Source organism: Panonychus citri, unplaced genomic scaffold, assembly GCF_014898815.1.
Source record: "Panonychus citri isolate SS breed McGregor unplaced genomic scaffold, ASM1489881v1 Contig00136, whole genome shotgun sequence".
NCBI lineage: Eukaryota > Metazoa > Arthropoda > Arachnida > Trombidiformes > Tetranychidae > Panonychus > Panonychus citri.
Window position 1 is genome coordinate 7,048 of NW_026515541.1, and position 1,054,674 is coordinate 1,061,721.

The 1,054,674-nt window shown below is 31.4% G+C and overlaps 175 protein-coding genes, 16 long non-coding RNA genes, 1 other non-coding gene and 4 pseudogenes across 238 annotated transcripts; 106 read left to right on the forward strand and 90 right to left on the reverse strand.

Moving 5' to 3' along the window:
- The first annotated feature begins 3,419 nt into the window (after positions 1-3,419).
- Positions 3,420-8,113, forward strand: LOC128392441 (uncharacterized). The gene is made up of 16 exons (XM_053352471.1): positions 3,420-3,561; positions 3,630-3,709; positions 3,782-3,938; positions 4,016-4,146; positions 4,225-4,300; positions 4,382-4,536; positions 4,597-4,728; positions 4,794-5,033; positions 5,106-5,216; positions 5,782-5,853; positions 5,918-6,071; positions 6,148-6,324; positions 6,402-6,525; positions 6,595-6,812; positions 6,872-7,396; positions 7,473-8,113. The coding sequence occupies exons 1-16, from the start codon at positions 3,510-3,512 to the stop codon at positions 7,952-7,954; spliced, it is 2,886 nt and encodes a 961-aa protein (XP_053208446.1). The 5' UTR covers positions 3,420-3,509; the 3' UTR covers positions 7,955-8,113.
- A 657-nt stretch (positions 8,114-8,770) lies between these two features.
- LOC128392426 (uncharacterized) lies at positions 8,771-10,084 on the reverse strand. Its single transcript, XM_053352456.1, has 3 exons — positions 9,948-10,084; positions 9,369-9,893; positions 8,771-9,301 (listed from the first exon to the last, which is right to left on the reverse strand). The coding sequence occupies exons 1-3, from the start codon at positions 10,036-10,038 to the stop codon at positions 8,820-8,822; spliced, it is 1,098 nt and encodes a 365-aa protein (XP_053208431.1). The 5' UTR covers positions 10,039-10,084; the 3' UTR covers positions 8,771-8,819.
- A 1,189-nt stretch (positions 10,085-11,273) lies between these two features.
- On the reverse strand, positions 11,274-12,927 carry LOC128392429 (uncharacterized). The gene is made up of 2 exons (XM_053352458.1): positions 11,877-12,927; positions 11,274-11,819 (listed from the first exon to the last, which is right to left on the reverse strand). The coding sequence occupies exons 1-2, from the start codon at positions 11,924-11,926 to the stop codon at positions 11,411-11,413; spliced, it is 459 nt and encodes a 152-aa protein (XP_053208433.1). The 5' UTR covers positions 11,927-12,927; the 3' UTR covers positions 11,274-11,410.
- A 5,821-nt stretch (positions 12,928-18,748) lies between these two features.
- Positions 18,749-19,891, reverse strand: LOC128392443 (uncharacterized protein F54H12.2-like). Its single transcript, XM_053352472.1, has one exon. It carries the CDS (start codon positions 19,889-19,891, stop codon positions 18,749-18,751), a length of 1,143 nt encoding a protein of 380 aa, XP_053208447.1.
- A 1,369-nt stretch (positions 19,892-21,260) lies between these two features.
- On the reverse strand, positions 21,261-21,689 carry LOC128392444 (uncharacterized). The gene has a single exon (XM_053352473.1). It carries the CDS (start codon positions 21,687-21,689, stop codon positions 21,261-21,263), a length of 429 nt encoding a protein of 142 aa, XP_053208448.1.
- Positions 21,690-26,253: 4,564 nt separating this feature from the next.
- On the reverse strand, positions 26,254-28,083 carry LOC128392427 (uncharacterized). Its single transcript, XM_053352457.1, has 8 exons — positions 28,010-28,083; positions 27,741-27,880; positions 27,573-27,666; positions 27,344-27,501; positions 27,151-27,282; positions 26,842-27,075; positions 26,659-26,769; positions 26,254-26,340 (listed from the first exon to the last, which is right to left on the reverse strand). The coding sequence occupies exons 1-8, from the start codon at positions 28,011-28,013 to the stop codon at positions 26,302-26,304; spliced, it is 912 nt and encodes a 303-aa protein (XP_053208432.1). The 5' UTR covers positions 28,014-28,083; the 3' UTR covers positions 26,254-26,301.
- A 10-nt stretch (positions 28,084-28,093) lies between these two features.
- LOC128392430 (uncharacterized) lies at positions 28,094-28,407 on the reverse strand. Its single transcript, XR_008325994.1, has 3 exons — positions 28,379-28,407; positions 28,223-28,302; positions 28,094-28,161 (listed from the first exon to the last, which is right to left on the reverse strand). It is a non-coding gene; the product is annotated as an uncharacterized LOC128392430 (long non-coding RNA).
- A 1,108-nt stretch (positions 28,408-29,515) lies between these two features.
- On the forward strand, positions 29,516-30,328 carry LOC128392258 (uncharacterized). The gene is made up of 4 exons (XR_008325975.1): positions 29,516-29,655; positions 29,734-29,838; positions 29,911-30,075; positions 30,142-30,328. It is a non-coding gene; the product is annotated as an uncharacterized LOC128392258 (long non-coding RNA).
- Positions 30,329-31,201: 873 nt separating this feature from the next.
- Positions 31,202-36,432, forward strand: LOC128392523 (uncharacterized). Its single transcript, XM_053352551.1, has 3 exons — positions 31,202-31,310; positions 35,891-36,019; positions 36,099-36,432. Exons 1-3 carry the CDS (start codon positions 31,212-31,214, stop codon positions 36,192-36,194), a joined length of 324 nt encoding a protein of 107 aa, XP_053208526.1. The 5' UTR covers positions 31,202-31,211; the 3' UTR covers positions 36,195-36,432.
- Positions 36,433-37,944: 1,512 nt separating this feature from the next.
- Positions 37,945-38,629, forward strand: LOC128392150 (uncharacterized). The gene is made up of 2 exons (XM_053352131.1): positions 37,945-38,358; positions 38,439-38,629. Exons 1-2 carry the CDS (start codon positions 38,017-38,019, stop codon positions 38,529-38,531), a joined length of 435 nt encoding a protein of 144 aa, XP_053208106.1. The 5' UTR covers positions 37,945-38,016; the 3' UTR covers positions 38,532-38,629.
- Positions 38,630-39,395: 766 nt separating this feature from the next.
- On the reverse strand, positions 39,396-40,053 carry LOC128392204 (uncharacterized). The gene is made up of 4 exons (XR_008325967.1): positions 40,028-40,053; positions 39,849-39,964; positions 39,696-39,791; positions 39,396-39,611 (listed from the first exon to the last, which is right to left on the reverse strand). It is a non-coding gene; the product is annotated as an uncharacterized LOC128392204 (long non-coding RNA).
- A 3,064-nt stretch (positions 40,054-43,117) lies between these two features.
- On the reverse strand, positions 43,118-44,124 carry LOC128392212 (uncharacterized). 2 transcript variants are annotated; one of them, XM_053352195.1, is made up of 5 exons: positions 43,929-44,124; positions 43,728-43,864; positions 43,549-43,664; positions 43,409-43,491; positions 43,118-43,315 (listed from the first exon to the last, which is right to left on the reverse strand). In XM_053352195.1, the coding sequence occupies exons 1-5, from the start codon at positions 44,055-44,057 to the stop codon at positions 43,241-43,243; spliced, it is 540 nt and encodes a 179-aa protein (XP_053208170.1). In that variant the 5' UTR covers positions 44,058-44,124; the 3' UTR covers positions 43,118-43,240. The 2 variants fall into 2 exon arrangements, with proteins under 2 accessions (XP_053208170.1, XP_053208169.1); XM_053352194.1 differs by having other exon boundaries at positions 43,397-43,491; positions 43,929-44,123.
- Positions 44,125-57,601: 13,477 nt separating this feature from the next.
- LOC128392445 (tigger transposable element-derived protein 6-like) lies at positions 57,602-58,504 on the reverse strand. The gene has a single exon (XM_053352474.1). The coding sequence runs from the start codon at positions 58,502-58,504 to the stop codon at positions 57,602-57,604; it is 903 nt and encodes a 300-aa protein (XP_053208449.1).
- Positions 58,505-68,208: 9,704 nt separating this feature from the next.
- Positions 68,209-69,862, forward strand: LOC128392203 (uncharacterized). Its single transcript, XM_053352185.1, has 4 exons — positions 68,209-68,284; positions 68,352-68,569; positions 68,630-69,154; positions 69,230-69,862. Exons 2-4 carry the CDS (start codon positions 68,392-68,394, stop codon positions 69,745-69,747), a joined length of 1,221 nt encoding a protein of 406 aa, XP_053208160.1. The 5' UTR covers positions 68,209-68,284; positions 68,352-68,391; the 3' UTR covers positions 69,748-69,862.
- Positions 69,863-74,158: 4,296 nt separating this feature from the next.
- LOC128392623 (cytochrome P450 3A28-like) lies at positions 74,159-76,247 on the forward strand. The gene is made up of 3 exons (XM_053352673.1): positions 74,159-74,364; positions 74,426-74,575; positions 74,700-76,247. Exons 1-3 carry the CDS (start codon positions 74,321-74,323, stop codon positions 75,961-75,963), a joined length of 1,458 nt encoding a protein of 485 aa, XP_053208648.1. The 5' UTR covers positions 74,159-74,320; the 3' UTR covers positions 75,964-76,247.
- Positions 76,248-76,600: 353 nt separating this feature from the next.
- LOC128392625 (endothelin-converting enzyme 2-like) lies at positions 76,601-80,865 on the forward strand. Its single transcript, XM_053352676.1, has 6 exons — positions 76,601-77,597; positions 77,747-77,784; positions 77,908-78,236; positions 78,342-79,161; positions 79,250-79,411; positions 79,522-80,865. Exons 1-6 carry the CDS (start codon positions 76,811-76,813, stop codon positions 79,684-79,686), a joined length of 2,301 nt encoding a protein of 766 aa, XP_053208651.1. The 5' UTR covers positions 76,601-76,810; the 3' UTR covers positions 79,687-80,865.
- Positions 80,866-80,952: 87 nt separating this feature from the next.
- Positions 80,953-84,063, reverse strand: LOC128392626 (uncharacterized). The gene is made up of 5 exons (XR_008326022.1): positions 83,896-84,063; positions 82,833-83,782; positions 82,583-82,720; positions 81,506-82,495; positions 80,953-81,415 (listed from the first exon to the last, which is right to left on the reverse strand). It is a non-coding gene; the product is annotated as an uncharacterized LOC128392626 (long non-coding RNA).
- Positions 84,064-84,176: 113 nt separating this feature from the next.
- LOC128392624 (uncharacterized) lies at positions 84,177-86,107 on the forward strand. Its single transcript, XM_053352674.1, has one exon. The coding sequence runs from the start codon at positions 84,652-84,654 to the stop codon at positions 85,723-85,725; it is 1,074 nt and encodes a 357-aa protein (XP_053208649.1). The 5' UTR covers positions 84,177-84,651; the 3' UTR covers positions 85,726-86,107.
- On the reverse strand, positions 86,083-89,356 carry LOC128392621 (uncharacterized). Of its 3 annotated transcripts, none has more exons than XM_053352670.1 (9): positions 88,642-89,356; positions 88,491-88,581; positions 88,253-88,424; positions 88,002-88,198; positions 87,682-87,936; positions 87,485-87,608; positions 86,806-87,032; positions 86,547-86,712; positions 86,083-86,480 (listed from the first exon to the last, which is right to left on the reverse strand). In XM_053352670.1, exons 1-9 carry the CDS (start codon positions 88,890-88,892, stop codon positions 86,194-86,196), a joined length of 1,770 nt encoding a protein of 589 aa, XP_053208645.1. In that variant the 5' UTR covers positions 88,893-89,356; the 3' UTR covers positions 86,083-86,193. The 3 variants fall into 3 exon arrangements, with proteins under 3 accessions (XP_053208645.1, XP_053208646.1, XP_053208647.1); XM_053352671.1 differs by having other exon boundaries at positions 88,491-88,550; positions 88,642-88,734; XM_053352672.1 differs by lacking the exon at positions 86,083-86,480 and having other exon boundaries at positions 86,562-86,712; positions 86,894-87,032.
- A 340-nt stretch (positions 89,357-89,696) lies between these two features.
- On the forward strand, positions 89,697-94,224 carry LOC128392619 (protein white-like). Its single transcript, XM_053352668.1, has 10 exons — positions 89,697-90,161; positions 90,809-90,967; positions 91,313-91,551; positions 91,654-91,722; positions 91,812-91,910; positions 92,287-92,628; positions 92,730-92,945; positions 93,030-93,161; positions 93,226-93,560; positions 93,626-94,224. The coding sequence occupies exons 1-10, from the start codon at positions 90,047-90,049 to the stop codon at positions 93,978-93,980; spliced, it is 2,061 nt and encodes a 686-aa protein (XP_053208643.1). The 5' UTR covers positions 89,697-90,046; the 3' UTR covers positions 93,981-94,224.
- Positions 94,225-94,274: 50 nt separating this feature from the next.
- Positions 94,275-96,649, forward strand: LOC128392620 (LIM domain-containing protein A-like). The gene is made up of 4 exons (XM_053352669.1): positions 94,275-94,498; positions 94,604-96,037; positions 96,140-96,423; positions 96,489-96,649. Exons 1-4 carry the CDS (start codon positions 94,424-94,426, stop codon positions 96,601-96,603), a joined length of 1,908 nt encoding a protein of 635 aa, XP_053208644.1. The 5' UTR covers positions 94,275-94,423; the 3' UTR covers positions 96,604-96,649.
- A 2,443-nt stretch (positions 96,650-99,092) lies between these two features.
- Positions 99,093-101,413, forward strand: LOC128392399 (uncharacterized). The gene is made up of 3 exons (XM_053352421.1): positions 99,093-99,645; positions 99,785-100,623; positions 100,685-101,413. Exons 1-3 carry the CDS (start codon positions 99,179-99,181, stop codon positions 101,365-101,367), a joined length of 1,989 nt encoding a protein of 662 aa, XP_053208396.1. The 5' UTR covers positions 99,093-99,178; the 3' UTR covers positions 101,368-101,413.
- A 946-nt stretch (positions 101,414-102,359) lies between these two features.
- LOC128392146 (WD repeat-containing protein 91 homolog) lies at positions 102,360-104,752 on the reverse strand. Its single transcript, XM_053352126.1, has 4 exons — positions 104,482-104,752; positions 102,958-104,376; positions 102,586-102,869; positions 102,360-102,520 (listed from the first exon to the last, which is right to left on the reverse strand). The coding sequence occupies exons 1-4, from the start codon at positions 104,554-104,556 to the stop codon at positions 102,406-102,408; spliced, it is 1,893 nt and encodes a 630-aa protein (XP_053208101.1). The 5' UTR covers positions 104,557-104,752; the 3' UTR covers positions 102,360-102,405.
- A 1,412-nt stretch (positions 104,753-106,164) lies between these two features.
- On the reverse strand, positions 106,165-135,319 carry LOC128392145 (serine-rich adhesin for platelets-like). Its single transcript, XM_053352125.1, has 8 exons — positions 131,938-135,319; positions 114,907-116,721; positions 108,242-108,366; positions 107,907-108,136; positions 107,415-107,637; positions 107,026-107,328; positions 106,729-106,830; positions 106,165-106,648 (listed from the first exon to the last, which is right to left on the reverse strand). The coding sequence occupies exons 1-8, from the start codon at positions 134,792-134,794 to the stop codon at positions 106,529-106,531; spliced, it is 5,775 nt and encodes a 1,924-aa protein (XP_053208100.1). The 5' UTR covers positions 134,795-135,319; the 3' UTR covers positions 106,165-106,528.
- Positions 125,750-130,426, forward strand: LOC128392147 (uncharacterized). The gene is made up of 5 exons (XR_008325945.1): positions 125,750-126,125; positions 126,235-126,430; positions 126,624-126,956; positions 127,621-128,520; positions 128,595-130,426. It is a non-coding gene; the product is annotated as an uncharacterized LOC128392147 (long non-coding RNA).
- Positions 135,320-142,506: 7,187 nt separating the features above from the next.
- On the forward strand, positions 142,507-146,985 carry LOC128392389 (uncharacterized). Of its 2 annotated transcripts, none has more exons than XR_008325991.1 (6): positions 142,507-142,744; positions 142,846-142,869; positions 143,012-143,604; positions 143,773-144,190; positions 145,734-146,678; positions 146,771-146,985. It is a non-coding gene; the product is annotated as an uncharacterized LOC128392389 (long non-coding RNA). The 2 variants fall into 2 exon arrangements; XR_008325990.1 differs by having other exon boundaries at positions 142,508-142,744; positions 145,734-146,635.
- Positions 146,986-151,931: 4,946 nt separating this feature from the next.
- Positions 151,932-153,469, forward strand: LOC128392143 (uncharacterized). Its single transcript, XM_053352123.1, has 9 exons — positions 151,932-152,081; positions 152,139-152,204; positions 152,262-152,339; positions 152,410-152,487; positions 152,596-152,679; positions 152,775-152,846; positions 152,915-153,058; positions 153,124-153,198; positions 153,286-153,469. The coding sequence occupies exons 1-9, from the start codon at positions 151,976-151,978 to the stop codon at positions 153,339-153,341; spliced, it is 759 nt and encodes a 252-aa protein (XP_053208098.1). The 5' UTR covers positions 151,932-151,975; the 3' UTR covers positions 153,342-153,469.
- A 1,658-nt stretch (positions 153,470-155,127) lies between these two features.
- LOC128392697 (junctophilin-1-like) lies at positions 155,128-159,968 on the reverse strand. Its single transcript, XM_053352764.1, is given in 6 exon segments — positions 155,128-156,443; positions 156,446-157,213; positions 157,216-158,136; positions 158,275-158,814; positions 159,413-159,472; positions 159,664-159,968. Coding segments are annotated over 4 exon segments (2,649 nt in total). The 5' UTR covers positions 158,585-158,814; positions 159,413-159,472; positions 159,664-159,968; the 3' UTR covers positions 155,128-155,793.
- A 135-nt stretch (positions 159,969-160,103) lies between these two features.
- Positions 160,104-165,294, reverse strand: LOC128392698 (importin subunit beta-1-like). The gene is made up of 4 exons (XM_053352765.1): positions 165,019-165,294; positions 164,396-164,454; positions 163,250-163,846; positions 160,104-162,929 (listed from the first exon to the last, which is right to left on the reverse strand). The coding sequence occupies exons 1-4, from the start codon at positions 165,056-165,058 to the stop codon at positions 161,001-161,003; spliced, it is 2,625 nt and encodes an 874-aa protein (XP_053208740.1). The 5' UTR covers positions 165,059-165,294; the 3' UTR covers positions 160,104-161,000.
- Positions 165,295-165,666: 372 nt separating this feature from the next.
- Positions 165,667-168,407, forward strand: LOC128392700 (E3 SUMO-protein ligase PIAS4-A-like). The gene is made up of 6 exons (XM_053352767.1): positions 165,667-165,814; positions 165,925-165,974; positions 166,260-166,564; positions 166,645-166,829; positions 166,919-167,129; positions 167,322-168,407. Exons 1-6 carry the CDS (start codon positions 165,785-165,787, stop codon positions 168,089-168,091), a joined length of 1,551 nt encoding a protein of 516 aa, XP_053208742.1. The 5' UTR covers positions 165,667-165,784; the 3' UTR covers positions 168,092-168,407.
- Positions 168,408-168,616: 209 nt separating this feature from the next.
- LOC128392701 (uncharacterized) lies at positions 168,617-187,086 on the forward strand. Of its 2 annotated transcripts, XM_053352768.1 has the most exons (3): positions 168,619-171,238; positions 186,362-186,687; positions 186,767-187,086. In XM_053352768.1, exons 1-2 carry the CDS (start codon positions 169,984-169,986, stop codon positions 186,613-186,615), a joined length of 1,509 nt encoding a protein of 502 aa, XP_053208743.1. In that variant the 5' UTR covers positions 168,619-169,983; the 3' UTR covers positions 186,616-186,687; positions 186,767-187,086. The 2 variants fall into 2 exon arrangements, with proteins under 2 accessions (XP_053208744.1, XP_053208743.1); XM_053352769.1 differs by lacking the exons at positions 186,362-186,687; positions 186,767-187,086 and adding an exon at positions 184,149-184,728 and having other exon boundaries at positions 168,617-171,238.
- Positions 187,087-187,827: 741 nt separating this feature from the next.
- On the reverse strand, positions 187,828-190,554 carry LOC128392714 (neurensin-1-like). Its single transcript, XM_053352785.1, has 3 exons — positions 189,942-190,554; positions 189,112-189,176; positions 187,828-188,404 (listed from the first exon to the last, which is right to left on the reverse strand). Exons 1-3 carry the CDS (start codon positions 190,088-190,090, stop codon positions 187,974-187,976), a joined length of 645 nt encoding a protein of 214 aa, XP_053208760.1. The 5' UTR covers positions 190,091-190,554; the 3' UTR covers positions 187,828-187,973.
- A 158-nt stretch (positions 190,555-190,712) lies between these two features.
- LOC128392711 (hypodermin-B-like) lies at positions 190,713-191,861 on the reverse strand. Its single transcript, XM_053352781.1, has 2 exons — positions 191,352-191,861; positions 190,713-191,272 (listed from the first exon to the last, which is right to left on the reverse strand). The coding sequence occupies exons 1-2, from the start codon at positions 191,627-191,629 to the stop codon at positions 190,717-190,719; spliced, it is 834 nt and encodes a 277-aa protein (XP_053208756.1). The 5' UTR covers positions 191,630-191,861; the 3' UTR covers positions 190,713-190,716.
- A 136-nt stretch (positions 191,862-191,997) lies between these two features.
- On the reverse strand, positions 191,998-194,864 carry LOC128392705 (uncharacterized). The gene is given in 8 exon segments (XM_053352774.1): positions 191,998-192,279; positions 192,346-192,770; positions 192,773-192,855; positions 192,909-193,084; positions 193,165-193,258; positions 193,460-193,599; positions 193,665-193,821; positions 193,888-194,864. Coding segments are annotated over 8 exon segments (1,347 nt in total). The 5' UTR covers positions 193,931-194,864; the 3' UTR covers positions 191,998-192,050.
- A 148-nt stretch (positions 194,865-195,012) lies between these two features.
- LOC128392707 (GPI mannosyltransferase 1-like) lies at positions 195,013-196,641 on the reverse strand. The gene has a single exon (XM_053352776.1). The coding sequence runs from the start codon at positions 196,500-196,502 to the stop codon at positions 195,207-195,209; it is 1,296 nt and encodes a 431-aa protein (XP_053208751.1). The 5' UTR covers positions 196,503-196,641; the 3' UTR covers positions 195,013-195,206.
- Positions 196,642-196,653: 12 nt separating this feature from the next.
- Positions 196,654-204,672, forward strand: LOC128392446 (WD repeat-containing protein 36-like). Its single transcript, XM_053352475.1, is given in 18 exon segments — positions 196,654-196,972; positions 197,058-197,161; positions 197,246-197,363; positions 197,430-198,194; positions 198,281-198,432; positions 198,493-198,613; positions 198,689-198,854; positions 198,924-199,509; positions 199,580-199,791; positions 199,793-200,138; positions 200,450-200,610; positions 200,717-200,783; positions 201,039-201,247; positions 201,337-202,000; positions 202,071-202,657; positions 202,805-202,876; positions 202,966-203,127; positions 203,214-204,672. Coding segments are annotated over 18 exon segments (5,175 nt in total). The 5' UTR covers positions 196,654-196,782; the 3' UTR covers positions 203,707-204,672.
- A 181-nt stretch (positions 204,673-204,853) lies between these two features.
- LOC128392702 (bromodomain testis-specific protein-like) lies at positions 204,854-207,787 on the reverse strand. The gene is made up of 3 exons (XM_053352771.1): positions 207,578-207,787; positions 205,384-207,274; positions 204,854-205,255 (listed from the first exon to the last, which is right to left on the reverse strand). The coding sequence occupies exons 1-2, from the start codon at positions 207,642-207,644 to the stop codon at positions 205,860-205,862; spliced, it is 1,482 nt and encodes a 493-aa protein (XP_053208746.1). The 5' UTR covers positions 207,645-207,787; the 3' UTR covers positions 204,854-205,255; positions 205,384-205,859.
- Positions 207,788-208,701: 914 nt separating this feature from the next.
- Positions 208,702-210,346, forward strand: LOC128392706 (potassium channel subfamily K member 13-like). The gene is made up of 2 exons (XM_053352775.1): positions 208,702-209,172; positions 209,232-210,346. The coding sequence occupies exons 1-2, from the start codon at positions 208,830-208,832 to the stop codon at positions 210,200-210,202; spliced, it is 1,314 nt and encodes a 437-aa protein (XP_053208750.1). The 5' UTR covers positions 208,702-208,829; the 3' UTR covers positions 210,203-210,346.
- Positions 210,347-210,987: 641 nt separating this feature from the next.
- On the reverse strand, positions 210,988-213,261 carry LOC128392712 (protein lifeguard 1-like). The gene is made up of 3 exons (XM_053352783.1): positions 213,091-213,261; positions 212,812-212,929; positions 210,988-212,144 (listed from the first exon to the last, which is right to left on the reverse strand). Exon 3 carries the CDS (start codon positions 212,129-212,131, stop codon positions 211,406-211,408), a length of 726 nt encoding a protein of 241 aa, XP_053208758.1. The 5' UTR covers positions 212,132-212,144; positions 212,812-212,929; positions 213,091-213,261; the 3' UTR covers positions 210,988-211,405.
- A 63-nt stretch (positions 213,262-213,324) lies between these two features.
- Positions 213,325-214,502, forward strand: LOC128392716 (transcription factor BTF3 homolog 4-like). The gene is made up of 3 exons (XM_053352787.1): positions 213,325-213,625; positions 213,778-213,891; positions 214,133-214,502. Exons 1-3 carry the CDS (start codon positions 213,572-213,574, stop codon positions 214,406-214,408), a joined length of 444 nt encoding a protein of 147 aa, XP_053208762.1. The 5' UTR covers positions 213,325-213,571; the 3' UTR covers positions 214,409-214,502.
- A 629-nt stretch (positions 214,503-215,131) lies between these two features.
- On the forward strand, positions 215,132-217,092 carry LOC128392703 (protein TFG-like). Its single transcript, XM_053352772.1, has 2 exons — positions 215,132-215,250; positions 215,402-217,092. The coding sequence occupies exon 2, from the start codon at positions 215,432-215,434 to the stop codon at positions 216,884-216,886; it is 1,455 nt and encodes a 484-aa protein (XP_053208747.1). The 5' UTR covers positions 215,132-215,250; positions 215,402-215,431; the 3' UTR covers positions 216,887-217,092.
- Positions 217,093-217,252: 160 nt separating this feature from the next.
- On the forward strand, positions 217,253-219,510 carry LOC128392699 (double-strand break repair protein MRE11-like). Its single transcript, XM_053352766.1, is given in 3 exon segments — positions 217,253-217,474; positions 217,552-218,037; positions 218,040-219,510. Coding segments are annotated over 3 exon segments (1,869 nt in total). The 5' UTR covers positions 217,253-217,362; the 3' UTR covers positions 219,311-219,510.
- Positions 219,511-219,592: 82 nt separating this feature from the next.
- Positions 219,593-220,586, reverse strand: LOC128392713 (CD2 antigen cytoplasmic tail-binding protein 2 homolog). Its single transcript, XM_053352784.1, has one exon. It carries the CDS (start codon positions 220,475-220,477, stop codon positions 219,773-219,775), a length of 705 nt encoding a protein of 234 aa, XP_053208759.1. The 5' UTR covers positions 220,478-220,586; the 3' UTR covers positions 219,593-219,772.
- Positions 220,587-220,734: 148 nt separating this feature from the next.
- Positions 220,735-223,731, reverse strand: LOC128392710 (trophoblast glycoprotein-like). Of its 3 annotated transcripts, XM_053352780.1 has the most exons (4): positions 223,533-223,724; positions 222,344-223,004; positions 221,788-222,266; positions 220,735-221,709 (listed from the first exon to the last, which is right to left on the reverse strand). In XM_053352780.1, exons 3-4 carry the CDS (start codon positions 222,176-222,178, stop codon positions 220,916-220,918), a joined length of 1,185 nt encoding a protein of 394 aa, XP_053208755.1. In that variant the 5' UTR covers positions 222,179-222,266; positions 222,344-223,004; positions 223,533-223,724; the 3' UTR covers positions 220,735-220,915. The 3 variants fall into 3 exon arrangements, with proteins under 3 accessions (XP_053208755.1, XP_053208754.1, XP_053208753.1); XM_053352779.1 differs by having other exon boundaries at positions 221,788-223,004; positions 223,599-223,731; XM_053352778.1 differs by having other exon boundaries at positions 221,788-223,004.
- An 84-nt stretch (positions 223,732-223,815) lies between these two features.
- On the forward strand, positions 223,816-226,159 carry LOC128392708 (STAM-binding protein-like A). The gene is made up of 3 exons (XM_053352777.1): positions 223,816-224,057; positions 224,308-224,696; positions 224,781-226,159. The coding sequence occupies exons 2-3, from the start codon at positions 224,325-224,327 to the stop codon at positions 225,627-225,629; spliced, it is 1,221 nt and encodes a 406-aa protein (XP_053208752.1). The 5' UTR covers positions 223,816-224,057; positions 224,308-224,324; the 3' UTR covers positions 225,630-226,159.
- A 471-nt stretch (positions 226,160-226,630) lies between these two features.
- On the forward strand, positions 226,631-237,280 carry LOC128392447 (glutamate receptor ionotropic, kainate 2-like). Its single transcript, XM_053352476.1, has 12 exons — positions 226,631-227,018; positions 227,109-227,264; positions 227,529-227,780; positions 227,953-228,167; positions 228,243-228,296; positions 228,362-228,526; positions 228,913-229,071; positions 229,888-229,986; positions 232,066-232,754; positions 234,198-234,906; positions 235,020-235,115; positions 236,581-237,280. The coding sequence occupies exons 1-12, from the start codon at positions 226,895-226,897 to the stop codon at positions 236,719-236,721; spliced, it is 2,859 nt and encodes a 952-aa protein (XP_053208451.1). The 5' UTR covers positions 226,631-226,894; the 3' UTR covers positions 236,722-237,280.
- Positions 237,272-238,015, forward strand: LOC128392448 (uncharacterized; the record flags this gene model as incomplete). The annotated part of the gene is made up of 1 exon (XM_053352477.1): positions 237,272-238,015. A coding segment is annotated over one exon (663 nt), but the record flags the coding sequence as incomplete, so codon positions are not given.
- Positions 238,016-241,436: 3,421 nt separating this feature from the next.
- Positions 241,437-243,274, forward strand: LOC128392715 (troponin I-like). Its single transcript, XM_053352786.1, has 8 exons — positions 241,437-241,596; positions 241,674-241,784; positions 241,855-241,978; positions 242,063-242,163; positions 242,251-242,294; positions 242,384-242,425; positions 242,506-242,638; positions 243,030-243,274. The coding sequence occupies exons 1-8, from the start codon at positions 241,594-241,596 to the stop codon at positions 243,048-243,050; spliced, it is 579 nt and encodes a 192-aa protein (XP_053208761.1). The 5' UTR covers positions 241,437-241,593; the 3' UTR covers positions 243,051-243,274.
- Positions 243,275-243,619: 345 nt separating this feature from the next.
- Positions 243,620-246,783, forward strand: LOC128392704 (phosphatidylinositol 3-kinase 2-like). Its single transcript, XM_053352773.1, has one exon. It carries the CDS (start codon positions 244,129-244,131, stop codon positions 245,491-245,493), a length of 1,365 nt encoding a protein of 454 aa, XP_053208748.1. The 5' UTR covers positions 243,620-244,128; the 3' UTR covers positions 245,494-246,783.
- A 3,143-nt stretch (positions 246,784-249,926) lies between these two features.
- Positions 249,927-253,571, forward strand: LOC128392450 (protein white-like). Its single transcript, XM_053352478.1, has 10 exons — positions 249,927-250,194; positions 250,343-250,525; positions 250,718-250,956; positions 251,184-251,252; positions 251,308-251,410; positions 251,488-251,825; positions 251,907-252,116; positions 252,178-252,309; positions 252,359-252,693; positions 252,779-253,571. Exons 1-10 carry the CDS (start codon positions 249,927-249,929, stop codon positions 253,134-253,136), a joined length of 2,235 nt encoding a protein of 744 aa, XP_053208453.1. The 3' UTR covers positions 253,137-253,571.
- Positions 253,572-253,996: 425 nt separating this feature from the next.
- Positions 253,997-256,748, forward strand: LOC128392254 (zinc finger and BTB domain-containing protein 17-like). Its single transcript, XM_053352250.1, has 2 exons — positions 253,997-256,030; positions 256,097-256,748. Exons 1-2 carry the CDS (start codon positions 255,154-255,156, stop codon positions 256,321-256,323), a joined length of 1,104 nt encoding a protein of 367 aa, XP_053208225.1. The 5' UTR covers positions 253,997-255,153; the 3' UTR covers positions 256,324-256,748.
- An 11-nt stretch (positions 256,749-256,759) lies between these two features.
- LOC128392253 (uncharacterized) lies at positions 256,760-259,430 on the reverse strand (annotated as a pseudogene).
- Positions 259,431-260,026: 596 nt separating this feature from the next.
- LOC128392221 (uncharacterized) lies at positions 260,027-261,394 on the forward strand. The gene is made up of 5 exons (XM_053352209.1): positions 260,027-260,491; positions 260,557-260,598; positions 260,663-260,683; positions 260,762-260,824; positions 260,886-261,394. The coding sequence occupies exons 1-5, from the start codon at positions 260,336-260,338 to the stop codon at positions 261,150-261,152; spliced, it is 549 nt and encodes a 182-aa protein (XP_053208184.1). The 5' UTR covers positions 260,027-260,335; the 3' UTR covers positions 261,153-261,394.
- Positions 261,395-261,534: 140 nt separating this feature from the next.
- LOC128392220 (coiled-coil domain-containing protein 97-like) lies at positions 261,535-262,654 on the forward strand. The gene has a single exon (XM_053352208.1). It carries the CDS (start codon positions 261,596-261,598, stop codon positions 262,478-262,480), a length of 885 nt encoding a protein of 294 aa, XP_053208183.1. The 5' UTR covers positions 261,535-261,595; the 3' UTR covers positions 262,481-262,654.
- On the reverse strand, positions 262,549-263,938 carry LOC128392451 (mitochondrial import inner membrane translocase subunit Tim21-like). The gene is made up of 2 exons (XM_053352479.1): positions 263,863-263,938; positions 262,549-263,410 (listed from the first exon to the last, which is right to left on the reverse strand). The coding sequence occupies exons 1-2, from the start codon at positions 263,936-263,938 to the stop codon at positions 262,641-262,643; spliced, it is 846 nt and encodes a 281-aa protein (XP_053208454.1). The 3' UTR covers positions 262,549-262,640.
- Positions 263,939-264,158: 220 nt separating this feature from the next.
- LOC128392219 (hepatocyte growth factor-regulated tyrosine kinase substrate-like) lies at positions 264,159-267,362 on the reverse strand. Of its 2 annotated transcripts, none has more exons than XM_053352206.1 (4): positions 267,026-267,362; positions 266,535-266,619; positions 266,380-266,455; positions 264,159-266,281 (listed from the first exon to the last, which is right to left on the reverse strand). In XM_053352206.1, the coding sequence occupies exons 3-4, from the start codon at positions 266,419-266,421 to the stop codon at positions 264,320-264,322; spliced, it is 2,004 nt and encodes a 667-aa protein (XP_053208181.1). In that variant the 5' UTR covers positions 266,422-266,455; positions 266,535-266,619; positions 267,026-267,362; the 3' UTR covers positions 264,159-264,319. The 2 variants fall into 2 exon arrangements, with proteins under 2 accessions (XP_053208181.1, XP_053208180.1); XM_053352205.1 differs by having other exon boundaries at positions 266,779-267,362.
- A 1,228-nt stretch (positions 267,363-268,590) lies between these two features.
- Positions 268,591-280,477, forward strand: LOC128392659 (plasma membrane calcium-transporting ATPase 3-like). Its single transcript, XM_053352717.1, has 16 exons — positions 268,591-269,487; positions 269,787-270,153; positions 271,423-271,623; positions 272,554-272,673; positions 273,197-273,436; positions 273,870-273,992; positions 274,122-274,283; positions 276,113-276,318; positions 276,527-276,769; positions 276,994-277,500; positions 277,625-277,885; positions 277,985-278,290; positions 278,361-278,574; positions 278,982-279,193; positions 279,276-279,566; positions 279,641-280,477. Exons 2-16 carry the CDS (start codon positions 269,994-269,996, stop codon positions 279,827-279,829), a joined length of 3,435 nt encoding a protein of 1,144 aa, XP_053208692.1. The 5' UTR covers positions 268,591-269,487; positions 269,787-269,993; the 3' UTR covers positions 279,830-280,477.
- Positions 280,478-281,429: 952 nt separating this feature from the next.
- On the forward strand, positions 281,430-285,264 carry LOC128392663 (ubiquitin carboxyl-terminal hydrolase 36-like). Of its 2 annotated transcripts, none has more exons than XM_053352721.1 (8): positions 281,430-281,603; positions 281,941-282,237; positions 282,346-282,478; positions 282,597-282,967; positions 283,053-283,307; positions 283,387-283,611; positions 283,710-284,636; positions 284,816-285,264. In XM_053352721.1, the coding sequence occupies exons 1-7, from the start codon at positions 281,562-281,564 to the stop codon at positions 284,286-284,288; spliced, it is 1,902 nt and encodes a 633-aa protein (XP_053208696.1). In that variant the 5' UTR covers positions 281,430-281,561; the 3' UTR covers positions 284,289-284,636; positions 284,816-285,264. The 2 variants fall into 2 exon arrangements, with proteins under 2 accessions (XP_053208696.1, XP_053208697.1); XM_053352722.1 differs by having other exon boundaries at positions 283,710-284,209.
- A 213-nt stretch (positions 285,265-285,477) lies between these two features.
- On the forward strand, positions 285,478-288,807 carry LOC128392660 (DNA-binding protein SMUBP-2-like). The gene is made up of 2 exons (XM_053352718.1): positions 285,478-285,718; positions 285,885-288,807. Exons 1-2 carry the CDS (start codon positions 285,621-285,623, stop codon positions 288,703-288,705), a joined length of 2,919 nt encoding a protein of 972 aa, XP_053208693.1. The 5' UTR covers positions 285,478-285,620; the 3' UTR covers positions 288,706-288,807.
- Positions 288,808-289,007: 200 nt separating this feature from the next.
- On the forward strand, positions 289,008-291,617 carry LOC128392662 (DNA-binding protein SMUBP-2-like). The gene is made up of 2 exons (XM_053352720.1): positions 289,008-289,496; positions 289,616-291,617. The coding sequence occupies exons 1-2, from the start codon at positions 289,405-289,407 to the stop codon at positions 291,453-291,455; spliced, it is 1,932 nt and encodes a 643-aa protein (XP_053208695.1). The 5' UTR covers positions 289,008-289,404; the 3' UTR covers positions 291,456-291,617.
- Positions 291,618-291,869: 252 nt separating this feature from the next.
- On the forward strand, positions 291,870-294,366 carry LOC128392661 (DNA-binding protein SMUBP-2-like). Its single transcript, XM_053352719.1, has 2 exons — positions 291,870-292,147; positions 292,263-294,366. Exons 1-2 carry the CDS (start codon positions 292,056-292,058, stop codon positions 294,109-294,111), a joined length of 1,941 nt encoding a protein of 646 aa, XP_053208694.1. The 5' UTR covers positions 291,870-292,055; the 3' UTR covers positions 294,112-294,366.
- Positions 294,367-294,645: 279 nt separating this feature from the next.
- On the forward strand, positions 294,646-296,743 carry LOC128392209 (DNA-binding protein SMUBP-2-like). Its single transcript, XM_053352190.1, has 2 exons — positions 294,646-294,750; positions 294,871-296,743. The coding sequence occupies exons 1-2, from the start codon at positions 294,659-294,661 to the stop codon at positions 296,717-296,719; spliced, it is 1,941 nt and encodes a 646-aa protein (XP_053208165.1). The 5' UTR covers positions 294,646-294,658; the 3' UTR covers positions 296,720-296,743.
- Positions 296,744-296,888: 145 nt separating this feature from the next.
- Positions 296,889-299,502, forward strand: LOC128392207 (DNA-binding protein SMUBP-2-like). The gene is made up of 2 exons (XM_053352189.1): positions 296,889-297,451; positions 297,583-299,502. The coding sequence occupies exon 2, from the start codon at positions 297,924-297,926 to the stop codon at positions 299,430-299,432; it is 1,509 nt and encodes a 502-aa protein (XP_053208164.1). The 5' UTR covers positions 296,889-297,451; positions 297,583-297,923; the 3' UTR covers positions 299,433-299,502.
- A 555-nt stretch (positions 299,503-300,057) lies between these two features.
- Positions 300,058-302,265, forward strand: LOC128392452 (DNA-binding protein SMUBP-2-like). The gene is made up of 2 exons (XM_053352480.1): positions 300,058-300,461; positions 300,627-302,265. The coding sequence occupies exons 1-2, from the start codon at positions 300,364-300,366 to the stop codon at positions 302,263-302,265; spliced, it is 1,737 nt and encodes a 578-aa protein (XP_053208455.1). The 5' UTR covers positions 300,058-300,363.
- Positions 302,266-303,349: 1,084 nt separating this feature from the next.
- Positions 303,350-306,306, forward strand: LOC128392635 (DNA-binding protein SMUBP-2-like). Its single transcript, XM_053352689.1, has 2 exons — positions 303,350-303,926; positions 304,091-306,306. Exons 1-2 carry the CDS (start codon positions 303,829-303,831, stop codon positions 305,775-305,777), a joined length of 1,785 nt encoding a protein of 594 aa, XP_053208664.1. The 5' UTR covers positions 303,350-303,828; the 3' UTR covers positions 305,778-306,306.
- Positions 306,307-306,457: 151 nt separating this feature from the next.
- LOC128392632 (sodium/glucose cotransporter 5-like) lies at positions 306,458-313,040 on the reverse strand. 2 transcript variants are annotated; one of them, XM_053352683.1, is made up of 11 exons: positions 312,519-313,040; positions 311,471-311,545; positions 311,293-311,397; positions 311,163-311,222; positions 309,721-309,825; positions 309,252-309,357; positions 309,046-309,126; positions 308,765-308,973; positions 307,714-308,108; positions 307,251-307,635; positions 306,458-307,156 (listed from the first exon to the last, which is right to left on the reverse strand). In XM_053352683.1, exons 1-11 carry the CDS (start codon positions 312,633-312,635, stop codon positions 306,710-306,712), a joined length of 2,085 nt encoding a protein of 694 aa, XP_053208658.1. In that variant the 5' UTR covers positions 312,636-313,040; the 3' UTR covers positions 306,458-306,709. The 2 variants fall into 2 exon arrangements, with proteins under 2 accessions (XP_053208658.1, XP_053208659.1); XM_053352684.1 differs by lacking the exons at positions 311,471-311,545; positions 312,519-313,040 and adding an exon at positions 310,348-310,424 and having other exon boundaries at positions 311,293-311,369.
- A 101-nt stretch (positions 313,041-313,141) lies between these two features.
- On the reverse strand, positions 313,142-315,025 carry LOC128392638 (uncharacterized). The gene is given in 4 exon segments (XM_053352693.1): positions 313,142-314,173; positions 314,242-314,394; positions 314,460-314,789; positions 314,792-315,025. Coding segments are annotated over 4 exon segments (1,557 nt in total). The 5' UTR covers positions 314,886-315,025; the 3' UTR covers positions 313,142-313,193.
- Positions 315,026-315,475: 450 nt separating this feature from the next.
- LOC128392649 (uncharacterized) lies at positions 315,476-316,963 on the reverse strand (the record flags this gene model as incomplete). Its single annotated transcript, XM_053352703.1, is given in 2 exon segments — positions 315,476-316,699; positions 316,701-316,963. Coding segments are annotated over 2 exon segments (1,248 nt in total), but the record flags the coding sequence as incomplete, so codon positions are not given.
- A 7,455-nt stretch (positions 316,964-324,418) lies between these two features.
- On the reverse strand, positions 324,419-332,263 carry LOC128392637 (uncharacterized). Of its 2 annotated transcripts, none has more exons than XM_053352692.1 (4): positions 332,125-332,263; positions 327,836-328,838; positions 325,697-325,849; positions 324,419-325,619 (listed from the first exon to the last, which is right to left on the reverse strand). In XM_053352692.1, the coding sequence occupies exons 2-4, from the start codon at positions 328,251-328,253 to the stop codon at positions 324,631-324,633; spliced, it is 1,560 nt and encodes a 519-aa protein (XP_053208667.1). In that variant the 5' UTR covers positions 328,254-328,838; positions 332,125-332,263; the 3' UTR covers positions 324,419-324,630. The 2 variants fall into 2 exon arrangements, with proteins under 2 accessions (XP_053208667.1, XP_053208666.1); XM_053352691.1 differs by lacking the exon at positions 332,125-332,263 and adding an exon at positions 329,267-329,782.
- Positions 332,264-332,614: 351 nt separating this feature from the next.
- On the forward strand, positions 332,615-335,812 carry LOC128392650 (uncharacterized). The gene is made up of 2 exons (XR_008326023.1): positions 332,615-335,281; positions 335,394-335,812. It is a non-coding gene; the product is annotated as an uncharacterized LOC128392650 (long non-coding RNA).
- A 1,664-nt stretch (positions 335,813-337,476) lies between these two features.
- Positions 337,477-345,878, reverse strand: LOC128392630 (hybrid signal transduction histidine kinase M-like). The gene is made up of 3 exons (XM_053352682.1): positions 345,518-345,878; positions 344,444-345,303; positions 337,477-340,234 (listed from the first exon to the last, which is right to left on the reverse strand). The coding sequence occupies exons 2-3, from the start codon at positions 345,293-345,295 to the stop codon at positions 338,525-338,527; spliced, it is 2,562 nt and encodes an 853-aa protein (XP_053208657.1). The 5' UTR covers positions 345,296-345,303; positions 345,518-345,878; the 3' UTR covers positions 337,477-338,524.
- Positions 345,879-347,110: 1,232 nt separating this feature from the next.
- Positions 347,111-348,386, reverse strand: LOC128392639 (UDP-glucose 6-dehydrogenase-like; annotated as a pseudogene).
- Positions 348,387-350,093: 1,707 nt separating this feature from the next.
- LOC128392629 (liprin-alpha-2-like) lies at positions 350,094-356,783 on the reverse strand. 3 transcript variants are annotated; one of them, XM_053352680.1, is made up of 14 exons: positions 355,832-356,783; positions 355,600-355,732; positions 354,716-355,166; positions 354,540-354,641; positions 353,632-354,440; positions 352,952-353,538; positions 352,578-352,855; positions 352,370-352,497; positions 351,759-352,263; positions 351,445-351,692; positions 351,142-351,368; positions 350,878-351,053; positions 350,717-350,785; positions 350,094-350,660 (listed from the first exon to the last, which is right to left on the reverse strand). In XM_053352680.1, exons 3-14 carry the CDS (start codon positions 354,953-354,955, stop codon positions 350,604-350,606), a joined length of 3,426 nt encoding a protein of 1,141 aa, XP_053208655.1. In that variant the 5' UTR covers positions 354,956-355,166; positions 355,600-355,732; positions 355,832-356,783; the 3' UTR covers positions 350,094-350,603. The 3 variants fall into 3 exon arrangements, with proteins under 3 accessions (XP_053208655.1, XP_053208656.1, XP_053208654.1); XM_053352681.1 differs by lacking the exon at positions 355,600-355,732 and having other exon boundaries at positions 354,716-355,013; positions 355,128-355,166; positions 355,832-356,781; XM_053352679.1 differs by lacking the exon at positions 355,600-355,732 and having other exon boundaries at positions 355,832-356,782.
- A 317-nt stretch (positions 356,784-357,100) lies between these two features.
- Positions 357,101-357,640, forward strand: LOC128392647 (transcription initiation factor TFIID subunit 13-like). The gene has a single exon (XM_053352701.1). It carries the CDS (start codon positions 357,227-357,229, stop codon positions 357,605-357,607), a length of 381 nt encoding a protein of 126 aa, XP_053208676.1. The 5' UTR covers positions 357,101-357,226; the 3' UTR covers positions 357,608-357,640.
- Positions 357,641-357,652: 12 nt separating this feature from the next.
- Positions 357,653-361,910, forward strand: LOC128392453 (3 beta-hydroxysteroid dehydrogenase/Delta 5-->4-isomerase type 2-like). The gene is made up of 4 exons (XM_053352481.1): positions 357,653-359,191; positions 359,330-359,494; positions 360,761-360,940; positions 361,244-361,910. Exons 1-4 carry the CDS (start codon positions 359,023-359,025, stop codon positions 361,801-361,803), a joined length of 1,074 nt encoding a protein of 357 aa, XP_053208456.1. The 5' UTR covers positions 357,653-359,022; the 3' UTR covers positions 361,804-361,910.
- Positions 359,620-360,347, reverse strand: LOC128392648 (reactive oxygen species modulator 1-like). Its single transcript, XM_053352702.1, has 2 exons — positions 360,159-360,347; positions 359,620-360,067 (listed from the first exon to the last, which is right to left on the reverse strand). Exons 1-2 carry the CDS (start codon positions 360,238-360,240, stop codon positions 359,913-359,915), a joined length of 237 nt encoding a protein of 78 aa, XP_053208677.1. The 5' UTR covers positions 360,241-360,347; the 3' UTR covers positions 359,620-359,912.
- A 773-nt stretch (positions 361,911-362,683) lies between the features above and the next one.
- LOC128392641 (uncharacterized) lies at positions 362,684-365,389 on the forward strand. Its single transcript, XM_053352694.1, has 4 exons — positions 362,684-363,614; positions 364,351-364,546; positions 364,628-364,756; positions 365,228-365,389. The coding sequence occupies exons 1-4, from the start codon at positions 362,989-362,991 to the stop codon at positions 365,285-365,287; spliced, it is 1,011 nt and encodes a 336-aa protein (XP_053208669.1). The 5' UTR covers positions 362,684-362,988; the 3' UTR covers positions 365,288-365,389.
- Positions 365,390-365,561: 172 nt separating this feature from the next.
- LOC128392634 (THO complex subunit 1-like) lies at positions 365,562-367,766 on the forward strand. The gene is given in 3 exon segments (XM_053352688.1): positions 365,562-365,759; positions 365,888-367,265; positions 367,268-367,766. Coding segments are annotated over 3 exon segments (1,782 nt in total). The 5' UTR covers positions 365,562-365,717; the 3' UTR covers positions 367,630-367,766.
- A 93-nt stretch (positions 367,767-367,859) lies between these two features.
- LOC128392627 (transformation/transcription domain-associated protein-like) lies at positions 367,860-381,329 on the reverse strand. The gene is made up of 9 exons (XM_053352677.1): positions 381,111-381,329; positions 380,672-380,887; positions 380,510-380,593; positions 379,829-380,293; positions 369,129-379,754; positions 368,916-369,057; positions 368,642-368,838; positions 368,471-368,573; positions 367,860-368,382 (listed from the first exon to the last, which is right to left on the reverse strand). Exons 1-9 carry the CDS (start codon positions 381,231-381,233, stop codon positions 368,273-368,275), a joined length of 12,066 nt encoding a protein of 4,021 aa, XP_053208652.1. The 5' UTR covers positions 381,234-381,329; the 3' UTR covers positions 367,860-368,272.
- An 82-nt stretch (positions 381,330-381,411) lies between these two features.
- Positions 381,412-382,016, forward strand: LOC128392651 (uncharacterized). Its single transcript, XR_008326024.1, has 2 exons — positions 381,412-381,625; positions 381,733-382,016. It is a non-coding gene; the product is annotated as an uncharacterized LOC128392651 (long non-coding RNA).
- Positions 382,017-382,306: 290 nt separating this feature from the next.
- Positions 382,307-395,136, reverse strand: LOC128392628 (patched domain-containing protein 3-like). The gene is made up of 4 exons (XM_053352678.1): positions 393,478-395,136; positions 385,355-385,530; positions 385,137-385,293; positions 382,307-385,063 (listed from the first exon to the last, which is right to left on the reverse strand). Exons 1-4 carry the CDS (start codon positions 394,466-394,468, stop codon positions 382,797-382,799), a joined length of 3,591 nt encoding a protein of 1,196 aa, XP_053208653.1. The 5' UTR covers positions 394,469-395,136; the 3' UTR covers positions 382,307-382,796.
- A 259-nt stretch (positions 395,137-395,395) lies between these two features.
- On the forward strand, positions 395,396-395,488 carry Trnai-uau (transfer RNA isoleucine (anticodon UAU)). Its single transcript is given in 2 exon segments — positions 395,396-395,433; positions 395,453-395,488. It is a non-coding gene; the product is annotated as a tRNA-Ile (tRNA).
- A 58-nt stretch (positions 395,489-395,546) lies between these two features.
- On the reverse strand, positions 395,547-397,482 carry LOC128392642 (mortality factor 4-like protein 1). The gene is made up of 7 exons (XM_053352695.1): positions 397,194-397,482; positions 397,053-397,099; positions 396,910-396,977; positions 396,736-396,822; positions 396,093-396,664; positions 395,842-395,926; positions 395,547-395,737 (listed from the first exon to the last, which is right to left on the reverse strand). The coding sequence occupies exons 1-7, from the start codon at positions 397,219-397,221 to the stop codon at positions 395,656-395,658; spliced, it is 969 nt and encodes a 322-aa protein (XP_053208670.1). The 5' UTR covers positions 397,222-397,482; the 3' UTR covers positions 395,547-395,655.
- A 129-nt stretch (positions 397,483-397,611) lies between these two features.
- On the forward strand, positions 397,612-399,999 carry LOC128392636 (glycosyltransferase 25 family member-like). The gene has a single exon (XM_053352690.1). It carries the CDS (start codon positions 397,875-397,877, stop codon positions 399,645-399,647), a length of 1,773 nt encoding a protein of 590 aa, XP_053208665.1. The 5' UTR covers positions 397,612-397,874; the 3' UTR covers positions 399,648-399,999.
- On the reverse strand, positions 399,885-401,285 carry LOC128392644 (dual specificity protein phosphatase 12-like). The gene is made up of 2 exons (XM_053352698.1): positions 401,167-401,285; positions 399,885-401,006 (listed from the first exon to the last, which is right to left on the reverse strand). Exon 2 carries the CDS (start codon positions 400,934-400,936, stop codon positions 400,016-400,018), a length of 921 nt encoding a protein of 306 aa, XP_053208673.1. The 5' UTR covers positions 400,937-401,006; positions 401,167-401,285; the 3' UTR covers positions 399,885-400,015.
- A 237-nt stretch (positions 401,286-401,522) lies between these two features.
- LOC128392646 (uncharacterized) lies at positions 401,523-402,185 on the forward strand. Its single transcript, XM_053352700.1, has 2 exons — positions 401,523-401,662; positions 401,735-402,185. Exons 1-2 carry the CDS (start codon positions 401,651-401,653, stop codon positions 402,182-402,184), a joined length of 462 nt encoding a protein of 153 aa, XP_053208675.1. The 5' UTR covers positions 401,523-401,650; the 3' UTR covers position 402,185.
- Positions 402,186-402,507: 322 nt separating this feature from the next.
- LOC128392643 (ATP-dependent (S)-NAD(P)H-hydrate dehydratase-like) lies at positions 402,508-403,730 on the forward strand. Its single transcript, XM_053352696.1, has 2 exons — positions 402,508-402,832; positions 402,925-403,730. The coding sequence occupies exons 1-2, from the start codon at positions 402,508-402,510 to the stop codon at positions 403,539-403,541; spliced, it is 942 nt and encodes a 313-aa protein (XP_053208671.1). The 3' UTR covers positions 403,542-403,730.
- A 70-nt stretch (positions 403,731-403,800) lies between these two features.
- Positions 403,801-405,149, forward strand: LOC128392645 (eukaryotic translation initiation factor 4E-1A-like). The gene is made up of 4 exons (XM_053352699.1): positions 403,801-404,073; positions 404,206-404,380; positions 404,471-404,610; positions 404,699-405,149. Exons 1-4 carry the CDS (start codon positions 403,904-403,906, stop codon positions 404,802-404,804), a joined length of 591 nt encoding a protein of 196 aa, XP_053208674.1. The 5' UTR covers positions 403,801-403,903; the 3' UTR covers positions 404,805-405,149.
- LOC128392633 (carnitine O-palmitoyltransferase 2, mitochondrial-like) lies at positions 405,041-407,403 on the reverse strand. Its single transcript, XM_053352685.1, has 2 exons — positions 406,997-407,403; positions 405,041-406,910 (listed from the first exon to the last, which is right to left on the reverse strand). Exons 1-2 carry the CDS (start codon positions 407,328-407,330, stop codon positions 405,241-405,243), a joined length of 2,004 nt encoding a protein of 667 aa, XP_053208660.1. The 5' UTR covers positions 407,331-407,403; the 3' UTR covers positions 405,041-405,240.
- Positions 407,404-409,819: 2,416 nt separating this feature from the next.
- On the forward strand, positions 409,820-414,412 carry LOC128392242 (neuroligin-4, Y-linked-like). 2 transcript variants are annotated; one of them, XM_053352235.1, is made up of 6 exons: positions 409,820-410,234; positions 410,930-411,568; positions 411,666-412,414; positions 412,621-412,750; positions 413,152-413,632; positions 413,803-414,412. In XM_053352235.1, exons 2-6 carry the CDS (start codon positions 410,956-410,958, stop codon positions 414,035-414,037), a joined length of 2,208 nt encoding a protein of 735 aa, XP_053208210.1. In that variant the 5' UTR covers positions 409,820-410,234; positions 410,930-410,955; the 3' UTR covers positions 414,038-414,412. The 2 variants fall into 2 exon arrangements, with proteins under 2 accessions (XP_053208210.1, XP_053208209.1); XM_053352234.1 differs by lacking the exon at positions 409,820-410,234 and having other exon boundaries at positions 410,507-411,568.
- A 1,030-nt stretch (positions 414,413-415,442) lies between these two features.
- On the reverse strand, positions 415,443-420,602 carry LOC128392243 (protein enabled homolog). Its single transcript, XM_053352237.1, has 2 exons — positions 420,288-420,602; positions 415,443-417,913 (listed from the first exon to the last, which is right to left on the reverse strand). Exons 1-2 carry the CDS (start codon positions 420,306-420,308, stop codon positions 415,667-415,669), a joined length of 2,268 nt encoding a protein of 755 aa, XP_053208212.1. The 5' UTR covers positions 420,309-420,602; the 3' UTR covers positions 415,443-415,666.
- A 4,305-nt stretch (positions 420,603-424,907) lies between these two features.
- On the reverse strand, positions 424,908-426,363 carry LOC128392345 (ubiquitin carboxyl-terminal hydrolase 46-like). Its single transcript, XM_053352360.1, has one exon. The coding sequence runs from the start codon at positions 426,112-426,114 to the stop codon at positions 425,023-425,025; it is 1,092 nt and encodes a 363-aa protein (XP_053208335.1). The 5' UTR covers positions 426,115-426,363; the 3' UTR covers positions 424,908-425,022.
- A 124-nt stretch (positions 426,364-426,487) lies between these two features.
- On the reverse strand, positions 426,488-431,030 carry LOC128392352 (ras suppressor protein 1-like). The gene is made up of 6 exons (XM_053352368.1): positions 430,637-431,030; positions 429,768-429,939; positions 427,823-427,941; positions 427,482-427,564; positions 427,307-427,401; positions 426,488-427,241 (listed from the first exon to the last, which is right to left on the reverse strand). The coding sequence occupies exons 1-6, from the start codon at positions 430,782-430,784 to the stop codon at positions 426,992-426,994; spliced, it is 867 nt and encodes a 288-aa protein (XP_053208343.1). The 5' UTR covers positions 430,785-431,030; the 3' UTR covers positions 426,488-426,991.
- Positions 431,031-431,304: 274 nt separating this feature from the next.
- LOC128392332 (acetylcholinesterase-1-like) lies at positions 431,305-433,286 on the reverse strand. The gene has a single exon (XM_053352342.1). The coding sequence runs from the start codon at positions 433,038-433,040 to the stop codon at positions 431,406-431,408; it is 1,635 nt and encodes a 544-aa protein (XP_053208317.1). The 5' UTR covers positions 433,041-433,286; the 3' UTR covers positions 431,305-431,405.
- A 1,885-nt stretch (positions 433,287-435,171) lies between these two features.
- On the reverse strand, positions 435,172-437,313 carry LOC128392335 (ERO1-like protein alpha). 2 transcript variants are annotated; one of them, XM_053352346.1, is made up of 5 exons: positions 436,523-437,313; positions 436,376-436,446; positions 435,880-436,278; positions 435,600-435,759; positions 435,172-435,515 (listed from the first exon to the last, which is right to left on the reverse strand). In XM_053352346.1, the coding sequence occupies exons 1-5, from the start codon at positions 437,143-437,145 to the stop codon at positions 435,209-435,211; spliced, it is 1,560 nt and encodes a 519-aa protein (XP_053208321.1). In that variant the 5' UTR covers positions 437,146-437,313; the 3' UTR covers positions 435,172-435,208. The 2 variants fall into 2 exon arrangements, with proteins under 2 accessions (XP_053208321.1, XP_053208320.1); XM_053352345.1 differs by having other exon boundaries at positions 435,880-436,281; positions 436,523-437,312.
- Positions 437,314-437,825: 512 nt separating this feature from the next.
- LOC128392337 (cytochrome P450 4C1-like) lies at positions 437,826-440,067 on the forward strand. The gene is made up of 3 exons (XM_053352351.1): positions 437,826-438,555; positions 438,633-439,454; positions 439,519-440,067. The coding sequence occupies exons 1-3, from the start codon at positions 438,351-438,353 to the stop codon at positions 440,046-440,048; spliced, it is 1,557 nt and encodes a 518-aa protein (XP_053208326.1). The 5' UTR covers positions 437,826-438,350; the 3' UTR covers positions 440,049-440,067.
- Positions 440,059-441,980, reverse strand: LOC128392371 (uncharacterized). 2 transcript variants are annotated; one of them, XR_008325987.1, is made up of 5 exons: positions 441,824-441,980; positions 441,175-441,636; positions 440,945-441,043; positions 440,677-440,765; positions 440,059-440,507 (listed from the first exon to the last, which is right to left on the reverse strand). It is a non-coding gene; the product is annotated as an uncharacterized LOC128392371 (long non-coding RNA). The 2 variants fall into 2 exon arrangements; XR_008325986.1 differs by having other exon boundaries at positions 440,221-440,507; positions 440,945-441,636.
- Positions 441,981-442,027: 47 nt separating this feature from the next.
- Positions 442,028-444,678, forward strand: LOC128392330 (probable ATP-dependent RNA helicase DDX31). Its single transcript, XM_053352340.1, is given in 4 exon segments — positions 442,028-442,675; positions 442,737-443,082; positions 443,151-443,230; positions 443,232-444,678. Coding segments are annotated over 4 exon segments (2,226 nt in total). The 5' UTR covers positions 442,028-442,130; the 3' UTR covers positions 444,487-444,678.
- A 65-nt stretch (positions 444,679-444,743) lies between these two features.
- LOC128392364 (uncharacterized) lies at positions 444,744-446,139 on the reverse strand. Its single transcript, XM_053352381.1, has 3 exons — positions 445,576-446,139; positions 445,186-445,359; positions 444,744-445,084 (listed from the first exon to the last, which is right to left on the reverse strand). Exons 1-3 carry the CDS (start codon positions 445,700-445,702, stop codon positions 444,939-444,941), a joined length of 447 nt encoding a protein of 148 aa, XP_053208356.1. The 5' UTR covers positions 445,703-446,139; the 3' UTR covers positions 444,744-444,938.
- Positions 446,140-447,072: 933 nt separating this feature from the next.
- Positions 447,073-448,604, reverse strand: LOC128392454 (uncharacterized). Its single transcript, XM_053352482.1, has 4 exons — positions 448,462-448,604; positions 448,302-448,387; positions 447,230-447,328; positions 447,073-447,156 (listed from the first exon to the last, which is right to left on the reverse strand). Exons 1-4 carry the CDS (start codon positions 448,502-448,504, stop codon positions 447,073-447,075), a joined length of 312 nt encoding a protein of 103 aa, XP_053208457.1. The 5' UTR covers positions 448,505-448,604.
- Positions 448,605-452,808: 4,204 nt separating this feature from the next.
- LOC128392367 (uncharacterized) lies at positions 452,809-460,316 on the reverse strand. The gene is made up of 3 exons (XM_053352385.1): positions 459,960-460,316; positions 453,032-453,095; positions 452,809-452,956 (listed from the first exon to the last, which is right to left on the reverse strand). The coding sequence occupies exons 1-3, from the start codon at positions 460,029-460,031 to the stop codon at positions 452,844-452,846; spliced, it is 249 nt and encodes an 82-aa protein (XP_053208360.1). The 5' UTR covers positions 460,032-460,316; the 3' UTR covers positions 452,809-452,843.
- A 590-nt stretch (positions 460,317-460,906) lies between these two features.
- LOC128392333 (uncharacterized transporter slc-17.2-like) lies at positions 460,907-466,666 on the reverse strand. The gene is made up of 5 exons (XM_053352343.1): positions 465,711-466,666; positions 462,547-463,092; positions 462,173-462,452; positions 461,848-462,089; positions 460,907-461,755 (listed from the first exon to the last, which is right to left on the reverse strand). Exons 1-5 carry the CDS (start codon positions 466,005-466,007, stop codon positions 461,525-461,527), a joined length of 1,596 nt encoding a protein of 531 aa, XP_053208318.1. The 5' UTR covers positions 466,008-466,666; the 3' UTR covers positions 460,907-461,524.
- LOC128392372 (uncharacterized) lies at positions 465,087-465,843 on the forward strand. The gene is made up of 2 exons (XR_008325988.1): positions 465,087-465,541; positions 465,621-465,843. It is a non-coding gene; the product is annotated as an uncharacterized LOC128392372 (long non-coding RNA).
- Positions 466,667-469,130: 2,464 nt separating the features above from the next.
- LOC128392456 (tRNA-specific adenosine deaminase 1-like) lies at positions 469,131-471,402 on the reverse strand. Its single transcript, XM_053352484.1, has 4 exons — positions 470,808-471,402; positions 470,381-470,700; positions 469,395-469,820; positions 469,131-469,282 (listed from the first exon to the last, which is right to left on the reverse strand). Exons 1-4 carry the CDS (start codon positions 470,861-470,863, stop codon positions 469,131-469,133), a joined length of 954 nt encoding a protein of 317 aa, XP_053208459.1. The 5' UTR covers positions 470,864-471,402.
- Positions 471,403-473,554: 2,152 nt separating this feature from the next.
- LOC128392368 (multidrug resistance-associated protein 1-like) lies at positions 473,555-480,735 on the forward strand. The gene is given in 11 exon segments (XM_053352386.1): positions 473,555-473,936; positions 474,105-474,281; positions 474,441-474,536; positions 474,606-474,788; positions 475,286-475,423; positions 475,755-476,294; positions 476,382-476,840; positions 476,916-477,062; positions 477,132-478,724; positions 478,798-479,226; positions 479,324-480,735. Coding segments are annotated over 11 exon segments (4,572 nt in total). The 5' UTR covers positions 473,555-473,906; the 3' UTR covers positions 480,104-480,735.
- Positions 480,736-482,037: 1,302 nt separating this feature from the next.
- Positions 482,038-484,272, forward strand: LOC128392350 (short-chain dehydrogenase/reductase family 16C member 6-like). 2 transcript variants are annotated; one of them, XM_053352366.1, is made up of 2 exons: positions 482,038-482,230; positions 483,075-484,272. In XM_053352366.1, the coding sequence occupies exon 2, from the start codon at positions 483,076-483,078 to the stop codon at positions 483,997-483,999; it is 924 nt and encodes a 307-aa protein (XP_053208341.1). In that variant the 5' UTR covers positions 482,038-482,230; position 483,075; the 3' UTR covers positions 484,000-484,272. The 2 variants fall into 2 exon arrangements, with proteins under 2 accessions (XP_053208341.1, XP_053208340.1); XM_053352365.1 differs by lacking the exon at positions 482,038-482,230 and adding an exon at positions 482,268-482,686.
- A 225-nt stretch (positions 484,273-484,497) lies between these two features.
- Positions 484,498-485,751, forward strand: LOC128392360 (60S ribosomal protein L7-like). The gene is made up of 4 exons (XM_053352375.1): positions 484,498-484,624; positions 484,779-484,938; positions 485,010-485,176; positions 485,248-485,751. The coding sequence occupies exons 1-4, from the start codon at positions 484,611-484,613 to the stop codon at positions 485,702-485,704; spliced, it is 798 nt and encodes a 265-aa protein (XP_053208350.1). The 5' UTR covers positions 484,498-484,610; the 3' UTR covers positions 485,705-485,751.
- On the reverse strand, positions 485,722-487,461 carry LOC128392370 (transcription termination factor 3, mitochondrial-like). Its single transcript, XM_053352388.1, is given in 5 exon segments — positions 485,722-485,977; positions 485,980-486,069; positions 486,131-486,221; positions 486,291-486,546; positions 486,903-487,461. Coding segments are annotated over 5 exon segments (1,110 nt in total). The 5' UTR covers positions 487,391-487,461; the 3' UTR covers positions 485,722-485,792.
- Positions 487,462-488,952: 1,491 nt separating this feature from the next.
- LOC128392457 (nose resistant to fluoxetine protein 6-like) lies at positions 488,953-492,760 on the forward strand (the record flags this gene model as incomplete). Its single annotated transcript, XM_053352485.1, has 7 exons — positions 488,953-489,226; positions 489,661-490,014; positions 490,546-491,032; positions 491,118-491,379; positions 491,448-491,653; positions 491,726-492,200; positions 492,271-492,760. Coding segments are annotated over 7 exons (2,289 nt in total), but the record flags the coding sequence as incomplete, so codon positions are not given.
- A 1,066-nt stretch (positions 492,761-493,826) lies between these two features.
- Positions 493,827-501,988, forward strand: LOC128392361 (uncharacterized). Of its 2 annotated transcripts, none has more exons than XM_053352377.1 (4): positions 493,827-494,691; positions 495,533-495,746; positions 499,532-499,701; positions 501,696-501,988. In XM_053352377.1, the coding sequence occupies exons 1-4, from the start codon at positions 494,632-494,634 to the stop codon at positions 501,816-501,818; spliced, it is 567 nt and encodes a 188-aa protein (XP_053208352.1). In that variant the 5' UTR covers positions 493,827-494,631; the 3' UTR covers positions 501,819-501,988. The 2 variants fall into 2 exon arrangements, with proteins under 2 accessions (XP_053208352.1, XP_053208353.1); XM_053352378.1 differs by lacking the exon at positions 493,827-494,691 and adding an exon at positions 494,864-495,179.
- A 4,721-nt stretch (positions 501,989-506,709) lies between these two features.
- On the forward strand, positions 506,710-521,801 carry LOC128392328 (uncharacterized). 3 transcript variants are annotated; one of them, XM_053352335.1, is made up of 8 exons: positions 506,710-507,196; positions 514,543-514,770; positions 518,022-518,087; positions 518,170-518,470; positions 518,551-518,720; positions 518,806-518,945; positions 519,031-521,198; positions 521,284-521,801. In XM_053352335.1, the coding sequence occupies exons 2-7, from the start codon at positions 514,768-514,770 to the stop codon at positions 521,069-521,071; spliced, it is 2,721 nt and encodes a 906-aa protein (XP_053208310.1). In that variant the 5' UTR covers positions 506,710-507,196; positions 514,543-514,767; the 3' UTR covers positions 521,072-521,198; positions 521,284-521,801. The 3 variants fall into 3 exon arrangements, with proteins under 3 accessions (XP_053208310.1, XP_053208312.1, XP_053208311.1); XM_053352337.1 differs by lacking the exon at positions 506,710-507,196 and adding an exon at positions 513,806-514,296; XM_053352336.1 differs by lacking the exon at positions 506,710-507,196 and having other exon boundaries at positions 513,806-514,770.
- A 395-nt stretch (positions 521,802-522,196) lies between these two features.
- Positions 522,197-523,613, forward strand: LOC128392349 (tRNA-splicing endonuclease subunit Sen34-like). 2 transcript variants are annotated; one of them, XM_053352363.1, is made up of 3 exons: positions 522,197-522,354; positions 522,518-522,907; positions 522,977-523,613. In XM_053352363.1, exons 1-3 carry the CDS (start codon positions 522,276-522,278, stop codon positions 523,417-523,419), a joined length of 912 nt encoding a protein of 303 aa, XP_053208338.1. In that variant the 5' UTR covers positions 522,197-522,275; the 3' UTR covers positions 523,420-523,613. The 2 variants fall into 2 exon arrangements, with proteins under 2 accessions (XP_053208338.1, XP_053208337.1); XM_053352362.1 differs by having other exon boundaries at positions 522,518-523,613.
- LOC128392354 (uncharacterized) lies at positions 523,486-524,744 on the reverse strand. The gene is made up of 2 exons (XM_053352370.1): positions 524,409-524,744; positions 523,486-524,285 (listed from the first exon to the last, which is right to left on the reverse strand). Exons 1-2 carry the CDS (start codon positions 524,613-524,615, stop codon positions 523,671-523,673), a joined length of 822 nt encoding a protein of 273 aa, XP_053208345.1. The 5' UTR covers positions 524,616-524,744; the 3' UTR covers positions 523,486-523,670.
- An 820-nt stretch (positions 524,745-525,564) lies between these two features.
- On the reverse strand, positions 525,565-526,695 carry LOC128392365 (protein transport protein Sec61 subunit beta-like). Its single transcript, XM_053352382.1, has 3 exons — positions 526,536-526,695; positions 526,137-526,336; positions 525,565-525,887 (listed from the first exon to the last, which is right to left on the reverse strand). The coding sequence occupies exons 1-3, from the start codon at positions 526,536-526,538 to the stop codon at positions 525,800-525,802; spliced, it is 291 nt and encodes a 96-aa protein (XP_053208357.1). The 5' UTR covers positions 526,539-526,695; the 3' UTR covers positions 525,565-525,799.
- A 2,257-nt stretch (positions 526,696-528,952) lies between these two features.
- LOC128392338 (innexin shaking-B-like) lies at positions 528,953-534,668 on the forward strand. Its single transcript, XM_053352352.1, has 5 exons — positions 528,953-531,386; positions 531,835-532,532; positions 532,613-532,739; positions 532,806-532,881; positions 532,958-534,668. Exons 1-5 carry the CDS (start codon positions 531,368-531,370, stop codon positions 533,508-533,510), a joined length of 1,473 nt encoding a protein of 490 aa, XP_053208327.1. The 5' UTR covers positions 528,953-531,367; the 3' UTR covers positions 533,511-534,668.
- A 1,078-nt stretch (positions 534,669-535,746) lies between these two features.
- LOC128392363 (N-alpha-acetyltransferase 50-like) lies at positions 535,747-536,799 on the reverse strand. Its single transcript, XM_053352380.1, has 2 exons — positions 536,440-536,799; positions 535,747-536,297 (listed from the first exon to the last, which is right to left on the reverse strand). Exons 1-2 carry the CDS (start codon positions 536,735-536,737, stop codon positions 536,092-536,094), a joined length of 504 nt encoding a protein of 167 aa, XP_053208355.1. The 5' UTR covers positions 536,738-536,799; the 3' UTR covers positions 535,747-536,091.
- Positions 536,800-541,897: 5,098 nt separating this feature from the next.
- LOC128392329 (cGMP-dependent protein kinase 1-like) lies at positions 541,898-551,720 on the reverse strand. Of its 2 annotated transcripts, XM_053352338.1 has the most exons (9): positions 550,661-551,720; positions 549,420-549,870; positions 547,546-547,790; positions 544,656-544,802; positions 544,450-544,530; positions 543,692-543,939; positions 542,524-542,955; positions 542,173-542,372; positions 541,898-542,078 (listed from the first exon to the last, which is right to left on the reverse strand). In XM_053352338.1, exons 1-9 carry the CDS (start codon positions 551,074-551,076, stop codon positions 541,980-541,982), a joined length of 2,319 nt encoding a protein of 772 aa, XP_053208313.1. In that variant the 5' UTR covers positions 551,077-551,720; the 3' UTR covers positions 541,898-541,979. The 2 variants fall into 2 exon arrangements, with proteins under 2 accessions (XP_053208313.1, XP_053208314.1); XM_053352339.1 differs by lacking the exon at positions 544,656-544,802 and having other exon boundaries at positions 550,661-551,717.
- A 1,967-nt stretch (positions 551,721-553,687) lies between these two features.
- On the reverse strand, positions 553,688-557,979 carry LOC128392369 (nuclear hormone receptor FTZ-F1 beta-like). Its single transcript, XM_053352387.1, is given in 6 exon segments — positions 553,688-554,127; positions 554,260-554,835; positions 555,010-555,795; positions 555,921-556,618; positions 556,620-556,932; positions 557,407-557,979. Coding segments are annotated over 5 exon segments (2,463 nt in total). The 5' UTR covers positions 556,775-556,932; positions 557,407-557,979; the 3' UTR covers positions 553,688-553,879.
- A 162-nt stretch (positions 557,980-558,141) lies between these two features.
- LOC128392336 (coiled-coil domain-containing protein 50-like) lies at positions 558,142-560,616 on the reverse strand. Of its 4 annotated transcripts, XM_053352348.1 has the most exons (4): positions 560,385-560,616; positions 560,025-560,214; positions 559,876-559,956; positions 558,142-559,801 (listed from the first exon to the last, which is right to left on the reverse strand). In XM_053352348.1, the coding sequence occupies exons 2-4, from the start codon at positions 560,077-560,079 to the stop codon at positions 558,375-558,377; spliced, it is 1,563 nt and encodes a 520-aa protein (XP_053208323.1). In that variant the 5' UTR covers positions 560,080-560,214; positions 560,385-560,616; the 3' UTR covers positions 558,142-558,374. The 4 variants fall into 4 exon arrangements, with proteins under 4 accessions (XP_053208323.1, XP_053208322.1, XP_053208324.1 ...); XM_053352347.1 differs by having other exon boundaries at positions 560,025-560,616; XM_053352349.1 differs by having other exon boundaries at positions 559,894-559,956; positions 560,025-560,612.
- A 692-nt stretch (positions 560,617-561,308) lies between these two features.
- Positions 561,309-563,320, reverse strand: LOC128392344 (probable G-protein coupled receptor No18). Of its 2 annotated transcripts, XM_053352359.1 has the most exons (2): positions 563,139-563,271; positions 561,310-563,034 (listed from the first exon to the last, which is right to left on the reverse strand). In XM_053352359.1, exon 2 carries the CDS (start codon positions 562,988-562,990, stop codon positions 562,205-562,207), a length of 786 nt encoding a protein of 261 aa, XP_053208334.1. In that variant the 5' UTR covers positions 562,991-563,034; positions 563,139-563,271; the 3' UTR covers positions 561,310-562,204. The 2 variants fall into 2 exon arrangements, with proteins under 2 accessions (XP_053208333.1, XP_053208334.1); XM_053352358.1 differs by having other exon boundaries at positions 561,309-563,320.
- Positions 563,321-563,904: 584 nt separating this feature from the next.
- Positions 563,905-565,576, reverse strand: LOC128392348 (probable splicing factor YJU2B). The gene is made up of 5 exons (XM_053352361.1): positions 565,331-565,576; positions 565,075-565,211; positions 564,578-565,010; positions 564,368-564,506; positions 563,905-564,301 (listed from the first exon to the last, which is right to left on the reverse strand). Exons 1-5 carry the CDS (start codon positions 565,331-565,333, stop codon positions 564,033-564,035), a joined length of 981 nt encoding a protein of 326 aa, XP_053208336.1. The 5' UTR covers positions 565,334-565,576; the 3' UTR covers positions 563,905-564,032.
- A 457-nt stretch (positions 565,577-566,033) lies between these two features.
- On the forward strand, positions 566,034-567,422 carry LOC128392343 (plancitoxin-1-like). Its single transcript, XM_053352357.1, has 2 exons — positions 566,034-566,427; positions 566,497-567,422. Exons 1-2 carry the CDS (start codon positions 566,094-566,096, stop codon positions 567,303-567,305), a joined length of 1,143 nt encoding a protein of 380 aa, XP_053208332.1. The 5' UTR covers positions 566,034-566,093; the 3' UTR covers positions 567,306-567,422.
- An 875-nt stretch (positions 567,423-568,297) lies between these two features.
- Positions 568,298-571,286, reverse strand: LOC128392342 (cytoplasmic tRNA 2-thiolation protein 2-like). The gene is made up of 6 exons (XM_053352356.1): positions 571,133-571,286; positions 570,765-571,045; positions 570,424-570,697; positions 570,210-570,345; positions 569,873-570,151; positions 568,298-569,803 (listed from the first exon to the last, which is right to left on the reverse strand). The coding sequence occupies exons 1-6, from the start codon at positions 571,180-571,182 to the stop codon at positions 569,591-569,593; spliced, it is 1,233 nt and encodes a 410-aa protein (XP_053208331.1). The 5' UTR covers positions 571,183-571,286; the 3' UTR covers positions 568,298-569,590.
- A 348-nt stretch (positions 571,287-571,634) lies between these two features.
- LOC128392458 (uncharacterized) lies at positions 571,635-572,198 on the forward strand. The gene has a single exon (XM_053352486.1). It carries the CDS (start codon positions 571,635-571,637, stop codon positions 572,196-572,198), a length of 564 nt encoding a protein of 187 aa, XP_053208461.1.
- A 40-nt stretch (positions 572,199-572,238) lies between these two features.
- LOC128392331 (cell cycle checkpoint protein RAD17-like) lies at positions 572,239-574,273 on the reverse strand. Its single transcript, XM_053352341.1, has one exon. The coding sequence runs from the start codon at positions 574,134-574,136 to the stop codon at positions 572,325-572,327; it is 1,812 nt and encodes a 603-aa protein (XP_053208316.1). The 5' UTR covers positions 574,137-574,273; the 3' UTR covers positions 572,239-572,324.
- A 720-nt stretch (positions 574,274-574,993) lies between these two features.
- LOC128392373 (uncharacterized) lies at positions 574,994-576,946 on the reverse strand. Its single transcript, XR_008325989.1, has 3 exons — positions 575,995-576,946; positions 575,695-575,908; positions 574,994-575,544 (listed from the first exon to the last, which is right to left on the reverse strand). It is a non-coding gene; the product is annotated as an uncharacterized LOC128392373 (long non-coding RNA).
- A 6,710-nt stretch (positions 576,947-583,656) lies between these two features.
- Positions 583,657-589,849, reverse strand: LOC128392339 (protein sister of odd and bowel-like). The gene is made up of 2 exons (XM_053352353.1): positions 588,835-589,849; positions 583,657-584,690 (listed from the first exon to the last, which is right to left on the reverse strand). The coding sequence occupies exons 1-2, from the start codon at positions 589,626-589,628 to the stop codon at positions 584,024-584,026; spliced, it is 1,461 nt and encodes a 486-aa protein (XP_053208328.1). The 5' UTR covers positions 589,629-589,849; the 3' UTR covers positions 583,657-584,023.
- Positions 589,850-601,354: 11,505 nt separating this feature from the next.
- LOC128392340 (uncharacterized) lies at positions 601,355-605,558 on the reverse strand. The gene is made up of 6 exons (XM_053352354.1): positions 604,987-605,558; positions 604,316-604,586; positions 604,063-604,252; positions 603,269-603,866; positions 602,952-603,181; positions 601,355-602,877 (listed from the first exon to the last, which is right to left on the reverse strand). The coding sequence occupies exons 3-6, from the start codon at positions 604,197-604,199 to the stop codon at positions 602,394-602,396; spliced, it is 1,449 nt and encodes a 482-aa protein (XP_053208329.1). The 5' UTR covers positions 604,200-604,252; positions 604,316-604,586; positions 604,987-605,558; the 3' UTR covers positions 601,355-602,393.
- Positions 605,559-605,569: 11 nt separating this feature from the next.
- Positions 605,570-606,365, forward strand: LOC128392366 (cytochrome c oxidase assembly factor 5-like). Its single transcript, XM_053352383.1, has 3 exons — positions 605,570-605,797; positions 605,858-605,959; positions 606,083-606,365. The coding sequence occupies exons 1-3, from the start codon at positions 605,690-605,692 to the stop codon at positions 606,119-606,121; spliced, it is 249 nt and encodes an 82-aa protein (XP_053208358.1). The 5' UTR covers positions 605,570-605,689; the 3' UTR covers positions 606,122-606,365.
- A 630-nt stretch (positions 606,366-606,995) lies between these two features.
- Positions 606,996-608,456, reverse strand: LOC128392351 (beta-1,4-galactosyltransferase 7-like). Its single transcript, XM_053352367.1, has 3 exons — positions 607,537-608,456; positions 607,357-607,464; positions 606,996-607,285 (listed from the first exon to the last, which is right to left on the reverse strand). The coding sequence occupies exons 1-3, from the start codon at positions 608,140-608,142 to the stop codon at positions 607,091-607,093; spliced, it is 909 nt and encodes a 302-aa protein (XP_053208342.1). The 5' UTR covers positions 608,143-608,456; the 3' UTR covers positions 606,996-607,090.
- A 219-nt stretch (positions 608,457-608,675) lies between these two features.
- LOC128392355 (phospholysine phosphohistidine inorganic pyrophosphate phosphatase-like) lies at positions 608,676-610,106 on the forward strand. The gene is made up of 2 exons (XM_053352371.1): positions 608,676-609,256; positions 609,326-610,106. Exons 1-2 carry the CDS (start codon positions 608,944-608,946, stop codon positions 609,820-609,822), a joined length of 810 nt encoding a protein of 269 aa, XP_053208346.1. The 5' UTR covers positions 608,676-608,943; the 3' UTR covers positions 609,823-610,106.
- Positions 610,097-611,949, reverse strand: LOC128392341 (protein phosphatase methylesterase 1-like). Its single transcript, XM_053352355.1, has 5 exons — positions 611,500-611,949; positions 611,178-611,421; positions 611,034-611,099; positions 610,460-610,964; positions 610,097-610,396 (listed from the first exon to the last, which is right to left on the reverse strand). Exons 1-5 carry the CDS (start codon positions 611,939-611,941, stop codon positions 610,310-610,312), a joined length of 1,344 nt encoding a protein of 447 aa, XP_053208330.1. The 5' UTR covers positions 611,942-611,949; the 3' UTR covers positions 610,097-610,309.
- An 84-nt stretch (positions 611,950-612,033) lies between these two features.
- LOC128392334 (peptide-N(4)-(N-acetyl-beta-glucosaminyl)asparagine amidase-like) lies at positions 612,034-614,111 on the reverse strand. The gene has a single exon (XM_053352344.1). It carries the CDS (start codon positions 613,847-613,849, stop codon positions 612,281-612,283), a length of 1,569 nt encoding a protein of 522 aa, XP_053208319.1. The 5' UTR covers positions 613,850-614,111; the 3' UTR covers positions 612,034-612,280.
- A 1,556-nt stretch (positions 614,112-615,667) lies between these two features.
- LOC128392362 (tropomyosin-like) lies at positions 615,668-620,563 on the forward strand. Its single transcript, XM_053352379.1, has 5 exons — positions 615,668-615,904; positions 615,989-616,143; positions 616,326-616,451; positions 616,712-616,845; positions 620,087-620,563. Exons 2-5 carry the CDS (start codon positions 616,030-616,032, stop codon positions 620,268-620,270), a joined length of 558 nt encoding a protein of 185 aa, XP_053208354.1. The 5' UTR covers positions 615,668-615,904; positions 615,989-616,029; the 3' UTR covers positions 620,271-620,563.
- On the forward strand, positions 618,241-619,473 carry LOC128392359 (chymotrypsin-2-like). Its single transcript, XM_053352374.1, has 2 exons — positions 618,241-618,617; positions 618,679-619,473. The coding sequence occupies exons 1-2, from the start codon at positions 618,349-618,351 to the stop codon at positions 619,214-619,216; spliced, it is 807 nt and encodes a 268-aa protein (XP_053208349.1). The 5' UTR covers positions 618,241-618,348; the 3' UTR covers positions 619,217-619,473.
- A 1,143-nt stretch (positions 620,564-621,706) lies between the features above and the next one.
- On the forward strand, positions 621,707-622,855 carry LOC128392356 (chymotrypsin-2-like). The gene is made up of 2 exons (XM_053352372.1): positions 621,707-622,095; positions 622,158-622,855. Exons 1-2 carry the CDS (start codon positions 621,827-621,829, stop codon positions 622,693-622,695), a joined length of 807 nt encoding a protein of 268 aa, XP_053208347.1. The 5' UTR covers positions 621,707-621,826; the 3' UTR covers positions 622,696-622,855.
- A 516-nt stretch (positions 622,856-623,371) lies between these two features.
- On the forward strand, positions 623,372-624,361 carry LOC128392358 (chymotrypsin-2-like). Its single transcript, XM_053352373.1, has 2 exons — positions 623,372-623,650; positions 623,712-624,361. The coding sequence occupies exons 1-2, from the start codon at positions 623,382-623,384 to the stop codon at positions 624,247-624,249; spliced, it is 807 nt and encodes a 268-aa protein (XP_053208348.1). The 5' UTR covers positions 623,372-623,381; the 3' UTR covers positions 624,250-624,361.
- A 1,165-nt stretch (positions 624,362-625,526) lies between these two features.
- LOC128392459 (trypsin alpha-3-like) lies at positions 625,527-626,340 on the forward strand. Its single transcript, XM_053352487.1, has 2 exons — positions 625,527-625,738; positions 625,800-626,340. The coding sequence occupies exons 1-2, from the start codon at positions 625,527-625,529 to the stop codon at positions 626,338-626,340; spliced, it is 753 nt and encodes a 250-aa protein (XP_053208462.1).
- A 1,618-nt stretch (positions 626,341-627,958) lies between these two features.
- On the forward strand, positions 627,959-629,078 carry LOC128392353 (venom peptide isomerase heavy chain-like). Its single transcript, XM_053352369.1, has 2 exons — positions 627,959-628,251; positions 628,313-629,078. Exons 1-2 carry the CDS (start codon positions 627,983-627,985, stop codon positions 628,866-628,868), a joined length of 825 nt encoding a protein of 274 aa, XP_053208344.1. The 5' UTR covers positions 627,959-627,982; the 3' UTR covers positions 628,869-629,078.
- A 402-nt stretch (positions 629,079-629,480) lies between these two features.
- On the forward strand, positions 629,481-630,616 carry LOC128392376 (clotting factor B-like). The gene is made up of 2 exons (XM_053352390.1): positions 629,481-629,772; positions 629,841-630,616. The coding sequence occupies exons 1-2, from the start codon at positions 629,495-629,497 to the stop codon at positions 630,418-630,420; spliced, it is 858 nt and encodes a 285-aa protein (XP_053208365.1). The 5' UTR covers positions 629,481-629,494; the 3' UTR covers positions 630,421-630,616.
- A 143-nt stretch (positions 630,617-630,759) lies between these two features.
- On the forward strand, positions 630,760-632,638 carry LOC128392375 (uncharacterized). The gene is made up of 2 exons (XM_053352389.1): positions 630,760-631,049; positions 631,167-632,638. Exon 2 carries the CDS (start codon positions 631,180-631,182, stop codon positions 632,617-632,619), a length of 1,440 nt encoding a protein of 479 aa, XP_053208364.1. The 5' UTR covers positions 630,760-631,049; positions 631,167-631,179; the 3' UTR covers positions 632,620-632,638.
- A 1,479-nt stretch (positions 632,639-634,117) lies between these two features.
- Positions 634,118-634,872, reverse strand: LOC128392752 (uncharacterized). The gene is made up of 2 exons (XR_008326032.1): positions 634,630-634,872; positions 634,118-634,512 (listed from the first exon to the last, which is right to left on the reverse strand). It is a non-coding gene; the product is annotated as an uncharacterized LOC128392752 (long non-coding RNA).
- A 139-nt stretch (positions 634,873-635,011) lies between these two features.
- On the forward strand, positions 635,012-635,973 carry LOC128392751 (uncharacterized). The gene is made up of 3 exons (XM_053352835.1): positions 635,012-635,287; positions 635,348-635,470; positions 635,555-635,973. Exons 1-3 carry the CDS (start codon positions 635,105-635,107, stop codon positions 635,669-635,671), a joined length of 423 nt encoding a protein of 140 aa, XP_053208810.1. The 5' UTR covers positions 635,012-635,104; the 3' UTR covers positions 635,672-635,973.
- Positions 635,974-639,195: 3,222 nt separating this feature from the next.
- On the forward strand, positions 639,196-640,543 carry LOC128392230 (neurophysin 1-like). 2 transcript variants are annotated; one of them, XM_053352221.1, is made up of 3 exons: positions 639,196-639,464; positions 640,066-640,270; positions 640,366-640,543. In XM_053352221.1, the coding sequence occupies exons 1-3, from the start codon at positions 639,291-639,293 to the stop codon at positions 640,467-640,469; spliced, it is 483 nt and encodes a 160-aa protein (XP_053208196.1). In that variant the 5' UTR covers positions 639,196-639,290; the 3' UTR covers positions 640,470-640,543. The 2 variants fall into 2 exon arrangements, with proteins under 2 accessions (XP_053208196.1, XP_053208197.1); XM_053352222.1 differs by lacking the exon at positions 639,196-639,464 and adding an exon at positions 639,894-639,995 and having other exon boundaries at positions 640,366-640,537.
- A 978-nt stretch (positions 640,544-641,521) lies between these two features.
- Positions 641,522-642,387, forward strand: LOC128392231 (uncharacterized). The gene is made up of 4 exons (XM_053352223.1): positions 641,522-641,799; positions 641,859-641,969; positions 642,052-642,117; positions 642,218-642,387. Exons 1-4 carry the CDS (start codon positions 641,647-641,649, stop codon positions 642,248-642,250), a joined length of 363 nt encoding a protein of 120 aa, XP_053208198.1. The 5' UTR covers positions 641,522-641,646; the 3' UTR covers positions 642,251-642,387.
- A 5,153-nt stretch (positions 642,388-647,540) lies between these two features.
- LOC128392232 (oxytocin-neurophysin 1-like) lies at positions 647,541-648,194 on the forward strand. The gene is made up of 3 exons (XM_053352224.1): positions 647,541-647,696; positions 647,760-647,964; positions 648,060-648,194. Exons 1-3 carry the CDS (start codon positions 647,574-647,576, stop codon positions 648,161-648,163), a joined length of 432 nt encoding a protein of 143 aa, XP_053208199.1. The 5' UTR covers positions 647,541-647,573; the 3' UTR covers positions 648,164-648,194.
- A 950-nt stretch (positions 648,195-649,144) lies between these two features.
- LOC128392235 (oxytocin-neurophysin 1-like) lies at positions 649,145-649,909 on the forward strand (annotated as a pseudogene).
- Positions 649,910-650,771: 862 nt separating this feature from the next.
- On the reverse strand, positions 650,772-653,149 carry LOC128392233 (amyloid protein-binding protein 2-like). The gene is given in 2 exon segments (XM_053352225.1): positions 650,772-652,015; positions 652,017-653,149. Coding segments are annotated over 2 exon segments (1,944 nt in total). The 3' UTR covers positions 650,772-651,204.
- A 12,445-nt stretch (positions 653,150-665,594) lies between these two features.
- Positions 665,595-666,410, forward strand: LOC128392237 (oxytocin-neurophysin 1-like). Its single transcript, XM_053352229.1, has 3 exons — positions 665,595-665,926; positions 665,994-666,198; positions 666,299-666,410. The coding sequence occupies exons 1-3, from the start codon at positions 665,804-665,806 to the stop codon at positions 666,400-666,402; spliced, it is 432 nt and encodes a 143-aa protein (XP_053208204.1). The 5' UTR covers positions 665,595-665,803; the 3' UTR covers positions 666,403-666,410.
- Positions 666,411-667,435: 1,025 nt separating this feature from the next.
- Positions 667,436-668,171, forward strand: LOC128392238 (conopressin/neurophysin-like). 2 transcript variants are annotated; one of them, XM_053352231.1, is made up of 3 exons: positions 667,436-667,708; positions 667,771-667,975; positions 668,041-668,171. In XM_053352231.1, exons 1-3 carry the CDS (start codon positions 667,586-667,588, stop codon positions 668,046-668,048), a joined length of 336 nt encoding a protein of 111 aa, XP_053208206.1. In that variant the 5' UTR covers positions 667,436-667,585; the 3' UTR covers positions 668,049-668,171. The 2 variants fall into 2 exon arrangements, with proteins under 2 accessions (XP_053208206.1, XP_053208205.1); XM_053352230.1 differs by having other exon boundaries at positions 668,052-668,149.
- On the reverse strand, positions 668,126-669,667 carry LOC128392234 (transcriptional regulator ERG homolog). The gene is made up of 2 exons (XM_053352227.1): positions 669,081-669,667; positions 668,126-668,874 (listed from the first exon to the last, which is right to left on the reverse strand). Exon 2 carries the CDS (start codon positions 668,717-668,719, stop codon positions 668,276-668,278), a length of 444 nt encoding a protein of 147 aa, XP_053208202.1. The 5' UTR covers positions 668,720-668,874; positions 669,081-669,667; the 3' UTR covers positions 668,126-668,275.
- Positions 669,668-671,520: 1,853 nt separating this feature from the next.
- On the forward strand, positions 671,521-672,564 carry LOC128392236 (neurophysin 1-like). Its single transcript, XM_053352228.1, has 3 exons — positions 671,521-671,853; positions 671,924-672,128; positions 672,220-672,564. Exons 1-3 carry the CDS (start codon positions 671,731-671,733, stop codon positions 672,321-672,323), a joined length of 432 nt encoding a protein of 143 aa, XP_053208203.1. The 5' UTR covers positions 671,521-671,730; the 3' UTR covers positions 672,324-672,564.
- Positions 672,565-673,309: 745 nt separating this feature from the next.
- On the reverse strand, positions 673,310-675,234 carry LOC128392385 (amyloid protein-binding protein 2-like). Its single transcript, XM_053352402.1, has one exon. The coding sequence runs from the start codon at positions 675,230-675,232 to the stop codon at positions 673,754-673,756; it is 1,479 nt and encodes a 492-aa protein (XP_053208377.1). The 5' UTR covers positions 675,233-675,234; the 3' UTR covers positions 673,310-673,753.
- On the forward strand, positions 675,235-676,164 carry LOC128392460 (uncharacterized; the record flags this gene model as incomplete). Its single annotated transcript, XM_053352488.1, has 1 exon — positions 675,235-676,164. A coding segment is annotated over one exon (915 nt), but the record flags the coding sequence as incomplete, so codon positions are not given.
- A 470-nt stretch (positions 676,165-676,634) lies between these two features.
- Positions 676,635-677,171, forward strand: LOC128392418 (uncharacterized). Its single transcript, XR_008325993.1, has 3 exons — positions 676,635-676,667; positions 676,728-676,850; positions 676,940-677,171. It is a non-coding gene; the product is annotated as an uncharacterized LOC128392418 (long non-coding RNA).
- Positions 677,172-679,778: 2,607 nt separating this feature from the next.
- On the forward strand, positions 679,779-680,414 carry LOC128392401 (vasotocin-neurophysin VT 1-like). The gene is made up of 2 exons (XM_053352424.1): positions 679,779-680,052; positions 680,123-680,414. The coding sequence occupies exons 1-2, from the start codon at positions 679,930-679,932 to the stop codon at positions 680,345-680,347; spliced, it is 348 nt and encodes a 115-aa protein (XP_053208399.1). The 5' UTR covers positions 679,779-679,929; the 3' UTR covers positions 680,348-680,414.
- On the forward strand, positions 680,396-681,808 carry LOC128392461 (uncharacterized; the record flags this gene model as incomplete). The annotated part of the gene is made up of 1 exon (XM_053352489.1): positions 680,396-681,808. A coding segment is annotated over one exon (1,398 nt), but the record flags the coding sequence as incomplete, so codon positions are not given.
- A 928-nt stretch (positions 681,809-682,736) lies between these two features.
- On the forward strand, positions 682,737-684,189 carry LOC128392400 (uncharacterized). Of its 2 annotated transcripts, XM_053352423.1 has the most exons (3): positions 682,737-683,541; positions 683,602-683,724; positions 683,809-684,182. In XM_053352423.1, the coding sequence occupies exons 1-3, from the start codon at positions 683,359-683,361 to the stop codon at positions 683,926-683,928; spliced, it is 426 nt and encodes a 141-aa protein (XP_053208398.1). In that variant the 5' UTR covers positions 682,737-683,358; the 3' UTR covers positions 683,929-684,182. The 2 variants fall into 2 exon arrangements, with proteins under 2 accessions (XP_053208398.1, XP_053208397.1); XM_053352422.1 differs by having other exon boundaries at positions 683,602-684,189.
- A 1,666-nt stretch (positions 684,190-685,855) lies between these two features.
- On the reverse strand, positions 685,856-688,716 carry LOC128392223 (amyloid protein-binding protein 2-like). The gene has a single exon (XM_053352210.1). It carries the CDS (start codon positions 688,235-688,237, stop codon positions 686,291-686,293), a length of 1,947 nt encoding a protein of 648 aa, XP_053208185.1. The 5' UTR covers positions 688,238-688,716; the 3' UTR covers positions 685,856-686,290.
- Positions 688,717-689,235: 519 nt separating this feature from the next.
- Positions 689,236-690,325, reverse strand: LOC128392225 (uncharacterized). The gene is made up of 2 exons (XM_053352212.1): positions 689,793-690,325; positions 689,236-689,722 (listed from the first exon to the last, which is right to left on the reverse strand). Exons 1-2 carry the CDS (start codon positions 690,118-690,120, stop codon positions 689,547-689,549), a joined length of 504 nt encoding a protein of 167 aa, XP_053208187.1. The 5' UTR covers positions 690,121-690,325; the 3' UTR covers positions 689,236-689,546.
- A 508-nt stretch (positions 690,326-690,833) lies between these two features.
- On the reverse strand, positions 690,834-692,126 carry LOC128392224 (methyl-CpG-binding domain protein 2-like). Its single transcript, XM_053352211.1, has 2 exons — positions 691,922-692,126; positions 690,834-691,801 (listed from the first exon to the last, which is right to left on the reverse strand). The coding sequence occupies exons 1-2, from the start codon at positions 692,014-692,016 to the stop codon at positions 691,144-691,146; spliced, it is 753 nt and encodes a 250-aa protein (XP_053208186.1). The 5' UTR covers positions 692,017-692,126; the 3' UTR covers positions 690,834-691,143.
- A 751-nt stretch (positions 692,127-692,877) lies between these two features.
- LOC128392226 (acylglycerol kinase, mitochondrial-like) lies at positions 692,878-695,035 on the reverse strand. Its single transcript, XM_053352213.1, has 5 exons — positions 694,571-695,035; positions 694,284-694,492; positions 693,756-694,210; positions 693,354-693,697; positions 692,878-693,272 (listed from the first exon to the last, which is right to left on the reverse strand). Exons 1-5 carry the CDS (start codon positions 694,669-694,671, stop codon positions 693,056-693,058), a joined length of 1,326 nt encoding a protein of 441 aa, XP_053208188.1. The 5' UTR covers positions 694,672-695,035; the 3' UTR covers positions 692,878-693,055.
- A 241-nt stretch (positions 695,036-695,276) lies between these two features.
- Positions 695,277-698,506, forward strand: LOC128392229 (casein kinase II subunit alpha-like). Its single transcript, XM_053352220.1, has 4 exons — positions 695,277-695,841; positions 696,803-696,904; positions 697,077-697,594; positions 697,687-698,506. Exons 1-4 carry the CDS (start codon positions 695,635-695,637, stop codon positions 697,961-697,963), a joined length of 1,104 nt encoding a protein of 367 aa, XP_053208195.1. The 5' UTR covers positions 695,277-695,634; the 3' UTR covers positions 697,964-698,506.
- Positions 698,507-701,005: 2,499 nt separating this feature from the next.
- Positions 701,006-710,318, forward strand: LOC128392228 (transcriptional regulator ERG homolog). 5 transcript variants are annotated; one of them, XM_053352216.1, is made up of 7 exons: positions 701,007-701,684; positions 703,556-703,762; positions 704,345-704,413; positions 707,370-707,480; positions 707,574-707,678; positions 709,118-709,165; positions 709,385-710,318. In XM_053352216.1, the coding sequence occupies exons 1-7, from the start codon at positions 701,615-701,617 to the stop codon at positions 709,987-709,989; spliced, it is 1,215 nt and encodes a 404-aa protein (XP_053208191.1). In that variant the 5' UTR covers positions 701,007-701,614; the 3' UTR covers positions 709,990-710,318. The 5 variants fall into 5 exon arrangements, with proteins under 5 accessions (XP_053208192.1, XP_053208191.1, XP_053208190.1 ...); XM_053352217.1 differs by lacking the exon at positions 709,118-709,165 and having other exon boundaries at positions 701,006-701,684; XM_053352214.1 differs by having other exon boundaries at positions 701,009-701,684; positions 707,370-707,678.
- A 151-nt stretch (positions 710,319-710,469) lies between these two features.
- LOC128392596 (vasotocin-neurophysin VT-like) lies at positions 710,470-711,286 on the reverse strand. Of its 2 annotated transcripts, none has more exons than XM_053352645.1 (3): positions 711,088-711,286; positions 710,999-711,017; positions 710,470-710,879 (listed from the first exon to the last, which is right to left on the reverse strand). In XM_053352645.1, exons 1-3 carry the CDS (start codon positions 711,208-711,210, stop codon positions 710,776-710,778), a joined length of 246 nt encoding a protein of 81 aa, XP_053208620.1. In that variant the 5' UTR covers positions 711,211-711,286; the 3' UTR covers positions 710,470-710,775. The 2 variants fall into 2 exon arrangements, with proteins under 2 accessions (XP_053208620.1, XP_053208619.1); XM_053352644.1 differs by having other exon boundaries at positions 710,990-711,017.
- A 4,576-nt stretch (positions 711,287-715,862) lies between these two features.
- Positions 715,863-716,653, reverse strand: LOC128392593 (oxytocin-neurophysin 1-like). The gene is made up of 3 exons (XM_053352639.1): positions 716,485-716,653; positions 716,210-716,414; positions 715,863-716,115 (listed from the first exon to the last, which is right to left on the reverse strand). Exons 1-3 carry the CDS (start codon positions 716,605-716,607, stop codon positions 716,012-716,014), a joined length of 432 nt encoding a protein of 143 aa, XP_053208614.1. The 5' UTR covers positions 716,608-716,653; the 3' UTR covers positions 715,863-716,011.
- A 3,613-nt stretch (positions 716,654-720,266) lies between these two features.
- Positions 720,267-721,050, reverse strand: LOC128392594 (uncharacterized). The gene is made up of 4 exons (XM_053352641.1): positions 720,882-721,050; positions 720,696-720,824; positions 720,530-720,610; positions 720,267-720,458 (listed from the first exon to the last, which is right to left on the reverse strand). The coding sequence occupies exons 1-4, from the start codon at positions 721,026-721,028 to the stop codon at positions 720,390-720,392; spliced, it is 426 nt and encodes a 141-aa protein (XP_053208616.1). The 5' UTR covers positions 721,029-721,050; the 3' UTR covers positions 720,267-720,389.
- A 1,785-nt stretch (positions 721,051-722,835) lies between these two features.
- LOC128392595 (uncharacterized) lies at positions 722,836-723,663 on the reverse strand. Of its 2 annotated transcripts, none has more exons than XM_053352643.1 (4): positions 723,452-723,663; positions 723,266-723,391; positions 723,136-723,186; positions 722,836-723,063 (listed from the first exon to the last, which is right to left on the reverse strand). In XM_053352643.1, exons 1-4 carry the CDS (start codon positions 723,611-723,613, stop codon positions 723,025-723,027), a joined length of 378 nt encoding a protein of 125 aa, XP_053208618.1. In that variant the 5' UTR covers positions 723,614-723,663; the 3' UTR covers positions 722,836-723,024. The 2 variants fall into 2 exon arrangements, with proteins under 2 accessions (XP_053208618.1, XP_053208617.1); XM_053352642.1 differs by having other exon boundaries at positions 723,266-723,394; positions 723,452-723,647.
- Positions 723,664-723,798: 135 nt separating this feature from the next.
- On the reverse strand, positions 723,799-727,970 carry LOC128392589 (cytochrome P450 4c3-like). Of its 2 annotated transcripts, none has more exons than XM_053352635.1 (5): positions 727,717-727,970; positions 725,624-725,736; positions 724,834-725,553; positions 724,505-724,763; positions 723,799-724,437 (listed from the first exon to the last, which is right to left on the reverse strand). In XM_053352635.1, exons 1-5 carry the CDS (start codon positions 727,943-727,945, stop codon positions 723,992-723,994), a joined length of 1,767 nt encoding a protein of 588 aa, XP_053208610.1. In that variant the 5' UTR covers positions 727,946-727,970; the 3' UTR covers positions 723,799-723,991. The 2 variants fall into 2 exon arrangements, with proteins under 2 accessions (XP_053208610.1, XP_053208611.1); XM_053352636.1 differs by lacking the exon at positions 727,717-727,970 and adding an exon at positions 725,981-726,107.
- Positions 727,971-729,383: 1,413 nt separating this feature from the next.
- Positions 729,384-732,573, reverse strand: LOC128392590 (acyl-CoA desaturase 1-like; annotated as a pseudogene).
- Positions 732,574-735,484: 2,911 nt separating this feature from the next.
- On the reverse strand, positions 735,485-738,516 carry LOC128392588 (frizzled-4-like). Its single transcript, XM_053352634.1, has one exon. It carries the CDS (start codon positions 737,967-737,969, stop codon positions 736,080-736,082), a length of 1,890 nt encoding a protein of 629 aa, XP_053208609.1. The 5' UTR covers positions 737,970-738,516; the 3' UTR covers positions 735,485-736,079.
- Positions 738,517-740,432: 1,916 nt separating this feature from the next.
- On the reverse strand, positions 740,433-741,817 carry LOC128392591 (uncharacterized). Its single transcript, XM_053352637.1, has one exon. It carries the CDS (start codon positions 741,633-741,635, stop codon positions 740,727-740,729), a length of 909 nt encoding a protein of 302 aa, XP_053208612.1. The 5' UTR covers positions 741,636-741,817; the 3' UTR covers positions 740,433-740,726.
- A 4,762-nt stretch (positions 741,818-746,579) lies between these two features.
- LOC128392597 (uncharacterized) lies at positions 746,580-747,453 on the forward strand. The gene is made up of 2 exons (XR_008326021.1): positions 746,580-746,722; positions 746,827-747,453. It is a non-coding gene; the product is annotated as an uncharacterized LOC128392597 (long non-coding RNA).
- Positions 747,454-747,642: 189 nt separating this feature from the next.
- On the reverse strand, positions 747,643-761,769 carry LOC128392587 (tyrosine-protein phosphatase non-receptor type 4-like). The gene is made up of 18 exons (XM_053352632.1): positions 761,250-761,769; positions 760,535-760,740; positions 759,819-760,055; positions 759,556-759,677; positions 759,382-759,479; positions 759,072-759,192; positions 758,500-758,587; positions 758,103-758,425; positions 757,508-757,999; positions 755,764-756,118; positions 754,578-754,721; positions 754,000-754,072; positions 752,754-752,935; positions 752,559-752,649; positions 750,070-750,137; positions 749,573-750,000; positions 749,356-749,491; positions 747,643-749,281 (listed from the first exon to the last, which is right to left on the reverse strand). Exons 1-18 carry the CDS (start codon positions 761,275-761,277, stop codon positions 749,189-749,191), a joined length of 3,285 nt encoding a protein of 1,094 aa, XP_053208607.1. The 5' UTR covers positions 761,278-761,769; the 3' UTR covers positions 747,643-749,188.
- A 1,006-nt stretch (positions 761,770-762,775) lies between these two features.
- On the reverse strand, positions 762,776-764,595 carry LOC128392592 (differentiation-associated protein 1-like). Its single transcript, XM_053352638.1, has 2 exons — positions 764,264-764,595; positions 762,776-763,618 (listed from the first exon to the last, which is right to left on the reverse strand). The coding sequence occupies exons 1-2, from the start codon at positions 764,264-764,266 to the stop codon at positions 762,989-762,991; spliced, it is 633 nt and encodes a 210-aa protein (XP_053208613.1). The 5' UTR covers positions 764,267-764,595; the 3' UTR covers positions 762,776-762,988.
- Positions 764,596-769,032: 4,437 nt separating this feature from the next.
- On the forward strand, positions 769,033-771,072 carry LOC128392151 (uncharacterized). Its single transcript, XM_053352132.1, has 2 exons — positions 769,033-769,498; positions 770,611-771,072. The coding sequence occupies exons 1-2, from the start codon at positions 769,269-769,271 to the stop codon at positions 770,777-770,779; spliced, it is 399 nt and encodes a 132-aa protein (XP_053208107.1). The 5' UTR covers positions 769,033-769,268; the 3' UTR covers positions 770,780-771,072.
- Positions 771,073-774,162: 3,090 nt separating this feature from the next.
- On the forward strand, positions 774,163-782,478 carry LOC128392683 (MAM and LDL-receptor class A domain-containing protein 2-like). The gene is made up of 6 exons (XM_053352748.1): positions 774,163-774,381; positions 774,442-774,585; positions 774,659-777,903; positions 777,966-781,394; positions 781,467-782,007; positions 782,074-782,478. The coding sequence occupies exons 1-6, from the start codon at positions 774,318-774,320 to the stop codon at positions 782,307-782,309; spliced, it is 7,659 nt and encodes a 2,552-aa protein (XP_053208723.1). The 5' UTR covers positions 774,163-774,317; the 3' UTR covers positions 782,310-782,478.
- A 462-nt stretch (positions 782,479-782,940) lies between these two features.
- Positions 782,941-784,589, forward strand: LOC128392685 (uncharacterized). The gene is made up of 2 exons (XM_053352750.1): positions 782,941-783,078; positions 783,143-784,589. The coding sequence occupies exons 1-2, from the start codon at positions 783,055-783,057 to the stop codon at positions 784,526-784,528; spliced, it is 1,410 nt and encodes a 469-aa protein (XP_053208725.1). The 5' UTR covers positions 782,941-783,054; the 3' UTR covers positions 784,529-784,589.
- Positions 784,590-784,782: 193 nt separating this feature from the next.
- LOC128392462 (ATP-binding cassette sub-family E member 1-like) lies at positions 784,783-786,546 on the reverse strand. Its single transcript, XM_053352490.1, has 2 exons — positions 785,964-786,546; positions 784,783-785,873 (listed from the first exon to the last, which is right to left on the reverse strand). The coding sequence occupies exons 1-2, from the start codon at positions 786,385-786,387 to the stop codon at positions 784,783-784,785; spliced, it is 1,515 nt and encodes a 504-aa protein (XP_053208465.1). The 5' UTR covers positions 786,388-786,546.
- Positions 786,547-787,041: 495 nt separating this feature from the next.
- Positions 787,042-789,940, forward strand: LOC128392686 (cyclin-dependent kinase-like 1). Of its 2 annotated transcripts, none has more exons than XM_053352752.1 (5): positions 787,042-787,231; positions 788,017-788,251; positions 788,764-788,958; positions 789,022-789,585; positions 789,651-789,940. In XM_053352752.1, the coding sequence occupies exons 1-5, from the start codon at positions 787,203-787,205 to the stop codon at positions 789,819-789,821; spliced, it is 1,194 nt and encodes a 397-aa protein (XP_053208727.1). In that variant the 5' UTR covers positions 787,042-787,202; the 3' UTR covers positions 789,822-789,940. The 2 variants fall into 2 exon arrangements, with proteins under 2 accessions (XP_053208727.1, XP_053208726.1); XM_053352751.1 differs by having other exon boundaries at positions 787,061-787,630.
- A 483-nt stretch (positions 789,941-790,423) lies between these two features.
- On the forward strand, positions 790,424-793,831 carry LOC128392684 (SWI/SNF-related matrix-associated actin-dependent regulator of chromatin subfamily A containing DEAD/H box 1A-like). The gene is made up of 3 exons (XM_053352749.1): positions 790,424-790,594; positions 790,783-793,202; positions 793,298-793,831. The coding sequence occupies exons 1-3, from the start codon at positions 790,554-790,556 to the stop codon at positions 793,351-793,353; spliced, it is 2,517 nt and encodes an 838-aa protein (XP_053208724.1). The 5' UTR covers positions 790,424-790,553; the 3' UTR covers positions 793,354-793,831.
- A 4,260-nt stretch (positions 793,832-798,091) lies between these two features.
- Positions 798,092-799,271, reverse strand: LOC128392377 (apolipoprotein D-like). The gene is made up of 4 exons (XM_053352391.1): positions 798,886-799,271; positions 798,610-798,820; positions 798,436-798,531; positions 798,092-798,330 (listed from the first exon to the last, which is right to left on the reverse strand). The coding sequence occupies exons 1-4, from the start codon at positions 799,114-799,116 to the stop codon at positions 798,200-798,202; spliced, it is 669 nt and encodes a 222-aa protein (XP_053208366.1). The 5' UTR covers positions 799,117-799,271; the 3' UTR covers positions 798,092-798,199.
- A 557-nt stretch (positions 799,272-799,828) lies between these two features.
- Positions 799,829-804,706, forward strand: LOC128392463 (uncharacterized). The gene is made up of 7 exons (XM_053352491.1): positions 799,829-800,128; positions 800,216-800,300; positions 800,364-800,785; positions 800,871-801,200; positions 803,060-803,371; positions 804,134-804,241; positions 804,327-804,706. The coding sequence occupies exons 1-7, from the start codon at positions 800,041-800,043 to the stop codon at positions 804,656-804,658; spliced, it is 1,677 nt and encodes a 558-aa protein (XP_053208466.1). The 5' UTR covers positions 799,829-800,040; the 3' UTR covers positions 804,659-804,706.
- A 7,987-nt stretch (positions 804,707-812,693) lies between these two features.
- Positions 812,694-815,507, forward strand: LOC128392200 (nose resistant to fluoxetine protein 6-like). Its single transcript, XM_053352182.1, has 3 exons — positions 812,694-813,333; positions 813,533-814,860; positions 814,923-815,507. Exons 1-3 carry the CDS (start codon positions 813,045-813,047, stop codon positions 815,457-815,459), a joined length of 2,154 nt encoding a protein of 717 aa, XP_053208157.1. The 5' UTR covers positions 812,694-813,044; the 3' UTR covers positions 815,460-815,507.
- Positions 815,508-815,637: 130 nt separating this feature from the next.
- LOC128392616 (dynactin subunit 1-like) lies at positions 815,638-819,127 on the forward strand. The gene is made up of 2 exons (XM_053352664.1): positions 815,638-815,859; positions 815,918-819,127. Exon 2 carries the CDS (start codon positions 815,938-815,940, stop codon positions 819,004-819,006), a length of 3,069 nt encoding a protein of 1,022 aa, XP_053208639.1. The 5' UTR covers positions 815,638-815,859; positions 815,918-815,937; the 3' UTR covers positions 819,007-819,127.
- Positions 819,128-819,243: 116 nt separating this feature from the next.
- LOC128392617 (WASH complex subunit 1-like) lies at positions 819,244-821,235 on the forward strand. The gene has a single exon (XM_053352665.1). It carries the CDS (start codon positions 819,390-819,392, stop codon positions 820,932-820,934), a length of 1,545 nt encoding a protein of 514 aa, XP_053208640.1. The 5' UTR covers positions 819,244-819,389; the 3' UTR covers positions 820,935-821,235.
- A 136-nt stretch (positions 821,236-821,371) lies between these two features.
- Positions 821,372-825,917, forward strand: LOC128392618 (pantothenate kinase 2, mitochondrial-like). 2 transcript variants are annotated; one of them, XM_053352667.1, is made up of 3 exons: positions 821,372-821,685; positions 823,428-824,267; positions 824,986-825,917. In XM_053352667.1, the coding sequence occupies exons 2-3, from the start codon at positions 823,489-823,491 to the stop codon at positions 825,275-825,277; spliced, it is 1,071 nt and encodes a 356-aa protein (XP_053208642.1). In that variant the 5' UTR covers positions 821,372-821,685; positions 823,428-823,488; the 3' UTR covers positions 825,278-825,917. The 2 variants fall into 2 exon arrangements, with proteins under 2 accessions (XP_053208642.1, XP_053208641.1); XM_053352666.1 differs by lacking the exon at positions 821,372-821,685 and having other exon boundaries at positions 823,250-824,267.
- Positions 825,918-828,572: 2,655 nt separating this feature from the next.
- LOC128392464 (disabled homolog 2-like) lies at positions 828,573-838,902 on the reverse strand. The gene is made up of 5 exons (XM_053352492.1): positions 838,516-838,902; positions 836,698-838,004; positions 832,365-832,854; positions 831,164-831,546; positions 828,573-831,069 (listed from the first exon to the last, which is right to left on the reverse strand). Exons 2-5 carry the CDS (start codon positions 837,058-837,060, stop codon positions 828,766-828,768), a joined length of 3,540 nt encoding a protein of 1,179 aa, XP_053208467.1. The 5' UTR covers positions 837,061-838,004; positions 838,516-838,902; the 3' UTR covers positions 828,573-828,765.
- Positions 838,903-840,637: 1,735 nt separating this feature from the next.
- Positions 840,638-843,925, forward strand: LOC128392249 (diphosphoinositol polyphosphate phosphohydrolase 1-like). Of its 4 annotated transcripts, XM_053352247.1 has the most exons (7): positions 840,638-840,795; positions 840,873-840,910; positions 842,259-842,361; positions 842,508-842,672; positions 843,005-843,160; positions 843,251-843,335; positions 843,416-843,925. In XM_053352247.1, the coding sequence occupies exons 4-7, from the start codon at positions 842,532-842,534 to the stop codon at positions 843,523-843,525; spliced, it is 492 nt and encodes a 163-aa protein (XP_053208222.1). In that variant the 5' UTR covers positions 840,638-840,795; positions 840,873-840,910; positions 842,259-842,361; positions 842,508-842,531; the 3' UTR covers positions 843,526-843,925. The 4 variants fall into 4 exon arrangements, with proteins under 4 accessions (XP_053208222.1, XP_053208220.1, XP_053208221.1 ...); XM_053352245.1 differs by lacking the exon at positions 842,259-842,361; XM_053352246.1 differs by having other exon boundaries at positions 840,639-840,795; positions 842,259-842,672.
- A 119-nt stretch (positions 843,926-844,044) lies between these two features.
- LOC128392248 (beta-1,3-galactosyltransferase 1-like) lies at positions 844,045-845,652 on the forward strand. The gene has a single exon (XM_053352243.1). The coding sequence runs from the start codon at positions 844,213-844,215 to the stop codon at positions 845,353-845,355; it is 1,143 nt and encodes a 380-aa protein (XP_053208218.1). The 5' UTR covers positions 844,045-844,212; the 3' UTR covers positions 845,356-845,652.
- A 787-nt stretch (positions 845,653-846,439) lies between these two features.
- On the forward strand, positions 846,440-850,181 carry LOC128392247 (ionotropic receptor 25a-like). The gene is made up of 8 exons (XM_053352242.1): positions 846,440-846,737; positions 846,796-847,233; positions 847,290-847,459; positions 847,523-848,131; positions 848,191-848,388; positions 848,442-848,641; positions 848,717-849,306; positions 849,362-850,181. The coding sequence occupies exons 1-8, from the start codon at positions 846,593-846,595 to the stop codon at positions 849,820-849,822; spliced, it is 2,811 nt and encodes a 936-aa protein (XP_053208217.1). The 5' UTR covers positions 846,440-846,592; the 3' UTR covers positions 849,823-850,181.
- A 9,844-nt stretch (positions 850,182-860,025) lies between these two features.
- Positions 860,026-862,565, reverse strand: LOC128392241 (phosphoinositol dihydroceramide synthase-like). Its single transcript, XM_053352233.1, has 2 exons — positions 861,854-862,565; positions 860,026-861,754 (listed from the first exon to the last, which is right to left on the reverse strand). Exon 2 carries the CDS (start codon positions 861,644-861,646, stop codon positions 860,540-860,542), a length of 1,107 nt encoding a protein of 368 aa, XP_053208208.1. The 5' UTR covers positions 861,647-861,754; positions 861,854-862,565; the 3' UTR covers positions 860,026-860,539.
- A 2,067-nt stretch (positions 862,566-864,632) lies between these two features.
- On the forward strand, positions 864,633-867,329 carry LOC128392239 (tropomodulin-like). 3 transcript variants are annotated; one of them, XR_008325974.1, is made up of 5 exons: positions 864,633-864,803; positions 865,113-865,419; positions 865,598-866,055; positions 866,304-867,005; positions 867,134-867,329. XR_008325974.1 is itself a non-coding variant. In XM_053352232.1 (4 exons), exons 1-4 carry the CDS (start codon positions 864,759-864,761, stop codon positions 866,637-866,639), a joined length of 1,146 nt encoding a protein of 381 aa, XP_053208207.1. In that variant the 5' UTR covers positions 864,633-864,758; the 3' UTR covers positions 866,640-867,329. The 3 variants fall into 3 exon arrangements, 1 of the variants encoding a protein (XP_053208207.1); XR_008325973.1 differs by having other exon boundaries at positions 866,304-866,720; positions 866,870-867,329; XM_053352232.1 differs by having other exon boundaries at positions 866,304-867,329.
- Positions 867,330-868,280: 951 nt separating this feature from the next.
- On the forward strand, positions 868,281-871,589 carry LOC128392208 (uncharacterized). Of its 3 annotated transcripts, XR_008325969.1 has the most exons (5): positions 868,281-869,095; positions 869,203-869,268; positions 869,363-870,015; positions 870,302-871,337; positions 871,442-871,589. It is a non-coding gene; the product is annotated as an uncharacterized LOC128392208 (long non-coding RNA). The 3 variants fall into 3 exon arrangements; XR_008325968.1 differs by having other exon boundaries at positions 868,281-869,268; XR_008325970.1 differs by having other exon boundaries at positions 868,281-869,268; positions 869,363-869,712; positions 871,286-871,337.
- Positions 871,590-871,624: 35 nt separating this feature from the next.
- LOC128392222 (uncharacterized) lies at positions 871,625-874,626 on the forward strand. Of its 2 annotated transcripts, none has more exons than XR_008325972.1 (4): positions 871,625-872,224; positions 872,472-872,622; positions 872,902-873,640; positions 873,846-874,626. It is a non-coding gene; the product is annotated as an uncharacterized LOC128392222 (long non-coding RNA). The 2 variants fall into 2 exon arrangements; XR_008325971.1 differs by having other exon boundaries at positions 872,487-872,622.
- Positions 874,627-961,503: 86,877 nt separating this feature from the next.
- On the reverse strand, positions 961,504-1,036,050 carry LOC128392465 (zinc finger homeobox protein 3-like). The gene is made up of 6 exons (XM_053352493.1): positions 1,034,798-1,036,050; positions 1,033,931-1,034,666; positions 1,008,696-1,008,891; positions 977,230-980,206; positions 964,438-969,451; positions 961,504-964,251 (listed from the first exon to the last, which is right to left on the reverse strand). The coding sequence occupies exons 4-6, from the start codon at positions 980,105-980,107 to the stop codon at positions 961,509-961,511; spliced, it is 10,635 nt and encodes a 3,544-aa protein (XP_053208468.1). The 5' UTR covers positions 980,108-980,206; positions 1,008,696-1,008,891; positions 1,033,931-1,034,666; positions 1,034,798-1,036,050; the 3' UTR covers positions 961,504-961,508.
- Positions 1,036,051-1,054,674: the final 18,624 nt, after the last annotated feature.

The following is a 1,054,674-nucleotide window of genomic DNA, read 5'->3' on the forward strand; positions in this document are numbered from 1 at the left end:
GTACCATAAGGCTGATTAGTGAGAGTATAATTTAAAAAGAATAAAAAAATATGATTAGGTTGGACCACACTATCGTAGGGAACTTTATTTTTAATTCTTGATTTAATTAGTTGTTCGATTTTTTTAATCACTATCTCAAACTATTAACCTAGTCGACAAAAGGTTGGACTCAAATTTTGATTCATTATTTCTCGAAAGTTAAATTACTTAGGATTATAAAAAATATATCAATCGATAGATTAAACATTGAAATTTTTGATAAGAGTCATGATTCCATTTTCGGAAGAGTAGGTCACTTTTTGGACAATGTTTTTCATTGAGCTGCGAAAACATTGCCTATTTTTTATTATTTTGAAAAGTTTCAGCCCAAATTAAAAATACGAAAATTTTTTAATCTATGCATGAGCTCAACCAGAAAATGAACAGAAAAATATAAAAATTTTAGAAAGAAACGCCTGTTGTCCTTTGATTTAAAATCAAACATCTAAATTTTCTAGAGCTCTCGATCTGTTCCTGTTGTTATCAATTTGTTGATCATTCATTTTATCGTTTATATTATGTAAATGACGAACTTTAAAATAATCCTTTAAATTGGTGTAAGTCAATGAAAGCTTGATGAGAATCAATATATTTTGATATCAACTAATCATTCATTGATTATGTCGAAACTATTCACTGACTACCTGCTCGAACAAAATAATCAACAGGAGACTTCTCTTTGGCGATTAAATTAAATCCAGGAAATCTTTTCATTAGAAACAGAAACAAGAGATCAATCATTTGCGGACTTGCACAGTAGTCGAGAATCGATATTACTTATACTGTAGTACATATCATAGAGAAAGGATTAGTTCCGATTTAGTAATATTAAATCAGTTTAATCGTGGAGTAATCAAAGACATGGAAGGTTCTAATGGTCCGAGTGAAATTAATAATTCAATTATTCTTGCTGGTTTTATATTTCCATCGAGATGGATATTCTCATCTTTACCTAAATGGTTCCTAATCGTGGCTATCGGTATCATTGGCTTGATCCAATCACTTTTTCTATCAGCTGATTGGTACGAGTTTTACATCGAATCGAATGGACTATTTTCGTTCATGTTGGCACGTAGATCAATTATGCTTCTAATAATGATTTCACGTCTATTTGTTGTGTTCTCTTTAGACTGGTCAAGCTTTCGTGATTACTTTCGCTATCTTAGTAATCTTAGTCTCGATACAAATTCTGTTCTGATCATAAAGCGAAAACGTCGAATTAAATACATTTATCTAATAACATTGATACTTTCTTTCCATATTCTCTCTATATTTTCTCCAAAACATTTTGATAGTAAACTTTTAAGTTTGCCATCGATTGTAAAATTTTCTCTTCATGTTTGCTTCGATATTGGAAATTCATTCTTTTTAAACATAGTCATTGATTCTTGTATTTGTTTAGAAGCTATTTTTGACTCGATAAATAAGAATATTAAAAACTTCTCCTGTCATGAAACCCCGGCAATCATGTTAGAAAAATTGAGAAAGATTCGATTAGGTTATAGTTACGCCGTATTAGCTTCACAATCAATCGAAAAGTTCGCTCGATATTTCATAACCATATTATATATTCACGCTGGAGTATTTGGAATTGTAAATGTCGTTGATACTTTTGGTCATCTAAAGAACTTCAATTTCATTTGGATTCTTTTTATGGTTGCTGATTTCATATTAATCGCCTACCTCACAGCTCGACTGGTTTCGATCAATCAAATTGCGATTTATGGATTAGAAGACTTATACAATATCTCTTTCTCACCAAAGTCACAACAATTACAACACGAGGTAAATTTCACTTATGATCAGATTGATTCTATTACTGATAATCTCTTTTCTATTTACACAATTAGCATGACATCTTCATAAATCGATCCTTTGGAAAATGTTGGATTTACCTTTTGAAATTTATTTGTGATTAATACCAATTTCATCACTTCAATGTTCACATTGACACTTACAATAAGCATTACTCTGGCCAATTTCCTTCACAAATGATTTCCCGTCGCAATAAAATCTCAAAATCTCATCAATTGTCATTTACTTGCGAGTTAAAATACATGTATTAATATAAGCCAAATTGATAACTTACTGTCTTGTTCAATTTGATTTAATACTGAAATAAAATTCAATAAGAAATTCCATTGAATCTCATTCATCAGCTTGAAAATGATCATGAAGTGGCTATTTATTGATTTATTTCGTCACTAGGCTAAAGTTTAATATACTTATATAAGTTCCAATATTGATTTGTTCATTACTTTTATCTTTTGATGAGTTATCAACATGCTTATGTAATATGAAATAGATGTTTCTTTTAATATGTTCATACAACGAACGCTCTGGAAAAATGTTGGATTTACCTTCGGTAATCTGTTCGTGATAAATACTAATTTTATCACGTCGGTGGGCAAATCGGCAGTTACGCCAACTCTTCGCCTTACTCTCATTAACTTTTTCTATTTCTGCTTCCACTGGTCACATGCTGAGTTCGTGAAAAAATCACCAAATCATCAGAACCTAAACAGATCATAACAATGGTATTGCTCGAACCATTCAATTGATTTACTTGCAATTAATTGTTGAAAATGCCTCCAAAAGAATAGATTAGAATTAAATTCATCAGATGTCTCTACAGTTGTTACGCTGATTAGATAATCAAAAATAGTAGTAATGATTAGTTATAGTTGATAAGGGCATATTAAATCCTTCACCCAAAAAATTTTCGCTTATTTTCTGACTCAGCTTTTTATGCTGATTCCAAAAATGAAAACAAAAACTGATCTCATCTGATTAATTAGTCTCATTAATTAACAAAATTAGTCTCTGTACACTTACAGCATCTCTATGCAGAAATTCAACAACTCAAAAAGTAAAAATTGAAGAAACTTTTGTATTCAGTAAATCATGTTTACTCAGTAAATTTGATTGTCTTAATTGTGCAATTGGCCAATTTCCTACTCTTTTTGATATCCTTTTTTGCTAATTATTATCAAGCAAATGATTTGATTATCGGTTTAATTATCAGCAAATCCATTATTGTCGTTTGAAAGTTTCAACAATTAAAGTAATTATTCGCACAACGTTTTCCTAATTATTGTACATTCGAAATTAATTTGTACTCTGAAATCTTCTAATTATTAATGATGAAATTTTGAAAAAGAATGTCTAAAATGGTTTCAAAATGATCTCAGGGCAATTTTCTTTATATAAAAGTAGGCATTAAGGTCTAACTAATTCCATGGCCTTTGCCGCACTCCTTTGGTCTTCGACGTTGCTTAAACGAAAGGCGTTGTTTTTGCCTGGTAATGATAATGATATCAAATTGTTACAAATCTTATCACAATTTAACCGGTAATTTATTGATAAACAATTAAAACAATTATCTACTTACTACCTATTCATTACAATTCAACTACGTTAACAAGTTGCTGCATAAAAAAGTGTCACCATCACCAAGTATCAGCTTGAAAATGTTACCTTTATTGTTAAGTGTTTTTTTGATGATTATTTCTGGTAATTCAGGTAAGCTTATATTAAACTTAGCTAATTGTTAGCAATTGATTAATATTTCAATCAAATTATTTTACCAGCGTCAATTACTTCATTGATGGACTTACCGTTGAATCTACCAAGGGGTAATTACATTATTCATGCAACGTTAAAAGACTTGGTAAATATTAATCAATGTTTTAATCTGCAAATTGAAACTATTACTAAATTAGCTGATTGTTACTATTAACAGGGCAATGGAGATAGATACTTTATGCAAGAGTTTATTTCATCGACATCAACAATTAACGGAATGATTGTAGTTGATTCACCTAAAAATACATTCAATGTTTATTACAATATGAAGGACGGAAACGGGAAGGACAGTTATGAGCGTCAAGTGATTATGGGTAAAGTTTCCAAACTAATTAGATTAATTATCACTTTTTATTAAATTAAAAGTAAGTGCTGACTTTTTTCTAATAAGGTATCGATTGTTTTTTATACAAATTGTCGAGCTCTCAACTCTTACCTGGGATCAATAAGCGATTGACGAGTTTGTTAGTAGCCATGGGACCATCGATACTTTATCGTCTCGGACATGAATCACTATTTTGGGTAACGTTGAATATTAAGTCAATCACAAAAATTACTATCTAACTAATGGTTCGATTTTCAATCTAATCAACAAATCAGGAAAGAGTGCGGATAAAAATGAGAGGCACAATGATGAAAAGTTTCAAAACCAATATCAACTTATTATACAAATTAAGTTAATTATCACTTCTTTGATTTTGGTTATTATCTTTGATTAATTTTCAATTTTTTCCTGACATTTTCCTTATCAAATCAGCTAATTTGGATCAACAATCAGGTCTACAAGCACCGAGTCGAATTGCTTTCAGTGGGAGTAACCCATCTGAAGCATATTCAACGAAAGAAAATCTAATTTTGGATATTTACTTACAAGAGATGGACTCGACTAAAGATTTATCGAAAATTGTCAACGTAAGATAATTCATCAAAAGCTCTTCAGTAGTGAACTTATCAATCGCCTTTGTTTCACAGCCACTTCCAGGACTCGGTTGTTCAGCTTATTATGAAGATACTTTACCTCTTCCGATGTTGGATTTCTATTTTGTCCATTTCATACTTTCGGAAACAATTACTGGTCCAACAACTACTAAAAGTATCAGCGAGGTAAGAGATCGGATTAAGTCATCGCCGATCCGATAATAATGTTAAACTCTCTTTTATATTAATAGATACATGCTGATGGTAAGCTCAAATTGATGCGTTTGAAAACATCACTTCTTGGCATTGAAACGGAAGCTCTTTATGACTATTCACTTGGAATAGTTAATATATTTCAAGATGGCGGATCTTGTAACATCATGTTAGCTGAAAAAACATCACCTGGTATTGATCAATCCACTGGTCAATTTAGTTTGATAACATTGTTTATGTTGGAAGGACATTACAAGTATTTAGGTGAAATGTACCTTGTAAGTTAAACATGCAAGTTAATCTTTGACGATTAGTTTATAATCAAAACTCCTTTTTGTTTCTTTTCTCAGGAATATCGACCTGGATTCGTGGTGAAAGCATGGGAATCAATCCAGTATGATACTATTACTAATAACGACAAATACGATAAGGTTGTGGTTACTCAATATTTCACTGAAACTGTAAGTTTAAATCTTCTGCATTAATGATTAAGATAAGCGAAATTTCGTAACAACTTGAGCTAAAACTACGAGGATTCTATGCAATAACTTGATATCAAAAAATTAAGTCTAAATTCCCATGAGGTGTGAATATAATGATCTGAGGATCCATTCATGAGAAATTCTGCCAATATGAAATAGTTAAATTTCCCTATCGTGAAGCGGTCAATTTTAAAAAGAGATCGAGAGAAAAATAAAGAAAAGAAAGAAGTGAATTTATGACAGAATTGGTTTAACCGAATCCCCGATTATTAAGAAAAAAAGTTTTATAACAAATGATTCTGATCAAAGTATCTTAGCATTTAAATATTCGGGTCTCTCAAATAAACAAACTTTTGTCAGAAAACTGTTAAATAGGATCTAAATTTTTCAATATTTGATAGATTTTGGGGTAAAGGTCATGCTACAGAAAATTTATATTATTACAAAGTGTTTCCTCTTTTTTGTTTTGAATTGATTAGTCAATTCAAAGTTTCGCTGTATTTTGAAAAAGCTTTTATTAATTATTATTTTCTAAATCATTTAGACCGATAATAGCGTTTTTCGTGGATACATGCTTGTTGCAACGATAATTAACTGTTACAAGTTAGATGCCAAGGTAATGTAATGCTAAGTTCTTGATTGACTCGTTGAAGATTAATTCTATTAATATCTAATATTAGAAAGAGAAGTATCAACTTGTTGAAGTTATTCAGAGAGATTACTTGGATTTCCGCGTTTCAGATATTGAATCCGAATTTCATGATAAGTTTTCATTAGCTGGATGTAAATATTTCTCTGGTGAAAAGACGCTTACCTTTCAACTAGGATGTCAAAGTAAGAAAATGTTTGTTCATTGAAATTGAAGGCCGAATATTAAAGCATTAACCTTTTCATGTGGTCAAACTTTTAGCACCGAATTGTATGAAGCTCGCTGAAGATAATGTGTACACGTTGACAGACCGCTTGAGAGATTCACTACTCTACGGATATCCCCTCAGTCCATTAAGACTAAGTGAAATGGATGTTACTTTCAGTACTTCGACGATTGATATCAGGATCGATTTTCTTGAAGCACCAAATCTACTAGGTGAATACATTATAACCCAACTGCTATTTTCAACCGTCGTTTCCCACTTAACAAAAATTCGATCTCTTTCGTATCAGATGTATTTTCCCCCAGAACATATTTTGTTAGCGATGGTACTTTGAAGTCACTGTCACGAACTATTAAAACTGCAGGAGAAATTGACTGTCTAAGCCGACTATCAACTGATTATTCTGATTTCGAGTGAGTTTAATAATAATAACTTTTATTAGATTGAATTAATTTTCTTATTGTTTTATGTTCTTGCAAAAGTGTTGTTCTCTTCTGTCCAACGCGTAATACTTGTGGTACCATGAAAGGAATCGAAAATGTCAAAGAAGATGCTGAAAAAGGTCAAGTCTGTCAAGTCTTCCAAATACCATTACACAATTTAAATCGAATGATTCGAGAAATTTCAAACAAAGATCTTCAGTCCCGTTTACTTCGAGATACAGCTTACAAAACTGTCTCACTGACTGATAAATCCTGGAGTAGGTTTTATATCGAACTTTTTGTCTTAATTTCTAACCATTTTATCCTTTTTCTTCAGCTTCAATCAATTACAAAGTAATTGATATTTTGGATGAAACTCGAGACAAAACCGACCATTCAAACGATCTGTTTTACCTTTCTCATTCTGGAGAGAAATTAAAAGCTGGAGATCCAAATGTTGTTGTTGTGGCGAATGTGAAGACATTTGCCGACTGTTATCGAAATTGTAAAAACTCAGACGAATTAGAATGTCGAACTTTCTCTTATTGTTCTAGAGAGAAGACAAGTGAATGTGCAGTGACGAATATGACCTCCGAAAAAGCTCCAATTGATCTGACCAAGAGTGACTCGAACTGCGCAGTTTATACCAAAAACAATTTACTCGATTATTCAGTGATCAGAAATCGCCAATTCAAATCACCATCTTCGATCCCACTAGAATTGTTTGTCGATCAATGTGCAGCAGAATGTAGTTCAGATGAAAACTGTGTCTCATTCCAAAGTTGTGGCTCAACTTGTACCATGGGTGGATTTTATACAGATTCGAGTACCGAATATGATTCTGAATGCGAAATTTACATTCGTAAGTCTAATTAGTGAAAGATTTAACCAAACATGACCAATTATTAATATGACTATTGTTTTCTTATTTTCTTTAGCTAAAGTTTCGAATATGTATCAGGCCACAGGAAGAAAACTTGTATCGGAAACTTTTCACGTCGAATTCAATTTAAATTATGATCAATGTGCTGCTTTGTGTTACAGTTGGACTGATGATTCGGACTCTTGTCAATCGTTCAACTTCTGTCCATCAGGTCGATCGACAAGTACTTGTTCATTGTCGAAATACTCGGTCAAAGATTCGAAGACTGCAACCACAGATGCAACGAGTTGTTACAATTACGAACTAGTTAATAGCTCGAATACGAAAAAACAATCAACTCCCATGGTAAAAAAAGGTACCAGCGGATCAGCAGCATTTGGAATAATTTTGATCTTCATAGCCACTGGTTTCTTATTCGGCATTGGACTTCCAATTGCGTATTTGAAGATAAAAAATCGAAGTACTCAAAGTTCAAGGAATGGTCAAAGTTTCACTTGGACTCGACAAGTAGACGATGAACAGCCAGAAGCTAATTGAATCTCCATCCAAAAAGGCAATTGGTAGTTTCAACTTGATCTAAATCAATAATTAATGTAACTCTTAAAATTACAATTGAAAAAATTAAGTAAATTAAATAATATTTTTACTATAAATATTCATTGATAATCGCTGAATAAACTCCATTGCTATTGATAACTTTTCTGGCTTTCATCTAACCAATTAATAATCAATGCATTTGAATTATTTCCCTTGGAAGATATTAATAATAAGCCAAATGCTTGCGTTTATATTCAATGAACAATGAAGTTGCAAAAGTCTTACCTGACCCCTGGCCGATTAGTTTGAACGCCAAGGTCAACATTGTTTATTATCGTATGAGAAATGAACTTTTATAAGCAATGATACGAAAAACTTCAACTTAAATCATTTTCTTACTTTTTTCTCGGTCAATCAATCTTTCAAATTACCTGCCATACACTTTCGCAGGTTAATGAATCTTTTCGTGAGGATTTGCATAAACGAGTGCTGATATCATGTTCGAACTATTTTAGTAACTATTCGAGACATTATTTTAAATATGATTTGTACCAGAATATTTCATAGAATCTTCGTAGTTTTAACTGCAACTTTTTGTTTCGCTTGAAAATTTTGCTTGATCTTTAATGTAATAGATTCTTATTCCCCCGAGAAAATTTTTTTAATTGGTAATATTAGTTCTGTACCACCAATCCTGCTAAAACATAACGCAGCACATTGATCGTGATTTATATTATACTCAGTGTGAAAAACTTCCGTGACAAGTTTATGTCCTGTGGCAAAATATTCATTTGCAACTTAACTTTAATACAAATGTTAAAATATTTAGTTATCAATTCCTTAGTATTCACCGATTGACACTTTTTTAGTTTAATGGTTGTTCATCCATCTGCCGTGTCCAAGCATAATTATCGTTTGAACTTTGACCACTTCGAATGGTCAATGTTTTTATCTTTGAATATGCAATTGGAATTCCAATGCCGAATAAGAAACCGGTGGCTAAGAAGAACAAGATGATTACGAATGCTGCTGATCCACTGGTTCCTTTCTTCACATTAATAACTGGACTTGAATATTCGTGTCTAAATGGATCGATTAGGCCGTAATTTAAACAACTTTTTTCTTCATGAGTTTTAGTCTTCGAGTCTTTCACTGAAAACTTAGATAATGAACAAGTACTTGTTGATCGACCCTTGGGACAGAAATTGAACGATTGACAAGGTTCTGTACCACCAATCCTGCTAAAACATAACGCAGCACATTGATCGTGATTTATATTATACTCAGTGTGAAAAACTTCCGTGACAAGTTTATGTCCTGTGGCAAAATATTCATTTGCAACTTTAGCTAAAGAAAAAAGGCAAAATTTTCAAGTTATACTCAGTTTTCTTTTGCACTTAATCGTTATACTTACGAATGTAAATGTCACAAGTATCACTATATTCGGTGGCAGTATCGGTATATGCTTCATTTAAAGTACAAGTTGAACCACAAATTTGGAAAGAGTGACAGTGATTATCTGAACCACATTTGGAGGCACATTGATAAAGCCACAATTCCTCTGAGAGCGAGCTTTGTGATTTAAATCGTCGATTTCTATTCACTGTATAATGGAGTACAGGATTTTCAGTGAAGATTCCACATTTGGGATTATTTTCGAATTCATCAATTGGAGCTGCGCTTGGTACCATGTTCGTAACAAGGCACTCATTTGTTTTATCACCTGAGCAATAAGACAAAGTTCGACAGTTTAATTCATCTGAATTTTTACAAGCTCGATAACAGTCTGCAAATGTCTTCACATTCGGCACCACGACAACATTTGGATCATCGGCTTTCAGTATCTCGTTGGCATGAATAAGATAGAACATATCGTTTGAATGGTCAGTTTTATCTCGAGTAACATCTAGTACATCGACCATCTTATACTTGAAATACGCTGAAAAAAGGTAGATTGTAAGTTATACGAAAACTAAAGCCAATAGTAACTTACTATGGTATCCATTCGTCAGCGAGATTGTTTTGTAAGCTGTATCTCTGAGTAAATGGGACTGAAGATCTTTGTTTGAAATTTCCCGCATCATTCGATTTAAATTGTGCAATGGTATTTCGAACACTTGACAGGCATGACCTTTTCAGCATCTTCAACATTTTCGATCCCTTTATGGTACCACAAATATTAACCCCAGGACAAAAGAGTACAACACTTTGTGCAACAAAAAAAGTCATGAAATAAGACTATCTAAAAGTTCTCATAATTAAACTTACTCGAAATCAGAAAAATCATTTGATAATTGGTTTAGACATTCTAGTTCACTTGCTGCTCTAGTTCGAGATAGTGTTTTCAATGTATCATAATTGACTCGATACGTTTTTGGTGACAATGCATCTGCAATGACAATGATTTTAGAGAAGTTAAAAATGAAGATTGTCAAAAACTCTCAATGGTTAATGTCACACAGAAAATGAGAATTTGATAAAATTATAACTCTTTAAAAAGAGACAATATTGATAATTTTATCATTTTCGATAACCTCATTACATGTAACATGGATTCAATTTTACACTTTCTCGCCACCCTGTAATTTGTATTTCAATCGTATTGGTGATCAATATTCAACAGAATCAAATCATCATATTTTATATTTACCTAATATATTTGGTGCCTCAAGAAAATCAATCATTAAATCAATCCGCGAAGTACTGAAAGAAACGTCCATCTCCTTTAGTCTCAATGCACTGATTTCATAATTCCAAAATATTGCTTCTTTGACGCGCTCTTTAAGTAAGAGCACGTGCTCTTCAGCTAGTTTTATACAATCAGGTTCTATGAATTTCGTATGATTAGATTGGATTGTTTCAAGTTAGCATAATTAATTCACGAAAAGAACCTGAAAAATGCGATATTACCTTTACATTCGAGATGAATGCTAAGAGTCATTTCACTGGTGAAATCTTTACATTCAGCCACAGAAAATTTATCTTGGAATTCAGATTCAGTTTCAGCAACTTGAAAATCGGAGTAATCCCTTTTGATAGCTTGAATTAGTTTATATTTTCCATTCTAATAATCATCATATAACCAATTAGTCGAATAGAATTATTGCTGAACTTATTAAACTTATAAAATTAATGTTGTTATGATTAATTACCGAGGTATCTTTGTTGTAACAGTTAATTATTGTTGCAACAATCAGGTGAGTAGTTAATAAAAGCCCTGTTCTGGGACAACCGTCCGCTCTGGGACAAACTGTCCGCTCTAGGACAACCACTCTGGGACAAAGTGTCCGTTCTGAGACAAAGTTTCAGGGGCGAAATTTTTTGCAGAATTTTTTTCTAGACATTTTTTACGCGCGGTTTTTGAAAAACATGAAGATATACATTGCGATGGAATGAACTGTTTTAATTGATTAAACGATGAAATTTTCACATGAATTTTTTTATAATGATTAAATTTTAAAGGGACCTTGAGGAGGCTGGGAACTCTTCCCTTTTAATTCCATAGATATAGTTGAGTCTTCTAAGAGCCCAATCTATAAATTTAACTTCTTTTTCACCCTCTGGGCCTTGTTGAATTTTGAGAGCTTCTTTCAACATTGCGTTTTCCTCTTCCAGATTTTGATTTTTCTCCTTGAGCTCGTCAAATTGAGCCGTTATTTGGTCAATTTGATCAAACAACTCATTCAATTTAGAGCGAAATCCAATCATCTTGGTGGTGATACCAGCGTCAATGAGTCTTTTTATTTGTAGCATAATATTTTGCTTAAGCAAAATTCTGTCCGAACCATCCAATGTTGGATAAGATTCCATAACACGGAAAATAATGCCAATCTTTGCAGAAAGAGGTACTGCCAAATTCAATTCACTGAAAAGTAAAGATATAATTAGAATCTCATAATTAACCTTAATGTCTAGGACTTACCTGAGAAGTTCATTGATCGGCACTTGGGTTTGCGTAGCAATTGAATTCATAATGAATTAATGAAATAATAGGGAACAATTAACTAAATGAAAGTAATTAACTAATGTAATCTTGCTTATTAGTAACAATAACAACTAAAATGGCGGAAGAGAACAAAAATTATTCTAAAGAGAATATGAAACTGTCGCCATCTATATATGGACAAAGGTAATAATATAGTAATTGCGCTGAAATTGAATAGGGAAATAATGATTAAGTGTATTTAACATATAATTAGTATTATACGATTACAATTAACCACAATTAAGCCCAATTAACTACAATTAAGTGCTGATAGGTCACAATTAACCACAATTAAGCCCAATTAACTACAATTAAGTGCTGATAGGTCACAATTAACCACAATTAAGCCCAATTAACTACAATTAAGTGCTGATAGGTCACAATTAAGCCCAATTAACTACAATTAAATGCTGATAGGTCACAATTAACCACAATTAAGCCCAATTAACTACAATTAAGTGCTGATAAGTCACAATTAACCACAATTAAGCCCAATTAACCACAATTAAGCCCAATTAACTACAATTAAGTGCTGATAAGTCACAATTAACCACAATTAAGCCCAATTAACTACAATTAAGTGCTGATAAGTCACAATTAACCACAATTAAGCCCAATTAACTACAATTAAGTGCTGATAAGTCACAATTAACCACAATTAAGCCCAATTAACTACAATTAAGTGCTGATAAGTCACAATTAACCACAATTAAGCCCAATTAACTACAATTAAGTGCTGATAGGTCACAATTAAGCCCAATTAAGCCCAATTAACTACAATTAAGTGCTGATAGGTCACAATTAACCACAATTAAGCCCAATTAACTACAATTAAGTGCTGATAAGTCACAATTAACCACAATTAAGCCCAATTAACTACAATTAAGTGCTGATAAGTCACAATTAACCACAATTAAGCCCAATTAACTACAATTAAGTGCTGATAAGTCACAATTAACCACAATTAAGCCCAATTAACTACAATTAAGTGCTGATAAGTTACAATTAACCACAATTAACTACAATTAAGTGCTGATAGGTCACAATTGAAATCACCATTCAGATTTAATAATTTATTTTTATCTATTTGAACTTCGCGCCTAAACTTTGATTCACTCAAGAGATGGCGACACTTTCTAATCAACTTTCTTTTTTCACCAGAAGATGGCAACACTTTTGCGATTTTCATTTATCATCATTTATCTTCCAAACGGATGATGATTTTTCTATTCTGTTCGAAAATAAATGTTCAGAAAACTGATGTCTTCATGATGATCTTGCAAAATGCATTCAGAATATCATGAATTCATTAACAACTGAATTCTCATATTTCTAGACGTAACTATTGTTGTGCAACTACAAGTATATATAAAGGAAGGGTTTCAATGTAAATTCAAGTATTCCTTGCCTTGATGTTAGATCGTGAAGATCCTGAATAGACATAGAGAATACCTTTAGGGATTGTTAGGGACAAATACTTGCTGATTCCTGATACGAGATATCTTCTTGCTGATACCAGATACTTAGTTCCTGATACCTGCTTCCTGATATTCTTACTGATTATCTTCAATACTTATCATGGTAAGTATGCTAATTCATATTATTTTTTTAGGGATCACTAGAGTTTTCTCTTTCTTTCCTTAGGTTATCATCATACCACTCGAGCCAACAGCCAAATTACCTGATCCAAGGAGAAAGAAAACTGGACAATGTGAACCTCTCAATTTACCTGTTCCTCCTTTTGCAGTGCCTGTTAAACTAACTCAAAACCAAGCTGCTAATCAACGAAGGAAACGACGGAGACAAGAGCTGATGGATCTTCCTGATGACGATGATAGAAAAAAGCTACATTATATTCGATCAGGACGTAAGTGGAGGTCAAAATCGGTTAAACTTATCGAGAAATCGGGATGGTGGCTGGAAAAATCAATTCAACAACATGAGAATAACAATGGACCTTATTATCACGAATATCTTTCTCTCCAAGCCCAAGCAGAAAATGCTAAAAGAATATATAAAGATTTATATAAGCTAGGCGGCTATCCAGAATAAGCCTATTGTTGTAAATCCTTAACCATTGTACTTTGATTTTTTCGTTTTGAATAATACTTGTTTAAGCAACCATAAAACTCTAGTGATCCCAATTTTCTCTTTGATAATATTAATTTATCTGATTTTCTTTCAATAGGTATTCATTTGTCCTTGTTGTGACTCAATTTTTCAACTATTGGGTGCTTACCTTTCGCATAATTGTCACTGTAATTATTCGACTTGTAGAATGATGGATACCTTCACTGGACCACCAACCAAACGACAGCGAACTGCAGATCCACAACCATCCACACAGTCTTCACAATCAAGCTGCTCCAGTGATTGCTCAGTGTGTGAGCCAATTATAAACAATGTTAATCATGAGTCAGAAGAGGTTCTAGCTCACGAATTATTCCACGCTCCTTCACCTGAGCTATTCCCATTACCACCGATAAGAGTTTTACCTGAAGAGATTACATTATCTTCTCAATCTACAATCGATATCTCTTCTGATGAAGAAAATGATCAACCATTGAATTTGACAATAAATAGACCATCTGTTATTCAATTAGCACCTCCTGCTTCTCATATTGATCAAGGTACCTCACCTATTCACTTTTCACCTGTACCATCACCTGTACCATCACCTGTACCATCACCTGTACCATCACCTGTACCATCACCTGTACCATCACCTGTACCATCACCTGTACCATCACCTGTACCATCACCTGTACCAGAACCTGAACCAGTTAACAGTAATATCTCCAGAGTCGAAGTTTCGAACCAAATAGGATCCGGACAAACAAATATTGCTTGCAATAAATGTGGTAAAAGTTATACTCGTAAAAAGTATTTGGACAATCACATAAAAACTTGCGGACTTTCAATAACTTTCTCATCCTGAAAATGCTCCAGATCAGATAGACTCTTTCAAGCTCATCAAATCTGCTTTCAGAAAGTACTTGCTGTTGTATCGATCAACTGAAAATGATGGTTTAGATTTCAATTCTTGCGTACAATTAAAACTTAGCGAGATAAAAAAACTTTTGCATTCATTGATTGATGAATATGGAGCTATCAAATTCAATTTAATAACAGTTGTAAGTTTCGTTAATGTTCTTGATGGTAACAAAAGAGAAAAAGGAGCATTTGAATCTGATCTTACACCATGCTTATCCGGCTCGAATAAAGATGAACTGTTGAATGATGCTATTGACTTCATTCAAGACCGAATCGATCAATTCACTCAAAAAGGTTCTGGTTGGACAATAGAAAATATTTTATCAATAGATATATCTGTTGGAAAATACAAGCCTTATCGTGGTGGATGTGAATCAAATCAATTACCATCATTCATCAAAAACAAAAAATGTTTGATTTCACCACAGACTGACGATGACTGTTTCATGTATTCAGTCCTCATAGGTCTTCATAAAGCTGATTACCAAGCTGGTCGCATTAGTCACTATTTATCTTATATCAATCAGTATGACTTTTCTGATGTTCGTGGTATCGTTCATGTTGATAGAATCAATATTTTTGAACGAAAAAATAACATTTCAATCAATGTATACAGTTGTTACCCTGAAAACAAAGCCGTTGTACCTCTCTTGATTAGTGACAATCAAAAGGAAAAACATGTTGATCTATTTCTAATAAATCATCATTATTATACAATCACAAATTTCAACAGATTGGTGTCGAATAGCAACAAAAGAAGCAGATTACACTGTAAAAGATGTTTATCGTCATTTAGAGTTCAAGATGCAATAGAAAAGCATATGGAGACATGTCAATTGAAAAGAGCTCAGCGATTATTACTTCCTGAAATCGGAAAAGATATTCTCATGCGAAAAGATTTCAATAAGAAGTACAGTTTCGTTGTATTTATGCAGACTTTGAAACCTTGAATACAGTGAATCACGACGATTTAAATATTACAGCTGATCTCAATGCATGTAGTTTTGGATACATAGCCGTTGATTGGACCGGTAAAATAATTTATAAAGATTTTATCTTGGTACTGATGTAGGTAAAAATTCCTTGAAAGTCTGTACAATGCTGAACCTACAATTCGTAATCACATCCAAACGAATATTAAGCCTTTATCATTAACGGTTGAGGAGAGAGAGCATTCAAAAGAGCAACACATTGTCACATTTGTTATAAAGTTTTAGGTTCAAGTCTACGTGTTCGTGATCATGATCATCTCACAGGTAAATTTCGTGGAGCTGCACATCAGGATTGCAACGTTAATTACAAATTACCAACTAACATTCCAGTCGTTTTCCATAATTTGAAAAATTTTGACGGTCATATTGTGATTAAAGCTCTTGAATCATCAATGGTTAAAAATCCAATCAACATTATTCCACATACAACTGAGAAATTTATCGGATTCACAATCGATAATTTTAAGTTCTTGGATAGTTTTGCTTTCCTACCTACAAGCCTCGACAACTTATCCACTAATCTCACTTTCAATGAAAAGGAGAAATACCTAAAACAAGTATTTGACTCTTTTGATCTATCACTTCTTATGAAAAAAGGATGTCTACCATACGAATATTTGGATTCATTGAAGAGATTTGAAGAAACTGAATTACCACTTAAAGAAAAATTCTATTCAACATTGACTGATTCAATTATTTCTGATGAAGTTTATAATCATGTAAAGAGTGTTTGGACAGAGTTTGGATGTCACACTCTAGCTGATCTTCACAACGTGTATTTGAAAACTGACGTTCTTCTATTAGCATCCGTTTTTGATAGTTTCAGACAAATGAGCTTACAAAATTTCGGTATCGATCCTCTCCATCATTATTCTTCACCCGGACTTACATGGTCAGCAGCTTTAAAAACCACCAAAATTGAGCTTCAATTGTTCTCAGATGTCGATATGCTTCTGATGATGGAGCAAGGAATACGAGGTGGACTTACAATGGTTAGTAAAAGACAGGCTAAAGCAAATATACCTGTGATGACTGAATATGACTGTGAAAAGCCAAATGTAATATTCTATACTTGGATGTCAATAACCTTTATGGTGAAGCGATGTCTAAGCACTTACCTGTTGATGGATTTTCCTGGGTTGATGTGAATGATGATACAATAGATCGTATCTTATCAACACCTAATGATGCTGATCAAGGATATATACTTGAAGTTGATCTCGAGTATCCACCTGAACTTCACGATTTCCATTCCGATTTCCCAATGATCCCTGAAAAATTATGTGTTAATCCTACCATGTATAGCCAATACCAACATAATCTTTTAAGCTCACTTAAAGAAAACGGTGTCAAAGCAATTCCATCAACGAAGTTGGTGACTTCATTTCTTCCTAAGATAAAGTATGTTGTTCACTATGAACTTCTAAAGTTCTATTTGAAACATGGGATAAAAGTTACAAAGGTTCACCGTGCCATCAAGTTCAACCAATCGCCATGGCTAGCTGAGTATGTTGATTTTTGTACTTTAAAGAGACAATCGGCAAACAATGATTTCGAAAAAGATTTTTGGAAACTTCTCGTGAATTCAATATATGGAAAAACCATTGAGGATAAACGAAAGCATATTAAAGTGGAAATCGCACTGAAAGACATCGAAGCTGAAAGGAAAATGAGGAAGAACTTAGTCAAGAAATTCGTGATTTTAGATGAAAATAAAGCACTGTTCCAAATGAAAAACGACTTAGTAAAAATGGACAAACCGATAGCGGTCGGCTTTACCGTATTAGAGCTTGCTAAGCTGAAAATGTATCACTTACATTACGAGACTTTCAAACCATATTATGAAAATAACGTCCAACTTCTTTATACTGATACTGATAGTTTAATCTATCAAATTAAAACAGAGGATATTATGATGGACTTGAAAAACTTTTCATATTTGATGGACTTCTCTAATTATCCTCCTGATCATGAACTCTTTTCAAATGAAAACAAGAAAAAAATTGGCTTCCTGAAAAATGAAGTCGCAGGCGATGAAATAGTGGAGTTTCTTGGAATCAAACCCAAATTATACTGTTTAAAACCTTGTCTGAAATTAAGAAAAAGCTAAAGGAGTTCCAAATCTGTTCTCAAGAAATTTCATTATGAAGATTATGAAAATTGTCTATTTGGTGAAACAACAAAAAGAGGATCATCTCACAGAATTCAATCACGAAATCACAATATACAAATAATTCAACAGAATAAACTTATGATATCACCCTTAGAAGATAAAAGATATTACCTTGATGCAGTTAATTCTATTCCATATGGACATCATTCAATTAAATAATCATTTTCAAATATTTGTTCAAAAAAATTTATTGTTATCATTTTTATAGTTAATTCAAAAAATTAAATAATTTTTCAGTACATTAAACAATTTCGTCTCATTATTAATATGTTCACAACCGCGAAATAACTTGTAAAAGTCATTTAGATTATAAACTGAAATTACAAATAGAAGACAGAAAAATCCACAAGCAACTGATAAGTTACCTTGATATTTATTAGGATTGAATAGATAATAATCAGATATTTTCTCAATAAATGTAAGTATTAACCCTTGAGGTTTCCTTCCGAATGAATCAAAATAATGGACTATTTTATTAGTATCGAGATACATTGCAACCCAATGACTCCCCTCTTTATAACTTTCATCTAAATTGATAATGATTGCTTTATCTTTACTGAGATTTGTTGGTAATCGATCGATCGGGAAAACACCAGCAAACCAGGGAACATCAGTAAGTAATTCAATTATATCTTTTGTAGTCAACATTCTCAATAATCCAAATTTACGTTACGGTCTTTATCAATTGTAATTAAATTATCGAATTGAGCAAAAACGATAACTTTGAGTGATTGTTTCAATCGATCACTGAATTTGATGTCAAGTCTTATATTACCTCTTTTAATCAGAGATAATGTCCCATTTTCAGCACCAATTGATCCATCAGGTGAGAGATCAAATGCAAATAAAGTAGATGATTTACCATATTCATCATATGTGATATTAAGTTGTGGGATACCTTCATCTTGTCCGAAGAATCGGTATAAATTAATAAATTCTCTCATATAATAATTAGAACTAAAATTAGGTGAATATGGAATTGATGGAATCATATTTCCATCAACATTCAAAGAAATGAAATTCGTATTGAAATGTTTAAATTCAAAGGGATCGAGATATATGCTTTCTTCTTGAGCAGCATCTTTAACTAAACCAATTAATATTCTACGAGGTAAAACACCATGATATACATTCTCAATTGAAGCAGATGATTGACCTGAAGGAATTGAGAAAACTCTAGTATCGTTCCTTGTTATGAAATACTTTGCAGGACCTTTTTCAAGACCTGCAATTATACTTTTTTGAGCTTCAGGGAATAATTTGACACGTTTGATGTGTAAAGAAAATTTCTCAAATTTGATCTCATATTTAGCTGTATCAGCTGCATCATATTTGATTAATGAAAATCCATCAGGACTCTTAGTGAATCTAAATGTTAACGGAACTCCGTTGATTAAAAGTTTATCCTGTTCACATAATGGAGAATGTAAACGAAAATACAAGTCAAAAGATGATCGTAAATTAGTTTCAGACACTTGGAATCCGGAATCCATTGGGTTGGGAAATCGGAAAAAACAATCTTCAAAATAAGATTGGTAATGGTATGTATTATTGGCTTGCACAGTATTAACTGCGCCAAGAGATAAGTCCACTTGTTCAAATAACGAATTACCAAAATTAGTAACAGCTTTAACTTTATTTGCTTCTGTAAGTACTGCACCAGCAACTGTTTTAACACTAAGATGAATATGAAGCATTGTACATGCCAAATCTGTAAAATCTTCACTTGCTGGAACATTAATTTCATAAAAATTACTAGATTCGAGACTTGCATTAGGACGGTACCCACTCATAACTACTTTCAATTGCTGTTTGTGTTGGTGGGATTGAAAAGACTTGTAATTCAGATTTGCTTGCAGGCATAGATGATTCATGTAAGTACTCCATTATGTGAATATATCACGTTTCTTTTTCTTGATTATTTTGACTTTCCGTTTTCTCTTTCTTATACCACTACCCGTTTGATCAACTAAGTCACTCAATTTACTCAAACCTTGTTTTGCTGCATTTCTTAAACCCTGTTTACCGTGAGCCTTAAATGAAGATTTAAAGTCACTTCCAGCAAGATAATCAGCACCAACATTCATACCGGTTCTTACTAGATGTTTAGTTAGAAATTTTAATATTGGGATTCCATAACGTGCAAAAACTGATCCAATTCCGTATCCTCTCTGATATGGTTGACCTCTAAAGACAGAAATATCAGATATACCATACCCAGCTTGATGCTGGAAATGATGACTGAAATCACTATCACACGGGCAATATATTTTTCGATTCATTTTTAATTTAATTATTTAATATTCTTTTCTTAAACAATTTCTTTTCGTTTGAAATGTAAACTTAGAAAGACACGTCCAGATTTGAATTTAATATTATCACCACTCTCATCGACAATTCTTATACTTATTTCCTCAATTTGATTCATTCTAACTGGATAATAATATGGTGTTGTAAATGTAATGTGAGCTAATGTATCACCTGTATTTTTATTTAAAGGTATCACTCTCAAGACTCTTGCATGAGTATCACCAACTAAATGTTCATGTATAATATCAGTACAAATGAACACTAAATGACCTTTAGGTCCAGTATCAGGTTGATAAGGAGCAGTTATTTCAAATGAACCATTTTTTAGCTTCAGGAATTCTCTTTTTGAACACGTACCAATCAAAACCCAGAAGTCTAAAGAACGATTGATCATTAAACATTGGGTAAAGTGGTTGTAGAAGTTTTTCATGACGTCCGAGTTTCATTAATATTTTATCTTTTTCTTTCCCATCATCATTTACTTTAATTAATTCCAGTTTCGGAGGTCTATTAATACCTCCTACTTTTATACTTTGATTTTCAGAAAGATAAGCTTTTTCCATTTCTTTATTAAAATTATCAATAATTCGATCGATTTTATCACTTTCACTATACTCAAAACTGTATGTATGATGAATAGGAAATCTTTGAGAATAAGACTCATTATAGTTGAGTGACCATTTAACATTCATTCTATTTCCTCTATGTGCAAGAGGGTAAATAATTTCTTGAACAGCTACCGACCATTCACCATCAAGAATAAGTTTTTTAGGTAATCGATTAGTAAACTGAGATAATGTATTATTTTTATAAATATCCATACTGGCATTAGAAATAACATCAACAACAAATTCATTCGACATTTTCAATTGCATCAACCCAGGAATTTAATTTATCAGGATATCCAACCCATGAAACGAAATATTCTTTCTTTTTAGTACGTGGATTTATTCTAGTTCTTAAAACTTCATTAATCTTATATAAATCAGGTTCAGTCACAGGATAGATCTCTTCATGATAAAAAATCGATGTAACTGGTTCATTATCATAATCACGTAGACGATAAACATACCCTTGAGGTGTATGTTTAACTTTAGTTATATAATAGATTTCACGACTCCATGTTGATGTTGCACCTTTCTCGAAAATAGTTTTAGCTCTTGTTATTCGAACACTATCTCCTACTTGGTAAGGTTTTTGTTTCTTTTTATTTTTCTTTTGACCTCGAAAAACATTACTAACAGCTAATGATTGGTTAGTTAATGCTTGAATCGGGGTCATTTTAATAGTTCGATGATATGAGTTATTATATGAATTGATTATTTTATTTAATACATCAATATATTTGTGTTTGTTTTTATAATGTAAATAACGATAAATTCGGGATCTTAATGTACGATTGAATCTCTCAACAATCGCACATTTAATTAAATCATCAGTTGATGTGAAATGATTAATATTAAGTTTTTGTAAATATTGTTTTAAATATTGATTAACAAATTCTCTTCCTTGATCAGTTTGTAATTTTTCTGGTTTTCTCGATTTGAATATTTCTTTAAATCCGTTAATAACTGAATTTGAAGATTTATCTTTTAAAGGTATTGCCCAGGCAAATCTACTTAGACAATCAACAACAACTAATAGATATTTATATTGATCGTTGGCTCTTGAAAGCCAACTCATATCCATAATATCGGCTTGCCATTGCTCATCGACTTTATCAACCAGAATAGGTAATCTTGGGAATGGTTTCTTTCTTTCACGGAATAAACTATATGTTTCCTGGTTTTTTAACCATGATTCGACATCATTGAATTTTAAATTGGAAATTTTAATTCTTGCAGTATCATATAATTTTTTAATACCTCCAAATGATCCAGATGATTCTGGATCATAATATATTTTTTCTAATTCTTGTTCGATACTAGGTCCTCCCATTTTAAGTCATTTATAAATTCAATTGCTTTCTCGTTCTTAATTAGTTTAATTGCACTTGGATACTTTAATCTTATCATGGTTAATACTCTTTTTGAACCATTTGGGAATTTAGTTTTCGCACCAACCGTTCGTAAGTAAGTAATAATTTCATCTATATTACTTGCATTTGAAGGTATTCCAGCTTCATTTGTGATTTTCCCTTTCTCGGTAACTAAACCAGGTATACCTCTGATTAATGTTGTTAGTGTATCTTTAGCATCCATTCTTGAGTTTGAAGGATACGGAGAAACTCTTACAGGTTCTGGTGGTAATCGATATGGACTTGATCTTTCGATTGGTAATGTATCGTCTTCCGATTTAGTATCAATTAAAGTCCGATCATTTGTATGTGAAACTGCACTTTCAAATTCTGATGGTTCTGATTGCTGCTCTTCATTATAAAATTCAGTTCCACGGTAATTCTGATGTTCGAGATTATGTTCTTTTGTTCTTGCCAACATATTATTGATGAATTTAACTTTGACTTCAGTTGGTAAATTTTTATTCAACATACGTCTAGTTACACTAGGTCTCAAAACATTACGTTTATATTGATCTTCAGAAACTAAGTACATTCGGGTTACTGTATTCATTATTTCGACAATTTATTTGCAGCAATTGTTGCTAATAGTGTCAATGCTGGTTTAATTAATAATGGTAAGAATCCACCTTTCTGATTAATCAGATTTTGTCTCTGTTTCAATGTAGATTTACTGGTGAGAAGACGTAAATCTTTCTTATACCGTTTGAGTTTGGTTTTATGTTTAGGTTTTAAAGGTATTACACCTTTCAAGATTTGTTTAGCAATATCGGTAATTACTGGATAAATAGATTTAGGTGAATTGGAAATGATTTTCTTCTTGGATATGTGATTTTGTCTTTGCTAGCTTTCGCAAGCAAGAATAACACTTGAGTGCACGTTTAACCGTCATTTTTAATTACCTAAAAGAATCAAACTTCTTATACTAAATATGCTGTAATGTATGGTTCTTCATCAAGTACATTTGTTAGAAATCTAGTTTCTATTGGTGTATCAGGTTTTAAATCAAAAAATAAATATGAATATGGTTTTCTTGTTGCATCTTCATAAATATCTTGTAACTTTTTAACTTTACCAGGTAAAATCTGTCTTCCGATATTAGCTATCATTGATTGATCACGAGGATTTTTAAAATAAACTACATATTGTGAATTTAATGATATATTTCTTGATTCTTTTCCACGAGTAAAAAAGTTTTGTACTAATAAAATAACAGATAAATTACGATGGTGAGATCCTTTAGTAAATAATTCACTTATTACTTTTGAATTTGTTGATTCAAACATTAAATCATCAATAATTATCCATTCTGGTTTTATACCATCAAATTTTGTATTAAATTTTCAGGTAAACCTTGAATGAAATCAACATTCGGCATTGAACTGAATATTTCCTGATATTCTCCGTAAAAGTAAGTTATCTTTTCTGGTGGTGGGTAACAGTATTTATTAACGTTTGATACTAATTGCTTAATCCAATACGTTTTACCTGAACCTGTTGGACCAGCAATCATCATTGTGAATGGATGGCGTAAATAAACTGAGAAAGTTTGCATTTTGATGATTTTAAATTGTTTATTGTTTTCTATTCTTAAGTAGATTATTGAAAAATCTGAAAAAACGTTTTTTACGAATATTTCTGATGAAAATGATTAACGTAAATTTTTTGAAAAAAGAAATTTTACAAAAAATGATTAACATGAATTTTTGAAAAAAAATGAACATGAATTTTTGAAAAAAAATGAACATGAATTTTTGGAAAAAAAATGATTAATATAAATTTTGAAAAATGATTAACATAAATTTAATTATCGATAACATCGATTCCATGTTCTTTAACATAATCCATATGTTTCTTCATATACTGAACAATATTTAGTGAACATCTTGTGTTTGTGTTAGAATGAGAATGGAGATAACAAGGTTGTCTTAGTTGGTCAATGAGTTTGTATGAAGCACCATACGTTCCGTTGATATTAATTAGAGGGATATTGAATTTATTCAATACAATTTCTGCTTCAACTGATCGAACGGCTACAATTAATTTTGATTTGTTTCTGCAAGCTCTGTAAAAAGTAACACATAAAGCTTCCAATTCATCATAACTTAAACCATTGGTGAATCCATTATATTTTAATCCGTGATGGTACTTCTCGAGGTATTGTATCTGTTTTTCCTCTTTAGGTGTTGGTTTACATTCACAAAATTTACCGACTTTCACATGAATTAAATGATCATCACCATACATTGCAACCTCTTGTGGATGATAAGTACCATTAACATAGATACCTTGAGTATCGAAATAAGCACAAATATATTCCATGTTGACTGTTCAAAGTTTGAATGACAAATGAACTTGTGTTCACTTGATCATCCCTATTTATACTGTAGTTTGACGAGTGAGCAGAAAAGTTTCGGATCGGACTGAGCGAATCGAGTGAGTGCAGCGACATCTAGTGAAGTGTTGAGTAAATCATCAGCAGTAACTAATCCTAGGTTGAATAAATAACACTTTTCAGGCTCGACTTTATTACCTCTTATTGCTGTGAATTTATGTTCTAATAAATTCTCTTCAGTTGTTAATAAAGATAATATGTATAAGTCAATTAGCTGTTTGATAGGTAGATCCTTGGATAACAAAAATAGAGCAGCAGGAACAAATGGTGTAACTTCTCTCCAGAAATCCATTGGAGTTAGAACATAAGAATCTTTTTTCATTATTTTTAATGTCTCACTCCCGATTCTCTTGATTTGCACGTCATAGAAGAAGGCTTGTTCATTACGTAAGTCCTTGTTGTTGTAGAAATTAAATACAAATTTAAATTCTGATGGTGTTAAAGATATTCCAAATTTAGTTGGTGAACTATTATAACTATATCTAATATCCAGTCGATTACACTTTTCACTTCGAGAAATTTTAAAGATGATTGGACCATTAAAGATTCTATGTGTTCTCCAGATTACACAACCCATTTTGATGTTTACTCTTCAAAGTTCAAATGACAAATGAACTTTCATTCACTTGATCATCTCTATTTATAGTGATTTGATTCTGTCCATGAACTGCGCAATCGCAGTTTCAATTTGTTCGACACTTTTCGCTCCAACAATTACAATTGATCCAGTATGGAAGTACATGATCGTTAGTCCATTGAGTTTTGTATATATTGGAGGGAATAATTCAGGTTCGTAACTTGTATCTTTCTTACAATATAAGTGTTTCAGTTTTTCAGTATTGAATCTAACTGAATTATAACTTGATGCTGTTATATTAGATATTCTAATGAATGTTATTTCACGATCAGGGAACGTTTCCATTAATGTCAAAATTGTCATAGGTAGACTTTTGAATCCTGTGGCTGTAATTTTTCCTGATGCAAAAACAAGCAACACACCATTATCAGTTCGTATAACTTGAGCATTGAATTTTTTCTTTCGGTTCGTGTTGTCGACTTTGATGTCTATTGGTCCTATTGACCATATTGAAACTACATTATCAATACGATAATCAGGCCAGATTGATTTGGTCATATTTAATATTATCAAAAAATATTGCACGGAATATTAGTAGTAAAATGACTGTTATAATTATGAAAATGATGATTCGTAAAATCATGTTATGTTTCATCGTATCGAATGAGCTGACTACCGTCAGCTCATCCTCTTTTATACTTATTTTATAACATTTAAATTTGCCGCCAAAAATTTGACTCTAAAATATTCTAAATATGGTCACCGAATGTTGGTGTTGGCTAGAAAATACCATTTATTCATTTACCGAAACTTTGTCTCAGAACGGACACTTTGTCCCAGAGTGGTTGTCCTAGAGCGGACAGTTTGTCCCAGAGCGGACGGTTGTCCCAGAACAGGGCTTTTATTAACTACTCAGGTGCCCATCGAAACCATAATTGTCAACCTAAAACAATTATCCAACAAAATTTAGATTAATTCTAAAAACTAATTGACAAGATGAGTGTTAATGGTTGGAAGTTAATCTAAATTATCGCGACTAACCACGATATCGATATCGATATTTCATAGATTAGGTTTCATTTGACCCGATTAAGTCATTTGCAAATGGAGTCCGGTCATTCCTGGTTAACTCAAGCTAGGCCAAGTTCAGCTACAAATCAGACCTTACTCATACACTTTCATGGACCCTAACCTCTCATTGGCCAACACATTTATCTCCACTTCCATTAACACTCATTTTACCATAAATTGGTTTTCTTACGGTTTCAGTGAAGTATTGGGTAGTGACAACTTTATCGTATTTATCAGAATTAACAGTTGAATTATAAGAAATTGATTCCCAAACTTTCGCCGCAAACTCAGGCCGATTTTCCTGGAAAACAAAAGCGCTTAATCATGTCTAATTCTGCAGGTAATCAACTAGCAAAGGCGTCTTTCTACTTACAAGATACATTTTACCCAAATACTTGTAATTTCCATCTAGAAGAAATAATCTTGTCAAGTGAAACTGACCAGTCTCTTGACTAAGACCTATTGATCCTCTTTTAACCGGTGAAACTTTACAGGACTCGCCCTCTTGAAATTGGTAAACTAGACCAAGTGAGTAGTCATAAAGAGCTTCCGATTTGCTATTAGGTTTCTGTATACGCACCAATTTGAGTCTATCATTGGCATATATCTGGTGAAGAGATTAGAACATTATAATTTGATCAACAAATAATTGCCTATCATTATAATTTGAACAATCTCTTACCTCGCTAACAGTTTTTGTGGTAGTTGAGCTTGTAATTGTTTCCGAAAGTATCAGGTGGACAAGGTGGGAGTTCATTGTTGGAGTTGGTACGCTATTTCCATAGAAAGCTGAACAGCCGACTCCTGGAAGTGGCTGTGAAATTAAGTGGATTAATCAGTTGGTTATCAAGTAGCCATTTGTTGAGTTATCTTACCTTAACAGTTCTGGATAAATCTTTAGTCGAGTCCATGCCTTGAGAGAAAATGTCCAAAATTAAATTTTCTTTCGTTAAAAACAATACAGATGATGGGTCACTTCCACTGAACGTAATTCGACTCGGTGCTTGTAGGCCTGATTCTTGGTCCAAGTTAGCTGATTTGATAAGGAAAATGCCAGGAGAAGTTGAAAATTAATAAAAGACCAGCAAGTGATAACTAACTTACATTTGTAATAACAAGTGATATTCAATTTATTGTTGATATTTGCTCGTAAACTTTTCATCATTGTACCTCTCACATTTTCATCCGCAGCCTCTTTCTGACAAGTTAATGAAATTTTTGATCAAATCAGTAATTTTATTGTAAATTTTGCTGATTGAATCTTAATATTACCCAATATATTGAATTATGCCTAAGACGATAAAGTATCGAAGGTCCCATAGCTATCAACATGCTCGTCAATCGTTTTGTTACACCAGTAAGAAGTTTAAACTCATCAGAAGGCTTGAACTTGTACAATAAACAATCGGTACCTAAAAATGAGAAAGAATATTAATCAAACGATTATCTTTCTTTTCGATTTCAGGTTGAACAGTCTTTCGACTTTTTCGACGTGTGCGTAAACACAATTTCGGTGGATGAATTTCAATCAATTATTTTACCCATAATCACTTGACGCTCATAACTGTCCCAAGCTTTTCATTCTTAGTGTAGTGGTAAACACTGAATTTATTTTAGGAGTATCAACAATCTCGCCATTAATTGTTGATCTCGATGATATAAATTCAAGCATCGAATAAATATCTCCGGTATCCTGTAATATCAATTAGTTGATTAATTTTCAATTTAAACTTTAATCAATTGTTCATTGGTACCTTGTCTGTTAATGTTGCGTGAATCTTATAACTCCCCTTTGGTAAACTTAAAGGCAAGTCCATTAATGTTGATATGGAAGCTAGGAAATTATTTGAATGGAGTAATAACTATTGATAATAATTACTGATAATTAATTGATTTCAACTTGAACTTACCTGAATTACCAGAGTGAATGACTGAAAAATGAACAACGAGTAAAATAAAGTAACATTTTCAACTTTGTTACGATGAAAGTTTTGTGAATAAAACTCGACAGCGTTTTGTTAAATTGTGAATGAGTTGAATAGATAGTAAATACTTTCACTATTTTTAATTGAATGAGCGTTTAAACTGATCGTCTTTGACAAGTTAATATCATTTACGGCGAGAACGCCTTTTTCTCAACAAATCATTAATATTATCACTAAGTTTACCTTGGACATATTCAATTAGTGATCATATCACTACAAAAATCTATTCGATACTTTTGATTATTTTATCTCTAAAATTAAAATTGTTATCAACTTTCCTATGAAATTCGTTTTGCATATGAATTCTGACATTTAAAGTAGATATTAATAATAAAATTGAAAGAGAAACAAATGCGAACAGTTTTAATTGTTTTCTGATTACTTGGAAATCTATTGATAATTATTGGCTCCTCTCAATTTTTAATTGTTTACAATAATAGTGTTTGACGATTAGATAAGTTTTTATCTTGATTCTCATTTGTTTATCATATCTTTTGACAAATTATTTGTTTTTCCCGCTTAAAGTTTCATATCGGATGTAAGACTTTAAAAACACAGAGAAGACGTCAAAAAATCTAGTTACTTAATTAAATTGATAAATAAAATTCTGGTAAAGAAAGTTTCCAAGGAAATATGAATTTAACTTGCAAAAATTTATCATTGTTGATCTACAGTCTCAATTAAAGATCCATTTTTGCACACTGTCCTTATAATGTCACAAATCAATGATTCTGACACAATATTATCAATTTAGTCTTTTCTGTTTTATTTATTCTGGGAACTCATTGACGTTGATTGTTCAACTAACTCAATTGTTTTTTGATAAAGTTGGGGACAATTAGATGATATCTATTTCATTAAGTTTGGAAATTCAATAATAGTAAATCGTTTATCTTACTGTCAATTTTGAAAACAATAGTCTGATTAAAAAATAATTAAATTAGTTGATGAACAATCAAAACAATAAATTTTCCTAATCCAAAGACAACAATCTAAGAAAGATATTGATATCAAGGTTCATAAGTTGGTTCCATTATAAAAAGGGACAAAAAACTTTATTTACTTTCATTCAATTCTAACCAGAACATATAACATAACTAAACAAATCGAATCTTTAATAACTATGATCAAATCAATTATTGTCCTTTGCCTTTTCTTAGCTGTTTCTTCAGCTCGAGATATCGTGCATACAAAATGTGACTGTAAGTATTAAACTGATTCATATTAATTGGCCAATCAATTAATCACCTACAATCAATTAAATTTAATTGCCATCTTAGCTACCTCCGGTACAATTGAATCGTTCGATATGGACCCTTGCGACTCTGATATTTGTATTCTGAGGCCCAATACGGATGTTGTTTTTACCGGTCAAATCATCCCAAGTAAGTGTATTATCGTTATCCTTTTGCGATCAGTGATTTACAAATTATTCATTTCAATTCATGAAAATCTAGCTATTTCCGCTGAGAAACCGACTCTTTCCATTCAGGTTAAATGGGATATTCTTATATTGAATATCCTGGTCTCTCGCAAGACGCTTGAATACTGAATGTCCATTGAAGGCCAATGTCGCAAACCACTTCAAAGTCGAGATGGAAACTTTCGGCTGGTTTCCACCCGTAGTAACTGAAAATCAACTAAATTACTTTTAATCAATCACATTACAATTTTGATCCAATTCTCAGATGGTCACTGACATGCGATTCCACGTCTACGAATCAGCCGATGGTGAAGAATTGGCCTGTGCTCAATCCAAAATTGAGATCGCACCTTATTAACTCAATTAATTAAACAGTGAACGTGACATCACTGATTAACCGAACGCATTAATGCGATCACAAAAAATGAAAAGTAAAATTATTAATAAAAGAGAATATAATTTGTTTTGACTTGATGAAAACTAAGAAATAGACCAATTATTAATATATTGCGCGATTAGAATGCTTTTCAGGTAGAAAAGGCGATTCATTTAGAGTTTCAAACGATCTATCAATAAAAAACCACAAGAAGTTCGATAAAACTTGATCAAATCGATGGACCCACCGAAAGTCTGAGATCGGAACACCTCTTTTCTAAAGACATGCGATTTAAATCGGCGATAATTTTATCAATTAACCACTGAGATAGAAAGGGGCTCCATCAAAGTGTAATATGTGCACTGGTAATGTAATAGTCTTATGAAATTTTCGTTTTATCGATTTTATGAATTGGACTAAATTCAACTTTGTAGAAATGATTCCAGGGTCTGACCCATTGGTCCAATTGTATTATGAAGCAACATATTAACTTCGTCCTCGTTAAAATTGAACTTTACAAGGAGAGTTTCCAATACACCATGAGATCTGATTAATATGTGAAACTTAGGCCTGAAAGAGAAGCAAATAATATTCACAATTTTCGTCTTCATTTAATATCATGTCAATTATGGGAAACTAAAAATATTCAATGTTAATTATGTGATCAATCAAATTAATTCAATATAAATTGTCAATTTTGTTTATAAAAAATTACTTCTGACTCAAATAAGAGCTCACAATAATCAATTCAAAAGAATTGTTCAAATTAATCAAATTTCAAATAAAATTCTATTTAATCAGTTGTTAAAATCAATTATTACAAAGTCTAGAATCAATAGTTTGATATAAAATTCATATTTCAATTAATCTTCTTAACCAGTTTATCAACCAAACTGATCATGATTAAATCAATTTTATTCGTTATTTTAATCATCGATTCATCTTTTTCATTAATTGTGATGAAGTTTCCCACTTTGAATAATACTTGTAAAACTTTTATGGAATTGGTAACTAACGGGACTCATGAGAAATACATGGAAGATATAGATGATTGTATGGTAAGTAGTGATCACTGTGAGAGTCTACCCGAGCAGTGACGTAACCAACTACCCAACTAACCAACAGTGCAGGGAATCAACTCCTTGCTTCCCCCTTTGTTTGATTGCTTAATGATTGGTAGTCAAGGTGAAGTAACCTTTCCACCTTGACACCTTAGTATATATTGAGTTGGTCAACACACCAACAAGTGAGATATGAGATGTACATACATGTAACCTTTCAACACCTTTACCTTTTCAATTAATAAACCTTTAAACTATTCTAATTGTGAACCTTCCAGTGTTTAACCACACTAAGTACAAACCGATCCAGTCTCACATGGTAGCAGAGCGTGGTTCGTACCATCAATTAGTTTATATTTAAAGTGTTTTCTGTTTAAATTGTGAATATGTCTAATGCTCTTAACATTGAGAAACTAACCGATGACAACTACGAGACCTGGTCAACCCTTATGAAGAGTGTTCTCATTCATCAACAGTTATGGTCAGTAGTTGAGAAGCCAGATGAAAAGGCAACTGACTTTGTATCCAATGACCAACGTGCTTTAGCCCTGATCACGTTAAGTATCCAACCGAAGAACCTTCGACTGGTCAAAATGAGCAAGTCAGCTAAGGAAGCTTGGTTAGCCCTTGAGAAAGCTCATATAAAGACTGGACCAGCGAGTATTGTTTCGTGCTTTAAGAAGCTGGTAACGTTGAGGATACGACAAAGTCAACCGATGCAAGAACATATTGATTCGTTTGTTGAGCTGTCCGACCAATTGGCCACGCTGGATATCAAACTACCTGAACTATGTTTGTCTGTGCTATTGTTACTGAGCCTTGGTGAGGCATATGAAAACTTCGTTGTCGCAATGTCGTCAAGGGACAGTTTGCCACCTGTTGCGGTTTTGAAAATCAAACTGTTAGAAGAGGAAGAAAGGAAATCAGGTGACGCGGTTACATCTCATGTGTTGAAGCTTTCGAGAGGTGAGAAGGTCGACAAGCGAAAACGTCGATTCAAGTGTTTCAAGTGCTCGGAGATTGGTCACAAAGCCAATGAGTGTCCTCTTAAGAAGGGAGATAAACAGAAGTATGATAATGTGTTACAGCTTCGTTCCTTCAGTGGTGATAAGATGGACAAGTCGACATGGATTCTAGATAGTGGAGCTACTAGTCATGTATGTTGTGATCGGAGCTACTTCAGTCGGCTTGAGAGATCGACAGGTCGATCAGTTGCCTTGGCCGATGAGCGAAAGCTGGATGCTTCCGGTGTTGGTGAAGTTAAATTAAACATCAATGGCAAAATAATCACGTTGACCGATGTATTGTTCATAACAGAATTAGAGGTTAATTACTTTTCTGTTGCTCGTGCTGTTGAACATGGATGTCAAGTGATATTCGGGGATCGAATAGAGAATCGAGCAAAGTCGATTGGCCCGTTTGGATGGTTGCCACAGTGGACAAGTCGATGTTGGACTCCTCCATAGACGACTCGGCCACCTGAACATCGGAGACATTGAAAAATTGATAAGGTGTGGTGCAGTTGAAGGAGTCACCACAGACACAAGTGAATTTATACAGTGTGACACGTGCTTGAAATGTAAGGCCTCTCAATTACCTTACCATTCATCTTCAACACGTACAACCAAGCGACTTGAGCTTGTGCACTCGGACTTGTGTGGACCAATCAAAACACCGTCACTTGGAGGGGCCAGATATTTCTTAACATTCGTGGACGACTACTCTAGATTTGTTTGGGTTTACATGTTGAAATTCAAAGACGAGGCAGTCGACATGTTCAAGAGTTGGCATAGTGAAGTGGAACGTCAGTCTGGTGAAAAGGTGAAGACCTTGAGAACTGACAATGGTTGTGAATACCTAAAATTGAAACAATATTTCAAGACCCGAGGTATGCGTCACGAAACAAGCGTAGCTTACACACCACAGCAAAATGGGGTTGCTGAACGGGTGAACAGGACATTAGTTGAGATGTCGAGAAGCTGCTTGTCGGATGGGTCGATGGATCTAAGATTATGGGCAGAGGCTGTTTCATTTTCTGCTTACATTAGAAATCGTGTTATCAACAAGAACAATGAGAAGGTTACACCCTTCGAGCTTTGGTCTGGTCGAAAGCCGAATTTGAGTCATCTTCGTGTGTTCGGCTCCAAAGGTTTCGTTTTGGACAAACGAACAGGTAAACATAAGTTCGCTGAGAAAGGCAAGGAAATGATACTTGTTGGGTATGGAGATACAAAGAAGGCCTATCGAATGCTTGACTTGGAGACTAAACATGTCGAATATAGCCGAGATGTTAGTTTTATCGAACCGATCAACCGATCAGTCAGCTATTCCAGTACCTCCAAAGATCAAGAATCACCAATATCATTTGATCTTAATGATATCAAAGAGGAAGCCAACAGTGATCAAGAGGATCTTACCACTATACCAGACGACCAACCAGTCATTGATGAAGACACGAGGAATGTTGATAACGAAGCAAGTCTGACTTCAACATGTGACGACTCGAACATGCCAACAAGTCAAACCAAACGAGGACGTGGACGTCCGAGGAAGGGAACAGAAGCTCCAAAGAAGATCCAAGAACAATCAAGTCACATCTATAATACTCGTACACAAGTCCGCAGGTCGACCAGTGATGTACTGTCAAGTATTAAAGAAAATTCTATCCCCATACCAAAGGATGTGAGAGAAGCTTTGTCATCCGAGAACTCTGGAGAGTGGATGAGAGCAATGGAAGTTGAGATGGCTTCAATTAGAAAGAATAAAACATGGGACCTGCGTAAACTTCCACCAAACCGTCGATCGATTGGTTCTCGATGGGTTTTTGCCGTTAAACATAATAAAGATGGTACAGTTGATAAGTTCAAAGCTCGACTAGTTGCGAGGGGATTTAGTCAGAGGTTCGGCATTGACTATAATCAAACTTTTTCACCAACTGTGAGACCGGAATCTTTACGTTTATTGTTTGCTTTGGCCGTTCAAGAAGGTTGGATTGTTCATCAAGTCGACGTCTCGACAGCTTACCTGAATGGAGACTTAGAGGAAGAGATATACATGGAACAACCTGATGGTTTTGTAAACGAAGATAAACCTGATTATGTTTGTTATTTGAACAAGTCGATATATGGACTTAAACAAAGTGGAAGACAATGGAATCTGAAATTACATTCAATCCTGACTTCGATTGGTCTGAGAAGATGTGAGGCTGAACATTGTCTCTATACTGGCCAGATGAACAATCGAGAAGTCTTATTAGCAGTATATGTCGATGACTTATTGATCGCTGCAAGTGAAGAAGTTACAATCAACAAAATCAAAGAGTTGCTGGCTCGAGAGGTCGAAATCTCGGACAAAGGACCAGCGAGATACATATTGGGTATTGAGATATCGAGGATGTCAATTGATCAGATCTGTCTATCTCAATCATATGCTATTACTAAGCTTTTGGAGGCTCAACAGATGAGTGATTGTAAGCCAATTTCAACTCCAATGGAAGCTAATGTTGATTTGGAGACTTGTAATGGTGATTGTGAGAAAGTCGAAGGGTCGAGATATCGCAGCTTGATAGGTTCGCTGCTTCACATCTCACTGAACACTCGACCTGACATAACATTTGCTGTCAATAGGTTGGCACAATTCAATCAACAGCCACATATTGAACATTGGCAAGCGGCGAGGAGGATATTGAGATACCTCAAGGGAACCTCAGAGACGAATTTGGAATTTAACCGGACAAGTGATAAGTCCCTTGTTGGATACGTCGATGCTGACTGGGCCACAGATAAAGGAGATCGACGTAGCTACACAGGTTACATTTTCAAATTGTCAAATGCTAGTCTGTCTTGGTCGTCACGCAAGCAGAATTTAGTAGCTCAAAGTTCCGCTGAAGCTGAATACGCCGCGATTTCAGAAGCTGTGAATGAAGCTGTGTATCTGAAACAGTTGATTGGTGAGGTCGGGTTCATTGGAATAGTCGAGAAGCCGATCGTTCTATTCAATGACAATACATCAGCTATCAAACTATGCGACAATCCAGTATTCCACAAGAGAACCAAGCATATTGAGATTAGGGTTCACAACGTCCGCCAACACGTTGAGGATGGAACAGTCGAAGTGAGACACTTGGCGACTGAGGATATGCCAGCTGACATCCTGACCAAGGCTCTTCCACGAGCGAAACATGACAAATTTACTGTCGAGTTGGGTCTGGTTAAGGGAGGGTGTGAGAGTCTACCCGAGCAGTGACGTAACCAACTACCCAACTAACCAACAGTGCAGGGAATCAACTCCTTGCTTCCCCCTTTGTTTGATTGCTTAATGATTGGTAGTCAAGGTGAAGTAACCTTTCCACCTTGACACCTTAGTATATATTGAGTTGGTCAACACACCAACAAGAGAGATATGAGATGTACATACATGTAACCTTTCAACACCTTTACCTTTTCAATTAATAAACCTTTAAACTATTCTAATTGTGAACCTTCCAGTGTTTAACCACACTAAGTACAAACCGATCCAGTCTCACAATCACAATTCATTTTCAAAATTAACCTATCGATGTCTAAACTTTTTACCAGAAAAATAATCTACCCGAAAATGTTTACGATGCTTTGGTCAAATGTGAAAATATTTTACCGTTCAGGACAAACGAAGAAGTGACCAAGGCTTGTTCTGGCATTGAAATCAACTCGAAAGCATTTGAAGAGGTAAAAAAACACAATGAACTGAATTTTCGAGTAAACTGTTCAAGTTTAGAGACTAATTGTGCGTTCAATTTTAATCAAGTCCATTAGATGCAAGCAAAAAACAGTTACTGGTGGTTTCAAAAAGTATCGGGTGAGAATTGATAAATTATTAAACAACATTGATTATTTTAACTAAATGTTATTTTTATCTATCAATAATTCAGTCCTGTATATTCAGCATATTGAAGGAACAATTCACCGATAAATGATGGATAGTTGGTTATGCATATCAACAATAAAATCTGATAAACTTAATTTTTTGTTCGATTGTTCAAGGATAAACACTTAAATGATCGTTGATTGTAAAAATTATGCCGATTACATTTATCATTGTAATTTTTAATAGAATGAGGCCTCAATAAATATCATTTGCATCAAAACATCTGATTAATCATTTCCATTATTTCAATCTAGTCATTTTATCAAAGTTGTTTATTGATTTTTCACTATTAATTCAAATCTAATTTGAAATAAAAAGTACTGGTTAAAAGTTTTGATCCAGCGGCCTGTCGTTGATTTAACCTGTTTACACATCTCTGGATGTTGTAGTTTCGTAGCCCTCGAAGATCAAAAGCCACTCTCTCATTTAGCAAAACTGTACATCAAATCCAATCAAAAAAGTCCTGCATCCACAATTTTGACCAATGCTATGATTGTCTTAAAAACAAGTTTATCGTCTCTTAGAACTAATCAGGCCAATTAAATACAACGGAACTATGGATTTGCCACTTTGAATATTTTTTTCACCAAAACAAATCTAATTTTCTGTAAGGTCAAGAAAAGTTGTCGCTCAAATAAAAATTTCATGATCTAAGCACATCGTTTTTAGGAAAAAGTTGCCAGAAGTTTCAACTTCGAATTTGATTTTCTCGAAAACTACATATCAGATCATAAAAAAATATTTAGACTTCATATTTTTGGCTTTAAAAATACCCAAAGTCCTAACTCTTAACTCAAAAGTATAATTTTTTGCCCAATGTCCTTTATTCACTAATCTCACTCACAAATAGGAATTTAACAATCAGCAACAAACAAGAACTATTAATACATTCTTTGACACGAATGATCGAATTCGTAGATATCTCAGATCAATTGGAGCTTTTTTAAGGCCATTTTCACCTCAAATGGATCACGAGCTTCAACGTCTCCGTAAATCAAATGCCTCAAAATTTCTTAAAATTCCTACCATCAAAGTATCAATTCAAAACTCTGGTAGATAAACTGACCTGAATTAGCAGTAGATCATGAATGAACAATCCACGCATAATGAAAAAAAGTCATCGTTACAATTAACTGGATTTTTAAGATCATCTACTAGTACTAATATCAATAGATGCAAAAAATATAATTAACGTCCAGATTTGATCCTGGTTGTAATACTTGAATACATCTTTGCATCAGTATTCTCACCTTTAATTACATTTAATTGTGTAATTTTTCTCAATTAATATCTTAATAAATGCGAGCCACCCTAAAATTTCAAATTGGATTAACTTCATATTAAGTCAGATTAAGGTTAACAATCATTGTAATCATCAGTAATCAATCAAACAATAAGTATCAAAATTAGCAGAGATAAAAGAAATCATATCGTTTGAACAGAGCAATCATTGCTTTCGTCAATTATTAACAATCATATTGTTGTGATTACGGTTTTTTATATGATGGTGATAAAATGTAACAATCCAATAACAGAAAAGATTATCAATATTTTTAGTTAACAAAATATAAATAATCTAATTGTTTGATTGATATATTGAAAAAATAATTCGAGAAATCAATGATGTAAATAGCCCAATACATCGTATGATTATTAAATCAGAAATCAAATAAATTTTGAGGTGTTATTCAGATTTTTTGTATAAAAGGATAGAATTATATTCAACTAATTTCATTATTACTCAAAGTATTATTAACTTCATTAATTGTTTAATCAACGAAAATAGAAAAGTATCGAAATGTACAACCAACGACTAACTACATTGATTTTAATTACAATCTTCATAATTTCAGTTAATTGTTTCGTTATTGATCATCCAGCGCAAAGCAAGAAAGCGAAAGTCGGTGATGAATTCAAGCCGATTTCAGTGACTGATCCAATGGTTCTAGATGATATTCAATTCGTAATCGATCAAATTAACTCAGCTTCGTCGTCTAAATATTTGGTTAAACCAGTTAAAGTTCGAGAGGCTTATATATTGATGAAAGAATATGTGAGATTAACTTTCGATTTGGCCACAACAACTTGTCTCAAGGACTCGAAAGCCGCGTTGGACAAATGTGCAATTGATCAAAAACAGGTAATTTTAATAACTTAAATGATCTAAATGATAATTTTATTTCTTTATAATCTAATAATTGTTTTTTATTTCAATTATAGCCAATAAAAACTTGCAATGAGTTAATTGTTGACAATACACCTTGGAGAGAAGTCAAGAAAAAGATCACCAATTTTGGTAACTGTGCACTTTAACTGTCAACAACAATTGATAATTATGAAAATTAACTGTGCAAAAATCAACATATTTGCAAATTGAAATATTAATAAAAAATAAATTTTCTGCAATAATATCAATATGGTTAAAAACCAGTCGTCAAACAAATTAACTTACATTGCAACCATTTCAGTACAAGTTATCCAGCTGAGATATTTTATCAATGATGCTACTTCAAAGCTATTATCAAGAACTATTAATAGATCAATAATAAAAGTGAAACATTAAGTGAATGAATTCGGTACGATGGTGATTATAATTGAATGGAAAGAAGTTTTTTAGTGAATTAGACAATCGGTTTCTTGTTGGCCATAAACTATTCAACTGATTCTGTGTGTTAATTTGACAGCCAAATCAGAAAAATTAATATCCATGTAACTGGATATCTAATTATTACAACTACAGTCTAACACCAAAAATTGATCTAGTTTTTAAAAGTCCTTTGAAATAATTCCAAGTTGCTGAAACTGTATCTGGATCTCATGATAAATTATTTATGGTTAAATGTAAAGAGTTAATGTTTATTTTACATTTACGGATTGATATTCTAATGTTAATATTAACAAAAGTTTGATCAACTACTAAGTTGGATCAAACACTCTATTTAGAGATCTCTGATCAAATGGAGGTTCAACTACTTGGAACATCAATAATATTTAGAGCTGATATTTATCAGTATTTTTTATCATGAAATTAGTAACTGAACCGTTTTTACGAGGCTAGTATTTAATACTTACGTTAATTCTCACTTTATTTTTCTCTCATACTGGAAGTTCTAGAAAACACAATGAATCTGCTTGGGATAATATTAAACAAATTTTCCAATATTACAAACACTCCAATGAATGAGAAAACATTTATTTATCAATGCTGAATACGATTCAAGTTTATTACTCGCGTTAATTAAACAAAATATTTTGATTTAAAATAATTGAATGATTAACATAAAGCTTGTTGACAAGTTTCTACGAAACTTGTACCAGTCAATGATTTGGCGATTTCTTGGACTTCACTTGAGATCTTCTTCGATTGTGCTCGAGACACATACCAAGCCTTGACTGTCGATTGATGAAGAAACAAAAACAAAAACAAATAATTAGTTAATTTCTCCACAGTAAAAACAATTAAATCGTTCAACTAACCATCAAGAGTACCATCACCATTTGATGAGCAAGAAGCCAAGACAGCGGTCCAGTCCTCGGAGTAGTAGGGCATCCAGAAAGTGGCTTGTTTACCGTCTATTTAATTAATGGCTTGATTACTTTCATTAGTTCAAATAATTAATGTCTAATTACCTTGATTGATGTTGAATGAAACGGGCTCTTCATCTTCAATTATATCATAATAAGATCCACCAGAGAAATTACCTTCAGTCAAATCGACTTGATTATCCCAAAGTACGACGCTTTCACTAGCATTGGTTACACGTTTGATTATTAATTTTCATTTTTATTAGGATTAATTAGATACTTACGGTTCTTTAACTGTACCCTTGTTCAAGATGTAAACTTTTCCGGGTAGAGATGATTGATTTCAATGGTGTTTCGAATGGTGTTTGGAACAGTCTTATCGGTTCGACCAATTTCATACCAACCAGTGATTTTGGTGAACTAAAGATTGTTAATTTAGTTTAGAAATCAAAATTAAATTATAATCATTCAAATATTTACTTACATAGCTGAAGGACCAGTAATTGATTCCCTTAGGAACTGTAGGAGTTGGACAAGAGTCTCCTTTAATTGTTACACCGATTGCAGAAGCAATTACAAGTGAAGCACAAGCAATGAAGAAGATGGATTTCATTTTGATTGTTTAATGAGAGTAAATTGTAGTTAGTTGAACAATTTAATTTGTTTTCTGATTTAGTTTTAGAATTTTTTTCCGCCTTAAATACTTACAGCGATCGATTATTATCGACATTTATTACTTCACATCGTAATCTACAACTTTCCAAGAAATGATAACCATTGTTATCGTTTGATTGTTTAGCACTAATTGTATGATTTTTCAACATGATTTGTTAATTGTGACGATAATAATATGTTCCAAATTGTACCTAAATTTTCCTTGGTTTCTAATTATGAACAAATGTAACCTTCATCGTTTTTCACTATCATAACTCATGATAAGAATGATTGTTTTTCCATATCTAACCATTAATAGGAAATTGATTTGTTTGATTAAGTTTGCACAAAGAAAATTATTGAATACTGATGGAAAATATTACATTTTGGTACATATTATGATTACTAATATTTTTTCATTCTTTTTAAATCATACCCTCACTAATCAGCCTTATGGTACCTCTAAAAAACTATCTATCAATTCATAGATGAATATTGACACGTTGGGTAAGCACAACAGGTAGTAAACGCGATCTTCGGGATAATAATAGCGAAGCGAATCTATTAATAGTAAAATTTATAATCTCGAGGGTTCAGAACACAAGAAAACTCTTTACATCAATTTTCTTACGTGTCATTTGTTAATTACTTACTTAATTAGTTAGTATTCTGATGAATTTAGATCAGTTTAGACCTATTGAATGTTTTCTCTGAAGTTGAGCGGAAAATTCGAAGTAAATTATTGAAGATACTATTAATACTTGTGGGGGGATAAGTTTTAAGACTTTTGTTTTACTTTTACATGTAATATTTGTAATTTTGAGAAAAGTAGTTACATGTTATCTATTTGATGAACTGGCCGAAGGACTTTTTTACAAACCTCTTATAGAGATGTATTAAGATAGTGAATATACTTGATTAGATGGATCAAAACTACTGTAGACTACTGAAAACTACTGATGTGGATTCGAGTTCAATTCCTTGTAAATTATATCGTCTCTTATAAATCCACCAGGAACATCAACCGTTGATCTGGTTAAATAATAAGCGCTATTTGACATTTTTGCTAACGATTTGCGAACCTTATTAAAACTCGTTGTGATATTTTTCATTCCTAAAATTATCCAATCTGATCCTAGTTGTGATTTCACAGATGACAACTTCTTTAGTTGTTTGATGTAAATATTGTATCTTCTAAGAGTCGCAAGTCTACAGTCTTTCATCCGTTCTATTTACTACTTTGCTTTCAATCCAATTCTTTTTACTAGCTTCCATGTCATCAATAACATCATCGAAAGAATCAGCCCCTTTCTCATTGATTGTTGCAAATATCTCGTGACTTTCGTTGAACTGATCGCGAGTTTTTAGAGCGACAAGCAACCCAAACGTTTCCTTAACAATTAATCGAGTTACATTAACAATATCTCGTAGTTTCTTAGCTGTTTGCTTTGATTTATTTTCCGTTTCCATGTCAATTGATGATAATTCATCATTTAGGAGATTAAGTTTATCACAATAGATTTTTATTAACATTAATTGTCCTTCATTCATCTCTTTGCTTGGTTGATGAATTTTAATTCACTTTGGACAAGTTTAAGCAATGATTTCACTTGGATATGAGATTCAGAATTTGACTTGATTTCCAAAGATTTCATTAGGTCATAAATAACTGATGAGAAATCGTAAGGTGATTTGTAACCAGAATCTAATTTATCCAATTGGGTTGCACAAGATTTTAGAAATTGCTCAATAAAAGATAGGATTATATTGATAAATCTGAAGTAAGGTATCGATCAGAAAGACAATTTAAGACTTTTATAATCTTTCGCCATCCGATAGTTTGGACATTGCATCAGCAGCCAAACTTCATGCGAAGCTTCATCGATATATTTTTGTGGTCCATTCAGAGCCTCATTAACAATTTCAACCTTTTCTTTTGGAAACATCAATCTTCCTCTGGGAAACGATTCGATCCTTTGAACTAAGCTCATCCAAAGAGACTTTACTTAATTATCTTTCCGTAAGCAATTTATCACGATAAGATTCAACATCTTTGATAACTTGAAACAATACTGGAAGATTTGAATAACTAGTCCAAGCAAAAAAAGTCGTAGGCACTTTAAATGGATTATCCATTGGGCTTTAATCAACTTGACTAATTAAAAAATGATGAAAATATTTCATCAGATTTTATGGCAATTAAAAAACAAGCTGCAATCATCAAGTCAGATATTCCATATTCACCAGAATTACTCCATCTATTGGGTTTCAGTTTAGGTTCCAATCTTTCTACAAGAAGCTAAATTACACACTTTTCTTGTTTATTTTAACAAATCACATCTCTTTCCTGGATAGTGAAATCTATCCGATTCCAATTCATTCTGTTTCGATTTGATTGAGTGGAATTGAAGCAATTCATTTGAATTTACTTTACCTAATTTTGTGATTGAAAGTTTAAAGAGATAATCCATATATAAAACCTCTATAACTCTATAACCTTTGGTTCTCGAGTTATCGTGACGAACACTCTTATAAGTTAATTACTTGGAACATATTTGAACGTTTATCATGAAATTATTAACTGAATCGTTTTCTCATGGCTGGCATATAGATCTAAATATCTTAATTACTACAGTATTTTCATACATGTAGTTCTAGAAAACATTACAAATCTACTTATGATAAAACTATCAACTCTTTGATAAATGAGAAAGCACTAATTTATCAATGCTGAATACGATTAAAGTTTATTACTCGCGTTAATTAAACAATACATTTTGATTTAAAATAGTTGAATGATTAACATAAAGCTTGTTGACAAGTTTCTACGAAACTTTTACCAGTCAATGATTTGGCGATTTCTTGGACTTCACTTGAGATCTTCTTCGATTGTGCTCGAGACACATACCAAGCTTTGACTGTCGATTGATGAAGAAACAAAACAAAACAAATGATTAGTTAATTTCTCTACAGTAAAACAATTAAATCGTTCAACTAACCATCAAGAGTACCATCACCATTTGATGAGCAAGAAGCCAAGACAGCGGTCCAGTCCTCGAGTAGTAGGGCATCCAGAAAGTGGCTTGTTTACCGTCTATTTAATTAATGGCTTGATTACTTTCATTAGTTTAAATAATTAATGTCTAATTACCTTGATTGATGTTGAATGAAACGGGCTCTTCATCTTCAATTATATCATAATAAGATCCACCAGAGAAATTACCTTCAGTCAAATCGACTTGATTATCCCAAAGTACGACGCTTTCACTAGCATTGGTTACACGTTTGATTATTAATTTTCATTTTTATTAGGATTAATTAGATACTTACGGTTCTTTAACTGTACCCTTGTTCAAGATGTAAACTTTTCCGGGGTAGAGATGATTGATTTCAATGGTGTTTCGAATGGTGTTTGGAACAGTCTTATCGGTTCGACCAATTTCATACCAACCAGTGATTTTGGTGAACTAAAGATTGTTAATTTAGTTTAGAAATCAAAATTAAATTATAATCATTCAAATATTTACTTACATAGCTGAAGGACCAGTAATTGATTCCCTTAGGAACTGTAGGAGTTGGACAAGAGTCTCCTTTAATTGTTACACCGATTGCAGAAGCAATTACAAGTGAAGCACAAGCAATGAAGAAGAAGGATTTCATTTTGATTGTTTAATGAGAGTAAATTGTAGTTAGTTGAACAATTTAATTTGTTTTCTGATTTAGTTTGAGAATTTTTTTCCGCCTTAAATACTTACAGCGATCGATTGTTATTAACACGCATTACTTGGAATCGTGATCGACACCTTTCCAACGGAAAAATGATCATCATTGTTATCGTTTGATTGTTTGGCATTAATCGGATGACCTGTCAATTAACCAACACGAATGTCAACGCGATCTGTAAATTGTGACAGTAATTCAGTCAATTTGAGCGATTTCGCTATTGAAAACAACAGATGGAAATTTTCATAATGTTTCAAAGTTGCACTTAAATTTCACTCAGTTTTTTAATTATCATGAACAAATGTAACTGTCAATCGTTTCTCATTATGAAAGTCAGGGACAAGAATGGTTGTTTTCCCATAACTAATTATTAAACTAACAGTATACAATTAATTTGTCTTTTAACCTTTTCAAAGACAATCAATAATTAATTATTAATAACGAAAGTAAAACAATATGCTGCGGGTATCTCTTAAATAACTATCTATCGAATCATAGATGAATATTAGCATACATGATTCTGACTGCGAAATTTACATTCGTAAGTCTAATTAGTGGAAGGGTTAGAAAAAATGAACAATTATTAATATGACTATTGTTTTCTTATTTTCTTTAGCTAAAGTTTCGAATATGTATCAGTCCACAGGAAGAAAACTTGTATCGAAAACTTTTCACGTCGAGTTCAATTTAATATGAGTAGTAAGAGTAGGCTTCTGGCACACTTGACATCTCTACAGAGTTGACGCCTCTAGCACAGGTACATTTCTAGCACAGGTACATCACCTACTTGTGCCAGAGATGTACTTGTGCTAGAGGCGTCAACCTGTGCCAGAGATGTCAAGTGCCAGAAGCTACTTTATCTTACTACTATATGCTTTATGTTACAGTTGGACTGATGATTCGGACTCTTGTCAATCGTTCCATAGATGCAACGAGTTGTTTTAATTACGACTAATTAATAACTCGAATAAGAAAAAACAATCAACTCCAATAGTAAAAAAAGGTACCCGCGGATCGGCAGCATTTGGAAAAATTTTGATCTTCATCGCCGCTGTCATGTCGAAGTAGCTGAAGGGATGATCAAAGTTTTATTTTGAAAAGATAAGTAGACGATGTATTACAACCAAAAAATGAGGCTCATTCGACAAGCCCCATCGGTATTTTATTCTGATCTCACGCAATTAATGACATTTAATTGTTAAAATCACGCTCGAAACATAACTATTAATAATTGGATAATTTTTTCTATTTACTGATAATCACTCAATAAACCTCATTGTGACCATAACCTTTCTGTTGTTCATTAAATCAATTAATCAACAATACATTTGATATAATTTTCTCTGAAAGATAATTTTTCAAATGTTTTCATAACTCTGAATCTGAGGTTATAATTACAATCAAATTATTAAGTGATTATCAATAAATAGCAAAAAATATTCAATTGATAAATTCTTTATTCGACAGAAAATTAATTGTGTTAACAATTTATCAGGTTTCTATCAATAATAATTCTATCAATTTTATTTTTCTTGAGCAAATTGAATTGAATTTAGGATACAATCAATCATCTAATGTACAGGGAGAGAATTGGTATAATTGATGTATCCTTAATAAAGGTGGTTAGTTTAAATTATTGTTCAGAAATACGAAATGGGTTCAATTCTGGATCTCAATCACAATATGGAAGGTCCAAGTTGTATTAATAATAATTCGATTATTCTTACAAGTTTTATGTTTCCATCTAAATGGATATTCTCATCTCTACCTAAATGGTTCCTAATAGTGACGATCGGTATCATCAGTTCAACCGAATTGATTTTTCTGGCATTTGACTGGTATGATTTTTTTGAATCGAACGGATTACTTTCGCTTCGATCGGCACGCCGAGTCATTTTGCTTCTCACAATAGGCTTGCAATCAGGAAATATGTTCTTTTTGAACTGGTCAAATTTTCGTGATTACTTTCTTTATCTAAGTGATCTCAGTCTCGATAAAAATTCTGATTCTATTTTGATGATAAAACGAAAACGTCGAATAAAATATATCACTCTGAGCACATTGATGATTTCTTACAATATCCTCACTTTATTTGTTCCAAAAGATTCTGATAGTACAGTTATAAGCTTGCCACGGACTCTTGGGTATTTTCTTCGGTTTTCTTCCTGTGTTGGCAATCTATTCTTACTGAACATAGTCATTGATTCTTGTATCTGTTTGGAAGCCACTTTCGGCTCGATAAATACTAATATTAAAAACTTTTCTCGTCATGAAACACCGACAATTATGTTACAACAATTGAAAAAGATTCGATCTGATTACAGTTACGCCGTTTTAGCTTCTCAGTCAATCGAAAAATTTGCTCGATATTTCATAACCGTATCATATATTAATTGCGGAGTCTTTGGGGTTATAAATGCTGTATTCGCCTTTGATCATGTAAAAAATGTCATTTGGATTCTTTTTATGGCGACTGATTCAATCTCAATCATCTATTTAACAATTCGACTGGTTTCGATTAATCAAATTGCGACTTATGGATTAGAGGACTTATACAACATTTCTTTCTCACTAAAAACTCAACAATTACAATACGAGGTAAATGTAACGTAAAAAGCATATTTGATTCAAAAGTTAAAAATTTGTTTTCTTTCTCCACAATTAGCATGACACTCTAATCAGTCGAATTCTTTGGAAAAATGTTGGATTTACCTTTGGAAATTTGTTTGTAATAAACACCAATTTTATCACTTCAATGTTCACATTGGCACTAACACTGAGCATAACTCTAGCTAATTTTCTTTACCAATGATTTCGCATCAAAATAAGGAGAAACTGCGAAGAAAAAAATCTGAACTGATAATTAGTAAATCTACAAGGAACCAATATTAGGTATACACGATTGTTACCCCCCGTACAACCTCTTAATCTTTGACTAATCCTCGACACTCAAAAAATTAGCAAATACAGTAAAACCTTGCTAAGGGAATACTCGGTAAGGGAATATTTTGTTACGCCATCTATTGGTTCAAACTATTTTCTATGGACAAATTTAATTGACCAACATTAATTAACGGAAAAAAGAGTCAAATCAATAGGTGGCAGCATCAAAATAAAATATTCCCTTAGCAAGGTTTTACTGTAGTGAAAAGCTCTGATCAGCTGTTGATATTGTAAGGCCTGGGAATAGCCATAAAAGTTAGTGATTAAACTTACGTTAACTAAACTTAACTTCTAAGAAAAGTTTATCATCGGGATTGGGATAAAGGACATCAGGCATTATGACTGTTTTTAGCCTAAACTTTTTTATGAGCTTTATTTTCGAGCTTATGAGTTAAAACAAATCAACACGTATTTTTAATTTTTTGATCTGACTCGCGGATTTCGTGAAATTCGCCAAAAACGGGAAAATGGTCCGATTTTTTTTGTGATCGAATTAATATACTTATATAGCTGATCTTGGTATCAAACGGCAGGTCCTGAGTTGTTCTTTGAGAAAAATATATATTTGCAATTTTTTTTGAGCGTGAGGCTCGTTAGATACAGAAAACAATGTTTTTAGTAGTAATGAAACCTCCGCTTCTGGCTCACTCAGAAGCGGAAGTGGACTTTTTTAATATTTTATTAAAATTAAAAAACCGGCAAAATGTTTCATGAATCCTGGATTTAAATCCTCAGGATTCATGAAATATTTTTGGTTTACGTTTTTGTCTCTATATTTTCTTTTGTCAATCAAGCTTATTTGAACGTCGTAACTGTTTCTTATATCGATAAACCAATTAAATCATAAATCATAATATGTTTATGTTTAAATTTCAATTTGTTTTTTTATACGCTATTGGTGAGTATTTTTGTTTTTCTCTCTCTCTCTCTTTGGGTTTCTCTCTTTCTTTGTGTTTATCTCTCTCGCCTTTTTTGTAAGGTGTACTTGTGAAGGGAATCTTCTCATCCTATGAGCAATTTTCAAACTAGAGTAGTGTATTTATTTTTAAGCTTTAACAGCGACCTCAGTGGAGGCTTCGATGAATTAAAATTCATCGTTTCCGGGAATGACAACCGTACAAAGGGATGGGGTGGAAAAAAAGAAGAACAATAATAATAATAATAATTCCATAGCTCCCCTGAGGTCAATGTTACAATATCTAATAATATTTTGTACAATTCTTTAATCTTTATCTTTAATCTCTTATTCTTTAAAGTTTCAGTTAAACCAATGTTTCTTCATTCCGGTAAATGGGCTCCTTTTTGAACAGCATTAGTGGTTATTCCTTGAGTGATTTTTGCTTGGAGTGCTTCATTAGATTGTGAGATGATGTTCAAACACCAAACCTGAAATAAATTAGTGATTTAATAATCACCTATTTTTAATCAGTTTCCCAAAGGGACAATTTTAAATTTACGAACTTAACGTTCTATTTGTAACAGCATTAGATATGATCCCATGTGGGATTCATCTTTTTTCAAATTTCATTAAATATTAAAATATTGTTATATTTTCACCACTTACCTTATATCAATATGATCAGTAGACTTTTATTAACAATATTAGTGTAACGTTACCGAGCGGACTTAGTTGAAAACAAACACAATGATATAATTTTAAGGTTATATTTATTAATGATGAATTCAATAAGTTGATTGTTACAATTAAATGTTGATTAACACTGATAATTATGTTGATACTGTTGATCCTGATGAACTGAATTAATTCTATTACATTGGTTCGGTATTTATACTAGATGATAGGGAGCTATGAGTGAATCGGGAGATAAACGTTGATTCACCTTTTGTTGGTTATTAATGAGAAAAGGAATAGTCTAAATATGGTGTCGACCATATTTAGTTAATTAACAAAGGAAAAGAAATTAATGGTAATTAATGAAAGGAAGTGTTCCAAATAAGGATTTGATAGGATGTTGATATATCGGAACTTGATTAAATGATGAAGAGGTAAAATTTATCGTTACATTTCCCTCGACTAGAAGCTGAAACAGTCCCTTGTTTCGTTGATTATCAACAAAATCCTTTTTTGACCTGTCAGCACCAGTGGGCACCAATTGATACATCTTTATGGAACACTTAATTTGATAGAGCATCCTTTTGCGATGCTTGGGTGATTTCCTAAGATTTCCAATAAATGAAAGGGGTGACGTTGATAAAGAGAAGATGAAACAGGCTCTTGTTTCAGTTCAATTGTCAATCTATTTTTTTTTACTTGGGATCAGGTGGATAGGGACAGAAAGGGACATGCAAGAAATGTAAACTGATTGCAGATTCAGATTTACAGGAGTCATATTAATTGATATAAATTGCATAAAAATGCTAACTTAACGGAATTAGAATTGAGACTGAAATCCTAGTTAATGGTGGTTAATTGAAAAGCTGATTTGTAATTTCGAGTTTTGGCCACCCCGTCATGCCCCGCGTCGATTTTATCAAAGATTATATATTTTCTGATATAGTAAGGTCCAAACTGTGTAAATCTATTTTTGTTGATTTTTAAAGTTAGCGGGGGCGGAGTTATAAATTTTTGAAAGTGACCTTAATTTTCGGGATTATTTTTCAATCTGAAGAGAAGTTTTAGTTTTGTCTTGTGCGGAGAAGATGAATCATCTGTTACTTCTGGTGTTTCATAGATTTGTTGCATTTCCATGTCCTCCAGATTATTGACGTTTTGATTTGTTCTTCTATTTGGGGACACTATTTTGTTGAGAAGTAAATGATAATTCTTGTAAATGATGTATATGAATATTAGTAAGATCGTGATGATGATGGTTAAAGCAATGGTACTTGTAAAAGGATTGTTTTGAACGATTGCGATGAATGATTTATCAAAATTAGAAATTTTGATCATTTCTAAGAGCTGAGTGTGAGTTTGTCCAGCAAAAAGGAAATGATTAATTGTGTCGGCATCAGCTGGAATTTGTTCTAATTTGGTAGAATGATATATTCGATAGTAGTCGAAAGTTTCATTGTCTATTGTTAACGGTAGAGTAGAAGGAAATGAGAATACCGAATTTGGACAGCTCATGTTCTTATTTGCGATTATGATGGAATGTCCGTAACAGTAGACTAATCTTTTTTCTGATTTGATTTTGATTTGTAGATCACTATCAATTCCTTCAGGGCATTCTTTCGGTTTCCAAAAGTTATCTATGCTTAAAATTTCCTTGTCACAATTAAAGTTCTTGGTGATTATGATGGGACCAATCTGTAATGCCTGATTTTGGATTCGACAAATAGTTTTTGAAATTTTGTTGTTGAGGACGAATTTAGGGCCAACATATCTAATACATTTTTCTTTATCTACTCGTAACCAGAAAGGATCAGCTTCTGCTAAAAAGTATCGATAGCTTCTTTCGAATCCATGTAAGGGAAGATGTAATTCGTGTTTCTTTGTATCGAATAAACACTTGTCTATTGACATGAGTTCGTGAGGATATCTAAATTCTTCCTCCGCTGAAAGATTGAGGAACGAGAACATTTGACTGCTGACCTTGCGGATTTGCATTTGTTTAAAGATGTCGTTTAACTGGATTCGTTGTGATTCAAATCTGTTGGCTATTCCAGATGTAGTCAAGATAGTGTGTAGGAGATTTGTCTCTAAGTTATCGAGCCTTTTGGTGTTATTGTTAATCACAGATGAGTGTTGATTCAATGAATGTTGTAAATCGTTAATAACTTTTGACATTTCTTCCATTATTACTTTATGTTTTGGTAACTGTTCTTGAAGTTCTTTAATTTGGTAACCATGGTGAGTAAGAGCTGCAGTTACTCCTATTCCAGCCATTGCAATGCCTATTATTGTTGCTGTGATAATAACGGCTCTTTTTTCTACTTTGTTCTGTTGTATCACACAATGGTTCTTAATTGGCTCCATGATCGATTTTTCATACATGGCATCACACCAAGATTTGAACTTATCACGTTGTAAATCAGCAACATGAATTTCTGATGCCATAGTTTCACAAACGTTTTGAACTGTAATGAATGCATGAATTTCACCTTCTGACTGAACAACAGGTCTAGTTGATTGTCTCCATGTAATTGGATTTACTGGGTGAAAGTTTGCTGATGTGGGCATAATACAAAGAAGTGATGTTAAGATCATAGACACTAGTGGTAAACCTGTTTTACTCTTTGATCTTGTTATTACAGGTTCTTCTCTTGTCACTTTGGAAGTTGTTTTGGGTTGATCATAATTAGCATCTCTGGTGTCACTTCGATCTGTCGATTCTTCTGATTGGTTTGACAACTCAAATCTTACTCGTTTTTTAATAGCGCCTAAACATGGTGGAAGTGGTTTTCCACAGTCTGAGCAATCAGTTGTCGAAGTCGAAACTTCTGGTTCGTATTGACATTTTTCTCGCCAAACTCTAGGACTATTGATATCATATGTCGAGTTTTGACACAAATGCATTGTCGGTGGATTAGATCTGGCAGGAGTACTTGTCATTGGTCTTTCATTATCTCTAAAAAGATCAAAACTTTCTCGAGTATCGAACCATTGGCTAAGACTAGAGTTTGATTTATCTGTTGATGTGGTGTTTAATAACTCAGTTTCTTCTTCTTGTCCAATTTCTTTATCTGATTCGGGAAAACTGGGGTGACTGGAAGTGTTTCGTTGTTTTCGTCGTTTTCGTTCTCTTCTAATTCTCTTGAGAAGTATCTTTTTAGTCTCTGGATGTTCACTTTAATTGGTTTAGAATTCGAGTTTATTTCCTTCACCGTGTATACCAATGGACCAGCCTTTTCGATGATATTGTAAGGTCCATGATACTTATGACAGAACTTACTTGCAAGTCCGGGTGTTGGATTGGGAAATAAAACTAGGACAAGATCCCCAACTTGAAATTCGTTATCATCATGTGTCTCATTATAATTTTGTGTATAACGACTTCTAGCAGAATCTAAGTGATTTTGTACCATTTGTCTTATCTCAGGCCATCTACTTTTAACAAACTGAGTTCGTTGTTCAGCATCGTGATTATCATCAACTGGGATGTTGTAATCTTCTGGTGTTGTTGGTTTCATTCCAAACAGTAATTCAAATGGTGACATTTGAATAGCTGAATGATAAGACGAGTTATAAGCAAATGTTGCAAACGGTAAATACTTATGCCAGTCAGAGTGGAATGCGTTTACATACATTGAAAGTGTGTTTTTCAGTGTAGCATTCACTCTTTCAACTTGTCCATTGGTTTGCGGGTGGTAAGCTGTTGTTCGTTTATGTCTGATGGACAATGATCGATTTATATCGGCCAAGAGTTTGCTCGTAAAATTTGTCCCTTGGTCAGACAGAAGAGTTCCAGGTGTACCATATCGACAAAAGATGTTGTTTATTATAAAAGTAGCAGTACATTGAGCAGAAGGTGAAGATACTGCAGTTGTTTCTACGTACTTGGTGAACAAATCTATTGCGACGATAATGTACTTTTTACCTCCAGATGGTGGTAATGGACCAATTAAATCGATGGCTATTTGTTCAAATGGTTTGGTTACTGTAGATGGCACCAATTTTCCACTCATGCCACAATGTGGACTTTTTTTTGTTTGACACGGAAGACACGATAAGACAAAATTATTTATGTATGATACCATTCCGGGCCAATAAAATTTGTTTCTTATCTTTTCATAGGTTTTAGTAATCCCTTGATGGCCAGCAAAGACAGAGTCATGATTAATTTCACAAATTAATTTTCTTAGTGATTTGGGAACCACTATCACTTTACTTTCTTCTCCTTGAAACCAAATTTTTCTGTACAAGATTCCGTTGTTGTTGACATATTTTTCAAATCGTTTTCTTTTTTTATTTGATAGTTCTTCTATCCGGTTTAGATTGAACATGACCTCTTGGCACAGAGAGTCTTTTTCTTGTTCACCTTTTATTTTTTCAGTTGTTAGTTCACATGAAACTGAGAAACAGTGTACACGATCTTCGAATTCATCCAAGTTTGTAGGTGAATCTACAGGATAACGACTTAGGCAATCAGCGTCAGCATGATGTTTACCACTCTTATACACTATCGTCATATCGAATTCTTGAAGAAGTAATGACCACCGTATTAGGCGTCTTGGTAGTTTAGCTTTTGTTTGTAAAAAGCAAAGAGCACAGTGATCAGTTATAACAGTGAACTGTTTATGTTCGAGATAGTTTCTGAATTTTTCCACAGCGAAGACAATTGCCAGACATTCTTGTTCACTGATGCTGTAATTTTCCTCACACTTATCCAATTGTCTACTTGCATAAGCAACTGGTCTCCAACCATTGTCATGTTTTTGAAGAAGAGCTGCACCGATTCCAGCCCCTGAAGCATCAGTTCTTAGCTCAATAGGTAGATCAGATTGATAATGAGCTAAAACTGGAGATTGAATAAGAGAGTCTCTTAATTTCTCGAAAGCTTGTTGCTGTTCTGTTTTCCATTCAAAAGGTACGTCTTGTTTTGTTAAAGATGTTAGCGGTTTCGCGATGGTTGCGAATCCATCAATGAATTTTCGATAATAACTACAAAACGCAACAAATGATTTGACATCCTTAACAGTTGTTGGAACCTTCATTTTTGCTACTGCATCAATTTTTGACCGTTCTGGATATTGTCCATCCTTACTTATCTTGTAACCAAGATAAGTTACTTCTGGTAAAGCAAACATACTCTTTGAAAGATTCAACTTTAAACCTGCTTGAATAAAGCGATCTAGAACTTTTCTTAGACTTTCAAGGTGTTCGTCAAATGTTTTGTTGAAGATAAGAACATCATCGAGATAAACCAGGCAAGCATTGTACTTAAGACCCGATAAGATAACGTTCATACAGCGTTGAAATGTAGCAGGAGCATTGGTTAATCCAAAGGGCATAACATTGAACTCGTAAGTTCCATCTGGTGTAACAAAAGCAGTTTTTTCTTTGTCACTCTCTTTTATACCAATCTGATAGTATCCAGACTTGAGATCAAGACTAGTGAAAATACAGGCTCCACTTAAGTAATCCAAAGCATCACTGATGTTAGGTAGAGGGTAGATGTCTTTCTTTGTTATTGCGTTCAATTTTCGATAGTCAACACAGAAACGCATATCACCAGTTTTCTTTTTGACTAAGACAATTGGTGAACCCCATGGTGAGCATGATGGTTGTATAATGGATGTATCAATTAGCTCTTGAACTAATTTATTTGTTATTTCTCGCTTTTCTGGTGAAGTACGGTAAGGAGCTTGTGTAATAGGTTTAGAATCACCTGTGTCAATATGGTGTTCAAACTGGGTTGTTCGACCTATTTCTTCGGGTTTCAATGCGAAAACGTCACGATAATCGTTCAACAAATTGATGATTTTGTTCTTCTGTTGCTCGTCGAGTTGTGCTCCAATTTTGACTTTACCATCGAAATATTTTATTTCACATGTTAAATCTTCATCTTTCTTTACCTTTTGAGCACTTAAAATTCCTCGATTGGTGTTAGGGTCATCTTCTGATTTAGAGTTGTCAATATCTTCATTACTCTTCTGCTCGTAAGTACCGATAACGGTTCCTGGTGATAAGCTCAGCGGTTCTTGACTGAAATTACAAACTTCAACATCAGCTTTACCTTGTTTGATAGTAACAATGCTATTAGCTATCAACAATTTGTTCTTTTCGAAAACGTTATCAGGTGTGTAAACCATATAAGTTCCTTTAGATCGAAAGTCTTTATTTTCAGTTGACACAGTTGTGAATGTTTGTGATCTAGGTGGAAGGACTAGATTTTCACTGAGATGTAGTTTTCCTTCACTTGGTTCGAATGCGATCGTTTTTCTTGAGCCACTGATGTTAATGCTAAGCCGATAAAGAGCATTAGAGCCAATCAATATATCAGCATCTTTTGGGATAGATTCAACTGCAAAGACAATGAGAGTACTTGTTCTCTTTTCTACGTTGATGACAATACTTAAATCGATTCTAGCCTTTCCCAAGATTTGGACTTGATCACCATTAACACTAGTTGCTTGGAAAGATGGTGAAGGTGTAAGATGAATGTTCAATTTTTCAGCCACGTTTTTATTTATCAAACAAACTTGGGATCCACAGTCGACTAAGCCATTCAGAGGAATGCCTTTGATTACTACAGAGCATGGAGTAAGATGTCCAATAGCTTCGGATTCGTCTTCATGATTAGCATCGTTAGTTTTTAGCGCAAATGCAGCTGGGCCATTGTTATTTTGACGAGGTGTATTTTCACGATTATCCCAACTTGATCTTCTGCCTTCTGGGTGGGGTGTTGGAGAACGATTTCTGACATCTTGAGACTGACGATAATCTCTTGCTGGAGATTGAGATCGATCTCTTCGTCTTTTCTCGTCATCGTTTCTTTTTTGTCTACAATCACGTTTCATGTGTCCCAACTTGTGACAATAATGGCACTCAATTCGTGTACGATCACGTTTATTCTGATCATTAGTACTAATCCAAGCTTCAATGGCCTTTATTTTATTCAATAATTCTGAAAGATCAGATTTTTCAGGATTGGTTGTTGATGTTACTGCCATTGATGAAGGAGTTGATCTTGGTAGTTGTTGGTTGCCATAGGATGAATTAACGTGATTAGAAGATTGGAAGTAATACTTTAGTTCTTCGTTTCGAATTCGTCTGATTCTTTGCGCTTCAACTAATCTTTTGTTGAGTTCTTCAATCGTTGTAATCGGTTGAGCTACTAACGATCCTAATTCAGCAAGTAATAATGGTTGTAGTCCAACAAGAATCTTGTTTATTATATCCTTGAGTCCAATTTTTCCTCGATGACAGAGATGAATTGACCGTTCAATATAAGCCATAACATCTTCATCTTCTCGTTGCTTTAGCATTTGAATAGCAAGTTCCAATTCTTGTTCCGATGGGTTGAAGGTTTCCAAAAGAAGTTTTTTCATTAAGGGCCAAGTTGATGGTAGTTTATTACCTTCTTTCATAATTTGATACCACGAAAGAGTTGATCCCGTTAAGTAAGTAGAAAGCTTACTTAACTTAGTAGCATCATCCCAGCCTGAGGCTGAAGTCTTGTTATCGTATTCAGATAACCAATCATAAATGTCACATGCCTGTGAGCCAAGAAACGGTCTAACTTGAGGTGGATTGTTGGATCGGGTTGATTCAGCAAACATTCTCAGAGTTCTCGTAAACTCGTTTAAATCCATTGAAGCGTAATCAGCACTGGTGTTCTGCATTTTAACCAGTTTACGTTCGAAACCAAACTTTATAAATGAAATGAAAAGATTTTACAATCTGCACCAGAATTGTAACCGGGTGAGTTGAATTCACAACACGAATGTCACACTTCACCGCCGTCCAAGGAATGATAATCTAAAGTAATAGATTATATTCACAACACGAATGTAGTCTAACCGAAGTTAACCAATTCGAAAAAACACTGATCAACGAACTGCTCACGGGTAAACTGATAGCAAATTTCGCGAAAGTTTGCTTTTACCGCTGCCACCAAATGTAACGTTACCGAGCGGACTTAGTTGAAAACAAACACAATGATATAATTTTAAGGTTATATTTATTAATGATGAATTCAATAAGTTGATTGTTACAATTAAATGTTGATTAACACTGATAATTATGTTGATACTGTTGATCCTGATGAACTGAATTAATTCTATTACATTGGTTCGGTATTTATACTAGATGATAGAGCTATGAGTGAATCGAGATAAACGTTGATTCACCTTTGTTGGTTATTAACGAGAAAAGGAATAGGTCTAAATATGGTATCGACCATATTTAGTTAATTAACAAAGGAAAAGAAATTAATGGTAATTAATGAAAGGAAGTGTTCCAAATAAGGATGTTGATAGGATGTTGATGTATGGGAACTTAATTAAATGATGAAGAAATTAAAATTTATCGTTACAATGTTACAATATCTAATAATATTTTGTACAATTCTTTAATCTTTATCTTTAATCTCTTATTCTTTAAAGTTTCAGTTAAACCAATGTTTCTTCATTCCGGTAAATGGGCTCCTTTTTGAACAGCATTAGTGGTTATTCCTTGAGTGATTTTTGCTTGAAGTGCTTCATTAGATTGTGAGATGATGTTCAAACACCAAACCTGAAATAAATTAGTGATTTAATAATCACCTATTTTTAATCAGTTTCCCAAAGGGACAATTTTAAATTTACGAACTTAACGTTCTATTTGTAACAGCATTAGATATGATCCCATGTGGGATTCATCTTTTTTCAAATTTCATTAAATATTAAAATATTGTTATATTTTCACCACTTACCTTATATCAATATGATCAGTAGACTTTTATTAACAATATTAGTTATTTTACATTATTATAAAACCTTAATTAAACATTGATTTATACATTTTTCTGTATCCACTTGTGATGTATTTTTTACATGAAGCGACATCTATTAGAGTTCATCTATTTTAATTGAAATCCTGCTTTAGTGAAACAATTTACAATAGTTTTTGGTTTAACTTCGAACCAACAATCTCTTCATATTTGAATTCCATCAATTAATTGTAAATTTTTGAGACAATCTATCAATTTAATTTCATTTTCAATTGACGGAGCAATTTTCTGTATTATTTTTGACCGATATAAAGTCTTTACATTAGCGATAATACCACAATCTAATGGTTGGCAGTGTGATGTTGTGTTGGGTGGTAATTTGATCACAATAATATTTTTCAATGTTTCAGTTAATTTATGTGATGGGCAATTGTCAACAAATAATAGAATTTTTTTATCTTCAATCAACTGATTATCCCACTCAACTAGCCATTCATTGAATAAACTTGATTTCATGTAACTCAAGCTATTGAACTTATAATTTACATCGATTGATGATAGATCATAATTAACCTTTTGGAAACAATGAGGCCGAGCACGAAAACAAATAACCAATATCCTCTCTTTGTTACCGAAACGATTACAACCCAACATTACCGATACTCTGAGCTTCGATTGCTTGATCCCGTGTTGATCAGCTTCTTTTGTTAGATATGATGATGTTGGTAAAGCTTTCCAATAGAAACTCGATTCATCAGCGTTATAAATACAATCATCTTCAAAATCTTTGATAATATCAGGTAATTTAAGGAACCAATTCTCGACAATCTCAAGATCAACACACCGAGATTCACCGTGTTGTTTTAATCTTCTTACGTTATTTCTTCTCTTGAAATTACTAAACCAACTAGTACTAGCGACAAACGTTTTCAACCCTAAGCTCTGAGCCAATGAAATCGCTTTAGCTTTTATCAATTTATCATCAACAGGTAGATTTTTTTGTTTAAGTAATTCAATAAACTCGAAAACCAATGAATCAAGAAGAGTGTAAAGGTGCCTAGATGGACAACGATAACGAAGACATAAATCAACCTCCTCATTTCTCATCACCGATCCCAACTACTCCATCATTAACGATCCCTCTTGTTCTATGACCCTTGACTCCATCTCCTCGGCATCCCTTGGCCTGATGTCAAGCTTTTCCTACATCTCTAACCATGACAGCAACGGATCTACAGTTTCTGATCACTCAGAGATTGGTTTGAATCATCTCCAGCATATTCACCAGCTTCACCTGTTCCTCGCCACTCCACTTCTATCAAGGAGACTCCCGACCTTACCCTTCTTAACATTACTCATGTTCTTTTTTTCTTCATGTAAGAAGCACCCACATAATGACTCTTTTGAAGCCATGAGTGATTTAAGTGACTTAGAATGATAACTTTATTTCCTTCAAATAAAAATTAAATTTTAAAAAAAACTTTAATTGTCTTTTCTTTTTTCCGGGTTCTTAACTTACCTCTATTACATTATAATTATTTGGAACTTGATAACTTTTCTTTATTTCAGCTTATTGCCATTGGCTCAAGTTACCACTTTTCATTTGAATCTTGCCTCTAGCTTTACTAAAGATTTCACAAGATATTAACTTATACTTGAATTCCTCACCCTTAAAAACTTTAGGCTACTCCCATAACAGGCAATAGACACATCTTACTACTAATTCCATTTAAATTATGATCAATGTGCCGCTTTATGTTACAGTTGGATGGATGATTTGGACTCTTGTCAATCCTTCAACTTCTGTCCAGCAAGTCGATTGAACAGTGCTTGTTCATTGTCGAAATACTCGGTCAAAGATTCGAAAACTGCAACCACAGATGCAACGAGTTGTTTCAATTACAAACTATTAGATTGATTCAATCAAAGATGCGGAGCTTCATTTTTGATTTTCGATTTAGGGTCGATCCGGTAGCTCGGTTCAATGTGATTTAATCTAGTTAACTGAATTAATGTGAATTAGTTTAGATTAATCTTGATTAAAAGAAGTTTAAATTTAGATTAATTTTGCGCTCGACTAAAAGTAGTGACATCTAACGGTTAATCAATAGATAACAATGAGAATCTAAAAATAGCTTTTTAATTGTTTGTTTTCAATCAAATAATTGGGATTATTGTCATTTTTTTGATTGTTTTTTGTTCATTTTTCTGTGATTTTTGTTATTTTTTGTTTAATTTGTCATCATCATCATGGTAAATTTTTCGCCGATTGTTGAGCTTCCCTTCACAATAAGTTTTGATCAATTGATTGAATCTCTTGAAATAAGCCAAGAGACAGAATTGATTTGTGAACCAATCAAAGAAATGGTTAATCATACTTACCATCGCCGTCGTGATATTTTTCTGGCAATCAGGAAATGGATTGATAGTAAAAACATCAAAATAAAATTATTTCATTGTTCGGTGGGGCCTCAAATCAAAAGATGAATCTTTTTTGATACCGGTGTTGCCTTGCGGAAAAAGCTGCCGCGGATATAGCAGCCACCTTATTAGTTCATAAGGTAAACTTAAAGCTAAATTTCAAGGTAAGCTTTTTTTATCTAATCCTATGATGGTGATGTCAGTGGTTATATTGACATCATCAGTAAGATTCGGAGAAGGTGTAAGAAAAAAATGATCATCACCTTCAAGTAAGAGTGTTGGGTCGACATCAGGCAAATCTTCAGAACTTTTTTCAGAGGATTGAATTTCGTCACCGGTATCAATCACTTTAGGGGGATTATACTTATGATTGGAGTCCGTGAAATACCTGACAAGAGACATGAGTTTTTCGACAGCCGTGTCTTCATTTTGATCACCCGACTAGCCTGTCTTTTTTTTGAAGTGACTTCGATCGATATGAAATTATATTTTTGAATTTCGTGGCCACTTCTTTATGAGTGCGGTCCCAATCTAATTCCTTGACTAATTTCTTCCATGCATTTGTTTTGTGTTAAATGTTGGAGAAATCAGATTCCATTCTTTTCTCTTTTCTAAAGTTCAATACACTTGTCAGTTGGCCCTGAAGTTAAAAATCTGATTAGCTAGATGAATCATTTTTCTCATCTTAATATCTTCAGTTATGAAGACATTGGAGATGAGAAGAGATAGAATTACAATACTTACATTTCGAAGTTGTTACTTTTGACCTGCTTTCCTATCTGCGAGGCTTAGAGACAGGGTCGGTACCTCAACTAACGTGTCTTCATCAAAAGCGAAGGACAAAATCGTCCATTGTTTGAAAAAACACAAAATCAAGTTCACAAATTATCTTAATGAGCACAATTAAAGGTAAATCAACATGTTACCTTTGTTATCCCTTACGCATGACTTCTTAAAAATCATTGTTTATATCCACCGGACAGGTAAATGAATTAAACAATAAAAACCCAGTTTTTAATCAACTTTGAATCAGTTTGATTAGATTAAATCACATTAAACCGAGCTACCGGATTGACCCTTAATTAGTAGTACGACTTTTTTTATATCTATCTTAAACTAGGGAGAAAATAGTAAGAATTTCATCTTAACTAAAATAAATTTAATAAATCGAACAATTAATTAATTATTTGGAAAAGTGGAAAAAGTCAATTTTCAAAAATAAAAAATTCCAAAAAAATTAATAATCCCCTTTGATTTGCTCGCTAAATTTTTTTGACTTTTTTGCTTCGATTGCCCTGATCAAATCTCTCGGTCGGGAAAACTATTAATTTGTAGTTCAAACTAAAAAATAAATTTAACCATCTAACTTGATCTAAATAATTTATAATTCACCTCTTAAAATCCCAATTTTATTATTACAATCAAACAGGGAAATCGTCTATGGATAGTTCTACTGTTGTTACCGTTGTTATTGATTTGTTATCAATTTTCCGCGATCATAATATCAGCTGGAAATAAATTCAAAATGAAGATTAAATTCTTCCTAGATTATCTTTTATAACAATGGAAAAAACTGAATATCAAAATTTTGCTTCAATTGATTACCATAAGCTGCGTAAATGATTAACAAATTAGTTTAAGATTGTTGGCTGTATAAAGGAAATCAAGGCAAGCTGATCATTCATTTTTTGCATCAAAACTGATCACTATCTAATTGTACCAAATAATCAACAGGAGATTGAATTAAATTCAGGTAGTCTTTTCATTAAAAACTGAGATAACATTACGATCAATCATGTAATGGATTGCACACCGAGAATCGATATTAATAATAATCATAAGCGAGGAAGTACTAGAAATTAGTTAGTTCCAATTTAGAAAAATCAAATCAGTTTAATTCTGGATCTCAATCAAAACATGGAAGATCATAATGGTGCGAGTGGAATTAATAATTCAATTTTACTTACTGGTTTTATATTCCCATCAAGATGGATATTCTCATCCTTACCAAAATGGTTTCTTATAGTGACTATTGGTATCGTTAGTCTAATCGAAGCGATTTTTTCGGCATTTGATTGGTACGATTTTTACAATAAATCAAACAGTTTATTTATGTTCAAGTCAGTTCGAAGAGCAATATTACTTCTAGTAATGAATTTACGGATAATTGCTGTATTCTTTTTAGACTGGTCAAGCTTTCGTGGTTATTTTCATTATCTAAATAATCTAAGACTCGATACAAATTCTGTTCTGATGGTGAAGCAAAAACGTAGAATTAAATATATTTGTCTAATCACATGGTTACTTTCTTTAAATATCCTCACTTTATTTTCTACAAAACATTCTGACAGTAAAATGATGGACATTATGCCTTCGATTGTACAATTTTCTCTTCATGTTTGCTTCGATATTGGAAATTCATTCTTTTTAAACATTATAATTGATTCTTGTATCTGTTTGGAAGCCGCTTTCGGCTCGATAAATACTAATATTAAAAACTTTTCTCGTCATGAAACACCGACAATTATGTTACAACAATTGAAAAAGATTCGATTAGATTATAGCTATGCCGTTTTAGCCTCTCAATCAATCGAAAAGTTCGCACGATATTTCATAACCGTAACATATATTAATTGCGGAGTCTTTGGGGTTATAAATGCTGTATTCGCCTTTGGTCATGTAAACAATTTCAATCCCATTTGGATTCTTTTTATGGTGACTGATTCAATCTTAATCATCTATTTAACAATTCGTCTGGTTTCGATTAATCAAATTGCGACTTATGGATTAGAGGACTTATACAATATCTCTTTCTCATTAAGAACTCAACAATTACAATACGAGGTAAATGTCACTTAGAAATTAGATTGATAATATTATTGATAATCTCTTTTCTATTTACACAATTAGCATGACATCTTCATAAATCGAATCCTTTGGAAAAATGTTGGTTTCACCTTTGGAAATCTATTCGTAATTAACACCAATTTCATCACTTCAATGTTCACATTGGCACTAACACTAAGCATTACTCTTGCTAATTTTCTTTACCAATGATTTCGCATAAAAGTATAGAAAAACCAATATCGATGAATAAAGTGCTTTTATTAGTAACGAAGCACAATTAGCGAATTGAATTTGTTACCTTGAGAAACTCTAGTAATAGTCAAAGATTCAAAACATGACAATGATAAGTAGATGAACAATCTATCAATCATCAAATATGAAAATGGAATTGGTGTTTCAATGGTTTCTTTTGAACTTTTCCCTCTCAAATGGTCAACTTTCGTTGGTCATCAACAATGTTATTATTTATTTGTGCTCTTACAATCAATTAAATCCATTATCCATTAATCTAAACCTTGAATCGTTATAATAAAATTGACCTTCAATGATTAGAACGTAGCTTAATTTTGTTCATCTATCGCTAATTATCAACACACCTTCAACTAGTATGATGATCTGATTTACTATTTCACTTTAGTTACATTTATTACAGGTTATTCACATTAACTAAACTATGGTTAATCACTAACTATGACCAAAAGTAGAGTCAGTCAAGTTTCAATAGTTATGGCGATTTTTGTGAAGAGTCTCATCTTTTTTGGCCATAGGCTATCATATTTATTAACTATACATAGATATCTGATTAGCTTATTTTGCTCTTGTTGTTTATTGGTCAGACTTTATGAACACACCATCAACCAGTGTTAAATGTCAGTGATCAGGAGAGGATCAGGGAGTAGCACTTAATCCCGAATGTCAAAATCGATTGGCTCAAGAAATTGATTCAATTGGTACCTTTAACTATGATAACATATCATCGGCACCTTATTTGGATGCAGTGATTAATGAAAGTCTCCGTATCGATCCTCCAGAGACTCGTAATGAACGCGTTTGCCACTCAAGTTATCATCATCTCGAGACCAATATTGTTATTCCCAAGGGTGCTAAGGTGCTAATGCCGATCTATTCAATGCATCATGATCCCGTTAACTTTCCTGATCCTGAAACATCCTATCACTGGATTCCAGACTAAAATTTTATCAATTCTTCTTCATTCTTATCTAAACTACTATTAAAAACAAAAAAGAATATAAAGAATCCCTCTTTTCATTTATATTCAAAAAACTGCTGTACAAGAAATTTTTTCAAGCACCAAAGTAATTAATGAAATTATGATCATTGTCATTTTATTAATAATTAAACTAAACATACAGGCTTAAATTGTTAAATTCATATTGTAAACTGGTTCTTGTTAAATTAAATCGAAAATGAGAAAGATTAACATCTCTTCTTATGTTTTATTAAATTCTAATAAGTTTTCTGATTATTATTAATATTTCAATTTAAATAAGCAATTAGTTAATGAGAAATCATTTTCTCACTTTATGATTGTTTTCTGTGTAGCGCTTCTCATTGTTTACTCTATGGAGAGAGCACTGTAAGTTCATTCATTGGCACCAAATACTCTAAAAATAGCTATTAATTTTCAGTGATTAGTCGTATTCATTATCAGATAATTCTCATTATTAGTTCTATCATTAATTAAATTCAAAAGATAAAAACGCACCGATTGATGAGTTATCAACAATCAAAATTATGTCAAATTTTAGTGGCACCTCGTATGGTCCTCGACCAACGATCAACGGAAGGCGTTGTTTTTGCCCGGTGCAAATAATAATAGCATATTAAATTGTTACAACCCTTATCTTGATTCTATCGACAATTTATTGATAACAATTAAAACAAATTACATCTACTCATTAACTTTTTTTTCATTAAAATTCAACTACGTTAACAAGTTACTACATTAAAAAGTATAACCATCGCCAAGTATCAGCTTGAAAATGTTACCTTTATTGTTAAGTGTTTTTTTGATGATTATTTCTGGTAATTCAGGTAAGCTTATATTAAACTTAGCTAATTGTTAGCAATTGATTAATATTTCAATCAAATTATTCTCTCAGCTTCAATTACTTCATTGATGGACTTACCGTTGAATTTACCAAAGGGTAATTACACTAGGCTTACTGCAAGCGGCAGTGACGTCTGAGCGCGTGTATGACTCAGAAAAGAGAGACTGAGAAGTGCGCGCAAGAAAGAAAGTTAAAGAAGGAAAAAGAGGAAAGAGGAAAGAGAAAAAAGAAGAGAAAGAGAAAAAAGAAGAGAAAGAGAAAGACTGAGAGAAAGAGACTGAGAGAAAGAGACTAAGAGAAAGAGACTGAGAGAAAGAGACTGAAAGAAAGAGACTGAGAGAAAGAGAAAGAAGAGAAAGAGAAAGAAGAGAAAGAGAAAGAAGAGAAAGAGAAAGAAGAGAAAGAGACTGAGAGAAAGAGACTGAGAGAAAGAGACTGAGAGAAAGAGACTGAGAGAAAGAGACTGAGAGAAAGAGACTGAGAGAAAGAGACTGAGAGAAAGAGACTGAGAGAAGAAAAAGAGAAAGAGAAAGAAAGAAAGAGAAAGAAAGAAAGAGAAAGAAAGAAAGAGAAAGAGACTGAGAGAAAGAGACAGAGAAAGAGACTGAGAGAGAGAGACTGAGAGAAAGAGACTGAAAGAAAGAGACTGAGAGAAAGAAAAAGAAAGAAAAAAGAAGAAAGAAAGAGACTGAAAGAAAGAGACTGAGAGAAAGAGAAAGAAAGAAAGAGAAAGAAGAGAAAGAGACTGAGAGAAAGAGAAAGAAAGAAAGAGAAAGAAGAGAAAGAGACTGAAAGAAAGAGACTGAGAGAAAGAGAAAGAAAGAAAGAGACTGAGAGAAAGAGACTGAAAGAAAGAGACTGAGAGAAAGAGACTGAGAAAAAAAGAAAGAAAGAAAAGAAGAAACGCAAAATTTAAGCGGCATTTTCCTGCCATGGTGATAGACACATCTTTCATCTAGTGAAGAGAAATTACTACTTTATAAAATAATCATCACCAAACTATACAGGTGACCAGACCCATCATTTGGACCTATCCTGAAAATTTGGGAAAATCGACTTAAATTGCGATCAATCGTTTAACGCAGAGTTTTTTTTTCGATGTATAGTCTTCGCTTCGCTCAGACAATTATTGATGCAACGTTAAAAGACTTGGTAAATATTAATCAATGTTTTAATCTGGAAATTGAAACTATTACTAAATTAATTGATTGTTATAATTAACAGAGCAATGGAGATAAATACTTTATGAAAGAGTTTATTTCATCCAAATCAACAATTAACGGAATGATTGTAGTTGATTCACCTAAAAATACATTCAATGTTTATTACAATATGACGGACGGAAACGGAAAGGACAGTGATGAGCGTAAAGTGGTTATGGGTAAATTTTTTAAATTAATAATCACTTTTTGTTAAAGTGAAAGTAATTGTTGACTTTTTCACTGTAAGGTATCGATTGTTCATTATACAAATTGTCGAGCTCTCAACTCTTGCCTGGGATCAATAAGCGATTGACGAGTTTGTTAGTAGCCATGGGACCATCGATACTTTATCGCCTCGGACATAGTTCACTAATTAAGGTAACGTTAAATATCAAGTCAATAGCAAAATTTTACAATCTAATGATTTGATTTTCAATCTAATCAACAAATCAGGAAAAGAGTGACAATGAAAATGTGAGAGGTAAGATAATGAAAAGTTTCACAGCCGATATCAACGATAAATTGAATATCACTTATTATTACAAATGTAAGTTAATTATCACCTCTTGGTGTTTGATTATTATTTTTGATTAAATTTCAAATTTTCCTCACATTTTCCTTATCAAATCAGCTAATTTGGATAAAAAATCAGGTCTACAAGCACCGAGTCGAATTGCTTTCAGTGGGAGTGACCCATCATCTATACTTGATTCAATGAACGAGGATTTAATTTTGGACATTTACTATCAAAAGTCAGACTCGACTAAAGATTTATCAAAAACTGTCAACGTAAGATAATTAAGAAGCTTTTCTCCAGTCAACTTATCAATCGCCTTTTTTCACAGCCACTTCCAGGAATCGGCTGTTCAACTTACTATGAAGATACGTTACCTTTACCAACATTGAATTCCATCTTGTCCATTTCATACTTTCGGAAACAATTACTGGTGCAACAACTACTAAAAGTATCAGCGAGGTAAGAGATCAGCTTGAGATTTGATAACAATAACCCTCACAACTATTAATAGATACATGCCAATGATAAGCTAAAATTGATGCGTCTGAAAACATCACCTCTTGGCATTGAAATGGAAGCTCTTTATGACTATTCCCTCGGAATAGTTAATATATTTCAAGATGGCGGATCTTGTAACATCTCGATAGCTGAAAAAACATCACCCGGAGTTGACCAATTGACAAATCAGTTTAGTTTAAAAACATTACTTCTGCTGGATGGACATTACAGGTATTTAGGTGAAATGGTCCTTGTAAGTAAAAGATACTAGTCAATCTTCAACGATTAATTTATTTTATTAATATAATCATGAATGTTTTCTGTTTCCTTTCTCAGGAAAATCGACCTGGATTCGTGGTGAAAGCATGGGAATCGATTCGGTATAATACTATCACTAATAACGATAAATACGATAAGGTTGTGGTTACTCAATATTTCACTGAAACTGTAAGTTAAGCCAAGGTTAATTTATTAAACTATTAATAGTTTTAATAAGAACTAAATTTAATTTGATTTTCTGAATTTTGAAAAGTTTATTTAATAATTTGCTTTTCTCTCAACCATTTAGACTAGCGAAGTTGCTTTTAATGGATACCTGATTGTTGCAACGATAATTAATTGCTACAGATTAGACACCAAGGTAATTATTTTTACCAAAAGTTTGATTTAAAAATCTAATTGATTATTATTATAAATACATACGATAAACTACTTTCTCTTAATTAATATTGATTAGCAAAAATTACAACTCGTTGAAGTTATTCAGAGAGATTACTTGGATTTCCGAGTTGTAGAATCTGAATCCAAATTTCATGATAAGTTTTCAGTGGCTGGATGCAAATACTTCACTGGTGACAAGACACTTACCTTTCAACTAGGATGCCAAGGTAATATTATTAATACATTCGTTGATGAAATGTCAAATCAATAAAAACTTTCATAATTTAATCTAATTTTTAGCACCGAACTGTATGAAGCTCGCTGAAGATAACGTGTACGCATTAAAAGAGCACTTCAGACAGTCCCTACTTATCAACTATGACCTTAGTCCATTGAGAATAATTGAAATGGCCGTTACTTTCAGTACTTTGACGATTGATATCAGAATCGATTTTCTTGAAGCACCAAATCTACTAGGTGAATAAATTATAACCCAACTAATATTTTCGCTTCCCACTGACCGAAAATTCATTCTCTTTCGTATCAGATGTATTCTCACCCAAAACTTACTCTGTTAGCGATAATACTTTAAGTCACTGTCACGAACAGTCAAAACTGCAGGAGAAATTGACTGTCTAAGCATTTTATCAACTGATTATTCTGATTTCGAGTGAGTTTAATAATGGTAACTTTTATTAGATTGAATTGATTTTCTTATTGTTTTATATTGCAAAAAGTATTGTGCTCTTCTGTCCAACGATTAATATTTGTGGTATCATGAAAGGAATCGAAAATGTCAAAGAAGATGATAAAAAAGGTCAAGCCTGTCAAGTGTTCCAAATACCATTACACAATTTAAATCGAATGGTTCATGAAATAACAAACAAAGATCTTCAATCCCGTTTACTTCGAGATACAGCTTACAAAACAGTCTCATTGACTGATAGATTCTGGAGTAGGTTTTATATCGAACTTTTTTGTCTTAATTTCTAACCATTTTATCCTTTTTCTTCAGAACCAGTCGATTACAAAGTAATTGATATTATTGATGAAACTCGAGATCAAACTGATCATTCAGGAAATCTTTTTCGCCTTTCTCATTCTGACGAAAAGTTGAGAGCCAACGATCCAAATGTTGCTGTGGCTGCGAACGTGAAAACATTTTCTGACTGTTATCGAAATTGCAAAAACTCAGATGAATTAGAATGTCGAACTTTTTCTTATTGTTCTGGAGAGAAAACAAGTGAATGTTTAGTTACGAATATGACCCCGCAAAAAGCTCCAATTGATCTGGCCAAGAGTGACTCAAACTGCGCAGTTTATACCAAAAACAATTTACTCGATTACTCAGTGATCAGAAATCGCCAATTCAAATCATTATCTTCGATTCCACTAGAATTGAATGTCTATCAATGTGCCTCAGAATGTAGTTCAGATGAAAACTGTGTCTCATTCCAAAGTTGTGGCACGACTTGTACCATGGGTGGATTTTATACCGATTCGGGCACCGAATATGATTCTGACTGCGAAATTTACATTCGTAAGTCTAATTAGTGGAAGGGTTAGAAAAAATGAACAATTATTAATATGACTATTGTTTTCTTATTTTCTTTAGCTAAAGTTTCGAATATGTATCAGCCCACAGGAAGAAAACTTGTATCGGAAACTTTTCACGTCGAATTCAATTTAAATTATGATCAATGTGCCGCTTTATGTTACAGTTGGACTGATGATTTGGACTCTTGTCAATCGTTCAACTTCTGTCCAACAGGTCGATCGACAAGTACTTGTTCATTATCGAAATACTCGGTCAAAGATTCGAAGACTGCAACCACAGATGCGACGAATTGTTCCAATTACGAACTAGTTAAGAACTCGAATAAGAAAAGACAACCAGCTCCCACCGAAAAAAAAGGTACCAGCGGATCAGCAGCATTTGGAATAATTTTGATCTTCATAGCCACTGGTTTCTTATTCGGTATTGGACTTCCGATTGCATATTTGAAGATGAAAACATTATCAAGTCGAATTGCTCAAGGTACGTGGAACGAGCAAAGTTTCACTTGGGAGCGACAAGTGAACGATGAAGAGCCTGAAGCTGATGGCTACTCTGACTACAAAAGCAATTTGTAGTATTGGTTTGACCTTAGTCACTAAATGATTCGAAATTCAAGTGTTAAAATCACAATCAAAATGGAATAAATTAAATATTTTTTACAAATTATTGATAATCACGAAATAAACTCCATTATTATAATAAACTTTTCGGGCGTTTGTTCAATCATTTAATCACCAATGAATTTGAAATCTATTTATTGAAGATAATCAGTCATGTACTTATATTTTGCATTAATTATTGTAGTGATTACGAAAAACAATTTAATTATTTAAATAATTACCATTATCAGAATGTATCGTAAATTTTGCGAATTTAATTCGTCAACATATTCACCTAATCCAGCAAAAACAATTGAATCAAGATTAAAGAAGATTAGTTAGACGATTAGTAGTGATTAATGAAAACATAATAAAAATTTTCATCACCTTCAAGTTACATTAATTATCGAAATGCCTGTAAAGATAAATCTCTCTAGTAGTCTCTTCATTTATCCAATCAAATTCCGTTATACCAGCATCCCATTCATGAAATAAACTAATTGCCTCTCTAATGTCACCTTCATTGGACTCAGAAAATTGGTGAGGTTTGGGAAAATTGTGACTTTATGGAAATCTATTAATCTATTAATCTTTAATTGTAGAGGGAAAAATGATTTTTGTTTGCTCTTTGGAGTCTTGTTTTCAACACCAAATGGCCCCTCCACCCACCTTACTATCCCATGTTTAGTAACTTTGGCTCTCTCTAATAATAATAGTTTTTAGGATAAACTCAACTACAATGAAAATTACTGGTTGATTGTATAATCTAAGCACAATTAATTAATTTTCTCTGAAACAAATCACTATCACTATTATCACTAAATTGATCTAAAACACTTTGATTGTGAAAAGGTGGGATAATGTAATGGTAAATGTAAAAATGTATCAATAATAATGATAATTGAAAGATTGTAATTGTTTTCTCTATAATCAAATGGGAAAATCAAAGAGTTTGTCAGATAATAGAGGGAACAACAATAGAGATGCACTTGCCTTTTCTATTTATAATTATTAATTATCACTTTTCACTCTGTTAGTCTATTGATTGGACCAAATATCATCAACATATTTGAACTATTCCTTTTCTAATTATCGGTCAACAAAATCAGCATTTGTTTCACGATTAACTCCCTCTGATTCATATTATAAATCCCGGATTAATATAAACGAAGACCACAGTATCAACCAAGAGTCAATTGTTTCAAGTCTACTTGTTGAATTCATCACCAGTAAATAGAACTTTAATTGAATCATTTTCTTTATTTCAACTATCAAATTAGGTTATTTAGATAATTTGGTTTTTATTAATTTTTTTTTGTTATTCCTGATAAAAGTCCGACATTAAGTTGATTGATTAACTTTGACGAATCAGAATCTACTAAATTAACTAAATTTACATTTATTGATTTGAATCATCATATTAATAATTGTGTTGATTGTTATGACTGTTACCAAGTTTTCTAAGTTCCATTGATCACATTGATCGTGATTGTAACTTATAATTGTGAAAAATTTTTGTCCAATTGATATTAAATTGCAATTTGATTGTCATGTTGATCAATCAAGAATTTTCTGAGAAACGAGGTTGATGTTGGAATAGCTATCAAGGTAAATAATCAAATCATCTCATCTTTTATTTGCCTCTCTCTTCAAAATTTGAATACCTGATTGTTATTTTCCAAGTGATTATCAAAGTTTTGTGATTTAGAAGCTTGATAATGGAAAATGGTATAACAATTAAATTGATCCGATTAAGAGGATCTAGATTTTCGAATGAAATTGCAAGTATTGATGTCGAAGTGATTGGATCGGACCATGAGCAAGTTCGAGTCCGTTTTATTGATGCCAATTGGTTTGAAGTTCCAATGCCTTTTCCAAATACATCACAAATCGATACAATTGATTCACCACTTTACACAATTAAGATTAATCAAAATTCAATTTTACAAGTTAATCGAGCATCAACTGGTTCAGCAATTTGATAACTGATATTTTTGATGAGACTCGAGACCAAACTGATCATTCAGGAAATCTATTTCACCTTTCTCATTCTGGAGAAGTTAATTGACAATTGCTCAATAAACCTCATAACCTTTTTGTTATTCATTGAATTAATTAATCACCAATTCATGTAAGTTTGAAATCATTTTCTATTGAAGATAAACAGTCAAATCTTTTCATTACATTGAATCCTAGGTTATGCTATAATCGAGTTTATTAAAATCAATTTTTTTTTATTAATAGTGGTTCTATCAATCTTATTTTTCCAAGTTCCAAGCAAATTGAATTTATAATACAATCAATCATCTAGTTTACTGGGAGAGAATCGGTATTATTATTACTACTATGTATCCATAATAGAAAGGTGATTAGTTTAAATTGTTAAATTGTAAGAAATTGGTCCAATTCTTCAGAAATTAAAACATGGAAGGTTCTAATGGTTCGAAATGTAATGTTAATAATTCGATTATTCTCATTAGTTTTATGTTCCCATCTAAATGGGTATTCTCATCCTTACCTAAATGGTTCCTAATATTCACGATCGGTATCACCAGTTCAACCGAATTGATTTCTTGGGCATTTGATTGGTATGGCTTTTACGTATCGAACGGACTACTTTCGCTTCGGTCAATACGTAGAGTGATTCTGTTTCTCACAATATGCTTGCAATCAGGAAATATGTTCTTTTTGAACTGGTCAAATTTTCGTGATTACTTTCGTTATCTAAGTGATCTCAGTCTCGATAAAATTTGATTCTGTTTGATGATAAAACGAAAACGTCGAATAAAATATATCACTCTGAGCATATTGATGATTTCTTACAATATCCTCACTTTATTTGTTCCAAAAATTCTGATAGTACAGTTATAAGTCATGGACTCTTCGCTATTTTCTTCAGCTTTTTCCTGTCTTGGCAATCTATTCTTACTGAACATAGTCATTGATTCTTGTATCTGTTTGAAGCCGCTTTCGACTCGATAAATACTATGATTAAAAACTTTTCTCGTCATGAAACACCGACAATTATGTTACAACAGTTGAAAAAGATTCGATCTGATTACAGTTACGCCGTTTTAGCTTCTCAGTCAATCGAAAAATTTGCTCGATATTTCATAACCGTATCATATATAAATTGCGGAGTCTTTGGGGTTGTAAATGCTGTATTCGCCTTTGGTCATGTAAAAAATGTCATTTGGATTCTTTTTATGGTGACTGATTCCATCTTAGTCGCCTACCTTACAGTTCGACTTGTTTCGATCAATCAAATTGCGACTTATGGATTAGAAGATTTATACAATATCTCTTTCTCATTAAGAACTCAACAATTACAATACGAGGTAAATGTCACTAAGAGAATAAATTGATTCAGTAGTAAACTATTTTTTCCATTTACTAAACTAGAATGATACTCTAATTAATCGAATGCTTTGGAAAATGTTGGCTTCACCTTTGAAATTTATTCGTAATTAACACCAATTTTATCACTTCAATGTTCACATTGACACTAACACTAAGCATTACTCTTGCTAATTTCCTTTACCAATGATTGCCCATTAAAATAAGGAAAGTTCCAAACTAAAGCATTTTCTCTGTCAATTTGAAAAAAATTCTGACCTGATGAAAGGTCAATACTAAGAATATTTGATTGTTACGTCCCACATAACCTCTCAATCTTTGATCCATAGAAGTTATCCAATAGTAGTCCAATCAACCCATTTTCATTAAGTAATTATCATTGTTGAAACCATTTCATCCAATATCTGTAAACTCAGTTTTTTATCATCTAAGTTTGGAACATGAGAAAATTGCTTTTAGTTGCAAAAGACAAATAACGAGTCAAAGGTTTGAAGATTTTCACCTTGATAAACTCAAGTAATGGTCAAAGTTTCAAATGGACAACGAAAGTATTAGATGAGCAATCAGAAATTAATAAATGCTAAGTTGATCGACTCTCAATCGGCAAATATGAAAATGGAATTGGTGTTTCAATGGTTTCTTTTGAACTTTCCTCTCAAATGGTCAACTTTCGTTGGTCATCAACAATGTTATTATTTATTTGTGCTCTTATAATCAATTAAATCCATTATCCATTAATCTAAACCTTGAATCGTTATAATAAAATTGACCTTCAATGATTAGAACGTAGCTTAATTTTGTTCATCTATCGCTAATTATCAACACACCTTCAATTAGTATTATGATCTGATTAACTATTTCACTTTAGTTACATTTATTACATGTTATTCACATTAACTAAACTATGGTTAATTAGCTAATCATTATATCATCTCGATTGTTAACTGATTGCGAGTGAGTGATTTGCTTCTCTCAATCGAAATGAGGAAACAACTAAGAAGAAATAAATTGTTTACTTGGTTGATATTATTAGACGAGAAAAAGATGTAACAATTAAAACTAATTGTGAAGGAGAACATATTGACTGTTAATTATTTCAAATATTTATACAATTAACTTGATTCCCCAACTTAATCACTTTGGTTCTCACGTCATTATTTCCATAGTTAATTGTCTTTGTCCAACTGTTACGATGTTTTACTGGTTCATATTTTTATTTTCCAGCTTCGTGGTCATGTAAGAATTAATTTTCAATCAGTTAATTGTTGACTCGATCTTCTTTCATTTCTTTTTTCAGCTTCCAGCGTTGGAGATACAACTATTGGAGCAAATTTGATGTTAATGGACCGTTTCCTGTTCCGTTTCTAGGAACATCTTACCTTTACCTATGGAAACCAATTCATGTCGTTGAAAGTGAATTAGTCAAACAATTTGGCTCAATTGTCGGGTAAGAAACTCTTGACCCACTCAATATGTCGATAAACTGTCAACAATTCATATCATATGTATTAATCGTACATATTAGATATCTGATTAGTTTATTTTGTTCTTAATTGTTGTTAATTGATTAGACTTTATGAAGGATCTCAACCAGTGTTGATGGTCAGTGATCCAGAAATGATTAAGGTAATTGCTCAGAAGGAGTTTCAATCATTTCCTCAAAGTTTTACCTTCTCGAACTACAAACATTCAACTGAGAACTTATTTCCTGAACTTATCTGGGGTTCGAGGTGGAAATGTTCAAGAGGTCAGATTACTCAGTGTTTTACCGTTTCCAAGTTGAGAAAATTTTTTCCGACCTTTGAAAAATGTACAGAAATTTTGATCGATTCGTTAAACGAAGAGGTTAAAGTTCGTGATACGATTGAAATGAAAACCTTTTGGTCAAAGTATTATTGTGATACAATATTTCAATTCTGTCTCACTTTGGATGCTCATAGTTATTCATCAAAAGATAATATTATCTTTGAGAAAATGATTGACCTTTCAAGACCTTTTGTTAGCTCATACATGATGAATATGTTTCTACCTGAATGGTTTATCAAACTGTTTCACTTAAGTGTCCTGGATAAAAGTTCATTGGATTACATGGAGAAATTAATTTCACACTTAATTGTAATGCGTTCGTCAAGGTCAACAATTAATTCAACTGATGTTCTTAATCGATTATTAATTCAAAACGATTCATCATCAACCGAAACAACAACTGATCAACAACTCACAGAAATTGAATTAATCGCCTCAGTTATTGATCTACTTTTCAATGGATTTGAAACAAGTTCCTCTTTACTTTCTTGGTGCTGCTGGAGATTAGCACTTAATCCCGAATGTCAAAATCGATTGGCTCAAGAAATTGATTCAATTGGTACCTTTAACTATGATAACATATCATCGGCACCTTATTTGGATGCGGTGATTAATGAAAGTCTCCGTATCGATCCTCCAGAGACTCGTAATGAACGCGTTTGCCACTCAAGTTATCATCATCTCGAGACCAATATTGTTATTCCCAAGGGTGCTAAGGTGCTAATGCCGATCTATTCAATGCATCATGATCCCGTTAACTTTCCTGATCCTGAAACATTTAATCCCGATCGTTTTTTACCCGAAAATCGTGAATCAATTCAACCTTTTACCTTTATACCCTTTGGTACAGGTTATCGTGCATGTATTGGTATTAAATATGCTTTAATTGTTTCAAAATTGGCTCTTGCAAAGTTGATTAAATCTTATCGATTAATTGTTACTCCATCAACCACAATTAATGTTGATTACGATTGGGGATCAATTTTACTTTGTGCTAAGGAGATTAATGTTGGCATTGAAAAACGATAACAATCAATGATTAGAAAAATAATCAACAGCCTAATTAATTATTCTTACATTTAACTGATTGTTTAACAATTTGATATCCAACCCATTTATTAATACATAATACAAAATAATCTAACAAAAGAAAACAATTTAATTGATTGTTTAATATTTGATCAACTTTACGTTCTAAATTGAATAACAAACTTTGTTGATTCTAATCAATATTTATACATAAATGTATATTTACTTATTAAAAAATTAACAATAGAATGTAAAAATTAAACAATCAAACCCTGGAGAAACAATTTCGCCACAATTATTAATAATATTTCATCAACTCAGTAATCAACTTGATTCCAATTTAACTTTTGATTATATTATTTACAAACGATTAATATTTGTTGTTACTAGTCAGTTAATTGAAATAGAAACCAAGTAATCCAACAATTAAACAGATTCTTAGTTGTTCAATTTTCAAACTAATTAAAAATTGGACCAATCAATCGAGTCAAAAGTTTGTTATGGAAATGAAAAGTTTTTGATGGAACAAAAATTCGAAAATCGCGCGTAAACTGCGCGAATACCACACAGAGGGAGACACAAGTTCGCAGTAAGAATTTGCTCCGGAAAAGATGAGCAAGAAGCCATTTTTATCGTTCCTTTCCAACATTGGTTTTAATCTGTTATTTTTTTATTTTAGTTAATTAAGTGTTTTAATCTAATTGTTTTTTTAAATTGAATCGACGTTTGTGTTTCCACTTTAGTTGGAAGTGTTTTTAGTCCATCTGTTGATAGTTGTTAATTTGTGACAAAAGCTGGAGTCCTGGAGTACATAAAGAGTGTCCGTAATTCTGGGCGAGAAGCTCCAATGGAAATGGCTAAGGCGGCCATAAGTGGTGATGAAAGTGAACCAAGAGAAAATGAGAAACTTCACAATCCAGGTAATGGTGATAATGGTACTTCAGTTAGAGGGCCTACTGAGCCGGTTGATAAAGAGCTTACCCGTGCAGAATTAATCCAGGAAAGATGGGAAAATGCGAAAACATTTATTAGAGGAAACTTTTATTCTATTATCATTGTCCTTACGGCATTGGTTCTTTTACTTCTTATTGCTGTTCTTATTTTAAGCATTATTTTGGGTACTCAAGGAACAATAACATGGCCAGTTAAATGTGAATCTTCATCGTGTCTTAAAGTGGCTGCATCAACTTTAGATAATTTAGATTTTAATTATGACCAATGTGATAATTTTTGGTCTTATTCCTGTGGTAATTGGATTAAACATAATAAAGTTCCAACTGATAAGGGAATTTTCAGTGTTAAAGATTCAATCAGACGAGAGACCAATTTACAAGCTTTCAATTTACTTCACACTCTTCCCATCACCAATAATGGACATGGACTTGATATGATGCGTAAATTTTATGAAACTTGTATGGATTTAGATAGAGTGGAACATCATTCTAAGAGATTTGTTGATGATTATCTGAACGGCGTTTTCCTCGGATGGAAACCAATTGGTGTAACCAAACTTGACTGGACTAAGATCCATGAATACCTTCAAAAAGATTATGGTGTAGCTCCTTTTTTCAAAATAACTGTTGAATTAAATGATTATGATCCAACAGCTCCTACAATCAAAGTAAGTAATTTCCTTAACAATATTTTCTTCCTATAAATCTGTAGCTTTTTTCCTCGTTCAAACAATTGAATGGTTTTCTTTTCTCTTTTCTACAATTATTATTTTCTTAAATTTTCTTTTCGACTTCCAGACCTTCTCATCATTGATCCACCAGATTTTATTCAAGCCGTGAATATTATTGGGATTCTTCATTTGATAACGTATGTATAAAATTTTGCTTTTTCACTCTTGTCTTTCTTTTCATTTTCTGGTTATCATTCTGTTCACATTTTCCATCAATTCACTCAATTTATTGTATCTCTGTTACATTTATTCAATTCTAGATACAAAAACGGTATAGAAAGTACATTGAAGATTTGACAGCTCAAATGGGTGCCAACTCGATTGAAGCTCGACGCACTGCTGATGATATTTTCAATTATGAGAAAAGACTTACAGAAACTTTAACACAAAATTGGAATGTTTCTCAGCTAATGGAAAGAGCGAAAATCAGAGATTTAAGAAACTTGCTCCCTTCCATTAAATGGCCTGACTTTATCCAAAGTTACTCAGGCTTAAACGATTTACCCTTCAGAGACAACACACAAATAGTCATTTATGATATTGCTTATTTCAGATCTCTTTCCACTATACTTGGATCATCAAATAATGAGTAAGTTGTTTACCCTTTTCTCAATTTATTTTATGAAAGAATTTTTTTCATTATGATTCATCTAATGTTTCAATAATTTTTTATTTCCTAATAATTCATTTTCAGTTTATTTAATACTTACTTAATCTGGAGATTTATTGCTGAATATGCTCCCTACTTGGGCCACGACACCAGAATGGTTTATGTTGACTTTCAAAAGGCACTTAACGGAGTTGAACCCAGTTCCGAAGATGGAGATCGTTGGGAATTTTGTATTGAAACTCTTCAAAAGTTTTACGGACCAGGTTTAACTACCCTTCTTTTGGAAAAGTTTGACGTTCAGTACATTAGTCCCGCTGTAGATTCGCTTGTGGAGAGAGTGAAGAATAAGCTAAAAGAAAAAGTCAACATGTTACCTTGGGTAACTGATCGTGACACAAGTGAACGTTTAAAGGATAAAATTGACAATTTACGAGTTAAATTTGGTTTCTCTGAAGGATTTAATAGCAGATCAGAAATGGATAATTATTATCTCAATGTAATTTTAGACAGTTCATTAATTAGATCAGTGGCCAACGCTCATATCTTTTTACGTAAAAAGATGTTTGAAAATCAGTTGAAATCATCGCAAGAAGTTTGGCCCATTCCACCATTTGAACCTAAAGCCTTTTATCAACATGCTGGTAATCTTCTTTACATCGGCTTAGGTTTACTATCGAAACCTATTTACCAACATGATTACCCATCAGTGATGCACTTTGGATCTTTGGGTTTTCATATTGCCTCTGAAATGCTTAAATCGATCAGTTTTGAAGGAATTTTCTATGATCGGTTTGGTCAAATCAGTGAAGGATTCAAAATAGTTACAGATGATTCCATTGCTGCATTAAATTCCAGTTCAGCTTGTCTTGCCAATAAGATGAAATATGTTAATGGATCTTCTATGGTAAATATAATGATAAACAAATATTTATTTTCCCTCAAAAAATACCCTCTAATTCAATCTAATTACGTTTATTACATTTGCCCTTTAGGTTGATATTGACTTAATTCTGCCACAAACAATCATCGATATCTATGGGCTACAAATCGCTTTCGAAACTTATCTGCAACAAGTTTCTCTAGAAGGACAAGATCACCCATTACCTGGATTATATTTATACAATGATCAACTCTTCTTCGTAGCTTTTGCTCAGGTAAGACAATTATGGAACCGGTTAATAACTATCTCATTTATCTGATTTATCTTTTATTTTCCACTAAATCACTCATGTTTTCTCTTCAATTCTTTCCTCCTATAAAACAGTCTCTTTGTGAATCAGTAAGATCAGGATACGCTGCAAATTATTTCGCAACTATGTCAACTTTACCTGGAAATCTTAGAGTGGAAACACTTGTCCGCTCATCGCCACAATTTATCAAATCATTCAATTGTAGATCTCAAGACTCCTTAACCTGTCCAAAATTGTAAAATCTTTTACTGTGCTCTCCCCAGCTTATTTTTTCATCTTGTGTCATCACTTTTCACTATTTCGCCTCTTTTACTTTCTTCACCATCATGGTCACACAATTTACCACCAACTTTTCATCAAAATTCATTTTATTTCCTGTCATCATTGAAATCTATGCTTTGTCTGAGAGTTTTGTGTCAGTTCCGTGATCATAAAAAAGTCAGACCATGGAAACGTTAACTTGCATAGAACAAAATTAATTTTTACTATTGCACATTTTCATCTAACATGGACCAACAACTTTTAACTTTTTTTTGTGAATGATAACATAATTTAATGTTACACATCATCTCCCAAAGTCTTTGTCATATTTTCAATCAACTACAACCGTCCAACTGTGTTTGTTTTTGTACAAAGAAAACAATTTAAAGTGAGATTCGCAAAGCATAAATCGCCTAACAATTTACCAACCTCATCACCCCATTCACATGGATATTTATTTCTCTGATATGGCTGCTAAATCAACACACAGAATCAGCTGAATGATTTATCTAATTCCTACTTGGAACCTTTTTCATCTTTATGGTCAACAAGAAACCGAGTCTATTTTGCTGCTCCATTTTTGTATGTATCTTCAATTTGTATGAATTTATTTTCACAAACGAATCGCATTTCACAAGGAAAGGCCACAATCACATGGAAAATCATACGGATATATTTTCCAGTTATCCTTACACACTTCTTTCCATTCAATTTTAATCACCATCGTACCGAATTCATTCACGTAATCAATGTATCATTCCAATGATCAACTAACAGCCACAATATGACTCACCTTTATTATATTTTTGTAACCAAACAAACCACAGCAAACATGACATACCCACACACACACGATCACATTCACAATCAATAACTGCCTTAAACGAAAAACGCAAGCCTTAATTTAATCAACGAATTAACGTTTTCTGCAAATTCTAATTATATTATTATATTCTGATAGTTTGTAGCAATTTTGATCAAAAAGCAATTTAAATTTCTAGCAAACAATTATCGTTCCTAAATAATACGATTTAAAAGGAAACCCTTACCAACATGAACAATATTTTTTACGATGAGAAAAAAAATGTTTACAATTAATTGCAAAAATAAGAAACGATAATAAAGCAATTTGGTTTTTTTTTCTTGTCCAAACCTGAGATTTACTGTAAATATCTAATTATTAATCTTTCCAGTTAATCACTATGACTACAAGACTTAACCACTTGACTTAATTACAACATTAAACTTCAATGATACAAGTGTATTGATTCAAGTGATTAAACTTGAACAGTTTCATTTACTCATGTTAATAATGAAATAAATCATAATATTAATTATAACGGAAACAATGACTTCCAAAGAGATTACATTGATTAGATTAATTGTTGTTTGTCCAATGTGATTAAACTGATGAACACAGGAAACAATGATAAGAAACATAATATGATGAGAAAGATTAACCAATAACAATGATCTCGATTGTTACAATTAACCCAAAATAATCAATATCAACAATTTCTTTCCATTATAGTGAATGGATACAATGGAAGCATTAATAATCATCTTAATCGTTAACAATTTGAGATAATCAACTAAATCCAGTTTAGAAAATTTTCTTTTTTCTTTTCTACATGAATGAATCGTTCCTTTTACCCACCGCCACCCACTGAACTCCACCCAAGTTCAAGTTTCTTTAGACAGTATTGACTATGAAAAGAAAAGTTTATTAATACAATAGAATAGGAAAAGATCATTAAATTAAACTGGTTATCATGAGAATCTAAATGATTAACTTACTTGATGGTTAACTGAATCATCTTTTGACAATTAATTTGTAATCCAATTCGTGAGAGGTTCAGTTGATTGTCGGATTGATAACAGTTCTGTGATTTCCAGTGAAAGTTGATCAGAAAATAATTTATGATTCATTTGATTCTCGTTTAATTGTAGTTGTATGATGACATTTGCTTTCTCTCACTTAATATAATATTTAATTACTTTATTTGATATTGATTGCGATGCAATTAAATGTTCATCTTGGTTGTTTTCAGCTTCAATTGCAGTTATGGGTGTTAATACAATTGGATGACTTGGAAAATATCATCAGAATGTAATATTTAAATTGCAATCAATTTATTTCACTTGATTATCATGTTTAAAATAATCAAATGAATTAAAATCAGTGACTTTTGTGAGTGGGTTTAATTATTGAGAGTGAATTTTTTGACAGTTCAAATGAAACTGGTTAGGATACTTTGATTGTTGCATCATCCATATTGTTGGTAAATGAAAGGAGTTAATTGCTGATAGTAACTAAAATTCAATCGGAATGAACCATTTCTGATTTAGTTGTTGATGGTTAATCATGACCAGGCCAATGGGCTTCATGGTTAATCTATTTTCCAGATCAATGTTCATGGTTTAATCAACCAATTGGTCATCGTCAATTCAACTGGAACCCTTGTTTCTGGTTAAATATACGGTTAATCAGCTTCTCATTAATCAGTTTCTCTTATTGTTCAATTTCATCAGTTAATTTGTTTTATGCTCTTTCAAATGATTACAAGAGGGATGAACCTCGTATTTGTTTCTGTGTGAGTGAGTGTTGATGTTTTGTTTAGCCAGTACAGTAGCAGATTAATTAGTTGATTGCGTGATTTATACAAGATGTAAGTTAATAAGGTATCAAGGTAAATGTTACTACATTATCGTGATTCAAGCACCTCACGAAATTAAATCCATCGCTTTACCGTTAGAAGGAATCATCATGCTGCTTGTATCAGGTATCTATGTGTTTGAATAAATTATGAAGGAAAATAATAGTTAAATAAATAGAAACAAGTAACGTGGATAATTGTTGAAATGATTAACTACTTAGGTAAACATGATGAGAGATTTTGAATTACACTCCTTGGAATAATTCATTCATGACTTTTGCTCCTCCTTAACTCATCATTTGTTTGTCATCTCGCAATGATTATTTTCCAATTGCAATTTTTCAAAACGATGAATCTATTAATAAATTAATCGGATAATAATTGTTAAATAGTGATACGAATAGTCAAATTTACATGATGATTAAGAATCAAGACACAAAAATATCCCCATCAATTTGAAAACTAACCTTTCAACCGGTTCACCTTAAATAGTGTGAGAGTGAATGAAAAGTTATCATGATTGTCCAATTAAATTGATTGTTCCTTTAAGCGATAAATTAGATTGCCATTTAAAATTGGACAATTATAACCGCGTTGATTGTCCAGATTAAGTACAGCTAACGTTTTCTTCAATGAACCATTTTTTATACTCTGGCAGGTCAAATGTATTTCCAGTTGAATTTCTGTTAATTAATGTTTTAATCAACTGGAAGCTCTGGTTTCAAGTCTCATGGAAATCCGAGGATAATCGTGAATAATAATAAAGTGACTCTCTAAATCATTTTGAATACATTTTTTTAGATTATCATGGTTTTTATAGCCATCGAAATTAACGAACACCAAATTACATCGGACACACTGGAAACAATAAACATCCATTTTAATGAGGTGCATAGTAAAGTCGAATCGATTTTCATAACTGGGCACTCTTCCTCCATGAAGCGGACAATAACATGGGTTATCCATTCGAGTGATGGTAGAAGCCTTCAACTCTTCGAACTCTCGACATGTTAAATACTGATTAGTGTTAGTGTCCAATACCATGCAGAAATGGATTTTCTTTCTAATTGCGAACCTGATATATTGATAATTTACAGATTTTCTAACTTGCCTTCGATAAATGTAACAGCACTTTATCTTTGAAAATATCCTTGTTGAGGCTTTTCAAGTCCAGTAAATTCTCATGCTATCTATGCAATTAACAGAATTGTCAATTGTTGTCAGGAAGTGAGCGAAATTGTTGCTCATTCGCGCTTTGGATTTCAAACAAAAGGTTCGGACATTGGGGTCAAGGGATTGAGAAATTCAAATCTGCAAACCTTTGATTCTGCTTATCTCATAAACGCATCAATTAGCCACAAAACGATTAAATCAGGAATTCCATGAGCGATTAAACACTTAAACACAAACTTAATCACTGTAAACAAAAGAAAAGAAAGAAAATAATTAACAAGAATCATCAATTAAGTAATAAAGAAAATCATCAATTTTAGTCAATTGTTTTTCTTGCAAATTTATCTTATACTTTACCTTAGAAAATTGATCGGCACCGATGAAAATTCTCAAACGATACTCTTTAAAACTAATCAAGAAACCAATTCTATTAATTATTCAAAAAAAAAGAAAAACAAATTAAATTTGATTCTGTTAAACAATTTTAATTGTTGGAGAAAAACAAAAAAAAAGCTAAATGTTTTTCCCTCGGACTCACTAGATGGCAACACCGGAGAAGTTCAAAGGGTTAACGTTTTTTTTTAAATTAAAAAATTAATTATCATTGGTTAGCAATTAAGTTGTTTTCCAATATAAATTAACTGTTTAGTTGAATTTCTATTAATCTGAGATCATTTTAATCACTGTAATTAAATCCACTAGAAGTAAATTGAGCTGTTGGTTATCGTGAACCACAAAGTTGTAGAGAAAGAGAGAGAGAGAGAGATAGAAAGAGAATTTTTAATATTCTTTTTATTTTTTTCTTTAATTCTTTTCTCTTTTGTGTTTCCCCTTTTTTTGTCTACGGAAAAGAAGCCAATTGATTATGTCTATTCGGTAAAAAAGCTACATCATTGATTCTTTGTTTTAATTTTACTTTTTTATTCTTAATTATTTCTTTTCATCTCTATTTGTCTTTTAATTGGTGTAAATTTATTCTTCCATCTTGATTAGTGTTTTTTCATCACTTTTCGCGTGTTTTGTCCAACGATTCTCATCTTCATCTCTTGTGTTTCTCTGACCATTTTTTTATTCTATTTTTCTCATTTTTTGTTTGTTCTCCTCTGATTAACAATGAATAACTTCCCTAACCAAGGTTTTTCTAATCAATCCGGATCACAATTTGGTGCTGTCGTTGCTAAAGTTTACAGTAATTATGGTGATAATGGTGATTCTGGTGAGAGTCTGACTCATTTTAATCATCTTGCCTCTTCAATCAGGGAGGAAGGTGTTGCTAGTTATCATCAACTGGACAATTCTAACACTAGTAACCATCTTTGTGATAATTGTGCTGTCTACTCTGAGCAGATTGAATGTCTTTGTCAAGAAAATGAGCTGCTCCATCAGTTGGTTGACAATCTCCGTAAGAGAGCAAAGGATTCGCAAGCTCATAGTAGCCTCCAAATGGTTCGGAAATATGAGTCTAGTAAAGAATCCAACCATTTATTTGTAAATAACGAAATTGCTGTTAAATCATCGGTTGTTCAAACATTTAAACCTTTTGGAGCGGTAAAGGATGAAGACAAGGTTACCATTAACAGATTGAAAGCAGAGATGGATTTTTATAAGGCTTTGAATACGAATACTGATTCTTGTTGGCGCAAGAAATTGGACGATTTACAATCAGAGAAAGACAGTGTTATTAAAGAATTACAAAAATTCATAGCTGATAATTCTGAAAATATTAATCGATTAACGAAAGAACTGGAAACAGTCAAACATTCTAAACAAGAATCTATCAATCAATTGACCAGTAAAGTTTTCTCTGTTCAATCAGCCAATCAAAAGACGATTGCTTCCTTAACTACAGAATTGGAAAAGACCAAGGCTGAAAAGGCCGAAGCCAAGGAAAGGATTTTCAAAATGGTACATGAATTGGCCACGAGCGAGACTAAGGCTCAAGAAGCTCTAGCTAGAGTTAGAGAACTAACCAAAATCTTGAAAGAAAATCAGGAGACAATCAACGAGCTGAATCATAAACTGGATAACTTGGCCGGAAAGGAAAGTCAGAACGATTTAGACAAATTGACCAAAGACTTGGCCGAAACGAAGGAACAATATCATCTCCAAATGAACAAGCTATCAAGAGATATTGAAGCAATTCAGTTTTCTAAAAGGGAGAGTCAAAATAGAAATTGGAGAAAGTGATTAATCTTGACCAATTCACACAATCGTACTAATTGAAGCTCATGGTACTTATTTTGGACGTAGAAATATCTTCTCAATCATTTATCCAACCCAAAATTACACAACTTTTAATGTCATTTATAAAAAGATGATCAGAATAACGAAAACTGTTTCAATTGTCACCAAACTTTCTTACCCTATCAATGTGATCTTCACCTCTTAGATATTATCCCAATGTTTTTTAAAGTACAAAGTTAAGATTCAACTTCAGACTTGAAACTTAATTATCGTTCCCAAACCCTTGATTTTTTCGTTTTGTCGCAAAACAGAGACGCCTTTCTTTAGAACTTTGAAAATTATCTTGAGAAACTATTAAAATAAACTTTTAAGAATTCATCTTTTATCTGAATGAATCTAATTCTCAAAAGGTACAAATTTTACATTGACTTTAAATCAGATTAGAAATTGCGATTTTCTTGCTTATCGAATTTATTTGTTTCGGTCTCGTGGTCTCGATGGTGATTTAATCCTCTTTCCAGCCTTATATTTCGAGGATTTAATTTCTTTTATCACTTCGACCTTTTTGGGAGAATTTCTTGTCTCAGTTTCGCTCGAAGATTGATCTTCCATGGTCTGAATTGCGACCCCCTGAGCTTTAGTTTGAACCTTTTCGCGACATTTAGAGGAAATAACGATTATTGAGAGAGATACAACAATCGAAGCACAAGTTAAGCTCGAAACCGTTAATCCAAGAATTAAGAAGATCGAGTGTAAAACTATGATGATTAAAAAGATAAAAGATTAATTGTGATCGAGAAAACAACTTATGGACAATCAATTACCTTCATCAGGGGGAATTTGATATCGTTTCGGTAGATACGCTTCTAGAAATTCAATGGACGCGTTGAATGTCTCATAAGGCGTATTGGAATAACTCGCACCTTGACAATTGAAGAAAGAACTGGAAATTATTTGGACTGGATAATCTAATGGAATAGGATGTCCATCCTTAATTGTCGGTGATTAAGAGAAGAAAATTGAATTGAGTTAAAAATTGGAACGGTAAACAATCAATCTAACGAAAAATGAATTAATACAAACTTCAGTCCAATTTGTGATTATCATGTAATAAGATCCATAGAAAAAAATAATACGATCTCTAGTCAATTCGAGAGCTGAATCAACGTACATGAAACTATTAAAATCAGTAATTAACGGAATCCAATCAGAATTCAAATCAACATCTTTTAATCGCCAATCATATTCTGTATCAGTAATCAGATTAACTGCCGCATCAGGAACATATAAAACTGTTCGGTAAACCGAATCTAAAATGGATTAGATTAGAATGAGAATAAAATATTAATTGAGACAAAATTGTCAACGATTACCGTATAGACACCGGACACCATAATGGCACCGGAGCCATTAAATATTATGTCAAATTAGAAGCACAAACTCATTAATGCGCATTCGAATAAAAAAAATTTCCGAACAAAAACTGTTCGATTACCCGGTTAAAGGCCAATAGTAAGCTTAATGTTTGAATTACTATGGGAAATTGTTCCTTATTTCATTGATAACTCAATTGATTTGAATAACAATAGGAACAAATCAAATGATCGGTCATATTTGTTACCAAAATTAAACAAAAAAAAACTTAAACTGTAACAATTAAAACGTCCCCAATTAATTAATCCAAGAAAGTGCTTTTAACCGGTACTAAAAATCTTTGTACAAATTGACACCATTGATGTGCCACAATACGGTAATAAATTACCTTTTAGGAAAAAAAGTCTCGTCGAATGATTTGTCCTCAAAGTGAACGAGGCATCGGCTTCACCTTGACCAAGTTCCACTTTTAAAAGTCCTCTCGGTGGATTAACCTGATGAATTGCTCGATCCTAGGAATCAAATTAAATGATTGTAACAGTTAAGAAAATTATCAAATAACAATCAGCAGAAATAAAAGCAAACCTGATAATAGAAGACAAATGAATCAACAGCAGTCAATGAATAGTGCTTGAGAAAACCTTCATTTTGAGTTGGCTGTCTAACGTTACCAGTGTGATAATTTAGATCATTGGTCACGACAACAAGTTGATTGGAACCCAAGTAAAACGTGTTATTGTACCTTAAGGCCATTTCTACAATGAGGCCATAACAGAAAGATGGAAAGCATCCATCGAACGGATCAGATTCGTGAAACCAAGAGCTAACACGGTTCAATTTCTGTTTGAAAAATTTTCAGTTGATATTCATTGGAATTGATTATCGATTCTATTTTACAAACTTACTAATAAATTGTTCGGTTGAAATTCAATTTCAAAATATTGGTACCAAGAATATGCATTAAATATTTGGAATAAAACTCCCATTGGTTTATCCCCATGATGAAACAAATCGATCGCTTCAAAGAGATGTCCAGTTTCGTTGACCAGTATGTCATTTTTATCATCATGACAGACAAAACCAGCTTGATTGCCTCTTCCATCTGAAATGTTCAAGCCAATTATCAAAATAATATTCTCATTATATATCAACTCACTATTATAAGAAGCACAATAAGCAAATCCAGATTTAATTGTAACGGTAAAAATTGACTTGATCTCTCTAGGCATCCTAGAGATTATCCTCATAGGGAGTTCTGCATTAGCTTGTAAGGTACGAGGACGTGCTGAGTCTCTAAATGTAGTCCAATAGTAAACTATTCCCAAATCCTGTTTAATTATCATGTTAATTAGCTTTTAATACTTGGACTGTGTAACTTAATTGTTTATAATTACCGACGGTAAGCCCCAATAAGGGAAATCGGAATCATCGTGTTTCATTGATGATTCGAGGTTCTGTGGGAATCGAAGTATTGATGAAACCTCTCTGTGTATCGAATTGGCCTTAGATGATTAATTGTTTGAAAATCGCTCGTAATTTACTTACAAGTCATCGAGTTTTCCTTCATTTCGATAAGGATGGAAATAATCAAGCGGTTGTCTAATCAATTGTAGCCTGGATCTCCTCGTGTTTTCACTATCCGAAACGAGCCACATTAGCCCACTCGAACCATGATAAACAGCGTATTTGGGAATGGCATATGCACATTGATTCTGACAATCAACAATTAACTTGATTCCTTGTTCATTTGGGCTGAAAATCACCAATAGAGTAAACAACAGTTCGAGATTATTCATTGATAGTAATTAGAAAACGGAAACTGTTTCTTTTTTCTTGTTGTCATTTGATTTTTCTCATAATTAACTAATTGATTGGGATTTAATTAAGTTTTAATCTTCACATCGAATCCTTGATTTAGATTTTGTAAAATTAAAATCAATTGCTTCCTTTTGGCTTATTGTTTAAATGATATTCCTTAGAGAGCCAGTTTTGCTTAAATTATATAAATTAACGCCTCTAATTGGGTGTTACTTTTGCTTCTGATGAAGATGACAATTAACTGAATCAATATACACACTAGTACATATGAATTGTGGTTAATTAATCTGATGAATTTGAAAGACAAACTAATTTAAGTAGATTGAATTTTACATTCCAAGGTTTACATCTTAAATTGGATAGTATTTCTCAACAATTAACTATTGTAAGAGTCAAATTAAATTGCTTACAACTTGTTTATCAGTTCATATCCAGAACGATTCAAGTTGCTTTCATTGTTATCAATTTACATTTTTTTTTTTGCTTAACACTGATTGTGATCAGCGAGTAAAATTAGATTTACAATTGTGATTCTGGCGTTGATGATAATTTAAGGGTAAATCCTGTTGGTAGTTATGAGTTTCAGTAGGAAAATAGATCACAATCAGAGTAGTTTAAATACTAATTGAAATTTTTTCAATTGGTGAGATGACGTTTGATCACAATTATCTCAAATTGTCATTGATTTGTATCCATGGTTAAATTATCTTCCAATATCTCTGATCATTAATACCATTGAAAGTGCTCTGTTAGTGCAAAAAAAATATTCCATCAACGAGATGAGTTGTTCACTTTTTTTTGTTATAAAAGTGCAATCCAGTTGTGATCCAGTTAATTAGTACAATTAGTGTTAATCTCTAAATTCCAAATTAATTGTAATCCCATGAACTTCAAGTTATTCTCAAAAATTGATCCATCAACATCTAAATCATACAAAGAAACATCAATAGAGTGAATTTTGTTTTGGAAATTTCTGAATCAAGTGACTTGTTTGTTATCAATTTACTTTACGGTGAAGTTTATAACTTCTAATTAACATTGGTAGTTTAATAGGATTTAATTACCAAATCCAATTAATTGCAAGATAATTGTCAATTAAACGTTTCGTTTTTGTTTCCAAAAAGTGTCAACAATGTCTTCAAATGAAGTTGCGGTTATAACTATCGAGGAATCAGAGGCCAAGGAACCAAATCGATATTTCGTCAATTCAGCTTACATCGAAGACGAGATCGTTACATCACAGAATGGTATGAGTATCAGGATCCATTAAATTACAATTAAATGAAGAAGAAATGAAAAAGATTAACAATTAAATCAGCAAATACAAAGAAAAGTAAAGTGTTTGTTTTTCAGAGCGAAAGCAAATCAAATTTTCACAGGACAAAAGAACGAGAAAAGAAAAGAAGATGAAACAATTTGAACCAATTACCTTGAACACGATTCAATTACGATTACAATTAACCAAACAATTAAGAATAAAATGTTAATTGTGATTAATTGGGAATCTAATTCATTAAAGTTGATAGAATGTTACCCAATGAGGGGATCGATTTTTCCCTCTTTCGGTAACCATGGAAACGTTAATCTCGAAAATCATTAAATCGAATATCCAAAAACCGCAACTAATGTTTTCGTATTTTCTTTTCATCCTACAATGGAAAATCAATTCTCCTCATTAACTTAATTTTATTGAGAATAAATTTCCATTAAAATTGTCAGAGAATCTCTAGATTATCTTATGAAGCTTATCGATTAGACGAGTTAATCTTTTATAAAGTCTCTTTGTTTGTGCAACACTTTCTCTCTTGTTTTTGTTTTCACTTCTCGGTTTATTGTTATTATGGATACTTAATTTTGTCATTCTAATCAATGGTTACCCTGTTTCCAATTTCAGTGGGCCAGGATGGGTCAGCTGAGAAAAATTCACGAGGTGGAACTTTCCAAAGGGTCAGTATTGAATGGCGAGATTTAAGTGTCTCCTCTCGACCGGCTAAAGGCTTAATCGGAGGTAAATCCGAAAATGAATCTAAACCAATCGAAATAATAAAAGAGGGTAAGTCAATACAATAGTAATTATCTAATTTTCTTACATTTTATTGATCTTAATCTTGGATTTATCTCCCTTCCATTATAATCATATTGACATTAATTGTTGATTTTCCATGTAAATCAATCAACCTCCCTCTCTTAATCCTGTCTCACCTTGATCGCTTTACTTAACTATTAATACAAATTGTTATCAAGATATTCAAAAGCGAATGTGGTTGTTGCAATTATCAAAATCCTATTGATTCTAATTAGTATTTTAATCCATTAAATGATAATGGATAATCTTTTTAATGAGAATTGTTTGTCTATCAATGAATCATTTTTCTTTCAATGTTTTTGTTTTGTTTAGTTTCGGGTAAAATTGACAGCGGTCATTTACTTGCCATCATGGGAGCTTCAGGAGCTGGTAAAACGACATTTCTAAATGTTCTAACTGGACGGAACCTTAGGAATCTTGATGTTCGCGGTAAAGTTTATCTTAACGGTCAAATTTCCACCGCTGACATGACAGCCGCATGTTCAGCTTATGTACAACAAGATGATATGTTCATCGGTGTATTGACTGTTCGAGAACATCTTTTATTCCAGGTTAGATTCAACTTCTCATCTCCAAATCAATTAACTGTCAAAACTATTCTAATAATAACAAATCGCTCTTCAATTAAAATCTATCCAATATTATATCTTTAGGCTCACCTTCGAACCACCAACTCATCAGAACGGGAAATTTTAGAAAAGGTCAACAACGTCATTAACGAGGTAATTATAGTCCATTGACGAGAAATATCTTACATTTTCCAATGTCAATCATTTAAAATCAATTTCGTTCTCTTATTTTGTTTCATCAGTTGGGATTGAAAAAGATTGAAAATAGTCGCATTGGTACACCTGGAATGGACAAGTCGATTTCTGGAGGAGAGATGAAGCGGCTCGCTTTCGCTTCTGAGGTAATTGTTTTTATCCTGTGGTCATTTGAGGGGCCCCACTTTTAGAAAACTGACCAATCCCTTGAGTAAAGAAAAGGTTTTCTTTAAGACTGAAGGTCTCCCTCCCTCCCTTTCTTCCTCTCTCTCTCTCTCAATTTCTGTCTTATCTTGATGAAAATTAGAGTAAAAGTAAATCAATAACAAAAGATAATTATGTCGTTGTTTTTGTCATCTTTTTGAAAATTTTCTCTCTCCCTCTTAAAATATGAAGATGAGCCACTAAGATATTGAGGTTCCCTCTCATGTACATTAATACCTGAGAAGGTAATTGTTTACCTTTTGTTACCATTGATAAATGTCCAATTCAATTATCTTTGTCTCTTTTTGTTGACAATAGATTTTAACGGATCCATCGATACTTTTCTGCGATGAACCAACTTCAGGACTCGACTCTTTTATGGCTCAAAGTGTCGTTAGTGTCCTCAAGTCTATGGCGGCCACCAAAAGGACAATTCTGGCTACTATTCATCAACCTTCATCAGAAGTGTTTGAGATGTTTGATGAAATTTTACTTCTCTCTCAAGGTCGAGTCGCTTTTATGGGCAAATCATCCGACGCTCTTAAATTTTTCGCCGGAATCGGATTTAACTGTCCACAGAATTACAATCCTGCCGATTTTTATATTCAACAATTGGCCATCGCTCCAGGAAAGGAAGATGAATGCAAGAGAAAAGTTGGAGTAAGTTTATTAGACCACTAAAAGAGAAACAAAGAGATGACCAACAAGAGATAACAATTAATTTAACTTTTCTTTCGCAATTTACTGATTACCTTTTTTAGGAAATTTGTGACAAATTTACCGAATCAGAATTCGCAACAAGTTTAAATAACAAATCTAAACAACCTTCTCTTGAATTAGACGATGGATATAAATCAAAAATAGACTCTTCTTATAAGAGAGGATTTTGGACACAATTAAAATGGGTTTTATGGCGATCGTGGGTCACCAATTTACGAGAACCATTATTAACCTCCGTTAGAATCGCTCAGACAGTAGTAAGTTTCCTGACCCTTTGTAGCTGCGAAATTAAAGGTAAAAAGGTAACTAATTGAATTTCTTATTCTCTTTTAAATTGTTAGTTTATTGCTCTTTTATTGGGAGTAATTTATTGGAGACAAGAATACAATCAAGAATCAATTATGAACATCGACGGTGCTCTTTTCATTCTACTTGCGAATATAACATTCACCAATGTTTTCGCTGTGGTAAATGTAAGTTACTATCGAATATATTCTGCGATAATTGTAAATTAATCTTTAAATTGTAACAATTTAGACCTTTTGTTTGGAACTTCCCATTTTCGTACGAGAATATGGTAACGGACTCTATTCGGTGACCGTTTATTTCTTCTCGAAAACGCTCGCCGAATTACCTTATTTCATCGCGTTACCTTTCGCATTTGTTGCTATAACTTATTGGATGATTGGACTTTACAATGACTTCGAGGTGTTTTTACTCACGGCATTTGTGTTAGTGCTAATTGCCAATGTTGCCTGTGGATTTGGTTATTTCATCTCTTGTATTAGTAAAAATGTTACTATGGGTCTTTCAATAGCTCCGCCATTTATGATTCCTCTTATGCTTTTCGGAGGCCTCTTTTTGAATAACAAGTAAATAGTTCATTTAGTAATTTAGAATATCCAATTAACTTATAATCTACTTAACTTATTTCCAGATCAATTCCCGTTTATCTTAACTGGATCAAGTATATTAGTTGGTTCTACTATGGAAATGAGATTCTAGTAGTTAACCAATGGCGAAAAGTGACCAATATTACTTGTGAATTGCCGCCTTCTTTGGGTGGTTTTAGCTCCATGATGACCAATATGACCGAAATGATTCCCGATGATATTCAAGATGCTATACCGAGTGGACTAGGATGCATATTGGACGGAAAAGGAGTCATTCGAAAATTAAACTTCGAAGAAGACAATGTGACTCGAAATTTTATCGCCTTAGCAGGTTTACTCGTCGCTTTCAGGGTATTAGCCTTTGTTTGTCTTAATATAAGAGCGAGATTATTAAGATAAATAATCAAATTAATTACTTTTACAATCAGCCAATCATTACCATCGATATGTCGACATGTCGATACCTCGAATCAAAAGATTTTTATATCAATCATTTCATTTTGATTTTTAATTTTCTCTCTTAGTTCAATCTAATTATCGTTTTCTGATAATATTCCTAAATTTCAATTACAAACATCATGTAATTTATAATTCGCCTAATTAAAAGAAACTTAATTGTAATTAAAAGAATACGAGGATTTAAGGTTGGCGCCTTGTCCGTTTCTCTGTTTACTTTTTTCCAATCATATGTTTGGTTGATAATTTTTCTCATTTTCTAATTTGACAAGACTCAAGTTTTTATTTTCCAAATGATTAACAGTTGATTTGTTTTCTAATTAAATTAGTTTATTGTTGTTAATTGTTATTTAATTTGTTTTTCTTTACTTTATGTTTTTGATTAAATGATGAAACGATTCAAAGATGATCAACTTAACGTTTTTGTAAATTATTTTCTAGAAAAGAGAAACTATTTCAATGTAAGTGATTCATTGTTGATCTTGATTCTTGATTCTTGAAGGTTTCTTATTGATTGTTTCTTGTTGATTGTAATTATTTTAATGGTAATTGTTTCCTTTATTTAGACTCAACAAAGTCCAGGTAAACCAAAGCGAAGGTGTTTATCCATTAAAGAAATGGTCACAAGCAATATTGTCGATAATTGTGACAAAATTTTTCCTATTAGTGGACAATTGCCTTATGAAAACTGTGATGGAAACTTTTCTACTCCTACTGTTAATACAAATGCTAATACAAATACTGCTGCAACTACAGATACAGATACAGATATAGATGCTAGGATATCACCATCGACAGCGTTAACATTAACATCAATATCGACATCGACATCGACACCTCTAAAACTAATTTGTGATAATGTGAATATGATACATACCAATAGTGAAAAGATAATCATGATGTGTGATGGTGAGAATAGAGGAAATGATCGAGATGATGGAGATGATGGAGAGAGTAATAGTAATGACAAAAGTAATTCAACAACATCGAGAAGAAGAAACAATTTGGAAAATGGATCATCAAGTGTAGAGAATGGATTTAATTCCTCTTCCTCTTTATCAAATAGCAATGAAGGCGATGATTTAGATGATTTGGACAATTGCTTCGAACAATTGAAACGATTACCTCCCAATATTCCGAGTTCATGTCTTGGCTACTTAGAGAAAGAAAGTCCTTGTAGTGTGGACATAAGAAAAGATATAAAATATTTCGCCGCAGGATTTGGTAATTGTGAGATTAATCTGTGGTCTTTGAAAGAGATTGGATTTGAGAGTAGGAAAAGTTCAGCGAATTCATCATGTTCCATATTAAATCCACTTCGATTAGCTGCTAGTTCAGAATTGATATTCGATCAAAATTATCTCATCAACAATAATCAATCTCAATTTAATTCATATTCTCAATCTCAATTCCATTCTATTTCTCATTCTCCATCTTTACGTCATCATAATCATCGTCCTCCACCTCATCATCATCCTCACCATACTCATCATCTTCATTCTTCTCAGCATCCATCTCATCATCACAATGTCCATAATCCTCAACACCAACATCACCATTCTGATCATCATCATCATCATCATCATCGTCATTATCATTCTCAACAATTTCGACAACATTCAAACAAGTCAAGTGGAGACAAAACACTTTCTGGTGCTTCCATTTTACGAGGACATTGTGGTCCAGTTTATGGTCTTAATTTTATCGAAAACTCTAATCATTTGATTTCTTGCTCGGAAGATACAACAATTAGAATTTGGGATCTTAACAATTGTAGAAACGAATTCGTTTATTGTGGTCATCTTTATCCGATCTGGACAATCGACAGTAGCCCATTAGAATTATACTTTGTCTCTGGTTCTAGAGACACAACTGCCCGATTATGGACCTTTGAACGACTTTATCCAATAAGGATCTTCACTGGACATTTGTTGGATGTCGATGTTGTTAAATTTCACCCAAATGCCTCTTATATAGCGACGGGATCATCAGATAAAACTGTAAATATTATTACTATTATTTGCTTGTTATTATTTCCTCTATTTTATTACTTCAATACGAATAACAATATTTATATAATTATATTTATATTATTGTAATAGATTCGTCTTTGGGAAATTAAGTCTGGTCAAATGGTCCGTATATTGGAAGGTCATAAGTCGAGAGTCAATTGTTTAACTTTTTCACCCGATGGTAAATATTTAGTCTCTGGAAGCGATGATTTTACAGTCAAAATTTGGGATCTCAGGTCATCGAAAGTACCGATCTCGAGTCTATCATCACACCAATCATCAGTTAACGACGTTTCATTTAATGGCGATGGATCTGTACTCATATCAGCGAGTTCAGATCGATCAGTTAAATATTGGGACTTTAATCAACTCAAGTAAGCAGTAATGAACTTCTTCTTATTATTCATAATTAACTAATTTATATTCTTCTATTTAATAGAAACAACAATCAGCCATCATCTAAATGCTTATTAAACTCAACGACCACTGGATTATCAATAATTAAACTGAAAATGTTGAAACATAATGTGATTTATTTACATGGACGCAAATAAAAATAAATTAATAATTAGTAATAAAATTAAAACTTTGACTACAAAACTAATTTGATGATTGAGAGAATTAATAACTCGATAAATTAAAATCCCGGTGATAATTTGATTATAAATCAACCTGGGATAATTTATCGAACTAATTTTTCTTAGAATTGGTGAAACAATATTCGAGAATCAATCACAATCACAATTATCACAAATCACTAACTATTAGAAACGGAAATGAAAACGATGAAATTGTGAATAGACAATAAGCTTAATTATGATCCCGGTGATGTGATTAATTTATAATCATCAACCGAGGATAATCCAGCTAATCATCTAATCGAAATTATTATAACTTCAATCAAAACTTCAAAAGACACTTTAGTACAGTGATGATCAATCAAATCAATTGACTCCATGAATTAAAATCCCGGTGATGCAAATACTTAAATTCATCAACCGAGATAAATTCAAAGAATCATTTGGTTTGCCGTTTAAAGGTTTCAACAATCAATTCAACACTAGAACTTTTTCACTAATAAAAACCACGATTGATTTTGATGAACAATTAAACATCGCATCGGATGAGTTAGGGTCTAGTCTTGATAGACTAAATTGTAAACAATTCTAGACTCAACTTATCCGACTCGAAGCTTAGACAAAACTTGACTGACCAAACCATCGTTCAGGTCCAACCTTTTATACCAATTTCCTCAACTGATAATGAGTGAGAACAATTAAACCTGTGAAATTTTACTCTCGATTAATCCGTTTATCTCGAGGCCAATCTAAATTTTCTTGACCTTAAATCTCTTAATTCGTTCTAATCTTGGAATCAGTTGAAAAGAACGAATCTAGAACCAAATGTGTTTAAATTATATTGAAATTTTTATTGAAAAAATCTCGAAAATAAGATCAACATGGTATTTTCGCTTCAAGAAAATTTTCACTCTCATCATTCATTAACCTGAGGTTCATCATTTTTTTCTAATTCGAGTGATTGATTTTATGTTAAATCACAATTTCCATTCAATATAAAAATTCCCATGAGTCTTTCCAAATGCTTGGAACTGCAAATAAACAACGACCACAAAGTTTACATTGTCGATATTGAATCGAAATCAAATCACAAGCAATCAATGAATTACAACATCGAGTCAATTTATGATCAGATGAACAAATCGCTTCTTTCGGATCTTCCATTGAAATTTCCCCATCACAAATTGGACAACATTCAGTTACAACTTTCTTTGGACACTCGACAATTAGATCACATTTTTCAGCCCAAATTGTAATATTATTAAAAGAAATACATTGATTAGAATTAAATTTCTCTTGCTCATTTACTAATTTCTCGTACATATTTTTAACATGTCGTCGTAATATCAATGATTCCAATTTGTTTAATACTCTTTCAAACTCGTCAACACTTAAGATGGCAGAAGTTAGTTAATTGCTTATGATTAGCAGCGACAATCGTTCATCTAAATGCTTATTGAATTCAATTAAAGTAGCAACGCAATTTGATTTAATTACTCTTTAAGTTGAAAGCTAATTTGATGATTGAGAGAATTAATAACTCGATAAATTAAAATCCCGGTGATAATTTGATTATAAATCAACCTGGGATAATTTATCGAACTAATTTTTCTGATAATTAATTAGCAATATACGAAAATCAATCAAAATCACAAATCACTAACCATTAGAAACGGAAATGAAACGATGAACTTGTGAATAGACAATAAGCTTAATTATGATCCCGGTGATGATATTAATTTATAATCATCAACCGAGGATAATCCAGCTAACCATCTAATCAAAATTATGATGACCATTGATTACACTTTAAAAAAGATGACCAACCAAACCAATTGACTCCATGAATTAAAATCCCGGTGATGTAAATACTTAAATTCATCAACCGAGATAAATTCAAAGAATCATTTGGTTTGTCGTTTAAATGTTTCAACAATCAATTCAACACTAGAAATTTTTCACTAATAAAAACCACGATCGATTTTGATGAACAATTAAACATCGCATCGGATGAGTTAGGGTCTAGTCTTGATAGACTAAATTGTAAACAATTCTAGACTCAACTTATCCGACTCGAAGCTTAGACAAAACCTGACTGACCAAACCATCATTCAGGTCCAACCTTTTATACCAATTTCCTCAACTGAAAACAATAAAATCTTAAAACTCTAAATCATCATAAAGCTCAAAAATCCGTTTGACCCGAGGGCAAATCCTCAAACTTTTTCGTCTTCATCTTTTACCTTTTTCATTGTGTTAATCTTAAAACCAGTTAGAGTAAAAAGAGTCTCTCCGCGTTAAATCAACTTAAACTATTCTGAAATCTTTGGATAAAAAAATAATACAATAATTATTTCAAATCAATTAAAACTTCCATTGAAAATTAATTACTGATACAATTAAATTCTTGGCCCTTTTTGATTTTCGCGGGACAATATTACCCAATCAAAATGATTCGTAACCAAAACATCTGATCATCACTTGTGAACATGTGAAAGTTTTGAACATTTTAATTGAAACAATTTCATCTTTTTTTAATTAAATTGCGATTATGAGTGAATCAAATGTTTTCCTCATGTTCACCACGACATCTTCTCTTAACGATTCCCCATCTCTTGAATGGTCTCAAGATGATTTCATTTGTTTATTAACCGAAAAAGGTGCATTTGTATTTACTCCAGAATTTTCATTCGCCGATTCAACTAACAGTCTTTATCCACATAAACATTTTATCCCTAATCCTGTTGATCCTCCACCTTTGGGGATTAGTTCAACTGTCAAGAAATTTATTTACTCACAACAAGCGAAATGTGATTGGTTTCATCATATTCACCTGACTGATGGTTTCTCAAGTCACTATTGTCGATATCAATTGGCTGCCTGGTCACCGAGAATCAAACAATTCGGTTCAATATTGGCTTTGATTACTTATGATCATCGATTGGTATTATATGTTTTTCAGAACAATGAATGGAAACAATTAGCTGATTGTTCAAGCATTTTGGATACAAAATTAGGGTAAATAAGCAACTTTTGTCTTATTGTAATGAGTTAAACAAAATGGAGGGAATTTGATATACTCAAAGTTTGGAAAGATGATTTTGTTGTTGATCAATTTCTCTTCTTCTAATTAAACTGATTTATTTTGATTTTTCAGGGATCATTATCGAGGAATTTCATCAGTTAAAGCGTATGAACTTTTAGCTAAATTGGCAATACAATCGATGAGTTTCAGTTGTGTCTTTGAACTTGATGGAGTCGAAACAGTTTTACTCGCCTGTCCATCTCAATCTGGACATTGTCACTTTTTCCGAATCAATTTAACCAATTGGCTGGAAAATGTTGATGATAATGATTCTGTCAATCTGGTCAACACATGGAAAACTGGACTTGCCTCGATAACTTATTGTTCATGGTTTAAAAATTTTCTAATACTTTGTAGCCTTGATGGTCAACTAATTATCTACAAGATTCCGGTTGATATAATTGATTGTACTTTCAATGATTGGCCATTAATACCCCAATTAACCCTTTGGTCAGAAAAAGATTTTATTCCAGTTCAACATATCATCATGACAGAAATTGAAGTTAACAAATATAAGATAATCTTCACCAAGAATGATCATATTATTATTTTGATATTGAAAGAAATTAATATTGATGACAAGGAGATTTTACAATTAGATGATGATGGTAATAGTCTCTCCATTATTCCAAGTCAATCATCTCCCTACATAACTGGAATGTCACTATTACCAAATGATGATTTAATCCTTTCATCTCCTGGTTCGTTAATTACAACGATGAAAATCAATGGAATCAAATTAGAGCCACAAACTAGTCACCCAATCAATTTGGACGAAGTCGCTTCTAATATGTCACCATTGAGCCTGAAAACATCTCGAAACAATGTTCTGACCTGTGTCGCTCAAATGATCACCAAACTACACGATCACTTACTATTGAAAGAGCCAACGAGAATAATTATTTTTCCAAGTGAGTCGAAAATCAAGTCAAATTATGAACAATCAACTAATTAGTTATTTCTCTCCAATAGATATAAGTTTTAACGAATTGACAATGAAGCTCGAAAGTTTAATAAACGATTCCGATCTGAAGACGAAATACTCCAGTTTACACGACATAATGGACCTTCTTAATAGTCTTCGAGGTTATTATGCGACTAATTGTAGTTGGATTCCAAGTAAATTGAAACAAGCATTTGATGAACCGATTGATTTCGAGGACAATTCACTTAACCTCGAGAGTCTAAACTTACAAGTATTGCGATTTGTATGTTTAGCTTTATCGCAGAACAATTTAATCAACTTAAGTGTTGACGAGTTTGAAAGAGTATTAAACAAATTGGAATCATTGATATTACGACGACACGTTAAAAATATGTACGAGAAATTAGTAAATGAGCAAGAGAAATTTAATTCTAATCAATGTATTTCTTTTAATAATATTACAATTTGGGCTGAAAAATGTGATCTAATTGTTGAGTGTCCAAAGAAAGTTGTAACTGAATGTTGTCCAATTTGTGATGGGGAAATTTCAATGGAAGATCCGAAAGAAGCGATTTGTTCATCTGATCATAAATTGACTCGATGTTGTAATTCATTGATTGCTTGTGATTTGATTTCGATTCAATATCGACAATGTAAACTTTGTGGTCGTTGTTTATTTGCAGTTCCAAGCATTTGGAAAGACTCATGGGAATGTTTATATTGCTATTGAATGTTAATTCTTATTAAATCAAATAAAAAGATGATGAAAATATTAATTATCTCGATGATTATTCCGGATAGTTTTTCGTATGAAATTAAAATTTACAGAGGAAAAAAAGTTATTCTTCCATTGGCTCAGTTAGAAAATTGTTAATCCATTAAAAGATAAACCTTCATATTTTAAACTCGGGACTAGCCTCAAGCCAAATGGACGAAAAATGTTGATTAGCTTTTTAGAAGAAAAGAAAATCTAAATATCTTAGTTTTTAATCTTCTTTTTAGTCTTTTTCTCTCCTTTACTCACTCACGAGCTCACTTTCCTTGCCCTTCTCTCTTCTTTATCATCTTGACACCAGAAAATGAGTATAAAAGTCCAATGAATCTTCGAGTTTTGGTCAATCAAGTTTCTAATGAACTTCGGAACCGATGATTTGAGTCTAATCCTGTCAACTTTATCGAATCAAGACTAGACCCTAAATCATCCGTTGCGATTTTCATTGTTCATCGATATCAACAGTGGTTCTCATTCAAATGGTGGAACAAAAGTTCTAGTGTTTAATTGATTGTTGAAACATTTAAACGACAAACCAAATGATTCTTTGAATTTATCTCGGTTGATGAAATTAAGTATTTGCATCACCGGGATTTTAATTCATGGAGTCAATTGGTTTGGTTGGTCATCTTTTTTTAACGTGTTTTAGTTTCTCAAAATAATAATTTTGATTAGATGATTAGCTGGATTATCCTCGGTTGATGATTATAAATTAATCACATCACCGGGATCATAATTAAGCTTATTGTCTATTCACAATTTCATCGTTTTCATTTCCGTTTCTAATAGTTAGTGATTTGTGATAATTGTGATTGTGATTGATTCTCGAATATTGTTTCACCAATTCTAAGAAAAATTAGTTCGATAAATTATCCCAGGTTGATTTATAATCAAATTATCACCGGGATTTTAATTTATCGAGTTATTAATTCTCTCAATCATCAAATTAGTTTTGTAGTCAAAGTTTTAATTTTATTACTAATTATTAATTTATTTTTATTTGCGTCCATGTAAATAAATCACATTATGTTTCAACATTTTCAGTTTAATTATTGATAATCCAGTGGTCGTTGAGTTTAATAAGCATTTAGATGATGGCTGATTGTTGTTTCTATTAAATAGAAGAATATAAATTAGTTAATTATGAATAATAAGAAGAAGTTCATTACTGCTTACTTGAGTTGATTAAAGTCCCAATATTTAACTGATCGATCTGAACTCGCTGATATGAGTACAGATCCATCGCCATTAAATGAAACGTCGTTAACTGATGATTGGTGTGATGATAGACTCGAGATCGGTACTTTCGATGACCTGAGATCCCAAATTTTGACTGTAAAATCATCGCTTCCAGAGACTAAATATTTACCATCGGGTGAAAAAGTTAAACAATTGACTCTCGACTTATGACCTTCCAATATACGGACCATTTGACCAGACTTAATTTCCCAAAGACGAATCTATTACAATAATGTAAATATTGTTATTCGTATTGAAGTAATAAAATAGAGGAAATAATAACAAGCAAATAATAGTAATAATATTTACAGTTTTATCTGATGATCCCGTCGCTATATAAGAGGCATTTGGGTGAAATTTAACAACATCGACATCTAACAAATGTCCAGTGAAGATCCTTATTGGATAAAGTCGTTCAAAGGTCCATAATCGGGCAGTTGTGTCTCTAGAACCAGAGACAAAGTATAATTCTAATGGGCTACTGTCGATTGTCCAGATCGGATAAAGATGACCACAATAAACGAATTCGTTTCTACAATTGTTAAGATCCCAAATTCTAATTGTTGTATCTTCCGAGCAAGAAATCAAATGATTAGAGTTTTCGATAAAATTAAGACCATAAACTGGACCACAATGTCCTCGTAAAATGGAAGCACCAGAAAGTGTTTTGTCTCCACTTGACTTGTTTGAATGTTGTCGAAATTGTTGAGAATGATAATGACGATGATGATGATGATGATGATCAGAATGGTGATGTTGGTGTTGAGGATTATGGACATTGTGATGATGAGATGGATGCTGAGAAGAATGAAGATGATGAGTATGGTGAGGATGATGATGAGGTGGAGGACGATGATTATGATGACGTAAAGATGGAGAATGAGAAATAGAATGGAATTGAGATTGAGAATATGAATTAAATTGAGATTGATTATTGTTGATGAGATAATTTTGATCGAATATCAATTCTGAACTAGCAGCTAATCGAAGTGGATTTAATATGGAACATGATGAATTCGCTGAACTTTTCCTACTCTCAAATCCAATCTCTTTCAAAGACCACAAATTAATCTCACAATTACCAAATCCTGCGGCGAAATATTTTATATCTTTTCTTATGTCCACACTACAAGGACTTTCTTTCTCTAAGTAGCCAAGACATGAACTCGGAATATTGGGAGGTAATCGTTTCAATTGTTCGAAGCAATTGTCCAAATCATCTAAATCATCGCCTTCATTGCTATTTGATAAAGAGGAAGAGGAATTAAATCCATTCTCTACACTTGATGATCCATTTTCCAAATTGTTTCTTCTTCTCGATGTTGTTGAATTACTTTTGTCATTACTATTACTCTCTCCATCATCTCCATCATCTCGATCATTTCCTCTATTCTCACCATCACACATCATGATTATCTTTTCACTATTGGTATGTATCATATTCACATTATCACAAATTAGTTTTAGAGGTGTCGATGTCGATGTCGATATTGATGTTAATGTTAACGCTGTCGATGGTGATATCCTAGCATCTATATCTGTAGTCGCAGTGGTATTTGTATTAGCATTTGTATTAACAGTAGGAGTAGAAAAGTTTCCATCACAGTTTTCATAAGGCAATTGTCCACTAATAGGAAAAATTTTGTCACAATTATCGACAATATTGCTTGTGACCATTTCTTTAATGGATAAACACCTTCGCTTTGGTTTACCTGGACTTTGTTGAGTCTAAATAAAGGAAACAATTACCATTAAAATAATTACAATCAACAAGAAACAATCAATAAGAAACCTTCAAGAATCAAGAATCAAGATCAACAATGAATCACTTACATTGAAATAGTTTCTCTTTTCTAGAAAATAATTTACAAAAACGTTAAGTTGATCATCTTTGAATCGTTTCATCATTTAATCAAAAACATAAAGTAAAGAAAAACAAATTAAATAACAATTAACAACAATAAACTAATTTAATTAGAAAACAAATCAACTGTTAATCATTTGGAAAATAAAAACTTGAGTCTTGTCAAATTAGAAAATGAGAAAAATTATCAACCAAACATATGATTGGAAAAAAGTAAACAGAGAAACGGACAAGGCGCCAACCTTAAATCCTCGTATTCTTTTAATTACAATTAAGTTTCTTTTAATTAGGCGAATTATAAATTACATGTTAAATATTATTATTTATTATTATGTTATTATTAAATGTCAAGTACCCGATTACCCAAAGATACCACGAAGGCCTTGCAGGGCCGAAGAATAAATCAAAGTTAGTCAATAGTCAAACTTCCGGATAATAGTAAAGAGGAAGGAAGATTTACCCAGGATTGAGAAATCGATTCGATCTTGTTTACTTGGGTTGATTCCTTTCGAATAATAAAACTAATCGAATGAACTTGTAATCTCCACTAAACTCTCATTGAAGGCGATCCTCAACTTCTCAAACTCTGTGGGATCATAATTGATCCAAAGGCCAATAAGGAGATGCTCCGGCTGACCAGTAAGCGAGAAGAGAATTAGTTGATTACAATATGATACAAGGGATACCCGAATTGACTATGGTTGGAACGGAGACTCAAAAGTGGGGCAATCAAATCTCAATCAAATCGGGTTTCATCCTTTCCAAAATCAACGAATACTGACCATCCGTTTTAATCAGATAATCATAGAAACTTTCGTTACTTGGTACATTAAGATGACCTCAAATGTCTTCATGTCAAACACTCGCGGTGGTTTTCCATGAATTTACCTTCTTATGGATCTCGATTGGCCTCGAATCCATTGGCTTCGATACCAAAATTATTCCCAGCGACAGTTTAGTGCAATTTTCGAGAACAATGAAAATACATTCATTCTCATAACGTTTCAATCACAATCACAATCAAAAGTTGAAAATTAAATTATCCATATTAACGATAACACTTACAATTCAAATCAAATCAAGTGAAAAACAACGTTAACCTCAAACTAATCCTATTAAACATAAACAAATCAGTCAATCAATCTGATTGATCAACTTGATCATGGACCAAATAATCAAAGTATTAATGTTTATATTGAGAAAAAGAAACTGGATTATCTGATAATATGAAAAATTGATTATTATTAATAAAAACCGCGAGTCTAATCATGTATGGATTAATCTTAACCATTGATTAGATTGGCCTCAAAATAATTAATTGTCATTGGAAATTAACAATATGCAAATTAATTGACCGAAAATCAAAGTCCAGGTCTATCCTGATGATCGCAAGGCAAAGACAATAAACATTAAATTGATTCTATGGTTAATCTAATTGTCTCCTCTTCTTTTGTTTTTTGTTTCTAATCTTATTCAAGGAAATTTACGCTTCTTATTACAATTAACTGATTAACTTATTAATAGTAATTAAGATGATCAGGAAACTTCATTTAAACCATACTCAGTACATGTATCATGCTTAGTGTTGATGTTCAATTATCGCCAGTTAATCAACTTGATGGGATAATCTTAATCGTTAATCTTAACAATGAATCAATCAATAGATTTAGTGTTCAATGTTTTATAATCAATGGATACCGTTTGTTTTGTTTACTAATCAATTGCTAATCTTTACAATTATACGATTTAATTTAAATTATAGTTTTTGAGAGCGACTAGATTATAATATCAATCTATTACAAACAAAAAATTTTGGATTTCAGTTCATTTTCATGGGAGATTAAAGGATTAAATAGAGACACTAAAAAAACAATTGGTGTCGTTGTGAGAAAGTTAATCAAATTGGACAATTGTGATTTTTTTTCGTCAAGCAATTTACATAAATTCAACAAAAATGGAAAAAAGATTCGCTTCCATTGGCAGGATTCTCAGGTACTAATGCGATTGTCGCTGATTTTAAGGTCGAACCATCATAATATTGGCTAATGCGTTGCGACGTTTTCTCCAATTACCAAGATTCTTTGAATGATAACAAATCTGTCGATACCAATCTCGTTTCTCAGTTGGTGAATCAGCCTAATATTGAGATAAATATCAAGAAATTTATTAAATTGTGTTATTTTCAGCTAAAGATTATCACAGAAAATGAAATTTACCTTAAAAATGAATGACTCTTTAGTATTTTGTTCATGAATTTCAAATATATCTTCAAATTCAGTGTCTGATGATACAACACAAGATGCAAGGTTGAATGGTTCCTAAAAGAAAAGGTAACAAAAAAGTTTATACGAACAATTTTAGATTGTAATTGATAAGAAAAACAACAATTAAAGCTAATATTTGCAATCCTTTCATTTAAATTCAAGTTCAGTAATGTCTATGATGTGAATTCATTGAGACATCAAGATTACTTTACAATCAATTGATTAGTAAACACTGATAATGATACTTACTCTGCATAAAGTGTATCGATTATGTTTCTCTTTAATTAATATGATGACTGCTTGTTCACATCCATGATTTGATCTGGGAAACATGAGCTCTCGTTCAAATTCATCTTCATCATCTTCGGTTAAATTGGCCTTAATTGTAGGTAACATTTCCCCAAGGCTCATTAGAAGGCAACTGGCAGAGGAAAATTTAATGTTACCTCGTTTCTTGTATAATTGATATTCGGATGAAGGTAAAAACGATAGACGACCCGATAAGATGAAATTTGCTTGATCACGAGTCCAACTCATAGCTTCCAATGCGACCTTGGTAATAAAGAAGATCAACAATAAACAATTAACAATCAAATCAATTTTCTATGTATTCAAAAGTATTTAATGTTCATTCTCACCTTTCTCAATTTAATATCACCAATATCATCGATACTTGGCAATCGACGATTCGAGAGATGAGAAAATTTTCTCCAAATTTTGGTCGGTGCAGTTGAGCCTTTAGTCTGTTGATTTATATGTTCCAAGTGAATTTCAACCTTTTGCTGGGCCAATTTCAAGGCATCTCTATCCTGATGGTGATGAGGGGTAACTTTATACAATCGATTCAATAATAATGGATACCTGAGGGCGAAGAAAACAATGGATTAGCGAGAAAGAAAAGAAAAACATTAACGGATTAACGATCGTAATCTCAGGTCACCATTTTTTTTTCTTCTCTTCAAGTAAATGATAGAGAACCAGATGGTCAGAACTGTAAGAACGGTGACAATTCTCATGAGAGAAGAAAAAAAAGTAAAAGAAAAAATGGCGAATTGAGATCTTAAGCCTTCTCGCGAAAAATATTGAGAAAAGAACAAGGAAATTGAAAGAAAAAGGTAAACCACACTCACTTCGTAACTCTTTGCACTGGAACCATTAAGAATGCTGAGAGATTCATCCTTCTCAGAAGAGTATTTTCCATTTGAGAAACTCTTAAGAATATTCTAAGAAGTTCTTTCTCTTTCTCTAGTTGATTCAACAGAACCGACGCTGACCCTTGGTGAAGACAATAAGTTTCAAAGGAATGGAGCATAGAGGCCGATTCCATGAAGAGCCTTCCAATGTTGACGGTGGTAAAATCCTAAGATGACCAGTGTAAGAAAAGAAAGAGAAAAACAATCAGTAAATCAACACTAATCAAGAGTAGTAATTAATTGTTTGGCCCTCGAAAAGTTGAGCCACTAACCTCATCTCCTTGTTCAGAAGCGATATCGATGGCATCTTGTAGTTTCTCCGAGAACTTTGAATTAACGCTAATTAATTCTTCTAAATTGATGAAAACTCCTTTAATTTGTTCCTTTGTCAGTAAACCTAATTGTGGAAAGAGGAATCAAATCAAATGATTAGCAATTAAATTGAAACAATCAAAACATTTTCGGAGCTTCAAAGGTAAACAGAAACGATTTGTTTTCCTCATCAATGATTCATTTGATTCTAACAGGGAAATGACTTCGATTTTTTTTAATCAACAATTGAACGATTTTAATTTTAATCACAAATTCACAATTAGATTTAATTTCCCAATAGGGTTAAGAGATGATGATGTTCATCGTCATGTTTAATTGCGAGGGTGTCAAGAGGCATAAATCTTATTGACAAATGAACATGATGATTATTAGTAAAGTTACAAATAACAAACAATTTACTTAATTGTAATGAACCACAACAATTGTGAAAATTAAACAAACGAGAGTGGGATGAAACAATTAACGGTAATCAAATATAACCATAACCAGAAAATTGACCTTATTAAGAGTAAATTAAGTCAATTGATAATCAGAATGATTTTAATTACAATTACAGTTAAAAAGTCAACTAATGTTTGATTAATTTGTTGGTTAACAATTAAAACTAATCATCTGTATTGTAACTTTATACCGACATGATAGTATATTGATGATGACCATGTATTGATTAAACAGTTAATTGTTGTTGATGATGAGGTTTAAGACACAATTGACTTAATACAATTAAGTCGTCTCATTGATTACTCTTTAAATCATTTCAATGTTTAATCAATTGTGAAAATTTACCAATCAGCATGGAAAGAAACAATTAATGAAAATATTACCAGACAATTAAAGTGTAAACATACTAATTGTTTGGTACATATTGAGGAAATGTAATCTATTGATTGTTATTGCAATCATCGAGTAATTAATATTATCATCAATGATTAAGGAAATGATTAAGTGGATCAGTGAAAGAAAAGGTTAATTTGAATGAATATCAATTCGATTATGATTAAGATGTGATGGTCAGGGAGGAACTGGACTTATCTCAATGAATGGAAAAGTTCACAAATGAATAGAATTGAATTGTAATCACGCAAAGAAAAAGAAGAAGAAGAAAAAAGTTCGAAGTGAAAAAAAGATTCGATCTTTTTTTCGTGAAACTGACCTGTAACTCGATATCTTATCGTACGCACACTAATCTACAATACAAGATGATGGAAAAGTGACCCAAGTACTTTCCGTGAATCGAATGGTCATCGTGACCATTAACCGTGATCATCATGTAAATGGCCTTAAAAGGAACAATAATAATCTGATAATCTAGTCTAGAACCTTAATCAGTACTAATTGTTGACGATACTTTCTCTTAATCATCAACTTATTAATCTCATCTAAATTTTTGATTACAATCAGTAAACAACCAAATCATTCATTAGGTTTCCATCAGTTAATCGTATTAATATTTTGTTACATAAAACAATTAAATTAATCTGAATCTTTTTCTTTATGGCTTCCTTGTTGATTGTTGATCAAATATTAATACAATTAACTGATGATTAAACTCAAATAACAAATTCAATAATAATCACAACTAAATCATCATCAATCGGGTACAACAAAAAAACTCAGTTGATAAAACTCATTGAAAGTCTCAAAGTTTTCACAAAGAGAGCTCATTTAAAGGTCATTTTTGACCAGAATCGGCCATCGGCATTGTGACCTGACCGATATACCATTTGATTATTAACATGAAATAAATAATAAGCTTTTTTTGTTGTATTTTTGTTGTATTTTTATGGTTTTTTTTACTTCAAAAAGGAATAGGAAAAGCTAATCATTGAGCTGAACGATTAACATGCAGATTAACCGGCTTAGAATAAATTTCTCCAACAATTTAAATTGTTATATCTTCTTGTAGACTGATCATCATTATCTTAATCACAATGATAATCATTTACATCATGACAATAACCACCAAGGTTAAAGTTGTAATACTTTAATTGATTAAAAAAAGAAATACTCATTTCCGTAAACAAGTAAATCTTTTCTCATGATGTTCATTTGTAAATCAACATTTAATTGATTGTAATAAAAAATAACTGACCAGTTAAATTGTGCAATAAACCAGGTAACAATTAAGTCACCAAATAGGTAAAGTAAAATTAGAAATACATGTAAACTAATCACAATTTAATTGTAAAACAATCAAATGAAACACTAAAGAAAAGCATTTAAATATTTAGGAAAAATTTTCTTAGCTACTGGATGAAAGTTTCAATTACAATTAACTAATCATCATTATGCAAATTAACAAGAAAAATAATTAATCAGGTAAACGAAACAGGTAATTAAACTTGAAATTAGATGAGATTTACAAAGTTGATTAACAATCAAATGTAATGGTGATCAAGATGATTAAAATTCCAGTTAAATTGTCGTTCACAATTAAAGGGCTAACATGTAATAGCGATTACATTGCCTACTTCCCACAAGAAAACGGATTAAAACAATAACCACTCCTGAGACAATTTTTGTTTGTTGTTGATTGTTAATCATCGTAAATTGTTACCTTGAGGGGTTAATACACCTTCATTGTTAATCAGTTTTGATTAGTGAAACATAATTTAAATTGTAATCATAAATTATCTTTTAATTTAATCGCCAACACTGACACCAACACTTAGCCAACAATTGAAAATATTGAACAAGACTTGAAAAAAAGTAACGGTAAAAAGTTAATTTCATATAATATTAATAGTGCTAAACTAAATCCAGTTTACAATCAACTAATAATCAAATAACAACACTTATTTATTAATATAATCAGTAAATTGTTATTAAAACAACAAATGAGAATCTAAAATCTAATCCGATTTTTAGATTGTTCAAAATTTTGTTAATTGTTACCTGAAAATTGAATTATTTTTCTTGATAATCATGATCATTATCATGATTAAGATTAAAATGAAATATTATTATCATGATTATCATTGGAATCAAATTAATTCTGTCAAAAGATTTTCAATTGACACGAAATGTTGACCTTTCTCTTTGTTTTATTTTCTCTCTCTCAAGGTAAGAGATTAATTTAATTCCTATTAATTATCATGATTACTAAATTGTTATAACGATGAATAGACTCAGATACGCACGAATTGTGAGATAATAAATTAATTGTAATTAGAACTTTTTTCTTCATCTTCTTCCGGCAACACTGAACTTAGACAATTAACTTTTCATCTATTCAATGGTAACACTGACCAACCAATTGTAATTAACTCTGATTAACTATTGAGTTAATTATCTGAGACGTGAAACAATCAATTAATTATTATCTAAGATCTAATTTCTTGCTCTTATTGAAAATTTCCTAATATCAACTTTATCGGGTATCAACAATTAAGAAACGTTTTCAATCAATTTAAACTAAATTTAAATTGATTGATTATTTTTGTTTTCTGTTTATGATTAATTTTTTTAATCATTGATGATGCTGATTTGGTTCTGATGATTAACATTGCCGTTAGGTTAATTAAATGAAAGGGTATTGATTAAGTTTGACATTAATGTCAATTAATTGTTTGTTTTTTATTTAATTTGATTGGTCAGCTGATTGAACTTGAAATGTTAATCATTAATCAAGTTTCAGTTAATTATATAAATCGGGTAAGGTTCAACATGAAAGTTTAATAAACTTAATTGTAACGATTACGATTAATAAATTGTGACCCAAATTAACTAATTAATTTAGTAAAATCTGATAAAAGTTGTTAATGAAAACCTTAAATTAACCTTAAATTGTTGACGATGAAAAGGAAAAAAAATTTGTATTCTTAGTTAATTGTGTGTCTTTCACTAATTGTTATCATTAAGCAATTTAATCGTAAGTGTGAATGAACATGATGATTAATAAGAAATCAGGCCTCACGATTAACTAACTAAACTAATTCATAGTTAAATTGTTGATTTGATTAATTTGATTACTGATTTTTCATCGAGTCGCAAGACTAACCTACACCTTGAAGGTAAAAAAAGTCATCATTTATCACTGATTAGTTAATTGTTGTGATTAGTAAGATCAATATTGATTAGCAGGAATACTAGTTGATTGTTATCAACGACAATCAACTTAATTGTGATTGTGTTTGATTCCTTTAATAACTAACGGAAAACTAATTAAGGTATCAGACCAAATTAGGTTGGTAACCATTTCGTTAACCCTAAATGGTTACAATTAAATTGTTGGTTAATCAGTTGATTAAAAGTTTACCAACTGTCCAAGATAATCCTCTCTCATACTGATCACAATTAATTGTAATTAAGATATTTATAATTAATCTGATAGATGAACAAACTAACACTGATTAACCTTGGGAATGTAAATTGTTGACCTAATCAAGATTAACTTTTAATTGTTGGTAAAAAGATGCAACTTAATTAAATGATTTATAAATGTTCATTTGGACAATTAATTAGATTCAGTATTTAGTTTTCATTGAAACAATTTATTAATCATAATTATTAGTGGTTTTTTCAAATGATTCAATTGATTATGAATCTTATTAGTGATCATATTTAATTCAATTAATTATGACGCTGATTAACTCAACAATTAACATTATTATTATCATTAATTATTAGACATTGAAATTAATTAGTAACTGTGACACAATTGACATTGATTAAGTTAATCAATTTGTTCAAACAATTAACTAACCTTCAGGTTGTTGATAATTATCAATGTCTATTAGATTTCAATACTGATCATTATATTGATTATTGGAAAAACTATTCAATTGTAAATTGTAACAATTTAAATTTATGATCAACCAAATTGTCTGAATAATTTAGCCTTAAGGAAACTGATTATAATATTAATAGTTACAATTAAAGTTGTGGGTTGATTTTCAATGTTGATCTAGATTTTTAATTCTCGTAATTGTGATTTAAGCAACAAAAGTGTAACTATGATATACTTAATTGTTGTTATATGATTGACAATATAATCCAACAGTTAATTCATCATTTTAAATTGAAAAAAAACACATTAATAACCAAACTGAATCATCAACAATTTAATCGGTTCGATATTAGTTAACTTTAATTGTTAATCGTGTGTTAATCACCTTGGACTGTTTTCTTGAGTTGATTATTGATCTTCAATGTTAAGGATTAAGATTTTCGTTAATTTCTTAATCATTCATCATCGTTGATCATTCACAATCTGATTGTGATCTGAAGGTTGATATCAACAAATTAAGTCATGAACGAGATAATCAAGATAATCATCATCATCTATTACAATCGTGGGTCTGATTATGATTAAAACAAAAGTAAATCGTTGATCAAAAGTATATAACAAAAAGAGAAACATTTTAATTGCTAACAATTAACTATTAAACCTTTAATAGATGATTAAATTTGATTCAGTTTTCATATTTGTCTCTCACTCTCTTGATGTCTGCTAATGATTAAGATACAATATCATTATGATCATAATCAAAACTAATGAAACAATTTAGCAGTAAAAAAATTGGACTCTATTGGTTAATACAAATGATTACGATGAAAATAAAGTTTCATGTTTATCATTTCAATTAACTGTACAATCAAATATTGACCTGAGGTTATTTAAGTGAAGGTCAATTTGATGATTATGATCATGGCGATGATTCTGATTCTCTTGATTTACCTTCAAATGATCAACTGAACAAAAAAAATGCTTTAAGCTGAAATAGTTAATTACGATGATCAGATTTAGATTGTGAAGTTTTCGACACAATTTGTTGATTAACAATTTAACCAACTTTTTTTTTCTTCTTATGATTTAAATTCTGATGGTTATGATGATGATGGATAATCTCAATTCTCAGGTAAAGTTCATCAAATCTCAATAAATGATTAGTTGTTGGTTTATATCAACAAGTTGAAATGTTTTCTCAAATGATTAAGATTAGGAAAAATTTTACTGATGAGTAGAGATGATTGAGTTGATGGTTAATGTTTATTGTTGATGATTAAGATGATCATTTGGATTATCATGATGATTATCAAAGGTATGAATAGGATATCATGTAATATATAATTGTTGATATAATATAAAAATGATTCTGTCACAAGTATTAATAGTAGACTGGGAAAAAAAAATTCAATGGAATCAAAATTAAAACTAGAAATTAATTTAATCTAAAGTGGGACCTTAAACCGGGGCAGATTAACGCCAGGTACTTAAGGTGGATTAGCCTTTGGGGCTTATCCCATTAATTGTTTTCAACTTTAATTCACACCATTAACTGGTAAAGATTAATAACTCTCACCTTACATTTTACCTACATCAAGTTTAATTCATAATCTGTAGCCAATTTAATCATCTATTTAATAGTTCAACTTTAAATGTTAATCATAACCTTAATTGTTTATCTTAATTGTTAATTATAATCATGAGGAACCAGTGATGAGATAAATCATCATTTTCAAAGGGCAAGTTTAAGACAAAGTTTCCAATTTAAATTGTTCATTTGGATATCAATTTAAAAGGATATGATTGTAACCTGTTCCTTTGAGTTTCTGTTTCATGGTTAAATTTAATTGTCAATGATTAGATTTAATTGCTTACCGGCAACTTCCATTGGTCTATGAAACTCCTCTCGGATTATCCTTAAATCTCGGCCATATTTAAATTCTGTATCAACAAATTCTGAGATAATCTCTTTCCTTTCTGATCTTTTCTTTTCACATTTACTACAAACGATATTGTAATAAATTAACTGATCATTATTATCTTCTAGATGATTAATATTATTACGATGGTTATTATTGGTTCCATTGATTTCTTTGGGTTCAATTAATTGTTCACAATCAGCGCACGTTTGTTCACTTTCTCCGGTTAAATTGTTGGTTCGACGGATTTTCAATGGTTTACTCGTTTCTACACCAACACCGGAATCATTTCGTTCAACGGGTGTACCTGTGGTACTATTGGTTAATGAACAATCTTCCGTTTCGATTGATGAACTTGTCGCTGTGTTACTTGAATCAGTCGATGAACTGCTAACATTGGAAACATTGGAGGTTCGATTACGTCGAGTTGAGGCCAAATTGGGTCGAGTGGGTAAACCATGGTGTAGATGATGGAGATGATTGTGATGGTGATGATTTGCTAAAGAACCGGAAGTATTTTCATCAATCAATACAACCCTTTCCTTAGCATCGGCTAAATATTCAAGTATCTCATCTCGAGAAGCTCCTTCGAAAATTGATCTTTTCGTCAATTGGTTAATATCGTTGCCATTTTCACTTCGATTACTTTCATAGATCGAAACTTTGTCCAACTCTTCGTAAATATGTTCATTCGTCTCATTATCATAGAAAGTTGTTCCAACACCCACTCCACCCACACCTCCACCCAATGGCACGTTAATCACAATTTTACTTGATTCCTCTAACGGTAAATTAGTATCATAATAAGATGATGATGAAGTATTTGATGAATAGGTTGAAGTTAAACTGTAATCACAGTTACGATTGCGATTTGAATTGTTGTTTACATTGTTCACAATTGAAACTGTGAAACCATAATCAGTTTTACCCGATTTGATTGTCTCATTATCTTCATTATCAATTGCATCAAAATCATTTTGTTCATTTGTTTCACTACAATCAGCTGATTGTGAATGATTATTATGATTATGATGGTGACGATGTTGATTAGACAAGTCAACATTTTCACTTATCCTATTTAAATGTTCACTTTTATTATTGTTATTGATTTTATTGGTAATTGAGTTGATTAAATTTCTTTGGTTGTTATTGGCTGACCAATTCGTTGTATTACCAATACCATTGAAACGATTACAATCAGTTGATTTTTCTGCCAATGATTTAAGTTCATTAGAAATGATAATGTCCTTAATTAACTTATTTTCTAATTTCTCCCTTATATCAGCTCTTAATTCAGATAAAAGTGTTGAGTGACGTTCATCATAGTTAGTTAATTGTTGTTGTTGTTGTTGTTTTTGATGATGATTAGTAAGTGATGATGTAAATTCAGGTGAAAGTGGACCATCATTATTTATCAATCTATTGTGATTAACTTGATTGTTATCATCAAAATGATTAGTTGAATCATTCAATTGTTTACCATTGGATAACAGGTCAAGACCTTCATCAGATGATGATGATGATGATGATTGGGATGAGGATGAATCAACGTCTCGCCTTAATCCATTGATAATTCCTGATCGAGATATTTTATACAGTTGATTGGATGATGAGGATGATGTTGATGATGATAAAGCCGGTTGCTCCTTGATTACCTTTGATCCGACAGTTTTTTTACCGTTAGTTAAACTATCACTGACCAGTTGATCTGGTGATTTAGGAGCCAATTGAAGGTAACTATTAGTTGACCTTGGACTATTCAATGTATCGCCTGGTAGTACCCAGAGTATCATGAAAAGGATGAGAAAGATGATGACGATGACGATGGGAAGGAAGATGAAGAGAGAACCCCGGAAGAGAGATGATGATAAAACAGGTAATACGATGATAAATTTGTGAGATGAGGGGTTTAGGAACCAGTTATCATCATGATGATGTTTCAATTTCGGGTTTTCAAGGGTAAAGATGAGAGATAAAGATAAACAAAAAGTTAAGAATAAAAAAAAAAGCAGGTTAATCAATTGGTCTCAACAGGTTACAATAAGAAATTCAATTGAATTGATTAGAGTTGATTAAGTGGTCAATTGGATAAATAGTCACTTGGATCAATATTTGATTAACTTAAATTATTCATCTTTAATCATCAAATTAATAACAATTCATAATAATAGCATCAAGTTCAACTTCTGGTTTAGATTTGGTGTTGGTCAACACACTGGTCAGTATGGAGTTTCATTCATGTTTCATCTAACAATTAACGATCAACAATTAATAGTAGACCTTTTTTTAGGTCTTGATAAGGTTATCCAACAATTAACATTTGAATGGACTTTTAATTATAAACAAATCACGAGTGTCTATCTAATGGATTACTAAAATAACGCAACAATTAAGAGAAACTAATCCTTAATTGTTGTTGTCTTGATTAAAGTAATCATAAGGATTAATCAGAATTGAAAAGGATTATTGTTTTAAAGGTTTATCGTTAATCACTAACCTTTGATCATAATTGTGAGACCTTAATTTAAACACCTTGATCAACAATCAAATTAAATTATATTCTAATCACGTTTTTGTTACATAATTTACCCTTTCTCTCAATTAACTTTAAATTACTCTAGATTGTGAACTTTGATTAAACAAATGATGAGAAAGATGATGATTCTAAATTGATTGTGATTCCAACAATTAACTGTCCTCTTTTTGTCTGATTCTCAATTTCCCAAGTGATTAACGGATCCTCTAAAAGATTAACCAAATTTTTATGATTAAAATTTCTCGTAAATTGTTAAATGCAAAAGGATTAAGATTAAAGATCAACATTTTGATTTAAATTGATGAGAATCAAGATAATCCTTCATCTGATTTACCATTGATTGTTGGTAATAAGTTACAATAAGTAATCAATATGCCAACAATTTACAATCAGGGATAAGATTTTCAATCAATTGGGATAAATTAAACATTAGAATCAAAAGCAATCAAACTAAATTGTGAAACAATTAAACCCTTTCAGGCAATTTAATCTAATTGTAACCAATAATTTCTAATGTTAATCATCAACCTAATGATAAACTTGAATCCATCTTTAATTAACCTTTCCTTTTTTTACCCTTGATTGTTTTAACCTTCTAACAATCAAGTAACAGTAATTAACTTAAATCTCACCTTTTCCTAGTCTTAATACATAAAGTAAAAAGTTTCTGTTTCAACTAATTAACTAAATTACCATTTGGATTAAGAGTAAACTTTCATTGTAGATGTTAATTGTTGTTATTATGATTTGAAAGAAACGAAAACGATGCTGAACATATTCAATGATTAACCTAATTCCATATTCTTAGGTTTAAATTGTTCATCAATTGTTAGCCCCGAACACTAATCATGAAAAACAGGTAACCCACAAAACCAGAAAAAAAGAAAGAGAAAAAGAAAGAAAAATGATCCTTATCATCCATTCATCATTTCCTCATCTTCTTAATAATATCAAGTAAATCAGCTGATCCATTATCATGATGATGGTCTAATTGTAATCAAATAAATAATAGTAATCAGGTAAATTAACATGATGATGATCAATTTAACTAAATTGTTGACATTGGAACCTCTTCTCTCATCGGATCTTTACAGTTAATAATTAAATCACGATTTGTAACCTTAAATTGTTGATTAATTGTTGTCCAACTTTCTAAATTGTTTATCTCATTTTCACCATCAAATTGTGTCTTCTTTAAGTGAGACTTTTTTTTTCTTAATTCAGTTTCGGTGATCAGGTTTTACTATCAAATTTTCATGATAATTTACTCATCACTTGGCCTAGAAAATTGTTTTCTTTTATTCTCAATTCAAATGATGATAATCATCTTCATCTTCATCTTCATCATCTTCATCATCTTCAATATTCAGCCTGAAATATGAAATATCATGAATCTTTTCATCAGTTTATCTGATCGATGAACTGAATCACAATCTGATGAAACTGAATTGAAACTAATATACTGTTAATTTATTTTCCTTTTCCAATTTATCTAATTTTGCTTTTTCTTCATGGTGACAATTATGATTATAATCATTTACGATGATTATCATGATGATAATGATGATTATCATCAATTTTTTATTGATATTGTAATCAAAGTGATGTGTAAATGAGGACAAAGTTAAATCGTGTACCCAAACCATTTCACTATTAACTAATTTCTTTCATTATTATTATTAAATTAACCATAACAATTTAGGACAATCAATGAACACATATAAAGCCATAAATATCAAAATTGAAAATTGACCTGTAAACTTAATCATCACAATTAACCATCAATAATATTGATTAGTTAAAATCAAAATTAATAAATCGTGCAAACAATTGTGCTAATCAATTGTGAAAAACAATTTAAACCAATTGATACACTATTGGTGAGAAAAGTAAAATACAATTTAGTTAATCAATAACAATCAATAATTTAATCACTTCCTTAACTTTTTTATTATTATCATTTTCCGACCAACTGATCATTGATATTGATAAATTGTCTTAATTGTTGTTGTAATCATTTGAATAGCCTTTAACAATCAATTAACATTTGCTAATCAAATTTAGTTTACAATTTCTTTTTATCCAATTCGAGGTAAATAATTTGATTTAATTTGATTTGATTTAAATCCGCGAAAAACAATCAACCTTGATTTGGTTTTTAAATTTTAATCGCAATCGTTGGTTTGAAAATAACAAATTTCAATTCTAATTCATTGATTATGGTGATGATGATTATCATTGTCTGAATTTTACTATTCAAGGTAAGATTATTGTATTAACATCTTAATCATTGAGAGAGAGAGAGAGAGAGAGACTAATAATTAATTACAATTTATCGGAATTGATTTACTACTATTTAAGATCAATTGTAACTATTCAATCGTTAATTGTTCTGGTTAAAAGGTAGTTCAGGGTTAATTATGATTAAAACAATCAAATTGATAAATGATTATTTTCCCGGTTTATGTAATTATTTGTTTTTCTTATTAATATTTTCTCAATTAAAAAGTTTCCACAATTTAATTATCTTTAATGTCTATGCTCGTTTACAGAGTGTCATGTCAACTACATGACTGAGTGAGTTCTGGTCTCACCCTCTTGAGGTCATGCTGTTCCACCTCATGTAATCATTTATATCCACTTTCAATACATTTTGAGCTTCCATCATTAGGTTTACAGTTACAACTATTTCTATTAGTGTTGTTTTATTTGTTTGTTTTCTTGTTGAATAATCATCTCTTTTTCTCATTTCTAGTAATCCATGTATGTTGTCCATCCATGAGCATTCTGTTATCATATGATTCCAGGTAGCGTTTCTTTTGCAACATTCAAAATTGATTAGTGGATTGCTGATGTTATTCATGATGAAAATTTCTTCTTTCCCTTTTATTTTCATTTCGCTGAAGATCCTTTCCATAATTTCACCTCCGTATTTATATGCTGCCATAATTGTTCTTTTTGCCCAATTCTTTATTTCTCTTTCCTGTTTCATGATCGTCCACCCTTCTTGATATTTAATCATGTCCATTGTCAATAATTCATTCGAGTCAAATTCACTTTTCCATTTATGTCCAAACCACCACCAGATTTTATTTTTGATTGTTGTTAATATTTCTCTTGTGTTTTTCGCCATTCTCGAGTTTCCTCTCCAGAATTCTGCAACCTTTTCCGGAACCAGGATCCAGTGTGTTTCTATTTCAACGTATTCACATATGTATTTAAGTGCCAGTAGATGTGCTTCGTATGTTTCCTTGGCTTCGATGACTATGTATTCTTTTTCGATTGTTTGATTATTTGGGTAGTCTTTGCATAGGATCATTACGAATCTTTTTTGAAAGTTTATTATTGAGAAGTATATGACTTTCCTTCCTATCGGTGGTTTTCTCCATCTTGTTATTAGCCATGACCACTCAACTGTTGCAATCTCTTGATAATTCGGCATCTTTGTTATCAGTGTTTCAGTCGATAATGTTGCATATCTTGATTTTACTTTCTTTAGAGATATTAGTAGAGGTAATATCGGATTTGGACATTTATTTTTGATTAAGTATGACCACCTCGATTTTCTCTTTTTTTCAAAGAATAGATTGTAAATCGATCCATACGCTTTCATTAGTGTTCTTGTTACCAGTAACAATTGGTCATAATCTCCTTTTTCCAGAAATAGACTCAGATCCATTTGATTTAGTTTCGGAAAGATAATTGTTGATGCTATTAGATTTTTAATTTTAATTGGTAAATATTGCCATGATCCTGATCTCGTTTGAATTTCTGTTCTTAGATTTTCAGCATTTCGTCTAAGGTGCACTTGAAATGAATTTATTAGGTTACTTTGCCTAATGATTTCATATCCAACCATCTTAATTTGATTTGTATACCGTGGGTAGATAACTGTTTTTTGTTTGTTGATTTGTAGATCAATTTTATTCAGTTCATTATCTATCAGGTTTATTACTATTTGTGGATCCGCCTTTGTCAATACTATTATATCATCAGCATACGATTTTATGGTCCATGGTCCATGTTTCAGATTTTTCAGACTCTCGTTGAGGCAGATTATAAACATGATTGGTCCAATTGCAGTTCCTTGTGGTACTCCAATTGTTTCACATTTGTATATTTTCTTTTTTCCTTCTTTGATGATTAACCATCGATTTTCTAGCATTGATTTTATTATTTCCCATGTTGATGGATCCATTATTTTTCTTATTTCCTGTTCCATTTTCATAACATTGACTCTATCAAACGCCGCTGAGACATCGAGCTTAATTATATAGTTCTCCAGCCAATTTTCCATGAAAATCACATTCGCTACGAGATCCAGGCGACCTTTGTTTTGTTGATACGCAAACTGTGTTTCTGGTTCTAAATGATTAAGGAATTTTTCTTGAAGTCGATTCTCAAGTATTTTGTCGATCATCTTTAACAGGAAGCATGGAGATTTTACCATTCGATAGTTTAGACCATCAGCTTTAGGGATTAATGAGCAACCAAAACGATTTAATATGTTTGGAACTTTTGATATTTCAAAGATTTTTGAAATTAATATTATAATTGTGTCTATGTTTCTCTTTTTAAATTTATTCCATGAGAACGATGTGTAGTTATCAGCCCCAAGAGATGATGATTTGATTTTCATTGATTTTATCATTTCTTTTTCTCTATCTGTTAGATAGCCTTTTGTTTTTGATTCAGCATCTTTAAACGTTGGTTTTCTGGTGGAAAATTGATGTAAAAGTTTCTTTTTTGATTCAATTGTTGTTGGATTTGTTTCATCTAATTTTATTTGATCTGAACCAACGAGCCGCTGATTAATGATTTTCCACAATCTCTTTGTGTTTTTTTCTTGATGAAGGATTCTCTTTAGTGAGAATTTGGCCATTTTCTTCTTGATTTTTCCATTTATTATTGTTAATTTTTCTTCATCAATTGTTTGACTTTTCAAAATCTTTCTTCTTTCTTTTCTTAGCCTTTTGAATTGATTTAGTTTCTTTCTTGGTATTTTCCATAAACCATTATCATCAGGAAAATGTATTACTCTTTTACAGGTCACAACCAATGGATGATGTTGTGTCAGTTGTTTTGATTCAATGTTTAGGTTTGGTATATGTTTTAGTTTCCACGATCCAAGAACCAGTGTTTTCTTGGCTTTTGTTTTTGTTTGTATCGGACATTCGATCTTATATCTCGCTGTTAGTCCAATATGATCCATTGTTCCAATATTAAAGACATTTTGTTTGTCTGGTGAGCAGAAACGATTTGAGATCAGGATGTCAATGATGTGTTTCGCGTTAGACATTGTTGTATTTAGATTTTCATGAGACAATTTGAAGCCATGTTTTATTACAAGATTTTCTATTTTTTCCATTATTTGGTTTGTAATAATAGATACTTTCGGTGATGTTTTATTCCAACTTTTACCTGGCCAATTTACGTCACCTCCAATTATCATCGGCTGTTTATTGTAGAGTTTCACTTGATTATCTATAATTGTTGTCGTCAGTATTATTTCCGCTGTATCCTTTGGCCTATTGAATGCACGAATGTAAACGCTACCCACAATGAGTTGAAAGCGCTTTATTTTGACAAAAATTGCGTTGTTTGTTTGCTTAACAATCGTGGCTTCTAGATCAGGTGATACTAGAATGGCTACAGATTCGCCAGTAAATATTGATTGTCCATTGTTCATCATTTGCATTGCTGGGGGAATTTCACACAATAATATACACAATTTGGTTGATGATGACATCTTTTCTATCATTGTATTGAATATTGATTTGTTTTTACGAATATTACACGAAATTATATTAATTCCATACATTTTGGGCTGATTGTTAATCTTGCTTTGTTTAGATCAAAGAGAATAGATTTTTTTTTTTTTTGAAGACAACATTGCTTTTCATTCGTGAAGATCAGTAAAATTATATTATGAAAAGCAATGTAAAATAACATTGCTTTTCATTCGTGAAGATCAGTAAAATTATATTATGAAAAGCAATGTAAAATAACATTGCTTTTCATTCGTGAAGATCAGTAAAATTATATTATGAAAAGCAATGTAAAATAACATTGCTTTTCATTCGTGAAGATCAGTAAATTATATTATGAAAAGCAATGTAAAATAACATTGCTTTTCATTCGTGAAGATCAGTAAAATTATATTATGAAAAGCAATGCAAAATAACATTGCTTTTCATTCGTGAAGATCAGTAAAATTATATTATGAAAAGCAATGTAAAATAACATTGCTTTTCATTCGTGAAGATCAGTAAAATTATATTATGAAAAGCAATGTAAAATAACATCGCTTTTCATTCGTGAAGATCAGTAAAATTATATTATGAAAAGCAATGTAAAACAACATTGCTTTTCTTTCGTGAAAATTAGTAAAATAGGACAAGGAAAAGCAATGTAGAAACAGCATTGCCCTTCATTAGTGAGAAAAGCAAATAATCAAAGTCTAGAAAAAACAATGTGAAGTAACATTGTTTTTCTTGGATGAATAATATATAAGAAAAACTTTAATGGAAACATAAGTTATTGAAATAATCTTCATGAATGAGCAAAGAAAACAATAGAGATATTTGGCAACAGTAAATTTGGTTTATCTATTCAAATACAGGATTAATTATGATGCAATTCTACATACGATTTGGTGCATGAATAATGTATGAATAAGAGTAGTCAATCTCTTCAATTCCTTTTTTAAGTGCCTGTAGATATTCTCGACATTCAAAAGAACCTGATCTATGCGTTCGTGATCCACACGCAGCACAAGCCATCTCCTTTGAATCGCAAAAATTTAGTGTGTGGTTTCCTGCACACTTAGGACAGCGATCCTGTAGTTTGCAATGGTTTTTAAAGTGATTGTAACTTTGGCATCTCTTACAATGGATAATTTCTATTTTATCAACTATGTCATGACTAAATTCACCACCAAAGATCTTTCCATTTAGCTTGTTCTGTATATCTGATCTGATTGATGGATCCACTTCGATTACAAGAACGTTGGTTCGTTTTTGACCCAGTTCAAAGTGTTCCACATATTTGAAGTGAAGATGTTTCGAGAATCCATTGATGCATTTGATTCTTTCCACTTGTTTCTGCCAATTATTAAGTTGACGATCAAATTTTATACCAGCAATTTTAATCAATGGTTTTTTCCATTTTGGTATTTCAATTGACATTTCTTGCATGTTTTCTTGTAAGAACGGGATCAAATCGCGTCTAGTGTTTTCGTTCCTTATTGAGATTTTTGTCATATCATGGCGTTCATTTATTTTCATAATCGATCCACTTAGTTTCTTGGCATTTAGTAGTATCTCATTAATTATTGCACTTGATCTCATTTCTTTTGGCCCAAAGATATTTATTGAGTATTCTCTTTCCATTAAGTCCCATTTTAACCAATTTCTGGGAGCTATTTGATTTTGGTTCTTGAAAATGTTATGCGATAATTTCGGCTTTTTAATTATCATGGTTTCGGTCCTTTCTATTTCTTGTTGTATTGGTGTTGAAGTGCATGGCTCTTCCTGTGGTTCTGTCATGGGAGTGTTCTTCTTACGTGATGAAGTTCTCACAATTGGTTTCGCATTTAGAAGAGGCTTATTTTTATTTAGCGGTGGTCGACCAGGAGCTCTCTTGGTAATGATTTGTTCTGGTGGTGGTGATTCCGTTCTCTTTTCATTTATGATGTTTCCAATTACCTCAATATATTCTTTGAGTTGGTCAACACACACTTCAGTTATTTCCAGTTTTTCTATTAGTTGTGGTGATTCAACGATTTTACCAGCCCAAAGTTGCTTCTCAATCAGACGATCTATTTCCACATATTGAAGGATCGAGTGGCAATGATCTGCATTGGGTGGATAGCCCATGCAATCTCTCATCATTTGTAGGTTTTCCTTGTGGTTTTCAATTGTATATTCTTTATCCATTTCTGGAGTAAAATTCGGTTAAAATTCGGTTAAATATCGTTTAGTTAGCGTTTGTGTATCGTTTGTGTATGTAAAACACAAAGAGTATTATTATTACTCTTTGGTAAAACAAGCATGGCTTTTTCGGGGGAGGGGTACTTACTTTTCTTTTCACTTCACTAATAATGTAAATATTATTTCGACTTTATTTTATTGTTTTTACGTTGAGGATACACTTAGAAATTATATTTTTCACTTTTAATAAATCACTTCCACTTATTAATAACTAAAATTAATTCATTAATTATGATGAAAAAAAGAAAATCTTTTTGTATCGAATCCAAGAAAAAGATACCAAAAGGATTGGATATTTTCACCAAATCTCCAAATGTGATTATTGAACTGACGTTAATTTATTGTTTCGTTATCATTTAATTAGTGATCTATTGTTAATCTTTATTATTGATGGGCTAATTAAGGTATTTCTTAATTACAGGTGAACAATTATTACTTAGCTTTTAAAAGTACTAACCCATTTTTAACATCAAAATGAACGTTGCAGTTTCCTTGTCATTGTTTTGTCTATTGGGATCTATTAAGGTGTTGGTCAATCAATCTTAATTTTGATTGTTTCCTACACTAATACTGTAGATTTAATTGTGACCTTTTCGTATTTTAACTAATTGTTAACCAGATGAATTATATTAGTTGGAATAATCTGATGTAAGTATGATTAATTTACTTAATTTTCTTTTTCTTCCAAAAATGATGTCATTTAATTTGTTTCACTTTTGATTGGATTTTTTTTTCTCTTCTCTTTTTCCTATATTAGGTTGTTTATTAGACTTCACTAGAAAAGTGGAAATGATTAACCATAATTAATATGCTCTATCACAATTTGGACTCACCATGACAAGGCTACTTCCGGGATCCCTGTTGTACTTTATAAGCTCTAGTTGATTATTGGAGGGAAAGGCCCAAAGAAATTGATACTCAGTCAAGTATCAACCGAGTGTTAAGCTTATTGGGTGTGGACACTTTTTTACTAATAGATAATCTTGAAAATACTCTTGTTATGGTTTCACTTAATCCTTTTCTGATGATTAGTTTAATTCTCTTTACTCTTTCTCCTGTCAATCTAATTCACTGATAATTTTACCTTCTACAAATTAATCTCTTTCTTAAACCTCCTCATCTTGTTTTCTTCAAATATCATTTTAGATCATCGAAAGCTTTAAATTTCTAATGGCTCAGTTTCCCCCTGACCCTGAGTGACCATTACAAATTTCTTGTCACCATATCAACAACAACAACAACAACCAGACAAGAGTATCGGTTATCAAATTCAGTCCAGTGATCAAGTTAACCATTTTCAATGAGATTCAATTTTGAAGGAGTCACTTGGATGGGTGAAAATTTCTGAGTCAAACCTGATTCTGATTAACTTACTTATCAAGCCTCTCCTAAAGTTAATCATGGAAATCAATGGTTGAATCAAAATAGGAACACACTAATAAACAAACAGAATCACTTGGAATGACCAGAAAACTTGAGGTAATGAAACTAAATTGAATTTTACTCAATCAAACAACAGTAAAGCCAGAAAACAACATTCAAGAGAGAAACTAAATCAACATTCAATTTATAAATACTCATATTCTTATTATATTGATAATCTTAATCAGTATGAAAAACAGTTGAACCGTTTTCTGGTTAATCATCGACACAATAGTTTACTCAATTCTTTCAATCAAATAACAGTTACAATTGCCATTTTAACTTATCAAGCATAGACAATTAAACCCTGAGGCTTAATCACTCTCACTTGATTCCTTACAATTACCATTTAGCTCATTCTCTTCACTCTTGATTGTTTCTCCTCTAATCATCATCATTCTATCATCATGATTATTATTATCATCATCCCAAACCCTTATAATACATATATTTCAATTCGTAACACTGATCTCATAGTAATACTTTTGTTGGAAGTTTAAATTTTAGCGTAACCAGTAAACTGACCGCAATTTGTTTTCTCTTATTATTACTAATATGATTTAATAGAAAATAATTTAACAACTCAATAACAATTTCTTTTCTCTTCTAATTGTTGTGTTTTCGATTCTTCTTTTCCCTTTCATTTACCTTTAATAACCTTGCTCTAAACTCTATCATTCGTATTAATCTTTTTCTTTTATTCTATTCTCTTTTTCTTCAGCCAATCTCTCTACTTGATATACACCCTGTATGACGATTTCCATGTGAAGGACAACGATTAAAGCGAAAATCTCTCAAAAGGAATGGATTTAGAATACAAATTAATAATCTAATCCTTTCAATCCACAACCTTGGCTTGTAAATCCAACCGATTAAATCTGTATACTGTTAACTCGTTTTAACAGTTAATTCTCTTAATCCAGTAATTAAGTGTAAATCTCAAGACAATTTAATTTGTGATCTGTTGATGTTCAGAAGGAGGAAACGGAAAATAATTAACACCAATTGAAAAGCATTGATTCGGGAAAAAAAGCAAACAATTGAAGACGTAAAGGGAAAATTGATGATAATAGAAAACATTGATTCGTATTAATCAACAATCTAATTTAATCTCTCATCATCATCATCATCAATTTCATTTTGATCTAATAACATTTTCTTCATCTTTCATGTCCTAATTTTCTAGGATAATCTCTTAATTCTTGTAATCTAATGTTGTTGTAATAGATGAACATTCAATTTTAGATTATCTTTTTTAGATTAATGTTTAATTGTTTCCCAAAACAGTTATAATCAAATTGAGTTGATGATGATTATGATAACTGTATTTTTACGGTGTCAATGAGAAATGAAATTTTTCTCATCATCTTGATGATGATGATGATGATGATGATCACCATCATAACTTTATATTAAGGTAACTGTTAAATTAAATCACATTCAAATGAAGATGATGGTTTAATAACAGTTGATTGAATTTTCTGTTGATTAAAGTTAAAAATAAATCAACAAGTTATCATGTTGATAATAAGTTGGTAGTAAATCAAAAATGATAATAATTATTATTATATTATGATTATGATGATGATCTTGATTTATTTGAATATATATCGATAATCATGTAAGTATTTTGATAATTTCAATTTCATCTTAACAATTTATTAATAATTTTCTTTTTCCTCTCTCACTATTAAGATTAATTACCACTAATCGAGGATATTTTGTCATTAAATTGTTTTAGTTAAATTGTATTTGCATTTAGCGTATTCATTGGATAACCCAAACAACTGAAAAACTGATTAAAGGGATTTTGGAATCAATAACTTGTTCATTAAGTGGATTACATCATTAAAGATATTGCAGTTGATCATGATGATTATAATTACGATGATGGTGATAATAAATTAACTAAAGAATCTGATTTTAATTCAGTTTACACCTCGAAGCTATTAACGTGACTCAAAGTCAAATATTAGACATTCATAATCAATACATGATCGTGTTTGAATAACAATTAAAACGAAAAGTATATTTCATAGTTTCTTTAACGAGTCACAATTAACTGATTACTGGAATTGGTAAATTAAGTCTTTCTTTTTTTAATTTACTTATCACCATCGATATTGATTAACTCAAGATTATTTCTGTAATCCACTGGAAGTACAATGTAATTACTTAGTTAATTGTTCTTGGTATTCAAATGATAATCCAACTTTGATTGTTGAAGTAAAACAACTTTTCGTATTTACAACAATTTACTAATCATTAACATACCGATCATCATCATTAACTTTATACTTTATACTTTCAATCTTAATTTAATGTGTAACATAAATTGTTGTTTTTTTCATTGTTCACAGCAATCAAAGTAATGGTTAAACAATTATCAAAGGAAATGATGATCAAGTGATTTGCCGTAAATTGTTTGAAATCATCAAACTAAATCAACTCTTCAAGGTCCTCAAACCATCATAAACATTGAAAACAAAATCACATTAATTGTAATTAACATGGGATCAAAAATGTTGAAGGAAAAGGAAAGTAATCACAATTAAAAGAGCAATCAAAAAGATTTAGTTTAACAATCAACAATCAACATCTTAATCATGATGATGGTTAAAATTTTCATCATGTCTCTAAATTGTAGTTGCTTTTTTTTGTGGTTAAATCGTTGGTAACAATTAGTTTTATTCATGATCTTTAAATAACTTTAGCTTCTAATTTTAATTGTGATTATAATCAGTATCATATTGTTTCAGTTGTAAACAAAATCACTATTTAATTAACAATCATTTAATTTGATTCAACTCTAACAAGCTAATTTTCATGAAGAAAAATTAACAAACAATCAACAACAACAAAAGTTAAGAAAGAAATTAATTTTTCTGATTAATCAAACCCACTGATTCTTTAATTTAGGTTGATTTGATTACGAAAATTTTTCTTCTTCATTTACAATGATTAACTTAATTGTTGGTTTTAACAATTAACCACAACAACACCAAGTACATTGATCCTACAATTGAAAATTGTTCACAGTTTTCATTTAAATTAGTGAATCAATTTCAATTATTTAAGATTAATCATTAATGATTAATATTAAGAGGATTAAACTTGAACAATTAATCAATCAACATTGATTAAGATGAGATTATTGTAATCTAATCTCAAATATAAGGTCAAATTTAAGTTAATTGTTATCACTAAATATTTATTATGATTAACTGTTGGTCAGTTTGCTGTCGGACAATCAATCAAATTGTGTGCAGTTAAACATAATCATGATTAAGGAGGGACACAAAGAAGACATTTAATTGTTGATTAACATTGACAATCAACTAAACATGATCCAGATCAACAAACAACAACAATTTAAATTGTAAAGGAAAAAATTGAAATGATGAAAATAATTTAGGTCATCTTAATGGTCAGTTTACAATTTAAGTTAATTGTTGTTGATTATTTGTTTATTTGCTTTGTTTCAATTAAATTGTTATTATTAATTTTTTCATTTAATGACAAATGTAATCAGTTAATTGTGTTTACCTGTTATCCAATGTTACCCTAAAGGTTTCTTAATTGTTAATCAGGTTTTAACTTGTTGTTTTTTTTTCACTGTCTCAAACTATTAATTAATGATTAAAGTTAATCACAATTAGCATCTTCCAATTGAAAATTAGTTTCTCATTGATTTTTGATTTGATTTACAAGAAAATTAGTTCAATGAGATACAAATTGTTACAAAAACAAACCAGTTGATTAACTTAACAATTTAACCAGAAACTAAATTCAATTTTCAACAATCAATTTCAATTGAATCCATTGATTGTCATCCACCGTTGACACAATTTACTATTGTTTAATTAGCTTGCTATTGATTAGTAAATTGTTTACAATATTAAAAGTGTAATCAAATAAAATTGAGACCAACAATTAACTTCCCTTTGTGAATTGATATGTCAAACAAAATGAAAGAGGTGAAACAATTAAGAGGCTAAATTGATTGTTACAAATGATTAGGCAAAAAAAAATGAAATGACATTAATGATTAAGTGAAAAATGATTTAATCATCAACAATTAACTAGATGATTTAAGTTTACGGTAACAAAAAAAAAACTACAGACAAAATTAACAAATTAAACACGATTCGTGTATTCAGTTGATCTTGTTTGTATTTTAATTGTTACTCTTGATTGTTGTTGATCAGATTAGTGTCTTCCTCATAATTGTGACCTAAATTGTTTAGCTGTTGTTAACATCAAGTCAAGTGGACAATTATAATTAAGCTTCAATTTAATTAATATCTATCAACATGTTTCCCTTACCTTGGACATCACAATGAAAAACAATGGAAACACATTCACACACACACACTGGACATTAACAATTTATAAATTGTCACAATTAATTCATCAACTTGATTATCTTCTTCCTTCTCACACAATCAACATAATCATAAATATAAATATAACGCGTCAACAATTAAGGTTTTCAGATGATTAAAGTTACCTGGTCAGTTAATAGTTGACCAAGTACAAGGTAAAAATTAAAGGACAGGTCAGTTTATTATAAATAGTGAGAAACTAAATTAACTTGATTTAATAATATTAATCATTTGGTATCAAGAAATTTAATCTAGAATCAAATTATGATATAATAATTTAATTGGTCAACTAAATCATAAATTTCATCACCTTATTTAGCTTGACACTTAAAATGTTTTCTGGGTCACCTTGAAATCAACAATTTAAGATGATAATGATAATCAACAAGTTAACAATTAATTAATCAATTATGATTATTGTTTCCTTTGTGTTCAATTTAATTACCAGTTAATTAGATTAATTAATCAAGTTAGACTTTTGTTTTTACCTTAGTTCATTTCCTTGTTTCTGTTTTGATAAAACGTTTTTCATTTGTGTTTATCTTTCATCAGGTAAACAATTAGTTTAATTGTTGTTTTCTTTTCCTGATCACAATGATGATTAATTTAAGTTAAACAATTTGATCTAATTAATTGATTGTTTGAAAACTTACCGATTTCAAGGATTCCATAGACTCGACGTGTTGACATTTCTTTGGTTTCATCATTGGTCCCATAAGTTTTTAATGATGATGTTGATTCGTTGATATTAAGACAATTAACTTGATTATCAGCTGATTGTAAGTTACCTGATTTACTAATTAAACCTTTATAATCTGAATTAGGAGTTAATTGAGTTGGCGGTGATGAAGGTACAAGTGAATGTGTTGGTAGTGGTGGTGGAGGAGGTGGAGGTGGTAATGATGTTGATTGAGGTAAACGTGAGGTCAAAGGTTGTTTTTCAGGTGATTGACATGGAGTTTGATGATGACCATTAGATGATTGGTCACTCGTAGTGATTATATTTGCAATATCATCGTAAATTGGTTCTTCATCTTCCTCGAAAATTGTATTATCACCAATATGTTCAATGATTAAACTATCGTCATCTTTTGAACATCCAAAGTGAACATGTTTCTTTACCTTTGACCCTTTTAATTTGTTGGCACTATTTATACTATTAGTTGACCTTTCACTTGACCATCGACCTCGGATTCTTGGCAAGGTTGTTAAACCATTGGTGATGATTGATGATGACGATGAACACTTATTATAATTGATAAAATCACTGTCACAATTATTGGTAAATCCGTTTGTATTATCACAATTAGCAGCATTTCCGGATGATAAAGATGAGGGTGGGGATGATCTTGAGGAAGTCTTTGTAACTGATTCATTCCAGGTAACTGATTTTTTCAATATCGATTTAACCTTTGACATGTAATTACTGTTATCACTTGGTATCGATGGTGTGGATCCTTTAATATTGTCACAATTAACTGATTTCTCATCGATTGAATTACCAATCAGTGAGCTTGAGGAAATCGCTTGTCGCAATTGACCTCTACGTTTGGCTCGACGATCAAGTGATCGAGTCTCACCAAGATTCTGGACATTTCGTGCTATTGGTGTAGAGGTTAAATTACCTCCTTTGATTGGTGTCTCATTTAATTGTGGTTGATGAAGTGAAGTAAATGATTGAGCGTCTCGTAGCAATTTAGGTCCACTTTTTGGCCCAAATTGATTTCGACTCGTTCTGTTACCAGTTCCTCGTTTACTCTCTTCCTCTCCACTAGCTGCCTCACTGTCGTAATCTGGCTCAGGTAAAGGTAATAAGAGACATGAAGCAGGTCGATCGGTAAGGTTAGAACTAATTATCGAACTTGATTTATCAGATAAAATGGATTCTGAACTACGAGATTTAATTACTCCTCCGTTTGTTGAATTAGATGTTGTTGAAGACTTTGATGATTCCACCGCTGATGGAAAAAGTGACATCCCTTGACCTCCGATTCTTAATCCTTTACGTAAACTGGCCTTTCCATCGGTAATTACTGGTCGTTGAGAGGTGGACAGGTCAACTGTTGAGATCGATTTACCTCGAGATTTACCTCGAAGTGAAGATTCACCTAAACGAGGTAACAAATTGTGTCCATGTTTCGAGATTGAATGTAGCCCATTTGCCGACGCCGACATTGAGGGTGGACGATGATGATGACGAGAATGATGATCATCCATATCATCATCTTCATCTTCACTTAGATATTCACTTGAATGGTTGGCATAGTGTCGATGATTAGATTGATTTTCCTTCTCTTCTTCAATAATTACATCTTCATCTTCAATACAAGTCTCATGTTGTTCAACTAAATCGTAAGCGGTCAGATCACATTCTAAAATTGATCTTCTCGAAACAACCGAACCCGATGGATTTTTAACTGATCTTTTAAGTACTTTTAGAAATCGTTCATTGACCGTCGCAAAGGAAACAGTTCGATGGGATCGAGTTGACGACGATTTCATTGATTTACCATTAACTGTACCATGATGAAGCCTTGAACTAACATGGGATAATCCGGTTGACATGGTTTCATCAACAACATCAAAATTAGAAGCACAATAAGATGATTTAATTGATGATCGCGATCGCACTGAGCCAGTAGCTGATTTTTTAATATTTTTTAATGTTGTTTTACCTAATAAACTAATTTCCCCACCACAACGACCACCAACACCAGGACCAGCTCCTTCTGCTCCTATTTGATGATCTGTTCCCATTGATTCACAGCAAGTACATTCAGCTGATTGATTGTGATTAGCGGATGAATTTGCTGAAATCATTGGTTCCCATGGAGTTGAAAGTATGTTGGCTCGTTGATGTCGACTTGATGAGGTTGGACGGATTGATGAATGTAGTGTTGTTGATGGTGCCGATGATGGATAACGTATATTCAATGAACATGGTGAGGATGAATTCACTTGATTTGGTGCCAATAAAGAGGAACCGGTTGGATAAGCAAGGTAAAAATTGGCACCAGTACCCGCAGAGACGGAGGCAAATTTATTTACACGTCCCTGTAAACCAGACGGTCGTTGGTATCTAGCATCAGTCAACACACCAACACCACCACCTCCCCCACCGCCAATATTTGATGTATTGTACTGGTCAATCAGTCCCGGTAAACCGGATCCATTGTGCCTAACAGCAAGTGACCCAAACTGGTAAGGTTGATGGATCGGGTAAACTTGATGAGTTGAATTATGACCATGATGGTGATGAGGGTAATGTTGTTGTTGTTGTTGTTGTTGGAGATGATGTTGATGTTGAGGTGGATTGTGCAATTGATGAGGATGATGAGATTGGCTCATTGACAAATTAACATTGGCTGAGCTGATGACACCATTTTTATCAACTTTACCCTTACGTTTCCAGTGATTGAAAATGTTGGTCCAATTGGTCATCTTTTTAGCTTTGGACTCATTAATTGTCCCAAATCCATTTTCTGATTCCTCATTAAGATACATCATCATTAATCAGATCAATTGATTGTTGTTGTTGTTTGATTGTTATTATCCAAGAGTAGTTGTTGAAATAAATACACTGAAGAAGAAGAAACTTTAATTGTTGTTGTTAAATTTAATCCGTTTGTTAAGTTTTGCTGTTAACAAATTGATGATGAAAACACAATTGGATTAATAAGATGCTGAAATTTTCACATTGTCATTAATGATTAACTAGCAAAGGAAAAGTTTCCAATTCACAATTAACGAAAGATAAGATGATGAATTAAACATCGAACTGTTAAATTGTTCATCTTAATTATTTCCATTGAGATAAAAATCCGTAAATTGAATCACTTAAATTAGAAATAGAAAAGTAAATAAAAATAATTAAATTAAATTGCGATGAATAAAAAATGATGAAATTTAGTGAATATTAAATTGGTAAAAAAGGTAAACACTGAAGATGATGTTCAGTCATTGATGGCAATGATTCAGGTAAAGCCATCGTCTAATCAACAGACCGCTACGAGTAACAACATATCACTGAACAACTTATTCCTACATCATCATCATCATCTCTCTCTCCCTTTCTCTCTCTCTCTTCCTTCCTCTCTCCCCATCATCTCACTCGATGCTCACCTAACCTGACTCGTCATCCAACTTGGGAGGCAACTTGATGCATACCCACGCGCTGTGCGAGGACAAACAGGCTTGAGTTTAATATATGTATTTGTATTAGAATGAGAGAGAGAGAGAGAGAGAGAGAGAGAGAGAGAGAGAGAGAAGGTGGAGAAAGATGATGAGAATTGGTGGCGTTTTTTATTCCTTAAGGTAGGTCAGTGGTGGATTTTTTTTCTTCTCTTTTTTTAAATCTCTTCTTAAAAAGAGAAGAGAAAAAAATCTCAAGGTAACGATTTTTTCTCAACTTTTTTTTCGTTCTAACGAAATTTAAATGAATTTGATAACAAGTACATGTAATTATCATCGCATAAAATTGTTATAAAACTAAATCCATGTAATTAACTGATCATAATTAACTTGGATTAATGGGTGGTCAATATTTTACACTTTTCCAGGATATTCCTGGTAACCAGAAAACCAGAAATTCACTGAAAAGTTTTACTTTCTGGTTTTTTTGTTTCCTTTTCTCCGCCCTTGTTAATATTATTACTATGATGATATTTATGATACTTGGTCATTGATTCAATGGCTTTTTTAACTTGACCTTTACAGCTTAATACCATGTAATATTTGCTAGCCGGTTGGTCAGATAGCCTTGAGGTCACTTTGAATATTATCATGATAATATTTGCTACTTATTATCATCTTAATGTTGATAATATGATGATGATGAATTTTAAATATCATGTTTATCTGATTTCAGAATAAAGAAAATATCAGAAATTTATTTTTTCGCAAATTGTTGTTTCTTGGTTAGTTGATTATCGAGAGCCGATTAGTTAGCTCACTGATGATACTGACTACCGACTGATTTAGTTATCAGGCCAACGGACTGATCTAGATGAAGACGATTATGACCATTCATTTAGATTGAATTTAGAAATATAATTTATATGAAAAAATTCAGTTAAATATAAGTTAATTTATGAGTTGATTACAATAATAATAATAATATTCAGTAAGTGGCCAATACATTTAATATTAAAATCAATAGTTTACATCAGATTTTGGGTTTTACTTGATATCAGGAGTTGATTATTTATAATCACAATCAAATATTAAAACAGTTGATAGATTAACACTTTAATCAGTTGATTGAATATCAATAAATATACAATTCAAAGTGGGAGAGATTAAAATTATTACAAAAATATTGATATTTTAAGAAACAAATAGACAACATTACACTTGACCTGTCAACAGTTTGATTCAATTTTCACCATCATCATCTTCATCTTCATCATCACCAACTCTCTCTCACTCTCTTCCTCCCATGATACAACAACCTGTCCTAATGAATGAGACCTACTCATTTACCTGAATGAAAAAATGGTTTAAATACATTTTGACTCATTGACTTACAGGGTTGATGATTGACCTGAATTTCATTCATGTTTATATTATTTCATCATCTTCATCATCATCTGTTTTTTGTTTATCATTAACTATAGAATCTAATTCTGTATATTTAACTTGATTGTTAACATTAAATTGTTACCTGTTATTTACTGAATCAAATGAATAGTGAACAAAAAAACGTCACCAAGGTTGATTTATCCTTCACTCTGAGGCTAATTTTTTTTTTGTTCATCGTCACAATTTAAATAAACCATCATCTTGATTATGATTATGATGATAATGATTATAATTATTATCTTTTTTAATCCTGTCTATTACTATTTAGCTTAACCAACAATTAACTGTTTACTTATGTTACAAACGTTAATTGTCTGAAAGGTGATTACATATTTTGAGAGTAAATTTGATTCCTTGATTGTTATCACAATCAATTGTCAACTGTTTCTTGATTTGTTGTTTAAAATTAATTGTTCATTATCATTTTCTAATCATAGTTATTAAGTGTTAGATTGTTATTAGTTAATTGTAGCTTTTTTTAATTCAGTTATGTTGATAACCTTGATTATCATGAATGATAAACTTTTTTTTTTATATCATAATGTTAGTTAATTGTTATCAATATATATCAATCAAATTGAAATTGAAATGATTAAATAACAAATTGGTTATTAATTTTAATTTTTTTATCTCTCTCTTGATTCATTCAAATTGAATTAACCTCCAATTTTATCCAACAATTAATTAAACCAATTGCCACCAATTAATTGAAGAAACATTTTCAATGTCAACAATTAAGTTTCACTTGATTTAACAATCGAATCTATTGATTTGATATTTGAAAAATAAGATTCATTCAAATTGATTTAATTTTTAATCAAGGTGAACAATTTATAAATCATAATCATCCAACAATTTAAAACAATATTGATAATGGTTAAGTTAATTGTTGAAAATAATAACAAATCAACGGAAGCGTTGATTTTAATGGTTAACCTAAAGGGGTTTTTGTTTGTTGAGTTGTTAATCATGATTTATAATTAATGATTCGGGATAACAATTAACATTGACAATTTAGTTGAGAAAGCAAAAAATCAGATTCACCCAACAAACTAATCATCAACAGTTGACAACAATTTACACCCAATTAAATTACTAAATTATTAGTTAACTATTCAAATAGTGACAAACCTTTTTTTTCATGTTTAACTGTTAAAAAGTTAATCATCCTACTGATTGTGATTACAATTGTCAACGAATCAAAATGAATAACAATTAAGATCATTTGAGCAGAAAAAATTTAAATTGTTACCAAACATATTTACACAAAATTAATAATCAACCTTGATTGTTACGAAAAAGTAACAATTTAATTTTCTAATTGTGAAAAGTTTCACTAAATTGTTATCGTTGTTATCATTTAATTTTAATTAGCGTTTCGTTGATATCGTTGTTAATTGTTATTATTAATAGTCTAAAGTGTTAATTGTGATTAAATCTGTAGGTGGTTAAATCATTTCATTTCAGTTGATTAAAAGTTAATCAATAGGACGCAAATAAGTTGATTAACTTTTTATTTAATCTCACAATTAAATCTAATTGTATAAATGATAAAAGTGATGATATTAATAAACTAAATTAGTTGATTTAGTTTTGTTTTTCTTGTTCAATTATTATTACCGTTGTTGATCAGTTATTGATTAACAGTTAAATCAGTTTATTATCAATAAATTGTGATTGTAAATTGTTAAGGGTTAATTAATACCAATTAGATGATACATTTATATTTATATACGATTTAATTTGATGATTGTTTATTTATTTGTGATTAGTTAATCATCCCAACCTTTAAACTGTAATTATTTTTAATCACTAATCAGTTAACTGTATCAGTTTAATCAAATGATTGATGAGAGTTACAATTAAAGATTTTGACTCTAATCAAGACGATGAAGATGATTATTTGATTATAATTAACCATTAACCTTGTAAACTTTTTGTAAAATAAACTAATTTAACTTTAATTTTATCATTTATACTATTAAATTGTAATATAATCAATTTCAAATTGTAATAATTAAAACAAATCATAGTGAGTTTTCAAATTGAACCAATTGTTACTCTACTAATTAAGATTTTTCAGTTAATTATCCTGATTAACTAATTTCTCAGGGATAATTTGAATCACAATTGACAATCAAAAAGGTTAAATTATGAATATGATTAAACTGGCAACAATTAACAATCACTTTACTTGATTAACTTCCTATTCCCAACTAAGTTAACAATTAGACATTGACTGTTGAACTATCATCAGTTAATTATTACCGATTTTCGTAACAATTAAGAAATAAAATCTAATGAATAGTGAATAATTTCATAGTTGATAGTTAATTGTTAATATTTACTAATAGTGATTAAAAAAACGTTCGTTACTTGGTAGCAATTAATTTAATCAAAGGTTAATCCTTGATTAACTTGTATAGCTCTTGCTGGAAGCATAGGGTGGATTAAATGATTTAAGGAACAATTTAAAAAAAGGTTAATCAACATCCAAACAATTAAATGATTAACTTGATTTTCTACAATAACAATGAAGATTAGATTTGAACAAATTAAGAGGAAACAATTATAATTATAATTCAACACACAACAGGTAAAAACAGATCAACAGGAATCAACAGGTAAAGTTAATCAGCTAATCGATTTGCTCTTAAAGGTTTGGTTCTTCCTGAATTCTGGCTCATTTTATCATCTTTTCATCCTCATCACTTCATCCTCATCCTCATCTTTACATTAATCTGCATCTTAATCCTAATCTTAATTATCATCAACTGATTGTTATTGTTTTTGTTGTTGTTGTTGCCGAAACACAATCAACCTTTAAAATGTCAATTTTTATTTTCGCATCAGGAGAAAGTTAATTGTTGGTTGTTTTTTAGATCATATTTTTAATTTAGATTTACTAGTTTCTTATATGCTAATTGTAGTTATCTAAATAACAATTAAATCTGATTGTGATATTAATCAGTTAATCAAGAGGAAATTAAGATCCAAGATTAAGATATTGAACTTTTTTTTCGTTGCGATTCAGAAATTAAATATAAATCCTGATGAAACATTGGCAATAGTTAATTGTTACTTTAATTTGATAACAATTGAAACAATTAATTGAAAGACAATCAAAAAGTCAAGGCTGAAAATGATGAAATTAACTTTTGCTGGTCAATTGAAACAAAAGCATGAGAACAGTAATTTAATTGATTAGCTACAATTAGTGTATTGATTAAGGTGTGTGAGTGACTGAAAGAGGAAGAGTTAGTTGATTAACTAGTTGACCATTAATCAAATTGATTAGTTGATCAATTAACAATTAACCGATTGGAAGAAAACTATTAAAAATGTTGATTGAAACAAATACTTAAATCATGTTGATATAAATATCACAATTTAAACGGAAACAGTAGTTGACTTGATTAGGTTTCTTATTAAACTGATTACAGTTATAATTAAATTGTTGTTAACAACAATTTAACAACAATCATGTTTTCCTGTTGTTTTAATGCAAATAATCAACAATCAAAACTTTTAATATTATTAATATCATCGATCTGTTTGATTAAATTTGAAGGTGTGTTAAGTTAATCAAGATGATCAGTTGATTATTTTGTTTTAATTTCTTGATCAAATGTTAATTTTGATTATTTCTCATTTGATTTCCTTAGTTACAATTAACTTTTAAAGTTTTTTTTTATCGAATTTAAATCTTGAACATAATCGTTAATCTTTAAATCGACGAGCGATTAAGAGATGATTAGTTAATTAAATTGCTCATATTTGGCCATTTATATTTTTAGACATTTAGATTAATCAAGAAATCAAATTAACTCTATTAAGATGATCAGTTGAATTTTAATCACAATTAACGCTCAAAATTGTGGTAAAAAAGTTAAATTATTGGTTAATTGTTGGTTTCATCAAAGTTAATCACGATCAAATTAAATGAATAAGTAAATTGTTCTTGATAAAGTCAACAATTAGCTTTTCAATTTTGATTGTTATCAAACAATCAACTGAATTAATTGTTAACTGGAAGTATTTGAAAAATGTTGTCAATTCATTTGGCAAATTATGTTTCATATTTAAAGGTCTATGTTGATTGTTGGTAAATTGTTGGAACGTGATTAAGCATATTAACTGTACTAATTTAACCTTTAACCTCTCAACTGTTACTTGAGTTGAAAGTTAATTGTAAATTGTTTGGTACTATTATCATAATAATCAGTGGCAATGATTAATTTTCATCTCCAGGTTAATCATCTGTAAGTCAATCATTTGAAGATTTCACATTACAATCAACTAATTGTGATAGTCAGCAAATTATTGTTTTCTTGGTACGATAATTAAATGATTATTTTAAGTTAATCAACAATCAGCAAATTAGTGATTAGTTGTATTACTTTTTTGTTGTTGTTCAAACAATTTGTACCTTGCGGCAACAATTTAATCAATTGTTCAACAACAATCAATTTAAAGGGTGTTATGTTTTATTATTTAATAATAACATCATTAGATAATCAAGTTAAATTGTTCAACTTTCATTGATTGTAAAGATACTAATATGTTATCAATGATTAACAATTAAATTTCTCATATTCAGGTCACAATGTTATTTTGTTGATTAAGTTTCACCATGAATGATGTTAATTTTAAAGTCAATCTATTGATTATCATAATGATAATTAAATCTAATTATTGTGGTGGTGGTTAAATTGCAGGTCGATTATGTTAAACTGTTCATTGATTTGGTAAATTAATCAACAATTAGAGATGGAAAGGTTTGGGTGATTTAAATCACAATCCATTGGTTAAGATATCAAATTTTGTTCAATTTCTGTTTCACCTTTTTAACAATTAATATATTTATCATAATGATTAATAATCGTTGTTAACCATCAATTAACTAAGTGTATGTTTGTTGATTATCTTGTAATACAATTAAATCACATCCACACACAATTAAATTGTATCAACTCCACCCAAATAATTCAAATTAGACCAACAAGCCCAATGGAAATCAAATGTAACCTCGTCTTGGTAAACATGGTAAACTAAATCAATCAGCAATCATTTGTATAAGATAGAGATTAACTGGTTTAACAATTAAACCAAATTTAATCAACGAAAACATTTATTTTATTATGGTGATTAAGTTGATCAGTTTGTTGACCAAATTGGATTGAGTAAAAACTGTCCCTCTTAACAACATCACCATAACATACACAATCATCTTATGAGACACAATATGTTGATTATAATGTAGCTTGTTGATTGTTAATTGTCTGAAATAAATTACTAACATTTAACTTGTAACAACAATTTAAACAACCAAATCAGGTTAACACAATTGCAAAAATTGATTATGTATCAATATCACCAAACGAATTGATAACTGACCGTAGATTTTACAATAAACACCAATTGACGTAAACATGCAGCAAATCAAACATCCTGACAATAGACAATAAACAAACGTAAACAAAAAATTAAAATTCCATAGCGACAATTAACTAAAAGTGATTAATAATCAATGACAATTAAGGAAACAAAAATGTAAACAAAAAATAAGAAAACGAAGCGGGTGAAAAGAGAGCCACCTATGGGTAGAAATTTCAATTTCTATGGAATTTTTTTTCTTCCGTTAATTTGATTAACCGTTTTCTCTTAATTAGATTAACATTCTCGTTTCTTTTTAATTGTGGTTTTAATCTTATTAATAATTAACCAATTAATCAACTGTAACATCTGTCTTGTTAATAGTGTTAAATATAATAAACATGTTTCTAAATTAAAGGTGTTAATTGTTGGTTTATCTTTAGTTGGTCAGTTAATTTATTTGAATGAAAAGGTTAGCCCTTCATTTGAATAGGTTAGTTAAAGGTAAATATTAATGTTATTTTTTCGCTCTCTTTTTTAATTTTACTCATCTTCTTTTTATCATCATCATGTTGCTGATTTGAATTGAATGTTGGAACATGAAGAACGAAGAAGAACATGTTACTAAGGTAAATTATTTTCTATCTTCTCTAATCAGCCAACAACCTGATTTGGGTAAATTTGTTTTCAACCTTTTGACTCATTTCTCTTTTTTTTATTCTTCTCTATTTCCTATCGCCATTTTTGTTTCTTCTCGCTTACTTTTTACAGTCTTCCGATTCAGTTAAACGTATCATCTTCATCGATTGGCATGATCATAATCAAGCAAAGTTAATTTGGATGAGCCACGGAAAGTAAGAGGCCAAATTGGAAGTAAATTTAGCAGACTATTGGAGTCATTTGTTGATGGAATGGTTTAATTAAATGGATTGGAATAGAAATTTCAACATGATGATATCTCCTTTCTCTCTTTTTTTGATATGGTTTTTGCATTCAAGGAGCAATCCGTAACCAAACAATATTAGGTTTGGGCGATAATAATATCTAATTAATCCTTGACGATTAGACATCACCTTTAGATTATCATCATCATCATCATCATGTTGGATTATCACTTGGCTTCTTTGGTTCAAATTCAAATTCGTGATCAAAGCTTTTTGCAGCACAAGTGAAGCCAAAAGATAGCTGAGATTAATACATCACTAGAAAGAACAGTAGTATTGTAATAGTATTTAAAAACATTGCAACTTAATTATGCTTGGACATCTACACTATTATCATCATCATCATCTTAAATCAGTTTCTTTTACGTTGAAGAGAAAACATTTTGCAACATTAAGATCATAAACACTAATTTGATTTGAGTAAGTACGATGTGCGATGATCAAGATGAATATTATCACGATTACGACTCATTATTTCTTGATCATGTTTTTCCAATTTAATCACATTTACCTGTTGATGTTTCTCTCTCTCTCTCCCTTTCTCTCACTCACTCTCATACCTTCACTTATTGACTTACTGTGAAAAAGGTTACTCAAAGCTAAGAATAGAATCAACCTGTGGCCTCGATGTTATCATTTTGATGTTATCATCTATTTAATCGTAAATTACTTTGGTTTTTTCTTCTAAATGTATCAATTTTGCTGGTTAACATCTTAATACGCGGATGATTTTCTAACCCATGGCTATAAGAAAGATAAAGATCATTGACAATTCAACTACTGCTAATCCATCATGATCTTTGGATTTTCCAATTTCTTTAATCTCTTCTTATATTTTTGCATCATCGTCAACATCAAGTAACGTTTACTGTTATAAATGTTTAATTATCATTAATTGATAACAATCATGTTACTTTCTCGGTCTTGGTCAATAACTCAACTCAAATCATTCAAACAACATCATCATCATCTCAACAAGACTTAATCGGCTCAGATTATGATCAAGGTATGAGATTAACTTTTAATTTTTATGATACTTACAGAATATGAAGGAAAAAGAGTGAATCAAGAGAAACAAAGTAAATCAAAAAAAAAATTAGCGGTCAAAGCTAATTGTTGAATTGATTAGGTCAGATAATTAGCACAACCATTAACAATGGATCAGAATAAATAATAATAATAATAAACTTGTTGATTGATTCAATTCTCTTTCTTTCATCTATTGTTAATCAACATGATTTCATTATGATGATTTTCTGATTTTCATGTTTGGTTGTTGATGAAATCCAAATGAATTAAAGAGGCAATATAAAAAAAAAGGTCATCATGAGAGGTCAAACTATGATATAGTTAATTGTATCAATAATCGCGTATTCACTTGCCTGTCATCTAATCATGCTAATTATTATCAACAACGATTACCATTATCATATGAAAAACAACAACATCCTAATCAACTCGATAATAATTACAATCAAAAAGTCATTTCGCTTTTGTTGAAAGTGATTGTTTATCATCCCCTTGATTATATTATCCATCATTAAGGTGTATTATATTATCCACACTTTCAATTTAAAACTTAATCTAATACAATTTACTTTTTTTTCTATTCATTAATCAAATTAATTGATGTTAATCAGAACAATTTGATGATTGTGATTCGTGAAGGAAAAAAAACTTATTCCATTCATATGAAATTATATTTCGTTTTTCTCATGGACTTTTCTTCCTTCATTAAGAATAGACTTTTAATTGTCAGATTAATTAGATTGTTGATCAGTTAATTATAATAAGGCTAATCAATCTATTGATTTGAAAAAAAAAACTTGAATTGATTCAATTGTTAATGAAAATCAAGTTGATTGAACTTATTTTGAATGAGAGCGAAAGTATTATCAGAAAATGATGTTCTGTTGATAATGATTAATTAAATGGCGATGAGATTAAGAAGAAAGATGTGTTAACTTTAATAACAATTAAGATTTCAAATTAAAACATAATACTAATTGTTAAGTAGTCCGATTTATCGGTGATCAATTTTAATTCTTAATTGAGCTTCAATGAAAAGTTTAAATTGTTTGACTTAACATAAACCTATTATTAGGTAGCCAAAGCTACTGAAGTTGATTGTTGCTAATGATGATGTTGATTGTTACTGATGATGATTAAGATAACTTACTAAATAGCAACAAAGATGAGTTTTTTTGTTATTTAAGAAATTAGTTAATCGATTATGTTTTAACTTTTCAAGTAATTTGATCAATTAATTGTTAATTTTCATCTTAACTTTTAAATATGAGAAAAGGCCTACACATAAATAACAATTTACTCGGAGCGTTAATAGTTAAATTAAACTAATTTCCTCATTTTTTGCTTTCTTAAATACTATTTAAAAAAGTTGATTTAATCATTAACAAAATCACAATAGATATTAACTATACAAGTTAATTTACTTCAATACTCAAATAACGGGTTAAACAATCAAACTGATTATCTTGTTGATGATTTCTCTTTTTCCGTAATCAAAAATGAATCTATCTTATTTTTAGAATTGAAATTAAATGATTTACATTAAAACTGATTAACAATAATGGAGAGTATCAATTTAGACTGGAAATAAAAATTAATAATCAACATTTAATTTATCAATAAATTGTTGTTGTGTTGCAAATGTAGGTAGTGAAAATTAATTGCCGAAAACAATTAAAATCTAATCGTAATCATTAATCTAATTGTATATTTCTTTTCTCTTCTTTTTCTTAATCACAAAAATAGTAAATTTTCAATGGATGAATTTCACAAATGGACGATGGGAATAAATCAAGAAACGGAAGAGAATATTTTTTGCCCACAATTTCAAGATTATGTTCAATTAAACAGTTATGATGATCAGCGAATTGGAACAATATGATTTTCTAAGTTATATTCATTGTTAATCCATGTTGGTGATGATCCCATGACAGAAGAGATTGAACCTAACATGAATTAACGATTTCTATTCATTGGTCGTTGACAGCATATTCTCAATTCTGACTTTTAAACAACAACAACAACAACAACAACAACAACAAGTCCAATTGAAGGGATTACAATGGATTAACTTAAAGAAAAGTAAAAGAAGATAAATGAAGATCAAGAAGATGACGATGAAAAAGAAAGCAAGACAAGGCGAGTCTCATTTCCACGGAACAGTTGACTCAAATTATATTGTTATTAGATGACAATAATAATAACAATCAAGATAATCATTGTTATTAGTTTGATCATATTATTGTTAGAAAACACAAGAGAAATTAATAACTTGAGGTGTGGTCCATTACATGGTATTGAGGAGGAGGATAAGGTGGATAAAGATGCCATGTTATATGCAAACGATTAAGACGGAGGATTAAGATGGTGTTGGAAAAGATGACAATCAAGATGAAGATTAAACAAAAGACGGTCAAATTGGGTAACGAGCGAAAATTGTGACAACGGAAGATAAAATATCACGAGTGTCGATTTAATTTTCTTTATTTGCTTCCTTTTTCTCTCTCTCTCTCTCTTATTAATATTCTATTCTTTTCTCTTCCTTCTCATCTTACAGGGTAAATTGTTACTTCTAAGGTGGAGTATTACAATTAATTTCGCTCATCCGTTGGTTAGAAACCTTTAATTATTACCAATTCATCACCAACACCAACACCATAATCGTTAATCGTTAACATCTTTCCGGTTGTACTTAGATCACTTTTAAGATTATCATTATTGTTGACCAATTTACTGGTCAGCCCAAAGTGAAATAAATGGTTAAATGGTCAACTATGAATATCCAATATTTAATTGTATGAAAATTGTCCCGGAAATTTGATATTTAAACAATTTACTTTGGATAATCACATTTAACAAAATTCGTGGCTTATTTTTAACTTGATTATCTCAATTTCAATTCTTGTCTTGATTGTTGATTACATTTGATCCTTGTTATTATAAACATTTAACAATGATCACGTATCAACATGAAAAAGCAACAATTACAATTGTTATGTGTGGTTGATTGCTGGTCTTAAATCAAATTACCTGTAAATTTAATCTTGTATTTAAAACAATCATCGTCAAGTTAATCATTTTCATCTTAATCATTAACAGGTTAATTGATAATCCAGTCCAGTGGTTGGTTAACAAAATTTGACAAAACAATTTTGAAATTATATTAATTGTTTAATAATATCATATAAATATTATTTTAATAACATTCAAATGATTGTTTGGTTAATTATAATCATTAACTGCGATTCAATTTAATCATTTTCACTGCAATTAACACAATTAATTGTAATGATAACTCGTTTCCTTTATATATATATTTCAAATTTAATCAACTGATTAAGTGATAATAATAACATTGGCTACTTTTAATCAATCATGACTTAATTATTTAAATTAACACAGTTAATTGTTGCCATTTTATGATTAAGTGTTTTTCAACAATTAAACAATAGATATTAATAGTAACTAGTTAACAGTTGATTAAGTTTAAAAATCTTAATGATTGTTTATCGATGAATTAATTTCATCACTAATTAGGATTTAATTTTTTTCATCGCAATTAAAATTGATTGAAAACCTTGACAGGACAAAGGATTACCGTTGATAGTTAATTGTTTGATTCTCAAGGTTAATTGGTGTAAAAAGGCTTCTTTAATTAAAATTGAAACTAATCATTAAATCACTTTGGTTGACTGGAAATCAATGACATTCAGTTGATTATTGAATTAAAGTTAATTGTTAACAAAAAATCAACAACAACTTGATATTTTTTTTTGTTGATAAAAAAAACAATGACAATTAAATGATTAGCTACAATTTAAATTGTTTAGTGTATCTATTAATTGTTTTAATTGTAGTGATACCAAAAGGATGTCTAAATTGCTGCTGATGATTTACTAATTGCTACTGACAATGAGAACCGGAATTTTGTCTATAATGAACAATTTAAATTAAGAAACAAGGAAACTGATGTTAATTGTAATTAAATATCAGGTAATAGTTACTTTCATTTTTGTTAATTGTTAAGGTTTGCTTGATTTGGTTTTCAGTGAAACAATTAAATTAACAGATATACTAATTTATGCAAATCAAATTAAAAGTTATATTTAAATAGATGAGATTAAATTAGTTTTACAATCAGTATCGACGAGTGAACAATTTAAATTAATTGTTGATCTGCAAGACAAGAAAATTAAATTAATTGTTTCCCCGTTACCTGTTAATTGTTGATCATTTTTTCAGCTGTTTTTTAATATTTTAAGCTAATCAATAACAATGATCATCCGATAATCAGTAAATTGTTTGATTCTATTAAAAGTAAAGGAAAGTAATTAACTTAATCATGAATTGTAATCGCGATTCAACCGTGATTAAAATTAATTGGATTAACCAGCAACAAAAATTAAAGGTACCAACTACATATCACAATTAGCTAATTGTTAATTGTAATGATACTTATTAGATTAACTAAATTAAGTGATTGTCGTGAATAACAATTAATCAAGGAAACAATTTTTAAATTGTTAAATTGTTAACAAACTTTCTGGACACTGATTAATTGTTTAATTTTCGTAATTTTGTAAAAAAATCAACAATTTAAACGTGATTGTGATTCGTTGATTATTAAATTAATATTAATTAGTTTGTGACCACAATTAACCAACGTATCAGACAGGGTTGGTAGTTGATTGTATTAATAATTAAGGACAATTAATTGTTAATGATTGAGCAAAATAATATTTGATCATCAATGGGCAGTTGATTTCACTTTTTTACAATTAACTTTGATCAGCAATTAAAAATTGTAACAATTGTTTTAATTGTAAAGCCTAATTGTTGGCAATCAAATTTAATCTCATCAAATGAATTGATTCAAGATTTAATTAACTTTGACAATTAAACAAAGGCAAGTTTGAAACAAAAAAAAACAATAACAATTAATCAGGTTAACCTTCAATGCAAGTTAATTAATGTGAATTAGTTAATTGTGTTTACAAAAAAAACTGTTGATTATGATTAACCTAATCAATTGAAAAATTTCACTTTCCATTTGAATGTAATAATGATTAAAGATTAATTATTTGTTATGTTAATCATTTTGAACTGCAATCAACATCACCAGCAATTAAGTTAATCAACTCAATTCGTTGATTGTTTAATAATTGATTCCAATGAAATTAATTAATTTACTAGAAATTGATGAATGAGGAAGACAATTAATGAAATAATAGTAAATTGTTTACTTTGATTGTTACTCATTCGCATTGAATACACAAGAATCTCAACAATTAAAAGTTTATTGGGTAAACAATTAAAATCGTGATTAAATCAAGATTCCCAAGTAATTTGAATTGTTACACAAGGAAACATAAAAATTAACAGTTAGCAAAATTAAATTTAATTCAATTGTTAAATTTTGTGAAAATAAACTCGGTGTCTGGGTAATGGTAACTCTGATTTAGATTTAATCTGATTAATTAACGTTGGTGTTTGTTAATTATCGTAGAAAATAATTAACAAAAGAGGAAGAAGATTAAGATGATAATTAAGGGGGAAAATGTAGTTTTTTAATTGCTTTCGTTGATTTAGTTTAAATTACTAACTTGTAATTCAACTCTTCCAACAACCAGACCCGCTAATTGTAAACTAAATTAAGTTAACTAGTTGACCTCAAGATTGACTTTGTATTTAATTCATCAGCTTGATTATTATTGCTTCCTTATTCATCATTAAATATTATATATTATTAGACTTAAATTGTGATAACAATTAAATTTGATCAATCGGTTATCAATCAACTAATTATCAACTTATAAACAATAGACTGTTAAAAGTTTCTGTATGTTAATCAACTTATTGATTGTATAAATTGTGATGATTAACTTGATTGTAACTTTATTTTTCTTACCATATCAACGAGAAAAACAAGTTAATTAAATCAATTTTGATGAGAATTTTTTTTCTCAAAAGAAAGTCTAATCATTTCCGTTTCCTATTTACCTTTCTCAATGAAACACTAAACGGAAGATGAAGATTTGGATGAGAAAATCATCTTAAGGACTTATGAGTGCATTCAGTGTGACAGAGATGATGATGATGATGATGATGATTATTTCTGGTTGACCTTGAGGATGACAATTGAAAGTGAGAATTACATTTGAATGGCTCAGGTAAATAGTGAAAGTAAAGGTAAAAAGATGATAATGAAGATTAAGATGAGAACAGGTAAATCTATTATATCGCTCGACTGGTCAACCGATTATCAAGGTAACAATTAAGCTGACAATTAGACAAATCACTCTCATGTAATTTAGAGGATTCAAATGTTAAAACTTGTTAGGATCTGATTCTGATTATACCAAATTGTTCAAATCTTTCATTGAAGTTAATTGTCCAATTTAAAAGACTTTTACAACAAAATATCACAATTAAACTTTACAATTTACACTTAATTGTGACTTGTAATTTTCCAATGGTAATTAATACATAATAAACTTTTCTAATGTTTGTTGTTGTTGTTTTTTTATTAATTTAGTTACAGGTAAGGAAGTGAATGAAAATTAATCAACGTTGAAATGTTAATTGCTTTTTGATTAACTAATCATAATGTTCATAATGATAAATAGAAAACTAAATTAACTAAATACAGATTCCTGGTGAGTTCAAGTTCAATTCATGATTAACAATAAAAGGAAATCACAATAATCAACTGAACCAGGAACAGATAATGATCAACAATGAACAATTTAAACAATTTACCTTAATCACGACCATTGGTTAATCAATTGTTAATCATGATTGTTAATTTTACCTAAAATCATGAATTAAGTAAATTTTTTGATCAAATAATTAAATGTCCAGCAATAGTAACAATTAAATGGTGGATTATGATGAAATCAGAGGAAATTGTTGATTGTTTAATTGTTGGAAAAGGAAATCAGTATAATCAATAGAGTTTAAATTGTGTTATTTTCATTAATTAATTAATGTTTACGAAAGTTGGAGGAAATTGTTAATCATCAGAGGCTTTTAAATCAAAATAATGGTTAATTGTTTGATGGTTGATTGGGTTTTAAAGTGAAACTTTTAAATTGTTGATCAACTTTAACATCTATTTTCCTGATTGATTGAAAGTGATTAAGTTAAACATATTGATTGTTAAGGGGTTAATCAACTGATTCTCAATGATAAAGATCATTGGCCGAACCTTGAACTGAATTAAAATTAATCATAAATCAATTTTTAAGCCCATTGGAAAACTAAGTTACTTGAGACTGGGATTTTCTCACCTTCAATTTCATATTTGATTTAATTGTCACAATCAGGAAGCTAATTGTTTACAAGTGAACAGTTAGTTGATTGTACTTGATTAGTTTCTCACGATTAACAAATATATTTAATTGTATCAACAGAATCACCGAAAGTGCCGCTCATTTGATTTAACCAAGAAAAGAAATTGATTTTAATTTAATTGTCGTTTCTATTGAGACATTTAACTTTCATCGGAACTATTTTAATTTCAATCAGTTAATTGTTAATTATTATCCTCTCTTGATCAAATTTTATGATTAAATTGTTGAGCAATGGTTAATTGTTATAATAAACTCTTGAAACTAATTTGATTATCGTAACAATGAAACAATTGCATCTAATCATGATTATAATTTGATTAGATTACTTGATTAACTTAACTATAAGTTTGCAAAGGTAAACATGATTAGTTTATTATTAACTCTAATTGTTGATCAAATCATTTCATTGTATGAAAAAACCACCAATAAATAAGATGATTATAGCAATTAGTAAATTGTTGATTTGTTTAATCACTTTGTCAAGTGTAACCTCAATCCCATTGGATTTAAATAATGGTAACTAATCAAACTAAATTAGTGAAATTAATCCTTAATTGTTAATGTCTTTCTTAGATGATCAAGTGAACGGTTATCTCAAACAATTAATCACAAAGGAATTAACTAAACTGGAATCATCAGGTAAGACAATTAACCTAATTGTTGATATTAATTAACTTTAATCCATTAATTGTTTAGGCTGGAAAAGTCAAGACCCATTGTTGAATAATGTGATAATTAAAGCAACTGATTTAGTTGAAAATGGACCAGAAATTGGTGAGACAATTGTAACAATTAAAGTTAATTGTTGGATCGAGATCTAATTTTAAGTTAATTTGTTAATTAGTTTGGTTTGAAGATGAAAATGTTTTAGATAATGTGATCAGCAATTTAAGAAATTATCTTACATTTCTCAAAGAATCAGGTAATTTTCATTAATCCTTAACAATCAGTTAATTGTTTAAACAATCAACTTTTTCAATGTAAGTCTATTGTTCAGAGTAACTTAATTGTCTTTACCAATAAATCACAGGTTTTAATCCCGATGGTTCAATTGTTGATAATGTTAACATCTTATCAAAACTGATTGTCAACAATCAAGATGAATTATCACCAGGTAATTATTACTAAAACTAAAACTAAAACAATCAAACATAAACACAATTAGTTAATTGTTATTGATTTGAAATAAACACAACAATCAAATGTTAGATATAACCTCACAATTGGAATCGAAACTTGAACAATTAATACTGAAAGGATTCAAAGATTTCCAATCACCAGGTAAGTTAATCACTGATCATTAGATTCAATGATTAGCTAAATTGTTATTCTAATTGTTAATCAAATAGATTTCGATGTGAATAAATCACTAATTGAAAATCTAAGTAAATTGTTGGTCAAAAGTGTCTCATCAAATGCTTACAAAACTGATTTACCAATTTTTGAATCATTTAATATCGCCCATGCCTATCAATGGATATCACTACACAATCGTGAGTAGTTAATTGTAATTAACTTAATTGTGAGATTAACTCTCCCTCTATTATAATATTCATAGAGCTTGCAATGGACCCAACAGCTGAAACAATTAGTCAAATTGTTTTGTCAACTTTGATTTCAATTTACTTTCCAGGTAAACATTTAGCAGATGAAATTGATTGTTAATTGTTGTGGTGATTGAATTGATTAATTGATTACTTTCTGTCATTATTATCAATAGGTTACAGTCCTGGTTTATCATTGGATAAAATTGTTTACAAGTTTATAAAAGTTTGAATTGATTGTAACCAAATTGTCAATATGTAAACAAGAATCATGATCAATTGAATCAACAGCAATTAATAATAATCATTGATGATAAAATATTATTGACATTAAAAAAACTTTGTTCATATCAAATCAAATCAATGGAATCACCAACTGATTAAACCGGAAACATGAGAAGGAAGAGAAAAATAAAATTAGTAATTTCATCATCTTTTCATCATCTTCATCTCTGTCAAGTCAATTATTTTGATGATTATGATGATCATCAGAACTTGGAGATCACAATTAAGTTAATTGTTGTTTCTGATTCCTTATTGTTCATTGGAAAATGTTTCATAAGTATACGAAAGATTGAAAAGATGATGAAGATGATGATGGATGATGATGATGAGGGAGGAGGAAGAGGGTGAGAAGGGTGTGGATGAAGAGGAAGATGATTGGTTTCGTAAGGAACAAAAAATGTAACACTAATCATGATGAATCAGTTATTTCCAATCGATTGATCAATGAACCTTGACCAGTACTTACACTGACCTTTGGCATTGAATCAATGAAGATTCTGATGATGATTGTTCTGAATGGGGATTCTGATGAAAGTCTATCATGATGATGATTAGGAGGATTCGCATGAAAATATTTCTCAAAGTAATTTAACAAAAAGGATTGAACATTATTCCAACTGATTAACCAAAAAGATTCACAATCAACAATCAAATTAATCGTTAATCTTTAATCGTGTCTCTTTCTCAACGTTTATTACACTTGAAATGATAATCATGATTATATATCAACTCCCACCCGGCATCAATGATAATCAAGTTAATCATATATCAGTAACCATGAAAACTACTAAACACAATTACTCACAATTTAATAGTTAATTGTAATTGGGATACGGAAGCATAAATGTTAGTTTTAATTTCTTGGGAACTAAATAATCAAACTTTAAACCTCTTTTCTCCCATTGATGATTAGCCCCTTAAATCTGTATCATCATCAACAATGAAGAGATGATAACAATCTGATTTAAATCTGATTACATATTTAAATCTTATTTTATGATTAAGCGATTTAAATTGTTTCAGGAAGTTTCAGTTTCCAAATTGTTTCGGTTTACATTATTTTGGATTAAGAAACATTTTCCTCTCGGTGAATCTTAAATTGCTTGACGGAAATTGCGAAGTGTTTATTGTTGTTTGGGAAACAAACTTTAAATTGTTGTTTTGTCACTTAAATTGCTGCAGTTAATCATTAGAATGATATAATATCAAGGATAAGGACGACAATTAGAACAGCAAAAAATTCTCACCCGAGGATAATTTGATTTTCTTTCGAAACGGCCAAGTTAGAACATAGAACTTTTCGAACTGATATAACAATAATACTAATCGAAAATAGAATAACTAATTAAGTTTAATCAATCATTCTAATCGAAATGTCCTTTGGCATTTAGCGACGAATCGAAGTTATCAAAATGATAATTTTAAAATTCGTGATAACTTAAAATTGGAATGATATAAATGCTGAAAATCATTAATCAAATTGTGAATATTAACTGATCGCTAACTTGATTTAGATGATCTTGTTAATTAACTTAACTGAATGGTTGAGAGTGATTAAGTTAAATATATTTATTATTATTGTTAAGGATTAATCAACTGATTCTCAATGATAAAGATCATTGGCCGAACCTTTAACTGAATTAAAAATTAGTCATAAATCAGTTTGATCTGTTTTTTTTCATGTTTTTAAAAATCATTGATAATTAACTAAGGCCCATGTTAACCAACCGAGATTAAATTAATTGTTTACATTTATATATCTAACAAAAAAAAAGCTGCGAAATTTGATTTGATTTACATTTTGTGAAATAAAAAAATTAGGAATTGAATCAATTCAATTTGATATTAATTAATTATACTTAATCTCGGTTCGTGAATATGGCTCGTAGTTATTATTATACTTGATCTTGGATTTTCTTGGCTCCAATTTCATGCTTCATTTAAATGTATTAACAATCAGGAAACTAATTGTTTACAAAGTGAAAAGTTATTTCGTATCATTTGGTTTGATTGTTGATTAGTTAACTTTCTCACAATTAACAAACATATTTATTTATATCAACAGAATCACCAAAAGTACCGCTCATTTGATTTAATCAAAAACAAATTGATTTATCTTCATCACCAACATTATTTAGCATTCTTTTCATTATAATGTTGTTACAATTGTTTCTTGTTGTTGTTGTTTATAGCGGTTGTGGTGGTGTTGGTGGTGGTTGGTTGTTGGTGTTGTGGTTGTGGTTGTGGTTGTGGTTGTGGTGGTAATTGTTTTGGTGACTGTGGTTGTGGCATGTATGGTGGTGGAGTGGTTGGTTTTGTGGATTTGGTGATGGTATGTGTATGTGTTTATGTATGTGTGTGATTGAGTGAAGGTTGAGTTTATTTTAATTTCGATCGCATCAGAAATAAAGTAGTTTAAAAAATATAATTGCTAAAATTGTATTGATGAATAAAACTGAGATGATTATCTGTTGACGACTTAGCCAATTCTTGAAACGAGGATTAACCAGATAAAGTAATGGATTATGAGCAAGTCTTTCAGCCATTTCTGCTTCTTGTCGTCGTTGTAATCGAGTCGCATGCGAAAGGACTGAGACCTCTTCTCGACTCATAACAGTTTCTTTGGGCGTTTTATTGTTTACAGGTTGAAGAGAGGGTTTTCTTTTTAAACCACCGGCGCTAATTCCTCCTCCGCTACCTCCTCCTCTTTTTACTCCTCCGCCACCTGAAGATGTTGGAGGTCGATATAAAGACGACGTTCGTTTCGGGGTTCGATTTACATCTGAATCGGCTGACATGTCAATCACTTGTGGAAGTTTCTGATTGTCACTTGTTGAGTTTTCCCCGCCGCCGCCATAAGCTTTATCTAACGAAGCAGCTACTTGTGATTCGAGTCGATTTGATTGTGAAGTTAATTGTGATGAACGAACCCGATCAACTGGTATTTCCGGTAGATCGGGTTTACTTTTCCTATTTGAATATCGTTTAACTAATTTCTGGTAATGATCAAGGTGATCATTTAATGGATCGGGTTCATGGGAACGGTGTTTTGATGATGAGGATGATGAGGATGAAAATGAGGATGGTGTTGTTGTTGGTGTTGGACAGAATGTTGTTGATAATTTTGTTGTTGTTGTTGTTGTTGTGATAAAGATGGACGATGATGTGATGAAGATGACATTAAATGGGACCCACCAGGTATCATACGATTACTTAATTCATTGGCACCTTGATTGTTTGAACCAGTGGTGAATTGAATTGAGCTTGAATGTTGGTGTTGATGTTGATTAAATGGATGATTGTTATAATTAGTTTGAGGACCAGGTCCAGTTGATGTCGAACCAGGACCAGTGCGGAATGAACCTCGACGACCACCAAATGGCTCATTTGGATCAAGATATTGACGAGATCCACCGACACCACCACCTCCTCCAATACCTTGAGCAATATGAGCATTTGTCCCACGACGAGAATGTGAAAATTCAGAAAATCGCCGACGAAGTGGAACATCGGGCTGTTGTAAATTCGCTCCATCAGATCCGCCATATTGTTTAGATATTTTATCAGCAATCGATGAATCGATTCTCGATTGTGACGCAACAGCATCTGATTGTTCAGCTTTACCACGAGCCGTTGCAGTTCGACTTATGGCAATGTCGGCTTTTTGAAGGGCGATTTGTTGAGCTTGACGAGCAGCGGCAACGGCAGATTCGATTCTTTCTTTCAATTTACCCGATCGAAGCACAAAGAGGTGTTTCTTTTTTGCGTTTGTGACTAGACAATTGTTCTTGTATTTACCCTCCTCTCGAGTTCCATCACGAAAAAGGTCACCCCATAACCGTACTTTTTGTTATTGTACCATTCGCCTTCATATCGAAGTCCATCTGATCTTTCACAAATTCCGAATCCCGATCTTTTATCGTTTTTCCATTCACCGATATACTTTTCGGTGGTCGTAGGGTCTGAAATGTCACCGTCTTGAGACAGAAATGAAGCATTCGAAGCAGCATCGGCATCGTTATCATTTTTACGATTCATTCCCGGTGTCGAAGGTGATGATTCAACCGATGTACTACCGACCGATGATGTTGAACGATTCGATTTAACATCAATATCACCGGTAGATTTTTGCTTTTTCAAAATTCCCTTGAAAAATCCCGTCTTTTTCTCCAAAGAGTTTCCTCGTTTCCGTGTTCCTGGAGGTGCTGACCCTGACCTTGGTGCTCCTACACTCGATTTAATCACCAAAACAAATCCACCTCGCATAGCTGAATCCCTTTTACCTTGAGCATCAATTAAACTTGATTCACCTTCGGTATCAAGTGATTGCATGGAGACATTTGCTGAATTTTTCATCATCACCGCTTTGGTAACATTTGAATGGCCATAAGGCGCTGATTCACGGACACCATAACCATGTCGCATACCACGAAGCCATTGACCTTGATAAGTTCCAGTATCAGCATAGGTTTCCGATCCATAGCCATCTTGTAATCCATTGGCCCAAGTGCCCTCATATTTAGCAGCCGATAAGAGAGACGCTCGAACACCATAACGACCTTTATAACCCGCTGACCATTCACCTTTGTAAACCCATTTACCACGAAATTCAACACCTAATCCATGTCGTTTACCATTTAACCATTGTCCTTCGTAAATGGCCCCACTGGGCCATTTATAAATGCCACAAACTTCAAAGCCAAAATTAAACGATCCACTATATTCACCTTGTCCTTTAGGTCCTGGAAAAAGAAAAGGTCACAAAATGTAAATAGAGATGAAAATGATCAGCTAGCAAATGATTTCCAATGATTGTTAATGAAGAAAAGAAAAAGGTTAAAATTCAACACTAGAGATAATTAAGATTACCATTTAATTACCTGTACAAATTCCGTGACCATGAGCTTTACCGTCTTGCCATCCGCCGACATAAACACCTCCATCATCAAAATCAAATCTTCCACCTCCAGTTACCGATGGAATCGTCGATCCACCACCACCACCAGCGACATTGTTATTGTCCAATTCAAATTCACTATTGGGTTGAATTTGTCGCTGAACTTGAGGGTCAAGTTTATAACTGTTCTGTTGTTGGTACTGTTGTTGTCGTTGTTGTTGTTGTAGTTGCTGCTGTTGTTGCTGTTGCTGTTGTGTTACCTGTTGGGAATAATTGATCGATTCTTTCTTCATTCTTCATTGTTTCACCTCATCCTTTTCACTAATTCATCTATAACATGGAAAGGGAAACAACTATGGAAAAAAAGATTCTTCTAACTATAAAGAGTTTTAGAAGATTTTGGTTTTTCTTTTCTCTTTTCTTCCAATCCAACGAAAAAATATCTCTCTCTTTCTCTTTCTAAAATCCAAATAGAAAACCTAAATTTAGAGACAGAGAAGAAAAGAAAGAAAATGACAGAGAACTGAAATCCTGGTGGGTTAGGTTAAATTTGGTTATGTTAATCAAAGTGAATTATATCTTTGTTGGCCCGAATTTCCTCTTAAAAATAATTCTCTTCGAGAACTTTACGAACTCTTCATTTTTTCTTCATCATCTTCATCATCTTCTTCATATTCTTTCTCAATCTTTGCTTCTCTCTCTCTCTCTCTCTCTCTCTCTTTCTACGAACGACTCGAAATACATTGAGCACATTACCGCCTTTGCTACCGATGATAAAGACACAGAAGATAATGAAGAAAATGATGAGATGATGATGAAAAGGAGAGAGAGAAAGAGATAAGCTTGTATTCATTTCGTACACAATCCAATTGGAAACTAAATTTAGTTTCAAGTTTGTCAGGGAAAAATTCAACACAATTATCACTTATACTGTTCTTTGAAGACAGTAAATAACGTAAGGGATGATGATGAGAATAAGATGAAGAGGGGGTTTAGAAGTTGAAACTTAATCATCAAAGATGAAACTAAATTTAGTTTATCACATTCACAGAGGAACAATTAGAAAATCTAATCCCAATCGAACCAACAAAACAAAACCCAATTGTAGTTAATCAGATTACCTGTCTTCATGGTTCCATTTGTTTTCATGGTTCTATCCGTTCCTAGTATCAGGCCAACACCTAATCGATTACAAATCAATTTAAAATGATAGAAATTAAATTCGCTTGAAATTAATGTTAAATTGAAAAGGTAAATTTATCAATTAACCTTTGGAAAATGATCAAAGGTAAACAATTAACGAAAACTTTCCAATTTCTAGTTGAATTATTCTCATTGAGATTTTATAAATAGAGAATATTAAATTACTTACTTTTAATTGTTCCCATTTAATTTCACTTTCGCGAGAAGTTACAACAATTAACAAACAAAGACAAATGATTAACAAGACAAAAGTTTTCGTCTAACATGAAGACAGAAATTAAATGTCACTCAAATGCGCATAATCGAAACTTTTCAAAAGTTTTCGAGTCTCGAAGTTGAACAGTTCGATTAACTAAGACGATAGTCGATCTTTAATTTGATTGTTACTTTGCGACAGTCTATTTTTAGATCGTTACGATTATCGAACAATTTAACTGACAGAGAAACTAATTCAGTTTCTTTTTTGCGAAAAGCAAAAGTGGAAAGGATAAAAAAAGCAACATCATTAATCAAATTGTGATGACCAATAGCAGGAAGAAAATTAATTTTACAAAATTAACTTGATTTAGATGATCTTGTTAATTAACTTAACTGAATGGTTGAGAGTGATTAAGTTAAATATATTTATTATTATTGTTAAGGATTAATCAACTGATTCTCAATGATAAAGATCATTGGCCGAACCTTTAACTGAATTAAAAATTAGTCATAAATCAGTTTGATCTGTTTTTTTTTCATGTTTTTAAAAATCATTGATAATTAACTAAGGCCCATGTTAACCAACCGAGATTAAATTAATTGTTTACATTTATATATCTAACAAAAAAAAAGCTGCGAAATTTGATTTGATTTACATTTTGTGAAATAAAAAAATTAGGAATTGAATCAATTCAATTTGATATTAATTAATTATACTTAATCTCGGTTCGTGAATATGGCTCGTAGTTATTATTATACTTGATCTTGGATTTTCTTGGCTCCAATTTCATGCTTCATTTAAATGTATTAACAATCAGGAAACTAATTGTTTACAAAGTGAAAAGTTATTTCGTATCATTTGGTTTGATTGTTGATTAGTTAACTTTCTCACAATTAACAAACATATTTATTTATATCAACAGAATCACCAAAAGTACCGCTCATTTGATTTAATCAAAAACAAATTGATTTATCATCATCACCAACATTATTTAGCATTCTTTTCATTATAATGTTGTTACAATTGTTTCTTGTTGTTGTTGTTGTTGTTGTTTATAGCGGTTGTGGTGGTGTTGGTGGTGGTTGGTTGTTGGTGTTGTGGTTGTGGTTGTGGTTGTGGTGGTAATTGTTTTGGTGACTGTGGTTGTGGCATGTATGGTGGTGGAGTGGTTGGTTTTGTGGATTTGGTGATGGTGTGTGTATGTGTTTATGTATGTGTGTGATTGAGTGAAGGTTGAGTTTATTTTAATTTCGATCGCATCAGAAATAAAGTTTTTCATTTTTTGTTTATCAGGAAGAGAGATATTATTACATGGGCATTTTGGGTTTACGAATTTCTTTTATAGCCCAAGTAGAAAGTAATCTTGTCTTTGATGTTTTTGAATGTTTTCCTTTAGCAAGTAACTGATGAATTACTTCATTGTCCAGGACTTGGACAACCGCATTACCGAAAGCAGAACATAAATCACCTATCAAACCAGCACACGCAGCCACTAGATTATCAGTTATCTCAGTATCTGATGCGACAACCATTATGAATTGAACCATATGAGAAACATGTTCACTGAGCAAATTAACATCGGGATTCGGTTGTTCTTTATCTCCTTTTAATCCTTGGACGATTCCAGTATAAGCTTCGAGACAATTTTCTCTTAACTCATTCATGTAATCTACTAAATCATAATCATTTCGATCCACTTGAACTTGAGATGCTCTTGCTAGAGTTGATAAAACTACTGGTAAATATTTTTTAAATTCAGGTCCAACAGCCAGTGCGATATCTCCAAATACGCTTAAAATTTGAGGTTTTACACTTCGGTGTAAACCTTCATTTGAGAGATTTTCTAATAATTGAAGCATAATTTGATCACAATAAGGCAAGATTTTACCTCCGACTGCTCGACAGATATCACCAACAAGTCCAACTGCAGCGTTGCACACTTGATATTCTTGAAAGTTTTTAAGACCCAAGGCCAGGAAAGGTGTAAACGCATCCATATATTTGAGAAAACCTTCACCTAGCACTTCGACCAAGGTACCAACAGCCATGAGGGCATCTTCTTGAACACCGCCTGTTTTAACAGATGAGCTAAACATTTGGAGAAGGGCTGTCATGATGGCATCCGAGATCTGAGGAGCATCTTCTGGTTTTAATTTTCTCAGGGCTGCTTGAAGAGTTGCACATAGTAATGACTGAAGCTCACTGTAAATAGCTCTATCGTTGCTATTACTGATAGCACCAGATTGGTACTCATAGCGGAGGATTTGTTGAAGTCGACCCAGAACGATGGTTGATACTCTCTGAACATAAGGATAACAGTCGGTTGTACTATTCTTAATCAATTCCATTAAAGCTTCATAAGCCGCTGATCTTAGGTTAGCTTGACCGGCATCAGGTCTTTCTGTTGTTTTTAGTAGTTCGGTGACAATATAATCGAAATATTTGGATAAAACATAGGTTTGTGGTTCTTGACCCTCACTACCTTCATCGTATGCCGCTTCAGCGAGAGAATTGAATGCCCAGCATACATTTGCTGTCACCCTTGGCTCAGCATGCAAACCTTTAAGAAGAGTACTAATAAGTGCATCAAGCGAGTTACCCAGAACAGCTTCAGGAATTAATTCACAAATTCTTCCGATAGTCCAGGCGACTGTGTCTCTAACAACAACACAACCATCTTCCATGAGCTCTATTAAAGTTGGTAATGCTTGTTCAACAATTGGTTTTAAATTGGTTGGATCAGGACCTTCTAAAATGGATCCGAACGCCATAACCGCAGCATCTCGGAGTCTCCAATCATGATTTTTGATATTATCTTTAACAAAAGGCAGTACATGAGGAATTATATCATCTTCACAGCAACTTGCCATGAGCATTAAACAAACTCCTGCTGCTTTACATGGTACCCATTCATCGTCATCATCTCCGTCTTCTTGTTTTGTTAAAGTTTGCATCAAAATTGGAACTAGGTATTGGAGTGCACCTTTTGCGTAAAATCGCGAAGTTCGAGTTGGTGGACGGCCTCTTTCGCTTGCTTCGGAGGCTTCTATTGATAAGTCAACCTCTTCGTCACAAACATTTGACCAAAATTCAATACCTTGAAGTGCTACCTCATCTATATCACTTTTCATCGCGTCCATTGTAATGGCAAATAGTGCTGGACCCATATAGTGCTCCATATATTGATAATACAATGACATTATTTTCACTAAGCACTGAAGTGCAGCTACTTTGACCTGAAGGAGAAATAAAACAAAAAGAGAATTAGAAAGTTATTGAGAGAAGGTAAATTGTTTAAAAAAACAAGCTCTTTGAAGCAACATGTAGATTGTAACAAGTATTGTTTGTTGCCAATTGAGGCTGATTAATATGAGAAAATGGCTAAATTTCAAGAGTTAAATAGCAATGATTCAGAGAAAACTATTGGCAAAAGAGAGAAAGAGAGAGAGAGGGAGAGAGCATCAAGCAAAAAGTATTTAAAATCATCACAGTTTGGATAACATTGACAAGAAACCATCTGAAAGAGCCATTATAAGCTGAGCAAACGGTAACTTACCTGCATATTTTCTGACTGTGTTGCTTCACAAACAACTTGCATTATAAAATGTCTTTCTGAATCTTTATCAAAATTGGCTTTGGTAAACTCTAATGAGTTGAGAAGTGCGTTTGTTGCAGCTAATTTAACATGTGTATTGGTTTCTTCTTTCCTCATTCCGTGGACTATGGCTGTTAAAATTTCATTGGACTGAGACACAAGCACTTCGGGATCAATATCTTGACAGATATAGCCGATTGCTTCCAGAGTTGATCCTTTCATCATTTCCGTACTAGATGGATTGGTGACATTTTGAGTTAATATACCGATCAAATCAGGCCACATTTTATGTGGTAATTCAGCTATAGCTATGTAGGCAACACATTGTGCCGCGGATGAGGGTCGACTTGACTCAGTACCAAGTGTATTAACAACATTTCTTTTGACATAGATTCGGACATCTTCGGGAAGATTCAACCATCTAATTTGGTATTGCGTTCTTAAGTCTGGATCTTTTGAAGTGAGGGCATTTTTGAGTTGCAAACCAGCGGCTGTCCGAGCGTTTCGGTCATTATTAACATTGACGATTACATCTGATAAGGCTTTTAGAAACTCAGCCTTTTTTATATCCAATCAGGATAGAAAGAGTTGAAAGGGATAAGGAAAAGGAAAAGGAAAACAATTTGTATATGAGTAAGGGAGAGCGAGAGAAAGGAAAGACAGAGAGAGAGAGGAAGAGAGAGAGAGAGAGAGAGAGAGAGAGAGAGAGAGAGAGAGAGAGAGAGAGAGAGAGAGAAAGAGAAAGAGTTGAGAAGCCGCATGGAACCAAAGTAATAAATGGAATGGAAGAGACAATCAAAGAGAAAAAAAAATGGAAAGAGAAAATTAGTAAAAACAATCATCTTAATATGATCATAATAGATTAGGAAGATATCTCGTCTGATAGGATAGTAAAATCCAACACATTCGGGGTGAATGTCATCAGAAGTAGCCCAAATGAAAAGTCATAGATGAGAGAAAGGGGGTGTATAAGATAAGTGAGTAATTTTGAAATTAGAGAAGAGTAGAAAATAAATGAGAAGAGGATATAGAGGAATCAATTATATTTCTGGACTTTTCTCTTCAGAATGGATGATATCTTCCCATGGAATATAAATTGATACATACAAAATTAGTAAGAGCCGCTTGTTCGAGGAATCTTTCAGCTGCTTGGAGCTCATTTGGATCTGAAAATTAAAATAGAAAATAGATAATTTCATTAATCAAAGTAAATCATAATAAGTCATTGAAAGGTTAGGATAGAGAAAGAGAGAGAGAGAAAAATTGTGAGCATTGAAAGAGAAAAAGATAAAAAAGAAATATCAATGATATAATTTTCCATCCACATTGAGATGAACATTATGTTGAATAAGCATGTAATAGAAGAGAGAGAGAGAGACAGAAAAACGTGAAAAAGAGTCTCTCATAAAGAAAGAGAGGAAAGAGAAAAGAAAGAAAAATAGAAAGAGAAAAAAGAAAAGAGTAACTATGACCTATCTGCTGAAAATGTAACCAAATCAATGAATATAAATGGACAAAAACAAAGTGCGAATATTATCATTTACCATAGCGAAAAAAAGGATATTAGATAAATGAACATAATTAATTGTAATGGTTAATCATTGGATGGACTTAAACACACACACATACACACATTGACTACAATAGAAAACACCAGACACATAAATGGAAACAGAAAAAGGAGAAAAGTGAATTGAGAAAAAAAGATTCAATTAAAAAGTGAAACTCACCAGGTGATATAGTTTTACCCAAAATGGTTATTAAATCCATTGTGTATCTCCAGTATGTTGGCACAATTTAAGGTTGTATTGGTGAGTAGAACGGGTGACAGTGTTAATTGTTATTGGAATAAATCAAAGTGAGAAAATTAATTAAATTGAAACAATAATAATAAAACCTTTCCACAGAAAATGTTGTGGCGGAAACCGGTAAGTCGATGGAGAGAAAAACGTAAGTACAGCCATCTGGTTATGAGAATATCAACTATTTGCTTTTGGCTTTTTCTTTTTCCTCAATTACCATTAATGTTTGGAGAAAAATTAAATTTTTTGATCTTAACCAAGTGAATTTTCGTTCTCTCTAATGAAATAAATTCAATTCCAAGAAAAACAACATTGTCCATTTGCTATAGTTTTCCGATTTTCCCAAAGAAAAACATTGGAAATTAAGAAAATTTTCTTAAATTCTATTAATAATCTCAATGTATTTTTTATTCTTCTTGTTCGCACTTGAACGCTGGTGGTTTGACTGTTAATCTACTGTGGCTGTGATTGTGATTGTGATTAGATAACAAGTAAATTTGATTAGCATTTGATAATCAATTAGATTTTTTTTTCTGTTTAATTTTGAATCAATTTGAATTGAAAGAAAAACGTTTTTCCTGTTGCCCTCTACCGGTGAAAATATGAACCATTTTCTCTGTAGCGATAAAAATTTTTTCATTGTCTCCATTTTGATCATGAGTTATTTTGAATTGTTTGTCATTATGGTTATAAGATGTCGAATGATGATGAATTTTTGAGTCAGGTAATTGTTAATTAAATTCTATTGTCATTATTAACTGTTAATTTAAGTGTCACCTTTGTTTTCTATTTGTTAATAACAATCTAATTTAATTATTTTCTCTCAAATTTCAGGAATGTTATGTGTATTTATCTCGAGTACAAAGTAGTGAACAAGCACCAAGGTTTGTATCTTCGCTCTTCTTTTTATCTAATTTTATTTATTCTTGTTTAATTTACATTTAATATTCAACTTTTGACACCATTGGAAGATTCGATTCATTTAAATTGGTTAAATGGGGTAACCTTTGTTTCCAAATTAAGTTGAATACTTCTTCCTTTAATAGCCCGGCATTTTGGTTCGGCTGCATGTGCTTCTCCCTCTTTTATGTTATATAGAAAATCTCTTTGGTTTATTTGATTCACTTGATTTATTTCTTTTTCTCTTTTTCTCTTTTATGCGTTTATAGAACAACCCGGTCTAAACGAACTATCATTGAGCCCATTGATTCTGAAAGTGGAAGTGAATCTAGTTTTATAACCAAATCGCCAGCATCTAACAATAATAGAATGTCAAGAATGTCTAGGAAGCGAGGAAGTGGAGAAGTTGAAGAGCCTGTTTCTCATACTAACAAGGCTAAAGGTGGACCCTTGAGTATGAAAAAAGTAAAATTCGGTATCAACTATGACCCTGACAAGGACAATTTATCTTTTATACCCGTTAATCCTAACCGGTACACCACAATTTCTGTCATAATCCCGCCAACTTATTCAGGTTTGTTTTTGTTACACTTGAATTATTGTCATTGGTCACATATCTAAATTATTGTTTCTTCCTTTTTCGTATCTCAATAGACGCCGTCTCTGATTGCTGTCTTTTCCCGTTGACCAAAGTCCAATCAAAGAAAATTAATGTGGATAATTACTGTGTACTCCTACGCTTAGCTTACTTTAATAAGCAAGACGGTGATTATGAAGATATCTTCGATTACGGGATGAATATCCGAATTAATGATGTTGCATTACCCTTAACGGCTCCGGTTAGTATATTTTAAACCAATTCTCATATTATCCGATTCTCTAAATATTATCTTTCCATAACTTTTTCTCCTTATCCTTAACTGTTTAGACTGCAGATGATCCTAATGCTCCTTTAGATGGACCTGCTGACATTACACGATATCTCATTGCAGAAGGAGTTAGTATTGAAAAGGTCAGAATTTCCTTCGAAGGACAAGCAAAGCCTCACATTTTCTCAGTAGTTTATTGTAAAAAGAAGCAAGAAGAGTTACCATTTGTCCTTTTACGATACATGGAGCCAAACCAAACATTCAAACTTGGTAAGTTTTATAAAGGAAAAAAAGTTCTAATTTAATTATCCTTTTGTTCAGTTTTGAATATTGTTTTTTAGTAACAGATAATTCTAACTTTCCATCATCCCTTTAAATATTAGTTTCCATACTTTTATCTTCTTTGGTTCAGTAAGTTTAGTAAATTGTATTTATTTTTGTTTCTTCCTTGACAATTAACAGCTCACCGAGTCAATGAAAGATTCATGTCCGATATGAATAAGATTTTCCGTAAAGTTTTCACTCTCATGGATCCCATTTCTAAGCAGCGTATCAATATACCAGTTCGTGGTCAAAATTGTAACCATGTCGAATGTTTCGATAAGGATTCTTTCCTCCGCTCAAATCGACGTAAATTAGAATGGGCATGTCCGATTTGCTCTCAAAAAATTAAAGAAGATCAACTAATTGTTGATGGTCTTTTCTCTTCCATCATTGCCAAAACATTCACTACTTGTACTGCTACTGAACTTGATTCTCAAGGTGGATGGTCACCCGTTTACCATAACAAAGTATTCCGAGTTCGAACAGTTGATCTTGAAAATGACGTAAGCGAAGGAGATGAAGAGGAAGAAGAAGAAGAAGAGATGAAATCTCCCGAAGGACCATTATCTCCGGTTGATGTTCCACCCGAACCAGAAGAACCAGAAATAGTTAACAATACAAATGAATTTTCTGTTATGAACGGAGGAGGCGATGAAATGAGTGTCACTAAGGAAGCTGAAAGTCAAACTCCCGGTCCAAATTGGAGTCACAATTTCGAAGTGGAAAAAGGTGACTCATCTATGGATGCTAATGAGCAAAGTCGACATGAAACCGATTTCGGAGACTCTGATGATCGTAATATCACCAATGAACCAGAAAATTCTTCTATACAATCAACGGTTATCCAACGAATTGAAGATGATCATGATACAGCTTCTCGAGAACAAGAGATGGAAGAAGCTGATTAAGAGCCAATGTCATTTTTTCTCGAAAAATTCATTCCCGTTTTTTTCCTCCAATACTTTTTAACTTTACTCTTGAATTACCCATTTATCCAGACCCATATCATCATTTATTCAAACCCTTTCTTACTAATGAAAACGATTTCTGGTCAGTCCGATGAACTCACTAAATCCCTTTTCATACGAATATCAAACTAAATATTTCAATCTAAATGTTTTCTTATCCAACAAAACTGATCCTTAAAAGAAAAACATTTCTAGACAATTTTTCTCCATAAACAAAAAAATAAACATTCGACTACCGAACTGTAATTGGTCTCAATCTACTGACCGAAACCACTTATTCCAAATGGTTTAAACTGTCCTAAAGATGATTAATGTTCTAATTTCTAGATAAATATGATGAAAGAAAAGAAAAAGACTTTAAAATGTCAATCAAGTGAAAGAAAAGGAAAAAACGACAGAACTAAAATTCTAGCAAAGAGTTTGCCCAATGAAGAAAATGTAAGGATTCGAAATGTTCACTGTCTCTTTGATTCTCTTCTCTTTCTTCATTTGTCTTCCTTCTCTCACCGAATTAGAACAGAATCTGAGTTGTTGGTGATAGAAGAAGAAAAAAAAAGTTCGACTTAGTTGCAAGTACGAATTGGAAGAGAAGAGAAAAAGAATGAGAAAAGATGAGAAAGTAAAGATAAACAAGCGAATCTATTAACAAGTTGAATTGTTTTCTTTTCTCTTTCGCTTTTATTTTTTATTCAAATTCTATTCTTTTTCTATTGACAATGAAGATTAGCTGATTAGTGATTGTTTTCTATCGACAATTAATTGTTACCACCACCCAGTTAATCGGATTTCGTTTTAATTGTAGTGATTAAGATCGACAAGGACAAATTATGATCTCGTTTAAAGTGTCATTGTTTTCATCTCAACCTTCAACCTCTTCTATACCAAGGACTTGAATCTCGACAATTAAATGATCAGTGTTTTTCTTTTAGTGATTAATTGCAATTACAATTGACTGATTTCTCTAATTCTAAATTGATTTGAGTTAATTAAAAGTCGCTTTCATTCAATATGAAGACTAAAAGATTGAATTTTATTCTTCACCATTATGATTTATCAAAGTGTCGCCATTGTTGTTTATTGTTGTTATTGTGTCATTTTTATCTAATTGGATCAAATTAACTATTCAATCTAACATTTTTTTCCCTTTAATTGTGATATCAGTTAATCCTCTAAATTGATTATCTCGTGCAAATCAATTATTCATCATCTTCTCTGTGAAAATATCACATCTCTCTTTGAATATCTTCATTTGTTTCAATATCTCTCATCCGATTGGTGTTTTTTTCTGATCTGCAATTTGAACCAACTAAATTAGTGAAGATTAGTTAGTTTATCTTCTGATACTAATTGTGTTCTCCTGTAATTAAATGATCGTCTGTGTTTTTGGCAACCAACAATCGTGAAAGAAACAAAGTGAATCAGAAAAGCCAATCAGGTATCTTAGTCGTTTCTACACCAGCGATGCCTTTTCAAAGTGAATTCAATTAATAACAAAGATATGACTTGTAAGGTGATTAAGATTAATCCAATTTGATTAATCCGTTAAAGAGAGATCATCTTTTGTCTCCAGATCGTTTGTTTTTCCGTTAATGTGCTAATGTAATCGGAACCAATGACGTGACCTGATGAAGATTTTGTTTTCCATCGCCAAAAGTGAGGGAAAATTAATGTTTCTCTTTTTTAATTTGTGTTCTATCAGCGCTCAGAAGCGTTTACCTCATTTTCTAATCTTGTGACTAATTGTTGATCAATTTATCTCTATTTCGATTTGGAAATTGGTGTTGAAGTTCTAGTTGGTCTTTTTTTTTATCTAATTGTTGAATTGTGACGATATGAATCTACTTCAACGTTCACTCAATTCTCAGCAACAATCGACCTCAAGCAATCCCGCACCAAAGAAAAGCACAGCTTCTTCTTATGCACCAGCCACTCATGCAACAAACACTCATTTACTTTTCCATCTTAACGAACCGTATGGGAACTTTTTCAATGGCCCACCAGCATCTTCCTCATCATTTTCATCACCAAATGCTCCCGGTCGAGGGATGGGTAAGAAACCATCAACCTCTGGTAAACCAGGAGCCACCGGTGGATTTCTTGATCTTCACCACTCCAATCCTGCCTCATCATCTTTTGATTATTATGAGTACTTCTCAAACTATGGTCGTATCTTGGCAACACCACCTCATTCACCCAATGCCTTGGATCATTTTAACGATCGAGCTGGTGTTTCAGGTTCCAATGCCGCTGGTGCAACCGGTGCATTCGGTGATCACAGTTTCAAAAGATTTTGGAGACGAAGTGGTCCACCCAAGTACCAACCCATCTCGGCAACCGATTCACCTGAACGATCAAGAGATATTTACAGAGGTGAAAGTGGTAATAGTGGCCTTCGAGGTGGTACACCTTCTCCTCAATTGGGTCGTCATCCAAGTCGCTCAACTCGTTTACCCTCCAGCCCAAGTTCACCAGGCTTGTGTTTCATGGACGCTGCTCCACTTTTATCACCTCCATCTGATCCACCGATGGTCTCAATGCTTCCATCATCAATGGGACCATCAGCATCATCTTCATCCACTGCGACAGCCCAATCAATCCATCCATCAAGTGGACCTACACCCCATCGGATAAGTTTCATCGAGACCAACCTGTACATACCCATTGATCTTCCCTCTTCACCCGACTCTTTGCCCGTTCTACCTCGTCGAGGTCCTCACGGTTTTATGCACGCAGAATGGGTTCACCATACCGTCAATCAACTTAAATCACAATTTAAATCAGTTCATAATCAGATACTCATAAACGTTGAGCGTAAAAGTCGTTATCCATTCATAATCTATGGTTACCCGGGACCCGGTTTTGATCCTTCTGCAGGTCCAATTCTGCCAACCGCAGCATTTGCTACTCTCTCACCCGAACTCAGAATCTTCGATGGTCTCTATGATATCGCATCTTCCCTAATTCGACCTGGTTCCAATTACGATGCCGAAGACAGAGTTCAACCCTTAGGCTACATCGTCTCAGCATTTCAAACTTTCCCCGGTGAAGATAGTGAAAAACTTGAAAGAAATTGGTTAACCTGGACAGGTAAGAATAAGAAAAAAAAATCAATTTCCAATTAACCTTTTTAATTACAACAAAATTAGTTAATCAATCAAACTTTATCCAACACAAAAACTTTCCAATAATAATAATCAAAATTGATCATCTGTACAATAATTTTCACTTATATTCCCATTGACCAAACAAGTGAAAACAAAAACTGAATCAAGTAATAATATTAATGATGATCACCATGATTACCATGATGTTGATGACCATCATTGTGATATTAATATCGATAATAATATGATGCTAATCGTGATGATTAAAATGATGATGAGACTTGTTTGCGTTTTCATTGTTAACCTGGTTTTTCAAAGTCTATTCTAAGCCCATCAACATTATTAATATTTTTATTATTCTAATATAATTTTATTAATATTTCGTTTATATTAATTCACAAAGATATATCTCACTCTCTCTCTCCCTTTCTCTCCCTGTGAGTAAATGTCATCCTCTGTCATATTTTTTTCTTCCGTTGAATTATTATTATTTCCTAGTAAAAAGCTAACCTCTTTTTCATATATCAACCTTTTACAACTCATTTCTTTTATCATCATTATCATCATCATCATCTCAGGTTATAAACCATACCTATGGAAGGCGAAAATGATTTATCATATTATCATGATCAGCATAAAATGTTAACTGTGTTTAAAACTTACTGATGATTAAGACACAATTTAGATTGAAATAGTTAACTAAAATTTAGAGCTTATCCATTAGTGTTTCTTTATCCTTTTCTTCAAGTTTCATTCACATTTATCGTCATGATTATTACTCAGAATCTTCATTTTCACCTTGATATTGAACTGAATTGAATTATTTTTTTCTCTTCTTATCCTCTTACATTGAGACATTCCAATCACGAAAAAAGTTTTCTTCACCAAGAAGATGATGTTGATGAAAGTAAAAGGCACTTGATTTAAGTGTTTCTCTCTCGTTTTCCATGACAATTGAAACTCTGATCCTTTGAATACTTTTTCTCCTTGCGAATCAGAATAAATGAAATTTATGAACAAAGAGAAATATAAATGATACAATTTTTCAAGACGATAATGATACTCATCATGATTCACTTTTTAACACAACCGATTTTAAAGGATTTATTATCATGATGATTATTGATTTGTAGAAAACAATCATCATGAATTACTATTTACCGTTATGATTTAAGTTTATCATCATATTGTTGCTGACTAGCAGCAGCATTAGACTGGATATGTATTATTATTTGGCATTCATGACAATATTGTTGAGAAAAAAAGTTCTTGATTCAGTTCCAAGAGAAATCATCAGGCAGAAAAGAAAAAGGAATGAGAAAAAGTGACACTCATGAAACTCAAATTGTGTTGGTAAGATTATCGTTCATTTTCAAATTCGTATTGTAATTGAAGTAACAATGTATTTCTACACTTAGAATTAAGTTTTAATCATCACTCTGATTACCTGAAGTTGTAGTAAACAATCAATTAATCATAAGCTAACTGATGAACAATCTTATCAATTAGATTATCTTGAAATGTCTCATTTATCCTCCACTGAATCATGAACAATAAAAAGCTTTCATTTTGAATAAATCTCGAGATAAATCAGTTTTTTTTTCTTGATTCTCATCAATAAATCATCAATCTGATCCCATTTCATGTTTACTATTGTCATTTGTCATTCAACTGTTATCCCTTTCTCAATTTCCTATGGTTTTTATATTCAACTCTTCCCATGGTTGATCAGTCTTCATGATACCAAAGATCTTTGTCTCATTAATTTGAACTCATTGTTAAGATAAATATAACTACAACAATTAAAAACAATGTTCATCTTTCAATGATGACAATCACCATGATCACAGTCAAATGATTTGATTGATTTGTTTACTAACAACAATCAACCATCTTATGAACACCACCACCAACAACCCACCATTGACTCCCACCTCTCATTTCACCAAATACAATCACCTTGAAATATTTGCTATTAGAACTTTTTTTTTCAAGTATCACAAAATTAATGATGATGATGATCATCATGATTGATTGTTGTTACAATGAAGCCACCCAATTAATATCAATGCAATTGAATTGAACCGAAAACTTTAGATTCTCACTAACTAGTATTACTTATATTTAATCATATAAATATAAATTACAGAGAGAAAATATTTCCTCTGTTAATTAATATTTATTATTTTTAAGTTTCCACATTTGAAAAGATGAAGGGAAACAAATCTCATGAAAACAAACCCAATAAATTGTTAGTTCTTACAGAAACTCAATAGGAATCGTATTCGAAATTTGATATAACGGTAAATATTATTTCTTCCTCTTGATCATCTTTCCTTCAATGTTTTCTCATCATCCTACTCCACCCACACTACACCATCATCATCATCATCATCATCATCATCATCTTGATTCAACATCAATATAAAAACAAGATGAAGTAAATTGCAATATAACAAATCCCAATCTTGTAGATCTGGTTAACCTTTTGTTAAACCAATGGTTACAATATCTTGTCTTGTTTAATTATTGATTAGTTTGATTAAAGATAATCAATATAATTAACTCTTTCTCGCTAATCGAAACTAATCTCACAAATGAAGACATAATCATTTTAGTACATTAGTAATTGTGCTTAAATCACACTAATCATTTAACAAAAATTAACCTTCCAAATTTTTATTGATTGTAATTGTTGAGAAAATGTTGATGATGATAATCAACATGATTTCCAAACAAATGAATGAAATATTTCAATGCTGCCAAGTTGTTTTTTCATTAATGATTAAAGGTCAAGGTTATTCATTAAGTTATTGGGTCAACCTAGTTTCTTATCATGATGCTCATCATGATGATCCTTTTCCTCAAACAATTTACTGTCTTTTGATTGCAATTAAATGTCTACCAAATTGCTCTTTCCCTTATAAACATATCTTTTAGCATCCTCATCTTTTTTCACATCTTCATCTCTGTCAAAAAAAAGTCTTGTTTTTATTTTGAAAACATAACATTAGCATCTTGATGATGATGATAAGATGAGGATGACGATTCCTCAGACTCTTTTGGCTTATCATCTTGCTATTTCATCATGGCTCATTTATCTTGTTCTCATTCAAGACAATACACCAGAATCATCATGAAAATGATTCTCTTTAAATTCAGAGAAACTTTTCTTCTCATTCCCATCTAGCCTTTAAGTTCAAATAAGTATTACAATTAGTTTAATTTCACTTTTATTACAATCATCATGTTACATTTATCATCTATTCAAATATACAATATGTTAATTGTTAACTAATTGTAATTTATCACCGTTACTTAAAGTATTTCAAATCGTTACTTGTTTCATACAATTACTTTTTCACTTGATTGTGATTAGTTTTTTTTCACTGTTAATTTTTATGCCCCATAGATTATCAAGCTTCATTGTAGATTAATTTAGATTTCCCTGATGACAATTTACTTAATTATCATTTTTACAATTAACTAATTTAATAAGGCTTATTAAAACTAATTCACTGTTAAAACTGTAAGATTGTAATTATTGTAGTAATTAAGTATCATGACTACGTTTCTGTCAATTTATTATTCAATTATTGATTCATTGTCAATGAGTTTTAAAACTTAATTAAATTGTTACAATTTTTATTTCATCTCATTGATTATTATTACAATTCTTGATCTAATAAAATATTCACAACTAACTATTGATTTGATTAGTTTATAAATTAACTTATTCTTAGTTTGATTGATCAATATTAATGTTAATCTAATGAAAAACATGAGAAGTTTTTTTTTCTAGATCAATGATGATAATTAAGATAATTTACTTTTGATTTGATTTCTCTGTTAATTGTTTCATTGATGAGAGTGTTATCATGATTAGTTTGTTCAGAATGATGATCACTCGAGAGATTCATCGATTCATTGATTATCATTATTGTTCCTCATCTCTCACTACAATAGATTAACATTTTTCTCATAAGAAACCATCAAATCTGATCTATAATATTTTCCTCTGTCATATTAATCAAAGTTAATTTAATTAACTGTACTTGTTTTCCCCAATTCTCATTTCTAAGATGATAAACTTCATCTCCATCATAATATTTTTTGCTCATCAACAACAAAATATCATAACCAACAAGACGAAAATATCTTGTATCATCTCAAGATAATACAATAGTTTGAATGAATATCAATGAACATCACTAATTTACTTGTTAATTTCTAATAGTAATTAAGTGAAACAATAATCGTAATTGAGATATTCATGTTTTTCCATCTCTATAGTTACTCATTGTCTCTTGTTATAAACACCCAACTCTTGAGCAATTTACTGTTATCCTTGTTTACCTTGTTTAACCTTTGATTGTTTAACCAGAATTAATTGTAAACATTGTTATCATCAACAATCAGTTACAATCAATCATATATCACACCGATTATTGTTACTTTTTATTGACTTTTTCCGGAAGGGATTTTTTTCACTTCTCTTTCAACTGACCACTAGAAACTTTTTGTTTTCATCGTTATTGTTGACCATTGATTTTCTGAGAACCAATGATAAACAATGTTTATATCTCTCTCAAGGATGATGATAAGAAAGATGAAGATAAACATATCATATTAATAGTTAATCTTGTGTAAGATGTTATCATGAAGTAACATGAAATAACCGTTATCTTTTGAAATGAGTTTTCCTATTACTCTTTGAGTTTCAATTCTTGAATTAACTTGATTATTTGTGTTGATTGAGTTTTTTTTTTACTTTTTTTTACTCAATTTAATTGCTTGTGGTTTTTTTTTCATGCTGATCATTAACGATCATCAAAGTATCTAAATTGTTGATGAAGCAACGAACTAAGCTGATGCTAATGATCAGGTTTATGAATTGATAAGTTTACCTCCGATTCAGTTTAATTAATTGAAATTGAAACTCACCTGAATTACTTTCTATGGATGGAAATGTTATAAACGTGATTAAATTACTGATCATTTTAATCACTGTAAATGACAATCAAGTTGATGATGATGATGAGCAATGTGACCTGAAAAATTTGCTAAATTATCAAGTTAAATTGTTTGGTAGCTCGATAAAATTTTGGCAACTTAATCCATGTCTTTCTGGAGGAACCATTCAATCAACTGGCAAAGTAAAAATGTTTCTTATAATTAAGTCTCGATTTAGTTAATCAACTTGATTGTAATCATCATCTTCATTGTTAAATTGTTTCTTTCCGCTTCTTATCCTTAATTTAAGATAATCATTATACTCCATCTAATTGTTTAGAATACAAATTGATTGCAATTTTAATCCATTTCACAATCTAAATGTAAATCAGTTTACTGGTTAGTCTTAATTTTTGTTGATATCTCAACTCAAAGATTATTCAATTAACTTATTAATATAATCAAGTTACTGTCATCAGTAATTATAATCAAAAATGGATCAATTAAATTGTCAATACAATTGATGACATTTCTGTTACATATTGTATTTAACACTTACATTGAATAAGCTGAAAAGGAGATCAGCTGATTGTTATGATGACAATTGTGTTACAAGAAGATGTGATCAATGTAATTGTGTGATAATCTAATCCAGTTATAAGATTTTGTTTATCATTTTGATTGTTACGATCAATAGTTAATCATGACAGATCAATGTGATTTAGCCAAGCAGAAAGATACAATCTCATGTATTTCAATTTAGACGATTTTGATTCGGTTGAAAAGATAAGTTTATAATTGAAATGTTATCAAGTTAATCATTAAATGATCAAAATATCGTTGATTTAATTGTATCGGTATAGTTATCACCAGAATCTTTTTCTTTGTCACTATCATGAGGCAGATAAAATTTCAAATCCATGAGACTTCATAGGATTCCAACAAGAACTCGAGTACCGATCGTAGTAGTGACAACCAGTGTATCTAATTGAATACAATCAGTTGATTATCATTTTTCAAGGAATATGATTTATCAGAGTTGCGATCATGAAAACCAACGGTTTGAAAAACTCATTATCTGCCTAATGATAAACTTTATCACTGAAAATCTGAATAAAACCATCAGAATTTGTTTTCTACATTGTTTATGATGAAGATGATTGAAAGTTATTACTGTTACAAATTGTTTCAATGATAACATGACGATGATACGATTTCATGAATTGATTCCTATTTTCATGGTAATGATTATCATGGGATAAATTGTCTTTCAAGTGATAATCAGATTGGATGAATACACTTGACTGTTTTTTTTTTGCTTTCTAAAAAGTTAATGGTTCAAGTTGATATTAGATACATTGGTGGTTGTAATCATTCAAGTATCATGATGTTAATCATAATCATTATCATGATTATCATGGTGATGATGATGATGATTTAAGTGATGAGCATACTCGCTTTATTTACTGTAAATAAAAATGCATCATTACTTGTATTTTCATGATAGGAAATCAAGTCTTTTATGAATCCAAGTCACAATCAGTTAATTATCATCTGGAAATCTATTGATTTTTTCACCTCTTATTGTTATCACAATTTACAATACAAATGATTAATTGTTGAGTATATGTTAATTACCATTCACTCATAGTTATCATCTAATTGCCTGAAGGTTTTTTTTATCAAACCGATAGTTAAACATTTAATTTGGTTATTAAGATAACGATAAACTTGATTATCTCTGGATTATAGTTGTTTAATTATTGGGGCTCAAGTTGATTAAATTAACTATTAATAATATGAAAACTTTTGATTTAATTTGGACAGGGAGTTAATTGTTGCTTGCTACTAATTACAATTATTACTGAATAATAATATTAACTGGTAACTTTAGATTAATTTTGATGATCGATTGACTCTAATTGTCAGAATTATGCTCAATAATTATGAATAAAATGATTACTATTCAATTTGATGAACGGATGTTACTGAATAATAGTAACAATCAGCACTTTGCATTTGAGTGATTGAAAGAAAACGATTGAATTAAAGTTAATTACTATTCTCATATAATTGTAATAATATAATAGATAATTATTGCTACAATTTAATAGTCACTTTTATATTATTACTATTCCTATGTTAATGATAGGAATTCATGGTTAGAGTCTCAAGTAGTAATTTGTTGGGATGAGAGGTTAGAATTGATTCTTGCAATCCAATTTCAATGAATCTAATTTTGTTTGATTTTTTCCTATCTAATCAAGGCTTTAAAAAATTTCTAGTTTCAAAAAGTTTTTCAGATGACCTTCAAGTGCGTTATTTCTGAATAACCTTTTTGACCTTGAAATATGACAAATGACAAATAAGTACCGGTCAAACTTCCATAGATTAAGTATGAACTCTATCGCTCACGTAATTTTGAAGTAATCGTGAAAAGAAAATCACAAAGTAGCTGAACTGCCCTGTGCTTCTCAATTTAGAAATTTAAATTTCTTTTGTAAAAATCTCAAAGCTTAAGTGTTTTCTATGGTTGCGAGAATTGATTTCGATCAACGTAAACTTCTAATAGATTTATTCTGGCGTGATGGTAATCATAGAATTGATTGGACTGAAGCCCTTTTCTCCTTACACCGATTAATTGATTCAGAAGCTCTAATATTCATCTATGGACAATTGATGAGTTGAAGTCCCATTATTATACTGCAACAAAAGGAATTTACAACGGTCTAAAAAGTCCTGGGTTTTGGATGATTATAAAAGTTATTTTGATCGACGTGATCGTAACCTAACCTCGAAAAATTATTTTTCAAGTCCCTGTGAATTTCTTATTCTGGTTTCAAGAGTTCTCTATGGGAGCAAAAAAATCAAATTTCTCCATAGACTTCAATGTGCAATCTCTCAAAAAAAATTTTTTCGATTTTTTTATAAATTGCATTGTGACCTTATCTAAGGTCACACAAAAGTGTCCATAGTCTCTTTAGTAAGCTGGTTGATTAGATCATCACCTCATTGAAATAAAATGGAAATTGCTAACTAGGAATTGCTAATGAAAAAAAATCATTCACGTGATTTACGCCATTTTACAATCTTAACATTTTAACCTTGGAAGTCCTGTAATAGATAATTATTGCTACAATTTAATAGTTACTTTTATATCATTAGCATGAAAGGAATTCATGATTAGAGTCTCAAGTAGTAATTTGTTGGGATGAGAGGTTAGAATTGATTCTTGCAATTCAATTTCAATGAGTCTGATTTTGTTTTTTACTTAACCATGGAAGCTATTTGTCACTCTTATTCTACCCATGATATTCCCTGAATTCAACTAAGGTAGTAAAAGAAAGAGAAAGAGAGAGGAAAAGGAGGATAAATTCTGAAACTCAATGAGCCATTCAATGGACATAACATCATCTTATTCATTTGATTTTTGCCTTTTTCTCTATAATATTCATGTCAATTCACTGGAATCCTTATCAATTTTCATGGTGATAACAAATTCATGATGATACAATCACTTTGATGATCAACAAAACCATCTTGTAACAATAAAATCTTATCAATGAGATAACCATTACAAAAGGGACTCAGTTGTAACTCAGAAAAAAGTTCATCACAAACTGAACTTTTTTTTCAGGCTTTTATCATTGATTGAGATAAAATCTGTCCCATGAAGCTTATATGTTATCACAGCTTCAATGTAACCCTGTTGACCGATGGACACAATTGTTGTTCATGGAGAGAGATATGTAGTAGGGAAAAAAGCTCAGTCCAAAATCAGAACTACATATGGAACTTGGGACAAGTTAATATATAATAATGTTCATTCTCATGAAGTAAAGAAAAAAATAAGAATCACAAAAAGAAAATCGAAAAGTTCGAGTTGATGGAGTTGCCCTAGTTTCTATCTTTCTTTAAGAATGTTATTGTCTCTTTGTCTTCGTCAGAATTTTCATCATGCTCTTTCTTCATCTTCATCTTGATCATCATTCTTATCTATTCCATATCCTCAGTGATTCTCATTTCTTTGGCCTTACCCATGAATCAATCACGTTCAAAATTACATGAACATGATGATATTCAAACCAATAAAAATCATGATGATAATATTATGAGTATATGAAAATGAATTCAATCATTTTATTGTATTCAGCTGATGAGAATCACTGAATACTCTGAGTGATTCAATGTACTTTTAGCCTCCTTTCTGATTAAATTATTATTTATTGTATCTTATGACAATTTTTTGCTTCTTTTCACCAAAATCCCCAGGAAAATATTCACAATTCATGGGGAAAAGTCTGAGCTCTTAGATTTTACTTACATTGTATTCAACTTTTTATCTATTCATTTTTTTGTTCAACTTTCTAATAATTTTTTATTATATTAAAATCTAATCTGATTAAGTTGAATTTCAATCATATCTCTTTATCCACTGAATTATAATTATTATTATCCACTGATTGTTCATGAATAAAACTCAGTGTTTTCATCATGTTACGATTAATTCAGTTGAATGAAACCATAAACATGTAACATATCAAATTACTAAAAGTTTCACCTTTTGTCCAATTAACTTGATGATGTTAAATTGTTAGAAATTGGTTGAAAAGTTGTTAATTGTTGATCAATAAGTAATCAGGTCAAACCTGACAATTATAATCACCATTGATTGTAATATAATTTGGGTTAATCCATGAAACAGTTAAGTGTAACCAGAATATATTATTGTTTGTCCAACAATCAATCTCGGTTATCATGCAATATTATTATTATATCCTGATGATTATTATCCTGATTACCTTGATTGTCTATCTGCTGTTAATGTAATGATGATAACACGCAATTGTTTATAATTTAAATTATGTTATTAACTGCAATCAACTTGATTCTAGTGTTAAAGGTTAACATTATAAACAATTACAATCTTAACCTTAGCAAGAAATTAACTCAAACCAAGAAAAATTTTTGGGTAATAATGGTTGAGTTAATGGTTGGTTTACCTTGATTGTTGTTATTAAAAAGTTATTACCATTATGATAATTATGATGATGATGATGATGATGATGATGATGATAATCTTGATCATTTGAACACCTTCAGGTTTAATCTAAGTGAATCCCAACAATCAACTTAAATTGGTCAACTTTATATTCATTTTCAATGAGGATATTGGTTGAATTGGACATAACTTGATATTTGACCATCAATGGTCAAGGGAATCTAATTTACTTTGATTATTTTTATTGTGCTATGGTAGTTATTATGATTATCTTTATGATTATTATTACCGTTATGTTTTGATTGCTTTTATGATGGAAGGTAAAATTTTGCTTAAAGAAAATGTGATTTCATGTTACTCTTTCAATAAGTATCTCTTTGTATACTAATATTATATGGTATGAGTAACATTATTGAAGGAAATTTCATATTACTATACAGAATTAGAATGATAATATTAATGATTACAATTCTAATTCCATATCCCATTGGGGTTTCCATGGTAAAAGTATCATGAAAAAAGCGATAAAAACTCACTGGGAATTATTATCTGATAATTTTTCACTCCCAATGGGTTCCAATGTTTTCTAACCAGTGTTAAGATATTTCTGTTTCTTTCCAATGGATTTTTGTTTCTACTTTTCTGGTTTCGCACAATTAACTGATTTTCCGAATATTATTATGATTAATTATCTGTATTTACGATCGTGAATTAAGTGATTATCTTCATGATGATTATTTCAGATGATCAGTAAACTCTATTCTCAGCCATTTTGATTATTATTAATCGTCAATTATTAGAATACTTTTTGATTGAATTTCGTTTGTCTTTGGGTTGAAAAGGGAAATTTTCCTCAATCAACTTTACAATCAGTTGATTGTTGATCGTTAAGGTGAATTAAGGTCAAAGAAAGTGAAAATGATCTTAACTATAATGTAAATTGTTTTCTATTAACATAAATTGTTAAATATTCATTTACCGGGTTAACCTACTTATTGATGAATATCTTTGATCATTATGATCAATTTATGTTAATCTTTATGATTAACTTTTGATTACATTATCCGAATGGTAACAATCTGATTATTTACTCAAAATTTGATTATTAATAACCTTTTGTACAACAATCAAGGGTAGTTGGCTTGATTAATAAACCAATTAGCTAATTATTATGGGACTGAAACTTTAATATTCAGTAACCAAGTTGATTTATTATCTAATTAGTCAATTGATCAATTATTTTGATAATCAATCAACTATTAATATAAAAAAAAGATACTAATGGTTAGTATACAGTGTAAGTAATTAAATTGTGAATGAAACTTTTTAATTCAGTTTTAGATGGATGAGATAATCTTTATACTATTGTTAATCATTTTGAGCAAATGTCAAAGTGATTAAGGTAATATTTGATTTCTCTTGTTGATTAATATTTACTAACAATCAAGATTAACCCTTAAGGTGATTTCCAATTGATTTCTATGTTGATACTTGTTGGATTAATTTATATTTCAATCTAATAAATCTTATTGTTAACTAATATTTACAATCAAATGGTCTTACAATTAATTCTGTCAATAGAATAGAAATAGAATCAATAAATTGTTCCACTTTTAGTATTCTCTTCAATATTTAATCAAGGAAATATGTTCACTCGTGTTGATTAATTAGTTAGTCAATTAAGGTTTCGCTCTGTTTAACCCGAGCAATTGAAATAACAATTTGCAATTGGAAATTAACTCAACACAATCGATAATCAATACATGATTAAATTGCTGCGATAACCTTGTAATCTTCCAACTGTAAATTAACCTTGATTGTCGGGTCCTAAATTGTTGAGCAATTAACCTAACCAATGACTCAAATTTAACTTGATTGGAATCAGTTTGAATATTGAACAATTTAATTTACTTTACCATCAAAATGTTGATGGTATTAATTTAGTTTGACATTTTTCAGTATTAAAGTTAATCACTAATAATTTATAGTTAAGCAAATATAATCCATCTAAGAATTAGTTTATTACTTGATTGTTGAAACCTTTAATTGCTAGCAATAAATTAGATGTTGATACAATTTATCAACATTTTTCTGTCAACAAAGATAATCAACAAGTAATCAAGAGAAATTAAATTCACTTATATTAATTGTATGAATTAGAGATGATAGAAAATCAAAGTAATTAACCTTTATGTCAACAAATTAATGGTTAATTGTGATGAGGATCAATATATTAAATTGTTTATACCAGCAATTAGTATCCATTGAATTTTGGTTTGATGGTTTTTCATTGCAACAATTTAGGATTTCCTTTCCAGTTGATTGTTACCTTTGAAATTAATGAGTTTTCATGGTTATATGGATCTTGATGAATATCAATTCTGGTAATTTACTGAATCTGAGTGTAGATATCATCATGAAGATGAAAAGTTGTAATAATATATGTTGACCTTATTTTATGTTTATCTTTTTCAACTGTTTCCAATTTTTGAATAAATAATAGGAAATGAATCAACTGTTCATTGAAATTCCCTGAAGCTTTTGCTTCATCTTTTTTTTTACTCTTCCACATCATCCTCATCTTCATCCTCCAACTGATGAAATGAAAAAAAACTCCCACTTCCCTTCCCATGAAGATGAAAACTTTTTTATTTTCTCATCTCAAGTTGAATCTTCATGATACTCAGAATGAGTGGTCATTTTAATGAGATAAATTATTCAGATTTAAAGCAAAAAAAACACATAACATGAACTCATATGGAACAGGAATGTTATTATTATTATCAAAATGGAAAACAATCAATAATTAATACTGTTAATCGGTGGATTTGGATTTGAATCTATTGATGATTGATTGTTATCACAGGAGAAATTACTTATTGAAAGTTCTGATTTAATAATATTATTTACTTTTCCAATTGTTTCTCCTGGGATATAGATTAGATTGGAAAATAGGAGGAGATTCAGGAGGAACCATGAATATCCATCATCGGTGGGAATAAATTCCTTAAAGATTGACCCTTTTTCTTATTCATCACCATGTAATTTTTTTCTCTCAATCGATTCGTTGAAATTGTAAACAATTTACACATGGAAACTATTGTAATACAATTACCATGTTTCATGGTGATTATTTGGATCTACACTGTTATTCAATTAACTGATTGTCTTCAACTTTGTTTTCCATTGTCACTGACAATCAATTTGATAATCAATTGATGATTGTTATTTGGGAATCAATTTATTAATCGTTACTTTCGCAATAATAATAATAATCACTTTGGTTTTGTAATTAACTAACTAATTGAATTGGATTAATATTTCCTCAATGATTAACGATTATCATGATTATATGTATCTACATGTAATTGATTGTACTTGGTTTGTAAGGTGAAAACGGTTTCATGTTGATTCATAATCATTTCAGATTAGGTTGATTTTTGCTTTGATCATTCAAATCATTAATTAAGCTTGATTGTTAATGGCTAATATATTGATACTTAATCATTAGCACTGATTGTTATACGATTTTGATTAACGTTCAATACAAAATCATTATTAATCTTATACAACTTTTTTTACTCCTTCATTATGATATCTTAGGTTTCATTGAAATTATTATATAAAGTTGATTATTTTTTGATTAATAGTTTATGATTAATCTAATGATGGATATTATTAATATATCAATGGTTTGTAATGATTTAAATTGTCTTGTTGACATTTGTAATGTTTGCCAATCAAATTGTACTATTAACATTAATTTGCGATCATTATATTAAACTAATAACAATTTAACAAATCGTATTCAATGTCAGTATTGTATTAGTTTAAATTAATATGACATTTACTGTTTTTTTAGGATTTTTATCAATTGCATGACAATTTTCAATGATAAATTATTAATTATGATCAGGTAGATGTTTATAATTAAGATTATGTTATCCATGGTTTAATTATTAGTTTCATTTGTCATTAATATTTCAATCATAATCAGGTCACAATTTAATCCAAATGCTGAGTCGGCTCATGTTTTTACCTCAAAGGTGTAGGAGTGATGATATTTATCCATAGGATGATGACTGATGAAGATGAAGATGAAGATATGGATGATGATGAAATGAACGATTCTTAATTGTAGGTAAGCTGATTCAGTTGATTGCAAATGGCAAATTCATCAGGTAACAAGTCATGTTTCGAGGTTTAATCAATAACATAACATTGAAATGTTACTCTATTTGCTTTATGAATTATTTCATCACATTCTGCATTCAGTTATCGTCTCATGATCATCATGAAATTATCATCTTCATCTTTATCTCTTAAAAAAATACCATGATAAATGTTCAATTGGAAAAATAATAATGATGATGATCAACAGCCGCAGGCAAAAGTTGTAATAATTATGATAACCCAAGAATCTTTGACAATTACATCAATCAATATGGCGATTGATTGTTGCAAACTGGATCAGTTTCGATAATCAAAATTATCAATTGACGATTAAAACTAATCAATAATCACTTTTACCCAACGACCTTTCATTTACAATCATGACTATTCAAATGGCTAATCCATTGAAGATTAATGATCAAATTTAATCAATTAATTATTTTTCCATCTTAAGTTGATCAACTAATCAGTAAACGAAAAATTAATTTACTTTTTCTTAAAGTTTTTGTTAATGTTTTTAATCCTCTCTCTTGATTGTTGTTGATTTGATTAATTTTCCAAACATATCAACATAATAGATTTTTTTTAATCATGATTAACTTATTATACTCACTTCGTGGTCTTGATATTTGTTGATTGTTTAATATTAATCATTTATAATCTCGTAACCATCTTATTAAATTACATTGAACTCATATTCAATATCGTTATGATATCATCAACTTTATTTTGATATCGTTAGTTTAATTGTCATGATATTAAATTGTGTAAAATATAAATATAATCAAATTGTTATTGTAAAAAACAACATCATCACTTTGTGTAACCATTAACATGATTATTATTGATGATTAAGCCTAAAATTAGTGTGATTGGAATTGATTGTCAACATGATATTGTTAACTGATTAACCGATTCAATTTAATTTCTTCTGATTTTTTATCTTTTTGTTTTCTAAATTCTCTCCAATCAATTTAGGAGCCACAATTTTGTACAAACAACTTCCGATGTCGATTGGCCTTCGCCGTCTCATCTTTTTCAAACGACACGATCTCCACTTACTCAAATCCTATTCGACTCAAAGTGAAAACGAGATTCCGATATTTACTTACGTACTGGTCTGCGAATGTTTTAATTTACGTGATTGTCATCTAGCGACCGCGTGTTCGGTAATTGATCAATTACGATTTAGATGTTGTGGTTACTCTGGACTTTATGTTAATCATCTTTAATCATTAATCGTACTCACACTCTCATTGATCTTCATCTCACTTTTTGTTTTCTAAAATTACAATTATCTCAATGTGAGTGACCAGTTAGCTAATTGTTATGATCAGAATTCAATTTGATTGTTAATTTCTCGATTTTCTTGTTTCTTTTCAGTGTTACGACGACGTCTTCCAATTTAATTGGGCTTTAAGGTGATCTTTTTGTTTTTCGTTTGCGTTTGGTTGGTAATTAACTTGGAAGTTAATTACAATTGATACGACAAACAACTTTACGATATTTACGATTGGTTTGGTTGTTAATTTGGTTTCGTTTCTCTTTGGTTAATCAACTCTGATTTCTAATTGCCTTCTCGGAAATCATCTTATAAAATTGAAAATACAACACAAATTGTAATTAAATTGTTTTAACAGCAACAAAAAAAAAAGTTTTTAATTGCAACTCAATCAACATTAAATACTTTGTTGACATGGAAATGATTTGTTATTGTGTTTATTTAGTTGATCATTTAAGAGATGAGTTTAATTATATTAATCAATGAGGAATATATTCAGAGGAATCACTGTTAATTAATTGTGAGTTGATTTTCCATTAAAAATTAAGACCCGACGGATTGGTGAAGGTTAATTACAATTAGTTTAATAGATTTACTGTCATTTCAAGAAGCATCGAATGATTAATTTCTGTTTTTTCTTTTCTATCAGGAAACAATTAGAATGACATAGAAAATGATTAGCAGCCATTTGAATATAATTAAATCGTAATTAAGAGACCAGCAATGTCGACCTTTGATTTTAATTGTTTGAACTGTTCAAAAATCTAATCACAATGGTCCTAATTGAGAGTTGAGTGGTTGCACCATTGGGATAATCACTTTGAACTTTTCAAATTATTCACAGATTGTTGATTGTTGCTGATCATGTTTGCTTGATTCCAATTTCATCTTGGTTAAATCATTAGAAGAAATAAAAGTGTCATAATCAATTAGTCGTTCGGTGTTTATGATCCTACAATTGACCGCAGGTCAAGGTTTGAATATGTCGTTAGATTTGATTGATCAGAGTATTTGAATTTACCTTCTTAGTTTTAATTTGACAATAAATTGTCAGGAAAATAGTTGAAGAAATATAATTGTTGGCGATATGGTGAATGATGTGTTGGTGATGAACTGATTTAATTGTTGAACAGGAAAAAGAAATGAAAAAACAATTAGTAGGTCAGGAAGGAAGATGAGTAGAAACTTTAATCGAATTGTCATTTTCTTGGTTCTTTATCCTCTTTGTTATTGTCACATTTTCATTTAGATTAATTTTGTAATAGAAAAGAAAAGGGAAAATTATTGATCAATCTGTAAATTCTGTAATCATTTCATCTGTGTTAACCCAGATTCGGTGACAACTGACTCGGCTTTTTCTCGCGACGGTTGGACACTGGTCACTTTTTCCGTCACTGGAATCCTAAAGTTAGAGTCTTTAGCTTTTTCCTTAAGATCCCCATCCACATGAACCACTTCGGGAACGGTCACTTTGAATGGGGTTGTATCATCGTCGTCTTCATCATCTAAACAAGAAACACCAACAAGACTCGGAAGCAAAAGGGTGAAGGCCAAAAGTGACCCACCGCAACAAAAAACGGCCAAACCAATTATCTTGGCCCAGTCCAGTTTCTTGTTAAACTCAATGGCCAACCGGTCAACTATTTCCGTGTCTTCCGCTTGACCGATAACAACTTGCTTACGAGGATAACCATAAGCAAAGATTAAGATGAACGATCCAACCACAAGCAAAGTGAAACCTTCAAATCAAATTAAATTAAAGTTAATCAATTAACCAGAACCAAAAAATTCAAAGGTAACGAATCGTCACAAGCAGTGCCATCTATTAAATCCCAATGTAAACTCCTCACAATGATCAACAATTTGATCAACCGAATCAGATCAATTAACTATTAATAGTAACTTAAGGTAATCAATTCATAATCAGAATTAAATTCAAAATAACTTTTTAATTATGATTTGCTATTAAAACTTATGAGATTCTTGATTATTGATTGTAAAATGTTATTCACAGTTAAATAATGACTTGAATCAATCTTAATGATCAATTGTTGATCCAATGATTGTTACAATGAAAGTTAATTTAATCTTATCATGCTGATCATGATTAAACTGAATGTGAATTCTGTGTTAATAGTTGTCATAATAATATAATTCCCTGTGGTTAGTGTTAATCTTGACATTGAATTTGAATGAGAAAAACTCTTTGTCCTTGATTATAATCACGTTTTAATAATTTTCAGAGTAACAATTTAGTTATTAGATTGATTAATAGATTGAAATCAAATCAATCAATTGATAGTGATAATAATAATCACTTGGAGAATCAATTTTGATCATAGTCAGTCATAAATCAATCAATACCAGAGGGAAATGATAAATAATAATATCAAAAGAATCGGAAAATTTGAAATGGAAAATGATCAACAATCAACTGATTACTTACCGAACCAGAAAGCAAATTTCCATATTCTTGGTGCTCTCCTGTTTTGCTTTGGAGCAATTAAATACCTGTTAATTGTAACAATTAAGTAATAAGATTAGTTGATTGTTGAGAATTAATTTTCTTCTCCAGGTTCAATTGGCTCATTCATTGAGAACTTTTCATCAAAACAAATTCGAGATTTTTTTTTCGTTCTTTATCTTTGTTGATGTTATTCCAACTGATGAAGATGAAGATGAAGATAAAGATGATGATGATGATGATGACGATGAAAAAGAATAAAAGACAAAAAGAAAGGGAAAAGAAAGAGAATAAAAAAGCGTAGGTGTTTCTACCTTTTCCATTTTCTCTTCTCATGAAAATTCTTCTTCTTCCAAATTCTCTTCTCTCTTTTATCGATTTTCACTTCCGCTGATCATTTTCTATTCATTTCCATCCTCATCCTCATCCTCATCTTCGTCATCAACATCGTCATCATCATAATCAACAGAATCAAAATAAATCATCTTTCCCCTTCATCCTTCAATTTTTCATTTTCTTTCACCTTAATCTTTCATAAAGATAGTTAATTAACCTCATTTAGATTGACTTTTTTCTTAATCAGTCTCTAATTAAATTCCTCGCAGTTTAAGATTAATTATAATTCGGTTAAAAGATAATTGTTATGATAGTTAATTTGATTAGAAAACTCATCTGATGATTCAATTGATTAGGTTAACAGGTTGACCTGCTCGAGTCTGGGAGTTATAATGGATTATTGTTTTGGTTTAATTTCTCTTGATTTTTTTAATTCTCCTTTTTAATTGTTGATCTAAAATGATTAATTAACTTACCTTGATTCATCTGATTCATCTGAATAATCACTTTTGAAACCATCTGAAACTGGCTCATAAAAATGATGAATATAAGATTTGACACCAAAGAATGAGGGTTTTGATGTATCTTGATTGTTGTTTGTTGTATTTTCTGAATTATCACCCATCTGATTAGTTAATTGTTGTAATTTAACTCGAGATAATTCACAAAATACTTGATAGATAATCAAACAGTGTTAATATACAAATACAATTAATATTCAAAGGTACGAGAGGCTCATTAATGTGTAGTTATAATCAACGATTGGGTCATATGGTTATGTTGATTATTTGATAATAATAACAATTAATGATAAATTGTGAACGTCTTTCTAATCAAATCAATTGATTATCTAATACTGTATTTCTATTGTATAAACTACCGTTGATATATTGTAGTGATAATCAAAATTGATCACCAGTTTGTTGACAATTTATTGTATAGCGATTACCGTTAAATTTTTAAAGGTAAAAGGTAAATCATAATCACACTTTTAGATTATTAAAGTTACAATTAACTGATTTGATTTGAACAACAAAAAAAAACATCGATTATCACAGATGACCTTTTAATGGACTGAATTTACTTGGAGTTGAATATATTACAATTAACTTGTAGACTCTATAAGGGAAAATATTTCAATTCTGTTCAGTAGATTATGTTTATCATGACAGAATCTGAATTCCCTGATTCTGAGCAACCTCAGGAATCAATTGGCGGTCAGAATGAAAAAAACGAACTCAAATCAATAGTCTAACGAGTTAATAAAGAGTCCATGGTTTTATTTATCCAATCTAAATAATGATAGACATTAGTGTAGACCCCAGGCCATCCCTGGCCACAAATTGCGCCCCAGGCGACGATTCCCACCAAAACATGATGTTGGTCAGTTGCGTCCACCATGGGTCCACCTGAGTCTCCCCTGCAAGAGTCTTCCAGGTTACTACCTACCGCACAGATCATTAGCTCGTGAACGAAGCTATCGAGGTATTTCTCGTGACAAGTTTCATCCGATAGTCGCTTGACCTCCGCTGTCCGTAGTTCAAATGAAAAAGAGTCATATTCAGTTCCACCAAAACCGATGATAGTCAAATCACTTCCGGGTTCATATTGTTTATTGGCCAATTCAATTGGACCTATTCCGTGACCAAAGGGAATCGGATTAGTTAATTGTAGTAAACAAATGTCATGAATAACATTGGCATCGTAACATTCAACTGATTTAATTTTGAAATATTTTTCATCGTCAAAACGAGTCAATGAATTGTCATAATTTGGTCGGATTAATGAGATTTCTTTCATCATGGATCTTTGAATTAAAGGAGAAATTATTTTTTGTGATTAATTGTGATCACCAATTGTCAATTAAGAATTACAATTAAACTTACTTCGTGAAACAATGAGCTGCCGTGATAATTATCTCGGGATTAATTATCGATCCGCCACAAGTTACTCTTAATTCACCTTCAAAAAGGATATTGATTGAAACGACATAAGGATAATCTTGTTTATGTGAGAGCACTTTTTGGCCGAAAATTATTCTAGGACTCATCGGTCCGTCGACCGATGGTTCGAGTTCAGTTTCGTCATCATCGTAATCGGTTAAGTTTATTGATTCACAGATCAAGATGAAACTAATGGTGATTACAATTAGTTGATAAAACATTTTAGTTATTTCAGATTCACTGAATAAATTGTTGAGTTAATTGTAATTACGAACATTCAATTCTGTTGATTAACTTCATATGGTAAAATTAAGGTTCTGGCAACTATTTCAATCAGATTTAATTGTAACTTGATAGTGTATATTAAAAAAATGGCCACGAACACAATTAAAATACTGATCAATGTAATTTAGGTTTTAAATTGTTACAAAAAGATAGTTCTAATCTATTAATTGTCCGAGACTATTATCTATGATTAATACCGATAAATTGACCATAAATGTGGACTTGAACCTCAATTTGGTTTGATCATAAGGATTTTCGCTTGACAATTTGTTTTAATTGTAATTTGATATAAAATGACAGCAGGTTGTAAATGTGTAATAATGATTAAGAATAGGATTAAAAAATGTTTACAATCAATTAAATGTAATTGAAATTGAAAAGGAAAATAATGATTACGATTAAGTTAATCATCCAAGACATTGATGGTCGTAGGCCATTGCTACACTGACCTCGAGTATAAGTCCGACAAGTTGCTAATTGTTGATTAACTGTATAAGGTAAAACCATCGGTAAAATGTAAGGGTCACTTCCTGGACAAACGTGATTAATTACTTGGAACATGCAATCACGATAGTAAAATAATCCACTGAAAAGATAATTAGGAAAGGCAAAATTAACACAGAATTTAAGGAAACACAATTAAGTTAATTACCAGCAAATTACGCGTTGAACCTCAGCCGGGGTTCGATAGTGGTGAGCGAATCGTTGGCTTTGCAGTAGCGCGTTCTCACAGTGTTGGGCCAAGTACCTTGATCTTTCCAGACAAATTTCAACGGAAGCCGATCCCGTCGGGTAACTGTAACTTGGCCTTACACTATCGTAAGGCTGGCTACCATAACTAGGGTAAATCCCACCCGCTCCGGGTGATGCACCCAGGTAAGGATAACGACCTCCGATTGGTATGCGATCACCATGAAGGCCATCGTTCAACGGAGGTGCCGGATAACCAACACCTCCTCCTGCTCCCAGGTACGGATCACCCTGACCAATTAGTGGCGGCGGCGGTGGTGGTGGACCAACTACCGCTGGGTAACCAATATACTGACCACTTACAGTCATATCCCGATCATTAGGTCCATTCCTGATAATGGCGCTGATGAAGTTGACTCGTAATTTTTATCAATTGGCTCATTTGAAGTCTTCCTATGGGATCCGATGATTACTGTTGATTACGAAACGCAATTAATTTCAGGTTAATTATATTCATTAACTTACCTGAATCAAGATCACCAGTTGATTGTGATGATGAGGGTGGTGAGGTTATATTAATACACAACCAAGACATATTCTTGGATCGATCAATCAAATATTGATTAACTAAATTTTGTTCCTGTGGCGAGCAACCAGTTCGTATCGATGAGTGTACACAATCACGGAATCGATTGTACCTCCTTTAATTGTCACCAAAAATTAATCAAATGTCAGAGAAATTAATAAATTGTCAATGTTACAAATAAAAGTTAATTCTTACCAACAATTGTACTGATTAATTAAACCTGGAGATGGATTAATGTTTTCACATTTCTTTACATCAGGATTACGATAACATGGCGAATCCGTGACTCCTATTAAATTAGAACAATTAAATTAACGATCACAACAATTACTCAAATCAATTACAATGAGTGAAAATTTGATTCATCACAATTAACTTATGTTGGTTATTCAACTTCCGCGTGAGTTTCATTTCAAACGTTAGATTTTGTCTTTGCCTTTGATTTGGAAAATTTTTCAACTTAATTGTAACAATTAGTTGATTGTCTTACCTGATTCACGATCACATTTTTGATCGAGATAAATTTTCGTCTTATAAATTAGACTCCATGTTGTTTGAGATGTTAATGAGTCCCGATGATCACAATAAGGACTCAAATTAAGTAGACAATCAAGATTGTCTCTTAAATTGCTGTGAGAAAACAAAATTAAATTACTGTACTTGATTAACACTCTAGACAATTAAGATTTAATTACCGGCAGGTATATGTTAATGGCCATTTGGGTTCACCAAAATTTGGTTGATGATTAATCATTGGTATTGTTTCTGATTGGCATTGTTGCAATTTACTGCAAATTGTTGATGATGATTGAGATGATTGTGATGATGAACAATTAATTGTAATGAAAAAACCTGTAAATTAACAAAAACAATCAATTAATCAGTTAATTGTCCGAAATTCATTGTAATCCAACTCACAGATTAGTATTGTAAACAAATGATTCCAATTGATTATTAACATATTCTTATATATTTTTGGCACAATTAAAGCACAATTAACTACTGATTAGTCCTTTTTCCAATTTTGATTAAGGTCAATCATTTATTTAATCACTTGAACAACTTGTGAACAATTGAAATGATTATTAAAATCAATAATCAAGAATAAGATGAAACATTTAGCCATAGTTAACGACACAATTAAACTTGATTATGATTATTGTTATGATGGTTATAAGTTAATCATCAACAGTTAAGCGTAGTCATTGAGGGTTCATAATAAATTCAACAGCAATTAAAGGCTGATCTCATTTCTCAGTTTATTTCCAATTGATTATTGTTCACTATTGGGAGCAAGACTGAATTAATTGTGGATACAATTGTTAATAGTTAGTTAATTGTTGCTTCTGACAAGAAAAACAGACTGAGATCAACAGATGATTAGACAATTTTAGCCCCAATAAAATATAACAAATTCATGGTACTTAATCATTTAGAGATCGAATTAATCACCGATGTGAGTTCCTAGTTATTTAACGGTATTCTTAATGTGCCTTCCGGCGATAATTTCACCATAATTCAAACGTTCGATCTCAGAACAATTCGGAAAAATTTTACATTCGCGAAAAGAACATTTAAATCCACTGATTTCATTCATTTCCTTGGTAATGATGAAAGAAAAGTCTTGTGTGTGTCCTATTTTCGAATCGAAGCTCCCCGACATTCTGACCTGGAGATGACCACTACATGGACTTAAAATAATTCGATGTAGAATTAATGATCTTTGGAGTTGGTTTAATTTTAATTTAGTTCTTTATTAGCTGTTGTTGAGAAAAATACAATCGAAATGATTGATCTTGGTACGAAAACTTAGTTCGTAAATTTAATGTCGGTCGCAGGTCATATTCATTGGCAATGCGTCACTAAATTGACCTCGAGTAAGTCCGAAAAGCTGCTAATTGTTGATTAATTGTGTGGGGTGCAACCTCGGAGTAAATGTAAAGGTCACTTTTTGGACAAATGTGATTAATGGCCTGAAACATAATGAAAACAGTTCAACAGATGATTAGACAATTTTAGCTCCAATACATGAAACTTATCATCTAGAAATCGTATTAATCATAAATGTAATTTCCTCATTATTTAATTTTCGAAATCAAAATTAGAAATATACAATTATAAATGAACAATTTAACATTGATTTAACTTTCACGAGTGTTGTGATTATATTGATTTTGTTGTTTCTTTTTTTTGGTGAATTGAAATGAGATTTAATTTTAACTGTGAGGTTAATTGAATTAATTTGATTTTTGGTCAATGAATTTAAGATGAGGCACAAAATGTTTTTCAATTGTAAATTGAATGACAAGATTAATTATCATGAAGATAAGTGAACAACAAGCCAATAATCCAAGTACATTCCAACGCAGATATTGATACAGGTAAGCAATTAGTAGCCATTGGCCTTGACCGGCAAACCAGAGCGATAATAAAGTTAATTGTTTCCATCCAGTTAATTGTAGGAATGGATAAAGAATCGGAAGGAAACACAAATACCAGATAAAGTATTGAGAAGTGACCACTTTGTTGAGAGTGACAAACATAAAGGTTGATGAGAAAAGCGAAAAGATTAAATTAACCGAATGTGTAGAGTCCGTTGTCGATTTAAATTTTAGACAATATTGGCCAGAATAGTAGATAATCGAAATCACTTGTGGAATAAAGGCCAAATACGATAGGATTTTGAGGGTCAATGGGTCACTAATCGTTTTGTAGACATAAAAATAAGGTGAGAAATTGTGAGCATCGTCCTTTCGGTAGATATGATAAAACCAGGCTTCTTTCAGGTAAAGTTGACCGTATCTTAAGTAATAGCCGTAGGTGAGAAGGGTGAACGATACCAGCGACGAAAGGAAAAAGGTCAATTTGGATCGGTTGAAAGGTGAAATTATTTTGACAATTGTACTGGTCCAGTTACGATTTGATGGCAATGATCCGGTTAGGAAAAGATAAATTGGAAGACTGTAGATTATTGGATAGATTTTACAATGAATTGATAATCCATAAAGTAGACCAGAATATAAATAAAGACCAGAGACTAGAAAATAAATTGTCCCAAGAACCAGGAATGTGATTAAAGTATCAGATGAGCCACGAGTTGAAATGATCATCGGTAATGGATTATAAAGCCAGATTAGTGATGAGATCAAGGCTTGATTGGGGGGTAATTGGATTCGAGGATGAGTTAAAATTTTGTAGATCAGATAACCGGTGATAATGTCCAGGGTGGCAAATAAAAATTTACCAAAAAGTGGAGCAAAATAAACATTGGGTAGAAGGAGAAAAGCAAATAATGGTGAATATCGGTAACCATGTCGCAGAAATGGTGACCTTCCAGCCTTCATGTACCTCGAACCATCAGTGAAAACAACATAATCAATATCAGTATATTGTAAACGAAAAATTTGATCATGAATCCATCCATAGATAATTAAAAATACACGAATCACTGAAGAGATAATCAAATGACTCTCAATGGATAAACACCAAGTAAACATTGAATCGTCATTTTCCTCAATCTCATCGCCATTCATTTTCTATCCAGGGACAACCCAAACAAATTATCGAACACAATTAACCACCAAATAAGAAAAGGAACAATCTAATTAGAATCACTAACAATTACAAGAGATAAATTCAATTGTAAAAACAAATGAATCCAGAGGCGACACAATCAGCTGGAAGGTCACATGATCTCCAACACGTTTTTTACTTTCATGTGTTGACTTTTTTTTTAAATTTCTTTTTGTTTCTCTTCAATTTTGATTATAATTTAGTGTTTAATTGTTATTTTGAATTGTGAATTTCTCTATTATGGAATCAGTTTCGTCTTCTTCATCCAATGCGAGTCGAATCTTTGAAGGTTACAAAGCATTAGGAGTGATTTCTGATGACAAACCTTTTCTCATTCGGTACATTGAGAAATTGGAAGAACTGAGAATCGTTTCAATTGTTGGAAGATATTTTCACACTTATAACTCTAAATTACAATTACTAGAGACAAGTAAATTTCTTTTCTATTACCTATTGATTCATTTATTCTTTTCCTCTGTCTAATCTAATGCCATTTGTTTTTATTCGTTCCGTAGGTCATCCCCATCCTGGTCCAGTAAATGCTCTTACATCGGATTCGAAAACAGTTTTCTCATGTTCTGAGAATAAAATTTATGCATGGAAAGGTGGACATAAACATGTAAGTATCGAATTGTTGGATGAATAAGCCTGGTAAATGTTATATTTTCTTATTTACAATTCTATTCTATTCTCTGGTGATTAGCTAAGAAAAATTTTCGAAGGCCATGAATCTCGAGTCCATTCAATCCAAGCATTTGGACCTCATCTAATATCTATCGACGATGATAATATTTTAAAGGTTTGGGATATCAAAAGTAAAGGTAATTATGATGAAACAATTTCTCTTTTCTTTTTTTTCTGATTAATTTGTTCTGTTTTCCATTTAGAAACCATTCTTGATATGCCTTTCGGCAATGGTTTCACCATAACTCGGATGCTCCATCCCAGTACATATATAAACAAAATTTTACTCGGATCGAAACAAGGTCCTCTTCAGCTGTTAAACATACGAACCCAAAAGACAATCCATAAATTCAAGGGCTGGTCAGCTGGTGTAATTAGCTTGGAACAAGCTCCCGCCGTTAATGTCGTTGGAATTGGATTAGATGATGGAGTTATTGTTGTTCACAATTTAAAATATGATGAAACACTTATGACTTTCATGCAAGATTGGGGACCAGTATTGGGCATTTCTTTTAGAACCGATGGTCCACCTTACATGATAACCACAAGTGATAAAGGTCATGTGGCGATTTGGGATCTTGAGAAGCGAAAATTATTGGTACAGAAACGAGATATTCATCAGGCTGCCATCACCGGGTGTCAATATATCATTGGTGAAGCTCTTATGGTAACAAGTTCCCCGGATAATACGATCAAAATTTGGTGTTTCGATGATCAAGAACAAATGGGAAGACTTTTATATTCACGGGAAGGGCATTCAAGTCCATCAAGTTTCATTCGTTTCCACGGAACTGATGGAAGAAATATCTTGAGTGTTTCTCAGGATTCAACTTTCAGATTGTTCTCTGTCCTCAGTGAAAGGCTTCATCGAAGTCTCGGTAAAGCTTCGTACAATCGTAAATACGCAAAAAAAGTCGGCGTTTCCAATGACCCCAATGTTATGCCGCCGATTACTGAATTCGCCGCTGGTAATTAATCACATTCCATTTCAAACTTCCATCTTAGATTAACCTCTTTCAATTGTGTTTACAAAATTTTTCTCCTTTCCTTCCAGAATGTATGCACGAAGATGATTGGGACAATGTAGTCGCCCGACATTCTGACCTGGCGATAGCCACTACTTGGACTACGAAAAAAATGAAAATGGGTAAACATAAATTGTTACACGATCGATTCAAGCAAAATAAGAAAGCTATTATCCTAACGGTAAGTTCATCATCTCTTAATTGCCTTGATAATCAACTAATTGAATTGATTTCTCTTTAGGCATTAACTGTTAGCAGTTGCGGTAACTTTGCGATCCTTGGTTATAACACAGGTCACATTGATCGGTTTAACATTCAGTCGGGAATCCATAGAGCAACTTACGAAAAAGAAAAAGGAAAAGGTAAATTGTCGATAATTTTTTCGATCGATTCAATTAACTCCATTTAAATTAAACTAAAAATCTTTCAATTAACAGCTCATAAAGGTGCAATTTCTGGTTTAATTAGTGATGAAACTTGTCGATTCTTAGTCAGTGGAGGTGCCGATGGACTAATCAACTTTTGGTCTTTCAAAGCGGCTGATTTATTGACCGAATTAAACTTCAATTCTCCAATTACTAAATTTGAATTGCATAAAGAAAGGTAACAATTAACATTAATAACTTTTTTTTCCATGTGGAATTAATTATTTCTTATTTTCTTTTAATTTAGCTCTTTATTAGCTGTTGCCTTTGAGAATAATACAATTGAAATGATTGATCTTGATACGAAAAAAGTAATTCGTAAATTTAATGATCAAAATTCATCTATAACCGACATGGCCTTTAGCTTTGATGCTCGTTGGTTAATCGTCGCAACAAGTGATTGTTCAATTAGAGTTTGGGATGTATCATTAATCAAATTAATCGACTGGTTCCTTATGCCTTCGCCTTGTAAAAGTCTATCCATGTCTCCGATCGGCGATTATCTTGCAATGGCCTTAGAAAACGATGTTGGAATATTCTTATACTTTAATCTAACCCTTTACCTACCGATTTCTCTCAAGCCCATTTCCGATTCTTATGTACCTCGATTAAATGAATTACCAAGTGTCCGAGAAGATGATCAGGATGAAGACAAAGACGAGGACAATGAAAACGATGTCGAACTGGTCAATGTCGAAGAAAATACTGATGAAGACGTCGAAATGATCGATTTAGATTATCAATCGCCAGATCAAATCTCCGATAAATTAATCACTCTATCAACATTACCCACTTCGAGATGGAAAAACTTACTGAATTTAGATTTAATTAGGGTAAGTGTTTTAATCGTTTTGTATAATTAGATACTAATTTTTGTCTAATTTGTTATTTTCTCTTCCATAGCAACGAAATAAACCAATTGAACCAGTTGAGAAACCTAAATCAGCTCCATTTTTCCTTCCAACGATCGATGGACTCGAACCTGAATTTGATTTAAATCGAGATGGAAATGATGAAAATACAAATACAAATAAATCAAAATTATTAAATAACCTCGCGGGAGTTTCACAGTTTGGAAAACTATTGATCAATTGTGCCTCTAAAAATAATTTCTCCAATAATCAAACAATTAAGAGAAATGAGTCCAATCGCAATCGACACTGAATTAAAATCTCTCGACATAATGATCTCAAAGGACGAAGACATCGAAGCCGATGATCATGTTTTACTCGTTTACTTTTTAATGGCCATGGAAAGTGCCATTGATACAAAACAGAATTACGAGTTAATCCAATCGATTCTCGGATTATTTTTGAAAATTTACACTTCGATAATCCTTAAAGACGCAGATCTAGTTGAGAAATGTGAAAATCTATTTAAACAATTACAACAATTACCCAACAATTTACAAGATAAATTCAACGAATCACTTTACATAATCAACTTCATTCGAGGTACAATTTAAATGATCCATTACGAATAACAATCAATAAATATTTTCATTTTATTTTCCACAAAAAAAATTGTTTTTCACTTTTCGAATCGTCGAAACAATTAACCAAATCAAAAAAACGAAATTCAAATCAATCGAAATGTTTTAATCTTCCCACCAAAATTTTCTTCGTATCGACGATTCTCTTTCTTTTTCTCTGTCTATTAATTTCTAAGAGAAAAGAGAACAATTTTTCCTATTTTCTTTTTCTGTCTTCTTCTCTTCTTTTCTGACAATTGTTTTTGGTTTGTTTTCGTTTTTTCTAGTCATCGAATTAACAATTAACTATGTTTATAAATTATAATTATCTTTTAATTCTCGTCATTTTTATGCAATCAGTGAACAAATTATCTTCCTCTGACCCTTACAAGATCCTCGGTGTTCAAAGAAACGCTCCTTCTAATGACATAAAACGTGCATATAAAAAGCTCGCTCGCATTTGGTAATTATTGTTATGATGTTTTCGTTAATTGTTTAGCAATTTTCGTTATTTAATTGTTCTATTCTATTTTATTACCTTCTTGCCTTTCATTTTCGTTGAATTTCAGGCATCCCGATAAGAATAAGAATCCAGCAGCTGAAGATGAATTCGTTAAAATCACCAAAGCATATGAGGTTTGTTTCTATTTTTTTTTCCTTCTATCTCTCAATTCATCTTCTCACTTGATTCTGGGTCAAATCAGGACGAATTCATAAATCTCCATGTGATTCCAATTGTTGATTTCTATTCTCTTTTCAACCTCTGGTTTTATATCAAATGATCTGCATTAAGAACTCATTTTTAATTCTTTTCTTGGTCGTGTATTTTTGGATTAACCAATTTGCTCTCATATTTATTTATTTTTATTCTTCTCTCTTTTTTATTTGTAGCTACTTATGGATCCTGATAGGAAAGAAGAATTTAATCGTTTTGGGACCACCGAAGATACGCCAAATTTTCGTCATAAACGTGATTACAGTGATTTTAAAAGGTTCGATTTTGATCCTTTCGAGACAATTTTCTCTTCTGGTGGATCTGGTTCATTTAATTTCAATCAAAATCAACCATTCATTTTTCATCGACAAACTATCACAGCAAAGTGAGTGCTAATCTTGTTTTCCTTTTGTGTTAATTTCTCTTTCTATTATTAATCCATTTCAATTTTAAATCTTCTCTTCTCAATTAAAGGGCTTATCAAAATAAAATACTTCCTGCCAGTATAACATCGCCACAATTAATTCTGTTCTACGGTGATCTTTGTTTTCCATGTTTTAATGTCGAACCAGTTTGGCATAAAATTGTTCTCGAATTGGAACCTCTTGGTGTTGGTTTCGCTACAATTCACAGTAAACACGAAAGTAATTTAGCTCGTAAAATTGGAATAGATGATCTACCATACATAATTGGAATTGTTGACGGAGTTGTTCGCCATTACAAAGACAATCAACTTAGTTTACTTCGGATAATTGAATTTGTCCGTAAAATTTTACCCCGACATCTGATAACTCAAGTGAATGACGAAAATTATGAATCATTTCTTTCTGGTTGGACTGATAATCGAGTTCGAGTGCTTTTCGTCAACAATGATAAGCTAATTAAACTTCGTTATCTACTAACAGCGTTTTCTTTCCGTGAACGTGTTGTTTGTGGACACGTTTCCATCAAAGAGAAAGACAGTCTCAAGCTAATACAAAGATACGGTGTTGATACTAAAATGGATTCAATGTTGATCTTTAACGAAGACATTAATCGTCCCATTGCCACACTCGCAGCGTCAGAATTGTTACCTCAGATAATCAAAGATGTCTTACACTCCAATAAATACCTTCTTCTACCAAGATTAACATCTCAGGTAAATTCGATAGCAATTACTTAAGTTTCTATTGAAAAATGGCCACTAATTTATCTTATTATTATTTCAGGTTATGTTTGATCAAATCTGTCCTCCAGATGCACCTCGAAGTCGTCGACGATTATGTATCATGCTAGTTACAAATAACATTCCGACACAAGAGTCTGAGAAAGAAGCAATGAGACAATTTATCCTCGAAAATGAGTTCAATGAAGATAAATATAGATTCATGTACATTTACCAAGAGAAACAAATGGATTTCATCAATTCATTATCAATCGGAAGTGGATCACCTTCTGACCTTACCTCTCATGTTGTTGTACTATGGAGACGTGAACAGGATCGTTTACTTTATGAATGGTTACCTGATACATGGGATGTAATGGAACCAGAAAAACTGAACAAAAGTAAATCTGAACTACACGAATTACTCAATAAATTGAGTAAAACAACCCAGACAATGACCAACAACGCCAAGATGGTCAATCTAATCGATGAACATGCAAGTGGTTTACTTGGTCGAATCCTTAAACGAATTCTGGTTCTTACCGATGGTCTTGGTGATTCGATCTCTCAGAAAGAAGTTCTTCCAATTTTATCAGCAGTCGCTACATTTGTTTTCATTGGTATTTTTGGTTATATTTTACAATATCTAGTGTAAGTCGAATCATTCAAGTATTTCTATTCTCATGTTGTAATTATTTTTCTTTTTTGTCACTTATTATTGACAAGAGAAAGACAACAACTTGTTTCATTCCATTGATTAGACTAATTGAAAGTATTTTTGGTTTTCCTTTGAAACAGCAAATTGGAAGAGAAAAATATTCGTGAACAATACCGTAGACTGGGTCGAACTCCGCCTGGAAGTAATCCAAGGTGGGTTGAATTAACTTTTTGCTCAATGAGCAATTTTCATTATTTTCTATTCTCTTTCATTAATTGTCTTTCTTTTTTTTTCACCATAGAAATGAATTCAAATTGAGTATTCATGAACTGAGAGGAGAAACTTACAATGGACTGATTCGCCTTCTCAAACCTGGATGTCGGACTCTTGTTTTGCTTTGTGATACTAGAACTAAATCAAAATTATTACCCAAATTTTATAGATTTGTTCACCCTTATAGAAAGTAATTATCATCTTTTAAATACTTTCCAATCAGTTTCTCCCATGTAATTATGATTACTAACATGATTTATTCTTCATCTTTTACAGAAACAAAACTTTGATGTTTGCATATCTTTTGATTGAGAAAAATATTGATTGGTACAAAAAGATTTTACAACAAAGCTTAGGAGATCATAGAGAGCTTAATATTAACCCGAAAAATTGTATTGGCACCGTGTTAGCAATCAACGGATTTAAGAGATATTTTTGTGTCTATCATGTCAAACATTCAGAAGTAAGTTTATCCCCCAATCAACCAGCTATTAATCTTAATTAAACTAAACTAAACGCTTCTCTTCATTCACTTTAGCTCAATCGGCGAGCTGAACATCAAGATTTCCTTGGGTTTGAAGACGAAGAGGAAGATGTTGAAGCTGGAAATTTGATTGATCAAGGAACAGATCAAACCAATTCGGTAGAGACTCAAGAGTTTGTTTTTGAAAATAACCTTTTAGATGCTTTACCTCAATGGTTGGAAAGACTATTTGAAGGGACAACTCACCGTTATTTTATTCAATATTGGCCTGATAACATGAAATAAGTTGATTCTTTTTCTCTTCCCATTAATTAATTGGAAGGAAAAATTTAACTACCACCTAAAGTTCAATGTAAATGGAACTAATTTTACAAACTTATTCCAAGGTTATACCTTTGACCTCTTGTTGTCTCCAATATTTGAACAACTAACTAATTTACCTCTACGCCAAAGGAAAACATCCAAGAAGCCATTTTGGAAATTCAACCAATTTAAAACTCAACCATCAAACTTGGTGAATCTCAATTTATCAGCCTAAATGTTTTTACCAAAGAGGATTCGTATTTAAATTGTCAAATATGTAATCTTAACAATTAATGCCTACTTATGAAGTGTAAATCTTTGCCTTCACGGTTACTGGGGACCGTTTTCATCCTTGATGTTAATTGTTGAAGAATGGAATTGATCATCACAAATACATTCTTCGTGTTAATTTTTACCAAATACAAGCCATTAATCATCCAATTTAATTTGGATCATCATCTTCCTGCTAGAAGAAAAATCAACTCAGATGATAAACAACCAGAGATTTTGTCGAATGATGCAAAAAAAGCCAATACAATCAGCCCAGACCAACAAAGTTTCGCATTTTTTGTTCAATCACATCTCATTTTTTTCTAAATCAACAATTAATGACGAAATTCATTAACGAATTTTAAACTGTCAATCTTTTCATAAATGTCATCTTACTTCATCATCTTTAACTCCTTCTTTTCTTTCTCTATCTTCTAATTCATCTCTCATGATGATCTCAAGTTATATTATTGTAAAAAAAGCCATCATGTAAAAACAATGTTATGTAAAAAAGTTTTAATTGCCTAATAAGTTAATCAAACTGTTTGACGGGCAACAATCAAACGAAATCATCACTTGAACTGATTATAGCTCAATTCCAATTGATTTTTCTGTTTTCTGTTCATCATCAATTCATGATAATTAATTTCCAAATTAATTTAACCATTCGAACTTTAATTTGTTGATTTAATCTTTTCCTCTTTGTAAGCAGAAAATTTCCTATTCTGAAACGAAAAGCAATTAAATTAGATTAGAAATTGGGTTATTTAATTCGCGAAAAACATTTTCGACGAAAATTCCGCCGAAGGTCCTAATTTGATTCGATGACTTTGACGCAATTTAAACGATATAATTGAGCTTATATTAAATGATTTGCTATTTAATTGTTTAAAAGTTTAAAAAAAATCTGATTACATTGTTGGCAGGAGATGAGCTGGTTTTTTTTCAACAAGTTCTGTAAAATATATTATAAAAGTGTCGAAAAGTTATTAATAAATTGATGAGGATGAAGATAGAGATTTAGTTGGTTTTTATGGTTTAGAAAAAATATAATTAAAACCGACTAATCACTTGTTTGTACATTGAACTTGGTTATGGTCACTTGATAGCTGCAATCGTCTAATTATCGTAGTAGTGTTGAAGAAATAAAATATAATTGATTGAAGATGATTTAATTTATCGGTTAGCTCCTTTCAATTGTTTCCTGATATTTTATCGAGTTATTTTAGATAAAACAATTAGTTTTTGTTGGTGTTGAAGCCTAAAGATGAAAGAAAGAAACAATTAGATTGATTTGATTGTTAATTTTTACGAGTTTGTAATATAATTGGTGGTACGTAATAAAATACGCTATGATTTCCACAATAAATGATTAATACAATTACTTACCTTTTTGTCGTTGGTTGAGTTTATCATAAACCATTGTCGCTGTTATTGATCAAGGCAAGGAGACACCTCGAGATTGATGCTGAATTTCATGATATAGTTAATAGACTTTGGCTAAATTTGTGAGATTATTTAAGTACAATTAATTAATAAGACAATAGTCATTAGTCAGAATAAAAAAAAATAATTATAAGATTATCACTGGACAAAAAATAATTGTATATGATTGATGAAAGACATCAGATTATTTGGACTTTGATGAATTTCTGATCAAATTAAATTGTGGCAATGAAAAAACTGGTTCCAAGTCAGGCTAATGATGGTGATTAATAAAATGATGATGGTATCAAAAAGTAAAAATGTTGATTTCTATCACAATTAAAATGAGTAACTTTAAGTTAATTTGTTTTTCGTTGTTCGAGACTGAATAGATCATATAATTAACCAAACAACGAGTAGAATTAAAAAAAAGATAGAGATTAATCTGAAGTTGAATCCATGGATGAATCTTCGGATAGGCAAAGATGTTGATTATTAGTGTCGTTTGAATGAGTATAATTGAGCAATTTCTTTGTTTTTGATGAGTTTGACTCGTCGGATGAGGATGAAGATGAAGACGATGAAGATGATGGTGAGGCTTGAGTATTATAATCATTAAGTACATAACTATGGCAGAAAACGTCATCATCCAAGGCTAAGCGTTTCTTGGGTACACAATTTAGTCCTTCCTCTCCTATTGAGCTTCTTGGATGAACATTTTTCGTATGAATTGGTAATGGACTTGAGGTTTGTTCACTTATTATTTGATTGTCATTTGGAGTATTAAATTGTTCAATGTTATCTTCTATTTGGACGGGTTTCCATATTTTACCATTATCACTGTTACATCGACTTAATTTAATTACTATCGGCTTGTGCTCTGTGTTTTCTGGCGGTGAATAATTTGATGAGGTCGATGAAGACGATGAACTATCGGAACTATCAGACCAGCCTGATCGATCATCAGAACTGATTGATGATGTTGATTGTTCCCTTTCTCTTAATTTCAATTTTTCCAAACAAATTGCTCTGAAAAGTCTAATCTCATTTGGATGAAGATGACCACTGGTTCTTTCTAATGGTGTTTGAGGTAATATCACTGATTGTTGTGGTAGTTTAACTGGTTCTCCATGTAAACGAATGTAATCACTCCATTCTGAAAGTGATTTAAATGTTAAGTTTTCTTCATCCAAACCAATATTTAAATTAAGAGTAAGATGACTTGGAAAATTGGAATTAGATTCACAATCTGAAAGAGATTCAACTGAGAAGCAAATTTGTGTTCCACTGATGTTACTAACAAATTTTACTTTGTCACTACTATTTGAACTTTTAAATTGTAAAGGTGATTGAGATGATGATGATGGATCAATATCAGATCCATCTGATCTTGTACCTCTAATTGTTGTACATTTGACAGCTTCTTCAGCTGCTTTGGCAAGTATATCAAGAGCTCTAAGTTTCCGATGTTTCCGCCGTTTCCGTCGAGCCTCAATCGCTGCTTTCATGTTTAAATTTGATCGTTTTGGTGGATAGATGAAAGTAGCTTGTTCATCGTAATTTAGGTCAGCGTCAAGGAAACGTTTAACAGATCTTTTAAATATCCTCCAAATACCATAAGACATGAGTGTGTACCCATTTTTTGGACCATTGTAGGTTTCACAATTGTTAACCAAAAGTTTAAAATCTTCTTCAATCTCACTTAAATCATTGTACAACCGATCATCAATCTTCCTCTTTATCACGGACAAATCTATAGGATTAGGAATAATTTGGTAGTACATTGGAGCAATTTTTTCGTCTATTGGTTCCCTGAAAGGCCATGAATCTCGATTGGATATGACTGATGAAATCACTGTAAGTAGAACAATGAAGCAGGAAAAGAAAAGGAAAATGAGTAAAAACCAGAATTTGTAGATATAAACAATTTACGACCATTTAACAATCGAAAATTGAGAAAAAGAATCAAAAGAAGCAAAAAAGAACATAAAGAGAAAGAGAGAAGAGAGAAGAGAGAAGAATTTAAAAGCAACACATTCCCAAAGCAAAGAGAATTACAACAAAAAAAGAAAAAGAAAGAGAAAAAGTTAAAGGCCAAAAGAAAGAAAGGAAAAGAGAAGACCAAAAACAGGTCACAAGAGAATAGAAAAATATTTACCTTTCCTTAGGCCATTGTACATTTCCACCAAACTTATCTGATTCCTGTACACATCGGGGATGAACATAGTAGATTCAAGAGAACGAAAACCAAATTAATTAAAATAAATTCAGTTAATTAACCCGAACAAAGATAAAGTTACTCATCAAATGGATGAAACCATAAGAGTCCGACTTTTACTCAATCCGAATGAAAATCTTTCTCTTTGTTTGTCCCTTTTATTCGGCGCATGCGCAGTTCGCACTTCGGACTTGCGAGTTTCATTCATGAAATGTAATCATACACGTGGCGAGTTTTAACCTTGTAAACAATTGGTAATTAAGACGAAAGAGGTGACATTTAATTAGAATAGAGTTTCTTGGGTTACTCTGCATTTTCTTAGGAATCGATTGGTACCAAGATGATGGAAAAGTATTTGGTATTTTCTCCGATTCATTTGGGTTCATGAGATCATCATGACAACAAGTTTTTCTCAATCTGAATGTTTGGAAAATTCAATCAACAGGTTAATTGACATTTTTGTTTCTATGGTGAAACCTTTGGACGAAATGTGAATCTCAACAGGCAATTATCTTGATTATAATGAATTGTCTTCTCAGATTCTCAACGATATCATGGACTTCTGCCTGGAACTAATCCAAGGAGGGTTGCAACTTTTGCTCAATGAGTAATTCTCATTATTTTCTGTTCCACTCCATTATTTGTCTTTTCTTTTCACCATAGAAATGAATTCGAATTGAGAATTAATCAACTCAAATGAGAAACTAACAATGGACTCATTCTCCTTCTCGAACTTGGTCGTCCAACTCTGTTTCATCTCTTTCGTTCTCTGTCACTATTCATGATGATCTCGAATTGAAAAATGAAAGAAAAACTAATTCTATGTAAAAAAAATCTCGATTTTCTAATTGTTAGCAATTAATTTCCATCATTGGCTAAGCATAAACTTTACTTGGTCCAAGAATCGATTGATCCAATCAATCAAGCTCTAATCTAATTGCTGGGACTTTTTTTCCTCTTCGAAGTCAAAGTTAATTATAATTTTCTAAATTCTAAAACGAAAAGCAATTAACTTAAATTAGAAATTCGGTTATTAAATCCGCGGAAATAGTTACGTTAAAGTGAAGAAATTTTTTCGACGAAAATATTTGTTTATGTTTTTTTCGCTTCGTTATGTTTACTTACTTTTCGTTTCATTAATTAACCATTAGTACTTAATTTTTGTTAAATGTTCGAAATTCGTTAATCACTTATGGCCTCTGGTAATCGTTCTTCTAATAGAACACGATTACAGGTATGTTGTTATTATTGTCGATTGGTGATTACTTTTCTCTTCTCCCATGTTGGTCTTTGTACTCTCGTCATGGGCTACGCGTTTCTGGGCGCTGCGGTTTTCCAGTGGTTAGAATCGGACAATGCCAGGCAATCGAGAAAATTCCTTAGGCCAGTTAAAGATCGACTGATTGAGCGACTTTGGAACATCACCGAAGGTCCGAACATGCTTCGAGATGACCTTTGGAAACAACAGGCCACCATTCATCTCAACGACTTTTCCAAAGAAATGATCACTTTGGTTCAACAAAAAGGATATGATGGTAATTAGAAATTAGAATTTAATTGTTCGATTTGATCTATTTTCATGTTCTTTCCTCAGGTATGAGTGAAGATACTGAATCAACTCAATGGGACTTCATGGGAGCTCTTTTATACTCTATTATTGTTATGACGACCATTGGCTATGGAGATACTGCTCCTAAAACGCTGGAGGGCAAAATGGTGACCATACTTTATGCGATTATTGGAATACCTTTGATGTTGGTATTCATGTCGAATATCGGTGATCTTCTTGCGAGCTCATTTAAATTCTTCTATTGGAAAATTTGTTGCCGTTATTGTTTCCAACAATCAAGAACTAAGGACAATCGTCGTAATAGAAAAGAGAAACAAAAAGATCGAAGGTACCCTCGAATGCCACCGATTAACGAGAGACTTTATTACGAAAGTCATGGTACTGGAGGTGGTGAAATCGCTTTAGGTCAAATAACTTATCAGTCGACCCCTGAGGTTCTCGGTGTACCTGTTATACCAAATCGATATGTTCTAGTGTCGGAACAGACTGAGATCGGCGAATCTACTGTAACCACCCCCAAGACTCCTGAAAATGTCGCAAATCCGGTGCTCGATACTTATGGAGGATATCGGGGTGTTTATGGTACTCCAGGGTATCCGTTGGCCGAACCCAGGGACTCATCTGAAAGCGACACTTCCTCTGAAGATGAAATCGAGAGCAACATCCCAGTTCTTGTCTGCCTGATCATCGTCGCCTCGTACATTTGTGGGGGCGCTTTACTGTTCAGAGAATTCGAATTGTGGGAATTCAGTGAATCGGCTTATTTTTGTTTCATAACATTAACGACAATTGGATTTGGTGATATGGTTCCAGCGAAAAGACAATCAAATGTTGATCAACAGCAAATCATCAATTTAATTTACTCAGCTTTATATCTGCTCTTTGGAATGGCCTTAATGGGAATGTCGTTCAATGTGATTAAAGAATCAGTCACCGAGACAGTTCGTGGTATCGGTAAAAAGATTGGCCTAGTTAAAGGATCTCGTAGTTGTTAATAATTAACATGATACTCAACAATCAATAGTCAAATGGAATCACTTTCAGCCAAATTAAATCAAATTACATCCAAATTGTAATTCCTATGCAATGTAACGGTAATCATATTCGTAATCGTATTAAACAAAAGTTCATAATAAGCATTTATTGAAAGTTCAGCTTAATTATTATCCATCAGTAGTAAACAATTTAGGTTGATGTTGGTTATTAACATTTATAATTCATTTCATATTCGGTGAATCATTTTGTTGATTAGTGAGAATCAATAGTAATCAGTGAATCTCAATTAGATTCTCAAGTCAAGCAGTTTGATGAGAAAATTCATTTTTCCATTTTCAATCCTGTTGATAATCGTGATTATCATTTAATTGTTACTTATGATTAGTTGACAATCACAATCTAACCGAGATTGAAACAATTAATCAAATTGTATCATCAATTCATTTAAATGTTACATGTCAATGGATTGATTTTATTGCTATTAACTGACGATCTAACAACAATCGGAATTGTGATTAAGAACAATAATTAATCTATGTGACTCATTGTTAATCTAATCAATTAATTTGCTAATCATATAATGCGTTTAGTCGTAAATTGTGAATTTAATGGGAAGTTAATTGGAAACCATTTGATTCGCTAATTGTTTAGATTTTTACTCGAAAGTAAAATTAACTTGATTTAGTAGAAATTCAATGATTTTTTCATTTTTGATTCTTTTGTCTTTTTTTATGATTTATATTTTCGTATTGAAAGTTAATTATGGAAATGATTGGGGAGAAAATTGTTAATTCTTGATTTTAATTGTTTATTTGATGGATCATATTTATCAATCTTGGTGCAAAACGATATTTACAGTTGGTTTGAGAAGAATAATGGACAAGATCAGAATAGAATGTGAGATAATTTCCATTGATTGTCGATGGAAAATGATGAATAGATTGATGGAATGGATGAGAGAAACAATCAAATAGGAACCATGAAAAAAAAAGACTTTTAGATAAACATTTTTGACACTCGATAGTTTGATGAGATCAACCATTTTTTCACAATGAACATTTAAACTGAATGATAACCGATCCAAATTATCCAACATTTATCTCTGCATTTGATATATTTTTTGGTCCACAGTGAATTATATTGGGGGTTGATTTCTCTATGACAACGCGATCAAAGTAAATTTAAGTTAATTGACAGTCTGATTAATCTCTTGATAACATATCAAGAAGCTGTAGGACATAGATGAAGATGTTGATTATATCAGTGTAAATGGTAATAGCTGCAAGGATATAATCTTCGGGGGAGAATTGCTGCTTATGACTTCCGCCGACAATCATTTGGGTATCAATGACCAGATAGATGGAGAATATGAGAGTTCCCACTCCGGAATAGATTAAGGTGATTATCCTGCCAGGGAAAAACATTGCGATGAAACCAAAAAGCATGAAAACCATGAGAACGACAAACATAATACCAGAATACATGGTGAAATCAATTTTGGTTTGGAATGCAAATAATGTCAGACCAATTACAATTACGGTGGTCACTATAACAGCGTACATCACAATTGGACCTGATTTACTGGCAGAAATGATGCCGAGCATAAATGATTCACAGAGTGTGAAGATGCCCAGACAGACAATGTTAGCCGGATAGGTACGGTGGACTCCACAACAGGCCAAGGTTATGAGGGAAATGAGAGCGCCTCCAAGTGCGACGAAAGAGAGCCAAATATTCTGGGCCACAAAAGCTTTGGCACCTTCACTGGCCGAGAAAGAGACAACAAAGGCCATTGTAACAATCAGTTGACAACACACAATTCCATAGACTTTCCGGATAAAGGCAAGTCGAACCGATTTCTCAGAGAAAGCATCAAATGGACCTTCTCCACTCAGACCGGCCTCACCACCACCATAAGAATTATACATTATTGGTTAGCAACTGAAATCCAGATGAAAAAAGACGAAAGAAAAACACAAAAATATTCCAAGGTTAATCAGTTGAAACAAGATTGATTGAATTAGATTGAAAATGTAATTCGAATTGGAGAAAATTGAAAAGAAGATTCCACTTGTTGACTTGAGAAGGAGAAATGACTTGAAAGTTTAAAAGCCAATTTGTTGACACCAATTGGTAAATTCGGTAGAGAAAAAAACTCAATGATTTGACACAAATTAAAGTTAATAGATTATAACAGTTAACCAGAACAAAAATTGAGAGAGCGAGAGAACCTGATGAAATGATTATCTTTCTATTTCAGAATTGGTATGAATCCTGCTCACTGAACAGTTAACCTAAAGAAGACTCTAGAAAATGAAGAAAGAGAAAGTGAGAAGAGAAGAGAAGAGAAAATGAAGAAAAAGAAAGGAAAAGAAAGGAAAAGAAGGACATGAGGGGATGTAGAAGGGAACTCAACTGTCGGCAATTAATCAATTCCTTGATTACTGAGTTATTATGAAATTAACACGTAGTAGTTAATTCTAGTTCTTTCTAATTACTCACCCTAATTCGAAATTAAATAGAAGAATAGAAAAAAAAATTAACATTAACTGGATATTTTATAGAAACAAAATTACTGTTATGAGAGAAAAGAAAACAATTGACTTACCTTTTAATGATTTATTGATAATTGTTTAACCAGTTGCGAGAAAACCACAAGATGATGAATTTTAATTGCTCCAAATCACGTAATTGATTAAAGTGGAAACAAGTTAACAGTTGAGAAGCTTTTAAATCAGAGAGAAAAAAATGATGACTCTAGTTGTTGATTTCTATTAATACTAACATATGTCTGGAAATTTAGTTGATAACAATTATGATGATGATTAGAAAATAATATCTTTTGTATTCTACTTATCAGATAATCAGAAAGTGTCAATTTACTCACCTTTAATTAGAATTGACAATCAACACCCACACACAAATGATAGAATAACAATTTAATCAACAAAACTGAAATTCAAATGAAAACATTTTCTTTCATCACAAAAGTAAAAGATAAACAAGTTCACCATTTTGTTTTAAATTTTTCTTTTTCTTTTAAATGTTAACTTTTAATTTCTTTTTCACTTGATTAACTTTAACTACGCAATTATGTCCGTGATTAGCTTGTTTTCGCTTCCCAATTAAATTTCCATTCCAATTAAATCCTTTTTTCGGTTAATTTTTCTCTTTTTCAAAGAAACCGCCAATTCCAATGCACATGGGATCAAAGTTCCGTTTCCGGATAAACCGAATTACAAACTCATTGTTTATGTTTGGTTTCTTGTCTCGAGCTTTAAATTGTTACAATTATTAAGCTTAATTTAATCGAATGATACTTTAATCTTGTTTCTTTTTTGTATTATAATAACACTTAAGTTTATAAAATGAATGCCGAAAAATTAAGTAAATTGTCCAGTCAGGTTCGGATCGGTGGTAAGGTAAATGATCAATTTATCTTTGATTTCTATTTTATTTTATTCTCTTTGTTGTTTTATTCTATTCTTTTTGTCTCTTCTGTTAACACACCTTTTTTTTGTTCTTTTTAATTATGTTCTTTTATATTTTAATGGTGATTTATTTGTCTTAACAGGGTACAGCCAGAAGAAAGAAAAAGGTCATTCATCGGACCGCTACCACTGACGATAAAAAACTTCAGAATTCATTAAAAAAATTAGCCGTCAACCCAATACCTGGTATTGAAGAGGTTAGTTTATTTTTTTTGTTCATCTGTGACATTTTCTTTTGACAATCAACTGATTGTGATTTAAATGTTGTTTTCATGATAATTTAATTTGTTCTTTGTTCTTGACATTATTGTGTAATCTCATTGTGTGAATTTGAGTCATTAAGATGCAGCATGGGCTCTTTGTTTTGATTTCAAGGTTTTCTACTTTTTTCTCTTTTTCTTCTCTTACATTTTTTATTTTTATTTTTATCTGTTTTAGGTTAACATGATTAAAGAGGATGGAACTGTTATCCATTTTAACAACCCAAAGGTTCAAGCCTCTCTTACTGCAAGCACTTTCGCTATCACTGGACATGGAGAGACCAAAAAATTAACTGATATGGTGCCCGGTATTTTGACTCAATTGAGAGCTGATAATCTAAGCAGTTTGAAAAATCTCGCCCCATCTTCTAATACGGGTGATGCCGTAGCTCCAGAAGATGAAGAAGTTCCTGAATTAGTGGGAAATTTTGATGAAAATGCCAAAGAAGAATGAAGGTCACAAATACACGTTTAAAATGAGTTGATGATCGAGCTGTTTATATAATGGATTGTGTTTTCAATAAACATTTGCTGAAAATCACCACAAATATCTTCAAGTTATCCAAACTTAATTGCGGGATTTTTATTTAAAGTTGATGTTTTGTATAGATGTTTAGTCAATAATTTAATCCCAATTGTTACAAAACAAAAGAGGCTCGAGTTTTATGAAAGATTTTTATAATTTTACCTTCATTTCCTCAAACAAAATCAAGCGAAACATTTTCACTTCCAATTCATTGGATTGATAAGTCTAGATGATTTTTCAAGAACTGTCACTCATCAGGATTGATTAATCACTTTAAACTCATCTAAATTGTTGATCTTATCAAATTTCAATCAATTCTGGCCTTGAATTATAATCAATTCAATTTAAAGTATACATTTAATCTCATATCTTCAGGTATGAGTAAATTAATCAGTTAATTGTAAATGTAAATCAAATCTGAAGGAGTAAAAAAATAAATTATCAATTTAAGATAAATTTTAGGAAACTATTAACTAAACATTAACAAGAATGAGAAAGAATCATGATTATTTGATAAATTCTCTCTGCTTATAATCTCGCAATTAAAATCCAATTGTTGATAAAAAAAAATCGCAAATGTCTCAACAATTTAAAAGGAATTTTAATCTGTGCTGTTTGAATTTCGCGCTGCATTTTGTTCTATTTGTTTACTGATTTTCTCCCAGGGATCACCGAATGGGATCTGTTACGTCAGCTATTAGAGTCCAACTCATTTCTGCCAACTTGATCATCCATTTCCTCGGTCTTTTAATTGTTCCTTAATTGTTTAGGTAAATTGTCGTTTTTTAATGCCGATTATTTGATTTTCTGCGTCCCTTGATACCTTTGTTTCTCTTATTTTCACTTACTGACCATTTGGTTTTTGTTTTCTTCTCTTGTTCACTTGATTAATCTTATCATTTGTTTCCTCCCTTTTAACAGGTTGACTTGGAATCTTTTCTCTCTAACTTTATGGAAAATAACAGTGTATCAACTGATGGTGAAGCTGTTTTGACTAAAGAAACTCAACAGTTAATGAACAAGTGGTTAATCTCTCAAGTACGTGATTTCAAAAATATGAACGATCAAGCTGCTCATTTAGACCTTTCAGGGAAACTAATCATCAAGGCTAATTTAGGTGATGACTTTCGCCGGACTCCAATTCATAATGAAGATATTACATATGATGAATTGATTTTGATGATGCAACGGTTATTCAAGGGTAAATTAGATCCTAAAGATGACGTTATATTGAAATATAAGGATGAAGATGGTGATTTGATTACCATAAATGATAATTCCGATTTAAATTTTGCTATTGAATGTTCTCGTATCTTGCGGATAACAATATTCATTAAGAAGGAAGGTGAAGAAGAGTCATCCAATCCTGATTCGGAGAAACTGTTGAATGATATTGTCAAGTTGACAGAGAGCTTGGAAGGTTTGATTAAAAACTATGAAAAAACACTGAAGATTAAAAAATCAGTGGACGACACTACAACACCTCGATCGGCCAGTCAACCGGTAGATGAACAACCAGCTACTATTCAACCTTCAGTGCAACACATTTCTACCGGTTACGCTAAGAAAGCGGCTAATTTACCTTCTTCTGGAATTGGAAATCTCCAGATATGCCCACCGATGCCGCAACCACTAGGACCTCCTTTTCAATCTGTACCCACTTCAGGCCCAACTCCCATGCCAATACCTTCAAGTCAACCTTATAACCCGAATCAATCCCACTCGCACTCCCAGCCTCCGCCTCAACCTCAGTCACAACCACCTCAGTCTCATCCACAGCAACAACAACAGCAACAGCAACAGCAACAACAACAGTCCCAACAACCTCCCCAACCTCACCAACAACAACAATTTCAACCGCCTCTACAACAGCCTCATCAACAGCAACCACAATTCCCACCCCCACCTCAGCCTCATCAACACCAGTCTCAACCACCACAGCCTCACCAACAGCAACAGTCTCAACCCCCGCAACCACAACAGCCACCTATGCCTCAACCCATTGGTCAATCAGGCCCACCAAAATTTGGCTCAGGTCCAGGACCTTACAATTCGCCTTTATCTCAACCTAGTTTCCTTCAAGGGCCACCACAAGGGCCACAAGGTGATCAACCTGGTCCTGGCAATTTCCAAGGATTACCTGGCGTTCAAGGACCACCGGGATACCAAGGACCATCCGCTTATCCAGGGCCACCATCTAATCTTGGCTCTGGTCCTCCAAATATGTTCAATCAACCACCACCAAGATATGGCCCTGGTCCTGGTCCATCGTTTAATCAACAACAACCACAAGGTCCACCATCAGGACCACAGTCTGGGCCACAACAAGGGCCACCACAAGGACCACCTCAAGGACCACCACAAGGTCCACTTCCATGGCAACGCGGTCCAAGACCATTCTTTTAATCACAATTCAGAAAAGCGAATTTCAATCTAATGAACAATTAACCCGCAACAGATTATCCAATCAACTGAACAGCAAAAACACGAAAAAGAAGAAAAAAATATCAGATTTAGAAAATACCAAATCCAGAGGTGTAATTTTAGATTGAAAACTAATAATTAAACAAATTTCCGATTGATTATATTAAATAAAACATTTTTAACAATCAGTTGACAATTAAACTTTTTCCAAAATTACAACAAACAAAACCCTAATTATGTTTACAGGATTAAAAAAGCCTCGAATTTTTCCCCCTGCGCAAATTTCGATTCTCCTTGAAATCTCTTCTTTTGCGCAGGGGAAGCAAAAGAAAACCGCTTATTTCAAGTTGACTCACATTCACTCATTTCGTCATTTTGAGTTACATTCACTTAGTAGTTGACATTATTTTCCTTTCATTTTGAGATTTAATTTAATTTTTCTAATTAAATTGTTACCAATGCCTTCATCTTCATGCTCAGAGTCAAGTGATGGTTCACCTGAATCTGAATTTACTATTTTAATTGCAAGTGATATTCATTTAGGATACGCAGAGAAAGATGTTCTTAGAGGTGAGTTTATTTTTTATTCTATTTGATTATTTCATGTGTTGATTTGAGTTTTGTTTTATTATTATTCGTTTATTTAGGTGAAGATTCGTTCATTGCTTTTGAAGAGGTTCTTCAAATTGCTGTGGAAAAAGAGGTTGATTTTCTTTTACTAGGCGGTGATTTGTTCCATGAGAATAAGCCTTCGTCTAAATCAATGACTCGTTGTGTTCAATTGTTACGAAAATACTGCCTTGGAACAAGAGATAATCCGATTAAAATTAACATTGTCAGTGATCAAAAAGTCAATTTTAATCATAGTGCTTTTCCAGTTGTCAATTATGAAGATGAAAATCTCAAGATTTCTTTACCTGTTTTCTCAATTCATGGTAATCATGACGATCCAGTTGGAAAGGAACCTCTTTGTGCTTTAGACACTCTAAGTGCTATGGGATTAGTTAACTTTTTTGGAAAATATGTAAATGTTGAACATATTGATGTTCAACCTTTGCTTTTAGAAAAAGGAGAGGAAAAGGTTGCTCTTTATGGTCTTGGATCAATTCCTGAGGAAAGACTTCATCGAATGTTTAAAACGAACAAGTTGAATTCATTGCCCCTGAAGGTAATTCTGATCGGTGGTTCAAGATATTCATTGTTCACCAGAACAGAGTCGCTCATGGAACCAAATACTTACCTGAGTCTTTCCTTGGCGATCTACCTGATCTTGTGGTTTGGGGACACGAACATGAGGCTATAACCGACTTGCATTTCAACCCAGAATTAAATTTCCATGTCTATCAACCTGGAAGTACAGTTGCAACATCTTTGTGTGCCGCTGAAGCGGCTCCAAAGCATGTTGGACTATTATCTGTCTCATACAATTCTGAGAATGATTCTAATAATTTCCGATTGGAAACAATCCCTCTGAAAACACCTCGACGGATGATCTGTGAAGATATTAACATTGATAGTCTTCTTAGTAGCCGAGGTGATCGTGACGACGGTGAATTGAACGATCTTATCTTTGAGTTTCTTTGTGAGAAAATCCAAGAACAGATAAACAAAGCGGCCGTCGATCATTCTGGCCATCCAATGGAACCTCTTGAACCTTTGATCAGAATTCGAGCCGAATACTCAACTGAATATCATCATATTAACCCAGGACTTTTTAATCACAAGTTCTTAAATAAAGTCGCTAATCCCAAAGAAATAGTAATGTTCAAATACAAACGAACCCGTTCAGCCTTTAGTGGTAACCCAAGTGGTCTCAATGTCGGCGAACTGGACGATTTATTGGATTACACGGCTGCTCCTCGATGTAATATCGATGATGTTATTTACGAATACTTTCAAAATACCGATGAGAAAAACAAATTAACTCTTTTATCAGAGAAAGTTATGGTTACCGCTATCAAGGAGATCGTCGAGAAAGAACAGACAACCGAACGATTAACACAAGCGGTTGATTTTTTGCGAACTAAAATTCACAATTCAATTGTTGCAGATAATCCAATTTTCACCGAAAATAAACCCGAAATTGAAACAGCAATTAAACAGGCAAAAGAAAAATACATGAAAGACGATGAAAAGGCCATGAAGGAACTTAAATCTTTCTTTCAGACAACAAATGGAAATTCAGAGGTTACAATCAACGATTCTTCTGATGATGATTTAGATGATAATCATTCTTCAAACGTTATTCATTCACCAACTTCATCAACTTCGACAAGTTCAAGAGCAACTCGAGGACGAGGTCGAGCAACTCGTGGGTCCGCTGCGGGTCGAGGTCGCGGTCGAGGTAAAAATCTATCTAATCAAGGAAGTTTGGAAAGTATGGTGAAAATAACTCGACGAAGTTAAACAATTTATTGATTCTCAATTCCGCACAATTGATTCTCCTTGTCCTTCAAGACCATCTAATCTGATTTGATTAAATAATCAGTATTTTCTTACTCTCATCTAAAACATTTGATACTCAAATGATCATCTGATCATTTTTATTTCGTTGAAAATTTTCAAGAAAATCTAACTGAATAAACCAAAATATTAGCAATTAGAAATCGATTTCAATTGATTTTCCAAATTCTGATCAATTGAGTCAATCGAAAAATGATTAACGGGTAACATAAATTATCTTCAATATTATTGATTGTAATTGTGGTGATTTATTAAGGCAATGAAAGGAAAGCAAATTATACAAAATGAACTTTTTATGAATCTCATATCAATTGATTGGAATTAATTAACAAAAGATTTGGATGAGTGAGAACAATTTAGGCGTAAATTTGATTAGTTTGAATAAATTAGTTTTCTAATTGTTTATCAATCATCTGCAAACATATCAGACTCTCTTTCATTGATTAACTCTTCAATCTGCTCATACTTTTTCTCGTAAATATCCATATCTTTTCCAATCACTAATTGATCAGCTAATTCAGTTAATTGGTCTAATTTTTTAGTTGTCGACGAAATGTTTTCACTTAATTGTGAACTTTTATCTTTCCTTTTCTTTGTCCTCATCTCCTTAATCGATAATCCAATCCTACGAATCGCTTTCCCAACGGTTTCATTTTTCTCCATCATTGTCAACATTTTCCTATAAATGGAGGTCGTATTAACGGGTGACGCATCTTTCGAGTCTTCGTCAGATTCGGGCTGTTGGATTTTGGACACATCGGCGATCTTACAGTTGTCAATATCTTGAACCCAAGCGTCTTTAATTTCATCTTTGTCTTTACGGAAAATGTAAGTTCCATCCTTGTCGAAATGTCCTTCCTCCATTTCCTCGTTCATGTTGAAAGCGGTGAATTTAATGTCATCTTCGACTCTTGCGTGACTCTCTTTGTCTCCATCTTGGAATTCCGATGGATCCAGAGCATTATATTTCTCGTAATCCACTTCATCATCTTCTTCATCGCTGTCAAGTGAATGTTTGAATTTCTTACCAAAAGGAGCTGAACCAGGTTTCGATTCGACCTCATCTTCCTCTCCAGTCTCTTGGAAACGAACTCTTTTCTCCGTTGACATGATCAACAATCGATCAGTTTAACACAATCAAATAATCAATAGAATTTAAAGTCAATCAAATGACGAATTCAACTAAACAGAAACAACATCATTTCAACAACAACATATGATTTCCTTTCAAAAGGATAAACAAAATTTTTTCCTTCTTTGAAGCGCTTCTTTCAAAATCTCATCGATTTACGAGAAAAAGTTTCAATCGAAGTTTATTTCCGTTCTAATGTAGAAAATTGAATAAAATTAACCACCAGTCAACTAAATTATTGTGTTCAAAAATTTACATTTATTGTTGATCTAAAAATGAATTGGATTTAAAAACAATGTACAATATGAAAAGTTTATGATTTAGTTTTGATGATATAAATATTTGAGAAATAAAGTTTTGAACCTTTGATTATCGATACAAGTTCAAGTTAATTGTTACGATTAAAGTTTCGTCCATCAGATTTCATCTGATATCTGAATTGCTCGTTTATCAGAATTGATTTCAGTTCGTTCATCCCGACGTAAAGCTGAGTAACTTTTATTTTTACTGTTCGACAAAGTGATCGATAAAAAGTCGACGATATTTTTGCGAACTTGGTAAATGACCAAAGAAAGAAGACAAATAACCGTTACCGTTAGAATGGCCAATATAATGTGAGGATAAAACGAGAAGGTCGACAACTGTAACCAATTCGGATCACAATCAAGATCATCGGCCTTTAATTGAATAAGACGACGATAAACATTGACCATTGGGTAACCCGATAAGCAGATATAATTGTCTTTGCCCATAACAAAAAGGGGTGTCCGCTTGATCCAATTGATGAAATGGCCTATTCGACAGTCGCAGGCGAATGGGTTTCCCGTTAGATTGATATGAAATGACCTGGGAAGATCCTCGATGAATGAGGTGGACACATTGTCCAAATTTTTGATCAAATTGTGAGACAAATCGAGTGTCCTTAATCTCGGTGTACAAGTGAAATTAACTCGCAATTGATCAAATGAATTACCAGCGAGAAACAATTTCTGCAATGATGGAAATGAACATAATGATAATTCATATGGAAAATCAATTATCCCATTTGATTCCAAGTTGAGAACACTTAAATTAGTTAAATTGGCTTCTCGTAAGAGAGCAATCAAATTGGGCATAAATTGTGGACTCGAAGTGTCCACGAAAGCGGAGGCCAAATGTAATTCGGTTAAATCATGAAATCCATTGAAAAGACCATGAGGATAATGATCACCTTAAAGAGGAAATCAACAATTAACTTATAATCAATAAAGAATCCCAATCACTCTAGTTGATTAGAGTTTATATTTACCTGTAATTTTGATTCGATTGTTGTTAAGAATTAATTTCTTGACCAATTTAAAACCTCGAAGTGCTTTACCATCAATTAAATTGATCTTATTGTTGGAAAGATCCAAATAATCAACTGGTTTCACCTTTTTATTATCAAATCCAAACACATCTCTAGGTAATTTAGGTAAATCATTTCCGGTAAGAATTAATTGTTTGGTTGTAATCGGAATATCATGTAACCAACTGATTTGATTGATATTTGAATTCGTACAATTAGTGATTAGATTTTTGTAATCACATTGGCAAATATTACGTAACAATAATGGACACGAAGTGAAATTTTCACTGGACACAATTGTTGACCACAAGAGACACATGAAAAAGTTGACAATCAATTGATTAAAATTCATTGTCGTTGATATGATTTAGATATGTTGATTGTTGAGATGAACTTGATACTGATTAAGTTTAACTATTTGACTGATGAAAAAAAAGAGTCTTTCTTATTAACAATTAGTGTTTAATGTCCATAGTTAATTGTTGGTCAAGAAAAAAGGAGAGAAACTTTTAATCACCTTTTCCAGTGGAGTTAAATTGTTGAACTAATCAGAATTGAGGATGATAATTAATTGTCAACACATGAAGATGTAATAAAGACACAAATGTTATTAGAAGAGGTAAAATCAATTGACTGAAAACTTTTTCCAACTTTCAAGTTACCGGAAAACTTTACAATCAATGTAAACAATTGATTGAACTTTTCCAATGAAAATTAACACCAACAATTAACCAGAAATCAAGTGAAAAACTGAACAATTGGTGATCAATTGGCTAACTAAATGTCCCCATGAAGATGATGATCATGTCCAACAAGAGGATAAGTGAGTAGGTTATGTTTTTATCTTCTAATTTTACATTTTCTATTCTAAATTAATGGATGATGAAGATGAAGATAAAGTGGTTCAGTGAAAGAGAGAGAAAAAAGAAAGAGAGATAAATCTGAAAGAAAGAAAAGAAAGAGAAACCAGAATATGAGAGACATTAAGTTTCCATGATGGAGGAAAAAAGTTTGATGAAACAGATGAAGAAACGATTAACCATCTGTCTTAATTATCTTTCTCTGGGAAGACAATTAGTTGACCAATGGTCATTTCCATTGAGAACAATCATCTTTATTAGTTGAAGAATCGATCCAATCAAATTAAATTGATTAATTTCCATGTGATCACCTTTAACCTGTGGATCAATGAAACGAGTTGTAAGTTTAATTAGGGAATGTGAATATTGTTTCATTGAGAGAAAAAAAGAAAGAGAAAAAGAAAGAAGAAAATTAAAGAGGCCAACAAGTTGCTCATTTCTAACAATTTAATAGACCTGCATGTGGATTAACCATCATCTAAATTAATATCATCACTAAATCAACAACAATTTAAGACCAAGATAACAAAAGGTGAGTGGGAGAAATGAATTAAAATTTAGATTGGACAAATCTCTGCATGAGATCAAGTTAATTGTGATTCTGTGTTCACAATTCACCATTGTTAACAATCAGCCAAATTTAATTCCTTTTCCTGTCAAGAATTAAAGAAAAATTAAAATTATCTTTCAAATGATTCTATGGATACAATTTAATTGCCTCACCCATTGGTGAACACAATTTACTAATCAGCTAAATAATAAGCTGATTAGTTGGTAATTTAAGGTATCCATTGATTCATCGTGATTACTTTCAGCCAGATTTCTCATCAAATTAACAACACATACCAGAGACTTTGATTGTTAAGCTATTGTCTTATTCACATGGTTAATTAACAGCAATTAGCTACACACCAATTTAAATCCATTTCCAATTCCATTAACAATTAACATCACCTGGAGAAATTAAACTCTTGAAAATGAGACACAACAGGTTAATGGACGGATAAAAATTCTAGGCCTCAATAGAATAGAAATAAATTGAAAATTCTAATTACAATTAACAATTAAAGGAAAAATCTTTTGACAATTGATTCTTTTTTTCTGACTCATCGAAAGATGACTCATAATCAGCTGATCCATCATTTTCTATTCTCTTGTTGTTATGTTTGTTTTTCTTTCTCTTCCAATGTTTCAAGTTAATTAGGCTCATTCGTTTGGTCTTCTAATTAGATTCAACGGTTCCATTTAATTAACTATCAATCTCCATGTTTAAAGTGATCAAATAATCAAATAAATCTTGGATTATATTGATTTGGTTGAACACTAATTCATCATTAACAGAAAACCCTACTAATCATTTACATCCTTAAGGTAAGATTTTATTTCTCTCTATTAATTAACTGTTATGATTTTCAAGTCTGATCAAATCAAATTTGATTGTCTTACAAGTCTTGATTGTCATTTTGACTCTTTAATGAACCAATTGAATCAAATGTAAAGGTTTAACAGCTAATTGATAATTTGATTTTTCCACCGGTTCCTTTGTTGATGTAAAACTGTATTCGTTTTTTATTTCTATGTTTCTTATTTGCATATTTTTATTTTTCTTCTTATTTCAAAGGCTCAAATTGTTTAATTATGGTGGATTCTTCAAACTGTTTCGAACCCCCTGAGGTTCGTCTGAAAAGTTTGAGCGATATTGGTAGTAAAGTGTCACTTAATACTAGTCTTCAAATACGCTTATATTTCAATTCTGGTAATGAGATGCAACGAATGGCAAGAGTTTTCCTCAAGGAGCGTAACTATGAACGAGCTTATGTAATATACATGAGATACATAACATTATTTGTCGAAAAGCTTCGTGAACATCCCCAATATAAAGACGCTGATCCCTCGCAAAAATCGAGGGTTCGTGACAGTTGCAAAGAGATATTTCCTATTCTAGAAGATTTGAAAAGTAAACTAAAAGCCAAATACGAAGACGAGTACAAGATTTACCTGCAGAAAAGAGTAAGTTTCAAATCGTAATTTAATCCGATTGTTGGCTATTAATAATCTTTTCCTTTTCTTTTCATTGAACCTCATCTACAACAGGAACAAGAGAGGAAAGAAGCTGAAAGTGTCCACCAAGAAGGAAAGAAACAAGAATTTATTAAATCATTGGAAGATCGTTTGGCTGAGAAGATACAATTCAAATTATCTGAACTAGAGGATAATCAAGTTTCCAAAGATACTGATAAGCTAAATCCAAAGTCCCAAGCGGGTCCATCATCGGCAACTGCCACTCCGGCAACCACACCGGTGGATAGAAACAGTCAATTTATCCTTCCCGAACCAATAGATAATCAACCAAGTGCACCTTCATTTGATCGGTCGACTAAACCAAGTGGATTCTATTCATTGTTTGGTGGAACTGAAGGATTAAGACGAATTCTGGTTCCTGTTGGATTAACATTGAAATTCTTAGAATTAGCTAAACCAAATACTGGTAGAAATATTGAAACCTGTGGTATTCTTGCTGGTAGACTTTCATTAAATGATTTTATCATCACTCATGTTTTAATTCCACCTCAAAGAGGAACCAGTGATTCATGTTTAACCGAAAATGAAGAGAAATTATTTCTCTATCAAGATAAACATGATCTTATCACCTTAGGCTGGATCCATACACACCCATCTCAAAGTTCATTCATGTCCTCCATTGATCTACATACCCACTGTTCATACCAATTAATGTTACCTGAAGCTATTGCCATAGTTTGTGCACCCAAATTTGGCGAGATTGGTGTTTATTCATTGACCAACGATTATGGAGTTGATTTCATAGCCCAATGTAAAACTACTGGTTTCCATCCGCACCCAACGTCACCGCCGATCTACGAGGAAAGCAAACACGTTATATTTGAAGACAAAGCGCCGCTTGAGATTATTGACCTTCGTTAATAACAATCTTTTAATTACCATATCATAAATTGTGATTGAGATAATGATCAATGATAAATTGCTGTCATGAAGGGAATCCAATCAAACCACTAATTAACTTTACACTTGTTTTTTTCACCATTGTCATCTCATATTTTTTTTTTTGCTTTTCTTTTGGAAATAATCTGATTTAATAGTGAAAATCAACTTTTAATTGTTACTCGAATTGTTAACTGATTAGATGATTTATCATTTTAATTGCTAATTCAGAAAAAGCCTCAGCTTTTAATCCTTTTAAATATTCATTCCATAATTTGATGATCCAATTTTTATCCTTTTAATTGTTTTCCTTCATCCATTTCTGTTAATTTGATTTCCAATTGCAAATAATTAACGTTTATCCTTAAATCATCAGACACAAAGATAATAATCATCTCACAATGCGAAAACACAAATATAACTTTTTCCTCAGTGTCGATCCAACTCTTGGCTTCTGTTGTTAATTAACCATCACCTAAAACAACAGTACATAAAGTTGATTATGATTTAAATGAGAAAATCGTTAATCAAATTGCCTACAAGAAACCAACTAACCGAAGATAATTAAAAACGAGAAAAAGACAAGAGAGTAAAAAAAACTTTAATCAAGTAATATGAACTTAATTGGGTTAAAATTATAATCATCAACCTTGATAATCAAAAGGCAACAACGATAATCTTTACAATCACAATTACAGTTAATCAATTGTAAATTTTGTGTAAACAATTTAACCAACTATAAATACAGAAACAAGGATCAAATCTAATTTGTAATTATCTTTGGTTAAGATGAAATTAAAGCCTCGGATTGTTGAAACAACAGAAGAAGAGGAAACAAATTAAGTTGATTGTTTAGTTTATCTTTTAAATTGGAATTTTAATTCTTCGCAATTAAAAAGACTCATTGACAAACTTTCTCCTGGTGAGTTCTCCTTTTTCATGGAGAATGAAAATTTTTGGATTCGTTTCAAAATCGAACGAGATGAAACAATTTTCTCTTCTCGTTTTCGATCTAACTGTTAATTTCTGTGTCTTTTTTCATCTTCTTCCTCCTCATTCTATCTTCCTTCGGTTGGAAGATGACGATGATGATGAAGATGAGGATGAGATGGTTCACATTCGTAAGAGAGAAAAAGAAACTCAGTGGAAAAAGATGATGAGGATGAAAAGAGAAGAAAATTTTTCAATGGAATCCAAAAATACTCAGTTATGATAACGAAGGAAAATGAGTTAATCAACTTAAGATTATGTTCACCTTATTTAATTGTTTCCATTTTAATCCAATCATGAATTTCATCATAATTGGTAAATTTCTATTGCTTTTAATTGTGTTTCCATTTGTATCCGGTTTACCAGAGACTCTTAATATCGGTAAGTTTCAACTGATTCAACGGCCGTTTGGTTAACACAATTGTGAGTCTTGTAACTTTAATTGTTCATCTAATTGTGATTGTGATTTAGGTGCTTTGTTTACCGGCGATTCGATCGATCAAGATTTAGCCTTTCAGATCGCTATTTCCAAAGTTCTCAACGAATTCAATCGTTTTTCATCAACCACCGTCCAAGGAATTAAGTACAATGTTTCATATTTCGATAGCTATCAAGCTCAATCAAACGGTGAGTTAATTAATTGTAACACTTCAATCAAGTTAATCGAGTTTCTCTCAAAAAGATTTCCCATCTTTTACGTTTTGTCGCCATTTTCTTTATCTAATCAGATGAAATTCTCTTTTCTCTTGTGACATTTTCCCTTCTCAATTCACAAATTCACAATCAACGGATTAATCTTTTTCCCTCATCTCTTAATTACTTTTTAATCTTTAATTTTATTTTTATTTTTCTAATCTACAACTGATTGATATTCCAATTTCATTCTGAAAGTGTGTAAATTGCTACAAGAACAGGTCACTGCGATCATAGATACAACAAGTTCACCCTGTTCTCATCATGTTGAAGCGATTTGTGATAATTACGAGATACCTCATATCCGAACCCGATACGATTGGAGACAATCAATGGGAACCTTTTCAATTAACCTCTACCCTCACCCAATGCGAATCGCTCATGCAACAATCGATTTAATCATTGAACTCGCATGGAAAGAGTTTGCAATACTATTTGAAGATGATGAAGGTAATAATCGTGATTTAAGGTATTCTAATTAACCTTTCATTGTGTTTTCCTTTCTAATTTATCAGAAAGAAAATACAATCTCCACCATGAACAATTAATTTTCATGCTTCTCTCATAATCTAATGAATACTCTTGCCCTTTACTAATTCATATCCTTTTTCATGGTAAAAAGATATCGCCTTTGTTAATGAACTATTCAAGGAAACTCAGAAAGAGTATGAACAAATGAGCGGATTCCCCGTTAATCGGCTCGAATGGACAATCGGTGTTTATCAATTCTCATCGATCGATTCCTATCGAGACACTTTCGGCCTTGTAAGACGAAGTCAATATAAGAACATAATTCTTCACGTTAAATCGGACAATCTATACGACGCTCTCAAGCAGGTTAAGTTAATTTTCACCCAAAGACAATTAAACTTACTAATTTCGAGCAAAAAAATGTTCCATTTTGATGATTAGGGCCAACAAATTGGATTAATGACAGACGAATACTCGTTTATCCTCACTTCTTTGGTAAGAACTACTAATCACAATCAACAACGATTGAATTAATTTTCTTTTCTCTGACTTTTTTCCAGGATCTTCATGCAATCGACCTGAAGGATTTTAAATACTCTGGAGCCAAGATACATTCCTATAGATTAGTAGACACAACCAGCGAGGAATCCCGTCAATTTATTCACGACTGGGAAAATGTGGCCTTAGAAACGGGAATAGAATTGACAGAATCAAGTAACTTTAAGGTTAATATGATGAAAGATAAAAATCAAATACATTATCTAAGTTAACAATCAAATGACATTTCAAGAGACAAGAAAATCTTATCCACACAATGAGCAATTTACTAATTTTTAATGATGTTGATTAATCTCCCTGAAGTTTTGAGAGTTGATTGTTCATGTCAAAAAGATGAAGATGAAGATGATCAGATCAATAAGACAACAACATGAGAAACATAACTTGTTTCAAAAATCATCTACAATGATAATAATCTTACAAGAAAATCGTACATATAATTTGACAGAAATCGTTAGTCGTCAAAAAGATGAAGATGATATTTATTTGTTATCTTTATCAATTGGAAAAGTTGTAATCACAATTTACTAATTCAATTGTTTATTCTACTTAGACAGAGACAGCATTGGTCTATGATGCAGTTCTACTTGTGGCTAATTCAATAAAAGAAGCTGAGAAAACGATGCAAGTTGAAACAACGTCACTTTCATGTGAAGAGCCACTCACCTGGTCTCAAGGAACTTCAATATTAAATTTTCTTACCGCTAATCCAGTATGTTAATCGTAGTTAAATTGTTTCCTTTCCAACAACAATAATCTACTAATTTCATTTGCTTACTAATTTCATCTTCTCTCTCTCTCTCTCTCTCTCTCTCTCTGTGATCAACCAAGAGGAAAACTATTTAAACCACTGTGAACGAATTGAATAATAAGAAGAAAAAAAAGAATATTTTTTATTCTTTTTCTCTTCTCTCTTCTCTCTCACGAGTCTTGATTATAAATTTCTTGTGGAATTTGTGTAAATTCAATGTTTGCCGTTGAAATGTTGATGTAGAAATCAAGTTAACAACGAAAAGTGTTTCTCACACAGAAAACTACAACTACTTGTTTAAACTACTTCGGTAGATATAAAGATAAGCTCACATTTTTTCATAGTGAGCATCATCCTGCTGAGAGAAAGAGAAGAGAAAGAGAAGATAAGAATGAGAGAGAGAGAGAGAGAGAGAGAGAGAGAGAGAGAGAGAGAGAGAGAGAGAGTAAACCGAGTGAGCTATTTTGTATTCATTGAGCTGGAAAGTTTTAAATTGAAGAGAGAGCGAAATTTTTACTCATCTATTTGCATTATAAAACAAGGAGGAGACAAATAATGATGATGATGATTTGAGGAAACAAACTCAGCATGATAACAACGAAATTACTCTAATTATAGTCTCTTGACCATCGATGAGCTTTTCATCATTAACCAGGGTCACTTATGGTCATCGTTTCTTTTATCTTTTGCCACTTCCGTTAATTAACATACTGATCATCGTCCATGTTAATCATTATGGTAATTGACGTTTTCTTTTCTTACTTTACTCTCTAATAGATGGACGGTGTTACTGGAAGACTTTTTTTCGACGAAGAGGGTTATCGTTCTAATGTTGTTCTTCACCTTTATGAACTTTCCAACGTTGGATTTACCAGAGTAAGAAAATCTAATCAACATGATCGTTAATCTTTCGTCACAATTATCGTTGATTTTTCTCTAATCATCACTTTTCCGATTTTCGATCAAAATTTATAATCGATTGATTGTTTTTTATCATTATCATTGTCACGTTATGAATGTTTAATTTGCTGTTAAATTGATCAATTCAAGAGATTTACAATTAACTAAATTCTCACATAATTAGGTTAATTCTCATCTAATTCAATACATTAGGTTATTAGTTTCCTCTTAAATTGTTATAACTACAATTGGAAAACCTTTTCTCTCAGTAATTAACATTATTTTCATGGTAATTTAAAGTAGCCTCACTTATTATTGGTTTAATTACTCATTAACTGTTTTATTTTTATTGCTTATTTACCTTCATTGGTATAACAATAACAATATAAACTCAACGGTGAAATGATCTAAGGTCATTTAGAACTCTAAATTTTAAATGCTTTTAAGTGAAGGACCCATGATGATGATGGTCAGTAAAATTTTCCAAGAGCAATAAAATGAAAATTAGATTGTTCCAATTGATTATTAGCGATAAATATTGAATTACAGTTCTAATAAATTAATGTTTAAACAATAACAATACATAGACAATTGATTAGAATCCAATTTCTATGTTGATACTAATTTGATTACGATAAATTCTTATGGTTATCACTGATTGAAAGTTAATTTCTTTTTTCTATCGCAAACAGATATGTAATATTAATCGATTTTATTGTTGACTTAAGGTTTCGAGTTACGTTTGGTTTGCCTTAGAAAATGAAAATAGACTAATAGTATGAATGTGATTTCGATTGTTGGTCAGTGAAAAGGTAGAAAAAGAGATGGAGAAAGAAAAGAAAAACAACTTTGGCCCTACCTTAATTCACTCTTACAACAAGAATTTCATTCAACTTACAGAGAGAGAGAGAGAGAGAGACAAAGAACTTTTTTGCCTTAAGGCCATTTAGCCGTCGGCTACATTGCCAAGTGATCACACCGAAGAAAAAACTTTCTTTCATTCTTCATCTTCTATTTCCCTTCTTTACCTTTTCTCTTCATCTTCTTCTCCTTGTGCCTCTTTCTCTCTCTCCATCTCCTTCTTCCTCCTCTTCGGCTTCTCATTCTTTTTCCATCATCATCTCTCTCTCTCTCTCTCTCTCTCTAATCGAGTAACTAGAAAACCTTTTTAACAATAGTAATCATAGTGATTCCTGTACCTTTACCTTACCTTAAAAAACAGCTCAAGTTTACCTTGTGTACATTTAAGGCCAGGATATGGTTTTCAAGACTCACCCACACAAACTTAACCTCCCATCACTTTTAACATGAAACATCCTTGTAACAATTTACTTTCTTTCTCATCATCTTCATCTTCATCTTCCATAGTTACCCTTATAATCTTAGTGACAATTGATCTTTTTTTCTCTTTTTCTTCTAATGAACAAAAATTTACTCAGAAAAACGAAAAACGAACATGAAAATAATCGAAAATCACTTTTATTCCCTCTTTCTTTATATGGAACATTTCAATCACTCATTAAGTAGATCATATTCACTTGATGATTATCATGTTGATCATTTTCTGTTCTTGATTAGGGTTGAAAACAATTCAGCAATTTAGTCTTGCGATTTATCTCTGAAGTTTCTCATTCCAATAATGGCTTCAATCCAAACTATTGTCATGATGAAGTTTAAGTTTGTTGATAAACAACTTTCACTAGAAGGTTAATTTAGATTCTATCCTTAACTCTTGCCAAATGATGATGATGATGATGATAAGATGAAAGGGAAAATGATGCCCACAATAAAATACCTTGAGATGAAGATGAAGATGATGATAATTATACTTGATAAAAGCATCAACAATAAAGTAACAACAATCAACTTTAAACTTACCAACTTGATGAGGCGATTTTTTTTCCTCCACAAATTGATTGTAAACTGAATCAACACCAACAAGATTAATTGATTAGATTGATGTTTTTGTTGATTGTTTTCAAATGATGAAAACTTTTCGATTGTTAATTTTGTTATCAATCGTTTTTGATTGTTATTATTTTCGTTGAATAATAGTTGGGTTTCTGGTCAGACATCAACAAGAAAGGACTCGAGATTCAAAATAAGCAGCCAAAGTATTACAATCCCGATGAAAATGCAATCAAACACCGGACACTGAAAGTGGTCACTGTTGAGGAAAAGGGTTATACTATGATTAAGAATGACCGACGTCCACTCGAGGGTAATGATAAGTACGAGGGATATGTAGTCGATTTGGTTGAAGAGCTTTCGAAACTTCAAGGATTCAACTATGAGATCGATCTGTTTGAGAGTAAAAGTTATGGCGATTGTAATAAAACCACAATGACCTGTAACGGAATGTTGGGTGAGATCACCTCTGATCGCGCTCATCTTGCCCTTGTCGACCTGACGATCACCGCTGGACGTGCCGAGGTCGTTGATTTCACCCATCCCTTCATCAATACCGGAATTTCCGTTCTGTTCAAAAAGATAACCAAAAGTGAGACTCAATTATTTGGCTTTTTGTCTCCATTCACTAACCTTGTTTGGCTAATGATCACCTTTACAATTATCACGGTTTCCATATCGCTCCATGTAATTGGGCGATTGTCACCCTACGAGTGGGTCAACCCTTACCCGTGCCGGCAAGATGAGCCAATTCTGGAAAATGATCTGTCCACTCAAAACTCATCCTGGTTCATTGTGGCCGCTCTTATGCAACAAGGTTCAGAAATCGCCCCAAGGTAAATTCAATTAAACTAATCAACCAGTAAACAATTTACCAAACCCTTTGTACCTCAGACAATTTGACAGCAACAATTAACCCAAATACACATTTAGCGTAATCAAATACTTATATAATTGACCTTAAAGCTTTTTTTTACAAACACTGACCACTGTGTTTATTTATTACTATGAATGACCCATTGATTTTGACGTAACCTTAAAGGTCAACATAGTAAAAGAAAAAAAAACTTTTTTTTTTCATGTAAATCTTTTTTTCTTCACAATGTTTACAATGTGAAATAATTTATTGTTATAAATACTGGACATTGAATGGACAAACAATTGTTTGTACCTGAAGAACGTATAATTTGCTTGATTTACCTGAAAAAGAAATGAAAAAAAATGTACCAACTGATTTACTTATGATTAATTTGTGTCCAAGCGATAATTTTTCAATCATCATAAACCTTTCGGGTAATATTATCATTACTTTGCTTCTTCTTGACCAATGGTCAAAAAAAAGAAAAGAGGAATTTACTAAACCACCACAATAACGTTAATCCTTCTTTGTGTGGCTCCTCTACCCTTTAATTAGGAAATGAGTGTGTGTGGCTACCAGTGGTCAGTGTTATTGTTAGAAACTGGACCATGGGTATTGTTAAGCTTTTTACCTTTTGTTGTTGTTGTTTTTCTTGTTGTTGTTATAACCTTTTCCGTAGGCTTTCAATAAATAAATTGTTAAGAAAATGATGATGATGATGAAGATGATGACGGCTTTTCAACGGCCTACCTGTTCACAGAAATGGACAGTTTTCCTTACCTGTCCAGTGGAAAGGAAGAGAAAATAAGAAAAGAAAAGGTAACAATAATAATGAGTTAGAACTTTGTTCTATTCTCAACTTTTCTCTCTCTTTTTCTCTTGAAATTGTTCTTATTAGTGATTCCTTTTTAGTCTCGAGTCTTTTTATCAGTTTCTTAGATCTTGAGAGCTTCTCCTTAGAGAGAGAATGAGAGAGAATAAGTGAGTGAGTGAGTGAGTGAGAGATAGAGAAATGAAGGCTGATTAAGACGGAAAAGGAACAAAATCAAAGGACGACAGCGAATTATCTTCATCTTCTTTCTCTTACCTTTCGCATTTTTCATCATTATCTTCATCTTTTATCTCTCTCACCTTCACCTTTTCTTTCATTCGAGAAGAAAAAGTAAGAAGAGAGAGAGAGAGAAAAGAAAAGATTCTTTCTCTGATTGGACCTGTTTTCGTTTCTGTAATAGAAACAAAATATTACGATTAACAAGATTGATTCTGATAATAATATACTCTTGATATAATAACTATCTGTGGATTTTGATTAAACATGATTAATGTTACTTTTCACTCTCTTCATTTAGGTTGATTCATCTTTTTTTTTGATTTTAACATTAATTTGCTTTTCCATCTCTTACCTTTAATCCTTAACCAGAACTTTATCTACTCGTTGGTTGGCTGGTGTTTGGTACTTTTTCACCTTAATCCTTGTCTCTTGTTACACCGCTAATTTAGCTGCTTCTTTGACAATTGAGGATTTTAATTATCCTTTTGCCAATGCTAAGGATTTAATCCTTCTCGATACACCCGAGGTTAAACTTATCAAGTTCGGCTGTAAATCGTCCGGATCAACGTTGAACTTTTTCAAAGATTCAAAGGATGAGGTTTACCGAGAGATCTACAATCGGATGATGGATAATCCCGACTGGTTGGCAAGTACCAATGATGAAGGTGAACAAAGGGTTAGAGATTCTGAGTTCGATTATGCTTTTTTCATGGAATCAGCGACTTTGGACTATAAATTGGAACGAAATTGCTCAATTGTTAAAATCGGCGGTCTGCTTGACCATAAAGGCTATGGAATTGCAGTTAAACGTAATTCACCCTTACTCAGGATTCTTAATCAAGGTTTACTTGCTCTTCAAGAATCTGGTCAATTAAGGGTTTTATATGATCGATGGTGGAAACAGCGTAATGGCGGTGGGGTTTGTGCGGCTCGAACTGATACTTCAGCGGCTGTTACGTCATTCAAATTAATCAATGTCGGCGGTGCTTTTATTGTCCTTCTCGTCGGCTGTGCAGTTGCGATGTTAATTGCCTTCTGTGAGCTGATTATTAAATGTTGGAACACAACCAATGATCCGGTAACAAATTATCAAGCAATTAACTTTAATTTTTTACGTTCTCTCTCTCTCTCATAATTATACAGAATTACAATTAACTTTATCATCCTTTTCTCTATTGTTTTACTAATTAGGTCTCATTTTGGGAAGGAGTTAAAAGTGAATTAAAATTCGCCTTTAATTTTCAACAAGCGACTAAACAAATCGCCAAAAGTGACAATTTAATCATCGTTTACATATGATGAGTATGGTGACGATAAAGAGACAATTTAAAAGCTTAACAATTTATATTATGACAGTGGCAATATTTTTCCTAAATCAGTTAATCATTAGCAATAAATTTCTCACTAATTAAGACCCAATGAACATATACTTAGTAGTGTGTGTGGGTAATTGTAATCAACTTTAGAATCAAATCTTTTTTTGTTGTTGCTTGGAATCAAATTACATCAACAATTAAGAGATGAAACTTTAATCACTCATCACATTGGGAATAAACAATAATAACCTTTATATTGTTTACCACTCAATTGTCACTTTATTAGCTCTTTAACCAAGTTAATTGTCACATTATCAGATTAATATTACATCATAATTGTTGGAGTCAATCAAATTGAACTTTAATTGTCGCAAATTGGAAACTAAATGTTTTCAAGAGACGAAAAATACAATCCAGTGAATATGTAAACTCGTATAAATATCAATGTATTAATTTTAATTCGAATTTTTTTTCCATTGAAAGAAAACAATTAAATATCATCTATTCTTTAATTCGGTTAATTGTCAATTGTCAACATTCAAATTGTATCGGTTTTTATTTCGCTTAGAAAATCATTCAAACGCCATTTTCCAGGATTTTGATTCTAAGGATTAACTTGTTTCTCTGTGGATACACTTTGTTAACTTTATCTTAATTCTAATGGTAAGTCAATCTTTGTTTAATTAACAATTTCTAATATTATGTCCACAGTTTTCTTCAATTTTTCTTTATTTAATTGCTCTTAATTGTATTCAGATTAACAGATCACCTGAGGCAACAATTTCCAAATTCACGTGGATTTCAATTCTGTCAACATCTTTTCTTCCCTTCTCTCAACGACTACAAATGAAGCTCAAAACGATATCACAGAATTTTTCCATTCTTAAATCCCTTTTTCGTTATTATTTCATATCAAAAAGAATAATATATTAACAGGTAACCGGTCGAAGAAAAGTTGAGCGAAAAAGAGAAAACGTTTTCAGAGAGATGGAGCCACAATCGAAAAGAAAAAAAGCTAAGAGAATTTGAAGAGAAGAGAAAACAAGTTGTTCTTTTCTTTTTTTCTTTACTCTTTTAAATACGAACGTTGTAACTTCTTCTTCTTGTTTCTTTTTCGTTTTTCTTTTACATTTTCAATTAGATTATGACAATTAACTTTATTTGTATCTTTAGTTACGATAATTAACTATGAGAATATCCAAATAATGAGAAATTGTTACCTTTCTGTTAACTGGGTGATGGTTACAATAACCACTCTCTGGTTATCATCTAAAAGTTTGGTTAATTGTGCTTGTGTTAACCGGACCTTAAGTGAACCTTTACCTTTATCTTCATCCGAGAGTAATGTTAATGTTGTTAAAAATGTTGTTAATCAAGTGAATCTTAAAAGTGCCAATATTACGGATTCTCAGTTACCTGTTTCCTCAGCGACATAATCCTTTTCTTTAGTGATGATGAAGAAGAGGACGATGATTCTGTCAATGGATTTGAAGAATCATCGGATCAGGAAGGTTCGGGTGATTCAGATGGTGGAAGTGGAAGTCCAGGTGATTCCATTAGTGGTAATGGTGGAATAAATTCCAATTTCGATCATAATCCAATTGATGGAAACAAATTACAAATTCCAATTGATGTTGATTCCAATTCTTTAAGTAAAGACTCGTTTACCAGTAGAGGTTTTAATAGATCTTCTACTTTTTCCAATCCATCATCATCTTCATCTTCGTCTTCATCATCTGTATTTTTATCTTGTTCATCTTTAACATTTTCATCTCTATGGATAATCATTGGAATCAACTTTTTGTTAATTTCATCATCTAATTGTTTCGTTGATTTTAATACCAGATTGAGACTTTAAATTTGGTTAAATTGTTCGTATTTGTATTTTTATTTTGGACTGTTATTAAGGTTGAATAAGTTGGTACTCACTGTTTACCTACGTGTTTAATTGTGACCTAATAACTGTCATTCTTGTTGATTTTAAAAACATTTAATTAACATGAACACCTACACAATTTGGTGCAAGTTAATTAAAAATAATCGTTAATTCTCACCACCAGATGCCTCTATTGTCGTATCCAAACAGCTGCTTGGGTTATGCTTTTTTCCTCCATCCTTTTGGCATAATTGGAAAATACTTGGAATAATTTTCAGCATAATTCCTATTTCTTTTTGTGCTTCTTTTTTTGTTTAGTCGAAAAGCCGAAAAGTCGTTCATCAACTATACAATATGTCGGAACATATCCGATTGTTATTCTGAAAGATGTCCGATTTGTTGATCTTAAAGCAACAATTGATTTCGTCTACAAGGGTGAAGTAAATGTTACTCAAAATCAACTTGGCTCAGTTTTAAAGGCAGCTGAGACCCTTCAAATTAAGGGTCTAACTGATGTGGTCAATCGTCAACGAGAATTGAATGCAAAGGAAATGGCATCAGTTGATCGGCCCAAGAAGAGGAAAAGGAAACAAAAGAATAATAAAACTTCTGAACCATCACCGCCAGTCTCTTGTGATGAATCTTGTGGTGAAAATGAAACTTTAAATGTGATTTCCGTTACAATGGAAGAACGAACTGTTCCGATTAAAATATTTCCAGTCCAAGGGCCGTCAAGAGAAAGTGAAGCAGTTGAACGAAATGGAAGAGAAGGAAGAGAAGAAGAAGAAATGAATGTTATTCAAGTTGCTCAAACTGATTCTCCTCCAGTTTCTTCTCAAACAATTTTACCGACAACCGAAGTGACGGCGATTGAACAAAATGATATTATCGTGGCCTCTGATGCTACAACTTAAATTGACCATCATCCGGCGTATTGAACAAAATTGTACTTTATTTAAATAAATTGTTGTATTAAATCACTAATTTTAAGTTGATTATAATAGTAATGTTGATTCACTGGTTATTGTTCACTTACTAGCCTTTGTCCACGTTGAGTCAACGTCGTTGATCTACATGCTTTCCATTTTTTAGCGTATGTTTGTTGTTCACTCATCACCGGTCAGGTTGAGAGGTTGTGTAGATTTGATTGTTGAGAGAAGTTGATAATTTGTTATTCCGAGTTCTAATTGGACTTGGTAAGTAGAAGAACGAACTGTTCAATTGTTCTGATACGAATGTTTTCAGTCTGAGGACAATCAAGGAAAGAATGCGGTCGAATTAGTGTTGCGATGATACTTTACTTTTGAGTAATAGTATCGATACTTAAAAGGTGAATAATCAACGGAAAAGAATCAGACTAAAGCTGAAAAAGTTTAGAATTTCGTCATTTTGGATTACTGGTTCGATTTGCGGTCAAAACACTTTAAATATCGAGTATTACTTGATTTTACTCAATAGTATCGATACTTTTTTTCGAGTACTAATACTTTCGATCAATACTTTTCTCAAGTATCGCGCAACACTCGGTCGAACTAGATTAAATTAGAATTCAAAAGGATTTGAAATCTCGAACTCTCAACTTTTAACTTGAAAGTTTTGTTCTTTTTCTGTCGCCATCTATTGGTGAGAAAACTAAACAGGTAAACAAAAACATCGGAGGAGGAAAGATTAACTTTCTTCGCTCCTGATAAATTTTAATTTGATTAACTTTACCTGTGAATTTAAAATTAAAATTTGTGTTATTATTGTCCATCTTATCACATGGACCAAGTCGATACCAAAATTATGATAGTTCAACAGTTTCTTTAGTTGTTTTTCTTGTTACCTTAAAACTGAGCTATTATTGTGTCGTAATAACCTCAACCATTTCGTTTTCTTGGTAAGTTCTGTTAGATACAATTTTCTTTCTTATTTCAGAATTATTATTTGAATAGAATGAAATTCTAATCTTATTTTATTTATTTTCTCCTTTTCATGAAAAAGCAATGAGTTAAACTATCTTTGGACCTGATTTTCACCCTTGTCACAAACAATTGGCACCTAATATTTCAACTTTAATCAAATTATATACAATACAAAAAAAACAAAACTGGATCGCTACTCATTTTCACATAGGGAATCAAAGGAATTTTTAAATTGATAATTAAAAAATAAATGTATTATTAATATATTTTTTGTAAACTGAGCGTCGTTAGCGTTTGGTAGTACGGCGGGAAAATGCTTAAAGCATTTGTCCGAGGAGAGGATTGAACAATAAAAGAACTCGAACTAATTGAGATTTTCCATTTTGAAAATGACAATAATTTCACGATTTGAATGGTTCATAATTCATTCAGAAATATTATTCTTCCTCTTTACGTTGACTGATTGATGAATAAATCGTTTTCCTGTTTATGATTAGAGAAACTTGATTTCAGGTCTAACTGTAAATCTACAAATACAATAGAAATTAAATTCTCAAATAATCTGATTTCATATCGTCTACAAATGATTGTTACAATTTGTTGTTAATAATTTTTCAATCACGATTGTTTATCAAAAGGCTTAACAATCATCCATTTGATTTTTGAAAACTTCTACAGCATATTGATTATGATTACTATCTTATTGTCACCTTCAAGTTAATCGGCTCTCAAATAGCCAATTCGTGATAGGAAAAGCTATTAAATCATTTCATGAGTGACAATCAGCATGCAACACTCAGACCAACAACAGAGATACAGTTGAATTGAATTTATCGTTTTTCAAAGTACAATCAACAATCAAAAGACAATTGTAATGAGAAATGAATTTACTGTAGACCATCATCTTCATCTCTGTGTTTAAGCCCATCAACTTGAGCCCAATATCAAGCCGAAACTTAAATCAACTCGAAAGATCAGCTATTGTAACGATCGAGTCTCAATTTCAGTTCAATTCATCAGAACTTTTAACATGTAATTATCTCTAAAAGCAGCAATCAAATCAAAGAAAGTTGTATTTTGACACGAGCGTATTAACTTTGACCCTAAAATTGATTTGGTGTCATTTCCTCAATGGCCAATTTTCCCCATTCTTTATGATATCCTCTTTATTATCATCTATTATTTTTTATCGGTTATTAATTGTTGTTGTTTTTTTATTATTGTTGAAGATGAGCAAGTGATTAAGATTATGATTAGTTTAAGAATTAGTAGTTGGTTAATAGTGCGTATTCAATATTGTTATCCCGATTGTTCATTCCAGTGAAAAGGGGACAACCTTTTAACTGATTAATAATTAATTGCTTGTTATTTTTTAAAGTTAATTATCAACTGAAATTAACGTTAATTGTAGGAAGCATAATTATATGGATAATGAATATATGTATACATGTAGACGTTGAATTGTTAACAATCAAGGTTAATAAGAAATCGTAAGTAATCAAAATTTTCAATTCGATAGACGAAAAAAGAGAGATAACAATTTACCGTTATTTTTATCAGTACTTTTTGCTTCGTAAGTTGTTTGTCTGAGTTTCTCTTTCTTCTCACTTACGAATTGAGAGAGAGAGAGAGAGAGAGAGAGAGAGAGAGAGAGAGAGAGAGAGAGAAAAGTTCGAACTTTTTTTGTTCGAATTTTTTTCAGTCGATTTTCTGTTGACAAAACTTTCTTGTTTCTTTTTTCTGTTTCGAATTCAAGGTTGACTTTTTGTACCAGAACCTTTTTTTTCTCGAGATTCGTATCAATGTTTTTCTATCTCTTTCAAATTCTCAATTTAGATGATACACTTGACCAACTCATTCTCGAGGGAAGTAGCGGTCAAGTGAATCTAATAACGTTACGAGGTTCTATTACTATTGTTTTAGGAAATTGACAAAGTTTGAGCAGATAAATGGTTCGTTAATTATTGTTAATTGCTGGTTAATGATTAGAAATGACGGTGAGAATATAAATAAACAATCAGAGAAATGATCTCAATCAAAAATGAGAAACTGAATCTTACAGATTATCAGAAATTGAGGAAAGATGATGAAGATGGAAGATGATGAGAAACTGGAAGAAAGAGATTAACCAAATTGATGAAAGAATAAAAACAATTTCCTCTTTCTTTTTGTCTCTCTTTCTTTTTTTCATCTTCCTTGTCTTCCTTTTCTTTTTTAAGTAACGTTCTCATCTCTTCACTCTGATTGTTGCCAAAAAAATCATAACGTTTTGATTGCAATCCGATAAGTTTTCATCTCGAATCTTAGATTAACAATCGATGGTAAATTGTTTAGACCAATAATTCTGACAAAATCAATATAATCAACGAATTGACTTGGTTATGTTTAAAAGTAGATCGAAAATATTCACAAAGGGATAAAGGAAAAGATGAAGATGGAGATACAGTGAAAGAAAAGGGGGGTGATAATATTGGAAGATGAAAAGTTAATCCAAAGATAAGCTCAGAATAGATTATCGAATTGGAATCGAAATTTTTTCCACTAATCTGAGCCACTTTTCACATCATTATCAATCATCGAGTCTCTTTGTTGAATATTCAAGTGATTAACTAGTTGATTTAACGATTGTTTCAAATTCACTTGAAAAAAAGTGATAATCAATCATCATTATGGTGAGTAAAATAAATTACAGTTACTTTGATTATCTGGGTGATTTATTGTGTTCCGTTTTGACTTGTGAACAATTTAGGATGATCGTGAGAAAAGAAAGGCCGAAGTTCGAGCTCGGCTCGAACAAGCAGCCGCTGCGACCAAGAAAAAGAAAGGGTTTATGACCCCGGCTCGTAAGAAGAGACTTCGAGTAAGTAAATGAGACGAATTAGTTAATTGTTCAAGTGAGAAATTAAATCGTTAATTGGTTATACGTTTAGGCTTTGTTGAGGAAAAAAGCGGCTGAGGAGCTGAAACGGGAACAGGAAAGAAGAGCCGAGGAGAGACGCCGAGCCATCAGATCGCGATGTGGTGAACCTCACGATCTAGAGGAAGCTAATGAAGGTAAATCTAATTAAATCCCAATAGATGATTAACACACCAACGCACTAATTGTCTTCCAATGTTAATTGTTCTCTCCCAACGAAGCTGAATTAACACAAATCGTTAAAGAATATTATAAACACGTTGCTAAACTCGAAGACGAAAAATATGATCTCGAATACGATGTTAATAAGAAAGAGTTCGAGGTAATTAAGTTCTAATTTGTTAATTGTTCGATCCTCGACTGATTAATCTTTTAATCACTCTTCTTCTAATTGTTATCATTGTTACAGATTCGTGAGCTCGCTGCTAAAGTAAATGATATTCAAGGACGATTGTAAGATTAATTATCGAGTTTATTTTGTTTTCGAAATTTTTTCAATCTTTCTAATTACTTTTCTTTTTTCTCAATTATTAATTAACCAGTATTAAACCACCACTAAAGAAAGTGTCCAAAACGGCTCAACAGTAAGTGCTAATTGTTTTCTTTTAAAAAACATTGGAAAAACAATAAAATTAACTTTTTCATTCTGATTGTTAACAATTAGGATGGAAAAGATTCGGATGTTCACTGCTAAAGTATCGCAAATGGACTATCGTTCGGGACTGAAACAGGTCAAAAAGTACGATTTCGATGATAAGGCCGCAAAGAAAGAGGACTTATCTAAAGAACCCGCTTCTGTAAGTTAATCATCAATCGACAATTAACTTTATCCTTTGAGAACTTCTGATAGTCTCACTAGATGGCGACACTAAATTCTAATTCTATTCAAAGTTTACAATTAAATTTCTTTTCGTTAATTGTTGTAATTAGATTAACCAATTAACAGTAAGATATGATCAGATTGAGGAAGTTTTCAACTTGACAATTAGTTAATTGATTTTAAACGAAACCGAATCGCCATTGGGTGAATAATATCAATTGTTACTTTTAATTTCTCAAGTTGAACTTTAATCAATTCGAGATTAATTGTTAACTTGAGTACTTAATCAACTACAATTTACTAGATTGTTAGAGTTTAATTTAATCAATTTCTTTCTCTTTTTTTTCTCCTTTGTTCCTTATCATCAGAGAGAAAAGTCTGAAGCTTAATTGTCATAATTAATCAACTCGAGAAAAAGATAAAAAGGTAAACATGATTTAAACGAAAAAGGATAAGATGTTAATCATGATCATCTATTTAATTGTAATTATCTTTTCTTCCGGGAGGAAAAACAAAGATGACAAATTAAAAAGTTAATCAACCAATTGTATTAATTGTTCAACTCTCTCTCTGCATTAATATATAAATAAAAATAACTAAACTGTTGTCAGAACCACTGAGCAAAATGTTCAATCGAAACAAAAAGTATATTTATTTAATCTCAATTGATAAGAAAAGTAAATAATATGATTGGATTAATTGAGAATCAATTATCATTAATATTAATTGTTAATTGTGACAAAACAAAAATGAAAAGAACAATTAACAACCGGTTATCAATAAAGTCGCAAGATGGAGTTAGTAGCAAACTGGTATTCGATTGGAAGTGAGTCCGAGTTGCACATGACGCATTTTCCATTGGAGTCAATGAGTGAATTGGAATCCAAGTAGTGGATCCGAACTTTCCCTCAGTTTTGGATCCGAGTTGAAGTTTGAGTTTGAGTTTTTTGGAAAACAAATCAACAAATAAATGGATTGAAACTCAACTGAGGCCTAACTGGAATATACAAAATTAATTATTAATTGTGTGTCTTTTATTTTTTTTTAATTATTTAATTATTTTTATGTGATACAAGTTGTTCGTTATGTACAAACCAAAGTGTATTAATAGTTTTTTCTTTCTCTCCGCTTGTTTATTAACTTTGCCTTTCACCTTCTTCTTGTACTAAAAGAAAAGGCAGAACAACAAATTCTATTCCATAGCATTTGGTCCAGTTTATTTTCTTCTTGTTTCTCCTTCTTCTCCAATCGAATCTGAATGAAAAGCAACATCAATGTTGTAGACTAATGATTCAATCTTCCATTTTTTTCCTTGTTCTATTCTACACCTAATCTATCTATCTCTATTTCTCCCCTCTCTCTTTTTTTTCTTCTTTTTTCTCTCTTTCCTCCTCTTTCTTTTTTTCTCCTTTTTCTTTTCTCTATCTTCTCTATCTCTCTTTTATCTGACTGATATCCTTTTTAGGTATGCTTGAAGGTAGGAGACTAAAAGACCGTAAAAGTCCAGGCCAATTTGAGGCCAGAGGAAATATTGATAATCGTAACAGACAAATCCGTAATGACGGAAGTACTCGTAATCCCAATTCAATTGGATTAGCAAAGGTTACCACTACAAGAATTCCAAAGAAAATTGATACACCAACATCAGCTCCTCCCGTAGTAGTGTCATCATCTTCTTCATCTCATCATCAACAACCTCTATCCGTTCCAATATCATCAACATTATCATCATTAGTATCATCTCCATGTACCACCACCAATGCAACCACAACCACTACAGCAACAACAACAACAACAACAACTGAACTTAAACCAGAGATTTATTTTTTAATTCGTGAACATGCCAAGACTTTAGAGGCCATCAGTAAAATTACCAATCGTGTGGATAAACTTGAGCACAAAATTGAAGATATCTGTCGAAAGGTTAAACAAATTGACAGATATAACAATGAAATTAGAGGTGGAGTAAATTCTGGAATAAAAAAAGGTGAATCCTCCACATCCTCTGGTATAACACCTAACGCTTTAAGCGACGACAGTGGAGTTGAATATAGTCGGACAACAAATGGAACTGGTCACGATGATGATGAGCTTTTATCCCTGTTAAATCAAATAACCAAATTCTCTGACTCAATTAAACAAACTCTTACTCAACCTAATTGTAACCTTCACAGTCCAACGATTCCCAGGCCTGATCATTATCTTCATCACCCTCCTCCACCTCATCCTCCCCATTCAACTCCTCCTCATCATCCTACTCATATTCATCCTCCTACACATCCTCTTCCTCATCATCACCTAATTGCTCCAACCGAAACTGGTTCAATGGTTCTTGGTATAACTGGTAGTACATCATCAACCGCCTCATCAACTTTGAAACAATCTGTTCACAATAATATCGATGGTGGTTTTCATCGCCGTCATCAATTATCCCAACCACTACCTCCTGGACCACCACCACAACCTCCACCATCTTCAGCAACCAGGAAAAATTTATCTTCTTCAATGGATCATTCCCGACTGAACGACTGTACTGACCCAACATCAGCGCCCCAGTCTTTCAGTGCCTTACTATTTGAGTCAAATGTTGAACACTTTCTGGCCAACCTCGATTTCGTTCCTGAGCCAGTTCGAACTAGTGATTACTATTATCCGCCCTCAATGCCTATCTCTCCACCTTCGCCTCCTAATCAACATCATCACCATCACCATCATCATCAACATTCACACCAACATCAACATCATCAACCTGTTAAATCACACCCGATTCCAGCTAGTCGTCTATTGACTGAAACATTACTTCATCCGCACGAACAACCTGATCAGCAATGAAAATCCAATTAATTAACTACTTCTGTATAAAGAAACAATGACGTCTGAGCGAGTGTATATTCAGTGAAACAAAAAGTTCGATATTTTTGTCTATTTACCTTCTTTCTCTTTTACTATCTATTTTCTTTCTTCTCTTCTCTTCTCTTTCCTTTCCACTTTCCATTTCCTGTCTCTTTCTTTTCTCTCTTTCTATCCAAACAGTGAATGTCAATGTGATTAAATATACACAAGAGTATAATTTGAACTTTGTTTAGGTGATTGGCTTAAATGCGTAAATGATTTTGCCAGAAATTGTCACTTAAATGAATCTGCCTAAAAAAATGGATCCATCCTCATCATCCCCACCCAACATTTGCTTTTAATTAGTTTTATCTAATCATTACCAACAACAAAAACTACAACAACAACATCATCAACCTTTGATTATTAAGAAGCTGTAAGAGCTAAATGAAATTGATCTTGATGATACCATAAAGTGATATTATCACAGTAATTGAAGGATATCATGAAGGATGATACATTTTAAATCCAAGGATAAACAAGATGAAGATGACTAAGATATAAAGATGATACATATATCTAACTTGTAACATTATGAATGGGAAAATATATAATTGAACAATCAACAACACCACCAATCACCACCATCAGCAATAAGAAATCAACTGATCAACTAATCAATTCAATTATTATTTTTAGCATCAAATGTTAATTGTTTGTTTTCTGTTTACCAATATTCTAAATCAAATTCAACAACATTCATTTAGTGATTGATAATCCAATCAATTACCACACACCAGCATCCCAATGATTTAATTGTAATGATTTAATCACCCGATGAGCCGCTAACGTTATGTTTACATTTGAAATGTCTTAACCCTCACATCACCTCTTTGACTTTCTCTTTCTCTCTCCCTCTCCCTCTCCCTCTATCCCGAACTTATCTTCTCTTTCTTTTCTAATATCGAACTTGTTTGGATCAGAACATGGACGCAAAAATTATGGACCAAAAAGTGTACAGTTATCGCTACGAACTCGCATTTGAATTTACCTTAAAAAAGTCGTTTTCGTCCTCGACCTGAACACTAACTCGTTTTTGTTATCGTTTGAAGAGACAAAAATTGGTAACAAAAAGTGTTGAACGTTTAAAAAGTTTTCGCTGCGCTCAGACAATTAATTTCATTTACTGTTAAATAATAATAATATTATTATAATAAAAAAAGATATCTAAACAACAATCAATCAAATTAAATAACAAAATTAAAATGATGCATTAATTTTAAAAAACAATCAATCGTTTCAGCTGATTCGCTTAAAAACAAATCTATCACTTCTTGGAAAAGTGATCAACGTAATTGGAGATAATTAATGATTAATTTGAGCGAAACAAAAAAGAAGTGATTTGTTTATGTGAAAACAATTATAATCAATTCTTTATAATTAGTTGTGCGATTATCTGACAATCAATGAATTAATGAAACCATCAATTCTGTTGTTGAATATGTAATACATCTATTACATATATTGTATATCATTATAATCATATTATATGAAGATCAGAAAATAGTTGACTACTGTATAGATTTTTATGATTTTCACCAGCAAATTTCTGGGTGAGAATTTATTGTTTTAATTGGTGAAAGACAATTCTGATTATAATGATTTTGATTAACTTACTTGGAAAGTTAGCTTTTAAATTCAGTGTAACTCTCGATTTATCAACTGTTTTAATGACAATCATTGTGACAATTTTACATTTGAGGTTGGTGACAATATTCAGTGGAAATGCTTGATAACCAGTAAGGAATTGGAAAAGAAAAAGATTCAAGATCAATTGAAAGATAGCCGATTAAGCCGAGGTGAGGGTTGAGGATCGAAATCCAGTTCAAGGTTAGGTTAGGTTAGGTGGATGGAAATTTTTTTGTATAATTCCACCATATTGGCACGTTTTAAGCCACTAAAAATTCCCTCGGTTAGGTTAGGTTAGGTTGAAAGCAGAGAATTTCTAACTCCCAATTAAGTTTTTCATTATCTTTACGGTAAAAGAGCCTGGACAAAAATCTCTCTGATCAATAGTCAAAGAAGGAACAGTAATTAGCTCAGTGGTTTTTGAATAACTTTTGAACCAGTTATCATAGGAACTTATAACATACGTATTTGTGATAGCTTAGGGTTTTGTTTGGTACTAGGGTCAAGATCATTCAAGGTCACTTGCATCTAAGCTTTGTTAGAGCATAAAGAGCTCATTGAGATGAAGATTGAAGGTCAGCTTAATCTCAAGGTCACTTAGAAAGATAAGACTCAAGTGACCATATTGCGATAGTCATTAGGGAAAGTGTATTCCGGTTTGTTTCTTTCACTTTTGAACTGAGTTATCAAGGTTAGTTTCAGTTCGAAATCTTGGTATACGAAACGAAATTTCTCTCTGAGCTTTACCAAAATAAAGTCGTCTAAGTTCAAACCAATTATAAGAAGACACAAAAAAAGAGATTTTCACCTTTAGAGGCAAGAAAAATCAATGATTAACTTTTGTGTTTGATTTAATTCTTTCTCAGGTTTGACCAATAAAAAGTTGTTGAGATAATTTCTTCTAGTATTTGTCATCTTTGCTTAATCAACTACAATGGTCGAAAATCAATCTTTTCTTAATCGATTTTGTGTATTAATCGAGACGTTCACCTGGAGAAAAACAGGAATCAACTATCAGATAATCTGGAATTTCCGTCAAAAGAAAAGAAAAGAAAGAAAATTTAAAAAAATTATAACTTTTGACCCTTGACCCCTACAACATTGGTTCTATTTTATGTTGGTGCAGAATCCAAAAAGCTTTCGAATTAGAGTCTCGATGTCTCTGTAGCACATCAGGTTCTTTCTCAATGTTTGCATCAAAAAACGTGAATCGTAATAATTGTGTGATTAGATGAGGCAATTTAACATGAACATCTATTGAATAGAAAGAGCCTCATGCCTCCATGAGATGAATCACAATTCGCCCTGAAATTCAATCTAATGAAAAGAAAATGAATATTTCAATCAGATTAGATTCTGATTTTGGTACATTGATACTCTTATAATCATGATTGATGGAACATCATTAATCAACTTATTTAGTTAATTATCTTGCAACATGATAACTGATGAATAGTTTTCCAATAAACTATTGAATAAAATTTCATCAATTCAATGCTAAGAAACTTGTGGTCATTTTATCAATCACAATGTAATCAAACTGACCAGCAGAGTAACAAGAAAAATAATAAACCGATCAATTATTTTCTCGTGAAAATTAATAAAATTAATAAAAAGTAAATCAATGAGATAATAATCTGTGAACTTTTAATTAAAAGTTTTTCTTTGAAAAACAAAATCAATATAAGACCAAGGTAAGAATCTGCATTTGCCAGGAAAGCGGTAAAATAAAGCGATGATGATGATGGTCAATTTATTGACCATTAAAAGGGGATTTCAATGGTGGAAAACAAGAATTATATTAATAATAAATTGTTGATATTAATTTAATTGAACAATTACAGTTCTTTCACTGGAAATTGGTCAGTTTTTCACTCAGGTTATATTTATTTTCATTTCCTGAACTTTTGCATTCCATTGATCGGACTTTTGGCTCCGCCTCGAGTGGAAATCGAGCACCAGGAATATCCTAAATGAGATAACAAGATAATACTTATTAAGAAAACGAGTCCATCTTTCAACTAACTGGTTCTAAGACTTGATCTTCTCTCTCTCTCTCTCTCTCTTATCATCTTCATCTTCATCTTTCAGTGACAAGAGATGGAGAAAAGATCGTTCTAAAATATTGGTACCTGAGTACGATAACCTTGTTGCTCTCTCTCTCCCGTTATCATCTTCTCATCATCTTCATCCTTTTCTATTAAACTTCATTCCTTTTTCATTCTGAATCAATGTTGTATTAATATTATTTTTTTTTTCTCCTCATCTTATTCATAAAATCGTAATAGTGACCTCCATATATTTTTGTTGCTTCGTTATGCTTAAAATACAAATTGTTCAATTCCATTTGATTACAATAATCATTTTCATCTTCACCACGATCATGATTTCGTTAAGAAAACATTGAATTTTCATCATCAATTTCGCCATTTTTATCATTTTAATTTTCTGTTTACATCTAAACATAACAACAAGTCAGTCACCTAATTAAAGTGATTTACTGATAATTATACTAATTTACCATCGGATTGTGTGATAATTTAAACAATGTTAACTGTGATTGATTTGATTGAATTTGTGAAATCCAAAACCAGACACAATCAATAATCTTCATTGAATTGGAATCAAGTCTTAACTTTTCAAATCTAACGGTAAAATCCTAATTCTTGAGTTAAGTGTTTTTATTAATGTCAATCAGCTAATTGTTGGAAAATTGTTAGTTAGTTCATCGATAATTGATTAAGATGGGGAACAATAATGTTAAAAAGTCACCTGGACAATTCGTTAATCAACCTCATTCTGTGATGAGTGTTCGAACTGTTGATCGATATCCTCCCAAGGATCCGGAAATACTTTCTCGTTATTATCATTCAACAATACGACATCATGCTCACTATTTATCTTCACCTTATCATCATCTTTATCAGTCATATCATCAGGATAGATTGTCCAACAATAAAGTACCAGGTAAAAATCAATCGCCTCATATCACTTTGTCAAGGTCACATTCAGGTACACTAATAGTCCGTCGAGCAACTGAAAAATTGGGTTTAACCAGATTCATTAATATATCAGCAATTATATTGCATATTGATGATTGTTGGTATATTTAAAATTGATTGGTAACTTTTATTGCATTGATTGTGATTGTTGGTTGTTGTAATTCACTCATTTGTTAATTATATAATTTTTCACCATGGATTCAACGGATTCAATGATAAACATCTAGAAAGTCAACCAGTTACGATTGAATGGCAAGAATTAAGTGTTTCGGTTCGACCAGGAAGAGGATTGTTCAAATCGACGGCATCGACCAATACATCAATTCCTATAATTAAAAATGGTAAGTTAATTGTCCTGGTCAACAATAGATTGATTCAGTTCGTGCTGATTTAGTTTGAAATTTATCAAAGTAAATTTTATTTGTAAGAGCACTGGGAAGAGAGAGAGAGAGAGACACTCAATATATTGGATTATAATAGAAGATTAAATTTGAATTAGTGTTAATTGTTTGTTTTTCAATTCGATTGTAAAGTGACCGGTAGTGTGGAAAGTGGCCATCTCTTGGCGATCATGGGAGCCTCTGGAGCGGGTAAAACGACCTTTCTAAATGTTCTAACAGGTCGAAATCTACGAAATCTCGATGTGGGAGGCAAAGTGCTTCTCAATGGTCAAATCGCGACTGCCGATAAAATGGCCGCTTGTTCGGCTTACGTTCAACAGGATGATATGTTTATCGGTGTGTTAACAGTCCGTGAACATCTCACATTCCAGGTAAACTATTGATTCTTTATTGAGAATCTTGAATCACCTTGATTAACACAATTAACTATTTCTACACATGATAACAAAAGAGAAGAGTAAAAAAAGATCACAATACAAACAACACTTTGAATCTTTCTAAAGATTCTTAATTGTTTGATTATCTCATGAAAAACTCAAGGATCTATCGTAACATGATGTCCTTTTCATGGTTCCATTCATTTATTTTCATTTTTAAGGCTCATTTACGGACAAGCGATGGATCAGATCGAGAGATCAAAGCCAAGGTTGACAATGTTATTTTAGAGGTAAATTGAAGTGTTAATTATGACTCGAGATTAATTGTTGATTGTTGATTTAAAGCTCGGATTGAAAAAGATTGAAAATTTTCGTATCGGTTCACCGGGAATGGATAAGTCAATTTCTGGGGGAGAAATGAAAAGACTCGCATTCGCCTCGGAGGTGAGAATCACTTTCGCTATATCGAAGATGTGAAAACAAAAGTTTCGAGTTGATGTTGAACTTTTTTCTTTTTTAGATTCTGAACTGATCCGTCGATACTTTTCTGTGATGAACCGACGTCTGGATTAGACTCTTTTATGGCTCAAAGTGTTGTCAGCGTTTTAAGGTCAATGGCAGCGACTCGACGAACCATATTAGCGACTATTCATCAACCTTCATCTCAAGTTTTTGAAATGTTCGATGAGATACTTTTACTTTCTCAAGGAAGAGTCGCTTTCATGGGAAGTTCAGCTGATGCTCTTATTTTTTTCTCTCGAATTGGACTTCGATGTCCATCCAATTATAATCCTGCCGATTTCTATGTCCAGCAACTCGCAATCATACCTGGAAAAGAAGATGAGTGCAAACGAAAAGTTTCCGTAAGTTAATATTTTCCAACCAAATGATGGAAATTTCATCTCTCGTTCAATCTTTCTGATATTATCAATTTGTTATCACAGAGAATTTGCTCTAAATTCTCGGAATCCGTTAGCATTTCACGCACGGCACAAGCGCAAAGACAAATAGACCAGAAAGGAGGCTACAAAAGGCCGACTCGATTCTCGTACAAACGAGGCTTTTGTACGCAAATTAAATGGGTCGTTTGGAGATCATGGTTGACTAATCTTCGAGATCCTCTTTTAACCTTTTTCAGAGTGGCTCAAACAATCGTAAGTCCCGATCAGGTCGAATAGAAAAGCGAATCGATAACTTTCTTTTCTCCTCTCATAGTTTGTTGCTCTTCTTCTCGGTGTCGTTTACTGGAAACAAGAATACAGCCAAGAAGGAATCATGAACATCAACGGAGCCTTATTCATCTTATTAGCTAATGTCACATTTACGAATGTCTTTGCAGTCGTTAATGTAAGTTCGATGTTTGTTTTTATAAAAAGTTCGCAATTCATTTTCTCAGACTTTCTGCTTGGAATTACCGATATTTATTCGTGAATATGGCAATGGACTTTATTCAATTGCCGTTTACTTTCTTTCGAAATTATTGGCCGAGTTACCGTATTTCGTTTTCTTACCCTTTGGTTTCGCTGCCATAACTTATTGGATGATCGGCTTGTACGACGAGATCCAAGTCTTTTATTTAACGGCCATGGTTTTGGTGCTAATTGCAAATGTCGCCTGTGGTTTTGGCTATTTCATCTCGTGCATCAGTAAAAGTGTCACCATGGGATTGTCGATAGCACCGCCGTTCATGATTCCACTCATGTTGTTTGGTGGACTTTTCTTGAATAATAAGTATGTTCATCATGATTGGAGTCGATTCTCGATTTCAAGTGTATTAATTGTTTCGGTTTCTTTTTCCGTTTGTCCATTTCTTCAGGTCGATTCCCCATTATCTGGCATGGATTAAATATCTCAGCTGGTTTTACTATGGAAATGAGATTATCGTAGTTAATCAATGGCGTAAAGTTACTAACATTTCCTGTGATATTCCAGATTCTGATCATTTAGGCTCGTTGGTCGGAGCCCTAGTGCCCAACATGACTGAAATTGAAGTTCTTCGAGACGCTTTGCCCCCAGGGCTTGGATGTATATTGGATGGGAAAGGAGTAATCGAAAGGCTACATTTCGACGAAAATAATGTCACATTTAATTTCATCGCTCTAGGAGTTCTTCTAGTCGCTTTTAGAGTTTTAGCTTTCATTGCAATTACAATCAGAGCTCAATTATTCAGATGATTAAACATGCAAACCATCAAACGAAAGGTTAAATTTTCATGTTCACACAATCAACTGCGGTCAATTTTGTTTCTCATTTCAATTTAAGTGTAAAAATGGTCAAGATACTTATTAAAAGTTAATCAAGCTACAAAAATCATCACATTTAAAATTTTTCTTGGTCAAAGAGGAGTAATTAACTTTTAGATAATCAATTGATTGGTTAAACCACAATTTAAAAAGTAAACTCATGTTATAAAATTTTTCCTAAATCAGTTAATTATTAGCGATAACTAGTGTATGTGTGGGTAATTGTAATCAAATTTAAAATCAAATCTTTTTGTTGATGTTGTTGCTTAGAATCAAATTACATCAACAATTAAGAGATGAAACTTTAATCACTCATCACATTGGGAATAAACAATAATAACCTTTATATTGTTTACAACTCAACTGTCACTTTATTAGCTTTTTAACCAAGTTAATTGTCACATTATCAGATTAATATTACATCATAATTGTTGGAAACAATCAAATTGAACTTTAATTGTCACAAATTGAAAATATTATCAAGAGATGAAAACATAATCCAATCAATATAAACAAAGAAAAAAATATTCACTCTCAAAGATTTTCCGTCGCAATGGTTTACTCAGAATTCAGACATTAGGTATCTATATGATCTTGGCACTTAATTAAGATATTTAATTGTTGCCGCAGTTAATTAAAGGTAAATTAAGGAATTTAAAACTTGGAGAAAAAGAGAAAACGTTTCAAGAGAGATGGAGCCACAATCGAAAAGAAAAAAAGCTAAGAGAATTTGAAGAGAAGAGAAAACAAGTTGTTCTTTTCTTTTTTTCTTTACTCTTTCAAATACGAACGTTGTAACTTCTTCTTCTTCTTGTTTCTTGTTTCTTTTTCGTTTTTCTTTTACATTTTCAATTAGATTATGACAATTAACTTTATTTGTATCTTTAGTTACGATAATTAACTATGAGAATATCCAAATAATGAGAAATTGTTACCTTTCTGTTAACTGGGTGATGGTTACAATAACCACTCTCTGGTTATCATCTAAAAGTTTGGTTAATTGTGCTTGTGTTAACCGGACCTTAAGTGAACCTTTACTTTATCTTCATCCGAGAGTAATGTTAATGTTGTTAAAAATGTTGTTAATCAAGTGAATCTTAAAAGTGCCAATATTACGGATTCTCAGTTACCTCCGTTTCCTCAGCGACATAATCCCTTTTTCTTTAGTGATGATGAAGAAGAGGACGATGATTCTGTCAATGGATTTGAAGAATCATCGGATCAGGAAGGTTCGGGTGATTCAGATGGTGGAAGTGGAAGTCCAGGTGATTCCATTAGTGGTAATGGTGGAATAAATTCCAATTTCGATCATAATCCAATTGATGGAAACAAATTACAAATTCCAATTGACGTTGATTCCAATTCTTTAAGTAAAGACTCGTTTACCAGTAGAGGTTTTAATAGATCTTCTACTTTTTCCAATCCATCATCATCTTCATCTTCGTCTTCATCATCTGTATTTTTATCTTGTTCATCTTTAACATTTTCATCTCTATGGATAATCATTGGAATCAACTTTTTGTTAATTTCGTCATCTAATTGTTTCGTTGATTTTAATACCAGATTGAGACTTTAAATTTGGTTAAATTGTTCGTATTTGTATTTTTATTTTGGACTGTTATTAAGGTTGAATTAGTTGGTACTCACTGTTTACCTACGTGTTGAATTGTGACCTAATAACTGTCATTCTTGTTGATTTTAAAAACATTTAATTAACATGAACACCTACACAATTTGGTGCAAGTTAATTAAAAATAATCGTTAATTCTCACCACCAGATGCCTCTATTGTCGTATCCAAACAGCTGCTTGGGTTATGCTTTTTTCCTCCATCCTTTTGGCATAATTGGAAAATACTTGGAATAATTTTCAGCATAATTCCTATTTCTTTTTGTGCTTCTTTTTTTGTTTAGTCGAAAAGCCGAAAAGTCGTTCATCAACTATACAATATGTCGGAACAACAGTTTTGTTTAAAATGGAACAATTTCCATTCGAATATGAGTCAAGTTTTCAACAACATGTTACAAAGTGAAAGTATGGTAGACGTTACCATAGCCTGTGAAGGTGCGAGTCTTAAAGCGCACAAAATGATTCTCGCTGCTTGTAGTCCATTTTTCCAAAGTCTTTTCATGTCTAATCCATGTAAACATCCGATTGTTATTCTGAAAGATGTCCGATTTATTGATCTTAAAGCAACAATTGATTTCGTCTACAAGGGTGAAGTAAATGTTACTCAAAATCAACTTGGCTCAGTTTTAAAGGCAGCTGAGACCCTTCAAATTAAGGGTCTAACTGATGTGGTCAATCGTCAACGAGAATTGAATTCAAAGGAAATGGCATCAGTTGATCGGCCCAAGAAGAGGAAAAGGAAACAAAAGAATAATAAAACTTCTGAACCATCACCATCAGTCTCTTGTGATGAATCTTGTGGTGAAAATGAAACTTTAAATGTGATTTCCGTTACAATGGAAGAACGAACTGTTCCGATTAAAATATTTCCAGTCCAAGGGCCGTCAAGAGAAAGTGAAGCAGTTGAACGAGATGGAAGAGAAGGAAGAGAAGGAAGAGAAGGAAGAGAAGAAGAAGAAATGAATATTATTCAAGTTGCTCAATCTGATTCTCCTCCAGTTTCTTCTCAAACAATTTTACCGACAACCGAAGTGACGGCGATTGAACAAAATGATATTATCGTGGCTTCTGATGCTTCAACTTTAATTGAACATCATCCGGCGTTGAGACAGATCACTTTTGAAGATGTTACTCAGAATCAAGTTTTACCAGTAGTAACAGTTACTGGGACAACTGATCTCTCGCAATTGATTCTTGGTAAGTTTTTAAAATAGATAAAAACTTTTTTTCCAGTTAATCCGATTTTCTTATTTTTTTATTTAGAGTCTGAAGATGAACTTTCAGCTAAGAAACGGCGATCTTCAATGAGGAGAACATCAGCTTTTGCTCGAGCTGTTCGTTATCCTGAAGAAACATTCTATGAATCTGGTAATTGTCTTCATTGCAAAGCCTGTGGAGAAGTGGTGAATCATATGAAAGCTTCGGTCATCAAGTATCACATTAAAAGCCATAAACATCAATTGAATAAAAAGAGACTCATGCCTACATGAGATGAGTGAACAATTTCCCATGAAAAGAAGATGAATTTATATATTTAGATGAGCTGAAACTCTTCCCATTTTAATGATTATCGGTTTGTCCTTCCATTTGAAACATGATCATTCTATATGTAAGAATCTACTCTTTCATAATCAATTATTAATCATTGATAAAAACAACAGCCTAGTGATTGTAAATTCTGTATAAAATCTCAACTTGCCATCAAAATGTGATAACTTTTTATTGCGTTACTTTCAAAAAGTTTTTAATAATCAAAAGTTTTAAGAAAATCTTTAAATATATCGTTGATTAAACGATTATTATGCTGACCCTGTAAAGAAAAATATCAAAACTCATGTTAAAGCTGATTCACTCATGAATTATTTTTGTAAAAATGACACAAAATTAAAAGATTATATTTGAAAAAGCAAAACAATGATAATGAAGAAAAAAAAGAAAATCAATTTAATTAGTTACTCAGAATTAAAAATACAAATATAAAGTATGAAAGAATCGACATTGATTGATATGGTTAATCGTTGAGAGAATTTGGTTTCCAATACTTACAGAAGACTAGAAATTGAATCAACAGTCGAAACAATGAAAACACACTCAGAATTAAAGAGAAACAATAAGCTAAATTATCATAAGAATATGGAAGTTAATTGAGTTTAATTGGCGAATTTAAATTCACAATTAGTCAGCAGTTTCATGGAACCGATGAAGATGAAGAACAGGGAATGGGAGAAGATAATTTCTTGGATGAATAGTAATCCTTATGAGCCATTCTGATGTGATTTTCGAGATGATTTTCTTCAAGAAAGGGAACACCACAAATCTCGCATAAAATTGCTAATGAAACCAGAAGAAAAAGAGAAGCGGAAACGGAAAAGATGAAAAGAGAAGAAGAAAAAAACAAAAGCAATTAGCGATCTTCGCAAAGGTCTCAGCATAATTGTTGTAACATTTCATGGATAAGTTGATTGTTGGTGTAATTAAACTTGAAACAAACAAGATAATTTGGTAAATTGTTTTGTTTAATTGTTTTCTGTCCAGATTATATAATCATCAAGTAATTAATTGCTCTTGGCAATCAAATGATCCTTATGAGATTATGATTGTTTGTTGCAGAGAAAACAATTGAAATCTTAATAGAATTTAATGTTAACAATTGATTAAATTATCTTCTGACATGAATAAAGATGATCAAAATTAACGGTTAAATCTATGATTAAACACAATTAATCTTGATTGTTATCGGTTCTCTTTTCTGTTTTGACAAATTGCCGTTAAAACTTAAAATATGATTAACAATTTGATCAAGGTGAGTGAAAGAGATTCAAGTAAAACTGTGAATAAATTTAGTGGAGAATCGGTTGATTGCTAGGGAGGATTAATTGTCGAAATTGGGAATTGTGATTAGGGGAATTTACCTTGACTTCGATAAACTGGACATGAAACTGCGTGTTTTCGAAGCGCTTTCAACGCGGTACATTCTTGCGAATAGTTTTTGAAGCTTCGACCGCAAAGACAAACGTATTTGTGTTTGTACTTTTCCAGGAGATCGACGCAATCGGGATGTTTGCTTCGAATGTGGACTTTTAGACAAGGAATCGAATAGAAAACGTCCTGACAAACATCGCACATTATTGCTGAAATTAGAATAATTAGATTTAAAGATTAATTGTCGACGATTTAATTGGTTAATCACTTAACTTACCATCTTTTAAATAGACTGGACATTGGGAGAAATGGTTTCGATAAATACTGTAGGCGGTGGTCGCACTGATTCCCGTGTAGTTTTTGTCCATTTTCTCATCCGTTTGTCCACTTTGACAAATTTCTGTCCACATTTACAGACATAAAACTTTTCGGGAACCTTTGAATCTTCATTGGTGCTTGTTGATGGCGACGAGTTACCACTTGATTGATTATCTTTACCAGCGATTGTAACATTTACTTCACTAGGTTTAAATGAATCAATCGATTTGGTCAAAATCAGTTCGATCTCCCCCAACTTGTCGATTAAATCTCGATGCTCTTCCAGAGTGACCATCATCTTATTTGGCTCTGATGGATCTAATTTACGCCTTTGTCGCTCGTCGTTCAATTTTTGTCGCAATCGTTGATTGAGTCGATACTGAGACTCGATAAGGCCATCTTTTGATCTGTTTCGATTCGAAACATCGGACAGAAGAGTTTGGACACTTTTGGTATCGTCTTTCATTTCGATTTCAGCATTTAAACCTCTTCTAATTGCATGGAAGACAATTTTTCGCCATCTTGGTTGATAGAGTTAATCATGTTATTCAATTCTTTCTCAAGATTTTGCTCATAATTTTTGGACATTCGCTTGAAGGCCAATCCCTTGAGTAGAGCGTTTTGTTTCTGGTATCGGTCCAGTTTAAACCTCACCTGAAGTACTTGTCGTTTAAGTATCTCTTTCCTTTGGAAGATTGATCTTCTTTTCACCTTTCGAATCTCATCTTCCAAGTTAAATAATTTCTCTTTGTCTTTTATTGATTCTTGACGGAGAAGTCGAATCATCTCTTCCATATCCTTCTTGGTAACCATCTCTTGCTCAGTACCAATTTCATCTTCCAATTGATTACTAATCTCTTCCTCTCCTTCATCATCATCATCATCTTCATCTTCATCATCTTCATCATCCTCCAAATGTTCAGATTCTACCTGCATCAATCCTGCATCAATTAACTCGGCATCTCCATCATCCTCCTCATCCAAACCAACATCAAAAGTACATTTAAATGCAGATTCCTCCTCACGATATGCACTGAAAAAGTTTCCACTTCTTAAACGTTTACCAAAATTCATGATTAAAGTTGATCACCAAATAAAAATGTCAACAATTAGATGACAATTAAGATGAAGGGAAAATCCAAAAATCAATCCCAAGAAGCACAAGAAAAATTCAACTGAAAATCAAGTCGATCAACAAAAACAAACATTTTCAGATGACACAATTAAATTAATCTTCCCCTTACCTACAATCAAATTAAATAATAATCTAAATTATTGAAAACGAGTCAAAATAATCATTACAATCAGTAAATTGTGCAAACCCAAAGTCGATGTTGAATTTTATCAATAACAACAATGGAAAAGCGTAACCATAGTAACCGGAATCATCTTTCATTTTTGATTCTAAATTTGATTCGAAAGTAATTAAACCTTTCTACTGATTAATTGTTTTGATTAACAAGAATCATTTGATTGTTTATTTAAGAGATAATAAACAATTTATTAATTATCATCACAAAAATAAATCACTAATTGTTATGAAATTTAATCGATATTCAATCAGCACGCTTACCACATTAAGTTAGACAAACTTAACAACAATTAGCAGCAATTAAATGAGTAAATTTTGTTGATTTGAATTGTAATTTTTTACCAACAATTTAGCTTGAATAAACAACAATTAACCATCAGACAATCTGATAAATTTTTTGTTGTTGGTTAAATAATTAAACAGGAAAAAGGAGATAAGTTAAATCAACATTGAGAAAACAAAATTTAATTGTGATTAGTTTGAAATTAATCAAAAAAAAAGAGGTAAAAGTTAATTGTTAACATAGAGTTTACAATTTAACCAGAGACAACACCCAATAATCATGATTAAATTTGATTGTTGGTGAACAGCAAGAGTCCAGTTAGAAAGTAATTAAATTAATTGAATCACTTTTTGTTGTTGTTAATTTAATTCAATTGTCCAACGGAAATTTATTCAACTTTAATTTTGCTAACAATTAATTTGATGAACTATTTAATTTTGCTTCATTAGCAATTATTAGACTAATCAAATTGTAATTACCATTGATCCCAATTGAATCTCATTGTGATTAACTGAAGGCTCTCGCGACTCTCTCACTCAAATTAACAATTAACTGATCAAATTAACTTTTCATTTGATTGTATCAACATTAAAATCATAAAGTTGCTAAATAATAAATTGTTATCAGTTTTTTTTCAATTAATTGTGTCTATTAATCAACTTTAATCATGTTGATCATCTCAAAGTTAATCAATCGACACTCACATCTAACAATTAAGATCTTATCAACGATAATTATGTTAATTGCTCTTTCGGATACTTTTCTATTACCAAAATTAACAACTCGATTTTGTTACAATTCACCAGAACCAAGTAGAGTCAGTGTAAGTTTAATTAATTGCTTTTCCGGCCAACAATTAACTAATTACTTTCTTTCCCATCGAAACAGAGTCAATGTGTTTTATGTAACTATTTCCTCTTTGATGCAACTGTAAGTTAATTTAGTTGATACAATTAAAGAATTAAATCTAATCAATAGTCCTTTTTAATTGTAGGTAATGGGCTGCACTGGATCGGTGAGTTGACAATCAGTTGATTGTTGATCCTAATCAATTTAATTCAACTTTCTCTTTCTCATTCTTAATTGTAATTAGACTGCTCTAAGTGTTAACATAACTGCTACTCAGGCATTTTGTTTAATATCACAATGTTTAGGGGTAAGTTAATTGTTATCAAGTTTGTGCTGCAATTTATTAACTGTTAATTGTTACAATTTAGCAAATCAGACAAACTCCCATGTTTCTTGGTAGGAAACGACGATCAGTTAATGGTGATGATGATGAACAATCAGATGTCGATCAAATTGTTTCATTGGCTTCAAATTATTTACCATTAATCAATGAGAAAACTGAATCAACTAATGATGATCAAGTTCCTGAAATAATTGAATACAATTCTGATGGTTTGAAGCAACAATTTACAATTAAAAACGATGTTGAGGCGACAATTATTGATCTAATTGCTCTGGACGACAGTCAAACTTAATTTATTTCATTCAAATTCAATTTTGAATCCAGTTTAGCCCTGGATAAATTGTTAACTATTTATATAAACTTCACTTATTCACTTTTCGATCAATTAATTTGTTAATTACTAAATTGTTATAACCGACAAGAGTTAATTTGTTTTTACTTTTTTGCTTCAATTCTGTATACTAAATAAGATGGAGTATTAACTAAATCAAGAGAAAATCCAATTGTAATATTATTATATAAAAATTTTCTATCCATTTAATTGTAATTGACTTTTATTCGACCACAATTAATATCAGTTGATTGTTGGAATGAAATTAAAAATAGTTCGTAGATCAACAGATGGCGCTGCTTGCGAATTTCTATTTGTGGGAAACTCAATTTTTGAATTTTTTGTTTGTTTACAAATTGAATTGAACTTTGATTGCGACTTTTGTTAATTGTGTCACAATTTAAATGGATGAAAGTGATTTAGTTAATGATCTGTTTAAAACCATATTAGAAAATCCATCTGCTTTCATTGTGGACCAACAGAAAGATGCTCCTGAATTGTTGTACAACCAAAGACTTGAAATATTATCTCAATTGTATGAGGAAAAAAAATTGTCATTTCTGATTAGATACAATCAATTTCTTTCCAAATCTCAACTTGAATTTATTCGTGATTCATTATCTCACCTGGACAAGGACGATGAAATTCTCTATTATCTAGAGAAATTAATTCCAAGTAAAAATGTTAACCTGATCAAACAGCGGCGATATTCAGCTTTACAATCACTGATTGAGGAAGGAAAATATTTCAACGATAATAATATGAGAGAGAGAAATCCTCATCTCTATGAACAAATGATTGGAAGATATTTGTCCTCGAAGGAATTAAGTAGCATCGAAGACCAGGATCGAGAAGAAAGTGAAATACAACGACCATTGTCAACTTTTCTCCTTCGACAAATGGACAAAAATCGCCAAGAAGAATCAAGGCTTGAACAGAGAACCGAAGATGGAGATGATCAGAGTAATGATGACGACGGTTTTTTCAAGAGAATTCAAAGTTACAATAGAAAAGAAGATGGACAAATTCAAGAAGAAGAGGAAGAAGAGGAAGAGGAAGACAGTGATGACGAAACTAAAGAAACCAAACAATCACAGAGAGAAGAAGACGAAGAGAGGAAAGAATTACTGAGAAAAGAATTTACCAATTTAATGTATGAATCTTTTCTCGCCGGTAAAGATGATAAATTCGATTATGGAACAGTTGATTCAAATTCTAAATATGATCCAATCAATTTGATAAATCGCGATGCTGAAGATTCTTGGTTCGATTCAGAGGAACCAGATTAATGACGATTCCATAAAACCAGAGAGAGAGAGAGAGAAAGAGAGATGAACAGAAAATGGACAAAAGTGAATTTTTGTAAAATATCATTTAAATTGATACAAATGATTTTTCTGATAACAATGAAAAACGAATCTACAACATAACTAATTGAATCGAATTGAATTACAAAACCTTAATGATCTGTCTGACACCTAAATCCGATTGAACAACAATGCCAGTGATGTAATTACCTTTTCCGTAATCATCAATCTCAACATAAGCTGTAGCTCGACCTCGAGGTCCAGACAATTTGAACACCATATTCATTTTAATTGTTCCCTCTGAGGTTTGGCTTGTTTGGTAAGCGGGTTGATGGCGACCTCGTCTTCCCCATGTCGCTGAACCAAAAGCTTTCATTTCCTTGCCGAGAATATCAATCACTCGATTGTCTTCCTTGATCAAGTCAAACGCTTTACTTTGGATATTTGAAGGTGAACTTGATGAGAAAAGCTCGTTAAAAACGGTATAACCAATGACACCAATGAGCGCTAATCCACCGGCAAAGAAACTCAAATAGAAAACTAATTTAGTTCCATGAACAACTTTTTCGCCCACCGAGACTGAAACCTTAGTCTCTCCATCATCATCACCTTTTGGGGTTATTGATTTTCTGTCTTTATTGTCTGTCGACTGGTTTGATTGGTGACATTTCACTAAACACTGATAGTTGAAAGTACAAAGTAATTGATTGTGATTATTCAATGAAATCAAACGACAACGGAAGCCATTTAAATTGTTGGATAAAACCTCAGGCAGCTCATGGTGAATGAGAGACAAGAGTTGATCCGATCCGAAAATTGATCGATCGGATCGATTTTTGAGAAAAAATTGATTGATCTCGACTTTCAAGAAATCGATCACCAAAAAAACACGCAAATTTTGATAGATGAAAACTTAAAAGTCCAAAATTAATTCACAATTTAAAAAAAATCATTTCAATCAATCAACAAATTAGACAAGATAAAAGACAGTACAAAAAAGAAAGAGAAAATTTTTAGTCTTTTTTCGAACGCGAAATTTGAAAAATCGAAATTGATCGATTTGTACAAGAAAATCGGAACATCTCTAGAGAGACAAATTGATCAACAGCTGAGATTCTGATTTATATTAAAAGTGATTCTCAATCAATTATCGGCTTATTTGTCTTGTCCCAAACTCTCTCTAGATTCTGGTACGGATTCGGCCGAACCCGTCAACCAACAAGTCGGTTTTTTGTTTTACTTTTAAATTGGAACTCGAGTCTCATAGAACAAGTATTTCGAATAAATTTCAACGAAGCCATTGAACTCTCGTTCTCTAAAAATCGAAGACATAAACAACTTTTCACGATAACTGATCAACATACCAACTTCACCAAAAATTCTGCGATAATCAGGATTCATCTCGATTACGACCTTTTGTCCCCTGATTCGTTTGTTCATCCGTATTATTCAATTCAAATTTCGACCAGTTATCTGTCGATCTGTCATATTGGCAAATCGTTCGGACTTTAAATTATCGACCTGTTTCGCATAAGAACAAACTTTTATTCCACTCATTTAATTCACTTAAACTTGTTAAATGCACAAAAATTGTCGATGATAAAAATGAGTTTAAATTTTGGACTGACCGCAACTTCGTAGGATTTGCAAGAGGCGATAATTACGATTAGTTAACTTGGTTTGTTTTTAATTTTGCAAAAATTAAATCATTTCATTAATTGAATCAGCAGTTTAAAAATTGTTCATCTTGTTTGAATATTTTGGGGAAATTATAGTTGGATTTGACTATTTGTTGGATTTATGTTTTCAAAGAATTCAAACTCAATCAAATGAGATTAATGGTTCTTCGATAGGAGGTTGAACATTGGAATTGTAAGTATCTTGTTGCTGATGTGGTTGTTGTTGTGGTGGTGGTGGTGGGGGTTGTTGTTGTTGCTGAAGTTGAGGTGGGTGTTGGTTGTGATCAGCCTGAGGCAGCGGAGCAGCCATAGGAATACCAGGATGAACACCAGGACCCACCATGGCAGCATAAGGGGCTCCATAAGGAGGTGGAGGCATTTGGTACATTGGTGGTTGACGAACGGGACCTTGAGGACCAATATAATGTGAAGGCGACGATGTTACAGGTTGTTGTTGCTGTTGTAACGATGGTGGACCCATTTGGGGGTTGCTTAACTGTGGTTGGTTCATAGGTGGTTGTATTATTTGAGGTTGAACCATATGAGGGGGGTGATTTAATGTAGGCGTTTGGTAAACAACCGATCCTTGGGGCGGAAGAGGTTGTGATCCTGGTGTAGGTGCTGCGTATCCAATTGAACCAGGTTGTGGTGGATATTGTGGATTACCTTGTGGTTGACCCGTTGCCACTTGAGGCCATTGGTATTTCTGTTGTTCTTGTCTCATAAGCATTTCCCTTTCTTGCTCCTGGATACGTTGTAAGGCCATTTGTCGTTGATATTGTAAATATTCATTCTTCTTTTTCTCTTCCAATCGAACCTTTTCTTGGTGTTCTTCTCGCAGAGAATCTAATGCAGCTCGAGCGTCTCTAATTTGGCCCAATTTATCCTGTAAACCTTCATAATACAATCGACCATCATCTTGCTCTTGCATATGACGTAAAAGTTGGGAATGCATATTGGTTATATTAAGAAACAACGATTGAACTGCCGTATCATTGGCTATTGGTCGACCTCTAATTTGATTTGAATTCATCCGATTAACAAATATTTCCAGCGCTGATTTAAGATTAACTAAGAAAGTGTCAATATCTCTGTCAACACCATTTTCTTGTTTGTTTAACATCATTGTTGTGGTTGCTGTTGTTTTTATCGGTGTAGTGGTTGAACCTATTTTATGTTCATCATCAATCTCATGACCACCAGATTTATTATTATTGATTAAACTGTAATGAGGAGATGGTGCACTTGGGGCTGGACTTGTGCTTCGATTATGATTAACCAGTTTCGACTCCCAATAATCTCTATCAAGATACTTCTCTACATCAGGATCCATTTTATTTAATTTATCAAATTTCATTGATGAATTTGATGATATCGGTTGACTGTAAGAATATTCACTTGAAGAGAGTCGAGTTTTCTCCTTAGTTTCAGCTTCACTTTTTGATAGAGCGATGGCCATTTGAAGATCTTCCTCTTCTTGAAGTTCTTGCTCCGTTTTTGACACTGTTGTTGATGGCTTATTGTTATTACCTCCTTCTGAGGCTTTCGTTTCATTATACCGATTAGTGGCCGTGAATGGTGAACTTGTACCTCCACCAACACCACCAGTGATCACTTTACTTGTTTTAGGATCAAAGGGTTTGTTTAGTTTGTCAAAACAGTCTTCACAAACTCGAACTTCTTTCTCTAAGCCATATTTGGGAATAATTGATTGTTTTGATGAGCACTTTGCACAGAAAATTTGACCACAATTTCTACAATGGTGTTTCCTTTGTACCAAATTGAATTGCACTCGACATCGATGACAACAATCACCATCGGCCCATTGAGGAGCTGAATCAGCAGCAAACATGGCTTCGGTTTCTTTAAAAGTAGCAAATTGATGTCCTTCGGCTTTCATAACATTATATGTATCTTGAATAATTCGGAAACTTGGTTCTTTACGAAAAGCGTGAGCCCAGGCTTGAATTAATTCCAATATTTTTTCACGGACTTTTTCATCTGATGTAACTTTCACCAATTCTCTCAATTCTTCCATAAAATTCTTGGTGGCCACCTCGTAGTGAAAAGAAGATCCACAATTTTTCATACATGATTCCAATAACTGTCAAAGAAAATAGAAAATGAATTAATAAACAAGAGCAAAAAAAAGAAGAAAAAAATTATAGACAATTAGAAATCCAATGGTCCTTAGCAACAAACCTGAAGAGCGAACAGATTTACATGGGGATTGGTAGCATACATTTTCTTCTTAATAGCATAGAGAGCATATTTAGGCCTGAGAAAAGAAAATAGAATAAATGATAAATTAGTTAATTTAAACGATAGAATAGAGAGAGAAAAAACAATGGACCTACTGGACATCTCCTTGGCGTATGTAATCACAAATGGTCAAAATTGAATTCCAATCGGGTTCAAGCAATAGATTACTAGTTGCCTTGTCTAGAGGAAACAGAGATAAATATAAATTTTAATTAATTATCTCATGAAATCACAATTAGAGTAATTAAAACTGATACGAGATGAAAGATAGAGATCATAAAAAACAACAACACAATGAGACACAACCATGATGATTAAGCAAAAATAGAAACTATTTACCAATGAGTTTATCAAAGGTTGAATTTGACCGAAACATATTCAGGATTGTTAGTGATTTAACCTTTCACAATTAATTGTAATTAGTAAAATAAAAGGGCAACCAGAAAGAGAGAGAGAGAGAGAGAGAGAGAGATAGAGAAAGATAGAAACAGTGGTGATACTCGGAGAAGAGAATAGAAAACAAAACAAAAAAGAAGCGACAGATTGAAGGCAATGGAAACAAAATGGAAACCAAATAGAATCTCACAATTTGATTAATAGAAATTTAAATTGTTCTATTTAGTTATTTCAATTGTCACTGATTGTCACTATTAAGGCTTTGATGATGATGAAAGAGTCAAGCCTGATGATGAAAATGATGATAAAGATGAAGAGATGAGTTTCAGTTTCAGTAGAAGCAAAAACAAACACCAAATAATAATAAAAACCAATAATATTAGTAATTGGTTGTGACGTTGATTAATTAAACAGGCAAACAAGATAATCAATTATTGTTGTAAGCAAATTAATTTCAAAGATAAAACTTAATTAGTGATTAATTTTTGTAAATATCAAATGATAAACATTTTGACAATGCGACAACTCGGTTATTGATTTTCCGCTGCGGGTCAACGATTGTCCGGTTTTTTAATTTTTCTTCCAAAAATTCAATTAATTTCAATTCTAATCAGTTAATTATCTGTCAGATTTTTCCTTCTTTTCAATATGGATGTTAGTTTATCGATAATTAATCTATTGTTGTCATCGTCCTGTAGTTAACATTAGTGTTTAATCACAATTATGTCAACAGTTGATCAGATTTCCACTAAATCAGTTAATCTCTGGATTTTTTTTAATTGTTGAGAGTAATTAGTAATCAGATCTTATTTTTATCGATTTTATAAAGAAAATTTTCACCAATTAATATGATTAAATTGATTAACTAGATCATATTCGATTAAGACGATTAACATGATTAGAGTGTATTAATTACGATCGATGGTGAAATTGGTTGATTAGTTGATTGTTGCTCTTGGTTGGAGCTAATTATTGTAATCACTGGTAATTAATGCTAATGAGTGATGGAAAAATTAAAAGGATGAAAATAATCAAACCAATACAAATCCAATAGAATCTCAATAATCTAAATCAATGGCCGATTAACTAATTCGAGGACAACGCAAAGAGATTTACAATTAAAGATTATCCATCATCTGGATCTTAATCAGCATGGTGACAATTAACGAGAATTATGACTAATTACAAGTTTCAGAATCAGAATGAAAATGAAAATGAGAATGAAAATTAAAGGTTATAATTAAATTTAAGTTACGATATGAATCATAATCAAGATGGAAATCAAATGTTACAGAATAGAAAAATAAAATTGTTATAATTAATTGTTGATTAAATAAATGAACGTCATTAAAAATACGTCAATGAAATTGAGGAACATAAAAAAAAACCAGAAATAGACAAACAATTAAATCTAATTGATAACAATTAATAATCAACAGACAGAAAGAGAGAGAAAAAGATAAACAAAAACTTTTATCAAACAAAAATCGAATCGGAAATAACCAATTAGATCAAATTTACCGCTAGTTAACCAACAACATCAGAAATTCTTTTTTCCTTAATCACAATCAACAATCAATTGGAACAATTAATTGTCCAAAATTCTCGCCCAGTGGTCAAAATTTGTCGAAAACAATTAGCAAAGAAAAGGAAGAATTCGCTCCGATAGATGGCGTTAGGTTAATCGAATTTAGAATTTTTTTTAATTCTCTTTAAGAAAAGATTGAAAAAGAAAACAAATGTTAACCTTTAATCTTAATCTTTAATTGTTGTCTCTTTATTTTTCGTTAACATTTACAATTAAGCTAATTGAGATTATCTCAGTTTAATTGTTTCCCTGTTGTGTTTACCTTTTCTCTCATCTAAATTATCGGTGTAATCAACTTTCTCTCTGTTCCATTGAAAATCCTCTTTCTCTCTCTCTCTCTCTCTCTCTTGTTTCCCTTATGAACATTTCAAATGTAATCATGTTTTTTATCACAATCAATATCCACGGTCTTGCGCCATTTTAATGATAACCCGCCTACAATAATATCAAATAAAACATGAAGTAAAAGTTGATATAATCAAAGGCAAACTCAGAAACATTATCATGTTGGTGGAAATGATGTTTGGAGAAAGGTTTTGAACAAAGTAAAATTGTAAGCTTGGTTTCTTCTTCTTTTCTACCTCCTTTCTTTCCTTTTTTTCTCTTTCTTTTTTCTCTATCTCTTCTTTCTCTATGTGTTGATTCTTATTCTTCTCATCGTGAAAATTAATCGAGAAACTGTTTAGTGTTTCATTTAATCATTTTGGCGAAATCTCATTTCATTGATACATTAATCATCCTGATTCCTAGTCCATTTAAGTAATGGATATTGTGAAAAATTCATTGGTTCAATTTGTGTTATCCTGTTGAAATGTTTTCGCCGATTGTGACTAGTTAAAGAGTAGGAAATTTTCTTCTTCTATCTAGTTAAATGTGTTAAATTGGTGAAAATTCCATTGATTAAGAAGTTATAAAGAGAATATTCAACTCTAAACAATTGATCAGCAACTTTTTTCTTCCGAGAAGAATAGCTTTTCAACTGACAGTCTGAATTTCTCTCTCACAAATCCAAACACACACAACACTCAATTCAGCAATAGTATACAACCAGTTAACAACTCAGTGTAAAGTATCCTGTTTTTGTCTTCTTTATTATCATCCTTCTTGACAATTAGTTTTCTCTGTCAACAGAAAAAAAAGTCACTGTCTTCACAAGTAATTGGTTAGTTAACAGAGAAAAAAAAATTGGAAAATTGGAAGACCAATTTTTCATGTTAGTTGAGAAAAAATAATTAACTCATCACTCTTTTCCAATTTACCATCTTCATCATCAACAATCAACATTTCAAACTTATCTCTCTTCTCTATCATCACCATTATTGCAACTTTTTCTTCTCTTCTTCTTCTTTTCCTTGTTTGACAGTGTGAACGCCTTTCATTAGGAACCATCGCCATTTTTAACCGGATCTCCGGACATCGGATCGTTGAGTCAGAATAAATTATCAACATTCATCTCCACTGGAAGAAAATTTCCCGATTACTTGACTTTTGTTTTTCAAGTTAAACCAGTTCCTCGTTTTGTTGTTTGTTTGGTCAAGTTAACTATTTATTAATCAACAAATCATCAACCATGGGAGTCGATGGAGGAGTAAGTGCCAGTTTCAATATAACTACAGCTCAATTGAAAGAGCTTATGGAATGTAGAGGAAAAGAGGCAATAACGAAATTAGAAAAAGATTTCGGTGGAGCTCAGGGTATTTGTGCTAAACTAAACACTTCACCAACTAATGGTAAGTTTTTCAAGTAATTCTTTTAAAATCAGTCAACTGTTAACTGGAAAATTATCTTAGTTTCATTCTTCACTTATTCTCATCTCATAATTTACTTTAAAAAACAATAACAAACAACAAAAAATCGGATAACAATTGACCGAGTTGTTTATTTGTTTCATAAAATCTCTGTACATGTTGATTGTTTCAAAAGATTGTTTTGTTTATAATCTGTTGGTTTATTTAATTGCTTGGATTTATTGTTGTCCCTGAAATGATTAATTGCCTATGATGAGGTAATTGTAATTATTTCAGTTTACAAGACAAGATTAAGCTCACGCTTTCTCTTAAACAACCAAGTTAACGGATACATTTAAACTGAAGAGCATCAATTGGCTGCTTATTAAAGCTCGTCAGTGGTGATTGTTGTCATCGATGTTGAGTGCAATTCAATTTGGTACAAAGGAAACACCATTGTAGAAATTGTGGTCAAATTTTCTGTGCAAAGTGCTCATCAAAACAATCAATTATTCCCAAATATGGCTTAGAGAAAGAAGTTCGAGTTTGTAAAGACTATTTTTTTCGACGAACTTCAAGAAGATCTTTAAATGGCCATCGCTCTATCAAAAAGTGAAGCTGAAACTAAGGAGAAAACTCGACTCTCTTCAAGTGAATATTCTTACAGTCAACCGATATCATCAAATTCATCAATGAAATTTGATAAATGAAATAAAATGGATCCTGATGTAGAAAAGTATCTTGATAGAGATTACTGGAAGTCGAAACTGGTTAATCATAATCGAAGCACAAGTCCAGCTCCAAGTGCACCATCTCCTCATTACAATTTAATCAATGTGGTCATAAAATTTATATTTATGAACATGAAAAAAGAAATGGACCAATAAAAACAACAGAAACCGCAACAATGATGATGAATAAACAAAGATATTGATACTTTGTTAATGTAACTTAAATAAGCCCTTGAAATACATGTTTCAACGTATATTATCATCACGATTATTATAACTATTACTTATATAATCATATGAACTTAAATAATGTTAGAGGTCAATCAATAGCCAATAATACTGTTATTGAATAATTGATTTTTATTATATTAATACAACATCCAACTCATTACCCCAACAACAACCACAATCATAACATAAACAAGATACTTTCAATTCCAATCAACTTCCTCTCAAAGAACAATTAATCCCATGTGATTTGTTTATCTTTTTTTTCTATTCAATTTAATAATTAATATCCGTTCTTTTCATTCACGTACAGGATTAAGTGGTTCACAAAGTGATCTAGAAGATCGTCGACAAACATTTGGTTCAAATGAGATCCCTCCAAAACCACCGAAAACGTTCATACAACTTGTCTTGGAAGCTCTTCAAGACGTTACACTTATAATCTTACAAGTAGCTGCCATTATATCTTTGTTATTATCACTCTATTCGGCTCCTGATCATGGTGAAGGTGGAGGTGAGTAATCAAAACTATTCATATTCTTTCAGAACTAATCACAATCAAAAAAAGAAATTATTTCTCTTTTCTGTTTCTTAATGTTTTATGAGAGTAAGAAAGAGAGACTTATTTATCGTTACTTATTAACAAGTAAATTATAATTAAAATCAAATTGTTAACTTGAGAATCAATGTCAACACAAGCGAAAAGATTCACATTCAATTACATAAATTAACACAATTTGCCTTCAACAAGAAATAAACAATATGATAAAAGAGAGAGAGATTGAGTGAGTGAGGCAAACAAATAGGGAAAGAGATGAAACATAATGGAAACACTGAAGATAATAGTAAACAAACACAATTGATACAAGAAATCACTGTAATTGTGCAAATTATCAAGTTATTTTTAGCAACACCATTTACTACGTTATTGATTACCTTGTGTTGATTAAAACGATATTAACAATCTGATCAACTGATTAATTTCAAGTGACAATAAGATAGTTTCAAATGAATTGAATTGGTAAACACCAGTTGATGGATTGTATTCAGCAAAGTCAATCATTTTACCATCAATACTTAATAATCATCTTGAATAGCAACTCAACTATGAATTATTATCATTAGTTTTATTTACCATCAACAGTTTATTTCCATTGATTTTCCATGAATTTTATTCATTTTTCTTCCTTCCTTTCTAAGAGAAAAAGAACTAAATTTATCTCTCTCTCTCTCTCTCTCTCTCTCTCTCTCTCTCTCTCTCTCTCTCTCTCTCTCTCATTATCTTTCCGCTGGTTGGCTTATCGATTGACATTCGGGATGCTCATTTTGATCATGATCATGCTTATATACTTTTTTATAATGGTGATGATTATAATTATTACGCAACAATGAAACGAACCCCATTCCACATGATTACGATGATAATGATGATGATGATCTTTAGGTGGAGATGAAAGTGAATCATCAGCCAGTTGGATTGAAGGAGTAGCCATTCTTGTTTCAGTCGCCATCGTTGTCTTAGTTACTGCAATTAATGATTACACCAAGGAAAAACAATTTAGAGGTAAACTTTTCACCCTCACTCTCTCTCACTCACACACACACACACACAACATATACTTTCTCTATTATATTCACTTTTACTTTATCATTTACCTGCTACTAAATGCTAAAGATTATGATATTTGGGTTAATTTTTCACTTTGTTTTATGGTTTCATAGCTGTAAACGCACAAAACATTTATTTGATTAGATTCAAATTACCTTCGATATCATCTATTTGTTATTTATCTTTCAATTTAGTTTCAGACTCAGATTATATCTATTTTCATGATAGATTCAGTTTTATTATACTTTCTTTTGTATCATTTAGTATTTAGAGTAAATATTGAATATTAATTTACTTTTTTTATCGAACTATTAATATTGAAGATATCTACATATATACTAGATATCCGATTCGATATCAGAAGTTTATTTCTTTTTATTGTTTTCTTTTTCGTTTTGATATATTTTTTTGGCTTATATTCTGGGGAAAAAATGATTGAAAACATTTTCTAATTAATCACATTTTATTTTAATTAAAGGTTTACAAGAACGAATTGACCAAGAACACAAGTTTTCTGTTGTTCGAGGAGGCGAAGTCCTTCAAATACTTAATCAAGAAATCGTAGTGGGTGATATATGTCAGGTTAAATACGGTGATCTGTTACCTACTGATGGAGTCTTGATTGCAAGTAACGATTTAAAGATTGATGAAAGCTCCCTTACTGGTGAATCAGATCATGTACGTAAAGGTGAAGGAATTGACCAAATACTTTTATCAGGTAATTAAAGTTTAATTAAACCTAATTGATTATTTGTTTCCATTTTGTCATGACATTTGTAACCCCTCTCACTCTTTCACTCTCTCTCTCTCTCTCTCTCTCTCTCTCTCTCTCTCTCTCTCTCTCTCTCTCTCTCTCTCTCTCTCTCTCTCTCTCTCTCTCTCTCTCTCTCTCTCTCTCTCTCTCTCTCTCTCTCTCTCTCTCTCTCTCTCTCTCTCTCTTCTTTTCTCTATTCTCATGACCCCCGCCTTCTTTGTTCTCATTTCACTTTTTTACCTTTTGTTTCTGTGCAATTTTCAACTTCTCATTGATTTTTTTCCCGAGAGAAATAAAAAAGGTTCCACCCTTGATTATTTATAGACTAAAGTAACCCCACCTTGATCTCAATATTATCCGTCCTTATCATCATAATCTCTCTTTATTTAACTTTAAGGAACCCATGTCATGGAAGGAAGTGGACGAATGGTTGTAACAGCGGTTGGTATTAACTCCCAGGCTGGTATCATCTTAGCACTTTTAGGTGCTGCTGATGTTGATGATTCAAATAAAAATAAAGGTAAACAGTCTTAGTCTTAGATGGTACAGTCTTAATCGTCATAATAATATTCATGTAACAATAATATTTAATTTTCTCTTTGCTCAATCATTTGATTGTTTTTATGATTTACCTTTTGTTTCTTAAAAGATGCTGACAAGATTATCGACTCAACTATAATCGCCAACGAATCGCCTAGTCAACAGAAAAAGTTGAAAGCAGTTAAATCAAAGAAAGATGAAGAAAACCAAGAAGCTAAATCAATCCTTCAAGCCAAATTAACCAAACTTGCCATCCAAATAAGCTATGCAGGTAATAACTTGAGATTGAAACTTGTCTAATACTTTTTTTTTGATAATATTGATTTTCTGTTGTCAATTATATCCAATTCATTTAAACTCAATTTTCTAAGGTAATTTAGAATGCAATGTAATCAATATCATCTCTTTGATGATCTGGTTACTCGTTTAATGGGTTAATAATCAATTAATTCACAGCTATAATCTAAAACAAACTGTTAATCTAATCAAATTGATCCAGAACATTATCATTCAATTCTCATTCAATCCTCTGTCTACATGCAGTTGTTATTAGTTTTTATTAACATAGATTAGTTTTATGCTGAGATAGAAAGTATCTTAATACTTGTGGTTTAACCTGATGAAAAGATTCAGATTGATATGAACAATAAAATGATATTTAATCAATATTGATTAACGTTTTTCAAATCACCTGTTTACTTGTGATTGATGAATTGAGTATAACAGGATTATAGTCATAGTATCTTTGATTTGTTAATCCATCAAATCAAATCCTTGGGAGAAAAAAAAGAAGAGAAAAAGTTATCAAGTTAAGTAAGGAAGTTACGAGACAATTATGATGATTAACTCGATGAAATTGTAGTTTCAATGTCGAAACAACATTGACACATGTTCGAGATTCATTTCTTTTTAGTTCCGGTTTTTTCGTTTTTCAACATTTTAGTTATGAAGATTCAATGTCCTCTCTCTCTCTCTCTCAGTTTCACTTTCTCATATTGATGTTCCCTGTTAGTTATGTTATTTTTTTCATGGTAACTTTGTTTTCACTTTTTCTTATTTTAACATTTTGCTTGGACTTTCAGATGATTGATGAGTTTGCCTTGACATTAAAAAGATTTTTTTTCACTCCCAGTCTTTAACTTATCTTGAGAATTGAGGTTTAGCCTTGATGATAAATTTTGCTTCTTTTCCATTATTCTCATGAATTTCATCCTCTCCACAAATTTCAGATCATTTTCATCCTTATCATCACCTTTATCATCATCATTATCCTCTTACTTTTTTTCCTTCTCGATAAAACTTACATATTTTACATGTACCAATTGCATGCTATTGAATTATTATCCTCACTATCATTTATTATTTGATGATATTAACAGTTGAAGTTGATTAGTTTAATGTGTTTAATTTAAGAAAGAAATGAAATACTTTCTCTCTCTAATTTAATTCATTTTAATGAATTCCAACTAATTATTGACTTGATATATTTTCATCATCATGTAATAGTGATTATCACGATCACTTTTATTTAAATTATGTATCATGTTCATTACTCTATTTATGAGGATTTATACATATTATATTTCATAGAGAATTTCAGATAATTGTTATTCTTTTTTTTCCATTTCATTTTGTGACACATAATATGAGAATTTAATGTGTATTCATATTACGATTCGAAAAGGTTTTCTTATATTCGCTCCAATTGTTTTGATAAATTGAGTTTATGTCAAGTTTAAATAGTATTTTGATAATCAAGATTATAGTCTAGAAAAGAAACTGATAACAATTACAATTCAATTCTATAATTAAATGATTTAAATTGATAGTTTATTTCAACAACGATAATATCATCTGAGTTGTGATGATTAATTGGTAAAAATGATTGATATTCTTGAAGAAAAAGTTACCATCACTATTAAATTAACAAAAAAAGATGAGAGTAAAATTTTAAACAAAACTACAATTTAATTCAATTCACATGAATCTCTACTAAACGTTAATCTTAATTGTTAATCAAAATTAATGAGAGAAAAGTTGAAATCATCCCAACACAAACAACTCACAAATCTTATTCTTAATCCGTAATTGTTTCCATAGGTTCAATCATCGCTATTTTAACAGTTATGATTATGACAACTCGTTATTTAATTGCTGAATTTGCTGTTAAAAAAGCTCGATTTTCTATCGCAAAGGATTTACAGTATTTTGTAAAATTCGTAATCATTGGTGTTACTGTTTTGGTAGTTGCTGTTCCTGAAGGTCTTCCATTGGCAGTTACCTTGGCTTTAGCTTATTCTGTCAAGGTAATCATCATAATCATTGATTATTCCATTTCTTTGTTATTTCTTTTTACTCCCAAAATTGTTCCCTTCCCTTTTCCTCTCTCTCTTAATATGTCCCAAAATATAATAATTGATTAAATCTAATTGTATGGTTTGTATTTTATTCTTTCCTGTTTTACTAATATTTTTCTTTTCTTCTTCTTTTTCCATCATTAATTATGATCCATAGAGAATGATGGAAGATAACAATCTGGTTCGTCATTTAGATGCATGTGAAACCATGGGTAATGCAACAGCAATTTGTTCAGATAAAACTGGAACCTTGACCACTAATCGGATGACCTGTGTTCAAGCTTGGGTTGCTGGTCATCGTTATAAAGAGATACCCAAATATGATGACTTACCTAAAGATGTTGCTGACCTTGTAATTGAGGGTATTTCAATTAACTCAGCTTATACAACTCGGATTATTGTAAGTTAATATCGATCAAAATTTCATCTACATCATGAAGATGATAAATTAATTAATATTTATGTTGTTGATGTTGATATATTATCATCATCATGTTGTTTGTTAATTTTTTTTTTGTTACATGTTAATGTAATAAAACAAAATTGCTTATTAGTTGTTTGACATAAATTATGTTTGATTATAATTATGATTATGATTATGCTTATTTTATTACTTGTTTACAGGCTCCTGAAAATCCTGGTGAACTTCCTAAGCATGTTGGTAATAAAACTGAATGTGGATTATTAGGATTTATTTTGGCTCTTGGTAAACATTATCAAAAAATTCGAGATGAAATACCTGAAGAAAAATTGTACAAGGTTTACACCTTCAATTCAGTTCGTAAATCAATGACCACCGTAATTAAAACATCCAATGGTTTTCGTATATTCACCAAGGGAGCTTCAGAAATTGTTACCAAAAAGTGTACCTTTATTCATGGTGTTGGTGGTAAATTGGATAAATTCAGTCGAACTGATCAAGATAATATTGTTAAAGATGTTATCGAACCCATGGCCTGTGATGGTCTAAGAACAATGACCGTTGCATATAAGGAATTTGTTTATAATCAACCAACGTCCATTAATCAAGTACATATTACAGAGGAACCTAATTGGGAAGATGAGACTGCAATTATATCTAAACTTACCTGTTTGTGTATCTGTGGTATAGAAGATCCTGTTAGGCCAGAGGTAAATTGAGGAAGAGATAAATTCTGCTAACGTCATTTTGATTAGTGTTAATTCATATTCCTAACCTTTAAAATTGATATTTAACTAGTACTTTATTTCTTTATTGTATCTAATTAATTAAAAGGTTCCTGATGCAATTAGAAAATGTCAACGAGCTGGAATAACTGTTCGGATGGTTACTGGTGATAATGTAAATACCGCTCGATCCATTGCAATGAAATGTGGTATAATTAAGCCTGGTGATGATTTCCTAGTTCTCGAAGGGAAAGAATATAATAAACGAATCCGTGATTCTAACGGGGAAGTTCAACAAGCCCTATTTGATCGTGTTTGGCCTCGACTACGAGTTCTTGCTCGTTCATCACCGTCCGATAAATATGTTCTGGTAATTAATTGTTTCCCAATTTCCTTATTCTAATAACTAATTAGCTTTAATTGTTTTCAATTCTTTTTCATTATTATTATTATTACTGATTATTATCAGGTTAAACACATGATCGAATCAAATATTAGTCCTAATAGGGAAGTTGTCGCGGTAACCGGAGATGGTACCAATGATGGTCCTGCCTTGAAAAAAGCCGATGTTGGATTCGCCATGGGAATTACTGGAACTGATGTAGCTAAAGAAGCTTCCGATATCATATTGACCGATGATAATTTCAGTAGTATTGTTAAGGCCGTTATGTGGGGTCGAAATGTTTACGATTCGATTGCTAAGTTTTTGCAATTCCAGTTAACGGTTAACGTTGTTGCTGTAATTGTTGCGTTCGTTGGTGCCTGTGCTATTGAGGTAAACCATTAATAATATCATCCATATCGATGATCAATTTTAATTGTTTTCCTTTTCATTAATCTAACAGGACAGTCCACTTCGAGCGGTTCAAATGCTTTGGGTCAATCTTATTATGGACACTTTAGCTTCCTTAGCTCTGGCTACTGAACCACCGACATTATCGTTACTATTTCGTAAACCTTATGGACGAACCAAGCCTTTAATATCACGAACTATGTTGAAAAACATTGTTGGTCAAACAATTTATCAACTTACTGTTGTTTTCTATTTTCTATTCCATGGTAAGTAATTAATTTATTTGTATTTTAATTGATTGTAAATAATTTACTTTCGTGTTCATATTATATGAAAATCAAACAATTTAATTGAATGAATGACTAACAATGAGTCAACAATATTTGAATTTCAATTAATATAATTGGAAACTTGAGCAAAACCCAAAACAAACAAAAAGTACATTGAATTTAAATTATTTTTAATTAATTACTATTAATATTGATTAATTAGCCTTGATTGTTTAATGCAATTTAATAATTAATCAAAGTGTGTCTACTGTGTTTTCACATTACTTTCAATTCAATTAATCTAATTTACTATCAATAATTATTTTTGAATTTTTTTTTCTTCTCTCGCTAACTGACAAATTCAATTAATTGATTATTAATTAACTCTGATTGTCCATTTATAGGTCACGTATTTTTCGATATTGATACCGGAATGTATGCCCCAATTGGTGCTCCTCCATCACAACATTTCACAATCATTTTTAATACTTTCGTGATGATGACACTTTTCAATGAGATTAATGCTCGTAAAATTCGTGGTGAACGAAATATTTTTGAAAATATAACTCGAAATCCAATTTTCTGTATTGTTATCATAGTAACTCTTGTTGGACAGGTAACTACAATTATCTTTTTACATGAAATAATTGATTGAGATTTTCAATTGGCTAATGTGTTTTTGTTTTTCCTTTTGTTAGGTTCTAATTGTTGAATTTGGAGGTCGAGCTTTTTCCGTTGCTCCATTAACACTAGAACAATGGATGTGGTGTATATTTTTTGGTGTCGGTGTCATGATTTGGGGACAGATACTTACCACAATTCCTAAGAGTATATTAACTAAAAAATTCTCAGTTGGACGTAAACCTCCGGAAGATTTGATCGTTGCCCCAGTTTCCATGTGGGACGATGGTAAACGGGAATCATATGCAAAAGATAAAGGTTCTGGACGAATCTTATGGGTTCGAGGTATTAAACGTCTTCAACATCAAGTAAGTTTTATCAAAATGATAGAAAATCAATTTGCTCATTTCACTAATTTCATTTATTTTATTAATCGTTTCAGATCCGCGTTGTTCATGCATTCCGAACGGGTGTAGATGGCCGATCAATTCCTTCCCAATCTCTATTACGAAGTGCATTCCTTCATTCCGCTCCGTCTATCGATGAGAAATCAATGAACGAAGCTCCATCATCAGAGAATGTAAATGTTGATAATCAAGCACACATTCGACTATCATCAGCACAAGAATGACTAATCTGAAAAGAGGCGATAGGAGAATATAAGAGATGCGAAGAAAAGCTGATTAATGTATTCAAATTGGAAAGATTTTCAGAAAAGAAAAGTCATCATTGTTACACATCAACGAATCGACTCGACAATCGAAAGAAATGAAAAGTTTACTAAAAGGAATTGGAAGAAAGAAAAGTTGTCACCGGAAACATTTCATCTTTTAAAAAGTAACATATTATACAAAGAAAGCGCATACACCCACTCAAATCATATTCATCCTCATAATCAACCAAAACAATTGAAACAAATCAAGTTTACTTAAACGGAATCTACTTTAAATTAAAGCAAATCAAAAAAAGAAACTGAATCAAGACAAAGTCAGATACAAATCAACTAACAAATAGAGAGACAGCTTATCACATCGCTAACAATTTAAAGCCCTTGTAATGAGTAATAAATGTTACCTTGTTTTACTCACCTGTTAATTAACGGTAAATTTAAAGTGACCTGAAAATTTTTGGAAGCAAAAGACAAACGAGACATTTAAATCTAATGGATTAGCAGAAAGGATTAACATCAACAATTGGAAATTGAATTGATATTTTTATCCAACTTTACCTTTTCAATTTAAAAACTTTTTCTCCTCATTTTTGGAAAACTTTTTTTTTCTCCAATAATTTGAATCAAAAATGTTACATTTCAAAAAGAAAGGCAAAAACAATATGAAAATTAATTAACAGTAATAATTAATATCAACCTAATTAATAAGTAATAGTAATAATGTTAAGGAAGATTTAAACAGAGAAATCAAATCAATAATTAAGCAAGAAAAATCTGCCTTCTGCCTATTTTGAATTAACCGTTTACCCAACTAAGTGCCCAGTTGGTTATAATCAAGCCATATAATTTATTCACAACAATTAACACCAGTTAACAATTAACGAAAATCAAATGTTGACAAAAAATACAATCCAGATAAAAGGAAACAATTCCAAGGAAAATCAGGAGGAAAACCATTAACCTTTACAATTTATAAATATACATAAATTGTTATCATGAAACATTTTAAATTATCAAAATTTAATGGTTTCTATTTTATTAATTAGTTAGAAGCTAATAACAATTAAAGCACTGGTGACGTTGAATAAAAACAAAAAAAGTGAAATTAATTGTTGGATAAACAATTTAAATTTCCTCTGTAAATTTGAATACAATTAATTAAAAATTAACTTATTGCAATAACAATAAACTATAAAAAAACAACAATTCCAATCAATTAATAAGAACCAATTTCATTAATCCAATTCTAATTAACTTGAACTTGAAAATTTTTCGCGAATTAATTTTAATCATCGAAATTAATCAAACCACTCAAAGTTTCTTCGATTAAAAGTATCAAAAATGTTTCATTCGAAATTATCGCCCGAGGGCAATAAAAAGAGGATTAAAATGATTAATTAAATTAACCTAAATAAAGGGAAAAAAGTCACAATTAACAATTAGAAAAAAGTAAAATTTGATTAATTTTTTTTTTCGAACTCAACGCAAATGCGCTGCCATCTGGTGGATCTTTTCCCAACTAATCCGAATTTCTTTTAACTCTTTGCTCATGCGGAGTTGAGGCAATGCTTTTGATGGTGAGACCGCAAGTGGAACACAATTAACAAATCTAATTGGAATAAGTTTAATAATTTTATAATGTTTTAATTGTTTTACTGTGAATCTGAATAACTGTTGAAACAATTTAAGTACCATGGAGATTGGATTTGGTAAAAGTTTCTCATTAAAACGAGAGGTAAGTTAAAGATGTTTGATTTTAAAAGTCTCTCTTATCTAACTAGGCCTTGATGTGTTGAATGTGTTTGTATTGTGAGATTTGTGATTGTTGTTGTTGCTCATTTATTAATTTGTGGTTCTTTTAATTGTAACTCTTTTCTTTCCTCATCATTTAGAGTCATTAGTGTTCAACCTGGTGATAGTATTTGTGTGTATTCATATTCTGATTGGAAAATATTATCTCTTTTGTTTTACCTTTTCTTCATTTTATTATTTCTCTTCCAATACCATGTTGGTTTTTCTTATTTTTTTTTCTCAATACATATAATACTCTTTTTTATTATTTTGCTATTTAGATATCAAGTGGATGTAGATCTTCAATACTCACGGATAAAATTGATTTTCGTTCTTTTTCTGGTGATGATTCTCTTGAGAAAAAGATCGACAGTTACGGGAAATACACTGTCCTTACTCCGGATCAACAGCAAACCAAATGGATAATACCCAAGAAAATAGATGCGGAGAAAAGTGTTGAAACAAATAAATCCATCAAATTACAAGCCTCTAATGGCTGTTTGACTCCTTCTTATGACGCTATCGGACCTCGTAAAGTTATTGTCTTTAATAAAAAAATTCATCTCGATTGGAAACAGGTAAGTTCGGTGAAAATGATAATAAGCCGGTTATTGGATTCACCCGACATCTCATATTATTATTTACACAGTAACTTACCTACATTATTATATGACTTTCCCTCTTAGGTTAATAAAGTAGGTGCTGGCCTTGTAAATCTAGGAAATACATGTTATATGAACTCAGTCTTGCAATGTTTAACTTATTGTCCACCTTTAATCAACTACCTTCTTTACACCGGTGATGATCACCATTCACATTGTAAGTATTTAGTAACATTTACCGTAGAGACCTAATCATTTATTCAGCTTGTATTAGATTCTGTTTTTTTATTCTCATTCTAATTCTCTCTTTTTTTGTGTATATTTTTTTTTCTAAGGTAAATTGTCGTCTTTCTGTATGATTTGTGAATTCCATCAGCATGTTCTGCGTTCCTACAACTGTCCAAATGGAGCCATTAAACCATCAAATATACACCTGAGACTTAAATCAATAGCGAGACATTTTCATCTAAATCGACAAGAAGATGCTCATGAATTTTTACGTTATGTTTTGGATCATATGTGGAAAAGTTGTACCACTAACTTTGAATTGACTCATAATACTATCAAATTAGAACCAAGGAGTAAGGAAACGACTGTGATTAATGAAATTTTCGGTGGTTATCATCGAAGTCAAGTAACTTGCTCGGTTTGCAAATCAAAAAGTGACACCCACGACTATTTTATGGACTTTATTCTTGATATCAAGGTAAATTTTACTCCAATTTCACCCAAATTTTTCATTCATTTTGTTTACATTTTATAACTAATCAAATTTATCATATTTCTTACAGGAAATCAGTAACTTAGAAGATGCGTTCAGAAAATTCACTCACCCTGAAATCCTTCAAAATGATAATGCTTATAAGTGCCCTAATTGTAAAAAGAAAGTCATGGCGACCAAAAGATTCACTGTTTACAAGCCGCCCAATGTAGCGACCATCCAATTCAAGCGATTTGATTATAATCGGATTTACGGGGGTAAAATTACTAAGAAAATAGCTTATCCTGATACATTCAATATTAGACCATTTATGTCAGACTCTAAGGTAATTGTTATTATCTTAACGGTGATATTTTTTTTCTTGTACAATAATAATAACAATGAAATAATCTTATTCTTTACAGGGGCCTCCAATTTTATACAAATTGAATGCTGTTCTAGTGCATTTAGGGTCCACTTCTAATTCTGGACATTATTATTGTTACGTAAAAGCTTCAAATGGCCTTTGGTACCTCATGGATGATGATAGAGTCATTAAAGTCAATATTAACCAAGTGCTTGACCAACAAGCTTACATATTATTTTATGTTCGCTGGTTGAACATTAACAATGGCTCATCAGATTTCAAGGTAAAAGTTTACGTTTAAAACCATTGATTTGGTTATTCAAATTTTCCTTTTATTTTTCTAATCTTATTTTACCTTTTTTTTGTTTTATTTGACTGCAGAAAATGAATTTAAATAACAATAACAACTCTAATCAAGTAAAGACAAACGGAATTTTGGATAACTGTCGTTCTATTACTGTTTATCCAAACGGCAATGGAAATATCAATAATATTAACAATTCTAATAATTCTAATAATAATATTAATAATAAATTGACCAACGGAGGATCACCATTTTGCAACTCAAACAACAAAATCAATGTAAATGGAAACCGTTTGCCAATTGTGTCCGATGATAAACCTTCATCAACTGGAAGCTCAGAAAGTGATACTTTACCTGGACAAACACGGCTAATGAAAATATCAAGCAATTCCCTAGTAGATTATGATGACGATTCTTCCGACGATGATTCGGATTCTTCTAATCCAGTTCAAAATGGTTTCACCAAGATAATGAATCCCAACAATCAGCTAAACGGAATTACCTCCAAGAAGGCGGAGAAAAGATTGAGAAAATTGAAGAAAAAGAACAAACGAAAAGATAAACGAAAACGAAAAAGGTATTCAGATGAATTAGAATGGGTAGAAAGGACTAAGGAGACTGTAGAAAAAGAGAGAAGAATAAAACATCAGATATGAGTTTAATTTTCGATCTCCCAACAAAAACTCCAATCACAAAATGGTTCATTTCATTTCTCCCTAATTGTCGAGAAGAAACAAAACAAAATCTTAACTGTCGAACTGCTGATGATCAACAATCGAATGAAATTTCGAATCATTTATCATCATTCTATCAGAGATTCTCTATTCCAAGTGACCCGTGAAAACAAATCGATTTAATTTCTCATCATATTAATCTACTAATTATCTGGATCATAAGTTTTAAATCATCGAAATTGATTTTTAATTATGATCCTCATCTCGGTTATCAAAAAGCTTCTTTCTTACCTTTTGGATCATTTTGTTTTCGGCAAATCAGTTTAATCGGTGAGAATTGGAATCAACTTATGAATTAAACAGATTTGTAGATTCGATTATTATTTAGAGTTTTGATTGTGAATTGAGCTGATTAATTAATTTAAACTAAATTAACTACTAATCTTTTAAAACACAATCAGAAGTTTTCCTAACTAATAATCAATATTTTTCTTCTCTGTTAACTGTAGTCATTAAATTGCTGAAAAACTCTTGGAGAAAAGACCCTGATGGATTAGGTGATTCAAGGTGATGATCAATTGGTTAATTAAATTTGATTTGATTTCGCGATTTAATTACTACCACAGCTAATATGCCAAATATGTTATTTTATTAATCTCGCAAGAAAAAAACACTGATCACTTTGTTCATCATCATGAAATCATCAACAGCTTGGCCTCTGTTTTAAATCATTTCCATGACAATTAGTTACCATATCAAGTTGATCGTTAATCATATTGGTTAAACAATTAAACCCCGATGCGGTAATTAACCATCTCCCAACAAGAAACAATTAAGGTTCATCCTTTGATTCCTTAATTCATTTCTTAATCTATTTTGTTTAATATTAACCAATTGTTTCGGGAAATAAACGAATGACAAACAAGTAAACAAAACAATTAAATTATTTTTCAATTGCTTCGATTGTCCCTACATTTTAATTCAATAATTAATCACAACAATTAACTTTCCATGGAAATTGAAAATCTATTTTCAACTTTTTCCTTTTTCCTTTTTATCACTTTTCTTTTTGGTTATCTTTTATTTTTCAATGTAATTAGTTAATCGTTGGAATGATTTTTTTGATTAGCTAATTAGTTAATTAGTTAATTAGTTGATCAGTTGGTTAATTGTTTTCCTCTGGTGAGAAACTTTTCATTTCGACTCCTCCTCTCATTGGATCAGCTGTTTGTCTATCGGATGCAAAGGAAACAATTTAATGTTTTCAATGTTTTTACTTGATGATTAGCTAATTACTTATTCTAATTGTGAAAAATGAGTGATTCAAATACTCCTCTTGATCGTGATAATTTTGTGGAAACTCAATTAAAATTAATTCAAATTGAATATGAAGCCGAAATTGAGAAAACAATGTAAGTAAACAAATGAAGAAAATTGATTTTCCAATCTAATGTAATGTAACCTTTAGTTTCTTGTTTCAATTAAATTGCTCATGACTAATTTTAATTTCTTTCTTTCTTAAATTGTTCCATTAATTGTGACTCTTTCCTTTCCTTTTCTGTTTGTTTTTTTTTTCAGAAATAATCAAAAGAATCTGAAATTAGTTGATTTGGTTCGTCAAGGAGTTTGTATTCACAAATTGAGATGTCTATCAACTCGGACTGGTTTGTTTCGTCGAGTTTTAATTACGTTGGCTCACAATCAAAGTGACAAACAATTACCTGCTCATAAAATCACCTGTGGTGATATAGTTTCAATCCATGAAGGTGCTGAATCTGAATCTCTCGCTTCGGGTGTTGTATATTCACTTAACTCAAACGCTGTCACAGTTGCATTTGAAAAAGAGTCGAACCTCAATTTGGATCAAGATTTTAATAATTACTGTTTAATTAAGATATCAAACGATGTCACATATAGAAGGCTGAAAAAGGCTTTAATTAATCTTCGCAATTATCCTGTTGGTGGGCGAGCATCGGCTCTCATTGATTTACTATTTGGCTGTCGATTACCAGGTCGTCCTAATGTAATTGGACCGATTGAATTTTTCAACAGTCGATTGGACGATTCTCAAAAGGAAGCCGTGACCTTTGCTCTTCGGTCAAGAGATCTATGTATTATCCATGGTCCACCCGGAACGGGAAAAACTACCAGTATAGTTGAGGTCATTCTTCAACATGTGAAAAGAGGGCTGAGGGTCTTGGTCTGTGCTCCATCCAATGTGGCAGTTGATAATCTTGTCGAAAGATTGGCCTCATTTAAAGCCCGGAATATGATTCGATTAGGTCATCCAGCCCGAGCTTCGAGTGATATTCAAAAGTTCACTTTGGATGCAGCGATAGCTCGTTCTGATGAGAATACAATTGTCGAAGAGATCAGACAAGAGGTTGATAGTTTAAGGAGCTCACGAGATCGTAGTAAACGCTCACAGATCACTGAGCTACTGAAAGATTTGAAACAACGCGAAAGAAGCATCATAAAGCGAGTACTTAGTGGCTGTGAAATCGTCCTAGCAACTTTGGTCAGTTCCTCGCGCGATGGTCCACTTAAACATCTAATAAACGATCCTGATAAAAACTTTGATGTCCTCATAATCGACGAGTGTTCCCAAGCCCTTGAATCGGCTTGTTGGATACCGTTGACCTACGTTGACAAGTGTATTCTCGCCGGTGATCATTATCAATTACCTCCGACAATTATTTCCGAAACAGCGGCCAAAGAAGGCCTTGAGTTAACTTTGATGGAGAGACTTCTTTCCCGATTCGATCACGAAAAAGTGGTTCGTATGTTAACGGTACAATATCGAATGCACCAGAAAATAATGGAATGGTCTTCCAAAAGTTTCTATTCCAACAAATTAACTGCTCATCAATCAGTAGAAAATCAATCAATGTCCGAAATCAGTAATTTAACTGATTGTCCACCCTTATTGTTGATCGACACCGCGGGTTGTGATATGCCAGAACTTGATCTGGAGGAAGAAGAATCCAAAGGAAATGAACACGAAGCCGACATAGCGGCCTCTTATGTGACCTATTTAATTACCAACGGTGTTAAACCTGAACACATTGGTATAATTACTCCGTACAATTTGCAGGTTGAATTGATTAGACTTCGACTGAATGAAAAACACCCTGGCGTTGAGATACGTTCAGTCGACGGGTTTCAGGGCCGAGAAAAGGAAGTAATTATTTTATCACTCGTTCGGTCAAACGAAAATAAATCAACTGGATTTCTATGTGAATATCGACGTATCAATGTGGCCGTAACTCGAGCCAAGAAACACCTTGTTGTCATTTGCGATTCCGACACTGTGACAGCAGAAAAACACATCTCATCATTAGTTGATTATCTCAATGATAACGGAGATGTGAGATCAGCTCATGAATATTTAAATTCGATGGAAACATTCAAAGATATTGAAAGACCTCAACATTTAAGGTTCAAGGAGATGAAAAAAGAGACAATTAAGAAACAATCAAAAGTTACTCAACAAGAAAAAGGAAAAAAATCAAATCAATCAACCAAAAAGGAACAACAATCAACAACCAAAACAAGTACAAGTAGAACTCAAGAAGAAAATGAAAACATTGAGAAAACAATTCGAGATAAATTGTTGGACTTTAAATCGTCATCCAAACTTGAATATTCATTTCCACCGTCTTTGACCTCATTTGAACGGCGAGTTGTTCATTATATTGCCGATGAATTGAACTTGTCTCATGAAAGTCAAGGCGAAGGCGACAATAGGCACATTATCGTGAAGAAAATTGTCCCGAAAAGTAGTCCAATCAAAGTGCCGAAAGAAGCTTCGAGTCCTCAGAAAGAGGAGATTAAACAATCAACTGAAGAACCCGAAACAATTAGTTTGAAAGAAGAAACATCTTCAACAATCAACAAAGAACAATTAAAAAAGAAAGCGAAAAAATCGAAAGTCAAAAAGTCCAATCAACCAGAAGAAATTGTTTCCACCGTTAGTACTAAACCTTTCACCTCTGTCCAGAAAAAACCCCCAGCAACAATATTGACCAAGAACTTTGACCTTAATAGTAAATTGGACAAACTTGATGATTTCGACGAAATGTTAGAACTGGTCAAGCAAATGGATTCCGTTTGTTTCTTTATCAAATGTAAAGTGAAAACAGCGACTTTAGGTCAAAATTGTCAATTCTGTAAAAAAAGATTTTGTTTGGCCCATTCGATGCCCGAAATTCATGGATGTGGTGATGCCGTTCGTGCCTATGCTCGAAGTACAGTCCGTAAAGAAGGTAAAATTTATCCTGGACTTGGAATTCCGAGTAAAAAACCCGATCCCGTTAAAAGATCACAATTAGAAAGGAAGATGAATAAAAAAATGGAGGAAATGAGCTCGAAAAGGAAAACACAACCCAAGAAGGATTAACTAATTGTATAAAATTAAATATTCTGTTTACTAAATAGTTAACTAATCGACAAACGATCCATTGGTTTTACAATTAAAATCATTTTCATCAAACAACAACAATTAACCCATTTGAATTTAATCAATTTCTCTTGATGATTAAATCAATTGACTTAACTGAAAAAGAATCAGGCATTAAAATAACTTGAAGTATAAATTTAATCACATCGATAGAAACAAATTATTTTGTTGTATAACTAGAATCGAATTAGTCAACTGATTAATCCCCCGTTTGATTGTTAATAAATTTAGAATAGATCAATCTACTAATTACTTGGTAATTATTACCTCATGTTTAACGTAATTGGATGAGACAAATTATGATCAAATTGTTAGGTGAAATTGGATTAAACCAACAATCTCTCATATAGAGCAAATGTATCGATATGCAAACCGAAGGTAACAACTTTAAATTACCAAAAACCTTTTTCTTCAAAATCGTTGTCTTATTTACGGAAGAATCCGCTTATCCTTTACATTGAACCACTAGACTGTAGGTCTTAATATCCCAAAGCAATGGAAATCTTTTCTTGTATAATCCCGAGGCGGTAATTAATTGATCAGTAGGTTAATTGTTTTCCTCTGGTGGAATATTTTATTTCTATTCCTCATCTCTGCATAAACTGTTCGTCCATCGGATGAAAAGGTTGTTCGTACAAAATGAGTGATTCAAAAGCTTTAGTTTTAAATATCGTGGAAAAACAAAGAAAACTTATTAAAATTGAATACGAAGCCGAAAAGGATAAAACAAAGTAAGTAAACTATTGTGAGGAACTTGATTTTCCAATCTAATGTAACCTTTAGTTTCCCGTTGTTTGATGTCTCTCTTTAATTGTTACTCTATTCTGTCCTTTTCTGCTGTTTTTTTCAGTGTTAAACGAGAAATCTTGGTCAGCCAAGGGCTTTGTATTCAGAACTTGAAATCTCTTTCAACTGTAAATGGTTTGCAAGGTCTGAGTTTAATTACATTTACTGACAATCGAAGCAACAAGCAATTGGATGATCATAAAATTACCTGTGGTGATCATGTTCTAATCAGATCCTCGAAAGATGATAAAACAACTAAAGGACCTTCGGGTATTGTTTATTTACTAGACTCAGATGAGATCACAGTGGCCTTAGATAAAGAATCGGATCAAGTTTTCAGTGATTGTTGTTTGATTAAACAAACCGTTGATACCACGTATAAAAGATTAGAAAAGGCTGTGAATACCATTCGTGCTAATACTGTTGTTGGGCGAACATCGCCTCTCATTGATTTATTACTTGGTTGTCGATTACCAGGTAACCTTAATGAAATTGGACCGATTGAGTTTATCAACAGTCGATTGGACGATTCTCAAAAGGAAGCCGTGACCTTTGCGCTTCGATCAAAGGATTTATGTATCATCCATGGACCACCAGGAACGGGAAAAACTACCAGTATTGTTGAGGTCATTCTTCAGCTCGTGAAAAGAGGCCTTAAAGTGCTGGTCTGTGCTCCATCCAATATCGCCATTGATAATCTGGTCGGAAGATTAGCCTCATTTAAGATAGAAAATATGATTCGATTAGGTCATCCGGCCAGAGCTTCGGAAAATGTTCTTAAGTTCACCTTAGAAGCTGCTATTGCTCGTAACGTTGAGAATGATACTGTCAAAAAGATCAGACAAGACATTGATTCATCACGAGAACTTGGTGAATGGGCAAAGATCACTAAGCTAATGACGGATTTGAAAAGCCACAAAAAGGGTTCGATAAAACAAATACTAAGTAGCTCTAATATAATCTTGGCAACTTTGGTGAGTTCCTCGAGCGATGGTCCTCTTCAACATTTAGATGATCCTGATAAACACTTTGATGTCCTTATAATCGACGAGTGTTCTCAAGCCACCGAAGTGGCCTGTTGGATACCGTTGACCTACGTTGACAAGTGTATTCTCTCTGGTGATCATTATCAACTTCCTCCTACAGTTATAACAACAACTGCGGCTAAAAAAGATCTCGAATTATCTTTGATGGAGAGACTTCTTTCCCGCTTCGATCACGAAAAAGTGGTTCGTATGTTGACTGTACAATATCGAATGCACCAGAAAATAATGGAATGGTCTTCCAAAAGTTTCTACTCCAACAAGTTAATAGCTCATCAATCGGTTGAGAATCAATCAATGTCAGAGATCAGTAGACTAACGGATTGTCCACCTTTACTTTTGATTGATACCGCGGGTTGTGATATGCCAGAACTTTATCTAAGGTCAAATGGATCCAATGGAAATGAATATGAAGCCAGTATAGCAGCGATTTATGTCGACTATTTAATAGACAAAGGTGTTAAACCTGAACATATCGGTATAGTTACTCCGTACAATTTGCAGGTTGAATTGATTAGACAACGATTAAAGCGTAGTCATCCTGGTGTTGAGATACGTTCAGTCGACGGGTTTCAAGGCCGAGAAAAAGAGGTCATTATTTTATCACTTGTTCGGTCAAACGCAAAAAAAGCAACTGGATTTCTCCGTGAATATCGACGGATCAATGTGGCCGTAACTCGAGCCAAGAAACACCTCGTTGTCATTTGCGATTCCGATACTGTCTCAGCAGAAACGCACATCTCATCATTGATTGATCATCTCAAAATCAACGGTAAAGTGAAATCAGCTAGTGAATATTCAGATTTAATAAGAGCACGAAATCAACAACAACCCGTCAGAAAACGGATGAGATTTATTTGAATAAATTCAATTCATCAACAATAAGTTGCCTCCACTTTGAGCATTTTGCATCATCTTAATGCAACACATTATTACATTTGCTTGTACCTTTAATAATAATTATCGATTGTTTCATCATAAATTTGAGCAAAAATCAAAATAAATTGCTTTACTTATTGCTTGGTAATAATTACTTCATGCTTGATGTAATTGGATGATTAGTTTGTTGGGTGAAAAGTAAGAAGAAATTAAATTACACTAACAATTTTTCATTAATAGTAATTGTATCCAAGGCAAACCAAAGGTGAAAACTTTTTTCTTCACAATTACAACAACGCCGGTGCCTTAGTTATCTAGGTTTATCTCACGACATTTGTCATCAACCACCTCGTCGAGGTCACTTAATCGTAGTCCTATTTACGGAAGAAACTGTTTAACCTTCAAATTGAACCACTAACCTCATAGAATTTATTATCTTGATGAAATGAAATCTTTTCTTGTATAGTCCCAAGACGGTGATTAATTGATCAGTAGGGTAATTTTTCTCAGTGGGTGAGAAATCCTATTCCTCATCTCATCACAAACTGTTTGTCTATCGGATGAAAAGGTTAATCTTACAAAATGAGTGATTCAAAAGCTTTAGTTAAAGATTTCGTGGAAAAACAAAGAAAACTGATTAAAATTGAATACGAAGCCGAAAAGGAGAAAACAGAGTAAGTAAAAAATTGTGAGGAAATTGATTTCCAATCTGATTTAACCTCTAGTTTCTTTTAATTAACTTTTGATTAAATTGTGACTCTTTCCTGTCCTTTTCTATTCAAAAAACAGTCTCAATTTATCTGATTTGGTTCGCCAAGGAGTTTGTATTCTGAATTTGCGATGTCTATCAACTGAAGTTGGTTTACTTGGTCGATCGTTAATTACTTTTACTCACAACCGCTTTGATAGACAATTACCTTCTCATAAAATTACCTGTGGTGAAACCGTTAAAATCAGTAAAGGAAAAGGCTATTGTGCTGCTGGCGTTGTGTGTTACCTAAACTCGAATAAAATTACTGTGGCCTTAGATGACGAGCTACAACTCTGTTTTAATATGAATTTTACAAATTACTGTTTAATTAAAGAATCAACCGATGTCACTTACAGAAGATTAGAAAAGACTTTGGATCTGCTTGATAATTTTTCCGTCAGTAAGCGCTCTGAAACTTTGATTGATTTACTACTTGGATGTCGATTACCAGGTAACCTTAATGAAATTGGACCGATTGAGTTTATCAACAGTCGATTGGACGATTCTCAAAAGGAAGCCGTGACCTTTGCGCTGCAGTCAAAGAATCTATGTATCATCCATGGTCCACCAGGAACGGGGAAAACTACCACTATTGTTGAGGTCATTCTTCAGCTTGTGGAAAAAGGCCGTAAAGTGCTGGTCTGTGCTCCATCTAACATTGCCATTGATAATTTGGTCGAAAGATTAGCCTCATTTGAAGTACGAAATATGATTCGATTAGGTCATCCAGCTAGAGCTTCGATGGATGTTCAATGGTTTACTTTGGACGCAGTGATAAATCGTACTTATGAAATGACATTTGTCCAGAAGATCAGAAATGAAATTGATATTTTACGAAGCTTTCGAGATCATTCTAAATCAAATCAGATTCCTCAGCTACTAAAAGATATGAAAAAACAGGAATTGAAAATATTAAAGGAAGCATTAAGTAATTGTGATATCGTCTTATCAACTTTACTCAGCTCCTCAAGCGATGGTCCTCTTCAATATTTAGAAGATCATGAAAACCACTTTGATGTTCTCATAATCGACGAGTGTTCTCAAGCCATCGAAATGGCCTGTTGGATACCGTTAACTCTCGTTAAAAAGTGTATTCTCGCCGGCGATCATTATCAACTACCTCCGACAGTTATAACAAAAACTGCGGCTAAAAAAGATCTCGAATTATCTTTGATGGAGAGACTTCTTTCCCGATTCGATCACGAAAATGTGGTTCGCATGTTAACGGTACAATATCGAATGCACCAGAAAATAATGGAATGGTCCTCTAAAAGTTTCTATTCCAACAAGTTAATTGCTCATCAATCGGTAGAGAATCAATCAATGTCCGAAATCAGTAATTTAACTGATTGTCCACCCTTATTGTTGATCGATACCGCGGGCTGTGATATGCAAGAACTTGACCAGACTTCGAAGGAATCCAAGGGAAACGAATACGAAGCCAGCATAGCAGCTCTTTATGTCAACTATTTAATAAATAAAGGGGTTAAACCCGAGTGCATTGGTATAATTACTCCGTACAATTTGCAGATTGAACTGATCAAATATCGATTGAGTCGTAAGTATCCTGATGTTGAGATACGTTCAGTCGACGGGTTTCAAGGCCGAGAAAAGGAAGTGATTATTTTATCACTTGTCCGATCAAACGCAAAAAAAGCAACTGGTTTCCTTCGTGAATATCGACGTATCAATGTGGCCGTAACTCGAGCCAAGAAACACCTTGTTGTCATTTGTGATTCCGACACTGTCTCAGCAGAAAAGCACATCTCATCATTGATTGATCATCTCAAAGCTAACGGTAAAGTGAAATCAGGTCATGAATATTCAAAGTATATGAGACCACGAAATTATCAAAATCCCATCAGAAAACGATCAAGGTTCAATTGAATTCTTTCAGATCTTTTACACCACTCTGAGCATTTGAGTCATTTTAATCCCTGCAATCAATAATTTGATTGTAATTTTAGAAAAAATCAAAATAAATTGTTTCTCATTGCTTGATAAAATTACTTCATGATTAACAGAAAAGAATTAAAGAAATTAAATTGCAACAATTTCTCATTAATAGTAATTGTATCTCTAGGCAAACCAAAGGTGAAAACTTATAAATAAAAACAAATTTTTCTTTGCAATCATTGTCAATCGTTTTCACACCAATTTCATTTCATGGTAAATCTCACGAAATTTGTCATCAACCGACTCGTCGAGGTCACTTAGTTTAATCGTTTCTTTATTTACGGAAGAATCCGCTTATTCTTCGCTTTAAACCATCAGACTCTAGGTCTTAATATCCTAAATCTTTTCTTGTATAATCCCGAAGCGGTAATTAATTGATAAGTAAATTAATTTTTCTCCTCTGGTGGAATATTTTATTTCTACTTCTCATCTCTTCACAAACTGTTCGTCCATCAGATGAAAAGGTTGTTCGTGCAAAATGAGTGATACAAAGACTCTAGTTAAAGATTTCGTGAAAAAACAAAGAAAACTTATTGAAATTGAATACGAAGCCGAAAAGGAGAAAACAGAGTAAGTAAACAATTGAAAAAAATTGATTTTCTAATCTAATGTAACCTTTAATTACAATTTAATTGATGTTTCTCTTAAATAGTTTCATTTCTTTCCTTTTCTTACCTTTTCTATTTTCAGTGTTGATCGAAAGGTCCTCGTTAGCCAAGGGCTTTGTATTCAGAACTTGAAATCTCTTCGGACTGTGTGTGGTTTGCAAGGTCGGATTTTAATCACTTTTACTCGCAATCTAAGATACGAGCAGCAATTAGGTGCTCATAAAATTACCTGTGGTGATAATGTTTCAATTGAGGAATCGGGTGGAGGAAATACACGTGCTTCGGGTGTTGTTCGTTCAATAAACTCATATGATATCACAGTGGCCTTAGAAAGAGAGTCAAATGAAAGTTTGGATGAAGGTTTAGACGATATCGATTTGATTAAAAAATCATATGATGTCACGTATAGAAGATTAAAAGATGCTTTAAATGAAATTCGTTTTAATTGGAAAGCATCGCCTCTCGTTGATTTACTAATTGGATGTCGATTACCAGGTAGCCTTAAAGAAATTGAACCGTTTGAATTTATCAACCTTCGATTGGACGATTCTCAAAAGGAAGCCGTGACCTTTGCTCTTCAGTCAAGAGATCTATGTATCATCCATGGTCCACCAGGAACGGGGAAAACTACCACTATTGTTGAGGTCATTCTTCAGCTTGTGAAAAAAGGCCGTAAAGTGCTGGTCTGTGCACCATCCAACATTGCCATTGATAATCTAGTGGAAAAATTAGCTTCATTTGATGTACGGAATATGATTCGATTAGGTGATCCGGCACGAGCTTCGAGTGATATTCAATGGTTTACTTTGGACGCAGTGATAGATCGTACTTATGAAATGATATTTGTCAAAAAGATTCGATATAGAATTGATATTTTACGCCGCTCTCAAGATCGTTCTAACTTAGCTCAGATTCAAAATCTACTCTTTGATATGAAAAGACAAGAATTAAGAATATATAAGCAAGTATTGCGTGGATGTGATATCGTCTTGTCTACTTTGGTCACTTCCTCGAGCGATGGGCCTCTTCAACACTTGGGTAACCCTGGAAAATACTTTGATGTCCTCATAATCGACGAGTGCTCTCAAGCCATCGAAGTGGCCTGTTGGATACCGTTAACTCTCGTTAAAAAGTGTATTCTCGCCGGCGATCATTATCAACTACCTCCGACAGTTATAACAAAAACTGCGGCTAAAAAAGATCTCGAATTATCTTTGATGGAGAGACTTCTTTCCCGATTTGACCACGAAAAAGTGGTTCGTATGTTAACGGTACAATATCGAATGCACAAGAAAATAATGGAATGGCCTTCTCAAAGTTTCTACTCCAACAAATTAACTGCTCATCAATCGGTAGAGAATCAATCAATGTCCGAAATCAGTAACTTATCTGATTGTCCGCCCTTATTATTGATCGACACTGCGGGTTGTGATATGCAAGAACTGTATCAAAAGTCCAGTGTATCTAATGGAAATGAATACGAAGCCAGCATAGCAGCGATTTATGTCGACTATTTAATAGACAAAGGTGTTAAACCTCAACATATCGGCATAATTACTCCGTACAACTTGCAGATTGAATTGATCAAATTACGATTGCATCGTAATCATCCCGATGTTGAGATACGTTCAGTCGACGGGTTTCAAGGCCGAGAAAAAGAAGTCATTATTTTATCACTTGTTCGATCAAACGCTAAAAAAGCAACTGGTTTCCTTCGTGAATATCGACGGATCAATGTGGCCGTAACTCGAGCCAAGAAACATCTTGTTGTCATTTGCGATTCCGACACTGTCTCAGCAGAAACGCACATCTCATCATTAATTGATCATCTCAAAATCAACGGTAAAGTGAAATCAGCTTATGAATATTTGAAATCTAAGCGAACACGAAATTATCATCAACCCATAAGAAAGCGCATCAGATTCAATTGAATAATCAATAAAAAATTGCCTTCAAACAACAACAATTAGCCCATTTTCAAATATGAAATCAATTTTTTGATGAGTTAATCAACATCTTAACCGAATAAGATTTATAAACAATTTGACAATTTACAAATAGAGTTTAAATTTAAGCACATCGATAGAAGCAAATTAATAATTTGTTCATTGGAACTAAATTAGTCGACGGATCAATTATACAATTGATTATTAATGAATTTAGAATAAATTTATTTACTATTTAAAAAATATTATCAAATTTTTGATAGAAATTGAATTGGACCAACAATCTTTCATTAAGAGCAAATGAATCGAAGGTAAAAACTTTAAATTAACAAAAATATTTTCTTCACAATCATTTTCATGGTGAATCGCACGACATTTGTCATCAACCACCTCGTCGAGGTCACTTAGTTTAATCGTTGTCTTATTTTCGGAAGAAACCGCTTATCCTTTACTTTGAACCACTAGACTGTAGGTCTTAATATCCTAAATCTTTTCTTGTATAATCCCGAAGCAGTAATTAATTGATCAGTAGATTAAATTTTCTCCTCTGGTGGAATATCTTATTTCTATTCCTCATCTCTTCACAAACTGTTCGTCCATCGGATGAAAAGGTTGTTCGTGCAAAATGAGTGATTCAAAAGCTCTAGTTTTAGATTTCGTGGAAAAACAAAGAAAACTGATTAAAATTGAATACGAAGCCGAGAAGGAGAAAACAGAGTAAGTAAACAATTGAGAGAAATTGATTTTCTAATCTAATTTAACTTTCAGGTTCTTGTTTCGATTTGATTTCTTGTCATCACCTATGATTGAATTGTGACTCTTTCCTTTCCTTTTCCATGTAACAATAGTCTCCATATATTTGATTTGGCTCGCCAAGGAGTTTGTATTCTAAATTTGCGATGTCTATCAACTGAAGTTGGTTTACTTGGTCGATCGTTAATTACTTTTACTCACAATCGCTTTGATAGATCATTACCTTCTCATAAAATTACCTGTGGTGAAAACGTTAAAATCAGTAAAGGTTACAACAAAGAGTCTATTGCTAAGGGTGTTGTTTCTAAACGCAAATGAAATCACTGTGACCATAGATGGAGAGTCGCAACTCTGTTTGAATAACGATTTTACTAATTACTGTTTACTTAAAGAATCGATCGATGTCACTTACAAAAGATTAGAAAAGGCTTTGGATATGCTTCAAGACTGTTCTGTTGACGGGCGAGCGTGGACTTTGATTGATTTACTAATTGGATGTCGATTACCAGGTAGCCTTAAAGAAATTGAACCGTTTGAATTTATCAACCTTCGATTGAACGATTCTCAAAAGGAAGCCGTGACCTTTGCGCTGCAGTCAAAGAATCTATGTATCATCCATGGTCCACCAGGAACGGGGAAAACTACCACTATTGTTGAGGTCATTCTTCAACTTGTGAAAAAAGGCCGTAAAGTGCTGGTCTGTGCTCCATCTAACATTGCCATTGATAATCTGGTCGGAAGATTAGCTTCATTTGATGCACGGAATATGATTCGATTAGGTGATCCTGCACGAGCTTCGAGTGAAATGCAATGGTTTACTTTGGACGCAGTGATAGATCGTTCTTATGAAATGACATTTGTCAACAAGATCCGAAATGAAATTGTCAAATTACGAAACTCTCGAGGTCGTTCTAAACAAGATCTGATCGATAATTTACTTGTTAATTTGAAAACACAGGAAAGGAAAATATTAAAGCAAGCATTAAGTAATTGTGATATCGTCTTATCAACTTTACTCAGCTCCTCAAGCGATGGTCCTCTTCAATATTTAGAAGATCATGAAAACCACTTTGATGTCCTCATAATCCACGAGTGTTCTCAAGCCACCGAAGTGGCCTGTTGGATACCTTTAACTTTCGTTGATAAGTGTATTCTTTCTGGTGACCATTATCAACTTCCTCCGACAGTTATTTCGCAAACTGCGGCTAAAGAAGGTCTCGAAGTAACTTTGATGGAGAGACTTCTTTCCCGTTTTGACCACGAAAATGTGGTTCGCATGTTAACGGTACAATATCGAATGCACCAGAAAATAATGGAATGGTCTTCCAAAAGTTTCTACTCGAATAAATTAACTGCTCATCATTCGGTGAAAAATCAATCAATGTCCAAGATCAGTAATTTAACTGATTGTCCACCCTTATTGTTGATCGACACCGCAGGTTGTGATATGCCAGAACTTGACCATACTTCGAAGGAATCCAAGGGAAATGAATACGAAGCCAGCATTGCAGCTCTTTATGTCAACTATTTAATAATTAGAGGTGTTGAACCAGAGTCCATTGGTATAATTACTCCGTACAATTTGCAGATTGAATTGATCAAATTACGATTGAATCGTAAACATCCCGGTGTTGAGGTAGGTTTAGTCGACGGGTTTCAAGGTCGAGAAAAAGAGGTCATTATTTTATCACTTGTTCGGTCAAACAGAAATAAATCAACTGGATTTTTATGTGAATATCGATGGATTAATGTGGCCGTAACTCGAGCCAAGAAACACCTTGTTGTCATTTGCGATTCCGACACTGTCTCAGCAGAAACGCACATCTCATCATTAATTGATCATCTCAAAGCTAACGGTAAAGTAAAATCAGGTAGTGAATATTCAAAGTATATGAGACCACGAAATTATCAAAATCCCATTAGAAAACGATCAAGGTTCAATTGAATAAATCAAATTCAGAGTATTTCCACCACACTGAGCATTTTGTATAATCTTACAATTTTTGTTAATTCAATCCTTTATTAAATTTACTTTTCTTAATAATGATTATTGATTGTTTCAACGTTAATTTGAGCAGAAATGAAAATAAATTCCTTTACTAATTGCTTGGTAATAATTACTCTATGCTTGATGTAATTGGATGATTAGTTTGTTGGGTGAAATGTTAGAAGAAATTAAATTACACCAACAATTTCTCATTAATAGTAATTGTATCTCCATGCAAACCAAAGGTGAAAACTTGTAAATAGAGAAACTTTTTTACTTCGCAATCATAACAACATCGCCTTCGATTTCTAGGTCAATTTCGCGACAATTGTCATCGTAAACTCGACAGTCGAGTCCAGTTTCTTCATTCGTTAACTTAATTACTGATTTTCGGGGAAAACTACAAAAAAATAGCTCATCTTTAGACTCTAAAATATTATTATTATCCTAAGACAATTTAAATCTTTTCTTGTACAATCCCGAATCGGCAAATAATCAACAATAAACAATTAAAGTCTATAAGACAAATTAGAGTATTTTTACTCTTTGATCTAAGATATTCGACTCCTTAATTAATTGAGTTTATCAGCCAAAAATTTCGGGATATAAAGTGCGTTTATCTTTGAAGACAAATAAGTAAACAATTAGATTATTATTGCCGTACCACTTTAAAGATAATTCAGTGATTATAAATCAATTAACTGTCCATCGAAATAGACAACCGATGTTCACTTTCTCACTTGTGTTCTAAGCTTCATTTTAATTAGTTGTTCATCCAAAAGTAGATGATCAGTTGATTGTTTTCCTCTAGCGAGTAAGTTTCTATTTCTAGTCCTCATCTTATTTCATCAACTGATTGTCTATCGGATTTAACTGATAATTGGGTAAAATGAGTGATTCAATTACTCCTGTTGATCGAGATGAGTTTGTGGAAACTCAATTAAAACTGATTAAAATTGAACACGAAGCCGAAAAGGCGAAAACAAGGTAAGTAAACAATTGAAGAGAGAAATTGATTTTCCAATCTAATGTAACCTTTAGTTTCTTGATTCGATTTGATTGTTTGTAATTAATCCTTGATAATTAATTCTTCATGAATTGTCCCAATTAATTGTGACTCTTTCCTTTCCTTTTTTGTTGTTCCATTTTCAGAAATAAGCAAAATTATCTCAATTTAGCTGATTTGGTTCGCCAAGGAATTTGTATTCGAGATCTGCAGTGTTTATCCTCTGAGGAGGGTTTGTATGGGCGACACTTGATTACTTTAGGTCTCATTGATGAACAATTACCTTCTCACAAAATTACCTGTGGTGATAACGTTTCAATCTGCAGAATTTGCGAACCTGAGTTGCCCCTCGCTTCGGGTGTTGTTTATTTACTCAACTCAGATGAGATCACAGTTGTCTTCGATATAAAGCCGAACCTTTATGGATATAGAGAATCTATTAGATATTGCTTAATTAAACAATCAGTGGATGTTACGCATAAAAGATTACAAAAGGCTTTAATTAACCTCCGTGATTATCCTGCTGTTGGGCGAGCATCGGCTCTCATTGATTTACTACTTGGTTGTCAATTACCGGCTCGTCCTAATGAAATTGAACCGATTGAGTTTATCAACAGTCGATTGGACGATTCTCAAAAGGAGGCCGTGACCTTTGCGCTTCGATCGAAGGATTTATGTATCATCCATGGACCACCAGGAACGGGAAAAACTACCAGTATTGTTGAGGTCATTCTTCAGCATGTGAAACGAGGCCTTAAAGTGCTAGTCTGTGCTCCATCTAATGTGGCTGTTGATAATCTGGTCGAGAGATTAGCTTCATTTAAGACACAGAATATGGTTCGATTGGGTCATCCGGCCAGAGCTTCGAGTGATATTCATAAGTTCACATTGGACGCAGTCGTCGAAAAGGCAAGACAAAAAGATTTTGATGATTTTGGGAGCTCATTGAAACACGAAGAAACCATATTGCACAAAGTACTAAGTGATTGCGATATCATCTTGTCCACTTTGGCCAATTCCTCGAGCGATGGTCCTCTTCAACATTTAGATGATCCTGATAAATTCTTTGATGTCCTCATAATCGACGAGTGTTCTCAAGCCACCGAAGTGTCCTGTTGGATACCATTACTTCACATTGGAAAGTGTATTCTCTCTGGTGATCATTATCAACTTCCTCCGACAGTTATTTCGCAAATTGCGGCTAGAGATGGTCTCGAAGTAACTTTGATGGAGAGACTTCTTTCCCGATTCGATCACGAAAATTTGGTTCGTATGTTAACGGTACAATATCGAATGCACCAGAAAATAATGGAATGGTCTTCCAAAAATTTCTATTCGAATGAGTTAACTGCTCATCATTCGGTGAAAAATCAATCAATGTCCGAGATCAGTAGACTTAAGGATTGTCCACCATTATTGTTGATCGACACCGCGGGTTGTGATATGCATGAACTTGAGCATACTTCGAAGGAATCTAAGGGAAATAAACACGAGGCCGAAATAGCGGCCACTTATGTCCGCTATTTAATTAATAATGGTGTTAAACCCGAGCACATTGGTATAACTACTCCGTACAATTTGCAGATTGAATTGATTAGATCGCAGTTGAAGGGAAAACGCATGCATGATGTCGAAATACGGTCAGTGGACGCGTTTCAAGGTCGAGAAAAAGAGGTCATCATTTTTTCACTTGTTCGATCAAACGACTGCAGATCAACCGGATTTCTCAGTGAATACCGAAGGATTCCGAAACTGTCTCAGCAGAATTGCACATCTCGTCATTAATTAATTATCTCAATAAAAACGGTGAAGTGAGATCAGCTCGTTCCTATCTTAATTCAGCCAAGATGCAAAAATCTTTCTCAAGTAATGAAGACATTGAGAAAACAATTTACGATCAATGGGGTAATTTCAAATTATCAGCTGATGAATTCCCAGCACTTTAAGTATTTTGTACCTTTCTAATTAATTGCATGATTAAATTTACTCTTTCCCTATTTCTTGTTTAAAATCATTGTGGTGGTTAATCAATTGTCAACACAAGTTTAATGTTATTACTAAAATAAAATGATTAAGAATCTGATTAAAGTGACTAATTACAATCAATTACAGTTAAGGGTTAAATTGGTCTTATGATCATTTTCTGAGTGAGAGTTTATCGAAATATATTCACGATTGACCTTGACTCGAAAGTGTCATCATCGGATAGTTCAAGATTAGTTCTGATTTGGTCATTCGATTGGTTCGATGTCACTTCTTCTGTGTTTTCGTAATCACAAAACCAAAGGTAAAACTTTACATAGAGAAACTTTTTTCTTCACAATCATAATGACATCGACATCTTCAAGGTCACAAGGCTCGTAATGTCGCTAACATTCAGTTCAAGCGTCTTGATTAAAATCGGATTCACGGGCGTAAATTACAACCAATTAGTTGATCCTGAGAGAGAGAGAGCAATTAATATTGATGGAGTTGTAGTTGTGACATTTAGACCCTGGGCTCTTGCAAATAATTAATTAAATAAGATTGATTAGATTCTGACCTAAGATCAGTTTACCGAAACTTAAAATTTTCAGATCTTAAATGTGTGCTAATCATTTTTTACGATCTGAACTGCGGTTTAGGAAAAATCGTTAAAAACGGAAAAATTGTCTTAATTGTTTTCTGATTTAACTACAATTCATACAAAGTTGACCTTGGTATCTTACGATAGGTTAATGTCCATTCTATATGATCGTAATTTTACAGAATTTGAACATTTCATCTTTTTCGAATCAACCCCAAAACTCGTATTCCAAAGTGCAATAAACGCCCTCTCATCCATTTTGCAACTTCTCTTTCTCTCATAAGTCTCTCTACTCTTTTCTTGTATAATCCCAATGCGGTAATTAACCAACAACAAACAATTAAGGTTCTTAAGATCTTTTGATTCGTTAATTAATGTTGTTTATTAGCCAAATGTATCAGGATATAAAACGCCAGACAAACAAAGAAAACAAAACCGTTAACTTAATTTGCAACTGCTTCAATTGCCTCATCAATGATTAACCATATCAATTAACTTTCCTTAGAAATTGAAAATCTACTTTCAATTTGATTTTTCACTTTTCTTTTTAATGAGTTTTTTTTTAATTTTCTTTGTAATCAGTTAAACGTTCAAATGATTTTTAATTAGATAATCAGTTGATCAGTTGATTAATTTAATTGCTTTCCTGTGATGTGAATTGTTCATCTCCATTTCTCATCTCATTTTATCAACTGTTTGTTTCTCGAGTGCAAAGGAAACAATTTAATGTTTCCAATGTTTTTAATTGGTCATCAGTTAATTACTTATTCTTATTGTGTAAAATGAGTCAATCAAATACTCTTATTGATCGTGAAAATTTTGTCAAAACACAATTAAAACTAATTCACATTGAATATTCAAATGAACTTGAGAAAACACAGTAAGTAAAAACAATTGAGAGAAATTGATTTTCCAATCAAATGTAATGTAACCTTTAGGCTCTTGTTTCAATTTGATTGCTTGTGATTAATTGTTGATGTTTTTCTTAAATTGTTCCATTAATTGTGACTCTTTCCTTTCCTTTTCTGTTTGTTTATTGTCCAGAAATAAGCAAAAGGACCTGAAAATAGATGATTTGATTCGCCAAGGAGATTGTATTCAAAACTTGAGGTGTCTTTCCACTGAGATCGGTTTGTTTGATCGGCTGTTAATTACTTTGGGTCACAATCAAATCGACAAGCAATTACCTGCCCATAAAATCACCTGTGGTGATATGGTTTCAATCTATAAAGATGTTGAATTAAGGTCACTTGCTTCGGGTGTTGTATATGCACTTAATTCAAATGATATTACGGTTGTGTTTGAAAAAGACTCGTACCTCAACTTGGACGAGCAATTTACTAATTATTGCTTAATTAAGCTATGGAATAATGTTAATTTTAGAAGATTGAAAAAGGCTTTATATAAGCTTCGTGATTATCCTGTTGGCGGCCGAGCGTGGACTCTGATTGATTTACTAATTGGCTGTCGATTACCACGTCGTATACTGTATGAGATTGAACCGATTGATTTTATCAATCGTCGATTGGACGATTCTCAAAGGGAAGCTGTGACCTTTGCGCTTCGATCGAGAGATTTATGTATCATCCATGGACCACCAGGAACGGGAAAAACTACCAGTATAGTTGAGGTCATTCTTCAACATGTGAAAAGAGGGCATAGGGTGTTGGTCTGTGCTCCATCCAATGTGGCCGTTGATAATTTGATCGAAAGATTAGCCTTATATAAGGCTCAGAATATGGTTCGATTGGGTCATCCGGCCAGAGCTTCGAAAAAAGTTCTCAAGTTCACCCTGGACGCTGCTATTGCTCGTAATGATAAGAATGATGCTGTCAAAAAGATCAGACAAGACGTTGCTATTTTACGAAGATCGCGAGATCGTGACAAACGGGCACAGATCACTGAGATGATGATCGATTTGGTAAAACATGAAAAAAGCTTATTTAACGAAATTCTAAGTAGCTGCGACATTATCTTGGCAACTTTGGTCAGTTCCTCGAACGAAGGTGCTCTTAAACATTTAACTAATCTTGACCAATACTTTGATGTCCTCATAATCGACGAGTGTTCACAATCATTGGAAACGGCCTGTTGGATACCATTAACTTTCGTTGACAAGTGTATTCTCTCTGGTGACCATTTTCAACTTCCTCCGACAGTTTTTTCGCAAACTGCGGCCAAAAATGGTCTTGAAGTAAGTCTGATGGAAAGGCTTCTTTCCCGATTCGATCACGAAAAATTGGTTCGCATGTTAACGGTACAATATCGAATGCACCAGAAAATAATGGAATGGTCTTCCAAAAGTTTCTACTCGAATAAATTAACTGCTCATCATTCGGTGAAAAATCAATCAATGGCTGAGATCAGTAGACTTACGGATTGTCCACCTTTACTTTTGATTGACACCGCGGGTTGTGATATGCCAGAACTTATTCTGTCGGTTGATGAGTCGAAAGGAAACAAATACGAAGCCGACATCGCAGCCTCTTATGTGACCCATTTAATTACCGCTGGTGTTAAACCTGAACAAATCGGTGTAATTACCCCGTACAGTTTGCAGGTTGAACTGATCAAATTACGATTGAGTCGCAAGTATCCTGATGTTGAGATACGTTCAGTCGACGGGTTTCAAGGCCGAGAAAAGGAAGTGATTATTTTATCCTTGTCCGATCAAACGCTAAAAAAGCAACTGGTTTCCTTCGTGAATATCGACGGATCAATGTGGCCGTAACTCGAGCCAAGAAACACCTTGTTGTCATTTGCGATTCCGACACTGTGACAGCAGAAAAGCACATCGCCTCATTAGTTGATTATCTCAATGAAAACGGTGAAGTGAGATCAGCTCGTTCGTATTTAAAGTCAAACAAAAACCCGAAAATCTCAACAATTAAAGAAACAACAATCAACAACAATGAAAACATTGAGAAAATAGTTGCAGATCAATTGAGTAAATTAAAATTATAATCTGATCATTTCGATCTCATCCATGATTGGCTCCATTTAAATTATTGTAAGTTTGTTTTATAATAATCGAGTAACAATTTACTAATTGTCATTTTCATCGTACTTGTTACAACAATTAACTCATTTCATATATATTTTATTTGTTTCTGTGGTGATTAAATCAACCAAATTAGTTTACATCAATTAGTTTCCTCGTTACTCTGACTGTGTAACATTATTAGTTAATTGTGATGGTAATTTAATTGTTAATACAACTTTAAAGTTAATAATAAAATAAAATGATTACAAAAAATGAATCTGATTAAAGTGATTAATTACAATCAATCATTTTAAATACTCAAAGATTTTAACCCGATTCGGGTTATCATTAAATTAGATCCTAAATCAAATTGATCAATAAAAAGTAAAGATAATTAACTTGAATAAGATTAAATAACAATTAGACAATTAAGTAAAGGATCAATTTACTCACACCGATGGAAACAAATTACTAAGATTTCATTGGAATCAAATTAGTCGACTGATCAATTATCCGATTGATTGTTAATTGGAAAAGAAATTAGATTTAATTAGTTCACTAGCTCTGTGTAATCTGTTGATAGCTTGGTAATCACGTTTAACTCATATATTTGAATTACGATTAAATTGTTGGGTGAAAATTTGGAAGAAGTTAAATTGCAATTAACTAACAATCTCTCATTAGTTGTAACTGTATCTATGAAAAGGGAGGGAAAAGTATGTGAACAAAAATGTCGCTAAACCGACAGTTAAGGCCAAAATTGATCTTAGGAATATTTTCTGAGTTTGAGTTTGTCGAAGTATGTTCACGATTGACCTTGACTCGAAAGTGTCATCATCGGATAGTTTAAGGTCAGTTCTGATTTGGTCATTCGATTGGTTCGATGTCACTTCTTCTGTGTCTTCGTAACCACAAAACCAAAGGTAAAAACTTTTACATAGAGAAACTTTTTTCTTCGCAATCATAACGACATCGGCGTCTTCGTCGTCAAGGTCAATTTCACAACATTTGCCATCATCAACTCGCCAGTCGAGGTCAGTTAGTTTAATCGTTTTCAGTGGAACGGACTTCATCTCGTCGTCTCGAATCGTCTCATCAAATCGAGACCAATATGTTGTTCTTATGAGCTGTACAAATGAAAGAGGAAAATCAATCAAATCTGTTAGATTAACAATTTACTTCAATTTAGATTATTCTTCGTGAGTTTTATCGGAAATTTACCCTGAAATCTTCCGCTGGCTTTGTGATCAACGAGATAATTACGGCACAAATCACAGAGGTTATTGCTAAGATGGATGCAAAGTACATATAATGTATATTCTTGACCAGAAATGGCCTGATGTCGGGTTCACCACAAGCGGGTTCACGGTAGACAATATCTAAAACAAAGCGAGTTGAACCGATTACCAGGCCAATAATCAAAGTCCAAAATGCTCCTGGTTCAGTCATTCGAGGCCAAAAGACGGAAAGACCATAAACAACTGCTATCGGCGGTGATAAAATCGACGCTACCGCTTGAATGTAAATATATAGTTCACCGCTTTGCATTTCTTGAATGACCACAATCCAGGCGATACTCGCAGCCGTCATTGCTAAAGTAAATGACCTGGAATATTATGGAAATATAAAAGATAAGATGAAACAAAATCTATGAGAAAAAAATCTTGGATTTGGCTAAACTTACCTTCCAACAATCATTTGCTCTTTAACGGAAGCTTGTGGCCTCATTAGAGGCCAAATATCAATCGTGAACATAGTACCACAGCTATTAAATATTGACGAAAGTCCCGACATGAGAGCGGCTAACATACCGGCCATCATTAGACCTTTCAGACCAGCGGGCATAAGGGATAACACAAGCCGAGGATAAGCGATATTTGAACAGCCCGTGTGACTTTGACAGACCTTGTAACAGACAGCGGGGTCCACACAGCCCACATCGTCGGGAAAAAGTATTCGGGAAATCATTCCAGGTATGATTATAATAAAGATCGGCATCAGCTTCAGAAGGCCAGCGAAAAGTGTACCTCCTTGGCCGTGCGCCAAATTTTTAGCGGCCAGTAAACGCTGTACGATGACCTATTTTAAAGATCAGTAAAGATAAAATCGGTCGCGATAATAATGAGGTCACATTTTGAAGATAATCGATAAACTTATCAACATTTATTCATATTTACATGAATAAGAATCTCGTTAAATTGTGATGACGGAATTTTAATGGAAAAACTGAATAGTCAATGAATATGAGTTCTAAATCATTTCTAGCTAACTATTAGTTAATCAGTGAGAAATATTGATTAAATGATCACCAGATTGATCACTGATTTGGATTTAATAATATTCATTTGAAAAATGGTAGAGAAATTCAATTGGAATATAATTTATCAGGTAAAAGATTTTGACAATGATGAATATCAATTGGCCGTTTTAATGAACAAAAAAGTGATTGATTACTTTGGATGTTTTCTCACTCGAAATTGGAAATGATTAACTCGCGTCTCGGTTGATCTATTAACTAATATAGTCAATGAGTTTTCTTTATAAATATTCTGGTGCTATACTTAGATTACTATCGACTTTAAGTTATCTTCATCTTTGTGATTGAGAATTGGAATATTAATTTATGATTACATTTAAACTTCAAGTTCTTAAAGAACTTGATCTGCTAATATGAGAAGATTTTGATTTGATTGATGTAATTTGAGCTTCCAATTTACTAATCGTGTTAGAATTACCTGATCGGTGCACCAATACCACATCGATGAAAATGTTTGTCCAGCCAAGAATCCAAGCCAAGGCATATCGTGGTCATCGATTGGTCTTAACAATAAGAATGCTGTGTCTCTCGGCATCGCACAAGAGGTAATGTTCAACGGGATAATCGAAGGTCTCGATTGGAAATATTTTGATTTCAAATTTCCAATTCCATCGATTTCATTCAATGCTGAAAAAGAAAACACCAATAATAGAAATCATGAAAAATCGAAACTTAAAAAACTCGAAACAATCGAATCACCTTTGTAGGCCAATAATAAACCTCCGGCCAACATGACGAAACATTGAACGGTATCAGTGTACATAACGGACGCTAATCCACCTATTTCAATCAATAAATAATCTTAATTACTTGAATCTGTTGACTCTTTTCACTAATAATACCATTATGAAAGTCAAGCAAACAATTAAAGGTGAGAATTAACAATTAACTCAATCTAAACTTACCTGTGACCGTTGAAATGGCCGTTAATACCAAAAGGATTATAACACTGGTATAAATTGACCATCCTCGAGCTTGTTGGATAAAAATGGCACCAGAAAATAGATTAACCTAATTGATAGCGACTAATTTAAATTATTTATAATCTTTAAAAGAATTAAATTAAATTCGCAAAATGTCAATTTCAGTCTAATTCTAACCATAACAATCATCATCACAATCAAATTGAACTACCATTCATGAGATCAAGCGAGTTAATTTAACTCAGTTAAACCTAATTAGATCATTGCATTAAGTTGATTGCTGATCAAATGAATGATTAATTTTCTTTCTAAATATACTAATAGATGGCGCTAGTGGCATTCGATTGCCGGTTAATTGTTTTCAATTTAAATCCATTGTCATTGTTTAATTAATCTATTGTTTATTATTCTCTTTTTTTCATAATTATTCTGTAAAAAATCAATGACTTACCGAGATCTTGGTGAAGACATAAAGCAGAAGGGAGAGAATAGCTAAGTAGGTTTGGATTCGTTTTCCACCAAAACGTTTCGACATGAATTCGGGAAGAGTGTAAACCTAATGGTTGATTAGAGAAAATTTGACCGATTAAATTGATTCCAAAGAGGTTGATTGTCAACAATTTAGAGTTAAAATCATCAACGTGAACCATTAGTTTGATCTAAAATTCCTATTTCTGTGTTAAACTGAATGTCAAGCCTATTGTTTTATTAACTGTAATTATCTTCCCTGTTGTTATTAATTTACTTGTATTCACTTTAACTAATCAACTTTCATTTCTTTGGTAAAGTTTCCTGGTCACTAATAGTTAACTGATGTTCATAAAATTAACCAACCAACTAATGGATGGAAATGCAATCAGTCAATCAAATTCTCATATTAAGCTGAAAATTGGTGTTTCAGTAACTCAAAGTGATTTAGCTTTAGTAAACTAATTACTTTCTGATTCATCTCAATCATCACCATCTATTGACTCTCTGATATTGATCATCTATCAATCAAAAAGCAACACTCAGTTTGGTATAAATGGCGTTTCTTTGGTGTTTTTGTGTTTTTTGTGCTATGGATGAAAAGACTAACCGTGATTATGATCAGACAAACCCAATAGTCCACACTATGAGTTGATTGCCAAGATTTTACTCCAATTTGTTACAGAGCTTTTGAAAAAGGGCAAAAACTTGATTGGTTAACTGTTTACAAATCATTAGAATCATAATAATGATAATATCAGTTGCTAATTAGAGTTAATCATGAAAAAATTCTGTGTCAAAATGAACAATATTTCAACTGAGTCTTCAAAATTACATTCATTCCAATACTAAATTCTTGATCATGAATAATGTTTATTTCTGAAATTCAATTATCATGGAATTCATATTCTATTTTACAACAATCTCAACGAGTATTTAAATCACAGGGAGTAATTTAAATTCCCTGAAACAGAGTTGTAATTATTCATCAGAATTCATTCAATTGTATGAAAACATCTCGAGAATAATTTCTATTCATATATTAATAATTTACTAATAATTTTCATCAATCAGGGATTAATTCATTCAACATGGAAAACTCACCCAACAAATGAACTTTGGTAGGTAAAAAATTCTAAAAAAAATTGGAGATAATTTCGTCTGAATAACTCAACTTATCGATTCTGGTTGTTCTATTGGGATGAAACCATTGAGAACCAGAACAGACAATCGAATCCACAATTTAAATCGATTATGTGATCAATTGATTTTCTTTTGATCAAAGAGATACAATTGAAACCATCATCAAGTAATCACTTGACGTGTAGATTTGATTGTTTGTTAATGTCTCTCTCTCTATGAATTTATTGTTTATATGTTTCTCTAGGAAAATAATTGGACAATTAATCGTGAATCAGAACTTACATTACTTGCTAGGAAAACAGGAAGGAAGAGCCACCCAGTAACTTGAAGGATTAATAAAGCCTGAGAATAAACAAAGAACAGTAATTAGTATCGATCGATCAGTTGATCTGGTTAATTGTCTCATTCTTACATTGAGCTCAAAAGCAGCCACAGCGATTCCCGAAGCAGCTCCTGATCCAGCGAGTCCAATGAAATGTTCACTGCCGATGTTACTTGCGAACACCGAAGCGCCGACCTGAAATTCATTCATAAAAGATAATCATGGTCACAATTAATTCTAATTGGTCTCAGCAATTAGATCCACTCACCGTTAACCAGCCCATATATCTACCAGCTAGAAAATAGCCAGAAACGGTTCCTCTGTCCTTCGTTTTCCACATTGACTGAAAATCGTGATGGAAAATGAAAAAATCGATAAACCATTATTATTATTATCGTTTTCTCAGTTGATTCTCTATCAATTAATCTCTGAAACATATACATGGATAATAATAAACGTGATGAAACTGTTCTAATCATAGGAAATGGATAAACAAGTTATATTAATCTCGGCATTAAGATTAACCGATAAATCAACTTTGATATCGTAAAAATTATTCGATAAAATTCAAGAATTGGATAAAAATTATCACTTATCGATTTCCATGTTAATATTGGAACATAATCTTCAACTTATTTACTTTCGATAAAGTTGAAGGCCATTAGATGATATCAATTTCTTATCGTAATGGAAAACCTTAATTTCCGATCATTTGGTAATCATTTCCAATGTTAATTGTTGATATTTTTCTCTCATTTAAATTGTAACAATTTAAAGTTAATCTAAAGGGGGACTGGTTGCTAATAGATTAGATTGATTTTCAATCTCAATGGATTAGTTTATAATTCAAGCTAATAGTAAATCTAAATCTCTCTCTATCCCTTGAGTCCTCTTTAATGATTTAACAATCAACCAGAAAATAATAATATCACTTGACAATCAACTTTAGTAATCAATTGTTGTGATAGTTAATCTTTCAAAGTTATTATCATTTCAAATGTTAATCAACGAGAATTAAATGAGATTTGATTGAATTGTTGAATCTCCGATTAGACTTATGAGAAAGTGTTTAATTACGCAAATTAATCTGAATTAAGCTAATTATCTATCAGTAACATAATCAACTGATACTTAATTGATGAAAGATACAATTAAACGGAATCAAATTGTCAGTGTAAATTCACGAGAGTGTAGCAATTAAATCCGAGATTAGATATTGATCTTTGAATTTCTCGATTGATCCTTGCGGATGAACAAATCTGATGAACTGAGGAATGACAATTAGTTAATTGTTGATACTAAATATAAACACTTACCCAGAAACCAGTTGCCAAGATAATTACGAAATAAATGATAACAACGATAATATCAACATCTTCCAAACCAGGTTTAGAATCGTTTGCTATCGTGTTCAAAGAGTTTGATTGATTCATTTCACAATTAAATCAATGGTTGGACAATCAATTAACTGATAGAATTGAGAATTTTATTGGAAATTGTATTAGGATGGTAAATATAAACAAACATTTGATGCGACACTTTTTCTCAATCTATTCATTGTTGGTAAGATTTATCGATCTACAGAAAAGGCAAATGAAGATGAAGATGAAGATGAAGATGACAAGATGATGAGATGATGAGATGGAAAGATAAAAGGAATGAGAAATTCAGGTAACAGGTAAAATGTTTTCTTTTTGTAGGTTTCCTTGTTTTTCTTTCATTCTTTCATGAGGATTACATGTTGCTGAGGAGAAAATGATAATAATCAGTTGAAACGGTTCACCAAGTGAAATAAATTCAACTCAGAGATGATAAATTCATGAGAAAATGTATCATCAAAATTGAGTAAATTCCGAGTTTTCTGAGCATTTGTAGCATTCTAATTAAATCCATGATCACATTGGCTCCATCTACATTATTGTAAGAAATTGAGTAGCAATTTGTTGATTGTTTTACTAGTTAATCAGTTTATTAAATGTTTACAATTTAAATTACACGGAAGGTGAAACAATTTCAACCTGAGTTTCACCAGAATGGTTAGGCTTTGAATCCAATTCAATTGGATTACCACTTATATCTAATGAGGGACTAATTGTTGGCAGATTGGGAGGTGATGGAGTTGATTTGCTTTTTGATCGGTTCATTGTTATATTGTTGACCAGAAAATTGCCCATTGGAAAGATTAACAAAAATGTCGCTAAATTATAAATTAACCCTGGACGGGTGTTAATTGTTGCACTAAATATACTGGTGTAAGCATAAGCGGCTGCAATTGACATGTAGGAATTAAGTGATCCAAGTATTGCAAATACTTTGGCCGTTTCCTCGGGATCTATTATCTGACTAATTAAGGCTCGATTGGCGATACTGGCCAATGAAGATAGTCCAGCTGAAAGGACGCACATCACGTACCCGATTTCATTGGTTATTACACCTTTAATCGCGTTCGCTGAGAGCAATGAGAGTATACCGATTAGCCCGATTGTCGCATCGTGAAGGTTAAACATTTTAAATATTTGAGGAGCGATTACAGTTAACACGGCGGGCATGGCGTTCAGGAAGGTCGACAACTTTGTGTACTTAGATGCTGACCATCCATATACCTGTTGGGTGAATTGGAAGGCTATTGCGTCATCGCCGGACAATGTTATCCAAACAATTACTCCAGAGATTACGAGGAAAATCAATTTGAGCCTGTTTTTACCTGTTCTTTTAACGACTAATGGCTGAGCCAATTCTTTGAATCGCGAAAATTGAAATACATCTTTAGCTATCTCTTTGTGGCCTCTAGATGCCAAATGAGCGGCCGTTTCGGGAACACCTTCCAGGTGAATGAAAAAGCCCAAAATCAATGATAAGACCAACAAACCTAATGAAACAATTAAAACTCCCAAATAGTTTTCGGGTTGATCATGAAACCAGGGTTTCATTGCAAGTATATTACCACCAGCATAAGTACCAGTTAATACACCTATTGGGATGCAAATATTTCAGTTAATTGTGGATATAAATGGTACTGATTAGTTTCCAATTACGTACCGATTTTGGTGACAAGTTCAAAAATAGCAAATCTGATGATCAGGAATCGTGTTGGTGTTGACCAAGAAACGTAAGTTGAATACGAACTCATCAATAAAGTTATCCCACCAAGGAGACCAGAGGGAACATAAGCAAGTAATATAGCCCAAGAAGCTGTGAACAATTAAGAAAATTAGCCAAACAATGAAAGCGAAACCCCAACAATCAACTGTACTTACGAACTTTAAAAAAGAAGGCATTTGTTAAGAAGATGAAAATCTGAATGATGTAACCAAAACATGGAACCATGATTAGTGTTTTCAGATAATGAGGATAATTCTGAAGCCAATAACTCAGGAACAGAGCAATAATTGTGGATGGAACTGTTTCTATCACTGTTTGCCAATTCTTCAGGGTATTAGCATGAACCAGAATTGATTGAGTTGTTGATTCGTGACTGTGATTAGTTGTTAAGGTTAAACAATATTCCTTTGGAAAATGTAATTGATTAATACACATCTTGTCCTCTGCTAATTGTGTGATGGTCACTCCTTGCATCACAATTGCGATACATTGAGGAACAGGTAAATGTCAAATTTCAACAATTTAAGGAAATTAATTATCACTTGACCCTTGGTCAAATCTTTGGGAAAATCTTGGCTCATAATTGATTACAATTAGTGATCAATTGATTGTCTATTTTAGGAAAAATAAATAAATAATTTGGATGAAACAAAAGTTGAACGAGAAACTTTTTTTTATTTTCAAGTTTTTACATTGATTGTTATTAGTTAATTGTTGATCGATTTATATTTATATTCATTTTATTAATATTACAATATGATTAAGATAATTGATTTCTGATTATTGTTATAGTTTCTTAATTTTGGTTAATCCTTAATTGTCGTATTTACCTTGATTCCTGGTGACAATTAATCCTTTCCAAGGGATTAATTTTTTCTTGTTAATTGTTACTGTTAAACGTTGAATTGTGATTAAAATCGTGTGACAATTAACAGGATTTCATTAGCATCATCTAAATTTTCCTAGGTAGTGAAAGCGTTATGACGGTTAATTACTTAATCTCAATCAATCAATTGGAACAATTAATTCTTAATCAATGTTTAAGTTAATTTCTATTGATAGTTTGTCAGAGTTTCTTAAATTGCTACCAACTCAAAGTGATCAACAATTAATTCCTCGAGAACAACTGAGTTTTCATTGTGATAACAATCAACCGAGTTCATTTGAACAATTTTCTTTGTTTCAATTTAATCACAATTAGATTAATTTAATGGAAAATGTTTTCGACTTTTATTTATATCATAGCAGATTTGTCATGATTAATTTAATTGTGGTAAAAAAAGTTTTTAACTTGAATTTAGATGAAAACAATGATTAGGATTGAAATTGATAATATCAAGACAATATAAAATAATACAAGTAACGAGAGTTGAACAAAAAAAAACATCACAATTAAAATTAATTGTAGAGTTAAAATTTCTCTGATACATTTACAATGGTTAAATCTTTGATTTTCATTAATGTTGGTGATGGATGATTTTGATTGTCGTTAATTGCGTTTTCTGGATGTGACTTTTGTCCATAGATATTGTCCTTTTCGGAAGGTATTTTCGGCTCCCATTTTGATCGGGTTATTTCAAGCCATATGCAGGTCAACACGGGAATTGTTAATATGCTCGCGGCGATGATAAATGTTAGACCAGGATTGTTTTGAATTGTTACATTAAATACTCGGGTGTACATGAAGGCTGAGCCAAGAGCACCATAGGAATCAAATACTGTGATCAGGGTGAATATTTTAGCGGCCTCGCAGGAATCAACCATCGTTGATATTAGTGACCTAAAGGCGACGAAGGAAACTCTGTGAAGAGCACCCGTTATGTAGGTAAGAATGAAACCATAGGGTGTAAGGATAACCCCATGGATGAGATTCATGGTGAAAACAGAAATAGTTCCAAGAATTCCTATCAGTGAATCGGATAAACCGAGACATGTTTTCAATATGTGAGGTCCAAGGGAAGTTGCTAATGCTGGTATTATGGATAAAAGTGAATAGAGGGTTGAATATTTTTCCGCTGACCAGCCGTAAACACGTTGGGCATATTGGTAGCCGATTGTTTCCTCTCCATGGAATGCACCAAGACAAAGGGTACCCGATAATACTAACAACAGTAGACGGACTCGCCCAGCGTTGGGTCGCCGTTTGAAGAAAGTGGAAAATAAATCATTTAAACGGCTCAATTTGAATACGTCCACAAATACAGCGCATAATTTACGATTAGCGTTTTCTGCTGTTGCCTTGGGCATGTTTTTCAATTTAAATAAACTCGCCATCAACAGGGTGGTCATCAAGAGAATCGTTGATAAAGCTAAGACTCCAATATAATTACGAGCTTGATCGGGAACCCATGGTTTCATTATAAGTATCTGTCCACTTATATAAGTACCAATGAATCCGCTGTTTATATTCAACAATGGAAAACAAGCAAATTGTTAGAAAATGGCGCTGATCAACAACCAAAACAATTAACTTACCACTCATGTTAACAAACTCCATTATAGCAAATCTAATGATCAACAATTCAGGTGGAGTTGACCAAGCGACGTAAGTGTAACAGGCTCCATAGATTAGGAACATTCCTCCTCCTAATGCGAACGGAACATAAGCCAAAAGAATGGCATATGAGGCTGTAAAGATAATTAGAAAACATGATAACAATTAGTAATTAAATCGAAAAGTAAATTCAAATAAGAAAATTAAAAATTTCCATTAAATGTAAACAAAAATTCTGACGAAAGTGCTGCCATCTGGTTTTCTATTTAGTTTCAATATTGAGATTCGATTATTTTTTTTTAATGAAAATTAGATAATTAAACTTGATTGTAAATCGAATTAAATTAACTAATTTATTCTAAATTATTTAGATTAAATTCTAATTATTTGGAATTTAATGGTCTAGAAGATAACTTGGTGACCTCTTTTTTCTATGAGAATTGAAATTCTTTCCATGTGATTAATTGATTGTTGACAATTTCACTTAATCAAGTCATTTAATTGCGAAGTTATTATTGAATGAACAAGTTAGATTTGATTGTTAGTTGATTACAATCTTGTTAATTGTTCCAACACCTTATTTATCAACCATAGATGATTAAGATTAGTATAAATCTATTCAGGTTAAACAATTAACTGATTGTAAGTGTTAAGATGACATTTTCAAGTTAAGAGTTTGTTTAATTGTTACCACCCAAGTTAATTGATCAAATTAAAATTAACTTTGTCTAATTAAAATTAAACGGTTGACAATTAAATTACCTTATCCTTAAAAATCTGAACAATCAAACTATTTTTGATGATCAAAACCTTGACAATCAACATGATTAAATGCAAATAAGTTAATTAAACGAATCGCTGATCAATTAGAAATCAGCCAATTTAGTCATTATCTAAATGATGAAGTGGCAAATTAAATTGTTTGATCTTTAACCTGATCAAATAATCATAATCTAATTAAAAATCTTGCTAATTGTAACTGTATAAAAAGCTCAATTTGAAAACAATTTAAACCACAACAGTTTCAAATAGTAACATTGATAACTTAAAGTGATTAACTATTTTCTTAATTGTGATGAATTTAATTACAGTAATTTTCCTTGTAACTCTCAGCCAATTGATCGCCGTTGAATCACAATCAGTTAATTTAAGTGCTAATCAAGGCTCAGGCTCACCATCAGATGGAGGACCCGACAAAGTAAACGACAGAAATTTAGAAATTTGGAACAATCGTGTGATGAAATTAATTGGAAAACTTTATTCGGAAGCGAAGGAATCAATCAAATCGGATCAGATAAAGAGTGCTAATGAGATAAATGCAGCGGTTCGACAAAAAATTATTGATGCTTTTCCGAATGCTATCAAGAGTATTCCAATTGAATTGAACCAAAACAGCCATGGGCCTATTATTAATGATCTCAAGAGTATTCCATTTGAATTGAGGAAATTCTACATCCGTGGGCATGATATTAACTGATTCCTCTGCGAATCAGGTTCATTAATATCTTTCTATGTAAACAATTGAAACCAATTAACAAATAAAATGATATTAAATAAGAAAACGAACTGGATTAAAAAACTAAAACATTGAATCAAATGTAAAAATTTGAAAAATAAACAAACAATTAAAAATTAATTTTTTCCCTAACAATGCAATCAACCTAAAAGTAAACAAATCAATCAATTGATGAATGAAAAAAAAGTGATTAAATCAATAATTAACAAATCAATGATCGGTAACTTTTGGTTGAAAAAAAAGTTAAAAATTAAATTAAAAGGGTAACAATCAAATCTAACTGTGAATGGACAAATTAATTAACAATAATAATCAGCTGATGAAAAGGAAATTGAATTGTCAAGAGTTAATAATAATAATAATAATAATAAACCAATAAACTAAATACAAATACAAATTTGATTCAGTTTAAAGTAATTCAAACAATCAACTGGAGATGATGTTAATCGATAAACATTGAGATGATGACAATAACCTTGATTGTTATCATGATTAAAGGTAAATAAAGGGAATCGAGTAGCAAAAGTAAATTGGGAAAGTAAATTGTTGACAGGAAAAAAAGGTTGATAATGACAGTGATTAAATCTCGCAGGGCAACAATTAACGAAGGGACTTGATTGATACGATGGTTGGAAAATCAATTAACTGATAGAATTGAGGATTTTATTGGAAATTGTATTAGGATGGTGTTGTAATATTATTCAATATCAATTGATTGATAAAACCTGATCATAAAACAAACCTCTTCAATTAGATTCCACTAGGGATAAACTCATTTTTCTTTATAAAATAATAGATTTTGTTAATTAGAAGAGGTAATTAGTTAGATCAGTGAAGATCAACTAATGACTCTGGTTTCGATCAGTGAAGATCAACCAAAGTCAAATCGCCACCACTTTCATCAATATTGTTTTATTGTTAAATTTTCTAGTAATAAGTTAATTAAATAAATTCATTTATACAACATTTAATAAACTGTGTGAAAAGGTCAGTGAAGACCTAATAATTGTGGTGCTAACTTGTTCCAGTCAAACAAAGAGTCAGTGAAGACCTTATTTGACCCGTTACATTGAACTAAATAGTCAATGGTTACGTCTTGTGTTTTTTTTAATCGAATAGTCAGTGAAGACTAAGGGTTAAATTATACCTTTAAAGGGTTAATTAATCAACTAATTGTGCTCTAATCAAATATAAATTCAACCCCTTTTAATTTTTATGTAATTTTTACATTACAGATGGTAAATATAAACAAACATTTGATGCGACACTTTTCCTCAATCTATTCATTGTTGGTAAGATTTATCGATCTACAGAAAAGGCAAATGAAGATGAAGATGAAGATGAAGATGACAAGATGATGAGATGATGAGATGGAAAGATAAAAGGAATGAGAAATTCAGGTAAGCAGGTAAATTGTTTTCTTTTTGTAGGTTTCCTTGTTTTTCTTTCATTCTTTCATGAGGATTACATGTTGCTGAGGAGAAAATGATAATAATCAGTTGAAACGGTTCACCAAGTGAAATAAATTCAACTCAGAGATGATAAATTCATGAGAAAATGTATCATCAAAATTGATTAAATTCCGAGTATTCTGAGCATTTGTTTTATTTAGGCGAGTTTAATCTCGAATGTTAGTCGTTTAACAAGTTTACCATAAGGCCAAATAATCTACTGAATGAAACAAATAGGCACTGATTTCAGACCAACTAGGACATCTAGATGAATTTTTTTGGCCTAAATACTAATTTCGGCATCGGGAATTTACTAGGACTTAATTTCAAGACAATCAAACAATGCCAAAAATTTCATGGCAAAGTCAATGGGATAAGTACGCACCTTTGAATGCCGATTACTCCTGAACGAAAAGTCAGATCAAAAAGATGATTAGCTCGGTTAGTTTGATAATTGTAGTACTTTTAAATGGAGGGAAAAAATTTCTCGAAAAAAGTTTTGCATCTAAATGTACCACTTTTCCGACTTTGAGAGGCCACTGCTCTGCAATGGCTCTATGGAAAAGTTCAGAACCTTAACACAACAAAACTTTCACATTTTCTCTGTTGAATCGCGAAGTAAAAAGTCTGACCTGATAAATAGCCTAAAAACGGTAAAGCGTCAAAAGTCCGGATATTTGGTTGTTACGCCCTGTATACTAATAAAAAAAACTCATCATCAATTAAAAAACAAAACAATTAATAAATCAACAATCAATAATCAACAATCTACAATAAACAATTAATATATCCAATTCTACAATCAACAAATTAACAATTATCAAAATGTGAAAAAAAATCAATGTATTAATAATCGACAAGCTTAATAATTGTTTATTCTGAAATCAAAAATCAAAATCGATATCATTATCATTTTATTATTCAAACAAATTTAACCTAATAATCCTAATTCTAATTATTCATTCAAATTTGTAAAAGTAAGTCTTTTTGGTATCTTTTCCTCTTTCGCTTTCTTGAAATTTTATAAACTCTTGTTCATTCTCGTTCCGAAATTGTTCAGTTAGGAATAATCCTCAACCTTACTGTCAGTGAAGACGGTAGATTTTCTTCATTTCATACAATTATAACTAATTCAAATATCTCTCTCCTTTAACTTAAAATCTTGTTAACAATGAATCACTTTGGATTAAATTCGATTGGATTTAATCCATCAATTAACACTATAAATTCAAACCATGTCCTAAATAATCATATCACCATTGACCCATTCAAAGGTGACAATGAAGATTTAATTGATTGGTTAATTAACTTTGAATTAGCTTCTAGTGCTTTAGGTCTTGGTGCTGTTGAGATGTTTAAGATTATTCCTTTTTATTTGTAAGGTTCAGCTCGCAAATGGTACAACGTTACCTGTAGTCCTCATTCTTTCCGAGAAATACCAAAAACTTATGATGAATTAAGAAATAGAATGATCTTAGACCTTTGCCCAGCTCATTATCAAGCTCATCTCTCTCATCAATTTCATTATAGCAAACAAGAGTCTAATCAGCTAACGACTAACTTTGTCTATCAAATTCAAGAATTATGTTTGAGAATGAGTAAAAAGATGCCAGAAAAGCTCATGATAATCTTCATCATTGAAAGACTTTTACCTCAAGCTAAATTCATAATAACATTACAAAATCCTCAAACATTAACAGAACTTATTAATGCTGCTAAATTAGTAGATAAAACCGTCAACTCAAGAGTAAAGCAAAATGAAAATGAAAATTATTTGGATTCAAATCAATTACCATTAAAAATCAACCAAATCAATGAGAAACCCAACTCTTCAGTTTCTTCACTTTTTCCAATTCCACATTCAAATCTAATTCATAAAGAAATCAAATTAAATAATAACAAAGTCCAAGCAATGTTCGATCTGTTCCGGTTTAACTCTAATCAGTAAAAATCTAGTTGATCGACTGAATTTAAACTTACAACCATACCTTGCGCCTCCTCCCTTAGCTGTTAACAATAGCCCAGTTAAAATACTTGGACAAGTCAAAGTTAGAATTAAAATTTTTGATGACAAATCAGCAGTTGCAATAACAACAATTGTCCAAGTTACTGAATATTTGCCACATCAATTCGATGCTTTAATTGGTCAAGATCTAATGACTAAAGCTAATCTTATAATTGACTGTACAGCTAAAACAATTGATAATAATAATTCAAATTTGATTAATCTCACGAGTTTACCAAGTGCTAAACATTCGTTAGAGATCGAAAAGGAAACTGAAATTATTGAAAATCTTGATCAGATAGAGTCGAATCAATGCGAATCTAATGAACAGAATGTACAAGAAGAAACTTTCCCCTTTTTAGAATTAGTTGATCCTCTTGAAATACCACTAGCTGAAGAGATACCAAAATTGATTGACAAATCTGATCACGTTAATTATCCTAATCTTTACTTGGAATCAAACTCAGTTAAATGTTTGTCTTCACATTTTTACTCTTCACCTTACCTGAATTGTAATCCTACACTTTCATATTATCAACCCTATCACTATACGAAAGATAAAATCATCAACTTAAACTGTCATGAACCTGACGATAATGTTTTCAACTGGTTGGTACAAAGGAGTGCCAACGAAATCGATAACGAATAATTCTATGATGCCCTTCTCGAAATATGGACTTCACCCTTTGCTTTGGCAGAAACTGCTCAAATTTAAGTCGACGGAAATGTAATATTATTCAATATCAATTGATTGATAAAACCTGATCAGAAAAACAAACCTCTTCAATTAGATGTAATGTAAAGTCAACTTTTGGAAAGAGAAACCAAAGGATAAGAAATCCTCTTTCTCATCTCTTTCTTTATTTTCTTTTTCTCTTTCTTTTTCTCTTTCTTTTCTCTTTCTTTTTGATTTAATTTCTCTCTCTTTCAACCTACAATTAATTAACTAATTGTTACCAAATATTTATTGTTATTGTTGCTGTTAATCAATCACAACAACAACAGGTTAACAAATATTAATTTTGTTAATCAACATCAATTGTTGATGATGATGATGATTTGATTGTTGATGACAATCAACAACAACAACAACAACAACAAGTTAGTTGATTACTTGATTATGATGGTGATGGTTAATTAATCATGTTGATGATTAATTAAATTTATCTAAATTAAAAATTAGTAAAGATTAAATCTCTTGTTCGAGTTTAGTTTAATTAATCAATTCCTTTTCAGTATCGATTGGTTATTATTTCCAAGGAAGTGTTTATTTGGAATTCATATTTAGTGATCATTTCTGATTGGAAATATTCAGGGAATTTCTGGCTGAAGCTCATATTTTATATAGATTCCACTAGCGATAAACTCATTTTTCTTTATAAAATAATAGATTTTGTTAATTAGAAGAGGTAATTAGTTAGATCAGTGAAGATCAACTAATGACTCTGGTTTCGATCAGTGAAGATCAACCAAAGTCAAATCGCCACCACTTTCATCAATATTGTTTTATTGTTAAATTTTCTAGTAATAAGTTAATTAAATAAATTCATTTATACAACATTTAATAAACTGTGTGAAAAGGTCAGTGAAGACCTAATAATTGTGGTGCTAACTTGTTCCAGTCAAACAAAGAGTCAGTGAAGACCTTATTTGACCCGTTACATTGAACTAAATAGTCAATGGTTACGTCTTGTGTTTTTTTTAATCGAATAGTCAGTGAAGACTAAGGGTTAAATTATACCTTTAAAGGGTTAATTAATCAACTAATTGTGCTCTAATCAAATATAAATTCAACCCCTTTTAATTTTTATGTAATTTTTACATTACAGATGGTAAATATAAACAAACATTTGATGCGACACTTTTCCTCAATCTATTCATTGTTGGTAAGATTTATCGATCTACAGAAAAGGCAAATGAAGATGAAGATGAAGATGAAGATGACAAGATGATGAGATGATGAGATGGAAAGATAAAAGGAATGAGAAATTCAGGTAAGCAGGTAAATTGTTTTCTTTTTGTAGGTTTCCTTGTTTTTCTTTCATTCTTTCATGAGGATTACATGTTGCTGAGGAGAAAATGATAATAATCAGTTGAAACGGTTCACCAAGTGAAATAAATTCAACTCAGAGATGATAAATTCATGAGAAAATGTATCATCAAAATTGATTAAATTCCGAGTATTCTGAGCATTTGTAGCATTCTAATTAAATCCATGATCACATTGGCTCCATCTACATTATTTTAAGAAATTGAGTAGCAATTTGTTGATTCCTAGTGACAATTAATCCTTTCCAAGGGATTAACTTTTTCTTGTTAATTGTTACTGTTAAAACGTTGAATTGTGATTAAAATCGTGTGACAATTAACAGGATTTCATTAGCATCATCTAAATTTTCCTAGGTAGTGAAAGCGTTATGATGGTTAATTACTTAATCTCAATCAATCAATCGGAACAATTAATTCTTAATCAATGTTTAAGTTAATTTCTGTTGATAGTTTGTCAGAGTTTCTTAAATTGCTACCAACTCAAAGTGATCAACAATTAATTCCTAATTCCAAGAACAACTGAGTTTTCATTGTGATAACAATCAACCGAGTTCATTTGAACAATTTTCTTTGTTTCAATTTAATCACAATTAGATTAATTTAATGGAAAATGTTTTGGACTTTTATTTATATCATAGCAGATTTGTCATGATTAATTTAATTAGGTAAAAAAAGTTTTTAACTTGAATTTAGATGAAAACAATGATTAGGATTGAAATTGATAATATCAAGACAATATAAAATAATACAAGTAACGAGAGTTGAACAAAAAAAAATTAACCACTAATCACAATTAAAATTAATTGTAGAGTTAAAATTTCTCTGATACATTTACAATGGTTAAATCTTTGATTTTCATTAATGTTGGTGATGGATGATTTTGATTGTCGTTAATTGCGCTTTCTGGATGGGACTTTTGTCCATAGATATTGTCCTTTTCGGAAGGTATTTTCGGCTCCCATTTTGATCGGGTTATTTCAAGCCATATGCAGGTCAACACGGGAATTGTTAATATGCTCGCGGCGATGATAAATGTTAGACCAGGATTGTTTTGAATTGTTACATTAAATACTCGGGTGTACATGAAGGCTGAGCCAAGAGCACCATAGGAATCAAATACTGTGATCAGGGTGAATATTTTAGCGGCCTCGCAAGAATCAACCATCGTTGATATTAGTGACCTAAAGGCGACGAAGGAAACTCTGTGAAGAGCACCCGTTATGTAGGTAAGAATGAAACCATAGGGTGTAAGGATAACCCCATGGATGAGATTCATGGTGAAAACAGAAATAGTTCCAAGAATTCCTATCAGTGAATCGGATAAACCGAGACATGTTTTCAATATGTGAGGTCCAAGGGAAGTTGCTAATGCTGGTATTATGGATAAAAGTGAATAGAGGGTTGAATATTTTTCCGCTGACCAGCCGTAAACACGTTGGGCATATTGGTAGCCGATTGTTTCCTCTCCATGGAATGCACCAAGACAAAGGGTACCCGATAATACTAACAACAGTAGACGGACTCGCCCAGCGTTGGGTCGCCGTTTGAAGAAAGTGGAAAATAAATCATTTAAACGGCTCAATTTGAATACGTCCACAAATACAGCGCATAATTTACGATTAGCGTTTTCTGCTGTTGCCTTGGGCATGTTTTTCAATTTAAATAAACTCGCCATCAACAGGGTGGTCATCAAGAGAATCGTTGATAAAGCTAAGACTCCAATATAATTACGAGCTTGATCGGGAACCCATGGTTTCATTATAAGTATCTGTCCACTTATATAAGTACCAATGAATCCCGCTGTTTATATTCAACAATGGAAAACAAGCAAATTGTTAGAAAATGGCGCTGATCAACAACCAAAACAATTAACTTACCACTCATGTTAACAAACTCCATTATAGCAAATCTAATGATCAACAATTCAGGTGGAGTTGACCAAGCGACGTAAGTGTAACAGGCTCCATAGATTAGGAACATTCCTCCTCCTAATGCGAACGGAACATAAGCCAAAAGAATGGCATATGAGGCTGTAAAGATAATTAGAAAACATGATAACAATTAGTAATTAAATCGAAAAGTAAATTCAAATAAGAAAATTAAAAATTTCCATTAAATGTAAACAAAAATTCTGACGAAAGTGCTGCCATCTGGTTTTCTATTTAGTTTCAATATTGAGATTCGATTATTTTTTTTAATGAAAATTAGATAATTAAACTTGATTGTAAATCGAATTGAATTAACTAATTTATTCTAAATTATTTAAATTAAATTCTAATTATTTGGAATTTAATGGTCTAGACGATAACTTGGTGACCTTTTTTTTCTATGAGAATTGAAATTCTTTCCATGTGATTAATTGATTGTTGACAATTACACTTAATCGAGTCTTTTAATTGCGAAGTTATTATTGAATGAACAAGTTAGATTTGATTGTTAGTTGATTACAATCTTGTTAATTGTCCCAACACCTTATTTATCAACCATAGATGATTAAGATTAGTATAAATCTATTCAGGTTAAACAATTAACTGATTGTAAGTGTTTAGATGACATTTTCAAGTTAAGAGTTTGTTACCACCCAAGTTAATTGATCAAATTAAAATTAACTTTGTCTAATTAAAATTAAGCGGTTGACAATTAAATTACCTTATCCTTAAAAATCTGAACAATCAAACTATTTTTGATGATCAAAACCTTGATAATCAACATGATTAAATGCAAATAAGTTAATTAAACGAATCGCTGATCAATTAAAAATCAGCTAATTTAGTCATTATATAAATGATAAAGTGACAAATTAAATTGTTTGATCTTTAACCTGATCAAATAATCATAATCTAATTAAAAATCGTCCTAATTGTGATTGAATAAAAAGCTCAACTTGAAAAAAATTTAAACCATAACAGTTTCAAATAGTAACATTGATAACTTAAAGTGATTAACTATTTTCTTAATTGTGATGAATTTAATTGCAGTAATTTTCCTTGTAAGTCTCAGCCAATTGATCAACGTTGAATCACAATCAGTTAATTCAAATGCTAATCAAGGCCCAGGCTCACAATCAGGTGGAAGACCCGACCATGTAAACGAAAGAAATTTAAAAGTTTGGATCAATCAAGAGATGAGATTAATTAAAAAATTTTATTCGAAAGTGACTAAATCAAGCAAATCGGATCAGAGACGATTACAGCTTGACCAATGGTCAAGAACAAGTAAATCAAATGGTGGACAATCAATTCCAAAAATGATTGATGATGTTCTGAATGCTATCAATATGATTTCATTTGATTTGATGAAAATAAACAATCAACGAAAATCAAATCGCCAATGATTAAAATGATTAACTGATTCCTCTGCGAATCAAGTTCATTAATATCTTTCTATGTAAACAATTGAAACCAATTAACAAATAAAATGATATTAATTAAATAAGAAACCGAACTGAATTAAAAAACTAAAACATTGAATCAAATGTAAAAATTTAAAAAGCAAACAAACAATTAAAAATTAATTTTTCCCTAACAATACAATCAACCTAAAAGTAAACAAATCAATCAATTGATGAATGAAAAAAAGTGATTAAATCAATAATTAACAAATCAATGATCGGTAACTTTTGGTTGAAAAAAGTTAAAAATTAAATTAAAAGGGTAACAATCAAATCTAACTGTGAATGGACAAATTAATTAACAATAATAATCAGCTGATGAAAAGGAAATTGAATCGTCAAGAATAATAATAATAAACCAATAAACTAAATACAAATACAAATTTGATTCAGTTTAAAGTAATTCAAACAATCAACTGGAGATGATGTTAATCAATAAACATTGAGATGATAACAATAACCTTGATTGTTATCATGATTAAAGGTAAATAAAGGGAATCGAGTAGCAAAAGTAAACGATTAATAAACTGGGAAAGTAAATTGTTGACAGGAAAAAAAAGGTTGATAATGACAGTGATTAAATCTCGTTGGGCAACAATTAACGAAGGACTTAATTGATACTCACTGATTGAAAATGCATAAGCATTTGCCAGCAATATGATTGATTGGAGGGTCTCAGCAAACAGGGTAAGTAAAACCATGAACTTGAGGTAATGAGGATACTTATCGAGCCAATAGCCAAGGAATCCTGAGATTATCGTTCCTGGGATGTTCATGATAAAGAACTGCCAATTCTTGATATCGTCGGCGTGCTTGAGGATCAACTGGGCGTTCTCCTCGTTATTGTGCTTCTCGGTGATCGTTAGACAATAATTAACGGGCAACTTTAAATTGTTGATGCACATTTTGTCCTCGGCTAACTGGACAACGGTCACATTTTGTAAATTGTTTGCAATACCGAAAAGTAAAAGGCAAAGGTCAAGTTTCATTAGTGACATGAAGTCAATTAATCGTCTCCATGTTGATTGTTTTTTGGAGGCCATTTTTTTATTGGTGTTGTTGTTGTTGTTGTTGCTTAATTGTTGTAGTTACAATCAGTTAGTTAGTTGTAATTTGTCACTGGAATTGATTGTTAATGTTGTTGTTGCTGTTGTATTTTTTATTAATTTGATTGTGCTAAAGGTGAATCAATATTTGATTGATTGATTAATTTAATTTTCTTTAAGGTTAAAATTGAATTAATTATCAAATTGTTAACTTGATTAAATCACTTCTTCTTTTACGGTTTTTTAAATAGTTACAATTAACTATTGATGAGCAAACTATTGGTGATGATTGAGTTACAGATGAAGTTAATTGTTGACTTGATAAAAACTTTGATGACAATGATGATGTTAATTGTTGACAGTAATCCCAAATAATTAACAGATTCATTCAGCAAATCGTAAAAACTTTATTAATGATTAGTAAAGTTGTAAAAAAAAATTGACAAAAACAAAACAAATTGAAGATGAAAAAAAGTTTTGATGATGTTGATTGTTACTGTTGATTGGTGACAATTAATTGATGGTGATGAGCTGATTAATTATCGGATATGATGGACAATTAAAAACAATCAGGTTACCGACCTAGGTGGCAAAGTCAATTAAAGTTTTAAATTGATTAATGATACAACAATTTAACTATGAAATTTAATAATAACATTTGTTTAACATTGCAAGTTAAATTGTTTACTGATTAACTTGAATCAGTGTGACAATGGTTTTTATAAAAAATGGCAATTTCATTGAGAGAGAGTGAGAGTGAGAGAGTTGATAATGATGAGGATGATGAGGATGATATTGATGATAATCATGATGATGATAAATCGTAGGGAGGAGGACGAGATTGAAGATGAAAAGTCATCTGAATAAATAAAATCTCATAGAAAATTCAATCTCAATGGAATTTTTTATTTCCCTGAACTCCAGCATCTTCATTATCATCTTTCAAATGATGATAATCATCATCATAATTATTTACATCTTCATCACAATCACAATTGTTACTAACTTACCTTAATTGTTGTTGATTGTTTGTTGCACAATGAAAAAAAAAGGTGAAAAAAAAGTTATATGTTTATACACACACAGAGAGAGAGTGAAAGTTAATTGTGATTGCTGATTGTTACAATAAAAAACGAGTTGAAAAGTTGATTAAAATATTTATAAAGGTAGAGACCTGATGATGATAATGTTTAATTGTAATAATTAAGTGTTAAAACTTTCATAGACTTTTAATCAACTCGTTCACTTGAGTTAATTTGATTTGTAACAAAAGGAGAGAGTTAACTTATATTTAACTTTTTTTATTATAATTATAATTGTTATTAGTTTTAATTGTTGCTCTATTATGATTGTTAATTTCTAACCTTGATTATATTGTGCTTGTTGTTATTTGATTGTGCTGGTTTGATTAAAATTGATTCTCATCTCAAGAAACAAACTCCTAACATTGTTTTCTCTTAAATTGTTACGATGTTTATCAATTAATTAATTAAAACAATAAACAATTCACATTGATTATTATTAATTTCATCATGATTACCACAATCGTCATCTAATATGATCAAAGAAACACAATGGTAATCAGTTAATTGTCAAGTTGAGAAAACAATCTGAAAGGATTGATTAAGATTCAATTGATTTTAGTTTTTCTGGAAGCACTGATTGGGTCACAAGGGTAGATTTTAATTAGTTGATTAAACCGTTTTGATTGTTACAATTAAGGGCAAATACCCGAACACCAGCAAAGTTTAATTGTTGGCAAAAAATTGACTAACAATTAATAATAAATATCTACAATTTAATTTCCTTGTTTACATAATTTCATTTCCAATATCAAATTGAATTATCTATCAACCTGATGAACAATTAACTGATGACAATTAAATTGAAATTGCTTCTTGCTCTCTAACTTTAATCAACTGATTAAGTTTGTTAATTGTCACCTAATAGCAACAATTAAAACTTTCCAGTGTAATTGTGGACTTATATTAACAACTCCTGAAAGTGATTAAGATAATTAAGAGTTTAATTTGTATGAAACAATTTATGATTAAGTAATTAGAGGGAAAACTGTTGATTGTTAACTTTTAATTTAATCAATGGTTACAAAGGTTAATTGTGACAGGAAATTATATGAATCAGTAAATCAGAAATAACAAGAAAAACACCAAACAACTGATTATAATTAACTGATTGTGATCATTATGATTTAACAATTATGTTGTTTTCCTAATTTTCTTGCAATCTCATTAATTGTCGTAGTTTAATTTGATTATAAGTTAATTGTTTTCATCAAATATAAGCTTGTGATTAAATTGATGACGAGGACTGATGATGATGATACAAATTGTTGATTAGTCTTTGGATTTTAATTGTTGATTATCTATAGATTAATAAGTATATTAATTGTTTGTGGGACAATTAAGGTGACTTTCCCAGACCTTGAAGATGTGTATATTTCAAATGAATATACTAATTTTCACTAAATAATTAACTAATTGTTGATAATTAATAGATTGAGTCACACACCCAAACAACCTTCAAGTATAATAATATAACCTTTCAATTAATTTTCCTATTCAATGGCAATAACCACTTGAAATTGATTAACTGTTAATTGTGTTTGTCAACAATTAGTTCTGATAAATTAAAACCAAAGTTAACAAGTTAAATTATAAACATACAACAATTAATACTCACAATTGTAAAGATAAAATTAATTGGTAATTAGTTGATTAACTTGAATCTTTTTTTTCTTCACAATTTTTGAGAAAAAATTTCAAACTCCCAACTCGAAACTTAATTGTTGTCAGAAAAAGTTTTCCAACTATTTGATTGTACAGATTAATAACCAATCTTATTTATCGTAATTAAGTAATTGTGATTAATTTAATTGTACTACATAGATCAATGTATTTATGTGGTTAACAGATTGTGATGGTAATTAATTGTTAATCAAGTTGGTAGACAAAAAGTAAAATTGAAACAAAAACATTTCTGACAACAATTAAGTTACTTACTGGGAGTCAGAGGGAAATTAATGATTAATTGATTGTTTCAATTAAAATGCTGGCTTGTCATTTATTGGCAAACAATTAAATGCTCAATTGTCTAATGAGTGAAAATTTATATATATCATAATTAACATGCTGTTTAATTGTGATTAGTTGGAAATCAACAGTTTATCTTAACCATTATCTGTATATTAAAGTGACATTTATATAAATTATTTTAGCCAACACAATCAATTTGGTAACAGTTGCTAATAATTTAACAGTTGACAGTTAATTCAGATGGTTAACAATTGCAATTAAGGGAAGAGAGAGAGAAGAAAAGAAAGAGAAGATGAAAAAAAAGACAGAGAGAAAGAGAGGGAGATGAAAGGAAGACAGAAAATGCGAGAAAAAGTGACCTGGAATTACATGGGAACCATGATGATGATGAGGAGGAAATTTTTCTTTCTCTTCTCTTACATAATTATCATCACCTGAATCTCATCTTCTTTTTATCATCATTCATCATCAATACGGGCCAATCTTCGTCATCTTTGTCTCTTTCATTTCATCATAGTGACTTCGTCATCATGATTCGCATCTTCATCCTCATCAGATGCTAAACTTTTCAATGGAATTTTTTTTCTACCTTTTCGATTGTGTTCATTTCGATAAACTGACCTGACTCCTTGTTGTGACCGCTCACAATGGGCGTGCAATCGCTCGAAAGCATCACTAGCGCCCGTTTGGACGACCACAAAAGGAGTCAAGCAACTGATCAACAATTAACTTCTCAACAACAATTAAGAGTGAAAATTGAACCAATTCAACTTGTTTGGTAAGTAGATAAGTTTTCAAATGAACAATTAACTCACCGTTAGATTTTAATTCCTTTAGATTTTTCTTAAAATCAATTGATTATTAACACTTTCCAATGATAACTAATGATTTTTTCCTTGATTAATTATACTAATTGTTGTAATCAAGTTAACTTTTCATTCGTTTCATCAACCATATCTCAATTTTCTTGAAACTAATCATTGTTGTTGTTCAATTCAATGTAACAATTTAAATCATCAATTCTTACAATCTCATTAGTTTGACACTTTTAAACAATTAAGATTATCACGTAAGGTAAATCGGCTAATTTGATTAACTAGATGATGTTGATTGATTGAGAAAATAAGTTATCAATTATTTACAATTAGATGGTGAAAGTTGTGGATAAATTTATTAATCACTAATTGTTACAAATTTCTGTTGATTCTCTGAGTCTTTGACATGTTAATTGTTGTTAAAATGAAAACGGAATTAAAATTGATCATGTTTGATTGAACACTTAAAATAAACTGTTCTTGAGCTTTGAAGGTTGTGATTAGTTGATTTAGTTTTCTGCTTTGTCCTAATCAAGATGATTACAATTAAATCTTGATTGGTTCCTCTTGATAATCAACTAAATCATCAACAATTAATGATAATCTTAAACCTCTTAAGGTTATTAATGAATTACAAACAATCAAATTAACTGTCAAAGGTTGACGATTTAAAATTAAATTAACTAATTATTATTATATTAATATTTTCAATTTTAATTCATGATTGAAATTCAATTCATTGCCAGACAATTAATCACAATAATTTAAATCAACAATCAAAAGTTTATTTGATTGTTACTCAATACCAGTGGTACTGTTAATTAGTTGGTTACTAGTTGATTAATTAACCAGCATCAGTAAATTAATCACAATTAACAGAGGTAACCATAGGGTCCTTGACCCTAACTGTTTAGTTGATTGTAATTAAATTACAATGGTAACAATTTAATTGTGTTTAATTCAATTGTCTCTCTCTCTCCTTGTGAAGGAAGTAATTATCTTCTTGACATTGTGATTAGCAAATTGTTAATCAACGTTTTCTGATGATTAACAAATTGATCAATTTTATCCCAAATGATTAGTTGATTAATATTGATTTTATTTTCTCTCTTTTCTTGTTTCTATTTACTGTTAATTATCAAAAACTGTACAACGTTTAATCAATCAATTGATTGTTAATCTCAACAAGTTTTGATTGTCTTACCCACTTGATTGGATTCAAACGTTTCCATCACAATTAATTGTCATCAATATCTTTCCTTTATTTTTCTCATTCTCAACACAATTAAATTAACACACAGATACAATAGTTAAGATCAACAATTAGATAGTAATTTAGTTCCTAGTTTCTTTGTTAATAGTGAAACAATTTGTTAATCATCTTAAAAGCTTTCATGATAACGAGTTAGAAGGTAAAATTGAGGGTTAATTGTGATTCTCAAAGTTAATTAATCACATTGACAAAACCAACAATCAACTAAATGTATTTATAGTTAGTAGGTTAAAGTTTTAAAGTCAATTTTAAAATTTAATTGTCCGTTAATTAAGAGTTGGTTAAGGTTGTTGATCAATATAATCAACCAAATTCACCTTAATAATAAACCAAAAAAAATATCACAATTTGATTGGTTAATTATTATTAATAATTGAAATCTGATCCAATTAATTTGATTAATTTCCTACAAGGAAGAGACTAATTTAGCAAAAGTTGAGTTAATCACTTTCCATTGATCAACGTTAATTGTGAAAATGAAAACCCAACCTGTTTATCAGTTTGAAAACTTAATTAACCGAAAAGTCTGCAAACAATTAACAGGTTAACATAGTTAACCTTAACAATTAAACCCCCGAAAACAAACAAACTAAAGCCCAATAGTAAAAGTGTCCACGAACAACTAAAACACAATTAAGTTAATCATCAGATATAATACCCTCTAAATTGATTAATTAACCTGATGTAAAATTAAACAATTTAAAAGGTACAACAACATGGGATCCATATTAAGTTAATACTGAGCAAATAGTAATCAAGGTAATCAAGAAAAAAGTTAAAACGGAAACAGTTTCTTACACATAAAATAAATTGCTGAGACTGTACTGACGAGAGAGAGAGAGAGAGAGAGAGAGAAAGATGATATATACACTCATTTACAGGGTGTCTCTCGGCGTCAACAATTAATGGTATCGGGTAGTAATTAGTGGAAACTGTGGACTGATTAACAAACCATCAGGCTAATTGTTTGTCACTCTGTATGTGTGCTGATAGTTTGAGGCGGAGACTTGATACTTTTATCATGTATCAAGCCTGCGTGTGCAATTAAACATAAACCACCACCACCACTGGTTAACCTGATTGTAATTAAATGAGAGAGGGAGATGATGATGATGATGATGATGATGATGATACAACAAACAACGAGCAAATAATAATAATAAATAAAAGTACAGCTGTTGATACAAAAATTAGTTTTTCTCGTTACTTTTCATTTCTCCATAGACTTGTCCATATGCCTGCAGAGTAAATAACAGTTAACTACAAAAAGAGAGTGACAATTCATTGTAACAATCAGTTAATTTACTTGTTATCTCATCATCATCATCATGCTTTTAATTGTGATCAGTTAATTTCTCTCTCTCTCTCTTTCTGATCTTTGAATCTTTTTGTTTTTGTTTCTTTTTTTTCTCTTCCAGTTCAACCAGAATTTTTCTTCTTCTTCTACTACTTCAGATTACTTGATCTCTCTCTCTCTTTCTCTCTCTCTCTCTCTCTCTTGTTTCATCTCCATGCTGCTAAATTGTTTGCAATTTAAAAATAAATTGTCGATCATCATTTGTGCTGATTTGTTGTGCTTTTCGTTACTGGTTCAATCTACACCTTCGTCTGCTAAGTAGTAGTGCCGCAGGTCGCTAACGGTCAATCATTGTGATCTCATCTTTGATTTTCTCTGATGATTTTTTGTTTCTCTTAATTGCTATTACATTAACTTCATCATCTAGTTGACGATCACATTGAAACTGTACTCATTTAATTAAAGTCGACCTGCACACCGCTGCTTAATAGATTAAGTGTTTAATTACAATCTTCTCAAGTAAAAAAGGTTCACCTTAAATTGATCAACATCGCAAAATGGCAATTAGATTGATCTTCAATCATCAAGTAAGTTAACCTTTCGATTCTATTCAATTTCTGATCAAATCTTTCAATGATTCATTGGAAGAACAAAAAATTGCAATTGTAATCATTTAATTTGTTTCCTCTAATTGTTCAGATGATTGGATTTTGCTAACAAAAATCCAACGTTGCAATTGATGTTTGGTTCACCGAATCACCGACAGATGGAGCCACATTTTTATCGATCGATTTTTTGAAAATTGATTTAATTGTTATGTTAATTGGTGAATTGTTTACTGATTGTGAACCAATTTTCTCAACAATTTGGCCAATTTGATTTGTTTTCAAGTCAAGTCACTTTTCCTGACAATTTGATCTGGTGAAATTTGATCCATTCCCTGGTCAAAGGTTGATCATTTATTTGATTGATTGATTTATTTTTCCACCACAATTAAAAACTCTCAATTAATATTAATATTTTTACCATTAATTTAGAAGCTAAATTGTTAATTGTTGTTGTTCACAATGTTTTCACAACTGTGTTTATCTAATAAACTGTTGTTTCCTCCATAAAAACTGCTTACACCTTCTTGATTAACAATATAAACGGAAATGGAAACAATTAAAATGCTGAAAGAAAAAGTAAAAATTGATTGAGAAAATTATCTAAACTTGAGATTAGAAATTAATTTAAATTGAGTGTTAATTGTTTCCAATAAGTTAAGCAAAAGTTAATGAATAAAATAAAACAACAATAATAACAATAGTAAACAATTATTGATTTAGAATTTGATATTAAATTGTTATCTAATTAATGGAACAACAACAATTAACAGGTAAGTGAATTGTTTATCAATCCGAGGGAATTGATATCAGGGAATCAATCAAGAGGGTTAATTGTTGGTAATTGAAGATTAATCACCAGTCGAATTAGTTAATTGTTCAAATGTGGAATCGATGGAGAGAAAAAATTATCCAAAAGAATCAAATTCTCAAAGAGAAAGAAAAATTCTCGCAAATTGAGATTATCGTCATTTTTTTTCTCGATTCAGTTCCAAATGATGATCATCATCAATTCAACGTTCGCATCACATCCTAGGAACTTATTCCACCATGGATTTTACTCTCTCTCTCTCTCTCTCTCTCTTTCATGGGACTGAGAGAAGATGTGAGGTGAAAGAGAGAGAATGAGGAAGAAAAGAAGAAAATTCTCTTTTGGAAGGAATAACCTTTGAAGAGAGAAAAAAAAAGTTTTCTCTCTTTTTCCATCATCATTATCATCATTTTTCTTCCTTTCCTCATCATCATCATCATCATGATTCTTTTTCTCTTCTCTCTTTTTCCCATGTAAAAATCTTCCACCATCAGGCTCAGGGATTATCGAACAAAATTGGAATTTCGAAAAGCGCAGAATCTTTTTATCACAATTTTCGTTTTCTTCTTCCTCTTTTCCTCGAACTGTTTACTAGAACAGATAGAAAACCCTATAAGATGAAGATGAAGATGATGAAGATAAAGAAGAAGATAAATAATAGTAATGATAATATGAACATAGAACGAAGTTAATCAACAAAATGAATAGAAACCGTTAAGATGAAAATGGAAAAGTTGATTTGAAGAAAAACAAATTTTTCGATAATTTAACAAATTACTTTGTTAATAAAAGTTAATTGTGATTATCGATTATTAATTGTGGTTAATGTTTGTCTCCCACAACAACCCGATTGATTAGAAAGACAGAAAAACACAATCAAAAAGCAAATTATCATCACCAACTTATGGTTATTAATTGTTGAAAGTTGTCTCAGTGAATTTAGTTGATTAGTCCGAGAATAATTTAGATGATTGTTAATTGTTATCAGATTTTTGTTTATTTCTCTTTTAGTTAAATGTGTAAAAATGATTAGCATTGAATAAGGTAATTATATTATTATTCTGTAAATTGTTGTGGTGTGTCAATGAGTGTCGGCCAATTTAATCATGAGTTAATTGTAAGTAATTGAAGGTGATTATTTATGTGGATTAAGGTGATAGGGAAACAATTGAAAGAGTATTAATTGTCAACAATTGAAAATATTCAACAGAGAGAGTTGATTAGAATAAATTGTTTCAATAGTAACTCGAAAGTTAATTGTTTACATTTTACTTTTTTCTTTGTTTGTTGCATTTAACGGATTACCTTTTAATCAGTTAATCACAATTTTGAGCCCAAATTGGTAAAAAAAAGTGATGATCAACTGTTAAATTGTGAAACTTTAATTGTTATTAATTTATTTAAATATATATATATATTTATAATTTACTTATTTATATAGTTCTGATCGACTTTTTTTTCCTGGGGCTAATTAAATTGTTGCTCTCTCGCTCTCTTGAAACCTTGCACCAAATTTTAAGAAAAAAGTAACGAGGTGGATTGAGAGGAGGGTGGGAAGTGGGAAGTGGTTTTTTTTACATTGTTTTGTTTATCGTCCATAATTATCATCATGATAATCGTGGACATCATATGACAATAAACTTAAGTTTGGGTTTACAATTGAAGTTATATAATTAGAAAGAGAGAGAGAGGGGGGAGGGTTGGAAGAAAAGTTCTGATTTTTTCGTATCATGAAAAAGGTGAAACAAGATATTTATACTTTTTATATATGAAACATCAGGATGATGATGATCAAAGATTGAAAAAAAATTGGAGGACATTAATGAAAAGAAAACGAGAGAGAGAAAGAGAAAGTAATTTCAACAGCAATTAAATTAATAGGATTAATATATAAGAGTGTGTGTGTGTATGTATAGATATTTATATGAATATAAATAATCATTTGAATGATAAATGATCATTAGACTTTTGTTTGTTTGTTGCATTTTCCAATAAGCCAAAGTGTTGAATCAAGAATGTAAATCATGATCAAAGTGGAGTTTTATGGTTAACCCAATGAATCCATGGTGAAGGTGGAAAGAAAAAGTGATGGTGGGTTAAGTTGATCTTCTCTTTTGGTTTTGGTGGATTAATCTTCCAACATGTTTCATTCTATTTGATTCCATCTCTTGCATGGTGACATCTTCTGCTCCTTCTTACTGATTGTTTATAAACAGATGATTAGATTCTTGCTAAGAGATTGGGTTGGAAGTGTCAATCTAATCAGTGTTTACAATTAATTGAGGTTGATGATTAAAAATGGCACATGCATTGATTTTTTTGATTTCATTTCTTTTTTTCGTTGAAAATATTATTCTTAAAAAAAGAGAAAAGTGGAAAAAATTTTGATCAAATTTTCATTTTCTGTTTGGTTATCATGCTGTAACCGTTTCTACCATGGTTTTCTTGATTATCTCTCCAAAGTTTTCGATTATATCATCTGAGGATTGAACATCTTGGGAATCAGATTTATCTGAGTTTTCCAATGATGGTGAATCTTGGGAAGATGATAGTGTTGAATGATCACTTGAAGATGATTCGTCTAATTCAAAGGGTGTTAATGATCCAAGTGTTCCTCCGTTAACAGAATCAACTGTATCTTTAGATGAAGTTGATGAGCTCGATGAGGATGGATCACCATTGATTATATCTTGATTAGAATTGGATTTCATGTTACTTGTTGATGTGTCGGACACCATGGAAATTGGTGTTATGATTCTTACATCTTTTCCAATGCTACCAGATCCAAGGAGACCACTAAATGATTCTGCACACTTTGAGGAAGCAATAGATTGACTAAGATCGGTATAGTGTGAAGAGTAATCATCGATTTGGAAGCTAGAATGATGAGTTGATTGGTTAGTTGAACAATTTGTCATTGCGTTAATATTAGTATTGGCGTTATTGTGGCAACTTGATGTTGTTTCACAGGTAGAAGAGTTTGTTGCTAAGTAGTTATTTGAGTAAATTTCTTGATAACTATATGAGTGGTGATGAGGATGAGACTGAGTATGATGGTGTTGTTGCTGGTGCTCAACTTGATGTTGATGATGTTGAAGGTGGTGATGAGGGTGGTGAGGGTGATGTTCATGATGTTCATGTGGATGAGGATTTTGTGAGTGTTGGGGATGATGATGGTGCTGAGATGAGACCGGATAAGTTGATGTGGAAATTGTAGAAATGCGATTAGTTGTTGATTGCCGCAGTATTGGACTTGAAGATGAATGGTTAATTTGATTAGATCCTAGGCCTACAATTATATTATGATTAGTGTTTGTTTCACTACTGTTATTCATCAATAATCCATGAGCGTTATTGTTACTATTGACAGATCCATACAATCCATTGGACTCAAATCCAGTTGAATCAAATGGTGTTAAATCAGTTGAACTTTGATTATGATCTTGATTCCAATGTCCTTTTGAATTTGATACTTGTCCCGGATTAAAATTAGAATTGATTTGTTGCTGCTGTTGTACCGAGTTGTGGATACCATTGTGATTGTTGTTACCATTTAATTCAGAGCAACTAGCAAGTCCAGAGTCAGGCCTTGTAATGTTATTATTACAATTACTATTACTACTGCTTTCATTGCTTCCGTCATTAATCAAGTCTGAATCATAATCTTCACTTGTACAGTCAGAATTTTCAGAATATGAACTATCCTCAGGACTGAAAGAGCTATAAACGTCTAAACAGTCGTTGGTAATGTTAGAGCACATTAAATTACTATTGAGCGTAGTTCCAGACATACCATTACAATTAGAACCTAATGAGCTAAGAGATGAATGATTATCTAGCGATGAGCAACTAGAGTTAATTGTAGCGCCACCAACAACTATTGAGTCAATGAAAGACTGATTACCAACACTAAGACTGGAACAAGGGCCAGTCGAGTTAAGGGAACTATGATTATTAGTCAGAACACAATGAGGTCCATTGTTACAACAGTTATTTTCACCACTGTTGAAACCTTGATTGGATAAGTAGTGGCCAGTTGAGGTGTTGGAACAGCTCGAAAAAGCGATATTAGAACAGGAGTCCGAGGAATCACTTGATGATTGACCACTCACTTCATCAACTCTCTGCAAAAATAACCAGAAAAATAAAATAAATCATTAGATCAAATTATTAATAAAACATAAATATCAAAACAATTTACGATAAAAACAGACCAATAATAATAATGACCATAAATATGAGGATTCAAATTGTTTACAAGAAAATCCTCCAATTATCTAACAATTAACAATCTTCTTCTTTAATAAAGGCAAACAGATGATTTCTTTTGCTTTGATAATTATCACACCCAAAAGATCAATCATGAAAATTGATGAAAAAAAGTTTTACAACAATCGATCGGAAATATACATCGAGTGGAATAGGAAAAGCCATGATAAATGAACAATTATTCATGAAAGAAATGATTCAAGTGTAAGTACAAGTGACGACGTTAAGTGAAACAGGTTATCTCGACAGACTTGGAAAAGTTTGTTATATTATCATTGAATATTGTAATAATAATAATAGTTGGAATGATACAGTAAAATCGTTAACCAAAACATTTCGTCCTATTTAAGCTTTAAGGTTAATATAGCAAATAGAACCTTTGAAATTGAACAGAAAATTGGAGATGCGAGAAACCAGAAAATAAGAGAAGAACAAATTAACCAGAATTTCATGATAAAACAAATGTCCAATATTCGTAAAAGATACAGAGGGTAAACTCTTATAGCTCTTATAGAGATGGAAAAGTTTCATCTTAATCATTATAATTCAACATCAATTATAATAATGAAAATTTCAGTTCATTCAAACTGAATACATGGTAGATGGCGCTGAGAAAATGAGTTTTTCTAATAATAAAAGTTTCCTTAGCTGAGCAGTAAACTAATTTTTCATCATCAACTTGATTATCATCATCATCAGGGGCCATAGGATAATAGCCACGTGAAAGTAAATGCAAGGGAAGGAGGGAAGATGACATAGAGTAGGAGAGAGATGATGAGGATGAAAAGGTACGTAAGAACGAGTATGATGATGATAATAATTAAGTTAACAATCGGGATAACATGGGCAGAGAGAATTGTTAATAATTAATATGATTAAGAAGCAGATTCTCATCAGTAGTTTAAAGTATAACAACTAGATTAAAGTTTGTATATTCTGTTAGTGTGTTAATTGTTCAATTGATTGTGCATTTGAGTTTTTCTTTTCGTAACAATTGGTGTTGATTTGACGAAGAAAACATAAGTCGTTTTTTTCTTCAACAATCAACCAGCAAAAGAAAATACAAAAAACAAGGTAAACTTGAGATTCTTAGTTCAATGTCGTTTGACGACTTTAACATGTTTAGACAACAGCAGAAAGCGGTTCGGCAACTCAGCGTAGAGTGGATGATGATGATGATGATGATGATGAGAAAGAGAGAGAGGAAAGAAAGAGGAAAGAAAAGACAATTAGGAAAGAGAAATTCAACATTCTTTCTTTTTTATCTCTCTTTTTCCAAGTTGAAGTCTCTTTCTTTTCTGGTTAAAAGGTGAAAATCGATTTCAACGATCGATTTTTTTTCTGACTTGACCGTAATAGTTCGAAGGGAAAGTTTACAGTAAAACGAGTTCCCTCAAACAGCGAATCAAGAGAATATATAGAGAGAGAGATATGAGAGAGAGAGAAGATCCACCAACATAATTTAACGAATAGTTAGTTAATCAAGCAAACGAAAGTTCAATTGGCGCTCGAGAATCAGATTCAAACATTCAAAGGAGATATGAAAATTTCAACACAAATCGACTCATTTTTGCTAATGATATTTTCTTAATCAATCTCATGAATTTCATCCAATCTACCGAAATTGCATTTTGTGAGATTCTCATCTAATTCAGTGCTTAGATGGAAGAAGAGAAAATGAGAGAGGCAAAGTAAAGAGAGTGAGAACGGAAATGAGGGATAGAGAAAATATAGTGAGTAAAGGGGAGAGAAACATCGATCGATTGTGAGGCTACATGGTTCACTTGTGTAGAGAGAGAGAGAGAGAGAGAGAGAGAGAGAGAGAGAGAGAGAGAGAGAGAGAAATATGGAGGTTGAATGTTATAGGTTTATCATCATTTTCATCATCCTGATGATCACCATCAGACTATCCGTCATTTCAGAAATTGGCCTTGCCCGAAACATTTCATCTGGACTGTTTTCCAATGACCATCAACAGAAAGTATACTTGTTAGTTTGAATAGATAGGAAACTTTTACAATTCTTATTTTAAATATTGTGCAAAATCTTAAAAAAGTTTTTAGAATTCTGATTCTTGAGAGAAAAAGTTTCAACTCCTCAGCATTTACCATGATCATGATAGAACGATTAAGACGGTAGATGGATTAGTGATGACTCGAAATGGATTAATAACTTTGAAGGGAAGGCAAAGAGAGAATGAGAGATGCGAAGGGAATAGCAAAAGGGATTTTAGTGACTTATTTTCAAATCGATAGACGGAGGAGAGGCTAAGGGAAGTAAACAGAATGAGCGGGAGGAGGGAAGGGGAGAGAGAGCTAAAGAAATGATGAGATGAAATGTTATTTAGTAGAAGAGAAGAGCGCAAAATGAAATCGAAATGCTAAAGAGAAAAAAAGATGAGGTTGGAGAGATGAAGAAGGTATTGGGTAAAGTGTGTAGATACACAACAGCAACAGCAGAAGATGAAGAAGAGAAAAAGATGATGATGGAAAAGAGAAGAGAAGAGGAAACAAGAAGTGATGTTTTCTACTGCTAAAGTTCTTGTTCTTCTTTTTCTTCTTCTATGCTGGGAAGAAGAGAGAGAGAGAGAGAGAGGAAAAAAAAGAAGAAGTAGAAAGAGCAAAATCCATCCCCAAGTTAAGGTCACAAGAAAGAGAAAAAGAGAGTAAAACAAGGAAAGAAAAAGAGAGGAAAGAAAATGTCTCTTTCTTTTCTGGCTGTTAAGTTTTGTTCCTATAATCAACAAAATCAATACTCTCTTTCTATTTCTCTTTCGAGTTTTATAAAAGCTTGTTTGTTGTTGAAGAAGAAAAAAAGAGAGACAGAGAAAGAGAAAGAGAAAGAGAGAGAAAATAGAATAGAATTAACTGAAAATGTAGAAAGAGAGGTAGACAGGGATGAGAGGGAGAATAGAGGGAGAAGGACATACTGATAGAGAAGTAGATTACTATGTGGGAGAAATGGAATGAAACGAGAGAGAGAGAGAGAAAAAGAAAGAATTGGTTGATGATGATGAAGAGAAGGAAAGGAAAAAGGGAGGGAAAATGAGAAAAATAATGATGAAGGTTATAGTTTGTTGTATAGTTGGAAGATGGAAAAGGAGAACTGCAAGAAAATGGGGAACGTAAATGTAAAGGGAAAAGAAGTTGGAAAAGGGAAAAAGGGAAAAGAGAAAATGTTTAGCTTGGTGTTGGTTGAAGAGAGAAAAAGAGAGAAAGAGAGAGATAGAGAGAGAGAGAAAATGTAATATTTAAGGGAAATGAGAAAAAGAAAGAGAGAAAAATAATGAGCTAAAGTAAAAGAAAGAGGAGTAAGGGAAGAAAGAGAGAGAAAGAAGTGACAGATAAACAGAAAAAAAGAAAGATAAGTGGAGAAAGAGAAGGAAAAACGTAGAGAGGGAAAAACGAAAGAGATTTTGTTGTTGATGATGATGATGTTTTATCTTTCTACATCTTTTTGGATGGAAAGATGATGAAAAGAATATGAAAAAGCAACGATTGTAAGCCAGCTGACGTAGAATAAAATTGGGTCTTAGTCGACGGCTTAGCTGGATAACGAAGCTTGAAAAGGGAACACAAACTGGGAATGAATCAACGATTAAATTAATCTAGAATTCAGAGATAACTTGTTTCTTTCTTATCGTGGTGACTTAATGAATCATTCTGCTAATTGATGTTGATAAGTGAGAGCTAAATTTGAAAATCAAATGTAATTGTTGATCAAATGGAGAAAACAAAAATCGTAAAAGTTTTCAAAGTTACTGAGAGAGAAAGAGAAAGAGACAGAGAGTAGGAAAATAGAGGTAAAAATGAATCGGACATTTGTGAGTGAGATGATCGTAATTTTTTCAAATAGATTTTCTTTTTTTTCTCTTGCTTTTGTTTTCGTGTGTTGATCATTTTAATTGTTGGAATTGTTAGATATATCAAGAGAAAGATATAAATTGTTGATTCGTATAGAGTGTAATGTAATGTTGCTACTATATTTATAATGGATAATTATTGTTGAGAGTGAGAGAGAGAGAGAGAGAGAGAGAGAGAGAGAGAGAGAAATATATAACTTACTTGTTGCTCGTTCTTTCTTTCCAATTCCAGTCTCATGATTGTATGGATAAAATGAGTACGCACTCTTAAGGGATTAAATTCAACTCTACCATTTTGATTACCACACCCGTCACGGCTACAACCACAGGGGAAGGATAAACGATCAACTTGACATTTGATTCCTGCTAAACTGCATTGACATGTCTCTGGATCACAGTAGACTTGACATTCGCATCCACAATACTCTCTCGATGCTCTTATATCACGACATTCCTCCTTCTCGTTGGTTTCTATTTTGTGGACACCCGATTCCCGGAGTAAAGCTCGTCGTTGACGTAAAGGAACAGGTTGAAGAAAGTAACAACTGTCCATCTCTAATTCTGAATCAGAAATATCACTTATGTCATCATTTGAATCTTCTTCAGATTCAGATGTTGATCCGGAACTTTGTTTCTGAACCATTTTAGCATATTTACGTTGTCGAAGTAAAATATCTCGATGGGCTCGTTTCTTTTCTTCTGCATGAGAGTCTAAAGTAAATGTTCGAATTGAACAGTGGCGAGAATCCATACCTAAAGTTGACCCTCCTTGACTAGGAACACAAGTAAAACCCTGTGACCTGGGAAAATAGTAAACAGTCACTCCTTTAAAATTGACTGATTTTTTGGCCCGAATTGTTTGAGACTTTTTCAAAAGCCCTTTGACAATCTTGGTGACACTTGCTCTAGTCACATCAAGCGTATTTTCAGAAGTTTTCTGAATTTTAGCAGGAACAGGAGATGTACGTTCATCCTCTTCCTCTTCTCCAGTACCGATGCCATCATTAATAGTGTTTGGTTCTTCTTGATTAAGGGGTAAACCAAGGTCAGTCATTTTTGTTTCTACCCAAGAGAAAGAAAAGATAAATTAGAGAAGATAAATTAAACGCCAAACAGAAGGATTTGAAATAGAAAAAAGAAGCATGTAAGAAATAGATGGAGAGGAGAGACTTGAATATATGACCAGTAAGTGATGAATCCCATGCGAAAACAAAATACATTCAAAGTGGTAAGAACAGAGCAGAGCAGAAGAGAGAAAAAAGAAAACAAATCTTACCTTCTTTTTTTTTTCTAACCAAGTTTTCTTTTGCGATACAAACTGTAGTAAGTAGTTGGTGTAGAATATATATTTTATATAATATAAAGCAGAAAAATTGAATGGATTGTGAAGACAAGAGAGATGAAAAAATCACTGGAAAATGTTGATGACGGTATAAAGATGATCTCTCCAGAAAAGGTGATTGTTACACCGATTTAAGTGAAAGATGAACACTGTTTACAATGAACATTACTAAACACCGATAGTAGAACAGAGATAAACTGGAATCAACATCATGCAGAAACAAAAAGAAAGAGAAGAGAGAGAAAATAATTTATACCGATAACAACCAACAACCAAGTCAGAAATTCAACTAAAAATATTTTCTCTTCTGTTCTCAACTCAATTGGATGACTGTTTTTGCGCATGCGCACAAGAGGTTTACAAGTTAATTCGGTTAAAAGATAATCAATTATTTATCATTCCTCTGATTGTAAAAACTTAATTGTCATTAAATTTACTAAGATTTCAGAAAATTGGGATCTAATGAATTATCATAAATTCAGTTACTATCAAAGTAAAATCGGAATGAGGACAAGAGATTGAAATGAAAACTCTAACTGGTGAAATCAATTGTTAATCAAATTGAACTTGAATCGACTGAATCTAAGACATGGAAAGAAAACTTATTAATTGTACTTCTAATTTGCTTTCTAATTAGAATAATAATTTGATTGTAAAGAAAAAAAGTTAATTGTCCATCGAGAGACTCGATACTTTGAGTTTTCTTGTTTTCGAAATTAAGTTTCCCGCTTTTCGATTTTTATTTCTAGAAAAAGAATGTAGATGTCGCTTTATGTTCTCCATTGGTTTTTATATTTTTATGTTTTTATATATTTAAATTGTTGATTAATTTGATTCTGTGATTCTTAATGTAATGTCATCAGAATCTGGTTGGTTCGATGCATTCCGACCTTCTGGAGGTCCACCTTTATACCTTGACCCCAATAGGACATCTTCGTCAATTGATTCAAAAATATTTTTCATCTTATTAACATTCACCACAGCAGAAATAGCATTCCTATTAGTATTACCTGGAATACGTTAAGAGGTATAATAATAATAACATTTATTAATACAATTAATACAATTGTCTTGATTGTTCCCAACATAACAATAATAATAATAATAATGATTATTATTATTGTATCATGACAATAAGATGAACTCGTGCTTACCTACAAAATCAAGCCTCAACATTTTTTTTAGAGTTGTTGGTCATTCCGTTAATTAGTGTTGATTAAAATTCATTTTCCTTGACCATCATCATCACCATCATCTTTTAACAACAACAATCATCAAACCAACATAATTAACACACTTGATTACAATTTCGCCTCTTCCTTAAAACTGAAACTTTTCCTCACATACTTGAAAAAATGAATATACAATAATTGAGAATCTGAAACTGTCAACTTTACTCCCATTTGTTAATTATATTCTATTTCTATTATATTTTTTCTCCCTCTGTTTTGTTTTTTTGTTAATAGAAATTAATTTGTGTTAATTTGACATCGATGAAACCACAAGAAAAAATGGAAGACGTTATAATTGAAAGGATGGAAACGGGATTTGGACGAGTTAGGTTTGGTTAATCAATAAAACTGATGGATGATTAAGAGGATTTTCGGTATTAGTTGAGTTGATTCGCTCAAAGCACTTGATACATTGGCCTCTCGACGTAATTTTTTGCCAATGGTTTCAACGTGAAATCCCGATTGAGGTTAATTGTTGATGTTCCAAAATTAATGGACCGTCAAAAACACAGGCCGGTTTCTTCATGGCATTGTACATTTTTTGGTAATCGTAGTGTTTGAATTCATCCCAATCGGGCAGATTTGGTAATTGTTTAACACGATAACCTGATCGATAGAATTTTATCATTAGATTCACTTGGAACAATTTATTCGAGAAATTTGTTCTAACCTGATTCCAATATTCGGCGACTTCATATAAGTGCATAGTCTTTGCCAGGTAGACGAGGTTGAGGACATCTTTCTGGAAGCAGCTTCCACCAAACCCGACACCCGCTCGAAGAAATTTATCCCCGATTCTGGTATCAGTTCCAACGGCTTTGGCCACTTCCCTTACATCGGCGCCAGTTGCTTCACAAATGGCTGAAATCGCATTGATTGATATTTCCTGGGCGAGAAAAGTATTGGCAGTCAATTTGGAGAGCTCAGTTGATCAAAAATTAGTACTAATTATCTTCTTTGATCAACCCAATTAGCATAGATTGAAGTTAATTTTACCACCGCTTCTTGACCCGCTTCACTTTCCTCTCCGCCGATTAAGATACGATCCGGATTAAGAAGGTCATTAATCGCTGTGCCTTCGGCGAGAAACTCAGGATTAGATAAAACTTGGAAGCAAAGACCTTTGGCTTTTGGTTTGCTTTTAATATTCTGTTGACCAATTCAGCGGCCTTAACAGGAACTGTACTTTTCTCAACGACAATTTTACTTGCCTTTGCATTGTCGGTGATAATCCGACAAACGAAGTCTAAATTTTTCAAATCAGCGGCTTTCTTCACCAATATCGAATGTTTTAGTCGGCGTATTAACCGAAATAAAAATCAAATCAGCGGCATCAATTTCTCCTTTGACATCGGTTGAAAAGAAAAGATTGGAACCTCGACATTTTTTAACAATGTCTTCCAATCCTGATTCATAGATTGGAAGATAACCAAAATCCAAGATTCAATCCGATTCTCATTCGAATCGACAACCACCACAGTGAGATGAGGACATTTCGAGGCGATCACACAGCTCGTTGGTCCACTAACATAATCAGCACCAATACAAACGATTCTTTTGACATCCTTCATACTTGATTTCTACAGAAGTTAATTAAAAGTAACAAGTTAATTCGGTTAAAAGATAATCAATTATTTATCATTTCTCTGATTGTAAAAACTTAATTGTCATTAAATTTACTAAGATTTCAGAAAATTGGGATCTAATGAATTATCATAAATTAAGTTACTATCAAAGTAAAATCGGAATGAGGACAAGAGATTGAAATGAAAACTCTAACTGGTGAAATCAATTGTTAATCAAATTGAACTTGAATCGACTGAATCTAAGACATGGAAAGAAAACTTATTAATTGTACTTCTAATTTGCTTTCTAATTAGAATAATAATTTGATTGTGAAGAAAAAAAGTTAATTGTCCATCGAGAGACTCGATACTTTGAGTTTTCTTGTTTTCGAAATTAAGTTTCCCGCTTTTGTATTTGTGGAAAGCGAATGTAGATGTCGCTTTATGTTCTCAATTGTTGTACATAAAAATGAAAATGAAAAAATTTTGTTTTTATTTATCAACAATTATTGAGATTCTGAACATAACAATTTAAATTGTTGTTTTCCATGATGATTTAATCTGTCAAACCTTTGGTTTTTTCCTTCATTTTTTTTCCTCTTTCTCATTCTAATAGTCATGTCTTGTTTTGTGTTGACCAACTTAAATTATAATCTACATTGGATATTCAATATTTATTACTATTACTTTTGTATAAAAATTTCTTCGTCTAATTTAAGCTGAAATTTATTTTCTCCTGGTTATTGACAATAATTTATTATTATTTTAAAAGGTAAGCCTATTAATCTGTGAACATTAAGTAAACTTTATTTCCATTTCTTACTTATATTCTATTTCTATTTCTATCTCTGCCTCTTTCTGCCTCTGTTTTGTTTTGTTTTTTTGTTAATAGAAATTAATTTGTGTTAAATTGACATCGATGAAACCACAAGAAAAAATGGAAGACGTTATAATTGAAAGGATGGAAACGGGATTGGGAGGAGAGTCAAGTAAATTGTCACCAATAATCATCAACAATAAGCCAAGAGTAAAGAAAAAAGGTCGAGTTAATTTCATGGAATTAACAATGGTAACAATATTCTACTTTGAGGACAGTATTGAAGATAAAGAGTGTAGGAGTAAATATTGGGAATTCGAAGCGAGTGATCGAGATCGATTTAAGAACAGGATCATGAGGACCGAGGAACAATTAACACCAATTCTATCAATTGACCATCGAAATAAAATTTTCCAACAAAGATTCGACATAAGGTCAACTTCAAACGAAATCCATTAACCCGCTTTTGTGTTATCATCTCATTCAACTATTTCCCCAATTGAGTGAGTAAAGAGATTCAATCAAATAGGAAATCATGTAAAATATCATATTAATTGATTTTCCATCATTTCATTTAAATAAATTTCATCACGTCTTCTTAATTGCACCTTTCTAAATTCATTCGCTTTTCCAATCATCAAATATCTCATTTTATGTTTAGACGAAAAAAGCAGAAAAATCAATAGAAATTTAGCTTTTTTGTTGAGAGATTTTCTAATTGAGTGATTAAGAGATTAAGATTAACAACTAATCTTATTTATCGAGAGAAAATACCCAAAGCTATTGATTCTAGACTATTCTTCAACTAATCTACTAATCTAATCACTAAAAGATTAGCAGCTAATTGAAAGTAAATTCTCACCATTAGTTTAGTTTAAATCGGAATCCATTTGGTATGTTGGTCAATCAATCAAATGAGCTTTTTATGGATAAATTTGTTTTTACAATTTAGAATAAATTAGTTAATTGGAATAGATTATGATGAAAATTTAAAGTGATCAACAATTCGCGTAGATTATTTTTTGCTTGTCTTGACGGTGGTAAATTGTTGTCGTGGTTCAATCTCCATCACTGATATGTTTTGGTTGCTTTTATGAGGCGGATAAAAGTGTGTGTTGATTAGTTTAATTACAAAAATTGACAATAAAAAATTGACTCATAATATCGACTCATAATACTTTCTTATATTACAAAATAATTGACATTAAAACATAAAATTGACGCAAAGGGTTGGGGGGGAGTCGGGCTAAAACGGTCACGATGACGAGGGTCACATCTTATTATTGCCATTGAGGTTTCTTCTGGTTAACTTGTCCCTTGGGTTGAATTTGATTTTTTTTTCTTTTTTGATTTCGTCCTCCGGTGATCATTTTTATCCTCCTTTTAGCCCAAATTTAAAAACCAATTTAAACCAGTCTGTCTCTCGCTCGAGCCGATGGGGTTGGACTCGGATTATCTATAACCTATTAAGATAATCATTAGAGCTGATATCTAAACAACGATTCCACTCTATACCCACGTGTTTCAGTTGACGAGCTGTTCCTTTGGATAAAAGTTCATTGAATTCATGTTCTAACAATTGTCGTGCCTGAGAATTGAGGGAAGAGATTGAATTAGAAAATGTTCTTGTTTCTTTGTTTGGTTGGAATTAGATTAGAGAAAACAACATCAATTAGTTACCTGTACATTATCAACGGGTATTTGTAAGAATAAGGCCATTTGAGTGGCATCGAAAGTTTCATCCAAGGCTATTAGAGCTCCATGGACACCGGATTCAACGAGATTAATTGAATACTCTCTTAGTTTTATATTATTAACCCATTTGACTACCCGCTCATTGGACCACACGAGAACATCTGAAAGATAATTTTAGAGAAAATATTAATTAACTAGGAATTAAGACTAATTATCTCAAGAGGAATAATTTTTTATCTAAATAAGAACCTATGATATCGTTTTCACAATTTCGACGTCGCTCTTCCAAAGCTCGTTTATCATAGTTGAGCCTTTTCAGGCAATTGATTCCATATTGAAGACTCGTTCGGTGATAAGCATCCAACATTTTGAGATGAACTCGAAGATCTTTCTTAGTTAAATGTTCTAACATTCGAGCATCAACTAGACACTCCATGAATGAAGATCGATACTGGGGCAAACCTAGAGATGGTAACCTGTTAGAAAAATAATTGAGTTAAAAAAGTTTCTAAGATTATGTTCAACCCGTTAGGGAAAGTCAAGTTAACTAACCATTCATTTCCTATCCATTCGTGATTCATTTCTCCAAATGCAAGACTAGTATTTATATTTTTAGGTGCTGATGGAGAGGTGAGAGCCACCATTTCCTGGATTGCTAATCGTAATTTTAACCGATGCAATGGATTACTAATTCCGATCTCTCTTTGAATTTCAGTGTCAGATAAAGCAGACATGATAGCTCCCGATTTGACATTTGCACGACAAGCGGCAACATACCAGGCCGGCATCGCAACCCAAAGCTATTAAGGAAGAAAATGAAAAATTAATCAATAAAGATAATTACATATTTTACATTTGATACTAACTTCAAGCCAGGCTACTATTGTTGGTCCATTCCAAAGTGCGAAAGGCGTTCCGGCTTTCATTGCTTCGGCAAGAAGTTCGTGCTTTTTTCGTGCACGTCGATCAAAATCTTTTGAGCCTAAAGAAGGAGAGGCGGGAACACCCCCGACGGTTACAAGGCTTTGAGATGAGTCAGGGTTTACCATGGTAATATAATCACTAGAATCAACGGGATAATTTCCCATATAGAATTGCTGCCGATATTTCAATTTATCCCGTTTAGAGCTACTAAACAATTTACCTACAAAGGTCGATTTTAGACCTTTCTTTTTCTGTTGTGGGGGAGCTGCTGAAGAATAGTAAGGATAAGGGGACATTGAATATTGTGGCTGAAGTTGGGGCGATTGTTGGTTCATTTGATAGGCACCCGGTGGGTACAACCGTCGATTCAATGAATCCATAGAAGAAGTCGTTGAACATGGTTGATTAGCTTGATAGTGTTGGTAATCATCGAGATCAGGATTAGGTCTAAATGAAAAAAAGTCAGAGAATTCAAGTTAAAAATGAGCGAAATGATATCACATTTATAACAGTAAAAAAATTAGCTATTAAATCAGCTGATTCATATTCTAACCTTGGAAGTATATCGGGAGGCACATTAATACCATAAGGGGGAATATTTGGATTTTGTTTATTATCATTTGGAGCTTGTAACCGAATGTATCTTGGAGTTGATGGACCTGCGTTACCACGGTTAAGATCCTGTAGAGAATAATGAAAAAAATTATAAGTTTTGAGAGTAGCGAATGTGATAAAAAAATGAATGACAAATGAATAGTCACCAAATTGTAAAGTGAAGATGAATAATCTACAGATGGACTGGCACGAGATGATCTGGGAGTTGATCTACCACTTTGCGGGGGTGAAATGCCCATGAGATGAGATTGATCGTCTGACTGTGCTCGAGGAAGTAGACCCATTGAATAATCGAGACTTTCGAGTTGTGAACCTAACTCTTCGGCACGTTGTTCGGTACTTTGTTTTTCTTCTTGAATCAAACGGATTTCATTGTTGATCGCATCAAGTTGCTCTTGAAGCATCAATGCTAAAGTTTGTGCATCTATTGATAAACAAGATAAAAAGAAGAGTAAAAAACAATAAAAAAAATCTTAAACCAAATTGCGGTTGATAAAATGCCGACAAACTAGATACTTACTTGACTGACCAGAAGGAGATAAAAGGACGTTATCAATGGGTCCGAATAAACTTTCATTATCATTTTCATCAGTTTGACTACAATCGGCATCAGAAGGGTCAAAGTTCGGACCAAGATTAGTGACATGATCCATTTTATTCCATTGGCGTTCACAGTAAAGATCAGCTGCGCTTTTCTTTTGGTTCCGCGAGATAGCGGCCGATAAAGCGACCTGAATGGATTCAGCGCGATAGTTTTGTACATCTTGTCGCAGGGCATCCAATTCGTTTCGCATTTTAGCTGAATCTTGTAAAATTTTTTCTTTTTCTGTTTGTGTTTCATCTAATAAACGACGAATACGATCCAATTCTTGTTGTAGAACACTTTTCTCTTCAAGAGCGGTGATTCTCTCCTTCAAGTGCAATTGTAACCTTTCATTTGATTCGGCTAATAGTTTGTCCACAGTCGCTTCTAGTTTTTGGTTGTGTTCCTTGTTCATCTTTTCCCGTTGACTGGCTCTAAGTAGTTCTGTTGATTTCTCTTCAAGTTGTTGTTTCAAACGAGCAATTCTTTCCTCTAGTGACATTTGCTTCTCTTGTTCCTCAGTACTTGAAGATAAATAACATTTGAAACAATTAGTTATAAGAATATAAGTTAAATAGAAAAAAAATTTCATATCATAAGTTGATCAGTTTACTTACTCATTAACTTCTTCCTTTGCTTCATTGATTAGGTCTTCTTGTTTCTTGTCGAATTCTAATTTGGATAACTTTTGTTCTGTTAATTCTAATCTTTCAATAAGTTCATTAATCTTTTCTTCGGCCATTTTCAGTTGAGCTTCTTTATTGGCCAATTCACGTTCCAATTTATCGTTGAGATCATTAAGGGAGGATGTTTCTTTTTGAGAGTTACAGAAACGTTTCTCAAGGGTGGATATCCTTTGCTCTTGGTCTTCTTTCTGGGCGTTAGTCTCTCTCAGGGTTTCTCTTAATTTCATGTTTTCATCTTTGATTAGTATCTGCTGTTGATCACCCATTTTTAAATCTTCTTCCAACTCTTTTAACCGATTAGTTAGTTCACTGATTTGTGATCGAGATTTTAATAGATCACTTGATTGTTTTTCTAGTAACGATTTCATCTCATTGATTCCACTTTCGTCTACACTTGATCGGGTTTTCACTGTTTCCTCTAAATTTGGTCCATTTGTCACTAAATTAGTTTTATCGTCACTTCCATTTGTATAACTACTCTTTTCCGATTGTAATTTGTTAATTTCATCATGTGCTTTAGCTAATTCGTCTTCCAGATGATTTATCCTATCCAAAGAGACTCTTAATTTCTCTCTGACTTTTTCATCAAGAGCTTTGTGATGTTCAAACAGCGATTTCAATGCTTTGAGAACTTCAACTTCTGATGAAACTCCTGTCGCTGAATTTTGTCTCTTGACCACAGTTAATCTAAGTGACCTTTCATGTCGTGAAACCAGGCACTCTAAATGCTCAAGTAATAACTAAATAAAAAGAAAAGAAGGAAAATCATTTGTCAGATTCACAATCAATCAAAGTGATTTTTGGACAGGATAATTTACGAATAATCAAATTATAGTTACCCTAGTATTGCTCCTTTCAGCTTTAAGTTCAGCGATTTCTTCATTTTTCTCATCGATTTGTTCCCTTGCCTGACTTAGCTCTCTCGTTAAACTAGTGAATTCCTGTAAATATAAAGATAATTGATCGTTAAAGATAATTGATAGCGGCGATTTTATCTTTTCAATTTCAAACATACTTGTGGTAAATTTGCATTGATTTGTTTGATTAGAGATTCTCTGTCCTTTTCACTTTCATTTAATTTATTACGAGTATCTTCTAGTTGTATTTGTGTTGCTCTTAGTGTTTCGAGGAGTTTGTCTCGTTCATCGAGCATGTTGAACATGAGTTGTTCAAAATTATTTTCTTCTCCAAAGTTTCGTTGCGATGTTGAATCTTCAACAATAGTTGGCATAACATCACACATCTCGTCCCACATAATATGAACCAACTACCTCCAATAAAATATGTTGGTTTGAGTGGCGCAAATCGATTGACTAGTAGTGGGCAAGAAAAAGGAAAACACCAAGAAAATTGAATTAAAAAGACACTAAAACTGCAATGGTTCTCATAAAATGGATAAGAGGTTTTTCTGGTCACTTCCTGTTTACCAGATTATAGATGAAAGATAAAAGTGTTTATAATTCCGGCTAAATAGTAAAGAGAACAGAGAAAGAATAACAATCATTAGATTAGATCAATTCAAGTGGAAAGAAGGAAATAAACAGAATGAGCGGGAGGAAGGAACAAGAAATTAAAAGGATAAGTCAAGAAAGAATAGAAAATGTACCAAAATATTCTAATGATAACAAGAAATAGAGATAAATACACAAGGTATTGGATAGAATGAGAGTTTGACATGAAGATTACAAGAAAAGATATGAAGGTGATGCAGAGAGAGAGAGAGAAAGAGAAAGAGATGAGATTTTCTGATGCTGATTTGTTCGTATTTATATTGTTAGAATAGGAAAAAGAAGATGGAAAAATAGAAAGAGCAAAATCAAGCTAAGGTCACAAGGAAAAGAAAGAGACAGAGTGAAGCAAATTGTCTCTTTCTTTTCTATGCTGGTAAGTTTTACTCACCTATATCTTAGTAAAATCAATATTCTCTTTCTTTTTCTCTTTAAAAGAAAACTAAACCTTTTGGAATGGAAAATGACGGATTTTCCATTGAAAGAATTTCAATTGAACACAACAGATGAGAGAAAACTCTAGACTAGAATGGAAGATGATCACAGGAGATTAGATGGTATTTTCCAAGGAGAGAAACCTTAGATTGGTAGAGAAGAGAAAATAATTGAGATTAAATTCTTACCTTAGAATTTGATGTTCAGATGTAATAGTATTTGCGGTGTATCTTCTTTGAGAATAGAATAGAAAACAGTGACCGGAATTCTCACCCAATTGATAAGCTCAATTTCCAGTCAATTGTTTTCTCTTTTACTATTTTCTACACATAATTTGGGATGTTCGATGATTAAAATTATCCAAATAATTAGAATAAAAACACAAATAAGAAGACATGATGAGAGATTTATTTAAATAAATGATGAACAAATGTTGATGGAAAACCAGCCAACATAATATTTTACAATTTTCTATTCTATTCAATGAAATAAATGATTCGCTTTACGCATCGGATTTTGCGCACTTAATTGGGGGAATAGTTGAATGAGATGATAACACAAAAGCGGGTTAATGGATTTCGTTTGAAGTTGACCTTATGTCGAATCTTTGTTGGAAAATTTTATTTCGATGGTCAATTGATAGAATTGGTGTTAATTGTTCCTCGGTCCTCATGATCCTGTTCTTAAATCGATCTCGATCACTCGCTTCGAATTCCCAATATTTACTCCTACACTCTTTATCTTCAATACTGTCCTCAAAGTAGAATATTGTTACCATTGTTAATTCCATGAAATTAACTCGACCTTTTTTCTTTACTCTTGGCTTATTGTTGATGATTATTGGTGACAATTTACTTGACTCTCCTCCCAATCCCGTTTCCATCCTTTCAATTATAACGTCTTCCATTTTTTCTTGTGGTTTCATCGATGTCAATTTAACACAAATTAATTTCTATTAACAAAAAACAAAACAGAGGGAGAAAAAATATAATAGAAAGAAGCAGAAGAAAGAGGTAGAAATAGAAATAGAATTAGAAATAGAATATAATTAACAAATGGGAATAAAGTTGACATAATGTTCACAGTTTCAGATTCTCAATTATTGTTGATTGTTGATAAATAAAAACAAAATTTTTTCTCATTTTCAACCAAAACCAATGGAGAACATAAAGCGACATCTAAATTCTTTTTCTAGAAATAAAAATCGAAAAGCGGGAAACTTAATTTCGAAAACAAGAAAACTCAAAGTATCGAGTCTCTCGATGGTCAATTAACTTTTTTTCTTCACAATTAAACTATTATTCTAATTAGAATCCAAAATAGAACTACAATTAATAAGTTCTCTTTCCATGTCTTAGATTCAGTCGATTTAAGTTCAATGTGATTTAATTAGAATTAATTGTTGCATCATCACAATTAGAATCCAAATGATATCGATATATTGAGATTCGAGTACTTGAGTTTTGATGTTTTCGGATGAAATCAAATGTTTGTTTTGATTTTGATGAGAAATTTAATTTGACTGTTTAATTTGATTTTGTTGATTGGCTTTTACTTTAATTGAATAAAAGAACTAATTTAAAATGAATAGACGTGACGAAGACTCGGAGGAAGATGAAACTGGTCAAGAATTGGAGGTAATTCCACCACAAGAGCTTGGAGATAAAAGAAAACGTTTCTTTTCAAAGGAATTGAGATGTATGATGTATGGATTTGGTGACGATCAAAATCCTTATACTGAATCAGTTGATCTGCTAGAGGATTTGGTTATCCAATATATCGCTGAGGTAACTCATAAAGCCATGGAATTAGGAAGATCTGGTAAAGTTGCTGTTGAAGATATAATGTTCCTGATGAGAAAAGATAAAAGGAAATATTCTCGTATTAAAGACCTTCTATTTATGAATGAAGAACTTAAAAAAGCAAGAAAAGCCTTCGATGAAGTTAAATACGCTTCCGTTTAAAGTGATGGTTAACCAAAATCTCCTTGCAAATGATCAACTTCATATCTAATTGTTACTTGTAACTTGACCAATTATTTCATCTTTTAATTATTTTCCTCATCTTCATCATTAACATGAAAGAAAACCAATTCTCAATCACAGCAACAAAAACAACACATTGAAAGGATCAAATTTCCCAAATCAATTAACGATTAATTACCAATGGCGATACCAGAAACCGAGAAACTATTTCCTGATTTGAATCTATTACATCATTTGGATAACAACAACAACAATTACAGTTACAATAGTTTGAATGATAATCATTTCGATCAACAATCATTCAACCAAATCCTGAAGAAGAAGAAAATTTTTCTCCAAAATGATTAATAAATTGCTTCTCACCTCTCAGCGGGTGTTTCTTTACCTCTCTTTCAATTAGAGGGATGAACTAAATCAAGTTATTGATGATCAATATTTCAGTGATTAACTGACAATCCAAGAATAGTTCAAACAATAGAGAAAGAAAAATAAAACAAGAATACAAAATCAACTTTTACCAATTCAATTCTCTTTCAACTAATCACAAGTAATTGTGATTTAAGTGAAAACTTTTCCACTTGTATTATTTTTATTGATTGTTTCCACTATTGAAGGTGGAAGATAAATTAAATTGAAGAAAGAAAAAATTTAGGACAAATTAAAAAAAGACAATCAAATATCCAAGAGAAAACAAGGTTACAGGATATCCTAAATTGCGAAGTAAATCAACAACTACAACCGACAATCAATTAAGAAATTAACATTTATTATTAACTAACTTGTTCTTCAACAACAATCAAAATGATTAACCAACAATACCTTTGATCCTTAACAGTTTAAGGTTGGAAACTTTTTTTTTCTTCTTTCATTTTCTCAATTTACTTTCACCGTTTAATTTTTTTTTCTCTCGATTTTGATTGTAACAATTAAAATCACCTCAATGGTCCCCTAGTTCATGGACATTGATCAACTAATCATTTAACTGTTTTCTTATTACGCTTCCATGATAATCAAGTAAATTCATCAACTGTACCGTGAAACTTTCACGTAGTTAATTGCTCAACCGCTTATAGATTGACAATTAACTTTTACTTGAGTTGATTTAGTTAACTCTCCCTCTTATTAATCAACATTTTACTTTGCTCTGATTCAGTTGTTTCTGTATTTAGTGAAAATTGTCAGTTAACTACTAAATTTGGTTCGCGCTAAGTTATTATATCATTTCTTTGGATTGACAATCAATTGATTTTTGTTTAACTTTCGCCCGAATATGATTCATGTTAATTAATCATCCCAATTAGTGTCTTAATTGGTATCAATTAACATTTTCTAGGAATTTTCTCACTTGTGGATTAAATTTGTGTTGTGTTATCATCATTCATTGGAAATCGATAATGGCTGATTATCCATCTTTACAATCGTTAACAATCAACAAAATCTCAGTTCTGGTAACTGGATCAAGTGGATTCCTTGGACAACATTTGATTAAATTACTTCAGGAAGAAGATGATTCAGTTTCATCAATTGTTTGCTTCGATAAGCGACCATATCGAAACAATCTCGGTAAGATGTCAATCAAAGCTCATTAATTACAATCAGAGTGATCAAATCTCTTCGTCCAATTGTTTCTCTCCTCTAATTGTGGGGAAATTCAATGGTCCAGTGTGATAATCGTTTTCATCATTTTCTCATTCACATTAGGCCACAAAACGGAAAAGTCCATGAAATTCATAACTGGAGATATTCGAGATGATAAAGTTGTCACCACAGCGATGGAAGGTGTTGATTGTGTCATTCATTGTGCTGCTGAAACTTCAATCGATTTCAATGCTGATGAGAAATCCCTTTTCTCTGTTAATGTTGATGGTAAATTTGATTATCCTTTTCTCTGATTCCAAATTAATCACAAATAATTGAGAGAGAGTTACATCACAGCTACAAGATTAGTTTAGATATAAATCAAAAGATTCTTTAGATTAAACTAAAATGTAAGACGAATAACAATTTTGATAATCATTACAATCAGATTTCCACCTGATTGATAATGAAACACTCAATATATATTGATGAAAGTTAATTATGGAAAAAAATTACAACTACAATTGTACTTGAAATTTATCAAGTACAATGGGAAAAAATTACAACAATTCAATGGTAATCAAAATTTCACCAAGAAAGAAACAGATACCATTGAAAAGATTTAACTATATTTCCTCCTCAACCGCTGATATAATAGAATAGATAATCAATTAGTCTCAACGTTTGACATTTAATTAGCCACCAATTAACATCTAATTGCTGAACCGATCGCCATGAAGGTACCAAAAGTGCCTCCACCTTGAGCCATCACTTTACCAGTATTGGTTAATAAAGATATCCCTCTGAGTCCCGCTCGAAAAGATGAAAACCCACCAAAAAGAAAACCAGAGCCTAATCCAACTAATCAAAAAAAGATAAATCAGATAAATTAATCAAACACAATCAACAATCAAATGTTATCAATAAAAAAGCGACAGAAAAAAATACTTACCCATAAATCCTATTGTAAAGCCCATTTTAACTCTCTGAAAACATGGAGATTCACCTTTAGGAACACCTTGAGGAACAGGCATCTTGATTGAGATAAATGATCAAGTTAATTAACACAATTAACAATTAGAAAAACAATCAAATTGAGAAAATTAAAATGTCAACAAATGAAAAGCATGAGACAAACTCTCTGAAAACATGGAGATTCACCTTTAGGAACACCTTGAGGAACAGGCATCTTGATTGAGATAAATGATCAAGTTAATTAACACAATTAACAATTAGAAAAACAATCAAATTGAGAAAATTAAAATGTCAACAAATGAAAAGCATGAGACAAAATCTCAACAGAAAAACATGTTCCCTATGGAGAGAAAACCCTAGTGACATCTAACGGCTTCGAAAAATTCTATCAATAGATTTTCGTTTGCAATTAAATTGCAACTGAATTAAGATAAAAATCGACGATCTAAATTTAATTTAGTCGATGAATTCATGGTGTCTTCTTATCTCGAAATGTTTTCCGTGAGATTTAAGAATGAAAACCCTTTCGAACTATCTAACTCTCTCAATATAAACTATCCAATTTCTTTGATTTTCCAGGAACCGAGAATCTACTTAATTGTGCAATCGAATCAAATGTTAGATACTTTGTTCATGTATCGACGATCGATGTGATCTGTGGACCTGATCCGATCTATTATGGTGCCGAAAACACTTGTATGGTTCCTAAAAAGCCCGTTCTTGGACCTTACGCTCGAAGTAAATACGAAGCTGAACTTCAGTGAAGTAACAACAATTAATGGTTATGATGAAATAGAAACAAACAAAAGTGTCGTGTTTAATGTTAAACCAGCCTTGATTTACTTGATTGTTGTTAAATTGTTCCCAAACAATTAGTAAATAAAATTGGGTCAAAAATTGGAAAGTCAAATCAATTTTGTTAATGAGTAAACAATCAATATGCAAACAATTGTGACGAAACTTTTTGTTTTCTCATTATTTATATTTACCAATAATTGATCAATAAATTATTACAATAAATGTATCACTCCAAGTTAATTGTTGATTGTGTTTAATTAACAGGATTTGGACGATTATCAACCGTAATTGTCAGACCAACCCTGTTATATGGTGAAGAGGATCCTTACTTTGTCAGCCAATTAATTAAAGTTGCTAAATCATCACCAGGTAATTGTTTACCTCGAGTGGACAATGTTTTCACACGGACTCAGGTCACTTACGTTGGCAACGCTGCTTGGGCTTGTTGTAAGGCCAAAGATCGCCTTCGTTTGGACCCTGGTATCGGCGGTGAACAGTTTATCATTACCGATGATACTCCAGTCCAAGATCCGTTTGATTTTATCAAACCATATCTCGATCAAGTTAATTGTCGGCTCTCTGATCGTCCACTTCCCTATTGGATATTAATCATTATCCTTGAGCTTATCCTTATTGTGGTCACTTTAATCCGTCCCTTTTACTCAATTGACCTTCCAGAGAAATATAATCCACGACGAGTTCGTTATCTATGTACAACTTTTTTCTTCAATCGGAACAAATCGACCCTTCGATTGACCTATCAACCTCTTTATACTCCCGATGATAGTAAAAAACGATCATTGGTCTACTATGGTAAATTGTGATTCCCGATAGTTAATCACAATCAAGTGTTCGACAGCCAATCAATTTATACTTAAAATCAACTTTTAATTGTCAATTTACTTTTTATAAAACTTTTTTCTTCCTCTTATTTTAACAGTTTCATTTATCTCTTGATTTAATTGTTGTCAACAAACATCAACAATAAGCTGATTGTACAATTTTCACTAATTGTGTAAAAATATCAATCTCTCTCTATCGATACAAGGCCAAGTTCAACATGTTGGTTGATTTGTACAAAGATAATCAATTAGCTGATTCACTTGATTAGTTAAATTTTCATTTACGTCAATAATCAACATGGGAAATTAATTTTAAACTCTTGTCATTAATTAGAGAGAAGCCAAAAAAAGATGTGAATTAAAATAGATGACAATTAATATTGAATTAATTAATTCGTGGATCTATCAAGTTGTTAGATTGTTGAATTTAATCAATTGTTAATATTTGAGGTTCGAAACAATCAGTAACAATTAAGGGCTTAATTCGTGTCGATTTGGCAAACAAACAAACCTTTTACCCTTGAGGGTAAACCAAAGTGCTAAGAGCAAATTCAATGAAGCTGAAAGATGAAGATGAAAAAATAAAGAGATGATGAAGACAAAGAAGATGAAACATTGAGAAATTATCAAGATGATGAAGATGAAGATGAAGATAAGAAGATGATGAGTACGAACATGATTTTGTAAAAGATAACATGATTTCCACATGAAAAGGGTTCCAAGAAAGGCGTTTGAATGATGATAAAGGAAGATGAAACTTTGTAGACAGTGAAAGAAGACAGATGATGATAAATTCTAGTTCGCAAAAGCTCAAGGTGACCAAAATTAGTTCGCTCATTTTGATCCAACGAAATTGAACATTCGTCGAAATCGTTAGTTGATAGTAAAGACAAAAGAGACAGAGAAGAAAGAAAGAGAAGATACTTGTTGGAAGAGAAAGAGTGAGACGATTTTCGTGAGAGAGTGAGAATGAGTGAGAGACAATAACAATCATCTAATAGTTTTAATTGTTGTTCTTTAATTTAGTTACAAATCATTTTCATCTTTAATCAACATCCATTTACATCGTCACTTTATCGTGACTTCTGGTAACTTTTAGTTAACTTTGAATCGTTTCTGTTGTTAATTGTTGTTGTTGTTGTTTAAATCATCGTTCAATTGTCAATCATGGCTCCTCGACAATTTACTGCCCCGAAGGCCTGGAAACGACCTTACACTTCAATCTATAACGATAATTATCGTTTCGGTAATTCACTTTACTCATCAGCAATCGATGATATCGAACGAAAATACAACGAATCAATGGCAAAGACAAGTTACCGATCCGATCGACCTGACCTTGGATTATCATCTATGTCAGGTCAAGGTGGACATTCAGCTCCTGTACCAACATCATCATCATCTCCTATTCCAGAATCGGAGACCCGAAGACGAGCTCGTGCTGCCGGTGTATTTGATTTATTAGATAGCGATTTAACTTCAGGCCGAATCTCACCTTCACCCGCAGTCGGATTAACGGCTTTTGGATCATCCGAATTGAGGAAATCATCTTCATTTCATGCATATCAATCAATTAAACATCTAAATGCAATGGAATCGAGTCTTGAAGAATCGCGATCTCGACGAGCTCGATCCCGACGACGACCTGAATCGGCCTACTATTCAACCGACGATTACACTCTTCCACCCTTCTCCCCACTCACCCCACCACCTCTGCCCACTCATCATCATTCACCTAAACCAACATTTGATTCAGTTGATGCTCAATCTCAAGCTTTATGGATGGAAAGATGGTAAGTCAATCAATCAACAATCAAATTGTTCAATCAACAATTAACTTAAATCACTAATCTAATCAAAACCTTTACTGCGGCTGCAAAAAAATCATTTACTCACCTTGCAAGTTAATCCACTGCTTACAACAATTAAATCTAATTTTATTGTCTCATTTTAATTCTATTCTGTTAATTAATCAAACTGTTATAATCAAATTAACAAACAAATAAAAATTAATGATTAATTTAAAATGCAAACCAACAAAACAATAATTAGCTAATTTATTATTATTATTAATCAATTCTAATCTAATATATTTTGATTACAATACAGAAAATGATCAATTTGAACTTGAGTCAACATCTTTTAACCCAATTTAATTGTAATCAACAATTAGATTAAGGATAATCATGATAACCTTGTATTGGATTGAAAATGTTGATCAAGAATCAAGAAGATAAAAAATTGGGTCTCATCCAGAGTTACAATTAAATTAAGATTAAAACAACATAAACAATTTGTAGACAGACAAAATTAGACAGAGATTAAACCTCGAATATGAATAAGATTAAAAAAGTTCTGAAAAAAAGTTCTAATCATCAATTGGATCTAATTATTTAATGAAAGATGAAAAAAATCAAGTCAAAAGCATGTCAACGATTTTGATACAAATTTTGAAGATGATTAACAATTTAACTGTATTGTCTTGATTTTTTTCTCGGTTAATTGTCGATAACAATTGTAATTAAAAAGCCGTGAACTACAGAGTGAAGTGGATCGACTGAATTCAATGTTAATCGAAACCGAAAGTCGGATCAAAACGGAGGCCGTTTCCGTTAAGAACAAATTAAACATGGAGGTCACTGATTTACTAATGACAATCGATGAACAGGAACGATACTCTAAAGAATTACAATCAGCCCTGAAAAAGCAGCAACGACAAGTTCAGGTAAGAGAGAGAAAGAGAGAGACAATTAAGTTAATTGTTGGAAAAAATTAACCTTCATCTTCTAATTAATTGTTGTCTCAGGAATTACAAAATGGTTACGATTCGGTTACTCGATGTTACTCCGATTCCATGGAGGAATTGGCCTCAATTCAACGAAAGGCCTCACAACTTTGCCACGAAGTGGATAACCTAAGATCCAGTATCGATAAGGTATCCATTTGAATCGACAATTAACTAGTAATTAACCAACAATTAACTTGTCAACAATTAATTATCAATGGTAAAAAGTAACAGCTCCGTTTACCTTTTTTCTTTGTGTTCATTGAGAAAATTATTTTCAATTAATTATCATGATAAATCAGATTTACTTTTATTTTCATGATTAACTTTCATTATTGAAATGATTAACTTGATTGTTTGATGCTGGTGAATGTTGATGATTAATTATTATTTATGTTATATATAATTGTGAAAAGTTAATCATATAAAAAAAAAATGATGATAATGATTAAAATCAAATGTGAGAAAAATAAAAACAACAAAAAAAGTTAAACTCGTTAATTATTATTAATATTTTCAAGTTTCAATTAACAATTTAAATTAAAACGGTTAACTAAATAACTACGGACTTTGATAATTAATTAGTTAATTAATTAACCTTTTATCCTCTCTTATCAACAGGCTATCTTCAAACCATCAACCCCTTCAAGGCAAAATTACCGTTACAATTACTATCATTGATTTAATATCCACAATTAGTTAATTGTTGCCCATTGTGAGAGCTGATTGTTGATTAAAATTCATTCATTTCTTGGGAACAATAAAATTAATTTATCTCATGAATTCTTGTTGATTTTTATTTCTCAATTTCTTTAAATTTTAATAGAAAATAAATTCAATTTGATTACGTTCATTTCTTTACGATTAATTAATTTTCTTAATTGTTTTCGATAAAAAAAAATTCGAGTCTATTTTCAGAGCAAAAACGAGAAAAAAATGTGAGAATAGCTGAATGAGCTTCTCTCAGCTGGTGAAGGAAAAAATTGATTACCGCCTTTGAGAAAATTGTTAATTTGGTTAATTGTTTAATCTTTTCAACTTTAATTGGATTAATTTGGTAAATTAAGATTCTCGGATGGTTATTTTATCTCAGTTAAATTGAAATTTCATCATGGAATCGATAAATCATCAGCAGATTCGACAGCAAGTTTTGGTAAGTCGATTGGAATTCATTTTCTACCTTAAAGATTAAGCTATTTTCTAAAGAGAATTTCTATTTAATTGTTGTTCTTTTGTTTTTCTTGTGAAATTATATTAATTCCCTTTAATTTTTGCAATCAGGAACATGTCGAGAAGGCATTGACAGAGGATAAAGTTAACGAACTCCTGGTTTCATGTCGTAATCTGATTGATAAAGCTCAGGCTGGTCTTGACATGGATATTAAAACTGCCGTTGACACTGGATTTCGAGATGTGTTACATGAGTACATTAAATGTCATATCGAAGATGATGATTACCATTGGTATGAGAAGATCATTGAATTGTCTATAAAAGCTGTTAGAAGTGGCATTTGTATGGGAAGTTTACCGATTATCCTGTTAACTGATCTGTTTGATTGTAAACAGTTAAGTAAATGTGAAGAGTTATTTTCACTATTGGAGAATCGAGTTAACATTTGGAAAGAGGATGTTTTTTTCAACAATGTTAAGAATCAAATGCTTCGATCTTGTAATGATTTATTAAGACGATTATCACGATCTCAACATACTGTTTTCGGTGGCCGAATATTGGAATTTTTGGCCCGATTTTTTCCTCTCTTTGAACGATCAGGACTCAATCTTACCTCAGAATTTAATCAAGAAAATGTTGTCGCCATATCTGCTCAAGAAGATTTACCCGATCCCTCGGTTATTTTAGACTCCGTTATGGAAGAAGGTGAAATGCCGGCCACTGAGGTGATACAAATTGATTACAATTTGTATAGGAAATTCTGGCAATTACAATCATTTTTCAAGAATCCAAATCTCTGTTACTCTAAACCAAATTGGAAACAGTTTCAAAGTTATTCATCGGATGTGCTCACTGCCTTTTCCACATTTAAACTTGACCCACAAAGCACTCGAGACACCGACCAGGTGAAAGGTGAATCCAGGGAAGGAGGAGAAGGGGAACAAATTCATTTCACCAAATATCTAACTAATCAAAAGTTATTAGAATTACAATTAAGTGATTCCAATTTCAGACGATATATTCTTGTACAATTTTTAATCCTTTTCCAATATTTAACAACCTACGTTAAAAGTAAAACCGAAAGTCAAACTTTGACCGAAGAGCAAACAACTTGGTTAAAACAGAATCATGAGAAAGTTTTGGAGTTAATTAGCAAAACTCCACCGAATGGACAAGAAATCAAACAGAACATTGAACATATTCTGAAACGGGAAGAGTTCTGGTGTAACTGGAAGAATGAAGGTTGTCCAGGATTAAAGGAAATTAACGAACCATCAACAGTTAATCAAGAACCAATGATGTCCAATGGTCGTAAAAGAGTCGGAGAGGAGATTCAATTTGCTGAATTACATGGGAAAGTGATCATCGGGAATCCCGAATTAACTAAACTGTGGAACTTGTGCTCAAACAATTTAGAAGCTTGTCTCAGTAAGAAACGTATTTTCATCCCACCGGTGGACGAATTTTTCAAAGAGGCCAAAACAGCTCATGAGAATATTCCGCCGAGGATCGACAGAAAATGCTCTCCGATGATTCTGATTTCAATTGGAGGTCACTTCGTCTTTTAAGTTCCAAATCAGCCTATTTTTATACACCAAGTAATCAATCAGTAGTTAAACCAATTGTTCAATATTTGGATACGGTAATTGAGAAAGTGGTCAAAGAGTTAAATGCCGCTGATGGTAACAAAGGATCTCAGGATTTGGCTATAGACGATGCTGAGGATATCAGTAACGATGAGTTATTGAAGCAAGATGACAATTCAAATCTTGGTTCAAACGATAATCATGTTCAAAATAATAATAATGATAATGATTTAACCAAAAAAAGTGAAGAAAAAGTTTCATCATAATCAAAATAGTCTACAACTCTCATCATAACCCAACATTTTGTACCTTGATCATCACAATTTTGTCACAATTATCTTTAAGATCAAACTTTAAACTCAACACACTCATTGGGCTAATTAAACTATCTCATTTACTTTAATTATATTTACTTTTTATTTTAATTTAATACAAACAGTTATTCATTTTAATCGGTTTGATGATTTATCAATTGTCAAAGTTGACAGAGTTTCCATTAATTTGTTGAGTCATATTAAGGCTTTTAATTTACCGAGTTTTTTTTATATCAATTACAACAAAATATCACGAGTTCACGACCATTTAGTTTTATCTTCGTGTTTGAATGGGAAACGATTGATCAATTTAAACTTTGGTCAATCGTTTCATTTAACGTGTAAAGGAAAAGGTGATGAGGATGAGGATGCAGCATGAAAATGAATTTCAGGTGAACTGGTTACAATGAGAATGATATGAAAGGTGAAAAGGAGAGAGAGAGAGAGGGAAATGATTGGATGGAGGTTAAGGAAAAAAAGAGCAGTTTTACAAAACTATGAATCAGTAATTCACCATATGACAAAAGAGGAATGAAAAAAGAGGAAATATGATGATTTTCGTGGATAAGGAAAAGGTCATTTTACAAATGTTAATTTACAGCCACGGATGCCAAGCAGGATCCATACGGCAAATATTATCGTGACTATTTGCAGCGGCAACCAGATTGATAACTTTGCTTTCAGCTCCGTCAAAAGTTGCCAAAGCTGAGGGAAGATGGAGAAAAAGTTTAACAAGAAAATTAATAAAATTGACCAAACAATTGATTAAACAATCGCGATAGTAGTAACTTACATGATAGTCGCGCCATGATGGATAAGATTGATTTATTTACAGCGTTAATTAATGATTCTCCATCCATAGTGACTTCGCCATCGAGACAAGCATCTTCTTGAGTCTGAATTTGAGGGAGATAAAAAAAATTAGTTGATTGTTCATTTGAGGAAAAATTGATATTTTTCTTACCTTTGTATACCAAGAAATAACTTCATCTCTGATAATCACTTTCAAAATCGATTGAATCTTAAAGTTTGGTTGTACTAAACATCTTGCTATTGAAATCATTGAGGCCGTTAGTGGACCACTGACCCCAATTGAAGTAATTAACTCAGAGATGTTATGAGTTAATCGGAATGGAACTGGTCTACTTGCTTCAATATCACCTATGTAATGAAAAAATAAGAAAGTCAATTAATATTAATTTCAATTTGAAACAACTTTCATTGATTTAGTCTCTTACCTGTGATATCGTCAACATCGAAACGGAAGTAAGCGACATTCATTAGGCCCGTGTCTTGGTGGATATACATCATGTCGGGATTGAGTCGCGTTAGACATAAAACATACTCAGCAACATTGGCAAGAGCCATTTGAAGAGTAAACTGAAATAATCAAAAATAAATCGAATTAGATTATAATTAACTGATAGAGAATTGGGAATATTCAAACTAACCTGTTTCCTGAATGTCCAAAGATCAGTCGCTCCTGGGTAGGTCAAAGTTGCCCATTCTTTGAGAAGATTAGGAGGAACCATATCTGTTTGTATTTCTTTCAAAATTTCTCGAAGAACTTGGTGACTGGCCTGAGATCCTCGGGCTTGAATAGCCACAAGTCGCTCATAGTATCTTGAAATAGGAGCATCGTATTCGAGATCACGTTGAGCGCATCTTTGTTTGTAAATGTCCAGTAATGAGATGGAATTAGGATTATCTTCGACCAATCGAGTTTGAGGAGAAATGGCAACAACTCGAGGAACCGTAAAGTGAAGGAATCGTTTCAAAGTTTCTTTCTGTTTACCCAAATAGTTATTCAAAAGTCGGAAAAGTTGTAAAACTCGTTCTTCTCGTCGAGCATCACTTAGACAAGAATCATTGACAATTAAGTATGGATAAATTTTACCATTATGACCTCTGATATGAAAACGTCGAGCGGCTGTATTGTGTTTATTGATAATCTCCACTCTTGGCATGAAACGAGAAATTCTGATTGAATAAAGATTATGTTTTGGTATAAGAAATTCACCAGGAAGCTCAACATCAGCGGTTTGCTGAGAAAAGTAACTAAGGAAGCGACATTTTTCCTCCATTAGGCAAGTCTTTGGTAATAATTTCGTTTTTGCTTCCAAAATTTTGATCCACTTTTTTAGCTTAACAATTAAATTGTGAAGTTTCATGGCTCCTGGAGTTGAAAAATCAAAATCAGTGGAAAATTGTCCTTTCATTTTCTGGAAAACGGGATCTTGAGCAGTTGCCTGAGCTCTTTTAGCCAACGACTCAGATGCTGCAGTTGCAAAATTAGATGGCGATGTAGATACATTTTCAACTCCAACTCCAAAAGTTGCCACGAGTTTGTTGACAAAATTCAAAGTGTGTGGGGTAACCGTTGCCTCGTCAACATTACCACGATTCTCGAAAGCAATTGCATAACATTTATTCAATCCTTGGCGTAATTGACGTAATATCTCTTCGTACCAATTTTCTCTGAACCAAACCATTTGATCAACCATTCCCTCGAGTGATGATAAAACTGTTGGATGAAGTGCTCGTTGTTCTTGCATAACTAAAGAGCATCGTTTGATAGAAACTGTCGCTCGAATTTGATTTACTTCAGTGGGAGCTCCTAATCGACCAGCAACTTTTTGTTGGAATTGTGGATTAGTGAAAGTTTGTTGTTGTTGGCTTTGTTGGTGTTGAAGCATTGATGGTTGTAAATTCATTTGTGGTGTTGATTGAAATTGTTGATTCACTCCAACTTGTTTAGCCTTCAATAGATTCAAATTTGCGCTTTGAACTTGACCAGAAACCATTTCGCTGCTTCGATACTTTTCTCTCTGTTCCATTTTAAGAGTCAAGAATAAAGTTCTAACAGGGAAATAAACTGCCTGTGGGAACATACAACCAACTTGTCTAAGAATGCTAACAGCTAAATCTCCCTCTTTTTTAATTAAACATGTAAGTAATTGAGGAATCCAAGGTAACCAGCAAACTGGAGGTACACCATGATTGTATTTTTTAACAGCATCGGCAAGACAAAGAGTGTCATCATCATAAGTGAGAAGCCAGATCACTTTGGCTAAATATTTTCGAGCTTTGGTCTCATTTTGTGATCGACATGCATGAAGGTAACAAGTGATTGCAGAAACTCCCAAGGTCATTTGACGATTTTCCCATTTCTCTCTGGTGAACAAAGTTTCCAAATATTCACCCCAAAGAGCCCAAGCTCGATTCAAACCATCATGTAATTGAGCACCAGCACTAAACGCACGATTCGCTTCTTCTGATCTACCCAAATTGGCCAAAAACAATCCTTTGAGAGCATAAAATTCAGCTTTCATTTCTCGTGTAAAAATATTAAGAGCTGTTGATTCAATAATTTCAAGTCCTTCCGCCAATTCATTTTTACCACCAGTTGATGCAAGTTGTAAATAACATTTGACTTGTTGCCTGATTTTTTGGAAACAATCAACGATCGGTATACTGGGTATACTGTGGATTTTGTTGAGTGAATCTAGACAAGCGCCGATCAGGCCATGTTTTCTGGCGATTCTACCAGTGTTTATAATCGATTGAGCTGATGCATGAATACCTAAAACTGATTGAGATGCTTGAGGATCAGTTGGTTGATTGATTGCAGCTGATAAACCTTGAGCAATTTGAGCTGTTTGAGTGCCCAAGTTAGTGAGAGTCGTATTGGTTGGATCATAAAATTTTACTATTGCTTGGAAATGATGTTGACGCCAAGTGAACACATGACTCCAATGAGAGAAATCATCTGATAAAACTGGTAGACGATTTTTCCAAGTTTTAACGATCGCTTTCATATCATGAATACAAGAGGCTCGAGTATTATTTGGATTTAAACTTTGATGGATTTGTCCAGCTTCTTGTAATTCCATAATTAATTGAGCAGCTTGTAAAAGATCAACATGTATGTGAGAGACAACAGAGGGAAGTCGCCTCCACTCTTTGATGCAAAGATTTGATGCAAGATCAACCATCCGCTCAGCCATTTGTAAATTATGATCTTCGGTATTACAAATATGATTATATCCTTTGAACAGAGCAACTTTCCAAGCCAATTCTTTGGGATGATTAGTTTCAACTTGATGAAGAGCTTTTTTCATCAATAACCATTGAGGAACCCGCCAAGCACTTTCTAAGACCAAAAATGGATTAGTGCAGCCTTTTGAATTTCCATAATCAAGAAGGAGATCCCATTGATTTAACTCTTTAGAACAGCGTATCCAGTGTTTCTCCCAGAGACGATATTCTCCCTGTAAACTTAATGGGGACGGATTAGTGTTGTAATCGTTTCTTGCTTTGGTCATTGCCAATTCGAATGCTCCTTGAGCTTGTTCAAAGAATCCTTGTTGTTCGTAGGCGATACCGATCAATGTTTCTGCATATTTTGCTCTTTTCAACCACAATCCCGCCCAAAGATCTTCCTCTTTAAGTATTTCGTAAATTTCAGCCAATGATTCATTTGCTTCTTGTGCTAAAGACACTGCAGGCACGTTAGCTGGTTCAGTGTAATCAATATCACCGCCATCATGTTTACGAGTGTGTTTGGTTGATGTTGAGGTGGTTGATCCTGTAATAGCGAGAGATTTATCGAAAGCAATATTTTCCAACATGAGAGCAACTCGATGCCAAATATTATGAGATTTACCCATATATTTGAGAAGTGAAGGTCTTATTGGAATTGGTGGGTCACATTGAGCAATTGCTTCCATGAAACAGCCAATCGCTGATGGATGACAATCTTTCTGAATAATGTGACTGCCACTACACACGAAAGGTATCAGTTCAGTGGTGAGTAAGTTTTGCTGCCTTTCATTCAAAATTTTCCAGAGTCGAGGGAAAAGTTGAATCCAAGTGATGTTGGCTAAGTTTGTATCCATATGACAAAGTTGAGCAACTGCCATTAAGAAATTGAGAGTTCGTGTTTCTTTCAAACTGTTCAAAAACTTGTTCTGTTTAGAAATGAGAACCCGTAAGTGTTGAGTTGGATCGGAAGGTGTACTTGGCCGTCGTGTTCCCAATAAAGTACTTCCACCATAAATGCTCCCTCGACTATTATTTGATTGATTCTCTTCTGCAGAAGACAACTCGATATCCATAACCTCTTCAGCTTCTCGAACTGAATCTATCCCATTGGCCATTGCACAAAACATATCAATATCCATCTGATCGTTAACTGAACTAGCCAATGATGCACGTTCTTGTTGATCTCCAAAATCTATCACAGCGGTTGGTGAGGGTAACATGGCCATTGAGTTTCCACTAGTTATACAAAGAGTTGGTATCACAGAAACTAAAATCAATTCGATGCACTGTTTTATCCAAAAATGAGGTCCAATTGTTTCCCAATTTTGCGAGCAAACAATGTACAGTAATCGATCGTGTAATCGACGACGGATACTTGCATCAAACACTTCGAAAAATTTAGCTCGTATTTGAGGTTGTACACATCTTAAACCCGACATAAATGCCTGTTCCAGTTTGGTTGCTAAATCTGTATTCTTCAATGATTCATCTCGATAAACATAGTTAATCAATTCCAAAAATTGTGCCATCAATTCATTATCATCGGCGAATCGTTTCTCGACAAACATCATCATTTTAACAAGAAGAAGTGTTTTCTCTCGTAAAGTTGGCGCTTGATTAGCACCAAAAGGTCCTTTGTTCTTAACCCAATCTTCTAGCATTTTGGTGATCGCTCGAAGCACTTTAACGTCCGGTGATTTTTCAATTAAACCAACAAGTATGTTGGTGAAAAAGGTTTTCCTCATTTCTTGACCCATAACACCAATTCTGTTTTTAACAAGATCCAAACTTAAGATTAACAATTCACTGCCCATTGGATTTAATTGGTCATTTGGTGGAGGTGGAGTGAGATGTTCACGGGCCATTTTTTGTAGCACTCGCATGAACAAGGTTATCATTCTGTCAATGTAACAGGCATTGTTACTACAAGTTGCTTTCAGAATCATAATTGTGCCAAACAAAGATTGAGGTAAAATTGGTCCAGTTGCTTTTTCATAATTACTTAATCCTTCGTAAATCACTTTACTAACTGCTGAGTATAAAGCTTCAAGCTCTTCGTGTTTAGATGCGGTTGTTGAGGTCGCTCCTTCAGTCGGGAAAAACGACATCAGTCGAGTTAACAAATTGTGTACACATCTAATAACTTTGGTATTCGTACATGTCATACATGATGCAATTCCTCTTTGTAGCGGTTTGAAACTGACCAGAATGGCCTCTCGTCTTAAAATGTTGAGTAAAAAGCACAAGAGCTCAAGAGCAGTACAGATATTACCATAATTGGGAGTCGTTGATTCAACAGTCAACAAAAGTTTATCAAACCAGCCTAATCGCAACTCAGCTGTAGGCCATATTTCGGGTTTTAAAGCTAATTTTAAAAGGGTGACACATCTTCGAGATAAAATCTCGCCGGGTGAGCCAAGATTAGTCCCAGTTTCGTTTACATGACATGCAAGACGAAGCAGGAAGTTTACCACAGCATCTTGATGAGCCTTTTCAACTGGCTTATTATTATCTGTTGACAATGGTTTACCTCCGTAAGCTGAAGATGGAGTAGCCGGTAAAGTTGGAATACGAACTTTTTGTAAAGACTGAGTTATTGCTTCAGCCGAGGTTCCTGGTGTTGCGGTTGACGCTGTTGCCGCCGCTGCTGCAGCATCGGCTTTCGATTGTTCTTGTTCTTCGCGAGATCTTTGAAGTTCCCACAACAAAATCACTTCAACAAGATCAACTGAAATTTTCCTATGATCAACGGTTGAATTTGGTGTGAACCCAAGTCGCTGTATGGAGGTAACCATGTGTTGGATGAGATGATGTCGAACTGGATAATACACTTTGTAATGTCTAATCAATAATTGAAGCATGTGAGTTAATTGTGGGAGTGAATGTCCTTCCTCAACTATTATCTTTTTGGTCCAATGAGTTAACATTGTATTACCATCTTCCATCCGTTGAGGCATTGCTGGTGTTAAAATTTCCAATGCTTGACGCACAACAGTACGAGCTTCATTTGCATGAGCTTTAAGGAGACTGTGAAAAACTTGTAACACTATCCGTTTGTGAATAGCAAATTTAGCAATGATGTGAGCAAGTAAAAGGTGACCATGGTACTTGGTTGCTGGATCGACACAGTTTTTTGACAGTAAACAAGGCCAAGCAAAGGTCATCAATCGACGCAGTTTATTTCCTTGACGTTTATTGGCGGCATCGTGAATGTGAGGTGAAGCTTGTTCAACCAAAAGACAAGAAAATTGAAGTAGGAGGATTCGAACTGAGTCTGACATTGCAAATGGATTATCTGGATCAATTACTTTGTTGATAAAAACACTAATTAAATTGTCTTCTTGATCTTGTTCTGGTGTTGGTGGACCTCCAATTAACTTTTCTCCTTCTCCTCGATCGAAAGTGACCGCAAATGATGGAATGATAATGTATTGAAGGATTTTAGCCTTCAATTCTTGGGCATAATTGTTATCGTGGAAAATGCTGACAAATTTGAAAAAAGCTTCACGTTTCCAGTCGATTGTATAATTGGTAACAGTGTGTTCGAGAAAATCACGGAAAAAGTCAAAATCACAGATATAACGGTTCATGAAAGCTTTTAAAAGGTTGAAGAGTAAGATTATACTGTTTCCATTTGGATTTTGTTTGAAGTAATTTAGTAAACATTTCATCAGTAATTTGGGTTCCCTCCATTGCACATAATCAGCTGACTCGATTTTAGAATGTTTTTTCGGCAATTCAACAGAATTCCAAACTTTAATTAGAGCGTCTACCAAAGGAAATTGATTGGTTAACCATTGTTCATCATGTTTCACCAAAATTGAAGTAATTAAAATTGCTTGATATTGTAAATCATAAGTTACGGTGACAGTTTGTGTTTGAGGTTGAGGTTGTGGTATTGATGGATCAGTTTGTTGGACTTGTTGTTGGGGAATACTGATCTTTTCTGGAATCGCAATAGGACCAGAGGCAAATTTGATTAAACGAGCAGGATTTTGTTGGAGCACTTGGCGGAAAATGGCTCCTTCAGGACCTTTGAGAAGATACTTGACGAAACGATAAATCTGATCTTCGTTGACATTTCTTTCAGTTAACAAAAGATCCAATGTATGTTCTGGATATTTTTGTAAGAATTTCCTGAGAGGATCTCTGAGCATTGATCCAGGTTCAATCATCATTGCTTTTTCTGTTTTGAACACATAACACAAAAGCACTTCGACATATTTTGTTCCAGCGGCTGGTACTAAATGGAAGAACTCGATGAGTGCAGCACAAACTTTCATCTCTTCTGTGTTTTTCTTGTCACCTCGAACAACATTGTCAAGCCATTTTTTCAAATTTTGTGCCATTTGGTCACAAACTTTCTCGACGAAATGAGCTGGAAACAATTGGGCCAAACAGTTGATACGTTTGATTACATTCAAGTTCAGTTTTCGATAATCAGCCATGCAGGAGCAATACTCTTTTTTCACCTGTTCTAAATCAGCGTTACCAAAGGTAAGATATTTCTTAAGACACTCGAATCCAGTTTCCTGGATCTCACTGTTATTTGAAACCAAGGCATTGAACAAAACTCGAAAGATTCCATCCCGATTGGTATAAAGAGGAGCGTAAGCAGTAAGAGTTTTAAGAGCGGACTTTCGAAGTGGCGTGAGGTTGGTTACGTTCTTATAGATGGAAGATTTTAAAAGTTGTGCATCTTCACGATCGCAAAGGGCAAGAAGTTCATTGAAAAAGTTGGCATGTTCTCGAACAGACATGTCCAAAGTGAATAGAGGAGGTTCGAGGGTCATACAGAAAGTGTTTCCTTCCATAAGTCCAATTTGAGTGTTGACTGGATGATGACCAAGAACAGTTTTCTTAGGAGGAACCATCTCACCAAGAACATCTTTATGTGGCCTCATGATAGCTTCGATTGTGGAACCTTGTACTTTGGCTAAAACTTTGAGAGAGTTCATGGCTTGTTGACGAACACAAGTGTTAGGTGAGGTCACTTGACGAACAAGTTCTTGTGTCACTTCGTGAAGTGATTTTTGCTGAGCATCAACAAGATCAGAATTACTTCCATCAATAGCCAATCTAATCGGTGTAGCACAAAGAGTTATCATTTTCTCGAGATTAGATTTTGCCATATCGACAGCACCACTTGACACTTCACCAGTTAAATCCATCATCACAAAGAGTAAAGCTTTAAGGAACATATATTGATGAGCGAAAACCCATTTTAAGGTCATTCGTTCAAAGAGAAACTTGATGGCAATACATCCTCCTAATTTGGCGTACCAGGCACGATCATAGCATAAAGAGCACATTCTCTCGACAAGATATTCCGTCAAAGGTAATTGGCAAGTTCGTTCACGAGAACCAAGAACAGCCGCTCCAGTGTCCAAGATAATGATTAACGCCAAATGACCAGGTTTGCATAGTTCCTTTTCCTCATGACCCATGATGGTCGCTACAGAATCGATCAGAACCAAAGCATCCATTCCATAAAGTTTATGCTGTTTTCCACCTAAATTAATAGGACCTGATTGTTGGCTTATTGCTAGAAGAGTATAATGGCGAACAAGTGAAACCATGAAAGGAAGAACAGTAGCTCGAAGTTCTTTTATTGCCGCTGCTACAAACATTCCAGTTAAAGCCATTTCATGGACCTTTCGAATTTGAGTATCACTAGATTTGTAAAATGGTCCATTAAGAGGATGAATTTCACCTTGATTGAAACTTGGATGAGAAAAGAATCGTTGAAAATTGTATTTATCCTCATCGGGTGGAGGAGGTGAAATATGAGCAATGAGAAAACCTTTGATAACTTCCCAACATTGTTTACGATAAAATGGATCAGTGGTTGAAGATTTGAGTGCATTAAATGCTGTTTCGATAACTTTGTCAATTGGTAGATTGATTGGTGATCGATGTTCAAGGAAACAAGCGATAATGGATGTAGATCCATTAGCATAAGATTCTTTGTGATCAAAGAATTCAATCTTTTGTGGTTCAGTCATCATCTTACGATTACCACCACCAAATTTACCAAGTAATCGGAAAGAAACTCCAGCAATACTATCAGAAGGATTTCGAAGGGTTCTCCATAAAGCCTGCATTAGGCCAGCACGAACTGGTTGAATGTGATCGTAGAGAAAATCAGGTTGTAAATTGTCAACACAAAGTTCTAATGTTCTCAATCCTTGACTAACCAAAGTTTGGGAGCCATTTAAAGCAGCAACCAATGGATCCATGAGCATAGGAAGATAAGGAAGAAGGCTACTTAATCGGACTGGAACCGTTAGACAAAGTTCAACGAAAAGATCGTGCATGTGTTGTTTGTGTAAACCACTTTGCAGACTATTTAATCCTTGTAAGAGACTAGGTAAAAGTGGTAAAAACTCCTGGTATAAGAGATCATGGCTACCTCCACCAATAGAACGAAACAGAGCTCGTAATAGTAGAAAATAATTGTAGGGTTCTTTGGCACTCAATGCTAATTCCAGTGATCGATTAACAATACTGTGAAGGTGAGGTTTTAACATCAATTCATTTTCCGCTGGAAACAGAGACACAGATCCGAAAACTAATTTATACAATTTTAGGTGAAGATTTGATTTCTCTATATTTGTTCCCATTTCCTCCATTCTTTCAAGTAAATATTCAACAATGATTGTCGCAAATACTGGTGATAAAACCGTATTAGCAAGGAATGAATTTGCTAAGGTGAGAAGAGCAATATTTGAATTGGTTCGTTCAACGTAAAAGTCAATTAGAGTAGAAAAGACTTCACGAAAACTTTGTGGACTAACATTTTGGAAAACACCGGCAAAATGTTCTAATACTTCTTTCTCCTCTTTTGGTCTAACATTGGACATCATGTTGGCTCGAAATATTCCTGAGGCAGATTGAGGTGCATTCGGATGAGTACTAGTGGCAATACTTGAAGAATTGGCCTGACTAGGTTGAATTGTGTAAACATCTAAAGCCATTAAGGCATATTTTACTAATCGAATGTACAAAATAGTTTCTTTCGGGTGAAATTGTTTCTGTTGTGCAGGTACATTAGATGTGTCACCAGCAATACGGTAAGATGGTATTCCATAAGTGATAGTTTTAACGCCGACAATTAATGTTTTAACCAAACTTTTACAGTCACTGGCTGTATAAGTATCTGAGGGTATTGCAGGGAAACCAAATTTTGGTCTATCATCAGCACCGAAACTTTCACCAACTCCGTGTGGGAATAATGGTTTAGATTCATCTGATTTAGGGTCACTAGTTGTTGTTGATGTTGTTGATTGAGATGTTTGTTGAGATTGCTGTTGAGTCTGTGGTTGAGGTGTTGGTGTTTGTGTTTGTGTTTGTGGATGAATTTGATGATTGAGATGATGTTGCATTTGTGAGGGTTGTTGAGGTGGTGCAAGTTGTGGCAAAGGAGCTTGTGGTAGGAACGTAGGCTGTTGAAGTGCTGGTTGAGATGCGATTGTAGAGGAATGGGATGAAGTTTGATTGGATTGACGATTGGTCAACATGGGTATCTGATGTTTAGCGATATGTTTGAATTTTAGAACAAAAACTTCCAACATTTTTAATAAAATTTCCCGTGAAACTTGAGCAGCTTGAGCTCCATGTTCAATTTCCGCTCGATTTCGTATACATTCAACCAGATTGAGGAGTAATTTACAAGACATAGCATGGATTGAACTGGTCAGATATTCATCGTGAACATTTTTGGAAAACACATTCACTGCAGAAACTAAATCTTTGAACTTAAGTTGAGCACGAACATGATGAACCAGATCGGCAATGGTGCTATATGCAAGAGGACGCAAACTGTTGTGAGCAGTCCAACCTTTACCAATAACTATGGTTTCATCAAAAAGTTGATCAATACATGGGATAAATTTAGTTTTGAGATCAGTCATAAGGATATGACGGGCTGCGATGAGTAACTCTTTCCTTAAATGAGCAACTTCATGAGGACAATTAATGAGGATACTAATAAATCCTTTGATAAGTTGATTAACATTGGCATTCACTGAATCCTATGAATTGAAGAAAAGAGAAGAAAAAAAAAGTCAGTCTTGAGAGAAAAATGATTAGATGGATCATCATTTACCTGGTATATTCGAACCATGTAGGCTAGAAAGGAAAGAGTCTTAATCTGTGCGGCCACAAAATCGACAAACACTTCCTTGTTAAAAGCGGTACTGTTCCGATGTTGGGGAGCGGGTTGAAGGGTTAAGGCATTCATAATAAATGGTATTAAAACTTCAATCTCCTGTTGGAGTTGTGCCTTATAAAGTTGATACATTAAAACAACTATGATTGGTAATTCAGCTAACACCTTGAGTGAACAGGTCGCTCTTGGTATCAAATTGTAATTGGCATTAGTTCCGTCGGGATTTTTCTTCTCCGTCATCACTGGAGTTTGTGTGAATATCTCACCAATAACAACCGGCAGTTGAGTTGTGAGTTCGGTGATATCTTTGATTCTCAGTGGCAGTCTAGGTTCGAAAATTTTATTCATATTGTTGGGTAAATCTTGGTAAATCTTTTTCACGAAAGTCAAAAACTTTTGAATCTAAAAGGATAAGTAAGAAAGTGACAAAGTTGTGTTAATTGTTAGGTTTTAAAATCAATGATAAAATACAATTTAACATAAATAATCAGATCTTATCAGCTCTAAATATAATTCATGGTTAACAGACGCCGAACACTTCAAGTCAACTCAATTATTGGTTTTCTTGTTTTCATCAAAAGAGAATGAAAAAAAAGAGATGAAATTAATTGTACTCACCTCGACACTAAATGGAGGACGACTGTTCTTATGAAGTTCAATTATTATCCTAAGAATTACCAGAACATTTTCTTCATTTTCAATCTAAAAGAAAAAGTGAAAGAAAAACAAAACATTTGAAGAAAATATCAACATAGAACAACAACAATTTCTATCACTTACATCTAGTAATTGAAACATTAGCGAAATTAATGATTTGGCATGAAGGCGAAGATGCTCATTAACAGGTAATCTTTGGATAATTTCTAGAATTAATTTTCGCAACTGTTGTCCAGTATGTTCGGCAATAAATAAAGGTTGTCCCTCCGAAAGGACCCGGCGGAAAGTGTTGACTGCATGTTCCAGAAAAGATGGATATTGTGGACTTGAAATAATGGCCTATGGATACAAACAACAAGAACAGATCAGCATTTCATCATTATTGAAGAACATGATACAGAAAGAACAGCATGTCACAAGAAAAGAACAAATCGAACCGATAAATTAGATAGAAAAAGTGAGGCAGGATATTATAAAGAATAGAAAAGACATGAAAAAAAAGGAAGAATAAAATAGAAGAGAAAAAAAATATTCTTTTTTCAATAGAAAACATCACACTTACCTCTAGGTCTTCAGCTAATTCTTGAGCTGCTTTCAATTTATTCTCATCGCGAGCATTTTGATCAACCAACAAGGAAACATAAGACTTCCAAGCGTTCATCTGATTAATCACGTCACTCGCCATTGTTATTGATTAAAATTAATTAACTAAAACATGTGAAAACATTGAGAAAAATAAATGAAAACATCTTTCTGATAATAAGAATCATTTTTTTTCAACAAACCGAAGGCGCGTTCGCCGCTTGTGTCTCCATCTCTTGGATTTTTTTTCAACTAAAATTTTTCGAGGAAAATCTGGAAAAGTTAAACTTTTTCGCTCCTGATAAATTTTAAATTAATTAACTTTACCTGTGAATTTAAAATAAAAATTTTATGTTATTAAATGTTCATCTAACTACATGGACCATTTTGATACCAAAAATTATGATAATTCAACAGTTACTTTAGTTGTTTTTGTTACTCTTTCAAATGAGCTATTACTGCGTCGTAATAATTTCAACCATTTTTGTTTTCTTGGTAAGTTTTTGTAGTAATTTGATACAACTTGTCTCAGAGTTATTCCTTGAATAAATTAAGATTCTAATTTTTGTTTTTCTCCTTTTCTTCATGACAAACCTAATGAGTCAAACTATCTCTGGACCCGATTTTCACCTTCGTTTCAAACAACCATTTTCCTGAACAAATCTAATGAGTTAACCCTTTAATATATTTACCTACATCAGGTATATTTAAACACGAAGATTTAAACATAAAGATTCAAACATTAATATTCAAACATGAAGATTTAAACGAAATCAAACTGAGCGGTTAGTTCAGTGCCCTAAAGGGCCTCCAGGCAACTGGAGTTAATGTATGAAGCATTAGCCATTCAGGCATCAATAAAATTCGATTCGATTTAATTTCTCAACTTTTTCCAATTCGAAACAATTAGTCCTTTTTTCGTTGATTCTTTTTAATTATCATGAAATTTTTTTCTATTTCTATTTATCTCTAGAACTGATAATTGATCTGATTAGCTGAATTGTGAACCATCGCATCTAAATTGATAATAATTCAGTTCAATGTTCGAGTTTGGAAAAAAAAATTTGATAAAGTTGATCAACTTTTGGGATTTTCTGATGTAATTTGATTTCTTAAATTTACAATTAAATGATGAAATAAATTTTTGAAACGAATTGAAAATTACTAGATAATTAGTTTGAGTGTTTTTTTTATGAGTCTCTTCAATTGGCACTTTAATCGGCAAAAAAATAAATTGTCAGACAAAATAATATATAACAATTTGAAATATTTGATTTGGAGTTACAATTTAGTATTTGATTAATAGATTATCATTTAACCATTTACAATTAAATTGATTAATTGTGCCACCGTAAAAAATATTCAAAATTAGTCCAACTGATTATCACTCAACTTATGTTGATTATATTATGAATTGATATGATTGATTGAGACATTAGATTAACAATTGAACTCTAATTTTTTTATAATTGTAATCGTAACAATTTGATTCCAATAATATTTTCCTTTTGATTATTATTCCTATGTAAATGTAAATGATTATTAATTGATTATGAAGATGAAGATGATTGTGATGATGATGATTAAGAAGTAGCCAATTTTTTAATCAACTTTTGTCAAAATGTCCAATTAAGTTGACCAAGTAATTAAAGTATTAATTGTTTCCTTATTTAGTTTCATTGGGAGACAATTTATCATGTTTAATATTTGATCTGCTAAATTTGTCCTTATCGTTAATTGTTTTGTTTCGAGGTTTAATCATTGATCTTGATGATTGATTAGTTTGATTGGTTGTATAGTGATTAGAGTTAATTAATTCCCTTGAACCGGTTCCAGACCGATGTTTAATTTGCTGCCTTTCAGATGATGAAAGGAAACTATTATCATCCATTGATTTATTAAGATTAATTGTTCCTTTGGTCAATTGTTGGTTGGTAATCAATTGTTTTGGCCAACCGTTTGATTTACTACGATGATTATCAGCTGAAGGTGATGATTCATGGTAAGCTGATAATCTATTGATTGTTGATCGATTAAATTGTTGATCAGATGAAAGGTGACCCTGAATGTGTGACATTACCGGTAAGGGTGGGTCGTAATTGTCAATCTCACCGGAATCACTGACATAACCGTGATTAACATGATCTTCACCACGATTCAGTCCACTTGGTGGCCATCGAGTGTACAAATGTCTTTGTACGTTTGTTGCAACTTTCGTCGAGTGATTAACCAAACCCGATGAAAGGTTGGTACAAGTTTCACTCGAGGTTACAACCATTTGACCAGATTGTTTACCTTTGGTTTTATTGTGACCTGAGTCCGATGAAATGGACGAGGATTTACCGCCCTTGCCCCATGAACCCTCTGAACAATCCTCTCCCGAAGTACCTAGGCCATAATCGAGATCACCAGGTCCTCCTACAGATTTTTCTGAACTTGCTGAACTTTTTGAACCAGCGCCTGAATCTTCATCAACAATCGCCGAACCTGCAGGGGACAGACCAGTTGCACCAACTATTCCGCCAGTCAAACTTGGCCGAGGGATAAAAATCGGATTAACGGAAGCCGTTATCTTTTTACCATCAAACGTTTTATCGGGAATTAAAAATGGATGTGGAACACCAGTCAAATCTAAACCAGGATACGATTGATTCAGTGTACCAGAAGCTAATGATTTGTCCCGTTTAGAAGATGGACGGCAAAGGTCAGTTATTGAAAGGAGAACCGGAAGCAAAAGGACACCATGAGTGGCACCGAAAAGCATCACCAAGAAAACGGTCTTAAAGAAAACAAGGAAAACGTATGAAGGTGCGAAGGCCAAAGCGATGATACCCAGAATTGTGGACACACTTCCTTGGAAAATGGGTAAGCCCAATGAGTAGAGTGACGATCGAACCCGTTCAGCGGCAGTTTCCTCTCCGCACGAAATGTACGCGTACGAAATATGAGCTGAGAAATCAACCGAGAATCCGATGCACATGATTAGATTGATCATTGATATCGAATCCAAATTAACGTCCCAAAGTGTCATGTATCCGATGACACCGACCTCGATTGATATGATTGAAAATGCGACCCAAATGGCACATGAAAGCGACGGAATAAATAACATTGAAATGGCCATCATGACGATCGCGGCAACGGTGATTGTTTGAAGTGAAATTTCTCGAACTAAAATGAACTGATCGAAAAAGATAAACAGTTGATGAAAAATTGTGACATTAAGAGGAGCCGATGAGGCCAATTGTCGAAGTTCAATCAACATCTCTTTCTCCATGTTCGCGTCTTTAATGTTGTGAGTTTGGATCATGAAACGAGAAGCGATGATCTCAGTTCCATCTTCATTAAAGACAACATCGTTTCTAAACGCTTCCGTCATCGGGAATTTGAGGAAAACATCTCGAAGTCCACGATAGAAATCGCCCTTTTCGGAGACATTCAGTGCTTGTAAAAAGAGGAAACTGTCCTCTTGGTTCAGAAATTCAAGGTAAGATCGAAGCCAAGATTCAGTCATCGATCGGTTACCAACATAAGTCGAAGATTCAAATTTGGACAGAACCGATTCAACCTTCTCCTGGTCCCTTGGATCGGCGTAGTTAAGAGTGTCATTAATGACAACCTGAATTCGATAAGGATATTCACGGAAAAAGCGATCTTCGTAGTCATAAAAGTCGACAGAATATGAATCATCACGAGATAACTTTCGGCGATCAAGACCTTCCTTCACTTGGGTACAACCATAAATACCGATAGACAAATAGATCAAAAAGACGAAGATGACCAGTACTTTGACCGCTCCTCGATTCAACGCATTGGCAACATTTTCACGGAAAAAGATCATCATCATGTGCTCCTTATTATCTTCTTTATTATCAGGGTCATCTTCATTTCGACCGCCGGTACACAAGAGACGGAACAAATATCCTTTATCCTCTTTAATCGCGAAAAATAAAAAAAAAACAACAAATTAGATTCACAATTAGTTAATCATCGACAAACAACTTACTCGCTAACGATTTGGGCATCACCGGAATCAGTAACAGTCCGTGGAGATTGCGTTTCTCAGCCCGTCCAAAGTAAACCATACAAGCTCCGAAAAAGGTCACATGGAAAATGTATGTGGTCAACACGGCGACCGCAGTGTAGATACAAAATATTCTGACCTGTTGATTAACAACAATTAGCGATAAAATTGACACTCGAATTGTTTAATTGTATAATTACCGATGGGAAAGGTGTGTAAGTGCCGATCAAAAATGAGATGAAATTAGTTAATGATGTAATTGTGATCGAAACTGCTGATTCTGAATAAGTTTCGGCCAATCGTTCAGCGATCGGTAAATCGGGATTAGTCCGTCTCCACGAGGCCAACAATACGAAAGCGTCATCCATACCAACCCCTAATTAAGAGTAAATTACTACAATTAGTCAATGTAATTAAGGGTGTTTGCTAATTTGATTATTTCTTCAATACTGTTTAGACCGTTGATTGTTATTCATCATAATTATGTGCTAATTGTTATCTTAATTTCTTCCTGATTACCTAAATCTGACCTCAATTTGATTAGTCTATTCATTAATTGCTGGTTAATCATGAAAAAAAAGGCAAATACCTTAGAGAAATTAATTAATCATTATACTTCCGTAAATCCGATTTGTTGTTATCAACATTATATTAATTTATTGATAACTCTCATCAATTTAAATTATTATCAGTCTCATCAAAGTTAATTGTAGTTAATCAACAGTTTAGATCATAGGTATTGATTACTATCAAGTTGTTTAGTTGATTGTTATTAACAATCAATAAAAATGCTGTTTAATTGTGATCATGATCTCGAGCTAAGGTAACAATTTAATAATCAATAAATTAATCATTGTTTTTAAGGTTAATCGTGTTTCCAATTAAAAACAATAATAGTAAATTAAAATACAATGGTAACAATTAAGGAACGATACAATGTAATTAACACACAATCAGTTGGATAGTTAATTTTGTCAACAATTAAAATGAATTTTATTTGAAAATTAATCAATAAAAAAACAACAATCAGTTGACATTTAATCAAAATTATTATAATAATTTAATGGTCTCATATTAAATTGTCAACTTTTTTTTGCTATTAATAATTAGCAGCAATTTTTTCATCATCACAATTAACTAATCATTCAACTTGTGACCAATAAATACAATTAACCCTTATCACAATTAATTGTAACATTTCATGATCATTAGCAGTGAAAATGATCAACAACCGATTAACAATTAATAATAAAATCAGTTGATTACGATGATTTTTGCAATAATAATAATAATACAATTCAAACAATCAATCAAGTTAATTGTAAACAATTTAGTTTGAACCAATATGGTAACAATCAAATGAATTTTTGATGAGTTAAACTTTGACAATTAGATTAAAACACTTCCTTAATTGCCTCATTTTTAAGTTTAATTACCAATCAAATATGCTGATTAGAATCGAGGGAAAAAAATAATAACAACAATTAAAATTGATCTTAAATTGCAACTTAATTTTTCATCTTTCTATTGTTTTTAATTGTTGAAAAATTTCAGTCCAATTAATATCGTTGATGATTAATTAATAAATTGATTAAATATTTTCAAAAGACAATCAATTATTGAGAACAAGGCTGAATAATTAAATTGTTGTTCTTACTATCAACAATTAAGAAGGACAATTCGAGACTAATTATATAATTAAATTGAATTGAGATCAAAGTGAAAAAGTGAAAACTTTAATTGGAGGTAAATTGTTGGTGGGTTAATAATACGTTACGGGTGATCGAGTGATCAATTAAATCAACGTACTTTAAATTGTAGACTTTCTAGTGACCTGTATAATCACAATTAACAATCCAATTGATAATCAATTAAAAATCAACAACAACAACAATCAAAATCTGAACAAAAAAAAACAATCGAAATCCAATCAAAAATATTAATAGTTTTGAAATTAATATGACGACAATCAAATCGTCACCTAATCATGGTGACAATTAGAATAAATTAAAGTTAATCAACTTACTTAGATTTCAGGTAAAGGTAACAATTAAAAAATTTTCGTAGAAATTGAGTAACAATCAACAGCGAAATTAGTTAATTACTCTCTAGATGGCGATACTTGGTAGAATTTGGGTTTTTAATTGTTGGAAATTATTTTCTTTGCTTCTGATTAATTAGAGAAGATTTTAATTGAATTAATATTCGTGATGATGACCAGCGTGCTACTGACGATTGACCGGAAGAAAAATTGAAAATTCCGAATTCGAAACTTTAATCTTGGACTGACCTTGTTTCGTATTCACAGATTTAATCAACTTCCTTAATCAAAGTTACATTTTTTTCAATTAAATGACAAAATTTAACTTGATTATCATCACTACCTGCATCTTAATCTTAATCATCATCATGAAACAATCAACAAACAACATTAAATTGATGTTAATCAGATCAATCAGATTTCAAAAGATATGAGTTCCTATCAATAGATTTACTAATTGTTGAGTGAATCAAATTAAAAAAAACCAAGACTTTTTCATAATCATCAAGTTCATGGTGAAAATTGGTCCTAATCAGTTAAGGATAAAAGTTAATTGTACAATTAAAATTTATTATATAATGAAGTTTTGTAAATGATTACCAATTGATAGATTAGTGTGAAGAGGATAAATTGTTGTTAACTAAATTTAAATCAACTGGTTAATCCGGTAAAGTGTTAATATGCCAACGACTAATTGAAAAACTTTTTTCAAGGTTTTTTGACAATTTAATTGTTAACCATTGATTAATCAACACCATGGTGAAAGTGATTAGTTTCATTGATTGATTTAAAAAGATGAAATTGATTAGCACGCAATCAACTGATTACAAATCAACAAACTAATTCATAGATATGTAATTAGTTGATTTGATTTCTAGACTCGAGTCAATTTTTGAGGTTTTTTTTTAAATTGTTGATATTTTCATGCATCACATTTCATGATTACCTTCATGATTAACTTGAACAATTAAGTCAATTAAACAAGCAGATCCAGAAAACTTAAATATGTAATTACCCTGGAATTAAATTAGTTTGTTTTTGGTGAGAAAGTAACTGTAACAATTTACTAATTGTTGGGATGGTTTGATCTTTTTTTTCCCTACACGTTATTAGGATTTAAAGTTTCGTGTTGATTGTTTGTAAATTGTTGCTGATTGTGGCTTATTTTTTGCTAACAACAAATGTAACAATCAACAAAATGAAAAACAATTGTAACTTGTTAATCAACATATTCAAGCTTTGTATTTACATGTTTATTTAATTGTTATTGACAATGAATCATTGAAAGTGATTAAGAAAGTTAATTGTTTCATGTTGAATCCTGATTCCTTTATAAAACAGTTAACAATTAAAGTTTTAAACAAATTGTGAATAATTTGCAATTGTAATCACAAGCACACACAAACAATCAAAAAGGGGTAAACAATTTAGTAATTGTTGTAATCACTATTTACATTACAATCGACTTTAAATTGGCAATTAAATTGTAATTTATATTCAATGTTGATGATAATGATTAAGATGAGCAATTTTATGGTTTTAATTTGTTTCATTGATTATTTCAAAGTCGATTAAACCACTTCCGGAATTAATGACAATCAACAATTTAATTACAACAATGAAAAGGTCAAAATCAAAGGTTTTGAAGGCCTTTTCCTTATTAATCATCACCAACAATTAAGTAATCATAGTTATATCAAGCTAATGAAGATGATTAAGAAAAAAGTTTCGAGAGTGATTAACTTTCACTTCCTGACAATCAAGACTCACAATCTAAATCTCAATTTTAATCAACGACGTAAAACAACAATTTGGTCAATTGCTATTTAATCAACTGGAAGAAATTTTGACAAAAAGTTTTAATTGTAATAACAATTTAGATTCAAAGTGTCAGCAAAAATTACCATTAACATACAATTAACTAATCATCACAGTCAATTTTAATTGTAACCAATTTTCAAGACCATTTTTTGTTGTCAACCATTAACACAATTAACTATATCTTTCAACAATTAAGCCTAATGTTTTTTTATTATCTTGATCATCACAATCAATAAATATTATTTATAAAAAGTGAAAGTGAAAGTTAATCATGATTAAATTTGATCAACACAATTAAGGCTTGTCCTCAATTTAGACAAATATCAATCAGTTAGTTAACTAAATCAATCAAATCAATAAAGGTTAAAGATGATATTTGTTTACCTTAATCATTACAATCTTAATCTAAATCAGTGTGATAATCAATTTGATCCTCACTAATCTGTTTCCTTTTAACTAATCAAGTAAATTGTTTACCTTTCCTGGTTAATCATCAAATTGTTGTTGATTAATTATCTCTTGGTGTGATCAACTGGATACCACGAACTAACAATTTAAATTTCAAAATCACAAAATTTATCCAATCAACTTGTGATGATTAACAATCAACAAATATGAAAGGTAACAATTTAATCTGCTCGTTGATTTGATTGCAACAATTTATTTCATCAAGTACTGTTTGTAGCTTAATCAACAATTACTTGAGACATTTTTTTGATTGATTAGTTAATCATAAATCGTGATTAAATAAATATAAAAGGATTCATATTAACCGGTAGTTGATTAAGTTTATTTTAATCATATTGTTATTTAACAATCAATTGATTATTTTTAGATTGTAAAGTTTATCTTTAATTGTTTACATTTGTAACTCTGATCAATTAATCAAATTGGCTAAACAATTTAGGTTAATCAATATAATCAGTTGCCAAGATTAGCCTGCGATTTGTATTGATTGACAATCAACAATCAACAATCAACATTTACTAGTAAGTAAACTAATCAATGATTAACTTATTAACTTGATTAACTGATTTTGGTGAGAGTTAATTTTAACCACAATTAACTCATTGATCACAATTACAATTTACCTTTGTAAATAACCTGGTTTCTTATAGTAGTTGACCTTCAATTAACCTAAAGGTCAACCAATAAATGATTTTCATTGATTTTCAATGTATTTTTATCCGTAACAATCAAGGCCAACAATTAATCACCAAAAATGATGATCAAAGTTAATTGTTTAAAGTTTAAATAAAAACTTAACCTCGTGTCCTTTTTGATTATAATGATAAAAAGCAACTTGATGAAAAGTTGAATTTCAGTAAATTAACAACAATTAACAAATTGTGTGCTAATAACAATAAAAATAATTTGATTTGTTAATCATTAAATGATTTAAGTTCCAACAATCAACAAACCAGAATAACAATTTGTCAACCATAACCATTATTTGATAAAATAACAATCAAATGTTAATTGTTTATGAAATTTCAACTGAATCAAATTAAGATGATTCAATTTTAAGAAACAACAATCAACAACAATCAACGATGAGATTTAATCAAATCCTCTAATCCTGAAACTGAGCAAAAATTGTTAATTCAACAATTGTGTCAACAATTAAATTATCAATTCGGAAATGAGATTTACTTCAAAATAACGATCAAATTAGTTTAATTGAAGATCTAAATTAAAAGTGAAAAACTTTCCATACAAACTAAAGGTAAATTGTGAGAAAATTTCAACACTTAATAAGGTAACAATCAGCTGATTAGCTGATTAATAATTAATATCGATTACGATTGGAAATGGATAAAGAGTGACATCGAAAAGCGAGTGACCCGTTAGTGACCTAATCTTGAAATGAGACGATTTCGCCGATCTGGTCAGTGACGAACTACAATTTACTCTTGATTTGTGACTCCAAACTGAGGAAGACGATGATGATTAAGATGATTAAGTTCCTGATTGCTGAATGAAATGATTAAGATTAACATGTAAACAATATCGTTAGAACTGGTTGGTCAAGTTTTTTTTTCTCGAATTTTTTTTCCTTCATTTCGTTTAACCGGAAAAGGATTTATGATGACGAGGATGATGACGAGGATGAGGATGATGATGATGATGATGATGATGATGATTCTGGGTTACATGCAATATCATATCTCATTCATGATTAACATTTTGATTGTAAATTGTTTAACATGATAATGATAACTTTCACTTTCTTTATATTACTTTAATGGGCTACTTTTTTTTCATTCAACTGTTTGTGTCTCTCATTGATCATGATTAAACTAATTGTTGTTTATCATTATTATTAGTAATATTAAACAGTTCATTAAGTAAACAAGGCTATCCCGGAACTTAATTGTGAATAATGTATATTAATTCAATGAAGATAATTAAAGTTAATCTCAGTTGAAGAAACTTTTTTTTTTATTAATATTTCTCAAAATTTTCATTTGATTAGAAATGAAAAGTTAATCAACAACAACAATCAAGAGACACATTCACAATTTATTGATTATCGCTTCAATTACAATCAAATTAATTGTAACACTTAAATTAGGGTAACTTTGATTTACTAAATATTGAACAAAATCATTCAAATCAAACGATTAGTTTAATTGTTTTAAACTAATAAAATAAAATAAAAAGTTAATCAAATAAAAACACACAGAACAACCAAACTGAATTAACTTTCTGAACTAATTTTAAAAGGACAATTAAAATAGAAATTGGAAATTTAATGATGATTGACACTTGAGACGACAATAGACTAATTGTTAATCTGTTGATGGACAGTTAATTGTTGTATCAACAATTTGGGGAAAGAGGGTGAAATTAACACACAGAAAAAGATGATTAGTGAAAAATCAAAGGTCACTTTTGATTCTTTCAGGGTTATAATTAAGTCTTAAGCCGGATGATCTCTTGCAAAGATAATTAATTACACCATGAATCCGGTGTCGATTCGGAGGACAAATTCATCGCATCAATGAACTTTCTCCCTGAAATTTTCCACCTCCCACCGAACATTATCCTCACTCTCTGGTTTCTCAAACTCTTTCGCGAAGGTTAATTTCCATGCTTCTCTCTTAATTGTTACAACAATTTTTTCTCACTTTCTCGATTGTTGTTGTTGTTTTTTTCACCAGCAATCAGTTAACTAACTAATTCACTTTCGCATTAATTAGATTTAAGAGCTTTTTAAGTGCTAATCGTGTTTTCAACAGGAGAGAAAATGAGAAAAAAACTTTTCACTTCGAACTTGAAATCGACCAAAAGTTTTGTTGAATCCAAAGACGAGCAATAAGATTATTCAACTGAATTTAATTGTTTCGATCAAGTTTCTCTGATTTCGGTGATTATTTGATAATTATGGTTATTTGGATTCACTAATTTCGATCAGCCTCTTTATTAACAATCAATTTAAAAGATAAATGAAGCACAGCAACAATTAACTTCCATTAATTAGTGAGAAACTGAATCGATTGATAAACAAGAGTAATAATATATTATAGTATTTGCAATTAACTCGATGATTAACTTTAATTGTTAAAACTTGGTAGTTGATTAGTTTGTTGATGAATTGTTTGAACAATTCAAATCCATTGTAACGTAAATTGTGTAACAATTGATAATTTTGTTTGATGAAAACATTTAATTGTATTAACTGAAGATCAATGTTAGATTTGATTAATTGTTGGTATTTAGGAAAAATTTTCATTCTAATTGGAAATGAGTTGTCCAGACAAACCATTAAACAAGTTAAATTGTTTGATTGTTTCAAGTGATGAGAGATTTGGTTAGAAATTGATTGTTGGTTAATTGTTGACATCACAAAACGAGAGACAATTTGATATCAATTGAATTAAATAGATGGAGAAAAAAAACAGAATTGTAATCAACTTTTGTTTCCTCATCTATTATGACCTTACCTTGACAATTGATCAACACACACTCGAGTTAAGGGTTACAACAATTTAGACAATTAACTAATTGATGTAGATGATGAAAAAAAAAACAATCAAAGTTAATCAATCTCTCGATTAAGAGTAAACCTAAATTGTCAACCAAATAACATAATAACAACAACGAATTCACAATCAGTTTAATTGAGATCAATGAAATGAGAAAATCACAATTTAAATTATTCATCGTTAGGAAAACAATTAAAACTTTTGTTAAATTGTTAGCCTAATAAGAGGGAGAGAGGAAAGAGATTAACTTTGGGGTTGGAAGAAATTAAATCTAATCTAAATTCTATGTGATTAACAATTAATCATCGAAAGGATTAATTTGTTTTCTCACAGTTTCGGTTTCCAATGGAAACGACACTCGATATGAGAAAGAAAAGTTTATATTTCTTTTGTTTTTCTATCTAATTTCTTAATCTTTGGTTTACATTATTTTCTTAATTGTTGTTGTTGATTTTTCTTCCAATTAACTTACCCAACATGAGAAAAGGCGCTGCAAGATTAATACCAATCATATCGACGCGTAAGTAGAAACATATTCCGAAAGCGGTTAGAACTCCAAGTCCAGCGGAGACGCAGCCCAAAAGTCCTAACCAGGGTTTCGACCTGACCCAATCGGACATCATACAGGTTCCGACGGAAAACACGAGCATGATTATTACCGTGATTGAAAAGAAAGGCACCAAACTTTTGGTGTTTGATTCTAATTCATCTCGAAGTGTAGTGGACACAAATCGAGCCACATTAATGTGTTTGAACGAAAGGTTAGACACCCGTTTGAGGAAATTGTCCTCCCAAATGGCCGCTTTTTCATCGCCGTGTTTCTGACTGATATCCAACCAGTACATTAGGTTTATTGCTTTGGCATTTTCGATGAGATCGTTTGAATCTCGGGCCACTCCGCCCAAATAAGCGGGGAAAAAGTAGGCCTTGTATATGTCCGTGTTTACCCACAACGGATATTTGAGCCAAAACTTGTGACTCTCAATGTCTTCAATTCGAGGTACAAAGTCAAGAATATCGTTCTCGAAGCATTTGCCTTCCGATCGGGCACAAAGATCTTCATATGTATACGGATCATCGTCAAATTTAATGGTCATGTTTTTAATCAATCGATCCAATTGTACAATCTCATCGAAGACACTTTTAGTAAGGACATTACTCTCATCCTTGGCAATAGCGATCACCCGACCGAAACGACCTTTGTGTGTTATCCGACCAAGGTTAAAGTTTCGACTGTAGTTCATTGGGAATAGATTATCGATCACCGCCCGTTCGTGTTTCGATGCTCCGTCGGTTGGACTGAAAAGGTATTCGGGGTCATCTTCATATCTCATCTGTTGAAATCCAGTGGCAAATATGATGGACACGAAAATAGGAATCACAAGATAATAACCTGGATGACGACCGATGTTACGACCGATCTTGGTGAACATCCTCGAAAGAGCGTGATCAATGCACGACATTTTGGATACTCTTTGGTTAGATGTCCAATCTACTAGATGAAAGCTAATTAATCTTCAAAATATCAGTTTAATTTCGTTAATCGAATTTAACTTTTCTATTGAAATTGATATTCTGATGCTGGTAATTAGGTTGATTGGTCAATCCAATGGTTTCAACCGGTCAATTGAAGATTTACTTTTGTCGATAAAAACAAATCGCTGGTGTCCAAACAATCAACATGACGAAACATTATTTCCGTTTTTGACACAACAATCAACAAATTGGCACTTTGATTAGTTGATAATGAGCAGTGGGCAAAATAACACAAGACAATCCTTGGTCTAATCACAATAAAGAAACAATTTGCGAAAAAGTTTACCCAACAATCAACAAAAATTATGATCAATAAATTGAAATGAAACAATCGAGAACAAGTGTCAATAAATTAAACAACAATTAAAACAACCAAAGAAATGAACACCATGGACGGAGGATTAACCACTCAAACAATTAAGATTAAACTCGACTCAACAATATATTAATCACAATTAGAAACAAAATGTTAACCAAAAAACTTGAACAACCTTTCAATTGATTAGCCAACCCAAGAAATGATCAACAGCGCCACCAACAACAATCTATTAGGTTAACACCTTAAAAGTAACAATTTAGTTTTTGCAACTTAAATTGCAAACAATCAACAATTTCAACTCTAACGGGAACCAACAAACTAATGGCCTCACCAAATCAACAAATTTTCCCAAATTTAAACGACAATTTAGCGATATTACCATAATTCTGGTAATCAAGAGCCACATAGACATCATATTTAATGATAGAAACTGAATATTATTCGAATCCAGGTCAATTTGAACAGTCAAATTCCCGTTCGAATTAAGATGATGCAACGCACGATTAGGTAAAAATTTTGAATTTTCTAGTAAATTGCTCTATTGGCGCAATTGGTTAGCGCGCGGTACTTATAAGCAGTATTTAGCGTAGTGATGCCGAGGTTGTGAGTTCGAGCCTCACATAGAGCATATTTTTGCTTCCATAGGTGTAACCAGGAGAATCTGAATAAGTTATTGAGAGAATTGATTTACTTTGGATTAGAAAGGGTCGATTTTATTTATTATTCAAAGTGAAGAACTAAATTGATATTTTTAGTTCTTCACTTTGATTGAAATCGATAAGAAAATATGAGTTATCATTTTTTGGGAGATTCGGTTACAGATGATGAGGCATATTCATCTTTGGAGTAATAATTGGTGACATTTTTGGCACAATAGCTGCGAAATAATAAGAATAGAATAGTTTTAAATAATTTGATTGATTTTTTTTTTCTCTTTTTGTTGTAGTTGATTTCTTTTGATTTTTGCTTTTTGATATTTACCTGAGGAAATCGTCGAACTGTGGAATCAATACTTGGATTGTTTTCTCATCAGAATGTGAGTGAGCAAATAAATTACCAAATTTCGCTGGAAAATTGGAGAGAGAATTAATTATTGTGATTAGATTTTCGGGTAGAGTTTAAGGATTACTTCGGGGTGGAGCTAATTGATCAATTAATCGAAAACTCTTAATTATCGAAGCTCCACCTTACCGATTTTTGATTGGGAATTAAATCTCTGAATTTCTACTTACTGAAAAGTCTAATCAAATGGACGAAACCGTAAATTGATGAGGGGAGAATTTCATCTTCTCCATCTTTTCTCACTTGATCAAATTGTTCTCGTTCAGGTTTGTACAGAAGTAAAGTTCCAAGAATTATATTGAAATATTCACGAATTCCGTTGGTTATCTCGAAGAATACGCTTATTTTGGGTGGGGTCAGTGTTAATTCTTTCTTTTTGAAATTGACATATTCTTCTAGAATATCGTCAACCGATTTTTGTGCTGGAATTAGAACCAATTTGTTATTCTTGTTTATTGTTTCCCAATCTTCTTTGAGAACTTTTTTCAACTCTTCAGGAATGAAAATTCTCACTTCCGGAAGATTCTGAAGATCTTCGGTAGTCTGGTCAACTTTGGTTCGACGTTTTTTACCACCAGTTTCTTTTTCTCCGACTTCTTTAGTTTCGATTGGAGTTGTAACCAAAGGACCTCCTGGAGTTGTTCCTGATTTGGGTTTACCACTTTTCTCAATTTTCGGTGTACTCGTGGCCTCTTTATCTCCGCTGGTTCTCTTACGACTTTTACCCTTTGGTTTTGCGGCACTAAATCGATCAAGAAAATAAGATCAGTTTCAATTCTAATCTAAATTTCCAATCAAATGATAAACACATACGCTTGGGCTTGTTGGATTTCCTTTTGTTTTTGTACATTGGCTTCGTTGTATTTTAGGACTCGACTTTCGGGAACCCATTCATCCCAACTAGAAATGCGAAAAAGAAGCAAAATCAAATCAGAATAAGTAAATTGGGTTAAATGAAGAGATGAAGAGAAGAGAAAATCAATTTACCTTTTATTCCAACCTTGATAATGGACAAAATACTTGACATTCTTATCCTTTGCTTGTATTTGAACACACTAGACACACAAAGAGATTAGAGAAAAAACTTAGTTATTACATTAACGGACATTAATTAACCAGAATTAACGAACCTTAGCTTCATAAAGAATCGGACCATGGAAACAGAGGACTCTTTCACCTAAGAAATGAATAGTCAATGAGTTGAAAAGAAAAAACAAAAAAAAACATAATCAACACAAAGAAAAAATAAATAAAATGAAGGTTATACAAACCTTCTTGGAATTTATATTTAGGAGCCATCGGTAGATTGAGAAGCAATTAACCAATAAATAGAAAGTGAAAAATGGACTAATTAAACAATTAGAATGACAATTAATCTTGTAAACAAATGAAAAGACAAAAAAAGTCTAAGAATCAAAGTTAATCCACAAGGTAGAAAATAAAAATTGGCTTTTAAAAGCGATTTTCAAATAATCTGAAAGAAATTCAAAGTCCCGATCAAGCGACAGCCTTAATTAGCAACAAGAGAACAATTAAATTATAATTAACATAAAATAATAGAAATAAAATTAAGATGAAACAATTGAATTAAGAATCAAAACAACATCGGCAAAGAGATTTTTGTTTACCGTTTCCATGGAAACATTTCTTTCTCTTTCTCTGTCTCGGTATTTTCACTCATCGAATTGATTGTTTATCTTGTTTCTCTTAAAACCATGACAATTAACTAGAAGGATTAATGATAAGTTTTAATTTTTGATTGTTAATTATCTTCCCAATCAGCGGATGAACCACATTGGGTCGATCAATTTGATGTTCGTCGTCAATTGTGCTAACATTTCTTATGGTTAAAATTTCCTTGTGAATTTTTTGCTTATTTTAATTTCTCTTTGTTGTTTTAATTTTGTTTTATTTCTGAATCTTTTTTCTTTATTCGAGTTTCAATTGTTGAAATGGTTAACCAACAATCTCTCGTTTTAATTGTCCTGGTGACATTAGTTCTGCTGCCATCAAATCATTGTGATCAAATCAAATTAAAACCAACCGTTGAAATTGTCCTGTCAATTCATGCATACGCTAAATCTAATATATTACCATTCACATTGAGCTCTCTTGAGAATCAAGATTATCCCAAGAATCGAACTAGATTATCAATTAATTTCGATATTTATCCTGAAATTTTGAGATCAATCTACGATCGTAAGGATGAGAGATACCTGCGAAATTTGGTTACTTTGAATATCTTGAAATCTTGGATTCGGATAAATCGCCCTTTCTATCATGAAGTGTTGATCAATTACAATTATTTGGACTCAAAAGATGACCCATTGGAAGATGTTGACTATTGGGCTACTGGACGTTTCGATAAGATTATTAAACTTAAGACAACTGCAATCGCTCAGGCTTCATCCAATTGGGCTGATTTTCTCCTTCTAATGGATTCGGATGTTGTTCTGGTCAATACTGGAACTTTAAGTCATTTGGTTTCTGCGGAAAAATCGTTAATTGCTCCCATGTTATATTCACTTGGAACTTATTCCAATTACTGGGCTGGAATGAATAAAAGAGGATATTATTTGAGAACTGACGATTACATGCCAATACTGGATCGAACTAAACTTGGCATTTTCGAGGTTCCAATGATACACTCATGCATCTTAATCGATATGGGAATTCCAGCAACAGCACAATTAACATTCAACGCGACCCATTTAAGCAACAGTACACCTTATGATGATATAATTGCTTTCGCTTTGTCGGCTAAATTGAACAACATGTCGATGTTCATCAGCAACGAGGAGCTTTGGGGATACATTATGCCTGCCGTAGAAATTGTCGAGCTTAGTCGATTCGATCAGGAATTAATTGACCTTCAGTTGGAAGCGACGATTGAAGATGCGTCTTTTCCCTTGTCACCATCACTTGCTCATTTCGTGGAGATACCGAAAAAAGATCGACTTGGTGTCGATGAAGTTTATGTAATAAACTTGGACCGTCGAACTGAAAGGAAAGAGGCAATGTCCAAGCGAATGGATATTCTCGGTATAAATGCAACCTTTTGGCCTGCGGTTGATGGTAAACTGATCAATGAGGAATATTTGAAGAAGCGAGGAATCAAATTTCTACCTGATTATGAGGACCCTTATCATAAACGACCGATGACCTTTGGTGAAATTGGTTGTTTTCTATCACATTATGATATTTGGAAAGATATGATCAAGAAAAATCATAAGTTCGTCGTTATTTTAGAAGATGATGTTCGTTTTGAGAGATCTTTCCGACCTCGATTTAAAGCTTTACTTGGAGCGATTAAAAAATACGAAGAATCATTCGGTGGAACTGATCTAATTTACCTTGGAAGAAAAGCTCAGACTGATGAGAAATTTACTCAAACCGCAATTAATGGCCTCATTTTACCGAATTATTCTTACTGGACAATTGGTTACATTTTAACCCAACGTGGAGCAGAACGTTTAATTAATAGTAAACCTTTGGAAAAACTTTTGCCTATTGATGAATTTCTTCCAATTATGTACGATAAACACCCGAATCCCGAATGGTCGCAACACTTTTCACCCCGTGATCTTCGCGCTCTCAGCGCATCTCCACTTCTAATCTCACCGACACATTATGTCGGCGATGAGCAATATATCAGTGACACTGAGGATTCTCAACAAATCGGTGATAATCCTTCTCACCCTAAAAATCACCACCAAGAACTTTAATCAATAAACCAATCGACCAACAATTATCTCTACTTAAAAAGTAATAACAATTGAGCCAAACAAAAAAAAAACTTTACCAACCACAATAAGCTAATCGCCATAATCTAAACCGCTTAGATTGGCATTCAAATAACCCCAAATGCTAATCACTTATTATTCAATTATTTTAATCGTCAAAATTTTCGCCATCATCACCTTGATGTGTACAATTAATTTTGATTAATCAATTAGCTAGTCTTTTAATGTGCCATAAGAAAATATGAAAGCTTTTTTTTATTATTATTATTTAACTTGAACAATTTATATTATTTATTAAACTACACAATTAAAAATGTCAATATCAAATAATTAACTATCAACTGATCATCTTAATGAGCTTGACTTATGAATACAGTTGATGGAAGAGCTAAATTGTCAACATCAATATCGTTGACATTGATTTTAAATGCTGGTCTGATGCTTGTGTGGGTTGTACATTTGGAATCACAATCGATTCCGGAAACATCAAAACATCCGATTTTTTTTAAACACGAAGGACAATTAATATCACTAACCGTTAATTCAGTTAACATACTTTGCATCCAAGGTTGAGGTTCAATGTAAAGCGATTTACAATTAACCAGATTATCCGAAATGACATGAATTTCGGTGAACAATTTGATTCGACATTTTTTACATTTGTAAACAACTTTCGCTTTGAAAAGTTGATCAGTCGACGATAATTTGGTAAAATAGGAATGAACAATTTCGTGAACAGCATTGGAAGTCTCGGTATCATGGATAAAGTGTCTTCTCGACAATCTACTGGCTAATTGATCTAAAACGATTAGACGATAATCCTTGTTGAGAACGTTGATCTTGTAGCCCATAGTTTCGTAGAGTTTTAATTGTCTTCGAAATCCTTCATTTGGATCGACAATCGATCTTTCTTTACGAACCAATTCAATACATTCTTCAGCGGGTTTTCTTAATTTCTTCATCAAATAAGCAGTTACAATGGTCGCTGATCGAGAAATTCCGGCGATACAGTGGACAAGAACATTCTCCTTCTTTTCGACTGCTTTTTCGATAAAAGAATAGGTAATTTCGAAGAAGGAAATTAAATCTTGTCTCGGCATATCCTCCGAATCGATCCACAGGTAACTCGACACCAAAGGTTCACTAATTGGTTTTATGTTGCAAGTGATTATATGCTTGATGTTGTAACGAGTTATACTTGTCGGTGAACTTGCGGCCATTATGTCCGAAAGGTAAACATGTTTGACGATCTCAGAACAATATCCATCCATAATCCACTGGAGAATATGAAATTTAATCGATCGAATCAATTTAATGAGTGAAATTAAACGAAAACCCGATCTACCCATAGAAAAGAGATTGACATTTGTTGAGAAAAGAATAAGAAATCACACATATGAGAGAGAGAAGAAAAAAAGTACATGATTAGTTGATTAGAGACAATTTCTAATCCATAGAATAGTAAAAACACTAATTGTTGAAGATAATTAGAAGTACTTACTGTAGAATCTGGAGTGACAATTAAATAAATCACAAATCGATTCACTTACAAAAGTAAACAATTTTTTCTCATGTCAACTTAACCCTTTCAACTGTCAGAAAAACTAAAACCGCAACTTTTGGTTTTGTTATTTAAACTTGAGAAAAGTTTAATTAGTCAATCGAATCAATTTACTGATCAATTACACCATTAGAAATTAAGTAAATTAGTGACTATTAGCGAGAATAATTTAATGACAATCGCGCGAAATTAATTCCCCTTTGAGTCTTTCGTTGTAATGAACAGGAAGTGCGATCATTAATCACAAAAGAAATTGTAACAATCAAAGTAATCACATTTTTCCATCATTAGAGATTAATTGTTATATATAATTAACGATGGAAAACCCAAGCTTATTTTTAAATTATCTTCTAACTATTAACAATAATTTCCGTTTTTAATTTGATTCCCAATTCATTTCAACTGAACATCACAAACGAAGAAGATGAAACTTAAGGTAAGTTAATTTCCAATCAATTGGAAGCAATTTAATCAACTGAATTTTATTTCTCATTCCTAATTATTTTAGATTATAATCTTCTTAATAACTGGCCTCAGTTGGATTGGAACAATTAACTGTGATTACTATGGAATGGGATTTCCTAATCAAGCCGCTAATTCCGTTGGCGATCAAATTGTTTACAAAAAGATTCCATTCCAATATTTGGCTTCCACTCACGGAATTAATTTCCCTAATTACTCTGGTTCTGGTGGAGCAATTAGGAAATACTATGGACAATTAGCACCTTTTCATCATGTTGATCATCCACCTCATCCAGTTAACTATCAACCAAATTATTCTTATCTTCATCCCAAGCGATTGAACAACGAAGGTACAATTAATCACGATCACTCTGGACAATTAACTAATCATAATGATTCCAATCGATCACCAGCTATTCTTGGATTACGAGTTAATAGATTATCCTGGTTAAGAAGACCTCCAAGAAAGGGATTATTTGACAGAATTTTGGGTTAAATTAATCATCTTCTTTTAATCACTTCATCAACTGATTAATTGCTACAAGTTTGGAATCAGTTGATTGTACAAAATTTTCTTTCTCTTCCGTTCATATCAGTCACTCAAATAGACACAAATTTTGACGATAAATTAATTTATTCTTACGATTTAAGTGTTTTAATTTGCCTCATCAAATGAGAACAATTTAAATTTAATTCTATTATCATTTTAATTGTTTCCAGTTTGGATTTTACCGCTTCTTTTGCAAAGTGTTTTTGTTTACTTTTTCTGTGTTGATTTCCCTTCACTTTTGGATTTTGTTTTTCTAATTGTTGCTAATCATGGATGATTCCAAGTTAATTGAAAGTGTTTTCCCTTCGGTCATTCCCGATTTATCTGAATTCCACCATAAAGGTCAATCGGGTCGAATCGGGGTGATCGGTGGGTGCAAGGAATTCACTGGTGCTCCTTATTACGCTTCCATCGCAGGCCTTAAATCAGGAGCCGATTTGGTTTATGTTTTTTGTACTTCCGATTCTTCAGGACCAATTAAATCTTATTCACCAGAGTTAATTGTTATTCCAATTTTAGATTCTGCAAATTGTATCGCTACAATATCTCAATACATGAGTAGACTTCACGCTCTTATAATTGGACCTGGTTTAGGTTAGTAAACTGATCATTGATCAACTGTCATGATTATCATTCATTTAGTTTTGATTTCTATGTTCTAACAATTGATTTTGTTTTAATTTTAGGTCGTGATGATTCAATTGCCGAGACAATTTTATCTCTAATTGGAAAAGCTCGTGAATGTGATTTACCTCTTCTTTTGGATGCTGATTCTTTGTATTTTTTAAGTAGATCAATCTACCTAATTAAGGATTATCGTAAAGCCATTTTAACTCCTAATGCCATTGAATTTTCTCGTCTTCATAGTTTAATTTTTGGTCGTGATTTAACTGATCAAGAACGTATCTTACCTGGTGAAAGAGTGAAAGAAATGTCTTCTAGATTGGGAAATGTAACAATTATCCGAAAAGGTAAATGTGATTTCATCTCCGATGGTAATAAGCTGATTATCTGTGATCAATTTGGTTCTAATCGTCGATGTGGTGGACAAGGTGATTTACTTGTTGGCTCATTAGGAACCTTTTCTTTCTGGAGTCATTCAAATAAACTCATTTCCAACTCAGCAATCAACAGAAATCAACTAAATCCATGTTTAGTTGCCGCATTTGCTGCTTGTCTTTTCACTCGTAAATGCAATCGACTAACTTTTGAACAATTAGGTCGAACCATGACCACGACAGATATGATCAAAATGATCCCGAAAACTTTTGAATCCCTGTGGCCATCAAAATACAAATCATAATCAATCAATCAATCAATCAATCAACCAATCAATCAATTAATCAATTAATCCAATTTCCTAACGTTTAGTGAATTTAATTCATTATATTTTTTCGACTTGTTATAAACTCAATTGAATGTACAATCAATTTTTTATTTTAGAAACCTGTGGATTTAAATCAAGTTCATTAAATCGAAAGCAAATCGACAATTCGAATTTGAAAAGAATTTGATTTACGCGCCAAAAAGAAAAAAATTATTTTTCTTCATTTTTGCCGGTGGTTGGCGAATTTAAATTTTGTTGATGTTTAATTGTAAACAGAAATTGTCATTTGGATCGTGTTGTTTTTTTTAATTGATTTAATTCTATTTCGGTAAATTGAAATGTCTACTACAACTTCGGAACAAGTTGCTGAAGAAGAGAATCAAATTGATTTCGTTAAACATCCTCTTCAAAACGAATGGCAATTGTGGTATTGGAGAGGTGAGAAAAAGGAATGGATTCTTAATCTTCTTGAGGTGACAACATTTAAGACTGTTGAAGATTTTTGGGCGTAAGTAATTAAGATTAATTGAATTGCTTCTTGTCTATTCATTGGAGTAACATGTTAGAAGGTCAGAAGAATTTGACACTTGTTGATTTCATGTCTTCTTTTTTCTCTTTTTCTTTTCTTGTTCTCTTTTAGTCTCTATAATCATATTGAACTTGTAAGTAATTTGAAAATTGGTTCAGATTATTCAGTCTTCAAGCTCGGAATTAAGCCCATGTGGGAAGATACTAGGAATACCAAAGGAGGAAGGTGGCTTTTCACTTTTCAGAAAAGTTTAAACAAATTATTAGATGAAATGTGGTTAGAAGCTGTAAGTCATTAATCATCAACACTCCAATTGGATATGAAAAAAATGGGATAACTGATTATGATTGATTGTTTTCTTTCCGTCTTTCCATAGTTGTTGTGTTTAATTGGAGATGCATTTGGTGAGGAAAGTGATCAAATCTGTGGTGCAGTTATCAATATTAGACGAACCGTTGATAAAATTGCTGTTTGGACCTCGGACTACAAGGATGAAGCAGCAGTAATGAAAATAGGGTAATTTCCAATTCCATTTGAACCTCTTATTCCCACTATTGAATTGATTGTTTATTGTTTCATTTTTTTTTCTTTACATTTTTATTAGACGAATTTTAAAACAACGGATGAATTACAATGCAAAAATAACTTATGAAGCTCATGAAGATACACAAAACAAACATGGACAAAAATGGCTTTACATGGTAGATTAAATTGAATCGACTTTCGCTAAAATCACTCAATATAAATATTGTATCAATCGTCATTCATCAACAATCACGGCTTTCGAAAAATTATCTCTTCATCATCATTTCTCTTTCTCTCTCTATTTATTAATTTTTTTGTTCTCTGCATTTACTCAATTCTTACAATTACATAATTTATTTACTATATCAATATCTTGATTACCATTGAAAGTTTGCTACGATATTGGAAATGATTATATTAATTTACGCAATTGGAAACTTTAATCGTGTATCATTTTGAATAATTATATTGTATTAAATAGCGGAAAGTAGCAAAAGGCCCAAAGAATTGTTACTTTTCGTAAAAAATAATTTCTTAATCTCCAATTATTATATTACAAAACAGAAAAATAAAACAAAAATATGATAAAAAATGTGAATGAATTTTGATTCTACTCATTGATTACTTTTTTTCCAAAACATCGCCGATCTGATCAAGTGAGGCAACAAACGCATCCATTAATTGTTTACCCTCTCGAGCGGGAACATAAGATGAGCAAAAAACACCCAACGATTGATCAACGTATCCATAACCTAAGCCGAACCCATCGGCGACCACAGGGCCAAATCCACCGCCTGAAAAATATTCACCATAAAGAGTTGATGTTGATAGAGTGAAATGATTAGCGTGAAGGTAATTAGGATCAGTAAATAGTTCGGGAATTGGTAGTCCTTTTTTACCAGCCAAGTATTTGAGGGCAAAAAAATGCCGATCGAAACCTTTGCCCATCGCAGCGTTTTTGGTCAACTCCGAATGTTTCTTGGAACAATCGACAAACGATTGAATTAACTCTTCTTTCGAGTGATTACCGACATGAATTAAGGCACAAGCTTTTTTGGTTTGATTTGTCGCTGAACGAACAGTTTCAGTTCGTCCATGTTTAAAGCCAGCGGTCGAAGCTGCTTCGTAAGTGGTCGGTGTTTTTCCGTTTGAAATCTTATAATAAGCCATTTGAAAGGCTAATTGGAACATGGAATCAGGACTCAACTTGTTTTTCTTGAAGTAACTACGATTCATTCGTGAGTATATACGATAATTAAGGTCAAGATTAGCGACTGCTGATGAATGTTGACTCCAAGCAGAATTAATCTCATCTTTCAACGAGTCATTTAAATTGAACTTTAACTTGGTCACTTTGCTTTTTACTTCGGGTTCAGTTTTAGTCGAAGGTGTGACAAACTTTCGAGACGATGAATCTTTGAAAATCTCATTGAACAATCGTAAAACCGCAACACCATCACCCCAACTGTGTTCGAAATTAATTGCACATTGTCCATCCGAAGAGAATAACAGTGAGAATGATTTATCGAACCAACGATTAACTGGCCTTCTTTCAACAGGAATACGAGCAAAACCATGAAGAAAATTATGAGACAATTCAATCAATGGATCTCTTTTTGTTTCATTCATAAAATTAATGTCATCGTCTAAGCAAACAGCAAAAAGAGCAGAATCAATTTGATTAAGGCTTTCGCCGTTCATTGGATCTTTAATCAACATTTCTCGACAATCAGCCCATTTGTCACGATCCATTGTCGTCAGCACACCAACACTCTGTCTATCGTAGTCATCAGGTAGATTCCAAATATAATCAACTGCCGAATAAATTTCCTCTGGACTCTTCAAGTTACCAGAATCGTCGATAACTTTGAAAGTGTAGTAATTACCTTTCTTTAGGAAAACAATATGATTTGAATTTGGATAATTTTCCAATTTGTCTTTACCTTTCAAAGGTATTCGAGTTGAATTGAATAGATTCTTGTATTGGCTCATATCTAATGGAAATGCTTTGAAAAGTAACGACGCATACCAGGAATATCGAGATGGCGACAATTTCATTATTTTTCGGTAAAAATCAGTGTCACTTTTTTTCGCGTTCATGTGATAAATTTCTGGTCCTAAAACATTTTCATTCAATGAGCGTCTGAACCTCAAGGCACTTATGATGAAATTGGAAACTCTGATTCTTGGGTCATTTTGTTCAGTCGATGGGTCGGGTTTCCAGGCCATAAATGGATTGTAATTAACTGGTAATGGAGTTCGAGCCGAAAGATACATGTCAAACCAAGGTTCTAAAAGGAAATCACAATACAATCAGAATCAAATAAACAATTGACAAAGAAAAACAATCATTAAATTTGTTATCATTCATATTCACCTGATATGTAACTAGTATGACGATTTGCTCGATCATTAGAAATCAATTCTTTGTGTAATTGTGATCCAATTCCATTTTGGAAATGATTAACCAGCTTAATAGTTTCTTCGTATTTAGTTTGATCCTCAATCAGTGGTTCCAAAGCCTCCAAATAACGTTGACAAGTTTCCTCTAATTTAGGTATTGGTAAACATGGAAGTGATTTCTCAAAAAAGTAGGTCGATAATGAGCTTTTCTCAAGGTAATTATAATCACTGGAAATGTACCGTTGACATAACGAGAATATCTTTAGATATTGTTGATTACCCAACAATTTAATTCCAACGAAAGACATTGTTACTTAATTCCAATTAACTGAGCAAAACAAAGGGACACAAATTGTTTACACTTTTCACAAGAGGAAACTTCAAACTCTTCAACTTTGAAAGTTACGAATCCATGGAAACCGAATCATGAAAAGATCGCCTTTTTTAAATTGCAGCAATCAAGTTAATGATTTCATTTTACATTCTAATCAATTTTGTCTATTAATTTATCTTATGAATAATTAGCTATTTTATTATCCATTAAAATGAAAGATGAAATTATTTCATCATATGGACACTCTTAAGTAAATTAGTTGAGATTTATAAGTTGATTGTGATCAGAATTTCCAAATGATTGGATTAACCAATTAACGAAAGTTAATCACACTGAATGAGATTTAATTCTCAATTTTTGATGATAACTTTTTTTGGTGAATTTACTTTTGCTTGGATTATCCTTGTCACTTGTTGATCCATTACTGTTTCCATTTTAATTGTTAACACGGTTTGTGCTTGACGATGAGCGTGAAGATGAGATAGAATGGGAACAATTTAATATCAGTCATTGTAGAACATTATTATTGCCGATAAACTGTTGATTATTAGCATAACTTCGAAAATCGAGTGTGAACATTTTCGACTCCGTCAATATCTCTTGTATGAACTTTCGCTTGTTGGAAATTTGGTGAAAATTTGACTAAAATTACGCGCGTTATCGTTCGAGGGAATTTTGATTTTTCCTACGTTAGTTCTTAGCTTCGCTCAGACAATAATTACCTTGGGAAAAGCTTATTATCGATCTACTTTTTTGAGAAATCAGCTTGATAACTTTTGATGATAAATCACAATTATTGTAGAGATAATTAATGCTTGAGGTTTTTCAGGTGACTTTAGCAAGGCCAAAATAACACGTTGACATTTGAGAAAACATATAAAAAGAGGATTAATTTCTAAGGAAAATTATTTTCAAATTTATTATCATTCGAATAAGTGAACATTTATAACTATTAAAATTTAGAGTGCGAATCCCAAGAAGAACGACGTGTTTCAATCCACTTATGGCGTTCAATTTTCTTTGGTTAATCACCGTTTTTCTGGGGCTTATGTCATCTTCATCATGTCAGTATTCTGGTTCTAATTATATAATAAGTACTGACTATAGTTCTGATGCTGGTAGTGTTAGTGGTTTGGATTATGGTTCTGGTTTTGGTCAGGGTAATGGTCAAGGGCCTGGTGCTGGTTTTGGTTTTGGTATCGGTTCTGGACAAGTTATCGAGCGGGGCCCTAGTCGAGGGCCTGGTGCTGGCACTGGTGCCAATGCTGGTTTCAATTTTGGGGCCGCTGCTAACCTTGGTGCGGGTCCTACTGCTGATTAACATAGCATAACAATGCAAGTGCAATTGTCACATTTTAGGGTTCCAACTATTGAAAATTGAATAAAATTAACATGATAACATGATGGAATAACAATAATAAAGAAAAGTAAACTTGAAAAAGCTTCTATTCAACAATGATCAAAGTAAAAATTTTAATTCCACTGTGTAATACTTTAATTAAAGTTTCTAAATCATTAAATTGGTTGCGTTGATATTCGTGTCTGAAATCTGATCCAAAGTCTAAAAATTATGAATAGTTTTTAACTAACGATATGCTTTTTTGTCTCGTTTTCGGATTGATTTTGCAAGAGAAAAAGAGAAACAGAGAGAGAGAGAGAGAGATTTCCTTTCCTCCAATCAGCCTAATATATTAGAGAAAAGTAAGAGAAAGTGTAATTTTCTTTTTACCGTTTTTTTTGTTGATTGTGATTCAGAAATTAACTTGTGCCCTTCGTTTTCAAATTTTCTTAGGTATTTTTCGTTCTTTCTCGTCCTCATTTAACATGGATTACACTTTAAACCACTACAACTACCTGTTCATTCTGGCGCTTGGCCTGCAGATCAGTTTCTTTTATCTTGTCCACAGTCAAGTTAATATACAGGAGCTGATGAAATGATTTATTCAGTTAATGAAGATTGTCTAGTTAGTAGAACATTATTATTGCCGATAAACGGTTATCGAAAATCGATTTTGAACATTTTCGACTCCGTCAATATCTCTTGTATGAACTTTCTCTTGGCCGTTATGATTGAACTTCTTTACTATCGCTGCCTCGACTTAATCCTATCATTTTATCCAAATGGCGACAATACAAATTCAGTTGGTGGTTGCATTGATCTTTTAACGGATCATTCCAACATTTTTTGGTTCTAATCATCAATTGCTTTGGCTCCAAAAACATCATCAGAAGGTGATAATCGCATCTGGACCTGTATCAAAAGTGACAAATTATCTATTCGCAATTCGTTAAACGCTCAAGTTCATTTCCAAGATGAAAAGTTGATCTGTCGATTATCAGATTTTCCAATAATCGATTGTGACGCAATATTTTTTGGCAAGATCGATGATCGGCATCGAAATTGCTTCAATCATCGATGATAATCGATGATTTTGATGATCGAAAGTATCACTACGTTGAAGTTTCTTCTTGAAAAGTGTAAACAATTTGTGTCCCTTTGTTTTGCTCAGTTAATTGGAATTAAGTAACAATGTCTTTCGTTGGAATTAAATTGTTGGGTAATCAACAATATCTAAAGATATTCTCGTTATGTCAACGATACATTTCCAGTGATTATAATTACCTTGAGAAAAGCTCATTATCGACCTACTTTTTTGAGAAATCACTTCCATGTTTACCAATACCTAAATTAGAGGAAACTTGTCAACGTTATTTGGAGGCTTTGGAACCACTGATTGAGGATCAAACTAAATACGAAGAAACTGTTAAGCTGGTTAATCATTTCCAAACTACAATTATATCCCAATCAAATTGTCATTCATCGTCTCAAGTTGATCGTTACAATCTCGACAAAAATTGAGCCTCAACGAAAATCAGAGTAAGTATATTAAAGTTCAATCTTTTTTTTCAATTCTCTTTCATCAAGTTCATCTTTCGACTTTGACATTTCTATCAATTGTCCAATTGCACCATTTGAATAAGCATTTCACCGAGAGAATTTCATAACTTCTATCATTCTATCTCTTAAGCTCCTAAAGCGAAAATTATTTTATCGATTTTCCCACCTGTTGAATTACGTTCCAAGCACACGAGATGTCGCTCTTTTCTTATTCTTTTCTCCGTTTTTGTTTACCGTTTTCTCAACTTTAGATAATTAGTTTTGATGTCTTTTTATTGTTATGAGAATTACTATTTATGTATCGATCTTTTCCCTTTATCTGAGTTTCCATAGTAAATATTTTAATGATTATAATCATAACTGTGTCTCTATGAGTATAGAGAATAAATTTAGAGAGAGAAAAAGGAAAAAGTGTAAAAACTCCTCCCAATTTGGTAACTTTCATCTTGATGAGCCCAAAATTTTCCGTCTTCAGAAATTAGTTACCAAAAGAGAAAAAGAGAAAGAGAGAAAGAGAGAGAAAAGTAAGAGAAAGTGTAATTCTCTTTTTCCCGTTTTTTGTTGATTGTGATTTAGAAATTAACTTGTGCCCTTCGTTTTCAAATTTTCTTCAACTGATGTGATGTTAACTTTTCTTTTTGTCCCAATTTTCCTTGGGGTTTATTACCTTGAAGGCGTAACATCAGTGCCACCAACAAACATGGACGGTGATTCTAGTCAATGGCATGAACCAATCTATGGTTTTCTACCGATTGGTGCTTATTCTCACTCTGATCGTCGATGTAAACAAGCCCTGGAAAACAAAAGACCAACTGAAACTGTTTCAGTTGACACTAAAAATGGACGATATGTGGGCAAGATATCATATCTTTGTGACTCACCTGGATTACAGGTATGGTTAAGACCTGGGTCACCTTCTAATAGAGGACTCGATTGGAAACATGAAGTTGCCATTTTCTTAGGTATTCCTTATGCTCGTCCGCCTTTAACGGAACATGGATTACGCTTTAAACCACCACAACCACCTGTTCATTCGGGTGCTTGGCCTGCAGATCAGTTTCGTTCATCTTGTCCACAGCCAAGTCAATATACGGGAGCTGATAAAATGATTTATTCAGTTAATGAAGATTGTCTTTACCTGAATATTTATACACCGAAAGCTTCAGAGAACAAGGAAAAACCTAGTCCAGTGATGATCTACATTCATGATGGTGATTTTATTCATGGGTCAGGAAATCGTTTTCCCGGTCATATGCTTGCAGCTTCTCAAGACGTTGTTGTTGTCACTTTTAATTATCGCTTAGGAATCTTGGGTAAGTGAATATCTATTTAATTAACAAAGTAAATTGTTGGTGAGTTTTATTAATTGTTTGTTTTGGTTTTCCCAACATGTGATTTTTTCCAATTTAGGATTTTTTTCCACTGCTGATGATTCAGCACCAGGTAATTACGGAATCTTGGACCAGATTCAACTTATTCATTGGGTGCGTGAGAATATCCGTAAGTTTGGCGGTGATCCTGAATTAATTACTCTTTTTGGCCCCGGTGCGGGTGCTGCAAGTGCTGGTATATTGGCTATTTCACCTCTAAGTCGTAAATATATCAAGCGAGTTATTGCTCAGAGCGGTTCCGCTGTGGCCCCATGGGCAATTATCAATGAACCGATCATGATAAGAAACATGTCGATCGTTGTAGGAGCCGCTTATGGTTGTAGTACTCCTTTAACACGTAACCTTGTTGAATGTTTAAAAAGTCGAAGTTCATCAGATATTCCGATCGCTGCCGTGGCCAATCAAGTCGGCTGGTTACCTTTTGCCCCTGTTCCCGATTCAACAACTCGACCTATTGGAAGTGAGGTAATACCTGATACGCCTGAAGCGATACTTCAAAAAGGATTTCCTGTTGATGATATTCATTTAGATGGTTACCTGACTGGAGTAACTAGAGACGAAGGATCATCTATGGTCTATGGAGATGAAGAGATAAAACTCAATGATTATCAAGTTACACTTGATAATTTGGAAGAGAAAATTCAAAAATATATAAAAGTTTATAATGCAACGTTGAATCCCGAAGCTTTTAAATCTGCTCTTCGCTTCATGTACAGTCCACCGATTGATCCGACCAATGGAACACAAATCAGACAAGGGTTGATAGATGTAAGTAGATATATTTTTTTGTTCTAATCACTTTATTTGTCTATCATCAAAATCAACAATACAATGTGAAAGTTTATCATTGAATGGACTTGAAACTATCAAGCAAACAATCAACAACAAAAAAAACTCAATCTTTACTCGGTTTCATCTTCATCCTTCAAAAATCTTACATTCATTGATCATTTCTTACCTTTTTCTGTTCACAGATGTACACTGATTCTTGGTACGTTGGTGGAGTTGATAAGATGGTTAAATTAATGCTAAAGAATCAAATCAAAACATATATGTATGTTTTAAATTATACAATTGAAGGTTTAACTATACCAAAGTGGATGGGTGAGTTGAAGTGGTTAATTCAACTAAATTACAGGGATGATTGTTATAAAAACTGTAACGGTTAACTTGAGCTAAACTAAGATGTTACTAGAAAAGAGTATCTCACCTAAAAGCAGATGAAAAACGCGGTTAATTGTTTACTTTTTCATCTGCTCATCATTTTCTTATCATTTGTTGATCATCAACATCAATTTCTTATCTCCATCTTCATCTAATCTCAGGTGAGATGCTCTTTTTGTGTCCTCCCATTCTGTCTAAATTAAGCGTTACGGCCTTTAAATAATCAATGGGTGTTGCAGTTAAATTATCTTGTTACCTTAAATTGTGATTAATTTAGTCATCAAAATGTTAGTTATTAATGTTTACTTTCTTAATTGTTTCTTTTTGTTGACTATTTTTAGGTGTCCCTCACGATTCAGAGTATTTTTTGATCTCTGGAGCTCCTTTCATGGATGATCGATTTTACCCCAAAATGTATAATCTAGAACAAGCAAAGTGGAAAGAAGAAGATCGTAATATGAGCGTTTTTTTCATGAAGGCCTGGGCTGATTTCGCTCGTCACGGTGATCCCACTCCGGTTGCTTTATTCAATAATATCCTTTGGAAACCAATGAATCCCTCTACACTTCAATACTTATCAATAAACACAACCAATTATACCAGTGTAATGCATCGTGATTATAAACAAAGAGAAGCCAAATTTTGGAATTATTATATGCCCGAACTAGTGGGTCAACCGAAACCAATTTGGCCTCCACCCTATCAGCCCTTGGAGGGTGAATTAAGGATGTACAGGGCTTCTCTCTGGGCCATTGTTGCCATTCTAGTGATCCTCACATTCATTTCAGCTTTGTGTTCATGCCTTTACTGTAAAGCCAAAAGGTAGACGCCCTTTCGATTGTCCGTTCTTCTTGACCATAACTTTCTTTCTCTCTTCTTTTAAAACTTTAATTGGTTAAATAGTTTTTCACAACTTTTCAATTACGATTTTCTCTTTTACTTCAGTTTATTAACAATTATTTTCTTTTTCTTTTTCGTTTGTACCTTTGTAGAGATCGAGTTGGCAATGCTGCTCTCGATTATAATTTTCCCGATATTACTGCCATTGGAACACAATATAGTTCTCCATCAACTCGAGCCAATTCTGAAATTTCTTTATCCAATCGCACTAGAGCAGATTATGCACAGACACATAAACTTATGCCCACAAGTCCGAAAGACAAATATAAGCCAATCGATAAACCCTTTCGTCCCAAACCTCATAGGGATACACAGACAAGGGTTTGAATTGTCAATAATCATAAGCATTTAAACTGCCCACCCTGTCCAATGGATTCAATCCTGACTCAACTTTACGCTTGCTGGTCATCAATTTTGTATATTTTTTTATTTTGTTTTAATTATCGTTTACCTGATCTATAAACTTACTTGGTTCAAATTAATCATGCCGAAGGTATTCAAACTCTTCATTTACAAATCATATTTAAATGTGTTTAAATTATCACACGACAGCACCCAAAGCATTTTCATCATCACCCATCGATCAATTTAAATGTGCCTTTTATTTTATCAATTTTTTGTTTACTTTCAAATTGGATAATACAAGAAATAAGAATAATTCAAAAATCTATTAAATTAACAATTGTTCTTCAAGATTAATAATGTAATTGATTTAAAATCTCGGCGGTATCAATTCAAATACACAATAACTTGATCGAGAATCAAATGTAAATAGTATCTAACATATATTGATAATCTTTAATTAGAATCTACATTCTTGAATAAGACTTGATAATCTTTAACTAGAATTGATAATGATTACAATTTCTCTGTTGATTGTTTTGATCTCTTTTTCCCAAAGAAGTTCAATTGATTCTCTTGCTTGTAACATAATTCACTGTTCTGTGTGTCACTGGTGATTTCGGTGAAATCCTCGATCGATGAAACATCCAAATGATTTGACTATTAATCGATACTAATAGATAAAAGTAATATAATGATCTCTTTTAGATTTCGTGGCTTTAGTGTCTGTTTTGAGAGAGAAACAAATAGAAACATCGTAAAAATTTGTAAAGTTGTAAACAAACTTTGATCGATTCAAATTCAGTTAATTAAATTCATATTTCTCTTTCTGTGTCTATTTCTCCCTCATCAATGTCATCTAAAGACAAGTATGATATCTTACATGTAATAGTTGATAAACTAAAAAGTGAAACAATGACTAAAAATCTAATTCGGATGTTATTGTTTGAGTTCGTGCGAAATGAAAATGTCCCGATAGATTGAGATTTGCTTACAACGAATTGTAATCGTCATAAACATATTGAAACGGCTCCTTATGATGTGACTGATGTGAAAAGATTATATCTCCAGGTAACAATGAGCTACGAAGAGGAAGCCCGCAAATATGACATTCCGCAAACTGAGTTTCTAACCACGAGACGAGATAATGACCTACTAATTTAGTCTCTTTCCCGTTTCTCATCTCTTGGCACGGAAGATACACTCCACTGTCTCAACGAGAGAAGCAATTGTGAAGCTATGAATGTGTATTCGGACTTTGATCATTTTCTACAATAAGATGCTCATGGATTTTTCAATCATCTATTAAAAATTATCGCCGATTTGCTTAATTGTGAACCATTTTCATCCAAAGATGAAGATTTTCTATTAGATTTAAGTGTTGTAATAATTGTCCATCTTAATTCACTTTTTATTTCCTAGTAATGTTATGTGATTGTACCAACAGTTAACTGGCTGATTGAATGAAATATCAACCAATACAATACAGAGATTAAATTATGAATCAAGATGATAACAAATTTGGATAAATAAAAGCCAAAGGTTAATTGGTGGTAATTGATTATTGATTATTTGGTTAATCGTTTAGAGAGAGTTGATTAATTGTCATTGATTTTAAAAAATTTTCCTTAAACCAGAAAAAAGTCCAGTATTTTTCTTTGCCACCGGTGATGCAGTTGTACCTTCGGTGGACGAGGATGAGGACGAAGATGATGAAGATGAAGATGAAGATGAAGATGAGCCAGATGATTCCACGGAATTGGGCTTCTCGGTTACCGGATTAATTGGACCGGGATTGAAGAAATTAAAAATTGGATCGACTAAACCATTTGATCCTGGTCGATTAACGAAAGGTAATGAGTTAAATAATCCACCGCCGGGCAACATGGCCATTTGTTGGTGGGAGGGTTGATTTTGAGGCGAACCTGGTGAAGGTGGGGAGGCAAAGGCCATCGCTGATTGGGAAGCCGAACCCTCCATCTTATCGGATGTGTTGGGCTTCCTGAAGGACTCGGCGAATGCTAAATCGTTTGAAGGTAAGAAAGGTCGATACATTGGGTAAGGGGCTCTGAAGGCGAACCCGGAAGTGTAGGGTGAAGCGTAGGCCATTTTAAGAGGATAATTAACTGAAGGCGAACTCATCATGGAGCCATAAGTGAATGGACTACGAACTGAGACTGGAATCATTGAGCTGCTCGAGGGAAGAGCACCAAATGAGTAACTGTAAGGAGATGGAGGTGGACCTGTGGACATTAGAGGTCGTGGAGCGTAGCTTGGTGCGAAACTATATCCACCGAATGAGTAGGAAGGTCGGAAACTCGAGGCTTGAGGTCTTAATCCCGCTCCACCCCAATTGAACCATGATGATGGACGTGGTTGAGGTTGTGGTTGGTGTTGTGGCATCGGTGTGAGCATTGGACCTGAGGGAGGAGGTGGACCATGTGGGTGAGTGTGGTGGGCAGTGTGTGGCTTATAATATGGAATGGCATCATCGAAGAAACTTGATGGCAAAGATGTTAACGGGATCTCTCCGGAAGTTGATAAACCAAATGGACTTCGGTAACGAGAAGGTCGACTTGTTTTGTATCCTGAACTCGAACCACCGCTTCCGAAAAGTGAAGACAACCAGCCTCGATCAGAAGATGAAGGTGATTCCCACTCTGAAAATTCAGGCCAAGAAGCCGATGACATGAATTGTTGTTTAGTTCTGTATCTTGGTCGGTAACCAGAGTATTTTGGTCGCTGAGACACCTCTCGATCATATGAATCATGAGTGTGAGGTGGTGACGGTGAATGTGGTACTTGTGGTCCATCTGAGTGTTTCATATCATGAGAGGGAACATGTCTATCGTTTTCGGGAGCACGGCCACGATAATCTTCCCCTGATCCTGATGAACTACTTGGCGGTGAAGGTGGTGGACCTTGTTCATAGGAATCGACGTAACTGGAATCGCCTCCAGACGCTGATGAGCCACTTGGATAATCGGGAGGAGCGAAATCATCGTAATTGGATGAAGATGAAAACTCAGGCTCTCGATGTCGGGAATTGGAAACACGGAAACCATATCGAGTTCTAGTTCGAGGATTATCCGAGTTGTAAGAGTTATATCGTCCTCCATTTGAACCACCATTGGATCTACTTGAGCCGTCATTGGAAGATGATCCGCTGGAAGATGATGATGATGATTCTCCAGATGAACTGGAACCGGAAGCGGACGAAGGCACTTCGTAATTGTTTGATGTCGCAGCAGCAGTTAAATCAACCATCTCCATATTTGTTGGTCCGGGTCCTGAACCAACGGATGCGGATACAGATGAAGATTTAATCTCATCATTGGTGATCGGCTGAATTTCGTGACTAGGCTGAGCAGAACCAGATTGATCCACTCCCGAGGAACTGCCCATCGGCTGACCACTAATCTGCTTTGACCAGCCCTTTGATTCACCACCGGAGTATCTAGACTGATCCCCTGACCAGCCGACACGCTTTAAAACTTCATAGGGATTGATGGCATCTGATGAGCCACCGGCGGGTTTTTGGACTGATTTCTCAGTCACTGAATTGTCAGCTGATTCTTTGACTGAATCAGTTGATGATGACGATGAATACAAGGCCATAGGAAAATCTTCATCGTTCAAAGGTAAAAGTTCAGCTTTAGACCATAAAGAAGACAAATCAGAGGTCAGGTCACCAGCGGTCAAGGCCTGGGCCAACGGGAGACCGGATATCGATCCATCTGAACCATTTGATTGATTAGCAATTGAGACAAATACTTTGGGTGTGGTGCTAACGACATCGTTTGATGATTTAGTTAATACACTTTGTTGACAAGTAACAATTAAACATATTAAAAAAATTTTCTGCGAAAAAAAATTGATCAACAATTAGACTGGATAATTAACTTGGATTAAAGGGATTCAAGTTGATTAGGTGATCAATTATTGGGTTATTAACTATCATTTACCCTTGAAAGTATTTTCATCATCACAATTAAGGTGCTGAATTATTAATCAGTGTGAACACAATTTGTTTGAACAATTTAACTTAAGTTCAATCAACCGATAAATTGATTGTGATTGTGATTGGAAGAGGAAAATTAATTTCATCAAATTGCTCAATTTCACTCACAATCTCATTCATGATTAACTAAATCAGTTCAAATCTGTTAACCATTTTAATTAACTAATCATCAATATAAATCTATTAATATTTCAATCAAACGATGACATTGACGTTGAAAGTTTTGATTGTTGAATTGTTGAACTGAGATTCAATTTATAATCAAAATCCATCAACTAATCAACTTAATTTTATTTGAATGATTTAAATGAATTGTAAAAATTTCACATCAATCAGGTTACAAATTGATCAAACAATTAGATTAATTGAACAATCAAGGAAAAAAACAAAATTCATCTCCCATAAACACAAAGTTTTCTTGATTGTAATTAAAAAAAATAATATCGATTATAATTTCTTGTCGATTCTCACCAATTGAATGTAATTAAGGTCATTTAAATGATGATTTGACAATCAACAATTAAACAACCGCTGAGATATTTTTAAGGGAACAACAATTAAACTGATTACATTGTACATCGACTATTATTTAAATTGTTACATCGATCATTTTTATTCTTGTTTCTTAATTAGTAGTAACTTCACTTTAGGAAGTTAATGATTGTCAACAATTGAAATGACAACAATCAACAAATTGTTGTGAACTTGAAACTCTGTTATCCGTGAAACATTATTAATGATGATGATGATTAGTTGATTGATCTTCATTAAATTAAATACTTCCAACTGAGAATAGGAAAAAATGGATAAAAAAATCGACCTTTTTTTCAACAGTTAATCATTATCGAGACTTTTTTTCAGGATACACTTCGGGTTCCAAAGGTGAATTCAATGAAACGAATAGATTTCATGGTAATGATGATTATCATGTTGCTCTTTTTTTCTTCATCACCATAATCAGCATCATCGACTGTTGAAATTAACGGACCTTTGAATCAACTGATCACCATATCAATGAACATTGAACAAACAGAATTGAACATTTCATCCATGATACGGTTCACAATTTCATCTTTCTGATTATCTTGATGATCAGGGTGATGATGATGATTTCTCATCATCTCAATGAACCAGCAAATAGGGTGAAAAATTCAGATGAATGATGAGCAACATGATTCGGGTGTTGGAGGAAACCGGATAATTTTTCACGGTTAAACTTAAATTATCACAAATCAATCGAGTTGATCATCATAATCATAGTGATCGCATTAGATTGTCACTTAATTGTTCACTTTGTAAGTAACTAATTTAAACATGTATTGTAATTTACATTAGATTTTATCTGGCAAAATGATTAACTTTTCATTAAATGATTGACAACTTGTTGATTGTTGAAAAGTTTCATTTCGTCTTGATTGTGTTTCCCTTGCAATTGCCTGTTAAATTAATTGTTACAATGTTTTCAATAGTAATGTTTCATTTTGATTGCAAGAAACTCATTAATTGTCAAGTTAATTATCATTAAATTTTAACAATTGACTTAATTTCTCACTTGTTAACTCTGGTTAACTAACCTGTCTAATTAGATATACTTTTTTGTCTTAGACTTTAGTGACAATCAAGTTAATTGTTTGGCTATTTTACTATCATTGATTAGCCTGAATGAGAAATAAGCTAAAAAATTCACTAATTAACATCATCTCGTAATTAAAATAGAAACTTAAATGCTCCAGTTGATAACAATTAACGTCTTAATTGTCATAATAATTTGAAATTATGGTAAATCAGTCTCGGTGTATGATTTTTTTTCAATTGAATTTTTTATTTTCGTTGACGAGATTATCATTTGATGACCGTTGACAATTAGTAAATTGTTTGGCTAATACATGAAACCCATTAACTGTTTTGATTATCATAATTAACTGTTAACCAAGTGAACACGGAAGTTGTTATAAATTGTATTCAAGAATCACAGTCACATCTTGTTAACCTTGACACTTGAATTATTTAAATTATTTCCACAATTAAACATTTTTAAGCAGCAATCAACTAAATTGTTGAAATTGAGAGACCATAATACTTGAAATCAATACCTGAGCGTTGATTTGATGGTAAAATTAACATTTAAATTTGCTACAATCAATTGATCAACTTGAAGTGAGAAAACAGTAGAAAGGGAAAAGTTAATTGTATCAAAAGGAATTAAAAATTTACCTTAACCATTGTGATTGTCATGATGAGGTTTCAACGTTATTGAGTATTTTAATTGAACAACAATTTAATCCTGGATGACAATCAGAGTGAAATCCTTGTAAGTATTACACAGAAAGTTGATAACAATTTAACTTGTTGACTTTGAAAAACACAATTAAAAAAACTTTGATTATTTAAACAAGAAGTCACTTTGATTACTCTTGAATCATTTTCCTTTGAAAATCAATAACAATTTGAACCAATAGTTTAAAACTTCAACTTCGACTTTGGTGTTGGTGTCAAAGTGCCAAATGAAACAAGCCAACAATTGACCGACTTAGATTATATATGGTGGGGGCTAATCCCTCCTCCTAATCCAGTTCTCACCTCGCCCTCTACTCCCTCTCATCATCCACCCCATCATCATCTTCATTATCTTCCTTGGAACTATGAACCCATAGCGAAGTTTTTTCCCTCCTCAGCGCTAACGAGTTCTGGCCAAAGTAAACAGGGAGAGAATCGTCAGCTCACAGGGAGTGGTGCTCTCTCTCTCTCTCTCTCTCTCTCTCTCTCTCTCTCGGTGGGTTTTGTAATACAAAAGGGATAAAGACGATAAGAGGGAATTGGATTATCGGAATAAGTTAATGCGGGAAAAGGGCCGAATATGGGTGAAGATACAAATCAGAATTTCGATTTTCTTTTTTTCCATTTAATTGTTTTAAATTGTACTCATCGAATCTGCTAATTTGCTTTGTACTAACACGTGAAACTTTGAGTTGTAATATTAAATTTTAATCTAATTTTAACATCGCAATCAAATGTTAACCTTTTAATTTCATTAATCCATTGACTGATTGATTGGTTAATAACAATTGAAAACAATCAACCAAATTAATTTGATTGCTGTCGAAGATTATTTATAAAAATAGATCAATTTAAAAGCTAATTAATTAATGTTTCTTAAGGTAATCATTAGTTGATCAAACTTTTTATTCATTAAGATTGAAATTTATGCCATTATTTGTTTGTTATCAGCTTATATCAGCAATTTGATTAATTTATTAATCATGTTTAACAATTTTTTCAGAAATCATCAAGTTCATGGTTGAACTAAATCAACACAATTTTATAAGTTTATTGTAGTAACAATCAATAAAAAGATCTATGATTTTGTTGATCATTAATCGTGTATTAAGGTTTGTGGCTTCAATAATCAGTTGTCAGGATTTTTTTTGCAACAATCAAGAAAACAATCAGTTAATAATCAAATTTTATCACCATGGTGATCACCATGAACATGAATAAACATGAAATCTTCATCAGATTAACTGAGAATCAGATGAAAAATTGATTCATGTTATTAGAGTGAGAAAAATGTTCATTTTCAGTTCATTGAATTTCTCATAAATTAAATAATTTAAATTGCTAATCAAAATCATGAGTATAATTACAATCAAGTTAATTTTCTTCTCAGATTGTGTTAATCAATCAGTTCAGGAAGTAATTTAAATAGTCAAGTTGAAACAAGTAACTAAATTTAATTTAGTATCAACATTGACCAATAACAATCATAAATATATAAATTAACAATTAACTCAATTGTTATTATGAATGAAAACCACACCAATTAAGAAATAATCATTTGTCAATTGTTGGATTATCAACCACAATCAAATCTAATGATCATCTAATTCACACCTATTTAGATTAACAAGCTCGTTAATTTGATTGTTAACTTTTTTTTTCTATTTTCACTCAACTAAATTAATTGATTAACAGTAAATTGAACGTCCAATTAATTTAAACCGTTTCGATTTCAATTGAATTGTTATACAAATAGTAGATTAACTAAATCAACAATCCGGAAAGTTTTTACTATTATTATGATAGCAATTTATTTTGATTGTTACCATCATTATCATGTAAGTATCATGTTCACTCAAACAATTAATTTAATTTTCAACTTTTCAATATATGTAATAATCAAAATTCAATAAGTCATAACAATTTGATTTTGTATACAACAAACAATTGAATCAACAAGTGATTAAGATGATAAAATAAATTAGGCTAAATGATTAACTATTAAAATGATTTCAAGTTTACTCAGGTGAAAAATTAACTTGATTCCAATTAAATTGTAACGATAGAGATTCAATTTTTTTTCTCATTCTGATCATAATTAAATTAAACCGATCCTTTAATTGATCAAAATTAGATGAAAATCATATATCTAATCAGGGACAATCGTGATACAATTAAAGGGTGTTACACTTAATTCAGGTCAAAATCGGAGATTAAATCACAATTAAGATATCCTACTAGAGATTAGGAATGAATCAAGTTAACAATTAACTTGATTTACCAAAGAGACAATCACAATTAACAATTTAATCATCAAGTTTAACTCAATTTTTCATGTAAATTTTCATTGAAATGAATGTTAAATATTTGATTGCAATTTGGTCGATCAGTATGATTGATGATTATTATTAGGCCTTAATTGTTGAATGAAAATTAACCTAACTATTAACCATTGAAGCATTTTCGATGTCAGCAAATCAACCAGCCATCATGTTTATAATTCTTGTTGATTGTTGGTTAACTTTTTCCCTTTTTTTTCAGCAACAATCAGTAACAATCAGCATTCAAAATCAACGTAACTGTTTCATGTTATTATTAAGACAAACCGATGAGGATGACACATTGAAGATTAACAAGATGATCATAATCATTATCATGATAATCAACGAGTCAACCGATTTACTGGTTTATGCTGTGCATCAACAATTTAAAGCCCGGTAGTTAGTTAATCATTTTAACTTCACCGGTAATTGTTGGTGTCGTTTCTTGTTGTCAATTATCATGGAATCGGTCTAATTGAGATGAATAATTTGTATCAACGTAAATTGTGTTGATTGTTCAATTGTCTTAATATTTTCATCCATTTTCAGGTATCACATCCATTCAGCTGTATTCTTGTTAATAATAATAAGTAAATTAGATGTTCCCGAATAGTTTAAATGATTTATGATTAACTTAATTCTACTCTTAAAGTTGTGTATTCTGTATTGTTCTTGTGGCTTCACAATTAATTGCTTTCATTTACTTTTAACTGTCTAACCAAAAAGTACATTTTCTGTTTAATTGTTGATCTCATTTTAACCTTTTCCTTTATAAATTTGAATGCTAATTACGTTTGACTTTGATGATAACTTTTTTTCTGTTACAATTTGTTAATTGCTTCCAAACCATTTTTGGATCATTGATGATCAGTATAGTTTTGTTCTGTAATTTTTATTCAATCAGTGTCGCAAAGTAATCAAGTGAAGTTCATCAATTGATTCAATTTTCCAAAATAACAAATTGTTGGATTGTAACATTGAAAAGAGAATCGATTAATCTTTTAACTTTCGAACTTGTATTTCGCCGTTAGTCCATTGGTAAGGGAACAAATCTTTCGATATAACACCAAACATTTTCCTTGGTAAATCATCAGATCGATTCAATTCCAAGTCGTGAAGATTTTAAATTAATTGGCTGATTTGTAAACGGAGAGAAAGGATAATCGCTTCAAGTGAAACTTTTAGTACTTTAGGTGGTAAACTTTATAAATACGAAACTTTTGATTGTCAAGAAGTCACAATTTCCATCAATAGTGATTAGGAGAGTCTTATTATGTTTTTTTCGAATTCATATAACGAATTTTACATTTGCTTTCGAACTTTTCTTGAAGTACTTTTCGATTCACTCGTTAGTACATATTCGATAATTAAGGGCAAGATTAGCGACTGCTGATGAACGGTGATTCTAAGCAGAATCAATTTGATTAATACTTTCGCCGTTCATTGGATATTTAAACATCAACAATTAGCTTATTTGATGTTTGATTCATTGTCGTCAAGACACCAACACTGTATCTCTCATCAGGTAGATTCCAAATATGATCAACTACTGAATAAATTTCCTCTGGACTCTTCAGGTCACCAGAATCGTCGATAACTTTGAAAATGTAGTAATCATATTTCTTTAAGAAAACAAATTTTGTTTTGTTGTTTGAATCACATTTATGTGATGAATTTCTGGTCCTTAAGTATTTTCAATGATCCTCAGGGCACTTGCTATGAAATCGGAGACTCTAACTCTCAGGCCACTTTGTCCAGTCGATGGATTGGATTTTCAGACCATAATTTGATTGTAGTTCAGTGGTAACGGGGGTCGAGCCAATCGAAACAAATCCTTCCAAACATTTTTTCTCGATTCCAATCAATGGTCATAAGAAATGAACACAAATTGATTACAATTCCCAAGTCGAAACTTGAAACTCTTCAACTTTCAAATTGGTGATTCCATAGAAGTCAAATCATGGAAATTTAACCGAATTACATTCAGCTAACAATTTAAGTTTTCATTCAAATCACTTTTGTTAACTTTTAAATTGGATAATATAAGAAAATGATTCGCAGATAATTTCTCTTAAAAACCAATAATGTGATTGATTGTTAATCTTTGTAGGATCTCATTGAAATTACGAATTTCAATCAACTGTTTCTCTCTCATTTGCTGAACAATTTATCTATCTATCATAGACTAGATAATTACTCTGATTCTGAACCATAATGATTGAGAAAGAAAAGGAAATTTCAATAATATATAACATATAATATATTGATAATCTTTTTGTTTGTATTTACAATCTTTAGTTAGACTTGATAATGATTAGAATTTCTCTGTTGATTGTTTTGATCTCTTTTTCTCAAGAAGGTTGAATTGATTCTCTTGCTTGGTAAAGGAGAATGTAACATGATTCACTGCTCTTCTGAGTGTCACTGGTGATTCCGTAGAAATCCTCGATCGATGAAACATCCATTTTCTCCACTAATTCATCGTCAAAGAGTAACCAGAAACCGAATGATTTGACTATTGTTATATAATGACCTCTATTAGGACCTGGACCACAATGGATTACAACTGCGACCAAATCGTAAAGTTTATCATCACCACTTCGAGTAGATGCCTTGTTAAATAATCGCAATTCAAGGGGAAACACAACACGGTAGGAAATTTTCGTATGTCTATTTTGTGATTCCATGTATTTAAATCGTTTCAGGTGAAGTGCAAGTATCATTGGTAATTTTTTGATTCTCATACGTTTTTGAGCTTCTTGTTTGGAACAACAATTTTCACAATAGTATTTGTGTTCGGATGATAAAGTCTCTGTATTACTGAAAACTCTAAGACAGTGTGTTATTGATGTATTCTGTTGGATTTCAACACTTAAATCTAGAAAATCTTCATCTTTGGATGACAATGATTCACAATTAAGACATCGAGTCTCATTGGTCAAAGTTCCTTGGAAAATATCTTGAATCCAAGTTCTATTGCTATCAGGATTGTTTGTACCATTGACAGAATCATTAATTGTTGATCCATTTGTTGAATTTCCGGATTTTTCAGCAGCAAGCAAATCGGCAATAGTGTTTAATAGATAATTGAAAAATTCATGGGCATCTTGTTGTAGAAAATTATCAAAAACAACATTCTCCTTCTTGAGACGAGCAATAAACTTTTTCGGAGCTACGGTACCAGTTTTCTTCTTTTGAGTGGCAATATGATGATACAAATCAGCTAAACATGTCAACAAGGTTTCCTTATTTTGAGAGACTCTTTTATTTTTGGATTTATATTCCAACACTTTCTCACGAAAGGGACGACAAAAGTATAATGCTTGAAGAACCGAATTACAATAACAGGAATTACCAAAGTTGACCAGTCCAAAATAATGTTCATTAACCGTGATAGATTCACAATTTAATTCCTTTTCTAATTGAGAGATATTACCTCCCATGATTAAAGATGAGAGGTTAGCAAGTGGTTGAAAGCATAGAAAAAGCTGATGAGAAAAAAACAAGGAGAAAATGAAGAGAAAATAAAAATAAGATTTGATAGAATAAAAAGAAATTAATGATTATCGGTGTTCATTAAACGATGAAAACCACAATCAGCGAAAACAATTAACAATTAACAATAAATCAACGTTCCGGAGAAAAACAGTTAAACATTGATCAAGACAATTAGTTAATCAAAAGCAATAATTGTAATCAAAATTTTCACTCAAAACAAAATCTCTCAAAAAAGGGAGGGGCGAATTTTCTGTGAGGCGGCAAATTTGAATTGGTCAAATTCTCTTCCATTGTTAATTAAATGAGAAATTAATTAGCTAATTAGTTTAATTGTTGTTATGATTTATTAAGCATTTTATTACATCAAATGGGCTAAATAAGTGGTTTTGTTATGGCTAAAAATGGATAACATTGTTTCGTCTTATTTACAAAGTGATTTCTCCAAGAAGATGTTTAATTTAAAATTTGATCGATAATTGTTATTAAATTGATTTAGTTTTCATCTTAATCAACTTGAAGATTAAGAAATTTTTTTTTTTGAGTTAGTAAAATTCAATTTGATTTCAAAGCAGTTGTAAATGTCCATTCAATGATAATATGGGTAATAGATTATATTGTCTAGGCAGTTGGTTGGTAATCGTCACAGGATCAGATCAGATTGTCGTTTGTGTGTTTTGTTAAAAGTTTTGGACAATTAAAAGAGTAGATAATTAAAGATGAATGAATAGGTGGATGATTAATAAATGCTGTTCTTGTTGGAGATTGGGTTGATTGCGATTAAGATCTTTTTCTTGTTGTTCTTTTTTAAATTTTCTCTCGTTTCTATTTAACTCGAACTCGGGAGATTTTCTTTGATTTTCTTTCATCGTTTCGAGGTGGAACAGCGGTCGATGAAATTCCTTGGCTTCGACTGTACAAGAATTTGTAGGCCTCTTGACGAATAAAATCGATTACATGAGAAACTCCGATTTGAAGTTGATCGGCAATTTGTGGAATCCAAGGATTTCCTTCCATTCGACAAACGCTTCGATTTGAACAAAGATCGAGGTTTCCAAGTTCAGGAGGTAAGGCACTAGAATAATCAGAATAATTAGTTAATTGTAGCTCTTAATTTCTGTATCGAAATGAATCTATTACCTTAGTCGATTGTTTTGAATATGTAGCTCTCTGATTCGAGTGAGTTGTCCAATCTCTCGAGGTAAAGTAAGCAAATCATTATCCCGAAGACATAACTGAAAATCGTAAAGAGTAATTAACACAATTAGATTAGATTATTTGATCAATTTGAGTGCAAAAGTGAAAGTAAACTTACAATTAGAAGATTTTTAAGTTGACCAATATCAGCGGGCAAATATTCAAAATCATTATCTCCCAAATAGAGTGCTCTCAATGTTTCTATTAGAATTGGAGATGAGAAAAAAATGCGAAACAATCAATAAATTGTTGGATAATCAAAAGTCAATCATTGAATGGAAAGAGATAATAACAATCAAGGAGAAAAGTGAAAAGATATCATAAGAAAATGTGACAGTTTCAGTGAACCAAATGAATTAAGTGAATGAAGTGACAATGATCTGAGTAAAGTTGCCAAATTGATCAACTCAATTAATTGTCTTCATATTCTAATCAATTGTAATTAACTTTTCTCATTACCCATTGTGTAGAAATTGTTTGGAAAACATTTAGCATCGAGATTGTTATAAGTAAGATCCAATACCTCCAATGCTGGAAAGTCACCAAAACCTCTGGGAAGGTTATATAAGCGATTCATTCTGAGGAGATAATCAATAAGATTCCAATTAGAAATAATTAAATTGATTGAATTGTGCTGGGAAACAATTGGTTCCAAGAATAGTGATTAAGTTTATTCTTGAAAACGAAACCAAATTAGAATCAATATTGTGACAATTTAAAGTCATTTTTCTTGAATAACTCAAGAAAAATCAACTAATTGTGAAAGGCAACAATCAACCAAAACAACAGAAACAAAACAATAATCAAAATAAATCATTGAACTCTCGCCAAAAAGTGAGAATCAAGCAAAGTGAATATAAACCAAGAATAAATAATTTAATCGTCTTTCTAATTGTTATCAAAAGTAAAGTAAATTTATCAATATTATTATTATACAGCCACGAAAAATGAGATGAGAACAAAAATTGTGACTTATAAGCATAGAGAGATAATTTTTTTCTAATTGTGATTACATTTTTCTATTACTTTCCATCTAAATCAATACAATTTCTCTTTTAAATTTGATTAAATTATCTCTTTATGCGCAATTGATATAATTTTTGTTCTCATCTCATTTTTCGTGGCTGTATAACTACTAATGTTATTGTATTGATAATAGGCAGAGGTTTAAAGCTTTTAATTGTAAACAATTTAGGTTGACCCTAAATTATTGTGAGTGGGAGTAAAATTGATTAGATGGGTGATTTAAATTGGAGGAAGATGATTAAAAATATGAACCATAAATCAAGAGTATTGGTGAATATGATTGAAGATGAAAATAAAAAAAGATGAGGATGCAACAAGTTTTGATGGAGGAAAAACAAACGAGACTGAATTAGAGGAAACAGATTAAGATGAATTAAGTGTATTAGTGTGTGGGGATTATGTTTGGCCTTGAGTCGAGTTTGGATCAATTCCAATATTGAAAAAGTGAGAGAAAACTACATGAAACTTATCAAGATGATGAGGATGATAAACTGAATGAAAAAAGAGAGAAAAAAATTCAAAGAAAATAAAGAATCAACTAAATGAGATCAACGATAATTTGGAAGGAGGTTAATATTTGACAGAATCTAAAAGAGTCACAATATTTGGTTAATATGAGAATCTATGGTTTAAATTGTTGTAATGCATTAATTATCATCGTTGACAAAGAAGCTAATTGTGATTGAATTTCGTTGGAACCTTCAATTTTCAACATTCCATGATTTGGATGGAAAAACGGAAGTTCTCTTAATGGATTGGAAATTGATTATGAAATTGATAACTATTAACATGATTAAAGATTAAATTGTGAAAATTTAACTCTCAAGTTAACCCAATATTAGTACAATAATAGTTACCACCTTCATGAAATTCAATTGCTTCGAGTAACATGTTGTGACTACACAAATTTTGTTCGAGTTTGTGATTACAATTAACTGTTGGCGGAGTAAAGTTGATTGTGTAAGGTTGATGGAGGAAGAGGATAAGATGATGATGATGATGATGATGATGAGAAATTCTGAAAGATGATTCATGGGAAGAGAGAGAGAGAAAAGGCTCCATTCAAGGCGTAACTTGATACATGATAGTCAAGAATTATTCTTTGCTTGAATCAACGAATCGTTTTCTAAATCTATCGAGAAAAGATTCATGTTATTTAGCTGATTGTTGACCAACAATTAACGAGATATGAAGGTAACCAAGTATTCTTGATGAATTGAGATGCTGAATATAAGTGAAACTATCGTGGTAATCAAATGAACATCATCATGTAAATGTGATGATTAGGTGATAATGTTGAATGAACATTTTGTTTACATGTTGATTGTTGCCTTTTTGATTATTTAATTACGAGAGATAATTGAGTAATTTAACCCACCCAACGTTGAGGATTTTTAATTTTGGCAGTGATACTATGGCGGTGGGTAATTCATCAATTTGATTGTTGAATAGATTCAATGATTCCAGGTTGGTCATGTTTGAAATGGACGGAGGAATGGATCGGATTTTGTTGTGACTCAATGTTAACCTGGTAATGTTGTTGAGATAAACTGTGGAAATGAAATAATGGTTAAGCAATTTAGTTAATCAATGGAACAATTTGTTGTCAAATTTGCTAACAATTAAGAAAATTATTCTAAAAGGAACCAACCAAATAAGGTAATGCGCGTTAAACAAGAAAACAAGTCCGCCTATTTGGTTAGAGAATCAAGTTGAATGTGTAATCAATTAAAATGGAAACATTTTCTTAATTTCTGATTCTCTGATCGCATCAACAATTAAGAAAATGTAACAATCAAGACAATAACCTTTTTCCAAGGTAAATAAATCAACCGAGTTAATCCAAGACTCGAGGTAATAAGATTGATCAACAAACAAGAACTAAATTGACACAGATGCAATTAAATCTTGAAAATATTCATCAAGTAAATCAAGTAAACTAATCACCAAGATGTAATCAAATCATAAATCTCAATCAATTTAGTGAATGTCAAAGGTAATTAATAAGAAAACTCAATTGTCAAAACGATAATCAAATCATTCATTGAATTTGAGATAATTCATTTTCTATGGTCAATTGAGAAACTAATCTGGTTCAAATTGTTAGAGTGAGAGTTTGATTGTTTACATTAGGAGACTATAGGAATTATCTAATTAGTCTAATTGTAGAAAGTTAATTGCTACATAAATGAACGTTTGATCCTCAAAGACGAAGGAAAAGAATAGAAAACAAAAAGTTATCCTTACATATTCTTGGTAATTCCTCCATAGAATTGATTCCTCTGTCACTAAGATTCGCTTCGTTTTCATTTTCGTCCAGAATTTTGTGTTTGGCTGTTGATTTAGGAGTACATCCATTGTTACTTGGTAAACATGATTTAGATAAAGTCATCATTTCACCACAACAATTAACAAAAACACCACAAAGAGAAAATAAAATAAAGAGAAACAGTAACTTTCAATGAGAGATATTGACAAGAGAAACTCCAACAATAACCTCAATATTTTCAAAGAATCAAACTAAATACAAAATACAGTTTTCGATAGAATATAAAAAAAGTGATTACTCTAAACACAATTAAACTAATTAAACTAAATTGTTGGGAAATTAAACTCACTCTTGTGATGATATTTACTGTCTGTCTTTCAAATTGAAACTTTAACTCAAAGAGACACAAATATCCGATTCTTTGACTATTCAAACTTGGATTCGGATCCAAAAGTTTGCCGGTTAATTTGATGATCGATTTAATTGTTTCAGTTTTTAATTTGGTTTATTTTTATCTGCAATCGTTTCTGTACGAGAAATTTGATTATCTGGAGTGACCGAGTTGATCTCAGTGTTTCTCGCACTCAATTGATTGTTTAATTGTTGATATTTCGTTGGGATTTTAATGTTAAAGATTCGGATGAAGTTTTGTTTTTATAATTTTGTTTATTTCGTAGTTTGTTTTAATTTTGGTGATTTTATTGAGAATCAACCAAATACAATCAACTTTTCAGCTAAACTGTACAATTAAACATTTAGTTTAAGGTACTTAGCCCAAAGAAGACAAATATCTTTATCAGTATCGAAATCGACATTGGTTAATGTCGAGTTGTTTTTAATTTCCCAACGAGGAAGTGCAATCTCATCGGTTCGACTGCCGTTCACTTGAATCGAAGGCCAGAAAGGTTCATTGCCTTTAACGAAATTCGCTAGAACTTTCATCATGAATAAACTAACCTCTCTGTCCTTATCGTCATAACGATCTCGGTGTCTAAAAGGTAACCCGATGAACATACTGAAATCGTCGGTATGTTTGGCACCGAAAGGTCGTCCTTCAGCTCGACCATAAGCCGAAACGTAATTGTTTCGATATGAATAAATAGTATTCGCTTTGTTTTGAGCGAACGCAATCGAATACAAAAGCGATGGACATTGGAATTGCATATTCGATAAAAAACTTATAACTCGTTTTCGAATTTTTTCCACATCATGTTCTCCAATACCAACAAAGTACCGTTCAACCAACTTCTTGGCATCGGCGATCGTGGTGATCTTCAACCTCTGTAAGAATGCTGATAATTTGTAAATGGCCTCGGTTACATTTCTTGTCTTCATGTTTCTCCCCAAATAAGCTTCATCGGTCTCAGTTCCAACCATGATCTTGAATCCGCTGGGAAATTTTCTCGAATTAATCAGATCTCTCGGCGGGGTGGGGAAAATGTACTTATCTCCGTAAGCGGCTTGGTATAATTCATTTTCTTTAGTCTGAGCGATGGTTATTCCTGGAACGATTTTAAGACAAGTTAGTTCATCGATGTTGAAAGTGTCGTTTAATGTTGAGTATTCAGAACAGTTGAGCGTTTTCGATAAACGTTTGGTCACTTTGAAAGTATCGGTAACACTCTTGATAGTTATATCTTCAACTGCGACACCACTCATGAAGACAATCCTATTGAACCAATCAGTAGGTATTGTCGGTGTCAAGAATATACTGGATAAAATAATTGACCCTGAACTTAATCCCGTCATTGTGACTCGCTCTGGATCACCTCCGAAACCTCGGATATTTGACCTTATCCAATTAGCTGCTAGAACGATATCATGGACTCCAGCATTACCGACAATTTGATCAGTTCCACCATAAGAATAGCCCAATGCACCCAACCGATAGTTCATATTAACGGTGACAATATTTGTGTATACAGTTAAATAGTCACATCGAGTATCTTCAGCACCCGCTGAACCAAATGTATAGTTGGCACCGTGGATATTAACATAGACCGGGTACAGTTTGTCGACGGACGCGTCTTCCGGAGTCCAAATGTTCAAAAATAAACAATTCTCGCTCAATTTGAATCCTGGTGTCTCTTCTTGAGCATCAATGAAGTTTTGTTCACAGGCATTTCCAAATGATTTGGCCGGAAAGATATCGGTAAATGGCTTACGAATCTCTACTGGCCTTTCATATCTTCGAGGACCGATCGGTGGTAACGCATAAGGAATCCCCAGGTAAGAGTTAATTGTGACTCCATCGATTGACTGTTTGATTCCTTGGATTAAGCCCCGATCTGTTTTAACAATTGGACCATTTGATTGAGAACAAGTCAATTCAAAGACACAATTAAGACTCAGAACCAACGATAATAAAAGTGAATATTTCATAGCCGAACAGTAAACTTAATGTGAATACATTCCCTCTGAGAAAATACCTTTTATCTACTAAATATTTAATTAATTCCTAAGTCGTGAGATTTTCAGGTTGATTAAAAGTAAATTGTGTGACGAGTGTACTTTAAATTGAACCAATAGACACAGAATTAAGTTCATGTTTAGTTTGATTGGTTGTTAGTTACTGCTAATCAAACTCTAAATTCAATTTCTATTTACAGTTGAAAGAGTTGTGTTTCTGGTAACAATTAACATTTAGAATTAGTAGAATTTTAATTTTAAAGTTTTCCATTAAAAGTTGATCGAATTATCTTTGATTCCATCGGACAATTAACAAACTACTGTTGATTGGTGAAGAAATTCAGTTGAAAGTTTTTCTTCAAAATTTTGTTTCTTTAATTATTCATTTTACTTTTTCGAGGATCGATCGATGGTAACGAATCCCAAGTCAAAGTTAATTGTAATTCTATAAATTAATTGTTTGATTCCTTGGATTAACAATTGGACCATTTGATTGGCAACAAGACAATTCAAAGACAAACAATCAACGACAATAAATGGGAATATTTGAAAGTTGAACAATTAACTGATTGTAATCTCAGATATTGAGAAATCGTTTTAATCCATTGAACTACTCCAACCGCTGAACTTTAATCAATTCAGCAATTAAACAAGCAAGTTGATTAAAAGTCAATTACGTGAGTTTTTTACCAAGATTTCGCATTTCAAATGAACAATTTAATTAATTGAGACTTGATTAAGTTCATGGTTCATCCTGAATGTCACCTAGTTACACTAATCAAACATTTAAATTTAGCTTTCACCGAAAATAATTAGCATAAATTGTCTAATTAACTTTCATGAGACAGAATAATTAAGTAAAAATTTAATTGTCCGAATTGTTAATGATTTATTATAAAGGTTGATAGATTATGGCAACAATTAATCTCGATTGATATTAATTGATGATATAAAAAAAGAAATTAAATCTTTTGATTATTTCCAGGTAATTTAAATACAGAAAATTATAATTAGAGGATAACAGTTTGATTGTTACGATTTAATCGTGCATTGATTGAGAAGTAATCAAAACAATAGCGATAATTAATCATTTCTTGTAACAAAATTGTCAAATAAATTATTTCCAAACAATTAATAATACAAATTGTTGGTATTATTAATCATCCAAATGATTATATACAAAAATAAGCTTGTAAATTATATTCATCAGAAACATAATGATGATTAGCAAATCATTAAGTTAATTGTTGTTACAATTGTAGTTATCAAATTGACAATCATTTATGATAATGGTAATACAATCAATTGGTTTCAATATGTTTTTATGTTTCAATGTATTCACTTGAATTAGATGAATACAATTAACAGAAAACAATTAAATTGGAAAGAAATTGTTTTCTTGTCAACAACCAAGAATGGTAATAATCAACGAACCTGTTGATTGTTTGATTTTTCAAAAGTTAATCCAGTTATTACAGTGAGTTAATTGTCAGGATTGGCAGTTGTTGACGAGTCCGTTTGGTTGATAACTTTTCCTCTGTCTATTTCCCTGTCTAATTACAATTAAATTAACTCCTCTCATAAATTTTATTTTCTGTTAATTGTTACAATTGTGAAAAGTATGACATGATTTTGATTCATTGTCATAATTCACAATTAATAAATGGTTTTGTAGAACAGTTGAAAAAAAGTTCTCAATAGATTTTCTAATAATAACTGAATAAATAAATAATTAGTTAATTTCGTTTAAAAGAAATTAACTTAATTGTGAAAACTAATAGACTGTAAATCACATTGAACCTTTTCCTTTGTAAAACATAAAAAAAAGGTGAATTAATAAATTCATTTGGTTGTTAACAATAAAATAAAATCTACTGATTACAATTGTAATAATTAATAATGAAAAGATTTACAGATTATTGGGAATACATGAAAACAACAACAATTTGTTAATTTCATGTTATACTAAACTAAGGAGACTCTTTTTTTTTGTAACAATTATTATGTATAAATGTTTGAGGCAATTGTTTAATTGTTGTAGAAAACAATTAAAGAAATAATAATCTCAAAAGATTTGATTACTGAGTAGGAGAAAATAATAGAATTGAATGAAAAATTAATAAATATATTGCTAATTATCGTCAACTTTTAAGCAATTTGTTAAAAGTTTCCAAATTGTTTATGCTTGTTGAGTGTCTGGTTAATGCGTTGATTAGAGTAATTATTTCATGGCGATGAAGGTGAATCTTATCAACATCTTCGTTGATTAAAATCTTGAAGGCGGTTCCCAGTCCGTGGATTTGCACTTTACCCCATAATTTACATTTGTCGCAGCCGACACAATCCATTATATTCGTGGTTATATTGTGAAAATGTCGAGCAAACTCCTGAGCCACTGCGGGTTCTTGGGAAAACATGATTGATTCATTAAAATGCCATTTAAATGATCTGAAAGAGAGAGAGGGAGAGAGAGAGAAGATTTCATGTTAATAACAATCATGATCATGGTGGTGGTTTGGTTGATTAACTTACTTGACTATTTTGAGAAGACTTTTAATTGCTTCACGAGTGGCACTTTGATCACCACTGGACAACCAATTCACTTTGGTTAGAAGATAATTTTCAATCTTATGTAACGCTCGTAGTTCGAGAAGGTAAAGGAAGTACAAATTTCGGATAAATTCATCACGACCTGAGGGAAAATAATATGTGTAAATTATGTAAGAGAAAATAGAAAACGGGGAATTACAATTCATTCAATGATGGAATTTTTTTTCTTATTGTAATTACTCTATGGTAGAAATCAACTTACCTTCAAAACGTTTGACAAATTCTTGTTTATTGTAGGTAAAAGTACCATCCATGAATAGAAACGCTGAACTTAAATGAATGTTTATCGATGAATGTAGACCCGAAATCGCCCGATAGAAGACTCGTTCTTCATAGCACATATTGTCCACTGAGAATGGAGATTTTTGTTGAGCTTTGAGGAAACAATTTTCCTCGTAGATTGACCTCCAAATCCGATGAGCCGATTCACCTTTATAACCAGTGTATCTTTCGGGATTCAATGATAGATCAATATACTGACCATCTTCTTGATCGTGTTCGTAACATTCAAATAGTGAATTCATTGTTTCAATATGTTCAAATGAAACGGTTCGATCAACTTCGGATAATTTTTGTGTTGCTGTACAATTTTGGTTCTCCTCTTCTAAATAAATGATGGAGATAATTAATACAAGGATAGAAGAACATTTAAATCAGCACAAATTAGATTTGCTTAATCAACCCAAATAGAAACTTACTTGAGTGGTGCTCATCTTCAATTAACTCTGGAGGTAAAGCTGATGCCTCACAGAATTTGATTGTACAATCTCTGGAAAGAAGAGAAATTAAATCAGTTTAGAATTTCAGTTTTATGGTTACAATTAGCGAATTAGCTCAATACTCACCTTAAGGCACATCGTGTATCATCGGACCATAAAGTACAAGGACGATTGAGATTGAGTTTGACATAACGAAAATAACCCATCTGAGAGATTGAATCAAGACGAGGCCAAAGATGAATATTATTAAAGGTATCGATGTCACCGACAGTCACTTTATTTGAGTTTGAATCTAACGGGATGAAATCATCTAAGCTTTGGGTCTTTAAATTATCGAGGAAAGTTTTCTTATTAGAATTAAAAGATGATGATGATGATGATGATGATGATAAAGAAGAGGAAAATCCAGGAAAGGTTGAAGGTGAAGGATCAGATGGAGGTTTATTTGAAGCTGGTTTATGTTTCCCTGATGAAGATGAAGATGAAGATGTTGTTGTTGTTGTTGTTTTGGTTGGCAAACTTGACCTACCGTTTGATGATAAACTGTCACTTTTATCAAACGATATTTGAATATACACTATACCAATAAAGATAATTAACACACTGGAAATTAGAAGTGATCCTGATCTAATCAAATTAGAACGAATTAAAGGTTTACATGTTAAATTAAGGTGAGAAACAATCGGCTGTTCACCTGATTGATTCCTTTCAGAAGGAGGATCATCACCTCCGACTGTTTTTCCTTTCATTTTGATCAACTCACGAACCAAATCAATTAAACTCAAGAACAAAAACCATCTCAACAATGAGGAAACATTATTACAATAATCACTTAATCATCTATATTTATGACAACTTGATGAAATCTCAAAGACAAATTGAACAATATTAATGAAAAATCATTCTTATGATGAGTAAGCTTAGACTCAGATTCTAAGTTTACTGTTGCCATGACAACCGGGGATCGTATTCTAAGTGATGAATGTAACGAACAGTAAATCAATTTAATTGATTGTTAATCACTTGACATTTTGTTGGAATGAGAATATAATTAAAAATCAATAAGCAATCACTGTCCATTCATTACTCTACGTCGGATCCTTGTCCATTTTTCTTCATTTCGTGATTGATGATCACTTTTTTTCATGTTAATTTTGTTTCTTTTCTTACAATTAGTTAAATGATTGACAATTAATTGATTTTGATTTGATTTTTATTGATTAAATATCTGAGAGATGGTTGGAAATTACGATAATCAACAAATTTTCAATGGTTTTCACTTAATTGTTTTCTTCTATCCAAGTAAATTATTGATTTTAGAGAAAAAAAATTTAATCAATTAAATGTAAATAATAATTTTAAATTAATTAGCAACTAATATAAATCAATGTAAATCACTTTAATTACCAAGGTGATTTTCTGAAGGTAAATTTCACAGGAAAATATTAAAACACCTTCAGGTTATCATTAACTAAATCAGCAAAAGAAACAATTTAATCACAACTAAATTAATTTAGTGAAAATGAGAATTTCGATTAACACAATTAGACAAACATAATAATTATCACATAGAATTAAATTGTCCACCAATGGATAAACTACAATTTAGACTAATTTAAATATTGATCTAGAAAATCAATCGATCAACAACCTTAACAATCAAAACTTCATTCAATTTTCAAATAGCCGGAGGGTAAATCATAACCAAGAATATGAAAACCCGTTCATCCTTGTGAATCAATGGTGGTTTTTTTCAATGATTACCTTAGATGAGAAACATAGTTAATTGTTATGTTTCTAATTAAACTTGATCTTTCCGATGGACTCACTAAATTGTTGGGGAAAAACAAGTTTCTCATCATCAAACCAAATCCATTAATGGGATTGATCACATTTGATTTACACATTTAGTTTGGAACTTAATTAGTACCAATTGTAACTAATTGTCGTTAAAATGTTTCTATTTGATTATGTGATTTATCCTGGATTAAAAGTGGCCACAATTTATTTCATTTATAAATTAATTTCCATTGTGATCAAGAGGATTAAATTTGCTCGACATTATATTAACTTTCCATATGAACCAAGTCATTGGATTCTCGGTGATTTAATCAAAGTTGCTCCTAATTTCCCGTTCACCGATCGTGAAGTAATTGCTGGTTAGTAAATTGTGATCAGTTTTCTTTTAATTATCTGCGTCATTACAAGATTTAATTGTGATTTAATCTCTGTGCAGATGCTGTTCGGAAATACGTTAATCGTAATCACTTACAAACAAATCACCGTCACGATTTATCTGTTATATGGATGAGTTGGTTTCCAATTATTGTCGCATCGTCACATCGAAGCCTTGAGGCCATTTATCAGTTAGAGACAAGGAAACATCATATATATCGCTTTTTAGGTCTTCGAGAGGGTTTGATCACTTCGAATGGAGCTAAATGGAAAGGTCGACGGAAAGCAATCGAACCGATGTTAACAACTAAACAATTGACACAATTCGTACCTGTAATTAGGTCAATTGTTGATACTACAGTCGATTCACTTTGTTCAGTTACTGGTCAGCCGATTGTACTGTCCAGTTACATTCATTCGTTGACTATGGATGCGATTTTTGAGACTGGATTCAAAATATCTGCCGATGATTTTAAAGAGGAGAAAAAAATAATGGCCGATGCAATCGGACTTTTCGAAGACGCGTTAATGGTCAGGATAATTAATCCATTCTATTGGAGTGATTGGATGTTTTCCAAATTCCAAATGGGCAAACAATTAGATGAATTGAGTAAACAAGGTGACGATTATTTCAACTATTTCCTCGACAAACGACTCGGCATCAAAACGACAAAAAAATATTCGAGAGTTAAAATGAACAATAATCTGGAAAAAGATAATGACGAGATATTCATTGATCATCCATATCGTGATATGATTGACCTAATGCTCAAAAATAAAGACTCAATTGATCGCGAGGGAATGGTCGAGGAGATACTTACAATGATCGCCGCAGGGCATGAGACAATCGCCAATGCAGTTAGTTGGCTGGTCTTCACTTTAGGTAATCATTTTCGTGACAATTGATTATCAATTGTAACCTAATTGTGTTTATCTCTTCTCTCCAGGAAATCATCCTGAAATTCAGGATCGAATTGTCGAGGAAATTGATCGAGTGATTCAATCACCTGAAGATATTGACGATCTCGGTAAAATCGGTCAACTCGTTTACATGGAACAGTGTATCAAGGAGTCGCTTAGATTGTTCCCCCCACTTCCTGTTGTTCTGAGATACCTTGAGAATGACATTCAAATTGGATCCAGAACTTTACTCAAAGATTCAGTGGTCGTCATGTTCATCTTGGCGGCTCATCATGATCCATCGGTTTTCCCTCAGCCAACCAAATATGATCCTGAACGATTTGCACCTCATGTTGTTGATTCTATTCCTAAATACTCATTCCTGCCCTTCGGTTTGGGGCCGAGAATGTGCATCGGTTATCGATACGCTTATATTGAGATGAAAATATTCTTGACTCAATTTCTGCGTCGATATCGAGTCAAGTCAATGAAATCGCTTGAGGAGGTTAGTTTTTATATCGAATTAATTTCAAGGCCAACATGCCCATTGGAGGTTGTTCTTAGTCCGAGAGATTAACTTGATTAAATTATTCAATAAAATATTTTCCATTTAATTATTTTGATTGTTAAATTTCAACATTTGAATGAATATTATACATTTTGATCGGTTGACTGGGCATTTCCTTTGATATCCATTTGTCCTTGTTAATTGTTGATATTGTAGTTTCGTTGGTCGTTTTCTTTGGGTCTTTGATCTAAATGTATTTTAATGAAATTTTATTGATTAATAATTAAAGAAAAATGAAGGACAAAAAGGTTTTATATCAGGATCTATTGCTCAGAAATGTATTGCATATTCGCGTCATGGTGAATCAGAATCTTCAGGTATTCAAGTCATCATTGCAATTTCATGTTATCAGGAATCAGGAAACAGGAAACAGGAAACATCAGGTATTCACTCACACTAGAATTTAAGTTCATCATGTGAAGACATGATGATTTCAAGACCGGAAATCGGAAATGAGATGCTAACCACCTGTTAAAAATAAAAGAAAATGTGATCAGAAAAAATTCAAAAGTTTACAAGATTCATTTAGAATAATCAAAAGTCAGTGTTAAAAAGCTCTTTGAAATAATCATTAAATCATTTAGCGGATGATCATCATAAGAGTTAAGTAGTCGCTGAAAACTCATCATTAACTTACCATTGAGCCGAAAAAGATTCACTGGTAAAAGAACGAGTAATCCCATGATCACAGCGTAACTCATGAGACATCCAAAGAGACTGAACAATCTAAGAAAGAATAGAAAAGTGAACAAAAAGAATAGATTAAGTAAGGGCTTCAAATAGACTAAAAGAAATCATCAAAATGATAGTCAGTGTTAAAAAGCTCTTTGAAATAATCATTAAATCATTCAGCGGATAATCATCATGTTAGAAACAAATCAAAAAGCAAAAAACACTTTTCTTACCATCTCGACGCCATAAGGGGGTTGAAATAGCGCCACAGTTAACGCATTCAAGTCCTTCGTTTAGGTGAGACACATATGAAGATGGACCTTGACTTTGGACTGATGAGTTTTGTTTGATGAAAGAAGACGAAAAAAAGCGAAAATCAATATTTTAGAAAATATTTTCTTTTTCTTTTCTTCCAATCATGATGATGATGATGAGGATAAAGGTGAAGATGAAGAATTCTCACCGTCTCTTGGTGGAGCAGGATAGGGTTGACATGATATATTGAGTGGATATGGGCTCATATAATCATGTCCAGAATAATGAGAATACAAAATATGTAAAGATGAATTACTAGTTGATGAGAAGGGATAATCACTCATTGACATGGAAGATGCTTGAGCCTAGGAGAAAGCTATATGAGCCAATTGAGTTCCAGCCCATGTATTAGGACAAATGCTGAAGCATTTTGATGCTGGTGAATTAAACTGTATTGTTGTTGAATATCCATAAATTCAGTTTTATTAGACGTAATTACCACCAATAATAACCGAAATAATCTCACCACAAGAGGAAGAAGAAAAAAGTTCCAAAAAAGTTGTAATGTTTGAGTCTCTTTCTCTCTACTCTCTCTAAAAGAACGAGTAATCCCATGGCCTTATAGGCGAGCACATGGTAACTCATGAGACGTCCAAAGAGACTGAACAATCTAAGAAAGAATAGAAAAGTGAACAAAAAGAATAGATTAGGTAAGGGCTTCAAATAGACTAAAATAAATGATCAAAATGATAGTCAGTGTTAAAAAGCTCTTTGAAATAATCATTAAATCATTAAGCGGATAATCATCATGTAAATAGAAAAAAATTAACCAAATCAAAAAGCAAAAAAACACTTACCATTTTCATCAACCATGATGATTAGATCACAAGTTAATTAACAACTAATCACAAAGAATATTAGTACTTCAAGTGGAAACAACAATTTAACAATGAATAACAATCTCCATCGGAATCAACTGAATTTATACCAAATTTCAAAGATTTTGCTGGAAACGGAAGCAGAGAAAACGTTTAATCAGCTGAGAAGAGAACAAGAGATTGGACCCTAGAGGGCGTTAGTTGGAATAGAAACAGAATTTTCTGTTTATGTCTACACGTGTTTACGAATCTATTTAATTTGTTTTGTGTTAATTGTTTATTTTAAATGATGGACGAAGATTTGGCAACTTCTATCGAATTGAACATTGTCAAGAAAGGAGTGAAACGAAATGAACCGGCGACAATCAGGAGGAAAGTGAGAGGTAAACGAGCTTTGAATATCCCTTCGCCTGCTGTGAGAGCGAAAGCCAAAGCGATTGAGAAAAGGAATCAACCTTATCTTGATGAATTTGCCAGTGGAATTGATTTAAATAGTGAAAGTAAGAAGGCCAAGAAGAATTCTGATCAATCACAATCTAAATCATCCACGGTTACAATTAAGAAACCTGCTGATGAATTCGCTGCGCTTGATGAAGAGTTTAATCAATTGGCTGAGAAGAAATTTCCTAAATTCAGATTTTCAAATGATAAATCATCTAAATCTAATTTTAAACTGCCCGATTTTAATACCTTTGGTTATGGAACTGTTGATAATCATCGTGGATTTCAATCAAATGATTTTAGATCGAAACCTCATCAAATTGTAAAAGATGGAAAATCATTTGTGCCTTCATTGTTTTCACATAATCCAGAGACTCCAATTGTCAGATTGTAAGTGAGTTTAGATTAATTCAATTCAATATTTTAATTTTTGTCTTTTCTTTTTCTATAGAAAAAAAGTAAAGCCTGTACAGGAAACTCTTTTCTCAAAGAAAAAATTCTGTGACTTGACAGATTTACATCCACATCTTATCGGTTGCCTTAAAGATCGTCTTAAAATGGAGGAAATGACTCGAGTTCAACAAGCAGCAATTCCAGAATTAATCAAAGGAAAAGATTGTCTAATTAAATCAGTCACAGGATCGGGTAAAACTCTTGCTTATCTGGTCCCTATTGTACAAAAACTTCAAGGTCTAGAACCTAAAATACAAAGAAGTGACGGAATTCATTGTTTAATCATTGTACCTACACGAGAATTGGTTGCTCAGTGTTTTAATACACTTTCAGATCTTTGTAAGGTAAATAGTCATCTTTCTGCATCTCATTAAGTTTAATTTACTAATTACCTTTAATTTATTCATTTCAGTCTTTCACCTGGTTGGTACCTGGTTGTTTAATGGGTGGCGAGAAAAAGAAATCAGAAAAGAGCAGAATTCGTAAGGGATTGAATATTAATATCGACGCCTGGACGTTTATTAGATCACATTGAACACACTGAGAATTTAAAATTCAATAAATTACAATTTTTTGTCATCGATGAAGCTGATCGTCTACATGAACAAGGGTTCGAGGAATCGATTAGCAAAGTTATCGATCATCTCAAGGATACTTGTGAATCGAGGCCACAATGTATTCTACTTTCGGCCACTTTAACATCAAGTGTCCAAGATCTCGCTGGTATGACGCTAACTGACCCCAAGTTGATTGATTTATGTGAAACCGGTGAAAGTGAACCTGAGATGTATGCACTTCCACCGCAATTGAATCTCCATTACATGGTTGTTCCAGCTAAATTACGATTGATTTCCCTTTGTTCCTTTATTGTTGATCAAATATCGAAGAAGCGATTGAAAGCTCTTATCTTTATGTCGACCCAGGATTCTGTTGATTTTCACCATGGAATTTTCACCAAACTATTTGCCCCACTATTGGAAAAAAGTTATTTAGGAGATGTCAAATTTTTCCGTCTTCATGGAAATATGGATCAACATGATCGAATGTCAGTCTTTAACTCTTTCCAAACAGCTACAGCGGGAATTTTACTCTGTACCGATGTTGCTGCTCGTGGACTTGACCTTCCTTTAGTACATTGGATTGTCCAATATGGTTGCCCTTCTCAAATCTCTGAATTTGTTCACCGAGTGGGAAGAACAGCAAGAATAGGAGCTAAAGGTGATGCATTGCTCCTTCTCCTTCCCTCTGAAACGGGATTTCTAAATCTCCTTCAAGATGCTCTTCGAATTAATTTTGACGAATTGTCACTTGAAGAATTAATCAAGAGCCTGTTACTCGTTAAACTTGAAGGTAAATTTCTTGGAACCGGAAATCCTCGTGAATATGCAGCAAAATTACAACAAGATTTCGAGAAAAATGTTTATGAAGATGAATGTTTATTAAGTTTAGCAAAAAAAGCGTTTCTGGCCTATCTAAGAGCTTATGCTTCGTACCCAAGAGAGACCAGAGCTAATCTTCCGTTCAAAGAATTACATATCGGACATGTTGCTACGAGTTTTCTACTCCATGATACACCAAAGGAACTCGGTGCAGCCGCTTTCACCATGAAACAAATGCAATTCAAGACCGAACGTCGATTCAATCCATATAATCGCGAATGTCGTGACCAAAAACGTGGCCTACCCGTTGAAATGAGAACTTCCGAGTTCAGTAGTGGAATTACAACAGAAAAGAGACGGAAAACATGAGCAACCATTTTACTTATCATTTCTCTCTCTTTTTTATCTCACTAATTGTTGAATTTTCTTTTGTTTAATTTAATTCCAGCAACAATTGAATAATTACTGATGTAAATTAAATCAAACCTCTTCTTTAAGGTTTGTAACATTGTAAGTTAATTTAACTAAACCGTAAAGATTATACAAACTTTTCTCTCTCAACCATGGCCACTAAATTGTATCAACAATTAAATCTTGGCACTGGAACATAATCAATACCCATTAGATTATCTTTCCGATGAAACAATTTAATTTTCTGTTAAAATGTAAGTACAAATGATCAACAATTAGAGATACAGGGTGTTATTTACACAGAAAAGCAAATATAATGATAAACAATTGATTCCACAGTAAGAAGACTTTTCAAGATAATTAACCGGGTTCTCGTTACCAAAGTAATTATCAATCAACTAAGCATTCTATTAATTGCCATTGTCAAAACCGTTAATTGTTGAATCTTGATCAATAAGTCGAATTTGCTTTCGACTAATAAAAAACAAACCTAATGATCCTTTGAGAGTCATTAATGATAAAGTGCCACTAGTGTAGTAGGTTAAAAGGTTGAACTCTAAGGAAGAAAAATAAATGTCAATGAATTAGCATTGAGACTACACAATTAAAGGACATTGAACGTAATTAAGAAACAATTTTATTCAGGTTAACACTCACTTTGTTTCCTACTAATGGCTAAGTAGAAATAAATTGCTCCAGCAATTAAAGCAACTATGGTGAGTATCAAGCCGATCAACCTCATGGCTCGAAATCCTTTCTTTCCGTACCAATTGTCAATTGTTTTCCTAATTAAAAGGATATCAAGGTGGAGAACAGCTCCTGATGAAAGGCCTACAATCAAAAAGTAAACAATTAATCATCTGATTAGAGGTGATCAAGGTAATCATGGCTCAAAACTTTCTTTCCGTACCAATTGTCAATTGTTTTCCTAATTAAAAGGATATCAAGGTGGAGAACAGCTCCTGATGAAAGGCCTACAATCAAAAAGTAAACAATTAATCATCTGATTAGAGGTGATCAAGGTAATCAAGTAATCGGAGTACTGACCAAGCATCAAGGCCCAAAAGGCTGAATTGTAATTCTGTTTTGATAGGAACCAAAATGATATACAAAGACCATAGGCAAAGGTAATTGAAGCGGAAATTGCTTGAGCAATGATTAAAGTTTTACCCATGATGATTAAAGTAACAATTTGTTAATCAATCACTCGTAATTTGGGTTGATTTTACTTATTCACAAGATTTTCAATCTCCGACTGGATTAACTGCAATGTGGATGATGAATTTGTATCCGTTTTGATAGCAATTAACTGAATTGAACAATTGCAAAAAGTGTATAATCACAATTAAAGAAACAATTTAATTTTCTATAAGAAATCAATCAATTTAAGTGTATATTTGAGTTGATTTAGAGAAGCAATTAAAATAAAAGATACACATGTAACTTCATACTACAAGTAATCAAACACCTTGATTAACTTATATCTTACAATTAGAGAGATAACAATTAATGCAGAGAAATCTTATCAACCGATTACAATGAAAACAATTAGTAAATTGATATTAATTATTAGTAAACTGTAAGAAAACAAAGGAAACAGTTAAATTTGATTGTCAACAAGAAATACAAATGAGAGATCAGCTGATCAGGTAAACAAGTTTTTGATTCTTTTGCTAATTGTTTCAACCTAAATCAGGGAGTTAATCAGTTGAATGATAAACTCAAACGATATACGAGATTAATTGTAATCATCGCGATTAATTAATCTCAAAAATGTGAAGGAGCTGCAAAAATTAAGTTACAATTAACTTTTTTTCGTTTAATTGATCATTTAAATTAATCAATGAATTTGTTTTCATTGTGATTTGATTGTTGATAAATTATCATTGATGAAGATTAGATCAACTGTTTTATTATTTTATCAGTTATTTTACTGATAATGATAATTAAATCAATAACAATTAAAAAATAATTTTCTCAATTTATTTGATATCAACATTTAAATTTTATCGTCAAGGTTTAAATTGTAAACAATAAAAAACTGATGATCATTTCCTGAAGATTAACAATTAAAATAAACAAAAGTTTGTCAAACAAAACAATTTGATAACAATTAACTGATTGTCGGTAGTTAAGACAGCTTTAAAACTGTCTCTTGATTTTCAAACAAATTAGTTCACAATTAACACAAGTTAAAGTTAAATTAATGAATTAAACGGTTAATATGAACAATTTAGTGTTGAGACAAAAAATTGTAACAATTTAACATGAGAGTTAATTTAATTTAAACTTAAATCATGAATAATTTTGCTGGTCAAAAATCCCAACAAACATGATCATCACAATGAACATTAAAGTGAAAACAATCAACTAATTGTCTATGTGAAAATATGTGAATTCAAGTGATCATAATGAAATTAAATTAAACAACAATCCAAAAGTTGACTAAACAGAATCGTAATCAACAGATTAAGATGATTGAACTTCGACCTGGGATAACACTACCAATCTACAACAATTAAGGTGATTAATTAGCGAATCAACTTAATTAGTTTTATGATTACTTACATTAAGAAGGCACGTAGCAATTGAGAGTATGAAGAAAAATACAAATAACGAATCAAAATCCTGAAAACAATCAACAAATTGTCGAACACAATTAGATAAACATTCTTGATTCTAATTAAAGTAATTAACTCACATTTTCTTTATCAAATAATGATAAAATCGTGTAAATAAAATCCAATAAGGTCACAAAAGTAATCGCAATTAACCAAGGCGTTAACAACGTTTTACTTTCCTGTCGATTAAATCAAACAACAATTAACAAGAAATCAACGAAACAATATCACTTTAAGCTTATTTTCCTTAATAATAATTAATCATTCAATTAATTTTCGTAACAATAAAGTTACTTAATTAGTTGAAAATAATCAGTAGCAACATTGATTATGATTGTTAATAGAAACAAAAAAATTAACTGCTAATGATTAAACTAAATAACACTCATTTAACCTCAGGCTATTTCTTGAATTAATATTAACTTTATGATTAACATAATTATCGTTGATGTTGATTATGATATTTGATTAACTTTTGTTGACACTAAATCAAATTAACTGTTTGTCTATTAATTTGATTTTGTTTTCATGCATCACTTTTTTTTCACTTCATTTCTAATCAAAGTAATCATCAATTTCAATTCTAATTTAGATCAACATTGATCGTTAATTGTCAACAACAATTAATGACAGTTGATGTCCATTCAAATCACCTTACACCCAATTGACTGATTAAACATACAACATTTAACTGCTTTCGAATCACCTTACAACAATTAACTAAATCAACTATAAATCTTTTATGATGACCATTGATTAATGATTAATTTTTTAATGGTCAAGTTAATTGTTATTGTTTATTCAAATTAGAAAGCCAAATGTAATATAAATCAACTATTAATGTTTACTTATTGAATTAAATAGCTCAACATCTAACAATTAATACCTTAATTCTGATATTATTGTAATGATTATCATTAAATGTTGGAAGAAAATTTAATTGCTATTATATTTAATCAAATCAATACTTTTAATAGTTAACGACAATCAAATTTAAATTAAAAGTGTTTCAGTTAATTTGTTAATGATTTTCACACTAATCACTTTATCAGATTTCCTTATAACTATAATCTATTGTTAATATTAGATGTTAATGTGTAATTGATTAGCTTAATTACTGATTAATTAATAGTTAAATTGTTCAATACTTACCACACATAAACCTATGATTAACAATACTGATGAGACAACACAAAATCCGGACATAATAATCATAAGTATTGTGATTATAAGGAGACCTGAAACAATTAGTAAATTATTGGAGTCAATTTTAGTAACCATGATTAGCTTGATTGTTACAATTAAATATTACCTGGAGTTTGAACAACCAGTTCAAAATGTAAGGCACTGATCATAACCACAATAGTATAAAGTATCTGTGAAAGTGAAATCAAATAAACAATTAGCTTGATTGTTACTCGATAATTAAAGTAATATTAGATAAGCGAAAAGCATAATTAACTTTACTAATAACATTATTTAACCTTTTATAACAATCCCAATGAATGATGATTACAATTAATTTGACTATCGTAATTAACCTAGACATTAATCATCACAATCTAACTGTTAATTTTACTGATAATTGGCTATAATAATCAACCTAATTACAACCTTCACTGTTAATCAAGAGTTAGATACAATCATTTGAGTCTTTTTAATCAAATCATTTGAGAATCAAATTTCGCTAAGTAATCAATTAACATTACCAATCATACAGCTCGAAACAGTAAAATTTATTTATATTGTAATACCTTTGATTATTATGTTTGATTACCAACAATTAGCATTGTTACAACAATTGATTCCTTTGCCTGTCAAAATAATCAAAGTAAACTAATTACCGAAAGTCTGTCTTTAATCAATGACAATTGGACCTTAAGATAAGAAACAGAATCAATATAAACAAATAATATTAACATGACGATTCCAATGAAAATACAAATTATATTGTTTTCTCATCCAATTGATTATAAAAACTATCTGATTAAACTAAGAATTGGACAATAAACCAATTCTTAGCTTAATAGTAAATGTAAACAAATGATCAAATCAATAAGAGAATCAGCTGATTTTTTAAGTCCCTGAAAATAAGAAATGAAACTTAAAATAATTTCGAGATTTTTAATTACCAGAGTTTCCATATTTGCATCATGATAATCACTAAGTGAGAGTAAGTTAATTGTCTTGATAACAATTATGATAATTTAGCGATGTCTCGATTGTCTTATTGTTGATGTCCAGGGAGGAGTGAAGATATTACTCCCTGGTAATTTAGCTAACTAAGAATAATCAATAAAAAGGAAAAGAATAATTTTAAGACAAATCTCTCTCTCTCTCTCTCTCTCTGTTCTTTCTCTCTCATTTTCTGTATGAAGAGATTCAGAGAAAAGAAAATTCTTGTTCTAGAGTTTCATCATGTTCCAACTGAATTTCCAAATTCTTGAGAATTCATTGTAAACATTTCATCTCAAAAACCTTTGAATATTTATCATCTTTCAAGGGTTGAATAAGGTTTCAGATTTATCCACCGGTGGGAATAATATGGTCCAAATTCATTCATGAATAATCATTCAAGTATCATCATCACGATTCTCATGAAATTCAACTTTAGATCAATCAAAGTTACTATTAAACATTAATTTAAACTCAACATTTCAATAAATTCAATTCTGAGTCGAAAAAAAAAAGTTCCAAATGCATTAAAAAGATTGAACCTTCAATCCCAATTAGATTCTCCTTAATTGTTCACATATCTCTCTTAGATATCAATTAATTTGGGTCGACTGGAATTGATTTTACAAGTAGTTAATCAATTTGCTCACCGTCATGATGAATCTTCATCATTCTGATAAAAAAATATCACATTTATAAGAAACAACATAAAAAGATAAATATTAATATTAATAAATGATTACTGATAATACCTTTTATCCAGGTAACTCATCAATTCTCATATGATTTTACCTGAAAATGATAATTGGTTCAGTTTATTTTGTTTTCACCATCGTCTAAATATATAAAACAAGTCTCATGATTAACAATTTAGTAAATTGTTAGGTGGAGATGATGACAATCATCATGATAACCATGATGAAGGTGAAAACTTTCAAGACTCAATATCAACTTTAAACACTTGATAATCCTAAAAATCATCAGAATCATGATGAAATATCTCAGGTTAACTGAATCAATTCCCCATGTGAATTGTTAAGATTTTGTTTATTGATCAACTTAATTGAATCACGTCAATTTTTTATGATTTACTAGGATTTAAATTTACTTTTTCCTTTAGAGAATAGTTTTCTCAATAAATTGTTGTTGACCATTTAGATTGATCCTAAATCATTTGAATAAACTGATAAATTATCAAGAGAAATCAATATGAAATTTAATCCAATCAATTTGAAGATCTAAGATCCGATGATTAATGTTAATTGTGTTGATAACAAATTGATTGTTTGCAACAAATTAAATTGGCTGGTTGATGTTGACTAACAGTTATGATTAGTGTTTATTTAAGTTAATCACTTTTGGGATATTTTAATCAACATTTACATTTTCATATTATCTGTTATATCAATTGATTAGTTAATTTACGTTTGAACAATTTATTAATCCAGTTTGTTGCTTGTTTACATCAAATGTTCAATTTGATGTAGCAATTAAACAATTTCCGTTACAATTAGCAAACAATTTAAATGAGAGTTAATTATCAATGTCTATTAAATTGTCTCAATTAAAATATCAATTTTTCTAGTTTAATTTAATTGAAGTTATTGACAATTGATTTCTAGTAACTGTTAATCAGTTAATTGACTGTAAATTATTAAATCTCATTGATTTGAAATTAATGTGATCATTAATCATTCATAATCATCACCGAATTAATTAAATCTGATCAGACACTAAATCAGAAATGATTGAATGAAGATTATGATGAGAATCAAGTTAATCAATCAATAGTTTATAATGAACTGTTAAAGATCAAGGACAATTAAGATTTATGAACATGATTAAGTTATGAAAAGACTATTCAAATTGAGATTAAATTTTCATGGATCAATAAAATTAGTTGATTAATCACTTGTATTAAAATCCTCTGATCATTCAACTCGGTGTAAATTTTAACAATCAATATTTTCAGTGTCTTGATTGTTAATATAATCGTTTCGATAACCAAATTTAATCGAAGTGTAATCAACAATTAAGTTGAATAACAACATTTGACCTCTTCGAGTGGTCAAACCATTATTACAATCAAACTAATTGTGCAATTGGAAACCACATTGTAATTTAATCTTAAGCTGATTTATAACAATGAATACAAATGATGATGATGATTTATGAATGAAAATCGATAACAATCAAATGATTAATAGTAATTTAATTGTTGCGATTAATTTAAATTGATAACATTTGAAAATCTTTGTTAAAACAAATTGTGAATTTGCCTGTTAATTTGATCACCAAAATTTTCATCACTAATTGTGATGATTAAAAGATTAGCCATAATCTAGTTAAAAGTAATTAATCAAATTACTGACACTCTAATTTAATAATACTCTGCCAGCTTAATTGTGATAATCAACGTGACGATTAATTTGATCGTTTTGATGGTTATGTATTAGATTGTTGAATTTAATTCCCACCGATTTGAAAACTTTAATCTGTTAATCAGTGAAATCTAATCAATCATCAAGCAAGAGAATATGTTTAAAATTTAATTCAATTTACAGTCTCTTAATTGTCACAAATTATCTTGATAATTTAAACTTGGAAAAAGGATTAAAGTTAATCAACAATAGCGATTATAAGATATTCATGGTAGTTTAATTTGGAATCAGTCGAATGCAATTAATTAGTTAATTGCTAACACGTAAATGGAACCAAGTTTCATCACTCTCATTAATAGATTGATCAATCTAATTGTCTCCACGATTGATTGTTCAGTTGATTGTTTTTAAACGATATAAAACTATTTACCTTTACAATCAATCGTCACACCAAAATATTGATTGGATTTCAATAGTTGCTATTACAATCAATCATCCAGCTTTAATTGTAATCTTAATTGTCAAGTAAAACTTTCCAATAATAAACCATTTTTATAACTCCAGCAATTAATTTTTTTTTTCTTGTAATAATCAATAATTTCAACGATTTGAACTGACAAATGATCTGAACAATTAAATCCTTCATGATTAATAATAAGTAACCTGGAATCGTTTTGAATTTTGGTTAATAATTTAATTGTTAATCATTATAATGATGATTTCTTACAACAATTAACTAAATCAACTATAAATCTTTTATGATGACCATTGATTAATGATTAATTTTTTAATGGTCAAGTTAATTGTTATTGTTTATTCAAATTAGAAAGCCAAATGTAATATAAATCAACTATTAATGTTTACTTATTGAATTGAATAGCTCAACATCTAACAATTAATACCTTAATTCTGATATTATTGTAATGATTATCATTAAATGTTGGAAGAAAATTTAATTGCTATTATATTTAATCAAATCAATACTTTTAATAACTAACAATCAAATTTAAATTAAAAGTGTTTAAGTTAATTTGTTAATGATTTTCACACTAATCACTTTATGAGATTTCCTTATAACTATAATCTATTGTTAATATTAGATGTTAATGTGTAATTGATTAGCTTAATTACTGATTAATTAATAGTTAAATTGTTCAATACTTACCACACATAAACCTATGATTAACAATACTGATGAGACAACACAAAATCCGGACATAATAATCATAAGTATTGTGATTATAAGGAGACCTGAAACAATTAGTAAATTATTGGAGTCAATTTTAGTAACCATGATTAGCTTTGATTGTTACAATTAAATATTACCTGGAGTTTGAACAACCAGTTCAAAATGTAAGGCACTGATCATAACCACAATAGTATAAAGTATCTGTGAAAATGAAATCAAATAAACAATTAGCTTGATTGTTACTCGATAATTAAAGTAATATTAGATAAGCGAAAAGCATAATTAACTTTACTAATAACATTATTTAACCTTTTATAACAATCCCAATGAATGATGATTACAATTAATTTGACTATCGTAATTAACCTAGACATTAATCATCACAATCTAACTGTTAATTTTACTGATAATTGGCTATAATAATCAACCTAATTACAACCTTCACTGTTAATCAAGAGTTAGATACAATCATTTGAGTCTTTTTAATCAAATCATTTGAGAATCAAATTTCGCTAAGTAATCAATTAACATTACCAATCATACAGCTCGAAACAGTAAAATTTATTTATATTGTAATACCTTTGATTATTATGTTTGATTACCAACAATTGCATATTACAACAATTGATTCCTTTGCCTGTCAAAATAATCAAAGTAAACTAATTACCGAAAGTCTGTCTTTAATCAATGACAATTGGACCTTAAGATAAGAAACAGAATCAATATAAACAAATAATATTAACATGACGATTCCAATGAAAATACAAATTATATTGTTTTCTCATCCAATTGATTATAAAAACTATCTGATTAAACTAAGAATTGGACAATTCTTAGCTTAATAGTAAATGTAAACAAATGATCAAATCAATAAGAGAATCAGCTGATTTTTTAAGTCCCTGAAAATAAGAAATGAAACTTAAAATGATTTCGAGATTTTTAATTACCAGAGTTTCCATATTTGCATCATGATAATCACTAAGTGAGAGTAAGTTAATTGTCTTGATAACAATTATGATAATTTAGCGATGTCTCGATTGTCTTATTGTTGATGTCCAGGGAGGAGTGAAGATATTACTCCCTGGTAATTTAGCTAACTAAGAATAATCAATAAAAAGGAAAAGAATAATTTTTAAGACAAATCTCTCTCTCTCTCTCTCTCTCTCTCTCTCTCTCTCCTTTCTCTCATTTTCTCTGTATGAAGAGATTCAGAGAAAAGAAAATTCTTGTTCTAGAGTTTCATCATGTTCCAACTGAATTTCCAAATTCTTGAGAATTCATTGTAAACATTTCATCTCAAAAACCTTTGAATATTTATCATCTTTCAAGGGTTGAATAAGGTTTCAGATTTATCCACCGGTGGGAATAATATGGTCCAAATTCATTCATGAATAATCATTCAAGTATCATCATCACGATTCTCATGAAATTCAACTTTAGATCAATCAAAGTTACTATTAAACATTAATTTAAACTCAACATTTCAATAAATTCAATTCTGAGTCGAAAAAAAAAGTTCCAAATGCATTAAAAAGATTGAACCTTCAATCCCAATTAGATTCTCCTTAATTGTTCACATATCTCTCTTAGATATCAATTAATTTGGGTCGACTGGAATTGATTTTACAAGTAGTTAATCAATTTGCTCACCGTCATGATGAATCTTCATCATTCTGATAAAAAAATATCACATTTATAAGAATGAACATAAAAAGATAAATATTAATATTAATAAATGATTACTGATAATACCTTTTATCCAGGTAACTCATCAATTCTCATGTGAGTTTACCTGAACATGATAATTGGTTCAGTTTATTTTGTTTTCACCATCGTCTAAATATATAAAACAAGTCTTATGATTAACAATTTAGTAAATTGTTAGGTGGAGATGATGACAATCATCATGATAACCATGATGAAGGTGAAAACTTTCAAGACTCAATATCAACTTTAAACACTTGATAATCCTAAAAATCATCAGAATCATGATGAAATATCTCAGGTTAACTGAATCAATTCCCCATGTGAATTGTTAAGATTTTGTTTATTGATCAACTTAATTGAATCACGTCAATTTTTATGATTTACTAGGTTTAAATTTACTTTTCCTTTAGAATAGTTTTCTCAATAAATTGTTGTTGACCATTTAGATTGATCCTAAATCATTTGAATAAACTGATAAATTATCAAGAGAAATCAATATGAAATTTAATCCAATCAATTTGAAGATCTAAGATCCGATGATTAATGTTAATTGTGTTGATAACAAATTGATTGTTTGCAACAAATTAAATTGGCTGGTTGATGTTGACTAACAGTTATGATTAGTGTTTATTTAAGTTAATCACTTTTGGGATATTTTAATCAACATTTACATTTTCATATTATCTGTTATATCAATTGATTAGTTAATTTACGTTTGAACAATTTATTAATCCAGTTTGTTGCTTGTTTACATCAAATGTTCAATTTGGTGTAGCAATTAAACAATTTCCGTTACAATTAGCAAACAATTTAAATGAGAGTTAATTATCAATGTCTATTAAATTGTCTCAATTAAAATATCAATTTTTCTAGTTTAATTTAATTGAAGTTATTGACAATTGATTTCTAGTAACAGTTAATCAGTTAATTGACTGTAAATTATTAAATCTCATTGATTTGAAATTAATGTGATCATTAATCATTCATAATCATCACCGAATTAATTAAATCTGATCAGACACTAAATCAGAAATGATTGAATGAAGATTATGATGAGAATCAAGTTAATCAATCAATAGTTTATAATGAACTGTTAAAGATCAAGGACAATTAAGATTTATGAACATGATTAAGTTATGAAAAGACTATTCAAATTGAGATTAAATTTTCATGGATCAATAAAATTAGTTGATTAATCACTTGTATTAAAATCCTCTGATCATTCAACTCGGTGTAAATTTTAACAATCAATATTTTCAGTGTCTTGATTGTTAATATAATCGTTTCGATAACCAAATTTAATCGAAGTGTAATCAACAATTAAGTTGAATAACAACATTTGACCTCTTCGAGTGGTCAAACCATTATTACAATCAAACTAATTGTGCAATTGGAAACCACATTGTAATTTAATCTTAAGCAATTTATAATGAATACAAATGATGATGATGATTTATGAATGAAAATCGATAACAATCAAATGATTAATAGTAATTTAATTGTTGCGATTAATTTAAATTGATAACATTTGAAAATCTTTGTTAAAACAGTGAATTTGCTCACCGAAATTTTCATCACTAATTGTGATGATTAAAAGATTAGCCATAATCTAGTTAAAAGTAATTAATCAAATTACTGACACTCTAATTTAATAATACTCTGCCAGCTTAATTGTGATAATCAACGTGACGATTAATTTGATCGTTTTGATGGTTATGTAGATTGTTGAATTTAATTCCCACCGATTTAAAAACTTTAATCTGTTAATCAGTGAAATCTAATCAATCATCAAGCAAGAGAATATGTTTAAAATTTAATTCAATTTACAGTCTCTTAATTGTCACAAATTATCTTGATAATTTAAACTTGGAAAAAGGATTAAAGTTAATCAACAATAGCGATTATAAGATATTCATGGTAGTTTAATTTGGAATCAGTCGAATGCAATTAATTAGTTAATTGCTAACACGTAAATGGAACCAAGTTTCATCACTCTCATTAAAAGATTGATCAATCTAATTGTCTCCACGATTGATTGTTCAGTTGATTGTTTTTAAACGATATAAAACTATTTACCTTTACAATCAATCGTCACACCAAAATATTGATTGGATTTCAATAGTTGCTATTACAATCAATCATCCAGCTTTAATTGTAATCTTAATTGTCAAGTAAAACTTTCCAATAATAAACCATTTTTATAACTCCAGCAATTAATTTTTTTTCTTGTAATAATCAATAATTTCAACGAGTTGAACTGACAAATGATCTGAACAATTAAATCCTTCATGATTAATAATAAGTAACCTGGAATCGTTTTGAATTTTGGTTAATAATTTAATTGTTAATCATTATAATGATGATTTCTAACATTAACTTGACAATAAAACATAAACATTTAATTTAATTGCATAACTAAGACTTCAAGAAGTGAATTGATTAACCATCAGCAATCAGATATTTCAAATGATTCCGTTAATTAATTACATTTGTCTCTATGATTATTATCGTTACGATTCATTAACAATTAAGCTTTTTTTTGTTTTCAATGAAACCTAATTAGTTATCATTAATTTCATTCATTTCGAGTTGTTTATTGATTTTAATTGTGTCATTCTGATTATTTAACTAATTGTAATATAAAAGCTCAATAGAAATACAAAAAAAACTAATCAATAGATTGAGAAGCAAATTTATGTATTGAAAAGTAAATGATTTATATTTACATTACTAATTGTCGTTCTAATTGTAAAGAACTAGTAAATTGTTACAATCAATCATTTGAAAAGGTTCACAAATTAATGATCAACCAAAAGTAAATTGATATAATGATGAAAAGGATTAGTTATTATGAAATTACTATAACAGTTTGAGATCTAATTTGATTTCACAATCAGTAAATTGTTATTGTTATTTTTTCTGATTATAAAACTTGAACTGACCCTTATAATTGAAAATTAAAGGTCAACAGTTAACTGATTAACTGATCAAACAAAAATGTTGAAAAATGTTGAATGAAAAATTGAATTACTGATGAAAAACCCATTGAAGTGCTTTCATAACAATCAAAATTAATTCATCTTCACATTGATAATACAATTTGACAATTGTAAACAATCAATGGGAATTAATATTAAGTAAACATGACGAGTAAATCATTTCATGATTGTTAGATAATATATTTGATGATAAAAGGTGAGGACAATCAGTAAATCATAAAATTACTTGATAAAAGCAAACTTAACACTCAACATTCAATCAATGGGATGACCAATGGTCAGTAAATGATGAGAACAAGAATAAAAAAAAAGTTCAATAACAAATGAGAATCAGATTAATAAATGTTGAATGATAATCGCCTTGTGATGACAACATGATGATCATCATCATGATGAACATGAGACGAAAAAAATCTCATTCCAATGATGAAGATTCTGATCTCAGCTCATTTCTGGCAATTTCTCCCCTCATCCTTTTGAAAAGCTCAGCATCATCACCACCATCATGAAAATGATCATCATCCTGATGATCAACACCAGATAATTGATTTCTTAGTAATTGAATCTCTTTTTTTTCAGAATCTTCTTCCTTTTTTTGTAGCTTCATTAGATAATTTTAAAACTGTAATAATATCATGATGATGTTGATGATGATGATGATGATCATGATCATGATGAGATAACTGAATACAAAATGCTGAATTCAACAGAAAAGGAAAGAAAAAGAAATCGAAAGGAAAAAAGTTCCAAATTGGAAAATATTCTCAGCACGTTGAGATATTTTCTGTGTATCCCAGGGTATTAACGATAAACATTAGTGAAGGATGAAAATCGTTGCCATGAAAAAATATCCGATTATGTATCAATTATTTAATCGTCTTAACAATTTGCTAATCATCGTCTGGATCTCAAGTGTCTCAACTAATTAGGATCGCAATTAAAATTGCTGGTAAACAACAACTTAAACCTCAACCAGTTCAACGAGCTAATTGTTAATTCCCAGTCCTAAATATCATTTGGGTGTCATGATTATATCTTGTTTATTATTCACCTTGAACTGAATCAGTAAATCATGAGAAGTGATTAAAATATTATAATACAATCAAAATTTTCATTATTTGTATTGTTATATCAACATTTACATTTAAAATCCTTTGTCGTTGTGAAATTGGTTTGACTATTATCATGAAATAATGATGATTATGATGAAATGAAATTCATTGATTTGATTTCAAGTTGTTTATTATTTATATTTTTCATGATAACTAAGTGTCTCATTTGTTTATCATGTTTGTGTTTCCGATTCAGTTTCAGTTTCCTTATCATGGTAACATTTTCATCTGATAGTTTCCTTATGATGATTATCATCATGGTGATAATCTAAGATATGAAGATGACAAAAATTCATGATCTAGTTTCAGTTATATAACATTTTTGTTTTTCTCCTTTCAGATTCCTAATCGATTCAGTTATTATTATCATGGAATCAGTCTGGAAACAATTTGGCAAGTTTGGTGCAAAAAAATTTCCACCATGATAACAGATAATAACTTATCATGGTTATCATGGATTTCAGTTTCAATCCAATTGAGATAAACAATTTAAACCATTGGAATAACAACTTTTTTCATCACAATAAAGGACTTGAGGAAAAAAATATCATTCGGATTTAACTTGGTTAACGTTTCATTGTTATCGTTGAATAAAATTCATGATAATCATCAGAATCAGAATCATCATCATCATCATGATAATAGGAAGATAAATGGAAATGGATTCTAATAAAAAGGGTGAGAACTTTTTTTTCGTTAGCTCTGAACAATTCGAGACTTATTTTTCGTTCCAACGATTTTCATTCAACGAAAGTTGATCCAGCAAATTATGTTAATCATCATGAATGAATTTCTTGTATTATCTTGATTATCATCAACACTTTTCTGTCATAATTTATGGTTTAAACAATCTTGTGATCTAAATTGTTACTATTAATTTGATTTACCAATTGTAATTTGGTTAGGTTACAATTTGTTCATTCTAGATAAATGTTATTCATTGTGATTAATATTTAAATTAGTTTGATTAATCTGTTGTTTTTTTTACACTCACAACAATTGAAAATTAAGTTAATGTTGATTATATTTATTGATTAACACAATTTATTAATAGTCGTTAATATGAAAAGTTCAACATTCAAGTTAACAGTTAACAGTTTTCAAGATTAGTATTTAATCAAGTTCACTTTGATTTGATTCTCAATTGTGTTGATAGTTAGTAATAATTTTGATTTGAACGTAATTTAATTGTTACAATTATCTGATATTTAAATTGTCAATTTAAAAGTGAAATTAATTGTACTTACCAAAGTATAAGAAGCAGTTAAAAAACTACCTTTCCTCAGGGAGAAACCACAACAAGATTTAATTAAAGCCATTTAATTAAATGAGTTTGTAACAATTTAAATCAACAATTATAACGATGATGATAATGATTAACTGATTGTCATAAATGATAAACTGTCAAAAGTTTAAGGGATTACATTGAATCCTTAAAACTGAAAAGTTGAATAAGTTCAACTATTAGAAACACCAATTAACTAATCAAAATCTGAACCTTAATCATTATATTGAAATAAACTCATTCCAAGAATAACCAAAGTTATAATGATGAAAACTCAGTTCTGAATGAGTATTATCATTGATATGATGATGATGATGATGATGATGATGAGCATCATGATGAAAAGGATCATCATCCCCATGAGTTTGCGTTGTTATCTCATCACTGAACTTTATTCAGGATTCAAGGTGTAAAGGTTATCAAAGGGAATACATTGTAATAAGATTTCCTTTGAATTAATAAGTTGATGTTTTGATGATGATGATGATGAGCATCATGATGAAAAGGATCATCATCCCCATGAGTTTGCGTTGTTATCTCATCACTGAACTTTATTCAGGATTCAAGGTGTAAAGGTTATCAAAGGGAATACATTGTAATAAGATTTCCTTTGAATTAATAAGTTGATGTTTTTTCTTGATTATTTATTGTTGTCATCTAATTAGATTGAAGTAACAATCAATGACAAGAAAACACTTTGATCATGAGGGTGAACTCAACTCATTTCATGAAATGATAATATTTCACCGGCAGATATTTTTTCATGGTAATTTTCATGGATATTAAAGTTTAATAGTCGACATCATTTATTTTTTTTGTTGTTACTTTTGGTCTTATATTTTTCTTATTTTTATCATGAAATCTTGATAATATACTGAACTTATTCAACTTGAATTTCTCAATAAGAGATTAGTTATATTAATAGTTTTTTATTTTTAATTTTTGATACAAAGGTAATGATATTTAAATGCTGTGAGTATCAAAGATTTGAATGTTTTCACTTTGTCAGCTATTTAAAACTATTGGTGATCATGATGAAGATGATGAAGATGATGGAAAGGTGGAGTTGATGATGATGCTCATGAGAAAATTTAAAACCAAGGCCCGGTTCTGATGGAATAGTTGAGATGATGATGATGATGATGATGATAATCCAATGTAATGACCACACCTTTCTTGGATTTGGTGAATGAAAAAGTTATAAGATGAAAAGTAGATTTCAGAGATTGGGAATAAAAAGCAATAAATATAAATATAGATGAGGAAGAAAATGTTTACAGGGAATGGAATTGGAAACTTGGGAGTAGAAATGTTTTCTTTTTTCTCCTCTTTTGTCAATATTGCTTGATAATAACAATTTGATTGACTGGTTACTTTGTTGTCACCATCAATGATCATGATAAAGGTAAATTGTTATCGGAAAATTGCAGCTATTTGGATGATATTGTTTGAATTGGAGACTTTTTTTTGTGACATTGGGAATGAGGATCAAGTCGAAGATCAAGAAGAAGATTTTGAGAGTGAGTTTTAAAGACTAGATATTTGAGCGGAAAAGATTGGATGAGAAATCTTCCTTCTAACTGGATGGATTGACGGGTTCATATATTGGCCTTTTTCTGTTAGATTTTCTTTCGATCGGCTTGGTGACATTCCCCATGTTTGTGGTTCAGTTGTCGATAAAAATATAAATACTATTGCCGTGAAGGTCATAAAAGCTGCTGTTATGTAAAAGATTGTCGACCAACCCGCTTGAGTGTCCTGGTTAATAAAAAAGAAGAGAAAAAGATTAGTTTAGATTTTTGTTTCTAATTTAATTGTTATTTGAGTCTCGTTGGTAACAATTAACTTACCCCGTCTTTCAAAACGAAACCAACAATCATTGGAGCTATGAAACCTGTCGCTGAACCAATTGTATTTGTAATACCGAAAATGGTTCCCGATATATCAGGAGCTATTTCAGATACGATTGGCATATCGCCTCCGGCATTTCCACCAAAAGCAAACATGGATACGATTAAAAGGAGTTTGATAAATGAAGGGTCCAATGGGACTTTAGCAATAACTACAAGAGCTGCTGAAGGTACCAAGAGAGCTGGAAGAAAAATAAATCAAATTCAATCAGAATCAATGATAATCATGTTAAATTTGGATGATTGATGTGAATGATTAACTTACCTATGGATTCACAAACTTTTCGAGTCCTGGTTCGAGAGAGGTAATTTCTTTTCATCAGAAATTTGGTAATTGGACCAGAAGACAGTTGAGATACACAAAGAGCAATATAAAGTAGTCCATTAAGTGATCCATTCTCATTTAAATCCATTCCCAATTGACTCTCCATGTAAGCAGGAATCTTGGTGTTAACAATCATGTAACCGAATCCGGTTCCTGCTTTAGCTAAAGTAACAGCCCAAAGAACTGGTGAAGTAAGAACCGATTTCCAATCAACTTTAACCTGAGAGAGAGAGAGAAAAAAATACAATTATAATTATAATCCAACGAAAGAAAAATCAACAAAGTAGATTAACAATTAGAAAATAAATTGTTACCTTTGGATCATCAATATGAGCATTAGCTTGTTCGAGGTAAAACTTTTCGTACTCGGAAATGTGCTTATTGGTACAAGGAGTTGGTGTAACAATAAAGTACCAAAGTAATGGGATAATTAAGTTAATTGCTCCGGTGAAATAAAAGGCTAATGGCCATCCACCAATTAGTGTTTGCTTACAGAACCAAGCGGTAATTGGCATAATTGCTGCAGTACCTAAATTTGATCCAACGATCATCAAACAAATAGGAATTGAAATTTCCTCAGGCGAAAACCATTTACTGAATAGGACGTAAAGTGATGATAACATTGGTGCATGAGCGATTCCAATGATAACTCGGACAATTGAAATAGCCACTGGTCCATGATAACTTAATAAAGGTGTTAACAAGGTACAAACTGCAGCAATTAGATGAGCAATTATATTTAAATGAACTACATTATAACGATCAGCAAGATAACCTAAAATTATTTGAAAACCAGCGAATCCATAATAATAAGATCCCAAAATAATTCCTTGAGCACCTTGACTCCAATCAAATGAAATCTAAACATTTAGAAAAAGGAGAAAATATTTAATTAGATTGTATTGATTAAGAGAAAAATTAATGGATCAAAATCAAATTAATTTATGTTAATCAACTCGCTCTCCCTCTCGTTCATAATATTAAGCTTCTTTCATTAATTTTCTGCTTATTAGCTGGAAATTAGGTGAAAAAAACAAAACAATTTCACATTATCATGTAAATAACTGAATTAATAATCATATTTATATGATAATTTTGTTTCGAATTGAGAAAATGTCTATTAAATGTTGTGGAAAATTATTAATAAATCTACAATTGATTAGATTGTGTTGACTATTAACTAATGTATGTAACTGTTATCGATAAGTTAACACATAATCACAATCTTTGTGAATTAATTGTTGATAAAGTACCGATTGAATTTCAAGTGTGAATCATAACTTATTATTTACGTAATTAGTAAATCACAAGTTTAAAAAGAAATACAATTAACAGACTTGTGATTATTTTCATTAATCAATAATCTGTCAAAAGGATTTGATTATCTTGCAACAGAAGCACTTGCTTTTTGTTGTTCAGTACTTTCTGTTACAATTAAATCAATAATAACTATCGATGATTATGATTATCAAAAGATAGTTAATATTGAAGTTCTAAATGAAATATTGATTCAAATGTTTTCCCATAAATCACAATCTCATTTGAATTGATTAATAAATTGAAAGATAATGTGATGAATGAAAGTATATGAGTAAATCAACTCATTAGATTATTATAGTTGATTGTTAATCATCATCTTTGATCCATGAATTAGTTGATAAGCCATGTAAGCAATTGGGAGATTCTTGATTTGTTGGTGTAGCCATCATGTTGGAAATTGATCCCGTGTAGAAATTGATACTCAGATTAGTTCAACTGGATCGATTTTGATTGTTACTGATCATCAATATAAACCATAAGTTCAAATTTCATCAGATAATATTGATATCGATTAACTTTGGATGTTTGATCGTACGAAAACAAAGTCGATCTCAATTGGATTAACTTAAGCACAAGAAGAGTAAAAAGTGATCAACCTTTAGTTTTAATCACTTTGTTTTTCTTTAATTCGATTCGATCTTCAATCTTGCATAGGAAATGTTGACAATTTAACACCAGAACAATCAAATTAACCATTAATTGTTTACGTATTATTTTGTTTTTCTGCGTCTCAAATGAAACCAGAGAATCAGGAGGAAAGTAAACAATCAACACCGTTGATTTCCGATCATTGTTCATCATAAACATTCAGCTAATTCGAAAGAAATTTGTTGTCAATCAAACATCACAATTAACCATAGAAAACCTGATCATCACCATTAGATAATAGATGAGGTTATGAAGTTTCCTCGACAACAACCAAAACCATCGGGCTGATCTTCCAGAGGTTAGATTAATTTCCAGAGTCACAATTGGTTTTGTTTCTATCTCTTCATCAGCTTTCAACGTTTTCCATTGTAATTATATCACAATTACAATCAGTAACAATTAAGTTAAATGATAGTTTTTACATATTAGATTAATAGTTAACATCGATTGTCCTTGATTTCCAATAATCAACATCACCTATACAACATGTTGCTTAGCATAAAGATTAACCCTTTTCAATCACCGTTTCTATAAATACAATAAAAGTACTTAAGAAAATGTTGCCGTGTTCAGTGGATTAACTAATCCAGTCATATGAATTTGTACACAATTTGTTAATCTCATTAATCTGAGGAAAACATTACAATTAAAATGGTGAAATCATTTCCATTACAACGTTAGCTTAAAGATGGCGATTAACTTATATGAAGTGATTGATAAAAATCAGAAGGGGAAATTTAATTTCTTTTGTTTCTTTCTCAGGTCAACCATTGACATTCAGTTTGTTTGTCACCAATTGAATTACGTGATGATCAAGGTGATCAAGATACAATTAAAATGAATGTTAATCTTGAAGATAATACTTGATGATTAACTAATTAAAAAAAAATACTCAAAACAACTTGAATATGAAAAATTTGTATCACCAAAAGACAAGAGGCTCAACCACTTAATTAACATTCGTGACAAAATAGAAACTATTTGATTGGATTGATTAGACTGTTGATGTGACATTTACAATTAATTAGTGATTAAAGTATTTAATCAAAGGGGAACAATTTAAATTGAGTTGATAAAGTTGATGGAACAATTGAAATTCAAAAACGACAGAATCTTTTGTAGTTGCTGAAAGAAAACACAGATGTCACTAGTCTTAAATTTTTGTCGAAAAAAAATTTTTTCAAATTTTTTGGTTCGAAAATTTTAATTCAATTCAATTGTTGTGTCTTTTTAATTTAATTGTTTTGATTGATATTCATTTATTTCTGTGTCTAATTGTTTTAATTTCTAATTAATTAGACTCTTTTATGAGTAATTCTGTGGAATTTTTCTGTCGAAAGGGTAAATTGTTGTGTGAATTTGAAGAAAATTCTTTTTGTTGGTTTAATGTTTTGGTTTTTTCTTTCTTGCCGGTTTATAGATTTGGAGATTCATTTGGATGTTTAATGATTTTTGTGTTCACTGATTTCGATTGATGGAATTAGGAAAAAATAGGATTGCAAGTTCTTACCTTGTTAACATTTCCTGATGGCTCCTTGTCCAACATACTAATCATGGCTACACTCAGATTGGCTCGGGCGGCATACATAACGGCCGATGAGAGGCAAGCAATTAAAGCGATGTAATAACGGAAAGGAAAGATCGGCTTTTTGACCACATGTAACTTGAATGGCAATTCGTGAGTGGGACCAAATATTGTTCGACCACCAATTACACTTATAGCGGGAACAACATTAGCTGGATGATGACTTGGAACACTAATAACAGGATAGATGATCGTTGAGGTTTTTTTCGATGGTGTTTTCATCTTCAATGTCAGCGGACTTGATACCTGGACTTTTTCTATATCAAGCGAAGAGTTTAACTCTAATTACGATTTAATCAAATCGAGAGGGAGAAAAAGTTACGGAAATTACAAGAAAAGTGAAACAAATTTAAAATCAAATGGTCAACAATAAGTTTATTCACTCAAAAAAAAAGTATCTCAATCAATCTTACAAAGTAAGTTTCAATTTTTTTTTTCGAAATATATTATTAATATGAAAGTACAATTATAAGAAAAGGGATAATAAAAATAAAGAATAATTCAATTGAGGAGAGAAATTAATAATATATCAACAAGTTGGTAGGGTTAAGTTTGTTTTGTAAAAGCTTAATTAACTTTGAACAGTTAAATCTAATTGTTTGGGTTCTTATATAAATAGTTAAGCTACTCGGTGTTAAATAACAACGAAAACATTTTTATCATTGAATATATATTAATTATCATTATTATTTCATTTCATTTCATTCCTCCAGGTATTCATTGTGGAAATAGATTGAAATTAACAGGGGAAAGAAAACTCTGGTACACGATTAACGGTATTGCCCATCTTTCGTTGTCGCATTCATATCTTTTCCTAAGATCATCTTCATCTTCCTTTTCATCGTCATCATCATCATCATCATCATCCAATTCTTATCATAATCAACACCTTCTATTATTTATCATGATGGTTATGATCATCTGTTCATCACTTATCACATAATATTTTCTCAATTCTCTCCGCCTTTCTTAAGAGGAGGAAAGGGAAAGGTGGGAATAATTTTATCCAATCTCAATGGTAACAACAAAGGATAGAGGGAGAGTCCCACGTGAGTAAATTTTATCATCTTGTTTCATATAAAACAAATGGGGGAAAATGAACAACAGTGAGTAACCCTGTTTCCCCTGATGTGAATGTTTACCTCGTATGGTTTAACCTTTAATCACAATTAAGGGTCACTTTGAGGCCAAATAGTTTAACCAAATTGACATTATCATCTTGCTCATCTTATAACCTATCCAATGATACCAAGTTTCACCTTAATCGTTGATCTAAGTGATTCTTAATCGTTACCTTTCTTGGGTCATTTTCGGTATTGACCATCTCATTTTTGTTCCTATTCAACGTTAACCCGTTTTCTTTTTGATTATTTAACCTTTTTTATCAAATTAATTTATTTTTCTTTCCTTCGTTTATGGTTTTAATTGTAATTACGCCAAAAAACAATCAACTACAATATCGGAATTGTGAATATATATATTTGTGCAAACGGATTATTTAAAGAAAAGCCTAAAATTAAAGGTAGATCAAATTTATCCGACTTTAATTAACTAATTAATTTTGATTCCTATGTTCCTGAAGTTTAATTGGATCAATTTCACGACATTTGAAATTGAACTGCTACAATAATCAGATATTAAAGCTTGTTACTAAGGGCTCGTTGAGAGCAATTATATTAACGATTTCTAACAAATCAAATTAATAACAATTAACCAACTAATTGATTATTTTAAATTTGCTTAAAATTTCTTAATTTCATTAAATTACTTAACAGTTATCGTTAGATTTTTGTATCAAAGTATTTGTTCAATAGTAACGATCTAAGCTTAGAGATTAGTTCGTCGGCTTACCGGATTTAGATTTAATTAATCTCTTTGTTTTTGTATCGTTCGTTATTTTTGCAATGTCCATTTGAACTTCTCGAAAATGATCGACTTTTCGTCATGAATTTTCGTGCTGTTAGTTACTGATTTAATTGCAATCGTTGATCGCTATCTTTTAGTCCCATGATGATGATTCTTTTAGTAAATAAGCGACTTTCTCCTTGACACTAATTGTATCAATTTACGATATTTAATAGTTTCAGAAATTTTGATTCGTATTTACAATTCTGATTCTCATCAATTGTGATTGTTTAGCCCGTAAATTTTGATTTAATTGCTCTGCGTTTTTGCGTCTTATCTAATTGCAAGACTGTCATTTCTTAATTTCCATTTTAAATTGTAAAATCGTTAACATTTGATTACAATTAAAGCGCAAGTTTCAATGTTATAAATATTGTCTGGTTTAAATTGTTATCAATTTTACCAATTTTTCCAACTCTTAACCATTGGAATTGCAGATTTAATCATAAATCGTAACTACAATTAACGCTAATCAGATTGATAGTGTTGGTAATAAAATGAGCTCTCATTTATTATAACCTAAATAACAACTATCAATTTAACATTTTCTTGATTAACTTTTTTTAATTAATCAACAATGAATCCGATAATAATTATAATACAAGAATCAATTGTTAAATTGTGCATTTTCATTAGAGTCCAGGGTTGATTAAGACTTGATGATGTGTTCATTGATTTCATCTCAATACAAAGATGATACATTGAATTAAAAGGTTAATTATCATCTTCATTTCTCTTACTAATCAATTCGTTGACAAGGGATTTAACTAATTAATCAGTTTCTATAGGAACCTGGGGATAAAAAAAAAGTTAATTGTCCAGGAATATCAAGTTAGATGAGAGCAAGTCGATAAAAATTATTTCTGATTAATCTCTAATTGTAACTTGATTAACTGTCAATCGAATAAGTTTTTTTCACTAAACTTTACTTGTAATCAATTAATTTTCTTTCATTATTAGTAACTAATTAAGGTTTTCTAATACAGTTTCATATACACCCAATCATCTAAGATGGCGGCCACATATCAACGAGCTTGATTGTAAAATAACCATCACATGCTATTCAGTTAATTATTATCTGTATTGAATGTTGATTCTGGTTGATTACAAGCTGATTGTAACCAGTTTTAATTTCCTGACGATCTCATTAGAGCAATTACAATTACAATTATAATTTTCTCTCATTTAGTTTTCCTTTTTATCATCTCAAAAAATCAGGTAAACACAATCATGAGGTAAACAATTAAATGAAAGGGAAATTGTTTACTAAATGTCTCAACTCGACAATTAGCATCTTCATTAGATTAATCAGCATCTCGATAATAATTATGTTCATTCAATGGTGAAATTACAATCTCTCGATAATCACTAATGTAATAAACTTTATTATAATCATTTAATGATTACGATTTCATCACAAGTAAAAAAAATCAGATTATTTCATAGTTTCCACTCAGAAAATTTTAAATCACAAATCTTTTCAATCAGCTGATTAAACCGATTCTCTAAACCCAACCGGCTAATCCTTGATGGATTAGAAGCCGCTCTCTTCTTGTTAACACCTTGTTTTAATCCTTCCACGATAATCTCACCTAAATCATTGGAAAATGATTAAACTTGATTGTAGCAGAAATTTACAACCCAAATGACGTAGCTTTTGATTTCTAATTACGTTAATTACTACAATTGTGTATCTCTACTTACATTTATCTCCATTTTCATCCCAACAGACAATCGCTGAAGGACAAGCTTGCAAATGATTAAATCGTATAAATGGTGAACATTTAATTGTCTCAACGAAATGAATATCAGGCCATTGATTGTCGTTAATTGCAAAGATTGGATCTAATTGTAATTCGCTCTCTGGATCGATATTAATTGCCAAAGCTTTATCAACTTTTTCTCGATCAAACTCTTTGGTTTCAACACAATTACCAATGATTAAAGATTTCAATCTAATTGGCTTCCTAGTTAATGATATTAATCGTTTTCCTTGAAGACCAAGATGAGTCCATTTTAAAATTTTATCGATACAAGAAGCGTCCAAACAAGGTTCACCTCTACCTGGTTTACGAGATATCCCTTGATTACAACCTGCGGAAATGAAAAAACGGATTGCAATTAACGGTTAATTAACCAAAGATCCAAAGGGTTTCAATAACAAAGCAAAGTTATCAATTTAAGATAATCAACCTTTGCATTATCAATAACAACAAAAGGAAAACTGGAAATGACAGGAACTGTTAATAATATCAACTAATTAGAAAAAAACGTAATTATCATTTATACGTAGACACCTAAAATCGTAATCAAATTGATCATTGATTCTGACCTTGAGTTGATTGAATTTTTGATTGTTTGCATTGTTGTTAAATAACTTGTGACTTTTGGGAAAACAAAAACATTGTAAAAATTTCCCAGCACAGAAAAAATTATTGCCCAAGATAAAAGCGATAATATATTTTTCTGGCCTAAAAATCGTAATCGACACATGAATCTTCCTCGTAAGATCGTTGATTACGAAAAAAAAGGAGTACGTTTTGTTGATCGATAAGGAAGAATTATGATATTGTGATGGTGACGATTCTTGACAATTAACTTTTAATATGAGTTAGTGACTAATTATTTATCTCTAATTTTCTCTTTCTTTTCAGGAACAATAAAAGTATATGATTATCATGGTGGGAAACTATCGATGGAGGAAGTGGAAGTTGATGAAAATCCTCTACATGGAAGTTGCGAGATGAAGAGATGCCAATTTAAATTGTCCAGATGATTTAGATGACCGTTAGACTTTTCAATTAGTCCCATTAAATGTTGTTTGAAGGCTCGTTTAGCTAAAACTTCAGCGTGACAATCAATTAGGACATTGGTCAGTTTAGATGGACTTCCAGTTACACATTTGGTTCCTGTTGTTAAACAAATTAATTTAAAACTATCTGATTGTTCACAAATTAATCCGCACAATGTTGTCCATTGATTGTCCAAAGGTTTACCTGTTTTATTTAAACTGAAGGAGCAACATGACGATTAATTAATAATTTTAATCAAACATGGAAAGTGAAAGTTGATTAATCATCTTTTTTTTTTAATTTTCTTAATGATTTCTTTTCGTACCTTTGATACTTTTCAATACATAATTGAGCCATTAATTGATATTTAGAGTCATTCATTGTTATTATTGTGATTACAATCCTTTTGTTGATTGAAACTGTTAATCAAAAACCTGACAAACTAATGATAGATCATAATCCAAATGTCAATAATCTTAATTGAATTAGTTTAATTAATGACAATTATTAAGGAAATTACAGAAAATACATTCAACTTGTATCTTCACATTTAATTATCGTTTTACTGTTATTGTAACACTTTGAGACTTTTTGTTAATTGTCATCAAATTGTCATTTTAGTTTGACAATCAAACTTGAACGACAATATCTTGTAGAATTATTAATTTAATCTTTGTATATCTTATCATTTACAGATTTAACTAACTAATGTGATCCCGGAAATCGGATTTGGAGAAACAATTACAAAGAGGATCCAAATTGGAAAAGTGATTAAAAGTTAATTTTATTCAATGAAACAATGAGCAATTTAAGGAGATCAATGAACAATTAGTAATAATTATGATTAATCGAATACAATTAGGATAGATTTGGATCGAAAGATACAAAATTAACTATACTTGTAAGTACTTTTGTTCAATTGAAAATATCGTAATAACAATTAGTGATTATTTTAAATTTCTCACTAATTATTAATTGAGTAAAATCTCATTTTCATTTTCTTGTCTCTTCCAGTGGCTATGATGATGATGCTGATGATGATGAGCAGGAAATGGATGGACAATTGGAGGTTTAACTGTTTCAACTGTAAACGGAAGTGGAATCGGCAATGGAAGTGGAACTACCCCAATGCCCGGAGGTGAAATAACGGCAGCGGTTAAAATTAATTTCAATAGCTTACGAGCCTCTCGATGAGAAAGTCTATAGCTGATTGTAATTGTTGGAACCATTAAGATGAATGTGATTGTGTAAATCACCACAAAGGTCAATGTTGATCGACTTAATAATCTCATGATTTCGATTAATTGAAAACGCAACAATTAATCACTACGGAGATGAAACTATTGACTGGTACAAATAACTGATAATTTAACTATGAAAGAGTCAACACATTTACTAAGTAATTTAGTTAAACAATTAAGATGAATATTAACTATGGTTGCAACTAAACAAACTGACCAAATTGGATTACTGACCGATGCTTTTATATATTACTGATTAGTGGGCAAAGATGATAACCTAATCATGATGGTGATTGATTTCAAGTTAACCAACCTGATGACAATTTTGATGGACAAAACAATCAAAGAAAGTTAATTAAGACATCAACTGAAAGATTTAATTAATGGTAACCTCAATGATTACCATTGCTTGACCATTACTTTTACAGTAATGTCGTAATTGTGATTTGCTTGAAAAATATATTCTCATCATTGTTTCCATCATTGACCATTGATTGTGGTCAACCATGTTAATCGTTGATTGTTGTAGGAGGAAAACAAATACAACCTCTTAATTAACTTGTAGAAATGAAGCAATTAACACAATTGTGATTGTTTCCTAAAATAAGTTAACATTTACTCATCTGATCAATTTTTTACTGTCCATTGTGATTTTCACACTAATTGTTTGGAGATAACTAATTAATTTTTTCATTATTATCTTGTAATTTAAGATTTACAACTTTGTCATTAAAGTGAAATCCTTAGTTGTTGATTAATCTTGACAACTTAACACTCATTGTTAATATGTAATTATTTCAAGTAGTTGATTATGTTTACATTGGTTTTATTTACAAATTAATAGTAATTATCAAGTTAACCATTTAAAGTTAAACAATCAACACTACGAATTGTAAAACAATCTGAAAGTTACAATTGGTTTTAATTTGCCACAATTAGAATCAAATGTAAACCTTGTCATTAAAACTTTCATTGAGACATCAAAGTGAATTAATTTGATCGTAAATTAGAAAACAATTGATTAACCTTTGGTAAATTGTCTACCATGATTAACAATACATAAAACAATGAGAAAAATAGAACTAGAAATTTGTCTTATCATTGATTATTCAATTACTTTCCATTACAATTTAATCATTAATTAAAATAGTAAAACATAATAAGATAAAACTCTTGAAAAATCAATGACAATCATAATCATTGTCTATTTGATTAGAATGAAAATTAATTACAACCAATTAAATCTCCCATTTATTACCACTAATCAGAGTAAAAGAGAACAATCAAAACAATTAAATTAACAATTTAACTAAAAGTTAGACTCATAATTGTAACAAAACATTTTTTGAATGTTTAGTTTTCTTAATGAAAACAAAACCAAAGAATCACTAATTAACAATCCTAAAGAAAATATGTTCAAATTGTAATTGTGAAGATTATCAAAACCAAATAAACTGATTAATTGACTAATCACCATAAAGAATGAACATAAATCAATATAATTAAATTGATTAAATAGTTAATTGAAATTGAGAAAGAGAAACAAATACAAAATCATCTCAATGTTTTTCCTTTGTAACTGAGATCGTGATTGAGATGATGATTGTCACTTACCTTTAGACAATTAATTAATACCTTTATCGTAATTAGAGAAGCAATTGGTTGATTGTAAATTCGTTAATTAACAAGAATATGAAACAAATTAGAAAGAAATTATGAAAACAGCTCAAAAAGAAGGCGAAAAACTAGAAACAAAAATGAAAGAATAGAAAAACTGATCAGCTGTTAAGGAGAGAAAGAGAAGAAAAGAAAGAGTAAGAAAGAGAGAAAGAGGAAAGAAGAGAGAAGAGAAAAAAACGACACCGGGTTAAAGAGAGAAAAATGATTTTCTAAACGATTGTTAATCACAATCAGATAATTAACTTGGTGCCTTCCCTTTCTCTATTTGATGCTTCGACTCTCCTTCACAATCACAATCAACAGCAATCAACGTAAATGATTAACAACAATTAGTGTTCACTCAATTTCCTTCAATTTTTGGTCTCTATGGTGTTTCCTATGTGACCCTTGTTGTGTTTTCCTTGTCTAATCCTCTCATTTCAGTTGACCAGTTTTCATTTTAATTAAGTAATTGTTTCAATTTTCTTGTCATCTAATTAACCCTGATTGTCCATTCCACTCGAATGGAGCATTTTTGTGGTCACAATTTTTGGGTAAGTCGAATTTTCTATCAATTCAACTTTTTCTCTATTCTCTTTCTCCATGTTGTTTTCTACTTCTATTTTCCATATACCCTTTTCATTTTGTTGTTCTATTTACCTTTTCAATTTCAATTTCAAATTCTATTCTTTTTTTTTGTTAATTTATTTTCTATTCTCCAGGATAATCAATTAACTTGGAATACAACATCTCCATTATTTACACCATGTTTTGGACAAACCTTGTTAACTTGGATTCCCTGTGGTTTCCTCTGGATTGTTGCGCCTTTTGTACTACACAAATTGATTCGTTCACCTTCCAGAATTTTACCCTGGACTTTGTTGAATTTAAGTAAAACAGTTAAGTGTTGACAGTGATTTTCCTCTGCCCGCAACAATCAGTTAATTTAACCAATTGAGCAACTAAATTGTTACTGACACAGTGTCTCCGAAATTATCTATTCAATTGTCACCAAACTCTTTCACTTTACTAACTTTTTATCCTCATTTCCATTTCAGATTTTAGCATTACTATTAAGTGTAACCTCTGCTGTCCAATTGATTGCTTCCATTTTGGATTTAGTTGAATTTAAGTAAAACAGTTAAGTGTTGACAGTGATTTTCCTCTGCCCGCAACAATCAGTTAATTTAACCAATTGAGCAACTAAATTGTTACTGACACAGTGTCTCCGAAATTACGCCATCATCATCATCATCATACCCACGCTTGGTTGAACTTTAGCTTTAATTCTCCTTCATCGTCGTAAAGGTGTCCACTCTTCCGGTATTCTATTCATTTTTTGGCTTCTACTGACCATTGGTTCTGCTATTTATTATTGGACGTTAATTGACACTGTTATTGATCCGGTTAGTAGCTGATTAAACCATCAATTTGTTGTTAATCATGATCGATGATTGAAAACTATCAACTTTTTTTAGTTACTTTTGTTATTGATGTTTTCATTGAATGAAGGGCAAGCAAATATTAACTGATGAAAAACATACTAACAGGAGATATGATTGTTTTACCTTATCCACTTAATAAGACAATTGGTAAAATCTTATGTAAACTAAATCGTTGATTATGACATTAATCAATGTGTTTGTGTGTGTGTGCCTCTTGACAATTATCATTACTTTCTATTGTCTTTCTATTGTGTTTACCAAATTTAATCTTTTATTGGTTTAGTGAGATGATGATGATCATTCTCATGATTATCATCATTTTAATTTCTTTGCTTGTTTCTAATTGCGACTTTATTGCCCAGTTTAATTGGATTTACAATCGACAATTTAGTCAGGACTTTTACATGATCATAATTAATAATTTATTTTCTCTCCCTCTCTCTCTCTCTCTCTTTCAGAATGACAAGTATTGGACGATTGATAAAATTACTTTCATATCTCAGTCAATTCAGACTCCAGCCATTTTGTGTTCGTTTTTATTATCATGTTTTGCTGATACACGGAGAGAGTATTTTACCGCTGGTGAAGATTACAAAGTAATTAATTACCGATCAAATCATTCTAATTGTAATTTGATTTCTGGTTCATTTGTACTCCCATTACATTTGTAACCAAATCTTACATTAGCACAGAGACTCATTGGAAACTCTTTGATTCTCTTCCTCCCTAATTATATTTTTCGCTAATCAGATGGAAATCTTAACAATCAAATACATTGAAACAAGATGATTATCGATGATATTTTACTGAGAATCTAATTGGAATTTGCTCTGAGAAACCCAATGAGCTTATGTGTTAATGTTACATAACTAATATACTCTCGATTCTAATTGTTTATTTCTCATTCTTTCCAATTTAATTTAACAGAATGAATGTCCACTTCTAAAAGCATCTTTTCTCAATCAAATCACTTTCTGTTGGTATGATTCTATGGGCTATTTGGGTTTCAAAAAATCGCTCACTCAGGATGATATGTGGGATCTTCCCGTGGAGAATAAAACGGAAAAAATTTATGACCTATTCCGTCGATATTTGGAAGACGCTATCATGTATACTTTCAATACTAAACAGAAATATCAAAGCGGAATCGTTAATACGGTCGAGGACATGACGATAATCAGTGTTAACGTCGTTCTCCCACTTTTCAAAGCCTTTTGGCCTCAACTTCTTGGCTGTGGTCTAGTTAAACTATGCTCCAGTTTTCTTACCTTTGGTAATCCTCTTCTTCTAGACCAGTTAATCGCCTTCGTCGCCAGCGATGATCCAAATTGGCGAGGTTACGTTATTGCCTTAGGAATGGCGGTTTGTTCACTCCTTGAATCTATGCTTAACGGTCAATACGAGTTCTGGATTAATGTAACATCCATGCGAATGAGATCGGCGTTAATTGCAAGTATTTATCGAAAGGTAAGATTTCCTTTGATTTGCACTTCCATTTTCGATTGTAACATTTTCTTAATTGTAATCGTTTCTTTATTGCTAATTAATTTATAGAGTTTAAAATTATCCAGCTCAGGAAGGAAAGATTTTACTGCCGGTGAAATTGTTAATTTAATGGCTGTTGATACCCAACGAGTTGTTGATTATATCAATATTTACAATCTTCTTTGGGCGGCACCGATTCAAATTTTTCTCGCTCTCTATTTACTTTGGAATCAATTAGGAGTCGCTTCTCTTGCTGGTATTGCTGTGATGATTATTTTAGTTCCAATTAATGGTTTTATTACCGTTAGACTGAAAACCTTACAAGGTCGATTGATGGCACAGAAAGATAAGAGAACTAAATTAATGAGTGAAATTCTGAATGGAATTAAAGTTCTTAAATTGTATGCTTGGGAAGGAGCTTTCGGCGATCTAGTGACAAATATTCGTGATGTTGAGATATTGGCCCTTCGAGGTCAAGCTAAATTATCGGCTGGTATTGTATTTGCCTTTTCGTGTGCACCCTTTTTTGTGAGTAATCTAATATCAAACAAACAATTAACTTTGTAACTGATTGATTAACTTTGTGCTTCTTTTATATTTCAGGTCGCGTTCGCTAGTTTTTGTACCTTTGTCCTAATCGATTCGAATAATATTCTAGACGCAAATAAAGCGTTTGTTTCTCTATCATTATTCAACATTCTGAGGATTCCGTTGGCCCTTCTTCCTATGGTAGTTTCTTATGGTGCTAATGTAAGTGTTTTAACCTCTTTGTCTATTTACATATTAATTGTTTAAATTTTTATTTCTTTGTTTCTCTAGTTTGTGATATCAATAAAACGAATCAATAAATATCTTCAAGGCGATGAAATTGATCCGGAGACAATTCAACATGAACCTAATCAAAAAAATCCCGTCGTCCTTAGGAACGGAACCTTTAGTTGGTCTAAAGAGGAAACTCCAGTTCTTAACGAGATGACTCTCGATATTAAGGATAGAAGTTTAGTCGCTGTTGTTGGTCAAGTTGGAAGTGGTAAATCATCATTACTGTCCGCTCTTCTTGGTGACCTTTACAAGACTGATGGTTATGTTAACGTCTATGGTAAAATTGCTTATGTCCCTCAAACAGCGTGGATTCAAAATGCTACAGTCCGTCAGAATATTACCTTTTCTCAGCCTTATATTCAAGATAAATATGATAAAGTGATTGAATCTTGTGCCTTGTCTCAGGATTTGAAAATATTGACCGGTGGGGATTTAACTGAAATCGGTGAGAAGGGAATCAATTTGAGTGGAGGTCAGAAACAGAGAGTTAGTCTCGCTCGAGCTGTTTATTCAAATGCCGATATTTACTTCTTGGATGATCCTTTAAGTGCAGTCGATGCTCATGTTTCTCGTCACCTTTTCGATAAAGTTATTGGTCCAAACGGAATACTTAAAAAGAAAACACGAATTTTAGTTACCCATCGGGTCACTTTCCTTCCTCAAGTCGATGAAATTATCGTACTTAAAGATGGACGTATCACTGAGCAAGGAACTTACGCCGAACTGTTGGCCAAAGATGGTGAATTCGCTCAATTCTTGCTACAGTTTGTAAGTGAACATCATGATGAAGAATTGGCAGCTGAAGACAAAGAAATCATCGAACAATTAAAAGAGAAAATGGGTCCAGAATTACAGAAAAGAGGGTCATTGATTAAATCGGAAACAATTTCTGAAAGTTCTGATGGAATTCGTAGACGAACAATGTCCAATTCATCTCGCCCTTCCTTGAGAAAGTCTAACAACTCTCGAAGTGTATCACAGCTTCGTGAAGAACCAGATTCAGCTAAACAAAACAACGAAAAGTTCCGTTTAGTTGAAACGGAAGTCGCTCAAACCGGAAAAGTTAAATGGGACGTTTATTGGGACTTTTTGAAAGCCTGTAGTTTAATATCATGTTTATTGGTAATGATTGCATTCTGTTTATCGAGTACCTTCAACTTACTTTCGAGTCTATGGTTAACCGAATGGAGTAACGATTCGCTGGATCCCGCTTCTGTCAATGATACAACTTTGAGAAACACTCGTTTAGGTGTTTACTTTGGCCTTGGCCTGTTGGAAACAACATTCACCCTGACCAACAGTATTATCCTTAACTTTTCAATTCTTAAAGGAGCCAAACTTATCCACGAGCAAATGCTTTACCGTATAATAAGAGCACCGATGTCATTTTATGATACAACACCTTTAGGTCGTATATTAAATCGTTTCACGAAAGATATCGATGTCGCTGATGTTACATTGACTTTCAATATTCGAATGTTAATCTCACAAAGTTTCCGTGCTATCGTGGCCATAATCGCCATTTGCTTAGAAACACCTTACTTTTTGCTTGTCGTTATTCCGGTTGGTGCTGCTTATGTTTTTGTTCAGGTAAATTTAGTTGCAATTGTTATGATTATTAGAATATGGATATTCATTTGTTTTTCTCTTTTTACAATTCCAGAAATTTTACATCGCTTCCTCTCGACAATTAAAGAGAATTGAATCTGTAACCAGATCTCCGGTTTATTCCCATTTCTCGGAAACCGTTTCAGGAGCCACTTCCATTCGAGCCTATGGTTGCAATGAAAGGTTCATTAGCGAGTGTTACCACAGAGTTGATGTGAATCACACTTCCTATTTTCCTAATTTAAGTTCAAATCGTTGGTTAGCAATTCGACTTGAATTTCTGGGTAATGTGATTGTCTTCCTTGCAGCAGTTTTTGCGGTCACGTCGCGAGGTATTTCAAGTCCAGGTTACACTGGACTATCGGTCAGTTATGCATTAACAGTAACCCAAGTACTGAATATGTTGGTTCGAGCCGTTTCCGATGTTGAAACAAACGTCGTCTCAATTGAAAGAGTTCTAGAATATACTAAAACCCCTATGGAGGTAATTACTTGTTTCGGAACTAATTATGTCAATTTTTTGAAAACACTTTTTGATGGAATCATTTTTTTTCCTCTTCCTCCTTCTCTGTAACATTCAGGCACCTTGGGACTTGCCCAAGAAAAGTTCGCAGTCAAATTGGCCTGACAAGGGTCAGATCGTTTTCAACAACTATAGCACCAGATATAGACCAGGTTTAGATTTGGTATTGAAAGAAATATCTTGTACAATTAAGCCTAATGAAAAGGTCGGTATTGTTGGCCGAACTGGAGCTGGTAAATCATCGTTAACATTGGCACTGTTTCGAATAATCGAACCAACTGGTGGTCGAATCGAAATTGACAATCAGGATATCGCTCAATTAGGACTTCACAATTTACGATCTCGACTCACTGTCATCCCGCAAGATCCTGTTCTTTTTTCGGGCAGTTTTCGACGTAATTTTGATCCATTTGAAAAGTACACCGATGGTGAAATTTGGAAAGCATTAGAGTTATCTCACCTTAAAGGTTTCGTTGATTCCCTGGAATCAGGTCTTAATTATGAAATCGCCGAAGGAGGTGAAAACCTAAGTGTTGGACAGAAACAATTAGTTTGTTTAACTCGAGCTTTACTTCGTAAAACAAAAGTTCTTGTTCTAGATGAAGCAACAGCCGCGGTCGATATTGAAACCGATGAACTAATTCAACAGACTATTCGAAAAGAGTTCGCCGATTGTACCATCGTAACCATTGCTCATCGTCTAAATACAATTATGGATTATAATAGAATCATCGTCATGGATAAAGGAAAAATCGTCGAATTTGATTCACCAGAAAATCTTCTCAAAGATTCAAAGTCAATCTTCCATTCGATGGCAAAAGAAGCAAATTTAATCTAATGATCAACAATCAACATCACTTTTCATCCATCAGTTAATTGTCACTTACAATTTTATCCACTTCGATGATTGAAACCTCGGCACTTTTTCAGATCACGACTTTTTCGCTCTCATCAAAACTTTCCCTCTCTTCACCTTAATTTCATCAGACTTTTCTAGTCTCGAATAATTCAAGCAACACCAAGTCTTAATTACTCTCCAATTTTTTCTCTCCAAGATGAGATTCATTTTAATCGGATTGATTATCTTAAATCTCCTCATTATCCTTATCCTTATCTTCATCCTCATCTCTTCATTAAGTCAAACCCTCAAGTGACCTTCAACTAATTATATTTACAATTGAATATAAAAACTAATGAAACTATATTGATGTTTATCATTAGATCAATATAATCATGAACCAAATGTGAACAATTTAATTCTTACAGTTAACCAGTTTTCACCATTGCCATTATTATGTACCTTTGATTTAATTACCATCAAAATTGTTTTATTAATCATTAATCGTCCAACAATTAATCTTAATTCTTCCTCTAATTGAGTCATATTTTTCTATATAAATAATCATATTACATGTTAATTAATTATTCGTATACAAATTTTAAGAATAAATTAAATCCTGAACCAATTAAGTTTCGTATCATTTTACAATATTGTTAAATTGAAACATTCTAATTGTTGGGACAACAATTAAACGATAACTAGACAATGTTGATTAATGAAAACTGTTAATCATTTCAATCAAATGTTGATAATCATCTTAAATTGTGATGACAATTAAACCTTGAACTGTTTTTATTATGCACAATTGAGTTAATTTGTTAATTCGTTAATCATAATCAACCTTGATTGTTATGAAAGTGAAAAAAGTTATGATTTCATTTTCACATTTAAAAGATTAATTTTATTACACTAATCATAATTATCTAAAATTGATTGTCATTCAATTTCCTATGACCATGATTAGCGATCTAATTAGTTAACTATTAGGATATTTAATTTTCAATTGATGATCAATTCTTGACCCATACCCGGAGGCACAATTAACAAATTATTTCATTAACAATAAGTTGAATTTGTGTCAAGGTTAATTTTCATCATAAAGAATACAATTAACAATTAAAACACGATTAAGGATCAACTCTCATTTTCATTAGTAATTAACAATTAGGAAATTAAATTTACTTCGTTAAATTGTTGAACTTTAATTGTGATGTTTCAAATTAATTGTTGTTCTGCTAATCAGTTGAGTCCAATCGGATCAATAACATTGATTGTCTACAATCAATTCGTCATCAATTTAATCAATTTTAATGCCAAAGAATATCGGATTAAGATTAGTCCGAATTTCCGTCAAGACCAAACTTCGAACTGAATTTAATGACAATTAACACATTCGAATGTATCTCTAACTAGGAATTTAGAACTTGTCCTAATCACGGAAAAAAGAAAAAAAAATCGAAGAGGAAAAAGTAACATTCGAATTTAATTTAATTGTTGTAGTTAGAGAAACGAATTAATTTGTTGTTCGATTAACTTAATCTTCGTAATCTGGAGAAAAGATTAATCTGGATAATCGAGAATCGTTTTCATCGTCTTAGAATCCTGGTGAATATTAAATTAATTGTTCGGTAATTTAATCTTCAATAACAATTAGAAATGTAATTTAATTTGATAACCTTGAATTACCTTTAATTTGATTGATTTGAGAAATCAACGAAATTGTAATCCAGAGCTTCCTCGTTTAATTTTTTACGATCAATTTTCCATAATAGATTTCTAATTGTTGTCAATTGATTAGCTTCATATTTCATAATCATGATAATTAACAAACAATTATTTACGGATTCATGATTTGTTTTGATTGTTTAATTCAAATGATTCGGATCGGCATTGAAGGAAAATGGAGAGAAGTTAATTGTTAGTTAATTGTTAGTTTTGATTGTTCACTGGAAAAAAAAGATAAGTGAAAAAAAACGAAAAATTCCCATTGATTAATTTGTTGATTGTGTCAATCAACTCCAACTTTAATTAATCTCAAACAATCAACTAATTTGATAACTTTTTCAATCAAAAAGTTTGTTTTTCTCGAGAATCAGCTGATCGACCCTTCCAATCACCTCAAAGGTTTGTTATTGTTTTTATTTTCACCTCTCTTGCAAATTAAATGATTTATTGTTAATCCACACTAATTTAGAATGAGATTAAAGTTAATTGTAGTTAAATTATGCTAATGAATTGAAGAGACGCCCAAATTGTCATCAACTCACTTTTCATCTTGCAGTCAATGAAAACCACATTGTCTTTTGTTTTCACTTTTAATTATACAGTTTCAAGTTTCTGTTAAATTAACTAAATTACCTTGAATTAGATTGTTTCATTTTAATCATCATTCAGATTCAACTTTTCCATTCAAATTGTTGGATCCTTTGTGATGGCAACAATTAACTAGTTACCTTTTTGTTTACATTTCAGTCAAACAAAACACTTACCTTTCCAATTGAGTTGTGGCTTTTTCCCAATCGGATATTTAATTTATTTACTTTATCACAATCATCTCTCGTTGTTTAATTACCTTAATAAGTAAGTTGATTTACTAATTGATCGATTGTTTCTCTCTCTTTCTAGAAATTTAATCATTTAGACATTTGTTTTTCTTTTCTCTCTCAATGTGATTTTTTGTTCTTTTCTTTCATTTTTTCTCATTTTCTTTTCTCTTCTCCATCATTCAACTTCTCATATTCGGTTAATCCTTTTTTTTTCTTGTTTTCTTTTCCATTTCTACTTGTTTATCCATCGATAACCCTGTGATTATCTATTGTTGAGAATTTCATGGGCTGGGTTAGTGAGAGATCTTGTTGATCTTCACATCTCGTTTCTCATTCTGTTTGCTTCCCTTCATCGTTTTAATTGTTATTCTGTTTTCTTTTTTTTCTCTGTGTTCAATTGTGTCTTCATCTTCTTCTTCAAGAATGGATGTTCTTAAAACTCTTGGTCTTGCTTTCTACCATTGGATTGAAGCGATTATTTTGTTCTTTGTCCCTCGACAATTACGACTTAAGGATATCTCTAAAGATGTTGTTCTAATCACTGGAGCAGGAAACGGAATTGGTAGACTTTTAGCTCTTAAACTTGCCAATGAAGTGGAATCTCTGGTTCTCTGGGATATTGATGAGCATCGGCTTCAAGAAACTGGTCGAGAGGTTACCAGAATCGGTGGAAAGTGTAAATGTTATGTTGTCGATATTTCCGATAGGAACAAAGTTTATTCAACTGCTGAGAAAATTAAACAAGATGTTGGTACAGTTTCAGTGGTGATCAACAATGCTGGTATTGTCTCTGGTAAACCGATCCTTGAATTGTCCGATGAAGCCATTTTGAAGACATTTGAAGTCAATGTTTTCTCTCATTTCTGGATAAACAAAGCTTTTCTTCCTGGAATGATGGAGAAAAATAAAGGTCACATCATCACCATGGCTTCAGTTGCTTCTTTTGTTGGTTCAGATCGATTAACTGATTACTCTGCTTCCAAAGCTGCTGCTTACATGTTACAAGAGGCTCTTTTCTTGGAACTTGCCACCGATGGTTATGATGGAATCAAAGTTACCTCAGTTTGCCCTTATTTCATCGACACTGGAATGTTCCAGGGGGTTCATGACAAGGTTATTCCAATGTTGAAACCTGATTATGCTGCGGATAAGATCATTGAAGCTTATAGAACTGATCAATTCCTTATTGTTTTACCAAGATTTTTCTACTTCATGAATACTATCAAAACCATAATTCCAGCAAAAACTGGCTTTTATCTTTATTCCTTGTTGGGTGGACTTTCAATGATGAAAACTTTCGCTGGTCGAAATAATAACGTTGATAATGGAAAAGTGAAAAGTAATTAAATCAATAGAAAACAACAACAATCAACTATCATCTCAATTTGTATCATCAAGCTAAAGAAACTAAGTTAGATCAACATCAAATTTACTCTTGACTAACAATCATTTAGGAAAAATGATTAACTGTAAAGTTTTTTTTTCTTATCTTGATTGCTCATCATCAACTTTAATTCCTTCCTCAAACTTTCAATGCTCATTAAATTGTTAAAATTTCATAATTATTAATAAAAACAAAACTCAATGGGTGTTTGGAAATCTATTTATCACCTTGAAAAATTTCATTTGTTCATTTATTTTCCAATACGATTAAGCTAACTGATAACTGTGCGAATCAATGAAAAAATTAGAAAATGATTGATTAGGTTAATAGTGAAATCGAAGAAAAAAATAATTAAATTTTGTTCTGATCAACTGATGAGAGAAAAAATTTTCAAAAGAATTTGAATTTACCGCTTAAAAAGAAGATGGAAAAGCGTAACCATGGATACGCTGCGGAAACGGAAATGGTTAAGACGACAAGAATAAGTTGAAAGCAACATTTTAATTTCTTGTTGTTTTTTAATTGTGTTTGTTAATTAGTTTTTGGTTTAATTTAATCATTTAATTTAATTACAATGGCTGATGCTCAGTGAGTATTGATGTTTATTGACCATTTTTCGTGATGTTTTCACATTTTCTGTGGAATTTGTTTTGTTTCTGTTGATACTTAGTTTCTCCATTGACTCTCCTTTGGTCATCATGTTTTAATGATTCGTTTTTCTATTTCTCTTTTGGAACTTTAGGACCGCCGCTAAGGCTAAAAAGCCAACTGTCGCCGCTACCAAGGCACCCGCTTCAGGTATTGCTAAATTACCAACTATTCCTGAATCTTTGTTAAAGAAGAGGAAACGAGCAGCAAAGCTTAAAGCAAAGTCTATTTCAAATGCTTTGAAAAGAAGAACTGTAAGTATTCTTATACTTATTTCCAATTGATTAGTTGATTTAATATTAACTGTGGCAATTTTGTTTTGTAGATTTTAAAGCAGAAAAAGGCTGATATCTTTAAGCGAGCAGAGAAATATGTCAAGGAATACAGATTAGCCGAACGTGATACTATCCGTCTGAAGAAACAAGCAAAGAGTAATGGAAACTACTACGTTGAACCAGAACCTAAATTAGCTTTGGTTATGCGAATTAGAGGGTAAGTGTATCTCATGTTAAATTTCATTCCCTATTTTACTAATATTGGTGTTTATTTCTCCACATTTATAGAGTTAACGGACTTAGCCCTAAGCCCCGAAAGGTTCTTCAACTACTTCGTTTAAGACAAATCAACAATGCTGTTTTTGTTAAATTAAACAAGGCATCTCTCAACATGCTCCGAATTGCTGAGCCTTTCATTACTTGGGGTTATCCAAATTTGAAAACAGTTCGTGACCTCATCTACAAACGTGGTTTCGCCAGATTGGACCGTAAACGAACTGCTCTTACTGACAATAGGATAATTGAACGTCGTTTGGGTAAACGAGGAATCATCTGTATGGAAGATTTAATCCATGAAATCTATACAGTTGGAAATAACTTCAAGAAAGCCAATAACTTCCTCTGGCACTTTAAATTGAACAATCCTTCAGGTGGATGGCGTAAAAAGGTTACACACTATGTCGAGGGTGGTGACTTTGGTAATAGAGAAGATAAAATTAATGAACTTGTCAGACGAATGATTTAATTTGATTTGAAAAGTAATTCGATAATAAATGCTGTTTTGTCAATAAATGACAATGGTAATTTATTTTCATATAAACGTGTTTTACAATTTACAATGACTTGAGGTATTTATTGAAATCTAATACACTAGTATGTGAACATTTTTCAACGAAACTACTAAGATTATATGAACAAAGATATTCCAAAGCAGTGAAACAAGGTTTTGTCGGATCGGGTTGGAAAAGATTCAATGATTTAAGATAATTAATTCGAGCCACCATAGATTTAATTTGACGGTTAAACATTGTGGTGTTTTCACAATCAGTTCCTTGGAATAACCATTTTTCCAATGTAAAAGGTCAAACGCTTTTTCCAGCTGATTTCGACCTTGAAAACAAAAGCAACAATTAGTTGACTCATTTAATCATTTTCTCCCATAAAACTTTACCTCGGTAAATTGCCGATGGAGCTCCAACAATCACTTGTCGTGTTTGATCATCAGTTAATTCCATTATATAGTTGGTAACGAAAGAGATTTCCTATGAAAGATTAACGATTATATGTCAATATTATTGTATTAGTTAACGAATCAATTATTTTCTACTTACTTTGAATCTAATATGAGAAAAGTGAACAACTTTCGGGCTATTTGAAACAATCGATCTAACATCATCTCCGGTTAGTTTGAATTCTCTTTGTAAACAGCCCAGGGAAGCATCGATTCTCTTGATTGAGAAATTAAGGAAAAGAGGATAACGTCTAAGAATCAATTCGACCATTTCTTTGGTGAATTTTTTACTCTTCAAATATTCTAATCTAATTTTTAAATTTTCAATTGTTTCACGGAAAATGAGAGGATTACATGTAATCCAAGTACCAAGTTCATCATCTGTTATACCGATTCTTTTCAAGAATATCAAATGATTCTTAACATCTCTTTCAAAATCCAATCGAATCAAATATTGAGCAATTTCACGATCTTGTTCAAGAACATAAAGATTAACACCAAGATCAACTAAACGTTGAAGAGTCGGCATCTGTTAATGTAATGAGCTAAATTGAAGGTATTCGCATCGATTCTCTTGATTGAGAAATTAAGGAAAAGAGGATAACGTCTAAGAATCAATTCGACCATTTCTTTGGTGAATTTTTTACTCTTCAAATATTCTAATCTAATTTTTAAATTTTCAATTGTTTCACGGAAAATGAGAGGATTACATGTAATCCAAGTACCAAGTTCATCATCTGTTATACCGATTCTTTTCAAGAATATCAAATGATTCTTAACATCTCTTTCAAAATCCAATCGAATCAAATATTGAGCAATTTCACGATCTTGTTCAAGAACATAAAGATTAACACCAAGATCAACTAAACGTTGAAGAGTCGGCATTCGGTTAATGTAATGAGCTAAATTGAAGGTATTCGTAAGAGGAGGCATCAGATCGTCTAGATAATCAAGATCAACATTCTCGGAAAAAGGAGACATATCAACATCTAAACGTTTATCATAAATTATTAAATCGTCATCATTAATTTGCTTCATCAACTGATCCATAATTTTTTGTTTATCCAATTGATGAGCTTCAACAATTGGTAATTGATTGTTTTGTATCACAGTTACAGAAGAACAGGAAACACTTTTATTGATTAGACATTTAACTGCTCCCCTAACCAAGGATGGACGGAAACACCGTCCAAAAAGCATAATAACAATTTAAACAATTTAAATGGAAACAAAATTAAATCATAAACAATCCAACATGAGGTTTTCATATCAACACAAAAACAGAAAACATTTGTTTCTTTGGCGCGAATTTTGAATTGGTTTTAATCGAAATAAATAAAAATCAAAATCGACCAACAGTTAAATAAATTGCGGAAAAAAAATTGAATTAATTGTTAACTATTCTTCTCTTAATTACTCAACAGAAATTTCTTTTGTTCTTTTTTCCATACAACCATATTGGTTTTCTTTTTCTTACTAATTTACATTAATTACAATTAAGAAACAAGATGATTAAGTTTCGATGCAAATCACGAAATTTGTTAATCACAATCAATCCGACCTAATTGTTAGTTGATCATAAGATAAATGAACCTGAAAAAAACAACAAATTGATAATTAGTAACAATTAAGTAAACCAAATTGAATCATAAACATTACTATTAAAGTGAAAAAAGTAAATTAAACTAATTATGAATCAATTAATTGTCTAAAACAAATGTCAACGTTTTCATCCTTAGTGAATTAATTAATTAAAGACCAACACTAATCAGTTTAATTGACCAATTGATTAAGTTTCCGGTTTAGTGTGGGCGCCATGATTAACTCACTTTCTCTCTTAATCATCGTGATTATCATCAACATAATCAACACAATCTCAAGTTAATTGTGCAATTAACTTCCGCATCGATTCATAATCAATTTGATGGTTTCTCTCAACTGGTCAGTATTAAATTGTTGGCGTTTGTTTTAATTTTAAATAGATTTTAAATCAAAATTAATTAACAATTATAACTCAGTTTTCCTAACATCTAATGAAACAATAAAATAAATTGTTGATTAACAGCTAAATTTAGATCAACTGAATTAAGGAAAAATGTTTCCGTTGATGAAACATCAAGGATCATTGAATCATGAATATGATAAGAATTGTTTTAATCTTGTTGACAAGTTGTTGTTGTTGTTACAATTGATTATTTTGATTGTCCATCATCAAGATGACCAAGACTGACCACTAACAATCAGAATAAGTAATTAGTTTACAGGGTGAACAAGATTAATGAGAAAAACGAATCAAGTCTTTCCTGTCTTGCTGCTTTTTCGTTGATTATTTTTTCGTCTTCGTCTTGTCCACTCGAAAGTGACCATTACCTTGTTGAACTTGTACCTTGCGATATTCAGTTCCCACCCATCGAAATGTATCTTCCTCTTTTCATCTTCTCAAAGTCCATCTTCGAGTTTACTGAATCTTTTGTGAACGAATATAAAAAAAAAACAGTTTCGACTTTTGAACGAACGAGAAAAAAGTAGAACATGAAAAATGAGCCTGAACAGGTTTACGTCAAGAAGATACAATAAAGGCTCAGATGAGGGAGAAAGTGAGATGATGATGATGATGATAATCATCTTAATTCCTTTCTAACATGATGATTATTGTGGTGAATTCTGTTTATCCCTCTAACAGAAATCTTATTGATTGTTCATCGAGTTTAAATTGATTAGAACCATGAAGTTTATTACCTTAGTGTTAACTCTCATTGTAATTGTACACCAACGAAACAAATACTGATGAGACAAGTGATGAAAGTGAAGATGAGGATGATAATTATCAGTATCATGTTAATCATGTTAATCAAACTCTCGATCTATTAAATAGGTGGGCCAAAATCACCGAGAACGCAATTCAAATGGTCGTTAGTGAGGCGATGCCTCATGCGACTGAATTTGGGTACAGATTTAATATCAACGAAAATTGTATTCTAAGTTTATTACAATTAGTTAATGGTTTTCGCAAACAAAAAGCTTGGGCATTTAAATGTGAGTGTTAATTGTTAACAATTTGTTACAATTTATGGTTCCAATCAATCAAATTCAATCAACAATTAACTTATTAATAGTAGTTGATGATAACCGAAAAAAGTTACACTTGAGAATTGAACTTTTTTTTTCATTCATTCTTATTCCTTAATTGTTGTGATAAACTTAATTTCTTGCACACAATTAACTTTCTATTTACTTAATAATCTTTTTTTAGTATTTAAGCAATTAGAGTATAGTTAATTGTATCAATAATCTTATTAAATCTCATCGATATTTGTTGATTGTTGTGATTGAAAAATCTGAGAAATGATAAAAGTTACAATTTGATTTTGAGATCAACTTAATTTGTGTTGATTTTTTTGTTTGATGATTAAATTGATTTGTACTTGATTTTTTCGCTTTCTAATTTTGTGATCCTCTTGATTGTCCAGTAATTGATTCTTATGGTCGACCAGCCCCCGGATCATTAGATGGAACCGTTAATTCACTTGGTGATTACGATGAATGTCTGGCAATTGAATTTCCGAGATACTTTGGTGAAGAAACTGCGATCACTGGGAAATATTGTACAATTAGAATTGATTTTCCAGTTCCAGAGAAACCAAATCGAGTTAAATTCAGTGATCAACCTGGAATACAATTAAATGGAACTCATCTAAATGAGACAGTTTGGGGATACATGATTAAATATCTTCGAACTGCATATACAGTTCGAGGATTTCGATTCGGAGTTTGTATTCCATCGACATGTTCAGCAGATGAATTGGAACCAATTATACGTAAAGGTAACAATTAAATCTAATTCACTTTTCTCAATTAACCTTCTCAAACTTTTCTGCCTCTCATCAAACTTGATCTTAACTTGATTATCATTTCATATCAAAAAGTAACATGATCAATTTAAATTGTGATACTTTCATTTACTAACATGATTATCTTGCGGAAGTTAAAAAATTAACCTTTTAATTGCTAAATCATAATCACACCAAATGACAAACAAACCAAATTTAAATGACAACCTTTGATTGTTATTGATGAAGAAAAATTAGTTAATTTTTCCTCACAAATCAAGTATTATCATCCTGTCAATCTTGACCAGTTAGTTGAAAAATTGACCTTAACAATGACAATTAATGATTATTGTCAAAATTTATAAACAATCAACTTAATTTGTGGTTAAAAGTTTATGCCAATCGTTGATTAATCAATCAGATTTGTTGACTTTCCTAAGTTACTGTAGGTCAAGATGACGAATAACAATTTTGCTACATGATTATAATTGTTGATAATTAATTGTTGTTGATCTTTTCTTTTAGCTGCTTCCCCGATTCTGCAAATGCCTTTGACCTTCGGACCTGATGACGAGTGTACGGTTCGATCGGAGGTCATACCGTTGACCATTTACTCCAAAATATCGTTGATCTTTTTCGCAACCATCATCAGTATTGTGGTCACTTCAACCTTCTTGGATCTAGTTCTTGGCTTGACCATTCCAACCAAATCAAATCAATTTACATTCTTGTCATTAATTGTCCGACTTATTTCATGTTTCTCCGTTAATCAGGCCAATCAATATCTTTCCAAATCATCAGTAACAATTAAGGTGAACAAAATTTGTAACGGATTAACTGTGATAACATTGTGGTCACTCATCGTTGGTCATACTTACTTTTTCGGTGGATTTTACAAAACCTCCGAATTCATCAATCGCTGGACTGAAGATCTTCCGGTCTCAGTGGGTAAAATTATTCATCAGATTTTTCTGAACACTCATTTGTTCATGGACAGTTTGTTTTTCGTCAGGTTAGTGGTCAAACGAAATGTGACATTTTCCTGATTGTAAAATTTACTAACTAATCCTTTTAATTGTTTTCTCCTTTTTAATCAGTGGCGTTTCCTTGGGATGTTTAATGTTACCCAAACTTTCATCATCTAAATGGATTGTTAATTATTTAATCCTAGTTGTATCTCGATGGCTCCGATTTTTACCCTTGATTGCAGCGATTATATTGATTAATTATCTCTTTCCACACCTTGGGTCAGGTCCTGATTACAAGTCTCATGTTTATCAAATCATCGATAATTGTCAAACAAATTGGTGGCCTCATTTTCTTGGTATTGGTAATTGGTATGGAAACGTTGATACAATGGTAATTAGAGACAATTAATGCTCTTGATTGATGAGAAAAAGTAGCTAATTAACTTTTCTTTCTTTCAGTGTGCACCACAACTCTGGTACCTTTCAGCTGATTTACAGCTCCATTTAATTGCGATAATTATTTTCATCGGTTACCATTGCAGTGGTAAAACTGGATTAATAATTAATATCATCGTCATAATGGTCGGTATTTTATCATCAGCAATTAGTAACCTTTATTTCAACTACGACGCGACCTTTGGCTTGGACCATTTGGTTGACTACGAGTAAGTCTTGAAAACTGTTGACTGGCTAAATTATAACTAATCAACTAATTGCCCGTTCGTTTTTAATTACAGATCGTTACAGCGTCAATTTGATTCAACTTATTTTCCAACATATTTGCATTTATCTCCATTTGCTCTGGGCGTTTTAACTGCGCGATTAATTGAAAACCACACTGACCAAAGTAAATCACTTCAAATGACCACAATCAAATCAACTTTCATTTGGATTTTAACTTCGGCTTCAAGTTTAATCGCAATGTTTACCAGTGTTTTCTGGAACGATGTCAATGTCCAGTTCAGTTTGGACATTTCTAGTCGAGTTATTTTCGCTGGACTACAACGAACCCTTTGGTGTTCATTTTTAGCTTGGGCGATATTTTCATTTACCACCGGTGGTAAATCCAATTTTTTCACCAACACACTGACCTCTAATTGCTTCAGTGTTTTAAGTCGGTTGTCATTCTGTGTCTATGTAATTCACACCATTCCAATCGATCTGAGAACTTATTCCTTCAAATATACCAAATTGTGGGACGATCATTTCTTTGTAAGTGTTAATTGTTTCCATTGATTCATTGAATTAATCATTGTTTCTGATTTTTCCAATCTCCATTCAGATTTCTTGGTCTTTGCTCAATATTGTCTCATCAATTGCTATCGGTTATTTACTCTTCCTGCTTTTAGAGTTTCCAATGATCCAATTGATTAATTTGATGTTTAAATCAGATGAAAGTGGACAATTAGATGACAATCGTTCAGTAAATGTATCTAAATTTAAATTCACTTCCAGGATATCAAGTTTATCTGCAAGAAAAAACGGAAAATTTGAAATTAATCCAAGAGTTTAATTAAAGTATTAGTTCAAAAATCAAAATAAACACACAATCAGTTAATTGCTCAATCAATTTTTTTTTGTAATCTTATATCATCATTAAACTTTTCCTCCCAACAACTGACAACTTGTAAATCATAATATTGATGATTGTCAACAATTTAGCAACATTGTAAATCAAAAGCAAATTGATTCCAATCAAAATCTCATTAAACTGTTAATAAATCATTTTTCACTTTTCTTACTTTTGTATTACATGAATGAAGATATCACAATTTAAATTCAATTTTCCCAATCATTTCACTGATTAGTTGATACAAAGAATTAGCTCAATCTAAATCATATTAAGAGTGTTAATCTCAAATTAACTTAAAGTACAGTTTTAATTATTCAGACTTGATAATTAAGCTTATTGATTAGCTTCAAATTACCTTGACTTGTGAGTTGATTATTGTTACATTAGGGAAAGAAAAATTATCACAAAAAATGGATAAATTGTTAATCTGATTGTGATTTAGTTTCACCATTGATTCTAAACTGATCAAAGTGAAATAATTAAGGTCAATTTGAATCTGTTTAACTATAATAACAATAATAATTGATTGAAATTGATTTTTCTTTTCATCATTTTCAAGCATTTAAGAAAAGACCAATGTCTTACCAACAATCAATGTCCTTCAATTAATTGATTTCAATTGATTAACAACCAATAGATTATTGTTAGAAAATAGAAAAGTTAAATTAATCAGCTTGATTAGCAGTTGATTGTTGATCAGTTGGGGAAAATTTTTGATAGATCAGCAGAAAAACAAAACTAACCAAACTTGTTGATTATGTAAAAACCTTGTGATGTCAAAGATTGAATATCAATCCAATTGTAATCACGAAGACAACCAATCAATTACAATCAGTTTTCAAAAATTCAATCAAACTAATCAACATTTCGGTGAAAAAAAATCCGATCATTGAAACCAATCAATTAAAACATTGACCAGTGGATTAAGTTGTTACCAAGTTACAATGAGTAAAACCTCATAGAGGTTTTTGACCCTCGCCCCTTGGAACTAAACTCAAAGGTGTGATGATCATGATCAATTTCATCATCATCATCATCATCATCATCCCCATCATCTGCATCATTTTAATCAACCTCATGCTACCGGTTATCGGATTAACCCTGAGGCAAATCAAAAATCAATAGCGGTTCCCAATGAATAAACTATCAGGTTGTTGGAAATGTAGCTTTCCTTGACTTAAGCTTAATTTTCACTCTCACTCTCAAATAGTTATTAAATTATAGCTACTTACCTGTTCATATTCATGAATATATTCAGTCTGGTGAAAAAAAAAATCCCCACTCCAGGTTCACGTTAATTATAATCAGTTGATTGTCGACGGAGGCATTTTAGGTCTTTCATCTCGCCATCTAAATCAGTTCAACAATTTCCATTTTATTTACATCGGATTCACTTTGTTGTTTTCCTTAATTGTGATAATAATCATCATTAAACTGTCGGCAAACTGTTAATCCTCTCGAGTTAATTTCCATCTTTATCTTTTTTTTTAACTAATTGTTGTGTGTCCATTACCATCATCATCTTGATAATTACAAATGTGAATGTTGACCAGAAGAAATCAAAATCTTCCTAGGAAAAGAATCAACAACACAAAGAGATTCTGATAAAGAGAAAAGAACAAAAAAAAAAAAAGAAAGGAAAAAGAAATTAATTGTTACCTTGAGCTGTTTCAATCCTTCTTTTAATTAACTTACCTTTTGATTAGTGTTTTTTTTTACCTCTTACTGACCAACAAAAACCAACGAATTTATTGTGAAAAAGAAAAGAGAGTTAATTGTTTTCTTTTCTAAATTGTTCCTTCTTGTCGCCATTTTGGTTCTCTTCATGTTCGCTTTGTTATTTCCTTTCTCCTCTAATCACCAACCATCAACATCTTATTGTCTCCATTTTAATCTTCTACTGGTCTGTGTCCTCTTCTTTCAAAGAAAAAGTGATTAACGTGACTGTTTAATTAGCTTAATTGTGAAAAAGGTGGAAAAAAGAAAAGAATAAAAAACCAACCAAATTAAAACGTTTTCTATTCAAATTTAATACTCACTTGGTCATTTATCTTTCATTTTGAGATCATCATGTCAACAGAAAATGGCGGTTTCATCTTCTCCCTCGCAACAATTATTTTCCTCCTATTGGTAAGTTTAATTATTTAAATTTCTTTCCACCTTCTTAATTGCTCACAAATTGTCACTAATTTTGTAATGTTCAAGAAAATGTCACCAATTAACAAATTTAATTATTTAAATTTCTTTCCACCTTCTTAATTGCTCACAAATTGTCACTAATTTTGTAATGTTCAAGAAAATGTCACCAATTAACAAAAGACTTTCAAGTAAAACAATCAAAATGGCGACAACGGTTCTTATTTATGGTTGATTGAATTTCTAAGGTTAACATTTTCTGTCATCATCTTCATCAGGCCTTAAGAATATCATCAAAATTTAGACGATAAAATTGTTAATCTTTCAAACAAGATCAGTTTAATATTTCAACAAAACAAAGAAACAATTAACCGTTAATTCATCGTAATTATCAGTTAATAGGAAAAAGTAAAGAAATTCTGTCAACAAAATTGTCCTTCCTCCATAACATGTCACATATAAACAACGAAACAAAAAAAAAGGTTAACATTGATTCCTATTGATTTAATCTTCTAATGACTGAAACATTACGATTGTAAAATTAAAGACAATTAGAGAAAATTTCTTCCTAATGATTAGATGACTTTCTCTCTGTTTGATTAACTGTCAACTCTACAAAAATAGGTTGGCAACAAATCGCTTGACCAACAGAATGGATCACTGGTTAATCATAATGCTCACAATTACATGAAACAGTTATGCCTCTTGTCCTTTTCTTCCTGATCATTTCCTTGATTTATTGTTAATCATTTTGTTCCTTATTTTTTTTTATCTTATTCTCCATCTTCATCTTCCCTTTGTTTTCCTACCTTTCTCTCTCAATATTTTACATCAGGTGAATTGTAATCACTTTGCCAATTCTGGAATACCTAAGAATGGTCATCATCATCATCATCTTCAAAGTCCATCTTGGCGATCGCTTCCAATCAATAACATGAGCCAATTGGCCGATAATGACCTGAACGGCAAAGAGTCCAGTCTAATCTCTGGTTCACAACCTCAAGGTGAACAAATAGTCAAACAACATTTCGTCTCATCCAAAGTAAATGGTAAGAAAATGATCACTTGATCAACTAATTACTGTTAATTTGATTAAATCTTTGCAAGGGTCAATAATCCTTTTCCTTTTCTTTAATCATTTCCAATCTCAAAAGGGTTTCCAATTAAATCCACAATCACCATTTGCTTAATGGATTAATGAACTTTCCCAATCAAGAATTGAAATTGATCCAAGCAAATGGATCACATACTCATCCCTTAATTGACAATATTTTAATTCTTTAATTGTTACTCACAATTAAAGTTTAATCAAAACTTTTCCACCTAATGATTTCTACCTAAGGATAATCATTAATCACTGAGATTATCATTCCTCCTCTAATTGTCTGCTAATCTAATTGTGATAATCAAATTCTGTCTAATCTCAATCCTTTATTGTTACAATTTTCATCACAAGTAATACAATTAATTTAATTGCATCTAAATTTATTAACTAAATCCATTAACCTGCCTGATTATTGTGGTCATTTTAAAATGACAATGGTCAATAAAATACAATCAACTGATTACAATGTTAATCATTTTGTTTATGATTCAATATCATCAGGTGATTTCTCCATTAATTAAATTCTAGTTAATGATCATTAATCTTAATATTATTACTCGAAGTCAGGTCGTAAATGATTTAATGATTAACCATTAATTCAGTTTTACAATCGTTGATGAGATAATACAAAAAAAAGAAACAGCAAATTGTTAGTGATTTGATTAACTAGTTAATTCAATTCAATAAACAATGATGATATTTATGATCAGGTTTATTGATTGTAATCAATTTTCAACAATTAGATTATCCCAAAGGCATTTGAATCTAGTTAACCTTAACCAAAGTTAATTTTCCGTTTTAGATGTGATTACAATTAAGATCATTGAAATCTCATCACCTATTCACCTCAACTCTTCAATCAATTAGATAATTACTGTTAATCATTTAGTAGTTTTAAACCTTAGGGCTTTTTACTATGATAAATGGTTAATTGTTAGCGAATCTAATCAATCAAATTAACTTTTAAAATCCATGATCACAATTGTCCTTAGACTCTTTAAGAAACAAACAAGTACACAATTAGAATCGTTAATTGTGATAAAGATACCAATCTGTTTTCTCATTGCTTCTTTAATTGTTATTATTACATTAGCAATTAACCTTGTTCATTACAATAGTAATCACCACAATTAAACTTTAAACAATTAAGTTTATCATATGTATTTCAACATAAGCTAATAACTAATCTCATTTCCAATCTGTAAATAGTTGGAAACTCAAAAACAAAACAAACAATCAAATCAACAAAATTAAACAACAATTAACGTCTGTTAAAAGTTTTATAAACATTCAACAGAGGGCACAACATGTCAACAGTATGAAACTAAATCAGTTGATTAATTCAAGTTTTTTACCAAAACAAACAATTTAATTACAGGAAATAGTTACTTTTATTTGATTACAATTAACCTTTCCCCTGATAGAGACTTGATTAATACGATGATACTAATTATCATAAGAAAACAGGTAACTAGGAAATGTTGATTAAAATTATTCCAATTTGAATGATGATCAAAATCATATAAATTTAATCATCATTTTGATTGAATAGTTAAATATATTCAATTGTGTTGATGAATGAAAACAATAACCTATCAACAATCAACCATAAATATAATCAGATTTGATTTAAAATATAAATAATTTACCTGATTAACTTCATAAATAATTTGAAACTTTTCCAATTTAGCTGAATGATTAACAGGATCTAATCATAATTAACTGATTTATAAACTTCATCTTGATTAAACAACAATGTCCCAGAAAGGTAAAAAAAACTATGCTACAATCAAGTAACTAAATGTTAACTATGAGCAATTTAAACACCACCAATGATTAACAATCAACCTAATCAATATTTACAATTGAGTTAACTAGTATCAGGAACAATTTAAGTAAATTATTTTTAATCAACAAATAAATAATCAGGTAAGAATAAAAAAATAAACATTGTTAATCATTCACAATAAACACTCACAATCAATGATTTACCAACAATCAACAAACAATTGACCATAAACAACACCAGTTTATTTACAATTGTTTGATGAAAAAACCAAATTACTCGATAATCAGAATTGAATTTGATCTGAATTAATCCCTTATCCTGATCACAATCAATATCGTAAATTGAAAATCGTGATGGTTACCATTGATTATGATGATCAAGACTAACCAATCAAATTTCATTGTCATTAAATCCCATAAATTGTAATCAAACAAATAAAATCATATTGGTGACCTGATAGGAATCAGTAAAAAAAAACAGTAACAATCAAGGTAATAAAAATAAAATACGGAAATGGTATTGGTTTGAATTAACAATTTATCCAATCATATTGATCATGATAATCAAATAATCAACTATTTCTCTGTCAAATTTAATCAGTTTCACTCGCAAACAATTTATTTATAAAACTAACAAGTTAATCCCAACAAATGATGGTCAACAATCAAATTAACCATCACGATGTGATTTACCATGTATATCTTATTACTCAATGAGTATTTGTTGATCATTGTGATAGAAAACGTTTATAATAATAACAGTAATTTAATGATAACAATAATATTTAAAAAGAAGCCTCAAGATTATGATTATGATAAAGATGATGAAGAAAATAGGAAGAGGATGATAATGAGAAATGACCTTACGAGCATCATGACTGACCATCATAATCGCCAGAAAAGTTAACTGTAAATCGTTGTTGCTACTATTACTTATTAAGTGTTATCCGTGTCTTCATGGTCAATTGTTGCTCCTGACAAAGGGCAAATGATGAAACTACAATTCATCCTCATCCTCATCTTTATCTTCATCTTCATCTTCATCTTCATCTTCCTATCTCATTATTTTTTACCTTTGCAGGGGATCATCATCATCATAGTTATCATCTTGTTACCTTACTGACCTTAACTTTTACATGATTGAATTTATAACAATTGAAATATATGCAAATGCTTTTTTCTTGACTTGACCATTGGTCATTTTAATGAGATTTTTCAATTGTTAAACTTGATGGATTAATACATTGTACATATACTTTTCATTGAGAACTTTTTTTCCGCGCTATTCTGGTTGATTGTTGGTTAATCGTTTCGATTATCATTAACTTTTTGTCCACAAAAATGTTTAATTGTTAACAATTTATTTTCCAGTCACGTTAAACGGAACAATTTAAAATGTAACAACATTCATTGTAGTTTTTTTTTATAATGTTACCGAATCAATTTAAATGTAATTGTGGTTAAATTGTTGATGAACAGTTAACGAAACAGTTAATTGTTACACAATTTTAATTGTACCTCCAATCCTTTTGCGATGATCGTTACTGATTAACCTTTTTTTTAATTGTACTAACATACAATTCATTTTATCAACTATAAGTTTACCTGGTTAATTATTAATCTAAATTTTGATTGCGTCGAAAAAAATTTCAACAATCAAATTAAATTTTCATTATTTCGGAAAAACTTTTCAAACTTTAATATCCAAATATGATTTTCAATTAACTGGATAATTATGGCAAAACTGATTTCAATCAAATAAACCGTAATTCAATTAAATCTTTAATTGTAACGATCAAGATGATTAACATGCTCATCACAATTGATTATAATGAATTGAATCAATTCTTGTGTAGGTGAAACTCAACAAACTAAATCAACGAAAACAATTGCGTATGACAATTAATACAAAAGTTAATCTTATTCTCTATTATTTTCTAGTTACTTTATCATGTGAACCTGAAGAGATTCTGGTTAATCTGAATTTCACCTCACCATTCAAAGGAGTCATTCAATCGGGGGACAAAAACACTTCATGTCGCATTCGTGGGGATGGTAAACGCACTTACGTTCTGAAAGTACCACACAATTCATGTGGAACCAAACACGTGGTAAATATCAGAATCTGAATCCGATCAGAATTGAGAATCATTTGTTTATCTTAAATTTTAACTTGAATTTGTTTGTAAACTTAAAAATTCACATCTGAAACTTCATTCACCTGGAAAATAATTGTCTTTGTATTTCTGAAGCTACAATTTCAACCTTTACCTGTCTGATTACAATTAACTAATCAACAGGTATTCCTGAAGTTTGTATGTGTATTTTTTTTTGTTTAAAAATACATTCAAGTGTAAACAAAAACAACAACTAAAAAACAATAAGGAAACAACAAAACAAAATGATTATGATTATTGTTATTATCTCACAATACAAGGTTGACATGTTCAAGTTAATTGTCATTCAAGTGATCAAATTATTGTATAGATTAACAAGTAAACAAGTCACCATTGCCAATGTAGATATTTACCTTATTTTCTCGTTGTCAATTTACAATTTAGTTAATTAATCATCATCAGTAACAATTTAATTTCTTTGTGTGTTGTTACCTACGATTCACTTTGATTGCTTTTCATGCGTTAACTTTGCATTACCTTGATTGTTTAAACCAAAGTTTTTTTCATTGCACTTTGGTGATCTTGTTGATGATGATGATGATGATGATAATGAAAGTGGCGATGATGATGAAGATAAAAAAAAGTAGATATCATTGAAAGTAACGCAAGAAATAACAAGGAAAAGCAATTTGATGTTGACATCTTTTTTTACCATGTTAATGTTTGGTAAATGGCCCGACCATTGAAAAGGTCAATTGCTTGGACCCATCGGATTAGACGGCAAGGGTGCTAATGATACATTTAAGGTCGTTTGATGATCGTTAATGAGGTCATTCTTGTGATTCTTTTTATTATCTCTTGATTATATTACGATTACTTTCAGGTTCCCATGTTAATTCAGCTTCTCATGAGCTTTTTTCCCTCTCTCTCTCTTTCCATCTTCATGCTAATTTTCAATGAATGAGACTCAACTTAAATCTCTCGACTGTTGTTTAACTTGTTTCAATTTTAATGAGTTAATTTTACAACTTGAAACTCTTGAAATTACAATTAGTTGACAATTTTACTATGAATTTATTTCATTCTGATGTAATCCAGTTTCTATCCTAGATTTAAATTCATCTTATTGTAAATGATCATTTGATGATGTTGACTGTAAATATAATAATGATTGTTTGTACTTCCATCATGATTTAATTGCAATCTAATGATTAATTCAATGTTATGTATTGTTGGTAACTCTCTTTTTATTAACCATCATCTTCATTAAATCTCTATCGGATTAACCGGTAATATCATTTAATGATAGAGTTACTTAGAGATCTAGTTATCAAGTTATGATGGAAAATCGCTTTCAAAACTGACCTTCTCTCTCTCTCTCTCTCCATCCTCATCATCTTATTTCACCTTATTCACCCTCTTTTTTTCATCATCTTCATCCCATTTTCTTCATTTATTATTATTATCCTTCCTTGAATCGAAACAAAAGTAAAATCTTATGAAGATGCTCAAGAAGATGATGAAGATAATGATAACTCTTATACCCTAGCGACCTTCAATTTGGCCTAAACTTTAATGGACTAATTTGAAATATAATTTGGCAGATTAATGGTTGATTAGATGGATTGATTGGTTCATAATCGATTGGCCTTAAAACGCAAACGTAACTTTGTTAGAAATCAAAGTGCACATGAAAGATAATGTATTGATCATCATCATCATCATCCTCTGATTGTATTAGTTTGATTATTGTTGATAATCATCATGATCTTGAGTAAATTAACAAATTGTTTTGGTAAAAGAGTTGACTGAGAAACTTTGATAATTGAGTCTCTCATTGACGATGTTGATTTCTCTTATTGTTTTATTAATTGTTGCAACGAGAAAACTTGAAGTTTCATTCACGAAACAATTAACTACCAAACTCCAATGAATTTTGATTGTAAACAATTAATATTAATTTGTCTTAATTGTCTCTTTTTCATTAGGTTTCATCAGGAAGTTTCTTCAACACACTTTTCATCCGATATCATCCATCCCTTGAAATGGAGGGCGATCAGCTGAAGACAATTGTATGTAAATTTGCCACCGAATCTGTATTCATTGGTTAATTGTTGCCCATCAACCAATGAACACCTTAATTGTGATTAAAAAACAATTAAACGACGAGATGATGAAAAAAGAGAGCAAATTTTTCTTTCCATATCAGGCTGATGATAATCGTTAAGATGAACACCTTGGTGACACTTTGATGACAAATTAAATATTTTTTTCTTCTCCACCCTCAGGGTTAATTCATTTTAATTCCTTAATCACAATTGCGAGATGAAGAGGAAAAAAAAGATTAAATGTTGAGTTAATTACATGGTATCACAATTAACTGGTTAATTTGATCACTACTCTGATAATGATCAGGTCACATCGTCATCATCATTATTAAGAATCAAAGTTAATCAAATGACAATTTACAGTTAAATGATAAATCAATTTGATTCAATTGGAAAAGGTCATCATTGATTATCGTATGTTATTTATCTGATATAACAAAATTTAATCACTTAGGAAGAAACTTTGTTAGTTAGTTAATTAATTAGTATACTAAATGTGTAAATGGTACGGAAGTTAATTGTGTAAATCATTAGAGGTAAGTTTAATCAAGATAATTAAATCAAGTTGTCATTCATATTATATCATTGGTAAATCCAAACGTTAAAAAAAACAACTCCAACAACAACAGTTAACTAATTGTGATATCTTAAATTTTAATCAAAATTGATGGTGACAATCTTGATTAAGGTTAAATTTAGTAACAATTAAAGGCATAACTTTCAAATTAATCCCATTTAAGATACAATTTAGTTTGAAAAAATCTAATAAATCACAAGAAAGAGGATTAAGGTTAACAATTTAAATTACGTTTTGGAAAAAGTTGATTGTTGTTGTTGTTGATCTGAGATTATTTTGGTGATGATCTTTGCCAAAGTATGATGAACTTACTATCAATGAAGCAAACAATTAACTGATTGATTACGAGATGATTCTGATAAGAATCCAGGATCACCATGAAAATTTTCAGTTTCACATACAGTTTATTTTTCCTCAGGTAAGTAAAAGTTAAACAACGGATTTATTGGCAAACCGAATCAAAGAAAAAGGTAAACATTGTGAATCATGATAATTGCTGATTGTTAATCATTTAGGTGATAATCCCAATGAAAAGACAATTGAATTAACCTGATCAATTGATTAATGAAACATTTTCCCTTTTCCATTGACAAAAAACAAACAAACAAACAAACAACTTTTCATGTAAAACAAAAAGGTGATAACCTTACAGATTGAATTGTGTTGATTTTTGATTCAGATAAATGATTAACATTGAACACTCATTCTGAATAGTATCATGGTGAACATGATGAAAGTGAATGAACCAATGAACCATAGAGATGAACAGGATCCTTTTCATCATCACTCTTTCATCACCATGATCGTCACCATGTAACATCCAGGTAACATCATCAGTTACCTGAGTCTTTTTTTTTTGCCTCAAAACAAAAAAGTCCCAAAGTTCATCAAGTGTGAAAGACTATGTTAATTGTCTCAATTGTTGATTAAGTAATTATCTCGAAAATAATCTGCAAGTTGTCTTATTGTCAACCGAATTGATTATCCACTGAATTTCATGAGTGTCGCCATTTAGAAATGAGGTCAATCCGCTCATAGAAACTTTTTCTTTTCTCTTTTCTTTCAAATCGCCTTGAGGCTTTTTTCTTCTTCTTCTTCTTCTGTCTATGATTTTTTTCTCTGTCTCTTTCTCATTTCAAATTCTATTACACTGAATATATTGTTACCTTTGAAAAGAAAACTTTCTTTCATGATTCACTGAGAATCTTTGAAATTTTCATCATGAAAGTGAAAAAGTTTCAACCTCCATGAAGAAAAAAAAGATTCAGTAAGATGAGATTTCAATGTAAACAATGAAGATAGAAAATGAATGTAATTCAATTTAAATTAGAATCACTATTGTTTTCTCTTGATTATTGTAACGAATTGATTAATTACAATTGACTGACTTTATTTTGGTTGATAAACAATCAACAGGTTAAATTGTGATGATTAAAACTGATTCAATGTATCATGAAAAAAATGTCATGATGATACGATTTCTGTTGACCTGAAACTAGATTAATAAATTGTTATGAAATAATTGTGATTTACATGATTAACCTTGAATTTAGCTTCAAGGGTTTTTCTTAATTGTTAGTCTACTTCAAGATCTTAATTGTTGTTGAGCATAATCAATGTTAGGGCCTCATGAACATGGGAACAATTTGAACAATTAAAATTACAACTATAACAATAATCATCTGAATAAATTGTGTGAGTGTGTGTGTGTCTTATGTTTATATGCAATTAAAGTTAAACCAACAATTAACTGTTACTTTTGATTTAGTTTTTCCAACAGCACAATCAACTCTAACGGTCAGTTTACCATAACAACTGACCATTGATCCCTCAGGTAAGTTAATTGTTACCATTGATCACACACACACAAGTCAAAAGCCTTTGAGAAATTAAAATGGAAACATAAATAACAATCAAAGTAAATGATAAACAATCAAGATATTTGAATGAATATGACATGTTGACCATGAACAATAAACTGACCACAACTGATAACAGTAATCATGAAAATGATCAGTAAACATGATTGTTACTGAAATACTGGTGCCCATATTTTACCAAATGGCGATCAATGGTCAAGAGTAACGATCCGAGAGTCCGATAAGTAGCCAATATAATTTGTAAGGTTTAATTGTGATGATACATGAAACAGATTAAAGGTAAAAGGATTAAGATCTTTATGGTTGAAAGATCAACGATTTCATGAAAACCAAACAACAACAAGAAAATATATCAGGTAAACCGGAAAGTTTTTGGAAAACCTTGATAACCCATCAAGGGGCAATCATGATAATCATGAGGCTTTTTTAATCCAACGATTAGGAAGCAAACGAAATTGATAAATTTTGAGTCGAAAACAAAGTTCGTTAGTCAAATATTAATAATATAAAAAACTTTTTCTCTTCGAAAACAAAAGGATCACCTGTAGAACTTTTTTTTCGTAAATTCGATAAACAATTAAAAGTTTTCTCTCACTATCTTTCAATGAAAAGATTTAGGTTCATGTTAATTATCACGATCAAAAGAAATTATCAATTCGTTTGATAATCAAAACGCTGATTGTTGATTAATGCGAAAAAGGATGATTATGATTAACATATGATTCTCATTGTTAAGGTAAATATATTTTCTTAATCGTAACAAGAAAACAAAAACATTGCATGTTAGTTGATTATTATTGTTATTAAAATTGATATTATAATAATAATGATAACCCTGAGTAGTTAAAATTGATTCCATGTTAATTTGAATCAATATATATATTTGTAAATTCAAGGTAATTGTATTCACAATTTGTTATATTATCATTGATATGACCTTCATCAGAACTTAAATTATCATGATAATATATTGAAATCTATCATTTCAATTACTATAATATATTTTTTGATAACAATTTAAATACATTCCTATGAGAAATTAAAGTTTAATATAAGATTGATGATTAGTATTGTGTGTGTGTGTGTTTTTTTTTGCGTTGATTATAGTTAAATATGGGTTAGTCGATTGGTATCATTGTGATGATAATAAGATGGATCATCAAATTGTGATTGAAATTACGACTGATTGTTGGATATTAATAATATACATTTGGATACAATCAGTGTATCAGATGTAATAATATCTCTTTCATGATAATCTGGTCCATCGTCAGGATAATTGAATTTAATGAGTTTCCCTCACTGTTAAGTTAATTGTTACAATTGTAGTTAGTTGATTTTGGTGAAAAATTGTTAAATTTAAAATCCATTGGAGTGTATTAGTTGATGATGAAGATACAATTGGTTGTTGTTGTTGTTGTTGTTGTTGTTGGGATAATTAGACTAATGATGATGAAGATGATTAGTTTGATTGTTTGTTTATATTTTGAACAATTGGATATTAATCATGATTTATAATCTATTTTGTCTCGTCAATTGTGACAAAGGTAAAAATTGAGTAGTTTAATCAGGTACAAACACGAGACTTGCCGCAGGTAAATTAAGTCAATTACCTGAAAGGTAAACCGTTTGGGACACGCAAAGGTAAACAATTAAGATGATGAGGTAAATCATTTGATACTTTCAAAGGGATGATAATGATTTTCATTATGATTAAGATCAAGTAGATTTTGATGAGATTAAGGATGACAATGATTTTCTGAGACAATGAGAAATTAATTCAAGGAAATTCATGATTATCATGATGATGACGATGGTTTGATGGACAAAATTAGTTGCCAAATATTATCAATGTTTTCCAATGTTTGCACGTAACACATCAGGTAAATGTGAAAATCTATTGTAGTGATTAAGGTGATTCGGTGCCAAGAAAAAAAGGTAAAAGAGGAAGAAGAGGAAACTGTTGAGGTGCCAAAAGAAGGTAAAAGGTAAGAGGTCGTTCCCATGTTCTCACGTAAAAACCTTATGGGTGACAGAAGAAAGAGACAAGGTGAGAGAGAGAGAGAGAGTTGATGAAGATGGAGATGGAGAGGACAAGGTAAAGGTTAATAATCGGCGAGTTTTACCTTTTCTCTTTTTTTCTCTTCTCTTTCCCATCTTCTACTTTTGGCCATATGATGGAGAAAATAACAAGATGAGACACATCGGGTTAAGAGAAGATGACAAGAGAAAAAAAATCAGAGAAGAAAAAAGAAATAGAAAGAGAGAGAGAAAGTAAGTGATGCAGGAAAGAGAGAGAAAGAGAGAGAGAGAGAGAGAGAGAGAAACAACAGCAAAAGAATATTTTTTTCTCCTCTCTTTCTTATCTTCTCTCTCTCTCTCTCTCTCTCTTTCTCTCTCAGAGTGAGTCGACTTGACTCAGAACAGGTAAGTGGCAAATGTATGTTCAGTAGTCGGTAGAGTGTAACAGTAACAACAACAGCCAACAGGTAACAATCAACAGACAGCATTCACCTTACATGATGATCAACAATCAACAACAACAATAAGTTACAACATTTTTCATCATCTTTACTCATCCTTCATCATCATCTTGAAAAGTCATCACTTTACAATCTCATTGATAATCCGGCGAACTGATTAATTTGTTTACTTTTTGTTTCAGTGCCATTTATTTGGAGAGAGAGAGGGAAAACTTATTTGAAAACGCTAATTGTGCAAATGGATATTATTGTGATTAGTGTTGATTAACTTATCATTAATTATTATAAGTTAATTGTTGAATATTCTCAGACAATTGAACAATTTGGATTAACTATTTATTTATTTTCAATTCTCTTTGGTGGTTTTTTGTTTCAATCTATTCCAAGGCTCAAATTTTCTGGACTTTTTTTCATCTTAATGTTTATCCGATATTCATCTTGGTAAGTTAATTGTCATTTTGTTGATTGTTAACAATCAATCTGGTTCATTTTGATCTATTTGATTTCTCTTTGATTATTGTTGTTGTGATTCTTGATTGTTATTGGTGTTGATTCGTTGGCTTCCTAACTAAATGAAAAGAAATCGATTTAAGGAAAATGAACAAAAATTCATCGTCATGTTTAATAGACTGAACAAGGAAATTGTAATCATATTGATTTGAATGAGAATTTGTTATATTTTTCTTAACTTCCATTAAGTTGATTGTTACAATTTGTTTAATTTTTCACCGAAAAGAAAAAAAAATTCAGATAATCACTGAATTAGAATTGATTATTTTCTTTCAAGTTCTTTTCATTAGAAAACCAGGAAAATGCTCTTGGTCAGTATTGACCATCCTTCATATTCATATATAAATGTATTCTCAGTGTTAATTGTTTACAATTAGAACAACAATTAATTGTTTCTTGTAACTTTGTTATCGTTTAATTGGCTTAGGAAATGATTAAATTTCAGGCTCGATATCAAATTAACCTTTAACTCTGTAGTTGATCAACTAATTATCTCTAATAATATCAAATTGATTAAAAAGGTTAATTGATTCACTTTCTTTTAGTGAACAATTAAAATTTAACCACGAAGTTCAATTTGAACTTTCGATTATCGTTGAAACTTTTTCACGATTTTTCCCTTCAATTTTTTAGTAAAAGTTTCGGTCAAATCAACGAGTTCGAACTTGAATATCATGTTCTAATCAATAGTATTGATTTCTTGTTAATCATAACCCATTTAAATGATTATCTAATTTAATTATCTTCCGATATTCAGTTACAATCAATTGTTGTACATCAACAATCACCTGTAACAATCTAAGTGTTAACTTTCAAATCTGAAGATTGTTTTTTTTTGTAACTTTTCAACGATTGTGATTAAATCACAATTTTCAATTAACATTATTACCAATTAAATGATAACAATTAAACTCATCTTGTTGTAGTTATTTAATTAATAACTTTCTGATGATTATAATTGTTAACCATCTAATTATCTTCATCTGAATAATTGTAAATAACGTTGATTGTTGTTATTTAGCTAAATTTTCAAGTAACCATGAGAAAAATTTATTAATTTTCACAATCAAGTGAAAGGAATTAAATTTAAATCTTAAATATAACGTAGCAATCAACTGATCTGATTACAATTTGTTGAATCAACTACTAAAATACAAACTGAATTAGTTAATGATGGAGTTTGCAAATTAACTAAATCATCATGTTTTCCCTTAATAATAATCATGGGAATACAGGAAAAAAATGATTAGTTAACTAATTACATCTTATCAACAAGTAATATATAAATTGTGAGATTTAAATTGAAAATTTGGTTGATTGAAAAAACCACAATTAAATCAACTTTCACCAACAATCAAAATCCCAGAAAGTAATAATAACTAATATTATTAATTCAATATTGAACGTTGAGAAAAGTAATCAAATTAAATTAGCTTTCACTTTCTATAACAATTTAATTCCCATTAATAATCATCTTAATCATTACGATCATCATAATATTAATCATAATCTCTATGTAATAACAATTGATTGATGATATTAAATTGCAAAGTTACCATATAATCAAACAGTTACTGGTTCAGTTAACCAGGTTACATACTCAGTGATTAAGTGAGATAATCATTGAATTAATTAATGAGTTAATCTTGAATTGGTACCATGTGAATGGATAATAATTACAATTAGAAACAAGGTAACCACAGTTGATTAAAATCTCAGGTAAAATTCATATCAAAACAATAGTGAGAGAGAGAGAGATAAACAATTACATAATCATGAAAACCTCGAGATGAAGATGCTGATGATAAAAGTGATAATTGCGGAAGCAAATGATTCTCATCCTAATCTTCATCTTCATCTTCATCCTCTCATCATCATCATTTAATCACAAGATAAACTCACAATATTAAACCTTAATCCTGATCCTCTCGTACCAACCAGATCCATAGTTAATTTGTTAATTTAAACATTAGACTTGAAACAAGAACAACAATTAACCAACACAAACTCACAAATCCTGAGCAATTAATGAACGTAAACAACACTACGATTTTACCGTTATGATTACGTGCTGGTTATATAATAATAACAGTTAACTAATTATTCACACCCCGAATATGATGTTTATATTACAATTATGATTGTTTTAATTTCTTGAAACAAGGTCTTCAACTTAGATCCAGTTTCGAGTTAATTTATGTATTTATATTCAACTGACCATTACCTTAGTACAATTTACCTTTAATTTGCTTTCCGTTAATCATTTTACCTCTTCCTTCATCTTAATCATCATCATTAACAATTTGTTGATGAAGATAATTAAATTGCGCCATTTTTACCTTAACCAGGTCAATCAGGATGATTGGTCACTTGTAATTTGAACAATTTAATATCCATTAAATTGTTACGAAGATTATTTTTCTCGCCACTTCTTCCTATTGTTATTGTTGAGCTTAATTATTGTCACAATGATTATAATTAAAGTCAGCATTTTGAACAATTAAAAAAAAATTCATTGATTCCGTTGATTCACATCAACGGGATATCCAACAATTAACCGTTAATAATAATAATATTGATTGTACCTTTTGCCACCTTATAGCAATTAAATCATCATAAACCATAATCAAGCTAACAAAAAAGTGAAAATAATTGTTTGTTGATTAACTTTTTCACAATTCATATTAATCATACAACAATCAGTTGATTGTTGTGTTATATTATTAGTTATTGGCCTTAATCAAAAGTTCATGCTTAGGTTTTGATAAGTTTTGTTTTCATTGAAACTATTGTTAGATTTGTTGATTGTTACATTAATTTTTACGAGTAGTACGATATATAATTAGTTGATTGTTGACCAAGACTAAATATAATGATTAACTTAATAGAATCACCTAAATTTAAAATATCCTCAATATACTTTAAATTGCTACAATTTAAAAAGATTTACAATATAATCCTTAACAATTGGATAGAGGGTGAAGGAGAGACTTAAATTATATTTAAGATAATTAAACTAATCAAAGTTAAATTGTTTGATTATGAGACCACCATCAAATTGTAACAGTTAAAACTTTCATCTTCTCAATTTTAATTATCATCGCCATCATGATAGGAATCATATTTATAATCAAGTTAATCATGATAATAATGATTTGGTGATGATTACGAAAATACAACATTGTGATTAGCTAATTGTAAAGATTATGTTTTCTGATTGTAAAGTTAATTACACTTTCTTTAATCACTCTGAATAACAAGACACATACAAACAACAATAAAATAATAAAGTTTAATAATTTAAAAAATTAATAACAATTTAAAGAGAGAGAGAGAGTTGGAAAGTTAATTGAGTTTTAATATAATAATTAAATAGGAAGACGATTATGAAAACTTTTTCTTAATGTTTAATTGTCTTGATTAACAGTTACGAGGATTTGATGGTGAACAAGTAAATCTAATCACAATTTAATCGAGATAATTATGAAAGAGAATAAGAAAAACAAGTGATCAACTTAATTATCTTCTTAATCATCATGAAAATCATCGTTTTATTACATTAGAACTTTTTTTTCGTGGTCTACATTTGATGATGAGTTCGAGTTGCTGGTTGAGTCCAAGCCAAGAAAAAACAATCAACAGGATTCAAGTGAATCTAATGGACAATAGGAATCATTATCATGTTGTGTAAGGATGAAACTGACCACAACCACCACCCCCATTATCATGATAATCATCATGATGATGATTGTCTTTCCCTTTCCAAAAGTTAATTGTAATTAAACCGAATCACTGAGTTAACGATGAAAGTGAAAGATGAACTTTTTTCATTCGTTTCCTTATGGTTAGTTGATTGTTGCTATTAACTGTTAATTGTGAGACTCAGTTGAAAGTTAATTGGCTGAAAATGATAATCTATTTTTGGATAAAAGTGACAATTTAAATCCAATTTTATTACATTGGCCACCGGAGATGATTGTGATTAAATCTGCAATTTAATGATTAACATGTTGTCAATTTAATTGTTATACTGATGTTGATTATTTGCAACTTTTTTTTGGTAACAATTAGCTAACAATTTAAAGATATTAATTCATATCTCAAGTTTAATTATGATCAGTTGATTAAGAGGCTTAAATTTTTGTTCAACGAGACAATCAAATTTATTTTTATACTTAACGATTTACTTTCAATTGTTATGATTATGATCATGATTAGTGAATATAATCAGTGATTAATTTAATTTGTTCATTGTTAGATTTACTCGTTAATCCATCGTTAACAAAATGACAATTAAATTAATCGGTTTTCTTGTTATATTGTTAATTAAAAAGTCATCAAAAGTTGGTTGTTGATCATAACAATTAGAAGCTTTTAATCAATTTCTATTTAGTGATGATAATTAAATTCGTGGTGAGAGTTTCAACAATTTAACCACAATTAAAATGCTAATCCATAAGCAAACTAACTGTTGACAATCAAATCACAATTAAATATTAATTTTAAAATAATAACTTGAATGCTAATCATTTACTTGAATGTTACTCCCAAAGTATTAATCATAACAATCAGTTGATTCAGTAACTGTTGTTTCAGACACAATCAAGTTTATTGTTGGAAAAACTTTTTTGATTAATGATTAACCATCGAAACAATTAATGTAATCACAATCAGATTCATCATAATCACACAAGATTTGGCCTTTACCATGAAATGATTACGATTTAAATTGTAATTAAGGGAATTAAAATCCAACCAATTTAAACTTGAAACAACACCAACAATTTTAATCACCATTGATTAACTTTCTCGTCGGCGTTAAATTTAATAATTACAGGTAGCCAAGGATCTGAAAGTGATTCTTAATTGTTGACAATCAAGTTAACAGTAAAAAAAATAATAATAATCAACCCTTACAATTAAACATTCAACTTTTGATTCCCATGTTAATAGTAAGGAAATTTTTTCGCAACAATTTAAATTGTTGGTCTATTAATGATTCTAATGATTTAAATAATCACCTAAGGGCTTAACCTACGGGTTAAATTGTTATCGATAAACATTGAAAATCAACTAATGATAGTAATTTAGCTAATTGTTGTTTGATTGTTGTTTCCTCATCTTTTGATTACAATTTCAATTTCTCAACAATCATTATGATCATTAGGATTTTGAAAACTTCTCAATAGTTTTAATTAATCATAAACTGATTTATCAATAAAACTTATTGTCAGAGTAACAATTTACCAGATTAAAGTGAATTCTTAACAATTTAAATCATGATTTGTAGATTCTCATGATTATCATGATTCGTTGAAGTTAATTTTTTCCCTCTAATTGTTGTATTAATAATCATGTTCATCAACTGTTTCCATCGTAACAATTTATCATAAATTGTAATCTAATACACACAATTACTCAAATCATCAGTTAATTGTTGCCCATTTTCCTGTTAATCTTTACCATTCACATAATTTTACCCACGGAAAAAAAAGTAAACAAACTTTTCCAACAATTAATTGATTGTTGATCAACAAGATCTCAATTCATATTACACTCGGAGCTTAATTAATCAACAGGTTTACAACAAGTAATTAACGGCAAGATGATTTAATATTATTACCATTTGGACATAATTTAATCACTGGAGATACTGATCAACATGATCATCAATCTTTATCATGTTTATCCTCTTGATTATTACACATTTCATCCCAGAATCAAGGCTGATTGTTGATTGTAATTGTATCCGCACCGGGAGATAAATTTACAATTAAAGTAACATCAAAAATAACCGAACCTTATTTTTGATTTACCGAAATGTATTAATGATTAACTATTACAATCTGAACAGGTCAACACTCACCAAGGGAAAGGTCAACAATCAACGATATCCAATTGACCTGATTAACCTTATTGATTGTGTCAAGGTCTTTGTAATAGTTAACATGTTAATCAGTAACAATCAAGGGAATCATCAAATATGATAATCCGAGTCACGGATAAGATTAAATCATGATTAATATTGTTATCACTTTTTTCATATATTATTTGATTGTTGACATTAATGTAAAAATAGGAAGTAAACAATTTAATCATCATACTCTCCCATTGAGATAGTTAATTGTAAATAAAATTTGAGATTCCCAATTGATAAAAGTAATAGAAATTAATTGTTACCAAGAAAATCATAATAATTATCATCATCATTACATATATAAATAATAATAAATTATATTGTAATCAAATTGAGGGCATGAGGTAAATCAACTAACAGTTGATAGTTAAATAAATTGTTGATCACCTTGGCATGGATGCTTGACTCTAATAGTGATTAAGTTAATTTTTTGATGATGAAAATAAAAAAAAAACGGAACAATCATCAATTCGTTGGAATCAATGTCCTTCGTTGCAACGATCTAGGCGAGTTCGTAGTAAAACAATTGATTATTATTACTTTCTCTCTCTCTCTCTCTCTCTCTCTCTCTCTCTCTCTCTCTCACTCTCACTCTTTCTACGAACCGGTTTCATTTATATGGACAAAATCGTTAGCACGAAATAAGGTATTGAATGAATGTTAATTAATTACGATAAATAGTAATCATGATGATGTTATTTTAAGGTGGTGGATCAGTTTTACTTCCCAAGGTATAACCTTGTGGATACACCTTCTTATGTCTCTCTCACCTTTTCATTATCCTCATCATCTTCATCTTCATCTTCATCTTCTCCATCCTCATCTTCTTGTTTCTTGTTTTTTCGTTACAACGATTTCTTAGCACCTTCGATTTTAATCCTTCGTTCTAATGGCGTTGGTGTGTTGTATCCGAATTCCAATCAATGTCTTTTTACCTTCTTAACTTATCTTCTTTTCTCTCTCTCTCTCTCTCTCTCTCTCACTCATCATCCTTATCTTCAGCTTCTTCTTTAGCTCTTCTAAGCCTCACACTAATCATCATCAGTAATCCTTCAGAATGGATCAAGTTAATCACAATTTATGGTTAATCATTTCGTTGTGAATGTTAATCATGGTTGGTCTTACTCTTTATTCAATATATTATTTCATCTCATCAATTTTAATTGTTACCTTTCTAATTATTTTCCTTCAATTGTTACACCAATCATTTCAATCTGATTAACAGCAATCACTCAATTCAACAATTTAATCATTTATATAAAAGTTTAATTTTTATCATTAAAAATCATTTTTTTTATAATCAACGTTTAGTTCATTGTTTTTAATTGTTGTTTACGTTTCTTTTTTAATTGTTATACAGATTATCGAGTTAATTTAATTTATCACCTTTAACCAAACCCATTGATTGTGTGGATTAAAGTGATTAACCCTCTTGGTCAATATAAAATTTAATCATTTGACCAACTGACCAATCAGTAAATCAACAATTACAATCGGATTTACCAGTAATTTAACATCAAATGTATTTTTTTGGACTACGATTAACTAATTACTCTGTTAATCATATGGATAAATGTAAATCAAGATGGTAAGATATTCACTTTGTTTGTTAATCATAACAATTAACTGTTAATCATTGAGGAAATAGAAACAATTATTCAATTAAATCAAATCTATCGATCACCATAATTATGCTAATTTGATGATGATTTAATCAATAATTAACCATTTACTTTTTCCTGGTAAATTTGGTTTCTCATTAATGATCAAAGAGTAATTAGAAATTAGGATTTATTTTAATTGTAATTAAGATTATGTTAATCATCAACAATCATTATGATTTACACAAATAACAGGTCATTGAAAATGAAACTTGATGATTTGTGTTTTTTATCCTGCAACAATTAACCATTAAATCATGATTAAAACCATCTAACAATCAACTTAATCATGAAACCGGTTGAATAATAAACATCAACAATCAATGTAACTTGATTATCAACCATAATTGTCATATTATTTATCATTACTGAAGATGAAAAATCCCTTAAATTGTCACAATCAACTAACTATATTTATATGATAGTTAGTTAACTAATCATTATCAACGTTTTAATTGCAAACTTTTGATTTTCAATTAAATTTTCATCGTGAGAAAGTTAAACGAGTTTTTTTTACCTGAAAAAAAAAGTTTGATAACTAATCAGGAAAAGTTTAAAAGTAACAATTAGTTTTAATTGTTAACCATTCATTCATCCATCCAATCATTGACAATTAGCCTGAGACAATCACAATTGTTGCCATTGATTAGTAGCAACGATCCAGTTGATTAACAGTTAAAATGATCATCATTTTAATATAACGGAAATAGTTAGTTAGTTAACAAATTTTGCTTCTAAAATCGCAATTAACTTAATTAACATTCAGAAAAATGTTTCTTAATCATCAATTAACCTTTCAAAATTTTCACATTGATCAATTTCATTGATTAACTTAATCATCACATGGATCTGATTTCAGGAAATGATTTTGTTTTCACAAATTTGAAAATCAAAGTTAATTAACTTCATTTTCGTGATTAAAGTTAATCTTTACCTCTTGACAATTGATTAATTGTCAATCTTGAGAAATCAATTGTCAACAATTAACGTTTAATTTTTCACAATCATGTCACAAAAATAATTTTAATTCAAATGCCAACAATTTAACAAACTAATCAAAATATTAAACTCAATCAACTAAATTGTTAAAAAAACTTTCAATTATAAGTAAATATTTTGATTAACCAATATCAATGATTAAAGTTGATTAATTTTTATTGAATAAACCACAAAATCAGGGTCACAATTAAGAGTTAATCAAATAATTGTTTTAACAGTTAATTGTTTGAACAATTATACAATCTCACCGATGATTTTTTCACCATTTTATTTGATTAGTTAATCCAGGTTGTTGATTAAATGATGATCATCATTGGGATTAAACATTTGTAAATAGTAAACACTCACACAATTAAAAATTGATTAACGTAAACAGCAATCAACTGATTGACAAAAAAATTAACCTTCAACTAAATCAATCCAATCCTTAATCAGTGTAGGTTTTGCCAACAATTAAGCGTAGGTGATAACGACCTTTATCATTATTAATATGATTTATTTACCTTGCAGGTTCACCTTATATGTATTCAAGGTTTTATTTGTAACAATTTAATTTAATTCAATTCCGATTTAACAACAATCCACTTAAACACACACATAAACACTCACACAATCAGTTAATCAACGTTTATGTCGTCAACAATTTAGCCTCATTGATACAAATATAAATTAACCTTTAAATTCCCGTGGTTGTTGTTAGTTAGTTTTAATTGTTGGCCTTAGTTGATTAATTATGTCTAATTGTGTTGATTTAGTATCTCTTGTTTGTCTAGATTTTTATACTGATCCAGTTTCCTTGGGAAACAATTAATTTTAACAATTAACTTCATCTCATCTTTTTCTTCCGGTTAATTAACACAATTTCATCATATCATCATGATTTAATATTAAATTGTTACTCAATGTTAATCAGTTGTGTCTTTTTAATTCATTTAACTGATATAACTGGTTTTCCAAACAATTAACAATTCTGTTCTATCAAATCAGTTAATCACTTGGGCAATTGTTTCATCATATTGTTTATTAATTGTTACTATTATCATAACCATCATCATCAACAATTCAATTTATTATCATAAACAATTTCATTTTTCAATTAATTCACAACAATCTAATTGAATTGTAATAATTTATTTAACTGTCAAGATTTTTATCAATCAATTGATTGGGAGGTAAATTAAATTGTTGCTTGTTAGATACTCGATCAATATGAAATCTTTTATTGTAACAATCAAGCAAACAATTAAATTAATAAGGTCAATTCAACTGTGTATGTTTCATGTTGATTTGATTACAATTCAAACACCAATCCTTAAATTGTAATAATATTAAATTGGTAGCAGCAACAATCAGTAGTGTTATAAATCAATCAAACAATCAGACAATTAATTATAATTGTTACATCATAATTTAGTTATGGAAAAAAAAACTTAACTAATCCCTTTCAATTATAACTAATTACCCTGACAATTTGTTGATTGTGATCAATGCTAATAATTATTTACAGTTAGATAACTTTTCCCATTGAGACTTTGATTAGTTCATCATGTTGATTAACTTGATTGTCTTGATTGTCTTGGTGTAAAGATGACTCTCTGATTGGGTGTGAAAAATGTTAATCATCATGATTAACATGATGATCAGTTAATTATTTCCGCCTCAATCATATTTAGTAATATAAGTTTTTCTCAATGAAATTGCCGAAAACAAAATTCAATGTCTTGATTGCTGTCGTTAATAGTAACCGATTATGACGATTAATTTTAATTGTTTGTGCGTGGGGACAATTTATTAAATATAATCAAGTTAACTTTCAAGGTCAATTAACGTTAAAACAAAACCACAATTTAAGTTTATCATTAACAATCAAGGCTCAAGATGTGAGCAAATTTTTAGTTAGTTAATCATCTTAAACCATTCAATGATTAATTTAATATTGTTACAACTGTTTTACAATTACAATTAACTTGATTTACTAAATCGCTTTACAAACCATGAGTTTTAATCATGTTAATCGTTTAAGCTTCTGATGGTTTTTTGTGGCGTTTCAACAATTTAATTATGATATTATTATTACTTCAATGGGATTAACTTGTTACCTTAATTAACAGTTTAATTGTGATTGGAACCAAATTGTTTACCATTAAAGTTAATTTTCGTCTCGATTTCTTAATCACAGAGAATCATAATGAAGGTCCTTCTACAATTAGGATTGATTCTGTCCTTTGGAATTGGGGATATTCTGGTAAGTTAATTGGTTGGAATCAAATTTCCAACTTGGAATTATATTTGATTGTTTAATTGTTTTCTTTTTTAACTTCGAACAGAATCAAATCAGCCAACAACATGTTCAAAGTCAAGTTCCAATTCCTATTGATGGTTCCGGCGAAGCGGTTCCAATACCGATTCAAACTTCGCACGAAGATGTGATTTCACTTCCGCTTCGAGCTCCACCGCCACTGTTACCATCTTTTCCAACGGAAACCATTTCGATCCAAAGTTCGGGAGGTTCGGTTGTATTGACGGACGATGATCTCGAAAGATTGGAAAAAGAAAGGACTCGAAATGTTGTCCGATTAGCGGCAACTGATCAACTAAATTCAGAGATAATTACAAATCGAACTCGAGGTAAGTTGATTTACCAATAGATGAAAATTTCCAATCATTAATTGTAATCAACTTTTCTTATTCAATTCGCAAACAATTAGCTTACCTTTCTTGTGAATCTGGTGAAATGGTTGTCAAGATCAACTTCAGTGTCCCATTTAGAGGAGTCGCTTATGCCAATTACGATCGTTCATCTAACTGTAAATTCTATGGCGACGGAAGCCAATATTACGAGATGAAAATACCTCTTAAAGGCTGTGGAACCAAACAGGTAAACAATTAGTTAATTGTGATTGTTGTGTATCTTCAAGAGAGCTTAATTTGTATACTAAACCCTTTTCATTGATTGTTTTCAGGAAGCGCCTCGATTGTTCATCAATAACATAATCTTCCGATTCCATCGGTCACTAGAACTCGAAGAGGACGAGATCAAAACGATTATTTGTCGATACCCACCACCATTAGCACCACCACCCGCTGATCCATTACCACCAATGTAAGTTCAACAATCGAGATGATTTACTTATTAACGGAAAAGTCAAATAATAATCGTGATTTGTGTTCTTGTCTTACTATTACAGAGTCGAACCTGTTGCTCCAGTTCCGCTATTGGTTCCTAATAGATTGTCCGAAATCGAGCTTATCTTAATCATCTGTGCTCTTCTGTTTTTAACTCTTCTTCTTCTTGGTATCGGGTGTGGTTACTATTGTTTGAAACGTCGAAATATTAAGATCGTTCGAAAGAAGCGACACTTTACTCCCGCTCCATCAGAGATAACCAAAGTCTCTTCGATCATCGATACCATTCGGATACCTCGAGTCACCGCTCCACCAACAGAATCTAGTGAAACCGATTATCCCTCTGAATCACCTTCAGATGATGACGGAAGACGAACCATTGTCTCAGAAACATCGACTCTCCGTCAAGATCGTTATCGATTTGAAAATGCTGCCTTTCTTCCCGAACCTTATCCTCTTGATATCGAGCGAGGTGATTCAATCTCTTCATTCCCAGTTGCAGCTATTCATCGACCTGAGATTACCAAACGTGACATAATGACCACAATTGTCACAACGGAAAATTTAACCGACGAAGACGAATACACGACTCGATATCGAGCCGCTCATAGTAGATTGTATCAAAAACAACCGACCTACTCCGATGCTCCTTCACTTCGAGGAAGTATTCCAGATGATGACGACTGGTCTCATTCGGAGATCGTCGAGAGAACACCAACTAAAGCCTATGTTGCCCCACCGGTGTTGACAACGGAAAATCTTGATGACACTTATGTGGACAGAAGGGGTGATCGAGAAGTAATCGAAGAAAATTCGATAAATCAACTATCTGTTATTCCCGCTCCCAAGATTCTGGTTAAAAATATCGATGATCTTTATGTGACCAATATCGAGGAAACAGTGACCACTGAAAGTATCTTCAAGGAATCGGGTAATCGGACAGTCGATAAACCCAAAGCACTAACAACCACAACAACTACCGCAACATCAGAATCATTATCTGGTCGAGTTCAAGATAAAAGTCGAGTGACAAGTCATATTAACACTCGCCCATCAAACTATCAAGTTGAAAGAACTCGTGAACTTCTTGATGTTTATCAAGATCGTGATCGAGGTTCAAGTCAATTTGAGGAATCTGAACGTTACAAAATCTCAAATCGCTCGATAATCAAAGATGATCGAGTTGAGGGAAGTAAATTAAAGACACGATTCAGTGATCAAGACACGACGAAAACATCATCGGGAGGAACAACGAAACAATATCATGGTGATGCTCGAACGTCCAAAATGTCCGAATCGTACCAACACCAACAACAAGAACACCAAGAATCATCAACAATGATCCGATCTAAAAGTAATGTGATATTAAATATATTGGATAGTCCGCCGAAAGTTGAAGGAATTGAACAATTATCTTCTAACGATCGAACCAAATGGCGAACAACAATAGTGACCGATGAAGTTTTCCGAAGTTTAATCATCGAATCAACTACAGTCGAGGAATATGTCCGAATCTCTCGTGACATTAGGTACGAGAAATTGTTCAGTACCAACACATGGGAAACCATAATTCGTATTCTAACCCATCCAAGTGTTACCAGTTTATCGATTGGAACGGAGGATGATTTTAACGCCGAATGGTCTGAAACACTGTACAGGATAAGACCCGAGAGACGGCCTAAAGATAACACGGGTTCAACTCGATCAAGTTGGACAGTTGACTACGATTTAAGGTCAATTACCGAAGAGGATGTTAACTTTACTAGACTTCAAAAGGAATCGTCGTCTTCGTGGTCCGAGTCCACATCTCAACAACAACAGCACAAACATTTAACCACCAGTGTTGTACCACCGCCTCCACCTCCTCCTCCTCCACCACCACCGCAATCAACATCAATTGTGACAAAAACCGATGTGCCAATTAAAGGTGTAACTTCATCATCGTCATCTAATTATCAACAATCAACTCGAACCTCGGGTTCAGCGGTAACTGGATCTCGAGTTGAACAACAATCGTCAAGATCAATGATCGGCTTTTATTCAGCCTCAAATATTAGATCACAACAACAACACCAACAACAATTTAAACAACACAAACGTTAATTATAATTAGTTTTCAATTATCAATAAATTTTATTTCTCAATTGTCATCAACAATCATCTCAATCATCTCAATCATCATCATCATCATCAACTTTTCCTAATCATAACATTTTCTTCATCATTAAAGGTAATTAATTTTTGTATTGATTGATTTTTTCTTTACCTCTAACATAATTAGTTAATCATTTGATTGTTTTCTTTGATTTTTACAGGACAACAATTAACATTATTGCAATGATATCAAGCCAGGAATCAAATTTGATTTCGCACAAAAGGATTGATCATTTTTCTCATTGATTGTCATTGGACAAATTAAATTGTTACACTAACTTAATTGTCGTTATCACTTCGTGTCTTGATAATCAAACACCATCAACAATCAGCGAAGAAGAAGAAATTAAATTAAACTAACATCAAACCGATGGTCAATTAATCAATTTGATTCTCATCTTGACAGAACAATTAATCTTAACGATTAACTTATTTTTCTTTCTCTCTTGTAACAATCTATTATTATCATCGAAAGCAATCAAATTAATCCTTTAATTGCTTGTCTATTATTTAATTATTGTTAAGATTTAAAGATTAAAAAGTTAATCTACCAATTCGGAGATATAATTTTATCTATTAATCTTTAAATCTTTCTAATTGAGATTAATTGTCCTGTCAATTTGTAAATCGTGATTAATTTTAATCATCAACCCTTTCGTTTTTTTTTGTTTTATCAAAATCGCAATTAATTTTAATTATCACAACTAATTAACTACTGAAATTCAATCCAGTGCTGCCAGTGATTAAACTACAATTGAGTTTGCTCAACTCTTAATTCCTCACTAATTGTGACCAACCAAAGCTAAATTAACCAATAAATTTTTATCAAACTCTAAACGATTGACTGTTTTTCCAAATTCATTTTAAAAACTCATCAAAATCACAATTCACTTGAAAACACAACAATCGAGCAAAAAAAACACTCAAAACAAAACAATAAAATTAAAATTCCACAAATAAATCGAGTAACAATTAAGTTAATCAGAAAAAAAAATCGAAATACAAAAAAACAATTTAAAATTTTTTCTCCAATTAGTTAACAAAATCGCCACCAGATGTCACTTTTTCGAAGATGACGCAACAATGAGATCAGCTGATTCGATTGTCAAATTGTTAATTGTTGTCACTTTGATTTCCTCCAGTGAATTAGATTATGATTTCTTCTGTTGAAGATAACGAAAGAATTAAAATCTATCATCATGATAATCAATTTCTTATCTGGAAAGCGAAAGGTAAATATGAGAAAAAGAATCAATTTGTTTAACTAATCGAAACGATTTATTTGAATTGAGGATAATCCAGTTTTCTTTTGGTTTGTTTTGTTTTTTAATATTCTAATTGTTTGTTAAATTGTTTTTCTTTTTCTTTTTATCTTCTCTTTCTCTTTATTTGTAGATGCCTTAAATATAAGACAAAAGTATCGGATTGTTGGCTCTCTCATTGGACCTTATCCTAATGAGCCCTCTCAGGTTAATAGAAATGGTTTACCTCTTAGATTGTTGGAAGAGGAGACTCGTTTACTTATAGATCTTAATGTTGCTGATTTGATTAAAATGGAGGTTCAATTGACTGAAGAGATTGTTAAAGAATATAATCAACACGTTGAATTTACTCGATCGGATTATAGTAAATTAGCAACCGAGAGAAGATTAAAAGAGATAGAAAGTCACCTTTCATCTGGAAGTTCACCAAAAGGACAAAAGCGAAAGAGAAACATTGAAAGTAAAGAAAGTGATGAAGGATTATTAGAGAAAGAGACAATTGTTGTCAACCAATTTGATGATAGTAAGGAAGATCGAAAAAGTTTGATACAAACAATCAATGATCATTTATTGCCTGTACAATTATTTACAGAGTGTCCATGGCCTCGAAAAGAAGAGGTAATTAATGGTAATTGGTTGTATCCTGAAAAAGAGCGGGATAAATTGTTGTACAACATATTTAAAGACCTTTGGAAACGAGGATATTATATAACCAGTGGGTTTAAGTATGGGTGTGATTATCTTGCTTATGAATATGATCCTTTGGTATTTCATTCAAAATATATGGTCACTTGTCAATCACAATTAGATCACTTGGAGGGTTTACAGTTTTTGATTCTTAATCGAGTTAGTTCACAAGTTAACAAGAAACTTTTAATTGCTGGACTTGTGAATGATGATAAAAATGTTACCACTGGTAATCAGGATTCTATTGATGAAACTAATTGTAAACCAATCTATTTGTTGATCGACTGGCAAGGTAATCAGGATTCACCATCCAAGCGTTTCCATTTAAGACCAGATTTACCAATTTAAGTAGTTGATTTAAATTTGAGTTTTTTGTTTGTTTAGATTGACTGAATTTTGTTCATCTTCTTCGGGTCTTTGGAAATTTTTTCTTGTCAAAGACTGAGTAAAAAGTATTGTTTTTCTTGTAAAGAAAAAAAAATAATAATAATTTGGAGTAAAATTGTTTGCATGCAGATTCGCACTTGTCATGCAATTAAATATCACAATTGCTTTTGATTTTTTTTTCTTCTTTTGTGTATCCAAATTAAAATTTCCAATCAAAGTCGCTTGAGTTGTCGTCTGCTCGCTTTACTACCAGCGGTGGGCTCACATTTACGACTTTTAGATTTCACTTTGTTCTTTGTCTCTTCGAAATATCCGGAATCTTGTTCAGTTTCGTTATCCGTTGATCCACGTCGACATTCAATCATTTTCGGTGTTGATGAGATAATATGGTAAACATTTCCAGTAAAATCTACCCGACGTCTTTTCAATTTTCTTCCTTCAGGTGTTGGTTTGATGGCAATTGAATTGGTGGTTATATTTGCTGTTGTACTAATGGTTGAGTTAATAGATGAATTCATAATTGAGCTTATTGATGAATTACCACTTGTATTGGCGCTTGAGGTTATAATTGAATTAGTAATTGAGTTGGCGCTTGAATTGGCAGTTGTATTTACAGTTGAATTGGCATTTGAGTTAACAGATGAATTGGGTGAAGTTGTACTAACAGATATATTGGCATTATTTTCCATTCGTATACAAGACACTTCAACTTCGGCAGCGGAAACCTCATTCCTATTCGCTGAAGGTTGAGTATTTTTCACTTCATTTAGAGCGATCCTATTTTCACTCTTCACCTCTGGAGTTGTTTTCTTGATCGGCCAATTTTCCTATTCAAGAGAAATAGAAAACAAATGACAAAAACAAATTAGATGACCAATGGAATGAATCTCCACAATTGTAACCCAAAGAACAAAAGAAAAACAAATTAATCACTAAAGAAAATCACTTACATGACCAACTTCTTGCTTCAACTCTTGAAGCGCTTTCAAATGGCTCTCCCGCCTTCTCTTGGCATTGGGATCATTGACAATAAAATCTCTGGTACTTTGGCTAACACAACTTAGAATACAAAGTTCCTCAGGTTCCAAGTAGCTTAAAATGTGACTAATCACATGAGGAAATGATTGTCCAAGTTCACTAAGAATGTCACTTACCATGTCACCATTTAATTGCAGTTAATTAGACAAAAGAAATAAAAACAAAACTTCTCAAACCGAAAACATTGATAACCGTTGGAAAAAAACAAATTTGAATTTTCGCTCGATGAATCGATTCCTATTAATCGATTTTCTTCCTTCCCCACGTAGAATTGAAACTCCCTCTTTCGGAATAAGTACCAACTAATTTTCTATTTTGTTTTCTTCTTCTCTTCCACTCAGACCTTTAATCTCCAGAATTTTGTTGATTATTGTGATTGAGTTGATTGTTTTCTTTTCGCAATTTGGGTGTATTATTAAATTTAGTGTTCCAATTAAAATTAATTACCTTTATTTGTTTAGTTTTATTCCATTAATTGTACCAAATAGACACTTCTCAGTATTACCATGTCTGGTGGAAACAGTAGTGGTGTTGCAAGTGGTGGAGGACCTTACAATTACTCCTACATATTCAAATACATAATAATTGGTGACATGGGTGTTGGTAAATCGTGTCTTCTTCATCAATTCACCGAAAAAAGTGTAAGAATTAATTTACAATCAATTGGTGTATATAAATATGTATAAATCTATCGAGGAGTTTCCCCTTTTTTTTCCTAATCTTGGGTATTAATAATCATATGTTTTGTCTTTTCTTTTCTCTCTCTCTCTCTCTCTCTCTCTCTCTCTCTCTCTAATTTAAAGAAAAACACAAAGCAATCAAAAAAAAAACAAACAAACAAATCGGCGAACGTAAAAAAAGAGGTAAATCCAAGAGAGTTTACAAATCACATTCAAGTATAATTATTATACAACAATAAACACACACACGTATTAAAAATGCTCTCTTTTAACTCTTATAACAAGAGACCCGGTTAACAAATATTATATTATAAAAATCCTCCAATCTCCTTGTCTGGCTGTTGAGTGGAGTTATGTTTCTTTCTAATTATAATAAAGCAAAATAAAATCATATATCATTCCGAGATTTAATAAAATATCAATATATTTATGAAAAAAAGAACAAAATTCTTTCACATCTCTTTGTTAATAATCTTTGCTTATTTTGGTGGTTCATTTTGCTTCTTTAAAATTGACAAAGAAAATTATCTTGTAGATTTGCTGAATGCATCAAAAACTTTGATTCCCAATCCATTAAGTGTTTGGTCTTTAAACGGTTAATTATTTTTTTTTCCTTTTTCTTTTTAAGCCCTTGTGTATTTACCCCAAATATGTAAGATGAACACGGAAGCGATGAAAACCAAGCTCATTACAAGAACGGGAACTGGTCCTCTGTAAACAAAATGAGAAAACGTGAATAAATAAAAATGACGAAGAAAGAGATGACAAAACAAAAATCGATTAGAATCAATATGGTAAATTAATAGAAAAAAAAGGAAGAAGGAGAAAAGAAAGGAAAGAAGGAAAGAGAGAATAAATTTCAGAATAGAAAACAAGTCATGTTAATCATAGGATCAATCAACAGTTTACACAATAGAAACTGGTGAATTATAAGGAAACAACAATTAATTAACAACTTACACTTTAATTCCAGGTGAATCATCGGTATAGAAACGCCACATACCCCCTGAAGAAGGTCCACCACCTCGACTTGCAGTGGAAGATGAGCTAGTTCCTGTTTTCCTTAATCTTGCACCACCACTTCCATTAGAAGTTCTAGATGTGATTGCTCGTGGAGATCGACTTCCACCACCGACATTAGTTGCACTAGGAGAAGCAGGCTAAATATGATAAAAGATGGAAAAAAAACCCAAAAAAGACAATTAACAAAACAAAAAGAATAAAATTAAACCAAAAAAAGGAAAATAGAAAAAAAATTGACAGGACAAAACATGGCACTAGAAGAAAAACAAAATGGTCAACCTAAACCAACCAAATAACAGGACCAATCAACAACATCATTAGACACATTGTACTTACCATTTTTAAACTTTATCGGAACAATTAATTACCACAATTAAAATCAATTAAACAGAAATTTAAATTAAAGATACAACATAAGAACACGTCACAGAATCTGATCTTTAACCAAAGAGTCAATTTCTCCAATAGCGGAAGCAGAATTTTCTCTGTTTTGTGTCGCCATCTAGCGAATGGAAAAACAACTAAGGAGAAAAATCGAAAAACAACTTTTTTTATTTTCTTAATTGTTGCGATTAAAGTTAATTACTATTTTGTTTGTAGTTGTTTGAGATTCTAAATTGTTTGCATTTAATTGAATTTAGCTCTCTGATTTAATCAGTTTGGTTTTTTTTTCTTGCATTTGCTTGGAAAAGAAAACTTGACAATCAATTAACAATTAAAGTGAATTTATTTTTGTTTAGAAATCTAATTAATCTTAATTGACAGTTGATTGATTAATGGACTAAATTGTTTGGATGATTTAAAATTTATTTGTCATCTTTGTGGTTTAAAATGATAAACTTTTTTTTCTGATTCTCTTACAATCAAATTGTTATTTAATAAACTACAACTAATTATCATTACAAAAGGAGAGAAAAGTTTTAACTCAATTAAGTTAAATGTTTTCATTGGATTAATGCCAATCAACAATCAAGTTGTAAGTTAATCAAATTGCAACAGTTAACATTTCAATTGATTCATTCATAGTTATGTAAATTTGCTTAGATTAACAATAATCTCAAATTGGACAGTTATCTTATCAATAATTAATAAATTGTTGACAATCAGCTGATCAGCAAAATTGAAATTGCTTACAATTTGTAAATTAGTATTTCTAATTGGTATGAATGTAAATTGTCTAAGAAATTAATTGATTATATGGAAAATAATTAATCATTTTTCTTTTGATTCACTATCATTTTCATAACAATTATTAAATTGTATACTCTCAAGTACAACAATTAAATCAATAAATTGTTGGCTTTGAAATTGAATTTATTTTATTATAACCAATAAATTATTTTCAATTAAACATAAACAATTAATTTGTTGATGAATAAATCATTTTTATGTCAAATTGTGTTTAAATTGTTTGTTTACAATTAAAATAATAATCATATCAACTTAATTGTTGTTGGTTGACTTTGATTGAATGTCATTTGTTTGAATAAATTGCTCCTCTCATTTCAGGATTAAATTGTGATTGGAAAAGTTAATTATTAATAGTAATTTGAAATGACAATTGTTCACAATTATCAAATTACAATTATCTTTGCCAATTGATTAACATGATTCCAAATTACTTTCAAAACTAATTATAAACTTTATCTGATCAACAATTTGTTTTAATCCGGTTTTCACACAACATATTAACCTTGTAACACAATTGTATCTCTAGTGATTCAATTAATCAAATCTAATCCTAACTGTTTATCTTAAATAATCAGTTAATTGTTACATGGGATGATTTAAATATAGTTATGATTAGTTTTGAGGTTGATGATGGATTAGCAAACCAAATCAGCCCAAAGTTAGTTAACTAACAATAACAATTGTTATGATAATCAAACCTAAATCAATTACCATAAATCAAACAAGTTGACCAACTGACCAACCAAAATAAAACAAAACAAAATAAGAATCAATAAATTGTCACAATCAACATCTAATTCAGTCAAATGTTAAAGTCATAAGAGTAAGTTGATTAAAGTGATTAAATTGCTGATTAAAAACTAATGTTATGATTATCAACATGATAGCAAAGAGTAATGGTCAATCCTAATAACTGACCATAGGTGTCTGTCCATTGACCAACAGGTAACAATGGAAACGATTGAGAGATGAAAAGAAAGAGATGATTGTTTTTTCCTCTCTTTTTTTGGTCGAAACATTTAGAACTAAATTTAGTTCTAAATTCGAGATCTCTCTCTCTCTCTCTCTCTCTCTCTCTCTCTCTCTCTCTCATCATCATCATTATCATTATCATCCACTGAGAGATGATGACGAAGAAAAGAGAAAAGAAAGAAAAAAGAAAGTGATAATTGTGAAAATTTTTTCTCTCGAAAAAAATAGTTAGAACTAAATTTAGTTTTTCGCCATCGGATTCATCACTTTAAATTCAAATCGAGCTCATCTCTCTTTCTCTTCCTCATCTTTTATCATCTCTATCATCATCATCATCATCTTTATCTTCATCTTCTCTCTCTCTCTCTCTCTTTCTCTTTCTTTCTTTTCCCTTATTCTCAAAACGATCGTTATGTCTCCATGTATTTCGAGTCGTGAATGAGGACGAGAAGCTCTTTTCGTGATGACGAAGCTGAAGATGAAGATGATGACAGAAAGAGAAGATAAAGAGAGAGAAGATGATAAGTAAGGTAAGAGGAAGATAAAGAAAGAGAAGACAAGAAATTATTTTGAGTGGAAATCGGGCCAACAAAGATATAATTCACATAAAAATTTTCTACTCGAAACCAAATTTAAACTCGAACCACCGAGTTAACATTTAAATTGTTTCATTCGTTTTTAATCATCATATATATTTTTCTACTCAATCTAACCTTCTTTTGTTATAATTAATATCACAATCAACAACTAATTAATTACCACAAACTACTTAGATAAATTAATTGGTCCAAAACCATAACTGAATCAGCTAATTGTTAAAATCAATTGATGAAACATTGAAAATAAACAAACAACTTGAAGAGAAACAAAAATGACAACAAAAGTGAATACAAAAAAAAAGACTTGAAGTTAACAATTGAAACAAAAATCAACTAATCAACTTAGCTAATTGTGGTATCAATTGATTGTGAATAGTCAAAGTATTGATCAATCAGTTAACAATTTGCAAAGTTAATTCAAATTTCCAATGGTTTTTGTGATCCAACAACATTAGTGAAAGTGAATAAATCAAAAAGCCTTCAAATCAACTTAACTTTTTAAACATCAACAATCAACAATCAACCTCATCATCCTAATAATCTTAATCATCGTCAGTTTATGTTTATTAATGAAGAAAAGTTTATTTTTGTTTCGTTTAATTTAGTTAATTTAGCAAAAAGTTAATTCTGTTTATCAATCGACTGTCCGTTAATCAAGACTAACCTTTCACATCGTTTAGATTTCAAGGGTAAACCAAACATTTACTTTAATCATCAACGTAATTAACTTTTAACTATTTCACTGGAATCAATTGTAACCCTTCATCCCTTCAAGCAATTAACCTTTACCAAGGGTTGATTGTTGATTAGCTTTACATTTCAAATGTAAATTGTTACAACTGAAAAACGGTCGGTCTTTAAATTGTTGAAACATTTTAAATTTACATGGATAATCAGTTAAGATTCAATTCACCATTAAGTTAATCATTTCACAGAAAGAGTGAGAATCCTCAGTGATTAACAATTATTAAAATGATGAGAAATGGATGATGAAGATGATGAAGATCATTTGTTTGATTTTACTTTGTTACAGTTCATTTGATTAGTTAACAATTAACCCAACAATCAACTTTTCTTAACGTTACAATTGTTTCAAGTTTCCAGGAAAATTAATAATAAACAAACAAAATGGTTACCATTAAATTAGAAACAATAATAACATTGAAAGAAATTAATTTCTACAATCAAAAGTTGTCTACAATTGTAAATAATCAATTACTAATCATCAATGGATCGTAATTAGTTCAATTACAATCGATACAAATTTGTTCACAATTAATACAAATCAATAAGTTTTCAATGGTTTCGATATGTTGACAAAATGAGCTGATGGATAAAGGAAAAGGAAAACGGAATTTTGTTCCCAATTTAATCAACAATTAACTAATCATCATCAGAAAACGTAAATGTAAGTTGTTTACAGTTCTCGGTAGTTTATTAATATACTAAGAAACAAAAGAACTCAAAAGAAAGAGAAGATAGAAAGAGGATGAGGAAGATAAAGAAAGAGAGTGATGAAAGACTGACAAACTTTTTCTTCCCTAATCATCATCCTAATCATTTCCTTAGACAATCAGCTTGATTTAAGAAAAATTTAAACTATTAAGTTTCCCGCAAAGATGATTATGATTAACATGATGTTGATGATTATGTTGATTAAGATGATGATGAAAATGACTGGTTGCCATCAAGAAACCATCAATAAATACACAGAAACCTAATCATCGATTCGAGGGTAATAAATTTAAACAATTTAAAGTAATAATTTTAACCTATTTTCATCTTCATCTTCATCTTCATCTTTATCCTCATCCTTATCTTCATCATCTCCATCCTCATCTTTATCCCTTTCATGATCTTTGCCCTTTTACTTGAAAGTAGATTTGGTTTGAGCTCATAAAGTTTTCCCTCATCCCAATGAACTTTGTGCTCGTTTAATTAACTAACCATGTTATTTACAATTAACTAATCATCATCCTCATCCTCATCTTCATCTTTTATCATCATAACAATTTTCATCTTTTAAATTGGTTACTTTGAACTTGCCTGTGTTTCAATGATCATTGATAATTTGCCTTAATAGTTGATTTCTTGATTGAGTTTTCTTTCCCAATTAACTTATTGTTACAAGTGAACAATTTAATTAACCATGATGATCATCAGGCGAAAAATTAACTTTCAAGTTTACATGTTAATCTATCCAATTGATTTTGTTTAACTTTTTCAAGTAACAATCAATCGTTAATCAAGTTTTCACTTTAATTTAACTTTTGCTTTTCTTAATTGTTTCACTTTTGTTTTTTTTTGTTAATTTCGTCGTTTCCTTTTCTTAATTGTTACAATGGTTTCTTAAATTTATATTTGATTGTGCTGGTTGACAATTAAAAACCATGGAAACTGATTTACATGGATGAATACGTTGAAAGTAAGAGTTAAACTTAATTGTTGATTAAAAATGATGATCATTATTGTTAACGTTTGTCTCCAATATTTTAATTGTAAATCAAATTTCAACAGTTTAGTGAATTGTTTGGTTTACAAAATCAAATAAACCAATTGATTGTAAACAATTGCTTGTGATAATTAGCTAATCAGTGAGTTAGACTAATTTATTGTTAATCAAATTGACCCAAAGATTGTTGAGAAATTTGATTCTAACAATTAACAGCAATTCCTTTGAGTACAAAATCATTAACTGGTTAAAGGTTAATTATGGTCTTGAAAAGGATTTTACTTATCAAGCTTAATCAGTCAGTCTTTCCCGTTCAATCACAATTAGTTAATCACTTACAATGGTTTGGGTTAAATTGAATTGTTTATCCTTAATTTTCACTAATTGTGATCAAATTTTTCTTTCTATTGTTAATTTCTAGTATCGGAAAGAAAGACAAGAGAGGCAATTCATCATCATCATCTTCATCATCCTCATCCTCATCTTCATCACAATCAACTTGATCATAAATTGTGCTACTCAGGTAATACGATAAATAACTCATTGTGCCAAGGATCATCATTTAATCATCATCCTAATGATCAAATTCAATCATCATCATCATCATCGTCAAGTAAATTGTCACCAACAAATCAACAATTTGATCCTCAATCAACAACCATTACAACAATCAGATCATCATCATCGATTAAATTGGTTAATCGTAATTTAAACTCACCAATTATTTCACTTTTCAAATCATTTGTTTCTTGGCCTTTGGATAATCAACTGATCACTTCCATCATTATGATTGACGTTTTCAAATCACTTCGAACTTTTCTCAAAATTTCCCGTGTTCATATCGACAACAGTATCTTGCGACTTCACTATTCATTAACGGTTATCCTTTTAATTGCTTTCTGTGTGGTGGTAACGACTAAACAATATGTCGGTGATCCTATTGATTGTATTAAAGATGAAAATATCCCACCGTCAGTGATTAACACCTATTGTTGGATCCACACCACGTACACAATTCCCAGAGCATTGGCTCGTTCAGGATCAAGAGGATTCCCTCACCCAGGCATCGACAGTACTCAAGATGAAACCGAATTCAGGTATCACAAGTATTACCAATGGGTAAGTCGAATTATCGAAAATAATTCAACCTTCGAATTTTTTCATTTTCGAACTTTTCTTCTTCCTTTCCCACCCCTTAGGTGTGTTTCGTTCTATTCATCCAGGCAACTCTTTTCTACATTCCAAGATGGCTTTGGAAACTATGGGAAGGCGGTAAAATAGCAGCGCTCATGATGGACTTAGATGTCGGAATCTGTACTGAGCCAGGTAAGTTTTTCGAAGTGACGATTTTCTCGATTGATCGCTAATGAGAATTTGCCAAATTCTATTTAGAAAAGAGTAACAAGAAAAAGCTTCTAGTGGACTATTTGAACGCGAGCGAAGGTCATCATGATTGGTACGCCGCTAGGTAAGTGGACATTTCGAAATGTGGATTAAAATTTGAATCGATGGTTGTATCAATTGTTTTCTCTGTTTTCGATTAGATTTTTTTTCTGTGAGATTTTGTTTCTTGCCAATGTGACCGGTCAAATGTACATGTTGGACAAATTTTTCGAAGGTGAGTTCCTTCGTTATGGTATCGAAGTAATCCAGTTTTTCCAAATGGATCAAGAAGATCGGATTGACCCAATGACCAGAATATTCCCCAAAGTGACCAAATGCCGATTCTTCAAGTATGGACCATCAGCAGGTCTAATTTCAATCGACGCTCTTTGCCTTCTACCATTGAACATAATCAACGAAAAGATTTACATCTTCATTTGGTTCTGGTTTTATACTCTTACCTTTCTTACTGGTTCCATGATATTGGTCCATCTAATTGTGATCGCCTGTCCACCAGTACGAGTTTACATTCTTCACACACAATTCCGTACTTCTCAGCTTGACCATCTACACACAATCGTGAGAAAAAAATCCATCGGCGATTGGTTCTTATTGTACATGTTAGGTCAGAATATCGACTCCGTTGTGTTCAAAGACGTTCTCAAAGAACTGGCAACATCCAGTGATTCACAGCCCAAGGAATCACACAGCTGATAATTGTTTTAATTGTTCATCGTATCATCAGCTGATTTAATCATCATCATCATCATCATCGCCATCAAACATTTCACACAACTGACCATTCGTGCCCCCGACATTTGTGCCCTCATCAAAAGTGACCTTAAATGTTTTGTCTCGTTCAAATGTGTGACCAATTGTGGCCTTTCAGTTAATTGTGTTGATCTTTGTGACTTAATTATCTTGCAGCAATTAACTGATTTCCCTGATTGTTTATGTAAATAGTTGACAGAGTTAATTGTTTACTGTTAACTCTCTGTGTCCATTGTTACGGCTTCTTGTCCAGTAACTTTAGGCTGATTGGTTTTAAATTAATTAATTTAATCCACTAATTACTGACTCTTAATTGATCACTAATCATTTCTACAATTTTAATTGTTTTCTTTTGTTTTCGCCCTCTCCAATCAAAGTTTTCCTTGCTCTCTCTCTCAACTAATTTGATTGTTTATCAAATTGTCCAGTTAATTAATTTTTGCAAACAAACATTTTTTTACTTAGGTTTTAATTGTTTTGATTGCATTTTGTCAGCTAAAATGAACACCTTAATTTGATGACTGCCAATTAGTTAATTTAATTGTTGTATACTTGAGTGTTTTTTGTTTTTCAACTATTAATTTGACCCTTCAAATTAATCAGTTTTAATTGTTAACAATTAACCATCGATTGAAAGTTTTGTCAAATAAATCATCAAATTCATCATCGATTATAATAATAATTAATTCAAATTACTTGAATAATTGTTTTTAATTCATGTCAATTTAGCAAATTAACTTTGCTAATTGTGTAAAATTTTTGATTCACAATCAAGAAACGTTAATTTTAATTAAAAAGCCAACAATTGATTGTCAATATTCAATCTTAATGGTTGATTAATTTGTCGCTTAATTTGATTCGCATTTGATTAAGATTAACTCGGTGTCAACAATTTGATTTATGAGATTGTTAATCCTTAACTAATTTAGCTAATTGTCATCTAATTGTATCTCTGATCCAGTGTTTCTTTCAATTTCATGATCATGATTGATGTAATCAACCCAATCCATCACTGATTGTTGTAATTAACTCTTACAATCATTTCAATTAACTGAATGAATGAAAAATAAATATTGAATGAGTGAATTACAAACAATTAAATCATTCCGATGAAATTTTATTTAAAAAGTTACTTGTTTTAAAATTGTTTCATTGATAATATTTGATTTAAAATATACTAATACAATAATGTAAATTAATTTGTAGGGAAAGATTAATTAAAAATTAGATTAGATTGGTAATAAAAAAAACAATCAATAGCTGATTAAACATTTGAATCAATTAAATGAGTATTTTGTAAATATTAATAGTAGTTTGAGCAAATGAGGAAAATTTGATTCAATGAAATCAATATAAAAATGAAGTGATTTGGATTGATGATGATTCAATTTGTTGAGTAACTTTCAAGTGATTAAGTGACAATCAACTGATCATCATGGTTAATGTTAAAGTTTTTGCTAATTGTGTAAAATTTTGATTCACAATCAAGAAACGTTAATTTTAATTAAAAGCCAACAATTGATTGTCAATATTCAATCTTAATGGTTGATTAATTTGTCGCTTAATTTGATTCATTTGATTAAGATTAACTTGTGTCAACAATTTGATTTATGAGATTGTTAATCCTTAACTAATTTAGCTAATTGTCATCTAATTGTATCTCTGATCCAGTGTTTCTTTCAATTTCATGATCATGATTGATGTAATCAACCCAATCCATCACTGATTGTTGTAATTAACTCTTACAATCATTTCAATTAACTGAATGAAGGAAAAATAAATATTGAATGAGTGAATTACAAACAATTAAATCATTCCGATGAAATTTTATTTAAAAAGTTACTTGTTTTCAAATTGTTTCATTGATAATATTTGATTTAAAATATACTAATAATAATACAATAATGTAAATTAATTTGTAGGGTAAGATTAATTAAAAATTAGATTAGATTGGTAATAAAAAAAACAATCAATAGCTGATTAAACATTTGAATCAATTAAATGAGTATTTTGTAAATAGTTTTGAGCAAATGAGGAAAATTTGATTCAATGAAATCAATATAAAAATGAAGTGATTTGGATTGATGATGATTCAATTTGTTGAGTAACTTTCAAGTGATTAAGTGACAATCAACTGATCATCATGGTTAATGTTAAAGTTTTGATTAAATCGACAATGGTTTCGATGATGGTCAATGGACAGTTAATTTAGCCGATGCTAAACCACCAGCACCTCCATCGGGAATACCGGGACCACCATCAGGAGCACCACCGCCACCACCACCTCCACCCTCAGGGGAAATGCCTCCTCCTCCAGCACCTCCATCAGGAGCACCTGAGGTACCATCAACTCGATAAAAAAGGCGATCGAAAACTGGACAAGGAAACTGATTGGATCCAAACAATTAAGATGATTCGATGAAAATTTGAAGTCAACATGACAGAGAGTAGGTTGTTTCTTGTTTCACTTTAAAATTGATTAAATAAACTTTTTACTATCAACATAACAGTTAATTTTGAGTGGTCAACTTTTTCGTAAATCTTTGAGTAAAACAAACGCATCAGATGGAGATATTTTCTTGTAATAATTTTCCGCAGTATTGATAATCTCAAATCCAAATTTCTTGTAAAAAGCCAAAGCGATTTCATTGTTAATCTGAACGTGTAACATTAGCCCATCAAATCCATTGGTCTCCGCGTAATTTAAAACATGATTTAACATCAGGCTACCTGAGAGACAATCAGTTAATTGATTGAGAGAAGAACAAGAAAAACAAAACAATACATGAGCATTTCAACGAACCGTTAGAGAGATGAAAACGTAACTCATTTCAAATCTCAAAAGAGAATAGAATTTTTGTTTTGTTCTTACCAATTCCAATTCTCCGATATGGAGCTAAACACCCAAGAGTCATGATATATAATTTCTTTGGATGGTTAATTGTATCGATTCGGCAACAAACTCCACCAACAATGGAACCATTAAAAGTAACAATCTTAGCCAATTGACCCGAAGCCAAAGCGTCTTTGTAAAATTTGTCATTGTAATTAACTGGGAAAATGATTTGATTGATTCGTCGGAAACATTTAACATTATCCAAGGTGAGATCACATAATTCAATTTTATTAACCCTTCGAGATTGACAATCAGGCATTTTAACAATAAACATTTACAATTAACACTAATTAAAACCAACGACAATTAAACCAAATTGAAAAAGAAAACAAATTTGATTCGGATTCACTTTCAACTCGATATTCGGATAATGATCCTTACCGATAATCGATCCAGAAAAAGAGTTAAAATAGACACTTGACCTTTATACTCACCAAAAGGTCGGTTAAAATAGTCACTTTTCCCGAGCAATTAACTGATTGTTTCCAAACTACAATTTAATCGATTGTTCAACTTGTTATGATCGTCGAAAATTTTTGCTGTTTGTCAAAGTGAAGGTAAATTGTTAGAGTTTGTGTTCATCTTATTTTCTTGTGATTTCGATGATTGTCATTTGATTGCAATTAACATGAACATAGATCGAGTTAAAATAATTGAGATGATTGGTAGGAACAATTAATCGATTGGTCTCATTATTGATTCGCAGTAAAAAGTACCAATGACTATGGGAAAATTTTCCTCATCAAATGTTTCGTTCCGACCCGAAACTGGAACGAAATGTTCAAAATTTCGTCGTGATTTTTTACACCAAAGGTTCATGAAATTCAGTCGTTTCTTTGAACTTTTTTTCCTTCATAAGTTCCCATGTCCCAGTAGATTCGCGCTCGAACCATTGGAATGGGCATTAGAAAGTTTTCTCTTACTTAGTTTACTCTTTGTCTTCGTGTTCGTTGTTTGCCCGGTTAATTTCTTGGCATCTTCTCTCATCATTGTGTATACATGATACGAACAATTAAAAAGACAACAATGGTAACAGTGTGTATCTTTTAATTGTGGATAAAAATATGCGCCAATATTGTAAATGAATCTCGCTTGTTGTGTAATCAAGATGGGTTCTCTTAATTGTCATCATTTCTCTGCTCCCATAGATGGAAAAATTATTCTCGGACTATATTACATGACGATTTAAATACGATGAGATGTGGAAATAGAAATTCAATTCTACTCGAACATGTAATTCTATTTGGACTGTGAATGGTTTTTCTCTTGGAAAATTCAACAAAATGATTAGTTGCCAAGCTAATTGTGTCTAATCAGTCTTTGATCTTGCTTGATTTTGTTTCTCTCTCTCTCTCTATTTAGCCTCTGTTTGGCATACCACTAATGATAAAAGGGTATCTAATAGACTCTCTGAGAAACAGGAGCCAGGGAATTGAGATACATCATGAAAGATGAATGATAAAATTATTGAAATGAATAAAAAGCAGCCACTAATTAAACAATTGAACGTAAGGAAGGGAAACAATAACAACTAATTGAGATGATGATTCGAATTGTTTCAACGAACATATTAAACTTATCATCAAATTGGAGTGAAAAATATTTTTAGATTGTTAACCAGAGACAAAGGAACGAAGAATCATCAAGATTAATCAACAAGAAGGAGAAATACAAACAAATTAAAAGGTTAAATCATCTCAATCACAGTTAATTAATATTCTTAATTTATTGTTATTTATCCGAATAACTGATTTTAAAATTATTCTTTTATCATTTACAGTTAACTAACTAATAAATCATATGAATTTCCATCATTGTAACGAATCATTTAGATTGTGCTTTCGATTTTCATCTAAATCTATCAGCAATCAAATTAATTGTTCAATTGTTTGGATTAACTTTTCGTGTTAAGTTCAATGTAAATCTAATAGATGGCACTTTGGGTAACCTTTCGAGGAAAAAATTAATTTAATTGTGAAAATGTTTACAATAAACTTGACATTTCGATGTTGAGAAATGAAATTATGTCCAACAATTAAGACCAAATCACGATCAGATTGTGGTTTCCATTCAATTAGCAATTAAAAGCTTCATAATAAATGAATTGTAGTTTATTGGTGTAAGTTAATTGTTGGTGATTCTTAATTGTTTCCATCACAATTTCTTATTTTTGCCTCCAAAATTTAACTAAATTAATCGTCCATTCAAGTTACGTGTAATTATCTTAATCCTGTCATCAAGCTCTTAATTGTCAAGTATTTTAATCCTACGTAAATGAAACAATTGTCTCGTAAGTCAATCATTGTCTTATTAATTTTCGTCACCTCTTTGGTTAAATTTCCTATGATTTATTAATAAGAGAAGAAGATGAATTGATTAGGATTAACATTGATTAAGAATTTTCTTACCTTAATTATTAGATTGATTGTCCATTTAATTAGAATCCTTGTTTCGCCTTTTCTTCAGCTTCTCTTTGCATCTTCTCTAATTTCTCAAGAGTCACTGATTTTAATGGTAACAATTTAGGTTTACACAACATGAAGAATGGTTTCTCTTCATGTATGATTATCCCTCGATCAGGAATCACTGGTTTAACAATTTGATTATCATCTTCTTTGACAATCTCCATGATTAACAATCAAAAACAGCAAAATATCAGATTCATGAAAAAAAACGACAATCAAATTGAGAAATTGATTCTTACCATGGTTACGAAATCAAATCAAATCAAAACAATAAACATTCACAACAACCAATGGGCTTTGTTTACAATAATTAGTAAATAATTATTCCAAAAATTAATTAATACTTTTCCAATATTTTCAATCTACCAAGAAGAAACTTTTGCAATCAAGATGATTAAATTGTGACAATTAAGCAAATTTTGTTTTGCCCTTTGCCCTAATTAAAGTTAATAAATTGATATTTTTACCAATATTAATTTAACAAATCGACTCTTTGATTAACAACAATTAATTTCATAGGTTAAGGAATGAGAAATAAATTCAATTAATTGATTAAATTGATTGTTTTGTAATTACAATTAGAAAGTTAATTCGGTGAAAGTGTCGCCATCTATTGAGTGTTTTTTTCTTTAGGTTTGATTGTTGAGAGTTGAAGTGAAGTCATTTTTTAGCTCTTCAATTTTTATTAATTAAAAGTGATAATTAATTCAGATAAATTCGTAATTTTTATATAAATTGATTGCCCGAAGGGTCACTTATCATCCGACATCACGTTAGTAAAAATAGAATCATGAATTGGGATTTTAAACTCACTTGAAAACTTTCTTCTCGTCTTTCATTTCCACTGTACTCTGTCAATATAATTGCTCTTAATTAAAACTAATTACAAATTATTAATCAATGTGTAAACTCAAAATCATTGTTACTATTTATGGGACAAAACAACAGTTATCAGCAGAGATTCATCAATGTATGGAATTCATTTCACCGAATATTATCATTATTGAAACTTCTGAAAGTTCTGTTCATGAAAAGTTCAAATTCTGTTCTCAGGTTAACAATCAACTGTGATTTCTATCAATTAGATTTTTGTCTTTTTCATCTTCACCCTGAGGAACTTAAATGTTGACCCATAAGCTCAATTATTCATTACATTTCCATCAGCTTTTCATGTAATCACCACAGAGATTCAAGAGCCTCTTCCCTTTGATCATTATCTGAACTTAAGATCAAACGAAACTGAAATTTATATTGATCGAAAGATAAACTTTAAAAGTTAATCGTTACGCTAATAAAACGGGAAGTGAACAGCGACTGTAACTCATTTGCAGCCGAGAAACAGTAAGCCACTAATTACATTAATCAAGAAATTAAATTTAGATGAATCAATGTCAGAGAAAAATTAAATTTCTAAATTTTTACTCATAACTTTGAATCCGTTAGATTGACAGGAAGTTAAGGAAGGTGAAAATAATATGACAAACAGAAAAGTTGATTATTCGAGTGTGAATTTATGAGAAACAGATTAAATTACTATGATTAACTCTTAATTGGATGAATAATATAATGTCTCTGAATTGGAACGAGAAAGGATGAGCAAAGTGGATCAAGAGGGTAACCTTATTTTTAATGGAAAAACTAATCAGGGTGATGATGTAACTTCCTTTCGGATTCTTTGATTAGAATCATTAGCAATTACCTGATTGCTTTTGGCTTTTAATTGTGAGACAATTAAATATCATACAGCAATTACGAATCGTAACCTTTATTGACAGTTTTAATTTTATCGAGTGAGAAACCTTGTTAACAGTGTTTTTTGCAAGTTAATTGTTGTCCATTCGAATTGCTGTTTGTTTTTTTTCTGTTTTCATGATTAGTAAATCATTGAAATTTCACTTTCTTTTTTTCGTTCTCGTTGATTACTAGTCTTAATAAATTCTTGGAAATGGAAGACGTTCTGTTGGTTGAAGCCAATTAATCGACCATTCGGTCTCAACCTGATCGATCACATGAAAAGTACAAAGTGATTGAGGTCAATTCGTTTGATTAGGTCCACTCTTATAAACGACCAACCAATGGATAAGTAATGAAGATCTTTTTGGCACAGTAACAGGTCGGAATGAAGACTCATGATACACCGTTTCAGGGAAATCGAATGAAACTTTGAGCCCCGAATCGTCATTGCTTCTTATGAATCTATGAGGAACAAGATCTTTTTTGGACTTTGCATTGAACCATAAACATCCGTTTTCGAAGCATCTTCTAATGCGAACCAGAATTCCGTCAATCCGGTCGTTGGTTCAAACCGATAAACGCAAACAAATGAAATAAAAGGGTAATTTATGATCATCGTGTTTGTGACAATCTTGCATTCGCAAATCTAATCATGTCAATAATTTTGGTGATAATCTGGTTAATCGAATAACAGAATTAAATTCTGTCTCTACTGATTTACTATATCTACGGTCACTAATTAGAGAAATAGTTTCAGTTTCCATTTGAACCTTGGATTTTCCTGATTCAGTGTCAGGTATTCGCAGGTTAATAGTGAAGAGAATATTATTAGAAAATCAACTTTTGTGCAAAATGACAACTCGAAAATGAAAAACATACAAACAAATCATTAGAATGATTTAAAACACTAATTTAGTGAAGACGAGGAGGAAAAAAATACAATAACAATTAAATCGTTTTGAAAAACTGTTATTCACAATAAAAGGATCTCACAATTAGTTCAACAATCAAATTGATTGTATTATTTTCACTTTAAATCAATTACAACTGAGCGAAAGGCACAAGAGAGAGAGAGAGAGAGAGAGAGAGAGAGAGAGAGAGAGAGAGAGAGAGAGAGAGAGAGAGAGAGAGAGAAGAAAAAAAAAAAAAATGATTAATAAAAAATAAAAAGGAAACAAAAGGTAATATGAAAAAATCGTTATACAATATTATATATATGGCGATTCGTTAACCGGTCAATATATCAATTAATTAATTATTTATATATTTATATATTTGTTATAATTCCAAAAAAATAGTAATAATAATAAACAAGGATTAGAATTTTTCGTCCCAGCCTGTGGTATCGTCCACCGGTGGTGGATCAGTGTCCGCGGGGTAATTATCAAAATTAGAAGTATCTGTCGGGTGTCGAACCTGATTGGAAGTAAGAAAAAGAAAAACAATAGTCCATATTAGATTCGAGAATTTGTTACTTTTTTTCGAAATGTTCTTTACACTGGTCACTTACAGTAGGAACTATTGGAGGTGGTAAGGCTCTAGATCGAAGGCCTTCCCAGAAAAAGCCGTCGAACCATTTATGTTTACGAATATCGTCGATTCCGTCTTTCTGGTAACCCAATCGTTCAGAAGGATTGTCCTTGCAAAGTTTTTTGATTAAATGAGTTGCGTTGCTTGAAATCATCCGAGGAAAGTCAATTGCATTGATCCCTGTTAACAATTAAAAATAGAAATCAATCAATCATCCCCAATTATGACTCCATTTGAATCATTTTGTTTCTAGTAATTAATCACAATAGTAAAATGATCCATCAGGTTAATTGCTGTTTACCAACAGCAATTAAGTGTCTCCAAGTTTTACCTTTCAAAATAATTGTATAAGTTTGCATTGGATCGGGACCTGTGAAAGGAGGTGTACCAGTTAATAATTCAAACATTAGAACTCCTAATGACCAATAATCAGCAGAGTAATCATGACCACGATTAAGTATAACTTCCGGTGCAACGTATTCCGGTGTCCCACAGAAAGTCCATGTTTTCCGTCCGGGAGGTGATAATTTCTTGGCAAATCCAAAGTCGGTTAACTTAACGTAACCAAATCTGTCTAATAACATATTTTCCGGTTTGAGATCACGATAGATGATGTTACGTGAATGAAGGTAATCAAAGGCTTCGATTACACATGAAGTGTAAAATCGGGTAGTCGGCTCGTCGAAGTAACCTCGATCTCGAAGAATAGTCCAAAGTTCCCCACCTAAACACGATTCCATCAACATGTAAAGGTATTTCGAATCTAGAATATAACAAAAAAAAAGAGAAAAGAAAATTAATTATTCCTTAAGTTAATTCTCTAAGAAAATAGTGTCAATTTGGTGATGTTTTATCACCGAAGAAGATTATGATTAACTAATCATGATTAAGATCACCAGGTATTAATAGAAACATTAACCAGATGATTAGAGTCAGTGAACTGAATCATGTAATTTCTTGTTCTTCCTTGTATTTAGAAAGTAATCAACTAATCACTTGGCTTTAGATTATTGTTCCCATGATGATGTCTGTTGATTTAATTGTGAGATAATTATAACACTGATCATCATTGATAATCAGATAATTTTGTTGGCATTCTGTTAATTTCAATTTTCACAATTTCATAACTGATTAATTGGCAAGGGCAAGGGCAACGGGAAACACGCAATTTAATCAACATGATCAAATCAAGGAAAACGAGTATTGTCAAAATAATTAACAAATATTAATAGAAACGCAAAAAAAAATGTCTTCAATTTTTGTTTGCCAATTAAACAAAACAATCAATCAGATTGATCAAGTGAGAATCAAAATTTATCAGTTTGCTGAATCAATTGATTTTAAGAGTAACAATTAACTTTGGGCCATTGTTGAATTACTTGATTGTCTTCCCATTGATCTTGTTGCGTTTTGAAATATTAAATGATCAATAATCATCTATAGTTAATCTGAATGTTTGCTTGTGAACATCAATCCGATCAACAATTAAGACACTTTACCTTTAAATGTTTTGAACAATTTAACGATAAATGGACAATTAGCTTCCATCATGATTGTTTTTTCACTTAAAATGTGCTGTTGTTGTCGGGTCTCGACAATTTGGGCTTTCTTCATAACTTTCAAGGCGAAACTGCGTTCACTGTCATTGACCAGGGTCACCAATTCAACTCTTCCGAAACCACCAACACCCAAAGTGGACACAACCCTAAGGTCACTTAATTTGATTCCTTCAAATTGTTCCTCTAACCTGTAAAAACCAGCATAAAATTAATCAATTAGAACAAATCAAATGAGATTAACACTCAGTGAACACTTAATTTGTGCTCTTTATCGGGTAAATAAGGAAAAAAATAAAAATAAGTTGATTAAAAGGAGATTAAGGAATCAAATTAAAACTATAAATTAATTAAAACCATCGAAAGAGAATGAGATAGATAATTAGATTTGTACCTTTTCTATGATCTCTATTGATTGGCAGCAATTAGAAGATAATTAAAAGGGAAGAAACAATTATTATTGATTAGTAAATTGAGGTGAATGATAATCGTCATGATTGTTAAAATTGATTAGTGACAATTAACTTTTCCTGTGAGTTTTTTTTGTTTGTTTCTCCTTCATCAAAAATATCATCACAAATTATTTCAATTTGATTGTTTTGATAGATTATTATCTTTATCCAAATTCATTGTGAAACAATTAAACTTATTATCATCCAAAATTGAAGCTGTTAATTGTTGGTAATTAATTGATTACTTACTTTTGACGGAGAAGTAAATTAGAGTCATCATATTGCTTGGATTTGAAATCTTCAAGATCATCAAATAGTTGTTTAAACGACCTGAACAATTAGAAAATAATCCAAATTAGTTAAACAATTAACAGAGATACACACTGGGAATACATAATTAACAGTAAATTGATTACGATGTTGAAATTGAAACAATTAAAACAAACGAAACTAACTTGATACCAGATAAACCAGGTAATCGTTTTACCATTAATTTAATTGCAAACAGTGAAACTTTGATAAATACTGAGAGGATTAAGTTAATTGAAGGTTTTTGATTGGGTCTATTGTCATTGTGAGCTGCTAATTGATGAAGGTGAACGCTATTAGATAAACAAGATAAAGTTGTCATTACAATTAGAAAAAAGTTTATAAACAATTAAGTTAATTAAAAACTGAGATTTGGTAGGAAACACAAGGAAAAAAAGTTATTAGGACGATGATTGAGATTAACCAGTAATCCAAAATGAAATGAGGTAATCAAAAGTAAATTCAGATGATTTAACTGATTGAGATTGTTTAGATTTTCGGTGAGATGATTAATTGATTGTGGTGAGTATAAAGTAAACAATAAAATCCATGTAATAATAATAATAATAATCAATTGAGTTGTTATAATTAGCGAAACACATATAACAGATTAACTACATTTGCCAAGTTGATTGAGCTCGAGCAGAAAAGGGCAACAATTAAAAACAGAATTAACCAATTGATTAGTTGATTGTGAAGAAAGTAATGAAATTGATACACACACACACAATCAGTTGATATAATGATTATCAACCAAGTTAATTAAACGTAATAAAGTGATAAAGGTAAATAAAAAAAAAGACGAAACTAATTGATAACTAAATGATCAACAACGAGATGACCTAAATGAAAACAGGTAACAAAAACAAATGATACAAGATGATGATACGATCAAGGCTCTGGACTAGGGAAGCCTCAGATTGTGGTTGATTGTTTGGGTTGATAGTTGATCTTTGCTGGTTTATGATGATTGTGATTAACTAATTGTTGTAGGTATTCATTTATATGTAATATATTGAATGATTAAGTTAACTGTTTAAATGTTTAATAATAAATCAGATGATGACAAGATTTTCATGAGTAAAAATAAAACGACTGATTAAATGATAGCGACTCTTGATTGTGTGTCTCTGAAATGGCAACAATTTAGTTGATTTTTTTGTTTTGTTTGATGGTTAACATTAAACTAAATTAACTAAGGTTAATGATTTATGGTTGAGGTTAATTGTTGAACATTATCAGATAATTATAATGAGTCTCTTTGTAATGGTAATGGTTGTTGATGACACCCAGAAAAAAATAACATTTTCATTTGGCTGAGGTAACTGTTAACAATTAATGGTTAGTTAATTAGTTGTTGATTGTTTAATAATAATATATGATCAAAATCTACCAGTGTTTTCAGATGGAAATGTTTGATTAATTGTTGAGATGATTATCTTAATTGTTTGTGTATGTGATTAGATAGTAAATTGGATTGAAAGTGAGAGTAAATCAAAATGAAACTATTTATATTTGGATTGATGAAAAACCTTCAATGGTTAATACTTGGTGATTATTATTAATACAACAATCAATGAGTTGATTAGATTCAATATTAATAGTAATTAATTGAGAATTGAGAATTTGTTATCACCTTGATTGAGTTGATTGTTAAGCTAAATTATATTGGCAAATATTAAATAATTTTAGTCTACTTGTTTGTATATTGATTAGGCTTGAATCTTGTGATTTAGTATTTTTTACTGTTGATTACAATCAACTAATCATTATAGTAAATCAAGATGATGAATATAATCATAAGCAGCAATTTCATTTCTAAATTGTTGTGGGTTTTTTTTATTCCATTGATGATTAATCGACTCATTTTACTAATTGTAATCAAATTTACTTGGTTACTATAATTAGAAATGGTTAACATTGAGGTTGATTCAATGATTTAAACGTTAATTGTTGATCAAGCAGTTAATGATTTATTAATTGACAAGATATTCAATCATATAATCTAGTGGTTTGATAGTCAAGGATTAGTTTTAGTTTAACAACTGAATCAGATCAACTGATAATTATTAATATTAACAATTAGAATCAACAACAATTAACATGAGAAAAAAAACTATTGACAATGTTTTTCACTCGATTAAATTAAAACTATCAATAAATGTTAGAACTGTTAATTGTTATATGATATTTAATTGTATCACAATCAAGAACCAAAACCTGATTGATGATTAACCAACAAGTTAATCAACAACCAAAAGCAATCAGTTAATTAATTGTTAACAAAAAAAAGTTGTGAATCTTGTTCATAAATGATTCCAATCAAAGTATATTAGATACTAAAAAAGGTAAATCAAATAAAAACAAAACAATTAACTTAATCATGACAATCAATTGATTATAATCAATTGATTAACACTAAGCAGATTCAAGACAATCAATGAATAGAAATGAAAAACAACAAAATAAATGGTCAAGTTGCAATTAATCAATTGTCTTAATGATTTCAATTAATGAAAACAAAGCAATTAGAAATGTAACAATTGAACTAATCATCTTTAATTGTTGCTGATTAAGCTTTAATCAAAGTGTAAGAGGTTTAAATTAACACAAAAGGATTTTCCTTGCTTTCTAATGACAATATTTACGAACCAAATGATTAGCTAATTGCAACGTTAACGGGATGAAATTAAGTTAACCAATTTACTAATCTTAATTTCTGAGTGCTTTCTAATTGTATCTCATTTAGACCTTTGATTTAGTTAATAATAATAATACTTTTACATGATATTGACTGACAATATCTATTGATTGTATCGATACCAATTTCAATAATCAAAAGTAATAGTCTAATGAAAAACAAATCCGATAATCAGATTACTATTGGTGATTAATCAGAAATATATGTTGACATGATTATCTTTGGTGTAATGAAGTTTTCAAAGGGATTGCAAAAGTATCAAGTTAATTGATGAATTGATTAATCATCCAAGTTAATTATGTATTAAATTGTAATTCGATGGGTTAAATACTCACTCTCTGTCCATCACCAAACACTGGACCTCATCCGAATGAGCGATAACATTGGCAGTTCTAATATCTTCATGGGTCAAGGCTCGTTCACCGAAAGAATCACCTTTCACAAGGGTTCGAATAATTTTCTCTCCGTCAGGATCATTTTCGTCTTTAATTGTTACCTGGACCGATCCTTGCCTGATAATATAAAAGGTCACTCCTTTGGCACCTTGTCGAATGATATAATCTCCAGATTTGAATACAGCCTGAGGGGAAATAAGAAAAGAGAGAGAAAGAAAGAAAAGAAAATGATTAATATCCAGTGAGTGAGAGAGAGAGAGAGAGAGAATGACAATTAAATTAAATTGATGAATATGACTAATCAGAATGGGGATCATGACAATATCATGATACCTGTCATAATGGGCTTACAATATTTCAAGGTCATCGGACCAAATGATTAACATTGAGTTCGATGATAATATTAAAGTTAAATTGTTATCATTGTTGGGAGACATTAATGATTTGGTTAATATTGTCAATGGACATTAAATGATGTGAATTGCATGTGATTAAATCATCATTTAACTGAATGAGGGATGATGATGATGGAAAACAACACAATGATGATTCAGAAGATGGAGGAAATGAATTGAGATAAATTAATCAATTAATGATGAGGAATAAGCTAAATATCAACTTTGGTTAGGAAATCAAGGTGTCATTAATATGAGATGATGATAATAATAATAATGATGATGGTAATGATCAGTTTTCAGAAAAGTAAATGATTATCATCATAAAGATAAAGAATCTTTCTGAAAGCAATTAATTAACAATAAAAGAAAATAAAAGAAATTAGAAATTTACTTTGATTTAATTGTGCAAATCAGTATCTATTCATTTGCAACAATCAATGAATCAGCTAATTGATTTAAACTTGAATACAAGTTTAAAGGTTGAACCATAAGGTTTAATCAAAATGGTATAACTGTAAATTGATCAATCAGTTAATTAATCATTTACATTGGTGAGGACACAAGAATCAATTGCAAACTATTCAATGTTAAAGGTGAACACATCAATAAGAATAAGAAACAGAAAGAAAAAAGGTAAATCGTATTGAGAAAAAGGTCGAAAGATGATAAAATGATGACGATGACGAGGATGATGATGAGAATGAGAGAGAGAGAGAGAGAGTTACAAGTTCAATTTGACCTCTAATTACTTCCTATTTCCAATTCCTATTACAATTTCATGACCTTATTCGAGGCCACGAATTAACATCAATGAGGTCGTGAAAAGATTGACATTAAAAACTAAATTGTTTGGCGGGAATAAGAAAGTTAATAAGATGAAAAATAAATAAGAATAGATAATTAGAAATTAATTAACGATCAAGAGTGAACAATTTAAAAAGTGTCTCAAGTGGAAACTGAATCAGAATGAGCATTACAATTATAATCAAGTATGATTGTGAATTGAAACATCATTTGATTATAACCTGAAACCTGAAATAAACTAACAGATTAAAAAAAGGAAAACAATTTGTTTTTTTCAACAATCCTAATAGACTTTCCAATAAAATCAACTAATTGTTAACAATTAAATTAATCCAATAGTTTCATCTAGACAGTTATGGTCGAAATGAGACTTTCACAAGTAATAATATAAATAAAATTATAACGAAATGATAATACACAACATTCTGTTTCCTTGTGGTAAATCATATGAAGATTGAATGATTTTCTGAAAAAAAGTGATAGTTGAACACATGAAACCTAATGGTTAATGATAATGCCGCTGATGATGATGATGATGATGATGATGAAATTAATGTGACAGATAGACAGGGAAAAGATGAGAGAGAAAATAAATAAAGAGGGAAGGTATACCTCTTCGAGAACATCAACAATTTTGGTTATATGTTCATCAGGAAGCTTTTGGAAACTTGGCACAGTTTTCAGAAATTCCATGTATTCTTTTTGTTTAATTAAACCCGTTTTCATCATAATCGATTGGAAACATTGTCGTTCAATGGCCCATAATTTGCATAAACCGATTGCCTTTACCGACGCAGTTCGAGTACAATTGTACAGTACAGCCAATTCACCGAAAACTTTACCTGGTCCCATGGTGTGTAAAACTTTACCCTCTTTGCTAACCTCGACTCGACCCTCTTCCAGAATGTAAACCACTGAACCAATGTCACCTTCCTTAATTATCCAAGTATTTGGTTCAAAATTAACTGGATACATGCTATCGGTAATCTCTTTAATCTGTTGTTGATCCAAATTCTTCATGAAATCATTGTCGAGTATTGCAGCGTTAATCAAGTCCCGGGCTCTATGGGTGATTCCAAAATTCAGTTCATTATCGTTTATCCAAATTGATGATTGATCACCAAGACGATTGAGATATTCAAGGTAAACAATTTAGGAAAAGGAAAACAAGGAAAGAAAAAGAAAAGAAAAGATTTGTTATTAATTAGTTATTCTTTAAATGTTCATTGGTCTCATTCATTTGTTTTCCTGGAAACAGGATAAACGATAATTGTAAATTATCACCATCAATAGTTCAATGGTTCACCATAATTCAATGTTTCATCTCATCAATTGACTGTCAAAATATATAATACTAATTAACTCTTTCATTTAAACCATTCTGCTTGTTACTAAGCGAGTTATATATATATAATATTGTTTATGTAAATGTATACAATTCAATATTATATTATTATTAATTACTTGGTGTGTTATTAATACACTTTATTGGATGGAACCTATTTTGCTGATTGTTGATAGGAACCCGCCTTCAATGATGCCGGTGATAAAATGGTAATCAATGAGCAAAAGAAAGAGCTAAAATAATTATATATGTTTAACCAGCAGCTTAATTGGATCAAATTGTGTGGTTCAATTAGATAATTATGTTAACAATCAACACAATCAAAAACATGATAGGGATCCATAGTTTTTGCGCTCTTGTAAATCCATCAAGGTGATTTAGAGTTGTTGTTGTTATCACTCTGTTACTAATGTAGATCAAGTTAATTGTTGATTGTGTTGTTGATGAGTATGAAACATTGAGAAAATGGGAGAATTTTCTTAATTGATTGTCTGGTAAGTTGACGTACATTTGTGATTTAGGATATTCTGTGAATTTGGTTTCCATTAATTCGGGTAAGGTGAGGGTTGCCTGAGGTTCAGCTGAGATTCCCATCAATCTTGTTTTTCGAGGTTGATTGGGTTTCGATGATAAAGTAATTGGTCGAGGGACACCAAAAGAATCAACAACTTGACTTCGTCGGGAAGAGCCAAAGGTAACAATTGATTTGTAGATATCCAATTGACTGCGAATCTCTCGGATTTCATCATTCTTTTCATCAAGAGTCGCTTTCAAATTCTCAATCAATTTAGCCTGAGATTTACACAAAGCTTGAAGATCAGTTGGCCTACCATTGATCGTAGATCCATCCAATAAATCACCGCCATCATCTTGCATCGTACTACTAACATCAGCCATGACCATATTAACACTTGAATCAGACATTTCTTGCGAAATAATAAAAACAAAGTTTAAACCAAAACAAATCCAAATATTGGCCTGATGATGATGACTGTAGATTTAGAGTATAAGGAGAGATGTTGATTACCAATAGAAGTAGTTTTAAAATGGCGATTAGGTTACAGAATCAAGGTAAGAATTAAAAGAAAAGCAGAAAACAAAATAACAACAAGAGAAAAGGAAAAATTAATGTATCAGTTACGTCGCATTGAAGGCACTTAACAACAACAAAGAGACACAATAACTATTCCCAGAGAGAGAATTGGATCATTGGGAGAACAAGTTAAACACCAATAATATATAGTAGAACATTAATTTGATGATGGAAACATAATTGTGATGAGAAGAAAAATTGTAAACAACAAAAAACAAAGAGATGATTATAAACAACAATTTATTTTCCAATGAAAACGTAAGTGTTTTTTTCTCAATAATTGTAACTCGATTGAACAAAAACAAAAACAACAACAAGAGAAAAACAAAATCACCAAAAGAAAATTACTAAATTGTCTACATCTAAGGTATCAGTTACTCTTAGATTGATTTATATTCCAACGCAAAGTCAATGATTATCTAATATAATCATTTAATTATCTCAATGAAGAGAATTATAAAAAAAAATCAAGAGCAACATTAGAGCTTCAATTTCATACAATTAACACAAAAACGTTTCCAATGTTAACTTATCATAATCATGGAATTGCGATTGTGGTGCCATCTGTTGTTCTCAATTAAAACTAACCAGGCAACGAATTGATTGTTGAGCTTAAATTGGAAAATTAATTGTGAATCATTTTCGATTGATGGTTGATTTGGTTTGGTTTGATTTGATTTTGTTGGTTTTCATTTGGGTTGTTTGATGGTTTGCCTTTGTCATCATTTTCGATTGATGGTTGATTTGGTTTGGTTTGATTTGATTTTGTTGGTTTTCATTTGGGTTGTTTGATGGTTTGCCTTTGTCTTGGTGGTTAATTGGTGAATCTTTTATTGGATTGAAAGGATTGGGGTAATTAATGTTGATTAAGATGATTAGTTTAATCAGTTTGGGTTTTTTTTCACCTTCATATTTATCATCTTATTATATTAAATGATTTCATGATTGGTTTTGATATTGTTTTAGTTGTAATCAAAGTTCAAGAGACTTTGAGACTTGGAGATTGAAAATAATTAAGCTTTTTTTCCTGTGAATATCTCAATTAATTAGCAACAATTTAACTGTCATGTTGATTAAATTGATCATGGTTTCAGTCTTGTTAATGATTCAATTGTGTTTTGCCAAACTTTATGAAAGATCAGTAAAGATAAGAAATACAATTAGCTTGGCAACAAATCATTTTGCTAATTGTTGCTCATTTAATTTTAATCATATCAAACATTTCCAAAATTAGAGACTTGATTTAACTCTAATTGTTCACTGAGGTTCAAGAGTTGATTTTCCAATGAATTTTCAATGAAACCTATTGAAACAATTAAAAAACCTTCATAATTATATTATGGGCTCTGTCTAAATGAATAAGTATATCTAATTGTTACGTAGTTAATTGTTCATATCAGTTATTTACAATGCTCCAAACGCCTATGAAACAATTAACAGTAGAAGATAATTGTTGGCAAAATGTGAAAAGATGCCAAGATTTTCACCGAAATAATCATCTAAATTTCCCTGAGAATTAATTGATCAATCAATTGTTACTGAATTAAGATCCACCAATTCAATTTAGTAACAATCGACCATAAGAAACAATCAACTAATTACATACATAGTCCAATCATCAAGAGAATCAGTAACAAAAGCACAATTAAGAAATAATCACAAATCAATTGTTGATTAATTCAAAGATCTTAAATTAACCATAAAATATAAATTCTACTTTTAATTAACTCAATGTCCACTGATTGTCCAGTAATTTTAACTTCGGTCAATCAACTGATTAACATGAAAAAAACATCAAAATGAATTGAATTTTCACCATATTAATACTCTAGATATTCAACTGATTCACATTTCAATTCTTAATCTAATCTCATGTTAATCATAAAACAGAATTGATCAAAATCGATTACTAATAATATTGAACGAAATCAATTAAATTGATTCGATTAATTTTCTGATCATTTTTGAAAAACGCGCTTCAACCACCAAGAAGTTAAAGTTTGTTAAATGATAGAAAAACAATTTAATCAAATGCTAAGAGCCTCAGAAAAGCTTAATTATTCAAAAAAGTTTAATCTATTAACCAACATCCAATACAATTAACTTAAATGATCAAAATCTTAAGTTGATTTCAAATTAAATTTCAACAAACAAATTTTTCTGTCACCAGATGTCACAACCGTCCGAAAATATAAAAAAAATGACAATTAAAATTGACTTTTTAATTGTTCCCTCCTAATCATTGTTCAAGTCTTAACTGAAAGAATCTCAAATGACAATTAACTCCTGGTTAAAGACTTCCATCAAACCAATAATCTTTGAGGATTAAAGCTAAATAGATTTTCTAATGGTACAAACTTAATTGCTTACGATTAATTGATCATAAGTAATTAACTTAATGACCAGTTTTGAGGTTGAAATGATAGTTTTAAGGTTGATCAATTAATCAAATTGAAATAATATTTTTAATCAGTTTGTATGAAGATGCGTTTGATTTTAGGCTTTGCTTTTTAAAATGATCAAACCTTTATACAGGTTCAAGTAAATTGTATAAAGGGGATTACATTTAGTTTGATTGTGGGTGAATTTTGATAAAATTTGTATTATATATTATAATTAGTTAATTGTTGCGTCTTAATGGTCATCACTTTGAAATAATTCCATCAGCATATTGAAACCATTGACATCTTTTTCATTCTGTTTAACGGTTAAAGTTTCTCTGGCAACTTGACAAACTTTTTCCAATTCGAGTAAACGTAAAAGTAATTCACCAAATTTAGATTGATGTTGAGGATAATTACAAGCCGAATATGTTTGAAGTGCTTCCATAATCTGTTTCTGTAGTTTGTCAACCTTTTCTAGCTCTTGAAGTTCACTTGCATCTATGAGAGAGAGAGAGAGAGAGAGAGAGAGAAAAGAAAATCAATTAATAACAATGAATAAATTAGTAGGAAATTTCATCTCCTTTCATTGATTCAAATAAGATGGACAAGTAAGTTGACACTTTTAGTTACCTGATGCCATTAGAATTATGATTTTAAGACAAACGTATTCACATTCGTCCACCTGAAGTCGTCTCAAGTGATCTGAAAGGTAGATCATTTTTTGTATTACATTATTGATTCCTAGAGTTCGAGCTTCTTCAATTGTGATCACTTGATCGGACGATATCTTAATGGAACCTGGAGTTGCGATTGACCGATAGCAACAGCTGAGCAAAAGAAGTTCAATCCATGAATTGTGGAGTAAAACAACTCGATCATCAAATGAGATCTCTTGAAATAAAGGTAAACTTTTACACCATAGAACTAATTTGTACAAATGATGATCAGCGATTCTACAGAAACTGTTTTCAATATCGCTCGAAGTCACTTCTTTATTTGTTTCACTGGTCACGTTTTCACTATAATAACGATGATTTGTTTTACTTAAATCGCACGTTTTAGTTTCACTCAGCGTCCTGCGCCAATGATGTTCAGCGGATAAAATTTCCTTGATTAGTCCACTTATTTTCGGAGGTATAATTGGACTGAAAGTATTGGAGCCTGAGGCGGAATCGCTTGAATCGAGAGTAAACTTTTCATTATTTACTCGATTGGTTATTTCGTTTCCATTGTTTGTAGTTAAACTAAAATTTACTGGTGAATCGCAATTGATTGATTTTAAATCATTAGACATTGGCAACCATTTTGTTTGATAATAATTTCGAGCATCGTGACTACTGTGTCCTACTGGTTGGCTCATCATCATGGCACTTGCAACACTTCCATTGTTTGTAGTTAAACTAAAATTTACTGGTGAATCGCAATTGATTGATTTTAAATCATTAGACATTGGCAACCATTTTGTTTGATAATAATTTCGAGCATCGTGACTACTGTGTCCTACTGGTTGGCTCATCATCATGGCACTTGCAACACTGTTTGATTGTTGAACTCTCATGGTATTATTATCAGAATGAACAACAGAATTTAAATTATTACAATTGGCAAATCCATAGTTTGGATTAATTGTTGTCGGTGAAATTGTATAAGTACATTGATAGGTACTTCGACCTCCTCGAGTTCGATCCTCCCTGATTGCTTCCAATTTCATTCCCATGCGAAGACACTTCTCAAATCTACAGGCAGGACACTTTTTTCGAGTATCTTTGGTTATCAAACAATTCGCACCTCGCAAGCAAACATAATTTTTCTTATTTTGTACTGTTCTTTTGAAAAAGCCTTTACACGATTCGCACGAAAATAGGCCATAATGGAAACCAGAGATTTTATCACCGCAAATTGGACAAGGGCCGGATAGTAACTGTTGGCGACTGTAACCTGGACTCAATCCAATTCCGGGAAAATCAGCTGACACCATTGAATCACTTGAAGCTGTATTGGCATTTAACTGTTGGCTTTGATTGATATTTGGTACAACAGAATTTTGATTAGAATTGATTAGTTTGTTTCCACTAGAATCTTGTTGACGAGGTGTTGATGGTGAAGCAAAATCACTAGTATTTGATTCATCAGAAGCTGATGATGCTAAAGATGCTGATGAAGCAGCTAAACAACAAGGGGAAATAAGAAGAGCAGATAAAATATATTAGAGATAAATGATAATTAATGAGTCATAAAACCGTTATAATGATGAACGTTTTTCTTTTTTTTTCTTCTTCTCTTGATTTTACCTGTTAACCTGAGATCTTGCAAAGAGCGAGATGGAAGTTGGTCAATTGATATGTTTACAGGTCGAAAGTTTGGTAAACCAAGGGCAGATTCGTTCATCGAACCTCGTTTCTTTCGATTACCACAGGAAGAGATATATTGAAAAGGAGAACAACCTAAATTTGAATTCGTGTTATTTTCACCATTGATGATCATTGATGGTGTTCGAGGAGATTCCATCTCTTCATCCATAACGGAGTCCATTCCAGACTCGATTGAAGTCGATGGCGATATCACAGATTCACGATTTTGATTCTCACTTTCGTTACATTTTCCAGACTGACCAGTGGATTGTAACTGATTACCCATATTCTTATTACTATTGCCATTGGTCCTCTTTAAATTATCTTCACAATTTGAAGCGGATGATTTAATTGACGATTGATAAACATGATGAGAATTGGCTAAACTTAACAATAAAGATGCTTGAGACAAATTGTCATCATTGTATGTTGACTGAGTTGATCTAAGCTGAGATAGATCAATTGATGGACTTCGACGCGTCGTAACTCCCGAAACTGGGGCTAAATTATTACCATTTACAGTAGATAACTGATTAGATCCTCGGGTCTTATAAGATTCGGCCATAACAACATCACAATCGGACATTTCAGCGGCAATTGTATTAACTGAATGACGACGACCAAAGTTACCACCAAAGGTGAGAAAGTTGATACAAACTCGGAGCAAGTAAAGCACTGGGTAAACTACTACGATGACGATGGTCACGATTAAGAATCATTGGTGATAATCCCATTTGAGATGAAGTAGATTGAGACCTTTGGCCTTTAAGATATTTACTATTGTTACCATCCATTACCTTAGACAGTGCAAAGATGATGAGAGAAAGTGAGAAGAGTCAGAATAAGGAAGATAGAGAGAAAGAGAGAGAGAGAGAGAGTAATTGAGTGAGATAGTGAAAAGAGGCAAGAATGAAGATTGATGATAACGTTCACATCCAAATCAATCTTTTATCTGTGGAGAAAAAGAAAATGAGAAAACCATAATTCCATTAGTAATCATAATATAATATGGAGAAAATAATCTAAGTCAAACAATTAGAATGATAGATAAGCTGGAAGATGAAGACAATTTACGTAAAAGAGAAAAGATAAAATTCTGAAAAATCACCAGAAGAAACATGGAAAAAGATTACTACTCATTTGGAAATACTCGATAATTTGCCTCAGGCTAATCATGTGGATTAAGAGATGATAACGATTGTTTTAGAGGAGAGAAAATGAAAAGCTCAGATGATAACATGATGGTGGAAATTGCTGAGTGAAAAATTGACTGGGTGAGGCAAAATCTCTGGCTGAGGAATGGTAAATATCTGCTACCTGTTCAACAGATTATTCAGATTCTGAAAAGGGTGAGGCAAAGATGATGATGGTGATGGAAGGGAAAATGATTCATGATGAATGCAAATCTCATCTCTGATTCGGTTACCTGTGATTCTGGGGGAGAGAAAATTGTTCCAACTCATTTGAAAGGTGATTCTTTCGGTGGAAGAGCCTTGACCCATCAGGATATTGAAACTTCCAATGTTATCGGTCATTCGGATCAATTCCAGAGTTTGGTGGTGGACACAGAGACTATTTGACCAATCGAATTACAATTGATCCATAATTAACTCATCTCGATAACTTCTTACTCCTTTTGGCAAAAGATTCTTGAGACTAATTAGATAGAGATCAAGAACAATTGAATTGAATCAAATTCTATTCCAGTTAAAGACAATTTTGTTGATCAAATTCACAATAATTCATATGAATTATTCACAGGTGAGTAATATGATTTTCCAAATAACCGATTCGGTTGATTTCACTTTTAATTTCACTGATTAATTGTTCATCTAAAACATGGATGATAATTCACTTGTTGAAAGCTGAGAATTGATTAGTCTCTTTTCTCAGGTCTTTTAGGTTATTTGACCAGAGATTTTCTGGTCATTCAGATTTTTCCATGAAAAAGCTTCATGACATCAAGATTATTATGTCAACAAATTCAAAACTCATATTCGATCATTGAAATTATCGATTATTATCGATGATCGAAAAAAATTGATGATTGAAAATCAAACATCGATTTTTTCGTCTCTCTCTCTTTTCCTTTCTTTCATTGTAATTGTCTTAAAGTTTATTTGATCACTTGATTGTCGAGTTAATTGTGAAATTAGAAATGTTATTTTGTTTAAAAGTTTAGTTTCTTTAATAATCGGAAATTAATTTAAGGCATATTGGTGATGATGATGATGATCAGGTGATTGTATCAAAATAATTGTGTTCATTTGAGAAAGAGAAAGAAAATTATTAAATTGTTGATGATGGTTAGAAAATATTTACACTGGACAATTTAAATGGAAAGTGATTAACTAGTTTAGCTTGGATTGATTGTTTTCGATTGCTGATTGTTGATTATTGAGTTCGACAAGTGTCTCGACTTTTTTTACTCCGTTTTTCGGCTGTCACTCGTCGTTGGCCTTGGACGGGTTGGTAGCCAATGTAATTGTTATCATCAAATTGTTCGGCTTGTAAATTGTTGTAATTGGTTTCGTTTATTGTCGGTTGTTGTTGTTGTTGTTGTTGTTGTTGAGCGTTATTTTTATTAGCGGGTGGACTTTGCGAGGATGATGAACACGGAGATACTCGGCATAGTTCAGCGAAATGGACACCGGTCAAATCGGCTACATTTTCGGGTTCTACCTTTTTACTTGGTGTCCCACTTGTCGGTTGGCGTCTTTTGTACGTTGGGTCGAGGTCCATTGCCACATTATGGAAACTTGGGATCGGTGGTAAGTCACGTTTTGCCAAATCATTAGCCTCTGGTGAGATATCATGATAATTAGTTTCATTATTGTTAATTGAACAACTTGAATGGTTCATATTGGTTAATGAAGTTTCTTCAATTGCTAATTCATGATAACTTTGTGTTAATCCTCCTCTTCCTCCAAGTTGCCTTGACCTCTTATGGTTGGTTGAATCTATTCTTTCTCTTGAATAATAATGACCACTACTATTACTACTTTTAATTGTATTAGACCCAAGGGAAGTTGCATCGTCATGCTGATTAATTTTTCCATTAAAAATTAGGTTACCCTCTTGATCCACTTTTCTCATCCTTTCTCGTTCCAATTTAGCCTGACGAGCACGTTCACGGGCACGTTTGGCTCTGGCCTTTTCCTCTTCCTGTAAAATTCGTGCAATCTCATAATCTTGAGCTTCAATCCACTCTTTCTTTTCCTTGGCAATGGCCGCTTTCCGTTGGGTCTCATATTGATGTAAAAATCGAGCCAATTCTTCATCTTGTTCGGCCATAAATTGTGACATCTCCGCTTCAGTCAAACCAACCGGTGGTTTTAAACACAAATCTGACAGATAATCTTCAGTTAAACCCGATGAATTTGATGTCCCAGCAATTGGGTTAACAAGATCACCGAAAATCTCAGCATCATCCATATCAGCGATAGTCCGATTAACGGCATCCAAAAGGTCCGGATTCATGGAACCAAATTTCTCTAACCGAATCTTTTCAACCTGTAACCTTTCCCGTTGAACTTTCTTCCGTTTAAGTCGCTCTTTCTCCTTCTCCTGAAGCCTCTGAGCTAATTTTTCATCCTCTTCAACAATCAAATTCAATTGTTCAGCCTTCCTCCTTTCTTCATCAACCAAAGCTTCCTGTATCTCTTTGGCTATCCTCTCATCTTCATCAGCAACTCTCTGCCTTTCTCTCTCAAACTCAATCATCCTTTCATATTCCTCCTTCTCTTGAATGTATCTCGCCTTTTCGAGGTCACTTCGAAAAACTTGATTCTTGAAACGGTTACCTTCATAGAATGAGTTAACTAGATGATAAAGAAAAAAGAATAGAAAATAAATAACAAGTTAGCCTATTGAACAAAAGGAAAAGGAAACACACAAAGAGCATTAACTTTACTTTCTTCATCTTGTAACCTGTAAGCGATTGCATTATCCTCCCTCACAAGCCATTCCCGGCAAACTGAACACAGAAAAGGTAAACAAATCAATTAGCTGAATTGAGTTAACAAAGTCACAATCATCTCTTACCTTGATTAACTTTACCCTCAGGAATGTCTTCTTCAGTTAGTCCAGCATGGGCCATGGTTCAAATCCAGGGTAAAATGGACACTTTGTTTTACTCATTAAAAGTTGTCACTTGAAAAATGAAAATTTACACAAATTGAGGTAAACAGAATCACCTTTTCCTTTTTGCTTTTACAAAGGTAACATTCTGATACTGTTTACATACGAGAATTAAGTTTAATTGATCACAGAGAGAAACAAGATGATTTAATTAAAAACATTTTTTCAAAATTGTCACAGGTAAAGAAAAACAATCAACAATAATAATAAGAAAAGGTTCAACTTTTGTTTACATCAAGAAAATGAGAAAACAACAACACCAACCTTGAGATTAAGACGATGATGACTGAGAATTGTAATTAAAGTTGATGCTGATGATTTAGTGTTAATTGTAGAGGTTGTTGGTTCGCCTGTTGATGATCTTCAACACAATCAATCAATTAGAGAATTAAATTACCTGGAGAGAGAATTAAATGTGAAAAGGATTAACCTGTAACCCGCAAGGGATGAGAAGCAAAAGAAACACTGAAGAGGAAAACAAAGTGCATAGAAAAAGAAAGAGAAGAAAAGAAAGAGAAAAGTTTAAAGTAAGAGGAAAAAGAGAGAAGAAAAAAAGTAAACATTAAAGAAGAGCAACAATTTAGAAATGGAACTTGATTGTTACTATTAAGGTGAACAATTTAATTCGCAACAATTTAATTGTGATCACTTAACATGATTACGATTACGATTTTGGTTAATGTTAACTTGAATGTTCAATCAACTTGAAACAATTAAATGTTAGTATTGTAATAAACTTTATTTAATTGTGTTGGTTTTAAATTTTCATTACAATTTATTGGGTCTCATCAATTTTACCTTGAATTTAATGATTGTTACTTAAATTAGTTGACGACTATTAAGCTAATTGATTATCTCCTTATTGAATTAGGGTAACAATTTAATTTGTTCACATTTTCAACTCATCCCATTGATAAAAGATATTCAATTAATCACAATTAAATGATCAACATTGAACATGACAATGATTAAAGGGACAATCGTTACAATTGATTATCTTTCTGATTGATTTCAAGTTTTTATTGATTCTCCTTGTTAATTTAATATACCAAAGGTAAGAATTGATTATAATTGAAATTTTCTGATTAACTTACTAATTGCTGATTTCTAATTGATTCAATGTTAACAATCAAATTAACTTGAAGATATGAAAAGTGATCATCTGGATTGTTTTTAATAATAAATAAATTTTGAGGTTTAAATTGTCCAAATTATGATTAACAATCAATCAATTATGTGATATTTGTAAATTATGACAATTTATTAATATTGGATTGATTTAAATTAATGACTACAAATTAATTTCTAATTGTATGAGATGATTAATGTTATATGATTGATATTAAGGCAACAAATTGTTGTCATGATTAATTGTTTGTATATATAAAATGATATTAGGATTTAATTGTGTGTCAAAATGATTCTTAATCCAATATGATTAGTTGATTTTGCAATAATTGCCACAATTTTGTTAATGATTTTTGAGCATTTTTTTTTCTTGATCACAATAAGTTAAATAATGAAGTTGATTGTGAATTTGTTGATGTTGATGATTATGTTGATATGATTAAGAATTAATTGTAACCCAAATAGCTGAAAGTTGAATGTTGATTGTGAAGAAAATGAAACAGGAAGAATTACTTTTTTTCCCTTTATAAACCTCCGATTAAATTGTGATGAATTAAGAAAAGTGATTAACATCCAAGGTCTATGGGAATTCATATGTAGTAGTATTTAGAAGGCTCGTTGATTGAATGTTATAAGAGAGCAATCAACAAATAGGCAGAAAAGAAAAGGGGAAAAATGAATTTACAATTTAGGGAATTGTGGTGGAGAAAATCACAATTTAAATTGTTCCAAAGATTAGAATAAATTGTAACAATTAACTTGTTGGTAAACAATTGGAAAGACACATTAACATGTGAAAATGAAGTTATCAAGAGTCGATTTTATCTCTTACTGAAGATGCGAAATTAAATGTTCAACAATTAGGAGCAATTGGAAGAAGATGAAGATAATTAACAGAAGAAATTAACAAATAGAATTAATTAACAATAAACAATTGGGATGATTAAAAGATTGGATTAAATTCCGTTGGAGAAAAATTTACTTGGTAAGATGATGGATGTTGCCGTTGGTCGTTGGACCGATGATGGTCTTGGTGAGGTTATTGATTTCGATGGTGAACTTGATAGTCGGAAAAGTGACCTTATTGCCGTGCGAAATTTGCGACTTAGTATAAAATGAATGATTGGATTCATACCAGAATTAACTACACCCAACCAAATGGCGAAATTGTGTATTGGTGCCAGAAATTGTGTACACTCGGAGCAGAGACAAATTATCGTTGACACTATGAAAAACGGAGCCCAACAAACAATAAACACCAACATGATTAGTCCAAGGGTGAAGGACAATTTATGTTGTATCATTAGCGCTGAGAATCTTGATATTTCCTTGGAATCAGAATCACCACCACCACCATTTACAACGGTTCCATATTCGGTACCACCGCCAGTGTCATAATGAGCGATAAAGTTTAGTTTTGTTTTGAATTTTGATCGACGTCGTTTAAGCGTTAAACTTGCCAATGCCAATCGATATGTTCCAACATTGAAACTGATCATTAAAATTAAAGGTAAATAGAAGATGAGAAGTAGAATGACAACCAGAATCTCTTTACCATGAAGGAAATCGCAAATCGCTGAGTCTTCATCATGAGTTCCAATACAAGCGTAATCAATGATATGTGGTAACTTGACAATGACCAAAGTGGAAAACCAAACCAGTGCGATGTTTATGTTCACTTGGCGAGTGGTCAGTTTACGGGAATAGCCGATTGGCTTGCGAATCGCCATGTATCGGTCCATGGATAGAACGGTCAGATTAAAGATGGAGGAGATAACGGAAATTTCTTGGAACAAAAAAAGAAGATGATATTTAGCAATCTCCAGGATGTTCAAAGGTATCACGATAACGCCGATGGTCAAATCGGACAAGGCCAATGAGATGATGTACCTGTTGGTTGATTTGGAACCGAAACATTTATACTTGAGGGCGACAATTATTACCAATAGATTACCGATAATTATTTCCAAACAAATTGAGATTGAGAAAAGATCGAGAACAAAATTACCCGATTCATGGAAATGAGGATAATTAACTTGGGAGAAATTATCAAATTCACTTTCTACATCCATTGTTCAATCTAAATTTGACAGTTGAACTGAATAGAAACAAGGAGAAATTGATTATTGGAATGCAATTAATGCACAATTAACAAGATGATCAACATGAAGATGCTCAATGGATACAATTTACACCCAAAGGAAGATAAAATTTCCCATTCAAGAGTAACAATCATCTGGAAATTTAATTGGAGTCTATGGAAGATGAGAAAACAAATTATGGGAAGATGAGATGGTGATACGATTAAGGAGGAAACTATCAATTCAGGCTAATTGTCAAGACCATCCTTAATTGTTATTGTTGTCTGGTTAACAATCAACTAACCATCGTTTTCAATTTCTTCAATTTTATGTTAATGTTTTCCATTCATTTTTGTGGCCTTGTTTTTACTCGTTTACTTGGTGGGACAAATCACTTCATTGGACTGGTTAATTGTTCAGCAGTTCTTTGTACAATTAGCTAAATTAATTGTGTTCTTGGTCCTTTCTTTTTACAGTTCAATCATCGCTAGAAATTAGATTAATTATGAGTTGAAAAATCTCTGAGTTCTCATTGACTCGACGAGTCGACTTACTAAGTAATTGTAATTACTTAATTGTTTTAGGAGATTTTTGTTTATAATTCAAATATACAATTTATACAATAATTAACTAATCAATTTTATAGACAAGGTTTTGGGATTTGATTGTTATATATCAATCATTTGTTGTTCCGTGAATTGGTTTAATCAGAATCACTTTGATCACTTGCATAGGGAACCAAACTTTTAATTGTTGATTGTGATGAACCAGCAATTGGTTTGATTAAAGAAATTCCTAATTTTTTCTCATCAAGCGAAATATCTTCCTCTTCAACTTTCTTAATTGCTAATGATTTAGCAATTTCGATAAATTGTTTATTCAGATTACTATTTGATTTTGATTCTTCTGATGATTTAAATATTGATTCGGTTACGATTCGGTTTCGAGTTGATTCCTTTCTTTCTTGAAAAGCTGAAAACAAATTAACAATTTAGATTAGTATTCAATTGATTATAAGGTTGTTTAATTGTTACTCACTTTCTGTTGGTTCTAATCTAATTAGCGATGAAAGCTTAACATCGTATGATGATTCGGGCAATAATTTAACTCCAATTGATAATTTCTTAAGAAGAGCATCATCTTTGTCCTTTTCTGTTTTATCCTTTGATTTTTGTGTCTATTTTGAGAGGAGAGAGAACCAAAATTAAGACCATTTCCATTTCCGTATTGCATGAAATTGAAATTTACCCTTAAATGTTTTCGCAATTGTTGATTCGCTGAGAAATCGTCTCTCCATCTATCTTGAAAATCTTGTAATTTATCAATAACCGGAGCCATTTGTTTATTTTTCTCCAAATCTTCCGAATCATGTTCCAGTTTAAACATCGCATCAGTTGCCATTTTCTTAATATCATCTTTATCCTCGGTGACAATTTGCCCATTTTCACTTGGATCCCAACGGTTCTCTTGCCTTCGAGCACCACAAACAATAACATAATCACAATTAGCAGGATCTGTTTGAATCTCGAAATGATTATCACACAAATGACATTTCATTCGGAACTTGTAAATAGGTGTAGTCAGGTACATTCCAACTTTACTCTTCTCAGCATTATATCTAACACCCATTCCAACATGATTGTTACAACCACCACACCAGATATTATAAGGTAACTCGAATCTGAGGAAAAGAAAACAACAATTAAAATAGAGAAAAGATCGATCAAAACAGAATGAGAACAAACCGAATGATTAATATTCCTTGGTCTAATTTTCGAGCTCTTTCTCTCAATGGATGACTATTTCGATACTTGTTGACACTTCGATGTTTAACTGGATCAAAATCCGATGGAATATATTTATTAGTAGCTTTTCGTTCAGCCTGTGAAAGAGCAAACAATCAACAACAATCATAAGAAAAGAAAAGAGAAAATCAAATCTCCAATATTAGTCTTTAAATCACAAAAAGAATACAAATTTTCAAAGAATTGAATCACTTACCATTTTAAAACGAATTAATTGTTACTCGACCAACAAGAAATTAACGAAATAATCAATCAAATAACCATCAGAAAATCACCATCGGGGTAAATTAAATTATGAGACAAAATCGATTTGTAAACAAATTCAATCAGCTGATTTAATGTTTTCTTTTACTCAAAAAGAAGCGGTAAAAGTCATTCGGTTCAAATTTTAATTCTCGTTAATTTTTGTGATTCCAACGAAATTATCAAAAGTCGACTAATAATAGTAACCAACTGATCTAAGGGCAACTTTAAATAGCAATTAATTAATGACAATGGAAATTCACTGATCCCCAATCAACGTCGTAATTGTTTACGCAGTTAATTTATATACGAAGAAATTAAAAACATTTGATCACAATTAGTAGCAAACAATGTCTAAAATCAATCAAATTAGATTTGATTTGATTTTACATGAGATGAGAAGGTTAACCAAAAACAATGGTGCTAATTGTTAACTATGCAAAACTTGTGAATGGAAATGAAGATAATCAATTTATATTTCAATTCTAAGTCCTGATATGATAATTGGTGTTAATTTGTTTTCGACGAACAATTAAAACAACAATGGAAAGAACAATGTTCTGACAATTAGATTGACAATTAGAATCAGGTGAAAATGATATGAATATAATGAACGCTAAATCGTCAGCAATTAAGTATATAAATATGTTGATTAATTTAATACGTTATCTCTTTTACAACTTGGTGCTTAATTGTTACCACTGATCTTGATTAAAATGGATTTAAAATTAGTCTTATTATTTGTTTCCGTTTTCTCACCTTCCTTTGCATTACAATGTAAGGACGAGGATGGTAACGATGTCGATTGGTACGTTGTGTACAAATTACCTCGAGAAAGTGATGAGGACAAACAATCAACTTTGTCGGGACGAACTGGATTTAATTACGCTTACATCACTTCCAATGATTACAAAGATGGACAATGGAAAATTTCATCGAAAACCGTAAAGGACAAAGATTCCCTTTGGGGTCAAACCTTAGCACCCGCTTACAAAGACGCATCCAAATACACTTACGCTCTTTGGAACGACGCTCCATCCAAAGGAAAAGGTTTGTTTCCGCAATTTAGATTGTTACAAGATCTTTGATTGTGACTATTAATTGTTGATCCTTTTTTAGAAAGTGGTACCAAGGCTCATTCCAAGGGAGTTATTGTCATGGATGAATCGACCGGTTTCTACATTGTCCATTCTGTACCCAAGTTTGTCAACACTTTCGACGATTCTTATGATTATCCCGATTCTGGTCGAGACAATGGTCAAACCTCTTTGTGTATCTCTTTCGATACCCAAAGTGAAGGACCTAAATTGGCTTCTCATCTTCTCCTCATGAAACCAAATCTTTTCTCAACCAACCTTGTTGGCGGAATCCCAAGTGAGTCCACCGATTTCACCAACCTTTTCAATCCCAAGTATCGAGCCCCCAAAGACGCACCAAAGAGTTTGGAAACTGAGATCACTACTCTTGGTGGAACAACTTTCCGAGCTTTCTCAAAGAACCCAAAGAACCTCGTTGATTTGTATGGTGCTATTGTCGCTCCCGCTCTTGAAGCTCCACTTTTCGCTGAAACCTGGAGACGAGGTGCTGGTGGTATCTTGGAAAGCGACTGTACCCTCGACTACACCGTCAACAATGTCATGGGCTTAGAAATCAACTTCGATTCATCATCTTCATCAGGAGATTGGCAATTCATCACCGATCACTCTAAATGGGCCATTTCTAGCGACGATTCAAAGGCCACTTACACTTGCGTCGGTGATGTCAACCGAATGGCCTCACAAGCCAAACGAGGAGGTGGAACTCTTTGTTTCGACAACAAGAAAGTCCACCAAGCTTTCCGATCGGCCATTAAAGTTATCGAACCTTGTAGTGCCGATGCTAACGGCGAATCACATTCGACCGCCGTTAAGGAAGGTCAAGAAATCTAAATTGTTTTCTCTTACGACGATTTGATGACAAGAAGCAATCAAAAATTAATCTTTTCTTGATTTACTTTTTGTAATCATCAACAATTTAAACTAATCAATAAACTTTCAAATCTTCAATAGTACAAAGTAATCAATTGATTCGGAAACAAGTTCATTAACAATCTAATAAATTCGTGCAGTTGATTACAAATCGCCAACCAAATTAAACAATCGAGACTCAACTAATCATTACAATTAAAGAAAATCAAATTGAGTTAATCAAATTTCCTGCCAAATGAAAACACAATTAAAATTCAATTGAATCGGTTGATTGGAAACAAAGCAAATATGAAAGACTTTTTTCCAACTATCATGTTGAGATAATGATAATTACCAGTTAATAGTCAACAATTAACAGGGAAAAAGACTCATAGAGACACAGAAAAGATACCAGGGAGATAGAGAGGGAAAAGAAGATGATAAATTAAGGGGGAAAAGATGATAGGAAGATAAGTTTGAAGGAGAGTTTAAGTTAATTACATGAGACTGGTGATTCCATTGAACAACAATTTAATCTGCAATCAAAAGCCTTGATTTTTTTATATTTTTTTCTTAAAATTCACCACAATTAATACTTACAAGTGTATCGATCACAAATCCAATTACAATTAAAACTAATCATGATTCCATCACAATTAAGGAAATACCTTTTAACTGCAACAATTAGTAAGTAATCAATTGACTTTAAACACCAACAATCACTTGACATTAATCATGTTTACCTTTGATTTTTTATTCCTTTGCTAATTAACTGAACATTATTCATCACCACAACAATTAAGTGCTGCTTGTAACACTCACAATCATCACCAGTGGTAAGTTAATTGTGATCAATTGATTGGACAATACTAATAACCTTTTGATTGTTGTCTTTTAATACAGTAATTGGAGCTGAGGTTGATGGGACAATTAGTGATGATCAACCAACGGAAAAACCTAAATCATATTCAATCATGGGTTGGCTATTTGGTGCCTATGCTGTTTTGTTAATTGCTTTTGGTTCATTGGGTTGTATGGGAATTGTTTATAATTGTGTTAGTCCCAAATGAGATGATTAATGATCAACAATCAACAATCAATTTGTGCCAAACTCAAGTGATCACCTTTTTTGTTTATAATCAATTGTGATTGAGGAAAATCGGATCCAGTGTGTTAATTGTTTGACCACAACAACGTTAATCAAGGATAATTCAGTCCAGAAAAAAAGAGTTAATTATTTGTCGTATTACATTTTCATACCTTTAATTGTTTCATTTTAATCATAGTTTTCCCATTGATTGGATGTTCACAATGTTTACATTGTATTTATAATCAAGTCTCAACAAGAATAATAATCAAATTGATTAATAATTGATCACCAACATTTTGGATTCTTTTGTTTTTCCTTACAATTAATAAATTCAATTGTTGAAAATTAATTCAAGGTTTTTCATTTGCACTCAGTTGTTTTCAATCAACTTATTTGAACATCAGGGTACAACAATTAACTGGATAATTAAGATCTAAATGAAGCTAGAAAACAAATTAGAATACAATTTGATTGGAAAGACACAGAAACAAATATTATTCATTTGATTGATTATTAGTTGATCAAGTTAATTGTTCATCTAGAATAAGATGAATGTCGTTCAATTGTTTGAAATTAAATGTTTTATATGAATGAGAAGGAGGAGAAATGAGGATAATTAAAAAAAAGGAGGATTAATAAGTAAACCTTGAAAATGAATGGTAAAAGTGATGGGGAGGAGGTGGTTAAGTTAATTGCGATTAATTTGGTTGTTGTTTTGTAGGCCAAGTTGATCGTAATTGAAAAAGTTCAAGGGCTGGGCTCATTTTAACCTCGAATCAGATATTTAGGTGATCAATTGAACTGAATTACCCTTGATTCAACCCATATTGACCTTGTAACATGGTTAGTTAACCTGAATTAACTTAAATCTTCCTGATTGTTGATCTTGGCCTAATAAATGAAAGTAAAATAAGTCGATTGTAATGATAATGAGGTTTTTGACTCTTCTCTTAACTCAATGTCACTTAGTTGTAACACTTTCTTTTAAAAATAAACCTAAATTTATATATAACTCAATGCAATTTGAATTTAGCCTGAATTACAATTAACTTTCTGATTCAACAATTGCAAACACAAATTGAACAACATCTCAACAATAATTAATCAATTGGTATCGTTATTTGTAAGTTAAATTGATTGATCAATTTGTAAACTTGTAATTTGAATAAAACACAAATTATAACAAATATTTGTCGATTCCCAATTTTGATGGAGTTGAGTTTGATTGATTAACAAATTGTTGTCGCATTTCAGAAGCTAAATTGTTACAAGAATAGCAAAGATTTTTTGCATTTTGATTATCTTCCTCGGGTGGTAAATTTTTTGACAATTGGTGAGATAATTGGAGTGCATTGGCTGCAGAGCATTTTGATTCCAAATCAATTAAAGACTGTTGAAAAAAACGAGTGAATGATAATTAAAATTAAATTTACAAACAATCAAGTTTTAGATTAATTACCTGGCACATTAAACATTTGAATCCATTTGGGTCTGGATGTTTTAATTTGTTACCAGTTTTGAATATTGTGTAAACTGTTGCAGGAAAATCATGTTCAAGTCCGTTGATATAATTTTCAGTTAATTTTGTTAAACTTGATTTAGTTCCCTTAATTGTGGTGATTGTTGACCATTCAGTGGACTTAATTCCTCTCATGATATTCCAAAAAGTAATCTCTTTTTTGATGAATTCTCTCATTGGCTTGAGAATTTCAACTGAAAATCTATTATCAATGAAAGACTAGAGAGAAAACAATTAGTTAATCAGTTTAAATAACAAGTAGAACTTAATTAATTACATGTTCTGATGTGATTTGACTTCCTTTTCCTAAGGCTAAATCAGTGAACATTTGAATGGCTGTTTTGGTGCTTGTGTTACCAAGGAAAATGTATTTAAAGTTAGACTGGGAAGCAATTTGTTGAATTAATTGTTGCCTAGAAGATTAATATGGAAAATAAATTAGAAAAATTGGAAATCCAATTGGTAATATTAATGACGAAAAGTAATTATACTTGATGATTCTTATAAGATCTTCCTTTCCGGTATCCGTTGTAATACTAACGATTTTATCGGTTAGTTTGGATCGACATTTATCACAATTAACTGGATTCTCTTTGGTATGGTCAATGTAATCACTCAAATTTACAAATTTAGGTAAATCATCTTCTTGGTAAAACATTTCAATCGACGAAACAATAACTGGAAGATTTGATTCAACAAGTTTATCAATAATCTCTTGCTCTTTAGTCCTAATAACGTTGTCATCTTCATTGATGTAATTAAGCTCTAAATTAAAGAAATATGAAAATTAATCGATTAGTAATCAATTGTTCACAATCATCTTATTAATTACCTCTAATGTATAAAATAGTTGGTTGGAAGAGTAATTTTTTATGATCATTAGGTTTGGTTAGTCCATCTTTAATCAAGTCAATCATAGCGGATGAACTTGCTCCTCCAGAGAAAGCGATTAATACCTGATCACCTGGTTTAACTTTCCTTGATTTACCAATTGTCGATCTAAATTTATGTGAACAATATTCATAGAAACAATCCCGACAGAAAACATCCTTTCTTTGTAATACAACAAAAGGTTTTCCTTGACATTTTTTACAATATTGAAGAGAATCCAATCTAATCAATTATCAAAAAAAAAACGAAATTAAGAGAAGAAAATTACAAATTACTCATTAGAATCATGTGTCAATGCAAAGTTCTTACTTTAGTTTTGCTAAAGCAACCGGAATATCATCTTCAAGATTAGAACACATAATTAAATTAATTGAAACAATTAACAATTTAACAAGAAAAACAATCAACAAATGTGAACAAATTAATCCGAACTCGACATTTGGCTCCACCTATCGGAGAAAAAATTACTAATTTGGTTAATTGTTTTTCTTCAAATTTATTCTCATTCTTTTGATTAGTTAATTTATTTCACTGATTAGAATTAATTTGATTGCTGTTTCAATAGTAATTAACAAAAAGAATCTTTAATTAGAAGGTTAATTGTTGAGAAAATAATTAATTCTAAGCTTTGACTCTTTTAGATTTTTCAATGGTCCCTTTTCTCTGTTTGTTTTCTTTTTTTCTGGACTTTGAATTCTTGTCAAATTTAATTGTCTCTTTAATTGTTGTTGTGGTTTTTTAGTCTCAATTTTTTTAAGTTTTGTCAATTGTTTCTTGGTTTCTTGTATCTTTCGCTGGTTTTTTTATCGGTATGGATAAAGGCGAAGGTTTAACTGGTCCTGAAGAAGCTTTGATTCGTTTGGAACAACGAGTTGCTCTCATTGAGAGATTGGTTAATGGATCGAAACCTAATTATGAAGATGATAATAGTTTAGTTGATCCTTTACTTGAAGTTATAACTAAATTAAGAGCAATTACTGCTGGTAGAGAAGACTATTTTAAACTGTATGACACTTATGGAGATTTCATCTATAAATTGGATCAACTTGAAGGAAACATTGAACCTGATTCTGTGAAGTGGGAAAATATTCTGGCACAAGAAGATAAATTAAGAGAAAAAAGTTCAATGTTGGAAGCAGTTGTTTCCAAAAGAGCAATTATCGATTCAACAGCTTTCAAGAATATCGAACCACTGAAGCCACGGATGGAAAAATTAAAAGATCTCGTAATCAAACAAAGTGAAGAAGTGGATAAAGTGAGCCAAGAGACACAAGATCTTATTAGAAATTACAATCAACTGATCACCAGGATAAGGAATAAAATGATTGGCTGGGATAAATCGTTAAGTGTAATGGAATTGGCTAAAAGAAAGTGATTCACAACCAGTTCCATTTAAAGAAAATAAAATCAAATGATTGTTAATAACATAAAAAAATGGTGAAAATGTTTAATTTGATTAGGCGTTGAAAATGATGGTTTGTTGTTTTCAAGCAAACATAATTTAATTTGAATCATCTTCAATAATGTAATGATGTTTATCCTCATCACTCTCATCTTGATTATCCATTTCCAAAGTTCCACATTCCTTAATTAGATTGATGCTCGTTTGTCGATTCCTGAAAACCTCCTGAGAACCATTGAAACCTCCGGACGAGATATTGGGAAAAGAAGAGATTTTCAATAACTCGGTGGAAAAATTTTTCCTCGGCGAGTTCATGACAGAAACATAGGGAAGAATATCGAGAATCAAATGTTGAGAAACCAGAGAAGTTGATTTATCATTAAAGGAGCGTTTTACGATTGATTTGGATTCACGAGTTTTCTCATTGGATAAATGATAAGCTCGATTAGAGACTATCATTGGTGTTCGCTTTGATTCGTGTGAATGGTCAGATTTATTTCGACGATCGTCAAATATTTTCACCTTCACTGGGGCGTTTGGACTTAAATTGAACATTAATCCAGCGATGGAAAGACAAGATTGATACTTTTCCAAAGGAGAATCAGAATCGTAAACATCGTCGCGAATACAATCCCCTTGACTTAACCATTCGATGGTGTTGGCAGCGCTTTCAAGATTCTCGGCATAGTGGAGATAATTTTGATGGAGAAAAAGGTTCAATGTCGAAGGTGATAAATCATACGAGTCACAGAGTAGAAAAGGATTTTCATTAAGATGATGACGTTCGTAACGTAACAAATCCTTGGGTAAAGTTTTTCTCATCGGTTTATCAAAATCTCTTTTGCTGAATAAAATTTTACCAAGAAAATGATACAATTCCAGTGAAGCATCTCGACCCCAAATTACACGAGAATTAGATTCGTTTAACGGGTAACTTTCTGTTCGTGGTTTTTTAGCATTTCGTTTGTAAGTTGATAACGATCGCTGACGAACCAAAGTTGAGCTACATTTAAGCTCAAAACAGTTGAGAATATTTCGTATATCTCCTTTTCCTTCCTCGACAATTGATTCGATATCTTGTTTTGAGATTTTCTTTTCCAATTTATCTGTAAGCCATTTGATTATTCGCGTTTTAACAATCGGATTAAATGTTATATCAAGAACATTAAGTTCGACTTTAAGTTGACTGGGGAAAATTTTAATCGACTCTCGACCAGGATCACAGGAGATTATGAAGACAACAGGAACTCCATCAGAATTAAATTCATTGTAATACCATGTCCATAGTTGGTGATATTTTTCAGGTTCTTTAAGTAGAGTGGAAGGTAAATCTTTGATGATGATTAATCGCTTATTTTTTGGCTTTTTGTTAACAATTGATGTTACATTGGCTTGAACTAGAAAATTTTTCATATTATCAATTTGACTTCGATTATAGATTTGATCTCCATAAGAGTTGTTATTGTCATCCTCTTCAACCGAGAAAATGTCTTTTATAAAGCTCATCTCGACAAATTCTATCGTTTCAATATCTCGTTCCTGGGCAAGTATTTTAATTGTAGTTAATTTACCAGATCCAGAAGGTCCACTGACAATTAGAAATAAATTTGGACCAGATGAACGTTTACCATATAGAGATTTAAACCAACATTCAACATCACTTATTTTCTTTACATTAACTAGCAAATCATTTTTACTTGTAGGCCTTAAGATATCAACGAAGGTGTGACCTTTCTTGTGGTCAGACAGAATCTTTTTAAATCCGGTAACCTGACCAAGTGATTCTGATTCGGGTGGAGATCCATCCAACATCGGCCTCTTCTTGTCTTTGTTCAATGATATCGAATGACATGTAAATGCACCGGCGAATTTATCAACAAACCCTTTACGAATATTCTTTGATTGTTCCATAATTTAAATATACAAACAAACGAACAAACAAACAAAAACAATTTAACTAAATTAACTCATTTAATCAACAAAGGAAACAATAAAATCAATGGAGCAAAATTGTAAACAAAATTAACCGCTACAAGAGATTGAGCTGAGAATAGCTAAAACTGTTATTCTAACAGCCGATTCGTGGAAATAAACTTTCTGCGCATGCGCACATGTGACGATCATTATGAAGAAAAATTTTCTTTTCAAACTCACCAGATGGCGACTCAATCAGCGTTCGAAAAGTTTATCAACTACAGTGATGCCTTTCAAAATGACGCCCTCTCAAAATGACCCATCGTTATGGTAACATTAAATTTGAAAGATTTTTAAGTTTTAACTAGGATTAAATCTCATCAATTTGGTCTAAAAAAATGAAAATTAATAATTTCACTTCAAGTTCAGATTGTTTTGAGGATTATAATTCATAATTATTTGTGTTTAGTATTTTTTTAATCAAAATAATTGATTAATTTCAACCCTTTTGAATGACCCGCTCTACAAATCGTTGTCAACATGATGGGTCATTTTGAAAGGCATCACTGTAAATTAAATTAGTAATTTACTGATTTAAATTATTTCACTTTTGCAACGTTCAATTGAATAATAATGATAATCTTTTTGCTTAGTTCCAAAAGATGCAAATGAATTGAAAACTTTGTTCTAATCATAATTTAGTATTATAATTATCTAATAGTCCAATTAAACTAATAAATTATTTGGAGAAACTTGTGAATCTTGAAAACATGAAAAGTCTTGAATCAAAATGAGAAAATATTGAAATAAAACTAAATCGAAAAACAAAAGTAAACAAGTGTAATTGAGAAGAAGATTAGTTGTAATCATTGAAGAATCGAAAATAATTTCGAGTAGAAATTTAAATTGATTGGAAATGAGGTAAAAATCTGATCGATCATCAATGTCAATCTAAACCATTATTATTCCAATAACTTTCGATTCAAGTATCGATCGAAAAACGAAACTTTTACCTGGACATTTGTTCGAATAAAAGAAAAGGTAAAGTAAATGTTGCGAACTGACCACTTAAAGAGAAAGTGAAGACAAATGATTAGAAACAAAATGTCGGAGGTAAAAAAGAATCAACAAGAAAAGATAAATATATTACATAGGAAAATGATGTTGGAGAAAATAATAGTTGGCCTGAAGACGAAAAAAAAAATAATGGATTTAACATGAATCTCGAACACTACCATTAACTAGAGACAAACTATTCTAATATATAATAGTTGGTGGGAGGAAGATAAAAGAATAAAAGTCAAATTCTATTCTATTTGCTTTTATTTTATTCTCTTTTCCAACAATAAGCTTTTCTTTTCCAAGTATACCTTTTTTACCGTTTCTTTCTTCCTCATGACTTGGACTAATTTACCATTTGGAAGGACAGGTAACAGAAAGAAAAGACCAAAGAAAAAAAGAAAGAAAGAAAGAAGAGAGAGAGAGAGAGAGAGAGAGAGAGACAAAGAGTTAATTAAAGATTAGTACAAGATTCATGGTCTCTTTTAGTTCTTACCTGAGAAGGATAAACTTTGATGGTGATTCTATTTGGAAGACAGCAAAGTAGGAGGAGGAGATGAAAGGGAAGACTAAAAGTCATCATCATTATTATTTTCCTCATCATCATCATCATCATCTCATCTCTCAGCTTACTCACTGTTCCTCCCTCTCTTTTCTTACCAATACCCAGAGCGGTTCGAGATTTTGTCTTCCAGGTAACCAGTAAACTGCTGATGAAGAAGAAGAAGAAGAAGATGATGATGATTAGTGAGCATAGAAAGAGAAAGAAGTTATTTTCATTTTAAAATGTATTTACCAAATTTCTGTTGCTTTGAACTTTCGGGACCCACCTACACCAAATCGTGATCTAAGTCGTGATATCCTTAATTACGCCCTACCTTTGCTATGAACAAACACCCCAACAGTATACAAGAAGTAAACCTTTTCTTTACAGTTGAAAGATGAAGATAAAGATGAAGATGAGGATCAAGATGAAGACGAGAAGATTGACCCGGAACTTTCAGAGAGGTTGGTTTAGTAATGTCAGTTGATTCTCTCTCCTCCCTCTCCTCCTCCTCCTCCACCTCCTTCAACAACAACAACAACAAGTTGAAGTAAAAGAAAATATTTACAAATATAAAGGTAAAAAAAAGAAAGAAAAGAAAGAGAAACAATCAAATGTCCATCTATCTTTTTAACCTTCAACATCAAAGGTGAATCCATTGTTCAAATGTCTTCCTTTATCTTCATCAGTGTATCATCACAATCAGTTGATTGTATATCAGGTTAACATCAATTGCGAATCAATTGTGTCCAAGTCAATCAAATCTCTTTGATTGTTTCAAGTTAATTTGTATAAACAATCAATTAAATCCTAACCCACACACGTACATTATTTGTTGAACAATTTGATATAACAATTAATTAACACACGTTAACACGTTTATTAGTTAATTGTAATTAACTTGTTTCCCTTTAATCCGATCACATTTTCATCTCATTGGGTTAGTTAATTGTTGGTCAATGTTTGTCAATGTCCTTTACCATATGAGTTAATTGTATTAACGATATAACTTTTAATTTTGTGGAAAATTAAATTCACTATATTGTAACAGTTATTGATTGATTGTTGTTGTTTGTTCAAACAATTATCACAATTGTATTTTTAATCATGATTCCGTTTTGTTTTTAAATTTAGTTGACCTTTACCTTTCAACTATTGAATATATTGTACCTGGATATGGGTACTTATCACAATGACATTGATTAATAATGTTAATTGTTGTAACAATTGACTTACAATGTTGAAATTAAATTGTTTCAAATGTAATCAGTTGAATTAACAAGTTAACACAATTTATTATATACATTTACAACAATCAATGTTTAAATTGTTATTATCATTTGATTAAGGTTAAATAGGAAAAGGTCAAATCGTTTGTAACAATTTAGTTGCTTCTGCAATTAATTATTGTTAACAATTCATTTCAATTGTAAAATAAGACACAATTTATAATCCAAATGAATATGTATGATTTAAATTGTGAACAATTTAGTTGATTATATTAATACATTAATCATATTTCCGGAATTTAAATCGTAACAATAATTTAAACAGAATCAGATTCCTATATATATTTAATCAACATCTAAATCAATGTAACAACAATTAAATCCGTTGACTGTACATTAATTTGAATAGGAAACAAAGAGACGACAATTTATTGATTGTTACATTTAAATCAAATGTATGAAATTGAGGGAAAGTAAAAAAAAACTATTGAATTGATTTTAATGGTTAACAGGTAATCAAGTTAATGATTAACCAATTTAATAACCCAAATGAGTATCAATTGAATGATAATGATTACAATTAGAAAGATTTTCACACCACAAATGATAAGAATTGCGAATTACAATCAAATTAACCACAGAGAGGAAGAGAAATTAAGGAAAACAAGAAAATTAAGCCTGAAGAAATATAAGAAAAGGAAAAGAGAAAATTTTTTTTCGAATTAACAAAAAGTTCTAATAACGTTCTAACAATTTACTGTTGTTATGTTCAAATGTAATGATGATGATGATGATGATGATGAAGATAATGATGATAATTGCTGTGAAGAAGAGGAAAGTGAAGAGAAGAAGAGAAAAAATTAGAAAGATAATAGAAAAACAATTGCGAGAGTTAAATACGTTCAAATGTATTGGTTAATTGTGAAAGGAATCTAAGGTGCGGCCGAAGTATTCGTGCCAACAATTAAGAAAAAAAGTAACAATTTATTTTCTTTAAATCTAATTCAATCTATCGTTTGTTAGAATTATTAAAAAAAAAAATGACCATCATCATCTTCATCATGATGATGGGGAGGATTAGGTGACCAATGGTGATTTCTGAGCAAAATTATCAATCATGTTTAGCTAAGAGATGGTTTATCTTAACCATTATGTAAACTGATGATGATGATGATGATAATTTACTGAATAAGATGATACCATGAACAATAAGAAAAAGGGATTGGCACTTGTACGTGTTACACGAACGCACGAAGGGTAAACGATTGAGTATATTAAAGCTTCCGAGCGGAAACTAATTCTCACAGAGAAATTAACTAATCATAAACAAACTTTTCACACACAGATTTAAATCGTGATTAACGATTACTAAATAGTTTCATTTTCCAGCAATTAAATTAACCTTCAAATTTTGGTTTTTTCTTTAATTGTAACAATTAGTGAGACAAACAATTTATTTTCAATCGATAACTTTTTTACATTTGTTTCTATGATACTTTAAATTGTATTACTAAGATACATTATTATGATTGATTCATCATGATTGTTTATTGAACAATTTAACCTGTCAACAATTTATTTATCTGGTTAATCAACTGTTTCTTATTGTGAAACTATTAATATAAATTGATGATTGATTCCCAACAATCAATTTCATCAATACAATGTTAAGTTAGTTGTTGGCTGTTGGTCAACAAAATCATGAATTAACTTAATTGACTTGTAAGTTTTTAATATTATTACGTTAATCACGGACTATTAATAAGGTGAAACAATGAATGAATTTACCTACATCAACCTGAGATAATTAAATTAATTACACTTTAAGCATAACACAACAATTAGCGAATCAATTTAACTTTGTTTCATTAAAAAAAAAATAATTTTCTCAATCAAGTTTTCTGAAAATCATTGAAAAGTTTACAAAACAGAAAACAAAAACTGACCAACAACTTGAATGATGATCATCAATTTTAAATAATCAGTAATGATTAAATTAAATGAATCATTTTCCATGTACAATATACAAATGATTAACTAGTCACTGAGCTGATTAGCATAATCATGGTTAATAATCAAGATGATTATCTCTCATTGAACATGAATCGTATCCAACGGAGTCCAAGGCGTGTTTCAGAATCAATTGGAATCCCAATGTTACCATTAAATTTCAAGTGAATTAATTTAATCTCAATTGATCTTCCCTCTCCCATCCACCCACCCACCTTGATAGTGGTCAACTAGAAAAGTCATCGTAGTGGAAAACAAAATATACCATCTACCTGACCACTAATCAATCAATAAAAAACTAATCTAATCTCAAAATGATCTAAATGAAAACAAGATCAACAACAACAACAAAGTATTCATGTTAACATGGCTTCTTGTCATTAAAACACCTTAAACACCGGTGGTGGGATTAACCAGCACCACCACCGCCGCCACCACATGAATCTATCATGATTATTATTAATCAGCATTAATCAATAAACCAAATTTAAACCAATGGATAATAATGATCATCAACAAGTGACCACAGCCCAGAATCAGAAATTATCATCAAGAAAAACTTTTTTTTTTTAATCTCTCGCATGTAAATCAAAAGATTAACGGACTAATCTGTTAGCTTAATCTTATTTAGATTGTGATTGATTGTCAGTTTCTTACCGTGGTGTCCCGTTGAGTAGACGGGAGCGACATTGATGATTAACTTGATGATAATGATGATGATATGGTTGATAAACACCATGAAATGATAATAAGTTACACTAATCAAAAGTAAATTCAAGTTAAATCACTTTGGCCAATCAACATCATCAATCCAATTAAAAAAGATGAACACAAACCATGAATATATTACAATTCAAATGAATTACATGATAAAATTAGATTCATTTTCAGTTTGTATTTAGTTTATTTGCTTTATTCAACTATTAACAATTAACTTAATCAATTGACCTTAATTTCAAATTGTTTTTTGTTTGTTGTTGTCAATTCAATTTTGATGATTCTGACAAATATGAAAACTTTTCAATATTAACAAAAAGTTTGCTGTTAATTGCTGCTGATTTGTTAATTGTTTCCGTAATCTGATTCAGGGTATCACACTTATCTGAATGCTTAACTAATCATCTTGACATTAAACCCTTAGGGTAAAATTACATAGGGATATATAAGATTAACGAGATATTAACAATTTACCTGGAAAAATAAACTAACATAATTACTGGTATTAGTTACATAATGATACCTGTTCATTGATCCTATTACATTATATTGATAGAAAATGATTAAAAGTAAACTTTTACCCTCTATCATTAACTATTTTTGACAACATAGGTAACAATCAACAAGCAAACAATTTAATCATCCAATTAATTGCAGCCTATGATGAAAATTTTAATCAATAATGAAAACATTGATTGTGGTGGTTGGTCAGTATTTCCAATCCTGGGGTTTAATGGTCAACCGATCAAGGGAACAATATTTTCACGCTTTTACCTTGTTTCTTTTTCATATAATAATTACAACTCTTGATTGTTGATTGATTAAAAAACTTGAGAGAAAATAAAAATTAAACAATCTAAGAGCAACAATCAAGAAGAATCAACAATTTAACAACAATTTAAATCCAGTGGGAGGATAAAGTTGATACTTTAGGATTGGAAATCAAATGATTTTCTTAACAAAATGGTTACAATGTTTATATGGAATATGAAAGGAAAGAGTTAATTAAAGAGGTTTACCTGTCGGTGTAAAAAGAAAGATAAAATGAAAGAGAAGATGGAAAAATCATCATCATCATCATCATCATTATCTTCCATCATCTTCTCATCCCTTGTTATTGCTTCTCATTTCTGGTCAATCTTCAACAACGGTAAGTAATTTTTATTGTCTCTCTCTCTCTCTCGTAAGGGATAACCAGTGGCCAGTGGGAACTGATAATGATGATGATGATGATGAACACTTTCCCTCTACCTGTGCTTACCTGTGGATGTTGTTGGTTGTAAACAAGAAAACATGGTTTCCTTGTCAAAGTTGATTCCATAATTGCTGGTTGAAGAGAAGAAGCTAAAAAAGTAATAGAAGAGAAAAAAAAAGTTCGACTTTTTTTTCCATTGGTTCACCTTCGTTTACCTTTACATACACACTCTTTTACCTGTGGAGGATTAAGTATTTATGAGCCTTTGCCTTCAAGGGTTAAGGTCATTTTCTGTTTCTAAACGGGCGGGAAGGAAAAGGTAACTCGAGGTGGGTTAGGTTACTACTTTTACTTTTACTTTTGTTTTCTTGTTTCGTCCTTCGGTCTCTATGGAGCCTAAACCATGATAATTCATGATTAATTGTGATAATTATGTACAATTAACTTGTTCAAATGTTCATTGATTTATGAATTTAATTTTGCATATGAATCCCTTTTCTTTTACCTGTTAATTCAGTTTGATTACATGTATTACACTGATTCCAATGGCTGATTATTAACAGGAACTGGATTAGTGATATTGATCATCACTAATTATGAGGTTTTTGGTTCATTATTATTAATCATTGTGGTTAAACAATATAATACTCTCTCTCTCTCTCTCTCTCTCTCACTCACTCAGGTAGGTTAACAATTGATTTTAATTGTTGTAAAAATATTTCTAAATGTTTCTCTTGATTCATTAACTAAATTAACATAATTTTTCAATGGGAAATGAAACCAATTTACCAATGTAATCTACTTTGTATGATGATAACTAGGAGTGGTCAGTAGTTGATTCTGATTTCAGGATAAATGATGATGATTCAGAAGACAATCTTGATATATTATCATGATGATTAGAGGGAAGAAAGACAATTATTACTCAATGAAAGAGAAAGATAAGTTACATGGGAAGAGAGAGAGAGAGATGAAAAAATAAAGAGGGTGGAAAGAAAAAGAATAAGAAAAAAAGTAATAATAATAATCAAGGTAAAAGATGATGATGATAATGATAATGAAGAGAAATTCAAAGTAACTATCATGGTGAGGGCGAAAATTATGATGAACATGATGATGATGATGATCCATCTTCTCAACATCCTTCTCACTAATTTACCTGTAAGATGATGAACCAACTCCCTTTCAAGTTTTCCATGAGCTTCTTACTTTTCATCATTAGCATTTCAGCCTCCCCCGCTTTCAACTTCTTCAGTAGATGAAAATGAAACCCACCTCCACCTCCTCCCTCTCTAAGAAACTGACCTTGGACTGACCACTTACCTGCTAAGGAGAGTTACTATTTCTTTTTTGCTTCTTTTTATCATCATCTTCATCTTTATCTTCATCTTCTTCTTCATCAGCATTTAGTACTAACATTTAGTTACTAGTTTTCTTGTCTTGTAACAAGAGGGGAAAAAACAGGGAAGCGAGGGTGGGGTGGGTTCTTGTGATGAAGATGATGAATTCTGTTTATCTTCATACTCGACACCAACAGTGACGATGATGAAATTAGTGAGATCTCAGAGCAACAGGTAATTTGGAATTGGAAGAGAAAAATTTTTCTCAGTGAAAACTTTTTTCGCTTTCACAGGAAACAGTAAACAGATAAAATGGCGACTACTGATCAACATGATTAACTATTAATACCACCAAACCTTAAAAAAAACTCCACCGGGTATTCAATATGAATACACCAACAACAACAACTCTAGTTAATTATCATTGAAAGTACATCATCAGAGTTACTCAATTGAAGGCTAATTTTTTTCAGCTTCCTGATCAGTTTTATTGCATCAGGTAAACAAGTAAACCCGGTGGGTGGGTTGGGGTGGCCGGTTAACCAGTGGTCAGATATTTCAAGGAAATCCGGCTCAACAAGACCCCCACCACTGCCCACTCCCACTGCCCTTTACATTGACCACTACAGATGAACAGCAATCATTTAATCATCATGGGAAGAGGTAAAAATTGTTTCTTACTCAAATCAAATTAAATGCTGTTAATTTGATTATCAGAGAAAAAAAATTTCCAACAATTTAAAACAAAACTTTACTCTTTACATAAATTCCCAATCAAATACAAAATCAATTGATTAGTTAATTGCTGATTTAGTTGAATCATTTGAACCTCTAAACAGTTTCAAATGCAACACTTGATTGTAATAATAGTTGCATCTTAATTGTAATAATATCAATTTATATTGTAACTATTAAACTGCAATTTCAAAAGCATCATTTAGGTTAATTGTTGTGTGTGTGTGTATTTGATTGTTGTTATTAATTGTTTCAATCTTATGATAATGAAAAAAAAAGTTTTTCAAGTGTTGATCAGCAATTTAATTGATTATTATTACCTGATTTCCTTTTATTTTCCTGTTAATCATGATTAAATATATCATCTTGTTATTGATTGAAACGATGGTGATGATCAAGACAGAATCTTAATCCTAATCAAAGCTTTAGGTTTTTTTAATTGTGATTAAAACACTTACAAAGATTAAACTAAATCAAGTAAGTAACTAACACTTATAATGAAAATCTTAAACAATTATGTTTACCTGGTAAGAAAAATGAACCAACTACCTAGCAACAAACAAGGTAAAGTTAATCATCTTCAACAACTGATTACAATTAACTTTAACTACAAATGATCAGTGATAATTGACAGCCTCTCAAGTGTATAATCATAATCAAGAAAATGAAGAGAGAGAGAGAGAGACAATTTAATTAATCATTTTTATTTCAGATGAAGTGATCAGAATGAGAGAGAGCAAAGGAGATCCCGTTTACAATTAATTAATTTAATTAATGATTGGATAGCAACTTAAATTGGTTGAGATTTGACAAAGTGATGAAAGTGGGTGTGGTTGATGGTAGAGGATTAGGATTAGGATTATTAGGATAATCTTGGATATTGATTGGGGGGAAAAAACAAAATCGATTGATATTAAATTGGAAACGAGAGAGAAAAAAAAAATTCATAAAAAACAAAACAAACAAATAAAAGATTAAGATTCATGGTGATTGTTGGATTGATGATGATGATGATGTTTAATTGTTGATGATTGTTGTTAATTGTTAAAAGGGAATCAATTAACAACATCGATATCATCCTCTTCACCTTCACTCTTCATTTCCGTTATCTCCATGGGTTCAATTTTACAGGGGGGTGACAAGTTGCCCGATAACTTATTATTAGATGATGATAAAGGTGATAGAGATAAAGATGATGATGAGGATGAGGATGAAGAGGATGATGATAATGAAGTATCTCGGATGGTTACATGTTGTACGTTGATTTTTACATCTAATTTAACTTCTTGATTGTGATGATGATTGTGAAGATGAAGATGATGTTCACCGTTGTTGTTGTTGTTGTTGTTGTTGTGGTTGTTTGTATTTGGGCCGTTTGACCCACCGGACATTGAATCTTGAAAAGAGCTACTTGAATCATTGTTATCAGAATTGATCTGAGATTCTGGTAATCCAAGGGTATGGGTCAAGGTGTGACGGCGAAGGTCACAATTACGACGGAACTCTTTACCGCAATCGGTACAGTTATAAGGTTTAATGTCCGTGTGGGTCAGTAGGTGGGTCTTCAAGTTACTTCGTTGGTTGAAACTTTTACCACAAGTATTACATTTGTGGGGCGAATCCTCCATGTGGAGGATTTTGTGAACGGCCAATGTCCGATTCTGGCAAAAACCTTTACCACACTCATTACATTTGAATGGTTTTTCCTTTGAATGAATATATCTAATCAAGAAAAAGAAACAATCAACAAATTAATGATTAGTTGATCATCACAAGATTAACATAAACTGAAAGAGAGATTGTTAGAACTTTTCTCTCGAACATGTAAAACAAATCGATCATGTCAATCCAACAATTTCTCCCCAATTTTTCAAGCACTCAGATCAAACTTTCATCCAAACAATCAACTAATCTTCATCTTAATCTCCATTGATCATCTCTAATCTCTCTCCATCCTCTTCAACTCCCCCTTCTTTTCATGTAATAATGTGTTTGTTTCACGGATAATCGCTACTTTTCTCACTTGATTATGTCTCTTATCAGTTGATTGATTGTGATTAACTATAAAAAACTACTTCTGGAAATGAAGATAATCATTGAGAGAGACAATTGATAATAATAATGATGAGCATGATGATGATGCTGGTGAGATGTTGAGATGAAGAATCAAAGTCTGAATAATATGATTACAATGATATTCGTGATAATTAATAACCTGAGAATTAGTTTACCGTTTTTCAAGTGGATTTAAGTTAATCAACGATTCTTGAGATGATCATTTTGAAATGCAAAACCTCAGCAATTAACAATCATGATTAGAGCAACAAATATAATAATATTTATCACACTTATCTTAAGATGATTGGTTGTTGTTGTTGTTAAGTTACCCAAAGGAAAAAAAAGTTTCTCGTTCTGATTTTTACCTTCCCTTAATTGTTTACATTTAATTGTGATCCAAGTTGATTAGGTTGGACATTATTTGTAACAATTAACCATTCACTATGTAAATAATGATTGTGGTACAAGCAAAAAAAGTGGGTGGTTAATTGTGCCAATATAATCAATCGTAAAGGTAACACTGTTTGTTTATGATATTTAGGGTGCCGATGATCAAAGTTATCAACTAATTGTTAACAATAATAAACTTGATTGTTGCTCTCTATGTTTTTTTAGTTACTTGATTACCACTCAGCTTTTTGAGTAACATGACAATTAACTTATTTTTTTTTGCCTCGCAATTAAGAAACCGTCATAACCAAGTTGTGTAAACAGTTAATAATAATATTGTCAACATAATACAAAATTGATTATCATTGGAATTAGTTGATTGTAATTGTAACTGATTGTTGATTATATCGGAATCTTGGCCATCTAATTTGATTTGATTGTCATTAAATATATACTTGTATATGGGAAACAATCAATGATATTATTAACTTTAACTGTATTGTAAAATCTGATAATCAAACAAATAATATTGTTATTAGTTAATTCAGTTTGTATTGTAAATGATGATCATCATTTCTGATTGTTATGATTTAACAATATAATTAATATATTGCAACACGGAAATATCAACATCAAAGGTATCATTATGATGATACTAGGAGACGGTGATATATTTAATTGTTACTGATTACACCTTTTAACAATTTAAGTTAATCAACAAGAATCAATTGAAAATCTTGTTAATTGAAACGTCAATTGAAATATTACAACAAAAAAATAATGTTCAATGATTAATTTCATTGAATCGGATAATCAAACAATTTAAATTGTGTCCTTGTTATATTATAATGATGATTAGTGACAATTGAAAAATGTTAATTGTTGTCACAATTTGTATATAAACAATTTAATTTACTATCTAATGACCGTTTTTTGTTTAATGTTTTCATTTTTTTCACTGATTAACTTGATAAATTGCTCGAGGCGGATTAAATTGCTGACGTTTAATTGTAATAACAATAATGAACATAATCATGATTAGGTTTGGCTTTGATTCATTTGTTAATCAACAACAATTAACTGGAAAAAAAATTTATGGAAAACCAGTAATTCTTATGATGGTAATTGTGATACAGGTAAAGTACAGGAGGATAGGGTGATGATGCCTTGAGGCTATGAGGGAGGAGGAGATGATTGTGATGATGATTAAGAAGGGAAAAGTTAATTGTTAGGAAAAAAAAAGAAAAAATAATTTAAAGGAAATGTTAACATTTCGTCAGGAAAATTAAAGTTATCAAGTGAGTTCGTTATTAGCTTGATGATCGTTATGATCGTTAACGATTTCAAATATTAATTGTCAACAATTATGCGAAAAAAAAATTCAATGTTAATTCAATCAACTAAATGATTACGATTTGATTAAAAACTTTAATCATATTGTTTTCCTCAACTAAATACAATTGTGATTGTATTTTCAACCTTCCCGTTGGCAATTGATTGTTGCTGTTGATTTATTTGGTTAATGGAATCGTTAACAATTTAGTTTTCACAGTTACATGTTTTATTTTTTACACTTTGACAAAAAGGTAACAATTTGAAATTGTTATCTGATTGATTGTTGTTTAAGAAAAAGGTTACAAAGTTAATTGTTAACCATCAAATCAACAAAAATCAATATACTTATCACTCTAGTTGAAATCTAGTTTAAAGGGGAAATTGATTGTTACTCTTGATAAGATAGCAATTTGTAAACTTTATCATGATTAACAATCAAAAAAAAAAAATGTATTGATAGAAACGGAAACTTTTTTTTCAACCGAGAAAAGTTAATTGTGTTTACTAAAATTGATTACACTTGGAAAATCAAACAACGATCAACAATTAAAAGTCAAAGTGGGTGGTTGTGGGAGGTGTAATTGTGAGTAAATTGCTCTCAATGATTGATCAACAATCAACTAATCAACCATAATTAACATTGACTTTACTTTTGTAACAATCAATTTCCAATCACAATCATATGATTAACACTCATAAACTTTTGATTTAGTTTGAGATTTTCATCATTCTAACATTGATAGTAAAGGTGTTAGATTAATTGTAATTGTTAAGGGCGTTAATTGTGAGGACAATTAATTAAATTTCTAACACTTTAACTCAACTCAATTTCAAACAATCTTCATATAGATTAACATGAATTTCATCATTCATTCAATTCCTATAAAAAAAAAGTTCATCATTCTTATAGGTGTTGGTCAGTTGATGACCACTTGGAACCTTAATTCATGTCAATATGATTAACCTATAATTTAGTTAACAATTTAATTTGATTGTGTTGAAAAGGAAAAATTGAATTGCAAGTAGGTAGTTAATTACTACCAGTGATTAACTAATTGTCTATCGATTAACACCTCGTGTACATTGTTATCAATATCTAACAGAAAACAAAGTTAATTGTTGATTTGATTTGATTTGAGTTAATTTTTCTTTGTAGTTTCTCACCCTAACAGCTATTAATTAACACCAACTATCACAATTAAATTGATTACAATAAATTAGAAATTTAATCAACACACTAATCACAATGATCGGTGTTAAAACAATCGGTGTTATTAATAAAATCAAATGATTTTCTTGCTGTTTTTACTTAATCATTTACAAATCGAGGGCAACAATTAACCAGTAAATGAAAATCAAATCTTTTCATCAACAATTAACTAATCACAATCAATGTTACTTAAATTGTACTAATGTTTAACCAATTGTAATAAGTAAACAATTGATAATAATGAAAAAGTTGATCTTGTAATTTTAACTCAGTAAAAATGATCAATTTAAATTTGATTGAAAATCATCATCACGTTTAAATTGAATTATTATTATTTGGAAATTGATTTGATAGATTTAAATTGTTGTCTAATTGTTGTTGTTTGCTGTTTATTACCTCAAGCTAAGAGTAGGAGTCGTAGGTGAAGGTACATCCGTTTGAAGAAACTAATTTAATGTTAATTTCTAATGGTTTACTACAATGGGCGTGAAAATCACGATCAAGGTGGGTTACAGTATAGACGATGAATTAACAGGGTAAATCATCATCATCATCATCAGACAGGTAAATGAAATCAAGGTGGGTCTCTTACTTTTCTCTCTTTCTTTTCTTTCAGCTTAATTTTCACAAAGGTAAATATAAAAGTGTCAGAAATTCACATTCAATTTTAAGCTAATATCTTTTCTTTGTGGGTTTTTTGTTGTTGTATCTCACCTTGATTCCTACGTTAATTTGATTTGATTGTTTGTACAAGGAAGCGGATTTAGGATTGGAAATTAGTTGGATTGCAATTAACCGGATTAAGTTGTAATTCGATTTTGTTTTTGTTTTTAGTTCTTTTGATTGATTGACTTGATTGAAAATTAGGCTTACCTGTGATCTCTTAGATGATCTTGTCTTCGGAACTTTTTATCGCAAATGTTACATTTGTAAGGTCGCTCATCGGTGTGAGTCCGCTCGTGGATAAGTAAATTGTATGATTTTGTGAAATGTCGTTTACAGTATTTACAGATAAATTGTTTCTTTGGCCTTGAATGAGAGGCCCGTTGATTAGGTTGATTTGGACGTAAATTTGACCCTTTTAACCAACCGTTGACCGCAAGAGATGTTGGATTGATTAGATGAGGTGATAATGATGCTGGACTTGAGATACGATGATGAGGTGATGACAGAAAAGGAGAAACAGCTGATAAAGATGACAACGAGATTGTATTGTTATTATTATTGTTGTTGTTGTTGTTATTGGGAGGTGATGATGGTGAAGATGAGGAAGATGAATTGAGTAATCGACGAGCTGAAAGAAGACCAAGATTAGTTGATTTAATTACTTCTTTAGATGAACGATTCTCTTCAATTATCGATTGGGCAAGTCGACTGTAATCTAATCGATGTGAGTGTCCATCTTTTTCCTGTTTTATCATTTGACCACAGGAAGTTAATGGTAACGGTGGTGATGAAGGTGAAAATGATGAAGAAGAGGAAGAAGATGATGAGGATGATGAAGATGATGATCGAGGTGAAGGTAAAGATGAAGATAATGTCGAAGCATTGTAAAAGGAACAATAGAAACAGGAGCACTTGGATGGATAATAAATCTTCAGCAGGTCAGGCCATTGAATCGATTGCGATTGTAAGGATTTCATGACGAGTAGCGCACATAAGCTCATATCTCACACAGAAAAATATATTTATGAATCAAGATGATGATGATGATGGAGAAATTAGTAAACAAGATAATCTGATGATGATTAGGTTGATTAAGGAAGAGGAAAAAAATTTCTTACTGAACAGAAGTTGTGAAGAAAAGTAAATGTTGATGTGTTAAAGTTTTTTCTTCAGTGAGTGTGAGTGAGTGAGTCGACGGGATGAGTGGTAACTGTTGTGGTTCATCATCATCATCATCATCATAATCATCTTGTTGTTATCTTCCCTCAAGAGGATGGGCCCAAACTTGCAAAATACAAAGGTAGCAAGTGGAAGGCGGTTACAGTGTATGCGTAGAAGCTGAAACACTAAACAGAAAATACGGTAAACGCTGAAGAAGCAAACACCAGGTAAGAGAAAGAGAAAAGAAAGAGAGAAAAAAAAATGAACAAGATGAGAAGATGAAGACAACTGAATTTCCATCATAATGAATTTCATGATAATCACAATTCAGAATTTGGTTCACTGTTTTGAAGCTTTTTTCTTCTCAGCCGAAAACTTTTTCTTTTCTAATAAACTTTTCTTTCGACTTTTTGATTTTATTCTTTCCTATTTCTTTACTTGGACTTTTATAATAATCGATGAAAGTTTAGAGTTTAAAGTTTCGATAAATATAAATTACTTACGATCAATTTGCAATCGAATCTCAATTAGTCTATATTGTAGTTTTATCGATTTTATATTCGCTCGGTTGTCGAAAAGTTCATCTATCGGGATGAGTTTAGTTCGAACAATTTTTGTTTAGATTTGTAAAAGATTCAGAGCTTAAGGAAATCAATCCCATGTAAATAGAGATATTACTTGGGATTAAGAAGATTAATAACTTTGAAAGATTAACTGATTCCATGAGAAAATCAGAAATTTTCCCAAAAGACGAAAAAGTTTCGAGGCCATTTTTTTGATCTTCTTGATACTAATCTCCTGTTGAAAGATCTCAAAACTGATACAAACTTTAATCAGCTTCTGATGTTTAAAAAAATAGACATTTAATTGTAAAATCTAAACAAATTAGTAAATTGATCAATCGAAAATAGAAAATGGAAAATGTTAGAAAACTTTTCTCAAGTTAACCTTTCACCGTTCGCTCTATTCTTCCACTAGATGGAGCTTGATTTTTATCGAACTTGTTTTAAGATTAACAGCATTTTATTATAATTAGAACTTTTTCTCTTTCGATGCTTCTTTTACCTTTCTCTTTCTTTTCGCCTTCTGCTTCTACAGGATGCTACAGTGAGGGTCGGTAGCGAGTAACTCGGATTGGCTCCCGGTTACTATTCTGTTGCCTGAACCCGCCTCAAGAGCCAAACCCTATTGGAAGCTTGAACCAGAAAAGGCTCCACCTTTTTTAATTCAACTCACAGGTAAGTAGTTAAGTTGATTATCATCATCATCATCATTTGTATATATTGTCAAGCTCAATATTTTTATTGATCCAAAGTTTCATCATCAATTCATTGTTATCATGATCATTAAATGCAAGGACATTTAACTCATTGTTTAAATGTATTTTCACTTTGAATCTATATTGTGATATAATAATGATCATTTTCAATTAGAAACTTAATTGTTACAAACTTTTTATTAGCTTAAATATTGAACATTTCATATATAACAATTAGTGAATCATTTTCTTTCAGGTAAATCTTTTTGTCTTTCACCTTAAGTATTAACATGACAACTTCAACCTTTGTAATGATCTTGCATTTGTAACAATCAAATTGTTTGAGTTTAAGTTTCGATTGAACAAAAATTGATTTCAATCAAAACTGATTGTTGATCAATTAAATTCATTTAAACTCATATACATTTGATATTAGTAGAGGAAAAAGTTGTCAAGAGCTGCAAAGGTTGACAATTAAGACGACGAAACAATTACCAGTAAGCAGATCGAATGGAGATCAATTTGGACAATTAAGGATTCTAGTTGATTGTTGAAACAATTAGAGGTTTAATTTGAACAATTAAAGCAGATGTTGATATAATATTGCGAGAAAAATGTTAAAGAGAACAGAAAATAAAAGGTAAACAATGAATTCGATGGCGAAAAGAAGAAAACTTGAGAAATCTACAATTGTATAAGAAGAAGATGAAAAAGAAGATAGAAAAAAAGATGAGGATGAAAAAAGAAAGAGAAAAAGAAAGAGATTGAAGGTTAATGGCAATGGTGTTCACTAAATGCGTGTTGGAGTGAGAGGAGTGGCACTTATATATCTTTTCATTCATAAAAAACGTTCTTGTCTTTTTTCAATGAGGGAGTATGAAGAATCATCATCATCATTATACTCCCTCTCTCTCATCATCATCATCATCATCATTTGATATTACCAGTATTGATATAACGTGATAAATGGACGTGATTCCTGGTTGAAAATCGTGATTGAATACACCTTAAAAAAAAGCATTAATACTTTACGATCCCAACCCTAAAAAAAGCATTCAAGCCAACAAGAAGATGGCAGAAGACAGAGTGAGAGAGAGAGAAAGATGAAGATGAAGATGATGAGAAAGACCAATGATTTCTGGCATCTGAAGGTGCTGCAATCAAAATGCATAATTGCGATATACTTTCTATTCATCATCCTGATGATGATCATCATCTACCCTGAATGCGCTCCTTGTCACGATGTAACATTCGCATATCCAGAAGACCTCAATTATCATTTTATCCGTAATTAAATCGAAGCTGTTTGTTCACCATCTTCCCTCAACTCGATTTTCATCACAAATCATAATTTTCCATTCTCCATCCCTTTCCTTATCATCCTCCATCATCTTCTTCATCTTTTCCATCTTCTTCTTTCAATCCTCCTCCTTCTACTTCGCCATCATCATGAACCTATTCCAACTGAATCTTCACCTCCCTCACTTCCAGTTTTCCAGGTAAAATGAATTGAACATGAAAAACATGTAACATGTTAAGTCTGTTGTGTGAACCCATTTACTTTTGTATCTTTAAACAATACACAAGAGTTGTTGTTGTTTTTGCTTCTTGATGATGAGATGTTGAGATGATGTTGTTGTTGTTGTTGTTGTTGGCGTCATCAGTATCATCATCTTCGGGAGGAGATAATATTTTCCACCTCATCTTTGATTCATTTTCTTTGGAGTAGTTTTAATTTAGATAATAGTTACAGGTAACACAAAAAGAAAGCCTGAAACCTTCAACATGCAATTTGAACAATGAATTTTGTCCCTGATTGTTGAGGTAGAATTTTATTTTTACCTGTAAAAGAAAAAGCAAAATGGTGATAATGCATAATACATATTTCATCCTCAATCTGCAAATGGATACACCTTTTATCATCATCTTATCATCATCATTTATCTTTCTTTCTTCTTTCTCATCTTCCTCATTTTTACCTTTTATCCTCCTTCATCTTTTAATCATTATTACACTGATATGCTCATATTATAATTGCAATTGCTTCTTGATGACGATGATGATGATGATGAGCATGATGTTTGGTAGTTTATAACAGTAACTGATGCTTCTGATGATGAAAATGCTTCTTCATCATCATCATTGGGATTCTGCTCCTAAAACAATATGAAAAAGGAAACAAATTGCTCGTGAAAATCCAATCTAATGCCGATGGTTGGATAATATTGACAGAGGAAAACAAAAAGTTTCGCTTAACTGTTACCTCGGGTGTTTCCTTGATTGTTGATTAACTGATGATCATCCTTATCTTTGCAATCGGTCAACAAATCAGCTGACCAAATAGAAGAAGCAAATTGAGTAAAAGGCACGATGATAATTTAGAAAAGTCTAATCATCATCATCATCATCATCATTAAATTAGTTCCATAGGAAGAGAAACAAAACTGAAGCTCGAACTTTAAAAAAACCATAAATCGACGGAAATCACGCTTTCGAATGGTAAACTTGATGATAAACTTTATCTTCCATTTGTTGTTGATCATCTTTTTACTGTCAAAACCTAGTAACCTAACAACCGACACGAGTTAACGTGTTGTAACAACGCGCGTGCACCTAATATGCAATGTAATCATTTCCACCAATGTGTCCGCCGGGTACAAAATCATATCACCTTTTGTTTTATGATTAAGGCCAATTTCTTGATTAACTTGATTACACATCTGCTTACAACCGTTGAGTGTATTATATGATTAGATTGATTATCGTTTCTCTTTCGCCGATATTATTACTGTGTTTATGGTCACAGTTAAAGGCCAAGACACGATTTATTTATGATCTAAGGTCAATATCGTTACATCTGAATGGTTACCTTTCACTTACCATGAGCGCTTCATTACCGGTCAACAACAATCACCACCTTGACAGTTAGTGTGAAGAAAAAAAATCAAAACTAATTGTAATATATATAAATTACATTCATAATAGCGGGTGCTCATTGGTATCAATGATTTAAAGTGACCAATCAATTGACCACCATCGTTGAAAATGGTTCATTTCAATGGACAAAAAGTATCGAGACCATTGAGAGTTTCAATTGATTGCATAAAGATCCAGTTATAAGGTCTAACTGTGCATTCAGAAACAACTTCCTCCCACCTCCGCCTCCTCATCCTCTACTTTATCACCATCTTCATCTTCATCTTCATCTTCATCTTCATCATTATCTTCACAGTTTTTTGTTATTATCCTTTTGTGAGTGTGTGTGTCTGTTGATTTCATTGGGTTTGTTGAGTCCATTGTGTTTACTATTGTGTCCGAAAAGTTTTTTCAAGCTCCACACCCAATCCTAAAGGTAAAAAGGTAAAATAAAGCAATCAAATTGTTTGACCACCCAATATAAACATACAATAAAAAGGAGAGCACAATTTACCTTTAAAATTAATCACTTAAACACCTCACTTTATCATCTTCATCATCTTTTCATCCCTAACTTTACATTCAAATGTCTCCAGGTAAACACACAATTGAGTTTACCTTTTCACCTTTAAATTGTATTGATTATATCATTTACTTTTGTCACATCAATGTGAATATATTACATATGAAGATGATGATAATGATGATGATACAAAAGATATTATCTTCCAGGAAATTCAAATCAATTGATTGTTACATTGATTGTATCTTCACTTGGATTTTATTATTGAGTTGATTAGTGATCAATAGACACTGAAAACATTGTCTATATAAGTTATCGGTAACAATTAGTTGATTGTTAACTCAAATGATGAAAAAATTTCAATCGTTTTTCAAACCCAAAGGTAAATTGACTTGATTTTTAAATGACTCGACAAACAATTGAGTTATTTGTACTGACCACTGGTCAGTAAATTCTGGTAGACAACTAAATCACCTACTTGAAAATTTAGGGTTGAAAAGGTGAACTGGGAGTTTTTTTTAATTGCAGTTAATTGCCTTTCATCAATTACAGTCAATTATTGATTGTTTGATTAAATTGTTGGTCTGGTTATTATTATTTTTACTTTAAACCAACACAATCAAATATAAACAGTTAAGGTAAAGGTTTCACACTACAATGTTACAACATCTCAAGCCTAAGTGGTTGTAATAATCAGGTAAATTACTTGAACAATTAACTAATGTCAATTGACCTTGATTGTACTCTTAATATTATAAACAACCAGGTAAACAATCAACTTGAATATTGATCACTAATCATGTATATTAATCATATTGTATTAAAAAAAACACTTTAAGTGTAAACGGAAATGTTATCTGATTGTTGATTGTTGATTGTTATTTGATCTTGGGTGAAAGTGTTTAAAGTTACTCAACCCAAAAATTGGACAATCAATTGGCCCAACAATTAACAAGAACAATTTACTTTGTAATTAACCTCTAGTGGCTATTTATCAACTATCTAAATTGTTACCGGACAATCAAATTAACTTAATTTGAGACTTGCCAACAAATTGAATCAATATTTGATTTAGTTTAGTTGATTTGAGTAAGAAAAAAAAACTTTAATCAAATTGACATTAAACACTTGGAACTGTCAAGAATCAATAATTAACTAAACATATATCCAATCTTAACTATCTTAATCATCTTAATCAATATGTAATTAACTTTGTCGCTTCCCTAATTAACATCAATTTTAAGTGAAGATGAATGAAAATTCAATCAACAAACAATTAAATGTGTCAACCTTTTTTTTTTTACCATGATAACAATTTAACACTATTAACTGATTGTTGACACAATCGACTAATTATTGTTTCAGTGTTACTTCCGGTTGATTTATTAATGATTAAGGATGAAGAAACAAATCTGTCAAATGATAAGATGAAGATGAAGAGGGAAACGGAAACGGAAATGAGGTGAGAAGATGAATTTTTTTTCTCTCCAACGTGTCAAGTTTATTGCTTAGTTACTTTAAGATGATCAAGTTGATTAGTTACTTTTTTTTGATAAACATGATCAGTTTGATTATCTTTTGATGATGATACTGATGTTGATTGTGATGACCTAGAAATAGCAATCAATCAAAGTCAAGTAGCTTTGGTACAATCGACAATATTTGATTAGAACCATTTCTCATTAAGAAGGCGTGAGCCGAGCCCATTTCGTCTCGTGATCAACATTATCATCATCATCATCATCATCATCAACTAATCAACAATCATCCGAATGCATAATTTAGTTGATTATCATGGTTTCCAGGGTGAAAGCATAGCAATCAAATTTAATTAAGTAACGAGAATCTTAATCAACAAAATCGACTCTCGAAAAGTGTAAACTTTTTCAACAATTGTATTCAATTGTTTGGGTTAAATTGTCAGCAATTTAAATTGTTTCTATGCTGATTACATGCTGACCATAGTTTCATTTTTCACACTAATTGTTTGACCTGGTTGGTTAATTGTTATCAAAATATGATTATTTGATTGATTTGATTGACTGATTGTTGATGGTGGTTGTTGCTGTTGTTTAAATTTGCTTTTAATATCATTACGAGTGATTAATTGATTAACCTAAAATTTTCAGTGATTTAGGCTTGAAATTATTATGTAGCTTTAGTAATTGTTAATTGTTATGCTTTCAATATGCCCATAGATGTAATTACTCAGCGAAGCCTTAATCACATACCTATGGTAATCAGTTAATTCATGATACATGTAATCAGATAACAACATGAACCATAATAATCATTGATATCATGATGATTATCATGAAACAGGTAAATCATAATCTAGGTGTGTCCATTCATTGAAAACCATTACAACTGATTTATTTAACTTGATCACACAATTCAGCTCATGAGGATCAGAATCATGATCATTATTATTATCATGATTAATTTTGATTCCAGTTATCATGAAATGGTAACAATAAATATCATTGGAAACCATTAGATTGATGAAAATGTTTTTTTTTCACCTTTTCTGATCAATCTGATTGCTCCTCATGTAATCAAATTGACAAATTTCATGATGATCAAAATGAAGATGAAGATGCGGATGAGGATGAGGATGAAGATGAGGATGAGGATGAGGAAGATGCTCAAGCGCAGGTTAGTTTGAGGCGTGATTATTAACAATTTATGATGAAAATTAACCAATCAGGTTGTTTAATGATCGCCACGTGATTGTTTAAGTAGCCATTCAAAAGGGACTTTGATCAAAACCGGTTCGAGGTAATCAATTGATTTAATTGTTAACAATTAACTTTTTCTTACTTTCAATTGTTTCTCGTTGCTTTTAATCACCAACAATTTGTATTTACTTTTGCTTTTATTGTTTGAATTTGATTCTGTTTACTTGGGATTGATTAATTGTCTTGATTAGAGATTGACTTTTATGATGAATTAGTTAACTGTTCAATCAATGTTTACTGTTGGTTAACAATTAACTCAATTTAGCTTGAGTCAAATTGTACTTTGATTAAATTTCCGGCAATAAATTAATCATTTTAAGTGTATGTTGATCAACGTTGAAAACTTGATAAAAACGGAAGTTTAAATTGTTTGATTTAATTGTTTCACCAAGTTGGTTAATCAACGAGATAGAAATCGGTTGTTAATCAATGAACTCTATTGGTTTTAATTATCTAATTAACTTTTCCCGATCATAATTGACTATTTACTCATTTAGATTGTTGATTAAAAGGGATAATTATAATTTAATTGAATTAGTTGATTGTTACACTGATTCGTGGATATGAGATTCACAATTTAGATGATTTAATCTGGTTATCAAGGTGTGAGAGTTGATTGTAATTGTTTCAACTTGTTGTTGATTTAATTGTTGTTAATTCAATTGTAAAGGTCACGTTAGGATTTTTATTTTGAGTTGATTAAGTTAATTGTTGTTGAGGTGAATGAAAAGCATAAAAGTTAATCAAATTAAAAGATAAGAAATTAATTTAATCAGGTTAACTATGAAAGAGAAAAAGTTAATTGTGAATAAAATTAGACTAAAATTAAATTAGATTGTTAATTTGACCAACAACCGAGAAGATTAATTTAAATTAGTTGATTACAATTCTAGAAATTGTTTCAATTTCTGGGTTGGTTTGTTGTGTAAATTGTTAATTCCCAAATCAACTAATTGTCTAGGAAATTAATAATCAAATTGATTTGATTGATGAATTGAATTTAAGTTTACAATTTAATTAGATTCCCTGTTGTTCAATAGTGATCAAGTTAATCATGTTGATCAACTAATCTGATCAATTGGGAGTAAAAATTGATTATTACAAATTAGCAAATAAAAATTTATCATTGATCATAAATTTAATTAGTTAACTTGATCAAATGACTTATTTCAGCAACAATTAAGATAAAAAATTAACTTGATTAAGCCTCACAATGATTGAGTTTGTTATTTTTTCAAGGGTTAATTGCTAATAACAACAATTAACTGATTATAACTCAACACAATCAAGAGGTAAATCAAATTGACAATCATTTGATTATAATTTAAGTTTAATTGCTAGTTGACAAAAGTTACAATTGATCATGATTAAATGTACAAGTTAATTGTTACAATAATGAGACGAGCAAAAAAATTAAAATTGTTACCGTTTAGTGATCATTGATCAAGTTAATTGTAACTATTAAACTGTTAATATCAATTTGAACACATCGGCGATTAACAAAGTTATTACAAATGAGAGTTAATTGTACAAATGATTGTGTGTTAAATTACAATTTAATTGCTACTCGATCATAGTGATTATCATTAAGAATGATTAACTTACCATTAAAACTTATGAAGGAAAAAAAAACTTTGTTTTTGGAGGAAAAAAGTTTTTTTTTTGTTAACTTCAACTAGAAATCAAATGTGATTAACAACAATTATCACAATTAACTAGACTCCAAAAGCCTCACCTTAAATTGCAATTAACTGATGACAATTTAGGAAATAGTTTAGTTATTATTGATTATTAAAAGTAAAACATTTCCTAATCATTACCAATCATATTGCCAACGTAATAACTTGACAGTTAATTGTGATTAAAACATGATAAGGATACGAAATCAAGTTAATCATATCCAAACCAAACTAAATCATATCCTTCTTATTTTAATCAACAATTAACTTGACAATTTAATAACTAATTGGTTGACCAAATTAAAACGGTTCAACAAAACAAAACCAAATTAGTGAAACAATTTACCAAATTGTATTGAACCACAATGAACAAAGTAAAAAAAAGTGATTTATTAATTATGTAATTGTGATTAGCTAATTGTTACCTTATAATAAATAATAGACTAGCCAGTTGACTAAATTTATAATTAACTTGGATGAGTGATTAAATATTAAACTAGTAATTATTGACTCTCGTTAATCTTATTTACCTTGAGGGTTAATTGTCCAGGTAATCATAACAATTTGATCAATAACAATAATAATATAAATGGTTGATACTGATGATCAATATGATTAAAAGTATCGGTTGATTGTCCAATCAATAAAATAAATAATGATTACCTTTAACACTTTAATCACAATAAAGTAATCAAAACAAAAAAAAATGATTGGGTGCTTATCCCAAACAATCAAGTAAAACCAGTTCATGATAATTTAAATTCATGACGATGACCTGAAACTTTTTTTCGCAATTTAAATTAACATGATGATTAAGATATAATTTAATAGTAACAGTTATTGTCTATCACATTATGTATAGTAAATGCGAAAATGTTAACAATCAAATGAGCTGAATTATTGAATAACAATCATTATTATTTACTAATCCGGATTAAATTGGGTCTTTCACCTTAAATGAGTTAGGCCAAGATTAAGGAACCAAAATAATCCTGTAAGGTTCAGGTAAGTATCAATAGCGATTCTAATGATAACAATCAGATCTTCACCATTAACAAATTGTGTATATATAAATATAAACTCATCTCTCTTTAATCATCCAGGTAAATCATCATTATCATCATTATGAGTGACTTGAGGGGTGGGTGGGAGGTTGAGGGTGAGATTGAGGTTCTCATCACCATAGTTTACGGTGGGAGGATAAATTCATGCAAAAATGTTATTTCTACCTGAGAAAAGAAGATGAATTCATAATGATAATAATCATCCGAATGATGATAGTCATTATCATCCATTTTATTTTCTCTCTCTCTCACTTGAAAGTGTTTCTCCACCAGGTAAACAATACCTTTAACCGCAATAAATGTTTGTTCAATTGTTGATGATAATCAATTGATTGCCTGAGAATTACCTTGAGGCTTAATTAGTGTGGATTGATTGTTCTTTAACTGGATTAACTTTGTAACATATTGGATATAATTTTTTTCTTCTCATATTTGTAAAGATTTAAAGGATTTACAAGATAATATGTTCGCATTAATCTGAGGATTGAGATTTTCCACCGAAAAACTTTTAGTTTTTGAACGTTTAGCGAAAAATAATTTTCTTCATTTTTTTTTTCTCTCTCTCTCTCTCTCTCTCTCTCTCTCTCTCTATCTCGAAAATGTTACCTTCATGTGAATACCTTAAATTAACGTTAATTGTAGATTCATGTCCGTGATTCATGATACCCACCATTGGAATGGGAGGATTTAGATTAATGGTAGTGTTTACAACAGAAAGTGAAAAGAGACAGAGAGATGAGAGGGAGGAGGTGGAGGTGGAGATGAAAGAGAAGAGTAGAAAGTCATCATCATCATCATTACCTTTCTCATCTTCCTCCTCTCGTCTTGTCTCTCATTCTCTCTCCTCTCTCTCTCCCTGGTCAATAGACACAACGGTAAGCACTAGTTTTTATTGTCTTGCAGAGTGACCAGTAACCAATGCAAACTAATAACGATAATTATAATGGCGATGATGATGAAGATGATGAAGATGAAGATGATGGACTAGCTTGAGTTTCGACTTTCTCTTTTTTTCATTAGCTTCTTACTTTTTAAGCAGCAATTATGGGATCATTTTTGACAAGCAACAAAACACTTATTGTTACCTGGGTCCAGTCTTGACCAGTGTTCTTGTTGGCACTGGAGGCGGACCTCGAATAGGATAAAACTTTAATGACTTACTGTTCTAATCCTTTACTCTGTTTACTGACTTACAACAGGAAAAACAATCAACTGACCCTTGAGAGAGTCATTGGTTGTAGGAAAAGTCGATGAGATACAAAAATACAAACAGAATCAAAGGTGCTAATTATATTGTAATTACGACGACTAGACAGTAACTAAACAAGAGATTGGAACCGCTTCGAGCAAAGTTTTAGAAGTAAAGTTTTTGGAGGAAAAGTTCTGAGAAAAAAAAACTGTGACTTTGTCTTGTTATTTTCGTTTCAAATCAAATGTTTATCTCCAACGTTTAAATCAATTACCGAGAAAAGTAATTTGTTACAATTTAAGTTAATCTTGTTTTCGTTTTCGTCCAAAAGTTTCAAGGTATCGAGATGAGGATGATTACGATTAATTGGGAATTGATGGTGAACAGATTAGAACCCGTATGCCTCTGGAATTTACTTGTGGCCAGATAATTGACAGTTAGCATCGAAATTTGAATAACATTCGAATTCGAATTTTTAATTTTCCTTCGGAAATTGAGTGTAGGTAGAATTAGAATAGAATATGCATATTTAGAATCTTCTATCCTCTCATCTACCCCAGAGAGAGAGAGAGAGAGAGAGAGAGAGAGAGAGAGAGAGTAGAATACATAATGATGATGAATAAGAAAACAAATCAAGGTAATTGATTTAATTGTTTAGTTAGAGATCCAATTGATTGCTGACAGATTTACATGTAACCACAAATGAGTGTCCGAGAATAGGAAATGATTTCAAATGGACATAAGATCTGGATTCCGATGGCCCATATCATGAATACCATTACCATAAATTTGAATCTTGTTCAGTTGATTAACTAATTGGCTGTAATAATCATTTTAGATTCACCAATGATTCCGGTTTCTTTGCTTTTCTTACATAACCGTAGAAACTTTTAGTTCAAGTTAATTGTTTATGTACGAATGATAATTATCCTTTTTTTCAATTTGCTTGATTGTTTTAGTTTGTGTGAATGTTTACTAAACAACAAAATACAATTAGAATGATAAATTAGCGATTCAATTGTAATTACAACTGCAACCGGTCATTAAGTGGGAATTTTTTTGCTTCCTTCTCGTTATCCAATCAGATATAAAGACCAGGTAAAAGTTAATTAGCATTTTGTTTACTTGGTTGGTGAAACTAAATCAATCATATTAGATTCCAATGTCAACTGAATAGTAATCAAATGAATTACTTGTTTCATAATTTGGATATTGCACTTGATTGGATTTTGATTTGATTACAAGTACCGAGCTCGTGAATTGAAGCTAAATAATAATCTTGGATTGAATCTACTGGATCGACAGAAAATCGCAAAAAAGCATAAACAGTAAGAGTAAAAAATAAGACAAATTGTGGCCACAATTGGTCCTCTGTTTTTGGGTTTTAAGGTCATATTGATTAGGCCCGTTAATAGGTTGGCGAATAGGAAGATGACCAAACCGTTACGAGCGATCGCTTCGTTGAGTAAACTTTTGACCAGCGGCGGTTTTTTCATGTAGCCAAAATATTGAAGAACATCAATCAATATTGTTATCCACAGTTCGGTGACAGTGATTAATAAAATTAAAGCGATTGTGGCACAGATAAAGGCGAGGTTACATTCTCGTCGACTTATTGGTTCGATATAAAAATGAGAGAAAGTACCGACACTTGCTAAGAAACTTGCGATCAACAGCAAGTCTAATGAGATGAGAATATTATCCAAATTTGATCGTCGATGCCTAAGAGATTCGAGAAATGATGGACAGTAGAAATTAGTAAATCGATTAATAGGAAATTAGTTGACTGTTTTAACCTTTTATCATAGAGAATATGAGAAACGCAGATCATAAATAAATAGATGGAAATATAACCAGGCAGGGAAAATATTCCTTCCTTATTAGCGGCAATGTAACCTGAGCGATTGGAATTGAATATGAACGAGCCGATGCCTAGTGAAAGAGAGAGCTGATGACAGAGAGCAATGATTATCGGTGTTTTCCAAGATAATGACGAGTAGAAATAAATTATTCCGGAAGAGATGATCTGAACAAGGAAAAGAAGAGCAAATTTTGGTGTAAGTCGAAATTGAAAAGTTTGCAATTTACTTCGTCGATGAAAATGGTAACTCACTCGTGTTAGTCCAAGAACGATGAAGAAATTCCAGTTTACACCATATTCAGTTATCTCTTGATGATAACCTGTAAGTTTAATCAATAGCATTCTTATGAATCCAAGAGCGAACAGGGGAAGTGATGGTGACAGAATTTTCAAAATTGAAATAGATTGAGAATTGGAGGAAGTAGATGAAGTCGGTGAGTTATAAGGTGTTGAGGTTCCTTGTCGAGATTCAATTGCTAGTAGACCGTTTAAGCCCACGAAATAAGAGACTCCCGTGTCCATCAAAGTCCATCCATAAATTTTACTCTTCGCCAATCGATCAGGAAAAATTTGAAAATCAACCGCTAGTATAACGATGCTCACAGTTAGAATAACATTTGAAAATAGATTCGTAATGAAAGGTAATTTCACCGGCATTGGTTTGGAATGAAAAACGATCTCAGGCCATTTAAGGACGACATAAACTCTAGAATACGATAAAAGTAAATGCATCGATAGGACCAATAGTATATAAGGTATAATTGTATTAATCGATTGGAGCAAAGTTACACTTAACAGGAACGGCATCGCCAAGGCCGTTGATTCAATGAATACCCGCTTGTAGAAATATCTGAGAGAGAAAAAAGTTCAGAAGAAATTAATTCGAGAAATTCGTGAAAATTACTATCGAATGAAGTTATTTTCGCTCAAGGTAACAATTTATTGGAATCGATTTGTCCATCAATATAAATTGTTTTCCAAGAAGAAAATAACAAACAGTAAGTTAATTTCATTTGATTGTTAGAATTTGATTTATATGAATTTACTTTGATGAATCGAGTATCGGGAAACAGGTAAGAATTGATAGAACCAGAAAATGTGATAAAATGTAAACAATAGACAAATGATAAAGCTCAGTGGGTGGAGTGTATTGATAGCGATTGATGAAGGTTGAGACGTTCATGGTTATCGTTAGGAATCAATTCGGTCCTTGACAATCACAATCAATGGAAAAATCTGAAGAAAATTGTCAAAAAAAAAAGATTAGAAAAAAAAATCGAGACAATTTAGTAAACTTACTTAGTTAAATTAGCGATAGAATCTGAGATTGTACAATTAAGGTGATAAAAACCTTTCCAAAAGGTTGACAATTAGGCACTTCATACAATCAATCAATCCTTTCAATGGTTAATCAGTTGGTGAGTATTAGATTATGGTTGAGATGATTTAATTTCTTGACAAGTAAACATTATCACAATGAATTTCTAATTCACTTCAGGTGATTAATCAGCAATTAGTTTGAGTTTTCAGTCACAATTTGAACAATATTCCGATTCTGTTGATCTTCAATCTGTAAATGTAAATAAAAGGGAAAATAAATTAATTTTTATCAATTTTTTTATGGAAATAAATTGAAAAACATGTAATCAATTCATGTTAGTATAACATTTAAGTTCACAGTTGGTTGATAGTTAATAGCAGTTTAATTTACTGATTAATCAACCTTCTCACAGGATAATTGTGCTTCCCCAGTCAGTTAAATTGAGAATAGCAATTAATTGGTGAGAAGGAGATTAAGCATAATTGTGTAATCAGTTTCTCTCATCAACCGAATCCAAACTCTTTCGTTTTTTTTTGTAGAAAAATTCATTAACTAATCCAAGTTGATCAATAAGAGATCAAAGCTTAAAGGTAGTACAACAATTAACCAGAAACATGAACAATTGAATGTAAAAGAATCTCAATCAAACCTTATAAACCAGAAATAGACACAAGACCACAAAAGCCAATCAATAGGTTCGATGACGAATGATGATTTAATGGTCAATCTTTTCACTAATCAGTTCCAATAATCGGTAAATCACTGGGATTAATGAGACAATCAAAACAAAATGACAATTCCAATGTAAACAAGTCAAGAGATGAGAAAACAAAGGCCGAAGATTTGATTGTCCGAGTAAACCAGGATAGAATTTACTCTGGTTAAATTGTATAGAATAAGCAATCACTTCAAGTTACAGGTAATAACTACCAGTGAATATAATCAACAATTAGTAACAATTAAAAGGCAAAAGTGAGAAAGATCAGCAAAAGAGTAGCACAAAACAAGAGTATAAAAAACCCATTGTCAGGATTTTCTTAATCAGGTAAAAATCCCTTCGATTGTAAACAATTAGAGGCGAAAGAAAATCAATCAACCTTTGGAATTAATAGAAAATTAAAATTAGATGAAAATAATTAAAGAAAATCACAAGGAAAACTAAATTGAAAAGAAAAATAAAAGAAAATATCAAACGTAATCATTGGGAAAAAGAACCAAAAAAAAACAGCTGATCGAGGAAAAGAAAAGCAAAAATTGACTCATCTCATGTTTTCCATTTTCTTGTTTTCTCACAACAAATACAATTGTTATTCTTTAAATTGTTTGTTTAATTTTTTTATATTCTAATTGTGATGAGGGTGGTGGAAACAGAGGAAGAGTACAAAGGCGACGGAAGAGCTTGTTATGCCGTTCGAATGGACCTGAAACATTGTGTTCTTGAGTCCGATTGTGTCAAAAAGGTTAATCAACATTGAGATTTTTTTCTTCAATTTTTTCATCAATTTTTTTTTCTTTTTCAGGATAAAATCAGCCCTCAGGAGTGTTTGAGAAGAGCTCATGAACTATTGCCCGATGAATGTGTTAGATTCAAAACACTATTAACTAATTGTAAACGTAGTTTGGTAAGTTGTTCATTTCCTTGCCAGAATTTTTTTCCTACTTTCATTTTCCTCCTCCAATGTTTACCTTTTGAAAGATGAGACTTTGGTTTTAATTGTTGATTTATTTTCCTTTGATTTTTTTAGCTTGATAACCGGAGACGATTTAGAGGACGAATTGAATGATCCTTAATTGTTGGCCTTTCAATTTTAGAAATCAAGATTTACACTTGTTAATCCTGGTTGAACATTCAGAGTCTAGTCAAGAATCAACGGAAGATCTTGTAAAAAGTTAACCTGTCCAACAATTAACTTTTTAAAATGAATGTTAATCGGTAGTAATTAAAGGATTGCGTGTAAGTGTATTGTTTGTAATTAGATAAATTAACAATTATTTAAATTGTTCACAATAAACTAATACAAATTTTCATTATTGTTGAAGTTTTCTTCTTTCATGATTTCAACTTAATCGGTAGTGACAATTTTCCGATTCAATTGTAATCAGTTAATTGTCGAAATACGAAATGGATTAGTTATAAATGAATTACAATTGATGATTTTCTTTATGTACATTAAATGGCTTTAAATTGAGTAGATTAAAATGTCTCCCATCTTTGTAATTGTAATTGATCAGAGACCGAGCAAATAATTACAAGATCGGCAATTGAATGGCAATTAATAGTATTTAACTTTGGCAGATTTAGTGAATGTCTGGTGAGAATTAACACCAATTAAGTCATTAGATGGACACTTTTTGATTAATGTCATAATCACTTTGGTCTTGGCGATTTGGTCTTATTTTTGTTAACGAGGGAAAAGTCGCACCATGGAGTTGATTTGTGATCGCAAATTAATTTAACCGAGTAAATGTTGACCGGGAAATTATCAATGGTGATTTGGCTTAACGATGTCAACTCGAACTCAACATTATCCAATCCCGTTTGTCTATCTCTCTTTCGAGTGGCCTGAAATTGGGAGAAAATTAAATGTCTCCCATCTTTGTAATTGTAATTGATCAGAGACCGAGCAAATAATTACAAGATCGGCAATTGAATGGCAATTAATAGTATTTAACTTTGGCAGATTTAGTGAATGTCTGGTGAGAATTAACACCAATTAAGTCATTAGATGGACACTTTTTGATTAATGTCATAATCACTTTGGTCTTGGCGATTTGGTCTTATTTTTGTTAACGAGGGAAAAGTCGCACCATGGAGTTGATTTGTGATCGCAAATTAATTTAACCGAGTAAATGTTGACCGGGAAATTATCAATGGTGATTTGGCTTAACGATGTCAACTCGAACTCAACATTATCCAATCCCGTTTGTCTATCTCTCTTTCGAGTGGCCTGAAATTGGGAGAAAAGAAAAATTCGTTCAGTTATATTGATATTGATTTCTGATTACAATTAACACTCACTTCTTTTTGATTGAATAGTTTAGCGTAATCTCGCTTTCGTATTGTTGGATTGTGAATGTGAAGAAATGTATTACCAATCCCGGTTTCGATATTGGTTGGCCTGGAAATCTGATTTCGAAACAAGAATAAGTTTAAAAATCGAAAGGTCATAAAAATACTAGTGATGCAATAGAGACTCACCTGTAGTTTGGCCTCTTTAAGTCTCAGGTAAAACTCATCGTCCTCTAGTCCCCATCCCCAGTATCGGTTGGATAGTCCGTTGACCATTTGAAAATGTTCAGTTGTCATTAAAAGGATTCCACCAACAAAAGTTTCGTAATGATACTTTGGGTGTAATTCTGGTGATGTAACATGAAATGGTCCTGATTCAGGGTAACCGTAGTTGAGATTTGGATTGAGAGGTAAAAGGTCAACATCATGCATGGCAATGTAATCACAATTTTCCTTGACCAGAGTGAATCCAGCGTTAATCAATGAGGCTCGATTGAATCGTAGAGAATCATTTTGATTGATTACATTTATGGTGAAAGATAAATTTTGATTATGCAAAAATTTGGAAACATGAGGCACAAATTGAAGAAGTTCAGTAAATCTATCTCGAAATGGTACAATTAAGGCCAGACGATGATGTTGATTACTGAAAGAGAATGGAGCAACATTTGATTGTTTTGCCGATGATTTAATTGCAGTTGAGTTGACTAACAATAAGCTCATCAGACAAAAGCAAATGACCAAAGACATCAAGCCAAACATCAGAGTAAATTTGACAACTGATTTAATTTTCATTGATGAAAAGTAAAGTCACCAATCCATGTAAACCAATTAATTAACCAAAAACAATAAGTCCAACTTTCCATTAACTTAAATCAAGTCCAACATTTGATTCAATTTAATCAACAGATTAAATCTGAAAATATAAACAATAAAAAAAGAGACAAAAAAATACACAACAGTTTATACACCAAGACAAATTCCCTCAACCATTGAAGTCAACCCCCAAAAAACAAACCCAATCCAATCAACGATAAACCGTCAGTTAATTATTTCACACAATTAACAATCAAACTAATCAAGAAACAATTAAAACAACAATTTGTTTGTTTACATCGGAAGACGAGCCCCAAGCGAGCGAAGCGCAAGTTATCTGAAGCGGGAATTTCAAATAGTTCATTTAGAAACATTTCCATCAATTAATACGAAGAAAACTTCAATTCCTTGAAAAAGTGTTTCTAACCTCGAGATGATTAAAAAATTCATTAATTTATTAATTGCCTTGTAATTACAAAAAGAAAATGACGATAATCAAACTCCCTCTATCTTCCTTTTCCCCTTTTCACCAGATTAGAAGAAGATAGAGAGAAAGAGAGAGAGAGAGACTTATCTTCCATCTTCCTCATTCTCTGTTAATCTTCACATAAATCATTTTGTCTTTTTCCATCTTCATGATTTACTGATTCTCATCTGATTTTTTTGGTGTCTTCTCTTAATCTCTCACTCGATTTTTCATTTGTTGATATTTTTTTCCTATTTGTAATTTGCTCATTGTTTTAATCGTCTCTCTAATTCAAATCAATCGATTTTGAAATAATGTCATCATCATCTTCAAGCAATTTTCTTGATAATATTAAAGGATTTTGTATCGATATCAACGGTGTCCTTTATAATTGTGGTGTTGATCAACCAATCGAGGGTTCAATTGATGCGATTGAACAATTAAAGAGACACTCATTACCTTTCTTATTGTTAACTAATCAGACAACACTCGATTTAATCTCATTTACTAAATTTTTAAATTCCATTGGATTTAATCAAACACCCGAAACAATAATCGCTCCTGCTCCTCAAGTTGCAATTTACTTGGAACAAAACAATTTACGACCTTTTCTATTAACTTTTCCAGGTAACTAGTTGATTTTCATTCTAATCAAATTAATTGTTATTCTTCGATTTCATTATTCTCTCTTTCCAGAGGTAAATGGTGACTTTTCCCACCTCGATCAATCGAATCCTAATTGTGTCGTCGTCGGTGATGCTGTTCAACATTTCACTTATGAGAACATGAATCGAGCCTTTCAGATTCTCATGGACAATCAAGATGCTCCGTTAATTGCCATGGGTCGATCAAAATACTATCTGGACAATGGTAAATTTGTTCTTGACCAAGGGGCTTTTGTAACTGGCTTAGAGTATGCAGCCGATCGGACAGCCATTATAATTGGTAAACCTTCAGCTAACTACTTTGAATTAGCGTTGAAACAACTTGACCTTAAACCCGAACAAGTCGCAATGATTGGGGACGATATTAGATCGGATGTTGGTGCAGCTCAATCGATCGGAATGAAAGGTATTTTGGTTCGATCGGGAAAATATCGACGAGAAACTGATGAAAATCACGCAACCATCAAACCAGATTTAATTGTTGACAATTTAGCTCAATTGGTTGACAAACTGTTGACAACAAGATGAACTCAATCACTTGTCATCAACGTCACAATTAGTAATTAATATATTGTTTTAACACATTGAGAAACAAAATAATTGATTGTAGAGACTTAACCATAAGAATATAATCAATTCTAATGTTAATTTTGATTATTCTGGTCTGAAATTGAGCTAATTGGAAACTTGATTGTTCCACTAATTTTATCACATTTCAACTGCTCAATTCCTTGGACGATCAACTGATGAGAATTATTTCTTAATTTGATTGTTTATCAAAGAAAATTATATAAAATGGAAATGGATTTTCATCATCATGATTTACATTTAATTAAGTAAATGGTAAGATTGACAATCAATCATAAACGTTTAGATTATTTCAACGAATAATCAATTTGTACCTAGACACATGAGAAATTTAATTGATAATGAATCAAGTGAAAATGAGCGATGATTAAAATAGCGACATTTTTGGCATTGAATTGATTTAAGATCAGGGTGAAAATCGTGGAAATTAGCATGATGGAAATGGACGATCGAACTCCTTAATTGCTTCAGTGAATCGATTCCTGACTAGAAACGTGGCTATTGTATCAGCGACCTGAAAGATAACAAGAGAGACAATTAAAAATTTGATCAACTGATTAAGTAGCAATTTAATTACCTTTTCCGGGACATCTTCGTGAACTGCATGACCACATTGGGGTAGTACTTGTAGTTGAAATTTCCCTTGCATTTGGCCGATGGTTAATTGCCTGTCGAGATTATCAATTCCAGCGAGAAGTAACAGTTTTCCATGAACAGGGGAGCTGAGAAATAGTTCAGAAAGACCTTGAAACCAACTCTTCCAATAGGGTTCTGATTTGGATAAATTGATTCTCCAGGTATATTCAGTTTTCTGATGATCATCAGATTGTTTCGGTGATTCGGACATTTCGGGTGACTTTTCTTCGATTGATGTTTCAAGTGATGATGATGTCGACGATTTACTTTTATTTACATCATCTGAATCTTCATTTTCATCAGCTGGTTCATTCTCTTCAGGTATTTGATCATCAGAATCAAATAATCTTCTACCACTTGATGAACTATCGGATTCTTCTTGATCACTCGTGCTAGTGGACAGTTTATCGATCACATCATCAGTTGCTGGGGCTCCAGTGATTAAGCTAAATGAATAGAAAATAACAGTTAAATTGTCAGAAATTGCTAATATAACCAAGAGTACAATAATTTACTTTTTCAATTGTCCAGGCATCGATATTCGGGCTGCTTCAAGATTCCGTGTTTGTCCACTTTTGAGACTAAAGGTTACATTAACATAGAAAATGATGACCAATTAGTGATCGAATTTTTTTACCGATAATCACTCGAGTACCTACCACCATTCAATAGCGTTTTCGAGGCTTTGGAATGATTTTGGTCTTCCTTTTAAAACTGATTGCATTGATTGTAATGCGTCTAATGCTGTTCCTTCAACGACATCGATTACAATTATTCCTAAAATGGATGGTAGTATCTCCATTAATTGATGGGTACAATGGACAGCAAGTGCTCCTCCCATACTGTGGCCAATAATTACGATCGGTGGTAAATCGATGTCTTCATTTTTCTCATCCAAAACAGCTAAATAGAAAATGGAAAAAGAGAAACTCAGTCAATCATTATGAACGAAATCAAGTTAATCTATTCCACCAACTTTACCTTTAACTATTTTTCCAATGTCACTGGTCAATGTGGGAACCGATAGGTCAGTCTCGTTCTTACAAGATGACCCACCGTGGCCTCTTAAATCGATCGCTATGACACGACAGACACACAATTCTCTGATATGTTTAGTGAACAACGACCAAGTTAAACCCGAATAACCGCCGCCATGTAAAAGAACCAAAACCAGGGAGGATGAGGTTGAATCTTTCTGGAAACCAGATAAATAAACTCTGAAAGAATCTTCACCAGAATCAGTTAGATTAATTGTCTTGAAACATTCAAAATAATCTTTATAATCAATCGGCTTATAGTCTCGCTTAAAACGAGAAGCGTTGTTACCAACAGATCGATTGGCACTTCCACTTGGTAATCCAATTGGTCGTGGAGTTAATTTGTTATATTTTAGACGAAGCAAATTCTTATCCAATGCTGACATGATTAAACTAAAATTAAATTCACAATTGAAATTAATTGAACAACAATCCAAACAAACTCAACATCTGATCATCAAATATCTGATCCAATGGATCGAGTATTTTAAATATCTTTTTATTTACTGATCCATTTTGTTTGATTGTTAACAATTAACAAATTGCGATTTTATGAAAAATTATTTGATTGTGTTAAGGAAAATGGATCAGCGATAAACAATGATTTAGCTTTGATAAAGGTTATCACAATTGAACGGGATTCGAATTGGTTACGATTGAATCGTTTTGTTGATCACTTTTAATTTCGGGTGAAAGTTGATCAATAATCTATAGTTAATTGTTGATTATTTAGTAAAGATTACGTCTAATGAGTAATCGTCTTGTGTACCTAATGTTGATTTACGGAAAAGTTGAGCTTGTTGCCAACCAATGTCACCCGAACCTCCGGACAAAGTGATGGTCATCAAAAGATAATCAATTTCTTTGGTGAAATCGGATCGATTCAGTGAATTTATCTCATCAAGTTTCAACGGAATATCAACAGATTTTGGTTCACTGGTCAGTCTAGCGGAAATTTGACCAGTCTCATAGGTCTTTGAATCAATTTTGACCATTAGGAAAGTCCAATCGAAACGAACGTCAAATTTGTAGGTTAGAAAACCTTTTTCCAAACAATTACTATTCTCTCGTCGGCAAAGGTAGGTCATTTTCCAATCCCTTTCAACTTTTTTATAAATATTTTCACAAGAAAAAGTCGCACTTGACCAACCCGATAATTTGTCACCATCAGTAAGGTAAATGTCCAAAACTGATTGATAAGTAAATCGATGTGAGTCATCATTTGTATGCTTGTTAAATCTAATTACATGAGATGATTGATTAGTTGAACATTCACCACGAGCGACTCGCCAAGCAATTGATCCCGAGGTGCGACTTTGCTTCTCATTTTCTTTCAACTTTTTCTCCATCCCTGGAATGACAATTAACGATGAAAGTTCAGCGAATCGACGATTAAGAAGTTTCAACTTTAAGCTCTCGTCACACTTTCGTTGCAGTTTAGACGATATATGTAAAAGATAATAATTGAGCCAATCAGGTCGACATCGACCTTGTCGTCTGTCCAAAACACTAAGATGGTCTCGAGTATATCGCATGGTAACATCTTGACATTCGTATTGAGAGGAGGCAATACAATAGATTAGCTTCTTGCCCCAGCCCACTTCGTACATTAACGGAGTGTCGAATACATTTTCGCAACAATCAAAGTGTATCCATCGTTTCTGAGAGTCCAAGTAAATCTCATTCCAAACATGATCTTGAAAATCGGTAACCAAACGAATGGTATAATTAAAGGTGACACATATCGCGGAGAAACAATTTCGCCATTCACCACATCGTCCTTTTCGAGTTTCTAACAATTTAATCGGGTGATTATATCGAGGGAAATTTTCTATTGCCTGGCATTTAGAGCAAGTATAAACTTCAACGTTACTCGCAAGCCAACTGGCCTCTTCTCCATCCGCAGGTCGACGACTAGATAATTTCATGGGAATTTCACACGATGTACAATAACCCGAATCGAACCAAGTAAAAAATTCTGTTTTAAACCATTCGAGAAGAAGAAGGAAAAACACATCTCGACTTTCTAACGGTTTCTGATTATCGATCGTTTCGGAACAATTGGTATTCGCTGATTGCATAGATAACATTCGCTGTGTACATTTGTTGGACAGTTCGGTGATTGGAACGACTTGTTTAATCTTCGCCACCAAGTCGGAATTTTTATAAAAATTGAACATCTTTTGATCAGATGAAAGAGTGTGAACCATTAACAGCTCATGTTGATTACTCGGTTTGGTCTTACGATGTTTAGTAATCTCTTCGATAATGTTTACATTATAAAATGAAGACATAATTATCCAATATAAACCCAAATGAAAGTGATTAAAGATCAGATAATCAAAGATAAATAATTACAAAAGAGAATAAAAAAAATCCAATTGATTGACAATCAACAACAATGAATTTGCAAATAATTGAAACGAGGCAAAAGTGTTAAACTTTGACTTTGAATAGGAGTCAAAAAGAAATGAGAATCACATTAAATTGTCTATAAATTTAAACGGAAATGAAAACAATTAGAATTCTATTAAATAATCTAATTTAATTGTTACATTTTGAGGAAATGGATTCAAAACAAAAGTGATTAACAGATGATTCTGAAAATTTCGATACATCGATTGTTGAGTTCGATTAAAAAAGAACCAAAATTTTGAAAGTTTGATTTTGACCTTTTCCGTGAAGAATACGATTTAATTGTTACGATTTTCGGGAGATAATTAACTCGATGGTTCGATGAATGAAATGTACGTAAGAACAAATTTCGTTGGTACTTGAAGAGAAAAGGACATTGTCGCTATTAATAGTTCGGATCCAAAGTGATCTGAGGTTAGGTAAATCGAACTTGTTAGAACTCGAAATGAACATTTTAACAAAAAAAGTCGTGGAAACTTTGAGAATGAGAATTTTTAATTGTTGGAAGTTAATTGAGTTATTAGAGTTTGGCAATTGTTGTTGGAAACTTCAATCAGTTGGATGTTAAGTTAATCATGTAATCAAGAAAATTGATTGTTAGCTTAATTGTTTTGGGATTGATAGTTGAGAAAGTTATATCTCAGTTAATCATAGCTGACAATCAATATTAAGTATATCTGATTGTGATCACTTACATTAGACTGATCGTATTACAGATTAGCTGATGAGAAAAATTTTTCGATAACTTTAATTCTTGGCAATTAACTTGATCTCTTTGGATTAAGACAAAGAGAGACTTTTGTTCAAGTTTAATTATTACATAATAATCAGCAGAAAGAACAACAATTTAGATGTTAATCAACTTGGTTGATTAACATTCCAAGGACGAGGAAACACCATTATCATTGTAAATTCAATATTACACTTGAATTAAATCAGATAATCTTAACGGAAGAACCAAATTAAATTGTGAATGTTAATCATCTTGAGACGAAAATAAATTGCTGGGTAAACATAACGAGAGAGCCTATGGTTTCCTATGGACCTTTTTTCCTTCTCCTTTGGTTAATTACGAAAATTTTTTTTCTCTAAATCTAAATTTAGACAATTTAAATTATCCTCAACAATCAGTGATTCTTGTCTCTGTGATTTTCACATGGAAACTCAATTTCAATGGAGATTTTTGTCCTTCTCCAATTGTTATCGTTTCGACAACGAATGAATATGAAATAACCTCAAGGTATCAGAATGCGAATCTTTGATTGGGAAGAGAAAATCATTTTCCAAGTCGAATTTTTCTCGAGTCTGATTGATAGATTTTGCCTTGTTCGAGGGAGAAAAAGAGAGTGGGTGTGGGTCTAAGAGGGAGGTAAATTGAGCTGATTGAGAGAGAGAGGGAGAGGAACCACTTTTAGAAAATTTTACTATCTATTGGTAGAGAGAATTTCGTCTTTACCTAAACTTATATGGTTCGAGTTCTGAAAAATCACTCGATCAACACGCCTCTTGGAAATTGAAAATAAACCTCAATGGTGGTGGCGAGTCTTTCGATTGCACCGATCAGCCTAAAGAAAGGAAAATAGAGAGAGAAAGAGAGAGAGAGAGAGAGAGAGAGGGAGAGGATGATAGGTAAGAAGAAGATGAATATGATGAGAGATTATAGTAGTAGGAGGAGAGAGAAAATTGTTCATCTTCTTTCGAAAAAAATCTCTGATGTAATAATCTCTTATTCTGTATGTGATCTTATTTCCTCTTTTTTCCTTCTTTTTTAGCGCCTGTACATTTTCACTATTAGTACTTTCCTCAACCAATGGTGTCAAAGTGAATTCGATTTTTTTTTGGCTAAAGTATCAGAAAAAAGTGAGAAATAACTTGTTGCCTTCATTCAACGTACTCACCTTGTTAATACTCTTTCCAAGTATTTGATTCCCTGTGTAAGTTTCCACTTGTTTCGGATACAATTAGTTGATTGCAATAGTGAATTAGTTAAGTAATTGTTTCTCTCTCTTTTTTTGTAGTTAAGTTAATTGACCAGAAAAGTAATCAATCAGGAATCAAAATGGACGCTATCAAGAAAAAGATGCAGGCTCTCAAAATCGAGAAGGACAATGCTATGGATCGAGCTGAGGCCGCTGATAATCAACTTCGAGATGCTAATCTACGAGTTGATAAGGTAAGATTATCGATAATCATGTTAATCGTTGGATTAAATCAATTGTGTGGATTCTGTGAAAATGTGATTGAAAAGACAAACAAATCAATATGGATTGTTGATCGACAATTTTGTGTCTTTTTTGTTAATTGTGCAATCGATTGGGATTTATTTTGATTCTTTTCAATTCTCAACCCTTTCAGGCCAATGAGGAAGTGATGAATTTGCAAAAGAAATTGGAACAAATTGAAAATGAATTAACTGAATCACAACAAGAATTGGAAAGAGTTAATGAACAATTGGACGAGAAGGAAAAAGCCTTTGCTAATGTAAGTCTAATTTTCGAGAACAATTTAAACTCAATCCCAATAAGAAGAAGTGATTTATGGATCAACAATTAGATAATCCGATTATAATCATTATCCAAAGTGATTACTAGCTGAGTGTTGATACACCAAATGAGTGGTTTGGTTTAATTAAATCAACAACTTGAACCAAGTCTAAATATTTTCGTATCAATTAATCAACAGTGTTTAGGGTTAATCATGATTAGAATATTTTAATGAACAATTAATCTTAATTGTAACAGGCTGAAGCTGAGATGAATGCTTTGAACAAGAAGGTGCAACAATTAGTTGAAGATTTGGAGCGATCAGAGGAGAAGACAAAAGTGGCCATAGTTAAGATGGAACAGGCTTCAGCCGCTGCCGACGAAAGTGAAAGGTAAGAAAAGGTAAACGAAGATGAGGCGAAACGAAAATTGATTGACACGAGATTTGAATGGATTGAGATTTTTCAACAATTCGAATGAAATTTCATACAAAAAATTTTATTGTTTTAAATTCTGATTGGTTATTTAGTATTTGAGTTAATTTTTCTGTGTCTTAATTGCAGGTCGCTCGTAAATTAGCTCAAGTTGAAGATGATTTGGAAAGAGCTGAGGAAAATTCAAACTGAGAAAAAGTAGATCAGTGAAAATCTGAATTGTTCAAATGAGAAATGATTGAGTAATCAGTTTCTTTATTATTGTCCTTTATTTTTCAGATTTTTAGAAAATATTAGAACTTAGAAGTTAAAGTGGGAACAATGTTAAGTCATTGGAAGTTAGTGAAGAAAAGGTTAGTTGATTTACTGGTAATTGTTTGGAATCAAATTAATTCGGTTGTTTATTGTGAACTAAGGCCATGCAACGGGAAGATGCTTTCGAACAGCAAATCAGGATAATCAGCGCTCAACTCAAAGAGGTAATTTCGCTGTAATGATTAATTGATTGTGGTTCTAATTCTTATTCATTTCAATTGAATAACTAGGCTGAAGCTCGAGCTGAGTTTGCTGAACGAACTGTCATGAAATTACAAAAGGACGTCGATAGGCTTGAAGGTTTGTTTAATTGTTACGAATTGATTGTTAATTTTTTTTCTTCATTCAGTCTCGAAATTAACTGATTGTTTCAATTTTTCTTCCTTTGGCTGTTTAGATGAATGGGCTCATGAGAAAGAGAAATACAAAGCAATCAGTGATGAAATGGATCAAACTTTTGCTGAATTAACTGGTTACTAAAAGTCAATGGAAAAGCTTAATTGTTGGTATTCATAATTGAAGGAATCAGCACAATTTAACTAAACATCACTTGATATCAAAACAATTTACTATTATGACTGCTCTATATCTCTCTATGTTCATCTTAATTGTGATTAATTGACTGAATTTTTCTTAAATAATGTTCATCAATGAGACAAGAGCCAAAATTCAATTGCAATTATATTCAAGGTAATTTAAAAGTCTTGAAAATATCATCTCGAGTTGTGGTCACTATCTGGGTGACCACAACTCAATCAACTGTGCAATTAAAGTAAATAAACCCAATAACACTATCGAAATTCAATTGTTACATTTAAACGCGAACAATTAAATCCGATTAAGATTTCGACGAAAAGTTGATCAGCTCAACTCAAGTTCTAGTTACGACTATATTTTTTTTCGTTTATCTGATTATCTCAATCGATAAACATTCAGATCATTAAAATAATTCAATAACTAATCATGAATAATTAACCATAGATTCAAAAAGAATTGAGTTATAATTACTCACAGTCCGTTATGAAATATGATATTTTTATTAGTGTATTAAAATTGAAATAAACATTTGCATCTAAACAACAATTTACTGATTTGTTATTAACAAGCTTCCAAAGTCTCGATTAGTTTGATTGATTGATTTTTAAAATGAAGTTTATGTTGATTGTGACGATTGGATTGTCGATGATTTGTCAATGTTTTTCTATGGATGGTTTCCAATTGAATAAAACGAGACAAACAACAATCACCAATAGTCTTAGAATTGTTAATGGCGATGTCGTTCCGGCCGACAGTACTGATTTTTATTACATGGTTACATTGCATAGCCTAAACGAAGACGGCAGTTTTTTTGTTTTTTGTGGCGGTGCGATTCTGGGACCGGACGTCGTTCTAACGGCTCGTCATTGTTTGAAAGGGTGAGTAATCCTATCGAGTTTGAGTTTTTCTCTCTTATAATTTTGTCTTAAATCGTATCAGGGAGGATCTAAGTAAGGTTTTCATTCGTCCTAATTACGACAATACTATTAACGATTTACCGTTAGAGCTTTATTATGGAATCCTGGATATACGCACTTATAATGAAGAATCAGGTATTCATGAGATTGGTCTTGTATATTTGGATAAACTGATAGAGTTTAATGATCGTATTGGACCAATTTCCCTGCCTTCAGAGGAGATCAGGGATGGAACCAGTGTAAATGTTTTGGGTTTTGGTCAAATAAGGTTTGATGGACCTGGTTCGACACAACTTCGAAGTGCTCATCTCATCAAACAGCCTGACTTAGACTGCTATCACTTTTGGTCCACGGATTTTGATGCTAATTTTCAATTTTGTACTACTGGTCCGATGGGTGAAAATACGTGCATGGGAGATTCTGGTGGACCTTTGGTTCTAATGGAAGGTGATAAAGATGTTATTGCGGGTGTTGTCGTAGCCGGAGGTAAATGTGGATCAGAATATAGCATTCATATGAAGGTTTTCGCTTATATTGATTGGATTCAAAGTCTTTTATAGTCGAAATCTCGATTGTACTAAGAATCAACTTGCAAATTATTCTTAATCATTTGCATGTAACTCAATTCTAATTATGTTAATGATACTAATTCACAATCAATCAAACTAATCATTAAACTTCTAACCATATTGTTAACTTTATCTTAACTATAACAACTTATGTTTCCATATCAACAACACCATCTTGATTGTAATTGTTATAAATTTTAATAAAGTATTAAATGTATTGGGTTAACAGCTTTAGCATAGCAGAATTGATACTATCAGCATTTACCTGATCAGCAGCAATTAATTTGGTCTTCAGATCTAAATAAAAATTGTCATTCAGCTTAATTGGGAGAGGCAACAGCTTGATGGTTGTTGGTCCAACTGGAGTACCAGGAGTTTGGGTGATTTGGTAATTGGAATCACATTTGAGATTTAATTTCCAAATCAAATCCAATCCCAACAGCAGATCAACACAAAGTAAATTTGTGACATAAGCAAATATGGAATGGGAAATCGATCCAATAGTTAAATTGAGTTTTGCGAGACTTGAAATTTCCCCTTCGCCAGTCATTGTTGAAAAACTTGAACCAAGTCTAAATATTTTCGTATCAGTTAATCAACAGTGTTTAGGGTTAATCATGATTAGAATATTTTAATGAACAATTTATCTTAATTGTCACAGGCTGAAGCTGAAATGAATGCTTTGAACAAGAAGGTGCAACAATTAGTTGAAGATTTGGAGCGATCAGAAGACAAAAGTGGCCATAGTTAAAATGGAACAGGCCTCAGCCGCTGCCGACTAAAGTGAAAGGTAAGAAAAGGTAAACGAAAGATAGATTGATCCATCTAAATGCGAAAATTTTCTTGATTGTGACAATTTAGAATAAGAAAAATGTTGGAGCATCGAAGTGCAACTGACAATGATCGAATGAGACAATTGGAGGCTCAACTCAAGGAGGCCAGAAACGCGGCCGAAGACGCTGATCGTAAATACGATGAGGTACTTTTCTCTCTCTTTGACTACTATGTATTCATATGTCATGAAATTACAAAAGGACGTCGATAGGCATAAATATAAAGCAATCAGTGATGAAATGGATCAAACTTTTGCTGAATTAACTGGTTACTAAAAGTCAATGGAAAAGCTTAATTGTTGGTATTCATAATTGAAGGAATCAGCACAATTTAACTAAACATCACTTGATATCAAAACAATTTACTATTATGACTGCTCTATATCTCTCTATGTTCATCTTAATTGTGATTAATTGACTGAATTTTTCATAAATAATGTTCATCAATGAGACAAGAGCCAAAATCAAATTGCAATTATATTCAAGGTAATTTATTAATAAAAGTCTTGAAAATATCATCTCGAGTTGTGGTCACTATCTGGATGACCACAACTCAATCAACTGTGCAATTAAAGTAAATAAACCCAATAACACTATCGAAATTCAATTGTTACATTTAAACGCGAACAATTAAATCCGATTAAGATTTCACCGAAAAGTTGATCAGCTCAACTACAGTTCTAGTTACAACAAAATTTTTTTTCGTTCATCTGATTATCTCAATCGACAAACATTCAGATCATTAAAACATTAATACAGTCACACCTCTCTAATCGCCCCCTCTATTATGTCACAAATTCTTTAATTTCACAATTTAATTTTTCCCCGATTAAGGAGATAGAGAATATAGTTATAATATGTCACACTCTCCAATCTCACAATCACACTATTTCAGGGCAATTTGTGAGATTCACCATGGTAATTGTGTTTTTGTCCAATGAAAATGAGCTAATTTGGCTTAAATTTTGGAATCAGCCAGTAAATTGCATCATTTTTTTGAGAGATCCCAAAGATTATTATTACAGAAAGAGAAAAAGTTACTCAACAAGAGATAATGAAGAGGGTTAAGGATCAATTCGGTGTTGTAAATAAGATTCCAAGAAGTAAATGCAAAAAACATTGATTTTCACCTCTATAATTAAGAATTAATAGATTTCCATAAAGTCACAATTTCCCAAATTTCACAAGTTTTTTGGGTCCGGTGGGGGTGAAATTAGAGAGGTGTGACTGTATTAATAATTCAATAACTAATCATGAATAATTAACAATGAATTCAAAAGGATTGAATTATATTTGTGAGATTGAATTGGTTTGTACTTAATGTGGTTAAACACTGGAAGGTTCACAATTAGAAATGTTTAAAAGTTTAATGATTGAAAGGACAAAGGCGTTGTTAGGTTACATGTAAGATCAATGCTCATCTCATATCATCTCATATCTTGTTGGTGTGTTCACCAACTCAGTATATACTTAGGTGTCAAGGTGGAAAGGTTACTTCACCTTGACTATGATTAAGAAATCAAACAAAGGAGGAAGCAAGGAGTTGATTCCCTCAGGGAATTTCCCTGCACTGTTGGTTAGTTGGTTAGTTGGTTACGTTACTGCTCGGGTAGACTCTCACAATATTGACTCAAAACCCGTTATGAAATATGATATTTTTATTAGTCGATTAAAATTGAAATAAACATTTGCATCTAAACAACAATTTACTGATTTGTTATTAACAAGCTTCCAAAGTCTCGATTAGTTTGATTGATTGATCTTTAAAATGAAGTTTATGTTGATTGTGACGATTGGATTGTCGATGATTTGTCAATGTTTTTCTATGGATGGTTTTCAATTGAATCAAACGAGACCGACAACAATCAACAAGAGTCTTACTATTGTTAATGGCGATGTCGTTCCCACCGACAGTGCTGATTTTTATTACATGGTTACATTGCATAGCCTAAACGAAGACGGCAGTTTATTTTTTTATTGTGGTGGTGCGATTCTGGGACCGGACGTCGTTATAACGGCTTATCATTGTTTAGAAGGGTGAGTAATCCTATCGAGTTTGAGTTTTTTCTCTCTTATAATTTTGTCTTAAATCGTATCAGGGAGGATCTAAGTAAGGTTTTCATTCGTCCTAATTACGACAATACTATTAACGATATACCGTTTGAGCTTTATTATGGAATCCTGGATATTAGAATTTATGAAAAATCAGATATTCATGATATTTGTCTTGTATATTTGGATAAACTGATAGAGTTTAGTGATCGTATTGGATCAATTTCCTTGCCTTCAGAGGAGATCGAGGATGGTGCCAGTGTGGATGTTTTGGGTTTTGGTTTTTTGTGGACTGATGGACCTATTTCGATGCAACTTCGAGTCGCTCGTCTCATCAAACAGCCTGACTTTATCTGCATTCAGACTTGGGGCACGAATAATTTCGATGATAATTATCAATTTTGTACTGATGGTCCGATGGGTGAAGATTCGTGTCAGGGAGATTCTGGTGGACCTTTGGTTCTAATGGAAGGTGATAAAGATGTTATTGCGGGTATTACCGTTGCCGGAGGTAAATGTGGATCAGATTATGCCATTAATATGAAGATTTTCGCTTATGTTGATTGGATTCAAAGTCTTTTATAGTCGAAATCTCGATTGTACTAAGAATCAACTTGCAAATTATTCTTAATCATTTGCATGTAACTCAATTCTAATTATGTTAATGATACTAATTCACAATCAATCAAACTAATCATTAAACTTTTAACCATGCTGTTAACTTGGTCTCGAAGATCACAACTTATGTTTTCGTATCAACACCATCTTGATTGTAATTGTTATAAATTTTGATAAAGTATTAAATGTATTGGGTTAACAGCTTTAGCATAGCAGAATTGATACTATCAGCATTTACCTGATCAGCAGCAATTAATTTGGTCTTCAGATCTAAATAAAAATTGTCATTCAGCTTAATTGGGAGAGGCAACAGCTTGATGGTTGTTGGTCCAACTGGAGTACCAGGAGTTTGGGTGATTTGGTAATTGGATTAAGATTTCACCGAAAAGTTGATCAGCTCAACTCAAGTTCTAGTTACAAGAAAATTTTTTTTCGTTCATCTGATTATCTCAATCGACAAACATTCAGATCATGAAAATATTAATATCGTTAATTCAATAACTAATCATGAATAATTAAAAATGAATTAACAATGAATTCAAAAGAATTGAATTATAATTACTCACAACCCGTTATGAAATATGATATTTTTATTAGTCGATTAAAATTGAAACTTCCAAAGTCTCGATTAGTTTGATTGATTGATCTTTAAAATGAAGTTTATGTTGATTGTGACGATTGGATTGTCGATGATTTGTCAATGTTTTTCTATGGATGGTTTTCAACTGAATCAAACGAGACCGACAACAATCACCAATAGTCTTAGAATTGTTAATGGCGATATAGTTCCCGCTGACAGTTCTGATTATTTTTTCCTCGTAACATTAGCTCGTCTAGAAGAATACGGAAGTTTATTTTCATTTTGTGGTGGTGCGATTCTGAGACGAGACGTCGTTATAACGGCTTATCATTGTTTAGAAGGGTGAGTAATCCTATCGAGTTTGAGTTTTTCTCTCTTATAATTTTGTCTTTAATCGTATCAGGGAGGATCTAAGTAAGGTTTTCATTCGTCCTAATTACGACAATACTATTAACGATATACCGTTAGAGCTTTATTATGGAATCTTGAAGGTTAGCTATCGTGAAGAAGCTTATATGAATGATATTTGTCTTGTATTTTTGGATGCACCGATTGAGTTTAGTGATCGTGTTAATTCAATTTCCTTGCCTTCAGAAGAAATCATGGATGGAACCAGTGTATATGTTATGGGTTTTGGTCAATTATGGTTTAATGGACCTATTTCGATGCAACTTCGAGTCGCTCGTCTCATCAAACAGCGTGATTTTCTCTGCTCTCAGACTTGGCCCATTTCTTTCCATGCTGATCGTCAATTTTGTACTGCTGGTCCGATGGGTGAAGATTCGTGCCTGGGAGATTCTGGTGGACCTTTGATTTTAATGGAAGGTAATAAACTCGTTATTGGGGGTATTGTTGCATTCGGACCAGTGGTTTGTGGAACAGATTTTGGCGTTAATATGAAGGTTCTTGCTTATGTTGATTGGATTCAAAGTCTTTTATAGTCGAAATCTCGATTGTAATAAGAATTAACTTGCAAATTATTCTTAATCAAATTAATATTTAATAATATAATATTATAATATAATATTAAAGGGGTATGTCAACCCTAAAACCGACCTCCGTCAAACACAAAATTAACAATTGTTTTAGTTAGAGCATTCAATAAAACCTCTCTAACCGTTTTTAAAAGTGCTAAAAAAATTCTGGTTAGGCCACAATTGGCGATCGAAGCTTTTTTGTTTTTCGATTATATCACGTAAACCAAACAGAATTTCGTCGTGATTTTTTGCACAGATTCAGTTCTTATTATGATTTATCGACTGACAAAAGCTTTTGGATTAAATATTTTTCTATCTTAGGATATGGACTTAAGGTCATTTTTCTTTCGACAACCTCTCATTTCGTCAGGCTGAAGCTCGAGCTGAGTTTGCTGAACGAACTGTCATGAAATTACAAAAGGACGTCGATAGGCTTGAAGGTTTGTTTAATTGTTACGAATTGATTGTTAATCACAAACTTTTGCTGAATTAACTGGTTACTAAAATTCAAAGGAAAAGCTTAATTGTTGGTATTCATAATTGAAGGAATCAGCACAATTTAACTAAACATCACTTGATATCAAGACAATTTACTATTATGACTGCTCTATATCTCTCTATGTTCATCTTACTTGTAATTAATTGACTGAATTTTTCATAAATAATGTTCATCAATGAGACAAGAGCCAAAATCCAATTGCAATTATATTCAAGGTAATTTATTAATAAAAGTCTTGAAAATATCATCTCGAGTTGTGGTCACTATCTGGGTGACCACAACTCAATCAACTGTGCAATTAAAGTAAATAAAACCAATAACACTATCGAAATTCAATTGTTACATTTAAACGCGAACAATTAAATCCGATTAAGATTTCGACGAAAAGTTGATCAGCTCAACTCAATTTCTAGTTACGAAAAAATCTTATTATCTCAATCGACAAACATTCAGATCATTAATATATTAATATCAATAATTCAATAACTAATCATCAATAATTAACAATGAATTAACAATGAATTCAAAAGAATTGAATTATATTTAATCACAACCCGTTATGAAATATAATATTTTTATTAGTGTATTAAAATTGAAATAAACACTTGCATCTAAACAACAATTTACTCATTTGTTATTGATAAGCTTCCAAAGTCTCGATTAGTTTGATTGATTGATTTTTAAAATGGAGTTTATGTTGATTGTGACGATTGGATTGTCGATGATTTGTCAATGTTTTTCTATGGATGGTTTCCAATTGAATCAAACGAGACCGACAACAATCACCAATAGTCTTAGAATTGTTAATGGCGATATAGTTCCCGCTGACAATTCTGATTTTTTTTTCCTCGTAACATTAGTTCGTCTAGAAGAAGACGGCAGTTTAACTGTTTTTTGTGGTGGTGCGATTCTGAGACCGGACGTCGTTATAACGGCTTATCATTGTTTCGAAGGGTGAGTAATCATATCGAGTTTGAGTTCTTCTCTCTTATAATTTTGTCTTTAATCGTATCAGGGAGGATCTAAGTAAGGTTTTCATTCGTCCTAATTACGACAATACTATTAACGATATACCGTTAGAGCTTTATTATGGAATCTCGAGAGTAAGCTATCGTGAAGAAGCAGATATTAATGATATTTGTCTTGTATTTTTGGATACACTGTTAGAGTTAAGTGAGCGTATTGGATCGATTTCTTTGCCTTCAGAGGAGATCGAGGATGGAACCAGTGTATATATTATGGGTTTTGGTCAATTATGGTTTAATGGACCTATTTCGATGCAACTTCGAGTCGCTCGTCTCATCAAACAGCGTGATTTTCTCTGCTCTCAGTTTTGGTACACTCTTTTCCATGCTGATCGTCAATTTTGTACTTCTGGTCTGATGGGTGAAGATTCGTGTAAGGGAGATTCTGGTGGACCTTTGGTTGCAATGGAAGGTAATAAACTCGTTATTGTGGGTGTTGTTGCATTCGGACTTGAATGTAGTTCATATTTTGGCGTTAATATGAAGGTTCTTGCTTATGTTGATTGGATTCAAATTCTTTTATATATGTAGTCGAAATCTCGATTGTACTAAGAATCAACTTGCAAAATGTTCTTAATCAAATTAATATTTAATATTATAATATAACATTAAATTATAAGCTATTACTCTTTGCTCAATTCTGATTATGTTAATGATAATAATATACAATCAATCTAACTAATCATTAAACTTCTAACCATATTGTTAACTTTATCTTAACGATCACAACTTATGTTTCTATATCAACAACACAATCTTGATTGTAACTGTTATATGGATGATGCCAAAATGTGGGATTTTTTGCTGAACTTTTCCGAACATTTTGAAATAGGTATCAATAGAAATCTCTCTGTGAGCTGAGTCGAACGGACTGATCAGAATGAAAAAATTATTTTTACCTTGGGAATTAAATGTAAGTTTTTTGGGACACCATGATGCACCGATCGGACCCAATTTTTTAGATGTAACTTTTCATGACAAGTTCCTTAAGTATGTGCCTTATCCCTGTTAGAGTTATCCAGTCAGCACCACGCGGAGGTAGGGTAGGACTTTGCTGACTACAGAAACTGTTACTTTAATGGAACAGTTTCCGGAGCTACAAAACCGTGGATTTAAATCCGCCGTACAACATAAAGTCTCGGCTTCATCCAATCATTAGAATAGATTTTTGTCGAGCTCTATTAATCGCTTGTTTATTGTGAACTAAGGCCATGCAACGGGAAGATGCTTTCGAACAGCAAATCAGGATAATCAGCGCTCAACTCAAAGAGGTAATTTCGCTGTAATGATTAATTGATTGTGGTTCTAATTCTGATTCATTTCAATTGATTAACTAGGCTGAAGCTCGAGCTGAGTTTGCTGAACGAACTGTCATGAAATTACAAAAGGACGTCGATAGGCTTGAAGGTTTGTTTAATTGTTACGAATTGATTGTTAATCACAAACTTTTGCTGAATTAACTGGTTACTAAAAGTCAATGGAAAAGCTTAATTGTTGGTATTCATAATTGAAGGAATCAGCACAATTTAACTAAACATCACTTGATATCAAAACAATTTACTATTATGACTGCTCTGTATCTCTCTATGTTCATCTTAATTGTGATTAATTGACTGAATTTTTCATAAATAATGTTCATCAATGAGACAAGAGCCAAAATCCAATTGCAATTATATTCAAGGTAATTTATTAATAAAAGTCTTGAAAATATCATCTCGAGTTGTGGTCACTATCTGGGTGACCACAACTCAATCAACTGTGCAATTAAAGTAAATAAAACCAATAACACTATTGAAATTCAATTGTTACATTTAAACGCGAACAATTAAATCCGATTAAGATTTCGACGAAAAGTTGATCAGCTCAACTCAAGTTCTAGTTACAACAAAATTTTTTTTCGTTCATCTGATTATCTCAATCGACAAACATTCAGATCATTAATATATTAATATCAATAATTCAATAACTAATCATCAATAATTAACAATGAATTAACAATGAATTCAAAAGAATTGAATTATATTTACTCACAACCCGTTATGAAATATGATATTTTTATTAGTCGATTAAAATTGAAATAAACATTTGCATCTAAAAAACAATTTACGCATTTGTTATTAACAAGCTTCCAAAGTCTCGATTAGTTTGATTGATTGATTGATTGATTTTTAAAATGGAGTTTATGTTGATTGTGACGATTGGATTGTCGATGATTTGTCAATGTTTTTCTATGGATGGTTTTCAACTGAATCAAAAGAGACCAACAACAATCACCAAGAGTCTTACTATTGTTAATGGCGATGTCGTTCCAGCCGACAGCTCTGATTATTATTACATGGTTACATTAGCTCGTCTAAACGAAGACGGCAGTTTAACTGTTTTTTGTGGTGGTGCAATTCTGAGACCGGACGTCGTTATAACGGCTTATCATTGTTTCAAAGGGTTAGTAATCCTATCGAGTTTGAGTTCTTCTCTCTTATAATTTTGTCTTAAATCTTATCAGGGAGGTTCTAAGTAAGGTTTTCATTCGTCCTAATTACGACAATACTATTAACGATATACCGTTAGAGCTTTATTATGGAATCTCGAATATTAGCACTCATGAAGAAGCAAATGTTCATGATATTTGTCTTGTACTTTTGGATACACCGATAGAGTTTAGTGATCGTATTAAATCAATTTCCTTGCCTTCAGAAGAAGTCGGGGATGGAACCAGTGTATATGTTATGGGTTTTGGTAGAATGTGGACTGATGGACCAATTTCGATACAACTTCGAACTGCTCGTCTCACCAAACAGCCTGACTTTCTCTGCTCTCAGTTTTGGCCCAAGTCTTTCCACGATGATCGTCATTTTTGCACTGCTGGTCCGATGGGTGAAGATTCGTGTAAGGGAGATTCTGGTGGACCTTTAGTTCAAATGGAAGGTAGTAAAGTCGTTATTGTGGGAATTGTCTCATTCGGAGCTGATTGTGGATCAGATTATGGCGTTAATATGAAGGTTTTCGCTTATGTTGATTGGATTCGAACTCTTTTGGAGTCGAAATCTCGATTGTGCTAAGAATCAACTTGTAAAATATTCTTAATCATTTGCATGTAACTCAATTCTGATTATGTTAATGATACTAATTCACAATCAATCAAATTAATCATTAAACTTTTAACCATGTTGTTAACTCCATCTCAAAGATCACAGCTTATGTTTCCACATCAACACCATTCTGATTGTAATATTTCAAAGCTAATTGTTGATAAAATTTTGATTAGTCGATTCACATCAATTGAAATAGTTGACACATTCATTGAAAAGCTATTAATTAAAAATCATTCTAATGTCTTAATTAGTTGCAGTTAATGATAAAATGCATGATAATGGTCGATATTTTAAGATACATGTATTATCTTTACAAATGGTCATCCGATTTACATGTAGTGAATAGAGTTCTGACTAATCATCAATACCTGTCCGAATGTAATGGAATTGGTTGCTAACTCAAGTTCGATGGCTTTATGCTCAAAGATATTCTCAATTATTTACTGAGAATAAAAACTGTAAACCATATTGTTGACTTGCTCTTAATGATTAAGTTGATATTTTCAAACTTGTTGATATTAAAATATCAACAGCATCAGTTTGGTTGTATTTCAAAGCTAATTATTGATAATAGTTTTCTGACTCAGTTTCAAATGATATTTACACTTATTTTTATTGTTCTCGCCGATTTGATTACAATTAGTCAGCAATCAGTGTTGAATGAGGATCATAATGAAAACGATCCTTCGTCGGAAGATGAGTTCCCGTTAATCCCTATGATCTTCAATGGGACCTCAGTTGAAACTGATTCTCGTGAATTTAAATACTATGTTTCAATTCATCATCAAGTTAATGGTGAATTGGACTTAGTTTGTGGCGGAATAATTTACAAACCAACAATTATAATTAGCTCGTCAGTTTGTGTGGATGGGTTAGTATTTGTTTGAGATAATCAATAATACAAATCTAATCAAACTGTTTTCTTAATTGTTTGTACAGATTAGAGTTTGATAAGACCTTCATCAGACCAAATTACGACAATTCAATTAAATTGTTGGACATTGAGAAATATTTTCCAGTGAAAGAAATAGTTTTTCATCTTAATCCTCATGGTTACATTGATTATGATTACGATATTTGTTTGATACAATTAACTAAGCCAATTCAATTTGACGATTCTATTGGACCGATTAACTTACCTGATGAACAATATGAACCAGGTATCGATTTAGTTACCATGGGATTTGGTGAGATCGACCGACTGACTCCAACTTTGGAACTAAAAAAAATAACGTTAACCCTTCGATCTGACGATTATTGTGATCAGAGAATAAATGATTTCCTACCAACTCTTACAATCTGCGCTGGAATCGAGGCTCTCGGAGGTGCTTGTCTCGGCGACGGAGGTGGACCTTTGGTTCACATTGAAAACGATCGACATATTCTAGTTGGAATCATTTCCTCCGGGTTCGAATGTGGCTCTCGAATTAAACCAAACGTTTTCGTGAACGTTTTCCATTTCGTCGATTGGATTAAAGAGCAATCAGAAAATCTAATAGATCAAAAACATTATCACTAATTGTTGATAATCTCTGCAAATTAACTCAACTACGAATTATTATCAATATTAGAATCCAGATCGATTGAAATTCAATATCAATTAGTAAACATTCAATAAGAAACTAGATCGAATTTCAACAAACTCTAATAACCATCATGATTGAAGATAGAAAATTTTCTCTTAATTTACAATTTTCATCATCTTATTTTCTTGCAATTAATTAAAGGAGTTTATTGATTTTCCATTTAAATAAACCGATTGTTCATTTTCAAAATTCGCGTCACTTTTTCCCCTTTTGTTTTGACATTAACCCAACATGTGAATATGAGTTTCCATTGATGTTTTGTTTCATCTTCTCGTTTGTTTTTAAATTTAATTCTAATTGTTTGTCCCTTTCCAATAGTTCAATGTCACAAATTGATTGTTTTAATTGTCCCTTTGTTGGTTTGTATCCTATTAGAGTTCCCAATCAGATGGTCATTTGATTTTCTTTGTTTCCTTTTTTTGAATTTTTCTCTGTCGCTGTTTCTTCATTTCGAGCTTATTTTTCTGGGCCTCACATTGGAAATTGATTGAATTAATTTCAAATGCGAACCAGACAATTAAATTATCCTGTTACCTGTTAATCAACTGCTTCTAATTATATGGTGAGTGTCATTAAGATTCACCTCCTTACATGAGTGTTTCTTGGTTCTTACTAACCAAAGTAACAATATTTTGGTTTATTCATTTGGCTAATTGTTATTTTTTTGTCATTCTTTTAGATTTTGATTAACCATGGACGAGAAAGATAAATCAGCGGTGACCAGAATCGCCCGAAATGAGCTTATACTGAACAATATATTCATTCATCTGGACCAGAAGAGCCTTGACCAGTGCCTTTCAGTTTGTCGTCAATGGTATTATTTGGCAAAATCTGTCGATCGATCAAAGAGGAAAATTTTCCAAATAATCTCAGTCTTTCTAATTGATCGATTCAATTCACTCTACATTGAAAGATCGCGAACATTAAGTCTTGCAAATCCCATCGGGAGTATCGTCGATTTTGATACAAGATCAATAATCAAAGGACCAGAAATTTTCGAGTATCAATTCTTATTCACCTTAAAGAGATCATATTCTCAACCTAAATGTTTGATTCTCTTTGAAGGTAATAATGTTAAAATTGGTAAAAAACGTCGTTGGAAACGAGCCAAAGTGATCAACACTATTCGCTCAAGTTTACCTCATGATTGCGCTGTTATTGGGATCGACGCTCATTATGGGATAATTGGTGAAGATTCAGAGTCAACATTAAGCCGATACAAAGACCCGATGACAATAAGCTATGATTTATGTGGCCTATTTGGTATCTCTTGTTTCATGCTACCCAAATACGAAGGTGTGACAATAACAATCTTCGAACGGGCAACCGATGAATTAGAGGAAGATTTTAATTTTCCCGATGATGTTAAAGCGGTCATACTTTTCTCATCTGGAGTTGGTCATCATGGTAATTATTTGGCCCATTCTCAGGTTGATGCGATTTTTGACCATTTTCAGGGTCAACTGGCCTTGGGAGGAGCTCAGGTTAATGATAAACTGGTCACTAGACAACCGACTGTCCTTTACTATTCCGATGATACGGCCAACTTTTACTTCATCAACGGACCTCCACCTTATAATTCAATGTTTAATCCAAAGAAAATGTCACTCATTGGAATACAATTCAGTGGATCAAATTGTTCAGCAGCAAGTTTATCAATCGATCCATTGGTTTCAAATGATTATAATGACGGTGATTTGATTATGAAAGAATTGGACCACATTGAGGCGACACTGATTGAATTTAGGTCCAACCTAACATTTGCTTGTGATACAATCGGCTCATGTAATGAGTCAATCGCATTTCTATTTTTTAATTTTGATTCTTATCGTCGTTATGTTAATCATACTAATGATGTTAATTCAGGAGTTTCCATTTTCCATAAAGTCTTTCCAAAAACCCATATAACGGGTGTCCTTTGTCACGCTCAATATCAACACAATTACACAAAAAGCCAGATGAATCAAGAAAATCTTCAACAATTAGATTATCAGCTGAAACAAATGGACATTAATCTCAATTTAACTAATCAATCATTAACTAAATCAGATGAATCGAAATCAACAAATACAAGCTTATTACCATCTCCACAAGGTATTGCCAGTTTTGTGATCATAAACATACAAAAATAAAAGTACAAAATCAACTAAATAGCAAAGTTAATCAAAAACGATTAACTTGACACTTGTTATAATCGATTTTGTCATTTCAAGCCAAACTTGGATTCGAAAGGTTCATGATAATCAACACAATCGACATTTTCGCGAATATTTTCATTAAAAATGAATTTTCCTCCCAGACCAAGATTTAAATGAGGGTTCTATTTTATTTTTCCATGTTCGTGATGCCAGAACAAAATAAAGACGAACTAAATGTTACCAGACCCATAATCCGTCCAAACGGCTTTAATTTCGTATTTAAGATTTCCATTCGTCGCGATGAAATCGATGCATTAATTTTTTCTGGTCGATTCTTTTTGGCATAAAATTTACAATCCATGCATACCCAAGCTATGAGTTTTTTGGCTTTTTTTTCGTAGAGAGTCGCGTTGAGAACATCGTGGCCGGACAAATTTCGGAAGTTAAAATCCCCCGCGACCACTAAACTGCCGACAGGTTCGTGCTTATAGACGTTAGCATCTTCTCCGCTGGTTACCATCCTAATAAGAGTTAAACGCACGCAGGCCAGAAAAGACGAATTGTAACGAAAATGGGTAAGGCTCAAGATTCGGACATATCCTGAGCCTTATCTCTATTTCTTTAATTAATTACAATTGCAATATCTTTTATCCTTTTAGTATCACACAGAGCAGGCTGAAAATCAATTGCTGATATCTAGAATTTCACGTTGTTTAATTCTAGATAATTGCCCTAAAATTAATGTTCAATTTGCATTGAGGTTCCAAAGAAAATCAACAAAAACAATTAGCACCAATTGAGTAAATATGCTTGAGACACGTACGATCCTTGGTGAATTCTGGTTCAGAGGCGCTCGGTTATAAACTATTAATACTTGACATTTACACTTCTACGTAGATCTTGTTTACAATCAATTAATCATTTAAATAAATAAAATTTTTTATTTGATCAGTCTTGATACGACTAAATTATCTAATCTAGTTTGATATAAAAGTACAAATTGATTACAGTCAAGTACCTGAAATTGTCAGTACCTAAATTTTATTAGTTAAGCCCCTTTTTGGGCATATAGAGAGGCTTATAGGGCACCTCTCTTGAACCGTTACAAGTTTTTATTACATTTTTAATTTTTTTGAGAAATTACAGTTTAATCAGAGGGTGGGCAAGTCGGGATTGAACCCATGTCATCGTAGATCAGAGTCCACGACACTAACCAATTGGCTAGCAACTCTACCTAAAACTGTCCACCGATCGTAGCTCCATCTATCTAACTGGAACTAGCCCCCATTGAATTAATTAGAGCGAATATTTTTTTTCTTGATTGAATCTCATCAAAATAATTTAAGAAAATTAAAATTATCATTTTCATGACAATTTCTAAGTGTTTAGAGGATTAGTTCAAGTGAAATATTTTTTTGATCAAAATGATTGATTAATTTACACCCCTTTCAAATCGCCCGCCCTTCGAATAATCCGTACAAAAAGGGGACAATTTTAGGTACAGTCAGACCTCTCATATTTATTTATTTTAAGCTTTAACAGCGGCCTCAGGGGAGGCTTCGATGAATTAAAATTCATCGTTTCCGGTAATGACGACCGTACCAGGGAAAGGGGAAAGAGGGACAAGGAAGGGAATAATTGATGAGGAAAAGAAAACAATACAATAATTAACAATTTTTCTCCCCTGAGGCCGAATACAAATTTGAGATAAAATTTAAAAATATAATTTAGTCACAATGGACAAAATGTCCTTTCAAAATAAATGGACAAAATGTCCTTTCAAAACAAATGGACTAGAGTCCTTTCAATACAAATCCCATTAGGGCTTTTATAAATATTATTAATTGAGTGGTTAGTTTGATTGTCCAAAGTCCAAAAAACGGTTAACTCATTAAGTATGAAACGAAAAAAAAAGAAATAATAATAAACAAATAAAATTAGAATTTCAATCTAATCAAAGAAATAGAGAAAAGAAAATTGAATCAGATTATCAACAAAACTTACCAAGAAAAAGAAAATGGTTCAAGTTATTACGACGCAATAATAGCTCAGTTTTTAGAGTAACAAAAATAACTAAAGTAACTGTTGAACTATCATAATTTTGGTATCAACTTGATCCGTATGATAAGATAAATAATAATAACATAAAATTCAATTTTAAATTCACAGGTAAAGTTAATTAAATTAAAGTTTATCAGGAGCTAAAAAATTCATATTTTAACACTTTCATATTTTAACAAAATCGCTCCATCTATTGGATTTTAGGTTTGTCCTCAATCTTTTTCCATGGGAAATTAAATAACACATATTCTCAATCAATTTTAGCCAATCACATCTCTTCATAGACTAGTGACATCTATTGGATTTACCTACCCGTTTTGCTAAAATATGAGAGGTCTGACTGTACTTGACTGTAAATTACAGTCTGTAATACATTTGTCACCAAGTTTTTAAAATCAGTTTAACAACGACAATCATCATGATTAGATCAATTGTGTTCGTTATCTTAATTATTAATTCATTTTCTTTAATCAATTGTGATGAAAACCTAACCAATCCATTTTTGATTTATACTAACTTTTGTTCAATGGTGAAAAACTCTACAATAGCACCTATTGAGAGTTTGTGTATATCTTACGTTGGACTTGCAAAAACTCTTGAGGTTAGTGCTAATCACGACTTATTGTGGTAATTAACTAATAATTGTCTTTATTGTTTAAAGGATCTATCACCCAAAAATGAGTACGATTTGTTGACCGATTGCAAAAAAACACTTTCACCCAGTGAATTAAATAAAGTAATTGAGTCTTGTTCTAAGCCTCACACGGAAGCGTCCATAAATAAGGTACAACAATCAACTAATTTTCGAGTAAATTGCTCAAGGTTCGAGACTAATTTAAATGTGATCGTTTATTTTTTATCAATTAAGGGAGTAGACTGCCTCAAGAAATTTGGTAATTCCAAGAAGTTTTTGAGTAAGAAGCCGTTGGATGCAATCCTTTCCTTTAAAAAGACTCCTCAAGTAGAAGTTTGTCTTAAAGCCTAATTAGTAAAGGTAATCAACAGTAATTTTCAAACTTTATTTGTTTTTCTCTCTCTCTCTCTCTTTCTCTTGATTCAATGATTTAACCTGTGAAAGTGATACACCAACTAACGATGAATCAATTCAACGTATCTTTGTTGCACAATCTTCACATACAAGTCAAATTTAATTGTTCCAATGATAATTATGATATAATATTAAAACACGTTAATTGAAATTTTTCTTCAATTTTGTTTGTTCGCAAACATTCAACCAAACGTATGGTAAACAATTAAGGATTTAACTCAATTTTCACTTCAAATATAAAAAAATTCATTCTATCATTTCACATAATTTAAATTTCTCTTTTAATCCAGTTTACTTGTTTAGATTTGATTGGCAAGGAAAAAAATTTAATTCTCTAGTCTGTATTTCGCGCTATTTCAATATTTGGACTGATACTTTAAGTTACTATCGAGGTTAATAGAGTTTTTGAAGATTATCTAATTTTCATTACTTAAGCATCGTTATTTTAATAGTTCAAGATGTTCATGACTCTTTAACCGAATGTATTAATAATAAACTATTGCTGCTCCGTATAAATGATGACAGAATTTCGGTTTGTTCTGCTCTTGAAGACCCTGCAGAAAAATTACAGCAGGTAAAGTAAAACAATTAACGGATATACTTCCGAATACTAATGATATGCAGGTTGAACACAAATAGCGATAGATTATCGTATATACAGTGGAGGCAATAAGTAAGTTGAAATTTTGATTTTGGAAGAAAAATGATTAAATTTTTTTAATTGAGCTTTACTGTCACAATTAAACTATTAAATATGATTATTACAACCAATAGAAATAATTTTTAGCAATTTAAATTTAGATTCATTTGATTACTTGAGTTGTAGCTTCAAAATTAGGCAATCGCAGGAAACAATAAGTAAGTTGAAATTTTAGGTTTTGCTCATTTTAGTAGAAAAATTATTAATTAAATTGATTGTTTATGTTATTACGATCAATTTGAGACCCTTTAGATCAAAATCATTACACTTTGAGATCATTGAAAGTTAATTTTTAAATTAAATCAATTTATCAATGTAAATTCCCTATTCAACGAACAATTCAACTTTCAATGATCTCAAAGTGTAATGATTTTGATCTAAAGGGTCTCAAATTGATCGTAATAACATAAACAATCAATTTAATTAATAATTTTTTTCTACTATAAATAATTAACCAGAAAATGAGCAAAACCTAAAATTTCAACTTACTTATTGTTTCCTGCGATTGCCTAATTTTGAAGCTACAACTCAAGTAATCAAATGAATCTAAATTTAAATTGCTAAAAATTATTTCTATTGGTTGTAATAATCATATTTAATAGTTTAATTGTGACAGTAAAGCTCAATTAAAAAAATTTAATCATTTTTCTTCCAAAATCAAAATTTCAACTTACTTATTGCCTCCACTGTATCTGAATGCATTCGATGTATTTAATCAACCGATTAACGACAGAAATTTAAACCAACAACAGTTTTCTGATGAAAAATTAGGTTAAAAACGGTTTAAAACGGACAAAAAATCAGCTTTGAGTGAAAATGTTGAACTGACATACAATTGTATCGCCTTACCAAATAATATCTAAGTGCTCGTGAAAGTTTTCGTAATTCATGTTTGGTTTGCTCTTCCGTTCACCCCACCGGTGGGCGACCTCATCTGGATCCGTTAATTTGAACTCTCCATTGTTACCCTCCCAAGCGATACAATTTGAATTGTTGTCCGATGAAAGTTCAAGTAAAAATTGCCACAACTGAATTTGTCCACTACCTGTTAATCAGATTGACATTGGAAAAGATTAACTGATTGTAACAATCAACAATTTATATCATGCAATTGAAAAGTAAACTAATTAATTTAACTTTTACGTTTTCAAATCTAATTCATGCTAATTGATTAAGACAAAGTTAGGATATTGTATGAATCTAAATTGATTGTCAACAATTAATTATGGATCATGATTAAATTTTCCAAGTAAATTGTTGGTTGGAAAAAAGCCGTTTCAGTGTCTCTTTAAATTGTTTATATTGAACTTGAACGACTATAATAACTGAAATGATTACATTTTCATAGGAGGATTTCAATGAATTATCAAAAATGAAGCAAAAATAAAGCAAAACTAAAGGTGAAAACTGATTTAGCAGGGAAAATTAACCTCTTACTCTGAGTTATTCCTTCTCATGGAGCATCAGCTCCAAAACGATGTGATGACCATTGAAGATGTTCGAGAAGAAGTTTAAATTGTCACCAATTTCCCATAACGAATTGTCTTTTATTTCAATCGTTAAGGTCATGATATAACTGCTATGTCCATTGATTGGACACTTTACATCCTCGGTTTGTACAAAGATATTCAAGATAAGGTTCGAGATGAAATCGACTCAATTTTAGAATCAGATTACAACAATCAAGATGAACAATTTACTGGATTTACAATTAACCAGTTGAAACAAACGAAGTGATGATCGGTCATATTTTTGGTGCTCTTCAAACTGATATAAGTTTGATTATTGTAATCAAAAGATTAAGCAAAAAGTTGGGTGATTATAATGAGTCTCTATATTAACTCAATGGAGAAAATTTGAATTCCAGTAAATTGATGATGTCGATGATTAAATGAAATGGTTTTGATTAATTAAGTAAAAATAAGGTAATAATTAAGATAAATAATTGTTGACATAACCAACAACGGTTAAATAGATCATACCGAAATTTTTTATATACGATACTTTCAATTCTGAAGAATTAAATGATGTTTTTTTTCTTGACCTGGTCCGAGTCAATGTCAAAATATTTTGATCAAAACCTTTAAAAAAATTTTTGACTACCCCTCAGAAAAAATCATATAACTAACTAGGGAGGATTGAGAATTATCTCAATTTTTTATTTTTATTAAATTAATTAAGAAAAAAACGTTTGCAACTAAATTGATCAATTTCGGTCTTATAATAGCGGATAAATAGCAATTCAAAAACGTTCACTATGGAAGCCACACTACCTGTACATACTGACTAAATTTATGTTTGGTTTGCTCTTTTGTTCACTCCAATGGCGACCTCATCCGGATCCGTTAATTTGAACTCTCCAATGGAGAGTCGCCACTGTTACCCTTCCAAGCGATACAATTTGAATTGTTGTCCGATAAAAGTTCAAGTAAAAATGACTAGGTTCTTCTACTAAGTACTACTATTTAGTCCTAACTTACTAATTAAATTTTTACTTTTAATTATTTGCTGTACATGTTTCATTAAGATAATTCTCCTAAAATAAATATTCAATTGGCATTGAGGTTCCAAAGAAAACCAACAAAAACAATTAGCACCAATTGAGCAAATATGCTTGAGACATGTACGATCCTTGGTGAATTCTGGTTTAGAGGCGCTCGGTTATAAACTATTAATACTTGACATTTACACTTCTACGTAGATCTTGTTTACAATCAATTAATCATTTAAATAAATAAAATTTTTTATTTGATCAGTCTTGATACGACTAAATTAACTAATCTAGTTTGATATAAAAGTACAATAAAATACATTTGTCATCAAATCTTTTAAATCAGTTTAACAACGACAATCATCATGACTAAATCAATTGTGTTCGTTATCTTAATTGTTAATTCATTTTCTTTAAGCAATTGTGATGAAAACGATTCAGATTGGAGTAACTTTTGTTCAATGTTGAAAAACTCTACGATAACACCTACTGAGAGTTATTGTATATCTTATATTAATAAATATGTAAAAGCTGATAAGGTTAGTTTTAATCACGACTTATTGCGGCAATTAACTCATAATTGTCTTTATTATTGAAAGGATCTTACACCCAAAGATGAGGGCTAGAGTTCCGTATTAGGTCGGTCGATTTTTTTGATGAAACTTTGTACACATATGTAACATTATGTGACAAATCGATTAGTGCTATTTATTTTGCGCGGAAACGCTCCTAGCGGAGATATGCGTTTTAATGCGAATTTCAGTGCTAACGTTATTCTGTGCATATGAGCATGCGCAGAACGATGAAAATTTTTGTTGACTGAAAAAATTATGATAAATTTATATTCAAAAGGATTTTGGTAATGACTGTTATCAAACGCAAGATATGGTAGCTAATCTTGTGCACGGTAAACAATACTCGCAGGCCTGAAGAATCGATTTTTTTGACCCCTCCCCTTTTCTGGGCGGGGGAGGGGACAATTCAGTGGATCAAATTGTTCAGCAGCAAGTTTATCGATTGATTTTTATCGATATCGAATTTAGGTCATAGACATTGACCATATGAGAGAAGTCAGTTAACTGTCTAGTTCTTGATTGTAATTTCATTAATTTATCTGTTTTCATTCAATTACTTCAAAAGTGTCTTCGTTGTGGTCCAGGTAACAAAGGTCATTGTGTCAATTCAAATGTTTGTTGTGGTTCAGACTTCGGGTGTTTAATCAACAATCACTATTCGGCTCCATGTAGAGCTGAAAATTTCATCCCGATCCCATGTAAAGTCCCTGGTAAACTCTGTTCATCAGGTCAAGGAGTTTGTGTTTCCAATGGGATCTGTTGTAGTTCAGGTAAATTGTTACAATTTAAAATTAATTATTAGTAATTTTGAATGTTAATTTTATTCTTTCTCTCTTGATAATTTTAATTGTTTCCTAAATTTCAGGAGGATGTTTCAATGATTTAACCTGTGAAAGTGATACACCAACTAATGATGAATCTATTCAACGTATCTTTGATTCACAATCTTCACATACAATTCAAATTTAATCGTTCCAATGATAATCATGATATAATATTAAAACACGTTAATTGAAATTTTCCTTTAATTTTGTTTGTTTGCGAACATTCAACCAAACGTATGTTGAACAATTAAAGATTTAACTCAATTTTCACTTCAAATATTATACAATTCATTCTATCATTTCACATATTAATAATAATTTAAATGTCTCTTTTCAACCAGTTTACTTGTTTAGATTTGCTTGGAAAGGAAAAAAATTAAATTCTCTAGTCTGTATTTCGCGCTATTTCAATATTTGGACGAGGTCATATCGAAGTTTCTATCAACAAGTTGAATATCTTAGTAAAGGTTAACATAGTGGATCAAGCACTTTTTTCGTTTGATCAACAGTTTTAATGGAATGAGAGAGTAGCCTTTGATCTTCAAGGGTTAATAGCTCCGAAACTACAATACTTGGATACTTATATGTATAAATTAGTTGAATCGTCGTCATTTAACCAAGACTATGAAGAATCATCAATTTTTGTCCTTAAAAATCGGCCGCTTTTGCTATAAATACAGTCACCTGCCAGATAATGAGACTCTCTCTGAAAATAGCTTAAAATCACTATTAACACAAAAAATTTAATTTCTATTAATTAATTACCCAAACACTTAATGTGCTTTTTGTGCCCCTTTTCCTATCAATTTACCCTTTTGAATGACCAATACTAATTTTAATCATTTTCAATTAAGAAAATTTCGATCAAATTTCTTAAAAATGATTAATTAACAAGAGTAAACAATTAAAAATACAGCTCGGTTGTCTTGATTACAATAGAAACGTGATTGTAAGAGAGTCTCATTATCTGGCAGTTTACTGTAGCACCAATTGAGCAAATATGCTTAAGACACGTACGATCCTTGGTGAATTCTGGTTCAGAGGCGCTCGGTTATAAACTATCAATACTTGACATTTACACTTCTATGTAGATCTTGTTAACAAACAATTAATCAACAATAATAATTTCCAACTCCAAAATAATAAATTCAAATAATTAACTAGCTTCATAGGATTGATAGTTGATCATATGAAATTTAAAATGAAAGTATTATTTCATCAGTCTCCGTTACAACTAAATTAACTAGTCTAATTTGATATAAAATACAATATAATACATCTGTAATTTACTCTTTTAAATCAGTTAAACAACGACAATAATCATGATTAAATCAATTGTATTTGTTATCTTAATTTCCAACTCATTTTCTTTGATTCATTTTGATAAGCAAAATATAATAATGATACTGGATTCAATAGATTCTCAAGATGGTGACCGCCAAGCTAAAATCATAGGAGATCTACAAACTTGTATGGTAATTATTAATCACGACTAACTGTGACAATAAACTAATCATTGTCTTAATTGCTGAAGGATAATTTATCCAAAGCTATTCACATCGATGACCATTGTGCCAAAAAGGTCCGACATCCTATGGAAAGAAAATTGCGTTCTGCTACTGGAAGCGGCTTAGAAATCGAGCAGGTAAAGTAACAAAATTAACTAATGTTCAAATAAATTGTTCAAGATTTTGGACTAATTGAAAAGTTTTCTTTAATCGATTAAGAAGGAAAAATGTGCAGATCAAATTTGTTCGGGAAGAAAGGATGATCCTGACTGTGAATTATATTTGGTGAGAATTAATTGTTAAACTTGATAAACTTGCAGTTGATTACATTTAATCAATGCTTTTTTTTATTAATTTACACTTATGTACATTTATATCTTTTAAGTCTTGTTTAGAAAAGATTGAACAATTATTGTAATTGGATTTAAATATCAACAATCTACGATAAATATTGATGAATATCAAGTGTTTCGAATTATCCAATTTGTTTGGTTGACTGTTGTTGGATTTTCATTGACTTGTAGCCATTAATTGTAGTGATTAAGAAGAAACAAATATTTAATAAATTATGAACCTAATCAATTAAATTAAATATCATTTGGATCAATTTAGATCAACTAATTATTAAGTGAATTGTTAATTTTTTAAGACTAATTGAGATGTTATCGATTACTTTAATCAATCAAGTCACAAGAATTTTTCGATCAAGTTACAGAGCTCGCGGATTAAACGAGTTTAGCTTAAAGAATTTACGTTCACTCGAAATGAGATTTTATCCTCGCAAAATGAGATTGTGGTTCACTCGAAGTGATTTGGCTGTATTACTTACAAGGGAAGGTCACGAACTGTTCGGTCGATATCGAACCACCGACCACCGTAATCGCACTTTTCGAAATGGGTAAAAATCGATATTATAGCTGCCATCTTTTCCGTTTCCGTTTTTGGTCGCTAATTCAAATTCTAACGAATTTTACGTTTTTACCACTTTTAACCGGTATTTTAGAGTTAATTTTTTTTTGTTAATAATTTTTCCAGATCCACACTATCAATATTAAACTATAATCAGATCAAATTTTACAAAGATACGACGATAAATCTAGAAGAAATTGATTTGACTGTTCTAAACAATCTTTAAGAATCACAAATTGATTGAAACTGCTTTCTTCAAATTCGAATTTCACTATTGTAAAAAGGGTGAGAATGTCTAACTCATCAATAAGATTCGTTTTGCAATGCTTTTATCGAAAAAAAATTCATAACTTTAGAACAAGTTATTGTACAGTGCGTGCTGAGTTGAGTATTCGTAATCTTGAAACTCTTGTTCTTCGCTTTCTTCCGTCGTATCTTTGTAAAATTTGATCTGATTATAGTTTAATATTGATAGTGTGGATCTGGAAAAATTATTAACAAAAAAAATTAACTCTAAAATACCGGTTAAAAGTGGTAAAAACGTAAAATTCGTTAGAATTTGAATTAGCGAACAAAAACGGAAACGGAAAAGGTGGCAGCTATAATATCGATTGTCCATATACTAATTGTCCATCCGGAGGGAAAAGATCTTATGGTGACATTGACCATATGAGAGAAGTGAGTTAATTGTTTTATCTTGGTTGTAATTTCATTAATTTAGTTGTTTTCATTCAATTATTTCAACAGTGTCTTCGTTGTGGTCCAGGTAACAAAGGTCATTGTGTCAATTCAAATATTTGTTGTGGTTCAGACCTCGGATGTTTAATCAACAATCACTATTCGGCTCCATGTAGAGCGGAAAATTTCATTCCGATCCCATGTAAAGTTCCTGGTAAACTTTGTTCGTCAGGTCAAGGAGTCTGTGTTTCCAATGGAATCTGTTGTAGTTCAGGTAAATTGTTACAATTTAAAGTTAATAATTTTGAATTTTGGTGCTTTCGATTCGAATGAGTTTAATCTACCCATCTATTCATCTATACTTTAAGAGCAGTAAGATATCGAATTTGTACACTTTTCGTGATCTGGATAAATAAAGGCATAGTAAGTAATCAAAAGGGCTGTATGAGTCATCGATTATCAGATCACACTCATTCGAAGCGCTCGCACTTCATTTTAAACATAGATTATCGTTTATGAGTTACTTAACGCGCGAGCAATTCCTTCCATTTTGACCCGCTTTGCGGGTTTTCTGACCGAATATCTCGACAAGTTCTTGATCAGAAAAAAAACTGAATCGATTTCTTATCTTATCTCGAGGGTTGGGGACCTCCTTCTTAGCAACTAATTAGCAAGAATATTCAATCAATTAGTTGACCAACTTCGCGGGCCAATCAGCCCAGGTTTTCAATGTATGCATGATCAGAAAAAAAATCTGAATCTATTTGATGTCTTACTTGGCTGCTTTAAAGACTGAATTACTTTTAAGCACACTTACAGCATTTCTATGAAAAGATCGCTATATCTCAAAAAGTAAACTGATGACATGTTTGAATTCAGCATAAAAAGTTAGGTTTAGAAAGTTCATTTTGTCAAACTTTCGCGATGGGCAATTTTCCTATTCTTTTTGATGTCCTAATTTGATTCTTATCGTCGTTTTGTTAATCATACTAATGATGTTAATTCAGGAGTTTCCATTTTCCATAAAGTCTTTCCAAAAACCCATATAACGGGTGTCCTTTGTCACGCTCAATATCAACACGATTACACAAAAAGCCAGATGAATCAAGAAAATCTTCAACAATTGGATAATCAGCTGAAACAAATGGACATTAATCTCAATTTAACTAATCAATTATCAACTAAATCAGATGAATCGAAATCAACAAATACAAGCTTATTACCATCTCCACAAGGTATTGCTAGTTTTGTGATCATAAACATACAAAAATAAAAGTACAAAATCTACTAAATAACAAAGTTAATCAAAAATGCTTAACTTGCCATTAATTATAATCGATTTGTCATTTCAAGCCAAACTTTGGATTCGAAAGGTTCATGATAATCAACACAAAGAGATACAATCGACACCCTCTCAAATATTTTCATCAGAAATGAATTTTCCTCCCAGGCCAAGATTTAGATGAGGATTCCAGACCCATAATCCGGCCAAACGGCTTAAATTTCGTATTTAAGATTTTCATTCACCGCGATGAAATCGGTGCATGCATTTTTCTGGTCGATTCTTATTGGTATAAAATTTACAATCCATGCATACCCAAGCTATGAGTTTTTTGGCTTTTTTTCGTAGAGAGTCGCGTTGAGAACATCATGGCCGGACAAATTTTGGAATTTGAAGTCCCCTGCGACCACTAAACCGTCGATAGGTTCGTGCCTGTAGACTTTAGCATCTTATCCGCCGATTATCATCCTGGTAAGAGTTAAACGCATGTAGGCAAGAAAAAGACGAATTTTAATTTACAAAAACGGATTCGGATATATCCTGAGCCTTATCCCTATTTCTTTAATTAATTACAATTACAATTGCAATATCTTTTATCCTTTTAGTATCGCACAGAGCAAGCTGAAAATCAATTGCTGATATCTAAAATTTTAACGTTGTTTAATTCTAGATAATTCCCCTTGTCTATAATAAATGTTCAATTTGCATTGAGGTTCCAAAGAAAATCAACAAAAACAATTAGCACCAATTGAGTAAATATGCTTGAGACACGTACGATCCTTAGTGAATTCTGGCTCAGAGGCGCTCGGTTATACAATTGTAAACTATTAATACTTGACATTTACACTTCAACGTAGATCTTGTTTACAATTAATTAATCATTTAAATAAATAAAATTTTTTATTTGATCAGTCTTGATACGACTAAATTAACTAATCTAGTTTGATATAAAAGTATAATACAGTCCTTTAAGGACAACAATCAATTGATTATAACTCGAGTTCTAGTTAAGATAAATTATAATTTTTTTAGAAATATGATAGCCATTGGTAGTTAGCTTGAAAATGAAGAGAAGATTTTTTTACATAATTTTCATTAATTAATTATTTAACTAATTATTAACATTGCCTAGCGATCAGCTCGTCAAAAGTTTAAGGACAAACGGCTTTTTGGGTCTACCTTTTTGGTGGAAGGGTCAATTTCATTTTTTTGGATAGTCCCTTAATTTTTCAAGATTATTAATTATTTTTTGTTGATTTTTTTCTCTTGAGACATTTTTAAGGCCAAAAAACGAAAGAAATGATAAATCGAACCTTAAGTTCGTATTTTTATTTAAAATGAATCTAAATTGATTGTGAACAATTAATTTTGGATCATGATTACATTTTCATAGGAAGATTTCAATGAATCATCAAAGATGAAGCAAGAATAAAGGTGAAAACTGATTTAGCAGGGAAACTTAACCTCTCATTCTGAGTTATTCCTTCTCATGGAGCATCAGCTCCAAAACGATGTGATGACCATTGAAGATGTTCGAGAAGAAGTTTAAATTGTCACCAATTTCCCATAACGAATTGTCTTTTATTTAATCGTTAGGGTCATGATACAACGGCGATGTCCATTAGTTGGACACTTTACATCCTCGGTTTGTACAAAGATATTCAAGATAAAGTTCGAGATGAAATCGATTCAATTTTAGAATCACATTACAACAATCAAGATGAACAATTTACTGGATGTAAAATTAACCAGTTGAAACAAATGAAGTGATGATTAGTGAGTGACTATAGTTGATTGATTTACAAAAAGTTTTAATGATTAATTTTAATTTCCTTCAATTAAGATGGTTACCTTGTCCCAAAGTTACTACTTTTCACTTATAAGTGAAAATAGCACAAGTAAATATATATTTACTTCATCGAAACGAGGAAATGGTGAACTTGATAAACGTTCGATAGCAATCACGACAAATTGTGACAACTAACTAATCATCATCTTCACTGTTAGAGGATTAATTTCTCTCAAGATGAGTACAATTTTGTGATGAAATGTCAAAAACTCAGTACAAATGATGAAGTAATTAAGTCTTGTCCTGATCTTGAAGCCTACGCAACAAAAGTTGAACAGGTAAAGTACAACAATTAACTAATTGTCAAGTAAATGATTGAAGTTTCGAGACTAATTGAAATGTTTTTTTAAACAATCAAGGCCGAAAAATGTTAAAATGGGTATTAATAAGGATAATCTTGATATATCTTGATGTATGACTGAGGTGAGGATTGAACTAATTGTTAGATGTGGATTTTTGCTTACAATTTATTTAATTAATTGATATCTTTATTCTTTTAGGAGTGCGTAGAAAAAGCTTTAGCTTCAATTGTTAGAGATGTTTATTGATGAGAAATAAATATCAACAATTAACGATAGAAACATATGATTAATGAATTATAAATCCTATCAATCAATTTAAATAATCTTTGGATCAAATTGTCTGATCACTCATTGGTTATTAGTCTAAATATTTCATCAAAGTTTCAATTTAAATTTCATTTGCTTAAATTCAACTATCCAACTAACTAACAACATTAAAATCAATAACAATTTTCTCCGATGAAAAATTAAAATAGTAAGTAAAGTCAGACCGCAATTAGATTTGATTTAATTGAAGAATCAAAGGGTAACAATTATAAAAATATTTGTGATGATTGATTGTTTAACTGAATTAATCTGAGATGCTGATGATTAGAGGTTAACGATTAACTGTTGATTAGTTAAATACGGTTGATCGAGTTGAGTGAGAAACAATTGGAAAGTATAAATATTGTTTCGTTAATACAGTATAATGTAGTTGAGCAATCGAATTAAGTAAATCATGTTGGCCAAGTTCATTTTATTAACTTTCCTCGCTAATTTCCACCTCGATGAAGCTTGTTTCATCACTAATTGTCCACCCGGAGGGAAAAGATCTCATGGTGACATTGACCATATGAGAGAAGTGAGTTAATTGTTTAGTTCTTGATTGTAATTTCTAATTGTTTTCATTCAATTACTTCAAAAGTGTCTTCGTTGTGGTCCAGGTAACAAAGGTCATTGTGTCAATTCAAATGTTTGTTGTGGTTCAGACTTCGGGTGTTTAATCAACAATCACTATTCGGCTCCATGTAGAGCTGAAAATTTCATCCCGATCCCATGTAAAGTCCCTGGTAAACTCTGTTCATCAGGTCAAGGAGTTTGTGTTTCCAATGGGATCTGTTGTAGTTCAGGTAAATTGTTACAATTTAAAATTACTTATTAGTAATTTTGAATGTTAATTTTATTCTTTCTCTCTTAATAATTTTAATTGTTTCCTAAATTTCAGGCAAATGTTTCAATGATTTAACCTGTGAAAGTGATACACCAACTAACGATGAATCAATAAAACGTATCTTTGATGCACAATCTTCACATACAAGTCAAATTTAATTGTTTAATTTTCATGACTCTGACATCAATCGTCTGAAAACGTCAAAAACTTGCTGAGGAAGCTATAAAAGGTTGTGAGGTTGGTAACGACGACTTATTGTGACAATTAACTAATCATTGTTTTAATTACTGAAAGGATTATTTACCGCAAAGTGGTTTCACCACTGTGACCGAGTGTGAAAATGTATTGCCACTCAGGACAGATGTAATTAAGTTTTGTTCTGATATTAGAATCTCCTCTAAAAAATTCGAGCAGGTAAAGTAACACAATCACCTAATTTTCAAGTAAAATTTGAGACTAAATGAAATGTTTGTTTTAATCAATTAAGTAAAACAACCCCTGACTCTAATTCGTGAATTTGAATATCCGGTAGAATTTAATTAATTGTTACATCCAGATTGTTTATTACGTCTAATTAATATGTTTTCGATTAAAATCTTTTATCCTACTAGACTGGTATTAGAATGCAATCATTTACTGTTAGTGAGTGATTAACAATTAAATTAACGTTAAATGCTGATGAATATCAAGTGTTTTGAGTTATCAAACTGTTCGGTTGATTGTTATTGGATTTTCATTGATTAGATTATCATTTATTATTATGATTGAGCAGAAAAGAATATTAAATAAATTATGAACTTAATCAATCAAATTAAATAAAATACCATTTGGATCAAATTGTCTGGTCAATCATCGACTATTCGGTTAATTATTTCATCAAAGTTTGTAATAATTACTTTGGTTAAATTTAATTAACCAACTAAGGATCAACAATTAAAATCATAATAACAATTTTTTCCGATGAGAAATTAAAATAGGTAAAGTTGAATAACAATTAGATTTGATTTATTAATAATTGAAGAACCAAAAGGCAACAATTATAAAAACACTTATGATGATTGATTGTTTGACTGAATTAATTATGATCTAAGATAATAATGACCAGAGATTAACTGTTGATTAGTTGAGTCTGGTTGATAGAGCTTAGTGATAAACGATTGGAAAGTATAAATATTGGCTCGTTAATAGTTAGATGGGCAATCGAATTAAGTAAATCAACTAATCATGTTGGCCAAGTTCATTTTATTAACTTTTCTCATTAATTTCCACCTCGATGAAGCTTGTTTCATCACTAATTGTCCACCCGGAGGGAAAAGATCTCATGGTGACATTGACCATATGAGAGAAGTGAGTTAATTGTTTAGTTCTTGATTGTAATTTCTAATTGTTTTCATTCAATTACTTCAAAAGTGTCTTCGTTGTGGTCCAGGTAACAAAGGTCATTGTGTCAATTAAAATGTTTGTTGTGGTTCAGACTTCGGGTGTTTAATCAACAATCACTATTCGGCTCCATGTAGAGCTGAAAATTTCATCCCGATCCCATGTAAAGTCCCTGGTAAACTCTGTTCATCAGGTCAAGGAGTTTGTGTTTCCAATGGGATCTGTTGTAGTTCAGGTAAATTGTTACAATTTAAAATTAATTATTAGTAATTTTGAATGTTAATTTTATTCTTTCTCTCTTGATAATTTTAATTGTTTCCAAAATTTCAGGCAAATGTTTCAATGATTTAACCTGTGAAAATGATACAACAACTAATGATGAATCCATTCAACGTATCTTTGATTCACAATCTTCGCGTACAATTCAAATTTAATTGTGCCAATGATAATTATAATAAAATATTAAATTTGCTTATTTTTGTTCAGCGGGACTTGATTCGCAATTTAAATGCAATGTGCTCCGAGCTCAACTTAATGTCCAGTTTTCACTCGACTGGGAAAACAACCAAAGTAACTGATGTCTTATCATAATTTTGGTGTCAACTTGATCAGTGTAACAAGATAAACAATAATAATAATTAATTCCAGCTTCACACGTAAAGTTAATCAAATCAAAATTTATCAAGGGTGAAAAAAGTTAAACTTTCCTGCTTCCCGAAACGATGAATTCCAATTAATCGAAGCCTCCCCTGAAGTCGCTGTTAAAACTTAAAATAAAAATACACCATTTTAATTAAACTTAACACTTGAAAGGAAGAAATTAAGTTTTCCGTCTTCATGTATTATTGGCTTGATAACTAAACTTGAATTTATCTTTTTGGGGAAAGGAACTGGAACTAAGAATGAATTTTAGCTATGGAGAAGAAAAAAATTCGAATTGATTGACCTTGAATTGCTTAGAATAAAAAAAAATGATTTAGCTTAATTGTAAACTATTTTTGGTAGATTTGTACGATCAACTAAATAGTAACCAATTTGCAATTTGATTGATGTTTCAATTGTATTAATAGTTGATAGGAATCATTATTTTCCCAAGTGAATTAACTGCTGATCAACTTCTGAATAGTCTTAATTTAGAAAATATTATCAAGGTTGAATTTCGCCCATGCTAATCTCAAGAGAATTGTTGTTTAAATTGTTCAAATTATTCGGAGACAATATTGTCGATTAGTTCGGAAATAACCTGAGGGCATTTTCTGCTGATTGATTTTGAAAATTTAGTCTACACAACGAAAAACACTAATCATCCTTGGTGACATTTTAATAATCATTAAGAATCTGATTAGATTAATTCGTAAGTAATTAACGTGAGCACAATAGGAATCATTTAGTTGATTGAATCAGCAGATCTCGTTTATATAATCAAAATAAAACAATTATGACAATACAAGCCAATTCATTGATTGTTTAATTTTTTTTGCTAACCATCATCTCCACTTTGTGTGTCTTGATTTATAATCAATCGTGTAACATAAATCACGTCAATCAGATTAGTTAATTATGATTAGTTAACTTGATCAACTTTGATGATTAATTGTGACGACTAGTGTATATGTGTATGATCAACAGTCTTGACAACAGAGTAAATAATATCGTGTATTGATGAGATGGATAAAGTTAAGATTAATTAATCAATGATCAATAGGCATTGAAGGAAATCATAATAATTAAATCGTCAAAAGGCCAAAGTTTTATCCGAATCCAGTTTCGAGGTAAATTGAGCATAATGTAAATTGTTGAAGATAAAATCGATTGATCGTCAAACTTTGTGCAGTCTATTGATTAAGAAATGTTGTTTGATCTCGAGTAATTTAAGAGGAACCAAAGATTCATCGGATAGACTGGTACAAAGATCTTTCTTGCTTAATTGTGACGTGATTGAATATCTTTTCGATTTCCATGCTCGTAACAATTTAACGTACTCATAGGCTTTGTCGGTCTCTCCGGTTCTCGTATAAATCCTGATGATTCCTTGATAATCAAATTCGAGGCCAATATAAGCACCGCCGAAAACTTTGATACCAATGTCAATCGCTTTGAGATAATAACTTTCCGCCTGCGGATACATTTCCATGTCGTAACTGTACAATGAGGCCAAAAATCCGTATGATTGTGCGACCTCATAATCATCTTTACCGAGACACTTTTCTTTAATTTCAATAGATCGTAATTGTAACATTTCCGATTCTTCATATCGGTGCATCGTTTGGTACAATCGACCTAAATTAGAGTAATTTTTGGCCGTTTGAAGATTCTCCTCGCCCAAAATATTTCGAGATATTTTAAGCGCTTCTCGGTGAAGTTGATTGGCCTCCATTAGCATCTCCGTTTTACCGACTATGTCCACATTATCAATGGCCATCTCTTCAATGATTAACGCTTTTATCCTAAACACATTGATAAGTAGATGGTGTTCCTTTGGTAATAGCGTTTCCAATGACATTTTGGCGAGTTCAATGTGATACAAACAAAGGTCAAAATGGCCTGTTGAATATTCTTGAATATAATAAGCGAAAGCTAATTCTTGACGTGAAAGTGCAAGAGGTAAATTTATACATTGTTCCGTTAATGTGAAGGCCAAAATACTGTTTACGAAAGTTGACTGAATTCAGATAAAATTTAACTGATTGTACATGCATATCGATATTGTGATAATAATAGCCCATGGTCATGAAAAGATCACCAATGATTGGATGGAAATTATTAATCTGAGAGAAGTCACATTTCTCGTTCAATTTGAACAGCTCTTTACAGGTCAAAAGCACTTGTCGTAATAGGAAATCGGCTATTTCAAAGTCTCTCTTAATGGTACAACATTTAGCAGCGGTCAACATGATATCAATTACTGAAATTCTGGGAGTACTTTTGGTTAAATATGACATTGATTGGCAACTCCATTTGTAGGCCTCTTTATATAGACTCTGAGCAGTAAATAAACAGGCAAATTGATTGTAAACTTGAGCAAGATCAAATCTATCAGGTAAATTGGCATAATTTTTTTCATCAATCAGGGTAACCATTTCTTCATATAATTGATTGGCTTCTTTGAAACGTGAATAACCAACAAGAGCTGCTAATAAACGAGTTTTAATCCTAAAAATCCAAGATTCAACGATTATCTCATTTGTATCAATCTCATTGAGATGCAATTTAAGGCTTGATGATAAAATCTTCTCAGCATCAACATACCAACCAGCTTCAATTAAGAAACCAGCCAAAGAATAAGCTCTTTGCATTAATTGAACTCGTAATTTTCTATGGTAATTAATTTGCTCGAAATTTGATCTGGTCGCCTTTTCCACTCTCATTGTGATCTCCTTGCTTATCGCTCTTGTTAAAAATCCAGTTAGATTGAGGCCTTCGTCCATTAACCGTTGTACCAACATGTGAAGTGTTTGACCTTTATTGTAAACCAGGAGATTGAGAAAATTGGTTAAATTTGTAAGATAATCATTCAAATCGGTCCATCGTTCATTCATAAACATCTCAAGGTACAGATCAAGTTGTACATTAACAGGTAAACAATGAATATTGGGTTGAAATTTATCCAAACTGGAGACTATTGATTTTACACATAGAGTGTACATCTTGGTACCACAATCGTAAACACTATTTGAATAAGATGGCGACGGCGATAATGGACAATTTATTTCGACAGCAGGAAGGTAAATGTTTTTATTGTTATTGCCCTCCAATTGGAACATAATTCAAGCACCAGGTCAAAGAAATAAAAAGAAAAGGGTCAACAAGAAGAAGAGAAAACAAAAAATTCTCAACACTGAAAAGGTTTTCCTTTAACAATGGTCACTTTTGGTTTAATTCTAACTTTAATTGGTAACTTTTCAATTAGTTTAAAGTGTAATAACAATAAACTTAGTTGTAAACACAATTCACTTTCTAATCAACCAGTGACTAGAAATATCTAAGTTTGTGAGTATGTGGCTTGGGACTCGGCCGTTCGCGTTTCTTTTTACCCCTGAGGCAGTTGAGGTGATTTGATATTTAATTTTGACCATTTTGATAGCAATTAACGTTGAGCTATCTGATTTTCTTATGCAGGTTGTATTGTCCAGTAACACACTGACCGATAAAGCTGCAAAATATGATTTTCTAAAGCCTTGGTTAGGTCTTGGTTTGGTCACTTCAAAGGGCAACAAATGGAAACAACGACGAAAATTATTGACTCCAGCATTTTATTTCCGTATCCTCAACGATTTCTTGCTGATAATCAATGAAAATGCTGAAGTTTTGATCAAAAGTTGAATTAATTAACCGACAATCAATCATGGGAGTCAAAGGTCATTGATATTCTGGACTAAATATTAGGTTGATCCGAGCAAAGTGAGCGGATTTTGAGCTTATCTTATTCAAGGTTGTAGTAATTCCCATTGTCTAAAATAAATGTCCAATTTGCATTTAGGTTCCAAAGTAAATCAACAAAAACAATTAGCACCAATTGAACAAATATGCCAGCGACACGTACGATCCTTGATGAATTCTGGTTCAGAGGCTCTCGGATATAAACTACTACTTGACATTTGCACTTCTTATTAGATCTTGTTTGAAATTAAATCATTTGCAAAGCTGGTAAAAAATAATCAAATGATAATTAACTTTATGTTAATAGAAAGTTGAATAAACGAAATTGAATTTAAAATTAAAGTTTTTCTTGCACTTAATTAATCTAGTTTAATAAATACTTTCCTCAGTTACTCTTTTAAATCAGTTAAAACAACAATCATCATGATTAAATCAATTATATTCGTTATATTAATTTTCACCTCAATCTCTTTAATTGGTTGCTTTAATGTCTTTGCGAAGTATTGCCAAGGGGCGATGCACTTAGTAACTGCGGGGACCTATGAAAAACTCATTGAAAATCTTGAAGCTTGTAAGGTTAGTACCAATGACGACAAATTGTGACAACTAACTAATCATCATCTTAATTGATAGAAAATCTATCTCTCTCAAGATGAGTACAATTCTGAGATGAAATGTCAAAAATTATTGCCGCTCAGTACAAATGACGAAGTAATTCAAGCTTGTTCTGATATTGGAATCTACGCAAAAAAATTCGATCAGGTAAAGTACAACAATTAACTAATTGTCGAGTAAATGATTGAAGTTTCGAGACTAATTGAAATGTTTTTTTAAACCATCAAGGTCCAAAAATGTCTCGATCAAATTGGTATTAATAAGGATAATTTTGATAAGGTTATGGTGAGGATTGAATTAATTGATAGATCCAAATTTTTGTCTACTATTTCTTTAATTAGTTACATGTAATATCTTTTATCCATTTAGTATTGCGCGAAAAGGGCCAACAAGAAGAAGAGAAAACAAAAAATTCTGAAAAGGTTTTCCTTTCACAATGGTCACTTTTGGGACGCGAAGAAAACACAATTCAAGGTATTCATTTATCACAGAGAAACACTAGAAGAAGAGGAAGATGATGATGATGAATATGATGATGGAAATTCAGGTAAAATAGAAAAGAAAATGCGAAAGTAAATCAATTTTTGTTTTGTTCTTTTGTTGATTTAGAAACAAATCTAAGGCCTAAAGACCATCAAGTTCCTCAAGGGCTACTTGTATTTATTTGGACCATTCTCAGGTTGATGCGATTTTTGACCATTTTCAGGGTCAACTGTTTGAATGGAGCTCAGGTCAATGATAAACTGGTCACTAGACAACCGACTGTCCTTTACTATTCCGATGACACGGCCAACTTTTACTTCATCAACGGACCTCCACCTTATAATTCAATGTTTAATCCTAAGAAAATGTCACTCATTGGAATACAATTTAGTGGATCAAATTGTTCAGCAGCAAGTTTATCAATTGATTCATTGGTTTCGAATAATTATAATGACGGTGATTTGATTATGAAAGAATTGGCCCACATTGAGGCGACACTGATTGAATTTAGGTCCAACCTAACATTTGCTTGTGATACAATCGGCTCATGTAATGAGTCAATCGCATTTCTATTTTTTAATTTTGATTCTTATCGTCGTTATGTTAATCATACTAATGATGTTAATTCAGGAGTTTCCATTTTCCATAAAGTCTTTCCAAAAACCCATATAACGGGTGTCCTTTGTCACGCTCAATATCAACACAATTACACAAAAAGCCAGATGAATCAAGAAAATCTTCAACAATTGGATAATAAGCTGAAACAAATGGACATTAATCTCAATTTAACTAATCAATCATCAACTAAATCAGATGAATCGAAATCAACAAATACAAGCTTATTACCATCTCCACAAGGTATCGCCAGTTTTGTGATCATAAACACACAAAAATAAAAGTACAAAAAGACGAATTGTAATTAACAAAAATGGGTAATTAACAAAGATCTTGTTTGCGATTAAATCATCTGCAACACAATGATTAATTAACTTCATATTATTGAAAGTTGATTACACAAATTTAACATGCAAATTTTAGCTCTCTAATTTGGTTTTATATAAAAATACAAAACATTTGACATCCAATCTTTTAAATCAGTTAAAAAGCTAGAATCATCATGATTAAATCAATCATATTCGTTATATCAATTGTTTACTGTTTTTATTTAATTAATTGTGTTCATAGTAAAAGCAACAAGTTAAAAAATACTAGCGATCAACCCGTAACCGTAACTGGAGTTATAAAAGCTTGCGAGGTTAGTATCAGCCTCTAATAATTGTGACAAATAATTAATCATTGTCTTAATTGTTGAAAGGACAAATGACATGATCATCTTCCATAGGGATTTTGCCCCTCATGAATAGTTCTGGAAATGAGTTTTTTAAATACAAGTTGTACCTCACAAGTTATTGACTATTTCGTTTCAAATAAAGATCTCTCTAGGACTCATACTTTTCGCGTAAAACGGAATTTTCGACGGAAACTTTGAAGTGATTTTGTGTCCAAACTATTATACATAGAATGAATTTAGTAACACCATCCAACAGACAATTTTATGATCTTTATAAATATCTACTTTTCGAATCTGAACATTGCTCTGCCTTCCGCCGATAAGATTCATTGGAAATTTTGTCTCTCTCTTTTCATTAGGCTGTAAAAGTACGAAAGGCGTTTTCAGTAATAAATGAATGGGTCATTTTTAAGGTCTGTTTCCGTTCCAGCGGCTACGACCAAAAGATTTAAGATTCGAAAAGTAGATATTTATAAAGATCATTAAATTGTCTATAATTGTTATTATTTAATTTATTCTATGTATAATAGTTTGGTCACAAAATCACTTCAAAGTTTCCTTCTATAAACCCGTTTTACGAGAAAAATATGAGTCCTAGCGAGACGAAAATTGAACTAAATTTTATCATATTTTCTGTTCTATTTATGTACAAATTTAATCGAAAATCTGAATTGAGCGCAGAAATGGGTCAAGTCCTTACCCATTGATGATGCAGAGTGTGCGAAGTATTTCAAACCCGGGACGAAAATTGAAAACACAGAGCAGGTAAAGTAACGAAATTGACTAATTTCATTTAATAAATTGATTGGTTCGAGACAATAATTTAAATGTTTATAATACACGTACTGATATATGTACTAATCAACCAAGGAACAAAAATGCATCGAGAAAATCATTGGATTTATGGAAAATACTGGAGAGGAAGAAAATCCGGTGAGAATTTAATTAATTGTTATTACATACAAATTTTTCATTACGCCTAATAAATGTTTATTCAAAAAATCAATACCTTTTATCCTTTTAGAGTTGTTTCGTAACTAAGAAACGAGACAGCGAACGAGAGGACTGACGAGTAAATATAAATACCAACAAATAAAAATAAACCTCATGAATATCAAAAGTTTCGAGAAATTTTTTTAGTTCAATCGTGGATGGATTATCATTGATTAGATAGTCATTGATTGTTATGATTAAAGAGAAACAAATAATTAATGAATTATGAACCCAACCGATCAAATAAGATATCATTTGGATCAAATTGAAACTGTGAAAAAAAGTCTGATTAGTAGTTTTCGAGAAAATCGAGTTCGAATTTTAAACTACAGATCGTTTTTTGCAGCAAAGATAAGTTTATAGATAATGAAACTTTTTTTATCGACAACTTTTCATGCCCTTACAGAAAATTAAAGTTGGTAAAAAATAGCCAAAGTGCGCTGGCCACAATTCCGTTGCATTTAAATAAATGGATGGCGACTAGTCCCAAGTGACGAGAATGATCTGAAACTTATTTTTGAGAATATTCTAAAGGGTAGCTAATAAATAGTGGAACTCATGATTCAATTGTTTTATCTTGAGAGACAATTGCTCAATTTTGATAATTCTTTTTGTTCAGTTAGATTACACTATAAACACCATCTCTGTTAACTTTGGACAGTTTATCTCGAACATTACTCATCAAGTTAAGTCCCGACTCTGCGGCCACTTTTTTCGAGATTTTTCCCCAAATTGCTTTAAAATTAGCAAGACTACGAGCGCGTTTTTCTCTTTCTGAATATTTTCTCTTACAAAGAGCCCAGAACTTCTCGATGGGTCGAGCCTGTGGCAGGTTTGGTGTGTTTTCGTCCTTTTTTACGAACTTAATTAGCGCGCTTTCCAACCATGAGATTACATCTTTCTGATAATGACAAGTAGAAGAGGAGAAGGGTCCAAACGTACATTTGTCTCATCGTCCATGATTATTACGCAATTTTTTATTTTTTTTATTTTTTAAATTGTTTTTGCCCCATTTTTTTGGCGCGAATTTCTTGGTCATTTTCGAACATAGGGGCGGAAATATTCGGCGGGACTTCATCCAATTTCTCGTGCTTAATATGACCTAATGTTGATCTCGCTAAGCCAAGTTTTTTACCAGCTTGCAGCTCCGAAAGTGACGGGTTTGAATTGAACAAATTTTCGACTGACCTTAGTGTCCGTTTGGTCATAATGACCTGATCACGACCGGGTGGGGAATTGGTTGAGTCTTTACCTGTTGCCTTATACCTTCTCAACACATTGTAAAAGGTTGACCTCGAAATACCTTCGTCTTTAAAGTGCTGCCATGTTTTAATTGAGTCTCCGTCAGCTGATGAGTTGAGATAGGAAACAACCCGTTTAGCGAGTAAATCGCGTTCTAATTTATTCAACATAATTAGCACTAATTAAGAAAAAACTAAATCGTAAAAAATAGACAATGTGCTACAATTAGGGACTTTAGTTTGATTTCAATCGCCTTTAATTATCGATTAATTAATAATTGAAAATAGTTCCTCTATTTATTAGCAACCCTTTAGTATAGGTTAACATCGTGGATCAAGTACTTTTTTCGTTTGATCAACAGTTTAGCTGGAATGATAGAATGGCCTTTGATCTTCAAGAGTTAATAGCTCCAAAACTACAATACTTGGATACTTATACATGTATGTATATTAGTTAAATCGTCGTCATTTAACCAAGACTATGAAGAATCACCAATTTTTGGCCTTAAAAATCGACCACTTTTGCTATAAATATCTAATAATTAGCTTAACTCAAAACTAAAATTTGGTTTACATTCTCCTTAATTACAATTGCAATATCTTTTGGTTTAGCACAAGTTGAAAAATCAATTGCTGATATCTAAAATTTTCACGTTGTTTAAGTCTAGATAATTGCTCTTGTCTAAAATAAATAATCAATTTGCATTGAGGCTCCAAAGAAAATTGACAATATCAATTAGCACCAATTGAGCAAATATGCTTGAGACACGTATGATCCTTGGTGAATTCTGGTTCTTGACATTTACGCTTCTGTGTCGATTTTATTTACAATTAAATCATTTCCAACGCTGATGAAAAATAATCAAACGATTAATTAGCCTTAGGTTAATATGATTGATAGTTGAATTAACGAAATTAAATTTAAAATAAAAGTTTTTCTTACAGTTAATTAATCAAGTTTGGTAAATACTTTCCTCAGTTACTCTTTTAAATCAGTTAAAACAACAATCACCATGAAAAATGTATTGTATTTGTTACCTTAATTTTCAACTCAGTTTCTTTAATTAATTGTGATGAAAAATTGACATTTTCTAGGAAGTATTGCTCATTTGAAATGGACTTTAGTACTACGGGAACCTATGAAAAACTGATTGAAAATTTTGAGGCTTGTCTGGTTAGTAGCAATCACGACAAATTGTGAAAACTAACTAATCATCATAATTGTTAGAAGATTGATTTCTCTCATAATGAGTAAAATTCTGTGATGAAATATCAAAAACGCAGTACAAATGATGAAGTAATTAAGTCTTGTCTGATCTTGAAGCCTACGCAAAAAAAGTCGAACAGGTAAAGTACAACAATTAACTAATTGTCGAGTGAATTGTTGAAGTTTATTTATTGACTAATTGAAATGTTTCTTTAAACAAATAAGGCCGAAAAATGACTCCATCAAATGGGTACTAATAAGGATAATCTTGATATGACTGAGTTGAGGATTGAATTAATTGCTAGATGCGGATTTTTGCTTACAATTTATTTAATCACAAACATCACAAACAATTATTACGATTCACGATTTTTCGCATGAAGATATAAGAAAAACTAGGAGCCGTACAGACATGGAAAAAATATCAACAGAAAGAAGACAAAAATCTTCAACAACAAAAAATAAAATCAATGTCATAGGTGGTCAGGGTCAAAAGTTATTAATTAATGAAAAAAAGGGGCGTTAAATTGACCAAATTAAAATGTTAATTAGATTAATAAGAGGATTAGATAGAAATGAAAGAGAAACGGGGAAGAGAGAGAAGGGATGAATTATGACGTTCGGGGCAATGAAGGGGAAGTGAAAATAAAGAGCATCATATGAGTTGATAAATAGTAACTCAGAACACAATTAAACTCAGTTAGTTAGATAATTTTATTTGTAAAATTGTAATGATGATTAGATGAAAGTAAAATGATTAACTTAACTTAAATTGTTAATCGATTGGGTTTTTATATCAGTAAGATTATATAAAGACAAACATGACAATTAGTAAATTGTATCCCAATTAAGGTTAAATTGTTAAAATTAAATTAAACACCAATATCCCATGATAATCCCTTAAGATGACGTTTCTTAAACATTGACTTTCTAAGAAATTCAATACTAAATTATCATGACCATTTCCATGAACCAATTCATCCACTTTCTAGGAAAGTCAATAGTAAATTTCAATAGATATTTACATGATAAATTCATTTACTTTCTAGGAAAGTCAATTGATAATTTTCATATTAATTGCATATTCTTTTTCTCCCACTCAATTAATATTAATAATCTTCAATTGCGATCTCAATTTTTCAAATCTTTCTCGTGGTAACGATTTTGTCATAACATCGGCAATCATATTCTCAGTTGATAAATAATAAATTGCTATTATTTTATCATTAACTTTTTCTCATATTTTTCTCAACTTTTGATAAAATGATATTTAATATCAATGTGTTTATATCGTGATTGAGACACTGGATCTCTTGCCAAGCGATTGCACATTGATTGTCTTCATTTATGACGATTGGCTTTTCGAAGATAAAACCAAGTTCAGTTAATAAAGATTTTAACCAAATTATTTCTTTTGTACACACAGTCACAGCCACATACTCGGCTTCAGCAGTCGATAGCAAAACTGTTGATTGTTTCTTACTACCCCAAACAATTAGATTACCAAAGTTGAAAATAGTTAACCCACTGATACTTTTTCTGTCCATAATACAAGATGCATAATCAGAATCTGAATAACCAACAACTAGTTGATCATTAGATTTGTCAAACAACAATCCATAATTCATTGTCTCTTTCAAGTATCGATAGATTCGTTTGACAGCCAAACAATGTTGTCGATTGTAATTAGTCATAAATTGACTAACTACTCCCACTGCGAACGTAATATCTGGTCGAGTACAAGTTGACAAATAAATTAATGCACCTACAGCACTTGAATAAGGATAACTAATATCAGCATTTATATCAGTTGATTTTGATAATTTAACTGATAAATCCGTTGGAGTTTTACTTGATTTAGAATCAATCATATTATACTTTTCGAGTATAAATTTGATGTATTTTGATTGATGCATTTTAATTGTTTGTGATTTTTGATCAATATCAAATTCGATTCCAAGGAAATACTTAAGTTCACCAAGATCTTTCATTTGGAACTTCGTTTTCAATTGTTCCTTGAGAATATTGATCATCTCAATTTTCTTCCCAAATATAAGCAAATCATCAACATAAATTAATACATAAATTCGTTTAGATTCACTTTCATTGAAATACAGACAATTATCCGATTGAGTTCGTGTAAATCCAAGTTTCGTAATAAAATCATTGAACAAATGATTCCAATTTCTTCCTGACTGTTTAAGTCCATACAAACTTCGTTTTAGTTTGCAAACAAGTTCAGGATCATCAACAAAACCTTCAGGTTGATCCATGTAAATTTCTTCTTCCAATTTACCGTTCAAATAAGCAGTTTTAACATCGAGTTGATGAACAATATAATCAAAATTAACGGTCAACGAGATTAATAATCTTAATGTCGCAAATTTTGCAACTGGAGCAAAAGTTTCTTGATAATCTTTACCCTTGACTTGAGTAAACCCTTTTGCTACTAATCTTGCTTTATATTGCACATCACCTTTTTCATTGCTTTTCATTTTGAATACCCATTTGTTTTTAATAATATTTGTATTCTCAGGTCGTTTGGTTAATATCCAAGTTCCACTATTAACTAGAGATTGATACTCTTCGTTAATTGCTTTTAACCAATCACCTGAATCATTTGATTCTATTGCCTCTTGATAACTTTCTGGTTCATTGTTTAAAGTTATCAGTGTTTTCTCATTTGAACTTTCAACTTGAGATAAATCAGTTAAATCATTTTCGATAAGTTCAAATTGATTAATCATTGAATCATTTTGCTTAATGAGAATTGATTTTTCGTCAAAAATAACGTCTCTCCCATAAATGATTTTGTTATTTGATAAATTGATTAATCGATAACCCTTTTTGTTTACATCATATCCAACAAATAGAACTTCGATCGACTTTGGTTCGATCTTGAGATGTTGTTCAGATGGAACACGAACAAAAGCTTTCGATCCAAATATTCTAAGATGTTGAACATTAGGTTTTCGACCTTTCCACTTTTCGAATGGAGTAACATCACCAATAGCTTTGGATATGCAACGATTTCTTAAATAACCAGCGGTCATAGCTGCTTCCGCCCAATATTCTAATGGTAGTTCGGCTTGATGTAACATCGAACAAGCCATTTCACGAATAGTTCGTTCGGCTACACCATTTTGTTCATGAGCATAAGCGATACTAGTTTCATGTTTAGTACCTTTTTCTTTTAAGAAATTCGTAAATTCAGATGATAAATACTCTCGCCCATTATCAGATCTAAAACACTTAATATTTTTACCATGGGGAGTCGAAACTTCAGCTTCATATATTTTATATTCATTGAAAATTTCTTTTCTCTCTTTTACTGGAATCACTTTTACCCAATTGGTAAAATCACCAATAAAAGTTATAAAATAACGACAACCAGAAAAAGATGGTACTCTGATAATCCGCAATACTCCGATATCCGATAATACTCCGCAAATATCTGAATGTACCAAGTCCAAAACTGATTCAGTTTTAACCATAGTTCGAGCTGGATACTTGTGCTTGGTCATTTTTCCTTTCAAACAACCTTTACAAATATCAGACTTCTCACCTTTAAGGTTAATACCATCGATAATATTTTCTCTAACCATCTTGGTCATATTATCATAATTCAAATGACCATATCGAAGATGCCAAAGATTAATATTACCAATTGGAATCGTTTTATCTTCACTTTCGACTTTCTCTTCCTCGATATTTACTAACGAGTAATCTTGATCAATTTGATTAACTCGCAAATAGTAAAGTTTCACTTTTCGTTCACCAACAACAATCAACTTATTAGCAAGATAAACTTTACATTGTCCATTTTTAAATGTACAAGTAGCTCCATTATCTTCAGCTTGACCCATGGAAAACAAATTGATTGCTAATTTTGGTACATGGTAAACGTTTTTAAGAATAAATTTAGTCCCAAATTCTGATAAAAGTTCAATATCACCAATACCGTTGACATCCATCGATGTACCATCAGCTTGAGTTACACTTTTACCTGGAGTTTCATAATAATTTCTGAACCATTTCTTATTCCAACTCATATGGTTAGAAGCTCCTGAGTCAATAACCCAATTGTCAGAATCTTTATCATGACTGACCATTGTAAGTGCATGTTCATTAGTTGGACTTTGTCTCTCAAACTTTTTCTTGTAATCATTTTTATCTTTTCTATTATTTTTCAAAGTCGGACAGTCTCGTTTATAATGACCTTTTTCTTGACACTCAAAACAAATAACATTTTTCTTGTTTTTATATTTGAATTTTGTCTTGGTCACCAAAGCTGATTCATGTTCATGAACCGTTTCAATTTTCATGTGATCTTCTTCAATTAATAAACGAGCGATGAGATCTTCGAACTTAATAATATCCAATGATACACGAATAGCTGATACAAAATGTTTGTATTCTGATGGTAGCTTACCTAGTAACTCAATTACCTTATCACCATCACTTATTGGATCACCAATAGAACCCAATTCAGACCACAAACGCTCTAACTCAGCAATCGAATCAATCAAAGGTTGATTAGACTTAATTTTAAAGTTAGAAAGTTTTTGCTTAACAATAAATTTCTTTGCTAAGTCTTTTCGCTCGAATGTTCGAACCAATATGTTCCAAACTTCGGCAGCCTTTTCTGCGTGTTTGATTAAATAAATATATTTTGAACCAACACAACAGCACAATAATCCAAGAGCTTTTTCGTTATTCCGATTGAATAAATCGATTTTTCTTTGGTCACCTGTATCTACAGTCTCATTGACTACATACCAAAGACCTTCTCTTTTCAGGAAGTTCATCATCTTAAATTTCCAAACATCGAAATGTTTACCATTAAAAATATCCACTAAACACGGAGAGTTTACCAATGAATTACTACCTCTAAGCGTATCTGGACCCATAACCAGTTGATAAATAGTGCCTCAGAACACAATTAAACTCAGTTAGTTAGATAATTTTATTTGTAAAATTGTAATGATGATTAGATGAAAGTAAAATGATTAACTTAACTTAAATTGTTAATCGATTGGGTTTTTATATCAGTAAGATTATATAAAGACAAACATGACAATTAGTAAATTGTATCCCAATTAAGGTTAAATTGTTAAAATTAAATTAAACACCAATATCCCATGATAATCCCTTAAGATGACGTTTCTTAAACATTGACTTTCTAAGAAATTCAATACTAAATTATCATGACCATTTCCATGAACCAATTCATCCACTTTCTAGGAAAGTCAATAGTAAATTTCAATAGATATTTACATGATAAATTCATTTACTTTCTAGGAAAGTCAATTGATAATTTTCATATTAATTGCATATTCTTTTTATATGAATGTAAGTTTTTAATTGTATCAACCGCACGCCCTGGGATATTAAACTTCGAGGAGTTAATCAAAGATTTGATTACTTTGTTTAACTTTAGATTCAAATAACGGTTGTTCCGTTCGACCATATAAAAAGACAGAAAAGATCACAGTCATGAATTCAATTTCTTAAAATTTACTCAGAAAAGCGATCATGTTGCTCGCAGGATTCACCTTGTTATTAATTAATATATTTTATCCTTTAATGAATGCATAGAAAAGGCTATAGCTTCAATTGTTAGAGATGTTTATTGATGATGGAAAATAAATATCAACAATTAACCCTAAATTCTGATGAATATTAAAAGTTGCGAGATATCTAGTTGTTTGATTTTTGATTGTTGATGGATTAGATTATCATTAATTGTTATGATTAAACAGGAAACAAATACTGATGAATTATGAACCCAATCAATCAAATTAAATATCATTTGGATCAAATTGTCTGACCACTCATTGGTTATTAGTCTAATTTTTTCATCAAAGTTCGTAAGTACTTTGGTTAAATTTAATTAACCAGCTAAAAACAAAAATACAATCATAATAACAATTTTTTCCGATGAAAACTTGGAATAGAAGGTAAAGTCAAACAGCAATTAGATTTGATTTAATAAGAACCAAATTATTTAACAATTATAAAAACATTTGTGATGATTGATTGTTTGATTGAATTAATTATGATCTAAGATAATAATGACCAGAGATTAACGATTAACTGTTGATTAGTTAAATCCGGTCAATCGAGTTGAGTGAGAAACAATTGGAAAGTATAAATATTGTTTCGTTAATAGTTAGATGAGCAATTGAATCAAGTAAATCAACTGATCATGTTGGCCAAGTTCATTTTATTAACTTTTCTCATTAATTTCCACCTCGATGAAGCTTGTTTCATCACTAATTGTCCACCCGGAGGAAAAAGATCTCATGTTGACATTGACCATATGAGAGAAGTTAGTTAATTGTTTAGTTCAGTTATTGATTGTAATTTCTCATTTTTTCATTCAATTATTTCAACAGTGCCTTCGTTGTGGTCCAGGTAACAAAGGTCATTGTGTCAATTCAAATGTTTGTTGTGGTTTAGACTTTGGGTGTTTAATCAACAATCACTATTCAGCTCCATGTAGAGCTGAAAATTTCATTCCAATTCCATGTAAAGTCCCTGGTAAACTCTGTTCGTCAGGCCAAGGAGTCTGTGTTTCCAACGGGATCTGTTGTAGTTCAGGTAAATTGTTACAATTTAAAGTTAATCAACAGAAATTTTCAAATTGAATTTGTTTTTCCCTCACCCCTCTTGATCATTTTAATTGTTTCCTGAATTTCAGGTGGATGTTTCAATGATTTAACCTGTGAAAATGATACAACAACTAACGATGAATCCATTCAACGTATCTTTGATTCACAATCTTCGCGTACGATTCAAATTTAATCGTTCCAGAGAGAGAGAGAGAGAGAGAGAGAGAGAGAGAGAGAGAGAGAGAGAGAGAGAGAGAGAGAGAGAGAGAGAATAGCCCTTTTCTAAAATAAATATTATAATACAAATGTATTGTAAATGAATTGAGGTTCCAAAGAAACGAGAGAAGAGAGAGAAAATGATTTTCTGAATGTATTTGATTCCTAATCATTAACAATACAACTCATTTTAAATTATTCCATAAAATTGTTTTGTTGTTTCATTCAGATAATTGCCCTTTTCCCAACTAAATGTTCAATTTGCATTGATGTTCCACAGAAAATTAACAAAAACAATTAGCACCAATTGATCAAATATGCTCAAGACACGTATGATCCTTGGTGAATTCTGGTTCAGAGGCGTTCGGTTAACATATACACTTCTGTGTCGATCTTGTTTATAATTAAATCATTTTAAATAAAAGTTTTTAAGCAATCAGTTTTGTTACAATAAGCTAATCTAGTTTAATACATATTAATCTGTCATCAGTTAAATAACTACAATCATGATTAAATTAATTGTCTTCGTTATCTTAATCTCCAATTCATTTTCGAAAAATGCGAAAAATTCGAAAATATTGCGACAGAATTTAATGAAACTTCAAGATTCTGACAATTGTGATCAAATCTTCAGAGATATAAAAGCTTGTAGGGTAAGTATTAATCACGACTAATTGTGACGATTAACTAATCATTGTCTTAATCGCTGAAAGGATTATTTAACCAAAGAAATTCACACGGACATGTGCCAATTGTTACATGTATCTTTCGTTGAAATTGATGCAGAATTGAAACATCGTCCTGGTACTAAAGCCGGCGAAGAAGAATACGGACAGGTAAAGTAACACAATTAACTAATGTTAAAGTAAATTGTTCAAGATTTGAGACTAATTGAAATGTTTTTTTTTAATTGATTAAGCGAACCGAATACTTGGATAAAAATTGTCCGGATGATCTTGGCTGTGAAAAGTCGAAGGTGAGAATTAATTGTTACACTTAGAAGGTTGATTGAATTAATTATGATCTAAGATAATAATGATCAGAGATTAACGAATAACTTTTGATTAGTTAAATCCGTTTGATCGAGTTGAGTGAGAAACAATTGGAATGTATAAATATTGTTTCGGCAACAATTAAATGAGCAATTGAATCAAGTAATCATGTTAGTCTCATTTATTTTATTAACTTTCCTCGTTAATTTCCACCTCGATGAAGCTTGTTTCATCACTAATTGTCCACCCGGAGGAAAAAGATCTCATGGTGCAATTGACCATATGAGAGAAGTGAGTTAATTGTTTTGTTCTTAATTTTATTTCTAATTGCTTTCATTCAATTACTTCAACAGTGTCTTCGTTGTGGTCCAGGTAACAAAGGTCATTGTGTCAATTCAAATGTTTGTTGTGGTTTAGACTTTGGGTGTTTAGTTAACAATCAGTATTCGGATCCATGTAGAGTTGAAAACTTCATCCCGATACCATGTAAAGTCCCTGGTAAACTCCGTTCATCAGGTCAAGGAGTCTGTGTTTCCAATGGGATCTGCTGTAGTTCAGGTAAATTGTTCCAATTTAAAATTAATCAACAGTAATTTTGAATGTTATTAATAATTTGTGTTTAGGTGATTAACAGTCAGTGTAACTTTTTACAAATATAAAAAAGCACCTGAATGGTTGATTGTTCAAAAAGAGAATTAAGTTAAATAGTAGTAATCATAATTTACTAATTGCAATCATCCCGACCCACAAGGAAGAAACAAAAAAAGAGATGAAAAAAACGGAAACGGAAATGATGAAAACTTTTGTAATAATACTAAGAAAATGAATAACTGATAAACTGGTGATTACTAAATGATTTCAAGCATAATAAGATCCCAATGAATTGGCTCTATGGTGGTGGTGATGATGTCCGAGGTGTCCAATTGATGCGGTGTAAAGAGGATTACATGAGTTGGTCGCCGCCGCCGTTGACCAATATGGTGGACCAGTGAACAGTGAAGGATGATGATGATGATGGTGGTGATTTTGATGATGATTAACATTTGCATTTCTCGCCGCGGCTCCTGCAGCCAGGTAAGAGTTGAGTTTACTTGCATGAGCGTGATAAGCAGCCGTTGGTGTTAATAAAAGTTCCGATTGATACTTGTAGCTGGCGGGTGAAGACTCGGTGGGATTTGGTTGACAGGCTTGAGCCAAACCATGGAAGTCAAATTTGTACGCATACCTTTTACCGTGAACTTTGGTCATTATATTTTTATCGTAATAATATCGAAGTGCTCGTGAAAGTTTATCGTAATTCATGTTTGGTTTGCTCTTCCGTTCACCCCACCGACGGGCGACCTCATCCGGATCCGTTAATTTGAACTCTCCATTGTTACCTTCCCAAGCGATACAATTTGAATTGTTGTCCGATAAAAGTTCAAGTAAAAATTGCCACAATTGAATTTGTCCACTACCTGTTAATTAGATTGACAATGGAAAAGATTAACTGATTGTAACAATTTATAACATGCAATTTGAAAGTAAACTAATTAATTTAACTACGTTTGTAAATCTAATTCATGCTAATTGATTAAGACAAAGTCAATTCTGCTCTTGTTTTTATCAATCGATTCATGCAACAATCATACATTGATAATTAAAATTAATTGTTTCATATTACCTTGTGATGTGAATCTTGTACTTGCTGAAGATAGGATATTGTATGAATCTAAATTGATTGTGAACAATTAATTATGGATCATGATTAAATTTTCCAAGTAAATTGTTTATTGAAAAAAAGAACGAAACAAAATCGATTAGAGAAAAACTTTTCTAATCAACCATTTTCACTTCTCAATGGGAAACATGATTGAATCACTCGACGTGATGGTCATCTAATTAACTCTCAGCATAAGACCATTGGTCATCTAGGATATAAATGAGTGAGATGATGATGGAGATGATAAGATGACCAAAGAAGATTAACTCAAGTGATTCCTCATCAGTTTATCAATTCTCTCCTTCGAATTCAATATCAGATTGGAAAACAATAGAAAGAAAAAACTTTTTCATGATAATACAAACTCCAAGTTATTGATTAATCTAATTCGAGGATGATTATTGTTATCTGATTGTTTAGACTAAAAAAAGCGATTAAATTAATCTTCTCAAGTGATTGATAAAAAACTGATTAAAATTAAATTGTCAACCATAAGTAATGATCTCAATTGATTACAATTTGATATTGAGATTGAGAAAAACAAATTGACCACCGATTTGATTTGTAAAATTGTAAAACAATTTAAATCTCATCATGAAACAGGTAAATTAAAATTTTTAACAAGTTGATCATGTAAATTAAATGGTCAATTCATTGGTTAAAACTGATTGAAAAGAAAAGGTAACAATTTGAATCTAAGAATTCATGTTCCATCTTAATTTTTTCAAATCTCAGTAATTTTATGATAATCATCGTGTTCATTAACATCACTATGATAACATTGAATAATTATGATTAAATTTCATCATGAATCAATCATGTCCATTTTAGATGTTAAATTTTTCCTCTAACTTGCATGTACATGTTTTAACTATTCTCATATTCTTGTGGTTTCAAGATTATTCATGATTCTACCGGAACTCGATTTGACGTTGACTTTTGATCATTTGCTGGTGAATTATTCAATAAAATTGTTATGTTGTTTCATTCAGACAATCCCCCTTGTCCCAAATAAATGTTAAATGTTTGCTGTATGTTTTTCATTTCTAATCACCAACAAGATAGTTCTAATAGTTGCCCTTGTCTAGAATAAATGTTCTGTTTACATTGAGGTCCCAAAGAAAATCAACAAAAACAATTAGAATCAATTGAGTAAATATGCTTAAGACACGTACGATCCTTGGTGAATTCTGGTTCAGAGGCGCTCGGTTATAAACTATTACTTGACATCTACACTTCTATGACATAGAATCTAAGTCGATCTTGTTTACAATTGAATCATTTGCAAAGCTAATAGCAAATGATCAATTCAAATGATTAATTAACTTTATACCAATATGATTGATATTTGATTAAACGAAATTAAATTTAAAATAAAAGTGTTTCTTACACTTAACTAATCTATTAATAGTTTGATAAATACACTACACTACTGTACTTTCATCAGTTACTCTTTTAAATCAGTTAAAACAACAATCATCATGATTAAATCAATTGTATTCGTTATCTTAATCTTCAATCCATTTTCTTTAATTAATTGTGGTGATTTATTGATAAGTAATAGGTTTTCTTGCTCGCCTTATCTGGACTTTTCAACTGCTGAAAGCCGTGAAAAATTCCTTAAAGCTACAGAAATTTGTATGGTTAGTATTAATCACGACTAATTGTGACAACTAACTAATCATCATCTTAATTGTTAGAAGAATTTTCTCTCTCAAGATGGCCATAATTCTTTGATGAAATGTCAAAAATTATTGCCAATAATATACAGTACAGATGATTGTTCTGATTTTGAACCCTACGCAGCAAAACTCGAGCAGGTAAAGTACAACAATTAACTAATTGTCAAGTAAATTGTTAATTTTTGTAAGACTAATTGAAATGTTTTGAAACAATCAAGGAAGAAGAATGTCTCGATCAAATTGGTATTAATGAGGATAATTTTGCTAAGGTTCAGGTGAGGATTGAATTAATTGATAGATCCAAATTTTTGTCTACTATTTCTTTAATTAATGAATATCTTTTATCCTTTTAGCAATGCATAAAACAAGCTGCACAATCAATGATGATATTTAATGATTGAATATCAACAATTAACAATAAATTCTGGAAATAAGTGTAAGGGGAGAAAGTTTTGAGGTATCTAATTGTCCGGTTGATTGTTGACGGATTTTTATTGATTAGATTATCATTAATTGTTATGATTAAGCAGAAACAAATATTCAATAAATTATGAACCCAATCAATCAAATTAAATATCATTTGAATTAAATTGTCTGATCAATCATTGATTATTATTATTTAATTAGTTTGTAACCTAACCAAACACACAAATAAAACCCTCAGCAACTTTTTTCCAATGAAAAATTTAAAATTAACGTAAAATCAAAAAGCAATTAGATTTAATTTAGTTGAAAATTCAAGAATAACAATGAAGACAACATTTGTTATGATTTATTGATTGACTGGATTAATTATGATCTAAGATACTGATGATCAGAGATTAATGTTTAACTGTTGATTAGTTAAACCCAGTTGATCGAATAAATAAGTATAAATATGGTCTTAGTAAAAATAAGATGAGCAATTGAATCAAGTATATCAACTAATCATGTTAGCCTCGTTCATTTTATTAACTTTGCTCATTAATTTCCACCTCGATGAAGCTTGTTTCATCACTAATTGTCCACCCGGAGGGAAAAGATCTCATGGTGACATTTACCATATGAGAGAAGTGAGTTAATTGTTTTGTTCTTGGTTGTAATTTCATTAATTTAATTGTTTTCATTCAATTATTTCAACAGTGTCTTCGTTGTGGTCCAGGTAACAAAGGTCATTGTGTCAATTCAAATGTTTGTTGTGGTTCAGACTTTGGGTGTTTAATTAACAATCAGTATTCGGATCCATGTAGAGTTGAAAATTTCATTCCGATCCCATGTAAAGTCCCTGGTAAACTCTGTTCATCAGGTCAAGGAGTCTGTGTTTCCAATGGGATCTGTTGTAGTTCAGGTAAATTGTTACAATTTAAAGTTAATAATTTTGACTTTTAATGCTTTCCCTCTCCCTCTCTTGATCATTTTAATTGTTTCCTAAATTTCAGGCGGATGTTTTAATGATTTAACCTGTGAAAATGATACACCAACTAACGATGAATCAATTCAACGTATCATTGATTCACAATCTTCCCATACAATACAAATTTAATCGTTCCAATGATCATTATAATAGCACATTAAATTTGTGTAATTTTGTTCATCGTATCAGATGGGACTTGATTCGCAATTTAAATGAAATGTGCTCCGAATGCGACTTGATGTCCAATTTTTCACTCGACTGGGAAAACAACCAAAGTTACTGAGGTACTATAATAACCAACTTAAAATGCCACCTTGATCAGTGTAATAAGATAAACAATAATAACACAAAAATTAATTTCAAATTCACACTTAAAGTTAATCAAATTAAAATTTATCAAGGGCGAAAAAAGTAAAACTTTCCTGTTTCCCGAAACGATGAATTCCAATTCATCGAAGCCCCTGAAGTCGCTGTTAAAACTTGCAATAAAAATACACCATTGTAACTAAACTCAACACTTGAAAGGAAGAAATTAAGTTCTCCGTCTTCATGTATTATTGGCTTGACAACCAAACTTGAATTTATCTTTTTGGGGAAAGGAACTGGAACTAAGAATGAATTTTAGCTATGGAGAAGAAAAAAATTCGAATTGTTTGACCTTGAATTGATTAGAATCGAAAAAAAATGATTTAGCTTAATTGTAAACTATTTTTGGTAGATTTGTTCGATCAACTAAATAGAAACCAATTTGCAATTTGATTGATGTTTCAATTGTATTAATAGTTGATCTGTTGATAGGAATCATTATTTTTCCAAGTGAATTAACTGTTGATCAACTTCGAATAACTTAGTTAGTCTTAATTTAGAAATTGAAAATATTATCAAGGTTGTGTTTCGCCCATAATCTTAAGAGAATTGTTGTTTAAATTGTTCAAATTATTCGGAGACAATATTGTCGATTAGTTCGGAAATACCCTGAGGGCATTTTCTGCTGATTGATGTTAGATTTGTCTACGCAACGAAAAACACTAATCATCCTTGGTGACATTTTAATAATCATTAAGAATCTGATTAGATTAACTCGTAAGTAATTAACGTGAGCACAATAGGAATCATTTAGTTGATTGAATCAGCAGATCTCGTTTATATAATCAAAATAAAACAATTATGACAATACAAGCCAATTCATTGATTGTTTAATTTTTTTTGCTAACCATCATCTCCACTTTGTGTGTCTTGATTTATAATCAATCGTGTAACATAAATCACGTCAATCAGATTAGTTAATTATGATTAGTTAACTTGATCAACTATGATGATTAATTGTGACGACTAGTGTATATGTGTACAACATCTGTATGATCAACAGTCTTGACAACAGAGTAAATAATATCGTGTATTGATGAGATGGATGAAATTAAGATTAATTAATCAATGATCAATTAGCATCGAAGGAAATCATAATAATTAAATCGTCAAAAGGCCAAAGTTTTATCCGAATCCAGTTTCGAGGTAAATTGAGCATAATGTAAATTGTTGAAGATAAAATCGGTTGATCGTCAAACTTTGTGCAGTCTATTGATTAAAAAATGTTGTTTGATCTCGAGTAATTTAAGAGGAACCAAAGATTCATCGGATAGACTGGTACAAAGATCTTTCTTGCTTAATTGTGATGTGATTGAATATCTTTTCGATTTCCATGCTCGTAACAATTTAACGTACTCATAGGCTTTGTCGGTCTCTCCGGTTCTCGTATAAATCCTGATGATTCCTTGATAATCAAATTCGAGGCCAATATAAGCACCGCCGAAAACTTTGATACCAATGTCAATCGCTTTGAGATAATAACTTTCCGCCTGCGGATACATTTCCATGTCGTAACTGTACAATGAGGCCAAAAATCCGTATGATTGTGCGACCTCATAATCATCTTTACCGAGACACTTTTCTTTAATTTCAATAGATCGTAATTGTAACATTTCCGATTCTTCATATCGGTGCATCGTTTGGTACAATCGACCTAAATTAGAGTAATTTTTGGCCGTTTGAAGATTCTCCTCGCCCAAAATATTTCGAGATATTTTAAGCGCTTCTCGGTGAAGTTGATTGGCCTCCATTAGCATCTCCGTTTTACCGACTATGTCCACATTATCGATGGCCATCTCTTCAATGATTAACGCTTTTATCCTAAACACATTGATAAGTAGATGGTGTTCCTTTGGTAATAGCGTTTCTAATGACATTTTGGCGAGTTCAATGTGATACAAACAAAGGTCAAAATGGCCTGTTGAATATTCTTGAATATAATAAGCGAAAGCTAATTCTTGACGTGAAAGTGCAAGAGGTAAATTTATACATTGTTCCGTTAATGTGTGAAGGCCAAAATACTGTTTACGAAAGTTGACTGAATTCAGATAAAATTTAACTGATTGTACATGCATATCGATATTGTGATAATAATAGCCCATGGTCATGAAAAGATCACCAATGATTGGATGGAAATTATTAATCTGAGAGAAGTCACATTTCTCGTTCAATTTGAACAGCTCTTTACAGGTCAAAAGCACTTGTCGTAATAGGAAATCGGCTATTTCAAAGTCTCTCTTAATGGTACAACATTTAGCAGCGGTCAACATGATATCAATTACTGAAATTCTGGGAGTACTTTTGGTTAAATATGACATTGATTGGCAACTCCATTTGTAGGCCTCTTTATATAGACTCTGAGCAGTAAATAAACAGGCAAATTGATTGTAAACTTGAGCAAGATCAAATCTATCAGGTAAATTGGCATAATTTTTTTCATCAATCAGGGTAACCATTTCTTCATATAATTGATTGGCTTCTTTGAAACGTGAATAACCAACGAGAGCTGCTAATAAACGAGTCTTAATCCTAAAAATCCAGGATTCAACGATTATCTCATTTGTATCAATCTCATTGAGATGTAATTTAAGGCTTGATGATAAAATCTTCTCAGCATCAACATACCAACCAGCTTCAATTAAGAAACCAGCCAAAGAATAAGCTCTTTGCATTAATTGATCGATTCAATTCACTCTACATTGAAAGATCGCGAACATTAAGTCTTGCAAATCCCATCGGGAGTATCGTCGATTCTGATACAAGATCAATAATCAAAGGATCAGAAATTTTCGAGTATCAATTCTTATTCACCTTAAAGAGATCATATTCTCAACCTAAATGTTTGATTCTCTTTGAAGGTAATAATGTTAAAATTGGTAAAAAACGTCGTTGGAAACGAGCCAAAGTGATCAACACTATTCGCTCAAGTTTACCTCATGATTGCGCTGTTATTGGGATCGACGCTCATTATGGGATAATTGGTGAAGATTCAGAGTCAACATTAAGCCGATACAAAGACCCGATGACAATAAGCTATGATTTATGTGGCCTATTTGGTATCTCTTGTTTCATGCTACCCAAATACGAAGGTGTGACAATAACAATCTTCGAACGGGCAACCGATGAATTAGAGGAAGATTTTAATTTTCCCGATGATGTTAAAGCGGTCATACTTTTCTCATCTGGGGTTGGTCATCATGGTAATTATTTGGCCCATTCTCAGGTTGATGCGATTTTTGACCATTTTCAGGGTCAACTGGCCTTGGGTGGAGCTCAGGTCAATGATAAACTGGTCACTAGACAACCGACTGTCCTTTACTATTCCGATGACACGGCCAACTTTTACTTTATCAACAGACCTCCACCTTATAATTCAATGTTTAATCCAAAGAAAATGTCACTCATTGGAATACAATTCAGTGGATCAAATTGTTCAGCAGCAAGTTTATCAATCGATTCATTGGTTTCAAATGATTATAATGACGGTGATTTGATTATGAAAGAATTGGCCCACATTGAGGCGACACTGATTGAATTTAGGTCCAACCTAACATTTGCTTGTGTAGGTGGCAAACAAATGCATTATTAATCAGTGAAGAAATGTTACTTCGATCTCGAAATGGTCTCAGAATTTTTCTGCCTCGAAGGAAACTTGGAAAAGGCTTTCAATTGTTACATTTAGATTGTTGATTACCTCTAATTAATATGTTTTTCTACTTTAAATTATTTGCTGTACATGTTTCATTCCTAATCATCAACAATACAACTCATTTTAAATTATTCCATAAAATTGTCCTTGTCTAAAATAAATATCCAATTTGCATTGAGGTTCTAAAGAAAATTAACAAAAACAATTAGCACCAATTGAGCAAATATACTTGAGACTCGTACGATCCTTGGTGAATTCTGGTTCAGAGGCGCTCGGTTATAAACTGTCAATACTTGACATTTACACTTCTACGTAGATCTTGTTAACAAACAATTAATCATTTCCATAAAATAAAATTTTATTTGATCAATCTCTATACGACTAAATTAACTAATCTAGTTTGATATACAATATGTAAAAATACAATATAATACATTAAATATGTAAAAGCTCATAAGGTTAGTGTTAATCACGACTAATTGTGGTAATTAACTAATAATTGTCTTTATTGTTGAAAGGATCTTACACCCAAAAATGAATACGATGCGTTGACTAGATGTAAAAAATCATTGTCACCCAGTAAATTAAATAGAGCAATTGAGATTTGTTCTGATCCTGACCTCTATCAAAAAGCACAGAAGGTAAAGTACAACAATCAACTAATTTTCGAGTAAATTGCTCAAGATTCGAGACTAATTGAGATTTGATCGTTTATTGTTTATCAATTAAGGCACAAAAATGTACCGAACAAGTTGGAATTTTCAAAAGATTGGTGTGACGACTGTGAATGAGGAAGACAGACTTAAACTGAAAGAATGTCTTGCATAAGAATAGTGATTGGCGATATTATCGGTATCGATAAATATCATCGATATTTTTGTGTCGACTTATCATCGATATAATAAAAAATACTCGTTGAATAGGATAAGCTAACTCGCTTAATTGTAAGCTTGAAACCTCATGTAAACAACTTTTTCTGGTGTATTTTTTATGTATTAAATGATAATTAGCTTTTAAAACAAAGTTAATTAGAATCATTCGATTAATGTTTAACAAGCATTATAAACTTTTAGCAAATAGAAAAGATCGCAAATAATCGAAGTCGATTGAAACTGAGATTTCTCACGAAAATTTTTCTTTCAACTAATGATGAATCCATTCAACACATTTTTCATTCATTTTTTTGTATGAAAAACTCATTGAAAATCTTGAAGCTTGTCAGGTTAGTAGCAATCACGACAAGATGTGACAACTAACTAATCATCATCTTAATTGTTAGAAGATTAATCTCTCTCAAGATGAGTACAATTCTGTGATGAAATGTCAAAAACTCAGTACAAATGATGAAGTAATTAAATCTTGTCCTGATCTTGAAGCTTACGTAAAAAAAGTCGAACAGGTAAAGTACAACAATTAACTAATTGTCGAGTGAATTGTGGAAGTTTATTTAGCGACTAATTGAAATGTGTTTTGAACAATCAAGACCGAAAATTGTTTCCATCAAATGGGTATTAATAAGAATAATCTTGATATGACTGAGGTGAGGATTGGATTAATTGTTAGATGTGGATTTTTGCTTACAATTTATTTAATTAATTGGTATCTTTTATCGTTTTAGGAATGCATAGGAAAAGTTGTAGCTTCAATTGTAGGATTGTTGATAGATTTTCATTTATTAGATTACACTCTAGTACCCACTTAAGTTTTTTATTTGCACTTTGGTGCGATGATTTAACATCTGACTGTAGGGTAAGTGCTACAGCTCCTCTTGTAGAGGAAAGTTGTTCACGACAACTTGAGGGTAGGGAAATTACAATAGATTTGGTTTACAAATTATTAGGTAAAAACAAAAGAAAATTTATAAATTATATTAATTGACTGGTGGTTAGTTTGATTGTCCAAAGGTCCAATTTGATGATTGTAAATAAGTACCAAGGGTTGAGGTGGAAGTGGAGATGAGGTCCAAATAAGTTTAACTCATTAGGTATGATACGAAGAAAAGGAGAAAATAAAATTAGGATTTCAATCTTTTAAAATGTGAAAACACTTATTTTGATTATAAATGTGAGGTAATTTTAATCAATTTATTTAATTGTATTTAAAGTATAAAATTTAAAGTATAATATTTAAAGTATGAGTTAGAGAAAAGAAAGTTGTATCAAATTACCAACAAAACTTACCAAGAGAACAAAAATGGTTGAAGTTATTACGACGCAACAAGAGTCTCAGTTTTAAGAGTAACAAAAAACAACTGAAGTAACTGTTGAACTATCGTGATTTTGGTACCAACTTGATCCGTGTGACAAGATAAACAATAATAACATGAAATTAAATTTTTAATTCACAGGTAAAGTTAATTAAATTAAAGTTTATCAGGAGCGATAAAACGGTCGTCTTCATGACTAAGCGCCCTCTTGTTATGACCGTTTTCACTATCGCCATCTAATGGTTACATAAATAGAAAAAGAAACATAAGATTACCAAACGATTAGTTAATTTCTCTTGTTGTTCAATATGATTATTTAGTTAAAATGAGTAAATTAGTGATTTCTAACAAATTAAATATTCTAAATCAAATTGATTCTGGTGTTTCTCAGTGTGAATTAGCTTCAGATTTTTCTGTCAGTCAAGCAGCGATTTCGAAGATCAATAAGAAACGTTCAGACTATCATGCTCTCAGCGAAAATTACCAACAAAAATGTCGACTACCAAATAAAAATACAACAACAATGGATAACAGCATTCATGAATTTGTTTCTCAAGCAAATATCAAAGGCTTTTCAATAAAACCATCGAATCATAAAAGCAAAGGCAATTTCAATTTCAGATAGAGAAGGTAACAAATTCAAAGCAAGTAATAATTGGTTTTCTAAGATGAAGAAAAGGGTTAATTTTTCTTATAACAAAGCCAGAGGAGAAGCCAAATCAGCTGATTTAGATCAAGTAAATAATTGGTTTGAAAATGAATTACCAAAGATAATCAATGATCATCCAGGTTATGATATTTTTAACGCTGATGAGACAGGTCTCCAATTCAAAGCGAATGACCAGAAATCATATTATACCGAAGGTGCAGATAAACATGATGTATTATTATAATCGGTAAGATCTTAGTTATGATCGCACTGGTGTGGCTTAAGTTAGCAGCAAAGTTGAAATCTAATTTACTGAGCTAATTAATGTAACTAATTAACTAATCGTTTGGCTGGTTTTGTTTTGTTAGATTAGGTTAGGTTAGGTGTCACTCGTAAACGGGTTAATCGATTGTAAGGATTAAATAGAAACGAATGATTAATGAATTATAAACCCTATCAATCAATTTGAATATCGTTTGGATCAAATTGTCTGATCACTCATTGGCTATTAGTCTAAATATTTTATCAAAGTTAGTAATTTAAATTTCATTTAGTTAAATTTAACTAACCAACTAACTAACAACAATTGAAATTAAATACAATTTAAAATTATCTAAAATAGAAAGTAAAGTCAGACCGCAATTAGATATGATTTAATTGAAGAATCAAAGGGTAACAATTATAAAAATATTTGTGATGATTTATTGTTTGACTGGATTAATTATGATCCTAGATAATAATGCTCAGAGATTAACGATTAACTGTTGATTAGTTAAGTCCAGTTGATGGAGTTGAGTGAGAAACAATTGGCAAGTATAAATATTGTTTCGGCAACAATTAGATGAGCAATCGAATTAAGTGAATCATGTTGGTCTCGTTCATTTTATTAACTTTCCTCGCTAATTTCCACCTCGATGAAGCTTGTTTCATCACTAATTGTCCACCCGGAGGAAAAAGATCTCATGGTGACATTGACCATATGAGAGAAGTGAGTTGATTGTTTAGTTCTTGATTGTAATTTTATTAATTTAATTGTTTTCATTCAATTATTTCAACAGTGTCTTCGTTGTGGTCCAGGTAACAAAGGTCATTGTGTCGCTTCAAATGTTCGCTGTGGTTCAGGCTTCGGATGTTTAATTAACAATCACTATTCAGCCCCATGTAGAGACGAAAATTTCATGTCGATCCCATGTAAAGTTCCTGGAAAACTCTGTTCATCAGGTCAAGGAATCTGTTGTAGTATTTCGCGCTATTTCTTAAATTCAATATTTGCACTGAATTGATTAACCATGGATGAGAAAGATAAATCAGCGGTGACCAGAATCGCTTAAAATGAGCTTATACTGAACAATATATTCATTCATCTGGACCAGAAGAGCCTTGACCAGTGCCTTTCAGTTTGTCGTCAATGGCATTATTTGGCAAAATCTGTCGATCGATCAAAGAGGAAAATTTTCCAAATAATCTCAGTCTTTCTAATTGATCGATTCAATTCACTTTACATTGAAAGATCGCGAACATTAAGTCTTGCAAATCCCATCGGGAGTATCGTCGATTTTGATACAAGATCAATAATCAAAGGACCAGAAATTTTCGAGTATCAATTCTTATTCACCTTAAAGAGATCATATTCTCAACCTAAATGTTTGATTCTCTTTGAAGGTAATAATGTTAAAATTGGTAAAAAACGTCGTTGGAAACGAGCCAAAGTGATCAACACTATTCGCTCAAGTTTACCTCATGATTGCGCTGTTATTGGGATCGACGCTCATTATGGGATAATTGGTGAAGATTCAGAGTCAACATTAAGCCGATACAAAGACCCGATGACAATAAGCTATGATTTATGTGGCCTATTTGGTATCTCTTGTTTCATGCTACCCAAATACGAAGGTGTGACAATAACAATCTTCGAACGGGCAACCGATGAATTAGAGGAAGATTTTAATTTTCCCGATGATGTTAAAGCGGTCATACTTTTCTCATCTGGGGTTGGTCATCATGGTAATTATTTGGCCCATTCTCAGGTCGATGCGATTTTTGACCATTTTCAGGGTCAACTGGCCTTGGGTGGAGCTCAGGTCAATGATAAACTGGTCACTAGACAACCGACTGTCCTTTACTATTCCGATGACACGGCCAACTTTTACTTCATCAACGGACCTCCACCTTATAATTCAATGTTTAATCCTAAGAAAATGTCACTCATTGGAATACAATTCAGTGGATCAAATTGTTCAGCAGCAAGTTTATCAATTGATTCATTGGTTTCAAATGATTATAATGACGGTGATTTGATTATGAAAGAATTGGCCCACATTGAGGCGACACTGATTGAATTTAGGTCCAACCTAACATTTGCTTGTGATACAATCGGCTCATGTAATGAGTCAATCGCATTTCTATTTTTTAATTTTGATTCTTATCGTCGTTATGTTAATCATACTAATGATGTTAATTCAGGAGTTTCCATTTTCCATAAAGTCTTTCCAAAAACCCATATAACGGGTGTCCTTTGTCACGCTCAATATCAACACAATTACACAAAAAACCAGATGAATCAAGAAAATCTTCAACAATTAGATTATCAGCTGAAACAAATGGACATTAATCTCAATTTAACTAATCAATCATTAACTAAATCAGATGAATCGAAATCAACAAATACAAGCTTATTACCATCTCCACAAGGTATTGCTAGTTTTGTGATCATAAACATACAAAAATAAAAGTACAAAATCTACTAAATAACAAAGTTAATCAAAAATGCTTAACTTGCCATTAATTATAATCGATTTGTCATTTCAAGCCAAACTTGGATTCGAAAGGTTCATGATAATCAACACAATGGACATTTTCGCGAATATTTTCATTAAAAATGAATTTTCCTCCCAGACCAAGATTTAAATGAGGGTTCTATTTTATTTTTCCATGTTCGTGATGCCAGAACAAAATAAAGATGAACTAAAGGTCCTCAGACCCATAATCCGTCCAAACGGCTTTAATTTTGTATTTAAGATTTCCATTCGTCGCCATGAAATCGATGCATTAATTTTTTCTGGTCGATTCTTTTTGGCATAAAATTTACAATCCATGCATACCCAAGCTATGAGTTTTTTGGCTTTTTTTTCGTAGAGAGTCGCGTTGAGAACATCGTGGCCGGACGAATTTCGGAAGTTAAAATCCCCCGCGGCCACTAAACTGCCGACAGGTTCGTGCTTATAGACGTTAGCATCTTCTCCGCTGGTTACCATCCTAATAAGAGTTAAACGCACGCAGGCCAGAAAAGACGAATTGTAACGAAAATGGGTAAGGCTCAAGATTCGGACATATCCTGAGCCTTATCCCTATTTCTTTAATTAATTACAGTTGCAATATCTTTTATCCTGTTAGTATCACACAGAGCAGGCTGAAAATCAATTGCTGATATCTAGAATTTCACGTTGTTTAATTCTAGATTATTGCCCTAAAATACATATTCAATTTGCATTGAGGTTCCAAAGAAAATCAACAAAAACAATTAGCACCAATTGAGTAAATATGCTTGAGACACGTACGATCCTTGGTGAATTCTGGCTCAGAGGCGCTCGGTTATAAACTATTAATACTTGACATTTACACTTCTACGTACATCTTGTTTACAATTAATTAATCATTTAAATAAATAAAATTTTTATTTGATCAGTCTTGATACGACTAAATTATCTAATCTAGTTTGATATAAAAGTACAAATTGATTACAGTCAAGTACCTGAAATTGTCAGTACCTAAATTTTATTAGTTAAGCCCCTTTTTGGGCATATAGAGAGGCTTATACGGCGCCTTTCTTGAAACCGTTACAAGTTTTTGTTACATTTTTAATTTTTTTTGAGAAATTACAGTTTAATCAGAGGGTGGGCAAGTCGGGATTGAACCCGTGTCATCGTAGACAAGAGTCCACGACACTAACCAATTGGCTAGCAATTCTACCTAAAACTGTCCACCAATCGTAGCTCCATGTATCGAACTGGAACTAGCCCCCATTGAATTAATTAGAGCGAATATTTTTTTTCTTGATTGAATCTCATCAAAATAATTTAAGAAAATTAAAATTATCATTTTCATGACAATTTCTAAGTGTTTAGAGGATTAGTTCAAGTAAAATATTTTTTTGATCAAAATGATTGATTAATTTACACCCCTTTCAAATCGCCCGCCCTTCGAATAATCCGTACAAAAGGGGGTAATTTTAGGTACTTGACTGTAATACATTTGTCATAAAATTTTTAAAATCAGTTTAACAACGACAATCATCATGATTAGATCAATTGTGTTCGTTATCTTAATTGTTAATTCATTTTCTTTAATCAATTGTGATGAAAACCTAACCAATCCATTTTTGATTTATACTAACTTTTGTTCAATGGTGAAAAACTCTACAATAGCACCTATTGAGAGTTTGTGTATATCTTACGTTGGACTTGCAAAAACTCTTGAGGTTAGTGCTAATCACGACTTATTGTGGTAATTAACTAATAATTGTTTTTATTGTTTAAAGGATCTATCGCCCAAAAATGAGTACGATTTGTTGACCGATTGCAAAAAAACACTTCCACCCAGTGAATTAAATGAAGTAATTAAGTCTTGTTCTGAGCCTCACTCGGAAGCGTCCATAAATAAGGTACAACAATCAACTAATTTTCGAGTAAATTGCTCAAGGTTCGAGGCTAATTTAAATGTGATCGTTTATTTTTTATCAATTAAGGGAGCAGACTGCGTCAAGAAACTTGGTTATTCCAAGAAGTTTTTGAGTAAGAAGCCGTTGGATGCAATCCTTTCTATTAAAAAGACTCCTCAATTACGCGATTGCGTTAAAAATAATTAGTAACCTAATCAACAGTAATTTTCAAACTTTATTTGTTTTTCTCTCTCTCTCTCTCTTTCTCTTGATTCAATGATTTAACCTGTGAAAGTGATACACCAACTAACGATGAATCAATTCAACGTATCTTTGATGCACAATCTTCACATACAAGTCAAATTTAATTGTTCCAATAATTATGATATAATATTAAAACACGTTAATTGAAATTTTTCTTCAATTTTGTTTGTTCGCAAACATTCAACCAAACGTATGGTAAACAATTAAGGATTTAACTCAATTTTCACTTCAAATATAAAAAAATTCATTCTATCATTTCACATAATTTAAATTTCTCTTTTAATCCAGTTTACTTGTTTAGATTTGATTGGCAAGGAAAAAAATTTAATTCTCTAGTCTGTATTTCGCGCTATTTCAATATTTGGACTGATACTTTAAGTTACTATCGAGGTTAATAGAGTTTTTGAAGATTATCTAATTTTCATTACTTAAGCATCGTTATTTTAATAGTTCAAGATGTTCATGACTCTTTAACCAAATGTACTGGGTGACAAATTGATTCCCACAATCTTTTTTTTGAAATTGCCGCTTTATTACTTTGACAATCGAGCTAATATTTCATAGGTGGACCAAAGGGTCAAAAGGAAATTGTTTGCGAGTAAAAAATAATTTTTGAAAATTTTAACCAAAATGCATGTATTAGACCGTTGAGTTAATTTACATAAATGTCTCGCCCATTGAAAATCAATGGAAAATTCGAAATTTTTTTTACCTCTAAACAAATTTCCTTTTAGTTGATCATCAACCTCAGAAAATCTTATAACAAAAAAACAAGTAATGAAAAAGTTATTCAAAAAAAAGATTGTGGGAATCAATTTGTCACCCAGTATTAATAATAAACTATTGCTGCTCAGTATAAATGATGACAGAATTTCGGTTTGTTCTGCTCTTGAAGACCCTGCAGAAAAATTACAGCAGGTAAAGTAAAACAATTAACGGATATACTTCCGAATACTAATGATATGCAGGTTGAACACAAATAGCGATAGATTATCGTATATATCTGAATGCATTCGATGTATTTAATCAACCGATTAACGACAGAAATTTAAACCAACAACTGTTTTCTAATGAAAAATTAGGTTAAAAAAACGGTTTAGCGAAAAAAAAATCAGCTTTGAGTGAAAATGTTGAACTGACATACACTTGTATCGCCTTACCTAATAATATCGAAGTGCTCATGAAAGTTTTCGTAATTCATGTTTGGTTTGCTCTTCCGTTCACCCCACCGGCGGGCGACCTCATCCGGATCCGTTAATTTGAACTCTCCATTGTTACCCTCCCAAGCGATACAATTTGAATTACTGTCCGATAAAAGTTCAAGTAAAAATTGCCACAATTGAATTTGTCCACTACCTGTTAATCAGATTGACATTGGAAAAGATTAACTGATTTTAACAATCAACAATTTATAACATGCCATTGAAAAGTAAACTAATTAATTTAACTTTTACGTATTCAAATCCAATTCATGCTAATTGATTAAGACAAAGTTAGGATATTGTATGAATCTAAATTGATTGTGAACAATTAATTATGGATCATGATTAAATTTTCCAAGTGAATTGTTGATTGGAAAATAAAATATATGAATAGTCTTAATTTAGAAATTGTAAAATATTATCAAGGCTGGATTTCGCCCATGCTAATCTTAAGAGAATTGTTTAAATTGTTCAAATTATTCGGAGACAATATTGTCGATTAGTTCAGAAATACCCTGAGGGCATTTTCTGCTGATTGATGTTAGATTTGAAAATTCCGTCTACGCTAAAAACTAATCATCCTTGGTGACATTTCAATAATCATTAAGAATCTGATTAGATTAACTCGTAAGTAATTAACGAAAGCACAATAGGAATCATTTAGTTAATTGAATCAGCAGATCTCGTTTATATAATCAAAATAAAACAATTATGACAATACAAGCCAATTCATTGATTGTTTAATTTTTTTTGCTAACCATCATCTCCACTTTGTGTGTCTTGATTTATAATCAATCGTGTAACATAAATCACGTCAATCAGATTAGTTAATTATGATTAGTTAACTTGATCAACTATGATGATTAATTGTGACGACTAGTGTATATGTGTACAACATCTGTATGATCAACAGTCTTGACAACAGAGTAAATAATATCGTGTATTGATGAGATGGATGAAATTAAGATTAATTAATCAATGATCAATTAGCATCGAAGGAAATCATAATAATTAAATCGTCAAAAGGCCAAAGTTTTATCCGAATCCAGTTTCGAGGTAAATTGAGCATAATGTAAATTGTTGAAGATAAAATCGGTTGATCGTCAAACTTTGTGCAGTCTATTGATTAAAAAATGTTGTTTGATCTCGAGTAATTTAAGAGGAACCAAAGATTCATCGGATAGACTGGTACAAAGATCTTTCTTGCTTAATTGTGATGTGATTGAATATCTTTTCGATTTCCATGCTCGTAACAATTTAACGTACTCATAGGCTTTGTCGGTCTCTCCGGTTCTCGTATAAATCCTGATGATTCCTTGATAATCAAATTCGAGGCCAATATAAGCACCGCCGAAAACTTTGATACCAATGTCAATCGCTTTGAGATAATAACTTTCCGCCTGCGGATACATTTCCATGTCGTAACTGTACAATGAGGCCAAAAATCCGTATGATTGTGCGACCTCATAATCATCTTTACCGAGACACTTTTCTTTAATTTCAATAGATCGTAATTGTAACATTTCCGATTCTTCATATCGGTGCATCGTTTGGTACAATCGACCTAAATTAGAGTAATTTTTGGCCGTTTGAAGATTCTCCTCGCCCAAAATATTTCGAGATATTTTAAGCGCTTCTCGGTGAAGTTGATTGGCCTCCATTAGCATCTCCGTTTTACCGACTATGTCCACATTATCGATGGCCATCTCTTCAATGATTAACGCTTTTATCCTAAACACATTGATAAGTAGATGGTGTTCCTTTGGTAATAGCGTTTCTAATGACATTTTGGCGAGTTCAATGTGATACAAACAAAGGTCAAAATGGCCTGTTGAATATTCTTGAATATAATAAGCGAAAGCTAATTCTTGACGTGAAAGTGCAAGAGGTAAATTTATACATTGTTCCGTTAATGTGTGAAGGCCAAAATACTGTTTACGAAAGTTGACTGAATTCAGATAAAATTTAACTGATTGTACATGCATATCGATATTGTGATAATAATAGCCCATGGTCATGAAAAGATCACCAATGATTGGATGGAAATTATTAATCTGAGAGAAGTCACATTTCTCGTTCAATTTGAACAGCTCTTTACAGGTCAAAAGCACTTGTCGTAATAGGAAATCGGCTATTTCAAAGTCTCTCTTAATGGTACAACATTTAGCAGCGGTCAACATGATATCAATTACTGAAATTCTGGGAGTACTTTTGGTTAAATGTGACATTGATTGGCAACTCCATTTGTAGGCCTCTTTATATAGACTCTGAGCAGTAAATAAACAGGCAAATTGATTGTAAACTTGAGCAAGATCAAATTTATCAGGTAAATTGGCATAATTTTTTTCATCAATCAGGGTAACCATTTCTTCATATAATTGATTGGCTTCTTTGAAACGTGAATAACCAACAAGAGCTGCTAATAAACGAGTTTTAATCCTAAAAATCCAGGATTCAACGATTATCTCATTTGTATCAATCTCATTGAGATGCAATTTAAGGCTTGATGATAAAATCTTCTCAGCATCAACATACCAACCAGCTTCAATTAAGAAACCAGCCAAAGAATAAGCTCTTTGCATTAATTGAACTCGTAACTTCCTATGGTAATTAATTTGCTCGAAATTTGATCTGGTCGCCTTTTCCACCCTCATTGTGATCTCCTTACTTATCGCTCTAGTTAAAAATCCAGTTAGATTGAGGCCTTCGTCCATTAACCGTTGTACCAACATGTGAAGTGTTTGACCTTTATTGTAAACCAGGAGATTGAGAAAATTGGTTAAATTTGTAAGATAATCATTCAAATCGGTCCATCGTTCATTCATAAACATCTCAAGGTACAGATCAAGTTGTACATTAACAGGTAAACAATGAATATTGGGTTGAAATTTATCCAAACTGGAGACTATTGATTTTACACATAGAGTGTACATCTTGGTACCACAATCGTAAACGCTATTTGAATAAGATGGCGACGGCGATAATGGACAATTTATTTCGACAGCAGGAAGGTAAATGTTTTTATTGTTATTGCCCTCCAATTGGAACATAATTCAAGCACCAGGTCAAAGGAATAAAAATAAAAGGGTCAACAAGGAGAAGAGAAAACAAAAAATTCTTAACACTGAAAAGGTTTTCCTTTCACAATGGTCACTTTTGGGACGCGAAGAAAACACAATTCAAGGTATTCATTTATCACAGAGAAACACTAGAAGAAGATGAAGATGATGATGGAAATTCAGGTAAAATAGAAAAGAAAATGCGAAAGTAAATCAATTTTTGTTTTGTTCTTTTGTTGATTGAGAAACAAATCTGAGGCCTAAAGACCATCAAGTTCCTCAAGGGCTACTTGTTGGTGGAGAAAAACAATTCAACTGATTGAGTTAATTTCTTTTCTCCTTTTTTCCTTCTCTTCTTTAATTCTACCTTGAACAGTTGAACAACTTAACTGTAATTAAGGTAAAAATAAGATTGGAAAAAGGGATAAACCAATTTACTCAAATCTCTTTCTTTCTCTTTCTTTATCTGTCATTCTCTTTATCCTTTACTCTGTCTTTTCATTTCTCTCAATTAGTTGATTGTGATTAAGCGCGTAGATTAAACGACATAGAACATTTTTAATTGTTGGTTTCATTTTTTTCCATTGTAATTATAATCGTGGAATTGTGATTCTCATAAATTGTTCACCTTCTCTCTCAATTGATATTCATTCAAATTCTCATCTCATGTTATTGTTTTGATTTTGTTTCGTTTCCATTTCCATTCCTATTTCCTGATTGTTTGACTTTCGATGTTAATTGTTTGGTTAATCAGCTGATCTCAATTCACCTTATTATTAATTTCACTCAATAACAATTTTATTGTTCAACTAATTGTTACCTTTCTCATCGGATCATTGAGCTTTCCCTTTTTGACTTTTGGTTAAATTACAATTAAGTTGATTGTTAGAAAATTAAAATCATTGATAATTTAATTACATTTGAATGGTTTTAACATTTCATTCAGTTGAATCTTTGTTTCAACAATTTAATTCAGTTCATTAAGAGTTTTTTTTCTGCTTCAGATTAACTTTAATTATATTAATAAATATATGAGTTAATTAGGGATTACAATTTGGGTTGATTATCTTGATGACATAAAATTAAGTTTCTAAATCAAAAGTATGTCATTATGTTGATGAAAAGTTAATCAAGAGTTAGAAACAATGATTAACTTAAATTGTTATCAAATTGACGATCGAGTGAAAGTCAAAGTACACAAATTATGAGATAATTTAGTTAATTGTCAAGGTAATCAGAGTTATTACTCTAATAGTAACGATGAAGAAACTTGAGATTATCGTTTATCTTTTAGATTTGTTCAATGTCGAGACTGGTCAATGTCCAGCATATTCAGCTGACCACTAAGATACTTTGTCTTCTGACCAATTGACCCTCCGGGCATATTCAAAGAAGCTGCATGGTCAACCAGAAAAGCCTCTTGATTGTCATCAATTGTTGGGTCAAAAGGTTCGGGTACATTGGTTTGCATCACTCCTGTTGTGGTCAAGCAAAAGGGATAAGTGACTTTTTTTTATTCGCTGTCAAAGTTAATTGTTTTGTTTACCTGATAATCCAATGGAACTGGGATCATACACATGGAATCGTCCATCTTGTTTATCGTTACTTGAATCAATTCTACTCAGAGATTCATATTGATCCTGGTCAAGGTTCTGATGGTAAACTGTGTCACCGTCCATCTTGTGTTTCCTTGTCTCTGTAAACGAAATCCCTTCGCTCGCAATTGTGTCCACTGTTTGGTTCGCCCAATCATTTGGTTCCGTTAGAGTTGATTTTGAACGAGAACTGGTCAATGGTAACGATTTAGGTCCACCAGCAATCAAATGACTCCCCGATAGTTTAACTGAATTACCAAACAAACGGACGGGTAACATTTTGTTTTTCTTACTTTTTCTCGCCTCAAATGCACTTTAATTAACTAATTGTGAATGATGGTCAACACAGTTGATGGTCAGTTTATTATTTACTATTCGACGGGAAGATTTATGTGATAGAAAGAGAGAAAGAGAGAGAGAGAGAGAGAGAAGGAGAGAGAGCTTGAAGAAATTAACAATCTCGTTTGCTGATCACTCGGTGAGCGAATGATCAACCAACAGAGTTGATTAAGAAAACAAGAAAATTAAGAATGGAAATGATCAACCACATGACTTTTAATTCCTTGTCTGATTATTTGAGTCTCTCAGATAAATTTCATCGGTAATTTAATCACAATCAAGGTTCTTGGTAAACTGTTTGTACAAGTTGATAATTGTCTCGGTCAAATTGGTAATGTTTACAACATGATTGAATCATGTTAAAAATAATCCGCTGATTGTTAATTGTAAGCTTCATGCTCTGATCATGAGATTGCAACAATTTAGTAAATTCAATGACTTTAACCAGAAAACTTTAATGGACCTCATCTCAACCTCTTTACAATTAAAAAAAACTACTTTTAAATGTCAACCATTTATTTTTACTTAAATTGCTTCAGGCATTGAATCTGCCCCAACAATTAGATTAATTATCTCATAAATAGAGATACACTAATAAACAAATCATTTCATCTTTTAGATTTTTTTCCAATCACATCAATCAATTATCGAGATTATTTGTTTACAAATGTTTCAATTCGTCGTGAATTAAATAATTTTAATGAATTGAAATAATGATTATACCATTTAAAATGATTAGAGATGATTAAGACAAGATTAAAGTTCTAAGGAAAATTAAACAAAATGATTGATTGTAAAAACTAAACAGAAAAATTGATTTGATTGATAGTTGATGATCAACTTGCAATGGAAGAATTAAATTAATGTTGTTCAATTGGTTTTGATTGTTAAAAAAAATGCTGATATGTTGAGATTAATGTTCATCTTGATTGTGATAATTAGTCGATTATTATCTCGGGACAATTAATCAGCTACTGAGTCTAAACATTTCTCATAATCGTTTACAGCTATTGAAGCTTTTCGTCTTAAATTGTTAACCCTTTCCTCTTGGCGTTTGATTTCCTCGTCGGTGATCACAATTGGAGCAATTAAGGGCTGCCTTGGATCGATAAATACACCAGGATTTTTATCGAGAACACTTCGAGCCGCTGTTTGTCCAGTTATCGGTTTCACGTGAAGATGTAAAGCCGTGGCCACACTACGAAGAGCTGTATCATTACCGACATTTGGTCCAACGGGTTTCATGTTTTTGGGTAAATCGAAATTCTCATAAAATTCTTGATTAGAATAAGTAGCTCTCAGACCTTCTAAACGTTTCTCCCAAAATACTTGTTTGGGTTTATCATTTGATCCATGTTTCAAATCGTGTTTACATTTATTTCCAGTGTGAGTTTTTATAATGGTAACTGGTTGTTTACAGATCGCAGCGGTTCGTCTAACGGGTAGAGATGATCCAAAATCATTAATTCTAACACCTTTTATGTTATCTTTCAGATTCTTATTCTTCCGTAACAATAAAGCGTTTATTTTACCCGTTCGATAATCAAAGCTCGTTAAATCAACAGAATCTCCAAGGTATTTGGCCAGTTGAGGTTTACTTCGGAATTTAGTTCCATCCGGACTATAATATAGTAAATTAAAAAGAATTAGCGATTAAATTGAATTTGGAAAATGTAAATGGAATTAAATCAACTCGAGAAATAAAAATAAACAATAACAATTGAAAAGATTCAATGTTTACCTGTAGTAATAGACTTCGGTCTTTCCAGTCGATAATCCGGTCTTCCGAGAGACCTCTTCGCGTTTCCAGCCTTCAGGTAATACCTTACATTCCATTGAGATTCCTTTATTAATTTATAATTCTCATTAATAATGAGAAATATGATTAATTGATTAATCAAAATTAGTAAATTTTTTTTCCAAATGTCAATAAACAGAACATATGTTCGTATCGAGTGCTGCCATCTATTGGTCGATAATCTCAATTGTTAAGTTCTCGTTGTTACATGAAAATCGCAGATGATAATGGCCTCAAGTTTTGTTTCCTTGCGAGATTCGAGTACAAATGGACTTAATCATCTTGTGATTTTACACTCAGTTGGCAAATTTTGTCTTAATTACTCTCAATTAACACTGTTTATTTCAAAAGTACAAATAAAACTCGAAAACATTGTCACTGATTCTGTGATAAAACTTTAATTGTCAAAGGGAATTTTATCAACTTCAGCCCGAAAGAATAAAATCAAATGATATTAATTTCTTAATTTAACGATTTCTTGATGTTCTGCAGTCGACTAATTGAGAGTTGGATCCATAGTCTATGGTGGATGTAATTGTGATTAGTCGATTAGAATTTTCAATTGTAACATAATTTTCATATTTAAGCCTTTTGATAATTTTAGCAGACAACCAGTTTACTTAAATGAAGTTAACTGTTAATTGCAATTATCTAGTTAAGTTTGAATTTGGATTCCCGAAAGTTAAAATGAATTCATTTTTGTTTGCTTTAATTGTCACAATTTCTTCATTATCTTTGATTGATTAACTGCTCGAACTTGGTTATGATTTCAGAGATTGTCATCAATCGAGGTTCTAATCCCGATTAGACAATTATCTTCATGTTGATGATAAAATTTTCGTTTCTTTGATTGTCTCTCATTCTGTTGATATTTAAATGGAGATGAAACTTTGATTTCATCAGTTTCACTTGCTATCACTTTATTATCACTAAATCAATATGAAGACAAATGAATGGTCAAATTTTCACGATTCGCAATTAACATGATTAAGGAATGAGTTGAAAGTGTGAACCGTTCATTGTATTACCAGAGCAAAAACAGTCGTGATTAAATTACTTTACAAAGTTAATCAAAATCTAACCGTAAACCAAAATACGATTGGGAAGAAGTGACAATAAAACATTTTGGACTTCATAATTTTCACGATCAATATTAAACCATAAATCCGGTTCCGTTGAAGGTTGATTGTTATCTGTGATTTGTTGATTTCTAGATAAACTAATTGAAATGTCTCTTGCCTCTAATTGATTAACAGCACTATTAAAGTTGTGGTTTTCCCGGAAAATGTTAACTCTGTAATGAGAAAGTGAAATGAAAATATTTTGTAATCAATTTTGGTTTCGATTCCCAAGTTAATTAAGATTAGTTTCTTACCCATCTTTGATTAGTGATGTTTTTGTACAATCATTTGATTGGTGGATATTAAGGGTTATCTTATTGTTGAAAAAGTGTCTAATTGAAAGATTAACTAAATTAGTGGTCTCTACTTTTTGCCAAACTCCACATTCATCGTTGATTATATTTTTTAAATTCTCAAATTTATTAGACTTTTGTTTCGGTTTCAGTTGATTAGGTCGAGGAATCAACGACTGCCACCATCTTTTAGGTACTTCCTCTTCCTCTGGTTCCTTAAAGCTCTCAAAGCACTTGGCACATCCCGAACACGGTTTCGTGTAATAAATGTCCGCGTCAACGGGCATAGTTTGATTAGTCAAATTCTGTAAAGAAAACGATAACAATTAGTTAACATTGAAACGAATCAAGATAAATTGTCACCTTAAATAAGATTTTCTTGCAAAGTGGATAATAAGGTTTGACTCTAGCTGAAAACAACCAATATGATTCAGCTGATTCTAAGTAATCTCGTAATCGACCAAAATCAAATGAATGTAATGCAAACACTGGTTTTCCTTTTTCTTTCCCTTCAACTTTAACTACATCAACAGGTTTGATTGATTCCTTAACAATGGCCATCGATAAACGACCAATAAGATCAATATATTCAACTTTATTCCTTATCCGTCCATTGGAATTAAGATCAATTTCAAATAGTCTAAATACTCCCGAGTTTCGTTTTCCTGTGGGAATAAATCCAAAGGGCAATGGTTTCTTTTTATTTACATCTTCTCGTCTCAAGTAACCTGTGATCGCATCATGAATGGTACCATCACCGCCGACGACAATAACACCATCAGTATTTGCCATAACCTCCATGTAATCTTTAGCTTGACCTGATTGGAAATCAATGAATATGCAACGGGATTAGCTGAGAATCTATTTACAATCAATATACAACTGATTTACCTTCATGTTCAGTCTCAATTATGCTTAATTTAATTCCAGCACAATTTAAAATAGGCTGAGCATAGTTGAAGAATAATTTTTTTCCTTTCCTTTGATTAGCAACCGGATTAAGAATGACTGTTAAATGTTTCAATTGTCTCTGTGGACTCCAGGGTTGATCACCGAATTTAACTGCTTCTTCACAATAAGCTCTCATCAATGCATTGACTCTACAATTAACAATTAGAAAGAGAAGAAAATTAAGAAAACAAATTGTCACAATTCATCATGATCATCAATCTACTCACTTGAATCTTTGGTCTAACAAATGGACTCCATAGACTGCTAAGGATGAGAAGAAAATAGATTTCTTCCAATGTTCACGAATAGTTTTAAATGGTTTCCACATGATTAATTAACTAATTAATTAAGATGAAGCAAGTTCTCAATTAAAAGTAAATAAAAGAAAAGAAAATGAAAACATGTGATTCTATGAAAATGTAAACAATAATAATTCTCAACTTGAATCGAGCAAAATTAACCTTGTTTAACTTTAAATCAACTCTAATATTTACGCTAATTAGTATTTCAATGACAATAGAAACTAATTAATCACAATTTTCACCAATTTAAATAAAATTAAATGATTAAATATTCAATCAAAACAAACTGAATATTAATCAGCTGAAGGAAAAAATTTCCAATAAAAAATCAACCTTCTCAAAATAGAATCACTTCTTACTTTTAGATAAAAAGAAGTTATATCAATAAAAACATTCCAATTTAAACACTAGAATAAGATTAACAAAATTCACAAAATAATTAAAAGTAATTAACTAATGATAGAAATTAGAAAATCAGTTAAATGTAATAAAGAAAAAAATTGTTTCCAAAAATTGGATTGAACCGCTTAACCTTAAAAAGAATAAATTGTGACCACCAGATGGCGTTTTCTCCAAAAGAGTTAAGTAAATTTGTTAACAGGTGGAGCTGAGATCATTTTCTTTCAGGTTTTTGTTTGATTTTGATTTTTTTTCTCATTGTTTATGTCGATTTATTTATCAAATTTAGATGTTTAATTAATTTTGTGTTGTTAAAATTACAATTTATTGTGACCATTTTGTATACAATTAATTTAACACGATTACCTCTGGTTCAGGTGAAAGAGGTTTTATCCGTATTCCAATTGAGTATAACCCGGGGTATCATCGTTGCGAGTTTGTCAAGAAACAATAGTGGTGGTGGAAGTGATTGTGGAAGCGTGTTAACATCAAGAAGAAGCAAGAGTAACAGCAGCAGCAGTAATAGTAATTGTTTCACCAGCAGCAGCCATCAAAATAATTGTAATAAGAAGAACAGTTCGAAAAAGAAGATGCCTATGCCCTCCAAAAGTAGGATTTACTGTGATGTTAATACTCACCGGCCAAGAGATTATTGGGACTATGAAAGCCATGTAATCGAATGGCAGAATCAAGATGATTACCAATTAGTAAGAAAATTAGGGAGAGGTAAATATTCCGAAGTATTTGAAGGAGTAAATATTACCAATAACGAGAAATGTGTCATTAAAATATTGAAGGTAACTATCTTCTCAATTTTCTTCATCTTTTCTATTCCACCTTTGTCGTTCCTCTCATCCTTTCTTTACATCTTTCTTTCTCTCTCTCTCTCTCTTCCTCTTTCTTCCTTCCATTTTGTCAGCTATTCTCTTATAATATTGAATACATGCACTTACATTTATGTTTATATGTGTGTATATGTTTTTCTCCATTTTCTCTTTTCTTTTTTCTTCCATCTAGTTTTTCTGCTGTTGAGTTATCCCGTAATCTCTAGGAAAGAAAGAGAAAGAAATTTTCTTTTCAAAAGACTGAGTAATTCTCTCTCTCTCTCTCTCTCTCTCTCTCTCTCTCTCTCTTCCTTTTTATCTTTTCTGTCTCCCAGTTCACCGACATTGTTTAATTGAATCCATCCCTCACCTGACAAGGCTAAGATCCCCTTAAAGAATTAGAGGTAAAACAAAAATGGAAGATGAAATTTTGTTCGATTAAATATCATCTGAACATTTTCTTCTCACATCTTGATTGACCTTTGAGAGCTTAATTAAGCACATGGGAGAAGATTGTCCAATTCAACTCATAGTCCAAGCCTTTTTACTTTGATAACTCTGATTACATGTACCGGCTTATACTTGAGGTCATCAGATTACAATATGTATAATATATCAAATATATAAGGTGATGATTCAATTTGAAGAAAACCTTCCAAAATGAATTCAATGAAAGTTACCCAATTAATTCAATTGACATTAAACTCTTTCTCCCTCTCACTTTTCTCTCTCTTCCTCTTTCTCTCCTCATTTCTCCTTTCTCTTTGTTCCGTAACTACCTAGCCTTTCTTTTCTCATTCCTCCATCTTAGTTGCTGCTTTTACTGTTTCTCCTCCACCTCCAGCAAGCACGCCTTTTCTTTGCAACTTCTACAAGACAGTCAATAATAATAATAACTTTTTCTCATGTCTTTTTTTTCTTTTCTCTTCCACAGCCTGTCAAAAAGAAGAAGATAAAGCGAGAAATTAAAATTTTGGAAAACCTCAGAGGCGGGCCAAATATAATCACCCTTCAGGCTGTAGTTAAAGATCAAGTGGTATGATATAACTCATTGTTTACCTGTTCAATCTAATTAATCTTTTGTTTTCCATTTTATCTTGTAATGTATCATCTCATATTTTCACCCAACATGGTCACAATTCACTGTTTTACATGTCCCGTTTTTTTATCATTTTGCTCATTATCTTTTTTTTCTCTTTTTCCTACAGTCGCGAACACCAGCTTTGATTTTTGAGTATGTCAACAATACGGATTTCAAGCAACTTTATCAAACATTAACTGACTTCGATATTAGATACTACCTGTATGAGTTATTAAGAGCATTGGATTATAGTCATAGTATGGGAATTATGCATAGAGACGTGAAACCTCATAATGTGATGATTGATCATGAAAAACGTAAACTGCGGCTTATTGATTGGGGTTTGGCTGAATTTTACCACCCTGGACAAGAGTACAACGTTAGAGTAGCTTCAAGATACTTCAAAGGTCCAGAACTCCTTGTTGATTATCAGATGTATGATTATTCATTGGATATGTGGAGTCTTGGTTGTATGTTAGCTTCCATGATTTTCCGTAAGGAACCTTTCTTCCATGGACATGATAACTATGATCAGCTTGTTCGTATTGCCAAAGTATTGGGTACCGAAGAGTTGTATGAATATTTGGAGAAATATCAAATTGAATTGGATCCTCGTTTCAATGATATACTAGGAAGACACTCAAGGTAAATACTGAAACTTTCATTCAATGAAAAATTTGTTCCATTTTAATTAATGTTTATTTATTCATTTTTCTCTCTCCTTTATTATTATTCAGGAAAAGATGGGAAAGATTCATCCACGGAGAGAATAGTCACTTGGTCAGTGCTGAAGCTCTCGATTTTCTGGATAAACTACTTCGCTATGATCATCAAGAGCGACTTTCGGCACTGGAAGCTATGGATCATCCATATTTTTACCCTGTTAAAGAAGCTCACGCTCGAGCGCGACATTTACAGGAGACCACATGCTTCACAGCCCCTGTTAGCAGTAGCACACCAGGAGGCCCAAAAGAAATGGATTGGCCTGATGTTGATAAGTTGGCCAATAAATAGTCAAATCCATTACTTTTTCCTTAATATTAATTATTATTATTATTATTGATACCTTTAATCACAAACTCTACACACAAAAAAATACACTTTCCAAATACCAAGTGTCCATCATGTTAATTGGAAGAATCAATTTTTGATTTACCTTTTTTTGTCCCAATTGTATCAAGATTATCTTTATTTAAACACCACAACTACTACAACAACAACAACAACAACTACTACTACTACTACAACTAAAAACAACATCAATTAAGTTGGAAAGAGAAAGTTTGAGAAAAAAGAATCAAATATTTCAACGAAAAAGAAATGATTTCATGAAAGAAATACTAATTTGGAAAACGAATCTAAATTGAATTGAGAAGAGAAGGAGAAAAGAGTTGCTAATGTAAATTTATCGCATCATCACTGTATACGGAAAATCCAAACAATTAACGAAAAAGAAGAAAGAAAACAACAATCAACTTTTTCTTTTCAATTTTAAGTAAAAAATGTTTTTTCTTTAATTTGTTTACACTTGAAAATAAAAAAACATTCAACTCAAAATGTAAATTCTCTCACCAGATGGATCCACTTTTCTGAGAAAAATTGGAGAATCAAATTTGATTCAATTGTTAATTTCACTTGATTTCCAATCAATTAGATTGAAAAGTAATAGATGATATTCGATGTTCGTCGATCGTTAATCTAAATGATTCAACTTAATTATTCTTGGCTTGAATTCTCATTTTGAAATCTCCTGCTGTTCACTTGTTAATCCTCAACTGATTGTTAGCATTAATCAGAAGGAAGATGAAGATGAAGATGAAGATGAAGATGATAATGATGATGGCGAATGAGTAAATAGAAAGAGAGAGAGAGAGAGAGAGAGACTGATTTCATCTTCTCAATATTGACCCAGTGTCTATGGAGCTTATGTTAATCATAGAAATATAAATATACTGTTATATTGTTTAATCTTCATCACAAACATACAACAAACATCATCCTCCGATTATCATCATCATCATCATCTTCATCCTCATCCCTTGAAGTGTAGTGATGAAAAGAGAGTGAAAAATAAAGACTTTGATTCCTAGTGAGTTGTATAAATAACTAAAAGTCATTTTCAGCCCTTCCCTGTGTAAAAATGATGATCAAGATGAAGATGATGAGGATGATAATACTGTTGATTATGATGATGATGATGATGACGGTGATGATAATGATCGAGTCATGATCAGTTAATATTGTCTTTGTGGCTTATTTGGTTCATTTTGAATCCTAAATCCCTTTTGATATAAGGTAATTTTTCACAATCCATTTTTTATATGTATGATTATCCAAGTTAATTCAGTTTTTATTGTTGATCACAATTGTGATGATGATGATGATAATTTACCTTTCACTCATTCACACACAATACAATGTTAATTTAAATCACTTAACTTACCTATGGTAATAATGAGGATCATAAAAACAGTTGATAAGAATTAAATTTGCATAATTTATAGTCAATTTAACTGAATTAATAGTTAGTTAAATCAATCACCGAGAATCTTAAAATTTCAAGCAATTTTATCATCATCAAGGATCACAATTTAGGTGATGATTGTTAATCATGATGATGATTGTTTTGTTGATGGTTTAATCTAGTTTTTATTGTTATTATCATCACCATTAAATCAAAATTGTTCAGAAAATTTAATCCCTGTTGATTGTTTAACTGATCAAATCATGTTAATATTATGGAACAATTAATCTTTGATTTCTCATAATATAATCAAGTAATCATATTGCATCACAACTAAATGGAAACAATTTACAGAACCAAACTATTATTAGGATGATCAGAAAGTTCTGCACGAAAAATCAATGTTATATTGGGCACGTAATTAAACGCGAACTGTTTGTTCTAAAAAATTAATCTTTTCTAATTATTAAAACTCATAGTTTTCTGATAGAAAATAATTAAATTAGTTAAAATTTAGAAATTTTTTCTCGGCCAAAAATAGCGAAGAAAATGGCCTTAAATTATTTTTTTATCGTCGATGCTTTCGACTAAATAAAAAAAGGGTTTAGAATAATGATTTCAATATTTTAAAACTATTAACATAAAATTCGATATTTTCACTTTGATTAGTGAAATTTTCAACAATTAACGAATCACAATTACGGAGAAAATTAAATTCAAAATTTAGTCTTTTTTCCTAGCAAAATTGAAAATTCATCACGAGATCATGAAATTGTTCATCTACTCAATGGTAAAAAATTTCATTTTCATGAATTTTCAATTTTGCTAGGAAAAAAGACTAAATTTTGAATTTAATTTTCTCCGTAATTGTGATTCGTTAATTGTTGAAAATTTCACTAATCAAAGTGAAAATATCGAATTTTATGTCAATAGTTTTAAAATTATTAAAATCAAAGTTTTAAGGCCATTTTTAGCTCTGCCAAGAGAAGCATTAAAAAATATTTATTTTAGGTCATATTTGTCGCAATTTTTGACCTGGAAGAAAATTTCCAAAATTTAATTTTTCTAATAATTTTCAATTAGTGCACTCTTAATTTTTATTGTTAAAAAAATTACTTCTCTAAGATTTTAGGTTTAGGTTTAATTACGTGTTGATTGTTAGCCTTAATTTTCGTGCAAAACTTTCTGATCATCCTAATAATAATAATTTTCCAGCAGAAAATCAACAATTAACTTTGATCATCATGACTATAAACAAATAAATCCCAAGCAGAACTTGATTGTTAATCATTATTGTAACATTAATCTATCATCATCTCCACCTTAATCCAATATTAATCCACCTCCTCCTCTACCACAACCCAACCTCATGGTTTCCAAACCTAATAATGATTAAACCTTAAATTGTCAACTACTAATTAAATTAAATTAACTCTCAACAAGAGACAACAGCAACAAAAAACAACGAAAGCTTTAATCTCAGTTGATTGTGAGTATCTAAAGCTCATTGATTAAGTTAATCATTTGCTCAATTTAGTTTTATGTTTGTCAATAACAATTATCCAACAAATTACCTAGTTAATTGTTTGAAAACTAAATAAAAGTGATTAAAACGTTAGCACCCTCAACAATTTACCTTTGCTAATATATAACAGAAATGAGAAAACATTTGAAACGAAATATCTTGAGACGATTTCATCGCCCGAGGCCATGGTGATGTCTAGTCACGATTTTTTCATCTCTCATCCTTTTCATCCTCATCCTCATCATCTTCATCATCATCATCTCTCTCCGTTTCTCTTTCTATTCTGTTTTTTTGCAAAAATTGTGCCAACCTACCATCGGTCACTTGGTTTATCCTCATTGGTTAACTTGTTGTTTCCACTATTGTATAAATAATATTGTTCAAAAGAAACCACGATTAGTTAGTTAATCAACAATCAATTGATTGTCTAAGTTAAGACTAGTAACGTTTTTCCATTGATTCGTGATCTTATTAACAAGTTAACTGTCCCCACGTTTACCGCTTGACCAACGCTCTGGACCATTCACTTGTTATCGTGACTTTTACCTGTTACCGTTAAGGTTACATTAATTATCGTATCAAAAGTTTTCGTTGTTTCCATATAGCTCCCACTTTCCGCTGACCTTTCACCTCTAACTGGACAACTTACCACAACTACTACGACCATTGCTTGACCATGTTTCAAGATAATTCAATTGCTTCAACTGAATCAGATGACTCATCAAATCAGGTTTTCGTTCGTGCCGGTGAGTTTACGTTTCCATTTTTAATCATTTTCTCGTTAATCAACTTTCATTCATTGATTGTAACACTTGCAAAAACTATTTCATTCATGACTTTTGTTTCATTGATTAAATTGTTTACTACAATGATGATTAGCTAATCAGAGTTTTAATTGTTCTGTGAGAAACAAAAAATGAAACAAAACTTTTATTATGTAACATGAATTCATTTTGATCAATATTATCAAATGATAATGATCTAGTTGATTGTCATTTAAATCAATCAAAATATTTTCATTCTATATTATCATTATAACAGTTATGTTAATCATTGTGATTTAGTCACGTGGCTTTTACAATGATGATTAAATGATTACATTGACTTTTATTATGAAAACATTATGATCACTTGGTTATTATTACTATTCAATTAAAAGTCAACAGGGAGTTTAAACAGCCAAAACAATTTACATTTTAATAATTGATAATATCCATTGATTTCAATAATTTACCGTTAATTACAATCAGTAGCAATTAAGTAAACAAAAACTGAGACACCAACCAACCCACAATTGAGCATCAAATCAAATGGTCAAGCCCAATAACATAACAGTAATAAAAACAAGCCTCACCTTGAAAACTGAATCAAAGCAAAAGCAAATGCCCAACAATCAACAAATCACCAATTAAATCACAATTAAAACAGTCAAACCATAAACAGTAACAACCAAAACAATCAAAGTTAAAAGAAAGGGTAAAAAGTGAAAAATTGAATCTCGAGCAAACGAAGCCCAATAAACCAACATGAACCCACAGAAACAATCAGTAAATTGTTACAATTTGGTCAACACAGAAAAAGATACAGAAACTTGCAGAGGAAATAGTTTTCCTTTAACCGGACATTAAAACAATATCCTTTACATAAGATGAATTGATTAAAGGCGAATCCACACCCAGAAGCCTTGAAGGTGAGTCGTGCTTCTGTGGAAGCACAAGGATTCCCATCATCATCTTAATCTCCATCCTCATCCTCATCTCCAACTATGAGCCGCACCTTATTTCTATCCATGACTCCCTCTCTCTTTCTCTCTCGAAGACGATTTCTCATCATCATCAACTTCATCTACCAAAGAATTAACTATAACCTTGCTGCCCACTTGCTCTTAATCATCTCCATCTAATCAAACGACTATTTAGGTTTTCGAAAGAGAGAAAAGAAAAGAAAAACTTTTTTTCTCTTCTCTTCTTATTATAATCGACATTCTGTGTAAATTATAATTCTAATCAAGATGATAATCTAAAATTCATCATCAATTGCATCAATTGCTTCTGTGTCCGTTTTCACAAGCTAATCAACTGAGTAACATTTTCTACTTTCTCCAAATTGTAATAGTAACTCTCCATATTGTCCACACCTTAAAAGCCCTCAGGGCAAAGTCGTGACATTGGTAAGCAACAATTTCAACTGCTCACCCGCCGCCAGAAATAAACCTCCCTCTCTCCAATCATTCATTCATTATTAACTATTATTTCATGAGACTATATTTTCACATGATAATCATCAACAAATCATCATAATTATCAACATCAACTCATTTTATCAATTCTAATACTAACCTTTTAAACAATCAATTGAATTTATTACAATCAACTGATGAATATAAGTTACAATTATCATTAAGGAATTTGTGTTCCATTCTCACAACAATTAACTTTACTCCAAAATCTCACTCAACAGAAACAATTAACACTCAATCTCAGGTGATCATCGTTCTCATTGGTGGAGTAACAATTTAATCACTTTGCAAATCAATCTCATTACACAGTCAAAATCCATGGAAGAGATTAAAGTTAATCCATAACTTTTACTCACTTTTTTTATCCTTTTTCCTTAGACCCATATCTTTGGGACTTTGGTGACATAAACAAATGGCTGGATTGGATTGAGAAAGCTTTCCTAATCCCGTCGATGATTAATAAATCATATTTCCCTGACAATGGACCTCAACTGTGTTCAATGAATTATTATGATTTTGCCAATATTGTCAACGATAAAGAGACAGCAAAGATTTTGTTTGACAATTTAAATCATTATAAAAGAGGTTAGAACTTTTTTTCCCTCCTCTCCACCACAAAATCGACAATCAATTTACCACCCCACTCCACCATTCCACCCACTCTCCATCACCTTGTCACCATCATCATCATTTATCATCATTCACACTCTCTGAATATCCGATTACATTAACAATTTGCATTCTCACATTTACTTTTTTTCACCTTTCAATCTGATTGTTAATTCAAATCATGGATTCCAAATGAATCTTCAATTATCCTACTCAACAATTAACTTCCCTCTGACGACTTAACAATTATCCAACTAATTTGATTCCTTATTAGATTAGATTAACAAAAATTAACCCTCTTAATCTGTTAACATTTATTAGATTATCGAAACTTTTTTAATTACTTAATTATTAATTACTAATTGTCTATCTCTTATTTAGCCTGCGGACATCATGTTGATGATGATGAAGATGATTTAATTGATTGGATAATTTGTGAATTCCTTATTAGATTAGATTAACAAAAATTAACCCTCTTAATCTGTTAACATTTATTAGATTATCGAAACTTTTTTAATTACTTAATTATTAATTACTAATTGTCTATCTCTTATTTAGCCTGCGGACATCATGTTGATGATGATGAAGATGATTTAATTGATTGGATAATTTGTGATGATAGTTCAGGTATGTTGATGTTAATTTAAATCAAAATTTAATCACTAACACAGTTAACAATTAAAACAATCAGTTATCGTAACAATTTTATATAATCAATGAAAACAATATTAACACCAAGACACAACAATTAACTTTTTCCATCACCAATTTGATTAAAAAATCAAATCCCCTTAAAGGTTAATTAATCATTTTCAGAGATTTAATTTGTTTCTATTAAAATTGATTGTTCATCTTTAATCAATGAATTAACATTCAATGTAAACAGCAATTAAAACAATCAATATATCATTGATTATTAAAGTGAAACCATCTCAATGTAATGTCATTAGATAAGTGAAATATTTAATCATAATTAACTAACTAAAGGTTAAAATATGATTTACATTAATACAACAATATAGCCAAACAATCAACTGCCTCCGGTAATCAATGTTTAACTTAATCATCATCAAGAAGCAATTGAAATTGTCCATGGGTGCGGAGTCACGATTGTTACCAAATTCAAAGGCCACTTTTTGATATCGACGGAAGCTCTGAATTTAAGCCCGGATTTTCAACTAATTTCAACTAATCACATTCATTTGCTTCTTAATCATCATCTCTTCTTGATGTTGTCCACTATTATAATTAACTAGTTTCCATTATGATCACAATTATGATCACAATCTAGAGGACTGATTGTTGTTGATTGTTGCCCTACCCAGAAAAGTACAAATTTCTAATCGAGTTGATCATTTGCTTGATTATTATTTTGTTCTGATTAACAATTAACAATCGTGATGGGATCTTTAATCATCACGATTTTGATTACTCCTACCTGATGATTATAAATACTATTTGAATCATAAAGGTACAATTAATTGTTTAATTATTGGATTCATCTTGCGAGAAATTTACCTTGATAATGTAACTAATATTACAATCAACGATTGATTAACTTAGTTTATCATTTGTTGTTGTTGATTAAAGTTTTTTTATATCAACATGAGGATTACATTTGAGCTTCAACAATTTAATCTCGTTTGAGAATCAAGTTTAATTGTTAATTAAAGGGAATCAAAATGGTGATTTGTTGATATAATTGTCACTGTTTGATCATTTTAATCATTATCACTCTGATTATCATGACTATTTATCAGCTGATTATTGATTAAAGTGTAAACAATAAACAATCATAACAGTGTTATTATTACAATGGTTATTGCCCCTTGACCTTAGTCACAATCAATTACAATCAAATGATCACAATGGATGTAAATTATCATAATGATGATAATAAAATGAAACACACTCCCAACAATTGACTTAATCATCATCATCATTGGGGGTGATTTAGGTTAATGTTTATAGTGAAAAGTTTGCCAGGGTGGGAGAGGTAAATTCAGTCATCATCATCCTCGGTGGGAGTTTGAGTGGGAGTGAATGATAAAATGCTGGAAACAATAAGGAATCAGGATCAGAATTGGTTCCTTGATTATTGATAAATTAAATCGTTATTAGGCCTTTTAAATTGTGGCTTTAATGATGAAACCTTTTACTTTTTTTCTCTCGCAATATGATTGATAATTTATGAGATTGAATTAATTACCATTCAGTTTATTTTGATACTTAAAACTTTGCATAGATTGACATTGATTGTCTTGTTAATTCCCATTCTCATCTCTTATTCACATAATTAAGATTAAATCTAATCTTCAACACAATTCAATTTCTTTTGAATAATCAACGAGCAACAACAATAAAACAGATCAAACAATGAGCTCGAAAAAAAAGGATTCATGTTAATGTGACACTTGAACGATTCTCATCTGAATTCATCATCTTTTATCATCCTCATCAATATATAGAAAAGATAATTATCTGAGTGAATGTTAATCATCAAAGATTTAATCCCATGTTAATCAATTCAGTTAAGATCAATATCGGAATCGGAATCACAAAGAATAGGCAATTAATCAAATGTTATTTTTGAAGGGATGATGATGATGATAAAGAAGCAAAGTTGACAAGGATTACCTTTTATCTTTATAGGAGAATCGAGAATCTCTTTTATTACCTTTTCTTTATTCAGAACATTTTATCTGATCTATAGATGGAGAAGATGAAGATGATGATGAGAGGGATGAGGAAGATTAAGTGAGAGAAATGAAGAGATTGCGCTTTGATATTATTATCGATATAGTTCTGAATATATTGTTGACCATTTTCTGTGATTCGTTCAACCAATTAACTTGAGTTCCTACGGAAGCGAAACACAGACTTGCCAACATCCTTTTCCGCTTTAATCATCATCATTATTATTTTCATCATTATCGTCATCATCTTCTTACACTTTCCTTTTCCTTTTCCTTATCAGAATCATTGTCTTACTTTACTTTCTCTATCATAATTTTTGTTTCTCTCCAACAAATGAAAATTTAATTTCACCTTTTTCCGCATTTACGGGACAACATTTTTAACACTCTTTTTCCGGTTCCGTGTACAAATCGTCTAATCGCTTTTACCGTTATTATTACTTCATCTTTCCACTTTCACTTTTCATCTTCTTCCTCTTTCTTTGTCCACTCTCTCTCTCTCTTTAACTCTCTCTTACCTCCGAATAGTTTTATTATTAGGGTTAACCCTCTCTCTCGCTCTTCATCAATAACTTCCGCTTCTAAAGTGACCTGAAACTTGTTCCAAAATGATCTATACCGGAACAAAAGCAAATTATCAAGTCTCTGGAAACTTTTCTACATCCGGTTCGTCACTTTTCACCTTGATTTCTTTAAATGTTTATCTTTTACCTGGTTGATTTAATTTAGTTCATTTTAATTTCTCTGTAAAGTGATTATATGTTTTCATTGGTTTATTCCTCTTGTGGTTAAGTTAATTGTTGGAAGTGTTTTTTGCTCTCCATCTAATTGTTTATCTTTCTCTGTTTCTTTTTTCCTCTTTCTTCGTAATTCCTAATTGTGTTTAGATGGCACTTATACAGAATCTTCGAGGAAAAGTAACTGGACTTCTCCTCTAAATGTTCAATCACTCAATTCGAGTCCCAGTTTCAGCGAAGCCCAAAATAGTCCAACTTCCGGTACAATCAGTTTAATCAATCAATCAACATCATCTTCTTCACCAACAACAACAACAATCAAATCAGCTCATGATTATTTCTCATCATCATTAGGTTTCAATCATGTTATGGTTAACGGTAATTCTGGAACTGGAGTAACAAAAGTTAACGGTAATAATAATTCACCAGCAAATGATCAAAAGTCAACATCAAATCAAGGTGAGTTCCGATAGAATCATGAATAATCTTGAAACCACAAGAATCTGAGAATAGTTAACATGATGAAACATGTAAATCAGAGGAAAAATTTAACATCTAAAATGGACATGATTGATTCATGATGAAATTTAACGAATCAATTTATTATATAAATGATTCTGTTTCATTCTGATCCCATGGTGATCTTTATTCATGAATAAATTTCCGATATATATTGAGTTGATTGTTGAGCATCTATTCAATGGTTGTATTGACAATTTGATGACAATTGTGATAAAATGTTTACGATGATATTGGAAAAGTTCATGGTAAATGAAATCAAAGGAATAACTCAGAGTAAGAGATTCAGATTCCCTGCTGAGTGTTGAGCCTATTCAGTTTTCACCTTTATTTTTGCTTCATCTTTGGTGATTCATTGAAATCCTCTTATGAAAATGTAATCATTTCAGATAAATGATCATCATCATTCAATGTTATCTTGGTGATTTTAATGAACATGATGATTATCATGAAATTACTGAGATTTGAAAAAATTGAGATGAAATTTTGTCAACGAGTAAATATTTATCCGATAAAGTTTAGTTAACTTATCCTAATGGATTTAAATTGTTCACTTGATTTTTGATCGTTTAATTTAATCAGATCTCTATGGTCAATTGTAAAGTCCATTATTCAGGATGAACAAAAAGTTATCATCATCAATCATGATAATCTTCACACTGAATCTTTCATCTATGGAACATGAATTCTTAGATTCAAATTGTTACCTTTTCTTTTCAATCAGTTTCAATCAATGAATTGATAAGTTAATTTACATGATCAACTTGTTAACAATTTAAATTTACTTGTTTCATGATGGGATTTAAATTGTTTTACAATTTTACAAATCAAATCGGCGGTCAATTTGTTTTTCACAATCTCAATATCAAATTGTAATCAATTGAGATCATTACTTATGGTTGACAATTTAATTTTAATCAGTTTTTTATCAATCACTTGAGAAGATTAATTGAATCGCTTTTTTAGTCTAAACAATCAGATAGAAATAATCATCCTCGAATTAGATTAATCAATAACTTGGAGTTTGTATTATCATGAAAAAGTTTTTTCTTTCTATTGTTTTCCAATCTGATATTGAATTCGAAGGAGAGAATTGATAAACTGATGAGGAATCACTTGAGTTAATCTTCTTTGGTCATCTTATCATCTCCATCATCATCTCACTCATTTATATCCTAGATGACCAATGGTCTTATGCTGAGAGTTAATTAAATGACCATCACGTCGAGTGATTCAATCATGTTTCGCATTGAGAAGTGAAAATGGTTGATTAGAAAAGTTTTTCTCTAATCGATTTTGTTTCGTTCTTTTTTTCCAATCAACAATTTACTTGGAAAATTTAATCATGATCCATAATTAATTGTTCACAATCAATTTAGATTCATACAATATCCTAACTTCAGCAAGTACAAGATTCACATCGCAAGGTAATAATATGAAACAATTAACTTTAATTATCAATGAATGATTGTTGCATGAATCGATTGATAAAAACAAGACCACAATTAACTTTGTCTTAATCAATTAGCATGAATTAGATTTACAAACTCAATAGTTAAATTAATTAGTTTACTTTTCAATTGCATGTCATAAATTGTTGATTGTTACAATCAGTTAATCTTTTCCATTGTCAATCTGATTAACAGGTAGTGGACAAATTCAATTGTGGCAATTTTTACTTGAACTTTTATCGGACAACAATTCAAATTGTATCGCTTGGGAGGGTAACAATGGAGAGTTCAAATTAACGGATCCGGATGAGGTCGCCCGCCGGTGGGGTGAACGGAAGAGTAAACCAAACATGAATTACGATAAATTGTCACGAGCACTTCGATATTATTACGATAAAAATATAATGACCAAAGTCCACGGTAAAAGGTATGCGTACAAATTTGACTTCCATGGTTTGGCTCAAGCCTGTCAACCAAATCCCACCGAGTCTTCACCCGCCAGCTACAAGTATCAATCGGAACTTTTATTAACACCAACGGCTGCTTATCACGCTCATGCAAGTAAACTCAACTCTTACCTGGCTGCAGGAGCAGCGGCGAGAAATGCAAATGTTAATCATCACCAAAATCACCACCATCATCATCATCATCCCTCACTGTTCACTGGTCCACCTTATTGGTCAACGGCGGCGGCGACCAACTCATGTAATCCTCTTTACACCGCATCAATTGGACACCATCATCATCCTCATCATCACCACCACCATAGAGCCAATTCATTGGGATCTTATTATGCTTGAAATCATTTGGCAATCATCAGTTTATCAGTTATTCATTTTCTTAGTATTATTACAAAAGTTTTCATCATTTCCGTTTCCGTTTTTTTTCATCTCTTTTTGTTTCTTCCTTGTGGGTCGGGATGATTGCAATTAGTTAATTACGATTACTACTATTTAACTTAATTCTTTTTTGAACAATCAACCATTCAGGTGCTTTTTTATATTTGTAAAAAGTTACACTGACTGTTAATCACCTAAACACAATTAACTAATCACAGCATCATATTAAAATCAGTCATATTAATCATTAATTATGTTTCATGACTGTAAATTAATTATAAGTAAAAATAAAATTTAAACAATCGCCTGATTTTTTAATTATGATATTTATTAAAAGTTTACAAATTAACAAACAATCTGTTTAATTAGTTCAAGAAAAGTACGTTTTACAATTGAACAAATTAATACAAAAGCTAATTTATTAAATTAACATTTGAAGAGTAGATAATTGATTAAAAAGTTAACTATGATTAAATTAACATTCTATATCTAGGCAAAATACGGATAATATGATTGAATTGTTTCGCTCCGTCTACAATCAAGAATGAGACAAATATTGAAATGATGATTAAGTGCAACAATTAATTAATCCTCGAGACATCTATTGACCTCGATAAGCACTTGCAGTATCGAGTCCAAGTGTTAAAATGGATCCAAGATTTGCAATTAAGATATAGCGCGAAATACAAACTAGGAAATTCAATTTTTTTCTTTTCTTTCAATTAATCATAATTATCATTGGAACAGTTAAACTGTAATTTTATGCGAAGATTGTGAATCAAAGATACGTTGAAGTGATTCATCAGCAGTTGGTGTGCCATTTTCACAGGTTAAATCATTGAAACATCCTCCTGAAATTTAGGAAACAATTAAAATGATCAAGAGAAGGAGAGATGAAAACAAATGTTAATTAAACACCCGAAGTTTAAACCACAACAAACATTTGAATTGACACAATGACCTTTGTTACCTGGACCACAACGAAGACACTGTTGAAGTAATTGAATGAAAACAATTAAATTAATGAAATTACAATCAAGAACAAAACAATTAACTCACTTCTCTCATATGGTCAATGTCACCATGAGATCTTTTCCCTCCGGGTGGACAATTAGTGATGAAACAAGCTTCATCGAGGTGGAAATTAATGAGGAAAGTTAGTAAAATAAACGAGGCTAACATGATTACTTAATTCAATTGCTCATCTAATTTTTACTTAGACCATATTTATAATACCTACCAATTGTTTCTCCCTTAACTCTATCAACCGGATTTAACTAATCAACAGTTAAACGTTAATCTCTGATCAACAGTATCTTAGACCATAATTAATTCATTCAAACAATCAATCATCTTAATATAATAAATGATAATCTAATCAATGAAAATCCAATAACAATCAACCAAACAGTTTGATAACTCGAAACACTTGATATTCATCAGCATTTAACGTTAATTGTTGATATAAAAACTCACTCACATAAATTAAATGATTTATATCTTTCTTATACCAGTCTAAAAGAATTTAATCGAAAAACATATTAATTAGACGTAATCAACAATCTGAATGTAACAATTGATTAAATTCTACCAGGTATCCAAATTCACTAATCAGAGCCAGGGATTGTTTTACTTAATTGATTAAAACAAACATTTCATTTAGTCTCAAGTCTTACTTGAAAATTAGTTGATTGTGTTACTTTACCTGCTCGACAGTTTTTTTGGGTAAATTGCAGTACCAAAGCAGTTGTTAATTTTGCCTTCAGTTTTACCTTGCTCGTATACTGTAACAAGAATTGATCTCATAGCGTCTTTAACACAATCCTGAATGGATAAAACATATCAATTGATTGAAAAATCAAATTCATATACAGCCATCGACTTTGAGTTTGTAGCCACTTTTAATTTACTCGCGACGATAATGATAATCAATGAGAGATCAAGTTAACCCAAAGATATGATAATAATCAATGTCCTCTCATTCAACTGGTGTTATCTTTTCAAATGGTCATCTGATTAGATTTATTTTTGACTGATTATCAGTAATTGCGTGAGTAAATTAAAAGTGGTTGCAAACTCAAAGTCGATGGCTGTATAGTAACCAATAATCTGAATGCAACAATTAATTCAATTCTCACCTCATAAGTATTAATAATATTATCATCCTTTACTGTTGCAATGTATTTTACAGTTACTTCCAGATCTTCTACATATTTCTTGATTGTTTAAAATGAACGTTTCAGTTAGTCTCGAATCTTGAACAATTAATTAATTGTGTTACTTTACCTGCTCAAATTTTTTTGAAGAGATTCTTATATCAGAACAAAACTCAATTACATCATCATCTGTCCTGAGTGGCAATACATCTTCACATTCGGTCACATTGGTGAAACCACTTTGGCGTAAATAATCCTTTCAGTAATTAAAACAATGATTAGTTAATTGTCAGAATAAGTCGTCGTTAATACCAACCTCACAACCTTTTATAGCTTCCTCAGCAAGTTTTTGACAATCTTCATGAATGTATTTGTGAGTATCGTTTCTACGCATATAAATAATTGATGGAGAAAAGTTGAAAATTACTGAAAACAATACGATTGACTTAATCATGATTATCGCTGTTTAACTAATTGAAACGATTTGATGACAAATGTATTATATTGTATTTTTATATCAAACTAGATTAGTTGCTTGTATCAAAAACTGATTAGAAACTTTTATTTTAAATTAGGGTAATCAAACGTATGATGATAACAAATCATTTGAATAGAATATTGTTACAGAGTTGGAAATTATTCAATTGTAAACACGATCGACATAGAAGTGTAAATGTCAAGTATTAATTTATATCCGAGCGACTCTGAACCAGAATTCACCAAGGATCGTACGTGTCTTAGGCATATTTGCTCAATTGGTGCTAATTGTTTTTGTTGATTTTCTTTGGAACCTCAATGCAAATTGAACATGCAGTTGGGACAAGTCAATTATCTGAATGAAACAACAAAACAGGTTTATGGAATAATTCAAAATGAGTTGTATTGTTGATGATTAGGAATCAAATATTAATATGTACAGAAAATCATTTTCGCTCTCTATCTTTTTTCTCTGATTTCAAAATGTGTGAACGTCAGTTCATTATCACCAATTATCCGGTTTATCATTAGGTTCATTTATTGTCTTCGAACGTCATCGTTTCGATGAAGTAAATAAGTGAAAATAGCGCAAGTAGTACCTTTCGGAACAAGGTAGCCATCTTAATTGAAGGAAATCATTAAAACTTTTTGTGAATCAATCAACTATAGTCACTCACTAATCATTGTGTCCTCAGATAATTCTCGACCGATGAACGGGGCCACTGGGTAGACTCTTTGTACTTCCTTCAGAACGCAATCCAAATACTTCATTTGTTTCAACTGGTTAATTGTAAATCCAGTAAATTGTTCATCTTGATTGTTGTAATCTGATTCTAAAACTGAGTCGATTTCATCTCGAACCTTATCTTGAATATCTTTGTATTACAAACCGAGAATGTAAAGTGTCCAACTAATGGACATCGCAGTTGTATCATGACCCTAACGATTAAAATGAAAGACAATTAGTTATTGAAAATTGGTGACAATTTAAACTAATTTACCGCGAACATGAAAGTGTTTACTTCCTCTCGAACATCTTCAATGGTCATCACATTGTTTTGGAGCTGATGCTCCATGAGAAGGAATAACTCAGAGTAAGAGGTTAAGTTTCCCTGCTGAGTGTTGAGCCTATTCAGTTTTCACCTTTATTTTTGCTTCATCTTTGGTGATTCATTGAAATCCTCTTATGAAAATGTAATCATTTCAGTTATTACAGTCGTTCAAGTTCAATATGAACAATTTAAAGAGACACTGAAACGGCTTTTTTCCAATCAACAATTTACTTGGAAAATTTAATCATGGACCATAATTAATTGTTGACAATCAATTTAGATTCATACAATATCCTAACTTTGTCTTAATCAATTAGCATGAATTAGATTTGAAAACGTAATAGTTAAATTAATCAGTTTACTTTTCAATTGCATTTTATATATTGTTGATTGTTACAATCAGTTAATCTTTTCCAATGTCAATCTGATTAACAGGTAGTGGACAAATTCAATTGTGGCAATTTTTACTTGAACTTTTATCGGACAACAATTCAAATTGTATCGCTTGGGAGGGTAACGATGGAGAGTTCAAATTAACGGATACGGATGAGGTCGCCCGCCGGTGGGGTGAACGGAAGAGTAAACCAAACATGAATTACGATAAATTATCGCTATTTGCGTTCAACCTCCATATCCAGATTTGATTCTACCGATTTATATCGACAATTCTGAAAGGATAAAGATATTAACTAGTAGTAATCGACAATACGAATATAAAAATGAATTTAATTCTCACTAAATAACCATCGATCATATCAGATTCGGTATCCGTAATAATTTGATCGCCACATTTGTGAAACTTGATTGATAAAAAAACGATACTATCTCAATTAGACTTAAGACTTTAAAAATCTACTTGATCATTAGTTAATTGTGTTACTTTACCTTCTCTAATTTTTCTGCGTTTTCTTTAATAGCCAAACAAACCGAAATTCTGTCATCAGTTATACTGAGCAGCATATTATTAATACACTCGGTAAAAGAGTCGTGAACATCGTGGGGTAAAAGATCCTTTCAACAATAAAGATGATGATTACTTAATTGTCACAATTAGTCGTGCTAAATACTAACGTTACATTTATCAAATGCTTGCATGTCGTCTTTAAATCTCAAAGATAAGCAATAATCTTTATCCGATACTTTATGACAATTAATTAAAGAAACTGAGTTGAAAATTAAGATAACGAATACAATTGATTTAATCATGATGATTGTCGTTTTTAAACTGAGTTAAAGATTTGATAACATATGTATTATACTTTTATATCAAACTAGAGGAGTTAATTCAGTTGTATCAAAAACTGATAAAACTTTTCATTTAATCAAATGATTAACAAATTGTAAACAAGATCGACACAGAAGTGTAAATGTCAAGTAGTGTTAACAGAACGCTCCTGAACCAGAATTCACCAAGGATCGTACGTGTCTCAAGCATATTTGCTCAATTGGTGCTAATTGTTTTTGTTAATATCCTTTGGAACCTCAATGCATTTATTATAACATTTATTTTAGAAAAGGGCTATTATCTGAATAACTCAATTCTGAGACCATTACTATATCGAAGTACCATTATCCACTAATTATTAGCTTGTCCCTTTCATCAATTGACCTTACTGAAAAGGATTCAAATACCATCGCTAGAATAGCCTCTCCATCATGCCAAACTCTGAAACCATTTCTAGATCGAAGTATCATTACCACGCTAATTAATTACTAATTCGACTGTTTGTCAACTAACTCTATTTACTGGATTTAACTAATCAAAATTTAAAAGTTTATCTCTGATCATCCGTTTCTTAGATCATAATTTTCATTAAATTTTAATTTTTCATCGAAAAACTTGCTATTGATTTGTGTTATTGATTTTAGTCGGTTAATTGCATTTGATCAAATAGAAATTAAATTACTAGCGGATTTTGATGAAATAACTAAACTAATAGCCAATGGTTGATAAGCTCAAATTGATCCAAATGATATTTAATTTGATTTATCAGGTTCACAATTTAACTCTATTGACCTCGAAAGTAACTTAAAGTATCAGTCCAAATATTAAAATTATGAAAAACTAGAGAATTTAATTTCTTTCCTTTCCAATCAAATTTTGACGTTTAAACCAATTGAAAAGAGAAATACAAATTTGGTGAAATGATAAAATGAATTGTTTAATATGTGGAGTGAAAATTGAGTTCAATCTTTAATTGTTTACCATAAGTTTGATTGAATTTTCTCAAACAAACAAAATTGAAGGAAAGTTTTAATTAACGTGTTAATATTTTATCATAATTATAATTGGAACGATTAAATTTGAATTGTATGTGAAGATTGTGAATCAAAGATACGTTGAATCGATTCATCATTAGTTGGTGTATCATTTTCACAGGTTAAATCATTAAAACATCCGCCTGAAATTTAGGAAACAATTAAAATGATCAAGAGAGAAAGAATAAAATTAACATTCAAAATTACTAATAGTAATTTTAAATTTTAACAATTTACCTGAACTACAACAGATCCCATTGGAAACACAGACTCCTTGACCTGATGAACAGAGTTTACCAGGGACTTTACATGGGATCGGAATGAAATTTTCAGCTCTACATGGATCCGAATAGTGATTGTTGATTAAACACCCGAAGTCAGAACCACAACAAACATTTGAATTGACACAATGACCTTTGTTACCTGGACCACAACGAAGACACTGTTGGAGTAATTGAATGAAAAAAATTAAATTGATAAAATTACAATCAAGAACTAAACAATTAACTCACTTCTCTCATATGGTCAATGTCACCATGAGATCTTTTCCCTCCGGGTGGACAATTAGTGATGAAACAAGCTTCATCGAGGTGGAAATTAACGAGGAAAGTTAATAAAATGAACGAGAACAACATAATTAGTTGATTTACTTAATTCGATTGCTCATCTAACTATTAACGAACCAATATTTATGCTTTCCAAATGTTTCTCACTCAACGCGATCAACCGGATTTAACTAATCAACAGTTAATCTCTGGTCATTATTATCTTAGATCATAATTTATTCAGTCAAACAATCAATCATCATAAATGTTTTTATAATTGTTGCCCTTTGGTTCTTCAATTATTAATAAATCAAATCTAATTGTTGTCTAACTTTACCCTCTATTTAAATCCCTCATCGGAAAAAATTGTTATTATGATTTTAATTGTTGATCCTTAGTTGGTTAATTAAATTTAACCAAAGTACTTACAAACTTTGATGAAATAATTAACTGAATAGTCAATGATTGACCAGACAATTTGATCCAAATGGTATTTTATTTAATTTGATTGATTAAGTTCATAATTTATTAAATATTCTTTTCTGCTCAATCATAATAATAAATGATAATCTAATCAATGAAAATCCAATAACAATCAACCGAACAGTTTGATAACTCAAAACAATTGATATTCATCAGCATTTAACGTTAATTGTTAATCACTCACCAATGATTGCATTCTAATAACAGTCTAGTAGGATAAACGATTTTAATCGATAAACATTAGACGTTAATTAGACGTAATCAACAATCTGAGTGTAACAATTAATTAAGTTCTAACGGAAATTCAAGCTCACGAATTAGAGCCAGGGATTGTTTTACTTAATTGATTAAAACAAACATTTCATTTAGGCCCGTATTCACCAACCGCGCTTAAATCTGATCAGAGATCAAGACTTGATCATAGATGGTGAAACACAAAAGCTGTGATCAGCTGATTTAAACCTAGACTCAAATTTAATTACGGTTGGTGAATACGGGCCTTAGTCTCAAATTTAACTTGAAAATTAGCTGATTGTGTTACTTTACCTGCTCGACATTTTTTTAAGGAGATTCTAATATCAGAACAAACCTTAATTACAACATCATCTGTCCTGAGTGGCAATACATTTTCACACTCGGTCACATGGTGAAACCACTTTGAGGTAGATAATCCTTTCAGCAATTAAGACAATGATTAATTAATTGTCCCAATAAGTCGTCCTTAATACTAACCTCACAATCTTTCATAGCTTCCTCAGTGAGTTCAACGTAACCTGTACTTATAGGGTGTTTCGTACCTTTATACCTTTTACAATTAATTAAAGAAAAAGAGTTAAAAATTAACATGTAATACAATACAATTGATTTGATCATAATGATTGTTGCCGTTTAACTAATCTAGAAGATTAGATTATAAATATATTATATTGTATTTTTATATCAAACTAGATTAGTTGCTTGTAACAAAATGATTCAATCGTAAACAAAATCGACATAGAAGTGTAAATTTCGAGTAGTGTTAACCGAGCGCCTCTGAACCAGAATTCACCAGGATCGTACGTGTCTCAAGCATATTTGCTCAATTGGTGCTAATTGTTTTTGTTAATTTTCTTTGGAACCTTAATGCAAATTTAACATTTATTTTAGACAAGCTGAATTATCTATTACATAGAAGCTGGTTTCAAAATGTGTATAACGATTCTCAGTGAATTCTGGTTCAGAGAATCTCGATTATACTTGAAAGTTACTCATACAGTTATTGAAATTTTTTCTAGTCACTGGTTGATTAGAAAGTGGATTGTATTTACAATTAAGTTGATTGTTGTTACACTTTGAATCAATTGAAGTTGCAAATTTAACATTTATTTTAGACAAGGACAATTTTATGGAATAGTTTAAAATGAGTTGTGTTGTTGATGATTAGGAATGAAACATGTACAGCAAATAATTAAAAGTAGAAATTTAATTTAATTCGATCAATTAAAATCGTCACATGTAATCAGGTTAAACCAGAAATCGTTATTAATGCTCGAGAGAATGAAGAACAATTATCAGCTGACTTCTGAAACTTCAATTGTACAGGACCGTAGTAAAAGGCAAAAAAAGGCAAAAAGGCAAAAAGAAGCAAAAAAGAGCTAAAAGACAAAAACACTTTTTAAATTCAATTCTTTTTACTTATATTTAATTTTTACGATTTGAAGATGAACTCAGGTCAGTATATGTGGTCAAATTATCGATAAAAAATTAGATTTTTAGTTGAAATTGAATAAAAAAGTATTCGTAAATTGATGTTCAAACTTCGCGCATCAAAAATCAGAAAAATTGAATTATTTTGAGATTTTGGTTATTATTGTTTCGTTTAAGTGTTATTATTGTCAATATTTCGTCAAAAATTCAGAATAAAATGTCCTGAGGCTCTTCCACTTCAATTCTACTTGACGGTGGAGAATTTTGGCCCTTTTTTGCTCTTTTTTGCCTCTTTTCGTCTTTTTGTCTTTTACCACGGTCCAATTATACAATCTGCAAAGTCTCTCTTTCCATCATAATCAGGCTCATTTTATTCTCATTTGAAGATCTTCCAGCGATGGTTCATCATGGTTGTAGTTATTGTAGTTTTCCTGATTCTCACTTAATTCAGTATTTTTTCTAACACAATAAAAAGGTTGAAATGTAAACTATGATCGACTTAATCATGCGCTGCTAATCATTTAATCTCTTGTGCATAACTGTTTTTGGTGAGGTGTTTTTCAATCAGTCTTTAAATATCATGATCTGAGGTGTTTGAGTTCTGACTGAAGAACTCGATTTTCTCGAAAACTACTAATCAGATCAGAAAGAAATATATATATTTGGACTTGTCATTAGTTGACCTACAAATACACAAAGTCTCAACTCTTAATTAAAAAGTCCAATTTTTACACATCGTCCTCAATTTCTCTTCTCTTTTCCCATTGAAAAAAAGTAATCAGCGCCTCTGATCCAAATGTTTTAACTACAACTCCAACAACATTAACTGATCTCTCTTTCTCCTTACTCTTTGGAATTGTGTTTACAATCTATCTACTATATTGATTAAGATAAGCTCAAATTTTGGGTAAAGATTGTGCTCAAGATAAAAGAATTCTATGAGGTGATGAGGTACCGAAAAATAGAGATGAAAATACTACAGTAGCGAAAATAGTACGAAAAAAATCTGAGTAGCCGTTCATGAGAAATTCTGACTCAAAGAATTTTATGTGCGCATGCGCAGATAAGATTTTTTACAGCGCGCATTTCAAAAAGAAAGAGAAAGAGACGAGAAAGAAAGAGACGAGAAAGAAAAAGGCGAGAGAAAAAGAAATTTAGTTTTGCATTCTTCGATTGAAAACGTCTTGTTGTTGATTGTTATTACACTTTGAACCAATTGGAGTTTTATCAAAGTCTTTTGCAAGCTTTCTCCGAGACAACACAATTCTGAGCACCATTTCTCTGTTAATTATTAATAATTACTACTTCGTCTCTTTTTCATTTAACTCTATCAACTGGATTTAACGAATTAAAAGTTCATCTGTTATGATCATTAGTATCTTAGATCATAATTTCCATTCAATTGAAATTTTTCATAGAAAAAAACTGCTATTGATTTTTATCATTGGTTGTTAGTTGGTTAACTGCATTTAATCAAATGGAAATTAAATTACTTACGGACTTTGATGAAATAATTAAACTAATAACCAATAATTGATAAGAAAATTTGATCCAAATGATATTTAATTTGATTGATTGGGCTCATAATTTATTAAATACAGTTGTGATGAATTTCGAATGGTTTTTAATCATTCGCGCAACTTAGCTACTAAAATCAATTGATAAACTTTATCATCAGTGATAAGACTTACTTGTTAGATGATTTACTCATTACCCAACGTGGCCAATGGCTCTACCCAATCTTGATGTTCTATGATGTTTCTCAGGCAATACTAAAAGAATAAAGATATTAATTAATTAAAGAAATAGTAAGCAAAAATCTAACAATAAATTGAATTCTTACTTTAGCCTCAGTATTAATCTCTTCATATACATATTCATCATCTGCTCTTTCCATGATAGTTTGCAAAAGACATTTTTGGTACTTGATTATTTAAAGAATCATTTCAATTAGTCAATAAATAAACTTGAAAGATTTACTTGAAAATTAGTTAATTGTTGTACTTTACCTGCTCGAATTTTTTTTCGTAGGCTCCAATATCAGAACAAACTTTAATTACTTCGTCATTTGTATTGAATGGCAATAGATTTTCACAATGCTTCAAAGTGTTGTAAACATATTGGGGTAAATTGTCCTTCTAACAATTAAGACGATGATTAGTTAGTTGTCACAATTAGTTTTGATTAATACTAACCTCACAAGCTTTAATTTCTTTTATCGTTTTTTCATAAGTCCCAGCAGCTACTAATTCTTTCGCAAATTCACAATAAATTATGCCCTCACAATTGGTTAAAGAAACTAAGTTGAAAATTAAGATAACGAATACAATTGATTTAATCATGATGATTGTCGTTTTAACTGATTTAGAAGAATAACTAACGAAAGTATTTACTAAACTAGATTAGTTAAGTGTAAGAAAAACTTTAATTTTAAATTTAATTTCGTTTAATCAACTATCAACCATATTAACATAAAGCTAATTAATCATTTGAATTAATTATATTTATCACCTTTTATTGTTTTTCTTTGAAACCTCAATGCAAATTTAACATTTATTTTAGACAAGCTGAATTGTCTAGAATGAAATAACAAAACAGTTAAATGGAATAATTTCAAATGAATTGTATTGTTAATGATTAGGAATAACGTATGGAGAATAAAATGAGAACGATGCCAGCTAGTGAGTTAAAATACGTACAGCAAACCGATGAAAAGTAAAAGTTAAGTGAAAAATTTAACATTTAATCAATGGCAAATGATCTTCGATAGAATGATTGTCCGTCATAAAAGTCTTTTTACAGTTTTTGTTGATTTGAATAGATCTCAGACCATTTCGAGATCGAGGTTTTAGACGGAAACTTTGAACTGATTTTGTGGCCAAACTATTACAATTAGAAAAAATTCAATAGTATTATTTGAGAGGCAATATTATGATCTTTAGCAATGTCTACTTATTGAATCTCAAATCTTTTGGTTGCAGCTGCTCGAACGGAAATAGACCTTAAAAAGTGACCTATTCGTTTATTGCAGAAAACGGAAAGTTGAAACGCGAAAACGTCGATATATACTATAGTATTTAAATTTTCTACAATCTATCGAGATAAGAAGGTTACCTATTGAACTGCATTTTCGAGATATTCCAAGAAAACTATTAACGGAACTGGAAAAGGCCTTTTACAGCCTATTGACAAAAGATAGAAGAGATATTTTCAATGATCATGGTCTTAAGAATCCTGCAAAATGTATTCCGGTGAAAAAATGAACAAAAATAACCTTCGTTTTTGACACACTTTTTGAAGCTCGAAAAGTTGGTGAAAACAGAGATTGTTGTGATTCTTGTTGACTTTTTTGACTGGGATTACATCGTGCCAGCTTTAAAAGATCATGTACACTAAAAACTTTGCTTCTATCTTTTGTCATTCTCTCTCTCTCTCTCTCTCTCTCTCTCTCTCTCGAGCGATGGTTAATCATCACCTATTATCAGGTTTATCATGCGGCTCATTTATTGTCTTCGGAGGTTTATCAAGTTCACCGTCTTTGTACAATTAACTAAAAGCTGCTCTTGAACGATTCTCTGTGAGTTCTGGTTCAGAGACTCTCGGTTATATGAACAGTTACATTGAATTGATTTAATCAATCACACAAATTTGTAGTTGACTGTATTGGTTGATAGTTGGTTAATTGCATTTAATCAACTGAAAATTAAATTACTTACGGACTTTGATTAAATAATTAAAATAATTGGTAAGACAATTTGGTCCAAATGATATTCAATTTGATTGATTGGGCTCATAATTTATTGTATTATATTTGTTTCTGCTTAACCATAATAACAATTAATGATAATCAAATCAATGAAAATCCATCAACAATCAACCAAACAAATTTGTAACTTTAAACTTTTTAGAATTTTTGTTAATTGTTGATATTTAAATCCAATCTTTAATCATTATTTGGTTAATCCTTAATTTTTGAAAATACTCCAGACATACAAAACTAAAGAGATAAAGACATTAATTAATTAATAGTAACTAACAATCAGAATGTAACAATTAATTCAATTCTCACCCAATACATATTGTAATTCCAAATGATATTCAATTTGATTGATTTGGTTCATAATTGGTCTGACAATTTGATCCAAATGATATTCAATTTGATTGATTGGGCTCATAATTTATTGTATATTTGTTTCTGCTTAACCATAATAATAACAATTAATGATAATCTAATCAATGAAAATCCATCAACAATCAACCAAACAAATTTGTAACTTTAAACTTTTAGAATTTTTGTTAATTGTTGATATTTAAATCCAATCTTTAATCATTATTTGGTTAATCCTTAATTTTTGAAAATACTCCAGACATACAAAACTAAAGAGATAAAGACATTAATTAATTAATAGTAACTAACAATCAGAATGTAACAATTAATTCAATTCTCACCCAATACATATTGTAATTATCCTTATCAATTTGATGGTAACATTTTAGAGTCTTGATTGATAAACGATAACATTTCAATTAGTCTTTAACTAAACATTCACTCGACAATTAGTTAATCGTTGTACTTTACCTGCTCGAACTTTTTTGCGTAGATTCCAATATCAGAACAAACTTTAATTACTTCGGCATTTGTACTGAGTGGTAATAGATTTTCACATTGGGTCAAAGTGTTGTAAACATATTGGGGTAAATTGTTCTTCTAACAATTAAGACGATGATTAGTTAATTGTCAAAATTAGTCGTGATTTATACAAACCTTACAAACTGTTATATCTTCAATGAATTTACCATAAGTCCCATTAGTTACTAAGTCCATCATAATTGCACAAACGTTACTCAAAGCGGGCAATTTTTCATCACAATTAATTAAAGAAAATGAATTAACAATTAAGATAACGAACATAATTGATTTAATCATGATGATTGTAGCTTATAAACTGATTTAAAAGAGTAACGGATAAATGTATTTATAAAACCAGATTAGTTAATTTAGTTGTAACAGCAACTGATTAAATAAAAACTCATATTTAATTTTTTTGTGATCAACTATTAATTATATTGAGTTTGAACATAATTAATTATTTGAATTGATTATTGTTATCAGGGCTGGAAATAATTTAATTGTAAACAAGATTGACATTTACATTGAGTTGATTTAATCAATCATACAACTTTGATGACATTTAATTTACTGATTGTTGACAAAAGTGTTGATTATTAATGATGATTTAAAAATTCAAGAGGTAATTAGTTTAGTGATTGGTACATTAATTTTGAACAATTTAATTATTTGAACTTAGATATTTCTAGTCACTGGTTGATTAGAAAGTGAATTGTGTTTACAATTAAGTTGATTGTTATTACACTTTGAACCAATTGAAGTTTCATCAAAGTCTTTTCCAAGTTTTCTTCGAGACAGAACAATTCTAAGACCATTTCGAGATCGAAGTACCATTTCCCCGCTAATTACTAGCTTGTCCCGCTCATCAACTGACCTTACCGAAAACGATCTAAGCACCATCGCTAGAATGGCCTTTTCCTCCATCACGGCAAACTTTTGACCAATACAATTTCGAGGTCCAGCAGAAAAGGGTATATAAGAGTAGGGATGTCGACCTGAGCAGTTTTCAGGGAGAAATCGATCAGGATCGAAATGTTCAGGGTTTGGGAAAGTTTCCTCATTTCGATGAAGCAAATAAGTGAAAATAGCGCAAGTAGTACCTTTCGGAACGAGGTAGCCATCTTAATTGAATGAAATCAAAATAAATCATTAATATTTTCCGAAAATAAATCAACTATAGTCACTCACTAATCATTGTGTCCTCAGATAATTCTCGACCGATGAACGGGGCCACTGGGTAGACTCTTTGTACCTCCTTCAGAACGCAATCTAAATACTTCATTTGTTTCAACTGGTTAATTGTAAATCCAGTAAATTGTTCATCTTGATTGTTGTAATCTGATTCTAAAACTGAGTCGATTTCATCTCGAACCTTATCTTGAATATCTTTGTACAAACCGAGAATGTAAAGCGTCCAACTAATGGACATCGCAGTTGTATCATGACCCTAACGAATATAAAATAAAATGAAAGACAATTAGTTATTGAAAATTGGTGACGATTTAAACTAAATTTACCGCGAACATGAAAGTGTCCACTTCTTCTCGAACATCTTCAATGGTCATCACGTGGTTTTGGAGATGATGCTCCATGAGAAGGTCAAGAAAGGCCATTCGTTTAGCTCCATATTCATTGGTTGGTTTTTCGCTTGTCTGGTCATCGCAGGTCAGCTGATTAGTTGGTGATGATTTTGATCGCTGACCATTTTTGGAATGTGACTCTATCCATTCAGCTTTACGTTGTTTAATTACTTTCATGGTAAATGTTTTCATTACATTTAACGCTCTCTTATACCGTTGACCATGTGACGAAAGAGCGAATGACCAGTCAGGCCATAACCAAGGTCGACTGATTCGGATAAGAAACAACTCACTGACCTGATGGAGACATGAGACATATTCTGATTCTTTAGTTTGACAATGGACTTTGATTCCCATCGCAGTTTCACAAATAACATCGAGCGTGGTTAAAGTTATATAGTCCAGAATATCGATGACCTTTGACTCTCCTGATTGATTGTCGGTTAATTGGTTCAACTTATTGATCAGAACTTCAGCATTTTCATTGATTATCGGCAAGAAATCGTTTAGGATACGAAAATGAAATGCTGGGGTCAATAATTTTCGTCGTTGTTTCCATTTGTTGCCCTTCGAAGTGACCAAACCAAGACCTAACCAAGGCTTTAGAAAATCATATTCTGCAGCTTTATCGGTCAGTGTGTTACTGGACAATACAACCTGCATAAGAAAAATCAGATTGTTTAACGTTAATTGTTATCAAAATGTTCAAAATTAAATATAAAATTACCTCAACTGCCTCGGGGGTGAAGAGAAACACGAACGGCCGAGTCCCAAGCCACATACTGACGATCCGCTCTTTCCCATAGATCAATGAAGTTGAGGTCAGCATTTGATAGATCACTGGTCAATAGGAAGATAAATATTCAGCAATCAAGTTAATTGTTATTAAATGATAACAATCAATGAGAAAGGAAAACAACATTTCACCATTAGGTTTTATTTTCAGATAATATTAATCATGTTAATCCCTCAACAATTAATCATTACCATCAGCAGGTTATTACCAATCATTAATTGTTGATGATCAATGTCAATGGTGATTAACAAATAATGATAACAATTAAATGTTATATGAAATGTTTACCTTGTTGGCCTAATTGTGAATTTTCAACTTAATTGTTGTATGATGGGTCAATTGAAAAAAAAACAATTTGGGACAAATGATGAAGATCAAATCAATTGACAATATATTCATCATAATTGAATCAACAATCTCAAGGATTTACAGGTAAGGTTATTACCAATCATTAATTGTTGATGATCAATGTCAATGGTGATTAACAAATAATGATAACAATTAAATGTTATATGAAATGTTTACCTTGTTGGCCTAATTGTGAATTTTCAACTTAATTGTTGTATGATGGGTCAATTGAAAAAAAAACAATTTGGGACAAATGATGAAGATCAAATCAATTGACAATATATTCATCATAATTGAATCAACAATCTCAAGGATTTACAGGTAAGGTAAATACACTTTAGTGTGTTAATTGTTGGAAGTAAAAAAACTAATTGTAATTTAAAGTGTAAAAATTAAGGCCTGATCATATTTCCTGTTTCCAACTGTGAGGTGTTGGTGTTTTAAAGCCAAACCCAATGAGGAATCAAATTGTTGAAAAAATCAGAGGGAATCTGATTAACAATCAGTGAGAGATTGGAAATTTATTTTAACAATTAGTTGTAATAATTAGAGGCAATTGGTGACAATTAAGGGAATCAAAATATTTGAGCACAATAATATAACCACAGAGACTTTGTTTCTTCATTTAACTTGGCAATCAACTAATTCAGTTGTGATTTACTCAAGTTAATTGTTGCTAAATCCCACTCACTTTAGTTTAATTGCTTCTGATCAGTTTTTTTTAACTCTATGGTGATTTATTAATCACATTTTCACTTTCAACAGCAACAATCAAAATTGATTTGATTTTTCAGCTTATTGTTTGGAGTTTTTTTTGAATGAAAATTTTTGTTTGGCAATTAACACATTTTGCTATTCTTATTAATTGAATTAAGTGTTAACTACGGTGATTAGTAATTTAATGATTGTGTTAATCATCAAACCGTGAACTATTTGATAATAAGATTGATTAAATTGTTCAAACTGGTGAATGGTCAAGAGAGTGGTCAATATTTTCCGGTTTAATTGTTATCCCTTTGATTGGAAATTTTTTTCAATTTCAGTTTTTCTTTGACAAATTTACAATTGAATTAAATCAATGTCCAAATGATTAAAGTAAACAGTATTAATTGTAACCTTAAAAATTAACATGAATGTTGAAGGTAGAGACAATTAGCAAATAATTAAGTGGTAACTCTTAACTAGTATCTCAAGACAATTGATTCAACAATCAAAACCTTTCAAAGTGAAAGTTTAAATCACTTGTTGCTCTTAATTGTTGCCTGATTGTTGTTGATGAGTCTAAATAATATTGGGCAAATCAATTTTGATTGACAGTTCCTGATGATTGTTAAATCATGATTAACTAATTGAACTGATTTACAATTCTAATCATTCACCTTTAACTGACTTCCTATAACTTTGATAATCAAATTTATTAACAATCAACTCAGGGTTAATTAAGATTGACAATTAAGTTACAAAAAATTTCATTTCTTCACCAAATTTAACATGAAATTTATACAATAAACTTTTTCATGATCATAATTAAGAACTTTGAACTTTTTTTCTTTGGCAATTCAATAAGTAAATCACAGTGATTGCAAACAGAAAATAATTAATTGCAATTAGCAATGATGCGAGTGAACAATTAGTCGGTGGGAAGTTAATTGTTAGAATGTGAAACAATTACTTACGACAATAAGTTCCATAGGGAAATTGAACTCGATCCAATTCGAGGACAATCTTTGCATGTCCAAGGAGCCAATGACAGGGTGGACCTGGAATTTTGGACATTAGGTGAGTTATACGTTTCCATTGGATGAGTCGACGAATCACAATATAAATTAATCCGAGAGCAATTAAAGTTAATTGTAGTTGGAGCCATGAGAATTTAAAAAAATCAAAGTGAAAGTAAGTTAACATGTTGAACGATGTGAATTGAATTGAGATGGAGAATTAGAAAAAATAATTCGAATCAAAATTTTAGACAAAATGATGATGACGGAAGAGAGAGAGAGAGAGAGAGAGAGAGAGAGAGAGAGAGAGAAGGAGGAAGATGGAAAAGAAAGAGAGAAAGTGAAATTGAAAGTGAGAGATGAAGATGAAGATGAAAAGCCTATTGTCTTCAATGGGGAAAGAGAGAGAAAGAAAGAGAGAAAGAAAGAAATAGAGAGAGAGAGAGAGACTTTCTCTTTCTCTTTCTTCATCTTCATCTTCATCTTCACCTTAATCAGATGATGAAGATAAGGATGATGAGGAAGATCAAGTCCGAACTTGATTTCATCTTCTACGATTTCCTCTCATTGGAATTGTTTAGTTGACCTAATTCAACAATTAACTTAATTGTTTACTCTGTAATCTTAATCATCGTCTTCACAATTATCACATCAATATGTTAACAATTTCACAAACGATTGTCTTTTCAAGTCGACAATTAAATTGACCTAAATTGTTGATCATCAATTGACCAAAAAAAATTAATTACCCAACTGGTGGGACGATGATGATAATTTAATTAATCATAAAGATTTATTTTCATAATTTATCAATACAATGTAGAGATTTAACAATCAAGACTGTAATCAAACAGTCAATTCTAATTAATTAACTTCTTAATTCAATTAGACCAAATTTTGGTAAATTTTCGTTATAAAATCATTACCCTTAATTGTTTGATAAACTTTAAATTGTATTAATTATTTGATTATATTGATTAACTTCCGGCTATTTGTCAGTTGATTAATTGTTATTTGATTTTTGATTAGTATCGTTAATATTTGGTTACCATTTTTGATCAACCATTCAATTTATTTAATCCAATTGATTTTGACGGAAACATCAACAATTAACTTTAACAATTTAATATGTGTAACTTTGCACACAATTATCATCACCATTAAGTAACAATTTACTGATTACTATTATTTAACCCTTTCCAAATAACAATTACAATCAAAAATGACCAATGCGATTTTCAAAGTTAACAATTTAAACTACGAGACAATTGATTTCAATTTAATAATTATCTTAATCACTTTTAGTTAACAATCAATAAATTGATCAATCCAAGGACAATGATTGTTAACAATCAATAGATACAATTAGTTGGATCAATCAAAAAATATTGAATGTTAATTGTTTCATATCCTAAGGATCTCAAAGGATGTTAATCATTTGGATTAATTTAATTGTTCCCAGTTGAGTTCTAATCACAATCTAATCATTAACTTGACAAAATGATTAATTTTTTTCCGCGAAATTTGAAAAATCAATTGGAAACTTTTCTAATAATTTAAACTTTTGCCCTCAAGGTATTTACACATAAAGTTATCAATCTATAAAAAGTAAACTGGACAATTGATTTGATTTATTGAATTTATCATTTATTAATTATGATGATCATTTTGAGGAAGACATTTGTCATCATTGAACAATTAATTGTATCCCCAAAAGATAATCTGGTAATTGATTAACTTTTTTACGGTCAATTTATGTAACAAAAAACAACAGGGAAGCTGAAAGGTGAATTAAAAATAAATCAAATTAAAGAAAAACAATTATGATTAGAGGGAAGATAAAGTTAATTGTTATAGAAAATAATCTCCAAGATAAATTGTCACAGGATAATTAAAATTGGATAATATTGATTAGCAGAAATTTACGAAAAAAAACTGGCTGATCAAAGGAAAGCTCATTGTGATTCCATCGATATTTAGTGGAAATTAGTTGATTGTTTCACAGTTTAATTGTTGGATCCTTTTTTCTAGCTAAGTGTTTATTGTGCCTTCGGGTCAAACCTATTAAACTGACCATTCGGGGCTCAAAGTGTTCCCATGACTGAGTTACCATGGCTTGAATAGTGTTCCTTTAGATTTCCCGTTCGTTTGATTCGAGATTCAATTATTTTGGACGGAGCGGTTTTCAGATCATAGGCTTGACCAATGGCCGCCATTGTATTGATGAAACACGTGGTGAGATTCCATCTCCATCCAAGTTCAGAGGTTGAATAATCCCAGGGGAAAGTGTGATGATAGTTATGAAAACCTTCACCAAGAGCACCAAGAATAACGTATTTATTTTCACGAGCACCAATCGATTGATCGTAAGGTCGATTGCCCCACAAGTGAGCAGCCGAATTGACCAAATGAGAGTTAAAAATGAATTTCAGACAGCCAGAGAATCGCTAATGGTAAGAAGAAATTTTTCTGAATTCGAACCACCGGATCTTCCAAAAGGTCACTACAATCAACCGATCGACCCTTGTTCACCACATCGGGGTGTTTTTTAACGCACAACCAGCCCATATGAGCGAAAAAGAATCCTCGATTAGCGTTATGTGGATCGGCATCGGTCTCACTGTACATATGGTGAACTCGATGGTCTCGACACCATTCATAGATTGCATTCTAATAATAATGAGAACAAAAAAGTTAATTATTATCAGTATACAATAGTCAACAAGTAAATTTACTTAATCAATTGATGGTTAATCAAATAACCTAAAAATAATCAACTCTTCCTGATTGATTTTCTTGATTGTAATCATTATTTGTGTGCTGTACAAATTTCATAATGATAATATGATTACATTTTATATGCTAAGTTAATTCATGTAGGATAACAATTTACTGATTATCGTTAATCAACTATTATTATTATTATTATTATTATTATTGTGATTACCAATAATATTCATGATTCAAGAGACAACTGAATCAGACAAATCGTCAACAATCAACAATTCAAAGTGAAATTAAACAAAAAAAAAGATGATAGTTAATAAATTCTGTCTCCTTATTAATAGTAGTTATCTGAAGGAAAGTAAATATTTGAAAAAAATTGATTAATCATTTTGTTGGTTTGTTGATCATGACGATGATTACAATTGATTGCAATCAACTTACCTGACCGCAAGTTGTTTGTAAGATTGCAAGAAAGATTCTCAATGGTAACTTAGCCTTGTAGGCTCGATGGGACCAGAGGCGGTGGGCACCCGCTGTAACACCGAGACCTCCGAAAGAACCGATTACAAAAGCTACACAACCATGAGGGTGGGAAATGGAGGTGGAAGGAAAATGAAAAAGAATAGAAAATATTAATAATAAGACAGAATAAGATGTAATTGGGGAAAAAAGGTCATTCGAAAGGAAGAGAACAGGTTATCTTCAATGAAGATGAAGATGAAGATGATATGTTATCAAGAGAAAACTTCTTTTTTTCGCTTCAATATATTGGGTACGATCGATAAGAGTTCTTTGTTCGTAGTGTGAGAGTCGATCAAGAGAGTTGAACTTTTCCATTCGCAATTACATGTTACCCCATCGACGGATTAGATCAACCTAATTAATCCAGTATAGTGAACGGCTCTTCAAGTGTAACTAATTCTAAGTTCCAACAAGCAAGACTTTAACCGAATCCTTTCCCTTTCCGGCGATTTTAATTTGGAATCAGCTCCTAAAAAAATCTTCCATCAACAATTTCCCTTTGGAGAGTCAATATCGTTTTCTTCAATTCGATTGGAACTTTTTTCCCCAACTAATACTCGATCTTTAATTGTTGGACTTTTAATTGTTAATCAAGTGAACTATCACTTTGTAATCATGGGAAATTAATCAATTGTTGTCCGATTGTTACACAGTTGTTAACATTTTATTCTGATTTTAATTGTTAGTCTTTTTTTCAATTGAAACGTTCATATCTGTCAATCAGTTTGTGGGTAACAATTAAAACAATTAATTATCAATTCATATTCATCAATTGTTAATTTTTTTTTCTTCATCTCTATTTGATATTATGATTAACATGGAAAGAATCAAAATAACAAATTAATTAATTGTTGTTCACTTTTAATCATTAACTCAATGTAATATTATGATGAACACCAATAGAGATTAAATTTAGTTAATCATTAATTTAACTTAATGATAACTTTTAATTGATTATCATTAAATTAAAACGGATATCACAAGTTATTAAGTTGTGTTAACGTTAATTAACAACAATTAATTAAACATCAGCAATGAAATTTGATAATAATTATCTTAGTGTTTACAAACAAGTAACAATCATAAAATCAATTAATTTGATAGTAATTACATTGTTTTAATTGTGAGCATAGGGTATTAATTGTCAACAATTAGTAAATTGTACTCACCATAAGCCATAGTTAACCAAGGTGGATTAGTGAACAATTTAATTGCTCCATAGATTAGAGATGAATGAAGTAAAATAAATGCAATTACATTTTTCCAGACAATGGTAATTGTTTCCACTGATTGTGACTCCTTAATTGTTTCCATAGAACAACAATTAACTGATGATTGATTGGAAAATGAAGGTGATGATAAAGATGATGATGAAGATGACGATGATTCCTTAATTAACCGGACCGAGGGTAATTTACGTTCGGTTAAATTTTCCTTAATTATTTCACGAATTCTGTCAACCTCATTCTTGGAATAGGTTTGGGTGATTGAGGTGACGGCAACCATGTTGATTGTAGATGAGATCACCAACAATTAACCTTTGAGAAATTAAATCCTTTGGAAAAGAAGACACCTCCACGGATAAAATGTATTTGTGTGCCAATAGATTTCAATAGATGAGGTCGTGGTGACGATCAGGATGAAGATAAAGATGAAGATGATGATGAAGATGAAGTGGGAATCAACTGATTGTATTGGGAAGAGGTTGATTGGATCTATTATTATTTCTCGAATGGTATAAAGTAGTAACTTGATTTCCAATTGATTTTTACCTTCTTTTCAATCCGGTATTGTACAGGTACTTTTAAGGCGTTGTCATCATCCTCATCTTCTTCATCATCTCCATGCCCATCATCATTTTTATCCTCATCATCATCTTCATCTTCATCTTCATTAACTTTGCTTGCATCTAATTCCTTTGTCCGTTTCTCAGTTCTCACCATTGATGGTCACTGGTCACTACGAGTTCCACTACGTTTCCGATTGTTGTTATTTTCTTCATGGTGATTACAGATTCAGAGGATAATCAAACCAGAACTTTTTCAGAATCTTCTTTCTTTCATCCTTATCATCCTTGTCATCTTTTTCTCTCTCTTTTTCACTTTCTTTTGGAGCGGTTTTTGTCTTGAACAAACAGTAACTACTATTGATATTATCATGTTAGGCATTTAGTGTGTTTGATTTTGCTACCTGACGAATTACAAATTGATTATGAATTAACTTAATTGCTAATCAATCCTGTTAATTGTAAATAATTTACTCCTTTCGCACTTTTTTTTTCTCTAGGCAATTAACTTTTAACACTCAATCGAAGTGGACATTTACGGGAATCAGTACAAGGACAATTAATTCAGTTACAACAATCAATTTAACAAGGTAGGAAATAAGAAAAAAAAACCTAAATCATTATCGTAATCAACACAATCTAGAGATAATCAATATTGATTTAACAAGCAATCAATTATTAATTATTTAACCTTGTTAAATTGTTTAACTAAATTGGTCGCGACTCACCAATGGTTAAACTAAATTAACTGAATTCACGTCAACAATTAATGGTTTGAGTTTAGATTCATCAAATTTCATTGTTGTTACGCGATTCTAATAGTAATTAAATTAACTTGGAGTAAAATCAAAATAATTAACATTATTTGAGACCAACAATCAACTGATTGTGATGATGAAGCTTCAAAAAGTTTACATGTGAGTTGATTTGTTTAATCATTGAATTGAAATGTTAATTGTTGACAGTGAATATTTTAAGTCCAACAATTAGATTAACTTTTTCTGATACTTTTTTTAATTGTTTCTATCACCCAATTAATTTGGTTATGCTGATTGTGATTGATTTATTATATTACTTTGACAATTAAAGTTTCAACTGTATTGAAAATTGTGATTTACAATAAGATGAGTACAATTAGTTAATCATGAGTCTCCCAATTGAACTAAATTTCAATTGTTGAACATTTTTATAGCTTAATTTAGTAACATGTTATTGATTGTGGTCTGATTGTTGTTACAATTGTTGATTGGCCAGAAAGGTGATCAATTGATTTAATTAGATTTAACAATTCATCTCAATATTCAGAGCAAATTAAGTGTTAACTAAATCAGTTGAATGAAAATTTATCTAATATTTTCACAATTTAAATTAATCATTTTTAATGATTAAATTGTGGTGAAAATTGAAATTTACTTTCAGTTTTACTTTCCACTTTTAACAATCGTAGTGATTAACTAAATTGTTACAATTTACGATCGACCACAATAACAAGTTAATCATTTAGAAATTACTTTTCCTTGTCTCATCTAATCACAATTAATTAAAGTTAATCATTGAAATAATCAAAAGTATTAGTTTTAACCTTGGCAATAATTGACCAATTACCAACCAATCAACTGATCACAATTAATTAGCAATAATTGGCACAATTAACTCGGACAATCAAAATCTCTGAGAAAGTTTCGACCCTGTTATTGGAAATTAACAATTCCTATGAACAATTAAAGTTAATTGTAATTACAGGTAACGAAATTTACAATGATTGGGTCCATAATAATGAACGAAAGATAATTGAATGAAACAATTAACAACAATTAAAGTTGATTCGAATTCGAGAAAAAAAACTTTTCTAGTCTAATCAGCATTTTCTTTTCTAAAATCATCTTCATCTTCTTATCTTCCATCATCATCTTTCGCAACATCCTCTTTCTCATCCTCATCATCTTCTCATCTTCTTACAAAGAGGAAAAAAGAAAGAGAAACAAATATTTCTCTTTCTTTTCTAAAAAATTTTCTCTTTGTTATTCTCATCATCCTAATCCATCAAAAAGTTATCCTCATCTTTTTCGGCCTCATCATCCTCATCCTCATCTTCATCATCATCTTAATAGACATTGTTTCAACTCATCATCTACGTAATTATCATCTCATCATCACCATCAACAACATAATCAAACTCAGAATTAATTAATTGATAAAAAAAAACAAAAACAATTTCCCAACTGATTGTTAGTTGTTGATTAGATTTCATTACTTACTAAAAAGTAACAATTAAAATAAGATTAAAAATAAATCATTGATTAGATTTACTATTGAAATCAATTGGTTGATCAATAGAAATCTAATTAATCACAATTAATAAATTATAATCAAACTATAAGATACTTGAGATGAAAGTGGTTTAGACAAAAAAGTCGCAATTATAATTAGCTCTTCATCATCTTCATCTTCTTGTCTTCATAATCATCATCCCACTCTGGTAATTGGTAATAAATTACATGGGAAAAGAGACAAGGGGATGAGGGAAGATGATGAGGATGATGAGGATGACGAGAGAGCAGTGGAGAGTGGGAATGTCTGTCTCGAGGAAACGATTTGGTTAAATGTTTTTTTTCTCGCAAATTTTGTCCACCAATCAGTTAATTGTTTGTGATTTAAATTGTTTATTTAGAAATGAATTGAGTCTTGTAATTTGTTTTGTTAATGTTTACAATTTAATTTACAAAATTTTTATCAAAAAGTTGAGTTTCTTATTGTTCAAGTTGATTTATCATCCAGAATTATTGATTAACTATTTCAATTGTATTTATTTATTGATAGTAATTAATGTTATCACTAATTGTTAACATTATCATGATTGTTGGTGGTGGTGATGTGATTGATATTATTGTTGTTAATTGTAATTATTAACTGTCTTTATCTTATTTTATGTTAGGACACAGTTTGTTGATTAACAATGAAAATAAAATGGTTGTGATAGTTTTTTTTGGTTTAAATCAACATGACAATTAGTTGATAATTCAGTATGATTTAAGAAGATGAATGATGGTCATGATGTAAGAAAAATTTACAATTAAACTTTCTCTGTTATAATTTAAGGCAAACCAGAGAGAGAGAGAGAGAGAGAGAGAGAGAGAGAGAGAGAGAGATATGAAAATGAGTGGTGAAACTAAATGCATGAGAGTTGCGGGATTAATTTACAATTTACAAATTACTAGAGTAAAAAAATGTCTTTTCACAATTTAAACTGTCGTTTGTTGTTGTTTTTTGGCTTTAAAATGATTCATCAAACGGTCGTTTCACTTCCCGGGTGATAGCAGCGTCTTCGACCGTCAATCGTTACGAGTGATGATGATGTTACCGGGAGAATGTGAATATTATTATGTTGAGGAATAATTTGTATTGATGGTTGGGAAGATTTTTGCCAATCCGCTCTAATGACACATGGAAAATTGGGTTCCGACATCCAGATCCAAATTCCGGTCATAATACCGGCTAAAAAAGACATGAAAATTTTAAGTGACATTATCTCCACATTGGGTAGATCATTTGTCGAAACGGAGTACCAATCATTTTTATTAAGATACTCATAAAAGGAAACAAATAGTAGGTACGATGAGATGGCAAAATAGATTATTTGAAAAAGAAAGAGACGAATTAGAGCAATACCCAATTCCTCTGTTAATCTTGGTTGACTGGTCCAAACAATTTGCGATTGGATTAGTGGAGGATGAGAATTTTGAGAAGATAAATTGTTGTAGCTGATTTTCTCAGATGATGATTGATAACTTCTATGATGATGAGCCTGAGATGTATGGACTTGATTCATCGTTCGACCTTTAAAATAACCTCTAATGGTCAAAATGAAGATCACTGACCCAATCAACAGAATCGTTGCCATTGGTATGATGATAAAATATAACAGAGATTGAGGATTGTTACTGCCAACATTACAATTGCCAGTTAATTCATCAGCTCCTATATCACCAATCATGAAAATTAAAATTGTGCTAAGAGTTGGAATGCCCCAGGCTAAAGAGTGATAGTAGTTAGAATGATCGCTCAATTTAGATGATGACCATTGTTTGGCCACAGTAAAATATAAGGTAAACGATAAAACAAGCCACCAAATTAGACTGGACATTTGAGAGTAATAGAGAAGAGTGAAAACAGTTACACAATATGGGTTTTGATAACTGTTTTTAATTAGCAGAGAAACATGATATTGATCATCTTCGTAGCAGCTAATCTTTGCTCTTCCTATGAAAATTGCCACCAAATGGATGCTACTGAAGACGAAATAATTACATGCCATGAAAACGATTGCTCTTTCAGGATAATCAATACGAACGTTGGAACGTGAAAACATGAGAATGGTGAAAATCGAAGAGACAAAACAAAAGGTTGACCAGAATGCGATCCAAAATTCTGTGAATTGTTTAGTTGTAGATGGATAAAGTATATCGGCTATACACCCATGCGAACATTGGCTTCCATTGTCACTTCGGCGAACTTTAAAATATTGTTGATGGAATTTAAGATCAAGACAATCCTCAACAATAGGTCCATATAGTTTAGAATGATTATTTTGTGGGTTGGTAATTGAAGGAGTAACTATTTCGGTGATAACTGGTTGATGAGTAACCTCACGATTTTTATCCGGATTGATTGATGTTTTATAATTTAAAATGGTTATTTTACTGGTACTTGAGCGTTGTTTATTTGTATCCTCTCCTGGTCCTTCCATGCACATATTTTGATGATCATTAACCAAAGGGAAAAGGCTACAGTTTAAATGAGCTGGCCAAGGGTAACCAAATTCATTGAGAATGAATAAACACCGATCACGAACGGTTTCACATAATCGGCGACATGGTCCAAGGGTGGAAACAATTTTCTCATCACACATGGGAACATGTACAGAGCATAAGAAAAACTGTAATTGCGATGAACAACCAATACTAATTAGAGGGTTAAAAGTTTTCAAACTTTGTTCCGCTTCATCTTGAGTCTCATGTCCAGCTAAATTGGGTAAACCGGTTGCATTGTATCCAATTTTCTTACACATCTCCAGTCTAATCGGTTCACAGGTACGAACTGAAGGTGGTGCAGAAGATTGGACAACATTCTGTAAATAGGAACAAAATAGAATAACCACTAAAAGGGGATTGACCATGGTTGGAACATTAAATAATCTTTGATGCGACCAGAAGAAACCAAGAGAGAATGTAAATCCTGAGTGTAGCACCAAAGAAAAGAAGAGAATAGAACAAAACAAAATAGAATAGAAGGAAAAAAATTTGAAAAATGAAGAATATTTATAACCAGAAGATGGAGAGAAAGTTAAAAAGATGCCGATCGGATCAAACAGAAATCAAGGAAATAGTTTAAAATAGGAAAAATCAGACAAATGCAACGATGAAAAAGTGATGATAAAAAAAAAGAAGAGGAAACTGTTGAGGAGTAAGAGAAAAGAGAGTAGAAAACACAAAAGAAGAGGATCAACCAGATCACCTCACAAGTTGATGTAAATCTATTGATGAGACATTCATTATTTAACCAATTCTTTTTCACTGACCAATCGGTCAAAGGTAAAAAAGAAATCGGATTATCGATTAATTTTACCAATATTAAGATGAATAATTAAGAAAATAAAATGAGATAAATGAAACAAACAAAAAGAGATTAAGAAAACATCTTGGTGAGAAAAGAAAACAACTAAATAGACAAAATTATCTTATGATCTTTGGAAAAAGTTTCTGAAAGAGAAACTTAGAATTTCGACCTAACGCCATCTGACGATCGTTTGGGTAACCATATTTTCTTTTTTGGAAGAAAAAAAGTTGGCATTGTCGTTAGAATTTCCTTTGTTAATTCTGTTAAATTAACAGAGATATAAATGCCAATTAGTAAAAGGAAGTATTCTAAATAAGGATTAGAACAATTAATAGGATATTGATGTTGGAACTTGATTGAACAATGAAGAGACCAAATTTATCGTTCCAAGTTGATTTTTTTTCCTTCTTTTATTGATTAAGTGAATTTAAATGTCATATCAGAGCTTCAGTTGTTGAGAATCCATGAGGATACGAATGGGCACCAATAGAAACTTGGACTTGTAATCAATGTGTGAACAGATAGTTGATCATTTTGTGTTTTCAAAACAATTAATTTGATAATGATTAGGGATTATCTTAATTATCTTTAGGTGATGCTGGTGTTTCTTTGAAAAATCCTTTTGTTTTGTCATCTCGTTTTTGTGATAAGTTTAATCGCTTTAACTGTTTATAGATAATAAGGGAAAGTGTTTGTTGTTGTTTTTTAATCAACGATTAACAATTAATCTTGTCAATTGTTGACTTGATTTTAGTTAATTAACACGTTTACAATTAGAATAAGTTGACAGTGTCAAGAGCTATTGAATAATCTCAATGTTTTGATGGGAAGCAATAAAAGTCAATTGGTCAATTTAATCTCTCCCATCAACTACTATTCGTATTGAATGTTTATCTTTTCCAATTACGATTAAGACATTAATCTGATTGTATTGATGAAAAAGACGTTTCCAATTAAAGTGACAATGTGGCTCTCCAATTAAAAGGTAATTATTTGCAAATATCTACTGATAACATTGAACATACAAGATTAAAAGATTTTCCAATCTCTCTCTCTCACAGATTATCCATTGAAAGAGACAAGATTAAGAAGGATTATCTCCATTCTGAATTGAATTATCGTCTATCTCTCTCATACATTTTTATGAAGTTCAATTGGACAATGAATTTTATTCAATACACTAAAACAATGGCCTATCTGTTATTTGGATAAACTGACTAATCTCTGGATTGGTGGTCGGATTAAAAGGATCATCTCTGAATTTCATTCGTCTCTGGATGGAAATGAAATTCTCAATGAAAACTATTGCTTCTTACATTGTTTTTAATCGCTCTTAGTGTCATCCTGTTCAACAGAACTTGTTAACATTACACAATTGAGAATAGAATAAAATAAAAAGGTAAGATAATCCCAATGATTCTCTTTCTTTTTATCATGTTGACATTTTTCTTTTCTTTTCACCAGGTATTCTCTCAGGTAATAAAAGAAAACAAGGAAAATGTTTACCTGTTCAAAGAAGGAGCCAAACAAGTGAAAAAGTCTGAAGCAAATTGTGATTCAGATAACAATAAATACGAATGATAATTATCATCATCATCACTAATTCCAATTACTTTGAGTGGATTTACTGGATTATCTGCTCATCTTATCATCTAATCATCATCACAACCACTCACCACATTCAACTAAAAACAATCTTGAAACAAAACTATCAACAATCATACAAATTGTTACTTGTGAAAATTAAATCTTAACATCGACAGTTAATCAATTAGGCCAATTAAGGTAAGATTATATTGGAAAGTGAGAAGATATTGTTTTTCTTATGATTATAATTGTAATTGTAATTGTAAGAAAAAGCGGGAAAATCAATTGGTAGTCAAGATAAAGAAATTAGTATTATTAGTACATTTTACTAACAATTTAAGGTCAATTGTTGTTAAACGATTGATTGATAAGATGACAATTAGTTAACTATCATATTAATTTAAGAAAAGTGATTGAGGAAAGATTCACAATCCAATTGAGTTTTTAGATTTGTTTTATTTTCTGTTAAATGTTAATTGAATGTAAACAATTTACTGATTAAGTTTAACAACAGCAACAACAATTAATAAACCACAAAACATATTATCGAGTAATTAATGATTATAATTGATTATTTGAAGATGAAGAAGAAGAAGAAAAAAATAACAGAAATAACAACTTGAACAATTGATAATATTGATCATTATTATTAATACAATTTAACAAGTTTTATTTACTGACATGTTTACCAATCTTCCTCAACAATTAACGAACAATTAATCGTTAATCATTAATCGATTTTCATGTGTTCAAATGATTTCTTCCAGTTTCCAACATCGGCCCATTTACTAGTCGCCGAACTCATTGACGATCCCATAGACGAGCCCATTGATGATCCCATTGACGAACCCCAAGGTGCCGATAGACCAGGATTAGAACCAAATATTTGACCATAGTAGGCGAAGGTATCGCCTTTGGGTATCGACCCGAGTGGTGGTAAAATGGTTTTACAAAAAGCACTTTCAACCGGATAAGTGCGACACAAATTGTTTGCCACTGATGAGGCGAAAATGGCTGCGATTTTTTGGCTAACAGCTAAGGCATCGGCTCCACATTTGTTTCGAATTATTTCGGAGGTACAACCGACCAATCGGTTAAAAGCGCAGCATCCACCCGATATTTGGGTTGTCTCATTGATCAGTGAAGCCTCGAGTCCAGCCTGATAGTCAAGAATACAGGGTCGACATAACATCTTAGTTGATTGTAGACAATAATAGTTGGCGACGTACAAGGATTTCCAATAAGTCGATTCGGGTTGTGAGCAAAGTGACTGAAAAGCGGCATCATTTTTCTGTGTCATCAATCTGATCATCACTAACGCCGAAGGGGTTGAACACCGACTTAGGTAGTCCTGACGACATTGGTAACTCTCATTAAGAAAGGCACACATCCGGTCAAACACATCGCCGGGGGGCATCATTGGCACTGGTTGCGACAATAAGATCAAGTGAGATGAACATTGGTCCAAATTACGAAGATGACACTCGCAAGTATCTGAAGGTGATGAAGAAGTTGATGAAATTAATGATGAGGTTACCGGAGGTAAAGATGAGCTGATTTGAGAAAAAGTTAATATACATAATAAGATTGATACAAATTGTGAACAATTAAAACTCTTAATTTGATTTGAAAAGTCCATCTTTAGATTATCTAAATTTCTAAACTAATTGTTGCTAATTGTTAACAACTTAACAACTAAATTTGCTTTGATTTAAAGGAAACATTGCTAAATGTGTTCAGGAAATTTAATTCTGACAAATGATTAATGTCCAGTGATTAGCTAATTGTAAATACACACACACACACTCATTGATACTTGTATCATATTTAATTGTTATCAAGGAAACTAATTTTATACAAGAGGATTTTTAATTTCCAATTATCTTTGGTCAATTAAACTTTAGTTTGAAAATAAATCGCAGTTAATTGCTCCCCAATTGTGAGCAATTATAATTGCTTATTGATTTTGTTGTTGTTATATTGACAATTTATGATTAATCATAATTTAAATCGTTTAATCAGCACAATTAACTCCTCATAAATTGTGCATTGCACTGCAATTGTTAACCAGTTGATCGTTGGCTTTTTTTTAATTGTTGACATTTAATTGTTACCATCGTTGATGATCAACTCTCAAGGTGATTAATCATTTTACCTTACAAATGTAATTTGATTGATGAATTAACAACACAGAAACAAAATCAATCCAACTAAACTGTCAACAATCAAAACAAACAAATTGTTACTTCACCAATTGCTAAATTGATTAGTAAATTGATTGTTGAAAGGACATGAACTAAGGTGATGAATTAATAATTAATAAACTTCCACCCAGAAAAAAGTAATCACAATTAAATTGTTGGTGTAACTTAGATTGAAGCTGATTAACTTGATCAACTGAAATTGATAATTAGTAACAATTTAATCGCTTCCGATCAAAAATACTGTTACTTTTTTTAATTAAATCTCAAATCTTTAATCAATATAAAGATGAAACAATCAGTAGATCCGGTTGGAAGATGATTATTGATTAACTTGTAAATAGTTAAATCAACTTCCTGTCAATCATTTGAATATTGTTAAAATTAACTGACGTAAATTAGATTAACTTACCTGATAAGAGGTTAAATTGATTACAATTATGATGAGATGATAAATGTTGATGATAAAAATAAGAGTGACAATTGGCGACAGAATTAAAAATCATCTCTATCTATTTGTGATCCATCATCAGCTCTCACAATCAAGATGATTATCATCTTAATCATAATTAGAAAATGATTAACAATTGTCTCCACCCGAGATAAACTCAGGTAATAATAACAATTTCAATGAATTCAAACTTAAACCCAGAAGCAATTGATGATTACATTAATTTGATTAAATTGTAATCATCACAATCGTCATCTGATCATCATAATCATCACCATCATCTTCTTCATCTTCTTCCTCCTCCTCCACCAAATTCCCACCTTCAGTTATCATGAACACTCCCATTTTCCCTCCTCTTTACCACTTCGAATGTCAACTTTAGTTCTAACAAGTTCGAGTTTTTTTACATTCGAAAGAAAAACAAAAAGTTCTCACCCATTTCGATCATCCTTTCAAACTGATTAACATAATAACCATGATGATAATCATGATAATCATCACTGCGCACTGATAATTGAGTCAATAAATTATCACCATTAATAAATTATTACCATAGGTCCATGTGAATATAAAAGCATCGTCTATGGGTTAGTCTATGTAAGAAAGTTAAGGTAAGAAGAAGAGGAAATTGGAGAAAAAAAATTTCGATTATCAAAATTTTCGTTGATCATCTCAACTTTTTGAATTGTTTCTCGTTTTGATTGTTGTTGATTTAGTCCAACAAGTTGATTGTTGAATAGTTTATCCATTTAATCAACAAAAATACTTACTAATTGTGAACAAGTTTTACCTTAATTGTTGGTGTGATTGTTTCGTCAGGAATCATGATTGTTTGTTTACTTTTCTCACTCATTTCATTTAATTGTGTTACAAGTTTACCTCTTTCTGGTCATTCAAATATTCCTGATGGTCAGTCTATTGGTGATTATACCTTTAATGGTGATGATTTATCATCAGATTCATCATCATCATTATCTTCATCTTCATCAACTGGATCATCTTCCGGTTTAATTGCGACTAATGGTAACAATTTAGATTCATCTAAAGATTTGATTGAATTAAAAAATTTACTCACTGATTTAGAGCGACAACGAGTTCTATCAGGATTAAATCACAAGTAAGTTAATTGTCAATAATTAAATGTGATAATCTTTTCTCTCTCATCAACAATTAATCAATTTCCTATGTTAATTACTTTTTTATCATTTAACCTAATTGATTATTTAATTCAAATCTATCATTGATTTTCAATCTTACTTATTAATGTGATAATTGCTGTTGATTTATGATCAATGATTAACTAAATATAAATTCAAATCCATTGAGATTTTATATTTTTAAATTGCAATTAAACTAATCAATTTATATAAAATTTTTGATTCATTCAAGTTTCAGTTAATCGTAAACTCAATTTTCAATTAGTGATCATTTTTTATTAATCATGTTGCATTTCAATCAATTTGATTATCTTCAATTAGTAAATAATTAATCTCAATTTACTTTGGCTTCATTATTTTAGAGTTACATTAATAATTAATTAACTTTTCATAGTCTCAACAATCAATTATAACTAAACTGATTGTAAGTGATAAACTTAATTGTTGCTAGAAAAATGAAAACTTTATCATTTCAAATGATTCAGTTTATTAGTTTGTTTGAAAAAAATTGTTATCGTCACAATTTAGACTTGAATATGATTAAGATTGAATCAGTTTTGACAATTTAGATCCGATTCAATTGATTTGACAATTTAACTTGAAGTTCTTAAAGTTAATTCAGTTTGATTGAAGTTCCATGTTTAAATCTTCATGATAAAATTCAGAGAAAGGAAAGAAAGTTCCAATAAAAATGTTCTGAGTTCGATATTGAACTTTTCATGTTTCGAATCAGTTAAATTCACAATCGATGTAATTTGATTGTGATCATCAAATTGTTCACAAAGCCAACAATCTAATCAAACTGACATAATATCTCAATCTCAGGTTAACCAAATTCAATCAAATTAACAATCAAACAAATTGAACTGGATTAAGGTTCACAATCTTAAATCCTTTCATCTGATTTGATTATTTCAAATTGTGCTCAATAAACTTAATTGTTGCTAGAAAATGAAAACTTTATCATTTCAAATGATTCAGTTTATTAGTTTGTTTGAAAAAAATTGTTATCGTCACAATTTAGACTTGAATATGATTAAGATTGAATCAGTTTTGACAATTTAGATCCGATTCAATTGATTTGACAATTTAACTTGAAGTTCTTAAAGTTAATTCAGTTTGATTGAAGTTCCATGTTTAAATCTTCATGATAAAATTCAGAGAAAGGAAAGAAAGTTCCAATAAAAATGTTCTGAGTTCGATATTGAACTTTTCATGTTTCGAATCAGTTAAATTCACAATCGATGTAATTTGATTGTGATCATCAAATTGTTCACAAAGCCAACAATCTAATCAAACTGACATAATATCTCAATCTCAGGTTAACCAAATTCAATCAAATTAACAATCAAACAAATTGAACTGGATTAAGGTTCACAATCTTAAATCCTTTCATCTGATTTGATTATTTCAAATTGTGCTCTCAATTGTTACAATCAAAATTGATTGTTATCTTGTTACAATGATTATCTTTCCCTAACCGATTGGGTTAACAGCAATTAACGAAATTGTTTAAAAAAGTTAATCCTTTCGAGTTGTAAAAAATATCAACAAGATTAAATTAATTAGTCATTTCATTGATTCTTTAGTAGGAAAGTTTTAATTAGTTGAAATTGAAGATAAAAATTAGTTGATTGTTGATTTAACTTCTTATCATAAATCAATGTTTAAGGTGAACTATTATTAGATTAGTTAAATGATAACAATCAAGGTGATATTTGATTAATTTTTGTTACCCATCTAATGATGAGACAATTAATTGTTTCAAGTTTATTGTAAACAAAGACGATCAAACATAATTGTCAACGTTTATTATTAGTTAATCAGTTGAGAGTTTCAATTGCTCACAATTAAAACTTGACATGAAAGTAGACATATGGAGTTGATTGTTTAAACAATTAACTTAATCATGTTGGGTTTCATTATTTTCAATTCACCACAATTAGTTATCCACTTGATGATTTGATTGTTAAACTTAATCAAAATGTTTGATTGTTGGTAAATTGTTCAACTTTTAGTTGATTAGTATCAATGATTTAGATACGGGTTCGTCTATGATTTTTAATTAAATCAAGTTCACCAACCTTAATATAAGCTAATCAATGAATGATGATGGTTACAATTAGCAAATTGTTTAAATTGTTAAACCTTTTGGTTGTTACTATTTAGTAATTTTTTTTTTGGATTTCTGGTCATTCATGACAATCAGTTAATCATTTTTAGGGTTACACATTGAAGGTCATTCATTATAATCAAATCTTAATCAACCTGTCAATGAATAATCAAGTAGCTTGATAATGATTGATTGTGATTATGTAGTAAATTAACTTTGATTGCTTACTGATTGTTGATCTAAAATAAGAAAGGAATGAGATATTAGTTTTAATTGTGCGTAACTAAATTAAATTAGTTAATCCAGTGGTAAAACAATCAGTTGATTGTCACTGTAAATTGAAAATTCTGCAAGTTAAACCAAAGTTGATGAGTTGATTGAAACGAATTGGAAAACAATTAAAACCTATTCAGTTTGACAAAAATTATCGATGAAAAGTTTGTATTAACTTTGATTATTTTTCTTGATCAATTGAATTTAAATTGCAACAATCAAGGAACTGGAAACGTAGTTGCACAATCGATGCAGGAATGACTTATAATTGTGACTTTCGACAATTACTATCAGCTGTTAATGCCCGCAAGTACCTGGAATCGTCAATGACCCCAGGGCGAAGGAAGCGAATTTTATCTGCGCTTCTAAATCAACCTTACTAACGACAATTAGTTGGAAAACAATTAAATAATAATCAGGAAGAAAATAAATTGTATTATTTGTGTGTATGCGTTTTTTGTTAGTCTACGTAACAATTAATCAATGGAAACGAGTGTCAAACAATTGACACAAATTCCCCTAGAAATTAATGTAAGTTTTTCAATTCTAATCAACTTTCGTTATGTTGACTGAATCTTAATTGTGATTGTAATTAACTAATTTCTTGTTTTTTTTCATTGTTATTTCTTTATCAGGTCACAATTTATTATTCTCACAATTAAAGGATTGCCAAAATCAACTCAACAAAAACATCTTAATCATCACTAATTGTCATCGCAACCATTGCATTGACTTTAAATCTTAATTATTAATTGTTTAAGTTTATCACATCAATTGTAATCATTAGATTATGTCTCTAATTAACTGAAACAATCAGTCAATTGTCAATAAAAACCAAAGTAATATGAAAAAAAACTCCAAATTAAAACTAATTGTTACCAAATACCTTGTTACAATTAACCGAAATCAATTATTTTACTCGCTAATTAAACAAGTGATTAGCTGATTGTCTTATTAAGTGAAGATCAAACTTGATTTGATACAATGTTCTGAACTCATTCAGATCAATTCGAAACTTTTCTTAAAAGAAAGTGGAAAATCAACTGAATTAAATCAATTAGACAATTTTTTCCAATGGTTCATTTAATTTGCACATGATTGATTAAGATATGACAAGACGGATGCAAGTTGATTAAATGTAATATAATGATAAAGGTACATAGAGTTGAGGTGAAAAAAACAATTGTAAATGTTAATTGTCATTGTTGCTATTGTGTGTTTGGCCTTAATAGTGATTAAATCTCATTGAAAATGCAAAGAAAGTGGGAAAGGGAGAGATGCAAGTATAAATATAATGATCACCAGGGTAAAAGTGGAATAAATTGTTTCCTTTCATTCTCAATCTCTCAAGTTCATAATTAAATAGATTTCACTGATTTCATTGAATCTGTAACAAAAAAAGAAGATACCAAGAGACTGACCAATAGCAAGAAAGAGGGAAAAGAGAATAATAAATGTTTGTTTACATTGTTAATTGCTCTTGTTGCTCGGTAATTAATATACCGATTATGGCAGACAAAGGCAGTTAAAGGAAAACAAGACATTGGGAAGATGATAAACAATTTAAATTGATTCAGAAATGAGTTGGAAGAGGATAAATAATTAAATCTATTGATACAATTACAAAGGGATTGTTTGTTCTGGTCAACTCCTTTTGAGTTGTATATAAAAAACGGTTTGACTGGACATGAAGAAAAGAGATAGAGAGAGATAGAAAAAGGGAGAAATCATTCCAAAAGTTGTTAGAATTGTGATTAATTTGGTAGCTGATTAATGAACTTTCGTTCAATTCCTTTGTAAAAATAGTTTGTTACTGTTGAAATTGACCATTCCATGGTTAGAAATATCCATGAGTCGTGGTTGAAAGTGTTGACGGTGATTTGTTCAGGAGGAAGTAAATTTTTTGAATGAATTGAAAGTCTTTTTTTTTTCACTATTTTAGTTAATTAAGAGTTGGCTGGTTTTCCTTTCCATTTGTTTATCCTTGTAATCATGTAATTATGTCTACAACGGCAAATTAATTGGTAAGACAATTATCGTCCAAAAATCTCTCCTTTGCTTTCTGTTGATCCTCTGTGATCCTTTTGCATTGATTCAATGAAGATGAGTTTACAATTTACAAAGCTTGTTTTTTGTAGGTGTATTTAGATGTTGGTGTTTATGTTTATGTTCAAAGTTGAATGTAACCATCAAAAAAATAAAAGAAATCATTGACTAGCATTGCTGATAAATAGGTTTTCGCACTTTGTTGTTTTGTTCATTAATGTCCAAGTTAATTATTTACACATTGGAACGGTTGTAATTCAATTGGTATTGATGTGAGCTTCCAGTCGATCATTCAATAGTTCGCAGCGTTGGTACGCATATTTCTTTTTCTTTTTCAAAGGCTTTCCAATGGCCGTTTGATTTTCAATTTCGTTGATTCATTTGCGATGGAAACAAATAAATAAAATGCGATACGATGAGAGAAGAAGAAGAAGAAGAAGTTAGAACAAGTTCATTTCGATCTTGTTAATTATTCACAATCTTATCACATCCTAATTTATCCATTGATAATGGTTAGAGTGCCTATTGGTGGGTATGATTATTGTCTCCTTCTCGTTTCTCATATTGTCCAAAGTCATCAAATATCATCAACGGACAATCAATTTAACTGTCCATAAAGATAATTATCTTCCATTGTTGGAGAGAGAAAAAATTCAAAGGTATCCACAAATCAATAAGATGATGATAACATATGATGATGAGGAAGAATTTCGCCTTTTCATACTTTCTTTTTGGGTCTTCCCTACGGGTTAATAGATTAACTATAATTAGAGATGATGATTGAGTTAGATCCAGATTGTATGAGAGAGATGAAGATAGAGAAAGAGAGATCATCGAAGTATTTTCGCTTTTGTTTAGTTTCTTTTTTGTTGAGCATCAATTGATATTATTATGTAATATGTATAGAAATGGGCAATTAATTATGTCTTCTTAAATACAATGGGTATTCATCTATTGCTTAGTAGTATCAACTGGAACCAATGGTTTAACAATTTCCTCCTTGTAAACTTTAACTATCGCCTCCAAGACAAAGCGAAATTGATTCTGGAATAACAAAAAAAACCAAAAACAACATTAGAATATAAATTGATTGATTGACAAACAAAATATTAACGAACCGAAGTTTGTATTAGCATAGCTCTTTGATCTCTCATTGATCTAAGAATTTCTAATGGATATATTGGTTCATTCGCTTCTATAAGGCACATTGCTGTTTCCATTAGTATGAGTACTCCGGTTCGTCCGATACCAGCACTGGAAAAGATAAATAAAAGATTATCGTTAATATTATTGATCGAGAAAATATTATCAACCAAAGAAAGTTCAATTTCTTACCTGCAATGAACTATTATAGGATCGTCTACAGATGATCGATGTTTTCTAACTTTACCAATAAGATTAAGAAATTCAGTAGCATCATCGGGAACACCATGATCAGGCCATGCGAGATACTGTAAATGCATCACCTCCCTTTCTTCAGATGTTTCTAAATTGGTTAATTTTAAATGTCTTTCAACCATTGAGGAGTTACCACTTTCTGAGGTGCTAACGACCTTTAAATGGTCACCATACTTTTCCGATTCATCTACATCAGGCCAATATTTATGACATTTAGATCGACCTCTCTCAAGTAAAGGTGTAACCATAACAATTAGACTACATCCTTGTTCCCAGACCATTTGCCAAAACTCCTCACAGGTACTGGACAATGGCCCTTGAGTGGCGATATATTTATTAATTAAATCCGAACCGGGTATTTCCATCTGAAAGATATAACAAGATAAATACAATTAGAATCTGATTGGTGATTAAGAATCAATCAATATACTTACGTTAACAAAACTAGCGTTTACGTAATCTCCTGAAATACAGTTTTTCAGAATAACTCGAGTGGAATCATCTGCAAACAATCAGAGATAAACAATTGAATTAATAAACGTTAATCATAATACGAATCAACAATAGAGAGAAAAAATCAGTTACATAATTAACTTGATTTTCAATGATATCATCATACAGGTATATGAAGAGAATTAAGTGTTTGTCAGATTTTCTGTCAAACATGAATTACCAAAGGTAATAATATTAATAGAAACTTGGAACTTGTAACAATTAATAATAACAATTTCGAAATCATTAACAAGAAAATGAGATGAAAGGTTGATTGTGGTTACTAAGAATTATATTGTTAACTGTAATCGAGCAATTGAAAACAATATCAACATCCGTTGAGAGTTAATTAATTGTAAACATTTAATCAACATAGACATATAAACGGGGAGAGGACAATTTAATTTGATTAAAAGTAATTAGATTGTTACAAAATCAATTTTTTCTCTCATTCTAACTGACAAGATCAAGGTTCATCTGATACAATTTAAGTTGTGTCTCTAATTAAATCTCTTCTTATTTAAATAACCATTGATAATATGAATTGTCTTTCCGTAATTCAATGACAGAATGGAAACAAATTAAGTTAATTCATGAAAATATTAATAGTAAACTAAATAAGTGAATGAATTTAGTTGAGTGACAACCAATCTCAGTGTAACAATTATCCATTTTTTTCCCTCGTCTTCAAGTAAAGATTAAGTACAATTAAACAGTGTGAGTAACCATGACACCGATATCAATTTCTTTACAATTGTAAAGACAGAAAAAGAAATCAGTATCAACAATTAGCAATGAATTAAATGCTAATCAAAAATGAATAAAGGTAAAATTAACTATCTAATAAAAAAAAGGAAAGAAACATCAATGGTACTAACAAAAACACTAGAAATACATATAAACATCAAGCAGTGAAAATATATGTTAGTAAAACAAGGTAAGTGTAATTTAGACAAGGTAAAGTGAGAGTATATAAATAATCACATATGAAGGGAATAAGGAGAGAGAGAGAGAGAGAGAGAGAGAGAGAGAGAGAAGAGGAAGAATTGCCATTGATGATCGAGGTTACATGATTTGCTGAATAAGAATGAAAATGTAAAAAAAAGTAAGTTGCAGGAAAAATGATTCTCAAGGACTGTTCAGTAACTATGGTGGAAAGTTAGTCATAAATTCAACATGAAATAATGGGAAAAACTGTGAATTCACGTGGTGGTTAATGAAAAATATGTATTGATGAGGATGATATTCAATAAGTTTCATCATGAATGATAAGATCATCTTGACATATCAACAAGAGGGATAATCAAAAACCGTTAATCATGGTCAATAAAACTTATATTATTTACTTGATTACGAAATGGGAGAGAGAGAGAGAGACTAACATGATACACCGGTGATTTTGCTTAATATTTTCAAGGACTAATTGAATATAATCAACAAGTTAATTTACGAATTGCAATTACAATAGCTAATATAATAAATCGGAAGTGTGGGCCTCAATATGAAGATGATCATGATGATAATTGCCTAAAGGGGAACAACTATTTTCATCGTAAGAACTTATGATTTAAGTTCTGAGAATCAAGAAGAATTAAAAAGAAAAAGATACTATTATTATCAGATTGATAAGAAGATGATAATATTTTATCTTCCTCTGTGTCTTCTTTCTCTGTCTATTTTTCAAGATGATCTTCTCTTTTGTTCTTATCGAGAGTCTGGAAGATAAAAGAGGCTTTTCATCATCACTCGGGTATAATTCAGGATATAATTCAGGGTAGCCGGTTAAGTATATACTTCCTGTGACAACAACAGTCATCTTGATTGATTTAATGTTAAATAATTAAATCAATTTTCTTTTGGTCAAGTCAAAGTCATGCTCTAAAGGTGAGTGTTCACTAAAACGAAATGGATTAATTTAAGAGGATTTGATTATTTAACTAAAGTCTATTAAACAATTAATTGATTGGAGAAAATGTTTACGATACTTATTTAAAAGTAAAAATGGTAAATGGTCAATACTTAAACTGTAGCAATTTAATGATTTGATTGAGATAAACTAATGAGAATTGAGAAATACCAATCAAGAGTAAAAAACTCACTTAGGTAGTTTAATTGCATGCAATTAACAGAGTTTCATTTAATAGCTCTCTCTCTCTCTCTCTCTCTCTCCTATTCGAGCTCATTGTAAATCAAGAAGATATCACAAAGTAATAAACGATAATTGAGTGATGGATTGATTTAGACCGTGAACAATCAAGAATATACTTGATTGTAATTTGATGTAAACGTTAGTCAACAATCAGATTGAAATCATTATTTTACTTATGATTATGGTTGTTGACACACATGAACCAGATCACAATTCAGCAGGTAAATATAGAATCAATTGGAGCACTTGATTAAAATTAATGAGAATTCATGATTAACTTACAAGGTGATATGTCTCTGTAACGGTTTTTACAAAGATTGTCTGGTAAGCGAGCAACGGACATCCCTTCTCCCGGCTTTCTACGGTAAAGTTGCTGTTGTAATCAAGAAAATGAGTCATTAATTAGTGGCCATTACGACGATATTGATGGTTATCTCAATCAATCACTTTAGTATCTTCATAGTTCACAACACTTACTTCAAATTGAAATATGATTGCTCCAGATTCGAGACCCTCTCGGAGTAACATTATTGATTCTAGGAGACGGTCACATTTTGTCCTTGATCTTGAGGAAGGTGATGCATCCACAGGAATGTACTGAAAAGGTGGCTCCTCATCATCATGTCCATCCTCATTTGTGGTGATATCTCTTGAATAAACTGCAAGAGTAGCGGTGGAAAAAATAGATTGTTGTTGAAATTGTAGTGAATGAAACATAGATGATTAAGAGAAAGCAAATAAGATGGATGAATAAATGAGGGTAATTGAAAGATTGATGACAAAATGAAGATGATGGAGAGTAGTGAAAGAGTGATGAGGGAGGCAGATTAATTAAGGGATAAATAGACAAAAAATATCACAAACAATGTTTTCTGACAAACAAACCCATACAGCAGCATTTGCCGAAAATCATGAAACAGTAGTGGAAATAATTTAGTGAATCAATTGATCAACAAACATTTAAAACTAATCAGATAAGAAGATGAAAGAACTGAAGATAAAAGCATCGAAAAATGAAGACGATGATGATGAGTGTATTAAAAAGTAATCCAAAGTCTCATATCGGCCAAAGTATAGAATCAGATTTGATTGATGAAAGAGAGAAGAGTAAATTTGTTAAGAGAGAGAAATGTAAGATATGGAAGAGAAAATGAAGAGAAGAGAAGGGGGAAGATTGAGAGAGTTAGATGACGAGGGAGTCTCTCTTTTTTTCTCTTTCTACATAAATTTTCACTCAGACTGTCTCATGAATTACCACCAATCCCCTTTCATTCACAATTTTCCTCCGCCTTCTCGAAAATTTCTTATTACCAGAAAGGAAAACAACATCGAGAGCCGAAGAGTAGCAGGAGAGAGAGAGAGAGAGAGAGAGAGAGAGAGAGAGAGAGAGAGATGGGAGGGCGATAAAAAGAGAGAGATGTGGGAGAGAGGGAGTGTTAAAAGTGGGAGAGTAAATGTTGATGATAAAAAGTAACAACTATCTGATCAGGATGAGTTTTTTGTAGATTAAGAATCAAGTTAATGGAGAGAAAGTAAAAAAATGTGATTTGCAGAAAGAGAAAGAGGTCGGGATTGAGACACGTGAAAAGCGTGTTGACCGGTAGACAGAGACAGGACATCAAATCATCGGTAACTAAATGTAAACAGAGACTCAAGACGATGGTGTAAGATGATAATGGGAAGGTTATAAGGAAGATGAAACATCGAAAGGTAAAGTCCATACCAAGTGGTCGTATGGTTAAAATCAATTCTCCGTCAATCTCAGTGTCCTTTGTTGATCGGATCAATTTGACAACCTTCATGATGGGAAAACAAAGAAAAAAGAAAAAAAATGGATCAATAGAAAGTCATTGAAGAAATTAATGAAGATGATGACAAGTAAAACACAATTTACAGATTTTCACAGTTAAATTTATCATCATTAACATTGCAGTTACTTTCCACTTGAAGATTGACAAATAAGAATGAAAAATTAACGCCATCTCTCAGAAAGATTATATAAATCAATGATTTTAATCATAAGTTCCCTTGGAAACATTGACCACAAACAGTTAAACAATCTAATTTAATTTCTAAAAATATATTAGGAAATAAATTAATTACAACAGGAAAAGAAACTAATGTGTAAATTATGATTTCAAACACAAACATAATCTATTGGTAAATTATGATTGTAACTATTTGTAGAATTCACTTAATTAGTAAAAGCACTAGAAATACACTTGCTGATGAAATTGTGTTGATGTTTTCAGTGTTTTCTTTACTCAAAATTCAATAGTTTAATTAACTAATTTTATTTACCTGATCATGGGTAAGACCCTCAACGTCTTTACCATTGACCGACATAACCTGGTCTCCTTCATTCAATTTGGGTATAGTTGAATCCGCTGGCGTATTTGGGGCAACACGGGACACTAATACTGGTAAATTTTGATCCGCACCTCCCTGTAAGAGTGTTAGTATGACAATGATAAAGTGGTTAGTGAGAGTATAAGTGCGTAGGGGAGAGAGAAGAGAGAAATTGGAGTGAGAACTTGAGAAGACTTAAATTTGAGATTAAAAGACGTTCTATGTTGATGATGATGATGTAAACAATGATGAGCATGAGTAAATCATAGAGAAAGTATTTTGACGGATACAATGACAATGGTATTCAACTGGTGGATGATTAAGGTAAGAAAATTAACGATTCAATTTTCAATTTTTCTCTTAATCTTGAATGAGAATGAAAAAGTGAAACTAATGATTCGAGAAAGTAAAAAAAAGAGAAAACAAAAAAAGGAGAGTATATTTGATGAAGGAAAAGGAAATTTTTTTTTCTTCTCTTATTATTATGACGAATACTTTTGAATGAAACAAGAAAAACGTCTCCTTTCCTTCTGACTGAATAACATTGTGAATGAAGAATCAATTCAAGTTATTCCAAGCGGATCCCAGGTATTTAAAACATTCCAGTAAAAGAATGATAATTTGTGCTCTGGGATAGTGAGTAAGGAAGGCTGAGAGACGATGTAAGAAGAAAAGAGAGAAGAAGATAAAGAGAGAGAGAGAGAGAGAGAGAGAGAGAGAGAGAGAGAGAGAGAGAGAGAGAGAGAGAGAGAGAGAAGGAAGTTGAAAAGCAAGCAAGAAAAAAGAGGAAAGGGAAGGGACGAAATCGGGAGATGTAGAAGAAGAGGTAGAGTGAGTAAGTGAGTGAATGAGAGAGTAAATGAAAGATGATGATAAGAGGAGGAAAAGTAGATAGAGATTGAGTGAGTAAACGAGCGAGCCCAAAAGACCACACCAATAAGAGAAAATGAGCCAACAAGTACATCCAGCGACACCATTGATAATAATAAATCAACATCAACATCAACATCATCATCAAACATCATGCAACAAGTTACAAGTTACAAATACCTAAACTTAACTATACATCACCCTCATGTTTATCTTCATCATTATAATCGTACTTTTTGTTTCCCTAATCATGTAAATGAATAAATACCTTGACATTGAAGCCAAACCTTCCTTGTTCATCAGGTTTCATACGAATAGTTATGAGAGCAGGTTGTCCCTGAGTTGGAGATTCATCGATAAATAAACTTAAACGGAGATTTTTAATATTCCCTTTGCCGGTACTTGATGTTGATGATGGAGATGTTGGTGATACTGGTGAAGGTATTCCTGGAGATGAAGATGGTTCCGGTGGGATGGGTGAGGTGTCAAGTTGTCGTTCTAATGAAGGTTCTTTGCTAAAATTTATTGGACCATTACTATCAATGTAAGGGACATTACGAAATGAGAGAGGTGATGGACGGTAATTAGACGGACTTCCATCTGATGTAGCACTTTCCCGGATCCTAAGTGAGTAAGTAGAGAGAAAGAGAGAAAAAAACACAACAATTAGTAAACAATTTAAATCAAAACAACACAAAGAAACGAAACTATTGATCACATTAACCGAAAATAAATAGAAGAAAAAAAGACAAAAGTATTTGTTTTTTGCTTCACAATCAGTCTCACGATTTTGTGAACAGATCACAAACATGAGACACTTGCAGGTAAACAATTAAAAAGTGAAAGTTTCACAATTAATCAACAATTAAGATAAAAAAATGATGATCATGATAATAGAAGTTAGAGTAATGGAAGACAATATCCCAACCTAGATCTCATAAGTTCACTTGAAGCCTGGAAAATTGGAAGATAAGAAACACCGAGGAAATTAGTTATCATTGATTGTTCAGTTGAATTAAGGTCATCGAATTATTGGTAAAATGAGTCGATTAATTAACACAAATCGAAAACTTAATTGAAGTGTAACAGTTAACACACACACACACACAATTCGAAAACTTAAATTTAATTAATTAGCAGAAATGAGAATTTTTTTCTGCTTCGTTTTCAACAGAAAGTTAAAAAAAAGGTTGAGAATAGGTGAGATTGTTTAATAGAGTCGATGGGAAAAAAGAAAAGAACAAAAAAATAGGATATAAATTGAATTGGAATCAATCATCACTAATTATAAGAAAGAAATCACTGAATTCCGGTTACCAAGCAAAAACAAAGATTATTTTCTGCCTCAAGGCAACGTAGGTTTGCCTTATTATATTTTAACTCTAGTTAAGTTTAGATGCTCAGTGCAATGTTGCCCTATTTTTAGACTCAGGATGAAATACGCAATCAAATGAGTGTGTAAACGCCTTCAACTTTTTTCATCTTCTAGATTTTTATTCATCATCTTCTCAGCACTATCATCATTATTATCATCATTATCATCATCATCATCGTCATCATCATATTCTTTTTCATCTTCATCTTCTTTCATTCTTGCTTTTTTCAAGCATTCATTTAACTTGAAAGAAGTTATTTTTTTCTGTATGTTGAAAGAAAACACTATTAACAAGAGATGATGTTGATTCTGATGTTGATGATGATACAAAAAGATACAAGTTTCAAGTTTTTACCATTAATTTGTTATGATAAATTTAAAACTTTTGCTGGTATCACTCACACAAGTTATACTTATGTTCATGAATAGTTTGGGTTGAACAATCTGTTAGGTTGGATTGTTGAATGAATTAGATGCTTTTATCAATTTTAATCAGAATGAGTAATGATTATATTATGAGGTATCATCATCATCATTTAGAATAACAATATACATTGATGATTAATATTGTGAAAGAAAATTCATTCATTGATTGAATGTTTAATCTTGATTAATGTTTGTATTTTATCAAACTTACCTTAGATCATCAGTGAAAGTTTGTCGAGATGAGTTTCTTTGACTATTGGAGCAAATTGAATCAATTGATTTTTCAATACTTCCATTTATTACTCCGTCAACTGTTAACCTTTGATGTTGATGATGAGTTACAAAAGCGGTTGTTGCTGATGTGAAACAGGGCAATGATTTGGCATTAGGTGAGATTGAGCCACATTTAAGTGACCCACAACTGACCGCGGGAACAGAACCATGACCTGAAACAGAGGTTACTGGAGAGTTCGATGACGCACCTCCAACGCCATTGACTAATTTGTTTGAAGGCCAGTGAGAACTATGCCGAGGTGATAAACTGTTAGAAACATTCGAATGTGAGATCTCGGTGGTTCGACCAGACGAACAAAAAGTGGGAACAGTTTGTCGAGCGTAACGGCGACTTGTTGTTCTTTGGAACGTTTTCTCTGGTCGAATTCTCCTTTTACCTTCTTCTAAAGTTTGATATTCCGTTTTACCACTAAAAAAGTCAAAGAGAAAAAATCAAAAATGAATAAGTTGAACTGTAGAAAATATTTTGCTAAGTGAACGACTGTATAATCTTCACGAACTTATTTTCGTACCTGTAACGGAATTTAGAACCTAATTGAAAGAAGAAGAAAAACCTTTTCGTCTGAGGCTTAGGACTTTGGAGACGGAAAAAGGTGTGATGTTCAACACAACTTTTCCAAAGAACTTTACAACATCGATAATTATTCAAATCAAAACCAATCATGTTATCAAATTTTTCGAGTCCTTCTCGCCTTAATTGTATAAAAAAATGTTTCCTTTTAAATGAGATCTTGATTATTTTGGCCCAACAAAAAGTATTCATTTTGATACTATTCTGGAAAACAACGATACCAGAAGAGCTAACACCCATTTGAATATCAGATCCATTTTGGTCCTAAATTGTGATTTAAAGAGGTAACAATTAGCAACAATTAATGATGATGTTGGATAATGTTAATGTTTAATTACCTTAGCCCAATGAAGCTCAATACCATACATATCTAACTTTTTGGCATGATCAAGGAAATTAAATTCAGCATCAGCAGGAGTTTGGCCTCTGTTTAAAGAGAAAAATAGAAACATTAATAACAGAATATTAAAAGAAAAACTTGAGAATTAATTAACTGATTAGAATAGAAAATCTAAATTCGAAAATGATAAATAATCAAAAAGCAATAATGTCTCGATAAACAACAAAACTGACAAGGTGAATACCTGTTATAATTAAACATGGTAAACATGATATTTTTTTCCTATTTAAACATTGATCATATAATTAACTAGAGAAGTTAAAAATATTGGACTGATGCAGCTGATAAATTTCAACAATTTACTAACTAATGTAAACATTATTATCCATGAAAGTATTGGCTGAGAATGAGTAATTGCAACAATTTAGTCAAATGGCTACGCCATCTTTTTGAGATCAATAATCTGTTAATGTTTTGGAAACAACAAATGATCACTTGGTCAGTTATGTGAATAATTTAGGTTTCAACGTTAATATAATCAACAATTAACTAAATCAACGCGAAACTTACTGATGAAGCTGATGAATCTCACTAATTTTCTTCTCAATTTCGGATGTTTGGTTTGGAAGTAGACGAAGCTCAGATAGATATCCAGGTTTATGTTCCTCTGAATTATAGTCTCCAAGTTCAGCTGAAATTTGAGTAAAAGAAAAAGATTAATTATTAATTGAATGAAAGATTGATCATGAAAATATGAAAATAAACGAGAGTAAACATAGAGGGAGAAAGACAAGTGTCAAAAATAGAATTGGTGACAAGAGAAGAGTTTAAACATATGTTAACAAAATGATAACAATTAAGGAAACAATTTGATTCTCACATTGAGCCGCGTAACTTGCTAATAGAACCGCTGATGCCGGAGGAACCAAGAATTTATTATCGAGAATATCTCGTCGTAATTGAAGAAAAAAATGATATCTAAATTGGAGATGAAATAAAAAGGAGACAATTAAAAAGAAAAGAACAATTAAAGAAGTAATGACAATCGCCTTACCTGGTAAATTCTTCTTGTAATTTACTTGGGTCTGATGCGTAAAATTTTACTCGAAAATATAAAGTATGAAGTGAGTTTCCATATAGTTGCTTTTTGAGACTTTTGTTAGCATCGAGCCATTTCTGTGTGTATATAAGGGAGAGAAGAAAAGATTGAAAGGAAATGAGAATAATTAAATATTTCCTCATTAGTGTTATATGATTTTCTCTTTCTTATGAAAGAAAACGAAGCACAAGATGAACGGAGATCATTTGAAAACTAACCATTTGTTCAGAACTAGAAGAAGATTTTGAAGAATGAGTTGACACTGGAGTTGACGGACTATTAATACTTAAGCTTGAGTTTTGAGTGAGTGAGAGATGACCATTTACTGAGAATGAAGTATTTAAGCCAGCAGATCGATGATAAGTATCAACATATTGAAGTCCGAAATAGTCTTTCTCAATAAGTTCCAAATGTTCAAAAACCAGATCTAATAGAACTTGTCCTTTGCTATTTTTCTGTATAAATAGAATCAAAATGATGAATGAAAAAGAGAGAAAGAAAAAGATTAATATTACAATCAGTTCATAGAATCAATAAGTGAAAAGGGAGAAGAAAAAATTGAAGAATAAGAGAAAAAAACACCATCAATTCATGCTCCGTTTACTCGATGACAGTTAATCCTTAATTAGATAAGAAAATCATGTAACGGAACTGAAAACACGGATCAACTGTGACTAAGGATAAACTCGGTAATAGTAAAACAAGAAGAAGAAAAAAGTTGAAAGTAAATATTAGCCAATTGTTAATATCGAAACATTTTCAGTGTGTAACTTTTTCCTTCAAGTACTCAGGTAATCAGGTGAGAAATTATATCCAATAGTTGAGAATTAACAATGATGACTATGGATGAATGGACATCATTTAATAATCGCAAGTAATAATGAGAACAAAGACAATTAACTGGAACAATCAATTGTTTACACCAATAACTTACATCTAATGTAAATACATGATGTACATCATCGAGGAAAATTACTTTGCATCGAGTTGTTTTAATTGGTTTAACTGGAGGTGAGGTAACACTGGAATTATTGCTTGATTGTCTATCACGAATTTGGATTAACTCGTTTTCTCTGACATTGTAAGTACCACTAGATCCTCGAAAGCCACTGACAAATGTACGTTTGGACATTTCTCCGTCTACAAACAATGGAAAAGAAAAATTGAGTTAATCAATCAGGTAAAACACTGTTGGTTAAAACAAGAGAATCCAAAGCCATTGAGAAAAAAAAAGAGTGTACTGGTCAAGTAGAGTAGAGAGAATGAGAGAGAGAAAAAAAATCGCCAAGTAAATCAATAAATAAATGGCTAAACTAAATTGACAATTAGCTTATTCACAGAATCGATCCAAGGATAAAACCACAATGAACAGTTAGATTTGAATGGGAAGGGCAGTTAACCCCTAAGGTGATCAAGTGGATAAAAGATGTAAAGATGATAACAGTTGATTGTAGTTCTTTTTTTAAATTATGGCTCCTTGGATAATCCAAAATAAACAGAGACAAATTATCGAATCAAGGTAAGAGAAACCCATTGACAATCCACTGAGAAAGTGATAAAGAATCACAATAATGATGGTAACAATCAACATATGTAACTTTATCGATAATTTGTCTGTTCGCATTCTCTGTGTAGTAATTAATACTTACACTTGTCAAGATTGACATGAAATGGCATGTTGATTAGTCCATATCACAATCAACTTATACAAATAAATAAATAGACATAATAACCTATCACAACTTGGGCAATCCTACCAAAGACACTGGTAAGCCCACCGGAAATACTGAAGCAAATGGATCAATCAGTGATTCCATCAACAAATTGATACAATCCATAATTGACCAGACAGAAACATATACAATTATTATAACACATACACAGGGAGAGAGAGAAAGTGAGAGTAAAAGAATAGAAAAAAAAACGAAAGAAATAGAAAGAGAAAAGTAAAAGGGCAAAAACAAAGAAAAAAAGAGAGTAAAAAAGACAGAAACAAAAGAGAGACAATTAATTTAGATGATTGGGTTTAGGTGAACAATTAGTTGACATTAATCGAGAATTGATTAATTCTATTGATTTGATTGTGTGACCGGTGAGAAACATGAATATGTTAATTAATCGATTAAATTAAACTAACAACACGCGCTGAAAGAGAGAAGACAAAAAAATTAGAAAGAAAAGAAAGAGAAACAAAAAGATTAACTAAAATTAGAAAGAGAAAGAGAAAGGAAACACCCAGTCTTTCTTTTCTTTCTTTTATTCTCTTTCTTTTTTTTTCTTCACTTTGAGCGCCACTTTTGAAATTTTTTTCTTAATCGAAAATTAATTAAACCAACAATTTGCAATTTTCTTCAAAACTAATTAGCAAACATTTCTTTTCAATTTAATAATATACATTCGAATGTGTTGGCTAATTGTTGAGTGATAATCATTTTATTGTAACAATTAAGTTGAATGATTAGTTGATTTCTATCTCAATGAAAGTAACAATTTAAACTTCATCTGGAATTTATCATTGAAATATCATTGAGAAAATTGAGATTAGTTAAGATTACAATCAATTAGTATTTGTTTCCAATTGATTGGTTAATCATTTAATAGTATTCAGACTTTGTTAACAATTTACATTCTTGGTTGAGGTTAAATTGTTGATGGAGAAAAAGTTTAATCACTTGTGATTTGATTTACATTTTCATCTCTCTTGAGAGTTAATTGTTGATTTAATCTCATCGTCAGTTGAACAATTTAGTGTTAATCAAATAATCAAATTAAATGAAAAATGTTTAATTTTATGGATAAAAAAATCTTCTCATTCTCATAAGAGATAATTGTTATTCAATCCAAATTAATTTCCACTAATCAACTAACCTAATTTAACGGTAATTTAATGATAATAATAAAGAAACAAATTGACCATTAGTGAAAAGAGTGGTCAGTTGTTGATCTAATTACTTTTAATTTATTATGTCTATTCATTAATGCGGTCAGTTTAATATTATATTTATATCATCAACAATTTACTAATTGTTTCCGCATCAATAAAAATCTAAAATTAAAAATCAACATCAATATTCAGTTAACAATTAAGACGATTGGTTACAAATTGCTCGTAGTAAAATTATAATCACAGTTATAACAATAATTATCTATGGATAGGTAATTGTATTAGAAAAGGTTAACAGATTAAAAGTAAATTTAATTGTGATTAAATTGTGTTGATTAATCGAATAGGCAATTAAAAAGAAGATTAAAAATAGGAAAAAGTGAGAAAAATTATTTCGGCTTTTGTTTGTTTGTTTGTTTGTTTTCGCGATGAATTAAAGATGAAGATGATTAAGATTTTGGGTATTGGCCTTAATTGTTGAGAATTAAATTGTTAATTGGTTAATTAGTTTCGATTTCGATTGGGAAACAATTTGTTTGCTGGTTTTCTCGTTGAGAAGACTCCTCTTCTGTAAGATGATTCGGTTGTTGATGTTGTGCTGGTTGTTGAACCTCGACCGCGACCTCGTCCAGGTCGAGGTGTGGTCGTTGTTGTTGATGTTGTTCGTGATCTGGATGAAGATGAAGATGATGATTGTGAAGAAGAAGATGAAGAAGATGAACCTCGAGGTGCTGGAGCCTCGAAATCTGGAGGTGGGACACTTATTGGTTTCTTAATGAACGAAGGTAAAGTTGGCTTGGGTTTTGTAGTGTATCGAGCGGAGACCAACTTTCGTCGGGAGTTTCGAGGTACAAACAATTGGGTGAATCGATCTTCGGTGAAATGTGATTTTGGCCTTAAATCTTCTTGTTCGGCCAATTTAGCCTCAGTTTGTTTCTTTGCGTCAACAATTAACTCTCCATCAGTGACCTTCTTTGCCGCTTGTTTATTTCCGCTTCCATCTTGATTTGATTCCTCAACATCGCCTTCAAATGATCGACCATCACCTCCATCATCATCTTCTGATTGACAATTAACTAATTGTTGTGAAGTGATTAACAAGGTAATCAATAATAATCCGATAAATTTCCCTCTCTGATTAGAATGATTAAAAAAGTAATGAAAAAAAAAGTAAATTAGTTGATTAACTTTCCAATTGATTTTTTGACTCAACTTCATTGAAGGAAACTAATTGTTTCCATTTTAATTGTTTTCACATTTTAAATACAAATGAAAAAGGAAATGATTGATTCAATTGAAATCAACTTGAGACGGACTTTTGATTAACTTAAATTGTTATTGATTAAGTTAATTGAAATGAGTAAACATTAACAACAGAAAAAAAAACTTATTCTTAAACTTTTCCTTCTTAACCATTAAATTAACAGTTGATTAAATTAAATTGTAAACTCTAATTGAAACACTAATCAATGTCTCCCTTAAGGCTTTGTTGTTGATTAATCAAAAAGTAATTGTAACACAATTTAATCAATAACAGAAACAAAAACAGATCCAAACAATTTAAACCCGAAACTAAATTAACTTTTTTGTTTCTCCTTCTCTGATGTTAATTTGTTAATCTTAATGAACAGACAATCAACATTAACTATCAACAATCAGCTTAATTACTAATCTCAGGTTACATTTGATTACAAACAATATACATAAACACAATTAATCAGATAATCCAAATAGTGATTAAAAGTTAACACAATTAAAATCACTAATCAATTTGCTTACCATTTTCAATCAGATGATCAATTAAAAACAATTAACTTCCAATAAGAGTGATAAACAATATTAATCCAAATATAAATTCACAATTTAAATTGTAAAATTGTGAATCGTTGATGAAAAGATTGGCACTTTAATCACAATTTGATTGGAAACTCACAAAATTAACCCAATGGTTGACAGTAATTAATAGTAACAATTAAGTAGAAGTAAACTAATTACAGAAAAAGGGTTTGTCCATTTGGTAATTAATTAAACTATATGAAGAGAAAAAAATCGCAAAAAAATATCAACAATTAAGAGAATAAAAAAAAAGTTCTAACGTTAAGATGACGACGATTTGAAGCGAATGCAAAGTTATCGGTTTAACGAAGAGAAATAATTTTCGCTTCTTAATCTAGATCATATTCGTGTTTGGTGTCGATTGAAACTGGTTATAACCTCTCCCAGCTCATCATCATCATCATCATCATCATGGCCCACCCTTAATTCATCTTCCAAGTCTCAAAATGTTGATCACTCTCTCTACCGATGGGTAACATTTTCCAAATGGCCTCTTTACCTTCATCTTGATCCTCATCTTAATCCTCATCTTTCATCCTTAATCTTTATCTTCATCTTCATCCTCCCTCCCTCTCTTTTCATCTTCATCTTAATCTTCATCCCATTTCCATTATTATTCCCTATCCATTATATATATTTTCATACGAAAATCAAGTTTACAACAATTTCTTAATCATTGTGACCACAAATCATAATCTTAATCATGATATTTAATTACCACGTGATTAGATTATTAAGTTTTGTTTGATTTTTTTTTCTTCTTTTAAATATTAATCATAATCTGGTTTCGTCCGGTTTTTTTTTCCAACTCACAATTAAATTAGTTAGTTAATTATATTATTCATTATTTATTATTATTATGATTATTGAGATGATGATAATTAAAATGGGTGGCAAAAGGATTAAGGTGGATCAAGGTGTTTATGTTGACTCAACCCTTACGAAAAAAATTACATTTAAATCACTTCAATGAACTGGATTAAAACTAATTTGGTTCGTGGATTGTTGGTAATCATTTAAATTGTTTCATTATAATGATTAGTTATTTAGATGAAGATGAAATTAATTTAGATTGTTTTTTTCTTACTCTCTTTCTGTTAACAACAATTTAAATTTTACCTTTTCTGGTGACAACAATTAACGACAAAGAGCCAAAAAACTTTATGTGTTTAAATTTGGTTGTTAATCAAGAATGAAATAAGACTTAATCAGCATAGAGGTTAATTAGTTTGAATGGTTAATCAGTGAGTCATTAAAATTTCCGAATCTTGTTCGTGTTTCAAATAATCCGAATAAATTTTGATCGTTGATTGAGTTACGTTCATCGATACTATTGAATGGACCATCGGCACTAAATCGTCCAGAATCGTCCTCTTGAAGTACAACGATAACGAATACAGTTAATTGCTGCCGATCGTTTCATAACTGTAGTTAAAAACAATCTTGTGGTTTTGATTATCAATTAATAGATTTGTTGTGTCCTCTCAACATCGACGCTCTACTTGACCAAGAAATCGTTAATCTTTCCAGTGGTCAAGCTCAACGTGTTGGGCTGTAAAGTTTACGAAATGAATTGTATCATCTTTACCGCTTCTCACTTAGTCTCTGGACATTTGGTGGACAAAAAAAGTAAAGAAGTTCTCAGCTCTTTGATTAACGATAATTCTGATATCATCTTGTAAAATGATGTTTAAGTTAAACCTTGAAAAGTTTCCGATTGAATATCGATAATAATATTTGATCTGATTGTTGATGAGATTAGCGCTTTTTTAATTGCCTGAAACTATCATTTCCTACGATTTAAGCAGTTAAGTCAACTGATTATCACATCTTTGTTTAGATATTAATCAATGATCACATGAAATAGAAACTGCAATTAACATTCAAAGGCGTAGGTTAAGATATTCATCGGCAATTAAAACTTTAATTAATGAATCACTCAAATCGTGCTTTGGTATTTTAGGTCCAACTCTTGATTCCTTGACCAGCGACATTCGGGCAAATCTTGGAAAATTTTGGAAAATTATAAAAGTTGGTTGATTTTATTTACATAATATCGAAGCGCTTGAGTGTTTCTTGGAATCAACTCGAGGCAAGGGTGTGATCTTCTATTGTGATAAAATTCCCGACACTCCTCAGGAATCAAATTATCAGTTACAATTACCCTCGGGCCTTTTTTACAGGTTCGATTGATCGAGGTGATTTAAGTTGTTCGGTTGTTACTGGTCAGGTAACTAGAGGTGCATTGGTCAACGGTGCTACAGGGGTCACTTTGGGTGTGGTTAGGACAGCAGTTGCGAATTTATCATATCGATAGAGATAAGATCTCCATGAGTTTCAACGTCATACTAATGAGGTAAATTGTCACAAGACACTTCAGCTGATCCATCAAGACAATCATTAACGGAATCGAAACAAAATCCTAATAAAAATAGAAGAAAAAAATTTCTTTTCTTCATCAAATGTACTCTCCTTTTTTGTTTTCACTTTTCATTCTCATTCAAGATTAAGAGAAAAATTGAAAATTGAATCATTAATTTTCTTACCTTAATCGTCCACCAGTTTGATATGATCGTTTACATGATCATCCATATCATCATCAACATAGAACGTCTTTAATATCAAATTTGGGTCTCTTCCAGTTCTCACTCAGATTTTTCATCGATTCGAATTATCTTAATATCAATTTAATCGTCTAATTAATAAATAATTACGCCATGGAATCCATTGCTTCTATCTATTTAGCTCATCAGAGCCTTCGATAGTTTCATATTATCAAATGTAACAGAACAAAAATTTAACAATTGATAAAATGACGACAACAATTAAAGATTAATCAACTCGAAAAGTGAACACGATTTTTACACTAACATATAAATCACTCGATAGATGGAGCTATTGAAATATTAACGGAAAAAAGATTCAAGTTGAAATTAAATGACAGAATTTTCTGAACGCCTTCCATTTTTATTGATCTCGAGATTATCTTTTAGTTTAATTGTTAATTTAACCGACTTTTTGTATCATTGAGATCACGTGAAGATAATTTCCATCAGAATGGGATGAGAAATAAAAAAGTTCTGTCATGATTGAGTTTAACATTAGGTTCTATGGACAATGACGGGACTACGAGATGATTGAGGTCAGAGTCCTGAAAATTCAATTTCTTGTAGTTCTTTTGACTGTTCAAAATTTAATCGATTAACAATTATATTAGATTAAGGATACGATAATAAGAAAAAGAGAGAGAAAATTGATAGCTTTTGACCCTTAACCCCAATGACATTGGTTCTATTTTTCGTCATTGCAGATTTCGTTAAGCTATCGAGTGATATTTTGATATATTCGTAGCACTTTGGGTTCTTCAATGTTTGCACCAGAATTATGATTATTATTCACTGATTTTTGGGTGTTCATGTTCAAACGGAATTCATTGGGTGATTAGTAGTTATGATAACAATTAAATCAACAATGAGGGTTGAATTTACTGATTGCTTGTTAAATGTTGAAAATAAAATGAATATGAATAAATGATTCCAAAGGTTTGATTTACTTACAGTTGATTGTTATTCATAATCAGGTTTGACAATCACTTTGGCTTTTGGTGCTTAATTGCTTCGGGCAATTTAATGACTCATCTATTAATATTAGTTTGATCAACTTGATATATAATATGAGACTTAACCTACACCTTGGAGTTAAATTGTTAATATCTTAATGGATATTCAACAGTTGAGTTAATTGTATCGGTAATAGATTCCTGGACTAATAAGACAGTTATTATCGATATGAATAAATCCAATCAATGATTATATCTAAAAATAATCACAATCAAATCAAATTATAAGCATCAACATAATGAAAACTCATATTGAGCAATTAGAGTTATCATGATTTAAGTTATTACTAAATGATTAAGTGAATTTGTTATATTATTAGTTGATTGTTTAACTATTGAACGGAAATTTAATTTTATCTCTTAATCAACTTTTAATCAACAATGAAACAAGATCAAGTTGATTGACCAAATAAGTTGGACAGTTTCCGATTAAAATGACATATTGACCAATGGTCAAGTAACTTAGCACACAAATGCCAATGTTATTGATGCGAATGGAGAAAACAATTAAGTTTATCACAATTAAATTTAGATTCATTTCAATTCTCAGTGGGATGTTTAAAAATGATTACAATTTAATTTGATTGTAAACAAGAAAACATTATTATCAAAATATATCAAATATAATCAATGAAATTGAATTAATTGTAATCGAGGATAAATAAAAAGTTATCCTAATGGTTGATTGTTGTGATCATTAATGGATAACAATTCAACTCAACTAATCAACATCAACATAAACATCAACAATCAAACAAATGAAACAATTAAGGATAAACAGCAAGATAACATTCAGGTATCATTGATAAGGTCAACAGGAAACGGAAATTCAACCTTATTTACTTAAGTCTCTATATATCATGTTAACCTTATGATCAACAATTTGTTCATGTCATAGTGATCAGAGTAAAATTATCATGATGATGATGATTAAGTTAATCATGAAAACCTAAATTGCGCAGAAATTGACAATTCTTATGACGATAATATAAAAAAATATTCGAGTGATGAATCCGGAACTGGGAGGAGTTGATATTCTGAGGATGAGGATGGAGAAAAAAAAATGATGAGGATAAAAAATCATCTCTCATCATCTTTCATGATTAAACCAATTCAGTTATAGGAGATTCGATTCAGTTTTCAGTTCAATAATCAGTCATAAACTACACCTTGATTAAGAATCACAGACTTGTGATAATCTATTTTTTATTCCAACAATTTAATCAATTTCTTTCAATTCTAATAATCTCAAGTAGAAAGGAAAAAAAGTTAAATCATTTGTTTTCGCCTCTTAATTGTTACAATCTAATACATTTCCAACAAGTAGTTATGGTTTACCATCAGCAATCCAGAGGAATGATTAAAACAACCACAATCACAATTGTTGCTTTGGTAGCGTTAATTAAAATTGTCTCATCAACGGTTAATAGTAATAATTTGCTTGAATCAAATGATTTACCAACAATTAACCAACGTCGGCCATTCGTTGATCAGGAAAGTAATAAATTGTACCGTTACATTATGGATCGATTTGCCCCATTCACGTTCACCCGAACACCGTGAGTAATTAACTAATTCACTTTAAATTGTCACCATCCTTTCATTATTTTATCCGTTTTATTACATTGGGAATGGTTTAATGTTTGATCATTAATGAAAATCATATTGATTTGGAAATTGTTGCTTAATTGTTTTGCTAGAAACTCTCAATCAATCATGTCAGATTTTAGTACTTGTTAACTTGATCAAGTTTTCATTTTAATGTAAATTCATATATTCAATGAATTGAAATTCATGCTTCATGAGTTGATTCAGAATTCAAGATGTATTCAATGGCCATGATGATGACCAGTGGTCAGAATAGTGATATATATTCATTATATATATTGGATATTGGGGTTGAATTAATTATAATGAAGTTGAGATCACAATTTAGATTTATTGGAATCAAATTAATAATAATTATTTGACCATTTTTTGATTGTAGTTTGATCAAAAGGTAATACAAACTAAAGGAGATATGATTTTAATAGGAGACATTTAAATTAGTAAACAATTTAAATTGTTATACAAAATATTACAATCTAAACAAATTAAGTTTACTTGACAATTAGCATAACAATCAACGAAAAAATTGGCTAGACTTTGATTCCAAATGATTAACCAGACAACAATTTATCAACCATGAATATTGTGTTTGCCTTAATTGCTTGTAATTCAATTGGTATTCAGATGGATCGAAAAGGTTAATCATAAATTGTCAAATGTCAGGGTGAAAAATTGATCAAATTCAATTGATTGTTGAAATTAAATTAACATAATTTCAAAAGTAAAGTGAACAATGAATGAGCTCAATTGATTAGCCTGATATTTAAATCAAGTTAATCAAAGAAAACAAAATCAACTGATCAGAATAAATCTTAATCATGATAAGGTTTCAATATAACCTTAATAAAATCAATTGATGGTAATTTTAAATTCACTTTTTCATCAATCACGAAAATCAATTGATCAAAATTCATAACCTTACATATGAAAAGGAAAACCTTATTTACGAGTGAAAAAAGCAAAATCCCAAATAAACTAACAATTAACTCTAACAATTTACTTATTTGTTTCTTTCCTTTTCTTACTTTCACATTTTACTCAAACTGAATTAAATTTAATTCAGTCCCTTGGATGAATCAACAATTAGCTTGGCTGATTTCTTACGGAAGGAAAATCGATTCAAGAAAATGTATAACAACAATTACGATGATTTGATTCCAATTCCAAGTGATCATTACAATAAGAAAGATAATTCTGTTTACAAAGATGCTTTTATCGGTGTAAGAGGGTGATGATTAACTTTAATTGTTGGTCAGAATTAACTTACAATTTCATTGATAAATGTACATTAATAAATTCACAATAAATTGTTGATTGTGGTAATCAAATTGAACAGAGAAATAATTAAATCGACCATTTGTTTTCCTTCATTTTTTGATTCCTTTTCATTTGTCTCATCTAAATTATCATCATTATTGTAACAATCGAGTTTTTTTTTGATTTAATGAAAGATTCAAATTTAAATTGTGATGAATCAATTGATTATGATTTAACTAATTATTATATTGTGTTCATTTCATCAAATAAAATGATTTCTTTTCAATTCTTAGTTTTAATTGTGAAACTTTTTTTAGACTGAGAGTCAATATTTTTCGGCACATATTCAGATTCGGATAACTAATAACCGGATGGGCCAAATAGTCGTCCTTTTGATTAATTAGAAAGTGACAGTTTCTAATTAAAGACCTCGTGATTGAGAATATGATAATTAAGAAAACTATTCAGGGATAAAACTATCAATAATTGTTTTCAGTCAATTATATTACGATTCACGTTTTTTGATGCAAACATTGAGAAAGAACCTGATGTGCTACAGAGACATCGAGACTCTCATTCGAAAGCTTTTTGAATTCTGCACCAATGAAAAATAGAAGCAATGTTTTAGGGGTCAAGGGTCAAAAGTTATAATTTTTTAAAATTTTCTTTCTTTTCTTTTCTTTTGACGGAAATTCCAGATTATCTGATAGTTGATTCCAGTTTTTCTCCAGGTGAACAGGTGAACATCTTGATTAATACACAAAATCGATTAAGAAAAGATTGATTTTCGTCAGTTGTAGTTGATTAAGCAAAGATGACAAATACTAGAAATTATCTCAACAATTTTTGATTGGTCAAACCTGAGAAAGAATTAAATCAAACACAAAAGTTGATCATTGATTTTTCTTGACTCTAAAGGTGAAAATCTCTTTTTTGTGTCTTTTTATAATTGGTTTGAACTTAGACGACTTTATTTTGGTAAAGCTCAGAGAGAAATTTCGTTTCGTATACTAAGATTTCGAACTGAAACTAACCTTGATAACTCAGATCAAAAGTGAAAGAAACAAACCGGCATACACTTTCCCTAATGACTATCGCAATATGGTCACTTGAGTCTTATTTTTTTAAGTGACCTTGAGATTAAAATGACCTTGAATCTTCACCTCAATGAGCTCTTTATGCTCTAGCAAAGCTTAGATGCAAGTGACCTTGAATTGACCCTAGTTGTCGTTATTCGTCTTTCACTATCTTCTAGTATAACTTTGGCGCAAAATGGCCAAATTGGTTCGAATTTATTTTTTGGTTGTTTTTTCATAATGAGAGAGTAAAAAATTGATAAAATCGCTCAAAGTCATCAATTTCTCACAAATTAGCTTAAATTTTTTAAGATTCTAGTTTGAAAGTTGTCTTCAGCTCTGGATAAATTCACGCTATGTGTTAAACCAGAAGAGTTGGACATTTGAAATGTATCGGCATAAAATCTGACAGGCCATAGAAAATTATGTAGAAAAAATTTCTGGTAAAAATAATAGATTTAAAAAGATATTGAACTTTACTTTTTGAATTGAAGTTGCAAGAAAAGCTCTATTAAAATGGTATATGGATTTGATTATCAACGTAATTGATCAATTGGTCAAACTGTAATACAGCCAAAGACTTTGAGTTTACAACCACTTTCTTAATCATTTGCGCTGTTAATGATAATCAATTAAAGATAACTTTTGATATCTAATTAGTTTACCATTTTAATACTATCATTCTTTATTCTTAATTTCAACTCGAAATCGACAATTAATAAGGACCATGTCAACCCTAAAACCGACATCCTCCAAATTGAAAATAAGCAAGATTTATTGATAGAAGCTTTGAAAAAACTCAGTTTTTTAAATGTCCATAAAGTTTGATTAGGCCACAATCAGCAATCGAAGTTTTTTGATTTGGGTCATAATACGTACACTAAACTAAATTTTGTCGTGATGTACAATCTGTAACAAGTTTTTGTACAATACCCCACGTCAGTTAAACGTTGGAAACCTTTTGACCATTAACCCCCAGCCAATCTTTTTCCTCTGATCTGTCGTCATAATTAAGACCTAATCATTGGTCTCCATCTTTGATCACCATAATAGTAACCTTTAAACCATATGTTTCACTTGTCATAACCAGTCGTAACCTTGTTACGCTGTACTTTCGCCTCAAATGTAACGATCTTGATCGATACGACTTTTATCCTGAGAGTACTTTCTGTTCTTGGTACTTTACCATACTTTCAACCAATTTACCCTCAAAAAATTGCTTAGGTTTCAACTACGTATTGACTGATCTCTACACAAGACATAATAAAGTTCATTACCTAAGGTCAAGGGTTTTACAAATTATTATTATAACTACTAGAAGCATTGAAATATTTCCCAAAGTCAATTTAATTACACGCGATCATGTTGGTCGCCCTTTCTATTTCTTAAATCATGTTTCAAACATCTCGTTGTTTGTTACATTAAAGCTTTCTGATGTTATCTTTATCAATACTACGCGATTCTATTGATTGTTTATTCAACTGTCACAATCAGTGGTATAATCAATGAGATACAATTAACATAATTGTTTATCTATCCAACTTTGTATTTACCTATGTAAGTGATACTCATAATCAGGTTAGCAATTAACAACAGTTGATTGCTGACGATTTCTAGACCTTACCAATATTGATTTGTGCCTTTTAATAATCAACTAATCACATTATTCTTGAGGATAATAATGAAAGGTGACAATTTAAAGTTGCAGTTAAAATTAACAGTTGAGTTTAATTGATTAACGTTTTGACTTGTTAATTGGTTAATTAACTCCAAATGGTTGATAACAATCAACTCATTTTATATTTGATTAATATCTGATTGATTTAAATACTAGATTTCAAGTTTGATAATTAAATTTTCGACAGCAGTGTAAATGTTAACAATTAACTGATTAAATGATTTATTTATGATGCAAATTAGCTGCTAAATATTAATTAATTGTATTGTAAAACAATTAATAATATAATGTTAAGATAAAAAATTAGGTTTTATTAATCAGTTGATTGTCTAACCAATTTAATTGTAGTAATTAATATCAATGGGGTAACGAATTGATGTAACCTTGATTTAGCACTGATTATGTGATTGTTGTTACAATTTAGTTGATAATTTAATGATAATCTGTTTTTATTAGGGGATGAATTGATTGGATTAGTTAATTGTTCCAATCAAAGTCAATTGATCAATTATTATCATTAAAAACGCCTCTAATTTAGTTAATAATGAGTAAAAAAATTTGATTTAGTAAATAAATAAACAAATTGTTAACAATTAACTATCGGAAAATTTTCATTTCTTGCAATATCATGAAGTCAAATTAAGCATTTAATTGTTCAATTAATAAAAAATCACTTTCATTAGGAACATCATTGTAATTAACTAATTTTAATGTATTTTGTTAATAAATTTTAAATCAAATTTTTATTTTAATATTATCATGTTAATCAACATGTACAATTGTCTTAACTCAAGACTACTAATCGCTTTGGTCTTAATTGTTGGTGAGTCTATTAAAAATCATCAAACTATTTAAATTGTAATTAAAAATTTGAAATAATTAGGCGTCTCTGGGGATGAAAATAATTACGATTCACTTAATTGTAATTTTGATAATGATACTTGCGGTTGGAAGGATCTTAATCATGTTTGGACAATCGGAAGCTCAACTAGTTCTCAACACAATTTAACCTGGACACCAATTCAAGGTAATTTAACAGTTAATCAGCTAATGTACTATGTTAGTTATTAGTTAATTGAGCTATTCGGTTATGTAATTAGGTGATCATAACCATGGACCTGGTGGTTACGCTTACCTTGATCCAATCAGATTGTGGTCCTCAAAATCACGAACAGGATCATTGATTAGTCCAGAATTGAAAGGGTCCGAAGCTTGTTTAACCTTCTGGTATTATATGTTTGGCCTGGAACCCGGTGAAATGACCGTTATCCAGTCGATAGGTGAAGATAGTGACACAATTGTTTGGAAACGTCAAAGTAATTTTGGTCGCCAATGGATGAAGTCGAGTGTTAATTTAGTTGCTGGCAACAACTTCGAACCTTGGACAGTTTCATTCATTGTTTCATACGCTGATGTGAATCATGAAATATTGACCATTGACGATACCAAATTATCGAGTGGACCTTGTTCATCATTCGAAATGTGCGATTTTGAAACTTCAAATTGTCTTTTAACAAACGAATCGTTTGGTGCTTCATTTTGGTCAGTTGGTCCAGTTTATAAACTTAATCATCCGTTAATAGTGACTGATCACTCGACTCAGACAGAAACGGGTCACATCGCTTACATTCGTGGTATTGGGGCCAAAGATGTGGCCATTTTGCAGACAGAAACTTTCAACCACACTGGTCATCGGTGTTTAAAGTTTTGGTACACATCGACTTCCGACTCGTTTCAAATGGAAATTAACCAAGTTGATCAGGAGCACAATACAAATTACCAATTGTGGACTCGTAATCGTAATCACTTTGGTGATTGGAGACAAGGTATTGTCCAGTTGAAAGAAATGGCCTCAAGTTCATATAATATTGACTTTAGAGTTGCTTTTACTAAACCTGATGGAGGTTATTATGCACTCGACGATTTATCAATTGAAACTGGCTCGTGTCCTGATTCAGTTGATTGTGATTTCAGCTACAATACTTGTCAATGGGCTACATCCAATTCTATGGAAACATTTGATTGGATTCGTATGAATGGTCAATTACTAGGATCGGGTCTTGTTGGACCAGGAAATGGTCAAGATGATAAAGATGATGATGATTTCTATCTGTATGCTTACTTTGATCCAAGTTTATCGATAAAATCAGCTATTATCGATTCTGGTGATTTTGACATTACCCAACAAGATCATTATTGTTTAAAATTCAATCTGTGGACAGTTAATCGGGTTAAATTGGAATTAATCGTTGAAATGTTACAAAACGAAAATGAATTGAAACCAGTGTTTACATTGAAAGATGAGGATTTCCCTGAATCATCATGGCAGCAGGTTAGCACCCTGATTTACGTGAATCATTCAGATTCAATGAACGATTTCCAGTTTTTGCGACTTCGAGCTGTCTATGTATCAGAGGATGAAGAACTTGGACCCGACGGTAAACCGAAACCTCATCCATTTGCTGCCATTGCGATTGACGATATTACATTTACTGAAGGACTTTGTCAAGGACAAGAACCAACACAAAACCCACCGACAACCACATTACCTCCACCGATCACCGATGAGATTAATTGTGATTTTGAAACTAATACGTGTGGATTATTCAATGATCCACTTAAATCGACCTCTTCTTGGTATCGAAGAACATCCGTTCGAACTAAAACTGACGTAACAAATGTTCCAGCCACTGACCACACTTATAATCAACCCAATGGTCATTTCTTATTTTCTCGGTTCCAAAGTAAAGGTGAAAAGAAAATCAGTGAATTATCAACGAAAACAATTAAGGCTATTGATTCAACCAAAGGAGATTGTCTATCATTCTGGTACTACATTAGAGGAACCAAATCAACCTCATTGTCCATCTCAATGGTCAGATCATCAGATTCAGTTGAAAAAATTATTTGGAAACGGACTAATATCTATGCCGACTATTGGTACCAGGGATATGTTAACATAGAACCAGTCGATTATGACTTCACCTTGGAAATCATCGCCGATCACTCAACTGATACCGATTCTGGAATGGCTTTGGATGACATTATTTACTCAAGTGGCCATTGTCCAGCTAGTACAGCAAGTGAAAATTGCGACTTTGAACTAGGTTCATGTGGCTATGATAATGGTGACGTTTTCAACGAAGTCTGGAAACTTGCCAATGGATTTGATAACAAATCAATCACAACCGATCACACAACTCAAACTGAATCAGGATCTTTCTTAATTGCTCAATATGACTCAACGATAACAGAAGATGGGGATGCTAAAAATGGTTACCTATTTTATGATTCTTTCGTTCATCCTCAATATAATTGTATTGAATTCTCAGCTAATGTTCACCGTGGTCAGTTATCATTTAATATTATATTTATGATTTTTATGGCTGAATTAGGAACGAATGATGTTACTCTTTGGTCAGCCAACGAAACACAAGGATGGACAACAGTCAGATTACCGTTACCGTTTCCTGGTCAAACAAAAATGCTCGCCTTTCGTTTCATTGGTCAAGGTTATGCTGCTCTCGATGACATTTCCTTGTTAACTGAATGCCAACCGGTAGGCTATTGTAACTTTGAGCGGGACACTTGTGGATGGACATCGGGCTCTGATGATTATAAAACATTTAGACGAGACCACGGGAGATTATATGATGAGTACAGTCCGTCTCATGACATGACCACGAAGAAAGATTCTGGTTCCTATGTTGTTGCTAATTTTGAGAAGATGAAAAAGCCGACCAGCGAAAAGTACAGTTTGATCTCCCCCTTAATCTCACCAATGACCAATTACTGTTTATCCTTTTGGTACTACAAGAATGGTAAAGATTTACCGACGCTTCATGTAATCCTCAATCAATTTTATTCAAAAATGATCTATTTAAAAACAATTGACTCTAAGACCAAGTTGGACTTTTGGGATCGTCTAAGTATCCAAATCGACAAATTAACAGGAAATCCATTCACAATTGAATTAAGAGCGAGTGTTAAACCGCGAACCTTACGACCCGCTCTAGTTGCTATCGATGATATTGAACTTTACCCTGGTCAATGTGCGGACTCTATCGAGGTGATCGATGAGACGGAATATTCCTGTGATTCACATGCCACAAAAGTAACGGGAAATTTATTGTGTGACTTTCACGCTGATTGTAAAGATGCTTGGGATGAATCTAATTGCGGCTACAATTGTGACTTCGAAACAGGACCTTGTGGGTGGAAAGGTGGAGTTAATCCGAGTGACCAATTGCGTATTATCGACCTCGATAAGAGCGCCATTACTCCTCAATATGAGATCAATTATCACGAAACTGGAAAAGGGAAATACTGGAAACTGAATACAAAAGTATGTAAATTCAACTCATGCAATCGTGGTTAACTAATCTCTTTAATTTTGTACCGATCTAGACTTCGAAGACTTTGACCTATTTAAGTCCAGTGATGAGAAATTCGGGTGAACATTGTTACATCGATTTCTATCTTTATATGACCATTGCCGATAACGATGAACCAAATTCTGATCTCTCTGAAATATCTCATCTTACGATTAGTATAGTTGATTTAAGATCAACCCAAGTGACACCGATTCATCAGATATCCGATAATTTGGGCAAAAATTGGCACTTAATTCGATTGTACATTGGTCGAATTCCGAGCGATTTCCGTCTAAGATTTGAAGTTCTAAGTAAAAAAGCCAACGACCGTATTGTTATCGATAAGATCACTGCCGATTCCGCTTGTTTCGCTCCTCGAACTGGTGATGCCAATTCATGTCCATCTGATAAATTTTTCTGCTCTCGAAGTAAAAGTTGTATTGACCTTTCAATGACCTGTGATTATTGTGATGATTGTGGCGATGGAGAGGACGAAGAAGATGATCTGGCTCAATGTAGCTTAAGGTCAGGTCGATGTGACTTCAACCAGGGTAATTTATGTGATTGGTCAACTCAAATCAGTTCAAATTCAAACCGAAAAGAAAAATGGAGATTAGTTGATTACGATGATGACACTTACGATGTTAGGTCAACATCTCCAACCCGTGATCATACGTTTAATACCGCTGAAGGTAAATTCATGATCAGCACTGGAACTACTGGGTTACCGAAGTACTCATTGACTAGTCCGTTACTTTATCGGCCTGATCCACAATCAATTTGCTCGTTCAACTTTTATTATCAATTCACTGATTCTCAGTCAGTAATTAAAGCGGTCAATTCATCGGCTATCGGTCAATCAAATCACAATTACCTCGAGGTTTCAATTGATCTTCCACATTTGAGCTCAACTTATTCGTTGGAGACAATTTTGGGCTCATATTTACTGGAATCGCCTCATTTCAAACGAGCGACAATTAACATTGGACCTGAAGTGGTCACTCACAATAGATTATTTCAATTAAGTTTATCGGCTGTCCGATCATCAGATTCATCAGCCTCATGGGCAGTTGATGATGTTTCTTTCAGTTCTGATTGTAAATTAGCTGATTGTTACCTTCGGTGTAGTCGAGATCAATCGTGTATAACTCTTGACCATCGGTGTGATTTCATTTCCGATTGTGACCCAACAGATGAGCCATCCAATCTTGGCGAGGATGAAGTTAATTGCACCTCAGTTAATTGTCCTTTCGGTCAAGATGATACTTGCCATTGGGAGGTAATTAAATCAAATGATTCAGAAACATTAACCTGGAAACTTTATCAACCTCTAAGTGATCCAGTTGATCAACCACAATTTATACCCAAATCAGATGCAACTAATCATGATGCTTCAGGTTGGCTCTTAATTTTTGATTCTCGTGATTCACTAATTGCTGGATCGGCTCAACTTTGGTCGCAAATGATTGGACGGACCTCTGCTCAATGTTCATTGAGTTTTAATTACTTTTGTCAACCTGACCAATGTGACCTTACAATTTACCTGGAGACGGACATTGATCGACCTGAGACTAATTTAAAACGCATTTGGGAACCTCATCAAGTTAATCAAGATCTAACAATTAAATGGAGACCAGGAATTGCCCAAATTGGAGCAATTAAATATGGTCGGATATTGATTAGTGGTTCAAGTGAATTCAACAATGATTCATTTGCAATCTCGTTGGATGATTTAACCTTCGTTAATTGTGCACCACCTCAACCCTCCCCACCAGAGACACCCTGTGATTCAACTAAATCATTTCAATGTTCAAACGATAATTGTATTGATAAATCATTTGAGTGCGATTTCGTTGACGATTGTCTTGATGGATCAGATGAATTATCTTGTGACAATTTACCTGCTCGGTGTGACTTTGAAACTCCTTGTGTTTCATGGAAACCTGATCCCTATCGATATGACAAATTCGCAACTATTTCATGGGGACAAACAGCTGATCTTCCCTCTTACGATCACACCCTTGGTGTTGCTTCAGGTACTTATTTGAGTCTTTCGGGTTCACAAAAATCGGTCGATGTTTGGGCTCGTCACTACTCCCCAGTTATCAATGGGTCAAGTGATGATTGTTCATTAAACCTTTGGGTCAATATTATTGATACCTCATTGTCCAGTGAACTTGTTATCTATCAAAGGTTCAATTATTCCACTTCCGGTTATCAGGTAATCGCCAGGGTTTCATCTAGTCATGTAGGTGAATATTGGAAAAAGTATAACATTAAACTACCTAAAACTGTTGATGAATATGAAATTGTCCTGGAAGGATTCATATCGAAAGATATTGATGCGTCGATCAACATTGATGACCTCACATTGACCAGAGGCTGTTATCTTGCTGAAAATGGTACAACCTTACCGGGTGTTGATGAACCCACGACATTACCTCCAACAACACCGGGATCTTTGTTTGATTGTTATTATGGTTACAAACCCTGTTCATCGGTAGTTAAATGTTACCCTTTTAAGGCTGAATGTGATTTCAAAGATGATTGTGGTGATGGTACCGATGAGGCCAATTGTCCGTCGCGTTGTACCTTTGAAAATGATTTTTGTGGATGGAAAAATAGTAAGAGCGATAAATTTGGATCGTGGATCATTAAAAGTGCCAGCAAAACAACTAAACCAAACATAGATCACACAGAAGGTGACGAATCGGGATACTATGCAATAGCGAAGTTTGAAACTGAAGAAACCGATATTTCAGTCTCTCTGACCTCACCTCTTTTCTCCTACTCCGGACCAAGGTGCACTTTCACCTTCTACTATTACATGACCCTCAAAACAATCAGTGATGCCGATAAACACCCAAGGTTACAGGTTTATCTTAATCAGGGCAACACAAGTAAATTGATCCAATCGCTTTGGGGTAAACATACCGATGCATGGTATATGAGTTATGTTAATATTGGGCAGCACGATGGCCCTTTCAGTGTCACTATTGAAGCAATTAAATTAGGTGAATCATCTGATGTGGTTAAGGCGATTGATGATATTTCTTTTGATGAATGTCCGAGTTCAAAGAAATCAATAATGGAAGATTGTCCAGTTAATCAATGGGAATGTCAATCAGCTACGAAATGTTTACCAGTTTATCATTTGTGTGATGGTTTCAACGATTGTAACGATGGTCAAGACGAGGTACATTGTTCAGTTGTCCCAGGTAATTGTGATTTCACTAGTTCGTGGAGAGGTCAATGTTTATGGACAGAGGTTGAAACTATCGAAGGAGGCTGTTCGATTATCAATCCCAGTTCGAAGGATAATTTCATTGAATTTATCGCAGATAAAAGTTTCGTTTGTGACTCGACTCTAGTCAGTCCCAAATTTCCGCCAACGACTCATGATAGTTGTCACTTCTCGTTTCAATATAAAACTAAAACTAATTCAGGTGATACTTGGATCAAGGTAAGTGTTTAATTAAGCTGATTGTTTGTTTAGTGTTTAATTTTTGTTATTTTGTATTCTCTATGGGATTAGATTGGTTTAATTAGTGAAGGTAAACATCTTGAATTAAACAGGTTTAAAGGTAATCGAGTATCAAACGATTGGACAATTTATCATTTAGCAATTAATCATTCAAAATCTTATCAAGTTTATCTTATTACTTCAATTACGGAGAGTGATTCAAGTATTTACCTTAAATCAATACGATTTTCACCAAATTGTCCAACTGGAGGACCTTTAACTCTTGAACTTTATCCTGGTAAAACTGAACCATGGGAACCATCAAGTGAAAAACCCTTTGTACCAACGACTGTCCCAACGGCTGTACCAACCACACACAAAGTGACCACTGCAGAACCGTTGACCATTGCCCCTCCAGTTACCCGGCCAGTACCAACCGAACGGCCAAAATCAACCACTAAGGCACCTGAACCGGTAACCAAAAGGCCCGAAGATCATTGTAACTGTAATGATAATCTGATTCCGGAAGAATGTCGGGAGTTTTGTCACAATAAAAAGATCGCCCCATTACCTCAAGGCCATTCCAAAAAACACTCAAGCGCTTCGATATTTTGTAAGTAGAATGGACCAATTTTCTGTGATCTTCTCTCATTTCTAATACTTTATTTTCTGAATTCAGATATTTCTCTTGGGATCATTGGCTCAATTGCTATAATTGTAATCACAATTAACTTTTTAATGCCAACAATTAACCGCATTCGTTATCGTCGTACATTAAGAGGAATACTTGACGATAGATTCAATGATGATGGTCAATTCGATAGCATCGATGGACGTAACTCAATTAACGACCCAAACTTATTTGGATTATCTGAAACACGAACAAGATTCGGAAATTTAAATGACTCACTTTAATTAATCATTCAAACTAATTAACCTCTATGCTGATTAAGTCTTATTTCATTCTTGATTAACAATCAAATCAAAACAATGCGTTAATTTTGAATAATACTTATAAAAACAATCATGCAAATGTAATCACAATTAAATCTTTCTATAGAATATTAAATTTTAGGTTATGTAATATATTGATTAATTCTAGAAATTTGATTAATCATTGGGTGTCAAGTCAATTGTAATTTACAGCTAATCATATTGGCTATTGATTTGTTTCCTTTGATCAATCAACATCAACTCGAGATGATTAATTAGATTGTAATCAAATGAGCCATCGATCATTAATCCAATTATGTTACAAACATGTAAATAAAGTTCAGTTCAATTCAATTTCTTAAACCATGAAAATCACCAAATCAACAAAGGTAAGAAACTTATAAGATATTAGATTGTGTTAATTAGTTAATTGCAAATTTTATCTTAAAACAGGTCAAGTTATTGATTTTAGTGTTAATTGTGATCATTATGGTCTATTATACTGTTGAATCGGTGGTCGAACTGAATTATGATTACAATTTATTCAACATCGCTTACGAAACTTCATACAACGATTCAGATAAATTTGAACTGATTTGTTTCCTTTGATCAATCAACATCAACTCGAGATGATTAATTAGATTGTAATCAAATGAGCCATCGATCATTAATCCAATTATGTTACAAACATGTAAATAAAGTTCAGTTCAATTCAATTTCTTAAACCATGAAAATCACCAAATCAACAAAGGTAAGAAACTTATAAGATATTAGATTGTGTTAATTAGTTAATTGCAAATTTTATCTTAAAACAGGTCAAGTTATTGATTTTAGTGTTAATTGTGATCATTATGGTCTATTATACTGTTGAATCGGTGGTCGAACTGAATTATGATTACAATTTATTCAACATCGCTTACGAAACTTCATACAACGATTCAGATAAATTTGAACCTCCCTGTATTGCGATATGTTTCAGCGTAACGGAGATACTGAACTTTACCTTGTTGTTGAGCAGTTATCCAGAGATCAAGCGACAAGCTGAAAAGTTAATGGATATCAACGATCGATTTACAAACTGTACAGCCGAACAAGTATTGGAAGATCAGGACGAAGGGCAAAAGTTGATCTTTGAACATTTAACTTTGATCCAAATCGATAAGATGTTGATTCCCATGGAAAAGTTATTCTCCTGGTGCTATTATCTTGACCAATCGATGGCACAAGCCAAATGTGATTATGGTCACGCACGAAAATACTTCTATGACCACGCAGTTTGTCAAAGTTTCCAATTTTGGCCTCGAATCGGGATAACTTTCAATCGTTCCGATCTAATTATTCCTGGTTATCGAAGTTTACGGTTACTTAATGTTGGCCTAGATTTTAGAAATCAGTGGGCAGTTAATCAATTAAGGGTTACTGCTCATCGACTTAACAAAGTACCTTGGAGTCAAGGGGAATCGACCATTGAAGTTCCGGTCAAATCTTCGCACGAAATCGCTTATGGACTCTCTTTTCAGGAAAAAACTGTTCGATTATTGCCCCCACCTTACATTAGTAATTGTAAAATACCATCAAAACCTTATACTTCCGTGGGCCATTGTTTGAGTCGCTGTTTCATGTCCAGTTTTACCAAAATTACAGGTCGATTTCCGCACCACTACGTAGTCAACAAACCAAATGACCTTAGATTTCTGGAAGGCGACGGACTCGCACAATACCATGAACTGGTCACTCAGTTGTACTCACCTTGTAACAAAATCTGTGGTCAGGTTGATTGTGTGGTCGATACCTTCGAATGGCGTAAAGTTGGTAGGCCAATTTATAATCTTCAATCAGGGTCGAAATCGTTAGTTCTTCATTTCCATCCTCCTTCTAAATTACCGTTAATCAAACAAGCAAAACCTCAGATCAATTGGTTAAACTACTTTTCCTCAGTGGGAAGTGTAATTAGCCTTTATTTTGGTTTATCCACTTTATCACTAATCGATTGGCTAATTAACAACAATCAACTACAAATTGTTACTTTTATTCGCAAATTGTTGTCATCAGATAATCAAGTTAAACCTTTGAACGTTGAAATTTTAACTTTCCAACGGATCGATTTAAAACCGAAACATTATTTAACTGAAGTTAATTCAACAATTGATTCGGCGATTGTTAATCAATATGATACAAAATTTTCATCTTTCAATGATTAATCAATGAATTGGATAATGTAACATTTTTAATTTATTTCTTTAACTCTGAAGTCCCTTTACCTTAATTATTGCACAGGGTTTTTGATTAATTTGTTTTCTCAGGCTGAACCCTTTGCTTTTTTAAGGTCTTGATTTCACCTTGATAAGTTATTTTAACAATTCTTTATATTTAATATATTAATTAATTTGAATTCATAATCATTTTGAAAATTTTGATTAAATTATATGTGTAATCAGTAGATTCACACAAACATTTAAACGAGTGGTTCATCGATTAGATAAACATCGGCGGGTTTACCAAGACAAAGGACTAAAGCGACACGTTGAGCTTCACCACCAGAGAGATTAACAACTTCTTGATCAAGTAGAGCGTCGATGTTGAGAGGTTTAACCACTTCGGCTTGGAATTGGGGATGGCAATAAGCTTCACGAATTTTTTCAAAGAGTAAATTCTTGACCGTTCCTTGAGATTTAGGGCTAATCTTTTGAGGTTTATAACTAATGTTAAGAGTTGGCACATCAGCGGCTCCCTCATCAGGAGGAAAACGACCGGCAAGGAGACGAATAAAGGTAGTTTTACCTGTTCCATTTTCTCCTAGTAATACTATAATTTCGGAGTCGGTGAAAGTACCAGTGGTTACATTCAATTCGAATTGATCACCCATCCTTTTCACCATCGTTGGATACTCGTAGCGACACATTCGTCTAACCTCCTCTTCGGCTGCTGTCTCGGAGACTTTAAAGACAAGAGAAGTATCTCGGAAACGAAGATTCTCAGTTGGGACAAAACCATCGAGAAAGATGTTGATTCCTTCACGAACTGAGAAAGGCATAGTTACCACTCCATAAGCACCAGGAACACCATATAAACAACAGATGAAATCTGATAGATAATCAAGAACCGCAAGATCGTGTTCAACTACAATTATGAATCGATCAGCAGCAATCAGATATCTAATGGCTTCAGCAGCTTTCAAACGTTGTTTAACATCAAGGTAAGATGAGGGTTCATCGAACATGTAAATGTTTGCTCTTTGAATACACACCATGGCGATCGCAAATCTCTGAAGTTCACCACCACTAAGATCTTCTACATTTCTGCTTCGTATAACATCATTAATATCCAACATAAGGCAAACTTCGTCTTGGTTTTTCATCTCATCCTTTTTGGTTAAATGATGTTGAACTGTACCTTTAACAGCTTTAGGTATCTGATCAACATATTGAGGTTTAACTATAGCTTTCAATTCATCTTCTAAAATTTTGGTGAAATAATTTTGAAGCTCAGATCCTCGGAAATAAGTCAAAATTTCACTCCAATCTGGTGGATCAGTTCCCCATCGACCTTTGAAAAAGAAAATTGGAAAACCATAAAAAAAAGTCAAACCATTAGAAAATAAAGATGGAACAAAATTAGAGCACAAGAACAACTTACCTAAATTGGGCTTAAGTTTACCAGCTAAAATTTTAAGAGCTGTTGATTTACCAATACCATTAGTACCTACAAGACCTAAAATTTCAGCAGGTCGAGGAATTGGAAGTCGGTGAAGTTTAAATGAATTTTGTCCATACCGATGAGTAGTCGCCTTTTCCAGATTACTTGGAAGATTGATAATGTGAATCGCCTCAAATGGACATTTTTTCACACAAATACCACAACCAATACAAAGCTCTTCACTTATTTTGGCAATCTTATCATTAGGTGTAACCTCAATACAAAGTTTACCCATTCGGACAACTGGACAACTTTTCTTACATTCTTGCTTACATCGTTTAGGTTTACATTTATCATTATTGACAATAGCGATACGAGTTAACTTATCTTGGGTATCACCTCCAGCTGGACCTCGTCCTGCCATTTTATTTCCTCAGGGTAGATGAGTGATAAGACCACAACAACAACAAACAACAAACAACAATTAAATCACAACGACAAAAAAAGCAGAAAATAATTAAAATCCAAGACAATAACAATAAAAAAAATCTTAATCAAAATCAAAAGAAATTTATTTTTAAAAATATGTTTTCAAGCCACGTTGACGTTTAAAGCGGCTCACGAGAGATGGCGCTGTTGCTTGAATTCGAAAAGCGGCAAATTCAAACTCTAAACCGAGACGAAGAAAATAATTAAAATCAATTTTTTCTGATAAAAGGAAAAGTTTAATTGTTAAAAAACTAAATCAACAAACGACCAAGAAAAATTTCCATTTAGTAAATCAATGAACAAGTAAATTATCATTAAGTTTTTTTCCACCAAATCAACGACTAATTGTCTCGATTTATAAATGTACAAGTTGAATGTGATTAGTAAAAGTTGTGAGTCAAGTTGATTGTTAAGTTAAATTGATTAGAAAATTTTGTAATTAACTTGGTTAAATGTTTGAAGATAAATTTTAACCCATTTTGTTTTAATTATGATTTAATAATCAATTGTGGTGATCATGCTAACTAGTGATTGTTATGGGAAAAAAATAACAACACAAGTTAATTAACATAATAAGTTGATCACTATGGTTATTATGAGATAGAAATCAAAACAAAATTAAGATGTTATTGAATTAAAATTAATGTTTAAAAAATCAGTGATCAACCTAATCTAAATTGATAAGCTAATAGTTAATTAATCTTAGTGTTTAATCACCGAAAAGTTAAACCAACTAATCAACCTAATCAAATGTGTTCAGGTTGCTTATGTTTTCCGAGGTATAATTTTCTTGTCACCATTGACCTAATTAACTTAATTGTTCAATCACTTTCATTTTTATTCTTTGATTGTGAATTTTAATTTCCAATCAATCAAATCACTTACATTGTCATTCCTCTGCACTAATCTCTTGATCACAATCAACTCACAATCAAATCTGAAAAAAAACCTTAATTGACGCTATTTCTAGTTGATTGAAATCAATTGTGATTATTGATTTAATTGTTTAGCATTCATGATAATAACATGTTAGTTTTTAAGATAATTTAAATCGTATTAATTTAAATCATGAATCAATGTCGTCAATATCATCCCAATCATCATTCTCATCATCATAATCATCTTAATCATCATCATCTAAATGACTTGGAATCACAATTGAAACAGTGTCAATATGGGTATGCTCATAATCTCACAATTTGCTTAATCACTCAGTTAATTGTTCCCATATGCAAGTTAAATGATTAACCATTTTCTTACACTTAATCATAATCATAAACATCATTAACAGTAATTCATTGCAACCACCATAATTGATCAACAATTATTGATTAGCTATTCTAATTGTTCATTTCATTTTCATTTAATTTTCCTTATTCAAATCAATCTAATTATTATTGATCACAACAATCAATTAATTTTTATCAATTACAAAAACTTAAATCACTAATTATAAACTTAGTTAATAATAATATTGAACATTTATTTGTTGGGACAAACTTTTCTAATACATTTCTTATTCCTTAATTGTTACAATGTTGGCTAATCAACCTGATGATTAAAGTGGTACAATTAAACGTATTCAAATGCAAACATTTAATCACAACAATCAAAACACCAACAATTCAAATATGGATAAATATGAAAAGATATCAAAAATCGGCGAAGGTTCTTATGGCCTAGTGTTCAAATGTCGTAATCGCGAGAATGGACAATTAGTGGCCGTTAAAAAGTACGTCGAAACGGAAGACGATCCATTGATTAAGAAAATCGCTCTGAGAGAGATTAAAATGCTCAAGGTGAGTAGAACAATTTAAAATGAATAATAAATGATAGAAATCAATAGAGAGGAAAAAATTCGAAACTTCGAAAATATCGATTTTGTTTATCAGAGCAAATCGATCAGTTTGTTACATTTTTCTGTTCTCAAAGCTATTAATTAACACTGACACAGAATTAATTGTTTGATTTACTAACATAATCTCCTTGGGATTGTTATAACAATTAACTTTTAATCAACATCATAATCGTAATTGACCAGTTTGGTGATTCTGTCAAGTTTAATCAATAGATTAAATCAATTATCGTTGATTGTTATTCAATAATGAACAATATTTTTGTGCCAAGGTTAATCTAGATTCCGGTGGATCATTTGATTGCATGTTGATTAACTAAATTGGCTAACAATTGAATCAATCAATCAGTTGAAAATACAACTAATAGAAAACAATCAAACTAAAACAGAAATTGTTTACTAATTGTGAATAATTAACCAGGTAATATATTTACTTTTTCCATTACCTTAATTTAGCAACTTAAACATCCCAATTTAATCAATTTGATTGAAGTTTTCCGACGGAAACGGAAATTACATCTCGTCTTTGAATATTGTGAACTAACGGTCCTCGATATCCTCGAAAAGTATTCCAAAGGTGTACCCGAATATTTAACTAAGCGAATAATTTGGCAAACAATTAACGCAGTGAATTTCTGTCATCAGCATAATGTGAGTTTTGTTTGAACCTTTAATTAGATTCCAAGTGATTAAATTGATTGTTGTTATGTTTAGTGTATTCATCGTGATGTCAAACCGGAAAACATTTTGTTAACTCGAGATTTTATCGTTAAACTTTGCGACTTTGGGTTTGCTCGAACTCTGAGTCCAAATGGTAATTATACCGATTATGTGGCCACCCGTTGGTATCGAGCACCCGAATTACTTGTCGGTGATACTCAATATGGTCCAGCGGTCGATGTTTGGGCGATTGGTTGTGTGACCGCCGAACTGATGAGAGGTGAAGCTCTTTGGCCTGGGAAATCAGATGTTGACCAATTATATTTGATTCGTAAGACACTTGGTGACCTCATCCCTCGACATGTACAAATTTTCAGATCGAATGACTTTTTCGCTGGGGTCACAATTCCAGAGACCGAAATAACCGATCCCTTGTCGGGCAAAATTCCTCGACATGTTGAAGACACTGGATTCGATTTCTTACGAAAATGTCTCGATAAAGATCCACAAAAGCGACCAAATTGTGACCTTCTACTTCGACATCCATACTTCAATAATGTCAAAATTCCTGAACTCGAAAGTGAAGAGGTACAATTTAAATTCCGTCAACGATCAAAGGTAAGAACCAGAATCGAGTTCGAACCTTCATCAGAATCTAATTGTCTTAATTGTTGTTCTTTCAGTATGGACAATCTTTACTTCCACATTTACCTAATCATGGGTCCCCAGAGATTAGGTCAGTCCAATTACATTCGAGGACAATTAACGCAAGAGGAAGCATCGGAAGTACCAATGGGACAATCAACGGATTAAATGATCGACCCAACAGATTTGATCATTTACCAAACATTTAACCTCAATGACATTGATCCACTAAAGTATTGATTGTAAACAAATCTCACCAAAATCAACATCAATCATAAAAAATAATGATAACATTTAATGTCACAATTAAAACCCATCAAATATTAAACGTCTAAATTGTTTACTGATTGAAATATTAAAGAAGAAAACAAAATCTATTCATTTAAAAAAAGAAGAGAAATTGTCTCGAATTGATCAAAACAATTAAAACTAATGTCCAATCAATCGATAATTTGATCCTTAATGGTTTACCAAAATGATTAACTTTCCCCTTGACCTTTGAAGTGAAACAAAATATTTAAATTGAATATCGATTGACTTTGGACATTTCAATTGTCGCTGGTTAATTGTCAAGATGATAAACCAAATAATCTCAATTAGATTGAGTTGATTCGTTGAAATTCAAGCACAACTTTTATCTTCATTTTCAGTTTGAAATATGTCAAAGGCGAAAAGTCATTTACATGGTAATTGTTTACAGTTAATTGTTAATCCATCACAATTATGATTCGACTCTCGCAACCACCAGATGGCTCTGCGAGCTTAGAACAATTCGTAGCGTCACCTGATGGCTCTTCTTTTGGCGGCTTTTTTTTCATTCATGGTTTTGGTCGTTGAGAAATTGTGGTTTTCTGTTGATCATTTGGTTTAAATTGTTTGTTTTTATTTTTAATTGTTGATTATTGGTGATTTTCGTCGATCGTTAATTGGTTATTCCAACTATGGACTTCATGTTGCTGAGTGATGATGATGATGACGACAGGTAAGAATCACTTTGTCTTCTTCTGCTTTTTTTATTCACCTTTTTCTCTCATCTTTGTGTTTGTGTTTGTCTGTTCTGGTTTCTTGTTATCCATTTTCTTTTTTTCTTTTTCATTTGTTGTAATTCTGGTTCTTATTAACACACCCTTTCTTTACCTTATTTCTATCTTTTCTTTTATCCTGCTGTAGTCTTACTATTGTTCCTCCAAGAAAGCGTCACATCAAGAGGAGAATCATGTCATCAGATGAATCGGATGGTGATGATATTGAGGTTATTTCTTCTCATTTTGATAGAGAAAGTCAATCAAATGAAAGGAGTAAAAGGGCTAAAACACCTTCCAAGAAGATGAGAACTATTAGATTATCGGATTCATCTGATTCTGAAGAAGAGAATGAAAAAAATAGTGAGACTAGTGACTCCAATTATTCTGATGAATCGAAAGCTTTTGAAGAGAAAAGTGAAGAATCTCTGGATGTAGATTCTGATGTTTATGGAAGCAACTCTTCAAAATCTCCCACAGCAGAAGAGGAAGTAGCAGAAGATGACATTTTGGATGCATTTAAAAGTTCTGATGAGGAGGAAGATCTACCTCCTGATCCCTCGGCGCCAGAAGATTTGGACGATGATGAAGATTATGATGATATCGTGGGTGAAAGTTCTGATGAGGAAGATGAGATCGCTATTACATCTTCATTGGAAGCAAGTAAAATGACCTTAAGGGCAAAAGTGTTATCCTACCTGGAAGAAGCAAGTGCAGCTGATCTACTTATTATTCCAGGAGTTTCAAAGAAAAAGGCTCAATGTATTATGGGTTTAAGACCTTTCGCTAACTGGATGGACCTGATAACCAAAATTAGATGTGAAAAGTCATTAAGCATTGATCTTATTGATGATTGTAAAGAAGTGGTGAAAAGTCATGCAGCCATCACGAAACTTTTAGGTGAATGTGAGAAAATTTCAGAAAAAATGAGCGAGACTGTTGAGAAATTGGAACCCGCTGTACAGCCAAAGATTCTTAATCAATCAATGTCATTAGCAAATTATCAATTGATTGGCCTCAATTGGTTAGTTTTATTATACAAGCGGAATATCAATGGTATTCTGGCTGATGAAATGGGTCTTGGAAAGACCATTCAAGTTATCGCTCTATTGGCTTACCTAAGAGAAAATTGCAAGAATAAAGGACCTCATTTAATTGTTGTTCCATCATCAACATTGGAAAATTGGCAAAGAGAATTTGAGACTTGGTGTGAGCCCATTCAAGTTGTTCTTTATCACGGATCAATGGACTACAGAGCTCAACTGAGGAATCAAATGGCAACCAAAAAAATTAAATTCGATGTGATTCTTACCACTTACAATCTTGTCGGGAATCCAGATGATAAGCGTTTCCTGAAGCGGGTTCCAATTCAGTATATTGTCTTTGACGAAGCTCATATGCTTAAGAATATGAAAACCAATAGATTTGGTAATTTAATCTCACTTCGAGCCAAACATCGACTTCTACTCACAGGTACTCCAGTTCAAAACAATCTACTCGAATTGATGTCCCTTCTTTTCTTTACAATGCCAACATTTTTCTCAAGTAAACTAACCCACCTACAGAATCTATTTAAAAATCGTGAGGGTGAGACAACATTTGAGAAAGATCGAGTGGACCAAGCAAAACGTATTCTTAAACCGTTTGTCCTTCGTCGACTTAAAGTTAATGTTCTTAAACAATTGCCCAACAAGACGGAACATATTAAAAAGTGCCCCATGGAAAATGAGCAAGAATTCAAGTATATGGAACTCGTTGAAAATTATACTCGAGAGTATCGATACAGTGGGAAAAATATTTACGAAAATGGTGGTGACGAACCTGATGAGAGTTTTGTCAAGTACCGAAAGGGAGCAGCCATGTTGATGGAATTAAGGAAGGCAGCTAATCATCCACTTCTACTGAGAAGATATTACGATCTGAGTAAACTTCGAGAAATGGCCAAGATCATCGTAAAAGAACCAGCTCATCGTGATGCCAGAGTTGATTATGTCTTTGAAGACATGGAAGTGATGAATGATTTTGAACTTCACAATTTATGTTGTAAACATCAATCATTAGAGAGATTTAGATTAACCAATGATTTTATCCTTAATTCTGGTAAATTCAAAGCCCTTGACGATTTACTGCCTTTCTTTAAGAAACGAAACCAAAGAGTTCTGATTTTCAGTCAATTCGTCATGATGCTTGATATTATGGCAGAATATCTTAAAATAAGGAATCACAAGTTCCTTAGATTAGATGGTCAAACCAAAGTTTCAGATCGATTAGCGCTCATCGATCAATACACAGAAGATGATAACATTTTTATCTTCCTTCTTTCCACTCGAGCTGGAGGACTTGGTATCAATTTAACTGCTGCCAATGTGGTCATAATCCATGATATCGATTTCAATCCATATAATGACAAACAAGCGGAGGATCGATGTCACCGAATGGGTCAAGATGAACCGGTTGAAATTTATCGATTAATATCTGAGAATAGTGTCGAAGAGGGAATGATCAAAATTTGTGATGAAAAACTCAAATTAGGAGAAGACATTTACGTTAAAACGGGCGAAAAGTCAAGTAAGTGTCGTGAACTTATTCCAATTTATTACTTTATATCTTCACCAATAAATTCTAATGTTTTGTTTTTTTTCCTCTAATTTCCTCATTCACAGTTCGAGATGATTCCAAGGATATCAAGACACTTCTACGTCGAACTTTGGGCATTTAAAGTGTTTCGAGAATCAAGATCAATCTATTTACTTGTTTTTTTCTACCTCTAAAAAGATCCCTCAATAAGTGATGTACTTATCTTAATTACTTTGCGAATGTGATTATTTTTTTACAATCTATTCTTTCAATTATTATTATTTTCATCTCATGTCACCAACAATTGGTGTTCATTGATCTTTAGTTGAATTTAATTATCATCTAAATCTTATGTTATCAATTTATCTCAATGTGACTTGCCCTTTGAATTTGGTATTTACAACTTATAAATCTAATTGGAAGCCAATGGATTAATCTGTTACTTCATTTGACTCATCTATTATTATTAAATACGATTTATGATCACCAATTGTGTCAATTAATTGATCAAAAGTCTAAATTGTTAAAAGTCCCACGTGACCGATATTAACTGTACTGTATTTATTTACAAATTTCTCATCTTAATTTTGATAAAATTTTCAACTATTCAAACGCTTTTATTATTAATGGACGATTAATTCATTCCAATGGCCAATCAGTAATATAAAAGTTTTCGTTCTTATCACATTTTAACTCAGAATATCAATTAAACCCAAGAACCAAATTCTTGATTATACAAAACAATCAAATGAATCTTCAGAATAAGAAATCATAACCATTAAACTCGTGTTTAACTTTTTTTCATTGCTTTAATTATCTTATTATTATTAATATCCCATATACATGTACATAGATAATTAATACCCTCGGTAATTAGGAAAATCTAAATCAACATAAGCATTCAGGGTAAAATTGACTGTAATTCACTGCCAATTCAGTAAAAAACACGAGACTTTTGAACATAACACTAAACAGAGCCATACATACAGACCAGGACGGGACCAGGATGTAGGACCAGATCCAGCACCATCTCCAAGAACTTAATTACTGAGAGCACCACCCACAGTCGGCATTTTATTTACAGCAGAAGTATTTATAGGACCACGAGGACCAACATAATCAGCCGCAGAATTGGAATAGAATTCATCCAATGCTGGTCCATCAGGAATGAACATATTCACAAGAGAAGATGTTTCATCAGTATGTTTACCAGTGATAGAGCTTTCATCAGTTTTCTCCATGTTTATGAACGAAAAAATTGACAATATGATAACACATAAAGTAAAAGCTGAGATTTTGGTGAAGTTCATGATTAACTTTATTAACGGTTTCAATTTTATAATTAATATATCAGTGATAATATCAATATCTTTGTGTCTAGCAAATGCTACTTTTTACTATCAATACATCGTTTGTCAATTTACTAGTGAAAAATTTAATTAATCAGCTTCGTAAACAATGATCTAATTTACCCGTGCCATGTCAATAGAATCGGAAAAAAACATTTATTTTCTGAATACTCACTATTATAAGGTTAAGGTAATCACATGATAAACTCATCAGTACAGAGTAGTTGTTAGTTAAACAAAACTCTCGACAAAATCGTAGTCTCTAAAGTATTGAAGTTAATTAAATCCGCTATCTGTGTGACTATTTAATTTGCCACAAAAGCAGATTCTCAATGTTATTATCTAGTGAAACGTGAATATTAAAATCAAGTGAAACTTTCATATAAAATGAGTATACATTTGATTGTAACTTTAGTTTAATTTTTGCTTTTAGTTAATAGTCATAACTGAGCGAGTTCAATTGTAATTGTGAAAAAAGTTCATCATGAATTTCATCAAATGTTCAACATTTACTTTATGCGTGATATTTTTAGTTTTCTCGTTTATAAACATCGTTAGAACAGATAAAATTAATCAACCGCAGGAAGAATTGCATTCACAGGATGTAAAAAATGCGATGATGAATGGCATGACTGGTGAATTACCTTTATTGAATGGTGGTTGGGATGATGGTAATGATAAAGGTGATGGTTTCGGGAGCTGGGGTGCTGGTAATGTTCAACGTGATAGTAATGAGATTGAGCCAAAATTTGATCTTAAGGATCTAAGTAACTCAAGTACTTTGCAGATGATTTCCATGACGCCACAACAAGAAAATCAATTTTCTAAATTAAACAAAACTGTCTTGAATAGCAAATTCATTAATGAAATAAGCGCGCTTACATCTATGTTTGCTTAATCCAATAAAGTCTCTACTACAAGTGCTGGTTTTGATAGTCGTGCTTAGATTCGATATGGTGGCAATAAACAGACTCATAATCTAAATTCATTATGAATAACATGAAGATCTGTTCATATTAAAACATTTGTTGATTCATATTTTTCAGGTTATCAAAGATTCTGATTGTATAAACTAAAGAAATTTAACAATTTGATTTGATATTTTCACGTAACTAACCCTCTAGAACATTAATTATTAACTACGCGATACTTTTAACGTTGAACTTTATCCGCATCATTGGATCTAAATTGATCAAGTAAACTTATTCCAATTGATTACTTTATACCTTCACCAATAAATTCTAATAGTTTAACGTTTTTTTCTCTCATCTCCTCACTTACAGTTCGAGATGGTTCCAAGGATATCAAGACACTTCTACTTCGAACTTTGGGCATTTAAAGTGTTTCGAGAATCAAGATCAATCTATTTACTTGTTTTTTTCTAATACCTCTAAAAAGATCCCTCAATAAGTGATGTAGCTGAAGCTTTGTAACGATCATGATCGTTACAAAGCTATTGTTATTGAATTAATAGATGCATCTATTAATTCAATCGATGTCATGTCAATAAAAGAATCTCAAAAAAAATATTCAACATTTACTTTATGCGTCATAATATTTGCTGGTGCTGGTTATGGTCAAGGCTCTGGTGCCGGTGCTGGCACTTTTGCTATTGGAGCTGGTGGGGCTGGCGCTGCTGCAGGTAGATAAGTTTCTGGTTCTTATGTTTCTGAGTACTAAATATTTTTACCTGGGGTTATTTCTGCTTTTGCTTTTTTTTTGCTAGCTCTTGTACTCAACGTTCCTTCTCATCTCATATATTTCTATGGTTTACTCTTTCATTTGTTGGTGATCGAGTTTATAAATAAATTTAATAATCGTTTATTTGTGATAAACTGTTGAAAACGAGACTCATATTATAAATAAATCGCTTCTTAGTTTACTGATGAGAAAAGTTTTTTTTGTTATTCAAAAAGTTACTGATTGATCAGCTTTGTAAGAATGATCTATTTTATCCATGTCATGTCAATAATAGAATAACAATTAAAAACATTAAACGTTAACATTCTTTCTGAATAATCATATCCATAAGATAACTATTACTATTAATACTTGATAATCGTATAGCTGGATTTTAATTCTATTGATTCGTTTAAACAAAACTCGTAGCAAAATCGAAGCCTCTGAAATGCTAATTGAATCAACTTTACCGTTCAAAAGATTATTTCATTTGTGTGAATATACTACTGCACATAAGCACTTCTAGACTAACAACATCAAGTGAAAATTGAATAAAAACTGGTTCGATTCAAGTTGGAATATTTCTGTCAATTTACAAGCTAATTTTTACTTATTTAGTTTTTTCATTTTTTATGAATAATTATTGATAATCAGAATAGTTTAATGAGCTCGTGCTTGATCGTCAATTAATAATAGAAAAGTTTTCGTTTTCAAAAACTATTATATTTCAACTCGAAGTATCATTTAGTACCAAATGACAATTTCTTGATCGTACAAAAAAATCAAAGAAACATTTTCAGTGATATATGCTATGAGTCATAGTGACGCGACACTTGAATGGTACGAGTTTGAGCAATACTCAATGAGGATGTCGATTCGTCGATTGACTTTCGTGAAAACAACGTTTAAACCTTCTATTTATTCAGATAAGGAGGATTTTTGTTCAATCAACAAAACGATGACTCTATTTATATGACTGTATAACTTAACACATCAGCAATTTCTGTATCAAAAAGTGAAAATATCATGTAAAAAGAGTATTAATTTGATTGTGATCTTAGTTCGTTTTATCACTAATACTATTAATAGTCAATCAGCATTGTGAATTTGAAAATTTATCATGAGTTGCACCAAGTTTTCCACTTTTATTTTATTTTTAACTGTGTTGAAAATTTTCTCGTTCAATAACGTCGTAATATCACAAGAAAGGCCTAATTCTGCTCACCTCGCTGCTAAACTTACTCAGAGTGTTAAAGTCCCGACCATCAAGCATAGTGGAGGTAACGTCACATCACAAAATGGTACAAATGGTGTTGATTATACATGGTTCATGAAATAAGACAACTCGTAACTATGTTTGCTCAAGTAAACGCGAATGAAGTTAAGGCTGGTAAAAATTGACATGGCGATGGCTATTCAAGAAATCGAAGTTCTAAATACAAAATAACATGATGATTGGTTCATTCATTTCCATGTGTCAATCCAAACTTATCCCATATGTTGATTACTGAATTGTTAGTGAATTGCAATAAATTTTTTCTTGGATAAATATGTTGTTTCATATTATTCTTATTATCGAAGCTCATAATCATTATTTCTTGATTTACAAATTGATTCAATTTAAGCCCCTTAATGGTAACCAAGTGTGACTATTAAAAGATTATGAAAATTGTCCACCGAGAAAATGTGACTTGCAAAATTTTGTATAATCAAAATTAATACGCTGATTCCAAAACTAGAAAGCATAATTTTTGGTATGACTTTCACTCTTTCACGATAATTCGGTTGATTAAAGTTCTTACAGGAGATCGTCATTCCAATGGCGAGGTTCATGGAAATTGGTACGATTGAAGTTGGAATATTTTTATCAATTTACAAACCGATTTTATTTAAGTCGTTTAATTTAATAATTATCATGAATAACAATTAACAATCAATATGATTTTCTGGAGAAAAGTACTAACAGTTTTGTTGTGTTGTCATGAAGCGAGATGGAAGTTGAGACAAACCAAGTGATTGTAATTCACTTTTAAGTTTGTCAATTGTATCAGCCGGTAGAGTTGATTGTCGGGAGAGGATCCAAGCATCATCTGAGTTAAACAACAAACAATTTACATGAAATTAAATGTTAACCTTTTTCAGTATTGAATACTGATCACTAATTGTTAGTATTATGTTAATAGACTAGTACTTACTGATATTGAAGAGACCCAAGATATCGTTACATGAGACAATTAAAGCGTAATTGGTGTAATCAGTATCAACGACCCAATATTGAGCTGCTGGAGAAACTGTTTCGAGAAAACAATTCATTGATTATTATCTATGAATTTTTAATAACAAACAATTAAAAAAATTAATACACTTACGAGGGAAAAACTTGACAGCCAAAACATTGTCCTTGTCAGTTGGTTTTCCAGTACCAACATTGAAAACTGATTTATCTTGATTATTGATTCCACTGTTGTTTACAACCACATTACCAGTCGATTGTTCAAGTTTGTAATTAGCTTGGACACATCGTTGACCTTTTTCAAAGATCAAATTGGTTCGTTCAATTTCATACCAGGTACCAAGGAACTGGTCAACAATTAAGCATATGATTATTTTCTCGGACTAAATTAGTCACAATTTAATTTTCTTACCTCATTGATTTTAAATGGTTCAGCCAAAGATTTAGTCTCTGGACATTTACCTGGTGTAACACTTTGAGCGATCTCATTTAAATTGGGTAATTGTAAATTAGTGTAATTAAATAGATTGGGAAGTAATTGTTGAATCTGTTTGATTAATTGTTGTGGATCTAATTGAGCTGGAGCAGCCAATGTTGAGGTAACAAGGGCCAAAGTAAAAACATTGATCAAAATAAATTTCATCTTTAACGATTTTGATTCACTTCAATCCGCTGACAATTACAGTTGACAAGTTGACAATTAACTAACTACAATCAACTCGCTTCCATGTAAATATATAAAGTCCATGTAATTATTGCTTGTCATTGCTACTCTTTGTTTACAGAGTATCTTAGCTATTAATAATTGCTAGGTAATTGTTACACTTGGAAAAGGGTAAAAAATTACAAGTACAATTTAAGAGCAACAATACTAGACAATCAACTGGTAAAACTTATGATTGTAATTAGCTGATTGTGATTCTCGGAAAAAAGTAATCACTTTGTATCTGTTATCAAGAGTAATATGATTTACAAATCAATTTGAAATCTTTATTTTAAGTTAGTCAAATAAATCATGTTATGTTTCTAACTGATTTAATCTGATTAACTTGATTTTTTACCCCATCAGCCACAATCAACCAGATAATTAACTGTAGCAATCATTAGATTTGGGTTTGTTGGTTATCATTGTTGGTTTTTTTCCTGATTAACTGATTCATCAACTGATTGAATTAATCTGTATATTAATTTTTTCATCAGTTAAGTCATTGCAGGGGAAACAATTAACTGATTGTTTGCAGGTTCAAGGTTTTTTATTTATATTGTTGTTGTTTCAATGATAGACTGATTGATTTGATTCAGTTTGAAAATTATCAAGGATTGAAAGTTATGGAAACATAACTCAAGGATTGACAATTAACAATGTTTTTAATTTGTATTGTTGATATTAATTAATTGTTTGAATATAATGGTTACCGAGAGATGGAAAAGTTTTTAATTATATCAACACATCAATCAAAGGTTATCCTTTTGATAGTTTATTAAGCATAACTGATAATTACCGAATCAGTTAAATTGACAGTTAACGGATAAAGTCACAGTTAATCAGGAATTAACAAAGACAATAATGAAAATTATAATCAAGTTAATTGTTTGCCTCTCAATTGCTGAATCATTTATTTCAGCAGCTCCAACAACAAGTGAAAAAGATTGTGGTGAGTATTGTTATTTGTTCAATTTAACCAGAATTTTTAAAATTAAAACAATCAACTAATTACCACGAAAAAATTAACTAATTTCAGTTTGTGGGAGTGAAGTGATTAAATCGAGGATCCGAAATGGACACAAAGTCAAAGGTAACAAATACCCTTGGATGGTTCAACTCAAGTAAGTTAATCAAATGAATACAAGTAGAGTTTACAATCTGATTAATTGTTATAATTGATTCAGATCGTATACTGATCGAGATGAAAGTGAATACTTTCAATGTGGTGGCACATTGATTGACAATCAACACATAATTACCGCCGCTCATTGTTTTGAAAAAGATGATGGATCTTTCCTTGAAGCTAAGGATGTTGATGTTTACATGGGGACCAAGAACTTTATTGAAGAAGATGAAGATGAAGCTTATTCAGTTGAGAAGCTCTGGATTGACCCTAAATATGACGGTGACTCCTTGGGTAATGATTTCGCCATTATAACTCTGGCGGAAAAAGTTGATTTCACTCGGCACATTGGACCGATTTGTTTACCCACGACAGACGAAGGAGCCGATCAGTTTACCATTGCTGGTTGGGGCAAGACAAGTTCAGGTAAAAATGCTCATTCTGCTACTAGATTGATGGAGGCTGTGGTCAATTTAGTTCCAAGTAAGTGTTGATTTTTTTATTAATTATTTTCAGTTTGTTGTTATTTCTGACTAGTAAATGGGTTTACTTACTGTTTTTTACTAAGGGGATGAATGTGAACAATTGGCACTTAATTGGTTGGAAAAAACTGAGCCCGATGCGGTGAAATCACCTGATTTCAATGTAACCGAGTTAATTGCTGAAACTCATTTGTGTGCAAGAAATATAATCACTGGTAGCGATACTTGTGCTGGTGATTCTGGTGGACCATTGATGTATCTTGGACAAGATGACCGTTGGTTCCTGATGGGAGTTGTTTCTGGTTCATGGGTTGATTGTGGTGTTGATAAAAATGGTGCATCATTTTACACTAAATTAAACTATTATGAAGAAACAATCAAGTCTCAAGCTCCATCAGCTTGTTGGCGAGATATTTGATTGTCACTTAAATTGTATATGCTTTCAATAAATATATTTAAACTAAATACAGTCTTTTTCCTTCGGATTCATTATAATTAACCTTTTTTTCATTCGAATTAATTATCAATATGCTCTTACTAATACAATCAGGACTATACAGCCACGAAAAATGAGATGAGAACAAAATTGTGACTTATAAGCATAGAGATAATTTTTCTAATTGTGATTACATTTTCTATTACTTTCCATCTAAATCAATACAATTTCTCTTTTAAATTTGATTAAATTATCTCTTTATGCGCAATTGATATAATTTTTGTTCTCATCTCATTTTTCGTGGCTGTATTTCTTCATGTGATTGTACTGATTTTCATAATCTTTCGGTGTAATCATTTCTGAAGCAATTCTACACCTTGGATAATTTTTTTTATAACCTTCGATGATTAATTTTCTTTCTGGTGTTTTGATGAACAATTAGAATTAAAAATCATCTCCAACTTATGAGATCGAATTGGTACAGATCAATTCCTTTGAAAAAAAGTTAATTTAGAAAGAGAAAAGGGTCAATTCTAATGAGAAAAACAGAGATTAAACCTCTTCAGCCCTGAAGGAAAATTAATTTGAATGAAAAAAGGTTTATTTCTAAAGAGAAAGAAGGTGAATCCGGAGGAAAAAGACTGTAATAACTGTGGAAACATAAGTTTCATATTGGAAACAAATTTGTTAATCAAATTTAAAGGATTTTCCGGTCACTTGACATTGGTATTGAAATAAAGATAGCCCTTGACTTCACTTAGCTGTTCAATTTTATTTAATTTAGGATATTCAATAATTAGAACGATAATAATCAACACATTAACTCGAGATATAATTCGAGCAGAATCTAAACGCATCCAGCAAAACCAATACCAGTGCAAAGAACAGATCATTCTAAATTATCCTACTAGAGTTCTGGTCATTGCTGTTCTCACGAACAAGTTGTAAGTTTATCAACAAGAAAAGTGTCACTAAGAAAAAAAATAATGTGAAAGGAGGATGGTCACCGAATTTTAGTTTTGAGTTGAAACTTTGTATATTTGTAGGGCCACAAATATGAAGTCCAAATATATATAGTTTTCTGATCTGATCAGTAGTTCCGAGAAAATCGAGTTCGAAGTTAAAACTTCAAGTCGCTTTTTCTCAGCAACGATAAGTTTTTAGATCATGAAATTTTTATTTTATCGACAACATTTCATGTTGATGTTATTGACTGAGAAACTGTTTCTGTGTAAATTAAAATATTCAAATAAAAAGAAGTTTCATTTTAATCAAAAAAGTTAATTAGGTTTGACTCTTTAGATGCTACGACATTTATCGAAATCAATTGGCAAAACTCAGCATTCGTCGATTTACTAGAGAAAAATTTACTTTTTTCAATTCTAAAATACAACTAATAGTCTTTGTTACGATGATCTATTACCATTTTTCGGTATATTGTCAATAAAAGACTCACAAAAAAACATTTATTTTCTGGATTCTCATTACCAAAAGATTTAAGTTAGTCATCTATTAAACTTATTAGTTCAGCTGAATTGGAAGTCTATTGAAACTCGTTGGAGTAAAACTCTCAACGCAATTAGTTGCTAAAGTTAATTTAATTATTTTCGTTACCTGTATTTCACTGTGACACAAGAGAAGTTGATGAATAACTGCATTTTTGCATAAAAAGGCATTTATTTGATTGTTATCCCAGTTCATTTTATATCATTCAGTCTATTTCCATCACTTATAGAATTCAATTAAAACTGTGAAAAAAGTTAACGATCAGTATCATGAAACGTTCAACACTTATTTTATTTGTTTTCATATTGTTACTTTCTTTGCTTACAAAAATAGTCAATGTTGATGCTAGTATCGATCTTCGAACAAGTTTGGGTGAAACTCGCGATAAGCTGGGTAATTTACTCAAAAGTCCACGGGAGGATGCAAACACGAAGTTTGTTGGAGAAGTAACTGCGCTCGTAGGTAATCTGTCTCAGGCAAACCCATATAATAAAATTTCTGGCAGCCATGCCGTTCAAGGCGGTATTCAAGTAAATGCTTCAGCTACTATTTCTCCCAATAACAGTGATCCATTGTTATCCGTTATCCATAACAGCCAACTTTCATATGATCGAGGTGCTGGATATGTTGTTGGTCGCGATGATCGTTCTCGATTAAATATGGCTACAGTAAAGTAAAATGCGAGATTTAAAAGCAGATTAACTTTAAATAATATAAAGATCTGTTCATCGAGATACATTTTGATGCATTGGTTAGAGTAAATAAATAAATTGTTTGATTAATCGTCTAGTTGATATTAACCAATCGCGCCATCGTTTCCTCTCTTAAAAAGAATCAATAATAAAAACGTTGAAGATGAATAATGAGCTGATACGATAATCGATAAACTTAAACATAGTCGGTAAACATACGAGATACTCAATTTGTTAATGTTAATAATTCGCTATCTTGATTGTGAGACGACAAAAGGAAGATGCAATCAACACAATGGTTACCTTTGTTCAAATAAATATACGTTTAGCCCATTAAGTGATCAAATTCACTTTTAATTAGTTGAAAACAACAGCGAACAGTGTTACATTTTGTCACTAATTAATCAGCTTTATTAGAATTGTCTATTTTTCCATATCATTACATGTGATAGAATTAACAAAAGAACCATTTCCTTTCTAATTAATTGGTAATTGAACGACTAGTTTTGAGTTGGAGATAATCACTTGACAGTTTTATTAGTATAACCTATGGCCAGAATAGATGAGACTCTTCGCAAAAATCGCTATAACTATTGAACAGTAATGAATTTTTTTCTTAAATTTTATATTCGAATAGTACAAACATATAATTAAGACATAAGATGAAGGTAGTTCAGTCGAGAAGCTCTGGATTGACCCTAAATACCCACGACAGACGAAGGAGCCGATCAGTTTACCATTGCTGGTTGGGGCAAGACAAGTTCAGGTAAAAATGCTCATTCTGCTACTAGATTGATGGAGGCTGTGGTCAATTTAGTTCCAAGTAAGTGTTGATTTTTTTATTAATTATTTTCAATTTGTTGTTATTTCTGACTAGTAAATGGGTTTACTTACTGTTTTTTACTAAGGGGATGAATGTGAACAATTGGCACTTAATTGGTTGGAAAAAACTGAGCCCGATGCGGTGAAATCACCTGATTTCAATGTAACCGAGTTAATTGCTGAAACTCATTTGTGTGCAAGAAATATAATCACTGGTAGCGATACTTGTGCTGGTGATTCTGGTGGACCATTGATGTATCTTGGACAAGATGACCGTTGGTTCCTGATGGGAGTTGTTTCTGGTTCATGGGTTGATTGTGGAGTTGATAAAAATGGTGCATCATTTTACACTAAATTAAACTATTATGAAGAAACAATCAAGTCTCAAGCTCCATCAGCTTGTTGGCGAGATATTTGATTGTCACTTAAATTGTATATGCTTTCAATAAATATATTTAAACTAATATATAAATAATAATTGTGGAAAGATAAGTCTCATATTGTAAACAAATTGATTAATCAAATTAGATTTTCATCTGGACTCATCTTTTTGTACCACTTAACATCACACTTAACATTTTTATAGTAAGAGAAAACCTCTTCAGGCTCTTATGTTACTTGTAAGGTTGAAATTAGTAAAACGAAATCAAACTTAATATCAATTTAAAAGTTCCCGTTTTTATTCATGTATCATAGACACTAAGATTCATAGTTTCTTGATTGTTGAAAGGGTCACTTGGACTGAGAACAATGAAAATTTTCATAATTAGAATGAACTTTTGGTTCCAAGTTAACACTAACAATTAACCTTTTATCAAACAAATTTTACTAATTTACCTTGATCAACTTTTTCCTTTTGTATCGAAAATTCTGTATCAAGTCTGTGTCAATATACAAAGAAGTGTTCAATTGTTTTCAGAGAGAATCTTATTTGATTATGCAAATAATGAACTTTATTTTCAATACATGAATAATCATCTGGAGCTGTGAAGCAGATAATTAATGATAGAAACGTTGAAGTGAACTATCAATAGACACAAATCGATATAATTAAACAATGTCAATAAACACAAGAGATAGTCAATCTCTCAATAATTCGTTACTTTTGCTTGTGAAACGATCTAAAGAAGACCATTGGTCAGTTGATAGTTTACAAGATTTATTGAGCATTACTGTTTCCGTTAACCGAAATGAATAGCTAATTCGTTAATTAAGTGAGTAAATTAACTTCCAACTAACGAAGACAACATCAAACAGTATTGAATTTTGTCACTAATTAATCAGCTTTGTATCAATAAGAATGATCTATTTTTCAATATCATGTCATTTCATGTGATAGAATCAACAAAATAACCATTTCCTTTCTAATTAATTGTTAATTGAACCACAAGTTTTGGGTTGGAGATAATCACTTGACAGTTTTATTAGTATAGCTGAATTTAAACTCTATTGAATCGTTTAAACAAAACTCTCAACGAAATCGTCACCTCTCAAATGTTAAATGTTAATTAACCTTCCTGGTCGCAAAGTTTTATTTTATCTGTGTCCCTATTCAACTCTACATATCAGCAACTTTTATTAGATAAACATCTAGAGAAACTTTCACCGGAAAGAGTATTCATTTAATTGCTATTATTAATTTCATAAATTCTAGCTGTTTTGACTCTATTTCAATTGAAGTCAACCAACTTTGTCACGAGAGTAAAACTATTCTGTCTGAATAACTGAATTCTATGAATTATCCATTTAAAAAGGGCATTCATTTGATTGTTATATAATATATAACTAATATTTATTTGAATATTTTAATTTGCACAGAAACAGTTTCTCTGTCAATAACATCAAGTGAAACTTTCATGTAAAATGAGTATTCCAATAATTGTGATATTTTCAAATAAGCTTTTTTATGGAATTACCATCCCATGAGCTTGAAATGCGTTCTATCACCAATGACCTAAATTACCTTGATCAGACAGTAATAATTTTTGAGAACGAAAACTTTCTATTATTAATTGACGATCACGAATTTATTGAATTATTTTGATCATTAATAAGCATTCTTAATTAAACAACTTAAATACGTAAAAATAGCAATAATAATAGTTGAAGCATTTTCTAGGACACCACCTCGAGTGACATGGTCTCCGACAACCACACTGCTTTCTGCTGAGCTTAGCTTAGCGAATCATAGTTATGAGGTCAGATATTTCTTTAATAAACGCCGAGTTAGGGTTTTGGACAGTCCTCTCCATATTTTTGTCCGAAAGACCTGGCATATCAGCGCCTGTCCCAAGACCATTACTATTATCAGTTTTGATGAGGTTTGAAAACAAGGAAAGCAACAATATGATAACATGCAAGGTAAATGTTGGATATTTAATGAAATTCATGGTTGACTTTTTTTTCACACTTTCAATTGTATATAAGTGATGGAAATGGACTGAAAGCTATAAAATGAACTGGGATAACAATCAAATATATAACTTTTTTATATGAATAATTCACAACATGCAGTTATTCAGAAACTGGTCTCGTGGTGAAGTTAAATTCAGATAACGAAGATAATTAAATTCACTTCATTAATTGATTTCGTTGAAAGTTTTTGTTAAATAGAACTTTAATTCAGCTGAACTAATAAGTTTATCAAGTGATTAACTTAACCTTTTGGTAATGAGAATCCAGAAAATAAATGTTTTACATGTAACTCTCAAAGAAATCGTCGCCTCTGAAGTGGTGAATTTAACTGAATCCAATATCTGTGTAACTATTGATCTTGCCACAAAAGTAGATTCTAAATATTAACATCAAGTGAAACTTTCATGTAAAACGAGTATACATTTGACTGTGGATTAAGTGTAATTTTTGCCTTTAGTTAATAATCATCACTGAGCAAGTTTAATTGTGATTGTGAAAAAAGTTCATCATGAATTTCATCAAAGGTTCAACATTTATTTTATGCGTTATAATGTTTTCAATTTTATCGTTTTTAACCACCGTCAAAACAGCTAATAGTAATCAGCCTGGCAATAAGCATAATGAAAAAATTAGTTTAATAAGTTCGCATGGTTCTGATGTTGATGTTAACTGACGTATCTTTGGTCGTTCTCAGAATGGAAGGGGATGCGTTTAACAAAACTCATCATATGATCATGTCAACAAATTTTCATAAATTCCAGTTTATGAATTATTAATAAAATCAATTTTATCACAGATACATTTAATTATTCATATTTTTCGAGTTATCCAAGATTCTGACTTAAATAGATTTAACAATTTGATTTGATCTTTTCAAGTCACTAGCCCTCTAGAACATTAGATTATCAACTAAGTGTTGATTTAAACGTTGAACTTTGTCCAAATAATTGGATATACTATTAATAGTATTGTAAATTGCTCAGGTGACCTTTTCGAACACAATGAACAGTTAATGTCTGTATTAACAGCTAGTTTTAGATTAGTTTTTATTAGTTATCATTAATACAAGTAAACATTTGATTTCGACCTTAGTGTAATTTTTTCTTATAATAAATAATCACCATTGAGCAAGTTCAATCTTGACTATGAACAAAAATCTGCGTAACTATTGATCTTGCCACAAAAGCAGATTCTAAATATTAAAATCAAGTGAAACTTTCATATAAAACGAGTATACATTTGACTGTGGATTAAGTGTAATTTTTGCTTTTAGTTAATAATCATCACTGAGCGAGTTCAATTATGAGTGTCAAAAAGTTCATCATGAATTTCATCAAATGTTCAACATTCTTTTTATGCTTCATCATATTCTCTATTTTCCCGTTTATAAATATCGTCAAAACTGATAATAGTTATCAGCCTGAGCCACGAACTAATCTTCAGGATCTAGATATTTTAGATACTGCCATGAAATCTACAAAAGAAAATCAATCCACTATTATTGCTAGTAAGCTAAACTTTGGTCTTCAGGGTCGTAGTAATTGGAGTATTATCCAGATGACTTCCATGGTGCCTATTCAAGGAAATCAATTAACTGAATCAAAAATACCCCAATAAATCGCCCAGCCATATCTAATGAAGTATAACAACTTATAAATATGTTTATTGAAGCACAAGCCAATGAAGCGGTGCGAAGTGCTGATGCTAGGCCAGTTTCTATTGCTGGCGCGCCTGGTGGACCTGGTGCTTTAGCTGGTTATAGTCAAGGTTCTGGTGCCAGTGCTGGCGATGTAATGCTAAATGCACAGATTTCTGATATGACTAGTCAATTCCTTACATCGAACGAAGCTCGCGATAATGTTTACAAATTGATTAATGACAGATATGATGTGACTTCTAATGCTGAAGCTGCTAGTCGATTTTTCGAATTATTTAACAAGACTATATCATAACTAACATCTTGTAAGATTGAACAACCTAAATAAATTTAACAATTTGATTTGATCTTTTCGACCATAATTAATGTTTGTATTAACAGTTAAAGATTGGTTTTCATTTGTAATTTCTGAACACTTGGTTCATTGAAAGACTATAAAAGTCATCGCTCTTCTGGTTTACCTGAGAGAAAATTGTAAGAATAAAGGAACTCATTTAAGCGTTTTATTATCAACATCGACTTCTACTCACAGGTACTGCAGAACTACAAAATATTTTCATAGCAGAGAAAATTGGGATGGGTCCCATAGGTAATAAATATGTTTGATCAAACAGGTCAAGGAATCAATCGCGTGGCTTCTGTTCCTTATGCTGCAAATCATAATTATGGTCAAGCTTCTGACAACTAATCTCGGCTTCTAAATAAAAATCATTAAGTTTCATAGAGATGTTTACAATCAATTCGAGGTGAACTCACTATCTATTGAGAAACAACTTATCGAATAAGTCTCATCTTTTAGTAGATTTAATTACTCAAAATATTTTTTTTCTTGGAAACAACATGTAATTCATTAAACATTTCCGTTCGCTTCCGATTTCATTTACAAAATTTTTCGTGATTAATAAGTAGAAACCAGCCTTTTACTATGGATATAATGTTTGTCAATTAAATGGTGAATTAAAATTAAATTAAGCAGCTTCGAAAACAATGATCTATTTTATCCCACGTCACCAATGGAATCACAACAAAAACATTTATTTTCCGGGCCTCAAACACCAAAAGCTCCAGATAATCACTTGATAATTTAGTACAGTTGAATTTTAGTTCTAACAAAACTCTCGACATAATCGTTGCCTCTTAAGTGTTGGATTTAACAAACGTGAACGTTGAACTTTGTACAAATAATTGGATATATTACTAGTATTAATAAATTGCTCAGGTGACTTTTTGACCACAATGAACAGTTAATGTCTGTATTAACAGTTAATTTTGGATGAGTTTTTATTATTTATCATTAATACTACTTTCAAACGGGATAAGATAAGTTTCGAGTTTTGTGTGATTAAACTCTTCGGGAAGAAAAGGGAATGTTAAAGTGAAGGGGTGGTACGACGATGGTGTGAAGGGTTGTTTATGATTCTCACATTACCATCAGGACCAGTCAAGCCAATCATTTGTCCTACTGTGGATATCTCACTAGGTGCAACTGTTGACGCAATACCAGTAGATCGTGAGCCATCAGATAGCGATGTTCCAATGAATGATATCAAAACTGTTAATGAAAAGGTTTGGATAAACTGGAAATTCATAATTATGATTAGTTTAAGACGAAACAGAATAATAAATTTATTTGAACAGAATTAATTGGGAAGAAACTTCGATTGTTGTTGATCGACAAAATATTAGGTTGAGCAATAATATTAAAAATGGCGACGGCACTTTTAGAACAAAAGAAATAAACTTTGTTGTGTAAATTAAACTAATTATTGAAAATGACGATGGGTCGTTAAAAGCTAGTCCTTTTTGTATCAATCTATCTGCAAGTATTCAGCTTTGAACAACAGGGAAAGTGTATTTACCTGTGGAAATAAGTCACGATCCAATTAAAAAGTAACCTCTTAATTGTTTGTTAACTTATTCTTCAATTAGAATAGTTGAATTTGAATAGGGTTTCGTCTGTATCAATACAGTTTTCTATTACTGGGAACCTTTATTCTTCGCAATAGAAACTCAAATTCAACCAGTTTAGGTTAGTTTTTCGCTGGTAATTTTAATAAACTTTTCCAATTGTTTAGATTGGTTATTATCACGATTTTCGGATTGCTGATGAATAGCTTATCAATAGAAAAGGATAATCTCTATCATTTACAACATTTATCGTGATCGATTGGTAGGAACCAGCATTTTACTATCAATAAAATGTGCGCAAATTTATTGATGCAAAATTTTGATTTTTTGATTTTTTGATTAAAAATCAATTAATCAGGTTCGTAAACAATTGTCTGTTTTATCCCATGTCAATAATAGAATCTCAAAAAACATTTATTTTCTGGATTCTCATTACCAAAAGGTTAAGTTAATCACTTAATAAACTTATTAGTTCAGCTGAATTAAAGTTCTATTTAAACTCGTTGCAACAAAACTCTCAACGAAATTGTAGCCTCTTACAGTAAGTGTTGAATTCAATTAAATCCAATATCTGTGTAACTATTGATCTTGTCACAAAAGCAGATTCTGAATATTAAAATCAAGTGAAACTTTCATATAAAACAAGTATAAATTAATTTCGCCCTAGTGTAATTTTTTCTTCTAGTTAATAATCATCACTAAACAAGTTCAATTGTTATTGTGAAAAAAAGTTCATCATGGATTTCATTAAATGTTCAACATTTACTTGCATTATAATGTTTTCAATTTTATCTTTACAAACATCGTCAAAACTGATAATAGTTATCAGCCTGAGCCACAATCTAATCTTCATGATCTAAATATTATAGATACTGCCATGAAATCTACACAAGAAAATCAATCCACTAATGAAGTAAGACAATTGTTGTCTATGTTTTCTCAAGTAGCAGCCAATGAAGACTCTGGTACTGGTGCCTAACCTGGTTTTGCTTATATTCGATATGTATCAATAAACAAATTCTTGGTCTAAATAAAAATTCGTTAGAAATAAGATCAAGATATTATCATACATCAATGTATCAATACATTTTTATAAATTCGCATTCGCAAACCAAATTTTCACTTAAAAAAACCACAATCAACCATCAGTCAATGATCAAAAATCACTCTAATAGTTTCCTGCTAAATAATTTTTAAAAATTATTGAAAAAAAGTGTCTTATTGATGAAACTTTCGCGAGTGAATCAATTGTTGATCAAATTTTCATTTACAATCAGTTAGTTGAAAATAACATCATGAAACATGAATATAACAGATTCTATCAATCATCTCTTTTGCTGTTCTGTGGGTAATTGTTAATTATAACGAAATTATCATAACTCAATCATCTCAATTCAAAGCAATCGTAATTTTAACATCTTCTAAATTGTTGTCGATGGCTTTGAATTTAGAGCCGTTTTTCCGTTTATGAATAAGGTTTCAGGTCGATACAAATGATAAATTGTGAGAAACGATATTTTATTCAATTCTGATTACAAGTAAATTTAATTTCTTCTCTCTAAATTACCTGTTGATCGTTTATAAGGATAATAGTGATTAGAGTTGCAATAAGGATCCAAAAATTAATCGAAGACAATTAATAGAATGGTTTATGTTGCAATACTAATTGGATACTAAAAGAATTGACTGATTTTTTATATATTAGTTTGTGACAATTAACAGTAATAAATTTGATCGACTAATTGTTAGGGAGCTTTTAATTACAAGGAAACTATTGAATCTGAAAGTTTATCATCATTTTTGGTTAAACGCGACAATTTAAACGTAATTCACACTAATCAATTGCTAACAATCAATGATATTGATCAAGACTCTAATCTAGCTTAAGGTTAAATTATATTTTAATAGTCGTTTAATCATTAATTGTTATCAATGGTTACGATTAAAAAATCTGGGTGACCTTCAATGACCTGAAAGATGATTGTAACAATTAACAAATTATCGCGAGTAAATTTAATTATTTTTACAGGTCAAATAGCAAAACAATTAACTCTTAATAACTTTTTCCCCTTGATTATAATTAACTTTTGTATTAACCACTAAATTAAATATTGTAAACATTATGATGATCAGTTAATCAAAATGTTTACATTGGCAAAGGAAATATTATTGTTTACCTAATTGTTAACAATTAAAATGATATTTAAATCAATTATCACCTTCGTACCAATGAATTGACCTTTTTTCCCAATCAACAGACAATCAAAAAGTTTTAGTTATTTTTTTATTCATTGATTAGTTGATTGTTGATAACAATTGATCATAATGAACCATCAAAAGTTAATCCATTGAAAGTTAATTATAATCATTGATCAGTTAAATTGTTGATCCATTGAAGGAATTGTATACAATTTAAATCGTGATTAAGACGATCATCATCAATGATGAAAAAAAAGGTAATGATAATCAGCAACCATGATGATGATGATTAAGTTGATTGTGATGACCGGGTTAATCAATTTCGTTAAGCTTGATTTGTTCTCGAGTCGATCGAATGTGAAAAAAAAGTTCTAACGTCCATTTTAAGACTTTCTCCCTCGATTTAATCAGATCTTAATTGTTAACAATCAGTCGAACTTTGAATTACCTTGAATCACCATCACCTTTCAATCAAATGAATCAAATTGTTTGTTTTTGTCTTTTTATTTATGGTAATTTGTTAATTCACTTTTGTTAATTGTCATTGATTATCGATCATTTTTTCGTTTAATTGTTCATGTTTAACTTTCATATTTACTTGATTCTATTAACTGTTAATTAGATCATGTTTAGTTTTGATATTTTTGTGCTCCTTTCAATTGGATTAATCAGTTCAAGTGCATTAATTGTTTCATCCAATAATAATAATAATAATGTTACTAATCAATTGGATTATCGTCTTGCTTGGCAACAATTAGAAAATTTTACTAAACTTTCTGTCAACAATTTAGTTAATCATTATGCATCGGATGTTAGTACAATAATTAAATCATCACACATTTCAAATCAATGTCAAAAGTCAATTGAAAATTTTATTGGTGACATTAAATTAATGAAAGTTAATGCACTTAAACGTAAGTATTAATGATTTAATTGCTTAATGTTGCTGATTCGTTAATTAAGATGAAGACTTGAATTGCATCATAACCCTGAGATATAATTGATAATAGTTAAACTGATCACAATCAGATCCATCGATTTGATTGTTTTTCAATTGATTGTTGATTGAATTTCACTAATTTTTTGTTGATTGATTGTTGATTGTTGAACCAGAATTTGATTCTATGGGAGGATTACCAACGGGACTACTTGATGGTACTTGGATTGATTCGGGTTCATTTCATGAGTGCCTCGAACTACCTGGAACTCAATATTGTTTCATGTTCTCGAAAATGCCGTTACCTTTACCTAATCCTCGCGAGGGTTGGCACAGGCCGATTAACGGGCAACAGTTTAATCTGACCACTGAGACATTCAGTTACTTGACCACGTACGCTCATTTTTTCCGTTACCTTAATTTGACAACGGGACTTTGTGTACCTAAATTGTGTTCTAAAGATGAAATCAAAACAATCGCTGTTAAAGGTCATCAATTTTATCGAACTGGATTTACCGTTGATGTTGATCTTTGTACCAATCGCTCAGAGTTCAATCCGATTGTATTTCGGGAAATGATCGCGGGTTTTATCATCATATTAGTGGTTTCGCTGAATGTTGTTGGTACAATGATTGGAGGAGTTCGAGGTCCACAATTTTTAGCGCATTTTAACATGGGAAACAATTGGAAACGATTGTTCCAACCTCGGTCCATTGACGCTGATATTCCGACACTGAATGGAATAAAATCGATCACAATGGCCTTTATGATATTGGTGCACATTTTTTTCCTTCTTTTTTATCCAAAGTACATTTCGTTTTTCAAAATTCCCGGAACATCAACTTCGCCCTTAGTTATCACCTTTTTCTTGGGTCCTTTCACAGTGGACACTTTCTTTCTGATAACTGGACTCGAAATGACCCTCACATTAATCCAACGAAAAAGACCTTTCAACTTGACCGGTTTTCTAGTTCAAAGGTATCTTCGATTCGCAACAGTCATTGGCTGGACAATCTGTTGTTATATTATACTATTTTCTAATCACACCCGTGATTGGGTCGGTGGACCTTATTGGCCTTTCTTCAGAGCAACAGGAACCATTCCCGTTAAATGTGGCCATAAGTGGCCTTTGCACATGCTGTTGATCGCTCACTATTTCAATATTGGTGAAGACTCTCAACTTTGTCTATTAGCTGATTGGTACCTTGAGGCTGATTATCTGTTCGCGGTTATGTTTCTACTTATTCTGATTCCAAGTTTAAAGGGGAAATTTAAAATTTCGTATTTAATTACAATGATTTATATCGTATTTGGGTCGGTGGCCATTGGCCTTATCATGCACTTCGGGCAAGTTCAACACACTTGGCAGCCATTGATGTTCCAAGACGATGGATTCATCCGCTATCTGGCCTTTATCCATGGTAAACCCTGGGGACATATCAGTCCATATTTCATCGGGGTTCTGTTGGGCTTCAAATTAACTGATCCAATTAAGATTAACAAGGTAATAATTGTTGGCATCTTTATGTCAATCTTTTGATTAATTGACTTTTCTACCTTTTTCAGATGAAAGTAACAACGATCTGGATAATTTGGGCCATTAGTTGGGTCGTTTTAACGGTCTACGAAGCGGCGATCAATTTGAACATTTTCCCGGTTCCCTATTTGGTTTCACTTGCTTATGGGATGTTCTCGAAAATCCTCTGGTCATTTATTGTTTCCTGGACAATTTGGACTTCTTATCATGGTTATGCTCATCGATGGATCACTAAATTGTTGTCTCTTCACTTATTCACTGTTCTTTCAAGAATTAATTTATCTGTTCTATTTGTTAATTTACTAATTGTCAGGTTTAGAAATTCAACCATCCAATCTAACTCATTCCCTTCTCTGATGGATATAATTTTCTCTGAAGTTATTCCTCTTTTTGTTGTAATTTATTCAATTTCATTTATTTTCAGTGTTCTCATTGAAGGTCCAACAATTAACTTAATCAGAGCGATGAACAGTCCGAGAAAGTCAAGCAAAACAATTGCAACTACGGAAATCGTATTAACTGCTACTAATGGAATGAACAATAAACCTCAGCTCGCGAATTTGTGATCATTTTTAAGTTCAATTTGTAGAAATGTTCAAACAATTAAAGTAAAATCATCTTGTCACAATTTTCTCGCAATTTAATTCAAATCAATCAACTAATAATTTGAAGACAATTACAAAAAGCGCCACCTATTGGGTAAGAATTCATCTCCTGATCATATGGCCTGAAAATCAAATTGATCAGAATTTTTTTTTACCCAATTGTCAATTGAGTTTCTGGTTAATTGTTTTATGTTTACATTTTACTAAGTTGATTCTAATCAATTGATTAGAGTTTACAACTTGATTGGGCCTTTAACTGTTGTCTATGTTTATTTTAATTGTCTAGATATTGTTGACCTTTTGATGTTACTTGTTTAAAGCCTTGGATTCTTATGGGTGTTTATTGAGATACAAAATTTGAGTAAGTATTTGGTTTGATTGTTACTCTTTATTTTGAATTGATTGTTGTTTTATTCTAGTTTATTGGTGTTAGCTGATTATGGCCACTCAAGCTCAAGGAACGCCTGATACTGGGCCCATTGATTATCCAGCGAAAGTGAAAGATCTTGAAGAGAAATTATTGACTTTGAAAATCAAACGAGCTGAAGATGGTCGAAAGATCCAGGAAATGGAAAGAATCAAGATTCAAAACCAACAGTTATTAGAGTTTAAGAAACAAATTCTTGAATCAAGGGCTGAATTGCAGAAACAATTAGTTCAAGCTAAAAAAGACGCTGAAGAAGCCATTGCTGATAAAGCTCGTCATGCTGAAGAGATGAAGGATTTGGCAGAAACAGCGGAAATCGCTTGTCTTGATAAAGAAATGGCTGAAGAAAAATATGAACAATTATTGAAGGAAAATGAAACATTGAAAGAAAAATTGGAAGAAATTTCAATTGATTTCGAATTGTTGAAAAGTGAGATTGATGTTCATGGTGATGGTGTTTCCAATGCTTATGAGGTTAAGCAACTTCAACAACAAAATGCTCGTTACAATGAGGCGATCATTAAATTGAGAGATATATTATCAGCTGATAAGGTGGAAATCCAAGGATTACAAAAAGACTTGAAAGAATCTCTTAATCAAGTGAGTGAGCTACAAAAATTGAAGGAAAAATACGAGAAAGAGATTAGCAGTTTAGAGGAAAATATCAATGAGTTAAAGGAACAGATTGATGACGCTCTTGGTTCTCAAGAAATGGTCGAAATTTTGACGGAGAAAAATCTTGAACTCGAAGATAAAGTGAAAACCCTTCAGGAAGAGGTAGACGATCTCGATAAAATTCACGAGATAAATGAACAGTTACAAGAAGGAGCTCGTGACACGGAATTGGAACTTCGTGAAGAATTGGATCTCAATCGAACCAAAATAAACAACCTTCTCAAGAAAGTAGAAGATGGACAAGAAGCCTTAGCCAGTTACGAAAGTACCATTCAGAAATTCAGAGAACTTGTGAAATCGTTGCGAGATGAAAACTCGGATCTTCGTAAACAAGGAAACCTCGCTCAAGTTCAGAGTCAAGAACAGCAAGTGGAAAACATTGAATTTAAAATGCGTTTCGCTGAATCAAAAGCCTTCGCTCATGCCGTTGAAATGGATCTTCGAAGATTGGAAGTGACACAATATAAGAAACAAATTAAACTTTTATCTAAATTTTTACCTCAAAGCTTCTTCATGCCCGGAGGAGATCATGATGCTATACAAGTGCTTCTCTTTGTCATTAGAATGTTCGAAAAATGTGACATAATCTCTCGTCAGATCGTTGAAAAATACCCGCTGGTGGAAGATTATCAATTAGAGGCTTGTATTGACTCAGATTCTGTGATCAAGAAAACAAATGAAACGATTAGACAACAAGGTTTCACTCGTCGATTGCTTTTCCTTTTGTCATCTATTCAAACGATTCTGGGCCAATATACTGATTCTTTGAAATCGTGTTCCATTGAATTGTATCTCAAAATAGCTTCACTTTATCCCGAACTGAAGACTCACGAGAAAACGATTGATGGATTCATTGAATTACTCAAGAAAGATCAATTCGACGAGACGATTTCATTGGATAATCTTGAGAAAGCTTTAAATTACTTTGTCTCTTTATATAATCTTCATCTTGCCGATAACAAAGTTAACAATTGCCGTGACTTGCTTTCTAATTTTGTCTCCATCATGAAATCGGGTGTTGATGTTTCCCTTATTGATGTTATCATGATTGACAAATGTATCTCACCAAGCGCCGAGGGAAGAGAGCGAATCGATATGCTGAAAACTTACCTTGGAGATATTCAAGAATTTTGTAAAAAGATAAGACGTCGTTTGATTGCCGACAACAATGGTATCAATTTGAGTCCAATCTTGGAAAATGAAATTCGTGATTGTATCATTCAAATGTTCAAATCAGTCGCTGCTCTTCATACGATAAGAACTACAATCGTTGAAGCGGCTATCGAAACGTCGTTGGAAACCGATGAGATAACACTTTTCCAGGGATTCCAAGAAATCGACGCCATGATCACTCAAACGGGAGGATTCAAATTCTTGGAGGTTTCTCTTAACGGCATCATGAGTGTTTGTAGTCAACTATCAACAGGATTACAACAGGGAGATTTTGAGGGAGAGGTTAAACGAATTGAAAGTTCAGATGAAGATCGCTTGGATCCTCTTGAAGCTCGTGCTCAATATGTCACAGATCAAAGTGGTAAATTAAGTGAATACAAGATTAAATTGGAGAGCAAAGAAAACGAAATTAACGAATTAAAGAAAGCGCTGAAATTGAAAATTTCGGAAACAAGTGAGATGCAGATTAGAAAAGATTTGGCCGAGAAAAAGTTACTTTCGGCAACTAAAAGCTCTAATGAAAAGGTCGGTAAACTTCAAGCCGAACTTGATGAACATCGAGATATGACCCGAAGACGAGAACGTGAATATGAGGAGACTTTAAATCATTACCAGGCCGATATTGAGGCTCTCGAATCTGAGCGAAGTGAATTAAAAGAGAAAGTTAAAATTCTATCCAAACGAACCATTTTCGAAGGACTAACCAAATCAGTGACTTCATTAAACTCATCAAATCCTCGCCATGACACCTCACCTTCAGCATCACTTTCACCGCTCGAGGCCAGTTACATGCAACAAATTTCATCCCTACGAAATGCCCTGAAAACAGTAAAGGACGATAACATTAGACTCCAATGTCGCCTTGAAGAAAAGAAATTGAAAATCGATAATGTTAAATTTCACTCGATTCTTTCCCGAACTAAACCTCTTTGGTACCTTAAGGTAACCGGAAAAGAGAAACAATTAATTGGTAACATTGATGATTATTCTGGAGGAGATAAAATCAAAGCCTTGTACATAAAAGAGCGAAATCTAATCAATCGAATGGAGAAATTCCGTCATGAAGCACGAATGAAATTAATCAATCAAAAGCTTTTCGATCCTGATCGTCCTTTTCGTGATCTCATAATTGAAGATCAAATTGAAAAGAGAAAATTACAAGCCGATTATGACCAATTAGCCGAAGAGATAATCAAATTCGCTGCCGAGAAAAAGTCAGCGGTATTGTATTAAAAGCGAAGCGAAAAAAAAAACGTAAAACAAAGACAACTAATTAACTATTCTAAACATTTGGGATACCTGGTCTCTTGTAAAATATTTAATTCACTCAAATAAATTAATTGTTTACTTTTAATTTTTTGCGCTCAATCGAAATTCAAAATAAGAAAACCAGTAACTATGGTTACCGTTTGTTATCATTTGAGAACCAGAAAAAACATCTGATCAAGTGTCTTCCTTGTAGGCGTTCATTTGATTTCCTCTGGTTTTAATTGTTGATTGATTTTGATTCCATAATCTACTTTGATTAGTCTTACAATTTGTCGGTGTTAAGATGACCAGCGATCTTTGAATTGGCTTCGTTTTGTTTAGATTCTAATTGTGGTTACTCTTTTGTGATGGCGAAAATAAATTTGATACAAAACGACATTCGAAATGAAGAAATGGTCGACCAAGTGGTTTGTACTGTTGAAAGATTGTCACTCGTCATGGAGAATATGTTCAATTCGGTTGATGGTCGTCTGGATGCTCTCAAGGGACGAATGACAAGTATCCAGGATCGATCGATCGAGGCTCAGAGAAACATCGACAAAATTAGAGAGTCGAAATCTAAAGTGACCAAAGTGTTTGCTCGTCATCGTTATCCGGCCAAATCCGTTAATCGACCATATCAAGCCTTGGATAATATTCCATGGACATCGATTCGACCTGATGAAAGTAACATGAAATCTTATTCTAAAGAGCCGATCAACGGAGCTCATATTCCTTTCGATGATGAATCATTGAAAGATAAGATTAAATTTTTCATCACCGCTCGGGAGAAAAGGCCCGCTGGCAGTGGATCTCTTGATTCTAAAAATGGTGTTGATTCAGTTCCATGGGAGAGAATAACAAATGTCGGAACTTTGGTCATGTTTAATTCGTCAGAAAATCCGTTCCTTCGCTCTCGTCAAGTTTCTTCTCTAGTTGATGTCAAGATGAAAATTCGAAAAGGAGTTCAATCAATGATTGATGATACCGATGGTATTGTTCCGTTGACACCTTCTTCTATTCTAAATTCTGAGCAGATCGAAAGCCAAGAGAAAATGTTGCAATATAATCCAAACTCACAAGCTGCCCCAAAGATACTCGATTCATTGCCTTCAGCTTTACCCCATTTACCTGGAATAGCCGATGATTTATTATTTACTAGCGAAGAAACTTTCGATCATTTTAATCGAAGTTCATCAGAAATTGGATCATTACCTAAACTGATTAGTAGTCCTATCGCTAAACCAGAAGCAGCTCATGATTTTCAAGCACAACGTCAAGTCGCTCCTACGAACATTCAATCACTTAGCCAATCAACTCCACCGCCACCAATGTCTTCAGGACAACAAACATTACCTTCAGCTAACACTCCAATGGTACCATCTATACCTCCACCTCCTCCTCCTCCACCACCGCCACCCTTAGTTACTCTGCCATCAGGACCTGCTGGACCACCCCCACCACCTCCTCCACCTCCACCTTCAGCACCTATTGCACCTCCTCCACCTCCCGCACCTCTTGTCCCTCCGTTATCTACCGACGATTCTCAACCCACTGTCCCTACACCAGCAGCGCCTAAGGCACCAATCGGCGATCCAAGAGAAGGCCTTTTAGCTTCGATTCGTCAAGCTGGTGGTCGCCCAACAAAGAAACCTATTAACCTTAAACAGCGGAAAATCGAGGAGAAAAAAGAGGCTCGCGCTGTGGTCAGCGACGACTTCATGTCAGCCTTACAACAGAAACTGAACGATCGACGCAAAGGAATAAGCGGAAAAAGTAGCGAAGTCGATGGACCAAAATCAGGTTCATCTCTATCTCGAGCTGCAGCCGCTATCATGTCACAACAAAGACGAGACAGCGTTTCATCATCAGCCTCATCAATCAACGACGATGCAGATTGGGATGACAATTAACCGAAACAATCAAGTCACTAAACTAAACCTGTAAATAGCATCAAATGTAATATAAACAAAAAAGCAAACGACAAAATCAAGAGAAAACCAAAACTATTATTGTTAACAAAATGATATTCCAATCATAATATAAAACTAATCATTCACAATTAACAAACAATCCAACAATCCAACAATCAACAGATAAAACAATCTAAATTTAAATGGAAAATAAAACCTCTAAAAAAGTGGATTATGCTCAATATGCTTAAGAATAAATCATATGTTCCCAATAACGAGATTTCGTTTTTTAGATAACATATCTTTCCACTGATTACAATTAATTCTAATCAATTTAATTACCTAAATCTCTTACAATTAACTTGTTAAATTGAACATAATTGACATTAATTGTCAATCAAATGAATTCATCTTTTCTAATCAAAGTTTTCTCCTCATTTCTTTGTGATTCTTTCCATTGACAAACAATTTATTTACTTTTCCATATTTAAACATTGATAATTATCTTTTAATCATCTAACTAATCGTTCCCGTGATCATCACCAACATCCATTAATTAGTGTAACCTGCTCTTGATCACTGACCATCAACAATTGACCACAATACAATTACCATTAAATGGAAAAATGTAATTTCCAAATTGTGTTAATCTAATTTTCTTGTTTTCATTTGTCAACCTTTTCCATTGAAATTTCATCACCTTTCAATCAAACTTTTCAATCTAATTCACTTCCATTTGGATTAACCTTTAGTAAGTAAATCTAAACAGTTAATCTCTGTTAATCAATTTAACTATTAATTAATTTTCTATTAATTTAAACCATCAAAACATTTCTATACTTTTCTCAGTATAAACACAAAGAGGCTCAGGTGAAGTAAACTGAGTTTACTCTCAAGGTAATCAAACGTAATTTGGTAAATAGAAAAAGCTAATTAATCATCTAATTAACTTGAGAAAAAGTTGATTAACTAATTGTGATTAAAAGAACAATCAATTTGAAAGAAAAAAATTTCAAACAATCAAAGCAAATATTAGTAACTTGAGCTAACCCTTGACACTTTCAGTTGTTATTGAATCAAGAAAATCCCCTCAGGCCATTGAGTTAATTATGGTTAACATTTAATCTCAATTAATTTAGCTGATTGTTGGCAATGTTGTAAAATGATTAACCCACAAATGTTGCTAATTAACAATCTACTAATCAACTTTGCCCATTTCTAATGGCAAAGGTAAATTTATCTCACTTTTATATTTAGTAATCAAACTAATTCAGTTGATGATCATCCGATTGATTAAATCATCTCACAACTTCATCACCTCATTCAGATAATCATAATTGTAAATCATTAATTGTTTTCACCTTAATTTCCTAATATCATATTATTATTATGATCAAGCTAATCAGTGGCTTCAATTGTTGTAATATCTAAATTTTACTTCATCTTATTTAATCTGATTGGTTCTATTCTGATTGTTAATACAATTAGAAACACGATGATTAGTTAATTGTCTACATTTAATGTTTAGATTTCCCGTTAATTGTTACTTACATTTCCTCCTTAATCTCTTCCTCATCTTTTACTTTCTCAGCTTCGATTATCATCCCACCTCATGAATATAATCAATTATTTCAATTAGTGTTTTAGATTACAATCTTAATTGTTACAACAATCGTAATCAAAATTTGTATACATTAATTCATTGGGAAAAAAAACTTATCTGGGTCATTCAGATTCAGGTAAACTCTTATCATGTTTATCATGATATCACTACGAGTATACATTTAATCAGTTAGCAACCGATTTAAGCAATTTGTTCAATCATTAAATTGTTGTTAATTGTTGTAGTTAAAGAAGAGACTTAAATGATTAGGCTGATCGCAATTTAATCTCGAGAAAGGTGGAGCAATTGATTGTTTTACTTTTTTTCGGTGATGAAGATTGTGGATGAATTGAGTTGATACAGACAAAAGAGTTAAAAAGTAACTTGATCTTGTTATTGTTTATAAATTGTTGCGATCAATTAATCATCTAAATCTGATTAACTGATTAATCTGTTAAATCAGTTAATTTATGTATCTTTCTTGTTTGTAATCATGTTTTTCATGGTTCTGCTTGGGAAGCCCATTCATCATTCCATAAGTTTTAACAGCAATTAAATATCGAAATCATTTAAATTACAATTTAGTAAATTGTTCACGTGAAACTTGTTTGATCATTAACTAAGTTCTAATAACAATCATTTCTCTTTCTCCCTTTCTCACTTTCCACCTTCTCCCTCTCTCTCTCTCTCTCCATCTTCCTCTCTCTCTCTCTCTCTATCTCCATCTCTTTCGATATTTTCTTCCTTTGTTTATTTCTTGTTTTCCATCATCGTCATCATATCGAAAGTTTCTGTTTACCTTTCAATTCCCTTATGTTATTAGTAGAAATTTGTTGTTCTGTCAATTAATTAACTATGGTCTCTAATTGTGCTCCTTCTCATCCTTATAGTGATTTAGGTCAATTAAGGTGTCTTCGTGCTTTGGGTAGTTCGTCCCAAGAATCTTGTGAAATGCGTCAAATGCCCTGGTTTGGAATGGACATTGGTGGAACCCTCGTTAAATTGGTTTACTTTGAGCCAACCGATTATACTCCGGATGATGAGAAAAACGAAGCCGAAACGGTTAAGATAATCCGACATTACCTGAAATCAAGATCCGCCTATGGGAAAACAGGTAAACGAGATGTTCACCTTCAAATGGATTGTACAATTAAAAATCGCCGGGGGGTATTACACTTTATCCGTTTTCCAACTAGTGAGATGCCCGTTTTCATTAGTTTAGCCCATTCCAAGGGAATCGCTCAACTGGCCAGTACGGTTTGTGCAACCGGAGGTGGAGCATATAAATTTGAGAAACAATTCTCAGAGGAACTGAATTTAACTTTGAAAAAATTTGACGAACTTGCATCTCTCATCCATGGGATCCATTTTATTGAACGTTACAATCCTCAGGAATGTTTTTACCTGCAAAATCCAATGGAAGACGATAAGTTCAGGAAAATTCCATTCGATTTCAGTGACTCTTATCCATTCCTAGTGGTAAACATTGGCTCGGGAGTTTCTATTCTTGCCGTTTACTCTCAAGACAAGTACAAACGGGTCTCGGGTACTTCGCTTGGTGGAGGGACATTCGTTGGTCTCTGTTGTCTTCTCACGGGCTGTGAAACCTTCGAGGAAGCCATCGCACTCGCAAGTTCAGGTGATGCAAATAAAGTGGACAAATTGGTTCGAGACATTTACGGCGGCGATTATCCTAAATTCGGCCTCAGCGGGGACACAATCGCTTGCAGGTTAGTAAATGTATCATTCATCAACGATTTCGACTCTCAATATACTTAATCCTGTCTGATTATCATGATGATCGTTTCAATGAATGAGACGATCATCGGATGATCAAGTTCATCGTCCTGATTGTTAATTCACTAGTTTTAAATCAGATAAATTTAACTAATTAATGTTAATTTGAAAAGATAAACAAAAATTAGGGTAATTCATGTTTGCTAATTCAACTAATCATTTTCAACATTCAAAGTACCTGTTAAATTATTATCAACAATTAACATCACTTTTCAAGTTTCATGTAATAACTTTGATTTGATTGATCAGGAAATCATAATTCAATATTTGTAAACATTTAATTAGTCAGTTAATTATAATCATATTTTAATAACCAAAATTAATTATTTGATCACCATTAAGTTGGGAAACAAAGTGCTGATTAAATAATGATGTTGATGCTTTTTCAATGTTTTCAAATTGAACATGTATGAAAGCCAACAATCAGCAAATAACTCGAAACAATTAGTTAATTGTTGAAGTGTTTAGCTAAATCCTCTTATAATAAGACAGGTTAAATTGATTTCTCAATCAATTAAACTACAAGAATTCACAATTAACTGCCAAAAGCAATGAAATGTTTCCCATTTTACATTAATAACATAGATGACATTTCGCTAAATGATTAATCAACTAATTAGATAATTTATTTGTCTTTTTATTAACTCGCAGTTTTGGACACATGATCAGCAAGGACAAACGAGATAAAGTGAGCAAGGCTGATTTAGCTCGTGCGACACTGGTCACTATTACGAATAACATTGGTTCGATCGCTCGAATGTGTGCCGTTAACGAAGGCATCGAACGGGTCGTTTTCACGGGAAATTTTCTTCGAGTGAACCAAATCTCTATGAGGCTACTTGCCTATGCCATGGACTTTTGGTCCGGTGGAACCTTGAAAGCGCTTTTCCTCGAGCACGAAGGTTACTTTGGTGCGGTTGGTTGTCTTCTCGAATTGGTGTAAAACAATTAACCCTCAACACACAATTAACTCCAATTGTCCTTGGTCTTTTTTTCTCGTTTTTCTTAACTTCCCATGTTTATTATTACGATAATTGGATGAGTGTTTCCTCGTCTTGGTTATTTCCACCTTCGTCCTGTTACAATTTTCATGGGGAAACTTTCAATCACCATGATGGAGAGACAACCAAATGTTGTATCACATGCAATTAACATATATTACACTAAGAAACTTACTTCATATTAATTTTATATATATACGATAACAATTAACTCGCTCAAGAGTTAATTGTTAATCTTCATCATCTTCATCCTCATCATCAATATTATTATTAATTCATCTCTTAACCAGCAACAGATTCAATTGGTATTCAAGAAAATTAACACAATAGATATTATCAAAAAATGCCTCAAGGAAAAATCTTAAAATTTATCAACAATTAAATCAACTAATCAACTAAATATGATTGATTTGTTTTCTGTCTCTTTGTAAAAGCTAAATAATTAATAATTAACAGTTTCCATTATAATAGACTGTGATTTTGTCCATTCTGCCATAAACACTTTGTATTTTGTTAATTTTGACATGTTAATTGTGACCAAAACCATAAATTGTCTTGGTAATTAAAAAATAGTAATAACAATTCCGGTTTCAGTAAACAACAATTTACTAATTTACCTTCATCTTTACTGTGATAATTAGTTAACTGGTCTCTCATTTAAGTTTTTCATCTTCATCTTTTTATCCTCATCACTTGAAAATGACAAAATATTTTTAGATTGTTAATATTTATTTATAACTATCAACAATTTAAACCAAAGAGACGATCAACAATTTAAATGAGCGCAAGTACCAAGTAAATTAAAACTATAATTAGCATCAAATCAACTCATAGTTAAGAAACAGTTACAAAGATTAGTTGAAGAAAAAAAAAGTAAATCAACAAAAATCATCATCTAAGTTAATTAGTCCAATGTCTCAATCTAAATTAACCTTTGGAACAACGTGACACAAACTAATCAACAATTAATTGTTACAATTAACATGAATTATGGTCAATACACCTAATCATCAATATCATCAGTCTCATCATCTTAATCACCATCAATTGTTTAGTTTACTAATGATCACAAAGTTAAGTCATCAATGGATTTCATTACCTTGCCTGATTACCTTAATCATCTTGATCCAAGCAATTAAAACTTCATCAACCAAACCAATTAAACGTTTAAATCAACCTTTCCTACCAAATCAAGGTGATCAACATGATCAAAGACAACATTTCCTATGGGCGATTGTGTTAATTGCGACAATTTTGTTAATTTTCCTATCAATTTGTTTCTGTCGTTGTTATTATCGTTACAATGAAATTTGTGATGAACAGAAACAACAATTAAGCCGACAATTTAATTCACACCGAGATGATTATTATTATCAACCTTCACCATCATTAACTCCAACACCTCAAATATTTCAATTAACTAATCCAATTGCTCATGAGATTAAATTTAATTCTAACGATCCAAGTTCATCAGAGTTAATTGTTCACCATCAACATGGCCGAGGTTCAATTGAAATTGATCCGGACAAAGTGATCAACGGTCAACAATCAAAGATCAGGCGACAATCAACTCTACGAAGTTCAGTGTGAAACAATTGATTCAATGTAAATTCTAATTGTGATTTAATTTTGATCCATTTCGACAATCAAATTAAATGGTATGGAAAAAAAAACTTTCTCTCTGATTGTTGATGACAATTAAACAATCAGTTTCCTATTTTTGTTTCTCCAAATATTTACATTACTCTCTACGTTTAACAATTAAGCTTAATTGTTTCATTAACTAACATTTGGGAGAAAAACAATTAATACTTATGAATTAAATTAATTATCCTTTTCAATATTGATTCAAATAAATATTAGTCCTTTTCCACAATCAACTGATTGTTAGTTAATTTCATTTGGTTTACGTTTCAATCAATCTCATATTCATTTTTGTGATTCCATTGTTATCATGTTTAATTGTTTACCTGGTTTTTTGTTAATTGTGGTTAGTGTTCATTTCTCATCGGTGAAATTAGTTGATTCATATAAAGATGATGAGTTTTCGTTATTCAAATTGATTGATCCTTTTGGTGATTATGAGAAAGTTAATCTTGAAACTAAAGATGAAGTCAAATCGGCGGATCAATCGGATAAAGCTAATCCTAAGTGTCTCCCGACTCTTACAGTCGGCGGTGGATATGATTATACTGGAATAGAATCTGGTTCAGGGGGTTCCGGGTTCGGTGGAGGAGGTGATTATGATGGTTTGCCACCGCAAGAGATAGCACGACGTCGACAAATAGCTGCTCGAAGGGCAGTCTTGAGGCGAATCGCTGCTCGACGAAGAGCCATTATAGCTCGTCGGCGGGCATGGATCAATAGGAACAGAAAAAGACCTCAAGGTAATAGACCAATTGGTGGCCCCGGTTTAGGTCCAGGAAGTGGTGGCGGTGGTCCTGGTGTAGGTTCTGGAGGTGGCGGTGGTCCTAATTTAGGTCCTGATGGCGGTGGTGGTGGTGGTGGTGGTGGTGGTGGAATCGATAACAATTATGACTCTGGAAGTGATGGTGATACTCAGTATGACCAAGGTGGCGGAGGAATTGATGAAGGGACTGGTCAAGATAATGGAGATGGTCAAGATTATCAAGGCAAAAGTGGCGTTTAATCAACTCACTGAGATTTTTTCTTTGTCAATTATTTATTATCTATTAGAATTAAAAATTTAATAATAAGATGAACATTGAGATTTGTTTTTATATTATAATAATTAACTTGGTTTAAAATTAAACATGAATTAAATAAATTGCTAATATTTTATGGCGATTAATTGTTTGATGCAAGACCAATTTTCTTGATTTATAATCATTCAATCTCGTAGCAATCTAAATTAATTGTATGCTAATACTCCCATTATCACGTCCAAGAAAAAAAGGGAAACTTTTAAATAGTAAATTATTAAAACAGCCTCGGCTAATCGCCAACAGTTAATTATCCAAACTGTAAAGTTTGATTGTTGAACAATCAAACTTGATTTTAGTGACCCATTGAGTCCGACAATTAGTTGACCATCGGTGGGTTGAGTTGAACAATCATTTAAATTGCCTTAAACCAATCTAATTGGGTGAAAATGTAGAGGTAAATGAGTTAATTGTCTTTCCATCAGATTTGGTATAATTACATTTAAAGACAAAAAAAATTAAGGATAATGAGTGAATAACAAATATATTTTTCATTGGTGAAAAGGTAAATGGATAATAAATAATTAGCTTTTAATTGTTTAGATTGTTAATCCAATTGAATCAAGTAAAGCTGAGGGAGAGATTGTGAGTGAGAGGATGAAGAGATTGAGCTGGAAGGAGAGGGAATATTAATTATGTATAATTTATTTGCAGTTTACAGAGAAAGAGGGAAATAGATTAATTGTTCATCGGGACAATTTATCTAATCAACTGGAACTTGTATCAGGCTGGAAAAAATCATCGGCAAATGGATCGTTTTCTTTACGGAATATGTTACGTTCGGGTGGGCTAACATGCTCTACACCAAAATGATTAAAAGGCGACGGGTTACGGCCACTTAGATCGCTATTGTTTGGTGCTAGTGATGATTTATTAATGTATCGTTGTTGTTGTTGAATAGCAGTTTGTGTCATTTGATTGGGATCACCGCTGGTCATCATCATAGCACCAAGACCAGTGGCCATGTTATTACTAGTATTAGCTATTCCTGTTACACTTCCAGTGAAAGATGGGGCCGGAGAAGAGCGTAAAATGGCCTCAGTGAGTGAATTTGATTTCTCGAGGCTTGAAAGTGCCTTCCAAGGTTCAAATATTGAATTGTTGGCATCTTGTGAGGTGTTGAATGACATTTCTCCGGTAAAAGAATCAATAAAACCCGGAGTGATTCTGGTGATATTTGATATTTGTGAGAGTTGAGGAGTTGATTTAATGGCGGAGGAATTTTGTAAATTTGGTTCACAGATTGAATATGATCCAGATGAGTTTAGATTTAATCCCTCATTTGGGTTAATCTGTGATACTTGATGATTATGGTGAATAAAAGGTTTTCCCATTGAATCACTGAAAGTAGAAAGTGGAGTTGAGAAACGCTCTAAATTTTTACTAGCTTCGTAACTATTTGATAAATTTAATCTCATCGCTGGTAAAGAATCCGATGAATATGATGATCCACGACTAAGTTTAGCTTCATCTAAGCCGATTACTGATCGACTAAGGGAGTTATTATTATCCAATAGATAATCATCTCCGAGATAACAAACAGGAGTTTGACTTATAGAAAATGATCCGGTAGTTAATCCAGGACGAGAACTTGATCTATCTTCCGATCGAGATGGGATATTATTTGAAGTTCGAGAGGAATCGGTCAATTGAAGAGTATTGGTGATAAAAGCAAAATCAAAAGGATCATACATTCCGGAACTCGATGCACTGACCATCGAAGTGGTTGGAGTAATTGATAATTGAGTTGATGCTGATTGTTGATTAGGATGATTAAGTTGTTGCGATTGTTGTAACTTTTGATATTGGCTTTGAAGTTGACGATTATTGACATAAAAATCATTCGCAGTTGAAGTTACATTGTAACCTTTTAATGATGAATTATGAGATTGAAGTTTCCTTTGAGGTGCTGGTAAGGGTGGGGCAAATCTTTCCGGAGGCTGAACTGAGGTTGACCCAAAAGACTTTGATTCTAATGAATCGTAAAATGGATTAGTGGACAGCTTAAGTGCAGCACCAAGTTCACCAGATATCATTGATAAAGAGGAAGAGGATAAAATGTTATTTGGATTTGATGGTTTTCGTTTGGGTAATGGAGGAGGTCGCATATCACATTCAGTATCACTTTTCATTGGTTTCGGTGGTACTGGTGGTGGTGGTGAACCATCATGAGATGTACTTTGGGAGCTATTTGAGTTATCATGAAATTCTCGGGGTGGAGGACGAGGCGGCGGAAGAGGAGAAAGATTTTCTAAACTGGGATTGATAAATGACTCCGTTTGGCAGTAGGGTGAGAAGCGAGCGTTTGATGAAGACGAAAGTTCTGAGAAACGAGGATTAGATAAACTTGAAGGTGATCGAGATGATCGAGAGTCAATCGATTGTGGGGTGACTGATCGATTCGAGGCAACAAGCGATTCAATTACACTGTTACAAGCCGAAGGATGTTGTTGCTGTTGTTGCAATTGAAGTTGCTGTTGAAATTGAAGTTGTTGTTGCAACTGTAGTTGTTGCAATTGGAGTTGCTGTTGTAGAGCAGCAAGTTGCTGTTGCTGTTGTAGTAGTTGTTGTTGATGATGATATTGCGTTTCTTGTTGTTCCTGTTTCTTTTTTTCTTCAGCTAATTCATCGAAAATACTTGAGGTCATCGAATTGATTTCAGAAAAGACAGCATATCTGTCACCAGCTGAAGATGTGTTGTGCTGTTGATGATCAACATTACTGCTAACACTAACTCCGTTATGAGAGCTTGGACCTGGAGTGTTTGAATTGACCAGTGAGCTGATTGCTGGGCTAGCCGGAGGATCATTGATATTGGTAAAACTACTGGTAAAACTTGATGGACTATCGGCACCACTAGAAAGTCCACTTCTATTTTTACGAGAAGTATTAACAGGCGGTTTAATTTTGAGTATAGCTGAAATCCCTGGGTCCGGCCGGGTGATCTTCATCATCAAAAGATTCCCAAGTGGCATAAGGATCACTCCTTGTTTGGCTGAAGCAATGAGCTCCTTTAGATTAGACATATTCACAAGGCATCATCAAAGTTGGCTACAAAGTCGAGAAAACAAGAAAAAAACAAGAAAAAGGTAAGACAAATGATTAAAATGATGATGACCACTGGTAAGGAGGATCATTGATATTGGTAAAACTACTGGTAAAACTTGATGGACTATCGGCACCACTAGAAAGTCCACTTCTATTTTTACGAGAAGTATTAACAGGCGGTTTAATTTTGAGTATAGCTGAAAGTTCCCTGGTCCGGCCGGGTGATCTTGGAGGTGAAGGTACTACGGGTAAGTTATTGGCCGCGGTGGTTGATTGGTTTGACTTTTGGCCTGGTTTACTTCGACCTGATGTATCCAACGAAAGTGAAGCAAAATCATCATCAAAAGATTCCCAAGTGGCATAAGGATCACTCGCTTGTTTGGCTGAAGCAATGAGCTCCTTTAGATTAGACATATTCACAAAGGCATCATCAAAGTTGGCTACAAAGTCGAGAAAAACAAGAAAAAAAAAACAAGAAAAAAGGTAAGACAAATGATTAAAATGATGATGACCACTGGTAAGAATCAACTCTAAGCAACAAAAGCGATAATATCAAAACCACATCTTCCATTGGTTAACAAACTATCAGCTTATTTGAATAACTATTGAGTTTAGGGGAGAATAGAGAGAGAAGAGAGAGAGAGATGATCATCATCATAATGATGGACGATGGATGATGAAAATAAGATTACACAAGATTAAAGGAAGATAAAAATGAGGGAGAGAGAGAGTCACACTTAAATGGTTGTTTGTGATAAAAACACAGGTTCATTGGTTGAGATGGGCAAATGATGTTCATGCTTTTGATGATGATAAAGATGATGAAGATGATGAAGATTAAGATGATGTCTGCACCCAAATAACTGGAAAGAGGAAGTTAATCAGTTTTTAAACTACACACCCTTTAGATTGATTTTCAAGGTAAAACTAGTCTAACTTACTATTAAGAGGTAAAAGTTATTTTAACGATCAATTTTTCCAATCAAATTTAGTATTGACAGTTATTGGATCTTAATTGTATAAACGATTACCGTTTAAATTTGATCAAAATCATGTAAACAAATCATCAAATCATTAATTATACTTGATCACCTTTTATTGATTAATTGATTGGTAGTTTCTTGCTTTTCATTGATTGGCAAATTTTCACTACTCTCGAGTAAAAATCATTGAGTTTAATCTGAACACTGAATTTTGGTGAGAACGATCTTAATTGCTTCATGTTCATCTCAGGGAATCAGGTAAATTGTTTCATTACCTGTGAAGACATTTCCATTAAAATCAGAAGCCGCTGATTCATTTCTAGGCGGTGGTAATAGTGGTGGTAGATTATTGATCTCTTGTTGATTAGATGATAACTTTTTACTAAGAGATTTTGAGTTTGTTTCAATGATGGACGATGGCCCAAGGTCACCATCACTTGTCGCATCTCCGGAAGTACCACTGTCAACACTTTGATTGCGCTTCTTTTGCTCGTAAACGTAAGTAAACAATTCACCGATAGTTTTCATCACAGGGATTGCCGATTTCTCGGTTTTAATTCCAATGAATTGATGCCCAGTATCGGGAGAACCATAAACAAAACCGAAAGCGCGTTTATCACTCGCATCTCGTGCAATGTAGGAAATCAATGGAATTGAATAAGAGCTAATTGATTCACCGGATTTTTCATCTTTAATTGTTACACCTTCCAATGATATTTTGATGACGATTCGTTGCTTATGAGATCCTGTTTCCTTTATTAATGCCTGAGGGGGGAATAGTACAAAAAAGACAATAGAATATAAGAAGAAAACAATTAATTAAACATAAAAGAAACAAAACATTTTTATTCATGATAAAGGGTTGGGTCAGGTAATTAATATAAATTGTATTCCTCATCTGAATGGACAATTAATTATTCCATCATCATTAATAAATCAAAAGGGTTGAGAGTTTGAGTTTGTCAGATCATGATAATCACAATTTGCGGAAAAATTGTGATTAAATTGTTGTTTTAATTGAGTTTTAGTAGTAATTAGTGACCAATCTCTGATTTTAATGACAAATGATAACAAAAAATAATCGATTATGATGATTTATTGATCATTTATGACTAATGATAGAAAGGAAATCGATTGTGTTTTTTAAAACTACGAGTCATTTTCCAGAAAATTGTTGATTCATTGTTAAAAACACCAAACAATTTAATGACTGGATTAACTAATTTGATTATAAGATGAATTGATTCAAAGAAATATCAATAGATTTCGTGTAAATATTCAATTCTATTGGATTGATTATCTTAGTCCAGCGTTGTAAATGTCAATGAGATTTGATTGTTTACATTTCATGATTGATTGTGATCATAATTGATAAACAATCAGTTAATTGACTAACTAAATATCGTTCCTCTTTTCTATCAACTAATGATAATATAATGTTAGATTTCAATTCAGACTCTTAAATGAAAATAAATCTCCCAATGGTCATCAAAGAATTAATATAATCCGGAAGAGATTCATTCTGAGAATCATGATTAATGGTTAATGGGTCAAATTAATACGATTACGATTAACTATTAACCAGTTTAATAATAAAGATTTAATCTATTACTGGAAATATATACGATTGATACATTGAATACTAATCATAATCTACAAATTGTAATATTGTTTTTTCAAGAAAAACTTAATTTAAATAAGATTAAGCCGATTACTCAACTTGGAATTACAATTCATTCATTCAGAATCACAATTGAATCCATCAGAATGAGTAAGAGGGAGTAACAATCAACTAATCAATGAAAATTTATGTAGATTAGGTTTCATTCAATGATTATCATGATTTTGATAGGAAAATATTAATTTCATCAATGGAAAGTGAAAGTTAATGACAATTAATTGGGTTAAGTTCACGATAAACTGAGTTAATTGTTTACAATTAATTGTCAACTGTATTTTTATACAAATCTGTTAATCAGCTGACTTTTTTTTTAAAAGTTCAATCAATTAAACTTTAATTTCATATTAGTTAATCAACTTCACAATTACTATTCAATTTACCTTTGATAATTATTGTCATGAGTTTCAAGTTATAATCAACTGATTGTTAATAATTATAATGAATCAGAATCGCCCAAAACCAGTTTGTCATCATTTAATCAACTGATTTAATTGATTTAATTAATCAAAACTTACAATCAATATAAAGATTGATAATGAAAACTTGTTATTGTAGTTAATTGTTGAAACAACTACTGAACACTAATTAACAATTAGTATATCATCGTACCTCATATTCAATGGAAATGTTTAATCATTTGAAACAATCAAATTTAGTTTCTCATTTGATAATAATCAAGTTGAATCATTAGCAAAATAAAGCGTCAATTGATTGATCAAAAAATCTGGTTAATTGTAACGATTAAATTTATATCATTAAGATCAATATATTAATAGTAAAGGGAAAAAAATTATGAGATAAATCACCATGAAATATATAATTCATTTGATAGTAACTTGGTCAACATGATTATCTGACCCAATATCAAATCTGATAAATGAGGTGATTTTATACAATTTAAATTATTGATTAAATTGAGTGTCTATTGATTGATTGATTGATTGATTGTAGAGATTGAGGAAAAACCAGTTCATCTAAAGGTGAGCAAAGAAAGTGATCTAAGGTGTTTCCACCCTTGTTTACCTGGGCACAGGTAATAATCTATTGTTGATCATTGTAAATGATAACAAGGTAAATATACAGTTTGGAATAATAGTAAATTATCAACATTATGATTACGCCAATTCTAAGGTAAATTTTAAACTGCAATTTAGAGGTGATTTTCTGTATCTTCATCATGATGATCAGTTAATTGTGTTTGCTGTTAATTTCCTTAAATGGCGTCATCATCATTATCATTTTAATCATCATTATAATCATCGTTTCTTCAAGAAGGTAAATTGTTTGCTGATTGTTGGAGCTCGACAAGATAAACCTTGATACGATTTTAGGGAAAACCATATTGAAAAAGAAAAGAAAAACAAAAGAAATCAAATGAACAGGTAACATTAGGCTAAGATTTTCAATCAACAATCAAGGTAAACGATATTGAATCTTGTTGGTTAAAGGTAAATTTCTGTTGTTAATTATTGCAACTTATTTTTAATTTTTGATTGATTTTTTGTTTGTTTGTCCAACAATCAACTAATCTTATTAACTCTTACAATTGAATCACAAAGTTTGATTAAACATTTTCTTCCACGTTGATTGTAAACTTGTAACGAGAGAGAGAGAGAGAGAGAGATTCAATCTCCTTCTGTATAATTATGAATGGAGAAAAAATTATTACGATGAACTTGAAAAAGAAAATGTTAATTGTAAAATTATGGAAACACAATTAAATTGTAAGTTACACTACAATTATGATTATATTGATTACCATTAAAGGATCACGTTTCCTTGAGTTGTGAACATCTTAGTATATGAAAAACAATAGTTAATCATTTCATTCAATGAAACCTTACGAGAAGTTGAAACATTTGCTTATTATCAACAATTAAGCAAATCTGATTGTTTCAAATTTAAGGTTAAATCATGACAAGTGATTAAAAATTATACACAGAAGAAACAAAATAAAAATTGATGATACAATTAAACCTTAACTCAATTCAATTAGTTAATTTCTTTTCTCAAATGTTAACCAAAAATATTAATATTACATTAATAATATTGATCGACTCGAATATGATCAAAATGATTGATATTATTGAATATTAATCATGATTAAATTGTAATCATTGAATTGAAAGTTTGTGTACATAAATGTGGTTATGATAAGTTGACTGATTGTTAGTTGTAATTGTTTTAAATAAATTTAACTTGGTCTACAAGTTTGCTAATCAACAATCAACCCGGATATCCGTTAGTCTAACAGCAAAAATCATTTCAGGTCACGTTTTAAAATGTATATATATATAAATATATGAATTAAACGTAACCTTGATTAAATCACTATTAGCAAGGTAAAAAAGAGTAACCTTACAATTAGGAAATGAGAAATTGATGAAATTAAGCATTAAAATTAAAGTGGAAGTGAAATTGTTGTTGTTGATTGAAACACCTTAAAGGCAATTGATAAATTGACAGTTAGTAAACAAGGCAACTCAAAAGGAGAGACAATTTAATTTGATAACAAATTGTAAGTTGATTAGTCGCAATTGTTGATGTTATTCAATTTGTTGAAAAATCTTCAATTTTATGACATTTCTTTCATGTTGTTGTTGTTGTTTTTCACTCTTGTTGTTATTGGTAACCTGAAATTCATATTGAAATCGTAATCATTTCATTACAACTCAAGGTAAATCCACAAACATGATATTATTTTCTCTCTCTCTCTCTCTCTCTCTTCGATATTGAGGATAAAAGGTAAATAATCACCTTCACAATCTTCCCAATAATCAGATGGAAGATGGAAGATGATTTAAAAAGGAATAACCTTAAGCTGGAAGAGAGAAATTTATTTGATAACCTTAATGATTATCATGATAAGAGGAGGTGGTGGTGGTGGTGGAGGTGATATAATAGTCATTTAAATTCACGTCATTTACCTTTAAACGTTGTAAAGCCGATTGGCACATCTTATCACCTCTTGGTCCAGTAACTGGATCAACACCGATTAGTTTGGCTTTAAAGGTAATCCCTTGTCCAGAAAATTTCTCCTCACTTGGTAAAGTGTCTTTACTTGTTATTGATTCACCATCGATTGAATTATTCTCCTTGGATTCATCTAGAGAACCAGATGATTGACAGGCAATCGAAGTTGGTGGAATAATTCCAGTTGATTTATTCTTTGAACTTCGACCAAAGGTGAAACTTTTCCTATCATGTGAACCTTTTGATTTGGATAATTTAAGGGTTAACGATTTATCGGATTCTCGCTTAGTTGATTGACCATTTTCCATCATCATCATTGTCTTTCTACTGATAATTGTTGGTCTTATTGAAATTGTTTCTTTCGCCACAGTTGATAGATTAACTATACGAGTTGTTCCAACGCTTTTACCTCGTCCTTTTCGTCCTTTAATCGAACCAAAATTGCTACCACTCGTGGTGCAGGTCAATTCTTCGTCACCGTCTTCACGACCTTCTTCCTCCCACAGAAAATAGTCTTGAGTTGGCGAGAAAATGGTTGAATTGTTAACAATTGGTTCTCAAGGTATCGAGATAATATTTCGATATTAAATCGAAGGATAAACAAAATAACCAAAAGAGAGAGAGAGAGAAATGCAAACAATCACTTCGTAACAATTAAAACAAATTAGAGAGAAAAACGATTCCAATGGCCGGTTAATTAAAGTTAAAAGAGGTTATTGTCACGTTAATAATTAGAAGGATAAAGCTAATTGTTGATGTTTTCTAAATTGTCAACCAATATAATATACACACACACACAACTAAGATAGAGAAAAGCAGAGAGGGAGACAAAAATGCTCTCAAAAACTTTATATATAAGCAATAGCGATAGAGAACTGATTATGGTGATGTAATTGGTGCCGATTGTGATGATGATATTGTTGTTGTTGTTATTTCTGTTGATGATGAGATGAGGATGATGTGGATGATGATGACAGTTTGACTACCTTAAATACAATCAAGATGAAGCGAAAATTATATTTTCAATTGGCGTATAATTGAAAATTATTATTATCAATTCTTATATCAAGGTGGTGAGCATTGGCCTTGCACCTTCCTCCACACATTATGCTTGTCAATGATAATCCAATGAGAGAGAGAGAGAGAGAGTCACTTGTCGCTTGGGTATCAGATTGTTATCCAGTCCATAATCTCAATTGTACACAATTAACGCCCCGATAAACATTGTTACTCATTGACAAGACAAAAACGAGCAATTAATCTGTTCAAGAGAAATAGAGAAAAACATAATTAGTGAGAAATAAACATTGGAAAAATTGATCAATATTACACCATCATCATCATCATCATCGACAAAATGATTTACATTTCAATTCGTAATCATTAATGAGGTTGAACCATTTAATCTGTATCACTGATCATTAAATCATCTCGCATTTCTCATCATCTCTCTCATCCCAATTAATTATTCCCTTTTTTTGTCAACGATTAACTGTGAAACTGGTTGGAAAGAGAGTTGATTTAATTGTGATTAAAGATGATTAAACAATCCTATTGGTAAGTCACATGTAGAAAAAGGTAAAAAAAAGATTAATCCATCTATGGGTCCGTCCATTGGTGGAGGTGATTTCTCACTATTCTGAAGTTCAATTGTTCTTGGAATGGAAGAGAGAGAGATGAATGAGCACCAAGAGAACATGGTGATGATGATGATTATGATGATAGAGAAAATGGTAAAACCCAAAAAATAGAAAAGAATTTACAAATTTTACCATTGGAATAAGTAGAATGTTGTTGATATTTTTCTCTCTTTTTTTTCACCGAGTTTTTGGTTAACCAGTTAGATGATATTTTGTGTTTCGATTGTGTGATGATGACGATTGATTATGATGATATCACTTTTAACAATTGGAAATTAAGTAGTTAATTGTTGATTATTGCGAGAGAAAAAACACATTAACAAGATGAGAGAGAAAAAAGAAAATAAATAAAAAGGGTTTTGATTGTGAATGTAAACAGAAGATGAAGAAGAAGAGGTCACTCAAACTCTACACTCAAAAGGAAGGAAAGAAAAAGAGACAGCGCAGAGAAGAGAAGAGAAGAAAATTTAAGCTCTACCTGGTTCTCTTTCTTCATCTTCATCTTCTCTTTCTTTTTTTTTTCTTCTTCTTCTTCTTCAACTGAACAAGATGATGAAGATAATTTGAAACTGATAAAATAGGAAGATGATGATGACGATGAGAGAAAAAAAGAAAGATAAACACAGACACAGTTTCGCATTTTCTGTTATGATGATAAACACATGAGAGATGATGAAGATAAGTGAAAGAAAGAGAGAAAATTTTTTCTTTCTTATCGATGAATTAAGATGATTATCGATTCGATTATTTAATCAGTGTAAACAATTAGCTAATTTCTCGAGGTAATCAAAGTAATTAATGTAAACAGAATTGGAAAAAGTTTCGACATTTTCATCAAGTTTTCTTTCATCGAATGATTTTCTCTCTCTCTCTCTTTGTCATCTTCTCTTTCATTTTGTTATTTTCGAAATCAATTGTTGATTATAAATTGAACAATCAAAAGTTACCATTATTATCTAATTGTTGATTTATCCTCTTAATTGTTTAAGAAATTGATGTGATGTTACTGATAGAAAATGATTATTTCCATTCATTGGAAACAGGAATTAATTTCTAACCCAATTTTCATTCACGAATCAAATTCATCATCTTTCAATTAACTATTTTGTTCAACAATTTAATTTACTTTCATAAGTCACAATTAGTTAATTGTAATCGTATCCACCCTCGCAAACCAATTAATAATTTAAATTCCAATTGGATAGCGACACACAATTTAATCCAATTAGTTGTTGTTTCTTTTCATAATCGCCAATTAACATCAATCAATAAAATCCTATTATTATTATATTTATTTGATTACAATTGAATTAAATTATTTACGAATTGGGTTCATCTTTTATTATCGTAACAATTTAACAATTGATTAACTTCCGATTAATGATCAATTCAATCATCTGATTGCTCTTGATATTGATTCATTTCTAATATAATCAATTTACTCTGTAATAGATTACAAGTTAACCAATTGAGTTTTAAATCTCACAATCAGTATTTTACCCAATTAATACGATCAAGATGATTATTAGAAAGTTAATTAACCAAAATTGATTGTAAATGATTAACTTTTTGTTTACAAATTTATTCTTACACTTGGTGCCATCTATTGGCTGAGAAAATCAACTTTGCGTTCTAATTGTTTTCTGTTTGTGACAATTTCATTTGATTGAATTTCCTTTAATGTATCGATAATAATACTTATATTATTCTATTAGAAAGTTTAATTAAGAATTTGATAGTTCTATCATAGGTTAGTCATAACCATTGATCGCTCTGGAGTTACCAGGTTAAGGTTCAGTCGAGGATGGATAGAGAGTGATTGTCCGATGGTCAAACAAGCTCTAATTAAGACAATTAAGATCATTAGAATTGAAGAAAAAAAAATCAATCAATAAGTGAATGTTAATTAGTATGAACTAAAAAAAGGAAATTAATGTTATCAATTTGTTATCCATTGGAATTGAATCGATTTACAATTTGTTTGGTTCATCTTCGTTTGCAATTAACTGACCTGTTCGTTGACAATCATCATGACCATTGAGACTTTGCCGTGACACCGACTGAACAATTATCCATCTCGAGTTTCAAAGTCTTCGAAGTTATTTTCTTTTGTGAAAATTGTATGGTCAAAGTTTCTAAATATAACCAGCGAAAAAGGTTAAGATGAAAGGTTAACATGATTGAATTGACCGCGGTTGAAAGGTCAACTTGAGGCCATTGGGGATAAAAACAATCCACCGATAATCAACTGACCATAACTCATCATATGTTCACTCTTCATACTCTGACCATCTCTAAATTACAAGATGATTTGATTATTTTTCTTTAATTGTGATAAATTGTCTAAAATTCAACTGAATACCTGGTTAACTAATCACAATTGAAATTAACTGTTGTCCCTTTAACCCAATGGTAAATTTTACTTTCAATTTTTGTTAATTTCCAATGAAATTGAGATTCTAATGATTGTTTTCTTGTTCATTTTCCAGCAAAATATTTGAATATATTTGGATTATCTTAATCTCTGGTAAGTCACTGGATTACATGGTAAACAAGACAAGTTAGAGTGATAATAAGGATGACACGTTGATTAGCAAAGAGTCAAGTTGATTAGTGACAATTGATTTGTTTTTGGTTCCCAATGTAAACGCAATTTTTTCCCCCTCATAATGGATTAGTAAATTGTTACATTAATCAAAATCAACGATTTGCCAAGTTGAATTTGATGAGTATCAATCTTAAGGTTCCTCTGATTTTAACAATAATCTCGCAATGGATTTACTTTAATCGTTTTCACCTTGGAAATTGACTCGAAACCAATAACGTAATTCACCATCATGATAATCTGAGTTGAAACATGGAACATGATTACGATTGTAAAGACATTTAATCTGTGAGAAGAGAAAAAAGAAATTGATGAGGCCAAAGGAAGAGATAAACAAAAAAGATGCCAAAAATTCTGGATCAAAACGTCATTCTCAGTTCCATGATCGTTTGAAATTCTAATAACTCAGAGAAAAGGAGAGAGAGAGAGAGAGAAGATTATTCTTTTTTCGAGATTGAAACTTCTCTTTTTTCTCCCTCTTCCCGCAGTCTCTTTCCATCATCATATCATTCTCATTCGTTACTAGACCAAAGAGAGAAAGACGAACATATGAAATGTACATTCGTATCTTTAGAATTGATTATTTTCTGTTATCATGGTGCCCTTGGTGTAGATGAAAAAATTCAATTCCATCGCCTCAGTAATCACGAAGAAGAACAAGTCTATTCGAATACTGTACTTATAATTGATCATTCGAAAGAGAAAAAAAATTCTTTTGTAATCAGAGGCTTTCCACCGATGTAACTCACTGAATATTCACCATGAAAACCTTGTCAGTGTATTAACTGTTCTTCTATTCAGTCTCATCATCATCATATCTTCATCTTCTCTCTTTCTCTCTCAGATTAGTTGATATTCATTTCTATCCTTGTTTGACTTTCTCTCTCTCTCTCACTCCCATTCGAGATGTTTATTTACAATTTGGATCCATTATCTGGTTACCCCTTTAGTTACCAAGGTGAAAGAAAATTCATCCATTGTTTCATCATATAAATCGTTATAATCGCCGGTGTTTGTTTATCCAATTTACCTGAAGAGATTTGGTCGACCTGTGATACTATTCATGATCCATGATACATGGTGACTGTGATTGATTATTGAATGTTACCTTAGTCTCTTCTGCTCATTAACCAGAATCAAAAAATGTCAATATTTCTCTCTGTTGACATCACTCACTACACTCAATTCGAGTCATCATTAGTTGATTTTTCTCGGTGAAACTTGATTCATTTTACCTTCAGTTCTGAAAATGATTTACTGATTTTCTCAGGTTTTTTTCCTCTGTCTGGTCATCTCTTGGTCATCTTTCTACTCTATTGGTTATGTGGGTTAATGAAAACAACATTTAGACTAATCAACATTCTTAATCATCTGTGAGCTTAATCATCTTATATATATTTGTTTCTCCCGCTATTCAGCATCTTAATCTTCATCAATTGAAACAATTTTCTAATGTCAATTGTGATTTTGTTGTGTAATCAAAACAACTAATATTTGTTTTCTCTTTACTGTCAAAAAGCTGATACTCTTTAAATCATTTTCTATGAACAATATTGACAATCAATTGGAAGGGTCAAGCTACTCAATGGTCAGGGAGAAAGAACCACAGACCAGAATTTACGATAATGAAGGTTACAGGAGAAGAGCTTCTTGTCTTTGTGTAAGAGATGAACTTGAAAATGAGGTAAGTTGACAATCTCACTTGAAGTAGAATCTTAATCCTCACCTTAATCCCCTAAATCCACTAACTTGATTAAGTTTTCGATTATCAAACAAACATCAAATTATCTTGTTCTCTCTCCCGATTTCTCTTCATTAGTACAACTGAACTCTCTCTCTCTCTCTCTCTCTCTCTCTCTCTCTCTCTCTCTCTCTCTCTCTGTGTGTGTTGTTTATATGATTTATATAATCTATTATAATATATTTATCCATTTGATTTGATCAATTTTCCAACAATTAAGGTAATCTATATAATATATTTATCCATTTGATTTGATCAATTTTCCAACAATTAAGGTTCTTTTGGTTTCGAGTAGCAGTTCTCGAGGTCGATGGGTTGTTCCTGGCGGTGGACTTGAACCTCATGAAGATTCACGAGAAGCCGCAATTCGTGAGGTCATTGAAGAGGCTGGAGTCAAAGGCCATATAATTAGACCTCTGGGAACCTTTCAGGTGACTATTTATCATTTCTCACTAATTAGTTGATCATATAAGTAAATTTTTCTTCTACGTTATTATTGATTTTCTATTTTCTCTTCTCAGAATAACGAGAGAAAACATCGAACTGACGTTTTTATACTGGTTGTCACTCAAGAACTTTCTGAATGGGAAGATGCCATAAAAATCGGTTCGTCTTAATTACCATTTAATTAGCGAATCTTTTTCATTATAATTAGTTAATTTTCTTTTATATTATTTTCTTTCCAGGTCGTGGACGAAAATGGTTCACCTTGAATGAAGCTATCGACGTTTTATCAGAACACAAACCAATCGAATGTGATTATATCAGATTGTTGATTAAAAATAAGACAAATTAACTCATCAGGAAACTTGAAATTATTGTGATGACAATTTAGTCCTGGAAAGACAACAATCATGATTGTGGTTTTAAATAATCTCATTTAATCAACTGGTCGGTTGTAACTATTGCTTGACCATTAATCATGACCTTTTATCACTAAATCCATTGAAAGTTTACTGATTGTTGACAAAATGTTGTCACTATTTTGATGATTAACTTTCAATGATAATCAAAAATATTGTTAAATTTTCAATACTTTCAACCAAACTAATTAATATTTTTATCAATGATTACAATGAGAGTAATCATATTGATTAGTTTAATTGGTTGTAATGATTATTACCTTAGTTACCTGTTGATTGTTGATATTACAACTTTTTAAATATTAATAAAATTAATCATTCCCCCCTCCCCAATCAATATCAATCATCATCACCAATTTGATTAACTTGATATTATATTGATTGATTAACATGATTCTTGGTTAAGAAATGATTAAGAAAAACATGTAACAACAATTTAACTGGAACATTGACCTAAATTGTGATTAGTTTAAGATCAACAATTTAAATCAATCTGCCCACTCGCGATTAACCTAATAAGGATTTGACCACACCAACGATTAACATAATCAGAGACAAATGAAAATTAGTCTTGAAACAGTGAATACGATTACTAATCATGAGAATGTCAGTTAATTGTGATGATTTGGTTAAATTATTGTTCGAGAAAATCGAGAAAACTTTTCATATTTCCAATAGTTTCCATTATCATATCGCTTTTAGTTTGGACATTTGCTCCGATCGATTTGTTTCCATCTTCGTTTGATAGTTTACTTATTGCTCCAGTGAACAGTTATGATTATCTTAATCGAACTCAGGATTGGATGTTTGGTGAATTCGTGATTAAAAATGAAGACCATTGTTCGGGAAAAAGGTCAACATCGATTGTCCTTCTTGTCCATAGTGATCCAGGTAATGGTAAGAATCGAAACCTTTTACGACAATTTACTCCCTTGGATTATTGTTTAACTTTTCTTCTTGGATCTCGAGATGGTGGAACCAATTCTGAGATTGAAAAGGAATCCAAACAATTCGGTGATATTGTCCAAGGAACTTTTCATGATTCTTATCGAAACCTAACAAGGAAACACATCATGGGTCTAACTTGGGCTGCTCTTTATTGTCCATTTGCTTCATTCGTCTTTAAAGTAGATGATGATATTTTCCTTAATTACACCTTCATAAGTGATTACCTGGACAGTCAATTTCCACCGTCACAATCGGATCCTTTTCTGGTTCGATCGCCGATCAAGATGATTATCGGTTACGTTATGCCCCAATCACCAGTTATCCGCGATTTGACCAGCAAATGGTTTGTCCACCAATCGGATTATCCAAACGATTATTATCCAACCTTCGTCTCCGGCTGGGGATACATAACGACCATAGATGTGGTCAATCAGCTACTCAATCAAATCCCTTCAACGCCAATGTTTTGGATCGATGATATTTACGTTACCGGAATGTTACGATCAAAAATATCAGATATTTTCTTCTATTCGATAAACAAATTTTTCAACATTAACATAAATCTCTTGAAAAACTGGACACAACTTACTTACGATCATGTTTGGCCTTATATGGTCAGTGTAACGTCAAGAGATCTACTTGACCGTAGCCTTCAACGTTACCAATTTTGTAGAAACCACAAAGACCATTGTTACTGTTGTTTACCTTGGTTAGATTTATTCAATTCGAAAAGTTCTAACTCATCGATCCAACAGTTTGTACCTTTGAAATCTCAGGGGAAAATATCGGAAATTCACATGATAATCAAGTCTTAGTTTGAAAGAAAACGATAGAAATGAATTGAAACAAATTCTGAAAAAGAGTCACCATCTATCGAGTAATAATCTAGTCTCTTTATGGAAATTTTTTCCAATCAACTTTTTCTCTCTCAATCAAACATCAATAGACAATAAATTGATATTCTATTTAAAATTTTGTTTATTCAAATTCGAAAATGTAAAATCGATTCACCTTAGAACGATTATAAAAAAGTATCAATAAGAAAAAAAAAGTAAAAGAAAAATTGATATTCAAGTCAATTGATTCTCGAACAGAATCAAACTGTTAGAATCCATATCCACCATATCCACCATCGTAGCCGCCGAAATGATGATGGTCTCCGCCGTGGCTTCCTCCACAGTTCTCGTGCATGATGATCTGTCCTTCATCTTTGTCCTTCTTGTCGGCGGTGACAATTAATTTCCCACCGCAACCATTTAAAACGATATCACCATGACCTTTACCTGCAAAAACAACTGAAATTAAACAGAAAAGGAAAGCGAGGACAATTAATTTAGTTGACATGGTTAATTGTTGAGAGTTTGATTTGTTACTGTAAACACAATTAAATAGTTAAAACTGATTGTTGTTTGTTAAATTGTTGTTGAGGTGAACTGATGATCGAAATGAAATTTTCACTCGCTTTTATATCATTCGGCAAAAATGCTCACAATTAAAGGTTCCAATAAACATCAACAATTAATATTCATCTCTCAATCTATTGATTAATTTACTTATTTTGAGACATTTATCACAATCAACTTACCTCATGAACGATTAACGATGTTGAACACTAATCATGATTATCTTGATCTCGTTTGTACCAGAGTGTTAATTGTTATTCCCAACTGATTGTAATCCAAATGGACAATTTATTAATGAGTATAAGTTAAATTTGGAAAGTTGATTAGAATCATTTTCTTCATCTTAGTGATACACTTTTGATTATGATCAAAGAAACGTAACAATTAAAAGATGATTCTTATCAAATCGGCTCAGCTAAAATTAACGAATCAGTTAAAACAATCAACTAATCATGTTGAATTTTAAATCAATCATTTCTTAATCACATCTTCAAAAGATTCTCAGTTGATTGTTGCCAATAGTGATTTATTTGTTTCTCTTGTCTATCTAATTGTAATTAATGTAATCGATACTTTTTTTTATCATCATCAACAATTGAAATGGATTTTAAATTGTCCATCAGATTATTGATTTGTCTTTATTATTTCAATGGTCAGTTTCTTATGTTTTGGTCAGTTTTCAATAGCCAAACAGTTGAGAAACATGATTACAATTAACTTGATAAAATGTCTTTTTTTAATTGTGATTACCATCAACCGATCGTACCAATTGAGTGTTGATAATTTAATCATTGGTAAGTTACTATTATTAAATTGTAAATTGTTTCATTGAATTTAGTTTCTTGTTTTAAGGTGTAATCATTGATGAAGCTGATACAACAATTAAGAAATCAGTTACTGCAGCAATTAACTCATTATCAACTTTATTTACTATTGATAAAGTTAAATGGATTGAAGGTGATTCTAGATTAACTGGATTAGAGGTTAATTGTGATTGGATATCAAGTAGATTTAATAATTCAATTCCAACGATTATTTTTGATTTAACTGAGGCCAAGGAAAGTAAATTATCAACAGCAATTAAAAGTTATTCTAGACAATTGGGAATACCAACAATCAGTACTAATCCATCAACAATCAAAACAAATAGTTGGGATAATCTTAATCACAATGAAATTAATTACCTGATCACAATTAACAGTCCCGGTGATGTTATCCCAATGATTATCCCGGACATAATTAACCTTCACAATATAAATGAAGCAATAATTTTACATGATCAATCATTTGGTAAGTTTAATTGTACCCAATTGTAAACAATCAACTTAATCAACCTTTAATTGTAGTCATAGATGATAAGTTAATCAATATATTGGACGAGATACAAGTTGATTATAAAATTAAACGTTTAACGATTGATTCATTGGATGAGCAAATGATTGAATTAAGAGGTTCATCAGTTAAAAATTACTTTGTCTTAGCAAAAATCATCAACATCAACCGAATCCTTGAACAGGTAAATTAAGGTGACAATCAGCTAATTGTTTTACTCTAACTGGATTAATTTGTTCCAATTCAGGCTGCTCATTTGGGTATGTTCAAGTTTCAAGATTCCTGGTTCATGATTACCAAAGGAAGAGGACAAATTAAATGTGACAATTGTTCACATGGATCAATATTATTTTATCAACCATCTCGAGTTAAATCAATTGAATACGATCATGCTCCAGGGCTTTTGAACATTACAAATGAACGTCGAGTTGATGGTTTTTTCATTTACGATTTGATTAGATTTACACTGACCAGTGTCCATCAGATGATTAAGGCAAATACCTGGAAAACTTTGAGTTACCCAAGTTGTGGTCATTCTTTGACATTGACCCAAACCAATGAGAGGAAAAATTTGAACCTTCGAGATACCATGTCATCGGAAGGCTTTTATGGACTTTTCGGACAGTTCATCGTCTCACCTGAATCGAGTAATGAATTATCATCGAGTCACAGTGATCATATAATTGATTATCAGGAGATAATTGTTCGGGTCACTAAGATAGAGCTTTGGAATTGGCAACCTTTTCGTTATTACCTGGTCAGTGAGTGGATTGCAGAGCCACCGAGAGGACGATTCATGATGACCGGTGCTATTCAAGCCGCTAAGAGGCCATTGTATCGTATTGTTACAATCAAGGTAATTCAGTTAATTGTTATTTCCTTTTCAGAAACAAAATATTAACTTCTAATCGATAGCAACCTCCGTTTGTGATGCGATGGTCTAATGGTACTTGGTATGGTTATTGTATCGATTTGCTCGAGTTAATTGTTGAAAAGCTTCCGGAAGAAGATAAATTTGATTATGAAATCTATGAATGTCCTGATGGTAAATATGGTGACAAAGATTTAGCAACCGGAAGATGGGACGGGATAATGGGACAATTACAAGATAAGGTGAGTAGATTAACTTAACGAAGGAAAAAATATTATTAATATTAATCGGTTAGAGAGCCGAGATTGGAATTGGTTCCGTTACTGTGATGGCTGAACGTGAATCGATCGTTGATTTTACTGTTCCTTATTACGATCTGGTTGGCGTTTCGATTCTGATGAAAAGAACGGCAACACCTTCACATATGTTCAAATTTCTTACCGTATTGACCAACAACGTCTGGCTATCGGTGCTTATATGTTACATCGTTACCAGGTAAGGAGAATAATAGAAAATGGTGGATCACAATTTACTAATTTAGTTCATTTCAATTCATTATTATCCTCGTAGTGTGGTCATGTATTTGTTTGATAGACTGAGTCCGTATAGTTATCATAATGCTGTCGAAAGAGGCAAAGCGCTAGATGCAAATAGAGACTTTAACTTGAAAGAGTGTCTCTGGTTCTGCATGACCTCATTGACCCCTCAAGGTGGAGGTGAAGCACCGGTGAACTTATCTGGCCGTTTACTTGCAGCTTGTTGGTGGATTTTTGGATTTGTTTTAATCGCTACTTATACTGCAAATTTGGCTGCTTTTTTAACGGTTTCTCGTCTCGATTCACCAATTGATGGACTCGATAAACTGGTTGAACAGTACAGAATAAGATATTCTCCAGTTCGAAATTCACTTTCAATGGTTTATTTTGAACGAATGGCTTATATCGAACGAAAATTTTACGAAATTTGGAGAGACATGACTTTGGATGAGCAAATGGACCCAAAAGAACGAGCTAAATTGACTGTTTGGGACTACCCTTTAAGCCAAAAGTACAGTAACATCATGAAACAGATTAAAATAACGGGTATGCCAGAGACCTTCGAGGAGGGTGTTGCTCGTGTTCAAAGCTCAAAAAGTTCAGCTGAAGGTTTCGCTTTGCTAGGTAAGTAATATCTCGATTTAATTACTCAATTAATCTTATTTGTCTCCCATTTCAGCTGATGCAACGAAGATCAGATATGCTGCTATGATAAATTGTGATATTCATCAAGTTGGTAACGAATTCAGCAGGAAACCAATCGCACTTGCCGTTCAAGAGAATTCCGAGTTAAAGGATAAACTAAGCTCGGCGATTTTGAAGCTTCTCAACCAGCGACAACTTGAATCTTTGAAAGAAAAATGGTGGAATAATAATCCGGAACAAAAGAATTGCGAAGACCCAAAGAAATCAAGTGATGGAATTAGTATCAAAAATATCGGCGGTGTTTTCATCGTCATATCTGTCGGCGTTGTTTTAGCCTGTATAACACTCGTATGGGAACATTGTATCACTCCAAGGTTCAGAAAATCGTCAGCACGAGTTTCTTCAACTTTCCGCAACGAATTCATCCAGAAAAAGTCCCCAAACTTTTACAATTTCCCAATGGCCCTTGACCCTAAAATCAAGGATAAAATCTAATTACCCCAACAATAACCCAAATTAATTGGAAATCAATCAGATTATCTCGATCGTAATTCAAACTGACCACTAAAACTCCCAGTTAATTGTAATATTTGAAATTGTTGCACATTCGTATCAACCCTAATTGTTATTTGTGTAGCTGGTGAAACAATTAAAGCGCAAATGAATTGACCAACAATCGTAACCTTTCAATTACTTAACAATCAACGATATTGATAATAACTTATGAACTGTTTGGTTCCCTTTTCCGGTTTTCCCCTATTTCCTTGTTCTACTAAACTTTAATTTCTTTGAGTTCTCCAATTATCTCTGGTCCCTGTTTACAATTGTGTCATCTCAATCAGTGTATTCGATTAGATGATTGATTCGATCTCTCTAATTAACTATTAATAATTAACTTTTGGGTCGCGTCAACGAGTGACATCTATTGTTAAGGAAATTCACTAAACTTAATTTTTTCTTTTCTTCTTTCAAAGTTGATCTTTCATTTCTTGTCCGATTCTCGAGAAAGTTAATTGTTGACTCACTTTGATTCTTAAATTTAATCAGTCCAGTGTTTTTTCATCTCCTGAACTCGCATGATCTTATTAATAAATGGATAAAGAAACAAACATAAAAGATTAACAAGTTCACCTCAAGGGAAAAATCTATTGGAATGAGAAAACTGGTTCAGTTTCCATCAGATCAATTGGTAAGTGTCAACAATTAACTAATCAGTGCCTCAGTCTATTCTTGATCTTTCATCTCTGATTTATTTTTAGTTCCTCATACAGAGAGATAATACTCATGGTTCTTGGAATCAATGTGGATTCCCCTTAAAACTGTTATGATGATCAACCTCTGGATCTTTTTTTATAACAATCATATACATTATCGTCAACAATTAATTACCATGGATTCAATGATAATGACAAATATAAGATAAAATGTCGATACGAGAGAGGAATTTATTTCAACACCTATTACTAAATTTAGCTTCTAATTTCAGTACTGATCAAGAACAATCTAAATTCTCATCATTAGTTATCATGAAAATGGATGAAGATGAGGTGGAATTGTGAAAATATCTCCAATGTTATGTTTTTTTCTCCATATTTGGTAGATAATCTTTTACTTTGAGGTTACAGAATTGTCGACAATTGATCAAAATTAGGTGGAATAATTAATACTTAATTGTCACCGAATATTGTTATTCCATTTTATATATGGAACTATTGAGAGAACAGAGAATTCGGTTTGTAAACTTTTTTCCCATTCGCTTTGCATTCTGGTTTCGTGAATATGTTAACTTTTTATCGATCATAAAAGCCTGAGTTTACCATGGAATGAACATTTTTCACCAAACTATTGATTGTTTCGAGAAAAAATAACGAGAAATTCACACATCAATCTTATTTTTCATCTTTTTTTTTCACGATTTCGCATGAAATTATTAGCAACATTGATTTAGAAAAACAGAGAAATGAGAAATCAATCTAATCGAAAAATCAATCAATTAACTAATTGTAAATTTGACAAAATTCATGGTAAATCAGATTATCAATTTAATTAAATTGGTGTCAATTTTTGAATATCAATTGACTACAAAGAGTCAAAATCAATAACATTAAAAACCAAGAGGAGAAAATCAATTAATGATTATTACCTAATTCATTAGAAATAATTTCTCGTGATTAAGGTGAACCTAAATTGTCACAATTAAAGAGAAAAGATTTCCAGAACAATTAACCTGATAAGCCATATGATCATTGACATAATTAAAGTTGATATGAATGATAATCTGCCATTGATATTAAATTGTCAACAAACTTAACCATAATTAGCTAATCAAAAATTCACAAGATATATAATTTAATTGTTCCAATAAAGTTTACCTTATAATCAACGTCATGATCATTATTATATATCATGATTAAGTCTCAATTATGGTCAAACAATCAACAGAAATTAAGTACTCGGAATCAACATCATCAATCAAATGAAAAGAAAACATTAAAATTAAAGACAAACCCAGACAACAATTAAGCTAAATTACAATCAAGTTAACCATATTCACCTTGTCCAATGTTGATAAACAATTTATGGATTAGTTAAATTGTCACAATCAAGACAAACTGTTAACAGTTTTTTTTTCTCGATCTCATTTTCATTCTGGTTTCATCGTTAACCTAATTATTAAAGGGAAACCATTAAATCATCATGATTATGATGGTAATGATTATAATCACCTTCGTCTCATTGTTATGTATTACTAATTATAATCAAGCTAATCATCATTGTCTCTCCTTTTTCATTGATTAAATAATATTAATCAACAAAAATAATGTTCACTTTTGCCTCGATTGACTTAACCATAGACACAACTAATTATAAATCAGTTGTAACCCAACCAATGAGTAAATTAATTGTTGGACTACAATTAAAATGGGAGGGAAATAAAAATAAAACAACGAAAATATGATTAACTTAACCTTGAACGTGATATTTAATTTCAATAGGAATCTGAATGAATAGTTAATTGTTACCACAATTAACCAACCATCATTAAAGAAACGCTTCAATATTTAAACTGATTCACTTCAATTTTATTCAATTAAATGTTACCATTGGTGGTTAATTAAGAGTTAATTGTATCTTATAATATGTTGTAGACAGAATTAATTATCCGAAGATAATTTATATTCAATTAAAAATTGATTGTATTCCAAAGGATTAAATTGTTATGGATAATCAAATCTTCTCTATGTGAACAATTAAATTATTGCCATTCAAATGGTCATTCAAAATCCTATTATAGTGACCACAATTAATTTTATTGTCGTCGGAATTTTAATTTAATTATAACAATTTAAAATTATCGTCAAAAAATTAACCTTTAATCAAATTAACTGGTCAACAATTAAGAAAAATTTTGATAAACTAATCAATTTAAGTGGATAAAAAGTTTTACTAATCAATTGATTCAGTGATTTCATTTCAAAATCAATTATTATTGACTTATAATGGTCGCAGTTATTATGATAAAAGTTTACAATTAAGTTAATTGTTATTTGAACAATAACAATCAAAGAAACAACTGAATAAACAGAATAAGTTTCAGTTAATTGTTTGATATAATTATTTGATCATCTGTTTGCGTACCTATGGTTAATTGTTGTTGATTGTTTACCAATTTTTGGGCTTATTAAGGAAACAAAAGTTGAACAATTAAATTGATTATCACGATTAAGGAATCGAGGGAAACACACGAAATGATCAAATAATCGTAATTGTGCTTGATGAATAATTAATGAAAGAAAATGTTGAGAAACTTGAAATTGAAATTGAAATAATATCTGATAACAATTTAGAGTTGAACTAACAATTAGTCCGAACAATTTATATTTAGTTAACTTATTTTCTATCAAAATATTATAACATGTTAAGTTGATCAATTTAATTACCAACAGCCTTGAGCTGATAATCTGTCTCAATGTCGACACGCAATCAAATTTAATCAACTTTTGACGGTTAAAGAAACAAAAAATTTATCAGATTAATCAGTCTAATCATGATGACAATGAAAGATAATCATGATGATAGCCACGAGATGAAATTGATTAAATCAAATTAAAAAGTCTACAAAGATGAAAGAAAATTAAAATATCGATTAAGGTGAAAATCAAATGAAAATGTTCAGAGTTTATCTAATGTTCAATGAATCATGAATCATGAACATCCTCATGTTCATCAAATGTATTATCATGATCATTTCATCATAAGACAGAAACAAATGAAGATAATCTAAGAGAGAGAGAGAGAGAGAATAAAATTACAGAATCAATAGAAAAAACAAAAAGTTCTTTTATCATGTAATCGTTTCTGTTATCATTCCAGATCCACTAGTTTACTCAATCGAACCTTAATCTTGATTATCTTTTGGCTTTTCAATGTTTTCTTTTCATTCTGATCAATACTCTGAATATCATCATGTATCACCTTAAATTGTTTCCAACCTTGATGGTGAATAAACATTAATCTAAGAGGAAAATGTTCATCATCATACAATAAAAGCCTCGCCCAAGTAATCAGGTAATTTCAAATTAAATTAAGGTAAATGTTTCCGATTCTAGTCTTAAGTGGATTGATGTAGATAATAAGATTTACCTGATTACTCAGGTAGATCATGATGATGATGAAATTTGTTTACAAAGGGTGAGACGTCATTTATTAATATTAATATTTATATTTCTTTTTTTTCAAGTTCATCATTATCACAATTAACTTGATAGTTGATTGAAAACATGGCAATGATTTACATTATCGATCATTTTGTTTCATTATAATTATCGATTTGAAACTGATCATCAACAAAGATCTGAATCAAACTGAATCTCTTTAATCAGTTGATTCTATCAAAATCCAATTGGACAAATAATATCGTGCCAATTGTTATCAATCATTTGTATAAACATTTCCACAACTGACCAATGGTCATTGTAGTATTTTTTTTCCTCCTCTTGGTTTGTTTTCTTTTACTATTATTTTATCAATTTTTTCGATAACTTTTTCGTTCGATATTTTTATTATTAATACTTCGACCTGTGAATAAAACTTTTTCTTTCTTTTCGATTTTTCTTCTCAACTTTTAATCTCAATAACAGTTCGTAATTAATAGTTAATGTTAATCAATATACTTGCAAGCTACTGTAATTAACTATTTGTATCAATATTATTATATTAAAATGGAAATCTAATAATAAGTTTACTTTGTTATTTGGTAAAAAAATTATTTTCCATTAACAAATCAACTGATTACAATTTCGAGAGTTCGAAAAAGTTTCGAAAGTGGTTTTACAAACTATTCTAAACACCAAAATGCTTCTGCAAAAGTACATTTAATGACAGTAATTTAGTCAATTGTCATCATCAGTACGATTCGAGCTTCTTGATCAATTTTTTTCAGCGAAAAACTTTTTTCATATTAACCCAACTAAATTAAAAATCACCTTAATTGTAACCAATTAAGGTATTTGATAACATGATTGTTGGTTGATCGTGCAAATCAAGTTAATCATTAAAGGTTGATGATGTTATCAGATTAAATCATTGACTGACAATTAAGGCAAGTGAATGTACATTAAAATTGATGTTTGGGTGGGGCGATTAGGTGACTCATAATCATAATCTTAGTGAAATGGATTCCGAAAATGATCAACAAGAAATTCTTGCGGTTGATATTGGTCTCTTTTTGGTATTTGAGAGATACAAAGAAAATCACCACATGTTCGATTATGCCCAAATCAAAAGCTGTCAAAACAGATAAATTCTGATCTTGAAAAACAAAGTAGTCGGGTGTTTTGTATTTTTCTTGATCGCTGGAAGTATGGACAATTTCACATCGCTACATGTCCTGAAAATGGCAGGATCTTGAGCCTTAAGTCTATGGGGAAAATTAAATGTGTTTTTCTACTAAATATCTATGCAGTTGAATACATTGCCAATCTGATCCAAACCATCCGATCATTCAGGGCTCAGACCACGCTTATTGTTGTTATCACTAACAAAATTTAATTCACTTTCAAAATGAATGTCAGAGTCTAAATCAACCAAATGGCTTCCACAATATTGAAGAGTATGGTAAACTACAAGTTTTTACATAAAACGCATAAAGACACAAATCTTTTACAGAAAGACGTTAAAATTACCTTTCAACGCGTCTTTGGAAAATGACCTAAATGACCTTGAAGATCGTAGGTTCGGGTGCTTCAATTCTGTTCAGTCCTCTGGTCAAGTTTGACATTTATACTTTGACTTGACTTTTAGATCTTGAGATATTTAACTAAGCTACCAATTATTACTGCCATAGGACTGTATAGAATTGAAGCACTCGAACCTACGATTTTCAAGGTCATTTAGGTCATTTCCCGAAGGACTCGTTGAAAGGTCATTTTAATGTCTGTATGTGGATAGAAAAACGTCTCGTACAATTAGAGTAAGGATTCATGATAAATTTTAATGTAAATTTAAATGAATAACTAAAATTAATACAACTTAATTGTGGTACAGGTAAAGAAAAGGGAGTGGCTAACTCTTTGAGAACCGGAAGTGACCATTGATTTGATTGTGAAATATCAATATGTTAGATTGACTTGACCAAACATTGATTTTATCGTGAAAGCAATTTACTATCAATTACACTGGTCTCATTTTATTTGTATTGCTATTGACCACTGGTCACTTACTATTATACTATAATCTTACTCTGGACTCACCTAGCTCAGTGTATTTAAATTGATGTTCATCAATGAATCAACTTCATTGATGGAAACCAAGGTAACCACAATTTCAATTCACATGAAAATAATATCAATGATTAATATGAGATCGAGAGCAGAAAAAAATCAATTTGATTACAATTAGTGAAAGAAAAATCAATGATCAATATTGATGGAAAATGTTTAATTTACAATCAAATGATTAGTTTCACTTTTTGTAATATTAGAAAGTTAAATTGTTTGTATTTCATATTGAAATTAACTTTCTATTAACAATCAAAATCAACTTCCCGTTTATTTAAATTGTTACAGTTAATTATGGTTTCGACAATTTCAAACTGTTGGCTTTTATTTATCATGTTTATCATGAAGGAATCAGAAGACAAACAAAATTGGCAAACAATCAATCAATCAATTAAAAGTTTCACCTTCAATTACTTATGATTGGTAAGGATAATCATCTCAAATTGTTGATTAGCCCACAATCAAATTAATTGCTCTATCATATTGAATTGATAATAGAAACAATAGTCAAACCGGTTCATAATTAATCTTATGTGATCATGAATTAATCAAATCGTCGAGATAATCAAGATCATTTTGACCCATAATCGATCATATTAACGCTAATTTTAATTATTTGATGAAACTGTTCACGAATTTTTCGAGTTAAAAGTTCGAGATGATAAATTGTTTACGTACATGAGTTTATCTTTATAACAGTAACATTAATTCATGAGGGAGAGAGAGAGAGATGAAAAAATGATGATGACGACGATTGGGATGATATGGATGCTGATGTAGATGCTGGCAACTGAACTACTAGAACAAGTTCTGAAAATTTCGATTGCAATGCCAAAGATTGAGATTCCTCGAGATTTGGCTGCCATGTATTTCGATTCATATTAAGAATATGGATTCATATTGAATGCATGGTTGAACTTTGGTTAATCATCAACACAGAGTAAGAATAAAGTAAGAATAAGAATTAGATAAAAATTTAGAAAATTCTGATAAGGAAAAAAGTTTTTTATTCTTGTCATTGTGTTGGAACTTTTTCCACCTTAAAATTATCAACTACTATTCTTATTCTTCATGAGATTATCGTAAATGATGAATTTCTATTTCTCAACTCCAACAATTCATCACAATTCACAAGTTTCAATTTTCTCATGAATTTCATGTTAAGTGTCCACTTGAGGTCATCGTGATTAACATTATAATGATCATGTTCATCTTCATGAAGACTGATAACTTTCATGGATCATCATGAACATGATGAGTTGAAATAAATTGTATTTAATCAAGTGTTGGTTGAATTGTATCTCAGCTGATTAATAGTTAAGTCAATCATGAGTGGTGCATTAATTGAATCAATTAGCTCATACTTTGATAATTAATATCCATAGATAAATATGACTTTATATGATTATGAATAATTAATTAAACGAGTGACAAGTTTGTTGATTTAAATGATAGTCTTGATGTGTTAACAATTAACAATTAACTAATCTGATATTAACTCAATAGATAAATATTACACTCAGAAAACTTCAGTTTAATTGATCGTATCGATCATTAATTAAATCAGTTTGGTTTCCAACAACCGATCATCGTGATAATAATTCATTCATATAAAGTGACCACTGACCTTCAAAGGTCACTTGGAATAGTCACTTTAATTGTTATCAACTTAATTGTCCTTCCTGTAAATTTGATTAGTGACAGATTGTTGATTGGCAACATTGATTCAGCACAATTAACGTTATCATGGTGATTCAAAAAGTTGTAAATTAACCCAAATTTGTGACCATTTAAATCAACTGATCAGAATTAGAAATGATTAAATTGATTGGTAAACAACAATTAACCCTAAAAGAATTGATAAATTAATCAATCAATCATATAATAGTTTAATTAGCTCGTTGATCATTACCATGGTGTTAATAATCATATGACAATCATGTAATTAGTGTAATAACTTGACGATGGAAATTAGTCTTAATCTAATTGTTGATTGAGGTAAACAATCAAGAGTTTCTGTTAAGCACATTAGCAACAATTAACACCATGTTTAAAATCAGAAAGTACTTGATAATTAACCTTAATGGAAACAATTAAAACGATTTGTTAATCACTAGAGATTTGAATGAATGATGAGCTTGAAGCAATTAAAAATTCAAACATTACCGCAATTATTTGCAATTTAAATTGTTAACGGTATAAAAAAATACTGTTTCTATTAACACAACTGATTAATTAATCATTCAAGTGATTAACAATGAACCCAGAAAACCTTGATTGTTTGATTGTTTGATTAGTAATTTGAATGAATTAAACCAATACAATTATGTATATGTGAGATATTTAATCAACCATTGATTAAAAGGTTTGAGTTATTTTCAACAATTGAAACCTTATAATTACAAATCGAAAGGTAATTTAATAATAGTAAATAATTAGTATTGATTATGATGAGAATGAGATAAAAATAGCTGATTAATTGTAGTGATAAACATTGATGTTAATCAAAGTGTAACAATGACCATTGGTCAAGTAAAACATTGTTTCACCTCAAGGTAAGTGAGACAAGTTATTACCTCGTTTATGTCAACTGTTTAATTGATGGAAACTTGATTAGGATAATAACAGTAATTAAAGTTTATCACAATTAATTTGAATTGTTGACGAGACCAAGACAGTTGATTGAGTCCAGTGGATGAATTTTTGTCAAGGAAAAATATTAGTTATGGTTATGGTAAACTTCAGAATGGACAGAAAGAGGAGGAGAGGGACTCAGATGACCATTAGGTGGACAGTGTAATGTTCACATGGGAGTATCTTAAAGATTACATGTTCTCAAAGTTCAGTGGCTTCTCATTATCATCTCTCTCTCTCTCTCTCTCTCTCTCTCTCTCTCTCTCTCTCTCTCTCTCTCTCTCTCTCTCTCTCTCTCTCTCTCTCTCTCTCTCTCTCTCTCTGTTTTGGTTCAAATTTTTTCATCGTTTAAATCAATTGATTAAATTAATCATCATTACACTAAAGTGTTATTGTTTATTATCTACTCGGAATTCTGGTTATTATCTACTAGTTATCGTTGGGAACTATTATCCAATTTGAGTGGATCAATTATTTAAAACTAATCAGTGAAATGGTAAACAACAATTCAAGAGAAAAATAGTAAATTGATTAACAGTAATCAAGAGCAAAATTTTGTTCTGATTAACCCATTGTTATGAATTACAAGCAAAGCAAATTCTGGTTTACATGATTTGTTTGCACTCTTTTAGTTTGTAAATCTTATTTTTCAAGTTCTTAGGAAACGGAAATAGAATTGATGAAAAGAGAGAGAGAGAGAGAGAGAGAGAGAGAGAGAGAGAGAGAGAAATTCATATTTTGTCATCTTGGCAGAGTTTGAATCGGGTTATAAGGTTGGCTTAATATTGAATCTGTGTCTTCATCATCCTGATCATCATGAAGATGAGAATCCTTGAGATGATGATGATAATGAGATAAGACTGAAATGTTTACCATGGGAAGATTAAAATAATAATGAAGGTAAAAGAAACAATCATTTCCATGATTTATTAATGTTAATTGTAAACAATTAGGATAAATCAATTGAACCACAATTTCCCAGTTTTATTTCATTATTACCAATGAACTTTTTTGTTGTTCACTTTAAACATCACCTTAATTGTTACACTTAAAAGTAATATTATATATAAATCTTACCGAAGTGATTAACTGATCACACTGATGGTAACAATTTATTAAATAGTACTAATCAATAAATGAAAATGTCTCATTCTACTTGAAAATCAATCAATTGGCCTCTTGTTTTTTTTATCTCACTCATTCTTTATTTAATCAGGATATGATTAATTAATTAAATCACTTAACTACCCGCTTGATTAAGCTAATCAACGAAAACAATCATATGGAAAATAGTTGAACGACAATTTAATTGCTTAGGTAATCTAATCATTACCAATCAATATGGTTTCTTATGTTTTGGATTGAATGAGAGAAACACAAAATTAACAATTGGAAATGTAAATTGTTGCTAATTGATTAAAGCAATTTAGTTGATTGTAATATTATTTGATCGCAACTTCATTTTTTTTTGACAGTTTTTCATTTTTTTTTACTGGTAACGGAAAAGGAAGTAAGCAAAAATGATATTAACCGATTTAAAGTTGCATCTTCCTATTTCGTTAATGATATAATATATATTACATTCAGTTATCATGATAAAATAACAAAAATAATGATAATAATCGGGATATATCATGATAACAATCAATTGTATTTATAATCATGTTTCTTGGATTTGATTGGGTTTCTTTTGAAGCTCATTGGCTTTCATTTGTTTGCCTTTGCGTTTGTTGATTGTTTGACTTAGTTGTTGGTCAGTTCATTGATTAGGTTAGATTGTGTGATATGATTGATTGTCATCATCTTGTCTCTTTGATTAGAATATTGGTAAATTTGGTAAAAATTAGACTTTGAAGAAGAAAAAAGGTAAAAATGATAAATCCTATGGAAGCTGTACTGATTCCTGCGAGAACATCTAATATGTAATGATGTGAGGTGTAAACAGCGGAAAAGGAAATACCGATTGTAATTATGGTAAAAGTGATGATAGATGGTAATGGAAGGCCCAATTTGAGGCCATAAAATGTAACTAAAGATGGATAAGAAACATGAAGGGAAGGCATTGTGGCGAAAATATTGGAACTTTTGGAATAGATGAGACCAAATATTGGCCAACCAACGATCGAATCAAAATCGGTTAATCTTCCTGGTGAGGGTTCGATATTTGGATCAAACCAGAATCCATGTTCCTCAATGTACCAAGGTGGTGCTGCAGGATAGATATAGTAGATTGCAAACCCGATTAAATTGATGAATAAAAAGTTAAGAGAAAAATGGATGAACGCTTTTCGCTTCTTGGAAAAGAAAAGGTAACCCGCAAAGGATAAAGGTAACGGTATCCAGGTGAGATAAAATAATCCTGCGATAATGGTGAGGGTTGGTGTTGCTTGGAGTTTCCAGAATTCATTGTGAGTATATCGATTTCCTTTATAACTTAAGCCGAAAAGTGATTTCTCAATTGAATAGAGACTTTGAATGGCCACTGGACGGAGTTTATAGTTCGGGAATGCCTTCATGTAATCAAAGATAATCCAGTAAACGATGAATATACTGAAGCCGATGATAAATTTCCGTGTGGTACTTGTACCATTGTAAAATAGAGTAAATATTAAGGCGAGAACTAAATGTTCAACAGATAATCCGATCAATAAGTAGGTGATGAGAAGGTAAATTGCTGATAAACTAATTGAGGTAATCAGATAACCGATTCGCGAACGGCAAAAGGTTTTAGTTGTGTAGGAAACACTGTCAACATCAACAATGAGCAATTGTTTGGTTTCACAGGAACGTGTTGATGATATTGATGATGTGCGAAGTTGCTTATTATTATTGGATAATATTGATGATGATGATGGATTCGATATGATTGATGGACGAGGTGAACTTAAATCTCGAAAAGGTCTCATTGGTTTTCTCTTGTTTTTCTCCCAGGTAATGGTGGCGGTGGTAAAGGTGACTAGTGGTAGAGTTGTTGTTGTTGATATTCATAAGTGAATAAAACCAAAACACTGATGCTAAATAGTGAAAGAGAAAAAAAATTAACCATAACGGTAAAAAAAATCGCAAAGAAAAACAGTTTTACTTTGATGAAAGAAACACAATCAACTGTTTACCTTTTTTTTTAAGTTTATCACAATTTAAACATAACAATTAACGTCAGGGTTTCTATTAGTTGATTAAAGTAGGTAAAAGGTTGACAGTTAGAATCCATGTCCAATGGTCATCTCATGAAATTCATTTGATTCAATGAGAGAGAGAGAGAGAGAGAGAGAGAGAGAGATGAAACCCACTAAGTAGATGTTGGTGATTGTTGTGGGTGAGAAGGTATATAAGTGGGAATATTAACTAATCGAAAGTAACAATAGTAAACAGAATATTATAAAAAAGAATAAATGTTTACAATTAACAGAAAAATGGCTCAAATGGGAGAGAGAGAGAGAGTGAGAAATAGTGAGAGTGAGAGTGAGAATAGTAGTTGATCTAATTGAGAGAAGAGAGAAAAATATGAGAAGAAAATTGTTGATATGTTGTGTTTGTTTGAAGGAGAAAACGAGAGAGAATTGGAAGATGAAGATGATTCTCGGTGAGATATGTTATTAATAACGATTTGTGGGCCAATTGGTTGGCCTCACGACAGAAAATTTCCACCGAAAAGGATGAGGAGCAGGGAAAAGAATAAAAAACAAAGTGATCACCAGGACGATCCAAACAGAACTGAACAACTTTTCCACTCGGGTCACTCTCTTTATCTAGTTAATTATTATTCTTACTAGAGCCATCTATTAGTATCAATTAGTAGCTTCCATTCACAATTAGATTAATTGTTCCTTAATTGTTGATGATTAGTTTTTTTCTTCTTCTTTTCGACAACAATTAACTAAATAAATTTATTATTATGGTGTCAGTTTCACCTTTGAGTTTCTCCTTATTTTTCATTCCAATTCTCATCCGGTTTAATTGTTATTCATCGTAATCATTAGTTAATTATCTTAACTTGATTAATGTTATTTGAAAGTCATCTCATGTTATTTGAAGCAATTGATTATCTAATCGGGTTTTAGGCTTTAATTGTTACCATTCAAATCCTCTAATCTCAATTAGAGTTAGTTAATTGTATTCGACAATTTATCTGTATATTGTGTTAAGGGATGATTGTTAATCTTTTAATTAGTCAATGTTTGGATTATATTTTGATTAACTTTTTGTTTTCCTTTTCAAGATGATTTAATTGCTTTGTAATCATAAATGTCTAGTGTCATCTATTGGCTTTTAATTGTGACTTTTTTGTTAACAATTAAGTCAAGATTGTCACTATTAAGATTACAATTAATCAGCCACAGTTTTGGAATTGATTATGATTAGATGATTTAATTGAATTCGCAATTCAAATACCTCGATAATAACCAGACATTATTCAGGGAACTAAATTAGATTAGACAATTAATTAATCAACATTCATTATCTTTTTATTGGTAGGAATCAAATCCTTAACCATTGATCCTTCAATTAATGAGAATTAACCAATTGTTACAATCAACCAAATGGAATCGTAACCAAATTAATATTACCTTGAGAAGGAAAAATAAGATTAACAAAGTTAATTAAAGTAAATATTTGATTGTGGATAAAATTTATGGGTTAATTTTGTCAAGAAAAGTAAACAAATCAAATCAAAATCAGCTGATTATCCATTGATTTCCTTTTCAATTGTAAACAATTAGCAATTACCACTTACCTGTTTCTCTTAATTGTTGAAAGTGAGCTCTTGATTTTGTAAATTGTTAACTATAATTGCTACAAGTTGGGACAATCAACGTAGCTTAACTGCCGGATGAAAGGGACACTTGTTGACATTCAGAATTCATTGAAAATCATGATTGATATCAATCAAATTCCGGCAAATTGGGTCATGGAAATTGATTAAATCATTTCTCTTTCTGATTGTCATAACAATTTACCTTCAAATGTCCCTTTGGTTATGTTGATTGACTATTTTGTAAAATCATCGAAAGACAAATAAAACAAACCTTTCGATTATTTCGAGCCACCGCTTGACCACCGATGACCTTCAAGTCACTTAGAGATTAAGGTGAGTTGATATGTACTTATGGTCTTTCATGAGATTTGAACTGAAATCTGAGAGCATTGGAACTGAGAATGAGAGAGAGAGATTCCAAAAAGTTAAGGAAATGAACACATGGATCATGTAAATTTGATTCTGATGATTGTGAGCAATTCTCAGGAATCATCACAAGATTCACCAGTTAAACATCAATAGTCCCTTGGGTTATATTGAAAAATAGAGGAAGTAGAAAGATTTAAAGACAAATTCTGAGAGTAAAGACCTACCATGAAAATCTATCATTTCCGCCATGAGATTAATCTTTTGATTAGTTGCCAATGTATCTTTTTTTTCTGGTTAAACTTGAGTTTCCTTAATGAATATTTCACTTGTCAGACAAAAGTAAACTAACTTGAAACCTGGAAGAAGAGTAGAAAATTTTGTAGAAACTATCAAATCGAGAGAGAATGAATGAGAAAAAGGGAGAAAGAAAAAGGATTAAGATTATCCTTCTCTCTCTCTCAGTGTAACATTTTCTCTCCTCATCACTTTCACTTCGTTGCGATTGTAATAAAGAGCAAAAACTCCAAATCCAAGCAGAATTTTCTCCCTATCAATCTTTTAATCGAAGATTAGATCAACATTCACAATCAACAAAACCCAAGGAAAAAAATTATCAACCAGAGAGATCATCAAACTTCAACGTTCGGGTTCTTGATCCTTCTGAATGAGATTAAAGAGCAATTAAGGTTCTCTATTTTCTACCAAGAGATGTCGCTTTTATTCAACTCTGCGCATGCGCAAAAGACGTTGGACCCTTCAGAATTTGTTGTTATTAATTTAATCAAATTATCTTTACCTTGGAAAAGTGTAACATCTTAATCACAATTTAATTAGTTAATTGTTTTCTTTTTCTACTTTTCATTCGATTAATCAGTCAACACATTATCATTACCATGGCTGATAAGAACATAAACGAATATGAATTTGAATATACAAAGGTAAGTCGATTGACTGATCGTTTCTTTTTTTTCCTTTCACCAAGTTACCCCTCCCTTTTTATTGGCTTTTAATTGTTACTGTTAATCATGATTCTGATGATTTATCAATTAGCTGAGATTAAATTGATTACCTTTTTCCTACTCTTTCCCATCTCGGTCTCTGTTTTGTTGTTTCCTTCCATTTTTCTCTTGTCTGTTTACTTGTTTGATTGTTTGTTCCTTTGTTTTCTCTCTCGTTACTTTGAGATTCGTTTTTGTTTTATTAATTTGTTTTTTTCTATTCTCTTTTTTTTTATTCATTGATAAAAGGTCACCAAAACAACTAAAGTAATCAGTGGATTGTCTCTTCTTTATGGTAAAGAATTGAAAGAATATGATAATATACCTATCGAGGATTTATTGAATCAATTAACCGAAGATGAGATCGATGAATTAATCAACGATGTCGATCCAGATGATTCACATATTCCACCTTCTTTAAGGTGTAGAGAGCAGACAAAAAAAGCGCCAACAGGACCTTTGAATAGAGCGAAACTGTTGGAGTTTTTAAAAAATTTTGCCCTCAATCAGGAAGATTGGCCGGAAAATAAGCCCTTCCAACCCGGTGTTAAACGAGGTAAGTTAATTAAATCAAAACTAACGATAGTTAATCACTAAGAATCTCTTAATGTTTATATGTTATCTTAAAAATAAACTGTTTTATTTTGCTTCTTTGGTGATATTCAAAGTCTTTATTGGTTAATTGCCAAATTAACTCAACATTTAATACCTTGTTTGTTGAATCTTTTCTTCAGGTGCTGTTTGGAAACCCAAGGAAACACCTAAAGTTTCAGATGAGGAGACACGAATTATGTTGGACTTGGATGATGAATCAAGTGATGCGTTGAAAAATGCCACCGAATCCGATCTCGTTGATCTCGCCGGTATTTTAGGTTTACATTCATTGCTAAATCAAGACCAGTTTTATGCTTCCATTACCAATAAAGGTCAAGGATCAGAGGCCAAATTTGAGTCCATCGTGAAAGCAACAGTACCCAAGCGAGTGCCCAATCTACCAGACAATGCTACCGATGTTGGTAAAACGATGAAACAAGTCAGTGAAAACGATAAAAAGTTACAAGAACTCAATTGGAATAACATTAAACACATACCAAGAGATTCATTCAAAAAACTATTCGAAGGTCTCAAGACAAACACAACCCTTAAAACATTAGACTTGGCCAATACAGGATTAACTGATGGCCCAACAGCGGTAATTAACCTCTTCATTAATTACTAGTCAATATTGAAATTTATTCCTCAAGTAGATCAGCAAAAAAATTGAATCTATTTAAAGTTGATAGCCAATTGATACTCAATACATTTTTTTTGCTATCGATCTAAAAATAGTTTCATTTGTTATCTGCTGATTTTACATTTTCCATTGATTAATATTCACTAATGATGACAATTCACTTTATTTTCTTATAATTTGCACCAATTTATTACATGTAAACAAAGGTGTTGGTTGAAGCGCTCAAAGAAAACAAAACATTGACCTGTCTCAATTTGGAATCCAATTTCCTTTCTGGTTCCATGGTTAGAGATGTTCTTGCAGCAATTAACGTAAATCAAGTTATTCGTGAATTTCGAGCCTCAAATCAAAGACCAGCTATTCTAGGTAACAGAATTGAAATGGAAATAACCAAATTGGTGGAAGCAAACAATTCACTTCTTCGACTTGGTTTACATTTAGATGCTCCTGACGCTCGAGCAAGAATAGCCCAACAAATACAGAAAAATATCGATTCGATACGCTTAGATCGAAACAATCTTCGAACTGTACAAGTTTTTTAAGAATCTTAATTTGTAAATGACTTTCAGCTTCTGTAAATCAATTTCTATGGTTTTCAAAGATGCTTTCATATGTATATTCAGGTAATCAAAGTTAAATCTTGAGATCGCAACTATGGTTTACGCGATTAATTTGGATTTAATTGTTGATTTTCCAGTTGATGAAACCAATTTTCTCTCATTAGCTAATTAAGGCAAACATTTTTCAATTTATTACTCTATTATTTAAATAGATTTTTAACCGATATTGACTTTCAAAGTACTGATTCAAAGTAGCTAAGCTACTTAAAAACTAATCGACTATAAGCTGGCTAGACAATCACGACTGTTGGCTGCAGCCACGAGATTGGCTAATGTTCACTCTTCATGGTAAGAAAAGTTATCTTAACTTTCACCTTAAACTTTTGATACCAATTCCAAATCTTCAATTGGACCCTTGGATAATTTGACTGACCATCACTCGACTAATCAAATACTTACCTACTTAAAATCCTCAGAACGGAACTTTTCATGCTCGAACCACAGCTCACACAATTGAAACTTTACTGTAATTCTAAATTCCCCTCCGTAAGTGTCTAACATAAACTTCCTGCCATTGAAGAGCTACAACAATTAACTGTTGTTAGAAATTTTAAATCATTGACCTGTAACAATGGAAATAAATTATAACGGTAAAAAAATTTACAAATTGTACAGTTCAATTTACACTATTCGTTTCATGTGGAAACAATTTTCAGAAGTAAAAATTAATGATTTTAGATCAAATCTCTGATTATAAATCTAAAAGAATCCATAATCGGTTTTAGGATCCATTGATTTACCAAACTTTCAATTTCTGATAAAAACTCACGAACTATTGAAAATCGATCTTCCAAACTTCGATTGTAATCAATTTTTCCGCATCGAAAATCGGAAACAATCGATAAATAAATCGAACATAAAAATCCGAGTTAAAGTTTCTCACTTTCGCCGCCTGATGGAGTCACGAGCCTCGTTCACAATTAACAATTTCTTAATTCTTTTAATCAATTTAATCATCCAATTTACCTTAATAATAATTTGGACAATTTAATTCTTCAATATTATTCTTCATTAACTTGAGATCACATATTTTCTCATGACATAATCTCAATCCAACGAACGACCAAGAAGCTTAAGCTGAGATACTAAAGTGTTTTAATCATCTGATCCGTTGATTAATCTTCATTTGATTTAGTAATTTTCTTCAACTAAACTTAATTGTTCATTCAAATCACTCATACAATAAGATTAACAATTGAGAAAACAATCAGTCCAAACCATCGGTAAAGTATCAATCGTAACCCTTTTCAATATCTGACTTGATGGTCAATGAAACCCTAATGATCCAGTTAATTGTTTAGTTTACTAATTAAGGTTGACAATAAATAAAATAATGGATTGAATTTTACAATTAGTAGAATTTCAATCAATCAAAACAATTTAAATCTATTCTCTGGAACTGTTTTATCTGTTTCTTTTACTCCTCTTCTATCTGTGGAATTATTTTATCGCTGATGACCGATCCATTTATTGTTATTATTATTTCATTTATTATTATTATTTTTTTTTATTCTCTTCATTTGTTTTTTATTCCTCCTTAGGTTTAGATGATATAACAAATTGTATTCTTGTAAAAGATCCTACCAAAAAGCCCCCAAATTATGTGCAATGGACTAAACTATGAGGTCGAATGTTCATCAATTGGTAGCAAAGGAAGAGGAAAAAAAAAAGTTACCTCTCTTTACTTTCTTCCTATTGGGATCGCTAGAGACCAGCGTGAATTGAACAAGATTAATCGTATTTTGGGCTTTGCTGAATTAGAACTTTTGTTGGACTTAAGATGAGAAAGAGAATCGAAACCAAAATAGACAGAGACACGAGAAAGAATCATCCAAATGAAATGAAATATAAAAAAAACAACAGAAGAAGTGAATTGTATATGATTACATACATTTGGAAAGCTGAATTTAAAGCAATATTACTTGGCCTGAGAAAGATCATTAAGATGATTTTCCATTAGGTCGACATTGTTTGATGAATTGTGTGATTGATGAACCGATGATCATGCTTATTGTTGAAAAAAAGTATAAACAAAATGAATTGGAATTGGAAACACCGAGAGAGAGAAAGAGAAACTTAATGAACAACAACAACAACAACAGGAAAAGGAGCAAAAAAAAGTTGAAGACAAGAGACATGGTGGAAATGGAAACGAGCAGAAAATTCTGAGGTTCACTTGACCTTTACCGTTATTTTTTCTCTTCACAAATTGATCCAGTTTCGTTCATCAGCTCACCTTGAGATAATATTTACTATCAACTACGGAACTCAAGTGAAGAAAAAAAAATACTCATGTAATAGGATAAAGAGGAAAACGAGAGCAAGTGAAAGTAAAGTCCAGAAAAAGGACCAACAACAAGTGAGAGAGTCGAAAAAAAGTAACATTTATCATCAGAATAACTAATTGTTTTTCAGTTTATTCTCTTTTTTTTCGATATTTTTTTCGTTCTCTATTCTTTTTTTTTTCTTCTTCTTCTTCATTCAGGTCAATCATTACTTCCCTAATGTACCAAGTAACTTGTGTTCAAGTGTGTTCATCATTAATCTGACTGTAAGTTTCATCCTGAAATCAGAGCTTACAAATTTCATCCACTTACACACACAATTAATTATCGATATATAATATTTGTATTTGCCATTACCAGTAGGTGACAACAATTGACAAAACGAAAAACTGAAAGGCTAATTCCTTAATCATAACAATTATCCGATTGAACAATTGACTGAATAATATATACAAGAGAAATTAAATCCATTGGAAATCAAGTTGTTAACACAATATTACATACTATTATATGTAATGATAGAAATGATTCTGGCTGATGAATTAATATATCTACACACCAGTGGATTGAATAAACGAGAATCAAGCATGAGGAGAGGGAAAAAAGGACATGATTGGAAAAATAATCGGTGTAATTAATTATATTCCCAGTGACATGGACCATAAATATCTATTCATCTGTGAATGTATTTATATTTCATATGCATTGAGGTAAATTCATATCTTGATAATGTTTATGGAGAGCGAGAGAGAGAGAGAGAGAGAGTGAGATGGAAGACAAAGACATTGGCTCACTCATATATCAATATTCATAAAGATAATGATGATTCTGATAGTAATCATGATAACATGGAGAAACGAGAAGAGAAAATGTTGGAAAGTTTGAGTGATAAAAATGAAAAACGTCGACTGGAAATCGAGGCTGAGGAAGATGAGAAAATGATGAGAAAAAGCTGAGAATATGGAAAAGGAGAAGGAGAAAAAATTGGACTACATCCTTTGGAACTCTCAAAGGTAATTTTACCTGAGAATTGAAATTAATGGGCAACAAACAAAAGGAGAAAAGAAAAACAAACAACTTTTCTATGTAATTCTGATACATAAATACAGATACAATTCTGTATATTCATGGAAATGTATATACATGTTCATTCATTCATATAGGGTGATCATCAACATAACATGAGAATTTTTTACCTTCTCATTTTATTTTCTTCTTTTCTCATCATCATCACCATCATTTTCATTCTTATCTTCTCTCTCTCTCTTTTTTTTGTTCTTTTCTCCCTTTTTTTTACAGAATTAATTCTGTTGTTTACTGTTACTGATGCAAAGGAAGATGAAATATATGAGATACGAAGGAGCAACATGGTAGAAAAAGGTTATTGGAAACAATTCAAGTATGAAAATGATAACCTGCCAATATACAGGGAGAGAGGAGGGTATTATAAAAACACAAGACATACACCATGTACACTCTCACACAACCTACAGTGAGAACTACAGACACACACACTAACTCACTTGCAGAAAGTTTTTACAACAAAAGATAAACAGTATCACCTTCATATTGGTCAAGAAGTATTCTGATTATTATCAATGTTGAACAGAAAGAGAGACGATCATCATCATCATCAGAGAGAAAATATATTCGATATATTAAGAAGAAGGAGAGAGAATATGGACTGAGAGAGATAGAGAGAGAGAGAGGATTTTCTCAAAGTTGAGATGTAATTTTAAATTAAATCTCGAGTTTAATTTATTTAACTTTTGTCAAATTTTTGAGGGAAAAATTGAAACTCTCTCTTTGATATTATGGTTGAGCTTTTGACTGCTGTTACTGATCCTGCTCTCGGTGGTGTTATTATGCTTAATGTTTACCCTGAGTGTGCATAACCATTACCATCCTTACCAAATGACCTCTCAACTCGTCTCATTGTTACTCTGCTTAAAAAGTTACTCTTTTTTAACCATCATCATTGTTCATCTTTATTATCATTTTATTTTATTTGAATAGTTCACTTAGATTCATTTGAGAAGGAAATAATTTTAGAGAACTGGGAATGGGATTTGTTTTGTTTTCTATCTCTCATCTTTCCCACTCTCCCAGTTCTCTCTCTCTCTCTCTCTTTTTACATTCTACTCAGATTTTGAAGCAATTTCAACTCAAAAATGACCTGGAATTGCCATTAGGTCATTGACTGAAGTTCTGACTCCCTTCAACTCACTTTTTCAATCTTATTTCTGTAACTTTCCCTTTCTCACTCATGCAACTGATAAAAAGGGATGGAGATGATAATGATGAGGAAGAAGATTTAATGATGATAACTGATAACGTAGGTTTAACTTGTTCCTTATGACTTTCTCTCTCTAATTCACTCACTCATCAATTTCTCTCTCTCTCTCTTTTAATCTCTATCACTATACGAATTAACTAAAGCGATGTGTTGGATAATATTGGTTAGTTTCCTTTGGACGATTAACGAAGGAGGGAAAAGATGATGACGATACGAAACAAAGGACAATCAAGGAACCGGAAACATGGGAAAAGTTAAAAAGAAAGAGAGAGAAAAAGTTTCAGTCTATTATTCTCTCTCTCTCTCTCTCTCTCTCTCTTTGATGATGATCAATGTTTAAAGAAAAAATCACCAGAATAATCATCTTCCTCCGCCTTCTTCTTTAAATCAACCAAAGTCCAAGGAATATACAAGTTAAAAAGGAAACAAACAGAAAGAGATTCAAGTTTTTTCAATGATTTCCTTTCATCCTCATCCTCATCTTCATTCATTCACCTTTTACTCTTACCTGTTATTCCCATTCAGATAATACATAATATCCAGAGTAGATATAAATGAAATCTATCGTCAGTAAAAAAAAAGACACCTTGGGAGTGAAAATAGATTGACATGAAGTATAATTTACTCTCAAATAATTTATCATGCTGATGTATTATAAATTAATATGTTGTAAATAGATTATAGTTAGACATATAATATATAACAAGATTGGTGACGAAAATGAGAGAGAGAGAGTAGGAAGATGATGATAAAAGAAAGTAAAAGGAAACAGAAAATGCTGAAGATGAGGATGAACAGAGGAATATGATAAAGATGAGGGAAGAGAGAGAGATTGAAAGATAATGATGATAATGATACTGATGCCACTGAACAAGAAAGGAGGTTCAGTGATGATAATGATAAGAAGATAGAAAAAGGTAAAAAAAGTAAGTAGAAAAGTTTAAACTCTATTAGCATATTTAACATGAATCTCTCTCTCTCTCTCTCTCTCTCTCTCTCTCTCTCTCGCTTTTCATGATCATCATGAACTATAACATGGTAAGTATATTAAGCTTTTAAATTACTCTGAAAGATATCAGATAGTCAAGTCAATCTTTATCCTCTCCGATGTAATTTTCATAATTTATTATAATAAGATATTCATTCAAGTTTAACTGAATTACTCTGTTTCAGGTTCAACAATCAAAGGTAAATTTTCATGAATTGGCTATGAAAATGGAGGAAAAGTTATTAAGCAGTTTGAAATGAAAGATGAGGATGAAGATAAATGCAATTGATGATGACAATAATGATAATGATGATGATGATATTATCAAGTGAAAAGGTATAGATATCTACTATTATTTATATGTATCAATTAATTTTATTGGATTTGATTTTGAGATGATCATCAATTAGATTGGGAACAACAATCAACTCAAATGATGAGGATCAATTAAGGGCGGGATTTAATTTTCGGATTGAATTGATTGGAAAGCTCATGAATGAGTAAAAAGATTTTAATAGTTACGTTATTATTTGAGTTGATTGAGATAACAATCAATAGTAAACTCAAATCTATGTAATGTTTATTTACTAATATGTTTCTCTCTCACTTTTGTAGATAAAAAAAAGTAAATTAGTTGCGTTTTAGCATTAAATACAATTGGGTGGTGACTCTGATGATTTAATGATGAAAAGCAATATATACAATCAACTACAAGAAAGAGTGAGTGAGAGAGACGAGGAAGATGAATGAAGAATCGAAAGGGAAACAAACCTTTAACAGACAGACAGAGAAAGAGAGAGAGAGACACAGAAGGAAAAGGAAATCAAGTGAAGACAGACCAATATAACACTTGGAATGAGTGAGGATGATGATCAGGGATGATAAATAAGGAAGATGATTTCTAAATGAATACAACTGAACAAAAGTATCAATGTAAACCAACAGGCCAACACCATCAACATCCCAGAATCCCAGAATCCCCCAAATATCAAAGCAATACAACAACAAGAACAAGATATTATTATATAACCGTGAGGATCATTTTGTAAGGGTGAATGTTATTTTATTTTATCCCTCTGATTTGGCTACAGGGGTGAATCTCACCCACTCTCAGCTCTACCTCTCCGGCTCCCATTGTACATCTCTCTCTCTCTCTCTCTCTCTCTCTCTCTCTCTCTCTCTCTCTCTCTCTCTCTCTCTCTCTCTCTCTCTCTCTCTCTCGTGACAGACATTCATTAAGAGACAATGAAGAAATGAATAACGGTAAAAAAAAGTGAAACTTTCCTGATTTATGTATATTGGTTGTAATTTAATTGAACACAATTGGAAACTGATTGCTAGATCTATATAATAGGTATTTATTTATCTAATCATATTCATTGATTCAATTGAAAATGAACTTTGATGATGATTATCATCATGAAACAGGAAAAAAATCCCCACATTCATTTCTTAAATCCAATGATAACATTTCTTATTATCATTAGACATTATTTTTTTTTTCAGAACTTCTATTAATTTCTGTCTTTCTTTTGCCTTCTCTCTTTAATTTAATTCAGTTTCAACTTGGAATCCATTTCCAATCAATAGGAATAAGATTGATTAGGGAGAAAGAAAAAGTAAAGAAAAAGACTAATCAAGTTTCACCAGTGATTAAAGATTATCCATCCAAGGAATTATATCAACAACGAATTGAAAATGACAATTACTTTCACGATAATGTCACCGATAATGATGATAACCACAACAAGAGCCACAAATGATGATAATGATTGTCCATCCTCTGTCCATGTATAACAATCAACCTTGATTACAGAATCAAACCCACAAGCAGTTACATCGTAATCAAGTTTCACTTTTAATCGTAAGAAAATGAAAGAGAACAAAAAAAAACGAGTCTAATTGTAATTGTCCTTTTCCTCCTCTTCATCCTCCTCCTCAGATATTATCATCATCATCATCAATTGAAGATGATAATATCTTCACCTACTTAATATCCCTTTTACCCTGAGTTGTTTTACTTTCATGATCCCTGATAATCAAGCCACTGATCAGTTAAATTGATTACACTTACCAACAATCACTAACAAAGACAAATAACCATTTTAATCACCATTGATTAAAGAGCCAACAATCAAACCAGAATCATTAACAATCATCATCATCATCATCATCATCATCATCATATTTTGATTGTCTAATATCACCTTTCCCATATTATCCTTAATAACAATCTACCTAATAAGCTAATTAATAAGCTAATACAATCAACTAATCATTTACAAGATGAAAACAGGATAAGGAAAACAAAAAACTCAATCAACTAACCATAATAATGACACCAACCAACCAAACAATCAACATCATCATTAACCACATAAATGTTTCATTAGTATCATTTCATTTAACTGATAATTATCTTAATAAGGTTGACGAATTAATTTAAATTGTCAAACTAACTGTTGAAAAAACCTTCAAACTATTAACTTATTATTTTCATTCCCTATTGCAACAATCAGGAAAAAAAAAGACATCAACATATTAGATTGAAAAATATGAAGACGGGAAAACTTATCCATCTATTATCATTACAATTAATGAACTTTTTATGATAATATTAATATATCATTTCTATATTCAAGAGTATATATATGAGGGACTATATTTTTACTAGAAAGTGTTGATAGTTTCATCATTAATTTCACCTGACGATCACCATCATCATCATATCATTAATCAAGATCATTAATTGTGAACAAGAAAAGTACAGTTACAACAATGATACAGAAAAATTGAGACCAAGTTAATGATAATAGATCAACAATTTTCATCTTAATATATATTTTTTGATTACTTAAATCAAGTTGAGTAAAAAAAAGCCTCTACTAATATCATATTAATATCATTTTACCAACAATTAAGTTAATCAATCAATTGTTTTCCATTAATCAGTTGATAGGAAACTTTTTACTGATGATAATCAGTTTCTAATGGATTATTTTCAAATGGAAAAATTAATTATCATTATATTAATTATGGAGTGAAAGTTTAATCATGATAATAACAAATGAGATTATTCAATTGCTATTCAATTCAGTTTCAATTCTCATGAGGTTACAGGGTGAGAATTGTTTACCACCCAACTCACTGAACTTTTCATATTAATCTAATGGACTAATCTATTTTTGGACAATTAAGTTAATTTGATATGATTAAGTTAAATGAATCCTTTGATTTAGTTATTAATACTAATTGATGGTTAGACTTTTTCTTGAAATTTAATTTCCTCTCTATACAAAAAGGTTAATCATTATCATATTAGTCTAAATTATATTATGATGATTAACCCTATCTACTGAGTTCTGATTGTTAACTGTTTACCATTTTGATTATAATTTATTATTATTATACAATTAACATTAACCATGTTAATTGTATGGTTGGTGTATAGATTTAAATTGTTAAGTATTTGAGAATTTAAAAATTATTATGTAATATGCAAAGTAGCTCATTATGAGAATGATAATCTATATAAGAATGCTAATAATGATGAAGATGATAAAGAAAAGAGGAAGAGAGAGATGATGATGATGATGAGGAGGAAGAAGAAAAGAAAATAATACAAAGAACAGCCGCAGGTTATTCTTAGTAATTTTTATCTATCAAGATGTTACTATGATGAGGATGAGGAGATGAAAGAAGATGAAGATGAGGATGATGATGATAATGATGAAGAAAAGGTGAAAAGATTTCTCTCTCTCTCTCTCTTTCTTTCTTTCTTTCTTCTGGATATCAAGTATATGTATTTATGCTTGAGAATGCGGAAAAAGGATGATGACAGTTATTATACAAAAAGTTTTTTCTCTTTTTTTACTCTTTCAAAAAAGATTATGTAAGAAAAGAGGAAGAAAATGGAAAAGATGAGGAAAAGAGGTGGAAATAGGTGGCGATGGTGGTGGAAGATGATAATGATGAAGATAAGGATGAGGAGGAAGGCTTATTGGGTGTATGATTGATGTTGTCAGGGTCGATATGTGCCGAGGGTAAACACAAACAGATATACAAAAAAAGGGAACGGATGAAAATGAAGACGAAGATGATGACGAGGATGATAAAGATAATGGTAAGAAAAGAGGATGAGGAAGAAAAAAACTGTGAAAAAAGTAGAGAAAAGAAACTTTTTCTTCTTCTTCTTCTTCTTCTTCTTCTCTCCTTTTCATCTTCATCTTCATCATCATTCATCTATATGCATATAAGAAGATAGTTGAACTTATTGATTATTCTGAATGATTCTGATTCCCAAATTGTGATTATTAATATTACATTTACAATCTTCATTCAATCAATACAAATTTACAATGGAAAAGCTTTTTCAATAATCAGTACTGATTGTTTTTTACTTTCATGATAATTAACTTTGATTTGGAGATGATTATTTACTAATTGATTGTATAGTCTTGGAGTAATTGATTGATTGATGATGTGATTTAATTTGCAAATTGATTTAAATCATCTTTTATTTATCAAATTGCAAATGTATTAAAAGTTGATTAACTTTTACTTTTTATTTCCAATGTCATTTCAATGTAATCATATTTTACTTTCTTACTATTTATTATTACATTAAATTATCATAAGGGAATGATGAGGATGATGAAAGATGATGCTCAGAGTGGGTGGTAGTGAGTGGGGTGGGTATAGTTGATTAGATTTTGATAGAGAGGAAAACAAAATAATTTAATTCGATAAAAGTTTAAATAGTAACAATTTTAAATTCAATTTAATTGTTTCCATTTTAGATTTACTCTCGTTCACTTTTTTTTAAATTTTTAATTGACTTCAGTTAATTTGATTTGATTTTCTGAGTTATTTGTTACAATTTACTGATTGTTGTTTGTTAATTATGTTCAATGAATATTCAATCATTGAATTTCAACGGAGGAAAAAAAACTAATCGTTCAACTGAACTTTTTACTTTGCAAACGATTTTGATGAATTGTGTCAACGATTTAATGTATCTATGGTCTATAGGTGATGAGGATGATAATGAAGATGAAGATGATGACGATAGTCTGATGATGCGTGATTAGAAGCATTTAAAGGCAAGGGAAAGGATTGTAATCAGTAAGAGTGGTCAGTCCGAGAGAAGAGGAGGAGGAAAAGGAAGAGAAAACGAAAAATTTAAGAAGCAATAGATGGAGAGTGATCATCATTATCTTCATCTTCATCATCATCATGGAGGAGGGAGAAAAGTAATTTACTATTATTTTACAACAATTCATCAATCGGCAGTGGGGTGGGAGAGAGAGAGAGAGAGAGGAGAGCCTTCGGTCCATCATCAGTCTTATGGTTCAATGAGTAAACTTGAGATTCTGAAAGTTTTGTTTTCATCATCAAATCTAAGGGTCAAAACTGATCAACGTTTTTTAAACCAAATTAGACTGACCATTGATAAATTGTTCATCCCAAAGATAATTAAGTAGGAGGAGGTTTAATGATTGCTGTTGTTTTTTTACTTTCTCTTTGATTATGAATGATGATGATGATGATGATGATGATAAACATGAGGAGATTTACTTGTTAAATATTTTCTAACGTGACTAACTAATGAACATTATTTTTTTTTATAATATCATTATAAATATTATATCATTATTATCATTTAGATATTAAATACTGACCATTGATATAATGATAAACAATGACTTTAAGGTGTTAACAATTTAGTTTATAAATGAATGTGTATTTATGAGGAGGGTGAATATGGTGGTGGTGGTTAGGTGGAGGTGGAAAATTATGTTTCAAGTTTTCTGATATTTCTTGTTGGAATTGATTGTTTCTCTCTTTCTTGTGATGGTCAGTAGTGGATTTCTGTGATCATCAGGGAGAGAATTCACTCCTTGATCTTGATAAAGATGATGATGTGATCGATAAAGAATCAGGAATTTTAAGAAGCTTGTTAGTAGGATAATGTGGTTAGTGTTGGTGTTGTGATGATGATGATGATGATAGAAAGGGTTGAATAGGTCAAGTGGGTCAAAAGTAAGAGAAAATTTTGATGGTCATTTAATAGGTTGTTGAATGGGAAGATAAAGATGATGAGAGCTTGGGATTGTGGAGTAAAAGTTGTATTACATTGAAGATGTAAGGAAGATAAGAGTGAATTTATTTTATGGCTTGTATTTATTATGATAAACTGACCAATGCTGGTATCATAAATGGTCAAGTTATTAATATTGCGAAAACCCATCATCATGCAAATTAAGTTCATCAATATTGATTTATAATTTGAATGATGATAATGTTGATACATTGATAGACCTTGAAGATTTTTTATTTCCTTTTAAATAAATTGAATCTCTTTTAATTGGTCAATAGTTGATCAATTGATGTTCTGTAAAATTGAAACTCCATTCGGTCCATTATCAAAAATGGGCATCTCATTATTCATGGATGCTAATGATCATGATAAAAGTTCATGATTTATATTGAATACAAGGGAAGATACTTTCGACAGAAAATCTTCCATTTTATTTCATCTTTTTCTTTTTGGCATTAAAATTGTGAAAGAAAGATGAAGAAATTGCTACTATTAGGGATTTCTATTCTCTCTCTCTCCCTTCTCTCATCTTCCTATTAAACTGAATTTTTCTTCAAAATTTGCAAAGAAAATCAACTGACAAAGAGAGAGAGAGAGAGAGAGAGATGATGATGATGATGATGATGAGAGTCTCAAGAGTTTTAAGAGAGATTTAATATTTTTTTCTCAGTATCTTTTACCATAAAGATGGACTAACCCAACCTTCACCCGTCTTCCTCATCATCTCCATCTCCATCCTCATCTTTATCTCTCTCACTTTCTTTCTTTTGTTCCTCATCACCATCATTTTCTCCTCCTTTTTATATTTAAAAAAACTTGAAAAAACTTCCCAAAAAAAAGTTGACTGAACATGTCATCACCACAATGTTTCTTGATCATCATTTTCATCCTCATCACTAGAAAAGTGAAAGAAACTGGAATGAAGATGAGAATGATGATACAAACAAAGACCGTTGGTCGATTTTACAAAAAAAAAGAAAGAAAAAATAGAAAGAGGCAACAGGAAGAAAGATAGAGACAGAGAAAATAAGAGGGAGCAAGAAGAAGTGAAGAGGATGATGAAGGGGAGAGAGAGAGAGAGAAAGGACTAAGCCCTCGAGTAACTGGGATTTAACTACAAATGCAAAGTAAAAATGAAAAAAAAGTAAAAAAAGGAGAGAAAAATGAAAAAAAGAACGAAAGAGAAGAAAGAGAAAGAATAATGATGCAGAAAGAGGATGAGGAAGAGAGAAAGAGAAAGAGGATAAGGAGGAGGAAATGAGTAAAGTTTTTGGGTTTGGGTTCGAAAAAAAGTTCGAAAACAAAGGAAAAAATAGAAAGAGAGACAAAGAGAAATGAGATTGTACATTATTCAGTTTTAGAATCAGCGAAGAGCAGAGAAAAAGAAGCGAAATCTAATAAATCTAAACTTGCAAATCACAAGTTCGAAGATATTATTATATATTATTATTTTCGAAGAAAAAAAAAGAGGTTGACAGAATTCTCTCTCTCTCTAACATCCTCCTACTCCTTCATCTTCATCTTCATCATCAGCCTCATGCCTCCACCCCCATTCCAACTCCTTCGAACTTTTTTTCTCTCCTTCGTTTTCATCCTTCCATTGGTTCAACATTATCATTATTATTATAATAATAATATTATTAACATTGGCATTATCATTATTATCATCATTATCATCATCTTTCACCCCTGTTTTTACATTTCCACCCCACCCCACCCACTTTCACTCCAAATGCTACATCAGAAAATGTTATTATATATTAAAAAATATATAAATATAAATACACTTTTTTTTCATATTATCTTTTGATTCTTATCGTTTTCATCATTATCATTATCATGCTTTTCCTAATGATTCTCATGCTGCTCATGAGGAGGATGAAGATGATGATAATAATAATAATGACGAAGAGGATGATGATGATGATGATAGATGCAGGATATTATTATTTTTAATCATGTAATATAATCAGATGAGTAAATTCACCGAATGCAGAAAATGAAACTTGAAATGAAATGTGAACAAAAAGAAAGTTAGAAATCACTATTATCACCATTAACATGATATTATTATCATGCTTATTATTATTACTCCCACACACATACATACACTGAGTTCCCACTCTCATGATTCTGACAATAACAATACTTTTACCCTATAATCATGAAAATTAACATTCAACATTTAAGGAATCAGAATCAACTATAAGATACAACATATTAACTAATCATATTCATTATCTCATCATAAAGAATATGAATATTCAATTCAAATCAATATTATCGCCATGATCACAATGGTGATTATGGTTTAACATTATCTCCCTAATGATAGAGAGAGTGAGGGAGTGAAAGGGCGAGAGAGAGAGAGAGAGAATCAGAAATTATCTTCCAATCTTAAATGCTCTCATTTTGATATTATTTTCCCCTGATTCTCAATAATAACCATTCAATTATTTACCATTTAGGTTTTGATTGTTATTCCAAATTGTTATCATTATTCACATTTCCATCTTGTTCAATATTAACCATCAAAATCTGAGTATTTTCATTGAATTATCTCTTGACCATCATGTGTTTATATCTATTCACCATTTATTAGCATTATCATAATTATTTCTGGGAGTTTTTTTTTCCTTCTCAATATCCTGGTTTACCTTATTTAGCTAAATTTGATAAAGAAAACCATTGGTCATTGTTAAATATAATAGCTCACTAACTGGACATTAATAATCATTCATGTTTTCATCATAATCATCATCAATTTTATTATAACATTTTCATTGCTGATTCTTGTTGATTGCTGTTGATTTTGGTCAACATGATCATATTATTTGTATAAATTGACCATCATCACAATTTCAAATCACTACCTGGTCAATATCAATATTAATCTGAGTAATTGTCACAATTTTTCCGATTCTTGAGTCATAATTTAATTCCAATTCTGTTGATTGAATGATTTTAATAAGTTTTTTTTTCTTCTCTTGTATTAAATATTATATCATGTATCTTATTATAACACATGATTGACAAATATATTATTAGTGAATGAGATTTTTATTTCATAATCTTCATCATCATCCTCATGGAGATGATGATGATATTATTTTCCAGCCAATTTTTATATTGACAGAATTGTCTAATCAAAAACGTATCCATCTCATATATATGTATACGACAATATTTAATTCAGTTGTAAATCCAATTATAATTCATGAATCAATCAACCAACTTTCAATCCTCTGAATTAGGATACATTGATTAAAATCAAGATCATCTCAATATCTTATCATGAAATTATATTCACATACATATGAGTATCATCATCATGCTTGGTAATTCAGATAATTGGCTTAACAATGATTAACAATTAACCAATTCAGTTTGATGCAAATACTGAAAAGATATCAATCAATATTAATGAATCAAAACAACAACACTACTTCAATACATATCAAAGGTGAAGGTCAGTTAATCCTAGAGGTCACTTGTAAACATGGATTATCCTCCCCTGTATGATAATAATAACATTTCACTATTGAAATAATTATAATCATGAATCAAACAATTGATCATAAATAATAAGGCTATGATATATTTAGAGTACAGGGAATTATTAACAAATAAAGAAACGCGTTCAAATTGGCGGGAAAAAGTTCGAGCAACTGTAATTGTCCCTTAGAATTTGATTAAAGGTGCAAGTCAGATGACAGAGAAAGAGAGAGAGAGAGAGAGAGAGAGTTGATATTCGAGTGAGTAGGAAGATTATATTCAGGGAATTTATTATTATCATCATTAGATTATTATTATAATAGTTACCATCATAATCTTTGTAACATTTTAAACCATTTTAAGTACTTTTTTTTACTCTTTTCTTCATCATCAAGGCATTTTTCCCCTTCTGATATTGTTTCCAACCCCATTATATAAACAGCCATCATCCTCATCTTCATTTCCTCTCTATTACTGTTTCTCCTTTGATAATTTTTATTTTATTAGTACCTTAAATTATTAGTATCATTATTATTTTTCCATCGTAACAATTTCAAATTATCCCAACAACAAGCATAAAGAGTAAGCCAAGTAAACAAACATGAAGCTACTGGAAAATATTTTGATAGCTTATTGTTGTTGATATCATCAAGAGGTTATGTTAACAACAATAATTCACCCACACCAAAAACTATCAACAAGATGAAAATACAAAAAAGAGAGACAGAAAAAGTGAATGACCAATACAGAGAGTAAAAGATGACGACCAACACAAAGATGATAATGATTAGAGAGAGTGAGAGAGAGGGAGAGAGATGACCAACTAATGATTTTCATGTGATCTCTTTAAAAACCTAACCTAATCTAACCTAACCTACAACCTTAAGTGAAGAAAAAGTTATCACAATAATCATCATCATCAGACATTCACCTCATCACAACTTCACCCTCTCCGCATCCCTTTCAAACAGCGACTTGCCTCACACTCCCACACCCTCTTATTCACCCTCTTCTTTTTAAAACTTTGTTTTTCTAACTAAAAATGAGCTTTTTTGTACTTTGCATGTAAAACCAATTTATCCTAATCTGAGAAAAGAAGCAAAATAATCATAATCATGATAATAAAAGAGCTAAAACCATTTAGAATCCTGGATAATACTCTGATATTATTTAACTTTTATTTTTTCTCTCCAAAATAACATTCATTTCATTTATTCTGTTCACTCATTCATTCAGTCTTAATTTGAAATTCTCCTCCCACCTTCCACCTCCTTCTCTCCATCCCTTCCATCCTCATCATCATCTTATTCCATTCCCTCTTTTATTCCCAATTCTATCTTATATTATTATTATTTTTCTCTTTCTCTTGTCACTTTAATTCTCTTCAAATGAAAATTCTCAGGTTTTTGCCCTTTTTCACTCTCTCTCTCTCTCTCTCTCTCTCTCTCTCTCTCTCTCTCTTTCTCATCTTCATTTCGAATTTCATTTTTTAACTCCTCTCCCCCTCATCATCATCCTTCATCTTCTTTATTTTATCCTGAGCGCATTATGATGATTATTCATCTCGATGCTTATCCATTTGCTTACTTATCATTATGATGATTGTTATTATTATTTCCGTTGTGACTGTTGATTGTATGTGTGTGTGTGTGTCTACCCTTAATCATTGACAATTTACATATATTTTAATGTCTTCATTTAACCTACATCATAATCTAACGGTACTTTATATATACTCACCCTCCCAGTGATGAGGATGCTAGACTATGATGATGATAATATCACTTTATCCCTTTAATTTTTTTTTCCTCAACTTCTTCTGTTCAATCATTTGTGGTTTCTATTATAATCATCATCATTAACCTACATACATCATCATCTTAACATAATTTAGTTAATCATCAACACTTGAGGATGAATATAAATATTAACCATTGTAACATTTTTCAATGGATTAACTTTAATCATGTTGATTACTTTGATAAAGAAAAAGTTTAATCGCTTATATAATCAACGAGATAATAAATGATCAACTTTAATTTTTTTTCCTTCTTCCTTTTCTTACTTAATAATCATGACCATGATGATGATAATTTAATACTAATCATTTACAATGATTATCACCATGAGAACTGAATGAAATAATTCTGATTATCTCATGAATATTTAATCAATTTAAAAGAGAGAGAGAGAGAAAATTTATTCCAATTGAATAAAACAATAATCATGATGCTGATTAGTTTTCATTGGGATCATGATGATGATTATCAAATGAATACAATTTGAAATTTTCAAATGACCCGAAGAACCTGTTTGTATATTTAGAACTTGAACTTCCGGTCAAATGATGATAATATGAGAGTATTAGGGAGACACTGATGATAATGATGATTAGGATGATTATGAGTCAGTTCTAATGAAACTTTTTTCATCCTCTTCTTTCAATATATATTATTAGTAAAAACTAAATCCAGAATCAAATAAATCACGCAAATGACAAAATCGTTTGGGTTGAATCACAATGTCGACTATGTAACTATGACTGGGAGTCCAATGTTACACACGATGACCTTTGACATGAGGTCTCATCCATCAGCATATGAACCTTTGGATATATATCAAAGTCACCAGAAAGAAGTAAAAAAATATATTATATCAAATGATGATAAAGGTTAGGCTTCTGATTATACCGATGATAATGATGATGATGATATTAATATTATCACAATTAGATGAATATGAAAAAAAAATTGTGTCTTTAGATTATTTTTTTCTTTCTCTTTCTCTTTCTTATCATTTGGTCATAATGATGATAATAGTATCAGGATAATATTAATGATGATGAAGTAACCATTAGATTTTTCTCTCTCTCTCTCTTTCTCTCTGCTTAGTCTCACGCATCATCTTTGTCTTCCTCATCCCCATCCTCATCTTTATGCAAGATTTTGTTTTCCTTTGTGTATGTTTATATGTGTGTTGGTCAAGCAACAACAACAAACACCCTCTTGGTGATGGTATCGCCTCGAGCAACTAATATTATCATTATTATCATTTTTTCAAAGCTATTAACAATCATCATCATTGGAAAATTAGATCAAGAGAAAATGATGATAAGAAAAAAAATCAAAGAAAAGTATAAAGGTAGTTTTAGAAAGAAAGAGAGAGAGAGAGAGAGAGACTGGACATTGGTCAAAATCTAATGATTGCAAGTTATATTTCCTCTTCTTTCCTTCCTCTCCCTCAGTGCGTCTGAATTAATCATTTGAAACAATTTAAAGATGATTAAGTTTCTTGAAATGGTAGAAAAATTATCATTAATTTTGAAGAAAAATAAAAGTTACAACTTAAATCAGATTAATCCTGCTAATGGATTAATCAAATAGATTTAGTTGATTAAACATGGTAACACTTTTAATGGTCAAAAGTTTTTACACATTAAACACTAACATGACAGTTTAGTTAATTGATGATGAAGATAAGGGAGAAGAAGATGAAAAAATAAAGAGAGGGAGAGAGAGAAAGAGAAAGAGAGACAAGATGCTCGAAAATCTCAGATACTGACCATTGACCAGTGTAGATAAAAAGTTCCTATTCAGTTTTGTTTTTATAATAACTCATCATGATAATCATTTACCATGAAACTTTTGAGATTAAAGAGAATCTAAAAAAATGGATTCAGTTACATGATAATGTCAAAATTTACTCCCAGATTATAATGATGATGATGATGAAATTCATTCTCTCATGAAAAGTTATTTTCTTTCTTGAAAACTTTTTTTCTCTTCCATGTTGATTTCCATATAAATTTAAAGTAATATTATCACAATTGTTGACGTTTGATGAAAATGGAAATGAGATAAGATGAGAAAAAGAGAGAATATCATCACCAAGATGATTCTTATCTTCATCATATTTAATATCATCATCTTGATAACTCAGAGACAAAGTATTGAAGTGAAAAAGTTTTTATTCTTGAGTTTAAAGATGAGAAGATCATTAAAATTACGAATAAAGTTTTTCTCTCGAAAAAAAACAATTCGATCTTCCAAAGCTGGAAATCTTCACTCATTCTCACTCCTACTTTTCCTCTCTCTCCCCCTCTCTCTCTCTCTCTTCTCTCTCTCTCTTCTTTTGATCATCTCTGTCATTATCATGATAATCATAGATCGTACATATTATACATTGAGAAAACATCATCTACCTTTTCCCATGAAGAGAGAGATGATAAAGTAAACAACAAGAATGAAAATGAAGATGAAGACAAGAGCGATGCTAATGTGAAGAAAGAAAGAGATGATCATCCTCTTTCAATTCGATAATAAAATTCAATCAATAGTAAAGAAAAAAAAACTTATCATTTTGTTATATTTGAAATTGAATTTTCTAGTTTCATCCTCATCATTTTCATGATGATAAGGATGATCATTTTGTCCATTCTCCTCTCTCTCTCTCTCTCTCTTGCTTCTCATCCTGAAACTTTCGACCAACATATTCACTAATCATTTGTGAATACAGGGTGACCATAGATTTAGATCAAATGTCCAAAGTTTTCTTTCTCTCCATCCATTGATTTTTTTGTTCGATTCCAAATTTTCAATATAATTAAAGCAGGAAATTTCTGCAGGAAAATATAAAGTTTTTTATGCAAAAAAGCAGAGCTAAATGTGATTATCGTCAATGAGCTTTCTCGTCTCAAGCCTCGAAATCAACTCATCATCAGTTATTCTGATTATTGATCATCGAATAGTAATTATCGTTTGAATGAACATGAGAGTAAATTGTTACTATTGAAAGTCGAATGAAACAATTTATCAGAGTCAACCTGTAAAAATCTCTTTAATAAATTGAAATTGGAAGCCATGTTTTTTTTCAAAAAACATTCTCCTCATCTTCATCTATCATCATCATCTTCTTTCAAAAAGAATACAAACCTGAAACGAATTCAAATGAGAATAGATATCGTCTTTTTCTTCATCATCATCATCATCTTCCAATTTCTTGATTGGTTATCACTTATTTTCTATTCCTCCTTATTTCATCTTCTTATTTTCCCCTCTTCCACCTTTCTCTCATCTTTATCTCTCCCCTTTTTCTTCATCAGGATGAGGATGAACAAAGATGAACATCCAGAGTGAAAAAAGTAAAAGAAGATGAATAAATTGAACTAACAAGGGAGATGGAGAGAGAGAGAAGGAGATGATAATGATGATGAGAAGAAGCAGAAGAAGAAAATGAAAGAAAGAGACGAAATCTTTTGTTTTCTCAGAGAGTAAGATGAAGATGAGGATGAGGATGGAAAAAGATGCAGAAAGAGATGAAAAAAACTCTCTCTTTTTTTCCGATTCCTTCAATTCTGTTCAGTGGTCGAAATTTAAAATCGATATTATTATAAATCTAAATATAATAATAATGTTCATATACAGTTAGATGATTATAATGAAGGATGAATTCTGGAAGATGAAAGAAGATCAGGGCTGGGAGAGAGAGAGAGAGGGAGACAAGAGAGAATGAGAGAGAAAAAAACAGGGAGAAGAGAGAAGAGTAAATCTGCAAAAAAAGAGAAAATCGAAATTTTTTTTCTCCAAATTCCAAATTCTCTTCCTTCCAAAATGAATTCCCTTGTTAGTTGAATTTTCTTAATTCTAGTTTCAATCTTCATCTTTTCCTTTTATCTTCTTTCATTATCATCCTCATGATGCTGATGATGATGATCCATCAACATTTTCCACTTTCCATGATTCTGAAATTCTCGTTAACATGAACATGATCAGAGAGAAAAACAGAACTCTCATCATTATACTCTTTCTCTCTCTTATTTATCATGATAATCATCAGAATTGTTTCTTTCATATTCAGCTCATTTAAACCTCGCTACTATAAATATGCATCATCCTCGTTTCCGCCATCTTGAAATTCATGAAATAAAGTTGAGAGAAAGAGAGTAAAGTGAGAGAAAAAAAATTCTATTATTATAATTACATTGTGATGATTAACATAATTATGATCACAATTACCATGATCATCATGATAATGATGTAATTTGAATATTAATATGAAGCCAAATGATTGGTTCATTTTCATGAATCAGATGATAAACAGAAATTGTAATTTATTTTCAATCAGGATAAGAAAAAAAGTTCAGTGAATATTTTATCAACTCATGGAACAATAATGATAATGATGATGAGGAAAATGATGAGAGGAGGAGGAAGATGAAGAAGAAAAGAGGAAAAAGGAAAGAGGAAGAAGGAGGAGTGAAAAGAGGAGGAGGAAGATGAATAAGGTAAGGGTTATACATGAAAAAAAAATTCGATGATTATGTTAATTATGTTGGATTAATTTCGTTTCATGCTCAGAAGAGAAATCTCTCTCTCTCTCTCTCTCTCTCTCTCTCTCTCTCTCTCTCTCTCTCTTTGTTCCATCATCATCATTATCATCATCCAAAGTAATAGAGGTTGATAATGAACAAGGAGGAGTCACAATCAAAATACAGGATAAAGAGGAAATGAAAGGGTTGAAAGGGGTTGGGTTTCCTTTGATGATGCGGGTTTATGATAATCGAAATGTTAATTAGATTATTCTGAATCCTAATCATGCTCAATGAGCACCAGAACATTATAGTTACGCTTGATAATTAACATTTGGAAATCTTTTTCCATGATAACGAAAAACATTGTTAATCCATTAGAAAGGAGGATTCACTTTAATATCTTAATGGTTCACTTTTCATATTATTTCAAGTTAAACTTTCTCATCATCATCATCATTATCTCATCTTCATCTTTCTCCTCCTTCATCATGATCATGATGATCATCATCATGAATTTCACCCTATCCCAACTTGTTCATTTTCCTATCGTTACTCTGATTCTCCCAATCAAAATGGTTTCTTTTGATAATCGTTATTAATGATTAGCTTAATTACTTTTCCATTGCAACTCTATTGTAACTATGAATGAAAATTTCGTGTTCTAATTAACTTAATTTACATAATTTCATCATTGATTAACTTTTGAAACGAAGCAATCAAGTTAATCAATTTTACATAAACGCCTTTGCATTTTTTTAATTTGCATTTAATTGTTAACTGTCCAAGTGGGTTGATAGGTTTTGCATTTATGTAGGTTTGCAAGTAGTTAATCACCAATCAGAGAGGATAATTATTTTCTTAATCATTGTTATTAATTGTGAAAGAGTAAATCAGCTAAAGGTAATTATTATTGTTGTTGTTTTTCGTAAAATTATCAATGAAAACAAAAGAAAATGATAATTTCTGGAGATTTTACTTTCTTGCAAACAATTTAATTGGAGCTTAACTGCAATCATATCATTAGGTTGATTGTGGTAATTAACATGTTGCTTTTTAGAGATGTTTGGTATTTGTAAATTAGTTAATTGTTACAAGGGATGAGAAAAGTGATCATGATAATTATGATTATGTACGATTAATGATTAAACAACACCCTGAACTCATCGATCTTAGAGAGAGAGAGAGAGAGAGAGAGAGAGAGAGAGAGAGAGAGAGAGAGATGATGCTGATGATCGGATAAACTTACCTTTAACTTTTCTCTCTCAATCAGGTTTACCTTTTTCCAACTAATTGTAAGCAATTAGTTGTAATTAATTTCCATTTCTTCACAATTTAATTGCTCACAAATATGATTAAGATGATGTGATCCTGATGGTAATTATCATTACTAGTTTAATGTTAAAACTGTGATTAAATCAGTTTTATCTGTTTAATTGTTTCCAATTAAAAGAATTGAATAGCAATTAGAGTCATTAACTTTTTCTCGTAAGTAATTAACGTTTTAATTACTGTGTACGAAGATGGAGAAAATAACAGATAATTACACTACTAATTATAAATTGCTCTTGATTTAATTGGTGATCACAATTAAGTACAAAACAATTAACTTTTGTAAAGGTAAAAGTTTTCAAAAACCAGCATCATTTGTATTACCATGAATATTAATCAACACAATTTTACTGAACAATTAACTCTTGTTATTATCAACGAGACAACTAAACTTAATTATAACTGAATAAGTAATCAATTACTAATCAAATCAAGATAATCAATTGATTTAAAATGTTATACAAAAAAAGCATAAACAACAATTAACTAATCAAATTGTAAAGCTAATCAGATAAATAATAAATGATAATGATAATGATCATACTAATCAAGTGAATTTTAAATTGTGAATTTGTTGTAAATATTTGCGTTTAATTTAATCATAATACAATCAAAGCCAATCAACAATTGAGAGAATGAAAAAATTTAATAAATATGATTACAGTTGGAAAGCAATTTAAACATAATAATACAATTATCAAATAAGCAAAAGTGTCAAGAGTACAACAATCAAGCAGAAAAGTGTATCAAAAATAAGCATCAATGGTTTATAATGATAAGGAAACAAAAATGATGATGAAAAAAAATATAACGGTAATGATAAAATAGTAATGCATTTACCGTTATTTTGTTTTTTTGTTAAATTGAATTTAATAATAATAATAATTTATTAGAGGAAGAGAAGAAGAAAAGTTTTGCTTAGAGAGAGAGAGAGAGAGAGAGAGAGAGAGAGAGACGAAATATCTTCCATCTTCATTTACTCTCCATTTTTGACTAGAAAAACAACAACACATGATAACATTAAAATGTCCTCCATTTTTAAGAAGGGTGGGAGTGGGAGGTAGGGTTGAGGGTGGGATGCGAGAGAGAGAGAGAGAACAACAACTTCGAAGAAATTTTTTTACTTTGAAGAAAAAGACAGAGTGATGAGGATGGAGATGAAGATATTGATGAAGGGACAGGGAGGGAAAGAGAATGAGAATGAAGAATGAGTGAGAGCCAGAGAGAGAACGAGAGAGAGAGAGAGAGAGAGAGTGGGAGTGAGGGGGTGGCAATGATGGAATCCATTTAAAATTGAACCATTAATACTCATCGATCGATATTCACTTTGAAATTATCTCTCTCTCAGCACTGTTACCATGGTAATTTTAGAGAAATAAGATAAAGGGAAGAAAAAAAAGTTCTAATATTGTTCATGCGCTTTTGCGCCTCAACGAATAATTATTTTAACTTTGAACTTTTTTCTCTCTCCATCCTCATCCCTCATCATCATTATCATCTTCATTTTCAGATCCCTGATCTCCTTCATCATCATCATCTAACATCTATAGGATCAAATTGTATATTGCATATTTTACGTTTTTTATTTTATGTTTATATCAATTTGATCCTATACATAATAATAATAATGATAATAATGTATATAAGGATGATGATGAAGATAAAGATGAGGATGCTAAGAAAGTGAGTTAGTGAGAAACAGGGGTAGAGGCAGAGAGAGATGATGAGGGAGGATGGAGAATGTTTAAAAATGATGATGATAAAGAAAAGTTCACCTTCTTATTATCAAAGAAAAAAAAAGTTCTAATAATTGTTCGATATGCGCAGCATCTCATGAACATTAGAACTTTTTTTTTTTACTTTCTTCATCTTGGATTTTTTTTATCTTATTCCAAATTACCATGGTAACATATAATATATAATTTCAAAGTTTATATCGATTGGTGAGTATTAATGGCTCACTTTTTTTAAATGGATTCCATTTCATTGCCACCCCACTCTCATTCATCCTCCATCACCATCTCCCTCCCTCTTTCTCTCTCTCTCTCTCTCTCTTCATCTTCATCTTCATCATCTCTCTTTTTGAACAAATTTCTTCTCTTTTTTCCTCACGGATTGTTTCATCTTCCTACTTAAAAAAATGGACGACATTTTAATGTTCTTTACATTTTATTATCATCCTCATCATCATTATTATTATTACTATTGTCAAGATGAGGATGATGATGATGATGCCAAAGAAGAGAAAGAGAGTTGGAGAACCATTATTATTACCATTATATTAGAATCTTTTTTTTCTTCTTTTTTTTTAATATCATCAACATAAATTACTATTCTGGTGGAACTGATGAGTTCATGGTGTCTTCATGATCCATGATGATGAATCATTATTATTATCATGGAATTGAGTTAATTTCATATCCAGAGTTTCCTTTTGGGTCAAGAGAAAAGTGAAAAAGAACAAAAAAAAAAATAAATATAATCGACAATTATTGTAATCATTTGAAACTTTGAAACTGACCAGCAAATAATAGGATGATGAGGATAAAGTTAGAGGTGGAATTGAAGATGGAGATAAAATTTTCCACTACAAAGGAAAAGCATGAAAGTAAAACTTTAATATTATTGCATTGAAATTACATTATCACAATATAAGATTAGATTTCAAATTACATTTCAAATCTATTCCTAGTTTTTTTTTTATATATTATCATGTTCATTTCATGAACTTTTTTTCAGATGAGATAATTTAATCCTAAAAGGTAATTGGAAACCCTGAGCATGAGTATATGATCAACTAATTTGCATAATTAATGAAACAACAAATGATATAGTCCTTGTTGTGATATCTGAAAGGAGACAAGATGAAAAATAGGAGTGATAGAGTTGGTTAAGGTGATGAATAATTATAATAATGATGATTAATAATATAGAAGATGATGAAAAGTTAATAATAATAATAGTGAGTTAATCATTATCATTATTATTATTTGGGAGGAGGAAGAGGCTGAATTTTCATTGGGAGTTGAAAGTTTGAGAGGAAGGAGTTGGGATGAGGATGGAGATGGAGATGATGATGATGATGATGATCGTATTCATAATGATGATAATAATGATAATGATGAGGATAACAAGATGAGGAATAGGAGGAAAATGATGACGATGACGATGATGATGATGATGATGATTGATAAATGCTACTAAGAATGAGAAATAAAAAACTATTAAGATTTTTTTCTTCTCCATCATCTTCTAGATTTAAGTGTCTTTCTTAATGCATTTTATGTGTTTACATTTAGAAGGATAAAATTATCATCATTTCAATGAGAATCATGGTAATTATCCTGTGTGTATGTGTATTGACTCAGATTTCATGATGATCATGTTCAACTTTATCCTATTCTTATTATACATTATCTGAAATGGAAATTGGAAATTAAAATGTTAATAGATTTTGATTCTTTCTGAGCATGAAACTAAATTAATCGAGAATAATTAACATAATCATCATTTTCTATTCTAACCCTTATTATTATTATTATTATCATCATCATCATGTTACTCCTCCTTTTATCATCATCATCGTCATCATGGTGGATCAAAATGTTCAATGAAATTATTCTGATTATCAAAATCGATACCAATTTAATTTTAATCAACCAATCACAATTTTTTGAATACTTTTAATATTCAAATTAAGTGATCCACTTATAATCATGATGATAATGAGATTTGATAGGAATAATTATAATTTTAATTTCATCTTCCCCATGAGTTCAATGAAATTATCATCAAGTTTTTTTTTCTTCCAAGTAAAATGTTAATACTATGGGTGAACTTTGTCATGATATCATTATCATTGAATCTGAATAAATTTCAAGATGGCGGAAACTGCTAGTTGAATATTTATAGTGGTTACAATGAGTAGAAATGAAGATGAAGATGATGATCATGATGATGATGAGGATATTTAAGGGGTGGTAAAGGGAGGAGGAAGGGGAAGATGATTTTGGAAGAGTAGATTTGATAACGAGATAGATGATGATGATGATGATTCTTGTTCCATCATAAGAGTGAGATGATTTTTTCTTTTGATTTTTGTTCATCTTTTTTTTCAAAGATTCATTTTCATGATAGAATCGGTTCAATGATTATAATAATAATAACAATGGAACTCATGAAAATTATGATCATCATCATTTCTATGGTAACAAGGCTCATGGAAAGTAGGAGGAGGAGGAAGAGGAAGATGCTGATGCATTTTGATAATAATAATGATGATGATGAAAATGCCAAGGGATTGAATGGAAGAGATGAGAGAGACAGAGGGAGAGAGAGAGAGAGACTTTGAAGGTGGGGTGAGATTTCAGTTTTCGAAATTGAATTAAGAGAAGTAAAAAATGCAAAATGGAAGAAGAAAATATCGAAAAAGTTTTCGAATCTGAACATAAAAATCGAACTTTTTTTTGCCAAATCTCTTTTATTCATCATAATTTTTTTTTCTTCATCCTCATCCTCATCCTCATCTTCATCTCATCTTTTTTTATCCTTTTCGGTGTCAATTTGAGGAAAGAGATCATTATTATCTCCATCGGATGATGGATTCAAATTCATTTCAATATTTTGAGGGTAATTAATTGTTCTGATGATAAATTGCAACTACAATTAAAATCTAATTCAAATCAAGATTCGAGATTAAAAATCCAAGATGATGATAAATTAACGAGAGAGAGAGAGAGAGAGAGAGAGAAGATGATTTCTCTTTCTCTCTCTCTTCTTTAATCAAGTTTAACTTTCTACCTGGATAATTGCTCACAATTAGTTGTAATTAATTTCCATTTCTTAACAATTTAATTGCTAACAAATATGATTAAGATGATGATGATCCTTCAATAATGATAATTACCATAGTCTTTTACCTGTTCAATGTTTTAAAACTGTGATTAAATCAGTTTTATCTGTTTAATTGTTTCCAATTAAAACATTGAATAGTAATTATAATTATCTATGTATTATTAATTACATAGACAAAGAAAATCATTAAGAGGGAATCATAATTATCGCTAATCATGAAATACCGATTACCTGCCATTTAATTACCAATCGAATCAAATTAAGAAAAAGAAGAGAAAAAAAAAGTTTAACAATTAAAAGAAACGAACAAAAAAAATTGATTGTTAATCATCATCCAAGTTAATTGTTAAATCATTTTCTCAATAAATTGTTAATCATAATTGCTCACAATTATCAGATTTGATGAATTATCTAATTAATTGTTCAAGAAATTAACTTAATTGTCTTAACTTATATGAAGATATTTCCAGCAACAGTTTAGTTTAATCAAGGAGCAAGTGATTAATTAAGAATCAAATTGAACAAGTTAATTGTTGAAAATTCATTTGATTGTAAAAACTTTTTGCCACTAATTAGTTTGTGTATCAATTAATCACCTAATTGTTAATCTAATCATGTTTTCAATTGACTGACAATCAGTAAGAAAACTGAATCAACTAATTAGATGAGAAAATTTCAAGGACAGTTTTAAATTGATTGGAAACAATTTAAATTTTCAACTAATTAAATCCAGTTTTACCTGTAAATTAATAAAATTTAAACTTGATTTTAATGATGACTGATTTATTAATTTTAATCATCTTTTAATCATCATCAAATTGGGTTGGGTAATCATCCTACCTTTTGATTAGTTGATTAAATTGTTGATTTAGTCTTTTCCATCAAAGTAAATTTGATTAACTAATATGCGCATTTTAATTTAGGTTCAACAATTAAGGTAAGGTCATTAATTGGTTAATCAAATGAGAGAGAAACAAACTAAATTAACTAATTACAATTAATAAATTGAGAGAGAAAAATAAAACGAGCAACAATTAACATCGCTAAATTTAATTACTGACAAACAATTTAGCAATTGATTTAATCCATGATATTATTATCAAGAAAATAATTATCACTTGATTGTGATTAACCAAATTACATTAACCTTATCACAATTAACTTTAATTTTAATCAACAACAACAATTTGAAAAGCTTTTATAACTGCAATTAGCTTTTTAATTGCAAACAATTTACGATTAACCTTTCAAACTATTAGAAAACCAGTAAACAATTAAAATCAATTAACATTTACAATTAACAGTTTCTATTAATAGAATAGGATTTTAATTGTCAGAAAGGTACAACTAATTGATTGATTGATTAGTTTTAATTGCTACCACTATGGGATAATGTTAATGGACTTAATTATTTTATGATGAAGCTTTTAAATGGCAACAATTAACATTAACCATATGATCAGGTCAGTTGATTACCATTGCTTGACCAATAGACCGATAATAATGATAATCGGATGATAATTAAATTAGATTTGATTATGTTTATGATTAACTTTGTTTTCGCCTTCCTATTAATTGTAACAATCATTGGGAAATTAAGATCTGGTTGATGAATGAACCAGACCTCATAATTAAGGTTAATTATCTCTTGACCATTGGAAAGATACTGTTAATAGGTTGACCATTTGGTTAATTTAATTAATATCGATGATTAAGTTTAATTATATTGAAGACTTTTCAACTTAATCAATGGTAAAATTGGTCGTTTAATTCAATTTAGTTTATTTCTTAGGCTCTTGTAGTTTTAATCCATTTACAATTAGACTTTAACGGGACATTTGATTCTTGACCAATGGTCAGGCCGAGTTGGTGTCTATTCATTTCAATGAAGTTATTATATTTATAAAAAAACTGGACGTCATCATTTCCGGTGATGAGATTACATTATGTTGGTATAATATTATCTTTGTAACTGACCACCACTACATCACCAACTTGGTGAATGACCATTCACTTTTAATGGGGGAAAAGTACAAGAGGTTAAGCTACTCTCTCTCTCTCTCTCTCTCTCTCTCTCTCTCTCTCTCTCATTCAATCACTAAGAGGAGTTGGTCAGTTAGAGAGAGAGAGAGAGAGAGAGAGAGAGAGAGACAAAAAACTGACCTTTGAATTTGATCAAGTGTTACTTGCTAGTTATCACCAGTGGCCCACAAACACAAATGTCCAGAAAGTGTAACATTATAACAATGATATTATTAAACTGACCAGTGGTTATTTTGTGTTATTATTATTGATATAACTGTAAGGGATATAAAAATAAAGTGAAATGACCAACAACAGTAGCAACAACAACGGATAAGACAAATATGCCTTTGTTTAGGTCAATTAGCACAAGGAAAATACAAACATTAGGATAGATGGGTGAAGGTTGTGTAAGGGTGAGTGGTGGTCAATGGTCAGTAGAAGTGTATGAAAAAAAAACGAGATTTCCAATGTCCATATCATTGTTATATCACTAAAACTATTGACCATCAAGAAAGGAGATTCACCTTAAGTGATTGATTGTTTGACATGGGATAAAAGTAAAAGTATCTACTCATCAACTTGACCATTGGTCATTCATACTAACAAAAAAAAAAGGTGAAACTATTTATAAACTTTTCGGAGAAAAGTTTTTCATCCATTTCTTATAAAAAGTGAATCATTTTCATAATCACAATTGACCAAACAATCAACGTTAATCTGGTTAGTTTAATCATCTATTGGTCATCAGCCTGATAATCATTATCTGAATGGTCAATCAAAATGATAATTATCACTATTATTATTTCACAATTTAATAAACGTTGATTTTGACAGGGAGAAATTAATATTTCCAATACAAATTGATTGTTAATAACTTTTCAACGTGATTAACTGACCAATTGAATGACCAATGATTCAATTAATTACTCAATTTACCCAATATTAATAATGAGAACCTCTTGAAGGTAAATAAAAGTTTTCATATCGAATTGAGATGAAAAAAAGTTCTAATTGATATTATGAAAAGAAAAAAAAAACGATCAAATCTTAATGAATTAACTTTAATTACAATCAATCAACTGATTAAGTGTCAAGCTAATCAAGAGTCAACACCCACCACCACCCACTTAAAATTAGTTAGTAATCATGATAATATCAATTAACTTTCATCCATTAATACCAAACCTTAATTGCAATCATTTACACAACTATCACTTAATCACAACAATTTAACCTTAATCATTATAATCAACTGATTATCCGATTTGATTTGTTTTAATTTTTTTTTTCTCTGCTCTTCAAAGTTGATTAGTTTAAAACCTTGAAAATCTGCAAGTTCAATATCATATGAAATCAGAGGAAGAAAATTAAAATTAGTTAATCATCAATTGTAATTAGAATCAAATAAATTTAATTGATGAGGGATTAAATTGTTTACCTTTTTTTTTTACTTGCTCGTTGATTGTTGATTGTTACTTTTAAATTTAGTTGTTGTTGTTGCCTTTTGATTAAGGGGATTTAAGGTGTGTGAGTGTGTTTATTTGATGAAGATGATGGTTTGTTAATTGTTAATTGTTAACATGATCAACCTGTCATTTTATAGTTGATTGAGTTGAGAAAACTAAATTAGCTAACAATTAACATTTTCCTTTTGCTACAATTATAATATTATTCCGATGATTGTATTTTAATTGTGCTTTTGTTTCTGTTACTCTAATTACTCAACATTAGAAATGTTAATTTTATGGATATGATAATTTACTGAATTTAATTTAATCCCTACAAAGTTAATTCACCTTTGTAATTACAATTAGAATGATACAAAATTTAATCACAATCCTGATTCACAATCATTTAGGTGTGTATATGTTTCTGTGTGTGTGTGTGTGTTAATTTTGTAATGATAACAATTATATCATTTGAGGTTTTCCAGTTGATTGTGATTACAACAATTTAAATTGTAAGTTTACTTTCAAATTTGATTGTTTTTAATTTGATTGATAAATCGTGAAGTTAATTTTTGCTCATTTGATGAGCGATCACAATTAGTTACATTTGTATATAATAAAAGTATTACTATTTAATTGTTACTCAATTGATATCTAATATTTAAGTTCATCTCATATCTAAATCACTACGATTTTTATACTTGATTAATAACAATTAATCTTTGGTTAATTGTGACTGATTAGCTCTGGTTAATCAAACATTCAATGTATTATTTTCATCTGATTATCTAATTAACTTGAGCATTTTACTTTTCTCCTTTTAATTATAATCATCTTACAGATTAAGGTTAGATTAAGGATCGCCCTTGAACCATTCAAATAATCAACAATTAATTTTAATTATTTCAATTTTCAAGCAATTAAACGTTAGATCCCAATGATGCTGCTAGATGGCGACACTGATGCTTTAATTGTTGGAAAATATTTTTATCAATAATAAAGGTTTTAATTGTCAATAAGAATCAATTGATTTGATTAGATTTTTTTTTATCATTAAACTAACCAGACAAGTGATGAGAATTGGAAATAATCATTGAAATTGGAAAAGTTGTAAAACTTTTCGTGAATCGAAACAGTTACGAATTATTATCGAAAAGAATAAGAGAAAAAATAAAAGTTCTAATAATATTTTTTTTTCTAAAAGACTGAAAATTGTGGTGAATTTTTTGTTGATATTTCGTTAAGAAAAATGATCAGAATTCGAGATGGAATTTTCATCTTATTCTGATTCACCTTGAAAATCATCTACTCTCATCTTTCCATCATCATATCAGTTCTTTGACCTGATTCTCTCTCTCTCTCTCTCTCTCTCTTTCTCTTCTTATCATCTTCTATCATCATGATATCTTTACACACATCCATCAATATATCATCTTTCATTGAGTAATATTTTTTTCCAGCTCAAAAGTTGCCATGTAAACGGTTTTATAACTGGAACAGGTAAATAAGTTGTATTAGAAAGTGAAACTTATACTTGACCTAAGGGCAGCTTAGTAAAGATGAAGATGAATCAACAAGATTTTCATTTCCTTTTGTTGTTGTTGTTGTTGTTGTTTATTTCATCTTCCATCATCATCCTAATCACCATCTTTATCTTTCATGATATTTTCTATCTCTTGACAACCTTTTATCAAGGATAACCACAAAAACCACACCAAAAATGGATTAGCAAAAATTGTAACACCTTTTGTTTAGACAATGGTCATTTCCATATGTCCATTCATCTTCTCTCTTTCTCTCTCAATCCATCCACTGGTCAATACAAGGTTTACACTTATTTTGTTCCGTCTTCAATTTCCCTACTGTAATTGTTGATGGGTCAATATTATACTTTGGGTTAAATTATTGTTGTGGTCAAGAAAACCAGAGGAAAAGGAAGACAAAATCTAAACGAATGATAATTGTTAGTAATTGGTCATCATTTGACCATTCAGATTGATTATGATGCATTGATGTACTTATACATATCATTTATCATCCATTTCTCATCAACAAGCTCACAAAAAAAAATTCAAAGGTAAGACTTTGCACTAAATGCAAATTGATAGTTTTTACAATCAAATCTAATTGTTGGATGGATTTTGATTGACTGACCTTAAAATCAAAGCTCCATACCCTCTCCCCCATACATTGGGTCAGTATCCGAGACAAGCCAAGGTTATTAACCAAACTGGTCAGTTGATTATAATTGTTATCATTTCGTGCTAACAACAGAAAGGAAAAAATCTCCATCTAAATGTAAGTTTTAACATTAATTGTTAACTATTAACACAAAATCTAATTGCTGGTTAAAAAAAAAGCTAATACATAATCTTAGACCAACAATTAACATGAAGATATAAAAAAATATATAAGATAAAACCATCCAATCAATAGATCAGAGGAGATCTCATGATAATCATGATGATAATTATCAATGATACACCAAGAATCCTGATCTAATCAATAATTAACCTTCTAGGTTGATAATACAATCATCGTCGTAGTATTTTTTGTTTTGATGAAGCAAAAAAAACAACTAATTCCCAACAATCAGTGACCAATCATACTAACAATTTAAAGATTCTGGTCTCTTTAATATATTGTAACCAATAATCACAGGTAAGTGTATATATAAGATGATGAGGTAAAGGTAGAGAAGAAGAAAAAAACAAATAAAATTACAGTCATAGGCATAAATAGTGTAAGGTAAGATGATGAGGATGAAGATGAGGATGAAGAAAAAACTTATATACAGGTTAGTGTATAATTAAAGGTAATTGTTGGTTTAGTTTAGCAAAAAAAAAGTCTCTCTCTCTCTCTCTCAGTTGATAATAAAAAGGTAAGAGTGAGAAATAGTGGACTGGTCAAGGGAGAGAAACATAAAAGGATATAGATGGCGTTTCTTTAATTATCCTCATTATCATCTTCATCTTCATCATCAACTGTAATTTAAAATGATCATCATCATCATCATAATCATTATCGTCTTAAGTTTTGTTTTTCAAACGAGCAACTTGATTACCTTAAGATGATAATTAAAGTTAATCATGTTGATTAACAATCTTGAGACCGACTTGAAATCTTTGAAACCCTTTTTTTTATGATAACTTTTTATTATCACTATTGGTACAGGTAATTGCGTGTCCATCATGATGATAATTATCATGATTATGTTGAAGAAGCAAAAACAAAACAAAACAAAAAAGCTCAATGGAAGATGAAATTTACCTGGAAAATTGAATAGAAACAATCAAAAGTTTTCATTAACATCTTTTGAAAGTTTATTGATTCATTTTAATTCTTATTCCAATTTTTAATTGTAATTATAATACTCTGACGTAATACCGAACAGGTAATCAAATGAGTTGTTAATAAATTAATACAAATGATTGACTTATTGATTGATTAGTTGAATTGAACAAAAAAACAACAAAAAAGTTAATTCCTTAATTGCAAAGGTTAAGCCAACGACTTTTTAATCCAACGTTACATTAACATCACGTTACGATTGTAACCATTGCCGATGTATTATCAATAACAGTAATTACTAGTTGAAGATTATCATCCTTATCATCATCATCATCATCATCATCTTATGGTCACCTTACAGATTGAAGGTAAAGATTAACATTTATAAGCTTATTTTCATTTTCTTACCTGAATTAAGATTCATGTCAATCAGATAAACATCAAATCGTTACCTTTGTGAAAAAAAAAGTAACAACAACAATTGGCTTATGTTAATAATGATTATGATTTGATAATCAATTTGATCAACAACAAGAACACCAGCAAAACAATCAGTTTTTGTTAATCATTTGATTGTTTGGTAATTAAATTTTTCTTGTTGTGATTCTTGATTTAATCTGATTAATCCTGTATAATCAACTGACAGCTTCAAACTTTTTTTTTATGTATTAATATATTTCAATATTATCAATAATTTTTGCATCATCTTAACAACATTGATGATTAAGATTTTACTGATTTACCTCACCAATAACAATTTAAATCACCATTAGCTGTTTTTTTAATCACCATCAGATTTGATAATCAAACTAAATCAAATCAGTCTCTCGCTCACCATGCTAATGACTTAAGATTAATCGTCCATAAGTATATAATCATAATCTGATCATTTACCTGGAAATTAAGTTACAATAAATGAGATGAAATTAAAAAAAAAGGTGATGGTTAATTCAAGTAATTAAGATAAATGAAATTGGAATAAGATTTTAATTCCAATCAAATTGATTATGATTCTTATATATAAGATGAAGTTGATTGGAATCAATTGACTCGTGGCTTTTATTAATTAATCAGTTAACTTGTAATGATAATTATCGGATCATATTGACAGTCAATGATTCGATAAATTAATTAGCAATTAAAAATCATTAAATGATTATAAGAAATGAAATAAATTCCAACTGAGATTTTAAGAAAATGATATCAACTTTTATTCTGGTAAAAAGTCATGGAAACTGAATTGAGAGAGAAAATTTTTTTTCTTTTTCTCTTCCATGAAAAGTTGACCATTGAATGGATAACATGATGATTTTGATTCGATATTGTTACTCTTCATCATTTCCGTTTCCAACAATTTGTTAACTTTATTAATGATGATGATGGTTCGGTGGAAAGATGATAAAAATAGGATGATATGGATGCCGATTCCTAAGATTGTGATTATTTCTCAAATGATGCTCATGAGTTTTAACAAATGTTCATGAAGAGGATAAAAAAAATGTTACATTATTTGTACAACTAAAAAGTTTTCTTATGCTTTTTGATTGAAGAAAAAAAAAATGATACCAGAAAAACAGTATAACCTTTTAATGGTGTTGATATTATATTTTTTTCAGTTCTTTTCATGTTTTTATACCAGAAAGTAAAAAATTGGGTGCAAGATGAGAGATGGAGAGACAGAGAGAGAGGGAGAAAATATAATAAGATGTACAATGTCCACTCTTTTTTTTCCCTTAGCATCCTCATCATTTTCTTATTTCATTCTTATCTCCCCTTTGGAGAAATGTTGATGATGATCAAGATGAAGATGAAGATGAAGATGACAAGGGGATGATGACAGAGGGAAAAGAAAGTAGCATGAGAGGTAAAGGGGATGCGGAAAGTGAGAAGGTGGAAAAAGTTTTGGCATAAAAAGTAAGGTGAATAAAAGAATTGCCTTTTCAATTTAAAAATGGCGGATCTCTTGGTTCTCTCTTTCTTTCTTTTTCTACTCATCATCCTCATCCCTTCTCTTTCCTCTTTCTTAATTTGCTACTTGAAGATGATGATGATGATGAGAAAGAAAGAGAAGTGAAAATAAAATAAAAATGAGGAAAAAAAAAATTATCGATTTTAAGAGATTAAAAAAATCCACGAACCCAAAGCATGCCCAAGATGCTGAGGGAGAGAAAAGATGAGGATGGAGGTGATGAGGGTGGGAGAAGGTGAGAGATGAGAGGGTGGAAGAGAGAAAGAGAGAGAGAGAGACTGTAAGTTTGAAAGAAAAGAAAGAGAAAAGAGAGAGAAATTACCAAATTTTTTTCTCTTCATTTTCGAGATTCAAGTTTAGATATATTTGGCAGAGATGAAAAAATGTATGAGGAATCATCATCATCTTCTTCATCCTTCTGCTCCATCACCTTATAACCTTAATCTTTCCTTCTCACCATCATCATCATCATCCTCATCCCTCTTCCCATGTTCATACTGAACATCGTGATTGGTTAACACAATTATCTCGCCGCTAATGGGTCCTCCCTCTTTTCTTCATCAATCCTCAAAGTCTCTTCATCGTATATACTTTTTTATCTTCATCCCTTGATATTTTCTTCATCATCATCCACCCTCGCCCTCTCTCTCTCTCTCTCTCTCCCTCATTCTCTCTGCAATTTTATAATGAATCTACAAATTTAATACCATTTTATCATCAAACTAGAAAAAAAACTTTATCCTCATCAATTTATAATCCAATTGCAATTGCATTTTTTATCATCTTCATCATCATTATCGTCATCATCATCCTTAGTCTCAAAACAGTTTCAATGAAGATAAAGGCTAAGTCGATGCATTTTAATGTTATTATAAACATTATCTGATAATGGACAAAACTGTTTGCAAAATAATTGACAATTCAAATTGAAAATACTCATTAATTGTAATGATAACTTTTCGGTTTCATCATGATGATTCAGATCTTTAAGTGTCTCCGTGGGCTCTCATCCTGGAAAATGGAGCATCGGCCATGAAGACAATCAAAGGTTTCATCAATTAAGTTTTTCCTGATACCAAAAAGTTTCAATTCCAAACACACAGAGTCAAGATTCATTCATTTCCATGAAAAATAATATTCTAATCAACTGGTAGAGTGAACAACCTGATCTCTTTTTCCCTCTCTCCCCGAGGAAGGAGAGTCGATAACTTATTCCCTCTCTCTCTCTCTCAAATTCATTCATCTTTTCTGGTTGTACATCTATTACAAGGTATCATCATCATCATCCTACAAGATGATGACAATGATGATAACACTTAACATTCCCTACATACCTTTTCAATAACTTTCTCCTTCATCATCACTCTCACTCACATTAGTATGCAAAGTAATATTAAATATATAAATTAGTTGCATGTTGAATTAATTTTGTCAACTAATTGAATGTTGTAGTTACAATTTGCTCAATTGCAGAAATGATTAAATTAAATTGTTTGCACAACATTGAATCTAAATTTATTGATTGTTGTGAGTAAAATTGTTTTAAAGGGAAATAAAAAAATTCAATTATCCAAATTGGTCCAGGTAAATGAACACTTATATTGTTGACCATTCAATGTTTAATATTCAATTTCATCATGAATTTGAGCGCTTCAAGGTGATGACAGAATGATATTTGTATTTGATGAGGAAGAAGCAAAAAAAAAACTATAAAAACTTATTTAGAAAATAATTTAATATCTGATTAACTTATGGTCATTGAGGATATTTAACTTCTCCTTTTTTATTTATCATCCTCATCCTCATCTTACTCCTACTCTTGCTCATCTTTCTCATTCTAAAGAGATGCTGGTGAGTAGCCTGGATTCAATTTCCATCTGGAATCTTTCACTTATTTGCACAGTTGCCTGAGGGTAAACATTTTAACACTTCGGAGGCTCATTTTTGGCTCTCTTACTCACTCGCTTCCTTTTTTGAATAATTTTCTTCGAGGAGAAAACAAGAAAGATGAAGATGGAGACAAGGATGAGGATGATGAAAAAAAGGAAGGAAGAAATAAGTGCAAAAGTCACCTTCATCTCTCTCTCTCTCTCTCTCTCTCTCTCTCTCTCTCTTTTTTCTCACCTTTCTTAGAGATCACCTTGAGCGGAGTAAACTGGGCGGAGGGTAAGAAAATACTGTTACAAAAAGAGGTTGAATGTTGCAGAGAGTGAGAGACGGGGTGGATTTTGAGGTCATTTCCTCTATTTATAGTTTGTAGCGGTAGTGTTAAAGGAGGAGGAGGAGGAGGAGGAGGTGGTGGGTGATCATTTTACCTTCACCTTTTACCTTTTCTTACTCTTTTACTCTCATACCTTTTGAAAAGGTGCGAAACATAAATCATCTGATAAGTCAAAGCAAATCGATCAACATTTTTCACGTTAACAATACAATGTAAATTTACCTAACTTTTTGTACGTGTTTTACTTGGAAGTGTGATTGAGTGAGTGTGTGTTTACCCAAAGTAAAAGGTGTTACGTATTAAAAGACTCCGACCTTTCAGAGACAAAGACACACAATTGATCAGCTGATTTGTGTCAAACATATTGAATGACAGAAAAACATTAAGATACAACTGCAAATATCAGCATCATCATATATTTTCACATTCTAATAATCATAATGATGATTTAATCACATAAACTATTGCAATATATTTAAGTTTAACTACTTTTTTTTCATGTGTTAACTTAAATCAGATCAATTGAACAGACAAAATAAAACCAAATAGAGCAAAAATAATCAACAGATCAAATTGTAACGATTTCCAATATGCAAATATCAACACAAATGCAATTTGATTTGTTGAATCAACAATTTAAAAGGCAAATGCATATTCAAATTTTAACATCAACCCTTAAGCAATCAAAGAGTAATAAAAATTGAGGACAATCAACAAGATATTACACTAAGAATGACCATGAAAAACATGAGAATACATCAACATCAACATCAACACCTAGAACTATTATCAAGGTTATTTGATGATGATAATGATGATGATATTACGGTTAACTACAAGTGAAAATGTGTGTCACAAGTTTATCTTTTGCAAAAAGTTTTACTAGTAAGTGTAAGTTGTAAGTACCAAATGAATGAACAGAAAAAAATTGTGAATGAAAACCAAGGGTAAAAACCAATAAAACCACAATGAAAGTGATGAAGGGTGAAATATAAGATTCATTCAAGATGCTATCAACAACATTATCAGATGAAGATAAAGATGATTTGTCAATTGACATAGAGAAAGAACGAGAGAGAGAGAGAGAGAGAGAGTATCAATATATCCTTTATGATCATCACCATTATCATCATGTTATGGACACTCAAGGATAAGAGAAACGATTAATCGAGAATCGATGAAAATCTTAGCATCCTTTTCATCTTCTTCTTCTCTCTCATTGTGTGGCATCTCTCCTTTTCTCATCTTCATCATTCATTAACTTTTCTTCCGCCTCCTCCTTTCTCTCTCTCTTCTCTCATCCTTGACTGACTAAATGAATGAAATTATAAGGTGATTACACTAATGGGGTTAGCTAATTAAATGTGAAAAGAGCAACTCATTAATCTAACACAGTAACAATTGAGCTTCCATCATGAACATAATCATCCCTCCTCTTCATGTAATAATAATAATATCATGTTTTTGTTTTCATGTTTCTACCCATGTATGTGTGTGTTTGTTTGTTCATTAGGGTTACATGGTGGGTTTGAGTAATAATAATCATTAAGATGATAATAGGATCCATTGAAAAAAAGAGGTAAGGTTAAGATGAAATTAACCACATCTTAATCATTATGTTTAATTAATCAACTTACTACAATTTAATCACATTGTTAACCTTATATTTAATCAAATTGAGCTCACTTTTATTAATATAATGATGATTAAGGATTTAGGTGGAAAAGTTTACTTTCCTTTCTTGTTAATTATTCACTAGTGGATATTTATCATCGTGCAGATTAACTTAATCACATATCAGATTTAATCACAAATAGTTTCTTGTTTTTAATTAGTAAAAATAAAAATACTTTGAACAGCCAAATAAAGATCGAGATCGAGATCAGTTCTGGACATCCGCTTGTCGGTCAATCCGAACTTGATCTGAAATAATGTCTATGGAAACTGATATTGGGCTTGGATCTGGGCGATTACTGGAAGTTATCGTCAGATTTGATGTTGATTAAAATTGATAATTAGCAAAGTGTCAACTGATTTGGATTAGGATTTGACCACAATCGATGAGTTTGCTATTAACATGATAATAATCTGAATGGATTACTGAATGGTAATAGGAAATTACTTGCAGTTTTTATCTTCATCACCATCATCTCCATCATCCTCCCAGAATGAATTCATTGTTTTCTCATTATTGATAAATTCTCACTATTAATCTTCCTCATCATCATTTCTCTCCCCATTTTTTTCTTGGTATCCACACTGGACACGCATAAGATCAAGCAAAAAGTAAATTGATGCTCAATGATATCATGTTGATGAAGATTCGGATAAGATGATAATGATCATGATGATAGAGATGATGGCGATGATGATGATGTTATTAGAAGAAGAGGAAGAATAGATGAAGTGAGAGAGAGAAATAATTTATAAATGATGAAGAAAACAAAAGGCATCGCTTGACCTCAATGGAGATTCATTATAAGAAAGAAAGAAAGAGAGAGAGACCAAAAAGAAAAGGATGAAGATGAAGATGAAGATGAAGATGATCTTGATCCCAACAAAATGAGAGCTAAATGAAGAGTGACATTAACATGAAGCCTCCTTTTTTATATTAAGATTTCAGCTCCTTCAATGGGAAAGTAAACATGATGAGGTTGATTGAATTGTTTTAATGATTAAATGATAATTGCATTGTCATTGATAAAGGAAAGATAATCAATTCATTTTGATGAAAGAGGAAAACTTTTTTTTTATTATTCTTCATCATCTTTGTTTCCCTTTGTGATAAAATTGAATATCAAACACTCATTTTCATCAACTCATCATCGCTTAAATTGATTAGATTATTATTATTATGATCATGATGATGATAAGGTGGAGAGAGTTAATCGATAGTATGATAAGAGGGAAGAGTAAAAAAAATTATCGAATTTGGTTGCTAAGCATCCCTATAGAGGGCGTTGGGGTTGAATGTTTTTCTTTCAAGTTTTTTTAACAAAAAAAATTGATTCCTGGTTCAGGGAAGGGAGAAAGAGAAATAGAAAGAGAAAACCAGAAGATAAGGGATGAAGATGAGGATGAAATTTAAGGGAAAAAAATAAGATTCAAAGTGAAATAGACAAAAAGTGAGAAAGGGAAAAGAAAGACAGAAAGAGAGAGAGAGAAAGAAAAGAAGATTAAAAATGAAGATGAAGAAAAGGGAAAGTTGAAAGAGGAAGATGATGCGTTGCCCTGGTAACGGTGTAAATTAGCTTTGGATTGTGTTGGATATGTTCATTTGCTCAGATAAGATGAGAAAAAGATGAGGATGAAAAGTTTTGGAAGAATTAAAAAAAATGTCAGTAAAAACAGAGAGATAACTTCATCTCATCTCTTACTGTTGATGGAGATAAAAAGGGATGCGGATGAAAAAAGAGATAAATGAAAGAAAGAATCAGTTAGATCCATGGGATGAATTCTTCTCATCTATCTGAGTGGCGAAGATTTTTAATGATGATTAGAACAGATGAAGGAGAAGAAGAAGAAGAAGAAGAAGAAGAAGAAGAAGAAGAAGAAGAAGAAGAAGAAGAAGAAGAAGAAGAAGAAGAAGAAGAAGAAGAAGAAGAAGAAGAAGAGATAGAATTCTGAGTATTCGCCAATTTATTCAGATTCGCAAGAATAATGATGATAATGAAGAGAGAAAGAGGGAGAATGACACACGCCCATATTCATCTTTTGGTATCGAGATAATTTGTCACCAAAGATTCACATCTCTCTTAGAAAATAATATTAATAATGATAATAATATTCTGAACGAAAGAAATTATCTTCACTCTCATCATCTGAATTATCATCACCATCATGATGAGATAATGATGATCATCAGCATCTTCATTTATGTTATCTTTTTAATATCAATGTTATCCATCCTCATGAGTGAATAAATTTCTCACTCTCATTGTTTCTTAGCTTTTTTCACCATCACCTTCTCACTCACTCACTCATCATCATATAACTTTCTCTCTCATTATCATGAAGTCTTCTTGCCTTTTTTTAGGCAAACAACTTGGAGATCGTAATTTGTTATAACACTTTTATTGTTATCATATCGTTTCCTTTTCCCTTTCAATGCTCAGTTTCATGCTCGATTCAGTTTATCGTAATAATCATGAGATGATTAGTCTTGTATCTCATGATTGTTTATTATTATTGTCGATGAACCAATTGTTAGATAATTAAAATTATCGATTATGATTATCAATTGGAAGCTAAAGAATTTGTTTATTTTCTCTTTCTCTTTTCTTATATTATTTTGCATTCTTTTTACCTGAGAAAACAAATTCCATCAGCCACTTTTCCATGCATAACTCATCATCATCTTACTCTTATCATTATCTTTATCTTCATCTTCATCATCAACATGATCAGTAACATAAGGTGAAAATGGCTTCATGAAGATTAGAAAGAGGAATGAAGATGAATCTTACTTTTTTCTTCCTCTTTCCATCGATTATCATATTCTTTTTGTACTTATTTTACATTATTGAGAGAAAAGAATAAGAATCTTCAATTCACTTTTCATCTTCTCTCTCTCTCTCTCTCTCTCTCTCTCTCTCTTCACTTTCTTTTGGTTCTCTAATCATCTTCATCTCTTTTGCATCTTCTTCATTTTCTTCAATGGAAATTAATTTCTATAATCGAATGATATTAGTGAGCAAGAGAGAGAAAACTTCTCTTTCTCTGCTAAAGAATTATTACTTTTATCTTCCTTTCGTCATCATCATCTTTTTACATTAAATTCATCTGCTTTTCTCCCCTGAATCTTCATCCTCATTGACTCAATTTCACTCCTTTTCCTCCCTCACTCACTTTCACTCTCTCTCTCTCTTTCTCTCTCATCTTCATCTTCATCTTCATCATCAAAATTTTTCATAAACTTCAATCAACTAACAAAGATGAAGATGAAAATATGTTTATCAAATAATGAAGATGAAAAGAAAGAAAATAATTGTGTTTGTTACTTTTCATCATCATCATGATGATAATTCATCTCATTCTCATTCAATACAAGCCTCAGTATCTATGGGTCAACCTTTTAAAGTGATTAGATGTTTAAAGTTAATGTTTTCTTTTCATTATGAGAGAATAAAAAAAGTTCTAACTTACAAATTCGATAGAAAAAGAAACAACTTGAACCAATTGAAATTCGAAATTTCAAATTTCAATTGAAAATAAAGTTCTAAACAAACCTAATGATAATCGAAAACTTTCCACAATTAATAAACTATTATCTTTTTCTCCAACTCAAACAATTTAAATCACGAAAAAATAATCAGATGATTGACAGAATATGATAAAGACAATGATGACAAGAACTTCTTTAAATCCTCTCACCAGGAATTCATCTTCATCTTTACCTGTGGATGCGAAATTAATTTATTCATTCAATTCTAATTTCTATGTTAATTCATCATTTCTGTGAATTATGATTACCAGTAAAACTGGATTAGTAAATTGTAATCAAGAGTGACCTTCACCAGGCCAACATGTTACATTATAATTAAAGATATAATCTTAATCCTGAATTGATAATCAATGTTACCTGTTAATCAAAAAACTTTACAACTTTTGTAGGGAAAATGAAACTTTGATATTTGAATGAGTTAATTTTTAAATCAACTATTTAAACTGTTGGATGTAAATCAATTTGATTTGTAATCATCGGCATCCCTCTTATCTTCATCATCTTCATCCTTGTCAAATGAATTGAAAAACAACTGAGACTCAATTATCATCATCATCATCATCATCATCTTTAGTTTCCAAGTAAACAATCACGATCATCTTTTTATATATTCATGATAATTATTATGTTCAATTGAAAATTATTCATTGTCATGTCAATGGTAAACATGGATTCAAATTTTCATTGGTAAATTAAAATTGATTAAGAAGAAGAGAACTTTAAATTGTCAATCAAATGATCAGGGTGATTAAGAATATACAATAACCTTTGATTAAGAAGGCGAACAAGAAAAAAGTAATTCCATTCATTAAATTATTTCTTAGATTCAGTTACCCCTGCTAGTAATCAGAATGAATTATATATTTATTTTTAATCATAAATGGTTGTTGTGGTTGTGGTGGTGGTGAAATAATAATCATGATTATCACCACCCTGTTAATGAGATGGAGATGATGATGAGTGAGTGAGATTTGAAAACAAAAATTACACAATGAACAATGAACAACAATCTGATCACATTGATAGTTCATTGATTATCTTTGGGGTATTAACATGGAGATAGAAAGAACAAAAAATTATTCATCTTGAATGGAAAATGCTTGTGGATATAATTCAGTTCATTTCATGACCTTTTCCATCTAATCATGATGATAAACAGAGAGAGAGAGATAAATGTCTCACTCCATCTTCACTCATCTTGTGTCCATCTAAGGTCCAGAGATTTTAGTCTATTGTATTTTTTTGCTTTTGTTTTTTTCTCATCTTCTCATCTTGTAGTTTTTTTTATACTTTCTTCATCTTCCTTGATTATCTTTGTTCAATAGTAATTGTGCAAAAGGGGTGGGTGATGTAGATCACTCTAAATAAGATGAAGCAAGATGAGGATGGGAGAGAGAGAGAGAGAGAGAGAGAGAGAGAGAGAGTAAATCTTTACAAGTAGATAAAGTCACTTTGCTAATAACACCTCAAGACACACTTCAAGGTCTTAGAATGTGATTCTCTGCATTAATTTTCTCACTCTCTGCCTCTCTCTCTTTTCTTATCATCCTAATCACCATCAATAGCATCTTCATCTCCCTCTCTATCTTTTTTTTTGTCTTTTTACACTCACTTGCAGATATCAAGTGGCTCCCTGGGATTTGATATCAACTCTCTCTCTCTCTCTCTCTCTCTCTCTCTCTCTCTTCAAAGGTCTTACATGCATCTTATTCTGGTTGTTTTTTTTATCTTCCACCCACCACCTCCACTCTTCCTAAGAAGATGATGAAGAAGACATTGCAAATTGTCTTGATTGTCGCCATCTAATTTACTCAATCTTACCAATTTATTCATTTTCTTTTCTTTTCCTTGATCATCATCATCAGAATATCATCCTCATCTCTTTCTTTCATCATCTTCTTCTTCCTTCCAATCAAAGTTAACACTCTCTCCAAGTTCAATCAAAATGATTCACAATAACCTCTCACTTTCTCCCACACTACAGTTTATTCATTAGATTCACTGTTTTTTACCATGAAAGTGACTTAATTTTATTCTCATTCTTAATAAGATCAATCAGAAAGAGAATCAGTAAAAATAATCAAACACCTTCACCCTAAATTAAACAATCAACGAGAGAGAGAGAGAGAGAGAGACAGTCATACAAAATCCATTCAATTTGCTCAAGCCATTTACTTGATGATGAAACAAATCAGAATTGACAATTCTGATAATGATCAAGATGAAAATTAATATCAAGTGAAAATGATTATAATCAAGTTACTTAAATAATAAATTGTTAAATAATATTAAAGGTTTGGTATTAAAAAGTTTGATGAAAATGTTTCAAGTACTGATATTAAAGTTGAGCATGATGATGATGATGATGCTTCTGATGATTCTGTTGATGATAATCATAATAATAATGATGATCCAAAGGAGTCATGTGTCAATAATGAAAATGATGATGATAATGATGATAGTTGAAGATGTTAAATTGCATATCTTGATATTTTTTAATAATAATCATGTTGTTTGTCATCAGCATCATGAAATCAGCATCAGAAGCACAGGAGCAAAAAAAAGGATGAGGATAAAAATGATGGAGCCCATAATTTAGTTTCTCATAAAATTTCATCATCATAATCATCATTATCATCATAGTTTTTAACTCTCTCTCTCTCTCACCCTCCCTCATCCGCCTTCCACCACCTCCTCCTCCCACTTATTACTGAAAAAGTAAATCAGAAATCAAAGATGAGGGAAAAAAACATCTACGACAAGTGAATAACATTGTGACGATGATGATGATTATAAGAAAAAAACAAGACAAAAAGATGATGATGATAACTATAGACAGAGAAGATGCTTAAATGATGATGAGAATGAGCTGAAAAGATGATAAAATAACCTCTAAATTGAATGAAAATTTCAAAATTATCATCATTATATTTCCTTCATTATTATTACCTTACTCATCATCACTTTGTTCACTCTCTCTCTCCATCCTCATCTTCATCCTCATAATAATAGTAATGAATTCCTATGCTATTATTATAAAGCATTAGAAATAATATTAAAAAAAAGGTAAAATTTTGGCCATAAAAAAATGCGCATCAATAATTACGTTGATGATAATTGAATTTAATTGTAATCCATCAATGAACCAATACTAAATTACCAAAAATCTTTACTCTCTAATCGTTGGACCTTCAACCCTCTTGGCCCAGGGCTGCAGTTTACATGAAAAAAAGCATCACTCCTCCTCCTACAAGATGAAAATGATGATGATGAGGAAGATAAATAATATCAAGGTAACATCAGAAAAAAAAATTATTTCCACAAGCTCAAAGTCATAAGAGCGTAATATTTAACATGAGAATAGGTGGCAAGAAAAATTATCTTCATTTTCATCAATAATCAAAGTGATTAAATTGATTTTTAACTATTCATCCTCATCTTCATCATCATTATTAACTTGATGATGATGATAATTGTTTCCGGTCAACATTGACCAGGTAAAAACGTTTCAAAGTTGCTTCATTTTTGCATCGATTTGGTTTTTTTTAATACCTTCAATTTAACTTGTCAATAATTTGATAGTTTGGTAAAAATAATGATGAGGATGCTGATGAAACTTTTACCTTTACCTTTACAATATTTGACACTAATAACCAGTGATGATGATTAAATCCCTTTAATTACCACTGGATGATAATTACTATTAATTAGTGGCCAGAAAGAAACAATTTACTTTGCCGTTCAATTGATTTCTTTTGTTTTCATTTTCACCAATTCTTTTAGCAAAGAAAGTGAATCTTTTTTTTTTTACCTGAGAGGTAAAAACAAAAGTGACCATTGGCTATTATGTATTGTAATTGTTGTTGTTGCTGTTTATTGTTGATGTAAAGATTGACAGGTAGAGTAAAAAAAAATATATAATTAAGTTTGATGCTTTTTTCCTTGAGACTTGTAAATGATTATCATTTTTACCTGGAAAATGATTTTACCTTTTTACCTTAGAGTTTGTTGTTTATGTTAATAATGATGAGGATGCAATGATTTTTCAAGATAATGAGTTTCCTAAGATAATTATTATAATACATTGGTGATGATGATTAGATGATGAGAAATCTATTTTTTTAATAATCTCTGAACACCTTTACCTTTTGATTGACAGGTAAACACTTAAGCCAACATTTAACTAAATCTGTTAATCGTATCCATCGGTTTTGTCTGAAAAGATTTGAAAACCTTTAATCTTCAGGTTAATCCTCTACCATTGGTGTTAATCACTACCTTTCAATGTCTTTGCTTTGCTTTTAATTGTTACGACAATTAACTAACATCAATTGTTGTCTCTCTCTCTCTCTCTCTCTCTCTCTCTCTCTCTCTCTCTGAGGGATTTGATGAATACAATTAGAGTTGATTAGCTGATTAGACTCACCGATTTGATTGAATATTCTGTCTCTTATCTTGAACATGATGTTTTAATCTCGAAGGTGATAAAAGTTTTGTAATTGTTTTCTATCGGAACCGGAAAGAGAAACATGATTTTTATTTTCTTTTTCTTGTTCATTATCATCATTATCTTTACCATTGATGTGAAAGGTGAGCAGTAGAGGTAAGAGGGAGGGGAAGAGAAGGAAATAATGAAATAATAATACTCATCATCTTCTTCTCATTGATGATGATGAGAGTGAAGCTCCAATGACCATGTTAAATGGTCAATCAAAATAGCCACAGGAAAAGAGGAAAAAAATGATGAGAAGAAAACAAAATTTTCAACCAATTTTCATTCCGTTGATGAGGATGATTATGATGATAATTATGATGATGATGATTATTGTAGTGGCTACTTGTATGTACTATCATTAAATGTCATTGAACAATAACAACTAAATCTGATGCAAGAAGAAAATCAAATCAATATATATTTGAGAGATAATTTTTTCTAAATGATGATGATAAAGAAAAAGAGAGAGAGAGAGAGAGAGAAATGATCGTGATTAAAGCTACGATGATGATGAAGATAAAGATGCCCTGCGGGAAGATACAATAGTAGCCTTATTATTGATTGGGGGTGGATGAGGTTAGTTGATTGCGTGTCTTAATCTTACTCATCTACATCTTGAACAATGATAGAAACGCCAATGTAACAAAAAGATGAACAAGATGATGATGAAGATAAACAATGTCCGGAAAGTGAAAGAGTAGCCAAGAGTAATCATCATCATTATCATCATCATAATCTTCATCAATGATTACACCTGATTAGAAAATGTTTGCATCAAAATTTTAATGGAGATTTTTTTTCTCTCTCTCTCTCTCTCTCTCTTCAACAAATGAATGAAAAACTAAATCTCTTGACCCATTATGAGGAAGATAATGATTTTATACTAACTGACCAATGGTCATTTGTGTGTTGTGAACAACATGAAACAAACGATTTACACAAGAAATAAGGTAAGAAAAAATTACTCCATGGACACAAAACTTTCATCATGATGAATACTTAACATTGAATGATAATAATACCAACAAGTAAATAAATTACACCTTCTTAATCATCTACCTGTAATTTACCTGTAAATTACTTTTAATCTAATAGCAACAATCACGAAGTTAATCAATGATCATGATTAGATGATGATGATGATGATGATGAGGGTGGGAAGATAAAAGCTTCTGTTTGATCTTCATGTTGATTCATTTTCATTCAGAATCCAATCTAATAAAGCAACAAAGTTATGATAATAATGATTATAATTTGCTCTCTCTCTCTCCCTCCCTCTATTCATCCCGCTCGTTCAGTGGTTGATAATAATGATAATTTTCATGATAGAGAATAAAATTTCAGGGAGAAAGTTTTACATACATGAAAATGAAATGGAAAAGTTTAAATTCATATTGAGAGATAAAAGCAAATTTCAAAATTCTGGTTAATATTATCATTATATCATCATTTTCATCCTCCTCCTCATCATCCTCTTGTTATTGTTATCATTGAAATACTAATATGAAGATGAAAATAATTTCTATTACCTTAATATAAACGATAGAGTTAATTGTAATCAGAATTTATGGAAAATGAGAAATAAAAAAGTTCTGGTGACAATTGTGACTTCTCCCCTTCTCATCTTGCTATCATGGTAACATCCTGTTGCTTTATATTATTAAAATGAAAATGATATTAATTCATCAAGAGAATCATCTTCATCATGATCAGCATTCAAACGAGAAGATGAAATGAAATGTTTATTTTTTTTAGGGGAAAAAAACTTAAATTTATTTTGTTTTCCAATCACAACGATTGTAATCAATTTTAATTCAGTTCCAAATTATCTGGTGAATCCTATTGTTAAATATTTCCCATCTAAATAATAATAATCATAAATCCAAAGGTAATCAACTTAATGATTACCAATTGATTAAGTTAATTGTGTGTCCCTATGAAAATTTGGCTCTTTTTTTCATCATGAAACTTTTCTTGATCAACCAAACTCGATGCTGATTATGATCATTGTTATTAATTTAATAACAATGTTATTTTGTTTTTTTCCCGGAATCAAATGTAACAATCAAAAACTTAAATCCATTATCATCATGTTGATAATAATAAACCTTAATCAAAACCTGTCAATATAATCATCATTGTGATTAAACTGAAAAAAACTATTGTTAATATGATTACCTGGTCTTTGCAACCATGAATAACAATGATCATCATAATCAATGATAATGATAATGATTCAACTAATCATGGCGAGAGAGTGAGAGTGAGAGATGCTGATGAAGATGAGGATGATAATAACAATTGCTAGGTTAACTTTTTTATTACCATGATGATGATGATGATGAGAAATGTTAATAACATGATGATAATATTATAAGATTTTACCTTTTCTTAATCATAATGTTTCATTAAGTCAAAATGAACCGAGTTAACCTTTGAAATTATCATGATAATTTTGATCTTCATCATTTGAATCAGAATCGGTTTGAGACATTCAATTGGAGAGTTTGGATTATTTTGTTTTTATCAAAGGTAATTACATATTCATATTAATTGGATGACAGTTAGTAACTAATTATCAGGGGGAATAATGAGTGATGAGGATGCTTTGATTGTTTCCATGGTTATGATAGATTATTGTTATTAGGGATAAGATGATGAAAGGGTGGATTGTGTGTTGATGATGAAGATGGAGATGGAAAACTAGAAAAGGGATCAGCTGAAGGGATAAACTTGAGAGAGTACATGAGGCGGGAGATGAATTACAGAATTGATAGCTGGAAATGAGGGAGAGAAAATCTTATATTTACTGTTCAGTTTTTTTTTCTTCTTCTCTTTTTCATCCTCATCATCTGGGCAATAATAGTTTATGAACTTTTTTAATTTCGCTTGATTGGTTGGTCTTCTGATGATGATGATGATCATCATCATCATGAACCAATGATGAGGATGACGGTGAATTTTTCTCTTCATTGTTTGTAACATTTTATTTAGCTTTCTCTTTCTTTATTTTCTTTGATGTTGTAAACTTTTTTTTTCCATCATTTTCATCTTCATCATCCTGATCACCTCTTCCATTTTAAAAGATTCTTTTGAGACTTTTCACTTTTAATTCTCCCTCCTACTCCACCCTCTTCTTCTTGACTCAGTTCGAAAAATATCAATCGATTGACATTAATTATATCCTAGAGTTTTTCTCTATTCTCCTTATCATCCTCATCATTGTAAGAAGATGAGGAAACAAAAACACAAAGTTTTCTCTCTTCGATTGCTAAATAAATAAAAATAAGAAAAAAGAAGGAGAATCAAAGAGAAAGAAAGAAAGAAAGAAAGAGAGAGAGAGAGAGAGAGAGAGAGAGCAGTGAGGAGGAAGTAGGAAGATGAGGGAAAAAGTGATGAGGATAAACTTTAGTTTAAAAATTTTATCGATCAATGGTCAAGTTTGGGAAATTTTCTTGTCTCAATTTCACATTATCATTTTATCCTCTTTACTTATTTTCTTACATCATCTCCATCTTCTTGATCGCTCATCTTCATCTTCATCTTTTTTTTCTTCTCCAAAAAATCATCCCCTTTTCATCTTCACCCAGAATTTCATCAAAATGAGTTTATATTAAAAGTCGAAAGTTTCTTTTTCTCTTGTTTATCCCTGCAAACTTAAACTCGAACCAGTTACAAAGTTTAATAACCATTTCAATAGTTTTTTGACTTTATCAAATTCTCTGGGATATCAGAGGAAAAAGATGAGGATGAAAAAGAGAAGGATAAGTAAAGAGAGAAAAGGTAATTTTAAAGGCGTAAAAAAAGTGATTCCAACAAAGAAACACAATAAGATGAGAGAGAAAATTAATTATACCTAACGGTAGTTTACGCAATCTCTTCATCTTATTTTCTTTATTCTCTTTCTTTTATCATCCTCATCATCTTTTCCTCTTCTTCTTTTTTTTAATCTTCCTTCTGGTTACCAAGGAAATTATAATGATTTTTATTACTTTTCACTAACTAATTTCATCCTCTCGATCTCTCCTTAAGCGCCATCAGTTGAACGATCCTGAAGTTATAATCATCTTCATCTTCCTTGTCATCATTTTCATCCAGAGTGTCAATTTGCATGCGCATTCACAGAAATTATCATGATAATCAAGTTGATTAGTTATCATGAGAATTAACTAATGATTACAATTAACTAATTTCATTTCACTTTATTATTGATGATCGAATCTATTTTTTTTCTTCTTCTTGTTTTTTACTCCCTTCCAATGATTAATATTAATCATCATCATCATCATCATCATGTTGATCATCAAGGTAATAAATCAATAATTAACTTTTCCAATTGATTAATGTTAATAAATTGGGTAACAATCATAATAATTATTGGGTTCATTTGTTGTTTAATCAATAATTTATTTCATATTATTTTTTTTTTTCATCAAAACTTTTACCATTGATTATATTGAGAGATGAAGCTAGAAAAACAATGTAACATTAATTAACTTCCGGGATTTGACAATCAATCAAAAGTAATTTACTAATTGTATTAAATGAGGATAAAATTTCATAATATTTATCACATTTAATAATCTTGATGATGAGATGAGGAGGATTGGAGAGAGAGAGAGTGAGTGAGTTTGTTAATCATTGATCGTCATCATTTTTGGCAAAAGGGTTTTCATTGTTCTGGTTAATATGTAATATTATGGATGATGTCCAGTTAAGATGATAATGATGATCAACCATGATGATTATATAATGGTCACTCTTGTTGGTCATGTTGTTACTCTTGTCCATGGGTCTAAACGCTATTAGAACAATAATCTAAGAAAGGAAAGTAAGAGAGAGAGAGAGAGAGAGAGAGGAGGTAGGAAGATGAAGAGAGGAGAAACTAGAGTGGACTCTAAATCGATTAACCAGAATGATGACCACAAAGTGATCAACTGGCTTGCGACTTTCTCACTTTTTTCATCCTCATCCTTTCGTCATCATAATCATCTTCATCCACTCTCTCTCACTCACAATATAAACATTGAATTATCAAATGCATTTGTCTTCCTTTATGTCTACATAAGTGTTAACCATTGTCAGCATTTATCCATTAACTATCCCACCGAATATTTATTTCATCCCTCATTCCAACCACTTTCTCCCTCTCTCTCTTTTCATCCCGCTCTCACTTTATCATCATTGCCTCTCTTTATATCCTCATCACTCTTTCATTTATTGTCATTAAAAGACATTCCCATTGGTCCTTTGGGCAACAACAAACCCTTTATGTACCACTTGCTATGTAACCCTTTTTATCCCTCTCACTCTCACTCTCATTCTCTCTCTCTCTCTTTCTCTCTCTAACCCCATCACCACCACCTCTCTCTTCATTTATCACCCTCTTCCTCCTCCTTTTAACCCTTTTTATATGGTTTCCTGACTTTAATTCAAAAAGCATCCTCATCACTTACAGTGAGAAAAAAAATAGACGATGTAATAACCTTTGTGGTTAACAGTTAATAATAATTAAACACGTACAAGTTAACACGTTATCGTTTTTTTTATTCATTTAACACTCGCCCCAAACTTAACCCACCTCCTCTCGTTAATCCACTTAACCTTTACATTTAACCCTTTCTTTTTTACAACAACAATAATCCCTGTCACTAAACCCTTCATGCCCATTTTATCATCTCCATAATCATAATCATCATCATCTTCTTCATTCATTCATTTGTTAAAATGTTTACATAACATTTTGTGTCCCAATTAACCAATAAAAACCCTTGGTTCCCGCCTTTTCCTGTCACCTCATCACTATCAACTGATTATCCAATCATTATGCATATGCTAATTACTTTCATTATCCTAGATTAATTAACTGTCATCATTAACATAGACACACCTTTTGTTTCTGTAGTAATTATATTGCTGAGCAATTGTAACGGTAAAATTTATCCTCAAACATTGAACCTCCCAATCCTTGGATGTTGATAATTATCATTATCACAAAGAAAATTGAACATGCCAGAAATTAATTAATTAACATTAACATGGATGCAAAGTTATCATCATCATCATCATCATCATCTATGCTGATTGTTGATATATGAAAATCATGCGCTTTAATCAATGGCAAGGATACCCAAAAGTTAATTGCATCACTAAAGGCTGTAAATGCTGTAATATGGAGGCAAGAAAAAAATAATTATAATAATGATTAACAAAGCAAAGAAGGAAGAAGATGAGGAAGATGATGATGATGAGAAAAAAGAGAAAGAAAGAGAAATGGAAGCCATTTTTATTCTTATGTATATTCGAGGTTCTATCATATCGATTAGTCGCTAATTTAGTTGCCGTAAAATTGGATCAATATCTTCAGTGTAGATTAGAAGAAGAGAAAGAAAGAAAGAAAGAGAGGGAGAAGGTGGAAGAGGAGAAAGAGCAAATTCTAGAGGTGGGTGAGGGTGGGAGAGAGAGAGGGTGAGTTCTTAAAAGACATGCGGATCCATCTTCTTATGAACAAGTTTGCTTAAATTAAGTATGCTCCAAAAATCGGGCGATAAATGAACGAAAAGAAAGAGAACCAGAAGATGATGATGATGATCATTCTCTCTCTCTCTGAGAGAAGATGAGGATGGAAAAATAATATGACTTTGATGAGAGAACGAGAGAGAGAGATCAAAGAAGATGGAGTATTAGAAAAGAATAGAAAAAAATAAGAGACAAAACATTCTAATTATATGATGAGTATTATTACGATTATCATCTTCTTTCCACGATTATTATTATACTGAAGAGGTGCAAATATATGCATGAGAAAAGGATGCGGATGATAAAGAGTTTGGAATCGGAGGTGAGCGAGTTCTGATAATAATAATGAGAAAATCTCAATAAGATGATCAGTGGATCCAAATTTATCTCAGCATTTATTTTGTATCTCATCTCAATGGGCTGGCGTTTTTTTAGAAATAATTTTGTTTTTTTTTCTTCCATAATGTTCACTTATGAAAAGTTCTGATATAATTCTTAGCATTTACAAGTTAACAACAATCTCAAAGGTCTCACCTGAATTCAGGTTAACAGTCTCCATGAAAATTTCTCTTTCTTTTCTTTCATTTTCTTTCACTTGAGATTCAATGTTTATCCGAATGAAACTTTTTCTCTCACAACATAACTTTTGATTTCGAGACTTGCCCGATAAACTGGAAGAACTGAAATCGAACTTTTCGAAAACGATTCTAAAAAAAGTTCTATTTACAAATATTTTTTTCTATTGTCTGATTGTTGGAATACTAAATTAAATGAGTTGATTGATTATTTGTCATTCGAAAAGGTTTCAATTAGCCAAAAGATGGCGCTGGTTGTTACATTTAACTAGAAAACCAATTAATTGATTAAATGAATTAAGTCTTTGGATATATTATTAAATTTAACTTATAGCCTTGATGTTGATAATGATGACAATGATGATGATGATGATAATGTTAACCTGAATATTGATATTGATCCATAGTTGGTTTAATGATGATGATCAATATTGATTGATGATGAAGAAGAGGATGAAAACTCTTAATGAAGATGAGGAAGAAGATATTAAAAGGGATAAGGGGGATGAAGATAAAAGGAGTTAATTGAAAATCAAATTAAAGGGTTACACTTGTTAATGTATTTACTGAATCAAATTGAATTATTGATTAAATAAACTGATAATAATCATGATAATGGTCATCCTTTTAGTCACTCCCTCTCCCTCTTAGCATCCTCTCTCTCTCTCTCTCTCTCTCTCTCTCTCTCTCTCTCTCTCTCTCTCTCTCTCTCTGTTCCTGATTTACTTAACACTTTTCTCTCTCGCTCTCTCTTCATCATCTCCATGATAATCTTGATACAGAAACCCAAATCCACCAACTAACCAAATTTGCCTTGACCATTTCTCATTAACTTACCTCTCAACTGACCAACTGCTCATTTACAAATCCATAGATTTATCAATCATCCTAATCATCATCTGTTGTTGTTATCCTCAAGTTACCTTGGATTGATGATGAAGATAAAACCGAAAAACAATCAAAGTAAAAATAGACTTAGTTCCTCAATGAAACTCATCCTATTGCTTCATTCTGGTCATTGACTCAACAATTAAAAACTACAAAGAAAAAAAAGTAAAATAAATACTCTCATGTATAAAGAAAGAGATAAATTTTATCATCATATTATCAGTTTGAATCATTTATATTTCATGTTAATATTATGAAAGAGAAAATATGATTTTGATAATTATTAAGGTCAAAAATAAATGTTAATATGATGCTAATGCTCAGGAAAATGACATTACATATTCAATAATAATACTCAATGGGTATAAATGAATGATGTTTTATTAACGATTAAATTTGCTTTTTTATGCTTGTTACCGTTATGATTATCAAAACAAGCTTGCAGATAGAGAGAGAGAGAGAGAGAGAGAGAGAGAGAGAGAGAGAGAGAGAGAGAGAGAGAGAGAGAGAGAGAGAGAGAGAGAGAGAGAGAGAGAGGAGGAAGATGATGAGGATTATTTATAATTGAAAAAAAATGGAAAAAAGCTTATCGGATTACGCAAGAAGCAGAGAGAGAGAGAGAGAGAGAGCGAGGGAGTGGGTGGTAAAATTGATCAAGGGTGAGGGTGGGTAAGTGAATATGCATAAAAAAGTGTTTCATATAATTGGGATCGATAAAATCGAGGGTAGAAAACTGTAAATTACACTTTGAGAAATGGAAATTCTGTCTCGAATTATTTTTCCATCCTTCCTCCCACTTTTATACCTCTTTTCCCTTTCTCCCTTTTACTCTCTCATCTTAAATTAGCCTCCTTCATAATCATCTTCCTCTCTTTTTTTTCTTCATCAGCATCTTTCTCCCTCTTTTCTAATGATGGTTTGATTTTTTGCTTTCTTCTTCTTTATGTTTATCATGATAGGGACCATACTCTAAGCTCTCAGTGTGTTGATTCCTTTATTATTATTACCAATGATCATTATCATCATAATGTTGATGAGTCTTACTCTCCCTCTCTTCCACTGGGAGTGAAAAAAACTAATGAACAGAGATTGATGAAAGTTATCATCACTCTCCCTCACATCTGATGACGAGAGTGAGAGTTTGGTAATATACAACTTTTCCCCCCAAATAATGATAATAATAATCACTCCCAGTATATGAGTTTCTATCATCTGATCTGATATTTTCTCTCCCTCCCTTACTCCCTGTCTCTTGCTTGTAACAATTTCTCATCGCTCTCTCTCTCCCTGCCTCCCTCTAATCAGCATCAGCACTTAAACAAAGATAGAGACTTTCTCATTCTCTCTTCATTTTTACCCAAAAATTGCTCTTCATCATCTCCACTCATGTACCAAAATATACTCATTAAATCTTGAATATTAGTAACTAACCTTTTTCCTCTTGATATGAGTTTTTATCATCATCATTATCATCAACAGCATCATCTTCATCTACTCACTCTCTTCCTCTATATTAATGAGTCTGCGTTCAGGTTGAAACAAACCTTCATCATCCTCATCAGGTTACTCACTAACTAACTTACTCCCTTTTTTTATCCATCTCTCTCTCTCTCACTCATTTCCCTGGTTCTCTGTTGAAAACCCAGTTAACATGGTAATTAAGGTTTACTTTTCCTCTCTCTCTCTCTCTCTCTCTCTCTCTCTCTCTCTCTCTCCCATCTTCATCATAACCATTCTGTTGCTTGTTATTAGTTTTTCATTTACCAAATGAGAGTAAAACTCATAATAAGTAACACAAAATGCTGCGCAGTTTATGCAACTCATTATCCATTAATATAATATTATTAATGCTATATAATGATGATAATAATGAGTCAGAGAGATTAAACTTAACTTGCACTTGTTGATAAAAGTTCATCGGTTAATAATACTGGATAGTTCAGTAGATAGAGAGAGAGAGAGATGAAGATAATACTCTTTGTTTCCAGATTGATGATTGCCCATCATCTTCTGAATATTTATAATAATCATCATTTGTATTGTCTTTCAGATTAAAACAATTGGTCATCTTAATTTCTGGTCACTGAGTAAGACAATTAAATCTTATCATGGAAAATAAGCTGAAACGATAAATCATTTTATCATTCTCATCACCATCTCTCTCCCTTTTGTTTTCTCTTGATCAACTTAATGATATTGATTTTCATTAAGTAGTCGGTATGTTGATTATATTTATTGACCATGGTGATCATGCTGAGCGGAGGTTTCATATGAGGGAGTAACAGAGAGAGAGAATGATGATAAATAAACAATTATAACGATTAGTAAGAGTCTCTATCCCTCTCTCTCTCTCTCTCTCTCTCTCTCTCTTTATCTACCCTGATGTGACATAATGATGATTATTATTCAATCAAGTATCCGGTTGATATCATGCAAGGCATCATGAATTTACCACCTCCCCTTCACAACCACCCACTCCCCTGTAGCCATGGTGACTTATTAGAGTTCAATTAAAAGATTAATTAAATCTTAATGAAAATTGATGATCAATTATTATTATGATTGTTATTGATTAATATAATAATTTATCCATACATCAAGTAGGTAAGGGGTGAGATTAGACAGTGGGAATAATGAATTATCGTGAAATTAGGATTAATGAAGGATGATCAAGAGAGAGAGAGAGAGAGAGAGAGAGAGAGAGAGAGAGAGAGAGAGAGAGAGATTCGAAAAAAACAAACTCAGAGATTTATTGATTCATCTAATTATCATTATCATCTCCAGGTTAACGTGCTGATGTAATTTCATTGATGATGATGATGATCACTGGTGAATATCAATTTTCATGAGATGCTTAATGATAATGACCACTCGCAAGGTAAATTTACTCACTCTTAGTGTGCTAATGTTGAGAGAGATTGTTTTTTATTCGTTATCATCTTCATCCTCATCATCATTCCGATGCATATCAATGATATTATTAGTAAATAGATGATGATAAGAAAAGTTCATTTTTTTCACCTTGACTTTTGAAGGATAAACAGTAGGTATCAACAATGGGAGAGAGGGAGTCAGTTTGATGATAATAAAGTCTTTTGCTTTCTTTTTTACTCTCCCTGTCCATCTCCCTCTGTCTCAGTTTCTCCTGTTCTTCTCTCTCTCTCAAATTCTCTCTCATTTTCTTTCTGAATGACCATGAAAACAAACTTATGAATGAATTCACGCAGAGATTTCAGAAAGTAACATCAGAAGCCAAAAGAAAAAAAAAGTTTCCCTAAACCAGATTAAGGAGAAAGAGATAAACTAAGACTCTCTTCATCTGTGAGAGAGAAAGAGAGAACGTGCCAGCCTTTTTATCATCATCATAATCCACATGCATCATATTAATTTGCATGATGATGATGAGTAAGGCTACAAATGGACAGTATCATCAATTGTTTCAAACGATTATTACACAAAGAAAATTAATCTTCATCTTTTTTTTTCATTAACTTCTGCTGAGCATCAACTAGATGATGATGATGATGATGATTAGGATGATAATAAGAGAGTAAGATCCATTGACAGTTCCAAAGTGATACTGAACCCTTCAGGCAATTATCATCATCATCATCATAATCATTATGTATCAAGTTAATCAAGGGATAGTTTTTAATTCATCTGTCAATCAAACTATTAATACAAATCGTCTCATGTTTAATACTCACACAGAGTAAAAACTTTTTTAAATTGTTTTTTTTTTCATTTCTAATTCTGATTGTAATTGATTTAAAATGAAAAAAGCTCAACAATTTATTGTTGTTATTTATTTAATTGTGATTCCATCAATTATATTCTGCAGGTAGAAAATTCAATTTAAATTGTGAAACTAAACGTAATTATTGCAATTAACAGCTAATGATAATCTCTAATTGTTAATAGTGAAGCCAAAGTCACTATTTTATCATTTCTGATTGTTACTTTTTCCAATTGTTTGTAATTATATTGATGTTTTGTTATTGTATTTTCATGATGATAATGATCATGTTTATTGATTGAATCCATTGAACTTTCTTGTCTCTCTCTCTCTCTGTATAAAAGGTAAATGTATTATTATATTTACCTAAGATTAATTAATTTGCTTGATGAGAAAAAAAAAGTTTGTTGACATTTTATCATCATCTCAGGTAAGTTAACATTACCTTCAACCATATGGATGAATCATCATTATCATCATCATCATCATTAACAATTGCAAATACAATTGAGCCAAATTAGGACAATAACAATCATGATTATATGATAAAGCCTTAAGGTTAATGAGTTAATTGTTGAAAGTCAAGGTTTTCCCATGTTGTTTAACCAAACAGCAATTTCATTTTGATTGGTTTTTCATTTCAATTATAATCAATGAATTTGCAATTTCATTGTAAACAATTACAGTTATTTAATTGTCTTGGGGCTGTAAACATATATGACCATCACCATGAATCAGATGATAAAGAGCAATTGGTTGAAGTACAGGGTGGAGAATTGGGTTTCTTGTTTGAGAGAATTTTTTTTATTTCGAAAATTCAAAAGTTCGAAAAAGAAATTGAAATTATGTCAATTGCAGTAAAAAGCTTTTCCTTTTTTTTTCATCAATTCGACTATTTCTTTGCACTCCCTTACCCTCATCTTCCTCCCTGCGACCCTTTGAATATCTCTCTTGGACCTACCCAGTAATTTCCGCCTCCATCAGCATCTCATTTCCCTCTACTCACATTTATTTTTTTTAGAATTTAAAATTTCGAACTTTTTTTGTCTCTTTTCGCATCCTTGGAGGGCAAAGGAAGGAGGAAGAAGGGGAGAGGGTCGAGTTGTCAGGGTAGGAGGATGAGGTGAATATTGCAAAAAGGAGTAGAGAGAGAGGGAGAGAGACAGAAAAAAGTGATTATATATATTATATCTAAAGCAGCGGCCATTAAAATTAGCTGTTGATGCTCACTCATCTTCATCTTTTTATCCTCATCATTTCCATACACTTTCAATGCGTGTTAAGATGCAACCGATGTGATATAATAATAATAACGATGATGATGATAATGATAATAATATTTATTGATGATAAAAAGCATTAGTTATTTTCATAATATTATATTATTTTTATCATCATTTTTTACTCTCTCTCTCTCTCTCTTTCTGTCTTCAAAATCTTTATCCAGCTAATGGGCAATAATAATGAGCAACCATTTTTTTCTGGGGTAAAAAATAATCATCATAATATGTAAAGACTATGAAGGATGCAGATTATATCTTCCTCTCCCTCGTTCTCTCTCTCATCTTCTGCTTTATCATCCTCATCACCTTCAATGTTGATGATGATGTGTAACAATTCATTGCATTGTTATCGGATCGATTACTGATGATGATGATGAGTGAGCAAGAGATAGAGAATTGATGTTTACTCTCATTTTTTTATTCTCCCTTTTTATCAGGAATCATCTTCCTCATCATCATCATATCTCTCTCACTCTCTCCTTATTTGTGCTGTTTATGTTATCCCCTTGTCTCATCTTCATCCTTTTACCCAAAAAAGAAAAGATTATTTTTTCGGCAACTTTTGTCTTCTTTTTTTGTTGTCTCTCTCCTTTTGATCCTTTAAAAAACTCTTCCTCTCTCTCTCTCATCATCATCATCATATTGAACCCCCTTCTTTATTTGTTATTTGTCTCTTCTCTCAACTCATCTGCATCTTCATCTTCCTCCTTCTCATCCGCATCCTCATCATCACTTGAGGAATAAAAGATTCAACTATAATTGGCCATTTCTTTACTTTCTTTTTACAACTTTGTCTTTTTTCCCTATTTTTCTCCTCTTTTCTCTTCTTTTTTTTTTGCATCATCCTCATCTCCTTCTCTCATCATCATAATCATCTGTGATTCTTTTTTTGTTTCCGCCATCTTGTTATACATTAGAGATTCAATTTTCATCCCATAAATGACAAAGAAGCAAAAAAAAGGCTTGGATCTTAATGACGATCAACAATCGCATCTTCATCATCTTCCTTTTCTCTTTCTCCTTGTCTTCAAATCCTTTTCCCCTCTTCAAGCCAATCTCATCTTCATTCTCTTCATCATCAGCATCTTCCTCCTTCTTCTCATCACCAATCTCTTTGACACTTCCCCCTTTCTCTCTCTCTCTCTCGATCATCATTGAACCTTATTTGTTATTGAAATAAGTTTTTCTTCATCTTCTACCATTAATACTGTTCATTAGGATATTCAGTCGATTCCCATGCATCAGAATACAACCCATGATCTAACCTAAATGATGTAAACATGAGAGAGAGAGAGAGAGAGAGAGAGAGAGAGAGAGAGAGAGAGAGAGAGAGAGAGAGAGAGAGAGAGAGCAACCCAAACCTCTGATCAAAACTATCTCATTATCACAGAATCACAATGAGATGATAAAAATCATAATGAAAGAAAACAAAATCCGAACTTTAATCTCAATTAAAGATTAGAGAGAGTGAAACACTTAATCAACAAGAGATAACGAAAGAAAAGTTTTATTTAGATTATTAATTGTAAATCTACATCGTTTCCACTTCCACCTTATCCATCATCACAATTATTTCTCCCATTTCTCTCTCTCTCTCTCTCACTCTTGCTCTCTTCTTTTAATATCATTACCGATGAGATTTAATTATTATCTTCTTCCTTGTGTGTATATCCAATTACATTATCATTGTGATTAAATTAAGATTTTGATGTTACATTGATCCGGAAGTTTTATCGGTTTGTAAGCATCATCATGAATTATCATTTATTATTAGTGAGTGAGTATAAATATTGAATTATGAATGGATAATTGAGAGAGAGAGAAAGAGAGAGAGAGAGAGAGATGAATCAATGAGAGAGACTAAAGTTTCTTACCTCATCTTACCAAAAATCCGAATCCCTTTATAAACCATATGGATAATCAAAGTGATGATGAGAAAGATGAAGTTTTTAATTTCGAATGATAAAAAACTAATCAACTACTTACATCAATCAAATTTAGTAAAAGAAGAAGAAGAAAAATTTACCTTCAAGATCATCTTCATGTTGGGTTTCAATTTTATTGAATCTTTAATCTTGATGAAAGATAAACAGGTAAGCCGGATGTTGATTATTAGTCTCACTCATCTTCATCTTGATCCTTCATCCACTCACTCCTTTAGCTTGGTTATTGGTTTGAATGTCTGATCATTTTAAATATCATCATCATCAATTCAAGAATTGAGCTTCTTGATCAGATTGAAATGAAAAAATCATTCACACTTACATGATAATATTATTTAAAATGTATGAAACTCAAGGTAACTTTACCTTTACTTTGTTATTATTACATCGTGAGCGTCATCATATCATGAAGATGATGATGATAAGCTCACTTTAACTTATCATAGAGTCACGATTGAGACCAGGATGATAATGAAGATACAAAAAAAGAATATGAATCAAGAGGAAAATTAATTAATACCCGACTCAGAATTGTTGTTGTTCTTGTTGATTCAGTTCGTTGCCATTTGCATACCATGAATTACAATTGTTCATCATGAAGATGATATTTGATGATGATGGACATTTAATCACGATTTACTTGTAACTAATATTATTAATCCTCTTGTTTTGATTTCAATTAAATGATTGATCAATCAACCTAAGAGCAGAAAAGTTAATTGTTATTACTTTTTTTTTATTTCCCTCTCTGGTTTATAATTGTAGCCTTTGTACATAACAATATTGATTGATTTTTCCTTCTCAATAATCAATGATTTAATTTGTAAAAATTGAAATTTAATTGTTTCATCTTAATGATGTTTCTTTATTTATATCAGGATTTTATCATTTAAATCACAATTGTTGATTGTTGCAGCTTTAATCATCATCATGATTAAATGTAATATCAATATCTTTTCAATAATGAATAGCAAAAAAAAAAATGATCAATCTTTGATTCTTTAATCATTATCATGATTAACTCCCTGAAAATGATGATAAAGTTACGATAGTAAAATTGAAATTTAATTGTTTCATCTTAATGATGTTTCTTTATTTATATCAGGATTTTATCATTTAAATCACAATTGTTGATTGTTGCAGCTTTAATCATCATCATGATTAAATGTAATATCAATATCTTTTCAATAATGAATAGCAAAAAAAAAAATGATCAATCTTTGATTCTTTAATCATTATCATGATTAACTCCCTGAAAATGATGATAAAGTTACGATAGTGAATCGATTAATGGTTTTTCCTTCAATGAACCACCACCACCACCCACTCAGTTGTACCACCATCGAACCACCTCCGAAACTACCTATGGGTTTTTGTTTATCTCTAATGATAAAAAGAGAGACAAGTTCGATGGATATTTGAAAGTTTCCGTTAAGTTTGTTTCCCACTAGAACTTTGGTCCCCAGATTCGAATAGAAATAGTTTTGAACAACCTCAATCGGTATCCCCAAATATCAAGGTCATTCTGGTGAGAATTTAATTTCAAGGTCATTTGACTTGCAAGACGAAAATAGTTTCGTAAAGTTTTTCAGCATTCGAGAAGAAAAATATTAATGAATTTCTATCATTTCCATTGTAAACTTGCTCTTTATGTGAGGTTTCTGAGAGAGAGAGAGAGAGAGACAATAATGATAAGACACTATCGCTGGTTCAATTATACGGAATTATCTACTGATTAAATGGCGTGAAGAGACATTAACAGCCTCGGTTGACCTAAGCTCATTTTTCAACTCGACAAGAGGGTGGAGTGGGAAGTGAAAAGGATACAGAGATGAAGACAGAAGAAGATAAAGAGAAAGTAAGAAGAGAGAAAGAAAGTAAATCAAGGTAAATAATGATGATGATGATGACAAAGTTTCCATATCATTTTATCATTATAATGGTTTTATCATGAGAAGAAGAAGACGACGAAGATGAGAAAACTGAAGGAAGAGAGAGAGAGAGAGAGAGAGAGAGAGAGAGAGAGAGAAGAGGGAGAAGAGTGTAAAGGTGAGATGAAGATGATGAAAAAAAACTTTCTTCTAATAGTTTTCATCATCACTTTCACTCGGTTTTCTGTTCATTAGGTGAACATTTTAATAACATTAATGACTTTAGGTTTGTCTTCATTATTGTTGCTTCATTAGTTTGAATATAATAATTTTTTATTTCCAACAAAATAGATCATCAATATCAGAGTGATGATGTTTACTAATCTTCATCATTATCATGATTAAGTGAAAAAGAAAGAGAGAGAGAGATGAGTTTAATCTTAATCTTTTGTCTTTAATAATGATGAAAGTTTTTTCTTGTCACATCTTGATAATGATAATGATGGAAGTTTATACTTGGAACATTAGAAGCAGAAAAGTCGAAAAAAGTTCAAAAGAAGATGGAAATGATGAAAAGAAAGAGATGAGATGAAAGGGGAAAGAATTAAATTGCTGGATGATCAGATTGATAAAAACTTTTTTTCTTTTCTCTTGTTGATCAATTAACTGGATTAAAAACAAAAGGCCAATGGATTTATAATGTTATAGTGTCAATGATGATGTTTATCATTAGGATGTTTATCATCACTGTTAATGAAAATGGGAGGGGAAAAGTTGTAAAAAGAAAGAGAAGAGAAGAGAAATGGGAGGTGTTTAAGAATTTTAGAGGGAAAAGGGGGTCAGGTTTTAATGAAAGAACAAAAGAGAGAAGGTGGAGAGAGAGGGAGAAAGGTAATGGATCCTGAGAAGATGAGGGATGAGGTGGAAGAGAAGGAGGAGTTTTGAGGGAAGAAGATGAGAAAAGTTCTAATAATTGGGAAGACTCATTAAAAGGAAAAAAAAGAGAGAAGATGAAGAGAAGCGTAAAAATCTAGAAAAAAAAGAAAGAGAGAGAAAATTAGAAGAGAAAGAGAAAAGAGTGATTATCATCATCACCATGATGAAGGTGGAAGATACTAAGAAGATAGGGGAAAGAATAGTGGGAGAGCTGATAAGCTAACATGTAATGTAAATGCATTAGTGAGTCTCTTTAATGAATAACCTTTTCCACCCCACTCATCTCTCTCTCTCTCTCTCTCCCTCTCTCTTCTTCACTCACTCTTTGCTCTCACTCCCCATTTTTTGTTCAAAGTGAAGGTGGTGGTTTTCATCTTAATTTGATTGGTTAACAGAGTTTAACAAATGAGGATAAAGAGTTATTTCATCTTAATTTGATTGGTTAACAGAGTTTAACAAATGAGGATAAAGAGTTAGATGAAGATGAGGATGATAATGATGATGAGGAAAAAAAGTGTAAATGAAATTAACAAATCAAATCTTGATATATGTAAGCATCACAGTCTGATGAATTTAGCATCATTATCATCAAACTGATGAAGATGCGGAAGATATAATGATGATTAAGAAAGTCAGTTCATCTTTATCATCTCTCTCTCTCTCTCTCTCTCTCTCTCTCTCTCTTATTTTTATCCCCTTTATTTTGGAAGATTAATGCTTGAGAAAAAGAAAGAAAAAGAAAAGAGAGAGAAATTATAATGAAATTAATGAATTATATTATTTTCTGTTAGTATTCATTATGGATGAGAAAATGATGATGAGGATGAAAAGAGGCAAAAATGTTTGTGGTTTTTTCCTCCTTCTCATCATCACTGGTCATTCTAATCTCTTTTCTAGCCCTCGACCCCCACTTCTTGTTGGTCAGTATCTTGATATTAGCAAGAGAGAAAAAAAGAAGAATAATAATAACGAAAAGACCACTGGTCACTTTACTGATTCATTCATTTCTCATTAATGAGCAGAAAATTTATCAAAATTAATTCTCACTTTTATCTGGTAACCATAGTAACGTGCTGGTGATTTTCAATCAGATTAAGATAAAAACAAAGATTCTCATCAATTTAATCTGATAATCCCTTGTTACGATTTCAATACGATCATCATAATTAAAGATAATTTACTTTTCCAATTGATTATTAACCAGGACAATCAATTAAATTCACTCTTGATTATGTTATTATAATCAACAAATGGCCAATAATTAAATAAATAATTTACCTTTTAGTTGATTAGTTGATCTTTAGTCTGAAGGACAATTAATAGTTTTATACATGTAATGTCATCATGGTAACAATAGTTATTCAAATTGAATTCTTATTCACCATTTACTCAATAGTTAATTTTACAATTAACTAATCGTTCTTATTGAGAAAGAGAAAGTAATTAATATTTTCCCTTCTTTCTTTTTCTCTTTCCTCTAAATTGTTAATTGTTTAATGTTGATTGTAACTAACTCTTAATTATAATCCAATGGTTAATATCTTAATTGTGGAATATGATTAACTAAATCATCCCGACTAAGCTGATGTGTGATTACCAGTATAAAAGGACAATCAACGATTAAACAATTAATCAGTTTTTTTAAAAATCTCTTAATTACTCTGATTCAACAACCAAATTAACTAATGTTCACCAAAATCACCAATTGCAACCATTATTCACATTAAACTTAAATCGTTTCTCCAAATCTTATTCAATTTCATTCATTTAAACAAATTAGTTAATAACTTTCTTGGAAAATTCATTCAAAATTCATCTTATTATTGAGTCTATGGTGAAAATCCATTGACTTTCATTGAAATTCATTTACTTTCTGAGAAAATTCATTGACTTTCTCAGAAAGACATTCTTATTTTCCACTAATTCTTATTAAATTCAAGTTAAACATTACAAGTCGACAGGATGAGCTCAGATGAAGATTTCCAATCAACTTCATCCCAAGATATAAATCTTTGTGCACCTCCTCATCCTCATCCACAACCATCTTTTTGTGATCATCACCAAACTTACCATGTTTATCGACCCAAACTACATTTATTTGATGGTAAAGATAAATCAGTTACCATTGAGAATTGGGTTAAGCTTTATGAATCTATTGCGGTTCGATATAAATGGTCAGAATTTGAAATGCTCGAATTTCTCTGTGAATACTTAGGAAAAGAAGCATTGAATTATTATTTGGATTGTCGGGAAGATAATAACTGGAATTCAATTAAGAATAAATTAATCAATCGGTTTGGTGTTAAAGTAATTGATCCAATTGTAGAATTTTGTAGACTCAAATATTACCAGACGAAGGATGTTGAAGATTATTATGAAAGGAAAAGACGATTGGCTAATTTATCTAAATTAACTGAAGAGCAAGCAGTTCCTTTGATGATTGACCATTTGTCAGAGGAATTAAGAAATTGTTTCCTCGGGCATCAAGTTTACGATTATTCTCGTTTTTATACTATTGCTAAAACGGCAGAGAATCAATTACCAAAATCTTCCAATTCCTCGCATAAGAATTCTCATTATTTGAATCCAAAAGAAAAGACATTTTATTCTAATGGTCAGCTCGGTAATAAATCGAAACCCAAAGGTCCTTGTTATGTGTGTATTAAAGCTGGTAAACCAGGCCAGTTTCATTGGGTTTCTGATTGTCCTCTGAGAAAGGAAAATGCCAATGGGAATCCGATCAAGGTTAATTTCGTTACCAAAGAAGACAATGACGAACAAGAAATTGATGATAATGGTAATGAAATTATTAATAGAAATTGTTTAAACTAATGAGTAGACCTGATTCAAAGCCCTTTCATATAATAATTCCTGGTTATTTAAATGAATCAAAACTCAGAATTCTGTTTGATCCAGGATCATGTATCAGTTTAATTAGTAATAAGCTAATCAATAATTTTCAAATTCAATATAAAAATTTAAATCAAACATTTTCAACGTTAACTGGAAGTGGCTCAGTTTCAGGTCTCGCTCAAATCCAATTGCGAATTGGAAAAATCACTAAATTAATTTTAATTAATGTAACTGAATTAGATTGTGTTGATATTTTATTGGGATTAGATAATATTTATAAGTATAATTTGAAATGTGATCCAGATTATTCAATTTCTCAAGCATCAACTACAACTCAACCAACTCTAATTCAATTGATAAATCATGATTGTCAATTACCAGATAATTTTCTCATCGATATCAATTCAAAATTACAATCAATTGAATCTGATGAATTGTTCAGACTGCTAACAAAATTTGAAAATGTTTTTAGTAACAACAAATTTAATGTCGGTTGTCTTGAGAATTCTGAATGAATTCTTGAATTAGAATCAAAAATCCCCATAAACAGCAAAGCTTATCGAACATCAATCGAACAACAAAGTACAATTAATCAAGAGATTCAAAATTTGTTAAAATACAATTTAATCCGACATTCGTTCTCACCTTATGCATCTCCAGTTACTCTAGCTTATAAAAAAGAAGACAATGCAAAAACCAGATTCTGTATAGATTACAGGAAATTGAACGATAAGACGATAGTGGATAAATATCCAATGCCAAGAATTGAAGATATAATTGATAGTCTTCATGATAATAAGTATTTCAGTGTATTCGATGTAAGGTCTGGTTTTTGCATATATAGAAAAGATACTAAGAATTCTTAAGATACATTGTACACAAATATATATTTAAATATTAAAATGTCCAGTTTTCAATTTATTTTAAAATACCAATTAACAGAATTCTGTCACAATTATATTTATATGATATCACCTTGTTTATTGAACATTAATCATATACAACAATTGTTGTCAGCAGTTTCAGATTCTGGACTGAAACTGAATTTCGAAAAATGTAAATTCGCACAATTAAAAGTAAATTATCTAGGTCACCAATTATCCCTCAATGAGATTCGCCCACTCCACAGTAACATCGAGTCTATTCTCAAACTCGCACCTCCTAAATCGATCAAAGAAGTGAGACGATTTTTAGGCAAAATCAATTACAACAGAAAATTTATACAGGGAATCACTGAAATCCTAGAACCTCTACATTCATTATTGAGAAAAGAAACAAAATTCAATTGGAATTCCAATTGTCAAAATTCATTTGATTTAGTAAAAAAATTACTCACCACTGAACCTATTCTTAAAATGTTCAATCCAAATGCTGAATTGATTCTTGAAACTGATGCGAGCACGATAGGAATCGGGGCTGTTCTAAAACAACCTGATCAAAATAACCAATTGCATCCAATTGGTTATTTCTCAAAGAAATTAACTAATTACCAGAAAAATTATCCGGTAACTCACCTTGAATGCTTAGCAGTAGTTGAATCAATCAAATTTTGGCATCACTATCTAATTGATCATAAATTTCTGGTCATTACAGATCATATTGCATTGAAAGCAATCAAAAAAATTAAAAAACCCAATAGCCGATTATTCAGTTGGGCATTTTTCCTTTCTCAATACAATTTTGTTATAAAATACCGCCCAGGAATCGATAATGTAGAGGCAGATTACTTATCAAGAGATCCAATTCTAACTGATGAAATTGAATCTCCATTAAAATTAGTTAACTTTATTGACATCGAGTCAATCAAAAATTCACAAATCAACTTAAAATTGAATGAAAAGTTTTTCATCAATCAAAATGGGCTCAAAGTTAAAAATGATAAAAATAATAATGAAAAAATCATCATTCCTGAGAATCTAAAAGAAACTCTTATGGACAAAGTTCATGATCAGTTCGGACATATTGGTGTTCGCAAAATGATAACAATTATTAGTTGGATGTACACTTGGTCTGGAATGACCAACGATGTAATTAATTTCGTTAATAATTGTCACTTTTGCCAATTAGGTAAAACAAGAAGAGAGAAATTAATAAGTGAATTCGGACAATTCGGTCCATCCAAATCACCATTTGAATTTGTATCAATTGATACAATTTGTGGATTAAATGGATATAAATCTAAAAAGAAATATATCCATATTGCAATCGACCATTTCTCACGATTCGTTTGGGCAATTGGCTCAAATCGTCAAACAACAACTGAATTTATTAATTTAATTCACAAAATAATGATAACTGATAAGCCAAAAGTAATTGTTGCAGATCAGTATTCATCAATCACCTCAAATGTTTTCATTGATTTTCTTACTAATTTAAACATTCAAATCAAATTCATACCAAAATCATCACCTCAGTGTAATGGTATTTGTGAAAGAGTAGGAAATACCATCATTGACAAAATTAGAATCAGAATGATAAGTAATAATTACCGTTTTGGTTGGATCAAATTTCTCCAACGCTCAATAGATGAATACAATAATTCACCTCATTCAGTTACTGAATTTACACCGAATTACTTGCTTAATGGTACTTTGCCTTCGAATTGTGAGGTTAATTTCCCTCCTTTGCATGAAGCTCGAATTCAAGCTTATGAAAATAGTCAAAAATATCATGAAAAAAATAAGATAATTTATCTCAAAAATCATAAAGATTATCAATTCAAAGAAAATGATAAAGTTTATGTCAAAAATTTAACTGGAATAAATAATCGTAAATTGGATCCTAATTCATTAGGCCCATTCAGAGTCATTAATAAATATGCTACGAATATTTATAATATTGCAAAATCTGAATCACCTTTTATAACAGAACAAATTCATTCAAAATATCTTACACCCATAAAATCAACATAATCTAATTTGGATAATTTTAATTGTATCTTTCTTTTTAATTTTATTTTCTCAATCAACTTCTCCATTTTCAGCCATTTGAATTAATATTGGTGACGGTAATTCCCACTTTAATCGGGGGGATGTAATGTCATCATGGTAACAATAGTTATTCAAATTGAATTCTTATTCACCATTTACTCAATAGTTAATTTTACAATTAACTAATTGTTCTTATTGAGAAAGTAATTAATATTTTCCCTTCTTTCTTTTTCTCTTTCCTCTAAATTGTTAATTGTTTAATGTTGATTGTAACTAACTCTTAATTATAATCCAATGGTTAATATCTTAATTGTGGAATATGATTAACTAAATCATCCCGACTAAGCTGATGTGTGATTACCAGTATAAAAGGACAATCAACGATTAAACAATTAATCAGTTTTTTTAAAAATCTCTTAATTACTCTGATTCAACAACCAAATTAACTAATGTTCACCAAAATCACCAATTGCAACCATTATTCACATTAAACTTAAATCGTTTCTCCAAATCTTATTCAATTTCATTCATTTAAACAAATTAGTTAATAACTTTCTTGGAAAATTCATTCAAAATTCATCTTATTATTGAGTCTATGGTGAAAATCCATTGACTTTCATTGAAATTTAATTAACAATTGAGCAATATATACATAGAAATAATTAAGAGGAATTATTAATCAAATAATTAAAGTTAATAACAATCAGGCAAACAATTAAATTAATATATTTCAATTTCATTCATTTAAACAAATTAGTTAATAACTTTCTTGGAAAATTCATTCAAAATTCATCTTATTATTGAGTCTATGGTGAAAATCCATTGACTTTCATTGAAATTCATTTACTTTCTGAGAAAATTCATTGACTTTCTCAGAAAGACATTCTTATTTTCCACTAATTCTTATTAAATTCAAGTTAAACATTACATACATTAACGATTCTAATTACCATTAACAATTGAGCAATATATACATAGAAATAATTAAGAGGAATTATTAATCAAATAATTAAAGTTAATAACAATCAGGCAAACAATTAAATTAATATATAAAAGGAAAACAAAGTTTTTCATAAAGTAAGAAAAATCTAATCACCAATCAAGCTCATTATTATTATCGTATTGTAATTAACCTTTAATTACAATTGATGACGATGGTCAAACTAATTGTCTCTCTCTTTCTCTACCTGGTTAATCATAAATCATTCATTAACAATCAACTAATTATCAAGTCACGTCAAGGTAAGAGGTTGATGATTAGAAGATAAAAACTTTTGTCCGAATAATTTTTTTTCCTTGTTAGTTAAACAAGGATGATGACGACGATGATGATGATGATAAGAAAGAGAAAATGTTCTCTTACTTATTAATCAATTGTAATAACAATCAACAAATTACCCAATCAAGAGATGATAATAATACAAGGTTATTGCAATTAATAATCGAAACCATTATTACATTTTTAATCATTATCATCAATTTCATCCCACTAATCATTGTAATAATTTCTTGATTTTTTTTTTGATTAGTTGATTGTTGTTATATTATATTACCTTATTAGATGATTATAGTTAATTGTTAATTAACTTTAATTGCAAGAGGATATCTTTTGTTAACTACAAGTCTCTTATTAACCACTTAAAACTAATTTTGATCAATTAAAGTTTCATACTGTTAATGAGTATGACTTTTAATACAAGGATTTATTAATAACAATTATGATGATGATGAGGATGAGGAAGATGAGGAAGACGAGGAAGATGTGATATAATTGGATATATGCAAGTAGAAAGAGGATAATGAAGATGATTATCTTTCTATTATCATTGTTAGTGGTTAGTGATGAGGATGAAAAAAGTAAGAATCAGAAAATAATAGTTAATTGTGACTAAATGAGATGCATTGGATGATGGTGATGAAGGATGAAGATGAAAATAATTGGTAAGAAAATTATATTGTATGGGAATAGGTGAAGAGAGAAATGATGAGGATGAGGATGAGGATGAAGATGAAGATGAAAGATGCAAACAAGACAAAAAAGTGAGAGAGTAAAGAGATTGATTTGATGAAAGATCCTGGAATCAGAACAAAGAAGATGATGAGGATGACATGATAGGATCAGAGATCAAATGAGTGAAAGTAAATGATGAAAAGAAAGATGATGATGATGGTGAAAAGAAGATGAAATGAAAGAGAAAAGGAGAGAGAAAGTAAATCTAGGTGATGATGAGGGAACATGAAAGTTAGAATCATCATTTTCTTCATTGAAGGAAAACAAGTAACAAATATCATGGAATAAGCAAAGACGAGTAGTAAAAAGAGGAAGATGTGGGGGAGTTGATGATGATAATGAAGATGAGGATGATAAAAGGTATTCCCAATTTACATGTTATATCAATGACGAAGTGTAACTGAGTTAACTAGAGGGAGAGAGAGAGAGAGAGAGAGAGAGACCGTTGAACAACAAGTTGAATGATTGACAAGTAGCTTCACCATTTTTGATAACTAAAGATGAACAGAATCATCATCATCATCATCAGCATCCTCATCATCATTGTTCATCTTCCTCATCTTTCTGTTTCTATCAAATCTACAACGTGTTTACATTCATCTTTGTAAGAGAAAAAGTGAAAAGGAAAAAAAAACTTTCGAATTGTAAATTTATTCAACTTGATACATTTCATTGTTTTCCTATGGTAACAATTTAATGTTATCATCAAAGAAAAAGTTATTATTGTGATGATGAAATTAAGGATGATGATGATTAGGTTTTATCAATGGAATCAATTGTATTACTATTTGAGTAATCGTGTCGGTGATTTAAAAATTTAGGTCAAAAACAGATCAAATAAAGAGACATTTATATATATATATAAATTATTACATCGACATTTGTGATGAGGATAAAGTCTCGTGTCAAATTTTCATCAATTTTATCATCGTTTTTTTTAATTTGATTTATTCTATTCTTTTCTTTTCTTTTCTTCTTTTCTAATCAACATCCTTCATCTTCATCATCATCATCATTTTTTATGCATCAAAATTGTTGATCAACTTTGATTATCTCAAGCAACCAATTGAATCGATAACCGGTCACGATTGAAATGAATTTTAATCAATAGTGGAAAAAAAATCAACATTGTTGATAACAATTTATTAATGATAATGATAATAATAACCATTGAGAGAGAGAACGAGAGAGAGAGAGAGAGAGAGAGAGAGAGAGAGAGAGAGAGAGAGAGAGAGCTAAAGTAAAGGACGATGAAGATGCATAAAGATAATCAATGTAACCCTTCAATTATTATAATATATTGATGAAGGAAAAGATGATAAAATTTACCTGTAGAAGTTAATTGGTGAGCTTAGAGATTAATATTACCTTTGATTAGAGTGAGTGAGAGAGAGAGAGAGAATGGAAAAGAAAAGAAAAAAATTATTCAAAAATTGAACAGATAATCAGAACTCACTGATGCTGGTTAATCATGATGATAATGATGATTGGATGATGAAGAAGCGTGAAAAGAGAGAGAAGGAGAGAGAGAGAGATAATAAGTAACCTTGGTTATTGGTCACTCTTTTTAATAACCACAATCCCTCCCGCCTCTTATATACCAGAAGATGACCAATCATTCAGATACGATTCTCATTCATGGCATTGACCTTGCAAACAATAATAGCCAATTTTAACCCTCCCACTAACACCCCCTTTCTCATCACATCTCTCACACTCTTAGTTAACCCGTCTGTCTGTTTCTCTGTCTATTTTATCATCATCTTTCTCTCTCCTTTGCAACTTTCTTCCCCTTCAGATGCACTCACAAACCATTCATTTACCTCATCAAACTGACCACCGTGTTTGTAATATTTACTTCCGATTATCTTAACAACTTACCAGTTCTCTCTCAATCTAACTCCCTCCCTTGACCATCACCATCATCATTGTCTTCAAAACAGTATCACAATCGCACTCAAAATTTTCAACTGAAAAAAAAACAGGAGAAAAGGTCAAGTCAATGGTCAAGCAAGTTGATTACTGATTGATTATCCAAATGATACTTGATAATCAGATTGAATTGTGAACATGATAATTTGAATGGTTTAGTTGAATGACATTGAAAAAGTCATGATAATCAAAAGATAAACAATCCCCGAAAAAACAACAACCTCAAAGGCATCATCATCATTATCATCAACACCATCATCATCTTCACTCTGTCATCACCCCCCTCTCTTAATGGCAATTAAATGACAACTTATTTTACATCTTATTCATCACCATCATCATCATCAACAAGACAAACCTTGAAACCGGAAAACTGGTTAATAATAACATACAATTTACTTGTATCATTATATATTAACCCCAATTGAAACGGTTACTTTTTCTTGACTTGAACATCATATTTGCATATTAACACGTGCTGAATATCACATACGTGATTTGCATAATAATAATAATGATGATAAATGAGAAGATGATGGATGACGATGATGATTTAGTGAAGATAAAGAGTGAAAAAAAATAAGTAAGAGAAGATGAAAAATAAATTCTCACCTTTAATATTTATCATCAACTTGATTCGTTTTCGTAATGTCAACATAACAATTGGTTTACAGTTCTAACACTTTGCAAATACTCAAAAATCATTAACAACTTAATTAATTGTCACCAATATTCATCATGTTCATCAGCATCATCATCACCATGACGACAACAATATGAGAATACAATTAAATTGATCCAAGATGATAATCTATTGAGATTTTATATTAATGGAAGAGAAAAGTTCATTTCAGAAAATGGATTAATCTTTTACCGATGATACATTTACATTGTTAAGTAGTCACTTTTTATTAACACAGTTAACTAAGTAATATTATCATCATTATCTTCATCATCATCATAATAATCATGAAATTCAACTGAGTATTCAGATTAAATCTGAATGATGAACAAGCAAAATAGGAGCAGAAAAAGTTTCATGTTGTTGAGATTTTTTTTTGTTTTTTTCTTCATGAACAAAGTTAATGTTAAGAATAAGATTAATGATAAACATATAATGATGATGATGAAAAGTAATATGAAAAAAAAGAAGCAAAAGTTTCAAGATTAATCAGAGTGGGAAGATAAATCTTGATGCTGATGATATTTCATCATGATGATCAGTTTAAAGGTAAAGGTTAGAAAGTGAAAGCTATTGTTGTGTTGTTAGCATGAAGATGATGATGATTGTTGATGATTGTAAAGAATTGAAATCCACAATTAGATTGATTGTTTAAAAAACGAAACTTTCTATCATTAGGTGAAGAGAAAAAAAGTGAATACGAATCTGGAAAATCTCTGGAATTAATCATTTCCATTCAAGTGAAGGAGCAAAGAAGAAAATTTCACAAGAAAAGTTCAATTGTGATACTTTCTCTTTCACCATGATCGTCATCATGTTTCAAATTATCTTCCTCATCTTCTTCTCATCATCATTATATTTATTATCATCATCATCTCAAGCAATCATCATGATGTTTACAATCTTTTAAACTCTTGGAGTTTTTTTTATTTCATTTTACTGAACAAATTGATAGATAATCAGTGGAAGTTGTTAGTTGATTGGAAATTATTGTTATTATCATTTTAGTCTAACTAATATCAAGAAAGAGAGGAAAGAAAGATGAAGATGAAGAGAGAAAGAGATGAGAAAAAGTAAGAAGATGAGGATAATGATGATGATGATGAAGAGAAACTTTTTTTTTATTTCGTTGAAAGAGAAAAGAAGAAAATTTCACTTCCATTGTTAAAAAAAAAACGATGAAATTTGTTCATCCTTAAGATCATCTTCGATTCATCCTCATCCTCATCTTCATCCCAATCATCATTATCATCTTAAAGTTCATCTTCATCTATTTTTTTTTCAATTTCTTACCTTTTATATAAGTGAGACAATTTATCCTTTTATCTTTCTAGCTCACTCACTCTCTCTCTCTCACGAAACCTTCTTTATCATTATCCTGATCATCTTCATCCTCAACGTGAATTATCATTTTATTATTAAATTGCTGTTGATTATCATTACTTTTTTTTTGTTACCTTAAAAGTTAATCACCAATAGTTATCGGTAATCATGTTCATCCTCATCAACAGCATCGGAATGATGAGGATGTTGCTGGGTAGTGATGACGAGGTGGAGGTTGATGAGATATAATTGGCAATAGTAATGAAGGAAAAATCATCATCATCATCATTAAACTAAAAAAAACATAAACAAAATTATTAATATTACAAAGACTTTGAATATAACAACAACAACAACATCAAGAAAAAAGGATGAGGATGCGAAATCTAAATTATCATCATCATCATCACCGTAATAAGATGATGATGAAGATGAAGATGAAGATAAGTCGGGTGGGTAAAAAGGTATCGTGCCCATCGTTGATTAAATACTAACATAAAAAAAGTCACATAATCAGATCACAATTATCGGTGATTACTTGATTGTTGCTTGATGCTTTTTCCCCACAATTATTATTACCTGTAAACTAAATTAACTCTCATCGGTAATTGTTCACTCAATGATGATAATAAATATCTAATCGATTTAATTTACTGGTGAAAAAGGAGAGAGAGAGAGAGAGAGAGAGAGGAAAAACTTTAATCACCATCACCACCACCATCGGCGATATAATTGCGATATATAATTTAGCAAGAGAGAGAAAAAAAAAGTTCTTAATCACAATTAACTCCAACACAATCAATGACTCTATGGTTGTATACAAGGTTCAATATATTTTGCTACCTGTGTTTATTGTTACCTGTGCAAATTTTTTACTATTGAAAAATTGCAATTACCTTTTTTTTTAACTCAACGCAATTATGATTAACTTTTGCAATTACATTTAATTTTGTTGCTTTATGTTTTTTTTACCTGAAAATTACGATAATTTAACAATAATGATTAAAGTTAATGATGATAATGAATATACAGGATTTGAATTGAATTAACCAATCAGAAACCTTGATTAAATGTAGTGGGTGGTATTTTTTAGTACAATAGACTCATTAAAATAATACAACATGATGATGATGGAGGTTTAATTAAATATTGATTGTGCTCCATTTTCATTCATTAACAAAAATCCCTCCTCTTTTTTCATCATCATCATCATCCTATTGCATTCATTATCTTCCTATTTATCCTCATCTTCATTTGCATCTCTCTCTCTCTCTCTCTCTCTCTCTCTCTCTCTCTCTCTTGTATTAATTTTATCATCAATTTTAATGAACTTGCAACCAATCAACATTTAATTAGAAGTTGAGTTTGCGTAGTTAATTGTTGGGTAATTTGCTAATGAGTTTTTCCTTTCTCTAGGATAATTTAGAGTAAGGTGGAGGTGGAAGAGGATGATGGAGGGTGGGGAGGAGGTGGAGGTGGAGGAGGTATATTCATGGTGGCAATGATCTTAATGATGATGATGATGATGGCGGTGGTGGTGGTGGTAGTGATGGTTAATGATGAGCTCTGTATACAAAAGGATAGTCCCATTTATAATCGTTGGATATAATTTCTTAAGAAAAAAAAAATATAAGATAATAGTGATTAAAGGAAACTGCATCTTGATGATAATGATGATGATGATCGAGGTAATGAAGAAACAAGTGATGATAATGAAGATAATGATGACGAGAAAGCAAAAACTATTCTGGTGAAAAATATTTTTCTGCTGTGAATATACAATTACATGATCATTACCATGGAAAGTTGTTTGTGAATCTGAATGTTTCAGTGTTTCCTTTATAAACTGAACTACTTTCACTCATTAAATTGATTACAATTTATTGTTATTTTCAGCATTTAATCACTTTTTCTGTAACTTTAATTGTCAATCAAATTGTAGAGAGAGAGAGAGATATTGATGATGGTGCATCAATTAACTTCATTATTGAGGTTCAATTGATTCTGAGATGATTAAGATTGAGGGAGACAAAAAATTATCATGATAATCAGAATCGTGGTGAATTAATTGCAATTAAAATTTAACTTGCTATTGCTTGATTATCAATCTCATTAAATTGACAATCATTAACTGATTAATTTGCTTTTCTGGCTCTAAATGTTTCATAGGCGATTCTTGATTAACTAAATCTATTAATACCCAAGTGATTAAGATTAATTGTCTCTTAAAGTATTGACAATACACCAATTCATTTGTATTTCAATGATTAACAAGCAATCACATTTGATTGCTGCTAATTGTTTCCGCGGTGATAATTGTAATTAGTGAATTAGCAACCAGATTAACAATCGCAATTGAAGCTTAACAATTAACAAGACTACAATTAACTCCTAGGCTGATTGTTAATAATCATTATCTCATGATAATCATTTAGTTTATTTGATGTTCCTGTTAATATTAACTCACTTTTTCAGTCTCTCTCTCTCACTGATTGCGTGATTAACTCAATATGATTGATTACTTTAACTAATTACTTGCCTGACAAAGTGTATAATATAATGATGATGATAAAAAGCAAAGTATAAAAGGTTAACCAGGATGATTAGTTTGATGATGATGAAGATAATCAATGAAAACTAATGATAATAATAAATTAAAGGTAAACAAGATACAGAAAAAAACAAAACCATATTAAATATATTAAAAGGCTAAGTGATTAAGTTAATTGTTGATCACCATTATCAACTTAATATACATTAACGTTAATTACAATAAAACAGTTAACAACAATCAACTATATTTACCAGACTATCATAATAATAATCAGTTAATTGTGTAAACTTTTCAAAACTAATAATAATCCAACAAGAAAAAAAGTTTTTCAATGTGAAAACATAAAACTAATAGTCAACAATCAAGAGATAGAAATTAGTTAATTGTGACAGTTAATGATTATTATTATCTTTCCGTTGAAACAAACAACATTTGTCTACCTTGATTACAACAATTAATATTTGATCAACTGTTTAATTGTGGCTGATTGTAAAATATGATTATCTCAATGACAGAAATGATTAACTTTTTGTTTAGATTTGTTTGCTTATTATTATTAATAATTTTTTTTTCTCATATTAAATGAAAGGAAAACAAAATTAAAACAACAATAGAAATCAGTTAATTGTTACCAGTTTAATTGTCCTCTTAATTGTAACATTTAAATGAATTTAATGATCAACTGAATTTGGAATTGAAATTGTAACTCCAAATGAATGGGAACAATTTGTAATTCATTGATTTCCCTTTCGCTCCCATGATTACCAATTGTTCATTGATTTAATCAATGGATTCTCAGTAAATTATTATTGATTATAAATCTATTGTTCAATCAAATCATCAATTGTTAATGTGATGCTGATGAAAAGCTCATGAGAACAAAAAAATTAATATCATCTCTCCTTATAGGATGAGGATCTTTTTTTTTACTCATCAGCAGTTATCATCATTTTTTTTTCATCTTCCTCATCATCATTATCATCATCATCATTTCATGTATAAAATAAACGTATATTAATGCATATAAACACAAGAGTAACTATTATGTTGTGTTTTTGCTGTTTCTTTGATTTCATTTCACTTTTTTTTTCATTCTTTTGACTCTGTTATTAGTTTCATCCTTTTGTCTGAATTATTTTTCATCCTATTATCATGATTATCCATGATTATTACATAGTATTGAAAGGTTAACATTCAACAAATAACAACAAAGTTAATAGGCAAAAGTTTAATAGGGAATCAGAGGGAGAGAGGGAGAGAGATGTCGAGAGAGTCGTGGGAGTGGGAATGGGAATGGGATGAGGATGCTGATGATGATGAGTGAGTTTTTTTCTCGGCTTTTGGGTTACTATCAATTCTGGTTATTGGAATATTATTAATAGCAGAAAGGAAAAGGATTTTGGGTGTAAATTGTTGTCGATTCTGAAACTTAGATTGTTTACTTTTATGAGTAACTATTATCTTCCTCTCTCTCTCTCTCTCTCTCTTTATCATCATTGTCATCATTTGTATTCACATCTTGCTAATAGTTTGCTAGTCGAAACTGATTGCAACATTTTAATGTTGTGTTGTATTGTTACTTTGCTTCTGATTAAATTCATTGCCATGATAGCTGAGATTCAGTGATAACATGATGATGAAAATGAAGTAAAAGATGATGGTCAGTTTATAAGAATCATCTTCAACCTTCAAGTAGAAGTTAAGAGTTTGTTTCGAAAAACTTTTTCTTTCGATTCATACTTGATGTTCAGTTACGAACTGTCACTTTATCTATCATGATTCAGTATAACTTAGTTTTGCAATTTATTCTTGAAATAAGTGTATCAAGGTCAATAGAAAATTACGTCAATAGGTCAAGTTTATTCACAAGGAGAGTGAGAGAGAGAGAGAAAATGTTCTATTTATTATTCCATATATTCTGGTTTTCTCAGATGAAACATTGAACAAAAATGCTACCAAAGTGCAATGGTCTCCATGTGATCAAGTTATAAATAGAAAACAGGTAAACATGTAAGGTGTCATGAAGAAAAACTTATACTCTTGATACTCGAACTGGATTTCGATAGATTTTTTATCCAATCAATTGTTTAAATATCGAACAGAAAATTCTCAGATTATTCAATTTTCTTTATCTTCATTGAGCTGATAGATGGCTGAACTTGGAAATTGCGACCATAACCTTGACTTTTCCCTCGTCACAACCAAGAAATTGACCTTCATCGTGAGAGAGAAATGCCTTATCCATGGTCGCACTTCATTAACGAAACTGAAGAAAAAAGTTCTAAAAAGTGACCAAGAAATGAAATCGAACCACAAAGTTCCCAATCAAGAATAATATTTGAATTTTGGATTCGCAGAGAAAATATTTGAACAGTTCGATTGATTGAGAAAAACTAATTTTCGAATGAAAAAAGCGCGAAAGTCAAATGTGTTTACTTTTTGAAAAATCGAAATACTTTTTTATCATTTCGAAAGATTTAAACTGAAAGTCGATGTTTAATTGGACACAATCAATTGATTATTGGTCAATGAAAAAATCCCTTGCTAATTATTGACAATCAATGAATGACAATGATGAAAATTTTAGAGGAAAAAAAATTAACAATCAATTAATTGAATTGCTAATTATTGACAATCAATGAATGACAATGATGAAAATTTTAGAGGAAAAAAAATTAACAATCAATTAATTGAAAGGAAAAAAAACCAGGTACAATTAACTTAATTGATTGAATAAGAAGCTGATTACAATGATGATTAATTTTAATCATCATCGTCATGAAACTATCATGAAATTAGGAAAACGTTGATTACAATTTAAATTGTAAATGCTTTTATTTTATATATTAGTTAGTTAACTACACATCATGTCAATCAACGCAATCAACAATTACTTTTATTTATTTAACTAATAACAATCTAATCAAAACCAGTTAATTGTAGTTAATTTAAAAGATGATGGTGCTGATGAAGGACAAACACTATTATTATATTAATCATAATGATTAATCATGACGATGATTAAAAATATTAGTAAATGAAAATTAGTTAGACAATGAAGGAGTTGATGAGGAAAACTTTATCAACTAAATTAAATGTAATCAACTTGATTACCTATTTAACTAATCATATTTGTTACTTGATGATCATGTTAATGATTAAGATGATTACGATGGTTGATTGTTAATTGCTGGTGTTTACAATTTATATATATTTATATTATTTAATTGATTGTGATCATGAGATTGAACAAATAAAATTAAACAAAAACCTAAATGCTAAATTTGATGATAAAGTTTAATCAACCCATTTACTTTGATGATAATCATGATAATAATTGTTGCTTTGTGATTAGTTAATTGTTACCCTCATGTTAATCATGTTAATCATGTTAATCATTGTCATTGCATTGACCTTTTCCATCCAATTTAATTATAATTAAAGTTAATTTAGTAAAATGTGTAATGTAATTTGTTGTTGCTTTTTGTTTTCCTAAATTGTCAACACTCAACATGCTACACAGAATTGCAATTAAATTTGATTAACTTAATCAATAGTAATTGTCATAATTATCTAGCTAATTAATTGATTGTTCACTGATTTAAATGATGCTGATGATATTAATGATATTCTGATAGGTTACGGACATTTAATGAATAGCATTTGAAACATGTCGCAGTGGTCAAGAATCGAAGGTTATGATTCATTCATTGATAGAATTTCTCTTTTCTTCTCTTTATTTCATTAGTATCCTTTTCTCTAGCTGGCTTATCTTATCCTCTCTCTCTCTCTCTCTCTCTCTCTCTCTCTCTCTCTCTCTCTCTCTCTCTCTCTTTAATTAACTAACAAAACGAAAGATACTAATTGAAAGAGCGAAGGGATAAATAAGAATCTATTTCAAGTTCTATCGATCGAGCGTCTTTTGGACAATCAGAGGGCGAAAAAGTGATAACCAAACATAGAAAAATATAATATCTGGTGTGATAGAAAAGTTCTCGAGCATTTCGTTGCAAGAACCGAATGAATAATTCGCGATATATTAGTCGCTCGAAAACTTGTACATTGAACTTAAGATAATCTATTGTTTTGTCTTGTTTTCGAATAACCTCCAGGTGACCTCTAAATGTGCGAATTGATCACAATGACCTTGAATTTTCCTGAAATCCTTCAAGTCTTTCTTTTCGAGTATGAATTTTGTATGACTAACGAATTGTATCATTTTAAGTATGAGTGTATCATGAATTTGAATACCAGTTTATCAAGATACTGAATTTCAATAACTCAGAACATTTTTCTTTTAACTAAGATGATGTTTCGTTCGGTAATTTTGATCAGTAATATCGATTGATGTTTTCATGATGATCATTAGTGGTTCTTGTCATTGAATATCTCCTCTGGTTATTTGTTTTGTTTTACTAATTAACTAATTGGTTTCACTGTTAACCGAAGTGTAGAAGTGTATTTAGACGTTAATTATAAAGATGAAGATTGATTAAAGTGATAAATGAGATAAAGATTAACATGATTAAGTCAATCAAGTGAAATAAAGTGGATCAACATTGATGATTATCTCATGATGGTTTTGATTATAATCAAAAGTAATCAAGATCAATTGATTGTCTTCATGTAAGGATCATGTTATTTTCTGATATATTCTGATAAATTTTGTATAATGATTAGGTAATAGTGAAAGGAATTAACAATTTGACCAGAATTGCTACAATCAAGGATGATGATGATGATGATGATGATGACACAAAAAGGTGTCTTAATCATTATCATTATTTTGATTTGGAGATGATGAAAGAGAGTGAAGATAAAGATCTACAGGAAGATGATGTAGCTTGATGATGAAGGATAATCAAGTGATAGTTGCTTGTTAATTCCAGTTGATCTCATTGTGAGTCCATTGGATGATAAAGAGAGAGAGAGAGAGAGAGAGAGAGAGAAAAGGATGATTAAGATGATGAAGATGAAGAAATCAAATGAACAAAAAGCATTCTCATCACTTGATATTATCAATCTAATCATTTTGTTGTTGTTATGTTGACAACCAGTTTAATTAGAGTCTTTGAGCTTCGTTACAATTATAAATCTCTTGTGATTTGATTGTAATTCTGGAGCGAGAAAAAAGTTCATCAAAATGATTAAGATTATGAGGATAAAGAGAAGAGTAGAAACAAATAACAATTAAGATTAGAGAAACAAATATCAGAGTAAATTTTTTATTCCAATAAACTTTTCCTTTCAGAAGAAAAAAGTGATGAGGATGCTCAAAAAGATGCTCATGATCATCATCATGAAACTGATAGATTTGGAAATGATTAATTTTCTGCTCCCAAAGAAAACAATTAACTGTTGACAGTTAATTGTTCATGAAGACAGGAAGATGATGATGATGATAACTGGGAGGATATGTTTTTGCTCTGTTGTAAAAATTTACCTTTTATCATCATGTTGCTAATGAAGGATGAACTTTATGATATTATTAATTTACTTGGGATAAATTAATTCATGTTATTATCATGATTAACAATGATGATGAGTTTGATGATAATTATAGAAGACATTGTCAAAGGTAAAGAGTAGGATGAGATGATGATGATGATGATGATGAAGATGATGAGTAAACTGATGATTAAACTTTTGGGTATTGTCTGAACTTAGTGTCCACCCAATGGTCATAATGATTTTAAATTTACTCTTCTATCTCTCTAATTACTATTCGTGATTATCATTGGACCATAGATGATTTAGTTTATCCAAACAAATAATAATCAAGTCTAAATATCATCATCATCAAACCAATGATGATAATGATTATAATGATGATAGGGATCAACATCATCAACTTGGTCATCATCTCGTTTTTTTTGTTGATACTCACGATAAAGTCAAAAACTCATTTATATTTAGTTTTTAACCTTAACGTTGAATTTGATAATTATTATTGCCGAAAGAAAGACTTTCATTGTCCATTAGGATGAAGATAATGATTAAGATGAAGATGAGGATGATAATCATGATTCTAATTGTTGCTTAGGTATCAATTAAGTCGATTCATTGTCATTGTGATTTGAGAAAGAGAAAAAGAAAGAGAGAGAGAGAGGGAAAGTGGATAAAAGAAGAGAAGAGAAGAAAAAAGTTGAAATTCTTATTGGAGTAAGAAAGAAAAAGGGAGAGAGAGAGCGAAGGTTAAAGATGATGAGAAGAAGATAATTCTGACCGGAAATAGAAGAATAGTCAATAATATTGACTGGTCATTTCTCTCTTACCTTGAATTTTTTGTTCGGATTAAGGTGAATGATGTAAGAGAAAAGAGAGAGACAATTCATTATTCGAGTTTCTCTTTCCTTTTCTCTTTCTTTTCAGGTTCCTTTCACTTTCTCTTTTCATCACCATCATCTCTCTCTCTCTCTCTCTCATTCCCTTTTACCTCTTACTTTTTTCCAAGGAAAAAAATAAGAAAGAAAAGAAAGAGGAGGATTAAAGTAAACCTCGAAATCCCTCCTACCACACCCCACATCACCACAATCATTATAACTTATAATTTAAAAACTACATAGTTATTATCTCCTCTGTCTTTTTCTCTTTCTTTATCATCATCATCATCATCTTACTTTATCGTAACTTTCTTACACTTGATTTTATCTTCATCATCTCTCCCACATCCCTCCCCCAACTATGAGTCTCTCTCTCTCTCTCTCTCTCTCTCTCCTCTGTGTCCCAGGTAAACGTTGGACTTAATTACCACCCTCGAAATAATTTCTATTTGGTTTCTTGGTTGGATTGAGAAAAAAAAGATCACAGGTAAAAAATACTAGAAAAGAACAAAAATTATTCTTCAAAAAGAACTTTTTTCTTCTACTCTTTTTCCCTCCCACTTTCTCTTTCTCTCTCTCTCTTTCTCTCTTTCTCTCTCTCTCTTTTATTTACTTTCTATTAACCTGTTAATTATTATCTCTCTCATTAAAATCGTGAAAATTGCAAGAAAATAACAATAATTAATTTAATTGTTGATCAAATCCGAATGGAAAATATTTTCTCGATAATCAAACTAAAACCTTCAATTTGTTATGAAAAAAAAAATCTAATCACTTTGAGATAATCATTGACATTTTTTAACAATCAACTTGAATCTCAAATGATGATCACAATTAAACAGGCAAATTCAATGTCATTGTCAATTAAATTGTGTAGGCTGTAATCAGGAATGAGTTACAATCAATATTGATTGACTTTATAACGAATTTGTTTTGTTAAAAAAGAGAAAACAAAAAGTTCACAGAACCAGAACTTTTTTCGAATTTTAATCAAATTTTGAAAGATATTATTTACCAATGAAAGTTCATAGTGTTAAGCTCATGATTAATCTTTCGGAAATTGATAATTCTAAAGATAAAATAGTCGAGAAAAAAAAGACATGAAATCGAAAGTCAAAAAACCTTCCAAAATGATATTAGAACTTTTCTAATGAAAATAAATCGATAACTAAGCTATCGATTTATTATATTTATTAAGATTAATTATCAAAGTGAAAAAAAGTTGAAATTGTATTTTTTCAATTAGTTTCTAGGTGAATGTTACACACCCAGAGAGAGAGAGAGAGAGAGAGAGAGAGAGAGAGAGAGAGAGAGAGAGAGAGAGAGAGAGAGAGAGAGAGAATATCAGATTCCTGAGATCTAATTAAGAATCGGAAGATAATGGATGAGATATAAATCTTATCTTCTACCGGAAAGATGAAAACGGACAAAGAAGATGAAAGAGAGATGAAAGTGAAAGTTGTAACGTTTTCTTCATTCTCATGAAATCATCATCATTGAATTGGAATCGAAAATTTCTGAAATTCTCAAAAAAAAAGTTAATACAAATGATTAATTCATAAAGAACTAAAAAACTGATTAACTTTGATAATGAAACTCATTTCATTGAAACATTTATTTTCTCTCTTTTTTCATTAATAATAATTATCTCTCTCTCTCTCTTTCTTACCTATGTAACTCACGATGATAATGATGATGACAATAATAATATTAATGACGATGAGCATCATTTGCTAATGTTGTTTATGTTTATATAAGTTGTCAGTAGGGGGAGAGAGTTAATGAAAATGATAATAATCAACCCTTAATGACTATCATTTACAAAGGTATATTAACCTTAAATCTTAATTTCTCATCAACAGAAACATCATAATCACCATGAGGATGATAATTATTATCACCATCGTCAAGGTGCATTCTTAGGAGATATACATTCATTGAGGTGAGGAAAAGTAGGAGGTGGGGGAGTTTCAGATATCAAAGTAAAGGTCGATGATTATTAATATCAAGGTAGAAAAAAGTTCTAATGACTTTGTTGAAAGAGAGAAATTCATTGAGAGAGAGAAGAAAAGTTTTTTTTTCTCTCTCTCTTTCTCTTTCTTATTTTTCGCATCCTTCTAATGGTGATAAACAAAATTATCTTCATCATCTTATCACCTCCTTCATTTTGATGTTTTCCCTTATTTTTTGCCCTTTAATTCACTGAGATTGAGGGTGGGGTGGATTTCTTATCATCTTTTTCATACTCTGTATCCTTGACGTATTAATGAGAGAATGATGAACAAGCTCCCGGATTTAATTCCTCATCTTCATCTTCATTTTCATCATTATCTTTGTCTTCCCCATCATCTACTTTTTTTTACTCTTATCATACTATTACCAGAGTATTATCATCATCATTATCTACCTTTAATTATCAGTTCACCTTCATCTTTGTTTTTTTTCTGGTTTCATGGTTCAATTGATAATGTTGATATTTACCTGGTTTATCTTGCCAATAGTTATTGTTGCTCTTGTTGTTATTGTTGTTGTTGTTGTTGTTGTTACCTGTGTCTAGATGAAGATGATAAGTATTAAGGTTCGGGATGAAAGTTAATATACACTAAGAAATGAATACAAAGTTTTCCAATTTTCTAATAATCATTTTTACCTTAAAATCGTCATAATAATAATCATCTTTAACTGTTAATTGCATTTTCCTATTACATTTAATGATATACCTGTTTACCTGTGGTTAATTATATGACTTCGTAACTATCAACTGACCGCTGACCATCAGCTCACTAAATAAGCGAAAATATTTTAACCACAAACCTGATGATTATCATGATGATACTTATGTTTATCATCATATTCATTTGAAAGTATTGAAGAAAACAAAGCAAAAAGTTAATATTAGGTTTTTGTAGAGGATGAAAAGTTTATCTTCAATATATTGAGTTATTGTCAAAGGGATTTCGAGATGACCCAAGAGAAGTGACCATTGTGCTTGATAGTTTTAACTTTAAATGGACTTGATTGTTTAGCTAATTGTTTGGTATAAAGATTAGCTGATTAGTTGTGTTTTAATATCATTAAGTTTTGTTCATCAAGTGAAACTTAATGTTAAGGTTGTTTCAATGGTTCATTGGTCAATCCATTTTTCTGAGTTAATTTTGATTCTCACACTAATTCAAAGTTCATGAAGATGAAGGAGATGATGATCAAGGAGAATTAGCTCTCTCTCTCTCTCTCTCTCTCTCTCTCTCTCTTCTCGGTTTTTTCATTGATAATTTTTCACCGGGTGGAACAGGAAAAATATTAGACAAAGAATCAATGGAGAGAATAGAATATCAGAAAAAAGAATAATTTTTTTTGGAAAAATATTACGTCTGCATAAAAATAGGTTCACTGATTTTGGGAACAATTAAGATGATGATGATTGTGATGGAGGTGAATTTCATTCTGATGACTGATTATTAAGAGATTGATGAGAGAGTTTGATTATGAAATACTTTGTTCTGGAGGAATGAGAAAGATATTCATGAGTAAATAAGTTAATTCGTAAAGTTTTTTTTTTCTATTATTCTCCATCTTGGTGATTAAACTGAGTATCAGCATTGGAATCATCTGTTTACAGGGGGGAATTTACATTTTCCTCATCAGATTCCAAAGAATAACCATCATGATAGTGACAGTAAGATGAGCCAAAAAGTCCTGGAATAGAATCAGGGAGAGAGAAAAAGAGAGCTAATCAAATAAGAGATTAGTGGAAGATCAGGATTTCATGTCATTCTGATGAGTGAAAAGCTGAGTAAGATGTTTGAAATGATCTTTGATGACGAAAACCACTAAAATCAGAACAAATTAGTGGTCAAGCAAAAAAAAATTGGTGATGATGGTCAAGATGAATTAGGAACGTGAAAATTTTTCTCTTACATTTGATGATATATAATTTCTAAGGGAGAGATAGAGTGAGAGAGAGAGAGAGAGAGAGATGACAATCCCATGTAAATAATAAGGAGCATCAAGATGATAGGAGACAAAAGTTATATGAAAATGAGAATCATTTTAATGTATAAATGATTATTTGATTAAAGTGATTTCTTTCCTATTGATTGTTTATTGATTGTTATTGGTGATGGTGGTTGTTTATGTCAAATTAAAAGACAACAACAGCAATCAAAGTGTTATCATCATCATCATCATCATCATCATCTTTCAAATGATAATCTTACAAAGAGATTTGGAAAGTAACTGTAATATGAAAAAGTAAAGTATCAGGATGAAGATGAAGATGAGGATGAGGATGAGAAACAAAAATTATCCTCAAATTATATTAACCACTGGACACAAATTAAATTGCTTCTGAAATCAGGGTGACAAGGGATTGATGTTGTTGGTCATTCTGATTTCTTAATGATAATGATTGTGATGATAACTGGACAATCAGATGAAAATCAAATGGTAAAATCATTTAATCTAATTCAGTTCAACAGATTAATGATCAAATAACAACAACAACAAATGAGGAAAACAATTTAATCCCTTTAATCAACATAACTCATTACTCATTTACACACCAATCAATTATTTAAATTAACAGACAAACAATCAAATTAAACACAAAGTAAATTACAATCAATTTAATGAAAAAAAAATCTACAAATTAAATTAACGATTGATTTAATCATATAGAGATGGATGTATGTAACACTAAAATGGTAACAATTAAATTAGTTGTAATAACAATTAACTGACTCAGTTAATCCAATTAAAGTTGATTTTCTAATTGATTAATTTTATTGATTAATTTGATCCAATTAAAAGTGTGAAAAACAAACCATCAGAATCACCAAACTAATTTAGATTGTGAAACCTTAATAATAATCACAATTAACTAACTAACTAACTTTTTTTTTTCATCAACCAGCAAAACCAGATTGTTGATTGTTGATGGTTGATTAAACCAGCGTTAAGCTTTAATCAACAAACAATTATTACGATTCACGATTTTTTATATGAAGATTTAAGAAAAACTAGGAGCCGTACAGGCATGGAAAAAATATCAACAGAAAGAAGACAAAAATCTTCAACAACAAAAAATAGAACCAATGTCATAGGTGTTCAGGGTCAAAAGTTATTAATTAATGAAAAAAACGGGGCGTTAAATTGACCAAATTAAAATGTTAATTAGATTAATAAGAGGATTAGACAGAAAAGAAAGAGAAAAGGGGGAGAGAGAGAAGGGATGAATTATGACGTTCGGGGCAATGAAAGGGGAAGAGAAAAGAAAGAGCATCAGATGAATGTAACTTTTTTAATTGTATCAATCGCACGCCCTGGGATATTAAAACTTTGAGAGGTTAATCAAAGATACGATTAACCACTCTGTTTAAATTAAGGTTGACAAAATTTTAAATAAAAAAGACAGAAAAGATGACATTCATGAATCAATCTCCTAAAATTATTAAGAAAAGCGATCATGTTGATCGCTTGGTTTTCCTTGTCACAATTAAGCAACAACATAAAAAAAAATGTCAACTTGACAATTAAAAGGTTTCAAAGCTCATTATCAACAATATCTAAATCATCATCTACAATATCATCGTCATCATCATCATCATTGTCTAAATCCAATGTCAGTTAATCACAACAACAATTTAACAACTAAATTAAGTTTTGATAATCATCATCTACAATATCATCGTCATCATCATCATCATTGTCTAAATCCAATGTCAGTTAATCACAACAACAATTTAACAACTAAATTAAGTTTTGATATTAACTTTTCCTTAAATTGTTAACCATTTTTTAGTTTATATTTTGGTTCCACATCATCTCAATCCCTTTGGGCTTAATTGTCAACAATTTAATTGTCTACCAAATTACCTGAACCGAATTAAATTACCTTAACAATCAAAGTTTGTATTTAACTAACTAACTTGATTGGTTAAATTAATACTTTGTCAATATTAATCTTAATCCAAAAGTGATTAAAGAAAATGAGAAAAAAAAATTATTATTAAAGATGAAGATGAAAAAATTGATTTTGATCAGAAAAATTTTTCTCCAACTCAATTATTATTTTTTATTTCTTTCATTACAACAATTAATTGTTATTACAATTTAATATAATATATATATTTTATATCACCACCGCAATTAACAATCATAGCAAAAGTTAATGATGCTTTAAGGTAGTAATCAGTTGAGATGATTGTAATTACAATTGTGAATGTAAGTGTGTAACAATTAAGCTCATTCATCATCAGGAAAATGAATCAACAATCAGAACAAAAAACAATCATAATCAACAAGAACAACTTTTTTAATGATAAATTTAATTGTTCAACTTTTCATATTATTATTATTAAATATATATAGATGTTGATTGTTTATAATGATGCTTTAAGGTAGTAATCAGTTGAGATGATTGTAATTACAATTGTGAATGTAAGTGTGTAACAATTAAGCTCATTCATCATCAGGAAAAAATGAATCAATCAGAACAAAAAACAATCATAATCAACAAGAACAACTTTTTTAATGATAAATTTAATTGTTCAACTTTTCATATTATTATTATTAAATATATATAGATGTTGATTGTTTAATTGTGAACAACTACAGCTTAGCAATTAACCTTAATTGTTAACAGTGTATGGAGTATATATATGTGTGTATGTGTATTATAATCCAAGGATAATTAACTCTTTTAATTGTCACACATTTAAAGTAAATTAGTTGATAATGATTGTAATTAAAGTTGTGGTGATTAATGAATTTAATTTTGTTAATGATTAGTTAATTGTTATTCATCATCATGTTGATCATTTGATACTTTTTCTAACCAGTTAATTGCTTATATACTTTTACATTGTATATATAGAGAGTTTAAATTGTTAATTGAAACAATTTCAAAAGGATAATCATTAAAATTGATTCTTAATTCATGATTATAATTGTGATGATGATGATGATGATGATTGCAATTGAATTAAGTAAATTGTTAACAACAATCAATTTTTAGTTTTTCTACCTTTTCATTTTTTATTTTGCCAAATTGTGATTGTTTGATTTTAATTTTGTTTCATTGATGATAATCATTTAAATTGAATTTAATATTTTCTTACCCATGAAGAAATCAAAGTTAATTGTTAATCACGATTTATAAATATATATTTAAAGGTAAATATAATGATTACCATGATATTTATTGAGATGATGAAACAAAGGATGATGATGATCAATTGAAGGTGGAGATGATGATAAATATCATCATGAATACTTACCCTTGAAGGTATTGCACGAGAGAGAGAAAGAGAGAGAGAGAGAGTGAGTGAGTAAGTTCAGGTTTCTGAACGATAATCATCATGACAAAGAAAATGGCGAAAAAAGTTATCATTGGAGAAAAGTGAAATCATGAGAAGATGAAATAAAATAATGAACAGAAAAAAAGTTCATCATCATGAAATAATCTGCCTTTGATTGTTTACTATTTTAATTCAATCTCTCTCTCTCTCTCAGTTGACAGAACTTTTTTCTTGCTCTTCATGATAGAAACAAAGAAAAGATCGGATAAAAAAATCATTGAGTTAGTCTGAAGAGACTCACTCAGATTCATGATCCATATTTTCACCGAAAACAAAATATAAAAAAAAATCTCGCTCACAATGATTAACCTAAATCACGAAGAGGCAAATTTAATTATGAAATAAATTATTAAATTGTTATATTAATGTTTGTATAATGTAGTTGAAGTTTAATTTAGTTATTAATTTGTTTGGTAATGATAATACAGTAATTTAAATAACATAGGAATCATGGTTGACCAAAAATGAAAGGTTTTTGGGTTTGTATTTGTTTGTTGATTTTTTGTTTATGAGAAAAAAGAGAGAGAGAGAGAGAGAAAGGGAAAATGATGATGAGGATGAGGATGAAGATGAAGATGAAAATGAAGATGATGATGAGAGGGGGAAAGTGTTCTCAATGCAATATTATATTATATGTATAATGGATAAAGAGGGAAAGTGCAATGAAGACAAAATTGGAATGGCTTTTGTATGTAGTATGTGTGTGTATGTGTTTATCATCATAATCATCATTTTGTCATCATCTTACCCGCCTGACTCGGAGGCATCAGGCTTGGAAAGGTCCAAGGGAACGTCACCGCTTAAACCTAAAGCGGCTTTAATGTTTACTGATAAATCGGCTGGACTGGTCGGTGCTGCTCCGCTGTTTGATCCGGTAAAGTCTTTAAATTGACCTGAGTTTACCTGTTCCATATACTTTTGTAGGGAAAAGAGTTGCTGTTGATACATTTCCGGGGTCAATGCCGATTTAGAGAGTCCATCCGATGTGTCCTCATTAGGATCGCCATCGGGTAGCTCGTCAATATTGATATCACCTTTGGTGTATTGGTCTGCATGTTTGGTGGCTAAATGGGCTTCCAAAGCGGTTCGAGCTTTGAACAGCGCTCGGCAAAATGGGCACTTCTTGTTTATCGCCTGTAAATGGGCACGAAACTGGCCCTTTCTTTCACGTGCTCGAGTATTTTGAAACCAGACTTGAACAACGCGCTTTTTAAGGCCAATCTCTTTTGCAATGTTTTCCAACATTTTCCTTGACGGGTTTGACTCAGTTTCGTATTTTTGATACAAATAGTCAAGTTGTTCGGGTAAGATTGTTGTTCGAAGTCGTTTATCTCGTTGTTGTTGCTCTGTAAGTTGGCTTGTTGTTGCACTTGTCGATGCACCGGAAACACTTCCACCTCCACCCGCACATGAGGTTGAATCAGAAGTATCCTCATCTTCGGGCAGGTCATTTTCACGTTTCCTTTTGGTGGAAACATTGTTAACCGATGAAGATGATGTTGATGATGAATTTAATCCGGTTAATGAGTTAACAAATTGCTGCTGTTGTTGTTGTAAACGTTGAACTGCTGCTGCAGCCTCGGCGTTACCTGATGCTGCAGCGGCGGCCGCGGCAGCAGCAGCTGCTGCTGTCATACTACCCGGTGGGCATCCTTCATATTGAAGTATACCAAAAGGTGAGGTGGGTGGATAAGGTGGGAATAACGATGGATGCATCAAATGGACCAATTGATGTTCCTGGCAAAGGTCATATCGAGCGAAAACAAGTCCACATTTTTCACAACGAAATGCACCATTAGACGATGAAGATGCACCCGCTGAGGGTGAAGATGATGGTGGACGAGATGGATTATCTTCTGAGGGAGTTGGTGATGGTGCTAAATCTCGTGAGGAAAGATGATGATGAGATGAAGAGGAAGTTGTTAAATTAGTTGCAACATGAGACGAAGGTGATAAAGATAATCGTTGTTGTTGTTGTTGTTGTTGCTGTTGGTGGAGTTGTTGTTGTTGACCAGAGATTGATGAAGATGTTGAAGATGATGAGGATGCTGATGATGATCCACCATCACCTTTAGTTGACTTAGGTTCAGGTAATAGGGAAGATAAATTATCTTTACTATTATTAAGTCCTGATGTTGGTGTTAACATTGACGCTGAGATTATTGATGATGAAGGTGGTAAACTTATATCGGACATGATTAAATCTTTAGCCGATGATGGTGGTGCTGGTGTTGAGGCGGCTGATGAGATACTCGCTGCACCCGGTGAGGTGGCTGATGCTGCTCGAGCCTCTTGAGCTGCTTTAATTTGACTAATTTGAGCAGCCAACGGATTCTCATCTTTAAAACAAGCCGATTTTGAGTGTTTAATCAGATCATAATATCGTTGAAATACTTGGCAACACTTTTTACACTGATAAGTTAATCCCGCCGTTTTGGACAGTTTACCTTGAGAGGAATCATCATCCGTCATTGAGGTTGGCTGATTCTCGTAAACTTTACGAGCCTTTTGCCGAGCATTTTGAAACCAGACAACAATAACTCGAGGTGAAAGGTTAAGTAACTTTGAAAGGTATTCAAGATCATCGTCTTTAGGATATGCATTGGATTCAAAAAATTCTTGTAAAACTTTTATCTGATAATCGGTGAAACGAGTTCGATTTGCCCGTTTACCTGGTGTTGTACCTGAAGAAGGTCCAGAGGAAGATGAATCATCCCTACAACCACCGCCACCATTACCTCCTCCTCCACCACCACCTCTACCAGTTGATCCACCTGAGGGTGTTGGTGGTGAGGTGATTGATAAACCAGCGGCAACCGCTGCTCGGTGGGAAGCTGCATCTAAAGCCATTTGTAATGGATTAGATGAAGATGATAAATGTGACGGTAAACCGGAAGTACCAGTGAGACTAGAAAGTCCAGCGAAAAGGGTTTGAGGAGGTTGACCACTTTGCTGGGAACAGGTATCATTGGTTGATATTGATGACATTGATGATTCAGAGTGTGGTGACATTGTATACGATTTGGCATAATCAAATGATTCATATCTAGAACCGGAAGTACCTCCTTTCATTGATGAGCCAGAATTTAATTGCTGATTAGTTGATTGCTGATGTAAACCTGTTGATGTAATTGTTGTGGTTGTTGTTGGTGTTGATGATGTACCTGGATGATTAGTTAAACTAAAGGTCATCGAGGTATCAGGAGTCGAGGTTGAATCACGATTACGACGAATGTCCAATCTTAAATTATCATCTTTACGTCCAGTTGAACGTCCATCTGCCCCACCGCCGATACCATCATCATCGGATGAGGTAAAATCGTATTCAGATTTATTGATTGACATTAATTTAACATCACTCACTGAAAGGTTTAAAGTTGCCGTTCCTGAGGTTGTATTGGGTGTTAATGAGCTCGACGAAAGGTTCAATGACGATTGACCACCGGCGGGTGTTATTAGTGCCGATGATAAATTGGAGACAATGTTTACATTTTACTCCGCCGATACCATCATCATCGGATGAGGTAAAATCGTATTCAGATTTATTGATTGACATTAATTTAACATCACTCACTGAAAGGTTTAAAGTTGCCGTTCCTGAGGTTGTATTGGGTGTTAATGAGCTCGACGAAAGGTTCAATGACGATTGACCACCGGCGGGTGTTATTAGTGCCGATGATAAATTGAGAAAAAGGTCGAAGGTGGATTGTTAAAGTTATATGGTGAGTCTTTGTTTCGTTGTCGCTCCTTGAATAAAGTGTTTCGAAACCAGTGTTTGATCACTTTGACCGGAAGTCCAGATTTTTCGGACATCTCTTTGTGAGCCTCTTCGGAGGGTGAATTGTTTATGTCAAAATGTTGTCGTAAAACTTTTAATTGGTCATCAGTTATTCGGGTTCGAGCTCTTTTCGGCTGTTGAGCTGCTGCTTGGGCTTGTTGTTGTTGCTGTGCAGCAGCGGCTGCGGCAGCGGCTGCAGCGGACAATTGTTGCTGTTGTTGAGCAATAAGTTTCTGTTGAGCAGCGGCAAAGAAATTAGCCTCAGCTCCTGCGGCAGCTGAAGAGGCTGATGATCCACCACTACCACCGGCAGCAGCAGCAGCAGCAGCCGCTTGATTACCTGAAGCCTGAGCAGCTTGATGATTAAATGCTGCAGCCAAAACTGGATCCAAATGAGGTGCCATCATCAAGGGTATCATTGGCGGTGGTAAACCCATCGCAGCCGCAGCGGCAAAGTTTACATTCATACCTGGTATATTCATAGGCATTCCCATACCAGCTAAGCCCATTGACATTAACAATTGACTAAACTGTATTTGAGCGGCCATTTGAGCTGACATTTCAGCTTGAGATCCATTGACACCAGGACCAGAATTACCACTGGAATTATTATTATTATTATTATTATTATTGTTATTATTATTACCACCATTGGCACCAGAAGATGATCCAGTTGATCTTGATGACCCATTGGCACCGGAAGATGTTGTATTAGCCGTTGAAGCAGCGGTGATTGACATTGAAGTAGCCGTGTGACTTGATGATTTATCACTATTCTTATTACCACCACTACCTCCAGACCCACTGCCCGAACCACGGGAATAATGATGACCTCCCGAAGAGGTTAAATTATGTCCACCTGATGTTAAATGATTGGTAACAAAATTAGCCGGTGTAATTGTGACACTAGTTGAATCTGCACCACTGGCTGATGAGGTTAATCCTTTAGCACCGTTGGCACTGAGGACATCATTTACAAACGAGTCAACATTGGTACTATTTATTGGTGTAACGGTTGTGGTTGGTGTTGAGGATGAAACAAGAACCGAAGATGTTACACCGCCGGTGGAAGATATTGATGAGCCACCAGCACCGATGATCGATGATGATGATGAAGATGATTGTTGTTGTTGTTGTTGTTGTGGCACAATTGATGAGGTTGAAGAGACGACAGAAGATAAATACTGATGAGCGTGATGATGGTGCGAGGAAATGTGATGATGTCGACGATCATAATCTTTACGATATTCGTCGGCGAAACTTTCAACATACGAAATAGGTACAAGGGAGGAATGAACTTCTTCCCGGTGGGCTTTTAGTACCCAAATTGATGAGAACTCTTTATTACAGAAATCACATTTTGATCGATTAATTTCCGGTAAATTTGCAGAATTTAAATTACCCGAAATATCAGAATTATTATTGATAGAATTTAATTCTTTACCTTTTTCACCTGACAAACAATTTTTATCTTTACTCTCATCTGGTTTATCTTCATCTTGTTTATCCTCTTTGGGAATTTTTCTCCTCCGCTGGTGATTCTCATTGAATTGCATGACAATTTCAAATCCCCAGGTTTCAAGAAGATTCTTATAACCCGGCGGCTTAGATTTAACCACTGGTGCATTATAATATTTGGTCGGCTGATGGTTAATCATATTGGAAGATGATGATGAACCGGATGTTGTTGATGATGATGCAGCTCGTATGGCAGCGGCTAATTGTTCTTGAGCAGATTGTGCTTGTTGTTGTTGTGCTTGTGCAGCTTGTTGGGCAAGAGCTGAAGCAGCGGCGACAACTTGTTGCTGGAAAGTTTGTCCATCTTTACCTGTGATTGATTTTAACCCTCGGGGTCCAAATAATGAGCAAATCTGTTGATGTTGAAGGTAAGATTCATGAGAGGTCACAATGGTACCACAGCGATTACATGAGAATAACCCACTGCCACCACCACCACCACCACCGGCGGTGATTGAACCATTATTATTACTGTTATTTCCTGATTGAGTTGAATTTACATTGCAATTATTTTCACCTGATGAAGCGGCTACAGCGGCTGCAGCAGCAGCAGCCATTGCAGCGGGATTGGTAAGTAAAAGTTGACCGCCAGTGGCTAAATTAATAGCCATTGCTTGTTGTAATGAGTTTGCTTGGGATTCTGTAAGGTCAGTTAATTTACCACCTTGACCAGAACCACAATTATTATTATTGAGTGAGAAAAGGTCACCATTTTTGGATAAAGATATCGAGGTGACACTTACATCACCTGAGGTTAATTCGGGCCGTTCAATTAAAGGTATCGTTGGATCAATTTGACCTGAAAGGGTCAACTCTTTTATTTTGGTAGCACGGGTTTGATGTAATACTGATCTTATATGAATATCAAGAGCGGGTCCATTGTTGTAGGCCACTTTACATATATTGCATCGGTAAGGTTTCTTATCGTTTAAATCTGATGATGAAATTAATTGATGATGAATTGATGGTGAACCGGAAATAACGGGTAACACAGTAGTTGAACAATTGGGTTGAGCAGAAGAGGAAGTTGTTGTTGTTGTTGTTGTTGGTGTCGATGATGATGATGATGATAAATGACTCGCAATGGTGGTAACAATACAATTTGCATTAGAAGATGATATTGTGGATGAGAGCGGGGGAGAGGAAGATGTAACATTAGATCCAATTAAATCATTGGCACAATTTAAAGTGGCTTCTTTTGAAGTCGATGGCTTGCCGGATGTACCACGATCACCGCCGGTTAGAGCGGCAATGGCAGCGGCTTCTTTAGCTTTAGCTGCTCGATGTATATGGGAAACTGAATTATTGTGAACTTGTAATATTGTTTTCTGTGTAAACGATTCCTTACAAAGGTCACATTTATGTGGTCGATTAGGGTCAAGATATTTTTCCATTGGATAACTTAACTTTTCACCTTTACGATGAAGAAGCGTTTTATTGTGAGCCGTTAGGTAAGATTGCCGGGTAAAGGCCACTTTACACCGGTGACATTTGTACTTTCGAGTTGGATCATTGTAACCATCTTCAGCAGCCGTTTGTGAGTTAAGCTGATCTTCAAGGGTTAACCTTTCAGTTGAAGGTGATTTATAATCAATTTCATTCATCATCTCATCATCAAGACAATCATTCATACCACCGGTTAGATTATTATTGCTATAAGTTGCCGATGAATTTAAACCACCACCGCCAACGACAAGGTCCATAGCTTCATCACCCTCCATGGGAACATCACTATTATTATCCATCATCATTGACATCATCATCATATTATTTTCAACACTTTCATCATCTTCAACATTTGAAGATGAACCACCGGCTAAGGTGTTACTATTATTTCGAGCTGATTCTTTCTTTAAAAGTTCAGTTGTCGCCGGGTCAAGTATTCCACCTCCATTACGGCCAACCGTTAATAACATTGGATTATTAGCTAAACTTTGCCGATAAACATCAAGCTCTTCCTCTGACATATTTGGATGTGTTGTCTCAACGTGTTTACGAAGCGATTCAACTGAACGGAAAGATCGACGGCAAAGGCAACATTGGGTCGCCGCTCGTACATAATGATACTGTTTATGTAATTGAAGTTTCTCATTGGTTTTAAATGCAAGTGAACACTGAGTGCACCTAAATTTGTACACATGACGATCGGAAACCGCTGAAGAAGATGATTGAGAATCGGTTGATTTTGAACGAATCGTTTTCATTGGAGAAACGGAAATAGATGATGAAGAGGAACCAATACCATGTGAAGTAGTTGACATATTAACTATGCAATTATTTAAAGCTGATGATGATGATGATGTTGTTGGAATTGTTGATGATAAATTAACACAATCATCAATTAAACGAGATCCATCAATTGAGTCATCCATTGATCCACAATCTGAGCGTCCATCACCATTATCAGGATACCCAAGGGATGAATTATCATCATCACCTCCATTGTGGTGACTTGAAAAGTTATTAGAATTACTATTAATAGGAACATTAAATTCATCTTTAACAGATGATAAAATTTTCTCTGAACTTGAAATTGTATCAGAAGATGTTGTGGTCACTAGGAACATTAAACGGTCAACCGCTTCCTTGGTAACATTGTGAATGTCCATTAGGTGAGATTCAAGGCCTTTCCTTGTATCTGAAGGTGATTGACAAAGTGGACACAAGATTACAAGGGTTGACAAAGATGAGGTTGAACCTGAAGATGATGATAGGGAAGAGGGTGAAGTTGTTGTTGAATTTGCATTAGCATTTGAAGCCGAAACACCACCAGCAGCGGCAGCGGCAACGGCAGCGTTAACAAGTGACATTTGTTGATTGGGTGAAAATTTTGCCCGTTTAGGTGATGAGGGTGATGAAGATGAAGATAAATTAACTGAGCTTGATGATATTGGTGTTGTAATCAGGGTTGTATTTGGACCAACCATTAATCCACCTTTACTATTAATATTATTACAACTTTTACTATTACTACTATTACTATTATTGTTACCACCGCTATTGAATGAAATTGAATGAGCATTAATTAAATGAATTGACAATTTAACTTCCGAGTTTGTTGTAAAATTACACTGTGGACATTGATGATTATTTGAATTACTATTAACACCGGTGGCAGTTGTTGTTGTAATGGCGGTTGAAGATGATGATGGTGAGCCCATTGAGGCTACAGCAGCGGCGGCCAATTGCTGTTGTAAGATGTGCTGTTGTTCAAGCATCAGTGCTTGTTTTAACATTGATTCACTTGCAGAGGATAATCCAGTTAATCCAGTTAATCCAAGTCCAGAAAATAGGGCGGCGGCTGCAGCGGCGGATGAAGGATCAGATGGATTAGACAATGATGCCAATAAAGATTCATTTAAATCTTCAAGCATACTTGATGTTAATTCATCTGTTAATCAAATCACAATTAGAAAATGAGAGAGAGAGAGAAAAAAAATTAGTTAATCACAATGTAAACAATTAGTTAATTGTCGCGAGGAAACTTTTTCGTAAGTCACAATGTCACCCGAAAGAATAACAATTAAAAATGATTTTTAATTTTCCAATCAGATGAAATTAACTTCAACTAATCATCATCATCAGTTGATTCAATTGATTGATTAATTTAGTTAATCATTAGATGCAATTAATTATCAAATTGTTTGTTTTGTTGTTGTTGTTGTTATAATTTACTAATCATCTTAATATCTTGATTAACTTGATCTGTTCCTGATTGATTGTTGATTATTATTGATTAACTTTTTTTTTGTTTCATTTTTTGTTTCCCTCCCTCTGATTGTTGATTACTTTTAATTGTTGTCGTTGTAAACATTATCTATTTTAATTACAATTTAATTGGTCAAAATTGATTGTGAGTGTGTGATTATTATTAACAGTTAAATTATCAATAATTTGATTTCATTTGATTTGGTTTTTTTGTTTAATTTGCTTTTTGGTGTTTGGGTAACAAAAAATTAACAATTTACTTAATTGTTAAACTTGATTTTCCCTAAATTGTTGATTGTGAGTCTGTTGGGTAATGACAACAATTAAGATTGACAGGAAATTGTTTAATCGTTTAATTTACTAAAAAGGACATTGGTTTAAATTATATCAAACGAAAATGTTAATTGTTACAATTTAGGATAACAGTAAAAAAGACATGATTAGTTTGATTAATGATTAGTTTAAAAAAAAAATAAAAGTTAATCAACAAATGACATTGAGAGTTAATTGTTGAGATGAAGGGGAAAAAGGGGGAAATCTAATAATCCAATTAAATGATTATAATTGTAACAATGATAATCAACTAAATTGGTTAATTATAATTAACTTTATATTTATTTTCCTACTATCATTAAATTAGTTAATTGAAATTAATTAAATGGATGATTGTCAGAGAAATGTGTCATTATTAATTAAGAGTTAATTAAGTTAATTGTTATCAAGTTAATTACCCATTGGAATTGATTGAATCAATTTGTTTATCTTTTTTAAAACAGTTGATTGAGTTTAATTGTTTACTAATTGGTTAATTATAGTTGACAATTTATCTCTCTCTCTCTCTCTCTCTTTCTCTCTCAATGTATCAACGTCACGCACGCACTGGCACGTTAAAAATCACGTATTCATGTTTACCTGTTGATGAATAAAGTGACAAAGTGATGACAAAATGATGATATTTGTATTAACAGTTTTGCTTAATTAGATTCGTAATCAAGTGAATCAATTTAAAACCTTTTACTTTCAATTAAATTAAGGTAAATGATTAATAACAATGCAATTAGTTAATTGTCAACCTTGATTGCGAGTAGATTTAATTTAATTTTGTTTCTCTCTCCTAGTATATAATGTCAATCAAGGCAAATCAGCATGAGACTTATGAGTTTTTATTTTCTTAATCAAATTTAATCAATGGAAATCATCAACTAATCTATTCATTAACTTTCTTGATGATGATTAACAATATTATCATTAAAATCATTAGTTAATTGTGATCAGAATGGCAACTACTTCCGTCTATTTAATCAAAATTAAATCCCAATTGTGATCATCATGAAGAAGAAGAAAAAAAATAATAATAATCAACAATCAAAAACCTTAGGAGCTTCAATTAAGATGATGGTGATGATTAAATCTATGTCAGTGATGATGATGTGAAAGTGATTTCAAGATGGAGGATGATGATGATAATGAAGATGAGGGATGATGATGGTCAAGTGAATATTATAATCAACCAAATAACCAGAAAAAAATATGAGACCATAACAAGTGACCAGAAAATCATCCTCATCATTATCCATACAAGATGATGAGAGAGAGAGAGATGATGTATTAGTCATTTTCATCTTCATTAAAAGTGATGAAGATAATAATAAAGAGAGAGAGAGAGAAAGGCAAAAATGCAGAGCAACAAGATGATAAAGGGGGAGAAAAAGTGACAACATCACAAAACTGGACACAGGTCAGTTTGGTGAGTAAAGTTGATTCAAAGAAAATTAGATTAATAATGAATCTACTTGTATCTACATAGAAAACAGCAAATGGACATTACAAGGGATTCATCATCTTCTCATCCTCATCATCACTAACTTCACTTTTTTGTTTCTCATTAAATATAAGCTATAGTTTCCTTTTAATCATCCTCATCATCTTCATCATCATTATCATCTAACTTTTTCTTGTTCCTTTGAAAACAAAACTTACAAACTCAATATCCTGTTTCCATTAAATTGGATATAAAATACCAATAACCGATAGCGTGAAGCCCTTAATCACAATTCAACAATATTAGTTAGTTAATTAAGTTTTTTCTTCATCATGATTGGTAAGATGATGATGATGATGATTAGAAGAAAAGAAAGACAACTTGTTACACTTTCTCTTCTCTTTCTTTTCCTTTAAAATATGATGAAGACAATACGATTTGTTGTTGTTTCTTTTATTTTTTTTTCTTATTCTTCTCAATGAAATGAATGAAATAGAAAAATAATTTCAACCAACTTTTAAAGAGAAAAATTTTCGCCTTCATCATCATCGTCATCTTCCTAATCTTCATCATTGAAAGATGATAATAATGATGATAATTGTTGATAATAATTGCTAATAATAATCTATCTAATTAATTGTTATCCATTATAATGATTAGTTTTGATTGTTACTTGAGTTTTTTTCTTCTTCTACTTCTTCATGTTATTGTAACAAATAAAGAATCGTATCCAATTGTAATTAATCAATTTTAATTAAAATTGATTAGTGGAAAGATTAATTTCCTAATTATTTCAATTAAAATTAATTTAATTGACAAGAGACACACAAACAACAATTACTGAAACTTTTGCCTTATCATCATTAAGATGATCATCATAATCATAATCATCATCTCTCTGTCTCTCTCTCTCTCTCTCTCTCTCTCTCTCTCTTCCGTCATCATCTTCATCTTTATCTTGATCATCATTCATTTCATCATAATCATCAACTGAACAACAATCATTTACAATTAATCACAGTTAATAAGGAAACTAATGAATTTAAATTAATCTCCCTTTGATTGTCACTTTTTTTGTGTCAGTCCTTGGATGCAAACATATCAAATTAATACATAAACACATTCACAACAATTTATTAATCATCATCATCATCATCATGTTATCATGAACATTCAGACCTTTGGTGAAAATAATGAAACGTTTGAGTTTCATGTTATCCAAATGTGATGATCAATTTTTTTTTGTTTTTCCCGCGTTAAACCAAAGTCAAAGTTTATCTTCATCATGATGGATTCTAAATGATGATGAGTTGATTGTTGGATGGATTATGATGATTATGATTAAACAATTTCCTCAATTAACGATTTACATTCAAAAATAGCTGATCATTGAAACGATTTAATCGACATTTCAATTAGAACGAAACAAAAACGAAACGATATTATTATTATTTTTTTCGTTTCAGAACAAAAAGATAATCAGAACTTTTCTTCTTCTATTCTCAATTGGAATGAAATTCGTACGATAATCATGATAATGGTAATTGCTTATTGTTCCTTGAGTATTTAATTTAATTTTCGCCTTAATCATTATCATTATTTAACTTGATTGTTATTAACTTTTTTCTGATAATCATTTTTAATAGTTGAAGGTTTTTAACTAACTAAAAGGAAACTTTTTGTTAACTAATCTTTTCACAATCAAACAAACAATCAAGTTAATTGTAATTACATTGATCAATATTAAATCATTTCCTATCTTGTGATTATTATTATGATTTTAAATTATTTCCAACATTTTTTTTTTCAGTACTAATCAAATGACCTTAAATTGTTTCCCAATCATTAATATTTAATTGTAATTGTAATTATCAAATGCAAATCAATTGATTGGTATTAATTTTTTTTTTTACTTCATGTCTAATTGTATGTGTGATTAAAGTTGATTAAAGAAAACAATTTCTTCATACAATTTAACCCTGAACACAATTTAATCAAAAATGATTAAACATAATTAACAAAACAAATTGTAATCAAATTGGCTAAGTAGTAGAGGAATGAACAATAAAAAAAAACAAACTACACCAACAATTAAAGTTAATTGCAATTAAAATCTAATTACTTGAACATTGATTGAGGAAAATGAGAAAAATAAAAAGTAAACTGCAAGAGCCAAACAACAAGAGACACTTTTGATTAACATTGATTGTTAATTGTTGATGATTAATTTAATAACTATTAACTCCCTTTCATTAATAGATTGTGATAATAAATGAAACAATTTAATATTTAAAAATAGGAGAAAGGAAAGAAATTAAATTATGTTAATATGAATATCGAGTAATTAATTTATCTCAGCGGGAATTTAAAATTTTCTGTGCAAAGTAAAATAACAACAATTAACTTGCAGACAAATGAATTTCAATCAATGGTAATTACTAATTGTAAAGGTAACAATTGGTAAAAAGATGAAGATCAATTTTAAGCTACCTAAGGATGAAGATAAAGATGAAGATGAAGATGATGAGGATCAAGAGTAGAGAAAATAAGAAGATGAAGATGAAAAGGTGAGGGGATTTTAAGGAGAATCTTTTTTTTTGTGAAATTTGCATATCAACCATTATGATCCTTTAGGGCATTCGCACAGGTAAGTGAGAGAGAAAGAAAGAGGGAGCGATGATGATAATGATGATGAAGATGAAGGTAAGAGGATGAGAAATCTCTATGTGTGTTTTAGGGATGAAGAGAGAGAGAGAGAGAGAGAAGATGAGAAATGTTTGATATATAAAAAGCTAAACGATTGACAAAAGGTTGGAAAATTTTTTCCTTTAGAAGATGAAGAAAAAGTCTCATAATAAAAAAAGGTAAAATTCTGAGACCAGGTAACTTTAAATCCTAATCCTTGTGACGATTATAAATGGACTAAGAAAAAGGTAAATCCATTTGGTGGAGGTGAGAGATGGTCAGTCTGTTTATAATTGTTACTGTCGACAAACAATAAAAACCTTTGACCAGTACAAATACAAGAGAGTTTACTTTTCTCATTTACCTGGTCACTTCTGGTCATTACCTGTGAGAGTATTTCTCTGTATAAGTTTACTAATAATAAGTTTGAAATAACAATAATTAACACAATCAACATGAAAATTTGGTTATAAAAAAAACTGGACAATAAATGTTGATTGTAATCAATATTTGCTTGACCATTTGCAAATACTAAATATCAATCAACAACAACAACAACAACAAAGTAAACTCATTTCAAGACTGGACAATTAAAAAGTAATTTATTTCAAGTAATTGAAGTAATTTACTAATTGAATTTCATTATCGTTCAATAATTGTAAATAATTAAGAGCAGATTATTTAATTTAAAGTCTGATTGTTAAATGATTGAAATGAAATTAAAGTTAATTGTATAGTTTTGTTATTAAAAGCAATTAACTTTGAGTGTAGGGAAAGAGAGAGATGAAAAAATTTAGTTTTTTTCTTAATCATTAATTTGTTGATGCTCTTTACCTGAATTAAAATTAACTGCAAACCAATCAATCAATCAAAATCCGTATATAAGATTAACACAATTGAAAGACACAAAACAATAATAATATAACCTTGATAAGGAGAGAGAGAGAGAGTGAGTGAGGAGGGATAAAGGAGGAGGAGAGGGAGGGAGGGAGCACAGGTAAATCTTGTTAATCCAACGATTTATAAGATTGTTAATCTGTTGATTTGGGTTTGATTATCATTCTTGATTAGTGTGATTATTTTTACACCTTTTTTTTTGGTATATTGTTTGAGATTCAAGGTAAGGTTAAGGGTGAGAAATGTTAACAACTTTTTTTTTACTTCAACTGAAGAGGGAGTGGTAATGATAATGAAGATGAGGATGAGGATGGAGATGAGGATGATGATAATGATTGGGATTAGTTGACATCTTTTTAAACTATTATATTGTATTGTTATTTGGGGTAAATCAAATAATCAACATGAAAAAAAAACCTAAATCATTGTAAATATGTAAAAATGTAACATAAGGTAAAAATGGTAATAATAATTGATTGAGTTTCTCTCTCTCTCTCTCGCTTTTGGCTCCCTCGTTTTATTGTAAATGAATTGTATTATTTTGGATATGGACAACAAACGACCCCAAATGATGAGGATGAAAAGATGATGATGAGAAATAAATTAACAACACAAAAGATACAGAGAGGAAGCGATGATGATAAAGATAATAATTGTTATTTGTTTGATCCAATCAACCTTTAATAATCATCAGAGGAAGAGAGAGAGAGAGAGATGATGATGATGATGATGATGATGATGGAGATGGAGATGAAGATGAGGATGCTTAGGATGGAAAGAGAGAGAAAATAATTAGGGGAAAAGAGAGTGTGAAAAAACATCGAATTTGGATTTTGCTTTGGATTAGAACTTTTTCTTCTCTTTGATGATAAGATGCTGAACTCGCTACTCACTATCATCCTTATCTTCATCAATGTTTATCTACCTATCACCATGATCAATGAAGCAAGGGTGGAAAAGTTAATCAATATCATGATGAGAATAAAAAATTTTTCTTCTCTTGTTGATGATGAAAATTCATCATCAAATTCAGGATCATGATGATAATTAGCATTCTCTTTCGCTATAATAATCGAAGCAGATGAAAAATCTCATTTCTTTTGTCAGGTTTCATGCTGATCATCATCATCATCATGACAAGAGAGAGAGAGATAGAGAGAGAGAGAGAGAGAGAGAGAGAGAGAGAGAGAGCGAGAAAGATAAAAGAAACTCTGTTCATATCTCTCATTGGGAATAAGATGAAAAATTTTATCTTGTCCAGTTGAGTTGAAGTAAATCAATGGACAACAAACTGATCATCATTCTCATCTTCCTGATCATCATCATCATCATCTATGAGTAAAAACAATTTCGATTAAGAATCAATCAAAATAAAAACTTTTTTTTGTTTCCATCATCAACTAATATTAATTTAATATCGAAGTAGCAAAAAAAAGTTCTAATCATCATCCTGGTCATCTTTTCATCTTCGGTCATCAATTGTATCATCTCTCTCCCTCTCTCTCTCTCTCAAGGTAATATAATGAAGATAAACCTAATCAATCTGATGATACCTTTAATTGCTGAATCAAATTGATCAAAATTAACATTCTTTATGATATTAGTATAAGATAATTACATTTAATCATCTCTCCTCAATTCAATTCTTAAACATGTTTTCATCTTGATTGTTGGTTTGTAATTAAAAAGTAGTTAGTTGATAATCAAAAATGATTGAGATGATGAAGATGAAGATGAGGATGATGATGATAAACAAAAAACTCTGGACCTAACAATTTAACTAAGAAAAGTTAATTGTAAGTGAGTAAGAAAATCACACAAATCTAAAAATCTTTGCACTTTGATTAACTTGAAATATCAGAAAACAAAATTAACTAAACATAATAATCAAATGTAAACACGTTAATTAAATTTCAATGTAATCAAATTAAAATTGATGATTAATATTAACTAATCAAGAATCTTGTTTGTGAGAGAGATCAACAATTTACTCTTTAAGCAAAAAAAAAATGATGTAAATTGAAATAAGTGATTAATTTAAATTTTCGCAATCAATGAAAAAAAAAGTTAATTGTGACTGAGAAAAAAAATTGATTGAGTTGGAAAAATGAGTTTACCTGTTGATCCTGGTCCAGGAGTAGGTGGACCTCCGCCAGGGGTTGAAGATGATGGTTGACCGGAAGCCGATTGACCAGCAGAAACTGTGTTAGAACCACCGGTTGACCCATTGCCTCCTCCGGCACCGGCGGGTAAACCGAATAACATTGAACGGGTTGAAGCGGCTGCTTGAAGTACGGCGGCAAGAGCTTGTTGAGATTGTTGCATTAATCCTTCAGCTTGGGAGCCATTTCTTTCCAGTTCTCTGACATTATTTGCATGTTTATCGGATTGAGTGTGAATTGAAAGGTTACCCTTGGTGGTTGTTGAATAGTTACAAATTTCACATCGATAAGGTTTATAGCCGCAATTGTAGGTTTCACCTCGAGCCAATCGCGGGTGTTTCTGTCCGGTTAAACAGAAAACGCAGGACATTTCGTTTTCCGGGTGTTTCTCTTTCATATGGATGGCCAGTGTTTCTTGATATTTATAATGCCAGTTACACTTTGGACATTTTAATGTTTTACACGAGTTACGGGAATGCATCATGGTCATATGACCACCTAGAGATCGTGATGAGCCAAGGACAATGTCACATTTAGGACATTCAACACCTTCAGGATGATGGGAACATGGATTATAATTTGTTGGTGTTGTTGACACTAAAGATCCAGTTCCAGTTCCAGAAGCTTGACCAACATTTGAACTCTGTTGTTGTTGTTGTTGTTGTTGAGCTGCTGCAGCGGCAAGAGCAGCGGCTACTGCAGCGGCGACATTTGCTGAGTTCATTGAGGAAAGTGTTGAAGGTGAAAGTGGAACTGAAATACCAGAAGCACCACCACCAGTACCACTTGTAACACCGCCAATTGTGGTACCTGTTGGTGTTAATCCGATTGGAGGTGAGGAAGCTGGTGATGAGTTTTGTTGTTTCATGGCTAAAGTTGATACCGGTGAGATTGACGATGAGGGCGGTGAACAAAGCACCGGATTAACAATGGTTGTTGACATTGTTGTACCCAAGCTGGTCATTGGTGTTGTTACCAAAGATAAAGCTAAAGATGGAGATGAGGAAGATGATGGCGATGATGAGGAAGATGACGATGGAGATGATAGCTCATTTGATCGTTGTGAAGCGGCTACCGCTGCTTTAGCAATCTTTTCAAGATTAGCAAGTTCAGCGAGCTCAGGGGTTAATGAATTAACATTTAAATCCATTGCATTAATATCACTACTAATTCCTAGACGATTATTATTTGAATTAGAAATTGAATTTGAATTTGAATTATTATTATTATTACTCTTAATCTCACTATTATCTCCATCTTCATCTTTATTTTGAGTTTTCTTCTTGCTCTTATTATTATTGTTATTATTACCAATTGAATTATTAGTCATCTTTGATTTACTATTTGAAGGATTAGGATTAAGATTAAGATTATTATTGGTGTTAATTAGATTATGATTCTTTGGTAAAACTAAATTCAATGTTTCGCACATTGGTGATTCAGTTAATATCGGTGAGTTAATATTTGGTGATTGACTACTTGAGGTGGTGGTTGTGGAGGTTGAGATGGTTGAGATTGATGCAAGGCTAGAAGGGGACATAAAAATTGGCTGCGACGGCGGCGGCTGTTCAAGTGACGGCGATGATGATGAAGATAAATCCATAGTTGGATTGTTATTATTATTATTATTGTTTTTATTGATTGTTGAGGAACTTGTTGTTGTTGTTGTTGTTAATTTTGTTGATGAGCTTAATTGCTGATGAGACCTTGTAATGGAATCACCAATTGTTTCATTTGATGTGGCGGTGGAAGATGATGATGACAATGATGACAAAAGTTTCTCTGGAACATTTAAATTAGTAGTAGTAATTGATTGGCTTAAAGGATGATGATGAGGTCCATTTAAAGGTGAGGCACCATTGACAGAGGAACTTGTTGTTGTTGTTATTGTTGAAGATGAGGTTGACTGTTGTTGTTGTTGTTGAGATGTTGAAGGTGATGATGATGAAATCGATGATGATGTTGATGCATCAATGTTTGAGGTGGGTGGTTGTTGTTGTTGTTGTTGTTGTGATGGTGATGAGGGTTGTGAGGTGGTGGTTGTTGTCGCAGGAACTTCCGATCTTGGTTCTAAAAAGGATAAAAGTGGCTCCTTGTCTTGACCCACTCCTTGAATTATTGCAGAACTATTTTTAGCGGCTAGAAGAGCCGATTCTTCATCATTTGGTATTATTTTATGCTCGGCGGATGCATGAGCGGTAAATGATTTAACATAAACAAATGATAGTTTACATATAAAGCACATGAGTATTGGTTTAACGGGCACTGTTGGTGTCACCTTGTTGTTATTATTTGTTGTTGTTGTTGTTGATGGTGACAAATTTTTCCTAAACTTATTATTATTGTGACATTTTCGTGAACCAATTGTCGCCATCGGCTTGTGTTTAGGATAACGTCGAGATCGAGTTCTTTTGTTATTATTATTATTATTATTGTTATTGGTGGAATTACGTTTATGATTACTGGTTGATATTAAATCATTACCATCGCAATTACCATCTTCATCCTCTTCGAGTTGACCACCTTCAATATTATCGATATCGCCTTCATTATCATCTTCTTCGTCTTCTTCTTCACCGGCGGTTAAATTGTCATCACCATTTTCGTCCTCAGTGTTTTCATCTTCTCCATCTTCTTGCTGATCAATTTCATCTTCACTGTTTATTATCGTATCGAAATTGTTACCCAATAGATCAGAATCAGCGGTTATACATGATTTAATATCTTCTAATGGTGGAAGTTTAAAAGCATCTTCATCTTTTTCACCACTTTGACTATCTCTCAATATCTTCTTATATTTATCCGATAATGTGAACACCCTGTAACTGTGCATAATAGGAACTTGAAGGAACTTTTTGTTTACTTGGAAAAGAAAAAAATTTTCTCGCTTCGAACTTAAGTTTTGTTTAACTTTCTTTCTATGGAATTAGAACTTTTTTTTTTGCGTTATTATTCAAACAAATCACATATTCGATGAGATTGATGATTAAAAAGGATCAATTAAGTTTCCATGATGATGATGATGAGTTTGTGATTGTTGTTGTTGTTGTTGTTGATGAGAAAACAAATTAATAATAATTAAATCCCATGAGATGATTAAATCCAATTAAAAGATGACATTAGTTAACAATAGGCAATCATGATTGTTGATGATTGATTCCCAATTGGATTAATCAAGAGAAGAAAAAAATTATAAATGATTAACAGTTAATCAAGTTTAACAAGAGCATAACAATCAGAGAGGGGAAATTAATAATCAAAATTAATCACAATTAAATCCCATTGGTAGTTAGTTGATTAAATTTTTCATAATCATCAATATCCACACAAGAACACATATAAACACAAATATAAGATGAAGATTGAGGAAGAAAAAAAAAATTTTGTTAACCATAAATGTTGATGACGTTGATTAAGATTTTGTTGATTGTGTTAATCATATTGATGAACAATTAAGAGTTGATGTTGATCAATTAACACAGAGAGACAGTTAAAGTTGATTGTTGGTTAATTGTTGATGATCATAATTGGAGGAGCACAAGAGAGAGAGAGAGAGAGAGAGAGAAAGATATTGGAAAAAAAAGAGAAGAGAAAAAAAAAGTTTTCAATTAGTTACAAATGAATTAAGATTATCATTGGAAAGAGAGATAGAAAGAGAAAAGAGTAATTTGTTAATCCAGTTTATGGTTTAGATTATAGAGATTTAATCACTCGGAGGAGAGATATTGATTAGCTAAATTAGTTGATTAAGTTTTTGATTCTTTGGCACAATCAACGTTTTTTTTTGTTTCTCTTTCAAAGATCTTACATTTTGGTTGTTGTTGTTGTCGTTGTTTGGTGTGACCTTTTTAAGGCAAAGATCAAGGCAAGAGACACATTCACAAGGCATAAGGATAGAGATGAAGATGAGGATGATAAGGATGAGAAATGAGATGGAGATTAGGATGATTTTTACTTATTCTAACTTACTCTTCGTGTTTATTATTATTGTAAATATATTATTGGGATGAAGAGAAAGAGAGAGAGAGAGAGAGAGTGGGTTTTAGTGACTCGATTGACGTTCAATGTAAAACTGAGGAGCAACTTTTCAAGGGAGACAAAAGAGAGAGTCCAGTGAGCATAGGAAGATGATGATAAATTAGGGAGTCGTAAAACAAGTCTGTCCAAGAAAGAGAAGAAGATGAGAGAAAGAGAGAGAGAGAGCTAGGGGCTGGATAAGTAGAAGGGGAAAATAATCTTCATCATCTTAAAGAAAGAAAAAGATGAAGAAGAAGAAGAAGAAAAAAAAATGGAGAGAAGAGAGAGAGAGAGAGAGAGAGAGAGAGAGAGAGAGAGAGAAAGTAAGATGAAAAAAAGTGAGATGCAGATTAGTGAGAGAGAATCACATTAGTTTACTATATGAGGTTAACCCTCAGCTCTTTCTCTCTCCCTCTCTCATCATCATCATCTCTTTCTTTTTGTCTTTTATCTTCCTCTTTCTTTCCTTTCTTTTCTAAACAACAAAACTTATATTTTTTTCAATTGAAACTCAAATCTTACCAATAACAACATTAGAACACAACCTTTTATGTTTTTTGGGTAAGAAAATTTTTCTTTTTTTTCTCTTTCTTTTCTCTCTCTTTCTCTTTCTTTCTTGCCAATGACCTGCCTCATGTCATCTTTGGTCTCTCTCTCTCTCTCCTTCTTTCTTTCTCTCTGTCTATGTTTGTGTGTCTATTATTTATCATCATCATAATCATCATCATCTTCTGGCCTCCCCTTTCAAGAAATAAAAGGTAAACCATCAAGACAAAGGTTAGACTTAAATTCACAGCAAATACCTTGACAGATGTCTCTTTCTTTTCTCTTTCTTTTCTCATCTTCCTCATCATCATCATCATCATCTCTATGGTCTTTTCTTAATCAACAAGATGAGGATGAAGATGATATTCTTTCAATTTAAGTCTTGAGAAAACTATAGGTAACTTATATTAGTTTATTTTCTATTCTAATGTATTTTTATTTTCTTTTGTCAATTCTTACCTTCGATCATCATAATCATCATCAATGTCTTTAAGAGAGAGAGAGAGAGAGAGAGAGAGAAATTGCAATATGGGATGATGATGACTAGGAAGACAAAGAGAAAGAGGAAGAAAAAGATGAGAAATTGATTATTATTGATTTTAAATGTTTTCTTTTCATTTTTTGATTATTACAAATAGAAATTGATTTCGGATTAAGATTAAGAAAATGCTGTTTTCTCTGATGATACCAGATGACTATCATCATCATCATCATCATCGTCTTATCCTACTAATGTAAACAAATAACAAAAGATGAGGATGAGGAAGATAAACAAACAGAATGATTCAAAGTCAAGTTCATCATCACAGGTAACATGATGTAATAGATTGATCTTCATGAAGATCAAACCATTAAGAAGGTTGGGTTTTCGTTTAGAGAGAAGAAGAAGAAGAAGAATATCCTTTTCCTTATCATCATCATGTCAATCATCATCCTTTCATCTTCGTTCGAATAAAATTTGATTAAGATGAAAAGAGACAAAAAATTATCCTCATCCTTTTTTTCATCTTCTTCTCATTATCAAAGATGCTTTTCCATTGCAAAGCCTCAAAGTTAAATGTTTTAATTTGCATCTTTAATCATCATCTTCATCTTCATTATTTATTCAAGATGAAGGAGCAAAGACTCATCAAGGTTTTTTTTCTCATCTTCATGATGATGATAATGAAATTTACTCTCATCTGATCCTGCGCTCGAAATGCTATCCAATCAGTATTAATTTTCTGAACAACTGAAAATCGTAGGTAATGAAAATTAAGAAGATGAAGATGCGAAAAGAAAGAGAAACACTGAAACCGTTTTCTCTTTCATATGTAAACTCATCACTCTCTCTCTCTCTCTCACCATTAAACTCCCACCGCCTCCACCTCCACCTTATCCTCCGCCTTCTTAACCATTCTAACCTATTATTACCTTTAGTTTCATCTCTCTCTCTCTCTCTCTCTCTCATCGGATGCTGATGATAATTTTATCTTCTCTTTCTTTTCATCTTCATTTAATCACACATACAGAATTTATTTACTTTTCTCTTTCTATTTCTTCCTCTTCTTCCTTAATTATCATCATTCTCATCATTTGGATGATTAGAAGAAGAAAAAGAAAAAACTAATCAATGATTGACATATTTTCTATTCCATGATTATTATTATCAGAGGAGAAATTATTATTTTCTTCCAAGTGAGAATGAGGGAGGGACACACACACCATATTATCTTCCTTAATCTTCCACCCTCTTTCTTTTTTTCTCTTTCTTTTACTATTATAATTATCATCCAGGTATCTTAATAAGTTTCATCATCATTATCTTCCTCCTCTCATCATCATCAATGGGCAACAACTTAGATTGAAAAACTTTTCACTTTTTTTTTACTTTACTTGTTTTTCAAAGGTTGAGATGAAGAGGATGAAAACAAAATGGCCGCCAATTTGATTCTGATTGAAATTTAATTACACTGAGCTATTTTTTGTTACCATTACCATTTAAGTGTAATTATAATTTGATGATGATGATGATGAAAATGAAGATGAAATTATTACCCTGCCCTTTGAAAGTCACGAATTAAAATTAGTCAAATGAGAGATGAAAAATTAGAATAGAAAATCATCCCAAAGAAATTCTGGTTTTGGTGGAACATGATGAGATCACACTCATCAGGGGATAGATTCTATTCATCATCATGATATCCAGAATTCTGTTGATTTAATTTAATAGACTTTTGCAGAATTTTAGAAAATAATATTGAACCAAATTGAATCGAAAATCTAAAATTGGAATCAATTGACTTTTCCATCGTTCACCTTGCAAATCACAACAATTAATAGTATTCATTGTTTATCTTCATCTTCATGAGATAAACAAACTTTCACTCTCTCATTAACATGATGATTCTGATTGTGTCTATTGATCTCAATTCACATTCAAGGGAAAAATTTCCAATGAAAAATAATGAGTTTTTTTTGTCTGTTTGATGTTACATTTATTGTCATCATCATTATCAATTAATGACGATGATGATGATGATGATGATAGAAAAGGGGAAAAAAGTAAAGGTAACATCATGGAGAGGAGGAGTTAATATGGTGAAATTGAAGGGGAAATGGGGGAAAATTAGTGGGAGGTCTTTTATTTACACTTTCATTCAATTAATTTAATCAAGGCCACACCTTTTCAAGTCAATGTCTTTACTATTATTTTCAATGATAATCAGTTTTTTAGCTTTAAATTGAACCTCCTACTGATCTTATTGTCTCCTCCCACTCCCACTCTTCATCATCTCATTTCAAATTTTTCCCCCTCTTCCTCATCACTATCGTCAACTCTTTCCCCAACTCACTGGTTTACCTTCCCCTTCTCTTCCTGTTCCTTTGAGCATTTTATCCTCGCCATCTTCATCATTATCATCATTATCATTATTATTTCTCTTATTATCATCACTGAAACTTCAGTTATATCAAACTTTATTTTTTTTTTCTTCGAAAGAAAATTTTTCAATTATTTTTTTTTCTATTCTATTTTTTTAATGCTTTGCTTACTTCTCATCATCATCAGTATCATTATACCTTCACAACCACCGCTACCTCATCTCTCTCTCTCTCTCTCTCTCTCACTCATTTTCACTCATCAATGAACTTTCGTTGCTATGGGTTACCATGATTAACTTTTATCTTCCTCTAATAGCATCAAACGAGTTAAAATAATCATCTTTTAACGCTCTCGCTTTTTTCTCTCTCCAGAGCCTTTGTTTTTTTTCCTTTCATCGTTTTCATGATTATCTTCATCATTATCATCATTTGATTCAGTTGGAACTTTTCCTACTCATAATGTGCACATGTAATTACACAAATTGGTTAGATCTTATTTTCACCATTTAGCTGCTTTATTTTCATCTTTATTATCATCCGCATCTTCATCCACCTCCTCCTTACGTTTACAGCTGAGGTGATGCAGAAAGAGGGAAAGTAGAGGAAGATAAGGCAAGAGAGAGAGAGAAAAGATGATAAGAGTGAGCATGATTTTTTAACGGTCATACCAAGAGAGAAAGAGAAAGTGAGAGAGAGATAATCTAATGTGGTTTGTAATAAGATGATGATAAAGACACAGGTAGTTATATCCAGAGAGAGAGAGAGAGAGAGAGAGAGTGAAACTTTGTGTCAGTTTAGGTGAGAAACAAATTTTTCATCAAACTAATTGACCATTCATCATCTGTTCATATAGGATTTCATCCTCAGGGTGTTTTTTTACCTGACATCAACAACCTTATTTGTTTTAGGTCTCCATCATTGGGATGAGGATGATCAAGATCATGATGAAAACTAATTCAAATACTTTGTTGTAGTTGTTTTTTTTGCAACACTGAAAATGAAAACTTCATCAACTTGATGATAGTGATGATTATCATCATCATCATAATAGGTAAACAAATGATGAATAACAGAAATAAAATATTATTCATTCATCTGAGTGTTGAAATTATCATCATCATCCTCATGAAATGAAAGATATTGTTATTCAATTCACATTCATTGATTTCTCTTTTTTTTTGTCTTCATCTTTTCCAATTTAACCTTAATAACAATCAACCCTGTTAATTGTAATTGATATCCAACATCAGTCAGCAATTACAATTAACATGATTTTTAATGATCTTTAAGTCCGGATAAATGATGCAGAAAAATAATAACAACATGATGATGAGTTTAAATTGTTCCAATCATCATTATTACTCATTCATTTCCTGATTATTTATATGAACTTTTTTTTTCTTATTATTGTTGTAATTGTTTTTGATTGATTTTCAGTTAACAAACTAAAAAAATCTATCAGGTTTATAACCTTGAAAATTAATTTAATCAATTGATAAAGTAAATCAATGATTTAAAATTCAAGCCACTAATTCAGAAAACAATTAAATCTGATTTAATCAACATCCACACACTTTGATTGCTTTGATCATGATTTAAGGTACACTAAACCTTTAAGCGTAGGTTGAGAGCTTGTTTGTCAACAGAGGGAGAGGGAGAGAGAAATCTTTTTTTTTTTTGCTTTTCTTCATCATCCTCATCATCATCTTACCTGAGGTTGACTATAAAATAGACACAAAAAAGGCCAAAAAAGTTCAAGAAAAACAATAGTGGGAGTGGTGCAAGCGGGGAGGCTGTGAGGAGACGAAGTCAAGAGAGAGACAAAAAGATGATGAGGATGGAGATGATTACAAAAAAAGGTGTAGATGAAGAGATGCTTTTGTTTTCTTTAAGATAAAAGATGAAAATTCACACAGGTAGAGAGAGAGAATTGAAAAGGTAATACTGTAAATAAATAGTAACTCTCTCTCTCTCTCTCATATAAGCATATTACACATGGAGGGAGGACGAAGGTGGGGAGTGGGTTGGTGAGAGTGTCAAGAAAAGGTAAAGAAAAGAAAGTAAAGGATGAAGATGAAGATGAAGATGAGGAAAAGAACAAAAGTTATATTATATTCTCATTAGTTCGAGGCGATTTTATTTCTGAACAAAAGTTTTTTTTACTCTTTTCTCACTACGACTATCAATAAAATGACCATTGGTCAAGCAGAAAGAGAGAGAGAGAGAGATTGAGATTGAATTTAAGAAAATGGTTAAACAAAAGGGTCAAATTTACTTTTTGGTCAAAGAGCAAACAATTTACACTCTTTGCATTTAAATCACAGTAGGAGGAGGACAAGAGGTGGACATAGAGATGAAAAAACAATTGCAATTGTATTTGTGATTGCAATCAACTGGTTAACCTTTTTTTCATCTTCCTCATCATCTTGACCAATAACAAAAACCACAAGAAGATGAAAGCAAAAAAATAGTCATCTGGAAATTTATTATTTCTCTTTTTTCATCATCATCATTATCATCTTTCTTTGTGATTTACCTTTAATACTCCACTAAGATGCTAAAGATGATTAGGATGAAGATGAGGATAACGAATTGGAAGCGAGAGAGAGAGAGAGAGACAAACCTTTTGTAACGAAATTGAAAGAGGACGAAAAACAAGTTCGCTTTGCAAATGCTTGGCTAATGAATAACAATAGATGAGCAAAATTGATCAATTTTGGTGATTAAATATATTATTTGTCAATGGTCAGTAACAATAGCCAATTGCGATTGGAATATTGTTGCTACTGTTTTCGCATTGTTATTGTTTTGTTGTTCTTGCTTGACCAGTAAGAGGGAAGATGGTCAAGGTAAGAAATTGTTTTTCTCCCTTAATATCAAGCAAAGAAAAAGTTCCAACAACACTTACGAGACTTATTCACTATCAACGACAAAGAATGAGAACGAAATAATTAATGTGAAAACTAAATTAATTGGAACAATATTGATTATCGAATGGAAATTAATTACAATCAGGTAAAGATAATTAAATGTCATTAATTTGCATAATTAATCAATAAATCATGTAATGAATTAGGAGACTTTCCCAGCAAAATGATGAGAAAAACCTTTCGAAAGGTAAAGTCAGTTTTCATTTCCATGCGAATCATTTTTGACTCGGATAACCCACCGTGTACACTTGAAATGTATACACACTCCACCCATGAAATTATTATCACTCTCTCACCATGTAGATGTGTATTATTTTCATCATCATGACTCCTTCAGGTATTATCAATACGTAGATATTATTGATTACCTGTTAGCACGCAAATCTTTTTCTCGGTGGTTGAAAGTTAGAGGAGGTGGAGGTGGAAAAGGAGGTGGATAATCATCAGAGTGGGAGAGAGAGAGAGAGAGAGAGAAAAGGTAACCCACACCCTCATTTACAGTTAATGATGAGAAGGAAAGTTAATTAAATAAATTATTCCCCAATAAATTTAATTGTTTGAATCAAAAGTGTTCCCAGTCTCATGTAATCAATTGATTTTCTTGAAACAATGTTTATCTAAGGTGATAAATGATATGTTGTCATCATAGTGATATTTAATTGCTTTTATTTTTGACATGATTATGATGATGATGATGATGATTAAAATAAGCTAATGATAATATTGACTTTGGTTCTCACTCATTAAACATGAGAATTGAAACTTAAATGAAAAGTTCATTAGAAACCATGGTAACTGAGTTAAGGAGGAGGAGAAAAATATTAATCAATTTTTCATTATGTTTCATTCATTTATTTGGATAAATAGTTGATTAATCATCGTCATTAGTTAACAATTTATTAATTGTAATTGTATGAGAGTCAATGAGTGGGATTATTGTTAAATTAATGATATTGTTTAACCATTTAAGTAAATTAACTAATCACTTTTGATACCATCATTAAGCTCATTTTAATACTTTGTATATATAATTAAGATAACATTGTAAGTAACTTAATTGTTGTCAAGTTAATTGTCAATCTAGAGGTGAAACTAATTGTTATTCAAATCTCATAAATTGTAGTGTTAAATATTCATAAATGGTTAAATGATTAGTTGATTGTTTCTTTGATTGAGAAAAGTTTATTGTTGTTGTGTTATGATAATAGTTGGAAACAATGATCAACTAATTGGTATTGAGAAATAATTAATTAATTACTATTATTAAATTGAAACAATTTCCGTCGATAGAAATACGATTTTAATTGCTGATGATAATTAGGATGAAAAGAATCTGTCACGATAAGATCATTTAGTGAAATTACATATTCGATGTAAAGAAAAAATTGGAGAAAAACTTTTTGTTAGAACTTTTTTTTAGACTTTTCTTGTCTTCGATTCGTTCACGTCTTGCTTATTATTATCATGGAAATAATTTATTAACATTTATTCATTTCATTTGTTATTCAGTGAGGATGATGAAGACATCATCATCATCGTCATCATTATCATCATGATGAATATTATTACTTTATAAAATTTACTCTAACCAGTAATTCTGGTGATAAAACTTTTGCTTCAGGTAAATGAACATGTTCAATTTGGTTTCTGATTCTTGATCATCATCCTCATTGTCTCTCTCTCTCTCTCTCTCTCTCTCTCTCTCTCTCATCAAGCATCCAATTAGTATTGTCAATTTAAATGCTTCGACTTTAAGTTACATTGTCAAGAACAAGAGAAAATCAAGAAACTGAATCTACATGTTTGGAACTTCATTTAACTGAATTGTTTTCCTTTTTTATCTTCCTCATCATCATCATTATCTTCATCTTATCAGCGATGAAGATAAGACAAAATGAAACATACGAATGATATAATTAGACGAGAAAAAAGTAGAATAACAAAAAAAAATGATGAGAGGATGATAAAAGATACATAAAGTTAAGTGAGAGTAATGAACAAGATTCTAGAATCGGTTGCCATAGAAACCAAGAATAAATTTCATCTTCTTTACTCCCAATTATCATTAGAATATTTTTTTCAAAATTTCATCTTCATCTATTTTTCCTCATCATTTTCAAGCTAATATCTTCCTCATCATCATCAACCTGATGATTTGCTTGCAGGGATTTCAACAAATATCATTAAATTTTTTTGTGCTTCTCGTTTCCAAAATTGTATCAAACAAAACACAATTGAATCAATTTCAATCATCACAATCAAATGATAATTGTAACAATTTATATCAAATGTTCAAAGAAACAACAGAAAATCACAATTAAAGGGCTTTTCCATTAACTAATTTTTAAAACCAATTTGATTAATCTGAATTATGGTGAGTTTTTTAGATAAGATTATCTAATCATCACTACGATTAGATTACTTGTTGGTTATTTGAAAAGCACAGTGGAAGCTACGGCAAAAAGTTAATGGAAAAGGTAAAGCTCGGTTATTTTTCACAATCAGCTGACAATTAACCAACCAGCTGATATTTTAACCAACATTCACCGAGTTTAATTCGGTTTTTCAGTTAATGGAAAAGCCCTTAAATTAATAAATTGTAAACTAATTGTGATTCCTTTGATTGGTTATCAGCCCAATTATCATTAATAATGATCATGCACAATTTAATTTAATTTTTACTGTTAGTTAGCAAATAATCAATAATTATTATCATTATTATCATCATGATAATCATCAAAAAGTTAAACATTAATTATTAATGACAATCTAATATTAAATTAATTTTTCTAGTCTATTGATTGTTGATTGTTGTTATTGTTGTTTTATCATTTATTTTAACTTAATTTTACCTTTAAAAACAATCAATGGGCTGACAAGTTTGCAATTATCATCATTAAAATGATTATAATCATTTCGTTATTGATTAACAATTGACTTTATTTTGCTCATTCTATTGGTTAGTTAACAATCAACAATAGTTTGATTATTAAATTGCAACCAATTGATTAAAATTAAATGCGATTCCAAAACAGGATCAGAAAGAAAAGTTAATTTCTCTTTTTCTTATTCCAACAATTTACTTCAATCATGATTAACTATTATACTTTTAATCATGCAATTTAATGGGAATCATGTTTAATCATCATTAGTTAATTCATGATTACAGTAAATTGTAATGATTAAGCTTGATTATCATGATAATAATGAAGACAATTTATTAACTATTGTTTTTTGCTTCATTTAATGATAATAATATTCACAATTAAATTGATTGTTGGTTGTTAATTGAAATGCAAAACCAAAGTTAATTGCTTTGAGTAAGATTTTTGTTACAATCATTGATTTTTAATTTAAATTGTTTTTGTATTTTGTTTTATATTGATTGTAATTAAGTGTTAATTGACTATTGATTGTTGACTTTTAATTTGATTGTCAGAAAGTGAACAAAAAACTTAGTTGATAATTTCTGTTTCGACGAGTGATTTGTTTACATGTTTAATTGTTGTTGATTGTTTGGTAACACTTATTGATTGTTACTGATGATTAAATGGTAGATGAATGAATTATCTCATTAATCAAGAGAGAGAGAGAGAGAGAGAGAGAGAGAGAGAGAGGAGTGAGAGAGATAAATTATTATTAGAACTATTATTGAATCGAGAATTCGATTAATCTATTTTGTTCTAATAGATGAAAACCATAGAGAGAGTGAGAGAGAGAGAGAGGAGACATGAGCATCTTCCTTTGCAAATGTCAGTTCAATCATCATTTCTCATCTTTCATCCTTCATCTTCATTTATTTCATTATCTTCATCATCTTATCTCTTACTTTTCCTCTTTCTTTATCTTTATCTGATAAAAGATATAAATAAAATCTGATGACCATGAAAAGTTATCTCTTGATCATCATCATCATCTTAATATGCTCATCTTCATCTTTTTCAAGGGTTGGGTCAAATGAATGATCAGTGACCTTTATTATTATAACAGAAAGTGAATCAGGGAGAGAGTCTGAAAGTCTTTAATTAATGTTGATTAAGCTTCAGTTGGTCAGTTTAAGAGTAAAAACTGACCCTTTTGGATTAGGAAAATTTTTCTCTCCTTCAACTGTAACAAGTGTATAACCTTAACACTGAAGAAAAGATGAAGATGAAGATAATTATGATTATCATCATTATATTTACAATAGACATTGGGAATCTTATCCCCACCTCCCACCTCCATCCTCATCCTTATCCCCCTCATTCTCCCTCTATGTATGTTCAACAGACTCTCTAATTAAGATTATCAAAGTTAATTATCTTCTTTCTTGTTTGAGTGTCAATCAAATGAGAAGAAGAAAAAAGTTGAAAGAATTAAAATTAATTGTAATTGTTGGTAAAGAGAGAGAGACAGAGAGAGAGAGAGAGAGAGAGACGATGATGATGATGATGATGATGAGAGAGAAAGAAAAAGTTATTATCTTCAAACAAAAGAGAAAATTGGATGAAAAGAAAGAGAAGATGATAAGAAAAATATGAGAAGATGATGAAGATTGAGATGAAAATTATTGTATTTGAAAAGAAGAGAAAAAAAGTTTTTCCATTCTCTTCATTGCAAATTAACCTCTAATTAGATATTTGTTGTTAAGTAATTAATCTAATTATGAATTATCATTTTCATTGGATGTTAATTATAATCTCACGATGGTGAAGAGATTAATTAATTATCCAACTATTAAAATCAAATTTCCAGGTAAATGTAAGAATCAAGGTAAACAAAAAAGTAGCAAAGGAAAAAAAAGTTTTCAAGTGAAAATCATATTATCGTGACTACGAAACTAAATTACAATTAAATTAAACAAACGTAATTAATTGTAATCAGTGAGTTGATTTTAACAAACAAACAGCAAAATAAGGTGAAATTACAATTAAATTAATAAAAAACAAATTTTCATTAACTAATTAGTAACAAAAAAAGAAACACAATTTAATTGTTAATTAAAGTAGCAAAAGAATGAAAAAAAAGTTTCGATTTAATTAAGATTGATTTACCTTGAGAGCAGAAAAAATAATTAACCTGTAAACCAACAACCAAAGTTGATTAATTAATTGTAATTATGTTACATAGGTGAGTAATTAACACTCCCACAATTTGAAGGCGTGTTGATAATTATCATGATAATTAATTAACAACAATAATAATAAGATTAATTAGCTGGAAATGTTTAGTGTTAAGTGTGAAAAGGTTAATTGTTATTCATTGTTTGGTAATATAATTAATGTCATGATAAGTTAATTATCATCATCATCATGGTAAATGAATTAACCGTTAAAAGTTAATTAAGTGAATCAACTTGTATTTGTAAGCTTGTTAATCATTGATGCTAATTAACAATGTTACCTTTTTTTTGTATGTTTGTTAATCAATGAAACGTTTAATCAGATTACATCATGTAAATGAGGGTGTGGGTGGGGGTGGGAGGTAGATGATGATGAGGATGATGAATAAATTAAATGAATCAAGGGAAACGGAAGCCACTTAATTTCAATATAAGACTAATTTAAATAGCCTTTTATTTTAACCCTTTATCTTCATCCCATAGGGTATTTTTTTCATCATCTTTTCATCCTCATCCTCATCATCATCTCTCTCTCTCTTTCATTAGCATCCTCATCATTTATTATGTAGATTTATATATAGAGTCTCTTTTGTTATTCTCGAATGTTTAATTCTCGTCGAAAGTTTTTTTTATATGTTGCAAAGAGGAGGAAGATTATATTACTTATCATCATCATCATCATCTTCGCCTTTGTGTTATTAATGAATAGATACAATCAAGTGAAAAGCTAGTTAAAGTTAATTGTCAAGCAATTTAACTAATTACAATTTTCATTAATTATTTGCAACAAGAGGGAAAAAATCAATGATAATAATGAAAATGAGTAAACACACACTTGATGCACATCCGCATCACTTTGCAAATAGCATCCTCATCCTCATCATCATCATCATCATCATCATCTGCCACCCTTATTGAGTCAACATGAGGGGTGGATAATGAAAGCAAGACAGTCATTTATTTTCATCATCATGCTCAAGTTTCATGAATGAATAAATCAATGGACAAATCCATAGGATTTTCTTGGAATGGGAGAAGAGGATGAAGATAAGGATGAGCAAGATGAAGATGAAGATGAAGGTTAATGATGTTAACATGGAAAGTGTGACAACTTTGAATTTAATTAATTAAGCCACAGAATTATTCAAGCTAATGGTTAATTAAATCTCTTGTACTCAGCTAATTGTGTTAAAAGGTTACCACAGATTAAAACAATCTCTCTCTCTCTCTCACACACACAACCTCTTGTCTCATCTTTAATTCACTTAATTATCATTTAAATAACTATTAGATTAACATGATAATAAAGATTAAGTAATTATCATTTACCTAATTCTATCAAGGATAAAAACAATCAGCAACAATCATCACTTACTCTCAATAGTTTCATCACCAAAAGTGATGGAAATCAATTTTTCTCCATCATCTCAATCACAACTATTCTTAGATTTATGAAAGATGCAAATTTCATCTTTTCCTCTTCCTCTTCCTCATCTTCATCAGATCAGATTACCAACCAATTACTACAACAAACTCTAGCATCCTCATCCCTTTGACATCATCATCAACCTCAGGATTTTGTTACATGGTTTCAAACGAGTGCAAATATTAATATCAACTTGCAAAAACATTGTAACCTAAATTTTGAGGGAAAAAAGTTTTCTTTAATTGTAAACAATTAGTTAATCAATTGTTAATCCAGGATGATAATTATAATCCCTACGGATGTTGATTCATGTTTGTTGTTGTTGCTACTTTTTTGATTACACAATAGACAGGATAAGCTACGAAAATGTTGAAATTGTGAGAATAGAGGAAAAAAAGTTCCAATAGAAATTCATTGGAATGAGATTGTCTCATTTTTTGTTTTTCTTTCTCAATGAATCTTCATTGTCTGTGAATAATTACAAAGTGATGAGGATAAAGTGGGTGGTGTTTAAGTGATGATGACGGTGGATGATGAAAAAAAAGGCTACGCGTGTTTAGAGAGGTAAAGAGGCGAATGATAAGTTGATGGTGATGCTGTTGATTGTTTCAATTGATGAGGATGATGAAATGGTGGAAGATGAAGACAAAAGATGAGAAAATGTTTACTCTTACCGAGAAACAATTGATAAGCATAATAACTATTGAACATTGAAGCGTATCAGTGATTCTGTCACCAGGTATGACGAAGTGATGACGATGATGATGAAGATGAAGATGAGGTAATAGGAGGTGGTTTTGTTGGTTTACCTTGTTTCATATCTTCATAATCATCATCCAACATCATTATTATCATCATATTATATGTATCAAAGTCTATGTAACCATGTAAACAAAAAGGATGCGGTTGACAAGATTTTGTTGGGATAGTCATGATTGAATGATATTTTAACAGGTAAACAGGTCTTAAGGTGCTGATGGTGATGATTGAGGAGGGATGATAAAAGATGAAGATAATTTAAGGTTAAATCTTTTTACTGTCTGACCCAGAGGGATGATAACCCTCTTTCTCTTTCTTTTTTTTCTTTCTTTCTTTAGACTACTACTACACCATTCATCTTTGTTGGGTAAAGATGAGAAAACAAGTTCTGATAAGAACTTTTCCTTAGAGCATCATCATCATCATCTCACTCACTCACTATTTCGCGCTCATCCTTTTTATCTTCTTTCCTTTCCTAGCTCTCTCTCTCTCTCTTTCTTTCTTAATCACTCTCACTCATCGGCTCACCCACTGTCTCTCTCATTTTGTCCCGAAAAAAACTAAGCCAAAGCAATTTGTAAAGAATCAACAAAACTAATTTCTTACTCGGATTGACGATGCGTTTATATGGTTTCAAGGTTTAGCCTCGACTCAATGGATTGAGAGAGAGAGAGAGAGAGAGAGAGAGAGAGAGAGAGAGAGAGAGAGAGAGATGAAAAAGATATGAGAGCAAAGATGATAACAAGCTAGTGAGAGTAAGAGAGAGGGAGAGAGAGAGAGAGAGAGGAAGATGATGAGAAAAGATTAAGTTGACAACGATTTTCTTGTTTATTCTTGTGACTTATTCATTTTACCTTTTTTCATCCTCATCTTTATCCTCTCTCTCTCTCTCTCTCTCTCTCTCTCATCATCTTCACCTTTCTCTATTCTCCATCTTTCTTTTCCTCTTTCTCTTTCCTCTCTTATCATCCTTTTAATTTCTACTTTTAATCCTCTTTTTCAATGGTTAACAATAATCTATTAAATAGTAATCATTATAATCAGAGCCTTACCTTGTTTCAATGAGAGAGAGAAGAAGAAAAAGTTAAATCGTTTTCTCATCATCTTTAATCTTTCAATTAAAATGCATTGAGTAATTTTGACTCTCACAATGATGATAGAAAAAGATGAAGATGATAATTTAATAATTATTACCAATATATAATCAATAGATGAGAGTTGATAAGAAAAGAAAAGTAAATTGTTCTTATTATTTAATTTTCTGGTTTCCTTTCCTAGGGAATAAAAAAGATATTTAGTTCCTATGGTTACCATTGTTTTTTATGATGAAAAAAGATGAGGATGCTGAGAGATGATGAAGAAAAAACCAGAAATTCAATCAACATCATCTCTAACATAACAATTTAAGGGTCAAACAAATATCATCCATTCATCAGCTTCACGTAAGCTTTTCATCGTTAATTGATTTTTTTTATTATTCTTTTTTTATTCATTTCTCTCTCTCTCTCTCTTTTTCTCACTAACTCACACTTTTGGATGCTCCCTGTCTCTCTCTCTCTCTCCTCAGGTACCCAACATCATCTCAAGTGGATGAAGATGAAGAAAGAGCGAGCAATATGACCCCATGCAAGAGAGAGAGAGAAAGAGAAAGAAAGATGAAGAGAGAACCTTAAATAATCAACTAATCTCCATCATTTAATCCTCTCTCAATCTCTATTCGTCATTGATTGATTGAGTGTCTCTCTCTCTTTCTCTCTCTCTCTTTTTATTCATTATCATCTTTCTCTCATCCTCATCTTCATTCCTAATATAATATTAGAGGAAGAAAAACAAAGTAAAGAAAGAAAAATAAAAGGAAAGAGACTCCATTTTCGAGCATGAAGAATATACAGTAAGAGGATTGACTAATAACGAAAAAGAAATGAGGAAGATAAAGATGATGAGGATAATGAGAATTCTAATATTCTATTAGTTTGAATCTATTAAGATGATGATGTTTGAACAATTATAATATAAAAATTAATCTTCCATCACCTTCAATCTCAATCTCTTATCATAATGAACAAAATGCTAAGTTAAAACCTCTAAACAAAAGGTCAGTCTACAAAAGATGATGACCTTTAGATGTCTCTCTCTCTCTCACTCCATCTTTGTTTTCATCATCTCATCAAATAGCAGGTAAAACTCATCTCCAAGATGAAGCTCATTAAGAAATCATTGGGAAACATTCATATATTAATAACCCAATTACAATGGTCAGTAAAAAAAATAGAAGATGATGTTACTCAAATTACTCATATTCATCTTCATCATCCTCATCTTCACCTCCCATTATTATTGTTATTGTAATTTCGATCGTCATCATCTTACCTTTTCTCTTTCTATCAGTTTATCTGTTTTTCTTCCTCATTTTCTGTTACCTTTGTTATCCAAACAAATTACTGATTCTCTCTCACTTTTTGTCATCATTTCTCATCATCTCTCTCCCTACCTCTCTCTCTCTCTCTCTCTCTCTTGTCTCTTTTGCGTGTTATTAGCATCTAGTCAAAGTCACGATATAAATCTATTGATTAGTGATTATCTATTATTACAGAAGAAGAAAAAAAGATGAAGATGATTATCGTTGTCATTAGCAACAAACAATGATGAGGATGTTTACATAGACTTTCATTTGTAAATGATGAAGAAAAGATGAAGATTGGTGACTAATGATGAGCACTAAGATGATGATTAGAAAAGCTTTTGGGGAGAGAGAGAGAGAGTGAGTGAGATGAGATGAGAAAACAAAACAAGAAAATGATTAATTTGGTTTGACATAAATGCAAGTTGATTACAATAGTTAATCAATTGCAAAGAAGCAAAATAAAAGTATTAATTGCAATAACGTAACAAAAGCAAAGATTGATATCATTTATTGTTATCAAATCAATTGTAACAATCATGTTTACATCTTCATCTTCATCTTTATCATCAACAACAACAACAGAAACTAATTGATAACCAACGATTAGTTTTCCTCATCATGAAAAACTTTAAGCAAGAAATTACATGTCACCATGATAATGATGATGATTGGGTAAAGATAATCGTGAGTTTACCTGGTTAAAAGATGGAGATGATAAATTTCAAGGGCACAGACTGATAATGATGATGATGATGATTTGAGGATGAAGATGAAGATGATAAATAAACTGACCAAATAAAAAAAAAGTGATGAAAAAATCGTGCATACAAACAGGTAAACTTGTAAATGGTTTTCATGGTGAAACTTTGAATTGATGAAAATTATCATCATGATAACAATGAACAAATCATCAACCTGATGATGATAAAGATGAGGGTTTTTAATCAGATAATTGGTTGACTTATTTAAAAATCAAACATTTAAATTACTCACTCTCTCATCACCATGTAGATGATGATGATGATCATCATCATCATCATGATTCAGAAGCATATGAATAATTTTATTCTTATACAGGATAACCAAAAATCGTCATATTTCATTATCAGAACCACTGATTATCATGATTATCATTATCAAGCTTACTTATTGTTATTCAATCAGATGATCATCATGGTGATGATGATCATCATCTTCATCTTCATCATCCTATGAACCATCTTAATGATCGTGACTATTATTTTTTTCCTCTTCTTATTCATAAATAATATTAAATTCATTTCTCCATCGATCGCTAACCTTTTACATCCTTTTGTATTGTTGTAATTTAATTTAATTTGTTTTTCTCAATCATTGACCATCATCATAATCTCAATGAATAATAAAAAAAGTTAGTGTCCAGGTAATTACACAATAATATACACACAAAACTAGAAAATTTAATCATGATAATCATGATGATAATCAATTTATATGATTGGTTTAAGGGAAAAAAAAGTAAATTGTTCATTTGATTGTGATTGTGATTAAATCTTCACACACACACAATCAAAGTGCAATGAGAAAAACAAAATCAAGGTAATAAGCAGAGGTGTGGACAATAATAGCTTCTTAATTCATAAGTTAATTCAGTTTGTAATCATGATGATAATCACCATGATTAGTGGTTAGTTTGATTTGTATATAAATTGTTGAAAAAGAATGAAAAAAAAATTAATTTCTGCTCATTCACTTTTCGCAACAATTGATTGTAAATCCGGATGCTGATGAGATACTGGATGGTGATGATGATCAATTAACTATTCAATAACAATCAAGTCTGTAAATTTTGATGATGATGATGATGATTATTGTTATTGTGATGATGATCAGGATGAGGATGATCATCAGGGATTGTCAATAGGTTTAGACTGATTATCATCACAATGAGAAAAGGTAACGTTTGTATCAAAACCAATGTAAAACTTTTTCTTAATTTTTTTTTCTTGTCTTCGAGCGCATTTTTCAATTGTTAATCAGGTAAATTGTCAATAATTTATTATCATTATAATTTTTTCGCTTCTATTTATTTTCGTAGGAAAAAAAAAGTTATTACACTTTTCGCTTTGTTTTGTTTGTCGTGGGAATAACATGTTAACAAAGATTTTCGAGATTATTATTTCTCCTCGAATACGAATTAGAACTTAAATATTATTCGAGGAAAAGAAAAGAAATCAACTAACATATAATAACAATAGAATTGATGGTTAACCTTAGATTTACCTTTTCTCTCTTATCATCCTCATCATCATCTTCATCATCATCATCATCATCGCTCTCTCTTCTCTTAATATTTGGTGACATTATTTTTATCTGGAATATTTTTGTTCGACATTCGAAGATGAAAAAAGAAAGAAGAAAAATATTCTATCATTATCTTTCTTTTCTTTCTTTTCTCTCTTCACCTTGATTCGAAACAGGTAAAGGTTAGTTACCTTTTTACACGTTTCGACCTTTAGTCAAGCCTTCGTTTTCTCATCTTTCGATCATCATCTTTATCTTCATCTCCATTATCATCTTTTCCTCCTCTTTTTCATCTTCTCTCTTCCTCAAATGGGAGGCTACAAATTCTGTCTGTTTATTTTGACTACTTCTTTTAGCTACTTACTTTTTCATCTTCATCATCATCATCGAACATCATTATCAAGGTAAAATCGAACTTGAGAAAACAAAAAGTTCTAACTCATTTTTTATTTCTTCTAATTCGAATTACAAAAAAATTCTTCTCTCTTTCCTTTTATTCATCATTTCCATTTCCTCTTTTTCAAAGTCTTCCAATTTCATTCATAATCTTTTTCCATCTTCTTTGCAACTATTGTCAACCTTTTGTTGATCTTTCGCCTTGTGTCATAATATGTTGATCGTTGAGAGAGAGAAAAAAAGTTTTCTCTTTACTTACCGATCAACATTCATTGGAACAATTAAACTCAATCATTATCATTAACTTTTCCATCAAATTAACTTGATTATTCCCATGGAATCAGGGGGAAGAAGATAAATATTAATGAATGGGAGTAAAATATGAACATGGTTAATGATGATGGAAATTAATTTCCACTGAGATAATAGAAAGTTAATCATAATCAATGAAAAAGTTTTTAAATTGAAAGAAAAGTTTATATTTATTAATTTATTGATTGTGAGAAGGAAAAAAAATACTCAATTCAATTAACTAACTAATATACAATAACAATAGAATCAAACTAATCAATCAACCAATAATAATGTCAATGGGAATTGAGATCTTATAATGAGCATGATAATAATTAAATTCATACACACAAATACAAAGCCAAAAAAACTACTAACAAGGTAAATATATGCAAATATATATTAATCATATTGCACAATTGCAATTACAATTGTAATTGTGATTGTAAATTGTTAAAATGAAGAAGAAAAATAATCAACAATCAACATAAAAGTATATAAATGGAAAAAGTTAAGCTCACAATTATTGGTAAATCTGTTGTTCAAATTAACAATAGAATCGCAGCAAAAAAAAATTGTATATCAAGGTGAAAGGCGATAAAAATAATCATCAAATGAAAGATGAAGACAAAGATGAAGATGAGGATGAAGATGGAGAAGATGATGAGGATGAAAAAGAGTCTAAATAGCAATAGGCTTGGTACTATTTTCTTAAGGTACATTATGATAATCATTATTGTCTATTGTGATTGGGAAAAAAAGCAAATCAAAACCAATGAGTGTCACTAACAGAGGAGAGAGAGAGAGAGAGAGAGAGAGAAAATAAAGAATTAAATCTCTCTGTGAATATCATTATCATCATCATCTTCATCATATTGTTTGCATCTTGCTCTTTGCATACCTGTGCATAGATTTACCTGTGTGTGTGTGTGTCAACTTCCCAAAATCTTCCCAGAAATCACAAAGTCTTATGAAGACAAAAATACAAAAAAAAACAACTAACAAAAAGGTTGAAAATAATGCAATATATTAAATGCAATATTGATACAAGGTTTTAATGGTCACTTGGTAAGAGACCTTTTTGTTTGAACCTTTCACCTCCATAGATGCGTAAACAATTTCAAATGTATAACAAGAGTTTCTTAAGCTCTTTCTTTTACCTTTAGCATTGGGGATGGAAGATGAGATGAGATGATGATGATGATGATGAAAGAATATAAAAGAAAGGAAGAAAAAAGCTAATGAAGGAATCTCATCTCTTTCTCTCTCTTTGTTGAAAATTTTAACATTCGAGAGAAAATGTCGACTTTGTAAAAAGAAAAGGTAAAAGATGATGATGAAGATGGAGAAGATGACGATGAGGATGATGAGGAAGATGAGACCGTACCTTAACCTATTAGCATTTTCTTTTTTACACCTCAACCGAAAAAGAAGATTTTTTTTACTTTTCTTTTCTTTTTTTAAAGGTTAATGTTGTTTTCCTATTTAAACACCTTAATGGACATTTGACCAAACCCATCGAGTCTTTTTCTCGCTTATTATTGATCAACAGCATCAAATTTGTCCAATCACCATTTTTATCATCAATATCTCACCTTCGTCATCCTCATCACATCACTGATGAGAGTGAGAGAGAAAGAAAGAGAAAAGGTAATTTCGAACTTGAATCAACAGTCTGTTTGAATATTCCAATTTTTCTCTTTCTTTTATTCTTAGATCTCTTTTTTCCTCTTCGATATTTATTCAGTCTCACACTAGACCAAGACAGAGATTTTATCATCATCATCCTCATCAATATCATCATTCTCTCTCATTTTATCTTCCTCAAAAATCTTTGTTCTTTATCTTCCTTTTCTTCCTATTTCTTTTATTCTTATGTCTTACCCAAAGATGATGGCAGAAAGAGAGAGAGAGAGAGAGAGAGAGAGAGAGAGATGATCATCATCTCTCTCAATCGTCCATGTATTATGCTTGAATGGTCAATCTTACGAGGCTGATTTAACTTAACAAGAATCTCTAGTTTCAAATACAATCTGATTTGTTTTCCCTTCAAAACTGACCAACAATAAACTTACACCTTCAATGGTCACTCTTCATTGCCAGTGGACATTATAATAAGTTTTTTCTTTGTTTTGTTTTGTAAGCTTTTTATACTTTTCTTTATTATTATTTTTGTCAATGGGAAATAATGGTAATCATAATAAAAATAAAAATCTATAGACAAAAGGATAGTAATGGTCAGTTGACAAAACTCAAAGTCTCTTTCACTTCTAGAATTCGTCTCAGGTAACAAGGTAAATGTTGACAATCGACTTTTTCGAAACTAATTAGTAGAAAAACAAAACAATTCTGAACAATTAACACTAAGAAAGAGCAACAATTAAGTGCCGATGATTGAAATTCGCCAGCCCCATCTATCGGCTTTTATAATAAATTTTCGGGTTTAATTGAACATTAATCACTCTAAAGTTTTAATTAAATTTTAGTTAAATTGAATTTTGTTAATTTGTGAGCTTGTCAATTGTTAAATTGTGATATTAATTTTGTTCAGTTTTCTATTATCAAGTTAATTTAATTATTTGTTGGAGTGAAAAGTTTTTTACTCTTCATATGAATTCATTGTTACATGAAAATGTCATTATAATGAAATTTAAGTTTCCATTGTCATCATTTAATCAGCTCACTCGCTCACTAGTTCTCTCTCCCTCTCTCGGGCTATTTTGCTCCCTCGTGAGCTTAACCAGCTCACCCAATTTTCTGGTTTTTGTTGTTTATTTTTTACTCTTTTCATCACAAAAAACAACCATTTTTACCCCCAAATCTGGTTTGTGGGAGGGACGAATAGGCGTGAAAATTAGTTCACCAAATAGTGAGAGAGAGAAAGTGAGTGAGTGAGTGAAAGAGAGGGTGGGAGAGTGGGTGAGAGAATTTCTCTCTCTCTTTTTTTTTTATTATTTCCACATCAATTTTACCCTAAAAACCACCACAGTTTTTTTACTCCTCATCTTCATCTCCTCCTACTCTTCATAATCATCATCATCTCTTTCTCCCCCTCCGTCTCATTCTCTCTCTCTCTCTATTTCTTGTCTCCCACTTGAGTTCTGTTTTTTATCTTCTCTGTCTTTTTTTTGTTCTGTGTCTATGATTCCACTGGGGAGATTTGTATGTATGTGAGAGAGAGAAACAAATTAAAAGAGATGTGAATAGATGAGAAAAGAATCAGAAAGATGATGATGATTATGATAAGAGAGAGATTTGGGGGGTGGGGAATATTTACAGTTCGTGAGATGATGAAAATAATAATGATGATGATTATTAGAAGAGGAAGATCAAATATGAGAAGAAAATTAGATGATGAAGATAATTATTCGGTGAGATTACAGATAGATCATGATTATTATTGGAAGAACAAAAATTTCTCTTCATCTCTTTTCTAAAGATAATTGTTAGTTTACTAATTTAATTTTTTTTTCTATTCTCATCAAAAAAAATATTCTCTTCCCCAATATCATCATCATCATCATCTTTCTCTCTCCCTTTTCTTTGTTTATCATCCTCATCAGTTATCATTAAATATCCTAGATTAGTGATTATATTATAGTTTCCATTGAAATTCAATGATTCTAATGAATTTATGACAATAATTATATCAAAGGAATTAGAAGATAACTTGATGATGACATTAAAAGGATTTTTGTGGTTTTCTCATCTTCTCTTTCTCCTTTATCATCTTCATCCTCATCTTCATCATCAACATGATAATAATAATGGATGATGATGATGATGATGATGCGATGAAGGAGACTTAAAATCTATTAAAAGGCTATTGAAAAGATTTGTCCTCATCCTCATCTTCATCTTCCTCTGCCTTTTCTCCCTCTTTCTCACTTCCTCGTAACGGTTACATGGAATCAGAATCTGAGGTTGATTTTAATTAATGCAACAAACAATTGGGTTTGTTCAACATTTTATCCCAACAGAATGTCCACTGACCATCACCCTGACCCACCCCCGCATCAACCCTATCAAGTTTTGTCTTTCTTTTAGCATCTTCATCTTCAATCCTCCTACTATATGTATACTCTTTATCCCTTTTTATCATCATCATCTTCTTTCATCTAATAAAAGGTTCCCATTGTTGTTATTTGTAATGGACAAAGCTGTTGGACATTGACAGACACTAACATCAACAATATAACACATCATCATCATCATTATTATCATCCTCATCTTCATCTCTATGTTGCACAACAAAAATCACTGTTCCAATGTTACCAATATTCCTCATCCCCATTTATCAGGGTTACACAAGTATTGAGAAAATATTTCATCATTAATTTGATCATTTGGTCAGTATGATGGTCAACAAATTGTCTCCAATCATTTTCAAATTTTCACTCAAATCAATTGCAACTTAATTGTTAACCAAGTGATTTACTCATGTTAATCTCCCAAAGCTTTGTAAAGTTCATCATCAAAATCAACATAATGATGGTGGTAAAGATTTATCTCTCTCTCTCTCTCTCTCTCTCTCAAAAAATAGAATCACAATTAAAACAAATAAAAAAATTTCCACGGTGGAAAATTAGATTCAGTTTTCATATTCTTCCTCTTCATCTACACCATCACCTCATCTTCATCTTATGAATGTTGAGCCATGAGATTGTTGATGCTCTTAATTTATCCTCATTTCATATCGATTTTTCATCTCTCATCTTCATCATCACCGAGAAGACTAACAAATTGACCATTAGATATCTTGCCCACCCCTTATCTTCACTCTCTCTCTCTCTCTCTCTCTCTCTTTCTTCCTGTATGTGCCTTCCTCTTAATTAGTGTTACTTGGTAATGAAGGACCCAAGAGAAAGATGATGAGGATGATGAAGATGAGAAAAATATTCCAACCAAAATTACATGGCAACGGTTTCCAGGGTAGAATCAACTTATTTTCTTTATCCACCACCTCAACCTTCATCTCCCACTCCCACTCCTCCTCTCACTTTTTCTCCCTCCATCTCTAATCACTATGAGTATATTTTCATAATCAAACTGAAAAGCATCAACATCACTTTCCATTATTATCATTAACAGCAATTAACTACATCAAGATGATGATGATAATAATAATAATGATTAAACTGATCAACATCTAAATGTGTTAATATATTTCAAGATTAAATTTCAACTAATCATCAATGTCCATCCAATTTGTTAGTTAAAATGAGTTGATGGTTAATCTTATATACGTTGAAACCCTAATGATTACTAATTCAATTGATTTTAATCAATATATATGCTAAGTGATTAACTTAATCAAGTTAATCTTTAACTGGTTTCATTAATCACTTTGGTAACAATAACAAGTATTGGTCAAGCTTTAGATAGTGGTCACTGTGGATAAGATAAAGGTATTCAAAGTAGTAGAAAATTAGATTTTAAATCTGACCCAATGGTTATCAATGGATCTTCATCTCTATCTTTATCTTATCATCATCATGATAATCAATGAATTGCTCGAGGGTGGAAAAGGATAAAAGAAGGAGAGAGAGAGAGAGAGAGAGAGAGAGAGAGAGAGAGAGAGAGAGAGAGAGAGAGAGAGAGAGAGAGAGAGTGATGAAGATAAAAAAGAGAGAGGATGAGAAGTTGAAGATGAGAAAGAGTGAGTGAGAGTAAAGAGAGAATGTTAGATCGTAAAATTAATCGAAATCAGAATTTACTGAATAGATTCTGAAGTAACATTTCGAAGAGAGAAAAAAACAAGAATTTCCTGTCAAAGAACTTTTTTTTCTTCTAACCTCCTATTCTCATCTTCCTCTGTCTTCCTTATCATCCTTTTCTCACACACAAATAACCATCAATTGTTTCACTCTAATTGTAATTAATTAAAGGTGAAATCGTTTTCTCTCTCATTTCCATTGAATGAGGTTACAATTAAAAGCTGAAAGGTCATTGAGAAAAAGACAAGTAAGGACATTATATTTATATATATACCTAAGAAGATGAGGATGATGAGGAAGATGAAAAAAAACATTCGATTTAAGTTTAATCAAGACAAACTTTTATTTTCTTCCCTACTGGTGATTCCCATTTCAAATGATGTTGGTAAATCAAGAAACCAATAAACATCATCAACATACAAAGACAATAGATATCATGATGAGAAAAGAGAGAGAGAGAGAGTGAAAGTGAGAGAGCAAGAGAGATGTTATCATCCTCATCATGGTGATGTGTGAGACATGATATACATTCAACATCCTGAAAATCAAAGAATCGAGAATAGAAACAAATAGAGAAAAATTTAGATGATGAGAGGGAGAGAGTAAGAAGATAATGATAATGATGAGGAAAGAAAAGACAAAAAAACCAAGATGGAGAATCAAGATTCACCATAGAATCACACCCAAAGTAGAGCAAGAGAGAGAGAGAGAGAGAGAGAGAGAGAGAGAGAGAGAGCTGTTCTTTTTTTCTTCATCATCATTATCTTAACCCTCTTTCTTTTACTCTTATTTTTTATACTCTTCTTTATAATTGATGATACAAATTATTGATCCTCTGAAAATCCCCACCTCCTGAAATCATCATCATCATCATCTCCATCCTCTGGCATCTTCATCATCAGGAATAAAAACACACACTTGCTCTCTTCATCTTCTAATCACCACCCACCCCAGGAGAAGGAGTAAAAAAAAGTTGCACTCTCATTTTCTTGTAGACTTTTTTTTTCATTACATTTACCTCCCTCTCCCTTCCGCATCCTCACCCACCGACTCCCATTTCTCCTTCTCATCCTCCTTATCTTATCACCCAAGCCACCATCTTTTCCCTACATGTACTTTACATAATATTATCTTGATGATGAGCAAGAAGAAGATGAAATTACTTCGGCAAATAATCCATAAAGGGCATTCTCTTAGCATCCTCATCCTCATCTTCATCCTCATCATCATTATCATCATCATTATTTATTCTTGCTCCCTAACAAACATGATTTTTTTTCATTTCTTTTAATGATAAAAAAAGGCTAGAGTATTAATAAGATGGTGATGATTTGGAGCCTGAGTCAAGGGGATCAGAGAGGATGGAGGATGAAGATGAAGATGAAGGAGAGGGTGAAAAAGGAAAGGAAAGAAAGAGAAGATTACATATTCTTTTTTTTTCATTTTCTCCTCATCATCATCATCATCTTTCTTCTTCTTATTAATTTCTTTTCATTTTTATTCTCTCTTCTTCTACTCTTATTTTTCTAATCTTTTATCTTCCATAGTTGATTATTTTTCTCTTCTCTCTCTCTCCAAAGAAATTGTTACATCTTCATCATCATCTCTCTCTCTCACCAAGCCAGTAGCTCTCTTCCTCTACTTCCTCTTTCCTAACTAAACAACATCTTCCTCATCATCATCATTTCATCTTCCTCATCATCTTGTTATCATTAATTCCCTTGTAATCTAATTGTGATTTTAATTTAAAAAACAAATGAAGAGAAAACTTTTTTCAAACTAATCAACAAAAATTGTTCATTCTCATTTGGAATCATTTGTTTCCATGGTTACGGATATTATCATGATGATGATTAATTGTAATTAACTTTAAATTATCATTAAACTAATCATTGTTTCAAGCTGATTACAGTTATTGTTATTATACCTCAACAAATTAATAGCTTTTAATCAAATTGCCAATCGTTGGGTAATACAATAATTAACACTTTTAATTTCTGTTTTTGGTGTTTAACTTAATTGTTGGGGAAAAAAAGTTAATTACCTTTTACCAACACAATTAACTTGTGTAAGTGTGACTTTATGATTAACTAACTAATAAGTTAAACAATGAAAACATTAATAATCAAGAGAAAGTAAAAAAAAAAAAGTTAATTGGTTTCTAATGAGTAACCAGAAAAGTAATTAACTTAATCACACCCCGAACAATTTAAAGCAATGAGTATGATTAACACTCTAATTGTTATTAAAAAAAATTAGCTGATTATTATTGGTCTCGGTTACAATTAACATTGATATGAAATAACAATTTAATGACAATTTAAATGTTAATTTCTTGATTACAATCCAAGAAAAGTTAATCAAGACAATTAAAAGGTTGACAATTAAAAAATACTTTTGAAACATTTTAATTGCTTCCTAATTGTGTTTTGAAAATTAATGGAAAATTTAAAAATAACTAGCAAACAATTAAAGAAATTGATCATGATTACAATTAACTAATCACTCTCAGATTGTGAATAGACAGTTTTAATCAAAGTTAATTGTTCATCTGTTGATTTGGACAATCAAAATGAGGGAAATTATGAAAAAAATTAAAAACTTAATCAACTTTTCTTGCGATCATTTATAAATATGAAAAACCAATTTGATTAGAGGAGAAAATTGAAATTAAATTTGATTAACTTACCAAATACACAATTTATTGATTGATTTCTGTTTTTGTAAACAATAGTTGATGATGATGATTAGTTGCTTGTTGATTGTTGACAATTTGTTCAATCAGAAATTAACTTAATCAGGAAGAGAGTTGACAAAATTGTTTGTATATGATTTAGGAAACAATCAATGAAATTGTTTGAATACAAAGATTATCAATTGGAAATCTGAAAATAAACAAGAAAAAAACAAAATTTAAATTAAATTAAAAATCATTTCTTGATTGATTGTGATTGTGTGTTTTTTATCATCATAATTAAATTGTTATTGTGACGCAATTTGCATTAATCATCAAAACAAAAAGGATAATTGATTAATCATTTCATCATCTATTCATTCATAAGTTTGTTGTTGTTGTTGTTGTTGTTTTCGTGATAGTAATCTGAATCTGATCAGAATTTTCAATTACTAGCAATCTTTTATTTTGAATAATTGATTTACAGAATTAATTTCATGATGATAATGATGAAGATAAAATATTGAACAAGCTCAACAAATTGAATTTGTAGGTTATCCCTTTTGTTGGAATTGAAAGAAATCAATGATTCCCAATTCTCAGTCAGAACTTTCTCTCTCTTTCCATGATAATTAGATAACTCAAGTGAGAAAAAGTTGATTAATGAAGAGAGAAAAAATTTTCTTCGCTCAATTAGTTGAATTTTGGATTCTAATTATCAATTGAATCAACTTGTTCAGATTCTTTTAGGTGTAAGATATGAAAATACTCAAATTCTCAGCGTAAACAGGCTGAACTTTTTCTTCTTTTTTCATGAAAATTACTAATTCTGTTCACGAATTCAAAATGAATACACTATAATGCTACTGATGAGGATGAAGAAGATGAAGATGAGAATGAAAGGAAACAATGTGATTGGAAAAATCGAGCAATTGAACAAAATTTCAGGGGAGAAAAAGTTTCAATTCTATTTTTTCATCTCCTCTTTTGCTTCTTCCTTCATGATCATGGTAATGATTCAAATCAAAGGATAAGAATTCATGATTATCATGATGATGATGAATAAAAAAGAAAGAGACTTAATCAATATTGATTCTTGTACTTTGTATCTCTCTCTCTCTCTCTCTCTCTCTCTCTCTCTGTCTACTTTTTTCATCACAAACCGAATCCATTTTCAAGTGATGCTCATCTTTTATCTTCATCTTCATCCTCATCCTCATCTTTTCAACTTATTACTGATCTAAATTGTTGTTTGTAAATTTCAATCCATTTATCTTATATGCATATAATTTGAGCCTTTGTAATTTTAATCACAATCTTGTTTCATTATTCATTTGCAGTGAAGTCACATTATTATTATCATATATTTAGCATCCTCATCATTAGCATCCTCATCTAAAGTTGATATGAATCATTTATCAGTCAAAAACATAATGATAAGATTTAGTTTCACATCTCAAAAATAATTACTTCATTTTCTGATTGGTGATTAACTTGAATGTATATGTATATATTTTTTTTGCTAATCACAATCAGAAAATCAATATACATGTAATGATTATAATAGCTAAATGTTGACAAAGTTACGAAATTAAAATTATTGTGACAATCAATCAAAATAAAGGGACAACATTAAGTTAACTGGTCAATCCATTGGTCACTCTTTCTGATGATACAATTTAATTGCGGTTTAAGTTTAGTGTTGAGAGATTAAATTGCAAAGTTTTTGTTGATTGTTATGGTTTTTAATTACTCAATGAAATAAACAATAACAACTATCCTTATCCAATCATTAACCTGAACATGAAAAAAGTTAATCACAAAAAAAAGTGAAACATAATCAACTCTGAAAATCTTGATTGTTGAGGGTAACATAATAATGGTAACAACATATTGATTGTTAATTTCTGGCTTAATCATTATCAGTAAATATGATCAAACAAAAGCAGCTAGAAAAGTAATAAGCAACAACAAGAACAACAATCAATTGCAATCAACTGATTGTTAATGCAATTATTATTATTATTGTTAAAAAAAAGCATAATTGTTGCAAAGTAATTGCAAACACACACAAATATTGGGTTGATAATTAAAGTGATGAGGAGGGAGCCCAAAATTTTGAGGCTCTAAGATACTAATCACAATTGATAGGAAATTATTGAGTGTGTGTGTTGGGGATGAAGGAGGGAGAAAGGGAGGTGAGGAGGTTGATTAGATGGAGGTTGCAACATCAGCACCGGTAAAGGTTAGTGGTGTGTGTGTGTTGGATAACATTATGTTGATTCGCACCCAAGGTTATCCTCATCCTCATCCTCTCCTCCTCCTCCACCCACTTTCCAATATAACATAATATTTATTTCACTCATTAATGGATACACAGCTTAAAGCATTTCCCTTAGCCCAATGTTACAGGGGTATTAATATATTACCTCTTAAAATGATGATGATGATGATGATGATATTATGTTGATAATCATTATTATTGACATTAAAATAGCAGCTTTTTCAATCAAATCAAATCAAATTGATCAACTAAATCACGAGAACAAAAGAAAAATCATCATTATCATCATCATCTTCTCCCCTTTAATCTTCATCTTCTTTCTGTTGAAGATTAATTTGGTTTTTAGATGAATAACAAAACTGTTTCTCTATCAAATTTTATCCTCATCAATAGGATGAGAGAGAGAGAGAGAGAGAGAGAGAGAGAGAGAGAGAGAGAGAGAGACAAATCTGAGGGTGGAAGATTAAAGTGAGTGAGATTTACTTGATTGTTATGATAATAATAAAAAGATGAGGATAAAGATGATAATGAGAAACAATCTAATTAACCATCAATTGCAATTGCATTTGAAATGATGAGGATGCGATCAAATTTTATGGCACTTTGATTATTGGGGAATTGTAATTATATTTGATAAAATTACTACTTCATCTGCATCACTTGCCACACCTTTAATCTGACACTGTCAATGAGGATTAAATAATTAAATCATTTTAAATTGTTACTCTTATTGTTAATAGTTAATTGTTGTTAAGCTACTGTTGTAAAAAAAAGGGAAAACAATTAAACTATTACTTTGGTTAGAAATACTTTTTTGTGTATATCATTTTATTGCAATTAATTGTTAAAAGCAATTAAGAGGATACCAGAGTTTAATTGATTATATAAACCTGATTACTTGGGATTAAATTGTTGATTTCAATAAGAAAAAATTAAATCTCTTTGGTAATTAGCAATTAGAAGGTAAAAAAAAAAGATTAAAGAAAAACTTTCTCATTCTAATCATTATCATCTTCTAGTTAATCTTTTCAAATTTAATACTTTTCTTTCTTATAATGTAATTAATTTTAATTTAATTACTACTCTTCTTTTGATTACCATTGATTAATTGTGAATGATTAATTGTAAACCGTAAATAAGTAAAATTTATTCACATTGGATTAACTCTTGGGATCGTTGGTTGTTATTGTTCAATGAACTTTGCAAATGAATTTTTTAGGAAATTGTGAAACAATAATAATAAGATAATCAGCTGATCATCATGATGAATATGAATTATATGGTCAAGATGATGATGATGAGGATGATAAGTTGACCAAATGAGATGAGAAGTTTTTTTTTATTGATCGATTTGTTTGGTCTCATCCAATGAATCTTTTCATTGGTTTTACCGTAGTATTTACTATCAACAGGCTACCAAAGAAAGACCATTATGATGATGGTCATCATCCTCTTTCTTTTTTTTCTGGTCATCATCAGTTGTTCAGATAAACTGACCAAATGATTGTCCATGTAACCAGTAAGAAAGAGATGGAAAAGTAAACATTCACTCAGATGATTTTCACTTTCAACCTTTTCATCCTTATGGAAGATCATTTTCTCATCCATATTATATGTTTATCCTCATCTTCATAAACAACAGTTTTTTTTTACCATTTCCACTTCCTGATTGATATTTGAAACATTATGGACATTATATCAACTCTCTTTCAACAACTCAGAGTAATACTTGAAAACATTCAATTTGAATTACATCATCATCCCCTTTGATCACATTGGATCAATGAAAAGATGATGATGAAGAGAGGGAGAGAGAGAGAGCCCAAGGTAAGCCTCTTATAAGCCCATAAGAACCTTGACCTTGTAACCGCAATGGTCAATCCTTATGATAGTTTCACTGACCATCAACATCTTTAAGTAACTATTGAAAATCACTTAGAGTTCACTCTTCCTTATCCTTATCCTCTTTCCTCCCCTTTAGATGTTGATTAAATCTCTGAATAGTCAAATTAATCTAACTAATCTAATCCCTTCTGAACCATTACAATGAGACTAAAAGGAATAACTTAATTGTTACTTAATAGAAACAAGATTATCTCTTTCAAATTAAATCTCTCTCTCTCTCTCTCTCTCTCCAGAAACTTGAACTAATCTCTCCTACCCACTTCTCCCTCCCCCCTCTTTCTCTCTCTCTCTCTATCCACCCTGAATCTCATGGGAAATTCAGTGTAATTCAAAGCTACGATACGATTTAGATTCAGAATTACAACTCATGTAAAAACAGAAGCAGAAAAAATCTAAACATTATTATTATGATCAAAGTTAATTGCTGTTAACTCTCTTGATTGCAATCATCATCATAATCAAGGGAGAGAGAGAGAGAGTTGATGATGATGGTTAATTAAAAATGTAATCATAATCAGTCAGCAAAAGCAACAGTGAAAAAAAACAGCAATGTAATCATAGGAACATTTGAAGATTCAAAGTTATCATCATCATCATTAACAATGTAATTACAATTAACTGTCCAAGTTATTAATATGATGATGATGATAATAAATGGATTGATATTAATATTGTTGTTGAGAGTAACAATTATAATGAGGATAATATTGGATGATAATGATGATGGACATAAGATGATGATGAAAAAAAATTATAATCATGATGAAAGTTAATCAATCGTTGTTAATCAATTTTTGCATCAAACTGATTATGCTGGCGTAAGCAATTGTAATGAGAGGTTATCAGTTTGTTGTATGAGGTTTTTTTTGCAAGATGATAATGATGAGGATGAGGATGAGAAAGATGAAGAAGATGCAATATTGCAAATGCAATAATAAGTATTTATAATCATAATTAAGGGAAAGAATCAGAGATGAGGTGAAAAAAATAGATGAAGAAAGAAAATCGAATGATGAAAAGAGAGAGAGACAAAAATGATGAAGAAAGATGGATGATCATCAAGATGATGAGGATGATGATAAGAGTGGAAAGACTCATTGATCAGATTCTCTCTCTCTCTCTCTCTCTCTCTCTCACTCGCTTATCATATCAGCATCTTCTTCTTCCTCTTTTGTCTTCATCTTTGTAGTATTTTTATCATCACATGAATCGAGTTCTGTGTTTTTTTTGTTTGCAAAAAATACTAAGATGATGATGAGAAGATGATATAATCATCATGTAATAAATATCATTCATCCCTCTTATCTTCATCTTCATCAATATTAGACAAATTCATTGAGAATGAACAATTTTCCATTGAAAATTATTAGATTCATTGATTGATCAACAATCAATCAGGGAAAAAAGTTTCTCCTTATTTCTGATTTTCAATCAGAATCATTTAGTTTGAATCTTTATGGTGATGATAATGATGATGACGATGATGAAGATGAAGATAAGTGATAATAAAAAATAAAACAACAATTTCTGTTTAGAAAATTGAATCAGGTTATCATGTAAACAGTGTTTTTCATGAGATTTAGAATCTGTCAACAGAATGATGATCAGGATAGTTTTTTGTTTTCTCTTGCAACAAGTTTACCAGTCAAAGTTATCGGATTTGTTTTCTTCTTGTTTATTGATTGTGATTAAAGTTAATCAAGAAACTTTTTTGCTCTCTCACGATTGTAAATACATAATCAGGGGATGGAAACTGATGATGAGTGTGATAATTTATGTTAAATCACAACAATATCATCATCATAACGGATAAATAAACATTATTATCAAGATAAGATGACTTTTCACCTTGAGATGATAAAATAATAATGTAAACTGCAATTCTCAATGGTTATCATCAATCATATAAGTATAACAATCAACAGCAACAAAGTTCATGATAAAATTCATGGATAAACATGATAATGTTTTCAGAGATTTTTGTTTTCTTATTTCTCTCTCTCTCTCACTTTCTCTCTTCATTTCATCAATAAATTACATCGCTAATATCATAGTACAAGAGTGAATATAAAATTGGAAAAAGTGTCAAAAACAATGATGATTATCATGATAATCATGAAGATAAACATATTCGAAAATTGAAAAGTTCTAAAAAATGTTTTTCTTTTTATTTACCTTTTCTTTTACCTGATAATAAATTCATAGTGATGATTATGATCAACTATTCATTTTATTCAATTTTCATCTTTATTATCATTTGAATGTATAATTATCATCTCTCTCTCTCTCTCTCTCCATCCTCATCTCCATCATTTCTTGCTCATCATCATAACTGTTTTTGTTTATCAATTGAAACTCATATAATTTTTTTTAATGTTACACTTTTATTATCATGATAACATCTTGAAAATAGAGGACAAGTAATATCATCAAGGATTATTATCAATTCTGAGATTGATTATTAATCATTATTATCATGATAATAATAACTGGATTAACTATTTAAATGATTAAACTGTAATTCAGAGGTTATTTTATGAGTTTCATGAAGGAGACAAGAATTATAATCAAGATTAGAAGATAATTTTAAATTCATATTACATTGTAATCTCACAAAGGTAATAATCATAAATTGTCATTAAAGGGTTAAAGGTGACAAGATTAATTGTCTTCTTGAGATTGGAATCAGAATTTAGAACTTTTTTTGTTCTCATTTGGAAATTGAAACAGAGAGAAAGTGAGAGAAAAGTTCTCATGATATTTTTTGTTTGTTCTTTGGTCATTTTATTGATTGGTAATATCGAAAGTGTTTTCAACCCTTAAGGGTTTTTGGTGCTATTTTATTGTTATGTTAATCTTGTGGAAAAGGAGATGAAGATGAGGCAAAAGGATGGAGATAAATTGTTCTAATGAAAAGGTCAGCTGATCTGTGATGACCTTTAAGTCCTTTTGGATTGTGGGTTTAAGATATAAAAACATTAATCTCAGATTCTCATTCATTGGGTCAGTTTTTGTTGAGAATGTTATTGTTATATTACATTTGTCCCGTTCTAAGACTTTGGAAAATCATCTTAATGATTACATTGGGCATAAGAATGATGATGATGATCATCATCATCATGATGAAAAGAAGATGAAGAAAAGAAAGAGATTTTAGTAATGTCTTTCTTTTCTTTCTTTCTACTTGACTTATCTTTCAAGTAAGTGAGTTTTATATAAGGGAATCAATGAGCTTGAAAATGTTAACTTGATGCGAAGTCCATTTATCTTGACCATGAATCAATTAATCTTGTTGCTAATTATTTTAATGAATCACTGCTAATTAGCGAGAATGAAAGAGAGAGAAAAAGAGAGAAAGAGAGAGAAGAAAAGTGTAAAAGAAGAAGATGAAGAAAGATGAGGATGAAGAGAAAACTTGAAACTCTGGTAACTCCTCTTTTTCGAGGCGAAGATGATAATGAACAAGATGAAGATGCTTAAGATGACGAGAAGATGATAACCTCTCCCCTTACACGAGAGCGTCTTGTGAGGCAAGAAGATGATAAAAATTTCTTCACTTTCTCTCTCCCTTTTTCTATGTTAAATAAAGCATCATCTTATCATATTATCTTCATCTTCATCATCATCATCGTGAGAGGATAAAGTTACATGAATAGTGAAAATGAAAACAAGGTAAGAATTAAAAGAAACCACAAAAAACCTCCTTTTTTTGGTTCCTTTTATTTTACCTGTACCTCATCATCATTATCACTTATGATGATGATAATGATTCACCATCTTCATTTGTTATCACCATCCTCATCTCAAGTGAGAGAGATAAACAAAGAGAGATGAAAGTAAGAGGAGAAAACTTCAAATTGAAACAAGTTGTTGTTACCAAAGTGAACCAAAGATTATCATTTGTATATTCATCTTCATCTTCATGTTAATCATTGAAATAATTACTCTCATCAACTGTTTATCATGATTACGAGAAAGGAGAAAGACTTAATTTAGAAATGATAAAAGACTAATTAATTATCGTAATCTGATCATCAGGTAAAAGTAACTTACCTGAGGTAAGAAATATCATCATCGAGAGAGGAACAAAAAAAAAGAGGTTGAGAATCAAAAGGAAGAGAAAAAATTTCATGGTTACACCCTTGAAATTTCATCTTCATCTTCATCATTCTCATCATGATATATTCACCATGACATGTTATCCTAGATATTGAAATCAATTAATCAACAATTCTTTAAATTTATCGATAATTACGACTCACCCACCAAAGATCATCATCATCATCTCATGCATCTAATTAACAATAAACTAAAGGTAAATAACCAATGGCAAGAAAAAAAGGAGATTAACAGATAATCTCAATCTAATATTAACTTTTGGATTAGATATTAGTTAATGTCTAAGTAAAGATGAGGATTTTTGTTTTGCTCTTTCATCAATGGAGAGATGATGAGTAAACTTATCTTCATCTTCATCCCCTTAATTGCAATAATAATAATCATTTTAAACACAATCAATGGAAGAAAATTTTTTAAGCTAATTTATCAAACTATTAAGTAGGTCAATCGCTAATCTCTTACACATTTTCAAAAGCGACCAGAGTTTTTTTTTCTTGCTTATCCATTATAATTCAATCTCCTAATAATCCTGATAAAAGCTCATCTAACCAGCATTCCCACAGCTCCCCCACCCTCAACATGCAAAGATGATGATGATGATGACAAAAAAATAGATTCCCTGACATTGATATCAATGGATGAACGGACAAGCACAATCCCATATACAGAATCATGGTAACTGTAAATGCTTTTTAAAAAAAATGTCACTTCCTCCTTATCTTCATCTCTCTCTCTCTCTCTCTCTCTCTCTCTCTCACCACCCTCACAAATATAAATGCATCAATTGTAACTCTTTGCTACAGATTAACATCATCATCAAATTCAATACAAAACTAATCAGCTCACTCGATACAATTGTACCTCTCTCATGCTCTACTTTTTTTCCCTATGTAACTATTATCATTTTCACTATTAGATATGTAAAAATGATGACAATTTTATCATTGATTACTGATCATATTAATCAAAAAAAAAATGTATCCTTTGACTTAATGAGAGCAACGGTAATAATAACATTTATAAACAGAGAATCAGTTTTTTTTTCATCTTCATCTTCATCTTCATCATTTGACTTTGTTACTATTTTCATTGTTATTATATTGTAATTTGATGTTAAGAGACGATGAGAGAGTTTTATAATAATCATCATCACTATGGATTAAGTAAAATGACCTAATTTTTCACTATTAGATATAAAATGATGACAATTTTATCATTGATTACTGATCATATTAATCAAAAAATGTATCCTTTGACTTAATGAGAGCAACGGTAATAATAACATTTATAAACAGAGAATCAGTTTTTTTTTCATCTTCATCTTCATCTTCATCATTTGACTTTGTTACTATTTTCATTGTTATTATATTGTAATTTGATGTTAAGAGACGATGAGAGAGTTTTATAATAATCATCATCATCACTATGGATTAAGTAAAATGACCTAATTAAATTGCTTATTGATGGTTTTGTATTATTATGCAACACATTGAAATGATATTAGCATCAATTTTGACACAGAAACAGTTGAGATTTGGATGAAAGTATTGATGATGAAGATGAAGATGAGGATGAGGATGAAAATTTCTTCAATTGATGAGAGGTTAAAATACTTGAGACTCCCCATAGGGACATTTATTAGTTTATGTGATGTCCACCAATGGTTATCATCAAAAAGGAAACTGGTTTTATCCTCATCTTCATCTTCATCTGTAATTTTTGCATACCTTTCAAGCTTAATCTGTTATCCAATTAAAAAGAGCATAAAAAAATGCTAAGAAAAACTAATCAACTAATCAACTAGTTAATCGTAAATGAGTAAAGTTAATTACGAAAAATTTATGCATCAAGTTTTGAAAACTTTAGCGATATAAAATCCTTATTAACAAGAAAGTAACAATTAACTGATTGTAAGTTGATTAAACTTTAAGTTTTGAGATTTAATTCTCTATAATTGTTAATCAATTCTCAACAATTAGTTGATATTATGTTAATTTGGTTGTTGAATTTAAATTTCACCAACAGTGAAACAGGAAAGTAAACACACTGAGAGTTGATTGTTACAATCAACTTTCAGAATTGCTTGTTAATTAAGGTTAAACAATTTCATGTGTTGTGTTGATTGTTTAGTCAATATGAATATGATTAGTTGATTGTAATTACAATTAAGTTCAGATTTTTAGGCGTAGTCAATTCATCAACCTTCAAGAAGAAGATGAAAAAACAAAATTAAGAGTAAAAATGATTAAGAGAATCAAATAGAAAAAAAAAGTTTCTCTCTCATTTTCTCTTCATCTTCTTAATCAACTCCGTAAGTTTGATGATGATGATGATGTGGATTAAGATGATCATGATAATCACTGTGAACACCCTTTATCATCTTTCTATCTTCATTATCATCATTATTTTCTTGTTCATTATCTTTTTCTCATTGGGAAAAAAATGAATAAGGGAAAAGTTATTAATATAAATTAATCATAATTATCATCATCAACTCACTCACAGAGGACGACGAGATGAAGCTTAAAGGTTATCATCTTTATCATCATTTAACCAGGAAAAAAACCCATTTAATTGGTTATGATTATTATTGATTGTTGATAAGATGGACACACGCTATTGGGCTGGACAATACATCACAGCTAAAGCTATAAGATTAACTGAGAAAGAGAGAGAAAAAAATTATGGCTCAACAAAAAGTAAAAGAAAAAAAAAGTGACCATTGTAATGGTCAGTTTGTTGGCTACCTTTTTTTTGGCTCCTCTTCATTATTACTACAATAAAAACTATTTGTTCGGATGTCTCTCTCTCTCTCTCTCTCTCGCTCTCTGGTTAAGCTTGACCATTGGTCTAGTTTTAAACCAAAAGGTGGAGTAAACAAAAATGCCGGTTTTAACCCGAAACCAGTATTTAGATGGACACAGAAACAGAACTGACCAGTTGACCCAAAAAAATTTTACCATTACTTATGTTTACCTTTGGCTTATCTTCCTAGAGGGTTAATGTTGTTGTTGTTGTTTACTGTTTGTTTACATTTGTTTGGTTATCATCATCATCATCTGCCAGTTTCTTACCTTACTGACCTTGACCTTTAGGCTATCATCTCAGGTAAGAAAGAGAGAGAGAGAGAGAGAGAGACTAGATTGACCAGATATCTTACTTTCTCTCTCTCTTCTACCTGGACACTCAAGATTCAAACAAGTTTCAAAAGTAGTTGAATTATATATTTTTTGGCAAAATGTTGATAAAAATACCGTTTGAAAACAAACTGTAATTAGTTAACACTAATTTGCTACATTGATAACCGGAAGTTATAATTACAAATCCTCCCAAAAGTAAAAAAAACCATTTACTCATTTCCTCCAATGGTCAATTGATTGAAAGTAAAACAAAGTTTCAGATATTGATTGTTATTAAATTGCTTTTCATCAACGTGAATAGAAAGTATCAAATATCAAGAAGAAAAAACAAAATTATGATTGAGTTTTGATTAGATTCCAATCAAAAGGTAACCTTGTAAATTAATTAACTTTTTTCTTCTTCTTCTTGTTGATCATCTCATTAATTCTGCCATCAAATATCATGTTAATTGTAATTATGATTTCTATTTGATGGATACCACACAAACCAACATACTCTCTCTCTCACAGGTAACATTTGAAAAAAAGAGAAAAAAATTTCTCTTCATCGATTCTGTTTTTCTGCAAGCTAATCAGTTACAAAGTTGCAGAAAGAACAAAAAAAATATCATAAAGCTTTTGTTAAGCTTTTTCATCATCATGCTTATCATCATCTTCATCTTCATCTTCATCATCCTCTTTCTTTTTCTCTCTTTCTAAAAGCCAATTAAATGTTGCAGGTTAATTGGTGAAAAAGGTAAGATGAGAAAAAGAAAAAAAATTCTTTTTCTTTTTTCTTGTAAAAAATTCAGCAAATTTCAAACATCATCTTTGGTTCTGATGAGGGAAAGATGAGATCAAGATGGAGGATGGTCAAGGTAATGGTCAGTGTTTTTTGCTTTCATTTTAATTCTAATTAATTATATTCATCTTTCTGATGGTCATTTATCCTTTTCCTCTTTTGCTCATCTCTCTTTATCATTTCCATCCTCATCTTCATCTTCATATATCTTCATCTTTCTGTCTCTCTCTCTCTCTCACTTACAAATCACCTTCAATAAAATTTATTAGTCTTATTTAATTAATCTTATTGCTTAATATTTGCTATTGAATGGTAATCAAAAGCAATATAAACACTGACCTTAGGAGTTGAAATAAAAGATGAGGATTCATGATGGTCAGTATCATCATCAGGAAAGACTCATGGACATCATCAAAAGGCAAGAATGAAAGAGTCATGAAGATGAGGATGAAGAAGAAGCAAAAAAAAAGATGAGGATAAATGTAGCGTCAATGATGAGGTTAAACATTGTTGACCAGTATAAAAGGGAAGAAGAGGAAAGATTAAGATGATGAAAGAAAAAATCGGTTTCCATGGAAACCGGAAGAGATTGGACAATTTCATCATCTTTACCAATCTATCTTTTATTTTATCCTCATCATCAGCCTTTCTCTCTCTCTCTCTCCCTCCCTCTCTCATTCAACATATTATACAGAATCAAAGAGTATGAGAAGCAAAAGAAAAAAAATCAAAACAATGACCAATCCAATTGGTCATCTAGAAAACTAATTAAGATGAAATTTTCGGTACAATTTTTTTTTCTCATTTCCCTTTTTCCCAATTAGTTTTCACTCATCATCCTCATCCTTTCATCTTCATCATTTGCATAAGAAATTTATACCCAAGTGATGCTCAATTTTTCCCTAGGAATCACATTGCAAAAATTATGCAAAGGTAAAAATTGCAATTAACTTACAATTAAATATTTTCCAAACAAAGTGCAATTATAATTAACATCATCAACATTTTTTTGTGGTGTGAGTGAGCTCTCATCATGATGATGAGGGTTTACAGGTAACGCCCTGACCAAGGCAATTAACCATTTGCATCAATAAATTAGATAAGTCTCTCTCTCTCTCTCTCAGTAAATTAATGAAAGGGAGAGAGAGCGAGAGAGCAAGAAGATAATGATGATGAGATGCAAGAAAAGTAAGTGTAAAAATAAAGAGCAAGAAAAAAAGTAAAAAAGCTAAAAGACTAATAATGCCCACGGGCTATTATATGGAGGTGGTAATTATTAGCAGTCGGAAAATAAGGTAATACACAAGAAAGATTTTTATTTCATCTTCTTTTATCATCATCATCATCTCTTGATGCTCATAATTCTGGTCAACAGAGTAGTAAACATAAACTTTTACTGGTCATTTTCCTCTTGATCATCAATAAGCAAAAATAAACATTCCAAGTCAAGTTTAGCCTTCGTTTTATGAGCCTTCCTGTTTTCAAGTCTCAATCTTTTTCTCTCAGAAATCATTGTTTCCATCATCATCATCATCATCATCTTCCTTTGTTTCCACTAGAAGAAGAGAAAGAACAAAAAACAACAATAATAAAGAAGTTGCGTATTCGAACAAAACAAAAAGAATAGAAAAAAACATCCAACACAAACCAACTAATTACCTTTTCCCAATCAATGGCTTCTTACCTTATTTGTTAGCCTTTCTCTCTCTCAATATTTCTCACTCTCTCACTCTCTCTCTCTCGCTTTGCTCCTTCTCTTCCTTCTCTTCCTTCACCAACTTCCCATGTATTACACAATACAATTCAACTTCCTCTCACACTTATCATCATCTTCATCCAATGTTGAAGTAAAATTAACGTGGCAACAACACACAGAGAAAATCAACATAAACAAATCAAAGATTAATCAACAATCAACAAAAGGTAACAATTAACTTTGATCACAAATACACACTCAATATGAGGAGATATTCAGTATCTTGGGATTGGCTTTTTTTTTAATTCACAATAATCAATGTTCAATAATAGTGATTAGTTGATTGGCTGTTACATTGATTATCGTAATTGTATTTCTATCATTGGATCAACAATTTAATTTCCCTCATCCTTTTGCACTTTAATTCATAATCAAAGGGTCATCATCATCATCATCGTCATCATCTTAATCATCATCTTGTTGATATATTAATTGTTTCATTAAACCTTGAAAATTTTGGTTACTCTTTATTATTAGTAATTAAAATATTGAGCTTTGATTGATCAATCAAATTGAAAATCAATCATTCAATTTATTAATTGTTGTTTATCAAGATGATCAAGTTTTTTTTTGTTCATTTCTCATTTGTGTTAATTGTTGTTACTATTTTTATCAATTGATTGTTTATTATTAAATAACTGAATTTAAATTGTTAACCTTTTGTTGTTAATCATCGGTTTGGCTCATTTTAAATTGTATGTCTATTAATCACAATTAGTAAATTGTTTGGGAAACAAACTGGTTAACCTGGTTTATCTGGTTTATCTGATTTGCTTGTTGTTGATTTTAAATTGTTTAAATTAAATCAGCAACAAAGTTATTAAATTGTTGTTAATTTAATTGTAAATATCAAACGATTACCAACTGATTAAATAAATATTGAATATGTTTCAACGTTAATTGTTGTCTTAATTGTTATGACTCTTGGATTTTTTTTTATTTTCAGTTCCTTTACTTTACAAAATAATCAATTGATTGTGATGAACAACAATTAAATGTTGGTGTTAACAATTTAATATTTTCTGGTTCTAATTTCATTCAAGGTTTCAAACAATTAACAACAATGAAAATCAAACAATTAAAGCTCAATTATTTAAACAAATCAACACAGTCATTGATTAATATTATTATCAATCAAACAATTAACAGGTTTGCTTAATCATTTAAAGTTAATTGTTATTAGTTTGTTATTATATTTGCAAGGGTTCAACGGAAATTGAATTTCAATTTATTTAATTGTTCAAATGCCTTTTTTACCTTGAAAAACAATTGATTATCATCATCATCATCATCATGATATTTGCATTTAGTTGATTAGTTGATTGTAATAATTGGTTAATTAGTATGATGATTAGCTGTTAAGTGATATCACTTAAAGGTGATAAGGAGTTGATATAATCAGTTAATGATCAACAATTAAGATTGAAATTGAATAATAATACAAAGTAAAACTTAATCACAATTTAAGAAAAAGTTGATTACATTTTCACAATTAGTTTTTCTTTGTCAAATCCTTTTAATTGCTTAGTTACTTGATTGCTTGAGAATGAGCAATTTAATTATCACTCGATTGGCAATCAAAGGAAAGGGAAAATAACAATTAACAACATAGGGACACAACAGTAATTAACTAACCACTAATTGAGGATGTAATTAAGTAATTGTGGAAATGTAAAAAAAAGTTTTTCCAGAAATAGTGAAAAAAAACTTGAAAAAAATTCTGTTAACTTAATTACAATTAACTCGAGGGTTACAAGAACAATTAAAACATCAACAATCAGGGATAATATTGATTGCGATTGATTTAAAACAATCATTTGAAACAATTAAGTTAAATAAAGTTAATCAAGAAGGTGGAAAAGTCAATCTCATTGATTGAATCTAATGATAATTTACCAATGATGTTAATCTAGTGAAAATGATTAACAGATTTAATTGTAATCAAGGAAGCGATAACTGTGTGTTAATTAGTTTCACAAGTTGACACACACACACACAATATACATTTTAATTGTAATTAAGAAAAAATTTTCTTCTACCTTATTACAATTAAGGGAAAAGACTAATTAACTCGTTAATTATGTTAATGTTTAGCTTTCCCTCATTAACCACTGAATTAACCTCTAATTGTAACAGATTAGTAATTGAAACTCATTAACTATTATTGTATTACTTTGTTCAAGAGGATGATTATCATCATCATCATCATGCTTGTTGCATGTTGATTATTATGTGAATATTTCATGTTGATCATTATAAATTAATTGTACTGAATCAGTAAATGAACAAATTACTTGGTGAGGATTTTTTTTCATCTAATTTGGTTAAGAGGATTTTTTTGCTAATCATGATAATGATGATGATAAACTTGACTTCTGGTTATGGTGATGAGGATGAGGAGATGATGATGATGATGAAATTTTCCATTGTTTTGATTATGTCAACTCACTTGTGGTTTATCATCTTTGTCTCTCTCTCTCTCTTTCTTGTTTTCTTGTTGTTTAAATCAATGAAGATAATCATCATCATTTCTCATCATCTTCATCCATCAAGTTAAGGATGAGGATGAGGATGGAGGAGGAAAGTTGATGTTATATTAAAATGATTAATAACAAGCTCATTAATTGCTCATTAAATTGCTTGTTATACACTTTAATTAATCTCTTAATTATTACAGTTAAGGGAAAAGATACCTTTTTGTGTAAGGCTTTCAGTGAATAATTAGTCGGGTGGGATAATGATGAGTGAGGAAGACAATGGATGATAAAGTATCTTCTTCATAATTCTGATACTTTTTTTTATTCATTTTCTGATTAGATTTTTTTTTCTTTGCCTTCTCATCATCATATGTAAGCTCTTTGGGTAAGAGATGATCTTTTGTCTTCATTATCATCTTTACTTTTTGTAGCTTCTTATCAAATTATGATAGAGAAGGCAAATAAGCAATGAGAGATAGAGAGAGTGAGAGAGAAAGTCTTTTTTTTCATCTTCTTTTCCGTTGCAAATGCATTGTCTTATTTTACCCTGAGGGCATTTACTTGAATCGGTTTGGTAACCTTTATAATTTAAGCTCACTAATTGGCATTAAAGGTACATCCATTTTCATCCTCATCCTTACCATCCTTTTGTAACTCTCTCTCTCTCTCTCTCTCTCTCTCTCTCTCTCATTGCTTCTGAGAGAGACATTGAAAATATCACTTCCGTTTTTCCTCCTCTAGTCACAATTTTATCACCTTTTATCTTCATCATCATCATCATTTTCAATCTCAATTAAATGTTATAAGCTTTATTTTGTGTATGTACGGGGATGAGGATGATAAAAATGACCGGAAGGAGTGCAATTGGATGATGAGAGAGAACGGGTGAGCTTTAATTCTAATTGATACTCTTTCATTTCTATTGACATTATTTGTATATTTGTGTATAAATTTAAATAATAAACGGAAGTTGAAAGGATGAGGAAAATGATGTTCAAAGGGTCAAGAGATTGAAGATGCATAAAGATGATGATCATTTTGTGGTCTATTGTTATCAATCTAATTTCATGTTGATAACTGTCACAAATTGATTACAATTGTAACAATCAAGCAACACAACAGCAAAAAAAAGGGTTACACAGTTTTAATTTATCATCGCCATCATCATTTGTTATAATAAATGGACAGAAAATGATTTGCATATTTAACTAACTGACTTTATCCCTACGGATGATGAAGATGCTAAAAATGATGGTACAAATTGATGATGATAAAGCCACGCGCCAATACAATAATATGTAAACACAAACACGTATTCAATTGAAAGAGAATCTCAATTGAAAGGGTGACGGAGGAAAAAACTTCATCTTCATTACGTGAGAGAGAAAGATAAGATTGATGATCAACAGAAAGGTATCTTCAGGTCAGAATGAGCCGTTTATCCATCATCATCTTGCTCTCTCTCTCTCTCTTCAAATAAGAAGCAAAGAATCAGGTATCGGGTTTCAGTTCGCCCTCAGGGCTGATGCATTCATTTTACGGAATCTCAGGTAATGATGAGCAAGAAAAGAAAGAGAAAAATGAAAGAGACAATTGTAGTGACACCTTGAAGAGGGAAAAAATTCAAATTCAATTTTCAATTAATTGAGAAAATGAAAAAAAAGTTGATTACTCAAACTTGATTGTCACAATCAAACCTTTATTAATGTGACTCTCTTATTATTAATCAAGGTAAATGGTTAATAATTTTCATGGCAGTTGATTCAATCATTTGATATATATAATCAACCATAATCATCATCATGATCAACATGATAAGTTAATTTAATCAAAACTAATATATTTAAGTTGTGATGAAGAAGATGAAGATGATGATGATGATGATAAAGGGACACACAAAGTAAAGGCAAAAATTAACTAATGTTATCATCCAATCATCCAACTGATTGTATAATATTAATATATATTATTTCATTTTCTCTCTCTCATTCTTGTTAATATTATCATCATCTGAATATCTGTTCATTAGATGATGAGGATGATAATGATGATGATAAGGAGGAAGATGATGAAGATGATATAAATTACAATGAGAAAGAAGCGTTACTAAGCTCATATCATCTTCTTTTTTTCTTCTTCTCCCTGAGGATGAAGATGATCACCATCATCTAGTTAACTCTCTCTCTCTCTCTCTCTCTCTCTCTCTCTCTCTTCTCTTTCTCTCTCAGTTTTTCTCTTTCTTTTTCTCTTTCTTTTTTTTCTGGTAGCCATCTTTTTCTCACAATAATAATAATTGTAATAAGCGAAAAGGGGGTAGAGTCGCTCCCTTTACCATTTTTCTATCTCATCATCATCATAATCATCTTTCTAATAACAATCAATAATTGAGATTACTTCCCCTTCTCATTTCTTTTTCCCCCGTTTATCTTCATTTTTCTCTTTCTTTTTCCTCTTTCTAGTTTTCTACCATGATGACTACGCCTTGGTAAGCATATAAGATGATGATGATGATGAAAAATAATCAATCTCTTCTTGGGGGAAAAATGGAAGGATAAAAACCAAAGAGAGAAAAGAAAAAACTAAAATAGAGTAACTCACTCTCACCTCTCTCTCTCTCTCTCTCTCTCTCTCTCTCTCTCTCTCTCTCTCATTTTCATTACAATAATATTACAAAGGTGGGGGAGTGGGAGGAGTAGTCACAGATTAAGTAATAAAACCAATATGAACCTAAATTGTTACCCAAAAAAAGCATACAATTAATTGGGAATAGTAAACTTTTTTACTTTCATTTTTTGGGTTGTGTAAGTTTTTTGGTAAAAAAAACCAGGAAGAGACACAAAAGATATTCAAGGTTGAAGATGATGGTGATAACTGTTGATGGTGATAAAACTATTCTATCTGTATCTGAGCTCACTCACTGTCTGTCTTAATATAAAGCCCACTGGGGTGGGAGAGAGAGAGAGAGAGAGAGAGAGAGAGAGAGAGAGAGAGAGAGAGAGAGAGAGAGAGAGAGAGGGATTAAGCTTATCCGTGTGTATGTTATCGTAGATGCAGCTTGCTCTTTATGGAAATGATTTGAATGGGAAACAAAATATGAAATTAAAAGGCTACATCAGGAAGATTGTGATGATGAGGATGAAAAGAGAGAAGGAGAGAAAGAAAACAATAGGGAGGGAAGAAGAGAGTAAACTTTGAGAGAGTGCGAGTTGCACGCGTTTTGAGCTCAATTATTTTACCAAGAGCGTGAAACAGACAAGCGAGAGAGAGAGAGAGAGAGAGAGAGAGAGAGAGAGAGTAAGGATGATAATGATGGCTCATATTGGATACATGAAAGTTAATGATGATAAAATATGACGAGCAAGATAAAACAATGTTTATCTTCATCATTTTCTAGATTTACATTAGACAAACTGTATCAAAGGTAAGATTCAATTTCCAGAGGTAGTATTTTTTACGTGGTGGGTCAGTCACCCTCTCTCTCTCTCTCTCTTCCTCCCTCTCTCACTTTCTGATGCTACTGCATCTTAACCTCTTCTATGTTGTGATCAATATTGTTTGTTAGTCTCCATGTGGGTATATGTTAATTTGGTAATTGATTGTTTTGATTATTGTTTCTGGTGAACCAAAGATGATCAAAGGTGTAGGGGGATAAAAACCTAATCTGGAAACCGTTTTAATCCATTATGGTTTTATCCCTGGTCATTTATGGTCAATATAAACAAATGCAATTGAGTTTTATCTTTCAGCCTCTTCTCCTCCATCTTCATTATCATCTTAACCATCTCACTCTTTTTTTCCTAGATCATCTTTGGTTGCAATAATAGTAATGATCCTATTGTCATGTTAATTGTTACTCTCCCTTTTTCATCTCTCTCTCTCTTATTTCTGATGAGGAAGATGAAGAGCTGATGATGATAATTTACCAGTCAAATATGTTTACTTCCATCACTTTTACTCTCACTTCACCGCATCATCATCATTTCTCTTTCATTTTTCGCTCATCAAATTGGTCAAGCATGTCCAACACATCATTCTCACTCTCTTTTTCCCCTCTTCTCATCTTCATATTTGCATTTTCTATCCAATCTTCATTTCCCCTATGAAGATAAAGAAAGAAAAAGAGAAACTCTAAATATACATGTAATTTTTCATCTTCCTCATCATCTTCATCCTCATCCATCAGGATATTGCCTTTTCCTTCATAAAATTTAATGTATAAACTAATAAAAACAAATACAATGATGAAGATGCATATGGAAGAGAGAGAGAGAGAGAGACTTATCTTCCTCTTCCTCTTGGTTTTAATTCATGAAAATGGCCACGATAATGAAGATGATGAATTGAAGCCATATCATCATCTTAATTGTCATTAAGTAAACATTTAATTGGTTCTCAGTGAACAATATGATTAATCAAAAAAATTAAAATAATCAAGAGTTGACAGTTAGTTAATTGTCTTAGCATTTTGATTACAATTAACTGTTGTTAAAGTTTTGACAATGATTGAAATTTGATTAGTTGAGGTTTTTGTTTTCTGCCTTCTCATCATTGATAATATTGAATATCTTTTGATAAAGTTAATATTTGATTGGAAATTTTTAATTAATTGTTGAAGTTTCTATTCTCATCAGTTAATTGTCAACTGTAAAAATAATTAATGCAAAGTCAAAGAAATAGTAATTAACTATTAATTATTTACCATTAGGTTAGATTATCAAATTTAATGACTTTTTTCACAATCAACTAATTGTGGGTTGAGAAAGTTTTTTTTACTTTCAATCCAAACTAATGAATAGGTTAATCAATTTACAACAATTAACTTAATTATTATATTTTAAGAGAGAGTTGAAACTTTTTCCTTGAAACTCAATCAACTGAATAGTTTGAGTAACAATTAAATAGCAACAAAAAATTACTAATTACAATTAAGAGAGAGAGAGAGAAATGAAAATCTTTCAAAAAAAGTTAATCAATTTTGATTGTTAACAATCAATGTAAATACAATTTGTACAATTAAAATGTAAAGTTTTCAAGGTTATCATCCATTCAATCATCATCATCATCATTTTATTGATGACGATTGATCAAAAAGGAGCTCAAGTTAATTATATTAATTATCATCTCTCAGGTAAAAATTGATTCTCATGAAGAAAAAAAAAAGTTTTTCTTAAAGAAATTAAGTTAATCATTAATTTTTTGAAAAGTAACAATTACTATTGATTAGGTTTTAATTGTTGATCAACAAGAGAACACACAACAATTAAAATCAATGTATAATCGTTGATTGTATGTATTCAGTTTTGGAACGTGGAAACAATCAACTAATTGCTGAATTTGAGTTAATTTTGGCTCTCATATGTTGGGGAAATTACCAGACACATCAATTAACGATTGAAAAGTTTGATAATTGTAATTAAAATAAGTGATGAGGATGCTGAGGATATTGATAATTAAGCCTCAGGTGAAAATGATTGATAAAATTTCAGGATTCATGTAACATGTTGATTTATTTTCATGTCGTCTTGTTGGTGTCAACCAGTTAGCTTGACCTGTTCAATGTGTTCACATGTTGTTTTGAGGTTATGATCAAATTGAATGATAATAACCACAAGAATGATAATAATAATGATGATGATGATGATAAAGATGATATTTGCTGATCAATTTAGATAACTTTTAAACAGAATCGCATTTTTTTTCCTCTTGAATTTATCATGAAATTACACCAACGCCAATGGATGGAAATGAGAAAAAAGTTTCAAAAGTTAGCAAGAGATGAAGATGAAGATGAAGAAGATGATGAGGATGATGAAGATGTTATAACATCATCATCATCATCATCATCTGTTGGGTCTAAACTGATATATGTTTCCAAGTGATGAAAAAATTAAAAGCAAAAAGGTAAGAAGATGAAAAGATGAGAGAGTTAACTGGTCAGTTAATCTTTTTGGTTAACATTTTGTTTTTCTTTTCATCCTTAATCATCATTCAATTCACGAATACCGGTCAGCATCAAGATGACCATTATCATGGTGATGGTGATGATGATGATCATTTTTTCTGTCTTCTTTATACTCTGATTCTATCAAGTGATTGACAATCTTATGATAATTGGTTTAGAATAAATTTGTTGATAAAAACAAGGCGAAAATGAGGAAAAACAAAGTTTGATGACATTTAGTAATTATTATTATAATAAATATAAGGGATAAATCAAAAGGGATACCAAGGATTCATTGCATCAATTCAATTGGTAACCATGGCAACCGCATCCTTTTTTCATTCATCTTTTATCCGCATCATTTATGTTAACCAAGTCACGTCTGAATATGTTGTTGTTGTTTTTTTTATATATGAAAATGATGAAAAAAATACTCATCATACCAACATCATCAATCAGTAATTGACATTGAAAACAATTAATGTAATTATTACACAATCAAAGCATCACAATTGTGTAATCAATGCACATAAACAGTGAGAGAGAGAGAGTGAGTGAGAGAGAGAGAGAACGAGTGAGTGAATGAGTGAGATTGAAGGTAGAGTTTCCTATTTTCTAATTAACTTTGATTTTGTTAGAACAAAATTGTAATGGAAAAAAAAGATCGCTAAGCAAATCAAACAATCGAAATTCTAATCTTTCATCTATAGAAATTGAATTATAAATGGAGAAAAAAAGAGAGATTAATAGAACTTTTTTTTTTATTCTCTTACAACTTTCATCTTGTTCCTCTTTTCGAATTCACAACTTTCTCATCATCTTCATCTTCTAACATCTTTAACCAATATCATTTACGTGATAGAATTGACTTCTTGCATCTTTCTCTTCATCATCATCATCATTATCATTTATCCTCATCATGTTGATCCATTTTCCTCAATATAAAATATCTATTAAAATGAATGAGAGTAAAAAACTTTAATTTAGCTTCACTCTATATTTCCTGTTGTCAAAGTTTCTTTGTTGTAAAAATGATGATAATGATGATGATGGTGATGAAGATGATGAGGAGAAGGAAAAAGAAATGATAAAAAACTATAAACTTTTTCACTCGATTTTCTTTCGAAATAAAATTCGAACCTTTAAAAAAAGATAAATCGTCTTTTCCACCCCACACATCCACCTCCTCTCTCTCTCTCTCCCACCCTCAACCCTCTGACTTCTACCTTCTCTCTCTCCCTCTCCCTCTCTCTCATCCTCATCTTCATCCTCATCACTGTGAGTCACACACTCATATCCCTCGATTTTTTTTCTCTATCAAACTTTTAAATCTTTTGTAATTTCGAGTCTTTAAAGAACCAAAGAGAAAGACTTTGATTTAATGAGAATTCTCATCTTCTCAATTGAAAGAGAATCTTTCATCCTTCATCATCATCTTCCTCTCTCTCTACTCTCTTTCCTTACAGCTTAGAACTTTTCGAATATTCGAAGAAAACTCATTTTTCTGTACTTTCTTTTCTCCTTAAATCATCATCCTCATAATCTTCATCTTCATCTTCATCTTCCTCCAACATCTTGATTATCATTCTCATCCTCATCTAATCATCATCATCAAATTATTAAAATAATTGCACAATAATCTTAACAATCAAACATGAATCGTAATCAATGACAATTTAATTATCATCAACATGGATAATTGAATGAGCTAATTGTGAAAAACAAGATTAAAGGTTAATCTAATTAAAAAGGTAATAAAATTTACTATGTATAAATTAATTAATCAATGTAATAATAATGATAACCTCTTTTTTTTGCCTCAACAAAAACTAAATTAACTTAATTGTTACCATTTAGTTTAATCCTTTCCTATCACCATTGGATGTTACAAGAAACCATGATGACGATCATGATGATGATGATGATGATGATTGTTAATCAAATAGAGTAAACTTTCAATTCGTAATTGTAATTACATTTAATCATTTTCAGTTCTATATATTGTATATACATTTCTCCCACTCTTCCTCATATTGAGCAATTAACTTACCCACCCCACCCTCACTCTCCTTCCTTAATCATAACAATTAACACTGAGTATCAATGTTAATTTATGCAATTATATTTTATAGGCAAACATTTTCATCCCATTAAACTAATTCATTGATTCAATTCATTTACTTTTGTGAGCAAACTCACTAACAGATAATAATGATAATCAACTTCTCATATAGATGAAACTTTTTTTTATCTTCATCAACTTAATCATGATTAGTGAATTTAATTGTTGACCGTAATTGTGATTAGCACATTTCGTTTGCAATTCTAACGGTAAAAGTGGCAAAATTGCAAAATTAATTGTAACAATTAAGTAATAGCAAACAATCATCAATGGTAAAGATTGTGATTGAATTTTCAAAGATTCATTTTAATGTTAATTTAATGATAATTAACTAATAATAGCAGTTAATTGCTGTTGTTGCTGCTAGTGAAATTAACAATTAACTCATTGTTTGGTTAGTTTAATTGTTCATTTCCAGGTTTGATTGTTTTTAATTGATTGTTATGGTAAATACCATCAACACAACGTAAATGTTATTATAATTAAGTCTCTAATTGCAACAATTAAGCCTTGAAACAAAGTACAGAAAAAAATTAAAGGTCAACCTTGATTAACAATTAAAACTATTGACAAGGTTAATTAGCAATTAAGGAAATATATTTGATCCGGAAATGATTAAATAAGCAAATCACAATCACAAGCACAATTTAAGTATATGAAAAAAAAGGTTAAACAATCAATTAATTAGAAAGACAATTAGATTTAAATTGTTAGTTTTTTTTTACCTTTTCGTTAGTTGAATGTTGTTAGTTGATTAGTGATTAATTTCCCGTTGATTGTGTTTTAATTGATCATCTTTCGAGGAGTTGGTAATTGTAATTGCCAATCAAATTTAAGATTAAAATCTAAATTTAGATTAATTGTGATTCTTAAATTGCTATCAAATAAATATATCAATTGTATGTGTTGTATATATAAATTCAATTGTAGTAGTTGTAATTAGGAACCTTAGTTGTAGTGTGTTAGTTTTAATTAGTTGGTTAATTGTTGAGATTTTAACAGGAATTTGTTTTGCTTTTTTTATCAATAGGAATTATTTTCCAATCATTCAAGATGATTAGTTAATTACTATTATTGTTTAAAAGAAAACAACAATAATAATAATTTAATAGGAACCACAGGTAAATTGGTAAGTTGATTAATTGTAGGAACCATTGATTGTGAACAATTAAAAATTAAGAAAAGCAAAAGTGTCTTGTTAATTGTTTTATCAATATACAAAGTCTATGGGAAGTTGTTGTTGATGGTGATGGATTTTGATGATTGTATTGTTGATGATGGTGATGATCAAAGTGATGATGAAGATGCTGATGATGATGAGGATGATGAGAAGGTAATATTTACAAAATGTAAAAAGCAATATGGAGAAGCGGGAAATTCAATTGCAGCGATGAAGCAAATAAAAAGCAGCAAATTTGTTAGCACGAGAAATTAAAGTTAATTGTAAACAACGACAACAAACTTGATGATTAAAGGGATGATGATGATGATAAGAAAGTGAGAGAGAGAGAGAGAGAGAGAGAGAGAGAGGATAAAATCTTCAATAATTTATGAATGAATTAGTATTTATGTAAATTACAATTACTACTCACTGTTAATTGTAATTGTAGGTAATCAAATCTTAAGCTGTTGTGAATTGGTGTTGATTAAATTAATAGTGATTTTCATATAAAAAGGCAATCCGATAATTAGGAACTGTTGTTGTTGTTGTTGATTTAATTGTTGTTGATTAGGAACTGAGTGTTTGTATGATGAGATGTAATTAATTAATCTTGTTGATTAGGAACTAAGCCAAAAAATTTGTTTCGTCTCCAAAGGTAACTAATTAATATTATTTAGTAATTAATATGAATAGGAATGTAAATGTTATATATATATATGTATATAATTAAGTGTATTAAGATGTTGATTAAATTTAATTGTTATGATGTTTGATTTAATTGTAGGAACTGATTTTGTTTGATGAGAAATTGAAACAAAATGGTTTTTTTTGTTAATTACCAAATTTGTTAATTTCTTGTCAATGGGAACTTTAATTTACTTCATTAGTTGTAACTTTGGTTGTAATAATTAGTAAATTGTTTCAGAGAAACAATTTCATTTTTCTGACAATCAATTCACCAATGTTTAAGTTAGTTGATTGTTGTTGTTGATTAAATTGTAGAAACAGCAAACAAATCAAACTTTTCATTTACGTTGATTGTTGTGGACACTTTAAATTTAATATTAATTAATATTCAATTCCTCTCATTTCTGATTGTTGATTGTGTGTGTTAATTAATCAATTACAGATCATTATGGTTGATTAAATCACAATTTGAGGATTTTAACAACAACAATTTAAATTTAACACAAACATTGAAAACCCAACATGAGAATGATAATAAAAAAAATTGATGTTGATTGTTGATGGTCACTAGTTGGGTTGATGTTGTTGTTGTTGTTGTTGTGTTGATGGTGATGATGGTCAATCAGGTGGGAGTGTCGATGCTTTAACAACAATGGTTGATTGATCAATTAATATTATCGGCACTGATAATCCAAGTAATAACACTGGAAAAATAATATCATCATTGAATAACATTATTTCCGGGCAACGGTAAATCATTTGCATCATCATTTGTTTATCATCATCATCATGTTGATAGTTGGTTGTTGTTACTTTTTTTTCAGGGCAAAAAAAAACAAACTTTTTCCTTATTTTTTGTTAATATATATAAGAACTTTTTATTTCAAGATGATGGAGATGATGAGGATGATAATGATGATGATGATGATGATGATGATAATGTTATTATTGTGTATGTATATGAGTGTGTAGTAGTCCCAATGAACGACTCTCTCTGACTGATTTTTCTCAATTTATCTTCTCTTTCTTTTGTCTCATTAATTTTCTCGTGCAGACGCAGAGGCAAATGAGAGAGACAAAGGAAAGAGAGAGAGAGAGAGAGATAGAAAGAGAAATCATTCATTTTCTTTCTCCCACTCTTCTTAATCATCTTTACTAGGCATGTCTGCCTCTTCTCCCTCTCACCAACTCACTCTCTGATATTCTCTCTCCCCTTTATCTTCATCATCATCATCATCATTCTCATCCCTAGTGTCTTGATTTCTCTCCCTCGTCTTTTTTTTTCATTTCTTTGCATTTTACACTCTGTCTATTTTTCTTTCGACTTTTGTTTTTTTCATCTCTCTTTCTCCTTCATCATCTTCATCATTCATTTAAAAATGTTTCTCAATGAAGGAGGAGTTAAATGAGGGTGTGTCATTTACTTTCATCTTCTTTTTTAACTCTCACCTCTCCCCTTTCTCTCTCTCTCTCTCTAACTCACTCTATGGACTCTCTCCCTTATCAACCCCCTGTTCATGTTAAAAAAAACACTATTTTATCAATGAACCAATGCCATCTATGAATTAAAATAATTACATGAGAAAATTTGAAAATTTGAAACTTAAATTTACAATACAAGGTCAATAAAAAGGTCATCAAGACTTGTCATCATTTATCATCCATCATTTGTCATCACCATCAGAGGATAATCCCTGGATAGAGACTAGTATTGGGAGTAAAAACTCCCAACATCTTAAAGGATTAGAATATCATATCAACGAGAGTTTTCAAATTCGAAACTTTTTCTTTCGACTTTTGTTATATGTCCAATAAACTTTTCGGTTTAATTTCGATGGTTTTTTCTTGTCTCTTTCCTTGGGAAACATTTCAAGAGTCAAAAGTGGTCAGTTAGTGGTCAGTAAATTTGTCGAAAATTTCGAAAAAAGTTACTGTTATTGTTTGAGAAAAGAAAAAAAGAAAAATATTTTCTCGAATTAACTTTTTTAGAACATTATTTTTCTCGAATTTATCAGAGATGAGGCGCCATCTTTTGCTATAATTATCACTTTCGCCAGTGATGAGAACGCATGTGAAGATGATGAAGATAAAAAGATGATGAGAAGATGATAAGAAACAAAACTGAACAATCAGTTGATTGAAACATTCAGTTGACAATTTGTTCCCATTCTGTAAATGTTAACAATCAATACGAAGAAATTGAAAAATTTTGGAAACTAAACTTTTCCAATTTACTCATTTTCGTTTCATCCCTTTAATTTGGTTAATTGTTACAATTAACTCTTAATTGGTAAATTATTTTTGCATAAACAATTTCAGGCTAATTAATTGAATCTCAAAGTTAATTAGCTTTGATTTAATTTGTTAAAGTCATCGAGTTGGAAGCGACTGGTTTTTTTAACGAATCAAAAAAAAACAATTAAGGGGAACTCTTAATGATGATAGTTAATTGTGAAGTTTAATCAACGAAGTTTTGATTAAACTATTATTACAATTTAATGGTATTGGTAATTAAGGTTGACTGTTTTTTTCACCACTCATTACGAGGCTTAATTGTTGACAATTAAGTTTAATTATCGCAAAGGTGAACATGTTTTGATTTTTGTCTTTAAAACTTTTTTTTCATCTAAAATTGAAACAATTTAGCAAATTGTTACAATTAAGTTTAATTGTGTATATATTTAAAATTAGATCAATAGATTGATATATATGATCTTGTTTCTTAATTGTTGTGATAATTTACTGATCACAAATCAGTGTAATTAAAAATTATTTATATGTCTAATTAATTTCAATTCAATTGTATCAACAATTAAGTTGATGAAAGTTAATCAATGAAAGGTCAACATTCATTTCTTACTTATTGATTTAATTCAATCAACTGGTTAATTTTAGACAATTAAACTTGATTAGTTGTAGGAAATTTAATTGTTAAGAGAAACAAAAATCAATAACAAGATATTATAATAATTAATAGTTATCGGAATGAAATTAAATAATCAAGAAAACAATCAACAATTTAATTTAAACAGGACAATGTCTTTTCAAGGTTAATCAATCAGTTAAACAATCAAAGTTATTACAACAATTAATCAATCACATCCTACTTTAAAACAACAACAATCAAAGTAAAACTGGTTGGTTAATTGTTTGATCAAATTTAATATAACAATCAAAATAATCACTTACCTGGAAATGTTAATTGTCAATGATTCCCAAATGAAATGATTGATTTACCAATCAAATCAAATCAAATTTGTTGTCGTTCAAATATCCAATTGATTGTTATTGTTAATTAAGAGTTAATTATCCAATGATTAATATCCATATTTGAATTAATCCAATTTTGAACACAATAAATACACATACACACACATAGAGAATTGGTTAACAATCAATTTTAATTGTTGTCGTTGTTGGAACACCAAAAATAAAAGTGAACAACAATTAGAAGCAAAAAAATATATAAGTAGTTGTTTATATCCGGCAAGCGTTTGATTTAATTGTGATTGTTGTTCGTTAATTAAACGGTTAATTGTCACGTTAAATTGTAGATATCAATTGAAAAGTAAATTAAATATCCGTTGATCAAGATCAAAGGTAAAACAATTTAAATTATTAATTTTATTGTTAATTAAGAGTTAATTATCCAATGATTAATATCCATATTTGAATTAATCCAATTTTGAACACAATAAATACACATACACACACATACAGAGAATTGGTTAACAATCAATTTTAATTGTTGTCGTTGTTGGAACACCAAAAATAAAAGTGAACAACAATTAGAAGCAAAAAAATATATAAGTAGTTGTTTATATCCGGCAAGCGTTTGATTTAATTGTGATTGTTGTTCGTTAATTAAACGGTTAATTGTCACGTTAAATTGTAGATATCAATTGAAAAGTAAATTAAATATCCGTTGATCAAGATCAAAGGTAAAACAATTTAAATTATTAATTTATAATGAGCAATGAAATTTAAACACCAACACGTTTCAAGTAAACAAACAATCAAAGTTTAATTGTAAATCCAACGAGTCGTGATTTAATCACGTTATAGTTGATTGTCACAATTAAGTAAATCAATTTCATGGGTAGATGATGAAACATACATAATGTTTAAATACATATAAAGACAAAGTAATCAAAATTGATTGTTAGAGAGACAATTAATGTAATAGCAATTTAAATTAACTGATCAACAAGAAAATTGTATAAATAATTGTGATGATTTTAAAGTTACCATAAATTGGATAACAACAATCAGATTAAAGTTGATTTAAGGTAAGATTATGATGATGATGATAATGGTAACATGTTAATTGTTGATGGAAGAGATTTAATTAAAGACAATTAACCAATAAATGAACACAATTAACACCGAAACAATTGAACAAAAAGGATTGAGACTTTTTTTTTCTCATTCTTCATCACCATCAACATGATGAGTAACTTTTTTTTCAATGAATTCAAATGGGAGGCGAGATTTTTTTACCCACCGTGGTTCAATTTGCTACGCAGTCTCAAACAAGTTTACCACTTCAACTTGTTATCATTATACTAACTACATCCTCCACCACCACCGCCACCACCACCACACCGATGCCACAACATGAAAACGCCTCAGGGCACCGAGAGAAACACTTTCCCTTTCCCCGCCCTTTTCATTTTCCCTCCTTCGGCTCAATATCTCTCTCACTCTCTCAGCTGATTAATGACCACTGTCCAGTGTTCATTTCACTGATCACCTTGATTACGATTATGATTAAAGATAATTAAATCAGATTAGATTGTCTTACCTGTTGATCAATTTTAAGATCAAAGTTTCCAGTTAATCTTAGGTATTAGGATTAATCAACTTAATTATTATATTATTACATTGATGATTACAAGTTTCATTTTTACTGACTAATTACAATTGATTGATTTAATTTACTTTCCCTCTACTTAATATATTTTACAGAGCAATTTAATTTTTAATTGTAAACATTTAAATCTCTATGTAATTATACATGTTAAGATACCAGAAACTGGTTGAGTGATTAAGGAACCAGTTTTAAATGTTATGATTGGTTAAATTGTTGAAACAATTTAGATGATTAACTTGTAGTTAATATGGATCATGATTAAATCTTTAATCCAATAATTGGTAATCCAATTAATTAAACAACAATAATAATAACTGAGAAAAACAAAAAGACAGACAAATGAACCAATTAACCTTTGATTAAGTTAATTGTTGTTTTTATAAATCATCAACGTTTTGAACAATTAAAATTTCATTTTTTTTTCTTGTTAGTTACAAATTTACATTACAACCAATTAAAACAATTAAAACAATTAATTTAATTATATAATCACGTTTTGTTACTCTCATTGATAATTAATGATTTTCTTGTTTTTAAATTACTCACCCAGATAATATAATTATTATTAATTATTAATTGTTAGGTAGTTTCTAAAATTTATTAGTTATTAATGAAAAGAAGACCAGAAAATGTTTGAAAAGTTTCAATTCAATTGAAAATCCAATGGTAATGATTATCAGGTAATCTCAATGATGATTTGATTTTCTTTGGGTTAAAATTGCTGTTTATACCTTGATGATGATAATGAATGATAATTATCATGGATCCAGGTAAATATTAATTGCAATAACTAATAGCACCTTCCCTTAAGTGCTGATGCAAACTAGTTTTAATTGCTATCAGTTAATTGCATAAGGAATTAATCATGACTATTGTTTCATGTTCAACGATTTGTTGAAGGTAAAGGTACTCACTCATTGACCTTGAATTGATAACTTGCAATGGTAAATGTATTGATGAGGATAAAGATGAAGATGAAGATGATGATGATGAAGATGAGGAGGATTGAGTCTTGATTGCAATTACTATTGATGAGGCCTCCCTTTAATTACTATTAAATATTTTTCTTTTCTTATTCGCAATCAAGGTAATCTCAATAGACGAGGATGATAATTAAGATGAGGAGGTTGAAGATGATTAGGATGAGTTTGGTTGCTCCTTTAAATTGTATTTATAGCATTTATCTTGTAGAAATGATCATCATCTAATTTGATTGTTTCAAGATGGATTAATCTTAATTAATGAACAGAAATTGGAATTGAAATTGTTTCATTTTGTTGAATTTTCAATTTCGAAACTTTTTGTTTATCTTTTTGTTTTCGCCATAGATATCAGATTACTGATGATGATGTTAATTTATTATGATAAACATTGTAAATGAAATAATTACTCATCATCATCATTAAAGAATAAGGAATGATGATGATAATGATGAGAGGATGAGTGAGAATCGTGTTACAATGAGCTTAATAGATTGATAATCGTGAGTTAGATGTGAGATTTTCTTTATCCTCATCTTGTTTTCGTCTCTCTCTCTCTCTTATTCTGTGTTACCTTTGTGTTATTTTTGTTGATTGTTGTTGATTACTAAACTAACTCTCTATATAATTAGTAAATTGTTGTCTAAGATTTGTTAATAAGTTTTAATTTCTTTTTCCGTTTTCCTTTGCAGCAAAATAACAAAAAATAAATAAATAACCAACATTCAAATGTTATGATTGCCTTACCTTTGATTTTAATGATACGTTTTCATTTAACAGAAAAGATGAAATTACTTTTAATTGCTGAAGAGCAGAGAGAGAGAGAGAGAGAGAGAGAGAGAGAGAGAGAGAGAGAGAGAGAGATGATGATGATGATGATGATGGAAATTTGTTACTTTCTTTTCTTCGCCATAGCTAAGAACTTAATTACTATTCTCTCTTTATCTTCAGGTAAGATGATAATGGTTATGAGGATGATGATTAACACGATTCTGTGTTTCTATGATCTTTGGTATTCTTACCTCTCTCCCTCTGGTCATTTTCATTGTCCGAGTTTCTCTGTGGTTTCATTGGGTCAATTACATGGATTTACCTCCCACAATGATGATAGTTGACAAAGTTTTTTCTTCTCTCTCTCTCTCTCTTTCACTTTCATCCTCATCTCAAATACCCTCCGGCTCTTGATAACCGGTTACCAATATTACCTTCATCATACTCCCTCTCTCAGTCTTTCTCTCTCTCTCTCTCTCTCTCTCTACCTTTTATCTCTGTGGGCCAACAGGTATTCATTAAGGGCGTGGTTCACACCCCATTTTTTGTTGAGATGGTCAATTTACTGTAATTATTTTTCATTAGAAAAAATTTTCTCATTAATTTAAATTAGTTTCTTTCAAGGAAATATTGAGATTATCATTAATTTATTGATTTCCTTTTCAGAAACTTGTTGATTAATTTTCCTTTGTCCCAATTGTGTCAAATTCAGTTAATTGTAAGTCTTAATTATCCGCAAATACTTTGATCCTTAATAATCAATATTTCCAATTCAATTTATAACTGAGAATAATTTTCTTCCCTTCTAACAATCTAATTAAATTAACTAATTGTTTTGTTTGTTTTAATTAAAATTGTTATGATTAAGGATTTTCACTATCATTTTGTTAGGATTAATTAATACCAAGAAATTAATTTGATTAACTTTAAGTTGATTAATTGGTAAATTGTAATTAAAGGGATAAATTGAGCCTACTGTTAGTAGTTTAATTGTTACAATTAATTTCACTTAAATCTCAGGGTAATCAATTAATTGTCTCAAGGGATTATTAATGATTCTTGATTATCTTAACAATTAATACTTTTTTTTGCTTCTTGTAATTAATTTGATTAAATCATTTTCAGTATAAGTTTTTCCTGCTAACGTAAGTGATTAATTATTGATTATTTAGATACAAATAGTTAATTGTAATCATGATTAGATTGTGAAAAAAATAATGATTATTGTTTTTTTTATGTCTTTGATTAAGATGATGAGGATGATAAAAGGGTGGGGATGAGAGAGAGAGAGAGAGAGAGAGAGAGAGAGAGAGAGAGAGAGAGAGAGATGATGATGATGATGATGAGAAATAATCAATATCAAATGTTTGGGATAACATTTTATTGTGACAAGATGATGATGATGGCGATGATGATTAAGGCGAAATGTTGATTACACTAATTAAATTAGTGAATTACATTCGTTTAATTAAGTTAATTAGAAAAATAAAAAGTTAATTGGTTAATGAAATTGATTTAATGAGGAATCAAAATTAGTTATCATCAGTTTTTGAGATGATGAAGATCAAGATGAATGGGATGAGGGAGATGAGTTTTTTTATCTTCTTCATGAAAATGTCATCCTATCATCATTTGTGGTCTTAAGGAAGTTAAAATGAGGGGGAGATGATGATGATGATGGAGATGAAAAGTTTACTTAAAATGATGAGGAAGTTAAAACATTCATCTCGAAGGTGAATCAAGGTGAGTAGAAGATGGAGAGTGAGAAAGTAGGGAAGAGTAAAAGATCCCTCCTCTTTTTAGAGCCTTTTCTCAGGTAAAAGATGATTAAGATGATGAAGGAAGACAAATAAAAGAAAGAGAAGAAAGAGAAAAGGTATATAAGGGAGAAAGAGAGAGAGAGAGTAGAAGAGGATGAAAAATCTATCAGCGGTTAACACAGTAGCTTAAAGTTAAGAGAATGGATTGAGAAGAAAGAGAAAAAAGAAAGATGAAGATGAAGATGATGAAGATAAGATTAATGAGAAAATGTGAAAGAAAGATGAAAAGAAAGAGAAACTTGATGATGAAAAGGGGAGGAAGATGAAAATTGATACTCACCTTACGAGGAATCATATCTATCCTCATGTTCAATCAATTAGACAAAAAAATTTCCTTTTTTCATCTTCATTATCATCTGATGATAATAATTATCTTCATCATCTTCATCACTCATCACTAATGATGAGATTCTGATAAATTGTTGATTAACTGCAAAAAAAACTTCATTGTCAACTACACTTGACTGATTATAATAGTATCACAATCAATTAATCATTGAAGAAAACAAAAGTCAAACAATTAACTTTGCCATGCAAATTGCAAACAATTAACCAATCATCTTAATGTCTCAATCAATATTCATCAGATTAATTGTTGGTAAAATATTGCAAATGATTAACTAATTACTAACGTCTCGATATTGATTGTTGTTGATGTTTGATTATCACAATTAACTTTCAATTGTATTAATTATCTTAGTACATATTCAACATTAGCTTTGATTGTTAATTTCTAATACTGATTCTGTTGATTGTTTAGTGTAATTAAATTAACAATCAACAATTGACGAAAATGGTAAATTGATTGAGAGAGAGAGAAGAGGAAAAAATTAACTTAATTGTTTCGTTCTCTGATTGTTCTTGTAACTATTATTATCTATGATTAATAAAACTGATTGCAAATGATTAGTGTTTGTGATGATTAAGCTCACGAATTTAATAATCAACAATCAATCATTGTTGAAATGTGAATCTAATCAACGTTCACTAATAAATATCACGCTAACAACAATTTAATAATTGTAATTAATTTACTTAATCAACTAATAGTAACTTTCATCTTGATTAAATAATGAAAAGTTCACAACGATGTTAGTTAATTAACTCAGTTAATTGTGATTAAAAATGATTATTATCAAAGTTAATCAAAAAAACTTAACATTAACAAATGATATGATTGATTTAATTGTCTCATTTTATTAACTAATTTAACTTTAATCAATTCATTTATTAGCTTTGATTGTTGATTAATCTGAGATATTTTTTTCACCATTTAATTTACTCAAAACAAGGTTAATTTAATTTCTTACAATTAACTAATCGGCTGTGACCCTGATTGATTAATTGACCTAATTATTATCATTATTATTGTTACAATGAAATTAAAATTAATTAATTGTTATTTGATTGTTGGTTACCTTGGATTATTAATTGTAAACGTTTGTATATAAAGAAAAACAAAATTAACTAATAACAATTTAATGTTGTATGTTAATTATTAATACAATTAAGAAAAGGCTTTAATTGTAATTGAGTTAATTATATGATTGTGTCAATATACTTATTGATTGGTTATTAGTTAAAACCAGTTATTAGTTAAAACCTTGATTGTTGGTTAAATGATTAGTTAATATGTTTTGATAGACATACAAACTTTTTGATTGTTGATTGTTTGATGATAATTAATTGTTATTAACTGTTAATTGTGCTCATTGTGTATTAATAATAATAATAATAAATGGTGTTGAAAATGTTAACAAATGATTAACCATTTTTTTTTGTTAGTTACTTATTGATTGTTAAGTGATAATTAAATGAGATCAATTTTCAGATTGATAATCAATTGATTAATCTGATGATATCAACAATTAATTTTGATTGTTACCTTTAATAAATATAGAGATTTATTTAGTTTTGATTGGAAACAATTAAAGTGATAAAATGTTAACAATTTATTATAAAACAATTTTGATTGTTCCAAAAATCAAATCAATTAAATTGTTTCTCGAGTAACAACAACAACATAATCAAAGTTAATCACAATTAGAAATTAATTGTTGATTCTTTGTCGCCCTCTGTCGGTAAAAGTTTACATTCGAACGTTAAAAAAATAAAATTAATAAAAAAAATTTTTCTTCCTCGAAACTTTTAATTAACATAAACTATCAATGAAAATATAAAGAGTTTGAATTAATAAATGACTGAAAGGAAGATGAAATCTAATTAGATTCAACTATTAAGATGATGATGAAGACAAAGAGAGAGAGAGAGAGAGAGAGAGAAGTTTTTCCATGATACTGAACAAGATGGCGGCGGGTGGGGTGGTAATGAAGATGGAGGAAAATGTTGATTATAATTGTAATCATTTTCCATTCCAATATAATATCATCTTCATTTGTCTTTCTAATTCTCTTTCTTTTTTTATCTCCATCATGATGATGATGATGATGATTTAAATAGGATGATTATCATCCTCATGATCATCATCTTAACCTTTTTTTTTCATCATTAATTAACTGAGCTCCTCCTACTTTCCACCCTCTCTCACAATTAAACCACCGCCTTCATAATTTAGCCAAGGTAAGAGTCGTCGCTCTTTGTAATTACAATAGGATTACAAACTTGATAATGAGCAGATTCAACAATTAACACTTCTCAACATTAATTAACCAATTACCAAATCTTAACCCTATGTTCATGGCTCATTTTAATATTAGATCGGCTCAGCAATTAGTTAATTGTGTCTATTTGTGTGTGTGTCAAAATTTGATTGGTAAAGTTAATTACATTGTAAATAGTCAGCAAATTATGTGGATTTATTTTTTCTCAGGTTCAATTGTAATAATTAAATTATTTTCGGTTAATTAGTTTAATACATTGGAAAACTTTGATTTTCTTAATTCAATTTCTTTGATTACCTTTGCAATTTATTTGATTATCTTGTAACAATTTAGAAATTGTGTTAATTGTGCTTATCAATGCAACATTTAAGAAATTAAGTTTTCATTTGTTAATTTAAAATGAAAATATTGACACAATCAGTTGATTGTTGTGTTGATTAAATTTTCAATTTCTTATTACTTACCAATCAATTGCTTGATCATCAATAAAGTCAATTAATAATGTCAATTGATGTTAATTTTTAACGTCGCAAAAATGAAACAATTAAATTGCTGATTGCTGCCAGTTTTCAACTGAATTAAGTTTATTAAATTGTGAATATATTTAAATCACAATCAAGAAAAACATGATTAACATTCAATTCTTAATATTCATTGAATTTTAATCAATACAATAAAATTTACAATCTTGAACAGGATTATGTAAGTTCAATTGATTGAATTAACCATTAATTTTGTTTACAATTAAAATAATCTAATTGTTATTATCCTTTCTGCTAATTATGTATTGATTGTTAGATGTTGATTGTCTTCATTAAACCTTAATCACGTTTCCAAAAGTTAATTCCAGGTTAATTGTTGTTGGAAAGTTTTGTTATTCTGATTAACTTTACATTGGTATGAAAACTTTGATTCTTAAGCATTTTTGTTGTAGTTAATTGTCAAGGAAGTAAATTAATTGACTGTTGATTGTTAATTAGCCAAGTAAATCATTTCTAAACAAGTTTAGATGGGTTTTAATTGTGAAAATCATCATTTAAAGTGTTCAACTTAATCATAATGGTTTAAATTTTATGATTAAAAATACTACAAACTTATCAACTAAATAACAACGATAACAATTAAAACTGATCTAATCATTAGATTAGCTTGAGTGCTAATGATTATTAACAATCTAAATGAAGAAAATAAAAACAGAGATTTCAAACAATCAGTTGATTACATTGATTACAAGTCATCCCTTTAATCAACATCATCATTAACTTGATTACAATTAAGTTTTGATTACAAGTTTAAAGGGCGTTGGAAAGTTCAAGTCTCAAAATGATAACAACAAACAATAAAAGTTAGTTAACTTATCGTTAATTGTTGTGTTACTATCGTTTTTTTATTGTTGATGATGATGATCAGTAGGAGTAACAATTAACTGAATGAATTAAAAAAAAGGAACCACAATTAATAGTAACATTAAATCACATCAAACAATACAAGAGGGATACTAAACAATAACAACAATCAACGGATGATCAACCAAGCTGATATTACAGTTTTGTTAGTTTGAATCTATGTTAACTAATTCATTACAACAATCAACAAAGTAATTAACTTGACAGCGGACATTTTTACCCACCTCAGTTTCCTCTCTCCTTGATGATCTCACCTTACCCACCACAGTTGAATCCCAGCCCTTGGAGCCTCCGCCTTCAAGATATGAGCTTGAGTATTGAATGAACAGAAAAAGTTACCACCAGAATCAACTTGTAATTAGATATTAATACAACAATTAACTATCACTGTTGATAGCAATTAACAAGCAATTAAAAGTTTACAAGGAGGAAGCAAATATCATTAGAGGTTGAGAAAAGCGGGAAAAGTCAATGAAGGAGGAGGAGGAGGATGGTGGATGGTGGATGATAAATGCTCATCCGGAAGAGAAAGAGGGAGAAAGATGAAAGAGATGAAGATGAGAAATGATGATAAAAGGTAATTATCATCATTCGATAATTAAAATGATCATGATGAAGAGCTAATTGTTTCATAATAAACTAGTGATTATGACAATCCATTGATTTGTTTACGGTTAACATGTCAACTATTTACTGATTGTTATTGTTAATTGTTCACAATTGGGATCATCATGATGATTAATTTAATTCTAATTGCTAGTTAATTGAGGGATCAACCTTTTCTCCCTTCATATTTATCATCATAATTAATATTAATTCAGTTCTTTTTGTTCACCAAAAAGTTTATTATCTTCATTTTTTTGCCTTAATTCCGGTTAATTTTTCAATGATTTTATATTAAACAATGAGATTCAGTTAATGAATAAATGATGATGACAATAATCATCATGGAACCGGAAATATCATGACAATGGGTGAGAAAAGGGGCTGATTGAATAGGAATAAGATGAAAGAGTAAAGAAGAAGAAAAAAATAAGAATTAGAACTTTTTTTTCATCGATTTTTTTTCTTTTCTATCAACCAACTAAACTTTTAGATAGTTTTACTTTTTTATTCTCGATTATTATTATTTTGATTTAACTAATTGTTTAAGTTAATTAATTGCTTTCTCTCAGTTAGTAACAATAACGATAGAAAAATTAAGATTTCTCATCATCATTATATCTTCATGGGGATGGATGATGATTCTGATCATGGTGAAGAAATAAGCAGAAAAAAACTAATTACATATTAATCAAATGGAAATGATTAATGATATTATTTAGACGGAACATTTTTTTTCTTCCTATCCTGATGATAACAATTAATTTGATCAGAACTTTTTTTCTTAAGGTTATTAAAGATTCTGAGTATTTCACCATGATGAGGATGATGATCATCTTTGTATTTAAGATCATTAAATTGAAAAGATAGTGGAAAATAAGTAATTACTTTAAAGTGAAAAAAGGATGAACATGGAGATGATGAGGATGAGGATGCTGAAGGAATAAAATTCATTAATGATTTTCTCTCTCTCTCTCTCTCTCATTCTCTCTCTTGCTGGGTAATAAGATACTTAAGATGATAAATAATAATAATCGCTATGTTAATGATAGATAATGTTATTTTATGAACATGAGTTAAAACCGGAAGTTTAAAGTTATGATGATGAAGTGATGAGGATGCTGATGATAGAGCTGGTGGTGGACAGAAAAGGTTGTTGATTATGTATCAAACTTTGGGTGATGAAAGGTACTCATTAGTGGATGAGTATGGTGGAGATGATGACGATCAGATGAGTGTGAGAGATGATGATGGTGGATAAGGTAAACTGAGGGAGTGATGCGGTGGGTGAAAAAAGGGAAGGAGGAAAAAAAAGAAATGAAAGTGAAAAGAATAGCTGATAAAAAGAGAATTCTCAGCCATTTTTATTTTACTCTCTTTCTCTTTTTTTCATTAAACAAAGAGAGGGATGATGAAAGAGAAATGAAGAAGTGGGAGGGTGGGGGCTGAGGGAGAGAGGAAACAATAGCAACTGGGAGTATAAAGACTGGGAGGGAATGAGAAAAGTATAAAAATAATGGAGCAAATGAAATGGATGAAGATGAGGATGGAGAAGATTCTTGAATGAAGTAATTAAAATTCACAATCGATGCAATAGTAATGAGAGAGAGAGAGAGAGAGAGAGAGAGAGAGAGAGAGAGAGAGAGAGAGAGAGAGAGAGAGAGAGAGAGAGATGAGGGGGGAAAATGTTCGAACTTTTTATCTTCTTTCTTTTTCTCTTACTTCTTATGTGCTCCCTCTTGCTCCTTTGTGGGGATATAAGATGAAGAGGATCATCATCCAAATGATCAAGAAGATGAGGATGCTGATGAAGATAATGAAAATGATGAAGAGAGGAAGATGCAGGGAGGGGGAAGTTTTTTCTTCTCTTTTTTAATTTTTTTATTATTCTTATATTTTTTTTCTCTCTTATTCTTCTTATTCTTTACATTCATTTGGATTCTGAGGATGATGACAACAGGGATAGAGAATGAATTAAATACATGGATCTAGATGAGAATAGTGGTGGAGAAATTATGAATTCTCTTCTTCTTCATCTTTTTTCTTAAGATATTCCAAGAATTTTAAGAAATAGAATTTACAATTTATATTCTAATGAATTTCTCTTTTATCTTTGAACTTTTTTCTCTCAACTTTCTTATTTATTTTCGTTTATTAATCATCATAATTACTAATTATCATCGTAATCAGAAAAGAATCAACTGATTAGATTGCTGAATTTAATTCAATTGCAATATCGATTCAACAAACTTTAAGATAACACTGATTGTTTGGGTTGATCGATGTTTTTTAATGATTAAGTTAATCAAAAAGATGTTGGATTAATTTGATTGTGTTTTTGTTTCCATGTTAATAACGGATCGTTGATTTAAACATGAAAATTGATTAAATATTGAAGATAAAGGATTAGGATGATGATGATTATGATGATGATAAGTTGAATGATAAATAAAAGACAAGGGGGTGAAAGTTAATTTCTCCGAGATTAATTGTAATGAAAAGTTATTAATATTACCTAAAGCAAAAGATTATAATTGTCTCTCTATTGAGGATTAACGATTCTGTCATTTTCTTTGTATTGGAATATGGATTAACTATCTTCATGTAATAACATCTTAATTAATTAAATGTTGAGGATGATGAGGAGACGATGATGTGTCAGCTTAAGAAGAGGAAGAGAGAGAGAGAGAGAGAGAGACTTTTGAACATCTTCATCATCTTTGAATATAATGAAAAAAAGAGGATAAATATTATCAACAAACATAAATGTGTCATGTAAATATGAAGGATGAAAGTGATGATGGTGATGCGGATGCTAGATTGGGATGAGGATGCTAATAGTTGACGGTGGGGTGACTTTTTTTTTCCTTACACACCTTAATCGGAATGTCACCTTACTGTTTATAATTATCATTAACTTTGATTCTAAATGATGTTAATACTTTTACCACTTAACATGAAACAATTTACATCCTTGTCAAGTTAATTGATTAATTAGATTCAATTATTTATGAATGAGTTTTTTTCCTCTTCCATTTAATCAAATTAGATGATCAACTTTTCTCTCTTTCTCTCTCTCTTGTCACCTTAATTAAATCAGGTAACATCATCATCATGGTTGTTAATTAGTCTTCTTATTAACCAGAACAACTTTTTTTTGGTAACTATTTTTTTCTGCATCCTCATCACTTTTTTTGTTCATCCCTGTCACTTTTTCCTACTAATTGTTGCATGTTAATTGTGATTTAATTTACTAATTGTTCCCAATTTAAGGTCAAATTATCAACTAGTGATCTATTAATTCAACAGAATGTGAGTAAGTTTTTTAATGAATGAAATTGAAAAACATTGAGAATCAAAGTTTTACCTTCATGAACCATTAGCTTCTAATATCCTCTTAACTATGTTTAATTGTGATCTACTTAATGATCCCTTGCATGGTAAATACAATGAGGATGATGAGTATTCTCATTGGGATAAGTTTTCCAATGAAGATGAGAATTGAAGATAATGAGGATGGATGATGATGATATTAGTACATAAGGAGTCATGTAGCATGACGATAGATGATAATGAAGAGAAGAGTAAAAAAAACATCCGATAGTTTTCATCTCCTATAAGAGAGATATACTGATGAGGAAGATAAAGAAGATGAGAATGAAGATGATGAAGATGATTTTATATAAATGAATTGTGATTAAAAGTGAGAAAATTAGAAACAAGTAAAAAAAAAGTTAATGAGAGATGAAGAAAGTTAATCAACTCTAATGAGGTCAGTAAATCAAAGGCGAAGGTCAGTCGGTGATTAGTAATTGGATTCTAAGGTCAAGTTATATGTTAAAATGAAGATGATGTTACTATCAAAGGAATGGTCAGTTGAATACTGACCAGAACTTTTCATCTTCTTCCATCTCTTTGTGGTTCCAAAATTCATCAGAAATTCATACGATTCTGATAAACTTTCAGTTCTATTGATAAAGTTTTTTGATACAATTTCGCTGAGCGATTAACAATTTCAACTCAACTTTACGTTTCCCATCAAATTGATTTGATTGTTTAATTTAATTAACTTTGTTTTACAAGAGTTCACTTCTAATTAAAATGGTTCACTTAATTATCATGGAAAAGTATAAACATAAAAAAGCAACATAAGATTCAGGAGATTCTGAAAAAAAGATTGGAACTTTTTTTTCGAGTGAAACTTATTCATCTTGAGGGATTTGTCTTAATTGTAATTATTTAGTAACATGGTTTAATTAAGATTCACTATTTTAGAGATTGGGTGACACAATTAATTTTAATCAACATTGAAGATAATTGAGTAAACATTGACTGTTGATTAGATTGAATTAGCTGGAATTAAATTAAATGATGGATAAAATTTTTCGAGTTTGAAAAAGTCGATTAGATGATTAAGAAAATTTCAAGTTATTCATTAGCAGGGAAATTAAAGGAAGTTGGAAATGAATATAATCCATCAGGTGAATCATCTTCTTCTCTTCATCGTCAAACTAATCATCTTCATCTTGAAGAAAATTTCGGCGAAAAAAAGTTCATAATCAACCCCATTATTCAGCTTGATTGGTTTTTCCTTAAATATTAACTCCAAGTAAATTCATTATCATCATCATTTCTTTAGCATCCTCATCACTCTCATACCTACATGATGATGATGATGATGATAAGTAACTTTAATTTCACCTTCATAATGTTTAATATAACTTTATCTTAGATAATTTTTACAACAGTCGACAGCATTAATGATAACCCTTAACTAAGAAAATAGCTGATGAAGGGAGTGGTTGAAAAAGGATGAGGATGATAATCATCATCATCATCATCATCTTACTCTGGAGAGTATGAAGATAAGTTTGTTAACTTTAAATTTACGAGTTTTTTTTTATCATAAACTTTTTTTTCCTGTTAATTTACTTTCATTAACTTAAGAGCGAGAGGATGAGGATGATAATGATGATTTCTAACTGGTATCAGTGGAGGATTTTTTCCAACTTCCTCTCCCTCTCTTCATCCAGCATCCTCACTCTCACTTTTATCAACCATTTAACCAAATTTAACCTAATTATCAAATGCTAATAATTTACAAGTTTAATATTAAAAAAGTTCGAGTTGAACAGAAAAAAAAATCGACAAACTTTTCATCCCATGAGCTTCATTTTTCAACGTTAATGCGTTGGGATGATTAAGAAGAAGATGAAGAAGAGAGAGAAAATGATGATGAGGATGAGGAGGTGATGATCTAAGAGAAAAGGGGGAAGTATTGATGACTATTTCTAATTGATTAGAATTGAATCATATTGATGAAAGAATTGGAACTTTTTTTTTATTCTTCTTCCTCTTCACTTGGTTTTCTACTTTTTTTTCATTAGTGATGAAGATGAGAAATGATGATAAAGATGATTAAAAAAAGTTTCTCTTTCTTTTTCTTGTCTGTTAATGAGATGAATTTGAAAGTTACTGTGGGTGGAGGATGAAGATGAGGATGAGGATGAGGGTGGGGATGGGGAAATGATGAGGATGCTAAAAGTTTAATTAGTGAACAGTTGAAACTTTAAATTCATTTGAATCTGTTGAAACAGTTAAAGTAAATATCTTACAGCAATTACAATTAACATTGAATAATCAACTTGATTAGTTTGTTTTCTTGTTGATAATAAACTTTAACAATCAGTTAAATTAATAATCAAATTAACTTTAGTTACTCTCTAATTACTCAAGGTAAAAATCGGGTTAACCTTTTCACTTTGATTAAACTTTAATTGTTCAATTTAATCTGCTGTCTGATTAACTTAAGGTTCACTTGCTCTCACTATTGCTCACTTGATGATTGAATTAATTGATTGGTTATTGGAAGTTGATGAATGATTTTGATTAATTATCTTGACGATTGATTTAATTGTGAGTTAAGCCATTGAAAAACTAAAGAGGAAACAATAACTTTAACATTGGAACTCAATAGGAAATGCTAATGGAAAAGCTTTTAATAACTTTGATCACCTTAAATTGTGATTAATAATCAATGGAATTATTTTTTTCGGTTAATTATACTAATAACAAAACAGTAGCAATTAAGGCTCGCACACATAGAGATACATGCATACAAACAGTAACAATTAGTTGATTGTCAAAATAAAAGATGAATTAACATGGAAACAAAAAGTGCAATGATTGCATTAATTTGTTCAATCAAACATCACACAACAATTGAAATTATTAATTAAAATCGGGAAATTTAATCATGATGATAATCAACATGCTCGATATTTACCTCTCCCTCTCCACTTTCCCAGGGATTGGAAGTGTTTTAATTACATAGGAAAAGTAAAAGAAAAAACTTTGACACGAATTTTTTTCTTCATCCTCATCATTTTAATAACCCAATTTTTTGCTATATGATGAGAGAGAGAGAGAGAGAGAGACAGAGAGAGAGAGATGAGAAGATGATGATGATAATGGGGTGGAGAATGATAATTTTTAATATAATGTTGATAAAGATGATGAGCTACATTTGAAAACTAATAATTTGAT

Bases quoted from the DNA above. Each gene is read 5' to 3' on its own strand.
- LOC128392230 (XM_053352221.1), top strand. From the start codon at position 639,291: ATGACTAAATCAATTGTGTTCGTTATCTTAATTGTTAATTCATTTTCT. The intron at 639,465-640,065 runs GTTAGTTTTAAT...TTACTTCAAAAG, and splicing joins AATATGTAAAAGCTGATAAG to TGTCTTCGTTGTGGTCCAGG. The intron at 640,271-640,365 runs GTAAATTGTTAC...CCTAAATTTCAG, and splicing joins TGGGATCTGTTGTAGTTCAG to GAGGATGTTTCAATGATTTA.
- LOC128392145 (XM_053352125.1), bottom strand. From the start codon at position 134,794: ATGATGATGTATCTTAATGAGGAATCAGAAAATGGATTTGGGACAATT. The intron at 116,722-131,937 runs GTAAGTTTTCAA...GGGTACTACCAG, and splicing joins CTATGGAATCCTTGAAATCG to GCGATACATTGAATAGTCCA. The intron at 106,831-107,025 runs GTAAGTATCATT...CTTTTCTTTTAG, and splicing joins ATCGATACACTTTATGCAGA to GAACCATTCAACCTTGCATC.
- LOC128392220 (XM_053352208.1), top strand. From the start codon at position 261,596: ATGGATGAAAGTGATTTAGTTAATGATCTGTTTAAAACCATATTAGAA.
- LOC128392713 (XM_053352784.1), bottom strand. From the start codon at position 220,477: ATGTCAACGGAGAAAAGAGTTCGTTTCCAAGAGACTGGAGAGGAAGAT.
- LOC128392221 (XM_053352209.1), top strand. From the start codon at position 260,336: ATGTTGATCATCTCAAAGTTAATCAATCGACACTCACATCTAACAATT. The intron at 260,599-260,662 runs GTAAGTTAATTT...TTTTAATTGTAG, and splicing joins ATTTCCTCTTTGATGCAACT to GTAATGGGCTGCACTGGATC. The intron at 260,684-260,761 runs GTGAGTTGACAA...AATTGTAATTAG, and splicing joins TAATGGGCTGCACTGGATCG to ACTGCTCTAAGTGTTAACAT.
- LOC128392686 (XM_053352751.1), top strand. From the start codon at position 787,521: ATGAATCAATGTCGTCAATATCATCCCAATCATCATTCTCATCATCAT. The intron at 787,631-788,016 runs GTATGCTCATAA...TGATGATTAAAG, and splicing joins TTGAAACAGTGTCAATATGG to TGGTACAATTAAACGTATTC. The intron at 788,959-789,021 runs GTGAGTTTTGTT...TGTTATGTTTAG, and splicing joins ATTTCTGTCATCAGCATAAT to TGTATTCATCGTGATGTCAA.
- LOC128392234 (XM_053352227.1), bottom strand. From the start codon at position 668,719: ATGAATTACGATAAACTTTCACGAGCACTTCGATATTATTACGATAAA.
- LOC128392450 (XM_053352478.1), top strand. From the start codon at position 249,927: ATGGGGAACAATAATGTTAAAAAGTCACCTGGACAATTCGTTAATCAA. The intron at 250,526-250,717 runs GTAAGTTAATTG...TCGATTGTAAAG, and splicing joins AATTCCTATAATTAAAAATG to TGACCGGTAGTGTGGAAAGT. The intron at 252,117-252,177 runs GTAAGTCCCGAT...CTCCTCTCATAG, and splicing joins TCAGAGTGGCTCAAACAATC to TTTGTTGCTCTTCTTCTCGG.
- LOC128392704 (XM_053352773.1), top strand. From the start codon at position 244,129: ATGCTTGAAGGTAGGAGACTAAAAGACCGTAAAAGTCCAGGCCAATTT.
- LOC128392400 (XM_053352422.1), top strand. From the start codon at position 683,359: ATGATTAGATCAATTGTGTTCGTTATCTTAATTGTTAATTCATTTTCT. The intron at 683,542-683,601 runs GTTAGTGCTAAT...TATTGTTTAAAG, and splicing joins GACTTGCAAAAACTCTTGAG to GATCTATCGCCCAAAAATGA.
- LOC128392644 (XM_053352698.1), bottom strand. From the start codon at position 400,936: ATGGATGGATATTGTTCTGAGATCGTCAAACATGTTTACCTTTCGGAC.
- LOC128392458 (XM_053352486.1), top strand. From the start codon at position 571,635: ATGGATAAAGGCGAAGGTTTAACTGGTCCTGAAGAAGCTTTGATTCGT.
- LOC128392336 (XM_053352348.1), bottom strand. From the start codon at position 560,079: ATGGCCCATGCTGGACTAACTGAAGAAGACATTCCTGAGGGTAAAGTT. The intron at 559,957-560,024 runs GTAAGAGATGAT...TTCTGTGTTCAG, and splicing joins TGAGGGTAAAGTTAATCAAG to TTTGCCGGGAATGGCTTGTG. The intron at 559,802-559,875 runs GTGTGTTTCCTT...TTTATCATCTAG, and splicing joins AAGTAAAGTTAATGCTCTTT to TTAACTCATTCTATGAAGGT.
- LOC128392621 (XM_053352670.1), bottom strand. From the start codon at position 88,892: ATGAATAATCTCGAACTGTTGTTTACTCTATTGGTGATTTTCAGCCCA. The intron at 88,425-88,490 runs GTAATTATAAAC...ATAATTAAACAG, and splicing joins CTTATTGGGGCTTACCGTCG to GATTTGGGAATAGTTTACTA. The intron at 87,609-87,681 runs GTTTGCTTTTAT...TTTGATTCCTAG, and splicing joins CATTTGTCTTCTATTATCAG to GATCGAGCAATTCATCAGGT.
- LOC128392333 (XM_053352343.1), bottom strand. From the start codon at position 466,007: ATGAAAACACCATCGAAAAAAACCTCAACGATCATCTATCCTGTTATT. The intron at 462,453-462,546 runs GTAACAATTTAT...TCTCTCTCTCAG, and splicing joins CTCATATTGATGATCCAAAG to GTTAAAGTTGATTGGAAATC. The intron at 462,090-462,172 runs GTAAGTTAATCA...TTTTTCTTCCAG, and splicing joins AAAAGTTTGTGAATCCATAG to CTCTCTTGGTACCTTCAGCA.
- LOC128392703 (XM_053352772.1), top strand. From the start codon at position 215,432: ATGGAAAATAACAGTGTATCAACTGATGGTGAAGCTGTTTTGACTAAA.
- LOC128392335 (XM_053352345.1), bottom strand. From the start codon at position 437,145: ATGAAAGGAAAAACAGTCGGAGGTGATGATCCTCCTTCTGAAAGGAAT. The intron at 435,760-435,879 runs GTAAGTTGATTT...ATTTTCCCTCAG, and splicing joins ATTTGTCAAACGTTTTGAAG to GTCGTGATGAATTTATCCGA. The intron at 435,516-435,599 runs GTAAGTTAATCA...TCTCTCTTTCAG, and splicing joins AGTCTTCTCAAAATAGTCAA to ATCATTTAAATGGCATTTTA.
- LOC128392340 (XM_053352354.1), bottom strand. From the start codon at position 604,199: ATGAACGTCTCAACCTTCATCAATCGCTATCAATACACTCCACCCACT. The intron at 603,182-603,268 runs GTGAGTTACCAT...TTCCTTGTTCAG, and splicing joins TCGTTCTTGGACTAACACGA to ATCATCTCTTCCGGAATAAT. The intron at 602,878-602,951 runs GTTAAAACAGTC...CGAATCTCTTAG, and splicing joins CATATTCTCTATGATAAAAG to GCATCGACGATCAAATTTGG.
- LOC128392453 (XM_053352481.1), top strand. From the start codon at position 359,023: ATGGCTGATTATCCATCTTTACAATCGTTAACAATCAACAAAATCTCA. The intron at 359,495-360,760 runs GTAAATTTGATT...TTGATTTTCCAG, and splicing joins TTTCTCTGTTAATGTTGATG to GAACCGAGAATCTACTTAAT. The intron at 360,941-361,243 runs AGTGAAGTAACA...TTTAATTAACAG, and splicing joins TAAATACGAAGCTGAACTTC to GATTTGGACGATTATCAACC.
- LOC128392356 (XM_053352372.1), top strand. From the start codon at position 621,827: ATGAAGTTTATGTTGATTGTGACGATTGGATTGTCGATGATTTGTCAA. The intron at 622,096-622,157 runs GTGAGTAATCCT...AAATCGTATCAG, and splicing joins GCTTATCATTGTTTAGAAGG to GGAGGATCTAAGTAAGGTTT.
- LOC128392617 (XM_053352665.1), top strand. From the start codon at position 819,390: ATGGCGAAAATAAATTTGATACAAAACGACATTCGAAATGAAGAAATG.
- LOC128392595 (XM_053352642.1), bottom strand. From the start codon at position 723,613: ATGATTAAATCAATTATGTTCGTTATCTTAATTGTTAATTCATTTTCT. The intron at 723,395-723,451 runs GTTTGTATAAAT...CTTAATTGTTAG, and splicing joins AAGATATAACAGTTTGTAAG to AAGAACAATTTACCCCAATA. The intron at 723,187-723,265 runs GTAAAGTACAAC...TTATCAATCAAG, and splicing joins ACGCAAAAAAGTTCGAGCAG to ACTCTAAAATGTTACCATCA.
- LOC128392628 (XM_053352678.1), bottom strand. From the start codon at position 394,468: ATGTCGTGCATTGATCACGCTCTTTCGAGGATGTTCACCAAGATCGGT. The intron at 385,294-385,354 runs GTAATTATACAA...GTTAATCAACAG, and splicing joins CTTACACACCTTTCCCATCG to GTCAGAATATTTTGTATCTA. The intron at 385,064-385,136 runs GTAAGTTGTTTG...TCGCGATTAAAG, and splicing joins GATGCCCAAATCGTTAGCGA to AGGATAAAGGATATTTGTTC.
- LOC128392685 (XM_053352750.1), top strand. From the start codon at position 783,055: ATGAAAATCACCAAATCAACAAAG. The intron at 783,079-783,142 runs GTAAGAAACTTA...ATCTTAAAACAG, and splicing joins AAATCACCAAATCAACAAAG to GTCAAGTTATTGATTTTAGT.
- LOC128392150 (XM_053352131.1), top strand. From the start codon at position 38,017: ATGTACAACCAACGACTAACTACATTGATTTTAATTACAATCTTCATA. The intron at 38,359-38,438 runs GTAATTTTAATA...TTTCAATTATAG, and splicing joins GTGCAATTGATCAAAAACAG to CCAATAAAAACTTGCAATGA.
- LOC128392715 (XM_053352786.1), top strand. The intron at 242,295-242,383 runs GTAAGATTAATT...TTAATTAACCAG, and splicing joins AATGATATTCAAGGACGATT to TATTAAACCACCACTAAAGA. The intron at 242,426-242,505 runs GTAAGTGCTAAT...GTTAACAATTAG, and splicing joins GTGTCCAAAACGGCTCAACA to GATGGAAAAGATTCGGATGT.
- LOC128392443 (XM_053352472.1), bottom strand. From the start codon at position 19,891: ATGAGTGGGTACCGTCCTAATGCAAGTCTCGAATCTAGTAATTTTTAT.
- LOC128392716 (XM_053352787.1), top strand. From the start codon at position 213,572: ATGAATGCCGAAAAATTAAGTAAATTGTCCAGTCAGGTTCGGATCGGT. The intron at 213,626-213,777 runs GTAAATGATCAA...TTGTCTTAACAG, and splicing joins AGGTTCGGATCGGTGGTAAG to GGTACAGCCAGAAGAAAGAA. The intron at 213,892-214,132 runs GTTAGTTTATTT...TATCTGTTTTAG, and splicing joins CAATACCTGGTATTGAAGAG to GTTAACATGATTAAAGAGGA.
- LOC128392348 (XM_053352361.1), bottom strand. The intron at 564,507-564,577 runs GTAAATTTCAAT...CTCTCAAAATAG, and splicing joins AATTGCGAAAACATTTAAGG to ACACAAAAATCAAAGGATAA. The intron at 564,302-564,367 runs GTGAGTAACAAT...ATTTGTTTTCAG, and splicing joins TAGATTAGAACCAACAGAAA to CTTTTCAAGAAAGAAAGGAA.
- LOC128392684 (XM_053352749.1), top strand. From the start codon at position 790,554: ATGGACTTCATGTTGCTGAGTGATGATGATGATGACGACAG. The intron at 790,595-790,782 runs GTAAGAATCACT...ATCCTGCTGTAG, and splicing joins GATGATGATGATGACGACAG to TCTTACTATTGTTCCTCCAA. The intron at 793,203-793,297 runs GTAAGTGTCGTG...CCTCATTCACAG, and splicing joins TAAAACGGGCGAAAAGTCAA to TTCGAGATGATTCCAAGGAT.
- LOC128392350 (XM_053352366.1), top strand. From the start codon at position 483,076: ATGGATGTTCTTAAAACTCTTGGTCTTGCTTTCTACCATTGGATTGAA.
- LOC128392641 (XM_053352694.1), top strand. From the start codon at position 362,989: ATGGCTCCTCGACAATTTACTGCCCCGAAGGCCTGGAAACGACCTTAC. The intron at 363,615-364,350 runs GTAAGTCAATCA...GTAATTAAAAAG, and splicing joins GCTTTATGGATGGAAAGATG to CCGTGAACTACAGAGTGAAG. The intron at 364,547-364,627 runs GTAAGAGAGAGA...TTGTTGTCTCAG, and splicing joins AGCAGCAACGACAAGTTCAG to GAATTACAAAATGGTTACGA.
- LOC128392377 (XM_053352391.1), bottom strand. From the start codon at position 799,116: ATGAAATTTATTTTGATCAATGTTTTTACTTTGGCCCTTGTTACCTCA. The intron at 798,821-798,885 runs GTAAGAAAATTA...ATTGTTGACCAG, and splicing joins AACCATTTAAAATCAATGAG to TTCCTTGGTACCTGGTATGA. The intron at 798,331-798,435 runs GTAAGTACTAGT...TGTTTAACTCAG, and splicing joins CTTGGGTCTCTTCAATATCA to ATGATGCTTGGATCCTCTCC.
- LOC128392463 (XM_053352491.1), top strand. From the start codon at position 800,041: ATGAAAATTATAATCAAGTTAATTGTTTGCCTCTCAATTGCTGAATCA. The intron at 801,201-803,059 runs GATTGTCACTTA...TTACAAAAATAG, and splicing joins AGCTTGTTGGCGAGATATTT to TCAATGTTGATGCTAGTATC. The intron at 803,372-804,133 runs GTTCTCGATTAA...TACCCACGACAG, and splicing joins TGTTGTTGGTCGCGATGATC to ACGAAGGAGCCGATCAGTTT.
- LOC128392698 (XM_053352765.1), bottom strand. From the start codon at position 165,058: ATGGATTTAATAACCATTTTGGGTAAAACTATATCACCTG. The intron at 163,847-164,395 runs GTATGTATCAAT...GATATAAAAAAG, and splicing joins AAGCGGCTCTTACTAATTTT to GCTGAGTTTCTAAAAGCCTT. The intron at 162,930-163,249 runs GTAAGTTACCGT...TTTCTCCTTCAG, and splicing joins CACAGTCAGAAAATATGCAG to GTCAAAGTAGCTGCACTTCA.
- LOC128392683 (XM_053352748.1), top strand. From the start codon at position 774,318: ATGTTAATCAACATGTACAATTGTCTTAACTCAAGACTACTAATCGCT. The intron at 781,395-781,466 runs GTAAGTGTTTAA...CTATGGGATTAG, and splicing joins CAGGTGATACTTGGATCAAG to ATTGGTTTAATTAGTGAAGG. The intron at 782,008-782,073 runs GTAAGTAGAATG...TTCTGAATTCAG, and splicing joins CTCAAGCGCTTCGATATTTT to ATATTTCTCTTGGGATCATT.
- LOC128392353 (XM_053352369.1), top strand. From the start codon at position 627,983: ATGGAGTTTATGTTGATTGTGACGATTGGATTGTCGATGATTTGTCAA. The intron at 628,252-628,312 runs GTTAGTAATCCT...AAATCTTATCAG, and splicing joins GCTTATCATTGTTTCAAAGG to GGAGGTTCTAAGTAAGGTTT.
- LOC128392375 (XM_053352389.1), top strand. From the start codon at position 631,180: ATGGACGAGAAAGATAAATCAGCGGTGACCAGAATCGCCCGAAATGAG.
- LOC128392331 (XM_053352341.1), bottom strand. From the start codon at position 574,136: ATGGAACAATCAAAGAATATTCGTAAAGGGTTTGTTGATAAATTCGCC.
- LOC128392593 (XM_053352639.1), bottom strand. From the start codon at position 716,607: ATGTTGTTCTCGTTCATTTTATTAACTTTCCTCGTTAATTTCCACCTC. The intron at 716,415-716,484 runs GTGAGTTAATTG...TTACTCCAACAG, and splicing joins ACATTGACCATATGAGAGAA to TGTCTTCGTTGTGGTCCAGG. The intron at 716,116-716,209 runs GTAAATTGTTAA...CCTAAATTTCAG, and splicing joins TGGGATCTGTTGTAGTTCAG to GCGGATGTTTTAATGATTTA.
- LOC128392464 (XM_053352492.1), bottom strand. From the start codon at position 837,060: ATGATGATGATGGAAAATGGTCAATCAACTAAGCGAGAATCCGATAAA. The intron at 831,547-832,364 runs GTAATGAAACAA...TCGACTTTGTAG, and splicing joins TAATGGAAATGTCTTCACAG to CCAACTTTGATGATGCCTTT. The intron at 831,070-831,163 runs TAATCATTTGTC...TCTAATCTAAAG, and splicing joins ACCAGTGGTCATCATCATTT to GAGCTCATTGCTTCAGCCAA.
- LOC128392337 (XM_053352351.1), top strand. From the start codon at position 438,351: ATGTTTCTATTTGATTATGTGATTTATCCTGGATTAAAAGTGGCCACA. The intron at 438,556-438,632 runs GTTAGTAAATTG...ATCTCTGTGCAG, and splicing joins CGATCGTGAAGTAATTGCTG to ATGCTGTTCGGAAATACGTT. The intron at 439,455-439,518 runs GTAATCATTTTC...TCTTCTCTCCAG, and splicing joins TTGGCTGGTCTTCACTTTAG to GAAATCATCCTGAAATTCAG.
- LOC128392365 (XM_053352382.1), bottom strand. The intron at 525,888-526,136 runs GTAAGTTGTTAA...TTTTGTTTACAG, and splicing joins GATTCACCTGGAATTAAAGT to AGGACCAGTTCCCGTTCTTG.
- LOC128392200 (XM_053352182.1), top strand. From the start codon at position 813,045: ATGTTTAGTTTTGATATTTTTGTGCTCCTTTCAATTGGATTAATCAGT. The intron at 813,334-813,532 runs GTAAGTATTAAT...TTGTTGAACCAG, and splicing joins GAAAGTTAATGCACTTAAAC to AATTTGATTCTATGGGAGGA. The intron at 814,861-814,922 runs GTAATAATTGTT...TACCTTTTTCAG, and splicing joins ATCCAATTAAGATTAACAAG to ATGAAAGTAACAACGATCTG.
- LOC128392452 (XM_053352480.1), top strand. From the start codon at position 300,364: ATGAGTGATTCAATTACTCCTGTTGATCGAGATGAGTTTGTGGAAACT. The intron at 300,462-300,626 runs GTAAGTAAACAA...TTCCATTTTCAG, and splicing joins GCCGAAAAGGCGAAAACAAG to AAATAAGCAAAATTATCTCA.
- LOC128392219 (XM_053352205.1), bottom strand. From the start codon at position 266,815: ATGTTTCGGTCAAATTCAACCTTTGATAAACTCATTG. The intron at 266,456-266,534 runs GTAGGTCCATTG...TTCTTTTCTCAG, and splicing joins ATACGCCAAGGAGATGTCCA to GCCTAAATATGCTCTCTATG. The intron at 266,282-266,379 runs GTTTGTTGCTAA...TTTCTTTGACAG, and splicing joins TAAATCTGTTCGCTCTTCAG to TTATTGGAATCATGTATGAA.
- LOC128392427 (XM_053352457.1), bottom strand. The intron at 27,502-27,572 runs GTAAGTTAGTTA...TTATCAAATCAG, and splicing joins TATCACTTGTTATTACAAAT to CTAACTTGGACCAAGAATCA. The intron at 27,283-27,343 runs GTAAGATAACTC...TTAATTTCACAG, and splicing joins ATTTATCCAGAACTGTTAAG to CCACTTCCAGGAGTCGGCTG.
- LOC128392207 (XM_053352189.1), top strand. From the start codon at position 297,924: ATGCTTCAAGACTGTTCTGTTGACGGGCGAGCGTGGACTTTGATTGAT.
- LOC128392361 (XM_053352377.1), top strand. From the start codon at position 494,632: ATGTCAACAGAAAATGGCGGTTTCATCTTCTCCCTCGCAACAATTATT. The intron at 495,747-499,531 runs GTAAGAAAATGA...ATTATTTTCTAG, and splicing joins CGTCTCATCCAAAGTAAATG to TTACTTTATCATGTGAACCT. The intron at 499,702-501,695 runs GTAAATATCAGA...CTTTTTCATTAG, and splicing joins CATGTGGAACCAAACACGTG to GTTTCATCAGGAAGTTTCTT.
- LOC128392366 (XM_053352383.1), top strand. From the start codon at position 605,690: ATGAGGGTGGTGGAAACAGAGGAAGAGTACAAAGGCGACGGAAGAGCT. The intron at 605,798-605,857 runs GTTAATCAACAT...TTTCTTTTTCAG, and splicing joins AGTCCGATTGTGTCAAAAAG to GATAAAATCAGCCCTCAGGA. The intron at 605,960-606,082 runs GTAAGTTGTTCA...TGATTTTTTTAG, and splicing joins CTAATTGTAAACGTAGTTTG to CTTGATAACCGGAGACGATT.
- LOC128392623 (XM_053352673.1), top strand. From the start codon at position 74,321: ATGTTTTACTGGTTCATATTTTTATTTTCCAGCTTCGTGGTCAT. The intron at 74,365-74,425 runs GTAAGAATTAAT...TTCTTTTTTCAG, and splicing joins TTTTCCAGCTTCGTGGTCAT to CTTCCAGCGTTGGAGATACA. The intron at 74,576-74,699 runs GTAAGAAACTCT...TTAATTGATTAG, and splicing joins CAATTTGGCTCAATTGTCGG to ACTTTATGAAGGATCTCAAC.
- LOC128392362 (XM_053352379.1), top strand. From the start codon at position 616,030: ATGGACGCTATCAAGAAAAAGATGCAGGCTCTCAAAATCGAGAAGGAC. The intron at 616,452-616,711 runs GTAAGTCTAATT...TAATTGTAACAG, and splicing joins AGGAAAAAGCCTTTGCTAAT to GCTGAAGCTGAGATGAATGC. The intron at 616,846-620,086 runs GTAAGAAAAGGT...GTGACAATTTAG, and splicing joins GCTGCCGACGAAAGTGAAAG to AATAAGAAAAATGTTGGAGC.
- LOC128392329 (XM_053352338.1), bottom strand. From the start codon at position 551,076: ATGTCTGATTCAAGTGTTAATATGGTCATGGCTGATGTTAGTAGTACG. The intron at 542,956-543,691 runs GTAAAGTGTCTT...GTTATATTCTAG, and splicing joins ATTGTTCAAAACATTTAAAG to ATTCGAAATACCTTTACATG. The intron at 542,079-542,172 runs GTAAGTGACCAG...ACTTCCAATCAG, and splicing joins CACCTCCAATAGTTCCTACT to GTTCGACACCCGACAGATAC.
- LOC128392648 (XM_053352702.1), bottom strand. From the start codon at position 360,240: ATGCCTGTTCCTCAAGGTGTTCCTAAAGGTGAATCTCCATGTTTTCAG. The intron at 360,068-360,158 runs GTAAGTATTTTT...TTTTTTGATTAG, and splicing joins CTTTACAATAGGATTTATGG to TTGGATTAGGCTCTGGTTTT.
- LOC128392596 (XM_053352644.1), bottom strand. From the start codon at position 711,210: ATGTTAGCCTCGTTTATTTTACTAACTTTCCTCATTAATTTCCACCTC. The intron at 711,018-711,087 runs GTGAGTTAATTG...TTACTTCAACAG, and splicing joins ACATTGACCATATGAGAGAA to TGTCTTCGTTGTGGTCCAGG. The intron at 710,880-710,989 runs GTCATTGTGTCA...CCTAAATTTCAG, and splicing joins TTGTGGTCCAGGTAACAAAG to GAGGATGTTTCAATGATTTA.
- LOC128392594 (XM_053352641.1), bottom strand. From the start codon at position 721,028: ATGATTAAATCAATTGTATTCGTTATCTTAATTTTCAACTTAGTTTCT. The intron at 720,825-720,881 runs GTTAGTATTAAT...CTTAATTGTTAG, and splicing joins AAGAAATTAAAGCTTGTGAG to AAGGACAATTTACCCCAATA. The intron at 720,611-720,695 runs GTAAAGTACAAC...TAAATAATCAAG, and splicing joins ACGAAAAAAAATTCGAGCAG to TACCAAAAATGTCTTTTGCA.
- LOC128392226 (XM_053352213.1), bottom strand. From the start codon at position 694,671: ATGTGGAAACCATTTAAAACTATTCGTGAACATTGGAAGAAATCTATT. The intron at 693,698-693,755 runs GTGACAATTTAT...TTTTCTTTACAG, and splicing joins GCAAGAAAATCTTATTTAAG to AATTTGACTAATCAAACTAT. The intron at 693,273-693,353 runs GTAAGAAACTAA...TTCTCATTACAG, and splicing joins ACATCACTAATCAAAGATGG to AGTTAACATTTTCCGGGAAA.
- LOC128392441 (XM_053352471.1), top strand. From the start codon at position 3,510: ATGTTACCTTTATTGTTAAGTGTTTTTTTGATGATTATTTCTGGTAAT. The intron at 3,939-4,015 runs GTAAAGTTTCCA...TTTTCTAATAAG, and splicing joins TGAGCGTCAAGTGATTATGG to GTATCGATTGTTTTTTATAC. The intron at 5,854-5,917 runs GTAATGTAATGC...ATCTAATATTAG, and splicing joins GTTACAAGTTAGATGCCAAG to AAAGAGAAGTATCAACTTGT.
- LOC128392237 (XM_053352229.1), top strand. From the start codon at position 665,804: ATGTTGGCCAAGTTCATTTTATTAACTTTTCTCATTAATTTCCACCTC. The intron at 665,927-665,993 runs GTTAGTTAATTG...TTATTTCAACAG, and splicing joins ACATTGACCATATGAGAGAA to TGCCTTCGTTGTGGTCCAGG. The intron at 666,199-666,298 runs GTAAATTGTTAC...CCTGAATTTCAG, and splicing joins CGGGATCTGTTGTAGTTCAG to GTGGATGTTTCAATGATTTA.
- LOC128392624 (XM_053352674.1), top strand. From the start codon at position 84,652: ATGAATAACTTCCCTAACCAAGGTTTTTCTAATCAATCCGGATCACAA.
- LOC128392632 (XM_053352683.1), bottom strand. From the start codon at position 312,635: ATGAATCAATCAAACTCTTTGAACACGATAGCAAACGATTCTAAACCT. The intron at 311,223-311,292 runs GTAAGAATGAGA...GTTTATTCTCAG, and splicing joins TGGCTGCTTTTGAGCTCAAT to GCTTTATTAATCCTTCAAGT. The intron at 309,826-311,162 runs GTAAGTTCTGAT...ATCAACCATTAG, and splicing joins CTGTTTTCCTAGCAAGTAAT to GTTTACACTCTTCCCGAATT.
- LOC128392341 (XM_053352355.1), bottom strand. From the start codon at position 611,941: ATGTCAGCATTGGATAAGAATTTGCTTCGTCTAAAATATAACAAATTA. The intron at 611,422-611,499 runs GTAAAGTTGGTG...TTTTCTATTTAG, and splicing joins CATTGGAAAAATAGTTAAAG to CTGTTTTGGATGAGAAAAAT. The intron at 610,397-610,459 runs GTAATTAAATTG...GTTATCTTTCAG, and splicing joins ACGAAGATGTCCCGGAAAAG to GTCGCTGATACAATAGCCAC.
- LOC128392661 (XM_053352719.1), top strand. From the start codon at position 292,056: ATGAGTGATTCAAAAGCTTTAGTTAAAGATTTCGTGGAAAAACAAAGA. The intron at 292,148-292,262 runs GTAAGTAAAAAA...TTCAAAAAACAG, and splicing joins GCCGAAAAGGAGAAAACAGA to TCTCAATTTATCTGATTTGG.
- LOC128392751 (XM_053352835.1), top strand. From the start codon at position 635,105: ATGATTAGATCAATTGTGTTCGTTATCTTAATTATTAATTCATTTTCT. The intron at 635,288-635,347 runs GTTAGTGCTAAT...TATTGTTTAAAG, and splicing joins GACTTGCAAAAACTCTTGAG to GATCTATCACCCAAAAATGA. The intron at 635,471-635,554 runs GTACAACAATCA...TTATCAATTAAG, and splicing joins CGGAAGCGTCCATAAATAAG to GGAGTAGACTGCCTCAAGAA.
- LOC128392589 (XM_053352635.1), bottom strand. From the start codon at position 727,945: ATGTTAACTTACTTTCACTTTGATTTTTTTAAATTCTCATGGCTCCAA. The intron at 725,737-727,716 runs GTAAGTAATTGT...CCTATTGACCAG, and splicing joins TCCCTATGGAACTTATTGTC to TGATCTATCAAATGCTGACC. The intron at 725,554-725,623 runs GTAATTTTATAT...TTTCTTATGCAG, and splicing joins TCACCCCCGAGGCAGTTGAG to GTTGTATTGTCCAGTAACAC.
- LOC128392591 (XM_053352637.1), bottom strand. From the start codon at position 741,635: ATGGACTTTTCAAATCAAATTAAGAGTTTTAATTGTTCACAATTTGTA.
- LOC128392618 (XM_053352666.1), top strand. From the start codon at position 823,393: ATGGTCTCTAATTGTGCTCCTTCTCATCCTTATAGTGATTTAGGTCAA. The intron at 824,268-824,985 runs GTTAGTAAATGT...ATTAACTCGCAG, and splicing joins GGGGACACAATCGCTTGCAG to TTTTGGACACATGATCAGCA.
- LOC128392209 (XM_053352190.1), top strand. From the start codon at position 294,659: ATGAGTGATACAAAGACTCTAGTTAAAGATTTCGTGAAAAAACAAAGA. The intron at 294,751-294,870 runs GTAAGTAAACAA...TTCTATTTTCAG, and splicing joins GCCGAAAAGGAGAAAACAGA to TGTTGATCGAAAGGTCCTCG.
- LOC128392344 (XM_053352358.1), bottom strand. From the start codon at position 563,320: ATGGATGTAGAAAGTGAATTTGATAATTTCTCCCAAGTTAATTATCCT.
- LOC128392228 (XM_053352214.1), top strand. From the start codon at position 701,615: ATGTTTCAAGATAATTCAATTGCTTCAACTGAATCAGATGACTCATCA. The intron at 703,763-704,344 runs GTTAGAACTTTT...TCTCTTATTTAG, and splicing joins TTTAAATCATTATAAAAGAG to CCTGCGGACATCATGTTGAT. The intron at 709,166-709,384 runs GTAATAATATGA...TCTGATTAACAG, and splicing joins TACAAGATTCACATCGCAAG to GTAGTGGACAAATTCAATTG.
- LOC128392146 (XM_053352126.1), bottom strand. From the start codon at position 104,556: ATGATGAAACGATTCAAAGATGATCAACTTAACGTTTTTGTAAATTAT. The intron at 104,377-104,481 runs GTAAGTGATTCA...TCCTTTATTTAG, and splicing joins AAAAGAGAAACTATTTCAAT to ACTCAACAAAGTCCAGGTAA. The intron at 102,870-102,957 runs GTAAATATTATT...TTATTGTAATAG, and splicing joins CGGGATCATCAGATAAAACT to ATTCGTCTTTGGGAAATTAA.
- LOC128392711 (XM_053352781.1), bottom strand. From the start codon at position 191,629: ATGTTTTATCAACTAATTGTAATCACCATTAGTTTCATCTTGATCTGT. The intron at 191,273-191,351 runs GTAAGTTTAATT...TTTAATTCAAAG, and splicing joins GCAGCTCATTGTTTCACGAA to ATCCATGATGAAAGAAATCT.
- LOC128392663 (XM_053352721.1), top strand. From the start codon at position 281,562: ATGGAGATTGGATTTGGTAAAAGTTTCTCATTAAAACGAGAG. The intron at 282,238-282,345 runs GTAAGTTCGGTG...TTTCCCTCTTAG, and splicing joins TTCATCTCGATTGGAAACAG to GTTAATAAAGTAGGTGCTGG. The intron at 283,612-283,709 runs GTAAAAGTTTAC...ATTTGACTGCAG, and splicing joins ATGGCTCATCAGATTTCAAG to AAAATGAATTTAAATAACAA.
- LOC128392587 (XM_053352632.1), bottom strand. From the start codon at position 761,277: ATGCCATTTCATGTCAATCTTGACAAGT. The intron at 756,119-757,507 runs GTAAGTTTGATA...TTACTCACTTAG, and splicing joins ACTTTCACTGATGATCTAAG to GATCCGGGAAAGTGCTACAT. The intron at 750,138-752,558 runs GTAAGTTAATCA...GATTGTTTGCAG, and splicing joins TTACAGAGACATATCACCTT to ATGATTCCACTCGAGTTATT.
- LOC128392338 (XM_053352352.1), top strand. The intron at 532,533-532,612 runs GTAAGTCGAATT...CCCACCCCTTAG, and splicing joins ATCACAAGTATTACCAATGG to GTGTGTTTCGTTCTATTCAT. The intron at 532,740-532,805 runs GTAAGTTTTTCG...AATTCTATTTAG, and splicing joins CGGAATCTGTACTGAGCCAG to AAAAGAGTAACAAGAAAAAG.
- LOC128392459 (XM_053352487.1), top strand. From the start codon at position 625,527: ATGGATGGTTTCCAATTGAATCAAACGAGACCGACAACAATCACCAAT. The intron at 625,739-625,799 runs GTGAGTAATCAT...TAATCGTATCAG, and splicing joins GCTTATCATTGTTTCGAAGG to GGAGGATCTAAGTAAGGTTT.
- LOC128392616 (XM_053352664.1), top strand. From the start codon at position 815,938: ATGGCCACTCAAGCTCAAGGAACGCCTGATACTGGGCCCATTGATTAT.
- LOC128392627 (XM_053352677.1), bottom strand. From the start codon at position 381,233: ATGGCGAGTGACGTGATTAATCAGATGAACGCTTGGAAGTCTTATGTT. The intron at 380,594-380,671 runs GTAAGTGATAGA...TTTTTCTTTTAG, and splicing joins TAATGTTTCAATTACTAGAT to ATTGAAAATGAAGAAAATGT. The intron at 368,383-368,470 runs GTAAGTTACTAC...ATCTTCCCTCAG, and splicing joins CATCATGGCGCGACTATCAT to CTTTGGCAACTTTTGACGGA.
- LOC128392645 (XM_053352699.1), top strand. From the start codon at position 403,904: ATGTCTACTACAACTTCGGAACAAGTTGCTGAAGAAGAGAATCAAATT. The intron at 404,381-404,470 runs GTAAGTCATTAA...GTCTTTCCATAG, and splicing joins ATGAAATGTGGTTAGAAGCT to TTGTTGTGTTTAATTGGAGA. The intron at 404,611-404,698 runs GTAATTTCCAAT...CATTTTTATTAG, and splicing joins GCAGCAGTAATGAAAATAGG to ACGAATTTTAAAACAACGGA.
- LOC128392212 (XM_053352194.1), bottom strand. From the start codon at position 44,057: ATGAAATCCTTCTTCTTCATTGCTTGTGCTTCACTTGTAATTGCTTCT. The intron at 43,492-43,548 runs GTAATTAGACAT...TTAATTAAATAG, and splicing joins TTCATTCAACATCAATCAAG to ACGGTAAACAAGCCACTTTC. The intron at 43,316-43,396 runs GTTAGTTGAACG...ATCAATCGACAG, and splicing joins TGGTGATGGTACTCTTGATG to TCAAAGCTTGGTATGTGTCT.
- LOC128392429 (XM_053352458.1), bottom strand. From the start codon at position 11,926: ATGAATTCAATTGCTACGCAAACCCAAGTGCCGATCAATGAACTTCTC. The intron at 11,820-11,876 runs GTAAGTCCTAGA...TTTACTTTTCAG, and splicing joins CCGATCAATGAACTTCTCAG to TGAATTGAATTTGGCAGTAC.
- LOC128392224 (XM_053352211.1), bottom strand. From the start codon at position 692,016: ATGGAATGTAAGGTATTACCTGAAGGCTGGAAACGCGAAGAGGTCTCT. The intron at 691,802-691,921 runs GTAAACATTGAA...ACTATATTATAG, and splicing joins ACCGAAGTCTATTACTACAG to TCCGGATGGAACTAAATTCC.
- LOC128392358 (XM_053352373.1), top strand. From the start codon at position 623,382: ATGAAGTTTATGTTGATTGTGACGATTGGATTGTCGATGATTTGTCAA. The intron at 623,651-623,711 runs GTGAGTAATCCT...TAATCGTATCAG, and splicing joins GCTTATCATTGTTTAGAAGG to GGAGGATCTAAGTAAGGTTT.
- LOC128392635 (XM_053352689.1), top strand. From the start codon at position 303,829: ATGAGTCAATCAAATACTCTTATTGATCGTGAAAATTTTGTCAAAACA. The intron at 303,927-304,090 runs GTAAGTAAAAAC...TTTATTGTCCAG, and splicing joins AATGAACTTGAGAAAACACA to AAATAAGCAAAAGGACCTGA.
- LOC128392659 (XM_053352717.1), top strand. From the start codon at position 269,994: ATGGGAGTCGATGGAGGAGTAAGTGCCAGTTTCAATATAACTACAGCT. The intron at 271,624-272,553 runs GTGAGTAATCAA...GATGATCTTTAG, and splicing joins TGATCATGGTGAAGGTGGAG to GTGGAGATGAAAGTGAATCA. The intron at 279,194-279,275 runs GTAACTACAATT...TCCTTTTGTTAG, and splicing joins TAGTAACTCTTGTTGGACAG to GTTCTAATTGTTGAATTTGG.
- LOC128392444 (XM_053352473.1), bottom strand. From the start codon at position 21,689: ATGACCCCGATTCAAGCATTAACTAACCAATCATTAGCTGTTAGTAAT.
- LOC128392399 (XM_053352421.1), top strand. From the start codon at position 99,179: ATGAGTGAATCAAATGTTTTCCTCATGTTCACCACGACATCTTCTCTT. The intron at 99,646-99,784 runs GTAAATAAGCAA...TTGATTTTTCAG, and splicing joins ATTTTGGATACAAAATTAGG to GGATCATTATCGAGGAATTT. The intron at 100,624-100,684 runs GTGAGTCGAAAA...TCTCTCCAATAG, and splicing joins GAGAATAATTATTTTTCCAA to ATATAAGTTTTAACGAATTG.
- LOC128392445 (XM_053352474.1), bottom strand. From the start codon at position 58,504: ATGAGAAATGAGGAGGTTGATTTATGTCTTCGTTATCGTTGTCCATCT.
- LOC128392462 (XM_053352490.1), bottom strand. From the start codon at position 786,387: ATGGCAGGACGAGGTCCAGCTGGAGGTGATACCCAAGATAAGTTAACT. The intron at 785,874-785,963 runs GTAAGTTGTTCT...TCTTTTTCAAAG, and splicing joins TAAACTTAAGCCCAATTTAG to GTCGATGGGGAACTGATCCA.
- LOC128392588 (XM_053352634.1), bottom strand. From the start codon at position 737,969: ATGGTCAATCCCCTTTTAGTGGTTATTCTATTTTGTTCCTATTTACAG.
- LOC128392642 (XM_053352695.1), bottom strand. From the start codon at position 397,221: ATGGCTCCTAAATATAAATTCCAAGAAG. The intron at 397,100-397,193 runs GTTTGTATAACC...TTCATTTCTTAG, and splicing joins TAAATATAAATTCCAAGAAG to GTGAAAGAGTCCTCTGTTTC. The intron at 396,823-396,909 runs GTAAATTGATTT...TCGCATTTCTAG, and splicing joins TATCAAGGTTGGAATAAAAG to TTGGGATGAATGGGTTCCCG.
- LOC128392248 (XM_053352243.1), top strand. From the start codon at position 844,213: ATGATTTGGTTAAATTATTGTTCGAGAAAATCGAGAAAACTTTTCATA.
- LOC128392349 (XM_053352362.1), top strand. From the start codon at position 522,276: ATGATTTCTTCTGTTGAAGATAACGAAAGAATTAAAATCTATCATCAT. The intron at 522,355-522,517 runs GTAAATATGAGA...CTTTATTTGTAG, and splicing joins TCTTATCTGGAAAGCGAAAG to ATGCCTTAAATATAAGACAA.
- LOC128392232 (XM_053352224.1), top strand. From the start codon at position 647,574: ATGTTGGCCAAGTTCATTTTATTAACTTTCCTCGCTAATTTCCACCTC. The intron at 647,697-647,759 runs GTGAGTTAATTG...TTACTTCAAAAG, and splicing joins ACATTGACCATATGAGAGAA to TGTCTTCGTTGTGGTCCAGG. The intron at 647,965-648,059 runs GTAAATTGTTAC...CCTAAATTTCAG, and splicing joins TGGGATCTGTTGTAGTTCAG to GCAAATGTTTCAATGATTTA.
- LOC128392225 (XM_053352212.1), bottom strand. From the start codon at position 690,120: ATGTTACCCGTCCGTTTGTTTGGTAATTCAGTTAAACTATCGGGGAGT. The intron at 689,723-689,792 runs GTAAACAAAACA...TGACCACAACAG, and splicing joins CAGTTCCATTGGATTATCAG to GAGTGATGCAAACCAATGTA.
- LOC128392339 (XM_053352353.1), bottom strand. From the start codon at position 589,628: ATGAGCTTATGTGCGCTACTCGTCATGAAATCCTTACAATCGCAATCG. The intron at 584,691-588,834 runs GTAAGCCTAATT...TTTCTTGATTAG, and splicing joins GATCATCTAAGAGATCACAG to ATATATTCATTCAAAGGAAA.
- LOC128392229 (XM_053352220.1), top strand. From the start codon at position 695,635: ATGCCTATGCCCTCCAAAAGTAGGATTTACTGTGATGTTAATACTCAC. The intron at 695,842-696,802 runs GTAACTATCTTC...TCTCTTCCACAG, and splicing joins GTGTCATTAAAATATTGAAG to CCTGTCAAAAAGAAGAAGAT. The intron at 696,905-697,076 runs GTATGATATAAC...TTTTTCCTACAG, and splicing joins CTGTAGTTAAAGATCAAGTG to TCGCGAACACCAGCTTTGAT.
- LOC128392637 (XM_053352692.1), bottom strand. From the start codon at position 328,253: ATGGCCTCCAAAAAACAATCAACATGGAGACGATTAATTGACTTCATG. The intron at 325,850-327,835 runs GTGAGTATCAAT...TTATCTTTACAG, and splicing joins TGCTTATGCATTTTCAATCA to CCTCATATGCCATTCTTTTG. The intron at 325,620-325,696 runs GTAAGTTAATTG...GAATATAAACAG, and splicing joins GGAGTTTGTTAACATGAGTG to CGGGATTCATTGGTACTTAT.
- LOC128392447 (XM_053352476.1), top strand. From the start codon at position 226,895: ATGTTCACCTTATTTAATTGTTTCCATTTTAATCCAATCATGAATTTC. The intron at 228,168-228,242 runs GTTAAGTTAATT...TTTGATGATTAG, and splicing joins TATACGACGCTCTCAAGCAG to GGCCAACAAATTGGATTAAT. The intron at 228,527-228,912 runs GTTAATATGATG...TATTCTACTTAG, and splicing joins CAGAATCAAGTAACTTTAAG to ACAGAGACAGCATTGGTCTA.
- LOC128392630 (XM_053352682.1), bottom strand. From the start codon at position 345,295: ATGACTGACCTTGGTTTACCCCTTAATCAAGAAGAACCAAACACTATT. The intron at 340,235-344,443 runs GTAAGTTATATA...TTATTTTTGCAG, and splicing joins AAAGAAAGAACGAGCAACAA to AGAGTTGATGAAGTGAGTGG.
- LOC128392643 (XM_053352696.1), top strand. From the start codon at position 402,508: ATGGATGATTCCAAGTTAATTGAAAGTGTTTTCCCTTCGGTCATTCCC. The intron at 402,833-402,924 runs GTTAGTAAACTG...TTTTAATTTTAG, and splicing joins TATAATTGGACCTGGTTTAG to GTCGTGATGATTCAATTGCC.
- LOC128392662 (XM_053352720.1), top strand. From the start codon at position 289,405: ATGAGTGATTCAAAAGCTTTAGTTTTAAATATCGTGGAAAAACAAAGA. The intron at 289,497-289,615 runs GTAAGTAAACTA...TGTTTTTTTCAG, and splicing joins GCCGAAAAGGATAAAACAAA to TGTTAAACGAGAAATCTTGG.
- LOC128392359 (XM_053352374.1), top strand. From the start codon at position 618,349: ATGAAGTTTATGTTGATTGTGACGATTGGATTGTCGATGATTTGTCAA. The intron at 618,618-618,678 runs GTGAGTAATCCT...AAATCGTATCAG, and splicing joins GCTCGTCATTGTTTGAAAGG to GGAGGATCTAAGTAAGGTTT.
- LOC128392712 (XM_053352783.1), bottom strand. From the start codon at position 212,131: ATGTATAATTCTTATGGTGGTGGTGAGGCCGGTCTGAGTGGAGAAGGT.
- LOC128392354 (XM_053352370.1), bottom strand. From the start codon at position 524,615: ATGGTAAGTGACATTCTTAGTGAACTTGGACAATCATTTCCTCATGTG. The intron at 524,286-524,408 runs GTAAGTGATTTT...TCTCTTGAATAG, and splicing joins TGAAGCAAGAAGTTGGTCAT to GAAAATTGGCCGATCAAGAA.
- LOC128392625 (XM_053352676.1), top strand. From the start codon at position 76,811: ATGGAAATGGCTAAGGCGGCCATAAGTGGTGATGAAAGTGAACCAAGA. The intron at 77,785-77,907 runs GTATGTATAAAA...ATTCAATTCTAG, and splicing joins GGGATTCTTCATTTGATAAC to ATACAAAAACGGTATAGAAA. The intron at 79,412-79,521 runs GTAAGACAATTA...CCTATAAAACAG, and splicing joins TCTTCGTAGCTTTTGCTCAG to TCTCTTTGTGAATCAGTAAG.
- LOC128392647 (XM_053352701.1), top strand. From the start codon at position 357,227: ATGAATAGACGTGACGAAGACTCGGAGGAAGATGAAACTGGTCAAGAA.
- LOC128392363 (XM_053352380.1), bottom strand. From the start codon at position 536,737: ATGTTTATTGTTAAAATGCCTGATTGTCAATCTCGAAGGGTTAATAAA. The intron at 536,298-536,439 runs GTAAGAACAAAA...ATTGTCTCTCAG, and splicing joins ATATCGGAGAATTGGAATTG to GTAGCCTGATGTTAAATCAT.
- LOC128392700 (XM_053352767.1), top strand. From the start codon at position 165,785: ATGTCGAATGATGATGAATTTTTGAGTCAG. The intron at 166,565-166,644 runs GTTTGTTTTTGT...GTATCTCAATAG, and splicing joins AATCCCGCCAACTTATTCAG to ACGCCGTCTCTGATTGCTGT. The intron at 166,830-166,918 runs GTTAGTATATTT...TTAACTGTTTAG, and splicing joins CATTACCCTTAACGGCTCCG to ACTGCAGATGATCCTAATGC.
- LOC128392238 (XM_053352230.1), top strand. From the start codon at position 667,586: ATGTTAGTCTCATTTATTTTATTAACTTTCCTCGTTAATTTCCACCTC. The intron at 667,709-667,770 runs GTGAGTTAATTG...TTACTTCAACAG, and splicing joins CAATTGACCATATGAGAGAA to TGTCTTCGTTGTGGTCCAGG. The intron at 667,976-668,051 runs GTAAATTGTTCC...GGTGATTAACAG, and splicing joins TGGGATCTGCTGTAGTTCAG to TCAGTGTAACTTTTTACAAA.
- LOC128392629 (XM_053352680.1), bottom strand. From the start codon at position 354,955: ATGTGGGACGAGATGTGTGATGTTATGCCAACTATTGTTGAAGATTCA. The intron at 350,786-350,877 runs GTAACTAATTGA...CTCAATTCTCAG, and splicing joins TACCCGTTGATAATGTACAG to GCACGACAATTGTTAGAACA. The intron at 350,661-350,716 runs GTGGGTATAGAG...TTATCTTAATAG, and splicing joins CAGCTCGTCAACTGAAACAC to GTTATAGATAATCCGAGTCC.
- LOC128392636 (XM_053352690.1), top strand. From the start codon at position 397,875: ATGGTTAACCAACAATCTCTCGTTTTAATTGTCCTGGTGACATTAGTT.
- LOC128392702 (XM_053352771.1), bottom strand. From the start codon at position 207,644: ATGTTCATCCCCGATGTGTACAGGAATCAGATAAGTTTGGTGGAAATG. The intron at 207,275-207,577 runs GTAAATATTTTT...TTCTACTTACAG, and splicing joins GTACAATGGCCTAAGGAAAG to TGATTTCATCAGTCATATCC.
- LOC128392143 (XM_053352123.1), top strand. From the start codon at position 151,976: ATGAAAAAACCACCAATAAATAAGATGATTATAGCAATTAGTAAATTG. The intron at 152,082-152,138 runs GTAACTAATCAA...TGTCTTTCTTAG, and splicing joins CCCATTGGATTTAAATAATG to ATGATCAAGTGAACGGTTAT. The intron at 152,680-152,774 runs GTAATTATTACT...ATCAAATGTTAG, and splicing joins TCAAGATGAATTATCACCAG to ATATAACCTCACAATTGGAA.
- LOC128392465 (XM_053352493.1), bottom strand. From the start codon at position 980,107: ATGCACAGTTACAGGGTGTTCACATTATCGGATAAATATAAGAAGATA. The intron at 969,452-977,229 runs GTAAACTCATTT...TTTGATTAACAG, and splicing joins TCCTGGACCAGGATCAACAG to ATGAATTAACATCAAGTATG. The intron at 964,252-964,437 runs GCACTAATAACA...GGAGTAAAATGT, and splicing joins TTTTTCTCAATTTATCATCG to AAACATTGTCTCCAATTTAT.
- LOC128392351 (XM_053352367.1), bottom strand. From the start codon at position 608,142: ATGAAAATTAAATCAGTTGTCAAATTTACTCTGATGTTTGGCTTGATG. The intron at 607,465-607,536 runs GTGAGTCTCTAT...TTTCGAAATCAG, and splicing joins TTAAAGAGGCCAAACTACAG to ATTTCCAGGCCAACCAATAT. The intron at 607,286-607,356 runs GTGAGTGTTAAT...TCCCAATTTCAG, and splicing joins AACTATTCAATCAAAAAGAA to GCCACTCGAAAGAGAGATAG.
- LOC128392345 (XM_053352360.1), bottom strand. From the start codon at position 426,114: ATGGGAGGTAATATCTCTCAATTAGAAAAGGAATTAAATTGTGAATCT.
- LOC128392385 (XM_053352402.1), bottom strand. From the start codon at position 675,232: ATGCAAAGAGCTTATTCTTTGGCTGGTTTCTTAATTGAAGCTGGTTGG.
- LOC128392714 (XM_053352785.1), bottom strand. From the start codon at position 190,090: ATGGGTGATAATTCAGAAAATACAACAAACAACAATCAAGATACATCA. The intron at 189,177-189,941 runs GTAAGTTAATTA...TACAATTAACAG, and splicing joins GATGAATCAGATGAATCAAG to GTATTTAATTGCTCCAAAGC. The intron at 188,405-189,111 runs GTAAGTAATCAG...TTTGATTTGAAG, and splicing joins GAAATTTGCTTTCTGGTTCG to GTTTCACTTTGCTTGTGGTT.
- LOC128392332 (XM_053352342.1), bottom strand. From the start codon at position 433,040: ATGAAATATTCACTTTTATTATCGTTGGTTCTGAGTCTTAATTGTGTC.
- LOC128392706 (XM_053352775.1), top strand. From the start codon at position 208,830: ATGGCCTCTGGTAATCGTTCTTCTAATAGAACACGATTACAGGTATGT. The intron at 209,173-209,231 runs GTAATTAGAAAT...TTCTTTCCTCAG, and splicing joins TCAACAAAAAGGATATGATG to GTATGAGTGAAGATACTGAA.
- LOC128392456 (XM_053352484.1), bottom strand. From the start codon at position 470,863: ATGAATGACTCTAAATATCAATTAATGGCTCAATTATGTATTGAAAAG. The intron at 470,701-470,807 runs GTACGAAAAGAA...TTGCTCCTTCAG, and splicing joins TGTATTGAAAAGTATCAAAG to TTTAAATAAAACAGGTAAAC. The intron at 469,283-469,394 runs GTAAGTAGAGAT...CCAATGATTTAG, and splicing joins GGATGAAAATGGAGATAAAT to GTGAGATTATCGTGGAAGGA.
- LOC128392401 (XM_053352424.1), top strand. From the start codon at position 679,930: ATGTTGGTCTCGTTCATTTTATTAACTTTCCTCGCTAATTTCCACCTC. The intron at 680,053-680,122 runs GTGAGTTGATTG...TTATTTCAACAG, and splicing joins ACATTGACCATATGAGAGAA to TGTCTTCGTTGTGGTCCAGG.
- LOC128392660 (XM_053352718.1), top strand. From the start codon at position 285,621: ATGAGTGATTCAAATACTCCTCTTGATCGTGATAATTTTGTGGAAACT. The intron at 285,719-285,884 runs GTAAGTAAACAA...TTTTTTTTTCAG, and splicing joins GCCGAAATTGAGAAAACAAT to AAATAATCAAAAGAATCTGA.
- LOC128392426 (XM_053352456.1), bottom strand. From the start codon at position 10,038: ATGATGCGGGAAATTTCAAACAAAGATCTTCAGTCCCATTTACTCAGA. The intron at 9,894-9,947 runs GTAAGTTACTAT...ACCTTTTTTCAG, and splicing joins GCTGACGAATGGATACCATA to CGTATTTCAAGTATAAGATG. The intron at 9,302-9,368 runs GTAAGTATAACG...TTTTTTCTTTAG, and splicing joins TACTTGTGACATTTACATTC to CTAAAGTTGCAAATGAATAT.
- LOC128392523 (XM_053352551.1), top strand. From the start codon at position 31,212: ATGAAGTTTCCCACTTTGAATAATACTTGTAAAACTTTTATGGAATTG. The intron at 31,311-35,890 runs GTAAGTAGTGAT...ACTTTTTACCAG, and splicing joins AAGATATAGATGATTGTATG to AAAAATAATCTACCCGAAAA. The intron at 36,020-36,098 runs GTAAAAAAACAC...ATTTTAATCAAG, and splicing joins ACTCGAAAGCATTTGAAGAG to TCCATTAGATGCAAGCAAAA.
- LOC128392707 (XM_053352776.1), bottom strand. From the start codon at position 196,502: ATGAATGGCGATGAGATTGAGGAAAATGACGATTCAATGTTTACTTGG.
- LOC128392334 (XM_053352344.1), bottom strand. From the start codon at position 613,849: ATGTCTTCATTTTATAATGTAAACATTATCGAAGAGATTACTAAACAT.
- LOC128392364 (XM_053352381.1), bottom strand. From the start codon at position 445,702: ATGGGTAAAACTTTAATCATTGCTCAAGCAATTTCCGCTTCAATTACC. The intron at 445,360-445,575 runs GTCAGTACTCCG...TTTTGATTGTAG, and splicing joins CTTTTGGGCCTTGATGCTTG to GCCTTTCATCAGGAGCTGTT. The intron at 445,085-445,185 runs GTGAGTGTTAAC...TTTCTTCCTTAG, and splicing joins AGCCATTAGTAGGAAACAAA to AGTTCAACCTTTTAACCTAC.
- LOC128392242 (XM_053352234.1), top strand. From the start codon at position 410,878: ATGTTAACTTTTCTTTTTGTCCCAATTTTCCTTGGGGTTTATTACCTT. The intron at 411,569-411,665 runs GTAAGTGAATAT...TTTCCAATTTAG, and splicing joins TTATCGCTTAGGAATCTTGG to GATTTTTTTCCACTGCTGAT. The intron at 412,751-413,151 runs GTGAGTTGAAGT...GACTATTTTTAG, and splicing joins AACTATACCAAAGTGGATGG to GTGTCCCTCACGATTCAGAG.
- LOC128392619 (XM_053352668.1), top strand. From the start codon at position 90,047: ATGTCTTCAAATGAAGTTGCGGTTATAACTATCGAGGAATCAGAGGCC. The intron at 91,723-91,811 runs GTAATTATAGTC...TTGTTTCATCAG, and splicing joins TCAACAACGTCATTAACGAG to TTGGGATTGAAAAAGATTGA. The intron at 92,946-93,029 runs GTAAGTTTCCTG...TTAAATTGTTAG, and splicing joins TTAGAATCGCTCAGACAGTA to TTTATTGCTCTTTTATTGGG.
- LOC128392367 (XM_053352385.1), bottom strand. From the start codon at position 460,031: ATGGCTTTAATTAAATCTTGTTGTGGTTTCTCCCTGAGGAAAGGTAGT. The intron at 453,096-459,959 runs GTAAGTACAATT...TCATTTTCACAG, and splicing joins TAACTGCTTCTTATACTTTG to ATACTTTATACTATTGTGGT. The intron at 452,957-453,031 runs GTAATATTTAAT...TAATTGTTTCAG, and splicing joins ACTGGTTGTTCAAACTCCAG to GTCTCCTTATAATCACAATA.
- LOC128392355 (XM_053352371.1), top strand. From the start codon at position 608,944: ATGTCATCATCATCTTCAAGCAATTTTCTTGATAATATTAAAGGATTT. The intron at 609,257-609,325 runs GTAACTAGTTGA...CTCTCTTTCCAG, and splicing joins TTTTCTATTAACTTTTCCAG to AGGTAAATGGTGACTTTTCC.
- LOC128392243 (XM_053352237.1), bottom strand. From the start codon at position 420,308: ATGACAATCACAATGGTTAAG. The intron at 417,914-420,287 runs GTAAATTTTTAA...TTTTTTTCGCAG, and splicing joins TGACAATCACAATGGTTAAG to AAAATTTTTTTAATATGTTT.
- LOC128392701 (XM_053352768.1), top strand. From the start codon at position 169,984: ATGAATCTACTTCAACGTTCACTCAATTCTCAGCAACAATCGACCTCA. The intron at 171,239-186,361 runs GTAAGAATAAGA...CAATCAATTTAG, and splicing joins AAATTGGTTAACCTGGACAG to GAGCCACAATTTTGTACAAA.
- LOC128392376 (XM_053352390.1), top strand. From the start codon at position 629,495: ATGATATTTACACTTATTTTTATTGTTCTCGCCGATTTGATTACAATT. The intron at 629,773-629,840 runs GTTAGTATTTGT...TTGTTTGTACAG, and splicing joins TCGTCAGTTTGTGTGGATGG to ATTAGAGTTTGATAAGACCT.
- LOC128392451 (XM_053352479.1), bottom strand. From the start codon at position 263,938: ATGAACAAACGAATCAGGGGACAAAAGGTCGTAATCGAGATGAATCCT. The intron at 263,411-263,862 runs GTATGTTGATCA...TGGACTTTTAAG, and splicing joins CAGAATTTTTGGTGAAGTTG to TTTTCATCTATCAAAATTTG.
- LOC128392360 (XM_053352375.1), top strand. The intron at 484,939-485,009 runs GTAAGTATTCTT...TTTGTTTTGTAG, and splicing joins ATGCTTTGAAAAGAAGAACT to ATTTTAAAGCAGAAAAAGGC. The intron at 485,177-485,247 runs GTAAGTGTATCT...CCACATTTATAG, and splicing joins TTGGTTATGCGAATTAGAGG to AGTTAACGGACTTAGCCCTA.
- LOC128392343 (XM_053352357.1), top strand. From the start codon at position 566,094: ATGGATTTAAAATTAGTCTTATTATTTGTTTCCGTTTTCTCACCTTCC. The intron at 566,428-566,496 runs GTTTGTTTCCGC...ATCCTTTTTTAG, and splicing joins CGCTCCATCCAAAGGAAAAG to AAAGTGGTACCAAGGCTCAT.
- LOC128392236 (XM_053352228.1), top strand. From the start codon at position 671,731: ATGTTAGCCTCGTTCATTTTATTAACTTTGCTCATTAATTTCCACCTC. The intron at 671,854-671,923 runs GTGAGTTAATTG...TTATTTCAACAG, and splicing joins ACATTTACCATATGAGAGAA to TGTCTTCGTTGTGGTCCAGG. The intron at 672,129-672,219 runs GTAAATTGTTAC...CCTAAATTTCAG, and splicing joins TGGGATCTGTTGTAGTTCAG to GCGGATGTTTTAATGATTTA.
- LOC128392223 (XM_053352210.1), bottom strand. From the start codon at position 688,237: ATGTTCCAATTGGAGGGCAATAACAATAAAAACATTTACCTTCCTGCT.
- LOC128392342 (XM_053352356.1), bottom strand. From the start codon at position 571,182: ATGTGTTCTAATCTTGAAGATGATATTCCGGTTGCTTTAGCAAAACTA. The intron at 571,046-571,132 runs GTAAGAACTTTG...ATAATTGATTAG, and splicing joins GTTGCTTTAGCAAAACTAAA to ATTGGATTCTCTTCAATATT. The intron at 570,152-570,209 runs GTAATTAATTAA...TTTTCTCTCTAG, and splicing joins GTCAAATCACATCAGAACAT to TCTTTCATTGATAATAGATT.
- LOC128392710 (XM_053352779.1), bottom strand. From the start codon at position 222,178: ATGAATTTTAATCAATTGATTGTCAACTTTTTCATGTGTCTCTTGTGG. The intron at 221,710-221,787 runs GTAAATATAAAC...TTCCTCTTTAAG, and splicing joins CAATCGAATCAAAATTACAG to GTGATCATTATCCTCATGGT.
- LOC128392151 (XM_053352132.1), top strand. From the start codon at position 769,269: ATGGTTTACCATCAGCAATCCAGAGGAATGATTAAAACAACCACAATC. The intron at 769,499-770,610 runs GTGAGTAATTAA...AATTTAATTCAG, and splicing joins TTCACGTTCACCCGAACACC to TCCCTTGGATGAATCAACAA.
- LOC128392247 (XM_053352242.1), top strand. From the start codon at position 846,593: ATGGTCAGTTTCTTATGTTTTGGTCAGTTTTCAATAGCCAAACAGTTG. The intron at 847,234-847,289 runs GTAAGTTTAATT...CTTTAATTGTAG, and splicing joins TTTACATGATCAATCATTTG to TCATAGATGATAAGTTAATC. The intron at 848,132-848,190 runs GTAATTCAGTTA...TCTAATCGATAG, and splicing joins ATCGTATTGTTACAATCAAG to CAACCTCCGTTTGTGATGCG.
- LOC128392239 (XM_053352232.1), top strand. From the start codon at position 864,759: ATGGCTGATAAGAACATAAACGAATATGAATTTGAATATACAAAG. The intron at 864,804-865,112 runs GTAAGTCGATTG...CATTGATAAAAG, and splicing joins ATGAATTTGAATATACAAAG to GTCACCAAAACAACTAAAGT. The intron at 865,420-865,597 runs GTAAGTTAATTA...TCTTTTCTTCAG, and splicing joins CCAACCCGGTGTTAAACGAG to GTGCTGTTTGGAAACCCAAG.
- LOC128392241 (XM_053352233.1), bottom strand. From the start codon at position 861,646: ATGAGACCTTTTCGAGATTTAAGTTCACCTCGTCCATCAATCATATCG.
- LOC128392231 (XM_053352223.1), top strand. From the start codon at position 641,647: ATGATTAAATCAATTGTATTTGTTATCTTAATTTCCAACTCATTTTCT. The intron at 641,800-641,858 runs GTAATTATTAAT...TAATTGCTGAAG, and splicing joins GAGATCTACAAACTTGTATG to GATAATTTATCCAAAGCTAT. The intron at 641,970-642,051 runs GTAAAGTAACAA...TAATCGATTAAG, and splicing joins GCGGCTTAGAAATCGAGCAG to AAGGAAAAATGTGCAGATCA.
- LOC128392633 (XM_053352685.1), bottom strand. From the start codon at position 407,330: ATGTCTTTCGTTGGAATTAAATTGTTGGGTAATCAACAATATCTAAAG. The intron at 406,911-406,996 runs GTGAATATGAAT...ATTTCCTTTTAG, and splicing joins TCATACTAGTTACATATCAG to AACCTTGGTTTGACATGTAT.
- LOC128392352 (XM_053352368.1), bottom strand. From the start codon at position 430,784: ATGATGACTTTATCTAAATCATGTTTACCAAGTAACAATGGATGTACT. The intron at 427,942-429,767 runs GTGGGTTAAATT...TTATCTCCTCAG, and splicing joins TTAAAAATCCTCAACGTTGG to AATGAATCGCTTATATAACC. The intron at 427,565-427,822 runs GTAATGAGAAAA...CAATTCTAATAG, and splicing joins AAACAATTTCTACACAATGG to AAACATTGAGAGCACTCTAT.
- LOC128392254 (XM_053352250.1), top strand. From the start codon at position 255,154: ATGTCGGAACAACAGTTTTGTTTAAAATGGAACAATTTCCATTCGAAT. The intron at 256,031-256,096 runs GTAAGTTTTTAA...TTTTTTATTTAG, and splicing joins TCTCTCGCAATTGATTCTTG to AGTCTGAAGATGAACTTTCA.
- LOC128392620 (XM_053352669.1), top strand. From the start codon at position 94,424: ATGATGAAACGATTCAAAGATGATCAACTTAACGTTTTTGTAAATTAT. The intron at 94,499-94,603 runs GTAAGTGATTCA...TCCTTTATTTAG, and splicing joins AAAAGAGAAACTATTTCAAT to ACTCAACAAAGTCCAGGTAA. The intron at 96,038-96,139 runs GTAAATATTATT...TTATTGTAATAG, and splicing joins CGGGATCATCAGATAAAACT to ATTCGTCTTTGGGAAATTAA.
- LOC128392454 (XM_053352482.1), bottom strand. From the start codon at position 448,504: ATGATCAGTGCCTTACATTTTGAACTGGTTGTTCAAACTCCAG. The intron at 448,388-448,461 runs GTAATATTTAAT...TAATTGTTTCAG, and splicing joins ACTGGTTGTTCAAACTCCAG to GTCTCCTTATAATCACAATA. The intron at 447,157-447,229 runs GTGAGTTAATTA...GATTGTTTTCAG, and splicing joins CATTATTTGATAAAGAAAAT to GATTTTGATTCGTTATTTGT.
- LOC128392708 (XM_053352777.1), top strand. From the start codon at position 224,325: ATGGTGGATTCTTCAAACTGTTTCGAACCCCCTGAGGTTCGTCTGAAA. The intron at 224,697-224,780 runs GTAAGTTTCAAA...CATCTACAACAG, and splicing joins AGATTTACCTGCAGAAAAGA to GAACAAGAGAGGAAAGAAGC.
- LOC128392203 (XM_053352185.1), top strand. From the start codon at position 68,392: ATGAAAGGAATCGAAAATGTCAAAGAAGATGATAAAAAAGGTCAAGCC. The intron at 68,570-68,629 runs GTAGGTTTTATA...CTTTTTCTTCAG, and splicing joins ATTGACTGATAGATTCTGGA to AACCAGTCGATTACAAAGTA. The intron at 69,155-69,229 runs GTAAGTCTAATT...TATTTTCTTTAG, and splicing joins TGACTGCGAAATTTACATTC to CTAAAGTTTCGAATATGTAT.
- LOC128392249 (XM_053352247.1), top strand. From the start codon at position 842,532: ATGAACAATATTGACAATCAATTGGAAGGGTCAAGCTACTCAATGGTC. The intron at 843,161-843,250 runs GTGACTATTTAT...TTCTCTTCTCAG, and splicing joins GACCTCTGGGAACCTTTCAG to AATAACGAGAGAAAACATCG. The intron at 843,336-843,415 runs GTTCGTCTTAAT...TTTTCTTTCCAG, and splicing joins GGAAGATGCCATAAAAATCG to GTCGTGGACGAAAATGGTTC.
- LOC128392328 (XM_053352335.1), top strand. The intron at 518,721-518,805 runs GTAAACAATTAG...GATTGTTTTCAG, and splicing joins AAGGCTGTGGAACCAAACAG to GAAGCGCCTCGATTGTTCAT. The intron at 518,946-519,030 runs GTAAGTTCAACA...TTACTATTACAG, and splicing joins GCTGATCCATTACCACCAAT to AGTCGAACCTGTTGCTCCAG.